The sequence below is a fragment of the Schistocerca piceifrons genome, chromosome 4, assembly GCF_021461385.2.
Source record: "Schistocerca piceifrons isolate TAMUIC-IGC-003096 chromosome 4, iqSchPice1.1, whole genome shotgun sequence".
Taxonomy (NCBI): Eukaryota; Metazoa; Arthropoda; class Insecta; order Orthoptera; family Acrididae; genus Schistocerca; species Schistocerca piceifrons.
Genome location: NC_060141.1, coordinates 332891331 through 334044763, shown reverse-complemented (window position 1 = coordinate 334044763; position 1153433 = coordinate 332891331). Strand labels below are relative to the sequence as shown.

General features: G+C 41.3%; 2 protein-coding genes, 1 long non-coding RNA gene and 1 other non-coding gene across 5 annotated transcripts; 2 read left to right on the top strand and 2 right to left on the bottom strand.

The window, feature by feature from the left end:
• Positions 1–410424: 410424 nt before the first annotated feature.
• LOC124795071 (ATP-dependent RNA helicase vasa) lies at positions 410425–480247 on the bottom strand. Of its 2 annotated transcripts, XM_047258882.1 has the most exons (13): positions 480143–480162; positions 479477–479510; positions 462714–462771; positions 460512–460824; positions 460297–460421; positions 452038–452223; positions 438498–438719; positions 421402–421578; positions 419697–419892; positions 419390–419587; positions 411987–412159; positions 411808–411903; positions 410425–411024 (listed from the first exon to the last, which is right to left on the bottom strand). In XM_047258882.1, the coding sequence occupies exons 3-13, from the start codon at positions 462756–462758 to the stop codon at positions 410974–410976; spliced, it is 1782 nt and encodes a 593-aa protein (XP_047114838.1). In that variant the 5' UTR covers positions 462759–462771; positions 479477–479510; positions 480143–480162; the 3' UTR covers positions 410425–410973. The 2 variants fall into 2 exon arrangements, with proteins under 2 accessions (XP_047114838.1, XP_047114837.1); XM_047258881.1 differs by lacking the exon at positions 479477–479510 and having other exon boundaries at positions 480143–480247.
• Positions 480248–672770: 192523 nt separating this feature from the next.
• On the bottom strand, positions 672771–1152067 carry LOC124794990 (cadherin-23). The gene is made up of 34 exons (XM_047258737.1): positions 1152027–1152067; positions 1020134–1020206; positions 942147–942503; positions 917310–917461; positions 916793–917011; positions 916536–916697; positions 903014–903143; positions 896978–897150; positions 896112–896309; positions 887652–887790; positions 884519–884646; positions 883871–883998; positions 855916–856041; positions 845965–846113; positions 826682–826998; positions 821287–821601; positions 813942–814215; positions 802847–803011; positions 800173–800415; positions 787489–787577; positions 782105–782262; positions 778475–778656; positions 778114–778337; positions 772563–772751; positions 768519–768651; positions 737868–738028; positions 729851–730090; positions 721678–721863; positions 700843–700979; positions 699179–699377; positions 687069–687261; positions 675647–675779; positions 674934–675056; positions 672771–673160 (listed from the first exon to the last, which is right to left on the bottom strand). Exons 3-34 carry the CDS (start codon positions 942334–942336, stop codon positions 673013–673015), a joined length of 5703 nt encoding a protein of 1900 aa, XP_047114693.1. The 5' UTR covers positions 942337–942503; positions 1020134–1020206; positions 1152027–1152067; the 3' UTR covers positions 672771–673012.
• On the top strand, positions 672983–701536 carry LOC124794991. Its single transcript, XR_007016634.1, has 3 exons — positions 672983–673090; positions 700877–700982; positions 701140–701536. It is a non-coding gene; the product is annotated as an uncharacterized LOC124794991 (long non-coding RNA).
• Trnas-uga lies at positions 1036107–1036181 on the top strand. The gene has a single exon. It is a non-coding gene; the product is annotated as a tRNA-Ser (tRNA).
• Positions 1152068–1153433: the final 1366 nt, after the last annotated feature.

Sequence of the window (1153433 nt, the reverse complement as noted above, 5' to 3'; positions counted from 1 at the left end):
AGTGGTGTGATTGAAGGTGACCCATCTGACCCTCACACCACCTTCACAGAACGGCAAGAATCGTATACTGTTGCATAACAAGCAGTATGACTCTGGTCGCAACAAATTCAAATCTCATGTTGGAGATAATCCTTCAAGACAGTTGTTCACTGATGCAGAAAAAACTTGCGTAGGAAGTTAACCGCCTTTATAGTGACTGACGTGGAGTAGAACTGTGCATTGTACTAGCATGTGGCTAATTGACATACTTCCAGAGTGTCATTAGATAGAGATGGAGAAGTTATCCGGCGCAGCTCACAACGTATGCAACTTGAAGTACCAACTACCACGGCACATACCCGTCTTTTTCCACAACTTGAGTGTATATGATGCCCACGTTCTAGCTCAATAGTTGGGCGATTTCGGGTTGAAAAACGATAAGGTGAGTGCAAATCCTAGCACCATTGTAAGTACAGATCATTTTCGAGGAGATTCACGTCATGTGTAACGCTCCGCTCCCTGGATTCTCCTCGTTTTATGCAAGCGTCTCTTCAGAAACTTGCTGAGACGATACGTCGACAAGATATGCATAGCATCAGAGCCGAAAATCCCGATGATGCAAAGTTTCAGCTTGTGACGAAGAAAGGGTCTTTCCATACGGAAGTGGATATACGGCCGATTATGCTTATGGAATAACACGTCAAAACAAAAATGTTATCGGCCTGATGAAAAACGAAGCGAATGGTTTCCAGATGTGGATTTTTTTGGGGCTCAGATCTTAGATGTACACTTACTTTGTAGATGTAGGTGCTACGCCGAGGCAGGCAAAGTGTGTGCATAGCATGGCATCAAAAGCTCTCACGACCAAAGATTACAAGCGGTGCCTTCTCGAGCGTGTTGGTGCAGCTCGACGTATGGCGCGCCAGGTAAGCTTTGTATCGATAGACCATGAGGCGCTTACTGCACTACAAATGAAAGTAGGGCTGTCCCACCATGACGATAAACGATTCAGCTGTGGGACAGGATCAGGACCCTCCTGTATCCACACTGTTCATTGGGGTAACTGAGTACGTGGCAGTGTATTTAGTCCTAAACAATTGACGTGTGGATGAGGGAGTGTGTGCGGAGTAGTTAGATGAAACGTTTGTCACAGACGTATGTATGTGTGTGTGTGTGTGTGTGTGTGTGTGTGTGTGTGTGTGTGTGTGTGTGTGTGTGCGCGTATGTGTGCGTGAAAGCTTCATTGTAGACTAAGTGTCTATATATACTGTCTGTAGGCTATGCGTGCTTCTAAAACTAATATATATATATGTGTGTGTGTGTATGTTTATGTGTGTGTGTGTGTGTGTGTGTGTGTGTGTGTGGTTTCCTTACCTATTGCTGCTGTTCCCAGTTATCCATGTATATATTGTAAGTAGAAAGATCTCACCGACAGAAATGTATATACTGTCAACACAAAAAAAGTTTAAGAAATGTAAATACTTTACCAGAACGATCAGAAAGATTGAAAAATGTAAATATTAAATTACAATGAAACTAATCAGAAAGCAAATCTAAATACTGTTTAGAAATGTATATACAACTAGACACAGAACGGGAAACGTAGGATTTATGAACTTCTAGCGTTAGTATAAATAAATGTAACTTGGAGAAAAAATGCCTTAGGAAATAAAACTGCTGTATATATGGAGGAAAAAAGTAGCTGCGTAAATACATTAACGACAAAATTTTTTAAAAAATTTGCGTTGCAGATTATTGTATTTGTGAAAAAACTAGTTTTATATAAAACAAAGCTATGAGTTATATCATCAAAACTGTTATAAATAAAACAAAAATTTGTTTAGCAAAGAATTATTGTCAGTAAACCATATTGTTATATCACTGTTATTATTTACAAGTAATGTTATAGAGTGTATAATTTTCTTGCCTCATGCAATAATTGGGCTATGCAGAGAAAATTATTGTTGTTAACTAATAAAGTATTGTTTATAATAAACCTGCACCTGTCCCCCACGATGCTCAGACTTCGAATGAAAAGGCCTGCACGCAGTTGCGCTAGTTATAAAACATTTTAGACGTAGCTGGTGGGCTGTTCGCGAACTACTGTTGTGATCATTTATGGACAGTGAATGGAGGACGGTGAAACGACTGGTAGGCAACAATGTGTCACCCCTCATCACAAAACGTGGAAGTCTGAGACCTGTAAAGTAGGATAGGCGGCAATCTATGGCAGATCTGACGATGGAGTACAATGCTGATGCAGGCACTAGTGTTTTGGACTAGACATTTCAGCACAAGTTGAACGTGGTGCTCTGCAGCGGACAACCATCACGTGTTCCCATAGTGACCCAACGACATCATCAGTTATGACTGCAGTGGGTACGGAGATATGGGGACTGGGTAGTGGATCAATAGAAACGTGTCGTCTGGTCTGATGAATCACGTTTCTTGTTATACAAGGTCGCCATCCACACGAAATGTTGCTTGAAACGTGCACCGCGTCAAGGACGCAGATCTTTGAGGGTAATATTGTGCTGTGGCCGCCGTCAACCCGAGATTTCATGGAAACTGCGGTAGTAATCGAAGACTTCTTGACAGCAGTGGACTAGATCAACGTTATTGTGGACCACCTGCAGCCCTTTATGCTTGACCTTTTCCCCATCAACGATGGCATCTTCCAACAGGATAACCGTCTTTGTCTCAAGGACTTAATAGTATTACAGCGGTTTGAAAATCACGTTAGTGAACTCACATTGATGTCCTGGCCGCCAGTTTCTGCTGATCTGAACATGGTGAAGTCATTGGGGGCTATCGGGTGCCGGCTGCGCACCCTCTAACCTCCGGCCCGTAATTGACGGGAACTGCTTGATGTGTACGCAGACATCTGATGTCTTATATCGCCGAAAACCTATCATGCTACATAGAATCGCTGCCGTATTGCGTTCCAAAGGTGGGTCAACAAGCCACACTTAAAACACTTAGCAGTGGTTACACAGCTGAAAATGGGCAGTAGTGAAAAAGATAAAATAATAGGATGTTCCAGTCTAAGTCATGACAGACAGGGCTGCAGGTTATTATCATTCAAAACACATACATGTTTAGTGGTACAGAACTGATCTCACTTTCACTGATACTACAAATGGGAACCAGGAGGAATCGATGATGTAGGAAGTTCAGCCAGGACCGCTTTTGGGGCAAACAGTCATCCAGCTTGAATGCTTGTAACACACTGGTGGTATTTAGACTAACTGACAAATGAAAGTGAAAACTCCAGAAGACATGGCCGGATGATCAGACTTGCATATCTCTGTGACTGATGTACTGGCCACCAGAGTGCGCCAGTGTTGTTCGTTTCAGTGTTTTTACCACGCCTTGTGTGGTTTAAAAGGAGCATGAACAGCGTGAGATGTCGAGTAATCACCTTGAAGGACACGAAGATGCCACATACTCGCATGAGACAGCCTTGTCAACACCTCAGAGATGTCTGAAAGTCGCCCCATTATTGGTCTCCATTTGGCCAGCTGGACGAACGTTCCAATATCCATATTTGGGGTGCATTTGGATGTTATAGTGGCCCGATGTTAGATTGCATGGAACTTGAGGGCAATCAAATTTCTCGTCAAAGTTCCGGTCAACCACGTCTGACTACCAAATGGGAGGGTCGCCATCTTGTGTTCCTAGCACATCATAATCCTTTCACGTCTTCTTGCAATGTGCTATGTCGTCCCGTACCATCGGTCAGAGTCTAGAAACCGCCGGACTGTGGAATTATCGTTCCATGCATATGCTCCCATTAACAACAGAATACAAACGGCTGCATTTGTAGTGTTCCTGTGACCAGGAAACATGGACTGCTGAGGAATGGCGTCGCAGTGCATTTATTGATGAATCACTGTTCTGCACTCCCTCAGATGTCTAAGGTTAGTATGGCGGCGACCTGGGGATCGAGCACATTGTTTCAGCGTTTTGGAGATGCACAGTGGTGTTACTCCAGGCGTCGTAGTGTGGGCCGCCAGAGAGTATAATTTCTGGTCACAGCTGATAGTGACTGAAGGAACTCTGACGGCGCAACGGATATCATAAGCCCTCATATGTTGCCTCTCATAGGAAAGTATCATGGTGCCATTTTTCAACACGACAACACTCGCCCACACATGGATCATGTCTCCATATGCGATCAGCTAAGGCGTCAACTCCATCCCAGTATCCAGGACATCAAGGATCAGTTACAACAGTTGGGAACCAGCGTGCCTCAGTGGAGGATGCACTGCCTTTGTGACACCTTTTCTAACCAAACCAGGGCACACATCCAGACTAGAGGCTGTGCGTAATGCTGAAAATTGGGCTCATTGTGCCAAATCTTCGTAATTTTGACTCGATTGTGTAATGCCTCTAATACACTACTGGCCATTAAAATTGCTACACCAAGAAGAAATGCAGATGACAAACGGGTATTTATTGGACAAATATGTATTATACTAGAACTGACATGTGATTATATTTTCACGCAATTAGGGTGCATAGATAGTGAGAAATAAGTACCCAGAACAACTACCTCTGGCCGTAATAACGGCCTTGATACGCCTGGGCATTGAGTCAAACAGAGCTTGGATGGCGTGTACAGGTACAGCTGCCCATGCAGCTTCAACACGATACCACAGTTCATCAAGAGTAGTGACTGACGTCTTGTGACGAGCCAATTGCTTGACCTCCATTGACCAGACGTTTTCAGTTGGTGAGAGATCTGGAGAATGTGTTGGCCAGGGCAGCAGTCGAACATTTTCTGTATCCAGAAAGGCCCGTACAGGACCTGCAACATGCGGTCGTGCATTATCCTGCTGAAATGTAGGGTTTCGCAGGGATCGAATGAAGGGTAGAGCCACGGGTCGTAACAAATCTGAAATGTAACGTCCACTGTTCAGAGTGCCGTCAATGCGAACAAGAGGTGACCGAGACGTGTAACCAATGGCATACCATACCATCACGCCGGGTGATACGCCAGTATGGCGATGACGAATACATGCTTCCAATGTGCGTTCACCGCGATGTCGCCAAACACGGATGCGACAATCATGATGCTGTAAACAGAACCTGGATTCATCCTTAAAAAAAATGACGTTTCGCCATTCGTGCACCCAGGTTCGTCGCTGAGTACACCTTCGCAGGCGCTCCTGTCTGTGATGCATGGTCAAGGTTAACCGCAGCCATGGTGTCCGAGCTGATAGTCTATGCTGCTGCAAACGTCGTCGAACTGTTCGTGCAGATGGTTGTTGTCTTGCAAACGTCCTAGTGATACGAGGCCGTTGGTATCCAGAACGGCGTTCCGTATTACCCTCCTGAACCCACCGATTCCATATTCTGCTTACAGTCATTGGATCTCGACCAACGCGAGCAGCAATGTCGCGATACTATAAATCGCAATCGCGATGGGCTACAATCCGACCTTTATGAAAGTGGGAAACGTGATGGTACGCATTTCTCCTCCTTACTTGAGGCATCACAACAACGTTTCACAAGGGAAAGCCGGTCAACTGCTGTTTGTGTATGAGAAATCGGTTGGAAACTTTCCTCATGTCAGCACGTTTTAGGTGTCGCCACCGGCGCCAATCTTGTGTGAATGCTCTGAAAAGCTAATCATTTGCATATCACAGCATCTTCTTCCTGTCGGTTAAATTTCCCGTCTGTAGCACGTCATCTTCGTGGTGTAGTAATTTTAATGGCCAGTAGTTTAACATCAAATACCCTGTCAAAATGTGAAGTTTCATTACTTTTCCTCCTCTTATTCTGGATGCATCACTTTCTTTGCGTGGCAGTGTGTATAAATATCGACGTTAAGGTCAATAGCAAAACTTTGTACTGTAATCACCGAATGACATTGCCCTGCTCTCGGCCCCCCTCGTTGCTGACTTGCGGCTCGGTGTGTTGTGCTAACAGCACCACAGCAGCAGAAGGCCGCCGGCACTCTGCCTTTGACCGGTGGTGCAGCGCTAATGCGAGGCGCCTGATTGGGCGGTGCGTCGCGGCTCTGCATCCCCGGTAGTGTTTCTTCATAACGGCCGCCCGCAGCCTGTCTGCATGCCGTGGCGGAAAAGTCTGAAGCGAGCACGAGGCGCAGCGAGGAGGAAGCGCCCGATAGCACCCAAGGGCCACGACTTTCTGAGAGGCACGGCAGTTGTGGCCTCCTAGTCACCGTGACGGCACGCCTTGCTGTCTCAGATTTCACAGCTGTCTGCACAGGTTTTACTCTCGACCTCAGTGTGCAAGCTGTTTTAACGTATTTATTTATCTATTTAACCTCACCAGCTTAGAGTTTTTAGATCATCTCGTACATCGGCCTTGGGTTTTACACACACGGTTGTTCTTATCTTATACTTAGGGGAACTAGTGCATAATCAGATAGCTAAGAAGAAAGTTAAATCGCAGTGACCCATTTCATTGTCAGGACTTCAAATTTAATTTAGTGAAAGATAACGCATGAACAGCATATGGCCGGCCGCAGTGGCCGTGCGGTCCTAGGCACTTCAGTCCGGAACCGCGTGACTGCTAGGGTCGCAGGTTCGAATCCTGCCTCGGGCATGGATGTGTGTGATGTCCTTAGGTTGGTTAGGTTTAAGTAGTTCTAAGTTCTAGGGGTCTTATGACCTCAGATGTTGAGTCCCATAGTGCTCAGAGCCATTTGAACCATTTGAACAGCATATGTAAACTACATTGACGGAAAAGAAATCTCAACGCATTCATGAACAGGATTCCAGGGGGTGTTTTCCAACAGGATAACGCTCGCCCACATACCACTTTTGTAACCCAACGTGCTCTACAGAGTGTTGGCTTGTTGCCTTGGCCTGCTCGATCACCAGATCTGTCTCCAATCGAGCACACCTGGGACATAATCTGACAACAAGTCCAGTGTCATCCACGAGTATTAACCGTCCCTGTATTGACCTACCAAGTGCAATAGCATGGAACTTAGTCCGATAAACCGACATACAGCACCTGTCCAACACAGAACATGCACGTTTGCATGCTTGCGTTCAACGGTCTAGCTTATCTGCGCGTACATTAACCTGGGATCTTACAATATCAATCGCTTAAATATGTTAACTAGACAAATGCAGTCCCAAAATTTCATTACTCTACATTAACTATGTTTTGATGTTACTTTTCGATTCCGTTAGTATAGAACTTTTTTTGATGGTTTAATTAATGTATAGTATAACTCAGCACTGTGCTACAATTAGTTACATAGTGTAACCTCCCCACAAAAATTTGAAAGAAAGAAACATGACAATATTTAATTATTAATGCTAATGGACATTGCTCTAAGCGTAACCTGCCCACAATGAAATGTACTGACAATGGCAACAAAAATGTGAAATTCGCAATCTGACTCAAATATAAATTCTTCACCAAAAATTAAAGTCCATTCAGTGATAAGAAAATTCAATTAAACCGAAATATCGGTCTTTGGCCCTGTGCAAAACAATCAGAATTAAAGTCTTACCTCAGAATAACTGGATGTCAAATTTCTGCTCTTATCTTTGCGCACGGCTTGGAGGAACTGCATTGCAAATAATAATATTCCTTTTTTCTGTAATTTTACTGAAATTTTTCTTTAACGGAAGTGGAATGAAAGGGGAAGTGCAATTAAATCTTTAGTTCAATAAAAATTAATTTTTTTGAAAAAATGCTTTTGAAATAAAAATTATTATTGGGGCACTTGTTGGAGAATAATCACAATAAATAAATTTTAACATTATCTAATGATTATATTAATTAACAGTATACCTCATTCAGCATCTTGACCAGTGTTGCCGACCGCCTACATCACACAACCGCACTGGGCTGCTACTACTGACCGACCGCTCTGCATGACGACTATTAGCGTACTGCACTACATGACGACTAGTAGCGAACTGCACTGCACGACTACTACTGACCGACTGCTCGTAACTAAATCGAGCTACAGACTTCCACGACTACAGACAGAGTACTGCTCTGCATAGCGACAACTCGCGAACTGCTCGCAACACTCGCGCGGTCAAGCGCCTACTCTCTGGTCAGAGACGCTGCAATGTCTCGCCATCGCTGCTGCGTTACATACGTGTTTCATAACCCTCCACTGGGGGGGGGGGGGGGGGGGCAAAAATTTGGCAGCGATGGTGAGTCATTTGGACTTGCCAATCGCGGCAAAATTTTTAATTAATTAATAAACTTCTACAATTTACAGAATATTTATATGTAGTACATGAATTAAATGTTGTGCACACGCACTAAGTACAAAATATATCAGACAAAGACAAGATGTGAGTACAAAACATAGTAGCAAATCAGAAAAATGTATATACAAATTATTTGACAGAAAACAAAGTGCACACGCACTGAAAAAATTCTTTGGCATATTCAGAACAAATAAACAGACTGGCAAAAAATATTATGTTGACAAGTGACATGAGTGCAGGTGCACTGGAGTTGAGAACATATCAGTAAATGATGAAATGTATATACAATTAGTAACAAATGACATAAGTGCATACGCATTGAAGTATTGAATATACAGAATAGTACAAATCATATTGAAAAATGAGAAAAGTGCACAGGCACTGAAGTTCAGTAGAAAACATATTAACGCCTAACATAAGTGCACATGTACTGTAGTTCAGAACATATCATCAAAATAAAAATGTATATACAATATAAAAGACAAGAGTGTACATATACTGTACTTCAGAACAAATCGAATAATGTCTTTAGCATTTTGGCAATAAATAAACATAATGGCAAAAAATCATGTCCAAAGTGCACACGCACTGAAAAAAATGTCTTTAGCATTTTCACAACAAATAAACATAATGGCAAACATCATGTCGACCAGTGACATAAGTGTACTCGCACTGGAGTTCAGCGAATCGAAAAATGTATAACCCACGAACATAAATGATGTTACCAAAAAATGATTTTCACTATGTGACAAGAATTAGGATAGGAAAGGGAAGGATTGCATCATGGTTGTAGCACTTTAGATTGCACACAGCTGTTCTGAAAGTCCATATCTTTCCACAGAAGTACAACACCAAGTGACACAACTTGAAGTTCTTTTCCCATCAGAATTTATCAGTGTAGCCAAGACACTGAACTGTCGTAGTAATGTTCCATGTTTTCATTTTGGCAGTACATTAGGTACACCAAACAGTGGGACCATAATAACGTCTTCATCGCTCACGGTGGTGGACAGCATGTCGTGTCAACACCACGCTCTTACAAGGCACACCAACGTAGAATTAGTGCAAAACCAAAGATAGTGCTCCATGATCACTAGGATAAACAGGACAAATGGACATTGCAGTAATTCAGGGTAGTTAGCTTATGAGGTGAAGGACATTAAGTCACATAATATTGACAATTACAGACTTAATTAGCAGTTTGTGGCATTCATAGCCCAGTTATTGAACATTTCTGTACCAAGTATGTAGTATTACAGAAAAATGTTCATTAATTGTTTTACATAGAATCAGTAGTCTTCTTTTCCTAGTTACAAAGTATAGCATGGTTAATTAATCATTTGTCATTCCAATAGTATTAATCATTAGCCTTTTCCTAATTATAAAGCATTATTAAACAGTCACATTCCTTTCCAGTTGCAAAGTATAATTAAGAATCATTAACCTTCTCCTAATTACAGTTAATTAATCATTTGTCATTCCAATAGTATTAATCATTAGCCTTTTCCTAATTATAGTTAATTAATCATTTGTCATTCCAATAATAATCATTAGCCTTTTCCTAATTACAGTTAATTAATCATTTGTCGTTAATTAATCATTTGTCATTCCAATAGTAAGAATCATTAGTCTTCTCCTAATTACAAAGCATTATTAAACAGTTACATTCTTTTCTGGTTACAAAGCATGAACATTGAAAACAAGAGCTAATTAATGGCATAGTTAATAACAATTCATCGAGTGACATTAATTATTGGCACTCAGTGGCCAGCAAGTATTGAATAGAATAAAACATAGTTCATCGTTCAGTATTATTCAGATCATTACGAAGTCATTATTAAAAATCAGTTATTTACAGTCATAGCATTAATAATCATGAGCATTATAGGTAGTCTCATTACAATAACAGTAGCAGTTATTAGCTAGTGACAAAGCATTATTAAATATATATATTTTTTTGTCTCATTAAGAAGTCATTAATCAAGTGACATACTATTCAGAGCTAATCAGTATTATTCAGAATTTTTCTCAAACTGGTATCACTACTTGGGACTGGTAATACATTTTTTTTTTGTTAGCAATGCATTCCGTTGGGATCGATAATTAATTGCTGAGACATAACACTATTTGTTTTTGACCTATTGCTGCAAATGAGGATAGGTAACGTCATTCGTCATGAGTCAGCTGTAGCAAGGTTATGCAACAAGGCAGTATATGTGATCACATTTATAAGTCATAAACACAAATGGGTAAAAAATAAAAATGCAAGTACTAGAACAGGTATAATAACTAACAGGTTTAGTAAGTATCATGAAAAGCTTCTCCTGGAAAAAATACAAAAACGGATTATTGACCTGAAAGAAGAAACGCACACTATGCTGAAAAGTAGTGAACTTCGAATTAACAGGTAGTGAAATGTGTATAAAATGTGTTCCATAGCTGTCCTTTCCAAAACTTTCTGTCATCCTACTATGCAATGTAACACCTGCTGTCAAAACAAACTGCAACAAATACTTAAATAACTACGTAGCATAAATACATAACTTCAACATTATCCTCATCTGTAAAGAAAAAACTTCATTATCCATATCATCATAACTTCATTATCATCATCACCTGTAAAGAAAAACTTCATTATTCATAATACCATTTCCTTCATCATTATTCATCAGTATTCATTATCATCTGCAAAAAATAACTTCATTACTCATTATACAACTATTCCTTATCTCTAGCATATTTCATCACTAAAACTAAGATGTGTAGTTCAGTTTGACAGCCTGCATCAATCACCTTGTATTCTGAAAGAAAAAATTAGTTAAGACTGCTATTCTACGATGAGTATAGTATATTCTTGTTAATGCTTGTTAATCCTGATCCATTTACTCTTCCTCATAAAGTTATTGCATCTTCTTTCGTTTATTCCGTAGGTGAAATTCCCATTTCTGTTGAATTTATTTCTTACACGCATCATTTCTTTCTGAAATTGATGAACAGAGATTAATGTCTTGCATTTAAATCATATACTCACTAAATAATGACTGGTTTATGGTGACACAATTAAGCATACAGCATAACATGACAGAAAACGTAATATGTCAAAGACATTGACAGTGTTCAGATGCAAAATTGTACACAGAATATCACAATGCAGCAGCAAAAATGTAAAACAGTCGCGATCTTGATATGTCATAGGGCAAAATAATGTGAAAGTCAACTGGTGTGTTATATCTTAACTATTTCATAGTGCATACAAACAAAACTGGAGTGCAATCATATACACAAAAAAAAATGGAAAATGTGCACGGTCTGATGTGTAACGCAATAAAAGCGACCTGCTAACCTTACCTTGCCGGGCACTTGCCAAGAAAAATACGATAATCATCAGTAATTAGTCAGGTGAAATAATTGCATTAGTAAATGGCATCATAGTGTGTTGAATCATACAGTGGTTTCACTCAATAAACGGTTTAATGTTTGAGATATGGTGATTGCCTTTCGATTTTCTGGTTCTCAAAGTTTCGACGTGTACAACATTGGGGTGAGGAATGCTGCGAATCCGATATGGACCTGCGTATAGAAGTTCAAATTTACTGCACTTACCTTTTAATTTGCTGGATAAATAGTGTGTACGTATTAATATCTTCTGTCCAACGTGAAAGTCGCGGCGTGTACAAACCTGTTTTTGCTGTCTTCTTCGGCGCTCTGCGGCACGTTTGATGTTGTTCAGCGCAATGTCAATTATTTAGTGGTGTCGTAGGCGACGACTTTTGGGGAATTCTACTAATTCTTTAATTTTGTTCGGTGGTTCAACGTTTTTCAGTATAACAGACGGAGATAGCATAGTGGATTCATTTGGAATGGAATTAATTACATCTTGGAATGAGAATATGTGTGTATCCCAATCAATATGTCTTTTGTGGCAGTATATTCTACACAGTTTACCAATTTCTTTCATTAATCTTTCACAGGGGTTCGAAGAAGCATGGTACTTGGATATATAAATCGGAGAAATGTTTCTGGCTCGTAACATGCGTGTCCATACGGTACTACGAAATTGAGATCCATTGTCAGAAATTACTCTCATCACATGCCCTACATGAAATAGAAAATGTTTTACAAATGCTTTTGAAACAGTTTTAGCAGTAGCTTTGCGTAATGGAGTGAAAGTAACAAATTTTGAAGTGAGCTCAACAGCGACAAAAATGTAGCAAAAACCTCTGTTAGTTCTCGGAATCGGACCAAAAATATCTACTGCGGCCATATGTCTTAATTTAACAGGTATAATGGGATATAATGGAGGAATATGTGAAGTGGTGTCTGATTTAGCTTTCTGGCAAATTTTACAAGACGCTAAAACTCGTCGTATACGTTTCTCCATGTTAGAAAAATAACAATTCTGTCTCAGTATAAGAAAACATTTTCGTGCTCCGTAATGTGCGTAGCTTAAATGAGTGTACCAAATTAATTTGTTAACCAGTTCGTCAGGTATGCATAATAACCAATTGTTGCTGTCAGGATGAGAGCGGCGAAACAGAATGTCATTGCGTACAGTGTAGTGGTTCCTAATCGTAACATTATTCTTATCTTGCCAAATGTGTTTAATTTCTTTCCACACATTGTCCTTATTTTGTTCTTGTGCTATGTCCTGTAATGACGATGAAATAAAATTTTCAAATGCAACTTGCTGAATGTACATGACACTGAAATTTGTTTTGCAGAAGTTGGTTGCTACGTCTTGCTGATTGTTGCCCAGAGAACGCGATAGTGCGTCTGCTATAACATTTTGTGTGCCGGGAATGTGAACAATCGTAAAATTAAATTCCTGTAAATATAGTTTCCATCTACTTAATCTGTCGTGAGTGAATTTAGCCGAAAGTAAAAATTGTATGGCTCTGTGGTCTGTGTAAAGGGAGGTATGTCTGCCATAAAGAAAGTGCCGAAATCGCGTAAAAGCCCATACAACACATAATGTCTCAAGTTCTGTAACAGAGTAATTTCGTTCAGCAGGTGACAAAATGCGGCTTGCAAATGCGATGTTTTTAATTACTATTGAACCATCTTCTTCTATTTCCTGGAAAATGTGTACGCCTAAAGCGGTGTTGGAACTGTCGGTAGCAATGGAAAAATTTCTGGTAAGATCTGGGTGCGATAAAAGTGGAGCATTCAACAAAGCATGTTTCAAATAACATTCTCGTGAACAAAATTCTGCGTGTCAAAAGTAATGTTTGCGTTACTGTAATATGCAACCTGTACTGTGTCTGGTCAAATTCTGTCGTACGTGCTATTATTTACGGGAGGATGCTGTGTAATATCCACTATATGAACTGTTCTGTTATTTCTTACTGACGTGTTACGCTATGGATGACACCTATTGTCTGTTCAATTCATGATTATTTGTTGTTGCTGATGTTGTTGCTGCTCATAAGATCGACTGTTATTAAATGTACGCTGAAAATTGTGCTCATTATTTTTACGTCTGTCATGATAGTAATTTCTATACGGCGCATTGCGATAGGAATTGAAATGGTGTGTTATCTGTACGTAGTTATTTCTTTGCTGCCATGCGTTACTATTTGTTGGAGCGGGGACTATACGTGCACGCGGCGAAACATTAAAGTTTGGTTGACCTTGTAGACTGCATTGTTGGTTAGGTATGCTAAGCGGCTTACTTTCATGCTATTGTGGTGAAAAACATCTATTGTTACAAAAATGTGGTTCCGATTGCTCAAAATTTTATACATACTGATGATTACGATTTTATCTGTTATTAAAATTACGGCGGTTTTGGAGTGCCTAAAGAATGTTGTCACTTTCAGTAAAAATTTGTCATATCCGGTTTTCATTACTCGTTTCTTAATACTAGGTAGAGCAATAGTTAAAGAGCAATTTTGATAGATATAAAGGATAGTAGAAGAGAAGGCAGCAGTGCAGAAAACTAAAGATGAAACAGCACTACTACAGCTCGGGGCCCTATGCTCGCTACGGCACATATTCATTAAAGCGTAATGAATCCCCTGAGGTCAATTACGCACTACAAATAAATTTTAGCTTTTGCGTTTCACGCAATAGCGGTAAAAATCCAAAAGCAAATTGTTGTATCCATGTTAATTCCAATTTCTGCATAATAGATAATGCTGATGAAAATACAAAAATAAATTGTCGCATCTGTTTCAAAGCTAGTTCCTGCATTACACGCAATAGCGGTGAATGTACAAAGATAAATTGTCGTATACAGTGCAAAGCGTGTACCTGTGTTCTGTCATTATTAGATTCTTTACATTTTCTTACTAATACAAATTGCTTATTATCAACGCTCTCGTCACTGAGTTTGAGAACACGTTCAGGTTTGTGTGTGAATCTGTTCGTCTGTGTCATTTCGGATTTCAAGTTGCATAGCTTTTCAGATTTTAAGTCGCGTGGCTTTTCAGATTTTATGTCTCGTAGTCTCTGTAAACTGCTCACATTATACACGCTGCGTGACTCTGACAAATGCTCGCAAAGTGGTGTCTGTTGTATATTATTAACTGAAGTGTTTTTCATTTCTGTTACTTCTTGTTGTAAACTTGACAACTTCCTACGTAACGTGTTGTTAGATGAATCGATCTCATTAATTGTCTGTTGTAAGTTTTGAAATTCAGGTGTTTGGTTAAATGAAATCGGTGCAGTATCGTCTGATTTATTATCATTAGCACTTTCGATAGCATCAATACGACTGGCCAATTCATCATATTTTTCAGTCAGTATTTTTGCCTGATCGTCAGTTTTAGTGTCAGTAGCATTAATCTGTTTTTGCAATTTACGCGTAGTTTCATTCAGTTTTTTAACGTCAGATTTGACGACATCGCAATCCTGTGTTAGATCTAATTGTTCGAATCTGTCTGTCACTGTTTGAATATTTACTGTGTGTGTATCTGTTTTTGATTTAAGATCAGAAATCTCATCCCGTAATTCCGCGTTCAATTGTTCTATGGTATTAATTTTGTCGGACACTGTAGTAATATTATTGTCTATATACGTCTTCGCCTTCGCGAACATTTTACGTTTGTCCTCTTGTCTTTGTGCAGTGATTGATTCCATGACTTGTCGTTTTACTTTGTTTTGATCTTGAATAAATTTGCGGTAACGCGTATCACTGTTCTGTATGTGCTGATTAAAGCGCTCGTTAATCTGAGTGTTCTGCTGTTCGAATTTCGCGTCTATCTTAGCGTCCATTGTGCGCGAAAGTTCTACCGTCATTGCTTTAAACTCTTCCCGTAATTGTGTAGCCTTTTCAGAGCATTGTTTAGCGACTCCGCTAATTTCGTCTCTGAGTGTGTCTGTTGCGGCTGTTTGCATTTCCCTTAATTCCTGCGGAACAGACTTAATTTCTTCGCTATTTTTTCGTGAACAAGCCTCAATTTCCGTGCGCAACTGTTCCTTAGTGTCATGACACTGCGCGGCAACGGCTCTAATTTGTTCACTAAGCTGTCTGGAATTGTCGTCTAATTTTTCATTAAGCTGTTTGTTCTGTTCCCTAAGTTGTTTGAGATCTTCGGCATTATTGTCAAGTTTTTCGTTCTGTTGTTTGACCTGTTCTCTGAGTTGTCTAAAATTTTCGTTCTGTTCACTAAATTGTTGTTTGAGATTTTCGTTATCTTGTTTGTTATCTTCCCTCTGTTGTCTGACCTGTTCGCTAAGTTGTTTGAAATTTTCGTCATTTTTATTAAATTTTTCATTAAACTGTTTGAAATTTTGCCGCAAAAATGCCATAATTGGATCCGATTCAAAATTAGCATTTCTATTCTCTGTGCTATTCAATGGTCGATCTGGAATTGTCTCGTTTTGCGTGACCATTTGGTCATTCTGTAATTTACAAAAAGGTTTGCCAGTTAAACAAACACTGTCAGACCCTATTTCGGAATTAAATAAATCCGTCGTACTTTCACTACACTGACCATTTTCATTCGAAAAATTTGTCTGTATGTTACTTGAATCTTCCAAACCGGTTGTGTTCCGCTGGACAGCGCTCATTACTATAAAGCGTCCCGCGTCATCAATTGTCGTCAAATTAACAGAAGAGACAATTGAGTTCGTTTGTTCAACATTAAGGTAAAAGTCATCACTAGTGGTTGGAATGCATTGATTGTCAGTGAACGCAAGATTGTCATCATTACACTGCGTGTCACAATTACTATCGGTTAAGTTGCTTAAGTCGGTAATTTCGTTCACAATACCTCGCGATACACTATTCACAGTCTTTCGCGGCATTTTTACAATAGTCACAATTTTTCACAAAATAAATAAGCACAATGCAAAAGCAACACACAAATACAACAGAGCAACGAATTGCCGTTGACCTGTAGAAAGAAAGTCACAAGTTAATAAAAGCGTTGCGCCAAATCCTAATTATATCTAAGCAAATAAGAGCAGATATCTGACTGTTTTTCAAAAGATTCTCAACGAAATACGATCCTGGAATGGGTGTCGCCAAGTGTAACCTCCCCACAAAAATTTGAAAGAAAGAAACATGACAATATTTAATTATTAATGCTAATGGACATTGCTCTAAGCGTAACCTGCCCACAATGAAATGTACTGACAATGGCAACAAAACTGTGAAATTCGCAATCTGACTCAAATATAAATTCTTCACCAAAAATTAAAGTCCATTCAGTGATAAGAAAATTCAATTAAACCGAAATATCGGTCTTTGGCCCTGTGCAAAACAATCAGAATTAAAGTCTTACCTCAGAATAACTGGATGTCAAATTTCTGCTCTTATCTTTGCGCACGGCTTGGAGGAACTGCATTGCAAATAATAATATTCCTTTTTTCTGTAATTTTACTGAAATTTTTCTTTAACGGAAGTGGAATGAAAGGGGAAGTGCAATTAAATCTTTAGTTCAATAAAAATTAATTTTTTTGAAAAAATGCTTTTGAAATGAAAATTATTATTGGGGCACTTGTTGGAGAATAATCACAATAAATAAATTTTAACATTAACTAATGATTATATTAATTAACAGTATACCTCATTCAGCATCTTGACCAGTGTTGCCGACCGCCTACATCACACAACCGTACTGGGCTGCTACTACTGACCGACCGCTCTGCATGACGACGATTAGCGTACTGCACTACATGACGACTAGTAGCGAACTGCACTGCACGACTACTACTGACCGACTGCTCGTAACTAAATCGAGCTACAGACTTCCACGACTACAGACAGAGTACTGCTCTGCATAGCGACAACTCGCGAACTGCTCGCAACACTCGCGCGGTCAAGCGCCTACTCTCTGGTCAGAGACGCTGCAATGTCTCGCCATCGCTGCTGCGTTACATACGTGTTTCAATAGTATACATTGGGGTAAAAGCGAACATTCTGTGGCCACAACGGAGCACTTTCTATTTTGCGTCTGATACATGGGACACACCGTTACAAAACTCATGCTCCCATTTCTGACACATTAGGCACTTCACCCAACAGTCTCATCTTCTTGTTGACTTATGGGTTTCTTTTCAAAGAAGACAAGGCGTTTCATCCTCATCTCTAGAATAGTTGTTTGCTTTGCGCCTCTTCTGACTCTATTATGGTGGTCTAGATCCATAATCATTGAATAATTTTCTTTCGACCTGCCGTGAAAATTGTTTCTTTGCAATGTTTCGACTTGTAAGTAACACTGTTTGACTATGTCATTGTTTCTAATATCCTGTAAATGCACGAACTCAGGAAAGAAACACATCGCTCTATTGCCTTTTTTTTAAGATATCGAGTGTACATTTTATTTAAAGAATTAATTTCATGAAATGTCTAAAGAGTTAACTTTGTAAACTTAATACTTATTTCCAAACTATAATAATTTGTTAATTATAATGTACAACGATATAGGTATGTTCATATCCTATAATTTCTGCTAATAAATGCAAAATTGAAGTGCAAGTAGTTTTCAAATTATTTGATATTGAGCCTCCATATCCCAAAGCCTAGTGCGTATTCGGACCAGGACTGAACATTGTTTTGTCTGTTTGAGGAACAGGATTTTCTAGTCTTATTGCATGCAGTGAAACGATAAATGGTTTGATAACATTCTGATATTCTTTGGTTGGTTGGTTACGTAGGTGTTTCGCATTGGAGAGCTAAATACTGAGACGACATCTAAAGTCTACGCAGCAACATAGTTGTGATATGGGGGGGGGGGGGGTGAATTACATGTTGTTCATAAGGATTACACTTAATATATGTAATTATGTAGGCAGGAACTGTAAACGTGGAAGCTTCATATGCACTAAAATTAATTGTTACATTTAGCTTATCATGAGAATGTTGTTACACACAGACAGTCACGTGGATAGAACATAAAGTTGTACTGGTACAGTTATTAAGAAAACTTTTAATAAGCTGAAAAATTTCACTAAATGACATAAAGGTTACGGTTCTCGACATTTCTGCACAGGATGCGGTATTATTGGATGCTTTTGGTTCAGCAGTTAGATTTAGACTTCCCTTTGCAACTGCATTTTCAACAAAATACTATTTTTGCCTGTATATTTTATGATTCGCAAAATAACTGTATATGTGTTTGCACATGCATAGCATTGCAAGTGAGAAAAATTTTGTGTGATAGCGTAGTATAAAAAAAATGGTTCAAATGGCTCTGAGCACTATGGGACTTAACATCTTAGGTCCTCAGTCCCCTAGAACTTAGAACTACTTAAACCTAACTAACCTAAGGACGTCACACACACCCATGCCCGAGGCAGGATTCGAACCTGCGACCGTAGCAGTCCCGCGGCTCCGGACTGCAGCGCCTAGAACCGCACGGCCACCGCGGCCGGCGTAGTATAAAACATTTCTTGTTCTTTTTGTTAGTTAACTGCATGCAACAAAATTTTTTGTACAAAATGTAGATAACTGTTTCCTATTGGGTAATATATTCTGTGGGAAACACTAGGAAATATTCAACAGGTGCTTTATGTGAGGTGAGAAACATATCGATTTTTTATCGTTAGTTGGGATATACACTGTTTATAGAGAATAATACTGTAGTTCAGAGATAACAAGATTATTGTGTACTAAAGTGACATGCAGTGGGTAGGATAGGCATCTGCTTTGGAAGACTTTTTGTACATTTGGATGTTACCTTTATTATCGGCTTCTACTATGTTCTGTTTTTTCCTATTGCTACTTTTTTTCACTTTTTGGAGAAGATTTTGTTTCCACTGAATATTATTCTTGGCTTCTGGTGTTGGATAGTTATGCCGTAACTCACAGTGGATCTTTAGATTGAACATTGACTCTTGCTTCATAGAAGTGAAGATATTTCTTTTTTTGGTATACATACAGCAGAATACACCTGCAATTTTCTTTAAATTTTATGTTTTGAGATACTGCTGTTGCTAGTATTTCCCTAGGCTTCTACTGATTCTCAGATTTGTTGTGGAGTTGGTTGTGGTTTCAGTAATTAGTTGGGTATAACAGTTATTCGCTGATAGTGTTAGGATATTTGTGATTTTCATTCGTTGTTGCTATATTTGCAGTAACAAGTAAAGAATTATTAGGTGATGTGTTATCACTTTTGTCCTGCTGAAAATACCATATGTACACTGATGACCTCCAGTTATATCTGAGTGTAAAACCAATAAACCTGAAGACATCTCTCGAGAATCTCAATACCGACCTATGTGCATTATAAAAATGTGCCCAGGGTGTAGGGTTAAAGCTCAACCCATCCAAAATCCAAGTAGTACTGGTTGGTTATTCTAGGCTCATTAGCCTGTGTGTCGGAAATACCCACCTTCTGTAACCAAAAATGGTACAAATATCAACTTCTCTCCTTTAGCGAAGAGTCTAGGAGTAATATAGATGAACATCTAAATTGGTCTGAGCGTGTAAATAAAATATGCAAGAAGCCATCAACATCTCTCTTCATTCTATACCTGAAAAAGAAACTTGTACAGACTCTTACACTTCCATTTATCGATTGCAGCTATGGCTTAAGGAAGAAACAACCATTCCCATCCGAGAAGAGTCCTTTCTATACCACTCCATCGGTCAGAAACTTCCTCGAAGCCCTTCTCAGTAGTAGGAACCCGATTCTGGAATAACCTTCGGCATTATGTTAGAGAACTAAATAACATCTCCACCTTCAGAAGACAGTTAATGACATGTCTACTGCAGCAACAATAATGATTACCATTGTCCAAGTATGCACTAATTACACTCGAACATCCTTCTTTACAGCCAGATCTTCCTCATTTCCCAGTATCCTTAGCCAGTGTAGTCTCCTTAAATTTCCATTCCCCTGAACTCTTTACATCAGAAAACATCAATTTGGTACACTTACAAATTCTTTTTATGTCTGCCACTATCATTATTGTTGTTACTGTCATGATTATTGTCATTATTATTATTGCTGTTAGTGGCAGTAGCTGCAGTAGTACAATTACTGCCACTATTAACTTTATTAGTTCAGAATCGATTTATTTACTCACATTCGCACTTCAGATACACTGATCATTTTAATACTATTTTTCCAATTAAAATTGTTTTCTTGGGTAACAATGATATGTGTGAAACAATGGCCTGATTTGAGAGAGATGGCGTGATGGCCCTAATCAGGTCAGGTTAAATAAATAAATAAACAGATCCAAGTCAGGATTTGGAGGACTAGAGAAAGCTGCTTATAATGAGTAATTAGATGTAGAAAAGATGAATGAAGAGACGTCTTCTCAGATTAGTAATTCAAATAAACTAGGAGTGGCAGTGGCACGCTTACATGACCAAGGTAGTCACTTTTCGATACTTAGAGAATGAACAAGAGAATGCAGTAGGAGGTTCCATATTTGAAAATAGTTCTGTAGGATGTGATTTGTCACAGCGTTCTACTTCAGTAACTGAAGATTCTGGTCTTGTATCTACGACGCCAATGCAATCTTATCCAGCCTGTCCATCTTTCAGTAGCAATGCTTATCTTAGGGGGAAGGTTCCTTCGCAGCTTTTACAGACTAATGTAACCTCTTCCTCTTTAACGAGTGATCCTACAGTTGGGAACGTGGATGTTGTGCAAAATATATAGGAAATGTTCTCGGAGAATATTATTAAAGAGCTTAGAAAAGAGACTGAGGAGAATAGCAATAGACTGAAAGAAAAAGTATTAGAGAATGATGCTTATAGTCAAGAAGAGAATGATAAAAAGCTTAGAGATGAACTTTCGGTTAACTTTAATGATTTTTGAGTACAGATTAGAAAAAAAGGTGCATGAGGATTCGAATAAAAAAATAAAATAGATTACAGGCTTGAAAATATAGATATTGTTCAAATGACTTAGATAGAATAAGGAAATCAGCATAACAAGCATACACGAGAATTAGAAGTCTCAAAACTACAATCAAAAACTCAATCACTAAAAACTAATGAACATTTGAACACAATTACAAAAAAGCGAGTGAAGTGACTACAAATATGGCAGAACCTAACAGTTTTGATAAAGGTAGCTGGAGGCAGAGGCTTAATGTGTTGAGTATGGAAATCGCCGCATTGGCTCTCTCTGATAGCGGTATTGATGCTGAAATTAAACAGATCGTAGTTGCGTCGAACAGAACAACAAATACAAGGACAGACACTATCGATGGACTGATTAAGCAGATCAGTCGAAATCAGGGAAAGAAGCATTGTCAACAATGGCTCTTCTATAATAATGATTCAGCTTTACAATTGTTTCTTCTTTCAGGCTTCCATGTGCTTTCCCACCGAGAGTCACGTTTTGTGCCCGACTTTCCTTCACAGCAATTCTGAAACCTGGCCCAAGTTGTTTCGCAATGTGATTCACACTTCCTTCACAATTTCTGTGTTCCCATAGACATTTAGTTGAACTAATTATATTTTTTTTTGTCTACATTCAATAAGTCCTTTCGTATTACAATAGTGCATAAACGAATGAACATATTTAATGAACTGTGACTAAACAAGATCGGCTTCGCACAGGTTTTCGATATATGCACGGTTTGGTAGAAATGATAATGACAGTGGTGACATCTCCAAATGGCCAAGCATTTAGAAAAATAGCCTTTATGTGGCGCAGGTTGTGCGATGCATCAGCCACTTCTGTTAGCATAATTTACAGGCAGCGGCTGGCGTAGTAGAAAAAGTACAGAACAGAAATCCGGGGGTCATTGGTTCAAATGGCTCCGAGCACTATGAGACTCAACTTCTGAGGTCATTAGTCCCCTAGAACTTAGAACTACTTAAACCTAACTAACCTAAGGACATTAGACACATCCACGCCCGAGGCAGGATTCGAACCTGCGACCGTAGCGGTCTCGCGGTTTCAGACTGCAGCGCCTAGAACCGCACGGCCACTTCGGCCGGCGGGGGTCATTGGTTCGAGTTCCTAGATAAGAAGTTCTTTTTTTCATTTGCAGTTATTACGTTGCACTGCGAATAAACCGGAACTGTATTTGCTAACATTTCCATAAAACGCACTAAAAGAAAAGGCAAAGGAAAATTAGGTATTACCAATAAATTTCCGGAAGATACCATAAGGTCAACATAAAATTAGGTGCTTTTATTGTTTTGCAGTTCACGATTTACACAATATCGTGTTATATTCTTCAAAAACAGCGGATGGGATACATTAATCGTCTTGCCATGTTCCACATGTTATAAACCCCACATTTTTACAGTTACATGGTTGTTTTAAGTTTTCTGCAAAAGCAAAGAATCGTAGTTGACATTCATAAAAGAAGACTTATTGCAAAATTTGGCAGCAATCCACGCGTAACATATCTTTTCCCAATTACTGCAGAGGATAACTGGCGACGTATAATGGAATGTATTTTGATGCAGTCTTTTGGCGAAGTGATTTCTTTTTCTCTCCCTAGGCCATAAGAGCAGTTCTGAAATCTTTTTTTTTTTTCAAATTATTTACCTTATGATCAAAATACAGATCGCAGGGTTGCTCTAGCAGCTTACATTTAGGGAAATCGGTTTAATAGCGCTTGATGCAAGACATGCACGCTGCATACTTCTGCTTTACCTTGGAAAATCTCGCCGTACAATTGTGGATTTTTTTGCCCTCACCACGAGTGAGTTAACAGAATATATTTCTTCTCCTGCATGTAAGGCTTCACCAAAATTTTTTGTATAAGGCTCTTGTAAGTTCCCAGACTCTGATGAAGTAATTTCGATATTCCTACGTTTTGCCACGCTCTCATCCGTCGCTTTTTTATGCTCGTCCAAAATTTTTCCTGCCTTTTTTTCACGCCTTTTACGGAAACATTAATAAATACGATATATTGATCATTCTTTCGGTTTATTTGCAGTGTACATAATATAATAATTGAAAATAAAAGAAATTCCTCTGAGGGAATCTACCCCACGACCTTCAGAGTATCAGTCTGCAAACTTTTGGCTGTAAAACATCGTAACATAAATGGATCATGCTTCACCTGAACCACGTCAAAACTGGTATTTTTTTCTAAACGCTCGACTGTCACCGGCTACCACTTACGTCACTTTCATTTCCGGCCAAGTCCTGTGTACAATAAATTTGGACAAAATCGGGGAACGAGTAGGCGCAGTCCCCTTGTAAGTGACAGCAGTGAAGAAACACCACATGGCTATGAATCCCCAGAGCTCTGAAAAGTCGCATCCAGGAGCTGCAAGTTACAGTCAGAGTACTGATGACCCAATATTGTATTATGTTTGTGTATTACTAAAAACTTGCGTAGAATTGTTATAAGAAACTAATGAACCACTGGAGATGAGTGTTTGGCGTCAATGCCCGGGAGGCCCCTTGCGGAACAGGTCCGGCCGCCTTGGTGCAGGTCTTATTACGTTCGACGCCACATTGGGCGACCTGCGCGCCGCATGGGGATTAAATGATGATGAAGACAACACAACACCCAGTCCCTGAGCGGAAAAAGTCTTCGACCCAGCCGGGAACCGAACCAGGGCACGGAGGACGGCATTCCGTCACGCTGACGACTCAGCTGTCGGGGCGAACAATGAACCATTAAAGCTGTGTATAACGGAAATCCAACTTCAAGGTAATTTCAGATTACGTGACGTGTAAAAGATAAGACTCAGATCACTTCATGTGAAGCAAAATATCGAAACTGGAAGCTCTAAAGGTGTTTTCAATGGTTCACTTTCACGAAGCTAGAGACAACAGTTCAGCAGTCACATTCAAGCATGAACTCTGGAAGCTGACAGAGCAGTTGCTCTGCACAATTTTAAAGATTCTTTTCACTTATTTAATACATTGAAAAGAAGATAGGCCTATAGCATATTGTGGATGAACATAATAATAATCATAACTCGCAGAGATATTGAAGAAGATCTTATTACTATGCAGACAGCAATAGAAATGCTATAGCAACCGTGCTACAATCTGGCACTTGAATGCGTTATTAAACTATGTGACACTTCTGATGTCACAGTCCAATATGTTGGCCACTTGACCTTGAAATATGTAAATTAGTGTGTGTCGCCTGTATGTCAGGGGCAATGACATAATCAACGACCTTGAATGCATAACATCACCAAGATGGCGGTAAATTTGAATATTACACATGGCGACTGGGAGAAATTTTAAAAATTAATGATAACGCAGCCAAGATGGCAAAGAGCAATAAATTTAAAAAATGCAAGATAGTGCTGTTGGGATATTTTGTTTTCAGGCAATCACAGCATTAAAAGAAATCTGAGATGATAGTGTCGGGAAAATTTTTTGCAACCAGTACGAATTTTTGGCATTATAATCGGTCATACCACAGAGCTTCCATATTAAAAAACTTACATAACCTTCTCCACCGGAATTGGCGCCACGTGAAAAAAATATTGTAGAGATTACTACGGTATTTCCAAAAAATGAAAGGTAAGCTTCTTCACCTTAATTGTGTAAACGGGGGCTATAGGCCGCGCGCGCACGAGCGCACACACACACACACACACACACACACACACACACACACTTCCTTACCTGAATGGACCCTGTATTTAAAAGTATTTTTCAAAAAAGAAAATTACATAAGGAGTGTATCTTGCAGTATATCAAAGTATTTTGCAGGTTACTCAAAAATATCAGAAAGTTCTGATTTTTTGGTCATATTTAAAATTATTTGTCCGGAAAAATATGTAAAGGAGCATTTGTGTATGTGAGGAGTTCGATTTCTCTATCCTTACTGGCGTAAACACAACGAAGCCTCAAATTAATTATTTTACACAACTACATAGTTCTAAAAGGAGTCTTAAATGACAACGTAGGCAGGTAGGCAGGCATTGGCACAACCAAATTCACTGACTGATCATTTTGCTTGCTCTGACAAGTCTTGTGTCGCTGACATCCAACACATTTGACTCTTTAAGCTCACCACAGTATGATGCGCACGTTGCACTGCAAAAACACACGGACGCTACTGCCGATCCAACTTACCACTTAAAGTGCACTTGTCGATGAGCATCACCAAAGTAAACAATGTGGTTCTCACTTCAAAAATTTGTCTGTTACTACTCGTGCCATACTCGAAATTTTACACAAATTTCGGGCGTTGAACTTACCATGGAATGAATAGTTGACTGTTAAATTCACGCGCTCATCCATTTGTCCTTGTAAAGGGTGATGCAAAGGCGTGGAAAACCACATTATTACAGTTGAAGTAAACAGTGCATTTTTTTGTGTTTCTGACGTATTCTGCCGGCGTTTCAGAAATTTAAAAGGCATTGTCGCTCTTGAAAAGCATCATAGAATAATTTAGATGTGGAACAATTAATTTGAGAATCTGTTGGGCCGCACGCCAAGAGAGTGTGACATATCGAGGTATGAACACTGACAAGTGCCTTTATCTGTTGAAGTTAAACTCATCTTCTACAACTACATATTTCTAATATATTAATTACATTGCGTAAGCGAATGCTGGTTTTTAAGTATTGATGGAGAGCATGGTTTACCCTTATTCTCATGTAAGAGGAATATAAATATCACTAACGGAACGTTTTGGAGAATAGTAGCTGACGTCAAACTCCTCTTCGCTAACTAGAGATTTCTAATTCGTTAATTACATTGAATAACTAAAGTTGGGATTTAACTATATGTGGAGAGTAGGTTTTACAATTGTTCCTATATAAGAGAAGTATAAATACCACAAATGAAAATATACGCTTGTTGTGGTAACTGAAATGCATCACGGAACGTATATGTTTTCAAGCAGTACCATCCGCTTTGCATGGATAGTCCCTAGAGCACAAAATTGTCCTTTGACAAAAGAGATCTCAGCTGATTCTGAAAATTCAATGTGAACCTCAGTGGGCCATTGTCCTCTCTAATAACTGGAATAAAAACGAGGTATGAAGATACAACGACTTGATCCATGTGTCCCTTAGCCTGAATTCTAGTCTGCAGTTTATAATATCGATTCCAGACCAAGCGTTTTGAAAGTTTTTTAATTTTCATACAGTCGGACCTGTATTTCCGAAGCTCATTTTCTCCTCAAAAACGCTTCTGATTCAGGTTACACATGCTTATGTACTTCCTGCAAGATAAGTACCGGAGATCCTTTTCCAGAACTTTTTCAGTCAAAATACACACAACCATAGTAATCTCTGTATTTAGCGGTGTTCAATCAAAAACTAATGCATTGACATAGGACTGAAAATTCCATTTAACAATAATTTTGTACTCGACTTTTGCCTTTCTCGGAAACATTCGGATTAAGGCATATTTCCATACACAATGAAGTGACAAAAGTCATGAGCTAGTAATACAGTGATGGCGGTAGTATCGCGTACAGAAGGTATAAAAGGGCAGTGCGTTATTTGCACTCAGGCGCTTCATGTCAAAACGTTTCCGATGAGATTATGGCCGTACGATGAGAGTTAACAGTCTTTGAAAGCGGAATGGTAGCTGCGGACAGACGCCTGCAGCATTCAGTTTCATAAATCATTAAGGAAATCAGTATTCCGGGTTCCTCAGTGTCAAGAGTGTACCGAGAATACCAAATTTCAGACATTACCTCTCACCATGGACAACGCAGTGGCCGACGCCTCACTTAACGACCGAGAGCAGCAGCGTTTGTGTAGAGTTTTCAGCGTTAACAGACAAGTAGCAGTGCCTGAAATAACCACAGAAATCAATGTGGGACGTACGACGAACGACAGAACAGTGCAGCGACATTTGGCGTTAATGGTGTATCGCAGCAAATGACCGACGCGAATCCCTTTGCTAACAGCACATCGCCTGCTGCTTCTCTGCTGGGCTCGTGGCCATATCGGTTGGCTCCTAGACAACAGGAAAACCATGGCCTGGTCAGATGAGTCCAGAGTGGTAAGAGCTGATGGCAGGGTTGGAGTGTGTCGCAGACCCCACGAAGCCATGGAGCCAAGTTGTCAACAAGGCAGTACACATGCTGGTGGTGGCTACGTAATGGTGTGGGCTGTGTTTACATGGAATGGACTGTGTCCTGTGGTCCAACTGAACCGAAGATAGACGGGAAATGTTTATGTTGGTTTACTTGGAGACCACTTGCACCCATTCATCGACTTCACGTTCTCAAACAACAATGGATTTTTTATAGATGACATTGCGCCGTGTCACTTGGCCGCCGCTGTTCGCGAGTGGCCAATTGAAGGGAATGATTTAGCCAGACAGATCGCCCGACATGAATTTCATCGAACCTTTATGGGACATTTATAGAATGAAATTTTCACTCTACAGCGGAGTGTGCGCTGATATGAAACTTCCTGGCAGATTAAAACTGTATGCCGGACCGAGACTCAAACTCGGAACCTGTGCCTTTCGCGGGCAAGTGCTCTATTTGTTCTGCTTGGTAGAGCACTTGCCCGCGAAAGGCAAAGGTCCCGAGTTCGAGTCTCGGTCCGGCACACAGTTTTAATCTGCCAGGAAGTTTCATTTATGGGACGTAATGGAAAGGGCAGTTCGTGCACTAAATCCTATAACAGCAACAGTTTCACAATTATAAATGACTATAGAGGCAACATGGCTGAATGTTTCTGCAAAGGACTTCCAACGACTTGTTGAGCCCATGTCACACCGAACTGTACGCACTGTACCTTGCAAAAGGAAGTCCGACACTATATTAGGAGGTACCCCATGATTTTTGCCACCTCAGTGTAAAATGATCGCCAAATGATCTATCCTGTCATATTCCTGAATATTGACCATTTCTCCTGGGACACCCGGTATGATCTGTGCGCAGACAACTTGCGAGATATACTGTACCTCCAGAAACGTGCCAAGGACTTAATGAACCCATGCAGCGCAGAATTATTGTTGTATTGCGTTCCATGTGTTGGCCAACATGGGATTAAGTAGATGGACATAATGTTTTGGTTCATAAGCGTGTAGGAATGACATGAAGGTATTACCAGGAGAACCATGTGTGAGATTCGTCTGCAGATAATGTACGCAAAAGGAAGACTGTGCAAAGCAAGGATCTCCCACAACACGAAACGAACCATTTCTCTTTTCGCGAGGGACGGAGAGTGGCAGTTTGTCGAGAGTGTCGATGCGGCGATAGAGGTAAGGGAAAAAAAGCGGAGACGCGCACGTCAGGCAGACGCCGGCGACTGTTAAAGCCGCCATCAAATATGCACGGCTGCAGCAGGCGGGGGTGCGAGGCGGCGGGCGGGAGATGGGAGATGACGACAGCGGCTGACCGCCGGCCGAGGGCTGCCGCCCGTCACCTTGCGGCGCCGCCACTTGCCCGAGGAGGGAGTGGCGGCGGGGCGAAGCCCGTAGGCCGGCCGCCGCCCTGACAATCGGCGCCGGCGCGCTGACAGCCTAATGGACTGGTGTCGCCTTTTGAAAGACGGCCGCCGCTGCAGACATTATGAAATAATAAACGCGGCGGGCTTGTCCTCGTCAAGCGTCAGCCGGGAGGACTGCGCGGTAAAATAATTTAGCACCGCGCCGACGGCGACGCGATCGGGTGTCTGGGCGGCAAGCATTTTAAATGGAGGAGGGGCCCCAGGAAAAAGCCGAGGGAAGGCGGCGGCAGCAGCCGTGTACGCTCGAATATACATACGGCGCGGAGCGGCGGCCGCGCGCGCCCTCACTTATTCAGGGCTTTTCATTCTCCGCGGAGAGCCCGACAGCTCCCATCCGGCGACGCGTCCGTCCTCGGACAGACACCCGCGTCCGCAAGGAGACTCCTCGCTGCTTCCGCGGGCACTCCGGAACAGACAGACAACCGACTGCAGTCCCTGGCCGACTCTTACGGACTCGCTGAAGGTGATCGTTTGACAAAAGACACTGTGATTACGACACTGGATCAAAGGCGCCGAGCACCACATAGATAACCAAGGCACCAGTAAAGACGCTAGGATAAATAAAGGGGACACGTTTCCAGGGGGCGGGTGGGAGGGGCGGCGGTTATCTCGCGATCTTCGACCGACGTTTCCTTAGAGATTTTTCTGACGTTTCATCAGCAGGAGTGGCTGTCAACGATTCACTCTCCATTACTGGTGACGGGCAGGAAAAGGAGGTTTAACTTTTGATAATGTCAGCGACTCGTGCTGGCAAAACGTCAGAATACTGTTACACCACCGTCGGCCGAGGATGCCAGTACAACAGCTAATAGGCAGTACTTCGACAAGTGGCCATTTTTGTAGGAAGGGGTGTCCTACAAGTGTGTCACCTCTTGTTCCATTTTTCATTTAACTATAGAAAGCTCAATACAAACAATGAAAAGTGGCACAAAAGGGATAACAAATTATTGTAAACAAATACGATGTATTCATCGATATTAATTCGCAGACTGCCACTTCCTTGACGTCAGCTGTATTAGGTATAGATCTACTACCCAACAGTGACATGAAAATTTGTGCCCGACTGTGACTCGAGCCCAGAGGAGCCGTGCTGCGGCTCGCGTTGGGGCTGTTTGTGGGTTTCCGCCCTCTGTTGGAGGCCAGACCGTATCCTTTAGTTGCCATGGTTGCGGTTGTTTATCTTCTTCTCGTCTTGAATGGCACCACTCGTTCCGCAAGCGTTACCTGTCCCCTAGTCGCAGCAGCGTCGCTTGTCGATATGTAGTGCCTGTTACCCCATCTTTGGGGCGACGTCGTTGTTTTTACGTGTCGTGTGAGTGTGGCAGTTCGGTTGGGGACTCAGCAGGAGCCAGGTCCGAGCATTGCGGGAACACACCGGGACCACTGGCAGCACGCATGGATTGCCGGATGGAAGGGCTGTGGTCACGAGGGTGCACGACTTCGTCGTAAACCCGATCCGGCAATCTTAAAGATGAGTGCATGTCAATCCAAATAGATTGGAGTCAATCACTCGTGTGGGCCCAGTAGTACATACGTGATGTGGTGACAGATTATCATCGCGCCGCCATATGCAGTTTGGTGGATATGCATACCGGTGGTGGTGGTGGTGGGGGTGGTTAGTGTTTAACGTCCCGTCGACAACGAGGTCATTAGAGACGGAGCGCAAGCTCGGGTTAGGGAAGGATTGGGAAGGAAATCGGCCGTGCCCTTTCAAAGGAACCATCCCGGCATTTGCCTGAAACGATGTAGGGAAATCACGGAAAACCGAAATCAGGATGGTTGGAGACGGGATTGAACCGTCGTCCTCCCGAATGCGAGTCCAGTGTGCTAACCACTGCGCCACCTCGCTCGGTATGCATACCGCTTAGTACTTGAAGACCGTACTGTGTTAAAAGCACTTGGCTCATTGATTAGATGGGGTTGTTACTCAACTGTGAATTAATAAAGCAGTGAAGAGATTTGTTTCAATCTGCCAACCGTCGTCAGAGTTTTCACAGTGAGTTTAGTGTTCGTTTGTGTGCCTAATGAATTTTATGTCACTCATTGGTACTTGATTTTGGCTCGCTTCGCGATTGTTTCCGCAGTGACGTGTGGTTGCTGATTCTGGTTGGTTACATTTCGGTTTTGCCGCGCACGCAAATCGAGTGGGGTTTCAGTTACTGTTAGTTTGTCTGATGTTCTGTACTGTGACTTGTTTGTTCAGATTTTCAGATTTTCGGGTTTGTGGAATCGGACGGAAATCTGGCAGTGGTTCTTTTCTAGTTCCGGGCGTTCTAAACACAGTATTCTGGAGACGTAGTGCAAACCGCTGGTTCTGGCTTTAGCGCATTGTTCAGTCGTTGCATTTGGTTTATCGGACGTCAGGTAGCTTCAGCAAGATTATCATTAGTCATTCGTTGGACTGCCACTAGTTTGAGTTACCATCTTGTGAAGTGGATGCAACTCTTGGTTGCCTACCTCATCGCTCGCGAAAGTGTTTGTTGCCGGACCTTCTCAGAGGTCGATTCCTGGAGTACCGTCTATGGCCCCTTGTGTTACAAAGTTTACCATCATCTTATTTCACCCGTTTGGTGACCAGTTGCTTGTTCTTTTAATTAACCTTTGCTTGTATTTGCTGTTTTACAGCAGGTTTCTAAATTTTTCTATATACTTGCCGTTCCTGGTGTGCAAGGCCTTCAGCCGTGATTGCGGTCATTTGCTTTAAAAAAAATAATTTGGTATTTGTATTTTAGCAATAAGCCTAAAAACCTTATTTACTGCCATTCCTGGCGTATGATACCTTCTGCTGTGTTTGTGGCCACTTACATTTTAATATTTCAATACCTGTAAGTTGTAAATTGCAGCAAGCTCTTAAACATTCTTAATTTATTGCCATTCTTGGCGTGTAACGCCTTCAGCCGCAATCACAGTGGTTTGTTTTTTTAAACATTATTTGTATCTGTATTTTATGGTGATTTGCTGATTTGTAACGCACTGAAAACATTATTATTTCCACAGTTGTTTATTCCTTCATTAATAACGTGTGCTGTTTTTTTACTTATTGTTGAGTCTGGAATTATGTGTGTAACTGTAAAGGGCAACCAATAGTAACTGATTACGGCCCCGTCCACAATCGTAACCCAATCCTGCCTTCTCTTGACAATCAGGTCACACCGGACATCGCTCTTATCGCGAGAAGTCACCTTAATCTCTGACGCTATACGTGCACGCTGCTCTTACTTCCATATGTCACAACGTCTACGTCCATGTATCATAGTCCACTAAATTTATTACCTAATGCTCGCAAAATCACTTGGATTCCCATTTTGTCTTATGCCTTGAAAAACCACAATGAAATTAAACACAACCAAATCTAAAGTACTGCCTGGTGCAAATGTATCAATTGGATGTTGCTTCGGCGACTTTTGTGATCATAACCTACCCCAGTTATCCATCCCGGAAAGGGTACCTGCAGTTTTACCTGGAATCCGAACCATGCGTCGTTTTTGGCGAATCTCCCCATCATTGAGAGGTGAGTGCTAGTTTAAATGGCAGACTGAAAATATCAGGGTATGACTGGGTTCCGATCCTGTGACCTTTTGACTTCCATTCACGCGCTTCACCAGTTTCCTTTACCGGAATGAGGGAGGTTGGAGGCAAACGGGGCAGGGGTCGCAGCCCGAGGCCTGGCCACGGTGTCATGTTCTTTGACCTTAGAAATAAGAAGGTGGAATGTATAGGATCAAAGATGGCCAAAATGTATCCCCGAAAAGATAAACTTTTTTTTTTTTTTTTTTTTTTTGCCGTCACCAACGAATTGGAAAAGCTCGCACTATGGCATTTCTCATACTACCGACACTGGTTCAAACCCGCGTCCGGCCATCCTGAGTTCGGTTTTCCGAGATTTCCCAAAATCGCTTAATGCAAATTCCGGGATGGTTCCTTTAAAAGGGTGCGGCCGACTGTCTTCTGTATCCTCCCCTTATCCGATGGGACCGATAACCTCGCTGTTTGGTCCCCGACCCCCCCCCCCCCCAAATCAATCAACTAACTAATCATAATACCGAGGGGCGGGTAAATGAAAGCCTGTTCTCGCCGACTATCCAACAGCGATAAAAATAAAAGAGATTGTCTCCTTGCGTCGTGAGGATGCTTCATAGCGCTACTCTCTGTGAAATTATCGATGCATGTCTCTTCGTATCAGTTTGGTCGCCGTTGGTAGTTCAGTCCTAACAAAAAAAGTACTAAACTGTTAAGGCTTTCGTGGGCACGTGCTGATAAACTGCCTATTGGCTTCTGTATCAGGTTCTTCGACCGACGTTTGTTTGACGATTTTTGAGACGTTTCGCCAGCAATGGAGGGTGAAGCTTTAACAATTCCAGCCATTCGTGCTAGCGAAACGTCAGAAACTTCATTAAGGAAACGTCGGTCAAAGAACACGAGACAGAAGCCAACAGGCAGTTTATAAAAAAAAATTCATGGTTCAACTTTTGCTGTTATGGATAATCCAGCTGCGAGGTCGCTTATAAAAGGCGTTCCAGAAAAATCTGTGAAACATTGCTGGTATCCGTGCTTGGTTTCCCGTACAATCGCACAGTGTCGTTCGTTTAAGTAGTGTCAAAAACCGAGGAATGTCTTCTCACCTTCACCGAACAATTAGTGGGCGGTACGGCCACGTATGTACCCATCTCAAAGAATTCGTTTTTGATTTTGCAAAATACACCTCATACTGAAAAGGATCTATTGTGCAGTTATCCGGGCGGGTGTCACGCGTGTGAGGAAAGCCAACGTCTGGCACTCTGAATGGTAAACATCCCCGCAGACAAGACGACTGTCGTATCCATCACTCAGCAAGTGACACACAACGGAGATTCAGCGAGGTGAATTTGATGTAGCCGAAACTGGCACACCTGCTTCCCGTTAATCATTATGAACCAAGCGGACTGAACGTCCATGTCAAGTGTAGCGGCGCTCACCTCCTGCCACACAACACGCCACTCTACATGGGAGTATTTCTCTCAATCACGTTTCACGCCCTACTCAGCTGCAGGTTGATATACAGAGTCCGTCAGAAAAATGTATACACTCTTTGTCAGGCTCTATCGAGATATTGATATTGTCGTTCGATTTGAGTTACGAGTGTGCTGCAGTATGGTCTTTCATCTCGGAAGTGAGAAAACAAGGTGACTGGAGCACGCTTGACATTCGAGCAAGCGAAAATGTATTGTGAAGTGGTTTTTCAAGGTTGAAAATGCCGTTGAAGTGCAACGCCAGTGGAAGCGGGGCTTTAAAACAGAACCGCCAACCCACCTAACAATTAAACGTACCATGGAGAAGTGTGAGTTGCTTGGAACGATTTGTGATATTCACAAAGGAACATTAGGAAGACAGCGTACAGCTACAAGTCCTGCTTCGTCGGCTCTTGTGTTTGAAACATTTGTTAATTCTCCACAGAAGTCTGCTACGCAATGTGTGCGTGAAGTGGGGGTTAGCAGTACAAGTGCACGAAGAATTTTGAAAGCTGCAAAGTGAAAAGTTTACATTCCACGATTACTGCACGCGATTAATGATGACGATCCTGATCGCCGAATCCAATTTTGCAAATGATATCAGCAATGGTAACTGATGACGAACAGTTTGTGACGAAGCTAGTGTGGAGTGGCGAGGAACAATTCAAGATTAATGGAACTGTGAATCGGCATAATAGTGTGTACTGGGCACCCGAAAATCCGCATATTTATGTGGATAAAGCGGTCAGTCTACCAGGGGTTCATGTGTGATGTGTGGGCTTAGTAGTACCCTTTTTCTTTAATGGTACTATCACTGAAAATGTTACGCACATCAATTTTCCCAGGTATACGTGCGCTTTATGGAGCTGATGAAGAGGTCGCCTACCAACACAACCACCACACCACCACCTAGCCGTACGAGCTTTCCTGAATTACAATTTTTCGGGGCATTGGATTGGACGAAGAGGGCCCATTGAGTTCCCTCCACGGTCGCCAGATCTAACACCTATGGACTTTTACTTGTGGAGAACTGTGTGAAAGATAACATCTATAGACGAAAGCCACGCACGCTGGCTTTCGCCAGGAGATTACAGCAATATGTGCAGCGATCTCCAATGTATCATTGACTGACGTATTATTAAGTGTGTATTAAACACATAAGTAATAATTTTCGTTCCTTAAAGTGTGTATACATTTTTCTGGCGCTCTGTCTATTCCCCTCGCCAGTACAAGCGTGTAAGCAATAGTGCGGCGCAGATGTAACTACTTACTTTAGGGAAGAACTGGCCAATATAGATGAACAGCGCTGGGATGTCCGATAACAGCCACCGGGAGAGAGAGAGAGAGAGAGAGAGAGAGAGACAAACCGGCACGAAGGCCTCCAGTAGCAGACTTCTAAGAAATGTCGGATAACGTCACCATATCTTCGTGTGAGACTTACAAATAGGTCCTTCACTCTGTCCTGAACTTGAAAAAGGCCTAAGCCCCGCTGTGCCTCGGTAAGGTGAGAGTCGTAGCGGATCTTGAACAACATGCCCATACTAAGAAAGAATCCCAGAACCAACAGCATGCTGCTGGACAAAGATGGAGGGAACGGAAGCATCTGTGTAACATGAGAAATGTGTGGCGCCCTCTCGCGTCCGTTGCAGAATGTCTAGAGTCCTAAGACAGAGATCAGTCAGCCCTGCTCTGATCTGGTTTAATAGACGCCTGCAGGTGAGGGCTGCCGAGCGCCGCAGGTCAGAGACCAAGCAACGTATTGTGTCACACGTAGGGGGCGCCGACGCAGCCATCAGGCTGCCCCTTACTTATAGACAGAGCATACGCTTTTTGGATGGTGAGACTACTGCCTGATGCCTAGTCATAGGTCGCCACCCACGACAGTACTGTGCGGACACAATCTCCACCACAAACGAGAGTTACTAGATCGTTGGTATAGGCAGTGTAGCAAAAAGTGTGTCTGCTGAGTGTCATCTCTGCCAGGCGTTGTTAGAGTCCACAGAGCAGTGGTTCCAAAGCGAGGACAGCCCGTCTCACCGAGCGGTGTATCAGGATCATAGGCAGAAGACGGTTGTTGTACAACACACTGGTCGTCGGGCAGCGAAGAAGACACGTCCATGGTGATGTCCGAGAACCCCATGTACCGTAGTACCGCCGATAAAAACGCCTGGTCAACGCTTTCAAAATCGAGGGAGGCAAGACGCCAGGCATTTGGTGAGCCTGGGCAATAACAATCATGTCGCGATATCGACAGAGAGAAGTCCCGATATTATGATCGCCTCCTAAGAATCCTTGGTCCTGTAAAACGACATGACCGACCGTCCGCTTGAAACGCGCCGCCAGCAGTCCCGCGAAAATCTTCATGTCACTGATGATTAAGGTCAAGGGGCGACAATCACAGATCCTGGATCCATTTCATCGTTTATGTGTGGGTACGACCAAGGAAAGCCACAGGGACTTACCCCATGGTAGACACCAGATCACGGCAGATGTCCGCTCATGCTGCACAGAAATTGCTGGAAAGCTCGATAGAACTCCAGAGGGAGGCTGTCGGGTCCCAGCGACTTATGAACAGCACTCATCTGTATCGCTTCAAGGACCTCTGCCTCTATTACATCTTCAATCAAACCCGTTGCTGCAGACCGGGGGATCATCAGCGCTCTTACTGGGTATTAACATTCACATTAAACGATATCAATTCTCACAAATGAAATTGCTGCGACGATCCACAGGGACACACATCAGACAATTTCTTCACAATGTCTGTCTAAATCGACACAAATTTGTTGCATGTATCCTCCAACAGTTTGGAAAACCTTCTTAATGATACTGTGCAAGCTAAGAAAAAAGCAGGAGCAGGTCCAACACTCAGAGCTCATTGACTTCCTGTGCCTGACACTTCGCGAAAATTTAAAACGTGTGTTGCACTGTTTTTAGAATGCGGACAGATTTCCAGTCAAGTTGAGGATTGCTCTTGTGTCAGCATATGCGTATGAAACACATGTAGTTAAAGTATGTTTTATCGAATGTTGAACTCCACAAGCTTCAAACATTGTTGAATCAGAATCCATAAGTTTCATTCTTGAATCATACTCCTGGAGTAGGAAACTGTATGTCAATGGACAGTGTCCTATTCATAATCTGATGAACATCCAGTTTCTTCCATCACCACGAAAATATGATAGAAGCGATGAAGTGTTTTACGTTCAAAGATTTGGAGAGTATGGTAGGATCTGTGAGGAGCAGAAATAGAGACAATGTAAGTACAAGAAGAACGGAATAATTAATGTCCACACTTTCCTATAAAGTTTGCATTCCGAAGTTCAGTTTTCTGTCATACATCCGTAGTGTATGGTTGTCAGATCTTACTTTAACACTAACTGAATGGTCATGAACTTCCAGTACGTCTGTGATCGCTAGGTTCTTATGTTGAATTAAGGAAAGATAGGAACATAGCAGTCAGACGTAATCCAACTGCTTTTTTTTTCTTTTAATCTTGCTTATCCAGATTTCATCTGTAAATAGCCATCTTCTGTGCATTTGAATGAGTTACCATCCAACAAAAAAATGGTTCAAGTGGCTCTGAGCACTATGGGACTTAACTTCTGAGGTCATCAGTCCCCTAGAACTTAGAACTACTTAAACTTAACTATCCTAAGGACATCACACACATCCATGCCCGAGGCAGGATTCGAACCTGCGACCGTAGTGGTCTCGCAGTTCCAGACTGTAGCGCCTAGAACCTCTCGGCCACCCCGGCCGGCCCTTACCATTCAACAAACTTGCAGCCGTACATGTCACCATTTGACTTCACTGGTCAACAGACAGGTATAGGCAGATATATAGACACAGCGCGCAAGTCACCATATGACATATGATGACATATACTGCTGGAATTTATTATATGGTAACTCACTCAAATACACTGTAGACGGCTATTTGTAGCTGAAATTTGAGCATGCAAGAATAACAAAAAAACCTGGTTGTGATTGGTTGTTGTGTGCCTATCCCTTGTTAATTAATCTCCAGTCGTTGTGCACAACGTTCCCTCAAGGAATCAAAGTTCGTTATGTACATTGCCCCCATACCTGATATTACGAGGACTAATTATAAATGTCCATTTGACACTTAGGCCTGCCAGTTTTTTCCAGCAGCAGGTAAATATTAAAAGTTCAGTATATTTTCGTAAATATCGGATTAGGAGATCATACATTAATTTTCAGAATTGTTATTTCCACTTTTTTCGTTTTAAAAACGTCACTGTCACAGATTTCTATATTTCTCTCAAGACGGGCATATGATTTCCTATTTTGACAAGTATGTCTTCTGATACGGCTTTTTTTCTTTTTTTCTTTTATTCGCAGAAAGTTCTGTTTCTAATACAACAAGCCACAAGGGACGGTAAAATATCTCAGGTGCCATAAATTCGACTATCTCCATGTCACTTGGGAGGTATACAATCTGATGAGACCATCTGTGAGAAAGCCGATAGACTGTATGACGTTCTCATAGATGATCCAATTTATCAACAAATTCCACATCCTCAATGAATCTGGCAACAGCAGGCAAAAATCCCGCCAATATTTTAGTTCCATCCTTTTTTAAGCTTTCGTGATATATTATAGAGAGCCGGGTACAATTCTGTCTGTGTGCCACCGAAATAGATTCAGTTTTTCAGCATTACTTTCATTAGATTTATTGTGGTGAGTGGGATTATGAACTACTGCCCGCTATCTCTGTGCCTAGATCTTGAATAATCCGGGAAACAACTCGTTGTCCTTGAGGTATATTTCATGTTGAACAGCAGTCAGTATACGTTCTGCAATTTTGAAAGCTTCCGTTACATTTCAGCTGAAATGAGAAGCGGTAAGAAAATTTTTTATGAACGTAAAAAAATAATGTCGTCAATGGAGTGTGTGCAGCTCACAGGCTTGAAAAGGGGTAATTGGTGCACTCATGACATCACTACTTTAATTCATAATTTGTATTTCCGCAAATTCTACAATGTACATATTCTACTTACCGATATACTCATAGTTAAATGACTTACACTTACCTCACGCACCAAGTCACGCTTCCAAAAGAGTTTATAACCGGCTGAACCTTATATGAACCTTATAATACTAGGTAAGGATCACATTTATGCGTTACACATACCCCTGGCGGTGAATACGTAGGTCAAGCCATCTGGTATATCAAAACTGTGTGCGCTTCGCAGTGCTGTAGAGGCTGATAACTAGTTTCTTATTACTTCTCTCCCTGTACGATAATCTTACACTTTCACTTCTTACAAAACTTAATCCTCTTACACTTTCACTTCTTACAAAACTTAATCCTAACATCAAGCACCATGCCTCTCAATTACACAATATAGTTCACTGAACGCTACAGCACACAGATACCATCGTCTACAAAACTTGGTTTCTACACTCGACCTTTTCCCATAAAATCTTCATCTTCTTTCACAGTCAAACCATAAACTAACATCTTCCTGATATCAGTGCTTTCATCCAACAGTAATCTACCTCATACCATCCTCGCATTGCTTCTTCCCACTCTTGCCCAAAACCCTGGTGACCAACGCACCACTGTTAGTAAGCCTGCGCCGTTTCTTCATAGTTCCTGAAAGGCAGGAAACAGATGTAAGAGTTAAACTTCGATTCCTATTAATTCGTGGATAGACTCGAAAAATCTTTCGTTCGCCAAAGCCAAATACTGTTTTTGGCGCTTTTCCGAAGAGTTCTGAGTGAGAAACCTTAAGCAGACAGAGGATTATTGTATTACATATAGTTAAATATCGTATAATGTTTGCATTGCTGTTAGCGTTAGATATCCTAAAATGGAGGTGGCAAAAGCCGTTATTTGATTGTTTTAATTGGGATTTGATTTCTAAGATTATACTGTGAACGCATTTCTTTTTAAGTTAATCAAGCTTTGTGTTTTGCAATCAGCACAAAACGTGATTCGAACCTATATTTAGAGAGTAAGCGCACAGTAAATGCTCATTTTACGCACACACACCCTTGCTGGAGTGATTCGATGGCCAAGACTTCCACTTTTCCGAAACGACAAGCTGATGTTAGCTCATGGATCACCACGTTATGCCAACACTTCATTACACACTGCAGAGATTTTGGAATTTAGTAAAATACACACATCAAAAAACGTTTTGCAACACCCCAGTTCCCAGAATTCCTGAAGATAGACGTTGACTGTGGATATTGTATCACAGACCCAGTCCCTTTGGCTGTTTACAGATGTCACTGGCTGGTTCAAATGGCTCTGAGCACTATGCGACTTAACTTCTGAGGTCATCAGTCGCCTAGAACTTAGAACTAATTAAACCTAACTAATCTAAGGAAATCACACACATCCATGCCCGAGGCAGGATTCGAACCTGCGAGCGTAGCGGTCGCTCGGCTCCAGACTCAGATGTCACTAAAACCGCCCAAAGATGTAAACAACCATGCATGGGCAGCGCCTATTAGACGGAGGGGGTCCGACAGCCGATCAGTTCCAGCCATTCCACCGGGAAGGAAGTACACGACTCGTGTTGTCTGTAGTTCAGCCATGCCTAGACGGTCAATACTGCGGTTCGATCGCGTCCGCATTGTTACTTAGTGTCAGGAAGGGCTATCAACAAGGGAAGTTTCCAGGCGTTTCGGAGTGAACCAAAGCAATTTGGTTCGGAATGGAGGAGACACAGAGAGACAGGAACTATCGATGACATACCTCGCTCGGGCCGCCCAAGGGCTACTACTGCAGTGGATGACCGCTATCTACCGATTATGGCTCGGACAACAACGCCGCCACGTCGAATAACGGTTTTCGTGCAGCCATAGGACGTCGTGATACGATTCAAACTGTGCTCAATAGGTTGCATGATGCGCAACTTCTCTCCCGACGTCTATGGCGAGGTCCATCTTTGCAACAACGACACCATGCAGCGTGGTACAGATGGGTCCAACAACATGCCGAATGGACCGCTCAGGATTAACATCACGTTCTCTTCACAGATGAGTGTCGCGTATGCCCTCAAATTCAAAAATGTTCAAACGCGTGTGAATTCCTAAGGGACCAAACTGCTTAGCTCATCGGTCCCAGGACTTACACACTACTTAAACTAACTTATGCTAAGAACAACACACACACCCATGCCCGAGGGAGGACTCGAACCAAAGGCAAGAGGGGCATATGCATTCAACCAGACAATCGTCAGAGACGTGTTTGGAGACAACCTGGTCAGGCTGAACGCCTTAGACACACCGTCCAGCGAGCGCAGCGAGGTGGAGTTTTCCTGATGTTTTGGAGTGGCATTATGTAGGGCCGACGTTCGCCGCTGGTGGTCATGGAAGGCGCCGTAACGGCTGCACGATACGTGAATGCCATCCTCCCACCGATAGCGCAACCATATCGGCAGCATTTTGGTGAGTAATTCGTCTTCATGGACGACAATTCGCGCCCTCATCGTGCACATCTTATGAATGACTTCCTTTAGGATAACGACATCGCTCGACTAGTGTGGCCAGCATGTTCTCCAGACATGAACCCTATCCAACATGCCTGGGATAGATAGGAAAGGGCTGATTATGGACAACGTGACCGAAAAACCACTCTAAGGGATCTACGCTGACTCGCCGTTGAGGAGTGGGACAATCTGGTCCAACAGTGCCTTGATGAACTTGTGGATAGTATGCCACGACGAATGCAGGCACGCATCTATGCAAGAGGACGTTCTCCTGGGTATTAGAGGTACCGGTGTGTACAGCAGTCTGGACCACCACCTCAGAAGGTCTCGCTGTATGCTGGTACAACATGCAGTGTGTGGTTTTCATGAGTAATAAATAGAGCGGATGTGATGTTTATGTTGAACTCTATTCCAATTTTCTGTACAGGTTCCGAAACTATCAGAAGTGTGTGGTTTTCATGAGTAATAAAAAGAGCGGATGTGACGTTTATGTTGAACTCTATTCCAATTTTCTGTACAGGTTCCGAAACTATCGGAACCGAGGTGATGCTAAACTTATTTTGATGTGTGTACTTCAGCGTACTGTTTGAGAAACATCAACTATACATCCCAAATTTCCTCCATTACCTTCAGTTAAAGACGACGAAATTGATTCATTGCAGGGACTGCAATTTCTGTTCGCAGCTTAACAATCTTGGCTAAATAGGAAGCTCCCACTTGAAGCAAACGAATGATATCAGGACAATTAACCAAAACTATTGTCCATGCGAATTATATGTAATATAAAACCCACATTGAAAAACTAATTTGGTCAATGTGTGTTTGACCTATGTTAGGGTATCACTGTTAATATTTTCGTTTCTCAAAACGACATCTATGGTTGTTAATCCGATGGTCCTAAGAAAGGAAGAAAGGTTACGGTTTGGCATCCTGTCAGAAACGTGCACTTTGTATATTAGCAAACGTTACTGACAGTTAAGTGACGTATAGCTCCGAGGCTGGACTCGTATGAGTGGATCATGTAGTGACAGATGTTGTCATAATCTTGCTTTATTAGTTGCGTTTCATCTTCTGACGGCATTATTTTTATTTGCACTGCTCTTCAGCCGTGTAGGAACTTCAGGTGTTTGCCATGCTACCTACGGTTGCTAAGACATGGTACAGGGAGTGTGTACCGTAGCAGTACCTCTATACGGTAGACTTGTTGGTATTCTCTGTGTTGCGTGTGTTGCCTAATGTGAAAGGCGCATCTCTGTGTACGGCAGAGCGCGCGGCATTGTTCATACATACAGTCCCTAACGAATCGTTTACCATGATAGTTTCGTGAGAAGGATGATTATTATATAACAAATAAAACGATATGATTAAAGTCGTTAAAAAGTTATTCTTAGTAAAATCTAATAACTAAACAAAATCTCCAAGAACGTTACCGAAATTACGTGGTCCACCACGAAACCAGGAAGAGTATGCTTGCCATACGGGAGACGAGACGCATGTGTACGTACTCTGATGAGGGTCAGAAATTAATGTGTTAGTAACACGTACTAAAAGAATATAAGTAGTAGATGTGTCTGTTAATGTTGTTATAAGCCTCATATTAAAGGCTTCAATTTGGTGTACACTTTACTGGCAAAAAAGCGTAACTTTCACGAAGTCTGAATTTGTTAATTTATAATCGTTAAAAACAAACACAGTAAACATTCAAATGTTTTCATTCCGAGGTAACTAAATACTGTTAATAGCTTTATAAGGAATTGGATGAAATGTTGAATTGGATTAGTTGGATAAGGAGTTGGATAAAAATGTGGAAACACCTCGAGAAATAGCTGCTTGAACATAAACGCAGACGCTAGCCAATTGTGCAGACTGCGCTGACCGCGAATGGCATTGTGCAATGTTCTCAACACATCACAAATGCTGGTCGAGGTCAGAACAGCGATTGTGCAGTTTTGTGTGCATTACGTCGGAGACAAGTGAATTCGAAAGTGGGCAAACTGTTGAGGCCCGTATGGTTGGATGCTTCCGTAACCAAAGTAGCCGATGTGTTCAGTGTTTCAAGAGGCACCAATTCAAGATTTGTACGCATACAGAGAATCGGAAATACATCACCACAACGTTGGCAAAAGTATGTGTTGAGTAATAGTGACAGACGGTCATTGAAGAGGATTGTGACGAAAAATATGAGTACGACAGAAGCAGAAGTCACAGCAGAACTGAATGTCCACTTGCGATCCCTGTCAGCACCAAAACAACACGAAGGGAGCCCCGTGAGGACGGAATTACAGGGCGAGCAGGAATTTCAATACGAAAAATCTGGATTAAGGAGCAATGGAAGAAAACAGTTGGTCGGAGGAGTCTTTTTTCACACTGTTCCCAACATCTGACAGAGTTTACGCCAAAGACTGAAACATGACGGGGGTTCGGTGATGATGTGGGGGCCCACCTTTTGGTATTCCGTGGGCCCCAGGGTTACTGTGCAAGGTCGCATTACTGCCAAGGATTATGTGACCACTTTGGCTGATTAGGTCCATCCAACGTTAAAATGTTTGTTCCCCAGTGGTGATGCTGTGTTCCAAAAGGACAGGGCCCCTGGTCACACAGCTCATATCGTCCAGACCTGGTTTTGTGAGCACGATAATGAATTGTCTCACGTCTTCTGGCCACCTCAGTCACCAAACCTCATTGTTATTGAGCCTTTGTGGTCTGTTTTGTAGAGAAGGGTGCGTGGTCGTTGTCCAGCTTCATCATCGTTACTTTAACTTGCCACTATTTTGTAGGAAGAGTCGTATAAGATTCCTTTGAAAACCATAAAGGACCAGTGTCTGTCCATTTCGAGACACGACTGGAAGCTGTTTTGAATGGAAACGGGTTTCCTGCAGCATGTTAGGCATGGTAATGTGTTATGTTTCTGGTTTTCCCACGCCTTTTGCTTTCATAGCAAATAGTGTAATTTAATGCTCTGATCTATATAATGTGTGCAAGAATTGTAGTTTGAAGTCTGATTTTCTATGCAAGTTTTGTAATTATTTAGTACTCCGTCTGTTAACGTTTTCACATCATTGTTCTTTACAGTGAGTGAGAAATGCTTCACATATCGTTAGATTGCAAGTTTAGTGCTTTGTGTGATTCATTCAGTAGAATATAGCTGTAAGAGAAATGTCGAAGTAAATGAATTTCTTCATTGATCTTGTAGGACATGCAGTGGAAACAGGAAGCTAACTAAACATGACACAAATACAGCTGCTCTTCGGATTAAACTGGGGAAGACCTGGAAAGATCTGGACATCTTGAGAAGGAATGAGAGAAAATAGTTGTGGAAAGTGGCGGCAATTAACAGGACAAGAAGGATAAGACTTCCTTAAGTAGTTTTGTCATTAATGTGAAAAACAATTCCGCTCCATTGTCTCAGGTGGCCTCCTATGTTAATGTCTGTACTATAGATGCAACCACATCGGAGAGAAATTTGTGCAGAGGTCAGACTAACATGTGATCCCAGAAGAGAGGCAGCTGCCTTTTCACTTGCTGCAAGAGCAACAATCTGAATGATTCACTGACCTGGTCTTGTAGCATTATCCAACATGACCTTATGATGTTGGCACAACGAACGGCTGAAAAAAAGAGGAAACTATAGCCGTTACATTTCTCGAGGTCACTGCAGCTCTACTGCATGGTTAAATGTCAGTGGCATTCTATTGGGTAAAATATTCCGGAATTAAAGTAGTCACCCGTTCAGATCTCCGGATGCGACAATTGAGGGGGATGTTGCCATCAGGAAAAACAAAGCTGGCCTTCTACGTGTAGTAGCGAGCAATGTTAGATGCTCAGTTTGGTACGCAGATAGACAATTTGAAAAGAAAAATGGATATGCTGCATTTCGATACAGTGGTAATTGGTGAAGTGTGATGGCAGAATATAAAAGAATTATGGTCAAATTAGTACAGGCTGATCAATACAAAATCCATATGGGTAATGTAGAGAACAGTCTAATAATTAATAAGAAAATAGGAGTGACGGTAAATTACTGTGAACAACATGGTGAACACATTATCATAGCTAAGATAGACATGAACAGTTGAAGAAATGTGCGATTAGGTAAGAGAAATTATCCAGATAGTTAAGGGAGACAAAAATTTAATTGTGTTCGGGGACTAGAGTTCGACAGTGGGAAAAGGGAGGTGACGACAATGTAATGGGATATGAACTGTACGGAAAAAAATTAAAGGGGAAGATGCGAGAATTTTGCACAGACAACGCTGAAATCTACAACCTGACTCGCGAAGAAGGCTTTATACGCGAAAGTGATACTGCAAGGTTTCAGATAAAGTGCACAATGATGAGATAGAGTATTAGAAACTGTATTTTAAATTTCAAAACAGTTCCAAGGGCTGACTGTAGTCTGACCGTAATAATTGGTTATGAACTGCGGTTACAACTGAAGGAATTGCAAGAAGGGAGAAAGTTAAGAATATAAGACCCGAATAAATTGAAAGGACGGGGCGTTGTTGAAAGTTACGAAGTCAGCATTCGTTAAAGAGTAATTGAACCAGGGGAAAGGAATACAACAGAAACCGAAAAGGCAGCTTTGAGGGACAAGATAGCGAGTGAAGCAGACCATCAACGGCTAGTAGAAATCCTTTGATAACGCAAGAGACATTTAATTTAACTTATGACATGAGAAAACATAAAAATCTGCAAATGAAGCAGACATAGGGGAATAGAAACATATCAGACATAAACTAGACGAAAAACAGGAAATGGCTAAGAACAATGATTCATGGGGAAATGTAAAGCCTTGATAGCACGCATCACTGTAGGAAAAACAGACGCCATCTTGCGGAATATAAAGAGAGGTCTTCGCAAAACAAGTTTGAAGACAATATTATAGAAATGGAAGAGAAGAAAGATGAAAAAGAGACGGTACCCGATTCTGCGACAAGAATTTGAACGAACAGTGGAAGGTCTAATTCGAAACAAAGCTACTGAAATCGACAACATTCCCTCGTAATTATTAAAGTATTTAGTAGAGGCAGTCATGATTAAAATGCTCTACCTAAACGCTAGACGTGTGAGACAGGCGAAATACTCTCATACTTCAAGAAGAATATAATTTTGTAAATCCAAAGAAGGTGGGTGTGAGCATTGCAGGAATTTCCGTTTCATACAGTAAGACATGGCTGCAAAACACTAATACGAATTTTTAGCAGAACAACGGGAAAACTGGTAGAAGATGACCTTGAGCTCTGGAGAAAAGCGGAAACACATGAGGCAATAATGACCCTACAACTTATTTTAAGAAGATACGTTGAAGAAAGGCAAACATGGTTTTACAGCATTCGTAGACTTGGAGAAAGTTTTTGACAACTTTAACTGGAATATTCTTATTGAAATTCCGAAGGTAGCAGGGATTAAATTCAGCTCCAGGAACACTTGCTAGCTCAAATTCGTCATAAGAACAGAGTGGCAAAAGAGTGGAAGGAACCAGAAATCAGGCCACCAGGAGGCTGCTCAATCGTCTACAGAGAGAACTGAAGGTAGTGCTTGTAATGGTCGCCTAGTCGTTGATATTGCTAATTGCTGTAATCGCACTATTTCACTCCCATTTACGGAGCTTGTTAGCACTTGATGTTTGGTTGGCGCCATTAAAATGCGTTGTAGTAATCGCTGCTGCTTGCTGGATCGCTGCTGTGTCTCGATGCTGATGCTGGCTCTAAATCTGGTTGTCTAGGGTTAAAAACATGAGGTCCCATGTTTTTTATGTGCTTTTGATGATAAAGAACGAGCAAAACCAACAAATATGTAAACCTCAAATATTTATTACTCTGGTGGCCATCTTAATTCCACTGTCCACCAAAGACCATGACACAAGACAAAGTAGTATTTCCGTTGCATGTTCTTTGCATTGTTTATCCACCTCAAACAATAACACACAAACACACTCTACCAAAGTGACATTCCGACTGCCTCCCCGACCCTTCTTGCTGCTTGTATTTATAACATTGTCAAAGAACTAATAAAAAGAGATATAGTTTATAAGTCACATGTACATCTGTTATCATAATTTGTGCAGATAAGTTATTAATTTGCATCGAGTGACATAATTTAACATGTTATGAAAATGACAGACAGATTTGTTGACTTGACAGAATAATTCTCTGTTACAAAAAGTCCATTTTTTAGAAGTTTGTCAATTGACTTCTCTAATTTGCATAAATAAGTAAGTAACATGAATTACTAAGAATTACATTGGTTTTCGTCTAAAATAGGATTGATTACGTGAATACTGAGTGAAAACGCTCCTAGTGAACAAATAGGTTTCACTGGGTGATTTTTATTTAAGGAGGTCCAAAATACCTAAGTTGGCTACTATTTTTCGTACTTCATATTAATTATTTAAGATAAACTTAGTGTTTTTACATGATGACATTTGCTCTATCAGTGATCAAGTGATATTAACTTTTGTGTGGGTCAGTTATTCAGTATAATTTAATGGGTTGACTGTTTATGGAGACATGTTGTGCAATCATTGTTAACATACACAATAACTCTTCTATAATCATAAATACTCGTTAAACTGGTTGAATTTGGAGGGTATCACATACTTCATTAAAGTAAAGCCTTTAATATGTTCCGTTACATGCTCCATGAGCACAGAAACCAGCAATGGCAAAAGCGCCTCACAGCTCTCATAGTAGACGATCACACTCCATGGCAAACAACCAAGAAATTCACAAAAAAATGTGCTAGGATGCCGCCACTGCACGGCGAGTGGGGTCTGACCTACAGCCATGCTGAAAAGGCCAACGCCCTCACCGACTCCTCCGAGAAGCAGTTTCAAGCGGCAGAACCCCAGGATGAACACCATGAAGAGGTAGTCCCTCGTCAACTGGCTGTCTTCCTCAATGCTAAGGAGGACCCAGAAGACGAACCCACACTTTTCGCTTCCGAAGACGTGGCAAAAGTAATTAGGTTCCTCCCCACAAAAAAGGCGCCCGGACATGACCGTGACGCCAATCAGTTAATTAAAAACTTCCCACCCTCGGCGATCACACACCTCGCGAACGTCTTCAACGAAATTACTCGTTTCCGCGAGTTCCCAGCTTGCTGGAAACACGCGGAAGTGGTCGCGATACACAAACCAGGGAAAGACCCCGCAGCACCACAGGCCGTTTGCCTCTTGCCAACTCTCAGCAAGGTCTATGAGCTCCTCCTGCTAATACCCATACAGGACCATATTACCAGAGAGCAACTTCTGCCGGATGTCCAATTCGGATTCCGGCAGAACCACTCTGCGCCACAACAGATCATAAGAGTTGTTGAAGCAGTCTCAGAGGGCTTCAACCATATAGGCTACGGGCTACTGCGGGATTGTGCTACTAGAAGAAGTCAAAGCCTTCGACTCAGTATGGCATAGGGGGCTACTCTACAAGTTGTAGACACAAGAGTTCCTCAGGAGCATGGTTAGGCAGATCAAAAGCTATCTCACGAGTAGAACTTTCTCTGTCAAAGTAGAAACTGCCACCTCCACCAAATGGCGTCTTCGTGCTGGGATGCCACAAGGATCAGTCCTGAAGCCTGTTTTGTACAGGCTGTACACTGCGGACACACCAACGGACCCGCTGGTGCACACCACACAGTACTCAGATGACACAGCCTTCTACACACGAAATGCGAAGAAGGACCTGGTCATCCGCAGGCTACAAAGGGTTTTAGATTACACAGAACCTTGGGCCCGTCGCTGGCGCATCACTGTCAACTCTGAAAAGACGCAGGCTATGCTGATTACCCGGAGGCTCGGGAGGTACGAACCTCTTCAACGCCCCGCCCCCCTCTTCCGTCTTCACCTAAACGGAACCCAACTCCCCTGGCGCAGCCCGCCAGGGTGGCCGAGCGGCTCTAGGTGCTACAGTCTGGGACCGTGCGACGACTACGGTCGCAGGTTCGAATCCTGCCTCGGGCATGGATGTGTGTGCTGTCCGTGGGTTAGTTAGGTTTAAGTAGTTCTAAGTTCTAGGGGACTGATGACCTTAGTAGTTCAGTCCCATAGTACTCAGAGCCATTTTTCCCCTGGCGCAGAACCGCCAAATACCTTGGCGTAACCTTGGACTCTCGTCTTACGTGGAAACCCCACATAGACGAGGTCCATAGGAAGGTCTGTGCCAGAATGTCCATCCTATATCCAGTCCTCAACATATCCAGTTCCCTTCCCTGCTCTGTGGGAGTGAACGTTTATCAGGCCCTCATACAGCCAGTAATGGAGTATGCATGCCGTGTCTGGGGATACGCGGCGAAGCTGCACCTGGACAAACTCCAGAGGCTGCAGAACCGCCCCCTCAGGAGGGCACTGCATCTACCCCTCGGATTCCCTACCGATGATCTGCACGCCGCAGCTGAAATCCCACTCCTGAAACAGCGTTTCCAAGATCTGGAAAGGGCCTTCTATGAAAGCTCTTCCAGATCAGGAAACGTCCTCATCCACTCCCTAGGTCGGTATGACATGCCCCGCGATAAGCGCAAGCGCCAAATGACGATCCTCGACGACTAAGTTGAAGAGAAAATCCCTATATCCAATTCCTAATCCTCCTCTCTCCCCCACAATATCAATTATCTCGCCAACCTCATGCAAGTACCAGACGCACACACAGAACATTCATCACATCACGCAGACACCTAAAAATTACAGAAAAAACCACACACACAAGTACACAGTGGAGTAAAAGCCGTAAGGCTACAGACTCCCCAACACACTTCCTCAAAGAGGGGGAAGTATTAGATGAGAGTGAGAGTGAAAGAGCATTCCGACACTTCGCCTGAAGATGATGGATACGCAATCCATTGAAACGTTGTGACTAGAAGACGACGCCACTCGGCTGTTAACCCTTGAAGATTTCATAATTGGAAATATTGCCAGCCTTGAACCTCGCCTATTTAACAAGCACCCTAAAACCAGACATTCTTAATTCATTAGATGAGCTTATTGCTTCACATTCGGTTCGAATTACCTCTCAGCAAACGTTCCAGTGTGTACGGCAGTATTGCGATAGGTAGTGCAATAACACCGTGACCCTGATTATCTCGATTTCATGTAATGTCGTGGTAATGGTTTTGTTTCGTATGACGTGCATCTACCTCAGGAAGAATACTGCCCAACTCCGAGAAGTGTCAGCCCATCACCTAGCAGTGGAATGGGTTACCTGTGACAAGTAATCATAGTTAAGTAAGAATAAGATAAGCGTAAGAAAGAATTGAGTGGAACTCTTTACTGTTAAATAAATGCTAAGAATTGGACAAGGAAAGAGAAGTTGGTAATGTACGAGTAATTGTACTAGTTTGTGGGTGATGATAGAAACCAATACTTTAACAAAACACAGATGGGCCAAATCCATATAAATACTCCTCATTTCTATCGTAAGTATTGTAGTGAGGGTGACCTACCATGGTCTGTGATCCTACGAATCTATCAATCTATCATTCTCCATCTCCAGACTCAGCCACTGCTAGCTGTGACCCTATGATCATGCTGAGACCAATGCTGTAAGCGTGCAGACTTAGCGTCCTCCAACAGGTCAGCCAACTTTGGGGCTATAGTTCGAGTCGAAGGAGATACAGTTGCCCAGACGCCTTCACTTGAACAGGAAAACCCGTTGCTGCCTGCCTCTGCTCATATGGGCAGACACTGCTGTGGCTATGAGCCATCTCATTTGTGCTGGGCCGATGACATCATTCTGTGCGCCTCAGCGCAATCACGTGCAGTGCGGCTGGGCAGTTTCTAGCCTGCATTGTGGTTCGACACTCGCTGCTGTGGTCGGCGGTCTTGCTGAATCATTGCTGTCATCATTCAATCAGACGTATAATGCTTAACGCTGCCAGGTCACCTAAAGACAAACACATTTCCTCCCAGGCCGCTTACAGCTTCTATCCAGAGTATGTCGAACTACCCGAGTAGCACCACAATTAATGTAGTTGATCAACAATGTTTTCATGACAATACACCAGACGATCATCAGGCATGCACTCACTGATTCACTGCTGCCCTGCTCAGAGGTGTGAACTACTGGCCTCCTGACCACTGCCAACCGGGTTCCACCACCTATCATAGAGGCTTGCCACCATGGCCTCTATAGCAAACACTTTTTAATTAGTCACTGTATTGTTTAATCTCATTGTGTCGAATGAAAGTTTCAGTTTTGCGTCAAACCAAAAACAAAACCTCTTACGTGATGGCAGAGAAAAATCTCCAGAGCCAGTTGCGACAGTAAATGTTAAAATTCAGTGACTGCTTACAGAGTGTTTGTTCATTTAGAGGTACAGAATTTAGATTAACATCCTTCTTCTGTAATGTCGATAGTTATTTATTTATTTACACGTCAAGTTCCGTAGTCCCAAATTGAGGAGCAAATCTCCAAGCCCATGGAATATGTCAGTACATGAAATTACAACATAAAAGTAATAACAGATAAAAATAAAAATGCTTGTGAACCTGAAAAAAGTCCGTTCATAAGTTTAAGTAAATACAATAAACAATACAACAAGAATCAGCTCAATTTTTCAAGGAACTCCTCGACAGAATAGAAGGATTGACCCATGAGGAAACTCTTCAGTTTCGATTTGAAAGCGCTTTGATTACTGCAAAGGTTTTTGAATTTGGGTGGTAGCTTATTGAAAATGGATGCTTTGGTATACTGCACACCTTTCTGCACAAGAGTGAAGGAAGTCCGATCCAAATGCGGGTTTGGTTTCTGCCGAGTATTAACTGAGTGAAAGCTGCTTATTCTTGACAATAAGCTAATATTGTTAACAAGACTTGACAGTAAGGAATACATATACTGAGATGCCAGTGTCAAAATGCCCAGACTCGTGAACAGGGATCGACGAGAAGTTCGTGAACTTAAAGCACTTATTGCCCGAACCGCCCATTTCTGAGCCAAAAATACCCTTTTATAATGGGAAGAGTTACCCCAAAGTATAACACCATACGACATAAGCGAATGAAAATAAGCAAAGTAGACTAACTTTCGTGTCGACCAATCACTCATTTCATACCGTTAGAATAGTAAAAATTGCAGTATTCAGTCTTTGAACAAGATCTTGAACGTGAGCTTCCCACGACAGCTCACTATCTATCTGAACACCTAGAAATTTGAACCGTTCAGTTTCACTAACCACATGCCCATTCTGTGAAATTAAAACCTCAGGTTGTGTTGAATTGTGTGTTAGAAACTGTAAAAACTGAGTCTTACTCTGATTTAGCGTTAGTTTATTTTCTACAAGCCATGAACTTAGGTGACGAACTGCACCATTTGAAACTGAGCCAATGTTGCACAACACCCTTTACTACCAAGCTAGTGTCATCAGCAAACAGAAATATTTTAGAGTTACCTGTAATACAGGCAGATCACTTATATAAATAAGGAACAGGAGTGGCCCCAACACTGATTCCTGAGGCACCCCCTCCCCCACTTGACCATACCCCATTCAGACCCCACATCACAGCTATTGTCAACACTGTGAATGATGGCCTTTTGGTGTCTGCTCCTAAAGTAAGAAGTGGACCAACTGTGAGATACTCCCTGTATTCCATAGTGGTTCAACTTCTGGAGCAATATATTGTGATCAACAAAATCAAACACCCTGGTTAAAAAAAAATTAGCCTAGCATTCTAAGCCTTGTGTTTAACACATCCAGTACCTCACAGAGAAAAGAGAATATAGCATTTTCAGTTATTAAACGACTTCTAAAGCCGAACTATACATTTGATAGAAAATCGTCTGATATAAAATGATCAATAATCCTTACATGCACAGCCTTTTCAATAACTTTAGCAAACTCTGAAGGGATAGAAATAGGTCTAAAATTGTCTACATTATAACTTCCTCTCTTTTTATAAAGCGTCTTTACTACTGAGTATTTCAATTGTTCAGGAAATTGACCATTCTTAAAGGAAATATTGCAAATATGGCTAAATACAGGGTAACACGTGCAGCACAGTACTTTAATATTCTGCTAGGCCCTCCATCATATCCATGAGAGTCCTTAGTCTTCAGTGATTTAACTATTGACTCAATCTCCCCCTTGTCTGTATCAAAGAGTAGTAGTTCAGGCATCAATCTCAGAAAGGCATTTGCCAAGAAAGTTATATGATTCCCTGTAGAAACTAAATTTTTATTTAATTCACCATCAATGCTCAGAAAACGATTGTTAAATACTTTACATATATCTGACTTATCAGTAACAGATACGTTTTTACCACGAACTGACTTTATACCATCGACCTTGTGCTGCTGACCTGACACTTCATTCACGACTGACCATATGGTTTTAATTTTATCCTGTGAATTACCTATTCCATTTGCGCACCTATTCCATTTGCTTTCCTAAAACACTTTTAAGCATGTTCCAATACTGTTAACAGGCTACTGTATCTTGATTGAGACCACCTCTAACATTTTGATATGATTCTGACTTTGTTCTACATGGTATTCTTATCTCACTAGTCAACCACCCACGCTGCCTATTACTGATAGTACCCCATTTAGAACATTCTAATGGAAAAATGGGAAGCAACTCTCAAAGATCATGACAAACATCTTAAGGAAAGCATTATATTTATCATCCATGTTATCGGCACTTTAAACATCCTGTCACACTTGTTCTTTCACAAGGCTTAAGAAACTCTCTGTTGCTGTTGGATTAACTTTCCTGCACACTTTGTAATTTTATGTAACATTCGTTAGAGTACCAAAGCGTTTTAGTGTTAAAATTTGTGCATCATGGTCCGAAAGTCCATTCACCCTTTTACAAACAGAATGCCCATCTAGTAATAAAGAATGTATAAAAATATTGTTTATGGCTGTGTAATGTTTGCCTGCACCCTAGTTGGAAAAAACACAGTCTGCATCAGATCATATGAATTTAGAAGATCTACCAACATCCTTTTTCTTGCAACCACATAAACAAAATTTATATTGAAGTCACCACTTATATCTAATTTCTGGTACATCCTTTAAAGTGACTCAAGAACCCTCTCTAGCTCGAGCGGAAATGCTCTGAAGTCAGAGTTAGGGGACCTATAAACGACAACAATTAAAAGTTTAGTTTCACTAAATTCAACTGCCTCTGCACAACATTCAAATATCTGTTCAGTGCAGTGCTGTGATACGTCTATGGATTCAAACAGAATACTGTTTTTACTACCCCACCCTGCAAGGATCTCCTTGAAAAACAGCCAGCTAATCCATATCCTGGTGAAGGAAGCCTCTGAATTGTCAAATTATTTAAGTGATGCTCCGATATACCAATAATTTCAGAGTTAACATCTATAAGCAGTTCACTAACTTTATCTCTAATACCTCTTATATTTAGATGAAGTATGCTAATTCCTTCTCTACTTGGAAACATGACGTCCTTTGAAGGTGATCCCTCAGTTGGAGGGACTGCCTTTAAGCAGGTACATCTATCAGCTGAATTCAATCTAAAACAGGTGCAGCTCTAACACCAACTACCACCGGAATTTTTCCATGAGTGATCCCAACACCACCCACTACACTGTCACCTATAAGCTTTGCCAGCCTCCCCTTACCATACCTACTGAGGTGCAGGCCATGCCTACTGAAACCCAATCTACTGATTGATCCAGCTGGCACCACTGACATATGACCCATGGCCTCTGCCATGAGTGGCGTCTCCAGCCCTATGTTAACACACCTAACAGCCGCATTAAGGTGAGGCTGATCATGACTCTGAAACAGATGCACTAAATGCACATTAGTACCACCAGTTTGAGTAGCTATCTTTTACCAGGCACCACCTACATCACATTCCCTGTCCCTAAAAAGACAATTCCCCACTCCACCCACTATAACTACCTGATCCTCTATAAACTTCTTACATAACTCCCCTATGCTATCAGTCATCCGAGCCAACCCTGCACTTGGATTTACAATGCTGATGACCTACACTTCCTGCAACTGCTGGCCCACACCTCTACCATGCAAACTACCTAGCAGCTGAACCTTCTTCCTTTTAGAAAGGAGGTCTCTCAGATTTGATAGAAACTACGACAAATACGAGAGTATTAGCTTCAATAGATGCTGTGTAAATCATCATCTAGAAGGATGACTGACAGAAGCAGAAAAGTTCCTGCACACCAAGCTTTCGCGGATGTTTTGACCTATTCATACATTGTTTTGAACACCTGATGTTGTATACACTAGTAACAAAGAAAAACAGGAGTTACTGGTGATTTTACTTTATGTTTTCTTAAAACATCTTCTGGTAAATATTCATTTCATCCACTTGTCTTGATAAACAAGTCTAATGAAAAAAAGTGAACACATAACCAAAAGTCAGTGAACTATTAGATCTCTGACACACGTTTCTTTATATAATATAAAATGCATCAGTTCTTAGTACTGGATGATAGACTTCTAAGTAAATATGTTATGAAAATAATATGGAAAATAACGAGGATGGAGACTGGTACAAGATGAAAGATGTGGAAGCAGACAAGTTTTAAAGTAAATAATGTAGTGGTGAGCAAATAACACAGGTCTGAGAAGTGTAGAAAATTGTTTTAATGTTTGCTGTTGTTGATGACATGATGATGTCAGGATCACTAAATAGTAAACTGGAATACCTGATACTAGCATTTAGGAATATGATCAAATATCAAGGAATTTATTTAAAAGGTGTATTTTTCATACAGCAACATATTAAACTATTTATGTAATCATGTATATATTACTGAAACAATCCTTGACTGTATGAAATTTACAAAGTCAAGCTTCTGACTAAAAAGAAGACGAAGACAATATCAGATAGGTTTTATCTATTTTCACTTTTACAAGATTCTTCCTATTTCTAATATTGTATGTATTTCTAACCATGTGAACACAAATCAACTTTTGCTCAAATCAGGCTTAGGATATCTGGAAGTCCCAAGACTGACATAAGCAAGAACATGCCTAATTTGTTAGACAATGCATTTACCAACTACAGATATTCTTTGCGACTTTCTAAAAACATTTATGGATGAATCACAATGTTCTTTTAAGTAATTAGAATATGCTGATGTCATGGGCAATGTGGCCAAATTTATTCAAGCTATACCTAGTAATAGAAAGAGGAAGATGCGAAAATAAAAGAAGCCATGAGATAATGTATCAGAATCCTATTGAAAAATAATTTTACATGGTGAATTCCAGTGCTATGTCTTGGAGGCATAGGCTTTTGCGACAATTAATGACCTTTATTCAGTCATAATTACAGATGCAAAATTCGTTTTGCTTGCTGATAACACAAATATTGCAATAACAAAAGTTCAGTTCTGACAAGGGCTGCTGTCTTTGTAAAGACATTAATAATTACTAATATTTAGGTATGTACTGAATTAGACTTTCAAAAATGGTAGGGTATGCTTGTCAAAACATGCAAGAGATTTCCATCAATCATATGCATAATATACATCAACTGAAAGCAATTTATCACTTAACTAATTAAATACCTAAATAGATAGTTATATATGTTACTTTATCCATATTGGATATTGTGAATTCTGCAGCGATTATAGATCGTTGGTTAAAACAACCACAAATACTTTTAAAATTCTGTATTTCAGTGCCATTTCCAGTTTCAGCCTACCACGCCTATCTTCAGATGGCTAACATTTTCTATTACATAGATGTTCTGGTCAGCAGGAGGTTGTCTGCACTTGCACACCACAAGAATTTTTGAATATTTAGAGCCACTTTATGCATTGTTTCATTAATAAAAACACGCTTAAGTGGCTGGGTTTATTAAAATATAAGGTGAAACAGCTGTTCCACTGGATGGTGATATGATTTTTTTGGGTCTTTGTGGTTATCCAGGCCGATGTATACGCCACTGGACTGTAAGTAGCACATATATTGTGAGTAAATCACTATGGTACACTTCATAACATTCTTAATGTCAGTTTGAGCGTTACACATGTGCTTTACATTCTATGTTTTTGTTTACAGCACAGAGAGTATTCATTAAGAAAAGATATAAAGATATCATTCATTTCCAGTTGAGTAAAGATGTGAGCTAAGCAAAGAAGATGTGTAGCATGTGCAACACGTAATGTGTTAATAACTGAAAACTGATGGGACTCTAAGTGTGAAATTATTCTTAAGGGACTATAGGACAAATTGATTTCAGCAGTTCTTTTCGCAACTGGCAGCAGAAATTTTTAAGAAATATTATGAAGCCAATAGATTCATAGTGTAAATTAGACATAAATGTACATACATTTATATATGCCAAACATTTGATTATCACTACAATTTATAAGTTAGTTGAGGGAAATATATAATAAAAAAAGGTAGAGAGAGGGATGAGAGGTAAACATCTGCTCAGCATTAGGGTTTAGACTAATGTAACTTTACAGTGACATCATAAACAGGTTACTTCAAACATACGTTTTTCCAAGTTACAGTGCAAATGTTTTAGAATGTACTAAAAATTATGTGATTTTGTTATCCTTTCCTTCTAAAGCAGCTGTTAGGATTTTATGTACTGCACATGTTTTACTGTTGCAGCAAGGATGTTCTTGTACAGATTTATGATTGTTGAGGGTCCACATTGTGTTTAATTTGTATGAAAAGTACAAGGAAATCATAAATAAATTGTTTGTTAGCTAGCTCCAACTCCTCATTTGGGATTTACAGGGGTGAAATGACGACCTGAATATACATTTCTAGTCCCTCTAAGAGGTTCAATTTCTCGCCTTTTTTTAGTAGCATGTAATATCTGAAAATTATCCTTAATGGAAAAAACACTATGTCTAAGTCGATTTATATGAAGCTTATGTCGGTCTGGCCAAGAAAAAGCTTGGGAAACTGTCACACACAATCTCGTAAATTACTGTTATTTCAAGGGCTAGTCTGGTGGTTTGGTGCTGTGGATTATGCTATGTTGCATAGTGTTATTCATGCAGGAACTTATTTGAACTCCTATTCTTTGGTAAGGATTTTCAGATTGCAATTATATTGTGCCTAGGAAGGGAATGCATTCAAACAGTCCCTTTCCTGTTGGTGGTTGTGAATTTACTGCATGTAATGTTCTACCTTTAATTTTATTATATAGTCCATCAATTATTTGTGGCTTATAGCCATTATTTTTTGCTACAGTTTTGAAGATATTGATTTCTTTCTCCTTGGCAGATGAGTTGAGGGGCATCTTATGTACTTTGTTTAACATAGATCTGAAATATGCAATTTTGTTCAATGTAGGGTGGCATGAAGAATTATTTATAATTACACCTGTGGCCATGGGTTTTCAGTGAATTTTAAAAGCATGTTTTTGACTCACTTTTTTTATTCTAAGATCAAGAAAACTTATACTCCCACAAAGATATAAAGATATCTTTTAGTTACCTAGATATTTAATACACAAGTTGTTCCTTGAATTAACAGTGGGGTGTGTTGGACAATGAGGATTATGAATTATTAGTTGATTTTAAGTGTCAAGGATTCATGACTAAACTATGTTGGACATCAGCATCTGATAACAGTAAATGGAATTCTTAATTAATTTCCTAAGATAAGTTTGATACTTAGGTGTGGTTCAATCTTCAGTTCTTTTATGTTATTCTGAAGAAGGAATTCAAAGTTTTCCTTATGTAATCATCTTTGTACAAAACTACTTCACTGTTACTTTTATCTGTCCTAACAAAAAGGGCTTAGTTACCTGTAAAGCTGTTATTAATTGCAGTGAGTATTTTGAATCAGTTTCCTTAGGTGCATGACGATTGTAGATTTCTTGCAATGCTTTGAATAAGCTTTGAACTTACAGCATTTCGTTCATGTGGAATTAGTCTGACTATGTAACATGCAATATTTTTGCTGACAACAAATTCATCAATGTTTCTATCATTGAGGGGGTGCAGTTTTATGATTGAGACCTTGAATCAGTCAACCACATTCAGCTTCATTAAATAAAATACTGATGAAGTTGACTACTCTATCACAAAATTTAAGTTCAGAGGTTTTAGGTGTGTCAGTATGGTGATGTGTTAATTTTGAAGTCAGTAATTGAACTTCCTTTTCATGTATTGCGAAGATGATTAGCTTTTCTTTCTTTAGCTGTCTATTGATGTTATCTAAGATGTGCAAGATGTCTGTAGCATCCATATGTTTACCGAGCTTGAGATGCAGTTTATGTATTTGTCTGTTTAGTATGCATTTTTGCTTGTGGAGGGATTTGAATTTAGTTTTCAGCCACATTACTTCCCACATAGAGTTGGCAATCTGTGCACATTTACTCTGACTCTTAATGTTAAGGTTAATGTAGTTAGAGATTACATTAAAATTTATACAGGTCTTGTTAAACTTTATAGTTTGATGTATCTTCATAATCTTTAATTTGCAATTTTTAAACATGTAAACGGCTCATAATGCCTGTCTAGGTATTTTCAATGTTATTTTATACAATTTGGATATTGTGAACTCATTGTATGTTCCCAGATTTATTATTCATGAGCTATAAAATGTGATAAGGCTGAAATATTTTTGTTTCACAGCATATGCACAATATTTTGAGGTAACTACACAAGTCAAGTTAATTTTTTCCAAGCCTAAAGCCATATAGTGCAAACTCCTTGTGCAAAAATCAGATAACGTACTGCAGGAACTTGTCCAGATAACTGTATACACTAATTATCATATTCCAATATTCCCTTCCTCCAACCAGCACCTCTATTCACATTTTCAGTACCTCTAATAAAAACACACTTAAATAAACTTAAACAGTCTTAAAGAAACTTAAAGGCACTTACTTTGGTCTAAAATGCTGTATGCTATTTAGAATTACAGATTGCCAGTAACCTGATAGCAATCAAGCTATCAATAATGTACCATTTTACAGGAATCTAACGAACATATTGCTCGCCAAGTCCTACACTATGGATGAATTTCTCAATGGGACCAACTGATGTATGTATTACTAATGATAAGATATAATGTGAATTATATAAAATTAGCTAAGTACCCGACATTGTCCACGTATGTACTTATTCTAGTCTTCTTTAGTTCACTTCCTCCTTCCCATCTTCTCCCCAATCTCTGTCCGCTTCCTCCATCTCCCACTCTCTCTCCAAATGCTCATGCACCTCTCTCTCTCCACCACCCCCTGACCCTCTCTCTGTCCATTACCTCTTAACCTTCTCTCTGTTCATCTCCTCCTACCTCTGTCTCTGTCCATCTGCTGCTTCTCCTCTGTCCATCTTCTGCTTCCTCTCTGTCCACTTCCTCCTTCCCCCTCTGTCCTACTCATCCTGCCATCTAATTCCATTTCCTCCTTCCCCTCTCTTTCCCCATCTCTTCCTCCCAACAGCCTCCATTTATCTCCTCCTCTTTCCTTTCTCTGTCTATCTTCTCCTCTCCCCTCTCTCCACCCATTTTGCCTCTCCTCTCTCTATCCATCTTGTCCTCCCTCTGTATGTGTCCATCTTCTCCTTCTCCTGTCAGCCTGTTCATCTCTTCCTCCCCTCTTCTCTCTCCACATTATTATCCAACCCCAATAGGAGGCTGGTTGTTCTTACCTCATAGTATTTCTTTCCAGACCATAACAAATATGTTTACCAAATTTGATTGAAGTATTTTTAGGGGTTTAGGATGAGCTATTTACCCATGGCTTTGCAGGTGTACGCAAGTGTCAAGTACATTTCACACTATGTGAGGTATTTCACCAGGTTCTCCAGCGAATTTCGGCCTGCATATACATTATCAGGCAGTTCAATGTTTATCACATCATATCCTCTGAACTATACGTCCTACAATGGTATAATTTCGTAGATACATCCAGCGGTATATGTGGCTAGCGTCTTTCAAATGAGATACAAAGTAGTTAGTAGTAAGGAGGTAATAAATCACCCAGTTTTTCACACATCTCGGTGTTTATGACGTCTATCTACTGAACTATGTGTCGCGCAATGATATGCTTTTTTATGTTCATTCCATGGCATATGTGGAAACTGTCTGCAAAATTTGTTGCGAATAGTTCGTAGTAAATAAGTAATAAATTAAAACGTCATGCTTGATGGGCAGTTTTTCGCGCATCTCAGTGTTTATGATATCATGTTTCCTAAACTACAGGATGGCGCACGATGAGTCACCTGATTTGTTTCATGAATAACACATTTGTTGTACACAAGATTTGAAATTTATCGATGTAGAAGTAAAGAATACAATTTGGAAATACAAACTAATGAATCACATCTTCAACAACTTCATGTCGCACACGTGCATTTGTGACGATTCTCTGATACAAATCCTCTGGAATGGCGCGGCGTAACTCCACAATGATGGCCCTATGTTGGACTGCATTTTCGATTTTTTCTGTGGTACATCTTCTCATTAAGGAATCCCCAAAGGAAGAAGTCACATGGGTTAATGTCCAGCCTGTAGGACGGCCACATTCCTCTTCCTGCGCAACGTTCTGGAAATCTGTTTGACAAACCCTAAGGCCAAATCTTTTGTGAAGGAAATCAAGCACAACGTTCGCAGTAAGGGGGAGAGCTCCATCCTGCATGAACCATTTTGTCTGCAATGGAAGTCATGAGGTTATGAGTGGAGAAAGAACTGCTTTCGCAGCGTGTGTAAATATCGTTCACTGGTTACTGAAGCATCGAAGAAGAACAGACCGATGAATCCATGGCTTAACATCACACGCACACTTTCTCTCCATAAGTGTCTTTCCTGTGGATTGTTCGCAGATATTCACGTGCCCAGAATCGAACGTTCTGTTTGTTCACAACACCGTTCACGTAAAAATAAGCTTCGTCAGAAAACTATGTGTTGTGTAGCACTGCCTCTTGGTGCTGCCCGCTTGCCCATCTTGCAAACTGCAGTCTCCACTCCTTATCTCTCGCAGTAAGCTTATGCACCACAGTCATCATGTATGGATACAAGCGAAGGTCGAATTGAATAATTCTTTGTACAGATCGGCGTGAAATTCCCAACTATGCACTGGCTCTTCTTGTTGATTTACTTGAACTACTAGTCAAAGCCACTCGAAATGCTAGAATGTTTTGAGGCGAACGTACTGTACGTGCATGTGGCCGCTAACACTCAGAAACAGATCCAGTACGTTCAAATTTTTGACGTAATCTGCGTATTGTCTGTGACCTGGGAGACCACCGTTTGCCGAAACGAGTACGAAACCTTCTCTGAGTCTATGTAACGCTGATCGTCGCCGCGAACAGTAACACAATCTTCCTCTTTTGTGCGACAGTCAACCGTCCTTAGTCCGCCATCGCGGTAAACTGAAATGGCGGACTGACAACGGAAGCGATGAACTCGCAACGACATCTGGTGTAATTTCCATAAACTGCACGAAGTTGAGCGCACAATTTGAAAGCTATTGCCCCAATAGTAAACTTGTAGGATCAAAATTCAATAGGGTGACTTATGTGGGCCTCTCTGCTTGTGCCGCACAACGGTATAATTTTTCTGTCAGTCGTATGTGTAATACTGACTGCAAAATGCGTCGCTAATACAGTTAGTAGTAACGAAGTAATAAATTAAAATGTCATGTTTCATGCGGCACTTATACTGCATGAACAGCAAAAATGAGGTAAGCGAAAAACTTTTCTCGTTTCATCATTCTGCGTGGTCAGCGAGAAAAAGTTTCATAAAGGTTTTAAATTTTTTCATCCCCTCCCCATGCCCTTGAAAGGTAAGTGGTTCTTACCCCTACAGCAGCTCTCTCCAGGCAGTAAGTGATACGGCACCAAGTTTGACTGAAATAGGTTCAGTGGTTTAAGATGAGATATGGTACATACATACATACAAACATACATGTACACTCATCTTCAGAATACCTTGAACGACTAGAGACAGGACTTGATCAGACATGTAGGGTGGCTCGCACTGAGTTTGAGAGAGGGCGTTTCATTGGTATGACAGAATGTGATGCATCCATCCGGAAATTGCTGCTCATGTGGGACAAACTATTTCGACTGTGCAAGGGATGTGTGTAGAATGGTTCACGGAAGGCTGTAGAACACCAGAACACGACGAGATGGATGAGGTCGCACCACCCCGCACCATCCCCCGAGAAGACCGACACCTCATTCGAATCCCATTGCAGGATAGATCTGCGTCCTCTTCGGCTCTGGTGGAACGGTGTAACATATCGTACACTGTCAGGGGCGACAGTCTGTCGCCGTTTATTATGGCTCCTTTCAGAGCCAAAACTGACAAATATCTCATTCAACACAGAAGGACTGTGACATGCAAAACAAGATCTTATTTTAAATATGTGCATGGATTAGAGGTGCGATGTTCCGTGCCTCCAGGAAACGCACAGAGGGCCGGACTCCACAAGCCCAAGAATACCTGGTATGCAGCTAATCAAAAAGATTCCCCATAACCAATACGGAAGTGCAATTTTCGTGAAGAACAATCTCAAAATCACAGAAGGTAGAACTAATGATCAGAATAGCGTAGAAATAGTCTCTGTAAGTTTGAGTAACATAACCATCCACTCTGTATAAAGCCGCCCAACAGACCATATCAGTTCAGTACACCCCTGGGGATATACCAGACATAATAGTGGGAGACTTCAACAGTCGCAATGTGGCCTGGGGATATACACAAACTAACAAAGATGGGAAACTAGCGGAACAGTGGGCTGAAAACAACAAGCTACATTTGATCCACGATCCAAAAGAGCCTCCATCATTCAACAGTGGCAGATGGAAAAGAGGCTATAATCCAGATCTATGTTTCACTAGCAGTACTCTTGCGAACATAAGCCAAAAGCTCGTATTGAATACCATCCCGAAGTCCCAGCACTGGCCAATACTCTGCAAAATCAACCCAGTGATACAACTAACAGAGTTTCCCATTCGAAATAGAGCTAACTGGGAAGCTTTCTCGAAAGGAGTGGATACGAAACTCTCATTTCTTCAACCTCTACCAGAAAACTACAGTCAAAGCTTTAAAATACTGCGCACGGAAGAGTACACCGGGAGGCAAAAGAAAAATACGAAACGTATTGTGATCTCTATGACGCCAGTCCATTTTCCCCAGAAACAATGGAGGCGGGCGAAGAAGCCATAACAACAATGATTGAAAATAGAAGACAGAAGTGGCAACACACTGTAGACAACATTAACATGACCCACAATAGTCAGAAAGCGTGGAGACTTCCCAAAAAGCTAGATGGTATATCTGCAGGTACACCAGGCTCTGTTGGCGTTACAGCAAACCAAATAGCCTCCCAGTTGCTGAAAAACGACAAAGCTGAACACAGACTGAAGAAAGGTCATACGAGAAAACTAAATGCTTCCCAGGAAGAAGATAATGAAACACTCTACCACACATGTACATTATCAGAAATGAACGAAGCAATCAAAAGTTTGAAGATTGGGAAGGCCGCAGGCATAGATGATATTAAAAATGAACAGCTGATACATCTTGGTGTTCGGTCTAAATTGTGGCTGTTGGAGCCTATGAACTGTTGTTTGGCAACTGGACGAATTCCTAAAATCTGGAGGCAGGCAAAAATAATTGCAATTCTTAATCCTGGTAAGGACCCAGAAGATCCTAAGAGTCATCGGCCTATCTCTCTTTTGTATACAACTTACAAACTGTTTGAAAGACTGATACTAAACTGATTCAAAGAGCTGATTGAGGGCATCCCAATAAAAGAGCAAGCGGGATTACGACCTGGCAAATCTTGTACCAGTCAAACTCTCAGCCTAACCCAGTGTATTGAAAATGGGTTTGAGAAAAGGCTAGCTACAGGTGTGGTGTTTATAGATTTGACGGCAGCATATGATACCATCAACCTCAGAAATCTCATTGCGAAAGTGCAAAAAACAACAAAAAGCCCTCAACTCACTGCTGTATTCAAATCAGTTCTATTTAACAGAAGATATTTTGTTAAGTTCCATGGTAACAAGATCAGATGGCGACTACAAAAAAATGGGCTTCCCCAGGGCAGTGTTCTTACCACCATGTTATACAATATTTACACAAATGACCAGCCTATTAGTCCCCAGTCAAGATCTTTCATTTATATTGATGATAGGGCAATAGCAGTTCAGGCATCAAACTACAAGGATATTGAGGAAATACTAGCTGAGAACCTGGAAAATCTCACAAACTATTACAGTAAAAATCAGCTGAAATCCAATCCAAGTAGGACCCAGACTTGCCCATTCCATCTTAACAACAGAGAGGCGAAACGAGAACTGCATGTTTGGTGGAATGACACAAGATTAGCACACTGCCCTTTCCCAGTGTACTTGGGAGTTAGTCTTGATAGGACACTGTCATTCAAGCGGCACACGTCCAATCACGGAATAACTTACTTGGCAAGCTAACAACATCAAAATGGGGAGCTAATCCAAACGTTTTACGCGCCACCGCAACAGCACTCTGTTACTCTGCTGCTGACTTTGCATGTTCTGTCTGGGAGCGGTCATGCCACACAAATAAACTGGACACTATCCTGAACCAGACGTGTAGACATATTACTGGATGTCTTAAGCCAACAAGACTAGAACACCTATACACCTTATCAGGAATTGTTCCTCCAAATGTCCGACGTTCAATACAGAGCAGAATTGAACGAACAAAACAGGTTCAAGATCAACGTCATCATCTACATGGGTACCAAATGGTACCAAAACGCCTTAAGTCAAGAAGTAGTTTTCTCCACTCAGCCGAACCACTCACAGGTCCACCAAAAACTTCTAGAAAAAGACTGTGGCAGGAACAACAAGAATCTGCTCGCGATTCTGAGGAAGTGCTTCCTCCAGGTGCGGAACTTGAGTCCGAGAGATGAAAAACCCTGAATAAGTCGCGTTGAGGAATGGGCACATGTAACAAAAATCTGCACAAGTGGGGAATTAGTGAAACTGTTTTGTGTCCGTGTGGGAACATCCAGACCATGAACCAAATGCTTCAATTTCCGCTAGTAAACCATCCAAGAGCGTGCAAGGCCCAAGACCTGATGGGGTGGAACGAAACATCGAGGGGTTATGTGGACTTCTGGAAGAATGAGATATGAAGCAAAAAATGCATAATATTTTATTATACTGTATATAACGTTCCATGTATTTTATTTTATAAATTAGCACTGTAATATTGTAAATTTTATAGAGGACAAATTATTCCATAATGTGTGAATTTATTGTAAATTGTTTGTAGTACGCAAACCAATATATATATATATATATATATATATATATATATATATATATATATAGGGTGTTACAAAAAGGTACGGCCAAACTTTCAGGAAACATTCCTCACACACAAAGAAAGAAAATATGTTATGTGGACATGTGTCCGGAAACGCTTACTTTCCATGTTAGAGCTCATTTTATTACTTCTCTTCAAATCACATTAATCATGGAATGGAAACACACAGGAACAGAACGTACCAGCGTTACTTCAAACACTTTGTTACAGGAAATGTTCAAAATGTCCTCCGTTAGTGAGGATACATGGATCCACCCTCCGTCGCCTGGAATCCCTGATGCGCTGTGCAGCCCTGGAGAATGGCGTATTGTATCGCAGCCGTCCACAATACGAGCACAAAGAGTCTCTATATTTGGTACCGGGGTTGCGTAGACAAGAGCTTTCAAATGCCCCCATAAATGAAAGTCAAGAGGGTTGAGGTCAGGAAAGCGTGGAGGCCATGGAATTGGTCCGCCTCTACCAATCCATCGGTCACCGAATCTGTTGTTGAGAAGCGTACGAACACTTCGACTGAAATGTGCAGGAGCTCCATCGTGTATGAACCACATGTTGTGTCGTACTTGTAAAGGCACATGTTCTAGCAGCACAGGTAGAGTATCCCGTATGAAATCATGATAAAGTGCTCCATTGAGCGTAGGTGGAAGAAGATGGGACCCAATCAAGACATCACCAACAATGCCTGCCCAAACGTTCACAGAAAATCTGTGTTGATGACGTGATTGCACAATTTCGTGCGGACTCTCGTCAGGCCACACATGTTGATTCTGAAAATTTACAATATGATCACGTTGGAATGAAGCCTCATCCGTAAAGAGAACATTTGCACTGAAATGAGGATCGACACATTGTTGGATGAACTATTCGCAGAAATGTACCCGTGGAAGCCAATCAGCTGCTGATAGTGCCTGCACACGCTGTACATGGTACGGAAACAACTGGTTCTCCCGTAGCACTCTCCATACAGTGACGTGGTCAACATTACCTTGTACAGCAGCAACTTCTCTGACGCTGACGTTAGGGTTATCGTCAGCTGCACGAAGAATGGCCTCGTCCATTGCAGATGTCCTCGTCGTTCTAGGTCTTCCCCTGTCGCGAGTCATAGGCTGGAATGTTCCGTGCTCCCTAAGACGCCGATCAGTTGCTTCGAACGTCTTCCTGTCGGGACACCTTCGTTCTGGAAATCTGTCTCGATACAAACGTACGGTGTCACGGCTATTGCCCCGTGCTAATCCATACATCATATGGGCATCTGCCAACTCCGCATTTGTAAACATTGCACTGACTGCAAAACCACGTTCGTGATGAACACTAACCTGTTGATGCTACGTACCGATGTGCTTGATGCTAGTACTGTAGAAGAATGGGTAGCATGTCAGCACAAGCACCGAAGTCAACATTACCTTCCTTCAATTGGGCCAACTGACGGTGAATCGAGAAGTACAGTACATACTGACGAAACTAAAATAAGCTCTAACAAGGAAATCAAGCGTTTCCGGACACATGTCCACATAACATCTTTTCTCTATTTGTGTGTGAGGAATGTTTCCTGAAAGTTTGGCCGTACCTTTTTGTAACACCATATATATATATATATATATATATACTGCTGGAAATTGAAATAAGAACACCGTGAATTCATTGTCCCAGGAAGGGGAAACTTTATTGACACATTCCTGGGGTCAGATACATCACATGATCACACTGACAGAACCACAGGAACATAGACACAGGCAACAGAGCATGCACAATGTCGGCACTAGTACAGTGTATATCCACCTTTCGCAGCAATGCAGGCTGCTATTCTCCCATGGACACGATCGTAGAGATGCTGGATGTAGTCCTGTGGAACGGCTTGCCATGCCATTTCCACCTGGCGCCTCAGTTGGACCAGCGTTCGTGCTGGACGTGCAGACCGCGTGAGACGACGCTTCATCCAGTCCCAAACATGCTCAATGGGGGACAGATCCGGAGATCTTGCTGGCCGGGGTAGTTGACTTACACCTTCTAGAGCACGTTGGGTGGCACGGGATACATGCGGACGAGCATTGTCCTGTTGGAACAGCAAGTTCCCTTGCCGGTATAGGAATGGTAGAACGATGGGTTCGATGACGGTTTGGATGTACCGTGCACTATTCAGTGTCCCCTCGACGATCACCAGTGGTGTACGGCCAGTGTAGGAGATCGCTCCCCACACCATGATGCCGGGTGTTGGCCCTGTGTGCCTCGGTCGTATGCACTCCTGATTGTGGCGCTCACCTGCACGGTGCCAAACACGCATACGACCATCATTGGCTCCAAGGCAGAAGCGACTCTCATCGCTGAAGACGACACGTCTCCATTCGTCCCTCCATTCACGCCTGTCGCGACACCACTGGAGGCGGGCTGCATGATGTTGGGGCGTGAGCGGAAGACGGCCTAACGGTGTGCGGGACCGTAGCCCAGCTTCATGGAGACGGTTGCGAATGGTCCTCGCCGATACCCCAGGAGCAACAGTGTCCCTAATTTGCTGGGAAGTGGCGGTGTGGTCCCCTACGGCACTGCGTAGGATCCTACGGTCTTGGCGTGCATCCGTGCGTCGCTGCGGTCCGGTCCCAGGTCGACGGGCACGTGCACCTTCCGCCGACCACTGGCGACAACATCGATGTACTGTGGAGACCTCACGCCCCACGTGTTGAGCAAGTCGGCGGTACGTCCACCCGGCCTCCCGCATGCCCACTATACGCCCTCGCTCAAAGTCCGTCAACTGCACATACGGTTCACGTCCACGCTGTCGCGGCATGCTACCAGTGTTAAAGACTGCGATGGAGCTCCGTATGCCACGGCAAACTGGCTGACACTGACGGCGGCGGTGCACAAATGCTGCGCAGCTAGCGCCATTCGACGGCCAACACCGCGGTTCCTGGTGTGTCCGCTGTGCCGTGCGTGTGATCATTGCTTGTACAGCCCTCTCGCAGTGTCCGGAGCAAGTATGGTGGGTCTGACACACCGGTGTCAATGTGTTCTTTTTTCCATTTCCAGGAGTATATATATATATATATATATATATATATATATATATATATATATAGAGAGAGAGAGAGAGAGAGAGAGAGAGCATGGGCTATGTTCACGACGTCCACTTTTCAATCTACCTTTGACGAATGTGCAGAAACATACCAAACGGCAATGGTGTATGGAACGATGTCGCTGGGGAAAGGAATTCATCTTTGGACGAATCCAGCCGGCCGTGGTGGCCGTGCGGTTCTAGGCGCTGCAGTCCGGAACCGCGGGACCCCTACGGTCGCATGTTCGAATCCTGCCTCGGGCATGGATGTGTGTGATGTCCTTAGGTTAGTTAGGTTTAAGTGGTTCTAAGTTGTAGGGGACTGATGACCTGAGATGTTAAGTCCCATAGTGCTCAGAGCCATTTGAACCATTTGAACCATTTGACGAATCCAGGTTTTGTTTGTTTGAAAACGATGGCTGAATTTTGGTTCGCCACAGACAGGGGGAGTTTCATCACAGTGACTTCATTTGCACAAGAAATACAGTGCCAACTCACGGCCTTGTGGTGTATGGTGCTACTGCGCACAGTCACAGTCCGCAGCTGGTGCGTGTCCAGGGCACTGTGACCATTGTGACCTACGTGAATGACATCCTGCGACCTGTAGCCATACCCTTTTGGCATAACACACCAGACGCCGTTTTTCAGTTTAACACTGCACGACCACATGTTACTGCATGAACACATGCCTTCTTCGTGTCACAGGCTGTCAGCCTTTTGTCCTGGCCCGCCAGGCCACCAGACTTATCGCCAATTGAAAATGTTTGGGATACGATGAAACGACGGGTGACCCAATGCCAACCACCGCAGATGCTTTTTGGAATGAGGTGAATGCAACATGGATGGTTATACCACAGGACGCCATTCACGTCTTGTACATATCGATGCCATCACGCATGGAACAAGTTATCAGGGCCCAAGGCAGACCCTTTGCCTACTAGGCGGCAGGACACATGCTGAATCGAGGTGATTGAAATGCTAACCGTTTCTGCATAACATATAACATACTAATGTGCATGTCCTGTGAATATGAACGTCCTGTCTCTTGTCACTTAGGGTGTTCTGTTGTTTTTTTCATCACACCAGTGTAGATCCATTTTTATAACACGTATGTATGGATTTTTTGTTTCGCATCCTTGATCTCCACTTCACCAAGAATCTGTAGATAGAATATCACATTTAAATATATTAATGCTAGTATAAAACATTATTATGTGTTATGTTTTTTCAATATGTTCTGTCGACAAATTTCCATGTCCACGTAAAAGTAGCTTTGAGAATCAATAGGTTGCAATTTCCGCCGCAAGAAACTGATAAAATAGCAGACAATGGTGTCCTACAGGACAGCAGATCCTGCCCTGTTGACTTCGATTTGACTGCTTGATTTCATTAGTTCCAAGCAACATCCTCAATTTTTTAACATTTTACCCCTTTTTACCAATCAGCACTGTATAGTGACTGACAGCTTTATCCCAGCGCTTCAGGCCCCATATTCACTAAAGCAAATTCATGTTTTGTATTGCATCCCACAAGGTCACCTCCACCTGCATTTCATCAGTTAACGTTCATAAAAAGTAGCTGATGTCATGGGAAAGCCTCTGAAGACTTAATCAAAATTGAAAAGCTCTTAAAAGGACCTCTGTTAGCGGTCGAAATATCATGAAATCATCCACAGCCAAATAAGGGAAACACGAATCCGTAATGCTAATGCTTGCAGACAAAAGAAGCCTCACCTGGAAGGGCTACGAGATGTTTTTCGAACGATGAACACAGACTGGGTCATTCCGCCAGAGCTGTAGCAATTATGTTATCTGAACGTGAGAGAACTGAAGATTTAGAAAGAAATATTCAAACTTTGCCAATAGTCTTTTAGCAGAAAATCACTCATGTGATGTTGAGTGTGAAGTTTCACATTCTGTTAACAAAAGCGGAAAGCTGGTCCTACTGGAAATAATGGAAATCAACAAAAAATGACGCAGAATACCAGCTTATTATTAAATGACTAAACTCAGTTTCTCTTTTCTCCTATGTTAAATTAAGTTTTAATTACAAACACTAAATTAAAATTGTGGATTCAACTTTATTTTTCATCAGTTGTTAAAAGTATCTTCACTTTAAAAACCTTGTTTCCTTCTACACTTAATGTAACTATTTCTGCACGACAAAAATGAAATGTTTCCATACGTGAACACTCTACATGTCACTTCTGTATCTTCTGCTTATCTATGTAAGACACACATTATTTTATTGGTGTTTACAACATTCAGTTGTCACCTGAAAATGAACTAAGAAGCTGAAAGCCTGTTCGTTAACAAATAAATACTGTTTTGCAGAACATTAGGAAACGTTCCCTATACAATAATATTACCATGTTCTGTCAAGCCCACAGACGGAAAATTTAGTTAACTTTAGGGGAGTACTCTAACGCCAAAACTGATTAATAAAATACTAAAATAATGAACTCTGAAAATACTATTACATTAAAAAAAACCATCTCTAACTTATTCATAGCTTTTCATACAAATGTCGATATGGCGCATTAACGCCTGTTCAGAACAAATTCCCGGTAAGTGTGCTCCTGTCGCGCGAACTTATGGACGTGACTTTTAATTTCTCTTCCGTTTCCGAGGCGACAAATTAAGAAAATGCTGGCAGCAGCGATATGTACACGATAAACAAGATCCTCCTTGGTCTTCATATACATTTACGTGATTATCTATGATTCATATTTAAGTGCCTGGCAGAGGGTTTTAGAACCACCTTCAGACTAATTTACTACCGTTTTATTTTCCAACCGCGTGGAAAAACTGTATAGTCTCTGAGTTCTCTAATTTAACTACAATGAGCATTTCACACTATGTAGGTTAGCGGCAGTGAAATATTTTCGCATTCAGAGGAGAAAGTTGATTAATGCAATTTCGTGAAAACATCACGCTGCAATTACAGACGCCTTTGTTTCTATGACTGCCACCACAACTCGCTTATCATGTACGTGACACTCTCTTCCCTATTTCACGATAATAAAAAACGAGACTTTTCTTTGGACTTTTTCGATGTCTTCCGTCAATCTAATCTGGTGATAAGAAAACTTTAGCAGAGGGCGGACAAGCATAATGTAGGCAGCCTCATTACTAGACTTGTTGCATCATCTAAGTGTTCAGCCTTTAAATTTGCGTGATTTATCGTGTAATCGTAACTTAACGGATTTCTTTTCGTAGTCATGTGGATGACCTCACCCTTTTCCTTATTTAGAGAGAATTTTCATTTTTCGCACCATATAGATATCGTGTCTGAGTTATTTTGCAGTTGGTTTTGATCGTCTGATGACTTTAAAAGACTGTAAATGACAGCATCATCTGCAAAGAATCTAAGAGGGTTGCTCAGATTAATTCCTTAATCGTTTTTATAAATCAAGAACAGCAGAGGACCTATAACACTTTCTTGGGGAACGCGAGATATCACTTCCGTCTTACTCTTTGACTTTCCGTCACATACTACGAACTGTGACCTTTCTGACAGGAAATCGCGAACCCAGTCGCACAACTGAAGTGATACTCCTTAGGCAAGCAATTGCATTAGAAATCTTTTGTGAGGAACGATGTCAAAATGCTTCTGGAGATGTAGAAATATGGAATCGATTTGAGATCCTCTGTCGATAGCACTCAGTACTTCATGCAAATAAGGAGCTAGTTCTGTTTCACAAGAAAGTTATTTTCTGAATCTGTGCTGACTATGTGTCAATAGGTCGTTTTCTGCAAAGTAATTCATGATCCTCCAACACAGTATACGTTCCATAATCCTACTGCAAGTCGTTGTCTGTGGTATGGGTCTGTAATTAATCGGATTACTCCTATTTCCTTTCTTGAGAATTGATGTGACATGTACAATTTTCCAGTCTTTTGGCATGGATCTTTCGTCGAGCCAGCGATTGTATATGATTGCTAAATATCGGGGCTATTGTCTGAAAGGTACCTAATTGGTATAAAATCTAGCCTCGGAGATCTTTCTTTCTTAATTGATTTAAGCTGCTTCGCTACTCTGAGGATATCTACTTCTAAGATATTCATGTTGGCAGTTGTTCTTGATTCGAATTCAGGAGTATTTACTTTTGTGGATAAATTTCGGCAAACTGTGTTCAAAAACTGCGCTTTAGTGACCAAGTCATCGGTAGTATTGCATTGATATCGTGCAGTGGAAGCATTGATTGTGTTTTCCCGCTGCTTTACTTTACATAAACCAGAATCTCTTTGGACTTTCTGTCAGATTTAGAGACAGAGTTTCCTTGTGGAGGCTATTAAAGGCGTGTTGCATCGAAGTCCACAATAAGTTTCGACCTTGAGTTAAACATCATCAATCTTGGGTATTTTATGTTCTTATGAATTCTGAACGCTTTTTTCATTGCTTCTGCAACAGTGTTCTTACATGTATCGTGTACGATGGGGGATCAATACCACCTTTCGTTGATTTATTCCGTTTGAACCTCTCAACTGTCGCAGGTACTGTTTCCTTGAGCTTAACCCCCATCTGGTCAACAGTTACGTAGTTAGTTGGGAAGCATTGGAGACTGTGTCTTAGAAAGGCGCCAAGCGAATTTTTATTCGCTTTTTTAACTAGATATGTTTTGCTTTTACTTTTGGTAGATTTTGATGTTGCGGTGTTTAGTCTCGCTACAGCATACTTCCGCATGCGTAATGATGCTCCGTATTCGCTCAGGATTATTTGTTGCTAGTATGCTTTCGCAAAACGTCAAGTAGGCTCCTGAACTACATACATCAAGAAAAGTTTGCATCATCCCAGTTCCCAGGACTCCTGAAGATGACGTTGACTGTGGATATTGTATCACAGACCAGTCCCTTTGACTGTTCAGAGATGTCACTAAACCCGCCCAAAGATGTAAACAACCATGCTTGAGCAGCGACTATTAGACGGAGGGGGTCCGACAGCTGATCAGTTCCAGTCATTCCACCAGGAAGGAGGTACACGTCTCGTGTTGTCTGTAATTCAACCATGCCTAGACGGTCAATACCGCGATTCGATTGCGTCTGCATTGTTATTTTGTGCCAGGAAGGGGTCTCAGCAGGAGAAATGTCCAGTCGTCTCGGAGTGAACCAAAGCGATGTTGTTCGGACACGGAGGAGATGCAGAGAGACAGGAACTATCGATGACATGCCTCGCTCAGGACACCCAAGGGCTACTACTGCACTGGATGACCGCCACCTACGGATTATGGCTCGGATGAACCCTGATAGCAACGCCACCGTGTTGAATAATGCTTTTCGTGCAGCCACATGAGGTCGTGTTATGACTCCAACCGTGCGCAGTAGGCTGCATGATGCGCAACTTCACTCCTTACGTCCGTGACGAGCTCCATTTTTGCAACCACGACACCATGCAGCGCGGTACAGATGGGCCCAACAACATGCCGAAAAGACCACTTAGGATTGGCATCAGTTTCTCTTCACCGATGAGTGTCGCATATGCTTTCAACCAGACAATCGTAGGAGACGTGTTTAGAGGCAAGCCGGTCAGGCTGAACGCGTTAGACACACTGTCGAGCGAGTGCAGCACGGTGGAGGTTTCCTGCTGTTTTGAGGTGACATTATGTGGGACCGACGTACGCTGCTGGTGGTCATGTAGGGCGCCGTAACGGCTGTATGATACGTGAATGCCATCCTCCGACCGATAGTGCAACCATATTGGCAGCATATTGGCGAGGCATTAGTTTTCATGGGCGACAATTCGCATCCGCAACGTGCACATGTTGTGAATGACTTCCTTCAGGATAACGACATCGCGCGAATAGAGTGGACAGCATGTTCTCCAGACATGAACCACACCGAAAATGCCTGGGATAGATTGAAAAAGGCTGTTCATGGATGACGTCACCCATCAACCACTCTGAGGAATCTACGCCGAATCGCCGTTGAGGAGTGGGACAATCTGGACCAACAGCGCCTTGATGAACTTGCGGATAGTAGGCCACAAGGAATACCGGCGTGCATCAATGCAAGACGACGCGCTACTGGGTATTAGAGGTACCGGTGTTTACAGCTGTCTGGAGCACTACCTCTGGAGGTCTCGCTGCATGGTGGTACAATGTTCAATGTGTATTTTTCATGGGCATTAAAAAGGGCGGAAATGATGTTTATGTTGATCTCTGTTCCAATTTTGTGTGCAGGTTCCGGAACTCTCGGCACTGAGGTGATGCAGAACTTTTTTTGATGTGTATAATTTCAGAGAGAAGATCTCAGCGTTGCGATATAATTAACCAAGAAACTAAACGGAAAGATTTCCGTCACCGTCGGGGGGCGGGCATATTAAGGCGTACGTAGACGGCAGACGGGCGTCTATCACTGAACGCCGATGACGCGAGTTATCGTGTGATTCCTCGCGAGCGTAAAAGGGGTCCGCGCGGCGTCATTAGGGGTGGATTTAGCGCAGCCGGCAGCAGTGCGGTATCGGGCGAGCTGTTTGCATTCCCGCATGATTGTCGGGGCAGTAAACGCCGGCTCGGAGGCGCCTCCGAGTTATTATCCGCGGCGCGGTTTACGGTCCGCCTCCTAAAAGCCCGCGCCACATAAAGCCCGGCCGGCAGAGTTAGGGCCGCTATTTCACGCGCTTAGCCCCGCCGACGCCGACGCCGGCGGCGATGCCGACGGCGACGCCCCGGTGCCTCGGGCGCTTTTACTGCCCCCCGCGGTCACGTTGCCCAGCTGTGCGGTCGCCCACCCCGAGTGACCACCGCCTCAGGGGCTCCGGCGTCTCCAGCAGCCCGGGCGCTGCGGCGCGTCTAGGGAGGTCAGTGCTGATAAGAGAAGAGACTCCTCCATCCGCACACGCACTCGCATTCGCAAGTCCTTTACCGAGTCCGTTGAGATTATGATGATGTTGGATTTACAGTGTCCAGCGCAGTGTTCATCATCGCCCATACTTGCTATCAACAAACACATTTCATGGTTTGAACCGCGTCTGTTCTCACAAACAACATTGCTACGACTACTCCCCAGGAACACATATCAGCATAAATACACTCCTGGCCATTAAAATTGCTACACCAAGAAGAAATGCAGATGATAAAAAGGTATTCATTGGACAAATATATTATACTAGAGCTGACATGTAATAACGGCCTTGATATGCCTGGGCATTGAGTCAAACAGAGGTTGAATCGCGTGTACAGGTACAGATGCCCATGCAGCTTCAACACGATACCACAGTTCATCAAGAGTTGTGACTGGCGTATTGTGACGAGCCAGTTGCTCGGCCACCATTGACCAAACGTTTTCAATTGGTGAGGTATCTGGAGAATGTGTTTGCCAGGGCAGCAGTCGAACATTTTATGTATCCGGAAAGGCCCGTACAGGACGTTCAACATGCGGTCGTGCATTACCATGCTGAAATGTAGGGTTTCGCAGGGATCGAATGAAGGGTAGAGCCACGGCTCGTAACACATCTGAAATGTAACGTCCACTGTTGAAAGTGGCGTCAATGCGAACAAGAGGTAACCGAGACGTGTAACTAATGGCAACCCACAGCATCACGCCGGGTGATACGCCAGTATGACGATGACGAATACACGCTTCTAATGCGCGTACACCGCGATGTCGGCAACCCCGCATGCGACCTTCATGATGCTGTAAACAGAACCTGGATTCATCCGAAAAAATGACTTTTGCCATTCGTGCACCCAGGTTCGTCGTTGAGTACATCATCGCAGTCGCTCCTGTCTGTATTGCAGTGTCAAGGGTAACCGCAGCCACGTTCTCCGAGCTGATAGTCCATGCTGCTGCAAACGTCGTCGAACTGTTCGTGCAGATGGTTGTTGTCTTGCAAACGTTCCCATCTGTTGACTCAGGGATGGAGAGGTTGCTGCACGATCTGTTACAGTCATGCGGGTAAGATGCCTGTCATCTCGACTGCTAGTGATACGAGGCGGTTGGGAACCAGCACGGCGTTCCGTATTACCCTCCTGAACCCACCGATTCCATATTCTGCTAACAGTCATTGGATCTCGACCAACGCGAGCAGCAGTGTCGCGATACGATAAACCGCAATCGCGATAGGCTACAATCCGACCTTTATCAAAGCCGGAAACGTGATGGTATGCATTTATTCTCCTTACACGAAGCATCTCACCAATGTTTCACCATGCAGCGCCGGTCAACTGCTGTTCGTGTATGAGAAATCGGTTGGAATCTTTCCTCATGTCAGCACTTTGTAGGTGTCGCCACCGGCGGCAATCTTGTGTGAATGCTCTGAAAAGCTAATGATTTGCATGTCACTGCATCTTCTTCCTGTCGGTTAACTTTCGCGTATGTAGCACGTCATCTTCGTGGTGTAGCAATTTTAATGGCCAGTAGTGTATGTAAGTGACTAACGTTGCAAGTTCACAGGATAATGTAAGCGCGAGAAAAGCCATTGCAAACGTAAAATGCTGGTATATTAATAACCGGCGTAACCGCCAGAGTGTTGAATGTAATCACGCAAACGTACATGCCATCTTGTTCCACAGGTCCAGGATGTCAGTTTTTGGGACATAGTCCATGTCTGTTGCGTTTGCTCGGTCGGTACAGGGGCGGTTGATGCTGTTTGGTGATGACGCTGGATTTGTTGTAGGGTGATGTCCCGTAGTGCTCAACTGGAGACAAAGCTGGTGATCGAGCAGGCCAAGGCTACATGCCGACACTCTGTAGAGCATGTTGGGCTACAACAGCCGTACGTGAGCGATCGTTATCCTCTAGGAAAACACCCACTGGAATGCTGTTCACGATCGGCAGCACAACAGGTCTAGTCACCAGACTGTCGTACAGATTTGCAGTAAGGGCGCGTGGGATAACCACGAGGGTTCTCCCGCTGTTATACGAAATCGCACATCAAAAAATAACTCTAGGTGTAGGCCCAGTGTGTCTAGCATGCAGAGAGGTTGGCTACAGGCCCTCAACTGGCCTCCTTCTAACCAACACACAGCCATCACTAGCACTGAAACAAAAACAGCTTTCATCAGAAAACATAACAGACGGCCGGCCGGGGTGGCCGAGCGGTTCTAGGCGCTACAGTCTGGAACCGCGAGACTGCTACGGTCGCAGGTTCGAATCCTGCCTCGGGCATGGAAGTGTGTGATGTCCTTAGGTTAGTTAGGTTTAAGTTGTTCTAAGTTCTAGGGGACTGATGACCGCAGGTAAGTCCCATAGTGCTCAGAGCCATTTGAACCATAGCAGACGTCCATCCTGCCATCCAATGATCTCTCGCTTGACACCACTGAAGACGCTGACGGCAGTTGTTGGTGCCCAGTGGAACACACAGTACAGGGCGTCTAGCTCAGAGGTGTCCTTGAAGTAACCGATTTGTCACAGTCTGTTGTGTCACTGTGATGCCAGCAGCTGCTCAAATTGCTGCTGCAGATAAGGTACGATGTGCCGTAGCCACGCACCGAACACAATGGTCTTCCTTCCCGGCAGTGCCATGCGGCCATCTTCTTGCGACCGTACATTCTCGTCACCACCTTTGCCAGCAACCACGTACAGTGGCTACATTCCTGCCAAGTCTCTCTGTAGTGCCGCAGAGGGAACATCCAGCTTCTCGTAGCCCTATTACATGCCCTCGTTCAAACTCAGTGAGGTGTTGATAAAGATCTCTTTTTTGCCTTAAAGATGTACTTGACGAACGTCAACTCAACACGTCCAGTTTCAAAGGTAACAAACGCTCACGAACATTACAGCGTGTATTTAAAGCAAACCTGATTTGCGTCCTCTTAGTTATGCTACTAGAGCTGCTCTTACGCGGCTGGCGCGAAATTGGAATAGACACCATCTTCCATATGTAGAAACACACCTGCCAACTTTCGTTTATCTCGCACAACTCGTTCTTGGCGCTGGTATTTTTTCCGGCATTGAATGTGGTTCCCCACTGATATTTATGGAAAGCTTTTTAATGACCCTTTGCCAGTTAAATGGAGGCTAAATACTTATAAAATTGGACCGAGCCGTCCACTCAGAGCTCGCTGACTCCCTCTCCCCATCGCTTTAGATAGGAGACGTGACACTTTACAAAATTGTAAAATGAGTGTTACATTGTTCCCGTTAGCAGCTAGGATGATGGACAGGTCTCCAGTTAAGCAGATCGTTGCCTTTATGTCAGCAAATGAAATATACGTATTTAAAATCTGTTCTGCTGTAAATGACATTATACAAGTATCACATACTGTTGAATCGTCCCACTGGAAGAGGATATCTTGCATCAATGGGCAATGTCCTAATCGTTACCCAATAAAAAGCACTCACTTGTATCGGTGTGACTGGCATGAGGTTAGCCAAACCTCGGTGGTCGATTTGACTGAATGCAGTTTGATGTTTACCACGTCCAATCGTTCATCTTACCACCGCCGCCTAAGCTTTCTGTGTGACATCGGCAAAGCCGAAGATGGGGAATCATAGAATAAGAAAAAAATGTATAGTCACCAGATTGCCACGAAAACAAGTGTTCAGTAGGTAGTAATATTAGATAAATACAACATCAAACAGGGATAATGCAGGAGTAGGTTTAATAATGAATAAAAATAACAACTCAGGGAAGCTACTGTGAACAGAACAGTGAAAGCATTATTGTGGCCAAGATAGATACGAACCCCACACTTATCACACTAGTACAAGTTTGCTTCCCAGCTAGCTCCACAGATTATGAGGAGATTGAAGAACTGTATGATGAGATAAAAGAAATTATTCAGATATTTAAGGGAGACGAAAATTTAATAGTCATGGGGAAATGGAATTCGATGGTAGGAAAACGAAGGGAGGAAAAATAGTAGGTGAAAGTAGGGGAAAGGGATGAAAGAGGAAACAGCCTGGTAGAATTTTGCACAGAACATAATCATAGCTGACACTTAGTTTAAGAACTATGAAAGGAAGTTGTATGCGTGGAAGAGACCTGGAGACACCAGAAGGTTTTACATTGATTTTATACTGCTAAGACAGCGATTTAGGAACCACATTTTGAATTTTAAGACATTTTCCGGGCAAGATGTGGACTCTGACCACAATTTATTGGTTATGAACTGTAGATTACAACTGAGGAAACTGCAAAAAGGTAGAAATTTAAGGAGATGGGACCTGGATAAACTGCAAGAATCAGAGGTTGCAGGGAGTTTCAGAGGGAGAATTAGGGAACGGTTGACAAGAACAAGGGAAAAGAATACAATAGAAGAAGGATATGTACTTTTGAGAGATGAAATAATAAAGGTAGCAGAGGATGAAGTAGGTAAAAAGACGCGGGCTAGTAGAAATCCTTGGGTAACACAAGAAATATTCAGTTTAATTGATGAAAGGAAAAAATAAAAAATGCAATAAATGAAGCAGACGAAAGGGAATACAAACGTATAAAAATGACATTGACAGGAAGTGCAAAATGACTAAGCAGGGATGGCTAGAGGACAAATGTAGGGATTTAGAAGCATATATTACTAGGAGAAAGATAAATGCCCTACAGAAAAATTAAAGACACCTCTGGAGAAAAGAGGACGCCTGTATGAATATCAAGAGATCAGATGGTAAACCAGTCCTAAGCAAAGAACGGAAAGCTGAAAGGTAAAGGGGTATATAGTGAGTCTATACCGAAGAGATGTGCTTGAGGATAATTTTTAGGAAATGGAAGAGGTCGTAAAGAAGATGACATGGGGGACACGGTACTGCGTGAAGAATTTGACAGAGCATTGAAAGACATAAGTCGAATCAAGGGCACACTGGTAGACAGCATTCCGTTAGAACTACTGATAGCCATGGGAGAGCCAACCATTACAAAACTCTTCCATCTGGCGTACAAGATGTATCAGAAAGGCAAAATACCCTCAGACTTCAAGAATATAATAATTCCGGTATCAAAGAAAGCACGTGCTGTGAGGTGTCAAAATTACAGAGCTATCAGTTTAATAAGTCAAGTTGCAAAATACTAACACAAATTGTTTAATGACGAATGGAAAAAATGGTAGAAGCCGACGTCGGGGAAGATCAGTTTGGATACCGGCGAAACGAAGAAGACGTGAGGCAGTACAGTACTCTGTGACTTCTCATGGGAGATAGGGTAAGGAAAAGGAAACCTACGTTTATAGCATTTGTAAATTTGGAGAAAGTTTGTGATAATGTTGACTAGAATACTCTCTTTCGAATTCTATAGGAGGCAGGGGTTAAACACGCAGAGCTAAAGGTTATTTACAATTTGTACAGTAATCAGACGGCAGTTATAAGAGTCGAAGGGCATGAAAGGGAAGCAGTGGTTGAGAAAGGGATGAAACAGGTTTGTAGCATATCCCTGATGTTATTCAGGCTGTATATTGAGCAAGCAGTAAAGGAAACAACAGAAAGATTTGGACTGGGGATGGAAGCCCAGGGAGAAGAAATAAAAACTTTAAGGAAAAAAAAAATGGTTCAAATGGCTCTGAGCACTATGGGACTTAACATCTTACGTCATCAGTCCCCTAGAACTTAGAACTACTTAAACCTAACTAACCTAAGGACATCACACACATCCATGCCCGAGGCAGGATTCGAACCTGCGACCGTAGCAGCCCCGCGGTTCCTGACTGCAGCGCTAGAACCGCAGGCCACCGCGGCCGGCAAACTTTAAGGATTGACGGTGACATAGACTGTATATTGAGCAAGCAGTAAAGGAAACAACAGAAAGATTTGGACTAGGGATGGAAGCCCAGGGAGAAGAAATAAAAACTTTAAGGATTGCCGATGACATTGTAATTCTATTAGAGAGAGCAAAGAACTTGGAAAAACAGTTGAACGGAATTGACAGTGCTTGAAAGGGGAATAGAAGATGAACATCAAAAAAGCAAATGGAACGTAATCAAATCAAATCAGGTGATGCAGAGGGAATTAGATTCGGAAATGAGACACTAAAGGTAATAGATGAATTTTGCTATCTGGGCAACAAAATAACTGATTATGGTCGAAGTAGAGAGGATATAAAATGTAAACTGGAAATGGCAAGAAAACCCTTTCTAAAAAAGATAAATTTGTTAACATCGAGTACAGATGTATGTGTCAGAAAGTCTTTTATGAAAGTATTTGTATGAAATGTAGCCATGTATGGGGTGAAACATGGACGTTAAACAATTTAGACAAGAAGAGAACAGAAGCTTTTGAAATGTGGTGCTACAGCAGACTACTGAAGATTAGATGGGTGGATCACGTAACTAATGAGGAGGTACTGAATAGAATTGAGGATTAGAACAATAATTTGTGACACAACTTGACTAGAAACAGGGATCGGTTTGTAGACACATTCTGAGACATCAAGAGTCACCGATTTAGTACTGGAGGGAAGTGAGGGGGGGGGGGGAGGGGGAGGGGAATCCAGGAGAGAGACCGATAGATGAATACAGTAAGCAGATTCAGAAGGATGTAGGTTGCAGTAGTTACTCGGAGATGAAGAGGCTAGGACAGTATAGAGTAGCATGGTGAGGTGCATCAAACCAGAGCGGACAGTGGACCACAACAACAACAACAACAAGAGAAATATAGAAATAGAGAACGCTTAAAGAATGGCTAAGGTCCTCGCCCTCGGATGCCGAGTAATAGTACATCAGGCGGCAGCTGTCCAGCAGCAAGAGGCTCGATATATTTCTAAGGTACTCTCCCCTAGACAGTATCGATGGTGGCACTCCATAGATCTAAACTCTGTCCTATTTTCTTATCTTCTTAATACTTAAATTATTAATTTTAATAATTTTTGTTTACTAATTAGTTTCAAGTTTACAATATTTGAAGTTGCAACATTGTTTAAACTTGGTTAAAATAACTAAAACTCAGATAAGTTTCATGTTATTGATACGTACAATGTAATAGTGTGATAACTCGACCTGTCTTAGTACGTTGAAAGGTGGCTACACTGAGCCACTGCGCCAGAGATTGCGCCAAAGAGTACTATTAAGCCGCCTCCACAGTGCCTGTTGAGAGCTCGTAGTAGACAGTGTGTGTTAAGAGTTCGTAGCAGTCAGTGCTTGTCGAGAGCTCGTAGCAGTGTGTGCGTGGGCAGAGCTCGTAGAAGACAGTTCGTGCCGAGATGTGCTAGTGGGCACTGCTTGTCGTGAAGTCGGAGCGATATGTTGTAGTAAAGAGTGTTGTTCCATGTTTTATGCAGTTATTTGATGGGAGAGATAGCAGATGTTATTGTAATGATCAGAGTGCATTTCGTTAATATATATGAAGGTAAAAACCACAATGTTCTTTTATTATTTGTGTGTCTGAAATAATGCGTCACTACAGGTTCAGTCAACAAAGCATCTGGCTTGTGTTCTTGTATTAGAGTGAATTCTGGTTTTCTTGCGTAATTATAGTTTTTCTAATTTTCTTTTGTCACGTCAGTATAATTGGTATTTAAAAATTCTTGTCTTGTTGGAGAAGAACCGTGCCAGATGTGGACGTTGAGTCACACTCCCACATACAGAACAGTTACTTTTGTGCTTATTGGTTTTGTAGGTTTTATAGTTGCTGGGGGACTTAATTAATTAACTGTGTTTACGAAAATTTTCTTACATTGTTTGTTGCAGTCAGATTGCGTAATAATACTAGTCAGGGCCAACCGATTACGAGACACTGCGTAATCGGACATACAGCTACTAAAAAAATATTTTCAATCATTTTATATTTAATTAAGCCCCCTGCCAGGATCGTCCCTTGGATTCTTCTGATTGTAAAAATAGTAGATGGTAGTATTGTTGTAGTAATTTGTAGTTAGTAATTGTAGTCTATTTTGCATGTGTAGATTTGGTAATTGTCATTCTTCTAATGGTATTTTTTTTCTCAGAATTTGATTTGTTGTTTTGTATACGCGTTTGACGATCTAGTGCAATTATTTCAATTGTTCGATTGATCGTGTTTGAGGGAGACATTGCATGTAAATGGTATTGTTGGAAATAAGGAGTCCTTGTGTGTAATTTTCGTACAGTGTCGAATTCTTTGTATGTTTTGTAAATGATTACGCGATCTATGAAAAAGGCAAAAATGTTGAATAGTGAGAATAACGAAATTGTTAACATGGCGAACTCGCCAACAGAGGAAAACAGGATGATGGATAATGAAGTGGAAAACAATGTAATAAGTCGGGAAAATAGTCCGGAACCATTTCAAAACTTTTCTCAATCAGAAAATTCACAGAATACGAGATTAACGATAGAAGATTCTGGAATAGTATCGAACACAGATAGCTTTATGGCTATGCAGAAGGAAGTTAGTTTTGTGGGAAATGTTAGGGGTGAAAAGAATTTCGAACCGGCTGATATGGAGCAGTTGATGGGTGTAATATTAAATTTGGGATCTGAATTAAAAACACAGATGGGAACAATGGAAACACGGTTTAGATCTGAATTAAAAACAGAGATAGGAACTTTACGATCTGAAATTAGAACTGAGATGGAAGCAATGACAACACGGTTATGCTCACGAATAGGGACATGTTTCAAAAATACGAATGATGAATCAAAGAAAGAAATTAGAGAAGAAGTACAACCGATTTTGAATTCTCACAATAATAGTTTAATTTCATCAGAAATTAGACAAGAGGAACAGGACAGAGAACAGGAAGAAAGAGATCGCGTGATAGTACAGAAATTTTCAGAGTTAAATTTACAACGGGCACAAGACAAGGAAGAAATAATTGAAAGAATCGAGGAATCCGTACCAAATGACAGAATAAATAACTTAACGCAACAGTGTGAACACTTAACTACTAAAAGTGACAACACCGAAACCCGAGTCGCGACATTTACAGAAGACGTAAATAAAGTGAAAGAACAATTAAGTGACTCATCGGAAAGAGTTGAGGAGATCTCAGATAAATTGACAAGTGTTAGTTTAGCAGAAGGGTTTGAAGAAAATAATTTGTTTCATTTACGAGAAGCAACAAGAGAGCGCCAGGCGCGTGAACTTGACAATAATCGACATTCGGACTGGGACAGACGTGGTAGGTCTTTGTCGCCACGAGGCGAAAACTTTGACTATAAACACTTTTTGACTGTCCGGAAATTTAAGATCTTCCGTAATTCTAAGAATGACATACATCCATGTTCATGGCTAGATCAATTTATGTACGCACTTCCGCCAAAGTTGTCATTAAGTCACAAACTTGAAATTATGTGCGGCTATTAAAGTCCTCAGGGGATTCACTACTCTAAGTGAATATGTGCCGTAGCGAGCATAGGGCCCCGAGCTGTAGTGGTGCTATTTCTCTTTTAGTTTTCTGTACCGCTGCCTACTCTTTTACTATTCTTTGCATCTGTCAAAACAACTCTTCGACTATCAATCTATCTAGACAGTAGATAAACAATAACCGAATATGACTAATTGTACCTAAAAGTGACTTTGGAATTTACTGTTTGGACTTACTGTATCTTCTGCAGCATTCATTCGTAGCTTAAATGAAATTTTACCTGTTTATCTTCGTGACAACATTACTTCATATGTTGACGATATTCTTATTGCTAAACATTCTTGGTGTGAGCACAACAAAATTTTGGACTCATTATTACGTATCTTTGCAAGAGTTGGCATGACAGTGAACTTGGAAAAATCTGAATTTGGTCGTTCTCAGGTGAAATTTCTCGGTCACATTATTTCTACAGAAGGTATTCTTCCTGATCCAGAAAAATTAGATGCTATTCGTAATTATGCTGTTCCTACTACAAAACGTGATGTTCGTAGTTTCCTTGGTGTCTGTAATTTTCTTCGACGCTTTGTTAGATTGGACGATTTGGCCACACCTCGTTTATGTGAACTATCTGGAAAGAAATCTAATTGGTGTTGGGATGAGGAAGCTCAGTCAGAATTTGAACAGCTTCGTGATGCTTTAGTTGCTGCTCCACTTCTTTCACATCCGGATTTATCTAAAGATTTTTGTTTGGCAACGGACTCATCATACAAAGGCCTAGGTGCACATTTATTTCAAGAGATAGAAGAAAACGGCGTTGTAGTCCAGAAAACTATTGCATTTGGAAGTCGTGTTCTTTCTAAATCAGAAAAGAATTATTCGATTACGGAACTTGAAGCTTTGGCTGTTGTTTGGGCTTTCACAAAATTTCGCACATTTTTGTTTGGCAGACGTACTAAGGTTTATACCGATCATCGAGCTCTGGAATTTCTTATGTCAACAAAATTAACTCACGGCAGATTGTCACGATGGGCGTTGTACCTACAGGAATTTGACTTTAGTATTGTTTACATACAGGGTTCTTCAAATATTGTTGCCGATGCTTTATCACGTGCACCTATGGGTTTGAAACAAAGTGCTGAAGAGGACTGCAAGGAAAACAATTATTGTTTGATGTATATTCAAGGTGTTGCGTTTGAGAACTTTATTTCGTCTTCGCTCCAGGACATCGCTAAGGAGCAAAATAAGGATCCAATCTGGAAGGACATTAAGGAGAAGTGGAGGAGAAAGGAAAGCGTAGCGATTAGACAGCATTATCTAGTTCGCAATGACATTCTTTTTAAACGAAAATCGGTCGACAACTCCATTTGGTTAGTTTGTATTCCTGATGAGTGGGTCAATAAATTGATTTGGTATACGCATTTCAGTTATGCACACTTTGGTCCCCGAAAATGCTTTCATAAATTACGAGAAAATTGCTACTTCAGTAATATGGAAAAACGTATTCGATCTGTTCTTGCCAAATGCAAATTATGTCAAATGGCTAAGCCTCCAACGATTTCTCACAGAGCACCGTTGTTTCCCATCATTCCAGCGAAATTAAAGGAGATGGCTGCAGTCGATTTGTTCGGTCCAGTGGTTCGTTCTACTAATGGTTTTGCGTACATTTTCGTAGCAGTGGAACTGACATCAAAATATGTGTGTTTTACACCTTTACGCAAAGCAACAGCTCGTTCAGTATCTAACGCTTTTATCAAACATTTTCTTAAAGAAGTCGGTCACGTTGATAAGGTTATATCAGTTAATGAATCACAGTTTCGTTCTAAAATTTGGCTTCGTACTCTACAGCGTCGTAAAATTAAACCAATTTTCATTTCACTTTTTCACCCTCAATCTAACGCTTCAGAGAGATGGATGAAGGAAATCAATAAATTGTGCCGTCTTTATTGTCATCAGAATCACAGAACTTGGGATCAGTATCTTCATATTTTTCAAAATATTCTGAATGAACTCTCTAATGATTCAACTTCTTTACCACCTATACTGGTATTAAAAAATAAAGCACCGACAAATCGCGTATCTGAAATCGTTCCTTTTCCGCCTTCACGGAAACTGCGGCATTCTGAAGTTGTCAACCTGGCTCTGCAAAATATTGCGTCTGCGGCTGCAAGAAGAGAGAAATCAGCTAAACGTCCTGGTCGTTTAAAAATCTTGTCAGTTGGTCAAAAGGTATTAATTAAGTCTCATCGTTTGTCTCACAAAGGAAAAGGCTTGTGTCGCAAATTTTTTCTGCTTTATAACGGTCCATGTAGAATTCGCAAAATTATTCATGATAACACTGTCGAAGTAGAAACTCTTAAATCTCGACGCTCTAAAGGAATACATCATCTATCAAACGTTAAAATTTTTGTGGAATGACATACTTGTGAGAAACTAACAGCTACATGTAAACACGCAGAGAGTACAAGGATACCGCGCTGTGTTTTGGCGGCGGCACATACTCAAAGCAACAGTGACGTCTGCGCGCTGCACAAGGCAGTCGTTGACCGCGAACAATTGCTTCCTACGTCACGCGCCTACAGCTGATCGAGCGCTCAGTGCGAATGCACTGACAGCCGTAAACAAATACACAGTCTAATTTCTCCGACTAAATTCAGTATAAAGCTACAGTGACTTGATGAATTTTGTTATTAACATTCAGTATTTTTCAGGATACGGTTGTATAAAATATTTAAGAACTTCAGGTAAATTCTGTGCGTGTCCGACGTTAAGACGACCTGCTATCGAGAAATTTTCAGGAAGAATGTAATTTCGAAGAAGAAACTAATTAACTAAAAAAGGTAACTATTAATTGAGTTCATTTTCAGGTAACATATTTCCACTTAGGTACGTACTTAGACGTAATTTGCTGCTCGCGATTACGTGATTCATACTTTGTGCTAATTTCATGTTCTATGAATTTACGTGTGAAGCGACGCGCTTGCGCACAATTGCTGATTTTTGTCAATGTTTATTAATGAACAGGGTTGTTATTTGTGTATATTATGCATCGCTTGGCTGCTATGCTTTTTCACTGATGTCATATTTTTCTATTATGTGCCTGCTGTGCTTATTTATTTAAATTATAATTGTCACCTGATTAGTTGTGCTGATATGTATGTAAGTTATACTTTGTGATTTATCTGCTTACGCCTTCATGTTTACTTATTGAGATGACATATGAACATTTATTTGCTTAGGCTGATATGATGCTAATGACTTGTTTATTACGTAAGATATATGTTTGCTGTTTTTTGTATGGATTGCATATTTACACATTTCTGTTTTGTTGTCATAACTACTCTTCAATTTATAATATAGCAATGCTGATGTACAGTGTACGAACATAGAGTTTAGGTTACACTGTGGTATTAATTATAGATTGTTCACTTGGCAGAGCCTCGTTGTAGGGATTGTGCTGCATCCACTTGTTGACATTCTGTTCTCTACTGGTATATTTACTCGCTATTGCTTGTTTTGCTTACGCTCAGTGCCTTACATTTTTAAGATAAGAAAATGAACTGCTATAATTCGACATAAGCGACATTGGTACAAGAAACTTCATAGAAGTCACATGAGCTGAGGTTTTATGGAAGCTGTATAAATTTATGCTAATAGGAAGGAAGCTAACGACATGACATACCAATACTAGGTTTAGACCATTAACAGTTATTACACTGCATTTTTCGTGATCAATTGAAATAGGAAGTGACACTTGACACAAGAAATACTCCACATGTTTGCTTCTGTCTGCCATAATTCTTGAAGTGGTGTACACACTGTGAAACATTATGATCATTCACACTCCGTAATCGTACTTAATTACTGAGAGTTATTCGAACTAAGTCTGTTAGAGGTCATGTATGCATTTCTTTGTTTATAATTCATAATGAGTAGAAGATTGGGCTCAGATGGATTACACAGAGGTTGTGTGTTGACAATGTGTCTTCGGATTGTATGGGATGATGAGGTTTGCATTAGGATTTTATCTGTACTTGTTCGAGGAGACTGACTAGAGGAAAGAGTTGTGTTGGAAGTGAGATGATATTGGCAATAAGGTTCACATTTATCGACGTATTATTGAGGTATAGAGATTATATGAAGTTGATGATTATTGGAGTTTTTATGGACAAGAGGTAAGGTAAATGATATTGATGATAAGACGTATTGAAGAGGTATTATTGAGGTATTATTGAGATTGTGTGAAGCTGATGATTATTGGAGTTTTGGTGTATAAGAGGTAAAGTAAGTGAGATGCATATTTTTTTGTTGGTCTTATGGAACAAGGAGGATGAAGATAGCAGACTAGAACACTAAAATAGAAGGAAGATAGTCTATACACACACTTTTTTAAATAACTAAGCAGTATATACTTTTTTTTGGAGAGAGGAAGTAATTGCATATCTTGGCTCACTGACAGTTGTTCAACAACAGTACATTTGATCTGGCTTGCCAAACATTGGTCTTGACATGATGACTATGATGTTGACCTAACTATTATTGACTGTTATACATTGCTGCCACTATTACTTGATACACATGATGAACATCAGATTTTTACAGAATTACATTTACACAGTTAACACTATTCAATTACACAGTAGTACTTAATGTGGATGAAAGATGAATGAGTGTGTTTTCCTTTCCTAATCCTACCCACCTATCTCCTAAATATTATTTTATTTGTTTGTTGTGGCTTGCACTGACACCCATGAATATTATAGGTTTACTGGTATTTGTGTATTGTAATAGTTAATAGGACAATTATCTGATATCATTTTTGTGTTTGTTATGATTTGTATGTTTACTGTAAAAGCACTGTATGTGTATTCAAACTATTGTTCATGCCTGAACTGTGTGATTAGTGATGGTGCTGCACTTTTCAACATGATGTGTGACATTTAGTCATGTTTAATTTCTGCTGATGAACTGTGTGATCAGTGATTGTAAAAAAATTATGGACTGTTACTTGTACCTTTTCTACATGATTGGTGCCACTAGGACATGTTTAATTTCTGCTCATAAACTCTGATGAACAGTGTGATCAGTGCTAGTGAATTTTATGGAACTTCTTCTGCTGAGAGATGTGACTTTTTGCTGTCTGCACCTGCTCAACATTGCTGGGTGCAACTGATGGACTGCTTCTACTGAAATGATGTCACTTGTTGCTGTTTGCACCAACTCAACATTGCTGGGTGCCACTGATGAACTGCTTCTACTGAACTAATGTGACTTGTTGCTGTGTGTACCTCTGCAACTTTACTGGGTGCCACAGGTGGAACTGCTTCTGCTGAAATGATGTCACTTGTTGGTGTCTGCACCTGCTCTCAACATTGCTGGGTGCAACTGATGGACTACTCCTACTGAAATGATTTCACTTGTTGGTGTCTGCACCTGCTCAACATTGCTGGGTGCAACTGATGAACTGTTTCTACTGAAATGAAGTCACTTGTTGCTGTCTGCACCAACTCAACATTGCTGGGTGCCACAGATGGAACTGCTTCTGCTGAAATGATGTCACTTGTTGCTCTCTGCACCAACTCAACATTGCTGGGTGCCACTGATGAACTGCTTCTACTGAACTAATGTGACTTGTTGCTGGGTGTACCTGCTAAACTTTACTGGGTGCCACTGATGGACTGCTTCTGCTGAAAAGATGTCACCTGTTGGTGTCTTTTTTTTTGTATAAACTAATCATTGAAAGCATTTTATGTGAACATTTGTATAAACTGATTTTTTGTATATTGTGTAAACTATTATGTAAAGTCACATGTATGAAAAGAAGTTGTATTGCTTACTGTATTTCATATATTAGGTTAGTGAAAGGTCAGTGCAAAGCCAAAATTTTTAACTAATTATGTGATATTTAGGTATTAATATTATCTTTTATTTTTGTCTGTATTTTTGTGGACGAATTTGGTGGTATTTTCACCACCAATGCTGGCAAAAATACCATCAAATTCTGGCCTGTGGAGGAGGGGCATATGAAAGGTGGCTACACTGAGCCACTGCGCCAGAGATTGCGCCAAAGAGTACTATTAAGCCGCCTCCACAGTGCCTGTTGAGAGCTCGTAGTAGACAGTGTGTGTTAAGAGTTCGTAGCAGTCAGTGCTTGTCGAGAGCTCGTAGCAGTGTGTGCGTGGGCAGAGCTCGTAGAAGACAGTTCGTGCCGAGATGTGCTAGTGGGCACTGCTTGTCGTGAAGTCGGAGCGATATGTTGTAGTAAAGAGTGTTGTTCCATGTTTTATGCAGTTATTTGATGGGAGAGATAGCAGATGTTATTGTAATGATCAGAGTGCATTTCGTTAATATATATGAAGGTAAAAACCACAATGTTCTTTTATTATTTGTGTGTCTGAAATAATGCGTCACTACAGGTTCAGTCAACAAAGCATCTGGCTTGTGTTCTTGTATTAGAGTGAATTCTGGTTTTCTTGCGTAATTATAGTTTTTCTAATTTTCTTTTGTCACGTCAGTATAATTGGTATTTAAAAATTCTTGTCTTGTTGGAGAAGAACCGTGCCAGATGTGGACGTTGAGTCACACTCCCACATACAGAACAGTTACTTTTGTGCTTATTGGTTTTGTAGGTTTTATAGTTGCTGGGGGACTTAATTAATTAACTGTGTTTACGAAAATTTTCTTACATTGTTTGTTGCAGTCAGATTGCGTAATAATACTAGTCAGGGCCAACCGATTACGAGACACTGCGTAATCGGACATACAGCTACTAAAAAAATATTTTCAATCATTTTATATTTAATTAAGCCCCCATGCAACGTGTCAAGTCTACATCTGCATGACTGCTCTGAAATTCACAGTTAAGTGCCTGGTTGGGGGCTTACCAAACCACCTTCAAGCTATATCTCTACATTTTCACTCCCGAAAGGCCCGCGGTGGAAACGAGTACTGCAATCGTTCTTTGCGAGCTTTTATTTCTCCTATTTTAATATGATGCTCATTAGTCCCTATATAGGTGGACGCCAACAGAATATTTTCGCACTCAGAAGAGAAAGTTGGTGATCAAACTTTCATGGGAAGATCCGGCAGCAACGTAAAACACCTTTCTTTGAATTATTGCCACCCCAATTCGCTTGTCATGTCCGTGGTTCTCTCTTCCCTGTTTCACGATAGTACAAAACGAGCTGCTCTCCTTTAAACTTTTTCGGTTTCGTCTGTTGGTCCCATCTGATGCGAATCCCACGCCGCACAGCAACGTTCCAGAAGAGGGCAGATAAGCAAGGTGTAAGCAGTCGCTTTAGTAGACCTGTTGCACTTTCTAAGTGTTACTTCAATAAATGGGAATCTTTGGTTTGATTTGAGCAAAATATTGTGCATGTGATCCTTCCAATTTAAGTGATTCGTAACTGGATTCTCTAAGTATTTAGATGAATTTACAGCCTATATATATTCTATTATTTATCTTTTAGTACTCATGTTGATGACGTCGCACTCTCCATTATTTTCAGTCAATTGCCACTTTTCGACTTTACAGATGTCTAGATCATTTTGCAATTGGTTTTGATCATCTGGTGACTTTACAGGACGATAAATGAAAGCATCCTATGCAAAAGATTTAAGAGGGCTGCTCAGATTGCCTCCTATGTAGTTTATGTGTATCAGGAACAGCAGAAGGCCTATAACACTTCCTGGAGAACACCAGATAGTATTCTGTTTTACTCGATCACTTTCTGCCAGTTACCACCAACTGTGACCTGTGACCTTTCTGACAGGAGCTCACGAGTCCAGACCCACAACTGAGGCGATACTCCATACATAAGCAACTTGATTAGAAGTCGCTTGTGAGGAAAAGTGCCAAAAGCCATTTATAAATTACCAACAAAGGAGATGACAGCGTGCATGGAATCGAAACTCTGAATAACATTGCCTCCTCCACATGCTTGACTACTTTTCTGGCTGCATCACTTCACTCCAACGTGTCCCAACATCAATCACAATACCATCTCTTCTTTGTGTTTATTGATCTGCGGTAAAGCATCTTCGATTGTTTGAACATTTTTCGACCTGATATAATTGTTGTATACATTGCAAGGCGTTGAGGTAGTCAGAGCAGGTGAGATGCTTTCTACTCAAATGGCGTCGTATTTGCTCCAGTGCCTTCAGGACTCTGTGTACTTTGTCATCGTAATTTGTTAGCTGTTACAGAACGCGAATTTTCAATACGCTATCAGGAAGAACAGCTAAACTATCAAATTATTCTCCTGCTTAGCTCCATCCAACTACATATAAAACGATAAAATCTCGATATTCTTAACATTGAAGAAAACAAACATTTAAAGAAGTAGAATTCAGTACGAGACTTATTGCACTCTCTCAAGCTTAAAATTGCTTTGGATCTCTAAAGACGCCAAGTGGCCATCGTGTTTTCATCTATTTCTACAAGTGTCATTCTTTACCACACATCCCAAATGCTTCTGTTGTATGTGGCCAATTTCTGAACATCCACTCAAAGTTAAATTAAGACTATACGAAATCGCAATGACTGAGACGATGCTAATGTTTCAGTTAGAACGGTCCACCACACTAAATCACAATGACTGAGGCAATGCTAATGTTTCAGCGCCTGTCTACCTATGAGGAGACGTCACCGAATTCGTAGTTATCGTTCACCTGCCTCTACCCACAGACTCAAAAATACGTTGGTTCAACAGGCCCCTGCCGGTAGTCTGATACACTCATGGTGGACAGCACCTAGTGTCTTGACGTAGGATAATCGAGCTGATCTGTAAGCAGCGATGCCATAATCTAGTCTGAATCTCACAGAAACTATATGAAACTGCAGTGGATTAGATCTGCCTTCACCTAATCTCTATCCGATGAGACACACCAAGATGTTCAGTCATCTTATGCACGCTCCTTATAAGACTTTAAGATCAGGTAACCAGGTTAGTTCCGCATCGAATAATCAGCAAATCGCTTTAACCCGTTTTTTTATGCTGGAGCTCCGATGTTACATCTTCACCTGTACTCCGCAAGATATCTCACAGTGTGTGGCGGAGGCTACTTCTGGTACCACTATCTGATCCTCCCTCCTCTGCTCCATTCGCGAATGGCTCGTGCGAAAAATTATTGTCGGTAAATCTCCGTATAAGCTCCAGTTTCTCAGATTCTTTAGTTGTGATCATAATACAAGACACAATTCTGTACTAGGGAGTAATATGATGTCTGTCTCTTATTGAAATGTACTGCCTTGCAACTGCAATATAAAACCTCTCTGTGATGACAGTGCCTCTATTATAGCGTACTACTGGAATTTCTTTAGCATCTTTGTAACACTCTCGCGTAGACTAAACGATCATGTGACGAAACGCGACCCCCTTTCTTGGATAACGTCTGTCTCTTACATTAATCCAACTTGATAAGGGTCCTCGACCAATAAGGAATATTCCAGAACCGGTCTAACAATTGCTTTGTAAACGACTTCTTTCGATGATGAATTATGTTTCCTTAAGATTCTCCCTAGGAAACTCACCCTGACATCTACTTCTTAAAAATGTTCAAATGTGTGTGAAATCCTATGGGACTTAACTGCTAAGGTCATCAGCCGCTAAGCTTAGACACTACTTAACCTAAATTATCCTAAGGAGAAACACACACACCCATGCCCGAGGGAGGACTCGAACCTCCGCCGGGACCAGCTGCACAGTCCATGACTGCAGCGCCTGAGACCGCTCGGCTTATCCCGCGTGGCCATATACCGCTCCTACTATTTGTTTTATTCAGTCACTCCATTTTAGGCCGCTTCGGCTGGTTACTTCTAGGTATTTTACGGTAGTTCCAGCGATCTGTAGTGCGATTTATGAACTCTGCTGGCAGATTGCTCAGTGATAGCAAGAGATAGTGTAGGCAACTTCATGTGTGGTTATTTCTTCTGCTAGTGAACTTGCGTTGGCTTCTTGCAGTGTAGTCTTCATACTGACAGAGGCGGATGAGGGTTGTGCGTCTAGCCACAACACTGGACACCGGAACGTCTCCGCGTCGTCTTTTCGGACTGTTCCGCGTTCTGCGTATAGCATCACGAGGGACGTATCTGTGTGTGGGGGGTCTTAACGGAACAGATGTTGCCAGATTGAATTTTCACCGTCATTCTGCCCCAGTAGCTGGCGTGCTGATACAGAGAGGCGTTGCTGTGGCGCGTACAGCTGGTAAACTGGGCAGCAGGCGCTACATTTCGGATATGTTAAGGCCGTTGGATAGCTCTGTCTTCGATGCCTGAGTAATCATATGCTCTGTCCTGATATACAGGGTGACACACGGGAGACGGACGGTTTTGAACTGCGTAGTACTGAGGGCGCGGTGGTGGGAGGTGGTCGTGGTGGGGATAGTTCTAATCCACACAAGACGCAATTTCATTTACTCAGTCACTAAGGAGCAGTGGGACGTGCAACGTCGAGTGTTTGTCTGTGACAGTTCGTGAAAAGTGGTGAGCCTATTATTGTTATGCAGCGATTGTTACGTGCGCTGTTAAATGTCGGTCGACATGGAGCTGTTCCGAGCCGTAACACAATCCTCAGATGAGTGAAAACCTTCAGATCAACTGTAAACATACTGGATAAGACGCATCCTGGCTCGAGACGCACAGTAACGACACCAGAAAATGTTGAAACGGTAAGGCAAGCGGCAGTCAGGAGCCCAGGACGGTCAGCTAGGCGTCATGCCAGTGAGTTACGAATCAGTCGTGAATAGGTTAGACGAATTTTGCATAAAGAATTAAAATTCCATTCCTAAAAAATGCTCATTGTCCAACAACTTAAGGAAACTGATTGTGCTGTACGAGAAGACTTCGCTTACAGAATGCAAGTGATTTTGGGATCGAATGAAAATGAAATTTTATTCATGAACGATGAAGCTAATTTTCATTTAAACGGGACCGTGAATAAGCAAAACCTTCGTTACTGGGCTCCAGAGCATCCACACCTTATCCACCAGCGTCCTCTACACTCAGAAAAAGTAACAGTCTGGTATGCTCTTGCCTCTGTTGGCATTATTGGACCTTATTTTTTTTTAAGAGAACGGGGCCACAGTTACTGTTAATTTGGTTCGTTAGATTCGTATTCTTGAAACATTCTTGGAACCAGAACTAAGAAGACGACGAATCCCTTTAAAACGCGTTTGGTTCCAGCAGGATGGGGCAACATAGCATACCGCAAACACTTCAATAACAGTCTTAGACGCATGTTTCCTGGCCGGATTATCTCACGTTTTGGTAATGTTCCTTGGCCTCCCAGGTCTCCCGACTTGTCAGTATGTGACTTTTTTCTGTGGGGGTACCTTAAGAACTGTGTCTATAACCACAAACCACGAAATCTGGACGAGTTGAAGAATGCAATCATTCAAGAAATTGCTGCCATCCCTGCAGAGATTTTAGTCCATGTGATGGAGGATTTTGAGAAAAGACTAGAGTCCTGTATTCGAAATGATGGACATCACCTTGACAACATTATTTTTCACAAATAACTTTGTTAACTAAAATGGCAAATAATGAGCTTTGATTGTGTGCAAATGAACATGCATTAATTTTAAATTTGGCTGAGTATTATATCATTAAAAACCGTCTGTTTCCTGTGCATCACCCTCTATCTCTATGCAGCTGTGCGGTGAAATTTCACCGCAGCGTCACACATTCATCCATCGGCCACCAAAGGTCACAAGTATGCGTTTTCTGTCGATACCTGTATGAATATCAGTTTGTGACCAATTGACATAACTCCTTTTCGGTGTCCCGTTTCGTTTTTTCGTTGTCTTAAATTGTTTGTATGCACAGGTAACAATGATAGTTGAAGAACCAGCAGTGGGTAAAAGAAGTTGAGATACTCATTTTCCGTCCTAGTTGGATATTAAAAGCAGTCAACTGCAGTATGAGTTGCCCCGACGAAGTCTTCCTAGGTACTCACGATTTTTTTGGGGGGGGGGGAGGGAGGGAAGGGGGGGGGGCAGTAGTGCATCGTGAGCTCCAGGATGTGTTGTGATATTTCTTCATCGCATTGGTGACCATCGGCAATTTCCACTTGTGTACAGAACTCGTCACAGTGTTCCTTTTCTCATACGGTTGAGAGAGCTCCAAATTTTTCTTGGATGGTTAGCATCCGGCAGTTGGATGGTCGGATCTATATTACCTAATTGCTTTGGACCATTGAAGGACGTTCGCTGATTTCTCCATCCATCTCTTAGATTTACCTACACCGATTCTATAGATTTTAATCGTATGCGTGGTAGATTGTTCAGTGTTTCATGACTTGCTAAATGTCTGGATCTTTTGCGTTTCATCCATTCATTTGTTACTGCTTGTTGTCGTCGGAGATTTGGAGGGGCAATATTAGGGAGTACTGACAGCCATGATGTTGGTGTCGATTTAAGAGGCCCTATCACAGTTCTCGTCGCGTCATTTACATGGATGTGTACTTTGTTGACATGGCTACTTCTACTCCAAACAGGCGAACAGCATTCGGCGACAGGACACACAAGTGCTTCTGCTGTAGCTCTTAAGGTATTTGCATCATAAACCCATCTAGCACCAGCCAATTTTCCTAACACGTTATTTTTCTATTGTAGCTTCTGTCTTATTAGTTCTAGATGTTTCCTAAATGTCAAGGACCTGTCGAGTCACACCCAAATATTTGGGTGTCACAAACGTTGTAATTTTTGTTGCGGAAGATTACATTCAGTTCTCTGTTTGCCATTCTGTCAGACATCGTGAAGGAAAGATCTCACTGATCGCGAAACACCAAGAAATCTTTCCAATCAGATTACTGAACGTGCCCTTCAGTGTCTCCCAGCCAACAATACCACACGACTTTACTTTTTTTACCATACTGTATGTGCACAATAATTAAAATTTTAGCTGGTGAATAACGTAACCAGTCACAAGTCCTTTTTAAATGTTTTATCACAGTGTCATAACCAGTTTCGGTATATTATGTCCATCTTCCGATGGCTAATATTTTCAGTTACACACACGTTTTGATCAACAGCATGTCGTCTGCTCCAATATTGCACAAGAACATTTGAATATTTAGTACCATTTTATAAGTTGTTTCATTAGTTAAAACACGCTAAAATCTTGCATTTATTTAGATATAGTTATACTCCCTTACACGAGTTCTAAAGTGCGCGTCATTTATGTTGGCGGCCGAGTTTAGGTTCGTTCTGCGCATCTGACGTCAAAAAATACAGTCAGCCAATGAACAGAGAATGACGTTGCCAGATCTCGACTGCAGAGCAGAGCAGGGACCAGTGTCTTCAGTTTTAGAAACGTTCAGTCATAAATAAAGTAATAGAACAAAAGCAATGTCTTGATAGCAGACTTTGTTTTATAGAAAGTTTGGAAAAACCATTCTTTATACCAATTGCTTCATTTTCTATTAATTAATTAAACCAAACAAGCAATAAGACTCCTAATTCAGGCGATAGCAAGGAAAGGTGTTTGTATCAATTTCACGAACCGCTTTTTCGCAATAAAGAACAGCGGTAATTGTTTATTTCCTATTGTACTTCGACGAAGTGCGAGTAATTCATAGGCATACCAACAGTGTTTGTCAGAATTTTGCGTGACATGTTAGAGTCCTTAAGGAGTGACATAGCAGGACGAGCTGCACTAGCGTAATGGTTAAGGCGTTGGGTTAGTAAGCGAAAGGTAACGACTTCAAACCTTGTGCGATGCTAAATATTTTCTTTATTTAAAAACAATATCGAAGTGTCTTACTTCACGAATTTTATTCGTTTGAATGCAATTTTTTGAAATTTCTAGTGCTTTGTCTCTTCATTAACCCTTTCGCTGCTGCAGTCACGTGCTTCCCGCATTCCGCGCTGTGCGCGATTTTGTCATCACTGCACTGCTCGTCTGTGCAGACACATGGTGTTCCCACTGCTTTGACACACTTATCATTCGATTTCACAAAAACTATTTGGCCCAAAAATTAGATTTTTACACATCTTCTTGACTGATACCTTCGCCCCATAAATGACTTAATTTTGTTTCGATGTTCAACCCAGTTATTGTGCAGAATTAAGTGTAGAAAACCATTGCACGAAATTTTGAAGAGTTTCCAGAGGTAAAAGTCCATAGCGTATACTTTCCGTATGGTCGATTTTAGTTGCCACAATGTTGAGAATGAAATGTGGACAAGGTACCTAAATTTCATATAAAATTTACTGTATAACAATATCTCATTTAATGTAAGTACCACATAGGTGTCGTATGTAATATTGAGAAATATTCCGTCTTTCGCGACTGTAATAAAAGTTTTATTTACACCGGGCGCGTTTGGCTTTATTTTAAAGCACTTTAATCAGTCAAAGGAAGTGGGGGGAAGGTATCAGTCAAGAAGATGTGTAAAAAACTAATTTTTGGGCCAAATAGTTTTTGTGGAATCGAATGATAAGTGTGTCTAAGCAGTCGGAAACACCACGTGTCAGCACAGGCGAGCAGTGCAGTGACAAAATCGTGCACAGCGCGGAATGCGGGGAACACGTCTCTGTAGCAGCGAAAGGGTTAATACGGCCGTGGTGGCTTTACTTCATACACTGCGCGCTCCCCCCTAAACGTAAGCTTGTGAACTATGCTATACTATGGCGCTGCTTCTCTTGGCGCGTGCGTCGTGTGCAACTGGCAACGCAGCAGTCTCCCGCGTCTGGGCGGGCATGCGCGAGCCGCCAAGATAAAAGAATTCAACTGTAGTAGATGACGATTTGCCCTGTTGTCGTCCTTGTGGTTTTCGAGGTCGGAGTATGTATTGTTGAATTGCAAACAGCACAAATATTGTGAATAAATTACAGTGGTACTCTTCATAACATTCTTAATATCAGTGTTGAGCATCACACAAATACTGTACCATTGATTTTTTTTACAATCCAAAGATTATCATTAAGCCAAAGATTCGAAGATATCATTCATTTCATATCGACCAAGGATGTAAACAGAGCGACACCCATGTCTGAAAATGTGGAAAAATGTGGATCTTTCTCTGGTGAAGGGCAGTACCAAATGACTGCAGACTACCGTGTACTACCTACTGGGTGAGACACGTGAGTACCGCCTCCATGGATGTACGTAGTACTGTCTCCCTGGCTGTATGCAGTGTCGCTGATTTGAGTCGTGGGTTTCCGCCTTCACGACACCCACAGCCGGCCGTTGTGTCCGAGCGGTTCTAGGCACTTCAATCCGGAACTGCGCTGCTGCCACGGTCGCAGGTTCGAATCCTGCCTCGGGCATGGATGTGTGTGATGTCCTTAGGTTAGTTAGGTTTAAGTAGTTCTAAGTCGAGGGGACTGATGACCTCAGAAGTTAAGTCCCATAGTGCTTAGAGCCATTTCAACCATTTTGAACGACGCCCACAGTCCGTGGCATGCTGTCGGCATTTGCTTACGCTAACGTACATCTTCGAGAGCGCTGGGGTGGGTTACATTAAAGTTCGCGTTATGTAACAAGGCGGCCCAATTTTCAGCCGTTCTGCTCATCCCCCTCCACTACCCACTGGCACCCAATAATATTCATTCTCTTTCCAGGCGGCTAGCAGAGAGTTACAGCTAGAGAGCAAGACTCTCGCTCCTACATGCTGCACTGTTACCGTACTTCGCGGCAACCGAATTGTTCATTCAAATGTCAATTTCCTTCGTTTCCTTTTTTGTCTTGAAGCAGTATGACTGTGAATGTGTACCTATAAATGTTTAAGTGTGATTTAAAAAAAAAGTCAGGTGACAGCAATAAACGTAAAGTGCTTCACAAGCCGTGAGACGGATTATTTACTGCATTTATAACTTTTTCAAACGTGAATTTGAAAGCAGGTCTCCTACTCCTGACATCTGAAAACGCAAACCGGACTGCAGAACCATGTGGTGTCGGCAAGGGAACTGTAAAAAGAACTGTAAACGAAAGTGTCAGACCTGTAGGAACCGTATAAACAGTTGCTTTCATGTCGCCTAGAAAGCATCGAAATCGCAAGGAACTTGTCACATAAATGGGTGGTTTTAACAGCGATATTTTAAAGTGCTTCATGTGAATGGTGAATGCCCGACATCACAAAAACGAGTTACAGTTATGCAGCTTCAACAGTGTAAAGAATTTTAAAACACATTGGTTCCAAATACATTAAGAAGAGAATTTTCAGTTCAAAGAAGAAACATAAGTGCAGCACGAACTATATTCCACATAAATATTCATGATACAAGAGAAGGAGGTAGTTCAACAGTGTATTACTTGATGAAATATGGGTCAATTACAATCATTCGAAGATGATCTGCTGGAAAATGAGTGATGGTTCTGGTAGTTTCAAAGTTCACGTAATAATAGGTTCTCGGATAATTATTCGGCATGCTGACTCTACTTCTGGTTTTGTTTCTGAGAATAAACTTGTATTTACGTGAAAGAAAAACAGTAGTGATTACAATTCGGAAATGACCGCTGCAATTTTCGTGACGTTATTCACAATTCTTGTCATACCTTGCTTCGAAATCGGTCATTGCCAATTATAATTCAACTGTCATAAAGAAAACATCAAGTAAAAACACCAGAAAAGCGGATTTTTACCCTGCCTAGAAATAAAAATATCAAGCACCGTATAAACCAGACTCATGCCGATCTCCTGCAGCTCGTTAAGTTATACACGTCACGAGACAGAACGTACAAACTTGACTTCCTTGCACGTAAATGGGATCACACAGTTTTGTGTTCACTCCCGCGTCGCTGTCAATGGTGCCCCATAGAATTAATTGGGGCAAACGGTTTTAAGGCTACGTGGTAGAAAAAAAACAAACATTCAAGCAAGATTCAGTGAATCGCTTGTGCGTGAGACAATAGACAATGAAGCAATAGACAACATTCCACTAGCAGTGTGCGCACTGTCCGTGCGGCATGCTGAAAAGTTTTAGGAAGAAGAACTTGACAGAGAAGTGATGATGGATGTAAGACTTGAACCTATCATCGTAAATTTACTATCAGATTGTTCAGAAACAGACTCAAGTAGAAGTGACGATGGTATTACGATGCAGACTTTGAAACAAAGTAATAATATTTCTTAGTTTTAAAGACATGTGGTTTAAAAAATGTGTTTGTCAACATATCAGTTGCATACATAATAATGAGAACTTCCTAGACTTTTTGATTAGGACTTTGTATTCTTCTAGTTATGCAGACTATAATGTTCAAAATATTGCCCAAGGAGAAGTTAAGCTTCTCCCATCATGTTGTATGCTTCAATAACACGCGAGAATGCAGCTGAATAAACTCGTCAGAAGTCCAATATTTCCACATGTAAATCTCTGTCAATTCCAAGGCACGAACTTGTAAGGCCCTAAAATCACAGTAGTTGTTACTTGTCGAGATATCGGTCGTTTTCGATGTTATCAGTAAGCGTTCCCTGGAGTTATTCGCAAAGATACTTAATTGTTTGCTTGTCCAATGGATTAGAAATGCTGTCTCCCACTGTAACATCGAATGTGTTAGTTTACTCTCATATTGCCTGTTAAAAGCGAAAAGTATGACAAAAAAATGGCTCTGAGCACTATAGGACTTAACTTCGGCGCTCATCAGTCCTCTAGAACTTAGAACTACTTAAACTTAACCAACCTAAGGCCATCACACACATCATTTCCCGAGGCAGGATTCGATCCTGCGACCGTAGAGGTCACTCGGTTCCAGACTGTAGCGCCCAGAACCGCTCGGCCACTCCGGCCGACGAAAAGTATGACAACTTACTGACAATTGTTACTGTAGTCTTTTAAATTAGTCTTTTATACCACTAATTCTTTTCTACAAGCAGCGATTACACTTACACTTAACTATAGTCAAACACATCCACTCACACACACCCACATTTTTAAAAATTCTATTTAGTAGAAGCAGTTGTCAAGCAGATATAATAATTTCGATGTGTGCTTGAAGTTAATTCTGTTGTGTATTCAATTTTTATTTACAATACAATTCAAATCGCAATAAATGATAATTATTGCAAGCAGTTTCAATGATCTTGTCGCTGGACAATTGTCATTTTGAGAAAAACTGTATTTCAGGTTTTCACAAAGCCGTGTCAGCTGTTCTCGCCTCCCAACGTTACACAGAGTAAATTTGTGGAGCAGTGGATGCAACGTCGTCAAGAGGTGAATTAATATTTTTCTCATGACGATTGATTGAAATTGGTTCTAATATTTATTATTCCCCTCATAGATTTGAACGTATAATACGATGTACCGTTGGCAAACGAGCCTGGGTGCTGTCCGCAGCAACGCAGTTCGGCAACGTGGACTTTGTTTGACCGCTCTCTGCTGCTGTGAAAGCGCAGTTCTCATCCTACCAAGCTTCCTTTCCGCTCCACCTCTATGCGCGGAAGCGCCGCCCTAGGTGACGCGGGCTGTAGCTGAAGGCGTTCCGCAGAATTCTTGCGCCTACAGACTCCTTTCCCAGCCACCTGCACGACACCGCGCGCGGTCCTGGACTGCGCAACAGCCGCAGTCAACGAACTGCTGTGTCCGGATTCCTTGTCACATTCCAGTGTGCGAATCAGCTTGCTTCCTGCCATGCTGGGGAAGACAACCTGTACTATAAATTACTAGCAGTAAATAAGATTCCAGACAACACTGTTTCACTGATGCATTGCCTGCCGCGGTGGCCGAGGGGTTCTAGGCGCTTCAGCCCGGAACCGCGAGACTGCTACGGTCGCAGGTTCGAATCCTGCCTCGGGCATGGATGTGTGTGATGTCCTTGTGTTAGTTAGGTATCAGTACTTCTAAGTTCTAGTGGACTGATGACCTCAGATGTTAAGTCCCATAGTGCTCAGAGCCATTTTTTTTTCACTGATGCATTAGGGCAGCGGTTCCCAACCCATGGCTCGTCAGACAGGGGTTTTAGTCGTCGAGGTCTGCGAGTACAGAGTGATATACACTACTGGCCATTGAAATAGCTTCACCAAGAAGAAATACAGATGATAAACGGGTATTCATTGGACAAATATATTATACTAGAACTGAGATGTGATTACATTTTCACGAAATTTGAGTGCATAGATCCTGAGATATCAGTACGCAGAACAACCACCTCTGGCCGTAATAACGGCCTTGATACGCCTGGGCATTGAGTCAAACAGAGCTTGGATGGCGTGTACAGGTACAGCTGCTCATGCAGCTCCAACACGATACAACAGTTCATCAAGAGTTGTGACTGGCGTATCGTGACGAGCCAGTTGCTCGGCCACCATTGACCAGACGTTTTCAATTGGTGAGAGACCTGGAGAATGTGCTGGCCAGGGCAGCAGTCGAACATTTTATGTATTCAGAAAGGCCTGTACACGACCTGCAACACGCGCTCGTGCATTACCCTGCTGAAATGTAGGGTTTCGCACAGATCGAATGAAGTGTAGAACCACGGGTCGTAACACATCTGAAATGTAACGTCCACTGTTCAAAGTGGCGTCAATGCGAACAAGAGGTGACCGAGACGTGTAATCACGCCGGGTGATACGCCAGTATGGCGATGACGAATACACGCTTCCAATACGCGTTCACCGCGATGTCGCCAAACACGGATGCGACTATCATGATGCTGTAAACAGAACCTGGATTCATCCGAAAAAATGACGTTTTGCCATTCATACACCCAGGTTCGTCGTTGAGTACACCATCGCAGTCGCTCCTGTCTGTATTGCAGCGTCAAGGATAACTGCAGCCACGGTCTCCGAGCTGATAGTCCATCCTGCTGCAAACGTCGTCGAACTGTTCGTGCAGATGGTTGTTGTCTTGCAAACGTTCCCATCTGTTGACTCAGGGATCGAGACGTGGCTGCACGATCCATTACAGTCATGCGAATAATATGCCTGTCATCTCGACTGCTAGTGATACGAGGCCGTTGGGATCCAGCACGGCGTTCCGTATTACCCTCCTGAACCCACCGATTCCATATTCTGCTAACAGTCACTGGATCTCGACCAACGCGAGCAGCAATGTCGCGATACGATAAACCGCAATCGCGATAGGCTACAGTCCGACCTTTATCAAAGTCGGAAACGTGATGGTACGCATTTCTCCTCCTTACACGAAGCATCACAACAACGTTTCACCAGGCAACACCGGTCAACTGTTGTTTGTGTATGAGAAATCGGTTGGAAACTTTCCTCATGTCAGCACGTTGTAGGTGTCGCCACCGGCGCCAACCTTGTGTGAATGCTCTGAAAAGCTAATCATTTGCATATCACAGCATCGTCTTCCTGTCGGTTAAATTTCGCGTATGTAGCACGTCATCTTCGTGGTGTAGCAATTTTAATGGCCAGTATTGTAAGAGTTGAAACGCAGAAATGACCTATCGCTATACCACTGGGTGATGAAATTCGAAACTGCAGCGACATAATAGAAGCTGTACGGATGACTGCAATGACTGAAGTTGTAGTGATTTGTAAATACTATTCACGCTGTTCATTTCGTTTAAAAATGGCTGACTCTGACGGATAATCACTAGCAATGGAGACAGAAATAATTTCTAACAACTGTGGCACACTTCTACAATTGCGAGGGTTTTGCTGAAAAATCAAAATTCGTAAAGCTTTTTTAATAAAAAAAGACGTGTTAACAATCTTCAAGGGCGTGCTGAAAAGTGATGCCTCCAATTTTTTTATGTGAAAACTCTTAAAGTTTTTTAAATAAAACAAAGGTTATTAAACATTCTACATATATATTCTTCGTGTCTATATATTTACAGCCCTCTGCCGCTAGAGGATTTGAAAGTGTAGAGTGTAAAATGGCAGTGTGTAACAAAACAATGTCGATGTGTGAGAAAAAGTGTTGTCTAATCAAGTTTCAAATTCGAAGAATTCGCCGACACATGGAGCAACCTACCGATCAGCATGACAGTGCAAAACTACACTCGTACGCTACGACATCTGCAACAATCTGACGCCTTGTGCGCACTGTCATCGATCATCCTTCACACAGTTCCAACTTGGGGCCATCCAATTTTCAACTGTTTCCAAAACTTAAAGAACACCTTCGAGAATTTCACTTTGATAGTGATGAAGCGGTGCAAGCAGAGGTTAGGTTGTCGGTCCGTCAACATAGTAAAACGTTCTACAGCGACGGTGTCAACAAACTGGTCCCTCGTTGGGAGAAATGTGTTCTTCGCCAGGGTGATTATGTTAAGAAATAAACATGTACACATGAAGAAATAGATGTGGAATGTTAATAATGCTTGTTTTATTTAAAAAGCCTTAAGAAATATTCACACAAATAGTTCGCAGGCATTACTTTTTAGCACGCCCTTGTAGACTGGTCGAAGTGTGTATGTTTGAGAATTGTAGGGATACGTGCTATGTCTCGTATTTTAATTAATTTAGGCGGCTAATTAGGTCAGTTGCTTCCTCGCTTCCTTGGTTCAATGGACACATTAAAGTATGCACAGACAGGCTCTTGATGTTAAATGTTTAGACGAGTGTCCCAAAAAGCTCTTGATGAAGCAGTTTAAATCGCCAATTTTATTATAGAAAAGCCTAAAATCTCGAGACTGTTGGTTTTTTTGCATAATGCAATACACAGTAAACATTAACAGATTCTGCTTCACTGTGAAGGTCGGTGGCTGCCGAAGCGTAAAGTAATCTCAGGTTTTTACATGTGGGCGTAGACTGTGATGGAAAACTTGCAAGTCCCTACTTAGAGTGTGTGACCGATGAAAACTGTTTCACACGGTTGAAATATTTGGAGGATATTTTCGATGACCTCAAAGTTCTTAACTCTGCAGAGCAAGGACGTTCATAAGTTATTTGTGAAAAAACAACGATTATGAAATTTCAACGATGGGCTGAAAGTGGAAAAAGATTCCTTCGACGTATTTTCAGTCTTACACGATTTTCGCGAAATCAGCGCAGTCAAAATCGATAAAACAACAGCTACATCCATAATAGAGCTCCTCATATCTTTGACGTCAATCTTCAGGTAATGTAAAATTATATATTTCTCTAAATTTTATGGAAATATTTTAATAGGCTTAATAGCAAGTACTAATTTCCTTTCAACAATAGCTTTAACCAAAACAGTTTCTTTTTCAAACACTTCCGTTTTTAAAACTAATAATAAATTTTTTTAGGTATTTGTCCTAAACTTTTATCATGCATTTTATTGCTGGTTCATATGAATGAGAAATCAACTAACTAGACTTACTAAAGCTGTTTATAAGACTTTTCATGTTCTTTTTAGGAACTACTTTCCTAAAAATGAGAACGAAATATAATGTATCAGAAATCCCTTTAAGAAGATTCCTTCAAAAAACTGAAAATGTCATCTAGTGAAGAATACTTTCGTTAGCTGAAATGTCACATGACCAGACTCTAAAATCGTATTTTGAAACAACACGATTGATCTATAAGTGTTCGGCAAGAGTGCCCAACAATGCCAAACTTCTTCTGAGACATTTGATGAGCTTCTCGACAACCTATCTGTCTGAACGAGACTTATCAACTTTACTTTGAAAAAACAGTACAGGAAGGTATTGCATGTAGTATATATTGATTTGAGGTTAAAATTAACAGTTTGAATCCAGATACAGATTCGGTAGTGGGGACAAGCGGTGCCAAACATCGACCGAGTTCTTTTTAACTCTTACCACTTAATTTTGAGTTTTATGAATGCAATAAAAATTTAACTTTATATATATATATATATATATATATATATACCGGTATATTTCAATCCTTGTACAGTATAGTTTACAAATTAGGCTACTGTCATAAGTATTACACATTCGTGTGTGCATATATTTTTTACTTGATTATTTAGTTACTCAGTCTCTTAGCTTTTTTTCACAAAATAGGTGGTCCGCATAGCTAAAATGATTGGTAACCGCTGCCTGAGGACATGTGACAGCCATCCGCACTAGCTGCCGAGCTCATCCTCCTGCAACAGTAGCGTCACGAGCTCATCTGCTGAGCTTCTATGCACACTAAAAATCCTGACTCGAAGGGTGAGCACTTCAGTATAATGATCATGAACTGCTCTCAGTTCTTCAGCCTGGTGCTGTTGTCCAACTGGTCCAACATTTCGGCAAGTTGATTCCTTGTCATTCTGATACGATTTTTAATGCCCATATATGAGTATAGCCTCATGCATCCGAGGCATCCTTGTGACGATCTACAGCGGTAGACCCGGCTTCGCTGTAGAAGTGGATGGGAAGAGCGCAATCAGGCATGAGCTTGAGTCCTCTGTCACTATGCTGCCACCTCCGCTGTGCTCGGGACTCTACTGCTGCAGAGGAGGCTCTTCTTCATGGTATTATCTTAGTTTTTTCAGTTAACGTGGCATGAGTCGTTCATCGAACTGATTAATATCATGTTTGAACTGATTGAGAGATTGATCTCTTACTTTACTAATCTGAAAATAGCTGTCTTTATTTATAACTCAGTCAGGAGCCGGGCCACCACGAATTCTTATAGCAGATAGTTTCAAAAGCTCTGTTTTAACACCTTGGCACACCAAGAGCACTGTCATGACAGGGAACAAATAGTAAGTTATGCTGTTAACTGTTTATGTACCACAAAAGCCTACAATCTCAGTGTTTTTATATTCTGTTTAAAATAGAACTGACAGAAGAGTCAAAACCTAGGAACTACTGTAAGAAGGAAAAAGGTTTACATTTCAACATTGTGTTTTTGGAGACAGAGCAAAAGCTCCAATTCGGGAAGGATGGAATGAAGCCGGTTGTGCCCTTTCAAAGAAATCATATTTTTGTTAAGCAAATTACGAAAAGCTCTGCTTGTATACTTATTCTACACATCTCTAAATATACTGCAGATTGGTATACTTCCTTCATGATTCTGCAGTTTTCAGACGCAGAAATATACATTACTGGCCATTAAAATTGCTGCACCACGAAGATGACGTGCTAAAGACGCGAAATTTAACCGACAGGATGAAGATGCTGTGATATGCAAATGATTAGCTTTTCAGAACATTCACGCAGGGTTGGCGCCTGTGGCGACACCTACAACGTGCTGACATGAGGAAAGTTTCCAACTGATTTCTCATACACAAACAGCAGTTGACCGGCGTTGCCTGGTGAAACGTTGTTGTGACGCCTCGTGTAAGAAGGAGAAATGCGTACCATCAGGTTTCCGACTTTGATAAAGGTCGGATGTAGCCTATCGCGATTGCGGTTTATCGTATCGCGACACTGCTGCTGGCGTTGGTCGAGATCCAATGACTGTTAGCAGAATATGGAATCGGTGGGTTCAGGAGGGTAATACGGAACGCCGTGCTGGATCCCAACGGCGTCGTATAACTAGAAGTCGAGATGACAGGCTTCTTATCCGCATGGCTGTAACGGATCGTGCAGCCACATCTCGATCCCTGAGTCAACAGATGGGAACGTTTGCAAGACAACAACCATCTGCACGAACAGTTCGACGACGTTTGCAGCAGCATGGACTATCACCTCGGAGACCATGGCTGCGGTTACCCTTGACGCTGCATCACAGACAGGAGCGCCTGCGATGGTGTACTCAACGACGAACCTGGGTGCTCGAATGGCAAAAGTCATTTTTTCGGATGAATCCAGGTTCTGTTTATAGCATCATGATGGTCGCATCCGTGTTTGGCGACATCGCGGTGAACGCACATCGGAAGCGTGTATTCGTCATCGTCATACTGGCGTATCACCTGGCGTGATGCTATGGGGTGCCAATGATTACACGTCTCGGTCACCTCTTGTTCGCATTGACAGCACTTTGAACAGTGGACGTTACATTTCAGATATGTTACGACCCGTGACTCTACCCTTCATTCGATCCCTGCGAAACCCTACTTTTCAGCAGGATAATGCACGACCGCATGTTGCAGGCCCTGTACGGGCCTTTTTGGATACAGAAAATGTTCGACTGCTGATCTGGCCAACACATTGTCCAGATCTCTCACCAATTGAAAACGTTTGGTCAATGGTGGCCGAGCAACTGGCTCGCCACAATACGCCAGTCACTACTCTTGATGAGCTGTGGTATCGTGTTGAAGCTGCATGGGCAGCTGTACCTGTACATGCCATCCAAACTCTGTTTGACTCAATGCCCAGGCGTATCAAGGCCGTTATTACGACCAGAGTGGTTGTTCTGGGTACTGATATCTCAGGATCTATGCACCGAAACTGCGTGAAAATGTAATCACATGTCAGTTCTAGTGTAATATATTTGTCCAATGAATACCCGTTTATCATCTGCATTTCTTCTTGGTGTAGCAATTTTAATGACCAGTAGTGTATTTATGATGATGCTAGTTGTATGGTGGCTATATCAGAAAGCGTTCAGGTTATTATTTTTTTCATCAATCACCCTAATACACTGTGCAGTCACATTTAACCGAGAGAGGTGGCGCAGTGGCTAGCACACTGGACTCGCATTCGGGAGGACGACGGTTAAATCCCGTTTCCGGCTAACCTGATTTAGGTTTTCTGTCATTTCCCTGAATCGCTCCAGGTAAATGCCGGGATGGTTCCTTTCAAAGAGCACGGTCGACTTCCTTCCCTATCCTTCCCTAATCCGATGAGACCGATGACGTCGCTGTCTGGCCTCCTCCCGGAAAACAACCCAACCAAGTCACATTAATGAGAGCATATGTGAAAAGCTTGAGTAAGTACCTTTTGCAGCGCAGACCGCTGTGAGACAATCAGGAGAAGAGTCAGTGAGACTCTTTAAGATACTGAGAAGGAAATGGAGCCATGCCAGCACCTCTGCCGTGGACAGCTGCACTAGGTTTCTTGGTTGTCGATCCATGGCGTGAACACCCCAGTCGAGATGGTCCCAAAGATTCTCGATTGGGTTTAAATCCGGGGAGTTTGCTGACCAGGGGAGTACGATAAACGCATCCCGGTTTGCTCTTCGAAATATACACATTCACTGCGAGCTGTGTGACGTGTTGTATTGCCATGCCGGTCGATGCTATCGTGCTAAGGAAAAACAATCTGCATGTAGGGGTGGACACGGTCCTCAAGGACAGAAGCAGTCTTGTGTTGAACCATTGTGCCTTCCAGAATGAGTAGATCATCCAGAGAATGCCACTGAAACGCTCCCCAGACGACAGCCCTTCTGACAGTTTTCGCCTTCAGACGTTTCGCACAATGCACGCCAATATCCACCTGTTGGATGAAGCATAAAACGTGATTCATCTGAAAAGGCCACCTGTCACCACTCAGTGGACGTCCAGTTGCGGTACTGACGTGAGAGTTCTAGCCTTCGTTGCTGATGAACAGCATGGGAGCATGAATCAGATACCAGCTGTGGGGCCCACACACAGCAATGTTCGCTGAAGGTTGGTTGAGGAGACACTGTTGGTAGCCCCTTGGTTCATCTGGACAGTCAGTTGCTCAACAGTTGCACGTCTGTTCGCTTGTACACATTTTCGCAGCCGTCGTTAACCACAATCAGCTATAGCCCATGGTGCACCACAGTTGCCTCAGTACCAGTTTTGGACAGCACCATTTTGCCATCAACGGTGTACTTTAACCATGGCGGCACGCGAACAGCTTACTAAATACTGCCCCCCCCCCCCCCCTCCCCAACTCGCTGGCCCAAAAGGCAGTGATCATGTCCTTGTGGACGTCAGTTAAATCGCCGTTACGCCAGTGACTGCACCGTTCACCACGTCACCCGACACACTTAATATATCCCTCCCATTACTAGCGCTGCCACCTGTCGTCTGTGAGTGGTTATTGCACTTTGACGTCGAACATAGATGGTGTGACATTAATGTGGGTGGACCAGATATAGCAGTAAATCTGCCTGTTTCTACCCGCCTCTATCTTCCCCCTCTTTTGTTCCCACCTCTTAAATACCACAGTATCACAGTGGTCTTCACAAATCGTGTCGACTACTGCTACGGAACGTGTAATTTTAACTTAAACCGCGATATAGGTCTATATTAAAATACTTTACAAATAAGACCCTTGTGAGAAACATTCATCTGCCTAGCAACTTACATGTATATGCACGCAGAAGGTAGTAAACAAACAAAAATCCACTACTCCTGATTTATAACAGCTTAGTGCACATCTGTTGTTTGGATAAGCCCTCTGATCTTCCTTGGGATGCCTGGACTAGTGTTGAAACGATAACTATTTTATGTTTCTGTAAACGGTTTTTCTTTATTTGGCATTGTAAGGTTATTTACGGTGGGAATGTATATCAATTTTCTTGTCAAACACACCGTGTACGGTGTACCTGTCATAATAAATGGCAGTTTGTTTGAAACGTTTGTCACTACGAGCGTCTTTGGATGCCTGAAAACATGAGTGATACGTAGGTCCTTTGCCTACTAGTGGTTGTGTTATTACGAGAGCTCGAGCGAGTGAGTGAGTCGGGTGAAGAGAGAGTATTGAATCGCCGCTGAGTGAGAAGCTTCGACGACGGACTTGAGAACGAATTTTACTTGAGATGCTTGGAGTGACTGAATATAGAGGCTGCATTTTTGAAATGGTTTTACAGGGAGATGACACTTTTGGGAAAAGATAACTTACATTAAATTTTTATTTGCTGCAAGCGCTAGCCAAGTAAAGATTACATTGTGTTTAACAATATTTACGTTTCGGTACTCAGCGCGAATTATCAGTGATGTTATCAGAATATTAATTATTATTCTTCACGCTCCACATTCAGTAAAAAGCGTTTCATCAGAAAGGAAAAGAGTAAATTCTACGTAAGTTAAGGATTACACTGATGAAAAACATCACAGCACCAAGAACGGGTTGTGCGAGATAAATGAAAGCTGGTAGTCCTGTTTCTGCATGTGAAAGATGATGTCTATTTATATTTCGCGCCAGTTGCATAAGAGTGGTGCTAGCGGCGCCAGTATGCGGATGCAAATCAGGATTGTTTTAAATACACGCTGTAACTTTTACCTCTGAGATTGAACGTGGTGAGTTGATGTTAGTCAAGAGTACGGGTAACGCGTAAAAGACGTCATTATCAGCACCTCACTGAGTTTGTACGAGGTAGCGTAATAGGGCTGGATGTTCCTTCTGAGATATTGCAGAAATACTTGCAGGAATGGAGACACTGTACATGATTTCTAGCAGCTGTGGTTACGAGAAAGCGTGGTCGCAACAAGATCGGGCTCCGGACCGACAAGTGGCACTACCGACAGAGAAGAGCACTATGTTCGGTGTATGGTTCTGGCGCATCGTATTGCATAAGCAACACCCGATTTAATTCGAATACATTCCATTATCCTCGTTTTGCTTTTGTTGATGTTCATCTTATATCCTTATTTTATTTGTATTTAATTTAATTTACATACAGTCAGATTCAGTTTAGTGTAACTGGAATCATACACTTTAAAAATAACTTGCACAACTGATGTTCGTATTCAAAAGTACAATAGCTAATGCAATTCTGTAGACCAGAATATGATGGCGGTGCTATAATCGGAATTTAAAAGTAATCAAGTTTAAGCATAAAGTTTCAGCCTTAGTCATGGGCTCGCTGTAAGCGTATATGTGTCAGAAAATTGAAATAAGTTGAACTGGTTCTTAAAACAGAATTGTCTCGCTCCCATCACATAATTGTGGGACGGAACCGAACTCTCTCTAACATTCACTAATTAAGTCAAATTACGCGTACGCTGTCTTAACAAGCCGTGACTTTTCTTTCGTTGCATCTGCAAGCATAATGAAGACTGTCGCACGGCGGAAGTCAGATCCGTTCCGTCTGAAGTAAGAAAACACAAAGCGAACTGGTAGTACACACAAGTTGTCAAAGACAAGTCGACGGAAGAGGGAAACACTGCCTGAATTCCGCGTTATAAATATACAGCAGCCATCAGCAGCGAGCGGGAATCTGACTTGCAAACGAAATCGACCATCTTTTACGAAACCGCCTCCTCACTGCGACTGCCGCGGCGCGGTTTCGCCTCGCAACCTGTTCGGCTGCTGCCGCTGCTCATCTCCTCCGTGTCGCCCTTTGTGCGGCAGCCTCGGAGGAATTGCTTCGCTCATTTATTCGCCTTCAAAGAAACAAGCGGCGTTCCAGAGACTTGCGGCGCGCCCACTTTACGGGGTCGCGGCGACAGAGTAGGAAACTAGCGGTTCCGCCTGCTCTGTCCACATCGTCGCAGGCAGCAGCTCTCGACGGATACTTTGCACACGAGACGAAGCGAAATCATTGCCGAACTCTCTCTCTCTCTCTCTCTCTCTCTCTCTCTCTTTGTCTCTGTTTCTTGCACGAGAGTTGGCAGGACGGCGCTGGCGGCGTCGGATCTGGCGCGCGACTCCTCGGGCGCGGCAAAGAAGAAGCGCGTAGTTTGCAAGTTATCTGGCGGGAGGGTCGACTGTGCGCTGCTGGTGGCAGGGAGCAGCCGCTAACACCGACTAATTCCAGCAGCGGCGGCGGTGACGGCGGATTGAGTTGCTACAAAAGGGCTTGCGGCCCCGGGGCTGTGCCCGGCTGGCTGGCTCTTTTATCTCAAGTCGGGCCGCGCCGGGCCGGTCCGTATTAAGCTGCGCGCGCCCTAAGACCGGCCGGCGGCCGCCTTTGTAGGACCAGTGGCGCGTGAACGCCGGCGTCGGTGGCTGCCGCGGCGGCAGGGGTGGCGGGGGGGGGGGGGGGCTGGCTGCGCTGCGCTCCTTGGGAGGAACCGAGCCACGTCACGGCCAGAAGGCCGCGCCGCCGGCGGCGTCAGAGCTCGTCACTCCTCGCCGCCGCCGCCGCCGCCGCCGCCGCCGCCGCCATATTTTTCGCGCACCGCAGACCCGCCACGGCGCTTTCCTTCTGGGAGGTCTGCACAAGAGGGGACGGGCCGTGCCCGTTGGCCGGCTTGCGCGCTGTGCGCGCGGCGCGACTGTCTGAACGACGCTCGCAGCGAAACCCTCGCTGTCACTGCTTCCTTGCTGGAAAAATTACTCTGGCGCCAGGAACACGCGGCTCTCGAGTCGCGAAATAAGTTACTCTGCCACGTGAAAACGAAAGAGCAGCTGTCAGACCTTTCACAGCATGTAACATTGCTTGTACGAAACATTTCTCGAGCATCAAGTGCACCATTTCACTGCCTTAATTCTGCGGAGGCACGGCTCTCAGTCCTCTTTCCATTTCATGTCATAAAAACATACCATATCACAATACTATCTATTAAAATTGCAACACCCGGAAGGATGACAAATAACAAAATTTTATTTTTAATAATATCCATGCCGGATTTTGTGAATTCCGTGGCCATTAATGATACACTACTGGCCATTAAAATTGCTACACCAAGAAAAAATGGAGATGATAAGCGGGTATTCATTGGACAAATATATTATACTAGAACTGACATGTGATTACATTTTCACGCAGTTTCGGTGCATAGATCATGAGAAATCAACACCCAGAACAACCACCTCTGGTCGTAATAACGGCCTTGATACGCCTGGGCATTGAGTCAAACAGAGCTTGGATGGCGTATACAGGTACAGCTGCCCATGCAGCTTCAATACAATACCACAGTTCATCAAGAGTAGTGACTAGCGTATTGTGACAAGCCAGTTGCTCGGCTACCAATGACCAGACGTTTTCCATTGGTGAGAGATCTGGAGAATGTGCTGGCCAGGGCAGCAGTCGAACATTTTCTGTATCCAAAAAGGCCCGTACAGGACCTGCAACATGCGGTCGTGCATTATCCTGCTGAAATGTAGGGTTTCGCAGGGATCGAATGAAGGTTAGAGCCACAGGTCGCAACACATCTGAAATCTAACGTCCACTGTTCAAAGTGCCGTCAATGCGAACAACAGGTGACCTAGACGTGTAACCAATAGCACCCCATACCATCACGCAGGGTGATAAGCCAGTATGGCGATGACGAATACACGCTTCCAATGTGCGTTCACCGCGATGCCGCCAAACACGGATGCGACCATCATGATGCTGTAAACAGAACCTAGATTCGCCCGAAACAATGACGTTTTGCCATTCGTGCACCCAGGTTCGTCGTTGAGTACACCATTGCAGGCGCTCCTGTCTGTGATGCAGGGCCAAGGGAAACCGCAGCCATGGTCTCCGAGCTGATAGTCCATCCTGCTGCAAACGTCGTCGAACTGTTCGTGCAGATGGTTGTTGGCTTGCAAACGTTCCTATCTGTTGACTCAGGGATCGAGACGTGGCGGCACGATCCGTTACAGCCATGCGGATAAGATGCGTGTCATATCGGCTGCTAGTGATACGACGCCGTTGGGATCCAGCACGGCGTTCCGTATTACCCTCCTGAACCCGCCGATTCCATATTCTGCTAACAGTTATTGGATCTCGACCAACGCGAGCAGCAATGTCGCGATACGATAAACCGCAATCGCGATAGGCTACATTCGACCTTGCGACCTTGATCAAAGTTGTATACGTGATGGTACGCATTTCTCCTCCTTACACGAGGCATCACAACAACGTTTCACCAGGCAACGCCGGTCAACTGCTGTTTGTGTATGAGAAATCGGTTGGAAACTTTCCTCATGTCAGCCCGTTGTAGGTGTCGCCACCGGCGCCAACCCTGTGTCAATCCTCTGAAAAGCTAATCATTTGCATATTACAGCATCTTCTTCCTGTCGGTTAAATTTCGCATCTGTAGCACGACATCTTCGTGGTGTAGCAATTTTAATGGTCAGTAGTGTATTTAATAAATGACACAGCCAGCGTCAAACACTTTTTAGATGTTTTATTTTATTGCATAACCGGTTTCTCGCTATCATGTGCGGCTGTTTGCTGATGATGCTGTGGTGTACGGGAAGGTGTCGTCGTTGAGTGACTGTAGGAGGATACAAGATGACTTGGACAGGATTTGTGATTGGTGTAAAGAATGGCAGCTAACTCTAAATATAGATAAATGTAAATTAATGCAGACGAATAGGAAAAAGAATCCCATAATGTTTGAAAACTCCATTAGTAGTGTAGCGCTTTATACAGTCACGTCGATTAAATATTTGGACGTAACAGTGCAGAGCGATATGAAGTAGGACACGCATGTAATGGCAGTTGTGGGGAAGGCGGATAGTCGTCTTCGGTTCATTGGTAGAATTTTGGGAAGATTTGGTTCATCTGTAAAGGAGACCGCTTATAAAACACTAATATGACCTATTCTTGAGTACTGCTCGAGCGTTTGGGATCCCTATCAGGTCGGATTGAGGGAGGACATAGAAGCAGTTCAGAGGCGGGCTGCTAGATTTGTTACTGGTAGGTTTGATCATCACGCGAGTGCTACAGAAATGCTTCAGGAACTCGGGTGGGAGTCTCTAGAGCAGGGCTTCCCAACCTGTGGTCCGCGACCCCTTAGGGGTCCACCTGCTCTTTCTAGGGGGTCCGCTGCCTCCCTTCACCAAATCGTGTAAAATAATGAATAAAATTATTGAATAAAATGTGAAAATCAAATTCAACACTTTTTTTTCGTGTGAAAAACATGTGTACTTTTACTTCAGGTCGTATTCCCAAGCAGCCTTTGCGGTTCCTAAGTGAGTACGCATACACAGTTTAGTGCCGGAGAATGCGGCTTCTCTGATTGTTTCGCAACAATATGGGGGTCGTTTGTGCGCCGGCTCACGGCGGTAGACGCGCTGAAACCTTTTACGAATGCGAGGAGCGAGCTTTGTCGACCAATCACAGCGCTCGCTGGTACGTATGCGGTCCCAGGCATCATTGAATGTTAAACTTGCTTTGTCAGTGCGCTACCTATTTCATAAGTCGATTTTTGACTTTCAAGTTGTTTTCATTCATCTCTAAACCAAAGACTATTGATACTTCGGGGGAGGGGGGGCGGGAGGGAGAGGAGGTCATTGGGAACATGGAACTTGTATTAAGAAGCTTTCAGTTCCCATGGGTTTCGCTCTGAAATTAATAAGTTACTATGCTCTTGACTGACTAGGGGTCCGCCATGGATTTTCGACTGAAGAAGGGGTCCACCAGCTGAAAAGGTTGGGAATCCCTGCTCTAGAGGAAAGGAGGCGTTCTTTTCGTGAATCGCTACTGAGGAAATTTAGAGAACCAGCATTTGAGGCTGACTGCAGTACAATTTTACTGCCGCCAACTTAACATTTCGCGGAAAGACTACAAAGATAAGATAAGAGAGATTAGGGCTCGTACAGAGGCATATAGGCAGTCACTTTTCCCTCGTTCTGTTTGCGAGTGGAACAGTGAGAGAAGATGCTAGTTGTGGTACGAGATACCCTCCGCCACGGGCCGTATGGTGGGTTGCGGAGTGTGTCTGTAGATGTAGATGTAGATCATTCCCATCTTCATATGACTAATATTTTCAGTTATATAGATGTTTTGATCAGCAGCATGTCATCTGCTTCGACACTACACGAAAATATATGAATATCGCAGCTTATGGCTGGCTGCTGTGCTCACCACAGTACCGACAGACGCACTGATGCGAGGTGGAGGCTACCAGTGGTGGACAGAGGAAAGTGGCCACAGCCGTGGACTTGCTTCTGCAGCTTGGTAGAGCATACATTGGGACAGGTGGAGTCAAACAGCAGCCTCCGGCATGGCTGGAATGATGGTATATGCCTGGTGAGGGCTACAATGCCCATCTTCAGATGGCTAATACTTTCAGTTACATTGATGTTTTGATCATCACAATGTCGTCTGCTCCCACACTACACGAAAATATTGGAATATCACAGCTTATAGCTGGGTGCTGTGCTCAGCACAGTGGCGACAGAGGCACTGACGTGGGGTGGACGCTACCAATGGTGGACAGAGGAAAGTGGTCACAGTTGTGGACCTGCTTCTGCAGCTTGAGAGAACATACAGTGTAATAGGTGGAGTCAAACAACAACCTCTGGCATGCCTGGGATGATGGCATATGCCTGCACTGGATGGTGAACAGCAATAGTGAATACCTGTACAGGATGATGAACAGCGACAGTGTGCCTGAACGGGTGGTGGTGACTGGGCAAATAGGTGGCCCAGACTCGAACGCATGGCCCACCAGGAAGGCAGGCGTCAGCAGACGGTACTCTTCCAGTGAGTGGCCCGACGGTGGAAAGGTGCCAAGTCGACAATATTCAGACTTGGCTAAGACAGTGACCAGCAGCTAATGGTGGCAAAGTTCCATGGTGGCAGCTTGCTGTTAGTCTCGGATTGCGAGCAGACATGGACTCTACTGCTGACTAGCGGCTGGTACCGACTGTGTACTGCTCAGATTGAGAGTGAACATATGAACTGGGCTGGGTAGTGTTTCTCCAAACGGTAATGCTTTTGGCCCCTAAATCATAAAAGGTCGGAGCTATTGGACATAATCTTTGGAAAATCATGACAATATTTCCCGTCGCCTTCCTATTTGTCAACTTCTCCAGAAACTGTGTCAGTGCTTTCAGAAACACTGGATGGCGTCTTCAGTCATGTTAGTGCACTGAATATGTCTTCTTGTGCACTGGATATGTGTACTTGTACCATGCACCTAGTTACCGAGTTCACTTGCGATATACTCCTTGCGATATCATTCTGCAGAATAGACACAGGAGCTGTGCGCTTAACAAGATGAAAGCATCAGGCAACACTCCTCTGAAAAATTCTTAACAGCATGTTTCATGGTTTAAACTACACATACAATATTCTCTGTTTCTTTTTTCTCTCTAATTCAGCGTGAAGTCTTGTTCATTGGCGCTTATTAAATGAGGGAGTACTTGCCAATATTAACCCAGTCTGCCAACTGATGCACTGGCAATTCAAGTGGTCAGCCAGTTTTCCGCCTAAAGTAGATACACGTTACACAAAGTAGACTCAGAACAGCAATGGTACCAGATACCGAAACACCCCACTGTCATGACTTCACAGTGTTGCTCCTCATGGCATTGCTGTACATTCTGGAGCATCTGCTCAGCAATAATGCGTCCTTTTTCCGTTTATTGAAGTTCATCCAGTGAATGGAGAAGATCAGGTTACAAGACGTTGTTTAGGTAAGTTAACTTCTGGATTGTTAGTACCTCCAAAGGATTATCCGACCAGTAGAACAAGGGTTTACCTAACATCCACCTTAATTGTCGCATTGATAGTAGCTGGAACACGGAAAGCTGTTCCTGCTACGTCACAGGTTGTACCATTAATCAGTAAACTACTGTCTCATAGTTTTAGCCTCATCATCCCTTTAGGGCGATCCTGCTCATAAAAGTTTACAACAACTGTTTTGCAGATGGACACGGAATAGATCCATTGCATGCCAACCCTTTGGTAGTAAATGCGCGGTCCCAGGATATTCATTTGGCATCCTACTGCATCTGCTTTTTGTAAAACCACTGTATCTCGCACGCCTTTGGGTCAGTGCGGTCCACCTGGATCAGTATATACAGAATCTGTTCCCTATTACTCCCACGTCACTATATGCCCGTCTTCACAATTACTTTCAACGAAACAAACATCATTCCAGATAAACTGGTGAAGCAAAACAAGCATTTTCACCTTAGAAATACACAAAATCAAATGTAACAGTTATCATTGCTCCTCATGAATCCACATTACAACAGGAAAATCCTCTATTTCTTTTAAATTGCATAAATCTCTTGCTAACCATCACGCAACAATAAAATGCAGGAAAATAAAACTCTTCACATTGAACACCTCCGTGGTCAGCCTTGGTGGGAACGCCACCAGGTGAAATGAAACCACTTCATCCTCCCGCCCACTCTTGAAACGACTAGATGATCGTGCCTCATCGTTACACACCAACGACGATATAACCCACACTGTTACGCTAACATACCCTCGCCTTACTTACACAATATCCTCCCTATCAGGACGACGGTTCTCTGGCCATCCTGATTTAGGTTTTCCGTGATTTCCCTAAATCTTTTCAGGCAAATGCCAGGATGCGTCCTTTGAAAGGGTACGGCCAATTTCCTTCCCCATCCTTACCTAATCCGAGCTTGCGCTCCGTCTCTAATGACCTCGTTGTCGACGGGACGTAAATACTAATCTCTTACTCCTCCTCCTCCCCCCTCCCTATCCCGACCATGCTTACATCTAAAAAATACATCAAAGTGAAAACACAAATCTCTACATGCCGAAAAAGCAGCAAAATAATAACACTACATGAACACAACATAACCTACTTTCACGTTCACCATGGGTTCCATAATTTGTTACACGCAACAAATGTCCTCAAAGTACACAAATCAATCTACCCACTTAACTGTGTGACCTCAGTGTGAGAGGTATCTCATGTATGGCCTGCACAAATGTACCAGCTTCTGTACACGCTTTTTGTCCTCTTCTTCCATTTCCAGAACCTCGAATGGTCCTTGATATCATGTAAAAAATATGGGAGCTTGTTAACATCATCCGCTGGCCAATCTTATACATTAGCAAATTATGGCTATGCTGTCCTATTTCCTCTTGGCACTCTATTATCTTAGCGTTTGCTTTTATCACTCGTTACTGTACTTCTTTTAATGTTTAGGGAAAGTTCCTAATCAGTTACTCTTCCTTCTGTACACCACCTCTTATGGCGAGAGAACAAGTCTATCTAGCTACAAAGTACAGTAGATAAACATCTTAGTAATTTTGGTGACTGTTGATGTAATAGCACAGCAACTTACGAATGGTTTTGATAGTGCATTCAGTCCTCCTATTGGCTTGTGGGTGCAATGGACTAGATTTTAGTTTTCAGATATGTAACAGATTACACAGTTGTGTACGGAAGATGACCTGGGCCAGTCGCTGCTACAACTCTGGCTAAAAATTGGGGTGAGATGCGGATATAAGAACTCAACAAGACAGTTCTCTTAGCCTCTCTCATCTCAATTCTCCACAATCCTACCAACACGTGGTGCCCCTGTTACTAAGCAACTCAGTGGAAGATTGGGTAACCAACTCAGCGGGAAACTGGGTCAGCGAGCTGACAGAATGTGGAGGACAGTGAAAGGCAATGGGAAACCACCACTGGAATTATTTCCCTAGACGTTCATGGGATGGACCTCTTTGTACAATATTCCAGAGGTAAAGCTTCCCCTCAATCGGATCTCAAGGAAGGGAATACAACGAGGACTCCAGAGATTATGGCTAATGGAAAAGGAAGGAAGGAGAAGAAGAAGGAAGACTTATTGAAGATTGGGACATGGAATGTTTTAACCCTTCTCCAGGAAGGGAAAGTAGAAAACGCTAAACATGAAATGACAAGAAACACATTGGATGTACTCCGAATGTGTGAGATGAGAGGGGGTGGTTGTGGAGAACTAGAAAGTGCCGACGTACGATTCTACTGTTCAGGTGAAGATAAAAATGGAATGTATAGGGTTGGAATTTTGATAGGTAAAAGACTGAAGGTCACAGTTATCAAGGTTGAATATGTTAGTGGAAGAATAATGATGAAGAGACTGAGAGGAAAAAAAGACTTAGTTATCAGCCAGATCTATATGCCAACATGTAATTATTCAGATGAAGAGGTAGAAGAATGTTATGAGAAGATAGAAAACTTAGGGAGAGAGAAAAGAAATGCATGTATTATTATAATGGGGAATTGGAACATGGTTTTGGTGAAGGACCAGAAGGAAAAGGTCTGGGAAAATTTGGAATGGGAGAAAGAAGTCAATGAGGGCAAATATTCTTGGAAAACTGCAATGAAAATTTAATGGTAGTTGGAAATACTCTATTTGATAACCACAAAAGACGATGGTATACTTGGATATCTAGATCTGACAACAAAAGATATCAAATTGATTACATAATGATACAACAAAGATACTGAAATTGCCTAAAGAGTGTCAAAAGTTATCCAGAGCAGATATTTATTCAGCTAATATATTAGTAGTAGCTGAGGTTCTAGTTAAATTGAAAATAACTTGGAAAGGATAGAAGAGAGAGCACATTAACGTTGAGAAATTAGAGAACGCATATTGTGAAATCATGATGCAAGGACATGAAGCGGAATGCACAGAATGAAGATGGGATCGTTTTAAAAATGGGATCAGAAAGGCAGCTAAGGAAACGCTTAGAGTCAAGGAGAGGAAAAAGGTAAAGAAAGAATGTGTAGCACCAGATATAACAACCAAGATGAATCACTGCAGGAAATGGAGAACTGTAAACGCAGAAGAAAGGAAGCGCAACTACAGGATTAACCTCCTGTAGTTGAATTAAAAAGGGAGACAGAAAAAGTAAAGGAGAAATGGCTGACAGATAAATGTGACAAGATAGAGAAATTAGAGAAAGAAGAAAAATATTATTTGGTGTACAAAGAAGTAATGGAATTGACATTCAGGGAAAAGAGAAACAACAACAGACTTAAGGAAGTGGAGGCAGCAGACGGTAAAATCGTGAATGAACCCCAATAAGTAATGAGAAGATGGGAAGAATATATAGAATGTCTATACACTGCAGACAGACGACCAAGTGAAGAAGAGCTTGGGGTAGAAGAGGAATATAAAGTCGCAGATGATGACAAAGGAAATGCAATACTAACTAGTGAGTTTGAAGCATCTATGAAGGAGATGAAAAATGGAAAGGCAATGGGAACTGATAAGATTCAAAATGACTTAAGAACTTTCCAGGAAGTATCTTAATACCTGTAGAAAAGAAAAGAACAGAAAAATGTGTAAGGAACATAGAACAGTGTGCCTGATATTGCATGCAGCCAAAGTCTTGTTGAGGACGCTCAACAGAAGGCTATATGGGAAGCTGAATTGCGTAAAAGGAGATGAACAATTTGGTTTCAGGCGAGGAGTGGGAACTAGAGATGCCATTGGGCTATTGAGAGTGATAGGGGAGAGGTACATGGAGAAGAAAAGGAGAGTGCATGTTGTGTTCATTGATCCAGAGAAGGTTTTTGACTTTGTCAGATGGGACAAACTGATGGAAATCTTAAGGAAACATGGAGTTGACTGGAGGGATAGATGGCTGATTAGATATTTATATTTGAACCAGAGAGCAAGAGTAAGAATAGGAGGTGTGATGAGTGAAGAAATTGAACTAAGAAGAGGTGTAAGACAAGGTTGATGTTTATCACCAACAATGTTCAAAATCTATCTGAAGGAAATTATTAATGATGGAGGTAGAGGAGTTTGTATAGGGGGTCAGAGGGTGGACGTATAAGATTTGCAGACAACATGGTTGTGATGGCAGAGAGTGCGAGAGAGATGGAACAAATGTTAGATGATCTAAACACAAAATTAGAAGAATATGGAATGAAGATTAACAAGAAGAAAACGAAAAGCATGGTAATTGGAGGAAAGGGGGGAAAATACATATGAAAATAGGTTGAGAGGAAACCAAGTGAATAACTTCAATTAGCTCGTAAGCGTAATAATGAATGATAAGTACTGCTCAACAGAAATTAGGAAAAGAATTGCAATGGCAAAAGGAGGATTTACGAGGAAACAGAAATTATTTTGCAGACCACCAAACAAAGTTTTGAGGAAAAGACTTGCCAAATGTTACATTTGGAGCGCTGCAACGTATGGTGCAGTCACCTGGACATTGAGGAAGGAAGATGAAAGAAGATTGGAAGCGCTGGAGATCTGGATATGGAGAAGAATGAAAAAAGTGAAATGGGAAGACCGAATTAGGAATGAAGAAGTATTAAGAAGAGAAATGATGGACAATATCAAAGGAGACAAATATTCAAAAATGAAAAGACTGGCTATGGACAGACAAAAGTGGTAGTGGCTTAACCCATTACAAGACCTGCCATAAGGCAGAATACTGAACCACTACTAGACAGTTGTTTAATTAGGTTTGACGTGAAATTGGTGCCACAATCCGTAATTATTGTCATGGATGCCAAACTTCAGCAACCAGTTATTCACCATCATTTAATCTACTGTAATCGCTTGCTGGTTTCAAATGGCAGTCATTGTGACATAATGCAAGAAATGGTCTTTAATAGTCAAAAGGTATCAATTACCCACCAGCATCTGGCTAAATGGACCCATAATGTCCATCCCAATCATTTCAGTTGGTCTGAATGCCTCTGGTAATCCCTGAAGTAGTACATGCTGATGACTCAAGTCTGCACATTGTACACATGGCATTCAACTTCCCACCTACTGGAACACCTCCTGTTTCCTCATTCTCCACCAGTTTTGTTCAACTACCCTATGATCCATTGTTCTGGCTCCTCCATGTCTTGATAAATTGTGGTTGTGCTCTTCCTTTAACAGTCTTCATCTTTTAGTGCAGTAGGTACCATGGTGTGTGGTCCAAGCTTTGTTCTCCAATAATAAGTCATTGTGATCAGAAAACTGAGGCTACATTTTTAATAGCTCACACCTAAACATAGTATGCATTCTGACATTCTGCAAGGCTATCACCAAGTATGCATATGACACCAATCTTCCTGCTTAGTCCATATTTATTACCAAGCTTTCTACTCAGTTTGGCAACAACCTCAGAGTCGAATTTATTTAACTTCAACGCCCTCTGACTCAACCTGCTTGAAGGATTTTTTAAACATAATAGCCATTTCAGTGCCATGCAGTCAGTTAATATTTCAAACATCCTGCTGTACAGATAGCATCTAAAATATGTGCACCATACATCAAACTTAACATTTCTTTTTCTGTGGTCCAATAATTTTTTAACTTTGTTTTATTGTTTTGATCAGTAAGCCACTGGGTGCTCTTCCCTCTTCATTTCCTGGTTTAAAACATGCCCTATTGTCCAGTTGCATGAATCACAGGGCAAAATAAATTATTTATCATAATTCAGAAATACTAATACGGGGCTGGTTGTTCATATCTCCTACAATTTTTTGAACACCGATTGACATTCAGCCATCCATTTTCCTAGGTTAAGACAAAATGGCACTTATCGATATTCTAAGTGAGGCACCCAGAATGCGACCATTTAAAACCTTCTAGTCATTGTGTGTTCTCCTTTGTATCCCTGGAAAACACAGTACTGTGATCCAGATGCATTTGCACCTAGATGACAGCATGCACAGACAAGGCATTAAAACTTTCAACAGTCCAGCTAGCAATCGTGAAACATTACCGGTGCATTTTTTGAACAAAATGGCATTCGCCAGTATTTGTAATGGCCCCAAGGGACTATGAACGCCGCCTTTGGCTGCTCTGCTGCCACTACCTCCAATTGATTGTAAGCACTTTCCATGTCTATCAAGGAAAAGTATTTGCACTGTCCCAGGTTGTCCAGGATCTAAGTAATTTTTGCTATTGGATATGCATCAATAACCACTCTGGCATTTAAACAAAGATAACCCCAAACAAAATCTGTACTTTCTGCAACCATCTGATGACGTTTTAGGTACAATAATGACTGTTGGTTCCCAGGTACTATTACTTCCTTTTGTTATGCCATCATTCAATTGCTGATTAATAAATTCCTCCACTATTGTCAGTAAATGGTGTGCTATTCTGTATGGTTTCCAATACACAGGACATTTGTCCCCAATCAGAATCCTGTGTTGTGTTAAAGGGGGTAGCCAGCAACGGTCCACTAGGACTGAATAAATCTGCCAAATTTACCAATAGCTTCTCCATGGCCGTCCTGTCTTCTATGTCCAGATGCTCAGCTTTTGCCTGTAAAGCAGCTGTATTGGTGGTTTACTTATGGCTGAGGTCCACAACTAACCTGTCTAAATCATTCACATCCAGAACGTCCAAACTGGCAACTAGCAAGCCTTTTGCCAAAATCACTTCACTGGCACAGAAATTAACCACACTAATAGCAATCATATGATCCGCATTTTCTTCTTGCATGTGTACAATGCTCCTACTTCGTCATTGTCTATCAGTGGCACTACCACACACAAAATATAAGTTGGCGTGTCCACACCTACGTTCATCCAGAATAATTTCCCTATGCCCTGTGGTACTTAATCACGCCAGTCGAGTCTTAACGACTTTATACGTAGTTTAGTTGGTTCTACTGAGGTGTGGCGCCTTTATATCGCCCCTTTTATTAAATGGAAGGTTAAAGATCGCCTTGCCTTTAAATAAAAAAGCGTAAAAAAGGTAACTGCAAAAGACTTTCATGAAAAAGTTATTAAAATGTTGAAAATTTGTATCAGTTTTGTCAAGTACGAAATGATTTTTCATAAAGAAATCAAAAGATTAGGCTAGGTTAGTTGTAAACTGCCAAGTTTGGAGTAAGAAAATTGTATTTCTCATTCTTATGATGTTTTGAAAGATTTAAAATTTGAAGCCAGGATCGATAATTTTGTATAATTCTAAAATTTTTGGAGAAAAACTTTATGATCATAGGGGGTGTGAGGCGTGGCGCCTTTATATCGCTCCTGTTTGGAGCCTGTACATCGGGAAAATGACTCATGCGTGCACAGTGTCAGATGATCTGAAGCGGGTTCAGTCGAGTACGAAGTTCTAATTTTCATCTACTGACTTACAGCAACGGAGAAACACATTCAAACAACAGGTCAAGAGAACGTTTTTGTCAAATGATCTGTTAATTTCTTGAAGACTTTTTTGATTATTTATGTTTGTACAGTTTTGTACATGTTTTTAGCAGTGTGAAAGATGTGTGAATGTGGTCTAAAGTATATACTGTGTTATACTGACAAACGCTGTACGGACTAGAGTGAGAAATTTTTTTAAGACAGTGTGAATGCAGACGACGGGCAATTTTGTATCATAATATGTTAAGTAACTTTATGGTTAAAGGAAAGCTAATTCGAGTGCACGCGAAAATAGTTAATAACGTAAAGTATAAACAAAATATCAGAATGTTAAATATTCATTTCGGGAAAATGTACAGTTCGAAAGGGTGTTATTTGTTGATTGGTTAGTCATGAAAAGCGCGGACTAACGCGGGAGAATAATATTTTTCTATTGGCTTTAAATAAAACTGACCAATCAGAACGGGCTACTCTTCGCGTGTCTTTTCTCTTGGAGATAGAGAATGCTTACAGCAGTCTAGGTAGTCGGAGCCTAGCCTTTCAATGGTACGGTCGTGTGTAGAAGGAGTTCCGAAGGAAGTTATAGTTTGCCGGTTTTAGTTGTACTACATGCCTCAAAAGTGCTTTAAAATGGAGGCATATTTATTCCGGTATGTTTTCTTTAGGAAGTACGATTTTTTAAGTAATTTTGTGTATGAGAAAAGACAGTAATTCCGCGTGGCGTATTGAGCAGATCGCTGATCAAAAACTTGAGTGCATTAGACACCGATAAATTTAATAGTGTGGCGAGTGTTTTCATTTAAGAACAATCCGTATTTAGTAGCTGCTGAGATTTTGGGAAATACGTTACTATAAACTTGCTAACGTGAATGAAAGGGTTTGTGCATGACTGTGTTAGGATTAGCACGGGCATGGCAGTGAACGTGTAATTCTCGACTTCAGAATATACCGAAGTTTTGCGAGTCTTTCCATCTTTCAATGAAAATTAAGACCTTTGCCCGATTCTTAGAACAAGTACACTGAATGCAGCCTGGTGCAAGTTGCAGTACGGTAGGTTCCTGCTCGGCTTACCTACCGACGATCCGTTGCGACGAGTTCACAGGTAGGTGCTGGTTTAATACCAGAAGGGAACCGCCTCGCCGCACTACCCTCATGACTTCTTGTGACAATGTGTCACTGGCAGAAATCTTTCCTAGTCAGCACAAAATTTCACTGAGTTCGACATTGCACTGCAAAAGAGCAATTTTTGTATGATACCTACTTAAGAAATTCAACTCCAAGGTTTGCAGTTTTCCTTACACACCTGGGACAACACTGCCATAATCTGTTGGAACAGCTTTGCTCCAATGGTAAAACTAAGCATCGCTGACTCTAGCAATGCCAAATCATTATATACTACCAAACATAACGTATAATGTGGAGGGTGCAGTCTCCTCCTACCCAAGAAGTCCCCAAGGCTATGTGGGTCCTATGTCCAACAGTAACTTGTATTCTCTATCTCCATAGGTCAAATTTTTATTGGGAATGCCAGCCAGCGAATTTGGAGTTCCTCATGGTATTTATCGACAACTTATTACGTCCTTACTCATTCTGATTTTTGTTCTTATAGTCTTGTTCACTGTGCTCAACGACACTGCACCCATTACGTTGTGGCTGGCGACAGCCAAACCTATAACACCTTATGTCGGCTGGCAACACACACCATTTGTCCTGTGTTCTCATCGTCATATCTACCTTTTCTAAATCCATGGATATTCTGATGGTAGCGGCCAGCTCCTTTTTGTTTTTCGTATGAATTCTCCTAGATATGTCGTGTGGAAGTTCCCTTAGAAAAACATCCAATTCTCTATGCTCCATTTCTTGAAATATAACACTGTTTGCCTAGCCATTTTAGGGAAACTGATAGGTCTGAGTACGTGTTTTCCCTATCATGTCCTTAAGACTTACCACTGACTCATTCCATCTTTGAAACCATCCTCTGAGCTACTCCCAAAAGAACGTCGTACTACTAGGTTTCCTATAGCATTGGAAGAGCCCTTCCCTCTGGTGCTGAAATGTGATACATCACCTATGTTTTTGCGTCACCCACTAATCGTAGTCTGCTCATTTGCTGTAGCTTTTTGTCCAGACACACAGCCTTGAAGCTGCTTCTAGATCATTTATTAATGCTAACATATGCTCTGCTGGCTCTCTCGAAAAAGGGTTAATCAGACTGGCAACAATTGAAACTAATGGCTGGGTTGTTACACTGGATGAAACTTTTCCTTCCTTGACTGCACCTAGTTACCTGAAGATCCGGCATTGTCTGCCCTTAGATAATCTTCCTACGCTACCAAAACTTGAAACGCCTCTTGTGAGGAAACGTCCTGCGTATCTGACTCTACAATCGCAAAACTTTTACCCATCTAAGTTTAAAACACACTAATACTAGTCGAACAGAGACAACAATTATTCAGTCACTCGAAAATGGCAACATACTGCTCTTATTCTTTGCGTCTAGTCACCATTCACTTTAACTCTATGCACTGCTTGGCATAATGACCACAGTCTGACAAGTATTACACTTAACAGGTGTTGACTATGCAGAGCTTGACATTATGAACACAATGCTGACAAGTACTACACTTAGCAGACGCTCAATGTGCACATGGTGTGCTGGTGAGCCAATAGATTGCATTTAAGGCATCTCACTGGCCACATACCAGCATACTGTTCCCTAGTGATTCCTCTGAACTGAGAAAGGTCAGCATGTCCCTCAATTCTCAGACACTGCAGCTTCAAAAATTTGAGGCACTCTCCTTTCCCAACCATGCCTGTGCACATGAACAGGACAGGGAAACAAAACGGTAAATCCACGCATCACAATGCATCGTCAATGCTGCTAGATGGAGCTGCCAATGACGTCCATAATCCAGCTGATTGTAGGAGGCAAAACTTCTAACACCAAACTATGAAAGTATCAGAAATCACTTCTTCTCGATGGACAATGATGTCATCATTGCATCAACCACTTCTGATACCAAAATGTAGCGGTTGGTATGTACAACCTCTATGGTGGCAGGTGAAGCTGGCTTTAATATGTCAGTATGCAGTGCAGTTCATCTCCTATGGCATACTGCAGTGATGTGATGGCAAATGCTGTGTGGGTACCCACCACAGAAACATTTCTACAGCTGACATTGCCAGAAAAATAAACCTTAGATAGAATTGAGCAGTACTTAATGCAGCTTTGAGGAAAAAGTAAAGTGAGCATTGGAGTCATCAACAGCAATTACCATGAGAGAATGGGATACGTTTTTTCCAAACAAGATTTGCACTGCATACCATCCTCTGTTCCATAAGTTACAGCAGTAGAGACAATGCGCGAAATGTGGTCTATGGCCTCTGTGATCCAAGTGGTCACGGTTGGCAAAGTAGACAGGTGTCAGCAACAGTTTGTCAGAAGGATGATGCATGCTGTCTTTGTGTGGGTAATTGCAATTTACAGCAGGGTGCTGCTCTCAGCACAATGGTAGCATACGTGCTGACGCAAGGTGGCAGCTGCCATCGGTGATAGACAGGACAAAGCTTCCAAGGCTTTGGCTTGCCTCTGCAACATGATTGACGGTACACTAGGGTAGGCAGAGTAACATGATTGACGGTACACCAGGGTAGCAGAGTCAGACAGAAGTCTCCAGCATGGCTGCAGACGATTGTGTGCCTGCACTGGGCAATGGAGAGCAACAGTGTATGCTTGCCCTGGGTGATGCAGCGTGTGTGCCCACTCGGGTAATGGTGGCTGGGCACCTAGATGGTCCAGACTTATATCCAACGGCCACCAAGATGGTAATCATCAGCAGATCATAGTCATCTGGTGGGTGGCCTGACAGTGTGAAGGCACCAAGTCGACAGCATTCAGACTCAGCTCACACAGTGGCCTGTAGGTAATGACAGAAATATCTGACAGTGGCAGTTTGCTGGTGTATCTTGGTCTGTGAATGCATGTGGACCTCTTCTCGTGACTAGCGGTTGGTGTTGACTGAGTAACTGAGCACGACTGAAATACTGTCTACATTAGGTGGTGCACAGTGTGTCCTATCTAAATTTGTCACCACATATATTTCCGAAATGAAACAAAATGTGAAAAATGCAATTGGCCTCAGTCAGGGGCTTTTATAATGGGCAGGAATGTACAATTACTACAAGTAAACAAATATCACTTTCAACACAAAGCTACGTGTTTTTTTTCTATGAAATGTGCATGTTTTTCTATCAAAATGGAAGCTAGAGGTACAATTACCGAAGGCAGACTTGGCTTCACTCTTCTAAACCTTATACGTTATGGAATACCTGAGTTTAAATAATGGAAATGGTACCACAGTCTCTGTCGTAATACTGTAATGTCTGTTCCCTGCACTGTCCTAAGGACTGAGGTAGGCAACACTTGCTTTGCACATTACGGGAGAAACTGTGACGCCATTGCCATCCATTAAAGCCCACGTATTTCAAAACGTATTAGGTTTGGAAGAGTGAAAATAAGTCTGCCATCACTAATCGTATCTCTAGTTTATATTTCCGTAGAAAAAAGCATACATGTGCCATTTAAACAAACGAAACTTTGTGTTGAAAGTGATGCATGTTTACATTTATGGATTGTGCATTCCTGACCATTCTATGAGCCTCCAACATAGATGCATCCCTGGACAGTTGCATTGTTCATATTTTGTTTCGTTTATGAAATATATGATGTGCTAGAATTAGTTGGAAACCCTATATGAACGACCCAGGCTGGTTAGTGTCCCTTAAATCGCAGCAGTCTTGACTCGTAAGTCATAAGACGTAGGAAACATTGGGCATAAGCATTGGGAAATCTTGACATCATTTGTCCCGGTTTTCCTGTCTTGTCAGCTCCACCAGAAACACTGTTGGCGGTATAATATGTCACAACTTCATCTGATAAAGGCGTCCTTCACGCTGTCAGCATAATGAATATGTCTTCTTGCGCACTGGATACGTATTCTTGTGCCATGACACATAATTACTGAGATGACTTGAGATACCCTCCTTGTGATGTCATTCTGCTGAATAGACATACGAGCTGTGTGCTTTGGCAGGCGGAGGCAACAAGCGGAGTCACTATCAAGAGCAATGCACATTTGTACTCAATATATCCTTAAACAGTTGCCTTCAGCGTAGACCTTGGATCAGCGACTGAATGCATTTTCAGCTCACAAGACGTTCAACAATACTGAAGCCGTTTCTTCCAGAGAGAATATCCAAATAGTTGCTCACTATGATGGTTGAACTACCGGCACCTGTGACTTTGAATACAAACATTTTCTCGCTGTTGTTGACTGTGATAACAACTTCTGGCTGTAGGTTCCATATCTAGAATGTTCAGTCGAGGACCACTCAGGAGAAAGACGAACAGAAACGGCTGCTGCTTACATTTCTAACCTTGAAAAGGTAGTATTGTGACCGCACACCTATCACCGTTTGACATTGTGCCAATGGGAAATTCAAAACACGTACATGACAGATGATCAGTGCTGGGCCGTTGTTTTCATGGATCAGTCATTGGTTACCATGCAAACTGAAAACCCACTACAAAGGCGTGCGAGTGTCCCATTGGCGTGGGAGTCTATTTTGAGTGTGCTGGACGAACATTTGTGATATTTTGGGTTTTGGCATTAAATACGGTATAGGTGTAACAAACATCTCAGATTGAAAAACTTGGCCAAAAATCTGCATGGTACATGTAGACATAAGAATAGTTGACTCTAAAGATGTGTAACTAGAAAGAGCAATGAACCACGGCGGCAGAAGCGTCTCGCCACGATTTTCCTATCTTGTACCAATCTCTCCATCACAGAGTATCACTTACACCCAGCAAGTCCCAAATCATTTCTTGTATATGAGGTGAACCTGAATTCCACTGGCAAAATATCGGAGGGTGTTCTGGGATATGGTTCAAATGGCTCTAAGCACTATGGGAATTAACATCTGAGCTCATCAGTCCCCCAGACTTAAACCTAAGTAACCTAAGGACATCACACACATCTATGCCCGAGGCGGGATTCGAACCTGCGGCCGTAGCAGTAGCGCGGTTCCCGACTGAAGTGCCTAGAACCGCTCGGCCACAGCAGCCGGCTGTTCAGGGATATTTCTGAATATTTTTGTACAAGCGACAAGATGTGTCTGGTTTTTCACTACATAACAATAATGTAATTATGATTTGTTGAGTTTGCTGCCCCAGTTACCTGTGTTTATGTAAAAATATCATCACAAAAGAGTGTAACATTCCATCAACAAAACGTACAACACAAAACAAGGTTTCCCGTAGGTGTCTCTGTACATATGCAAAAGCACTGCGGCTGCTGTCGATGCGGGAACAGCTCAGCATAGTGTTGTTGTGCCATTCTTCCATTGCAGTCAATGAACCCATACAAGAGGCGTATATCGGCTAATTCCTCATCCATACTGCTGTGTATCGGTGTTCATGTACATGCAACTAACAATGGAGGAAAACAAACCCGAGGCAGAATCGAGCAGTGCTGAATTCTGGTTTGAGGAAAAAGTAAAGTGAGCTTTATTGTCGTCAACAGGAATTACCGTGAGACAATGGAGTAATTTTGTTTCAAAACAAGACGCGCAGCGCATGCAGCCTACAACTTCACTGTTCTACAGATATTTTCTGTGAAATTCATTTAAAAAGTGTAATATTCCATTTAGTAACTGCACCTGTATCCTCTTCCTGTGGCTACTGTGTAAGAGTAGGTTTCTGGGAAAAAGAGGCTTCCTTAAGCCTGCAGTAGATGGGCAGACCTTTCCCTTAACTCCTAAATGAGCAGCGGTCCGTGCGTATGAGTCCGGCTCAACGGAGTGTTATTTCCCCAAGACGGGCAGTGTTTGTAACACTCGTTGCAGAGAATCTTGGGAAAGTCCTGTTAGGGAGCAGCAGCTTACAGAAAGTTCTGAGTAGGAACAGCAAACGGCCTGTCAGTGGCCGGCAAACTACTCTTGAGCCACACACGCCTCATCGGCCCCTTGAATGGGTGTCCCACAAAGCACGACCTGCTGGCGTGCAACGTACAGTCCGAATGAAAGTTCGTGGCCCGTGGATGGAAGCCGGTTTTCGGCATGGGCAAGTCTATTTTGAAGAAGTGACGTCAGACGGGGACATAGATTTTATTTTTTTATTTATTTATTTATTATTCCGTGGGACCAAATTATGGAGAATTCTCCATGGTCATGGAACGAGTCAATACATGAAATTATAACACGATATTAGAAACATATAAAATGAAATATAAAAAAAACATATTCGGGTGACAAGTCGTAAGTTTAAATAAAGAAAATCAACAATGTGACACTGGAATTTGCATAATTTTTTAGCTCTTCCAGGAGCTCCTCGACAGAATAGAAGGAGTGAGTCATGAGGAAACTCATCAGTTTAGACTTAAAAGAGTTTGGGCTACTGCTAAGATTTTTGAGTTCTTGTGGTAGCTTATTGAAAATGGATGCAGCAGAATACTGCACTCCTTTCTGCACAAGAGTCAAGGAAGTGCATTCCACATGCAGATTGGATTTCTGCCTAGTATTAACTGAGTGAAAGCTGCTAACTCTTGGGAATAGGCTAATATTGCTAACAACAAATGACATTAAAGTAAATATATACTGTGAGGGCAATGTCAGAATTCCCAGACTATTGAATAGGGGTCGACAGGAGGTTCTCGAACTTACACCACATGTAGCTCGAACAGCCCGTTTTTGAGCCAAAAATACCCTTTTTGAATCAGAAGAATTACCGCAAAAAATAATACCATACGACATAAGCGTATGAAAATATGCGAAGTAGACTACTTTTCGTGTTGAAGTGTCACTTATTTCAGATACTGTTCTAATGGTAAATAAAGCAGTATTTAGTTTCTGAACAAGATCCTGGACATGGGCTTTCCACAACAGCTTATTATCTATCCGAACGCCTAGGAAGTTGAACTGTTACGTCTCGCTTATAATATGCCCATTCTGTCTGATCAAAATATCGGTTCTTGTTGAATTGTGAGTTAGAAACTGGAAAAACTGTGTCTTACTGTGATTTAGCATCAAATTATTTTCCACAAGCCACGAACTTATTTCATGAACTACATTATTTGATACTGTTTCAACATTACACACAAGATCCTTCACTATCAAGCTGGTGTCATCAGCAAACAGAAATATTTTTGAATCACCTGTAATACTAGAAGGCATATCATTTATATAAATAAGAAACAGCAGTGGCCCCAGCACCGACTCTTGGGGAACGCCCCACTTAATAGTGGCCCATTGGGACTGAACATCACTACCACTCTCAATATTGCGGAGAATTACCCTCTGCTTTCTGTTCTTAAAGTAAGAGGCGGACAAATTGTAAGCTACTCCCCTTACTCCATAATGGTCCAACTTCTGCAGTAATATTTTGTGGTCAACACAGTCAAAAGCCTTCGTTAAATCAAAGAAAACAAGTAGCGTTCGCAACCTTTTATTTAATCCGTCCAAAACCTCACAGAGAAAAGAGAATATAGCATTTTCAGTTGTTAAACCATTTCTAAAACCAAACTGAACATTTGACAGCAAATTATGTGAATTTAAATGCTCCAGTAACTTTGTATATACAACCTTCTCGACAACTTTAGCAAACACCGATGGCATAGAAATAGGTCTAAAATTGTCAACATTATCAATGTCTCCCTTTTTATAAAGTGGCTTCACTACCGAGTACTTTAATCGGTCAGGAAACCGACCACTCCTAAAGGAAAAGTTACAGATATGGCTAAGTACTGGGCTGACATACATAGAACAATACTTCAGTATTCTGCTAGATACCCCGTCATATCCATGAGAGTTCTTGGTCTTTAATAATTTAATTATTAACTCAATCTCCCTCTTGTCAGTATCATGGAGGAGCATTTCAGGTAACAATCTCGGAACACTTTTTTCTAAGAGCGCTATATGATTCCCTGTTGGGACTAGGTTCCGATTTAGTTCACCTGCTATATTCAGAAAGTGATTATTAAATACTGTACATATATGCGATTTATCAGTAACACGGACATTCCCTCTACGCACTGATTCTATATCCTCGACCTGTCTCTGCAGACCATCCACTTCCTTTACGACTGATCATATGGTTTTAATTTTATCCTGAGACTTAGCTATTCTATCTGCATACCACATACTTATTGCCTTCCTAATAACATTTTTAAGCACCTTACAATACTGTTTGTAATGGGCTGTTGCATTTAGATTTTGACTGTTTCTAACGTTTTGATATAATTGCCACTTTGTTCTACAAGATATTCTTATCCCTCTAGTCAGCCACCCAGGCTGCCTGGTTGTGCTAGTACCCTGTTTTGAACGTTCTAACGGAAAGCAACTTTCAAAGAGCACGAGAAAAGTTTTGAGAAAAGCATTATATTTATCGTCTACTGTATCAGCGCTATAAACATCTTGCCACTCTTGTTCCTTGATAAGGTTTACAAAGGTCTCTACAGCAACTGGATCAGCTTTCCTAAACAGCTGATGACTATATTTAACACGTGTTGCAGCACAAAAATCTTTTAGAGTTAAAATTTGTACATCGTGATCTGAAAGGCCATTCAGCTTTTTGCTAACAGAATGCCCTTCTAGTAATGAGGAATGAACAAAAATGTTGTCTATGGTTGTTCTACTGTTCCCTTGCACTCTCGTTGGAAAGAATACGGTTTGCATAAGATTACATGAATTAAAGAGGTCTACCAGCATCCTCTTCCTTGCACAATCACTTATACAATTAATATTGAAATCACCACATGTAACTAACTTTTTGTACTTCCTATAAAGTGAACCAAGAACCTCCTCTAGCTTTAGCAAAAATGTTGTGAAATCGGAGTCTGGGGATCTATAAATAACAACAGTTAGAAGTTTAGCTCCGTTAAATTTAACCACACCTGCAGAACATTCAAACACCTTTTCAGTGCAGTACTTTTAAACATCAATTGACTCAAATGGGATGCCGTTTTTCACATACATGGCTACTCCCCCACACCGCAAAGAGCTCCTAGAAAAGCTGCCAGCCAACCTGTATCCTGGAAAAGGAAGCCTCTGAATTATTTCCTTATTTAAGAAGTGTTCAGATATACCAATAATTTCAGAGTCAACATCTATAAGCAGTTCAATAACTATCTCTAATACCTTGTATATTTTGATGAAATATACTACTGCCCTCATTACTCTGATACCTAAGCTTTGTCAAAAGTAGTTCCTTTGTTAGAGAGACTTCCCTTAAGCAGGAATACCTATCAGCTGACTTCAATCTAAAAAAGGTGCAGCTCTAACACCCACTACTGCAGGAATTTTCCCATGAGTGATCCCACCAACCCCACCTATGCTGTCACCTATAAGCTTTGCCAACATCCCCTTCCCATACCTGTTGAGGTGCAGGCCATGTCTAGTGAAACCCATCCTACTGATAGACTCCACCGACACCACTGAAATGTGACTCATGCCTTCTGTCATCAGCGCACCCCCAAGTCTCATGTTATTACGCCTGACGGCTGTATTAAGATGAGGCCGATCGTGACGCTGAAACAGTTCCACGAAATGCACATTCGTGTTGCCAGTCTGAGTGGCTATCTTTTCCAGCTCACCATCTATGTCATACTCCCCATCCCTATCAATACTATTACCGTCCCCACCCACAATCACTACCTGATCCTCTTTAGTAAAATCCTTGTACAACCCCCCTATGTTAACAGTCACCTGAGCCAATCCTGCATTAGGCTTCACAATGCTGGTGACCTGGTACTCAGTCCACAGCACTTCCTGCAACTGCTGGCCTACACCTCTGCCATGAGAACTACCTAACAGCAGAACCTTCTTCTTCCTCTTCGACTTTGCAACTATTCTAGCCACTGTAACTACTGAGGTCTGCTGCATACTTCCTACATCTACAGATACTAGAGATTCCTCTCCATTAGACTCTGACGGTCATATCTATTGTAAACACCAATAGTAAAACTATCTGAAAATCTTCTTCTCCTAGCAGATCTCTTGCCAACAGCCAGCTCCCATTCCCCAACCCCCTTCTCCCTCCTCATCCTATCGAGCTCATCCTGTGCGTTTTTCAACTGCACCTGAAGGGCACAGATCTTACGCTCCTGCTCCTCTATCAACTTACTCTTGATACATAACCTGCGGTTCCAGGAGAGGATCTCACCAGAATGCCCACTGGCTTCCCCACTGCATTCCCCCCAGTGAAAATACTTCGAACAAGTCTCACACCGCAATCCACTACTCAGGAACCTACGGCAAAGCCCACACTTCTCACTCATGGTAAAATTTTACTTTTTCTAAGTTCCGCTACTACAATAATATGATGTTAAAGACCTGACTACAATAGTCACAAACTTACTCTACAAGGAAAGTAACCTCTATTATTAACAGTATTAATAAACAACAAATGTAAATATAACAAAAGACTAATACCGAAAGAGAATCAAACGTCTAATGACACAGTAACGAAGCTGAAAACAGTTCCCAAAAGGTTCTTCTGAAATTATTTCACCAGAAAATACAAAAAACTCCGGTTGAAGGCTATTAAAGTTCCTAAATAAACCACTATACACAAACAACTAATTAGTACTTAGCTTTCGATGCGCCGCTACAGCTGCAACTGGTCAGCGCGGAATGTAAACACAGGTAAGAGGTTACGTTGCTCGATACGAAATACTCATAAATATCAGGTCACAACACAAGAAAGGCAGAGGTGAATGAAGAAACCAGTAATAAGTCACTTATATAGTAAATATTACCACAAAAACCGTTAAAAATATGTGTCTGAAACCTAAAAATATATAAAAACTTGAAGAGCGATCTCACACGCAGTCACTTGCTTATGACGTCACACCAAAGATTCATTCGCTGCCATCCCCACCACGTTTGTTACTTGTGACAATGCCCTCTAAAGTGGCGGGTGGGTAATGCTTCTAGGTCAGGCTCGAGTTAATTTTAATGCGCAGACATTGAATTTTTCTTAGGTATTTTTTGAAACACATCATGTTTACGCCAGTGACTGTTAAGCTTTTTATTTCCACTGTTGCAATTTCGGCCTTAGGCCATCATTATCAAGGGCAGATGCTTTGGCTTTAAGCCATGTCAACTTTATACACACTGACACATTTATATGTCGTTGTTATTTGCTGTTATATACATTCGTAATGCTGCTAAGTAGTGCGAGCACACATGTCCATATATCGTAAAACAGCACAGTCTGTACATACACATGTTCGTTCGACCATCAATAGTAACTTTTGCACTAAACCACAGCAGCGAATGACTGTTTACAGGCAAATGATAACTACATATAAATGTGTCAGCATGTATAAAGTTGACATTTTTTAAAGCCAAAACATCTGCACTTGATAATGGCCGAAGGCCGAAATTGCAATAGTGTAAATAAAAAGTTTAACATTCACTGGCCTAAACATGATGTCTTTCAAAAAATTTTACTTGACTGTGAATCCCAGTTATGAGAAGTTAATTATTTGCTTAGGTACTTTCCTGCTTTTTTTTTTAACGTGCATTTCGGATTAATGAGCGTCGACCTGTTCGGTAAAGTGAGAAACCTCAGAGCAGAGCGTCGAACCATCAGGTAGCTGGAAGTAGTTTTGGATTGACCAGGATTAACAAATTTAAATGGTTTCCACGCATACTGGAGAGAGATCTCTTTGTATGACTCTTCCGTGTTGTCTTTTAGCTACGTTCCTGTTGTCTTGTTGCGGTTATTATCAGCGAGAGTTGCTAGTAGCCAATTGGATGTGGTGTATGAACTGTTAGAGGTGCACATATACCAGCTCACTGAAACAGATCATGGAATCTATCTGAAAGTAGTTGGACTGCTACATGATTTTGATGACTGACTTTGGAGTGAGAAGTTTAACCCATTCTCGTGTGTCGAAGCGAGGTGGCGATCCTTATTTAGACTGATTTGATGGTAATGCAACAGAGTAGAGAATTAATCTAGGTCTACCAATAAACATTTCCAGTTAAATCTGCGGATCAGTACGTCGTTTAATTTGCCTCACTCGTCGCTCATCGCCAATAGTGCGTGGTTTCTGGCCGGGGCCGCTATTGTGGCTTTGAGCGACGCCACGGAAGCTCCGAGGTACTTACTAAAGGAGAGTTTCCAAATGAATTGCAATTGCTCCGTAAGGATTCACCAAGGGGCCCTCAAACAAAGTAATCATAATTTTCGAAATTTTCTAAGTGGAGTTTGAATTCACACCCTCTATTCCAGTCTCTTTCTTAATAGGCAGTTTTTATCCTCTACGTATAATTATGAATGTTTTTCAAAAAAAATGGTTCAAATGGCTCTGAGCACTATGGGACTTAACATCTGTGGTCATCAGTCCCCTAGAACTTAGAACTACTTAAACCTAACTAACCTAAGGACATCACACACATCCATGCCCGAGGCAGGATTCGAACCTGCGACCGTAGCAGTCGCGCGGTTCCGGACCGAGCGCCTAGAACCGCTAGACCACCGCGGCCGGCGAATGTTTTCCCTTGATATCTTAACATGTGTCGTATCAATCTATCCCTTGCTCCAGTTGGTGTTTACCATCTATATCTGCACTCCGCAACAACCTTATGATGTATAGCGGAGGGTAGTTCTGGTTCGTGTTTTCGCTCTTTTCCTATGACAATAGAGAATAGCACGTGGGAAGACCGACTGTTGGCAAAGCTCCACATGAGACCTGCTGTCTAATTTTCTCGTCGTAATCGTTTCGCGAGACGTATGTGGGAGGTAGTAAACGTTACCCGGCCCTTCTTGGAACGTAAGCTCTCGAACTTTCAAAGGAAACACCTCCGTGATGCACAACGCATCTCTTGTAGCGCCTGCCGCTGGAAGTTTGTTGGCACCGCTCTTCATTGGATCATCTCTTCTATTAATCATACTTGCTAATGGTACTCATTTCCTTGCCAGTTTTCCAGATAAGTTCCTTATCTCTTCTCGGTCGATTTTATTTTCTCCGTCTGTAGCATCACCTCTGAACACTTAGCCGCTCTTCTGTTCTAATTTTTCCACAGTTCAAATGTTTCAAATGGCTCTGAGAACTATGGCACTGAACATCTGAGGTCATCAGTCCCCTAGGACTTAGAACTACTTAAACCTAACCAACCTAAGGACATCACACACATCCATGGCCGAGGCAGGATTCGAACCTGCGACCGTAGGAGTCGCGCGGTTACGGACTGAAGCGCCTAGAACCGCTCGGCCACACCGGCTGGCAGTTCGCGACCGCTGCGGTCGCAGATTCGAATCCTGCCTCGGGCATGAATGTGTGTGCTGTCCTTAGGTTAGTTAGGTTTAAGTAGTTCTTAGTTCTAGGGGACTGATGACATCATAAGTTAAGTCCCATAGTGCTCAGAGCCATTTGAACCAAAGGTCGGACAGCCGGGCGTAAACTGGCCACCGCAGAACTTTCACACCATAGCAATTGTCTCTGCCTTTTGGAGCGGAGATATGCAAGCCGTTGGGAATTTAATTGAGATCTAACGCAGTATCGCTCTTGGAAGACAATCAAAATCGTTCCTTTTTGTGTGGGACTCAGATTAAATAGAAAACAGAAGAAGGTGGAGGGGGCTTCAACACCAATAAAACAAATTAAAGTTTAAGAGTGAGATATATTGCACTAGAATCCACGATCAGATAGCTGAAAGAGCCTTCACTGGCGAGTTAGTACTACTTACATAAAGGGACAGCAATCATTGAATGCAGCAATCAACAAATATAACTGGACTTAAAAGACAACTGAATTATTGACATGATGGAGAACGTTGAGCAAAGGTAAGAATCTCAGCATGATACAAAAATGAACCTGTGAGATAGCGATCGAAGCGGTAAAGGAATGTGGTTACGATGACTGCTTACCGCATGGTGGACAGTATCATCTCGCGGCAACAACACCACAGTGTCTTGCGGGCCGATTCGAAAAGGCAATGGCTGTATGAAGGCGACGTTAGTATCTTCTGCTCGTATTAATGAACAGAATAACAGTAACCTCACTCAAGGTGGCAAGTGCCAAATGTAAATCACTTTCTCATTGGAGTCGTCTTGCTGCTAGCGTTGGTCTAAAGAGAAGCTGACAAGTTGAGGCTGGAGCGACTTCACTTTGAGGTTCTAGACGGATAACCTCCCGCTGCTCGAGTCTATTGTGCTTCCAGCCTCAAAAAATAGGGATAGTGTCAACTAATGGAATAGGCAGTTGTCAATAATGGCCTGCTGGGACTTACAGTACTGACAGTTTCTTCTGTCCACAGAGGTTTAACTTTCTGTTTTCATTCCAACGGTCGAAAGGCTGCCTGCTTTGTATCACCGCGCCTTCTCGAGGAAGAAGAAGTGATGTTTGAATTTTTATCTAAATTTAGCAGTTGACAACAGTTTGAGCAAATAACTATATCCTCTCGATAGAATTGCATCTGAAATCAGATTCAAAAACACTGCTCCTCAGTGTGTTACGCTCTTTTTCTCTCTGAATTTTTAATTAGGACTTAATTTGTGATTAAAATGTGGGGAACCTCGGAATAAAATAGGCAACTTTCTGGATCACTGTTCGATTCGCGTTCCATGCCGCAGCTTGTGAGTTCACCAGTATTTCTGTCTGTCTTCACAATGGGTCCCTAACATGCAATTATATGTATTAATTATTGCCTGTCCGGTGTTTGTATCATTGTTAGAGGTCTTTCATGAACGCACCTGTTTCCATCCTGGTGCGTTTATATCCCAGGTAGGGTCGTCATGTTACAGTATCACACATTAAGTCTACAAGGAAAGATATAGACTGATTTAAAACTGGTGGCCAGGTTACGTGTCATACTAGTCTGAAGAAATAAAGTGCTAAGAAACCTTGGAAGCGATGATGCAAGTCGATTCCTCCTTCTCTTACAAAATGGGGCCGTGATCGTTCCCATGTTAGCATACCCAACATGATGCCTCGTTATTCAAAAAATGGTTCAAATGGCTCTGAGCACTATGGTACTTTAATATCTGAGGTCATCAGTCACCTAGAACTTAGAACTACTTAAACCTAACTAAGGACATCACACACATCCATGCCCGAGGCAGGATTCGAACCTGCGACCGCAGCGGTCGCGCGGTTCCAGACTGAAGCGCTTAGAACCGCTCGGCCACTCCGGTCGGCTCTCATTGTTCAATTCAACAAATTTAGGAAATCTTGGCCGTAACAGCGATGGGAAACAACAAAACGAAGAATATAAATCAGCACTGTGCACCATTCTTGCAACTCCGTAGCACTCTGGCTTTGCGTGGCCGGCGATGCTGATTCAGCCAAACCGCGGATACAAATAGTTGGCCAGCCACGGTTTCCGTTTAGTTACGGTGAAAGGGGCCACCAGATACTGTATAACCTGACCACCCCTGCACTCTAGCCTCATAGAACTTAACTCAGCCAGAGGACCAACGATCAAGATGCATACGGAGATAACACTGGCAGCACCTCAATTCGAGCATGGTGGTAGTGTGTGAGCGAAGATTAAGTAGAATCCTATGAAATCTCAGAGGTTAAAATGTTAGAAAAGTTGTCGGGCGTTTCACAGTATGTAACACAGTATCCACGACATATTTTTCAAGTATTAAGTACACTTTGTCATCGGTGCAAAGCTGTTTTAATTATGCGGAGATACAGTTCTTGGACTTAAAGTCAGTCTCCTACCACATTTTAGGATATAATGGCTCTAGAAAATTGGGAGCATTGTTAATACAACGAAAAAGAAGCCCTCCGCGTCATTTGCTACTCATTATTCAGATATCAAATTTTGACCTAGGTCACAGGTCATCCTCACTTATTAAAAAAAAACTGGAAGAAAAGAAGAAGAAAGAGCAATAATACAAATCTGATAGCAATGTTATGCTAAACTAGATAAAAGTAAAAACACTAAGAAAATAAAACCTCAAATAAATCCTACTTACTGCTACCAAATGCAGTTTGTCAACTAAGTGATCATGCTAAAGCAATGTACGAATAAAGCTATGTGGAAAGTTATGAGAGCACCTCACGCAGATAAAAAAAGTACTAGACAGGGAAAAATATTAGTCATTCCCTTAAAAGACCACATTAGTGCTTTACCGCGCCGTTGATTGTATACAACTGGTACCCAGCGGTCATGTGGCCCTCCACTGCTGACGTCAGACGTGGTAGTGAGGTGTTTTGTGTGTGTGTGTGTGTATGTGTGTGTGTGTGCGGGTGCGCGCGCGAGCGTCAGTCTGTTACGTGGAATCAGGGCAGTAAAATGGTTCAAATGGCTCTGAGCACTATGGGACTTAACTTCTGAGGTCATCAGTCTCCTAGAACTTAGAACTACTTAAACCTAACTAACCTAAGGACGTCACACACATCCATGCCTGAGGCAGGATTCGAACCTGCGACCGTAGTGGTCGCGCGGTTCCAGACTGTAGCGCCTAGAACCGCTCAGCCACCCCGGCCGGCAATTAGGGCAGTAAGATGGCTCCTGTAGACACGACAGAATCTCAGTAAGAATTTATCGCGTTTGTCTTTGATAAAACCTTGATAAGACCGTGATTAAAGCTGCCCAGTTTTTCGGTGTATAAATGTCGGCTATTCCACATGGCTAGAAGGAAACTAGCAAACTTGTGAGACAGCCTAAGGACAGTGGTCGCAAAAGGTTCCTAACCGACAAGGACCGACGGCGAGTGTCACGCCTTACCAATAATAATCAGTTTCAAATCATACGGGAATTGCTACTGTCAGAGCATACGGGTACATCTCAACCAGTTTTTGTACGAATATGGTGAAGGCAATGGCATGCAATGGACATCTGGAGCCGTGTGCCCTATAAAAGGACTATGCTCAGGGCGACACATTAGGCACATTGGGTTGCACTTATTCTGTGGACGAAATAACACACATAATGGGCAATAATTGCCTGAAGGCGTGAAAGGTCGTCCGATGAAGCGCTGTTTGGCCTCTTTTCAAGTTATGGAAACGTTGTGCGCACCGACGGCCCAATGAGATGTCTTATAGGCGATATGTAGACTGTGTAGCTCAGGTGGGAGCTGGTTCTGTTTTATTTTCGGTGCGGTTTTTGTACCACGATTTGGATCCACTCGTTAAGGTTACCGTGAACGTAAACCATGATGTTTATTTCGACATTCTACGTAACTAAATGTGGCTCTTGCTTCTGCGAGGGCTTGCTGTAAAGTAACACCTTCGAATTCTTTGTGTGGTAGCTCCTGTAGCTTTTTAAATAAACCAAACGTTATTGACGTTCTACGTCTTTATTCTTCATGTTTACATACTTGCAGCACTCTGCTGCTAGAGGGCTCCGAAATATAGCGTCTGACATGGAGTTGTGTAACTAGGCTGACCAACTCACCCGTATTTCCCAGGGTCTCCCGTATTATAGCACTATGATTTTAATCCTTCCGCCTCCCTTATCGACTTCCTACTTCTCCGGCGTATTTTCTCAGTGATCGCTGTTGTAAATATTAATCCCGTGAAGTACTATCGATAGTTCAAGTTTCATGACGACAGACCACATAAGGTTTCCGTATAAAAATCAGTGCTGTTGTCGACATATAGTGTTTCCCGTTCCTGCTTCTACGGAAAGAGAACGGTTTGGATAAAGGGAAGCGGAGAGTGGAGAAAGAATTATTCACGTACGCCTCTAGAGGGATCGTGAGAGGATGACTGTATACGCGATTCTCGGTCAGGCAAACTACGAATAGACTCGCCTCATACCAATCAGGAGTTGTGGTACAAATAATACACAGAGGAAACAATGACTCGCGAAATAGGATTATCGAGACGCACATTTTTAAACATGCTCAGTACTTTATTTACTTGTCAAGAGACTCACACAACACAATATTTCGAACAGTTCGAAATAGCTTTTTTTTTTCTTGTAAACAATAAGTGGACTGACCAGAGAAACAGCAGCAGCTTAGAGCTTATTAAGTCAGAGCTGATTGTTTAAATCAGTTTTGGTTACAACTGCAAAGAGTTTATAAATTTCCATAGCAAGATAAAACTGCAGGTTTCTGCAGCTTCTATAAATCAGTAGGTGTAGGGTGCACAAAATATATACGCGCAAATCTATTAAATTTTATTGTGATCATAATTGTCTATTACGTGCGATTAACAAATAATTTTTTTTTATTTAAAGTAGATTAGATTTATTTTTCATTCCTTAGCTCCAAAAAAGAGGATTCTCGTAATTGAGAAACATGTCAGAAAATATAATCTGACGAACATATGTAGGACGCTGGAGTATTATACTCTCACTTCTGTATTTACATCTGGAATGAGTTTTACTACGCACTTTACACTATAAAAAATTCTCTTGGTTTGTAGTGTTGCCGCAAATAATGATACCGCGTGACGTAATACAGTAAAAATAAGCAAAATATGACTTTTTTTATATTTCTATCTCCATTGTCACCCAATCCAAGAAACTGCAATGTAGTTGTGTAGCTGAAATTTATTTAGAATAAATCTTGCTTAAACCTTCCTTAAAACCATGATCAAATGTTGGTTGCCCACTGTGTAACATAACTTCGTTGGGGCCTGAGAAACAACGTGCTGTAACCGAATTTAAAATGCGAAGAGTTCGCCTGCATATGGAGCACACTCTCCTCCAGCATGACAATCCAAGAACACACACGAGCCCTGCGAAATCTGCAACAATCCGGCGCTTAGGATTCGCTGTCATCGATCATCATTCATACATTCCCGACTTGTCCCCATCCAATTTTCTTCTGTTTCCAAAAGATAAAGAACACCTTCGAGGACTGCACTTTGATAGTTATGAAATGGTGCAAGTAGAGATGAGGCTGTGGCTCCATCAACAAAATCAAACATTATATGGTGACGGTATCAACCAACTAGTCTACTAGCCTCTCTTGGGAGTAACATGTTCATCACAGTGTAACCAGTAGTGGGGAAAAAGAGCTGTGGCCCCACTTTGCATTGTTGTAAAATTTATTCAAGATGGCGGATCTAAGATGGTGGCGAAGGATGTGGCAACATCGCAATGACGTCATGGCGGGAAGTTCAAATTTTGGCGGGAAAATAGGCCATTTGGCCTACCTCCACTTACATAACCCCCTCCCCTCCCCTGTACGAAAACGGCGGGAAAAATTTGGCGTGAAAAAAGGTTACTTGGGCTACCTCCACTAACCTAAGTCAACCAACCACAATCTCTACCTTGGAACGGGAGGGAAAATGACTCAGTGTTTGTTGGGCAGCTGGATAGGATGGATATAAGTCTTTATTTTGCCTGCATTGTTTATTTCAACAATTTGAGTTGTCATAGGCAGTATCTCCATCCAGTGTGTTCACCATGAGGTCCAGAGTCCAATTGACCTAGTACACAGTACCGCCACCAGAGGGCACTGTCGTCCCTCCTATGATGTAATCCATGACGGTAGTCTGGGGAAAAATGGCGGAAAAAGGACTTAGTCTGTGTTCAGCTGCTTGAGAGGAAGGAGTGTGCTTAATTTATTTTCAGTGGGAAGTTGCAACAGTTTATTTAGGGATGGGTATCATGTAGTTTATTTCTTACACTGACACAAAACACTCGCCCTGATGCGCTTGGGGTCACAATAAATACCCTACAGATCAGCGAACTACTCGGAAATTACCGAAGTAATGTAGTACACTGATGTTCAACACGCAAACAACTTGTAAATTGCCAAAATAATGCATGTAAAACGCTCTGCAAACATGCTCACTAATTGTGAACTGTCGAAATAATGCATTGCACAGCCTACGACATGTTCACAAAATAATGCAGTACACTGGCTTACAGAGACGTTTACTATGTATAAAATAGCCAAAATAATGCATGTATAACGCTCTGCAAACACGCTCACAACGCACAAAAAGCCGAAATAATGCGAAAGTGGTCTACAGATCGTCAAATACAGAAAGCCACTTCCTCAGTTACACTGCTCTGCTATTCTTGAGCTTTAATTTTTTGGTGTGAAACTCGCCAAACTACTGCTGCTGGTGTGGGATCACTATCTGTCATTTTCTGTAGACATACTTTCAGCGCCAAAACTATTTTGCACAGATCGGCATATTGCACTGACAGTTAAACCTTGTAAAAGTGGTCTACAGACTATGAAACATGGAAAGACACTTCCTCAATTACACTGCTCTGCTAGAAAGCTTGAATATTCGAGCATGAAGCCAATATCAAACCCTGCTGTATCACCACATACGATACTGATGTAGTAAACACACATTTCATATCCAATGCCATTCAAAATCACCACTTCTTCATCCTGCATATAGCTATCAACCACCAGACACTCGTACATATACCATGAAGGCAGACAGCATAAGCACATGCACCATACATAATCGTCACAGCACTAGATATTTCCCCTGACGTTGGACGGTTATCCACCGCAGCCGATGGTCACAAGTCAGCTGCCCCCACACACAAACACACACTGCCCCAATGCATGACCAGAGCACACTCAGCAGACCAAGGTCACTCTCCGAACCGTTGTGCAAAGGCTAGATCGGATCCCCTTGGCACAAAGGCATTACTGTTTCTGACCCCATCCTGCTTGCTTGATTCCTTTCTACACCCAACCTACTCTGGGATTACAAGAACATATGTATTTTCATATGGATTACCAGAATATCATACCATTTACGTGACACTTCTCGATATCAACCACACAGCAATATCGCTTGCACAGTAGTAATGCTTGCAGAGAACCTGAATCTTTAGCGAGGTGCAGCGAAGTGGAAAATGCTGTAAACCACGTAGAACGAGAAACTTACCTCGTCTGTGAAGACCTTTACGTGAAAACCCGAAAAAAATAGAGGAAACTGGTAATTCCACTCGCGAATACCGAAGTCGGTGGTATACCAGAATCCACATCGTCCTTATAATTTGCAAAGTCAACTATCATTTTTCTCATGTCTAGAGAACCAGCAAACTTGTCTTCCTCCCGTCTTTCACCTGCTAGACGCACACAGCACACACCACAATAGATGTTCTCTCAACCAAATAAAGACAGGAAAAGTGCAGAAGCAGTCAATCAGACAATTTACGTGGGAGACAATAATGATCCAGTGCAAACACACGTCCATACTGAATCTTCTCAAATTTTCACACAGAACATTTGCAATCATGAATGCTGTCCAACACATACTGAGTATTAGTTCGCTATTCTGCCGTCTAGAGGGCGACAAGGTTAGGTCAGCTGCATTCCTGCACTCCAACCGGCCTTTCCTTTTGGATGGTTCCTGCCGTAATCCAGAAATGTGAATCGTTCCTGCCACAGACCACCACCACGGCGCGCCACAAACCCCCAGACAGAATCGTCCTAGGAAACCATCCACGTATATATTTCACCGCTGTACTTACAATTAAATACGATTGCAGCTTCAATTGGATAACATTCAACAATGAGAGAAGTATTGGAAATACCTCCTCCTGATGATTGTGGCTCTGTAAATAGAAATATCTGTACCATTCTTATGACTGGACATAATTTTCAAGTGAAAAAAATTCTTTCATTCCCTTTGAGCCTATCGCAGTATTCCACATCAAATCCATACCTTCCCTTAGAAAAGGACATATCCATTCTCATTTCACATCTTGGAACACACACACGTAATTTATAAGTCTGATGCTCGAGGTGAATCTTCACACATCCCCTACTACTAAGTATAATACTTCCCCAATAACTGAATGCTGGCGATACAAAACAATACAGAGCGAAAATCAGTGATGGACCGGCATGTCTCATACGTTTTTATTGCGAGTGGTATCACTGTGTCTTAGAAAGAGAGGCATAATCGCCTTACAAGCCACCAGATGCTAAAGACAGTACCACAACGACCATGTTAGTGTCACAATCGGTATTCGTTCTACCGCCATGTTAAAAACTGTATAGTATTGCTTCCAAATGAAGTAGTTTTCCACACAAATACCGCACCACTAAATATAAACAGCGATTGCCAGAGTGTATACTAACAGACCAACAGTGCGGTTACATGTCGCAGATGGTTAAGCTTGTAATAAAATCACCGAATATAGAAAGTGATTCAGGTAAAGAACGTGGACTGAAGCCAGTATCTGCAACTCCCTCACGATGCCGCTAGATATTTCTCTAGTATTTGTAACACATTCTATCTTGATGCCACGCCATAGGCTCTGTAATATATCCACCGGACTATATGTGATGGTTGATTGAGAATAATCAAGTACCATAGATGGCGTGATATGCAACGCTACATTAAGGTCGTAAGATATGTACACTAGCTTTTCACATGTATACTGTTACACTTTCCAGCAGAAATGCTGTCTGTGATTTGGAATCAAGTCTTTCCATTCAACCACATACCTGCATTGGATCCTATGGAGAAGTCTTTCAATGATTACAGCCACTAGTGAATCATACTCGTAGCACTCTCATATCTCAAAACAAGTCACCTTTTTCGAACGTATCTGCCACAGTAGAACTAACTGCCAAACCTGCAGCTTTGTGCACGTGATCGTTCCAGTTTAAGTCGGCACTGAGCTGTACTTGGAGAGAGCTATAACTACCACATCCTGCAACCCATGTGGAAACTGGCTATACTGAGTTAGTGCGACAGGACTGTGTTTTGACCATTCAGTGGGAATGGGAACATGTCGTATCGCCGCCAACCGTGTGCAGTGTGTAAGGTCACCGCCAAACGAAGCCCACTCCTGCAACACGCAGTAGTACAAAAGACATTACAGGAACTGGGAGAAGGACGAGAATTTTGCTGCTGCATTGCAGTGTGTCTCTAAACAACATACAGGTACTGCAGTTCGAAGCAGATCTGCGTCTCTCAGGGTCCATTCACGTCTGTGACCCTAACATTCTCTCTACCATGTACCACCCTACAGACAATAAAATATTACGAGCTGTGAAAAACTCTGCTGACTTCTTACAACAAAAAACTCGATATATTTATCGAAAAAAATACCATCTATGTGCCAGCATCGAGCATATGCGGCGATCCTATTAGATCTATAGGTATTGATCCAGTAGGACAGTAAAGTTTCATCGCCCATACAGTAGCAGAACCATATCCCGCAGACCGTCAGTCGCAAGTGAGGGTCCCTGTTTTGTTGTTGACACATTGTTTTTTCTGCTGTAACACGCTTGGTACACTGACTTACATTTTGTTTTTTTGGGCCACGATTTCGAGGTCTGTATCAGGTTCTAAACTGACATAGTCTGATCTATTGGTTCTCACGGAAAACTTGACATTGCACAGAGTAAATCATGTTGCTGCTGCCACCACAACACAGACACACTGGAAGATTTTAAATAAAAGAGGTTCACAACATATGGAAACTGGAAGTGTTTTGTAACATTGTGGAGTGTTTCCAAACTGCTGTCCGAAGTTGACTGGTGCCTTCTACATTTAAACGCATCTTTCACAGTTACTGAATAGCTTTTGGCTCAGTGTTCCATTTCGATTGATTCCTTGTATTGTAATCAAGCACGGGATCATTGTTTCGGTGTTAGCCATCCCCAGAATGTGTTGCCCCTCCACCAAGACACTTTCACCATCTCAAACAAGTGATCTCCATCACTCATTATGTGCTAATCACCAGCATACCAGTGAACAGATGGGTTGCGAAAGACACCTCCGAGGTGCTGTAATAATAAGCATCACAGTTGACAGTGTAAACAATTTTAGCAACTTTACCATAATTTCAACACCAACCAATGACGCAGCAGCATGCTCCCCAATTTCAGTATCATCACAAAATGGCCCCTCCTGTACTTTGCGAGTACCATTGCAAATGAAGATAGATGGCTGTGCAGTACATCCATTCATTGCCAATTCTCGAACATATACATCAAATTATACAAGACAATGATCTACATATTTCATGCACTTCGAGTAAGTGCATAATTTACAATCTTTCTCTATGTGGATGCGACTCACAGGGCATTCTCGCGTTCTTGGTATAAAGTTATAGACAGAAAGATCTCTTTGCACTGTCTTTGACGAACCCACCCTGCAATACTGTCACCGATTTAATCTGCAGCTGACCAGAAGTAGTCTGCTACAGCAGTGTAATTGAGGAAGTGAATATCTGTATTTGACAATCTGTAGACTACTTTTGCAGGGTTTAACTGTCAGTGCGATATGGCGATCTGTTCAAAATAGTTTTGCCACTGAAAGTCTCGTCTGCAGAAAAAAAATTGCGGACAGTGCTCCCACACCAGCTGCATCAACAGATCGATGGGTAAATTCAGTAAGAGCCAATCAGAATGCTCCATTCATTCACAAGACATCCTTTGTGCTGAGCCAAACTGGTTTGAACAAGATGGGGACAAGGTATCTACAGAAAGTTCTGAGAGTAACGTGATGTCTTCTTTATTCAAGTGTGCAAAGACAAGTTGAAGCGGACCATCCATCTCTGGTGGGATGCTGTCCCTCATCTGCCATTGTGGCATTAGGACATCTCCAGACCAGCAGCTGTAGGGCACCAAATATTCCAGCCATTTTTTCTTCTGTAGCACAGTGCTTCGAATTCTGTTTGTGTAATTCTTCTGATTTTCTCGTCTGTGCTTAGACAGTGATCTCTTTCCAAACAATAAGCATGCTTTTATGATTAATGGTGTTTAGGCAAGCATACACAGATATGGTGAAGGTTTTTAGCGCTGAAAACGTTTACTGTTTCAGAGAAGTAAGTTGAAAGCAGGAAATCACGATTTCTGGGAAGAGTAAAATGTGATGGATGGGCTGCCTCATTAGCACCGTCAGGAAGAATGCATTCAGTGTTATTCTGGGATATTTTCGTAAACAGGTCCTGTTAGGATAAGAATGTCCATGCAGACAAGGTGAGACGCCACGTAAGCTCCTACCACAAAAGTGACCATTGACTCTTTCTGTGGCACTTCACGATTTCTGGGAAGGGTTGCTATGTAATGGACAGGCTGTCCCATTATGATCGCTAGGAAGAATGGAGACATTTTCATCAACAGTTTCTGAAAGCATTGCAAAATACCTGTATAGCATGTCCACAGGGAAACTTCGCTGTTATTTACATAGGCGTGAGACGTCAGTATAACACTGACAACCTTTTAGCTGCACCTGCGCGGGTGTGTCGCTAGGCAAACATCTCGCTCATCAATTAATCCGGCGTTGGATCCGCAGGTACAAAGGCGATTCTTCAGCCAGGGTGGCTAGGTAAACATGTGCGCGTCCAGAGGCATCTCGCATGTGGGACAGACTGGACCGTCATGCACGCCTGACACACCCAGTCATCATTTCACCTTGGACTTCTATACGAAACAGTTCCCTCATGTGTTTCAGTCAAATTTTTTAACGATGGTCCAAGAGCGTTTTTACATGCAATGAGTGTTTGTGCACTGAATTATTTGGGGCTGTTCAAAAATTGTGAGCGTCTTTGCAGAGCGTTTTACATGCATTATGTTGACAATTTACGAGCTGTCTGCGTGTTGTACATCAGTTTACAGCATTATTTCGGTAATTTACGAGTAGTTCGCAGGTCTGTAGGCTATTTATTGCGATCCCAAGCTCGTCACAGCAAGTGTCTTGTGTCAGTGTAACAAATAAAGTAGTTGAAATCCATACCTAAATAAATTGTTGCAGCTTCCCACTGAAAATAAATGAAGTACACTAATTCCTCTCCAGCAGATGGACACTTACTGAGACCTTTTCCAACCATTTTTGCCCAGACCGCCATCTTGGATTATGTACTAGATCAGCTGGACTCTGGACCTCATGGTGAACACACTGTATGGAGCTACTGCCTATGACAACTCAGTTTCAATAAACAATGCATGCAAAATAAAGACTTAAGTCCATCCTATCCAGATGCCCATCAAAGACAGAGGCTTTTTCCTGCAATTCCAAGGAAGAGGTGATGGCTCGATGCCTTAGGTCAGTAGAGGTAGGCCAAGTAATCTTTTTTCGCACCAAAATTTTACTGCCAAATTTTCGCCGCCATTTTCTTGGGGTAGGGGGGAGGGGAGGGGGTTAGAGTAGTGGAGGCAGCCCAAATGACCAGTTTTATAGCCGAAATTTGAATTGCCCACCATGATGTCACTGTGACATCGTCACATCTATCGCCGCCATATTGGATCCGCCGCCTTGAATAAATTTTGCAACAATGCAACGTGGTATCATAGCCTGTTGCCTCACTACTGTAACTATGTTGAGAAATATATATGTTATTATAAAGAATAAAGATGTTGAATGTTAATAATGTTTCTTTTTTTTAAAGTTTGATGAGTTTCCACACACAAAATTCAGGCTTCCACAATTACAATCGTGTTCATTTTATGTTTGACAAACACTTAGGTTGTCCACACATGGGTCAATTCACACTCGTCGTGGGTGCAATGTTCCTTCAGTCATCTTGCGACTTCACAGAAATTGTTCAAATGGCTCTGAGCACTATGCGACTTAACTTCTGAGATCATCAGTCGCCTAGAACTTAGAACTACTTAAACCTAACTAACCTAAGGACATCGCACACAGCCATGCCCGAGGCAGGATTCGAACCAGCGACTGGAGCGGTCGCTCGGTTCCAGACTGTAGCGCCCAGAACAGTAAGGGCACTCAAGCCGGCGCGCGACTTCACAGCTACGAAACTTCGTTGGTTATTTCTTTCAATAACCACCTATGTAATGAACGATTCTAGTGATGAGAGCGACACTGTGACTTTCGGGTATCAGTGGAGGGAAAGAAATATTGTTATGCGAGCATCTGTATGTAGACTGGAATTTTCATAATTGGTTCTTTGAACTGCAGGAGAGTGATTCAAAATATTTAACAATGCACAGAATGTCACAGGAATCTTACATCACGTAAATAAAAATTGTAACTGCAGCTGTTCAGCACACGACTATAAGTAGGAGGGACTGTGTGAGTGCAGAAGAACGAATACCTGTGACATTAAGATAATCCCTTTCATCTGCATTTGTAACACACATATAAAAGCATGAAAAGATTATACCCATATAGATACTATAAGAATATTAAATTTTTGTGAAGGTACGTAAAACACTTCACAAATTGTGAAAATTGGTACGCTCATTGCTGAGGAGAGGGAGTGTTCAGCGAGATTTGGTGGATCTGTCAACATGGAAAAACCATTTCCCGTTGGTCTTTCTTCAGTTAGGGAAGATTACTGAAAGTGGCTGTGGCTGGCGCTGAATCCTACAACGCCCTGGTAGGACGGCGCCACTCTTCTGCTGGGAAGGTATAATATTTCCGGTAAGTTCACGGTAACACTTCGACTGAACGTCGCACATTGCGGGAGGGCTGGGACGGGGATGATAGGAAAATTGTGTAAATTGGCCTCTCTCTTATCTTTTTCAGTGAAGGTGTTCGAAATCTTCGCAGCCTCTACTGAAAAATAGTCAGCAAAGGCTTTGTCTGCGTCAGTTTCAAAGTTTGAACATTTTCTCTTCCTGATTCTTCTTCTGGTACCCAGGGAATCAGGTTGATGGCGTCAACCTATCCTCACGAATTGCCGAGGGTGGTGGTGGCATCACAGACGGAGATCACTCAGGTGGTGCTGCCGTAGGTGTGGGTTGGCGTGATGGTGGGGGAGAACACGGTTGTTGTTGATTGTTGGTGATAACGTCAAGCTCGGACGAAATACTTTCTGGGACGAGAGTTATTTCGTTGAGATTTTCATTTCGGAAACGTCTGGTGTTGGTGAAGAATGACGGGTTGTAGGTAAATATCCAGTACTGACGCCAGCTACGAGTACTTTTACGAAAGGAATAACAAAATGCTTTGAATCCATCAGGTTACAGGGTTTCTTCTTTGTTGGTCCACTACCATTCGGTTTAGGCTTGGATTTCTTCAAGAACATACTGTGCAGGTTTCTCCTTTTTTTCTTGCATTCAGCCACTGTAACCTAAAAACCAGAACCACAGTTTTTAGTTGATAAGGGCTTATTAGTTTACAAATAAATATTTTTTCTCCCTATATTTTGAACGTAATAATCTTTTAAGCTTAACTGTATGCTTAATTTCAAATATGTGGCTACAGGGTGTTCATTCGTTTCGCTAGAGCTCTCCTATTGTCGGGTGGATACTACAGTTGGGCGAATAGTATACGAAACCGCCCAGAGAGTACTGAATGTGTTAAAAGACCGCCTACATAACATGTTTTACTTAAAAATAATCGGAAAGAACTGCTGAGAGCTTTCAGTTACTATGGAAACTTCCAAACTGTATAGGGGCAATAGATAGGAAACATGTTGCGCAGAGGGAAAATTCATAATACTAATTCGACTAATTTTAATTATAAATCATACCACTCTGTTATACGACTAGGATGCTGTGATACTGATGGTATTGTAACGATGATTGAAACCGAGTACGCTACGGTCGCAGGTTCGAATCCTCAGGCATGGATGTGTGTGATGTGCTTAGGTTAGTTGGGTTTAAGTGGTTCTAAGTGCTAGAGGACTGATGGCCTCAGATGTTAAGTCCCATAGTGCTCGGAGCCATTTGAACCATTTGAAACCGAGTACTCTGGTAGAAACAATGATGGAGGTATTTTTAGAGCCTTAGCAATTAAAAGCTTTTTATCTAATTCACTACGCCATCTAAGCTTTCCTTACATGACTATGATGACTACGTTTTTCCTTATTACTTTGTAAAGATGAAGCCTTCCCGTTATTCCGATATTTCTCAAAACCTTACTCAAAATGGGCTGTTGACAATATAAAACGAATTTTCAATTACCGCTTAAGACGGGTTGAAAGTCAATTGGATGCACGTTTGGCATGAAAACTAATATTTTGCAAGTACTTGGTGCTCTGGTAATTTGCCGGGATGAGAATACGATCAATAACAACACAAAATGTGTTTGAATACTTCATAACTACGTTAGAAAAAGATAAGGATGTCAATACCCAGAGCAACAAGTGGATCAAGATGTCAACATCACTGGTTCTGAAAACCCCATTGGCTTTGTGTTACTCCCTCAAGTCAAAATAAACAACCATTCTACCACTAATGTTATTAGAGATTATTCAGCAAACTTTTTCTGTGTCCAATGTCTTCACTTTCCTGGCAGTGGAAATGTTACATTTAAAAGACGTATGTAGGTTTAACTACCCATTCATTGTCTTCAATGGTGTATGTTTTATTGGAATCATCTTTATTTGTGTATTCTTTGTCTGTATTAGTAATGTATGGAGCTATGGAGTAAGGGTATAGTAAAATAAAACTGACTATAAATACCTGACAAGTTTACTTCGTTGGCAATTTCATTCCACGCTTTATCCGTACAATCCATTCTTGAATATTCTTGTAGGGTATAACTGTATATCTCAGGATGTTTTCCCCACAAATTTGATGCTGAAAAGCTAAAAGAAGAAGTTTATTTTTATTGACTTTATTTAGTCCGAAATAAACTGTTGAGAAACTTGAATTGAAGAATTTGAAGCCATTTTGACTATTTTTCGACCGTGACTGTCTCAAGAAATATGTAAAGTTTTTTAAAATTACCGCTACCAGTCACAAACTTTGTCAACTATTGTATTTTTTTTATTTAGCGACGTGTTTAGAGAGTTAAACCTCGTCTTCTGGCTAAATGGCATTACAAAAACAACTTTACAGTAAGGTCATACTGACATTACATAGTATTTTTGTTGTGTCTAGACAAGAGAGCCTAGACACAATGAGAGGAAGCCGAAAAGCACGCGTTTAGCAGGCAAGAGATAGGTCTGTAACAGGATACGTAATGAATGCTATAAAGAAAAGTAAGTAGCTTCTGTAATACTTAACTTTAATCCATCCTTGGTACATCGCTATTGACGATATAAGTGAGACTCCATAGATACATGCAATGTTACTAATGGCGCCTTGCTAGGTCGTAGCCATAGACTTAGCTGAAGGCTATTCTAACCATTGGCTCAGCTAATGAGCAATGCTTCGTCAGTGTAGTCGCTAGCAAAGTCGTCCGTACAACTGGGGCGAGTGCTAGTCCGTATCTCGAGACCTGCCTTGTGGTGGCGCTCGGTCTGCGATCACACAGTGGCGACACGCGGGTCCGACATGTACTAATGGACCGCGGCCGATTTAAAACTACCACCTAGCAAGTGTGGTGTCTGGCGGTGACACCACACTTTTCGTAAATGCTGTGGTCATCCTGCGGAAGAAGCGAAAACGTAGTAAGAGGCGATGTCACTTTGGACGATGGACTGATGTTTGCACGAAAATGTTGTGTAACGGTCACTCACTTTGTTCTTCTGGCGTGGCAGTCTCCATTTCCGTGGCTCTCTCGGTCACTGTTCACAAATTATCACTAATATAGCAGTAACTTGGAAACACGATCACAAACAGTTCTGTAGTGCAGTGGACAGGATGGCGGTCAAAGTACAGCTGATTTCGATTTTACTGTCGATTTGTCGATCTATGTGGTGTCAGATGTTTACATGTCGTCTGTACGTCTTGTTATCGTATTACAGATGTAGGTTAAAGAAATACATTACAAGTTGGGCACCTGTTACAATATTATTGAACACATCATGATATAAACTAATTTTACATATTTCTAAACTATTGCTGGGGCTAGAGTCAAACGACTGCCATGTTAAGTATCTTTTATTCTAGGAGTACTGTAGTGAAATTGGAAAAGAAATGTGAATTTTTGAAGTCTGTCATTTCATTCAGGATCTCGTTATTCAACATGTGGCCATGGATGAATATTTCCGTTTCTTCCAAGATGTCAATTTTCCAGCTCTTTTCTAAATTATATAGTACAGGGTGATTCAAAAAGAATACCACAACTTTAGGAATTTAAAACTCTGCAACGACAAAAGGCAGAGCTAAGCACTATCTGTCGGCGAATTAAGGGAGCTATAAAGTTTCATTTAGTTGTACATTTGTTCGCCATTTCAGCCAATAAAGTTTTTGGTCCCTTTTTCTTCGAAGGTGCTGCTGTAACTGGACTACAGTATCTGGAGATGTTAGAGAATTGGCTGTTCCCTCAGCTCGAACAAGAAGCACAACAATTCATATTTCAGCAGGATGGAGCGCCACCACATTGGCACTTATCTGTCCGTAACTACCTGAACGTCAACTACCCGAGGCGATGGATCGGCCGCCAGGCAGCCCGTGACAGAGCACGTCATCACTGGCCTCCAAGAAGCCCTGATCTTACCCCCTGCGATTTTTTCTTATGGGGGTATGTTAAGGATATGGTGTTTCGGCCACCTCTCCCAGCCACCATTGATGATTTGAAACGAGAAATAACAGCAGCTATCCAAACTGTTACGCCTGATATGCTACAGAGAGTGTGGAACGAGTTGGAGTATCGGGTTGATATTGCTCGTGTGTCTGGAGGGGGCCATATTGAACATCTCTGAACTTGTTTTTGAGTGAAAAAAACCTTTTTAAATACTCTTTGTAATGATGTATAACAGAAGGTTATATTATGTTTCTTTCATTAAATACACATTTTTAAAGTTGTGGTATTCTTTTTGAATCACTCTGTATTTTGAGATCGTTGTCTATTGTAACACTGTGTGCTGTTGTAAGACGTCGTGGTCTCCTAACCTTCATTGCTTACATATTCCGATCTCACAGTCATGTGCCACACATTAAGACGCTTCATTGGAACCTAGACTCGATAAGATAAAGTCAATGTTGTATAAATTCATGTAAACGATATGCAATTGACAAGTGAGCGCACCGTGGTTGAAATACTCAAGGCTGGCGTGCACACATACATTCCAGACACGACGGTCACAGAGGCTTTTAGTTCAGGAGAGAGGCCGCACAACGGGACGCCAGGCCATTCAGAGGACGACCCAACCCATGTCGGCCGGCGACCGCCCGTAGTGGACAGTGTGGGCCCGAGTGGAAAGGGGGGAACAACCCCATGTTCGGTTTAAAAGCAAATTCCGCTACATTGTGTGGGAGCGGCCAGCCTATGCATTCTTTACACATAGCACGCAGTTTCAGAGATTTTCACAGGGAGATAGCAAACGCCAAACACCAAAGCTACAAGCTTCCAGATTGGTCGCCTTAAATGAAACATCATTCTCCCGTTTTAGAAGAGCAATGCTGATTGGCAGACAATATTTCTGACGCCTTGAGCTGAAGGAATAATGGAAGAGATCGAAAGATATACCCCTTCACGTCTGGCGTAGAGAGGCGCCATTCCGTTGTCGCTCTTGGAGCGAGAACACGTAACAAGAGCGTGTGCGCTCGTATGCGTACTCAAAAGAGCGAGGAACAAGTCTCTCCTCAGTACTTCACTGGGAGAGCACCTCTGTCGAGAGCGAATCAAAGGGCGACTCTATATTGAGTCCTTGCAATTAAGCGTTGTTCACTGTGTTGGCCGACACACTTATTGTGCAGTGTGAACGGACAGAGTTATAGTTAAACGCCTGCGAGCAAAATTTGAGTGGTATCGCGGTGGACTGGTTATCTGACTGGTGTACTACACCAATAGTTAGACTAGGGGCGAATAGGAATCCTTGACTTCATCAAGGCATAGGGAGAGTTTGATTGAAGAAGGTCTATCCAGATAGAATGAGAATTATCTTATTTGTCAGCAGTGAGCGGCACAGACAGCAGTCAGTCATCGCAGCTTACGGTATTGTGCGCTACAGCTATTGCGAGCCCCATATTTCCTCCACAACAGTACACTTCCTTGCATTTCACACGAGACAGCCTCGACTGTACCTAACACCATTCTAAAGGACAATTATTCAAGTTGAGCAGGCGCACCTCTCAGCCATTCTGCCAAGGCAACAAGCATCTTAAACTTTGTATAGAAATTTCATTAGCGAATCCTATCCTTGAAAGGTAACTCCACATTCCGAAGAGAACCAGGATATAACTTGTTCAATTCATAACTAAAAGTGCCATTGTGATTTCTCAGAATTTTTGCAAAATAAATAATAACTTTCGTTAGTTTCATGTTTTTCTTACACTAACTAGCACTACTCCAGTACCCAAGTATCCCACTAGTTATGTAAGAAATTTTGTGAAATTTTGTGTCATTTCCTTACAGCGGACGACTCCAGAAGATATTTATTGCTGAAAGTTTTTCAGGCATTCCTCTTTAGAACGTTAGGGGCGTCTGTCTGACTTCTGTAGTAGTGTGGGGGTGGAAATTGCATCTTGCGAGAGAAGCAATTTTTCACTATTTGTGAAGTGTTTCATGTACTTTCTTTAACTTTGTAATACAATAATTACCTTTGTAAAAATTTAATATTGCATAATATCTATGTAGATATAAAAGTAATATTTTTGCCGGCCGTGGTGGCCGAGTGGTTCTAGGCGCTATAGTCTGTAACCGCGAGACCGCTACGGTCGCAGGTTCGAATCCTGCCTCGGGCATGGATGTGTGTGATGTCCTTAGGTTAGTTAGGTTTAAGTAGTTCTAAGTTCTAGGGGACTGATGACCTCAGAAGTTAAGTCCCATAGTGCTCAGAACCATTTGAACCATTTTTGTAACATTTTTCATGCTTTTATCTATGTGTGTTACAAATATAGATTAAAGGGATTACCTTGATGTCACAAGTGTTCTTTCTTCTGAACTCACACATTCCCTCATATTTGTATTCGTGTGCTGAATAGCTGGAACAACAATTTTCACTAAAGCGATGTAAGATTCCTTTGACATTTGTAGAATGCTCAAAATTTTGAATCACTCTCTTGCAGTTCTGTAGCACCAATAAATAACCATTGATGAAACTTTTGTTCTACATAGAGATGCACCCATAACACCCTCTGAGTCTTTCAGTTCTTTCCCTTGTACCAGAACATCACACCATCACACTCCACTAGAACATTTCGTTACACAGGTGGTTATTGAAAGAAATAGGCTACAAAGTTTTGTAGCTACCTATTGGAAGTCTCAAGCTGACTGAAGGAAAATCACGTCCATGACGAGTGCAAATCGACCCGTGTGTGGACGGCCATCGCTTGCATCGCATAGTTCGGACATGACGCGCGCGACGGACGAATAACAATTCGCCTCCACGACGAATGCGAATCGATCCGTGTGCGGACAGCCTAAGACACCGCACCGCGCCTCAACTGATCCGCTAAATCGAAGATCTTAATCCTACAGAAAATGTCTGAGATTATTTGGAACAGCGGATGAAACTCAGTGATCAACAACCCCACAATTTTACTGCTCTACGTTGTCTAGTCATCGACATGGCGTTCCTGAAGAAGTTTGTGGACTCCCATCCTCGCCGATTGCCATTATTAAGACTAGAGACAGTGTTAAATGCTATTAGCGTTATTTCTACAGGGAGATAACTTTTTTGTCCCCTACGCTTATTTCTGACATCTTTCCTCGTCAGATAGTACCCAGTATGAAACCGTTTCAGATTTCTATATCTACCCGTACATGATTACTCTACAATTCACCACTGCGCACCTGGCAGAGGGTTCATCGAAACGCCTTCAAGTTACTAGTGTTGGAACTTAAATAGTGGCAAATATTTATTCACATCCGATACAAAAGAGTTACATGTTTGCACCTGTTACTGTCCTTCAAACTAGTCACCAGCGTTGTGTAAAACCGTTGCCAGCTATGTGGAAGGCCTGTTCTGTTGATGGTGCAAATGGAACGGTCTACTGCCTGTCGAATCTCTGGAACAGTTCTGAAGCGAATGCCACGAAGTGGTTCCTTCATCTTCGGAATCAAATAAAAGTCACAAGGACTTAGGTCCAGGAAGTATGGTGGATGGTACAGTACTTCCCAGTCCCATCGACCGAACAGAGCAGCCACAGCTTGCGCTGTATGCGTCAGCGCATTGTCGTGCAAAATGATGGGTGGGTTGCGCAGAAAGTGTCGCCAATTCTTTCGCAAAGATGGCCGCAGGTGATGCTTCTAAAACGAAGAGTAATACTGTACATTGACGGTCTGTCGTGGACGAACGTAATGCGTCAGGATAACACCATCACAGTCGTACATGAGAATCACCATAACTTCAGACCGCTCCATTCGCACCATCAACAGAACAGGCTCTGGTAACGGTATACTAGGCCTTGCACATCGCTGCAGCGGGTTCTACACAACGCTGGTGACTACATTGAAGGACAGTAACACCTGCAAACATGTAACTCTTTTGTATCGGTTATGAGTAAATAGTTACCACTATTTAAGCTCCAACCCTCCTATTTCTCTACCGTCCCACTCTCCACCAGCGCGCGGGACAGAAGAACCCTTATATCTTTCTGTACGAGTTCTGATTTATCGTATTTTATTATGATGAACATTCCTCCCTTTGTATGTAGGCGCACCAATGAAATATTTTCACACTCTGAGGAGAAAATTGGTGATTTAAATTTCATGAGAAGATCCGGCCGCAACGAAAGACGCCTTTGTTTTAATGATTGCCATCACAATTCGCGCATCGTATCCGTGGTACTCACTGCCCTATTTCGCGATAGTACAAAACGTGCTGTTCTTCTTTGAACTTTTTCGATGTCCTCCGTCGATCCTTTATGATGTGGATTCCACGCCGCACAGCCATACTCTAGAAGAGGACGGACAAGCGTGATGTAATCAATTCCTTTAGTAGCCCTGTTGCATCATCTAAGTGTTCTGCGAATAAATCGGAGTTTTTGGTTTGCATTCCCCACAACATTATCTATGTGATCGCCCCAACTGAAGTTATCCGTAATTGTAATCTCTAAGCATTTAGTTGGTTCAAATGGTTCAGTTGGGTCCAAGCACTATGGGACTTAACATCTGAGGTCATCAGTTCCCTAGAACTTAGAACTACTTAAACCTAACTAACCTAAGGACATCACACACATCCATGTCCGAGGCAGGATTCGAACCTGCGACCGTAGCCGTCGTGCGGTTCCAGACTGAAGCGCCTAGAACCGCTCGGCCACACCGGCCGGCGCATTTAGTTGAATTTACAGTCTTTGATTTCTGTGACTTATCGTACAACCGAAATTTAGAGGATTCCTTTTAGTATCCAAGTGGATGACTTCACACTTTTCATTATTTAGAGTCAATTGTCACATTTCGCGCCATAAAGATTCTATTCTATGCTATCTATCGCTTAAGCCTTGTTCCGCAGTTACGCAGGGTCAGCCATCGTTAATCGGATTTGGCAGGTTAATGTTTAAGGGGTGGCCGGATGCCCTTCCTGCCGCCACCCCATACCCCCCGGGACGGAATTTGTCTACCCCAACTGTCTGCGTCGAGTGTAAGCCATGGAATAGTGAGAAAGTGTTCAGATGTCTGCGAGCCGTGTAGCCGAGGCGGAACATGGGAACCGGGTGGAGAACTTTCGCGCCATAAAGATATCTTCTCTAAATCGTTTTACAATTTGTTTTCTTCATCCGATGACTTATAAGACGGTAAATGACAGCATCATCTGCAAACAATATAAGAGAACTACTTAGATCCTCTCCTAAGTTTTTTTAAAGATCAGGAATAGCAGTGGGCCTATAACAGTTCCTTGGGGAACGCAAGATATTACTCCTGTTTTACTCAGTGGTTTCCTGTCAAGTACTACGAACTGTCACAAAACGGAGACAATACTCCTTACAAGGGAACCTCCCCATCGCACCCCCCTCAGATTTAGTTACAAATTGGCACACTGGATAGGCCTTGAAAAACTGAACTCAGATCAATCGAGAAAACAGGAAGAAGTTGTGTGGAACTATGAAAAAATAAGCAAAATACACAAACTGAGTAGCCCATGGGCAAGATATGCAACATCGAGGAGAGTCTTAGCTTTGAAGCGCAGTGGTTCCGTGGTTAGCGTGAGCAACTGTGAATTGTGAGGTCCTTGATTCAAGTCCTCCCTCGAGTGAAAATTTTAATTTTTTATTTTCAGACAATTATCAAAGTTCAGGAACTCACACATAATCAACTTCGCTCTCCAAAATTCCAGGACATGTTCACATTTGCTTGGACATATGAAGGATTTGACGGTCTACACACGGAAAAATTTGAAAACGTTAAAAACATATGTTTTGACAGAGCGCAGGGAAAACTGTGCGACTGTGAAACTGTTGCATTCAATTGTTGCAGTTTATGTGACAAACTCTTATGTTTTCATCACTTTTTTGGGAGTGATTATCACATCTACAAGAAAACCTAAATCGGGCAAGGTAGAAGATTCTTTTTACCCATTCGTCAAGTGTACAAGTTAAGTGGGTCGACAACATATTCCTCTCATGTGATGCACATTCCGTCACGAGTGTCGTATAGAATATATCAGACGTGTTTTCCCGTGGAGGAATCGGTTGACCTATGACCTTGCGATCAGATGTTTTCGGTTCCCATTGGAGAGGCACGTCCTTTCGTCTACTAATCGCACGGTTTTGTGGTGCGGTCGCAAAACACAGACACTAAACTTATTACAGTGAACAGAAACGTCAATGAACGAACGGACAGATCATAACTTTACGAAAATAAAAAAGTTAAAATTTTCACTCGAGGGAAGACTTAAACCAAGGACCTCTCCTTTCGCAGCTGCTCACTCTAACCACGGGACCACGACGCTCCTGGGCTCTCATGTTCCCGGACATACGAGGAATCAAGATACTGACTGACTCATCTATGAATATATGCTCTCGGAACTTTAACAGTAAACCACATTTGATGCGCAGTGTATTTCTTTTAACGTCTGTAACTGAAACTGAGTGAGAATCTCCGCGACACATTCACGCTTGATCAATATTTTGTGCTACGGAACCCAGACCTATGTTGCACTTGGACTACTCAGTTTATATATTTTGCTTATTTTTTCTTAGTTCCACACAACTTCTTCCTGTTTTCTCGATTGATCTGAGTTCAGTTTCTCAAGGCCTATCCGCTGTGCGAACTTATAACTAAATCTGAGGGGGATGCGATGGGGAGGTTCCCTTGTTAGGCATGTAATTTGATCAGAAGTTGCTTGTGAGTAACGGTGTCAAAAGCCTTACGGAAAACTAAAAATATTGAATCAATTTGACATTCCCTGTCGACAGCACTAATTACTTTGTAAGAATAAAGAGATTCAGATAGACCTATTCTAAATACTGTGTCTTGCGAAACAGCAGAAAACGCACTAGCTTCAGTATATTATATCATTTGGACAGCAGTTTTATTTCTTGATCATTGGTAGAAGCTCATTTAAGCATCGTAACAATATTCCGAAACAAAAATTGAACACAGTAAGGCAACGCGTGAGAACCGTCGTGCCAGTGATCTAACGTCCCACTCTCAGTGACTATAATTAGAGTCCATTGACCTCAAGGAGGAGTTTCCGAACGCCACAGAAGCCGAATTAATACGCTTGATTTCTCGCAAGTGAAGTAACAGTTTCTGCAGTAACCAACGGTAGGTCTTTGACTTGCTCCCCCCGTGCAGCATGAAGCACAAAACAGAATTCCATGCAGCTGTCAGAGTTCTGGCACCCGCCTTGTCAAACACATTCGCCAACGTCATATGCAAATCTGCACCAGCCATATACGTAATGGCTGCAAATGTGGTAAGCAAACTCGAGTTCCTTCATTACAGCGTCATCTGAAAGTATCTATAACTCATGTTACTATGCAGTACGCGCAACAAGATGAAAATACTGGAGTTACAGTGTTAACATACGACTAGCTGGTAAAGCGTTATCTTCAAGATAGCACAAATACATCTATCCTTTTTTTTGGTTACATTTCAATAAACACCCTCAAAAAATTTCATTTATGAACATCTTAGTATCCCGATTAAGTTCTTCTCTTTGTTTTAGCGATGAAAAGACGCAATCATCATCATCTCATAATAATACATAATAACAGATACTGTCTGAATCTAAATATTAATTATGGAGTCATTAATCATTTAATTACAATTGTCAAAGTTATCAAAATGAACAAAATTCATATCTGATACTAAACAACATGACACTGTCCACAAAATATTTCAGTTAACACGGTACCCTGCATCCAAAAAACGCATTTAAGGGCTGGACCATGCACTACTGTAATTACACTATTAGATCAGTAATAGTTCCAGCACTTAAAACGGCTAAGACATTGCTGTTCTGAATATTTGCAGTATTCAATGACGTTGCCTTTTCGCTTTTACAATACATGGAATCATTCGTTATCCGACGTCTTCTCCATAACATTTTGCACCTATAATGCACTGCTCTGGCAAGAGATGCTTACGGCTTGATGGTTGCCGTATGACTCCTCTAATGTAAAGAACACGACTTTTGAGTGTATAACAACATAGAGATTTATTGATGAAATTAAGTAATTTAAATATTATTTCAGTATATGTAGTCTATAATTACGTACAAATATTGTATTACTCTAATGCCCTTCACGACTCTGCAGGCGCATTATTGCTCCTTCATTTTAGTTTTCCATAACTTTTGAAACTACGCTTCCAGAGTTCTGAAACTTATCGTGGTCTGTTGGCGTACACATGAGATCTCAAACAGAAATCACATGGTCTCAAATCACAAGATATGGGTGGTCTATCCGCGTCACAGTTACGAGAAATCACCTGGCCAGGGAACCTCTCTCGTGAGAAGTCCATTGTGTGACAGGCTGCGCCATCTTTTTGCAACCAATCCATGTTCAAAAGTCGTAAGTACTTCGTATGTGGTACTTATGATGATAATGAGCAGTGATTAGATCAAAATCTTTAACTGCAGTACAGTCCTTTAATCTATCTGTTCTAAAGCCACTCAGAGATGCTCTAGAATTCTCTTTTTAGTACAAGTCAATAGCACATACATAGATAAAAATATTATTTATGCACTGGTGTACGTAACATTTATTTATTTTATTTATTTACAAGTGGCAAGGGTCATATGGACCATACGCCTGCTCTACAAGTCTCCTCCATTTCCTTCTGTTCAGGGCATTGTTTGTCCATTCAGTGTTCGTGTTCATCCTAGTTGTGTCCTCCCAATGTTATCTCTCCACCTGCTTCTGGGTCTTCCTTTCGTTCCATCTATTGTCTTTCCGAATGCTATTTTAGGTAGTCTGTTTTCTGTTATATGTCCTGCCCAGTTCAACCTTCTCTTCTTTAGCACATCTACAACGATACAGTGTTTGTACAGCTCTCTTAATTCATTCCATGTTATCTTCATCATTTTTTTCTAAATTTTAATGTTTCACATCCGTATACTGTTACTGGTATAATGGTTGACTGATACATGCGAATTTTGAAGTTAGTACTTAGTGATCTTTTCTGTAAGATTTTGATAAAATTAAGAGTGGTTTATTCGCTGTTGCTAGAAGGGCATATACTTCTATATCCATTCCATTATTGTTACTAAACGGACTCCCTAACTACTTGAAGCTGTCAACTGTTTTGATAGTGAATCCATCTACAGCCAAAATTGCATCACTTTGGTTTTTGTTACATATGACCAGATATTCTGTCTTTTCTTCATTAACATGTAATCCTACTTTAATATTCTGATACATCTGTCTTTCTCTGTGGTGCTTGAAATCATCCTCTGCTTCTTTTATCATATTGTTCTAGTATTCCCTTTTCTCTTGTCTTAGGGTTCGTTGTGTTTCCTGGCTGATTTTGTAATATCTTTCCTTCAGTGTCATATTGTTCCTTTCTGTAATCTACACTTTTCTCACATACTTCTCTCCAGAACTTTTTCCTGGCACTTTTTGTTAAATCAAATTTTGGTTAGGTGGTTTTCTTTTTCCTATAACTTTGGAAGATACTTCCTGAATACTGTTCTTCAAGTGTCTCCATCGCTCTCGACAGCTTGTTGTTACCTGTTGGAGAGTCTAGTTTTTGTTACGTTGCTTTCCATTTCTTTGGTAAAGTTTTCTTTTGTAGATTCTTCAGCCATATCTAAGTTGTATCTATTAATTTCCGCACTGTTTCCATTTCTTTTTCTTTTTAATTTTCTTTTCTTTTTGAATTGATTAAACTATTGTCTGTGTCACAATCGGCGCCCCTAAAGGTTCTAATATCTTTAATACTGTTTTGGAATCTTTTTTGGATAGACAGATGGTCAATCAGGTTAACTACTTCTCCATCTGGTGATATCCATGTCCCTAAGTGAATGTTTTTGTGTTGAAATTTTGTGGTGCTTAGCGTGAGATCATTTGTTACTGCAAAGTTTATAAGTCGAACCTCATTATCCGAACATTTCTCGTGTAAGCTGAAAATGCCAATGGTTGGTTTGTAAATTTCCTACTTTCCTACTTTGGATAAAATCTCTTAACTCTACTTGTACATTATGTCTACGAACTGAGTTGTACGTGTGGTCCAATTGACTGTAGAATTCTTCTTTCCTATTATTATCCTTGCCTTCTCTGGGTGCATATGCATTTAGAAATGTAATATCCAACCACTGAGTCTGAACTGTGATGTATGATATTCGATCATTGACATGCTTGAATTCCTTTACTGAGTCATTTATTGATTTATGAATGAAGAGTCCAGTTCCAAATTCATGGCGTTGACTGTGATCTCCATACATTATAGTTCCGTCTCCTATTTTCAGTGTGCCAGTTCCTTGCCATATTACTTCTTGGAGAGCTACCAGTTGTACCCAGTATTTCTGTAGTTCGTTATTAGAATTTTTGGCACTTCCAGGGCGGTACAGACTTATAATATTACAAGAACCAAAAGAGAAAACTTGTTGCTTTGCCAACTTTTGTTCCAGTATATTCTGTCTTGTTGCCGAAGGATGCATTGAGTATCCTGACCAGTCAGCATTTTTACACGAGTGGGTTGGTGGCCCTCAGCACAACCCCCAACCTTGACGACCAGGAGTCTTGATTTTGAGGTGCTTTACCCCTAGGGAGTTGTCTTCACCACGCCTCTTCTGCCCGTGATAGTTTTGGTCCACCCCAGGTATTTTATTTCCCCAGTAACCTCCATAGCTGGAGAGCTTTCCTCTATCTGCCACCTGTGAAGGCGCCCGTTGGGGTACTAGTCAACCTCACACACATGTAATACATTGTATTAATGTTATAAGTTGATACAATTAAAACCTCTACAGTTTTGGCTTCCAGTTATTATAAAGTTTAGTGTTGCACAAGCAGATCAATAGAACTAATACGAATAAAGCACTACAGCTATGTTGCGGAGATAGAGGCGCACTGCTCACAAAAGCATAATGACAAAAAAAATACACATGTCATTCCTGTCTTAAAGTTACCAATCTCATTAAACACATCGCTGGACGAAATAAACACATAATCTTGTATGGCACTATGAAATATTCTAGAGACTCACTAAAAAACGTTCAGCTGGTAACAAATTCCGTAATGAGAGCTAATAACATTCTCACTCAAGAAGAAAAAGGAAGCAATAAGGTCACAAACACACTGTAGAATTAATAAATTAAAAAAGTGAAACCATTGTCACACACAGAAAAATACCAAACAGTGCATTATTCGTAAGAGCGAAAAGAAAAAAGGTAAAAAATCTTTGGAAAAAAAACATTCAAATTATGATGACATTAACATAAGAAGACACTGCTTCACCGCATTGGAAACAGGGAAATATGCAGAAAGAAACACCTAGAGTCTTTAACCTTTACTATCAGGGTACCAGGTGACTCCTGTACACTTATGCGTATTGGCGAAGGAAACAGCTGGCTAAATCAACCATCGTACAATTATACGCAGATACTCTTACATCATGGACACTTGAAGCTTGTCAGCCCTTATATTACGTTGCAGCAGAGTAAATCTGAACAACTTCCTTGTTTCTATGTTTCCTTTCCCCTAGCTTGTTCAATAGCTTTCGCTAAACATGTGCTGTATTTTATGACCAGTTAACCATTACCGGAAAAACAACATGAAAATGGGAAACATGTGTATATCATCCGATTAGCAGAGTCTCAAGTTAAACGAAAGGAAGCACAAAAAGTTGTACGAATACTCTACCTGTCGCAGTTTAAGACATACATCACATTCCTATCGTCTTGTTAACTAGACTGCAACGTACTCGAATGTTGGAAGAAAGTGCCCAATATTTTCATACATCAAACACTAATTATCTTCTCTCAAACAAGTCCTTCTGCTCGTATATGGCGAAGTTCGTTAAGACACAATTTCTGATACCAAGATATTTCATCTTACCTTGACACACGTTACAGCGCAGATTTTCTTGAAATTTCTTCTTTATTTTTTACAATGAGAGTGCAATGTCATGTTTCGATATCTCTGCATTTGGTAATAACTGCATATCTGTTACATCTCCGACTTTAGCTGGTCCGCTCAATACGTCCAGCTCACACGTTAAAGTTTGTGAACTGCAGTTGTTTCCCCGGCAACGCAACAATCACTTCTCGCTATGAGCTTTCCCAAATAGTCCATGGGCTGTCTACTGTTCACTGCTTGCCTTAGAGTACCCTTGCCCTTAAATCAGCCGTGTCATGCTGAATTAAACAGAATGTTTCCTTTCTGACGACGCCAATGTTAAATAGACATATTTCATGGATCTATTCTGTGAACGTAAATCACATATGCATTTCGTCGTTTCGATACCTGGTTGAATCAAACATGATGTTGCATGCATGAACACATATCTCCTTATAAACCTCGCCGCTTAATATTAACAGTAGCATAGTTTGATAGTTACCAGTTTCCAGTGGAGATTACGATGAACTGTATCATCAGTTTACTTCACACGATAATTTTGGAATTTAAAGAAGATCTTCTTTCTTACTTACATAGTGGATCATACACTCTATTTTAAACACACTGTTAGCTTCGAAAAGGTGCCTCTTTGTTGACAGTACTTCGGAGGATGACTTCAGTAAAAATAACATGACCAATATGTACTTCCATACCTCGTTAGTGGTACTTATGATGATAATGAGCAGTGATTAGATCAGAATCTTTAACTGTAATACAGTTCTTTACTGCATTTCTTCTAAAACCACTCAGAGATGCTCCTAGAATTCTCTTTTTAGTACAAGTCCAATAGCACATATTTTACAGGCAGTATTAAAGCAAAAACTGTCAAAATTACGCCGATACAGTGTACAAAAATGGCTCTGAGCACTATGGGACTTAACTGCTGTGGTCATCAATCCCCTACAACTTAGAACTACTTAAACCAAACTAACCTAAGGACATCACACACATCCATGCCCGAGGCAGGATTCGAACCTGCGACCGTAGCAGTCGCGCGGTTCCGGACGGAGCGCCTAGAACCGCTAGACCACCGCGGCCGGCGATACAGTGTACAGGTCGTTATATTTTACACCAGCATTTTTCTGTTAGCGCTGGAAGTGTGATAGGACCGCTGTTGTTCTCTGTACACACAAATGACTTGACGGGCAGGGTGGGCAGCAATCTGTGGTTGTTTGCTGATGATGCTGTGGTTTTCGGTAAGGCGTCGAAGTTGAGTGACTGTTGGAAGATACAAGACGACTTAAACAAAATGTATAGTTGTTGTGATGAATGGCAGCTAACTCTAAACGTTGAAAAATGTAAGTTAATGGAGGTGAGTAGGAAGAACAAACCTGTAACGTTCTGATACAGTATTACTAGGGTCCTGCTTGACACTATCAAGTCTTTTAAATATCTGAGCGCAACGTTGTAAAGCTATATGAGGTGGGATGAGCATGTGAGAACTGTGGTAGGGAGGGCGAATCATCGACTTCTGTTTATTGGGAGAATTTTAGGAAAGAGTGGTTCACCTGTAAAGGAGAATGCATACAGGACGCTGATGAGACCTATTCTTGAGTATTGCTAGAGTGTCTGGGATCCATACCAGGTCGGATTGAAGGGAGATATCGAAGCAATACAGAGGCGGGCTTCTAGATTTGTTACTGGTAGGTTCGAACAACATGTAAGTGATACGGAGCTCCTTCGGGAACTCAAATGTGAATCCCTGGAGCTAAGGCGACTTTCTTTTCGAGAAGCACTATTGATAAAATTTAGAGAACCTGCATTCAACGCTGATTGCCACTCGATTCTACTGCCGCCAACACATACTGCACGTAAGGACCATGAAAATAAGATGCGAGAAATTAGGACTTATACGGACACATATAGACAATCACTCCCTCGCTCTATTTGTGAGTGGAACAGGAAAGGAAATGAGTAGTAGTGGTACAGGGTACCACCCCTCCACCACGCATCGTGAGGTGGCTTGCGGAGTATTTATGTAGATGCAGATGTAGATGAATTCATGGAAACGACGTACTAGATTGTGGGACGTCCTCATAACACGATCACGGGTCTGAACGGAAGTAAATTTCTCGCATTAATTCTCACGTGAGAATGGCGAGAAAACCTTGCTTTTAAGAATATCAGGGTCAAGTGCAGTCTTACCTGAGGACCAACTGTTGCCAGACACGTGTTATCTAAGGTGAACAAAATAAAGCGTAGGTTTGTAAAATCGCTCTACAATCGATAAGAATTGAAAATTTAATAAGCAAAAGAAAAACGTGAAAGCTACCTTACTATCAACGAGTACCGTCATAGCTAACGATTCGCGAAAGTTATTTGTTCATACTACCAATCAATAAGCTGCAGTTCTGCTACTTCTTAGCAAAAATATATCGCAGTCTGGGTGCACTAAGTTGTGAAATACTCTATCATCCCACGTGTTCGTCGAACTACGTGAAATGAACACTACAGGGGGCCCAAATTCATGTGATTTACTGGATATTCCATGGTGCATTCCTAATGGACACCTTTCAGCTTATCCCTCGGCTATGGAACTTGAAGCTAAGAAGATTCTTGACGTGCATGGAAGAATACGGAGAAGATTCCTCGTGCTGGACGCATACTCGTACTTCATCACGCACAGTTATGAATATCTCCTCTTCGAAGTGTATGAGAAAGTATGAGACTGATTTTTTATGTACCAAAATTTTAATTGTTTTCAAACAACAGCGTTATATCTTTCAAAGTAGTTCCCTAAAGCAAGAGTCGTTGTTCCCAGTCTCTGTAGAAGCGCTGAAAGGCCTCAATTGGTAGGACTTTTAGCATTACGGTCACATTCTTTTGAATGTTTCCAGAGTCCCAAAAGAACGTTGTTTTAAGACATTTTTCAATTTATGGAAGAGAAAAAAGTCACAGGGACTCAGATCAATTGAACAGGATGTTGTGGAAATATAGGATTATCTTTTGAGATCAAAGATTCCGTGATGGAAGTTACTGTGTGATAGAGAACGTTGCCATGACGTGGCATCGACTTGTCTGCAGTGTCCGGTCTCATTCGATACACCCTTTCGTCGAGTGTTTCAACGACATCTTGGTAAGACACTTGATTGACAGTGTGGTATCGATAGTTCCTATACCATAACGTAGGTGCACGGTCGTAGGCTGGCGCTACAAGAGCGGACGATCTACGCCGACCACGGCGCCCTCTAGCCGACGCTGTGGAGCTCAACGATCGCCGCTATGCTTTCTGCCCAGTGGATCAAGAGCAGACGACCAAGCAACATAGCTTCTATTTTGTCGGGGGCTAGCCATTACAGACTTTGCTTTTGTTACTTCAATGATAGCTTAACTAATAGTAACTGTTAGCTTTGATACATGAACAACTTCGCACCTACGTGCTCATCAAGCCTAAGTTAATTAGATGTCATTTACTAATATTCTCAATTAAATGGGCTTTTACTTTACATGCAGTACCGAAGTGCTTTACCTTACCCGCTCCTATTCGCTTCCTTCATTCGGCCTATTTTGCAGATCACAGCAGCAGACTCACGCACCGCCTTCCGGGCGGGATACAAAAGACAGTTTGTCTGGAGCAGCAAATTCTTTATGCACGATACCCCTACTGCCAAGAAAGAAAATCGGCTTTTTTTATCTATAATTTGCCCAGTCGATCTTTTTTTCGGTCGAGGAGATGTCTCAGCGTGCCACTCTTCACTTTGCCGGTTTGTCTCACAATCGTACTCAGAAATCCGGGATTCATCACCTGTGATCTCACGACTGAACCATTAGTGGTCATTGGCAATCCTGTCAACAAGATCAACGCACACGTTTTTTCGATTGTCCTTCAATCATATGTGAGATTTTTCGGTATCATTTTGGCACAAACCTTTCGCATGTGAAAAACTGCGGTCAAAATTTGATGGATGGTGACAGTGTTTAACAGGTCACCTATAATCCTTAGTGTTAAACGTCGTTCCGATCTTGCAAGAGCATGGACACGTTCGACGATTTCATCGATTTTATAAGTTGAAGATTTCCCCAAGTAAGGCACATCTTCATTGTGTTCTCAACCTTCCAAAATTGATTTGTGTCAGGGAAAGACTTGTATTCTTGATAAGGAATGTTTCGCAAACGTCTATCTCAACATTTTAAAGTTCACACTCTGGGATTCCCCAAGTTTAAAACAAAACTCAATTGCGTAACGTTGCTGTAAACTCCGTTGGTCCTTTTCCGTAACACACAACAAAACCACAGCTTCACTGATGACGCTCTCAAAAATCATGTGATGGCTCTACGGAGTTGAAATTCAGACACAGCATCCGGAAGAGATGACATCAGTCACACCAGTAGAACAACACAGCGTTGTCAGATCGCTTGATCTTTCTACGTCATATAAACTCCAAAATATATACATCTTCTGTAAGTATGCCATGTTCACAGAGCAGACCTAAACAGAATAACGTCATCGTTCAAACAGTGTTAATAAAGGTGTCATTAGTATATTAGGTCCATATTTTTATTTGTGTGTGAAATTCATGTTTAATATTTATATATCCTACTTACTTACACGCAGTTCACAGATACGCATTCGTTTTCGGGAATCAAAACAGAGGAATATCGATAGTAACTTCGAGGAACGGAAATGGCTATGACAATTATAACTAAACATGCGAAAGTAGCTCATTATGCGAAAATTTTAAACTGTTGAGAGTCCTGACAGTACTACAAGACTGTAAATGCCCCATTATAGTGTAAATTAACAAAAATATTGTTATTGTGTTGCAAAAACAGTCACTTGTAAATGTGCATGTAGATTCCGACAAATCTGGCATCTAATAAGCACAAAATTAAGAACTAAAATAAATCCAGACAATACAAACTATTCAGAAAATGTTGTGCGCTATTCTTGTACTATTAAAATTTTTCATATTTCGGATACCACTTTCTTATAACTACACCGACCACAGAAAGACTACAAAAAGTCATTTTCACACTGCAGGTAAAAGTAGACCAGCTTTCCCCGTAGAGTCTGTGGTTACAGTCGTGAACGGCACAAAGAGAATTATGTACACTATTCGGGATATCAACATGGCTCAAAGGGTCATTTCAAGTTTATAACGTGCATGCATTGTCGCTTTACAGCAAGAAGGGCTGACAGCACGGATAGGCGTACGCTACTGATTATGTCATTTGAAAATTTCTTATAGAATCGGAGAACATGTGAGAATGGCTACAGAAAATTGGTCTGGTTCAAATACTCTCCTACACCGTGGAAATTATTAATCCACGACATTTTCTCAAATGCCATCTGATTATACAATGAAGAGCCAAAGAAACTGGTACTCATGCCTAATATCGTGTAGGGTCACCGCGAGCACGCACAAGTGCCGCAACACGACGTGGCATGGACTCGACTAATGTCTGAAGTAGTCCGGCAAGGATTGACGCTGTCAATCCTGCAGGGCTGTCCATAAATCCGTAAGAGTACGAGGGGGATGAGATCTCTTCTGAACAGCTCGCTGCAATGCATCCCAGATGTACTCAATAATGTTCAGGTATGGAGAGTTTGGTGGCCTGCGGAAGTGTTTAAACTTAGAAGAGTGTTTCTGGAGCCACTCTGTAGTAATTCTGAATGTGTGGTGGGGTGTCGCATTGTCCGGCTGAAATTACCCACTTCCGTCGAAATGCACAATGGACATAAATGGATGCTTATGTATGTGTCACCTGCCAGAGTCGTATCTAGACGTACCAGGGGTGTCATATTACTCCAATTCCACACGCCCCGCACCATTACAGAGCCTTCACCAGCTTGAACAGTCCCCTGATGACATGCAGCGTCCATGCATTCAAGAAGTTGTCCCCATATCCGTACACGTCCATCAGCTCGATACAATTTGACCCGAGACTCGTCCGACCAGCCAACATGTTTCCAGTCATCAACAGTCCAATGTCGGTGTTGGCTGGCCCAGGCGAGGCGTGAAGCTTTGTGTCGTGCAGTCATCAAGGGTACACGAGTGGGCCTTCGGCTCCGAAAGCCTATATGGATGATGATTAGTTGAATGGTTCGCACGCTGACACTTGTTGATGGCCCAGCATTGAAATCTACAGCAATTTGCAGAAGGGCTGCATTTCTGTCTTGTTGAAAGATTCACTTCAGTCGTCTTTGGTCCCGTCCTTGCAGGATCTTTTTCTGGCCTCACCGATGTCGGATATTTGATGTTTTACCGTATTTCTGATATTCAAGGTACACTCATGAAATGGTCGTACGGGATAATCCTCACTTCATCGCTACCTCGGTGATGCTGTGTCCCATCGCTCGAGCGACGACTATAACACGACGTTGAAACTTACTTAAATCTTGATAAGCTGCCATTGTAGCAGCAGTAACCGATCCAACAACTGCGCCAGACACTTGTTGTCTTATATAAGCGTTGTCAACCGCAGCGCCCTATTTTGCCTTGTAACCTCCCCACAAAAATTTTAAAAGACAATATTTAATAGAAATGGAGCCAAGAAGCAATATCGTCCCCACAGAAATATTTAAATAAAAAATATAATAATAAATGGGAGCCAAGTGTAACCTCCCGCAATGAAATCTACTGACAATGACAATTAAACAAAAATTAGCAATCTGACCCAAGTATAAGTTCCTCACAAAAAAAATGAAAGTCAATTCAGTGATAAGAAAATCTCAGTGATAATGAAAATTCAATTAAACCGAAATATCGGTCTTTGGCCCTGTGCAAAAAATCAGAATTAAATTCTTACCTCAGTATAACTGCATGTCAAATTTCTGCTCTTATTGTTGGCCACAGCTTGGAGGAACTGCATTGCAAATAATATTTTTTTTTTAATTTAACTGAAACTTTTCTTTAAGGGAAATGGAAGGAAATCGTTGGTTCAATTAAATGATTTTTTTGTTAAAAATATTGCTTTGAAATGAAAATTATTATTGGGACATTTGTTGAAAATTAATTACAATAAATAAACTTTACATTATCTGATGGTTACCTACATTAACAATATACCTCATTCAGCATCTTGACCAGAATGCCATGTCGACGCTCGCCGACTCTTCACACACAACTGCACTCGACTGCTACTACCGACATACTGCCCACTGACTACTGCTCGCAACTGTACTGCACGACTACTACTAGCGTACTGCTCGCAACACTCGCGCGGTCAAGCGCGGACTAACTACGATAAATGGCTCTCTGGTCAAAGATTTTATCATGCCTCGCCATCGCTGCTACGTTACATACGTGTTTCAGCCTGTAGATGTGGATATATAAATGAGTAACGACTGTGGAAGCAGCTTTTAGTTAGTAAATACTTTTGCTGATGACAAAAGATCGCGGCAGACCCTATTTACTTGTCCGTCCTCTGCTGGAATATTGCTGCGCGGTGTGGGATCTTTACCCGGTGGGATTGACGGAGGACATCGAGGGGGTGCAAAATGGAGTAGCTCGTTTCTTGTTATCGCGCAATAGGAGTGAGAGTGTCACTGATATGATACTCGAGTTGGGATGGCAGTCACTGAAACAAAGGCGGTTTTCTTTGCGGCGAGATCTATTTACGAAATTTCAATCACCAACTTTCTCTTTCGAATGCGAAAATATTTTGTTGACACTCACCTACGTAGGGAGAAATGATCGTCATAATAAAATAGGAGAAATCAGAGCTCGAACGGAAAGATTTAGGTGTTCCTTTTTCCCATGCGCTATTCGAGAGTGGAATGGTAGAGAAGTAGTATGAAAATGGTTCGAAGAACCCTCTGCCAGACACTTAAGTGTGAATTGCACAGTAACCATGTACATGTAGATGTAGATACTTGAACACGCATGCCTATACCAGTTTCTTTGGCGCTTCAGTGTATTTTAAGAACAATATAACTGGTTGATCTATGGGCATGAATGAAGATATGAATGGGCTTCATTGAAATGAGAGAGTTCATTACTTCACTTAAGAGATGTATTAATGCTCCGTCTTATACAGAAAAGCATGCGCATTGAGCATACCCGGCTTGGACTGTGAGTCCAGCACTTTGCCAAACAAAGTTTGAAATTATTAAATAATAGAATAAACACTGAATGGATCATGAGATATCTCTGGCTGCTACGAAGATCTCGATGCAAGTCATCTTCAGACGCCTAAAAGATTCAAGCAAAGATGTTAAGATTAACTGTTTTACGAATAAATGAGTAACGACTGTTGAAGCAGCTCGTAGTGAATAAACACTTTTGCTGAAGGCAAAAGATTTCGGCAGACCCTATACTGCAGATTAATTTGCTCCACATAATCGTTAAATTCCAACTATCGATGTAATAGTGGCAAGGGATGTATATAAAGTACGAGAAATTGTGTTAAAATTTCTGATTATTTCAATACAGTTCATAGTACAGGAGTACGTGCAAGCGTACACTTACATAAGCATGTACCACGTGGTATTCTGCATCACTCAAAACAAAGAATTTACAGGTATGTTATCCAGGAAAGTTACGAAAGCATCAAGAATGGCTAAATGAATGAGGAAGTGATTTATTTAGCCTGCCCCTGATTCGGATGTACTATAGAGAAACCGAGTTCTGGCCCACGTGTATCGAGACATAGTACCTCACAGCACAAAGCACGGTGAATTCTATCATTCGTAATGGCTCAGTACAGACTTGAATTCGTTACATTGAGTTAATACGTTAAGATGCAATTCATTACCTCATCATAGTACATAGCTCTCAACAAGAGAATGTATTGCAGAGGCGGCCCACTTCTGAGCTGGATGCGCCTGTTGTTCTATCAGGATGTGGGGTCTGAGGACTTTTGGAGCGTCGTTTGACGCCAGTGAAATAAGATTACTTATTACTCACAAGGGAACCTCCCCATCGCACCCCCCTCAGATTTAGTTATAAGTTGGCACAGTAGAGAGGCCTTGAAAAAGTGAATACAGATCAATCGAGAAAACAGGAAGAAGTTGCGTGTTACTATGAAAAAATAAGCAAAATATACAAACTGAGTAGTCTATGTGTAAGATATGCAACATCAAGGACACTATGAGCTCAGGAGCACCGTGGTCCCGTGGTTAGCGTGAGCAGTTGCGGTAGGAGAGGTCCTTGGTTCAAGTCTTCCGTCTAGTGAAAAGTTCAATCTTTTATTTTCAGTTTATGTGACAAATTCTTATGTTTTCATCACTTTTTGGGGAGTGATTATCACGTCCACAATAAAACCTAAATCGGGCAAGGTAGAAGAATCTTTCTACCCATTAGCCAAGTGTACAAGTTAGGTGGGTCGATAACATATTCCTGTCATGTGACGCACATGCCGTCACCAGTGTCGTATACAATATATCAGACGTGTTTTCCTGTGGAGGAATCGGTTGACCTATGACCTTGCGATCAAATGTTTTCGGTTCCCATTGGAGAGGCACGTCCTTTCGTCTACTAATAGCACGGTTTTGCGGTGCGGTCACAAAACACAGACACTAAACTTATTGCAGTGAACAGAGACGTCAATGAACGAACGGACAGATCATAACTTTGCGAAAATAAAGAAAGTAAACTTTTCACTTGAGGGAAGACTCGAACCAAGGACCTCTCGTTCTGCAGGTGCTCACGCTAACCACGGGACCACGGCGCTCCTCAGCTCACATTATCCTTAATGTTGCATATCTTGCTCATGGACTACTCAGTTTGTATATTTTGCTTATTTTTTCGTAGTTCCACACAACTTCTTCCTGTTTTCTCGATTGATCTGTGTTCAGTTTTTCAAGGCCTATCCACTGTGCCAACTTATAACTAAATCTGAGGGGGGTGCGATGAGGAGGTTCCCCTGTCAGTTAATTAAACATGCATCTCGTAGTTGTGGCCTCAGCGATGGTCAGTTGCTGCACAGGCTGTAGTGCACGCTACTGCCATCATTGCAGACTCAAAGCTGCCAAGAGATCACTGTGTCAGCTCATATCTCAGGCAAGCAGCTCATGATCTGGCAGGTTGCCAGCACGCTGGTCTGTAGGCGCTTCACGTCCAGTAGTTTTGCTGCGAAAGACGTATGATTCCAGTGCGTGTGTGATAGATTCACGTGCCGTCCTGAGATTGCTCTGTTCCCCTCTGGACATTGTCTCAATTGTTCCATCTAATGGACCATGGTGCTGGGTGCCATGATGTCTGATTTCATGCTGTATGCTGATCCTGGCCCACCAGTTTGGTAAACACTGTGGTCCGTATGATGCCAAAGCATGAACTGGAACCATCAGTGGCAGCTTCGCTTCTGGACTCTACTGTCAGTTATCCAAGGTCACGGAACTGCTTTCACTATCCCAAACAGTGAACGTATGACTGGCGCAGTATGGAAGTACTGGAACAATCACACACAAAATGTTAGAATAGAATCACCAGAGAATCGAGTGTGAACGACATGGATATCATTGATCCTACTGATCGATTTCCTCTACACTGTCTGGTTGGGGTATTTATATGGAAATGAGGAGAGGATTTTCTGTGCAACATCATTTGCAATGACTGAAACAGTCCAGTTTATTACGCGTGATCAGCAGTCTCTAGCAATGCTACATATGCCTAACGGGTTTGTTTCAGTACCATAACTGCTCCGTCGCATACCCAGTAGAAGTGTTTGCGTCCTATCTAGAGCATCTTACATAATTTTGTGAGATCAAAAAAGGCTGTTAAAGGTGTATTTGTCTTACAGACCTCGCTCGCACTATCCCATAGAAGTATCAACGTCGTACTCTTGTGCACCCACTAACCATGTCGAAATATGTATGCCTCGTGAATGGGTGTTGACAGCTCTTTGTGCTAAAGCAATGCTGGGATTCAGGTACTTAGCACGGGAACAGGATACTAAAAATTTTTCTACCGTAGTGTGTGACAGCACAAAGCATATCTCACTGCACGTTTGCACGTCAGTCTGCTCCACAGGGAATTTGTCAGCACAAAGCTGCATACATGGACCCAAGCAGCAACCACCGGCCACCCACTTCGTCTCTATACACCCGACCCTTTCTTCTGATGTCCCCTTTCTGCACTTTTGAACGCAGACCCTACCTTACTGGCCAAGGTCATGCTGAGCTCCTGTTGGACAAGACGCGAGGACATGGCTCGTGCTACCCATCAATACTGAGCAAAGACTGTTTTCATCTCAGACATCGACAACTGGACACAAAATATGATAGAAAAAGTGTTGGCGAGCTAGATAATGCAGAAAATAGTAAAAACTGAAACGATATTTGTGGCAAGCAAATTTGACATTCACCTCCTATTGTGAGACAAAAAGCACTAAATATCTGCCTTGTAGTCATCACCCACGGTGAACAACATTAATTTGTGACAGCCACCTACAAATTATGGCTCGTAGGTATCCAGAGGAGAATATAAAAGACCTGTGCACAACTTTCTTGGAGGCAGCTGTGTCAATCCAGACGGTACACAACCATCTCCAATGGATCAATCTTGCCCCCTTGCGTCTATTACGAACAATACTATAAAGCCCTCTAGCATTACGCTAAGTTAAGAAGATAGGAAGTCACGTTGGGTCTCTGCATCACTCTGTGAAGGACAGTTTGGAGGCGGGTGGTTGCTCTAGAAAAGTGTGGACGCAGCCAGTTTGTAAGGTGGCTATAATTTCGCAGCTTACAAGCACTCATCTACGTACTTTGAGGTATCATTTGATAGGTTGTGCATCATGTATACGGATATTTAAAGAAGACTGACATTGTCACGTATACCTTGTAAATAGTTGTTAACGCTTATTGCATGAGAGGTGATGGATTTGTCTTTTTTACCAAAATGACATAATGAATGATTGCCTATATTAGCAGAGGTTGGAACGCCACTGGAAATGAAAAGGCAGGCGTAACTCAGACCTGGGTGGAAAAGCACACACAGGTGTGTTGGTCCTGCTAAAAACAAACAGGAAGTGGCTCTGAGCACTATGGGACTTAACATCTGTGGTCATCAGTCCCCTAGAACTTAGAACTACTTAAACCTAACTAACCTAAGGACATCACACACATCCATGTCCGAGGCAGGATTCGAACCTGCGACCGTAGCAGTCGCGCGGCTCCGGACTGAGCGCCTAGAAAAACAGGAAGTAGCCCAAGACAGATGCCCGGGGCACCTGAGCGCTGAAGCACAATACAACCGCGGCCGGCCGGCCCAGTAGCTAGGCTGGAACGATAACTGGAAACTCTGAAAATCTTGGACACAGCAGAGAAGAACAAGAAGCGTTACCTCGGAAATCATGCAGGCTAGGTAATTTCCAAGGATTTTTACTCTGAGAAGTGTACCATTGTATGTATTCCTAATTAATAGGGTTAGGTATTTCCTCGCAAACTTTCCGCGATGGATAACAAAAGACTAAAATATGGTTGGTCAGTGTCTGGAAGAATCTATAGAGAGGGGGAATATTCCGTGGTTTCGAGAATACGATTCGCTATCTGCAGTTACAAGGGAGCGGGGCCGAGCTTTGCTGGGAAGCCAGCAGTGGAGAGAAAGTGGTCTTCCGTTCTGAGCGCCCGTGTTCGACAATCGCTTAGTATCGGAATTGGTTGGTACAGACGGACTTGCTATCTTTGCTCTCAGGAGATTTTTATAGTTAGAACGGTTAGGCACAGTACTCTTGCGAACTTATACGATTCTGGACTTCGACTCCGGGTAGGGAGTCGTCGTTGAGTACGTAGAGTTCAGCGATTTAGAGCACTTCCTCTGTCTATACTCACGTAGAGACGCTATCTGAATTCCGTCCTTGTGGCTGGGAGCTCGCGTTTCTTGTCTGTAGAACACACAGAGGAGCAGACAGTATTAGATCATACTAGTCAGAGGACCACCTTCTGCCGTACTAGTGTTTGAAAGAGTTTTTTATTTTGTGGCTGGAGTTCTTCCATCGTTGCAGATGTGTACGAGAAGCACCACCCCGACGAACCAGATGCAGTACGTACGGTGATATTGCTAATTGCTTCGGCTTATTAAGGCTATAAAGCTAAACAGCTGTGATCACATAAGTTCTATTTCCACTGAGGTTGCACACCACTGTAGATCATCTTTGAAAGTATTGTCTTCTAGTGTTTGGTATGTAGATGATGTCAGTCATCTCGCGTTATTTATATCAGATCGCATAGCCATAAAAAGGGGCAGATTTGGGCAATTGATCAGTAATATTAGTTAGGAAATTTATTTGTGTCTCTTTATGTCCATTGAACACTGGTATATAAACATTTGTAATATATAAAAGGGGTTTTAATCTACAATAAATTACAAGCGTAATCAAATTTATCATTTTGTAGTTACTAATTCCCTTAATCATTCATTTACGTAATTTATATGTTAAAGAGAAACAAGAAGGAAAATATCACCATTAAGAGATGTTAAGATCTGCTTCAGGGCGTAGTCAGACAGGACAAAATCTTCGTTTTCGCTTTCAATATTTTCCATTGCACACATTCATTTGTACACCCGCGTGGAGTGGCATCTTGGAAGGTAGCAGAGCACGTCTCAAGCATGCAGTCCAAAGTTTCAGTCAGCATTTCAAGAAGATAATGCATGAGCGTACCATGTACACCTCTTGAGTATCTTCCACGAGGAGGCCGGAAACAACCGAATGGAATAGCCTCGAGGTAAATACTGGCATGATCCCGTGAAATATCACGATAAAAACTCACGATGAGCCGTCACAATCGCCCTCACTCTCAGATGTATTGAGATAGTGGTAGACTAATAGCCGGGTACGAGTTGAGCACGTCCGTGTGTTGTCAGTGCTGGAAAGCAAACAATAAAGGATTCTCCCTCACGCATCCTCTAACCCAGCAGAGGCAGCGTTACTTCTTTGCCTCTGACGTAAGTAGGCAACCTTACATAGCTCATGTTCAAATTCACCAATGTCCATTAAAATTAAGCTCGTCTTAAAATATTACAGTTTCAGTAAGTTTTTTTTTTTTTTTTTTTTTTTTTTTGTAACTGAATAGAAAATCTCCGCTCTTAAGAAGGTCTTAACGTTAGTGGAAGGTTCTGGATTCGGTTGTTACTTGTGAGAGGCATATTATTATAAAATATGGCTGAGAGCCGCGGGCCACTCGAATCGTTGATTTGGTTTGCAGTCTGACGACCACTGCCTTAAAGGGACATGGAGGTCATAGCCTGTAGTTTTCACTAGCAATTTTTAATTTAATAACTCAAAAACTGTAATAGGTTTAGGAATGAAACTTTAACAAAATAATTAGTATGTTGTAACCTCTATGTGAAAAAATTAGAAACTGAGGAACACATAGTGAAGTGAAGGCTGATTTTATCTTACGTACTAAACTAGTGTAACTTTGATTTTACAGGGTGTTTAAAAAATGACCGGTATATTTGGAACGGCAATAAAAACTAAACGAGCAGCGATAGAAATACACCGTTTGTTGCAATATGTTTGTGACAACAGTACATTTTCAGGCAGACAAACTTTCGAAATTACAGTAGTTACAATTTTCAACAACAGATGGCGCTGCAAGTGATGTGAAAGATATAGAAGACAACGCAGTCTGTGGGCGCGCCATTCTGTACGTCGTCTTTCTGCTGTAAGCGTGTGCTGTTCACAACGTGCAAGTGTGCTATAGACAACATGGTTTATTCCTTAGAACAGAGGATTTTTCTGGTGTTGGAATTCCACCGCCTAGAACACAGTGTTGTTGCAACAAGACGAAGTTTTCAACGGAGGTTTAGTGTAACCAAAGGACCGAAAAGCGATACAATAAAGGATGTGTTTGAAAAATTTCAACGGACTGGGAATGTGACGGATGAACGTGCTGGAAAGGTAGGGCGACCGCGTACGGCAACCACAGAGGGCAACGCGCAGCTAGTGCAGCAGGTGATCCAACAGCGGCCTCGGGTTTCCGTTCGCCGTGTTGCAGCTGCGGTCCAAATGACGCCAACGTCCACGTATCGTCTCATGCGCCAGAGTTTACACCTCTATCCATACAAAATTCAAACGCGGCAACCCCTCAGCGCCGCTACCATTGCTGCACGAGAGACATTCGCTAACGATGTAGTGCACAGGATTGATGACGGCGATATGCATGTGGGCACCATGTGGTTTACTGACGAAGCTTATTTTTACCTGGACGGCTTCGTCAATAAACAGAACTGGCGCATATGGAGAACCGAAAAGCCCCATGTTGCAGTCCCATCGTCCCTGCATCCTCAAAAAGTACTGGTCTGGGCCGCCATTTCTTCCAAAGGAATCATTGGCCCATTTTTCAGATCCGAAACGATTACTGCATCACGCTATCTGGACATTCTTCTTGAATTTGTGGCGGTACAAACTGCCTTAGACGCCACTGCGAACACCTCGTGGTTTATGCAAGATGGTGCCCGGCCACATCGCACGGCCGACGTCTTGAATTTCCTGAATGAATATTTCGATGATCGTGTGATTGCTTTGGGCTATCCGAAACATACAGGAGGCGGCGTGGATTGGCCTCCCTATTCGCCAGACATGAACCCCTGTGACTTCTTTCTGTAGGGACACTTGAAAGACCAGGTGTACCGCCAGAATCCAGAAACAATTGAACAGCTGAAGCAGTACATCTCATCTGCATGTGAAGCCATTCCGCCAGACACGTTGTCAAAGGTTTCGGGTAATTTCATTCAGAGACTACGCCATATTATTGCTACGCATGGTGGATATGTGGAAAATACCGTACTATAGAGTTTCCCAGACCGCAGCGCCATCTGTTGTTGAAAATTGTAACTACTGTAATTTCGAAAGTTTGTCTGCCTGAAAATGTACTGTTGTCCCAAGCATATTGCAACAAACGGTATATTTCTATCGCTGCTCGTTTAGTTTTTATTGCCGTTTCAAATATACTGGTCATTTTTGAAACACCCTGTATTAACATTCCACACTATTCAAAATAAAATGTCAAAAAATTTTATTATTTTAATCAACAACATGTGGGAACAGTAAAGCAGGAATATTTTCAACTTTGTTGTTCGTATATTTTTTAGAAATGTATTTTAGAAGCCAAGTTTTTTCTTCAAATAAATAACAATAATAATAATAATATGTCATGGTCCAGCTTAAAATGTTTAATACATTGTTCAGTAATGTGGTTCACCGTTTATGCAAGCACTATGTTATTATTCATGCAAAATGTTTTTGCAGCTTTGTTATTGGATGAGATAATGATGTGCAAAAAGTTTGATTAAAGGAAATTTGAACTAAATATTTGCAAGTCGCTTTTCAGCTTCATCGACACGTTGCCTGTCCACTCCTAGTAGCCTACTTTTCATGTTGTCCGCAATTTTTATGCCTAAACTATACATGGTTTTTAATCTGCTTGTTACTGCAACAATAAAACATATGATGGTGTCTATCACACCAATCTGAGAAGCTGACATGCCAACAAAAACAGCTTTTGGCAACTACTGAAGCTTTCATTCGGATTCTGTGTTTAGCCATGATTACATCTTTCCAGGAGTTTAGAATCTGGAAGTTCTCTATATATTGGCTTTAGTTCTACCATAGAAGTTTCTGACGTGGGCTGTGTATGTGCATTTTTTTGGCCATTCGATTCACAACTATTATATGTGGACCATGATATGTTTCGTTTAGGGCAGAGGTCATGCTGTGGATACTCATCAGTGGATATTCTGTGAAACAGAGTCGCTCGAACTGCTTTTCTCAGCTCACTTACATTTTCGTTGTTTCTCCAGATTGCTTGAGTCATGTACTCATAACACCTTGTTAGGCCAATGGGCCCCTTCTGTAATATTCTGTGAGACTTTCTATTTCTGGCCTGCTGACTCTGCCTTGTCCACCAGTTGCTTTGCTATCACAGAGTTTTTTTCCTGGCATGTCCTTGCAGAGTTTGCTGAGTCTTGCTCCTCTTTTGCAGATGTCCTATACTTTACATTTTTTTAAATTTCAGTTTCACTACATGATATAGCAGCCACAACACGATTGAAGCCTTTAGAGTCACTATTACCAAGGTAGTGAATTGTCATATACCACGTCTAGTAACTGACCTTCTGAAAATAGAAACTGCCTTCTTGCTTTCCATACCACCACTTAAACATTCAAAGTGTTTGTTACATTTGCGTTCATTTACCTTATTGGCGCTACCTTGACAGTGTTTTGTTGGAATTTCATAGTCTAGAACCTTGCCTGCATCTACAGAGGTAAATATAACAACTCCATTCAGCAATCTATGGCCTCTTCTACGAGTTATCGTCCAGTGCTGCAACAATATCAGTAGATTGGCAGATGTTTACAGTTTGTTTCGTTGCCCTCTGCATAGATGCTTCATTCACAGTTAGGACATTATACAAACGTTTATAACGCATCTTAAGTTTGACAAGTGGCGGTGGGAGACCCGTCATAGCACAGAATATCTGGGCTGCTTTCCTTCGGTTCCCAATCACCTCATGGCATAAGAAAGGCGAATATTCGCTTCACTATATTTTATGCGTGTTACAGGCGATATCATTTTACATTTCGTTACTTCAGTACTTTAGGTACTTACCATCAATCACTGTTCACGCTGTCACACATCATCCGTCACCTCCTCCACGCCAGTCTAAGGAATGCTGAAGATGAACGGCGGATGACGTGGGCTTGACAAGGCGCCACCTAGCTAGTCTCCAGCCAGCTTCAAAAAACTCTGCTCGTCTGCCTTTACTGCCATCCCTTGTAAGTATTTTTTGCTTAATCTTGCAAGCAAGACGTTTCTTTTTTCATGTTTTGTTTCATCTCTAGAATCACTCTACGCCAAGCCTGTTCTCGTTTGAATAAAACTTCCACGTGTTTCTTCAACGTCATTAATTAGCGAGAGAGTGCATTGTCATAATGTCTTGCACTATAAATTACGGCCTGCACATCTCTCTTCGAGCACATTCATTTTACATCGACGGAGGATTCGCGACTTCGCAAAGTCAATGTTTTGGTGTGATAGCCTCCCATTGCAGAGCTTCATTTTAATATTTTGGTTTCTATATATAATCGGCAAGTCGGCAGCGGAGGGTATCTTGTACCACTCACATATAGAACGATGGTGTAAGAAGAAGAAGAAATGACTGCCCATATGCCTCTGGACGATTCTAATATATCTTATCTTACGCGAAACGTCCGTAGTCAGTTGCGAATGTCAGTTCTCAGTACCGTTTTCGTGAAACGAGCGTTGTCCAGTTTGAGTTCACATAATCCTAGCGTGTCGATCGACGGTAGCATTTCCCTTATCGGCAGGCAGTACCAATATACTGTTTCATGCATGCCTCACCACGAGTTATTTCACGTGGCATGGCAACTTCTACGAGCAGCTAGAAAGCGTCGCCATTAGTAGTCCTCTTAGTCCAGTGGTGACCAACTTCTTCATGAAACATTTCGAAACACAGGCACTAGACAGTTGGCACCTTATAAACCAAAGTTGTGGAACAGATACGTCGATGATACCTTCGTTGTGCGGAGCAACGGCGAGGAAAAGCACGGTGACTTCCTAAGACACCTGAACAGCCTCCATGTCAATATAAAATTTACCATGGAAGTAGAAAATGACAAACACTATCCTTCCTAGATGTGCTGGTCACGAAGGATAGTAAAGATCTGGGACGCAGCATGTATCGAAAACCTACACACAAGGACCGATACCTGCACGAACTGTCAAATCACCACCCGAGCCACAAAAGAGACATGATTAACACGCCGGTCAACTGCTGTTTGTGTATGAGAAATCGGTTGGAAACTTTCCTCATGTCAGCACGTTGTAGGTGTCGCCACCGGCGCCAACCTTGCGTGAATGCTCTGAAAAGCTAATCATTCGCATATCACAGCATCTTCTTCCTGTCGGTTAAATTTCGCGTCTGTAGCACGTCATCCTCATGGTGTAGCAATTTTAATGGCTAGTAGTGTAGAAAGTGAAATTCCACATTGTGAAGTCACAGAACTCGACCAGCTCCTAGTCCAAAAACTCTTTACCGTCCCGTGTGGAGACGAGGCTTTACCGTCGTCGTCTTCGTGCAGCTGCTCAGTTTTTTTTCGGCGTCAGTGAGAGGAGCCGGCACGCCACCTCTCCCTTCACCCCGCCTGTGGAGCCAGCAGCAGGTAGTAGCGTAGCCGCCCCCGGCACGAGCAGTGGAGTTTATTGTAATTATTTTTGCTTATCGCGGCGCTGGCGGCGTCGGCGTCGGCGGCCGCTGATTCGCCGGCGCCGCGGCGCCCACCCCGCCGCCATAAAGCGAACGTTATGGCTGCTGATAAGGCAGAATAGGTGTAACAAGCCACTATATTGCCGCGCGCGCTGTATTTCCTGCTTACACAGTACTTAGGGCGGGCCGAGTTTTAACGAGCCCTGACCGACTAAGCTCTTTCCGACAGACAGTATACGACGCCAGTTCCTCCGCCAGTGCTGCTCTGTGCTGCGCCCACCCGGGTCGGCGTAAATTTCCGTCAGCTCCGCGGGTCCGCCGCTAATCTGCGGTGCCCCAGTATCTTTATACGGCTCATTCATAACGGGTCCGCGCGACACCGCTGAGCGGACGGCCGGCAGACACGCGACCAGCGCCACGCGTGGGCAGTTTGTCTCCCGGGGCGGAACGAGAGCGCTTAAAGGAAAATCTCTTTTTTGAAAATAACTGCAAAGTGCTCACATCATTCATCGCGCTTTAGATCGTGATCCTGCAAACGAGAATTAAAATTTATGGGGCAGGAGGGCGCTTTAGTAATTCGTGCTGCAGTCTGAGTGGAGCATTATGTACACAGATTAACAGAAGAAAATTTACTCCAGAAATGCTGCTACGCATTGAAACACAGAAGAAACTACAGGGGATTTTCCACGACCAGTATCAATAAAGGGGCGAAGGTCACACAATCAGACACACATGACTTTTCTGCTCCTAGCATCTTCGTTTCATACTGCGACGTGCTATCATACAGTCGTAGACACTACTGGTTAGAATAAAATATTTTTATAAAACAAAGTTTTGAAAAAAGCTGATGGTTACAATAAGGAGATTTCCGATGATAGTATGGAGGGACTCAAAAATGTAAGTTACACTTTATTATCTCAGGTGCAGTAATATTTATTCAGTGCTACACTACGCATAAAAGTGACACAGATGTTTTGCAAATTAATGAGCAAGTCTCTGTAAACAACGGTCGGAACTCACTACTTGTTCGCCGGCCGCTGTGGCCGAGCGGTTCTAGGCGCTTCAGTCTGGAACTGCGCTGCTGCTATGGTCGCAGGTTCGAATCCTGCCTCGGGTATGGATGTGTGTGATGTCCTTAGGTTAGTTAGGTTTAAGTAGTTCTAAGTCTAGGGAACTGATGACCTCAGATCTTAAGTCCCATAATGCTTAGAGCCATTTGAACCATCGCTACTTGTTCAGTTTCTCAACGATAGACATCCGCTTCTTGTCGTGGAGCCATTCGAGATCCGCTGTGTGAAAGTCTCTTCGCCTTCCCTCCTTGCCCCAGACGTTCTTTCACTTTACCGAAACTATGGAAATCGTATGGTTACAGTTCTAAAACCACTGTAGGCTACCGCATATTACTACATGCCAGCATATAGTTTTCCAAGTAACTTTGGTCACTTAAGGTCATACTCGCATTACCTGTAACGTAGGTGTGTTGCAACTATCGGGCGTTACCTCATAACGATAGCTTTGTTTACATATACGATCAGTATCTTACTAGATTCCGCTAAAAATTAGAAACAATGAACTGTCTATAAACTGAGTGACGATATACAGGGTGTTCAAAAAAAGTATCGAATACTTTGAGAGATGGTAGTTGTTATCGAAACAAGAAAAATTAGTCCCATAAACATGGGTCCGAAAACCCATACTTCCCGAGATAAACGTGTGTTTACACTAAGGGCTGCGCAACGCTTGTTTGTTGGTACTAGCGCTGTCATTGCATTGGTGCTCCATCAAATGTGTCGGCAGGGTATTGTGATGTCTTACTCACTACCTACCATCAGGTGGTCAGCAGTCAGTTGTGTGATTCGAGTCGTGTTGTAGGCTACGTTAGTTTTCGTCCTGTTTGTGTGCGTTACTTTACATGTAGCTGTCACAGCCAAATGTAGATGTTGGCGTGCGGTGGAGGAATGTTGTATGTGGATGGAAACTCTCAGGATGCGCCATATTAAAACTCGACCATGATCTTCCAGTGTTTTATTATTCCCAACTACAGTGCTGCATTCAACTCCTGTCTGTGTCATAGGGTTCCGTGATGCCACTTCGCTGTCTGTAAAACAGCTTGTCACGGAAAGGCTACGTCAGCGACCCGTGCAACGTTCTGCAGCGGCCGGCCATGTACAGCTGCGGTGTTTTGACGACATGCGCTGGCAGCCGACTCAGCGACTTTCATCTTGGGATGCCGCCAGTGCGTGCTGGTAGCCAACAAGACTGCCCACGGTAGCGAGCCGTCAAGTAGCCGGCCACTGGCTGGCTGCAGACCCCGTGTTGGCCTCAGATGGTCGAACCAACGACCCGCCGTCGGCTGTAATGCTGGTGCCCCATCTGCTGCTGCGTCTAGCCGGTTGTGTGACACGCCCCACCATTCAGGAGAGCTGCCACACTTGAATCCCCCTCATTAGAAAACCGGCACCTATTTATACTCGGCTGTGCGCCTCTGTTTTGCTAATGTGCCGCTCCGAGTCATGTACTCATAACACCTTGTTAGGCCAGTGGGCCCCTTCTGCCCGTAACTTGCGCCATGCAAACCTCTGTGTTTACTCTTTTCAGCGGTTCTACGGCCCTCTGACCTCTATTCTACTTCGCAACCACTGGTAAGTGTAACTTACTGTCAACAGGTCCTTGCCTGGCTGTAACTTGTGTGCTCAGAAATATTGCACTGAATCTAACTTTCCTATGTTAAATGGTGGTGCTGCTACATACAGTACTGTTAAATCTGGGTATGTATCATGGTGTTTTACAGTCTTCTAGTCGCTGATGGACTTATGTGTTCATTGTTATTGCGCTGTTTGTACATACAAATCGTGTAGAACATTTGTATTTTCTCTCTTCCACCACTTGTTAGCAATGAAAGCCTACTACTCGACAAGTGAAACGGTGGATATGACATTCAGTTACGGTTTAGCAAATGGACATAGCCTGCGAGCTCATGTCCCCCATGTTGAAAAATATCCACAGCGCAAAGTACTGTCTGATAGTGCGTTCGGCAGACTTTTCCAGCGCCTGAGGGAGACAGGTACCCATGCACCTCAGAAGACTGACAGTGGAAGGACCCGTACAGTAGGCACGCCTGACATAGAAGAATGCGTGCTTCGTTAGGTGGAAGAAATCCCTGGGACCAGTGTGTGACGATTAGCAACGTGTCTCACTCTGCCATCTGGAGGATATTCCATGAACAACTGCTGTATCCATAACGTCTACAGCGTGTTCGGGCCCAAAGGCCACAGGATCATTATGGCAGCCGGCGGTTCTGTCAATGGCTGTCGCAGAAGTGTGCCGCAGATCCAGGATTCACATCCAAGATCTTATTTGCCGACGAGGCAGCGTTCACAAGACATGGTTTTGTGAATTTCCACACCTAGCATGTATAGGCAGATGTATATCCCCAAACAATGTAGGAAAGAGGACCTCAACACCGATTCTCAATCAACATATGGCCAGGCATACTTGGCGATAAATTAATTGGGCCATACGTGCTACCACAAAGGTTAACTGGGACGCATTATCTGGACTTTCTTATTAATGTATTGCCTACCGTTCTGAAGGCAGTACCGTTGCAGCAACGAATATAAATGTGGTTCATGCATGATGGGACACCAGCACACTTTCGACACAATGTGCTCGAACATCTGACACAGACATTCTAAGGCTGCGGCGTTGGCCTGTTCGTTCCCTAGACTCAGTCCCCTAGACTCTTGGTTTTAGGGACACTTGAAAGAATTGGTCTACGCCACGTCAATCACCTATATACGGGCACTACAGGGTCGCGTCTTCAGTGCGTGCCAGCAACTACAACAACAACCGGGCATACTTCAAAAGGTGCATCATTCCTTACGCCGGCGGGCAGTTGGGTGCATTGTCATGAGTGAAGGCCACGTTGAGCACCGCCTGTAAGTACGTGTATAACCCAGAAAGTATGCGTTTCCAGATCCATGTTTATTGGACTTTTCTCAGAAAGTTTGCGTTTCTGGACCCATGATTATTGTATTCTTTTTCTTGTTTCGATGGGTACTACCACTTCTGTAAGAATTCGACACGTTTCTTTTAAGATCCTGTGTGAAGGGCTGGGTAAGCTAGGGAAAATTTTTGTTCTACATAGTTACCCTCCTGTCTTTTAGTTAATAACAGACAGTATTTACAACAAAACTGAAATTATCAATATTTAATTCAGGTCTTACTACAATATTGTTCATTTGTAGCGCGAAACACAAGGGATGCTGTAGCAAAAATAAAGAAAACAAAAAATATTTATCCTATAGCGCTAGAAAACGCAATTTTCTGAACAGAAAACGTGAAATAAAAAAAATGTGCAACAAAAATATATCAAACATCACTTCAGTACTTCGTCAAACTTATATAACAATGTTTCTGTTATTCATAAATAACTTCCGCATTTATGAGTAATAACATAAAACTCTTTTCTTTTATCATGATAAAGAACTTTCTCTTGAGAGTGTGTGTGTTTGTGGATGTAAACTATACTTGTAACGAAAGTAATTGCTATGGTTCCAAAACAGCGCAGAAGTTTCGCTAGCAACTAATTTTTATTGGTAATAAAATGCACTTTATATCCTCCAATGATGTAAAATACACAATGGGCTAAATATGAATGATGTGCGGTTCTAATTACGTGCAAAATAAACGACCAAACACGCAAAAAAAAAGTAATGGGACGTCGTTGGCTCTCATTTTCTCTCTTACAGATCAATTTATGTTTCTTTCACTACCAATTCTACCAATACGACCTGTAATCATACCATGTACTACGTCATTTACGTAGTGTACCAGAACCACCTAACCGTAGTTTGGGTAGAGCGCAACTCTACGCATTGTGCAAGATCTCGACCTCCCGATCAGTATCACCCACATCTGTGCGAACTCGGTCAAGTTGTTGGCACCACTTCACTACAGCTGGACGCAACATTGCATTTGCATCATATATATCGTCAGAATTTCACGGTGAATCTGTGTGTAGCTAAGACGTTTTCCCCAGAAGAATCGTACTACACTGCGTACTTCAATCTTGCAATCTTGGATTAGGTTTTCAGTTGCCGCGCTTTTCACTCGCACATGGTGATGCACGTCTCATCCGTTCCCCAGTAGAACTGTGTCTGCAAGGAACACAGGATATGTCCCCTCTTCTGAAAAATCACAGCTTTTGTATCACAAGGGTCTTAACGTGGGTCCACATGTGTAACTTACTTTCTGAACACCCTACTGGAACTTTAATGCTTGTGTCTACTACATTATCAGAATGTAATTTTATAATAAATTTTGCGAATAACTTCTTTCCATATGTTTGCGTATAGTGTTCTGCCACTGAGAACAAATACGAGCACAGGTAGAATTATTCACAAATATTGATACTAATAAAAATTTAGTACCCTGTTACGTAATTTTTTGTCTTCATGTGCACTACTTTGACGTCTGTGTTGGCTCTGTAAATAGAAGTATGAGATTTCTTCTTGCAGGAGAATATGAAGGTTTTTGTTTACAGTTTGGATGGAAAATAATTTGTTTCAGCCACAGGAAATATTAATCTCATGTTTTTGGGACAGGATAATTCCAATATTCTGACTAGTCTGAACCTCAGAATATGACAAGATACACAAAGTACAGCAACTTCCAGTCAACTTCATACAACAACTTCCAACAGACTAATAAGAGCAAAGATAACACGTTCATCAAAGATAGTCTTTTACATAACAAATGTGTGCCGGCCGGGGTGGCCGAGCGGTTCTAGGCGCTACAGTCTGGAACCGTGCGACCGCTACAGTCGCAGGTTCGAATCCTGCCTCGGGCATGGGTGTGTGTGATGTCCTTAGGTTAGTTAGGTTTAAGTAGTTCTAAGTTCTAGGGGACTGATGACCTCGGAAGTTAAGCCCCATAGTGCTCAGAGCCATTCGAACCATTTGAACCATAATAAATGTGTTATTTACCGATAATCTTCTCTCAAGTCGGTTTGAAAATTTATAATTAGCAGTTTTAATGTCACTAACTTCAAATATAATTACAACTGGACAACAAATTTTGAAATAAGTTGCATATACGTAAAATAATTGTGTTATCTGAAAAGTAATTAAAAGAAATATTATTTATGCTAGATTTTTGTTTGAATACATATTCTGTATATGAGTGCACAAAACTAAACTGGTGTTCAAAATTAAAGCAACAATGGGTAATTTTGCAAGGTTGCTTTTATTTTGCCGCGAAACAGTATAAACAGGTGATAGTAACGTAGAAACACTGTAAAGAATACGGAACATAATCGACTGCAACATGCATAACGGTAGACAAAAATATTCTTCGTTTTTTTCCAACTTAAGGGATTTGCACACACATTCTGACAACTGGTTAATGCGCTCAGGATGGGGTGTGACCACCTCTGACAACGACGCGACATGCTGTGAATGGTGTCATTAATCTCATGTTGTGCCAATAGCGCCCATTGTTCCTGCAGAGCCGCTCACAATTCTTGGAGAGTGCTTGGTGGATGCTGACGTGATGCAACCCGTCTCCATAGTGCATCCCAGACATGCTCTATGGAAATCAGGTCGGGAGAGCGAGCAGGCCACGCCATGCGTGCATAAACTCCGTTAAAAAAAATACCTACTCATGATTTATGAGGCTGAGCATTATCGTCTATCAATACGAAGTCTGGGTCCACAGCACCTCGAAACAACCGCACATGAGGTCCCAAAATCTCGTCACGATACCCGACTGCAGTTAAATTTTGCTGATTCACCCGTACAATTTCACGAAGAGGTGTTGGAGTGGTCAACACAATCCCTGGCCACACCATTAGCGATCCTCCTCGATACCGGTCTCTTTCCACAATGTTCCGGTCCCGAAATAATATTTCACGTTTCCTCCAAACGCGAATCCGTCGAGAAACGCTCTCCAGACCAAATCGGGACTCATCTGTGACAAGAACATAGGCCCACCGTTCGGTCGTCAGTCCAGATAGCATGTTGACAGCTCCACTCTAGAAGTTCCCTTCTGTGGAGAAACGCGGCAGCTAAGCAGACAGCAGGTCTCCAACAACAAATGCCACTCTGCTGAAGACCTCTGTATACCGTCTGCTTCGATACAACACGTCCAGGGGATCTTGCGAGGTCAGATGCCAGTGGCAGTGCAGTATTAAGGCGGTTCTGTCTTGCCCTTACAGCCAAATAACGGTCCACTCCGTCTGATGTCACATGTGATCGGCCCTGTCTTGATCTCCGGGATACAGTTTCAGTCTCTACAAACAGTCGCCCCATCTGAGAAACAACAGAACGATTCACGTTAAGCCATCGGACCACAACAGTTTGCGACTCTCCTGCTTCCATTCTTCCTATGCCCCTCCACAGCAGAGAGTCTGTAGGCGACTTCTCCGTGTTATACTGCACCGTCTGTGACTGTTCACACAGCGATTGTGGGTGTGGGACGCTGCAAACACTATGCCGCTTGATAGGTGCCCCGACGTCATGGTTGGCGAGGTTCTCCGTTGATTGGAATGCCATCTACCGTCCAGAACACGATCGTAAAGACATCTGTTGACAGTTTGTATGATTATATCGTGAATTAGACACAGGACGGGGAAATAGGTGTTTGCTGCTTAATTTTGGTCACCAGTATATCTTATTTGTGTCATTAAAACTGAATATAATGCGATATTACAATTTTGAATTTATCTGTGTGGTCCAGTAAATTTATGGAATGTGTTGTGTCGCTCAGTATGCAGTGAAAGTGGCCCACTGGACAGTTTCATTACACTATATGTAAGGAAATAATGGTTATGAAAAGACTGTAAGAGGTCCATGACAAGGAATTTATTGCTAGCGCACTCGAGCAGATGTAACTTCGATGGACTTCTCACCCGCTGCCTGCGACTGGAACAGGAAAGGGAGGTAATGACACTGGCACGTAAAATGCCCTCCGCCACACACCTTTGGGTGGCTTGCGGAATATAAATGTAGATGTAGATGTAGATGATATGTAATCTACGATAGAACCGCAGACCAGGGAGCAGTGTTGGCAGCAGTAGTAGTAGCAGCTTGCAGCCTGGCGGTTGGGTCAGGTCGCTCACAGAGAGCAGTTGTCGAGTTGTAAGCTCACAGAGAGCACTTGTGTCCTGGAGTTCGGACAATTCAGTCCAGTAGTGGTGCTTTGTAGCTCGGGAAGAGCAGTAGAGTTATGGAATTACCAAGTCCGGTCGTGGAGAAAGATGGCGGTGCCTGAGCGATGTACTATAAGGTACAAAATGGTTCAAATGGCTCTGAGCACTATGGGACTTAACATCTGTGGTCATCAGTCCCCTAGAACTTAGAACTACTTAAACCGAACTAAACTAAGGACATCACACACATCCATGCCCGAGGCAGGATTCGAACCTGCGACCGTAGCGGTCACGCGGTTCCAGACTGAAGCGCCTAGAACCGCACGGCCACACCGGCCGGCTATAAGGTACAAGCAAAATGTTATTGTTCTTTATTGCCGCGTGCATATGTTAATTGCTACAATTGATTTTTGTAGTATTGTTATATCAAAGTCCCATGTAAATGTTTTCAAAAAACCTTTCAATAATAATCTTTCTTATAAAGATAACTTTTGACAGTCATTTATCTGAATTTAAAGTTTTTACTAATTTCTCCTATCCATAGTCATGCTGATTATCGTAAAGAAAATCAGTTGTTTTTCAAACATAACAAAATCTTGTGGCCAACATTGCACTGGGCTGTGGCAGAAAAATTTCTTACAGGAGCAGATATATACGCGTTATCCGGCGACATCATGGAGGTAAGAATTTTCACTTTATTCAGAATGATTTTTCAGGGCCATGACGCAGCACTGCTGACGTCCAGATTTACCAGTTTAGATTCACAGTCAGTTAATTATTGAAAGGTTAGATTACGAGATTTCTTTTGAAAGGTTATACATGAGTCACAATTTTATTGGGAGGTTAGTCACTTTCTTATTGAGAGGTTACGGAATTTATCTGTTGGGAGGTTACAAGAAGTTATGGGAGTTGAAACGCACAGTATGTAAGGAACTTCCAGTAAAAAACGTGTAGCATCTGTTAAATTTATTTTGCCATACTACATGCGAGCGGTTCTAGGCGCTACAGTCTGGAACCGCGCGACCGCTACGGTCGCAGGTTCGAATCTTGCCTCGGGCATGGGTGTGTGTGATGTCCTTAGGTTAGTTAGGATTAAGTAGTTCTAAGTTCTAGGGGACTGATGACCTCAGCAGTTGAGTCCCATAGTGCTCAGAGCCATTTTTGACCCATACTACATGACATTGATCACTTCTAAATGGTTAGGGAAAAGATTTGACATTAACCACACAAAGGAATGGAAGTATACTTCAGAAGCAGATACAGGGCAGTGGACTATTTGCAAATGGAGGGGAAATTACAGAAAATACCAGAGAGGATGGATTACCACTTTTTCATACATTTTGAGAAATGAACACAAGACTAAACTGCGCTGAGGGCTATTGGTGGGCTAAGTAGAATTCTAAAGATTAAGTGTCTCATAGTCCTGTAAAACAAAGCTTTGAGTCAATTGTGTTACCAATTTTAACTTATCGCAGTGAGATGTGACCTTTCAAAAGAATTTTATGTATTTTGAACATAATGGTGCTACTGTTCTACATGGAAGAAAGTCGTAAATAATCGTTTCAGTTATAATTCTGTACAGTACTTTGTTGCCTCAACCGGTTCTTGGCATTAGAGGTCTGCATCTGAACTTTATGCTCGCTCGAACTGTTCGGTGTATGTGGTACCATGTAAGTCCGGCACATGTCAATACAGCCGCTTTTGACTGGAGGAACTACTGCACACGACTTCCTTGAAGCTCGTTCGAAAGTCTCATGCTCGAATTGCCCAGCCGTCTGCTACAGTTACCCGGGCGCCGCTAAGTCACCCGCCCCAGTATCGTGGAGCGTGAACCTGAGGTAGACAGTGCGAAAGCCAAAACTCATTCGAAAGAATTTATTCTGAGCCGAAAAACGGTGGTCGTAACAATGTCTGGTAGAGCTTTTCACTAGTGACTCATAAAGATGTCCGCCACATGTGAAAGATGATACAACTTGAAACACGTATGTAACATAGCAGCGATGGCGAGGCATTGTAGCATCTGTGACCAGAGAGTATGCGCTTGACCGCGCGAGTGTTGCGAGCGGTTCTCAGTCTGTCAGTCAGTCGTTGCGAGTCTGTAGCTCTGTCTAGTTGAGAGCAGTACTCTGTCAGTAGTCGTCGCGTGCAGTACGCTAATAGTCGTCATGCAGAGCGGTCGGTCAGTGATAGCAGTCCAGTGCGGGTGATGTAGGCGGTCGGCAACACTGGTCAAGATGGTGAATAAGGTATACTGTTAATTAATATAATCATTAGATAATGAAAAATTTTATTTATTGTAATTATTGTCCAACAAGTCCCCCAATAATAATTTTTATTTCAAAAGCATTTTTTTCAAAAATTTAATTTTTTATTGAACTAAAGATTTCGTTGCACTTCCCATTTCATTCCACTTCTTTTGAAGAAAAATTTCACTAGAATCACAAAAAAAAAGAGAATATTAGTATTTGCAATGCAGTTCCTCCAAGCGGTGCGCAACAACAAGAGCAGAAATGTGACATCCATTTATTCTGAGGTAAGACTTTAATTCTGATTGTTTTGCACAGGGCCAAAGACCGATATTTCGGTTTAATTGTATTTTCTTGTCACTGAACGGACTTTAAATTTTGTGAAAAATTTATATTTGAGTCAGATTGCGAATTTCACATTTTTGTTGCCATTTTCAATACCTCTCATTGTGGGCGAGGTTACAATTAGCGCAATGACCATTAGCATTCACAATTAAATATTGTCGTGTTTCTTTCTTTCAAATTTTTGTGGGGAGGTTATACTCGGCTCCCATTTCTATTAAGTATTGTCATGTTTATTTACCTTTAAAATTACGGTGGGGAGGTTACAAACTTCATTCACCTTTGGTGTATCTAAATTTTCCCTGACTGATGGTAATCTGATGGACTATTAGGGCTAGGTTAAAGCACTGATTGACCTCACAGTACTTGCCTGACTTGAGTAGCAGTAGTAGAATTAAACTCGGCTATAGAGACAGATTTTTGGACGCTGGAGGTGACCATTGCATTAGGGGCAGTTTTAGAACTTTCCCCGAGCAGCAAGCGAGTTCGCGGAGCTTCCTAATTGCTAGCCTGCCCTTGTAGTCACCGAAACTGGCTGTGGGCCCTGCAGGGCACTGGTTTATCGACGCTATTATGGTGGTCGGACTTGTTCCGCTGGTGGCAAAGCAAGAGTGTGGGAACGCCATGGCTGAATGTGAAATTACACTTCTTTAGAAACTGGCGGCGCTGGGCATCCTGGCGCCGGCCTAACCGCTTTAATAGCAAGTGGTCGTGGTGTGGGAGCCTGGTTTTAGGCCTTTCACGATCTCACAGTAAGTTAAATAATACGTAATATCGCACATTACTGAGACCATCTCACTTGCTGTGAGTGGCACCACGTTACCGGCACAGTCTTCCGTCAAATGTTCACTCGTCTGTTTGTATACATGTAGCAGCTGATTCTTACGGATTCGCAGTTTTACGACGAGAAACTTACACAATTCACGTGGGAAGCTGCTATTGTACACTCCTGGAAATGGAAAAAAGAACACATTGACACCGGTGTGTCAGACCCACCATACTTGCTCCGGACACTGCGAGAGGGCTGTACAAGCAATGATCACACGCACGGCACAGCGGACACACCAGGAACCGCGGTGTTGGCCGTCGAATGGCGCTAGCTGCGCAGCATTTGTGCACTGCCGCCGTCAGTGTCAGCCAGTTTGCCGTGGCATACGGAGCTCCATCGCAGTCTTTAACACTGGTAGCATGCCGCGACAGCGTGGACGTGAACCGTATGTGCAGTTGACGGACTTTGAGCGAGGGCGTATAGTGGGCATGCGGGAGGCCGGGTGGACGTACCGCCGAATTGCTCAACACGTGGGGCGTGAGGTCTCCACAGTACATCAATGTTGTCGCCAGTGGTCGGCGGAAGGTGCACGTGCCCGTCGACCTGGGACCGGACCGCAGCGACGCACGGATGCACGCCAAGACCGTAGGATCCTACGCAGTGCCGTAGGGGACCGCACCGCCACTTCTCAGCAAATTAGGGACACTGTTGCTCCTGGGGTATCGGCGAGGACCATTCGCAACCGTCTCCATGAAGCTGGGCTACGGTCCCGCACACCATTAGGCCGTCTTCCGCTCACGCCCCAACATCGTGCAGCCCGCCTCCAGTGGTGTCGCGACAGGCGTGAATGGAGGGACGAATGGAGACGTGTCGTCTTCAGCGATGAGAGTCGCTTCTGCCTGGGTGCCAATGATGGTCGTATGCGTGTTTGGCGCCATGCAGGTGAGCGCCACAATCAGGACTGCATACGACCGAGGCACACAGGGCCAACACCCGGCATCATGGTGTGGGGAGCGATCTCCTACACTGGCCGTACACCACTGGTGATCGTCGAGGGGACACTGAATAGTGCACGGTACATCCAAACCGTCATCGAACCCATCGTTCTACCATTCCTAGACCGGCAAGGGAACTTGCTGTTCCAACAGGACAATGCACGTCCGCATGTATCCCGTGCCACCCAACGTGCTCTAGAAGGTGTAAGTCAACTACCCTGGCCAGCAAGATCTCCGGATCTGTCCCCCATTGAGCATGTTTGGGACTGGATGAAGCGTCTTCTCACGCGGTCTGCACGTCCAGCACGAACGCTGGTCCAACTGAGGCGCCAGGTGGAAATGGCATGGCAAGCCGTTCCACAGGACTACATCCAGCATCTCTACGATCGTCTCCATGGGAGAATAGCAGCCTGCATTGCTGCGAAAGGTGGATATACACTGTACTAGTGCCGACATTGTGCATGCTCTGTTGCCTGTGTCTATGTGCCTGTGGTTCTGTCAGTGTGATCATGTGATGTATCTGACCCCAGGAATGTGTCAATAAAGTTTCCCCTTCCTGGGACAATGAATTCACGGTGTTCTTATTTCAATTTCCAGGAGTGTATCATAATGGTGTGCGCATAAATGGAGGACCCATTTCACGGTGCCGTGCATAATGCCACATAGCATTGAAGTCTGTCCAGACACAATTCAGAGCACTTCGCAATGGGACGATGAACACTTGTGAACTGTTGTTGTGTGAGAAAGTAGAGAGACTGGCTCACAGGTGTTCTCCTCGCCCAAGCGAACACAGAGGAGAAGACGTAGTAGTAAGTAAAATACACTGAAGTGCTATAATATGTACATATTAGTTTGTTATTGTGTGCTTCGTTTTTATTTGTATTTCTTCTTGTTTCATGTCGAGCGAACGAGTGACGCAGCATTCCGACACAGTGTCTGGCAAGAAGAGGCCCTATACTCTGATATGACCACCGTCACAATATAAGTGACAGCTGGCGATTGCAAGAAGATCGCGTAGTTCACTTTTTCTGGAGTCATTGAAATCAAAGAAAGATATTTCTATTATGTGTAACTGTAGTATCAGGTAAATATTATTAAATATTGTTTGCCGAGTTAAAGTTTGTTCGGTTCCCTAGTAGCAACTACTGAATGAACACGTACAGTTTGTTATGTATGATGTATAAGTACATAAGTAAAGTCAATAAACCCAGTAAGACTTTGATCATAGGAAGAAATAATGCATTCATTGATTAATGTATCGAACTTTGTTTACAGCGTAGAAAAAATATTGATTAGCAATTAAAGTCGTTATTAATGTTACGGTGGTTTTATAATGAACAAATTACGCAAAGAAACGACAGACTTCCATTGTATAAAATTATATAATTTAGTCTTCTCGTTTCTTCAAGAAAGGGGAAGAATATGCAATCAATAAACTGTTTGTTTCCAGCAGAGAGTACACTGATTTGAAAGCTCCTCGAAGATTAAATCTGTGTGCCTTGCAGGACTAGCATCCCTTGCAGAAAGCATACTGCAGAGAAATGGCCCAGCCAATATGCAGGGGATTGTTTCCAGAGCGACTTTTGCTCTGCAGGAGAAAGTGTGTGCAGTTTGGGCGTCAAATTGGAGGTGCTTGCCTAAGTAGAGCTGTGAGAGCGCGTCCTGACTCGCAACTCAGTAGGTGAGTCGGTAGAGAACACGACTGCAAAAGACACGCATGGTTAAGCACACCATCTTAATCTGACAGAACGTTTCAGTATTGCCTTTAATTTATCAAATAAAAGCAACGGTTATGAGGGTAACTAAACTAAAAGTAAAACTGAAAGTTAACTTGTGTTACACAGTCCGGAATTACGAATAAATGGAAAGAATGTCTTCCGATAAACGAAAATTAATCGAATTTCCGTAACGGCGCTCAATGTCAACATAGTTCTGTTTTTTCTTTTTTTAATAATCATCCTTATGCAAAACACTGTTTATTTCTTTTTATTCACCCAGACATGATTCGACAACTACATGTCATTTCCTACGAGTCACTTTGGTTTCTGTAAAATACAATGTGAAGTTTTTGATGGTTTATCTATTGAAGGCCTAAATATTACAACATGTCCATTTTCTTTGGGTTTTTTTTCGATTCCTTACATGAAAATTACATTGCTAGTGAAAAGGTATTTTTACACGTTGGTTTTTTGTGCTCTTTTTGCTCGTTTTGACAATATGCCATCTGCAAAGTAGTCACGAGAAAAATTACTGGATTTTTAGGTACATTTTTGTGGGTAGTGGCTATCTATGTTACTGTATTTACATTTTCCGTCATGTTGTGTATCTCTCGTGGATATCTGTTTCTACTGCTATTATGTAAGCTTTTGTCATAAATTTTTTTGTGTAATTTCAAGTGATTTGAGCAAACACTTCGGCCCCCACTCCCATTGACAGGTGCTATGTTTGTTTTCGTTGCTCACTTATTCATCGTACGCGTATGCTTAGTGTGGCGCTAATGTTTTGTGAGAACTATTGTGGTATCTCTGCTGAGCGAGAACTTATATGAGAGAGAGAGAAAGAGAGAGAGAGAGAGATCTGGGAAGTGGAGACAGGTGGGAGGGGGCACGTGGAATTCAGAAAATAGATGTTTTGGTATATTGGAGGAAGTTTGATTATTATGTTTCATGTCAGGAAATGTCTTTGTGTAGTTCATTGAGTGTTCCAGACAGTGCTTTGTGGCATAGTGTTGTACATTCATTCGATGCTTTTCTTCCTTGTATCATTGCTTTTTCAGTGTGATAGTTCTTCTTTCTAAGTCTTTGACAGGGTCTGTTACTTTCTTTAAGGATCCTAAGATCAGTCTCAATGTTGTTTGGGGGGGGGGGGGTGAAGGTTCTGTTCTATGAAATAATCTGCAAAAGTGGAGTGTGTACTGAAATTTCTTTATGTTTAGCCTATGTATATAGAGTGACATAAACTATAGGTTAACTGATAGGTTCCCTCTTTGGAGAATTTGTCTGTGAATGTGTCCTTAGTATTTAGATTTTTTTATACTGAGTTGTTTGTGCGGAATGATACTTGTAATCCTTTTTTCTTCAATATGTTCCTCACCCAGTGAACGTTTTTATTGATGTATGTTACAGTTTGCTTCATGTAGGAAGGCAGCCCGATTTTCAGCCGTTCTGCGCATCCCCCTCCATTGACTGCAAGCAGCCAGTAAGATTGACTCTCTCTCCGAACCCCTAGCCGCGATTTACAACTAGACTGCAAGAATCACTCTCCCGCATGCTGCGCTGTCGCCATACTTCGGGACAATACAGTTTCATTCGCAGAGCTACCGAATTATTCATGTATGTGTTGATGTTATTATCTTGTACCACTATAGAAGTGAATGTGTCTATGTAGATGTTTTAGTGTGATTGCCAAATAAATACACTCCTGGAAATGGAAAAAAGAACACATTGACACCGGTGTGTCAGACCCACCATACTTGCTCCGGACACTGCGAGAGGGCTGTACAAGCAATGATCACACGCACGGCACAGCGGACACACCAGGAACCGCGGTGTTGGCCGTCGAATGGCGCTAGCTGCGCAGCATTTGTGCACCGCCGCCGTCAGTGTCAGCCAGTTTGCCGTGGCATACGGAGCTCCATCGCAGTCTTTAACACTGGTAGCATGCCGCGACAGCGTGGACGTGAACCGTATGTGCAGTTGACGGACTTTGAGCGAGGGCGTATAGTGGGCATGCGGGAGACCGGGTGGACGTACCGCCGAATTGCTCAACACGTGAGGCGTGAGGTCTCCACAGTACATCGATGTTGTCGCCAGTGGTCGGCGGAAGGTGCACGTGCCCGTCGACCTGGGACCGGACCGCAGCGACGCACGGATGCACGCCAAGACCGTAGGATCCTACGCAGTGCCGTAGGGGACCGCACCGCCACTTCCCAGCAAATTAGGGACACTGTTGCTCCTGGGGTATCGGCGAGGACCATTCGCAACCGTCTCCATGAAGCTGGGCTACGGTCCCGCACACCGTTAGGCCGTCTTCCGCTCACGCCCCAACATCGTACAGCCCGCCTCCAGTGGTGTCGCGACAGGCGTGAATGGAGGGACGAATGGAGACGTGTCGTCTTCAGCGATGAGAGTCGCTTCTGCCTTGGTGCCAATGATGTTCGTAAGCGTGTTTGGCGCCGTGCAGGTGAGCGCCACAATCAGGACTGCATACGACCGAGGCACACAGGGCCAACACCCGGCATCATGGTGTGGGGAGCGATCTCCTACACTGGCCGTACACCACTGGTGATCGTCGAGGGGACACTGAATAGTGCACGGTACATCCAAACTGTCATCGAACCCATCGTTCTACCATTCCTAGACCGGCAAGGGAACTTGCTGTTCCAACAGGACAATGCACGTCCGCATGTATCCCGTGCCACCCAACGTGCTCTAGAAGGTGTAAGTCAACTACCCTGGCCAGCAAGATCTCCGGATCTGTCCCCCATTGAGCATGTTTGGGACTGGATGAAGCGTCGTCTCACGCGGTCTGCACGTCCAGCACGAACGCTGGTCCAACTGAAGCGCCAGGTGGAAATGGCATGGCAAGCCGTTCCACAGGACTACATCCAGCATCTCTACGATCGTCTCCATGGGAGAATAGCAGCCTGCATTGCTGCGAAAGGTGGATATACACTGTACTAGTGCCGACATTGTGCATGCTCTGTTGCCTGTGTCTATTTGCCTGTGGTTCTGTCAGTGTGATCATGTGATGTATCTGACCCCAGGAATGTGTCAATAAAGTTTCCCCTTCCTGGGACAATGAATTCACGGTGTTCTTATTTCAATTTCCAGGAGTGTATCTCATATGAATGCAGTATATGTGAAGTGCTTCACAACCAGACGAATAGGTTTGTTTACCACAGTTACAAATTTTTCAAACGTGAGTCTGAAAGCGGGACTTCTATTTTTGACATTTTGAACATACAAGTACGAACTGCAGAAACGCGTGTAGACAAATAACTGTACGGAGAACGGTAAACGAAAGAGTCAGAGCTGTAGAAACCTTAGGAAAATTTGGTTTCGTGATGCCTGGAAAACATCGGAATCGCAGGAAACTTGTAACACAAATAGATAGTTTTGACAATGATATTTTAAAGCGCTCCGTGTTTGAAATGTATATAATTAGTGAATACCCAGCATCACAACATCTTTTTACAGTTATGCATGCAAAACTGGTTTCAGAGGTAACATTTCGTCAAAGCAAATAATTTTAAAAGGCATTGATTTCAAATACGTTAAGAAAAGGGTTTTTGACTGAAAGAAGTAACAGAGGTGCGACACGAACCACATCCCTTGTAAAGGTGCATGAAACAAGAGCAGGAGGTAGTTGAAAATGTATGACCCGTATGATGAATGGGTAAATCAGAATCATTCCATGAATACCTATTGGAAAATGAGTGATGATACTGGCAGTTTAAAAGTTCCCATAGGAATAGGTTCTCAGATAATTATTCTGCGTGTTAGCTCTTCTTCTGATTTTGTTCCAGAGAGTAAACTTGTACGTCGGTATAAGAACAACAGCAGTGACTATCATTCTGAAATCAATACTGTCAGTTTCAAGAAGTGGTTCACTGACTAATTCATGTCGTACCTTGCTTCGAAGTCGGTCATTGTAATTAATATGCCAGTTGTCATTTAAGTTTTACAGAGAAGCACAAACTCCACGAAGGCGAATATAGTGCTCTGGCTTACGTAAAAACATTCCTCACATTATAGGCCAGACTCGTTCCAAACTTCTGCAGTTATTAATTTATACAAGTCACACGACACAACGTACGAATTTAACTTTCATGCAGGTGAATGTGGTCACAAACTTTTACGTTTACCCACATATCACTGTCGTATAATGCTACAGAATTAATTTGGAATTACGTTAAAAGATGTTTGGGAGAAAAAACAAAACATTCAACATAACAGAAATTGAATCACTTGTGCATGAAGCAACAGACAAAATCCTCCTTTAGCGTGAGCTCACTGCGTGCGGCACGCTGAAAAACTTCAGAAAGAAGATTTTGATAGTGCGTTGAAGAGGGATATAAGCCTTGAACCTATCCTGAATCTACAATTAGGTGGTTCAGACACGGACACAGATAGCAATGACGATTGTATTACGATGTAGACTTTGGAACAAAGTGAACTAATACCATTTCTAGATTTTAAAGACTCGTGGTTTAAAAAATGTTTGTCAACATATCAGTTGCATACATGGTATATGAAAATATCCTAAGCATTGTTGATTGGGGATTTGTATCTCGTGAATAAGTACGTAGACCATAATGTTCCACATACTGTTCAAGGAGAAGTTAAGCTGTGCCCAGCTGTTTTATGCTCTAATTAGTCTCTAGAATGCGACTGGACAAATCCGTCAAAAACTGCGATATTGTCACGAGTACATCCCTATTATTTTCGAGGCACGAACTGTAAAATGCCTTAAAATGACAGGAAGGGTTACCTTCGAGATATCGGTGGTTTTCAATGTTATCGGTGAGCATTCCCTCAAGTTATTCACAGATAATGGTTAATTGCTTGCCTCTTTCATAAATTCTTTCTCTTGCTGTAGTGTCGACCGAGTTAGTTTCCTCTCACAGTGCCCGTTGACTGCGAAAAATATAATACATTGACAATATTTATGATAGTCTTTTACATAGTCTTTGCTACCAGTAATACCTTTTTATTCACAGGAATTTACGTCTAACTACATTCAGACAGGTGCACACACATACACAAATTATACACATTTTTAAGAAAATTGTATGGAGTATAAACAGCTGTCAAGAAAATAATGATTTCGGTTTGAGTTTGAAGTTAATTTTCCTGTGTATTACATTTTTGCTGATAACACAGTCCAAATAGCAATAAATGACAAGCGAGGCAACCAGTTTCGATTATCTTGTCGTTAGACAATTGTCATTTTGAGAAAAATTGTACTTGACGTCGTCACAAAGCTTCGTCTGCTGTACTTGCCTTCCGACATCACGCAGGCTAATCCTGTGGAGTAGTGGACGCAAAGTGAAGACGTTGAGTAAGATTTCTCTCATGTGGACGACTACTCGAAATCGATTGATTGGCGACTCCATGGAGTGTTCTGTGCACCACGACCAAATTGTGGATAGAATTGGAAGGAGAATCAGCATTGGCCGTCTTCACGTGACACATGTCACATAGAGGGCGTTTCAAGCCCTGTCACACCGAGGTCTGCTGAACAGGTGCATGTACACAGCGGCCACAGTTTATGTGATCGCTCTAAGCTTGTTGATACCAGTGCCTACCAATTGTAATTGTATATTACAAGTATGTTCCTACCAACTGTTATGTTCATATGCAGGTGTAGTTGTGATTTTCTGTTTTATACTCTCTGATCGTTATGTGAAATTTTTAACTTCTAGCACTGAGGATGGTCACTAAGTGACCGAAAATCGATTTTGCGGATAATGAAACGAAAAAATACGGCCAATGCTGATTATCCTTCCAATGCTACTCGAAATATGTTTTAAAACGTGTTATTCCCCTCATAGATTTGAACATATAATATGATGTACCATAGGCAAATGAACCTAATTGTTGACCGCAGCAACACAGTTCGGCAAAGCAGACTTTTGTTTACCCACTCTCTGCCCCCACGCATGCCCAAACCTCATCCCCTCCACGCTCCCTACGCTCCGCCTCTATGCGCGGAAGCGCCGTTCTACTTGATGCCGGCTATAGTAGGTGCCATGCTTTGTTCTTTGTAAAGTATTCCCAGTTCCGTGTGTTTATCAAGCGTATGTATTCCTCGTTCTCTATTCTGGCTAGCGATTTGCACGTGGTTTGTTCTTTTTAAATTTGCTTTTTTATTTTGTTTTTCAGTTTCTTTGCCGGCTGGTGTCACCGAGCAGTTCGAGGCGCTTCAGTCTGGAACTGCGCGACCGCTATGGTCGCATGTTCGAATCCTGCCTCGGGCATGGGTGTGTGTGATGTCCTTAGGTTAGTTAGGATTAAGTAGTTCTAAGTTCTAGGGGACTGATGACCTCAGATGTTGTCCCCCATAGTGCTCAGAGCCATTTGAACCTTTTTTCAGTTTATTTATTATTTGTGTGATGCACCCATTTCTCTTGCTATCTTGTGTATTGTGTTTAGTTCCTGTGTGTAGCTGAGTTCGACCAGTTCAGTTCTGGTGAATCTGTGTAGCATGTGAACCGTTTTACTTGTGGGTGTAGATGTTCTTAATATTCCAACATTATGTTTGTTGTTGATTCTGTGTATAGTAATGTCTAAGAAATTTAGTTTCATATCTGTTTATGTCTCAATGATGAAATTTATTTTTGGGTGAATGGTGTGTAGTTGTTTCAGCCAAGTACCTGTTTCATCTCTCATGCAAATGATGTCATCCACTTAATGGTAATACTATATAATATTGTATTGTTTAGGGTGCAAAATTTCATTGAAAATTTTCTTTTCAATGTGCTTCAGAGATACTTTTGCAAGTAGACCATTGATGGGTGATCCCAATGGTAGGCCATTTTTATATAGGTATAGGTTCTTGTTGAAAATGAAGTAGTTCTGCTCTGTTTTAACCTTTAGGAAGTGTTCAATTTCATCTATGTCTGTAGGATTGTGTTCCCCTGTTTCTGCAGCTGTTCTTTAATAATGCAGATTGTAACCCCCACTATAACATTTGTCTACATGGATGTGATGTGAAATGATAACAAGTTTACTTTTAATGGTATATTTATGTCTTTTATCTTTTCTATTAGTTTGTTGGTGTTTTGTAGGTGTCTGTTGTTTGTCAACGGGTACAACTTCTGTAGTATTGTATGTGTATCTCTAACTAGGTGGTAAGATGGTGCATATTTGAGTTAATTACCAGCCTAATTGGGCAGTTGTGTTTATCTATTTTTGGTAAAGTGTCTGGATCGAGTGCTATGTGATTCTTTTGTGTCTTGTACTTAGCTCTAGCTTTTATGATGTTAATTTGGAGGAGTTTCAGAACTTTCCATGTGTTTCTTTGATATCTCATGGTGGGATCACTGATAAACTTAATCATGTTGTTCTCTTTATTAATTTTTTGTTTCGTTTATGTATTCTGTCTCATTCATAATGACCAGGGTATTCTCTTTATTTGCCTGGGTGATAATTTCGTTGTGTTTTAGTTGCTTTCTGTTAAGTTTTCTGGATGTGTTTTTTCTGTTGTTTTTCTTTGTTAATTCTCCCTCATTCTATGTTTTTCTCTTGTGCTATCAGTTCCCTTGTCAAGCTAGCATTGAAATTGGGGTTTTCCAACTTTTCTTCTTGTTTTGCTATGTATTCTTTTATTTTGTGTGACATGCTTGTGTTTATGTTATGTTTCTGCCTCATTTCAAGTATTTCTCTTTCGTGCTTTGTTAATTCTGTGTCAGTTAAATTGAAACGTCTGTCATGAAACTTTGGTTGGGCACTCATTCTATCTTATTTAGTCATTGGTGTGAGTAATTTTATGAGGGCCATTCAGTCTTTTGTTTTGTGATAATTTCTTCCTATTCATTACTGTATCTGTGTATGATTTGAACTATTGTGTGACATCATCAAGATGGGCTGATGTGTTTTACGAGATTACCTAACTCGAGTGTGTTTTATATATACAGGGTATGTTATACATTACTTTCAAAAATGGATCACCTTACGACCTAGCTAGACACACACATACAGCACTACAGAAATTGTACCCTGTTGCAAGCAACAGAAACCTGATAGAAAAGATAAAAGACATAAATATACCATCAACAGCAAATCTGATATCGTTTGACATCACATCCATGTGCACAAATTCTCCAATAAGAAAAAAGCAATTTGCATTACTAAATAGCAGCTGCGGACACATGGGAACACAGCAAATATAGATGAAACTGGAGTCATCCTAAAGATTATAACAGAACAGAACTACTTCATTTTGAAATGGAGTTATATCCACAAAAAGATGGCCTACCAGTGGGCTCACCCATTAGTGGTCTACTTGGAGACATATTTCTGAATCACATTGGAAACAAAACATTCACTGATATTATACACCCAAAACAATACGGGGTTACATACTGGTGCTATTATGTGGACAACGTTATTTGCTTGAGAGTCGAAACAGATACCCAGATATAACAACTACATAGTGACATAAACATTGTCCACCAAAAAGTAAAATTCATCATTAAGACAGAAACAAACATGTAGCTTAATTTTTAAGACATCACTACACACAAACATAAATTTGGAATATGTAAATAATGAACAATTATGCAGCAGAATACTTTTATTGTGCAGGTTTAAAGTTTTGTTAAAGATCTGCCAGGCAATCTTGGAACAGAATTGATTAGTTTGCAAAAACGGACATAATGTCTGATGGGATACTGCAATCATTGGTTAAACAATGTTACTCATAATCCCTCTTAATTGGAAAAATGTATATTCACATGACCGGTTTCGGTTCCTCTAGAACCATCTTCAGATCTGAAACGATAATGATACTCATTTACTATTTCACAAATGCAAACCTTTTTCTCCCTATCTGATCAACATCAAATGTACCAGAACATACCTGCAATTTTGGTTACAGGAATAACCCATCCCCACACAGCAACCTTCACATGCTGCCTCACATTAAATTCGTTGGCAGAATGCACGTCATTTATATTAATTATAAAACTATTACCGACAGGTGGCGCCTGCTACATTTGTTACATTACATATGCACACACTGTATTAAGCAGATTTTTGTAATTTATTTTTATCTCTAAAAATACTTAATTAAAATCTGTAGATGTCAAGGTTAAAATCTACACTTGTCAAAATTAAAATACACAGTAAAATTATCATTTGTGTACGATCTATCTTCCACAGACAAATTCTCAAAAGTTGGAATCTATCAGTTATCCTGCAGTTCTTGCCAAACTGTCTAAATTGACCAAACATGCAGAAATTTTAAGGCGAGGCGTTCTGAACATCTCAGAGCCTTAAAAAGTGACAATACATACTCCAGTTTTAGAGGCCATCTCATACAAAGAAACACCATCCACACAACATTGAGTCTGATCTTACGGCCTTCAGAAGAAGCAATAGCGTTTACCAAAAACTCGTAATAGAGGAAAACTATCACAAACAACAACCAATGATACAAGGAAAGAAGGTATTGAGTGAAATATAACACTGTGCTACAAAACACTGTTAGGAGCACTCAATGAACTCTAGAAAGACATTTTCTCACATAGAATCCGTCAACATACAAAAATATATGTTTTCTTAATCAAATGGTTCAAATGGCTCTGAGCACTAAGGGACTTAACATCTGAGGTCATCATTCCCCTAGAACTTATAACTACTTAAACTTAACTAATCTAAGAACATCACACACATCCATGCCCGAGGCAGGATTCGAACCTGCGACAGCAGCGGTCGCGCGGTTCGAGACTGAAGCCCCTAGAACCGCTCGGCCACACATGCCAGCTTTTTCTTAATCCCCCCATTCCACTTTCTCCAGCTCGCTCTCTCCCTACCTCCCTTCCTCCCTCCCCCCCCCCCTCTCTCTCTCTCTCTCTCTCTCTCTCTCTCTCTCTCTCTCTCAGCCTCTATATCCATTTATCTCTCTTTCTGTCAGTTTGCACACACACACCACACACACACACACACACACACACACACACACACACACACAGAGAGATCACATCACAGAAGTTCTCCCCCAGCAGAGACACCACCACAGTTCTAACGAAGCATTCAAAATTAGCGTCACACTAAACGTAAGACATACGATGAACAAATGAGCAGCGACAAAACCTAGTATCTCTCAGTGAGTCAGTGGAGACAGAAGAGTTTGCACAAGTCAAGTTGGATAGAAATTACGTATGAAGTAAAGGTGAGAGTGACGTTATATTAGAAAACGGTGTGAAAACAGTGTGCAGTAGAAATAGAAATCCGAAATAGATACACAACAGGACTTACACAGTGTAAGTACAGTAAGATACACTCATAAGCCAAAACATTATGACGACTGTCCACCACGATGTTGGATGCCGCCTGGTGGCGTTACGAAGGTATGTAAGCGGAGCAGACACGAATGGGCGATCACCCTAGCGAAGACATGGGCTGCAAACGGGGAAATCCATTGATATAAGCGACTTTGACAAAGGGCAGATTGTTATTACGCAGATTCTGTGAACGAGTATCTCAAAAACGACGACGCTGGTCGAATGTTGAAGTACTACTGTCGTGAGGATCTACGGAAAGAGGTAGGACGACAGTGAAATTATCACCAGGCGCTAAATGGTTGGATGTCCACGATTCTTCAGAGGACGTGGGGTCTGGAGGCTAGTCTGCTCTGTAAAGTAGGACAGTTGGTGGTGTGTGACATCTCTGCCGAAAAAGCACGATGCTGGTGCAGGCACAAGTGTTTTGGAACATACTGTTCATCGTACATGCTCGAACATCGAGCTCCGCAACATACTACCCCCACATGTTGACCCAACGACACTGTCAATTACGACTGCAGTGGGCGCGGGACCATCTGGACTCGACCGTCGATCAATGCAAACGTGTCGGCTCTTCGGGTGAACCAAATTTTTCATTTTTGCTACACTAGGTTGCTTGTCGTCTCCACAGACGCCGTTATCGAAATGAACTGCGGCTCGAAACGTGCAGCGCGCCACGAACACAGGGTGGTGGGAGCAGTATTCTGATATGGGAGACATTCTCCAAGCGCTTTCATGGGACCTGTGGTAGTAATCGAAAACAGGGTGACGGCAGAGCATCCCCTGCTTGTTCACTGTCGAGCGCCATTACCGCGTACGCAAATCAGAGGCCCGCTATTTACGCGAAGTACATGACCTGTGAGTAGACGTCTGATGTCAAGTAACTCCATAAACCTACCAACAAACTGTCAGATTCGTGACACGTTGAATCAGTGATTTATTTCGTTTCAAAGACGGACAAACAAGCCATTGAGCAGGTGGTCATAATGTTTGGCTCATCAGTGTAGATAACCACTACCCACTGAAAGGTACTTCAAAACACACAAATTTTCTTCATGACAACTCTGTAGATGACATGCTGTCAAAACGACAAAAAAGAGACCAAAATAAACAATCTGTAGAAATTCCTTTTCACTAGCAGTGTAATTTTCAGGTGAGAAGTCGAAACAGACCAAACAAAATGACCATTGTACAATAGTTTTTGTCCTTTATTGTGATTTCATTCCCCTGCCCCATATGGGCAGGGGAGGGCTGTCAGCAGCACAATCCGCCGCTCTTCAGCCGAGTGACATGACAACTAAGACAAAAATAAAATGTTACATACATAAGGCGATAAAAAAGGGGAACATAAAACAGAGGAAGGGGACATAATGGAGGTAAAAATACACTGACATGGAGACGTTCATGGGGGGACAAGTCGTCATAAAGTTATAAAACACAGTTGGCGATTCTTAAAACACAAAGAAGACACTGAAGGCACATGCACGGGTTAAAAGTCGGCCACAGTATTAAAAACACTCCTGAACAACACACTTAAAACCCACTTGGAACACACACGATGAAGAATATAGCTGCCAGGCGGAACCTGCCGAGGGAGAGACCAGAGAGGATGGAAAAGGAGGGGAGAGCAAGGGGCAGCAGCGGAGGCGGCGGGATGGAGAGAGTGGGGGCAGCAGCGGGTACACTAAGAGGCAGGAGACTGGTGGGGCAAGAGATGAAGAGGGAAGACAAGGCAGGAGGGAGTGCAGAGACACTGAAAGGGAGTCCAAGTGAGGGAGGGAGAGTAGGAGGGGAAAGCCGCTTAGGAGAAGGGAGGGGGAGGAGAGGGAGCCCTGAGGAAGAGGAAGGAAGATGGGGTTAGAGTTGGTAGGAAGGATAGATGTCAGGGTGAAGCTCATCATCCAGGAGGGGTAGATGGTGTAAGTTGTGGTGGGAAAGGAGGCAGAGGGTGTGGAGATGGGGAGAGAGTGGGACACAATGGTAAAGGCACGGCAATGGGTTGGGGGTGGAGAGGAAGGGAGACACCAGGAGATGAGGGGGATCAATGCGGCGGACAATATATAGTGTGCGGATGTGTTCAAGAAAAAGGACAAGGTGGGGGAAGGGGATGTGGTCGTAGTGGATGCACGTGGGGGACAGAAGGCGGATGTGGAAGGTGAGGAAGAGTGCATGGCGTTCGAGGATTTGGAGGGCTTTATAGAACCGGGGAGGGGCGGAAATCTAAGCTACACTGGCATAACAGAGGATGGGGCAGATCAAGGATTTGTAAGTGTGAAGGATGGTGGAAGGATGCAGACCCCACATCTGGCCGGACAGGAGTTTCAAGAGGCGGAGTCTGTTGTGACCTTTGTTTTGGATGGTAAGGAGATAGGGAGTCCAGGTGAGGTGGCAGTCGAGCGTGAGGCCAAGGTATTTGAGGGTAGGAGTGAGGTGGATAGGCCGAGGGTGAGGTAGAAATCATGGAGACGGAAGGCGTGGGTGGTGTGGCCTATGATGATCGCCTGGGTCTTTGAAGGGTTGATATGGAGGAACCACTGGTTGCACCAAGCAGTGAATTGGTGAAGGTGGGTTTGGAGGGTATGTTGGGACCGTTGAAGGGTAGGATAAAGGGCTAGGAAGGTGGTGTCATCAGCAAACTGGAGAAGATGAACAGGTGGGGGAGGTTTGGGCATATCAGCATTGTACAGGAGATAGAGGAGAGGAGAAACGACAGAGCCTTGGGGCACGAACAGATTGTTAAAAATGCTGAACGGAGAATTAAAATTTATAGTCAACAGGCTATAGAAACCTCATTTCAGGTAGGAGATCTTGTATTAGTACGATCTCATCCTAAAAGTTCGAAGATCAATAAGGAATGTAGAAAATTCTTCTTTATCTTTGAAGGTCCATATATTGTACATAAGATTGTACATCCCTAAGCGTTACTTCTTATGGAACCTTCATCAGGTGTAATTAAAGGATTATATAGTGTCGATCAAATGAAACCCTTCATTCCTAAATAAGTTAATATTTAGTATATGTTACATATGGACGAGCGTTCATAGTTTATTCATGTGAAGTTTTTCGTGATAGTTATGTGTTATTTTAAAGAAATGACAGGAAGTTTAAACAAGTGTTCTACAATAATCTACCGGTACTTCAAAAAGGGAAAGATAACTAAAAGGGGATTTATATGGAAGAAATTTTGTTATTAGGTCAGAAGGAATTTTGTATATTTTATATTTACTCGGATAGTAGGAACCAAAGGGGATGGTTATTAATTTTAGGGACTATGGGCGTCCAGAGCTATATGGCGCACGAGAACATAGCAGAGTGCCTTTAATAGAGATTTGTAATAGTGTTAATATAGAACACACCAAACGGGGCTCTCTCGCTTGTTTCTCCTAAATAAATTGCCGTTACCCAACAAAGTGTCCGAAGGTAAAGAAAGCCGTGCCGAGATTCTAAAGAAAGTTCTGCTTGATTTCTTCTTGACCTCAGGCATAAATAAAGCATTAGGGAAAAGAACGACGTAAACTAAATAGTACTATTAGTTATTGTGAGAAACTTATTTTAGAAAGAATAACTCTAGTAAATGAATAAAACTGAAACTAACCTATCACAATTTGAACGCTCTGTCCTAAGGTAACAATGTTAAAGAACGTACTAAATTATTATTTACTAGCAACTATTAAATGAGAAGGAGTAATCTCCATATATTCGGTTGTGAATTACCATAATAGCACAATTAAAAGTAAATGATAAATAGTCACAACAATATTGTCTTAAAAGAATTGAATCTATCTAAGAGCAAGGACTTTAGATTACGGAAACTATGAGAAAAATGTATAATATTAATAGTTAAATATTGTATATAGAAGAAGTTTTATTTTCGGTTAAAACCTGACAAACTAAGCTTGTGGGTGGGGTATGTAGTGGGACGCGAAATTGAAGCGTCACCCATCCGCCAGTGTCAGCCTAGTTTGCAGGTGAATATAAGTTAATTTAGTGTTTTTATGTATTTTTGTAATATTTGTAATAGTTGTGAATTGTCTAAAGTTTTCTATTTAATTTTTTTATATTTCATGTACGGAGAGGGCGGCGCAACGAACGGAGACAGCATCTTCACTGCCAGGACCAGAGAGAAAATTGCTGGCCACTATACGTCGGGGGTCGACAGCCAAAGAGCAACAGAAGATCCTGAAACCGAGTTGTTGCGTCGTGATTCTAAAAACTGGAAAAATAAGAATTTGTAATGTTTCTACAACAATGATGTCATAGAAAGTTTAATCATGTTGTAAACGGTCAGTCCTATCTTGTCAAGGCTCAGGTTCACGTCTATATGTAGGAAGATAATAAACTAGTGGATACTACTAAAGTTCAAATACGTGTTCCGAGAATTTATTTATGAAGAATTATGTTAATGAATTACTAATTTATTTGACAAGATTATTAATTGTGACAACGTTCATCGCGAGTTTGAATCTGGAAAGTTTATTCAATGTGATTCTAATATTTGTTAAATCAGATAACTTGCATTAATATAATTTCTGAGAAGAAACAAAACGACATCTAAATTGAAAAAAGTTTGTACAAACAAATTGGACTGAGTGACGTAATTCTGCGCCTACGACTCAAGTGATGATGTTTTACAGTTTCGTTCAAGAACCATTCAGAGACAATTTAAAAAGAATTTAAATAATTTTGAAGTGTGTTGTAACTGACGTAGGTGACGAAGTCTGCACATGGTCATATGTCAAAAGAAAATCATTTATACAAAACTTGCGTCGAAACACTACACCGTGGTGACCTTATAAACAGGACTTGTGTGCAACTAAGACACACAGGTACGAAACAAAACATCAAGGTCCTTCGGAAGTCAACGCGAGTTTTCGTGGAGCCTTCACCAGCCAGCGGCTACTTTGAGGGTGTGGGCATCTGACGGAGCGCAGCCAAGCAGTACGGTCACGCAGTTATTCCACGAGAAGGCGCATCTTTTGGGCAGCAGCTGAATGCTGCAAACTCCGACAACCTTTTTCCCCCTAAACTAACAGGCCCAGTACGTCAGCTGGGGGGCGTTCTTCCGGCTGGTATTAGAGGTGTTGCTGAGGGCTTCGCCTGTCGACGGTGGGGCCGGGCGTGGTTACAGCAAGTGACGTCTCCGGTGTTCGACTCAGCGTCCTGCCGGTTACTGAAGCGGGGTCGCAGCATCTCAGCGGCTGCATCGACGGCTGTTACTTCTGCAGCCCATAGCGGCACACTGATCACCAAGAACTACAAACTGCAATATTAGTGTCCGGTGAGTCTGTTTTAAGTTGGAAGTGGAGTGTTGTACATAGGGAGTGTGTTTTATAGGATTGTTGGTTACAAGTCTGCGTATGTAACTAGTTAATATCTTACAATAATGTCGGGAAGTGAAATGTCAGACGAAGAGCAATCCGTGTCCGAAAGGAGCATGAGATCCCTTTTTAGGGCGATCGGTAAATTAAAACAATCTAACGAAGAATCTACTGCTAAATTAAAACAGGAATTAAAACAGTGTAACGAGGAATCTACTGCTAGATTAAAAGAGGAGCTGACAAAATCTACAGACAGGTTACAGGAACATCTTAATGAAACCAGTCGAGAATTAAGTGATAAGATAGAGGCTTCCGAAGTTGAAATGCTGGAAAAACTAGTAGGACTTAGTAATAAGATTGCTGATAATTGTAAAAGGTTAGAAGAACATATCCAGGAATCGCGTGAGGAAAAAGCTCGCATGCGAAATGATATTACTGACTTAACCAAGAGACTAGATAATGTCAATGTCTTAGTTGTAAATGAAATAGAGAAAAATAACGATAAGTTACGAGATGAATTTTCTATGCAAACAGAAACTGTTCGTAGAGAATTATTAGAATCTATTAAAGAGGTTTCTACCAAACCTGTAGAGATTTCTTCAATAGATAATGTAGAAAAAAAAATGGCTCTGAGCACTACGGGACTTAACAGCTGTGGTCATCAGTCCCCTAGAACTTAGAACTACTTAAACCTAACTAACCTAAGGACATCACACACATCCATGCCCGCGGCAGGATTCGAACCTGCGACCGTAGCAGTCGCGCGGTTCCGGACTGCGCGCCTAGAACCGCGAGACCACCGCGGCCGGCCGATAATGTAGAATTACAGACATTAAGTCATCGAGTAGGAAAAGATCGTACTGAAATAGAAAACATGAAATTTTTAATTACCGAAATATGCAGTAACCTTGAGACTTCCAAAGATAACAAAATTGACGAAGGTACAGAGCGTTCACATCGTGAACACAGTGAAGAATCGATATTAGCTAACCGCGTATCCAATACAGAAATGCGGATACAGGAAATTACTAAACGGTTATCGGAATTAGATAATAATGAAAACATTTCAAGTAGTAGATGTAATAACGTAATCAGAGACAACAGTCGCATCGTGTTTGCTAGCTCGGACGACAACAACATAAATAAAGAAAACACGGCAAGCAAATCCGACGCAACTCCGTCTCTGTAATCTAAACAAAATCCAACTATGTCTCTCGCAGAGTGTTGGGATGATATAACGACAAATTCAAATGTAGCAAGTCGATTTCCTGTATTCAAACCAGGAGGCGAACTCACCCTATAATCTTTATAAAAGCTTTTGAAACTTCATTATCTCATAAATGGAGTAATGAAAAACGGATTCAATTTGTAATAGGACATTTAGAAGCAGAAGCTGTGGAATGGGCAGTACTGCATTGAACTGAATTTAGGGACTGGGATGATTTTGTTAAGCAGTTTAAACAAAATTATTGGTCGAGAGGAAAACAACAACACTTAACTTTAGAGTTGTTAGACCCTCCTCCATATTCTAAACGGTGGGGAGGTTATAGGAATTATTTCGAATGGCATTTAAACCGTGCTAAATTAATTGAAGAACCAATTATTGAAAGTCATTTAATGCGAGTCCTAATTTGTAGGTTACCGTATTATGTAAAGGAAAGAATGATAGAAAGGGAATGGTCACAACCAGTAAATGAGATCCAACAATGCATTCCAAACGGATGGGTGACGCTTAGATTTCGCGTCCCACTACACTACCCAAGCACGACTCACGCCCCGTTCTCACAGCTTTACTTCTGCCAGTACCTTGTCTCCTACTTTCTAAACTTTACAGAAGCTTTCCTGTGAACCTGCAGAACTAGCACTCCTGAAAGAAAGGATATTGCGGAGACATGGCTTAGCCACAGCCTGGGGGATGTTTCCAGAATGAGATTTTCACTCTGCGAAAGGCAAAGGTTCCGAGTTTGAGTCTCGGTCCGGCACACAGTTTTAATCTGCCAGGAAGTTTCATATCAGCGCACACTCCGCTGCAGAATGAAAATCTCATTCTGGAAATCTTCTGTTGTCACTGCAACCTAGATCGGTTTTTCCTGCTGACAAATATTTTAGTTACAACAGATTCCTTAGCCGAACTAATGTTTTTAATGGGAATAAGCCGGCCGTGGTGGCCGAGCGGTTCTAGGCGCTTCAGTCCGGAATCACACGGCTGCTACGGTCGCGGGTTCGAATCCTGTCTCGGGCACAGATGTGCCTGTGATGTCCTCAGGTTAGTTAGGTTTACGTAGTTCTAAGTCTAGGGGATTGATGACCTCAGATGTTAAGTCCCATAGTCCTTACAGCCATTTGAGTTTTTTGAATGGGAATAAACTGCTGCTCTGGCTGTCGTAACTTGCATTTTAATATTCTTTTATTTTTTCTTTCTCCATGTTGATCAGATTCGGCTGTTAGCCATTTTTAAACTATGGTGTAAAATGTCTCAAACGGAAATTTTTTGGTCACAGTCAAAACTTGCTGGGCACACATTGTTACAGAGCAGGTAGATGGTAAGTTTTGACCTCAATATATCCGTTTGACTGTTTATACCGCACACTTGAAAACTGCCACACAGGCGAAAATGTGAAGTAGTGAAAGAGACGAAATAAAAAGATAATCTAATGCAAGTTATGACAGTGCAGCAAATCACTGTCAACCAACAGATATGAAGAAATAATCAGCTGTCCTAATGTACTGCGTCTTCTGCACTTCCACCGGATAACCTGCTGATAAAGCGACAGGTGGTGCGGATGGAAGCTGTATGTATGCATAATTCAGCAAATGCTGCACTTATTCGAAAGCCACTCGCAGTTTCTCCGGAGCCAACATCTATTACGTCCACTCCACTCGTTGCAGGCTCCTGCTTTAAGCTCTGTGTAGCATTCCCGTACCTTTAAAATAACAAATTATTTTGAATATTCGCTGAATTGTCTTTCTTGTTGGGCATCGTCTGTCGGATACCTCTTTACGCACAACTCAACTGCTCTGTACACGTCCCTTCTGCTTTCTCCGAAAACGAGTAGAATATCAATTTTCTCTTCGTCATGCGTACGCTGAAAAGCATTATTACCGTTTACTGACTTCCGTGCACATTCACAACCCACTACAAATGTTCATTTGACAATACTAACATTCCGCAAAGAGCCCAAGAGTACTTACCTCAAAGTAATGATTCTCCTCTGTACAGCAAAGGTTTACTTTTTTAAATGTTAACCTAAATTTTACTGGAAATGTATTCGCAGTCCCGAATACGGGCAACCTCAGCATCACTAAAAATTTGTGCCAGACCGGGACTCGAACCCCGATTTCCTGCTTATCACGAGCACTCTTCTTAAGCATTTCGGCTATCCGTGCACGCTTCATGGCCAGATCCAAACTTCCATCTCTCGTCATCGATGTATCATTATCCTGCATTCGTACATTTACTGTAATTTCCGTACAGGGGAGACGTTTGATTAAAAGTCGTTATCCTGGTGTCGGTGGATAAATACGATACTGCAATGCCCGTGTTTCGGATATGTACGAATGCATGTATGTACGGAGAAACATTGCATCGTACTTCTTACAAATACAGGGGCTGCAGTATCGTATTTGTCCGCCAATACCAGGCTAGAGACTTTCACTTAAATGTCTCTCCTGTGCGGGAATTACAGGAAATGTACGCTTGTAGGTTAATGAGACACGGACTGTGACATATGGAAGTTTGGGTCTAGCCGTAAAGCGTGCGCGATAGCCGAAGTTGTTAAGGCGACCGCTCGTGACAGGTGGGACATCAGGGTTCGAATATCAGCCGGCACAAGTTTTCAGTGCCGTCACTCCATTCTACAGTTGGAGGTTGCCTGTGTTCGCAGCTACGTATACATTTCCTGTATTTCATAGCTGCTGTAAGTCGTCGCGTGCATGTCTGAATGTACACTGCATCACAGTTCTTACAAACATTGGCACTGCTATATCGTGTCCTAAATTCTACTGTTTTCAATAAACTGTTCACTTTTAGTACAAGTCATTCACGTTTCGTAATAGCCCAGTCTAAAGTTATTAACATTTCAGTATTACATAGCACGTGATGTTGTTAACTGCATGTTTCATAGCCGATGCATGTATACAAAAGTTAACATCATAATTTTTTGTAAGTCTACATACAGTTTCTAAAAATTGTAAGTGAACACGTAAGAGCCGTTGACGTGTATCTATACCTGTGAACATGTCTCGTTTATAAAAACAAAAGTCTAGATTTGTTCCTGCTTTTCTTTGTCTTCACCAGAGCAGAATAATGTTGCGTGTACAAATGCCGGTATTTCCTTCCGTCCCTGTTGAAGTAAGATACCTGTAATTGACTGTCGTCCTGCGTTTCAGTTCCAAAAACTTAGCTCCTCTCTATGTCTACGTAATAATTATCGCGCTGAATCTTTGATCGCATAATTAAAGGACCTAAGAGACATTAATTACTTACTTAAACATGCAGCCGGCGGAAACCGCACGTACTTCATTAGCACCGGTATTAATTCAGCGGCAATTATTACGCTATTAATTTGTTCGCAAGTCGAGCCGCGCCGCGTTCTAGGTAATTACAACTCCTCTTAGGAAGGAAATTGGCGAATGTAGTGGTCTAATATTCTCGACTTTACGGCGGACAATATCAGTCGAGCGACAAAATAATTTACGTGCCCTGGGGGAATCTGGAGTAATCCTCCGTTCGCAGGGGTGGCCACGGCCACGCGCCCCTGTTGGCAAAGCGCGGCTGGTATCGTCGCTACTGTGTGGGAGCTGAGTTACTCTAGCTTCAGCCTATCGCGAATTTATGAAGAAAAATTAAAAGAAACAAAATATTCAGACGCGTGTCCATCCGGGAGAGAGCAGGGGGACTACACGACTATTACCCACCCAAGACCCAGGATCGTTTTAATAAAAGCGTTTACACTTGTACATACTCTATGTGATCAAAAGTGTAATGGACATTATTAGGGTGTGTGTCCATCCTTTGTCTTTAGGACGGCTTGAACTCTGTTAGGGACATTTCAATGAGATGTCTGTCTACGAAGGCATGGCAGCCCGTTCTTCCTAAAGAGTGAAACCAGCTATGTTGGACACTGGGGTCTGGAGCGAAGTCGATGTTCTGACTCATCCGAAACGTGTTACTTTGTGTTCAGGTCGGGAAATTGGGCAGGACAGTCCATATTATAAATGTTCCTGCCCACAAACCATTGCATCAGGGATGCTACTTTACGATGCGGAGCATTGTCATTCTGGTACAATCATCTTCTTCAAACTGTTCGCCTACTGTAAGCAGTACACAATGCGATAAAATGTTTTCATATCCTTCCGTAATTTGTGGTTTCTTAAGGGCAATAAGGGAACCTTACCCTAACCATGAAAAACACCCCCATACTGTAACAACACCTGCGCCGTACTTCAGTGCCGGCGCTACACAGGATGGCAGATACTGTTCACCGAACATTCGTCAAACGCTAACCCTTCCATAGGACGCCACAACAAATAATCCTGGACAAATAGTAATGTGAAGAATACAGGGATTACCGACGACAAGGCAGTTGCTGCTAGGCTGAATACCGGAACACCTACAACTATCAAAAAGAAACGCAAAGTATATCTATTTAAAAAAAGCTGTAAAAATGCTCTTAACGCCTTTTTAAGAGACAGTCTTCACTCCTTCCGATCTGATCATGTAAGTGTATAGAAGTTGTGGAATGTTTTCAAAGAGATAGTATCGACAGCAATTGAGAGATATATACCACATAAATTAATAAGTGATGGTACTGATCCCACATGGTACACAAAACGGGTCAGATCGTTGTTGCAGAAGCAACGAAAGAAGCATGCCAAATTTAAATGAATGCAAAATCCCTGTGATTGGCAAAGTTTTACAGCAGTTGGAAATATGGCGCGTACTTCAATGCGTGATGCTTTTAATAATTTCTGCAATGAAATTATGTCTCGAAATCTGCCAGAAAAACCAAAGAGATTCTTGTCATACATAAAGCACACCAGTGGCAAGACGCAATCAATACCTTCATTGCGCGATAACAACGGTGAAGTCACTGATGACAGTGCCACTACAGCAGAGTTATTAAACACGGTTTTCCGAAGCTCCTTCACCGAAGAAGACGAAGTAAATATTCCTGAATTCCAACCACGAACAACTCCCAAGATGAGAGACATAGAAGTAGATATCCTCTGAGTAACGAAGCAGTTTAAATCACTTAATAAAGGCAAGGTCTCCGGTCCAGGTTGTATACCATTCAGATTCCTCTCAGAGTATGCTGATAAAATAGCTCCATATTTAGCAGTTATATACAACCACTCGCTCACAGAAAGATCCGTACCTAAACACTGGAAAATTGCTCAAGTAACACCAGTAGCCGGCCGAAGTGGCCGTGCGGTTAAAGGCGCTGCAGTCTGGAACCGCAAGACCGCTACGGTGGCAGGTTCGAATCCTGCCTCGGGCATGGATGTGTGTGATGTCCTTAGGTTAGTTAGGTTTAACTAGTTCTAAGTTCTAGGGGACTAATGACCTCAGCAGTTGAGTCCCATAGTGCTCAGAGCCATTTGAACCATTTGAACTCCAGTACCCAAAAATGGAAGTAGGAGTAATCCGCTGAATTACAAGCTTGTATCACTAACGTCGATTTGCAGTAGGGTTTTGGAACATATACTGTATTCGAACATTATGAAGTACCTCAAAGAAAACGATTTATTGACACATAGTCAGCATGGATTCAGAGAACACCGTTCTTGTGGAAGTAATGCAGTCGACAGGGGATGTCAAATTGATTCCATATTTTAGATTTCCAGGAGGCTTTCGACACCGTTCCTCACAAGTGTCTCCTAGCCAAACTGCGTGCCTACGGAGTATCGCCTCAGTTGTGCGACTGGATTCGTGATTTCCTGTCAGAAAGGTAACAGTTCGTAATAACAGACGGAAAGCCATCAAGTAAAACAGAGGTAATATCCGGCGTTCCCCAAGGAAGTGTTATAGGCCCTCTGTTCTTCCTAATCTATATAAACGACATAGGAGAGCCGTCTTAGATTGTTTGCAGATGCTGTTGTCATTTATCGTCTTGTAAAGTCATCAGATGATCAAAACGACTTGCAAAATCATTTAGATAAGGTGTCTTTATGGTGCGAGAAGTAGCAATTAATCCTGAATAAGGAAAGGTGCGAAGTTATTCACATTAGTACTAAAAGAAATCAGCTAAATTTCGATTACACGATAAGTTCAAAAATGGTTCAAATGGCTCTGAGCACTATGAGACTTAACTTCTACGGTCATCAGTCCCCTAGAACTTAGAACTACTTAAACCTAACTAACCTAAGGACAGCACACACATCCATGCCCGAGGCAGGATTCGAACCTGCGACTGTAGCGGTCACTACACGATAAGTCACACAAATCTGAAGGCTCTACATTCAACTAAATACTTAGGGATTACAATTACAAATAAGCTAAATTGGAACGATCACATAGATAACATTGTGGGTAGAGCAAACCAAAGACTGCGATTCATTGGCAGAACACTTACAAGGTGCAACAGGTCTACTAAAGAGACTGCTTACACCACGCTTGTCCGCCGTATTCTGAAGTAATGCTGTGCTGTGTGGGATCCGTATCAGGTGGGACTGACGAATGACATCGAAACAGTACAAAGAAGTGCAGCTCGTTTTGTGTTTATCGCGAAATAGGGCATATAGTGTCACAGACATAGTACGTGAATTGGAGTGGATATCATTAAAACAAAGGCGTTTATCGTTGCGACGGGATCTTCTCATGAAATTTCAATCACCAGTTCTCTCCTCCGATTGCGAAAACATTCTGTGGCACCCCCCTACATTGGGAGAAATAATCATCACGATATAATATGAGAAACCAGGTCTCACACAGAAAAATTTAAGTGCTCGTTTTTCTCGCGTGCCGTTCGAGAGTGGAACGGTAGAGAGACAGCTTGAAGGTGGTTCATTGAACCCTCTGCCAGGCACTTTATTGTGGATACCAAAGTAATAACGTAGACGTGGATGTAGATGTACAGCGTAATTCATCACTCGTTTCCAGACACTCATCAGCCTCTGGATCACGGGGTCCCGGGTTCGATTCACGGCCAGATTGGAGATTTTTCTCCGCCCGGGGACTGGGTGTCTGTGTTGTCCTCATCATTTCATCATCATCATCATTCATGACAGTGGCTCGATCGGATGGTGTAAAAACTGGACTGTGAAAAAATTTTGACTTTGTAAGGGCGCTGATGACCGCGAAGTTCAGCGCCCCACAAACCAAACACCATCATCAACCAGTCACTCACCATACAGTGACGTCGCTCTTTACACCACCTCAAGTGTCGGTTGGCTTTAACCACAGAAACGTGTAGCTTATGAGGAATTGCTCTAACATTGTACCCGTCCTTTTCAACTCACTACGCAAAGAAAGCAGGTGTTGACAGATGCGAAAATTACCGAACTATCAGTTTAATAAGTCACGGCTGCAAAATACTAACGCGAATTCTTTACAGACGAATGGAAAAACTAGTAGAAGCCGACCTCGGAGAAGATCAGTTGGATTCCGTAGAAATATTGGAACACGTGAGGCAATACTGACCCTACGACTTATCTTAGAAGCTAGATTAAGGAAGGCAAATCTACGTTTCTAGCATTTGTAGACTTAGAGAAAGCTTTTGACAACGTTGACTGGAAGACTCTCTTGCAAATTCTGAATGTGTCAGGGGTAAAATAAAGGGAGCGAATGGCTATTTTGCAATTTGTACAGAAACCAGATGGCAGTTATAAGAGTCGAGGAACACGAAAGGGAAGCAGTGGTTGGGAAGGGAGTGAGACAGGGTTGTAGCCTCTCCCCGATGTTATTCAATCTGTATATTGAGCAAGCAGTAAAGGAAACAAAAGAAAAATTTGGAGTAGGTATTAAAATCCATGTAGAAGAAATAAAAACTTTGTGGTTTGCTGATCACATTGTAATTCTGTCGGAGATAGCAAAGGAATTGGAAGAGCAGTTGAACGGAATGGATAGTGTCTTGAAAGGAGGATATAATATGAACTTCAACAAATGAAAAACGAGGATAATGGAATGTAGTCGAATTAAGTCTGGTGATGCTGAGGGAATTAGATTAGGAAATGAGACACTTAAAGTAGTAAAGAAGTTCTGCTATTTGGGGAGCAAGATAATTGATGATGGACGAAGTAGGGAGGATATAAAATGTAGACTGGCAATGGCAAGGAAAGCGTTTCTGAAGAAGAGAAATTTGTTAACATCGAGTATAGGAAGTCGAGGGTCAGGAAGTCGTTTCTGAAAGTATTTGTATGGAGTGTAGCCATGTACGGAAGTGAAACATGGATTACAAATAGTTTGGATAAGAAGAGAATAGAAGCTTTTGAAATGTGGTGCTACAGAAGAATGCTGAAGATTAGATGGGTAGATCACATATGAGGAGGTATTGAATGGGATTGGGGAGAAGAGAAGTTTGTGGCACAACCTGACTAGAAGAAGGGATCGGTTGGTAGGACATGTTCTGAGGTATCACAGTATCACCAATTTAGTATTGGAGGGCAGCGTGGAGGGTGAAAATCGTAGAGGGAGACCAAGAGTTGAATACACTAAGCAGATTCAGAAGGATGTAGGCTGCAGTAGGTACTGGTAGATGAAGAAGCTTGCACAGGATAGAGTTGCATGGAGAGCTGCATCAAGCCAGTCTCAGGAATGAAGCAACGGTCCCTCACCTTCTGTACACGAAACCTCTCTGGTCTTGGTTTAGCTGTGGCCATCCCTCCGCGCTTCCACTTCACAATTGCATCGTCGACAGACGGCTTGGGCAGCTTTAGAAGGGTTGAAACGTCGTTAATGGAGTCGTTACCCACTCTCACTACCGACCCACTCTGCTGTTACTACTTCTCTACTTACAACACATACTGCCAGCCTCCTTTTATACTGGTGTGCCATCTGGTGACATTAATGTCGCATTACATCAGGGCGTACGGATCATTCTGTACAGCTAATGTATGTAAATTTCCTTGCTTCTCGGGTGACATTCGTAAAATACTCACACATTAGCATGGCACTTAAAGTCTCGAAAACTGCGAGGCATTCTACAAAGTTACAAAATACATATGCATCTGCAAGAGCTACATCTACATCTCTACTGCGTAATTCACATTTAAATGCTTGGAAAAGTGTTCTTCGAACCATCTTCAGACTATTTCTCTATCGCCCCACTCTCTAACGGTGCGTGGGAAAAATCAGCACTTAAATCTTCCTGTACGAGTTCTGATTTCTCCCTACGTAGAATGGTCACAATGAAATATTTTAACATTCAGAGGAGGAAGTTGGTGATTGAAATTTCGTGAAAATATATTGCCGCAATAAAAAACGTCTTTGTTTTAACGATTGCGACCCTAACACGCTTATCGTGTCCGTGACATTCTGCGAGGTGCCGGGGCTAGCAGTGTATTTAACACTAAATTCTTCTAGAATCTTCACATGGCAATGATGCTCTAAGCCCCCCCTTTCCAGCTCCGACTTTTGCCGTTGCACATGTATTAAGAAGAAACGCGAACTGACTCTAATTGACCCTGCAAGTGGAGTAGAAAAGAGTGGCACCTGCAATAATTTAATTTGATAAGTAAGTTTCATTAACGTGGTGAGAAATGAAAGGGTTGCTCTACCGATCTACAGAATGAAAGTTCTGTCCAAAATAACAACTTGATTTGTTATGACTAAACTCAAAATAATAAACACAACACATGAAACATTTACAATCCGTCAAATTGGATACTCAAATAAATGCTGCGAAGGTGAAGTTGTCCGTAAACTAGCTTGTGACGTTTATGACCAAGTGGTATTGGAGCTAATTCCTTGCAACTCAAATCTTAAGAGAAACAACCAGCCAACCCAACATTAATGGCTGTTAGAATAGTGAGAACTCAGACAATGAACACCCAAGACAGAACCACGTAAGAAAAGATGGGAACAGGCGCACTCTGCTGAGCTCTGATTATCACAGAGCAAAACTCCCTAATCTGCCGGTGCTGCAGACATACATTACCAAGCTGTCTTCTTAACAGCAAGGACACGATCTGGCGTACCGGAAGCGATGGCTGGTTGCTTCGAAGTCCAGTCATGGTGATGATAATGTCACGAGTATAGCCCGAAACAAATTATCCTGGTCTGCTTGTTCCAGACTAAAGACTTCCTATCAATACAAATGCGCCTCTGAGGGAGACGAAGAAGGCTCGCCACACAATCACTGATGGTACAGTGATTGATTTTAACAAGCGAAGTCACACAGTAACTCCGATACAGTCAACTTAAGCCAATACTGCTCAAGACGGACAACATAAGCCGTTTGTACGCAGAACGCTCAATTGCCAACTGTACTCGGAAAGCTACGTTGAAGTCGAAACTTCAGCAACTTTGTCAAACAGTTACAATTAAATGGAAGTATATTAGACGGCCAACGGAAGGCAGGCTGTCCACAGCCGCGAGAGCTCAGTCTTGTAACCTACTCTGACCAAAAGGCGAGGGCGACCCCCTCAAGAGCACCCGTACAAGCCGAACTCGGAACATTCCCACCACCACGACAGTGGCTGTGGTTAAAACGTGCCAATCAGCAACTCGAAAACCGGTCGAAAATTCCACTCTGTTGCCGACACATTACTATTCCACCAATGGAGATACTTGGCGCCAATTTCTGCGCCGATTTTGCTACGTCACGGAGCTATCCCCTAAGCAAGCCAATCACAGTTATGATTTTGCAGAAAACGCGGGAATTTGCTTGCCAAGACTGCTTGGGAACACAAGTCATTCCCATGCCTTGCTGGTAGCACGCCAGCAAGTGTTTTCACTAAGTTTCTGCGAAGTAACGGGCTCTGTAGCCCAGCCGCTCCGTCAGGCCCCTGTGGGCGTGTCGCTCCCACTCTTCTGACAATGTCGGCGTCTGGAAAGCATCCACTCGATACCCTCACACCCGTCGGCTTAACCCTTCCAAGATCAGCAGAACCCGCCTGCCACTGGACCACCCGGGTGACCAGAGACGCTGCGTGGGAAGTCCGCGTGTGAAGGAATAGCAACTTTTCACCACATGCAATTAGAGAGGAAAATCGAATTACTCAGAGTAAGATAGAAATATGAGAGAAGGCTCATGAAACCTCTCAATTCTCTCTCCTGTTTCGCGATAACACAAAACGAGCTGCCCTTCCTTGGACTTTTTGGATGTTCTCCAGAAATCCTGTCTGCTAAACGCTTTAGCAGAGTTCAAACAAGCGTAGTGTAGGTAGTCTCTTTAGTAGACCTGTTGCATCTTCGTAGAGTTCTGCCAATAAAACGCAGTCTTTGGTTTGCCTGCCCCACAACATTATCTAGGTGATCGTTCAGATTTAAGCTGTTCATAATTGTTATTCCTAGGTATTTAATTGAACGGACTGCCTTTAAACTTGTGTGATTTATAGTGTTGTCGAAGTTTGACGGATCTCTTTTCCTACTTGTGTGGGTGACCTTGAATTTTTCCTTATTCAGTGATAATTGACACTTTTCGCACCATGCAGGTATTTTTTTGTCTAAACCATTTTGCAATTGATTTTGATCCCTCGATGACTTCCCGGTAAATGATAGCATCATCAATGACAGCATCGTCTGCAAACAATCTGAGAGCACATCTCAAGTTGTCTCCTAAATCGTTTACATAGATTAGGAACAGCAGAGGACCTAAACACCTGCTCCTTTTTACTCGATTTTTTTCCGTCGATTGCTACGTACTGTGCCCTTTTTCGACAGGCCATCACGAATCCAGTCACACAACTGCTGCTACACTCAATAGGCACATAATCTGATTAGGGGTCGCAAGTGAGGAACGGTATGCGAATAAAGAGCCAGTTGCATTCTACAAAAATGATATTTCCTGAATCCATGCTGACAGTTTGTCAGTGGACTGTTATCTTCGAGGTAATTTATGATGTTCGAAAGCTGAATATGTTCCAGGTTACTACTACAGATCGACGTCAGTGACGTAGGTCTGTAATTCAGCGAATTACTCCTATTTCCTCTCTTGAGTACTGGTGTGATCTTTGTATCTTTCCTGTCTTTTGGTACGGATCTTTCGTCGATTGTGCGGTTGTACGTGATTCCTAAGTATGGGGCTATTGTATCGACATACTCCACAAGGAAACTAAGTGGTATGCTATCTGGACCACAAGACTTTATTAAGCGCTTTAAGCTGCTTTGCTACTCCGAGAATATATACTACTATGGTACTCATGTTGGCAGTTGCTCTTGATTCGAATTCTGGAATATTTACTTCGTCTGCTTTGGTGATGGAATTTCGGGAAACTGCTTTTAATAACCTCGCTTTAGTGGCGTTGTCATGGGTAATATTACCATTGGTATCGCACAATGAAGGTATCGACTGTGTCTTGCCGCTGATGTACTTTACACAAGACCGGAATCTCTGTTTAATACAGGATACTTCAGTTGTTCACCAACGGGCTAGTACACATCGATGCGCTCGCGTACTTACCATTTCTCGTAGACGACTTTCCTGCCAGGAAAAGGCGCCCATTCACGGGCTGATCAAACATGGTGACAGCGACAAATGCACCACGGTTCGGGAGCCCACAGATATAAAGCGTTAAAACACAAGAAGTTGAGTCAATCAAGACAGAATGGGAAAGAATGCCCAGTTACTAAAAAAACTAACTTTCTGAAGTACTGATAACAGTCAATGCACGCTTCGATATTACACAGTGTAAATTATGACGCTGCCGTAGTTATAAGAGTTTGATGCTAACATAGATCTTAAAGCAACTGCATGACACATAAACTTCTGAAATTTTCTTAGAGATTTCTTCGAAACAAGTGTTTCATTTAGATTCTATTAATTAACTGACTCGCTGGTTTCACTTTATGCTACTTGAACAACTCTTATGGTGGAAAAGATGAGAATGATCATCTTAAATGACAGAAATAACTGCGCGAGATTGAGAACTAATACTTTACAACATCCCATTTTCCCTATAATCTGGATACACGTCACTATGAAGCCATGATTGAGCAATCTCGCTCGATCAAGAAGTAAGTAGCTTCTCGTCCTCTTCTTATCTTTTGGGATGGGTGCATACCAATTGCTTGGAGCCACTTTCTTTCTTTCAGAGGAGTCGGGGCTCCCTTTTCTCTCCTGTTCACAATAGGCTGGTTATTCTAGCAAGGCAGACAGGGTTTACCCTTTAAAAATCGTGTGATACTTCACGATGTGTGTCCTGAGTCGGCCCTACGACGGCGCGAAACGGTACAGTGAGACACGCCTTCTCGTTTTGTCTGCCCTGGAACAAGTCAGTTACAAATCTAGGAGCTATTTTCATAAACAGCCGGCACGACTTGCTACAGACGCTACGGCGGTCGCATTCCAGTGCTCACAAGATAGTTACTGTCACTCCAAACTGGCGCCACACAGTTCGATAAAGAACAAACTTTTCCACTCGCCGATGGTAAAATCTGACTGATCACTCACCACAGTTCATGTGGAAAGATACAGCCACTTCGATATTCTCTTGCCTGACCGGCGCGTCGGTGGTCGTACGATTTAGATTGGACTAAGCAGCCTGTGCGATTATCTTAGAAAGGCCAAGAGAACCTGAGATGGAAAGTATGATAATTTTTTTGTACTAGGCTCCGAGACGGCCAGAAGTATATCCTCGTCGCAGGCTCTGAGAGGAGGAGTCTTCGAGACTTTGGCGCTAGCGGTCTTCATTCCTGGCGGCTGTCCCCGAGTGACACAGATTCCGAGTTTCTGGGAGCAGAGTCTGATATAAGCAATGGGCGCCTCCAATCTCCGATGGCGTGCGTTGAATTTGGTAAGCGAGCCACCGCTAAATAGGACGCTACGCTCGAGCCGAATTGTCAAGCCTCACAGAACTCATGGAAACGCCTGTTTCACGTAACTACAGTCCGTTAGTTTGACTAGCCGCTTCTCTTTAACTCACGAGTATACGACAGGCTCATGATTTCTTTTCCATTGCCGAGCATACGTAACTTCATCACTTTCGTGCTCAGCTAACATTTCTATAGTACAATGCGATCACAGCAACTGTTTTTGTCACGTCACGCAGTTTTTGACTGGAGACATTCCAAGTGACTTCCTTCGTTCCGTTTCGCTAGTTTTCCTTGCTGCCCAACACCTATGTATCATGGCCGTTTCTTATGTTCTCTGAAGATGTTAATCATAATTCAGATGACCTTTTAAGATGTAAATAACATGTAATTCATCACTGCTGTTGTGGCGTTTATCAGAAATATTAAAGAATCTAAAGTGGAAAGGTTGTATCACATTAGAGTGTACACCTTGATGTGTGATATTACTTATTTCTTACTTTGATTTTCGCTGTATTTGCTGCCAAGACCGTCTGAGGTCGCTCAGTTTGACAATTTCCGGAGATACACTGAAGAGATTTTAGATCAGAAACAAACGCTTGACAAAATTACATATGTGAAATGATCATTAATATATTATTTAATTACACAACAGGTAACGTGGATGTTAATCTGTATGAAGAATTGCAAGCATGTAATGGTTGGTTAAAACGCATCGTAAACGTGCTAGATTCGGTGTGTCTCCTTAATACAGGTGACCAGCCCTTGATAAAATTTTTGCTACACTTTTTATCTTAACAAATAGTGACGTACTTTGAAGTTACAGGGAGGACAAAATCGGGAAAGAAGTGTCTCGTGTTAATTAGCATCTAAACTGACTTCATTATATTTGAACCTTTTTATTATTCCAGGAAAAACCAAATATGACATACAACGAAGTGACGTTCCTTCTGTTAATTATTCAGTACCTAAGAAATATGAATGATAAATGTGATCCCTAAAACTACTCGTAGTTAGACAGACAAACTTTGATTCATTCAGCCTTTGACGGCGCTATTCGGAGGTGAGGAAGCGACAATTATGCATGAGTTCCAAAAGGAAACATTCATTTGCTCGAGCATCCACTGGTAGGTTCTCACTAAATTACTGAACTTTAGCACGCACCAGATGTTGGGACACAGAAGATGATGGAGAGGTGTGATTTCATTTGTACTCAAGTGTACTACGTCGGTAACCTCGAAAGCGACCGTAGAGAAGAAAATATGTACAAAGCGGTTACTAAAAAAAGTGAAGTTTCCATTGATATACTGCTGAAACAAAATTCTATCATTTATCTGCTCAAGGTCCAAAAACAAAGAACTATAAAGTAATCACTACGTGGTTCGATCATGGCTCAAAGTTAAAGTGTAATCCACAAAGAGAACTATTCAAGAAGACGAACTTACATGCATGAATTGTATATCATCGTGCTTATTGTAACACACGCAATCGTTTCATTATGGTTCTACCATGGTAAGAACAGGGTAAGGCAGTGTGCTTGGCTGAGGACCACAGTAGCCAAAAGTGGTTCGACAGAGGAAATCACTTAAAATTATGAAATGTTACATGCAACCCGTATATCATTATGCTTGCTGCTGCAAACACAGTCATTTTGTAATCGTTCTACCGTAGTGAGAGGCTGAGTAAACACCAGGTGCGTGGCTGAAGGATACAGAAGCAAAATGTCATTCACAAAGAAAGATACTTAAAAATACGAAATTCCACACGCATTTCCACCCGCAATAAATAGTAACCTACTTAATCACCGAAAAACTAACATGTTCCCTAACAAAACCTACAATTTAGAGCTCGAATTTCGAGAAGGCTACATAACGGCCATGGATCTTTGTCTGGAAATCAATGGAGGGCTTAAAACAAACCACTACACCTTACCTATCCAGCCTCAAGAGGCACAATACCAACACTGCTATCTCTTTCCTAAAGTTCGGAGCAGGCACTGGGTGAATGAACGGGTAGCAAACGCGCTCCACAATGCATACAAAAACGATGGTTCGACCACGCCATCAGATTACCCTTTTCGGTTCCAGCATTGTCTACCCAGAAGTTTGAGTTGGGAACACTACATCAAGCCATACTAGACTGCCAAACACTCAGACTGTACTGGAGCGAGTTTTGAATTTTTTTGTTTGTTTTCTCGTTAACACAAGATGGATGAAGGTAAGTCGGGCTGTGCAAGGCCGCAAAAAAAAAATCAAAAAAGAAAAAAAACAAATAGAGACAGACGCTCATTCCTCCTCCAGAGGCTCTGTGGCGGACTGGCAGTGTACAAAAGCAGGGACACACAAAGCCAACGTGCTAAGGCAGAAGTTACATTTAGCATTAATAAAAAGATTTTCGTCACATCTCTTTCATCGTTTCCTGGAGTTATATTAGTTAGGTCAGCACACACAGTCCTTTCATCTTTAAACTGATATACTGTTCTTAACTGCAGTTTCTTGCAAGTCAAGCTAAAAAAGGTTAAATGACAACTTACGTACACATATTATTATTATTATATTAAAACATTTTTAATATTTTATTTGTGGTATTGTCATCAAAATCTTAGGACTCTGTGGTATGATAAAAGTAATGGTGATAGCAGAGAACTTGAAACGTCCCATTATGAAAAATTATACAAGACTGTGCTTAAACTGACACACAATATTTTTTTTTAGAGCAACGCAATGTGACTTTCAAAAATCTCTACAAAAGAATGACCCTAACTAACATTAACCTATACCTTTCACAAATCACTTACCTCACCAAAAATCTTCGTTACTCGAACTACTGCAATACAGCGAGCGCCACTACTGCCAGCTAAATAAAAGATTCAAACTACGGAAGGCACTAACTACTGATAGGCATAGTTAGCAAATGAAAGATTTTAATAGAGAACAAACAATGTATTTACCTTAATAGTGTTGAAAAATCATAATATATATAGCAGTTCATGACATCCAGTCTTACAAATTTCAAAACTCCGCCATTTCTGTCCCCACATCCACCACTGCTGGCGGCTCACCTCCAACTGCGCAACGCTACGTGCTGTTAACATCCAGCTGCCCAACACTACAATGGCAGACAACAATGCAAACTAGCCACAGACTGCACACAGCACAGCCAGTGATTTTCATACAGAGCGCTACGTAACGTTGCCAACAAGAAAACATAAACAATGAGCAATGTCCTTTAAAGATGTGGTGATGAAGTTTTCAAAGGCGACTTTCTGAATGTAAAGAATACTGAAATTTTTCTCGAGGTGAGCGTGACAGTGCGGCCGCAACAATGTTCTCCTTGCCGGGAATATACAATGTTGGTCAGAAGCTAAAATTTTCTCACAGTCCATAAAGACAGTCCGGATCATTCATCACAGTAAAATTGTAGTGTTTTTCTCAAAGTCTGAGCAATAAAAGAAAATGCACACAGAAGTAGTGGATTTCCTTGCAGTCTTGAAGAAGTAGTGTTGTCCTTCAAACGGAAAGACAGTGCTGACTCTTGACATGCAGACGGGTAATGGGCCACAACAGAGCAAACCCACAGCAGAGTCAGTCGAAGTTTTGAAGAATATTGGTAGGTAGGTCATCACAGAGCAGACCACTGTAGTCCTGTTAGAGATTACGGTATTGGTGGGCCACCAGAGGTGCAGAGCCACTGCAGTCCTTGTAGAGACATCCAGCAGCCATCTGCTGCGACTGTGCAGGTGCACAATCACCATTGAAGAGTTTTGTGGAGAATATAGCAAGTCCATAAACCACCACTTGTGCACTCACAAAGTTTTTGGAATTGTACTTAAAACCAGCACTGCTGTTATCCAGTCCCTTGCTGAATCATTAACACACGTGCAAACACTAACAGTCCCTACTTCTCGCATATTGTCCATATACTATGACCAACAGAAATGTGTGCAGTGAAATGTAACTTACAAGTTACTTAATTTGATGAACTGGTGTCAATTACAATTTTATAACATAAGAATACAATTACAAAGGTACAAAATACATCGCTAAAGAACATAACAGTACAGATAACATTTGTAGTAACACAGGGTTTACAAAAGAATAGAAGTAAACATATACATCAGTGTTACAGGAATTATGACGTAAGTAAATACATAAAAGATCAGAATAACTTTTGAATCATCACCTTCACACATGAGCATTAAAACAAAACAGAATAAATAATGTCTAAACATTTTTACAAAGTAAATAACATATTATCAGAAAAATTCTACAATGTAACTCTCATCAGATAAACACATAAAGACACGAAGAACACAAATACCCAAGGGTACACAAACACATAGTGGGATAACACAAGGAAAGGACAGGGTATGTTTTACTGCAGTATTTTCCAAACAAAACTTTCTTTGCTTCTCGGAGATCTCCCTTCGTTGCTCATTATTTCCAAAAAGTCCTAGCTATACCTGCTTTTTGTACTTCCTTCATATAACTTATCAATGCATTTCTTCCAATTCATCGCAATTCATTCTCTTATATAGTCTACCCCCTCTTAAGCTAACCTAAATCTACTGAGCTCAGATGCTAAACTAAGGGATGAGGCAATGCAGCAGCGCATAACAAATTAACACAAACAGCAATGACAAAAAAATTCAAATTGGCAAAGCAAGCAGCACTAAATCTAAGTTAACAGATAAAATGCAAAATTACAACTAATATGAGCCAATGTGCAGCAACAAGAAAAATAAATCAGTAGTAAAACTGGCTTAACAGAGTAATGTAAAGTGAAATTTAGTAGCACTATGCCTGGCAAACAGCAGCAGCAAATGCAATAACTTGTATCTAAATATGACATAGCTCAAGCAGAAAAAATATTACAGTAAAAATGGCCATGTTTAATACCTATGTCACATCTTAACACTAGGGTGATGCATCACGAGAACTTACGCTAGCAGAAATTATTTATGCAATTCCTGTGAAGGGAAATGTCTATTTATGTGCCCTCGTTTTCTTGGAAGTAGATCATAAATTTATAATTGACTGGATCTGTAGGCATAAAATAACTGTATTAGTACATCTATTAAATTTTATTTTAACCAATGCTGCAGTGCAGCTAGAAACTAGATATTAAACAAAATGAGTAAATAGATACATAAAGCAAGCCATGTGGCTTTTCTCTCAACTAGCAAGACAATAGCCGTGAAATGTTTCTCATTGTTTCATTAGGCATTTTAATAAATATTATAAATTAAGAGCTCAACAGTATTATCATATGTTTTCAAGTTTGAGCGTGTCGTATTTGCGATGCTTTCTACAAAGGAATGTCAATAGCGAGGATAATGGCCTCCCTCTTTTTTTTTTACCTGTGCCTCTGAAAAGGCACACACTAATGGCTTTTTCTCCAGGCGTCTGACACAGCTGGCCACTCAAGACGCATTACATCAAGGTCACTTGGCTTTCTTACCGAAATATTTACGACACCAGTTTGCAATACAGTGACAGTCTCATATAAAAAATTTCACAGGTCTAGAATTTGCGTTACAAATCTGTAGAAACAAAATCCTGTAAATATAACAGTGTCCAAAAAATTTTCGTTGGCATTGTGGTACATTCACGCATTTACACACATTTCATAACTCTTAAAGTACGATTCTTGGTTTCCAACATCCTTTTTCACAAGTCAGAGTCCCTAACCACTACTCATTATTCCTTACCTTATTACACATATACATATTCGTCGACACTTCTTCAATATTTCATCATAATAAATACGTAGCATAATCAAATTCCTCATATAGTATCAGCTTATTGATCATAAACATACCGCAACAGCGTAATACACATTGTCATCATAATAATAACATCATAAAAACTCAGTCAAATCTTAAAATCGTCATAGCTTTCTGCAATAATTTCAAACCATAAAAAATATTCTCTGCTCATTTCAATAGTGTCATCTACCTCAAACGTACTATAAAATCATGCTCCCTTACCAAATACATCATTCAAAGTTCTCATAGTATCACAATGGTTCCGAAGAATATATGAACAGTTCACAAAGGACAGACAAAATACAATTTCATAAGTATGAAATTATCCAAATGTGTAATTGCATAAACATGTGTCGCTGATGTAGTAAAAAAAAAGTTTATCTCTCAGTTAAATGATCAGATAGCTGTGTAATTTGTGTGTTAGAGAAATATGGTACCGAAGTGTAAAGTTGTATAAGCAAATACCATATTAGCTAGGGCTCCTTGTGCTTGCCAAACACATGGTACACAAAGTAAGCGTGTACCCCCCTGAGGATTAATGTAATTATACCCTCAGGTGTTACAGATTATTGCAATGGAATGAAATGTATCACGGAAAACTTTCTTTGTAATTCAAGAACCTTTAAAAATAAATGTTTTAAGTATAAAATTAATCACTCAAATACGTGTACTGTAGCGCTAAACTGTGCGTCTTGTTGTAAGATAATCTCTGTGGAAGTGTCGTAGTTATCGTCCTCCAAAAGCTAAGTTCTGCAGAAGTCAATGTACTTACCTCATGATAAACAAAAGTGAAATGCTTTGCGTATAGATATCTTAGTTATTACTCTTATTGCCATGATGAAGAAAGTACTGTGCTGTAACGTATTGTTGTGCTAGGGAAAAGGCAGTCTCATTGTAGCTATACCACAAAAGTTACTACTAAAACATGTTTTACTTTCCAGAATAATACAGAAAAACTGTGCAGATATAAAACAGAAACACTGAAAAAGCAACATCGTAAATTGTCACTCATTAGTAGCGTCGTAATAAAATCGTGTAGCTGTCACATAAACTAACCACTGTGTCATCTGGTATCTCACTGAAAGTACTTTAAATCCAGAATTTATTTTCAAGTAAACCAAAATGTTGCATTAAAATCTCATTAGCAGTACCGGTATATGTTCTAAGTATGTAAGCCTTATAGTCGTTACGTAATTGTGCAACTAACAAGCAAGAATGTACACACACAATAACACTGTGTCGTCTGTTCACAATAACAATGCATTCATAATTTCTGTTTAAAAATGTTCCCTAGGTTCTAGGGTGGATAGTTAACTTCAAAACATTGTTGCATGTTAACAGTTTCTCAGTGTGACAAATTGTACTAGTAGCGTGAAGTGAAAAATTTTATAGCAAAGACTAAATTAAAAAACAGATTATCTCTCAATAAACGGTTTTACATGTGAAATGTGGTGTAAACCTTTACTCTTCCTAGTACGCAGAGTTTCAACTTCAACGCAATTATCATGTGGTATACGTCGGTAAAGAATACTGGAATTTTTCTCAAGGTTAGCTTCTATGTTATTTTTCTCTGAGCCAGCTGGCGCACGTGGCTGCCTGCTGTCTCTTTGTTGGCGCATGTCGTTATTAGGATTAGGAGACCTAACTTCTAGAAATTCACCTGGACGAGAGGGCCCTGCTCTGTTTGAATCCCGCCAGTTCTGATGGAATTCAGGTCTGTCGTTTTGTCGGTAGTTTACATAGTTTCTTGTTTGTCGGTCATGTGGTGGAGAATTTCTCCCGGAATCGTAACTGCGCGTTGAACTGTTGCATCTGAAATTATTCTGTCTCCCTTGATAATAATAGTTCTGGTTACCATATTGTCTGTTTCTATGATTGTCTCTGTCATATTACTACGGAAATGCGAACTTTCTCTGTAACTATTACTCTGCCAGTGGTTGTCATGTAGGTGGTGTCTGTTTTGGTCACGATTTGTGTTGTGAGAATAGCCTTGTCGTGTCCAGTTATTATTTCTTTCATCGCGGAATTGCGACGGATGTGACCTGTAATTGTTGTGTTCCTGTTTTCGCGTTCCGCGATTGTCAGTGTCAATTTCCAATTCTTGTAAGAGTCCCTGAAAAGCTTCAATGTCGTCTTTGCAACGTCCTGCCAAAATAATATTTCTTAAATGTTCAGGTAATTTCAATAAGCAAATGCGGATGAGTTCTGAGGGGCTGTATGGGTTTGAAAGATATTGATTCTTATGCAACATGTCTTCAAAATATTTGACAAGACTGGAAAATTCAGATTGTTGAAAGTGTTTCATCATCATGATGCTATGTTTTACTCAGTCTTGTGTAGCTTGAGACCAATACGCTAAGAGGAAGGCATGATAAAATTCTCCTTCACTGTGACAATGGCGAATGACCGATCGCATTCTTACAGCTGATTCATTCTCTAAGTAGCCACACATAAATTCTAATCTGTGTTCTAACGACCAGTTGGGAGGAAAACAATGAGAGAATTGATGGAGCCATGCTTGTGGATGAATGTCGTTGTCAGAATTCTTAAATGTTTTGAATTTACGTGTAGTAATGAATAGCTTATAGTCAAAATCATCATGTCGGTGAGTCGCATATCGGTCATTGTTACGTTGTTTCGGCGGTTCCATTTCAAAATTCGGTGCACCTTACCAATTTCTTTCATAATTTCCGAAATACGCTGTGTTATTATTTTGTGGTTGTTCCGTATTTCTATGTCTCTCTTCCTGTACTGGAGCGCGAGTGTCCTCTGAAATACGTAATTCTTGTATTACTTGTGCCAACTGATCTTGTACTTCCCAGATTTCTCTTTTGTGTTGCGTATTAATTTGATTCTGATTTTGTTTGAATTTCTTAATTTGTTCATACTCTTCTGTGTCAGTGATGGCTACAGGTCTTGTGTCATTCAGATCATCATCTACCTTTGTAGATAAGTTAGTGAACTGATCTGAAAGTTTGGCTTCTTTATCCGTTAGTGAAATTATTTCCTCTGTGTGTTTTTCTGAACCAAGTTTCAGAGTGTCCATTTGTGTTGAAATCGTATCTACTGTGTCTTTTAAGTTTTCCTGAGTTTTTGCAAGTTGCGTAACTGAATCGGTAGATGTAACTGAGTCAATTTTAGCTTGCAAGGTGTCACGATTTTCATGAACAATAGTTTGCAGTTCTTTTATGGCTGCTTCGTGATTCTGTAATGCATTTTCATGACGCGAAAAATAGGTTGGAAATGCTCACAAATTTGTGTTTTTACGTCATTACAGACTTTTTGACATTTCGATTCAATGTTATGTAACTCAGTAGTTAAATCTTCACGTGTTTGTTCAAGTGTGGTGTCTAACTTCCGAAGATTTTGTTCCATTGTGTCTAACTGTTGCTGTGTTTGTCTCTGGCGTTGTTCCATTGTGTCTAACTTTTGAAGATTTTGTTCCATTGTGCCTAACTTTTGAAGATTTTGTTCCATTGTGTCTTACTTTTGAAGCTTTTGCTGTGTTTGTCTCTGATTGTGTTTCATTTGCTGCATTAATTGCAATAATAATGTATTAGTGTCTGGAATGTGTTTCTCTATGCTTTTTGGCAGTGCATTTTCACCGGCAACATTCACGTTTTGACAAGCAGAAAATGTGTCTTGACTCATTTGAGAAAACGGTGAGGACCCAAAACCTGAGTCTACAGTATTTGCAATATTGTGTTCTGTCATTTCGGATTCCTGAGGCGAGCTGTTGCCGACCGATCGATCAATAATGCTTCCCTGTTCACTAATTGTTTCACTGCCTACACCATTATTTGCAGCCCGCTCCATTTCCCTATACACAATTACCAAGTTACTACTTTGAACATTAGTTAATTCATTACTGTGCGGCGCTAACACACTGCTTTCGTCTTCACTGTCATTTCTCAGTTTACTTTGAAGCCTAGTATTACGTTTTTCACACGCCATTATTGTCACAGTATTTCACATGACAACACAGAAAAGCACAATTTCAAGAGTAAAATAACAAAACACATTAACATAGCATTGAAAATAATATCTACTTAATTGCAAGCGCAGCTGCGAAATACTTGGTGCAAATCTACATGCATGCCACAACTGTGTACAACAATGAAAAACTACAACTACAAAGGAAATTCTCTCTATGATTACGCGCTAGCAATAAACAAAAGCTACACTAATTACACAAGCTACAAGAAAAATCAGAAGATTCCAGTGAGGTATCCTCGGCTAAGGGTCGACATATAAAACGTCCCCTTTTGAAAAATTATACAAGACTGTGCTTAAACTGACACACAATATTTTTTTTTCTTAGCGCAACGCAATCTGACTTTCAATAATCCCTACAAAAGAATGGCCCTGACTAACATTAACCTATACCTTTCACAAATCACTTACCTCACCAAAAGTCTTCGTTACTCGAACTACTGCAATACAGCGAGCGCCACTACTGCCAGCTAAATAAAAGATTCAAACTACGGAAGGCACTAACTACTGATAGGCATAGTTAGCAAATGAAAGATTTTAATAGAGAACAAACAATGTATTTACCTTAATAGTGTTGAAAAATCATAATATATATAGCAGTTCATGACATCCAGTCTTACAAATTTCAAAACTCCGCCATTTCTCTCCCCACATCCACCACTGCTGGCGGCTCACCTCCAACTGCGCAACGCTACACACTGTTAACATCCAGCTGCCCAACACTACAACGGCAGACAACAATGCAAACTAGCCACAGAATGCACACAGCACAGCCAGTGATTTTCATACAGAGCGCTACGTAACGTTGCCAACAAGAAAACATAAACAGCCTACTTACAAACTTTTTGGTGGGTGAGCGGAGGAGGATGAGGAGCAAGTAAGAAACTGCGTTCATCAGAATGTAATCTCAGGTCTACATCTGTTACCATTAAAATTCTGAGCATACATAAGGACCCAGAATAGTTTTACTGTTTGTTCGTCGAGAACTGTTAATTATTGATACACTATGTGTTCAAAAGTATCCGGACACCTGACTGAAAATGACTTACAAGTTCGTGGCGCCCTCCATCGGTAATGTTGGAACTCAATATGGTGTTGGCCCACACTTAGCCTCGAAGACAGCTTCCACTCTCGCAGGCTTATGTGTTGGAAGATTCCCTGGGGAACTGCAGCCCATTCTTCACGGAGTGCTGCACTGAGGAGAGGTATCGATGTCGGTCGGTTAGGAATGGCACGAAGTCGGCGTTCCAAAATATCCCAAAGGTGTTCTATAGGATTCAGGTAAGGACTCTGTGCAGGCCAGTCCATTACAGGGATGTTATTGTCGTGTAACCACTCCGCCACAGGCCGTGCATCATGAACAGGTGCTCGACCGTGTTGAAAGATACAGTCGTCACGGCCGAATCGCTCTTCAACAGTGGGAAGCAAGAAGGTGCTTAAAACATCAATGTAGGCCTGTACTGTGATAGTGCACGAAAAACAACAAGGGGTTCAAGCCCCGTCCGTGAAAAACACGACCACACCATAACATACGCAATCATTTTGTAATCGTTCTACCACATCAACCACTCGTGCTCTTTGGCTCGAACATTATCGACCATCAGTACGAAGTCTAGGCCCACAGCATCTCGCAACAACCACACAATCACGAGGTCTGCAGATCTCATCACAATATCTGACAGGAGTTGAAACTTGCTGATTCAACTTCATGAAGAGGTGTTCGACCTGTCAACATAATCCCTGCCCATACCATTAGGGATTCTCCTCGATATTGGTCTCTTTCTTTAATGTTTGGGTCCAGAAATAGTGTTCCTTAAGATGTGAATCCGTCGACAATCACTCTTCAGACGAAACTGGGACTCATCTGTGAAAATAACGTTGGCTCACTGTTCGACCGTCCAGTACGTTGACTCCAAGATGCTACTCCGGATGGATATAGTAATGAATGTACACAACGGAAAATACTGAATGCGAAAATGAAGATTTGGCCCTGTGTGACTACCCTCTGAAGCAGATCTTAGGATCTCTTAATGGTGATATTATTTCCTCCTTATTGCCCTTTAACATATAAATTAAGTAAATGAATGATTAAGGGAACTAGTAACTACAAAATGATAAATGTTGATTCTGCTTATACATTTATTGTAGATTAAAAGCCCTTTTATCTACTACAAATGTTTATATATCAATGTTCAATGGACATAAAGAGACACAAATGAATTTCCTAACTAATATCACTAATCAATTGCCCAAATCTGCCCCTTTTTATGGCTATGCGATCTGATATAAATAACACGAGATGACTGACATCATATACATATCAAACACTAGAAGACAATACTTTCAAAGATGATCTACAGTGATGTGCAACCTCAGTTGAAATAAAACTTACGTGATCACATCTGTTTAGCTTTATAGCCCTAATAAGCCGAAGCAATTAGCAATATCACCGTACGTACTGCATCCGGTGCGTCGGGGTGATGCTTCTCGTACACATCTGCAACGATGAAAGAACTCCAGTCACAAAATAAAAAACTCTTTCAAACACAAGGATGACAGAAGGCGGTCCTCTGACTAGTATGATCTAATACTGTCTGCTCCTCTGTGTGTTCTACAGACAAGAAACGCGAGCTCCCAGCCACAAGGACGGAATTCAGATAGCGTCTCTACGTGAGTATAAACAGAGGAAGTGCTCTAAATCGCTGAACTCTACGTACTCAACGACGACTCCCTACCCGGAGTCGAAGTCCAAAATCGTATAAGTTCGCAAGAGTACTGTGCCTAACCGTTCTAACTATAAAAATCTCCTGAGAGCAAAGACAGCAAGTCCGTCTGTACCAACCAAATCCGATACTAATCGATTGTCAAACACGGGCGCTCAAAACGGAAGACCACTTTCTCTCCACTGCTGGCTTCCCAGCAAATCTCGGCCCTCCCTCCCTTGTAACTGCAGATAGCGAATCGTATTCTCGAAACCACGGAATATTCCCCCTCTCTATAGATTTTCCAGACGCTGACCAACCATATTTTAGTCTTTTGTTGTCCATCACGGAAAGTTTGCGAGGAAATACCTAACCCTATTAATTAGGAACACATACAATGGCATCGCTACGGTCGCAGGTTCGAATCCTGCCTCGAGCATGGATGTGTGTGATGACCTTAGGTTAGTTCGGTTTAAGTAGTTCTAAGTTCTAGGGGACTGATGACCTAAGACGTTAAGTCCCATAGTGCTCAGTGCCATTTGAATCATACAATGGTATGCTTCTCAGAGTAAAAATCCTCGGAAATAAGCCTGCCTGTGTGATTTCCGAAGTAACGCTTCCTAGTTCCTCTCTGCTGCGTCCAAGATATTCAGAGTTTCCGAAGCATTATCCTGTCATCCCTCTGGCACCGCTACAATACCGGCTGGCCGCCGCTGTGTTGTGCTTCAGCGCTCAGGTGCCCTGACCGTCCGTCTTGATTGCTTTTTGCCGGCCGGTGTGGCCGAGCGGTTCTAGGCTCTTTAGTCTGGAACCGCGCTGCTGCTACAGTCGCAGGTTCGAATCCTGCCTCGGGCATGGATGTGTGTGATGTCCTTAGATTAGTTAGGTTTAAGTAGTTCTGAGTTCAAGGGGACTGATGACCTCAGATGTTAAGTCCCATAGTGCTCAGAGCCATTTGAAGCATTATTTTCTTGGCAGCTTTCTGTGTTAAATAGGACCAATACACCTGTGCAGGCTTTTCCATCCAGGGCTTGAGTTACGCCTGCCGTTTCGTTTCCACTCGCGTTCCAACCTCGACTATTATAGGCAGTCATTCATTACGTCATTTTGATAATAAAGACACTCCATCATCTTTCATGCAAAAAGCGTTAACAACTATTTACACTGTGTACTCGACAATGTCAGTCTCCTATAAATATTCATATATACGATGTACAATCTATCAGATGATACCTAATTGCGGTTTTAAATCATAGCTAAGCATGTAGATGAGCGCTTGTAAGGCGCAAATTATAGCCACCTTACATGACGACTCCAGTCTGGACGTTTCCCTCTGTGAAGACGCATCAGAGGTACACATACAGCAGGTCTCCAACAGTAAAGGCCACCCTCCCAGATACATTCTGTACACCGTTCACCTCAATACAACACCTCAATACCTCAATAGCTGCGCTCAGATGCCAGTTTCCTTGTAGTACTAAGGCGGTAGCATCGTGCGCTTACAGCCAAAGAAAGGTACTCTCTTTCTGATTTTACACGTAGTCGGCCCTGACCTGGTCTTCAGGTTACAGCTCCGGTCTCCATAAAATGTCGCCGCATTCACATTTACACATCAAACCACATCAGTTTCCGACAGTCCTGTATCCAATCTTCCTATGGGCTTCCACTTAGAGAGTCTGGTAGGCGTCTTATCTGTGCCATACTCCACTGTCTTTGACTGTATACACAGCGATTGCAGATGTGGGACTACTCGGCAAACACTACGCCGTTTGAAAGGTGCCCTGACATCATGGCTAGTATGGTTGTCGGTTGACTGGAGTGCCATCTTTCGTGTAGAACACGGTCTTACTGACGTCTGCTGAGAGCTTGTATGATTATATCGTGAACTAGACACAGAGCGGGGAGATAGCGGTTTGTTGCTTTGATTTTGGACCGCTGTGTAATATCCGGTGAGAAAATGTCGCGAAATGGTTCAAGACTTCATAAACGCAGTACCGCTGGCACTCAGCTGGATGCAGTTCCTGGATGTACAGGGGTCGGACAAAAATATGGTGACACTGCGAGAAATGCATGCTTCGACGTTCCGTATTGGTGTGAATGCACTATATTTGAGCTAGGTGAATTAGAACGTGGACATATTGCTGGAGTTCGTATGGTTGAAGCTTCCGTAACTAAGGAAGCCGAAATGTCTGATGTTTCAAGAGATACCGTTTCGAAGATTTATACTTTATACAGGGAAAGCGGTAAAACATCATCTGCAAAGACATAACATGGCAGAACGTAAGCGTGGAAGATCGTGACAAACGGCTACTGAAGAGGATTGTGACGCAAAATAAGAAGCCGACAGCTGCAAGAGTCGCTTCAAAACTTAATGTCGCCCTTGCGAAGTCCGTCAGCCCCTAAATAACAAGGAGGAAGTCCCATAAGCATAGAATTGCAAGGTTAGCTGGAATTCCAAAACCAGTGACCAGGTACGCAAATGACCGTAAGAGGAAAAAACGAAAACATGATGCAAGAGCCATTAAACGTGGTCTGTGGGGCAATAAAAGTTAGTCGTTTGGTCAGATCTGTCTTGTTTCACACAGTTTCAACCTCTGGTCGAGTTTACGTCTCTAGAATGAAACATGGCGGTGTTTCGGAGATGATTTGGGCAGCCATATTGCGCTATTCCATGGGCCGTATGGGTACTCTTGCAAGGTCGCATTACTGTTAAGGAGTATGTGACTGTTGTGGCTGATCAGGTCCATTGCGTGTTACAGTGTTTGTTCCCCAATGGCGATGCTGTGTTTGAAGACGACAGTGCCCCTGTTCACCTAGCTCACGTCGTCCAAGGCTGGTTTTATGAGTATGAAGATGAACTGTCGTATTTCCCTTAGCCAGCACAGTCAGCAGATCTCAATATTATTGAGCCTTTGCTATGTGTTTTGGAGAGATGGGTGTACGATCACTGTCCACTTTGAAAACCATGCATGATCTGTGTTTATCCACTCCGAGACGACTGAAAGCTGTTTTGAATGAACAGTTTTCTTACATTGTGTTATTCGCGGTAATGTGTTGCGTTTTTGGTGCTTCCAGATTTTTGTCGAACCGCTGTAGATACGTGGTCTAAGTTTCCTTCTTATTTTGTATATAGGGTGGTCCATTGATAGTGACCGGGCCAAATATCTCACGAAATAAGCATCAAACGAAAAAACTACAAAGAACGAAACTCGTCTAGGTTGAAGGGGGAAACCAGATGGCGCAATGGTTGGCCCGCTAGATGGCGCTGCCATAGGTCAAACGGATATCAACTGCGTTTTTTTTTTAGATAGGAACCGCCATTTTTTATTACATATTCGTGTAGTACGTAAAGAAATATGAATGTTTTATTTAGACCACTTTTTTCGCTTTGTGATAGATGCCGCTGTAATAGTCACAAACGTATAAATACGTGGTATTACGTAACATTACGCCAGTGCGGACGCTATTTGCTTCGTGATACATTACCCGTTTTAAAACTGACCGTTTACCAATTGCGGAAAAGGTCGATATCGTGTTGATGTGTGGCTATTGTGATCAAAATGCCCAACGTGCGTGTGCTGTGTATGCTGCTCGGTATCCTGGACGACATCATCCAAGTGTCCGAACCGTTCGCCGGATAGTTACGTTATTTAAGGAAACAGGAAGTGTTCAGCCACATGTGAAACGTCAGCCAGGACCTGCAACAAATGATGATGCCCAAGTAGGTGTTTTAGCTGCTGTCGTGGCTAATCCGCACATCAGTAGCAGACAAACTGCGCGAGAATCGGGAATCTCAAAAACGTCGGTGTTGAGAATGCTACATCAATATCGATTGCACCCGTACCATATTTATATGCACCAGGAGTTGCATGGCGACGACTTTGAACGTCGTGTACAGTTCTGCCACTGGGCACAAGAGAAATTGCGGGACGATGACAGATTTTTTGCACGCGTTCTATTTAACGATGAAGCGTCGTTCACCAACAGCGGCAACGTAAACCGGCATAATATGCACTATTGGGCAACGGAAAATCCACGATGGCTACGACAAGTGGAACATCACCGACCTTGGCGGGTTAATGTATGGTGCGGCATTATGGGAGGAAGGATAATTGGCCCCCATTTTATCGATGACAATCTAAATGGTGCAATGTACGCTGATTTCCTACGTAACGTTCTACCGATGTCACTACAAGATGTTTCGCTGCTTGACAGAATGGCGATGTACTTCCAACATGATGGATGTCTGGCACATAGTTCGCGTGCGGTTGAAGCGGTATTGAATAGCATATTTAATGACAGGTGGATTGGGCGTCCCCGGATTTCTTTCTGTGGGGAAAGTTGAAGGATATTTGCTAGCGTGATGCACCGACAACGCCTGACAACATGCGTCAGCGCATTATCAATGCATGTGCGAACATTACGGAAGGCGAACTACTCGCTGTTGAGAGGAACGTCGTTACACGTATTGCCAAATCCATTGAGGTTGACGGATATCATTTTGAGCATTTATTGCATTAATTTGGTATTTACAGGTGATCACGCTGTACGAGCATGCGTTCTCAGAAATGATAAGTTCACAAAGGTACATGTATCACATTGGAACAACCGAAATAAAATGTTCAAACTTACCTATGTTCTGTACTTTAATTTAAAAAGCCTACCTGTTACCAACTGTTCGTCTAAAACTGTGAGCCATATGTTTGTGAATATTACAGCGCCATCTATCACAAAGTGAAAAAAGTGATCCAACTAAAACATTCATGTTTCTTTACGTACTACACGAATATGTAATAAAAAATGGGGGTTCCAATTTTTAAAAAAAAAACGTAGTTGATATCCGTTTGACCTATGGCAACGCCATCCAGCGGGCCAACCATAGCGCCATCTGATTTCCCCCTTCAAGCTAGACAAGTTTCGTTCTCTGTAGTTTTTTCGTTTGACGCTTATTGCGTGATATATTTGGCCCGGTCACGATCAATGGACCACCCTGTATATGTGTGGTTCCATCACACAAACAGATTAATAAAAGAGAGACATTTGTCCACCAGCATTTGTGTATATGACAAGCTTTAGTTTATGAGACATGTGGAATGAGAACATGTGTCTTCCTTAAGTCCTTGGGTAGCCAAGAAAAAAAAAACTGGGAGAAAAAGAGCTGCGACCTGAAGTAAGGGTGAACATTGTTTTGGAGGAGCTGGCAGCGTGTATCCCGGCGCGTCGTCTGGTCTGCGAAGTTTGCTGGCAACGCGGCCGGCGAGCGTCCATCACGAGAGCGACGCTAAGTGCCCGAAATCTCGCCATCGGGCGTCGTCTTCTCCATTCCTGCACTTCTGTCCTTCCTCCTTTCGTATCTTTTCGCTAGTTTTAGCTACTCTGGCCCTTTTTCTCTGTCGCTCTGCTCCAGTTCTCTCCTATCGCGCACCCTTCTTCTGTTCACGTCCGCCGACACGGCGGGTGAGAGATACGTGTGCGGGCTTGCTCGACTCGGACGCTAAATGCGACGTCCTGGGTGATAAATTAAGAAGCTCCGCGGCGAGAGTGTGAAACGCAGTGTCTGGGTACAGGGAGCGCTATGAGCTGCAGTTACGACGCTCTGCCGGAAGAGGGCACTGCTTGCCACCACCTCCGCCTTACATTCGCCCCCTACATTTCCCACCTCCCTCGTCCTCAAACTTGCCGCCCTAAGGCGGTGGCGGTTCGCCGGCAATGTTTTAAATCATTTTGTCTCATAATTTTCAGCGCCCGCGCGCTTCTTGCCGCCTTAACAAAATTGCGCTCGCGCTCGTCCCTTTCTCACTCGGGGAAACTCCTGCGCGCAGCTCCCGGGATTTATAGTGTGAAACGTAAAGAAAGCTTATAAACACCAGAACTTAGCGCTTCCTGCTCCCCGTCTCTCGTGGCACTGCGGAATGGGTGGAGAAGCAGAGAGTTCAGAGGTGCAAGTCCAGATTCAGCAGGGGCATTTCTATGCTAAGGAGATCGCGTATTACGAGCGATATTCCGTGGATTATTTTCGCGAGCACGGGGATCTTAAACTAAAATTACGTCATTATTTCACGATCTTAAGCCCTTTGGTGGTCTCCAGGGCACATTTCGCTGTAATCCAAGGTACTAGAGATAACGCATGCTCTCTTTGTAACCTTCCTTCTCCTCTCCCCCGCCCCCTCCTCCTTGTCTCTATCTCTCTCTCTCTCTCTCTCTCTCTCTGGCTCACTCCCTTTTCCACTCAGTCGTTCCTGAATAATGTAAGGTTATCCCTGTAGTGACGAAGAAAGGGAAGGAGCTATAGGAAGTAGTGCTCTGTTGCTCAGTGGAACAAAACTACTCTTTATGAGGAATAGATCCAATGATAAAAATTCAGTGACAGCGAAAACATGTACAAACTGACAACATTCCGTAACAGAGAACCCACAGTTGGTGAAACTTGTGATGCACTCCAATTAATGAACCCAAATTTCCAACAACGTATCCATGAACTGGGGTAGGGAGGGGGAGGTGGTAGAGCGGGATAGAAACCCAGTTATTTCGCGGTGAATGACAATATAGGCTTTAGATTTCGGGACACATGAATCTGGGTAAATCTGCTACTAGTCAAAGTCAGTTGCGTACGAGGGCGGTCCGATCGTTCGCACTACAGTGAAAATAAAGAACGCTTACGTTGCAGAGTAACAACATTTAGCTTCACTTTACTGCTTTTCTCAACACAGTCGCCACTCCGATTTCGACATTTTTCATACCATTGTACCAACCTTTGAATACCCTCTTCATAGCAGGCAGCCACCTGTACTTTTCGCCAATTCCCTACTCTGGTCTGCAGCTCGTTGTGTGTGCCACAATTATGTTCTCATAGCTTGCGCTTCACGTAAGGAAAGAGGCGTAAATCGGAGTGAACCAAGTGTGGGCTGTATCTTAGGTAATCAAAGACTTGCCCTCGAAAACACTGCAGGAGCATCTTTGTTGAACTGCAGTGTCCGTCTGTGCTCTGTCATGAAAAAGGAAAATGCCTGATGACAACATTCGTCACCTCTTGTTCTTAATTGCCCTTCGCAGATGATTTTTTCGAATCGTATGATTCACTCCCTGAACAAGATCGACAGTTAACACTCTCTTCCTTCCCTGACCGCCTGCATGACGAACTGCTTCAAACTTACGGCACCATTCCCGTACTTTGCTGTAGCCCATGAGAGTTATGATGGTTGTGTGAAATCAGGCGGAACCCCTCAGCATGAAGAAATAGAATTACAGCATGCACTTCACACTTGGTGTAAGACTTTATTGTTCTAGGCATTATTAGGTGTTCTCTGTACATTAAGAATTTAAAATTGCGATGTGATGCAGTCGACAGGCATACGATAAACACTGCGTAACAGATCTGCGCAGTTTGGTCGGGTTTTCATTGTAGCTTTAATTTCGTTATCTACCTGACCTTTAAAAAAATATTCTGGCGTCCTACAAACTTATACTTAATTGATACTTATGTCTGTTTCGCATGGCAGCTTGCAAGTTCGGTTTGCGAAAAAAATGTTCTAAAGAGTAAGGGAGAGCATCTGCCCTCCCCTACCCTTCACTAAGTACTCCCTGGCAAATTTCAAAACTGGCTCCAAAGAAATCTTTCAGATATACAACAAGCACAATAAATTATATGAAGAGCTGTTCTGATTCTTCAGTTTTTGTTGGATTATATTATCATCATGTTTAGCTTTGGTTCGGCGTTCTTGCCTGTCCCAATTTCAAGCAGACTGAAACTCATATTTCCATCCTTTCTCGGGAGGTTTATATTTGCACATCAATTAGGCTTTCGTGGATCTGACGTCCTTCGAATGTGTTCATGCCATTTTTTTTCTGTAGGCTACCATTATATGAGGTATGTTTTTGACGCCATGTTCTTTTCTAATCTCGCTACTCATTTCTCCAATGTATGAGTGTGGTATCATTTAGTGGTCTTAGTAATATCATCACTGCTGCTTTAATCTTCCTTCATTGACTGGCAGTTAAGAGTCCTAGTCTCTGACCCATATATTAAGTCTGGAGAGCCAGAAAGTTATATTTAATAATCCAATCATTTTTTTTTCATCAGTCTTCTAACTGGTTTGATGCGGCCTGCCACGAATTCCTTTCCCGTGCCAACCTCTTCATCTTAGAGTAGCACTTGCAACCTACGCTCTCAATTATTTGCTGGATGTATTCCAATCTCTGTCTTCTTCTACAGTTTTTGTCATCTACAGCTCTCTCTAGTACCATGGAAGTCATTCCCTGATCTCTTAACAGATGTCCTATCAACCGGTCCCTTCTTCTTGTCAGTGTTTTCCACATATCCCTTTCCTCTCCGATTCTGCGTGGGACCTCCTCATTCCTTAACTTATCAGTCCACCTGATTTTCAACATTTGTCTGTAGTACCACATCTCAAATGCTTCGATTCTCTTCTGTTCCGGTTTTCCCACAGTTCATGTTTCACTACCATACAAAAAATGGTTCAAATGGCTCTGAGCACTATGGGACCTAACATCCGAAGTCACCAGTCCCTTAGACTTAGAACTACTTAAAACTAACTAACCTAAGAATATCACACACATCCATGCCCGAGGCAGGATTCGAACCTGCGACCGTAGCAGTCGCGCGGTTCCGGACTGAAGCGCCTAGAACCGCTCAGCCACCGCGGCCGGCCACTACCATACAATGCTGTAATCCAGACGTACATTCTCAGAAATTTCTTCCTCAAATTAAAGCCGATATTTGATATTAGTAGACTTTTCTTGGCCAGGAATGCCCTTTTTACCAGTGCTAGTCTACTTTTGATGTCCTCTTTGCTCCGTCCGTCATTTGTTATTTTACTGCCTAGGTAGCAGACTTCTTTAACTTCATCTACTTCGTGACCATCAATCCTGATGTTAAGTTTCTCGCTGTTCTCGTTTCTCCTACTTCTCATTACATTCGTCTTTCTCCGATTTACTCTCAACTCATACCCTGTACTCATAAGAATGTTCATTCCGTTCAGCAGATCATGTAACTCTTGTTCACTTTCACACAGGATAGCAATGTCATCAGCGAATCTTATCATTGATATCCTTTCACCTTGAATTTTAATTCCACTCCTGAACCTTTCCTTTATTTCCATCATTGCTTCCTCGATGTACGGATTCAGCAGTAGGGGCAAAAGGCTACAGCCTCGTCTTACGCCCTTTTTAATACGAGCACTTCGTTCTTTGTCGTCCACTCCTGTAATTCCCTCTTGGCTGTTGTACATATTTTATATGACCCGCCTCGTCCTATAGCTTTCCCCTACTTTTTTCAGAATTTCTAACATCTTGCACCATTTTACAGTGTCGAACGCTTTTTCCAGGTCGATAAATCCTATGCATGTGTCTTGATTTTTCTTCAGTCTTGCTTCCACTATTAACCGCAACGTCAGAATCGCCTCTCTTGTGTCTTTACCTTTCTTAAAGCCAAACTGATCGTCATCTAGCGCATCCACAATTTTCTTTGTAAGTAGGCTGTTTAGGTTTTTTTATTGGTAACGCCACGTCTGTATGAAAATCACTGGCTGTGCTGTGTGCACTCTGTGGCTAGTTTGCATTGTTGTCTGCCATTGTTGTGTTGGGCAGCGGCAGCTGGATGTTAACAGCGCGTAGCGTTGCGCAGTTGGAGGTGAGCCGCCAGCAGCAGTGGTGGATGTGGGGAGAGAGATGGCGGAGTTTTGTAATTTGTCATGAACTGCTACATATATTATGACCATTAAGGTAAATACATTGTTTGTTCTCTATTAATATCTTTCATTTGCTAACTATCCCTATCAGTAGTTAGTGCCTTCCGTAGTTTGAATCTTTTATTTAGCTGGCAGTAGTGGCGCTCGCTGTACTGCAGTAGTTCGAGTAATGAAGATTTTTGTCAGGCAAGTGATTTCTGAAAGGTATAGTTTAATGTTACTCAGGGCCATTCTTTTGCAGGGATTTTTGAAAGTCAGATTGCGTTGCGCTAAAAATATTGTGTGTCAGGCTAAGCACAGTCCTGTATAATTTTTCTAAGGGGACGTTTCATATGTCGACCCTTAGCCGAGGATACCTCACTGGAATCTTCTGATTTTTTTCTTGTAGTTTGTGTAATTAGTGTAGCTATTGTTTATTGCTAGTGCGTAATTGTAGAGAGAATCTCCTTTGTAGTTGCAGTCTGTCATTGTTGTTGTGGCATGCACGTTAATTTGCACCAAGTATTTCGCTGCTGCGCTTGCAATTAACGAGATATTATTTTCAGTACTATGTTAATGTGTTCTCTTATTTTTGCTCTTCAAATTGTGCTTTTCTGTGTTATCGTGTGAAATATTGTGACAATAATGGCGTGTGAAAAACGTAATACTAGGCTCCAAAGTAAACTGAGAAATGACAGTGAAGACGAAAGCAGTGTGTTAGCGCCACCGAGTAATGAATTAACTGATGTTCAAAGTAGTAATTTGGTAATTGTGCATAGGGAAATGGAGCGGACTGCAAACAATGGTGTAGACAGTGAAACAATTAGTGAACAGGGAAGCATTATCGATCGATCGGTTAGCAACAGCTCGCCTCAGGAATCCGAAATGACAGAACACAATATTGCAAATACTGTAGATTCAGGTTTTGGGTCATCACCGTTTTCTCAAATAAGTCAAGACACATTTTCTGCTTGTCAAAATGTGAATGTTGCGGGTGCAAATGCACGGCCGAAAAGCATAGAGAAACAGATTCCAGACACTAATACATTATTATTGCAATTAATGCAATAAATGGAACAAAATCAGAGACAAATGGGACAAAAGCTTCAAAAGTTAGACACAATGGAACAACACCAGAGACAAACACAGCAACAGTTAGACACAATGGAACAAAATCTTCAAAAGTTAGACACAATGGAACAACACCAGAGACAAACACAGCAACAGCTTCAAAAGTTAGACTCATTGGAACAAACTCTTGAACAAACGCGTGAAGATTTAACTACTGAGCTACATAACATCGAATCGAAATGTCAAAAAGTTTGTAATGACGTAAAAACACAAATTTGTGAGCATTTCCAACCTATTTTTTCGCGTCATGAAAATGCATTACAGAATCACGAAGCAGCCATAAAAGAACTGCAAACTATTGTTCATGAAAATCACAACACCTTGCAAGCTAAAATTGACTCAGTTGCATCTACCGATTCGGTTACGCAACTTGCAAAAACTCAGGAAAACTTAAAGGACACAGTAGATTCGATTTCAACACAAATGGACACTCTGAAACTGGGTTCTGAAAAACACACTGAGGAAATGTGTTCACTATCGGAGAAAGTAGCCGAACTTTCGGATCAGGTCACTAACTTATCTACAAAGGTAGATGATGATCTGAATGACACAAGACCTGTAGCCTTCACTGACACAGAAGAGTATGAACAAATTAGAAAATTCAAACAGAATCAAAATCAAATCAATACACAGAACAAAAGAGAAATCCGGGAAGTACAAGATCAGCTGACACAGGTAATACAAGAATTACGTATTTCAGAGGACACTCGCGCCCCAATACGGGAAGAGGGACATAGAAATACGGAACAACCACAAAATAATAACACAGGGCATTTCGGAAATTATGAAAGAAATTGGCAAGGTGCATCGAATTTTGATATGGAACCGCCGACATGACGTAACAATGACCGATATGCTACTCGCCGACACGATGATTTTGACTATAAGCTGTTCATTACTACACGTAAATTCAAAACGTTTAAGAATTCTGCCAACGACATTCATCCACAAGCGTGGCTCCATCAATTCTCTCATTGTTTTCCTCCCATCTGGTCATTGGAGCACAGGTTAGAATTTATGTGTGGCTACTTGGAGAATGAACCAGCTGTAAGAATGCGATCGGTCATTCACGATTGCCACAGCGAAGGAGAATTTTATCATGCCTTCCTCTCAGCGTATTGGTCTCAAGCTACACAAGACCGAGTAAAACATAGCATCATAATGATGAAACATTTTGAACAATCTGAATTTTCCAGTCTTGTGAAATATTTTGAAGACATGTTGCACAAGAATCAGTACCTGTCAAACCCATACAGCCCCTCAGAACTCATACGCATTTGCTTATTGAAATTACCTGAACATTTAAGAAATATTATTTTAACAGGACGTTGCAAAGACGACATTGAAGCTTTTCAGGGACTGTTACAAGAACTGGAAATTGACACTGACAATCGCGGAACGCGCAAACAGGAGCACAACAATTACAGGTCACATCCGTCACAATTCCGTGACGACAGAAACAATAACTGGACACAACAAGTCTATTCTTACAACGCAAATCGTGACCAAAACAGACACCACCCATATGACAACCACTGGCAGAGTAATAATAGTTACAGAGAAAGATCGCATTTCCATAGTAATGAATATGACAGAGACAGTCACAGAAACAGACAATATGGGAACCAAAACAATTATTATTATGGGAGACAGAATAACTTTAGACGCAACGGTCCAGCGCGCAGTTACGATTCAGGGAGAAATTCTCCACCATGTGACCGACAAGAAAGAAACTATGGAATCTACCAACATGACGACAGACGATATGATCGTAACGACAGACCTGAATTTCATCAGAATTGGCGGGATTCAAACAGAGCTGGGCCCTCTCGGCAAGGCGATTTAGAAGTTAGGTCTCCTAATCCCAGTAACGACGCGCGCCAACAAAGAAACAGACAATGACTCGCACCGCAGGCAGCCACCTGCGCCCGCTGGCTCAGGGAAAAATAACACAGACGCTAACCTTGAGCAAATTTTAGCATTCCTTACCGACGTATACAACATGATAATTGCTTTGAAGTTGAAACTCTGCGTACTAGGAAGAGTAAAGGATTGCACCACATTTCACTTGTAAAACCGTTTATTGAAAGATAGTCTGCTTTTTAACTTTGTCTTTGCCATATAACTTTTCACTTTACATTGCTAGTATGCTTTGTCAGACTTAGAATCTGTTAACATACAACAATGTTTGAAGTTAAATATCCAATCAAGAGCCAAGAGAACTTATTTAAACAGAAATTACGAATGCATTGTTATAGTGAACAGAGGTCACAGTGTTATTGTGTGTGTACATTCTTGCTTGTTAGTTGCATGATTATGTAACGACTATAAGGCTTACATACTTAGAACATTTACCAGTACTGGTAATGAGATTTTAATGCAACATTTTGGTTTACTTGAAAATACATTCTGGATTTAAAGTACTTTCTGAGAGATACCAGATGACTTAGCACTTGGTTTCTTTGACAGCTACATAATTCTATCACGACGCTACTAATGTGTGACACAATTTACAGTGTTGCTTTTGTGCTGTATCTGCTTTATATCTGCACAGTTTTTTTGAATTCTTCTGGAAAGTGAAATATGTTTTAGTAGTAACTTTTGTGGTATAGCTACAATGAGACTGCCTTTTCCGTAGCACAACAATACGTTACAGCACAGTACTTTCTTCATCATGGCAATAAGTGTAATAACTAAGAATCTATACGCAAAGCATTTCACTTTTGTTTATCATGAGGTAAGTACATTGACTTCTGCAGAACTTAGCTTTCAGAGGACAATAACTATGACACTTCCACAGAGATTATCTTACAGCAAGACGCACATTTAGCGCTACAGGACACGTATTTCAGTGATTAATTTTGCACTTAAATCATTTATTTTTAAAGATATTTGAAGTACAATGATACAAAGGTTTTCCGTGACACATTTCATTCCATTGCTGTAATCTGAGGGTATAATTACATTTATCCTCAGGGGGGGTACACGCTTACTTTGTGTATCATGTGTTTGGCAAGCACAAGGAGCCCTAGCTAATATGGTATTTGCTTATACAACTTTACACATCGGTACCATATTTCTCTAAGACAGAATTACACAGCTATCTGATCATTTAACTGAGAGAGACAAACATTTTTTTTACTACATCAGTGACAGATGTTTACGTAATTACACAGTTGGGTAACTTCACACTTACGAAATTGTATTTTATCTGTACTTTGTGAACTGTTCATATTTTTTCGGACCCATTGTGATATTATGAGAGCTTTGAATGATATATTTGGTATGAGATCATGATTTTTAAAGTACGTTTGAGGTAGATGACATTATTGAAATGAGCAGAGAATATTTTTTAGGGTTTGAAATTATTGCAGAAAGCTACGACGTTTTTGAGATTTGACTGAGGTGTTATGATGTTATTATTATGACGACGATGTGTATTATGTTGTTGAGGAATGTTTATTATGCTACGTATTTCTCATGATGAAATATTGAAGAAGTGTCGACGAATATGTATATGTATAATGAGGTAAGGAATAATGAGTAGTGGTTAGGGACTCTGATTTGTGAAAAAGGTTGTTGGAAACCAAGAATCGTACTTTAAGAGTTATGAAATGTGTGTAAATGCGTGAATGTATCACAATGCAGGCGAAAATTTTTTGCACAGTTATATTCATAGGATTTTGTTTCTACAGATTTGTATCCCAAATTCTTGACCTGTGAAATATTTTTATATGAGACTGTCACTGTAGCGGAAACTGCTGTCATAAATATTTCGGTAAGAAAGGTAAGTGACCGTGACGCAATTCGTTGTGAGCGGCCAGGTGTGCCAGCCGCCTTGAAAAAAAGCCATTAGGTGGTAGAAAAAAAGGGGTGGCCATTATCCTCGCTATCGACATTCCTTTGTAGAAAGCATCGTAAATACGACACGCTCGAACTTGAAAACATATGATTACACTGTGGAGCTCTTAATTTATGATATTTACTAAAATGCCTAATGAAACGATGAGAAACATTTCACGGCTATTGTCTTGGTAATTGAGAGAAATGCCATATGGCTTGCTTTATGTATTTATTTACTCATTTTGTTTAATATTATAATAATTAATAATATTAATTTCTAGCTGAACTGCAGCATTGGTTAAAATAAAATTTTATAGATGTACTAATATAAATATTTTCTGTCTACAGATCGAGTAAATAATAATTTTTTCAAAAAAATGAGGGAGCACAAAAAGACATTTACCTTCACAGGAACTGCATTCATAATTTTCTTTTCAAGTACTTGGTAACTTTTTTGGTAGAATAACTTCTTGTGGTGCACCACTTTAATTACATAGACATTAAGATGTGATTATACATTACCTTTGTCTGCATTGTTATCTTTAGTGTACTATTTTTTCTTCTTGAGCTTTGTCATGCTTAGGTATACATTATAGCATTTACTGCTGCTGTTTGCCAGGCATAGTGCTACTGAATTTTAATTTGTGTTACTCTGCTAAGCCAGTTTACTAGTGATTTATTTTTCTTGTTTGTTGCTCATTGCCTTATATTAGTTGTAATATTGCAATTGCTCTGCTAATTTATGCTGCTTGCTTTGGCTTTTGTATTTTTTATCATTGCTGTTTGTGTTAATTGTTTTGTACTGCTGCATTGCCTCGTCCCTTAGTTTAGCATCTGAGCTCAGTAGATTTAAGCTAGCTTAAGAGGGGGTAGACTATATAAGAGAATGAGTTGCGATGAATTGGAAGAAACGCATTGAGAAGTTATACGAAAAAAGTACAGAAACCAGGTATAGATAGGACCTTTTGGGAATAATGAAGAACGAAGGGAGATCACCGAGAAGTAAAGAAAGTGTTTGTGGACCCTTGTGTATTTATGTTCTTCCTGTCTTAACATCTTTATCTGATAAGACTTATGTTGTAGAATGTTTGTAATACTCAGCTACATGAACTATGATGAGGAATACTGTTATCCTCAAATATAATTAGCATTAATAATATGTTATTTACTTTGTAAAGATGTTAGACATTATTAATTCTGTTCTGTTTTAATGCTCATGTGTGAAGTCGATGTTTCAATAATTATTCTGATCTTTTATGTATGTACTCATGTCATAATTCCTGTAACACTGATGTATATGTTATTTCGATTCTTTTGTAAAGCCCATATTACTACAAATGTTATCTGTACTATTATGTTCTTTAATGATGTATTTTGTACCTTTGTAATTGTATTCTTATGTTATAAAATTGTAATTGACACCAGTTCATCATATTATTAACTTGTAAGTTACATTTCACTGCACACGTTTCTGTTGGTCATAGTATATGGACAATATGTGAGAAGTAGGGACTGTTAGTGTTTGCACGTGTGTTAATAATTCAGCAAGGGACTGGATAACAGCATTGCTGGTTCTAAGGACAATTCCAAAAACTTTGTGAGTGCACAAGTGGTGGTTATGGACTTGCTATATTATCCGCAAGACTCTTCAATGGTGATTGTGCACCTGCACAGTCACAACAGATGGCTGCTGGCTATCTCTACAAGGACTACAGTGGGTCTGCATCTTTGATGACCCACCAGTACCATTATCTCTACAAGGACTACAGTGGGTCTACATCTTTGATGATCCATCAATACCATTATTTCTACAAGGACTGCAGTGGGTCTGCACCTCTGGTGGCCCACCAATACCGTAATCTCTACCAGGACTACAGTGGGCCTGCTCTGTGATGACCTACCTACCAATACTCTTCAAAACTTCGATTGACTCTGCTGTGGGTTTGCTCTTTTGTGGCCCATTACCTGTCTGCATGTCAAGAGTCAGCACTGTCTTTCCGTTGGAAGGACAACACTACTTCTTCAAGACTGCATGGAAATCCACTACTTCTGTGTGCAAATTCTTTTACTAATGAGACTTTGTGAAAAAAACTGTAATTACTATTATGATGAATGATCAGGACTATCTTTATGGACTGTGAGAAAATTTTAGCTTTTGACCAACATTGTATCAATAAGTGTGTGCATTTGATTTCTTTGTTATTGTAATTATGAAAATTTTTTTTCAAATCTGTATTGGCCACTGCCCAAACCAATTTGTAAAATTTTTTGTGGGTAGCATGGGGGCTATGTAAGTAGGCTGTTTAGGTTTTTTTATTGGTAACGCCACCTCTGTATGAAAATCACTGGCTGTGCTGTGTGCACTCTGTGGCTAGTTTGCATTGTTGTCTGCCATTGTTGTGTTGGGCAGCGGCAGCTGGATGTTAACAGCGCGTAGCGTTGCGCAGTTGGAGGTGAGCCGCCAGCAGTGGTGGATGTGGGGAGAGAGATGGCGGAGTTTTGTAATTTGTCATGAACTGCTACATATATTATGACTATTAAGGTAAATACATTGTTTGTTCTCTATTAATATCTTTCATTTGCTAACTATCCCTATCAGTAGTTAGTGCCTTCCGTAGTTTGAATCTTTTATTTAGCTGGCAGTAGTGGCGCTCGCTGTATTGCAGTAGATGAGTAATGAAGATTTTTGTGAGGTAAGTGATTTCTGAAAGGTATAGTTTAATGTTACTCAGGGCCATTCTTTTGCAGGGATTTTTGAAAGTCAGATTGCGTTGCGCTAAAAATATTGTGTGTCAGGTTAAGCACAGTAATGTATAATTGTTCAAAGGGTACGTTTCATCTTTTCCATTCTTCTGTATATTATTCTTGTAAGCAACTTGGATGCATGAGTTGTTAAGCTGATTGTGTGATAATTCTCGCACTTGTCAGCTCTTTACGTCTTCGGATTTGTGTGGATGATGCTTTTCCGAAAGTCAGATGGTATGTCGCCAGACTCATGCACTCTATATACCGACGTGAACAGTCGTTTTGTTGCCACTTCCCCCAATGATTTTGGAAATTCTGATGGAATGTTATCTATCCCTTCTGCCTTATTTGATCTTAAGTCCTTCAAAGCTCTTTTAAACTCTGATTCTAATACCGGGTCCCCTATCTCATCTAAATCCATTCCTGTTTTATCTTCTATCACATCAGACAAATCTTTCCCCTCAAAGAGGCTTTCAGTGTATTCTTTCCACCTATCTGCCCTCTCCTCTGCATTTAGCAGTGGAATTCCCCTTGCACTTTTAATGTTATCACCCTTGCTTTTAATGTCACCGAAGGTTGTTTTGACTTTCCTGTATGCTGAGTCTGTCCTTCCGACAGTCATTTCTTTTTCGATGTCTTCACATTTTTCCTGCGGCTATCTCGTCTTAGGTTCCCTACACTTCCAATTTATTTCATTCCACAGCGACTTGTATTTTTGTAACCTGAGTTCCCCGGAACATGTTTGTACTTCCTCCTTTCATCAATCAATTGAAGTATTTCTTCTGTTACCAATGGTTTTTTCGCAGTTACCCTCTTTGCACCTATGTTTTCTTTCCCAACTTCTGTAATGGCCCTTTTTAGAGATGTCCATTCCTCTTTAACTGTGCTGCCTGCTGAGCTATCCCTTATTGCTGTATCTATAGACTTAGATAACTTCAAACGTATCTCGTCATTCCTTAGTACTTCCGTATCCCACTTCTTTGCGTATTGATTCTTCCTGACTAATGTCTTAAACTTCAGCCTACTTCTCATCACTACTATATTGTGATCTGAGTCTATATCTGCTCCTGAATACGCCTTACAATCCAATATCTGCTTTCGTAATCTCTGTCTGACCATGATGTAATCTAACTGAAATCTTCCCGTATCACCAGGTCTTTTCCAAGTATAGCTCCTCCTCTAGTGATTCTTGAACAGAGTATTCGCTATTACTAGCTGAAACTTGTTATAGAATTCATTTAGTCTTCCTCCTCTCTCATTCCTTGTCACAAACCCGTTTTCTCCTGTAACATTTTCTTCTACTCCTTCCCCTACAACTGCATTCCAGTCCACCATGACTATTAGATTTCCATCCCCCTTTACATACTGTATTACCCTTTCAATATCCTCATACACTTTCTCTATCTCTTCATCTTCAGCTTGCAACGTCGGCGTGTATACCTGAACTATCGTTGACTGTGTTGGTTTGCTGTCGATTCTCATAAGAACAACCCTGTTATGGGGTTCTGTAAGACTCAATCTTAGATCCACTATTGTTTCTCATATGTGTAAACGACCTTGTGTCTAATATAAACAATCAGAATTAATTTTTATTGCGGATGACACTGACAAGACAATCAGTCCAAATGTTAAAATAGGAAAAGAAGAAATGATAAATAATGTTCTTAAAAGTGTTATTGAATGGTTTTCTGCAAATTGTCTCAATCTCAAAAAGACACAACACGTTCAGTTCTCCACATCTATATGTACTACAGCTGTGATAAGTGTAACACAAAACGAGGAAATAATAATTAGGATGGAAGCTTCTTTATTTAAACCATGTTTGTAAATCTTGGGGACAGACAAATCAGTAAGAAGATATATTTTTCGTATTTTTATTCACTAATGCCATTTTGAATAATGTTACGGGGTAACTCCTCTTTAATAAGAAAAATTTCGTTGCTCAGAAATGAGCTGTAAGAATAATGCAAGGCGCTCACCCACCATCTCGTATATGTCTGTTTAAGGAATTAGGCATTTTGACTACTGTCCCACACTATATTTATTTCCTCATGAAGTTTGTTGTAAATAATCAAATCCAGTTCAAAACGAAGAAGGTTGTTCATAATCATTAAACCAGAAAAAGAGATTTTCATAACTCCACACTAAGATTGTCTTTAGCACAAAAGGAGACAGATAGTGCTGCCACCAAAATGTTGATCACTTACACAGTGATATAAAAGTCTGACTGACCTCACACTTAAATCTAAAAATAAATTAAAAAGGTCTGCCCCACAACTCCCTCTATTGCATAAAAAAATTTCGATGTCTGTAATATGTAAAAGCTGGTAGGTAGGAAATACTAACTCAAAACTGTATTTAAAAAATAAAAATATATCTGATTAGCCCGTGGCAATATTCACATATGAATGTGTAATATGAATATAAAATGATTTGCTCCATATCATTACGATTAATGGTACAAATGATGTGTGAAACATGAAACCGACCAACTAACTAACGATTATATTACACAATTTTATTATTGTCTCTTCTCTATTTTGAGGCAAGTGCGATTATAGTACCTACTGAGCGTTGCAATTTTTGTAATTTGAAATCTTGATCTTTTGATATAGTATATGAGATCTCACATACCTGGTAGTTAAAACTATGTATTTGTAGCGGTTTAACAACAATTTTTATTTTAAATGTCCCTTATCACAGAATGTCATTATCTTAGTTTTATCTTTAGATATTGTCATATTATAATCATTTGCTACCTTGTGCAAGGCCCCTATCGCTATCAGTTATTTATCTTTCATTCTAGTAAGATTATGTGATCACCTGCAAAAAGGAGTGTATTACAACTCCATTATTAAGGTTTTAATGGTGGCTTACTTTATTCTACCACGTCCGTGACACTCCACAGCTTTTGCGTATTTGGAAAACGAAGACATGACAGCAGGGAGGCTGTAATATGGTTTTACTTTATTCAGCGTTTAGTGACTGAGTCATGCTGGCTAATTATGAGGAAACAGTATAAGCATTTATGTATGTGCCTGAAATGGTCATATTACTTGATGTCTCGCCGTTGATTCTATAGACACATCCTAATCGAGTTTTAAGTAGGATACTTTATATATCATATCCACATGAGATGACAGTTTATTTACTTATGAACTAATTTGTCTGCATCTATGTGTCCTCAGAATCTCTTATAATTTTAATTAATGTTTTCATGAATGTATAATTTTGTGGCGGCTGTATCTTCTGTTACACGCGGACGCATTATGTGCCATCAGCTATTGGTCACTTCTGTTAACATTTGTAATTAAAACTCCATTGTTTTGGCTCTTTTCATTCAACATAGATTTATTTGCACTTATTGTTCCTGATAACGCACGCCCTCTTCAGAGTTTCCGTAATTTTCGGCCCATGTTTCCCATGGTTACAATTTCATCTTTTTGTTACAGACTAAGCTGTGTACGTTACGTACTCAGGTACATGAATGTTATGTTGTGGTATGAGGTAAGTTAGTCACTGCAAAACTGCACAAGATGCAAGATAGAGAGAGCACAGAGAATGTTCACATATTCGCAGATCCAACAAGAAAAGCTTTCAGTGGGGCTTAATTCTGTACATTAATTCATGCTAAGGATGAAATATATTCAAGGAATAAATGCCGTGAATTCAGATAGTGCCGCGTTCAAATGAAATCAGGATCTAAAATTTTCAAGCATCTTAAATAAATGATTTTCCTGTAAGAGTCAGAATAGTTTCAATTCATTTTAGGGCAGCAGCTTACAAATATTATACTAGATGCAAATTTCAATGAATCACTTCCGCTGAGCAACATGTTAAAGGCATTCGCTTAAGTGCACGGACACACTTTCAGAGTTTCTGCCGAACTAATTACAAAGCTTCGATCACTAGGATAAAAAGATACATAGCGTTAGTGTCTTGGCCTCTTTAAAAGAGGAATTAGGAATGTTTGTGCCAGCACGCCTTCAACATTGCGCCGATCAGACATCGCGAACTGTGCATGTGAAAACTGAATCCAGGATTTATTGCTTCATGGATTCGAGAATACAACACAGGTTGATTATTCGATCCGAGTATGTGCTCATAAGAATTGTTTTGAAGAAAAACGCATTTGTTGCAATTCTTTCTTGGCTCCAAATGTGTATTTAAAAAAACACGAAAATTTATGAGTCCATCAGTTTGAAATGATTTGAAAATTACCCGATTTTCTTATAATGTCGAGATAAACTGAGGCAAAGTGCAATATGAATTTTTAAAAATCTGGCACATATATTACAACACAGAGTTCTAATGAGAATGGCATCGAAAATGCCTATTGGCGTAAAGCCGGGAGTAGTGCGCACGCTGACAGCTTAGTAACGCTGGAACTAGTCAGCCGGAAAATGACTAGCTCGGTTCACGTTTAGAGGTTTATTTCATACCCGATGGAATGAAGAGTGCAACTGAAGTGGAACCATGTGTGTCGGACCACCTCACATATCTAACACGATTTTGGTGCCCTGGGGTGACACTATCACCACGGCCGTTCTTGGAGCATTGACTGATTTACATTTGTAAAATGTGATGGAAGTAACATCAGCTTTCAGGCACAAAAGTCTTTTTCATTTAAGTACGATGCATTTGGACTTATTTTCCGTCATACACAGTTTTATTATTACTTGTATACTCGTATTGTATCTTTAAACTTTTGTACTCACCTTTCTATATCTTTCTATCAGAATATTATTTTTGTACAGTAAAACTTCCCTGTCTCAACAATGTCACTGACCCCCCGAGCAAGCAGAAGTGTCGCAATACGACGTGGCACGGACTCGACTCATGTCTGAAGTCGTGGTGGAGGGAACTGACACCGTGAATCCTGCAGAGCTGTCCATAAATCCCTAAGAGTACGAGGGGGTGGAGGTCTCTTCTGAACAGGACATTGCAAGGCATCCCAGATATGCTCAATAACGTTCATGTTTGGGGAGTTTGGTGGTCAGCGGAAGAGTTTAAACTCAGAAGAGTGTTCCTGAAGCCACTCTGTAGTAGTTCTGAATGTATGGGGTGTCGCATTGTCTGGCTGGAATTACCCATTTCCGTCTAAATGCACAATGGACATAAATGGATGTTTATGTACGTGTCAACTGTCAGAGTCGTATCTAGACTATCAGGGGTCCCATATTACTCCAATTCCACACGCCCCACACCATTACAGAGCCTTCACCAGTTTTGACAGCCCCTGCTGACATGCAGAGTCCATGAATTCATGAAGTTGTCCCATCAGCTTGATACAATTTGAAACCGGACTCCTCCGACCAGCCAACATGTTTCCAGTCATCAACAATCCACTGTCGGTGTTGGTTGGCCCAGGCGAGGAGTGAAGCTTTGTGTCGTGCAGTCATCAAGGGTACACAAGTGGGCCTCCGACTCCGAAAGCCCATATGGATGATGATTAGCTGAATGGCTCGCACGCTTACACTTGTTGATGGCCCAGCACTGAAATCTACAGCAATCTGCGGAAGGGCTGCATTTCTATCTTGTTGAACGATTCACTTCAGTCGTCCTGCTGGAATTGACCAAGTCCGTCGGAATGCACAATGAATATGAATGGATGCAGCTGACCAGACAGGATGCTTATGTACATGTCACTGTCAGAGTCGTATCTAGACATATGAGTGGTCCCATATCACTCCAACTGCACACTCGCCACACCATTACAGAGCCTCCACCAGCTGCTGCTGACATGTAGGGTACATGGATTTATGAAGTTGTCTCCATACCTGTACACACCCATTCCCTCGATACAATTTGAAACGAGACTTGTCTGACCAGGCAACATGTTTCCACCCATCAGCAGTCCAATGTTGGTGTCGAATCACCGTGAACCTAGCAATGCTTCGCAAATCCTAAATTTGTTAAGGAAATGGACATATGTTCTTACCCCCTTCTCCCCATCTGTCAATCCCTCTCCTCCTCCCCATCCATTTGTCCATCATCCTCATCCTAATCCTCTCTCCTCATCCTCATCAGCCTCATCATTATCCTCCTCATACTGATACTCATGCTCATACTCATCCTCATCCTTCTCCTCCCCCTATCTCTGCCCATCACCTTCCCATTGCTCCCTCTACATCTCTTACTCCACACTCTCTCTATATGTCCCCTCCTCTCTCATCTCTCTGTCCATATCCTCTTTCCCCTTCTTTATATCCATTCGCTCCTCCCTTCTCCGCCCATGTCCTCTCCCCCTCTCTCTGACCTTATTTATTATTATTGTAGACAGAACATTGATTGTGAACAGAAATCAATATGCTAATTATCTATGGGAATTGGATATATGTTTTTAATCTCCTTCTTCCCACCTCTCCCGATCCCTCCTTCCTTCCCCCTCCCTTTGTTCATCTCCTCCTTCTCTCCTCTAACTTGTCCACTACTTTCTCCCTGCTCTCTGTAAGTCTTTTATCCTGCACTCTCTTTATCCATTTTCTCCTCCCTCATCTCTCTGTCCACATCCTCATTCCCCCTTTTCACATTCATTTCCTCCCACCTTCTCTGTTCATCTCTCTCCCCAACCCCCCCTCACTGACCTTATTTATTATTATTACAGATACAATATTGATTGCAACAGAAGTCAAAATTAATGGATAAATTGGTTTCAACACACCAATGATCACTAGCGATAACACATTGAAATATCGCTTTTAGTTGTATTATTTATCACAAAATATCAACATTTAATGTGGAATTTGTTGTTGTTATGAAAACATGTGACAGCTGAACTGTCAAACCGACTGACACAATTCTTTCACTAGGATTTTCACACAAGAATACCATCCAAATATCCGACTTTTCGGGTGGATTTTCCAAAAATTTTCTGTCATACAAGCCTTTTCCTGGTAATTACAAACACAACACAAAAAAACCACTCAAACTGGTTGAACCGTTCTTAAGTGATGATCTGTCATAAATGCCGCAATTGATTTTTATTTACATTGATTAAAACTGAGAATTAATTTCTTGTTCTATTCGTACCATAGATTCTCATATATACACGCCTGTCATTACTTCCTATTTGCGATTAATCACTTGTTTTTAGTTTCTGGGATTTGACCCTGTTTCTATGCATACCCTTAAACGTTTTTCTTTCCTAAGACCTAATCATATGTCATTGTCTGGTGCCATGCTACTTTACCTTGAAGATAACTCATCACTTGACCTGAGATGATTTGACTTTGATTGGTATACATCACATTTCCTTCGCTATTATGCGACATACATTGGTTAGTTTTACTTCCCTCACATGCACGACTTACCCTTTTACACGTAGATTCTTTTTGCTGTCTGGTATCCCCGTTCTTTCAGTCTGACTCACAGACTGTCTAAAGACATGGCTCCTTTCATTACCTATAGCTTTCTCAGGATCTCCATTAATTCATTTTCCATTATCCATGGTTGCTACCTGACTCATGTGTTTCCGAAAAACTTGCGGCGTTACATCTGTCTCTAGCACTATCAGAATCGGAATATTTCGACACTATATTCTAATCTCTTTCTCACCACATTTAATCACACACTTTCGCTTCTTCAGGAGGTAGTTTCCTACTAAACTGTTATAAGTAATATCAGCTCCTCCTACGTCTATGCCATGGAACTCATGCTTTTAATGGGACTTCCACTATTATTAATAACTGCAGATAAGTGAGTCCTGAAGACTCCACTGTACCTTCCGTCACATATTTCAGTCTGTGAACATCTTTCCTGCTAATTATCGCTTTTTAGTGAGTCCCTCTTCCTTTATAAGACTTATATATATATATATATATATATATATATATATATATATATATATATATATATATATATATTAATAACCGTAACCGCCTTTCTAATTCGTAGCAAAGTGTCATCATAGTTTCCTTTCTTGCTTCACAATCCCTGACTCTGACTTTTGACCATTTCGTCGTGGTGCTTAGTGTTCCACACTCTTAGTTTCCGTTTTTGCTTAAGAATTGAAACCTCCCCTTAGAAAAATTTATGAATTACTGTACTGATAAACCTCTTACGTTATTTGATTTTCAAACAGCTGAACAGAACTGAACGTACTCAGACATTTCTCTCTTTACTTATTCTGATCAATACTAAACTGACACACAATATTTTTAGCGCAACGCATTCTGACTTTCAATAATCCCTACAAAAGAATGGCCCTCACTAACAATAACCTGTATCTTTCATGAATCAGTTACCTCGCAAAAATATTCGTTATTCCAACTACTGCAATACAGCGAGCGCCAATACTACCAGCTAAATAAAAGATTCTAACTCCTGCAGGCACTAACTACTGATAGGCATAGTTAGCAAATGAAAGATTTTGATAGAGAATGGACAATGTATTTACCTTAATATTGTTCAAAATTCATCATACATGATATTCAGTATTACAAATTTGCTCTTTCTGATGGACACACGTCCATATCGCCTGCTCTCAAAATTCTGACACCTCTCTTCCCCCATCCACCACTGCTGGCGGCTCACCTCCAACTGCCCAACACTTCAATAGCGACTATTCCAACAATACCAACCAGCCACAGATTTCACACAGCACAGCCAGTGATTTTAATACAGAGCGCTACGTGGCGTTACCAATATAAAAACCTAAACAGCCTACTTACAGAATATAGTCCCTAAGTTCTCTTTGAACTGAGGGTCTAATGTGCCCACATCAGTTGCATGTGTAGCACTTAGTGTTTTGCAATTGCATACTTGATGTTTACATATTACGCATTTTTCACAAATGATTTTCATTTGGCTTGAGTGTGCCCTGGATAATATCAGTGATAACAAACATTCTGGAAGCTTTTGTCCTCTGCCCTCTTCTTGGGTGTCACTACCCATTGTACCTTATTCCTTTTCTGTGGCTTCCCATGGTTTTTAGTCATGTGAGCCGCCTGCCAAAAATTATAACACATCCCTTCTACGTTACTTCGATATACGAATTCAGTAACGAGCTGTTCTCAGGAAGTGACCTCTATCTTTCGCAGATAAATAGACTGTCAGTGACAGAGCTCCTCGAGTTCCTGCTGCTAATAAGGCGAGTACACAGTTCGTTTGTTATATATTTTTACGAGCTTCAAACAGGAGTGACCTATTTTCAGTTATCTGTGTAGTTTCTAGTTTATTTTCGTAATTTCTTGCGTGTTCGAGTGCTTACCAGGCGCAACCTTTTATTTCAGTAACAGTGTAGTGTATGGTACCACTGTTGTTGTCGACCTTTGTATCGACCCTCGTATCCTACAGGCCTTTTTTTTTTTAGTTAGAACAGCTCAGTGTCGGTTACGCCATCAGTCACAGAGCACCTCGACTTCCTGCTGCTGATAAGCCGAGTGCACCGTTAGTTTGTTACATATTTTCGCGAGCTTCAAACAGGAGCGACTCAGTAACGGATAGGAACAGTGATTGTTGTGTACAGGTGCGAGCTGAGTTGCTGACCCTTCGCTGACAGCTCCAGGCGGCGTTGGCTTCCGTCACACAGCATAAGGCTGCTTCCAAGGGGCATCACTGTAGGGGGTCGGACGCAGGGATGTGAGGGACGTCAAGCAAGTCCCATGTGTGCCCTGATCGGTCCACTGCTGTGGCCACCCCGGGTACTGCCTGCACTGAGGCTGATCCCTCACTCATTATCGAGTGGGAGATCATTCCAAAGTCTGGCAGGCAGTGAAAGATTTTCGGAGGGGCCGACCGTAGAACCTCCCTAGTTCGTTTGACGAACAGCTTTCAGGCGTTATCTGTGGCTGACGAAGTCTCTAAGCCAGATGCAGTCGTCCCCTCTGTTCCAAAGGAAGCTTCTTGGCCCACAAGGTTTGGGCATTCACAGAAGGTGGGTTTGCTGGTAATTGGGAACTCCAACATTAAGCACGTAATGGGGCCCCTTAGGAACATGACTGTCAAGGAGGGGTAGGAAGACAGTGTGCACACTGTGTGCGTACTGGGAGAAGCCATTCTGGATGTGGACAGGGTGCTTCCGGATGCCATGTAGTGTACAGGGTGCAGCCAACTGCAGGTGTGTTTCTTTGGAGCGGAGAAGATTCTCTCTAGTTTCTGGCGGCTAGCGGAAAAGGTAAAGATTGCCAACCTTGCTTGCGAGATTAAGGCGCAGATCACCATCTGCAGCATCGTCGATAGAACCGACTGTGGTCCTTTGGTGCAGAGCCGTGTGGAAGGTCTGAATCAGAGGCTCATGCGGTTCTGTGACCGTGTAGGCTGCAGATTCCTTGACTTGCGCCATCGGGTGGTGGGTTTCCTGGTTCCGCTTAATAGGTCAGGAGTCCACTACACACAGGAGGCGGCTACATGGGTAGCAGCAGCTGTGTGGAAGGGATTGGGCGGTTTCTTAGGTTAGAGGGTCTCAGGGAACCACAGAAGGGACGTCCGTCTACAAGTGGGCAGGTAAAACACAGTAAGGCACGTGCAGAAACGATTGGTTTTGTAGTTGTAAATTGTCGTAGCTGTGTTGGGAAAGAACCAGAGCTCCAAGCCCTAATAGAAAGCACTGAAGCTCAAATAGTTGTAGGTACAGAAAGCTGGCTAAAGCCGGAAATAAGTTCAGCCGAAATTTTTTCAAACGATATAACAGTGTTCAGAAAGGATAGATTAAATACAGTTGGTGGTGGAGTATTTATTGCTCTCAGAGGTAGTTTGCCTTGTAGCGAAATTGAAGTAGATAGTTCATGTGAAATAGTATGGGTAGAGGTTATACCTGATAATCGGAGCCGGCCTAGTGGCCGAGCGGTTCTAGGCGCTTCAGTCTGGAACTGCGCGACTGCTACGGTCGCAGGTTCGAATCCTGCCTCGGGCATGGATGTGTGTGATGTCTTTAGGTTAGTTAGGTTTAAGTAGTTCTAAGTTCTAGGGGACTGATGACCTCAGATGTTAAGTACCATAGTGCTCAGAGCCATTTTGACAATCGGACTAAACTATTAATTGGATCGTTTTACCGACCCCCCGGACTCAGAAGACATAGTTGCTGAACAGTTCAAAGAAAACTTGAGTCTCATTTCAAATAAGTAATACAATTATAGTCGGTGGTGACTTCAATCTACCATCGACATGCTGGAAAAATTATAGACAGACATAAAACATCATCCGAAATTGTACTGAATGCTTTCTTAGAAAATTATTTTGAAAAATTAGTCCATGAGCTCACTCGAAGCGTAAATGGTTGTGAAAGTATACTTGACCTTTTAGCAACAAATAATCCTGGACAAATAGTGAGTGTTGTGACGAATACAGGGATTAGCGACCACAAGGCAGTTGCTGCTAGGCTGAATACCGTAACACCTACAACAATCAAAAAGAAACGCAAAGTATATCTATTTAAAAAAGCTGACAAAAATACCGTTAACGCCTTTTTAAGAGACAAGCTCCACACCATCCGATCTGATCACATAAGCGTAGAAAAGATGTGGAATGGTTTCAAAGAGATAGTATCAACAGCAATTGAGAGATATACAGGGTGTTACAAAAAGGTACGGCCAAACTTTCAGGAAACATTCCTCACACACAAAGAAAGAAAATATGTTATGTGGACATGTGTCCGGAAACGCTTACTTTCCATGTTAGAGCTCATTTCATTACTTCTCTTCAAATCACATTAATCATGAAATGGAAACACACAACAACAGAACGTACCAGTGTGACTTCAAACACTTTGTTACAGGAAATGTTCAAAATATCCTCCGTTAGCGAGGATACATGCATCCACCCTCCGTCGCATGGAATCCCTGATGCGATAATGCAGCCCTGGAGAATGGCGTATTGTATCACAGCCGTCCACAATACGAGCACGAAGAGTCTCTACATTTGGTACCGGGGTTGCGTAGACAAGAGCTTTCAAATGCCCCCATAAATGAAAGTCAAGAGGGTTGAGGACAGGAGAGCGTGGAGGCCATGGAATTGGTCCGCCTCTACCACTCCATCGGTCACCGAATCTGTTGTTGAGAAGCGTACGACCACTTCGACTGAAATGTGCAGAAGCTCCATCGTGCATGAACCACATGTTGCGTCGTACTTGTAAAGGCACATGTTCTAGCAACACAGGTAGAGTATCCCGTATGAAATCATGATAACGTGCTCCATTGAGCGTACATACTGACGAAACTAAAATGAGCTCTAACATGGAAATTAAGCGTTTCCGGACACATGTCCACATAACATCTTTTCTTTATTTGTGTGTGAGGAATGTTTCCTGAAAGTTTGGCCGTACCTTTTTGTAGCACCCTGTATACCACATAAATTAATAAGTGATGGTACTGATCCCACATGGTACACAAAACGGGTCAGATCGTTGTTGCAGAAGCAACGAAAGAAACATGCCAAATTTAAAAGAACGCAAAATCCCCAAGAGTGGCAAAGTTTTACAGAAGTTCGAAATATGGCGCGTACTTCAATGCGAGATGCTTTTAATAATTTCCACAACGAAATTATGTCTCGAAATCTGCCAGAAAACCCAAAGAGATTCTGGTCATACGTAAAGCACGCAAGTGGCGAGACGCAATCAATGCCTTGGGGCGCGATAAAAACGGTGAAGTCACTGATGACAGTGCCACTACAGCAGAGTCATTAAACACGGTTTTCCGAAACTCCTTCACTAAAGAAGACGAAGTAAATATTCCTGAATTCCAATCAAGAACAACTGCCAAAATGAGAAACATAGAAGTAGATATCCTCGGTGTAACAAAGCAGCTTAAATCACTTAATAAAGGCAAGGCCTCCGGTCCAGATTGTACACCAGTCAGGTTCCTCTCAGAGTATGCTGATAAAATAGCTGCATATTTAGCAATTATATACAACCACTCGCTCACAGAAAGATCCGTACCTAAAGACTGAAAAATTGCTCAAGTCACACCAATACCCACAATGGGAAGTAGGAGTAATCGGCTGAATTACAGGCCTATATCACTAACGTCGATTTGCGGTAGGGTTTTAGAACATATACTGTATTCTAACATTATGAAGTACCTCGAAGAAAACGATTTATTGACATATAGTCAGCACGGATTCAGAAAATATCGTCCTTGTGAAACACAACTAGCTCTTTATACTCATGAAGTAATAAGTGCTATCGACAGGGGATGTCAAATTGATACCATATTTTTAGATTTCCATAAGGCTTTCGTCACCGTTCCTCACAAGCGTCTTCTAACCAAACTGCGTGCCTATGGAATATCGCCTCAGTTGTGCGACTGGATTCGTGATTTCTTGTCAGAAATGGCACAGTTCTTAGTAGTCGACGGAAAGTCATCGAGTAAAACAGAAGTAATATCCAGTGTTCCCCAAGGAAGTGTTATAGGCCCTCTATTGTTCCTAATCTACATTAACGACATAGAAGACAATCTGAGTAGCCGTCTTAGATTGTTTGCAGATGATGCTGTCGTTTGCCGTCTCGTAAAATCGTCAGATGATCAAAACGACTTGCAAAATGATTTATATAAGATATCTGTACGGTGGGAAAAGTGGCAATGGGCCCTGAATAAAGAAAAGTATGAAGTTATTCACATGAGTACTAAAAGAAATCAGCTAAATTTCGATTTCGCGATAAGTCACACAAATCTGAGGGCTGTAAATTCAAGTAAATACTTAGGGATTACAATTACAAATAATCTAAATTGGAAAGATCACGTAGATAATATTGTGGGTAGAGCAAAACAAAGACTGTGATTCATTGGCAGAACCCTTAGAAGGTGCAGCAGGTTTACTAACGAGACTGTTTTCACCACGCTTCTCCGCCCTATTCTGGAGTACTGCTGTGCGGTATGGGATCCGCATTAGGTGGGACTGACAGATGACATCGAAAAAGTACGAAGAAGGGCAGCTAGTTTTGTATTATCACGAAATAGGAGAAATAGTGTCACTGACATGATACATTAATTGGAGTGGCAATCATTAAAACAAAGGCGTTTTTCGTTGCGGCGGGATCTTCTCATGAAATTTCAATCACCAGTTTTCTCCTCCGATTGCGAAAATATTCTGTTTGCGCCCACCTACATAGGGATAAATAATCATCACGATAAAATAAGAGAAATCAGGGATCGCACAGAAAAATTTAAGTACTCGTTTTTCCCGCGTGCCGTTCGAGAGTTGAACGGTAGAGAGACAGAATGAAGGTGGTTCATTGGACCCTCTGCCAGGCACTTTATTGTGACTAGCAGAGTAATCAAGTAGATATAGATTTCCTTACTTTTAGAAAACTTAAATTTGGTCTAGTGCCCCTTAAAACACATGACATGAAACAAAACGTAAAAATTCCTCATTGGACGACCACTGCTCGATCAACTCCTTACCTACTCGTCTCACGCTCTCGGTATCCAATCCACTGCGACTTGGACTACCCTTGGTTCCCTTTTGGAACTGGTTCTCCACCTGATCAGAAAGAAAACAACACATAACAAAGTTAAGGCTGAGAAGACACTTGGCACACAGGTGCTCAAAATGATCGTTATTTGCCGTTGCCTTTCCCTATACTGAGCGACATGTTGCACAAACTATTCAGCTGATATGCACCCATCTTGCTCTAAAATGAACTGGTTTATGAATCTCAACAGATTTAATAAGGTCAGATTCTGCCTTGGCGAAAACTCTAAAGTGGCTTCTGGCCAGTACAGCCATGGCTGCATAACATTCAGTTGTGTGACTCCTGAAATTGACACTGGCAGGTGGAAGGTTGGTCCTATTATGGTACACGCAGTTCGATTGATTAAAATTCTGCTCCCCTCGAGTTCTATACGTTTCGCATCTGCAAATACTCCCTGCTCAAAACAACTTGCTACTACTATTATTTTTTCATAGGTGGAGAAGATCCAATGCATCCTGGTCAGTTGCAAGCTCAATTTTGGCTCCATGATGTCCCTTGGACAGTCTGTTTCTTCCCTCCTGGCTGAAAATAACTGCACCGTGTATGTGTCCAGACTGGTGCTTATCACCCTGGTTGGACATAACGTTACCTGCTCTCAATGGTAGCTGCGTAATTCCTCTCTTGTCATCTCGGCGTACCGGCTGTTAACTGCCGAGATCAGCAATACTTCCTCAGTTTTTACTTCTACAAACTTGCTCAACGCTCCCCTATTCAGTGACCTGAAGACAGGGATCACCATCACCCTTCCTCCCTCTTCCAAATGACTGTGGTCCGCAGCAGGCTTTACTCGAATATACATATACGAAAATACAATGCCTAATTAATCCACACAAACCCAATGGTACGTAACAAGAAAACAAAAAACTACAAATATTCTACTGCTTTCCGGATCGCAAAGCATACGGTACTTCCTGGTTTTCTGTGTGCTTAGCACCTCTCTTCACTCTCTTTCTTCCTCTTTCCTTCCTGTGACATGCCAGGAATCACATCCGGGCAACCCTTAAATGGCTGTAACCACCCAATGTGTCCTATCGTTGTTCTAGTTGGCAGCTGAAGCTTAACATTAACAGGGGATATGGGGTATGGGCCTTGATACCTCGTGAGCAACTTGTTCATTTTCCCTTTTGCATATAGGGGCTGGACAGCATTACCCATTGCCCCACTCTATACTGTGGTAAACTTCATTTCCGCTTCACTGCGTCTGCCTGCCTTTCCAAAGCCTTCATATTCGCCTCTTGTACCCGTTTCCAAACATCCCGAATTGTTCTCGCGAACTGACGTACGGATTCACCAGTCCTTCCTTTCTGTAGCCTCACCAAATCAAACAGTGACACCATTTTCCGCCGGTACACTACCTCATATGGAGACAAACCGGTATTTGTATGGATTTTTGCATTATATGCGCATACAATATGCTTAAATTACTCGTCCCAGTGATGGTGATGAGAATCCACATAAAAACTTAGCATCTTCCCAATTGTCCTGTGTATTTGTTCTGTCCTTCCATTGGCCTGTGGATGCAATGCGCTCATCCTCAACTTCTTTACGTTCAACAATTTACACAGTTCCTTCATTAAATCTGACATGAAGTTGGTCCCTTGATCAAGTATTATTGTCTCCGGTACACCAAACCTCAAAATCACGACCGCTACGGTCGCAGGTTCGAATCCTGCCTCAGGCATGGATGTTTGTGATGTCCTTAGGTTAGTTAGGTTTAACTAGTTCTAAGTTCTAGGGGACTAATGACCTCAGCAGTTGAGTCCCATAGTGCTCAGAGCCATTTGAACCATTTTTTTTTCAAAATCACGTTATTTACTAACGCTTGTGCGACCATTGCTGCCTGTTCATTTGGCATAGCCATCATCTCCACATACTTCTAAAAATGATCTATTATTGTCAGAATGAATCTGTTCCCAGATGGTGTTCGCCTGAAAGGTCCTAAGCCATCAATCCCCAACAAAGAGAATGGACATGTCGCTTCCGGCAGTCGTTGTATCTGTATCTGTTTACGACTCAAATCTGCTCTTTACGCACATGGTATATAATTCTTGACATACTGATCCACATCCGCTTTCCTCCCTCTCCACCAATACCTCTCCACCACACTCCTATTCATCGTTCTACACCCGCCATGGCCAGATAGCATCTGATCATGTGCTTCCTTTAAAACCTCATCTCTCAGTTCGCTGGCGCTACTACCCTTGACCCTAACTTCGTTTCTCTGCACAGAAGATCGTCGTACATGTTAAATTGTGGCTGTGTCCAATACAATTTACAATCGTTGTCCACGTCCCGTAATTCTTGCTGTTGTGTCTAGACAAGACAGCCTAGACACAATGAGAGGAAGCCGAAAGGCACGCGCTTAAACTCACGCAGGCTGGCGTGAGGTCTGAAACAGGATACGTAATGAATGCTATAAAGAAAAGTACGTAGCTTCTGGAATACTTAACTTTAATCCACATTTGTAAAACATCGCTCTTGATGATACATTAATAGAATCTCAATATCAATTGAATACGGCGCCTTGCTAGGTCGTAGCAAATGTAGCTGAAGGCTATGCTTACTATCGTCTCGGCAAATGAGAGCGTACTTGTCAGTGAACCGTTCCTTGCAAAGTCGGCTGTACAACTGGGCGAGTGCTAGTACGTCTCTCTAGACCTGCCGTGTGGTGCGCTCGGTCTGCTATCACTGACAGTGGCGACACGCGGGTCCGACGTATACTAATGGACCGCGGCCGATTTAAAGCTACCACCCAGCAAGTGTGGTGTCTGGCGGTGACACCACACTTGCCATACCGCTAAGTCATAACCTATGACTTCTACTTTTGCCACCTTCCTACTTAGTGCATCCGCATTACTGTGCTTCTTCCTAGGCTTGTGCACAGCCTCGTAGTCGAATTCACTAAGCCTCACAGCCCACCTAGCTAGTCTGGTGGAGGGATCCTTCAACCCGAACAACCACTTCAATGCAGCATGATCTGTCACTACCTGAAATCTTCTCCCATGTAAATAACGTTTAAAATATGTGATTCCATTGATTACGCTAAGAATCTCCCTCTCTGTTGTTGAGTAATTCCTCTCTGCTGCATTCAACTGCCTAGATGCATAGGCTACAGGGTGTTCTTTCCTATCAATTTCCTGACTAAGAACACACCATAATGCTTGATTCGATGCATCACATGCTAGTATAAACTCCTTTTCAAAATCTGGAAACACAAGAACTGGACTTGATGTTAACACTTCCTTCAGTTTGTCAAACGCTTTCGACATTCTTCCGTCCACTCAAATTTCACACCCTTCCATAAAAATCGCGTCAACAGCTGTATTAAATCTGCAAAACTCTTCACAAACGTTCAATAGAAATTGCAAAATTCCGATGAATGACTGCACTTCCTTAACTGTTTTCGGTTCTCGAAAATCCTTTATAGCCTGTACCAATCTCGGATCTGTTCGCACTCTGCCCTTACTGATAATATGACCCAAATATTTTACTTCCTCTAATACAAAATGACACTTCTCCAGGCTCAACGTCAAACGAACTGCTCTTAACCTCATAAGGACTTCCCTTAATCACTGTCTATGTTGCTCCATACTATTTGAAAACACTACAGGGTTATTACAAATGATTGAAGCGATTTCACAGCTCTACAATAACTTTATTATTTGAGGTATTTTCACAATGCTTTGCACACACATACAAAAACTCAAAATGTTTTTTTAGGCATTCACAAATGTTCGATATGTGCCCCTTTAGTGATTCGGCAGACATCAAGCCGATAATCAAGTTCCTCCCACACTCGGCGCAGCATGTCCCCATCAATGAGTTCGAAAGCATTGTTGATGCGAGCTTGCAGTTCTGGCACGTTTCTTGGTAGAGAAGGTTTAAACACTGAATCTTTCACATCACTATGTGTGAAACTTGCCCGCACGCGTTGAACCGTTTCTTTGCTCACTGCAGGCCGACCCGTTGATTTCCCCTTACAGAGGCATCCAGAAGCTTTAAACTGCGCATACCATCGCCGAATGGATTTAGCAGTTGGTGGATCTTTGTTGAACTTTGTCCTGAAGTGTCGTTGCACTGTTATGACTGACTGATGTGAGTGCATTTCAAGCACGACACACGCTTTCTCGGCTCCTGTCGCCATTTTGTCTCACTGCGCTCTCGAGCGCTCTGGCGGCAGAAACCTGAAATGCGGGTTCAGCCGAATCAAACTTTATGAGTTTTTCTACGTATCTGTAGTGTGTCGTGACCTTATGTCAATGAATGGAGCCACAGTGAATTTATGAAATCGCTTCAATCATTTGTAATAGCCCTGTATAATGTCATCCAAATAGACCAGACACTGCCGTGGTTTCAAACCCCTCAAGACACTGTCTAGCAACCTCTGAAACGTTGCCGGAGCGTTTTTCAAACCGAATGGCATTCTAATGTACTGGTAATGGCCTCCAGGAGTAGAGAAAGCAGTTTTTGGACGATCCTCTGGAGCCACCTCTAACTGATGATAACTACTTGCCAAATCCATCATAGGAAAGTACTGGCACTGTCCTAAGTGATCCAAAGTCTCCGATTTGTTTGGAATGGGGTATGCGTCCGTTACTGCCTTATTATTGAGGTATCAGTAGTCACAACAGAACCTGTAGTTCTTAGTTTCATCCATAGATTTTTTACGCACAACGACAATTCCCGCTCCCTAGCAACTATTACTATGCTCTATAATAACGTCCACAAGCTGCTGATCAATGAAATCCTCCACGATCGACTGCAAATACCTCGGTTTTCTGTATGATTTACGGTAAACAGGTGCTTCATTCCCTTTTGGTATCCTGTGTTGAACTAATGGTGTTGCTGGTAATGGCCCTTGCGGAAAAAACAAATCCTTAAATTCCCACAATAATTCTTCCATATGCTCTCTTTCTCCTCGTTTCAAATGTTTAATTTTGTCACGCAATGCAGTTCTATCGGCAGTTAGTGGTTGATCGCTTTGTTTACCTCTCGAACACCAGTCTTTGTCATCTGGCACATCCAAAATTTCTACTAAAACTCCTTTTCTAAAATTCGTGTCTACAGCCCTAAAATTATCCACATTCACGGGGACTACTCGACCGCTGTTTCATTCTTGTATGCGTGCAATACTACGCTTCACAAGACAACATAATGGATCCAAAAATTCCTTATCCTCCAATGGTTCAATAACACATACTGCACCCACAGGTAGATTCGACTCTACACTTACCCAAAGCCACTTCCCAGTATCACCAGACACACACTCTTGCGAATTAAGCGTTAATGCTAATGTATGCGGCTCAGTTGGTTTGTTCATTACGTTGTACGCCCCTCGCCACAGCTCTGCATCGACAACATTTTCCCCTAGGTGAAGTAGCATTCCACCAAGTTCCACAGTTCATTGTCCAAGGTCAGTTTTGGCATGATGTTGATGCAAGCAATCTACTCCTCGGATCATGTTGTAGCCCTCACTTACCCATGGTACTATCTCCATGCATGCATCAAATCGGACTTCCGCTATGCGAAAGTCAACTGTCACTAACCCCCAAAAGTGTGACCTCCTTATCCCCCACTCCACGCAACCTATAACATGGTGGGTCTAACTTCCTTCGTCCCGTTAAACTCTTAGTAGCCACTGACACTTGCAGCCGTGTGTCCAACAAAATCATAAACTTTTTAGTTCCTATGGATCCTATCACTGAACAGTCCACCTTGGCATACGTATTTGTAGCACAGAAATTAAACAGGAGCTCCCTTAGGCGGGTCTTGGGTTCCCTCTGCCGTTTAACGATTGTCCACCTCTACTAACTCCACTTCTCCATCCTCCATGCTGCTGATTTCCACCCCTTCCTCTATTCCTCTGTGACTGGGTACATTACCTCTGCACATGTCCCGTACAACCACACTTATAACATTTAATGCCATCTGTAAAGACTGTCTATTTCCTCACATTGGATTGCTAGCTGAATGGCCGAATACAACTCCACGCACTTTCCGTGATAGATGCATCGGTAACCCCCTCAAAAATACAGCAAGTGCCCTTTGCTCGACCTCCTGCAACAGAACACCATTTGCTTCATCGCTCTGACCCAACTCGTAAGTGTACTCGTTAATTTCTCGTATTCTGTATGCAAATTTCTCTACCATCTCCCCTTGTCTCTTCGTCATTGTACTCAGCCTCTCCATAAAGTAAAGTGGGCTCGAACGTTGTACTGTACAGATGACGTCCACTATTCTGACACCAAATTTAGTAGCAACTTCTGACACTGAATGTAACAGCAACACCAAATGTAGTGGGAAGAGGTAGAAGGCACCTTATTAAGACTCGTCCGAGCTTTCCAAGTGATTTATTGTTTTCAACTACAGTGCCGCGTTCCCTTCGGTCTGCGTCATCAGGCCCCACAATGCTGAGGACGCCACCTCAGTGACCCGTCAAGCGCTCTGCTAATGTGTCAGCCTTGTATGGCCACATTGATATGACAATGACAGGGCTGCACTGGCAGCCGATTCAGCAGCCTTCAACCTGTGCTGCCTCACCGCAGCCCACTGACAACTGCAAGGTGGCCTGCATTGTGCATCCTCACAAGTATGGCTTGGGTCGCCCTGGATATCTCCAGTGCATGTTGGGAGCCAAGATGACTTCCCGCGGTAGCAAGCCATGGAGTGGCCCACTGAAGGCTGGCTACTGACTCCACATCGGCCTTGGAGGGTCGAAACAGCGACCTGCGGTGGACTGGGATGCTGACGCCCCATCTGCTGATGTGTGTAGCCAGTGGAGTGACTTGCCCCGCTGTCCAGGAGAGCTGCCACACTTGAATGCTTTGTTAGTGAACCAGTACCTATTTATATGTGGCTGTGCACCTCTACTTTGCTAACACGCCACTCCACGCCATGTACTCAAAACACTTAGGTTAGCCAGTGGGCCCCTTCTGCCTGTGACATGCGCCATGCAAATTGCTGCGTGTACTTTTTCCGGCAGTTCTATGCCCCTGTGGCCTCTATTTTACTTTGGAACTCCTGGTGAGCGTAACTCACTGTAAACAGGCCCGTGCCTGGCTGTAACTTGCACGCTCAGAAATATTGCACCAAAACTGAATTTTCCTATCCCAAACAGTAGTGCCACTATAAAATGAACAGATGAATAGGGTTTAGTGGCAACAGGTTTAGGTAGGATTTTCTTGGAAGCAAATGATTAGGTAAGAAATATGTGAAAATATAAATATAGAAAGCTTGCTCAGATGGGATATTTTTTTGGGGGAGTGGGGGAGAACACATATTGAACTAAAGGAGATCTCCGAGAATTAAATGAAGTTTTGGTTGAAAATGAATCACCACAAGTACTGCAGTACTAAATATTACACTGAAAACAAACCCTGTCCTTTCCTTTTGTGTTATACTGCTATGTGTTTATGTGTACCCTTGTGTGTTTGTGTTCTTCCTGTCCCTATGTGTTTACCTGGCAAGATAAATTTGGTACAATTTTTTTCTTCTAATACCAAGCTGCATTCACTATGACGAGGAATACTGTTATCCTCAAATCTAATCTGGCTTTGTAATATAGTCTTTACTTTGGGAAGATGTTTACACATTATTTGTTCTGTTATGTTTTCTTTTAATGTTCATTTGTCAAGTTAATCTTTCTAAGAATATTTTAATTTTTTCATTTATTTACTTATGTATAATTCCTGTAATACTGATGTATATGCTTATTTCTGTTCTTGTGTAAAGGCTGTATTACTACAAATGTTATCTGTATTATCATGTTCTTGACTGTAATGATATTTTCTGTTCCCTTGTAATTGTATTCTTATGATGTAAAATTATAGTTGTATAGACACCAGTTCTTCAAATTAAGTAAATAATAGGGATTCATTTCACTGCACACATCTGTCTGTTGGTCATAGTATATTTACAAAATGTCAGAGGTTACATGACTGTTAGTGCTTGCACGTGTGTTGATAATTCAGCAAGGGACTGGCTAACATCATTTCTGGTTCTAAGAATATTGCAAAAAATTCGTGAGTGCACAAGTGGTGGTTCATGGACTTGCTACATTGTCATCCAGACTTTTCATTTGTGATTGTGCACCCACACAGTCACAACGGATGGCTGCTGGCCATCTCTACAAGGACTACAGTGGGTCTGCACCTTTGGTGGCCCATTACTACAATAAACTCTACAAGGAACACTGTGGGTTTGCTCTGTTGTTGCTCATTACCACTCTTTATGTCTTCATGTCAAGAGTCAGCACTTTGTTTCCGTTGGGAGGACAATACTACTTCTTCAAGACTGCATGGAGGTCCACTACTTATGAGTGCATTTTCTTTTACTGCTCACACTTTGTGCATAAAACTGTCATAGTCTACTCTTCTGGTGAATGATTTGGACTGTCTTTAGGAACTGTGAAGAGAATTTTTGCCTTATTGAGCAAAAGTATATTACTAATTACGTGCATCTGATCTATTTGATATTGTTAATATAATTTTTTTTAAGAAATTAGTCTTGGCCACTGCCCGAAACATTTTGTAAAATTTTTTGAGGGGAGCAGGGAGGCTATGTATGTAGGCTGTTCATATGTTTGTATGTTGGCAGCGCGATAGACTGCATTAGTAACTCTGACAGCGCTGTGCGCCCTCTGTAAGAGACTCTGTGGCTGGTCGGACTCGCAGATGTACGTAATTTTTTTAAAAAAAGCATTCATTTCAATTTAAAGATTTTATCCAATGAATAATTATTCTTTTCACGAACCACAAAGCATAGGCCAGCATTGCACGGAGCTGTGCCAAAACTTTTTTATGTAAGAGCAGATATATTCGCAGTTTTTATTGAGGTAAGAATTTTTTTAAATTACTTTATATTATAAAAATTATTATTGTGGCATTTTAAAAAAAATTGGAATGACAATTCACATACATTACTAGATATGCGCAAGGCTGCTTCTTTACCTTAAACAATAATACTCATCCTCCAGAGTCTCGACCAGAGCAGACTCCCGACACGCGCCGACACGCGCACACAACTGCCGACTACTGCCGACTCACGCAGACTACACAAGACTACTGCCGACTAGCGACAAGCAACAATTAACTACATACTGCTCTCTGGTCAGAGACTCTCCTATGCCTTGCCCATCGCCGGCAACGCATACGTCTTACAAGTTTCACTCAGCAGTTTCAGAATTAAATAAGGAAGTTTCACCTGCTCAGTTACTCCACTCTAAGTAATAATATATTAAGAACTTTCACCATCCACAAATGCGGTTGAATGTAGCTACAAACATGTATCATTGTACGATGCAGAGTTCAGAAGATATGTTGTCAAATACTGAGATGCATGAAAAACTGCCGCTTGATGCAAGATGTTGAAATTTATTACTTTTTTATTACTAATTCTATTCGCAAAACATTTCGCAGACAGCATTTATATAATTATGTCACTGAATGTACCTACAAAAACATTTTCCGACACATGGTACAGCAGATATCGTAGCGGTAACGTTGACCACCTTTAAACGACCATCGATGCTAAGCTATACCTCTGCGAGGAATTTTTGAGGAGTTGTGACTGTAAGATAACCTAATGGGCACAGAACAATCAAACTGGGATTCGTTTCCGAAACATTCCAGCAGATTAAGACTATCAGTAAACAAGTGTGTCAGGGAACAGACGTTCTCCTAGCACAAAAGCAAGTTGTAACACTATATATTAATGTCGGTCGCCAGTCTAATTAGGCGTTATTGTGTCAAGCAATATAGCAAAGCAGAAGGCAGTGCTAAGGCTAATCTAACCTCCCTTGACACACACAATCACTAAACTCTTTCTTCATATCTGTTCACACTACAACACAGTAATCTAACCTTGCAGATAAGTGTACTACTAACTTGAAAGTCAGACAGACAAATGGTCAATGAGTTAGCAAACAGTAACATATGGCTCTCAACAATACGTATCTTAAATGAAGTAGATGCAGCAGTTTATAGAACCAATCACGAACACACATGAAACAAATAGCGGTACTAAACAGTGAAAAGCATGAAATGATTTTGATTTAAATGATGGGATCTGTTAATGATCATGCTCTATAACTTCATTGCTTAGTACAGGTTATCTACGCCTGTGCATTAACCAACTTGTATTACAAAATAAAACAGTAAATATTTCTTTCTTAAACTCGGTTTGAAGCAATTAAACAGAATGCAAATCTAACTACACTGGCTCTGAAGGAGCCTTTGCATTGCTGCATTAACTAACTAGCCTAGTACATGAGGGCTCTTAAACTGTCATGGTTTGACGAACCATGCTCACTAACGAAACTACACCATTTTGTATGAGAAATGGTAAGTATTCTTATCAATAATTATTGAGTAAGTAAAGCACAACAAACTATAACCCTTTAAATAACAAATGTGCTTTGATAGGCAGTCTTTTAACCTACTCGAAATATAATTGGCTGTGCAAATGCCAACACAACATTAAACTCAAGTTCAACCACTTTCTCGTGAAATGAACACTGATAAAACTTCGTAATTCGGATCAAAGTGCACAAATGCAACAATTAATAACCTTTTTCGTTTCAGATCAACAGCACTATTTTCAGGCAGCTTTTCAAGTAAGGTAAATTATTTAAGGAAATGACTGCGGATTGCTCCAAAAATGCACTGGAAGTTGAGTATTTCTCAAACTATAAAACTGAACTTTGGACATTATAACACCACACATTAGAAAAGAATCATAACTATTTTTAAAGCTGCCGAATAATTCTTTCCGTAATAAATCAGGACACTCGGAATTAATTTGACTAGGATAGGATTCCTGTCCAGGTTTGTGATTTTGGAAAATCACGGGTGCAAGACAGAGTTTTTAGCAACGCTAAGATTATTGTTAAAATCAACCAAATTTACAGAATGCCAAATATTAACAATTTAGAGGAAGGCTGATGGTACTGGTGGCGCAATTTGCAGTGGCTGTTAACCTGGCGGCGATGCAATCACGGCAGTACTGTTGGCCACGCCATATTGCTGATCTTCTTGGCGTCGGAATTACATTTTTATAGGGCCAAAAACCATGCCGTGATAATATTATCACCAAATACAACATCCTAGGCCAAAAACTGCTGCTCTTAAGCTCTTCTGGCCTCAAAACTACAAGAATATGAGTCACAATGATCCGCTACTGCTAGCGACATGTTAAACATAGCACTGCTCAGCCCAGACTCATTACCATTCACAAAGGACAAGTTGCCACTTGCGCTCCAACCACACCTTTTCCACTCCGCCAGGCTACTTCCGTAGCTGTGGGACGTCCCCACATCTTTTACATTGAACCTTACGTTCCCTAACTATGGACCCAGTCATTAACAGTAGATTATATAACAATCATTCCACTAGTTATTTAAATCCACAAACATAATTTCAACAACGTTGTTCAAAAGTTCTAATAACTGAAATATGTATACACAGTCAAAGAATTCTCTTGATAGGTACAATACTCTACATAAGAAACACTACAAATTGATATAGAAATTGTCAAAATAGGTCAGAAAAAGGTGTTACAAATGTGACCTCATAAAGACAGAGCTCCGTGGAAACGAAACTGCAAGGCCAATTTCGATACAGTGATAGGTGAAATATATGTACAGATATTTGCAAATTATGTTAAATATATATGTGAAATATATATAATATGTGCGAACGCATGTAAACCCACAAGTAAAAAGTTTCTACTAAACCCCTGGATCGCTTTCAACCAAATTTGATAAGCAAATTACTTAGTACACTATTTTGATAAGAACCAACTAATTCCTACTGGGGTAGGGATGATAAGCTGAAAAGAAAAGGGGCGGAGGAGGAGATGTACAGATATACAGGGTGGTCCATTGATAGTGACCGGGCCAAATATCTCACGAAATAAGCATCAAACGAAAAAACTACAAAGAACGAAACTCGTCTAGCTTCAAGGGGAAAACCAGATGGCGCTATGGTTGGCCCGCTAGATGGCGCTGCCGTAGGTCAAACGGATATCAACTGCGTTTTTTTTTAAATAGGAACCCCCATATTTATTACATATTCGTGTAGTACGTAAAGAAATATGAATGTTTTAGTTGGACCACTTTTTTCGCTTTGTGATTGATGGCGCTGTAATAGTCACAAACGTATAAGTACGTGGTATCACGTAACATTCCGCCAGTGCGGACGGTATTTCCTCCGTGATACATTACCCGTGTGAAAATGGACCGTCTACCAATTGCGGAAAGGTTCGATATCGTGTTGATGTATGGCTATTGTGATCAAAATTCCCAACGAGCGTGTGCTATGTTTGCTGCTCGGTATCCTGGACGACATCATCCAAGTGTCCGCGCCGTTATTTAAGGACACAGGAAGTGTTCAGCCACATGTGAAACTTCAACCACGACCTGCAACAAATGATGATGCCAAAGTAGGTGTTTTAGCTGCTGTCGCGGCTAATCCGCACATCAGTAGCAGACAAATTGCGCGAGAATCGGGAATCTCAAAAACGTCGGTGTTGAGAATGCTACATCAACATCGATTGCACCCGTACCATATTTATATGCACCAGGAGTTGCATGGCGACGACTTTGAACGTCGTGTACAGTTCTGCCACTGGGCACAAGAGAAATTGCGGGACGATGACAGATTTTTTGCACGCGTTCTATTTAACGATGAAGCGTCGTTCACCAACAGCGGCAACGTAAACCGGCATAATATGCACTATTGGGCAACGGAAAATCCACGATGGCTACGACAAGTAGAACATCACCGACCTTGGCGGGTTAATGTATGGTGCGGCATTATGGGAGGAAGGATAATTGGCCCCCATTTTATCGATGACAATCTAAATGGTGCAATGTATGCTGATTTCCTACGTAACGTTCTACCGATGTCACTACAAAATGTTTCGCTGCATGACAGAATGGCGATGTACTTCCAACATGATGGATGTCTGGCACATAGTTCGCGTGCGGTTGAACCGGTATTGAATAGCATATTTAATGACAGGTGCATTGGGCGTCCCCGAATTTCTTTCTGTGGGGAATTTGAAGGATATTTGCTATCGTGATGCACCGACAACGCCTGACAACATGCGTCAGCGCATTATCAATGCATGTGCGAACATTACGGAAGGCGAACTACTCGCTGTTGAGAGGAACGTCGTTACACGTATTGCCAAATCCATTGAGGTTGACGGATATAATTTTGAGCATTTATTGCATTAATTTGGTATTTACAGGTAATCACGCTGTACCAGCATGCGTTCTCAGAAATGATAAGTTCACAAAGGTACATGTATCACATTGGAAGAACCGAAATAAAATGTTCAAACTTACCTACGTTCTGTATTTTAATTTAAAAAACCTACCTGTTACCAACTGTTAGTCTAAAATTGTGAGCCATGTGTTTGTGACCATTACAGCGCCATCTATCACAAAGCGAAAAAAGTGGTCCAACTAAAACATTCATATTTCTTTACGTACTACACGAATATGTAATAAAAATGGGCGTTCCTATTTTAAAAACGCAGTTGATATCCGTTTGACCTATGGCAGCGCCATCTAGCGGGCCAACCATAGCGCCATCTTGTTTCCGCCTTCAAGCTAGACAAGTTTCGTTCTTTGTAGTTTTTTTCGTTTGACACTTATTTCGTGAGATATTTGGCCCGATCAGTGGAACACCCTGTACAAGGGAAAGGAGGAGATGGACACAGACAGTAGGTTGGTTGGTTGGTTGGTTGGTTTTGGGGAAGGAGACCAGACAGCGTGGTCATCGGTCTCATCGGATTAGGGAAGGATGGGGAAGGAAGTCGGCCGTGCCCTTTCAGAGGAACCATCCCGGCATTTGCCTGGAGTGACTTAGGGAAATCACGGAAAACCTTAATCAGGATGGCCGGACGCGGGATTGAACCGTCGTCCTCCCGAATGCGAGTCCAGTGTCTAACCACTGCGCCACCTCGCTCGGTCAGACAGTAGGGAGCAGGATATGGATAGAGAGAGGGAGAGGGAAATGGACAGAGAAAGAGAAGAGGAAGAGATGGGCAGGGAGGGGGAGAGGAGGAGATGGACAGAGAAAGGAAAGAAGAAGAGTTGGATAGGAGAGGAGAGAGGAGGCGGTGAACGGTAGGAAGGGGGGTGAGGAGTGGGTGGCAAGAGGGGGAGGAGCACATCGACTGAGACAGAGGGAGGATGACATAAGCAGAGAGATGGGGAAAGGAAATGGACAAAAAGGGAGGCGAGGAGAAGATGGAATTACAAGGGGAGGCCACGACACTCGGATCACAGGTTTACTTCAAACTTTGTACATCTTTAGTTGGCCATTAAAACAACACTTTGGCAATTCCATGAAAATCGCAAGAGAAGTTTTACAGATCCATTATGTAACTGATGTATCTGTGAGCAGGTGCGTGACGTTAGAATTCGTGGTGGGCAGGTGATTAGCGTTCGAGTTACGTAAGACGAAAATGTGTGAAGCAACGGTTGGACTCCCCCTAAAACATAATTTTTAATCTGCTTTTTCATCACTGATCAGATTTCATTTATGTGACATTTCAGAGGTAATGTAATTAAAAAAACACTTATTTCAGCGATATCATGTTACCTGACTACTTATTATTTTTCATTAAATTTAATTACTAGAACAAACATATTTCTAACTACCAACAAGTAAATGAAGAAATGCAAGATTTTTCCTGAAAATGTATGCCTGTCGTGATTTACCAAATCCCTTATACATGCAATCGGGTAAGCTACCGGGAATTACTTTGCATCTCAACGCTTCGAGCTGCAGACACAGAGGCAGGCCCCAGTCGGCAGTTAATCTGCTTAGCGGTGAGGCGTAGTTAATGTAGCAAGAACGAATAGGTAGGTGCAAATTTTTGAACACCACATAGTTTACCCTTGCACTACAAAAATTAAAGTTTGACCGGGAGTCGAACCGTCGTATTACGAAGCTCGAACGCTACCTGCTTTTTTTTTTATCATAACCACTTATTTTCTTTTTTTTTAGTGGATCTCATTTTGATCTATATTGTTCGTTGAACTTGTTTGGGGCGGACGTCGGATGACACCCGTTCAGGTTCTTCGTTGATCCTTTCACTCAGTTTTTTTTTATTACAGAGGATAGCTACCCGTCTGACCAAACACGCTGAGCTACCGTGCCGGCAGCATGACCACCATGCACTCCGATGTGCAGCACCTACTCAGATACATCAGTTGCATAATAGAAGCATAAAACCTCTTTTGCAGTTCTCTCGGAATTTACCAGAGTGGTGCATCTTATTACTTGCACATTATTTTGTTTCAATGGCCTACTAAAGGTGTACAAAGTTTGAAGTAAATCCGTGATCCCAACGTCGTGGTCTCCCCTTGTTAGATGGGAGGAGGAGGAGGTGGGCAGAGAGGGGGGGGGGGCAGGAGAGCAGATGGACAAGGAAGGTGCAAGCAGGGGATGGGCACTGAGAGAGGCAGACAGGGGGTTGAGGATGGAGGATGTGGACAGAGAGGGGCAGTGTAGGCAGGGAGTGGCAGGAGATGAACAGGGAGATCAGGAGGAGCAGATGGACAGAGAAAGGGGGAGGAGGAGAGTGACAGAGAGGCAGGAACCGATGGACAGAGGGAGGGACAGGAGCGGATGAACAAGGCAATCAGGGTAGTGGAAGTGGACAGAGAGCTGCAGTGTAGGAGATGGATGGAGAGAGGGGGGGGGGAGGAGGAGATGGATAGAGAGGGAGGAGGAACTAATATAAGACTGAAATACACTCCTGGAAATTGAAATAAGAACACCGTGAATTCATTGTCCCAGGAAGGGGAAACTTTATTGACACATTCCTGGGTTCAGATACATCACATGATCACACTGACAGAACCACAGGCACATAGACACAGGCAACAGAGCATGCACAATGTCGGCACTAGTACAGTGTATATCCACCTTTCGCAGCAATGCAGGCTGCTATTCTCCCATGGAGACGATCGTAGAGATGCTGGATGTAGTCCTGCGGAACGGCTTGCCATGCCATTTCCACCTGGCGCCTCAGTTGGACCAGCGTTCGTGCTGGACGTGCAGACCGCGTGAGACGACGCTTCATCCAGTCCCAAACATGCTCAATGGGGGACAGATCCGGAGATCTTGCTGGCCAGGGTAGTTGACTTACACCTTCTAGAGCACGTTGGGTGGCACGGGATACATGCGGACGTGCATTGTCCTGTTGGAACAGTAAGTTCCCTTGCCAGTCTAGGAATGGTAGAACGATGGGTTCGATAACAGTTTGGATGTACCGTGCACTATTCAGTGTCCCCTCGACGATCACCAGTGGTGTACGGCCAGTGTAGGAGATCGCTCCCCACACCATGATGCCGGGTGTTGGCCCTGTGTGCCTCGGTCGTATGCAGTCCTGATTGTGGCGCTCACCTGCACGGCGCCAAACACGCATACGACCATCATTGGCACCAAGGCAGAAGCGACTCTCATCGCTGAAGACGACACGTCTCCATTCGTCCCTCCATTCACGCCTGTCGCGACACCACTGGAGGCGGGCTGCACGATGTTAGGGCGTGAGCGGAAGACGGCCTAACGGTGTACGGGACCGTAGCCCAGCTTCATGGAGACGGTTGCGAATGGTCCTCGCCGATACCCCAGGAGCAACAGTGTCCCTAATTTGCTGGGAAGTGGCGGTGCGGTCCCCTACGGCACTGCGTAGGATCCTACGGTCTTGGCGTGCATCCGTGCGTCGCTGCGGTCCGGTCCCAGGTCGACGGGCACGTGCACCTTCCGCCGACCACTGGCGACAACATCGATGTACTGTGGAGACCTCACGCCCCACGTGTTGAGCAATTCGGCGGTACGTCCACCCGGCCTCCCGCATGCCCACTATACGCCCTCGCTCAAAGTCCGTCAACTGCACATACGGTTCACGTCCACGCTGTCGCGGCATGCTACCAGTGTTAAAGACTGCGATGGAGCTCCGTATGCCACGGCAAACTGGCTGACACTGACGGCGGCGGTGCACAAATGCTGCGCAGCTAGCGCCATTCGACGGCCAACACCGCGGTTCCTGGTGTGTCCGCAGTGCCGTGCGTGTGATCATTGCTTGTACAGCCCTCTCGCAGTGTCCGGAGCAAGTATGGTGGGTCTGACACACCGGTGTCAATGTGTTCTTTTTTCCATTTCCAGGAGTGTAAATACATACACGGGCAACGCTAGGCACTCAGCTAGTTCAATATAAAAGGCTACTTTAATCCAAGTATCGATAGTCAGTGCAGCACAATTCTGTCTTTCTTGAAAATGTGCCCCGTAATCACATGGAATCGTAGCCCAATACATACCATGAGAATTCGTTATAACATTTAAACTTCAATGCTTCAAATAATCTCGAAATCTTAACATAGAAGCAGTACGAAATCGAGAAAATAAAGAATGGTATAGCACATAACTAAAACCATTTAAATATTCTAATTGAGCTTGCCAGATTCAGTAGGTAACGCAACTTTTTTTTTAGTGCGCTTTGGCTTTATTCATGATTCCAATATACCGTGTTATTTCCCAGTCTTTTGGCTATAGAACGATATTTTTAATATAATTTCCGTTCAATGCGAAGGCCTTCCACCGCCTTAAAAGGTGGACCTTCATGCCCACATCGTAACACTCTACTGGTCGATGTCGGAGTCGATGTCTTGCTGCATCAGTAACCTCACCATCAGCCACGTACTGCTTCCCGCAAAGTGCGTCCTTCATGGTGCCAAACAGATGTAAGTCGGAAATGAGAGATCCGTGTTGTAGGGTGGATGAGAAAGAAAAGTCCAGAGAGGTTTTGTGAGCTACGCTCGGGTGTGCCGACTTATGTGAGGCCTTGCATTGTCGTGGAAAAATTCGTTTGCATTTTTGTGGCAATGAACACTTTGACATCATTATTCAGTTTCCTGAGCATAGCACAATTCACTTCAGGGTTGATCGTTGCATCATGCAGGAGGATATCAAACAAAATAACCCCTTCAGAATCCCAGAAAACTGACGCTATGACTTCACCAGCTGAGGGTGTGGCTTTGAACTTTTTTTCGGAGGAGAGGTGGTGTGGTGCTGCTTCATGGACTGTCTGTTTTTTTTTCGGTTCAAAGTGATGAACCTAGGTTTCACCGCCTGTGATGATGTTCAACAAACAATTGTCACGATCAGACTGGTAACACCCAGTCAATTCCACACGGGTGGTCATCTGTTAGGCGGCGAGGAATCCAGCGGACACACGTCTTTGAGTATCCCAACTGGTCGACGAGTGTGTTATCACTACCATCAGTGACAACCAGCTGTGCTGATATATGTGATTGTGACCTGTCGATAACCTCGAATCAGAATGTCCGCACGTTCCAACATAGCGGGGGTCACAGCTATGTTCGGCCGGCAGGCGGGAAATCGGACAGGTTTGCGCGAGCTTATTGCGATGATAGACGCCTCACGTGACGACTCACCACGCTTCTGTTCACTGCCAGGTCTCCGTAGACATTCTGCAAGGGCTTATGAATATCAACGATGCTCTGGTTTCCGCCAAAAGAAACTCAGTGACAGTTCTCTGCCTGGAACGCATCTCCATTACAGACGCCATTCTGAAGGCTACGCATAGAAGCGCCACATGTCGGATATTCCTGAAACTATAAGGGCTGAGTCGGAAATATTCCACGATGTCCCACAAGAAATCTCGTATTTTTTTAATCTATACTGGCAGAAAAAAACTGTGTTGCATTACGTATCGAATGCCCCTAGTAACGCAAGTGGTGTACTGGGATAGTTACATTTTCGTGCGGGCGCCACCAAAAATACGGCGGGCACGGCAGCGCCTCTGGTGGCGGTTTGACAAACTGCAGCGCGCGCTGTAAATCGGCGCGGCTTCGACGCGCTGTCATCGCGAGCGGTTTCCTCCCTGCGAGATGGATGCGTTCCCATTTCCCCGCAATAATTATGAATATAAATCTACATCTCCGGCGAGGAGTTATTAGAGGCCACAGTAATTAAAGTGATTTATGGGCGCGAGGTTCCTGCGCAACTTGGGCTCGGGAAGGGCCCGGAGGGAGCGTTATAACGGCCGCAGCAACGGGGCGGAGATTACGACGACCGACGGCATCGAATTTAGCCCGTCAAAAAGTAGCTTCCATCTTAATCTAATTAAAGGGCCGCGGCTGTTTGATGTATGCTGGCAATCTATGCTTCGGAGCGGAGATTTATAGATGACGAAACGCCACTCCAGCGAAGGATCGGCGTGAAAAATGCGACTCATGACGTTGCATTTCCACGGCTCCTCTTACTTCGAGAATACCTATTTCCTTACATTACGAGCGTTTACGGAGACATTCTTGGGGCGTTCGTGCGAATATATTTCATTTTCGGTTTTCTGGTGTCTGCTCATCCTATCACATCAAATAATATGTATCCATCCACTCTTCTCGGGAGTCTCTCTACAGCCTATTTATTTCCTTTATTGTTTAAAAACTATTCAGAATTCCCCTTCATCAAGTGCCCCTATTGTGCCACACATTTATTAAAGCGAAAATCTTTAAATTTGCTAGCTACAACTATTGAGACATTTCGATCGTCCCATAACATAACTGCAGTGTCGGGTCACGTTAATGGGACCACCTGCCAAAAACATGAATAACCATCCTTTGCAACGTGGACCGCTGCGAGACTTGCAGGAGGAGATGTTCGGGAAGGGAACGACGGGTGTGTGAAGCCAAGCCGACTGAAGTGCTATGGTCAGCTGCTGTAGGCTTCCTGGTTCAGGACCCATGACGTGAACAGCCCGATCGAGGAGGTCCCATAACTTCTCGATTCTGTTTAAATCTGGGCGGTTTGTTTTCCAGGCAAACTCATCCTGGTGCTCTTTGAACCACGCACATTCACTGCGATCCGTGTGACACGGTGCATTGTCCTGCAGGTAGATTCCATAGGGCTGAAGTAAACAAATTGCATATTCGGCGGACATGGTCGCCAGTGATAGATGCATGCTTGTTTAGATACACTGTGGCTTTCAGAATGACGAGATCACCCAGCGAACGCCACGAAAACTTTCCCAAGACCAAAACAGTCCCTCCTCTGGCTTTTGCGTTTGCTTTCAGGCGTTTCACGCCACACACGCCAATGACCATCTGTCCGTTGGAGCATAGAGAGTCATTCATCTGAAAAGGGCATCTCATGCCACTCAGTTGCAGTCAGCATGGGTGCACGAAACAACCGACTGCTGCGGAGACCCATAGGTCGGTGAGGGGAGACCGTTGGTAGCCCCTTGGTTCATCGGGGCGGTCAGTTGCTCAACAATTGCACGTACACATCTCCGCCGCCGTCATTCACCCCTGTTATCTGTGGCCTGTCATGTACCACAATTGGCTCAGCGCCGGTTTTGATAGAGCCATTTTGTCATGCACGGTGTATTTTAACCACAGCAGCATGCGAACAGTTTACAGACTTGGCCGTTTCGGAAATGATTCCACCCTTGGTCCGAAAGCCAATGACAATGCTCTTTTCGGTGCTAGATTAATCGCTCCGTTTCCGCATTACGACAACTGCTGTCTTTTTCCTCGTTTCTCTCGACATGATTTAATAACCACGTTGACGTCAAACGTAGACGCAGGTCACATTAATGTGACTGGAACGTGTATAAAGCACTACACACAAAGCTGGTGGAGCAAATATAGCATCAGTTTGGGGAATATGAAGTGGGCATTAGAAGAGGCAGATAATGCGTGGACAGAACGAAAGGAAGATTAGATATTAACGTCCAGTTGACATCGATGTCATTAGAGACTAAGCACAAGCTCGAATTGCTTCAAGGATGGAGAAGGAAATCGGCTGTGCCCTTTCGAAGCAACAATCCTGACCTTTGCCTGGAGCGTTGTAGGGAAATTATGGAAAACCTAAATCAGAATCTCTCCTAAGATCAGTTAGTGATCATTGTAGACTAAAAAAACGATTACTATATTGTCGACAATGACGTAATGTTCGACATACTTATCGAATTCTGAGCGAACGCCAAATCTATGGTAACTATCAAGTACTTGCTCGAAAGTAAAATAGTGGTAGAGATATCCAAGGAGTTTGATACTAAAACAGAGGTCAGACAACTGTGTTTTGAATAATATCATCCGCGAATGAGACTACAATTGGCAGGAAAAGGCTGCTTAGCCGAATATGCTTTGGAAGATTCAGAAACGATCGTGCGTTCCTCTTTAGAAAAACTAAGTACAGGGCATATAAATGTACTAAATCAGCAAGCAGAAAAATAAATGACACCAAATTTCCTTTCAAACAGAAACATACAAGAAACATCAAATCAGTGCCTCACAGCGTCAGGTCAAAAAGAGGTAGGATAGAACGAGTTTAAAGCATTAAATATCTCTTAAAATGGTTCAAATGGCTCTGAGCACTATGGGACTTAACGTCTGAGGTCACCAGTCCCCTAGAACTTAAAACTACTTAAACCTAACTAACCTAAGGACATCACACACATCCATGCCCGAGGCAGGATTCGAACCTGCGACCGTAGCGGTCGTACGGTCCCAGACTGTAGCGCCTAGAACCACTCGGCCACTACGGCCGGCAAAATCTCTTAAAAAGCCGTACAAATGAAAACCACCGAAACAGATGCCAACAACACCGGGCAAGAGAACATGGTCACAGCTTAACACAATAGATGCTTTATACAAGAGAAAAGCCTTTTCGACCAAGCTGAGCTATTACAACAAGATGATTAAAACAAAGTGCCTGCGTGTTAGTGTACACCTCCGAATGACAGTAATAACCAGATTAAGAGAAGCCGAGAAATTCTAGAAAGATAACGCCTGAAATCTGATAGGTCCAACTATGGTGTGTGATTGGTCAGCATGGATTACCACGAAGGGAAAAACTGTACTAGAACGATAAAACATTGACCATATCAGTTAGAAACAAAAGACTGAAATTTTATGGACATATATTTAGTATGGACGAGAAGAATCTGACAATACATATTTTTAAGATACCTGATAGCAGACCTAAAGCGTGCGATTAATGTAAATACATAAAACTGCAACCAGTCACCAGAAAAAGGCCGCCCATACTGTTGCGGTAAGCAAAAAATTAAAAAAAGTTTTGCATCCATATCGACAGATAAACAATACTCATAGCAATACATTATAGCACGTACCATCTTCTTGTCACAGAGCCAGCAAGCAGCATTATGCTAGAAATACATATGTAACTTCCAGGAAACCATCAGAAGATGAACCCGAAAAGGTTCGAAAACCGGTTCATGGAATAACAAATAACTATTCAGAAAAGTCACTGGTTGCAGTTTTATGTACAGTATTTACATTCAGTTAATAGTCACGGGTTCTAAAATATCCGTAATAGATAAACTTAATCTAATGTGCGATAAATAGTACAGATAGCTGGAAAAGACTCTTGAACAGGCTGGATGAAATCGAAAAAACATCTCAGACAGGATAAAGTGTGAGGTCAGTAATTGGTAACTTCAAAGGCTTCCGTGGTGAACAGAAATTGAACAGGGGTGGACAGGGGAAAGGAGACAGACTACCATAGAATGAAGTCCAAGGTTTTGTACTGCAAAGAAGGCTTCCTATAATGTGTGACTTTTACTTAACGTGGTCTCTCACGGTCATTATCGAAAAAAATATTTGCTTGAGGTATATCACTTAATAATGACCTGGGATCGAAACTGCAGTAAAAGAATAAAACTAAGAGTCTAGGGCAAACATGTTGTCCACTGTAATATTCTGTGAGATTATGAAAACCGATCGTATCAAGTTAATCAAGATGGCACCATTCACTCATTCGAAGACATGCTGCAGTATCGAACGATCAAGATTATCTCTATTTCTGAAGTGTGCCACTTGATGATGAGCAATTGAGCCACATTTTCCCCAGTCATACTTTAAGTGTCCAATTTGCCTTCCTTCTTTAGCACCACATTTGAAATGCATCGAGCCCTCTCCAAATCAAATGGTTCAAATAGCTCTGAGTACTATGGGACTTAACTTCTGAGGTCATCAGTCCCCTAGAACTCAGAACTACTTAAACCTAACTAACCTAAGGACATCACACACACCCATGCCCGAGGCAGGATTCGAACCTGCGACCATAGCGGTCGCGCGGTTCCATACTGTAGCGCCTAGAACCACTCGGCCACCCCGTCCGGCGAGCCCTCTCCCCCCAGTTTCCTCTTAGCCTACGTTTGAGGAAGCTCTTCTTTTCAACTGACATCAGTCGCTCTCTTCTGTTGAAAAAAGCTTTCTAAGTCAGTATCGGCATGTCCTGATACGATCTTTGCTTCACCTATCGTATATCAGAACGTTTACTGGCATCTGAACGCGTCACACCCTCCTACGAGGATCCTCAGGCGCCAAATAAACACTACACTTGTCAGTGAAGATAAATCAGTCCGATTGATCATGGCATCATTCCAAGTATTTCCTTGTCCGCCTTTCTCACACATCAGTTCCTGGTGGGTTCCCTGATATAAGAACCCTTCTTGTTGTAAACTGTCAATAGGCGCACAGTCTGAGGTCATCTCTTGAGGAACATAGACAATCCGAAAAGTGTACATAAGCCGGGAACTGACAGCACGCTCTGCGGAACTGTAGTGAGAATGCAGACTGCGTTTTAGCTCCATTTCACACGTCACTGCTTCGTGATTTCCAGAGGTTAGGTAATTGGCACAGGGAATGTTCGTTGATACTGAATGTAAATAAATGTAACCTTTGCGCGTAAATAAACGAAGAAGTCCATAATTGTTCGATTACAATTGGCGGCAAATCACTGGAAACAGTAACTACCATAAAATACCTACGAGTAATCATCTGGAGATATCTTAAGTAGGATTGTCACATAAAACATACTGCAGGAAAAGCAAGGGCACGCTGAGTTTCATTGAAAGACTGTTACGGAAATTTAATTCATCCGCGATAGAAGTGACTTACGCGACACTTGTAACAGCGACGCTTGAGTGTTACTCATTTGTTTTGGCCGTTACCAGGTTGAAACAAAGGAAGAGATAGGGAACATTCAACGAAAAGCAAAGCGTTTCATCATGAGATCATTTAGTCGGCGCGAGAGCATTACGCAGGTGCACAGCACACTCTAGTTGCAGATGTAGGTCAACGTAGATTTGGTAATCTAAAAGTATGCTAATTTGCCCTGTTATCCGACATAAATTAATTAGACACCTTTCAGAATTATGAATTCAATGACAACTAAATGAAACAAGAATCACAAGTAATTCGGTTTATACGTTAGAGTGGCTCATAAATCATCTGACAAGCTATAGCAGTTCTGAAGTAAAGCCTTGACACATCTAACTAAAGACGGTGGAGTACGATTCTAATAATCACGTGTTAAAACGAAACAATGGCATTAGTGGAGTTATACCGTGATTGCCGTGATTTTAGTATAAAAGACAGATAGTTCTTCAAAAGGGAATGTATTGCATCTGTGGCCGGAGCTGAAAGCGTATTGGTCATAACAGTCTGAAAGCAAATCTTCAGAGTGAAACTTATAGCTACTGAAATTCTATAAAAATGACGTTACTGTCCCTACGGATCATCTTGCTGTCCAGGCTCGATCTCACCATATCAGTCTGTAGCTGGAGGCTGAAGCGGCTGCAGAATCAGTCAATGGTGGCACACCAACAACCCGCACCTAAGTTCATGTCAGCTCAAATTCTATCTAAGTTCCTCAGCTCGCCTGTTCAAAGACAGATCCCGTCGGTGACGAAAGAAGGTGAAGAAATCTGACAAGCTCCCGGTGGTGAATACTGCCAGATCTGAAGTGATTTTGTACCAACTGATTCTTAAAAAGGAAGACTTGAATTTCTGCGCTATGGGTTCTTTACTTTGTCTCGCATAGTGCTTAGAGTCATTTGAACCATTTTCGAATTTCCGAATCATTTTCTCCAGACCCACGGCAGTCATCAGACCAACACCTTTTTTTCAAACCCTTGTGTCCGGAACTTCTGCAGAGCGACGTGTGCACGGTCATCATTCTTGTAATACAGCTTTACAAGCAGAACGCGATCCTGCATTGAGACAGTCATGCCAAAGTTCGCAGACGCGAAAGGAGGAAAAGCCGTGTACCCGGCGTGTTTATACCAACTTCAGTGGGTAGTGCGCATGACAGGTATTTTCATTTACGTATTCTGGCATATACAGCGCCATCTATTGATCAATTTTCACACTATTTTTTTCTTCTGCCATACGTTTTGCCCCTTCTCCGGTAATATTTCGTTGCAATTTGACGTCATTCTGACAAGTGGTGTTATTTCTACAGCGTTTTGAAAGTTTAATTATCACCCTTTATTGCTTTGTCCCACATTCTTCTCTCGAAATGACTACAGCAAGTAAATCAGAGAAATTGGAGTTCATATGATGGTTTTCCAACACTTACTTTTCCATCGTGCCTTTCGCAAATGAGAGAAGCAAGCGGGAAAAAATAGTGATGCCAGAAGTATTCTCCGTTACACACCATATGGTAGGCTGATGTGTATACACCGTCCATCCAAAAAGTTCCGCAACTGATTTTATTCGTACTGTATAAACAGCGTCAGCACAGTAACTAAGGTGGCAGCAGGAACTGTGGACTATAATCAGCAGCGTCTTCAACTAGTCAATTGTGAACAGGCAGTGTTATGTAGAGGATGTGCGGCGTGTGAACGTTGCTACGTTACAAACTGTAATGGAGCAACATCTCTAGTCCTAAAGACATTCTCCATAAAGTTTTGAAGAAGAGATAAGTTTGTGCAAAGCTTGTCACACACTCACTGAATCCTAAAGAAAAGCCATGTTCTATGGACGCCTGCCGCACCTTTATTGAAACAGAAAATGCAACAATTCTTTTGTGGGAAAAGTCATCACTGGTGACGAGACCTTGTGTTATCAATGTGAACTTACAACAAAATGTCAAAGTGCAGGAACTCACATGAATGATCCACACTTTGACGACATAACCGACGTTCAAGCCAATGTGACACACGAGTTGAACAACACCCCGAAGAAGAACTTCGCTAACACTTTTACGTGGTTGTATAAACATTCTGTGCTTCGTACTTTCCTGAATTAGGGAAGGGGGGGGGGGGACTATGTAGAACATGTGAAGTGCAGGTATTTGTGGACAATTCCTCACAGATTCCAAAGCTCAAGTCGTCTCACACAACATGTAAGAACATTAAACGCCTAGATCGGGACGCTCTAACAGCGAGCTCCTCAAAAACTGAAAGGCGTCAAAAACTCAGAGAGCCCACAACTGATGGCAAAATGCATGAACATACAGACAATATCACAGCCGTCTACGACAAACATTCTCCTCTTACAATTGCTGAAACCAGTGGTGCTGCTAATACAATATCCTTTACATATAGTCCGACTAAGAAAAAGTCCTATCTTGGCTGAAGCCGGAACGCAATGAAGTAGACCGAAAGCAATACGTTCAAAATACCATAAATCAGTAGCACTAGCTCCATTGTGTGCATCGGTACGACACTCGCAGTTCTGAGGAAGCAACGGCATAGTACGAATGATGGAAAGACAAAATCAAGAACAATTTTTCAGCTATCAGATGATGAACTAAAAATTTTTGTTTCAGCATAGAAGGCACTTTCCTGCAAAGAACTGTCGCCACAGGAATCCCCAGGGTTCATAACTAAATCTAACATTTTTACTTAAAACACGTTTTCAAAAGAAGTTGCTAAGAAAATCAATAACGAGAATCTCTTCTGAAGCGATAATCAATGACAGCTTCAGTACAAGTATTACTACAAGTGTTGTAGATAGGTTAGCACCTGTCCTAAAATCCATATCAAATATTTCTCTCGTGAATAGCTTACGTCCCACTTCACTGCACCACTTTAATTGCAATATATCTGCCTTTATGGCACGATTTTAAGATTTTATGGACACATTTCAATATATGTGAGTCAGGAAACTTTAGTGTCTTCAGCCGGCCGGAGTGGCCGTGCGGTTCTAGGCGCTACATTCTGGAGCCGAGCGACCGCTCGGGTCGCAGGTTCGAATCCTGCCTCGGGCATGGATGTGTGTGATGTCCTTAGGTTAGTTAGGTTTAATTAGTTCTAAGTTCTAGGCGACTGATGACCTCAGAAGTTAAGTGGCATAGTGCTCAGAGCCATTTGAACCATTTTTAGTGTCTTCAGCCGTTTAGGAATGCTTTACGGAACCCATATAGTTTTTGTAGCAGTAAGAATAGCACCACTGTCCTGTTTAAGAATAAAAATGTTCATCTATATCCATGCTCCACAAGCAACCATACGGTATATGGCAGAGGATACATAATGAACACTGTCTCCAATTGACACGAGGTTTCCTCAAATAAACACACATTTACCTTCAGTTTATCATTATATTATGTAGCCCATTATTCTTTCAATGAAGTTCAGGTTTCAAATTTTGCAGCTTTTCCGTTGCACGCTCCTGTTGATACTGATTCTCGTGATGAATGGTTGGAAGTGCACACAACAAATTATTAGCCTGTTCTAAGAGGCACTTGTCCAAAAATTATTAATATGTTGAAAACAATGGTCTACACATTATGATGTCACTATCACGCTGTTTAGCAGTGGTAACAACGGTTCCCGTCAGATCACCAAAGTTAAGCGCTGTCGGGCTGAGCTAGCACATGGATGGGTGACCATTCAGGCTGCCGAGCGCTGTTGGCAAGCGGGGTGCACTCAGCCCTTGTGAGGCAAACTGAGGAGTTACTTGACTGAGAAGTAGCGGCTCCGGTCTCGTAAACTGACATACGGTCGGGAGAGTGGTGTGTTGCCCACGTGCCCCTCCATATCCGCATCCCGCGTCGCCTGTAGGGTGAGGATGACACGGTGGCCGGTCAGTACCGTTGGGCCTTCCTGGCTTGGTCGGACGGAGTTTAGTATCAGGCTGTTTCAGGGGACGCTGACACCATATGATTAAAGCAGACTTGTAAATAACCACTGGAAATCGAACACCTGTACAGATAAGACATCGGTAAATTATGCCCATTTCCCCACACTTGCGCTGCGATCAGCTCTAGCGTAGGTTAGGAGCAACGGCGATGTCTTAATTATAAACAAGCAAGTAATGTAGGGGAATCGCTTCTGCGGTCAAGGAGGTGTAAGTGCAAAGCACCACATGACTGCTCACTGCCGCTGCCACTACCGTCATCCTACTGCGGCAAGCAATGTTGTATGACTGCCAGGGCAAGTGGCCACTGTTGGCAGGCAGATAATGAGCAAACAAATATTTCGCCTCGCTCCATCCAGCAGCAGCGGGGGAACAGTTAGCTCTTGCTATAGCCAACAACACCGTCCACTCCTACAGCCAACGCCTCTGAGATGTTTCTGTACATATTTTCAAGATTAATGATCGCGTCTTGGTAACATACTCCACACAGCCATGGAGATCATGACTTCTGTCACTGCCATGTGTAATTCATCTTGACGTGCATGTGCATAAAATCTTAGAATCCTGCGCTAAAGGCAAATATTTTGTAATTAAAAAGATGCAGTGAAGTGGGATGTATGCTGTTTGCAAGAGAAATATTTTATATGGGTTTTAAGAAAGGAACTAAGCTATGAGCAACATTTTAGTAATACAGGGTGTCCATAAAGTCCCTTTACAACTTGAAAATTTTATTACAACGGCAGTTGTTGAAATATGTTAACAAAATTTCTTTTACTGTAATCACTGTTTACTAAAGTTTTTATATATACTAAAATTTTGTTTTTCAGATAGTTGATGGAGGGAACTGAACCTCTATAAAATGGCAACTCCTCAAGAGAAGGCACAATGTGTGTCCTGGTTTATTGAGACAAAATCGAATGTTCAGACTCAACGAAACTTCAAACCGAAGTATGGAAGAGATCCACCATCGCGCCCTTGAGTCTGTGCATGACACAAAAACCTTATGGAGACAGGGACAGTGTTGGATAAAGGGAGGAGCGGGCGACCAAGAACATCCGAGGAAAACATCGATCGCGTTTTAAACATCTTCACTCGTTCACCTATGAAGTCCATCCACACTGCGGCCAGACAGTTGCAACTACCACGTTCAACTGTTCATAAGGTCCTCCACAAGAACTTACGGTTGCACGCTTACAAATTTCAACTATTACAGACCACTGAGCCAAGTGTCAAGCCAAAACAGACCGAGTTTGCACTCGACATGCTGCAACGCCTTTCGGAGGACGAAGCATTCCTCAAGCGAGATTGTTTTAGTGACGAGGCAAATTTTCATGTTTCTGGGTCATTAAACAGACACAATGTGAGAATCTGGGAATCTGAAGATACTATGTGACTAGGGAGCTTCACGGGGATAGTCCAAAAGTGAATGTGTGGTGTGGAATCATGTGCAACCGAATAATTGGTCCATCTTTCTTCAACGAGTCAACCATTACTGCAGATGTTTCAACTATCATTTTCCAGCAAGATGGTGCACCACCACATTTAGGACTGCGTGTTCGTCGGTTCCTCAATGAAACATTTCCAGGCAGATGGATGGTGAGGGATGGGCCAATTCTTTGGCCACCGCGTTCGCCAGATATCACTCCCTTTGGACTTTTTTTTATGGGGGTATATAAAAGGTATCGTGTATCAAACACAGATACGGAATATTGCTGACTTGAAGCAAAGGATTCGTAATGCCATTGCCACCATTGATGACGCTATGCTACAGCGAACATAGCAAGAAATCGATTACCGTCTTGATGTGCTTCGTGCAACTAAAGGCGCTCATATAGAGGTCTGTTAAGGGGGGTAGGACGTCAAACGGGCCGACTTGGAGCAGGGGAGGCACCACAGAACATTTCAATTTCCACTGGCTATACTTTTGCAAATAAATTTATAAAACTTTGTCAGCATGACCTGGAAGGATTCATAATTCACACTCTTAGCAGTGGAAGTTGTAAAACATAACGAAATAATTTTTTTTACGTGCGAAATTTCATCATTTTTTCACTTACTAATGGCAGCATTTGTTGCTATAGGTACACTTTTCTTCCTAAGTAAGAGAGATTCTTCAATGAATTTTGCACAGCACACAAACCATACTTAAAGGTGTATGGAATTGTAGAATTTTCCAAATCTATTAAAAACTGTGGTAAAAATTGAGGTAATTAACTACAAAATTGGTGTTTCTTTAAAACATGAAGTTTAAAATACAACAGCTCACTTGTTTTTTCATAAATTAAATAAATTCTAGGGTTTCATACTCCTGTAAGTATGGTATGCATGCTGTGCAAAATTCATCGAAAAATCTCTCTAACTTATAAAGAAAAGTGTACCTATAGCAACGAATGCAGCCAATAGTAAGTGAAAAAATTATGAAATTTCACAAGTAAAAGAAATTAGTTCGTTATGTTTTCGAACTTCCGCCGGCCGAAGTGGCCGTGCGGTTAAAGGCGCTGCAGTCTGGAACCGCGAGACCGCTACGGTCGCAGGTTCGAATCCTGCCTCGGGCATGGATGTTTGTGATGTCCTTAGGTTAGTTAGGTTTAACTAGTTCTAAGTTCTAGGGGACTAATGACATCAGCAGTTGAGTCCCATAGTGCTCAGAGCCATTTGAACCATTTTTTTTTTTTTTCGAACTTCCACTGCTAACAGTGTGAAACATGAACCCTTCCTGGTCATGCTGACAAAGTTTTATGAATTTATTTGTAAAATTATAGACACTGGAAATTAAAATGTCCTGTGATGCCTCTCCTGCACCAAGTCGGCCCGTTTGACGTCCTACCCCCCTTAAGCACTGTCAAAAAACTTTTATAAACACTGATTACAATAAAAGAAATGTTGTTAAAATATTTAAACAACTGCCGTTGTAACAAAATTTTGAAGTTGTAAAGGGACTTTATGGACACCCTGTACACTAGACTCCCGTTTATCCGAATCTTGTTTATCCGAAACCGGCTTTATCCGAACAAATTTTTCCGATTTTCGCGGCTCACGTTAGCGCTGTGCATTCGCTGGTTTAAAAATGGTTCAAATGGCTCTGAGCACTATGGGACTTAACATCTATGGTCATCAGTCCCCTAGAACTTAGAGCTACTTAAACCCAACTAACCTAAGGACATCACACAACACCCAGCCATCACGAGGCAGAGAAAATCCCTGACCCCGCCAGGAATCGAACCCGGGAACCCGGGCGTGGGAAGCGAGAACGCTACCGCACGACCACGAGATGCGGGCCATTCGCTGGTATTTTTTGGTTGTCTACTGCTGATAAGTGCACTGGCGCGTGTCAGAAGTCCGAGTGTCGTCAGTTCGTGTGTGTATTGGTTGAAGTTTTAGCGGGCTTCTTTTTCGTATTACGTGGTTTCATGCCATTGCCATCTATTGGAACTCCTTGGAAGTACAGTACGTACAGTATTGCTCTATGCAGCGCGACGTTGCCCTGTCGAAACCGGCAATGAGAGTGCGGCGCCAAACACTTCCCGTCTGTTGTCGGTATATCAGGCGAAGCCGAGCGTTTAACAATTTAACAGTGAATATACAACGCACTGTTATGTTGCCGCGTGGGCTTGGGTAGGGCAGGGGAGTGTGGATAGATGTATCGAATGTTTTCATTCGATGGCTGCCACAGCCTGGTTTCAAAAGTCAAAAGCTTTTTCTAGTGCGTCTCGAGTGTTGTCAAGTCGTGCGTCTGTGTGTTTTCGATTGAACGTTTCGTGCTCGCGCTACATGCTTCAAAATGTCCAGAGATAAAAGTGGCCAAAAATCAAAAACAAATCAGTCGAGTGTTGGTAAAAAAAAAAAAAAAACGCGAAACGTGACCACGGGCGCGAAACAAAAAAAGAATGTGATGTCGTTGGAACAAAAGCTTCGCGCTTTACAGAGAGAATTGATGCTGGTGAGCCACCCGCGAAAGTTGCTGCGGATTTCAACATCGGTAGGAGTACGATTACTGATTGGAAGAAAAATCGATCAAAAATTGAAAAACTTTGTGCCATTCGAGCGTCAGGCAGCGCAATGAAAGCTCGAAAAACAATCAGAAAAGGTGCACATCCTCAGTTAGAAGAGGCCTTATTTTTGTGGCACGAACAAATAACAGCCAAAGGTGTGTCAGTTTCAAGTCCTCTACTTCGTCAAAAAGCGATGACTTTGTAAGAGCTGATTGAAGGAAAGGAGCAAGAATTCCTCGGAAGAGATGACTGGCTGGATCGGTTCAAGAAGCGGCGTGGCATTCGTGAAATTGCCATCAGCGATGAATCATTATCCGGGGATGAAGCCTCTATCGCTTATTTTAAGAAGAAACTTCACAATTCATCCCGCTGCCAGTGTCTCCTGAGACGGTTTCCCATTGTTCCGGGCATGTGAGGCGAGAGTTACATAGCCGGCCGCCTATGCGCGTTGGTAGTAGCAGTAGCACAGCGATGGGACCGTAGCTGCCATTTTGCGCATGACAAGTTACTTGGCGTGGTGTATCAACAATGTCAATCTCTTCTGAAGCGATAGGTAATGATGATGTCAACATAACTACAGTAAACTCCTGTTTATCTGAAATGATCGGGACTGCGGCTGGTTCGGATAATGCAAATTTCGGATAAACCGAAGTCCCCCAGTTTTCACGCGTGAAACACCCCGAATTGCGTTAATACCGCTAAATATGATTGTAAAACGTGGGTAGGGTGCGTATAATGTTATTGATGTGGATGTGAATAAGCCTGCTTGTTTTTGACTGAAAAGATTGTGTCGGTGTGTTAAAAAGGCGCCAAAGTATGATTGAAAACTCAGAGTTTTTAAATACTGAATAACAAAGATCGTTTATTTTGCGTTCTTACGGAAAAAAAATCCGCCTTATTTGACAACAGGGAAAAATAGGATTCCTAATTTTGATACCACCTGGGTGAAATTGAGTATCAAAGAACGGTCAAGAATGGTGATCGGATGCTTTTATAGACCACCTGGGTCAGGGTCTGTAGTTGTAGAGCGTTTCAGGCAGAACTTGCAGAATATTACTGGTAATTTTCCTGATCATGCCGCTGTAAGGGGTGACTTCAACTTGCCAAGTATAGGTTGAGAGTTGCGAGGTACCGGGGCTAGCAGAGTATTTAACACTAAATTCTAGAATCTACACATGTAAATGATACTCTAAGCCCCCCCTATTCTAACTCCGACTTTTGCTGTTGCACAAGGATTAAAAAAATATACGCGAACTGACTGTAATCGACCCTGCAAGTGGAGTAGAAAAGAGTTTGGGACCTGCAATAATTTAATTTGATAAATAAGTTAAATAAAGGAAGGTTTCATTAACGTAGTGAGAAATGATGGGTTGCTCTACCGATTAACAGAATGAAAGTTCTGTCCAAAAATAACAATATGATTTATTAACACTAAACACAAAATAATAAACAAAAACACATGAAACATTTATAATACATCAAATTGGCTCAAATTGGATACACAAACAAACGCTGTGAAGGTGAAGTTGTCCCTAAACTAGATTGTGAGGTTTATGACGAAGTGGTATGTGGAGCCAATTCCTTGCCACTCAAATCTTAAGAGAGACACACAGCTAACCCAACATTAATTGCTGCTACTCAAGACAGGACAAAGTTAGAAAAAGACGAACAGGCACACTCTGCCGGGCTCTGATTATCACCTAGGAAAATCCCTATCTGCCGGTGCTGCGGACGTACATTACCAAACTGTCTTCTTAACTGCCAGAACACGATCTGGCGTACCGGAGGCGAGGGCTGGTTGCTTCGACGTCCTCGACCGAAAGGCAAGAGCCGACTACCTAGAGCACCCGTACAGGCCGAACACACAACATTCCCGCCCCCACGACAGTGGCCGTGGTTAAACGTTCCAATCAGCAACTCGAAAACCGGCGGAAAATTCCACTCCATTGCCGGAGCACTACCATTCCACCAATGGAGATTCTTGGCGCCAATTTCTGCGCTGATTTTGCTACGTCACGGAGCTATGCCCTGAGCAAGCCGATCACAGTTACTATTTTGCAGAAAGCGCGGGAATTTTTCCGCCACAACTGCCTGGGTACACAAGTCATTCCCACGCCACGCTGGTAGCCCGCCAGAAAGTGTTTTCGCTAAGTTTCTGCGAAGTAACGGAACCTCTAGCCCAGCCGCTACTTCAGGCCCCGGCGGGCGTGTCTCTTGACAATGTCGGCGTCTGGAAAGCATTCACTCGACTGCCTCACACACGTCGGCTTAACCCTCTCGAGATCAGTGGAGCCCGCCTGTCACCGGGCCACCTGAGTGACGAGAGACGCTGCGTGGGAAGTCCGCGTGGGAAGGAATAGCAACTTTTCACTGCACGCAATTAGAGACGAAAATCGTAAGATAGAAATTTGAGAGGGGGCTCATGCCACCTCTCATAGCCCCTACGCCATTTTAGATTGTAATTGGTGAGCGGTTGGCTCACTTAGGAGCAGAGTAGTGAGCCAATCGCCCAAGAACAATCTTACAAACTGACTCCACATGCCGCACTCTATAAAAAAAACCACTGCAACCGAAAAATGCAGCTCATAGAGGGAGGATTATTTATGATGTAGCCAACTTCACCTTCTTAATATGGAACACTAACACTCACATCACACATCCATACCCAGGGAGCCCCTTCCAAACATCGATTCACACAGACATTCACGCTCTAAATATGGCCCGGGCATGTGAGCCAAATATGGAGCAGTTTATTCTTTACAATCAGAGTTGGAGAGCTCCGCAATTAAATGCCCAAGATTTTACCACAATTTGAATCATGAAACTAACCTGAACTCACTCACACATGATACTATTTAAGTTAACAAATTCTTTGTGAGCTTTCAGAATCTAGTTACAACCTCCGATTCATTCTGTCTCCCTGCAGCAAGAATCACCTTTACAAAATGTTCCCTGAACTGATGGTCCATTCACAATGACAGTGGTGGTATCTGCTTCAGTTTATGGGGACTTCAGGCACACTGTTTGCATACACAAAACAATAAATACCAAATACAAGAAAACAACATGGTGTGGAGAACAATACAGTAATTTGTAATAAGAATTACAGTGTAAAACTCAAACACATACAACATGGTGTGGAGAACAATACAGTAATTTGTAATAAGAATTACAGTGTAAAACACAAACACATACAACATGGTGTGGAGAACAATACAGTAATTTGTAATAAGAATTACAGTGTAAAACACAAACACATACAAGGTATAACATACATTACAAAAACAACACTAGAGAAAGAAATTTAAGAAAAAAAACAAGGTTCATGGGGCATCAAGTTGCGCGTGCACATTGCACGAAGTTCTCGACTGTGCTGAGAATGAGGCACTAAATCACATTGTTAGAAACATTCGAAGCACTTCACAAATTCAACAGTACTGACATCACATAGGGCTAAACGTCGGGTGTTGTTGCTACTTTGTTCCAACGCCAATAGGGTGTGCTGGAGCATCTGCAGTACTCTGTTGAGATTGCACCAATACCTACGCATATGATCATGGCAGTACGGTAGGAAGACACAGTGATAGGCTCTCCTCACGTCGATTAATTGTCTCTGAGGTCTATTTGTTGGGATACATCACTAGTCTAGGTCTCTTCTCTCGCTGGACAGTACTTTACGTATGCAGATCGGCCAATGCTAGTGAGTTGTAAAAACCCAAACAGGTGAGTATAGAGCGTCCCTTTCTGTCCTGAGGCACATGAGGCGCAGGTTCTGACACGATATGTGATCTTCTTCGTGTACTCACGACAACGTGGTCTGCCGCAGGGTATCCCTCCAAACGGCTGCCGCGTCCGGAGAGCTAGCAGGCTGTCACGTGTGGGTCGCATGTCAGGGTCAACGGCCAGCCTCACTTTCGCTTGTGGCCCGGCGAGGATCCCGCCTAATCCCTCAGGTATACGGCCCGGTGACTGTCAGCTTGCAGGACTGGACGCTCGCCCTCTAGCAGGTAGCCGAAGACCTCTTGTTTTTGCGCTGGCTGGCCTCTGCATTGCCACGATACTCGTCATCTGCACAGTTCTGACAAAAATCTTATGCCTAACTTTTTCCCATGACCTTCTATGTTATAATAAATTTACATAATGACACATTGATGGTCTGTCATTTCAGACACTCTTATTTTACTTTTATAGTTACTTATCTGTAGCTATCATTATGACATCAATCTAGACATGGAAATAATTTATTTTGATATATGTGTAGAGACCGAGCTCAGTATTGTACATGGTGTGTGATAACTGATGCTATGTAATGGATGAACAACTAAATGTGCAGGCCCGCACCAATATTACTATTACTTACATAGATCGACAGTAGACATGCTCAAGAATTAACTACCATATGCCAACGATCTACATCCTATGTCTTCTGAATAAATTATGTTATTATGCAGGCTGAAGTTTTACTGAACTATAAAGAACATGCAACTATTCTACGTTCGCTCGCCGGTCGTCCCTCCATCTCGGGTCTGTGATTTGATGACCTGAAAAATAACATCCCAACAGGTGCGCGACAAACACTTGTGGTAGAAAACCCCCACAATATTAATCTAGTTATTGTTAAATCCTACAATTTGACTTATCCTAGTATATCGTACCCTTTTTTTATTTATTTATTATTTTTTTTTTTACCTTATACAATACTCTTACATAATTCCTGTTACGTTGAGATGTCTCGCTGCTCGCCGCTATTGACGACAGTGGTGTGCGCGCCGTACGACATGGCCTCCGAGTTCTCACCACGCCTCACTGAAACTCCAGAGACTGGGTTAGCCATGGCTATACACGACTATAAATTTGTAGTTGCAACTTCCTTCTCTATGTGATGCGGTTTTCGCGATCAAAGCACACCTTTCCAGAGGCAATGTAATATGACCAAGCCAGGACTGGTTCCTGTTGAGGATTCAGTCGCCCAACACACGCCAGCTACACAGTATGTCACGAATATCCAAGTATAAGTCCCTGGTTATTCATCTGTGACAGTCACGAGCAGCACGCTAAATCCCCAACCAGCACATTGGCATGGTAGGCTTTATAGCCGCATTTCTCTCGTCTAGGGCACCATTGGAGTCAAACGCTCACAGGTTCACCCCGACATGCAAGACAACAATGCTGGCGCAGCTATGCAAAAAACTATACTGCCCATATTCATCCTCGAAATCACGCAATATACCACAATCTTGCAGTGCACTGACGCGTGCCTGCAAGCATTGGTATGAACGTCTCACGAACTGGTTGTGTCCGCTATGGAGCGTATCACGACTTCTCAGAACGCTTCTAAGAGCACGTTCTTGTATGCGCCCGTTTGTGCGACATCTCGTCACTCATCTTTATCCCTTAACATGGACACCAGATAGGAAAGGACAAAAACATTGCTCATGGAAAGGTAGTGCCTCTTATCGCAACGACAGAGGAGATCCCGAACATAGACAAAAAAGTTAACAGCAGTAAATTCTTATGCGAGAAAACGCAGCGTGTTAATACTTTAACAATCTTAATCTATTAATGCAACGATTATTGTTTCCCGAAGAAAGGTTCATATCTTTGCCTATTCTACTATGTACACCACTTAAACTACTATTATTCCACGAACTTCTTTGTGTGAGAGAAGTGGTGGAGTCCTATGGACTAGCGTCAATCCCTTCTTAGACTCCCCCTCCTCTGACGTGCATTAGGATTTGGAGGTCTAATTTCAATCTCCTGGTTCTCCTGTTGTCCTTGATTTCGCTCTCTCCAATTACGGTCGCTTTGCCGTTCGTCATTCCTCCTGTCCCAGATTGCTTGTCTAGATTGAACCTGTTCCCTGACGTTCTGGTTTCTGTGTCTCTGGTTTCCATAACCTTGAATAGCGTAACCTTGATTTCCGTAACCCTGGTTTCCTAACTGATCAGTGCGATTATGCGATCTGTTGTCGTCTTCCCTTGCTGGCCCGTGGTATTTGTTATTTTGCACCTTCTTCCTGTCCTTTGCGTCTTGTTTATCGAAGGCTACTTCGAGTTCGCGCAGTAGCCTCTTGAATGCATCTATGTCAGCTCCACACTTCCCGACAAGTGTCTGTTGATACCTAACTGGCAATTTGGAAAAGCCAAATTTAATGATTTCTCCGTTTTTATATGGACTATCTAAAAACTGATTCTTCTTGAGTAACTCATCAAAAAATTTGGTTGCCCGGACACTTCCAGTTCAGGACAAAATATTATTTCCTCTTTAATCCTATCTTGCGTTTCCTTTGACCAGTAGGTCCGCAGGAATGCACCAACAAATTCCTGTTAAGTCCGACACGTCGCTGCCACGCCCCGCATCTTTTCCGCTGCTTGGCCTTCGATGTGTCCACACATGAATTCTAATTTTGCCTGGGTTGGCCATGATGCCGGTAATGAATTTGTAAACTGCATCACCCAGCTCTTCGGATGCATCGACCCTCCATTTTCTTTGAACTTCTGGAATTTTAGTATCGACAGGAAGTGATTGTGATCAAAATCCTGTCTGATCCTCGCACTGGTGTAGTCACTCTTTTCCGATACTTGCACGTCTGCTGAGTGTCCTGTTCTATCTTGCTGATAACTGTGATGTGCTACGTCTGTATCACAGTGGAGGTGGCATTCAGCATTCACTCTTCTAAGTGGGCTGCAATTATTGGAGCTATTACTCGCTGTTTCTGCGTGTGCATTGTTCGTTCCGCACGCTGTCACTGGGTTAGAGCACGGCGGGCTTTTCCTCGGAGACACAATCCTGTGTACTCCATCATTGGTATCCGAACGCGCAGTGCTCGTGTGCCCGTTTCGCTCTAGTTTTGCTATCCGACTCTCTACTTCTTTCATTCGTTTCGTGATGTTCGTAACCGCAATATTACCTTGAGTCTTTAAGGCCGCTAGGGATTTGGAGTGGACTTGTGTCGCACGTCGCAAGCGCCCTGCGAGTTGAGAAGTTACTCTTGCGATTTTCATTGCCCCTGTTGCTGCAGTTTTGGCTAGGCCTGCTACTTTTTGTGCTACCATTGACATTTGTTTTGCTTCTCCACATTCTTTCTTTATTGTTAATAATTCCCCACGAATTCCCCCTATATGCGAAATTATTGCCTCCGTGTCCTTCTTACGCTGTTCGTCAGCTTCTTCTTTCTCCTTCTTACGTTGTTTCTCAGCTTCTTCCTTCTCCTTCTCACGTTGTTCATCAGCTTCTTCTATCACTGATCGTAGGAAGCTCAGTATTGGGTTTACGTCATCTTTTTGATCCTCTTCAAACATGGGTGATGTAACTCTGGACACCTGGGCGCTAGAGCTCTGACGTGACCGAGCTGGCCTCTGTCTGCACTCGTTCGTTTGACTATAAACTTCTGCTACCGTCTCGACCTGCGTGCCTGTCTCTGTTCCATCCTCCAATTCACTATCATAATCATGGCCGCGACGTTGCTCTAAGATCGCGTCCTAATCACCGTGCTCATCAATGACCCTGTCGTCCTGTCCTGCTAAAAATGTGCCCATCTCATCTGCGAACCTATCCCCGTCAGTAACGTGTCTCTTATCCATTATAGTATCCACTTTTGTTTTAGCTTCGCTCACTAATAGTCGTGCCTTACTTCTCGTGATCATTCATGAGAAACAAAATTTATCTAAAATACACAATAAAAATAATCTACTCCCTGTATTTTTACACATAGACATAAAATTTCAACAACGCTGTTCCAACGCTGTAATTACAAGCACAATTCGATGTGGTACAGAAACCGCACACAAATCCGACAAAGTGCGATGTGGTATGGACACCACATCAAAGAAACACAAAAAACAATGAACAAAAAAATATATACACTGAAAATAAAAACTGTAATCATGCGCCGCTACTTAAAACTAATCACAGAACTATAAGAAAATGAACTTGGTTGTTAATCATTAAAAAATTAAGCAAAAAAAAAATTCTGAGTGTCCCTACTACTAGTAATACTTGCTTATCAGCGATTCACAGGAAAGATCTGAGGCTAAGGGTCGCCATTTTATGCAAGGTACCGAGGCTAGCAGTGTATTTAACACTAAATTCTAGAATCTACACATGTAAATGATGCTCTAAGCCCCCCCTATTCTAACTCCGACTTTTGCTGTTGCACAAGGATTAAAAAATATACGCGAACTGACTGTAATCAACCCTGCAAGTGGAGTAGAAAAGAGTTTGGGACCTGCAATAATTTAATTTGATAAATAAGTTAAATAAAGGAAGGTTTCATTAAAGTAGTGAGAAATGATGGGTTGCTCTACCGATTAACAGAATGAAAGTTCTGTCCAAAAATAACAATATGATTTATTAAGACTAAACACAAAATAATAAACAAAAACACATGAAACATTTATAATACATCAAATTGGCTCAGATTGGATACACAAACAAACGCTGTGAAGGTGAAGTTGTCCCTAAACTAGATTGTGAGGTTTATGACGAAGTGGTATGTGGAGCCAATTCCTTGCCACTCAAATCTTAAGAGAGACACACAGCTAACCCAACATTAATTGCTGCTACTCAAGACAGAACAAAGTTAGGAAAACACGAACAGGCGCACTCAGCTGGGCTCTGATTATCACCTAGGAAAATCCCTATCTGCCGGTGCTGTGGACATACATTACCAAACTGTCTTCTTAACTGCCAGAACACGATCTGGCGTACCGGAGGCGAGGGCTGGTTGCTTCGACGTCCTCGACCGAAAGGCGTGAGCCGACTACCTAGAGCACCCGTACAGGCCGAACACACAACATTCCCGCCCCCACGACAGTGGCCGTGGTTAAACGTTCCAATCAGCAACTCGAAAACCGGCGGAAAATTCCACTCCATTGCCGGAGCACTACCATTCCACCAATGGAGATTCTTGGCGCCAATTTCTGCGCTGATTTTGCTACGTCACGGAGCTATGCCCTGAGCAAGCCGATCACAGTTACTATTTTGCAGAAAGTGCAGGAATTTTCCCGCCACAACTGTCTGGGTACACAAGTCATTCCCATGCCATGCTGGTAGCCCGCCAGAAAGTGTTTTCGCTAAGTTTCTGTGCAGTAACGGAACCTCTAGCCCAGCCGCTACTTCAGGCCCCGGCGGGCGTGTCTCTTGACAATGTCGGCGTCTGGAAAGCATTCACTCGACTGCCTCACACACGTCGGCTTAACCCTCTCGAGATCAGTGGAGCCCATCTGTCACCGGGCCACCTGGGTGACGAGAGACGCTGCGTGGGAAGTCCGCGTGGGAAGGAATAGCAACTTTTCACTGCATGCAATTAGAGACGAAAATCGTAAGATAGAAATTTGAGAGGGGGCTCATGCCACCTCTCAGAGTGTTATGCCATGGAAACTGGTTCCAGAGACAGGGATTCGTGTGGCATTGTTCTGGATGTCTTGTGCGAAAATTACCTTGAGCAGATAGACAACCAACTCGTGAGGGTAGCATCTTGGACGTCCCGGCAACAAACAGACCTGAACTTATCGAATCAGTTAACGTAGAGGAAGATATCAGTGTTCATAACATCATCTATGACAACGGGTCCTACAAGGAATGTTAAGAAAGGTAGGAACACATATTTGTTCAGCAAGGGTGACTGGATACAAGTTTCAGAATATCTCAGCAGTCAGCATCAAATATTCGGTGATGAGGACGAAGATGTGAAGAACAAATAGCAAAAATTCAGAGGCATCATTCAAAATGCCCTAGACAAATATGTTCCGAGAAGGTTTTAAGGAATGGGAAAGATCCACCATAGTTTAACAGCCGTCTTAGAAAAACGCTACGTAAGCAAAGAGCACTTCATCTCAGATTCAACAGAAGTAAAAACCTTGTTGAAAAACAAAAGCTGAACGAAATGAAAATGAGCGTAAGAAGAGCAATGAGAGAAGCGTTCAACGATTTTGAACGTAAGAATTTGTCAACCGACCTGAGTAAAAACCCTAAGAGATTTTGGTCGTATGTAAAATCAATACGTGGGTCAAAATCATCTATTCATCCTCTCAGAGACCACATCGGCACCGAAACGGAAGCTAACAGAGAGAGAAGGCCGACATACTGAATTCGGTCTTCTGAACTTGTTACACCGAGGAAGATCGTAACACTGTCCCTCCTTTCAATCGTCGCACGAAAGTAGAAATGGCAGATATTGAGATAACGGATCGTGAAAGCAGCTGCAATCACTTACAAGGGGAGGCCGCCAATTGTGAAATTCAGATTCGATTCATACTGCGCATAATAAAAGCTCATGGCCAGAGGTGTAATGTGGCAAAGCACCAAGATGCACTTCTCAGCCGTTGTCGAGAAAATCGACAGTTAAAATAAACCGTTGCGGCGAAATGCCCTCTACGGTTTATAATTTTATACAGCGTCGTGGCGCAGCGGTAAGCGCTCGGGTTTGTAATGGGAGGGTCGCCGGATCGAATCTCGCGTCATGCAACATTTTTTTATTATTAGTTTTTTGTAATTCAAATATATATATATATATAAAGTATTAATGAATTGCTTATGCATTTTGGTGAAGGCGGATCGCTCTCCAATTGTACCGCCTCCATGTTTCCGTTTTTTAACAGGGTGTACGAAAGCTCTCACGTCCGCACTGATTTTCGACAATGTTGTAAGTTGCGCTAGGGACCGCATCTACCTTCTTTCGAAGTTAGCAGGCAACTACGCTTTTATGCGGCGGCTCGTTTCGGCCCATTCAACATCTGTCCTTCAAGTGTAACGAGCAAGTGACGGAGCTTATATTTCATACCTGCCACAGCAAATTTGTGTTCGTGGGGTTTCTATTCTAATTCGAACGTTTGACTTACGCTATACGTATTCGTTTCTGAATATCGTTTCTACATCTTCCGTTAACTATACGTGGTTAACATTATGAAGACAATTAATAACATTTGTGAAATACAACTTTGTTTGCGGAAAACATAATGATGTTCGAAGTCGCCAGTTTTTCCACGACAAACGACCTTCAACAACTTATTATATGCATAATTGTTGCAACTGATTGCCGGGAATTTTATATATATATATATATATATATATATATATATATGTGTGTGTGTGTGTGTGTGTGTGTGTGTGTGTGTGTGTGTGCGTGTGTGTGTGTGTGTGTGTGTGTCGTGTTGCATGGGGGCTTAATTAAATAAAAGATTGAAAATATTTTTATTTTTTTAGTTTTTAGTAGCTGTATGTCCGATTACGCTGTGTCTCGTAAACGGTTGGCCCTGACTAGTATTATTACGCAATCTGACTGCTTAGAACAACAACAAAGAATGAAATGAAAATTTTCATTAACACAATTAATTAATTAAGTCCCCAGCAACTATAAAATCTATGAAGCCAACAAGCATAAGTGTAGCTGTTCTGTATGTGGTAGTATGACTCAACGCACATCTGGCATGGTTCTTCTTCAACAAGACAAGAATTTTAAATACCAATTATACTGACGTGATAAAAGAAAATTAGAAATACTATAATTGCTCAAGGAAAGTACAATTACACTCTAATACAAGAACACAAGCCAGATGCTTTGTTGACTGAACCTGTCATGATGCTTTATTTAAAACATGGAAATAATGAAAAAAAACACGCAATATTTTACCTTCATATATATTGACGAAATGCACTCTGTTCATTACAATATCTTCATTAGAATAACATCTGCTATCTCTCCCATCAACTAACTGCATAAAACATGGAACAAACACTCCCTACTACCACATCTCCACTCCGACTTCACGACAAGCACTAACTACTACGAGCTCTCTCCAAGCACTGGCTACTACGAGCTCTTAACATGCACTGACTACCACGAGCTCTGGACAAGCACTGACCTCTACGAGTTCTTAACAGGCACTCTTCTACGAGCTCTCGACAAGCACTGTGGAGGCGGCTTAATAATACTCTTTGGCGCAATCTCTGGCGCAGTGGCTCAGTGTAGCCACCTTTCATATGCCCCTCCTCCACAGGCCAGAATTTGATGGTATTTTTGCCAGCATTGGTGGTGAAAATACCACCAAATTCGTCCAGAAAAATACAGACAAAAATAAAAGATAATATTAATACCTAAATATCACATAATTAGTTAAAATTTTGGCTTTGCACTGACCTTTCAATTACCTAATATATGAAATACAGTAGGCAATACAAATTCTTTCATACATGTGGCTTTACATAAGAGTTCACACAATACACAAAAAAATCAGTTTATACAAATATTCACATAAAATGCTTTCAATGATTAGTTTATACAAAAAAAGACACCAACAGGTGACATCTTTTCAGTAGAAGCAGTCTATCAGTGGCACCCAGTAAAGTTTAGCAGGTACACCCAGCAACAAGTCACATTAGTTCAGTAGAAGCAATCCATCAGAGGCACCCAGCAATGTTGAGTAGGTGCAGACAGCAACAAGTGACTTCATTTCAGTAGAAGCAGTCCATCAGTTGCACCCAGCAATGTTGAGCAGGTGCAGACACCAACAAGTGACATCATTTCAGTAGAAGCAGTCCATCAGTTGCACCCAGCAATGTTGAGCAGGTGCAGACACCAACAAGTGACATCATTTCAGTAGAAGCAGTCCATCAGTTGCAACCAGCAAAGTTGAGTAGGTACAGACACCAACAAGTGACATCATTTCAGTAGAAGCAGTCCATCAGTTGCACCCCGCAATGTTGAGCAGGTGCAGACCGCAACAAGTGACATCATTTCAGTAGAAGCAGTTCATCAGTTGCACCCAGCAAAGTTGAGCAGGTGCACACAGCAACAAGTCACATTAGTTCAGTAGAATCAGTTCATCAGAGGCACCCAGCAATGTTGAGTAGGTGCAGACAGCAAGAAGTGACTTCATTTCCATACAAGTAGTCCATCAGTTGCACCTAGCAATGATGAGCAGCTCCAGAGAGCAGTCCATGATATTCACTATCACTGATCACACAGTTCAAGCATGAACAATAGTTTGAATACACATACTAATCACACTGTTCAGCAGCAGAAATTAAACATGTCCTAGTGGCACCAATCATGTACAAAAAGTACAAGTAACAGTCCATAATATTCACTATCCCTGATCACACTGTTCATCAGCAGAAATTAAACATGTCCTAGTGACACCAATCATGTAGAAAAAATACAAGTAACAGTCCATAATATTCACTATCACTGATCACACAGTTCATCAGCAGAAATTAATCATTCCTAAGTGTCACACATTACGTTGAAAAAGTGCAGGTAACAGTTCATAATATTTACCATCACTAATCAGACAGTTCAGGCATGAACAATAGTTTGAATACACATACAAATGCTTTTACAATGCTCTTACACTAAACATACAAATTCTAATAAACACACAAATGATATCAGATAATTATCGTAGTAACTATTACAAATACACAAATAGCAGTAAACCTATAATATTTATGGGTGTCAGTGCAAGCCACTACAAACAAATAAAATAATATTTACGAGATAGGTGGGTAGGATTAGGAAGGGAAAACACACAAAACACACTCACTCATCTTTCATCCACATTAAGTACTACTGTGTAATTGAATGGTGTTAACTGTGTAAATGTAATTCTGTCAAAATCTGATGTTCATCATGTGTATCAAGTAATAGTGGCAGCAATGTATAACAGTCAATAATAGTTAGGTCAACGTCATAGTCATCATGTCAAGACCAATGTTTGCCAAGCCAGATCAAATGTACTGTTGTTGAACAACTGTCAGTGAGCCAAGATATGCAAATACTTCCTCTCTTCAAAAAAAAAGTATATACTGCTTAGTGATTTAACAAAGTGTGTGTATAGACTATCTTCCTTCTACTTTAGTGTTCTAGTCTGCTATCTTCATCCTCCTTGTTCCATAAGACCAACAAAAAAAAAAAATATGCATCTCACTTACTTTACCTCTTATCCACCAAAACTCCAATAATCATCAACTTCACACAATCTCAATAAAACCTCAATAATACCTCTTCAATACGTCGATACATATAAACCTTATTGCCAATATATGCTCCTCACTTACTTAACCTCTTATCCACCGAAACTCCAATAATCATCAACTTCACACAATCTCAATAATACCTCTTCAATGCGTCGATACATATAAACCTTATTACCAATATCATTTCACTTCCATAACAACTCTTTCCTCTAGTCAGTCTCCTCGAACAAGTACAGATAAAATCCTAGTGCAAACCTCATCATCCCATACAATCCGAAGACACATTGTCAACACACAACCTCTGTGTAATCCATCTGAGCCAAATCTTCTACTCATTATGAATTATAAACGAAGAAATACATACATGACCTCTAACAGACTTAGTTCGAATAATTCTCAGTAATTAAGTACGATTACGGAGTGTGAATGATCATAATATTTCACAGTGTGTACACCACTTCAAGAATTATGGCAAACAGAAGCAAACATGTGGAGTATTTCTTGTGTCAAGTGTCACCTCCTATTTCCATTGCTCACGAAAAATGCAGTGTAATGACTGTCAATGGTCTAAACCTAGTTTTGGTATGTCATGTCGTTAGCTTCCTTCCTATTAGCATAAAGTTATACAGCTTCCATAAAGCCTCCAGCTCATGTGACTTCTATGAAGTTCTTTGTACCAATGTCGTTCGTCGAATTATAGCAGTTCATTTTCTTATCTTAAAATATAAGGCACTGAGCGTCAGCATAAGCAAATAAATGTTCATATGTCATCTTAATAAGTAAATATGAAGGCGCAAGCAGATAAATCACAAAGTATAACTTACATACATATTAGCACAACTAATCAGGTGACAATTATAATTTAAATAAATAAGCACAGCAGGCACATAATTAAAAAAATATGACGTCAGTGAAAAAGCAGTGCAGCCAAGCAATGCATAATATACACAAGTTACAACCCAGTTCATTAATAATCATTGTCAAAATCAGTTAACGTACGCAAGCACGTCGCTTCACAAGTAAATTCATAGAACATGAAATTAGCACAAAGTATGAATCACGTAATCGCGAGCAGCAAATTACGTCTAAAGTACGTACCTAAGTGGAAATATGTTACCTGAAAAATAAACTCAATTAATAGTTACCCTTTTTAGTTTATTAGTTTCTTCTTCGAAATTACATTCTTCCTGAAAATTTCTCGATAACAAGTCCTCTTAACGTCCGACACGCACAGAATTTACCTGAAGTTCTTAAATATTTTATACAACCGTATCCTGGAAAATACTGAATGTTAATAACATAATTCATCAAGTCACTATAGCTTTATACTGAATGTAGTCGGAGAAATTAAACTGTGTATTTGTTTACGGCTGTCAGTGCATTCGCACTGAGCGCTCGATCAGCTGTAGGCGCGTGACGTAGGAAGCAATTGTTCGCGGTCAACGACTGCCTTGTGCGGCGCGCAGACTTGACTGTTGCTTTGAGTATGTGCCGCCGCCAAAACACAGCGCGGTATCCTTGTATTCTCTGCATGTTTACATCTAGCTGTTAGTTCCTCAAAAGTATGTCATTCCACAAAATTTTTTTTAAAGTATATCATTCCACAAAAATTTTGGAAACTACGAACCTCACGTTTTGTGGTAGGAACAGCATAATTACGAATAGCGTCTAATTTTTTTTTTTTTTTTTTTTTTTTTTTTTTTTTTTTTTTTTTTATCAGGAAGAATACCTTCCGTACAAATAATGTGACCGAGAAATTTCACCTGAGAATGACCAAATTCAGATTTTTCTAAGTTCACTGTAATGCCAACTCTTGCAAAAATACGTAACAATGAATCCAAAATTTGGTTGTGCTCACTCCAAGAATGTTTAGCAATAAGAATATCGTCAACATATGAAGTAATGTTGTCACGAAGATAAACAGGTAAAATTTCATTTAAGCTACGAATGAATGCTGCTGAAGATACAGTAAGTCCAAACGGTATTTACGAAGTCACTTTTAGGTACAATTAGTCATATCCGGTTATTGTCTACTTACTCTCTAGATAGATTGATAGTCGAAGAGTTGTTTTGACAGATGCAAAGAATAGTAAAAGAGTAGGCAGCGGTACAGAAAACTAAAAGAGAAATAGCACCACTGCAGCTCGGGGCCCTATGATCGCTACGGCACATATTCACTTAGAGTAGTGAATCCCCTGAGGACCTTAATAGCTGCACATAATTTCCAGTTTGTGACTTAGTGGCACATCTGGCAGAAGTGCGTACGTAAATTGATCTAACCATGCACATGGATGTATGTCATTCTTAGAATTGCGGAAGATCTTAAATTTCCGAACAGTCAAAAAGTGTTTATAGTCAAAGTTTTCTCCTCGTGGCGACAAAGACCTACCGCGTCTGTCTCAGTCCGAATGTCGATTATTGTAAAGTTCGCGCGCCTGGCGCTCTCTTGTTGCATCCCGTAAATGAAATAAATTATTTTCTTCAAACCCTTCTGGTATCTGTGATTCTAAATTTCCTTTGCTGTCTTTTCCTACAATATCGCCTTCAATTTGTTTGACTTGCTTTCGTAATGCCTCAAATTCCCTTTTCACGCGTTCATTAAATTTTCCTTGGTTTTCAACATGTTTATTTATGTTCTGGTATTCTTCGGTTTCTGCAAATGGTAATGGAGCTGTATCATCCGAATCTCTGTCCCCATGTAAACTAAGATTTGTCAATTTATCTGAAATCTCCTGAACTCTTTCCTATAAGTCACCTATTTGTTCTTTCTGTTTATTTACGTCTTCCGTAAGTGTCGTGACTCGGGTTTCAGTATTGACACACTTGGTAGTTAACTGTTCATATTGTTGTGTCAGGTTATTTAATCTGTCATTTGGCACGGATTCTTCGATTCTCTCAAATATTTCTTCCTTATCTTTTGCACGTTGTAAATTTAACTCTGAAAATTTCTGTACTATCACGCGATCTCTTTCTTCCTGTTCTCTATCCTGTTCCCTTTGTCTAATCTCTACTGCAACCAATCTATTATTGTGAGCATTCAAAATCGGTTGTACTTCTTCTCTGATTTCTTTCTTTAATTCATCTTTCATATTTTTGAAACATGTCCCTATTCGTGAATCTAACCGTGTTTCCAAAGTTCCCATCTCTGTTTTTAATTCAGATCCTAACTGTGATCCAAGTGAGTCTAACCGTGTTTCCATTGTTCCCATCTGTGTTTTTAATTCAGATCTAAACCGTGTTTCCATTGTTCCCATATCAGTCTTTAATTCAGATCGTAAAGTTCCCATCTCAGTTTTAATTGTTCCTATTTGTGATCCCTGTGAGTCTAACCGTGTTCCCAAATTTAATATTGCACTCATCAACTGCTCCATAGTAACTGGTTCGAAACTCTTTTCACCCCTAACATTTCCAGCAAAATCGACTTCTTTCGTCATAGCTGTAAAGCTATCAGTGTTCGACACTATTTCAGAATCTTCTATCGTTAATCTCGGATTCTGTGAATTATCTGATTGCGAAAAATTTTGAAATGGTTCCGGACTATTTTCCCGACTTATTACATTATTTTCAACTCCATTATTCATCATACTGTTGTCCTGTGTTGGCGAGTTCGCCATGTCAACAATTTCGTCATTCTCACTATTCATCATTGTCGCCTTTTTCACTGATCGCGTAATCATTTACAAAATATACCAAACTCGTCACTATATGAAAATTACACACAATGACTCTTTATCTCCAACAATACCATACACGCGAGATGTTTCCCTCAAACACGATTAATCGAACAATTGAAATAATTGCATTAAATTGTCAAACGCGTAGACAAGACAACAAATTTAAATTTTGAAAAATACTATTAGAAGAATGACAATTACCAAATCTACACATGCAATACAGACTACAATTACTAAACTCAAATTACTACAACAATACTACGGTCTACTATTTTTACAATCAGAAGAATTCAAGGGACGATCCGAAGCAGAGGTCGCCACGTGCATGGGGGCTTAATTAAATATGATTGAAAATATTTTTTCAGTTTTTAGTAGCTGTAAGTCCGATTACGCTGTCTCGTAAACGGTTGGCCCTGACTAGAATTATTACGCAATCTGAGTGCAACAAACAATGAAAGAAAATTTTCGTAAACACAGTTAATTAATTAAGTCCCCAGCAACTATAAAACCTACAAAACCAATAAGCACAAGAGTAACTGTTCTGTATGTGGTAGTATGACTCAACGCACATCTGGCACGGTTCTTCTTCAACAAGACAAGAATTTTAAATACCAATTATACTGACGTGATAAAAGAAAATTAGAAATACTATAATTGCTCAAGGAAAGTACAATTACACTCTAATACAAGAACACAAGCCAGATGCTTTGTTGACTGAACCTGTCATGATGCTTTATTTAAAACATGGAAATAATGAAAAAAAACACGCAATATTTTACCTTCATATATATTGACGAAATGCACTCTGTTCATTACAATATCTTCATTAGAATAACATCTGCTATCTCTCCCATCAACTAACTGCATAAAACATGGAACAAACACTCCCTACTACCACATCTCCACTCCGACTTCACGACAAGCACTAACTACTACGAGCTCTCTCCAAGCACTGGCTACTACGAGCTCTTAACATGCACTGACTACCACGAGCTCTGGACAAGCACTGACCTCTACGAGTTCTTAACAGGCACTCTTCTACGGGCTCTCGACAAGCACTGTGGAGGCGGCTTAATAATACTCTTTGGCGCAATCTCTGGCGCAGTGGCTCAGTGTAGCCACCTTTCAGTGTGTGTGTGTGTGTGTGTGTGTGTGTGTGTGTGTGTGTGTGTGTGTATAGACACATTTGAATAACAACAAACAAATACTAAAAAAAAAAAATTGCATGGCGCGAGATTCGATCCGGCGACCTTCGGATTACGAACCCGAGCGCTTACCGCTGCGCCACGACGCTGTCAATAATTATTAATCGTTGAGAGTATTTCACCGCAACGGTTTATTTTAACTGTTGATTTTCTCGACAACGGCTGAGAAGTGCATCTTGGTGCTTTGCCACATTACACCTCTGGCCATGAGCTTTTATCATGCGCAGTATGAATTGAATCTGAATTTCACAATTGGCGGCCTCCCCTTGTTAGTAGTGGAAAGGCGTCAGGACCGGATGAGATACCCAATCTATAAAAATTATGCGAAAGAACTTGTTCCTCTTCTGGCAGTAATCGCTCGAGCAACAAATGGTACCTAACGAGTGGAGAAAAGCGCAGGCCATTCCCGTTTTTAAGAAAGGCCGTAAGACAGATTCACACAATTATAGACCTATATCGTTGATGTCAATCTGTTATAGATTTATAGAACATGTTTTATGCTCAAGAATTATGACGTTTTTGGAAAATGAACATCTCCTCTATAAAAATCAACATGGATTCCGCAAACAGAGATCCTGCGAAACTCAGCTCGCTCTGTTCCTCCATGAGATCCACAGCGCAGTGGACTACAACGCTCAGCTCGATGCCGCGTTCCTCGATTTTAGCAAGGCATTTGACACCGTCCTGCATTGCCGTTTAATGAAAAAAATACAAGCTTACGGAGTATCCGAGCAGACTTGTGATTGGATTCAAGACCTTCTTGCAGATAGAACTCAATCACGTCGCTCTTAAGGGAACAAAATCGACAGATGTAAAGGTAATATCCAGAGTAGCAGAGGGAAGTGTGATAGGACAGTTGCTGTTTACAATATACATAAATGATCCAGTAGAAAGCGTCGGATGCTCTTTAAGGCTATTCGCAGATGATGCGGTTGTCTATACCAAGTAGCAACGCCATAAGATAGTAAGAATTTTCAGAACGACCTCCAGAGAATTGATGAATGGTGCAGCTCTGGCAGTTGACCCTGAGCATAAATAAATGTAACATATTGCGCAAACATAGGAAAAGAAATCCACTACTATACAGCTACACTATTGATGGCAAGCAGCTGGCGACAGCGACTGCCGTAAAATATCTTGGGGTAACTATCCAGAGCGACCTTAAGTGGAATGACCACGTAAAACAGACAGTGGGAAAAGCAGATACCAGACGCAAATGGCTCTGAGCACTATGCGACTTAACGTCTGAGGTCATCAGTCCCCTAGAACTTAGAACTACTTAAACGTAACTAAACTAAGGACATCACACACATCCATGCCCGAGGCAGGATTCGAACCTACGACCGTAGCGTTCGCGCGGTTCCAGACTGTAGCGTCTAGAATCGTTCGTCCACACCGGCCGGCGATACCAGACTCAGATTCATCGGAATAATCTTAAGAAAATGTAACTCACACGAGAAAGAAGTGGCTTGTAAGGCGCTTGTTCGCCGAATACTTGAGTATTGTTCATCTATGTGGTAACCCTATCAGGTAGGACTGATAGAGGAGATAGAGAAGATCCAACGAAGAGTGGCGCGTTTCGTCACGGGATCGTTTAGCTGGCGAGAGAGCGTCACTGATATGCTAAACAAACTCCACTGGCAGACGTTACAAGAGAGGCGTTGTGCGGCCGAAGTGGCCGTGCGGTTCTAGGCGCTGGAGTCTGGAACCGTGAGACCGCTACGGTCGCAGGTTCGAATCCTGCCTCGAGCATGGATGTGTGTGATGTCCTTAGGTTAGTTAGGTTTAACTAGTTCTAAGTTCTAGGGGACTAATGACCTCAGAAGTTGAGTCCCATAGTGCTCAGAGCCATTTGAACCATTTGAGGCGTTGTGCATCACAGAGATTTACTATTGAAATTTCCGGACAGCACTTTTCAGGAGGAGTCGGACAACATACTATTTCCTCCCACATACATCTCGTGTATTGAGCACAAGGAGAAAATTCGAGAAATTAGAGCCAATACTGAGGCTTATCGGCAATCATTCTTCCCACGCACTATTCGCGAGTGGAACAGGGTAGGAGGAATCAGACAGTGGTACCGAAAGTACCCTCCACCACACATCATGTGCCTTGCGGAGTATGATGTAGATGAACATGTAGAAGAGAAGGGTATCGCCCGAGCCTCCGCCACTCGTTTCCCATGTGGGAAGGGAGGGTCAAAGTGGTTGGAGCTCGAAATTTCATCAAAAATGCGGCCCAAGGTGTTGTAGATAGCAATAGGGTCCACTATAACATCATCTACTACTGTCAGGCCGGAAACTGAAGAGTGTACCTTGGTCCCAGAGAGCTGTCGTAGATTGATCCACACGACAGAAGAGGGAGTGGAATTGTTTAAAGAACTAGTAAAGGAAATCCAGCTAACTTTTTTGCTAGCTTGAAAAACGCGACACTGTGCATGCAATTGTTTATGACACATGCAGTTCGCCATCGTAGGATGATGGTTAAAAACGCGGAGAGCACGTCTCCGTGCGCGAATTGCGTCTCGAGACATCTCAGTCCACCAAGAGACAAACACGGTACGACAAAGAGAACGTGCAAGGAATGGAACTTCCTACGACAGTAAGGACAACGTTTGTAAGATACTCTACCTCGTCATCACATCTGGGGAAATATCTTTCGTCAAAGGTCGCCAGGGAGGAGTAAAGCCTCCAGTCAGCCTTAGAAACCTACCGTTTCGATGTGCAGATAGGTGGGGTAGGAGTCAGCAAACGGATAGCACATGGGAAATGGTCGCTCTAGTATGTGTCGGTGAGAACAGACGACTCGAGACTATGGGCAAGCTAGACAGTGCAGAAGGAGAGGTCCGAATGGGAACAGGTAGGTGTGTGTGTGTGTGTGTGTGTGTGTGTGTGTGTGTGTGTGTGTGTGTGTGTGGAGTCTGAAAGGAATGTGGGTGCTCCCCTGTTAAGGCAGATGACGTTAAGGTGACTGAGAAGGTCAGCCAAGAGGACAGCTCTTGGTCAGGTTTTGGGTGACCACCGAAGGGGATGATGTATATCAAAGCCACCGAGCAGCAGAAAGGGGTGAGGGAAATCTGCTCTGATGGTACCAAATGACGGAGGGATGTCAACAGTGCAGAGGGAAAAGATGACGTGTGGAAGGAAAATGCAGACTGCAACAGCTTTAAGCAGAGTAGTCGGGGAGGTGGGCTGCCTATGAACGTCATCCCAGATGAGCAGCCTGACTCCCACATGAGATGGAATGCCGCCATCGATGGGAAGATCAAAACGGACCGGGAAGAAATGCGAGAGCTCAAAGTCGTCGTGATGAAACGATTTTGTTTCCAGGAAGCAGAGAACAAGTGTACGTTGCGATTCCAAGAGCACTCTTTGTTAGAGCGAAGGCCGCGAATATTACATTGCAGAAGTCATGACAAGTAAAAGGGAGGAGGGAAGAAATTAAGGGGTGTCACCTCAGCAGCTGCCGAGTGCCACCCTTCAAAGACTCACAGCTACAGAGTGCAGATGCTAGAGGATCCTGCTCCACGAGATCTACAAAGGCGTCGCCATCCTCCATCTGTCAGTCTGTGGAGTCCAGGGCAAAAACAACGGTTGTCGTTGCACACCCGTGACATTACAATTAAATGAATTTGCAAAGCAGCTAACTGAACAGCATAACATAATTGTCCATGTTATTCGTGAAGTGCAGATCATGACACTGGCTCAAATGTGTTTTGCTTAACTGCTCATGTAGGCTGTGGTAAAACAGTCACAGGAACACCAGTTATTCATAAATTAAATTCGCTGAATATTCACTGCATTGCAACGCCCTTTAGTGGCATAGCTTCAACTCTTAATTCGAGGTAGAACCTTTTAGAATGCTTTTAAAGTAGCTTTACTTGAGAATAGCATTACAAGATGGAATGAGGTCTATAAATTTCATCCCGTTACTTTAACTCAAAATATGAGTGCTCTGCCACATGAAGTAAGTTTGTGGATGTTGTTAAAAAAACTAGTAACGACCAAGGAAGGAAATTTCCACAGTTTGATAACAATATTATTGACATATCACACAAACGGTCACAAAAAATATCATTGATATTAAGTATGGTTTTGGTGACAAAATTTTATCAAAATCCACATTAAATTCAGCTATTCTAGCAGAAAAAAATGAAGATTCTGTCATAATAAACAACGATACACTCAACGCTGTGCCACGTGAAGCAAAATCCATCACATCTATGACAAAATAATTTGTGATAATCAATACGAAATTCTTAATTATTACCCAGTAGCTTTTTTTATTTTTGTCTTTAGGTGGTTCACTGCCACACAAATCACAAAAATTAACCGTATTGTTCTTGTTAGAAACATAAATACGAATGAAGGATTATGTAATGGAACCAGAATGCATGTCAAATGCTTATATAAGAGTGCTATTGTCAAGTGTTAGCTGTACCACACACAATAAGTGGATTTTGATTTTGTCTATACATATGACTTATTTGGGTACTATTTCACGTTTTCGGTTTCAAAGATCACAATTCCAATAATTATTCCTGAATTTGCTGTTACAGTTAATAAGCCATAGAAACAAACATCCGAAAAAGCTGGTATTTTATGGGGGTTACCAGTTTTTACACAGAGTTACGTGTTACAACAAGTAGAGGTCTATCTGCAGTGTTTTGAAATGTTATATTTGTGAACATAGAGAGCAAGAGAATTTAGCGAATGATTAATATTTACTAAAAATATTTCTACTGAGGTTTTGTATCGTCAAATTATAGAACAAAGCAATTATTTCCATCTGTGTTTTTCATTCTCTCATGCTCCCTCCTTGCCCTTCCTTATTCCTTTTCTCATAGCGTCCAAGTAAGACGTAAGAATCTGCATACACATAAATTCCAATTACATATATTTAAAAAAATTGACTTTCATTAGTTTGTAAACAAACTGGTCCAGTGTCGAAAACAGGTGATACTAGTCTCTTATTTTACTGTGGTGCTCATGTCTTCCTATGGAGGTGGGCGCCAACGAAATGTTACCACACTCCGAGGAGGAAGCTGGTGACAAACTACTTCTTGAGAAGGTCCTGCTGCTTGTTTAGCGATTGCCGGCCGTACCTGCCGCCCCCCCCCCCCCCCCCTCATTCGTATATCATATCCATGTCACTCTCCCCCCTATTTCACGACAACACAAAACGAGCTGCCCTTCTTTGAGCTTTTTTCGATGTTGTTGTTGTGGTCTTCAATCCTGAGACTGGTTTGATGCAGCTCTCCATGCTACTCTATCCTGTGCAAGCTTCTTCATCTCCCAGTACCTACTGCAGCCTACAACCTTCTGAATCTGCTTAGTGTATTCATCTCTTGGTCTCCCTCTAGGATTTTTACCCTCCACGCTGCCCTCCAATACCAAATTGGTGATCCCTCGATGTCTCAGAAAATGTCCTACCAACCGATCTCTTCTTCTAGTCAAGTTGTGCCACGAGCTCCTCTTCTCCCCAATTCTATTCAATACCTCCTCATTAGTTATGTGATCTACCCATCTAATCTTCAGCATTCTTCTGTAGCACCACAATTCGAAAGCTTCTATTCTCTTCTTGTCTAAACTATTTATCGTCCACGTTTCACTTCCATACAAATACTTTCAGAAACGACTTCCTGACATTTAAATCTATACTCGATGTTAACAAATTTTTCTTCTTCAGAAACGCTTTCCTTGCCATTGCCAGTCTACATTTTATATCCTCTCTACTTCGACCATCGTCGGTTATTTTGCTCCCCCACCAGCAAAACTCCTTTACTACTTTAAGTGTCTCATTTCCTAATCTAATTCCCTCAGCGACACCCGACTTCATTCGACTACATTCCATTATCCTTGTTTTGCTTTTGTTGATGTTCATCTTATATCCTCCTTTCAAGGCCCTATCCATTCCGTTCAACTGCTCTCTGACAGAATTACAATGTCATCGGCAAACCTCAAAGTTTTTATTTCTTCTCGATGGATTTTAGTACCTACTCCGAACTTTTCTTTTGCTTCCTTTATTGCTTGCTCAATATACAGATTGAATAACATCGGGGATAGGCTACAACCCTGTCCCACTCCCTTCCGAAATACTGCTTCCCTTTCATACCCCTCGACTCATATAACTGCCATCTGCTTTCTGTACAAATTGTAAATGGCCTTTCGCTCCCTGTATTTTACCCCTGCCACCTTCAGAATTTGAAAGATAGTATTCCAATCCACATTGTCAAAAGCTTTCTCTAAGTCTACAAATGCTAGAAACGTACGTTTGCCTTTCCTTAATCTTTCTTCTAATATAAGTCGTAGGGTCAGTATTGCCTCACGTGTTCCAACATTTCTACGGAATCCAAACTGATCTTCCCCGAGGTCGGCTTTATCAGTTTTTCAATTCGTCTGTAAACAATTCGCGTTAGTATTTTGCAGCTGTGACTTATTAAACTGATAGTTCGGTAATTTTCACATCTGCCAGCACCTGCTTTCTTTGGGATTGGAATAATTATATTCTTCTTGAAGTCTGAGGGTATTTCGCCTGTCTCATACATCTTGCTCACCAGATGGTAGAGTTTTGTCAGGACTGGCTCTCCCAAGGCTGTCACTAGTTCTGATGGAATGTTGTCTACTCCTGGGGCCTTGTTTCGTCTCAGATCTTTCAGTGCTCTGTCAAACTCTTCATGCAATATCGTATCTCCCATTTCATCTTCATCTACATCCTCTTCCAATTCCATAATATTGTCCTCAAGTACGTCGCCCTTGTCTAGGCCCTCTATATACTCCTTCCACCTTTCTGCTTTCCCTCCTTTGCTTAGAACTTGGTTTCCATCAAAGCTCTTGATATTCATGCAAGTGGTTTTCCTTTCCCTAAAGGTCTCTTTAATTTTCCTGTAAGCAGTATCTATTTTCCCCGTAGTGAGACAAGCCTCTACATCCTTACATTTGTCCTCTAGCCATGCCTGCTTAGCCATATTTCACTTCCTGTCGATCTCATTTTTGAGACGTCTGTATTCCTTTCTGCCTGCTTCATTTACTGCATTTTTATATTTTCTCCTTTCATCAATTAAATTCAATATTTCTTCTGTTATCCAAGGGTTTCTACTAGCCCTCGTCTTTTTACCTACTTGATCCTCTGCTGCCTTCACTATTTCATCCCTCAAAGCTACCCATTCTTCTTCTACTGTATTTCTTTCCCCCATTTCTGTCAATTGTTCCCTTATGATCGCCCTGAAACTCTGTACAACCTCTGGTTCTTTCAGTTTATCCAGGCCCCATCTCCTTAAATTCCCACCTTTTTGAGGTTTCTTCAGTTTTAATCTACAGTTCATAACCAATAGATTGTGGTCAGAGTCCACATCTGCCCCTGGAAATGCCTTACAATTTAAAACCTGGTTCCTAAATCTCTGTCTTACCATTATACAATCTATCTGATACCTTTTAGTATCTCCAGGGTTCTTCCATGTATACAACCTTCTTTCATGATTCTTGAACCAAGTGTTAGCTATAAGTAAGTTATGCTCTGCGCAAAGTTCTACCAGGCGGCTTCCTCCTTCATTTCTTCCCCCCAATCCATATTCACCTACTATGTTTCCTTCTCTCCCTTTTCCTACTGACGAATTCCAGTCACCCATGACTATTAAATTTTCGTCTCCCTTCACTTCCTGAATAATTTCTGTTATCCCATCATCCATTTCATCAATTTCTTTGTGATCTGCAAAGCTAGTTAACATATAAACTTGTACTATTGTAGTAGGCGTGGGCTTCGTATCTATCTTGGCCACAATAATGCGTTCACTGTGCTGTTTGTAGTAGCTTACCCGAACTCCTATTTTTTTATTCATTATTAAACCTACACCTGCATTACCCTTATTTGATTTTGTATTTATAACCCTGTATTCACCCGACCAAAAGTCTTGTTCCTCCTTCCACCGAACTTCACTAATTCCCACTATATGTAACTTTAACCTATCCATTTCCCTTTTTAAATTTTCTAACCTACCTGCCCGATTAAGGGATCTGACATTCCACGCTCCGATCCGTAGAACGCCAGTTTTCTTTCTCCTGAAAACGACATCCTCTTGAGTAGTCCCCGCCCGGAGATCCGAATGGGGGACTATTTTACCTACGGAATATTTTACCCAAGAGGACGCCATCATCATTTAATCATACAGTAGAGCTGCATGCCCTCGGGAAAAATTACGGCTGTAGTTTCCCCTTGCTTTCAGCCGTTCGCAGCACCAGACCAGCAAGGCCATTTTGGTTAGTGTTACAAGGCCAGATCAGTCAATCATCCAGACTGTTGCCCCTGCAACTACTGAAAAGGCTGCTGCCGCTCTTCAGCAACTACACGTTTGTCTGGCATCTCAGCAGATACCCCTCCGTTGTGGTTGCACCTACGGTACGGCTATCTGTATTGTTGAGGCACGCAAGTCTCCCCACCAACGGCAAGGTCCATGGTTCATGGGGTGCTGTCTCAATCCTATGTGATGCGGATCCCACACCGCTCAGCAGTGGTCCAGAACAGGGCGACAAGTGGAGTGAAACAGTCTCTGTAGCAGACTAGCTACCCCACAACATTATGTATGTGATAGTTCCAATTTAAGTTATTCGTAATTATAATTCCTCAGTATTTAGTTGAGTTTACAGCCTTTAGATTTGGGCGATTTATCGTGAAACTGAAATTTACGCGATTCTTTTTAGTGCTCATGTGGAGGGCTTCTTACTTTTCATGATTTAAAGTCAACTGCCACATTTTGCACCATACGGATATCTTGTTGAAATCATTTTGCAATTCTTTCTGATTGTCTGATGACTTTACACAATGGTAAATGACAGCATCATCTGAACACAATCTAAGAGGACTGCTCAGATTGTCTCCACGTAAGGCATGTAACACTTCCTTGGAGAATGTCAGGTATTACCTCTGCTTCACTCGATTTTTCGTCAGTTATTACGAACTGTGACCTTTAACAGGAAATCACGATTCCAGGCACACAATTTAGTTACAAGTCGCCTGCAATGAACGGTGTAAAAATCTGGAAATATGGAATCAATTTAAAGATCCCTGTCGACAGCACTCATTACTTCGTGAGAATGAAGAGCTAGTTGTGCTTCAGAAGTACGATATTTCCTTTATCCGTGTTGGCTATTAGTCAATAAATCGTTTTCTTCGAGGTGATTCATAACGTTAGAGCACCGTATATGTTCCAGAATCCTACTGCAAATCGACGGTGGTTGTGCGGGTCTGTAATTCAGCGGGTTATTTGTGTTTTTTTTTTTTTGGGTATTAGTTTGACTTGAGCAACTTTCCGGTCTTTGGGGTACGGATCTTTCTATGAGCAAGCGGTTGTATATAGTTGCTATGTGAGGAGCTGTATCAGCATACCCTCAAAGAAACTTGACGAGTGTACAATCTCGACCAGAAGCCTTGTCTTTTTTTTTTAAGTGTTTTAAGCTGCTTTGCTACACCAACGATATCTAAGTTATACGTGTTGGCAGTTGTTCTTGATTCGAATGCTGGAGTATTTAATTCGTCTTCCTTGGTCAGGGAATTTCGGAAAACCGTGTTTAGTAACTCTGCTTTAGTGGCGCTGTCATCAATAACATCACCATTGTTCTGGCACAGTGAAGGTACTGTGCATCTTGCCAGTGGTGTACTATACGTACGACCAGAATCTGTTTGGTTTTTCTGCCACATTTTGATAGAGAGTTTCGTTGTGGAAACTGTTAGAAGCATCTCGAATTGAAGTTCGTATTAAACTTCGAGTTTTGTAAAACTCTGCCCATCTTGGGGATTTTCCGTTCTGTTAAATTTGGCACGCTTTTTCATAGCTTCTGCAATAGTGTCCTGACCTGTTTGTGTACCATGGAGGATCAGCATCATCTCTTATTAATTTGTTAATTATCTCAATTGCCCGTGAAACTACTACTGAGTGAAGCAGACCGGCAAAATAAATGTGTAGATACACTTTCGCAAGAAATCTTTTATTCAGGTACATCCTATACAGTCTGACAGGCTGATGCCGCAACTTTCTCAAAAAAAAATTAAAACAATAAGCTGAGGTGCCAGGCAGAAGACCTGCTTGTGTGAGCTACTTCTCTCATAACCTGAGTGCTTGCTCCAGAGGTTTGCAATCTCACTAGTAAAGCAGGCAATTTTCTAGCATCTGTCACTTTTTTAAGCTTAACGGAAGTGTTCCGGTTTCTGCTTCCCAAATTACGTCCGTTTTTGTCAGTTTAAGAGAAATGACCCCATGTCAGAAAAATATGGAAGCCCTAGTTGTGTGTCAATTGCAGCTTTAACGACTTAAGCAACAGCATTACATTAATGTTATAAACGACGAATAGAAGAATTAGTATGTTCCGTAGATAATTAAATGAGTATGTGCAATGCTTATTTTAACTTTGGAGTAAACTCTCAGGGATTGGACTACACTCTGCGGGTTTGTATACCCCACTTGTACACCACTGCCTAAAGCTAATGAAAGTGCTACAGATTGGTCTCAGTAATCCAACCAACACGTACATTTGCAACCAAGTATGTGCTGTTTTCATTCGGTTGTTCCCATCAGCACTCTAAAGGCACACACCCACAGCGGACATGTATGAACAAGAGAAACCTTGTAACTGTACAAGTCTGTTTCTGTATCTATTCTAGACTAACATTTATTTACGTCAGGCTAAGGCTACCGTAGTTGTCTTTCATTAACATTTTAAGATTTAAAAATTTAATCCCATGAGGTAAAGCGCCTTTAATAGTAATCCAAGAACGTCATTTGTGTGTTGTTTCAGTAGTCAGTCGTTTCCTTTACGAAAGGATATATACTGAAAACTAGGCTGGCCAGATTTCACAGAGCAAAAACTAGGACAACCTTGCTTATACTTCGTTATTACACGTAACTTCCTTGTCAGTTATCTTGATACAAATCGATAATAGGCCTAGGACGAAGCAGCAGCTGAAAACGTAAATCAACACTATCTTCACTCTGAATTCTAAAGGTAAATGTGGGTGCATTACAATTTTTTTCAGTAATAGAAAAGACTTACGTTTTTGTATTTTAATAGCCTGGATACATTTTATGGGGTGATATGTCTCTTGCTAGGTACCTAGGTACAACTTTTTCATCCTAAAAACTGTGTGTACTACTATTCAGCAATTAGACAATTATTCATTTCATAATAAAATTTAAGATTACCTTCGACTGCACACTTCTAGGGCAAGCGCGCATACATGTCAAACTATATTCAATAAGCACTGCTAAACCGCTATGTCACTTACATTCTTCACGAATTAACTTCCATACAGCTGCAGTCCCATTACGAGAAATGGATTAAGAGGTGCCCCTTTATACCTACTTCGGGTTTTGGTTTTACTTGTCTCAAGGACCATGAAGTGGGAGGTCGGATAGTTAGACGTGGGGGTGGGGTAATACCTAATTTTCTTTTCATCATACCTCTTGTCCTTTCTTTAAGCATAAGACAAGTTCAACCAAATGCGGTATGCCTGTATACTATGAAAATTTATATTTCTATAACGTCCTACAACAAAGGAACTAGTCTCTCACAGATATTTAATTAAATGAGAAATTTTATTGTAAGCATTTTGTTTCTCGATTAAAAAGAGAAGCAATTGTGCGTCCCAAATGATTTTCTCGGTAGACCAGGACATTTATGTGAAACTGGGTGTCTGGGCAGCCTACCGAAAACGAGTTTTTTGAATTTTCAATCAATATGAAGGGAGTTCAGTTTTTTAAATTTCTATTTGAAGTGAGCCAGTTTTCTCATTTTATCGTTTAGCACTCGCTGGAGCTTAATGGAGCAGCAGAACATTATTAATAGCTGTAAGACCACAGTTATGTTGATGATATTCTTCTCGGGTGTGCAGCCGGATCATTACGTCATCTTGACAATATTTCGGCGGTTCAACTGGCCACCATCTTCAAGTTAGAGTGCTGGTACACGATCTCGCCGGAACTGTTCCGGCTGCACACCCTAGATGAATATTATTAATTATTGCGCCGGGAAAGCCTTCGGAGTCACACAGTTATGTTTCTTATAGAATTATAAGTAACTTCATTTTGTCCAGGGGATTTTCGTTTTAAGATCCTTATAATGGTGATTCACCAGAGAGAGAGAGAGAGAGAGAGAGAGAGAGAGAGTGTGTGTGTGTGTGTGTGTGTGTGTGTGTGTGTGTGTGTGTGTGTGTGTGTGTGTCGGGGGGGGGGGGCGCATTTTTTGTTTTAGGTTCAAAATGGTTCAAATGGCTCTGAGAACTATGGGACTTAACATCTGACGTCATCAGTTCCCTAGAACTTAGAACTACTTAACCCTAACTAACCAAAGGACGTCACACACATCCATGCCCGAGGCAGGATTCGAACCTGCGACCATTGCGGTCGTGCGGCTCCAGACTGTAGCGCCTAGAACCGCTCGGCCACTCTGGCCGGCTTTGTTTTAGGAAATGTCCTTCACAACTCTTGTTAATAAAAACAGAAGATGCAGGAAATGGCCACCAGGACATCCCTGCAGTCATGCAGTACTGTGCTGTGCTCGATTCGTAGCGCACGCACACCCAGCAGCTCTGGCGGATGGATTCTAGCAACAGCATTTTCAGTGTTCTGCAGCAGTTATTCGAGAGAGTGAATTTGCTCCATGAGTAAAAGTCGCCGAGTCAAATCAGGCGATCGAAGTGGCCAGGAAATTGCACTGTTCTTTGTGCTTGTCCTCTTCTCACGGAACAAAAGAGGCACTCGTGCAAGGTGGTCAGGACGATGCGTGCTGTTGGTGACTTGCTGAAAACATCTATATTCTTTCATTTTCTACAAGTTAATCCACATACTGACTAAACAGTTTCTGTACATACTGGCTAGCATTTACAGTTTAGTGGAGGAATTGCGTTACATATCTGACAACAAATACCAATCTTTATATTGAGCAACAGCACTTCAACGTACTGATTGTGACTTTCTGAAGCATAGCGACACGAGTTCACATATGCTGATAGACTGAACCAAGCTTAATCTGAAGAACTGATGTCCTGATTCCACTACATTTTTATTCATTCACAACAATAACTGTGTAAAGATACAGGTCCTTACTGATGTTTCAATACAAAGATCGCTTAGTACCAACTCGCACAGACAGCGAAGTGGCATTGTGTGGAAAAATGTTATACAACCGGCCCTGGCCACATATCATTCCCCCTACAATGTTTTCAGTAAGTTTTCCGCTGTAGACTTCGCTAGAGGGTTTGACAAAGCAATTTCCAATCAGACTATTGTACAAACGGTTCTGCGCACGTTTACCATAAACTGTGCTTCACACAACATAATGACACAGCGAAGTACTGCGGTGCGGTCACAGGCATTTGACAGCCATTTGACAGCAACAAATTTGTGCATAAGAATCACTGTTTCCATCACTTTCTGTGTTTCGTATTAACAAGGGTTAATTCCCATCAAAGGTAAAAATATGTTATGGGCCAGTTTCAATTCGCCCATCCTGTATATATACAAACCAGGTGTATTATTTCTGGCTTTACAGCCATCATATACAGCTGCCAGAAGCTCTTCTTTCGGCAGTTGAAAAGGCAGCCGTGGGAAGATGACAATGTCGTGTGAGATAGCGATGACAGATGGTCTGTTCGGTATGGGTATCGTGAGAAAGACCGCCTAAGTTGTGGTCCTCCACGACTGGCTGCTGCGCTCGGAAGTGGCGTGCCATTCTGAAACTTCTGTTATTTGTATTAGATAAACTGAGCAGGCTATCATTCCATTATTTCAAAAGTGTTAATTGCCAGTGGAACAAAAAAGCAGACAAAGCAATTCGGAAATCTTTAGATCGCGCATCACTTGGGTGGCGGGCAGAAGTGGTTTGGCTGTGAAATTACAGCTGGTTCAGCGGTCTCTGAAGACGCACATGTCTACCTTGTTTGATATCTGTTAAAAATCCAAATAATCAAAGATTGCTTATTGAGTATGTAATTGAGAACAACTTGACAGTAATTATGCAAATATGCAGTTCATCGTTTTGTTTATTTACTACGAAAGTGTGAAGAATGGAAATTTCTTGTGATTCATACTGTGGAATGTAACTGTACACTTTCTCGTATTCTGCAAATAAAAAGCGAGTGGCATCCAATATAAACAAACTAACTCAAATGGTTCAAATGGCTCTGAGCACTATGCGACTTAACTGCTGAGGTCATCAGTCGCCTAGAACTTAGAACTACTTAAACCTAACTAACCTAAGGACATCACACACATCCATGCCCGAGGCAGGATTCGAACCTGCGACCGTAGCGGTCACGCGGTTCCAAACTGAAGCGCTTAGAACCGCACGGCCACACTGGCCGGCAACAAACTAATTGAAAATTTTCTTATTTATACAATATAAGTTCCTCACTGAGAGTTTATTACAGCCTCAAGATAATGTATTCATGACCTGTGTGCTGACAACAACTGTAAAAGAATGCAGGTAGGTGAACATTAATTAGAACTGATGCATTCTGCTGAGGGAAGAGGAAGTAAATAAGCATCTCGTGTGTACTGCAATTTCACTACAAATGAGATCAGTGGCACATCATCTGTGGTAACACAGAGGTGGTATGAAGGAGAGAAATTTTCGAGGGAAGGGGTTTTTCGTAACTATGTAAATCCCCCTCATCAACAGTTGATGAGTTGGTAACTAATGACACCTATTAATTCTGGCCACCCGATTCATCTGTGCAAGCCTATGGTCAATAGAGCATAAATACTCAGATCATGCAATACTAGTTGGAGATGACTTTAACCTGCCGTGTATAGACAGATGTCTATGGATTCATTGCAGGGGGTTCTGACAGACAGTCATGCGAAACACTTTTGGATACATTTTCTGAAAATTGTCTTGAGCAGCTAGCTTGGCAGCCCACATGCAATGAAAATATCTTGGACCTTGCAGTTACAAGCAGGCCAGACCTTATCGACAGCGTTAATATAGAAGCATGGATTAGCAATCATGTCATTATAGCAACTAAGGTTACGAAAGTTAATGACTCAGTGAAAAAGGCTAGGAGAGTAATTTTGCTATATAGAGCAGATTTGCAGTTATTAACACCTTACTTAGACGGTGAACTGGCCCCACTTAGTACCATTAAGATGGATATACAGGAATTAAGGACAAAGTTTAAGCAGATTGTGATCGTAGTCTGGAGAGTTATGTGTATAGTATGTGGATAAAGGATGGAAAAGCCCACCATGGTTTAATAACGAAATTATTAAGATGCTGAGAAAGTAGAGGCTGTTGCGCTCTTGGTTCAAAAGGGGACACACAAACAACGACAAGCGAAAGTTAGTACAGATTAGTGAATCTGCGGAAAGACCTATGAGCAAAGCATAAACCAACTAAGGCCGTCACACTTTAGCAAAAGATCTGACAGAGAACCCGGGATAATTTTGGTCGTATGTAAAATTACTAAGCTGGTATAAGGCTTCCATTCAGTCCCTTGTTGACCAGTCTGGTGTGGCAGTTGAAGATAGCAAAACGAAAGCCAAAGTTTTAATTTTCACGTTAAAGAAATTTTTTACTCAGGAGAACCGTACAAACATACTATCATTTGACCACCAGACGGACTACCATATGGACGATATAGAAATAAGCACACCTGGCGTAGAGAAACATCACCAGGTCTGGATCGAATCCCAATTCGGTTTTACAAAGAACTCTACGGTATTGACCCCTTACCTAGCTTACATTTATCGTGAACATCTCGCACAGCACAAAGTTCCAACTGACTGGAAAAAAACGCAGATGATTCCAGTATATAAGGAAGCTAAAGGAAGGGACTCGCGAAATTACAGACCAATATCCCTAACTTCTGTTTCCTGCAGAATCCTTCAACACATTCTCAGTTCAAATATGAACTCTCTTGAGGCTAAGAAGCTTACGTCCACAAATCAGAATGGTTTTATAAAGCACTGCTCGTGCGAAACTCAGCTTACCCTTTTCTGACATGATATACTCAGAAATATGGGTGAAGGGCAACAGACAGGCTCCATATTTCTACGTTTCCAGAAAACATTTGACATGATGCCCCATTGCAGGCTGGTAACGAAAGTACGAGCATATGGAATAAGTTCACAGATATGTAGTTGCTCGAAGACTTCTTAAGCAACACAACCCAGTATGTTGTCCTCTAAGACGAGTGTTCATCAGAGACAAGGACATCGTCAGGAGTGCCCCAAGGAAGTGTGATAGGACCGCTGTTTTCTTCTATATACATAAATGATTTGGCAGAGAGGGTGGGCAGCAGTCTGCAATTGTTTGCAGCTGATGCCACAGTGTATGGAAAGGTCTTGAAGTAGAGTGACTGTAGGAAGATACAAGGCAACTTAGACAAAATTTCCAGATGGTGTGATGAATGGCAGCTAGCCCTGATTGTGGAATAATGTAGGTTACTGTGGATGAGTAGGAAAAACAAACCTGTAATGTTCAGATACAGTATTACTAGTGCCCAGCTCGACAGTCAAGTCGTTTAAATATCTGGATGTGACGTTGCAAAGTGGTATGAGGTGGAACGAGCATGTGGAAACTGTATGAGGGAAGGCACATGGTCGACTTCGGTTTATTGGCAGAATTTCAGGAAAGATTGGTTCACCTGTAAAGGAGACTGCATGTTGGACACTGATGTGACCTATTCTTGAATACTGCTAAAGTGTTTTGGATCCATACCACGTCAGATGGAAGGAAGACATCGAAGCAATTCAGAGGAGAACTGCTAGATTTGCTACCAGCAGATTTGAACAAAACATGCCACGGAGATGCTTCGGAAACTCAAATGGGAATCGCTGGAGGGAAGGCAGCACTCTTTCCAGGAAACACAATTGAGAAAATTTAGAGAACCAGCATTTATTGCTAACTGCAAACGATTCTGCTGCCACCAACATACATCATGCATAAGGACCACGAAGATAAGATACAAGAAATTAAGGTTCGTACAGAGACGTACAGACAATCACTTTTTCCTCACTCTATTTGCGAGTGGAACAGGAGGGGAAATGGCAAGGCATAGTACACAGTACCCTCTGCCTCTCATCTTACGGTGGCTCGCAGAGTATCGATTTGGATGTAGATGTGTAAATGCGATCAGTGTACAAAAGAGATTGCTTACAAACCACTCACACAACAGGTTCTAGATTATCACTCAAATGTGTGGGACCCATCCAGATAGGGCTAACAGTGGATATAAGAGCAGTATAAATGATTCAAAGGATTGTGTGATGTGTGGGATAGATACTAAAGAAACTGAACTGGCAGACTCTTGAAGACAAACAATCCCGAGAAAGACTATTAAAGTTTCACAAATGGATCTTAAAATATGGTTGCAGGAATACACTTCAGTCCATTACTTATCATTCACATAGGGATTATTCTAATCACTGCATGCCAAGAGACATTCAAACAATCGTTCTTCCTGCACTCCATATGTGAATGGAATGCAAAAAGACCCTAAGAACTGGTACAGCTCCGTACGTGAATGGAACGTGAAGAAACCCTAAGAACTGGGACAGTGGGATGTACCCTCTGCCGTCCACCTCGTGGTGGTTTGTGGAGTATAGATGTGGATGAATTTCATCGACTCAGGAATCACACCTAGCAATAGAAAGCCCAGAGTGGACTATAAATATTTTGAAAAGAATGGATCGCTATTCACTGTAAAGATAGCAATATTTTCAGTAATGTCATTATTCCTTGTCTATTATGTAAAGCTGGTATACATATTAGGTTGGTGCACAAGTTCGTAGCATTTTTGTTTCGCACGTTGGTATTCCACTGGCTGTGGATTTATTTATCGATTCTGATTTTTTTATTCGTATTTCACTGTTGCTATATGAGTTTACCTCGGGGAAGATCAGTTTGGATTCCGTAGAAATGTTGGAACACGTGAGGCAATACTGACACTACGACTTATCTTAGAAGAAAGATTAAGGAAAGGCAAACCTACGTTTCTAGCATTTGTAGACTTCGAGAAAGCTTTTGACAATGTTGACTGGAATACTCTCTTTCAAATTCTGAAGGTGGCAGAGGTAAAATACAGGGAGCGAAAGGCTATTTACAATTTGTACAGAAACCAAATGGCAGTTATAAGAGGCGAGGGGCATGAAAGAGAAGCAGTGGTTGGGAAGGGAGTCAGACAGAGTTGTAGCCTCTCTCTGATGTTATTCAATCTGTATATTGAGCAAGCAGTAAAGGAAACGAAAGAAAAGTTCGGAGTAGGTATCAAAATCCATGGAGAATATATAAAAACTTTGAGGTTTGCCAATGACATTGTAATTCTGTCAGAGACAGCAAAGGACTTGGAAGAGCAGTTGAACGAAATGGGCGGTGTCTTGAAAAGAGGATATAAGATGAACATCAACAAAAGCAAAACAAGGGTAATGGAATGCAGTCGAATTAAGTCGGGTGATGCTGCCGGAATTAGATTAGGAAATGAGACACTTAAAGTAGTTTTGCTATTTGGGGAGCAAAATAACTGATGATGGTCGAAGTAGAGAGGATACAAAATGTAGACTGGCAATGGCAAGGAAAGCGTTTCTGAAGAAGAGAAATTTGGTAACATCGAGTATGGATTTAAGTGTCAGCAAGTCATTTCTGAAAGTATTTGTATGGAGTGTAGCTATGTATGGAAGTGAAACATGGACGATAAATAGTTTAGACAAGAAGAGAATATAAGCTTTCGAAATGTGGTGCTACAGAAGAATGCTGAAGATTAGATGGGTAGATCACATAACTAATGAGGAGGTATTGAATAGAATTGGGGAGAAGAAGAGTTTGTGGCACAACTTGACTAGAAGAAGGGATCGGTTGGTAGGACATGTTCTGAGGCATCAAGGGATCACCAATTTAGTACTGGAGGACAGCGTGGAGGGTAAAAATCGTAGAGGGAGACCAAGAGATGAATACACTAAGCAGATTCAGAAGAATGTACGCTGCAGTAGGTACTGGGAGATGAAGAGGCTTGCACAGGATAGAGTAGCATGGAGAGCTGCATCAAACCAGTCTCAGAACTGAAGACCACAACAACAACATATGAGTTTACATATTGTCTTGTCACTTTGAGTGGAACTGTGGACACTGGACACTAGAAAATGGATTGCCATGTGGAGAAAGCTGAACATTTCAGACATTCTTCTCTAAGTTCAGAGTGATGACAGAAATGGAAGCAGCCAGCACACTTGTGTCATGCATGGGAATAAAGACACTGAACACAGTAGGCCAAGAAATTGTTTTCTCGTGTTAAGAAGGATCGTTTTGACATTAGTGACTCTCCATCTTTAGAAAAATCTTTTATGATGATAGTTTAAAGGCATTAATCCACAGTGCTCCACGTCAGTGTGCTCAGGAACCGCCAAATGTTATTAACTGCGATCATTCCACCAACATGTGACATCTGCATGCAACAACGAAGGTTCAAAAAATCGGGTTTATGGGTACCACATGCTGTAAACCAAAATCGCCAAAATCACAAAAATCAGAAGACGGTCATAGGTGCATCTCTGCTTGCTTGTCATCAATTGGCTCATGAACAACACTGACCATTCCTTTCCTGCAGCATTATTGGGGACAAGAAATGGTCTTTAAGCTAACATACGACACAGAAAGGAATAGTTGAGCCTAAACAAAACCGCAACTTCCTGTATAATGACATGACAATTTCCACAAAAGAATATTATGCATCTTGGAGAACAGCGACTGTGTGGTATACTAAGAAAAGCTTCCCTCCGAGCTTTAACCATCACAGCTGGCAATAAATGTCATCAACTGACATATCTTGCACACTAATTACAAGAACAATGACGAGGAAGACTGCCTGAAGCGATGTTACTCCATGGAAACAGCCACCCACATGTTGATCAACTGACAAAATACAGGAGTTGAATTGGTAAGTCATTCCATACCCACATTATTCACGAAATCTTGCGCCCTTAGATTTTCGCCTCTTCTGCTCTAAGAAACAAGAAGAAACTCCCTTTCCAGATGAAAATGCACTCCAAACATGGCGCAAGTCCTACGCCTCAAAACGAGATTTCTACTGTCTCTGAATTGAAAAGTTACACCAGCATTGGCAGACTGATTAAATAGTGAAGGAGAATATATTACTGATGACAAATCTGGTGCATGTACATGTTAGTTTATTAAACTTCTGCAAAAACACTATGAACTTACGTGTCAAACAAACTTCAAAATGCTATGTTTGCACATAAGGGTCTTCAACCATGTAATTAGCAGCAGCAGATGCCGCCGCCTCTGCCTTTAATTCAAACAATGCTGTTACACCGAGTTTTTTTTCTTTTTTTTTTTTTTTTTTGCTTTTTAGGGTGCAAACACAACTAGGGTCATATAAGCCCAAGTCAGAACTGCAGAAAACGAAGACAAAAAAGGAGCTACAAATGGCTACATGTTAAGCCCAATAGATGGAAGGAAGGACAGCTAAAAACTGGGTCTTGGAGAAAGGTCCATAAAATATGCCATGGAGACAACAGAAATCGTCAACTGAAAATTAAATATTCTTTACCATACTGCTACGACGGATAAAAAGTAAAAGGTGGTCAGCAGCCCATGAGTCGTTCACTAAAACGGCCGATAACTCAGACAGCAAACATAAATGAGAATGTAAATGGTTAAAAAAAGAGCATTCCATTAAGAAATGGCGAACCATAGAAGGTTGAGGTCAATGAGTACAAAGTGGTGTGAGAGCACCCACCGCTGGGAAAGGTTTAATTCCCAGGAGCTAGTTCTCATCATGAAGGGCACACCAGTGGGTGTGCCAGTGACACCACTTGCTGATAGACAACACAGAGATCATCGCAGGGAATGGAAGAACTAGTAAGCCGAGGTATGATGACTGCAGTCTTGGCAGCAGGGTCAGCAGCCTCCAGAGTAGCTTCGAGCAGACAAGGGATCAGTACAAACGGAGGAGGGTGGTCCAATCCGCTCCCCAGGAAGTACCACTGAGAACACAATGACCGTGTACAGCGGGCGGCACAGTAAGACACATGGGAGGACCAAGAAATGTTTCCTATCGAGCATGAGCCCCAAGAATTTCATAGTTTCAATGGATGGAAGAACAACGGGCTCCAGATGTAAAGACCGTGTACAGAGGGCGGCAAAGTAAGACACATGGGAGGACCAAGAAATGTTTCCTATCGAGCATGAGCCCCAAGGATTTCATAGTTTCAATGGATGGAAGAACAACGGGCTCCAGATGTAAAGACGGTGGAAGAAATCAATTGTACTGCCAGAAATTCATACAAACGGTTTTGTCAGTGGAAAAGCGAAAGCCATTGTTGATGCTCCCTGAGTAAAGACAATCGAGACATCACTGAAGACGCCGCTAAATGAGTGAAGTCCGTCGAGAACTGTAATAGATGGTAAAATCATCAACGAAATGGGAGCCGGTGAGGCCAAGTGAGAGACAAGCCATTATAGGATTACTGGTGATGGTAAAGAGGATGACACTAAGGACGAAACCCTGATACACACCATTTTCCTGGCTGAAGGTGTCTGACAAGGCAGAACCCACACATCTTGAAAACTCGTGTCTTAAAAAATTTACATCTACATCCATTCTCCACAAGCCACCTGACTGTGTGTGGCGGAGGGTACCTTGAGTACCTCTATCGGTTCTCCCTTCTATTCCAGTCTCGTATTGTTCCCGGAAAGAAGGATTGTCGGTATGCTTCTGTGTGGGCTCTAATCTCTCTGATTTTATCCTCATGGTCTCTTCGATTGATATACGTAGGAGGGAGCAATATACTGCTTGACTCTTCGGTGAAGGTATGTTCTCGAAACTTTAACAAAAGCCCGTACCGAGCTACTGAGCGACTCTCCTGCAGAGTCTTCCACTGGAGTTTATCTATCATCTTCGTAACGCTTTCGCGATTGCTAAATGATCCTGTAACGAAGCGCGCTCCTCTCCGTTGGATCTTCTCTATCTCTTCTATCAACCCCATCTGGTACGGATCCCACACTGCTGAGCACTATTCAAGCAGTGGGCGAACATGCGTACTGTAACCTACTTCCTTTGTTTTCGGATTGCATTTCCTTAGGATTCTTCCAATGAATCTCAGTCTGGAATCTGCTTTACCGACGATCAACTTTATATGATCATTCCATTTTAAATTATTCCTAATGCGTACTCCCAGATAATTTATGGAATTAACTGCTTCCAGTTGCTGACCTGCTATTTTGTAGCTAAATGATAAGGAATCTATCTTTCTATGTATTCGCAGCACGTTACACTTGTCTACATTGAGATTCAATTGCCATTCCCTGCATCATGCGTAAATTCGCTGCAGATCCTCCTGCATTTCAGTACAATTGTCCATTGTTACAACCTCTCGATACACCTCTGCATCATCTGCAAAAAGCCTCAGTGAACTTCCGATGTCATCCACAAGGTCATTTATGTATATTTTGAATAGCAACGGTCCTATGACACTCCCCTGCGGCACACCTGAAATCACTCTTACTTCGGAAGACTTTTCTCCATTGAGAATGACATACTGCATTCTGTTATATAGGAACTTATCAATCCAATAACACAATTGGTTTGATAGTCCATATGCTCTTACTTTGTTCATTAAACGACTGTGGGGAACTGTGTCGAAAGCCTTGCAGAAGTCAAGAAACACGGCGTCTAACTGTGAACCCGTGTCTATGGCCCTCTGAGTCTCATGGACGAATAGCGCGAGCTGAGTTTCACACGACCGTCTTTTTCGAAACCCATGCTGATTCCTACAGAGTAGATTTCTAGTCTCCAGAAAAGTCATTATACTCGAACATAATACGTGTTCCAAAATTCTACAACTGATCGATGTTAGAGATATAGGTTTATAGTTCTGCAATAATAATGGTTTTAATGGCTCTGAGCACTATGGGACTCAACTGCTGAGGTCATTAGTCCCCTAGAACTTAGAACTAGTTAAACCTAACTAACCTAAGGACATCACAAACATCCATGCCCGAGGCAGGATTCGAACCTGCGACCGTAGCGGTCTTGCGGTTCCAGACTGCAGCGCCTTTAACCGCACGGCCACTTCGACCGGCTATAGTTCTGCACATCTGTTCGACGTCCCTTCTTGAAAACGGGGATGACCTGTGCCCTTTTCCAATCCTTTGGAACGCTACGCTCTTCTAGAGACCTACCGTACACCGCTGCAAGAAGGGGGGCAAGTTCCTTCGCGTACTCTGTCTAAAATCGAACTGGTATCCCATCAGGTCCAGCGGCCTTTCCTCTTTTGAGTGATTTTAATTGTTTCTCTATCCCTCTGTCGTCTATTTCGATATCTACCGTTTTTTCGTCTGTGCGACAATCTAGAGAAGGAACTACAGTGCAGTCTTCCTCTGTGAAACAGCTTTGGAAAAAGACATTTAGTATTTCGGCCTTTAGTCTGTCATCCTCTGTTTCAGTGCCATTTTGGTCACAGAGTGTGGGGTGGACATTTTGTATTGATCCACCTACCGCTTTGACATAAGACCAAAATTTCTTAGGATTTTCTGACAAGTCAGTACATAGAACTTTACTTTCGAATTCATAGAACGCCTCTCGCATAGCCCTCCTCACACTACATTTCGCTTCGCGTAATTTTTGTTTATCTGCAATGCTTTGGCTATGTTTATGTTTGCTGTGAAGTTCCCTTTGCTTCCGCAGCAGTATTTTGTCCACTGATCCTCAACACTATCTGCACTTGAGACAAAACTTTTGTGTTGAGCCGTCAGGTACTCTGTAATCTGCTTTTTGTCACTTTGCTAAACAGAAAAATCTTCCTACCTTTTTTAATATTTCTATTTACGGCTGAAATCATCGATGCAGTAACCGCTTTATGATCGCTGATTCCCTGTTCTGCGTTAACTGTTTCAAATAGTTCGGGTCTGATTGTCACCGGAAGGTCTAATATATTATGGCCACGAGTCGGTTCTCTGTTTAACTGTTCAAGGTAGTTTTCAGATAAAGCACTTTAAAAAATTTCACTGGATTCTTTGTCCCTGCCACCCGTTATGAACGTTTGAGTCTCCCAGTCTATATCCGGTAAATTAAAATCTCCACCCAAAACTATGACATGGTCGGGAAATCTACTCGAAATATTTTCCAAATTATGTTTCAGGTGCTCAGCCACAACAGCTGCTGAGCCAGGGGGCCTATAGAGACATCCAATTACTATGTTTGAGCCTGCTTTAACCGTGACCTTCACCCAAATTATTTCACATTTCGGATCTCCGTCAGTTGCCTTCGATACTATCGCACTTCTTATCGCTATAAACACGCCTCCCCCTTCACTGTCCAGCCTGTCTCTGCGGTATACATTCCAATCTGAGTTTAGGATTTCATTACTGTTTACGTCTGGTTTCAGCCAACTTTCTGTCTCTGGTACTATATGGGCATTGTGACCGTTTATTAATGAGAGCAGTTCTGGGACCTTTCTATAGACGCTCCTGCAGTTTACTATTAGCGCATTAATATTGTTATTCCCTGTTGCATTTGGCCTACTCCTACCTTGCCGCGTCTCAGGAGGCGTCTTGTCGAGCCTAGGGAGGGAATTCTCTAACCTGAAAAACCCACATGTGCACTCCACACGTACTCCGCTACCCTTGTAGCCACTTCCGGCGTGTAGTGCACGCCTGACCTATTCAGGGGGACCCTACATCGCTCCACCCGATAGCGGAGGTCGAGAAATTTGCACCCCAGATCTCCGCAGAATGGTCTGAGGCTCTGGTTTAAGCCTTCTACTCGGCTCCAAACCAGAGGACCGCGATCGGTTCTGGGAACGATGCTACAAATAGTTAGCTCAGATTCCACCCCGCGAGCCAGGCTTTCCGCCTTCAACAATTCCGCCAACCGCCTGTACGAACTGAGGATGACCTCTGAACCTAGACGGCAGGAGTCATTGGTGCCGACATGAGCGACAATCCTCCTGAAGGAAATGGGACAGGCGACCATGAAAGCTCCACATCTAGAGTACAGAAGGTACCAATCCTCCAGTAGATGTCCTAGGCTTTGCTTTCTCCAAATGTAAAAACATGGCCACAGTCTAATATTTCCACAGCAAACCATTCTTGACATGGGTTCACAAAGTGACGAGATGGTCACCACAGAACAGCGCGCTCGAAATCCACCTCGTTTCCCATGGAGGAATGCAGGGTGATAGCGGCTGAAGCTCCAAATCTCATCAAAAAAGCCGCCCAAGGTGTTGGAGATAGCAACAGGTTCCACTATGACATCATCTGCTACTGTCAGCCAGAAATTGGGGGATGGATCTTGGTCTAGAGAGCCACTGGAGATTGGCCCACACAACTGGAGAGGGAGTGAAGTGTTCAAAGAACCAGTAAAGGAAATCCAGCTAGCGTCTTCGCTATCCCAAAGAATGCGACAGCACTAAGCACGCAACTGTTTATAACAAACCCAGTTTGCCATCGTAGGATGATAGATAAAAACGTGGATAGCACATTTCCGTGCATGAATTGCATCGGTCCACCAAGTGAACAGGACACGGTGTGGTAAAGAGGTAGTGCAAGGAATGTAGCTTCTGCAGCAGTAAGGATGGTGTTTGTAAGATATTCTACGTGTTCATAACAAGTAGGGAAACGTTGTTCATCACCAGGGAAGAGTAAAGCCTGCAGTCAGCCTTACAAAGCTGCCACTTCGGTGTGCACATAGGTGGGGTAGGAGTCAGCAAACAGACAGCACACAGGAAGTGGTCACTCGAGTACATATCATAGAGAACTGACCATTAGAGACAATGGGCAGACTGGGCAGTGGAGAAGAGCTCCAAATAGGAATGTGTTTGAATGGAGTCTGAAAGTATTAGAACAAATAATCCCTCGGTCACAAATATTAAGTCAAAATTGACCAGGTTTCGACGCTACTATGAGCCTCATCTTCAGAAATAGACCAACTGTTCTAAAACATGTTAGGTGTATAATACACTAATAAAATTAAAGTTTGTACTGACTAAAAAAAGAAGCAGTACTTACAAGTCACATATTAAAAAAGGTCTAAGGCGGAAAGGCGACGTCATGAATAGTTGTGAGTGAGATGGCGAGCCGCTAAGGGCTGCTCGTACTGTGAACAAGGGTTGCAACAAGAGTCTGAAAGGATCGTGGGTGCTCCCGTGCTAAGGCAGATGAGGTTAAGTTGATTGAGGTTGTCAGCCAAGAGGGCACCTCTCCGACAGGTTCTTGGATAACCCCAAAGGGGATGGTGCGCATTGAAGTCACCAAACAGCAGAAAGGAGTGAGAGAGTTGCCCAATAAGCTGAAGGAAGTCTGCCCTGGTGATACCAAATGATGGAAGGATGTAAACAGCACAACGGGAAAATTTCAAGTGAGGAAGGAAAATGCGGACTGCAGTAGCTTGAAGCCAAGTAGAGCTGGGTTTCCTATAAATGTCGTCATCCTGTATGGGTATCAGGACCCCACATGAGGTGGAATGCCATCCTTGAAGGGGTGGGGGTCACGGCAGGTAGTGTGTGTGTGTGTGTGTGTGTGTGTGTGTGTGTGTGTGTGTGTGCGTGTGTGTGTGTGTGTGTAGGGGGAGGGTCAAATTCGACTGGGAAGAAATGCAAGAGGTCAAAGTATTCATGATGAAACAACTTTGTTTCCTGGAGGTAGCGAACAAGTGGACACTGTGATTTCAAAGTCCTATTTGTTGGATGGAAGGCTGCAAATGTTCCAATAGACGAGAGTCATGACGAGCAAAGAGGAGCAGGGAAAAAATGATGGGGTGTCACCTGGCAACTGCCGAGTGCCAGCCTTCGAAGACTCACTGCTGCAGGACACAGAGGCTGGAGGATCCTGTTCCATGAGATCTACAGAGGCGTTGGCATTTTCCTTGTGTCAGTCTGGGGAGTCCAGGGCAGAAAAACTGTTGGTGGCACAACCGGCAACACCAAGGTCGGCCAGGCAGGGGTACCATGTGGCGATACTGTCTAAGACGATCTCCAAGTTGTCAAAGGAGAAGACGATTTGCCATTCTTTGATTTCTTCGAGTCTTTCCGCTTGGCAGAGGAAGACACAGATGTCTGGTGGCTGGAGGGATGTAAGAAGTCGTCACGGGAGTAGTCCTGTCTTTTGCGGCCTGCGAGCTGTAGCAGATGACATCACCCCATGTGGAAAAAGCTTTGTGGTTTGTTGCACACCTGGAGGAGGAGACAGGGGTGCTAAACTGGGCGATTTTACAACCACGGTGGTTAATATGATGCCACATGTCTGCATGGCCATGTCCTTCATGGAGCGAGACATAGCAAAAACAGTACTGTATGTGCCGGATGATAGAAGGCTGGGTTTCCAACAGGCCAACAACTTGCGAATGGCCGAGTAAGACACTTGTTTCTTCACCCAGATCTCTTTGACGGCTCACTCATTAAGATACATAGGACAATCTCAGGAGGCAGCATGGTCGTCATTGCAATTGATACAGTGGGGAGGAGGAGTCTAACAATGGCCCTCATGAGCAGGTTCGGCAGTGGAGAAGAGGTTACACATTTGATTAGGTGTTGACAGGACACCCTAGTGTGGTTGTAACTGTGACCCTGGTAGCAGTCATCAGGCTCGGAGTGTACAGTAAGTCTCTGATAGCTTTGTTCTTGGATGGAAGCACCACTACAAAAGTAAGAAAAAGAGTGCATGTGGCACTAAGGATGCATCAATCTTTTTCATCACCCGACGGAGTGCAATGACATCCTGATCAGATATATGTTGGGATTTCTGCATTGGTCAGACCATCGAGCAGCCTAGTGTGAATAACACCACAGGAAGACTTCAGCATTCACTGGACCTCACACTAACATCCTAGCCATGGAGGAGCGAACCTGCAAGCAGTTGTGCTTGAGAATCAGTAGTAGTCTCCAAAAGCAAAGTGCCATTTCATAAACGAGAGCAGGATTTCACAGGGCCAGCAATTGCATCAACACCTTTCTAAATTATAAACAGATTAACTATAGCAAAGAACTGACCATCTTCAGTAAATGAAACCACGAGAAACAGTGGTGCAGCTGGGAGGGTCTTTGAACCATTTATGTTTAGCAGACGTTGACTGTGTGGAAGATGATTGGCTCATTCCGAGAAAATCCCCACGATTGCCAGCATCTCCAATGGCATCGTCCTTCCAACTGAGCCTGCCTCCCCTCCCCTCAGACGGGGTGCACTCGCCTTAGGTGATGATTGTTCACACCTGAGGTCCCACATCCCTAACATTTGACAGAGAGACCAATCAGCAATTTGGGAAGTTAGCAGCTCACGTATTCACCCATCCCTGGGTGTGGCCTGTGCCAGTGGTATGTGCCAACCCTACCTGTCGATGTGGGGCTGGGAATTATGCGTTACACAGTACCTGTCAAACAGGTGGGTCGGCCTTCAGGAGCATACAGGGAGGAGGAAAGAGAAACCTCAAACGCTGGAGCACAGGAACGACAGGAAAAGCAGAACGAAGAAAGAAAATTGAACAAGAAACAGTAAAGAAAGGAAAATGAACAACAGAAAGAAAGAAAAATAAACGAGACACAGTGGAGAAATTGTTTTTATATCGGCTACTGAATAAGTAGAACAGTTCCCAAAACCATCCCATACATGTTCCCCAAGGGGAAAACTAATATCAGGAGGATAGACATGCAGCACAGAAGGGAAAAGATACTGCAAATACTGGGGCCCTGTGGTAGCCAAGTACAAACCTGCCAAAAAGTGGAAAGCCCTTGGAGGGGGGGGGGGGGGGGGAGGTAGGACCCAGATTGCTGTGAAGCTGTAAGTGGTCAGTCGACCAAACAGCAATAATTTTATCTCCCTAAGTTTCTTTCAATGAATACCATGTAACGGCCAATGTGACTGATCAAAGAAATTTTCATTATTGTGCTTGCTGACAATATTCACAATCTATGCACGCTTCTGGGCTAGAGCTTTCAATGTAATTTCTGCATTTGAACATTATCTTGTTCCTGATGTGCCATTGAGAGCAAATCAGGTACTACATCACATGTTGGCCCAGAATTTTCCAACATTTGGGGCAGAACTGATGGGCTGTTCACTATTAGCAATGCCACCCTCCCCATCTGGAGAGTAACACACAGAGGCAGAACTACACTGCACAAAAAATCTACCTTCTGTTCACCTTGGTTTATTGCTATTTGGGACACTATCTTCACACTACTTGTTCAAAAATTAGCAAGGCAAAAGGAATACTGTCATTAGGCTTCCTCAATACTACCCCATTGTAATTTTAACTTTATGGGACTATGTATGAGGTAAGAAAAATTTCTTTCAATGATGCTGAAATGTGGCATGGTTAACTCTAACGCTGCATGACTGGACTGGAACTGACAGCCAGATCACGAATGCTGCAAAGGAAAAATTAATAATTGCTGGAAGAGCAGATCGCCTCATGATGCCAACTGATGATCTACTTGACCAAGATGTAACAGCTCCAGGACAAACTCAAAGGTCCAGAGAGCAGTGCACTGCCCCATGCCTTTCATCCGTGCGAGGGCCAGTGGTTCTTGTTTACACTTACGCAGAAGAGCAGATCGAAATTGCAATTCCTCTGTGCATTGACACCCGTTTCGGGAAGGGCACAACATCGAATCTTTCCTTATAGTTTCTCCACTCACACTAGAATATTGTTTATTTAGAGAAGACTAGATATGTGAGTATAGCTGCAGGTAACACCTAGTTACGAGTAATGGTACACGAACTAGTAATTAATAAGCATCTGGGTATATAGTGGTGTAGATTGTGTGTGTGTGTGTGTGTGTGTGTGTGTGTGTGTTACTAGCATATTGGTACGTAACAAATGAGTTTATTAATTGGCCCCATGTCAGATCAGTTTCAAAATTGAATATTTTGTTTATCAATTATTTACTACAGTCTTAAGGTAGTGTTGTGTCCACAGGAACAAGCCAAGCCTCATTATCACTAACAAAAAGAATAAACTCAAATTCTTAGGCATGGCCAGAGAAGCCTCTGGGAAGCAATACGGAAGTGAGGTGACAGGCCACATGCCAGTCCATAATCCAGGCAGAAGTAAGATAACCTATAAGCACACGAAGTCCACAGGGCATCACTTAATGGTGGTCCACTCATAGGCGTGGAGTCCAAGTCCATTCAGCTTATAATGATAGCACTTCTTGCTAGACACACAGGATCACAAGAGGAGGAGAGGGCAGAGAGAGAGAGAGAGAGAGAGAGAGAGAGAGAGAGAGAGAGAGAGTGTGTCTTTGGTGGGGACAACAGTATCTCATGAGAAGCCAATGAATGGCTTAGGATGCAATGTGTGACCATATTAACAGAGGCAACATTTGCCTCCTCCACTGGGCCTCTAAATGAATAACATAAGAAGAGTCAACAAGGTGGTGAGAACTCTTCGTTGCTGTTGGGGCAATAGCCAGCGGAGTCAAGGAGCAAATATCAAACTCCCGAGCTGGGTGCTCTAGGCAGATAAGTTCAGTGGTTAGAAGTGAGCAGTCAACAGTCAGAGGTCAACAGCTTGGGCTGGTTAGCCATTGTGAAGCTCCAGTGATAGTTAAAGGTTGAGGTAGTAGTCTGGCAGGATCTTCAGGGGAGTCGGATGGTTCTATCTCGGCAATGTTAAATTATATGTCTTTTGGAACATTTTTTTCCCTAACCAATTGACATATTAACATGATTTTTTTGTTGTGTTCCTTATATCTTTATCTTCATTTTAAACTGATAAGTCTTAAAAATAATGAAAACTTATACTTAAAAAAAATATTTTTAAAGAAGCTATAAAAACTGCATTTTTTTACTTTAATTAAATTTATACCATAGTTCTTTAAAAGATATTCATATTTCCTCAGTTTAAATCAACAACTTAGAAAAAAGGAACAATTTTTAAAAAATCATGTTGATAACATTAATAGTAGCAAAGAAAAATGTTCCGAACCATTGAAAAACACAGTTGTCGGGGAAATGCAAATAAAGATAAGACTACTGTATTAAACAATGATTTTATTCTTTCTTTAGCTTCATATGAAGGTCTATCTGGGTCTTCTAGTTCTTCAAACTGGTCCTCAATCTTTCTTCTTGCTTGCTGTGTGGCCTGGCGACACCTTTTCTCAATTTCTGTGACAGCTTTTTCCACTTTTTTAATCCTAAGTTCGTCGTCCTTTTTCAAAAACTTGACACAGTTCTTGCCTGGAGATATGCCTAAATGACTCAAAATTTTACTCTTTGCTAAATTTCCTTCATTGAAACTTGTAATAGCATCGTACACTCCCACCTCAAATGTAGTCATCAAAATAAAAGCTGCTCTTGGTAGCCGCGACCACACAACATTGTAGAACGACTGACGGATTTTGCGGTCCACCATGTAGGCACTTACGCAAGAGGTCAGGATGGGCCAAGTCTCTAAATATGGGTTTATTTGTTCCATGACAGCGAAAGGAAGATGAGTGTGGTCACTGTGGTCATAAGGCTCAGTTTTCTCTTGAGCTTTTCGGAATTTGCACCAGCTTGTCTCACCTTTGGGGCATAGTCCGTGTCCAGATGTGTCTTCGTTGGTAGCTGTCAAATGAAAAAATTCTTGTCCTTTAGAGTTTTTGTAGCATTCCTTCTTATAGCTAGGCCATAATATAGTTGTATTAGATTTATATCCTCACCAGTAAGGCGGTCACGACCCCCGACGGTTTTGCCGTCGTAAAGATTTATTTTCCCAAGTTTCTGTTTCAATTTCCTGAGGCAACTACTCATGCGCTACTGAAGGTGACCGCAACATTCTAATTTCTCAATTGAGAAGTCGGGACCGTATGGTTTGGCCTCACAAACCTTAGGGTAAGAAGCACTGTCCTCGTCTCCTAAATAATACTTGTACCGCTCTCCGTATTTCGGCACGGATTCTTGGAACAGTTCCCGACTCCTTTTACCTCCATTCCTCCACTTACTCGAGAGTAGTTAGCTAGGCAATAAGCATCATGATTGTTGGTCATTCCATTTTCGCATCTGGAATACTTGGATAAAATGTTAACACCAATTACCTTGCCTGTGTTTCCTGCTATTGCAATTACGATTCCACTGAGTGAAGTGTGTCCCCTACTTTACCACAATCCGCCAAATATTGTTGTCAAGTCTCTATTACCATTACTTTCACCGACACTTCCTTCAACAGCAGCATTCATACTCTCGTCACAGACCTCTTTTGCAGCATCTCGAAGCATCTTATAGTAATATTTGAAAGCTGGCAGAGTCGGCAAGTTCATTACGCCGCAGAAAGTTTTCGCCACTTCTTCACCTTTTCCAATACATCGGAATGCGTAGGCTAATCGAACATTCACTTCCGGTTGTTTATAGTCTGGTAAGCATGGAGCATTAGTAATGGACACTTCAAAAGAATATTCGCTGCACTTTATTACTATCGGTACTTTTAAGCCTACACTGGTTACACTAGAGAGAGTAAGGGATCCTTCACATTTCACGCATACCGCAATTTGGCTAACTAGGCAACCTGTTGTTGTTGCGGTCATCAGTCCTGAGACTGGTTTGATGCAGCTCTCCATGCTACTCTATCCTGTGCAAGCTTCTTCATCTCCCAGTACCTACTGCAGCCTACAACCTTCTGAATCTGCTTAGTGTATTCATCTCTTGGTCTCCCTCTAGGATTTTTACCCTCCACGCTGCCCTCCAATACCAAATTGGTGATCCCCTCAATGTCTCAGAAAATGTCCTACCAACCTATCCCTTCTTCTAGTCAAGTTGTGCCACGAGCTCCTCTTCTCCCCAATTCTATTCAATACCTCCTCATTAGTTATGTGATCTACCCATCTAATCTTCAGCATTCTTCTGTAGCACCACATTTCAAAAGCTTCTATTCTCTTCTTGTCTAAACTATTTATCGTCCACGTTTCACTTCCATACATGGCTACACTCCATACAAATACTTTCAGAAACGACTTCCTGACATTTAAATCTATACTCGATGTTAACAAATTTTTCTTCTTCAGAAACGCTTTCCTTGCCATTGCCAGTCTACATTTTATATCCTCTCTACTTCGACCATCGTCGGTTATTTTGCTCCCCAAACAGCAAAACTCCTTTACTACTTTAAGTGTCTCATTTCCTAATCTAATTCCCTCAGCGACACCCGACTTAATTCGACTACATTCCATTATCCTTGTTTTGCTTTTGTTGATGTTCATCTTATATCCTCCTTTCAAGGCCCTATCCATTCCGTTCAACTGCTCTCTGACAGAATTACAATGTCATCGGCAAACCTCAAAGTTTTTATTTCTTCTCCATGGATTTTAGTACCTACTCCGAACTTTTCTTTTGTTTCATTTATTGCTTGCTCAATATACAGATTGAATAACATCGGGGATAGGCTACAACCCTGTCCCACTCCCTTCCCAAATACTGCTTCCCTTTCATACCCCTCGACTCTTATAACTGCCATCTGCTTTCTGTACAAATTGTAAATAGCCTTTCGCTCCCTGTATTTTACCCCTGCCACCTTCAGAATTTGAAAGATAGTATTCCAATCCACATTGTCAAAAGCTTTCTCTGAGTCTACAAATGCTAGAAACGTACGTTTGCCTTTCCTTAATCTTTCTTCTAATATAAGTCGTAGGGTCAGTATTGCCTCACATGTTCCAACATTTCTACGGAATCCAAACTGATCTTCCCCGAGGTCGGCTTTATCAGTTTTTCCATTCGTCTGTAAACAATACGCGTTAGTATTTTGCAGCTGTGACTTATTAAACTGATAGTTTGGTAATTTTCACATCTGTCAACACCTGCTTTCTTTGGGATTGGAATTATTATATTCTTCTTGTAGTCTGAGGGTATTTCGCCTGTCCAATACATCTTGCTCACCAGATGTTAGAGTTTTGTCAGGACTGGCTCTCCCAAGGCCGTCAGTAGTTCCAATGGAACGTTGTCTACTCCTGGGGCCTTGTTTCGACTCAGGACTTTCAGTGCTCTGTCAGACTCTTCACGCAGTATCATATCTCCCATTTCATCTTCATCTACATTCTCTTCCATTTCCATAATGTTGTCCTCAAGTACATCGCCCTTGTATAGACCCTCTATATACTCCTTCCACCTTTCTGCTTTCCCTTCTTTGCTTAGAACTGTGTTTCCATCTGAGCTCTTGATATTCATACAACTGGTTCTCTTCTCTCCAAAGGTCTCTTTAATTTTCCTGTAGGCAGTATCTATCTTACCCCTAGTGAGATAAGCCTCTACATCCTTACATTTGTCCTCTAGCCATGCCTGCTTAGCCATTTTGCACTTCCTGTCGATCTCATTTGTGAGACGTTTGTATTCCTTTTTGCCTGCTTCATTTACTGCATTTTTATATTTTCTCCTTTCATCAATTAAATTCATAATTTCTTCTGTTATCCAAGGGTTTCTACTAGCCCTCGTCTTTTTACCTACTTGATCCTCTGCTGCCTTCACTATTTCATCCCTCAAAGCTACCCATTCTTCTTCTACTGTATTTCTTTCCCCCATTTCTGTCAATTGTTCCCTTATGCTCGCCCTGAAACTCTGTACAACCTCTGTTTCTTTCAGTTTATCCAGGTCCCATCTCCTTAAATTTCCACCTTTTTTCAGTTTCTTCAGTTTTAATCTACAGTTCATAACCAATAGATTGCGGTCAGAGTCCACATCTGCCCCTGGAAATGTCTTACAATTTAAAATTTAAAACCTGGTTCCTAAACCTCTGTCTTACCATTATATAATCTGTCTGATACCTTCTAGTGTCTCCAGGATTCTTCCATGTACACAACCTTCTTTTATGATTCTTGAACCAAGTGTTGGCTATGATTAAGTTATGCTCTGTGCAAAATTCTTCCAGACAGCTTCCTCTTTCATTTTTTACCCCAAATCCATATTCACCTAATATGTTTCCATCTCTCCCTTTTCCTATTCTCGAATTCCAGTCACCCATGACTATTAAATTTTCGTCTCCCTTCACTACCTGAATAATTTCTTTTATCTCATCATCCATTTCATCAATTTCTTCATACCTGCAGAGCTAGTTGGCATATAAACTTGTACTACTGTGGTAGGGGTGGGCTTCGTGTCTGTCTTGGCCACAATAATGCGTTCACTATGCTGTTTGTAGTAGCTTACCTGCACTCCTATTTTTTATTCATTATTAAACCTACTCCTACATTACCCTTATTTGATTTTGTATTTATAACCCTGTATTCACCTGACCAAAAGCCTTGTTCCTCCTGCCACCAAACTTCACTAATTCCCACTATATCTAACTTTAACCTATCCATTTCCCTTTTTAAATGTTCTAACCTACCTGCCCGATTAAGGGATCTGACATTCCACACTCCGATCCGTAGAACCCCAGTTTTCTTTCTCCTGATAACGACATCCTCTTGAGTAGTACCCGCCTGGAGATCCGAATGGGGGACTATTTTACCTCCAGAATATTTTACTAGGCTACCTAAACTGTTGATATTAACAATATCATAGCAACTTTCTTTTGCATATATCTCATATTTAGCCAAGTTATGGGTAAGCTTGTTAGAAGAAGAGCTTGTTTCAGAAGTACAAGCAGCTTCAGTACTAGTACTAGGCCTAGGCTCACCTTCACAATGAACTTACACTTCAGATTCACCACAATGCAAAAAATGTTTTTGGTTACATCTCCCCCCACTGAAGTCACGTTTTCTTGTCTTGTTTTGTATTCGTGGCATTGTTACATAATATAAACTTATTTGCTGAGATCTAAACACTGTAATACGAATATCGTAAACAAACTTCACTTTCAGTCACCACAAACAAACAGCTGAAAACAACAAAGTAAACTGGCAGCTGTTTTCATCATTATTGCCAACAGTATTTCGTTAGCGTTACCAACTAAGCTTTCAAACAGCTGTACTATAACAAGTAGTCACTTGCGAGTAAAAATAAGGTCGAGTTCATGAAAATTGTGCGTTGCAGGGTTTTATTAAAACGCTTGTAACACGGAAACCATTCAATATAAATTAATAAATTTGGTATCAATTTAAACCCAAATATATGCATAACAAAAAAGTACAAAAAATAAAAATCAAAAATTTTGAACCAAACAACCATCCGAGTCCCCTTAAGGGACCTGTGAATGTGAATGTGTGTGTGTGTGTGTGTGTGTGTGTGTGTGTGTGTAAGATTGAACAGCAATACTCAGTTGCCGTCTCTGTATTTGATACTGTCACTCCGTGGAGAAACCTCCATTAATGCAGATAGGTTGAGCTTCAACTATTTCAGTAACAGACTTTGAAGTTGGTGAACACTCCTAATTGGTTTAATTTTCAAGTCACCTTCCAGTCCTTTGCTCTCACACCTGGGATTTTATCATTATAGCCAGATCAAGTCTCTTTATCAGTCAGTCAGCTCAGTCCCTCATAATGAACCATGTTGCTCAATCAGAGCAAAACCCATGCCTGGGATATGACAAATTTTGATGCCAGATGTGAGGTACACTACAGCACTTAGGCATTTGGGAGGTACGATTCACAGAACAATTGATATAGTGGCTGATACATTGCACGAAATTGTGGTGACTAAACTTTCTGCATTAGGAATTCAGCTCCACGACAGTTGAGTCTGGGAAGGAGTGCAGGGCCACAGCAGCAAGATGCAGACCCACAAGATAAGGGGTGCCTAAGCAGCCACAGGTCCATGGGTTCGAGGCCGAGGGTCCTGTGTCAGTAGTGGCAACAGCGGCAGCCTGTGCAAATGACACGGTTGGCACAGCTGGGTTCGAGGCCGAGGGTCCTGTGTCAGTAGTGGCAACAGCGGCAGCCTGTGCAAATGACACGGTTGGCACAGCTAAGCAGGCCAGCAGCCAACGTACTGCAAAATTGCATGCATATGGGCAGCATGCGAGCACTGAGCGATGCAGCATGGCACGACTCAGTGCACCACAAGAAAAGTGGGATATATCGAATCTTGTAGTAACTTTAACTGTATCCTGTAGGGGTTAAAATAGTCAAGTTTGTTAAGATGGTCCCACGTAATGGAGCATCTTCGTCCACCAATAGTGGTAAACTTACAATTAAGGAAGATTTTTGTATAACATCTAAGTTGTTTGGTGGCAACATGCAAGATTTTAGTCAATTTATAGAATATGTAGATGCAGTATTTGATTTGGTGAAGGTCAAGTAACAGGAATTTTAACTGAAATTTATTAAATCCCAGGAACTGACAAAGCGATGTTATAGTGCACAAAAGAACAGGTACGGGGGAAGACATGAAGGTTCTGGAAGAGAATTATGCAAGCAAAATGACAATATATTATTATGTTTGTGTAATATTTCAGGAAAGGCAAGGCAAGGTCAATGGGAACCAATATTGTCATGGGCAGGAAAAGATTTTCGAAAAGCTGTAAAGTCATAAGTAGAGAAGATTAGAAAGGTGCTGAATATGGTAGGCTCTTTGGGAACAGCATGTTTTATAGAAGGGCTAAGCAACGAAAATAGCCAGACAACTGTGCAAAGCCGAGGTGATGAAACTGGGTCAACAGTAGCAGTAGAGCTTGCTCTACAAGAAGAGAGCGCATTATTGTCCATGAGATCAACAGTTCCATGAACGACAATGGGATAGGCAACCATGTAGAAAAGTGAAAGACGAAGTATTTCACATGTGGTGTGAAAGGACACATGGCTAGCGAATGCATAATGAATAAGCCAAAGGGCAGAGTCCGCATAATGACAGTTTATGATTTATTTTTATCAGTGTGACTAGCCAGGTTACATAGACACGAGGCTCTGAGCACTATGGGTCTTAAAATCTGTGGTCATCAGTCCCCTAGAACTTAGAACTACTTAAACCTAACTAACCTAAGGACATCACACACATACATACCCGAGGCAGGATCCGAACCTGCGACCGTAGCGGTCGCGCGGTTCCAGACTGTAGCGCCTAGAACCGCTCGGCCACTCCAGCCGGCCTACATAGACACGAAACGTGAAATATTGTTAAAGAAAGTGAACGGTACTGAGCCCAAAAAATTTAAAGGCAGCTGTAGGGAAACCAATGATTTAGGCATAGGGCAAGGCTCCCAGTGTAATCTACCTGGTCACAGTGGATTGTGACCAAGAATAAAAATTTAACGTGATTTAAATGTAAACAAACAGCACACTACACCAGGGACAGCGAAGAACATGTGGCACGCACAGAGGAAGAGCCATGCCAACAAAACTGGCAGAAGTTCAGAGAAACTAAAAGGCAACAAAGACACCATTGTCACACTAAATAAGCCCACAGTTAGGGCGATGGACTGTGCAACAAAAAATGTCTTAGTGTTATACTGTGTAGAATTAAGTTACTTATAAGACACAGGAGCACAGGTGGTCTCATTAAGGGAAACAAGTATTCCAGTTAACTGCATGGTTAGAGTAAATGAAGCAAAAAGGCTTTGGCTGCAAGGTGTCAGCACTTCACTGGTAAGTACAATAGGTGCAGTTCAAATCCATTTATGTGTGGAACGTACACGAAAGTCTTGACGGTTCGTATATACGGGTGAGAGCTAGACATTCCATACAATGGGTTGATCGGTTGGCATTTCCTAATGCAGCACAACGTAAAGTTAGATCATATGGGAAACGTCTTAAGGCTTTAAACAGAAGAGGAACTGAAAGGTGATATCGAGGCAGATGAGGAATCCAATGGGGGAAATCAGGCACAGAGACGGAAAAAATATCAAGAGCGGACAGAAGAATACTACGAGATTGTGAAAGGGAAATGGTTTTCGCAAAACACGAAATTGTGCATGGAGCGTATGTACCAGAATCATTAGTGAGTTTTGAAAGGCAGATGCATAGTAAGTGCACAGAATTTTTCCTCTAACGAAGTAAAGTTGGACAACATGAGGTTAGTAATGGTAGAATTAAAGCAACTAGTAAAAGTATATGAAGTAAAGGGCACCGAAGAAGAAATCAAATTGTGGTAGTGCTTTCCAAAAGCCAGTGAGGGTTTATCACTTTAATGTGGAGAAAAGGAGTTCACTGGTAGAGGTATGCAGCAAGAATGGAGAGAGATTCCAATTATCTGGGGACAAATTGTCATGCACATCTGCACAGAATTCTGATAGCACTGAAATGTGCAAATAAGCTTTACGCCAGAGCATACTGAATTCCAGAAGCACAGAAAAAGGTTTTAGGAGGTCAAATTGAGCAAATACTGAAAGGTAATCATTTAAAGTGTGATCACGTGAAATACACCATTATTGTTGGTTCCAAAAAAAACAGACACCAATGCCAAACAGAAGTAGAGAGTCCTGATGGACTACAGGCAATTAAACAATGCATTTCTACAACCGTACATCTCGGATATCTTTGACCAACTACGGCAGTCTAACGCTGTGAAGACTTAAAGTGTGAGTGTGTATCTGGGTTATATTGGATTGTTCCCCCAAACCACCTTCCACTTCTTTACGAGGTGACTTACTTGGAATTTGCAGCCACTCCTCTTTACTGAATAGCCGGCTGCTGGAAACCCTCTTTGACTACTTCTCCGTCGAATAACGCAAGGTACAGGAATTTTTAGACACTTTCTACTTATGGAAAAAGTAGACATACATACTTCACTTTTCGTCAATTAACGATGTATTTGACCTCCATACAGAATAAAAATTTCACTTTCCACATGAATATGTAACTTTGTGCAAGTCTCTTGTACAGTCAGACATTACAAACAAATTGAGTTACAGTTAAAAGAAAGTTGGCTTGGATACCATGACCTTTCTTAACATGAATCATAAAATGAGACTTGCCTCTAACAAGGTTGTGTCAAGAGTCCACAAGAGTAGTTTCTCAACTGTTCCTGCTTTAATAACGAATAGTCAATGACACAATAAGCACAGAGGTGCATATAAACTCCATAGTTCTTCCTTACACACTCACTAAAACATCTATGGATTGCCCGACAGGTACTTGTCGGTGCTGTCCAACAGCCACGTCTACTTTCTACCCGCGACTGATTTGAAACCTGCACACACAAACATGTGACGTGCAGTAGATAGGATTCTACCATCCCACTTATCCAGAATATTGTGTGTTCGAGAGAGAAGACCCAATGGTTCTAGAATTTACACAGAAATTCTCGAATCATTACATATCTTCTCCCCCCCCCCTCCCCCTCAGATTGAACACGCGATGTTTTATACATAATCATTATGCAAATAATATGACTCATAACAACATTTCATATCATAACAGTATACATTTCTTACATATGTTTATACACATATATTTCCTTTCCATAACAATTCTCTGTCCTCTCTTGAACAATCTTTCACTTATTGTTTCTTTACTCCTATTTTACTTTGTTATTAAGACATGAGCATTTACTCATGGTTTTAGTGGTTTTAGTTAGCTTTACTAATGTTTAGGAATTGCGAGGACTCCCTTTATTTGGTTTTTTTTTTTTTTTTTTTTTTTTTGGTTTTTTTTTTCAATCGTTAACTTCAGGTGTTTATGACACATGAGTAAACTATTTTCTATTCTTATCTTTTGTACTACCTTTTTCCTAGTATGTACTATTTTCATTATTTGTAGCTTGGAGGAACTCTCTCTGCACGAAATGAAAGTGTTCTTTTGACTCATATATTTCCATGAAACATTATAATGCTAGCCGTTCATAGAATTCACACTCCCCAGAATAATCCCTATAAAATTTGTGACTTATCACGATGCTGTTCCCTTCTTCTAGGATCAGCACATATTCCTTGCTTATGGGTTGACCTTGTGAGATTACTTCCTCTTTCCATTCTGGTAGGTACGCCCCTTACAAACATCCCTATTTTTTAGGTCATAGATCTCCACGTAGGTACGCCTGCCCTTTATACTTAGTGAATGCCAGGTACACCCCCTCTTATCCTTCCTGAGTAGACCTCACAGTTCATTACCCTATTATATATTTCTATGTGTACCATAATTAAGCATATTCTGGTTTGGATATAAATCTATTTTAAACTTCACATTCATTCTTTAATATACAGGGTGATTCAAAAAGAATACCACAAATTTAAAAATGTGTATTTAATGAAAGAAACATAATATAACCTTCTGTTATACATCATTACAAAGAGTATTTAAAAAGGTTTTTTTTCACTCAAAAACAAGTTCAGATATGTTCAATATGGCCCCCTCCAGACACTCGAGCAATATCAACCCGATACTCCAACTCGTTCCACACTCTCTGTAGCATATCAGGCGTAACAGTTTGGATAGCTGCTGTCATTTCTCATTTCAAATCATCAATGGTGGCTGGGAGAGGTGGCCGAAACACCATATCCTTAACATACCCCCATAAGAAAAAATCGCAGGGGGTAAGATCAGGGCTTCTTGGAGGTCAGTGATGAAGTGCTCTGTCATGGGCTGCCTGGCGGCCGATCCATCGCCTCGGGTAGTTGACGTTCAGGTAGTTACGGACAGATAAGTGCCAATGTGGTGGCGCTCCATCCTGCTGAAATATGAATTATTGTGCTTCTTGTTCGAGCTGAGGGAACAGCCAATTCCTGGGCTGCGAACAAATGCTTGCTGGATGCGTGCTACATTTTCATCACTCGTTCTCGGCCGTCCAGAACTTTTCCCTTTGCACAAACACCCATTCTCTGTAAACTGTTTATACCAACGTTTAATACACCACCTATCAGGAGGTTTAACACCATACTTCGTTCGAAATGCACGCTGAACAACTGTCGTCGATTCACTTCTGCCGTACTCAATAACACAAAAAGCTTTCTGTTGAGCGGTCGCCATCTTAGCATCAACTGACGCTGACGCCTAGTCAACAGCGCCTCAAGCGAACAAATGTACAACTAAATGAAACTTTATAGCTCCCTTAATTCGCCGACAGATAGTGCTTAGCTCTGCCTTTTGTCGTTGCGGAGTTTTAAATTCCTAAAGTTGTGGTATTCTTTTGGAATCACCCTGTATCATTTACTCCCTAGAGTCCTCCTATACTTATCAACTTCTGTATTTTCAATAGATACCATGTCTATATATACTATTTACGTCCCGCTATCCTTCAATTCATCAGAGTACTTATTACGCAGACGTTTCTTAATGGTCAACATGACTAATTCCTCTCCTACTTTCGTTTTCTTTCTTTCCTCACGCCTCTCTCTTATTTATCCATTACTCATTACTACTTTATGGTTGTTCGTTATGTATGTGCACCTCTTATGTGTATAAGTTGTAGAACCGTCATAGCTTCCTATATATGTGCACGTTTCCATATGTAGATAGTGCCAAAAGTGTCAGTGTCGTCGTAACTGCCGTCTGCTCCATATCTGCTGTGCAGCGAGGTACGTTAATTTAAGTATTAACTGGATTTTTCTTACTTGTCACTTCTTCTTCTGTGTGTTTTTGCTTTTACGAAGCTTTAATTTTCGAGTACTAGTAATAGTGTTCCATAGATTTCGTGTTTCTTTTGAATACAGTCAGAGAGAGTCCCTTTAGTCAGCTGTAAGGCCAGTAGTGCTAGCGTTTGTTTTGAATACAGTCGAGACACAGGTAGTGCTTATTTTCATTGTTTTCAACAAGAAGTGTCTAGTAACCACAGTTTAGTCAGCTATCAGCCGCCTTTAGTGAATCAGCAGTCTAGTTAAAAGTTGATCAACTCTCTACAGTAAATTAATTTCTTAGGATGGATAGGATGTGTGACTGCTGTGTACGGACGAAGCAGGAGCTGGCCACTGTTCGCGAACAGCTGAATGTGTTGATGGCCGCGCTCAGCCGTCTTTAGGCTGCTGCCTCAGAGTGTAGCGGCAGTGGGGAGTCTGGTGCGTCGCATGGTACACCCCAGGTGTTACATGCTTCACCCACTGTCCCTGCTGTCGAGACATCTTTGCGGATACCGGGCGCGGTTGGGCCACCCTCTCCGCAAGGGGAGTGGCGGGTTCAGCGGCGCACGAGGCGGAGGGTCAATCTCGAGGCTGGCTGTGTGGCATCGCCCGCTCTGCCTGTGAGTGGACATGTGGCCGCTCCTTCAGCAAGGTCCGACCAGGCACACGGGGGGGAGGGGTTTATTAGTGATTGGGAGCTCCAACGTTAGGCGGGTGATGGAGCCCGTTAGGGAAATAGCGGAAAGGTCAGGGAAGAAGGCCAGTGTTCACTCTGTCTGCTTGCCGGGGGGTCTCATCCGTGGTGTGGAGGAGGCCCTGCCTGCGGCGATAGAGAGCACTGGGTGCACCCGACTGAAAATTGTTGCTCATGTCGGCACCAATGACTCCTGCCGTCTAGGTTCAGAGGTCATCCCCAGTTCATACAGGCGGTAGGCGGAGTTGGTGAAGGCGGAAAGCCTCGCTCGCGGGGTGGAATCTGAGCTAAGTAGAGCTAACTATTTGCAGTATCGTTCCCAGAACCAATCGCGGTCCTCTGGTTTGGAGCCGAGTGGAAGGCTTAAACCGGAGGCTCAGACGATTCTGCGGAGATCTGGGGTGCAAATTTCTCGACCTCCACTATCGGGTGGAGAGATGTAGGGTCCCCCTGAATAGGTCAGGCGTGCACTACACGTAGGAAGTGGCTACAAGGATAGCGGAGTACGTGTGGAGTGCACATGTGGGTTTTTTAGGTTAGAGAATTCCCTCCCTAGGCTCGGCAAGACGCCTCCTGAGACGCGACAAGGTAGTACTAGGCAAAACGCAACAGGGAATAACAATATTAATGTGCTAATGGTAAACTGCAGGTGCGTCTATAGAAAGGTCCCAGAACTGCTCTCATTAATAAATGGTCACAACGACCACTAGGACAGAAAGTTGGCTGAAACCAGATGTAAACAGTAATGAAATTCTAAACTTAGATTGGAATGTATACCGCAGAGACAGGCTGGACAGTGAAGGGGGAGGCGTGTTTATAGCGATAAAAAGTACAATAGTATCGAAGGAAACTGACGGAGATCCGAAATGTGAAATAATTTGGGTGAAGGTCACGGTTAAAGAAGGCTCAAACATCGTAATTGGATGTCTCTATAGGCCCCCTGACTCAGCAGCTGTTGTGGTAGAGCACCTGAAGGAAAATTTGGAAAATATTTCAAGTAGATTTCCCGACCATGTTATAGTTCTGGGTGCAGATTTTTATTTGCCGGATATAGACTGGGAGACTCGAACTTTTATAACTGCACTGTAGTTCCCTCTCTAGACTGTCGCACAGATGACAAAATGGTGTATATCGAAATAGACGACAGAGGGATAGAGAAACAATTAAAATCGCTGAAAGGAGGAAAGGCCGCTGGACCTGATGGGATACCAGTTCGATTTTACACACAGAACGCGAAGGAACTTGCCCCCCTTCTTGCAGCAGTGTACCGTAGGTCTCTAGAAGAGCTCAGCGTTCCAAAGTATTGGAAAAGGGCACAGGTCATCCCCGTTTTCAAGGAGGGACGTCGAACAGATGTGCAGAACTATAGACCTGTATCTCTAACATCGATCAGTTGTAGAATTTTGGAACACGTATTGTGTTCGAGTATGATCACTTTTCTGCAGAGTAGAAACCTACTCTGTAGGAAGCAGCATGGGTTTTGAAAAAGACGATCGTGTGAAATCCAGCTCGCACTATTCGTCCACCAGACTCAAGAGGGCCATAGACACGGGTTCCCAGGTAGATGCCGTGTTTCTTGACTTCTGCAAGGCGTTCGATATAGTTCCCCACAGTCGTCTAATGAACAAAGTAAGAACATGTGGACTATCAGACCAGTTGTGTGATTGGATTGAAGAGTTCCTAGATAACAGAACGCAGCAGGTAATTCTCAATGGAGGGAAGTCTTCCGAAGTAAGAGTGATTTCAGGTGTGCCGCAGGGGAGTGTCGTAGGGCCGTTGCTATTCGCATTATATATAAATGACCTTGTGGATAACATTGGAAGTTCACTGAGGCTTTTTGCGGATGATGCTGTGGTATATCGAGAGGTTGTAACAATGGAAAATTGTACTGAAATGGAGGAGGATCTGCAACGAATTGACGCATGGTGCGGGTAATGGCAATTGAATCTCAATGTAGACAAGTGTAATGTGCTGCGAATACATAGAAAGAAAGATCCTTCATCATTTAGCTACAATATAACAGGTCAGCAACTGGAAGCAGTTAATTCCATAAATTATTTGGAAGTAGGCATTAGGAGTGATTTAAAATGGAATGATCATATAAAGTTGATCGTCGGTAAAGCAGATTCCAGACTGAGATTCATTGGAAGAGTCCTAAGGAAATGCAATCCGAAAACAAAGGAAATAGGTTACTGTACACTTGTTCGCCCACTGCTTGAATATTGCTCACCAGTGTGGGATCCGTACCAGATGGGGTTGATAGTGGAGATAGAGAAGATCCAACGGAGAGCAGCGCACATCGTTACAGGATCATTTGGTAATCGCGAAAGCATTTCGGAGATGACAGATAAACTCCAGTGGTAGACTTTGTAGGAGAGACGATCAGCAGCTCGGTACGGACTTTTGTTGAAGTTTCGAGAACATACCTTCACCGAGGAGTCAAGCAGCATATTGCTCCCTCCTACGTATATCTCGCGAAGAGACCATGAGGATAAAATCAGAGAGATTAGAGCCCACACGGAGGCATACCGACAATCGTTCTTTCCACGAACAGTATGAGACTGGAATAGAAGGGAGAACCAATAGAGGTACTCAAAGTACCCTCCGCCACACACCGCCAGGTGGCTTGCTGAGTATGGATGTAGATTTAGATACGTACACAAATTTTCCGTACAACATGTGTCAGCTCTCACATCGTGACAGGCTTCCTCTTATGTGATTTAATGTTTGTGTAGAAGTGTATATTTGTGATATGTGGATGTATGTTCGCTTAGTCTGATTCTTCGGCCTTCTTATCTAAAGATAAGACTTAGGTTTTTAGTAACCATGGAAATAAGGAAAGACTTTAGTGACAGAAGTTTGTGAATGTGGAAAGAGAGAAAAAATAGACAGGTCCTCAAATGAGAAGTAAGAAAGGAAAAAACAGATTGGATGCTAGAATCGAAGAAGAGAAAGATGATAGCACTAAAGACAGGAAACCCTTCCCACCCCCTCTTCCCCAGGATCCCTATCTCTCAGATAGTTGAGTGAGATGCCAGAGGAGGTTTGGTGTTGAATCATCTCCTACAGAATGGACTTGTCCCACCTTCACCCTTTGAGATCCCCGAAGGAAATCCTAGCAACCCTATGGAAACGGCAAATTATGAAAAATCAGGCACACTTGTTTGTGAGGGTTGTTTGAAAGGTGTGATGTGTGTTTTGTGTTAATCATAATTTATCTCTTCTTGTAAATCATGCTTTTAGCTACAATACCCTCCCCTTTCTAAATTTATACAAACCCTCCCATCTATATTACATCTCATAAAAGGTATAAAATACTCTACACAAAATAGAAAATCTATACACTACGGTATAACAGTTCTTCAGCTAGTCACATCTTATATTTTCCACAAATATTATATTCCATTTAGTTTATTTCTTCTAGATATCACTTTTCCTGTGATTCTCTCAAGTTGTTCTCTATTTCATAATCATATCTGGTTTTCTAAGCAATAAAATTACAAAACAGTTCTAGATTTTAAAGGAATTCAGTGCAGAAAAATATCCGGAAAAACACCGAAAACAACTCGGGATCAAACGGTCGTTACTCCGCCCATTAACTTATTATGTTAACGTCCCTGGGGGAATTACAATTTTACATCCTTTACATTGTATTTATGCTTCTCTAATCCAGCTGTGGGATCTACTAAAAATAACATCTTAGGATGGACCACCCGGTACAGTCCCTCATATTTATGAGTCTCTCTCTTCAGAGTCGAGCTGGGAGGATATTTTATAAGAACCAGGTCATCGATTTGTTACTGAGACTCCACAGCATTTTCGTTATGCTTACTTTTTGTAGCGCCTTTTCAATTAATTTTTTAGAAGCTATTTCCTGATTTACTTCATAATTGACACTAGGTTGTTCAGTATAATTAAAACACTTATAGGATCTCCTACAAAAGGTTTGCCTGTAACTTCTATAGGTGTCAACCCAGTCGATAAATGGGGTAATTCATTTAGGATAAGTTCAAAGTCCCAAATTTTCGTTGCCTATGAAGTATGTTTTAATGGCAGTAAGTATGACATAATTTACCAGTTTCCTTCATTACTCGCTCACACGGATTTGATGACGGATTATAATTGGATATTAACACTTGTCGAATACCTGCCCACACTAGGAATTCTCTAAATTCGTTACTCACAAATTGTGGTAAGTTATCCGTAAGAAACTGTTTTGGTTTACCTACTTCTAGAAAGTATTGTTGTGAACAGTGTATAACCGTCTGCGTATTTGCTAAAAAATGGGATATAGTTTAACATATTTTGACCAACATTCTACGATAACTAAAATATATGATACTCCTCCCGTCCCTTCGGAACTGGTCCAAAATATCTGCCGCTGTGAAGTTGTGTAATGACTTAGAAATAATAGGATACGTTTTGTAATTCACCTGAGTATTATTCTCTTTTACTTTCTGACAGGTTCACAGGTTCTAATCAAAGATGCTATTTCATGCCCTAGTTTGTTAAAATAATAAAACTTATTCATATGAGATATACATCTTTTTTATTCCGAAGTATCCATATCCTGTGTGAACATACCATACAAGTTCGTCTTCCATTACTTTTAGAATACATAATCGCCACCGCTGTGATGTTACACTGTCTCTCCAAAACAAGTTATGATGTATAATTTCCCATTTTCCTAATTGATTAGGAGGTAACGAATTCTGGATCCACATAGAAAATATTTTTGTAAAATAAGGATCGTGATGGATATACCCTGTTCTTTTTTTTTTTTTTTTTTTTTTTGAGCCATTTCCTTTACAATGATGTTAGGATTTTCAACTGACATAAAATTAATGGCAAAAATAACGCCAGGCCCTTCCGTACGATTTAATTCTTCCATTCCTATGGGTAGCCTCGATAAAGCATAAGGTACAATATTTTTGGAACCTTTTACGTATCGTATAATATCTTATTCCTGTAGGAAAACCATCCATCTCATCAACTTACTGTGTAGTGATCAACTACTCATCAGAAAGGATAAAGCTTGATGATCTGTATAAATATGGGTTTCTTATCCCCATACTAGTGTTTGAAATTTTTGAATACTCCACACAATCGCCAATAGTTCCTTTTCGGTGGCTTTGTAATTTAGTTCGTGCTTACTTAGGCTATCGCTAGCAAAAGCTATGGGTCTGTGTTCTAAATCACATGGATCCCATTCTCCTTGGAAAAGTTCGGCAGCAACACCATAATCAGATGCATCTGTCAAAAGTTTAAACGGTTTGCCCATAACTGGATGATGTAATATGGGTGACTCAACAAGCGCTCTTAACATTTTCAAACGCATCATTTGCGCCTTGATCCCTAGTACTTGGTACTCCCTTTCTTAATAAATGTAAAATTCTCAGGGCATTCAACTCTTGCCCTAGTACGTACTGTCGATAGTCTCTGGCCACACCTGCAAACCCTTTTAATTGTCTTACATTTCTGGGGTGTGGACATTCTTTGATAGCTTTTATGCATTCAGGATCTGGGCTAATTCCCTTTACTCCTATAATATGACCTAAGAACTTAAGTTCTTGGCACGCAAAAAACCATTTTGACAGGTTCACCGTAATACCTTTCTCTTTAAATTTTTTCAGTGTCTTGCACAAAGTTAGACAATGTTCCTCCCAAGTAGCTGATTATTATTAGGATATCGTCGACATATATTATCAAATCCTTCAATAAGTCTCTCCCCAGTGCTTCATCTAACGCACGTATAAAAACGGACACAGAGATATTAAGTTTGAATGGGAATACACTGAAATGACAAGATTTTCGATCAAACAAAAATGCTGTATACTTTTTGGATTTTGGACGTAGTTTTATCTGCCAATATCCCGCAATCAAGACCATTGTTCTAAAGAATCTTGCCTTTTCAAATTTGGATAACAATTCGTCGATATTAATTGGTCGATCTCTCTCTGTCTCAATGTTGGTTCAATTTACAAGCGTCTAAGACCAATTGTACCCTACCTGTAGCTTTCTTCACCACGACCGGAGGATTATTCATTACACTGGAAATTCCTTCTATAATATTATCATCAATCATTTTGTTAACCTCATCCTGAACTGATTCCTTCAAACTCACTGGTATTGGATACAGTTTGCAAAAAAATGGAGTGCACCTTTGATTTTGAACTTATAGATATAGTTGCTGATGTTTCCTGGACAATCGGAAAACACCACTTCAGACTCCATTAAAATTTTATATTAATCTCACCTTTGTTGGTCGGTTAATATTAGGGATTCATAAAGTTTGTCTTGTGTATCAGTTTGATGTGTTCCTTGACCCACATTATCGATTGTTGGTGATAATGTAGCTGTAGCTGTTAACTGCAGACACCGACACTCATTTGTTTGTCCCTCAATGTGACCATTTGTCACCAATGGTGTCCAGCATCCTGTCTCCTCTATCAAAACAAAGAAGATGTTCGTCCAAGTTTAAGGTGACTTTAAGCTCTAACAACCAATCTAAACTGAACAGTACATCTCTATTAATATTCCCTACTATTAATAGCATCTGTCGAAATAACACATTTCCAATACTGCAGTTCACTTGAGTTTCGTATTTTACAGGTTTACTTTTTGTTCCTGTTATCCCAATTATGTATACTCCAATCACTGGGAATAACTGTAAGTGCTGTTTATTTTGTAGAGAGTTAAAAAACTCTGAATTTTCCACTGTTTCTGCTATTATAGGTTGTGGGTCATTAGTAGCTAAGCTTGATTCTTCAAGCAGCAACCATTCCTTTGTGGGTATTTTGTGTAAAGTTAACACTTTGCCGCACCACAGTGGTGTCGCAAGGATAGTATCGCGCAGTGGCCAATGACAGCACTTTAGTTTCTTTTTCATTTTGTTGGTGTTTTGTTTCGTCAACAAGGTTTTTCTTTTTGTAGTTAGGTACTTGTGCACTTTCATTATGGCAGACGAAAGAGACGATACGATTATTTACAATGAATGCGCGGACCTCTTGTCTGACGTTCCGGACGACTTGGCCGATTGCGAAGAAGACATTGGATATCAAAAAAATAAAAGTGAAGCAGAATCGTTGGAAGATAGTGAAATACGTCCAAGAGGAATTCGGCGAACGCTACCGTTGCCAACTGTGTCGGATGAATCATACGAAGAAGACAGACTATGATTTACTGAGGACCAATAATAAATTTGAATGATCTCCGTGCCCACATGTATTTCCCAAAGATACACAGAGCGTCGTGGATATCGTAGATTTATATATTGGGAACGATCTATTTGAATATATTAGCAACGAAACCAACAAGTATTATAGTCAAAATTTCAATACAAGGAAACTGGATTAAAAAAATGCTAAATTTGTCGACATTACGGGACCCGAACTTAGAAAATGGTTTGGGCTTGCTATCCTTATGGGAATTGTAAAAAAAGCAATGATCGATTATTACTGGTCAACGAATCCATTGATAGACACACTGATATTTCGAAAAACGATGTCCCGCAACCTATTCAGAAAATATTATCATTTTTACATTATACCGACAACAATAATAAACCGTATAATGCCGACGGCTTTACAAACTGCAATTTGTAATTGATTATTTTTCCAAAAAGTTTAAAGAAACGTTTAATGTAAGTCAAAACATCTCAACTGATGAAGGAATGACACCTTGGCGTGGACAGTTAAATTTTGAAGTTTACAATCCGTCAAAAATTACGAAATATGACATACTCATTAGGATGCTGTGTGATTCTAGTACGGTATACATTTCATCATTCAAGATATATTCCCGTGCTGGACAACCCTTAGCAAAAACAGTGGTGGAACTACTGACACCTTCTTATGGAAAGTGGCATCACCTCTACATGGATAATTGTTATTCAGCTCTACATGGGTAATTATTATAACAGTGTAGAACTTGCAGAGAAGTTACTTGGAAAGAGAATTCGAGTTTTTTGAACGATATGTCAAAATAGAGGATTTCCGAAAAAATTAAAGCACGCAAAAGTCCACGTGTTTGAAGCTTGTCATCAATGGAAAGGTGACAAGCGGCTGGCGAGAAGCCAAGTAATCCGAATTAACACTGCCGGCGCCAAGCGAATAAATTTGTACGAGACGTGCGGACGGCAAAGTGTTAACATAAGGATTAAGGCCTCCTAATGTATCTCCACGACCTGGGCCCCGGCCCTGGATCCAGGTCGAACAACGTGTTCCTCATTACTACTAACTATGAGTTGATTACCGAAACGAGATACTACATTCCCATTCTGCGTTTTATGGTTACTCGGTACAAATTCTTGAGAAGCTACAGGATCTAAATTTGAATGTGGATGCTTCTTTTGATGATTGTCGTTACAACTTTTCTTATTGTACTGGTGTACTTTTACAAAGTTTGCCTCATGTTTTTTAAAATTGCTTCCACTACTTCTTTTATAGTTTGAACTTTCACCTTGGTGTAAAGTTTCGTTGCATTCCTTATTTACTGCATCAAGTGTGTCAACAAAAGACATCTCTTCTATCGTTCTCCAACCATTATATAAGATGTCTTTTCTCGCACTGATTGGCAATCTTCTAATTAAAATATGTAGAAATCCTTCTTCCATTGGCTTATCTAAATACTTTACTCGTGTTAAATGCCAATCGAAATATTTCCTCATAGTACCTCGAGTATTACTGTAATATTTTGGGTCCCACACACCTGATATTAAATTTTCTAGAGCACTGGCGGACCAGTACTTCTCATTAAATTTATTTTGAAAGTCTTCCCAAGAGAAAAATTCTCAGTATTCACTGTTCCCCATTCTGAGGCTTTCCCTAGAAGGTACCCCCACAGCAAATTCGATCTTCTTAGAATCTTCCCAATTTTTTGTCAAAGCTTGGTTAAATCTTTTTAAGAAATGGGTCAGATGTACATCTCCGTCCAGCTTAAATTTAGGGAACAGTCTAGAAAACCCTAAATTAGCTCTCCATTGCAAATCAGTCGACGCTTTAATAGTTAACACATCCTTAGGTGAAGTTATCCTTTTTTCTACTTTGTCTTGGATAAGCTTAATTTCTCTCCACAGGTCATCCATACCCTTCCTGGTGTCATCAAGTTCAGAAGAAGAAATAGGTGATACGTTCCCAGATGTTATTCTCTCGGTAACCTTTCGATCTATACTTTCTCCAAATTGTTCCTCCAAACTAATTACATTTATAATATCGGAGTTAGCTACTTTCTCTTTGAAATTCCTTTCTACATTATCCACCCATATATTGACACCTTTAATTTGCAATAGAATGATTGGCATTAATTCATTATGCTTATCTAACTCTCTTTCAAAGTACTCATTCCCTGTCTTACATCATTACATTTAACATTGTACATGTTTTCAAAAGATAGTAACTTTTCAATAAGTTCTGATTCTAGATTATTACATTTGTTCTCAATGTCAAGTTTTAACATTTTCAATAAATCTGGAAGCGTCAATCTGTTTCTGACAGATTAATAAACATATGATTTATATGAGTGGTCAAAGAATTTGTCAACTCATTCTTTAAATCTACTTTTAAATTCTCTACTTTATTATTTATCGCATCGAATTTTGTCTTCAAAGCACCCATGCCTTCACATAGATTACTAAATTCCTTGCTTTGAGAGTCAACTTCAGCGTTTAACAAAAGTAAATTTGTCGTTTGAGTATTTTACTGAGAATTTACCAAGTCTAGTTCTTTACTTAGAGTCGCACTCTGATCATTTAATTGAGAATTTAATCAGTTTAACGTAAGACTCTGAGCTTTGATTAAATTTACAAACTCAGCCCAGTCAGGAACTTCTGTGCTAATCTTCATGGCCATAGCTGGGTCCTGAGTGTCTCCTACCAGTTGAACATTTTCCATACTTTCATATGCCGTAGCTCTTGTAAGCATTTAAAACTAATTTTAAATATCATTACACAATAACAGTTCACTCAACAGTATCTTGTACCATTTTGTACTAAAGTAATCTGGTTTTGTTTCACGCTCACCCGGCATAGAATTCTCGTTGCGTAGGTGAGTGGATGAGGAGGCAGTTCAGTACTGCTGGACAGCAGCTGGTGCTGGCGGCATTGGATGTATGTTGGTTTCCGCGTCTGCATCCCCGCGATGTATGTGAGAGTTGTAAACTCCCCGCACTTGATCTTCTTAGCTGAAGCGTTCTATGCGTACTACTACTTAGACAAATACATCGAAATCTTCTTTACTATTTTTATTGTTTTGAATTTTTCATTTCTTCAATGTTTTTCCATTTAAATTTCGCTCCACTGGCTACTTGAATGCATTTCCCTGCCTTATTATGTTTGGTTGCTATGGCACCACACAACAGCTGCTTCTCTCGTTTTTTACTTAAAATTCCTATTTTCTCGGTCCTTCCACACAGGTCGCCATATTCTAACAAAGTGTGAGTGTGGATCTGGGTTGTATCAGCTACCCTCCACTTCTTTATGAGGTGATTTACTTGGAATTTGCAGCCACTCCTCTTTACTGAATAGCCGGCTGCTGGAAACCCTCTTGACTACTTCTCCGTCGAATAACGTTCAGTACAGGGATTTCGACACACTTTCTACTTATGAAATAAGTAGACATATGAACTTCACTTTCCGTCAATTAACGATGTATTTGACCTCCATACAGAATAAAAATTTCACTTTCCACATGAATATGTAATTTTGTGCAGGCCTCTTGTACAGTCAGACATTAGAGACAAATTGAGTTACAGTTAAAAGAAAGTTGACTTGGATACCATGATCTTTCTTAACATGAATCATAAAATGAGTCTTGCCTCCAACAAGCTTGTGTCAAGAGTCCACAACAGTAGTTTCTCAACTGTTCCTGTTTTAATAACGAATGGTCAATGACAATAAGCACAGAGCTGCATATAAACTCCATAGTTCTTCCTTACACACTCACTAAAACCCTCTTTGGATTGCCTGACTGGTAACTGTCGGTGCCGTCCGACCACCGCGTCTGCTTTCTTCCTGCAACTGATTTTAAACCAGCACACACAAACATGTGATGCGCAGTAGATAGGATTCTACCATCCCACAGTCATATATAGAATATCGTGTGTTCGAGATGGTAGAAGGCTTAGTGGTTCTAGAATTTACACAGAAATTCTCGAATCACTCAGCAGGCAGAGTACTTCAACGCTTTATCTTTCAAGCGGATACTATCAAATACTGACGGACGAGAAGGACAGAGAAAAGATTGCATTCACTTTGAATTATCAACATTATGAATACACGAGCATGCCAATGGAACTCCAAGGAGCCCAGGGTGTTTTCAGCTGTCCATGAACACAGAATACAGGTCTGCAAGGAATGAAATATTTTGTGTATCTAGATGATACTATCTCCTATGGCAGAACACAGCATGAGCATAAGCAGCTCTGTGAAATCTCTGAAAGATTGCGGGAGCATAATTTAAAGCTGCAGCTGGATAAGTGTGAGTTCTTAAGGAAAGCAGTGATCTTAGTCCTTGTATTACTGACAAGGGAATTGCACCCCACATGGTAAAGGTGGAGAAAAAGTTATTTCCTCGGCCAAGAACATGGAGATGGTTGAAACAGTTCCTACGGTTAATCTGGTGCTATATAATGTAATTGCTAACTTTAAATTAATTGCAAACACGATCCACGAGCTATGAAAGGAAGCAGTAACATATAAATGGGGAAAATGACAAAATGTGTTCAAGGAACTGAAAGAGAAATTGGTTAATCCACTATTACTTTGGAATCCAGACTTCAAGAAGCAATTCATATTGACTGAGGCACTTCAACTCAGCTTTGGAAGCAGTTTTGTCACATGGTAAGAAAATTGTTGAAAACTTTCTCACTGCATATGCATCAAGGTCTTAGTAAGGCAAAATTGAACTACAGAACTGCCAAAAAAATGATTATTAGCTATAGTTTATGCACTGAAACAATTCTGATTGGCTGTAAGGACAAATGTTCACTGAGGTAATGGATCACAAACTTAACTTGGGACTTTAGGAACAAGGATCTGTGTCCTATGCTCCTGAAATGGAGACTGAAGCTCGAAGAGTACAATTGTGAGGTAATTAAGAAACCCAGAAGGTTGAATACCATTGAGGATGCTCTGGACAGAATAAGATGCAGGAAACAGCATCAACTATACAAAAAGTTCTAAAGAGAAGAGACGGTGGAGAGGTCTGTAGCTACATTAGATATGGAAAATAATTTTGTTCATGTGTGACAAGCACAAGTAATTCCTGAAGTTAAAAAGGGAAACAGTGAAGAGGAGATTATGCAAGATAATTAATTGGGATAACACCAAAGAATGTATAGGACACTTGGGAGAATATGATCCTACAAGCAGTGGCACAGAATGAATCACGATATTGTGAATTATATACAGGATGGATGGATGGAGAGGGTTGTATGGGCACACAACGGCAAGGTATTCAGTGCCCGCTCAGTAACATATTGAGACAGGTGTCAAGAAAAGACTCAGAACAGTAAGATAAAACAGAACGTAAAACACAGGTAACAAGCTTGGAAAAATATGGGCCTACCGACACCAAAGTGTGGAACGAAGCATGCTGCCAGCAGTAAAACATGGACAACACAGGAAGAAAGTGGTAGAGGGGGCTAAAACAATATAGCAGATGGAAGTGGCTGGCTGACCGCAAGGAAAAAGGGAGGAGCCAGCCACTGTGCAATACACTAAAACCTCCAGCCTAAAAGTTTAGGCCAGAGTCCAGACACATCACAAAATTTTAAAACCTTAGACACAAACGTCTCATCGTTAGCTAAAACACAGGGCATATCCCCATCAACTTATGCTTCTGCCCTTGCATCACGGTATAAAATGCAGTCTGTTAAAAGGTGGCAGACAGAGATGTGCACACCACAAGCATCACAAAACGGGGGATCCTCCCGCCATAATAGAAAGTTATGTGTAAGAGGGCAGTGCCCAATCCGAAGACACGTGAGGGTCATTTCTTCCCACCTGAGAAACAGGCAGGAGGAATGCCACGGCCGAGTTGTTAACTTAACCAACCGCAGTTTATTGGCCTTCACCGCCATCCATTCTTCCTCCCACAACTCCAAGCACTTCTTGTGGAGTGTAGAAATGACAGACTGCAAGGGAATAGGACACTAGACCACATCCTGCTCTCTGCAGGCTTCCTTGGCAGCCCGATCGGCCTGTTCATTGCCCCATATTCCTACATGACCAGGCACCCAGCAGAAGAACACCTTCTTACCCCACTGTTGGAGCAAGTACAGTTGGTCATATATCAGCTGGACCATCTCCTCAGTTGGGTACAGATTCTGAAATGATTGTAAGGCACTAAGAGAATGGGAGCAGAGGAGAAATCGATTGCCCCAAACACGCTCCAGTGCCTTCAGTATTGCATGGAGTTCCGCTGCGAAAACGGTATATTCATCAGGGAGGCGAATCCGGGTAACATGATCAGGGAACACTACAGAACAGCCAAAGAAATTCTTCTGTTTGGAGCATCAGTGTAAACCATGATGCGCATCTAAAATGTTAAAAAACTGAGGTTGGAATGTAAAATCTGGTGTACTATCTTTCTTAAAATTAGACAAATCTAAAATAACACTGAGTCTCCACAGGAGCCAAAGTGGAAATCTGCTCCAACCGCGACGGAAAACATGAAGACCAGCCATATTCATCACAGAGAGGCAATCCTGTGTGCAAATCCCATAGGGCCACATCACTCGTTGCCGGTTATGAAACAGCTGTGCCAGAGGAAGCCGAGCAATGCTATGGTATGGTATGCAGGTGTGTATGGTGTGGACAAAGTTTTATACGCCTGGTGCACCATAAGTAGCCGCCGCCGCATATGAAGTGGCGGCTCACCAGCCTCTGCACAGAGGCTTGGTATGGGGCTAGTTCTGAATGCCCCAGTAGCCAACAGAAGCCCTTCATGGTGCACAATGTCCAACATCTTTAAGTAAGGCCTCGCAGACCCATACACCGTGCACCCATAATCGAGCTGAGATCGCACAAACGCCCTGTAAAACTGGAGTCCTGTCGGCTCCCCATGTACTGTGGCTAAGACATTTTAAAATACTTAAAGCCTTAAGTGACCGTCATTTCATGTCTTTAAGATGAGGTAACCACGTAAGCTTCGAGTCAAAAATGAGCCCCAGAAATCTCACTGCGTCTTTAAAAGTAAGGATAGTGTCCCTCATCCAACTCAAGAAAGATTAAAATCGAATGAGAATGGTGAAAAAGAACAATACAAACTCCTCGGTGGAAAACTTAAAACCACTCTTCCGCGTCCAGTCATCCAATCGTCTTAAGAGTAAGTTGTAACTGACGCGTTGTCGTTGCAAGGTTGGATGAAGAGCAAACCAAAGACAAATCATCCACAAACAAGGAACACTGGACAGGACTCTTCACTATGGGGGTAATGCTATTAATAGCGATGGCAAAGACAGTCACACTTCAAAACTACCCTGAGGGACACCGTTATCCTGCTCAAAGCGGTCAGACGGTACGTCACCAATTCGGTATCTAAAATATTGTGGCAAGAGGAAAGACTGAATAAAAGGAGGAAGACAACCATGAAAACCCCATCCATGAAGCTGCTCCAGGATGAGACGCCTCCAAGTGGTATCGTAGGCCTTCTCAATGTCAAAAAATACACCTAGAAGGTGATGACGGTGTAGGAAAGCTTGTTGTATAGTCACCTCCAGGAGGGCAAGGTTATCGAAGGTGGAACGAAACCTCCTGAACCCACACTGAAAGTGACTATGGAGTTGCCGGGATTCTAACATCCAGAGAAGGCGGTGGTTGACCACGTGCTCCACGGTCTTTCCCATGCAACTAGTCAGAGCAACACTACGGTAGCTACTCGGACTCATGCGGTCTTTCCCAGGTTTTAAAAAAGAAATTAAAACTGCCTCACGCCACGAGTCAGGAAAGTGACCTGACACCCAAATGGCACTAAAAAGCGCGAGGAGGATTTCTTTGTTGCGCCTTGTGAGGTGCCGTAGCAAACTGTAATGGATCCTGTCATGACCAGGGGATGTGTCACGAGCTGCAGACAATGCAGAATCCAGCTCCCACATAGAAAATGGGCAGTTGTAAACTTCATGAGAGGTAGACTGGAAGTCCAGACTACTCCTCTCAGCAACCGCTCTATGGTGCTGGAAACCCGGATCTTGACTGGTTGTTGCAGTAACCGTGGCAAAATACGCTGCCATAATCTGGGCAATGTCTCGCGGATCTGTGTGGAGACTGCCGTTATTCATTACAGAAGCCATGGGGCACCCCCTCCTCTCCCATAAATTCTCCTGATGGTCTCCCACACAATGGAACTTTTGGTGGAACGATTAAAGGTGTTCAGGAACTGTTGCCACGACCTCTTCTTGCTCTCTCGAATAATGTGGCGACATTTTGCCCTCACCATCCGAAAGGCTGCAAGATTCTCAGCAGTCAGCCGACACTGGAACCGACGCAGAGCCGCACACCTGGTCCTGATTGTAGAGCGGCATTCGGCACTCGATCAAGAGACAGGATGCCTCTTCTGGTGGCCTGTGGAATGATGATGTCGCGGCGTGGTGGACTGTTTTGGTAATATGATCCACCCATGCCTCAACATTAGCACAGTGATCGAACTGGGCCAACTGGCTATAAAGTGTCCAGTCAGTCCCACTGAGTACCCATCTTGGTGGTCTCCTTTCAGGGCCCACGCCATCTGGCTGGTGAATCCAGATTGGGAAGTGATCAATGCTGTGCAAGTCAGTGACCACTTCCCATTGAGCACTGGTGGCAAGAGCTGGAAAACAAAGCGAGAGATCAATGGCAGAGAACGACCCAGTCGCTGTGAAGAAGTGAGTGCTCTGTCCTCCATTGAGCAAGAAGGCACAGGATGACAGGAGAAGCCTCTCAATTGTTCTACCCCTGGGACAGGTAATTGCAGAGCCCCAAAGCACATTGTGGGCATTAAAATCACCACAAATAATGAACGGCTGAGGGAGCTGTGTAAGAAGGTCAGTGAGGGCTGCTTCATCAAGTACATCATGTGGGGGCAAGTAAAGCGAACATACGGTCAATGGACGACACACGCGCACGGACACAGCGGCGGCCTGTAAAGTCGTTGTAAGCAAGAGAGTCGAGGAGTGGTAGTCCGCCCTGACGAAAATACCTACACCTCCTCTAGCTCTCTCTCCATGCAGCTCGTCCTTTTTGTGGAGCGTATAGCCTCGTAGCTCAGGAGAGTATGATGGATGGAAATAAGTCTCCTGGAGACACAGACACAGTGGTCTACCCTGAGAGAGTAGATTAAGTTCCTCCACATGCGTCCTGAACTGCTGCAAGTTCCACTGAAGTATGGGAGCCACCTATGACGGGGGTAGCACCTTCATCCTGTTTCTCCGACAGGGTGGGGAGGCTGCAGCAGGTGGAGGGGCAGGCATGGGGTGAGATGATTGCCCCACACATACGTCGTACTCCATCAGCTCTGGGGAATTCAGGTGAAGCATCATGTTAAACAACATCTGCATGGTCAGACGGTTACCACGTGATTTTACCCGCTGTTGCTGCTGTATAGAAGCTTTCTTCGGTTTGGTGGGCTTAGGGGGAGCTGACGTGGGAGTGGTAATGGCTGTACTGGGCTTCAGAACAGCCTCAGCTGTTGGAGACACCAAGGGCTGGCCCAAGTTTGCCACTGTACCTTTGTCTGCCATTCGAGTAGGGGCTACAGACTCTTGAAACACTGGCTGCATTGCAAGTTCACTGACATCTGCAGGTTTTAGTGCCAACACTCACCACCTCTGTCTGTGTAGAGGCATCAGCTTTTGGAGTAGACTTCTGAACCATGGATGCAAAAGACTCAGCAAATGTGGGAGGCTGCATCGACTTGTAGATCATTTTGGCCTCACCATAGAGGATACGCTTGATTGTTTTTATTTCCTGCACTTTGCGTTCCTCTAAAAATATTCAGCAATCCGTACTCCATACAGGATGGTTCCCAGAGCAATTGATAAATTTGGCTGGAGACGAGCAACCAACTCCTTCATGAGCAGCTTTACCGCAGTCGCCACAAGTTGCTTCACCTTTACACCCTAAGGTAGTATGCCCAAAACACTGGCATTTAAAACAGCGCGTTGGGGTCGGGAAACAAGGCCTCACACTAAGGCGAAGGAAGCCAGCTTTACATGTTCAGGAAGTTTCATGCTACTGAAGGTCAGAATAAAGGAGTCAGATTTGACATGATTGCCATCAACCCTCTTCATGATATGCTGTACATCATTGATACCTTCCAGAGTCCACTCTCATTGCAGTTCTTCCTTGGGAATGTCGACTAGATACCGGCATGTCACAACACCTTTGCTATGATTCAAGGTGCTGTGCAGTTCAGTGTCTATGGCATATTCCCAAGGCATTTAGCAGACTGGAGGTTAGTTGTTTGCTGGGGAAGTGGGAAGTTTCCACTAACAAGGTCCCATTACGCAAGCACTTCACTGATTTTAAGGAGCCACAGATTCCCTCCAAACCCTTTTATATATAGAAGGGCGAAACCTTTTCGAAACTACCCTCCTTCCATTTCGCAATGAGAAACACGTTCTGATTCCCAGAATGCATTCTGTTACCAAAGACTTTACTTTTGAAAGAAGTGCTGGAGTCAGTGGGACTGACTGCACGAGCCCTCTTGAGAGACTGGGTGTTAGAACCTACCAGCGGCCCACCCTTTCCGCTAGGAGGAGAAAAAGAGGATTTCGAAGGATCCATCTCGGTCCCACGAGCAGCTAGGGAACTAGAAGTCCACCTAGACAGAGCCCCGCACCTAGGCAAGCCTTATACAACTGAGGTGCGGCAGGTACCCCAGAGATTTCCCACTAACGACTGTTCCACCTTAACAGCCATGCATCTCATCAGCGTGCAGCACACCTTGAGATTGAGGGGTTGTTTATAGAGGTTTATTCCATCCTCGCGATCCGGGCGGTCAAGACAATTACATACAAAAGTGTCCATCTAGCCAAAAGAGTAGGCTCATCCAAGCAGAAACTATAATGCCTTTAGAAATTGTAGACACAGCCGAGACAGCCTGAAAAGTGTTCAATGGACATAGTCCTTTACATGTATGAAGTACAGGCAGAAATATATGTTGACATTTCATGATGACTTTGCAGAAGTTCACGTTAGCAGTACCAATGGAATGACAAGATGCACAAATGCAGTGGCTGAGCAATTGTGGAACACACGAGGTCTGTTAAGAAAAGAATCCGACCTTTGGTGGCCGGGGGGAGGGGGGGGGGGGGGGCTGGTTTAACTGGAACATGGACACTTAATCACCCTGAAAGAAGTTCCTTTTTGACTCCACACACTTCTCCCAGCAGGGCTCCATTGTTGGAAGCATGCCGAGAAGGCCTCTATCGCAATACAGTTTAGCTCAGCTGCTGTTGCTGACATAATGTCTTCTCTTGTCTGAAATCGCAATTCCTTTCAAAGGCCTCTCGAGTATGGGGAACAGCCAAAAGTTGCAGGGGCTGTATCAGGAAAGTAAGGAGCCTATTTAAGCATAGGAATCCAGTTTTTCAACAAAAAAAGAGTCAATCTAGTGCAAGAAAAGTGCTAGAGCATTGTCATCATGGAGACGCCAATTTTCTGTTGCCCCTAAGTCTGGTCCCTTGCACCGCACTGCACAGCATCATGTAGGTGATGGAGCACATCCCTGTAGTACCTTTTGGCAACTGACCCTGTGGTGCATACTCACAGCGTGCCACATTGCAGGGGTGAAAGAAAGCAGTTAGCATCACTGACATTGCTGCACACTTGACAGGCCTTCTTTGGTCTTAGTGATGATGAATTATTCCACTGTGATGACTGTGAGGACTTGTCACCAGTGATAATAGTGTTCACGAAGTTGGGGCCAGTATTAGTGGAGTCAGCACGTCCCGTGGGACTTAAACACTAAGGGTGGTTTTTTTTTTTTTTGCCCCACCGTTAGGCACTTTGGCACGAATTCACTGTTCACGGCCAAATTTTCGGTCACAATGTAATGTGCTGAGAAAGTGCTGATTATCACCTCTTCTGTAATTTCTCTGGCAGTCACACGATGGTACCGCGTCACCACAGTATGCACTTTGGTTATAACATTGTCATTTTGGCATGTTGATGGCTGGGCGGAGTATGCCTCGCTCTCCACCAATGTGGAGCCATCTCTAAATTACTAGTATCACTCCTTAATCTTCATGATGCCCATAGCATTGTCACCAAAAGTTGTCTTGAGTCTTCTGAATTGTTTCCATCTGGCAGGCACACAGTTTTTGGCAAAATGTGATGCAGTAGCGCTGCTCCAGTCATTCCGTCATTTCTTTTCAATGAAAAATTGATGAGAGTACTACACACTACATAACTTAACTGCTGCTTGCCAGCAACCAACACTATCAACATGCAGGAAAAATTCACCAAGGGCATGTCAATTCTTTTAACAGACCAGTGTTAGAATTTTCTGAGTGTATCAACAAGAATGTACGACATAAAAACTGACTGCCGGCTGGCCGCCACAGAGTCGTTCACTTACGGTGGCCAATAAAACCAACTGGCCCTGACAACACTAAGTCTGGCCATGTGCACGATCTGGCAACACTGCGAGACGTGGAAGTGTCAGGAGGAAGTATTGTCTACTTCCGAGATGGAGTTGTGTTCATTCTAAACGTGTAGTCGCGTGTTCGGTCCAACTGTAAAAATATATATATATATATATATATATATATATATATATATATATATAAAAAAAGAAAGATGATGAAACTTACCAAACAAAAGCGCTGGCAGGTCGATAGACACACAAACAAACACAAACATACACACAAAATTCTAGCTTTCGCAACCAATGGTTGCCTCGTCAGGAAAGAGGGAAGGAGAAGGAAAGACAAAAGGATATGGGTTTTAAGGGAGAGGGTAAGGAGTCATTCCAATCCCGGGAGCGGAAAGACTTACCTTAGGGGGAAAAAAGGACAGGTACACACTCGCACACACACACATATCCATCCACACATACACAGACACAAGCTTGTGTCTGTGTATGTGTGGATGGATATGTGTGTGTGTGCGAGTGTATACCTGTCCTTTTTTCCCCCTAAGGTAAGTCTTTCCGCTCCCGGGATTGGAATGACTCCTTACCCTCTCCCTTAAAACCCATATCCTTTTGTCTTTCCTTCTCCTTCCCTCTTTCCTGACGAGGCAACCATTGGTTGCGAAAGCTAGAATTTTGTGTGTATGTTTGTGTTTGTTTGTGTGTCTATCGACCTGCCAGCGCTTTTGTTTGGTAAGTTTCATCATCTTTCTTTTTAGATATATTTTTCCCACGTGGAATGTTTCCCTCTATTATATTCATATATAATTTTTTTTTTTTTTTTTTTTTTTTTTTTTTTTTTAAACCACATTTCGGTCCTCTTCTAAAGTTATGAGTCTGATTGAACATCGAAGATAATTCGCTTCACATTCCGCCCACCAGCAATAACAAGTACTTCCAGAAACAATTCCACAAGGCAGCGAGTGGCTGTGTCGCGATCAGAACAGCTCACGCTCGAGCGTTTCCTCGCACTGCAGTGGCTACCGGCCAGATGCCACCCGCCGCCTGAAATCCGGCAACGCTCAGGTGAACACGGCGCGATGCTGTCAGTGTGGGTATCAACTGTCTTTTTCGAATTTGAAATACTAGTTATCATCTTGCAGTTAAGCACTGGATTTTGCATACTTGAAAACCATGAACTACAATTAAACGCTGTAAAATTGAGTCGCAAGTGGAAAAAGGTGTAACATCTGCAACATAATATTTACTTTTGGAATAACAGAGGGGTGAATGCAGAGGAGGCAGCTAGAAACATTTGAGCTCTGTGTGGAAAGAGTGCTTTTGGCAAATATACGCAGGAAAAAGATATTCTTGTTTCAACAAAGATCATTTGGCATTAATGATTTTCCACATTAAGGAAGTCTCGACTACTGATATCTGTGATGAATTACCATTTAACCATCACGCGACATTTGCATTCAAAAGGCAAAGTTCAGAAGTCTGGTGTAAGAGTACTGCATGCTCTAATTCGAAACAACAAAACTCAATGGAGTGACTATTATTGAACGTCATCAGGTCGCTCATTGAGCATTCCTATACAGTACTGTTACTGGTGAAGAGTTATGATGCCTCTATTGTTAACTTCCTAAGAAGAAATTAAACGCTGAACCCCACCAAAAGACAAACTCGAACGAAGAGTAGTGTGAACATAATATTTTACACCCGATAGCTCCAAAAATGTTTTGAGCTACGAATTCTGCCCCAAGGAGTGTGCATCACAGCTGGAATTTGTTGCCAACTGAGACACCTTTCGGTCGCAGTGTAAGAAAATTGACCTACAAAACTACATCACGTGTAATAAGGCACTCAGTTGATTTGAGAAACAAAACTGTCCAGGAGATTGATAGGAAAGGCATCTCTCAGGCACTTGTATTGATAGGGAAGTCCTCTCCCAAGCACTTGTCCCTCTCATCATATACTCTCAAAATTTTACCTTTTTCTATCTTGATTAATCAACTGTCAAGGCAATTCATTTCTAAACGAAAATGCTCTTCAAACTACACTGGTTTAATGACATCATTAGAACTAATAGTTTCTACGGACCTAGAATTTGGAAACTACTTTGGCATTGTCCGATTGTTTTAGGTATCGTGAAAGAAAATCCTGCTACTGATTAATTTCTCTTTGATTACTGTTGCGTTCAGTAAACTAATGGAAAACGCAACTAAAATATTCACCATACTAACTAATTAAATTCAGCTTAGTACAGAAACATCACTACAGCAGTCTGTCTTAATAAAGCATTAAGTATCTGTGAGACGATTGAGCCTATTTCATCACGAATTAGTAAGATATTACCGACTTTTGACTTTGAAAATGTTTGTATCTACTTCATGTCCTGTATCATTTGCCAAGTATTATGAAAATGTGGCAGTTCATAGACAAAATTATGAATTCACAACAACTATGTAGGAAGAAAAAAGTGGCATTATAAATTTTGCAGCAGCGTAAGGTTTTCGCTCCGATACCAAGGGGTACTAAAAGTAGCAAGACTAATTTTTCTTGAGAGTTGTCTTACGAATCCCTTATTGAGTTTGTATCCGCCCGCTTGTTGCTCTGCTACAAAATAATTAAAAATCTTGCTTTCAGCGAGTCTCACAAGGCGAACAGCAGCAGCTTGCACCTCGTAGCCAAGCTTGTTACCTGGGAACTGGTTTTTCCTAAAGTGGGTAGACATTTTGAGGTTGAATTGTTGGCAAGTATCAGTCAGACATGTGCCATTGGTGTAAGTGTTTCTGTGTGTTGAATTTGTGCCAATGATTAATCTATAGGTTTTTTCTGTCCCCAAATAGAGTTGAAGTCTCCTATTCGTATCTTCACACCATATTGATGAATTTTGCTCATTGTTTTTTCGAGTGTGTTCCAGAGTTTGACGTTTTCGGTGTTTTTTCTTATTTTCGATGTTGGTGGGGCATGTGCATTGATGAATGTATATTTTTTTATTGGAGCTCTGAATGAGCATAGTCGTCAGTCCATTGTTGATGGGTGTGATTTGACAGAGTTGATGATAGATCTGTGTTCAAGAAGATTGGTGCGCCTTTCGCTACCTTTGGTTATGTTTTGCTCTTGAAGATGCAATGGTTTTCGTAATGCAAGATTTCATTGTCAGTCATGGCTCTTGAAGAGCAAGATGAGAATTTTTTGGTTGATTTCTTATGTGAGATTATTTAGTTTTCGTGTTTGGATCAATGTATCAATATTTAGTTTTTAAATGCATGTTTTCTGCTTGTAGGGAAATTTACCAGAGATCTCCGATATTCTCTGCCGTGCTAGCCTGGACTCCCCAGAATCCGAAAATCCAGCTGACGCCTGTCGACGGGCAGGTTGTGTACCACCTGGGGTAAAGTTGATGTTGCTTGCTCAGTTCATGTTTGCTTGTGTTTCATTAGTTTGGCCTGGGTGATACCAGGACCAGAGGGTGTTGAAGCCTTTGGAAGCAAATATTTTCAGCCGAGCTCATTGAGCTAAGAGACGATGACCAGAGTACCGGTGATTTTCACTCAGACGTGTCTGGATTTTGGGTTCAACGGGCTGAGTAGCCGTTCAGGATTGTGTTAGTACTTGGTTCACCCCTAGTATTTCATTTCCTCAGTACCACTTATATGTGGGAGGCTTTCCCCTATCCGCTACATGGGATTATTGTGTCATCAGCAAATCCGATATGGTGTATCTTCCCACAACTGAAATAGATGTGTATGAACTCAAAATTTCTGTCACATAAATGTTGGTTATAATTACATTACATTGCTACTAGTAGACATACTCCTCACTTTTTCTTAGACAGTTGCTACCTGTTACTCCATCAAAGGAATTTATGTGTGCAGCATTGTTGCAATACAGACGTTCAATTTATCCGATTTCTGTAATTTCATTTTGATACCATATCATTCTAATCTGATTCAGCCAGTCAGTCAGTCTTAATGTGGATATCCGACTATGGCTCTCATCATATGATAGAATGGGTAAACCACATTCTTAATCGGACTGTTGAATCTAGATCACTTATCTATGACAGGGCCTGAATTCCTAAACACTATGGAAAATACCAATACAATGTGCATATTACAAATGTTTTTTTAAATATAAATATATGAAGTAACGAGATAACAGTATACAGGAGCAGAGCCCCATCCATCAGAGCAGAGCAGTGCAAGATGGGTTTCAGGGCCAAGAGAAGGTAAAGCTGTTGCAGTTTGTTCCACGACCACCGAACATCAACCAGATAGAGAATATGTGGGCAGAGGTAACAAGGTCATTGCCATGTGGACCTACAAACGCAAGCGACCTTTGGACGAATATAGAAAACGTATGGTGGAAAGAAAACCATCAGGCTACACTATCGACGACTTACTGTAATCAAGGCCCCTACACCTTCGGGAAATTTTACGTAATGATGGTGGGTGGGTTGGTTACTAAAAGTATACTCTTCCACAAAACCCATGTGGACAATTATCTGACAATCGGTAAAGCTTTGCTTTGTCACAGCTCTTTAGCATACAAGCCCATTTACTTTCAGTCTCTTACTTACAATTCTTGCAATGCAAGGTAATTGAAAAATCTCATCCACTCAATGCCAACTGACGAACTGTTTGGTGCACGTGTTGTTCAACACACAGCAGTCATCACCCTCACTGGAATCAATGACTGACAGTGTCTGTGTGTGTTTTTTGTGTGTTCACGCACAATCTGAATCAATACTATTAACATTAGAGAGAGACAATCAACAATATATATTACATGAAATATGACTGAAGTATTTTAATGCCTTGGGAAGTTACAAACTTAATCTTTGCCCAACCCACATCCTGCATATTACGTTAAGTAAGTAAAATGTATTGAATCCATAGTATCGTTATTAGAGACAGCGCGCTCTTGTTGTCGAGGCTCGCGACAAGTGGAGCGATTAGCAGTGGCCAATGCCGCCGCAATTTGTTTATGTTGGCTGAGCATTGACACTGCAGCAGATGCTTCACCATAAACAGAAAGAAATCACCTTGGCTCTGACCGTAGTGAGCGGACATCACTGCCTGCATGAACATATAGTAAGAAACGTGAGACACTATTCACAGGTGCCATGGAGGAGTTGGAACAGGTACCATGTCATTAGTCATCATCAGAATATTAACCAGTGATTAACTGTCCACTATTTGAATCCCAAGAAAATAGGAACCTTCTCACAGAGGAATGTGAGGTGATATCAAAATTTACCCAACATACAAAAATTAACTGCACAGCTTACATGCACGCATTGGTCGCACACAAGGAAATATGAAGGGCTTATTTCAATAGTGGTACAATTCCATTTTTGTTCATTCTGAGATACAGAGTCCTAAAATTAAATTAGCGCTGAAAAATCTGCAGTTGAGATCGGATCGGGGTCCTTTGGTTTGGAGCCAAGTGGAGGGTCTCAACCAGAGGCTTCGTCGACTCTGACGGTCTTGGCTGCAGATTTCTAGATTTGCACTATTGGGTGGGGAATTGTAAGATGCCCCTAGATAGGTCAGGAGTGCACTACACAAAGGAAATGGCTACTCGGGTAGCAGAGTACTTGTGGCGTGCACATGGTTTTTTTTTTAGGTTAGGCAGTAGTGCAAGGTGTCCTGATGAACACTTACCAGTCGATGTGCAGGCAGGGAAATCAGGACGCGCTCAGTGTAAAGACACTTGAGCTATCAAGATATTAGCAGTAAATTTTCAGTGTGTTCGGAATAAAGTTCCTGAATTTACTGCCCTCCAGGAACCGCGTGGCGCACAAATTATTCTCGGGACTGAGACCTGGCTGAACCCTGAGATAGGAAGTTTTGAAATATTTAGTGAGGGTTGGAACACATATCGGAAAGGCAGATTAGACACCGTAGGAGATGGTGTGTTCATTGCAGTTGACAAAAATAGTGTGTCTACTGAGGTCGAAGTAGAGTGTGATTGTGAAATTATCTGAACACGTTTAACAAGGCTACGGGAAATAAAGTTAATTGTAGGGTGTTATTACCAGCCACCAGGTTCCACCGTGACAGTTCTAGAATCATTCAAGGGAGTCTACATTCTGTACTGCAGAAGTACCCGGATCATGCTATATTAGTCTGAAGCGACTTCAACCTACCTAGTATAGACTGGGATGTCTATGGATTCATTACAGGTGATACAGACAAGCCGTCGTGTGAATTACTTTTGAACACATTATCCAAAAACTGTCTTGAGCAGCTACATCCACAGCCAACGCGTAATGGAAATATTTTAGATCTGGTAGCCACGAACAGACCAGACCTCATTGATGGGGTCAGTGTTGAGACAGGGATTAGTGATCATGATGATGTCATTACGACTATGGTTACGAAAGTTAAAAAGTCAGTCAAGAAGGCTAGGAGAGTATTCTTACTAGAAAGAGCAGATAAGCAGTTAGCATCCCACTTAGTAAATGAATCGACTTCATTTACTTTCGGTACGATGGACGTGGAAGAATTATGGGCAAATTTTAAACACATTGTAAATCACATATTGGACAAGAATGTGCCGAAAAAGTGGGTTACCAACGGAAAAGACCCACCGTGGTTTAACAGTGCAATTCAGAGAATGCTCAGGAAGCAAAGGCCGTTGCACTCGCGGTACAAGAAAGATCGGGAGAATGAGGACGGGCAAAAGTTAGTAGAGATTCGTGCTGCTGTAAAAAGAGCGATGCGTGAAGCATTGAACCACTACCACAGTCATACCTTAGCAAAATATCTTGCTGGAAACCCGAGGAAATTCTGGTCTTACGTAAGATCCATAAGCAGGTTGAGGGCTTCCATCGAGTCACTCACTGATCAGTCTGGCCTGGCAATGGAAGACAGGAGGATCGTACAAACATACCGCCGTTTGAGTCTCGTACAGATTCCCATATGGAGGACATAGTAATAAGACATCCCTGGGGTTGTGAAACAGCTGAACAGGTTGAAAATAAATAAATCGCCAGGTCCTGATGGGATTCCAATTCGGTTTTACAGAGAGTACTCTACTGCATTGGCTCCTTACTTAGCTTGCATTTATCGCGAATCTCTTGCCCAACATAAAGTCCCGAGCGACTGGAAAAAGTGCAGGTGACACCTTTATATAAGAAGGGTAGAAGGACGGATCCTCAAAATTACAGACCAATATCCTTAACATCGGTTTGTTGCAGGATTCTCTAACATACTCTCAGTTTGAATATAATGAATTTCCTTGAGACAGAGAAGTTGCTGTCCATGCATCAGCACAGCTTTAGAAAGCATCGCTCCTGCAAAACGCCCTTTTTTCACATATCTTGCGAACCATGGATGAAGGGTATCAAGACGGATGCCATATTCCTTGACTTCCAGAAATCATTTGACTCGGTGCCCCACTGCAGACTCCTAACTAAGGTACGAGCATATGGGATTGGTTCCCAAATATGTGAGTGGCTCGAAGACTTCTTAAGTAACAGAACCCAGTACATTGTCCTCGATGGTGAGTGTTCATCGGAGGTGAGGGTATCATCTGGAGTGCCCCATGGAAGTGTGGTAGGTCCGCTGTTATTTTCTATCTACATAAATGATCTTTTGGATAGGGTGGATAGCAATGTGCGGCTGTTTGCTGATGATGCTGTGGTGTACGGGAAAGTGTCGTCGTCGAGTGACTGTAGGAGAATAGATGATGACTTGGACAGGATTTGTGATTGGTGTAAAGAATGGCAGCTAACTCTAAATATAGATAAATGTAAATTAATTCAGATGAATAGGAAAAAGAATCCTGTAATGTTTGAATACTCCATAAGTAGTGTAGCGCTTGACACAGTCACGTCAAATATTTGGGTGTAACATTGCAGAGCGATACGAAGTGGGACATGCATCTAATGACAGTTGTGGGGAACGTGGACAGTCGCCTTCGGTTCATTGGTAGAATTTTGGGAATATGTGGTTCACCTGTAAAGGAGACCGCATATAAAACACTAATACGACCTATTCTTAGGTACTGCTCGAGCGTTTGGGATCCCTATCAGGTCGGATTGAGGGAGGACATAGAAGCAATTCGGAGGCGGGCTGCTAGATTTGATCATCACACGAGTGTTATGGAAATGCTTCAGGAACTCTGAGTCTCTAGAGGAAAGGAGGCGTTCTTTTCGTGAATCTCTACTGAGGAAATTTAGAGAACCAGAATTTGAGGCTGACTGCAGTACAATTTTACTGCCGCCAACTTACATTTCGCGGAAGGATCACAAAGATAAGATAGATTAGGGCTAGTACAGAGGCATATAGGCAGTCATTTTTCCCTCTTTCTGTTTGGAAGTGGAACAGGGAGAGAAGATGCTAGTTGTGGTATGACGTATCCTCCGCCATGCACCGTATGGTGGATTGCAGGTTATGTACGTAGATGTAGATGTAAGCAGTGCACACCTATTGCACTATTGTAAGAACCGAGACGCAGTATTTTGGATTTAAAATTTTGTTAATTTGTGGTAAAATGTTATGGAACCAAGCTGCTTAGGTCGTCGGTCCCTAAGCTTACACACTACTTGATCTAACTTACACTATGAACAACACACCCACCCACACCGGAGGGAGGTCTTGTGCCCCCAGCAGAGGGCACTATAGGGACACAGCATCCAACCTCTCTGCAGCACCTCATCAGATGCGAATTCCCATGTTAGCCACGTACCACATGCCGTTCAAGCTGTTCTCATCATGACGTACCCATAGCTGTCCTGCGGAATTGTTTCTGGAAGTACTTGTTATTGCTGGTGGGTAGAATGTGAAGCGAATTATCTTCGATGTTCAATCAGACTCTTAACTTTAGAAGAGGGCCGAAATGTGGTTTAAAAAAAAAAAAAAAAAAATTACAGTTAGACACGAACACACGACTACAAATTTAGAATGCGCAACGATTCCCACTAAACTACAGGCTCATCCAACACAAATCCATCTCAGAAGTAGAAAATACTTCCCCCTGACACTTCCCCATCTCGCAATGTTGCCAGATTGTGCAGATGGCCGGACTTAGCATTGTCAGGGGCAGTCACTTTTATTGGCCACCGTAAGTGAACGACTCTGTGGCAGCCGGCCAGCTTTTATGTCTAAGACTGCACATTTTGTAGCAGGGATTGAAGTTCTTGAGACAAATGAGTACCACATGCAATTTGTGTGTTTAATACTATACCACACAGCACCACAGAATACGTACCATTAGAATCACTGCATGGAAGGAAAGCATATTTAACTCAATATTACAAGAACAATGAATCCAGGTAAGTTGTTGTTGTTATGAATTATATGTGAATAGATTACAGGAAGGATGCTGGAGGCACACATGAAAGCAGAAGACTTTAAGAGTTAGAAAACAGGTATGGAAAAATGACGAAACACAGAACCCAAAGGAGTTAAAAGTAAGGAATAATGTGTTGCTTTGTGATGAATCGGTAATATGTGGTAGACCTAGAAAGCTACATTTACACTGGCGATGGCCATACAACATACTAAAGGTTGATACTCTGAAGGTAATAATGAAGATTTAAAGAAACTAAGGTAAATGCAAACTGACTAACAGCAATTTTAATTTCAGGTACGGCACATGTAGAAAGATTGTTGCTGCCACCGCCGCCATCACCATTACTCCAGCAGTGCAACAATGTTGACACACATTACAGCACCTAAATGTAGGGTTAATTGTGTCAACTATTAGACGAACAAGTAACACACAACATGGAAAAAAATGGTATTCAACAAGTGCTGCCATAGCCAATGATGCACAAAAACTGAAGAACTAGAATAGTGTCAAATTTCTTAGGATAGGTGAGTAAAATACTTTTCAGAACATTGGATACACTATAGCTATATATTACAAAGAGCACACACATAACAGAAATCCAGAAGGATTACTAAGGTTAACGAATGGTAAGTAGCAGTGGTATGGGCCACAGTAAGAAGAGTAAATACACTCCTGGAAATGGAAAAAAGAACACATTGACACCGGTGTGTCAGACCCACCATACTTGCTCCGGACACTGCGAGAGGGCTGTACAAGCAATGATCACACGCACGGCACAGCGGACACACCAGGAACCGCGGTGTTGGCCGTCGAATGGCGCTAGCTGCGCAGCATTTGTGCACCGCCGCCGTCAGTGTCAGCCAGTTTGCCGTGGCATACGGAGCTCCATCACAGTCTTTAACACTTGTAGCATGCCGCGACAGCGTGGACGTGAACTGTATGTGCAGTTGACGGACTTTGAGCGAGGGCGTATTGTGGGCATGCGGGAGGTGGACGTAAAGCCGAATTGCTCAACACGTGGGGCGTGAGGTCTCCACAGTACATCGATGTTGTCGCCAGTGGTCGGCGGAAGGTGCACGTGCCCGTCGACCTGGGACCGGACCGCAGCGACGCACGGATGCACGCCAAGACCGTAGGATCCTACGCAGTGCCGTAGGGGACCGCACCGCCACTTCCCAGCAAATTAGGGACACTGTTGCCCCTGGGGTATCGGCGAGGACCATTCGCAACCGTCTCCATGAAGCTGGGCTACGGTCCTGCACACTGTTAGGCCGTCTTCCGCTCACGCCCCAACATCGTGCAGCCCGCCTCCAGTGGTGTCGCGACAGGCGTGAATGGAGGAACGAATGGAGACGTGCCGTCTTCAACGATGAGAGTCGCTTCTGCCTTGGTGCCAATGATGGTCGTATGCGTGTTTGGCGCCGTGCAGGTGAGCGCCACAATCGGGACTGCATACGACCGAGGCACACAGGGCCAACACCCGGCATCATGGTGTGGGGAGCGATCTCCTACACTGGCCGTACACCACTGGTGATCGTCGAGGGGACACTGAATAGTGCACGGTACATCCAAACCGTCATCGAACCCATCGTTCTACCATTCCTAGACCGGCAAGGGAACTTGCTGTTCCAACAGGACAATGCACGTCCGCATGTATCCCGTGCCACCCAACGTGCTCTAGAAGGTGTAAGTCAACTACCCTGGCCAGCAAGATCTCCGGATCTGTCCCCCATTGAGCATGTTTGGGACTGGATGAAGCGTCGTCTCACGCGGTCTGCACGTCCAGCACTAACGCTGGTCCAACTGAGGCGCCAGGTGGAAATGGCATGGCAAGCCGTTCCACAGGACTACATCCAGCGTCTCTACGATCGTCTCCATGGGAGAATAGCAGCCTGCATTGCTGCGAAAGGTGGATATACACTGTACTAGTGCCGACATTGTGCATGCTCTGTTGCCTGTGTCTATGTGCCTGTGGTTCTGTCAGTGTGATCATGTGATGTATCTGACCCCAGGAATGTGTCAATAAAGTTTCCCCTTCCTGGGACAATGAATTCACGGTGTTCTTATTTCAATTTCCAGGAGTGTAGAACTATCTACACTAGAGTCAAGTGAGTATACTTAAATCAGAATTAGAAAAACTAGTGTTTCATGAAAACATACATGAAAGAAACTGACATGGGATTCATGTGGGTAGCACCTCAATTGCGACGATCAGTGAGTACACACTGCATCTATTAGCAGTATTTGGCCAGATTGAGGCGGACTACAAACAAATGGTAAATGCAATTTTAAAATGCACAGAAGGCAATACTGAAACCTCATGTATTAAATTCTTTATAGATTGGGAATTACTGAAGTGTAATAGATGCTGAGCTTTGAGATTTTAGTTTCCTGATCCTCTAACTGAATTATCTAAATTAGTGAGAATAATTGACTTCTATGTTTTTTTTTTATGGAAGTATACTAGGGTATGTAATCAACATTCCTTTGATAGACAATGTTCTTAATTTGTATAGAATGTTGCCATAGCCAGAACAGATTTCTCAGTCAAGAGGAAAGTACATATTTACCCAGCCTGAAAGTTTTTATTAGTCAATGAAGCTAGGAGGCAGTAAATGAAGTTGTCTGAAGAACAACTAAAGTGTAGCAAATTAACTGAAAATGAACATTGTGCAGAAAAACATTTGCACTACTCCCAACATTTGACTAGGAAGAGTCTGAAGCAAAACTGCTTTAGCCAATACATTAAACTCTTTAATAATTGTGTTAAAAGAATAGTGTGTTTGAATCAGAGTATTTGGGCACACTTAAACAGTGCTGAGTGGCTGTATGTCATTCAGAAGGAAGAACTATTTTCTGTGGAAAACACTTAAGGGCTTAGTAATGACAGTATGAAGTTTACAGAAGAAGATTTTTGATCTGAGTGGTTCACAGTAACCCCACAAAGAAAGACATGATACTGCAAATAAGTTTAGAATTAGATTGCTGCATAGAATAGAAATATTTGTATGTCAAACTTAGACCACTTAAACCACGTGGTAACAGCTTGATTTAAAAATAGCTGGTGAAAGGTTATATGGCCCACAGAAAATGACAGATACAGGAACAAGATCTGGAACACTCTAGGCATCTGACATTATTCCATTACTACAGATCTGAGCTTAACATTAATTTTGTTAGTTATATTAACATGTTGCATGCGATGCGAATGTTGCTGAGAATGCTTCTGAAGTCTGTAAATACTACGATGACAATGAACGTCGTGGAAAAATTTAGTAACAACTACTGTCAAGCAATGGCCAGAAACCTCTGTATCCGCAAGACTTCTTACTAGAAATATTGAAAGAAGAGCAATTGAAAAAAAAGCACAAAAGATAAAGATGACTCAGAATTTATGACTCCATACTGTTCAGAAATACACTGAGATGAATGAAAAATTGCAAAGTGTAACTATACAATGTGTGTTGTTTCACGGAAGTTTTATAACAAAACTGTACATTTCTGTGGAAAAAAGAATGTAAACACAGATTTCAAAAGCAACTAGTGCCAATGAATAAAAATTCTTCAAACAGGTGTTACTGTGAAGAGTAATGACACTCTTCCCAGTAGGGAAGGTATCTTGCCACCAGGAAAAATATAAGTCATTAACATTATTAAGAAAAAGTCAAATTCTTAGGCATGGCCAGAGAAGCCACTGAAAAGCGATGCAGAAGCGAGGTGACCAGCCAGACACCCGTTCACCAGCAAGGTGCAGATGCAGGTGCAGGTTTTATCATAGCAGCAAATGTTCTATAAACCTGTCATGCCTCCTTATCAAAGGAAGGGCATAGCAATTTTGTACAGTTGGATACATGTCAGCATGGGGATGGAGGGGCGGGGGGGGATGACACACACACACACACACACACACACACACACACACACACACACACACACTTTCTAAATGCACAGCCGTAGTTCACTTTCTAAATGCACAGCCGTAGCTTAGAACGTTTGCCCTTGGGTTTTATTAATAATTATTCCAAAAGAAATTTTTTGTGGAGATCGGAAATTTTTGAACTAAAAAAGCAAATCGTTCAGAAATTTGGATTTGTGGAATCTATATACTTTCTCCTACAGCTATACCACTAATTTTATTAGCCCAGAAAATAATTCAATCCAGATGAGTAATCTGTGAGTATGTAGCATTACACAATCTTGTCACATTAAGATTTCACAGTAAGAGTACTGGAACACCAACCTTTACTGTAAGTTTATGAGTTGCACTCCTGACAGTTACAATAAAATCATTAAACAAAATTACACTGATGAAAGAAAATAAATTTGTAGTTCAGTGCAGTGGAAATTTTATATCTGTACATACAATTACACGAGGTGCCCAGGTAATCATTTCTGACTGCCCAGGTAAGTGTAGCTTGTATGTTACTGCCACATTTAAAATGTTAGTATGGATAAATATATGTGCTATGTAGTATTACTTAGATACATTTGCTTGACAACCAGTTGAGCCCACACTGAGCTGAAAATAAGCGTAGCACACCATTCACAGAAGCAATTCACTCCCTAGATTGAGTTGTCTGAAGTGCACATTATTTTATCACACTACCAGTAACTGGACTAATTTAATACCATATTCATTACCCATTTGAGTCCAGAGCTTTTTTAAACCATGTGTTTCCACAACACAGTTGGCAGCTTTAAATACTGTCAGTGACAGAAATTATTTGCAGTTAATATTTTCAACTCTTGCTATAATGAGTAAGCTGAATAGCCAAATTAGAATAGCATATTTTGTTCCACTAATCTGATCTCTTTTACATCTGTTACATTAAAAATAGCACACTCACCTGTTTAACTTTGTTTCCCATTCTTTCCTATCAAGGGGGTGATTCGATGTGATCTATTTAATTTGAAAATACGAATGAAAATGAGGAAACTGGTATTAAAAGTTACCTAATGATACAGTGAAACCTCACTTTTACACTTTTCAAGGGACTTCAAAATAAATAGTGTAAAATGCGGGAAAATGTAAAATGCGGGAAAATGTAAAATGCGGGAAAATGTAAAATGCGGGAAAATGTAAAATGCGGGAAAATGTAAAATGCGGGAAAATGTAAAATGCGGGAAAATGTAAAATGCGGGAAAATGTAAAATGCGGGAAAATGTAAAATGCGGGAAAATGTAAAATGCGGGAAAATGTAAAATGCGGGAAAATGTAAAATGCGGGAAAATGTAAAATGCGGGAAAATGTAAAATGCGGGAAAATGTAAAATGCGGGAAAATGTAAAATGCGGGAAAATGTAAAATGCGGGAAATAAGTTTTTAAACTGTAAAAGTTACTTATAGGATACCCCCTTGCACTTTATGCATGATGTATGTACGTAACAGGCATCAAAAGACTTGTTAGTGACTATTATTATCTAATAAAGGTCTATTAGCTGATAAAAACTGCTGATGTAACTGGAATTTCTAACTATCTGGGAAGGGGAAACATTTGACAATTTCAAACTTCATAATAGATGTTTCTGGAAAGCCTGCAGCTATCATTAATTATTTAAATAATGGAATACTGCCCTAGTAATTTATTTTTCATGCTTAGCGAGACGTATTTCGGTAATTTTTTCTCGTTAAGTGCAAATATGTAAGTAAGTATTTTGTATGGTGTTTGAATGTGTTACTCTGCGTCTTTTTGAGGTTATCAGGTACTGTGTCTGATCGGTTATATAGAAAAACGAGTGCACACGCACGGGCACGCACGCAAACTTTCACTCAGTCTGTGTACTATCACAAAAAATATATACGTAAATACTGCACTTAACAACGAGAATAAATTCTCGTAACACATTTTGCGCAACATAAATACAATACAAAACCGGCACTGTGTTTACACCAAAAATATTTAAGTAACCACAAAGTGAATGACTGTGTCAACTAGCACTTCACGTGGCCATACGCCGGAACACGCTAAATATGGTTCGACAAAGGTGTCACGATGATCACAACAGTCACGAAACTGCATCTACGCAGTAGAGACAGTTTGGAAATGGTTGTGATCGGTCATGATATCTTCATTCGAACGTACTTATATACTCCCGTGAGCCACCACACCATGTAGACCTGGGCAACGGCAGGAGATACGACACAAATTGTTACAACTTTTACTTGTTTACCAGTTCAAATCCGCTGAATAGAGTGCCCTGGTGTCAAGAAACTTAACCACTTAATATTTGAGAACACTACCGGACGTCCAACATTGTGCCAGCATCATATTTTCCCCCAGAAGTATTTTTTCGTAATGCATAAATCATGGGAAAATTATAAATATGTTGACACAAAATCAGGTGCAAATTAATACTGTGGGCATAGGAAATTTGAAGGGACTGATAAATGTCGTAAATGGCGGAAAAACATTAATTCCGGGAACGCAAAGGCAGGGTTATACTGTATTTTACTTTATATTACACACATTAACGCTGAAAAAAAAATAATTCGAAAATGAAAACGCAATCTGTGAAGCCGAATTGTGTTCAGTTTGACTAGTAGTCTGCATTCAATGAACTACATATTGCCAAGTACAAGAGTGGCTCAGTTCTTAACACAAAAAACCATTACCACAAAATATCTTCAGAGTATAAAACAGTTTAACAAACAGAAAAATTCAATTAGAGCCTTGACCGAGATTACAGAACCAATGAATATCAGTGACAAAGAGTGAACCAAAGCGTGAAGACAATTTACAACTATCTCTTCTTAAGTACTTCAGGAAATGCCTTAAGCTAAAGAACTGTTTCACATGAATTTACTGAGTCAGGTCCTATTATTATATGCACATTAAGGGAAGATCATTGGAGAGTAACTACAGTTTTAGTAACTAACTATTTACAACGGCACATCCAGTATTTGAACTTATTTATAAATCCTCCCAGTCAAATTAAATTCACCGTTTACTTACAGCAAAAGCATAAACCTCTGTTCCTGAAGAATTTCTGCAATGGCCAACCTGTAGACCACAATTAGGGAGCCCATCCTACGTAATGTGTAGTAACAGAGCAATAGCCCTTACTATTGCATGATTTTTTTTTATTTTTATTTTCCTGTCCAGCATTTTTCACAATTCCTATGAATCCTCCTCAAAAGAAGCCTCTGAGAAGTAGTATGTGAAACATTTCCCATCTTAAATAGACATCACCTCAGAAACTTTACAACAGAAATTGTAATGTGCCACAATCATACCACTGAGTAACAGCTGCTGAATATAAGGAAAAATTAGGTACGGATTAAGGAGATTCTAGAGCCACATGAGACCATTTCAAACAAAACGTTTATTGCTTTAGAAAGGGCGCATCAAACAGATAAGCAGGAGGCTGTAACAGAATGGCTAACACTGAAATCCTGAACATTTAAATAACCGTGGTAATACGGTTTTCAATAAGCATCCCTTTTGTTAGCAATAAACAATACTGCAAAAATATTGAACAGGATTCACAAAATTCTTGAATCAAACAAATGTTATCCTCACAAACAGTGTTACTGTTAACTGACTACTAAAAAGATACGAATTAACAGTCTGAGCACAATACTGTAGAAAATTAAAGGTAATGAATCACAGCTGCAAATTAAGTCTTTAACAGTAAAAGTTTTGTACTAGAACAGCAACAACACAATCACATTTAAATGATCACAACATTCAACAATCATAGGAATAAACTGATACAAAATAATAAGTACTGTGAGGTGCATTCTAGCAGTCCATAACATCTAACACTCGAGTCACAGCTTACACACCACAGTTCTTGCTCTCTCATTAGGGTCAAAGACACTGGAATGTTTCATTTTCCAACAAAAGTCTATTTCACCAGGCTTCTTCTGGCTCAGGAGGCCCTGCAAGGTTTTCTGGCTCAAACTGGAACACAGTGTCAAGACGATTAAAACATGAAATAAACAGATGCATGTTAACATGGACAGCAAACAAGTCCTTTTTCATCACGACAAAGCACCAGCACACACCTCAGTAGTTGTGGTCGCAAAATTATTGGAAATAGGATTTCAACTCGTTTCACATCCCCCTATTCTCCAGACTTTGCTTCCTCTGACTACTATTTGTTCCCCAATTTGAAGAAATGGCTGGCGGGACAAAGATTTTATTCAAACAAGGTGGTGATTGCAGCAACTAATAGCGAGGTACTGGCAGAAGTAAAGCTGTGAGGACGGGGCACGAGTCATGCTTGGGTAGCTCAGTTGGTAGAGCACTTTCCCGCAAAAGGCAAAGGTTCCGAGTTCGAGTCTCGGTCCGGCACACAGTTTTAATCTGCCAGGAAGTTTCAACTAATAGCTATTTTTGCAGACTTAGGCAATTCCTATTATTTGGAGGGGGTCAACAAATTAGAACAGTGTTGGACAAAGCATATAAGTCTAGAAGGAGACTATGTCGAACAATAAGAAAAGGATTACCCCAAACACGTAATTGGTTTAATTTTTACACAGACTTTTCGAACGCCCCTCGTATGCATGAAGAATAACAAGTGACCTAAATCTGCTCATACACAATTTATTCTCATTACACACTGAAGTATACAATTACTTTTGCCCCGTATCTTTCACATTTACTCCACACCAGTCATTACTGAAGATCGTATTACAAAGCAAGCAAATAATATAAACTAACACAGCATTTGAAACTACTTACATTTCTGATGTCAGAGCCACCGAACTGTCCACCTCTATATGCTGATACACCACCTTTGGCATCACTTTCCAGGAAAGATGGAACGTTCTGGTTCGCCTGGAAGTTCATTGGATTAGAATCATAAGTCACCCCTGTGATGATACTCTTTACTCTGAACTGTCAATATGTTAATGACATACCTGTTGCAGTATTTTCACTAAGTCCCTAGCTAATGGTGCATCCACATCTGGATCATAGAAACTTGTCGCCCTTCCTCTATTTCCTACTCTTCCTGTTCGGCCAATACGATGAACATATTCGTCAATGCTTTTGGGTAGATCATAGTTTATAACATGAGCCACATTCTTTATATCTGAAACAGTAATGGTTTATTACATTTTTGATACCTTTTGGGGAAAGGTACAGCCAACTGCACACACCCCCCACCTTCCCCCCTCCTGTATTTTCATCAATCTCTACTTTTTTAATGACTTCTTAAGCAATGTAAGATTTGAAAAGGTCGACTTTTTCTAAGAGTACTGATATTTTCTTCCTTGGGTGCAATTTTTGGCCTTGCATCATTGGCAATGTGTGTTCAGAACACCTTAGTGGCAGTAAGTGTACAAACATACATATGTTATTGGTACAGTGTCATTGAGTACTTAAGTGCAAAACACACACACACACACACACACACACACACACACACACACACACACACACACACACAAGTTACAGTTACAAAACACACCACTTACAAAACCTTCAGATATTAGAGTTATCAATTTAATACAGAGTTCACAGAACATCAAAACATAGGAGTAAAAAATATATATTAAGATACATATCAAGATACATATCAAATTTCACAAAATCTTTTGTTAGTCAGGTTTTTAATTTCAATATTAATCAGCGAAGGAAAGGATAGTTGCTACTCATCATGTAGCAGAGAAACTGAGTCATAGATAGGCACGATGCCACTCAAGAAACTGTCCACCCAGTTCACGCCCTGCTCTGACCTTTAACTATCACTATCCACCGCTTCCACAACAATCTCCAAACCTCCCCACATAACCTCGTAGCAGACAAACCCTGTGTCGCAGACCTACTACGTATACCACACCCTCCAATACTCTCCCACTACCACAGAATCCAGAACCTAAACAGAGCCAAAACATCCAAAAGCCATAGCCCCACAGAAATTTCAGTCCTTTCCCAAGCCCTCATCTTTCACCTCACTTCCAAATTCCATCATGCAGGACTTGGTAAAGACCTTCTCTTTTCTCCAGTCCTTACAGCGGGAACACTTTTTCATCAGCAACCCTGACAACCAAAGATCGATTTTGAGCCCTGCCCGGCTCTATTTACTCCTCCATCCAACCACTATCAACCCCAACTGCACCCAAATCACCCCATCAACTTTCCAGAATTTCTTAACCTCAAACGTTGACTAACCATCATTCCTCAAATCCCTTAACATGCAAACTAACCTTACATCTGACGGAAGAACCACAACCGACCGCCTAAAAACAGATCTCGACCTTATAATCCTACCTGCTGATGAAGGCTCCACCACTGTTTCGAACCACAAGAATTGCCTGGTAGAAGGGCTTCACCAGCTGTCAGATTCATCCACATACAAACCCTGCCACAGTGATCCCATTCCAGAAATCCAACAGGATCTCCAGTCTCTCATCCCCACAGTCCATCTCCCTCCACACCCCAACCACTCCCAACGCTCCTAACTTCTACGCACTTCCTGAAGTAAACCCAACCACCCAGGACGCCTCATTGTCTTCAGTTACTGTGCCCCACTGAGAGAATCTCTGCTTTCAAAGACCAACACCTTCAGCCTATTAGCAGAAACCTACCCTCTTGTATAAAATATACCACCCATTTCCTTTACAAATTCTCTACTGTTCTTGCTCCTTTACCACATTGTGCCCTGTTCATCGTTTACTGATGCCACCTCCCTTTACTCCAACATACCTAATGCACATGGCCTTACCACTACTGAAAACTGCCTTTCACAATGCCCTACTGATTCCAAACCAACAGCTTCCTTCCTATTCACCATGACCAACAACATCCTCATGCACAGCTACTTCTTTGAAGGCATTACCTATGAACAAATCAGGGGTACAGCTATGGGAACCCACATGGCACCATCCTTTGTCAACCTATTCATGGACCATCTACAGGAATCCTTCCTGAACACCCAGAATCCCAAACCCTTCATTTAATTCAAATTCACTGATTACATCTTCATGATTTGGATTGAGGTTGAGGACACCCTATCCACACTTCTCCAGAATCTTAACACCTCCCCTTTCAATTCACGTTGTCTTACTCAACCCAACAAGCTACATTCCTGGATGTTGGCCTCTACATCAAAGATGGCTGCATCAGTACCTCTGTCCATATCAAACCACCAACCACCAGCAATATTTCCACTTCAACAGCTGCCACCCATTGCATACTGAGAAGCCCCTTCCCTATAACCTAGCCACCTGTGACCATCACATCAGTAGTGACTAGTGGTCCCTCTTTAAATATACTGACAGTCTCACTGAGGTCTTCCCAGACCATATTAGCCTCCCAACCTTGTACAAAAACATCTCTCCCACACCTTATCTCCCCAGTCACCCACCACCTCCAAGTTCCATCGTCTGGCCATAGAGCAGCATTCCCCTTGTGACTCAGTACCACCCAGGACTGGAGCAACTGAATCACATACAACACCAGGGTTTCGACTATATCTCACCGTGCCGTAAAATGAGGAATGTCCTTTCCATTAACCTTCACACTCCTCCCACAGTGGTAGTCCACTGCCCACCGAACCTACACAATGCCCTCGTCCATCCCTACAAAAACCCTGCTTCCAACACCTTGCCTCATGGCTCACATGCCTGTGACAGACCTAAATGGAAGACCTGTCCCATACAACCCACCACCACATATTCCAGTCCAGTCACAACCATCACAGGGCTACCTGCAAAACCAGTCATGTGATCTACAAGTTAAGTTGGTTGGTTTAAAAGAAGGGGGAGGGACCAAACTGCTAGGTCATCGGTCCCTCGTTCTGATCAGAATAATTCCACTAAGGTGGGAGTAAAATAACCGAGACATACAAAACACAGCAGAAAGATGGTTGGTTGGTTTAAAAAAGAGGAGGAGAACCAAACTGTGATATTATCAGTCCCTTGTTCCCAGTAAAATAAATACACAGGGAAAAGAGGAAAGAAAGGATATGTACAGAACAATAGCTGGAGAAAGGACGAACCAGAAGGACAACCAACAATACTATGGACAAAACAGGAAAAGAAAACCACAGAGAGAAGCAAGAAACACGTAGAAGGGGTAAAAATAAAAGAGCAGATGACCATGGCTGGCCGACCACGAGTATAAAAAGGAAAAGCCAGCCACTCTGCGACACATTAAAACATCCACCATAAAAGTATTACAGTGGAGAACACAAAGGGACAAAGGGCATGCAGTAAAATTTATATAAAACGATAAAACCCAACGTCACGTATAAAACATAAAACTAAATTAGCTGACGAGTCCAGCAACTGAAGAGTCCGTCGTAGGGCAGCCAAAGAAAGACAGCACAACAAGATATGGACCACTGTCAGGCAGGCACCGCACAGACACTGAGGCGAGTTACCACAGCGCAGGAGGTAGCCGTGTGTCACCAAAGCGTGGCCAATGCGCAGCCGGCAGAGAAACACTGAGTCCCTGCAAGAGGCCCGCATGGAGGACTGCCACACATTCATAGTCTCCTTAATGTCACGCAGTTTGTTGTGTGTGCTGAGGTTATGCCATTTCGCCTCCCAAGGCCGCAAAACCTTGCGGTGTAGTACTGAATGCAGGTGAGTTGCAGAGAAGCCGATCTCCAAAAGTGGTTTCCGTGAAGCCTGTTTGGCCAGCCTGTCAGCAAATTCGTTGCCTGGGATTCTGACGTGACCTGGTCCAGACAAACACCACTGAACGACTGGACCATTCCAGGGCATTTATGGACTCCTGGATGGTCGCTACCAAAGAACGACGGGGTAGCATTGGTTGGTAGGTTGTAGGCTGCTCAAGGAGTCAGAACACGGAAGAAATGACTCACCAGGGCACTAACAGATGTGCTCAAGAGCACGAGATATAGCCACCGGCTTGGCAGTGCAAACACTGCAGCCATCGGGCAAGGAATAATGTTCAATATGTATTTCATGGACATACTCGAAGCCGGCACGAGCATCAGCCATCTCAGGGCTATGTGAAAGGTACAGGAGAAACCACTGCATAGGTGTACATCATGGAGGTGTACGTGAATGACCCCCAAGTATAGGTGGTAAAGGCAAGGACCCCAGTTTGGAAAGAAGGGATCGGACACGAACTGGAATTGGAAGCCCTGACCAGGTCCGCCAATGTGAGAGAGGAACTACTGTGGGTGGGAAAAGTAGACTGTGATTCAGATGCGCAGGAGAATTACGAAAGTGTCCATCAGAACCGGCGAGCAGTTGTGCATGCCTAACCTTCAATGGAGGGACTCCGGCCTCCACCAGGACACTGGTCACCTGACTTGTTCTAAAAGCTCCCGTCACTAAGTGAACGCCACAGTGGTGCACTGGGTCGAGTAAACAACATTTACGGCACCGCCAAACCGTAAACCAGACTCCCACAGTCAAGGCAGGATTGAACAAGGGCTCTGTAGAGCTGCAGCAGCGTAGAGCGATCTGCACCCCCGTTGGCGCTGCTCAGGCAGCAGGTGGCATTGAGGTGCTGCCATCACTCCTGCTTAAGCTGGCGAAGGTGAGGTAGCCAACTCTATCGAGTGTCGAAAACACTTCCCAAGAATCTATACGTCTGCACTACAGTGAGTGGATCATCATCATGATAAAGTTCAGGTTACGGATGAATGGTACGATGCCGACAGAAGTGCTCGACACACAATTTCGTGGCTGAAAACTGGAAGCCATAGGCTAGAGCCTATGACTGCGCCTTGTGAATTGCTCCCTGTGGGTGCCACTCAGCAACACCAGTACTGGAGGAGCAATACGAAATGCAGATGTCATCTACATGCAGAGAAGGGGAGACCGATGGCCCTTCAGCTGCTGCTGCTGCTGCTAGGCCGTTAATGGCCATTAAAAATAGAGAGAGACTCAATATGGAGCCCTGCGGAACGCCATTCTCCTGAATACGGAGGCAACTATGAGAGGTACCAACATTGACACGGAAAGAACGGAGCAACAGGAAGTTTTGGATATAAATCGGCAGCAAGCCCCAGAGACCCCACTCATACAATGTGGCAACGATATTATGTCGCCAGGTCGTGTCGTATGCTTTACGTAAGTAAAAAAAGACAGCAACCAGGTGTTGGCATCTGGCAAATGCTACTGGATGGCAGACTCGAGGGACTCAAGATTATCAGTGGCAGAGTGACCCTGGCAGACGCCACCCTGACATGGAGCCAGTAGGCCACGACTCCAGGACCCAACCCAACCACCGACACACCCTATGTTCCAGGAGCTTACAGAGAATGTTGGTGAGGCTGATGGGCCAATAGCTATCCACACAAAGTGAATTTTTACTGGGTTTTAGCACCGGAATGATTGTGCTCCCCTGCCATTGTGATGGAAAGACGCCATTGCACCAGATCCGGCTGAAGATGGGGAGATATCACTTGTAGTCAGAGGAGATATGTTACATGGGTTTATAAAGTGACGAGATGGTTAACTACAGAACTGCGTGCTCAAAATCCACATTGTGCAGTGTTTAGTAGATTGCGAGACTATCCACCATACCATCCTTAGTCCTTGACTGGAAGGTGCTTTTATATTTAGCATAATACAGTGGCAGTTGTTGAAGTCTGCCCAGCATTGGTTTCAGGCTGTCTTCATTGCAGGTTGCATAGCCCCATCTACGATGTCCTGTCATCCCCTTCCAATTCACACCCCCATCGTCGTCACACACCATCTTACTGGCTCTGTTACCCACCTGTCACATGCTTACTCCATGCACCAGCCACCTTAACCTCTCCACATTCCTAGCCACCAAATCTGCTGCCTCCCTCCAAACCCTTACCACACCCCCCCCCCCCCAAAAAACCCCAAACCAACTGTCAGAATGAAATGATTGCACTGACTAGTCAGCACAAGGTAGGGGCATAGGTGAATGTGTGTACATGTATTTTAGTTCTCTTTTAAATGTAGCTAACAAGGCTTTTGCTATTCTGGGAGTGATCTCTCTCCAATTTCAAGCACTGAACTGGAGGAACAAAGTAGGAATCTCTCACTATTTTCTTCCCAATTGTTTATGGAGGCTCACGAGCTTTGGAAAGGAAGGGGACGGGGTCAGACTGCAAGATTTGAACAGAGTCTGAAGTGAAATGAAATGAAATCCCTCAATGACTTTTTCTTCAGCGACTATAGCCATGTTAAGCTTTTTGAAAGAAATTTTCATAATTTAATTGTAGATTTGTGTTATTTCATACAAACAATTTCGACTTTATAACAGTTCTCATGTGCGGTTTGAAATATCTCAAAATTTCGAACCTGACTAAACGACATCATCAAAAAGGGTTATTTCTGCAAAGACATTTAGCAGATTGCATTATTAGAGATTCAAAATTGCACTTCAGAATGGCTATAAGGCTAAATCATGATGTTTTAAATAAATGAATACCAATCTAGTCACATAGTGGGAATATTTCAACATGTAGCCCGTATTTCTCTAATAGGACTGACAAGTTTTAAGATCACATGACAAACAGCCATGAACAGGTCCTCAGGCCACCACAGCATAAAGTTAGGCTTCGTCAAAACTGTATAAATTAATCAGCTGAACTTCCTATCTTTTCCCATTATTGGAGAAAGTCTGGGAACTTTTTTTCACGTTTCATTAGACCTCATTCTCTTGACTATTTTAGTGTTAGGAAATCCAGCAATGGGAATGAGTGCATAATTTCTGTACCATCTCTAATGTGAACGTAACAACAATGCTGCGTTATCCGGTAAATATTTATTTAGTGTGTGTGTGTGTTTGTGTTTGCAAGTTTTTAAAAGTTATGGAATTTAACAAGTAAAAGTTATTGCAATGGTTCTTACATAACAATATATACATAGAGCTACAGGTCTAGACAGCGATTTCACTGCTTAAGAACCTAGAATACTTTCAGTAACATGGAAAAAAAAAAAATCATATTTCAAGTCCCTGACATGTGAAAAATTATGAGCAACAGACAATAATTACAAAATATGTTTTGCAGTGCTGAAGAATCGCGTGCATGTACTAAAGAATGAAGTGCATGTACAATTTGTTTCAGACAAAACCTTTCAACTGAACTGAATAATTCTTCCCGCAGTTTTCATTGCTGTGTAAGCATATTTATTCAAAAATAGTCCCATGCTAACTTCAGTCATCAATACATCTTGCAACCACCACCAAAACTGTATGCACACAGTTTTCACAAAGTACTGTGGAAGGAAGAAGTAACCACTCCAGCCTTATCTTTAACTGATAAAGCAGTGCATTTCTTTTTTTTTTCCAAGTATGTTCCATGACCAGGAGCGTTTACTGAGGCAATAACAGTATTTACAGTTTCATCATATCTCACCTAGACCTCTGGCTGCAACAGCAGTGGCCACAAGAATTCCCATTCGTCCACTCTTAAAATCATAAAGCGCTTCTTCTCTTTGACTTTGAAGGCGATCACCATGAATACTTGTTGTTGGAAATCCTGCCTCACATAAAAATGCTGCCAAAAAATCTGCAATCCTTTTTGTTTCCACAAAAACAAGTACCTTCTTGCCACCTGGAACACAATGTACTCTTGCAATTACTGCTTTTTATTCTCTTCTTTTACACACACACACACACACACACACACACACACACACACACACAGAATGTAACTCACAAACCTTCTTCCTTCAGTATTTCTGTAAGTTTTGCTCTCTTGTCAAATTTAGATACTTTGTAAAAAATCTGTTCCACATCACTACAAGCACCACCAACAATCCCAACAGCCAGAAATAAGTAATCGGACAGGAATTTTGTTGCTAGTCTCTGAATTTCTTCAGGGAATGTAGCGGACACCATAACTGTTTGACGTTCTCCCTGAAAGCAAGTAAAATGTTTACAGCAACTTGTTGAGCAATGGAAGTATTTCCTATGTAGCTAAGCACATGTTACACTGAATTTAAAAATCTCATTTCATTCAATCTCTTTAATATTTACAAACTTATTAAAAGATCTGTGACAGAGATACAAAAATCAATCCCTAAAGAAAACATTAACCTTTTCTTGCTAATTCTCAGTAAGTACTAAAGTTTCTGAACAAGTGCACTGTGTATTCTACATATTCTTGAGAACTTAACCACTACTGACAGCAACATTTCCAAATGGCAAGTGAATATGACTTGCATTTCAGCATTTGAAAATTAATACTTTAAAATGGGTAAAAATCTGTCACTCACCTAACTTAAACTCTTTCAAGAGCATTTAGTAACAATAACAGTGTCACACAATTGCTACGTCTTTGATAGCCTTTCCATGTTGCGTAACTGAAAAGTTGCAACTATTATCCCAACACAACATTCGTGTTGTTTTCAATAAAGGCTCACATTTTCTTTGATTCTGTGAATCTGCATACTACAGAAGCCACTAACTTTATTAAGGGCAATGCCAATTGCATTATTTTGTAAAACCTTTGAAGTAACAATCACTCACAACACCCAGGCAGTCTTTTTCTCATACCTATGTGATACCAAGTATTATTCTAGCATTGGAACTGGGTACCATGAACTGCTCAGCCAACGTACGTAAGTTAGTGAATGAAGCTGACATTAATATCATTAAAAATGTTCCGATTAAACACTGTCTTCATTCAAAATAGTAAGCTAAGGCAACTCTTCTAAATTCTAGTACTACAATGTCACCAGGTCTGCCTGATATTAATGATGGGAAGAAAATTTGGTTTTGAGGTGGCAGCATGACTTCCAAAAAGTTTAACACCCTGTACTGCAGCATAAGTAACTTCACACTAAACCAAACTAGCCATTCCACTCTTTCATAATTTCAACACACTGGTGACAGATTCCAGTAAGAGGATATTAATGATATGCCTGGAAGAAAATTAACAAAGCAGCATTGTTCCGAACTGATTACAAAAGAATCAAGAGTTTTTATACTACTATTATTCATGGAATAACAACATGATTAAATGTGTATCTCAGGATTTAGTACGTGTAACCCTGTCAGAAACAGAAACATTACATGAGTTTTATTTTCCACACAACAAAACCAGAACATTTACATAAAAGCAAATTCAGGACCAATTCCCTATGCCATTTTCCATCAAGTTATGGTGTTATACATGCAAATTCAACTATCTTGAAGAGCCCCTCATTATTGTCTGACATTTCAGAGACATTTAAGCAATGACCTAAAAATGTACCTTCAATTTCGAACTTTCACCACACTTATCCCATTAAGTGAAGTTGTCACCCTTAAGAATCCAGTTCTAACTATTATATTTTAAGGACAACTGTGGCACATTCAATGTTCTATTAACAAATTAACAAAAAACAATCCTGCAACATATTACTAATTATTAAAGGTGCTTACCGTAGGAACCATTGTAGGGTGTTCCAGCATCTTCTCAACATCTGGTAGGAAACCCATATCTAGCATACGATCTGCTTCATCGAGTACAACAAAGCGGACAGACTGGAAGCTCACACGACCTCTGTTCAAAAAATCCATAAGCCTACCTGGGGTTGCTACAAGAATATGGCAGCCCCTCTGCAACAAAAAGCTAAGCGATTTCATTCCACAAAAAACAAACATACCACACAAAAAACCACACACAGAATATAATATTAACAGCAGGAGAAATTTAATGTGTTGAATCTTCTCATCCGTTCTTATGATAAGGGCTTGTTATGCTTCGACTTCCACAGGCATAAGATGTTAAATATTCTTTTTTGTTAGTCCAACTTAACGGTCACGAACTGACAAGCTATACTGAATAATCAGTTAAATGTTTTGTAAGCATGTTCTGTGGAGTAATCACATTTCCTAAAGATTTGTTCCAATGCATCTCAGCGAGGTATCTGCTTTTTCTGCTACTCCTTTCCTGCTGTCATTCCGCTTTTGTTGGCTCACTCCTGTGTATTTTACAATAGTTTGTTTTCTTGATTCACTGCCCACAGCATGCAGCCAATGAACGTCTTCCAGGAAAGGGATACAGCACCAACCCTAGCTTTGAAAGATCTCAGATTGCAAAATCAACATTTTTAGGCATGAGATCTTCCTTCTGCAAAAAGGTTATTGCACAACCACAAAACATGTTCAATAATTTTACAACATACGGACATAAGCAGAAGCTATAGAATTATTTGCATCTGTCCGATAACCATTCTTGGAAACTGGAATAGCATATTATTCCCATCGCTTCCTGTTCGTCACTGCTTCAATGACTGTCCCCTTCTAGCAGTCATGGTATAATCTCACAGGTACCACATCTAGTCCTGCTTCCTTTCCCTTGATTAGCAATTTCAGTTCATTTCCTATTCTGTGATCACTTTTTTCAATCCCACCAGTCTGTAATGACTGAAGGGAGAAATCCTGTTCATCTCCCACAGTGAAATAAGATTAACTTTGCCAATCTGGCTTTCCATATTCTACTTCAGTTACGGTATTGTCACTGAATAATAGACTAGGTAATACAGAGGCACTTACTGATTTAATGACGATCGAACTACTCAGGATTTTTTGGTGAGATATGTTGACAAAATTTTACATCTGTATTCACTGAACACTTATATTGGCCTCCTTGCACACATCTGACTTCTTTCAGCTTTCATTTGACAACAAGGCTTGTACTTCTGTGATGAAGCGCTCTGCTTCTGTAGTATCTTTGTAAAATGGCAGACCCAACCAACATTCCGAAGAAATCAGCAGCTTTCATGACAAAAGACTTAGGGAAGTCAACACCATGATTATCAGTGTTTTTGATGAATATGATTACATGTACTTGAGACAAACTACACCACCCAAGACAGAATGATCTATCCTACAACTTGTGCTAGAGTCCCAACTGCACACAAAACCTTCAGACTTTTTCACATTGTTATTTAAAATTGACAAATCACTATTGAAAAAACTGCTGTCCTCTTTACAGAATATAAAATGCAAGTGAATGTAAGTCTGCGCATAATAGAAAGTAAATTTAAAGCACTGTACTGTTGAATCCTCCCAATGGAGGTGGTGCCTGTTATAGGGACAGTGCTTTTTCTCGATGTTTATAGTACTCTTTTCTACCTACGTTACTGAAGGGATGTTTCCTTTATAACTTATTTCACCAGCTTTAGTTTGTTAGTATTCCCGCCACATTCTTCCACTGACACTACTTCCGTAATCAATGAAAGTACTAGCACACATGGGGATTGGGGTGGGGGGCACCACAGGGTGTTATGAGGTGGGACATGCAGGCAGCACAGTTATTTAACAGCATCTAAGCCTGAACTATTACCGCCTGAACATGAATGGTCTCTCTCTCTCTCTCTCTCTCTCTCTCTCTCTCTCTCTCTCTCTCTCTCATCCTCCTCCTCCCCCTTCTTATTCTATGAACTTAACAATGACATTCTGTATGAACGAAAATACTCTCAGCAGGCACAGAAGTAGTTTTCAGATTGGTAACAGGGAAACAGAAGCAATGTGGATCCAGAATGTTGAATCTTCAACCTTTCACAGAAATTGACGTACTGTGCACACAATACCATTTGTACTTTGTGTAAAATAATTTTGGGATCGGCCTTTCAATATATCTCGTGGTAGAGGCCAGCTGCTAACTAATCATAGTTCCTGAGTACAAGATTTCTTTTTTCTAGAATTGGTGAAAGAAGCAAAGTAGCTGTTCCGATGATGGAACTACACAGTGGTGATGAGACTGAGGTATTTAAGGCAATATTGATACCAGATCTGAGAGAGAATTTACAGACATGAATGGATAGGGCCAGAACATAGATCAGAGCAAACGAGACATTTCCTAGGGCTCATCCAATGGCAAGGAAAGCCAAACCCCACACCCAATCCCCACCAGCTTGATGAAGAGCAGAAAGAGTTACAGCCCTGTGAAGTCCTATAGCACTCGTCTGATAGACAGCATCCCTAGGCATAGTGCAGTTTATCTATGTACTTGTCTCCTACACACTTGCACACCGGTATTGAGGTGACATGCTACTAAACAGATAGCTATGTCACAAGAGCTAAGACTGTCTTAGTTGGCACATTCATAACAGTAAGAGTGAGAAGGCTAAAAATGTAATGGACATCAGTAGGACTGTCAATGATAGAAACAAAAGGTGAGAAATAGGTAAAGTAGCAGGAGGGTGCCCCGGGGCTCTGCATGCAATATGAGTCATCCCATACAAAGCTATCCCACCAATGCTCCCATGTCGTCACAGCATTAAAGAACATTCACTATTCAATGGAGTGCTACCTGTAAAAGGGAAAATATGATTTTGCAGGAAAGGAGACAAATAGCATCTAAAACCATTTTAAACAGAGTAGGTACAGACTAAAAGAGTGAGCTGGTCAAACTTGTAGTGGGTGAGGTCCACCCAAACCCAGCATGTAGCAGGGAATGCCATAATTCAACCTCACTATCCTTTGGTAACTTCAAATCTTATATCTGAAAAGAAAAACTTTTCTGGAGAAAACTGAGAACCAGTTTGACAGTACATGAATTGTCTGTCAATATCCGAGGCAAATATCAGAATGCCATGCTTAGCACAAATTCCCATAACTAGGGGGCATTCCACCAGGATGTCAGCTGTTGTCTGTAAAGGCTCCACAACAATACAGGGATGGCTCCCTACATAAACAGAAGTACTGGTTAGCTGGTATGACCAATGCTGAGGCGACTAAAGGTAACTACTCCTCCTGGGACGTAAGCTGGTGTTATTTGCACCTATAAATCCACACTTGGAATTTGCAAAGTGAATGGAGAGACTGCACAATTACACGGAAGCACCCACATGACTTGGGAGCTAGCGGTCAGTATGACCAATTACAGTTAGATGATCACTAACAGCAGAGACCCCAGGGTGATGAGTAACGCCCTTCAATGTTCTGAAGACCACTCACTGGATCATTACATATTAAAACATAGTCCAGAGAGGTAGGTTTAATAAAATGGAGGACTCCACTGTAAAAACACTATGTTCCTGGCAATGACTGGTGTTCCTCGTCAGCTATTCCCATTTTATCCACTGTGTTAGAGCCATCTGTGTAAATGATGGTAGAACTCTGACACTCTAAGAACTGTGCACTACGGACACTCAAAATCTAGAAGGTGGGCATATAAAACTTCAGGACCTTAAAAGACCTCGTTCCAAAGTCAAGGCTTGGACACCAGCCAAGGAGTGATGTTAGCACATTCCGGGGAGGAGAAGCAAACATCATCGAAGAGGGATGTGACACACATTCCAAATGTAATCCCATCTGCAGGTAGGTATCAGGAGGTCAACACCCCACATACACAGAAAGAATGTGATGCACTGGATTATTAGGGAACTGTCAAACAGTATTGCATGTGAAACAAAGTGTTGGTACTGTCTGGTACTGTCTGAAGATACCCACTTTGACACAGACTGTTTACAGGGTTAGTCTGGACGGTACCAGTGGCCACAAAAACTCGACAATGATGAAAAAGGTCCAAAAATTTCCAAGTCAAAGACTCCATGAACCATTAGCCAGGCACAACGACAGTCCAGTCGTGATTATATCAGGGTCCAGTAAATACAGGGAATGGTAGCACAATCTATACGCCAAAAGATGTGGGCAAGAAAGCAGATAGTGCTGAGCTTCCACATACACACAGTCTAAAGTTTAACGGCAGCCATGGCAGCTTTTTATCAAAACAAGAGGCCTAAAAACAGGACTGTGCAACAACTTCCATGTGTTGAGAACCCAAGTAGAGTTCTGGTTCAGGATGAACCATGGTACAACAGATGCATTCAGCCAAGGGGACCAAGTGACAGCTGTGCCAGCTCAGTCCAGCAGCAGAGGATGGCGCAAAAGAAGTGCCTGCAGCTGCAGTAGCAGTTATCTGATGCACAGTAATTCAGTTTGTGTTTTTTTATGCACTATACCTGTGTATTTACTGTGCAGACTCATGTTTAGAAATTTAAAGTCTTATTTTTTCGTAAATCTGAAGTGCATTAAGTGGATTCCTTATGCAATTTTTTTCGTAGATCTGAAGTGCATTAAGTGGATTCCTTATGCAATTTTCCGCTGCTGTAAGTGCCATATGTTTACGTTTAAATCTCATGTTAGTACACAGCATATAGTTTAGATCAGCACACTGGGCAGACTAAATAATAAAAGAAATGTTTATTTACTGCAGTAGCACTTAGGTAAGCAGAGTTTCTAGTGAAAGATAATTTGATAAATCCATTCTCAGTACAGAATTTTGTATCTGTTTTTGGGAACTTGTGGATCTTGCTGTATCAGGCTATGGTGAGAACACTGCCAGTCAAATTTTAGTGTTTATTCTCCTTGTATTTTATGTACATTCCAATCTTAGTAGCATCAAAATTTTCTAATGGATTCTGCAATTGGAGCAAAACAGCGATTGATATAAAATGCTAAAAAATCAAAAACATTCTTTATAGTGTTTACAAATTTTCACTCATTAGCAACCAGTTTCGCCCCTTTCCTTGGGACATCTTCAGGCATTTCCACTGCTGCAATATAGCAGGGAGAAGCCTGAAGATGGTCTGAGGAAAGGGCCGAAACTGGTCACTAATGAACAGAAATCTGGAAACACAATCAAGACTGTTTTGTTTGAATTTTAGCCCAGTAGCATCAGTTGGGTAGTTTCTCTCTTTTGCAGGGTCTGACAGAGTAACTTAATCTTAACTGTTTTGTTTGTCTGAGGTCTTTTATGATTTTTACACAGTACAATAGTGCAAGGGGCTGTGCTGCTTGTGACCAGACACAATGAGAATCGGGCTTCTGTCTGTAAGCTGGAAGCTATGACAAGTTGAAAATGTTAGCTGATGGATCAAATGTTGAGAATAAATTTGTTACCATTTTCAATTTAAGTTTTTTATCTCAATTGTTCTTTTTTCTGCTCTTTTAATAAGGTTAGGTTTAAATGAGAAAAAGTTTATTTGATTGAATAGGATTATATTGGCTATGATCGACTGGCTTACGACAAATGCTCAATGCTGTGGTGACAGAGCACCAGTGAAGAAATCTGCAACACCTTTGCTGCTGGTGGAATCCCTGGTGACTTGTTTGATCTTGCATCTTTTGAAACCCAACATCTGACCAGCCTATCCTCACTAAAGTGGTGTACAATGGCGGGTTCATGTGTCACTGGGCAGAAGGCAAAAGAGGAAACAGGCTGCATGGTTGGTTATTTACCACTCCAACACATACAATGTGCTACCAGTGTTGACAGTACTTCTGAACCAGTGTGGGATGCCTGTGTTGGCCCAGTGGCCATATTGCCTGTCCAGTTCAGATAAATGCAGAGGGCAGGTAAGCTAGTCATTGAATGCACCAACATTAGGGGACATAAATTCCCTACGAGTTCCAGCTGTGCCAAGAAGCACCCAATACATTACTGGAAATTAATGGTGAGCAGGGGATTGAGAGGGGGGGGGAGAGGGGGGCAGGATCATACCACATAATGACCATCGTCCGGTGAGCTACATACCAGCCATTGCAGTAGTTTAACTGCTGCACTTTTTAAACATCAATAATTTATATGCAGTAGTATCCATACAATCAACACACTTTTAAACATTAAGTATTTTAAAATCTGTCATGAATGAAACTCAGTAATATTCCATTTCAATGCCAGGTTAAAAAAGCAGTGTTCCCTGAGCTTTCCAGGTAAAATGTAATTCCTGCAGAATTTTATGTTTTCCGGAAGAATCGCCACCATGGCTAACAGTGTCAAATGTAGGCACAAATTATATCTACCACTTGGATTATGGGGCTATCCTTCGCTCCTTTCAGCAGGTGGTCGATTTGGTGGTGAAGCAACTAACATCGCATGTGGGGGTGCAGACTAAGCTGTATTCATAGCATTGTGTATCCAGGGCTATTCACAGCCTCTGGTTTGGAACAGAGTGGAAGGTCTGAACCAGAGGCTCAGAGGACTCTGATGGTATCTCAAGCAAATTCCTCTACCTCTGCTATTGGGTGGAGAATTTTAGGGTTCCCTTCAGGTCAGGCATGCACTACACACAAGCAATGTGTATTAGGGTAGCAGAGTATGTGGGGTATTTTAGGTTTGATAACTTCTTCCCACCAATTGACACCAGAGAAACTGTTTTCCAAAAATCTAAGTTAAATCAGCCACATGTTCTCAGAGACTGCTCATCCTCACTGATCAGGTATGGAGAAGATTAATATGATATTAATAACTCTGGGAGCATCCAAGAAAAGGTACCAGAATTAGTATTGCTAATTGAAGGTTACCAGGTGTAGAAGTATGAAACCAGAATTTCCCTATAGATGGTGCTAGCCATCTGAGTAGGGTCCATGAGACTTTCTCTGCAGTGCCATATGCTACCTGTAACAGCTGACTACAAATGCAAACACACAATAACTTAAGTTCCATACATTGGTGTGTTTCAAACCCGTAAACATGTAGAGTTCTGTGCCTATGAACTACGACTTGCAGACAGCATTGGCTTTCTGTTATTATTTGAAGAAAACTGCACCAGAATTGCATCAAATGCTTGTCAAAGCTTTCGGTGAACATGCTCTTGGGGGAAAAAAACTGTTTCAAGTGGATAAAAAAATTCACAAGTGCTGATTTTGACGCAAGAGACAACTAGAGACAACTAGAGCAGAAACTTTTTTGGTGGTTTCCTAAGACAACGAATTGCAGGCCTTATTGGGTGAGGATGGTACTCAAACACAACAGGAACTCAGAACAATTGAATGTGATGCAGAAAGCCATTTCTCTTTAGTTGAAAGCTATGGGAAAGGTGCAGGAAGTGGAAAAATGTGTTCCACATAAACTGATCGATAGAAGCAAGCAAATCAAAAGACCACTTGTGAAATGCTTCTCACCAGGAACGAAAGAAGTCTCTTCTCCATCAAATAATGACATGTGATGAAAAACTGATATTTTTGAGAATCCTTAGCATCGTAAATCATGGGTGAATTCAGGCAAACCATAGACATCCACTGCAAGACCAAATCGCTTTGGAAAGAAGACAATCCTCTGCGTTCGGTGGGGTCAGAAGAGTGCCATCTAATATGAGCTGCTAAAACCTGTTGTGTTAATACTGATCACTACCAACAGCAAGTGATCGATTTAAATCTAGCATTACGTGAAACATTACCAGAATATGAGAAAAGGAAACAGTCATATTGCTCCTTGATAACACCCCATCACACAAAGCAAAACGTGTCTGGGAAATGATCGAGGCATTCAGTTGGGAAATACTAGGGCATGCGGCTTATTCTCCAATTAACATCTATTGGCATCACTGGGACATGCTCTCACTGAACAACACTTCAATTCATATGAAAATGTACGAAAATGGCTCACTGACCGGTTAGCTTCAAAAGAACAACTTTTTTGGGGTGGTATCCATAGCCTGAAAGTGAGGTGGGAGAAATGTATAAATAGCAATGGAGATTATTTTGAATAAAATATTTTTTATCAGGTTCAAACAACAGATGTGTGATTATTGCAACCAAATTCAAGTTTCATACTTCTACATCTGGTGTAACATGTAGCTATTAGGAATAAAGTTTGTTGAAAACTGAATTGAACAGTAATGAAATCGTAAGTTCAAATTGGAATATTTATGGCAAGTATAGATCAGCCACCAATGGAGACAGTATATTTATTGCAATAAAGAACTCGATAATATCTACTGAGGTTATCATGGGTCCCAAAAGCGGAATTCGTTTGCGTAAAGAACTTTTTGACCTTTCTCATGCTTTTACAAACTGTGTGAGGAACTGCTGTGGTACTGCACTTCACAGAGAACTTGCAGAATTTCATAAACATGTTTCCTGGTCATGCTATTGTAATGGGGGTGACAACGTGCGAAGTATAGATTGGGACAGTCCTCTTTCAAAACTACCACCAGGGCCAGCCAGGTATTAGTATGACATCATTCTGAAAGTCTTGTCAGAAAATTACTTTGAGCAGATAGAGAACCAACTCAAAGTTAACAATTTAGACCATCTAGTAACTAGCACATCTGAACTTAACGAAACAGTTAACGTATGGGAAGGTAACAGTGATCATAAGGCTGTGATAACTATGACTACGGGTTTGGCAAGAAATGTGAGGAAAAGTATGAAATTTTTGCTTAGCAAGTGTGACAGGATACAAAATGCAGAGTGATTAGTCAGCATCAAACACTCAAGAGATGAAGATGTGGAGCACGAATGAAAAAATAATGGATGGGAAAGACCCACCATGGTTCAATAGCAGTATTAGAAAATTGCTACATAAACAAAGAGAGCATAAACTCAGATTCAAGTGAAGTCAAAACCTAGATGATAAATGAAAGTTCAACTCAGTAAAAAATGAGGGCAATGAAAGAAGCATTTAATGACTCTTAAAATGAAATTTTGTCAACCAATCTGAATAAAAACTGTAAGAGGTTATGGTCTTAAAATCAATATGCCGTTCGGAATATTCTATTCACTCATTGGCACCTAAATGGATCTTAACAGAGATAAGGCCAAAATACTGAAATCGGTCTTCCGAAATGGATTTTCTGTGGAAGATCTTAACACATTCCTCCTCTCAATCATCGTACAAACATTGAAATGGAAGACATAGATGTAACTGATCACAGAATAGAAAAGCAACTACAATCTCTTATTAGTGGAATGGCATCAGTATCAGATGAGATAACAGTAGAATTCTACAAATATTAAGTGACAGAACTTACCTCGTAGTAGCAGTTTGCTGTAGATCACTGGAGCAACAAAGGGTGGTACATAGGAAGTGAAAAAAAAAAACCAGGTTATTTCTGTTTTCAAGAATGGCCTTAGGACAGATGCACATAATTATAGACCTGTATCTATGTCAGTTTGTTTTAGAATAAGGGAACATGTTTTAGGCTCGAGAATTCAGTCTCTTTGGAGAACAAAAATCTCTTCTATTAAAATTAACATGGATTCTGCAAATAGATCTTGCAAAACTGAGCTCATTCTGTTCCTCCACGAGATGGATAGCGCTGTGGACAGCAGCTCTCAGGTTGATGCAGAGTGTGATTCCAGGAAATCATTTAAAACCAATCCATAATACCATGTAGTGAAACAAATACCAAATACAAACTTATCTAGTACTGGACCAGATTTGCGACTGGGAATGATTTCCTCATAGATAAAACTCAACACATCACTCTTAATGGGACAAAATCAACAGTGTGTGCAGCTTACAGACACTGAACATAGAGGTTAATCTACAGGTGTAGAAGTTATTTCCAGATTAACCTAAGGGAGTGTGACAGGACCATTAATGTTTACAACATATATAAATGATCTAGTGGAAAGTGTAAGATGCTCAGTGCCAGAAGACAGTATCTACTTACAGAATGACCTGCAGAGAATTGATGAATGGTGCAGAGCACTTGGCCGTGAAAGGCAAAGACCCCAAGTTCAAGTCCCGATCCGGCACACAGCTTTAATCTGCCACCAAGTTTCCTATCAGCACATACTCCACTGCAAAGTGAAAATTTCATTCTGGATATAACAAAAAGTAGGAAAAGAATATTCCAGACAGATTCTCTCTACAAATCTGAAGGACATTTAACACTTTCACCAAGGAAATGGCGTGTAAGGAACTTGTTCGAGTGTTCTTGAATGGTGTTCATCAGTATGGTACCCTTACCAGGTAGGAAAAATAGAGAGAATGCAACAAAAGAGTGGATTGTTCTATTACAGGATCACTTAGTTGTTGCAAGAGCATTACTATGATGTTACAAGAGAAGTGACGTGCATGATGGAGACGTTCATTCATTATTTAAATTTCTGGAGAGCACTAAGAGAAGCATTGTGCATAACCGAGATGTTTACTATCGAAATTTCAAAATGCACTTTCTGGAAGAGTTTGACAACAGATTACTTTGTCCAACATGTATCTCACGCAATGGTCACAATGAAAATTCAAGAAATTTGAGCCAATACAGATGCTTGTTGACAACCATTCTTCCCACACACCATTTAGGAATGGAACTAGATGGAGTGGGGTGAATCAGATATGGTATCTGAAGTACCTTCCATCACACACCATTAGGTGGCTTGGACAGCATGGTGTATATGTAAAAAATACAGCTCATCGATATGCAGTGCAGGGGTAACCAGCAGCCCAACACAGGCCACTAGCCCATTGATGTCAATGTGGATCATGAAACTCATGACAGAGTCCTTTAGAACATGAGTCTTTTGGACCTGTGTAGAGTGAAGGCCAATTGAAGCCCACAACAATCAATAGAATAAAAAGTCAGTAAGAAGCCTTTGAAGTCTCATGTAGGTTTAGTAAAATGTGATGGGGGCAAGCAGTGCCTTATACAACTCAAGAAAGGTTCCAATGAGGTGTTGGTATTTACAGAAAGCTTGTCAGATTTTTTTTTTTATTAAAGAAACAGCAAAGTTGGCTGTAGACTGCTCCTCCCAGAAACCACCTTGAGACTCAAGAACCCACCATCACCTAGAGCAACCACTCTTTCATGCAGTCTGCAGGGCACAGTGAGGCTAACTGGTTGGCTGAAGGATTGAGACAACAATACTATCTCACTGTTATGAACGAAATACACCAAGTTAAAATGCATTTAGACGTAGCCTTTAAATATGGAAAGGTTAGATTGCTTCTGAACACTAAGAAAAGGCACTGACACCCCCCCCCCCCCCTCCACCACACACACACACACACACACACAACCTCTGCACTCATTGGTAGCACATGGTGTCTTGTTCATGTTCACTGCAGCACTCTGGTCACAGCACCAATTTACTACACCTGAAGATGGGTGTATAAAGAGCCCGAAACTGTTAGTGTTAAAAAAGAACCTTACTGCTGTAGCAGTATTTTCAACCAATGTGTTAAGAGTTCTACTTCTGAGGAAGGACATTGCCCGACAGTTTATATTGCTAGTATTCATTTCATTGACCCTCTGACTCAACATCTCAATGCGATGAGTAGCAATCTATCCTTTCCATATTTTTTTCAGTATGTCATTTTCACAATTAAACTATCTCCATATAAAATTACTGTCAGTTCAACAGATGAACCTCAAAGGTTTAATTGGGTTTCATCAAGTTGCTAAAAATATTTCTGTGGGCATATCCAACACATTTAATGTTTACTACGTGGTGTATATAATAGGGAAACATTCCACGCGGGAAAAATATATTTAAAAACAAAGATGATGTGACTTACCATACGAAAGTGCTGGCAGGTCGATAGAAACACAAACAGACACATACATACACACAAAATTCTAGCTTTCGCAACCAATGGTTGCTTCGTCAGGAAAGAGGGAAGGAGAGGGAAAGACTAAAGGCTGTGGGTTTTAAGGGAGAGGGTAAGGAGCCATTCCAATCCTGGGAGCAGAAAGACTTACCTTAGGGGGAAAAAAGGACAGGTATAAACTCGCGCGCGCGCGCGCACGCACACACACACACACACACACACACACACACACACACACACACACACACACACACAAGCAGACATTTGTAAAGGCAGAGAGTTTGGGCAGAGATGTCAGTCGAGGCGGAAGTAAAGAGGCAAAGATGTTGAAAGACAGGTGAGGTATGAGCGGCACCAACTTGAAATTAGAAATTAGCGGAGGTTGAGGCCTGGCGGATAACGAGAAGAGAGGATATACTGAAGGGCAAGTTCCCATCTCTGGAGTTCTGACAGGTTGGTGTTAGTGGGAAGTATCCAGATAACCCGGACAGCGTAACACTATGCCAAGATGTGCTGGCCGTGCACCAAGGCATGTTTAGCCACAGGGTGATCCTCATTACCAACAAACACTGTCTGCCTGTGTCCATTCATGCGAATGGACAGTTTGTTGCTGGTCATTCCCACATAGAAAGCTTCACAGTGTAGGCAGGTCAGTTGGTAAATCACGTGGGTGCTTTCACACGTGGCTCTGCCTTTGATAGTGTACACCTTCCGGGTTACAGGACTGGAGTAGGTGGTGGTGGGAGGGTGCATAGGACAGGTTTTACACCGGAGGGCGGTTACAAGGGTAGGAGCCAGAGGGTAAGGAAGGTGGTTTGGGGATTTCATAGGGATGAACTAAGAGGTTACGAAGGTTAGGTGGATGGTGGAAAGACACTCTTGGTGGAGTTGGGAGGATTTCATGAAGGATGGATCTCATTTCAGGGCAGGATTTGAGGAAGTCGTATCCCTGCTGGAGAGCCACATTCAGAGTCTGATCCAGTCCCGGAAAGTATCCTGTCACAAGTGGGGCACTTTTGTGGTTCTTCTATGGGAGGTTCTGGGTTTGAGGGGATGAGGAAGTGGCTCTGGTTATTTGCTTCTGTACCAGGTCGGGAGGGTAGCTGCAGGATGTGAAAGCTGTTTTCAGGTTGTTGGTGTAATGGTTCAGGGATTCCGGACTGGAGCAGATTCGTTTGCCACGAAGACCTAGGCTGTAGGTAAGGGACTGTTTGATGCGGAATGGGTGGCAGCTGTTATAATGGAGGTACTGTTGCTTGTTGGTGGGATTGATGTGGACAGACGTGTGAAGCTGGCCATTGGACAGATGGAGGTCAACGTCAAGGAAAGTGGCATGGGATTTGGAGTAGGACCAGGCGAATCTGATGTAACCAAAGGAGTTGAGGTTGGAGAGGAAATTCTGGAGTTGTTCTTCACTGTTAGTCCAGATCATGAAGATGTCATCAATAAATCTGTACCAAACTTTGGGTTGGCAGGCCTGGGTAACCAAGAAGGCTTCCTCTTTCATTTCAGCCTCATGTTACACTTTCCACCTTCTAATACGACGTCACCCTCACAACACCCCCACAACGACCCCATTTAGTTTTATTTACATTCCCTCCGCAAACATGCCTTCGCCCTAGCCAGATTACGCTCCCATATTTTATTTTCTCAGCCGTGTCTGACATTTGGAATTACCCCCACAGGCCTCACACAAAGTTCCCATCTCTGGCTGCAACCCTTCTTTCCATCAGTCCCTATACCAGTTCCAAACTGAACAATCCATTGCCCTCACCCACCTAATCCTTCACCTACACATCAACTCAGCCAATGAACACACCCGTCAACTCCTATCCTTAATAAAAGTCCTCAATATTTCCTCTCCCGCATCCACGCCGGCTGTTCAAAGCATCCTCCTACAGGCCAACCGCAAATTAGAACAGCATGCCACCCTCCACCTCAAAAAATTATCGAATCTCCTGGTTTCCCACCTCCGGAAAGGCAACTCACTCACCCTTCACTAGCTTTCCAGTAAACCTCAACCTCCTCTCATTGCACACAAACCCAGTCTCTCCCATCTACTCAATCTCCCATCTACTCAATCTCCCACTTCCAGCTACTCAATCTCCCACTTCCAGCTACTCAATCTCCCACTTCCAGCTACTCAATCTCCCACTTCCAGCTACTCAATCTCCCACTTCCAGCTCCACTCCCTCCAAAACCTCAAAATTCCAATCAACGCAATCTGGAATCACAACACCCCAATTCAGTAGTTAACCTTTCCTCAAAACCTCTCTCCCAATCCGAAACCTCTGTCCTATCCAAAGGCCTCACCTTCAGCCCCACTCCCAGATTCAACCAAACAGCCCTCGTCAAAGATTTACTGTCCTACACTCGCACTCTCTGCTGGAAATATCACTTTGCCACGAAGAAAAATGATCCTAATCCTACTCCTAATGATCCAACTCCCCAAGACACTATCCAAATTGAACCCTGCCTGGAACAGTTCTGTCCTCCGTCACAGCGGGACCCACCTCCTCTTCCTCAAAATCACCATCTCCAAACCTTCCAGGAATTTCTGACTTCCAGCCATGCTTCTCAATCCTTAAAAAACCTTAACCCTACTCCCAACACCACCACTGCTGAAGCCCAAGCTATCCGTGATCTGAAGGCTGACCGATCCATCGTCATTCTTCCAGCGGACAAGGGTTCCACGACCGTGGTACTTGATCGTCGAGAGTATGTGGCTGAGGGACTGCGTCAGCTTTCAGACAACACCACATACAAAGTTTGCCAAGGCAATCCCATTCCTGATGTCCAGGCGGAGCTTCAAGGAATCCTCAGAACCTTTCCCCTGACTCCATCAACCTCCTGACCACCCCGCACCCCTACCTTCTTCCTAAAATTCACAAACCCAATCATCCCGGCCGCCCCATTGTAGCTGGTTACCAAGCCCCCACAGAACGTATCTCTGCCTACGTAGATCAACACCTTCAACTCATTACATGCAGTCTCCCATCCTTCAAAGACACCAACCACTTTCTCGAACGCCTGGAATCCTTACCCAATCTATTACCCCAGGAAACCATCCTTGTAACCATTGATGCCACTTCCTTATACACAAATATTCCGCACGTCCAGGGCCTCGCTGCGATGGAGCACTTTCTTTCACGCCGATCACCTGCCACCCTACCTAAAACCTCTTTCCTCATTACCTTAGCCAGTTTCATCCTGACCCACAACTTCTTCACTTTTGAAGGCCAGACATACCAACAATTAAAGGGAACAGCCATGGGTACCAGGATGGCCCCCTCGTACGCCAACCTATTCATGGGTCGCTTAGAGGAAGCCTTCTTGGTTACCCAGGCCTGCCAACCCAAAGTTTGGTACAGATTTATTGATGACATCTTCATGATCTGGACTCACAGTGAAGAAGAACTCCAGAATTTCCTCTCCAACCTCAACTCCTTTGGTTACATCAGATTCACCTGGTCCTACTCCAAATCCCATGCCACTTTCCTTGACATTGACCTCCATCTGTCCAATGGCCAGCTTCACACATCCGTCCACATCAAACCCACCAACAAGCAACAGTACCTCCATTATGACAGCTGCCACCCATTCCACATCAAACGGTCCCTTCCCTACAGCCTATGTCTTCGTGGCGAACGAATCTGCTGCAGTCCGGAATCCCTGAACCATTACACCAACAACCTGAAAACAGCTTTCACATCTCGCAACTACCCTCCCGACCTGGTACAGAAGCAAATAACCAGAGCCACTTCCTCATCCCCTCAAACCCAGAACCTCCCACAGAAGAACCACGAAAGTGCCCCACTTGCGACAGGATACTTTCCGGGACTGGATCAGACTCTGAATGTGGCTCTCCAGCAGGGATACGACTTCCTCAAATCCTGCCCTGAAATGAGATCCATCCTTCATGAAATCCTCCCCACTCCACCTAGAGTGTCTTTCCACCATCCACCTAACCTACGTAACCTCTTAGTTCATCCCTATGAAATCCCCAAACCACCTTCCTTACCCTCTGGCTCCTACCCTTGTAACCGCTCCCGGTGTAAAACCTGTCCAATGCACCCTCCCACCACCACCTACTCCAGTCCTGTAACCCGGAAGGTGTACACGATCAAAGGCAGAGCCACGTGTGAAAGCACCCACGTGATTTACCAACTGACCTGCCTACACTGTGAAGCTTTCTATGTGGGAATGACCAGCAACAAACTATCCATTCGCATGAATGGACACAGGCAGACAGTGTTTGTTGGTAATGAGGATCACCCTGTGGCTAAACATGCCTTGGTGCACGGCCAGCACATCTTGGCAGTGTTACACCGTCTGGGTTATCTGGATACTTCCCAGTAACACCAACCTGTCAGAACTCCGGAGATGGGAACTTGCCCTTCAGTATATCCTCTCTTTTCATTATCCGCCAGGCCTCAACCTCCGCTAATTTCTAATTTCAAGTTGCCACCGCTCATACCTCACCTGTCTTTCAACAACACCTTTGCCTCTTTACTTCCGCCTCAACTGACATCTCTGCCCAAACTCTTTGCCTTTACAAATGTCTGCTTTGTGTGTGTGTGTGTGTGTGTGTGTGTGTGTGTGTGTGTGTGTGTGTGTGTGTGTGTGTGTGTGCGCGCGCGCACGCGAGTGTATACCTGTCCTTTTTTCTCCCTAAGGTAAGTCTTTCCGCTCCCAGGATTGGAATGACTCCTTACCCTCTCCCTTAAAACCCACAGCCTTTAGTCTTTCCCTCTCCTTCCCTCTTTCCTGACGAAGCAACCATTGGTTGCAAAAGCTAGAATTTTGTATGTATGTATGTGTGTTTTTCTATCGACCTGCCAGCGCCTTCGTATGGTAAGTCACATCATCTTTGTTTTTACTATGTGGTGTGTTGGAAGTAAACAGAGGGTGAAGTAACTGCCTGGTAACATCCAAGTCAGACTGAACACTAGTTTTATTTGACAAGGACTGAAGAAAATTTACGTTGACCTTACTGGAGAGCCCATCAGAAATTCCAGTCCAAGTTACTTCAGGAGAATGATATCTTACTCAAATTCTTCCTCACCATGACAGGGAGTAGTGATGTTCTTAGCTCCAGAGAACTGTTTATATTAGTTAAAGTGCATTCATACTGGACTACTTAATAATACGTTCATATTGCCCTACTGCATGGCCTAAAGTTGTCACAGTGTACACTTGTGTTTATTCAACAGCAAAAATAGTAATGTTTTTGTAGTAAACTTACCGCTACTTGTTGGGCTTGATGCATAGTTGAAGTACCTCCATACACAACAACAGACTTTACAATAGAACCGAGAGCAAACTTCCGTGCTTCATTAAAAATTTGTAATGCAAGTTCCCTTGTTGGTGATAGTATAACAGCATGGGGCTCACAACCCTGCCCTGTCATGACTAGCTCTCTTGGATCATTTAGGATGGTATTAATAATAGGCACAAGGAAGGCAGCCTGAAAATAGAAAACATACCAATTAGAAACTTTCTTGATTACCTCTATTACAATTGCGCTTCAGAAAAATAATAAATTCATTGTCATGTTTCCAAAAACCACAACATTAAATACAAATGTGGAAATGCAGGGTATCAAAATTTGCAATGTATTACTTCTTTCAACTTTCACAGCACGAAATTCTCACGACTACTACTACCACTACTAACTTACAATATGAAATAGTTTACTAAATGCCTTTGTTACTTTAGTTTCCTTTTCAGCAATTATTAGATATGAGTTATCACCTTCAATACCATGTCTCCCCTCCACATACTTTGTACTTCCACAATACGTCTACTTGGAACACCTGGTGTAGCAGTGTGAACTGAACACTGCCACTCAGCTGAAGTAGTATGTGAACATCAATCAACCTACATGGACGTAATATGTGAAATCTATGGAGTAAACAACATGCCACTGAAAGCCAGATCTTACATTTTTTGGCCACTGAAATCCTGTGCAACTTCAGTCTGTAACAGTCTCATCTATGCAACTTTTACAAACCACAAAAATTAGCGAAACACAAACTGGAATGAAAAATAATTCTATTTTTAATATAAACAGAAGTTCTAGTTAAGTATAAATGTGAAATACGTCATTACTAAAGTACACTGTATGCATTTCCTTTGGTTACCACCCTGGAATCATTTACGTAATACAGATGAATTGGCTGTTCTACATCTGTAAGTGAACAACAATTTTCATCCAATCAGAATTAGAGTGACCCTGATACTTTGGGACTAAAATAGGCTAAGTTCCTGAACTTTTCCAGTATGCTGAGCACAAAAACTATGTAGACACTTTTCACTATCACAGTAACAACTTTTATGAATAGTAACGCAATCATCATCGTAACTCATTTTTGATTCAGAGATGGACTCAAATATTTTTCAAACCACCTGGTTTAACAAATTTGCTTTCTTTCCATTTCTCCTTGGATAGATGAGAGAGACCTTGCAAACATACTTCAATATACAAATTGTTTCAAGTAAGCCCAAAGTAATGTATAGGTAAGGTAAGAAACTTCTTTTTCAGATTCACAAGTTTTCTGCCTAGAATCTCTCCAGGCTTCAGAGATTTCTGTGCACTATTTTATTCAGGGCCAATTATGATCCTTTGATCTGCAACACCATTCACAATTTGTATCCTTAAATAGTACAAAAGTCAGTAAAACTGGCAAGATGGGAATTAAACAACACAAGATTGCTAGTTTTGGTGAATGTTGGTCTTCAAAACTGAAATGAATATGACAAATTCTTACATGGCATAATATAGTCACAACAGAGTGCTCCCTTAAAAATCCCAAATAAACTGGATTTGATTTACTCTGATTAATAAGCATTGGTCTGAATCTTGAGACTTTATACATTGCATAAGACACACCGATTACAATTGTGAGAACGGTGAGAGTGCCACTGCTAGTTAGAGTATACAATTTATGAAATTCAAATTTCAACTACAAGAAAGGTGAAATTTACTAACTGATTATTAATTTTAGACAATGTTCAAGACACTAACCAATGTTTATTGAAACTGATTTTAAAAACTGTCACATCAAAATTTATCAACATTTGTCACCACATTTTGCTTACACAACTGCTTATAACCAAGTGTAGATGGTTTCAGTTGTGAAACCATGCATCAAATATAAATTTCAATAATTACAGCAATTTTATACATCACAACTTGTGTGGAATATCTCCATACAAGTTTTTTGCCTGTTTGAGGACTGGACTAACTGTTCTACAACATTCCAAACCCGTAGTTTCATCAGGAAAAGAACTATCAGCATTACCTGAGATCCCCAATAGCACTGACAAGCCCTGTTGCCTGAAAATTATTGTGTCAAGAGGAAACATTTGTAAGGGACAAGAACCACCCTGCTCACTTAGGTGGTAGTAGTAGTAATGATCTTGTAAATGAATACTCCCCACTGTTAATACTGTCAAGTAGCAAAACAGAAGTGGAAGTTATTAGATTTACAGTGTTCTAATGCATATGAAGTTATGAACGAGCATCCAAGTTCTACAATAGATGTATACTTCACTTTATTACATTACATGTGACTGCACACAATGTATATTCTATAAAATACTTCTGCAGAATTTTTAGGCAGCATTCAGAAGATAATTTATAATTTACTAAAAATATAGTGGTTAAGGTACACTGCCCCAATGCAGCCCCACATGAGTACAGGCATCCTTTGTTTGCCCATGGGCAGCCACAACCAGTGCTATGACTGGGTTCTCCTATTGCACATGTTCTGCCACTGACACCCTTAAGAGCAGGCTCATGGCAGGGCAGTACTAACGGTTGGTTGGTTTGTGGGATTGAAGGGAACAGACTACTAGGGCCATCGGTCCCTTTTTCCACGAACTAGAAACACCGACAAAGAATAAGAACAAACAATGGAGATGTCAAGAGACGACACAGGACAACAAAGACACAGAGACCAGAAAAAAGGAATTAAAATCACACAGAGTATGACAGTGGTTGGCCAAACATAGAAACAAAATGGAAAAGCCAACCACCAAGAAACACACTAAAAACCCCAGTCTAAAATTGTAGTCCAAAGGCCAGACAACACAAAAAAAGGACAAACACTTAAATCAAGCGACAAAAACCCCCTGCACGAATAGAACTCAAAACTAAATCTGCCATCGCATTGTCATCTGATAAAAATGCAGGAAGCGTATCAGGCAGCACAAATGTCTGCCTGAGCAGAGTTAAAAGCGGGCAGTCCAACAAGATGTGGACCAACATCAAAGCTGACCCGCAGCGACATAAAGGTGGGTCCTCGTGGTGCAATAAATAATAGCTGTGTATTATCCAGGTGCAACCAATGCACAGCCACCAGAGGACAACAGAGTCATTGCGAGAGACACGCGAGGAGGAGTGCCACACACCGGTACCCTCCTTGAAGGCCCGAAGTCTGTTGGGTGAAGGAAGGGTTCGTCATTCTTCACCCCAGGCACAAAGTACCTTCTGCCGCAAAACTGACCTGAGGTCACTCTCCGAAAGGCTAATCTCCAAGGCTGGTGCACTGACAGCCTGTTTGGCCAGCATGTCAACACATTCATTTCCTGGGATGCCAACATGACCCGGGGTCCACACAAAGACCACACAGCGGCCACAACGGGCAAGAGTATGGAGGGACTCCTGGATAGCCATCAGCAGATGAGAGTGAGGGAAACACTGGTCGATAGCTCGTAAACCGCTCAGGGAGTCACTACAGATAACGAAGGACTTGCCTGAGCAGAAGCTCTCTAGAGCGCGAGAGACGGCGACCAGCTCGGCAGTGAAAACACTGCAGCCAGCCGGCAATAAGTGTTGTTCACAATGATCCCCTAGAATAAGAGCATAACCAACACGATTAGCAACCATCGAACTGTCAGTATAGACAATGTCAGAGCCTTCAAATGCAGCAAAGATTGAAAGCAAGCAGCCGCGGAGGGCCTCAGGAGGGACTGAGTCCTTCGAACCCTGTGCCAAATCGAGCCAAAGGCATGGGCGGGGCACACACCACAGGGGTATACACAGATGGGCCCAGAAGAGAGGTGGAACAGAGAAAACCTCAAGCCCAGAGAGAAGAGCTCTGACGTGAACCGCGATTGTACACCCTTAATGGGGCTGCCGTTCCGGAAGATGGATGACCAACTGAGGGAACAGGAGACGATAATTGAGATGCCCGGACAAGCTACAAATGTGTGTAGCATAATCAGCCAGTAATCGTTGGCACCAGAACCACAATGACACCTGCCTCCACAAGTATGCTGTTGACAGGGCTTGTCCGGAAAGCTGCAGTGGGAGTCAGATCCCGCTGTGAAGGATGGGGTCAAGCAACTACAATGTTGAAGGCGATGCCGAACCGTAAGCCAGGCTCCCATAATTTAGATGGGACAGAATTAACGCCAGGTACAGCTGTAGAAGGGTAGACCGATTGGCACCCAAGCTGGTGTGACTCAAGCCAACGAAGAGCATTAAGATGCCACTAGCATGTCTGTTTAAGCTGCCAATAGGAGGGAGCCAAGTCAACCGGGTATCAAAAACCAATCCCAAAAACCGATGAGTTGCCATCACAGCAAGAGGTTCGCCGTCAAGATAAAGCCGTGGCTAAGGGTGAACAGTGTGTCGCCCAGTGTGAACAGTGCGTTGCCGGCAGAAATGCGTAACACAAGCCTTGGCAGCCGAAAACTGGAAGCCGTGAGCTACAGCCCAAGACTGTGCCTTGCGGATAACACCCTGCAGCTGATGTCCAGCAGCTGCAATACCAGTGGAGCTAAAGTATAGGTAGAAGTCATCAGCATACAAGGAAACAGAGACGTTCCCACCACCGCAGCGAGACCATTAATTGCAATTAAAAAGAGGCAGATACTTAAGACAGATCCTTGTGTTACCCCATTCTCCCGCACTCTGGAGAAACTATGGGAGGCCGCAACTTGCATGCGGAAGGAATGAAGCGACAGAAGATTTTGTATGAAAATCGGGAGCGGACCCCGAAGACCCAAACCATGAAGCGTAGAGAGGATGTGACGTCGCCATGTCTTATCATATGCCTTCCGCATGTCAAAATAAGATGGTGATCGGATGCTGACGGCGGGCAAAGGCTGTACTGATGGCAGTCTCCAGGCACACCAGATTATCGGTGGCAGAGTGGCCCTTATGGAACCCATCCTGAGACGGAGCCATACAGCCCCGAGGCTCAAGTAGCCGACTCAACCTCCGGCTCACCATGCGTTCGAGCCACTTGCAAAGAATGTTGGTGAGGCTGATGGGGCGATAGCTGTCCACCTCCAGTGGGTTCTTGGCAGGTTTCAACACGGGGATTCAGATGCTTTCCCACCACTGTGACAGGAACTCACCCTCAACCCAGATACGGTTGAAAAAGTCTAGGAGGAGTCGCTGGCAGTCCACCGAGAGATGTTTGAGCATCTGACGGTGGATGTGATCTGGCCTGGGAGACATATTGGGGCAAACAGCTTGGGCACTTTGGAATTCCCACTCTCTGAATGGAGCACTGTACAATTCAGGGTGGTGTGTGAAATGAAAGGCTCCAACATTCCAACCGCTCTTTCAGGGAGCGGAAGGCCGGTGGATAATTCGCAGAAGCAGAACTCTGAGCAAAATGCTTCGCAAAGTGGTTTGCAATTGTGTCGGAGTCAGTACAGACTGCACCATTCAGTGAAAGCACAGGTACACTGACGGGGGTCTGATAGAGTCGCCTAATCTTGACCCAAACCTGCAATGGAGAGGTAGAGAGGCGAATGGTGGAGACATACCTTTCCCCAGCACTCCTGCTTGCGTTGGTGAATGAGGCGGCAGGCTCGCGCACGGAGGCGTTTAAAGGCTATGAGGTGTGGCAATGAGGGATGCCGCTTGTGACGCTGGAGTGCCCGTCTCAGCGATCTCAGGCGACCACCAAGGCACAGTCCTCCGCCGAGGGGACCCAGAAGAACAGGGAATGGCAGATTCTGCGGCAGTAACGATGACTGTGGTGACTGAGTGAACCACTGCATCAATGGCGTCATTGGAAAGAGGCTCAATAGTGGCAATGGAAGTGAACAAGTCATTGTCAGCCTTATTCATAGCCCATCTGCAGGGGTGCCCAGAATAGTGATGCTATGGCAGTGACAGAAAGATCGGAAATTGGTCACTACCGCACAAGTCGTCATGCACACTCCATTGGACAGAAGGTAACAGGCTAGGGCTGCAGGTCGAAAGGTCAATGGCTGAGTATATGCCGTGCACCACACTGAAATGTGTGAAGACACCAGTATTTAAAAGAGAAAGGACGAGCCGTGCCAATACTTGCTCAATGATGCTGCCTCGGCCTGTTGCCACTGATCCACCCCACAGAGGGTTATGGGCGTTGAAGTCACCCAGTAACAGAAAAGGTAGCGGCAATTGGGCTATCAATGCAGCCAGGACATGCTGCAGGACATCACCATCCAGTGGAAGATAGAGACTGCAGACACTAACAGCCTGAGGCGTCCACACCCGAACAGCGACAGCCTCTAAAGGTGTCTGTCGAGGGACAGACACGCTGTAAGGAGAGTGAAGGACGTAGATGCAGACGCCACCAGATACCCTCTCATAAGCTGCCCGGTTCTTATAATAACCCCTATAGCCATGGAGGGCGGGGGTTCGCATCGCCAGAAACCAAGCTTCCTGAAGAGCAATGCAGAGGAAAGGGTGAAGGCTGAGAAGTTGTTGGAGCCCAGCAAGATGGTGGAAAAAACCGCTGCAGTTCCACTGGAGGACGACATTGTCCATGGCTGAGAAAGGCACGAAGAGACTCAATAGGCAGATACACCACTGGATCACCTGCTGCCACAGATTGAGTACCGACGGGAGCGACATCCATATGTCTGAAGGACCGGCCAGACCTAGGTCCTCAGCAGACACCAGAATCTCCACCGCATCCTCATACGCAGAGCTTGTAGGTAGCAGGGGAGTGGGTGCCACTGCAATTTCCTTGGTCTCAGGGGTATTGAATTTCCATTTCTCACACTGTTCCTTTGGTTGCCCTTGCTGGGAGGGCTTCTTTGATTCAGTCTTCAGGACTGAAAAGGACCGCAAAGCCTTACAACCAGCTACATGGGGCTTCTTCAGCCACTGGTGGGTGTCTGGTTTGCCACTGGTAGGAGCCTGGGAAGGGAGTGACCAAAGGGATCCCTACCTACCGAGAGAAGCCAAGGAAGACTTACACTTCTCTGACTTAGAAGTGGGGACTAGTGTCCCCGATGGTTGGGGGGGGGGGGGGGGGGGGGGAGTGCTGCTCCCGAGGTAGGTGGTGCGGGAGCAATAGGGAGGGAAGTGCCGCCCCCCCCCCCCCCCCCACCGCCATCAAGTAGCTCTTGAGAGCTGTGGTTCAATGGATGGAGCTGTAACAGGAGTGACAACGGTGACATAAGGTGACATAAGGTGACATCATGCACATGGGATGAAGCCGTTCCAATTTCCGTTTAGCCTCAGTGTAGGTCAATCGGTCCAGGGTCTTTTATTCCATTATTTTCCGTTCCTTCTGTAGAATCTTACAGTCCGGCAATCAAGGGGGATGGTGCTCTCCGAAGTTGACACAGATGGGAGGCAGGGCAGGTGGAGTACCAGGATGGGATGGACGACCACAATCCCGACATATGAGGCTGGAAGCAACGTGGGAAGACATATGGGCCAACTTCCAACACTCTAAGCACCACATCGAGGGAGGTTTTTTTGGGCGCACAACTACAGTGGTCATTAGCACCCAGACTAAGTTATGAATGCACTGCGAGGCACAAGGTTAAAACAGCAACTAAAAAGGACAACACTATAAAAGGCACATTAACAGGCAAGGGATTGAAGGAAAATAGCAGAATCTAATGTCCTTAGACAAGTTTGTCAAGCGGATAAAAGGAAGAACGTGAGCAGCTGCTCCTGGGTCATCCGCTAAAATGGCATCCAGAGTACATGGCAGGCCAAGATCAAAGTGCAGTGTATTAAAATTCAGACAGGACGTTAAAATGTGGCGTACTGTCAGCAATTGCCACATGGGCAGAACGGCGCAGGCACCGCCGTCAGCAGATGGCGATGGCTGAACCAACAGTGTCCAATTCGTAACCGGACCAAAACGACCTCCTCCCGCCAAGAAGGGCATGAAGAGGTCGTCCAAGCCATAGGGAGAGGTTTCAAGGCCCGAAGCTTGTTTACAGTAAGTGTAGCCCAATCGGCATGACACAGCAATAAAATGCGCTGACAAATTACCCTGCTAAAATCAGATGAAGGCACACAACAAGAAGCTGTCTGAGGCTGGAGGACCACAGCCTTGGTTGCGGCATCTGCAGTTTCGTTCCAAGGGATACCAACATGGCCAGGAAACCACATAAAGGTAACCGGAGAACCGTCGTCCGCCAGCTGCTGAAGAGAGCGTTGGATCCGGTGCATGAAAGGGTGAACCGGATACAGATCACTGAGGCTCTGGATGGCGCTCAGGGAATCAGAGCAGATGACATAAGCAGAATGTCGGTGGCGGCGGATGTAAAGAACAGCCTGGTAGAGAGCAAATAGCTCAGCTGTGAAAACTGAACAATGGCCATGGAGCCGGTATTTGAAACTGTGTGCCCTGAGAATGAAAGAATACCTGACACCGTCATGGGTCTTAGAGCCATCTGTATAAATGAAGATTGTATTAATGATCTTCAAACGAAGTTTGACAAACCGGGAGCGGTATACCGAAGCTGGGGTAACCTCCTCTGGTAGTGAGCTGAGGTCAAGGTGAACGCGAACCTGAGCCTGGAGCCAAGGTGACGTTTGGCTCTCGCCCACTCGAAAGGTTGCAGGGAGTGAAAAATCAAGATGCTGAAGGAGGTGACGAAAGCGAACTCCAGGGTATAGCAGGGCAGATACATACAACCCGTATTGACGGTTGAGACAGTCTTCAAAAAAGGAACGATAAGACGGATGGTCGGGCACTGACAATAGCCGACAGGCATACCGACAAAGCAGTATATCGCGCCAGTAGGTTAGTGGCAATTCACCGGCTTCAGCATGAAGAATCTCGACGGGACTAGTATAGAACGCTCCGATCGCAAGACGTAACCCCCGATGTTGTATAGAGTTGAGGCGGCGTAAGATGGACAGCCGTGCAGAGGAGTATGAAAAGCTCCCATAATCCAGCTTTGAGCGGACGATCGACCGATATAGGCAAAGTAGGACGGTTCGATCCGCTCCCCACAATGTACCGCTGAGAACACTGAGGACATTTAGAGAACGGGTACAATGGGCAGCCAAATATGACATGTGGAGACCAGCTAAGTTTCCGGTCAAATGTAAAACCTAAAAGTTTGGTGCCTCCACGAATGGGAGAGCAACGGGACCGAGATGTAAGGTTGGTGGGAGAAACTCTTTGTAGCACCAGAAGTTAATACAATACCGACCGTCTTCTCGGCAGAAAAACGGAAGCCATTGGCGACACTTCAAGAGTAAAGACGGTCAAGACAACGCTGAAGACAGCGCTCCAGGAAACATGTACGCTGCGCGCTGCAATAGATGGTAAAATCGTCCACGAAAAGAGAGCCTGATACATCAGCTGGGAGGCAATCCATTATTGGATTGATCGCTATGGCGAAGAGAGCGACGCTCATAACTGAGCCCTGAGGCACCCCATTCTCCTGGCGATAGGCGTCTAACAGGACAGAACTCACACGTACCCTGAACTGTTGATCCATTAAAAAGGCACGAATAAAAAGAGGGAGGCGACCGCGAAGGCCCCATGTATGCATGGTCCGGAGAATGCCTGCCCTCCAACAGGTGTCTTAAGCGTTCTCCAAATCTAAGAACACAGCCATGGTCTGGCGCTTCCGCAAGAAGTTATTCATAATGAAGGTCGACAAGGTAACCAGATGGTCAACAGCAGAGCGGCACCTACGAAATCCACATTGTACATTGGTAAGTAGGCGTCGAGATTCGAGAAGCCAAACCAAATGAGAGTTAACCATTCGTTCCATCACCTTACAGACACAGCTGGTAAGGGAAATGGGTCAATAACTCGAAGGCAAGTGCTTGTCCTTCCCCGGCTTAGGAATCGGATTCGCACCAGCATGTGGTAACATGACCCTCAATCCAGATGTGATTGTAAGTACAAAGGAAAAAGCCCTTACTCGCAGGAGAAAGGTTCGTTAGCATCTGAATATGAATAGAATCAGGCCCTAGGGCGGAGACCATGACCGGGCAAGTGCATTCTCGAGTTTCCGCATGGTGAATGGGGCATTATAACTTTCATGATTCGAGGAGCGGAAGTTAGGTGGCCTTGCCTCCTCTGCCTTTTTTCGGGGAGAGGAAGGCAGGGTGGTAATAAGCGGAGCTCAAAACCTCTGCGAAAAATCGGCCAAAGGCATTGGAGACATCCCCAGGGGCCACAAGGACGTCATTCGCGACCGTCACGCCAGAAACTGGTGAGTGGACCTTAGTGCCAGATAGCCGGCACAGGCTTCCCAGACAACAGAAGGAGTAAAACTGTTGAAGGTGCTTGTGAAAGCAGCCCAGCTGGCTTTCTTGCTTTCTTTAATAACACGATGACACTGCGCACGTAATAGTTTATAATTGATACAATTTGCCATCGTAGGGTGGCGTTTAAAGGTGCGTAAAGCACGTCGACGAGCACGTAAAGCGTCTACATGCTTCAGTCCACCAGCGGACCGGTACGCGATGTGGAGAAGAAGTAGTAGTATGAGGGATGGAATATTCAGCAACAGTGAGAATGACTTCTGTGAGGTGTGCGACATGACTATCGCAACTTGCGAAGGTTTGATCCTGAAAGGTCGCACTGGAAGAGAAGAGCCCCAGTCTGCTTTGAATATGTTCCAACTAGTTGAGCATAGAGAGCTGTTATGATGCAGGAGATGGATAACACAAGGGAAGTGGTCGCTCTAATACATATCAGAAAGTGCGTACCACTCAAACCAGAGTGCAAGTTGGGTAGTACATATAGAGGTCTAAATGGGTATAGGTGAGAGTTGTGTCCGGAAGGAAAGTAGGGGCGCCAGTATTGAGGCAGATAAGATTGAGGTGGTTGAAAAGGTCTGCTAACAGGGAGCCTCTCTGGCAGGATATTGGAGAGCCCCAAGGGGGATGGTGGGCATTGAAGTCTCCAGTCAACAAAAATGGTGCAGGTTGCTGAGCAATAATTTGCATCATGTCTGCCCTAGTAACGGCAGACAACGATGGAGTGTAAACGGTACAAATGTAAAATGTAAAAGTGGGGACAGTAATTCGGACAGCAACTGCCTGCAGGTCGGTGTGCAATGTGATAGGATTGTAGTAAATATCATCCCGGACCAGCAACATAAGCCGTCCATGAGCCGGAACACCTGCCTCAGGGGGTTGGTCAAAACGCACAGAGGCATAGTGTGCAAAGTCAATTTGATCGCATGGGCGTAGCTTCATTTCCTGGAGAGCTACGACGAGCGGACAGTGTAAGCGTATCAGCAACTTTAAGTCCTCAATTGGACCAAATGCCGCGAATATTCCAATGAAGAAGTGCATCGTGAGAAGAAAAAGGAGAAGCAAAAAGGGGGCACCTCGAAGGCCACTGAGAGCCTGGCTTCAAGCGAGCACTGCTGCCGCTATCAAGAGGCGGAGAGTCATCGTCCATTTGTTCAATAGGTTCGTCGGCCATCTTGTTAAGATGGCCAGGAGCGGGAGCTTCCTCCGCCGGTGAACGGCCAGATGTTCGGCTACCAGCCGTGCGGCCAGGTGAAATGGATGATGGCCTGGGGCGGCAACTGCTGGGTGGCGCAGGAGAAGAAACACACGGTGGCAGAGAAGGAGAACTTTGCTTCCTTTGAGCCTTCTTGGAAGGTCGTTTAGTCAAAGTACTGGTTGATGGTTGGGAGTTCAGGGTTCGTAGGAAGTCTTCACGGGGCGGTTCCTTCTTGAAGGCCCATGCGTCTGACTTCTGGGTCTTAGTCTTAACAGAAGCTGATGAAGGTGCTTGTGTCATATGGGTGACGGGAGGAAGAGGAGACGCTGACCGGACAATCTTAGCACTGGCCGAACGGACGACCGTAGCGCTAAAGGTCGGATCGCATGTGTGTCGACACCTCCCTGGTAGGCCGAGGATAGGCAAGGACAGTACCGTATTTCCCTGCTGGGAGCAGCGTGGGGCTTCTTACTAGCAAATAGCTTGCGAGCGGCCGAGGTGGACACACTCTGACTCAAATTTCCAGTATACAGCGTTCATCCTTGCAGGTGGGGCAGCCGCAGGAGGACGCTGCATGATCACCCTGACAATTCACGCAACGAGGAGACGGAGGTGGACAGTCACCCTCATGGGCGTCCCTGCCACAAGTGACGCATTTGGCCGCATTAGAACAAGACTGGTGGGTGGGATTAAAACACTGACACTGGTAGTAGCGCGTAGGTGTCTGGACATAGTGGCAAACAGAAATAACCTCATAGCCCGCTTTGATGCGCGACGGCAGCTGAACACTATCAAAGGTCAAGGAAAGTGTCTGGGTCAGTACAAGGTCATTATTGACCTTTTTCATGACCCTATGGACAGCCGTCACACCCTGCTCAGCGAGGAAAGACAATCTCCTCGTCAGTCAATCCATCGAGTGATCTAGTATATACCAAACCATGCGACGAATTCAAAGTGCGGTGAGCCTCCACCCAGACAGGGAACGTGTACAGGAGTGTGGCCCAAAGGAGCTTTCGTGTCTGAAAGGCGCTCTCAGTTTCAACACCAAGGTACCGTTATGCATCCTGGTACAAGACTTGACAGGTCCGGCTATGGCATCTACGACCTTCTGAATAATGAAAAGGTTGACAGATGAAAAATCATTTCAATCCTCAGATTGAGAAACTACAAGGAGCTTTGGGGCAGGCGGTAGTACTTTTGTCACAGGTGGCTGGACAAGTGTCCGCGTTTGGGCAGAAGTCAAGAGAGAAGAAGAGAAATCCATTGCAGAGGAATCCCCCATGATTGCCAGTGTCTCTGATGGCGCGCTCCTTCCTTGTGGGGACCCTCTCAGAGGGCGCTCCCGCCTTAGGTGAATGTTTACACCTCAGGTCACACCTCCCGAGAAACGGACGGAGGGACCAATCGGCATGGTCGCAAGGTGTCAGCTCAGGCAATCACCCCTCCATGGGCCTGGCCTGTACCAGGGGGTACGTGCGTGCCTTACTTGTCTACCCAGGGTGGGGAATTATGCGTTACCCCGTCACTGGCTACTTGTGCGAACACATGGGTTGGCCTTCAGGCACACACAGGGAGGAAAGAAGAAGAGGGAAAAAAAAGGGAGAGGGGGAGAAAGGACAGACTGTCTCAAATGCCGAGGCGGAGACCATAGGGTGGACAAGAAGGCAAGGAGAAAAGGGCAAGGTAAAAAGTAAGGAAGACAGTGAGAGGGGGAGGACAAAGAAAGGAACCAAACAAAGGAAGGAAGAAACCAGAATTGAAAAACCAAAATGACCACAAATGTATGTCGTGGAACCGTCCGTCTCCGGACACAGGCACAAACTACCCTAATGAGGGGGAGAGACTTCTTTTAGCTGCCTCTTACGATAGGCAGGAATACCATGGGCCTATTACCCCCAAGCCCGCAGGGGGGTGGCAGTTAGCCATAGGCTACAGTCTAGCTGCCAGTACGTTCACACATTACCTGTTCACTCACCTCTACCCATCCATGACCATGGGCACCCGAATGTCTACAGGCAAACATTAGCTATAACAGCCTGGGTTAGATTTCATTACACGCAAAAATTAGAAAACATGTTTAAATAAACCCATTCTTACCGTTTTTCCAGAACCAGTTTGTGCACATGCCATGAGATCTCTTCCGCCAGCTATTATGGGTATAGCATATTTCTGCACCGGTGTTGGTTTTGTATAACCACATTTTTTTACATTTTGTAAGACAAACTCTCTCAAGCCACACCTCGCAAAATCCACAATAGGCCCTGGTTTATTCTCTCCTGTCACCTAAAAAAAAGTTGCTTTAATTAACAAAAACACACACACACACACACACACACACACACACACACACACACACACACACACACAGAGAGAGAGAGAGAGAGAGAGAGAGAGAGAGAGAGAGAGAGAGAGAGAGAGAGAGAGATATCACTTAATGAGATGTGGCAGTGACATTTCACTAACCACACTACTTTCAAAATATTCAGTACATAATCTCTTAAGCTGATGAAAAGGGTAACTTGTGAAACATATTGTAAATATATGCTTGGTGTAATTTCTTAATATAATTTGCGTCTAAATCCTTTGTCTGCTTCAAGAGTTACATGAATTCATGCCTGGGGAATGCAGGAGTCCACTAGGTGTGCAGATGTGACATCTTCAAGAGCAGGCAAAAGCAAGGTGCCTCAAATGTCCTGCAGCTTGGTGCAGGAATACTACCATCAAAACTAACATAAGGCAAGTTTTAGTGTGAGACTCCTCATAGTAATAGCAGCCTGGATCTGTCCCCATCACTGACTGGGAGGTGGGGAACAAATAGTCCTCCTGTACTTATGTCTCTTATCATAGAGCAATTGCTAAATAGTCATAATAAAGGCTTCTGATGAGTTTACACGCGAGGTACAGATGTGGCACACCAAAGCAGCTAGATTATGTATGTTAGGAAAAGTGATGTGCGTGAAATTACACTTTACTAAAAAGTTACGAATAGCAGCTCACAACATTAGCTGAATTTAGACCTGCAGCTGGAGATAGTGCAACAAAAGTGATCAATAAAATTTGTCGTTAATTTATCTATCTGATATTTGCATTGTATAACCTAATGATCATATATTGGTAGCATGTAATCTTGTGGGTTGAGATGCTAAGCTGTATCAGAATTTATCCTGCCTTTTGTCGTATGCAGTCCCATGTGGCAGTGTATTTAATCTGATATTCCACTGCCATTGCTGATTCATGAAGTTACACTGGAAAAATGTTTGCTTTGAGTTGGTGGCTTCTATGAATGCTCCGAGTTCTGGTGTGATGCTAACTGATCTTTCATTTGAAATTGTTACCGAGGCATACCAACTTAATTGGATGACAGAGCCACAACTATAATGTCTCTTTTTACCCAATGCATTGGCTACTTCCTGACTGGCCAAGCAACCTCTTCCACGAATTCTTTTTTAATCCAAAGATTGTGTGTATGCCAACAGTTTGGGTGGGAATGTAACATCACAATGAGTGTAGACCAGGTAACAAAAGTGAGATTCAGCAGGTTGCAGATAACAATTATGCCCACTGTAGCACTAGACCACATGTACTGGTTATTCCACCCATTACAGCTGCAGGTAGCTTTTTCCACTGAGATGTGTGTTTTTGTCTTGTCATGCATCTGCTACAAATGTATGCTTAAATATTACTGGGCAAGGTAAAAGCTTTCAAACCCAGGTATTTAATTAGTTTTTGACTACTTCTGCAAATTTGGAGTCTCCAGTTTCTGAAACAAGAGTTCTTCCATGACAGTATCACATTCATTGAGGTTATAGAGATTCTCTGTCACCCTTGCTACACTTTACATGGATTTGACAGCTTCACAAAAGTCTTAAAAGTTACTAAACACTATGAGCTAGCTGAAGAAATATACATCACAATAAGTTTAAATATCATTGAGAATAACACAGCCTACTTTGTTAGTTGCTACAAACTTTGGTTAGCAAAGCAATTTGGTACACCTGCGTCAATGAAACCAGACAAGCCTAATCAATGGTTGCTAAGATGTTATATGGAACTGAGGTTTTCTTCTTCGAGCATCACACCGATTATACATAGCAATATCCACTAGCTGAATGTTAACAGCAACAGAAAAATAGTCAATAACAATCAAAGCTACTCCCAACAGTATGTAAATAATGAAGTTCTGATCTGTCATCCATTATATAGCTCCCATTGTTCCTCAACCGTCTACACAAAGTGGGAAAACTCATGTATCATCCTAACTCGACACTGAGCAGGCTAAACCAAAATTAGAGCTTAGAAGTATACTGGTGTTGAGGACTGAGAAAGAGCACAAAATTTAACAATTTTCCACTATTTTCTCAATTATTGAAGTCATGGGCTTATAAGTTACGAGACTTAGCATTTTATTTCTTTGGGTCTGATGCTTTGTATGTAGGGAATTGGCAAATAAGAGCAAATGGTAGTACACACGCCACCAACAAGCATTCATTACTGTCCATCATGTCATACTGTAGGATTAAGAGGTGTGGTCATGCTGTAACATTAAAAACAAGACACTAGACTGGATACCTGCATCATTTTTGGCGACTTCAACTAATCTGCATATGCAGTGTGAGATGTATCAGATGAAAATACCAATAAACGCACAAGATACATTGTGTTTGATATAGCCTAACTTAGTAGCTGGGTAATACCTGTCCATTAGGCATTAGTAGCTGGGTAATATTTGTGTCCATTAGGCAGCATCACTAGCTTGCTTTACCACTATACTAAAAGTATCTGGCCCCAGTGATAGAATTTGGGTAACTTCTGTATTTTGTTGACATGAATTGCTAACTAAAATCCTACTGCTGTCAACTTTGTACTCTCATTGTCAATTTTACTTTATTTAGCAAGGGTGAGCAGTCTAATGTGCTCTTTCTTTTTAATGGCTTAAGGACAAGGTCTACACACAAATTTTTGGTGATAACTGACAACATTTTCAGAGCTTACAGATTTTGACATGAGAATTAGAGTATATCTACCATACAATGGTGTGAATACATTTTACCAGTCAATTTGAGTGACCAACAAATGAAAAATGGAGGACTAGAAGGGACTGTGTTGCTTGGAAATAAATGGACATGAGTTATACACTGGTACAAAGTCCATTGCCTTTGAAGAATCAAGGGTGTTTAGTGCAATTATTTATTTGTCGAAGACACTAGTAGTGCACTAGTACCACAAAAACTTCTCATATTATGACTTTTCGATACAGCATTTTTGTAATCTTCTCTAAGTTATATAATAAGTAAAACTAAAACTGTTACTGTTCTTAACACTGCCGCATTGTCAGTCAGGTAGTAACAACATTTCCACCTCTCCTACATACACTATCAGAAAAAGCTAATAACTAGCTAAGAGAAAGACTGGCACAGGCTCAAACTGCAACAGGTACTGTGTTACGCATTTTTAATTATTGTGTGAAATGTACAGCGAACAGTTGTGACATAAGCAGACACAGTCAGGAATGTTTGTTATGAAGAAGTGTCAGCTGATTTAGATAATTGCAAATTTCTGAACTTTTTCTTGTGTACAACACACAAGAAAGAGTTTGGTTAGTTTCAAATTCAGAGCTAGTGCTGCCAAATACAGAATAAACTATCACTAGTTTAGAGAATGTAGAACTGTTGCTGGTTATAGTGGTTCCGATACAGAGTGAACTCTAAAGTGATTCTTCACGTTTTGTTCGATAGAGCATTTGGCTTCATTTAGGTATGTTACACGTGTGTGATGTTAAGAAACATTAAGTGATGGTAAGTATCAGTGAACATTATTTACTCCAGACTGCATTGGAAATGAAAGGCATACTTTTATATTAACATTTGACATTGGGTGGTGGTATAGAAATAGTATTAGGCCTGCACATTACTATTGAGTACTTATATTGATACGAATACAAATTATCTGTCCATCAGGTTGAACAACTGCCATTAAACTCTGGCTAAGAGCGAAATAGACAACCGTGGGGCACAACATGCAGCTGAACTTAACACACTATTTCATTTACTGCTTCACTATCCGATCCATTTGGGTCCTTCCCTCGACCACCAGCTTTTCTAAACTGCACAGATGGGAGTTATCCTTGCAACACATTCTCTGCTCCCATAATTACCTCAGCCTCAACCTCAACCTATGGTAATGTAATGTCCCCACACCCTCCACCCAACAGTTTCTACCCCCTGCCCCATCATCTCTTATTTCTCATCTCCCATCCTGTTCATTTGCAGCGCTCTGCCAAAACATTCGCTCGTCTTTCTCAGCTCCTCTCCTTTTTTTGCCCACCTCCTTGCCCCACGACCTTCAGGCACTGCTCCCGTTGGCAGTCTAGTCCCTGCACACTCCATCAGACAGCGTTCATCTCTCTCCCCACGTGTACACTACTATCTCTTCCCCTTCCCCATCCCCTCCGAATTGCTGCTTGCATCCCATGTGATAGTTGCATTCCGACCCAAATTGCTGGAGTTGGCAGGTATGCGTGCACGTGGTGTGCTTGCTTGTGTGTGTGAAGGCTATGGCTGAAAGCTTTATCTAAGTATCTTAAGTGTGCCTGTCTGAAACTTTTGTGACTAGTCTTCTTTACAGTAAGTAGCAATCTTTTCCCAAAAATTGCTGATATTTCTAACTGGAGTTTCCATTGTTTGATGTTGAGTACCTATGTTAAATTTACTTTCCTGTCTACATGATCAGACAGTGATGACTGATGGGATCAAAAATTTATTCGAAATAAGTTAGCTGAATATTCATAATCTTGGCATCAGCTGTGTTACAGCACAGTTGCACTACCTATTAGTAACACAGGAATGCAGATATGTGGAAGTTGGGTTGCTTTTTTCATTCTAGAATCTTATCTAAATTTTAGACTGCCGCCGAGTTACCACATCAAAAAGTGACTAATATAGTACACCAACGGTATTTGCAATACAATATTTATGGAGAGGGATGGAAGAGAAACTTATGTTTATGCAGTACATACAGAAATAAAAATGCCATTAAAATGTAAAAACCTTCAATTAATGCATAAAGAACTAGCAACAATGTAAACTGTTCAATAATGTCAAATGAAGTCTCGGATAATGATTCAGCATTTTCAAAACATACTGTAAGCAGGGTGTATACATGGACAAGGAAAAAAATTTCCAGATTTCCCAGTTAAAAATACACTTTCTCCCGGGTGGCAATACGGCTTTTCCGTGTTAAATGACAGTATACTCTTCCTCATCAATCCTTTGAATGTTCATGGTATTATATACCGGAGTGGAATTTACCAGCACTTTAGAAAACGAAACTCGGAGGGGGAAAACACATTTTGAAAAACCTTTGATGTGCAGCAACATGTACACTGCATATTTTTGTATTACGAAGGTATAAATTTGAATTCCACCAAACACCGCATGTTACTTTCTGAAACATTGAAATCGAGATTGCGATGCGCTTTTGTGAGACAGTCATAGCTCCTGTCACGTGATCTCGCCAGCTGATGGCAGCATAGGACACATGATTTAGTGAGCCAATAGCAAGATCACTCTTAAGTAGCGCGAACACACAAATACAAAAAGTTAATGGTTTAAATTAATATACACAGCATTCACATATAATATTGGTCTCTAAGATTAATAAGCTGGAAAAGAAGCTAAGCTTCCACATATCATATTGATCTTTTTTTGTTCATGTTACACTTTAAGATCCATCACACAAATGTGCCAGTAAAATGACGTAAATGTCTGATCTTTTGGGCTTGAAATTCTTCTAAATGGTCATCCTCAAAGAGTTGATTTTTAAATGAGAGTCAAATGCTTTGTGATTTAAGAAATTCATCCTACATTTTCGTACATAGTTCATCTTGCGTAAAAGGAAATCTGCTTTGAATGTAACGCTTTTCGAATCACCATTCGCAATATTTTCCCGCGACCTGTTAGAAATAGGTTTGTTTCAGCAGTTGCAAGAAAACGCCAAATTACAGACGTCACCGCGCTTGCGCAGCTACGATGACACAGGAAGCCCATGTTCGTACGTGTAAAACATTAAAAGATCTTACGATGGCATAAAAGAAACAAGACATCAGATGATACTTCAAGAACGTCTTGGAGTACCAGTACTGTATTATCTCATGTTTGGTTCTTTATTATGGCATAATGCCATAAGTGCACTTGAAATGCAGCGAACAGTTGAAACTAGCCAATAGTGTGAGATAAAACTCTTCGTTTCAAATAAATTGACTGCCTCAGCAGAAAAGATTAACTTTAAGCCAAATCTCTTTACCAAACCAAAAAAAGTAACTTAATTGTTCTGCCAGAAAGGTGGAAACAAAATCTGAAACTAACAACATATTTTAGCCTTCCGTAATTATGTGAACATATTTTAATTCATTTGATAGCTCCCGGCCACAACAATCCGTTTTGTTATCATTTAACGTGAGAGCAATAAAATGAAGAGCAAACAACAAAATCACTGAACGTACACACAGGTCACGTGGACGCTCCCCACAACAACTCCGACTGCTCTGTGCATCAGCCCCAGATTTACTATATTTCCGAACTGAGGCAATATTAAGCAGTGGCGTTCAGCCACACTTCTGTAACCAGAAGGGGGAGAAGGTACTACTCATACCCGACTCAACTGCGCATGCTCGAGAGCCCGCCCACAACAGCTCAAACAAATCTAATTTAAACAGTTGTCAACGTCACACTCATCGGAGGCAGTTTGTTGTTATAAAGCATTGCATAGTCTTCCTAAAGCCTTTGCCACACTTTGCTGTTGGCAGACACTTGTATGAGCACTGTTTTGTTGTTGTATACAGTGCATTTCCTTTGCAACTTAAGTTTTATTTTCTTTTTTCTCTCATTCATGTTTTGTTGCTGCAGTATTATTCTGCAGTAGCAGGATACAATAATATCCTTTGTTAGAGTATTAGTTCTTACCAGTCAAAATCACAAAAATTTAACTGAAAGCTAAAGCAATGAAAATTCCCAGAATTCTTAACAATTCCCAGGATTTTCCCGGATGAAAAAATTCCTGGGTTTTTCCCGGATATCCCAGGTCGCATACACCCTGTATAAGTAGCATATAGTATAACAGTCGTTCCAGTTACTGTATACAAAAATTACTTAACAGTAGCAACATGAAAGAGACAGTATTCCGCACATAAATCGCACTAAGGCCTACACTTTCGCCCATGTTTCTCTTCAATATGTTATGCAAATGTGATGTACTGTACCTAACATGTTGAAAGTAAAACACACACACACACACACACACACACACACACACACACACACACACACACACACAAAAAAAATGTCAATAACAAGAACCATTACTGTTCCACTTCTGTAGTTTGAAAAATTAGCACATTAGTATTCAATTTTCTAGTTTCTACAATCGCAGGAAAGAGTGTTTTATTAAACAGTTGCTTTAACTTAAAAATGCAATACAGTAATGCATACTACATACACTGTCCAACTTAAGGTAATCAGTTACCTTTGTTTGCTTTTTTGCATTTAAGGTGTGTGTACACATTTGACACTTGATGATGCATTCATTTTAATGAGTTATTTGAAACCAACGATCTGCAGAAAACAAGAGTTTGAAAATAAGCATTACGCCGTCATTACTAATCACGAAATATGCAACAAACAAATTAACACTGGATGCTACAACCTACATATTTCTCTGAAAATGTAATAAAAAAAGTTATTTTATATAAGTCGCAATAAAGTTAAGACATACTAACTGATTTTTTAAATTTGGTGTTCACGTAGGATTTAGACAGGACCATTCGATTTCACTGTTATAGCCAATATGTTGTTAAAATCTGTGTCCCTATAAACAGTATCTACTGTAGATCCTTGACAGCCAGCAACCTTCCAACTGCAAAACACAAATGGCTGAACACAAGAATAGCTATCTATATTGCAGTGACACTACTGAGGCATTTTCCCAGACTTTTGCAAACTCCTGCCATGCCCAGCCTACTGCAACTGTCAGGGATCAACTTAGGTAGACTCAGCTACAGCTGTAATCTAAGACAGACAATTCGTTCCCTTTGATTTACAATGGTTGTGTGTGTGTGTGTGTGTGTGTGTGTGTGTGTGTGTGTGTGTGTGTGTGTGTGTGCGAGAGAGAGAGAGAGAGAGAGAGAGAGAGGGGGGGGGGGGGGGTTTACTTGGAACACATTTACATTAACCAGATAATTTCAGAAATTTCCCATACATGTGAATTAAATCATGCTCGGCAACCAGAACTTTGTCGACCAGCAACCGTAACAGCTCTAAGTGTGATATATTTCCATGAGTTATTGTACAAAGTAACACATACCTCCACTTTAATATTGTCGTATTTATCAAAATTTATTCCAGAACTGATGCCCTGTCCAAAAATTTCGTCCTCGTCTTCAGTAGGTGGAGGAGGTATATAATTTTCTCTTGGTCGTTCAGGTTCAGCTACAAGAAAAGTAAGGTTACACAAAATTCTGCATTTTAAAAAGAATTCAGTTAATATACTAATGAAACACTGAGTGAACAATAACTTACTCTTATTATCTTCTCTCCCTCTGTTGTCTTCCCTTCCACCTCTACCTCTTGATCTTCCACCACCTCTGCTGGAATAAGAATCTGAGTCCCTATCCTCATTATCATCATTATCAAATCTTCTACCACCACCTCCCCTACCACCTCTTCCAGAACCTCTGCCTCTCCCTCGTCCTCTTCCTCTTCCATTACCATGACCTCGACCTCCAAAACCTGAATCACCATTTTCATCTAATCCTGGACTGTCAAAATCATTTTCTTCATATGCTACAAAGCCTCTTCCACGGCCGAAGTCAGTCCCCCTGTCAAAAGGTGTCTGAAAAAATACAAAAACAGTAATTTTAACTAAATTTCTTAGCTACTGAGGAAAGTTACACCACCTTGATTTAACACAAGACCCAAAGCATCTTAAAACCACATTTTTGTTAGCATATGCTGTAGATTTCAATTAAAAATCTTTATTCATAAGAAGTCTAGAATTCCAACATTTCAGCACTGTCAACTACAAAGCCAGATCGAAGTGTAAAAATACTACCCATTTATCTGCAAATCAATATTGTCATGGAAACGAAGGTTACTTTTCAGTCATGTTGTGGCACACACTGATGAGATAGCTCCATCTTCCATTCACGAGGCTTAACACTATCAAAAAAACAATACTGGATAACTTGCTAAAGCAGTACCGAACAGTTACAGACCAGATAAGGAAGCACCTATTTTCAGCAAAATTCTTGTGTAATTTTTTTTTGTACACCATTAGGCGTACAAATTTAAAAAGTTGTCACGCTACACAAGCGAAGACAAAGCCCTATGGTTTTGAAATTAACTGGTAAAGAAACTACTGACTGGGGGACTAAAGTGTGTGCTTTTGCAAAATCCAAGTTTTTTTCTGAAATAGCCTTTTTCTTTTTGGCTGTATTGAAGCTTTCAACAAATTACAGTTCTGTTGAGTAGCAGCAGCATTTTCCCCACGGGTGAGCTGAAAATGCCAGAGGCATTTCAAGATTTTTATTTTCACACCCAATTCAGTAATTATAAAATCTAAGGAATAATAATTTCCATATTTTGAGGGCATTCGTAGCCATGTGACTCATACTTTAAAGCACTATGGATAGAATCAACAAGGCACTTAGTGCAGAAGTAGAACCGAAAATAATCGTATGCACACTGCGGAAGACTAACAGCAGTCTCAATATGCAACAGATTTTGTTTTTTAATTGCTATATTGCAGAGTGCAGACACTGTAGTGGTAGACAGCCATGAGCATAGAGTAGAATTCTGACTGCCAGAGAGGAGAGGAACTGTGCAGGGAAACTAGCCCTGCATACCTCTCACCTGCCATCTGTAACTCACATTTTGAACATTAGTTAAAAACATTAATATTTGTTATAAGACACTAAGGCACAAGCTTAAGTACATTGCATTACACAGTGTGAATCTTATGCTGACCATTCAACCCCTCCACAATTTCCATGACCCCAGGGACTCTAGCAATACCGATATGACACTGTTTATGCTCTTTTGGTTTGGAAACACGTTAAACATGTACTTAGGCACATTATCCTTCCAAATTGTGCTTCTTCAGATGATGTGCAATACCAGTACTCGGGAATTTGATATCTGTGTGCAGAAGAAAGCTATTTCAATCAATCTCAAAATAGTTGATACGGATATAATTTGCTATGAAGTAGCATCCTACGAAATTTTGTATTTGGAGACAATTTTCATCTATATTCACATTTATAACAAACTGAGTTTTTTCAAGTCCCTACCAATAGTGATTAAGTCTGAGAATCTAGTTCATCAAAACAGAAATCCATTCCCAACCTGTAATGAGAAAATTAACAGTGGAAAGTTACGCTGATATGGTAACTCATTCTCTCACAGGTAAATTTTAAACAGAAACTGGCAAACCCAAATTCTAACTGTTGAATGATTTATGCATGTAATATTAGCTGTATTTTACAATATTTATTTCCTCTGCACTATTGTTTTATGTAACTAGACTGCTGCCAGCAATTTAAACACACAGAAATGCCAAGTAACATTCTAAATTAATATCACAGAAATAACCATTAAATAAACTGAAGCTATTGTACAAAATTATGCTGTATCAAACTTAAGTACTTTTTATTAACAGTAATTTGAAAGATGGTATTATTAATATTGCTTCACTAATATAGTAGAAGCACAAATCAAACTCACCTCAACACTTGTTGAACTTGGACCATCATCCCACTCGTCAGACATAATTTAGGACTACCTGCAACATGTTTTAAAAATCATACACAAGTACATACAATGGTGTAAAGACCAATTTCTTATAAATCCATAGAAAATAATTTAATACATAAGTTGATTCAATACATTATGCCACTTCCTCAACATCCATTCTCACTCCCACAATGAAATGTAACTGGGGCAGCCACTCAGCAATGTCTATGAGAAACTCCAGACATGAGTGTGGATAAAAAGAGCATACTGACAGTATCTATTTTCTTTGGGTATTACTTCTTTGAATGTCAATTGAGGTGGCAGACTTAATAGGTAGAGCTTTTACGTATCAGTATCTTACTTCCTGGTACTGTAGCATAATGAACCAAGAAGAAAAGAAAAAGAGAAGTGGATTGATGGATTTAAAGGGACCAAACTACGATGTTATCAACATCATTAGACTCTAAAGTCTTTGCCTTTCAAGCTGGGGCTAGTCCCCAGAGGTGAAGTACACAAAAGGTAAATCCGAATATACTTTATTTTATACTAGACTCAAGGAAGCCAACAAACAAAGCATGCAGAAGTGTGAGACAGGTAGAAGAGTGACGATGGCAGAGTTGCCCCACCCAAAAAGTAGCTGGAGGACACGAAGACATTATATAACCAGAAGCACACCCTCTACATTTACATATACATGGTTACTCTGCAATTTACACTTAAGTGCCTGGCAGAGGGTTCATCAAACCATTTTCATACCACTACTCTACCATTGGACTCTCAAAAAAGGAATGCCTAAATCTTTCTGTTCGAGCTCTGACTTATTATGATGATCATTTCTCCCTACGTAGGTGAGTGTCAACAAAATATTTTCGCATTCTGAAGAGAAAGTTGGTGATTGAAATTTCATTATGCAACAAAGACCGCCTCTGTTTCAGTGACTGCCGGATTTCTTTTAGTACCCATGTGGATGACCTCGCACTTTTCTTTGTTTAGTGCCAATTGCCACAACTTGTGTATCGTATCAGTGACACTATCACCCCTACTGAGCGATAACACAAAACGAGCTACCCTTCTTTGCACTTTTTGATGTCCGCCGTCCATCCTACAAGGTAAGGATCCCACACCGCACAGCAATATTCCAGCAGAGGCGGACAAGTGTAATGTAGGCTGTCTCTTTAGTGGGTTTGTTGCATCTTCTAAGTGTTCTCCCAACAAAGCGCAGTCTTTGTTTTGCCTTCCCACAATATTATCTAAGTGGGCTTTCCAATTTAAGTTGTTCGTAATTGTAATTCCTAGGTATTTGGTCGAATTGACAGCCCTTAGATTTGTGCAACTTTTAGTATACCCAAAATTTATCGGATTTCTTTTAGTACCCATATGGATGACCTCGCACTTTTCTTTGTTTAGTGCCAATTGCCACTTTTCGCACCGTACAGAAATTCTCTCTAGATCAATTTGTAATTGGAATTTATCGTCTGATAATTTTACTAGATGGTAAATTACACCGTCATCTGCAAACAATCTAAGGTGGCTACTCAGATTATCACCTAGATCATTTATGTAAGAAACAGCAGAGGGCCTACGACACTACTATGCGGAACGCCAGATATCGCTGATGATTTACCATCTATCATTACAAACTGTGACCTCTCTGAGAGGTTATCACAAATCCAGTCACACAACTGAGACGATACTCCATATGCACGCAATTTGATTAATAGTTGCTCGTGAGGAATGGTGCGAATAAAGAGCTAGCTGTGTTGCACAAGAATGATATTTTCTGAATCCGTGTTGGTCATGTATTAGTAAGTCATTTTCTTCAAGGCGATTCATAATGTTCGAGTACAGTATATGCTCCAAAATCCTACTGCAATTGAGGTCAGTGATGTGGGTCTGTAATTCAAAGGGTTACTCCTATTTCCGATCTTGAATATTTGTGCGACCTGTGCTACTTTCCAGTCTTTAGGAACAGACCTTTCGTCAAGTAAGCAGTTGTATATGACTGCTAAGAAAGGCGCTATTGTATCTGCATACTCTGAAGGAATGTGATTGGTATACCATCTGGACCGGAAGACTTGCCTTAAGTGATTTGTTTCACAACACCTACGATATCTACTGTTCTGGTTTCAAATTCTGGAATATTTACTTTGTCTTCTTTCTTGGAGGAATCACGGGAAACTGTATTCAGTAACTCCGCTTTAGTGGCACAATCATCGGTAACATTTCCATCGCTATCGCGCAGTGACGGCACTGACTTTTTTTTACCACCAGAATCTCTCTGCATTTTCTACCATATTTTGAGACACTGTTTCATTGTGGAAACTATTAAAAGCATTTCACATTGCCGTCCGCACTAAATTTCGAGCTTCCGTGAAACTTGGCCAGTCTTCGGGATTTTGCATTCTTCTGAATTTGGCACGCTTTTTTCGTTGCCTCTGCAACAGTGTTCTGACATGTTTTGTGTACCAAGGTGGATCACTCCTGTCTCTAACTTATGTGGTATGAATCTCTAACTTATGCGGTATGAATCTATCTATTGCTGTTGATGCTGTATCTTTGAATTTGAGCCGTATCTCATCTACACTTACATAATTAGCTTGGAAGGAATGGAGACACTCCTAAGGAAGGCATAGAGCGAATTTTTATCTGCTGTTTAAATAGACATAATTTGCATTTATTTTTAGTGGTTTTGGTTGATATGGTTTTGAGCCTCACTACAATGTGTGTTCACTAATCCCTGAATCCATCATGATGCTCTATATCAGATCAGGATCATTTGTGGCTAAGAGGTCAAGTGTGTTTTTCGTAACCATTTACAATTCATGTGAGCTCATGGACTAATTGTCCAAGTAATTCTCAGAGAAAGCATTTAGTACAACAATTTCAGAAGATGTTTTCTGTCTACCACCGGCTTTGAACATGTATTTTCGCCAACAAATCGAGGGTAGGTTGAAGTCTCCACCAATTATTAATTATTAGTGTATGAGTGGGGAGTCTAGGGGGGGGGGGGGGGGGGGGGGGCAGTAGAAGGACCAATTATTATTTTGGTATGGCTGTTGCAGGATCTACTATACAAACAGACACAAACACACCACCACCTATCTTTATTTAATCTGTCCTTTCTAAACACTGTTTGCACATCTGTAAAAATTTAGGCAGAATTTATCTCCGGCTTTAGCCAGCTTTCTGTTCCTATAACCATTTCAGCTTCAGTGCTTTTTATCGGCACCTGAAGCTCCGGTACTTTTCCAACACAGCTAGGACAATTTACAACTACAATACCGACTGTTGCTTGGTCGATTCTAGTCTTTTCTTTGCCCTGTACCCTTTGACGCTGGAGCCCTTTTCAATCTTTTCTCCGAGACTGTCTAACCTAAGAAACTCCCCAGTCCACGCCACACAGCCAGTGCTACTCATGTAGCCACCCTCCTGTGTGTAGTGGACACCTGACCTATTTAGCGGAACCCGAAAACCCCACCACCCTATGGCACAAGTCGAGGAATCTGCAGCCTACACACTCACAGAATCGTCTGAACCTCTCATTCAGACCCTCCACTCAGCTCTCTACCAAAGGTCCGCAATCGGTCCTGTCGCAAGGCTGCAGATGGTCAGCTCTGCCTTCATCTTGCTAGCAAGACTGGCAGTCTTCACCAACTCAGATAGCCGCCGGAAATAGAGAATCTCTTCCGATCCATAGCGACACACATCATTAGTGTCGACATGAGCCACCACCTGCAGTTGGCTGCAACCTGTACCCTTAATGACTTCCGGAAGGGCCCTTTCCACATCTTGGTTTGATTCCCTGACATGAAATGACAGTGGAGAAATATGGAATTCAGAGCCAAGACTGTTTGTAAAGTGCAATCTTAACTCCAGACTTTAATCTCTAGAGGGAGGTAAATTTCACTACTACAAGAAATGAACACAGTAGTATGGACACTCAGAAAAGCAGTGAATTTGTATTGCATAGTTTAGCAGCAGTAGCTGACACCTGATATATAGGGAGGGGGCAGCAGTGTCGACAAGTAGGCTGTTCACATGGTTAGTCCTGAACAGACCTGTCAGAAGTCTGACCCCACAGTGGTGTATCGGGTCCAGCATCCCCAATGCTAGAGGTAATGCTCAGACATACACCAACTCCCATAATCAAGATACAATAGGATCAAAGCTTTGTACAGCCAAGAAAGTGCACAGCAGTCTGCACCCCAGCTGGTGTTACTGAGACAGAAGTATTAAGTTGGCAAAGATCAACTAGGCGCCTATGACTAATCCTAAGGAATGACAAGACTACATCTTTGAGCACTTGGTCCTCTAGGTAGAGTTCTGGTTGCAGGGTGTATACGTGGACAAGGAAAAAAAATTCCCGGATTTCCCAGTTAAAAATACACTTTCTCCCAGGTGAAAACATACTTTTTCCCTGTTAACTGACAGTATATTTTCTCTTGGAACTGTGTAAGTCATTTGAATGATTATGGTTTTATACACGGGAGTAGATTTTCCCGGCGCTCTATACAACTAAACACAGGGAAAAAAATGCGTTTTGGAAAGATCTTTGATGTGCCGCAACATATACACTGCATATTTTCGTATTATGAAAGTATAAATTCGAATTCCACCAAATGCCGCATGTTACTTTCCAAAGCATTGAAATCAAGATTGCGATGCACTTTTGTAAGCCAGTCATAGCTCATCATGTCACATGATCTCGCCAGCCGATGACAGCGGGTATTCAGAGCTTAGGACATGTGATGTAGTCAGCCAATAGCAACATTACTGTTAAGTAGCGCGAACGCACAAACAGAAAAAGTTAATGGTTTAAATTAATATACCTAGTGTTGCTATACGAAACACAAAGATTTCACATATAATATTGGTCTGTAAGATTAATATGCAGCAAGAGAAGATAAACTTTCACATATAATGTTGGTCTTTTACGCGCGTATTACAATTTAAGATATATCACACAAATGTGATCGTAAAATTTTTAATAATGACTTAAATGTCTAATCTTCTGGGCTCAAAATTCATCTAAATGGTTAGTCATCAAAGAGTTGATTTTTAAATGAGAGTCAAACGCTCTGTGATTTAAGAAATTCATCGTACATTATCGCACGTAACTCTGTTGTAACTGCCAGAACGGTACTTTGATGGTAATGCTTTTCAAACCACCATTCGGAATTTTTCCCGTGACCTGTTAGAAATAGGTTCATTTCCGCAGTTGCCAGAGAGCGCCAGATGACAGGCGTCACCGCGCTTGTGCAGCTACGATGCCGCATGGAGCTCGTATGTTCGTACGTGTGGAACATTAAAAGGTCGTACATTATGTCATAAAAGAAACAGAACATCAGCGGATACTTCAAGAGCATCAGAATTTCGAGACCCATACTAAAATGTCAACATTTAAAGTGCGCATTTATATGTCCATATTCCCAGTTAAGAAGGCCACGACCTGATATTAAGCTTTTCAATGTGGTTTTGGGATGTAAATTTTCTTGTAGTACCAGTACTGTGTTATCTCACGTTTGGTTCTTTATTATGGCATAATGCCATACGTGCTAGAAGTCGAAAACGTGCACTTGAAATGCAGTGAACAGTGTGTGGAATTAAAAAGAAAATTTCTTTAGCAAACCGACAAAAATAACTTCATTGTTCTGCAAGGCAATTAATGCTTGACTGTCAGAAAGGTGGAAATCAGAAATCTGTTTTGTTTTCATTTGACGTGAGAGCAGTAAACGAAGAGGAAACAGCAAAATCACTAAATGTAAACACGGGTCACATGGAGACTACCCACTACCCCACTGTAACTCAGACTGCTCTGCGCATCAGCCCCGGATCTACGATATTTACAAACTGGTGCAATACCCCACCACTCCCCAGAGTGAGAGATAGGGCATCAAATTTTTTTTAATAATCGAATTTTCAAAAATATGTTCATTTTGTAGCGCACATCTTTCCCAAGAGTCTGATGCATAAAACTTGTGTTCGAGGAAATGTATAACACATGTTATTTGGTCATAAGTGTGCCGAAGGGCATTGCCTCGCCTCCTCACACAGCATTCTTCTATCGTACGTCAGTGTGCTTCACTCTGTGGAATTGTATATTTTGTAATGAGTGCCATCAAACCATATTCAGGACAGTGGAAATTAAAATTCCTGTGGTGCCTCTCCTGCTTACAATTGGCCAGTTTGAAATCTTGTCCCTCTTCAGAAAATTTGCACTCTTTATTCCCTATCAGCTAACAACTTTCTGCCCTGTGTGACATAAAATTAAATATAGGATACATAAACCCAGTAAAGTCAAGAGACAAGCAAGACAATACACATTTCTTCAATCCTTAGCTCCTAGAATTTTTCTCTCTTTGATCTTGATACAGCTTTACATGGCGTGCTTTCCTTTCTGCAAAACAATCTATTACCTCATCAAAGTTTGTGAAATATTTTGCTACATGAAAAGTCAAAATGTCTTTGTCTAATACTGAAAAAGCTGTTAATGCAAATAGGACCCAAGACTGGTGTGGTTTCCCAATCTAATTACGCCTATTTTGTCACACTCTGCTAGATAAAACAAAATAGGCCTTCCTAATACTGCAACAATTGTAATATACACCAAATAAACGAGACTGTTTTGGCACAAACGGTCTTTTTTGTAACGACAGAATATAATTCACAAAGTACCAATATCAAGTGCCTATTAGGCCTACTACAAGCAAAAAGCCTTACATTAGGAAGTAGTTGCACACTTATATGCTCCAGTTTATCAAGTATGAGATCGAAAAGTAGTAGTACGAAATTTTTATACAAACTTGGAATCATCATATTGTTCCATAATTATATGATGTCCCCCGTTTCTTCCCCTTCCTCGTTCTACCAAACAGTCTTGTTAGCACTAGTTTCGTAACTGTTCCTGCCAATGTCAAAGCTTATTCGCAGGTTAACTCCACTAACTCTGCCAGAATCACCGGTTTAGTTATCACGCGATTATTCTCCTGTTAGGCGTTGCTACATGTTCGTACAACATGTATTCCGCACTTCTTCCAGAATAGAATTTAAAGCGGCTGCTAGCCGGGGACTGTACAACTGGCCCTTACCAGTTTAGCAATCTGCCCAAAAATCTGTCAAAATTTCATTTTCTTAGATACACCGAGAAGGTAATACGTGATCTTTCTTACCTGTTATTCATTTATTTCCACTCCTGTAGTCCGAATCTATGGATTTAGCTAGTAATTATAACAACGCTTATTCGCAAACCCAATCAACCACACCATCAGACAGCGGTTGTCATTCATCCGTTCAGCCTTATTCCGCTCGGCTCGTATAGCCCCTTTTGTCTGTGGGGAACTGTTTCTACATGCAACAAGGATTCCCCTGACAGAGACATCATGTACGCTATGCACACATTCACAAATAAACTTACAATTGATTCCGAAATCAACTTAGAATGTGTTCAAAAATGTTCAAAAACTGACAGGGATGCGTTTCAAAGTCATATGAATAATTGATAGACTAACATGCGCTGGATGCTAGTTGCTTTGTGAAACAAGGTTTTTTCCCCTCAATAGTATGAATTTGCTCCCCACACCCTCCTAGAATTGGGCCTGCTGCGCATGCAAGAATCTAGCAGCTTGGGCACTCCAGTAAAACTTTTCCCCGGTAGCATCTAGCTGCTTGCTGCGACTGCTTATCACACAGCCAACAGTCACATTTCTGTGGCCAGAAGCGGGAGAAGGTACTACTCAACTGCACATGCGCATGATCCCACTCGTAACTGCTAAAATGAATCTAATGTAAACAGTTGTGACATCACGTTCATCGGAGGCAATGTGTTGTTACGGAACACTGCATAGTCTTCCTGAAGCCTTTGACACATTTTGCTGTTGGCAGACACTTGTATGAGCACTGTGTTTCGTTGCTGTATATGGCGCATTTCCTTTGCAATTCATGTTTTATTTTCATTTTTTCTCTCTATCATGTTTTATTGTTGCAGTATGATTCTGAAATAGCAGTATACAATAATATCCTTTGCTAGAGTTTCGGTTCTTGCCAGTCAAAATTACAGAAATTTAACTGAAAACAAAAACAATGAAAACTTCCCGGAATTCTAAAAAATTCCCAGGTTTTTCCCGTTTTTCTCCCTGATGAAAAAATTCCGGATTTTTCCCGGATCTCCTGGTTGTCCCGGGTCGTATACACCCTTTGGTTGGGATGGACAGTATGACAGTGACATAAATGCATGACATCTAGGCAGTGGAAACCCAGAAGCCATGGCTTCTAAATACAGAGCCCTGTGGAAGCTCATTCTCTTTCATATGCTGAGTACTGTGGGGAAACGTCAACTTGAACACACAAAGTATGGTGAGATAAGAAGTTCCCAAATAAGAATCTGGAACTGGCCCCAGACATCCATTCACAGAAGGTAGTGAGGACATGACAATATGGTGTCGTAAGCCCTATGCGAGTCAAAGAAGACGCAATAAAATGGTGACGCACAAAAGCTGACCAAATAACATACTCCAGGCACACCAAATTGTCAGCAGTAGAACAGCTGTGGCAAAAACTGCCCTAGGACAAAGCCAAAAAACCTAAGACTCCAGGTACCAAGACAGCTGTCTGTTCTTTTCTAGTAATTTACTGAGAACATAAGTGACACTATAGGATGAGGAATTCCACCTTATGCAAGACACCTTTTCTGTTTTGTTTCACACAGACCTGTTTCAGCACTTTTTGTGCTATCTTCAGTGGGCTATTTTTATTTTCTAACTTACATGATGGTATTGGACACTTATTTTGATAGCTATTCTGCTACACCATCTACAACTTCTCATGGTTTTGATATTGTGGTGCTTTCTCGCATGTTGTTGGCGAAGTGAATAGGCTGGTTTGTGACCTGTGGTAACTTGACACTGCACTTTCTCCGATTTTTCGAAACAGGCAGAGTTTCTGCCGCCATTACATGTTGTTGTGGCTGTGTGCATAGTAAACTGTTGCCCAGAGTCCCTCTGCCCCAGCCATGATGGGCACATTCACCTGGGCTCACATGAGAAGTTTACCACTCGCACACCAATAGTACGTGGTCAGGAGCTACCAGCATGCAGATACCTGTTGACCCCCTCTACCCACAACAAAACAGCTACTGTGCTGGCTTTTGGGCATAGCAGCATTGCAAGAAAGAAGAGTGCAATGACAGAAGGACATAAAGCTGGAATATCTGCTGTACTGTGCAACCTGCACTGCACAATCTGCAGTTCTGTAAAATTTAATAATGGAATATCACATTAAACCTAACAAGGGGACCATACTATTAATAATAAAAAGGTGCAGAGGGCAAGAATACTATTGTCCAAAAACAAACCAAATCCAAGCACAAATGACATCATCCACTGGAGAGGTAGAGATCAAAAAGGAATAGTGGAAAGAGACTAAGCACAGAACATGAAGTTGTGCTGCAAGGGCTGGCACCCCGTGGTGGCCAGACACTCACAAAAGCCATTTTAGCCCCCAGGATGGGGAAAGACTTTTCTTTGATAGAACTTTAATGTATTGTACCAATGTAGCTGAATTAAGGAAGTATAAACATGAAATACACCAAATAAGGACCAACAGTTTCAAAAACTGAAATCCAGATTGTGCTGTGCAAAGCGCTTCTGTTACACAACCTGAGCACAGGACACATGATCGCCTAAGCCAATCAGAACACAGAACCACAGGCACATAACATTATGTAAACTGTCAATCACATCACATTTTCAAAGCGCAAACACAGAAAAAAATGTTACGCATTAAATGCGACAAATTGATATTCCGAAGTAATAAAAAATGTACAGTACCAAGCAAAGCAAAACTGTATCATTCGTCTAACAGAGGAAAGTTAAGGCACACAATTCTAGTCCTAGTCATGCTGGCAGCATTCTGCAGAATTACTATTGCATCACAGTTCCACTGGATGGCTTAAGTTTATCTGCTTCAACAAATGATTTAACATTTCTTTCTGGCGATGTGCTGATGGAACATATAATCAGATAGGCAATCTGATAAATGTTTGGTCTTCATGGCATATCGTGGTATGGCACCTCTGATGTCTTACCACGTATTATACACATTCTGTTTGAATGATCTTTCAGACCGGTTCACCCTAGGATGCTGAAGACTTTCAGTACCTAGAATTGTATGAATTGAAGCAGTTTGATTGTCATCCCAGAAAGGATCTTTCCTTTTTTGTCTTAACACTTCCCTGGTCTAAAATTGTAAGGGTTCAACGATGCATTTTTTCGACACTCACTGAATTCAACCAAACACCTGATTTCCTGAGATTTCATGGCTTTCATTATGTTTCCTTTTCCTGAATGTCACGCCATCTACTTTAATAACTCCTGGTCCCCTAACTTACGAATTATCAACCACTCAATACACAATTCAGGGCAGAAGGATGCCCAGTCAATCACCACCCATGTCAACATGCCAAAAACTGTGACGAGTCTCACCATCTTCAGATAACACGTAGAAATGCACGTGCTGCATAATCTTTTTCATAGCGTCATTCACGAATCATCTAAGCACTGTTCCAGAAACTGTGCTCGAATGTGCACTGTGCACTTACCATGTGAGGACCCTTCCCCACCTTCCATCAATGCCAGAACAGTAACAACCCTCAGACTGGCATCTAGTGCACACAGCATCGAGAGCATTCCGACAATCACAGAAGTACATTATGACCATGACCATAATTCTGCCTTTGTTAGTCTATAAAAAACTAGTTCACCCACAAGGCATCTGCAGCACTATGTTGAAGGCTGAACTACTACTAGACAGATGACAGTCTCCTTCAAATGAGTCCAAAGTTCGTAATAAATCAAAGTACTCTATCCACTATTTATACTGGTCAAAGAATGTTCAACCTACCTTGTCATTAATAATCTGCCATTTTCCTGAATGTCAAGATTTCTGATGGATAGACAGGAAACAAAGAGCATAACTTCTATTGATGGATGCAATTACTCGTTATAACAAAGCATAAATTTCGTGTTTCACAAAAGTGTCCATTATTAAGCAGAGCCATTGCTTGATTACTTTGCAAAACACCTCTAGTGTCCATTGGCGTCCTACAAGCTACACACAACCAACACCATAATCAGATTTTTTTCTTTGGAATTCATGGGCTACACCAACTCACTCAAACCATTTCATTCCAACCTAACCAAAACCTCTGGGTACATTACAGATTACTGTCGCAACCAGTCTCTTGTGCCAATTCAAACTGTGCTCTGGTTTCCCGGACTAACCACACGCATGGAAATCATGATATATTTGTAACAAGGAACATGAAGGTCACTGCTTCACTCACAGCTATTTAACCACAGGTTGCTAAACCCTCCTAAAACTTACAACTGCTGTTGGCAACAATTCATGGTTCCTGCCAACTTTTGAGCAGAACATTGTTGGTACTGGGTGGAAAAAAACCAGGACACTTCGAACTTATTTTGTATATGACATACCATGGGGGATCTTTAGTCAGTGCATCAACTATGAATTATGACTTCCTTTGAGTAAAATATGGAGCAGTAAAATTTATTATGGTTTAGTAGCAAGGTCTCCTAAACCCCTTTAGTGTTCTAGGACACCACATCCTCAAACAGTGATATGGAATCTACAACATATTTCAAATAAAACATCCACATATTTCTCACAAACAATAACAATATCAATACTTCATTCACATCAATTATAATGTCCTTTCACAGCCCCACATATCCACATCTGACAAAAAAGCCAGCTAATGTGTATGACAACCCAAATTATATATATGAAGCATAAGTTTTACATCTATAATGTATGTAGAACAATTTCAGAGTGTGCGCATGACGAAATAGTAATGTTACAATTAGCCAAATATATCACATCCACTGTGTTCACTGTAATTGGCTAACTAGATTAGGTGTCCTGTGCCCATACTGTATAGCAAAATCCCATTGCAAACTATTTCACAGTTTCCGAAGGTATATTGTCTTATTTGGAGGATTTTATAACTGACTTGCTTACTGCACAAATGCACATTCAATGCTACAGTACGTTAAAGTCCAGCCAAGACATGTCCTGTGTCTCATTTTGTTGTGTTACATAGCCAGGAAGTCCGATACTAATATATAAAAATGTAACCAACTTAATATGTCACCAGTATTTTGAAGTGACAAGGAACAACCTTTTAACACCAACAGAACAAAATCTCACTCCCAGAAAAAGACGGACAAACACCCATGACCAATTTTTTTGTTATTTCGCATTTTCCTTGGATAATATCTTAAGAACTCTTCATGATATGGAATTTATTAGGTTCATACGCAATCTTAATCTAAGTCATCCAACTATGATGAATGTACTCCAGCCATATACATATGTACTCAGTTCCATTTGTTGATGAGAATGTTAATTAAAAGAAATTTCTATTAATCTAACAGAACCTTCGGTAAACAAGAGATTTCATAGAAACAGAACAAATATGTAGAAAAATTTCATTCATGGGTATTTCCAGTAGAAATCATACAGAAGAAACAATTTGGCAACACTACTAACCTGTAGCAAAAAGTATCTTTAATATTGTGTGCCTGTGATGGACAGTACAGTGGGTAGCATTTTGCATTCGAATTTTTTTTTACTGGTATGTGTGGTGCAATATCTTCTTTTTTAACCACTACATAGCAATTACAGCAGGTTTTTGACACTAAATTACACCACCAGAATGATTAGCAACCCAGTTCACCATCACATAATGGCTGTCTTTCAGCCTACTAAACCAGCCACTCTCTTAACAGAGATTTATGCCCAATGACAGGTCATTAATTAGGGTTAACGAAAACGTCCGATTCCACTCTTCTGCTTTGACCAAAGACGTCACCAATATGGCACAGACAACCGCTCACAACAACTCCCGTATCTTGACTATGTCATCATTACATAAACATGACAACACACGAAAATAGATCGAAAAGCCATCAAACACATATTCCTCCTATAATATAATATAACTAAAGGGACAAGCAGGGGAAATTGGGGGTTTTTGGGTGGGGACAAACTAAAAATAAACACATGCCACAAAACTAAACGACAAAACCAGTAAAATAAACCGACCACAACATTCACAAAATCAACTATAAATAATATCCAACGGAATCTAACATTTCCCTTGACCTACATAGCTCAACAGAAACTACAGATACCAATTCATACAACTCAAAACATACAACCACTTCCACAATCATCAATACCTCAAAAACCACAAGAAAACACCAAATTTGGAATCTAACACTTCCCTTGAACTTACAGGTCAACAACACACAAAACCAACTCACCAATACCAACAACACAACCCCACCACATACACGATTCAAAAATCATCTAACCAGATAAAAACCCCCCCCAAAAAAAACAAAGAAATACTAACCAAAAACAAAAAACCACACACAGCCTACAACTAAAAAAAAACACAACAAAACGAATCCTCCACAACAAAAACAAAAATCCACAACCACCCACTCACCTTCCCAATCATCACCAACCCCCCCCCCCCCAAGCCGCAGCCAACCCCTAACCCCAAAAACCTAACTAACCCACAACCCTGGGCCTGTACATCTTACTAACAGCCTTTAAGAAAACCCTAAAAATACAATACCCTCAGGAACACTCTTCCGCCAACAGTAATCATCTAAATGAGCCTGAAGGTCAGAAGAGCCCCTATTCCCCCTCCCTATAACAGATTTAACATCCCCCCAAAACCCCTCTATAGTATTTGTACAGGCTCACTTCACAATTTTTAAACTCTACATTGTGATTGACTACTAAATGATTGTAACCCTCCCGCCCCCCCCCCCAACCCACTATAAGAAGCAAACCCATCAGAAACTACAGTACTCCCCTGTTATACATAATCCTGAATCAACCCCACTAACTCCCTCTTTGTACAATTTTCAACAACCCTAAACACACATTTAGAAGACCCAGACCCCGATACCATATCGCCACATGCAGTGCACTACACCAGCTCGGCCAATAATCCAAACAGCTGCAGGAATTTGATAAGCCACATAGTGTCGTCCATCGTACCCCACAGCCGAAAACTGTTGACTATCGGTCATATCCATCCCTAACAATGACATAAGAAAAGTAATCTAAAAAATTCAAACACAACACACCACATACAACACTACATTAACGTACAAACAACCAAAAATTAAACCATTAACTCACTGCAAAATATGCCACTAAACTTCACTAATCACCAGAACAACAGCTGACAATGCCAACAACTCAAATGAACCCAATACAACACACAAACCACAAACCCCACCAGAGAGCACCACCTAACCGCAACCATACGCCATCTACAAACACATTACAAGCGCGCACTAAACCAACAACAAAACCGTACCCGCAACCTACAAACACGCCACCAGAGAGCACCACCGACAGCACAACAAGACATCTACATAAACACAACACTCGCTAACTGAACTTCACGCCACCGTGACATCACACACCACAACAGGCATCATGGACCAAAGCCGAGGGGTGGTATCGGACACTTCTGGTGACCCATTAATTTAAACTGATTAATAGCTCTTCATTAATATTTCTGTAACTTATGCTCAACATTTGAAGGCTGTAGTTTTAGGGGTTTAATAGTTTACAAAACAGTGAATTCTACAGCATTATCAGTCATATCAGAATTACAAAACTAAAATTAAACCTAAACCTGGAATCAAACTCTCTAACTCCAGTATTTTAATGCAAAACTACACCCACTAGAGCAACTGTGCAGCACAGGTACACAATACCTGATACTCTTACATATTATTACTGTGTTGTCAAATTTCCTTTCTTCTACATCCATTTCCTGCCAAAAATGCACAATTTTGGTTCACACTGGGTGCACATTAAAATAATGTGGCACTTCCAGATTAGAAAACCTAAAGGAATTAGATACCTTTAGGTTTTCTAATTTGAACTTGAGTTCAGTTTTATGAAAAAAATTGTGTGAATAATCATTTAATGACACCTGTGCTACAATCTTTAATTTGCATCCAAATTCTCCAGCCTTGTTACACTCAAACTATCACATTACACCCTAACCTTGACCTATAATTGGCCTACACATCAACACAACCAAAAAATTTATTGCAAGATGGGGAGGAGGCGGGGGGGGGGGGGGGGGGGGGGGGGGAGCCTAAAGTTAAATGTTTCATCTCACCCCCCCCCCCCCACCGAAATATAGATTGCAGTAACACTAATTGATCCGTAGCGTATCCCAGGGCTAGGCAATGAATATAGATTCCAATAAGATCATTTAATTTTTTAATGATGTTGGTAGAATGGGAAAACATTTCTGAAACTGCTTGAAGCGTGTAGCAGTTCTCGCCAAACCCTACAGTTTATGACAAATCAGTACTGATTCAGGCAAGTTCATTCATTCACTGTGTTCTCTAGAACCTACCAAGAAGACCCTTCAGGTACGTAGACCATGCCACAATACACATCATATGATAAGGATATAATACAATATCTGTACTGCATTTACAATGAACTATCACTGTTATGCTTAACACTGCACACACTACTACCATGTAAGTTTAATTCAGTAATTTGAATTAGTATAAAACTGTTGCTCCTTTAGTTTAGCTTTGCATTTGACGTATATTGGCCATTACTAGCTTTATATTCATTTGATTACCATGTTACTTTTCGAAGAAAATATTTTCTTACACTTGCAAACATTGAGTCCTATTTGTAGTACACTACTACTATGACAACTTATTAATTATCTGTAAGTCAGCACAGCGTCAATGAAATTATATTAATGTCTTGTAAATTGCAGTTCAGTTGAAGCTGTTAACAACAAACGTAATTCAGTAAATACAATGACAAGTAAGACTTCAAAGGTCATTTAATGTTTTTCCAATTTGTTTACCTATTAGACAACTCAATATTCTTACAACTCACTTCCGAATAAACATTTAACTTTTCCTACAATACCCAAGTAAAGTCAAAACAACAAAATGAAAATATGCAAAATAAACTAACACACTTGTTCCTTTATCAGCACAATCAGATCAAAACACAATGAAACAATTTTTGTTCTTGATTAATTTGTCTGTTTGTAGACTACTTTATATCAACTTTTTATCAAACTCAATGGTTTCGTCCTCCCAAGGAATTTCACACATTTTGCGAATGATCATTAAATCTTTACTTTTTGTACTAACACCCCATTTGTTACTTTGTAACAGTAAAGTCTTTGAAAGTTGATTCATATACTTGCAAGCACTTTGTCCCAACAGTCACGATTAGTTACTTTGTGTAAGATTTATTTATTAGAAGTGCATACCAATGTTTCATTCTGATAGTATATTACTTCTGTAAAAATTACACTTCCAGTTTACTATAATGTGCTCACCTATTCTGACAATTTCCTGACAAATATAAGGATAGTAAGTATTGTAATCTATGGTTTTATGATAATTTGTTATTCTTTCTGACATGTTCCACACACACGCCCTACGGAGCGAAAACTGAATCTAACCTAATCAAACGTAAGGTTTTGAACCCTCTTAACGTCACTGGATCAAATTACGTAGTCTAAAAACAAAGCTAAGCCCCGTTTCACTGTCACACTTTAAATCTGGGACATTCAGGAAAAAATTCAATGCAGCAGTTTCGGGGAGAAGTTTTATAATAATACGCACGAAAAAAAATCTTGCAAGACTACTTACCTTAAACCGTGTTTTTCATTTCTCCTCAATGCGACTGCATGTAAAAACCAAGAACACAATTAAATTACCTGGTTATACATTACAATTCCCACAAAAAGAGACATTTTAATTTCTTATCTACAGAAATTATTCTGTACTAGGAAATAGTGACAGGTAAAAGCATAGCACCACCTTCCCCAGTGACAGCATTCATACAACGCAAAAATATTTGTTTAATTTTCGTTTTCAAACTGACGAAAAAAAAGAAAAAAACGGACAGCTTCCTCCATCTGTCGCCGTTAGATCGGTAATGGAATTCTGTTACAACGCATCAACGTTAGGCCTACTGAAAACAGCACAGACGACCATCTCAAAGCATTAGGGTCTTCTTTTACCTACAATGTAACATCAATGGAAATTTGTAGTCTTAGCTACAAACTTAACAACAAAACATGCATCCTTTTATTAATGACAGCACGAATACATATACACTATCAGGCGAAAGTACATTTTTGTCGAGCCTCCCGGCCGAAATGGCGACAATTACAAGCATGTTGCGCACAGAACGATCAAATATCAGTCATACACCAACGACAAGTACATAAATCTGCAACGATTTCTACAAATGCATATGTAAAAGGATATTCCACAACCCTACAATTTTAATTAAAAAAAAAATCATCTCACCCACAAAGCGACCTTTTCTGCTCCAATCCTTCCAACTCCCTCAGCTAAACGCACCGCGCTGAAACCTGACGTACAAAGACATTACTATTCCCGCCACGCTTGAATTTCGTTGGTACAAAGAGTCCAAGGAAGAACTTTAGTTGGTATCAACACCTGTGCTCTCAGCGTGCTGTCGGCACTAAATTGCGTAACCCTCATCAGTTAATGTTTCATCGTATTCTGTTTGTATTACGTTACAGCAGTTTTCAGAATGACGTTAGATGAAATGTTCCTGAAGAATTAATGTGGTAGTACATGTTTTACCTCTGTAGCTGGAAAAAAAACTGGATCAAAAAAAACATAAATGTTATGTGTTAATAAATACCTCATCGAAACGCAATGAAGTTAAGCTATTATTAATAACACAATACATGCTGATAATATCTTCCATGATTGCTTGAAGTCCTACATGATTGATAAATAGCTGGCATACGTCCTACTGCAACACACTCGCTCTCATTATAATTTCGAAAACTGAATAAATGGTGGAAGTCTTTCAAAATTTAAGTACTGATTTCCACAATAAGCAAGGCGCTCTGATTCTAAGCTGAAAATAAAGCTTTACGCAAAGTGTCCTCGAGCTTTTGATGAATTATTTCAACAATTAAAAGAATAAGAATATAATATTGTCTTTTCAGACTTAGTAAAAGTAGCTCAAGGAGAATCCAAAGTACTTATACCAAACTCTGATTAATTCTCATAACTAGAGAGAGCATTAATCAAGTGTTGAAGTTAAAAAGACCACAGAATTTAACAATCACTTGAAGAGTAGGACTGACAGAGGAAAGTCCACTGGACCTGACGGGATACCAATTCGATTCTACACACAGTACGCGAAAGAACTTGCCCCCCTTCTAACAGCCGTGTACCGCAAGTCTCTAGAAGAACGGAAAATTCCAAATGATTGGAAAAGAGCACAGGTAGTCCCAGTCTTCAAGAAGGGTCGTCGAGCAGATGCGCAAATCTATAGACCTATATCTCTGACATCGATCTGTTGTAGAATTTTAGAAGATGTTTTTTGCTCGAGTATCAAGTCGTTTTTGGAAACCCAGAATCTACTATGTAGGAATCAACATGGATTCCGGAAACAGCGATCGTGTGAGACCCAACTCGCTTTATTTGTTCATGAGACCCAGAAAATATTAGATACAGGCTCCCAGGTAGATGCTATTTTTCTTGACTTCCGGAAGGCGTTCGATACAGTTCCGCACTGTCGCCTGATAAACAAAGTAAGAGCCTATGGAATATCAGACCAGCTGTGTGGCTGGATTGAAGAGTTTTTAGCAAACAGAACACAGCATGTTGTTATCAATGGAGAGACGTCTACAGACGTTAAAGTAACCTCTGGCGTGCCACAGGGGAGTGTTATGGGACCATTGCTTTTCACAATATATATAAATGACCTAGTAGATAGTGTCGGAAGTCCCATGCGGCTTTTCGCGGATGATGCTGTAGTATACACAGGAGTTACAGCATTAGAAAATTGTAGCGAAATGCAGGATATCTGCAGTGGATAGGCACTTGGTGCAGGGAGTGGCAACTGACCCTTAACATAGACAAATGTAATGTATTGCGAATACATAGAAAGAAGGATCCTTTATTGTATGATTATATGATAGCGGAACAAACACTGGTAGCAGTTACTTCTGTAAAATATCTGGGAGTATGCGTGCGGACTGATTTGAAGTGAAATGATCATATAAAATTAATTGTTGGTAAGGCGGGTACCAGGTTGAGATTCATTGGGAGAGTCCTTAGAAAATGTAGTCCATCAACAAAGGAGGTGGCTTACAAAACACTCGTTCGACCTATACTTGAGTATTGCTCATCAGTGTGGGATCCGTACCAGATCGGTTTGACGGAGGAGATAGAGAAGATCCAAAGAAGAGCGGCGCGTTTCGTCACAGGGTTATTTGGTAACCGTGATAGCGTTACGGAGATGTTTAACAAACTCAAGTGGCAGACTCTGCAAGAGAGGCGCTCTGCATCACGGAGTAGCTTGCTCGCCAGGTTTCGAGAGGGTGCGTTTCTAGATGAGGTATCGAATATATTGCTTCCCCCTACTTATACCTCCAGAGGAGATCACGAATGTAAAATTAGAGAGATTAGAGCGCGCACGGAGGCTTTCAGACAGTCGTTCTTCCCCCGAACCATATGTGACTGGAACAGGAAAGGGAGGTAATGACAGTGGCACGTAAAGTGCCCTCCGCCACACTCCGTTGAGTGACTTGCGGAGTATAAATGTAGATGTAGATGTAGACATTAGAACTCTTACTTGGACTTTCCTAAAACACGCAACCCATTGCAATTATATTGTTGTAAAGAATCTACATCAATCCTCCACAGTCCGCCTTATGGCATGGGTTGGAGGATATCCCGTATCACTACCAGCCATTTCTTTACTATTCCATTCGCAAAAAGAACAAGGGAAAAACGACCATCTATATGCCGCTGTATGAGCCCTAATTTCTTGCATCTTATCTTTGTGGTCCTTACAATGCAACATATGTTGGACCAAACGGAATCGTTCTGCGGTCAGCTTCAGATGTCAGTTCTCTAAAGTTTCTCAATAGCATTCCTCCAAAACAGTGTCGCCTTCCCTCTAGGGATTACCATTTGAGTTGCCTAAGCATTTTCGTAACAATTGTGTGTTTCCAGAATGAGAATTACACTCTGCAGTGGAGTGTGCACTGATATGAAACTTCCTGGCAGATTAAAACTGTGTGTCGGACAGAGACGCGAACTCGGGACTCTGCCTTTCGCGGGCAAGTGCTCTACTAACTGAGCTACCCAAGCACGACTCACGCCCTGTCCTCTCAGCTCAGTTGGTAGAGCACTTCCCCGCGAAAGGCAAAGGTCCCGAGTTCGAGACTCGGTCCGGCACACTGTTTTAATCTGCCAGGAAGTTTCGTATCAGCGCACACTCCACTGTGGAGTGGAATTCTCATTCTGGAAACATCCCTTAGGCAGTGGCTAAGCCAAGTCTCTGCAGTATCCTTTCTTTCAGGAGTGCTAGTCCTGCAAGGTTCACAGGAGAGCTTCTGTAAAGTTTGGAAGGTAGGAGACGAGGTACTGGCAGAAGTAAAGCTGTGAGGACGGGGCGTGAGTCGTGCTTGGGTAGCTCAGTTGGTAGAGCACTTGCCCGCGAAAGGCAAAGGTCCTGAGATCAAGTCTCGGTCCGGCACAAAGTTTTAATCTGCCAGGACGTTTCAACTGTGTGTTGTTCGAAACTACCAGCAACAAATTTAACAGCACACCTCTGAATTGCTTCGATGTCTTTCTTTATCCTGACCTTTATGGATCCCAGACACAGGCCCAGATCTAGGGGGAGGGGAGAAGGGGGCAACCCCGGCAATTTAAGAGGGTTCAAAATTCATATTCTTGAAGGAAAATACCTCTTTTCACAAAAAGCATCCAGTGCACGTATGTCTGCAGATTGTTCATATGATTTTGAAATACATCTCTGTCAGTTTTTCAACATTTTTGAACACATTCTAAGTTGATTTCTGGAAAAATCATAAGTTGATTTCTTAATGTGTGTATAGTGTACATGGCGTCTCTGCCAGGGGAATCCTGTTGCATTTAGAAATAAAAAACTTTTCCCCAGGCAAAAGGGCTGGAGCTATATGAACTAGGCCGAATAAACATGAATGATTGATTGGCGATCGCTGTTTGTTTATATGGCTAACTGGGTGTGCGACTGATAAGTGTTGTTATAATTATTAGCGAACCCCATATATTCAGACTGCTAGAGTGTAAATAAACCACTAATAGGAATAATAGGTAAGAAAGATTACGTATTCTCTGCTCGGTGTATCCAAGGAAATGAAATTATGACAGAGAACTTTTGCCATATCGCTACACTACTAAGAGCCAGTTGTACAGTTCACATTTAGCAGCCACTTGAGTCTATTCTCGGAATAGCGCGAGAAACGCATTGTACAAACACGTAATAGTGCCTAACTGAAGAATAAAGGTGGGATAACTAAACTGGTGATTCTGGCAGAGTTAGCGAAGTTAACTAGACAATAAGTTTTAACAATGTCAGGAATAGCTACAGAATTAATGATGACAAGATTTTTGTTAGAACAAGAAAGGAGAAAAAATGGGGACATCACACAAATTATATGGAAGAATATGGCGATTCCAAATTAATATAAAAATTTCGTGCTACTACTACTTTTCAATCTCATACTTCGGAAACTGGGACATATCAATGAAATGTGAAACTAATTTCTAAAATGAAAGTTTTTGCTTGTAATAGACCTAATAGTCATTTGATTTTGGTATATTATGTCATGTTATTTATGTAAATGAGTTAGATAAAAATGATCATTCGTGTCAAAACAGTCTCACTTATTTGGTGTGTATTGCAATTGCTGCAATATTAGAGAGACCTATTTCGTTTTATGTAACAGATAGTGACAAAATGACGTAATCAAATTGAGAAACCACACCAATTTTGGGTGCTATTCGTATTAACAGCTTTTTCAGCATTAGACGACGACGTTTTGATTTTTCTTGTAGGAAAATGTTTGATGAACTTTGGTGAGGTAACAGAGTCTTTGGTAGAAAGGAAAGTGCGTCATGTAAAGCTGTAGCAAGATTAGAGAGAAAAAATGCTGGGACCTAAGGATTGAAGAAACGTATACTGTCTCTTTCCTGATTTAGTGTTTCCTATATTTAATTTTATGCCACACAAAAGAGAAAGTTATTAGGTAATAGGCTATAGAGAGCGCAAATTTTCTGCCAGTATTAATTGTGAGTTTTTTTAAAGGGGGTACCTTGTCAAACCAGCCGACTGGAAACAGGAGAGGCATCACAGGAGATTTTAATTTCCACTGTCCTGAAGAGAGGCTCAATGGCTTGCATTACAAAATACACACATTTGAATTCCACAGAGTGAAATACAGTGGCATGGGATACAAGAATACTGCGTGAACAGGTGTGGCACTGCACTTTAGCACGCATAAGACCGAATAACATGTCTTCCATCTCCTCGAACATGTATGTTTCATATCTCAAACTCTTCAGGAAGATGTGCACTACAAAATGAACATATTTTTGAAAAACAGATTTTTAAAAATTTTTGGCGTTCTGTCTCAAATGCTGGAGGGGGAGGGGGGCACCACTATCAAATTTTTGCCACAGTTCGAATCGGAATTATCATATATCTGGGGCTGCCCAAACACTCAAGCACTACTCAAGAATAGGTTGCACTAGTGTCCTATATGCAGTCTTGTTTACATATGAACCATACTTTCCTAGAATTCTCCCATTGAACTAAAGTCGACCATTCGCCTCTCCTACCACAGTCCTCATGCAGTCGTTCCATTTCATAATGCTTTGCAACATTACACCCAGATATTTAAATGGTTTGACTGTGTCAGACAGGACACTACTAATGCTGTATCTGAACGTGATGGGTTTATTTCTCCTACTCATGTGCAGTAACTTACATTTTTCGATATTTAGAGCTAGTTGCCGTTCATCACACCAACTAGAAATTTTGTCTAAGTCATCTTGTGTCCTTCTACAGTCACTCAACTTTGACGCCTTATTATACACCACAGCGTCATCAGCAAACAACCACAGATTGCTGTCCTCTCTGTCAGTGACATCATTTATGTGTACAGAAAATAATAGCTCGCTTATCACGTTTCTTTGGGGCACTCTAGACGAAACCCTTGTCTCTGATGAACACTCATCATCGAGGACAACATACTGGGTTCCATAACTTAAGAAGTCTTTGCGCCACTCACTTATTTGTGATCCTATTCCTTGAGTTCATATCTTATCTAACAGGCTGCAATGGTGTACTGTGTCAAACGCTTTCTGGAAATCTAAAATGCCCTTCATCCAGAGTACACATTATATCATGTGAGGAAAGGGTAAGCTGAGTTTTGCAGGAGCAATGCTTTCTAAAACCATACTGATTCATGAACATAAGCTTATTGGTCCCAAGAAAATTTATTATATTCTAACTGAGAATATGTTCAAGAATTCTGCAGCAAAATGATATTATAGATATTGGTCTGTAATTTTGTAGGTCTGTTCTTTTGCCCTTGCTATACACAGGAGTCACCTGAGTTTTTTTCCAGTCACTTGGGACTTTGCACTGGGCAAGATATTCGCTATAAATGCAAGCTAAGAGAGGGTCCATCACCATAGCGAATTCTTTGAAAAACCGAATTGGGATTTCACCAAGCCCTGGTGACTTATTTGTTTTCTAATCCTTCGGTTGTTTTTCCATGCCACAGATCCTTAGTACTATGCTGTGCAAGCAGGAGTCCGGCTGTCAGCCGAATGATGGTATGTTTCTATGATTCTCCTGCGTGAATGATTTCTTGAATATGAAATTTCGAACTTTGGCTTTGATTTTTCTATCTTCAGCTGCCACACCAGATATTCACTGGGCTGGATGAAAGACTTAGACCCACTTAGTGATTTTACATTGGACCATAATTTTCTCGGGTTCTCTGACAGATCTTTTACTAAGGTATGATGGTGGTAGTAGCTGCACGCTTCATGTATAGAGCTTTTCACAGATGCACGAACCTCTACTAACTTTGATTGTCGTCATTTGCAGATTCTCCTTTGAACTGAGAATGCAACAGCCTCTGCTTCCTCAGCATTTTCCGAATATCTTTATTAAACCATGGTGGGTCTTTTCCATCCTTAACCCTCTTACTAGGCACATAATTCTTCAGACTATGATTTACAGTCTGCTTAAACTTCGCCCATAATTCTTCTACATTCATCTTAAAGGAACTAAGTGATGTTAACTCACTGTTCAAGTGAGATGCTAACAACTGCCTATTGCTCCTTCTAGCAGAAATACTATCCTACCCTTCCCCTCTAATTTATTAACTTTCATAACCACAGTTGCTATTACGTCATAATTATCGCTAATCCCCATTTGTATAATGATGTTGTCGATATGGTCAAGGAAAAACTTTTTCAGTTTGTTTTCAAATTTCACTTTGCCATATGTCAGACATTTTATATCATTGGGTAAGTTATCAAAAATTTCCATTGTAGCATTGTGCACCCCTTTTGTGCTAAAGACAACTTTAATGTGGAGTAGTGAAATTCATTTATCATTTTGATATTTAAATTTTGAAGAGCACTGTTCTGTTTGACCCTAGTGGATTATCTACAAGAAATTTCACAAGGGAATAAATATGCTGTGAAGCAGTTTTAGGAGTCCAAAATGTGAATTTTCCAGTTTAAATACTCACCCCTAAAAGTTATTAAGTTTTCACCCTATTTATTGTTTTCTCACCATCTGTTACACTTATCATTATTGTAGTACCTCTAGAAGTGCAGAACTGAATATGTTCTGTCGTTTCGAAATTGAGAGCGAAACCGTTCACAGAAAACCAGTCAATGAGACTTTCAAGAACATTGTTTCTATTTCTTCTGTTAATATACATATATATTATTGTGTTGATTAAAATAGTGCGACTTCTGCAAAAAGAACTAATTCTGTTTGTTCTACATTAGGCAGAGAATCATTTACATATATGAGGAACAATGATGGATGTAAGACTGAACCTTGGGGAACCTTCCTATGTGGTTTCACCCCACTGATTACTTTGGCTGATTACATTGGTTTGGTTACTAAGTACAACTTCATACATTCTTTTGGTGATACATGATATTATCCATTGTTTTGCTGTATAATAACTTTCAAAAAAATTCAGTTCATCTAGAAGAATATTGTGATTAACACAGTCAAATGCCTTTGACAGATCACAGAAAATACCAATAGGTGTCGCTTTGTTATTTAATGTTTGCAAAATTTAGTGGGTGAATGTGTAAATGGCATTATCAGTAGAGCAACTCTTCTGAAATTCAAACTGTGGCTGATCAGGTGGGATACTATTCTAGAACATATCATCTTCTGAAAATTTTTGGAAAATAGTGTGAATAGTGAAACAGGTCATACACGTTCTTGTAGAGGAATTTAACAATAGCTTTTCTCTCTGGAAAACCGCCTTGAGTTAGTGATGCATAGTATATTTCGGATGAGACAGGAAGGATCATTTAGAAAAAATGTTTTTTTCTTGCATACTTTCACTCATTATGATCATATGGAATTGCTGACACAAAAACACAAACTATTCACAACACAGAAATATACTGTGAAGGTAATATCCGATGCCAATCATCAGAATTTTAAAAAATAAGCATACTAATAAAATCTGTACATCGAAGAACCAGTTCAGAGTTACAAATTATACTTTTTTGGTCACTCATTGACTAGTTTCAGGCTGAGAACCATTTTCAAATCATGTCAGAAATTATATTTCCAAAGATATGAAAACCATGTCAAAAATATGCAACGAATAGTTACAATGCATACAGATTAGAATCTGTATACACTCTAACTCATTGTTGCACATTTTTACATGGTTTTCACATCTTCAGAAATATGAGACCAGTATATGTATGCGCTGTAACTGTTGATTGTACATTTTTGACATTCTTTTCATATCTTTGGAAATACCATTTTTGAGTCTGTTACAATGATTTGAAAATGGGTCTTGTCCCAAAACCAGTCATCAAGTGAATCAAATATGAGCAACTTTTGAGTGACTTTTCGTTGTACTCATTAACAGAATTGTTGACCCACAGCTATTCCAACGTGCTGAAAGTTAGTAAATATTAATAAAAGCTTTTCAATAGATAAATTCTACTACGTAATTTGCTGTGAAGAACCAGTCGAAATTTCAAAACAAGAGTTCTGTTCATAGATATAACACTAAGAAGGAAAAATGCCCTGTACTATTCATAACTTAACCTTGCTTTTGAACAGAAAGTAGTACAGATGCTGCTATGATAACATATGACCATTTTCCTTGTGAATTAATGTCCTGACAGATAATGGTAATCATTCTGGGAACAAATTCAAATCATTCCTGCTCGGCAGCTCTTTCTTATATATAAATTAATTTATGAACTGATAATATATGTATGGCTTGATTACATTTACTGTATTTGAGTGTGGTTAAAGTTACACTTAAAATCTAATTTCATAAATTTTTCAACTTGGAGCCATATTATCTCTGACACAAATAAAATGCCAGTACTTGCAAACATGCTGACATACCACATCACTGAACTTTCTCAAAATATGATCCAAAAAACTTGCAAATCGTAAAATTATGGTTAACTGCTAGTGTGAGTTATCAATTGAACCTATATGATAAGCTATTTTGTTGCCATTAACCACAACAGGTGAGTTAAATGTTGTTAGTGGATTCCTGCATAGTGAACTTCAGTCATCCAATGAAGTAACCAAAAACTTCAGTTCAGTAGTATGCTCCTCCACCCTTCTGTGATCAACTTATACTTACCAGTTACATATGACATAATTTATTTATATCTTCTTATCTGACAGCTCTTTTTCACAAAAGGTCTTTCCTGTTAAGCAGATTCATTAGAAGGTAAATTGTTGATGTCATGTGTTATGACTACTTGCTTTTCTTAATTGCTCAAAAATAGAAGATGAACAGCTCCAATAATAAAAGTTTTTTCTAATATTATGTTATTGAAGTTATTATGAAAATGTCAAGTCCTGAATGAAAGGTGTTCCGACCTTTTCTTTGTGCAAATGTTTGAGTTCATACCACTAGCAACATTCTTTCATAGCTGGCTAGTAATTCTCCTTCATGGAGTGCAATTTTCATCCCAATAATCTTTCTATTTCGAAAAGCAACTCAAATACATTGATCAGCTGTTTCACCTTTAGACATTTTTATGTATTTATTTATTCAGTAGTTCATCTGTAGAAAATTTCCGGTATATATATATATATATATATATATATATATATATATATATATACACTCCTGGAAATGGAAAAAAGAACACATTGACACCGGTGTGTCAGACCCACCATACTTGCTCCGGACACTGCGAGAGGGCTGTACAAGCAATGATCACACGCACGGCACAGCAGACACACCAGGAACCGCGGTGTTGGCCGTCGAATGGCGCTAGCTGCGCAGCATTTGTGCACCGCCGCCGTCAGTGTCAGCCAGTTTGCCGTGGCATACGGAGCTCCATCGCAGTCTTTAACACTGGTAGCATGCCGCGACAGCGTGGACGTGAACCGTATGTGCAGTTGACGGACTTTGAGCGAGGGCGTATAGTGGGCATGCGGGAGGCCGGGTGGACGTACCGCCGAATTGCTCAACACGTGGGCCGTGAGGTCTCCACAGTACATCGATGTTGTCGCCAGTGGTCGGCGGAAGGTGCACGTGCCCGTCGACCTGGGACCGGACCGCAGCGACGCACGGATGCACGCCAAGACCGTAGGATCCTACGCAGTGCCGTAGGGGACCGCACCGCCACTTCCCAGCAAATTAGGGACACTGTTGCTCCTGGGGTATCGGCGAGGACCATTAGCAACCGTCTCCATGAAGCTGGGCTACGGTCCCGCACACCGTTAGGCCCTCTTCCGCTCACGCCCCAACATCGTGCAGCCCGCCTCCAGTGGTGTCGCGACAGGCGTGAATGGAGGGACGAATGGAGACGTGTCGTCTTCAGCGATGAGAGTCGCTTCTGTCTTGGTGCCAATGATGGTCGTATGCGTGTTTGGCGCCGTGCAGGTGAGCGCCACAATCAGGACTGCATACGACCGAGGCACACAGGGCCAACACCCGGCATCATGGTGTGGGGAGCGATCTCCTACACTGGCCGTACACCACTGGTGATCGTCGAGGGGACACTGAATAGTGCACGGTACATCCAAACCGTCATCGAACCCATCATTCTACCATTCCTAGACCGGCAAGGGAACTTGCTGTTCCAACAGGACAATGCACGTCCGCATGTATCCCGTGTCACCCAACGTGCTCTAGAAGGTGTAAATCAACTACCCTGGCCAGCAAGATCTCCAGATCTGTCCCCCATTGAGCATGTTTGGGACTGGATGAAGCGTCGTCTCACGCGGTCTGCACGTCCAGCACGAACGCTGGTCCAACTGAGGCGCCAGGTGGAAATGGCATGGCAAGCCGTTCCACAGGACTACATCCAGCATCTCTACGATCGTCTCCATGGGAGAATAGCAGCCTGCATTGCTGCGAAAGGTGGATATACACTGTACTAGTGCTGACATTGTGCATGCTCTGTTGCCTGTGTCTATGTGCCTGTGGTTCTGTCAGTGTGATCATGTGATGTATCTGACCCCAGGAATGTGTCAATAGAGTTTCCCCTTCCTGGGACAATGAATTCACGGTGTTCTTATTTCAATTTCCAGGAGTGTGTGTGTATATATATATATATATATATATATATATATATATATATATATATATATATATATATATTCAGTAAATACACATGTTCAATTTTACTGAAAATTATGTGATTTGTATTGTAAACAAAGCATTTATTGATGTGTTATTAGCAAATTTACTCACTGCTGAAGAATGCAAAGTAACAAAGTAACAGAATGTTCCTACAAGGACATGTTGCACAATTAACATGAATGGTGATACAAGAAGCAGACCTGGAAGAAGTCGAAATAAGACCTAATAACTTGTGCACCCACTACTCTGAAAATTGTAGTAACTAAAATAAAATGACTGTAAATTCTGTGGAACTGGTGTTCAATTGGAAGGCTGGAGGAAGCAAAATGAATGAAACTTCCTTATCTGAAAAGCTCCCAAAAGCAAGATAAATGAGAATAATATTTAACATACACTGAAAAGCCAAAACATTGAATGCCACCTGGTGCCTATGCGAGCATGTGAGGCACTAACAAAAGTATATAAGCGGAACAGATATGGCCAGCGGATCACCATAGCGAAGATATGGGCTGCAAATGGGGAAATTCGTTAAGATAAGTGGCTTTCACAAAAGGCAGATTACTATTATCTACAGCTTGTGAACGAGTCACTCGAAAATGGCCAAGTTGAGTGCAGGTTCATGTGCTGCTGTCGTAAGCATCTATGGAAAGAGGTAGAAGGACAGTGAAACTACCACTACGCGTTAAATGTTTGGACGTAATGACTCTTCACAGAACGTGGAGTTTGGAAACGTGTCTGCTCTGTAAAGAAGGATAATTGGTGATCTGTGGCATCCCTGCTGAAAGAGCACAAAGCTGGTGCATGCAGAAGTTTTTCACAGCACACCATTCGTCATACATTGTTGAACATGGAGCTCGCAGCAGACCACATTACATGTCCACATGTTGTTCCCATGAGATCATCAGTTACAATTGCAGTGGGCACGGGACCATTGGGATTCGATCGTTGATAAATGGAAACGTGTCAGCTCTTCAAGTGTATCACTTTTTTGCTACCATAGGTCAATGGTCGTCTCCACAAACGCCATCATCATCAAGGTACCAACATACCAATGAACTGTCGGATCTGTAATATGCAGAATCAGTGACGGATTTCGTTCCAAAGATGGACAAACAAGCTATTAAGCAAGTGGTCATAATGTTTTGGTTCATCAGTGCAGTTAATCGAGCATTCAAGATGCATAAGCAAATGGATTAAATGCAGATTACACTACTGTCTGGGTGAAATTTACGATCTTCGGGTACAGTGAAATGGCGCCCTGCAGAATCGGTATCCTCTCCATTGCATGACCCTTCTGAACTCTCACAATTCCCAGTGTCCTCTTGGAGGGGAAATTGAATGCTGCTGCTTATCTGATGAGCGAATATGTTCCCGTTTCTACGTAAAAACAAGGGAAAGCTGCAGAAAGTTCCCACTCAAACTTAGCAAAAATCATCATTATGATTCATGAGGTTGGTACTGATTTCGAACAGTCTCGTTCCACTGGTCAGCACCGTTCATATTGTGTCTGATTCTGGGGGCCTTACTTTGGAATGGACAGACCGTTATTTTGTAGGGAAGCAAAGAACTTTCTCATGCCAGGGAAGTGCCAGTGGTTCAAATGGCTCTGAGCACTATGGGACTTAACATCTGTGGCATCAGTCCCCTAGAACTTAGAACTACTTAAACCTAGCTAACCTAAGGACATCACACACATCCATGCCTGAGGCAGGATTCGAACCTGCGACCGTAGCTGTCGGGCGGTTCTGGACTGAGCGTCTAGAACCGCTAGATCACCGCGGCCAGCGAAGTGCCAGTGGGAAACTCCTGTTCGATGTGCAGACAGAAATGCAAATTTCATCTTCGAGCACCCTCAGAAGAAAGCTGTGGCGACCGGTGGCACCATCCTTGTGGCAAACGGATTAGTGCCAGAAACTGCCTATGATACGCATTTCAGGAAGTAGAACAACTACCACGAAAATTGGCTGCCACTGAGGAAATGTTCATTCCCTGCTTTTGAGACGCTGTAAAAAGCTTTCTTCTGACCCCAGGAGCTGTCAGGCCCCACTGACCCATTTCCTTCTGGCGAGAAATCGAATACTTTCCAATCACAGTAAACGTACCAAGTTCACAGAATTAATCATCATGCAGTTGCAATAGAACTAAACAAAATGTGAAAGGGATATGCGACAGCCATGTTACCAAATTTATACTTACAATGTATCATAGATATATCTAATTTGATCAAAACTTAATCACTCTGAAATGAATATCCAACACCAACCCGATTACTTTAACATATGCTGGATAAGGTAAAAACATGATTATCAGAATTCAATGCTCTTATGTATTTAAATTTTCATCCTCAGATTTTCACAGTTTTACACTTTCACTATTTAATTCTTTTAAGTACACCATGTATTTACTGATCTCCACTGTTGTAAACTGTGGCAGCCCCACTTTATAGGACCATGCTTGTAGAAGCCATCACGAATGAATAAAAAAGGGCAAAAAGCAACAAGTTCGATCTCACATGCTGTGAAGGTACAAACATTGTGTACTGATGCTCCCTTGATTATGCATACACTGATGTGTTAATTATTTCTTGTTGTGAAGTGTTCTTCGCTACTCTTTAACATCTTTTGACTATATAAATATGAGGAGACTATATAATCACTTAATTTATTTCTGAAAAGAGATATCTTTTCAATGTATTTCGCTCACTGAGTGGTAATTTATTGTTTAAAAGGCGCCCAACAGTTACAGCTTCTTTGTTTATTTGACCTGGTTCGTATGTAGATAATAACCATACCTATTTTTTCCCACTCTAAACGAGTATTCCTCTATTTAACTGTGCAGTGTTATTTGCTTTGAAGTGTGTAATTGTTACAAATATATTGCAGCAAGGAACAGTCAGGTTCTCTGAATTTATACATGTAGGATTGATTGGGATTAAATTTGCAGTGCTTCTTCTCAAGTTTCACTAACCTATGTATATGCATATTGAGCTGTGTGGCTCGATCAGCGGTTTCTCCACTGTCAGTATGGGTCATCTTTCCAGTGGTGTGCACAGAGCGCACGGTGGCGCCACCTACCAGGCCGATCGGGGAGCTAGGGGTAAGCTCTAGCAAGTAGTGAGGATTTTGCTTAGGGACGCCTAGCAGAAATGTCGTTTGGGAAGTCTGGCAGACAGTACAGGAGCTGTGCAAGGCAGCGGGAAGAGCACATCTAAAAGGGGCTGTTTACCCGGGTGACGGTGCCATAGTAAATATTCTGGCATGGAAGCAGTCACATTACTGGCAGGCCCTTGGTGTATTTCGTTTCCTCCATGTCTCCTGGCACTGGTATCTGTGGCAGCTGGCTTTGTCAAACAAGCAAGAGGGTAAGGGCCCTGCTTGTGCTGTAAATTGTGGCCGGAAACAACTACTGGGTTTAGTGCTGTTAAATTCATTTTCTTGGCCAGCTGTTGCTACTCCTACTGAGCCTGTCCTCGAATGTATTAATTTCAACTTGCTTAGTACACAAGATTCTAGTGAGAGCTACCGAGCGAGGTGGCGCAGTGGTTCGACACTGGACTCGCATTCGGGAGGACGACGGTTCAATCCCGCGTCCGGCCATCCTGATTTAGGTTTTCCGTGATTTCCCTAAATCACTCCAGGCAAATTCCGGGATGTTTCCTCTGAAAGGTCTCGGCCGACTTCCTTCCCCATCCTTCCCTAATCCAATGTGACCGATGACCACGCTGTCTGGTCACCTTCCCCAAAAAACCAACCAACCTAGTGAGAGCTGTATGTGATGTGATGATTAACATTTACTAGGGCCTGGAGTGCTGATACAATCTGTTTGTAGATTGCTACTATCAGTGTTAACTGCCATTGAAAACAGTCTGGCTGGTACTTGTCGATGTGCTGCCTGGTTATTGTATTTATATCACATGACGAAGTTAAGCTGGCCAGTTTCTATAAATATACATGGATAAAATTTTCCCTGGACATATTTTGCTGTGAACTGCAATAACATTACTGTTAAGTTTCTATCTGAAGTGATAGTGTGTCTGAGAGACACATGTCTAATTCTAAATGAGTAGTTTCATAAATTCTTACACATCAGTGAGAGGCCAATTGTTATTGTGTGTTTAAATAGTTTGAAACTGTGTCTATTAACGAAAGTACAAGAATTCATTCAATGGCAGTATGTGGATATGTTCATTAATAGGTGGATTAATTCTACAGGTGATGTGCTGTAATGAATTATTGTGTTTCTACTTACTTCAGGCAGATGTCAATCTGTTGTAGATACCCACTAGTTCTGGGATTTTTCGTGCCTATTCGTGACTGTTGCTGCTCCAATTTGGGGGTCCATGCCGAGCCTGTATTGAAAACAGCTGAGTGGGCATACGTCCGCTTCTGGGCATAGTTTGTTGAATCCCATGGGGTTGCTTGGTCACATGAAATTTTATATTTTATATTCCACATCGTAGGGTGTCTACCACTTAAGTAACGTGGTTGTGTGCCATGGTAGCTGATTTGTTGTTGCCTGTACTCTGAATTATTTTGGTAGTATAAATCACTGCAGTAACAAAAGATTACATTTCCTCATTAAATTTTAGTAAATTGTTCTTCAGGTTGATCATAGTTTTTGAGTAAATAATTTTTAACTCATTTCACTAAATGTGTAATAGGCCATAAGTGCCGTGGTTCTACATCTACATCTACATCCATACTCCGCAAGCCACCTGACGGTGTGTGGCGGAGGGTACCTTGAATACCTCTATCGGTTCTCCCTTCTAAACCAGTCTCGTATTGTTCGTGGAAATGATTGTCGGTATGCTACTGTGTGGGCTCTAATCTCTCTGATTTTATCCTCATGGTCTCTTCGCGAGATATAAGTAGGAGGGAGCAATATACTGCTTGACTCTTCGGTGAAGGTATGTTCTCGAAGCTTTAACAAAAGCCCATACCGAGCTACTGAGCGTCTCTCCCGCAGAGTCTTCCACTGGAGTTTACCTATCATCTCCGTTACGGTTTCGCGATTACTAAATGATCCTGTAACAAAGTGCACTGCTCTCCATTGGATCTTCTCTATCTCTTCTATCAACTCTATCTGGTACAGATCCCACACTGCTGAGCAGTATTCAAGCAGTGGGCGAACAAGTGTACTGTAACCTACTTACTTTGTTTTCAGATTGCATTTCCTTAGGATTCTTCCAATGAATCTCAGTCTGGCGTCTGCTTTACCGACGATCAACTTTATATGATCATTCCATTTTAAATCACTCCTAATGCGTATTCCCAGATAATTTATGGAATTAACTGCTTCCAGTTGCTCACCTGCTAGTTTGTAGCTAAATGATAGGGGATCTATCTTTCTATGTATTCGCAGCACATTACACTTGTCTGCATTGAGATTCAATTGCCATTCCATGCACCATGCGTCAATTCATTGCAGATCCTCCTGCATTTCAGTACAATTTTCCATTGTTACAACCTCTCGATACACCACAGCATCATCTGCAAAAAGCGTCAGTGAACTTTCGATGACATCCACAGGCTCATTTATGTATATTGTGAATAGCAACGGTCCTATGACACTCCCCTGCGGCACACCTGAAATCACTCTTACTTCGGAAGACTTCTCTCCATTGAGAATGACATGCTGCGTTCTGTTATCTAGGAACTTATCAATCCAATCACACAATTGGTCTGATAGTCCATATGCTCTTATTTTGTTCATTAAACGACTGTGGGGAACTGTGTCGAAAGCCTTGCAGAAGTCAAGAAACACGGCATCTAACTGTGAACCCGTGTCTATGGCCCTCTGAGTCTCGTGAACGAATAGCGCAAGCTGGGTTTCACACGACAGTCTTTTTCGAAACCCATGCTGATTCCTACAGAGTAGATTTCTAGCCTCCTGAAAAGTCATTATACTCGAACATAATACGTGTTCCAAAATTCTACAACTGATCGATGTTAGAGATATAGGTCTATAGTTCTGCACATCTGTTCGACGTCCCTTCTTGAAAACGGGGATGACCTGTGCCCTTTTCCAATCCTTTGGAACGCTACGCTCTTCTAGAGACCTACCGTACACCGCTGCAAGAATTGGGGCAGGTTCCTTCGCGTACTCTGTCTAAAATCGAACTGGTATCCCATCAGGTCCAGCGGCCTTTCCTCTTTTGAGCGATTTTAATTGTTTCTCTATCCCTCTGTCGTCTATTTCTATATCTACCATTTTGTCATCTGTGTGACAATCTAGAGAAGGAACTACAGTGCAGTCTTCCTCTGTGAAACAGCTTTGGAAAAAGACATTTAGTATTTCGGCCTTTAGTCTGTCATCCTCTGTTTCATTACCATTTTGGTCACAGAGTGTCTGGACATTTTGTTTTGATCTACCTACCGCTTTGACGTAAGACCAAAATGTCTTAGGATTTTCTACCAAGTCAATACATAGAACTTTACTTTCGAGTTCATTGAACGCCTCTCGCATAGCCCTCCTCACACTACATTTCGCTTCGCGTAATTTTTGTTTATCTGCAAGGCTTTGGTTATGTTTATGTTTGCTGTGAAGTTCCCTTTGCTTCCGCAGCAGTTTTCTAACTCTGTTCTTGTACCACGGTGGGTTCTTTTCCAACTCTTACGATCTTGCTTGGCACATACTCATCTAATGCATATTGTATGATGGTTTTGAACTTTGTCCACTGATCCTCAACACTATCTGTACTTGAGACAAAACTTTTGTGTTGAGCTGTCAGGTACTCTGTAATCTGCTTTTTGTCACTTTTGCTAAACAGAAAAATCTTCCTACCTTTTTCAATATTTCTATTTACGGCTGAAATCATCGATGCAGTAACCGCTTTATGATCGCTGATTCCCTGTTCTGCGTTAACTGTTTCAAATAGTTCGGGTCTGTTTGTCACCAGAAGGTCTAATATGTTATCGCCACAAGTCAGTTCTCTGTTTAACTGCTCAAGGTAGTTTTCAGATAAAGCACTTTAAAAAAATTCACTGCATTCTTTGTCCCTGTCACCAGTTATGAACGTTTGAGTCTATATCCGGCAAATTAAAATCTCCACCCAGAACTATAACATGGTCGGGAAATCTACTCGAAATATTTTCCAGATTATCCTTCAGGTGCTCGGCCACAACAGCTGCGGAGCCAGGGGGCCTATAGAGATATCCAGTTACCATGTCTGAGTCTGCTTTAACCGCGACCTTCACCCAAATTATTTCACATTTCGGATCTCCGTCAATTTCCTTCGATACTATTGCACTTCTTATCGCTATAAACACGCCTCCCCCTTTACTGTCCAGCCTGTCTCTGCGGTATACATTCCAATCTGAGTTTAGGATTTCATTACTGTTTACGTCTGGTTTCAGCCAACTTTCTGTCCCTAGTACTATATGGGCATTGTGACCGTTTATTAATGAGAGCAGTTCTGGGACCTTTCTATAGACACTCCTGCAGTTTTGCTATTAGCACATTAATATTATTATTCCCTGTTGCATTTTGCCTACTCCTTGCTTGCCGCATCTCAGGAGTCGTCTTGTCGGGCTTAGGGAGGGAATTCTCGAACCTAAAAAGCCACATGTGCACTCCACACGTACTCCGCTACCCTTGTAGCCGCTTCCGGCGTGTAGTGCACGCCTGACCTATTCAGGAGGACCCTAATTTCTCCACCCGATAGGTCGAGAAATTTGCACCCCAGATCTCCGCAGAATCGTCTGAGCCTCTGGTTTAAGCCTTCTACTCAGCTCCAAACCAAAGGACTGCGATCGGTTCTGGGAATGATACTACAAATGTTTATTGTTAAAATTTTGAAGTAACTTGCTCTCACCTAAATGGTAATTTTGGAAATGTGTTGCTGGTTTTATTTGTTATTTGTCTTCTTTAAATGTGCCAAATAAATGTTCAGTGCAACTGTCGATAGTGATTGCCTGATGTGTCACTTAGTCCTGTCCTACCACGCCACAGCCTATTAAGTTGAGCTTGTGTCGTTGCGTAAAAGTTGAATTCTATGCTGTGCTGACACATTACGTATTTGCTACAATGCAATGTGGTAAGTGGAAGAATACTATGTCATAGTACAGGTTATCTAAATGATGGACCCATTTTCAAAACTTCGTATTTATTCAAGTGCAAATCCAAAATGAACAAGCTTTATACCAATGAAAATAGGAAGTTTCAAAGATTTTTTCATAATGTTTGATATAAATTTCATAAATTTAATAATTTGTAATTAATTGGTTTTTAAGAATTATTTAATAATTAGAAACGTGATAAATGTTTAATGTGGCCTCTGTTGGCTGCATGGCAGACATTGATACAGTAGTCAAACTTGTCCCATACACGCGGAAGCATATCTGCTGTTATTGAATGTACGGCAGTAGTTTTGGTTCCGCAGATCATTCAGTCATTCCATCCAATCAACACCAGGATCAAAGAGCATAAGCGACATTGCAGATTAGGGCAGGTGGAGAAATCGGCAGTGGCAAAGCACGCACTGAGACCGACCACTTAATAAAATTCGGCGACACGTAGTTCTGGCTGTAGAGAAGAACTATCACATCTGCTCGTACAGAGAAGCTGTAGAAATACAAAAACACGCGAATAGCTTCAACAGGAAAGAGGAAAGCCTTCAGGTAAACGGATCCTGGCTTCCTGTACTACAGCAAAGGACTGTCGCAGATAGCAAGAGGAGAACCGCACCGGAAATGACCGCAGAGAAGCCCTCGGATGTGGATGCGCCAGGTATGTATAGACGTATAGTGTGTGGCCGCGAGCTCGGCTCCAGTTCACCACCAGCAATGGAGAGTGAAGCTCTGTCAATGCCAGCCACTTGTGCTGGCGAAACGTCAGTAAAATCATCAGACGAACGTCGCCCGAAGAACCCGAGACAGAAGCCAATAGGCAGTTTGTCAAGTGGCCAAGAAAGCCTTAACAATTTTGTATAACTTTGAACCTTAGTCTTTTCATTGGTGTAAGCTTGTTCATTTCGATTTGTACTTGAATGTATGCGAATTTTTGAAAATGGGTTCATCATTTAGAATAACGCTGTATATTGTTAACAGCATGTTTGGATGTCATAACTGAATGATACTATTAATTCATCTCAAGTATTCACAGTCGCAGGAAACGTATGTCTACTATAATTCACTAAAAAGGTTGCAATATGTATGCTACTTAAAATCTACTTAACAGTTGCATGACAGGGCAGCACTAGAAATGAAACATGGCAACATAATAAGAAATAATCAATAACAGTTATTAATAGTCAGGATACAAATTTGCACTTAACTTTGGTAGCAGTATGGTGCATGGCACTTTATTCCCTATAATGAAGTCTAAGTTATTTTACTGTCTCTTGGCAGTCTAAGGTCATTGTCTCTGTGACTAAAGTGCTATTCAGACACTCATAGTTCCTGCTCCCATTACTCTGTGAATTACGAGTGCTAGGTCGGAAGTGTAATCTTCTGAATGGTTACTCATAGGACTCTATTCCATAGCGTAATTGCTAGAACTGGTGCAGTGTAGGAACTGTGCATACTGTGTGATTTGTAGGAACTGCTGCTGATGCTTGAACTGAGAGAGAACCCTCGAAATATTGTCTTTTGTGTCTGTTGGCGAAAGGATCTCCCTGTGTGCCACTACTCGGCGGAAGCGAAGCATTCAGTTGTTGACAGCACTCTCTCTGGCGACTGGAAACACTCTCAGTGACTGGATATGATGTGCCGATGGACGTGGGATGGAAGCAGAAGGTAATCTCGATTAGCGAACTCGTTATAGAGGTGGTTACTCGGAACAGGGGAGGTGCCAGGATTAGTGGTTGTGCCTGTGTGCTTGCGGCCTATCATGGTATTGCTGTGTACCTCTTTCCATTTACACAACACAGCATGTTTGTGTCTACTGTCCTATACATCTTTCTCATTAAGAATATGGTAGTGCTCACTTTGGGCACTATTTACCGAATGAGAAGATAGGAGTCGTAGAACTGATACAGTCCTCCTGCGTTGACTGTTCATCAACAATGATACCCAATAATTTGTGACTCTTTACTTCTTTGAGAACTGATATACCTAGCTCAAGCTGATATTATTAGCTTTTGTAGTTTTATTTGCCCACAATTTTATGATGTTTTATATACCATTTACAAATAAGCTGTTTTCACATTTGCACAAATTTGCAGAGGTATTTGATTCCTGTTCTTCTACATAGTCACATTTTACTATGAGTCAAGTTTCATCTACAAACATTACTACTGCTAATGCCATTATCTATTATATAATAAAATTAAAAGATGGAATCCCAGAACTCATGCCCGTCATACACCAAAGTTTGCTATCTAAAAATTGCAGTGTGCAGTCACTGCAACATTACTTGTTTTGTTCTTTACTTCGACATACTGCTCCCTGTTTTCCACAAATGATTTTATGTTGTCAACTACCGTGCTGCTGATACCATAAAAGCTTAGTTTGTGTATCGGTCTGTTGTGATACACGCAGTCAAATGGCTTTAATAGTTCGAAGAAAACTCTGTAACTTTTTTGTTCTCATCTAACATCATGCTGTGCATCACTGAATGTGTTATTCTTCTCAGCAAAATAATATATTGTATGTTTCAAGATATTGCTGTCTGAACAGTTTCCTGTGCACAACAAGCCATACCTTCTCACCATATTTCTGAGAGACGGTCAGCACAATGTTTATGATCGTTATTATTGGATTTGGCCTTTAACATTATTTACAATAACAATACCATTTGTGCCATGACTTTGCAACCTGCAGATGCTCTCTGAATGAAACTGATTATAACACAATAATGTGTAATAAAACAGCTGCGGTGGTTTTCATTAATCATTAACATTAATGTAAGCTGTGATGTTCAAGATAATCAAGATAGTTTCCACTATTTTATATTAGCCAGTTGCAATAGTAATTGGCCTTTAGTTTGCAAGGCTTTTTCTTAAAACTGCCGTTATAAATATGCTTAACAGAACTCTGAATTAGGCATTTGGATAATATCCTATTTATTTGAGTTTATCAAATCATTCAGAGGCCACTAACCGATGTACTCAAGTAATACCTTCTTTTTTTGGCTTTATGTATTATTCTGGCTACCTCTAATTCTTTTATTTATTATCTAGCAGCAGAAAAATACATCCAATGACATTGGAGATGTAATTCTTGTTTCCTGTGCTGGGAACTACTGGTATCTTTAATAAGTTTTCTGACTTCTTCAGCATACCGTTGATTAAAAGAGTTGCTGATATCATTTAGATCTCTGCATTCCTTCCTGTCTTTCTCTAAAATTATATTACTGCTATCTTTCCTATCAGAAACTTTGTTATACCTATTACATAGTATGAAACAGTTTCAGAAATGTTTTTGGGAGTTAAAATTTCATTTTGGTAAAAACTGGATTTAGTTTCTTTTATTATTCTATTGTATAGTTTCTTCATGTCCTCGTAAGTCTCAGTGTTGGCCATAGTTTTATGTATCAGGTAATTTTCCTATTCCATTTTAGATCATTCCTTGTATAATAATGTCCAATTCGTTCCATCCCTTAGTATTTCTCATATTTACATTTGTAGGTACAATAGGGCAGAAAATATTTATGTAGTAGCCCAACACTGATCAAAAGTACTCCTTACTTTCCTCTGTTATTTAATGAGTGTATTTTCCTTCAGCCTTTTTCTTTTAGTAATGTCTGTGGTCTATTAAAATTTTTTGGAGTCAGCCAACTAAATTCTGACAGAATTTTTCACAGCAAATATTGTTTCCTGGTATTTCAAATTATTATCCATAATGATTTTAGATTTATTACTTTACAGTTTGCCCACCCTTTAATTAAATAATCTATCAATGTTTATGAGGTCTGACAACATATTGTTGGGCTATGTAAACTTATCATGAGATTGTAGGCATTGATCAGATCTAGTTATTTTACAAACTGTTAAGTTGCTAGCTGTGTGACTGGTACAGACCTACTATAAAACACTTTGCTCATTACAACTTTATTTACATAGTTGCTGCTTTGAGTAATATTTCTGAACTACTTATGACTGGCCATGGAGTAGTTCATCTCACTATTTGCATACATTGTGTTTCTCCCTCCCTTATGTTTAGTCTTACAGAAATGAATCAGTTTTTATAGTGCTCACCAACATAAAACTTATACTCTGTAGTCATGCTATGATATAATAAAAATTTGTGTTTTCTCCATTGCCAATAAAATCGTTTAATTTATTTCTGTATTTGGGAGGATAAAATCCTGGTTTCTGTTGTGTGGGGTCCTGCAACTTGTGCCATTTGTTCTGAATCCCTCTGGAACCTGTGCTGTTGCTGCTATTCCTGCTGCCGCCATTGATGATGCTCCTGCCAGTGATAATGATAGCTCTGGTACTGTTGACTATGGTGCAGGTAGTGCAGATTCAGTGGCTGCAGCTGTTGTTTCCAGTGATGATTCATCTGCTGGTGGCGACAACACTGCTGCTTGTGATGGTGAAGGCTCTGCTGCTGACAGAAGCATAGCTGCTAGAAATTTTTTCTCTCAGTTAATTTTCTTGAGCCTGTGGCTACTGAAGGTAATTACTCCTCTGTTTCAGTTATAGAGCCTACGGGCACTGACATTAAAATCACATCTTTTAGTTTCGCTCTTCAAGAACTGTCTGTACAAAATGATCCACCCTCTACAATTTGTATGTAGAGCATGCTATCTAAAATGTTCCATCACATCTCTTGTTTCTTCAACTAAGCTTGCTGGTATCTCCTACAGATCTTGGACATGATGGTTCTTATTGACATGATAGTTTTTCTCTCACTGTGTACTGCATCTGCATTTCTGCCACAATTGTGTGAAGTCCATTCACATGAGTTGCAGATAATATTAGTAGCACACTCTTTTCTTTCTTCTGACATGTCCTAACATGTCTTGTACAGTTTCTAATTGCCTTTCCTCCGCACAGTTTGTGCATTCGTTAGTCTCAGGCCTAGATTGCAACATATATGAGATTTCCCTATGATTATTTCGATCAATTAAGCAGTCTTTTACGACAGTAGAGTCCTTTTCACAGTTATCGTCATCTTTTGACAGAACTTCGTGCATGTTTCGTAATGACACATTATATTTAAGTTCATAGAAACCAGAGCTCAAGCCCTCAGGTACTCTGAAGATTCTCTTTCGCAATTTATTGGATCATTCAAACATTGTGTCATGTTCTCCAACGTTTTGTCATAGTCAGTAACATCTGAGTGTTTATACAATTCGTTGAAAACGTTTAGTTCAAGCCCTGCATTACGTATTTCCACAAATAATTCACTCCCGTATATCACAAAACTCCACAGTCATAGGAATTTCAATCAGTTGTCCTTTATGCAAAACAACTCCAGTGACACCACTTTCTTCACATGTTCTAACATCTTTTATCTTTTTCTCACAACTTGTAAGACACAGAGTTGACATAAAATATGCGATATTTATGGGTCGATTCACAAGGACTTGTACACATGTAACCATCCTGACACACTTTTTATTACATGTATTGATGCAGTCATTAGCATGATTCATCTCAGTAACTGAAACACAATTAAATATTTCAGAAACAGAAAATATAATTTTTTGTCAAGAATAACAATTCCAACACCACCTATCATGTCTACATCAGCTGACTTTAGAGTGTATAATAGTTTTGTGTCACTACCACAAATAAGCAATGAAAATGGTACAGGGCCAATACTGGGTTTATTACATTTTAATATTTGTTGGTACTTGTATTGTTCTAATATGTCAGTGTGTAGGAGGAAAGGCATGGCCTTTTCCTGCAAATATCAAAAACATTTTGTAGTATTACTTTTTAATTAGTAGTATTTATAATGCTTTTAAAATTATTTCTGATATTTACGGAGTCAGAGATTCCATGTTCCAACCTGTCATATAGATTCATCTGTGTGTATTTACAGATGTATCTGCTGATGTACAACCTCTGTTTAATTTCGTTAGTCATTTTTATGTCTAATTCTTTCGTCTAGCATCTGCTGGTTTTTGTTCTGTTCTGTTCCCGCTCTGATTAGGAACAGACGCATTGTCATGACTCTCTGTATGAATCTGTGTTAAAATGTACCTTAAGTGCTTATAATACAGTCAAAGTGAACTTTACTATGATTTTCATTTCTAAGTTTCAACCCTCCATGTCACTTTGTTATTAATATTTTGTGATTTATGTTTTTCAGACGACCATGGCTAATAAAGAGGCGCCGATGACCCATTGTTATTGGACATATATGCCCGAACATTTCTCGTGTTCAGTCATTAATTTGAAACCGCGTATATCGCTCCACATCCTTGAGATCGGTGCGCCGATCATTTCATTTGCATCTTGCCGTAGTTTTCATGTGAGTGACACAATGAATGATTCGTCCTGCCATCATCTAACAGTGACGTTGTTGTGCGACCTACACCAGTCAGACACAGGCCCTGCTTCGTTCAAATAATTAATGGTGGTTCACGTTTTATTTATTTTGTTTATACTAGCCGCTTCACGCCAAACTCGGCATGGATCGTTGCAGTTTCATCGCGCTGCGAAGTTCACAATGCGGGTGACAATACGCGTACGTCCACCATATAATGGCACTTTCCTCCTTCTTTATTAATTTGGAATGCTAATTTACATTTTTGATTCCCCTTTAAGGGTAGGAAACGTGTCAATTTGCGGATTTCATTCAGTTATGATATTCAATAATCTAATGTGGATTATAAAATCCTGTTACATATACTGGCAAAGATGCAGCAAAATATTTGTTGAAACATTAAAAGAAGACTCTAGACAAATTGCTAAAATATATGGAAGAAATATTCCAATGCTAATCACAAACGAATATAAAAACAATTGTACAAATTGAAAACAGTGTAATATTTGTGAAATAAATTTACCAAAGGAGAAAAAAGACAGAGGTCATTGCCATTTTACAGGAAAATATCGAAGAGCTGCAAATGAAGATTGTAATCTAAATTACAAAAATCCTAAATTTATTCCAATTTATATTCATCATTTAAAAGACAACAATGTACATTTGTTTGTTAAGGAATTAGCAGTAGACATTAAAGATATTGATGCTATTCCAAGTTAAGAGCAAATATATATTTCTTTCAGTAAATACATTGAAGGTTTATTAACATTGAGATTTTTTGGATACATTTACATTTCGGCCTCAATTATTGATAAATTATCTTCCAATCTTACAAAAGAACAATACAGAGAAACAGCAAAATATTTTGAAAGTGAAAAATTGGATTTATTAATTAAAAATTTAGTATATCCTTACAAATACATGGATTATGCAGAAAAATTACAAGAAACTAAATTACCTAAAAGGATTTTATTCGAGACTTAATAAAGATGATATTTCTGATGAAGATTATAATCCAGCAAAAACCGTTTGGAGAAAATGCGATATTAAAATTTAGATGAAAACGTAAGACTATATAATTAATCTGACTTTTTAATTTCACCAATTATTTTCAAAAATGTTAGAGGCACATGTATCAAATATTATACACTCGATCCATCTTGGCATTTTGCAGTCCAGGATTATCATGGGAGTAAATGTTATAAATGACAAAAATTGTATTAGATTTACTAAACGATTAAGATGAGATTTTATTTCTTGAGAAGAAATTCGTGGTGGAATTTCTCAAAGTATTACAATAAATGCTAAATCATATAAGTAACATATGAAACATTTCAATTTTCACCCTTTAAAGATATCAGTTGGTTAGAACCGATAATTTTAAAGCTGAAAAATTTTCAAAATATCAGATGATAACAAATTTGGTGATATTTTTGATGTCAATTTAGAATATCCAAGAAAATTACACAGTTAAAGTAAAGATTCACCATTAGCACCAAAGGAGGAAATAGTTATTAAAACCTTTAAATAATAAAAATATTTTTATACTATATAAATCTTAATCCATATTTCAATCTTGGTTTAAATTAAAGAAAAGTCATAGAATCTTTTCATTTGGACAATCAGATAGGTTGAAGAAATACATTGATTTTAATAAGGAAAGGAGAAAAATGTACGCGAACAATTTTGAAAAAGATTTCTACTGGTAATAAATCAGTATTTGGAAAAACAGTGGAAAATGTTAGAAATAGACCAAATATTAAAATAATAACAGATCCAATTTATTTTTTCATAAATGAAAGCTATTTTATAATCATTTGATTGATCACAGTTAAGAATATATTTAGAAGAATTTTTAATTTCCTTTCAACATTTTTCACAAATAAATGTTTTATTATTTCTGATATGAAGAAGATCTTTTTATTTCTTTTTTTACTATCATTCCAATTCGATTTTGAATTATACAGTGGAGAAATCAGTTTATTTTCGCTTTCCATTTACGAGGCAAAAAATTTATTGAAATCAAGAAATAAAAAATATATTAAATTTTATTATATGTAAATGAAGTCGCTTGTAGATCTAAAGAATAGGAAATGTATATATAACAACAAACGAGTTTTAATACTTATTGATGACAATACAATTTTTGATTTTTGGAGATCAAGTTGCTGATATCTCAGGATATAAATGTCCTAGGAATGTCATGAAACGCCATGTTTAAGCAAAATACTGTAAATCATATTAAAATTTCAATCGAATTGAAATCATGCTACTTAAAAATATTCATCATCATAAAAAAAAATTTCAATGAACCAGGTCTATACTGTTTAGGAATGAGATCTAAAATGCCATTTGTAGGTTATTTTCATGATTCAGTTCATGAAGAAGGTTTACCATCTACTCGAAAACATGTTGAATATATAATGAAAGAGAAAATTAAAATAAAATCAAAGACAAAAGTATATAAGATATCAGAGAGGAGTAAGTCACGATGCATTTGGAAGAATAAACAAAGGAATGAACGAATAAATACTTTATTGCCACATAATGCTCCTTAATTAAGTGAACTAACTTTAAGACCAACTTTGTTATTTTAAGATTACAAGATTTTAATTCTGAATATAATGTAATTTGAGCCCAATTGAATTATCTGCTAAATCAAAAACATATTATCCGATATCGAAAGCTAAAGTGTGTACAATGTGTAGGAATTTTTTATGTATCAAATCCCGTAAATTTATACCACCAAATGAAAGAAACTTCATGAATTGTCATTGAAATTGTTGCAATACTAATTATTCACAAGAAGAATTGTATGATGATATACCTAACCCAGCAATGATGTCTTGAAGTATAAAACTAGATTACCATGTACTTTCTTCATAATTAAATTTAATGTAACATTCATACAAATTTTTATGTAAATGTAATAAACCAAGTTCATTAAAACCATCACATTCATTAACTCAAATTTAAAATCTGCAAATGATTTTACATTAAATCGTTCTTGTTAACCCTTACTTCAAAAGAAAAATAAACTCTATCTTCTTTAATAAAACTATAAGCGTAATGAAGATCTTATTCAATTTCAAACATGTTTAAATTATCAATAACACTATCAGTTAACATACAATAATTTTTATTAAAATTATATAGCATCAGTTACACATACTTATAGACAAAAATTTGTGTAACATTTACAAAATAGCGCTACTTTTATTTATGACACTAATGAGAAAATTATCAAATATACTTTATTTACTTTCTTATTTAAAAGTTTTTCAACAAGTCAAACATCTGCAAAATTAGTTTTAAGTAGTTCTTCCTCATAAACGTTTCTTTTCAATAGTTTGTTGTTTAAATCTTTTAATTTATTTGTGACTGAGTTAGAATGAATAACATCTTCAATTTCTGTTTACTAGTTGGCACTGTATCCTTTTTCAAAAATTCCTTAAGTTTACTTACTCTTACTTTATCACCAATTATATAATTAGGTTCACTATCTAATGCGTTTGTTATGTAAACTGTTTTCAGTAAGATTTTTTCAGTTTCTTTATTTACACTTTTTGGTGTCATTTCTATCATTGAATGTGTTATGTCATTATATTCTTCAGTTAATTTAGGAACTAAGCCAAACAATTTATAATTGACTTGAAGAGAAAATTTCTTCCACATCTTTTCTTTCACTGTTCTATTAAATTGTTCAACAACACATACTTTTAATTCACTAAAAACTGAATAACTACAAATGTTAAATTTATTCATTAATTCTTAAAATTCTTTATTATAAAATTGTTTACCATTATCTGCTTGCATAGTTTTGGGTGAAATGTTTTGAATATTTTTTTTGATGAATCAACTGAACTTTTACCTGTTTTATCTCCAACTGGGATAGTCAAAGCAAATCTTGAAAAAACATCTATAACAAATAGTAACTAATTGACTAAATCAACATTCAATAAATCATTTATTCCAAAAGAAATTACTTTTATCCTTTCGATTTGGTTTACGTAATTCATTCATAATTTCTTCACATATATTTAGGCCTTCACCTACAAATTTTTTAGCAAATTTACTCTTTGAACCTTGACATACTGCACAAAGAATTCAATTCCTTGTCTTCCCGTTTTAGTTGCTAATCTGTGAGGTTTATGTGTGTCAGTAAACTTTTTGCACTTCAGGAAGTAAATACAATTATCATTCTTCATTTATACAGAATAAAAATCATTAAAATATTTCACCAAATACAATTATATTTATATTACTTGGAAATGCTATTACAGAATCTTGTACTATTTAAGTTAGAAAATTTGATTTGAAAACGATTTTGATTATCTAGATGCCAGGAGTTATTTTGTTAATTTTGTCAACAACCCTCATTCAAATATCAAAATCATATAATGTTAAATTTCTCTTTTTTTCACTAACAACAACTTTTTAAAGAATAAAATCATATTCATTTAAATCATGCATTTTTTGTAGACCTACAGCAATAAAAGTAAATTCAAAAATGTGTTTATCATGTACTTGTAGAGTGGAAATCAATAATGGGTTAAGTGCCAAAAAAGTGATTCTGAGTTATTTAATTTTTTTTGTATTGACAAAAATGTTTTAACGAAAATATCTGAACAATAGTTTTTACTTGTTGGGTACAGCAAGAGTGATACAATTGTTGCAAAAATGTTTTATGTCCCCTTAATTTCATCACTGAAACAAATATATTATTCTAAAGAATTTAGAATGTGGTAAATGCCATGGAGTTATCAGCAAAAACGAGGTATTTGCCAATGAATGAAATCTCAAGCATTAATCAGTAATAATAATAATAATAATAATAATTTTACAGATGCATTATCAAGATTAAACTTTTATCAATAATATATTTAATTTTACAGAGTACAAAAGCAATTTTTTTGGTCAAGTCTTCAATAAATGTTCTATTAGCTACTTTCAGGTATGGTAGCATCTGTTGAACATCCTTTTTCTTTTCAGCTAACAGTTTGTTACTACATTGCTGTGATGGTAAAATAAAATTATTTAATATATCAGCGGTAACCTCTTTCTTGAAAATATATAATGTGTTCCATGCTTCAAGTTCGTTGCACATTAGTCTCGTTTTTATGATGCCAGGAGCACTTTTTTCACTTGAATCCAAGTACATTTGGAAATATTTAGTTTAGTTGTGTTAATATGTGTACTGGCTGCTATTTAAAAAATAAAAAAACTCCTCAGGCTGGAGCACAGTAACTAGAAATGGATTGTTAGGTTTAGCATTCTCCATTCATTTTACAAGCTCCTTAGGTACTTGACAACCTTCCAGTTGCTTACGGTTTTCAATGTGGGAAAAATCTCTGCCACACAACATCAATGAATGGCCAGAAACGAAAAATTTATGATTTATTTCATCTATCTATCTATCGCTTGCGCCTTTGTCCCGCCTTGTGCGTGGGGTTGGCGTGGTTAAATCGGATTTGGCATGTTAAAGTGAAAGGGTGGCCGGATGCCCTTCCTGCCGCCACCCTGTACCCCCCAGGATGGAAACAGAGTACCCCATCTGTCTGCGTCTAGTGTAAACCCTGGAAAAGGGCGGATGTGTTTCAAATGTCTGAGTCGAGTAACTGAGGTGGCATGTGGGCATCAGCGCAGTGTTCGCCTAGAGGGATGTGGAAAACCGCCTAAAAACCACATCCAGGCTGTCTGGCACACCGGCCCGCGTCGTTAATCCAGCGGGCGGATTCGATCCGAGGCCACCCCGCCAACCCGAGTCCAGGAAGCAGCGCATTAGCGGTCTCGGCTAACCTGGGGGGCTATGATTAATCTCATCAAACTTCCCTAAAACTGTCAGTAAAATCCAAAGAAAAAGCATCATTTTATTCTTATTCTAGCCAATGCGGTGATCAGATCAGATGGTAGTTTAGCTTCCATTTCCAAGAATACTAAGGTTTACTCATTGCTTTAAGGAGGCAGGAAGCAATTTCATTGCCTCCTCAGCCATCTATACCCTCAGGCCTCAAAAACAGTAGGCCCTTATTGGTGTCGAGAGCATAAACACACAGATTTTAGCATGAAACCTGACACGAATTATACATCTCACTGTGGATTAGACAAGAAAAAGATAACACTTGTTCAAGATGTATCGACCACATGGTCACATCACTATTAGGTAGCTGAGGAGATAAAGTATCTTTTGTCATTGCTTCTCTCGCTTTCTCAGCTTCTTTGTGCTGTATTTCTAGAGCGGTTTTTGCTTTTCTGTTGCCAGGTTTTGCGATGAGCTCCAGTGATAGAAAGTCGCATTTAGAGCAAGTATCAATGCATGGTCAAAGGAATTAAACTTGCAGGGAATGTTTATTAAGTGTTTTATAATAAAACTTACCCATAATTTTGGAGGCTGACTATGTATCCTTAAAGGTATGGCAATGCCTGGAGACATTCAAATCTTGGCTCCAATACTCCTTGTTACTATTTCTTCTTATGTAAAAACTCTCATTCCTTGGAAATGTTGGCATGCTCCAAAATAAAAGCTTCTCTTCTGCTTCTGTGAACTTACTTCTTTGTGCTTTTGTTACTACACTTTTCTGTGAACAATATTTCTCCTTTCTTCTTTGTTGACAAAAGAGTTTCGATTCTGTGTTTTGTTATTGCAAATAATTCATAGTTTTTATCTTTTTCATAAATCTTCATTTTATTATAAGAAATATCATGTTCTTTACATGCTTCATCTAATGAATTAATTCCTTGATTACCTCTAGTTAATCTTTCTTCTAACTTGGTTCTCAATATTTTTCACTTTTCCAAAACGTGTGTGCTAAATTATTAAAAAATCTCGTAAAAGAAGGAATTCCTTATGGATCATTAATAATAAAATCACTGGATTTATTAGTTAACATTTGAGTTGTTCCTACTACTTCATTATGATAATTTTTATATCCAGCTAATTCTCCTCCATTGATTACATCTAATCTATCGATTAGTCGAGAAACAACATCGATCCAAGCATAATCCATTGGTTTTATGTACATTTTTTTACTAAATGTTTGCCAATTTTTTCAAATAAATTACCAAGATTTCTTTCTGAAACTCTAAGAAAATACTATTCAACAATGTCTTATCATACTATTTTATTTATTTCCTTTACTAGATTTTATTTTATTTGGATTACTTTAGTTATTTTTTTAGTTAAAACATTCATTAGTCCATATGTTTCTTCATATTTTTTCACCAATTTTAAATTTTTCACAATTGAATTCTACTGATAATTTTCCAATAAATATAAAAGCACCAACAGGTCGTAATCAAAAAGTACTATCTTCACTATGATTGATAAATTCTAACATTCTCTCACTATTATATATTTTTCTTTTTCATAATTCTGTAGCAAATTATTTATTTCTGATTCACTTAATGTGTAGTCATACTTTGCAATAGTATCATCAGCCTATTTGTATTATGGAATTGTTGGTATATTGTTCAATTCTTCTAATAATGTCGATTATAAGGAACCAATTATTTTTCAACTTATCTATTTTCTTCAGTTGCTTTTAAATTTTTAAATTTTTTTCTCCTGGCCCCCCAATTCCTTGGTTAACTATTTCAGTAGTATTGATGTTGATTGTTTAAATGTTTTTATATTGTGTTCTTCTTATTACATTTCTTACACTCTTCTTTTATTTGTTCCTTTACTGTTCCATATTGTCAGGCTTTTTTAACAACTTCTGGATCTCCATTTATTATGGATAAAACAAATTTTTTATTTTATCTTTAATGTTTATAGTTAACACATATTTATGTTCAATGTATTTATGTTCTACATTAATGTTCCATATTCATGTTCAATGCTTAAAAAATTCTTAATCCTTTCTCTATGTTTATCTTCATTAATATTTCTTAGCACATCTATCATAAAAAACAGATTTATCTTTGTTCCAACATTTACTACATATTTCTTTAAATCATCAAACTTAAAATCTCCATCAACAAATTCATGACAAATGCTATTTGACTTTGTATGATCTTGTCTAAAAATATTTAAAAAACTAAATTATCTCTAACTACTTGTTTTCGATATTTGAATGTCTTTGACTTAAATAAAGACAATCGATTCCTTTATGTCTTCATCTAGTAAAATAGTCTCTAATTATACCTTGATTTTTAAGTGATAAAAACTGATAACAGAATTATCTTCCCATTTGTCTAACAGAATAATTCCAACATTATTTTCAATAAAACTAACAATTTTTTCATTAATTACACCTTCAATTTCTGCACATCTTTTTATAAATTCTTCATATTTTCATTGATCTAAACTTTTTATATAAACATACAAATGTTTAATTTTCTTCCTGTTTAACCATCCTGGAGTTAGAATGCCATTATCAATCATTAATATTATATTTCCACAAGCACTTGATCCTATTATTGCACATCAAATTGAATTTGGAAAAATTTTACCATGTTTAGTTTTTAGATTCTTTTCTGGAATGCTTATTTTTGGTTCACTATCTGTCATTTATGTAGATAACTTTTAGTAATACGAATGAGTTGATTAATTCAGTGAGTGAAAATTCATCTGTTCTGAAAAGAGACTAACTGTTCAAATAAGAGAAACTTATAAAAGTGCTTCACTAGTTGGTTTATATTCATTTTTTAATCCAACTATAACATCAAAATATAGTAAACTTGACTTTGATGCAGAAATATCATCATAAAATAAAGTAAATAATGTGTAGAAACACTAGAATTTCCTCTTGGTCAATATAGTCTGAAATGTTTAGAAAAAATTTTTCAATTTAAAAAAGCCCTTATATTCACATTAAAGAAGATAAAATTTTAAACAGAATTATTATTGAAAGTGCTGTCAAATTATTTATAGATAAAGAAAATTGTGTCAGTCAAGTTTTAGGGTTTCATAACCAAATTATTGAAGCTAATATAAAGACAGATGTTGCTAAAATCACTGCAATTCAATTAATGAATGTAAATGTTAATTTTTACTATGGAACATTCATTCAAGATAATCATGATTTTCATCGAAAACGAATATTATTGCCTCATTTAAACCTAATCTTGAATTTGGTGGTCCAGTAATTTATGAACCAAATCGTCCTATAAATACTCCTTATTTTTTGTACTATTCAGAATTTAGAAATAACCATAACTGATGAAAATGATAATCTGATGGCTTCAATGTTGATTATGTAACAGTAATTTTGAAATTAATTAACAAATTCTTCCCTTAATAAATCATGAACCAAATCTAGAGTTATCTGCTTTCTCCATTCCTATTAATGAGAAAATAAGAATATAATTTAAATCTTCCTAACAAGGAAACTGAAATTAGTGTTAATATTGGTAAAGGTTGGATTAATCCTAATTGCTCGCATCTTTACATGACCTTTAATGTTATTCACACAGATGGAACAGTTTTGTCTGCATATGATTGTAAATCTAATATTAAACTAACTGATAATTCTGTTTTAAAGTTCTTTGATATTATTCCCATCAAGAGGGGAAACAATATTTTATCTAGAATAGAACTTCCATTTACTTCTTCCTCAACCCCTCTTCAACAATTGGTTATGGAAGGACATATACTGAAAAATGGAAAAGTTAGAACAAAATAAAATGAAGTACTTTGCCCATTAGAATTATCAATCGAATTTTTTAAAGATTATACGAAAATTATGTGGGAATGTGATTTAACTCTAACTTTTACTTGGCGTTCAGGAAAAGATCAAGAAGATTATATTCTTCGTTGGCCTACTGATAATGATAATTGTACACTTGCAGAAAAGGCAAAATTGTTCTAAAAAGTATGGCAATTCGAGTTCCTTTTGTTGAACATGAACAAGAATATTCACTTGAGCTGGAATGAGAAAGACTTAAAATCCAAAAATTCAATTTTCTTTCTACGAATTGCAAACAACTGAATTTGTTGTATTACAAGGAAGAAGAAATTTTGAAGTAGGTACTACTAATTATTATAATTCTACCGAATTTTATATGCTTTAGTTGATTTTCGTTGTTTCCGAAACTAATCGAAGAAATAATCTGTTTAATGATTTTTCTTTATTCGATCATGTTCAGTTACAAAATATGTGTGTTAAAAATGGAAGAAACGATGTTTTTGCTCAAGAATTATTGAATCTTGATCCTCAAACTATCTTCTTAAGAGCTTACAATTTTTTACAGATTTTAAAAGAATTACCCAATTAACTAATGATATAATTATAAGTCCATTCAGTTTAGTTCAAAATCATTTTATCCATCACATAACTATGTATACAAGAATGAATGTTGTAACTACTCAAAAAACAACAATGAAATTATATACATTTTTAACGAAAGTGTACATAATGTATTATTGCATTTGTTATTATATGCAGTCAAAAGAATTTAACTTATGTTTTGTAACATAGAATGCTTACTGAAAATTTTTAATTATATAAATGAATAAAAATTAGGAAAAGTTAATAATTTTTTAACAAATATTTCTAGAAAACTAGAGAAGATATAAACTGAAATCTTAAAATACAAATAAAAGTAAATGTGTATGGTGGTGTTGAAAATCAGTTAAATGAACTTAACAATTATACTAATTCTTATACAAAAGTGTTCACTAAATTATCAGAGCTTAAAAACATAAATATTACACCATTTCAAAAGCTGAAAATTTGCCAACTAACTTTTGTAATGGTGTTTGATTACTTTTAGAAGATAAGTATAAAATTACTCTTCCAGAGTGTTGTAGTAAAATCTTTACAAATGATTATGATAAATTAGATAAAATTGTTGCATTACATTTTATTAATTGAGGGAAAAACAAATGAAGATCATCGCATTCAGTTATTGAATTTGAATAAATTTTATAATTTTTGTATTTTTTATTTTATAATTAAAAGAAAATTTCGATTTTTAAATGATAGATTTCAGCTATCAGTTATCGTTTGGGATTTTTATTGACAGATCTAGATTTCAGCTAGAAACTAGCAATTCTCAAGGCATGTAATGCCTGTTCATTGGGCTTTGTCCACAGTTCATTGACCGTTGAGTATTCAATGAACTGTGGACAAAGCCTGACCAACAGGCATTACATGAATTGATCAAAAATGATAGTACATTGAGAATGACTAGTTTATAGCTGAAATCACATCTGCCAATAAAAATTCCAAAGGATGATTGATAGCTGAAATTCATTATTTACAAATCAAAACAACGGTCGGTGCATGCAACAGCCTCTGAATGGAGGGTAACCTGAAATTTCGATTTGTGGGCATTGATAAATTTTCGGTGGGCAGGTACTGTGAAATTAGAATCTTGGTTTGCATCCTGGAATTTTTAATTTAAAGGCTCTTTGAGCCAGATTGCCATAAATACACTACTCATGGTCAGACATCAATGTAACTTTGTACATGTACATGTCGTCTGCAGGTATCTAAACCTTGCAATTCTCCGTGACAGAAAGAACAGCCACCAGAGTGCATTAGTATTATTCACATTTAATGTTGTTACTAGGCAAAATAAGGTTCATAAGTGGATTTAACAGTGTCAGATGTTGAGTGATCACTTTGAGGTACTGAGGGAGGTAAACAATCTGACAGATATGCAACTGTTGTATGGGGGAAAATAACATCGCTAAGTTACAATAGGAATATAGATGAGAACTTACACAGAATTTTAATTTGGTGTGATGAACGCTCTAAATGAAGCAGAAGTAAGTTAACATCACTACCAGTTCAGCTACCTCCAGTACAACTGATTTCCGACCAAACGATCTACCTATAGCAGTATCCACCAACAGGACACAAGGAAACAATCCGGAAGAGGGAACAGTAGGGTTTGGAAACAGGGCAGATGTGAGATCAGATCCCAGAGTTTCCTGTCAAATATTCCAGTCCTAGTATCCACCAACAGGAAGCAAGAGAAAACTGTCACACCCAGAGGCTATCGATTTAATTAATTAGTCAATCAATTTGATTGAATGAGGGTAGTTCAAACAGACTATTACCAAGACATCCACATCCCAGCATAATGGGGAGGGCTGGGATTTGCTCAGCATCCACTACTTTGTTCAGGACAAATGAGGGATTAGTGTGGTTTCCAGTGCCATGCAAGAGATTATCACTGGACAGGAAGTAGCCAGTTGAGAAAGAGAGAGGAAGGTAGAGAGCGAGAGCGCCTGTTATGACAGGAATTTCTCAGGTGTCAATATCAAAGAGTTGACATCAGCTGATAATTTGTCCTACAGGAAGTAACAAGAGGGGGGAGGAGGAAGGGATGAGGGTTTGGAGGGAGGAGAGGTAGGGAGGTTGCTTCTGCCAGTGTCTTCTGCTGGTGGCATTCTGAAGTAATTCAGTCTGTACCTGCACAGCAGGGCGACCTCAGAGAGGAGCTGCTTCCACTGACTGGTATGGAAGGTGTGTTTCTGATAACAAAGGGACATCAGCACCTGACACTATGTTCTGGGATTAAGCAACAGCACTCCTGCAATTACTGCCCACTGCTCAGTGCACATGCTGCCACGACCTCATCATTGCCTGTTAGCCTATGGACAGTGTACATAAAGAAGCAAGTGTGGGATGTCGGAAAGTTATTTTTTCAGCAGATATGTTTAGTGTTATCTGCAACAGTGTAACTATGTAATTATGTGTAGTCAGTGTTTTATGTTGATGGTATTCTTCAAACATTAAACCCACTGCCTTGTATCACACAAATTATTTAAATAAAAGATATTCCACACACTGCAATTACTTTGATGAGACATTTCTAACAATCAAAAGTGTGTCAATATTTCCAGAAGGGCGAGGAACTGAAGGGTTCTGGGATCGAATACCAGTGGAGGCAGTAAGGATTCTGAGCAAACTGTGTAAGGAAAACCCATGAAATCATATAAGCAGATGAGGTATTTCCCACCAATTTATGATAACTTAATTAATTAATTAATTTGATATCAAAAGTGGTGTGGGATTTCTGGGAGTTAGGAAGGCTGGGATTTTCCATGGGGGAGGGAATAACATGAAAAACCACTTAACATAACAATAGGTTAAGGAGCATTACAAATTTGATAACCAAGCCTAGTGGGGTGAGATCGGAACAACAGGTTAAGGGGAGGGGGTGACATGGAACAGAACATTAAGTTAAGGGAGGATTAAAATTTGGCACCCATGCAGAGTGGGGTGATGCCCCCATTCTATCAATGCAGAGTAGGGTGGTGCTGCAACTCCATCTTGCATAAATTTGGCATTAATTCAGAGTGGATGGTGATGCCATTCCATCTGGAATAAATTTGACAGCAAAACAGAGTGGGGCGGTGCTCTCATTACCCCACTACAGTCGTCACTGGCGAGCAGAAAAGCTTGGTGATGGTGGGCTGTGATAATGTTAAGTATAATGCAACTAATGATTTGAAATAGAAAGAAACAGTAACCAGACATTGTAATAAGAAATTGAGATTACACACCACCAAACTAATCGATTGCAAACGTAATGAAATAACTGAAAGATAAACAAACTCTGTATCATCATTAGTAAAGGAACATGGACCAATTGCTTCTAAATAAAACATTAATGAAATCTGATAACATTGTTATTATAACCAAAATTACAGAGAATAAGGAATTGCATATTTTCATGAAAACAATTGTGAGACAAAAGTCAATAAGAAGGAAACATTAAGTGGCTCAGTTATTTTGAAAAACCATTTGCAGCAATACAGATTACGATTCGATCTCTGACATAGTGTGATGTATTAATTTGTTACATGTCACACAAAAACCAAGGGCATCACTTAAAAGACGATGAATCAGCGATTTGTTTTGATGTGACATACATGTACATATACAAACAAATATTTCGTTTCCATTGATACTCACTATAATATGTATACTAGAATGTGTTGTAGGGTCAGAACGTGACCAGCATGCAGAGATGCTATTTTCAGTATGTTTTGTTGTAGAAACATCATTGTGTATTGAAAGAAGGTCATTTTAACGACATTTTTGTAAGAGATCATGAATATGACTGGCATGGTCTGGTTTTTGAGATGTTAAATAAGTGGCACTGCTATGTCTCCTGGTTATTTTGGCTAATCGGTTGCGGGCAGTCAGTCTGTTCACGTAAACAGTAGTGATGAGTCTGGAGAGTGTTTGGACGAGAATCGAACTTAGTTTATCTGGGCAGCAGCACAGTCGCACCGTTTCAAAACTTTCAGATTTTACAGGTGATAGAGCCTGAGTAGCACATGACAACTTAGACGATTTCATGCAACTTTCGAGCGATGAATACCTTCGCAGTTGGAGAACTGCAATAGTGAGTGTCAGTTTATTTCATGATGAACTTTAGCTGACAGTGAAGAAGCATCAATGACAAACTTTTACTGTAACACATAGTTGGCAATTTGAGTCTGCTGTAGGTATCGAGTTACCTGATTTAACTGGGGAATCTGCCAAGTGTTACACACTATTGACGCAAACTTAACTGCACTAAGGTAGTATTTTAATTCTTCAAGTTAAGGTGGAAACTGATGCAGACTTAATAATTTTATGTGAGACCCTCATCTTTCTTTGTGTTCCTTCTGAACTGACTATGCAAATGTAGACGAGATGTGGCTCAAATTCAAAGACATAGTAGCAACAGCAATTGAGAGATTCATACCTCATAAATTGGTAAGAGATGGTACACAAAACAGGTCCGAACGCTGTTGCAGAGGCAACGGAAAAAGCATGCGAAGTTCAGAAGAACGCGAAATCCCGAAGATTGGCTAAAATTTACAGACGCGCGAAATTTGGCACGGACTTCAATGCGAGATGCCTTTAGTAGGTTCCACAACGAAACATTGTCTCGAAATTTGGTAGAAAATCCGAAGAAATTCTGGTCGTATGTAAAGTACACAAGCGGCAAGACGCAGTCAATACCTTCGCTGCGCAGTGCCTATGGTACTGTTACCGACGACTGTACCGCTAAAGCGGAGTTATTGCACGCAGTTTTCCGAAATTCCTTCACCAGGGAAGACAGATGGAATACTCCAGAATTTGAAACACGAACAGCTACTAGCATGAGTTTCTTAGAAGTAGATACCTTAGGGGTTCCGAAGCAACTCAAATCGCTTGATACGGGCAAGTCTTCAGGTCCAGATTGTATACCGATTACGTTCCTTTCAGATTACGCTGATACAATAGCTCCCTACTTAGCAATCATATACAACCGCTCGCTCACCGATAGATCTGTACCTACAGATTGGAAAATTGCGCAGGTTGCACCAGTGTTTAAGAAGGGTAATAGGAGTAATCCATCGAACTACAGACCTATATCATTGATGTCGGTTTGCAGTAGGGTTTTGGAGCATATACTGTATTCAAACATTATGAATCACCTCGAAGAGAATGATCTATTGATACGTAATCAGCATGGTTTCAGAAAACATCGTTCTTGTGCAGCACAGCTAGCTCTTTATTCGGACAAAGTAATGGTCGCTATCGACAGGGGATCTCAAGTTGATTCCGTATTTCTAGATTTCCGGAAAGCTTTTGACACCGTTCCTCACAAGCGGCATATAATTAAGCTGCGGGTCTATGGGGTATCGTCTCAGTTGTGCGACTGGATTCGTGATTTCCTGTCAGGAAGGTCGCAGTTCGTAGTAATAGACGGCAAATCATCGAGTAAAACTGAAGTGATATCAGGTGTTCCCCAGGGAAGCGTCCTGGGACCTCTGCTGTTCCTGATCTATATAAATGACCTGAGTGACAATCTAAGCAGTTCTCTTAGGTTGTTCACAGATGATGCTGTAATTTACCGTCTAGTAAGGTCATCCGAAGTCCAGTATCAGTTGCAAAGCGATTTAGAAAAGATTTCTGTATGGTGTTGGAGGTGGCAGTTGACGCTAAATAACGAAAAGTGTGAGGTGATCCACATGAGGTCCAAAAGAAATCCGTTGGAATTCGATTACTCGATAAATAGTACAATTCTCAAGGCTGTCAGTTCAACTAAGTACCTGGGTGTTATAATTACGAACAACTTCAGTTGGAAAGACCACATAGATAATATTGTGGGGAAGGCGAGCCAAAGGTTGCGTTTCATTGGCAGGACACTTAGAAGATCCAACAAGTCCACTAAAGAGACAGCTTACACTACAGTCGTTCGTCCTCTGTTAGAATATTGCTGCGCGGTATGGGATCCTTACCAGGTGGGTTGACGGAGGACATCAAAAGGGTGCAAAAAAAGGGCAGCTCATTTTGTATTATCACGTAATAGAGGAGAGAGTGTGGCAGATATGATACGCGAGTTGGGATGGAGGTCATTAAAGCAAAGACGTTTTCCGTCGCGGCGAGATCTATTTACGAAATTTCAGTCACCAACTTTCTCTTCTGAATGCGAAAATATTTTGTTGAGCCCAACCTACATAGGTAGGAGTGATCATCAAAATAAAATAAGAGAAATCAGAGCTCGAACAGAAAGGTTTAGGTGTTCGTTTTTCCCGCGCCCTGTTCGGGAGTGGAATGGTAGAGAGATCGTATGATTGTGGTTTGATGAACCCTCTGCCAAGCACTTAAATGTGAATTGCAGAGTAATCATGTAGATGTACTGTTGAAAATAGAAGATTTAATTTTCAGCTAACTTTGTTGACCTCATTCATTAGCTTCTTGGGTGCTCTCATTTCCTCATATTGTTGAACTTGTTTTATTGTTTATTTATTAGTGCAAGATATGTTCATCTGTTTAATCGGTGTTTGCCTGGCAAACTCTTTGGTAGCGACCTGCGGCTTTCATTAAGCCAGAAGTACAGTAGCGTACACCAACGACTGTAGAGCCACACTTTGTCATCAGGGTAGTTCACTGACCTAGCCACCAATAATCCTAGTACTAATTTGAAAACATCAACACAAATTGTAGTGATCATTTTCTCCACTGGGGGCGAGTTCGCTTGCATGATGACATATAACTGATTCTTATTAACGTCAAACAGGAATTTATTTTTCTTAGGGACACTATGGACAACTGTGCATAAGAACATGGCTCTACGCCGAAATAAACTAAATTCATGATTAACTAAAGCGTTTGGGAAGTCACTCACGTATCTGTATCTGTTAAAGAACGGTTAAGGATACAGGGTAATAATAAATGGTGGAAAAATCGAAATTTTTTTATGAGTTTATTAAATTCTACAGTCTTTCCTAAATACATTTCTATTCACATTACAGTGTTTCAAATGAAAAATGACCTATATATACCAAAAATTAAAGTTACGGTCATGTATGCTGCCATGTCCCCTTTATTTCTATTACAGAAATCAGTATTATTTCGAAAAGAACTTGAACTTCCTGTTTCCAGCGATTACACGTATGATGCATTGTATATGTTGGTAACAGTGCAGGTTTCTATTGCCTAGAAATGATTTTATTTGCTAGTATTTACTTTTGTTTCGCTGAAGCAGTTTATTCACGTGTTACCGAATGTTTGTTGCCCAAGTGCTACATATATTTATGGAAGTACATATCCTTTAGTGTGCAATAAATACGAAGTAATCCACGCATCAAGAAATTGAATAAAAGGAAATTCTATGATATCCATTTCATAAACAAAGCAAACCATACTGTTGAAAGTAACCTGTGTATCAGTACTTCAGGGAAGAAACTCCCACATGGTACACCTCCTGGTGATTCAAATTTTTCCTTTAACAATGACACTGTTTGTAGTGGATTTGTTGTTGTTGATGTAGGCATCTTATCTTCTTTGTTAAAGGAAGCGGCGCTGTGTAAACAATGCGATGGTCTATGCTGTCTGGAGTTAACTGAACAACAAAGTAGCAGGATGGGCTTAGCGTCAAAATTAGTTGTTCTATGTAGATCCTGCAATTAATCTTTCTCAAAAATGACTTCGAACATTGTGCATAATTCATATGATGTGAATTTGAAGTTAGTGTAAGCAATGCATGCAATAGGAAAAGGAAAACATGCTGCTCAAACGTTTTGTTGTTTGATGGACTTTCCTCCTCCTCCCAGTAGGTTCAGCAAGTACACAAAAATAGTTTTAGGTGCCTTGACGGTTGTGTCTAAAGCATCTATGGAATATGCAGTAGAAGAAACTGTAAATATTAGTGGAACCAGGGACATTGCTGTTGCACTTGATGGGACATGGAAATGTTGAGGACATTATTCGTTGAATGGTATTCTAAGTGCTAATTCTCTGGAGAATGGTAATGTTGTTGCTGTTGAGTGCTTATCAGAGTACTGATAAGTAACACTGGAGAACATATTGAACATCAGTGTTCTAAGAATTATGATGGGTACAGTGGAAATATGCAGTGTGATGGAGCTCTACAAATAGATACATTAGATACATGAAGTATCTAGGCGATGGGGACTCTAAAGCTTTCTATAAAATTAATGAGTTCAATGTTTATGGAGATACCATTGGTAACAAAACTGGAGTGTTGTGGACATATGCAAAAGAGGATGGATACTAGATTGAGGAGGCTACAAAGAGAAATGAAAGGAAAGTTGATGTCTGATGGAAAATCTCTGTCTGGTCGAGGCAGATTGATGGAAACTGAAATAGACCTTGTTCAGAGTTATTATGGGCTGGCCACTAGACAAACTGCACCTCTTAACGATGTTACAGCAATGAGAAAAGCTGTATGGGCCACCTACTTTCATAAGTTGTCCACAGATTACCATCCTGTTCATGGACTTTGCCCTAAAGGAGCAGATTCTTGGTGTGGTTACCAAAAAGCAAAAACATATATATTATAAACAGTGCCTGAAAGAAATAGGTCTTGATTTTTACATAATATTGGGTCAGAAAAGTACCCTGTATCCTTAAGCTATTGCGAGTACAGTACTTAATTCTGTTGCTACACTCCTACATTACCAACCACATCTTATCAGCCTTCAGCTCCGGAATTGTTGACGCAAATTGAATCGCCGCAGTGCATTGTTTTGGCATTACTGACGAGGAAAAGATCCGATACAAGTCTAGAATCGAGTATATTTGACGACTGTATTTCGATAAATGTTACAGGCTTTCTCAATTTTGAATTCGATTCCTACCATAATTTACAGCAAGACTGGGAGAGTGAGATATCCTCATTGTTATATGATACGAATGCAAGTTCCCATACCCCTACTATGAAAAAGAAGGAGGGTCCACCATCTGTATGCTGAATCCAAAACAACTTAGAAATTGGTGCTGATTGCAGTTGTTGAGTGTTGCAGACAGTCGAAACAGTCAAATTAAGCTTGATTCGTATATGACGAGATAGAATCAGCAACAAATTCCCCTTCAATCACTACAGTCTGTGCATTAATTTTATGTGACAGAGTATTTGACTATACGCCTCTAACACCGATCAATCTATGTGTGGTACAAGTGCTTTGTAACCTAAAGATATTGGTATCAGTTCAAAGCGAAACTATCATTCTTGATTTTCAAGTATTTCGTGACGAAAATGATCATTTCGGTCAAGAAGCTTCCCTGACCATCATTGACATACAAGAATGTGTTGTATCGACTCTGAGTTAGTATGAGTACAAATACCTGCTCCTCGCCGAAATGTTTAATAAAAGTGGCTGAATGGTTTATTAAATATCATCATATTCAGCTTGACTTTATGTCTCGATACTTTCTAATGTCTTCCATTTACAGAGCTGCATATCTCAGACTATAACTATTTTGGACCTGGAACTAAGTTGAGCAGATGCCAAGCATGCAGCAGCTGTAAAATAAAGTGAAATAAATGTACTGAGGCATGTAGAAAGCACAACATTATGTACTCTTCCAGTATGAAAATTGCCAATCGCCAAGTAGCAAACTGGGTATTTTCTGATAAAGCGAAAACTGTTTACAGGAGTAGACTGCAGAAACGGTCAGTATGTTACTTAGCGCAATTCTTATCAGTAAGAACATCACATGCTCATGCACTAAAGAAAAAGATTACAAAGAAGAAGCGGAAGAAGAAAATATTACGCTGTGGTTCTTAGATGTTTGTAAATTTATGCAGGCACCACTACAGAAACTGGTGGAAATTTTGTGTCAAAATATTTAATCTCTCCCTAAGACATCAAAGTTTCGAGTATAGTCCAATTAAAATTACTTGATAGTTCACATCTGTTACTTGCCGCTACAGTGTTGCCACATCTGCTGCCGGCTGCTGCTCTGTTATAGGTGATGCAGACATGGTGGGTCACTTCACAAATGCTATAAACGTGTAACGTGGAGCAATGATGGAAACAGCCACCACAAGGTACGACGGCAGGACGTTGTAAAGACGACATTGAAGGTTTTCAGGGTCTTTTACAAGAATTGGAAATTGACACATTCAAGCGATGCGAAAACAGGAAAACAATCATTACAAATCATGACTGTCACAATTCCGTGACGACACAAACAATAACTGGACACAAGACTGCTATTATAACGGAAATCGTGACCACTACCCGTATGACAACCATTGGCAGAGTAATAATAATTACAGGGAAAGATCATCTCTCCACGGTAATGACTATAACAGAGATAATCAGAGAAACGGACAATATGGGAACCAAAATAATTATTATCAAGGAAGACAGAATAACTTCAGACGCAACAGTCCACCGCACAGTTACCATTCCGGGAGAAATTCTCCACCACGTGACCGACAAGAAAGAAACTTTGGAAACTACCGACAAGACGACAGACGATATAATCTTAACAATAGGCCAGAATTTAACCAAAATTGGCATCATTCAAACAGAGCAGGGCCCTCTCGGCAAGTTGAAATTGTAGAGGTTACATCTCCAAATCCCAATAACGACGCGCGACAACAAAAAAAGAGACAGTAGACAATGACACACTGCTGGCAGCCGCAAAACATACTTATGAAGCTGACGATGTGGCTGCCGTGGCTATTAATTACGTAAAAATGGAAGACATTAGGGACATCTCACTCCAGGAACAGGACGTAAAACAGAACAACAATGCATATCCTGTAATTCACATTACAGTACATGACGTAAAATTTACAGCAGTACTTGACTCTGGAAGTCCCATTTCAGTAATTAGTGAAACAGCTTTTAGCAAATGCAACAAATCGAATGATTGCCCTACACTTCAGTTATGTAAGATTAAATTACAAGGTGCAATTTTTGGAAAAAGTGTAGATGTACGCCAGCAAACTAACTTAGAATTCTTTTGTCAAAGCCACAGATTCTCAATGAACTTTCTTATTGTTCCATTATTGTCGATGGAAATTATATTGGGAGTCGACTTTTTGAATGAATTCAAAGCGGTCTTAAACTTTCACGATGCTGAAATAATTTAAGAGGAAAAAGGTAAGTCAATAGCTTTGAAATTTGAAGATTTGCTCTCAAACCACGATGAGGAAATTAGTCGGCTATACCTCTTGTTATACAACAGTTCGAAACTTTCCACCGAACTTGACACTAACAATCACTCTGCAAGTATTGACAGGGATGATATCGATGACATATTTGATACTAATGACTTAATTCAGAATAAAATTCAAACAATTGAGAACTGTAATGGCACTGATAGGCAGGACCTTTTTGACATTTTACAAGCAAGTTCCACAGTTTTTACTCACAAAACAGGAACAATCAAGGGATTTTAATGCCAATTTCGTGTTCACGAGCATACTAAATTTTGTGTTAGACCATATGTAATTCCGGCACATTATAGGAACCGTGTTAGAACAGAAATACAATCTATGCTTGATGAGGGCATTATTGAACCTGCAGTAAGCTCATACAACAATCCATTACATGTTGTTGAGAAGAAAAATGAATCGATCAGGCTTGTCTTAAATTCGAGACAAATCAATACTATCATTATTCCTGAAAGAGACAGACCGCAAATGTTGGAAGAACTTCTTCGAAGTTTTAATGGTGTAAAAGTGTTGTCTTTCATTGATCTCAAATCCAGCTTTTATCAGATCGAACTTCATTCAGAATGTAGAAAATACACAGCTTTTCTTTGTTTCGGTGTTTGTTATCAAAATCGGAAACTTCCTTTTGGTCTGAACATTTCTTCAGCAGCATTCATTCGTGGGCTAAATTCCATATTACCTAAGTTCTTCAAACGTCACATCACCTTATATGTGGATGATATTCTAATAGCAGAACCCTCATGGGAACAACATAATCGCATCCTCAACAGTGTGCTACATATTTTTGCAGAATCTGGAATTACAGTTAACTTGGAAAAGTCTGAATTCGGTAGGACAAACTTGAAGTTTTTCGGACACATTATTTCTTCTGAAGGCATTCAGCTGGATCCTGAAAAGTTAGAAGCAATCAGATCCATTCCAGTTCCATCCACAAAAAAACAAGTTCACAGTTTTCTAGGTCTCGTAAATTTTTACCTTCGTTTTCAGAATATGCAAATTCTACTAACACCAAAACTTTGTTCTCTCACTGGAAAATATACTGTTTGGAACTGGGACGAAGAGGCACAGTCAGAATTCAATTCTTTGAAAGAAGCGCTACTTAACGCGCCAATACTAGCTCATCCAGATCTGTCACAAGAATTCTGCCTTAGCACGGATTCTTCTAAAGTCGGTCTTGGTGTCCATTTGTTTCAAGAAGTCATAGGAAATGACGCTATTGTTCAGAAAACCATCGCTTTTGCTAGCCATGTGCTAACAAAATCTGAAAAGAATTATTCCATCACTGAGTTAGAAGCTTTAGCTATCGTTTGGGCATTTGACAAATTCCGTTTCTTTCTTTCTGGTAAACACGTAAAAGTATACAATGATCATCGTGCATTCAAGATTAAATCATGTCAGGTTAAAACGTTGGGTATTGTTTCTGCAAGAATTCCGCTTCACAACAGTCTACATTCCCGGCAAGGAGAACATTGTTGTGGACGCACTGTCACTTGCACTGGCTGGGCTTGAGAAAAGCAACGCAGAAGCTAACCTCGAGAAAAATTTCAGTATTCTTTACATTCAGAAAGTCGCTTTTGAAAACTTCATCACCATATCTATAAAGGACATTGCTCATAAACAAGATAAGGATCCCATTTGGAAGGACATCAAAAGTAAATGGTATGAAAAGACGCACATGCAGATTCGTCATTATTGTCTGGTTAGAAACAACATACTCTTCAAACATTGCACTGTTGATGAAAGGTACGATTTTGTTAATAAGCTCATTTGGTACATTCATTTCAGCTATGCACATTTTGGTCCACGAAAATGTTATCATATTCTTTGGACGACTTGTTATTTTAACAACATGGAAAATAGAATTCGAAGAGTCTTGTCTATTTGTAAACTTTGTCAAAAAGCTAAACCATCTACCATCTTACATCCTGCTCTGTTGTTTCCTATTATTTCTTCTAAATTAAAAGAATTTGCTGCTGTTGATCTCTTGGGACCCCTTGTCAGAACATCGAATGGATTTTCGTACATTTTAGTTACTGCTGAACTTACTTCAAAATTTGTTTCTTTCATACCGTTAAGTAAAGCTACTGGACGGTCTGTATCCAATGCCTTTGTTAAAAATTTCTTACACGAAGTTGGACATGTTGCTTAAGACAATTTCAGATAACGGACCACAATTCAGCGCTGCTGAACTTACTTCAAAATTTGTTTCTTTCACACCGTTAGGTAAAGCTACTGGACGGTCTGTATCCAATGCCTTTGTTAAAAATTTCTTACACGAAGTTGGACATGTTGCTGAAGTCATTTCAGATAACGGACCACAATTCAGATCTGCTGTTTGGTCATGCATGCTTCAGAATTGTAATATCAAACCTGTTTTTATTTAATTGTTCTCACCACATTGTAACCTATCTGAACAGATTATGAGAGAAAACAATAAGTTTTGCAGACTTAAATGTCACAGAAAGCATCAGTATTGGGACAGATATTTACACTTATTTCACAACATGCTCAATGAAATGCCTCATGACTCCACTGGTTTACCACCTATTCTTGTACTGAAGAATGAGGATCCACCAAACAGAATCAGAGAGCTTGTACTATTTCCGAATACATGTAAACTTCGACACAAAGACATAATTGATTTGGCTATTAAAAATATAAAGTCTGCTGCAGACAAAAGGAGAAAACTACATGGTAAAGCAAATGCAAAGAAACTATATATTGGTCAGAAAATTCTCATTAAAGCTCATTCATTGTCACATAAGAAGAAACACTTGAGTCACGAATTCTTTCTGATTGACAATGGACCTAACAGAATCTGACGTATACCACATGATAATTGTGTTGAAGTTGAAATTCTGCGTACTAGGAAGAGTATAGATTTACACCACATTTCACATGTAAAACCATTTACTGAGAGATAATTTGCTTTCTGAATTGGTCGTTGGTATGACATTTCTACTTCATGTTACTAGTACGCTTTGTCACCCTTAGAAACTGTTAACATGCAGCAATTTTTTGAACTTAACTACCCAGTCAAGAACCTAACGAACTTATTTAGACAGTAATAATGAATGCACTGTTATAGTGAACAGACGACACAGTGTTATTGTGTGTATGTTCTTGCTTGTTAGTTGCACGATTACATAATGACTATAAGGTTTACATACTTAGAACATATACTAATGAGTGACACAATTTACATTGTTGCTTTTGTGCTGTATCTGTTTTATATCTGCACAGTTTTTCTGTATTCTTCTGGAAAGTAAAACATGTTTTAGTAATAACTTTTGTGGTATAGCTACAATGAGACAGCCTTTTCCGTAGCACGACAATATGTTACAGTAGAGTACTTTCTTGATCACGGCAATAAGCGTAATAACTACGACACCGAGCGAGGTGGCGCAGTGGTTAGCACACTGGACTCGCATTCGGGAGGACGACGGTTCAATCCTGTCTCCAGCCATCCTGATTTAGGTTTTCCGTGATTTCCCTAAATCGTTTCAGGCAAATGCCGAGATGGTTCCTTTGAAAGGTCACAGCTGATTTCCTTCCCCATCCTTTCCTAACCCGAGCTTGCGCTCCGTCTCTAATGACCTCATTGTCGATGGGACGTTAAACAACACTAACCTAACCTAACTATGATATCTACCCGCATAGCATTTCACTTTTGTTTATGACAAGGTAAGTACATTGACTTTGCAGAACCTTGCTTACGAAGGACGATAATTACGACACTTGGTACGTTTTTACTGTCAAGTAACGACAGAAATTATCTTACAGCGAGACACACAGTTTAACGCTACAGGAAACGCATTTGAGTGATTAACGTTTGTACTTCAAACATTTTTTTCTGAAAGATTCTTGTATTACAAAGATACAAATAAGGCTTCTGGTGACACATTTCATTCCATTGCTGTAATTTGTAGCATTGGAGGGTATAATTACATTAATCCTCAGGGGGTACGCGCTTACTTTGTGTACCCTGTGTGTGGCAACTGCAAGAAGCTCTAACTAATATGGTATTTGCTTATACAACTTTACACATCGGTACCATATTACAATAACACAGAATTACACAGCTATCTGATCATTTAAGAGAGGCAAACGTTTTTTTTACTATGTCAGCAACACATATTTAAGTAATTACACAGTTAAATTAATTCACACTTATGAAATTGTATTTCGTCTGTACTTTGTGAACTATTCATATTTTTTTGGAACCATTGTGATACTATGAGAGCTTTGAATGATGTAAGGGATCCTGATTTTTGAAGATCATTTGAGGTAGATGACTCTATTGAAGCGAACCAAAACAATTTTTAAAGGTTCTGAGGTTATTGGAGGAAGCTATGACGATTCTGACATTTGATTGATGTACTATGATGATATTATTACAATGACAATGTGTAATATGGTGTTGAGGTATGTTTATGATCAATGAGGTGACGCTATATGAGGAATTTGATTATGCTACATATTTATTATGATGAAATATTGAAGAAGAGTTGAATATGTATATGTCTAACAAGGTAAGGCACAATTACTAGTGGTTAGGGACTCTGATTTGTGAAAAGGATGTTGGAAATGAAGAATCCTACTTTAAGAGTTATGACATGTGTGCACATGCATGAATGTATCACAACACTTCTATTCATGAGATATCGTTTCTACACATTTCTACTGTAATTTTTTGACCTGTGAAATATTATTTGCATCAAACTGTCACTGTAGCAGAAACAGCTGTTGTAAATATTTCAGTAAAGAAGGCAGGTGACCTTAACATAATGCGTTGTGGATGCCCAGCTGCGTGACAGTCGCCTGGAAAAAAAAGCTGTTAGTGTGTGCCTTTCAGAGGCATAGGTGGAGAAAAAAGAGGCCATTAACCTCGCCACCAAAGTTCGTTTGTAGAAAGCATCGCAAATACGACACACTCATATTTGAAAACATATGATTACAGTTTGGAGCTCGTACGTTCTGATATTTACTGAAATGCTTAATGAAATGAGAAATATTTTACGTCTATACACCTGATTATCACTGTCTGTCTAGTTGAGAGATTTTGTTACTGCCTTAGGAGACGCCATATGGCTAGTGAATGAAGTTTCATGGCTTGCTTTGTGTATATATTTGCCTATTTTGTTTAATATCTAGTTTCTAGCTGCACTGCAGCATTGGTTAAAATAAAATTTAATGGATGTACTAATATAACTATTTTCTGTCTACAGCTGCAATAAATAATAATTTTATGGTCTACTTTCTTAAAAAAAAGGGAGCACAAATAGACATTTCCCTTCACAGGAATTGCATACATAAATTTTCAACGATTTGGTAACTTGTTTCATAGAGTAAGTTATTGTGATGCATCACTATAGTGTTAAGATGTGACAGGGGTATTTTACTGTAATATTATTTCTGCTTGAGCTTTGTCATGTTTAGGTATAGTTTATTGCTTTTGCTGCTGCTGTTTGTCAGGCATTGTTCTACTGAATTTTCGTTGTATTAAGCCAGTTTACTACTGATTTATTTTTCTTGTTGCTGCACATTGACTTATATTAGTTGTGATGTTGCATTTGCTTTGCTAATTTGGATATACAGCTGCTTACTTCGCCAATTTGCCTTTTTTGTCATTACTATTTGCGTTAATTGTGCCTCATTCTCTAGTTTATGTATCTGAGCTCAGTAGATTTAAGTTAGCTTAAGAGGGGGTAGGCTATATAAGAGAACGGTTTGTGATAAATTAGAAGAAATGCATTGAGAAGCTATATGAAGAAGTTTGACGAAATAAAAGTAGAGTATATCGAAGAATAATTATTTTGAAAGAGGATATGAACAAAAATGTTGGGTTTAGGAAGAACAGATTTAGGTAGGATTTTCTTGGAAACAAATGATGAACTACGGAGATCTCTGAGAAGTAAAGAAAATTTTGTTTGCAAATCAAATACAAAAATATTGCAGTACCAAATGTTATACTGAAAACAAACACTGTCCTTTCCTTTTGTGTTATTCTGCTATGTGTTTGTGTAACCTTGTATATTTGTGTTCTTCCTGTCTTTATGTGTTTATTTGCTAAGAATTATGTTGTAGAATTTTTCTAATACCAAGCTACATTCACTATGATGAGGAATATTGTTATCCTCAAATACTTTGGAAAAATGTTTAGATATTATTTACTCTTTTATGTTTTCCATTAATGATCATATGTCAAATTAATGTTTGAATATTCTCATTTATTTACTTATGCCATAATTCCAGTAACACTGATGTATGTGCTTATTTCTATTCTTTTGTAAAGCCTGTATTACTACAGATGTTATCTGTATTATTATGTTCTTTAATGATGTATTCTGTATCTTTATAATTGTATTCTTATACCGTAAATTTGTAATTGTCTAGACACCAGTTCTTCAAATTAAGTTTCACTGCACTGCACACTTTTTTGTTGATCATAGTATATGCACAATATGTGAGAAGTTAAAAAAATGACTTTTAATGCTCGCATGTCTGTTGATAATTCAGCAATGGACTCGTTAACAGCTCTGCTGGTTCTAAGGACATTCCAAAACGTTTCTGAGAGCACAAGTGGTGGTTTATGGACTTGCTATATTATCCACTAGACTCTTCGAAGGTGATTGTGCACCCGCACATTCGCAACGGATGGCTGCTGGCCATCTCTACAAGGACTACAGTGGCTCTGCACCTTTGATGGCCCACCAATACCATTATCTCTACAAGGACTGCAGTGGGTCTGCACCTTTGGTGGCCCACCAATACCATAATCTCTACCAGGACTACAGTGGGTCTGCTCTGTGATGACCTACCTACCAATATTCTTCAAAACTTCGAAAGACTCTGGTGTGGGTTTGCTCTGTTGTGGCCCATTACCTGTCTGCATGTTGGAAGGACAACACTACTTCTTCAAGATTGCATGGAAATCCAGTACTTCCGCATGCATTTTCTCTTACTGCTCAGGCTTTGTGCAAAAAAAAAAAAAAAAAAAAAAAAAAACTGCAATTACTACTGTGATGCATGTTCAGGACTGTCTTTATGGACTGTGAGGACAATTTTTGCTTTTGACCAACAGTGTATCAATAAGTGTGTGCATTTATATCTTTGTTATTGCAGATATGAAAAATTTTTCAAATCAGTATTGTCCACTGCCCAAAACAATTTGTAAAATTTTTTGTGGGGAGCATGGGGGCTATGTAAGTAGGCTGTTTAGGTTTTTATGTTGGTAACGCCACATAGTGCTCTGTATGAAAATCACTGACTGCAGTCTGTGGCTGGTTGGACTCATTGTTGGAATATTTGCTTGTGTAATGTTGGGCAGTTGGATGTGAACAGAACGTAGTGTGGGGCAGTTGGAGGTGAGCCGCCAGTAGTGGTGGATGTGGGGAGAGAGATGCCAGAGTTTTGATAGCGAGCGATCTGGACTTGTGTCCGACAGAAAAAGGAAATTTGTAAGACTGGATGTCATGAAGTGATATATATGTATTATGACTTTTGAAAATTATTAAGGTAAATACATTGTTTGTTCTCTATCAAAATCTTTCATTTGTTAACTATGCCTGTCAGTAGTTAATGCCTTCAGTAGTTAGAATCTTTTATTTAGTTGGCAGTATTGGCGCTCACTGTATTGCAGTAGTTCGAGTAAGGAAGATTTTTGCGAGGTAAGTGATTCATGAAAGGTATAGGTTATTGTTAGTCAGGGCCATTCTTTTGTAGGGATTATTGAAAGTCAGATTGCGTCGCGCTAAAAATATTGTGTCAGTTTAGTGTTGATCAGAATAAGTAAAGAGAGAAATATCTGAGTACATTCAGTTTTGCTCAGCTGTTTGAAAATCAATTAACGTAGAAGTTTTCCAGCACTGTCATTCATAATTTTCAAAGAGGACGTTTCAATGGTCGTACATGGTCAGCACACTCGCCAATAAGAGTGCGCCATGGGATACGATATTGATGGGCGCTATACATCACAAATAAACTAGTACAACTCCTTTACTGAAGCACTGCCCGGTGCTCTGAGTTGGTCCACATGCGACCACGGCCAAAAGCTGACTGTGCATTTGACGAGATTTGAACCTTTGACCTTCTACAAGGTAGGCTATTACGCTAACCCGCTATGCCTTCAGAGTGGAAAGTCTGTTATATTTATGACTCTGATGTCTCACTTGCAACGATTAATTCGGTTTCACACAATATCATGTGAAGCTTATCTAATATAAGCCAATCTCTCTGATTATAATAATTTTATAAATGACACTAATCGCTTCTTGTGTGGAAGGATCCTGTAGTGTTTGGTTAGCACTATCTATGAAGCGTGTGTATTTCGTTTGCATCACTGTGTTTGTGTGAGTTGTTTTTGGTGTCACTATCATGTATTATAAAATACAAAATCTTTTTGGCAGGTGGGAGCTCCAATGGCTGCAGTGTCGAGAAATCGATATCACAGATTTTTCTGGAGTTCCAGATAAGTCTCACACAGGTGCACCTGGCATATCCTAATAAGCTTCATGACCTGCACCCTGCACTGTGATCTACCACTACGTTTTAGAGCAATAAGTTCAACGAAAAGTTCCATTCCCAAGTTATTAACGACTCTTAGGGAGAAGGAAGACCATGTATTGCATTACATGAATCTCCAACAGAGACTCGAGTTAGCAACGGGGCTGATTAGAATCCACTATGTTGTACAAGATAATGAGTGTTCCTGATTGGTAATTCACATTGACTTAAATACCAGGAACTATCGCCCACGATGTGTAACTCCGAAAAAGATTTTTTTAAAGTAATGAATAACTCGATTTTTGGGAAAACACTGAAAAAAATTACGATATATCGAGACATCAAGTTAGGTAACCGTTGGCAGCGACGTAATGGAGCGAGAAAATTAATCACCAAGATAAATTTTAAATGGACAACTATTTTTCACATAGAATTTGTGTCTCTGAAGATGGCGAAAGCTAGGCTGCAGTATATGAAATCCATCTATGATGGTATGTTAGTATTAGATATCTCCACACACCACATGTACCAATTTTACTACAGTTTCACAAGGGATCATTTTAGAGAACAATGGTTCCTCTATATAACAATACTGAAAGCTTAATTCATCGTATGAAGGACAAATGCAACCCACCCCTATAAATTCGACATGCTTCGCTACACGTCTGGTAAACTTTATGGCATTACATCTATCGACAATAAGGTTATTGGGACGATGAAAGATGAGAGAATGGATCGGAGGTTGTGATGTGAGCAGGTTTAAAATGTCTTCCTACCACATGGAGTGGGGTGCAACCGAGGGAAAGAGTAAAGACTTGTGGCAAGCTGCCTCAGACTGTCTTAAGGTTGAATGACTACCTGACATACTTGCATGGTGGGTACGACGACGTTCAACATGTTGCGTGATGGTGTCGTCTCGAGTATAAGAGGCATGAGGTCCATTCTGAGGTCGAATGAAAAATCGGGCTGTCTCCTCTTGGAGATAATAATCCATTTGCGACCGTGAAACAGGAACATTTCTCTGGTCGCACTATTCATTATCCACATAGAATGAATGTATGTGTTTGTGTGTTTCTAATGAATCGGGAAAATAATCCATAGAATGACTCATTCATTACAGTCTGTACTGCTAATACTACATGCATCAAGTATGTGTAACTGCTCCCTAGATATTTTTGAAGCTCACCATCCAACATTTGTTTTGTGCATAGATGTGTCTTTGATGTGCAATGTAGGGAGGGTTTATTGTAAAATTACCGATATATTGAAAAATATCTATTGGTAGTCTTAGTCGACCATGAGTTGCTATCTGACTTACGTTGGCTCTGTTCAAACGCTCAGTTATGCCCCCAGTATAATTTGCATCGAAATTACCATTACACTCTAATTATTAAACAAAAATATGGTGATTGATAGCTAAGAAATCAATAATGCGGTTATTAGCATATGATACCAAATTAAGATTTATTCAGAAAACAGGATGAGCAATATTTCTAGCCTAACATGGCAATCCAATACACTCGCTATCCTAACTAGCCTATCAGTGGCACAATTCATCCTCTTTTCCTAATTACTTAAGTCAACACTGAACCCGCAAGTGACTCTATTGAAGCTCTGCCTGAACGGACACAGACTCAGAGAACGCCAGTCAAAGAGCTAGCGGAATGCGAAGTCATTTAGAATTACAGTGCCCTACTTTGGCTGATGATTGCTAATGTCACCGTAATTCTCTGTGATGATTACGACGGTCGGCCCAGCCAACGTCGTGATGCCGTCTTTCCCGTGAGCGAGCTTGGCTTTAATCTCCAACGTGGACGTGGTTTGCGTCCGTAAACACCTGTACGCAAGTGTTCAATTGCGGAGTCCGTCACTAGTCAATACTCAAGCTACTTGCACATATGCCAAGAGTAGTTGGTCGACTCAAATGCGCGGCAGCAAAGGTACACTTCAGATAGCATATGAACACCACAAGTTAGCACAAATCTGTTTCTCTTCTCAGAGGAACAGATAATGCTACGCGTGTGGAGTCTTATGCTCTACACTATTCAGACTTGGAAAGTAACCACTGGACTCAATGCCGGTAATTTCTCCAACCCACTTCTCTCCACGCTCTCCAAGCAGGGCAGCCAGACACCGTGACTGCTCTAGTCCACTGCCGACCCCCGAGTCCTTCTTCAGAGTTTTTGCAAACCTGGCCGTTCTTCGCCGCATGGATCCGTGCGCGTTGGTAGCCAATCACGACACAGACTTCCATGTATCAGTGCGCGTTTGTACCCAACCACGACACACAATTCTCCCGCGGTTACTGTTGCCGCCAAACTTTTAACACGTATCTCTACGCGTTCTGCGCCAATCCCGTCACAGTCTTCCGCAAATTTTCCACTGTGGCGCGAAATCGTCTTTCTCTCTTTCGCATATAGCTCCTTCTCACTTCTTGTTGTGATGGCCCAGCCTCTCCCAACGTCTTTGGTGGTCTGAAGTGCCAGCCGACAAATGGGTCCGGCCCCAGCCATCCTGTTAGTTTGACATGACATAAACACCTTTCTTAGGGGTTCCGGCTGTATTCCAGCCTCTGCGGCTATCTCGTTGAGATTCATTGGGAGAGAGCTTAGAAAATGTAGTCCATCAACAAAGGAGGTGGCTTACAAAACACTCGTTCGACCTATACTTGAGTATTGCTCCCCAGTGTGGGAACCGTACCAGATCGGTTTGACGGAGGAGATAGAGAAGATCCAAAGAAGAGCGGCGCGTTTCGTCACAGGGTTATTTGGTAACAGCGATAGCGTTACGGAGATGTTTAACAAACTCAAGTGGCAGACTCTGCAAGAGAGGCGCTCTGCATCGCGGTGTAGCTATCTGTCCAGGTTTCGAGAGGGTGCGTTTCTGGATGAGGTATCGAATATATTGCTTCCCCCTACTTATACCTCCCGAGGAGATCACGAATGTAAAATTAGAGAGATTAGAGCGCGCACGGAGGCTTTCAGACAGTCGTTCTTCCCGCGAACCATACGCGACTGGAACAGGAAAGGGAGGTAATTACAGTGGCACGTAAAGTGCCCTCCGCCACACACCGTTGGGTGGCTTGTGGAGTATAAATGTAGATGTAGATGTAGGGGAACATCAAACGATACCATACTCGACCCACCGCTCCACCCCGTGCATGGGTGGTGGGGGTTATCTTTGAAATCTTCAATTGGAACCACCGTTTATTTTTAATATTTTTTTTTTTTTTGGTGCCCAGATGGCGCTGTAATCGGAAGGATAGAGACGTACACAGTCGCAATTTACGACATGATGCTCAATGGCCTTTAAATGCCCAGTGCCACCACATCCATGCTGTGAGGGTAGGAGAGGTCACTATTTCATAACTTCTAATTAGGAATCCCATCTGCAAGGTTGTATTCCTCCGACATGCCGAACGACGTGCTGCTGTGACCGTGTAGCAAACTACGACATATCGTAACAGGCAATACCGGAGCTGATGTATTGTGCAGACGTAGAACACATCGCGGCTCTAAACATTGAAATACTTGCGCATGTTTATTGTCTACACACCTATCTATCATTTGGAGAACAGACTTGCAAATGAGTGATGTACGTTGCAAGCACAGAAGAAAAAACTGAAATGATCCTGATTTACCGAGAAAATAGGAGATACGTTGAGGCTGCTGTTGCCTTGTATGCTGAGCGTTTTCCAGGGAAAGCTCGCTCTCGTTAGTTCTTTTACAAAGTTGTGAACGCTTATGTATGGGGGCAGCATACACAGCGGTAAAAGGAAACGATGAAAATGTGTTAGAGGAGCAGCTAATGAAATAGCTGTACCAGCGGCAGTGCAGTACAGCCCAAGGATAAGCGTCCAACAATTACACAGTAATTCTGGTATGTCCGTAGGTAGTATTGTCACAACACTGCATCGTCATAAGTATCATCCATACGACGTATCATTATACCAGGAACTTCCTGGAGGCGGATTTCATAATCAAATATTTTTTTGTGAATGGGTTCATCAACAAATGCAAAAGACCCCCACATTATTTGCCGAGGTACTATTTCCTGATGAGTCTACATTCACAGTGTGGCAACGGCCTTGCCGCAGTGGAAACACCGGTTCCCGTGAGATCACCGAAGTTAAGCGCTGTCGGGCGTGGCCGGCACTTGGATGGTTGGTTGGTTGTTTGGGGAAGGAGACCAGACAGCGTGGTCATCGGTCTCATCGGATTAGGGAAGGATGGGGAAGGAAGTCGGCCGTGCCCTTTCAGAGGAACCATCCCGGCATTTGCCTGGAGTGATTTAGGGAAATCACGGAAAACCTAAATCAGGATGGCCGGACGCGGGATTGAACCGTCGTCCTCCCGAATGCGAGTCCAGTGTCTAACCACTGCGCCACCTCGCTCGGTGCACTTGGATGGGTGACCATCCAGCCGCCATGCGCTATTGCCATTTTTCGGGGTGCACTCAGCCTCGTGATGCCAATTGAGGAGCTACTCGACTGAATAGTAGTGGCTCAGGTCAAAGAAAACCGAAGAGCGGTGTGCTGACCACACGCCCCTTCTATCTGCATCCTCACCTGAGGATGACACGGCGGTCGGATGGTCCCGATGGGCCACTTGTGGCCTGAAGACGGAGTGCTACATTCACAAACCATGGTAGCATTAATCGGTATAACATGCATTACTGGAGTGTGGACAGTTCCCACTCGTTATGGCACGTTGACCATCAATGTCCTTGGGCTGGCTAACGTATGGTGTGACATCATGAGGAACAGGCTCATTAGTCCGTAATTTATAGATGGCACGTTGATGGACTCAAATATCGTACGTTTTTGGAACAGGAATTAAGCCCCATGCAATTTTAAATATACCCACAGAAAGAAATCCGGCGATGTGAAATCCGTCAAATCCGGCGACCTCGTTGGCCAGTTAATAGGGCCACCTCTGCTCATCCTTCGACCAGTGTACACACGGCCTAATACCTGCTGTGCTTCAATTGCGTAATTCGCTGGGCAGCCGCCATGTTGGAACCACGTACGTTGTCGAATGTCCAGGGCAACATCCTGCAGTAGTACCGGGGAGGGGAGGGGGGAGAGCAGCTTTGAAAGCTTCAATGGGAACCCACGTTTTTTATTGCAGATTAAGATTCTACGACAAAATCTACATACGTTTTGTCTGAAGCATTTTCTTCGTTTCGTCACAGATGGCGCTGTAACCAAAAATGTTTCAATGGGCTTTAAGCACTATGGGACTTAACATCTGAGGTCATGAGTCCCCTAGACTTCTATCTACATCTACATTGATACTCCGCAAGCCACCCAACGGTGTGTGGCGGAGGGACTTGGAACTACTTGGAACTACTTAAACCCAACTAACCTAAGGACATCACGCACATCCACGCCCGAGGCAGGATTCGAACCTGCGACCCTAGCAGCTGCATGGTTCCGTACTGAAGCCCCTAGAACCGCTCGGTCACAGGGAGGGGCTGGCTGGCGCTGTAATCAGAGGAACAGAAATGGGTACACCGTCGTAATTTACGACGTGCTACTCAATGGCCCTTGGATATCCAGACTGAGCGAGGTAGCGCAGTGGTTAGCACACTGGACTCGCATTCGGGAGGATGACGGTTGAAACCCGCATTCCGCCATTCTGATTTAGGTTTTCCGTAATTTCCCTAAATCGCTTAACGCAAATGCCAGGATGGGTCCTTCGAAAGGACATGGCTGATCTCCTTCTCCAGTGTTTCCTAATCCGACCTTGTGCTCTGTTTCTAATGACCTGTTATGAATGAGACTTTAAAAACTAATCTCCTTAAATATCCAATGGCACGTGGGACTCCATCTCCATGCTGTGAGGGTAGGACACGAAAGTATTTCATAAATTCTAATTATAAATCCCATTCGCAACGTTGTACTCATCTGACATATCCAACAGGTGATTACTCAACTCGCCAGCGTGGCCGTAGCTCGAGGCGAACACTACTCTAGTTTTCCAATCAGAGTAAGCGCTCAACGGTAGTACTGCGACCTTCAATATACTTAGTGTTCAGCTTTTCAAATGACCATGCATAGGACACAAGGATATATGCGGGAATGTTAGCACAGGCGTTTCTTATGCAGTCGTTGTATCTTCACGGCCTATTGGCTCTTACTGGTACATATTATGAAAGGTGGCTACAGTAGTAGTTCAGAGGTTGCCGTGGGCAGTACTCGTTGAGAGGATGTCGAGAGCAGTACTAGTTGAAAGCATGTCGTGTGCAGTTGTTCTGTTGGGCGAGAGAGTAGATGCTGTTCGGTTGGTGTAATGTATATATGGAAGATGTTGCAATGATCACAGTGTATTTTTCGTCAATATATATGGAGGTAACAAAAAAAATTTTTATTTCACATTTCCTTAATAACAATGCCTCTTCGTCACTGGTTCAGTCAAGAAAGCATTTGGCTCGTGTTCATGTATTAGACTTGAAATTCTGGTTTCTACGTGCAATTATAGTATTTCTGGTTTTTCAATTAGTTCATTGTAAATGGTGTTTAAAATTTCTTGTCGTATTGAGGAAGAGCCGTGCCAGATACATGTACATTGAACCACACTATCACACACAGAACAGTTACACTTGTGCTTTGTTGCTTCGTTGCTTTTATAGTTGCAGGGGACTTTAATGAATCAATTGTGTTAACGGAAATTTCCTTTCATTCTTTATTGTTATTTTATGCAATCAGATTGTGTACTAATACTAGTCAGGGTCAACCGGTTCCGAGACTTCGTAACCGGACACACAGCTACTAAAATTATTGCATTTTAATTAAGCCCCATGCGGATGGCGCGAGGGAAAAACGACTGTCTGAACGTCTCAGTACGAGCTCTTAGTTCCCTTATTTTTGAATGATAATCATTACGCGATTTGAAAGTTTGTGGTAATAATATATGCTCTACATCCTCGGTGAAGATTGGATTTCGGAATTTAGTGAGCAGCCCCTCATGTTTAGCGCGTCGTCTACCTTCAAGTGTGTCCCACTTCAAACTTTCTGTGAGATTCGTAACGCTCTCGCGATGGCTAAATGTACCAGTTCCGAATCTTGCCGCTCTTCTTTGGACCTTCTCAATCTCTTGAATCAGACCCAACTCGTAAGGGTCCCATACAGACGAACTATAAGACTGAATGAACTAACGTATTGTAAGCTATTTCCTTTGTTGAAGGACTGCATCGCTTCAGGATTCTACCAATAAACCGCAATCTAGAGTTCGCCTTACCCGTTGCTTGTGTAATCTGATCATTCCATCTCAGATCATTTCGAATAGTCACACCCAGATACTTGACTGATGTTACCGCTTCCAAAGACTGATCATTTATTTTGTACTCATACATTAATGGGGATTTTCGCCTTGTTAAGCGCAGTAGGTTACACTTACTAATGTTGAGAGATAACTGTCAGTCATTAAACCACGCATTTATTTTCTGCAAATCCTCATTGATTTGTTCACAACTTTCGTGTGATACTACTTTCCTGTAGACTACAGCATCATCGGCAAACAGTCTACGGGGATACCGTCTGGGTCAGGTGCCTTTCTGGCGTCTAAGGATCTTAACTGTTTTATAATTCCAGATACACTAAACACTATGTCAGCCATCCTTTCGTTTGTTCGATCATTGAAAGCGGGAATCGTGCTGCAGTCCTCTGTCGTAAACGAGTTTTTGAAAGCTAGGTTTAGAATTTCGGCCTTCTGCTTATCATCATCAGTTACATTACCCGTACTGTCAGCAAGAGAAAGTATTGAATTATTTATAGCGTTCGTAGATTTTATGTACGACCAAAATTTTTTGGGGTTATTTTTAGAATCTGCTGATAAAATATTGCTTGCAAATTCGTTAAAAGAGTCTCTCATTGTCCTTCTGACAACTGCTTTCATTTCGCATAATTTCTGCTTGTCAGCGGGACAGTGACTACATTTAAAACTACTGTGCAAAATTCTCTGCTTTCTCAGCAACTTCCTAATATGTTTTGTTGTATCAAGGTGGATCCTTTCCCTGCCCTACACTTTTGCTAAATATCTTTGTGTCCCGCGGTGAATGGTTGGACCTGACTATGAAGACGTCCATTAATGACACTTTTATTTGCTTTCCCAAACAAGAAAGCAACTCTATGCTGTTTCTTTTTTTTGATTGCAACTTCCACTGACATAGAAGCCACAACGACATTATAGTCGCTAATACCTTCTTCTAGGTGAACTTCCTCAAAAAGATCGGGTCTGTTTGTCGCCAAGATATCTAATATGTTCCCATCTCGAGTTGGTTTTCTAACCAATTGCTCAAGGTTGTATGTTGAGAGCGCTCCTAGGATAACTTCAAACGAATCTTTGCTTCTGCCCCCTGTGATAAACGTGTAATTTTCCCAGTCAATGGATGCTAGATTAAAGTCTCCACCTGTAACTAATGGATAATTTGGGTATTTACTTCCTATGCACTCAAGACTTTCCCTGAAACGTTCTGCGAAGTTTGTTGCGGATCACATAATTTACTATCTGATGTTTTCTGCACAGTCGTCACTGCAACAAGCCCGTTGGCTATCCCTGCAGATACCTAAGCCTAACACCCTACACACACACACACACACACACACACACACACACACACACACACACGCATATATAAGTGTGTGTGTGTGTGTGTGTGTGTGTGTGTGTGTGTGTGTGTGGTGTTGCAGTCAGGTATGTCTACTGATGGTGAAGACAGTGTACTGAAAGACATTACATCAGTCCCAGAATGAGATTTTCACTCTGCAGCGGAGTGTGCGCTGATATGAAACTTCCTGGCAGATTAAAACTGTGTGCCCGGCCGAGACTCGAACTCAGGACCTTTGCCTTTCGCGGGCAAGTGCTCTACCATCTGAGCTACCGAAGCACGACTCTATATATATATATATATATATATATATATATATATATATATATATATATTGGATTCGACTCCCCAGTGTTGGTAATTTTCTTGAAGTATATACTTCTTCCACAAATATCGGGATTCGACATTTTTCACCACACCTGCACCCTCCTCACCTGTATCCACTTTCCTACGTCCATCGCCCAGCTGCGCCTGCAACCCCAGCACTGGCACTCTTTACTATATAATGCCTGTACATACTTGTTATCAACTAGTTTACATGTCTGCACCTTGCAGAATATCTTTTTGTTCTCAAAGGATCAACAGTTTTTAATGCGCAGCCTGACAAAAAAAATGAAGCATCCATAATGGTAGAATGAAACAAAATACACTACTAGCCATTAAAATTGCTTTACCAAGAAGAAATGATAAACGGGTATTCATTGGAAAAATATGTTGTACTAGAACTGAGTACCCAGAACAACCACCTCTCGCCGTATTAACGGCCTTGATACGCCTGGGCATTGAGTCAAACAGAGCTTAGGTGGCGTGTACAGGTACAGCTGCCCATGCAGCTTCGACACGATACCACAGTTCATCAAGAGTAGTGATTGGTGTATTGTGACGAGCCAGTTGCTCGGCCACCATTGACCAGACGTTTTGGTGAGAGATCTGGAGAATGTGCTTGCCAGGGCAGCAGTCGAACATTTTCTGTATCCAGAAAGGCTCGTACAGGACCTGCAATATGCGGTCGTGCATTATCCTGCTGAAATGTAGGGTTTCGCAGGGATAGAATGAAGGATAGAGCCACGGGTAGTAACACATCTAAAATGTAACGTCCGCTGTTCAAAGTGCCGTCAATGCGAACAAGAGGTGACCGAGACGTGTAACCAATGGCAACCCATACCATCACGCCGGGTGATACGTCACTATGGCGATGACGAATACACATTATGCGTTCACCGCGATGTCGCCAAACACGGATGCGACCATCATGATGCTGTAAACAGAACCTGGATTCATCCGAAACAATGACGTTTTACCATTCGTGCACCCAGGTTCGTCGTTGAGTACACCACCGCAGGTGCTCCTGTCTGTGATGCAGCGTCAAGGGAAACCGCAGCCATGGTCTCCATGCTTCTGCAAACGTCGTCGAACTGTTCGTGCAGATGGTGTTGTATGGCAAACTTCCCCATCTGTTGACTCAGGGATCGAGACGTGGCTGCACGATCCGTTACAGCCATGCGGATAAGATGCCTGTCATCTCGACTACTAGTGATACGAGGCCGTTGGGATCCAGCACGGCGTTCTGTATTACCCTCCTGAACCCACCGATTCCATATTCTGCTAACAGTCATTGGATCTTGACCAGCAATGTCGCGATACGATAAACCGCAATCGCGATGGGCTAAAATCCTACCTTTATCAAAGTCGGAAACGTGATGGCACACGTTTCTACCCCTTACACGAGGCATCACAACAACGTTTCACCAGGCAATACCGGTCAACTGCTGTTTGTGTATGAGAAATCGGACGGAAACTTTCCTCATGTCAGCACGTTGTAGGTGTGTTCAGCGGCGCCAACCTTGTGTGAATGCTCTGAACAGCTAATCATTTGCATATCACAGCATCTTCGTCCTGTCGGTTAAATTTCGCGTCTGTAGCACGTCATCTTCGTGGTGTAGCAATTTTAATGGCCAGTAGTGTATAATCACTTGAGGGAGTATGTAATGTTATTTCAATGATTACAAAGTTGAGTCAAATTTCAAAAAAAAAAAATAATAATTGGTAGTATGAGCTCACTTACTGGTGTGAAGTTGCACACCCTCTGGCCTGGATGCATGCACTGATCTGACTGGGAAGTGGGTCATAAAAGTTTTCTATCCTCTCTGGAGGCAAGGTGGTCCACAACTGCCGTAACTGGTCCTTGACTTCCGGATAATGGCACTGGAAGAGAGTTGATGTCCAAGCTAGTCCTACATATGTTCTATTGGAGATAGAACTGTGGATCTTGCTGGACACCGGGGAACCTCAGCATCTCGCAAGCTGTTCATGGAGACATCTTCCATGCTCGGACGAGCATTGTCTTATTGGGAAATGCAACTATGATACTCTCACATACGCTGTAACACTTATGAACTCAGGATGTCTGTGTCATGCCACTGTCCCATCAGAAATTCCTCAGTCTCTTGAAGCCGTGACCTGAAGCTATACTCAGTGGCTCCACACACCATGACATACATGACTGTGTGTGTCCAGGTCGCCGCTATATTCGCCTCAGTCCATGCTCCCACTCATGGCACCAACCCAAATGCAGTCATTTCTGTTCTGGAGTTAATGGCAGCCTATGCATGGGGCGATAATTCCCTAATCCTAGTGCTGTTAGTCTTCAAAAAATGGTGTGGGATGACACAGAATGTTGCAGGGAGCACAGTACTTGTTCTCGTATGCCACACACAGATTTGGAAGGATTACGATGTGCTTGGTGCACAATATGGCGATCCTCCCTTTAGGTGGTCAGACGTGGTTGACTGAACCTTGACAACGACTATGCCTGCCTTCACGTTTCCACAGAGCCCAACACAGAGTCACTTCACATACAAAGCCTAACAAATCTGGGTACTGCAAGACGACCAGCTGGCCAAATGGAGACCCATACAGAGATATTGATAACACTGTCTCTCACACACAACCATATAGCATCTCTGCGTCCTTGACAGTGATCACATAGCATCTGATGCTGCTGTATACCCTAGCAGGCCTAGTAACAACACTAAACACGAAAAATTCTGCAACAAAGAACTGCAACTCTAATCATTTACATCAATGGTTTGTACAGATACAAGGCTACATTGACATATGACCATTTCTTTTGGGCACTTCACATGTTTTTGTCAAGCAGTGTACTTAAATATGTGGTGTGGGGTATTTGACTCAGTGAGGTGTGAACTTTCAGTATCAATCATTCGTTCACTGGCTTTATGAAGCAGCTATAGTACTGTTGACTAAAAACTAGAGTACTTGCACTGCTAATCATCTGTTCACCGACTAAATGAAGGAGCAGTAGGAATGTGTGTGACAATAGTGGTCATCACGAAAACAGGCAGGTCAAGGTCATCCCACTGCCTTACAGCACTGACAGTTAGTGATAATTTCTAGTGTCGACGTTGTTGTTGTGGTCTTCAGTCCTGAGACTGATTTGATTCAGCTCTCCACGCTACTCTATCCTGTGCAAGCTTCTTCATCTCCCAGTACCTACTGCAACCTACATCCTTCTCAATCTGTTTAGTGTATTCATCTTTTGGTCTCCATCTACATTTTTACCCTCCACGCTTCCCTCCAATACTAAATTGGTGATCCCTTGATGCTTCAGAACATGTCCTACCAACCGATCCCTTCTTCTAGTCAAGTTGTGCCACAAACTTCTCTTCTCCCCTATCCTATTCAATACCTCCTCATTAGTTATATGATCTACCCATTTAATCTTCAGCATTCTTCTGTAGCACCACATTTCGAAAGCTTCTATTCTCTTCTTGTCCAAACTATTTATCGTCCACGTTTCACTTCCATACATGGCTACACTCCATACAAATACTTTCAGAAACGACTTCCTGACATTTAAATCTATACTCGATGTTAACAAATTTCTCTTCTTCAGAAACGCTTTCCTTGCCATTGCCAGTCTACATTTTATATCCTCTCTACTTCGACCATCACCAGTTATTTTGCTCCCCAAATAGCAAAACTCCTTTACTACTCTAAGTGTCTCATTTCCTAATCTAATTCCGTCAGCATCACCCGACTTAATTCGACTACATTCCATTATCCTCGTTTTGCTTTTGTTGATGTTCATCTTATATCCTCGTTTCAAGACACTATCCATTCCGTTCAACTGCTCTTCCAAGTCCTTTGCTGTCTCTGACAATAAAGATTCGAAAATATTAGATATTTCTGTTTTTAGTCTAGTATATGATAGAGTACTTTCCAACAGAAAATTCTTGCCACTTTTTACGAAAAACATAAAAATTAACGTTACCAGAAATTTTCAAGAAAAATGGTTTTTTATTTCAGCTCGTGGAAGAAAACAGAGCCACTAACATATTTCGAATGAAAAATATATATGAGCATTCAAAATGTTTATAGATGCATATGATGCAAATTTTATCGTGTATACATAAACAAATTCCGAGATAAAAATAAAATACCGTAACAGGTATGAAACTGTTTCAGCTGTGTAACAAAGAATGTTATCGCTGATGAATTGGCGTTCTGTATGATCTCGAAGAAAGTTACAGCGAAAAAGTTGTTAAGAAAACTACTTACTTAATTTTAGTAACATCTGAGATATAATTATTGTATCGTGTCACCTATGAACGCTACTCATTTACGAGGGATTCCGTGTGCGACAGGACACGAGTACTTTTATTCGGTCGCCAGAATAGTTGTTCCGACGACTTCCGTCAGTAAGGTAGGGAACATTCCCTGTCTTCAGAAAAATTTTTATTTGCAGCTGTTACAGACTCTTCGTCACTGAGCCATCACCCAAAACGTCAATATCTGCTATACAAAAGTAATTCCAGGTACTTTCAGGCCACTATTTCCATTGAAGTCGAGCAAAATATATTTGTTCGTACGTTTTGTCAAACTCAAAGTTTTGCCTAACAAGACTACTGTCCTTATCATGCAATAAGTGCACTGCACACAAAAATTTCGCTCTTGCTGCAGCAGTGCGCCTGAATTCCATTAAACATTTTCATCCATCATTACACTTTCTTAATCAAAAACCAAACAAGTGAGAAGACGAACAACTCAGACCCCTGAGCTAGAATAATTACTTTTTTCAGGGAGATCACCTTTTCTTTGTTTATGCTGTCTCTGTCGTAGTAACCGTGTACAATTCTATGCACCAAAGTTTTTTTTCCTTAGATAATCAAAACATGAGCCAACGTCTGCACTGTTAGTATGGCATATATTACCACAGGACTTTGCTGTCAGTTTATAAATTAGCGCAAATTATATATTATTGCTGGCTTCTTCACTGCTGGCCAGATCATTAAAAAAACTCAGTTAAATTCAATACAGTTTTTAATGTCTTGTACTGGTGTAGTACTACATGTAGGCCTTTACTCCTGTATCACACTCACTACAATACCCAAGTCAATGCACCTTTTCGTGGCCGCGCGGTTCTGGCGCTGCCGTCTGGAACCGCGAGACCGCTACGGTCGCAGGTTCGAATCCTGCCTGGGGCATGGATGTGGGTGGTGTCCTTAGGTTAGTTAGGTTTAACTAGTTCTAAGTTCTAGGGGACTAATGACCTCAGCAGTTGAGTCCCATAGTGCTCAGAGCCATTTGATTTGAATGCACCTTTTCACGGTAGACTGAAACCTCACGTGAACACATGCTACTGTCCAGGAACACCTAACATACAGCTGGCGCTAACATCCTTCATTGCTACAGTGCGAATGCGGCAACAAAGGTGTGAAATGGACAAATCAAAGGGTTCTGTGTCTGAAGAAGCGTCTGTTTTCGTGACAGCTACTATAATAAGCACTTCTACCTTCTCAGTTAAATGAAATTTACCGAGGGTGACCGTAATCATCCACACTTTTTTCCTCGTTCATATAAGTGGCCACGCAACGTCCTGAAATTTCACATTAGATGGCTGCACAGACAGCAGAACTTATGCATCAGGCAAATGGTAACCCGAGGGTGGGACTGAACAACAATACCACTCAAACTTGACAGATGTGCTAATGGTTCTGAGAGACTAGCACTGCAACAAATACAATCCATACCTCACTATCACACAGCTTGCAGGTTTCACTCTCCTGTGGTAGCAAGCCGCACAATTACACATGGGTGGCAAATATACAGGGTGTCCATAAAGTTCCCTTAACAACTTCAAAATTTTATTACAACTGATAAAGGGAGGAGCGGGCGACCAGGAACATCCGACGAAAACATAGATCGCGTTTTAAACGTCTTCATTCGTTCACCTACGAAGTCCATCCGCACTGCTGCCAGACAGTTGCAACTATGACGTTCAATTGTGCATAAGGTCCTCCACAAGAACTTACGGTTGTACGCTTACAAAGTGCAACTGTTACAGACACTTGAGCCAAATGACAAGCCAAAAGCGGACAGAGTATGCATCCAACATGCTGGAACGGCTTTCGGAGGATGAAGCATTCCTCCAGCGAGTTTGTTCAGTGACGAGGCAACTTTTCATGTTTCTGGGACATTAAACAGACACAATGTGAGCATCTGGGGATCTGAACACCCTTATGTGACTAGGAAGCTTCACCGGGATAGTCCAAAAGTGAATGTGTGGTGTGGAATCATGTGCAACCGAATAATTGGTCCATTTTTCTTGATGTGCTTTGTGCAACTAAAGGCGCCCATATAGAGGTCTATTAAAACACTGTCAAAAAAACTTTTATAAACACTGATTACAATAAAAGAAATGTTGTTAAAATATTTCAACAACTGCTGTTGTAATAAAATTTTAAAGTTGTAGAGGGATTTTATGGAGACCCTGCATTTTTATCTCGTTAACTGTATTGAAAACCCTGTACAGGTTTGCTGGAGAAAGGGCTCATAAATAAGAAAAATAAAGCCAGTTTACAGAAAAAATTTTATATTATTTATTTTTATAAAATTTTCATTTCATGCACTGAAAACATGTGATAATATACGACGGTGAGTCAAATGAAAACCTTAAATTTGTAATAACAAATCGAAATTTCGCGCCGTTATCCTGTAAGTTGGTAAGCGTGCTACAAACAGCGTGCAGAATGGCCTATAGGTGGCGGCATAGTCCAGATGCACACATACCGTCGCAGTATCGGCATAAAGATGGCCGCCCCACTTGCGACTTGCACCAGGGAAGAACAGCGTTCTGTTATTCTGTTTTTGAGAAGTGAAGGTGTGAAACCTATTGAAATTCATCGACGAATGAAGGTTCAGTACGGTGATGCATGTTTGTCACAACGGCAAGTCTACGAATGGAGTAGGAAGTTCGCAAATGGTGTGACTTCAGTGGAAGGTGCTCCTCGTCCAGGTCAGGCACAACGAGTTGTGACTCCACAGAACACTGAAGCAGTTGAAGCCATAGTGAAGGAAAACCACCGAGTGACACTGAATGACATTGCAACATGTTTACAGATTAGTCATGGGTCAGCACACCACACCGTGCATGATGTGCTCCAGTTTCACAAAGTGTCTGTAAGCCAAGGCAGCTGACTCCTGAAATGAGAGAACGACGTGTTGATGCTTGTGAAGAACTTCTTCGGTGCTTTGAACAAGAAGATGATGGCTTTCTTGCAAGAATCGTTACTGGGGACGAAACCTGGGTTCGCTTCCACCAACCGGAAACGAGTTGGCGCCATTCCTCATCACCAAAACCAAAGAAGTTTCGAACAGAACCATCAGCAGGGAAGGTTATGCTGACTCTCTTTTGGGACGAAAAAGGCGTCATTTTGGAGCATTACTTGCCTAGAGGGACCACTGTCACCAGTGCATCATACACAGATCTCCTAAAAAATCATCTGCGGCCTGAAATCAAATCAAAGAGACATGGATTGCTATCATCAGGTGTCCTTTTGCAACATTACAATGCAAAGCCCCACACTGCCCGTACAACAGTTGCAACAGTCACAGACCTGCATTTTGAGTGTCTTCCTCATCCACCTTACTCACCAGACCTTGCCCCAAGTGATTTCCATATGTTTGGACCACTCAAAGATGCAATAGGAGGAAAGAAGTTCCGTGCTGATGAAGAGGTACGCCACGCGGTGCATGAGTGGTTGCGCGTACTACCAAAAGAATTTTTTTCTAAAGGAATTGATGCACTTTGTAAGAGCTGGAGGACTTGCATTAAGCGTGGGGGAGATTAGGTTGAAAACTGATACAGCTTTGTACCACTTCTGCACAATAAATAATATTTTAAAAAATATTTAAGGTTTTCATTTGACTCACCCTCATACATAAAGTGACCCATATAACATATTCATTTTGTCATCAGTAGCGTAGCTGTACAGTAGTGGATTTCTTTTCCTAAGTATGAGCAATATGTTACATTTATATACGTTCTATATAAACTGCCAGAGCCTGCGTCATTCATCAATTCTCTGTAGGTCATTCTGCAAATCGTAACTGTTTTTTGGGGTTGCTCCTTTGATATAGACAACTGCACCATCTACAAACATTCGTATACGGCATCTGACGCTTTCTACTATGTCATTTATACAGCGTGGTCCATTGATAGTGACTGGGCCAAATGTCTCACGAAATAAGCGTCAAATGAAAAAACTACAAAGAACGAAACTTGTCTAGCTTGAAGGGGGAAACAAGATGACGCTATGGTTGGCCCGCTAGATGGCGCTGCCATAGGTCAAACGGATATCAACTGCGTTTTTTTAAATAGGAACCCCCATTTTTTATTACATATTCATGTAGTACGTAAGGAAATATGAATGTTTTAGTTGGACCACTTTTTTCGCTTTGTGACAGATGGCGCTGTAATAGTCACAAACGTGTAAGTACGTGGTACCACGTAACATTCCACCAGTGCGGACGGTATTTGTTTTGTGATACATTACCCGTGTTAAAATGGACCGTTTACCAATTGTGGAAAAGGTCGATATCGTGTTGATGTATGGCTATCGTGATCAAAATGGGCAATGGGCGTGTGCTATGTATGCTGCTCGGTATCCTGGACGACACCATCCAAGTGTCCGGACTGTTCGCCGGATAGTTACGTTATTTAAGGATGGATTGGATTGGATTGTTTGGGGGAGGAGACCAGACAGCGAGGTCATCGGTCTCATCGGATTTGGGAAGGACGGGGAAGGAAGCTGGCCGTGCCCTTCCAAAGGAACCATCCCGGCATTTGCCTGGAGCTATTTAGGGAAATCACGGAAAACCTAAATCAGGATGGCCGGACGCGGGATTGAACCGTCGTCCTCCCGAATGCGAGTCCAGTGTGTTAGCCACTGCGCCACCTCGCTCGGTTATTTAAGGAAACAGGAAGTGTTCAGCCCCATGTGAAACGTCAACCACGACCTGCAACAAATGATGATGCCCAAGTAGGTGTTCTAGCTGCTGTCGCGGCTAATCCGCACATCAGTAGCATACAAACTGCGCGAGAATCTGGAATCTCAAAAACGTCGGTGTTGAGAATGCTACATCAACATCGATTGCACCCATACCATATACGCTAAAGTGCGGTCTCTCCTGCCAACAATGCTTTCTGGTGCAGACAATCCCTGCTACCATTACAACATGTATCAACGCGCGGTCTTTCCCGCTCTTTTCTTAAAATGTATCCATACGCGGTCTGTCCCTCCCTTTTTAAAACTTTGTCAATTTGCGGACTCTCTTGTGAACAATACTTTAGTGCAGCCATCCCTGCTACCACAATTATTTCCAACATGATAAATATTAATTATTCCTACTTAATCCTATTAATAAAATATAAACATCTTTCATAAATTGTGGTTTGACAATAGACAATAGAAATATACATGTCTTACATAACCCTCCACTGGGTTGCCTTAAAATTTTCCTACGTCGTTAAGTCATTTGGACTTGACGTAAGGAGAAAATTTGATTATAGAAATATGTGTAGTAATAAGTAAGTTAATGATAAAATATTTCTTTCAACAAAGCACATACATATACTGACATAAGAATTTGTTTTCCTAAGTCTAACAAAGAGAATATTCAAAAGAGTATACATCAAAATATACAAATAATATGGGTCAGTAAGTTGGAAGTGTACATCAGGTAGTAAAAGTTATTTATATTTCTAAGAGTAATGGATGGCAAAAATTAGAACATAGTTTACGTTTCATTATAAATTGGCAACTATTAGTACCATATTCAAGGAAGGGATAAAAAAAAGGAATTGGATAGCATGGTCAAAGCACTGGCAACTGTCTGTGAATGCACTTAAAAGTCCGTTTCTTTCCCTCACATAGCACAACACCAGGTTTCGCCATGTGATTCCGTCGTCTTTTTGATCCATGGTTTTAGTGTAACCAAACACTAAGTTAACCGTCGAATTGCCTGAGTTGCCGCAGCTACATGTTCCAACTCCAATTGTCCATTAGTAATGATAGTGTGCATCTCGGTATGCAAGCACCTATTGACGTACATCATAACTGTGGTGTGCATCTTGGTATGCCGACACCTTATAGAAAACATCGTAGATTGAAGTAACGTGGGTCACTATTCACTTTGTTTGTGCTCCATAACCACGGGGCTGTACAGGAATTAAGGTACAGATATAATCATTTTGTCAAAAGGTTCACAGATATGGTTGATACCGTTATTACCAAATTTTACATCATCTCTCTCCTCTGTGCTCATAAAAATTATTTATTTTACTTTTAAAAGGACAAAATATGTCACCTTGTGTGACTGTAGAAAACGTTTATAGTTTTAAACAATTACATAAAAAACACATTTGCCATCTGTAGTGAATTCAGCCTACAATACATATTACATTACGTGACAGTCAATAACATAAACAAATATTTCCGCAAGTGGAATTTACGTAAAAAAAAAAGTAGTACATTTAGACATCAACATTTTAAATAAAATAGACAAGCACCTTTATACAAACTATTACACTTTCTGTGATTCTAAATAAATCATAATCTGGTGCTCATATAAATAACTACATAAAGACACTGTTATATTACTTCACAGGTTGTGAATTCACAGTTTTTGAAATATGAAAGTACATTTTGACAAAATATATCACTTTCTGTGACTTCAGTATGTTCGGTACTGTGTTTGTCAGTTACGAGTCATATTGTCAGTCGACTATATATTGTGTTTGAGTTGTGTAACACACATCATCATTGTTATTTAAGAGAAAACATTTGTATTTTACCTAGAGTGCGGATCGGTATGCTGACATTTGGTGTAATCTGTTTTTCCTATGTATGTATCTGATGTAAAAGATATGTTCAATGCAGAAAAAAATTTTCGAATAGCAAAGTACATATAGTAAGAAATTTAATGTGGTTTCTCCATCCGTAGTGCTGCACTGCGCTGTGTCACCTGTTATCAAAATGAACCTTTACTAAATTATAATAATCATCAGCACATGGTATGACTTCAACATCTCTCTGCATCTGGAAAATCGCGTCAGCTCTCGGAATGACCTGTAAAGCATTTGTCCACATTTCTCCTTATTCAATACTTATAATTAAAACTACGTTTATTTTGGTGAACTATGACAACGATGCTGCATACATGGGTTAAAGAATACATGTAATTGCTACTACTGCATGAAAATTATTTGTATGTGTTATACATTTACATTTAAAGTAGTCCTGTTAATTGCTTCACTTACCTTACATAATGTGAAATAAATGTCCTGCAAGAACGCTTCTAAGACTGCTATTAATGTTCAGTGTATTTATCTGCGGTCGAATCGAGGTGCACGTAAATAACCCATTAGTAGCTCGCTGTATTTGGGCTTGCTGGAATGCGTCAGAAAGCTCATTGTTATACTCTGTCAATATATATCCCTGTAAGAAGGTTTTTCTATTTTAAGAATTTCTTTATGTTTGACATATGATGGTTTCCACTCGATTTTTTTGTTCTGAGTGTCTCAATATGTATTACATTAGCGTGCGGAATATTTCGAATTCTGTATGGTCCTGCGTATAGAAGTTCAAATTTTTTGCATTGTTTCTTCCCTTTATGTGACACATAATGGGTACGAACTAGTACCTTATCGCCTATCTCGTACTTGCGTAATCTACTTACCTGCTTCTGCTGTCTCTTCTGACGATCTGCAGTTCGTTTAATGTTCGCTAGTGCCATGTCTATTATCTCACAATGACGAAGTCCAAGTTTTTTGGAAAAGTTATCATTTCAGTAAGTTTATTCGGTGGGTCTTTATTCGTCAGTTTTACAGTTGGTGGGAGCGTCGTTGACTCATTAGGTATTGCATTATTACTTCCTGAAAATATGAAATTTATTCGTCCCATGTTGTATGCTTTCTGTGGCAATAAATTCTACAAAGTTTCCCGATCTCTTTCATTATTCTTTCTGACGGTTTAGACCGTTGACTCATTAGGTATTGCATTATTACTTCCTGAAACTGTGAAATGTATTCGTCCCATGTTGTATGCTTTCTGTGGCAATAAATTCTACAAAGTTTCCCGATCTCTTTCATTATTCTTACTGACGGGTTAGAAGAACTGTGACATCTTGATATGTAAATTGGTATTATGTTCTTACTCTCTACCATTTTTTTCCATAGGCCTGACCTAAACTGTGGCCAGTTATCTGAAATAACCTTCTGTACATGTCCTACTATTGATAGAAAATCTCTTACAAATGCCCTTGATACTGATCTAGTTGTTGCTTTCCTTAGTGGAGAAAATGTTACAAATTTGGATGTCAGTTCTACGGCTACTAGAACATAACTATAAGTCTATAACCTTTACTTGTTCTGGGAATTTGACCAAAAAGATCTACTGCTCTCATGTGTCTTAACTTAACCGGTATGATGGGATACAGTGGTGGAATATGTGATACTGTAGATGATTTAGCTTTCTGACATTTCTTGCAGGATGCTATAACTTTGCGAATGTGTTTTTCCATATTGTTGAAGTGACAATTTTGTCGACGAATTAGAAAGCATTTCCTAGCTCCGTAATGTGCATAGCTTAGGTGCGTATACCATATCAATTTGTTTCTGATCCCTTCTGGAATGCATAAAAGCCAATTGTTGCCGTCTGGGTACGAGCGAATAAACAGAATATTTTGATGTATAGTGTAGTTATGTCTGATTTTTGCGTTGCTCTTGTCTCGCCAAAGCGTTACAATCTCTTTTAGTGTTTCATCTTTCTGATGTTCTCTCTCTATGTCCTGTAATGCTGATGACATAAAGTTTTCGAAAGCTACTTGTTTGATATACGTAATACTATGGTTGTTGTAGCAGAAGGTATTTTCTTTCTCTAGTCGTTTATGCTGAATAGATCTCGATAGTGCGTCGGCTACAATATTCTGCGTGCCTGGAATGTGTAAAATAGTAAAGTCGAACTCTTGTAGATATGATTTCCAGCGGCTTAATCTATCAAGTGTAAGTTTTGCTGATAATAAAAACTGGATTGCTCGGTGATCGGTATATACTGTGGTGTGTCTTCCATATAGATAATGACGGAATCTCTTAAACGCCCATACTACGCATAGCGTCTCTAATTCTGTTACAGAATAATTGCGCTCTGCTGGCGAAAGTATCCTGCTTGCAAACGCAACATATTTAACGATTGTCTTACCGTCCTCCTCTACTTCCTGGAAAATATGTACTCCTAGTGCTGTAGTTGAACTATCTGTTGCAATGGAAAAGTTTTGTGTTGGGTCAGGATGCGATAACAAAGGTGCCCTTAGTAACGCTTCTTTCAAATTCTCGAATTGAGCTTCAGCGTCTTCATTCCATGACAAAATTGTGTTTTTACTTGTGAGCTTGTATAGCAAGGGTGTGTCTAATGCTTTATAATGAATGAATTTTCTAAAATAATTAATAAGGCCTAAAAAGCTCCAAAGTTCCTTCTTATTTATTGGCACATTGATATCTTTCAATGCTTGCAATTTGTCGGAGTCTGGTGCAATACCTGTTTGTGAAATGATATGACCTAGAATTTTTATTGACGCTTTTCCAAATTCAGATTTACGGAGGTTTATAGTTAGACCGTTCTGCTCGAATATATTCAGTAATTGTTGAAAGGTGTGGTTGTGCTGGTCCCAGTTTTCTGCTGCGATTAGAATGTCATCTACATATGTAGTAATTTTGTTTTTAAGATCCTGTGGGAGAATTGTATTCATGCCTCGTATAAAGGCTGCAGACGAAATCGTTAGTCCTAACGGAAGTTTACAAAATTGGTAACATTCACCAAAGCAAAGGAATGCCGTACACTTCCGGCAATTTGGATGCAACTGGATTTGCCAAAATCCTGATTTGAGATCGAGGGTGGTATGTATAGAGGTGCCACGAAACTTTTGCAGTAACTCTTCTAACATCTGTGGTCGGTCAGTTCCTGTAATGATTATTTTATTAACTTCACGTGAATCTAAAACTAAACGGAGTGATCCATCCTTCTTTTCAACGATGTGTAATGGATTTATATATTGGCTTGCTGCTGGTTCAATTTACCCTGATCAGTCATTGCTCGTAGCTCTTTCTTAACTGTTTCTGTGTATATATGCGGAATTGGATAGTGTTTTGCTTTGAAAGTCTCGTGTGGTTTCACCTGAAATTCGTACATAAATCCTGTCATCGTTCCTGGAACATTGTTAAAAACTGTTTTATGTTGCACAAGAATATTTTCTAATTCTGTGCGCTCTGTGTCGTCTTTTGCTATACTGTCTCCAACCCTGCATGTAATTGTCTCTAATACATTATGCTCCTGTTCCTCTGCCATGTCGTTATTATGTGTATTCGTGTATAGTGTGAGATAACAATCGTTGTCCTTAGAATCTGCAATAATTTCGATCCTGCGCAAATTTTGTTCTTCAGAGGATACCGTGTTTTGAAATCTCACTACCACTTCACTGTCTTCCTTCTGTAATGTTAAGTATGACGATTTAAAGTCAATCTTTGAGTCGTACGGTACGAGAAAATTCATTCCTAATATTATATCTGTTGTTAAATGTGGAACTACCCAACAATTGCTGTGGAAAGTTTGCCCTGCAAAAACAAACGTTAATTGTGTCTGTCTTTTGACTTCAATGATTTTTCCTGGAAATGCTCCCTTAACTTTAGTTTTGTGTAATGAGAATACTGGGTAATCATTATTGCTATTGCATCTGTTAATTGTGTCTTCGTTAATTGTGCACATTGGTGAGCCTGAATCAATTATTGCTAAAATATTTTGTGACTTTAAATTTATCTGGATTATTGGGTGGCATATAGTTTTCTGCATGATTGGTTTTTCGTGTAACAATGTGTCTCGCACGTCGTCGAATGTAATGGCATTCCCTACCGTTATCTTTTCTCTGTCCTTATCCATAGTGTAGTCATTTAGAGATTCATCACAGGCTATCTCTAGTCATAAATGTTCTGACATTTCATTTTCTGTCGGGGAGTGTTGTGTGTTTTCTATGAGGTGTACTGTTCTACCGTTTTGATTATTAGCGGTAGGTGGCGGATGAAATCTTGTGTCTGGTACATTCATATGATAACTTGGTTGTTGTGCACTGTTTGAATTTCTATGAAAATTATCATTGTAGAATGTCCTTTGCGGTCGGTGTTTGTTTTCTCTCCTTCTGTCGTCATAACTGTGGTTATACGGCGAGGCACGCGTGTTTCTTTGAAAAGGCTGTCTTTGTTCGTTTTGTGTATTTTGCGGCTGACCCATGTAATTGTTTGCACCTGTCGCATTTTCTTGGCGATGAGTCATGTGAAAGTTTGACCGGTTCGGCATTTCCTGTTGTATATGTGTCATGTTATTGGATGGCTTTGTTGTTGTCTTGAATTGTAATGTACATTGTTATTATACTGCTGTTCATTGAATCCTTGTATGTATTCTCGATTAAAGTTTTCATATTCGCTGGAAAAGCGTTTATTATGATTGCTATTGCCAAATCGTGTTTGCTCAAAATTAGTATTGTATGTCTGGTTTGCGTTACGTCGTCTATAGTTCTTATTAACAAACGCATAATCTGCCTGGCGTACCTCTAGCAATTGCAGGATGTCTCTAAATGCGTACACGCTGTCCTTTTGCTGGCCGGTTAATAATAACACTTTTAATGCTCTGGGTAGTTTTGAAATACACAGCTGTATTAAAGCGGAATGACTGTATGGCTCATTGAGGTATTGGTTTTGTTCAACCATATACTCGAAAAATTGTGTGATTGTTGGGACAGTAGAATTCTCGAAATTTGGCAGACTAATTAGCAGATTTTTAATGCTACTCTGTGTGGTATCTGACCAATATGCTGCTAGAAACGCTTCCTGGAATGCTTCTACTGAAAAACACTGTCTAGCAATTGGTCGCATTCTTCTCGCTGGTTCCCCTTCAAGAAAACTATTAATAAATTCTAGCTTATGTTGAACTGGCCATGATGGTGGGAGTGCCGCATTGAATTGTTGGATCCAGTCCAGCGGATGCTTTCTATGTGTTCCATTTTGTCAGTTAGTGTCAGAACTTCTCCTGTTAATTTATCCCTAATATTCTGGATTTCAGTGTGTGTCTAAATTTTCGCCTCACTTGTATGTGATTGGATTTCCGTGAGCTTCTCTTGTATTTGAATATTTGTCTCCTTAACCGTGTATGTGATTGTCCAAGTAAGTTTTTCCCAGAGCAAACACTTTCTTTTTGTCGTCCTGTCGCTGTTTATTAATTGTTTGTGATAGTTCTTTTCGCTCTTTATTCTGCGATCGCACCAGTTTGTGGTGACGTATCAAACAGTTTTCTGTGTGATTTTTAAAACGTTCATCAATGTGAGCGTTTTGTTCAGAAAAGTTCTCTGTTATTGTTTCTCGTATGCTTACCGCGAATGCTTCTTGTTTATCTGTTATTTCTTGAATCTTGGCGTGTAATTCTTAGTTTAATTTTTCAGCGACTGCTTGAATTTCTACTTCGATTTCGTGTTTTAGATTTTGGTACATTTTGTCTAATTTCTGATCTGTGTGTGTGCGTTCTGCCTTGATTTCGTTTTTTAAGTCTGCTGATTCTTGTGCCCTTCTGTTAACGTTTAGATTCATGTCTTGTCTCATTTGTAGCAAAAACGCCATTATTGGATCCGTTTCAGATTGACTTCTGTGTGTATTTGTATTCGTTGTTAAAGGTTGTACATCTGCGTTCATTTGAACATCCTCAGACGATTGTAATCGTGTCACCTCTACCGTGGTTTCGGAATTTTTGTCAATAAAACTGTGGTATCTGTTACACAGATTGTGTAGCTGTGTACCGTTTGAATCTGTTTCGGCACGTAATGGAGTCACACTGTTTGACTGCACTATAGTGGTTTCGTTACTGAAACCATTATGCCTGCTCCGCGTAATTTGTGGCTGTGTAGCGTCTGTTGTATTAAAAAACAAATTATTTTGCACTAATGTCTCATTATCAGTTGGCATATCTGAAGTCGATTGTTCGTAAAAAGATTCCACATTATTACTACTCTCGAATGTCTGTTCACCTAACGTTTCACTATCGGGTTTTTCACACGTATTATTTCTGTCTATTCCTGAAAAGAATTTCTCGTCATTATTTTCTACACTTTTATCACTTTGAGAACGAGTAATTATTCTGCGGGGACATTGTCTATAATTAGCACACGCAACAAAATATATCACTGTTTAAAGCGGATTCAACACTGAACAAACACTTTTCAACGCAGAATCAATAGAGCAAACAGAATTGCCGATGGGCTGTGAATTAAAGGTATACAGTTTAGTATAAGCGTTGCGCCACTTAACACTAGCTTATTCATACAATTGTCGGAGTCAGTATATTCATTTTCACAGTAGATTCACTAAATAGTCTTACCGATTGGATGTCGCCAAGTGAAACCTTCCCTTCTCCTCTATACCTCTTTTGTTATTGATAACCTTCCCTTTTACAGTAACCTATGTAACCTTCCCTTAGGATTTCTATCTCGTGCTTAATAATAACAAATGAAATCTTCCCTTTGAAATTTATTCTCTTTCTCAATCTTCGCATGCAAATTTAACTAGTTCTTATTAAAAGTGATTTTCTGATTATTTCGACGAAACATAGAATGTGTCGTGGTCGTGGCCCTCAGTCGTTATCTGCAAATAACCCAAAATTGTTCCTTACCTTTTTTTTACTGTTACTCGATCGCCATCTCACTGCTACATTGAACTGCGACATGAATATACTTACTCTGGTTTACTATACTCTATTAACTGCTGGTGGGCTGTCATAATAAGTTGCTGTATTTATTACCAAAGCTGACGTTATTCTTTATTAGAAAAGCTGACATTAATCTATAATTAATTTGACTGAAGTTACGTAATTCATAGTTACACTTTTTCTTAACAATAAAATTTTTGCGAAGTTTTACGTTGATGGTTGTTGGGATGGATTATAATCAGTAATGCAGCATTGCTGGCAAAAATTAATTATATTCTGAAAACGTTCCATCAAATATTTACTGCTGGTAATGGAATGATTTTACAAACGTTCAAATGGGACTTACTTCTTACAATAATCTTACAACTAGCATTGCGCAAACATACCTTCAGTAGTCTTGAGTTTCAAAAAAAAAAATTAATTCAATAATATTAGTTCCTCTTACTATAATAGTTAGCTGATGTCTCTGTACATCCGTTTATAATCTCTTATAAATCATAGCTGGTGGCTGGCAGGCACACTACGCCTCTCAACCTTTCGCTTGAGACCTGCTACCAACTCGCTTCACATCTCGCTTACTACTGACTTCCTACGAACACTGAAGTGCGGTCTCTCCTGCCAACAATGCTTTCTGGTGCAGACAATCCCTGCTACCATTACAACAGGTATCAATGCGCAGTCTTTCCCGCTCTTTTCTTAAAATGTATCTTTACGCAGTCTCTCCCGCCCTTTTTAAAACTTTGTCAATTTGCGGACTCTCTTGTGAACAATACTTTAGTGCAGACATTCCCTGCTACCACAATTATTTCCAACATGATAAATATTAATTATTCCTACTTAATCCTATTAATAAAATATAAACATCTTTCATAAATTGTGGTTTGACAATAGACAGTAGAAATATACACGTCTTAAAAGTTGAAGGATATTTGTTATTGTGATTCACCGACAACGCCTAACGTCATGCGTCAGCGTATTGTCAATGCATGTGCGAACATTTTGGAAGGCGAACTACTCGCTGTTGAGAGGAATGTCGTAACAGTTATTGCCAAATGCTCTGAGGTTGACAGACATCATTTTGAGCATTTATTGCATTAATGTGGCATTTACAGGTAATCACGCTGTAACAGCATGCGTTGTCAGAAATGATAAGTTCAAAAAAATGGTTCAAATGGCTCTGAGCACTATGGGACTTGACATCTATGGTCATCAGTCCCCTAGAACTTAGAACTACTTAAACCTAACTAACCTAAGGACATCACACAACACCCAGTCATCACGAGGCAGAGAAAATCCCTGACCCCGCTGGATGAGTTCACAAAGGTACATGTATCACATTGGAACAACCGAAATAAAATCTTCAAACATACCTACGTTCTGTACTTTAATTTAAAAAACCTACCTGTTACCAACTGTGCGTCTAAAATTGTGAGCCATATGTTTGTGACTATTGCAGCGCCATCTATCACAAAGCGAAAAAAGTGGTCCAACCAAAACATTCATATTTTTTTACGTACTACTCGAATATGTAATAAAAATTGGGGGTTCCTATTTTAAAAAATGCAGTTGATATCCGTTTGACCTATGGCAGCGATGTTAAGTCCCATAGTGCTCAGAGCCATTTGAACCTATGGCAGCGCCATCTAGCGGGCCAACCATAGCGCCTTCTGGTTTCCCCCTTCAAGCAAGACGAGTTTCGTTGTTTGTAGTATTTTCGTTTGACGCTTATTTCGTGAGATATTTGGTCCGGTCACGATCAATGGACCACCCTGTATACATCCTTAACTATTACAGTTCTATCACACTTCCGTGGGGTACTCCGGAAATTACCTTTACATCTGTCGATTTTGTTCCGTTAAGAACGAGCGACATGTTGAGCTCTGTCTGCAAGGAAGCCTTGAATCCAGACGTAGATCTACCCAGATACTCCATTAAGCTCGTATTTTTTCCACTGAACAGCAGCGCGGGACAGTGCCAAAAGCCTTCTTGAAGTCAAAGAACACGGCAGCAACCTGACCGCCGTTGCCTACTACGCTGTGGATCTCATGGAGGAACAGAACGAGCTGAGTTTCATAGAATCTCTGTATGCTGAATCCATGTTGATTTTTACAGAGGAGATTTTCATTCTCCAAAAACATCATAATTCTTGAGCATAAAACATGTTCCATAATTCTACAACAGATTGACGTCAACGATATACAGTCTGATTTTTTTCCACCGTGTGCAAACCGTAGGAATTGATCGATGAGAGGATACGGAACGAAAAAGGTCTGATGAACGTATGTCTGGTAATGCATGGTTTTCATGCTAGAGCCCATTTATTCAGTCATACTTTGTTACAGAGGCTGCTGTACAATACTCACTGTAACATGCAGCCACAGTAACAGTATGAATGGTTTCCTCCTAGAAGGTGGTAATGTTCCTCGTATGTAACGCCCTGGCGCCGTCTCCTGCCATAGTAATTGGTAATGTGTCCGACTCACTTCTCTTGCTGACTCACCTCATAGTGGATGTGACACAGCGTTTTACACAATGGTTCCGTATTCGAATAGAGAGCTTGCTGACATGGTGTTTAGTTACGGAAATGGCTGTCTGAGACAGGGTCGTTTTAGGAAGCAGGAAACCATGAACGACGTACCCAAAATGTTCGGACACCAGACTTGGAGGAAAATGTGATTAACACTGTGGAAGGCGGCCGCCATGTCACTACCAAGCAGTTGGCCCGCCAGTACAGGGTAAGCCAGACGACCATGTGGAACATTCTCCATGACAACTGTTACTACCCTTATCAGTTACAGAGTGTCCAGGGCTTATTAGCGACAGACTTTCCACTTCGGGAGCAGTTTTGTCCACGATTCCGGGATATGTGTCATCCACCCTATTCACAGATGAGGCTACCTTTGCGTGGAGTGGTATCTTCAACTTCCACGACAGTCATCTGTGGGATAGTGTGCAGAACCCTCATGGTATGGTGATAGCGAATCATCAGCATCGGTGCAGTCGGAATGTGTGGGCCAGGATAATTGGCGACCGTATTTTGGGACCAGTCTTCCTTCCATGTCGCCTAACAGGCCGGAACTATTGGCGTTTCGTGCGGTCCCCTGCTGGAAGAGATGCCATTGATGATTCGAAGGGTTCTGTGGGTTGCTACATGATGGTGCTCCAGCCGACTTCGACGTTAACGTCCGGACGCATCTCGATCGTGTCTTCCCTGGTCGATGGATCGGACGAGGGGAGCCAGTTGCATGTTCTGCTCGTTCACCGGATCTCAACACATGCGATTTCTGGTTCATCTACATCTATATTTATACTCCGCAAGCCACCCAACGGTGTGTGGCGGAGGGCACTTTATGTGCCACTGTCATTACATCCCTTTCCTGTTCCACTCGCGTTTGGGGTCGTCTCAGAAGTATCGTATATGCAGAGCCCATTCCACCTTATTCATGCTGCCTTTCACACTCTTCGGATGTGGCCTGTTCGATGTGAAGTGTGAGACGTTACGGCGCGTACACGCATCCGTTGAGGCACATGGAAACCATTTTCAGCACATACTGTAACGGTGGTTGCAGGGTACAGCTTGAAGATGGTTCATTGAACCCTCTGCCAGGCACTTTATTGTGAATAGCAGAGTAATCACGTAGATGTAGATGTGTCAGACCTCAGTCTCTGTAACAATGTATGATTGAATAAATGGTCTCTAGCATGGAAATCATCCGTTTCCGGACAAAAGTTCATTAGATCTTTCTTGTTCCGTACCATCTCATCGATCAATCCCTAGAGTTTGTACACGGTGGAAAAAATCACCCTGTAGGTCTACAATAGTGAGCATCTCTCCCTTCTTAAAAACGGGAATGACCGGCGCTTTCTTTCAGTCGCTAGGTATCCTATAGGTACCACAAATGAGATCGATCTCAGGATTTTTCAGTAGAAACAGTTGATTGTTATATTCTGTATGAATTTTTTTTTTTTAGGTGTTAAATCGCTGGTAGAATTTACTTTTTTTTTTTGCTGAGTTCGTAAGAGGGTCAGACAGATTGCACGGCTGCTGCTGAACACCAAAACGTTTCATTGCAACGTAAAACCAATGTAAGAACAATAAAACCCAGAAGGAAGGTAACATTCCAACAATTTAAAACCATGCACAATGAATTCTAGCAATGGAAGAGAAGGGTTCTGATGGGCAATCTCTCTACGATTTCACCAAATATTTCCATAAAGTCAACACACGCAAGCGTACCACTTAATATGCTCGTCCACCACCCACTGCATGACGTAGCTACTGTTCAACAATTTTCTGAAGGTAGATTCCTGAAAGTGAGTTCAATGCATGTTATCTGAGGTACTGTGTATTTTCACTGTTCCTCCGAAGTTACCATCACGTTTTGCATACTAATCCAGTAACACTGCTCGTGTTTGAGCAACACCACCAACAAACATTGCACCTACTGACATTGAATTCATCCATAACTACTACCACTCATAATCCGGTAACGCACTATTTTCTTGTCACTGTGTCGTGGATTTTCGAAAATTACCACTATATTGAACTTCTAGCCTGGGGACATGCTCACAGCAACATGTTTGCTTTCATTGGCATTCATCTTCTATGTTGCAGAGAACAATAACAGATTCAACTGTGTAATGTTAGTGGCTTGACGATCGGTGCTGTTATTAGCAATAGTGGAAACTCGAAGTCTGGAAACAATTCTGCGTGCCTCTGTTGCTTTACTCGTTTGACCACACTTGATTTCTGCCCAAATATATCATATGATGCATTATCTACATCAATACCAGAAAGCTGTTGGAGTCTACCAATGGCTAAGGGAGAATTAAAAGAAAATTGTGACTGCCTGGACTTCTCACATGAAGACGCACACAGACAGTGAATAAACATTGAGAGTGGGACGTAATACTTACAATCGACTGCGCAAACCATCTTTTCCTGCTTTGCACCTGTTCAGATGGACCTCAAACACTTCGTGACAATGACGATCAATCTTTCAGCGCCGGCCAGAGTGGCCGACCGGTTCTAGGCCCTACAGTCTGGGACCGCGCGACCGCTACGGTCGCAGGTTCGGATCCTGCCTCGGGCATGGATGTGTGTGATGTCCTTAGGTTAGTTAGGTTTAAGTAGTTCTAAGTTCTAGGGGACTGATGACCACAGCAGTTAAGTCCCATAGTGCTCAGAGCCATTTGAACCAATCTTTCAGCAGGGCACTCTATGAGCAAGTAAGAATGTTTGGTCCCTTCAGGTTGGAAACATCTGCATAGAGCAGACTGCGTCAGGTTTTTGTTACCAACTAACATAACGTAGGTTTTGATACTAACTCGAAGTTAGAAAACTAGTCAAGAGGCGACGCAGATGCAGCAGCATAAGTGAGCTACTTCCGTCATCTTACATTTTTAAATTCCCTGCCAGTTGAATATGCACTAGTGTGCTATTTCTGCCATCTTGTATTTCTTAATTTCTCACCATTTTAATAAGCTCAAGTGGGCTATTTCCTCCATCTGGCTGTTTTGAATTTCCCACCATTTTATGACATCAGAGTGACAGGAAGAGGGAAAATGTGACGGAACTGCATGTCATCGTAGGAGAGAGGGGTGGTGAAAGCTGGCAGTATTGTACTATCCCACAGGGGAGAGGACGATGATGGAATCTGGCATCATTTAAGGCTGTTACAGAATGTCCCTGTTTAGCTACTTGTTTAGTCTGTCAACATACGTCTAAGGACCAGTTAAAGACTACATCGTGCACATGTATACTCGCTTTACGGCAAGAAAAGTTATCACGGAAAGTAGCTTGACGAACTAACGTAGGCCACAGCGACATCATTCGAACGTTCAACCGCAGCTACCAACAACGGGCATTCTAGTGTTCATTAAGGAAAATAAAGCTCTGTGTGTGTGTGTGTGTGTGTGTGTGTGTGTGTGTGTGTGTGTGTGTATGTGTGTATGTCGGTGTATATATGTCTGTGTGTACCTTTTGCCATACAGCGATATTCCACCACATGAAACAAAAATCTTGACAACAAGCACACTTAGAGTTCATTATTAATTCCATTTTATAATAGTATTATGCATAACAATCAGAAACATGTTTTTAAGCAACTGTTTGTCATTGTTTTCGGCACCAGATGAATATTTCTCGTTTCTGTAAATTTGTTGAAATATGCCATACTGCATGCTTCAGTTCTAGTATATGTTTCTTCTTTCCCTCACCGCCGCCCCCCCCCCCCCCGCCCCCACTCCTCCCTTTCCGGTTGTTTTCTACAACTAATGTATCATCTATTTTTTGCCTCAGTGCAGATATTCGACCCCCGGTACTAGTCAGGGTCTTCTTGAAATCTTTAAAAATGAAAATTCATCAGATACGGAAAGCAAACAGTCACAGATTTCTTATAAGCAGGCTCATTCGCTTGAAAGTTCGTTCTGCCTCTTCTGAACACAGGACTGCACGGCACGGGCGAAAAAAATCAGCAGACCACAGCTGCTACGGCAGCACCATTGTCTCAAAAATGCTGCCCAAGTAGTTGATTCCGCATGGAACCAAAGAGAAAGAATTCAGCACCGACAAATGTTCCATTAAGCTCAACAGTCACGAAACTATCTCCTCGCAAACTAAAAGCAATTAAATTTTTTGCCTCAGTGCAGATATTCGACCCCCGGTACTAGTCAGGGTCTTCTTGAAATCTTTAAAAATGAAATTTTTCCTAGACTCCAGTGTATCTATGACAACACGCCTATTCTATCTTTCAGATATTATGCACATCGCATCAACTATAAACGGCTACGTCCAGAATTCTTTTTCCGCTTGAAAATATTCATTTCGCAGCTTTATGATCTTTTGGACCCTATACAGCTCCAACAATCTATTACCCATCAATACCTGGTCATGTTTCGGTATAGACCCACTGCGAACAGTTAATCGTGAAAAGGTACATAAATATCAGTGTTTTATATAATGAGGTGACAAAACTCATCAGATATATCCTAATGTAGTGTCGAACCTCCTGTTGCGTGGCGGCATGGACTAAACAAGTCGTTGTAAGTCCTCTTCACAAATATTGGGCCATGCTGCCTCTACAGCCATCCATAATTGCGAAAATATTGCCGGTGCACGATTTTGTGCACGAACTGACTTCTCGATTCTGTCCCATAAATGTTCGATGGGATTCATGCCGGGCAATCTGGGTGGCTAAATCGTTCGCTCGACTTGTCCAGAATGTTCTTCAAACCAAACCCGAACAATTTTGGCCCTGTGACATGACACATTGTCGTTCATAAAATTTCCATCGTTGTTTGGGAACATGAAATCCATGACAGGCTGCAAATGGTTCATTTCCAGTTAATGATCGGTTCAGTTATACCAGAGGATCCAGTCCATTCCATGTAAACAGTCGATTCCATAACATATGGAGCCACCCTTATCTTGCAAAGTGCCTTGTTGATAACTTGAGTCCATGGCTTTGTGGGGTCTGCGCCACAGTCGAAACTACCAACAGCTCTTTGCAACTAAAATCGGAAGTGATCCAACCAGGCCACCGTTTTCCCGTCCTCTAGGATCCAACCGATATGATCGCGAACCCAGGAGAGCTGCTGTAAGTGATGTCATGCTGTAAAGACCCTCTCGTGAGTCGCCTGCTGGCATAGCCCATTAACACCAAATTTCGCCTCACTGTATTAACGGATACGTTCGTTATGAGTCCCTCATTGATTTCTGCGTTTATTTCATGCAGTGTTGCTTGTCTGTTAGCACTGACAACTTTACACAAACGCCGCTACACTTGGTCGTTAAGTGAAGGCCGTCGGCCACTGCGTTGTCCGTGGTGAGATGTAATGCATGAAATTTGGTATTCTCGGCACACTCTAGACACTGTGGATCTGGGAATATTGACTTTCCATTTTAGAAATGGAATGTCCACTATGTATAGCTCCAACTATCATTCCGCATCCAAAGTCTGTTAATTTCCGTGGTGCGCCGTAGACACGTCGGAAACATTTTTACATGAATCAGCTGAGTACAAATGACAGCTCCGCCAATGCACTGCCCTTCTATACTTTGTGTACGCGATACTACCGACAGCTATACACGTGCATATCGCTGTCCATGGCTTTTCTCATCTCAGTGTATATGGACCTCACAGCGGCAGTCAAAACGCCTGTACATCTTCCTCTCCTGTTGCCGGCAGCATTTTATCTTTCTCTTCTGCTGGACAACTTTGTTTTGAATGGGTAATATTATTTAACGACCTTTACGTTGCTACAAAGTTCTCATACTCAATAATTGTAAGAACGGCTATATAGCACTAATGGCGAGGCCTTAGAGATGAGGTTTTCGGATGCCTTCATTCAACTTTTGCGAAAGATGCGTGCAGTCTATGTCTTGTCACCTGTAGTAATGCGTCTGAGTTTTTGTTAATGAAATGGACAGAGACGAAGAAACCGATTTCCGGCACGCAGCCTCTCTCGAAGAACGCCAACGTATCATCGAGCTGTTTCTGTATACGAAAGATTTCTCTCCATCAATAGTGTACTTCATACTTGCAGGAAGGCACAGAGACACGCGGAAGGTAATCCCCTACACTAGCGCACAAACTGTAGTTTTGCCCCATGTAAGAGGTAAAATTTGGACGACAAAAACTTCTTGCACTACAACCAGACGCAGCTGGGGCAAGCTACACCGAGACTACTAACGTTGCGTAATGCGATCTGACGACAGGGGTTGGAACTTGTTCCTCAATTTTATTTAAAAAACCTTCAACAAAGACATGCGGCAGAAGAGCGTAAAATATTTGTTTTCAGAAAGGAAACGTGATGTCAGATATTTCTTCACCTGAAACGGAAATCGAAGTGTTGATTAGAAGACTAAAAATTGAGGGACGTGTTCTCCATTGAAGGCTTTACAGCAGTTACACTTATGTGTTTCTACCGTAATAAATCCTGACATAGCCGTTATTTGATACTCAATAAGAGCTGAAGCTCTGTGAAACAGTGTAGAAAATGCTACTTCACGATTTTAGTGAACAACATATAACTAGCCCTGAGCGCCAGTCAGCTAGCATCATAGTATCTAAATCTCCTTCAATGCCTGCTGTTGCTGTTTGCAAACCAAGTGATCACCATCAGTACAACTATGTTCTTAAGCTAAGCTTAAGCAATAAACGGGACAATAATTCCTGGACAGGGTGTCGGCAGGGTTCCAGAAGAACATAAAACTTAATTACAAAACATCTAACACAAAAAAGCTCCCAAAACATCTAATTAGGTAAATTTTGAAACCAAATCGAAAAATTTTAAAATAGTACAAGATATAAAGTCTCTTCCAAGACAACAAAACTCTTTACAGAGAACCGGTATATTAGACTACGCCGTATCCCATGGATTCCGCAGAGGGGGCTCCTGGGATGCGAAAGAAATCAAAGATGTACTTCTCGTTATATTAAGTACAATGCAATGAAAAAAACTATTGTATTACAAGAGTTAAAACGGATTACACAGTAAAGTAAAACATTATTTTTAAGTGTTTCTGTGATTGAGCAGAAGGAATCGCCCTTTAAGTTCTTTAATTGAATCATAAACTCCACCACATTTTCAGCATTACACTCAAGACGCTCTGGTAGGTTGCTGAGTACAAGTGCACCCATGTATCTAACTCCTTACTGCTGTAATGTCAACCCCTGAAGTCTTTGTAGAATTGATTATAGTGTTATGTTTACTCTTTTCCCTGTTGTCTGAGAAAAAGTAAGTGTTGGACCTGACAAAGGACATTATTAAATGCACATTAATTGTGAATCGCCGGCCGGGGGGGCCGAGCGGTTCTAGGCGCTACAGTCTGGAACCATAGTTCTTGAAGAGATCTCAGCACTGTGTTCTAGAATTAACACCAGAAATACTTCTTATCAATGATTCGGTAAATACTGCCCCTGTAATCTGAGTTCCCCAAATAATGATTCCAAAATCCTAGTGAATAGAAATGAATACAAAATAAGAATAAACTAAAAAAAATGTTTCAAATGGCTCTAAGCACGATGGGACTTAACATCTGAGGTCATCAGCAGCCTAGACTTAGAACTACTTAAACCTTACTAACCTAAGGACATCACACAACACCCAGTCATCACGAGGCAGAGAAAATCCCTGACCCTGCCGGGAATCGAACCCAGGAACCCGGGCGTGGGAAGCGAGTGCATTTTCCAATTAAGGTTCAGATCTACAGGGTGTTCGGAAATTCTCGCTACAAATTTCTAGGACTTGTAGAGGAGAGTGAGTGCGTAACATTTTGAATAGGAACCCATGTCCGGTACGTCATGTAACGACGCTACAGAGAGCCAAAGTTATAGACGCCGGCGCCTATAAATGCATGTCTATACAGGATTATTCCGTGATGATCTTACAAACTTTCAAGAATGATCGAGACGGATAAATGTATCAATTTGACATAAGAGCCCCTGGTTCGGAAACGAGCGAGTCGAAAGTTAAAGCGGAAATTATTCTTATGCCTCAGAGCGTGGAATACATGTACTGGTACTGTTGTTGCTATGAATGTAAGATACGCAACTTTCAGAGGTGGTAGTATGGTCTAAAACAAGAAAAAATGTCTAGTAAACATGCGCTCTAAAATGCGTACTTGAGGATATATGAGCACTTGTTCATCTTCGTTAATGTGAAACACATTGCTCTATTGAACAAATCTTCATAGCTTTTAAGATACGCGTTTTAGAGCCCGTGTTCAGTGGACTTTTTTTCTTGTTTTAGTTCGTACTACCACCTCTGAAAGTTACCTATCCTACGATCTTAGCAACAACAGCACCCGTGCATGTATTCCTCTGTCAGAGGTATCAGAACGGTTTCCGCTTATAACTTTCGACTTTGTGGTTTCCAGACGACGGTCCTGTACCTCAAATTGATGCATTTAACCTTACCAACATCCTTGAAAGTTTCGAACATGATGTTTTAAATATTTCGTTAGCAGTGTTTTCAGTAAGAAGACTGGGATTACTTGTTATTCCTATACTTGTATCTTCTGCAAAGATGACAAATTTAGCATCTTCTGAAACTGCAAGTGGAAAAATCATACATGTGTATCAAATCAGAAACAACAGAGGACTTGTAAAAGAACTTTGTGGTACGTCATGTCTCATTGCTTCATAATTTTGGGTGACTGTTATTATGAGATCGAAGCAGAAATTTTAAAACACTGGGGGTAATGCAACCAGTAACTGTCTTCTGATTCATGTTTTGTCTTCATTTTTGTGAAGTGGCTTGACAGCAGCACTTTCAGTTATGGGAATGTATTACAGTGAAAGATTCACTGTATAAGTAACTCAATGTACTGAAAAGTTCAGCTGAACAGCATTTGATTCCTTTGTTGCTGAGTTCATCCTAACCATTCAATCACCTATTTTCAAGAGAGCGCATGACACTGAGAGCTTGTTTTGGCGATGTACAATGATGTTGAACTTTATCAGACTTTTCTTAGAAACTGTAGGCTTCCTACAAACCAAAAATTACCTGCCACTCAGAGAAAAAGGTTATTAAAATTGCCTGAAAAAATGTAAGGGCACAAATTATTGATTTTCATAAAGTATTAGGTCATTTTATAGATACTTTGCTAATTTCATTATACTGAAAAGGGACCATACACCTTAATATGTGACTTTAATTTCAGTTTGATACGTCTTCCCTTTTCGAGACGGTTTGATAAGAAATGGCAAAACAAAATTTGCCTGATGAAATTAAAAAATTAACAAATTTCGTTTTTTTTACTTTGATTTTAGCGTGAAACCCTTCTTCTTGGCAAATTTCATGTCTCTAGCTGGTTTTAATCGTACTTACTGAACAGAAAGCAAAAAGTTGTGCTGAATAGCACAAATAATGTTGGGAGAGTGGTAAATTCTAGTGAATGGGAAGTTATCACGAAGGGAGTACCACAGGGTTCAATTTTAGGTCCCCTGCTGTTCCTTATTCATGTGAATGACCTCTCATGTAACGTTCAGCAAGCGGAACTAGTACTTTTTGCAGATGACACGAGTGTTATAATAAATCCTATTCCAGAAAAAGCAGCTGAAGATGTTGTTAAGGATGTCTTTCAAAGAATTATTAAGTGGTTCTCAGAAAATGGATTCTCCCTTAATTTTGAAAGAACTCACTATTTCCATTTCTGTTCGCCGAATAGAGTCATACCAACAATTAGTGTAGCATATGAACAGGGCTCAGTTAACAGGGTAGGTTTCTCCAAATTTTTGGGTGTTCACATTGATGACGACTTGAACTGGAAGAAGCATATTACTGAGTTTCTCAAACAACTAATATTCAGCTTCTTGCGCTCTTCGAATAATCGCTAGTCTTGAAAATAACCAGATCAGCCTCCTAAGGTACTCAGCATATTTCCACTCAGTAATGTCTTATGGAATAGTTTTCTGGGGTAACTCACCACTTAGACATAAAGTATTGATTGCACAAAAGGGAGCAGTGAGAATAATTAGTGGTGTTCACCCAAGGACGTCATGTAGGCACCTTTTCAAGGGGTTAGGTATTTTAACTGCACCATCAGAGTACATATGCAGGGTGGTTCATTGATAGTGACCGGGGCAAATATCTCACGAAATAAGCGTCAAACGAAAAAACTACAAAGCACGAAACTTGTCTAGCTTGAAGAGAGAAACCAGATGGCGCTACGGTTGGCCCGCTAGATGGCGCTGCCATAGGCCAAACGGATATCAACAGCGTTTTTTTTCTAATAGGAGCCCCCACTTTTATTACATATTCGTGTAGTACGTAAAGAAATATGAATGTTTTAGTTGGACCACTTTTTTCGCTTTGTGATAGATGGCACTGTAATAGTCACAAACGTATAAGTACGTGGTATAACGAAACATTTCGCCAGTGTGGACGGTATTTGCTTCGTGATACATTACCCGTGTTAAAATGGACCGTTTATCAATTGCGGAAAAGGTCGATATCGTGTTGATGTATGGCTATTGTGATCAAAATGCCCAACGGGCGTGTGCTCTTTATCCTGCTCGGTATCCTGGACGACATCATCTAAGTGTCCGGATCGTTCGCCGGATAGTTACGTTATTTAAGGAAACATGAAGTGTTCAGCCACATGTGAAACGTCAACCACGACCTGCAACTAATGATGATACCCAAGTAGGTGTTTTAGCTGCTGTCACGGGTAATCCGCACACCCGTAGCAGACAAATTGCGCGAGAATCGGGAATCTCAAAAACGTCGATGCTGAGAATGCTACATCGACTGCACCCATACCATATTTCTATACACTAGGAATTTCATGGCGACGACATTGAACGTCGTGTACAGTTCTGCCACTGGGTGCAAGAGAAATACGAGACGATGACAGATTTTTTGCACACGTTCTATTTAGCGACGAAGCGTCATTCACCAACAGCGGTAACGTAAACCCGCATAAAATGCACTACTGGGCAACGGAAAATTCACAATGGTTGCGACAAGTGGAACATCAGCGACCTTGGCGGGTTAATGTATGGTGCGACATTATGGGAGGAAGGATAAATGGTTCAAATGGCTCTGAGCACTATGGGACTTAACATCTGTGGTCATCAGTCCCCTAGAACCTAGAACTACTTAAACCTAACTAACCTAAGGACATCAAACACATCCATGCCCGAGGCAGGATTCGAACTTGCGACCGTAGCGGTCACGCGGTTCCAGACTGAAGCGCCTAGAACCGCACGGCCACACCGGCCGGCGAGGAAGGATAATTGGCCCCCATTTTATCGATGGCAATCTAAATGGTGCATAGTATGCTGATTTCCTACGTAATGTTCTACCGATGTTACTACAAGATGTTTGACTGCATTACAGAATGGCGATGTACTTCCAACATGATGGATGTCCGGCACATAGCTCGCGTGCGGTTGAAGCGGTATTGAATAGTATATTTCATGACAGGTGGATTGGTCGTCAAAGCACCATACCATGGCCCGCACGTTCACTGGATCTGATGTCCCCGAATTTCTTTCTGTGGGGAAAGTTGAAGGGTATTTGCTATCGTGATCCACCGACAACGCCTGACAACATGCGTCGTCGCATTGTCGATGCATATGCGAACATTACGGAAGGCGAACTACTCGCTGTCGAGAGTAATGTCGTTACACGTATTGCCAAATGCATTGATGTTGACGGACATCACTTTGAGCATTTATTGCATTAATGTGGTATTTACAGGCAATCGCGCTGTAATAGCATGCGTTCTCAGAAATGATAATTTCACCAAGGTACATGTATCACATTGGAACAACCGAAATAAAATGTTCTAACGTACCTACGTTCTGTATTTTAATTTAAAAAACCTATCTGTTACCAACTGTTCGCCTAAAATTGTGAGTTTTATGTTTGTGACTATTACAGCGCCAAATATCACAAAGCGAAAAAAGTGGTCCAACTAAAACATTCCTATTTGTTTACGTACTGCACGAATATGTAATAAAAAATGGGGGTTCCTATTTTAAAAATCGCAGTTGATATCCGTTTGACCAATGGCAGCGCCATCTAGCAGACCAACCATAGCGCCATCTGGTTTCCCCCTTCAAGCTAGACAAGTTTCGTTCTTCGTAGTTTTTTCGTTTGAGGCTTATTTCGTGAGATATTTGGCCCGGTCAGGATCAATAGACCACCCTCTATTCACTAATGGAATTCGTTACAAATAATCCATCTCAATTCGCGAAGAACAGTGGTGTTCGTACGTACAATACTAGAGGGAGAAATGACCTTTCCTACCCGTCATTGAAGCTGTCAGTTGCTCAAAAAGGAGTACATTATTCAGCAGCAAAAATCTTTGATCGTTTGCTGAACAACATAGTCTGGCAGGTAGCAGATCAAGTTTTAAATCCAGCTTAAAATCGTTTCTTTTGGACTACTCCTTCTATCCCATGGACGAGTTTCTGTTTCAGAACTGGTAAAAAAAAAAAATAAAAGAAATTGCACCTCTAAATGTAGTTGGATGAGTAGAACTAAAAATTTCAGTAATATTAATATCAGCACTATTCATGTGTGCATATACAGGGTGTCCCAGCTATCTTGTCCACCCAAAATATCTCTGGAACAATAACAGCTATTGGAAAACGACTTTCACCGGTATCAATGTAGGGCTGGGGCCCATGAATGTACATATTTGGAAACATTCTAAAACGAAAGCATATGTGTTTTTTAACACACACTTGTGTTTTTTTAAATGGACCTCCTATATTTTTTCTTCAGCAATCCATAGCATGACAAAGCACATACACAATGGCGTTGATTGCATCGCAATATTCCCATTACATCCCGAGATATTGAGACGCGAAGTTGACGCTTGAAACACGCGACATGCGCTGCTAGCATTGACATGTGTAATCACACCTCCATACTTATCAAGAGGGACACTTACTTGTCAATCACATGGCGATTACGGGCAGCATGGGGTTCACGCCTGAGCCTCAGGACGTGCGCTAGCAGCGCATGTCGGGTGTTTCAAGCGTCAACTTCGCGTCTCAATATCTCGAGATGTAATGGGAATATTGCGATGCAATCAACGCCATTGTGTATGTGCTTTGTCATGCTATCGATTGCTGAAGAAAAAATATAGGAGGTCCATTTAAAAAAACACAAGCGTGCGTTAAAAAACACATATGCTTTCGTTTTAGAATGTTTCCAAATATGTACATTCATGGGCCTCAGCCCTACATTGATACCGGTGAAAGTCGTTTTCCAATAGCTATTATTGTTCCAGAGATATTTTGGGTGGACAAGATAGCTGGGACACCCTGTATACAGGGTTATTACAAATGGTTGAAGCGATTTCACAGCTCTACAATAACTTTATTATTTGAGATATTTTCACAATGCTTTGCACACACATACAAAAACTCAAAAAGTTTTTTTAGGCATTCACAAATGTTCGATATGCGCCCCTTTAGTGATTCGGCAGACATCAAGCCGATAATCAAGTTCCTCCCACATTCGGCGCAGCATGTCCCCAACAATGAGTTCGAAAGCATCGTTGATGCGAGCTCGCAGTTCTGGCACGTTTCTTGGTAGAGGAGGCTTAAACACTGAATCTTTCACATAACCCCACAGAAAGAAATCGCATGGGGTTAAGTCGGGAGAGCGTGGAGGCCATGGGCATGAATTGCTGATCATGATCTCCACCACGACCGGTCCATCGGTTTTCCAATCTCCTGTTTAAGAAATGCCGAACATCATGATGGAAGTGCGGTGGAGCACCATCCTGTTGAAAGATGAAGTCGGCGCTGTCGGTCTCCAGTTGTGGCATGAGCCAATTTTCCAGCATGTCCAGATACACGTGTCCTGCAACGTTTTTTTCGCAGAAGAAAAAGGGGCCGAAAACTTTAAACCGTGAGACTGCACAAAACACGTTAACTTTTGGTGAATTGCGAATTTGCTGCATGAATGCGTGAGGATTCTCTACCGCCCAGATTCGCACATTGTGTCTGTTCACTTCACCATTAAGAAAAAAATTTGCTTCATCAGTGAAAACAAGTTTCGCACTGAACGCATCCTCTTCCACGAGCTGTTGCAACCGCGCCGAAAATTCAAAGCGTTTGACTTTGTCATCGGGAGTCAGGGCTTGTAGCAATTGTAAACGGTAAGGCTTGTGCTTTAGCCTTTTCCGTAAGATTTTCCAAACCGTCGGCTGTGGTACGTTTAGCTCCCTGCTTGCTTTATTCGTCGACTTCCGCGGGCTACGCGTGAAACTTGCCCGCACGCGTTCAACCGTTTCTTCGCTCACTGCAGGCCGACCCGTTGATTTCCCCTTGCAGAGGCATCCAGAAGCTTTAAACTGCGCATTCCATCGCCGAGTGGAGTTCGCAGTTGGTGGATCTTTGTTGAACTTCGTCCTGAAGTGGCGTTGCAGTGTTATGACCGACTGATGTGAGTGCATTTCAAGCACGACATAAGCTTTCTCGGCTCCCGTCGCCATTTTGTCTCACTGCGCTCTCGACCGCTCTGGCGGCAGAAACCTGTAGTGCGGCTTCAGCCGAACAAAACTTTATGAGTTTTTCTACGTATCTGTAGTGTGTCGTGACCATATGTCAATGAAAATCAGGTGTCAAATGTAAGGAAAGATGGGAAATATACAATTGTACACGAACAAAAAACGAAAAATAAGAATGGAAGACCAGAAGTGCACAGGGATGCAGTCTTTCGCCCTGTACATCGAACCAGCAACGACGGAAAAAATAAGACTCACGAGTGGTATTACAATTCGGATGAAGGGGAGATTCGTTGATGACATTGCTCTCCTTAGTGAAAGTGACAAAGAACTGCAGAACGTGTTGATAAGAATCAACAGTCCACTTAGCGTACACTATGATTTGAGAGTCAAAAAATGTTCGAATGTGTGTGAAATCTTATGGGACTTAACTGCTAAGGTCATCAGTCCCTAAGCTTACACACTACTTAACCTAAATTATCCTAGGGACAAACAGAAACACCCATGCCCGAGGGAGGACTCGAACCTCCGCCGGGATCAGCCGCACAGTCCATGACTGCAGCGCTGAGATCGCTCGGCTAATCCCGCTCGGCTTTGAGAGTCATCTGACGAAAGACGAAAGTAGTGGGGAGCCCTACAAATGAGGTCAGCGATAAACTTGTCAAAAGTGGTGACCAGGAAGCAGGTGAAGTGAAGGTATTTTGCTAGCTTGGAGGCAAAATAACACAAGACGCTTGTAGCAAGGAGGACATAAAATGGAAACTAGCATAGCCAAAGAGGGCAGTATAGACAAAAGAAGTCTACTAGTATCAAACATTGGCCTCAGTCTAACGAAGAAGTTTCTGAGTATGTGCATTTGGAGCACAGCATTGTATGGTAGTGAATCAGGAACGGCGGGAAGTCGGGTAAAGAAGAGATGGAATTTCAAATGTGGTGTGCTATAGAAGGATGTTGAAAATTAGGTGGACTGGTAAGATGAGAAATGAGAAGGTTCACCGCAGAATAAGCAAAATAAGAGTAGGATGATAGGACGACTGTTAGACCTCAAGGAATAGGTTCCATGGTGCCTGAGGAAACCAAAGAGGGGAAAAACTGTAAGGGAAGACAGAGACTGGAATAAATCCAACAAATAATTGAGGACGTTAGGTGCAACTAGTAATCTAACAAGGGAATGGTCCAATCCGATATGTCAAAAACCATCCTGAAATTTTTTATACAGGAAAAATACAATGAAAGAAATGAACTGTCAATATTTTAGCTGCTAAGACATTCTGCAAGTATTTTTAAAAAAAATGTTTAAGTTACTCATTATTGTCGCACGAAGAACTGCTTATGACCGTGGTTTGTACAGCCCTTCCTGCCTAGTGGGGAGGGGGCGGGGGGGTCGCCCATGACAAGCGAGCGTAGCAGCGGATATTGCTGTTTTTAAACGGTTCTAATGTGCCAGGAAGTTTCGTATCAGCGACGCTGCAGAGTGAAAATTTCAGTCTGGAAACATCCCCCCCGGCTGTGGCTGGCCATGTCTACGCAATGTCCTTTCTTCCAGGAGTGCTAGTTCTGCAAGTTCCGTAGGAGAGCTTCTGTGAAGTTTGGAGACGAGGTAGTGACGGAAGTAAAGCTATAAGGAGAGGTTGTGAGTCGTGTTTGGGTAGCTCAGTCGGTAGAGCACTCGCCCGAGAAAGGCAAAGATCCCGAATTCGACTGTCGGTCCGGCTCACAGGTTTCATCTGCCAGGAAGTTTCAATGATTTCCTTGTTTGTCCACCATAGCCGTCACAATAAAGCGAAGTATCATTTGAACGACGAAAACAAACATTTTCCTTACACCAGGCACACCTGAGGCAAGAAAAACCAATGCATCCAGGCACTTCACAGTAATTACTAGCTTAGGTTAGACAGAACTGCGGTGGAGTAAGAAATGGTCCAGGCCGTTGCTTTTCTTCTTGTGCTGCACACTGGGCATACTTAAAGAGATACGTAAAACGCGCTGATGCAAACTGATAAGGCACAGACGGCTGCAATTTAAGAATACTGTTCTGATAAACCTCAGATGGGACAGAGGTGACGAAAATAATCTTGTCCGACAGTTTCTTCAAAAATATTTTCCGTAGTTTAAAAAATTTCTTATTGAGAGTCACATTGCTTATTTCGGGTGGAATCGTAATTACATCAATAATCATTTATGTCCAGGCAAAGAGTCTAACAAAAGCAATGAATTAATCTAAATTATTCTTTCCTATATTTACAGATTTTGATAGGTCGACTATAAGATTTTTTGCCACTAAACAGTTTTTTATTAATTTTTGGTCCCAATATGCCTTGAGGTCCCTGAAGACAGATATGAAGCTGTGGGAACAGTAATCCACTCATATCTACCACTGTCTTTGTTTTACTTGTATGTGTCACAGCATTAATCGATTGCATAATAGACTGTATTTCTCGTCGAAATGTAAAGTGCTGTTTGCTCACAATTCTTTCACAAAAGGTGACTGATCGGCGAAAACAGTTCGCTTTGTCTTCAAGTCAGCTACTAATTAACGGCATCTCCTCTACACTTTTACTTGAAGTAAAATCGTTATTTTTGACGTCCTATACTGTATGATTTCTTGAATCTGGTCAAACAGGTCGAAGAAGAATTGAAATCAACAATGTTCGTCTCAACTGCGATTCGGAAGGCCTACTCTTGTAGATCGTCATCAGTTACGGTGCACTGGTTTTCACAAGCAGCTCTAAATTATTCATATCTCAAGAAAACTCCTCTAAAGAACTGTTCTTCATGTTATTTATTTAAGTTTAGGGGTTTATGTTGGTTATTAGTGGGGATTACAGGACTTCGTGGCTACCCTGCACAGTAAATCTTTCAGATAGTTTTTCTTTCAAAGTTTTGCGACTTCTGTTTTGGTGTGTATTTACTGCTTCCTTTAAGTCTTTCTTCCGCTTATGCAGCTGAAAGTCAGATTTTACGAAGTAAAAGCTGGTTTGTACACTGCTTAACATTACACGTTAAACACAATGAATATTAAATCAGTTTTATCTCCAATTTAGTATACAACAAAAGCATCTGCTAATTATTTTGCATATTAAATGAGTTTTAAAGCTGAGTGAACGGTAACTGCGGACGTTTCAGAGAAATTGTCAACGGAAATTGAAATTCGCTTTACAAATTACGATCGCGACGAGCTGTGTTATCTGTTTGCCGATGCGCCGTCAACGAAGGATATGCGCCTGCCATGTAGCGCCTGCCATCTAGTGCATGCATAGCTCCAGTAGGTGTGTAAATTCCTCCATCCGCTTGGCGAGCTACGAATCTGTCAATTTTCCAATATTTTTTAAATAACTGCAGACAGTATATCCTAGCAGGGTCTTTCTTTCGGTGTACTCTTTCTGCATAAAAAATTTCAGGGCTTGTTTCGACACTGGACCATTCCCATGTAGGTTGAAGAGGTTGGCAGAGGAGAGGAACTCGTGGCGGGTCGCATGAAACCAGTCAGAAGATTGATGGCTAAAAAATAAAAAAAATTACCCTCTAGAGAAATGCATGATGTGAATAATTCTGCATACTTCATACTGCAGAGGAATTCATTTGAAGAGATAACACTCTCCATTCACACACGAAACAATTTTTGCGCGCACAATAAAGATCGATTCACAATAGACGACGTGCAGCTGAACGTAACGTCACAGTACAACATCCTCGGCGAGAAGTATTTGACGTTGACGGGGACAATAGCGTCGTCTCCTAACAATTGAAGTTAACCGTTCTCGCCGCGCTGATTCACGCAATAATAGTGGATTTTGTGGTTTCGTGTCTTCTTAATCTTTATTTTATTGACTGCTTTGTTGTCTTGAGATATTGTGTGGGTTGCATGAGAAACTGCTGTTTTTCCTTTGAGAGATTTGCCGCAAAAAATACCTTATCTCTCAAAATGAAAAAAATGTAGATGTTGCAATAAGTGCACAAAGACTGAGTATAAATAACAACGTTGATAAATAACAACTGTTTTCAATTTAAATTTCAAGTCCAACAAAGGAAAATTGAAGAACCCGGAGGGCATGGTTGGATGTCAACGTAATTTCGTATACGTATACGCCATCGGCGGTTGTTAAGAGTTGCATTTCTCTGTGACAGGTAGAACAGCCACCGGAGTTTTTAATGCCGTCTGGCAGTGTCCATAGGGGGAGCGAACAGTTTCAGGTGCCGAGTGATCACTGTGAAGGACACATAAATGGCGGTTACTCCTGTGAGTGGCATTATCAGCGTCCGACAGAGTTTGGAACTGGGCCATATTGTGTGTCTCCATTTGCCCTGCTGGTCGAATAATACAGTACACAAATTTGAGTGGCATTTGGTCGTGACAGTGCGAAACGTGTCCGCAAGTTTTGTGGCTGAGTCCGTTTCATTTTATATTAATTTCCGTCACTCTACCCATGAAAATAGTAAAGCGATCTAATGTTGGACTGTACAGGAACGTGAGGGCAAGTCCTGGTCGGCCACGCCTGGCGACTCCACGGGCGGATTGCCACGATGAGTACAAAAGGCATCTGCGCCTGCCATCTGAGAACTAGTATTGGATGCCCTGCAACGTTCTGTGTTATCCCGCACCTTTGGTCTGAGACTAGCAGCAGCTGAACTAGGAAATTATCGTTCCATGTGTAGGCTGCGTTTAACACTACAACAAAAACGGCTGCGATTTGAGTCAAACTGCGACTGGGAAAACATGGGCTGCTCTCGAATGGCGTTGTACTGTGTTCAGCGGTGACTGGATGTTCTTCATTAGCACCGATGGCCATCATCGGCGGGCACGTGGGGAGAGATACATTACTCCATTGTTTTGGAGAAGCACAGCGGTGTTACTGCTGATGTCATCGTGTGTGGAGCCATCGGATATAATTTGAGATAGTGATGGAGGTAATGTGGAAGGGGACGTCACGGACATTCTGTATCCGCATGTTACCTCTCATGCAACGGCGTTTGAGTGCCATTTTTCAACAGGTCAGTGCTCGTCCACATATGGTACCTATATTTATGAACCGTCTGCGTGATGTTAAAGCACTACAATATTCAGCATGGCTGAACGTACGTGCCAGTTTCCAGGACATCAAAGAACAGTTACGTCTATCGGCCAGATTGCCTTAGGAGAGGACAGAACGGTTTTATGACATCCATCCAGAATCAGTACACACGCCAGAGGGGTGCAAGTTCCTCGTAAATTTGACTCGATTTTGTAATCACTGAAATAACATCATATGCCCTCTCAACTCGTAAATTTCCAATTCGTTTCCTCCTGCCCGTCTGGTTGCTTCAGTTTTGATGACACGCAGTGTAATTCACAACGAAAATGCTGGTTTCATTACTGCAGAGTAACAGTTTTTCCGATATTATTTGCGAATGAGAAAGAAAACGAGATGCAGAGGATGAAGTAAAAAGGCGCTACGTACTACCTTCTAAATGGCGATTGGTATCTTTTCATGTGAGCCAAAGAAACTGGTACAGCTGCCTAATATCGTGTAGGGCCCCAGCGAGCACGCAGGTGTGCCGCAACACGACGTGGCATGCACTCGACCAATGTCTGAAGTAGTGCTGGAGGGAACTGACACCCCGAATCTTGCAGGGCTGTCCATAAATTCGTAAGAGTACGAGAGTGTGCAGATCTCTTCTGAACAGCACGTTGCAAGGCATCCCAGATATGCTCAACTGTTCATGTCTGGGGAGTTTGGTGCCAGCGGAAGTGTTTAAACTCAGAATGTTCCTGGAGCCACTTTGCAGCAATTCTGGACGTGTGGGGTGTTGCATTGTCCTGTTGGAATTGACCAAGTTCGTCAGAAGTGCACAGCGGACATGAATGGCTGCACGTATTCAGACAGGATGCTTATGTACGTGTCACCTGTCAGACTCGTATCTAGACGTATCAGGGATCCCATATCACTCCTACTGCACACGCCCCACACCATTACAGAGCGTCCACCAGATTGAACAGTTCCCTGCTTACATTCAGGTTCCATGGATTATTGAGGTTGTCTCCATGCACGTAAACGTCCATGCGCTCGATACAATTTAACGAGACTCGTCCGACCAGGCAACATGATTCGAGTCATCAACCGCCCAATGTTGGTGTTGACGGGCCCAGTCGAGGCGTAAAGCTTTGTGCCGTGTAGTCATCAAGGGTAAATGAGTGGACCTTCGGCTCCGAAAGCCCGTGTCGATGATGTTTCGTTGAATGGCTCGCACACTGACACTTGTTGATGGCCCAGCATTGAAATCTGCAGTAATCAGGGGAAATGTTGCACTTCTGTCACGTTGAACGATTCTCTTCAGTTGTCGTTAGTCTCGATCTTGCAGGAAGTTTTTCCGGCCGCAGCGATGACGTAGATTTGATGTTTTACCGTATTCCTGATATTCACGATACACTTTTGAAATGATCGTTCGGGAAAATCCCCATTTCATCGCTACCTCGGAGATGCTGTGAACCCATTGCTTGTGCGCCGACTATGACACCACGTTCAAATTCGCTTTTGATAACCAGCCATCGTAGCAGCAGTAACCGATCTAACAACTGTGCCAGACGCTTGTTGTCTTGTATAGGCGTTGCCGACCGCAGCGCCGTATTCTGTTTACGTATCTCTCTACTTTAATACGCATGCCTATACCAGTTTCTTTGGCACTTCAGTGTATTTTCTCAAGCAAAGAAATGTTGTTACAACTGTTTGGACGGCACGTTTCCTATTCTTTCACTGTCCAGCAGCGTAGAAATCGCGAGCGTAGTATTCGCGGTGATATTCTTGAGTTAACGCTTCACAGAATTCTCGTCTGTCAGGTTTCTTGGTCTCGAGCTTTCGTCATAATCGTCAGGATATATTTCGGTAGGCCGTTAAGTACCTTTACCGGAAATATTCTTTATGACTTTTGATTTCATCGTTGATATTCTTTACTGCCATTACTATAGTCTGACTTTCTAAAAGGTGGTCCCTCATTGATTCACTTTCACCGTTCTGTCCAGGAATGAGTGACGTGACGTTGTGTTGGCGTCCTGTCTCTACCAATTAAACACGCTACATTTGACTGTGTCGTTAATATTTCGTCCCGGGATGGTCCGTTGAAGTCTAGTAAGAAACTTCCTTCGACAGTCCCGTCCCTGCACAGCCGTGATCAGAACACCAATCACCAGGTGAACTGCTCTCAGCCTCTGGTGCAAAGTTCGTAGGCAAACTGTAAGTCGTGAGATAGCTCCAAGTTCTTCACACCATTGTCTTTATTTCCTCGGGCAGCTAAGTTCAGATATCTTCTACTTCTTCTTCTGTGGCTCGGCAGTTAATTTTGAATCTTGGCATTTTCAATTAATCTCCGCACTGATCACGATCCAGCGCTGGAGATCTCCATCGCCAGTAGCCCATTGTCCTTTCAATAATAAATGAAAAGCACCAGTTTGCTTTTGTTCTACAATATTACTTTTATAATGTTAACCGGTTTTCAGCTTACAAGGTCATCTTCAGACATTTACTGAGTATTGTTACCAAAGAAGTTACGATGTTTGCAAACAACATTGAAAGAGAAGTAACACGTCTAGACTGAAGCAGAAACATACAGTTGTTTGGAAATATTGTAACTTCTTAGGTAACAATACTCTCAGTAAATGTCTGAAGATGGCCTTGTAAGCCGAAAACCGGTTAACAATATAAAAGTAGAACAAAAGGAAACTGGTGCTTTTCATTTATTATAAAGTTGTTGTACCAAGAACCGACGAAGATACTGTTAACATTGTACTTTCCTTTGTTATCTTTGTCTCCATTGATCTATTAAACTTCCTTTTGTTGTAATTTTACTTGAGGGTTTTATTTAAGTGAATGGCTTATTTTTAATCAGAGTTTACGTACCTTGGTTTTTGGGGAGGTAATCTCATACACTACCAAGCAGCAACTTCACCACCACTATTCGGTGTTTCTACTGAGCCATCACAGCCTTTTGTTAAAGTTTTACTTAAGGGTCTTTTTTTGAGTGGGCAATTGTGTTTTTTTTAATAAGTAATTTTTAATCACAGTTTTCGTCTATTAACCTGTGTGGAGGCAATTCCATATACTAAAAGCGGCAACATCTTTTCTACTTTTCAGGGTTCCTCCTGGGCCTTCACAACTACGGGAGACGATCCCGGGAAACATGCTTAATATTCTCCGACCTATCCGGTATATAGCAGTACACAGTGATTATTTACTGTGCCTCGGAGCTGCCTGCATAGACTTCAAAGCCACGCGGGGTAACCGTGGGGTCTAGGGCGTCTTGTCACGGTTCGCGGGGCTCCCCCCGACGGTGGTTCGAGTCCTCCTGGAGGCATGGGTGTGTGTGTTGTCCTAGCGTAAGTTAGATTAAGTAGTGCGTAAGGTTAGGGACCTATGACCTCAACAGTTTGGTCCCATAGTCCTTACCACAAATTAAGAAGAAAAATTGACTTCAAGTTACACAGAGGGAGACATTCACCACTGCCAAGATTGCGGTCTATGTTTGAACCGCTTGTGGTATCGTTTTTCTCAACTCACAACTTCGCTATATTCAAAGATCTACAAGGTGATTCAGTGATTATGTTACAAACTTTCAGAGATGACGAAGAAAGGTAAATGCATCAATTTGAAGTAAGGGACCCTGCTCCGGAAACAACCGGGTCCGAAGTTATATGCGAAAATCGTTCTGATAACTCTGTCAGTGAAATACATGGACCTATACTGTCTTCGCTAAGACTGTAGGGTAGGTAACTTTCAGAGGTAGTAGTATGGACGAAAACAGGGAAAAAATGTCTTGCAAGCACGTTTAAAATGCATACGTTAAGACTAAGAGCACTTGTCCATCTTGGAAACCGTGAAACAATCTCTTCTACTGCAGGCTGTTTGGTTTACACAGTTTTGGAGGGGGTAGAAGCGACCAAAACAATAAAAAGGTTCCCAATAAATATGGACTCTAAAATGCATACCTTAAGACCCATAATGACTTGTTCAGTAGAAGAGATGTGTTTCATAATGGTGAAGATGAAGACGTTCTCACAGCTCTTAAGCTACGCCACTGTCAGAGGTGTTAGAACCATTTTCGCTTATAACTTTCGACTCCGTCGTTTCTGAAATAGGGTCACTTACCTCAAATTGATCGTTTACCCTTCTTCATCATCCCTGAAAGTTTGAAACACCATCACGGAATCACCCTGTATAACAAGCACTGAATCGATATCTTCTGACTGCAAGTTCCTTGTTTCTTTGACTTAAATTTTCGCATATCGGAAGCTGCTCGATTATAATAAACAATTGCTTGAATTTTCTTCTTTCTTCTATTGCCAAATATTTGTTATACGTGCTGGTCAGAAACACTCTGAAAAGCTTGCAAGGGTGTTGCAGGGTAGGCTGTGCTGAGAAATAACTGTTAAGACAAAAATTCAATACGTTGCGGCAGCACTGAAGTTGGCCAATCAGGCCGCCATGCACGCAATTTCAAGTGATCTGCCAAACTTGTTTGGTTTCCTGAAACCCAAACATGAGAGTGATACAAAAATTGGGCTAGGGACGGTAGTAAGGATGGAACCCGAGCCTAAGGCTGATCAGTCTTGTGCGCTATCGTCTACGCTATGCGAACAACTGGCACTCATTATATCCGGCGGACCGCTTTAATTTGTGAGGGCAACGGCCTGATTGGCCAACTTCAATATTAATTAACGGAAAGCTGTGGTAAGGTCTTATGGGACCAGACTGCTGAGGTCATGGGTTCCTAAGCCTACACACTACTGAATCTAACTTAAACTACCTTACGCTATGGACAACACACACACCCACGCGCGAGGGAGGACTCGAACCTCCGACGGGGAGAGCCGCACGGACCGTAATAAGTCGCCCCAGACCGAGCGACTACACCGCGCGGCCTATGTTAATTAACTCGGAAAGGCCACAACGTACTGAAATTTTTCTTAATAATTATTTCTCAGCGCAACCTGACCTGGAACACTCTTACAAGCTTTTCAAACTATTTCTGATCATGCTGTATAAACACAAACAACTCAACATACAATTCAACTATTCAATTTTTTAAAATATCTTACGTATCGTTGATACGATTGACAGTAAGAGCCACCTTTTATTGACAGTCAGAAAATAAATTTTGTGAAAGCAGTTTCCACGAGAGCATCTACATCTACATCTACATTTATACTCCGCAAGCCACCCAACGGTGTGTGGCGGAGGGCACTTTACGTGCCACTGTCACTACCTCCCTTTCCTGTTCGATTCGCGTATGGTTCGCGGGAAGAACGACTGCCGGAAAGCTTCCGTGCGCGCTCGAATCTCTTTAATTTTACATTCGTGATCTCCTCGGGAGGTATAAGTAGGGGGAAGCAATATATTCGATACCTCATCCTGAAACGCACCCTCTCGAAACCTGGACAGCAAGCTACACCGCGATGCAGAGCGCCTCTCATGAAGAGTCTGCCACTTGAGTTTGCTAAACATCTCCGTAACGCTATCACGCTTACCAAATATATTTTGGACAGTTTTTTATAATCTGCCTTTTGAAATAACGGACTATAGCAGTCGAAGCGAGAGGTCAACATACATCGATTCAGGTAGCTTGTTTCTCACGCTATATTTATAAATTAATATAAATGAGTAAAACACTTTTGAAAGACTTTGCCTATACCATGTCTGAATCCAGATTCTAATCACCTGACTCTAATATTCGATATGCACAGATGTAGCATTCCTTTCCCTTTTATTTCGAAAATGCTATGTTAACCTTATATATATTTTTGGCACTTTTGCTCTGATGTTAGTCAGGTTCAATCATTGTATTATAAACATGTCATATTTGCATGCATAGAGAAGCAGCGTACTCTGCTGCACATGGGCTACATCACTGTATTAGTAGTGACATTGATTTTTGCCAACGTAAATTTTCAGTGTCTGTGTTACCGTGTTGTACAATGGGCGTTCAATACGTAATGCAACACATTTTTAATTTGAATTCAGGTTGGTTTCACTCGGGATTCCAGAACACCATATTATTCCCCAATCTTCTGGCTACAAAAACCTACTTTTGAGCATAATCTCCATTCAATGCGACGGCCTTACGCCACCTGAGTGGGAGGACCTAGCTGCCCGCATGATACTATGCTACTGGTCGACGACGGAGCCAAGGTCTTGCTGCATCATCAACCATCCCATTATCCACGCACTGCTTCCCACGGAGTGGGTCCTTCATTGGCCCTAACAGATGGAAGTCAGAAGGTGTGAGATCCCAATTGTGGGGTGGATGGGGAACAACAGTCCAATGAAGTTTTGTGAGCTCCTCCTGGTTTTGCAGACTTGTTCAAATGGTTCAAATGGCCCTGAGCACTATGGGACTTAACATCTGAGGTCATCAGTCCCCTAGAACTTTGAACTAGTTAAACCTAACTAACCTAAGGAGATCACACACATCCATGCCCGACGCAGGATTCGAACCTGCGACCGCAGCGGTCGTGCGGTTCCAGACTGAAGCGCCTAGAACCACTCGGCCACACTGGCCGGCTGTGCAGACTTGTGGGATGCCTTGCGTTGTCATGGAGAAGAAGTTCGTTTGTATTTTTTAGGCGACGAACACGCTAAAGTTGTTTCTTCAGTTTCCTGGAGGAACACAACGCACTTCAGGCGTCATCGTTGCACCATGAGGGAGAACATCAAACAGAATACATCTCTTCGAGTACCAAAACACCGGCACCATGCCTTTACTTGCTGAGGCTGCGGCTTAGAACTTTCTCTTCGGAGGGGAGGTGGTGTGGCGCTACTCCATGTACTGTTATTTGAACCCATATTTCAATACCTGTGACAATGTTTTACAAGAAATTGTCACCATCAGCCTCGTAACGCGCGAGCAACTCTGTTCTTCGTTGCTCTTTTTGGTCTTCTGTTAGATGACGAGGTACCCAGAGGACACATACCCTTAAGTTGCCCAACTAGCGGGCGAGTGAATCAGTACTACGAACAGAGACGACCATCTGAGCAGTGAGGTAATAATGAGCGTATGGCATTGGTGGCCGGGAGACCCCTCCACAAGTTCTTTAACGCCACTACGGCGACTTGCGAGTGAAGGAGGATGAAATGATGATGAAAGACACACAACACCCAGTCATCTCGAGGCAAAGAAAATCCCTGACCCAGCCGGGAATCGAACCCGGGAGAACGCTACCGCAAGACCACGAGCCGCGGACAACAGCGAGGTGTTTATGTGAGATCTGTCAAAGAACTCCAATGAGAGTGTCCGCACGTTCCAATACTGTGGGAGTCACATCTGGGTGCGGTCGGCCGGCACCTGGGAAATAGGACACGTTTTCGCGACCTTGTTGCGATGATGACAGATGCCTCGCACGACGACTCATTGTGCATTTCCTGACTGCCTGGTCTCAATGGACATCCTGCAAGCGCCTATGAATATCTCCGATACCCTGCTTTCCTGGCAAAAGAAATTCAATGACAGTTCTCGGCTTGGAATGTACATCCATTACATGCGCCGTTTTGAAGGCTAAGTACAGGCGCCGCCAGCTATCGGGAATTCATGAAACTGTAGGGGCTGAAGCGGGAATATTCCACAATGTTCCACAACAAATATCGCATTTTTTCAACCGAAATTGGCAGAAGTAAAATGTGTTTCATTACTTACTGAAAGCCTCTCGCAGGTGTTCAAGTTATAAAAAAGCAAACATTCCGTAAAGCATTTCTTTTAAGTTGTTCATTGGTAACACAAAAACAAAAATCATCTAAATCCAAGGACAAGCCGTGGATTCGCACCTCTAGACGAAGCATCGTATCAGAGGTCAAATAGTTAAGTAAACCCACTACAGTTGTGGATTTACCAATAAAAATATTTACATTCCTGAGGGCTCGAAAAATTGCCAAATAAAATTCACCTAGATCAAACGCTTCAAGCATTCTGCACTGCAAAACAGAGTCACAATGACTTCTTTATGGCTTAGCGTTGTGAACGTTCTTTGGTCGCAGCAAAAGTGTTGGACAAGATGCAGTGCATTATCTTGTGAGTGAATCACGTGCCTATTTGGGAAAAGGAACATTGCATTCGTACACAGATAATAAATTCAGGTTTTGTGGGTAAATCGTGACAGGCATTTGTCGTGATTGTTCATCTGTTTTATTTCCATTTCCTCTTTTTCAAAATGCTTGTGGCTATCTTCTTGAAATCGAGTAAAGCGATATACTCTCACATGCTTTACTACCAGAGAAAGGAGAAAGTCAAACATTTGCAAAGTCTATACAAAATACGAAACAACCTAAAGTCATTTATCATGGCATTTTCTTCATTCTCCTTCTTTGATGCAATTCTCAGTTTTTCTGTCGCCATTTCGTTGAGGCAGTTGAGTTCGTTTACATCACTCAACCAATACTTCTCTCACAGTAAAATCTTCAACTAGGAAAAATGATACAGCAACTGCTAGACACAGTCTGGCCTGTAGTTTGACTGACTGCAAAATACCTAAGTTTGGAACCATCTCTCAGATTTATTCAGTTCGCTCGCATTATACATCATGCCTTTCCCGCCGGTTTCACCTTCTTGTTGCCATTTTGTAAAAGGACCGCACATTTCTTTCAATTTGTGGTTGTTCTTATTAACATATACGAGGTATTTTATTTCATGTTCATTTGTTGTGCCTGTGTCGTTCGGGAATCACACGGGACACATAACGTAATGCTGGCGCCTCAGCTCCTTTCGGAAGTGCAGTGAGTTGGAACAAGGTACCACTCTCTAGAAGACTCTTGTTACAACGTGATGCTGAAGTTGTGGGCGGCGCACTCGGCCGAGGCACGTTCTCAAGGCTCGCTACGAGGGCACACCCCAACATGCTCGCCGAAAGAGGCGAACTAAACGTATTAAGTGCCAGTTACGTAGGTATAAGGAAAGAAAGTTGTAGACAATATTAAGAGAATAGGAAGTGAATGAAGGTGAGATTGGGGATGCAACCCTGCTGAAGAATTTGACTGAGCACTGAAGGATCTAGGTCGAAACAAAGCACTTGGCCGGCCGCGGTGGCCATGCGGTTCTAGGCGCTTCAGTCCGGAACCGCGCTACTGCTACGGTCGCAGGTTCGAATCCTGCCTCTGGCATGGATGTGTGTGATGTCCTTAGGTTAGTTAGGTTTAAGTAGTTCGAAGTTCTAGGGGACTGATGACCCCAGATGTTAAGTCCCATAGTGCTCAGAGCCAGCCAAAGCACTTGGAGTAGATAGTAGACGACAGACCTTCTAAGTTATTAATATCCTCGGGAGAGCTAATCGTGACAAAACTATTTCAACTCATATCTTCGATATACGAGACAGGCGTAATATCCACAGCCTTCATGAAGAATATGAGCATTACCAAACCATCAATATAATAAAACATATTCACCAAAAATTAACATGAATAATGCACAGCAGGAAGGACGGACTGGCAGAAGATGACATTAAGGAAGATCAGTTTATCGCAAAACTGTTAAGCCCCGTTTACACCGAAGCGAACACGACCGTGCACAGGCGAATGTGCGTTCGCTAGCAATGTGCGCTTGCGCTCGCGCATTGTCTTGTAACTACGAAGAGGCTTTCACACTGACACGAACGAAACCGAAAGCATGCGATGTATTTCTTTTTTGTCACGTTAACATCAGTATTTAGCTCAGCGTGGCGGAGAACAGAAACACACAACTTGGTTTATTTTGCACAGCGAGAACGCTGTTGCTCATGAAAGCCAAACGGCGCAGACAGAGAAAAATTTGAGTGTCTGTATTTTTGCGCCGGCGTGATGCAAGTGGTGGTTCGGCTCTGATCAGTGATTTGCAGCTGCAGCCATCCTTGGTTTATTCGAGAACTTCACCCGTATGTCGACGAATGATTTTCGCCTTCTTCTAGCAGCAACTGAACCGAAAATTTCAAAGCAAGGCACAAATTATCGACGAGCCGTATCTGCAGAAGAGAGGCAAGCACTAACATTGCGCTTCTTAGCAACAAGTGACAATTACGCTAGCCTCAAATATCTATTTCGTATATCACCAGCATCTGTTTCCCAAATAATTCCTGAAGTACGTAGCGCCACATGCCAAACATTCCTGGATTTTGTCTAGCGGTTCTAGGCGCTCAGTCCGGAACCGCGCGGCTGCTACGGTCGTAGGTTCGAATCCTGCCTCGGGCATGGATGTGTGTGTTGTCCTTAGGTTAGTTAGGTTTAAGTAGTTCCAAGTTCTAGGGGACTGATGACCACAGATGTTACGTCCCATAGTGCTCAGAGCCATTTGACCCATTTTTTTTGAACCTGGATTTTATAAAGGTAAATGGCTGGAAGATAAGAGTCAAAAATTAGTAATGTAACACAAAAATATACAAAAGACCAGTCTTATAGGCTATTTCATAACTTAAGCTTTGCAGTTTGTACACTGGAGAGCCAAAGAAACTGGTACACTTGCCTAATATCGTGGAGGGCTTCCCGCGAGTACGCAGAAGTGCCGCAGTGCGACGTGGTGTGGACTCGACTAATGTTTGAAGTAGTGTAGAAGGGAACTGACACCATGCAGGGCTGTCCATAAATCCGAAAGAGTACGAGAGGGTGGAGATCTCTTCTGAACAGCACGTTACAAGACATCCCACATATGCACAATAATGTTCATGTCTGAGGAGTTTAGTGGCCAGCGGAAGTGTTTAAACTCGGAAGAATGATCCTGGAGCCAGTCTGTAGCAATTCTGGACGTGAATGGATGCAGATGACGCTTACGTACGTGTTTATCTAGACGTATCAAGGGTCACATATCACTCCAACCGCACACGCCCCACACCGTTACAGAGCCTCCACCACCTTGCACAGTCCCCGGCTGAAATGAACGGCTCATTGATCCATGAGGCTGTCTTCATACCCACACACGTCCATCCGCTCGATACAATTTGAAAAGAGACTCGTTCCGCCAGGGAACCGTTATTCCAGTCATCAACAGTCCAAAGTCGGTGTTGACGGGCACAGGAGAGGTGTAAAGCTGTGTGTCACGCAGTCATCAAGGGTAAACGAGTGGCAATCGGGTCCGGAAGCCCATATCGATTATGTTTTGTTGAATGGTTCGCACTTGAGACTTTTTGGTGGCCCAGCATTAAAATCTGCATCAGTTTTACGAAGGGTTGCACTTCTGTCACGTTGAACGATTCTCTTCAGTCATGGTTGGTCCCGTTCTTGCAGGATATTTTTTCGGCCGCAACGGATTGGGAGATTGGATGTTTTACCGGATTCCTGATATTCACGCTCGTGCGCCGACTGTAACACCACGTTCAAACTCACTTAAATCCTGATAACCTACCACTGTAGCAACAGTAACCAATCTGACAACTGCGTCAGACACTTGTTGTCTTAATATAGGCGTTGCCGACCGCAGCGGCTTATTCTGTCTGTCTACATATAACGGTATTTGAATACGCAAACCAATAGCAGTTTCTTTGGCGCTTCAGTGTAGAATAAAACACATTATCAGAGTTCAAAAAATTTTCACTTGTTCTGCTTCTGTTTTTTAATGTAGTAAAAGAGAGATAAACTGTAGCATTAACATAGATACCTTGAATGTAAGTCATGTAAATGATAGTGTCTTTTGTGTATTTCTGTTTTACATTAGTCAACATTATTTGTTCTGGTTTATTTCAATTGCGTTTATTTCTCTTGCAGGCGTCATTCTTCTTGTTTACAATTTTGTGGTGAGGATTTTAGGATCCCACAAACACCTCTGGGACCTGTACTCTTCATTTAAAAAGAGAACACTATCATTTAGCCACTACATCGCTCCGGAATCACTCCACAAAATACTATATCACAACAGTTCGGCAAAGCACGTGTCTATCACCCAAGATGGCGAGGAAGCGAACTTCCTTTGTACGTTCGCCCGGAAACCGACTATCAGCGGATATCAAGCGAACACCTGCGAGTGCAATCCGCGCACAACCCAACACCGTGCGCATAGCTTTCACACCGGAGCGAATGCCAGTTCGCTGTTGCGCGTTCGCTTTTGTTCGCTTCGGTGTAAACGATGCTTTAGACCATCACTGCTATTGTATTCTGAAAGGTATCGGGTTTTTGTTTTTGATGCTACCCTCGGTTCCCACGTTATGCACTATAATGGTTGTGCGATGGTAGTTGACGTGGTTGTCGAGATTTGTAGTGGCCGCCATCACTTCGTGATAGTGACCAGGACACTTTCTGTCTCTTTCGCCCCGATGCATTTTTCAGAGAAAAAAAAATTCGAGCTTGTTCTATAACGCTATCTGGCTCTTATGAATATTCTTGAATGTTAACGAATGTTTGTAGATGTTCTAGAATCGTCTCGAATGTCCTAGAATACAAGCTGAAACATATCGTGTAGATTCGCAGTCCAGTAAAATAGTCTTAATCGACTAGTTGTGCACTGTAGTAAAAACAGCTCATCGAGAAAGTGTGTACGGTTATTGAGAGAAACTATGTAACCAAAAAATGAGTGTGAATGAAAAATTTTAGTAACAAAAAATGACGTTGTTCAACAAACAAATAAATGGATACACAATATAATAGCGGAGGAAGCAAAAAAATGTTTACATGCTTAATCTAATCTGCATTAGTGACTCATTTAAAACTGTTTGTGAAACGTATGAGCGATATCCACGCGTCACCGTATTTGCATGCTATTCATCATTGCATAACATGACGAACACCATCACATTGAAAACATCAACTTCGAGTAGTCCTGTTTATATTTATTAATATGGGTCGCCCAAACATGGGAGTTGTACGAAGTAGGTGTAATAAATGGAGATCGACTTCACAACTGCCGAACATTTATTCAAATTTTAAAAAACTAAGATAAAATTTTCTATTGTGCTATAGTTAGAAAGCAAAACACAAAAAACTAACATGAAAAAGACCAAAACTAATTATATGGGGCTTCGAACTGGGATTGAAACAAGAGAAAATAAAAGTTTCACATCTTGGCACCTCGCATTTTGTAGGTGTCGTAGTTTCCTGTCCTGTATCCACGCCCGTCGTCTGTGGCCCATGGCACATCGCAGTCACAATGGAAAGTATTATTACGAGCTACCACAAACAGTACACCATAGTCCTTTAATTACTAAGTAAAAGGAACAGACTTTATGTGGTTAAAGTACTCTTCGCAAGCTCGTTGCAGTGCCACAGACAAAGAACGTAGTTCAATTTAAACAATTCGGTATTATAGTTCGGCAGCTACAAAAGTTAAAATGCCTTGCAGACGTTAGAAAATTCGCCATATTGTCCAATATAACTTTTCGAACATCGCACGTTGATGTATTTACTAATTTTTGCTATATGTAGGGAGGCCTATGTATAAGGAGCCACCACGAAAGAAGTGGCCAAATCTAGATTCTACCGTATTAATGTGAATGTACCCATAAATGTAGTATTGTGTTTCGAATGATGACCCACAAAATTAAATATTGCCGGAGCTGTGGCTTATACTGCAAAAACAAAATTTGACACTGTGGCAGTTTCTCTTCAAAATTAATGTAGTCCGCTCTGCAAAACGAGATGCAGCCATTTTGTCAGCTCTGATGATCGACCGGCAGTCATCCTCAGTTTATAATGATAGATACGGAAACGGTGCTGTGGGAAGAAGTACACATGGCTGAATTGTGTAGACTAGGAGGTGATGCCTGCAGACTTCAATAGAAAGATAAGAGCGATCAGAAAGGCCATTGACTCGGCAACTTGGAAAAGATAACGGCATGAAAAAGATAACGAGGTGTCTGAGGCTGTCATTTGTACGACATGACGATAAATTCTAAAGGCCTCCACACGCGAGCGGTCCATTTGGCCGGCGTCCATTTGGATTGAGTCCATTTAGCCTTGGTCCGAAACTCGAATCACACTGTCACAATATCCCCACAATTTTTTCCACGAACGTAAACCAGTCACTGACTATAGATTCAATACTCCCAATAAGACTGTAGAACATCTTCATGCATGGGATAAATTCGTGATATCTTTTTTTTGTTGTTGATTCCAGAGTTTACAATAGTCACACGCGATTAGGCTGCGTATCGCTGAGAGAGTAGAGTCCAATTCTCTGACTACGGGAATGCTCCATAGATCGTTTTCTGAAACAGTCGAAACTTCACAGGATGAAAAAAGGGTGAAAAATAAAGAGACACCCATTTTGGCTTAGGTGCGAACACTAGCCGGCTGCCATAGCCGAGCGGTTCTAGGCGCTTCAGTCCGGAATCGCGCTGCTGCTACGGTCGCAGGTTCGAATCCTGCCTCGGGCATGGATGTGTGTGATGTCCTTAGTATAGTTAGGTTTAAGTAGTTCTAAGTCTAGAGGACTAATGACCTCAGATGTTAAGTCCCATAGTGCTCAGAGCCATTTGCACAATTTTTTTTTTTTGCCAACACTAAATGGTATTACGATGTATATTATTTGTACTTTGCGATTATGTCTTCTCTGCTGCTATACGAACCCTGCAACCAGCAAATTCCAGACGCCACATTTGTTTACAAATATGACTATACGTGTGATGTGTTACGACAGCGAAAGGAACCTGTGACCACTAGAGGTACTCTATTTTACTTATTTTATGTTTACCGTTAGATATCAGTTTAATTTTTGTCAGAAGAAACCCAAAATCATGTTTTGAAATAGTGTCTTGTTTCTATTCTGAAATAGTGTCTTGTTTCTCCACTAGACAGTGCCAGAAGTTCCTCCAAAAAATCGTCACACAACACACTAATGTCATACTAACCAATCTAAATTCACCCGATAATGGAGGTTTAAACCTTTGAGACGCGTCGTGGAAATAAATAAAACGGTGACTGGTAACAATAAACTTGTTGTTTTACTTAATGTCAATAGCAGTCACCGTAAAACCTAACCTAAAATGTTCGCATTTAAAGCATCTAAACACTTGAAAATCGATTTTGGAAACCCCATCTAGTTGCCGTTTTCCAGTTCCGCAATTGATTTTCGCTCTCATGTAAACGCAACTGGTTTTGAAACGCGCTTGGGTTGTTAAGTTACGTCTGGTTTTCAGAACATTCGGTTTATATGAAATTATTGTGCAGTGAAGGAGGAGCATGAAGCTGGCTACCTGTAATATTTAAGTGAAAAGAAATAACAATCGTGATGACTGAATCAGAAACTGGACCAGCTATTTTCCAGGCGCCATATTTAACTGGGCTAGCAAATCCAATTCAGACCTTAACATTTAAACAGGACGGCGGAAAACGGTTTTCGAAATTCAGTTTATCTCTTTCGGAAGATATGTCGCATGTAAACGTAGTGATTCTCCTCCTGTCGGAACTGTTTGGTGTCCGCGATCCACGTCCATAAAAGGCTGCACTCCGGACAAATACGTTCAGAAATGACTTCCCAACATTTAAATCTGTGTTCAGTGTTAACAAATTTCCTTCTTCAGCAAAGCCACTCTTGCAATTGCAATAATTTCGCGGCAGACCACCTGTATCGAGCTGAGGCCTGCAGTTGGTGAGGGATGAAGGCCTGTATTTTACTTGTATCACCTTCACTTCTGTTCTCCCTTCATTGTGCGATGAGGATAGGGCAATTCTGTAATCGGTGAATTTAATTCTTCGCCTGTTGGTAAAATTATAGGGTCGCAGGGTTGACAGAATGACGTACACTTCTGCGGAATTAGTTTTAATGAACACTGGGGGTACTCTATTTTCCTTATTTTATTTTTACCGTTAGATATCAGTTTAATTTTTGTCAGAAGAAACCCGAAACCATGTTCTGAAATAGTGTCTTGTTTCTCCACTAGACAGTGCCAGAAGTTCCTCCAAGAATCGTAACACAACACACACACTAATGTCATACTAACTAATCTAAATCCACCCGATGATGGAGGTAGGAAATAAATAAAACGGTGACCGGTAACAGTAAACTTGTTGTTTCATTTAGTGTTTACATGATCTCCCAGAAGCGGTATTGGGAAGTCGCTTACAAAATTCGGTTTCGCGAGCCAAGGTAATATAAGCTTTTGAAATGTGGTGCTGGAGAAGAATGCCGAAGATTAGATGGGTGGATCACGTAATTGACGAGGATTTACTGAATAGTACTGGGGAGAAAACAAAATTTCTAGTAAAATTTGACGAGCAAAATGGATCAGTTGATAAGACACATTATGAGGCATCAAGGGATCCCCAATTTAGTGTTGGACGGAAATGCGTGGGGTAAGAACTGTAGAGGGAGAGCAACAGATGGACACAGAAACAAACTCAAATGGATGTAGGTTGCAACGTTTATTCGGAGATGAAGAGGCTTTCATAGGACGGAGTAGCATGGAGAGCTACATCAAATCAGTCATGGGCCTGAAGGCCACAAGAACTAACAATTTACACCCTATGGCTTACTTCACATCTACCCGGCAGTCGACAAGCCGGCATTCTTGCCGGGCCGACACAAAAGCCGTGTCTCTTCACACTCACCTGACAGCAGCACGGCATGCCGTGTCGCGCCGTCCTTCCGCTAGCAGCTCTTGTACAGACGTTTGAAGAGAAGAAGAAGGTTGTATTGGGTTCATCCACTCAACGTGAGAAGAGACGAAGTGGGTGCATTATTTGATCTTTTTGAGGAATTAATGGGAGATGAAGATAAGTTTTATAATTATTTTCGAATGAATTTACGAGCTTCTGACGATCTACATGATCGAATGAAGAACTCCACTGTGTTTTGGCGAAAGTAACCAATTTTAACATGTCAACAAGAATTCTTTTGTGTAGATACTAACCAAAGCAGAGGTGACAGGTCTTTTTGAATGGTCATCTTGCAAGTGAGTGTGTGGAAGCGCTCCACTTAATATTTACAAATAAATGTGCACTTTCACTCCAGCGCTTGGCATTTCCCCTACAGTGCCTGCCCGTAACCTCACCCCTCCGCCCCCCCCCTTTGCCACCACTCCCACTTTCCCCACATGTGCCCTACCGACTGCACATCTACCGGCCACGGCATTTTGCGGGGACTCTACAGCACTGCGAACCAATAATATACCTGTCACTGTGGCATGCATGCACATACAGTATGCAAGACTTTCCCCAACTGGTCTACATGGTAGTTTCTCACTGTTGTCGTCAGACATCAATTGTGTTGCAGAACAGCACCGTCCCTAGTCTGGACGTATTTTATGAAGTGTGGTATCAATTAATTACAATGCTCCATTTGCTTTAAAAGATTAAAAACAGGAGGAGGCACAACAAACGTACGACATAATGTAAGGCGAAAGCTTAAACTTAACAGTTCACTGACGATTTAGAGTAAAAATAGAAAGCAGCTGATCTGCTGCCTGTGTCTACATAACTTGCCTTTACCTGCTTGTAGCCATGAAACCAGACAAATTAACAGTTAATGTACATATAGTGAACGATCCTCAATTACACTTGATTTTTTAGCATAGTTTAAAAAAGACTGAATTCATATATTATTATATTCGTGATTTTGTTGTAGTAGTGAACCACTTATCACTTTTACAGTAAAACAGCAAACGGTGGACGAACTATGTTTACTTTTATTCACCTGTTTAACTTAATATTTTGTTTCCATGTATCTCGAAGCTGAAGAAGTCAAAATTTGACAATCTTTGTTCTATTTCTACATTTATCGCAGTGAATAACAGGAATAAAAAACCGAAAATCGGTTATTTCAGAAATTGGTTACTTTGAGCAGCTTTAACAGTATGTTAAACTGGCGTTGAAAAAAAAATGCATATTACCGAAAACCCGTTGTTTGAGGGGGAACCACCATTCCTTTGTGATACTGATTTTGAGTCAAATTCTTTTCGGAAAACGAGAAATACTTCATGGCTGGCGTACAGAATGCCGCTCTCTTCGAGATACCTCATTATGTTTGGACACAGAATATGTTCTAAGATTCAACAACAAATGGATCTTAAGTTTTGTGGATCACTGCTGCTACCCTTCTTGTAGACGAATGTGACCCGAACCTTGTTCAAACTACAGGGCATTGTTTTCGTTCGAGGGATCTACGAGAGTCCAGTTAAAATACTCGCGAACTCAGAAGCCATGTACGTTACAACGGCACGTAAAATTTGCCGCACAGTCTCCAATATCCCATTTATCTGTTATGAAACGAAGAAGGCAGTTGCTATCCTACCAAGTAGTTCAACTTGATGCTCTCCTTGTGTTTCACACACCCCAACAACTTCACGTATGGTCTAGCGGTTCTAGGCGCTCAGTCCGGAGCCGCGCGGCCGCTACGGTCGCAGGTTCGAATCCTGCCTCGGGCATGGATGTGTGTGATGTCCTTAGGTTAGTTAGGTTTAAGTAGTTCTAAGTTCTAGGGGACTTATGACCTCAGCAGTTGAGTCCCATAGTGCTCAGAGCCAGCCAACTTCACGTAACCTCAAACGAAAAACTCAACCGCAGCGAGTTCCGGCGATCGCGGTAGCTAGGACATTGTTTTCCAATCTAGCAATGAGCGTAGATTCTCGCAGGCGTTAAATCGAAGTGGTGTGGTGCACCACAGGCTCTCGTGGACAGCAAGCAGTACAGTGTGCATTAAATGTGACAGCATATATCGAATGACGCAGGCAGTCGTTGGTTATACTCGCACAAAGGAGCACCGAGCAAGGGCAGATAAACACAGCTATTATCCCTCTTCCCCTCCCCCTTGAAAAAAAATGAAATCATGAACCGAACTCACGTCCTACCCTGCCAATCAAATTGTACACTAAACAACAATTTCTTTGCGTTTTCGCTTTCAAGCGGTAACGATTTTGCACGATTTTTTTTTTCGTTGTGAAAGTGAATACGTTGCTTGTCAGAGAAGGAATAGCTGATAACATTAGCTGATGTGGAAGACGTATTTCCTATAATAAAAGTTTTCATTTTATCCACATTCATCGTTGTGTTCCAAGCATATGGTAAAATCAAGACCACATTTTTATTAGAGATCCCAAATGTAATAATTACTTATTTTTTGTTCTTCTTCAGTATTGCACATCTCTGCTCTCAATAATGCGACGGGAATTTACTTGGCTGGAGGTTGCAATGGATGCGAATGAAGTTGAGACCGATTTCAACTCATTTCAGTTTTAGGTGTTTGTATGAAAAAAATTACGTTATACCGTCTGTAATTCCGCGTCAAAAGAATATTTTTGAAATCTGTTTTAATAATTCCTTTGGACGTGATTTACAGGACAATATTATCAACTTTGATACGGAGCAATGAACTTGTTCATGTCGTTTTTCATCTCATGTAAATGTGAAAAGTATATTCTTCTACGCCTCAGCTGAAAAGCTGACACGGAGACACAGTATTTGAACTGAACACAAACGATATTACCCAAGACGGCAGGTGGCATAAAGGGAAACGCATTAATAAAAATTTCAGTTTTCTTGTATAACACAGCTGTTGAACGAGACATTTATTTTCTTTATAGTCTTATTAATGAGGCCTATGAATCATGTGAGGTTTGCAGTTTGATAGGATCCCACATGGCTGGATAAAACAATGACAAACACATTCGCCGGCCGGGGTGGCCGAGCGGTTCTAGGTGCTATAGTCTGGAACCGCGCGACCGCTACGGTCGCATGTTCGAATCCTGCCTCGAGCATGGTTGTGTGTGATGTCCTTAGGTTAGTTAGGTTTAAGTAGTTCTAAGTTCTAGGGGAGTGATGACCTCAGAAGTTAAGTCCCATAGTGCCGAGTCTTTTTTTTTTTTTTTTTTTTTTTTTTTAACAAACACATTCCAGGGAACTGTCTATATGCAGGGTACAAGGAGTCAACATCATATAGCACAGCGGTTCACAACCAAACCATATTTGAACAGAAACAAAGCTTAAAATGTAACGTTTCCTCCTTTCTTCTCCGCCTTTCAATGGCATTTGGTGTGACACAAGTGTAAAGCAAAGGAAAATAGAATTACAGCTGCCGTTTCAAGTATTGCTCCAAACTCACTCGACTTTGTATGCTCTGTTATCACTTCCAGGTGCCTTATCTCTATATATAAAAGGCAGTGTACCGCCTGACTTACGCACAGACTCATCAGCGCGCAGCCCAGCCCACCACAGATATAGATTTGAAATTTGCAGACGCCTCGTTTAAGAAGGGATTTTTAGATAGGGGATGAAAGGCTATGTGAAAACATGTCGCTATTGAGGCAATTTTGAAGCTAGAACTACGAAAATTGGATTTTGGAAATTCGGCCACTACGGGGTAAAAATTGGGTGAATTTTTTTATCACGGTTAAAGAACTACTGCAGCATTTCGAAAGCGAAATCTATGAAAATTCGTATTTGACTTCTTGGTTAGAAATAAAAAAATTATGTTTCACTGTTTTTGGAAATTTTACCCACTAAGGGAGTGAAATATGGAATGAACAGTTTTATGAAAATATTTCATTATAAAGCATTTTCAAAACTAAAACTATGAAAATTTATATTTTGCTTCTGTGTTAGAAATAAAAAAAATATTGTGTAGCACTGGTTTTGGAAATTCAGCCCTTGCATGGATGAAATAGGGACTGGAAGTTCTTACGTAAATATTTCGTTGTATTAAAAAAATTTACAGCTAAATCTATAAAACTGGTGTCATATTTCACTTCTCAATTGGATGTATAGGACAATGTGGTAGGAAATGAGAGTTTCTATGGAAATATCAGCACAAAAAAGGAAAAAGCCATGATTAACATAAACCTTTGGCTCCAGCTACCAGAATGGTTTTTGGTCGGAAGTACATTTGGATTAATTAGCGTGAAAAGTTTAGAATGTACTGCAATTTGTGACCAACATAAAATTTCGATAAACGAGAAAGAAAAAATATCTATGCATAGCATACAGTCTGTGAGAGCGAAGTAGCAGACTGTATACAGGTGATTCAGCTGTCCATACCACTGGGCTTTATGCAGCCCGCAACGCCGTCAAATACCACGCCAAGGTTTTTTTATACTCTCTCCATCGCTACATGTGAACTATTAGTCCTACAGAAAAAATGAACAGGACATTTTTGCAGAAATTTTAATGTAGTTAAATTTTGTACTGGGATACGTTTTCTCTGGATGCCACGGTTTTCATTCAAGATAAACGCCTTTGAGGGTCACTTCTGTACGTTTTTCTCTGATGAAAGCTGGTTCTGCCTCAGTGCCAGTGATGGCCGTGTGCTGGTTCGACGGAGGTCAATTGAGGCCCTGCAACAAACTGACTGCTTATTAGACCTATACCTGGAGTTATGGTCTGGGTGCGATTTCGTATGGCAGCAAAAGCACTCTCGTGGTTATCCCGCGCACCCTGATTGCAAATTCGTACACCAGTCTTGTGATTCGACAAGTCGTGCTGCTATTCATAAACAGCATTTCAGGTGGTGTTTTCCAACAGGATTACACTCGGCCGCACACCGCTGTTGTAACCCAACAAGCTGTAGAGAGTGTCGGTGTGTTGCATTGGCCTGCTCGATTACCAGATCTGTCTCCAATCGGGCACATATGGGACATCATCGGACGACATCCACGAACAGCATTAACCGTCCCTGTATTGACCGACCAAGCGCAACAGGCATGGAACTCCAGTCCACAGACTGATGTCTGGCACCTGCACAACACAATATATGCACGTTTGCATGCCTGCATTCAACATTCCGGCGGTTACACTGGATATTAAAGTAGCAACATCTCACATTTGCAATGGCTTGAGATACATTAACCAGCGATCTTGCAATGTTAATCACTCAAATGCATTCCCGAAATTTAATTTCTGTAGGCCTACATTTCTTACTTGTTTGTGTTCCGATTTTATTTCCATCGGTGTATAAAGATGCCATAGAAACACATGAACACTAAAGTAATACGATGGAAAGATGGCTGTAAGTAGACAGTTTGTGAGCCTTGGCGTTAAAATAAAGAGCCCTTATTGATTTTATGTAAAGACCCCGGATACATTTCGAGTCATATCTGACAGTGTTCGATCACGTCACAGAGGGCTGTTGTACGTGTACGGACATGCAGGTCGGCTGTCCTTGCTGTTGCTACTAGCAAGATCATTCTTTTTCAGAAGCTGTTGACGACGGTGAATTTAAACAACTATCTCCATAGCCTTTGAAACGGTCTCCCGCTTAGGAGACGAAATGCTAAGCGGAAAATTATAATTAAAACTGCGTTATGAGTCCTAAAAACTGTACCACGCCTCAATTAAATAACGTCCATCGGAGCCCTTTGTATGACAAAATGTGTTGTATGTTATAGAACTGTTGCAATAACATTTCTAGTTGCATTAAATGACAACTGGACAAATGCATTCCCGAAATTTCATTTTTGTAGGCCTACATTTCTTATTTGTCTGTGTTCCGATTTTTTTCCATCAGTGTATAAAGATGCCATAGAAACACATAAACACTAAAGTAATATCAATACAATAATATTTCTAGATGCATTAAATGACGACCTCCCATTCTGATGTCATAAGCAGATACGTGCTGATCTTTCCAGTTAAATCGCAGTCAAAGCCAGGAGGAGCTTCAGAATGAGTCTCTACGTTTGTATCAAAACAAAAATAATACTATCTGCGTACGGCAAGGTTTGCTTTAATAATCACATTGTTATTGTATGGTGAAAAAGCAGGTACAAATATTGCTGATAGTAACCTACCAGCTCTGACGATAAAGCGTGTAACACATTTGGTTACGCGTCTGCGTAAAATAAGTTTACCTTCGGCTAGCGTCACTCGTAATGAGGAAGGTATTTGCTGTGCTCGTTTCGTCTTGGACACCTAGCGCACTAATAATAGCATTCCTGCGTTTGCCTGAGTAAAAATAGAGCCGGATTCCTCACATACCCCGGTCGTGTGCTGTATACTATGAAAAGAACGATGCACGACGCTGGTCATTGTCCGTTCGGAAGAAATGGTGTTCCAGAAAGATACTGATCTGAGATACAGGAAGAAAAGAAAGACCTGTCGATGTCGAGATCATTAAAGGTGTAATGATAACGGGGGCAATATTAGATGTTGGAGGACATCTCCCAAGAGCTCATTTAAATAATCTCTTTGACATTCGTCTGGAGCGATTAAGGAAGAAATGAAGTTTACCGAAAAGAGATAGAGAAACCATGCGACACGCGAACTGTATCACGGATTCAGTGGCATGTCAGACCAGAAATTACGTTAAGAAAGCTGAAACACTGAACTGAGGCTTCCAGCGCATGAACGATTATCGAAAGCAGTTCATTTACTGGCAAATGAACGAAACGGCATACATGAATAAGTTGACGGCAAAAATAATTCGCTCCAGGGGAAAACTCATTCTTCAGATGAACGTTCGCTCCAATGAAAACTTCCTGTCAGTTGTGGCCTGTGCTTTTGTCGCTGAGTGTCTCTTTAAGTTGCAGCGCCTTACTCCATGTGTATTAGGGCAGTGCGCCTTGAAAGGTCGGAAGGCGTTTCCCAGCGGCAAGCGTTCGGCCTTCGCTTGTGAGTCACTGCTTTCCCTTTGCGGCAGGACGGCACTGACAGTTAAAGGCCTGGCCACACACAACTTGCGCGCGGTTTGTGACTTTGAGCCACGGAGGGCAGAACGTGTCGTTGGAGAGCGTGTTGTTGTATCGTGTCTGACACACAAAAAGCGGCTTTGCAGCGGCGATCACCTGCCACAGCCGCCGCGTCTCAAAATACAAATTTGCCACCACGGTCGGCGGCTATAAGCGCCTGCATGCACATTTTTTGCCGTGTTCTCACGTTGACGGCTGAGTCAGCAACGGCGGGAGGCAGAGCTATCGTACTGGCGAGCGTGCACTGCACGCAGTGGAAATTACGGAAACAGAAAAACAGATTGAACAGGTGGGGAAGTACAATTTCTTGTACGATACAGATTTTGAAGAAGGCCAAAGCATGGGGCCTCGACGCAGCAGACACACGTCTTCCAGCAGGGAGAAATATCTCAGCTGTGATCCGCATTCCTAAGATTTTATGGGAGCGCAGTTATCCACTTACACAGGTGTGTAGCTTACATTCATCAACCTGTGTGAATGTGACCTAATTAGTTATATATTCTGTAGATCATCTGAACGATTCTTTTAACGAAATGATCTTGAATGAGTCAGTTTATAGTGAAATGTCCCCTTAGAAAAATTAATGAATTACTGTGCTGATAAACACCTTACGTTATTTGATTTTCAAACTGTTTAGCAAAACTGAACGTACTCAGACATTTCTCTCTTTACTCATTCTCATCATCACTAAACTGACACACAATATTTTTAGCGCAACGCAATCTGACTTTCAATAATCCCTACAAAAGAATGGCCCTGACTAACAATAACATATACCTTTCATGATTCACTTACCACACAAAAATCTTCATTACTCGAACTACTGCAATACAGCGAGCGCCAATACTGCCAGCTAAATAAAACAACTGCGCAACGCTACGCGCTGTTTACAGCCAACTGCCCAACGCTACAATAGCAAATTCCAACAATGCAAACCAGCCACAGACTGTACACAGCACAGTCAGTGATTTTCATATAGAGCGCTACATGGCGTTACCAACATAAAAACCTAAACAGCCTACTTACATAGTTTTCATACAGAGCGCTACGTGACGTTACCAACATAAAAACCTAAACAGCCTACTTGCAATAGGATACACATAGATAATTAGTGTCAATCTTAAGGAACATATTATTTTTAAGCCCCGCTCGTGCAATTACACCCCTCACCTTGCATGCTCTGTCGCAGCTAGCAAGCCGCTACTGCCCTTACTACCCGTCCTACTGTCGCAGAGGTTTTTTTCCCTTGGCGCTGGCCTTGGCACTTTTTTTCCTCTGCCCTTACAACCGCTACCCTTCAATCGTTTTCGACCACTTCTATCTCCTGATGGACCATGTTAATGAGTAATCCTACCCAGACGCATGGACAACATCACAGCCTGCATCCTGTGACGCCTGATTCAAAAACTAACATGTTTACGGAGGTGACTGTAGAACTTTTGTGTTGGTCACCACGTTGGTGCGGGCGTGGAGGGGCCCCATCCCATGTACGGACCTCTACACCGTTCAGAATGGCGCGTTGACTGCTCAGAGGTATAGAGACGAGATCCTTCGATCTTTTGTTGTGACCTACGCTGGTGCCATAGGAGATGGGTTCCTTCTGGTGGAAGATAACGCTCGTCCCCACAGAACTGCACTGGTGGAAAACATGCTTGAAGCTAAGGGAACTGAACGAATGGAGTGGCCAGGTGGTTCACCGGAGTAAATCCCGATTGAGCATGTCTGGGATGCACTTGGCAGACACATTGCAGCCAGCCCAGCACCTCTCACAACGATTTCAGAGCCGGATATTGCACTCATGAAAGAATGGTCCTATATACCTCAAGAGGTGATTGATAACCTTATACTGTCCATACCACGCAGGTGTGCAACTTTACTGGCTGTCCGAGATGATCGCACACCATATTAAAGGGCAACTAGAATGAATGTTTCACTATTATGGTAGCCCCATGGTGCCTCGCTCCACGTAAACGCCTTGTAATGAGTTGAGACAGCAAAATATCGTACTGTGTCACACACAAATTACAATTGTAACCGATATCTGAACTGCGTATGACATCTCAACTGATCCCCTAATTTTTTTGAACTTTTTTTTTTTGAGACATCCAGTTTTAAAATAAAAATCCGTCCACTGAATGGAAGATGTTGTCCAGGACAAATGATTTTAGATTAGATTTAAAACTTAATTTGCCACCTGTCAGACACTTGTTGTGGCTGATAGGTCAGGCGTGTGCTAAACTCTGGATGCAGATACTCAGACTTGCATGCACATTATATTATTTTTCTATAATTTTTGTTTTTAAGTAAGAGCAGTTAGGTACAGCGCAACAGGCAACCATGTTCGGGTCCTCTGTAATTGATATGGGAGAATAAGCATATTGTAGGTAAGAAAAAGAAAATTTAAACCTAATGCTAATCAACAGCAGAAGTTACTTTTACTAACGGTAACAACCCACGTGAATGCTTGGAACCGAAATTTGGTTAAAATAGCGATAAACATCCAGAAAATATTGAACCGAAAATGAAATATGTACCAAAAGGATAGTGTGGACATCAATGCTGGTGGCGTATTTATTGACGTAAAGAACTCTGCAGTGGCTTGTGAAATAAATACCGAGCCACCATGCGGGATATTCTGGATGAAGATGAGTAAATAGTAATCGGATTTTACTACAGTCCAGAGAAAACGTGAGAGAATAACAGAGACAACATCACCGATTATGCCTCAGTGACGGGGGATATTTCAGTCTGCCATCTGTAGACTGGGAGGCAGACACTTTTAGAATGAGCGACTCGGGCAAAGACACAGAATCTTGTGACGCTGTACGACAAGTATTTTTCGAAAATTTTTCAGAACAGTCGGTGAGACAGCCCTCCTGCGGAGAAAAAGTACTGGATATGCTGGCAACGAATGAACTTGTACTTACCGATTCAATAGTTTGTTCCATTCACCCGCGGTAATTGCTGTTCGCGAGGGTAATTCCCACTTCGCTCGGCGTCCTAAAGCTTGCATACAGTACTGCTCGATTCTGTTTCGAACTTGTTAGTATTCGTAGTACATTAACAGTAACGCACAGCAGTAAGAAGAGGTTTACTGTTGAAGAGTTGTCCGATATGTACCTGGTGTATGAATTAAATGAATGCAATGTAAGAGCAGCACAGAGACGTTAGGCTGAGCTGTGGGTTGTTGCATTACTGTGTATGTGTTATTTTATAACTGGCAGGTTATAATTAGAGTACAGTTACTCACTGGCGTCCAGTGTGGACTGTAATTCTCGTATGGTAGTTATTCTAATGCATTAATGGGAAACCAGTTTACACCGGGAAAAATAGTTTTTATTTTGGACACCAGGTGCAAATCTGGCGCTGTACAGCTTCTCTTCGACGTCTGCGGTGCTTATATTGAACAAACAGTGAAAGCGGCAGTTAATAATAAAATCAACATTACGCATTTCTCTCTTGTTTGACCTTTTCTGCCCACATCCCGTTCCTAATCCATTACGTCTCAATTACATCTGGAACTATTTCTAGGCGCCTTTTTTGCTTTCACAGCGCCAGATTCCCACATGGTGGCAAAAGTTGGAACTAACTTTTTTCCAGCGTAAATAGGTTCCACATTAACGCAATAGAATATCAGCCACATTTCGCTGCTATATGATAATTACAGCCCACAATGGACCTCTGTGAGCAGCTGCGCTTTAATTATAACCAGCCAGTACGTTATGTTTCTTGCATATTACAAGCTTTGGCACTGCTTGAAGGTATTTAAACAGAACAGAATAAATCTTAATTACATCATTACTCTGTAATGAGCCACCGGTGACCAGATGCTCGAAAATACTCCAGAACAACCCCCGAAATTTGGTCCGTGGAGTTCGTGTTCTCGCTGCAGACACAAGGGAGCGCGAAAAGTAATACATGTCAGATCCCACATAGAGAAAATGCAATAGGAGTGCGCGTTAGATTCTATAGTAAATACATGAACTAGCCACTTCTGTAGAGCCAGAACAACCTAACGAACTTCGTAACTGGAGAAAGAGGCAACTCGTTCCAATCTACATGGTATAAACGACAACTTTTTACAATGAACCACTGTAATGGAAACGAACAATTCGATATAGGACTCTTGTGGTCTATCAAGTCCGGAGACAGCTTCAAATTGGCCTGCACAAACCATAGAAGCTACATCGTATGCCCGGCGCGCAAGGATTTCAATATCGTCTCGCTCTCTTACACCGTTGACTTAGTAGGCTATTTCGTAACATTTGATGCTGTTTCCCGGTCTGATAGGCCACAAGACTCCTACATCAATTTGTATGTCTCGTCTACACCTACACCACTTTGGTACGCTGTACAAAGCTATAGTTTACACTTCATATAAGAAGGGGCGTACAACCGAACCGCTAAACTCTAGACGGATCTCACTGACGTCGATTTCTTGTACATACACAGAAAACAATGTTATCGCATGTGATGTCTTTTCCAGAGATTGATTAGTTCCTATAAAGCAATCAACATTGTTATCGCAAGCACCGATAGCGTGAAACACAACTTCCCCTGTTCCTTCTTAGGATTCAGAAAGGAGTAAAGCGCGTTGCTCTATGCAGTTGATGCTGTCTGTTTTTGACTTCCATCAAGCCTTCCGTACAATTCCGCACTGACGTCTAGCACACAAATTACAAGCGTCCAGGACATTCAACAGATGTGCTATGGAATAGAAGATTTCTTGCCAAGCACACCTCGTTATGTTCCTAAAGCAGCGTCCGACTTACGACTCCCTTAAGCTAGTCTGATCTGGTGGATGACGTCTTCGGGCCTATGGGGTAGTTCACACACTACGCAATGGGTTGTACAGAGGTGATAGTGTTAGAAACTTGTTTGATACGTATGAGCATTCTGCGGATGCCAAGTTTCATTTTTATTCCCTGTCATGGCAGTATGGAAAGTTGGTTATAGGTTCACTTTGCCGATAGAGGGGCCTGATGACTGTGCTATGTGTCACAGAAAGCGTTCACATTTGAATGAAGAGATATACCCAGATCACCCAGGGCTGATGGTGTTACCATTAATTCACATATACTGACCAGCCACTGGCTCACTCTCCAACCGAAGTAGCCGGCCGTTGTGGCTGAGCGGTCCTAGGCGCTTCAGTCCGGAACCGCGCGACCGCTACGGTCGCAGGTTCGAATCCTGCTTCGGGCATGGATGTGTATGATGTCCTTAGGTTAGTTAGGTTTAAGTAGTTCTAAGTTATAGGGGACTGATGACCTCAGATGTTAAGTCCCATAGTGCTCAGAGCCATTTGAACCATTTTTTTCAACCTGCTTCGGGCATGGATGTGTGTGATGTCCTTAGGTTAGTTAGGCTTAAATAGTTCTAAGTTATGGGGGACTGATGACCTCAGATGTTAAGTCTCATAGTGCTCAGAGCCATTTGAACCATTTCAACCGAAGTAGAAGACGGATATACGAAAAAAAATTTCTTAAGACATTTGATATTTTAGTCGACGAAGAGGCTGGCACGGGGGAGAAAATGGTGGAGGGCCGCATCATATATGCCAAAGATCGGATACCAATAAATAAATAATAAAAAAAATAAAAAAATAACAAGGAAACAAGAATTGCACGAAAATATAGATATAGTTCGTCAATCGTTAATAAGCTTAGCTTGTTGAAGAACATTATTCTCGTCTGCCTAAGGGTATTTTCTAGTGTGCATAGACATGAGCCCAGACACACATAGACGGAGCTCTGAGCTTCCAGGTACGAGCCGCCTCACGTCACATTTAGCGGTGAGCACGAAGGGACGCTCAAGGTCGGTTCATACTTAACGTCACGAACCGAACAATCCATTAACTGCAAGGATTCTCGGGAAGGCAGTTTTAACGCTGACGTTGGTGGCGACGATTGAGAATGTCGCAAGTTAATCCGACTGTCGCCGCCCTCACTCACACTGTAGTAGTGGATTGTGAGCTTTGTCAGTTGTTATTTAATCTTATCCTTTGTTTTCGTGACGTGAAGGCTGTGTGAGGATTTGAATTCTTTTTTTTTTTTTTTTTTTTTTTTGCAAGTGTTCGTCCACGGAAGAGGTCAAATATATGAAAGTGAAAAACATAAAATGTACTCGCAGTTGCGAATATGGACAACCGTCAGCTATATAATGAAACGACGACGACGAAAATTTGTGCCGAATCGGGACTCGAGCCCGGATAACATGCTCTACGCGGGCGGTCGCCCTAATCGCTTTGGCTATCCGAGCACTACTGAGTGACAGGCCCAAAGTTCCATATGTCGCCAACCCTGTGTCTATAATCAGTACTCGTACACATGCATATACATGTCCGAAGGAACATTGCATTGTAGTTCTTAACAACACGGACACTGCGGTATCGTAGTTATCCGTCGATACCAAGCAGCGAATTTCTGTTAAAATGGCCAGCCTCGACCCCTGCAAGGGAATTACACAATGTGTACAAGCGCAGTGTGACGCATGAACGACAACATGTGGAAGTTTGGAACTGGCCCAGTCGTGCATCGAAAACCAAAGCGATTAACGCGACCGCTCGCCTAAAGTGGGATATCTGGGTTCGAGTCCCGGTCTGGTATAAATTCTTATTGTCGTCTTTCCAATATACAACTGATTGTTGTCCGTATTCGCTACAGCGACTAGATTTAATGTATTTCATGACAGATGTAGTTTTCTTAACAAAACATGCACTGCAATATCAGAAGTGAAAAAGATTTAGGTTTAACCACATCTAGACAAAGAAAAAGTTAACACTGTCTTAAGTAAGGACGCAAAAACAATCTTCAATAAAAAAAACTTTTTAACAGTGAAGAGTTAGCTTTACAGAAAGAGAAAAATATGGCTTTATTAGATTATTTGGAGCTAAAAGAAAATAAAGCGCAATTGATAAAGTAAAAAAGGGGCTATGTATAGCCGTCTAAATATACACAAGAAAAAAGCAACGATGCACTTTGAAGGAATTATTCGAATGGCATGGAAATCAGTAGATGCAGTGTACATGTACAGACAAACGAATGATTGTAGTTTCACAACAATTGTATGATTTATTCAAGAGAACGAGCTTCTCAAACTGAACATGTCAAAAACACGTTGGTCCACTTTTGGCCCTTATGCAAACAGTTATTCGGCTTGACATTGACTGATAAGAGTTGTCGGATACTGTCCTGAGAAATATCGTGCCAAATTCTGTGCAGTTGCAGCAATATACCGTCAAAATACCGAGCTGGTTGGAGGGTCCTGCCCACAAAGCTCCAAACGTTCTCAGTTAGGCAAGAGATTCGGCAATCTTGCTGACCATGGGAGGCCTCGCTAAGCATGAAGACAAGCAGTAGAAACTCTCGCCGTCTGCGGGCGCGCATTATCTTGTTGAAATATACGCCCAAGTGGCTTACCATGAAGGGCAACATGACTGGGCGTGGAATATCGTCAAAGGATCGCTGTGCTGTAAGGGTGCCGCGGATGACAACCAAAGGGGTTTTGTTGTGAAATGAAATGGCACTCCAGAGCATAACACCAGATTGTCGAGCCGTATGGCGGGCGACAGTCGGGTTGGTTTTCCACTGCTGTGCGGAGCGTCTCCAGAAACGTCTTCGCTGGTCATCGTGGGTCAGTTGGAAGCGGGACTCATCACTGTACACAATTCTACTCCACTGAGATTCCAGGCCGAAGACGTGCCTGGAGGCGTCCCAGACAGCAGTGGGATACCAACCTGAGTCACTCGCCGTACGGCTCGACAGCCAGAGTGATGATGTGGGGCGTCATCTCATTTCATAGCAAGGCCCCTTCGGTTGCTATCCACGGCACCCTTACAGCGCAATGTTACGTCGACGATGTTTTACTCCCAGTTTTGTTGCCTTCCATGGCAGGCCGTCCTCGACTTACATTTCAGCAACATAATACCCGCTCGCACACGGCAAGAGCTTCTTCGTGCTTGGCAGTCCTTTCCTTGACCACCAAGATCTCTGGATTTGTCCCAAATTGAGAACATTTGGAGCATTATGTGCAAGGCCCTCCTACCAGCTCAGGATTTTGAGGAAATAAAGTTTCAATTGGCCAGAATTTGGCACAATATCCCTCAGGAGGACATACGGCAACTCTATGTCAAGCCGAATAACTGCTTGCATAAGGACCAGAGTGGACCAACGCGTTATTAACTTGGCAGTTTGAGAAGCTCTTTTTTCTGAATACATCATACAATCTTTCTGAAATTGTAATCGTTTGCTTGTCTGCACATGTACATAAATCTACAGATTTCCGTCCCATTTGGCTAACTCCCTTGTGTTGCGTCGGTATTTTCTTCTTCCTTTTCTTTTTTTCTTTTTTTGTCTTAAGAGTATATTTGTTACTACGTTTACATATATGTCTTTTGCCTGTCAAATAAATATTTGAAATGTTTGGGCGACACCTCTCTATTCTGTCACTTCTCAGTAGTATTGCAAATTTACCGTATAACCTTTCTAAAGAACCCAGAAGTATCTCTGTAGCAGGCAGTCACAGACAAGCTTCCCGAATTCGCAAAGGAAGAGAGACCACGATTTAACGTTCCATCGATGATTTGGTAAAGAGAGAGAGCGCAAATGCTCGGACTGCGAGAAAGATGCGAAAGGAAATCTTGTCCTGTACGAAGGATATTGGACGCTGGGATCTGGAGCAAAGTCGACGTTCTAACTCGTCCCCATGGTGTTCCATTGGTTTCGGGTCGGAACTCTAGGGAGGCCAGAACGATATTGTATGCAAACCGTTGCCTCACAGATGCTGTTTTACGACAACAATCATCGTCTCCGAACTGTTCCTCTACTGCAAGCAGTACACAGTGCCGTAAAATATGTTCATATCCCTGCACATTTAACGTTATCAGACGTGCAATAAGGGGACCACAACGTAACCACGAAAGAAATCCATACCGTAACATCACCACCTCTGTACTTCACTGTTGACACTACACGTGATGGTAGCTAACGCTCTGCAGGCATGCCCGCATCTCGTGGTCGTGCGGTAGCGTTCTCGCTTCCCACGCCCGGGTTCCCGGGTTCGATTCCCGGCGGGGTCAGGGATTTTCTCTGCCTCGTGATGGCTGGGTGTTGTGTGCTGTCCTTAGGTTAGTTAGATTTAAGTAGTTCTAAGTTCTAGGGGACTGATGACCATAGATGTTAAGTCCCATAGTGCTCAGAGCCATTCGAACCATTTTTTTTTTTTTTCTGCAGGCATTCGTCAAACTCAAATCCTTCCATCGGACTGCCACGGGGGGTAGCGTGTACCATCACTTCAGATCACTCGTTTCCAGTCATTCACTATCCAGTGGCGTCGCTCTTTCCAGCACATCAATCGTCGCTAGCACTTTCTACAGAAATGTGTGAAGAGCTGCTCGACTATTGTACCTCACTCTTTTGAACTCTCTGCGCATATTCATTGTGTTAGCCGGACAGCTGGTAGCACTTTGGAGCTCTTGAGTCATTCCTTCCACTGTATTGATGGAACTTTTTACAACCACCCTCCGCAATGCTCGACGGTTCCAGCCCGTCAGTGCATGAGGTTTACCTGGTTTTGTGTTAGATGTGGTTGTGCCTTCACGTTAAGACTTCACGTCTACGTCGCCAATTGTTGTCTTGGACAGTTTTAGAAGGGTTAAAAAGCCTATGATGCATGTGTTACTCAGGTGACTAGTCCACGCTCGAAGCCAATGAGCTCTCCTGACCGATCCTTTTATATTGGCGGGTCGGCATTACATAGGTGTGTCCTGATGCAAGCCCTGCCACCATCTCACAAGGAAGCCAGAGTACACCCCAAATTTGTCCATACGATGGAAGCTAAAACTGCCTTACTAACTAAAGTGTTCAAAGAGGGTTCGTTATTTTTTTTTTTTTTTTTTTTTTTTTTTTTTTTTTTTTTTTGAGTCTTCAGGCTTCTGACTGCTTTTATGTGGCCCACCACGAATTCCTCTCCTGAGCCAACTTCTCCATCTCAGAGTAGCACTTGCAACCTACGTCAGGAATTATTTGTTAGATGTATTCCAATCTTTGTTTTCCTCTACAGTTTTTAGCCTCTGTAGCTCCCTCTATTACCATGGAAGTTATTTCATTGCTACAAAGTGCAAATACATTATCAGAAACAATATGAACTATAAGTTAGCTGAATGCTTTATACAATACCAGTTTCGGATGTTTGACAGTAAATGTAATTAATTACACAGAGTGATGAGCCAAAACATTATGACCACCTGCTTAAAAGCTTGTTTGCCCGTCTTTGGAACGAAATACATCATTCATTTTAGGTATTAGGGATCCGAAAGTTTGTTGGTAGGTTAGTGGAGGTATGTGGCGTTACATGTCTACGCACAGGTCATGTTCGAGTAATTCGAGTTAATAATGGGCGGCCGGCCGGTGTGGCCGAGCGGTTCTAGGCGCTGCAGTCTGGAACCGCGCGACCGCTACGGTCGCAGGTTCGAATCCTGCCTTGGGCATGGATGTGTGTGTGATGTCCTTAGGTTAGTTAGGTTTAAGTAGTTCTAAGCTATAGGGGCTAATGACCTCAGATGTAAAGTCCCATAGTGCTCAGAGCCATTTGAACAATAATGGGCCGCTGATTTGCGGGGATGGCGCCCGATAGCGTCCCAGATAGGTCCTGTAGGATTTAAATCAGACGAGTCTGGTCGCTGAGACATTAACGTGATTCACTATACTGCTCTTCAAACCCCTGTAACACAGTTCTGGCTCCGAGACACGGACAATTATACTACTGCAAGATGACATCGCCATCGGAGAAGGAAATTTTTGGAAATTTGTGGTAAGGTCTTATGGGACCAAACTGCTGAGCTCCCTAAGCTTACACACTATTTAATCTAACTTAAAGTAACTTACGCTAAGGACGACACACACACCCATGCCCGAGGGAGGACTCTAATCTCCGACGGTAGCGCGGAGTGGCCGCGCGGTTAGAGGCGCCATGTCACGAATCGGGCGGCCACTCCCGCCGGAGGTTCGAGTCCTCCCTCGGGCTCTTAGTTCCATAGGAATTCACACACATTTGAACCACCGACGGGAGGGGGGGAGGGGGCAGCCGCGCGGACGGCGACAAGACGTCCAGACGGCGCGGCGTCGGAGAAGGCATAAAGGATAGCAGGTGGTTCGCAGCTGTCAGCATGTCTTCGATTACTACCACAGCTCCTATGCAAGCGCAAGAGAGTGTCTCCCATAGCATAATATTCCTCCCACCATCTGGCGTCCGAGGGACGTTGCACGTTTCGAGCCGTCGTTCATCTCGATGACGGCGTTTGTGGAGGCGCCCATTGATCCAGTGTAGCAAAAATGTGATTCACCCGAAGAGCCGACACGTTTCCATAGAAGGTGTGGTCTGCTGCGGAGCTCCATGTTCGACAACGTACGATTGTGCTCTTTCGGCAGAGATGCCATAGATCACCAACTACCCTGCTTTACAAAGCAGACAAGCCTCTGAACCCCACGTTCCGTGAAGAGTTGTGGACGTCCAATGGTTGGACGTCCAACAAATTAGCTCCTAGTGGTAGTTTCACTGTGCGTATACCTCTTTCTGTAGATGCTCACGATAGTAGCACGTGATCATTCGTGGAGCATCGCCATTTTCGAGATACCCAGTCACACGCTCTGCGTAATATTAATCTGCCCTTTGTCAGAGTCCCTTATCTTAATGGATCTCCCCATTTGCAGCCAATATTTTTGCTAGGGTGATCCCCCAGTCCGTGTTTGCTCCGCGTACATACTTTTGTTACCGCGTCACGTGCCCGCAACACCACAAGGCGAAATCCAACGTCGCGGAGGGCAGTAGTCATAATGTTTTAGCTGATCAGTGTACAACTGATATATAAACATTGCACGAAAAATGTTTGACAGTTTATACGAATCAGTTTCACGGCGGCTCTCGGCCGTGTCGGTACTTGACGACACATTCTCGGTTGCGTCCGTGCCAGAAGAGCCTTCAAGGTCCGGTTTGTCCGTATGTGTCAGTAGCGTTTATTAGCATGTCGTCAGTTGCAGTTTCCATGACACCATGCACCTCTTGTAATCGTATTCGACCTCTTGTACTCTTCTCCAACACCCTTCACAATCGTTTGCAGTAGTAGAATTTAAGACAGCTTATGCGAGTTTCTTTTGCTGCAGACACGTCTCTGGAGGAATACGATATTGCATTTCGACGCAAAGTTCCTTTGGGTATGCATTCATGGCAGGAGGAGATGGCACTGGGGCGACTACAGCCATTATGAAATACATTACATGAATTCGCTATTGCGAATAAGGACAACCATCAGCTGTAGAATGGAATGACGACAGTGAAAATTTGTGCCGGACCGGGACTGAAAACCGGGTTTGCCGCTTATCGCGAGCGGTCACCTTACCATTTCGCTATCCGCGTACGACATCGTATGGAAAATTGGGTCTGGCCGTGAGTCGTGCACAGATAGCCAACTGGTAAGGCGAACGCTCACCATAAGCGAGAAATCCGGGTTCCAATACTGGTCCGGCACAAATTTTCATTGTCATTCTACAGCCGGCGGTTGTTCTTATTCGCAATTGCGAATACATTTAATGTGTGTCACCAAAAGCGTCGTGCTCCCTTACGCAACGTTAAACCTTCACCCATGTTAGTTCAGTTGCATTCAGGTTGCAATTGTACGGCGGCAGGCAAACCACGGTGTGGCCTGCGCTCTTAGCCAGTTTGTCAGCAGCACAAGTCTTTTCGTTAGGTTTATTTGCCTGCAGTAGAGCATACAGCTCAACCTCTGTCATAGTGTCATTGCCTTCACCCTCCTTTTTAGCAGCCATTCAATCATCGACTCCCTTGGGTAATACGCCAACGGTATTTTGTCTACCTGCCTACAGTGGTAAGACACATTGTCGATGACAGTGACAGAATTTGAACCATGATAATCTGTTTGTGTCTATTTCACCCAGAGAAACCCGTTTTTCAAACCAACGCTTGCCACAATCATTGTTCTGAAGGCAATTCCCCACGCCATAACAGACGTTGCATCTTGTGGTTCCTGATAACATTTGCCGCGTGTTATATTGCTATCACTCCACGACTCGTCTAATAAAGAATGTCTTGGCGAGCTACGATTATTTATTTAATTTATTTATCGTATGGCAATACAGACACATAAGAAAGAAACAGACAAATGGTTCAAATGGCTCTGAGCACTATGGGACTTAACATCTGAGGTCATCAGTCCCCTAGAACTTAGAACTACTTAAACCTAACTAACCTAAGGACATCACACACATCCATGCCCGAGGCAGGATTCGAACCTGAGACCGTAACGGTCGCGCTGTTCCAGACTGAAGCGCCTAGAACCACTCGGCCACACCGGCCGGCAACAGACAAATCACTAATATGACAATCGTTAATAATTGCAAACAAACATCACTAATATAACAATTACAAACAAACATCAAGTCTATTAGTATAATCTATCGACTCTGGAGTTGCGAGCGGGAAGTCGTCGGGGTTCCCATTACAGGCTCTTCTGGAACACTCTTCAACAATGTTGATGATAGTCTGATTATCTCCGCAGTCACAATGAGGAGATGGTATTTTACCCCATTTATACAGGGAGTAAGCACATCAGCCATGACGAATTCGAATCCTATTTAAAGTGGACCATGTTTTGCGTGGTAGGTCAAAACGAGGTGGCTTTTGTGTGATGCAAGGCATGTTATGATTTTGCCATGCCATGCTAAAACCTTATTGTACACAGGTCCTTGCTGTTCTTGTTGGCGGTTTCCTAGATCGAAGCCCATTAGTGTTTTCAGCCTCAATGTCTTGGTGGTTTGGCAGGCTTCGATTTCCAATGATGTTTTTGTATTCACGTACAAGGGCGTCAGTACGTCGCAGGTGTGGCGGCGGGATGTGGCTTAATATTGGGAGCCATTGCGTTAGTGTGGGTTTAATTACTCCAGAAATCATCCTTAGAGTGTTAGGCAACTGGACATCCACATACACGAAGCATCAACACAGGATCAACAGTTGGTCAATGACCAAATAAATATTGGAAACAGGCTATATATAAAATAATTGATATTACATGAAAAAGAAAATAGCCTTTTCCATCCTTCATCCTCCCTCACTCTCCCACCCAGCCCCGCCCCCCCTCCCAATATCATTTCACTCTTGCTCCTCACTTTCTCCTGCTACTCACACACCATCACACTACTGTAAACTTGCGTCCACTCATTATGGATTCCCTCCCCCCGCCCACCCCCCTCCCCAACAAAAAAATCTCCATCTATATTCCTTCCCTACTCTTACACAGCATACTAATACACCGCGACAAAATTAAATAGAATTACACAGATACAGTACACTAAAAAAAAAAGAGTAGAAGTCAAAGACAAACTAGTGGCAAGGTTATGTTGGCAACACTACAAAACACAAACCACAATGCATACTTAGAAGTACGAAAACAAACAAGAAACAGTGGTGTGCAAAAAATTATGCGGTGTAAAATATAAACAATGCATAGTGTCTCAGAGAAACTAAAAACTAGACCACAACTATCAGCGTCTAAAGAAGAAAAACATCAACGATGTGCTAGCAGACGGCGTTTCCAGGTTTAGGTGAGAAATCACCGTAAATACAAACGAGCATATAGTTAACGAACTGTTTTTCGATATTATAGCAAATCAGAATGTAAATAACTTAATTACAGACCACTAATGATGCTTTACCTCAATAAATCGAAACGCGTATGGTGGAAAAAATACGAATTTTTTTGCAGTTGCAACGACAGAACGGAAATACCCTCAAGAATTACGGCAACAGTTTACCTGGACGTGTTAGTACTTCGCGCTGCATCTCAGTTACAAGGGTTGCAACAAGTGGTGCACTACCACACTGCATGTTATTTGTCCGCCAGTTCTTGGATGACGCCGTTTCCGACAGCTGGAGCGGTACAGATTGTTCACCATCGTGGGCAATGAGTTCGCCAAACACAACCCTCCCCCCCCCCCCCCACCCCCCTCACTCGATTTTTTTGGGTTATGTTGAAGATTAACTGCTCATTTCAGCAGTTCATGGTGTGCAGACTCTTAGATACACATGTGAGATATTGTAGAGAAGGTTATAGAAGAGACGTTGGCAAAGACGTGGAAAGAAATTGAGTATATCATATGCGCTCTACCGGCAACATGTGTGCAAGTGTATTCATAAAAAAGATTATGAGTTAATCAACAATTTGTAACAAACCGCATAGCTGTATCTAACTAGTTCCTTAGAAATAAATTGTTGGAATCGGGGAATGGAGTTGTAAGTGCTAACAGAAAAGCAACACTGCTTGAAATAACCGCAGAAATCAGTGTGGGACATACGACGTCTTCATTTCCGTTGGTAAGAAGTGATGGTAGGATTCGAATGTGGCGCAGACCCCACGAAGCCATGGACCCAAGTTGTCAATAACGCACTGTGCGCGCTGGTGGTGACTGCATAATTGAATGGGCTGTGTTTATATGGAATGGATTGGGTCCTCTGGTCCAACTGAACCGGTCATTGATTGGAAATGGTTATGTACGGCTATTTGGAGACCGTTTGTAGCCATTCATAGATTTCATGTTCCCAAACAACGATGGAATTTTTATGGATGACAATGCGCCATGTCACCAGGCCACAGTTTTTCGTGATTGGTTTGAAGAACATTGTGGACAATTCGAGCGAATGATTCAGCCATCCATGAATTCCAGCGAACATTCGTGGCTCACAGCTGAGAGGTTACTTCGGGCACAAAATCCTGCACGGGCAGAACTTTCGCAATTATGGACGTCTATAGAGGCAACATAGCTGAGTTGCAGGGGCCCCCACCGACCTGTTGAGTCGATGCCACGTCGAGCTGCTGCACTACGCCGGGCAAAAGGGGATCCACCACGGTATTAGGAGGCGGCCCCTCATATCTGTGTATAGGAGTTTTCTTTCTTTCTTTTTTCTTTTTATTTCTAATAGACCAAACTGCAGAGGTCAGCGGTCCCTAGACTTACACACTACTTAAACTAACTTATGCTAAGAACAACACACACACCCATGCTCGAGGGAGGACTCGAAACTCCGGCGTGTGAGTGTGTGTGCGTGTGTGTGTGTGTGTGTGTGTGTGTGTGTTTGTGTGTGCGTGTGTGTGTGTGTGTGTGCCGATTAAGTGGTGACTTCTGAAATCGTTGCCGTAGTAACTCTCCTCTACACATGGTATTGTTTTTATTTATTGAATTTTCCTGAGTAGAACACGCACTTTTTTCTGCGAAAAATTTCCTCCACAATTCAAATGCGTCTTATGCTCGAAATAAACATAAAAATGTCCAATGCTTGAATTAAAATTCCCGCCAGCCTTAAAAATGGCCATGTATTCGATGCTGCGGGAAACCTAACTCTATGTGGTAACATTGGTATCAACTGGCAGCAGCAGTGCACCGATGCGACGAACATGAGTTGCGGAGATTCACAAGCTTGTGATGCGACGAACGTGAGTTGCGGAGATTCACGAGCTTCCGCCCCGCCATCATAAACCCTGAACACTGTCTAGCCTATGATGCGACAATGTAGTGTACGGTGCCAGTGAGCTTGAACTGAAAGTGATTTGTGTTATCGGTAACAGTACAATATTTTTGTTTGTGGCTAGATTCGTAATGGAAAATAGTAAAATGTATTCATATGATGCGGACTGTAAACTGAAAATAATAGCACATGCGGAAGAACATGGAAACAGAGTAGTTGAGTGGCGTTTCGGCCCTCTACCAACAGAAAACTATTCGCGATTGGCGGACTAGTAAAGAAGAACCGAAAAAAAAAGAGGAAGACTAAATGTGCAAATAGAGGACTGAATGCTAACTGGCCAAAACTAGAAATGTCGAAATGGATTGAAGGACACCGTCAAAATGGCTTTGGAATTAATACAAAAATGATTCAAATACACGCTCGGAAGCTAGCGTTACAATGAAACATAACTGACTTTCAGGGTGAGGTTGGTTGGTGCTACAGGTTTATGAAGCGTCATGGAACTAACGCAAAAAAAAAAACCTCAGACAAGGCCACAAGCGTATGAAGAGAAAATACGAGAGTTGGAACTTGAACAGTGGCAACTATTTATTCACAAGCGATACGAAAGAGTTACATACTTGCACCTGTTACTGTCCTTCAAAGTAGTCACCAGCGTTTTGTAGAATCCGTTGCCAGCGATGTGGATGGCCAGTATACCGTTAGCAGAGCCTGTTCTGTTGATGGTGCGAATGGAGCGGTCTACTTCCTGTCGAATCTCTAGAACAGTTCTGATGCGAATGCCACGAAGTCGTTTCTTCATCATCGGAATCATATCAAAGTCACAAGGGCTTAAGTTGTATTACTGTTCGTTTTTGGAGCATCACCTACGACAAGCTTTTTGAAAGAAGCGGCGACACCTTCTGCGCAACTCACCCATCATTTTGCACGACAATGCGCGGGCGCATATAACGCAAGCTGTGGCTGCTCTGTTCGGTAGATGGGTCTGGGAAGTACTGTACCATCCACCATACTCCCCGGACTTAAGTCCTCGTGACTTTGATTTGATTCCGATGATGAAGGAACCAATTCGTGGCATTCGTTTCGGATCTGTTCCAGAGATTCGACGGGCAGCAGACCGCTCCATTCGCACCATCAACAGAACTAGCTCTGCTAACGGTATACTACGCCTTCCACATAGCTGGCAACGAGTTCTACACAACGCGTTGGCCGTGCGGTTCTAGGCGCTGCAGTCCGGAACCGCGGGACTGCTACGGTCACAGGTTCGAATCTTGCCTCAGGCATGAATGTGTGTGAAGTCCTTAGGTTAGTTAGGTTTAAGTAGTTCTGAATTCTAGGGGACTAATGACCTAAGATGTTAAGTACCATAGCGCTCAGAGCCATCTGAACTACTTTGAAGGACAATAACAGGTGTAAACGTGTAACTCTTTTGTATCGGTTGTGAAGTTCCAACCCTCGTGTAATTTTTCCATCGCTTTATTATTCAATATCGGAAGAAAACCCGTGTGGAACTAAGCCAAATAGCGGATATGGACGGAACTTCTCTGTCATTTCACGCGCCGAGTAACAGAACTGTTGCCATGAAAGGTGCTACAACTGCAACTATAAAAACAAGTTCACATGAAAAAATGCACTACACTGCTAGCCTGTCATTTTGTGCTGACGGTACTAAATCTCATGATCATTTTCAAGCGCAACACAATTTCAAAACCTTCTGAAATATCACCAGGCGACAGTTCACGTACATGACAAGGATTGGATGGGTTGAGGCTGGTATGAAATTACGGATTAACAGAGCGTGAGAGAGAAGGTTCAAAACGGTTCAAATGGCTCTGAGCACTATGGAACTTACCATCTGAGGTCATCAGTCCCCTAGAACGTAGAACTACTTAAACCTAACTAACCTGAGGACATCACATACATCCATGACCGAGGCAGGATTCGAACCTGCGACCGTATCAATCGCGCGGTTCTGGACTGAATCGCCTAGAACCGCTTGGCCACACTGGCCGGCGGGAGAGAAGCAAATGAATTGAGTCAGGGGAATACAGAGTTTGCTGTTATTCCAGAGGAACTTACTTCACATCTGCAACCTCTCGATGTCTCTATAAAATAATAAACCATTTAAAGTGTATATGACAGAGCAATGGAACAAATGGATGGTGGATGAAACCCAACATGAATTCACGCTGAAGGCAACTTTATAACGACGTACAATCAAACAAGTGTATCAGCGGACATAACAGTCGTGGTCTAGAGTGAGAGAAGACATTATTGTTAAATCTTTCAAGAAATGCGGCATAAGTAACGCTCTCGATGCCAGTGAAGAACGTCTTATATTTGAAGAGGTCAACTATGACGACGAAGAGGGAGGAGGAAAAAAAAAAAAAACAAGAAGATCAGATGACGATTTTCAGGGATTTTGTAGATCAGTTCATCTACATCTATATCTACATGGGTACTCTGCAAATCACATTTAAGTGCCTGGCACAGGGTTTATGGAACCACCTTCACAATTCTCTATTATTTCAATCTCGTATAGCGTGCAGAAAGAAGGAACACCTATATCTTTCCTTACGAGCTCTGATTACCCTTATTTTATCGTGGTGATCGTTCCGCCCTATGTAGGACGGTGTCAACAAAATATTTTCGCATTCGGAGGAGAAAGTTGGTGACTGGAATTTCGTGAGAAGATTCCGTCGCAAAGAAAAACCCCTTTCTTTTAATGATTTCCAGCCCACATCCTGTATCATTTCTGTGACACTCTATCCCATATTTCGCGATAATACAGAACACGCTACCTTTCTTTGAACTTTTTCGATGTACTCTGTCAGTCCTACCTGGTAAGGATCCCACACCGCGCAGCAGTATTCTAAAAGAGGACGGACAAGCGTAGTGTAGGCGGTCTCCTTAGTAGGTCTGTTACATTTTTTAAGTGTCCTGCCAATAAAACTCAGCCTTTGGTTAGCCCTCCCCACAACATGTTCTGTGTTCTTTCCACTTTAAGTTGTTCGTAATTGTAATACCTAGGTATTTAGTTAAATTTACGGCTTTTAGATTAGACTGATTTATCGTATAACCGAAGTTTAACGAGTTCCTTTTAGCACTCATGTGGATGACCTCACACTTTTCGTTATTTAGTGTCAACTGCCCCTTTTCGCACAATTACGATATTTCTCCTAAATCGTTTTGCAGTTTGTTTTGATCTTTTGACGACTTTATTAGTCGATAAACGATAGCATCATCTGCAAACAACCGAAGACGGCTGCTCAGATTCTCTCCCAAATCTTTTATATAGATAAGGAGAACGCCTGAAATCACTTCTGTTTTAGTCGATGACTTTCCGTCAGTTACTACGAACTGTGACCTCTCTGACAGGAAATCGCAAATCCAGTCACATAACTGAGACGATATTCCATAAGCACGCAATTTTACTACGAACCGCTTGTGTGGTACAGTGTCAATAGCCTTCCGGAAATCCAGGAATGCCGAATCGATCTGAAATCCTTGTCAATAGCACTCAGCACCTCATGTGAATAAAGAGTTCCGATTTATAAACGAAGAATTCTTTTTAGTCTGGCTTTGCAACCCATTAACTCTATTATGTGCTACTGTCAGCCTGAAAACGCCACATTTACGTGGAAGATGAAAATCGTAATTCGGAAAGCGATTTTTGCTGTCGTGTTTACACGCTGATCCTGAATCGATTTCGGTGGCCCGTTCTGCATCTACACCTATAACGGTACTCTGCAACCCCTGTGTTGTGTATGGTGGAGGGTAATTCCTATCCTACCGCTTATCAGAGCTTCTTCCCGTTCAGTTCAACCCTGGGAAGAAGAATTGGTCAACTGCTTCTTGCGCATTATGGATAGATTCATCTAGTCTTCACGAAACCTACAGGAGCGATACGTAGAGGGAGCTAATATGTTCGTAGATTCTTCATTAAAACTATTTCTGGAATCTTTGTACGTAACCATTCATGGCTTAGCTTGCGCCTGTCTTTTACAACTGTTAGTTCAGGTTTTGAGTCCCTCTCTCATCAAATGTGTGCTGCCTTACACGAATGGCATCTGTAAATTAGTTACTACAATTTCGTCAACACGGTGGAGTGAGGTTATCGGTAACACCTTAATATTTCTAACAATGGTTGTAACATTTTTTCATCGAGATCAGTGTACTCTTAACAAACGCATGCGAAGCTGTTTTATTAATTCCAGTTAGAAAAAAATGGTTCAAATGGCTCTGAGCACTATGGGACTTAACATCTGACGTCATCAGTCCCCTAGAACGTAGAACTACTTAAACCTAACTAACCTAAGGACATCACACACACCTATGCCCGAGGCAGGATTCGAACCTGCGACCGTAGGAGTCGCGCAGTTCCGGACTGAAGCGCCAATAACCGCTCGGCCACCGCGGCCGGCAATTCCAGTTAGAAAAGCCGAGTCATGGAAAAGGAGTGAATTGAGAACTGGTAGAACATTATTGCATTTCAACATTTTGGAGCCTTGGAATGTCTAGAACACTTCCTAATAGGTAAAGACACATTTCTAATACTGTACAGCGAATATTTTATCATTAGCCAGTGACTTTGTACGAGAGTGTTTGCCATTAGACGAGAGGGCAGGTGTAGCAGTCATCAAATTAGCCTGCTACACCGGATACAAGGTTGTTGCCTAGCAGTTCGATTTTGCTAAGTTAGTCAATATATCAGGATATATATATACATTTCTATCTAATGAATATAAAATGTACTCCGCCCCCTCCCACGCCCCAACACGCACAAACTTGCTACGTCCAAATTATGTGATATCTTAAACAGAAAGTAGCAACCTGACAAGACAATCACTCCACAAATAAGGTAGAAATGGAAATGCCGTGTGGCTAGGGCCACCCGTCGGGTAGACCGTTCGCCTGGTGCAAGTCTTTCGAGTTGACGCCACTTCGGCGACTTGCGTGTCGATGGGGATGAAATGGTGATGATAAGGACAACACAACACCCAGTCCATGAGCGGAGAAAATCTCCGACCCAGCCAGGAATCGAACCCGGGCCGTTCGGTATGACATTCCGACACGCTGACTACTCAACTACCAGGGGCGGACAATAAGGTAGAGAATTTACATGATGGAGTGAAAATCGATTGTGGAAACTGAAATCCGGCAGACATAATTGTACTTCCAACATCGACAGTCGACGGTTCACGCCGAGGTGACAGGAGTTCTGAGATATCTCCTAACGCCGTGTAGGACCGACATTTGCCCGACGTAGTGCAGCAGCCGACGTAGCATGGACTCGACAGGCCGTTCGGAGTCCCCTGCAGAAATACTGAACCATGCTGCCTCTATAGCCGTCCGTAATCACGGAATTGTTGCCGATGTAGAATTTTGTGCACGAACTGACCTCTCGGTTACGTCCCATAAATGTTCGATGTAATTCGTGTTGGGCGATCTGAGTGGCCAAACCATTCACCCGAATTGTCGAGAATGTTCTTCTAACCCATCGCAAGCAATTGCGCTCCGGCGACATGGCGCACTGTCATTCATTCCATTGTTGTTTTGGGATATGAATGGCTGCAAATAGCCTCCCAATAGCCGAACATAACCATTGCCAGTCAACAATCGGTTCGGGACCCGGTCCATTCCACGTAAACAAAGCCCACACCATAATGGAGTCACCATCAGCTTGCACAGTGCCTCGTTGACAACTTGGGTCTTTGTCTTCGTGGGGCCTGGGCCATACTCGAACCCTAAAGTCAGCAGTTAGCAACTGAAATCAGGACTCATCCCGCCAGGCCACGGTTTTCCAGTCGCCTACGGTCCAACCGACATGGTCACGAGCCCAGGAGAGGCGTTGCAGGCGAGATGTGCTGTTAGTAAAGTCACCCATTAACTACAAATTCGCCACAGTGTCCTAACGAATACGTAGTACGTCCCACACTGATTTCTGCGTTTATTCCACGCAGTGTTGCTTCTCTGTTAGAACTGACAACTCTACACAAATGCCACTACTCTCGGTCGTCAAGTGTCCGTGGTCCGTGGTGAGAGGTAATGCCAGAAAATTTGTATTCTTGGTACAGTCTTCGCGCTATGGATCTCGGAATATCGAATTCCCTAACTAATTCCGAAATGGAGTGTACCATTTACATCTAGCTCCAACTACCATTCAGCGTTCAAAGTCTGTCAACTCCCGTCGTGTACCACAATCACGTTTCACATGAGTCACCTGAGTACAATTGACAGCTCCGCCATTGCACTGCTCTTTTATACCTTGTGTACGCGATACTACCGCCACCTGTATATGTGCATATTCCTATCACATGTCTTTTGTCACGTCAGTGTATATGGCCCAACAGCAGCGGTTGGACATCGTTTCACGGAAGATCGTATTCGGAGTCCGTGTAAACGCAGTGAGTTGGTTGCCTCGCCCGTGTGCCTGAGTATTTGTTTGTCCATGATTCCGAGCTGGTATTAAGAGCTGCCTGCCTCAACCAGGGTGTTGTCTGCCATCCTCCGTGCGGGAGTTGCAGCGCCGCCGAAGACTTAACACCAAGCGCTTGCGTAATGGCGCTCGTATTTCGCAGAGACAGCGGGCAGCTTCGTTTCCAGCGGAGCCTTACCTGCTTGTCCGTCTGCATTCTCGTTGCAAAATGAGAACGAAGGCACCGATGGTAATCGAAGACGTCGGCGGCGCACATTCATCTAGAGTAGCGCATCATCATCTTTTTACCTGGCTAATTAATCTGTTTATTAAGAAATATCGTCGTTGTCGTTTTCGAACCGGCAGGTCACAACAACTCAAAAAAAATTTCACGGCAGCTGGAAACAGATGACGTCATACGGTCACCAGTATACATGAGACATTGGATAAACACGATAGCCGTCTGAAGATGAAACTGTCTGTTCGAAACTAACAACAGCGATGTATCTCATTCAATGGAATAGTTATCAGTGGTTAGTTGCTGTTTCGCCCATATTTTAACACAGACACAGCCTCGGCAGTAGTCATATTTGTTCCTGTAATTAAGGCTCGGTTGATGGAATGCGTATCGTTCGTTACATTACGAATTGATTCTCAGTAGACCCCACGATCTTTGAGTTCCACACGACCCATTCGCTCCAGTAGGTGCAGTAGTAGTAGTAGTAGTAGCTTTATTCATCCGTAGATCTCTTTTTACAAGGATGCAGGGCATGTCAAAATGTTTACAAGCTTAGACCAATTTAAAATAAGCTAATTCGTATACACATATATTTACAGACTTCTAGTTAGAGACAATCATTAGATTTACTCCTGCTATACAATTCTTTTTTTACAAATATCTTAATAAATAATGTAACGCCACAATTTTTCACTCATATCTCACTATCAGTCACTGCACACACTATACACACATTGTTCCATAACACTTCACTCACTACACACACGTTCACACACACAACACACACACACACACACACACACACTGGTGTGAGCCATTTTCTGTACTGCAACTTCCAATTTGCTATCATGGAAGACTGAGTCAGCATCCCTCCATAACGAGTGAGATGTTGAGCTCAGAAAGAGGAAGAGATGTTAGTATTGTGCTATGCTTAGCTTGGGGGTAAGTATCTGTAGAAAGGAAGAAAAGAAGGGAAAAAACATAAAGTAAAGATGTTATGTGGAATGTTGGACTTTTTATAGTCATTATTATTATTTGTTTGTACAACATTTTTTATCAGACACCTACTCGGTTCTAGCTAAGTAATCTTTCTGTGTATAAAATGTATTGCACAACACGTACTTTTTAGCTGCATTTTTAAATAAGTGCGTTTTTGCAATTTCTTTAATCTCTTTTGGTAATTTATTGTACAGTTTTATTCCTTGGTAGAAAATGCTGTTTTGAGTTTTATGTTGTTTTTTTTTCTTGGTAAATGTAAGACATCATTGCAGTTATCGCTGATGTGAAGACTGTTATCGAAGTAGAAGTTAACAGCAGCGTCACGTGGCGGTAACGCTGGGCTGTCGTTTGTTATCGCATTATCCTCCAACCCAGTTGTTACTCTACATTGCAGTTGGCCATGCCTTCATGTTGACAAACGTCTGCCTGTCGGTAACTCCAAGATCTGGCAAAATAAACGAAACTGCATGCCTGGACAGACGAAAAGGATTGGCCATGGGCGAGCATGTGCTGGTTAACTCGAAAGACTGGATAAAGTTCACGGAAACTGAAGTTCTGTCTGAGGAAAGGGAATTACCACACCTGTTTGTACCGAGAAGGCGTCAAGATGGCAACTTCGGCAAGAGGGAAGAGTGAAACTTGTGGCTAAGCAGGTGTTGCCGTCCTTGAGAACGACGACCACAGGTAGCAAGTGAATACGCAAGCCGGCAATGACCACGGAAAGGCCCACGGAAAATAATTATATGATTATAACCTCCGCCCGCAAAGTAAACTTCCGTTCACCAACAACAGCGGAACCGTACCGTGGATCCTGCGCCCTTTGCAGAGCCTCCCGTTCCCCCTTCCCGGAGGCCCAAGCGATACAAGTGACTGTTACGCAGAGATGGTTCTCCTCGAGTTACCAAACCGGGTAACCCGGGTTGAGAGGATTTCAAGCCAACGCGAGTTACACTGTTACCAACTCGAAATGTGTTCACGCAATGTGCGGCGATCGCCGCTGTCGATGGGACGACTCGAATTACATTTCTTCGTTTGTCTGTTTGTCGTTTGTAAATATTTACTAAAAAAATAATAAACAGGGCCAGGTGCTCTTCTTTAAGAGTTTAAAACGACTTCAAGTTGTAAAAGTACATCTTTAGTTAACGCTATTTGCAATTAAAATTCAGCGTGACTCATGGTGTATTTCACAAAAATTTCATTTAACCAGGGTTAAATGAACATTTGTCTTGATTTTACGTGTGTCTGTGTTTATATGACATACTGATACAACTCGAAGCTGATGTGGAAGACGCAACTGTGCATCTAAGGCAGGAACCAAAATGTCATTTATATCGCGATACAGCTCGCAATTTGGGTATTTTGTTTTCAAATTGACCAATTGCCACGTACAGACCAGGCACTCACGGAAATTAATAAACACGTGGTTTAAGATTTTGAGTGCAAAAGTAACACTGAGATGCAATGACGAACTGAAAACTTTAATCCATTCATCCTTGTGACGAGTACAGTAAATTCTGGGTATCTCATGAGTCTTTCCCTTCATCACAAAAAAAATTAAAATAATATTACAGTTCATAACACGGTATCCATTTATGCTTGTGACGCCCCATTTGGATATCTTAAGATCGTCCGATGGCTGTTAGATTCTATACAAGTGTCGGATGGTTCACAAGTCTATTTTCAAAATTTCAAAACAATACACTCAGTATTGCGGCCTATTGCGCGGTATGCAGTCATTCAACTGCATCTACATTTATACTCCGCAAGCCACCCAACGGCGTGTGGCGGAGGGCACTTTACGTGCCACTGTCATTACCTCCCTTTCCTGTTCCAGTCGCATATGGTTCGCGGGCAGAACGACTGCCGGATTGCCTCCGTGCGCGCTCGAATCTCTCTAATTTTACATTCGTGATCTCCTCGGGAGGTATAAGTAGGAGGAAGCAATATATTCGATACCTCATCCAGAAACGCACCCTATCGAAACCTGGACAGCAAGCTACACCGCGATGCAGAGCGCCTCTCTTGCAGACCCTGCCACTTGAGTGTGCTAAACATCTCCGTAACGCTATCACGCTTGCCAAATAACCCTGTGACGAAATGCGCCGCTCTTCTTTGGATCTTCTCTATCTCCTCTGTCAACCCGACCTGGTATGGATCCCACACTGATGAGCAATACTCAAGTATAGGTCGAACGAGTGTTTTGTAAGCCACCTCCTTTGTTGATGGACTACACCTTCTAAGGACTCTCCCAATGAATCTCAACCTGGCAGCAGCCTTACCAACAATTAATTTTATATGATCATTCCACTTCAAATCGTTCCGTACGCATATTCCCAGATATTTTACAGAAGTAACTGCTACCAGTGTTGGTTCCGCTATCATATAATCGTACAATAAAGGATCCTACTTTCTATGTATTCGCAATACATTACATTTGTCTATGTTAAGGGTCAGTTGCCACTCCCTGCACCAAGTGCCTATCCGCTGTAGATCTTCCTGCATTTCGCTGCAATTTTGTAATGCTGCAACTTCTCTGTATACTACACATCATCTGCGAAAAGCCGCATGGAACTTCCGACACTATCTACTAGGTCATTCTCGTGAAAAGGCTTTTGGCTGCCCTATGATCACTATAATGCTAATTTTAGGTGTTTCACAAGTCTATTTTCAAAGTTTCCAACCACAAGACCCAATATTGCGGCCTGTAGTGCGATAAGCATTCATATTTCTGAACAGCCATTTGCTACCTGACGATCGCCTGATAGCCGTCATAATCTATACAGCATGTTCCAGGCTTTCTACAAGTCTGTCATCAAAATTTCTAGCCGAAAGTCCATTGGATAGCTCGGGTAGTTAACGTGAACTGAATCGTAATCAGAGCAGGTGCGAAAGAGAGAACGGGCTTGAAAATTACCTCGGTATTTTCGTCACAACTAAGAGTAACTTGGTTTTTGCAAACTTCAACTCGGTTTGGCGTAAACCCGAGTTGGCCCATCGCTTCTGTTGAGGGCGCCAAGATGAAACCGCCAGAAGTACACAGGCGCAAAATTTGGGCACCGAGTAAAACATCATTCGTAGCAGTTAATGATCCTGCTGAAAGTACAGGATAGTTAGAAGCAAAAACACTCTATTTAATATGCATCTGCAAACGACCTATTTGCGAAATAAATGCGAAAATTTAGTTATGAGACACCACTGACGTCAATATCTCTTATTCTGCTAGTTTGTAAAGTGCATTTGAAATCTAAACTTTTCAAATAAGTCCCATCTAGGAAAGGTTGAATTTCACCAAGGACTACCTTAACAAGAGATATAATGCTACTTCAATAAATTTACTGTACAGTATTACGACGTGTTGTCCTCATGTAACTTTATTAATGGAAATTTTCTTTTTTGTATCTTGCACAAATTTGTGCTTTCCTTCTCAGTCGCACGGTTAAAAATTTTGACCATGTTTATTAATTTCAAATTACTTTCATATGACATTTTCTAAAATTTAACTACTTACTGGTGAATTTCTTGTTATCCAGGTTTACTGTGTCTTATGTTTAATATGTCGATAAAAAATTAGATGATGCTTTTAGGTTTCTGTCCCCCACTTTTTCCGAGAGGAACTTAATTTATATGTAAATTGTATTTTGCATTATAAAACCCCGAGCGAACAGGTCTCGGAAGGCCCAACGGTACCGACCGATCTCCATGTCAGCCTCAGCCGATAGGCCTCACTGGCTGCAGATATGGAGGGACATGTGGTCAGGACGTCAAGTTTATGGCTCTTGCTCGGAGTGGCACATGTACGGAGAGGGAATATGCTGACATTTGCACGGAGCCGAGGACAATGTATGTAGGGACAGAGTGTTCCCGAAGTAGGGTACACCAGCCTGTCCGCCGTTGCGTGCGACGTATTGAGGAAGGCCAACTCAATTTCTTGCACGAAGGTCCCTGTCTCCGCACCAGCTCGTAGTGTGCGTGGCTTCCTCCCAAGAGTTCAGTACTGCAGCTGATCTCTAACAACTAGTGTTCTGTGTCGTAGTGCTGAGATAATGGAATTTACCGAAACAGCCAAACTGAAACCTTTACTGACTTACAATAGGCTTCGGTATATAGTGGGCAATACAAGCAAACAAGAAGTGGCTTAGTGGCGTTTGTAAACTTTGAAAACAATAAATGCAAAATCATCTACAAAAAGTCACACAGTTATAGGGGGAGGTAGCCATGTCTGTATTCTAGATGAAGCAGCAAATGAAGTACGAAAACATTTTGTCAGCGCAAAGAAGCGGGCAAAAGAAACAGACGCTAGTTTCATCAGTTTACGTTGGAGAAGTAAGGCAGCTCTTTAATGGAGGCTAAAACTTTTTAACGTCATTAACATCACGCAGAACAGCGAAACAATCGTTACATCGCATTAGGCAAATTATTTGGGATCTACACCAGATCCTACCTATTCTGGAGGAATATTCTTCCAAGAAAATAATTTATTAATGACTGATGGTAGCAATTTTGTATTCGCAGATGATAGCAGAGGATGATGGAATGCTGGTGTTTGCCAGCGAAAAGGGAAAAAGCGTGTTTAACAAACTGCAAATAATTCTTCGTGGATGGAACGTTCAAGAGTTCGAGCAAGCAGTTTGGACAGTTCAAATGTGTGTGAAATCTTATGGGACTTAACTGCTAAGGTCATCAGTCCCTAAGCTTACACACTACTTAAACTAACTTATGCTAAGAACAACACACATACCCATGCCCGAGGGAGGACTCGAACCTCCGCCGGGACCAGCCGCACAGTGTTTGGACAGTTCTTTATACTCCACGCAGATCTTAATAATTCTTGGGAGGAAACAGAAACCACTCCAGTTGTTTACTATTTGCTGCCAAACAGAAAAGTGAGGAATATATGAACTTTTTTTAAAAGCTATTAAAACCCTGCGTCTCTGATGATGCACTTCGAAATTTCCGTCGTCCAAGCAGCTAACAGTTTGTCTCCTGGAGCCGGCCGCTGTGGCCGAGCGCTTCTAGGCGCTACTGTCTGGAACCGCGCGACCGCTACGGTCGCAGGTTCGAATCCTGCCTCGGGCATGGATGTGTGTGATGTCATTAGGTTAGATAGTGAAACGTCCCCTTAGAAAAAATTATGAATTACTGTGCTGATAAACCTCTTACATTATTTGATTTTCAAACAGCTGAGCAGAAGTGAACGTACTCAGACATTTCGCTCTTTACCTATTCTGATCAACACTAAACTGACACACAATATTTTTAGCGCAACGCAATCTGACTTTCAAAAACCCCTACAAAAGAATGCCCCTGACTAACATTAACCTATACCTTTCACAAATCACTTACCTCACAAAAACCTTCGTTACTCGAACTACTGGAATACAGCGAGCGTCACTACTGCCAGCTAGATAAAAGATTCTAACTACTGAAGGCACTAACTACTGATAGGCTAGTTAGCAAATGAAACATTTTGATAGAGAACAAACAATGTATTTACCTTAATAGTGTTCCAAAGTCATCATACATATATCAGTTCATGACATCCAGTTTACTCTCTTTGATGGACACACGTCCAGATCATCCGCTCTAGAAACTCCGCCATTTCCCTCTCCACATCCACCACTGATGGCAGCTCACCTCCAACTGCGCAATGCTACGCGCTGTTAACATCCAACTGCCCAACACTACAACAGCGAATTCCAACAATTCAAACCAGCCACAGGCTGCACACAGCACAGTCAGTGATTTTCATATAGAGCGCTACATGGCGTTACCAACATAAAAACATAAACAGCCTACTTACAACATGTTTAAGTAGTTCTAAGTTCTAGGGGACTGATGACCTCAGAAGTTAAGTCCCACAGTGCTCAGAGCCGTTTGAATCATTTTTTTGTTTCCTTGAACAGGGGTTACTTGTTGCGATTATCATTTCAATCAGTGTATGCGTAAACATGTTCAGTGTTGCGGCCTCTTTCCAACCTATAAGCAAAACGAGAAAATGCGCTGTCACAAATGAATGTGTGCTGCTCTAGCCCATCTTCCCCCGGGAAATGTTGGATGATAGTTGGCCGTGTGTTCAGGAGAGCAAGTCTGGAAATCAAAAGCGTCAGGACTTTTATGATTACGAACAAGTGCCAAGAGAGATGTGGAATTGCAGTGGAAGGCTCCAACGCACTTATAACGAAGAATAAATAATTAATATCAAAACTTCATCCGCATGTTTACTAACTAGGGAAAAATCTTCGAGAAGATACAGAGTACCACTGACACCAGTTTGGCCGACTAATTTTAAACTTTGATGTTACAAGAAGAAAAAATTCATCAATGAAGACTGACGAAACGATTGAAAAGATTTCACAGAAACTTCGAACGGACGGGACATTACAATCATTTCTGATTTGTGTGGCCTAAGCACAGAAGTTACAATGACGACTAAAACGACAGAATCATTGAAAAATTTGTAAATATTGAAAGGAGTTTAATGAAATCACTGACAATCTTGTAAATATTGTAAAGAAATTTAATGGGGGACGGAAAGAGACTACCTTCTCGTGGTGTTTACGACAAGTTGAGAAAAGAGAGAATGAGAGAGAGAGATGGGAAGTGATATCAATCAAATTTGGAAATAAACTAACTTTTCCACAACGTGCGTACGATAAACCCCTTCCCTCGAAAACGTCTCTCCATACCTCCTCTGTGTTACCACAGATGAAGTGTCACTCATCTCATATGTATTACAGTTGCAGTACATGCGAGGTGGCTATTTGCTTCCATCGCCCTGCGTGGATGCATAAGTTCTAATAAATGTTCACCAACCAGCAGTCTTCTACAGTTGTCGTCACCTGGGCAGAAAACAGCACGTAGGCCGTGAATCCGTTATCTTGAGGCTGTAAGATACTCTTAGCGAGGAACTGTTATTTCAGAAATAATTAAATTTTGAATCAGCTTGTGTAAACGGGATGTCACTCGCTTTTTTACAAGCAGAACACAAGAAACTGCACAATTACATTCCACTGTAGAGTCACAAATAATTTCTAGTATTCAACAAATTAATGAACTGCGTATTTTCCTTAACCGTACCTGTTCTCAACTACATGTCCATATAACCATACATTGCTAATAAAGTCTTGACACTGATTGCGACAGACATGTCTGTCCTCCGAGGCTACCCAACCAGCTCTCACATTTACAAACGAGGCATTGCAAGTCCTAACTGATACCGCGCAGACAACATGACTTTCCTCCGACAATGCCGAACCAGCTATAATATTACAGCCGAACCACTTCGCCCGCCATCCAAGTTGGGCACGATCCGATCACCGAAGTGCTTCGTCTGCCTTTTCGTTTAGCTGTTGTTTATTATTCTCCTGGTTATTAATACTTGTGAAATAATGGAATGACAGCAGGCTGTTGAGATATACTTTAATTTAAAATGCAAGTAAATACGCTGTTTAGTTTGTCTAATACAAATAATAGAAGTTTGTCATTTTTGTGCTCAACTAGCGAACGCAACAACCAATCGTGGAGCAGGACTACAATTTAGCCGGTCTTTCTCACGATACCCATACCGAATAAACCATCTGTCATCAGTACCTCACACCACATTACGTCATCTTGCACTTCTTCCTTCTCAACTGCTCTAAGAAGAACTTGTACCTGAATATAATGCATGCAAAGTCAGGAATATTACATATCCCCCTCCTTCTGAGATTTTCAAAATTTTGGAAGTTCTCGCGGACAACAATCAGTTTTGGAAATTAACTAATTTTTACTCAAATTTTTAAAAAAATATCGTTTATCATCTCACAGAGCCATGTCATTCCACTATACTTGTAATTAATTATAATTTTTCAAATGTTGAATCTACTTTATAATTTTTCATTCTCAGGTTATTAATTTACTTATTAATCATAGACATAATTATTTTGTGATTAAAAACTGATTGTTACCTTGAATAAATTCGTGTATAATTTCAAAAGCATTAATTGCTAATAACACTTTCTGCACTAATTACATTATTATTTTAACAGTAGAAATTTTCAAAGTAGCGTTATTCTGCACCTTTATTTTGCTGATAGTCTTTTTTTTTTAACTTAACAGTCTACCATTTCTGCTACACCGCTGTCTCCTAGCCAATTTTCAATGAATCAGATGTTTTATGCTACTGTTAACCTACTATTGGCGCAATGCCGTCCATTCAATTCAAAAAAATATTTCTCGTAAGGAATTTACATTGTTATTCACTTCAGGCACACTGCCGGCCTTTAAACTGATCAACTGCTATACCACCACTACGGCGCATTGCCGTCCATTAAATTCAACAAAATATTTCCCGCAAAGTTACACTGCTATACAATTACTATCGGCGCATTGTCGATCTTTCAAAAATGGTTCAAATGGCTCGGAGCGCTATGGGACTTAACATCTGAGGTCATCAGTCCCCTAGAGCTTAGAACTACTTAAACCTAACCAACCTAAGGACATGACACACACATCCATGCCCGAGTCATGATTCGAACCCGCGACCGTAGCGGTCGCGCGGTTCCAGATTGAAGCGCCTAGAACCGCTCGGCCACATCGGCCGGCCCGGTCTTTTCAATTAGATGAAACATTCACTACACTTTCCTTCACTATTATGGCGGCACCACGCCGTTCTGCACGTAATTATATTTGAATGCATCGTAAACATGTCCACATCACACGGTTAGAAATAAAATAAACACAACATCTATACATTTCACAAATACGTGGGGACGGAAGAACTTTACACTCACTTCGTTTACCAGGACATAAGCAAGCAGCCCAAAACAGCAACCTATCTTCATGATTCTGTTGTCCAAGCTGTGGTCTTGCGTTGTGAAACTCTGGACTTCCCAAAGTGATGTTGAGTTCAACAACTGCCAGTCCATTCTCCCATCTGCAACCTCAGCACACCTCTCCAGTACAGTTCCTCGAAACAATACAAAATGCCTTAAATTAGTTTCCTACTAATTTTAAACAAATTTTAAACAAGCATGTTTCATACACTATCATAATACAAATACGTAGTACTTAAAGTTTTGTTTTGATTTAGGGTGTTTATAAACAATGGCAATGTTTACATCGTACTACGACAATGATTCATCAATATTTTTGTTTTGGTCACAGCTGTAGCTACACACAGCTGTAGCCTTGCCCTTCGCACTCTTTTAACAACTCAGTGCTTGCTTGCACCATCTCCTTCGCTAATGACTCACGCCACTGCAGGCGTCACCTGCTCTTTAAATCTTATCTGCAGAGGCTTACAATTGGAATTCACAGATATATCGAGAGAACATTTCAGAATCTTGCTTCAAGCGTAATGCAGAAACATTCATTTATCAAACCACTGCTTCATTCCCCAGTAAAAGGTATCCTTCCTTCTGTTTTTGAGAGTTATTGTTACTACGAAATGAACTAATGGAACTCTATTCACATAATGACAGCGTATTTTCTATCGACTTCCATATACGAACATTGTGTGACATTGTAATGTGTAGGGGCTAATTATCTTTAGGTAGACCTTTATTCTAAATTCCCTTCATATATAAAAACTGTGTGTTTTTACTCTCTGTACTTCATATTACGTGGCCTTAGATTTAAATCTTACTTCCAACGTTAATGTCTTTTATGAGATTTGCATGTCAGTGTTGTGTCCTATGTCGACAATATGTCTACTCCCCTGTTCTTCATAAAATAGTTGGCGGAAACCACTTCGCTCACAAATATTACTTAACGGCCGACTTACACATCGTCCCTCACTCTTCGGAAATGATTGACCGACTTTCCTGGTGCCTAATAATTATTCTTCACCTTTCTCTCTCTTCGCACACAACTGGCGGACTTTTCTGTCGCCTAATAACCATAACCCTCCATTTACCATAAAGCTCTTTGGCAGGACTATTCATCGCCTACCAGTGAATCATAATTCATTACAGCGGAAACCACATCGGCGTCTCACTTCATTCTACGGAGTAACGACATGTCTATTTGGACACATATCTCAAGACAACATTTAGTTATTTCCATTATATTTGCCACCAGAATTTCTTCTATTGTACATTGTCATATTTACTTACCTGGTTTAGCGTCGTCCACTTCTTATGCAGCCTTCAGCTTATTTATGTGCGTTAATTCATCTGCGTTACGGATAAAATAGCCCTCTCCTTGCTTTCCTATTCTTAAAATAATTTAGAACATAAAGGTTTGTGTATCGTTGGTACAAATATTTAAAAATTGTTGCACTACGTACTGTATGACATACTTTTTTGTTATGCGCATTAATACGGTATTGGTATCTTATTGTGACTATATACCGTGTCCTCTTGTTGGTGCATCTGTAATCCTATACTTCGTATATCCTAGCGTGCCCGCTTATATGTCTGTTTTTCGCTCGTGATATGTAGATGTTTATCCCGCTGGGTTACTTTGTTCGTATCATAGTTTGTTTTTTGAAGAATGTTAAAGAAGACACGTAATAATTCTGAATGAAAGAAGGGGAAGAACTAACAGCACGAAAAGAAAATGAAATATGCCGCCAGTTAACTCAGGCACCTGGTAATCGTGTTACCTAGCAGTACAAAGACCGTTATGCCCCCTGATGTTAACATTCATAATAATTTTTCATGTCACTGATTGACATTTCATTTAATAATGAGACACTTCATTCACAACTTTCTCAAATTCAACCACGTAATCTATCACCATATGATGCTTTTTGGAACTGAACTGATAACTTTGTCTCCTATAGAAGAATGCAATATATACTTGACCATTTTTTGTTAGCGGGGTTGTGGCCGAGCGGTTCTAGTCGCTTCAGTCCGGAACCGCGCTGCTGCTACGGTCGCAGGCTCGAATCCTGCCTCGGCCATGGATGTGTGTGATGTCCTTAGGTTTAAGTAGTTCTAAGTCTAGGGGACTGATGATCTCAGATGTTAAGTTCCATAGTGCTTAGAGCCATTTGTACCATTTTTTTGCTAGCGGCTTCTGACTGAATGAAGTTGGCTGTCAAGTCTATAGATATCTGGACGCCATTGAACTTCGGTACTGGACTTTTTAGTGCCTTACTCCTATCCTTTTGTGTTGAATTGACATTTTCACCATCAAACCCTCTGATCACAACTGCTTCACCTCTCGCTCTGTTTAGTGTGCTGTAAAACCAGTCTTGATTCAAGAATGCTTGAACAAATTCTTTATATCTTTCTCTTGTGTTACTTATCCTTGTTCCCCGTGATTTTGATTTTCCTTCTAACCTGCTGTCCACGAATTCGATTTTGTTGTTGTTCAGTCACGATTTCAGGAATGATGCCCTCAAACTGTCTAATGAAGGCTACTGGGTGTACAGTTTCCTTACTACAGAAATGATGGAATTTATACACATCAGAGTAATTTGATACATCGCCTATATAAACCAAAACTTCCTTTCTTTCTCATTCACAACAAATTTCTACTTTTCATTCAACTTCATTTTCTGTTTTGTCTTACATCTCCAGAAGTGCTTTGTGCTCTATTTCTCTCAATTTACTCTGAATCGCACTTGTGTTGCTATTACAAGAGGATTCTAAATATGAAATATTACAACTACATATTTGCTGGACATATTTGATAGTCCGTAAATTACTCGTGATAACTTCGCTTTGCTCTTGTCTTACATCACTAACTCCATTAATTGTTGTTTGTATTACGCAACTACGATTCTGCAAGTGCTTATTTCACTTTTCGGTTTCATGGTCAATCTTTTGATTTATTTCTAACTTACAGACTTCTTCTTTTCTACCCCACTATTTTGTTTCATAATTATGTTCCTGCAACATCTCTCAGTTTCAGCTTCAAGGTTTGTATCATTTTGTTTCCTAGCATCGAACTTAGCGATAATCTCAGTTATTCCTACCTTAGCTTCTTTAAACCCATTATCTATTTTATTTAGAGTTTAATTCCTCCTTGTTTTCTTTTAGTACTTTACTTAATCGTTCTTGCCAAATTAATTTTAGTCTAGCTCTTACATCCTGATCATCATGCTGAGTTGGTTAAGTGTCAGCTGATACTGTACCATGACTTACTTCCTTTTCTATGCACATTTTAGTAATACTAATGTCCCAATTACAAATCTTGGTTGCCTCACTCTGCTCTGCACGCTACGCCGTTTCGTCGCAAAAAGAATCTTGAAACGATGATTAATAACGTAATCCCAAGGACCGCGCTTACAACGTTAGCTTTTATTCTCGTTGCACTTCCGCACTTCCCATTCCTCAGTTACCGATACTACTTTCATGTTAACTGGAAAATTTTATTTTGGGGCATCAGTTATTATATTTCAACTAAAGATCAAAAACGGTTTAAACACAGCTCACAGCCGACTTATCACAGTTCTCATTCAGTTCTCTGGTCTTTAACAGTTCACACGAATCCTAGGTCTTACACAGTTCGCTGGTCGGTTACAGTTTACAGCACTCGCAAATATAATCTAGCCTCATAATTCCAAAGCTCTACGACTTCAACGATTATTCCCGCGAGGGATGCCACGTACGGTAAACTGAAACAAAGCCAGTGAGAGGGAGAGATAGGGAGTAATATACACATATCAAAACAAAGTTTTGCATCACCCCAGTTCCCAGAACTCCTGAAGACAGACGTTGACTATGGATACTGTATCACAGACCCAGTCCCTCTGAATGTTGGGACATGTCACTAAACCGACCCATAGATGTAAACGACCATGCATGAGCAGCGCCCATTAGACGGAGGCGGACCGACAGCCGATCAGTTCCAGTCATTTCACCAGAAAGGAGGTACGTGGTCCGTGTTGTCTGTAGTTCAACCATCCCTAGACGGTCAATACCGCGGTTCGATTGCGTCGCATTGTTACTTTGTGCCATGAAGCGCTCTCAACAAGAGAAGTGTCCAGGCGTCTCGGAGTGAACCAAAGCGAAGTTGTCCGGACATGGGGGAGATACAGAGAGACAGGAACTGTCGATTACATGTCTCGCTCAGGCCGCCCAAGGGCTACTACTGCAGTGGATGACCGCTACCTACGGATTATGGCTCGGACGCACCCTGACAGCAACGCCACCATGTTGAATAATGCTTTTCGCGCAGCCACAGGATGTCGTGTTACAACTCAAACTGAGCGCAATAGGCTGTATGATGCGCAACTTCACTCACAACGCCCATGGCGAGGTCCATCTTTGCAACCACGACACCATGCAGCGCGGTGCAGATGGGCCCAACAACACGCCGAATGGACCGCTCAGGACTGGCATCGCCTTCTCTTCACCGATGAGTGTCGCATATGCCTTCAACCAGACAATCGTCGAATACGTGTTTGGAGGCAACCTGGTCAGGCTGAACTCCTTAGACACACTGTCCAGCGACTGCAGCACGCCGGAGGTTCCCTGCTGTTTTGGGGTGGCATTGTGTGGGGCCGACGTACGCCGCTGGTGGACATGGAAGTCGCCGTAACGGCTGTACGATACGTGAATGCCATCGTCCGACCGATAGTGCAACGACATCGGCAGCATATTGGCGAGGCATTAGTCTTTATGGACGACAATTCGTGCCCCCATCGTGCACATCTTGTAAATGACTTCCTTCAGGGGGACGGGAAAAACCCACCGTGGTACAACAACAAAGTTAGGAAACTACTGCGAAAGCAAAGAGAGCTCCACTCCAAGTTTAAACGCAGCCAAAACCTCTCAGACAAACAGAAGCTAAACGATGTCAAAGTTAGCGTAAGGAGGGCTATGCGTGGAGCGTTCATTGAATTCGAAAGTAAAATTCTATGTACCGACTTGACAGAAAATCTTAGGAAGTTCTGGTCTTACGTTAAATCAGTAAATGGCTCGAAACAGCATATCCAGACACTACGGGATGATGATGGCATTGAAACAGAGGATGACACGCGTAAAGCTGAAATACTAAACACCTTTTTCCAAAGCTGTTTCACAGAGGAAGACCGCACTGCAGTTCCTTCTCTAAATCCTCGCACAAACGAAAAGATGGCTGACATCGAAATAAGTGTCCAAGGAATAGAAAAGCAACTGGAATCACTCAATAGAGGAAAGTCCACTGGACCTGACGGGATACCAATTCGATTCTACACAGAGTACGCGAAAGAACTTGCCCCCCTTCTAACAGCCGTGTACCGCAAGTCTCTAGAGGAACGGAGGGTTCCAAATGATTGGAAAAGAGCACAGATAGTCCCAGTCTTCAAGAAGGGTCGTCGAGCAGATGCGCAAAACTATAGACCTATATCTCTAACGTCGATCTCTTGTAGAATTTTAGAACATGTTTTTTGCTCGCGTATCATGTCATTTCTGGAAACCCAGAATCTACTATGTAGGAATCAACATGGATTCCGGAAACAGCGATCGTGTGAGACCCAACTCGCCTTATTTGTTCATGACACCCAGAAAATATTAGATACAGGCTCCCAGGTAGATGCTATTTTTCTTGACTTCCGGAAGGCGTTCGATACAGTTCCGCACTGTCGCCTGATAAACAAAGTAAGAGCCTACGGAATATCAGACCAGCTGTGTGGCTGGATTGAAGAGTTTTTAGCAAACAGAACACAGCATGTTGTTATCAACGGAGAGACGTCTACAGACGTTAAAGTAACCTCTGGCGTGCCACAGGGGAGTGTTATGGGACCATTGCTTTTCACAATATATATAAATGACTTAGTAGATAGTGTCGGAAGTTCCATGCGGCTTTTCGCGGATGATGCTGTAGTATACAGAGAAGTTGCTGCATTAGAAAATTGTAGCGAAATACAGGAAGATCTGCAGCGGATAGGCACTTGGTGCAGGGAGTGGCAACTGACCCTTAACATAGACAAATGTAATGTATTGCGAATACATAGAAAGAAGGATCCTTTATTGTATGATTATATGATAGCGGAACAAACACTGGTAGCAGTTACTTCTGTAAAATATCTGGGAGTATGCGTACGGAACGATTTGAAGTGGAATGATCATATAAAATTAATTGTTGGTAAGGCGGGTACCAGGTTGAGATTCATTGGGAGAGTGCTTAGAAAATGTAGTCCATCAACAAAGGAGGTGGCTTACAAAACACTCGTTCGACCTATACTTGAGTATTGCTCATCAGTGTGGGATCCGTACCAGGTCGGGTTGACGGAGGAGATAGAGAAGATCCAAAGGAGAGCGGCGCGTTTCGTCACCGGGTTATTTGGTAACCGTGATAGCGTTACGGAGATGTTTAATAAACTCAAGTGGCAGACTCTGCAAGAGAGGCGCTCTGCATCGCGGTGTAATTTGCTCGCCAGGTTTCGAGAGGGTGCGTTTCTGGATGAGGTGTCGAATATATTGCTTCCCCCTACTTATACTTCCCGAGGAGATCACGAATGTAAAATTAGAGAGATTAGAGCGCGCACGGAGGCTTTCAGGCAGTCGTTCTTCCCGCGAACCATACGCGACTGGAACAGGAAAGGGAGGTAATGACAGTGGCACGTAAAGTGCCCTCCGCCACACACCGTTGGGTGTAGATGTAGATGTAGACATCGCTCGACTAGAGTGACCAGCATGTTCTCCAGACATGAACCCTATCGAACATGCCTGGAATAGACTGAAAAGTCTATTTATGAACGACGTGACCCACCAACCACTCTGAGGGGTCAACGCCGAATCGCCGTTGAGGAGCGGGATAATCTGGACCAACAGTGCCTTGATGAACTTGTGGATAGTATGCCACGACGAATACAGGCATGCATCAAGGCGAGAGGACGTGCTACTGGGTATTAGAGGTACTGGTGTCTACAGCATTCTGCACCATCACGTCTGAAGGTCTCACTGAATGGCGATACAACAAGCAATGTGTGGTTTTCATGAGCAATAAAAAGGGTGGAAAAGATATTTATGTTGATGTCTATTCCAATTTTCTGTACAGCCTCCGGAACTCTCGGACCGAGGTGATGCAAAACTTTTTTTTTATGTGTGTATATATGTGCATATGATAAACCCCTTCCCTCGACAACTTCTCTCCCTCCTTCATACCTCCCCTATGATAACACGGATGACGTGTTACTGATCTCATTTGTACTAAGGCTGCAGTACACGCGAGGTGGCCATTCGCTTCCACCGCCCTGAGTGGAATGCATAAGTTCTAACAAAAGTTCACCAACATGCAGTCTTCTACAGTTGTTGTCCCCTGGGCAGAAAACAGCACGTACGTCGTGAATCCATTACCTTGAGGCTGTAATATGCTGTTAGTGAGGAACTGTTATTTTAGGAATAATTAAATTTTCAATCAGCTTGTGTATAAGGGATGTCACTTGCTTTTTTATTAGCAGAAAACGAGAAACTGCACCATTAAATTCCACTTTAGAGTCGCAGATAATTTCTATTCTTCAGCAAATTAATCAACTGCGTATTGTCCATAATCACTCCGTAACTGTTCTCAACTACATGTCCTTACAACCATACATTGCTAATAAAGTCTTGACACTGACTGCGACAGACATGTTCGTCCTCCGAGGCTACCCAACCAGCTCTCACATTTACAAACTACACATTGCAAATTAAGTCCTAACTGATACCGCGGCAAACAACATGACCGTCCTCCGACAATACCGAACCATCTATAATATTACAGCGAACCACTTTGCCCGCCATCCAAGTTGGGCACGTCCTATGATCGCCGAAGTGCTTCGTCTGCCTTTTCGTTTAGCAGTTGTTTATTATTCTTCTGGTTATTAATACTTGTGAAATACGGTACGACAGCCCGCTGTTGAAAGGTGTTTTAATTTAAAATGCAAGTAAATACACTGTTTAGTTTCTCTACTATAAATAATAGAAGTTTATCATTTTGGTGCTCAACTACCGAACTCAGCAGCCAATCGCGGAGAAGGACCACAATTTAACCGGTCTTTCTCACGATACCTGTACCGAACAAACCATCTGCCATCGGTACCTCACACCACATTACGTCATCTTGTCACTTCTGCCTTCTCAACTGCTCTAAGAAGAGCTGCAAAGCCAGAAATATTACATGTTCCCTGATTACGACAGAAAAATTAAGCTAAATGTCTTTTGAAATTAGTAAAATTTTTCTAATGAGGACTGGCAAGACTATCTCAAAGGCCGATAGCAACCAAATTTTAAAATCGTGTCCATTATGTAAAGATGTAGCAATACTTAAGTTTTGAAGTCCATTGCTTCACAGGTTTTCCGCGCGACTGGTACGGTCGCAGGTTCGAATCCTGCCTCGGGCATGGATGTGTGTGATGTCCTTAGGTTAGTTAGGTTTAAGTAGTTCTAAGTTCTAGGGGACTGATGACCACAGATGTTAAGTCCCATAGTGCTCAGAACCATTTGAACCATTTTTTTCACAGAGTTTCGAGTTTTGGAAAATTAAGTTTTGGTACTCACACCACAATTTTCATATCCCGGATTTTGTAGGTACATTCACAAGATATATTTCAACGGTTCTGCGCATTCATTTTATGAGAAATAATAAAAATTTGTTTTCAGTGTTTATTTCAAATTTTAGTCTCAAATTTCATTCAATTATCGATACATAAATGCGATGAATAAACAAATTACATTTTCGATAATATTAATGCATAGAAGTATGTAAACAGATCAAGACTGCTTCCTGCAAAAATTTCATTTGGGTTGATTAATATTTATGATACAAAAGTAGGCACTCAGCTCAGAAAAATAAACTTATGATAAAATGGATTTTAACATTTTATCAAAAAATGAATGTTACAACAAGACACGTACCCATTAAAATTGACTGGTGCCGTAATGTTTTTCCTTCACGCTCATATGAGGCTGCTTCTTGTAATTTCAAGATCAGACGACGTGACCAACCACCCACTCTGAGGGATCTACGCCGAATCAGCGTTAAGGAATGGGACAATCTGGACCAACAGTGCCTTGATGAACTTTTGGATAGTATGCCACGACGAATACAGGCATTCATCAATGCAAGAGGTACCGATGTGAACAGCAATCTGGACCACCACTTCTGAAAGTCTCACCATATGGTGGTACAATGAGCAATGTGTGGTTTTCATGAGCAATAAAAGGGGCGGAAATGATGTTTATGTTGATCTCTATTCCACTTTTCAGTACAGGTTCCGGAACTCTCGGAACCGAGGTGATGCGAAACTTTTTTTGACGTGTGTATATTTGAATGTGTAGTACTAACTTTGAAAGAAAAAATAATCCATTTTGATGGTCATTAGAATTAGATTTATTTTTAGATGTCTTTCCAAGAGTCCGAAATGAGGCAACGAACATCGGAGCGGGAAGGGACGGGGAGGTTATGATACGTCGCTTGGAGGGGAAAAGTTCTCGAACCAAGCCTGTCCCTCCCCCCTCCCGCCTCTCTCCCTCCCTCCTCTGGGTAATACTACCTTTCGACTATTTTTTCTACAGTTTTAGCAAATTTCTTAAATATGTTGAGTAAAAGCGAAGACCTATTGAAAAAATATCACTGGCACCAATCGCCATGCACAGCAATTTCTCGTTTCGTTATTTCATGCCGTAAAAATGAGAGGTCAGTCGAAATATCGTGTGTTCTCAAGGACGTTACCAGACTGCATTGCTTAAGTTATGTAATGATTCAATACGCTGGGAGAAGCTCAAGTTTCAGAGAAAAAGTACTGGATGGAGGGGCAGTAAATTACACATCCCCCTCCATCTTTCCTACTTTTTTTTAATCTTCGCGCAGCTCTCCAACTATCAGTCGGTATAAATCGGGCAAAATTAGAAGCCTTTAGTCAAACAGCCTGTTTGTTTCGGCATCCGTTCGCCATCCTTTGAGATCATACAATAGTAGCAGAAACAACTCAATTGTTGAACATTAGTGAGCTGTTCAGGTGGTGCTGCAGTCACGGACTGTGCGGCTGGTCCCGGCGGAGGTTCGAGCCCTCCCTCGGGCATGGGTGTGTGTGTTTGTCCTTAGGTTGATTTAGGTTAAGTAGTGGGTAAGCTTAGGGACTGATGACCTTAGCAGTTAAGTCCCATAAGATTTCACACACAATTTTTGTTTTGTTTAGATGGCAGCTGTGCGAACCAAGAGCAACGTTGCCAGATAAAACTTATCAGCAATACACTCTGTCTTCAAGAGGTCGTTTCTTTATTATGCTGTTGGACTTAATGAAGGTGTAGAAATAATACTCTTTAAAAACAGTTTCCGCAAGGCTGCTTCTGGTAGGCAGACGACAGGAACAAGAGAGGTAGGAGAACTCATATACGTCTCTAGATTAATTTTCAAACCGCCTTTCTTATTTCATTTTCTTTCGGCCAGTTCACTGCAGCCACGGAGGCGGCCTGTCTCGCCACGTTCTCGGTGCGGCGCTGCCTGTGAACGTCAGCCGAGCTTGTGAGACAGGTTGTCAGGTAGCCGTCGGCCTAAGAACTGGATGCGGTGGTCAAACGAAAAGGGGCGGCAAGAGTAGAGAACAGTTGAAGCCTGTATTTTTGATTAAGTTAACCAGAATATTTTAAAAAGATGGATAAATACAAAAATACTTTTAAATACAATTTTGTAACAAGTATCATTCGTTAACTTCCACAAGCTTCTGTAACAGTCTTGAAGTCAATACGCGTACAAGTGGGCGAGCTCGGACTCTAGCAAAGATTTAGTCAGGAATTCCACAAATCATCTCGGCAAGGGCCACCAATTTAAAGGCAGCGACGTGTCAGAGTTAGGACTGCTGAAACTACGTGTGTCTTGTAGTACGCTAGTGTGCAAATATTAAAGACGAAGCCGCGCGGTCAAAGACGCCTTGCCAGTTTGCGCGGCTCCTTCCGTTGGAGGTTGAGTCCTCCCTCAGGCGGAGGAGTATGTGTGTGTGTGTTGTCCTCAGTATAGGTTGGTTTAAGTTAGTTGAGTAGTGTGTAAGCCTAGGGACTGGTGACCTCAGCAGTTTGGTCCCATAGGAAGTTGCCACAAATTTCCAATTTTTAAACACGAAAGTAACTTTCGCATGATGTGTCACTGTCAAGTAACATAGTTCGATTAAACATGGACTATACATTGAAAGAACTGCTACAGTACAGTACGGTACAGGAGGTAACTGAAAATAACTCGCAATGAGACGACCACAAATGACACTTTATTCGAAGGCAAAAGCTACACTGGAGTCACTGCGATTTATGATGATCCCTGGAAATTAAATACGATGAAATATGGTTCTTAATACGATGTGTGATACCACAGACAGCAGTTTATGCTTCTTCCATGCTGACTACAAGACTGATACGGAGTTCTTGTGGTAGGGCGTTCCATTCCTGCTGGATGGTCGTTGGTTCATGCGGACGTGCTGCAGTAAGCCTCCCCAACGCGTCCCATACGTGCTCGATGGGACTGAAGTCGGGGGAATATTCTCTGGTTCCAAGAGCCCCTCCACCTGCGCTGTTCTCTACGGTCGCGCAATGTCACTCATAAAATTAAGTCAGAGCCGAATGCGGCCGTGAAAAGACGCATGTGAGTAGAGTCTCACAGAAACGTAGACCGAGGAGACCATCGCGTACAGGGATTTGGTGGTCAGTGTTATGCCTCCCTACACGATAACACCTGGACCACCAAAACGATCATGTTCGACGATATTCCTGGATGCATTACGTGCGTCCAGTTCTCGCCATTTGAGGGTATGTCCATAGTCACTGCTCACACTGAATCTGCCCCTGTCCGAGAAGAGCATACGATCCTACTCCTCGCTGGTCTAGTCCTTACACTCTTGACACCATCGCAAACGGTGCTGCCGATTACCGAGTGTCAGCGGAACACAACACACTGGTCGTCGAACAAAGTACCTCCCCATGCAGGCGCTGTTCCACTTTGAAGTGTGTGAGATTACGTACTTTGCAGTCCTGTTAAACATGGTTGCAATTACACACGCTACTTGGCTCGGAGACCTTCTTGCCTACTTGCACAACGTAACAGTCATCTGTTGTGGTGCCGCGCGGAATGACCGTGCGGTTTGAGGCTTGTAAGCATGTCACGGATTGCGGGGCCTCTCTCGCCGGAGGTTCGAGTCCTCCCTCGGACATGGGTGTGCGTGTTGTTCTTAGCATAAATTGGTTAAGTTAGTTTAAGTAGTGTGTAAGATTAGGGACCGATGACCTCAGCGGTTTGGTCCCTTAGGAATTCACCCATCCGTGAACATCTGATGTGGTAGTTGTCCGTGTCCGACCATCTCCTCTCGTTCGGGCACCACTGCCTGTCGTTCGAAACGCACCCCATGCACGCGAAACAGTGCTGTGAGCAATACCAGACTCCTGGGATACGCTCGTCACACTTCGTCCTTCTTCCAATTTTCAGATGATTCTTTTCCGTGTGAAGTCATCCAGATATCTCTGGGCCACATTGTAATGAAGAACACTACCAAAGAATACCGTAACCGCTCGCTGACTGACACGTACCGTACAGTCTTTTCCCGTTTCTTCAAATTGACTCGTGTTGTTGAGGCGTCCAACTTTCAGAGCACGACTAGGAGCCAGCACGGTGGCTCAGCGTGTTGGGTCAGAGGGTAAGCTACCCTCTGTAACAAAAATATTGAGTGAACGGATCAACGAACAAACTAGACGGCTGTGTTCGGACATCCGCAACGAACAAATTAACGAACAATGTAGAACAAAAATGAAATTAAAAAAAGAAAAGGTCAACGTGACGGACTGCCGTCCTAAGGGGCCCGGGCTCGATTCACGGCTGGGTCGGAGATTTTCTCCGCTCAGTGTCTGAGTGTTGTGTTGTCTTCATCATCATTTCATCCCCATCTGGCGCGCAGGTCGCCCAATGTGGCGTCGAATGTAATAAGACCGACACCAAGGCGGCCGGACCTGCCCCGTAAGAGGCCTCCCGGCCAATGACGCCAGACGCGCATTTCCATTTTCCAGTAGTTATAACGTTCTGTACTTCAGCTTGGAGGGCAGTATATACTGAGCGCATATCGGAGGAGCAACTTGAAAATCTGTGGCGTCTACTCAGTGACATAACCAGTGTATTTTGAGAGCACACTTTCTCAAACTGGTGAGAAAAATAAGCGTCAGCCTCAGTGTGCCTTATGTGTGAAAAATCTTGTCAAATGAGCTTTCTAAATTAAGTCGTCACTTCAGAAAATTGTATTCTGACGAAGTAGATAAGCCAATTTCATTTCTGCAAGCTTTAAAACCAAAATTTGACAAACAGCACTAGAGACAAGTTCGGGATACGTTCTCACAGCGGAGTCAAAGGCCTTCTTGTTGCCTATAAAATCTCATTATTAATAGCGAAATGTAGGAAAATGAAAAGGAATCGTTAGTACAGTGCTGAAGACTGATGTAAGCGTCATGATGAGACCATTTCCTTTGAGTAATAACAGACATCCCAGAATAACTAACGAAATAGGCTTCTGACGTAAGCGTACAACTTTTCTTTGTCCTGGTAAACACGGAATTTATAACGCAAATATGCGGATCAACAGCTACAGACAGTGAGACATTGTTGCTAACTTACGTTCCGTTCATTATTCGGAATGACATGGTAACGGAGGAACTATTGTTTGCCAGAATTTTACTACTAACACGGTAGTGGAAATTTTTTTAAAAAAGACGCATTTCTTTTCTGCAATCTGTGTTATAAAACTGTCGAAGAATACGGACGTCTTCTGCACTCTGAGGTGAGGTGGCTTTCAAGTTTCACCAACTATTTGCTACATGAGGCAAGTTCTCCTTTCGAATGACCCAAGCCTTTTCTGAGACAGTCGTACTACGACATCTCGGAGCCGCCCATCTTGCAGATATATTTGACAAATTCAACGACGTCAACACAAAGCTGCAAGGTAGTGGCGGTCAGGTGGCTGAGTACTCGTGGCCTTGGTAGCTGTCGGGAGTGGGGCAGCCGGTATGACTCACGCACGGCTCGAGCGCAAGCACTCACTAGCGAGGCGACGCCGCCATACTCGCAGCGGGAGGCAAGTCGGTAGAAATAAAAAATGGCGTGTGACGAGGCCCTCCCGTCGGGTACACCGCTCGCCTGGTGCAAGTCTTTCGATTTGACGCCACTTCGGCGACTTGCGCGTCGATGGGGATGAAATGATGATGTTTAGGACAACACAACACCCAGTCCCTGAGTGGAGAAAATCTCCGACCCACCCGAGAATCGAACCCGGGCCCTTAGAATTGACAGTCTGTCGCGCTGACCACTCAGCTACCGTGGACGTCGGTGAAGAATAATAATAACTGAAATGGTATGAAAACTACATGCACAGCAAGTGCAGATTTAATGTAAATTATTTATCATAATAATATTTTGATTTTTGCATTTTACCGCTCTCTTGTATAGAAACAACGTAGTATCAGAAAATATTCACACGATTCATTAGTTGAGCATGAGTCTAGTAGGAAAACTTGTCTGTTTTAGTCATACTCAAATTATGAAATCGTTTGATGACTCTAAAAGGAAGAAATAATATTCTTTACGATATTTAAATGAAAATTAAAATTAAAAATGCAAGATAAATGAGACAAAACAGACTCAGCAATTTTAATGCAGTAGAGGTTGAAGATAACGTAATACAGTACCTTTCAGCTATGTATCCAGAACGAAAAAAATTATCTGTAACAGTAACGTCAAAATACAGAACTGTGTATTACATGTATATTCACAAAGTAGAGGGTATTTACACCGATCCTTTTGTGTTTCATCTCGTAAGATATGATTTTCTTTATAAAATAATGTGCTTATCCTTATTATTGTTATAAATTAATAAAATGTTGTAGATACGATCTGGATCGATACAGAAAGACATCTCTGGCACAACTAAGCCTGTCCCGTTAGAATTTCTTTCACCTGCAGCGCTACTAAAAATGGCTCTGAGCACTATGGGACTTAACAGCTAAGGTCATCAGTCCCCTAGAACTTAGAACTACTTAAACCTAACTAACCTAAGGACATTACACACATCCATACCCGAGGCAGGATTCGAACCTGCGACTGTAGCAACCGCGCGGTTCCAGACTGAAGCGCCTAGAACCGTTCGACCACCACGGCCGGCTGCAGCGCTACTGGAGGGAATGCATTGACTCCTTTCGCCACTTTTCAGAGTGGTCTTTCACCAATCCAAAACGTTCTCGAAGTCATCACCTGGGACACCCACGTTCAAATATCTCTCAAGTTCATCTCAACGTATGTAGTTGATGAACGCAAGATCCAGAACTTCTTTACTGCAGAGGAAATAGGATGTGGCTTCTCTTCTTCCACAACTAAGCAACCTAACTTCCGACGAACAGTTTATATCAAAACTGAAAGTTCCTTGAAATAAGGATGAAAAAAATGTAACCATGTAATGGGAATACTGTAACTTGTTAACAACTTTCACTTCTAGGAATGTTTCTGCGCCTCTTTTCAGAAAACTACTGCATTTTCAGCTCCAGATCGGCATGAATCTACTGAACTACTTTACGTTTAAAATTACTTGCGACTTTTGACTTTTGGCTGGCCGGAGGGGGACGTTACGCAGTTGCCCAGGTAACACCAATGGCGAGACGGCTTTCGCTACCGCGCCGCCAGCGGTTCGGCTGGTAAAACGCCCCTATTGCCAAACCATGAGTAAACAGTACCACGTGGTTTCACCTATTAGAAGCATCAACGTTTGTCAGCTCTCGTAGTAGAGTCGTATTTTCTGACGATCAAGTGTTTTGTAGTCAATAGATATTGTGAGCATGTGTTTTGTATAGGCGTTGCATTAATGACAACAGTGCAGTACATCTGAATACGAGATTTGCAATAAAAGAGTCATCCAAGAACACGATTGCCGGTTGGCAAGATAACGTTCTGCTGCAAAACGTTCCTCGCATTCGACAATAGTAATGGACAAGACACCATACCACTCTATTGTGAAGCACAAAGCTCCAACAGCCGGCCGGAGTGGCCGTGCGGTTCTAGGCGCTACAGTCTGGAGCCGAGCGACCGCTTCGGTCGCAGGTTCGAATCCTGCCTCGCGCATGGATGTGTGTGATGTCCTTAGTTTAGTTAGGTTTAATTAGTTCTAAGTTCTAGGCGACTGATGACCTCAGAAGTTAAGTCGCATAGTGCTCAGAGCCATTTGAACCAACCAAAGCTCCAACAGTGCAGTGGACGAAGCGGATATTTTGCTCTGGGTCGAAAGAAATGTTCATTGAAATAAAGTTTAACCTACCAAGTGCACTAGACTCTCGCTAATCCGGCCCTCAGTAGTCCGGCCTCTCAGTAATCCGGTGCACATCTAAAGACGCGTGCACATTGAATTATTGTGCGCGACAAAGTTTAGCTAAATAATGCTTTATATAATGTATTCCCCCCCCCCCCCTCCTGAACCATGGACCTTGCCGCTGGTGGAGAGGCTTGCGTGCCTCAGCAATACGGATAGCCGTACCGTAGGTGCAACCACAACGGAGGGGTATCTGTTGAGAGGCCAGACAAACGTGTGGATCCTGAAGAGGGGCAGCAGCCTTTTCAGTAGTTGCAAGGGCAACAGTCTGGATGATTGACTGATCTGGCCTTGTAACACTAACCAAAAAAGCCTCGCTGTGCTGGTACTGCGAACGGTTGAAAGCAAGGGGAAACTACATCCGTTATTTTTCCCGAGGGTATGCAGCTTTACTGTATGGTTAACGATGATGGCGTCCTCTTGGGTAAAATATTCCGGAGGTAAAATCGCCCCCATTCGGATCTCCGGGCGGGGACTACTCAAGAGGATGTCGTTATCAGGACAAAGAAAACTGGCGCTCTACGGATCGGAGCGTGGAATGTCAGATCCCCTAATCGGGCAGGTAGGTTAGAAAATTTAAAAAGGGAAATGAATAGGTTAAAGTTAGATATAGTGGGAATTAGTGAAGTTAGGTGGCAGGAGGAACAAGACTTTTGGTCAGGCGAATACAGGCTTATAAACACAAAATCAAATAGGGGTAATGCAGGAGTAGGTTTAATAATGAATAAAAAATAGGAATGCGGGTAAGCTACTACAAACAGCATAGTGAACGCATTATTGTGGCCAAGATAGAAACGAAGCCCACGCCTACTACAGTAGTACAACTTTATATGCCAACTAGCTCTGCAGATGACGAAGAAATTGAAGAAATGTATGACGAAATAAAAGAAATTATTCAGATAGTGAAGGGAGCCGAAAATTTAATAGTCATGGGTCACTGGAATTCGGTAGTAGGAAAAGGGAGAGAAGGAAACGTAGTAGGTGAATATGGATTGGGGCTAAGGAATGAAAGAGGAAGCCGCCTGGTAGAATTTTGCACAGAGCACAACTTAATCATAGCTAACACTTGGTTCAAGAATCATAAAAGAAGGTTGTATACATGGAAGAAGCCTGGAGATACTGACAGATTTCAGATAGATTATATAATGGTAAGACAGAGATTTAGGAACCAGGTTTTAAATTGTAAGACATTTCCAGGGGCAGATGTGGACTCTGACCACAATCTATTGGTTATGAACTGTAGATTAAAACTGAAGAAACTGCAAAAAGGTGGGAATTTAAGAAGATGGGACCTGGATAACCTGACTAAATCAGAGGTTGTACAGAGTTTCAGGGAGAGCGTAAGGGAACAAATGGCAGGAATGAGGGAAAGAAATACAGTAGAAGAAGAATGGGTAGCTTTGAGGGATGAAGTAGTGAAGGCAGCAGAGTAGGTGAAAAGACGAGGGCTAGTAGAAATCCTTGGGTAACAGAAGAAATATTGAATTTAATTGATGAAAGGAGAAAATATAAAAATGTAGTAAATGAAGCAGGCAAAAAGGAATACAAACGTCTCAAAAATGAGATCGACAGGAAGTGCAAAATGGCTAGAGGATAAATGTAAGGATGTAGAGGCTTATCTCACTAGGGATAAGATAGATACTGCCTACAGGAAAATCAAAGAGACCTTTGGAGGAAAGAGAACCACTTATATGAATATTAAGAGCTCAGGTGGAAACCCAGTTCTAAGCAAGGAAGGGAAAACAGAAAGGTGGAAGGAGTATATAGAGGGTCTATACAGGGGTGATGTACTTGAGGACAATATTATGGAAAGGGAAGAGGATGTAGATGAAGATGAAATGGGAGATATGATACTGCGTGAAGAGTTTGACAGAGCACTGAAAGACCTAAGTCGAAACAAGGCCCCGGGAGTAGACAACATTCCATTAGAACTACTGACGGCCTTGGGAGAGCCAGTCCTGACAAAACTCTACCATCTGGTGAGCAAGATGTATGAGACAGGCGATATACCCTCAGACTTCAAGAAGAATATAATAATTCCAATCCCAAAGAAAGCAGATGTTGACAGATGTGAAAATTACCGAACTATCAGTTTAATAAGTAACGGCTGCAAAATACTAACGCGAATTCTTTACAGACGAATGGAAAAACTAGTAGAAGCCGACCTAGGGGAAGATCAGTTTGGATTCCGTAGAAATATTGGAACACGTGAGGCAATACTGACCCTACGACTTATGTTAGAAGCTAGATTAAGGAAAGGCAAACCCACGTTACTAGCATTTGTAGACTGGAATGTTGACTGGAGTACTATCTTTCAAATTCTGAAGGTGGCAGGGGTAAAATACAGGGAGCAAAAGGCTATTTACAATTTGTATAGAAACCAAATGGCAGTTATAAGAGTTGAGGGGCATGAAAGGGAAGCAGTGGTTGAGAAGGGAGTGAGACAGGCTTGTAGCCTCTCCCCGATGTTATTCAATCTGTATATTGAGCAAGCAGTGAAGGAAACAAAAGAAAAATTCGGAGTAAGTATTAAAATCCATGGAGAAGAAGTAAAAACTTTGAGGTTTGCCGATGACATTGCAATTCTGTCAGAGACAGCAAAGGACTTGGAAGAGCAGTTGAACGGAATGGATAGTGTCTTGAAAGTAGGATATAAGATGAACATCAACAAAAGCAAAACGAGGATAATGGAATGTAGTCGAATAAAGTCGGGTGATGATGAGGGTATTAGATTAGAAAATGAGACACTTAAAGTAGTAAAGGAGTTTTGCTATTTGGGGAGCAAAATAACTGATGATGGTCGAAGTAGAGAGGATATAAAATGTAGACTGGCAATGGGAAGGAAAGCGTTTTTGAAGAAGAGAAATTGGTTAACATCGAGTATGGATTTAAGTGTCAGGAAGTCGTTTCTGAAAGTATTTGTATGGAGTGTAGCCATGTATGGAAGTGAAACATGGACGATAAATAGTTTAGACAAGAAGAGAATAGCAGCTTTCGAAACGTGGTGCAACAGAAGAATGCTGAAGATTAGATGGGTAGATCACATAACTAATGAGGAGGTATTGAACAGGATTGGGGAGAAGAGAATTTTGTGGCACAACTTGACTAGAAGAAGGGATCGGTTGGTAGGACACGTTCTGAGGCATCAAGGGATCATCAATTTAGTACTGGAAGGCAGCGTAGTGGATAAAAATCGTAGAGGGAGACCAAGAGATGAATACACCAAGCAGATTCAGAAGGATGTAGGTTGCAGTAGGTACTGGGGGATGAAGAGGCTTGCACAGGATAGAGTAGCATGGAGAGCTGCATCAAACCAGTCTCAGGACTGAAAACCACAACAACAACATACTGTATTTGAAATTGTAGCTTTCTTTACAGTTCGGAATCATGTCTTCTAAAAGGAAACTTGTTATGCTAGACCTCAAGCAGAAACTCGAAATTTTAGATAAGTTAAATCGAGGTTCTTCGCAGAAAGCCATTGCTGCTGAGTTCAGTATTAGTCAAGCAACTATTTATGACATCCAAAAGAAAGAAGATGTTATTCGACAGTGCTAAACACAAACGAATAGTGAGTTGGAAAAACGGAAGGTTATGCGAAAGAGTGAGAATGAAGAACTGGACATCGGTGTTTGTAGATGGTTCATACAACAACGCAGTAAAGGAATTCCACTCAGTGGCCCGATTATAAGGGAAAAAGCAGCTGCATTTAACAAACAACTTGGTGGTAGTAACTTAGCGAGTGAAGGTTGGCTGTCAAACTGGAAAAAACGACATGGCATTTGGCAGCTGACAGTCACTGGGGAAAGTCGGTCAGCTAACGATAAGGATGCTAATGAGTTTGTAATCAAGATACAGAAGATAATACAGGAAGAAGAGTTAACTGCTGATGCCTTGTATAATGCTGATGAAACAGGACTCTTTTACGAGATGTTTCCTTCAAAAACATTAGCTGCCAAGAATGAGAAGGAAGATCGTGGTTACAAGCAACAGAAACAGCGTGTAACATTAATGGCGTGTTGTAACGCAAATGAGAGTCATAAACTACCGCTTTTGGTGACTGGAAAATCCCAACATCCACGTTGTTTTAAACACACTGACATAAATACTCTACCAGCGCAGTATTGCGCTCAGAAGAAGGTGTGGATGGACAGACAGACAAAATTTCTCTCGGTGGTTCCATGAAACGTTTGTACTAGCAGTGAGAAAACAGCTAAAGAAAGAAAAGCTTCCACTGAAAGCTATCCTTATAATTGACGATGCTCCCAGTCATTCTTCAGATGTTTCTCTGAAGTCTGACTGTATACAAGTACTCTTTCTCTCATCCAATGTGACAGCCCTAATTCAGCCCATGGACCAGGGAATTTTAGAATCAATTAAACCTCATTATCCGCGCGACCGCAACGGTAGCAGGTTCGAATCCTGCCTCGGGCATGGATGTGTGTGATGTCCTGAGGTTAGTTAGGTTTAAGTAGTTCTGAGTTCTAGGGGACTGATGACCCCAGATGTTAAGTCCCATAGTGCTCAGAGCAATTTGAACCATTTTAAACCTCATTATCGACATTCACTTCTCGTGTCCTTGCTGAACGAAAGTGAGAACGACTCCATTGAGACTATGCTGAAGGTGTGGAAAGCAATTAACATACGTGAAGATGTTTTACAAGCAGCCGAAGCATGGGATAAAGTGGAGAGCGCTACCATAATGAAGAGCTGGAGAAAATTGTGGCCATCCATTGACGCCGACTCGGACACATTAGCTAGTGACAGCGATTAGCCAGTCAATTCGGAATTATCAATTACTTTGTACACTGACGTGTTCCACAACCATCCAGAAGGAGAAGAAACTGATGATGGAGAAGTTATTAAGCGGCTGAATGGGGAAAACTGTGATATAGATCAAACTTTAACAGATGAAGAAATAATCAAAGCGAGCAAGAAACCAATGGTAAAAGTTATGAAGAAGAGGACACAGGAGGAGAAAGCATGACGATTTCTCACAGTGCTGGTGCTGAAGCTGCCGAGGTGTTCCTGGAGCACATTATGCAACAACCAGATACATGCAGTACCGATGTAATGCTTGTAAAGCGGTTGCCTGATAAAGCACGCCACGGTCGTGTATCATCATTGCGACAGTTAAAAATTAGGGATGTGTTTCATAATGAGTGATACGACTGTATAATTATGCACAGTATATTGTACACTCAAGCACTAAGTTTTCTTTGAAAATTAATATATTTTTGGATTTAATAAAATATATCATGTATGTTTTAAAATTGTATCCTTCGGTTTAATAAAGTACAGTACACTATATCCCCTATGTTTTCAAAATAAATAAAAAACAGAATAAACGAATAAAATAAATTTCACACACTCAATAATCCGGCACTTCCGCTAATCCGGCACCCGTATGTGCCACGAATGGCCCGAGTAGCGAGAGTCTGGTGTATAAGGCGAAGTTAATGGAAATTTTAGTGTTGTACAAGTCAAAACTTCACGCTACCACGTCGACGAACTGGCTAACAGTAAAGGACATAGTTTAATCAGGCTTCATCCGTATCATGCTCATTTAAATCCGACAGAGTGTATGGGCCTAGGTGAAAAATAATGTGTGAAGAAACAGCAAGAAGTTTACGCTCACTGAGGCTGAAATGCTGACAGAAGCCATTGAGTTGTCAGCCATAATACCAAGAACGTTGTAGAGGAGACACTGACTCATGAAGGACTGTGACGAGTTTTGAGGAATACGTAACTTCTCCTGTTGCCACGTTAATACCTGCTTTTTTTCTTAAACAACAGCAGAGTTTAGAAGTATTCATCTCACTAACATTGTAATGCAGTTGAAATTGCGACAGAATCCCGAAATTAGTGTATTATTAAATTAACAACTGACCAGGAAAGTACTTGGGCTCGAACAAACAGATCTGTATGAATGTGTGGTTACAGGACCATTATGTACCTCTGAACGTGGTGGTGGGTGTCGTTTTTCCGCAAAACTCTGCAGTCATGCTCTAGACATCACTGTAGATGTAATTGTAGACGCCATTCGCAATGTAGCAATCTTAACTATACATGCAAATACGGAATGTCAATAACATGCTCCGAGCAATACGAATGACTGCAAAACATTCTATAATATCAGTGTTGAACGCCACGTCAATGACACTTTTGAGGTTGTTCACTGGTTCACCAATATCTTAGCCAGCGTTCTGCCACGCGTAACGAAGCATTGGTCTGTATACTCCCGCAGATAACTGATTGTAAATGACAGAACGCATATTCATGATAAAGAATCTGTCGTGCAATTTCGGCTGCATATTACTGGAACGTAGTTTAATGAAGTCTGTTATATTCTTAGCATATATTTTATATAACCTGAAGAAATACACATCCAGAGGTGGTGTATGTTTTGTAGTTTTTGGCGGAATGATTTTTAAATCTATATGTTTTCCGCCAGATGCTTCCAGTAGTACTCGTTCATCCTTATCTCCAGACCAGGAGTCACAAAGTACTAATGACTTTCTCGACAAATGTAGATTCAAAACTGACAGGAAAAACGTCTTCAGATGTTGTTTCGTCATCTTCCCACTCGCACTTTCATCGACGACGACATTTGGAGGGCACCGCGTTTCTATTTCCCTTGACACGCGGGGTCCAAACTTTCCACTGGATTCTTGGAAGCAAATATAGAGTTTGTCTGCCAATCGTCCGTCCATTGATATAGCATCATCGATCGTGTAACCATGTGTTGCACAGTTAACTGATTGCAACATCGCGACAGTGTTTCTCTCCCATTTCATGGATAGTGTTCTGTCACAAGAAAGTTCATAGTTGAACTGACTCTGATCACAGTTCCATACAGAACTAATGTCGATGTTTTCTCTCGTGATATGCTCATTGGCGTCAGCAAAAAACGTTTGAGCTCTTTCAATCAGCTCTTCTTCGTCATCCTTATCTTTTCGTGCTTGGAGCGTAGTGATGCGACGTGATGTTATCCTAAACTCCTTTTTCAAATTAGTAATAAATCCCAGTGAAGCTGTAAAGTTTGTACACCCGAGATTTCTGGCTACGTCGAATGCCCAATGTTGTAAATGCCAATAATGAACGGCGGAAGCGCATTCTCGAGCTTCATCGAATTTCGCCATTACACGCTCCTTGATGGTCTTGAACAGCAGTGTACGATTTCCTTTGAAAACTTTATTTCCTTCTCTTTTCCTTGCCATGTAATCCAGTATGTTTTTAATATTGCTTTTAGACTTCAGTTTAGGATATCTTTTCCGAAGCTTGTCGTATGTGTCGAAACCTCGTACGTAATAATCATCGTACATGTTCTCCAGTGTGTTGTCATCAAACGCCGTGATGATACTTGCAACTTTAACCTTCTTCTTGGGAGACGGTTGGTATTCACTGTCACTGCTTCCATCGCCTCTTCCCGCACTTGCCGTAGCACTACCGTCTGCAATGAGTTGTTCGTCATTATCATCCCAATCATCATCATTATGTGTTAGTGTTACAACAGTATCTGTTTCTAACTTATGCTCATATTTCTGCATTATAATAGATACCAGAAAACGTGTAGCATTCATCTCACGCTAGGTGAGGAGAGCTCTACGTCATAGTGATGTAATGCTACGTCATCATGGCGTAAGTAAACCTAAATCGACTTCATGAGTACGTATATCGGTCCTTGCAGTTGTACCACAGAGGTTGCACGGTAACGTGAAAGCTAAACGTAAATACCCGTATACAAACGAAGGGACAGCGGTTGTGTGGTATGCTCAACCCAGTTGAAATACTTATTAAGCTGTAATCTCAACAGTTTTTTGATGTTATCGTGTGTTAGTTGATGTAATGAATATCTGAACGAAGGAACCAAAACAATAATGAAAGTCAAAAATAGCGTCTAGTCATTAAAAAAAAATCCAATTAATTGTGCATAAATCCCGTGGATAGAAACGTGAAATAGAGAGAAATTTAAGTGTTTCGTATTTTTATAAAAGCCAATGGTTTGTATATAATTCTTCTGGAGAGAAACGTTAAACTGAGAAATTAATGTTACTGGAATTTTAATGTTGCTGGAATTTTAATTTTGCCTTCATGCTGTAGATCAGCAAAGACACTTTTGCTCTTTAGAAATAAGTTATTGCTAATGATTATAATGTACTGACCTGTTAATAACACACGTCATTATTTTTCTTCATATGTTGTATACTGTGAAAAAACAATGACATGCAAGTCACATTTACCAGAAATTTAAGCAACTGAGAGCAGTGAGTGCTGTTGCCATTTTCAGCTACTTTTTGTATGACTCTTAGGCAATATGGAAATAGCCATAGTAATAATGCCAAACACCTCCAAAATTAATACCATGTCTATAGAGAGAATAAACAAACACAGTATTCCACCATCGCATATGAAACATCGATTAGTGCTGCTAAAACTGTGGGCTGTTGTGGCTATGTTGTCAAGTAGCTCACCCATTGTGACAGCCAGTGTTCCATCATTTGACAACTACTAGGAGACTTACTTTTTTTATAGTTGATACTGCTTACATATTAAAATGTGAATAACAATTATAGACGAAATATCATTGTTTTTCACAGTATACAGCGTATAAAGAATGAAGGCAAAATTAAAACTCCAGCAACATTCCGAATTATCTTTGGAACCACATTAATTTCTCGGTTTAACGTTTCTGCCCAGAAGAGTTATGTACAGTCCATTGGCTTATATAAAAATACGAAACACTTTAATTTCTCCCTATTTCATGTGTCTGTCCACATGATTTATGCAGAATTAATCGGATTTTATTTAATGACTACTCGCTCTTTTTTACTTTCGTTGTGGTTACGGTTCCTTCGTTCAGATATTCGCTATATTCCTATATTCATGTAACACACAATAACATCCCACATTCTTGGGATTAGAGCTTAATAATTAATTATTTCACGTTTCTGTCGCACAACCAAGCACGATTCATGTGATTTTTCAAAAATGACTACAAGTTTTTTTTAACTTTCGTTATATTCATGAAATACCCAATAACATCCTAAATTCTTTGGATTACAGCTTAATAATTAATTATTTCACGTTTCTTCTATGTGATTTCTGGACGATTCAGCGGATTTTTAAAAAAATGACTGCGAGCGTTTTTTTTTTTCTTTCGTTATGGTTCCTTCGTTCAGACATTCATTATGTTCAAGAAACACACAATAACATCGAAAACTGTTGGGATTCCAGCTTCATAACTAATTCAACTGGGCTGAACATACCACATTTAGCTTTCACTTTACCGTGAAGGCTCTGTGGTACAACTGCCAAGATCGATACACCTACTCATGAAGTCGATTTCGGTTTATTGACGTCACGATGACGTAGCGTTACGTCACTATGACGTACGGCTCTCCTCAACTAGCGTCAGAGGAATACTACCCCCAGAAAAAATGCGAATGATTCGTCTTCTACACCAATGCCATCTTCACGAAGAAGGGTTCTTCGTAACTTCATCTCAACCAATCGCAATACATTAGCAGGATTGATTACCAATCGCCGAGCCATCTGACGCTTCAATACACAAATAATGTCACAAAACGCAACTTCAGAGGCACACTGCACCGCCCCTACTGGTCCCGACTGGCGTACCGGCAGGGTAGTGTGCAATACGGCATGGCACACGCAGAGGCCTCTAACGGACGACTGCAGAGTTTTGCAGATGCGGGAGTATCACTAGTGCAATAAGAGACCTTTACATTGTTACTCACACGATTTTGGTGTATTTGTGTTTGTTCGAGCCCAAGTACTTTCCTGGTGAGTGAAAGTCAGGTCAATAGTATATGTAACAGTAAATTCTCAGTATAAAAGGAAACGTGTAACTTCTTCACTTAAATTGTTACAAAACCCACAGCAGTTCTCGTTTCACCATGGCCCTCAATAATTACATTATTTCTTTGGAAAAAAAAAAAAAAATATGTAGTCGCTTCAATATTGTTGCGAAATTACGCATATTAATCATATGGGAAAACAGTCTCATAATCGTTATCATTTGCCAAAATTTTGTTTCGATGTCTCAAAACATTTATGGGACAGGGAATTTACGAATATTTCATTCTAGCTTTTTCACCGACTCACGAATACGTGTTGGAGCGCTATAAGTACATTCCATTTTCTCAAGATTGGAAACAGACGGGAATATCCAGGCAAATTTAAAGAGGAATTCAATCTATTATCTACATTTAATACACAGCAAGATGCAACCTAACACGCTTCAAACACAAATTTATAGCGACACCTATTTTTCACTGCAAACTAAGAATTTCTTGCAGTAACTAACGAAATATCACAATAACTACGTTCATTAAAGAAACGATAGGTGGTTCGTCATGAAGCTGACGACTTAAGCTATAGGATGTGTGAGAATGAGAGTTTATTACCGAATACTTTCTTCAAAATTGTTTTAGATACCGCAGATCGACCAGCTACCTGTTCATGGTCAAACGACCCTATCAAGTTCCGCGCCGAGTAGGACTGGCACTATAGTGTGGTCGTCTTTTGACGTGCGGTACATACGCTGGTAACTACGCCTCCCTCCACTCGCTGCGGGCTGAACTGTCAAAAGTCGCAACTTGTTTTAAACACACTATAAACGCCCACGACACTATAAAAGGGTCGCTGTAGTTTCTTTCTTCAAAAGAATACAGGAATTTACCTACGCCATCCATCACATTAGGCTAATAGGAAGATATTACCTGATTGTTTTATTCCAGCAGCAAATTCGCGGTGTCATTTCTTTGCGAATGGGATGAATTCAATATCACGTGTGTGTTATTGCAACTAGTCTTGATGTGATGTTTTCTTAAATTTCCCACCAGACTGCAACGTTTCATATATTGTACAGTTCTACACGCTGTCCAGTCGAATTTGCGAATGTCAGAAACTCTTCACAAAGCAACTTTTCATACAATGTATGAAAAAATATGCCTTAATGTTGTCTCTGCGCAATGTACTGCAATGTCGTAGAGCTTTCTTTATGTAAGGCCCGTGATCTGTTACAAATGTCACTTTGCTCAATTCAAGAACACTCATGGTTAGTTCACTCCAGTCTTCAGAGTCTACAATGTCATATAAAGATTACACATTATGCAACAAGTGTCAAACCAACTATCGCACATCATAGCTCAGTTATTTCGATCAATCGCTTCTGCAACTTTACGCAAGATCTCACTTCTCAATTCCTTGGCTGTGTCCTGTATATGTAGAGGCACATTTCGTGGAGAGGGCAAAGTCTCTTGTGCACTCACTGTGTCACACATGGCACCAGTGCCAATTAGTTTGAAAGACAGTGAAACTGACAATTTTGTCATCTTTCATATTATCTATATATAGCATATTCCTTTATTTTTATTAAACATTATCCGATAGGGATTGCCAGTACATGAAGGACTTGTAGGCGTTTTATTTCTTCAGAATTACATTTGGCTGGACTGCCCATTTCCAGACAGACAACAGAGCAAAGAGAGCCAAAGGACTGCATTAACTTAACGCAGGTTGTAAAAGGATGTCCAGACAGCCGCAGAAGAGTCATTGGAACCCTGCACGAGATGACTTCCACTCCCATGTTCCTAAAGCCCTTTTCTGCAGTGAGGGCATCGTAAAGTATAATAAAGGAACCTGAAGGAGAGCAACAATAAACCTTGGGTGGAGAATGCAGAGTATGCTGATGAGCAATATACCGATGGACAGCATGCAGCCTCTGTGACAGCTACAGGCATTTATGGCTCTATGCTCTTTGCAGAACATGGCAGGCAAGGTGTGAGGAATGTATAAGTGTGAGGCTGCAAATTTCTCATCTCAAAAACACATGTAGCAGGCCCCTCATATATACAGGGTGAGTCACTAACTATTACCACCAGGAATAATTCCGAAAGTATGATAGTAGCTGAAAAGTTTGTGGGACAAATGTCGCATGGAACAACGGGGGCCATTATATGACATTGGTTTTTTGTTGCTAGATGTGATCGCGTCAGAGATATGAAGGTCAATTTTTTTTGTTTTTAATGGGATGCTATAGTTTGGTACTTATTTTCTGATAGCAGCTATCGAGTCGAATCCAATGATCTGTAACAGTAAGGTCTTTGAAGAACAGTAAGGTCTTTGAAGGTCAACAAAGGTCAAAAAGGTGGCATGAACATCCATTTACAGAAGGTGTTCGAAGTGATGACCACTGGTATCAATGCAGTGCTGCAATCTTCTTATCATGGATTGAGTGGTATTTCTTATCACTTCGGCACTTATCGAAGCACATGCTCTGATAATTCTCTCTCGTGTATCGTGCAAATAGCAATATCCATCTAACGTGCCAGTGACATGCAAACATCATTCGATGGTTTCGCAAAACAACACTAATAGGAACGGTAAGACTAGTATCGTCGAATCAAGCGAATGTGAATGATGTGTTCCTTCGAAGAACAAGTCAATATGCTTCTATTTATGGACAATACCAACGAAATTCAGTAAGAGCTAGAGACTTATATGCTGAAAGATATTCTCATTGTTATAACCCTACACGTCGTAGTTTAAAATATGTGTATGATAAATTGAGAACAATTGGAGCTTTAATGCATCGGAAACATATCGGGCAAAGGAAGGTTACTAACGTGGCAACGGAAAGGCAGAATTCCCATCTGCATAGTTCAGACTATTTTGTGCTGGAATGGAGTATCCAAATGGCATGTATAGTGAAGCAGCTCTTATTAAAGTCACTTGTGTAGTGGTGCACATAATGTTCGGTAATTGAAGTCAAGTTTGCGGTTGATCACAGTCTGGTGGTGGCCATTCAAGCGAGTAGACAGTTGATTACCTGTCATGCCCACATAGAATGCTGCACAGCAATCACAGCATAGCTAACATATAACATGGCTTCTTTCACACGTAGCCCTGCCTTTTGTAGGGATGGAAATGTCTATGACTGGACTGCAGCAGAAAGTGGTGGGTGGGTGTATGGCAGGTCTTGTACTTGGGTTGTCCACAAGGGGATGACCTATAGGATGCACAGTTGGGAGCGGAATTGGGATACTGCTGGACAAGAAGGGTATTGTTTAAGTTAAGTGGTCAGTAGAACACTACTTTCTATGAGTGGGCTGACTATGTGGATAAGATTTGGGTGGCAATTGATGCCCTTGTGAAGGATGTGGCTGAGCCTTTTGTGGCCAGGATGATACTGTGTGATCAGAGAAGTGCTGGTCAGTGGCTGGCTAACAGGTTTACTGGCATCAAAGGAGGAGATGGTACTGGTGCCTTCTTTGTGGATGAGTTGGATATGATAGTGTCAGTCAATAAAGGCTGTGGTAGGGTAATCAGCATATTTTGGCAACTCCTGCTTTCCAGTGCAAATGCTGCATCCACAACTGGTGAGCTGTAAGGAAGAAGCATTTAGGCATGGTAAGGGTGACAGCTCTCAAAGTGGAGGTACTATTGATGGTTGGAGCACTTGATGTGGACAGACATATTTATGGAGCAATCTGAGAGGTGGAGAGCAACATCTAGGAAGGTGGCCTAATGAGCTGATAAGGACAAGGTGAAGTGGATTTCAGAGTAAATGTTGAGGTTATGTACAAGAAAGCACATGTTGTCCTTGCCATGAGTCCAGATCATCAAAATGTCATCAATGAGTCTGAACTGGACAAGCAGTTTTAAGTGCTGACTGGATATAAATGATTTCTTGCAGATGGGCCATAAATAAGTTGGCACAGGATGGTGCCATGTGAGTATACATGGCAGTACCATGCAGTTGTTTATAGATTTGGCCTTCAAAAGTGAAAGAGTTGTGGGTCAGGATGTGGTAGGCCAGGAGGATTTGGAAAGAGGTGATGGGTTTGGTATCAGGTTGATGCATGGAAATTTAGCATGGGGGCTGTTGCTGTACAAGAATGTTGCATCCACATCAACCAACAAGCACTCTGGTGGAAGTGGGGTGGGAGCTGTGGTGAAGGAAGTTACCAATGTCTTTGTTATAGGATGCAAGGTTATGATCAAGAGTTTGGAGGTGTTGATGAACAAAGGCAGAGGTTTGTTCTGTGTGAGCATTATAACACATTGGGACAACCAGTATGGAGATTTGTGGTAGTGGGTTTGTGGAGTTTGGGTAGTGGCTAAAAGGTATGAGACTGGCAAGTTGCTGGTGTGAGAAGGGAGATGGACCTAGGTGTCAGATTTTGGGGTGCACCTAAGGCCTCGAGGAGCTGTTGGAGGTCATAATGGGACAGTATCATAATTGCAGAGGTGTCTGTAAGTTGGCAGAGAGCCTCAGCCAGACAGTCACTATGATTCATGATCAGTGTGGTGGATCCTTTGTCTGCAGGAAGGATGATAAGATCTGGATTGGTTTTCAGGTTACAGATGGCTGTGTGTTCCATAGGAGCGATTTGGGAGAGAAGGGCAACACCAGGTTAGGAGTGGGGAACTCCTGAAAGGTTCCCAGTGGATGACTGGGTGAAAAGGAAAGAGGATCATGATGGTAGGAATGCTGGAACTGTTTTATCCAAGGTTCTATATGGGTTTGATTGGTTGCTATCTGTGGGGTGTGTTGTGAAGAAATGATTTCTGTGTGCAGACGAAGTAAAGGTAAGAAGGTCCTTTACAACTACAGCATGGTTGAATTTTAGTTTTGGCCAAAGGGTGATGCCTTTAAAAATTACTTTGACTTCTGCAGAGATCAGAGTTTTGGCAGAAAGGTTGACAACAGTGTTACAGGATGGATGTTGAAGATCAGTGTGTTCCATAGAGGGTGGAGGAAGTTCATGATGAAGCGGATGGTGGAGAAAATCAAGAAGTTGTGGCCAGAGAGAAAAGGATTTTGCAAAAGGAGCATAGGCAGTTAAGCATGCTTAGCATTCAATAAATATTGCAAATAAATAAATTAAAAAAAATAAATAAATACAAAAATTGAAATTCTTTTAAACATTTGAAAATTTTTAAAAAATTCTAAATTTTAATTTGTCTAGTTCTTAATTGTAGCTTGTACTCTAAATCAGTTGAATGATACAAGTTACACCAACATGAATGTAATTTTTCCTCCTTGTTACACTGTGCCCCAGTATGTTTCGAAGTCATACTGTGTCTGCGAGCTTTAAATGATTGTTAAGCGATCCTTGAAGAGACGTTCACAAAAAGAATGAGATCTTCACAGATCTTGTTTAAAATTTAACAAAATAACTTCTTTGTTACACTATGCTCAACTTTCCACTGATTGAATACACAGTGTAATCAGATATTAATATTTGCACTTCCACATTAATGGACTTATTTGTGAAAAATACATAGAGGGAGTTGCTGAGAAAAGTCTCAGTACTGAAATAGTTTGTATAAAATCACTTTATGTAAAAAAATAATTCATGTTACATTTATAAACAATATTCGATGTATGCGAATGAATACATTACATATTTACAACAAATTCAAAATGAGCATTACACTTTCATTTGTAACACACACACACACACACACACACACACACACACACACACACAAACAGCAACCATACTTGTCAAGCACTCATAAATATAAATTAATATATGACACAGTCACATTAAGAATACTGTTTTCTCTACACAGGTAAAAATATTTTGGTATGTTTGGCCACATTTGTACTTTTTCAAAGTTCAGTGGTTTCCAGCTTCTTCATTATGAGGGGATTACCAAGTTTACTCATATGGTGATATATATTCTGATGGTAAGTACTGTTGGTGTTCAGATTATTCTGCTCTTTATCAATAGCTGTTTCACTCACAATGTTTGGATTCCTGAAATAAATGAAGCCCTGTTTTACTTTACAAGAGTGAGATATTTTACAATGACAATTAATGCTATATTTATTCTAATACTGACTTTTGAAGACTACAAGTTTATCAACAGCAATTGCAAAATTGGGATTATTAGCATCCTAAAATACTATTTTGAATAAATAAATTCAGGTATAGGAGAAAATTTAATAAACTGCAACAAGATAAGAAGAAAGAGAAAAAGAGAGAGAGAGAGAGAGAGAGAGAGAGAGAGAGAGAGAGAGAGAGAGGGAGGGAGGGAGAGAAATTTGCTCACACAGTCAAGCTCCAATAATTATCTGTAATCTGATACAAAAATTATACTGAGCTGTCTGACAGGACAGAGGCAAATATCACAAAATGCATGTGTGGTAAATACTTTGTAGTTGGCAGTGCTTCTTTCTATTTTGGCAATGATTTGTTAATGTGAGTACCAGGCTGCACCATAAGAGTCCACATTAAGCTTAAGGTTTCCTTGTAGTTGGTGGGTAAGTTAGTTCAGATGTCAGAGAAAGGCAAACCACCCACCTCCAATAGGAGATAAGGTGATGTTGTGGGCACCACTGATGTCACAGCCAGCAGCTGGTGTATATAACAGCATACCAGCAGCCCACTGGCAGTCATACACGTGACAGTGGCCAAGGAATGCTTGGCCGAAAGTTTATGTAATTTTTATTGCTTGATGTGGCTGGAAACTTGAGATCCTTTTATTCAGTATCACCGCTACAATTCTCTACATTTTTACATCCCGTTCAGTTTGTTTCAATCAAACAGTGAGTAGTGTGTTATGGAAGACAATCTTCTGTGCCAGAACATAAACTGCTACCCTGCAACAGTGTATTTTCCTAATCCTTTGGTAAGACCACATTTGTTCTTCTGTGGTTATGCCACATGTTACGGGATGTTTAATGAAAAATGGGACACCCTGTATGTATTTCGTTGGGACAATGGGACACTGAAGTTAAATAAGGGATGATCCCATAAAATATGGAATGTATGGTCATCCTATAGTGAGATTTTTTTGGATTTGCAGATTTTGTGCAATTATTTCTTGAGTAAGTTAAGTATTGCTGTGAGATGCCATGCTGACTCAAGAAACTCATGTTAAATTGATCTTTGAAGATTATTTGACAAGGACCCCATCCAGATAATCAGTTATCAATCAACAGTGGACCAGATGAGAGTTTGGTAGATTATTTACTTAACTGACAAAATTTTCATTGTGTACATGAAACAAATGAAAAACTTTCAAGTAATCCTTTATATTTTAAATGATTCAACTATGGGTTCTTGGCATGGTACATTGTTTTAGATAAACAAATCACTTTTCTCCAGGCAAATGCTGGGATGGTTCCTTTGAAAAGCCAATGAACAGTTTCATTCCCCATGCTTTTCCAATTTGAGCTTGTTCTTTGTCCCTCATGACTTTGCTGGAGGCATAATTTTAAACTCTAATCTTCCTTCTTTCCTCTACAATAAGTTCATAAAATTATTCATTCATTATTCATGTGCTTTGTGACACTTTGGTATGAAATGAGTTCCTGCCCATATAACAAAGGAAAAATTACAACATATGGAATACTTACAAGACTTTTCTAGACTTGACTGTGTGGGATGGTTAAACAATGGAAAATTTTAGAAATACTGCTCAAGATAGAAGCTGTAAGTACTATGATGAACTGCTACACACAGAATTGTATACCACTCTCAACTGTTTTCATACTACAATAATTTTAAATTTTATTCACAACTTACCCAGCCTTAAGATTGACATAATGATTTTGGTCATCAACAAAAGTTTTGCTGTCCTCTTCATTTTGTTCTAATCCATCACTGACAACTGCATTCTCATCAAGAGAGTCTCTTTCTGATGTATGGCTGGAAACAAGCAATATACGATATCTTTAAAAATCAGTTGGTAAATTACTCATATGACATTTGCTATACAACAGGTCTTGAGTGTGTTATATTAGTAGCACTAGTCCATGGTATGACTGTACATTGGAATTAAGATGAGATATTGTATTACAGTGTCCTTTCACTGTGCTTCTGATGATGGTTTAAGTAGAAAAGAGTAAAGCTGAATAAAATGTCACATTAAACACCTTTCACTGTCTAAATAGTTATTTTATTGAGCTACCAGTTTCAGTGATATATTATACCATCTTCAGGCCCTCTGACCAGCGTGTAGGAGGATTCCCACCTATGTTCCACTCAAAATAGGGGCCAGCATTCAGTGCCTGATATTCATAGATTTTTGAGGCAGTGATGGCGTAATATATCGCCGAATGGTAGTCCAATAAAATAACAATTTAGACGAGTGAAAGGTGTTTGATTTGGCACTCTGTACTGAACAGCTGATGAGTCATAACCATCTGTGAAAAAATGGACATACAGATACTTAAAACTGTATAGTTTTTAAAATAAACATAATAATGATCAAAATTAAACATTAGTGATGTTCTTACCTCAGTGAGTCTTCCTCTTTGTACCATTCATTTTCATAGGCTTGCATCCAGATTGGATTTGAACCTTCAACACTGTGCTTGTTGGTGTTGGGCACTCTTCCACCAATCTGATTTAAATCTGACGTGTTAGAGCCTGCAAATGATAACATTAATAAAATTATGATTTCTGTTTGATGTTGGGAGGAGCAAGATCTCATACATAATGCATACAAAGACTGCATCGTTCAACAGAATGTTGGGGCATTATGTATGCATGCACAATCTGTCAGATGAGAACATGAGTTAAGCAGATAACTTTTGGCAATACATATCATACAGCTTGCACTGCTGGTTGCATTTCTTGTAGATAATGTCATGAGTGAAGGTGCTGAAATGCATAATCCATTCCATCTTACACATTTTTAATTGGAAAAATGTCTGTTGATGTTACTGACCAGAACATTTGAAACTATTGCAGAATGTGTACAAATGGGGGACTGCATCAGTTTTCTGATTGGTTCAGTGTGGCCCACAACAATTTCCTCTCCTGTGTTGATCTCTTCATCTTAGAGTAGCACTTAGCCCCAATATCACCAACTATCTGTTGTATATGTTCCACTTTCTGTGTCATTACAGTTCTTCCCTTTTGTGGCTAATTCTGATGTCATGTCTCAACATATGATCTGTCAACCTGACCCTTCTCCTAGCTATGTGTTCTCCACATATTCCTTTCCTTACTGATTGTACTTAGGACCTTATCATTTATTATTACTTAACTTTCAACATCTTTGTGAAACGTCAGAGACACTGTTATAAATATTGCTACGATGAAGTGTTCCCGTTAAAAATAATTAAAGTCAGTGAGAAGACAAACACATGGGTAACACAAGGGATTAAAAAACCAGCAATCACCCTTAGAAACCTAAGTAAACAAGCTAAAATAAATACAACAATAAAACCATACTACAGGAAATATAGAAAGGTCTATAGGAAAGTTTAACAGGCAGCAAAAAGACTAAGTAATGATTCATACACTAACAAGGTAAGCAATAAATCAAACTCAATTTGGAAGGTTATAAACAATAGCATAGGAAAATGTAAAATCAAGACCCATAATTTCAAAATTAAAAGTGAGGATAAAGTGATGGAAGATGTTCAGCAGATAGCCAATATATTTAATGAACATTATGTGAACATAGCACTGAACCTAATTAAAAGTCTGTTAAATTCAAACAACAAAAACATAAAAGTACCAACTTGTGAAAGGATAATGTTTCTGTGCCCAGTAACAGAATGTGAAGTTAAAAATGCTATTAATAAACTAAAAAATAAAATGTCTTGTGGTATTGGTGGAATTCCAGACAAGGTAATCAAACATAGTTCTACCAATATAGATACTCAACCAACTGACATTATTAATATTTTTTTCAGGACAGGGGTGTTCCCATCAAAACTAAAACTCTCCATAATAAAGCCACTTCACAAAAAGGATAGTACAGCTGACATAAATAATTATATGGCAGTGTCATTATTGTCAGGTTTCTCTAAAGTAATTGAAAGAGTAATGTATGAAAGGCTAGCTGACTTCCTGAATAAAAATAAAATACTGACTAATGCTCAAAATGGGTTTAGAAAGAACAGACCCATAGAAACGGCAGTCTTCCAATTCATGAAAATGGTCCTAAATTCTTTGGACAAGAACGAATTAAGCTGATGGATATTCTTAGATTTATCTAAAGCATTTGATCTAATCAGCCATGACTTATTGCTTAAGAAACTAGAATTTTATGGGGGTCTGGGGACTTGCCTTCAAATGGTTTAAGTCTTATCTCTCTGATAGACAACAGAAAGTACAAATATGTCATGAAGGCAAAGAGTATCTTTCAGATTTAAAAAAAAAAAACTAGCTATGGAGTGCCCCAGGGTTCCGTGTTAGGCCCTTTGTTGCCAAACCATCTGACAGTTGCAGAAATGGTGATGTTCGTTGATGACACTAGCATTTTTATAAAAGGATACACCAAGGATAATCTACAGCTCAGTGTCTCTAGGACAATAAATGAGACAGGAAAATGGTTTAGCGATAATGATTTGATCATAAATAAGAATAAAATGGTATTGATGAATTTCAGTAATATTAAAAGTGATAGAAGAAGAGTAAAAGCTGAGTTAGGAAACTACGTTATTGCACAAGCTCCATACATAAAATTCGTATGTATATGGGTGGATGAGCACTTGAGATGGGAAAAGCATCTAGAAGTTTTGAATGAAAAACTAAGTAAATGCTGCTATGCGCTAAGAATGCTTTGGGAATGTCGCAACACTGAATCATTACTGTGTGCCTATTATGCTTATATGAACAGTTTGCTTAGATATGGTGTGATCTTCTGGGGAAATACAGGTATGGCAAAACAAGATTTCAACCTTCAAAAATGGGCTATTAGAATAATGAAAGGGGTTCCCTGTAGAGTGTCATGCAGGGTAATATTTAAAGAATTTAAAATAATGACTCTTCCTAGCTTATACATCTATGAATGTGTCTGCTTTCTGAAAACTCACCATGAATTTTCAACTTTAAATAACCAGGTCCATACCATGAAACAAGGAACAGAGATGATTTTCACAGAGACACCCACAAAGGAGCGCTCTACCAAAAAAGTGTATACTACCAGCCCAAAATACTTTTTAGTGCATTGCCTTCTACAGTAAAGAAAATTAAAGAATTTCATAAATTCAAGGTAGATCTTGAACAATTTTTACTAACACATAGTTTTTATAACACTGAAGAATATCTGGATATGGAATAGTAATATTATTTATATATACTGATATGAAATTCACACTTACAAAAACTGGTGTTTGCGCATTTCAAGGATACATGTTGTAGAATGTGTGTGATAGTGACCTACTATGTTATGCAGATCAAATTGCACATGACATACGTGATTTCAATGGAAGTAGTGTATTATTGCGAAGTTCAAACAATGCTACAAAATTGGAAGATGTAAGATAACGAAATTTCAAACAAAGCATCAGCTTGATGATGCACAGCAAACTGTGGAATCACCCAGAAAATTTGCAAATGAGATAAACAGATTTATCCCACTGTTCAGTAAGGAATTTTTTTTCAACTCCAAAAAGTTGGGATTTTAAGAGGAAATGCATATGAAAGAAACCCTAGAAATCGGAGGTACCAAAAGAGTTAAATCAAGAACAAATGTCTTAACACATTTTTATACAATTATTCTGAATGTTAATCTGGATGGTAAATTGGCTGGAAAGTTATTTATTGTGCTGCAAGAAGCTCGAGGTGCTCTCCCTCTATGATTCTTTATCCTTTACATGATTTTGCAAGGACAGTAGGGAACATTAATGTGACAGCAAGCAACAGTGGGAAAATGGACATAAGAGAACTGTAATGACCACTGCTTTTGGTCAATAGCTGGCTTTTGCTCGATTTCTGGTCTGCATATAAAAATCATAGTCCTTTATAGCAAACTATCCCTCCTGAAAAGGGTTTGACATTGCAATTCATACCACCTGGAACCACTGGGCAAATTCAGTTCTGGATGTTTGTGTTTTCCTTGCCTATAAAACATATTATCACACCTTAAAGGATAGCCAGTTTTATGATAACCTCCATGATAGACTGTTTCACATTCAGTTACGTGCCATAACATTCCATCAGTTCTTATAACTCCATTACAACAATATGATTCAATATGCATTCTTTAGGAGTGGATACTTAGCTGAATGTCCTGCATTGTTTGTAACACCCAACGAGTTTGCCTTTGGTCTTGATGGTGTGAATCTCTGTGATCATTGTGGCATGCCATTTTTCATTTGGTTTTCGTGGTGCAAGTTAATAGTTTTGAATTGAACATTTCTTGAATGTCAACGACATCCAATTTATGAAGTATAATATATACAGACAACATTCCATTAGAACTACTGATAGCCTAGGGAGAGCAGCCCTGACAAAACTCTACTATCTGATGAGCAAGATGTATGAGACAGGCGAAATACCCTCAGACTTCAAGTAGAATATAATAATTCCAATCCCAAGAAAGCAAGTGCTGACAGGTTCTAAAATTACCGAACTATCAGTTTAATAAGTCTTGGCTGCAAAATACTAACTCGAATTCTTTACAGACGAATAAAAAAACTGGTAGAAGCCAATCCTGGGGAAGACCAGTTTGGATTCCGAAGAAATATTGGAACACGTGAGGCAATACTGACACTACAACTTATCTTAGAAGATAGATTAAGGAAAGGCTAACCTATGTTTATAGCATTTGTAGACTTAGAGAAAGCTTTTGACAATGCTGACTGGAGTACTCTCTTTCAAATCCTGAAGGTGGAAGGGGTCCAATATAGGGAGCAAAAGGCTATGTACAATTTTTACAGTGGTTATAAGAGTCGAGGGGCATGAGAGGGAAGCAGCGGTTGAGAAGGGAGTGACATGGGGTTGTAGCCTATCTCCAATGTTATTCAATCTGTATATTGAGCAAGCGGTAAAGGAAACAAAAGAAAAATTTGGAGTAGGAATTAAAATCCATGGAGAAGAAATAAAAACTTTGAGATTCGCTGATGACATCGTAATTCTGTCAGAGACAGCAAATGGTCTGGAAGAGCAGTTGAACGGAATGGACAGTGTCTTGAAAGGAGGATATAAGATGAACATCTACAAAAGCAAAATGAGGATGATGGAATGTAGTTGAATTAAATCAGGTGATGCTGAGGAATTAGATTAGGAAATGAGACACTTAAAGTATTAGACGAGTTTTGCTATTTGGGGAGCAAAATAACTGTTGATGGGTGAAGTAGAGAGGATATAAAATGTAGACTGGCAGTGGCAAGGACAGTGTTTCGAAAGAAGAGAAATTTCTTAACATTGATTATAGATTTAAGTGTCAGGAAGTCTTCCATGAAATTATTTGTATAGAGTGTAGCCATGTGTGGAAGTGAAACATGGATGATAAATAGTTTGGACAAGAAGAGAACAAAAGCTTTCAAAATGTGGTGGTACAGAAGAATGCGGAAGATTAGATGGGTAGATCACGTAACTAATGAGGTGGTACTGAATAGAATTGGGAAGAAGAGGAATTTGTGGCACTACTTGACTAGAAGATGGGATCGGTTGGTGGGACACATTCTGAGGCATCAAGGGATCACCAATTTAGTATTGGAAGGAAACGTGGAGGGTAAAAATCGTAGAGGGAAACCAAGAGATGAATACAGTAAGCAAATTCAGAGGGATGTAGGTTACAGCAGTTATTCGGAGATGAAGAGGCTTGAACAGGATAGAGTAGCATGGAGAGCTGCATCAAACCAGTCTCTGGACTGAAGACAACGACAAAAATATATACAGCCCGTAAAAGGCTGATCTCTACATCTTCTGGACACTTACTTTCTGTCGCCCTCCTGATGCGCATGGTGAGTCACTGGCAGCCAATATTTTTCCTGTCATAACTGTTAACACAACACCTTCAAATGACCATTATGAAAGATTGAACTTGTAAGTGATTCACCAAATAACTAAGATATATTTAATAGGAATCATCATTTCATTTTTTCTTAATTTGTGAAATTGTTTGTCAATAACATATCGGTATTAGAATGAAATATATTTTTCAAAAATTTTCATACAATATATTATGACTGAAAATTCCTAATTAGTGTAAGTAAACCAATTATGACGTGGCTGACCAACAACCAAAAAGCAAAGTATCTCAGATAACATTTTCAGATGTGGTAGTTCCTTCATTGACACCAAAAAGATAGGAGAGGGATGCAGAATGAGATTTTCACTCGGCAGCGGAGTGTGCGCTGATATGAAACTTGCTGGCAGATTAAAACCGTGTGCCTGACCGAGACTCGAACTCAGGACTTTTGCCTTTCGTAGAGCACTTGCCCGCGAAAGGCAAAGGTCCCGAGTTCGAGTCTCGGTCCGGCACACAGTTTTAATCTGCCAGCAAGTTTCAGGAGAGGGATGAATTAAAAAGAGTTAAGAGTAGATGGAAAAGGCAAAACTCACTTATAATCACAGATTAAAACACACACAAGGTACACTGCACCAGTCACTTTCCACCACCCTGGTCCAACTTTCAGTTCTTCTGTACATTTTTTACCCTCGAATTCTGAAAACTCTCACACACAGCCCCACTTTTACCATACAAACCACTTTCCTTTTCCTGACGGAACAACTGTGGTAACCTGCAGTTACCAAATAAATCACACTGGCAGCCAACCATCCATAACTGTTCAGCTGGAGGTGCGTGCCAGCTCATCACATGTTATTCAATCAGTGCATGGGGACATGCAGCAACTGAGGTTAACCAGCAGAAGATGGTACTTTAAGGCAGTGGTGACAGCAGTGCACCAAGAGCAGCATGCAGAGCCAATGCCCCACACCACCATGCAGAAATTTCATGTTGTTCTATTTAAATGAAGAGCAGAGTGCTTCTGTCTCAGTCTGTAATGGTTTACGCTCTTGTCAACTGCACTCCACTTGCAGATCATTGTATGTCAAGCAGCTATGTGTAATGACGGTGTACTGATAGTGTTTATGGTTTTGGCATTAAAGTGTTTGTAGTTTTAGGCCATTCTCTATTGTGTGTTACCACACATGTAGCAATGAGGAAGGTCTCCTCAATGTCCTTTATTTCAGGAGTGCTAGTTCTGCAAGTTTTGCTGGAGAGCTGTGGAGTCTGGAAGGTAGGAGATGAAGTGCTGCCAAAAATAAAGCTGCGCAGATGGGTTATGAGTTGCGCTTGGGTGGTTCAGTCTGTACAGCACTTGCTTCCGAAAGGCAAAGGTCTCGAGTTTAAGTCTGGCACACAGATTTAATCTGACAGGTAGTTTCATATGGTGCACAATCTTCTGCAGACTGAAAATCTAATTTGACAGTAAGGTTCCTTCTTCACATGTTTATGCAAAAACTTAGCAGTATTGACAGTCATGCCCTAGGAGGTCTTTCTGCAGAGTTTATTGCAGCAGCAATTGGAAAACTAGTTATGCTTACAAATGTAGCAACAGAAACACAAGGCCATGTAGAACAGGGCATTGATGGGTCTATTAATGAGGCCTCAAACTTAGCCGGCCTACCCACTTCTATTCCCCGCCGACAACAAACCTGCTGAAGACTGAGAATAATATAAAAAAATATCTATGGCAACCTTTCAAAGCCTTCAAGGTAACAGACACTGACTTCATTCTAAAGCTCTTTTTTGTCATGCATATCCCTGCGAATGTATCACTTGTTGGGGAAGTTAGCCCCCTTTCAGGACCCTATGTCTCTGACATTTGGCAAAATGTATTGTTTTCTGAATTCCTATTGCCGTAAACATACTCATGTGACTTCTGCAAGAGTGGAGTTTTATCAGTGTGGAAAACAGCTCCATCAATCCTATTGCATTTTAGCTGCTGAATTGTAGGGGTTAAGTCTTTAGTGTTGTATTGTTACTGCTAAATCTCAGATATCTTATTCTGATACTATGGTTACAGATTCTACCATACGAGAAGCCCAAAATATGGAAGATCACCATAAGGCATTGTAATTTGAAGACCCCTCTTTAGGAAAATTACTCAAGATAGCGCAAGTATTTGAAATCTCTTGCACTGCCGCAAGCCATCAATTAGATTCTTGGGCAGTAGTGCACCATGTCCAGCCTCTGCTTTCCACACAAACACAGCAGTAACAAATTTCTCACAAGCCCTTGCCCTCTTCCGTGGCTCGTTTTAATCAACATGACTGACCAATCTGCCTGCATTGTTGGGTGTTGTGCTGTCTGTGTCATACGAAAGATGTCGTTGCCTCTGTGGGCTCAGCCAGATTCCACTGAGCCTCTGACATCATCGCCTGTGGACATTAATATTGTTAGTCATGCTTGTGAAGCTACTGCAAGTGTTTCCAACAAACTGTTCACCAATATCTGTATGATCAGGATGCCCTATCCTCCAAGCGGTCCTTATGCCTTGCCGTAGAATTCTAATACTTATATCCTTTTTGGTTTCCTCCACTGTCAGCTACTTTATGCTGTTTTCTCAGTTACAATAAAGAGCTAATTCATATTCTCAGCCAACTTACTGCAGAAACAAGTTACAGGGCAGTGCTTTGGCCAGTGACACATCTGGTAGTGGACAGTGCATTTACAAAAATTTTTTTGGATTGGGCACTTTCCAGGGTTTTGGATTTATGGTCTCTTATTCCATTCATTTCATGCTGGATCTTTTGCCTTATAAAGAGTTGGATGATTTTATTAGAGCACTTCACTCTTGGATCTATATCAAAAGCGTATTTTTTCTGTGCCAACCCTGTACCGCTCGCACCTTATGCTCAAGTGAAGGAAGAATTAGACAAACGGATAGCTTTAGGCGTCATGCAATCCATTTCATCCAGTCAGTGGGCTACACTGTTAGTCCTTTAAGCTGATAGTTAATTCACAGTCCTTGATTGGTACATATCCTGTTCCTTGCCCAGATAAATTTATGATGAAGCCTGTGGGTGGACAGTGTTTTTTAAAACTAGGCTTGCTGGAAGCATGTTTACAGCTGCTAACTGGTGAAGAATCATGTCAGCTTCTTGTTGTTAATATACTGTATGATCTCTACAGGTACAAGTGATTGGTTTTTGGTGTTGCAAGCATACTGTCCATTTTTCAACGTTATCTGGAGCAACTTACCAACGAATTTCTGGTTGTATCAGTTTCCTAGACACCATTGCAAATACCTGTCCCACACAAAGGATCACCTTTGCAACCTTCATTTTTTGTTTCAGACATTGCATGATGCAGGACTGAAGTGTGATTTGGGAAAGTCACATTTCTTCCAACCCTCTGTAGAACACTAGGGACATTTTATTTCTTGTCAGGGGACTCACAGATTGTGACTGCAACAGATGCATCATTCATAAGATGTGTGAGCCATGTTCTCAGAACAATGTGCAGATGGTTCAGAACAGGCCATTGCATCTACATCAAAGACACTTACTGATGCACAGAAGAATTACTCTCAAATAGAGGTGGAGCCTCTCACTATTATTTATGCTCTCAAGAAGTTTTATGTGCCTCTCTAAGGTGTTAAGATTCATTTGTTGACTGATCACAAACTGTTGGTGTCTCTCTTTAGCCCCATGGCACACTCGCCAGACAAGACAGTCCACAGACTTCAAAGGTGAGCCGTTTCCCTTAGCAGATATAATTATGACATTCATTTCTGCCCTGTGACTCAGCGTGCAAACACAGATGCTCTTTAACATTTCCCAATAGGACCTCTCCCTGGCTTCGATCAAGTTGGAGTAATTTGTTTTTATTTCAACAAGCAAGCTCAATCAACAGTGGATAGATTCCCTATTACCACTTCTTGCACTGCTCAGGCTGTCACCAGTGACCATGTTCTCCTTCAAGTGTGACAGTATGTTCAGCAAGGGTGGCCTGACCAATCTTCAGCTTGTGCATCAGATCCCACCTGCAACCACAATATTTTCTGTTAAGGATAGCATTATTGTGCTGTCCACCAAAAACTGTTCCATATGTGGTCATTCCAGCATCTCTCCAGTGTTACACACTTCACCTTTCCCATCAGGATCATTGGGGCTGCTGGCTTGGCGCCATGTCTACTGGCCCAGAATTGAGCATGAGATTGAACATTTAATCACTGTTTCTTCGAAATGTGCAGGTCATCAGCCCGCTCCCTGACCATGTTATTCAACATGGCCTGAACCCATACAGCCTTAGGAGCACATCCATGTCAACTTTGTTGGCCTCTCCTTGGATGCTTATGGGTTGCTGGTCAAAGACACTTGCTCCTGCTTTCCATTTGTTGTCAACTGCTACTCCACCATGGAAAAGGCAACAGTGCAACTCTCACTCAGATATTCTTCATCAAAGGCCTGCCCCACAATGGTAACTGGCAATGATCCACAATTCATCTATTGGACTTTTCCAAGATTTTTGTGCACACTACATTCGTGCATTCCTGTTCTACCCTCAGTTAGTGAGGTGGCGGAAGCCCATGTCTGCATTTTTAAAATGAGTATGAAGAAGCATATTGGTGGTGCCCCATGGACAGGGCTCTAACATGCTTTCTTGGTTTATTTAGGTCCACACCCTTCAGTGAGAAGAGCCTAGCAGAGTTACTGCATGGTCACCAGTCTTGCATGGTGCCAAATCTACTGCTGCCCACGCCAATGTTTGCTATGGTCCCTCTGATGATATGTTACACGACTGGTATTCCAGTCAGATGTCACATGTTTGGACACCATGACATTGGATTCTGGCAATCATCCACAGCCAGTGCAGTTGGTACATCTTCATTTTGCAGGCAGAAGACCAGCTAATGATCCACCAGTGCAATCACCCTCCTGTGGTCTCCCTTCCTCACCTTCACCCTCAACAGCCCTTCTGCTGATTCTGCCCCTATATGATATTAGTCATTGATCACCCTCCTCCATTCTTGTTTCAAGCTTTTTGCAAATTCATTAGAGCCAGGATGTGGCGAGCCACACACAGCTGCCTTAGGTGTGATGGGAGAGCAAGTGCCGCTTTTGCCGGAGCTTCCAGATGCCTCCATGGATTCAGTTTCACCGTTAATGCCTGCCAGCTAGGGTCTTGGCCATGTGCATCCACCTACAGCAGTGCCATAACTGTTCAGGTCACTTTTGATCCTATTCTCCAGTGTAGGCTGGTAGGAAGGTATTTGTGGCACAGAGGGCAACCTCCAGCAATGCTACAGAAGACATGGACATCATCTTCCTGAGCATTGACTGCTGTCATATGCTATGGGAGAGGTATATTGGAGTGGCACCAGTTTAACAGGTGATCCAACAAAAGAAGAGGAAAAAATGGTAATCTGCAGTTACCACCACAATTACACCAGCACCCCACTGCCCTTCAAAGTTCAGCTGCACAGAAGGTGCTGGCCCATCATGTATTGTTCAATAAGCCCATGCTGGTGCGTGGTGACTGAACTCGGATGCCAGGAGGTGGCACTTTCATACAGCACTGACAGCTGTGCATCAAGATTGACACAAGCAGCTGCTGCCCAGGGACACTATGCGAAAACATTACATGTCATTCTACTGGCTTCTGTCCCATTCTGTAATGGTGTATTCTCTTGTTAAGTTCACTCTGCTTGCTAATCATTGTATGTCAAACAGGTACTGACCCATCTTTGTAAAAGGACAATGTAGCGAACATGTTTGTGGTTTCAGCATTAAGCATACATAGTTATTGTATTTTTATTGACATTCTGAATTGTGTATGTTACTGCAACAACTACTAATTCTGAAAGATTGAGATTCATTACCCATATTGTTGATATTACACCTACTGTTCTTGTTACAATTTATGCAGGTGCTAAGCAGGTGCTAATCTTTACCTTTTAAATTTCTGTACACTAACCTTACATTATCATTCTTAAAAAAACTGATAATCATTTAACTTACCAAATGCTGATACAGTGGCAGCTTTTATTTGTCTTTGGTAGCGTGCTCTTTGTGACAAACATATGGAAATAACCAAAATGAGTAAAATTCCCAAGAAGATTGTGGTTACCATTAGCCACATTAAGAGGAGATCCTCTGAATCACTTTTTAGTAGCTGTGTCTCTGCTGGTTGAGTGTCTAACACATTGAAATCCTGTAATTTGATGGGTTTCATGTAAATTGTGTGGAAATATTTAAATCGTTAAATTTAAATATTATCTTAATAACAAAAGTTAAATGGCAACATTTATTAATGACAAGAGCAAAGCAAGAACAACATTGCCTCCAAAAAGCAGGTGCCCAAATAATGAAACAGCAGCACTGTGTGAACTGCCCAGATTTTTGGACTTTCAGCCACAGTCAACCAGTTGAGAAAGGAACAGTTATTTTTCGCAGTTCAACTGTGATGAATGTGTTATGCTAGATGACACTGATTACACAATATGTAGTAGAAATTGTTATTATTATAATTATTAATATACATTTTGTTTAATTTATATTATACAGTAAGATATGAATGGAAAGACTGGGAAGTACTGTGTAACTCAAACTGCAGCAATAATAAGTAAAGATTAATTAGCAGTATTTGACCCTTCATGTTTTGCACCATGAAGTTGTGATCTGCTCAACATGGGTGAACGAGTGATTGATTTTATCATTCCAACAACATGTTCCCTGGCTACAATCCAAGCAAAACTTCCTCAGTCTATCATGAGGCGCTCTGGCCAGTGAGCTAGAATATGATGAAGACGTTGATTAGGTCAAGGAATGGATTAGTAATCAATATGTGTTAGTTATTGTAGAGTTGTTTATGATACACTGATGATTAAATACTGTAAATGACAAGATGATATTAATGAAGGACATTAATTTAACTTTATTCATACTTAAAATGGTTGCAAATGATCATATGAATCAATAAACAGTATAACTGCAGTTAACTTTTCAAAGAAAATGATGGTGATGTAGTGATGTGAAGCTGACAACCCCATTATTGCAAGTCACATCAAGAAATTGGAAAGAAACTGTGCTCAGAAATAGCTGTTTTGAAGAAACATGAGTAATAAATGTGTTGGAAATAGGGATATGGACAAAGTAGAATATTGAATACATGATCAGTATGTAGAGTAACACAGTTTTTGTTGTAGACGATTACACGAGACATTTGCACATGAACAGTGCACAGTGCTTACTAAACAGTCAGAAAGAGTCCACAAAGTTGCCCTTCCTTGTCAGTGACATTGTTGCAATTGATAGTTGCTACAGAGCCCCTTCCAGGCAATGTGGAGTGCAGGGGAGGAAATGAAGGAGTGGTGCCGACATCAATGAGATGATGCGGTGGCCGGTCGACATCAGGCGTTGTGTGAGACACATTTGCCTGACCAGCTGCATTGTGGTTGGCCCAGAAGGGGGCTGCAGCTGGACCATTTCTCACAGGTGTGAATGTCTTATAACCAACCGTGTCATTGCTGGGATAGAAACCAGGTATGGCTGGACTGTTTCTCGTAGGCGATGGGACGAAGATCCATGTGACTAGTCATGCTATGACTGGCACTTTCATAAGACATGACTGGACCATTTTTCATAGTCACAGTGGGCATTGTGGGATTGCTGAACAACTAGTATATCAGTGGTTGACATGCAAAATGTCCAATGTGTCACACGGGACACCAGTGGTGCAACTGAAAAGAGAGAGAGAGAGAGAGAGAGAGAGAGAGAGAGAGAGAGATAGAGAGAGAGAGAGAGAGATGGAGGGAGGGAGGCCGGGATGTCAGTGGTGAGGATGTTGGCATGTGGAGACCCCAAAAGCGACTCTGACCCACTCATAGTTATGATGTATGTTGATAGGATGATGCGACTGATGTGAGTTGCTAATTTATTAGGCCATGTGAACATCGACGGGCGTGGCCTGTGCGGTGACTGTCCATCATGAGGCCGAGAAGAGACAGGAATATTGGGTATGAATACATTTTGGATTGTGGTTGAAGTCTGTGTAGGCGGAGATGCAATCACTGAGTCCGGCATTATTGTGCTGAACTTGTGTTGGGAGGTGCTGAAGTTGTTGGTGACAATTGGAAGGGAATAGTGCAACAGATAGTGGTCACATCGGCATCATGTTATGTTTGATTCCTCTGATGAGTCCTGAATGTGGCAACATTGTTGCCCTGTGGTATGTGTGCAGTAATCAACAAGGCACACATAATCAGTAGAGTTAGTGATGTTGTGTGAAGATTGGCAGTGGATGGTGAGCGAGCTGCATTCTGGTGAGTCATGCAGTAGAGACTTGGTGACAGTGTGCTGTCTTGCTCAAGGGACATTTCTGAAGATGCCAGCAACAGAGGAGCCCAGGTGGCAAGAAGAGACACAGTGTCTGTCGTGGGTGTTTTGCTGCATGTCCGGGAACAGTGACAGTACAGATGCTGGATGGAGTGGGGAATGGGCATGGTCCGATGTTGGGTAGGCATGAACGGTTGGTGGGACTGCGGTCATGCATGCACTGCACACTTGTCATCGTGATGACTGTGTGCTGAGACCATGAGCTGCTCGCACACTGTGGTAGGGGAAATCGATGTGTCATTATTATGTTGCAGGAACAACATGATCTCTGTACAAAGTGCAATCAATGATGCATGGCAGTCGGCATAATGTTGATGAATCACCAAGAACTTGTCAGGTGAGGAGGCACACTGCTTGAGTGTGTCAATGGATGTACAGATGTCTTCCCACTGTTTGTATTGAATGGTGAATGTACCTGGTAGGGGCAGAGTCACCAGGGCAAAAGATTCTGGGATGCAGCATTCCACATTGCAGCAGAGGAGATCGGTGTAATGTGCAAGCAAAGAGAGGTAGAAATGGTGTAAAAAGCCCATTGCTACATCTGGTTTCACAATGTCCTTACAAGAGAATGTCCATGTGAAGTGGTGAGACGACACTTGCAGAATGCGGGTCATGGATCCATGATTGTGATCAATGAGCTGGCAGCTTCGTGCAGTTTGCAGGTTCATCCACTGTCAGCATACCATCAAGCGATGTCAGAGCTGATATCTGCCAGGAAATGGTTTGTTGGAAGTGGGACAGGCGAAGGTGGAAACCTCACAGAAAACTTGTGAGAATATTACATTCATGTGTGCAATCGGAGGTGTGAAATCTGTTAGCAGTCATTGTCAGTGGAGTGGGAGAAGATTCACTGCTGTTGGAATGTTGAGGTGTCTAGGATGGTCTTCTCTAATACATAAACTTGTTGTGAGCACTACTGAGTAGTCACAAGCTGGTGACAGGCGCTCGCGTACAGGTTAGAGCATGGAGTGTGGTCCCATCGTGCGAAGTTGTTTGTTTTGATGGGTTGCAGGTTACTGCCTAGCAGCAGAAGGGGTATACACTGTACGGTGCATATATGTGCATGATGCAAAATATGTTGTCCGTGGAAAACAAACACAAATCTATGCAACCAGAATGTTGCGGTCTAAATGGTGCAAGGCATTTCTGGAAGTAGGGTAGGACGAAGAGGTTCCACAGTAGATCATTTGTTGCTGTCAGTTATTCAGGAGGACTAGTGTTGTAAGTTGAATCACAGAACTGAAGAACTTCACTTGCTCATCTGGTTTCTAAAGATGGTGGAAAAGATGGCTGAGAAGCACTGCGCAGCGCAGAATGGAAACCATAGGTATGGCGTGCAAATTTCTGTGGTTGGTGGTTATGTGCGGGTTGCATTGTCATAACTGTATTGTCATGAATTTTACTTTATACATGGACATCAGGAATCGTTTGGGTCACCAATGGGGGAAATCTGGATATGGATGGATGTAGAATATTGAATCCATGATCCATACAACCTTTTTATTGAAGACAAGTACACGAGACAGCCACAACAAGTGTAAAGAGGAAACATTAAGTAGTTTAGAAAATAATTAACTCAACCAACACTCATATAAACTAGAGCTCTCCAACTTTGGATCTCATTTCTGCCAGTTCATTTGCATACAAGCCCTTTCCTTCTCTTTGCGGCATGTTCCCTCTACATAATCTATAAAGACTTGAAGCACCTTTTCCCATCTTTGAACTCCTCCTTTCAACATTTTTGTCCGAAGAATTTTGTGCATTTTCTTCAATTTCAGTCTGCAGTTCATAACCAGTAACTTATGGTTGGGCTACAATTTGCTTTTCTCCGCTCCCGAAATTTTCCAGGCCTCAACCTATGATAACCTACTGTCACCATACCTACCACCCAAGAGCTTTCACCCCCTTCTCCTATCACATCCTTCCTTTTTACATGCCTCACCCTCTTTATATGCTGCCCTCTGGTAGTGTACCTGCCTGTTCTTTCCCCTTTCCACCTCCTCCCCTTTTCTGCTCCTTTCCTTTTCCACTTCCCATTCTTTTATTTTATTTTATTTTTTTCATCCCCATGCCCCATCTCCTAATGCTGCACCTGGTAATCTCTAGTTCCTGTATGCCCCACCAGACAGCACTCTTCTGTCACACCACCCATACCCTGCTATCCCTCCCTCTTCCCCACCCCACTCCAGATTTCAATTCATCCATTGGGATATTTATAGTTAACATTTTAACTTTTTATTTGAAATTTATCTATGTTACTTCCTTACTTCATTGTCTGTAACATAAATAATAAATGATTTCCATTATACCTGGGTTTTACTTTCAGATATTTTACATTCAAATGTCCATTTGTACCAAAAATAACCATTTCAGTCATAACTGATTACCACTTTCAGTACATATGATTTCAATTTAAACTTATCATTACAAATCAACATATAACAAAATTAAAGGAATTTAGCCACATAGTGCTTTCAGCTTAATTGAGGAAGCACTAAGTTACCTGTAGAATCTGATTTATAATTGTAACAATATTATGAGAAGGAAAGTTGCTACTCACCTTATGGCAGGAGATGCTGAGTCGCAGATAGGCACAACAAAAAGATTTTCACACTTAAAGCTTTCAGCCAATGGCCTTTGTCAACAACAACACACACACACACACACACACACACACATACACACACACACACACACATTCATGCAAATGCAACTCACACACACGAATGCAGTCTCAGGCCACTGATTGTGTTTTTTCGAGACATTTACAAAAGATTTTTTCTTATATCAGTGATTCATAATATAATATACCATTTTCATCTATGAAATAATTATTTTGCATTCCAGTTGTGGATACAGGGTTCATAATTTGTTAGTCTCTCCTGCATGCCTCACCAAATGTACAGGGTGATTATAATTAAAATTAAACTTTCAAAACACTGTAGAAATATCACCACTGGTCAGAATGACATCAAATTGCAAAGGGATATTATCAGAGAAGGGGGAAAACATATGGCAGAAGAAAAAAAATAGTGTGAAAAGTGGTCAATAGATGGTGCTATATGTGTCAGATTACATAAATGAAAACACCTGTCATGCACATGACCCACTGAAGTTGGTATAAACATGTTGGATACATGGCTTTTCCTCCTTTCATGTCTGCAACATTCGCTGTGACTGTCTCAATGAAGAGCCGCACTCTGCTTGTAAAGCTGTATTACAAGAATAATGAATGTGCACACATCGCTCTGCAGAAGTTCCACACGCTGAAGGGTTGAAAAAAAAAAGGCGTTGGTCTGATGACTGCCATCGGTCTGGAGAAAATGATTCAGAAATGTGAAAAGACAGGTTCTTTTGGTGTGCAGCCTGATAGAGGGAGGAAACGAACTGATGTGATGTCAGTGGAAGCAGTGACCACAGCAATGCAGGAGGAGATGAGTGGTAGTGTGCAAATGTGTAGTGTATGGACAATTGCCCGAACATTGGACAAACTGGTGACCATGGTACATAAAATCCTACGAAACATCCTTCTTTGCTATCCATTCAAAATTACCCATGTGTGTGAGTTGCTTCCTGTTGACCTGCCAGCAAGAGAGACCTTTACTTTAGAATTTCTTGCTTGCATGAAAGTGGGCAATGATTGGTCATGGAAGACTTTGTGGACAGACGAAGCCCATTTCCATCTGACAGGATATCTCAATACACAGAACTGTCGAATATGGGCAATGGAAAATCTACACACAAATTAACCAGTACCACTTCATCGTGAAAAGGTCACTGTGTGGTGCGGATTTACGGCATCATATATCATAGGGCCCTATTTTTTTCAAAGAGAGAGGTGCTTGTGGTCCTGTTATCTGTACCATCACTGGTAAGCGCTATGAGTGTCTTTTGTGCAACCACGTCATTCCAGCTCTCTAACAGTGTGGATGTATGAATGGGATCATTTTTATGCAAAATGGCACACCTCTGCACACTGCAAATCCAGTTAAGCAGCTGCTGAAGCGCCATTTCAGAAATGCTAGAATTATCAGCTTCCATTTCCCTACAGCCTGGCTGTCCTGATCACTTGATCTTAATCTGTGTGACTTCTGGCTGTGGGGCTATCTGAAAGATGTTGTGTTCAGTGTTTTGATTGCAAACTTAGCTGCAATGAAGTCATGAATTGCACAAAACACTCTGAATGTGACCCTGGAAGCATTTTGATCAGTTGTGGAACATGCTGTTTCTCAATTTCAGTTTTTTTCAGAAAACAGCAGACAACATATTGAACATGTTTTGAGCAAGTCACATGGAAAATAATAATCTGATTTGATTTTGACTAATGCTTTTTATGTGGTTTTTGGCCTCAGGACAATTAAAAACTGATGTGACTGATGCTTTCTATGCGGTTTTTGGCCTCAGGACAATTAAAACTAATGTGATTAATGCTTTTTATGTGACTTTTGGCCTCAGGGCAATTAAAAACCAATGTGAGTGATTCTTTTTATGCAGTTTTTGGCCTCAGGATAATTAAAAACTGATTTTTTTCCATCTGATATGATATGACCTTGCCATGGTGGATGAGCTTACGTAACTAACAGTATCACACCTGCACACCCATGCACACTGAGTAGTGCAGTTCGTTTATGACCACTATTAAATTATGATGTTTACAGTGCCATCTATTGCTACATATTGTAACTATTTATTTTTCTTCTGCCAAATGTTTTCTCCCTTCTCTGATAATATTCCGTTGCAATTTGATGTCATTCTGCAGCGGTTTGAGAGTTTAACTTTAGTTATAATCACCCTGTATTTTGCTGTCACCCCACTTATAACATTTTGCAGATGTCCATTATTTTAATAACACTAATAATAGCAATAGCAATACCAATAATAATAATAATAATAATAATAACAATATAGTAAAAATGATAGTAATAACAATAAAATGCTGGGTGGTTATAATTAAACTGAGTGCTGCATTGTGGGCTGCATACATCACAGGATGCTCAAACATCATAGGTATGTTTATTAATTGTTGCACTCATGGAGTATGCTGAAAAAAGAAAAGTTCAATTTTCTGCCCCCTGCCACCAGGTGGAAATATGGCAATTTAAGCAGTCAGAATGTGAAATGTTTCCTGTTTCAATGACAGTATGCTGTTTGTCACTTGTCATTGTGTGTTGATCTCTTTTGCGAAGTGACTTTTGGTGTAAAGGGTTAAGAAGGTTAAGTTTTCCATACAAAACATATCAGCAATTGAGGAGAAAGACTGTGCATTTCTGGTAATACCTATGGTAATAATCGCATCACCTCTAGGCAATTTCAAGATTTGTGGCCTTCAAGATCCCCTGACCTAAATCTATGAGACTTTTTGTTTTATCAAAATTGTAGCAATAGCAGTGCTGCACTACAGAAACATTGCCAACAGAAACATCTGCAAAGAGGTCTATTGTCAATAAATGGGTCAAGGAATGTCAAATAATTTGAAGGAATAGATGCAGCAGGGAGAGGGAGCAGCCCATTCCCATGGCAGCTGTTTATGAAGTTACTGTAACTATAACTGACTGTGCAGCACATGCCTCAAATTCTGCAGCCAGTCGTCAAGCTGAGTTACAGGAATTGGTAACAGTTCAAAAGATTTTGTGGCACATTTTACACTGGTATCATCCCTACAAGATTCAGAAAGAAGTCCCAAGATAGGCTGCAATCCCTTCACTCTTTTGCATGCATGGAAATGTGCAATATGTGGCTGGGGAATATTTTTTGTGCGTGTGAGGTACATTTTACTCTGCACAGTGCCGTGAATGCACAGAATTGTCGCATATGGAGTTCTACTCTGCCAGATATTGTGCAGTGATAGCCACTGCACTCAGCTTATGTGACTGTGTGATGTGTTTTTATAAGCTCCTTGGTTCTCAGTCATTTTATTTATATTTTTATTTATTTATTTATGAAATCTCACCTTGTGTGACTGTTAGGTGTACAGTGACATCTGCATGTTATAAGGACATCCTTGTGCAAGATGTAAGTCCAGCTTTGCAAAAATGCAATTGTGTCTACAGCACTATTTTCATGCAAAATGGGGTGACACCACATGCTGCTTACCAGGTGAAAGATTTGCTTTGAGAAACCTATAATAACAACAGCATCACCTCTAGACAATTTCAAGATTTGTGGCCTTTCAGATCCCCTTACCTAAATCTATGAGACTTTTGGTTGTGAGGATATCTGAAAGACTGTGTCTGTCAGCTAGTTATCTGGACTCTTCCTGATTAGAAAGGATAGCATATGATGACATATCACTCTGTTTACAATGGATACCCTGCAAGCATCTGTCAATCATTTAGACTGTTTACAAAGCCATATTTTCACCTGGTGGGAGAAAGTAGAACTATTATTTTATCAGTGTATCAATTAATGAAAATACCTAGAATGTTTCAGCATGCTGTAATGTATACAGCGCGCATCACAGCACTTGGAACATCATGAGTTCATTTATAACCACCCAGTATACTAATATTTAAATATAATAATAATAATAATTGTATACTAACAATAAAATGTATATAATGTTTTACAATAACAATAACAGCAACAACAACAATAATAATAATATGTTATATCAGTGCTTACTACATTGAATAGTATGATGTCCAACAAATGGGAATTCAAAGATATACAGGCTGTTTGTTTTAACTGAAAACATTGAAATATCTCAAAAACTAATCTCAATTTGTCTGTCTCAGAGGGGGACATACAATGGTACCACATTCAAGTTCCCACCCTGCCCCATGTGTGGATGGTGGGGACTACTTTGAAATCTTCAGTGGTAAGCCCTGTTTTTTATTGCAGATGACGATTCTACGGCAAAATCTAAACACATTTTGTCTGAATCATTTTCTCTGTTTTGCCACAGATGGCACTGTAATTGGAGGAACAGAAATGGATACACAATCATAATTTACGACATGCTACTCAATGGCCCTTGAATATGTATTGCACGTGGGACCCATCTCCACGCTGCGAGGGTAGGACAGGCAAGTATTTCATAACTTCTAATTAGAAACACCATTCTTAACACTGAATTCCTCCAACATACTGAACAGGGGACTACTTGATGTGTCACCATAGCCATGTAGCGAACTAGCGACATATCATGAAAGGCAGTACACTGCGACCAGAGCTCACATATGATGCAGACGTAGAACAGATAGTGACACTAAAAATTACAATATTTGTGCAGTTTTTATTGCCTGCACACTTACCTATCATTTGGAAAACAGATGTACAAGTGTATGATGAATGTTGCTATCACAGACGAAAAACCTGAAATGATCCTGATTTCCGGAGAATGTAGGAGAAATGTTGAGGCTGCTGTTGCCTTATATGCTGAATGTTTTCCAGAGAAAGCTCACTCTCATTCATTCTTTTACAAGGTTGTGAATGCCTTTATATCTGATGGCAACAAACAGATTGGCAAAAGGAAATGGAGCAAACATGTTACAGGAAAAGCTAATGAAATAGCTGTGCTAGCATTGGTGCACCACAACCCATGGATAAGCACCTGCCAAAATTACACCACGATTCCAGTACGTCCATAGATAGTATTGTCACAACACTGCATCATCGTAATTATCATCCATACCATGTGTCGTTGCATCAAGAACTTCGTGGCACCCATTTCCATAACGGGGTAGTGTTTTGTGAATGGACACGTCAACAAATGCAAACAACTCCCATGTTCTTTGCTGAGGTACTATTTTCTGATGAGTCTACATTCACAAACCATGGCAGTGTTAACTGGCATAACATGCATTGCCAGAGTGTAGGCAATCCCCACTGGTCACAGCACGTTGACCATAAAATGTCTTTGGTCGGTTATCATATGGTGTGGCATTATGTGGAACAAATTAATTGGTCAATATTTTCTCAATGGCACACGAATGGACGCAAATATCAAAATATTTTTAGGGCAGGAATTATCGGTACTATTGCAGGTGGTGCCCTGAATGTTCAACAATGTATGTGTTCAACAATGTATGTGGTTTCAACCCAGTGCATTACACAACTAAAGCATGCAGGGTATTAGACGGTGTTTACATTGGTAAGTGGGTCAGCAGATATGGCCCTATTAATTGGCCTGCTAGGTCACTGGATTTGATGTCGCTGGATTTCTTTCTGTGGGGATATTTAAAAGATAAGGTTTACCAGCAAGAGCCAACAGGCCGTGAAGACATGGTCAACTGCATCAGAAATGCCTGTACTGACACTCCCGTAGATATGCTTCTGTCCTGTGTGTGGTCATTTGAAAAGCAGATCACAAAGTGTATTGAAGTTGGTGGTATTATGTTTGAACACTTAACTCTAATTGGAAAAGTAGAGTAGTGTTTGCCTAGAGTCACAGCTACGCATTGAGTAGTCCCCTGTTCAATATGTTGGAGGAATACAACATTGTGAATGTGGTTTTCAATTAGAAGTTACGAAATACTGGTCTGTCCTACCATTGCATGATGGAGGTGGAGGTTCCACATACCACTGGATATTCAAGGGCCATTGAGTAGTATGTCATAAACTATGAATATGCACCCATTCTATTCCTTCGATTACAGTGCCATCTGTGGCAAAATGAAGATAATGCTTCAGACAAAACGCATGCAGATTTTGCCATAGAATCATAATCCGCAATAAAAAACAGGGGTTCCCACTGAAGATTTTATTAAAATCTATGAATATGCACCCATTCTATTCCTTCGATTACAGTGCCATCTGTGGCAAAATGAAGATAATGCTTCAGACAAAACGCATGCAGATTTTGCCATAGAATCATAATCCGCAATAAAAAACAGGGGTTCCCACTGAAGATTTTATTAAAATCCCCCCCCCCCCCCCCCCCAAATCTCCCACACAAACGTACTGGAATTATAACTTTTTTTGATCTGATGTGTAGTTTTTGAGATATTTGAATGTAGTCAGTTAAAATGAACACCCTGTATATTATACAAAAAGCATACATCTCAAAATGTGAGAAGTACATGTCTTTTACAATTATATTAAGAACTATAACAGCAACAAAGTCTCACAACTTTGATGATTTCATAATTTACACAATATAAAATCAAAGTGTACACTCACCATTATCAGTATTTTACTAAGTAGTGTTATTATGAACAGAGACTATGGCTATTACAAATGACCTACAGAATGAAGTAAACAAATGAGGACACGTTCCTCTGTTATTGTGAACTGGTGAAACCAATGAACATGTATGCAAAGTAAGGGTTGTGGTAACATGGTAGTCTGTAGCATAGCACACTGTTTATGTTCACAACATATTGAATGCATTTTGGTACATCAGAAGCTCAGCTGTTTCAAAGTAACAGAATAATGTGTCCTCATTTGTTTACTGCACTCTGTAAGTTGTTCATAACAGCAAAAATCTTGCAGTAGATGATAAGTCTTTCACAGTAGTGAAGATTAGAAAGTTCTCTTAACGGATACATTTTAGAACCCATGTTTACTGGAAATTTTTTCCTTGTTTTGGTCCATACTACTACCTCTAAAAATATGGAATAAATTTGCCCCCACCCCGCACCCCCCAATTAACAGACACACATCCTTACTAAAGCAGTTTTTCCTTGTGAGCTCATGGCCCTCTTTGGATCTGTACCTGTTCATTCACGCAGAACAGAATGGTGAAATAAATTACATGGATTCCTTGAAAGAATTTAGAATAGTGAAGAAATTACCTTGAAAAGTCCATCCAAGTTCTCGATATTTTGATCCACGAGCCGAAGCACATCATTAACTTCCATGATAGAATTGTCTCTCTTATTTACCAAATGCAAATATAAGTCAGTCTTTGTTTTGTCAACAGAACCATCATGATTTTCATGTATTTTGTATTCATCAATATTGACAATGGCACCAGTGACGTTTCCTAGAACTCTGTACATTTTTAAAGTTTCAGATAATCCCATCATTATAAAATGTAGTCAGTAGTGATAATTTTTCATATATGTACTACACTGAAGAGCCAAAGAAACTGGTACGCCTGCCTAATATTGTGCAGGACCCCCCTGAGGATGCAGAAGTGCCGCAACACAACATGGCATGGACTTGACTAATGTCTGAATCAGTGCTGGAGGCAATTGACACTATGAATCCTGCAGGGCTGTCCATAAATCCGTAAGAGTATGAGGGGATGGAGATCTCTTCTGAACAGCTCATTGCAAGGCATCCAGATATGCTCAATAATGTTCATGTCTGGTGAGTCTGGTGGCCAGAGGAAGTATTTAAACTCAGTGTTCTTGGGCCACTCTGTAGCAATTCTGGAGACATGGGGTGTTGCACTGTCCTGCTGGAATTGCCCAAGTCTGTCAGAATGCACATTGGACATGAATGGATGCAGGTGATCAGACAGGATGCTTACGTACATGTCAGTTGTCAGAGTTGTATCTAGACATATCAGGGATCCCATATCACTCCAACTGCACATGCCCCACACCATTACAGAGCCTCCACCAGCTTCAACAGTCACCTGCTGACATGCAGGGTCCATGGATTCATGAGGTTGTCTCCATACCTGTACATGTCCATTCACTCGATATAATTTGAGTTGAGACTCGTCTGACCAGGCAACATGTTTTCAGTCATCAACAGTCCAATGTCACTGTTGATGGGCCCATGTGAGGCATAAAGCTTTGTGTCAAGCAGTCATTAAGGGTAAACGAGTGGGCCTTTGACATTGAAATCCCGAATCGATGATGTTTCTTTCAATGGTTCACATACTGATACTTGTTGATGACCCAGCATCGAAATCTGCGGTAATTTGTGTCACATTGAATGATTCTCTTCAGTCGTCTTTGGTCCCGTTCTTGCAGGATCTTTTTTTTGGCTGCAGCAATGTTGAAGATATGATGTTTTACCAGATTCCTAATATTCACAGTACATTCGTGAAATGGTCGTATGGGAAAATCCCTCACTGCTGTCTTGGAGATACTGTGTTCCATCGATCGTGTGCCAACTATAAGACCACATTCAAACTCACTTAAATTTTGATAACCTGCCATTTTAGCAACATTAACCAATTTAACAACTGCGATAGACACTTGTTGTCTTATATAGGTGTTGCTGACTGCAGCGCTGTATTCTGCCTGTTTGCATTTCTCTGTATTTAAATACGCATGTCTCTGCCAGTTTTTTTGGTGCTTCAGTGTAGAATAAGACACATCTAGAGAAGAAATAAAATTTGTTGTGTGTATTATATAACAAGTGTATTTACAAGATCACTGATTTAAAATTTTACTGTATTAAATCATAATTTTTTAAATACGCAACCTTAATTCTGATATTATATCAATAATAAAAATAGCAAGATTAAAGCTGATAAGGGAAAATTCTGTATACTTACTCCCTGAAAATTTCTATTCTCTCTCGTACTTCAGATGGATGCTGACGCAGAACAAATCGCACTCTTTGATCTTCACGTAACAGATAAATGAAAACTTTTGCTGTATCTAGAAGTCCATCTGTATCATTCACCAGCACCTGGTAAGTAAGATAATTATCTGTACCTGTAAACTTATACATTTAAATAAAATACAGACTCAGTTTATTTGCTTTCATTTGCTACTGTAAGGTGTTCATAATTTATTATCAAAAATTGTTAAGATAATTTCAAAGATTAAATGTTGAACTTATTTTTCAGATGTTTGTTTACAAAGTACTGAGTGAGGAATCTAAGAATGTACCATGGTCCGAGGTGAAGACGAAATTATACGAATTCCTGCACACACAAACTTATTTTAACAATCTCCACTCCATTTATGAATGAAACACGAAGAAACTCCAATATGTGGGCAATTGGAAGTATCTTCTCGCCATAAGTTTTACAGTTGTTTGCAGAGTTTGGTGGTTGTAGTGTTATAGTCTTCAGTGTGGATATTTTTACATTTTCTCCTTCCATTTTAATGAACTTTATGTACTCCTTGTGGCCATAAACCCTCATAAAAAAGTATCATTCATGCTCTAAAATTTTGTGTAAAGGTTTTCTCTCTCTTACTTTTTCCAATATAAGTTAAATAGAATTTGTGTCATGCACAACTTATTCCCGGTTACATATACAGAGATTTCTTCATGCTCCTTTATCATAATCATTAGTTTTATTTTTATATGTTGTAAGTGAAACAATTTAGCATCCTTCTGCCTACCGTATTTACTCGAATCTAAGCCGCACTCGAATCTAAGCCGCACCTGAAAAATGAGACTCGAAGTTTTGTTTGTCGCATTCTGATAGTGCGTGTTTACGGCCTGTCGCCGCTCGCGGCATGGCTTGCTTTTGTGCGCGCTACCGCCGCTTACAATTAAAAAAAAAAAAAAAAAAAAAAAAAAAAAAAAAAAAAAAAAAGAAAAGAGAGAGGAATCGTCTCACTAGCGAAACAATGACAAGAGACTGCTATTTGTTGTTACTTACACTGCTGCTTTCTTTGATAATGATCAACAAGAACCAAATAATAGACTGCGTATGATAGAACATGTTCTGAACAAGAGTTAGGCGAAAATTTTTCTCCGTTTGAAAATCTTTGCGGCCGCTTCTTTAGTACATCAAATTCTGCACAGAAATTAGTCATCTTAGATTTAAAAATCTAGTCAGTTGCCGTGCTTCATTTCTGACTGTATCACTATTAGGCATAAAAATAATACGAATATAAACATGACACGATATGTATATTCTTCCGCGTTTGCTGTTGTCTCGCTCTAGTTTCGCAGTTTATTAGGCAGACAGGATTTAAATGAGATAGCAGCAAACACGAAAGAATACATGGCAAAATGTTTATATTCGTATTATTCTTATGGTGAAGAGAATAGTGCATGTGATTCACATTTCATCAGGTTCCTCTTAGCAACCATCTCTTCTCACAGGTAGGAAAAAATTCAGAACGTAGAGTTGGCCATATTGACAAACATCCCAAACAGTCTTGCCAGTCGTATTTTCGTAGTACATTGAAATTCTGCTACATTCGAAGATGAACAATACGGAATTTGTATTTACTTCGTTGGATAATGTATGAAAATGGTCGAAACTCGGGACGGAGAAAAAAAGCTCGTCTTCCACCTTTTTTAAAAATTTATTTATTGAAGCAGAGGTTTTGGCGCCAGTATTTATCTTTGTGTCTACAAAGCATGCTACATATATTCGACGGCAGAAGTTAGTTGTGGCGGCACCTACTAACATTTTTCAGAACTTCCGCTTGCTTTGCACTCGATTCTAAGCTGCAGGCGGTTTTTTGGATTACAAAAACAGGAAAAAAAGTGCGGCTTAGATTCGAGTAAATAGGGGTATATTCTAGGTAGCTTTGGTGTTATATATTTACTCTAAATGTATTATATACCTGCACTGTGGCAGCTACCATTACATTTATGACTCGCACTCTCTGACCTGTTGTTTAGATGTTCATACAGTCAAATGTACATTGATGGGAAAAAAACTGCAACAGGAAGAAGGAGTTGGGTGACATACGCCAAAGTTGGTAGACATGTTTCTACATCTGAAAGATGATTTTTATTCAAATTTTGCACCAGTTGCGTAAGAGTAACAGTTTGTTTTCTAGGAAGAAAAACTACACTATGTAACGGCATGAACGTTAGTTACCTTTGAGATGGGATTTGGTGGGTTAAGGATTAGTCAAGAATGCCTTTAAGGTGACAAAGACACCTTTATCAACACACCACTGAGTTTGAACGAGATAATGTAATTGGGCTACGAAGGTGGATGTTCCTTCTGTGATATTGCAGAAAGCCTTACCAGGACTTACATGACTACTGGCAGAGCTGGTCGCTGGAATGTATGGCCACAAGAAGACTGGGCTCTGGATGCCATGTGGCACTACCAAGAGGGAAGGTGACTGTGTTCAGTGTATGTCTCTGGCACAAATGCAGCAGCAATTTCAGTAACAGTTGGCTCCAATGTGCCACAATGAACTGTTACAAATCACTTGCTTCAAGGATACCTCTGAGCCAGATGCCGTCCGTGTAGTGTGCATTCCACTGACCCCAAACCGCCACCATTTGCAACTTCAGAAATGTCGATAGAGAGGTCATTGGAGGACATGGTGGAGGCCTTTTGTTTTTTCTGATGAAAGCTGGTTCTGCCTCAGTGCTAGTGATGGCCGCATGTTGGATAGGAGGAGACCAGTTGAGGGCCTGCAACCAACCTGTCTGCATGCTAGGCACACTGGACCTACACTTAGCGTTAGTCTGGAATGTGATTTCTTATGACAGCAGAAGCACTCTTGTGATTATCCCATGCACCCTGCATTTGTACATTAACATGGTGGTTCGACCCGTTGTGCTCCCATTCGTGAACAGCATTTCAGAGGTTGTTTCCCAACATGCTCTACAAAGTGTCAATATGCTGCCATAACCTGTTCGAACACCAGATCTTTCAGCTGAGCACATATGGGACATCATCAGACAACAACTCCAGAATCATCTGCAACCAGCATTAACCATCCCTGTATTGAGTGACCAGGTGTAACAGGCATGGAACTCCATCCCACCAACTGACTTCCAGGACCCGTATAGCACAGTGCATGCGTGTTTGAATGCTTGCATTCATTCTTGTTGTTACAGCGGTTATTAACGTACCAGAATTTCACACCTGCAATGGATTATCTCACACGTATGTTAACCTCTGATCTTGAAGTGTTAATCAGTTATTTTGATTTTGCGGCGTGCAGTTGCAGCTGTGGCGGTTCTGAAGCAGAGGACTAACAAAGTTGTTTGTGTGCTGTATTCAAAAATTAAATTTAGTAGATTTCAATTGTTCTTCCAAATATTAGCAGTGTGTTTACATTTCATGGCATGCAGTTGCAGCTGTAGTGGGTCTTAAGTTATGTTCTGACAAAGTTATTTGTGCAATGTTATTCAGTTATTAAATTTAGCAGTTTTCAATTGTGTCTCATGATGTTTCTGGTGAAATAATGGTTTAATAAACTTTCAGAAACTTTCATACATTGTGTTCTTTAGAGTTGTTTGTGCATTTTTGAGTAGCTTCAAACATGGGCTTGCTATGAATGTTCACTGTAAAGATCTATCTTACATGACAGAATCTCCCTGTTGTCCACATAATATCAATAACATGCTTGTTCAGGACATGTACAGCTTTTCTTCAAAAAATCTCAGAATCATTAATTTTGTATAAATGTAAAAACCACTCAGGGATCATTAAATTTGTAAAAATGTGAACACCACTCAGAGATTAGGCCTTAGGCCTGCTCCATCTTTCTAACTGCTGCTTACAAGCAGTATGTGGAGCAATCTACAATTGTAGAACATGTGATCAGCTACAATTGTGGAACATGTGATCAGCATGTCACCAGTTCCCTCACCTGTGACTGCCAGTAGATGAATCATGCTGTGGCTTCTGTATTCTAGCAACTCTTCATTTGACCTCAAAATGCTGAGTAGAATCTGTTCGGGATATCAGTAGGAGATACTGGGAATTGAACCTGGATCTTCCACACCAAAGTCAGCAGTACTAATCATTAGGCTGTTGAGGTGGTCTGTTTAATTTTGTGTACAACTGTTATAATTTATTGAAGACATTTGTATGGCAAGAAGCAATGTCCATTCATTAACAGAAGAAAAACATTTAAAGAACCAAATTAGTTGCTATTTTAGGTTCATCTATATATCTGCTCCAACTAAACCCTTTGCATTGTAGGTGAAGATTGAGGGGTCATGTATCATAATCACTCCCCATCATTGTCCATTAATTATTATGCTGTCCTGAGTGTGGAACTGGCAGTTCTCTTGTTGTAGTCCCAGAATGTAATTTGCTGTGTGGTCAGCATGGCTATCTGCCATGCAGAGGATCTGGATTCAATTCCTGCTACTGCCAGCAATTTTTCCTTGTTGGGAGGACTGGAATGGGGTGCCTCTTGAGGTCTTTTAAGGAGCTACTTGATTGAGAAGTAGTAGTTCCAGGTCACAAAACTGACAACAGCTATGAGAGTGGTTATAGTGACTCCATGGCACTCCACACCACAACCAATGATGCCACTGGCAGAGGTTGGTACTGATGGGCCTGCCATAGCCTGTGGATGGAACTTACATTTACAATTTACTCCCAATACATATTTAGCAGCATGATTTTTTTCTTTAAACTACCTGTGGAGCATACATAGTTCTTTGTCTTATCCGTACTTATGGGACATGAAAATTATTTACTGACATAGACTGGAACTGTTCTCGATGTGAAGGTATAACATTATTATAAGCATGGTGCCCCGATGTCTCCAACTTTAACAGTAGCAAGACATTTTCTAGGGACACTTGACATCCTATTTTTGGAAGCACTGAAAATAATCTGTTTCTGTCTTCAAAAATTTTCATTTATAGTTTCTGAAAACACTAACATTTAATAGTAGGAGATACTTCCAGCATTCATTCAAAGGTATTAACTTAATCCGCAAAGTTCAGTTCTAAGCAATTTATCAAGAGTATAAAAGGAGTTTTTTACTTTAGCATTAATATGATTCTCTTTTGGAATGCTTCAGAGAATGCTAGTTCTGATGTTATGTCTTAAGTTCCAACAGAAATTTGCTTTAATTATCACTAACCCTTAAAATCCACGACTGGCTTCCACATTACACACGATTTCATGATGTGTTATATTAAGAAAAGTTATTAAAAAATCCAGGAATATGTGTATCATGTCTGAAATCAGCAACTCTGATAATAAAATTAAAACAATTTGGAATATTATTAAAAGAGAAACAGGTCAACCAAGAGCAGAGGAAGACAGTATTACCATCAAATTGAATGAAAACTTTACGAACAAAAAGTCAGAAGTTGAAAATATTTTTAATAATCATTTTCTAAATGTTGTGGATATAGTAGGATCCAGGTGTTCATTAGAAGATGCTAGGCTGTTAATGGAAGAGGCCATACCTATGCAATTTGATACAATTGAAATCTCACCCACTTCTCCCTCTGAAATTAGGAAAATAATAAACTTGCTTAAAAGCAAAAACTCACATGGAATTGATGGCATTTCCAGCAAAATACTAAAAGCTTGTTCTCAACAGATAAGTAAGATTCTCAGCCACCTGTGTAACAGCTCTCTGGAACAGGGCATTTTCCCTGATAGACTGAAATATGCTATTGTTATACCTTTGCATAAAAAGGGGGATAGATCTGATGTCAACAATTACCGTCCAATCTCCCTTCTAACAGCTTTATCCAAAATTTTTGAGAAAGTAATGTATTCAAGAGTAGCTTCACATATCTGTAAAAATGAAGTACTAACAAAATGTCAGTTTGGTTTCCAGAAAGGTTTTTCAACAGAAAATGCCATATATGCTTTCACCAGTCAAATTTTGAATGATCTGAATAACCGAACACCACCCATTGGGATTTTTTGTGATCTCTCAAAGGCTTTTGATTGTGTAAATCATGAAATTCTGCTAGACAAGCTCAAGTATTGTGGCATGAGTGGGACAGTGCACAAATGGTTTAATTCGTACCTAACTGGAAGAGTGCAGAAAGTTGAAATAAGTAGTTCTCGTAACATGCAAAGATCAGCACATTCCTCAAACTGGGGGACTATCAAGAATGGGGTTCCACAAGGGTCAGTCTTGGGTCCTTTGTTGTTCTTATTATATATTAATGACTTGCCATTCTATATTCATGAAGAGGCAAAGTTAGTTCTCTTCGCTGATGATACAAGTATAGTAATCACACCTGAGAAACAAGAATTAACTGATGAAATTGCCAATACTGTCTTTCAGAAAATTACTAAGTGGTTCCTTGTAAACGGACTCTCTCTGAATTTTGATAAGACACAGTACATACAGTTCCGTACAGTGAATGGTATGACGCCATTAATAAATATAGACCTTAATCAGAAGCATATAGCTAAGGTAGAATATTCCAAATTTTTAGGCATGTCCATTGATGAGAGATTAAATTGGAAGAAACACATTGATGATCTGCTGAAACGTTTGAGTTCAGCTACTTATGCAATAAGGGTCATTGCAAATTTTGGTGATAAACATCTTAGTAAATTAGCTTACTACGCCTATTTTCACTCATTGCTTTCATATGGCATAATATTTTGGGGTAATTCATCACTGAGGAATAAAGTATTTATTGCACAAAAGCGTGTAATCAGAATAATAGCTGGAGTCCACCCAAGATCTTCCTGCAGACATTTATTTAAGGATCTAGGGATATTCACAGTAGCTTCTCAGTATATATACTCTCTTATGAAATTTGTTATTAACAACCAAACCCAATTCAAAAGTAATAGCAGTGTGCATAACTACAATACTAGGAGAAAGGACGATCTTCACTATTCAAGATTAAATCTAACTTTGGCACAGAAAGGGGTGAATTATACTGGCACTAAAGTCTTTGGTCACTTACCAAATAGTATCAAAAGTCTGACAGATAACCAACAAGTATTTAAGAAGAAATTAAAAGAATTTCTGAATGACAACTCCTTCTACTCCATAGAGGAATTTTTAGATATAAATTAAGAAAAAAAAGAAAAAAAAACCAAAAATATAAAAAAAAATAAAAAAATAAAATAAAAATAAAAAATAAAGAAAAACAAAAAAACACAAAAAAATAAAGTTGTTATATTAACTTAAGTATGTTGTTAAATTAACCTAATTATGTCATGCATTGGAAAATTTGACTCGTTCCACATCATTACGAAATATCGTATTCATGATCCATGGAACTAGTATTAATCTAATCTAATCTAATCTAATCTTGTACTGGTTGCCTGACAAGTAGAAATGTTGACTGTAAACAGGTCTTTATGCTTACTCTGTGCAAATATCTCTTATTCTTTAGAAACTATCAATATGGTCATGTACACATTAGGCCACCAGTAGGAATAGGAGACAAAGTAACGCATTTCCTGCTAATTTTATTATATAAACTTAACTTCAAATAAGCAAATTAGTACATAGTAGTGCAGTATAGTTTATTGTTTATACAGTGTACAGCTTTTAGCAGTGGCTGTATGGGCTCCAACTGTCCCTCAGTGTTCTCCTCCATGATGAGGTCTATGGAATATGATGATGATTGAATGGGTTACTTGTCTGATAGCATGCCTAATACTTGTAATCAGACCAAACAATAGTGGGAATTTTGTGTAAGTCATAAGAATACGTTGGTATTGAACAGCAATCAATAACAGAAGTACTGTGAAATCATACATAGTGTACCAGTAACACAGAATCAAAAGGGTCAGGGGGTAGAGATAATAATAAATAAGAAAATAGGAGTGGTGGTAAGCTACATTTGTTTTTGAGTTATCAGTCTTCTGACTGGTTTGATGCGGTCCTCCGTGAATTCCTCTCCTGTGCTAACCTTTTCATCTCAGAGTAGCACTAGCAACCTATGTCCTAGATTATCTGCTGGATGTATCCCAATCTCTGTCTTCCTCTACATTTTCTACACTCTACAGCTCTCTCTAGTAACATGGAAATTATTCTCTGATGTCTTAACCAATGTCGTATCATCCTGTCCTTTCTTCTTGTAAGTGCTTTCCATATATTCCTTTCCTTGCAGATTCAGCGAAGAACCTCCTCAATTCTTACCTTATCAGTCCACCTAATCTTCAACATTCTTCCACAGCACCACATCTCGAATGCTTGTACTCTCTTCTGTTCTGGTTTTCCCACATTCCTCCTGTCATTGCCATACAATGCTGTGCTCTGAACGTACATTCTCAGAAATTTCTGCCTCAAATTAAGGCCTATGTTTGATACTAGGAGACTTCCTTTGGCCAGAAAAGCTTTTTATGTCCTCCTTGCTCTGCCCATCATAGGTTATTTTGCTGCCTAGGTAGCAGAATTCCTGAACTTTCTCCAATTATGATGTTAAGTTTCTCACTGATCTCACTTCCGCTACTTCTCATTAGATTAGATTAGATTAAGTTTTTGTTCCACAGACTCAAAAATGAGATGATTCTTGTGGGTGTGGAGCAACTCAGAAAGTATAACGTGAAAATATAAAACACTTGAATATAATACTCACTACCCTGATCATTTTCCAGGAGACTGTCACAATACAATACAATACATTACAGTAAACTGGAACTACTAATATTTATAGAATTAATACATTGTCAAAATGAAACATAGTTATGCATTTTTAATAAATTAACCATACACAAAATACCTAATTGTGACTATTGTGACCAAGTGCTGTCAAAACTTAAAACTAACAGACATTTTTACTTAAGCTGGTCTAATAGTCCCTGTTAGATATTCATCTATAGAGTAGAAGGAGTTGTCTATCAAAAAGACTTTCAAATTCTATTTAAACTGTGCTTTATCTGAAACAAAGTTTTTAGTGGTTGCTGGCAATTTATTGAAAAGTCTGTTCCTGAATATTGGACCCCTTTTTGGACCAAAGTAAGTGATTTTAGGTCTTTACGTAGATTGTTCTTTCTTCGATTTACTCTCAATCCTTATTCTGTACTCATTAGACTGTTCTTTCCATTCAGCAGCTCCTGTAATTCTTCATCATGTTTACTGAGGATAGGAATGTCATCAGGAATTTTAATGATGATATTCTTCCACCTTGATTTTAATCCCACACTTGAACATTTCTTTTATTTCTGTCATTGCTTCTTTGACATATAGATTGAACAGCTGGGGCGAAAGGCTATATTCCTGTGTTACACCCTTTTTAATCCATGCACTTCATTTTTGGTCTTCCACTCTTATAGTTACCTCTTGGTTCTTGTACACATTGACTACATCCCTGTCTTACACCTTTTTTCATACGTGCAATTCATTCTTGGTCTTCCACTCTTATTGTTACCTCTTGGTTCTTATACATATTGTATACCAGCTGCAACCAGTGCTGCCCGCTGCATATAAACAGTCAGTTGTAAGAAAATGTTACCATCAAAACTTACTACCCATGCACATGCGCCATCATAAAAGTTCTTTTGGAAGTATTGTGGTGTGAGCCACTTGCGGCCCAAAAAACTGGCAGAACACTGGTCTTTCAAAACTAACTTATTTACTTAAGGAAAAAATATGTATGTTATTGAGTAGCCAAGTACAAAATGTGCCAGGAAAGAGAGTAAATAATTGCATGACTATGTGTCACATGACTAGCATGAAAAATATAACTATCTTGGTATGTAAGGAGAACGATAAATGTACTGCAATACTTCTCTTAAATAACATTATGGTACTTCTTGTTTTCTGTGTATTTGTAGAGATTTCTGGCTCTCAATACAAGTGAGCAGCCAATGTAGAGCTGGCTGTGTGAGAAACACAGGTTGCCCAGATGAATACCTGACACTTTTACCATTTAACCTAGATTCTTGTTTATAGTAACCCAGAAGGCTGCTTTTGATGGGAACTGCAAGAGTTCAAACGGGGACGTTGTTGGGATGATACGAATTCATGTTGTTAATGCTATCTCTTCCCTGGCCTTCTCAGGCCCATGATGTGAAAACCTGGTGCCACTGCACAATTGTGGTGCATCTGGGTTATGAATCAATAAGACAGGCACACACACCTTCAGCTCCAACTTGTTGGATGGCACCCCCAACAGCTCTAATGAGTTTAGAAACTCTACAGGATATGAAGTTGTGTCATCTCTTGTCATCACTGTATCGACTGATGTGTAGGTGGTCACTTCACCAAGTACTCAATAAATTTTTTATTGATGTTTCCCACTGATTCATTCTTATGCCCCAGGAAAACTCTTTCACACAACACTCCTCATCACTCAAGTTTTCATGTAAGCCCAGAAAAACTTCATTAATTAGGTTATCTTCCAAGCTTACAACATTGCAAGAGCAGTTTTTAAGCTTTCCGAATCCATTGCAGCCAATGCGACATGCCTGTCCTTAAGCAACTGGGCCAGCAGCAAATTCAACAGGAATGTCTTACCAGTGTCCCCAGGTAATTCCAAGGAATGAAGACCCCCCTTTCTCAGCTCTCCAAGTGACTCAAAATTTTATTGAAAATGTGCCTTTGTTCTAATGACAGCAGGAGCTCACTTTGGGCAACTTGGGCCTCCAAGGCTGCTGTGTTGTAACTGAGGTCCCTCAGCAAATCTGTGGACAAATCTCCTGCTTGTTGTGAGGTGGGCAAGCCAAAATCAGACAGGCATTTTCCCACCATCGAGAAAACTTTGTCCTCAATAAGTTTCAGTGCTTCGTTAAAATATACCTCACCACTGGTCTATGCTATCCCTTGGTACTGATGGGTGATTTCTTCAGATAATGCTGCTTTATATTTATTCCAAAGTGTCATATAGGCTTCAAGAGTCTACAGGTGCTCAACATGATGGCAAAGAGCTCTCTCAACTTGGCTGATGACCAGCACAATACGGCATCCCCCATTGTAACGTACCAGTGGTCATCATCTTCCAAAAGTCCCGTCACCTCATATGCTACACAGAACATAACATTTTCTTCTCTGTCAACTATTTTCAGGGCCTATAAACTGATAGGGCTTTGGACATGGGTCAGAAGCTACTGTACACAATAACACTCAAATTGTGTTACATGCGCAGTGTAAATTCTGCCCAGGGTAGCTGATACCTTCACGTTTAGTCAGCCTTCGACCGGGGTGCCCTGTGCACTTTGTTTCCATTCCTTTCATGACGTGTTCCATGTATAATATTTTGGAACATTGGCATACAGCAAAGTTATGCCAAAGTTGTCCATCTGGCACAATCAGAAATTGTAGCGAGGGTGGTTGTGGACGGTGTAGTTACTGATTGCACTAATTGGCCTCCATGAAGTACACATGTTCACTGTTGGGAAGGTAAATTGCAAAATGTGTCACTATCAGGGTTTCTTGTGAAGCAGCAAGCCCATTATCTGCCACAAAGCTTCACTGCTGCTCACGTATCGACCCGCTCTAAACATTTGCACTTTGCCTCTTGGATCTTATTAGCATAGTTCTGCTGTAGCACAGTAAATATTGTCTGGTCACTGCCTTTGTTTATGTATTTGCAAATACATTTAAATGCCTTAATGTGGGCATTAAATATTTTGGAAAGAAGTGGTGACTCTGAAATGACCCAGCTGTTGTACTGTATGATTTCCTGGGCCATACGTCTCACTTTCAATGTGACCATGCACTTTGCGTCCTTGGGTGCTCTACATCTGTACAACAGGTATCCATTCTCGTTCATTTCAGTCTCTTTTAACAGTGGCTGAGGATACTTTTTGGTACATTTCCTTTCCTTCATGCATGGGGACATAGGGTTCAGCACTCCACAAGGTCCATGGAATAGTCTCCTAATGGCCATATCATACAGCTGTTTGTTCGCATTGGGGTCAGGCTGCTCTGCTGACATCACTTCATCAGTTTGGTTCAGTCACAATTTCTTTTTTAACCACAGCTGTGCTTTCCCTACTCAATGTAATACACGAAGCACTGCACTTCACCAGAAACTTGTTTATTCATAAGGAGTGCCATCAGCTTTTGCACTTTAACTGTAAAATGTTGCACTACAATGTCATGGCAGTCTGTCAGTTTCTGCCTGACCATCAGTTCTTCCCTGATCTCAGTCTAGGCTGGGTTACACATGAAGCTGATGAATAATTCCAGCTAACCACAATTCTAGATACAGGAGAACACATCCTGGGTGTATTCATGGAAGTACATTGGACTGTTCATGAATGATGATGGGAGGATAACCATCTGACCTAAGTTATTCAGATTTACATTGCTACTGCTAGCAATTGCATCTTGCAGGTGGATGTAATTCTCTGCATGCAGTTTGTTTTGATTTAGTGCTATGAGCCTTAGATGCTCACTCTCCATCTTCACATGCATGTCTATCACAATTTGCAACCGAAGTACACTATAACACAATGGCAAGCTGAAATCATGTTTGTGGGCCATCAGATGAATGTGAAACACATAGAAATCCATGCACATAACTTTTTTATTTGGGTTCGGTTCTCCAGCACCAGATTTGTTTGAGGAATACTGGAATGACATCCTTGCTGCCCTCTCCAAAACATAATGGGATACAGTTAGGTATTCATTGTAAATATTTGCTGGCATTCGGCTTGTTGTTGAGCAATAGCAAGTCAGCGTGTGTCTGCTTCATGTATGGTTTCAGATGCACACACACGTTATGCGTGCTGTGCTTGCATGACACCGAGAAGCCACATTTTTGGCAGCCTCAGAAACACACTGATGTGCAATGTGTTCAGCATTCTGCTGATGTTGAGCATCAGAGTGTGCTTTGGTTTCAGCTGCTCGAGTACTTGTCTGATGCTCCACTTGCTCAGCATGTACAAACGATTGTTGCTGTCCAGCTATCTTCATAGCTGGAGCTCTTTTTGACCTCTGTGACAGATTCAACTTGCATTTCCTGGGCATTAGAAATTTTAACAGTAATACCTAAACTGAGGAACTAAAGTCATAAGATATCTCACCAAATCACCTAACCAAATAACTAACTACAATAACAACAATACAGTAATTCAGAACAAATGCAAGTTAACAAACAAAATAAACTACAAACCTAACAGAGAAACAAACTGTCAAGTTCCTACTAATGCCAAGCAAACAAACAAAAGAAACAACAAACATACCTGATAAACAATCTATTGAGATCCTACAAATATCAAATAAATGAATGAAAGAAACAACAAACCTAACAGGAAAACAAACTATCCAGATCCCACAAACCAACGAAATCAGCAAGGAAAGTACGAATTACTCAAATTTAACCAGTAAAGCCATGTCATTGTCCTAAAAGCAAACCTTCAAATGCTAGAAACATTCAAAATCACTAAGGAAACTATGAGTCATTGAAATCCAAAGAGAATAAAATATTTAAGAATCCTGATAATATCACAGTCTTCGACCACCTGTAGTCGGAGATTACAGTCCAATACACTTTACTGAAATCCAAAGAGAAAACAATGGTTAAGAGTCCTTATAGTATAACAATTTAAATATTCTGTGAAATATTTTCATGAACATACATTACATTGTCACAGAATTTAGTGATGAGTCTATCTTAAAGTAATATTTCTACTTTCGTAAATTTATGTATGTACTTCTTTCATTTGTTAAAACAAATCAAAATGGGCACTGTGTAAATGCTAATTTCCAAGGTTGGAACTGTGTTATGACTCTATTCTGTTTCAAGGCAACAGATCATTGAAGATTCATCACAAACTGAATGTCCTTGGTACAATTTGTTATAATTAAATGTAATTTTAAGCCATACTGGCAATAACAGTCATCACAAGCTACCAATAGAATATTTGAAATGCTTATTGTCATGTATTCTGCATAGCCACACAGTTAAAAACATGTCGTGAGGTGAATTATGTATGAAGATAGTTCAAGCTCTAGTGCAGACTTTTAAGATTCTGAGTGTTTCATATTTAGAACTGAAATAGTTTCTTTGCTGCCTCTTGCTAATATTTGGTTGTTTATTGCGAGTCTGTTGATTTCCGAGGTTGTGGTTGGGCAGGAACCTAAGAGTAATACCATCTAAATTGCTGCAATTTAATTATTTTCAACACTGCATCTCGCAAATATTTCATTTTTTATTACATGTCTGTTTATTTCTGAGGTTGTACCCAACAGTAATATTTTTTCTTTGATCAATTTATGTACATACTTCCTTCACTTGTTAAAACAGTTAAAAACTAATCTATCTAAATTCATTGCAGTTGATTGATAGTTAACTTTCATGTATGACTTTTTAGTCACATTACCCATCCTACAGGAACAGTAGCAGTTTTTTGTTTCAGAATAAAAGGCAGCCTATGTGTTCATTCAGCATTTAGGCTATCTATATTCTAAAAGTTCATCTAAATCCATCCAGCCACTTCATCATGAATGGGTAACAAATGTATTAACTCAACAGAGAAGGAAAATAAGCAATTCCTGGTTTGGTGCATCACAAATTTTATAACATTTGCATATGAAGCAATGTCACCTGCCCTCAGATGTGTGCCATTACTAGCAGATAAGCTCATATATCATAATCCAGCCTCACTAAAATCCTATGACATTCCACATGTAAAGGACATCTCTCTGTCTGTCATACAGGATTTAAATAACACCATCATTGTGAGTCTTCAATGCAATTCCATAGATACCCAGGAGTTAAGGAACTTGTCAGCTTTCTTATATTGGTAACAATGGGTGTGAACAAACTCATAGAAGAACACAGTCATAATAAAAAAAAGCAAATATTAATGGGAAGCTTTGTTGTAATTATATTAATTTCTAATAGAAAATTCCCAGAGTCCTTTATAAACACTAAAGTAACAAAAAATTGACTGCCAGCAGGATGCAAATCAGAGTACTACACAATTCAGTTTGGTAACAAGGCATCTCTAACTGTGCAGGTACGCGGAACATTCTAATGTTGCTATTTCATATGATGTATTAATAGCTCATGAAGGCTGTTACTACCTATATGGCTTTAACTGACATTTAATTAGAGCAAATAATACCAAGAATGTTGGGTTTGTGATAAATCTTCAATGCCCTGCTGCCTTGAAATGCAATCCTCTCATAACACAGTCTTCAACCTGGTGTTGTGACTTTTCATTGGTCATTGCTTAGAGCACAATTATTATTCCACATTCATGTTATATCCTTCAAATAAATAAATATCTTGTTCTACACACTTTTTAAAGAAGCCTGTGTGTTAATCCAAGGTATAAGCTATCTCTATGTCAAATTTCATCCAAATCCATCCAACCAATTTAACGTGATACAGTAACACACCAACGTTCACATTTATAAAACATATGGGATTACCCACATTTCCCTACACATTACCATTATTTTTTCACAATTTTGAACATCTTGCACCATATTACATTGTTGAACACTTTTTCCAAGTCACCTAATCCTATGAATGTGACTTTTTTTTTCTTCAGTTTTACTTCCATTACTAACCACAGAGTCAGAACTGCCTCTCTGGTGCCCTTACCTTTTGTAAAGGCAAACTGATCGTCATCTAACCGGCCCTCAATTTTCTTTACTATTCTTCTGGATATTATTCTTGTCAGTAACTTGGATGCATGAGCTGTTAAGCTGATTGTGTGATAATTCTCACACTTGACGGCTCTTGCAAACATGGGAATTGTATGATGTTTTTCAAAAGTCTGATGGTGTATGCCCAGTCTCATTCATTCCACACACCAATGTGGATAATCATTTTGTTGCGACTTCCTCCAATTATTTTAGAAATTCTAATGGAATGTTATCTGTCCCTTCTGCCTTATTTAATTTTAAGTCCTCCAAAGCTCTTCTAAATTCTGATTCTAATACTGTATCCCCTATCTCTTCCCTATTGACTCCTGTTTCTTCTTCTATCATGTCACCAGATAAGTTCTCCCCTCTTAGAGACTCTCAGTGTACTCTTTCCATCCATCAGCCCTCTCCTCTGCATTTAACATTAAAATTACCATTGCACTCTTAACGTTATAGCCTTTGTTTTAAATTTTACCAAAGGTTGTTTTGACTTTTCTATGTGCTGGATCAGTCCTTCCCATAATCATTTCTTTTTCGATTTCTTCATATTTTTCATGTAGCCATTTTGCCTTATCTTCTCTGCATTTACTATTTATTTCATACCTGAGTGACTTGTATTTCTGTATTCCTGAAAGTCCCTGAACATTTTTGTACTTCCTTCTTTCAGTAATCAAATGAAGTGCTTTTACCATTACCCATGATTTCTTTCCAATTACCTTCCTTGTACCTACATTTTTCTCTCAAACTTCTGCGATTGCCCTTTTTAGAGATGCCCATTTCTCTTCTCTTCAACTGAACTGCCTACTGAGCTATTCATTATCACAGCATCTATAGTCTCAAAGAACTTCAAGCACATGTCTTCACTCATTAGTACTTCTACATCCCACTTCTTTGCACATTGATTCTTCCTGACTAGTCTCTTAAACTTCAGCCTACTCTTCATCATTACCAAATTGTGATCATTCCAATATCTGATTTCAGAACCTCTGCCTGACCATGATGTAATGTAACTGAAATATTCCTGTGTCTACTGGTCTTTTCCAATATACCTCTTCCTCTTGTGATTCTTAAACAGAGTATTCACTATAAACATCTGAAATTTTTTGCAGAACTCAATTAGTCTTTCTCCTCTCTCATTCCTACTACTGAGCCCATATTCTCCTGTAACCATTTCTTCTCCTCCTTCCCCTACAACTACTATGAACAGCATTGTGAATGCAGTATCATAGTCAAGACACAAAGTCAACACTCGCCACAGCAGTACAAGTTTATATGCCAAATAGTTCTGTAAATAATCAAGAGACTGAAAGAATACATGAAAAGATAAAGGTAAGCATTCGTATACTTAAAGGAAATGAAAATTTGATTGAGATGTCTGACTGGAATTCAGTAGTAGAAAAAGGAAGAGAAAGAAAACTAATAGGAGAACATGGATTGGTAGAAAGGAATAAAAGGGAAGCCATTTGGTACAATTTTGCAAAATAGTTCAAATGGCTATGAGCACTATAGGACTTAACATCTATGGTCATCAGTCCCCTAGAACTTAGAACTACTTAAACCTACCTAACCTAAGGACAGCACACAATACCCAGTCATCATGAGGCAGAGAAAATCCCTGACCCTGCCGGGAATCGAACCCGGGAACCCGGGCATGGGAAGCGAGAACGCTACCGCACGACCACGAACAATTTTGCACAGAATATAATTTAATCATCATTAACACCTGGTTTATGAATCATGAACGAAAGTTATATGTATGGAAGAGACCTAGACAGTGGAAGATTTCAGACTGATTACATGATGATAAGACAGGGGTTTTGAAATCTTTACTTTAAACTGCAAGACGTTTCCAATGGCAGACTTGGAGTCAGACCTTAAGTTACTGGTCATGAACTGTAGATTAACTGAAGAATTTTTTTAAAAATAGGGTAGAAAATTAAGGAGATGGGACATGGATAAATCGAAGGAACCAGAGGCTGTTGAGAGTTTCAGAAGGAGTACTAGGCAACTTTGAACTGAAACAGGGAAAAGGAATACAATAGAAGATGAATGGGTTGCTTTGAGATATAAAAAGGGAAGGCAGCAGAGGCTTACATAGGTATAAAGGCAAGGCCTAGTAGAAATCTTTGGATAGCACAGAAGATATTGAATTCAGCTGACAAAAGGGAGGACATATAAAAATGCACCAAATGAAGGAAGTGAAAGGGAATACATCTGTCAAAAAAATGAGACCAAAAGAAAAATGGAAGATGGCTAAGATGGAATGACTATAGGACAAATCAAAGGCTGCAGAAGCATGCATAACTAGAAGAGAATTAATTATCAGAATTAAAGAATTAAGAATATTGGAGAAAACAAAAGCAGCTGCATGGATTTTAAGAGCTTAGATGGCAAGCGAAGAAGAGAAAGCTCAAAGGTGGAAAGAATATTCAAGTGCCTGTATCATGAAAGAAAAGTTGGGGAACTGACAGGACACTAAAAGATCTAAGTGGCAACAAGAGTAGATGACATACCAACAGAATTATTGAGAACCTTGGGAGAGCCAGCCATGACAAAATTATTCTACCTGGTGTGCAAGGCATATAAGATGGGTGAAATATCCGTAGACTTCAGGAAGGTTGTAATAATCATAACCCCAAAGAAGGCAGGTACTGACAGGTGTGAATACTATCAGTTCAATGAGTCATGGATTATTTACAGAGGAACTGAAAAGCTAGTAAAAGCTGATCTCAGGAAAGATCAGTTTGGATTTTGGAGAAATAGGGGGAGGGAAAAATGTAGGTACACATGAGGCAATATTTGACCCTACAGCTTACCCTATAAGATAGATTAAAGAAAGACATGGCTATGTTTATAACATTTGTAGACTTAGAGAAAGCTTCTGACAGTGTCGGAATACATTCTTTAAAATTATGAATGTAGCAGGGATAAAATACAGGTAGTGAAAAGTTATTTACAACTAGTATAGGAACCAGATGGCAGTTACAAGAGCCGAAGGACATGAAAGGGAAACATTGGTTCAGATGGGAGTGATATATGGCTGTAGCCTTTCTCTAATGTTGTTCAATCTGTGCACTGAGTAGTCACTAAAGAAAACCAAAGAGGAAGGTGGAAAGAGAATTAAAGTTCATGGAGAGTAAATAAAAACTTTGCAGTTTGCCAATGACATTGGACTTGTGTCAGAAATGACAAAGAACTTAAAACAGCAGTTGAAGGCAATGTATCTTGGAAAGAGATTATCAGCTGAACATCAACAAAAGTAAAACAATGGTAAAGGACAGTAGCCAAATTAAATTAGGCGATGTTGAGGAAATTAGATTAGGAAATGAGACACTAAAAGTAATAGCTGAGTTTTGCTATTTAGCCAGCAAAATACTGATGATATCTGAAGTAGAGTATATAAAATACTAACTGGGAAGAGCAAGAAAAGAATTTCTGAAAAAGAGGAATTTATTAACATCTAATATAGATTTTAAGTGCTGGGAAGTCTTTTCTGAAAGTATTTGTTTGGAACATAGCCTTGTACATATGTGAAATGTGGATGACAAGGAGGGAATAAAGACTTTGAAACTGTGGTGTGATAGAAGAATGCTAAAGATTAGATGGGTAAATTGAATAACAAATGAGGAGGCACTGAAACAAACTGGGGAAAATAGAAATTCATTGTCCAACTTGACTAAAACAAGGGACTGATTGATAGGACTTATCCTGAAGCATCAAGGAATTACCAGTTCAGCAATGGAAGGAAGTGTGGAGGGGGGGTCAAAATTGTAGAGAAAGACCAAGGCTTAAATAGAATAAGCAGGTTCATATGGATTTAGGTTGAGGTAAATATATAGAAATAAAGAGGCTTACACAGGACAGGCTAGCACCAGTCTTCAGCATGAAGGAGACAGCAGCATCAGCAACAACAACAACAATACACTTGTTTGTTACAATAATTAAGTAATTTGACTGTACAATCAATAGCAGCATTTCAACAATTAATTAGACTCCAGTAAATGTTTGTATTTTCCATCATTTTGCAGCACAGAGCTCACATTCAGAATGTAATCATTATTTGCAGGTTGAGGAAAGGTGGAATGCAAGGGCACTATGTCTTTTATTCAATCTGAAGAGTGGTGGTCTCAATATTACTTGCTCTCTGGCGCTACTAGTACCTTCACAGCTGTACGTACACCTTTTCCCATCTTAGGTGTCACTGGTGTACTTCTGACTTTAGCTCTCCTTAAGATTTACTTCTTGATTAGCATGAAATTTTGAATTTCAATTGAATAGTTTCATTTTATCTCTGTTGCTGTTTGAATCTCCAGTGTTTGGCAACATCATTACATGCAGCATTGATAAATATATATGATGTGGATGTATGAGTTGTTGAAGCTACTAGTTTTTAGTGGGTTGACCATAAGCCTGTGTTTTTGTTACTTGTTCTACCATTTTCAGAAACAATGTAATATATTATTATTTGTGGAGGTATAAGGTGTTAACATTAGAAAAATTAAGGTTTTAATCCATTGTTTCCTTTCTGTGAAAAGGCATGAAGAAACAATATCTGTATTATATATATATGGAACAACAATTCTGAAATATTTCTACATGATTTGAAAATGACTGCAGGCAACTACTCATCTGTAGCTGATTGGTGTGTGATGCATAGACACTAATTAAAATGTAGAGACTTCCATGGCTTTCACTAAATTTTCTTCTACTGCTCTTTTTCCATTATCTCCATCTACATCCACACACATACTCTGCAAGCCACCATATCGTGCATGGCTGAGGGTATCCTGTACCACTACTAGTAATTTTCTTTCTGTTCCATTTCCAAATAGAGCAACAGAAAAACAACTGTCTACATGCCTTCATATGAGCCCTAATTTCTCTTGCCTTACCGTCATGGTACTTATATGAAATGCATGTTGGCGACAGTACAGTTCTTCTGTGGTCAAATTCAAACGCTGGTTCTCTAAATTTTCTCAGTGTTGAAAAGAATGTTGAAGAAGTATAAGTTCACACAATCATGCAGAAACCAATTGGACTCCCCTATGCTCATGCTAACAATCCATTAGTATGCCATTTCATCCTCAAACTAGGCACTCAGAATTTCAGTTTAATGTAGTGTGAGATAATTCCCTAAATTACTGATTTCATTAAAAGCAGAACAAATAAAATCCCCATGAAAATGCTTAATATATCATAAAATAAACAGATTTAAAGCTTACCATAAAGTCAAAATACCCTTTCATTCCTTTTTGAGGATCAAAATTCAGAATGATCCCACCAGTCTCTTCATTCACAATGAAGGGTGGTTTCTGTATGTTCTCTAAACCTTCTGTCAAAGTCTTGTGTATTTCGTCAATTTGGTAGTAACGAATCTCAGCATTTATACCAATATCTTTATCTACAGCCTGAAAACACAAAAAGACTGTAAGATTAACTGCATAAAACTTAGCCAACAGAAATCACAGTTGCAGTGAAATTCTATACAGCACTGACATGTGAACACATTTTTTATAGATGCATCTTACAGTACTTGAAGAGGTAAAAAGGTAGTAGGAATCCTAGGTTAGCTTTGGAATGTAACCTGAACTGCTTAGGAGGTGGTGACTGAAAATGTACAAAACAAAACCATGTGCTATGCCTTTTCGAGGTCTCCAAATATCTTAATAAGAAATGTGATCTCTTGAGAAGAGGTTCTGTTTTGTGTCAGCTTTTTCACATGATCTGACCCAACACGATTTCTTCTTGTGGGGTCTCGGAAAAAGTCTTGTGTATGATACACCTGTCAGGATTGAAGAGGATTTCCTTGTAAGAATTGTCGCTGTCTACATCATTGCTCAACAAGACTGTGATCATTCTAATGGCTGTGACAGAGCTTCATCTGATAATGTCCTGTCTATGTAGAAGGTGGGTGATGCCACTTTGAACAACTCATATGAATGTAGTACCTTCTGCAAGTTGTGCAGATAAATGAAATTGTTTCAGAAATGTGTCTAACTGGATTTTGGTCATTGTCTGCAGACCAATCATAAATTTGACATTTTCTTTTTTTTTACTCATAACTTTTGACTTATTCATTGCTGGACCACGGTTTCCTACCTCATTTCCTCATCTCTTTGTCCTTCTCCACCATCCTGCAAGTTAGTATAATCATTATCGAAACATGCTGTTTATACTGATCACAGCAAGTTCTCTTAAGTAAGAATTCAGTTTCTGTAGTTGGAATTAATTTGAGTGTCCTGTATCAATTACAGTAGTTTGTATACTGTACATAGTAGTTACACTAATCAGTAGTGTTCTGTGGGTGCCCCTTCTACCTAGTTTCTCAGTCACATTTATACTGACCCTATGAGATTTGGTGGAAATTATCCTATGCACAAGATTTCATGTACAGAATCTGACAATACATTTTGCATCCTTGGGCCACAAAGTACTAAGAATCAGAAAAGAGTTCATCAAAACCTGCAGCAATTCTGCATTTGTTATGCAACCCTTAATTCATAGGTAACAATTAAGCTGTGGTAACAATTAAGCTGACAACTAAATGATAAAATGTACAGAAGGTGAGCAGTCAGTCACAGATTCTGTAATTTATTGCAGATCTAGATTTCAACTATAACATCGTCATCATTCGTGCATTACCAGAAGAGTTATAAAATCTTAACCATGTAAAAGCATAAACATGTGACAATTGTCACTAGAATTTACACATTATGTAAATGTTAGTGGCAGTTGTCACATGTTTATGCTGTTACATGGTTATGCCTATTGCTGTTACATGGTTATGCCTAAATGACTCTTCTGCTAATGCACTGATGATGACAATGTCATAGTGGAAATCTAGATCTACATTAAATTAAGGGATTCTCTGACTGACTGCTGTCTGTTACATCAGAATATTCAGTGGTTACTGTGCACCACCGGTGTCCAATGGGCCCCAAATTAAATAGATGTTACGTTCTGGTCTTTTCTTAACATGGGATAGCTCCTTCCTTAATGGATGTGATGTGTCATTTCTTTGCGAACTTAGAGACATTTAGTAGGTTGCCAGCAATGGTATCACAAGAAACAGAAGATATTTTCACATTAATTGTATCAAAGGTGAATTCAGTCAAGAAAACTAATATGTTATGAGACAGAATTTCGGGCCAGAACTTACTTTCAGATGGTGAAATGTGTAGTACTGCCAGACACATGAAAGTGAGTAGTACTGCCAGACACATGAAAGTGCCACACTACCTAGATTTTGGAACTAAAAGTTCCATGGTTCAGGAGGAGAGAAGGTTAAAAGAACAGCAAGTCACTCAGACACCAGGATGAGAGCGACCCACTTGTAGCAAGAACAAGGGTGGACAGTGGTCAATGTTGCTGCATGAGAAATCCAGCATATTATGTTTGTTCAGTGATTTTGATATTAGCCCTATCTTCAGAACTATCTGCACTGATGGGAAAGTCTGAATATTGGTGGCTAATGCTTTCTACTTGAGTGGTTGTAATTCAGATCTTCTCTTGTTAATATTACTTTCCAGATACCAGGCTTTCTGTCTCAAAATATTTAGCACAGTATTCTGTTTATCCTGCTTAGTTCTTGCACATTTTTATTGAACCATCCCATACATCATTGCTAATGTCACTGGTTGGAGACAGCAGACCTCTTTCATTTGAATGCTCAGTTGGTGAATATGATAATTAAAATGTATTGTCCAGTCCTACCTGCTCTATGCACCTGAGAAAGCCTCTCAACTCTACATATATTCATACTTCTTCGGCTGAAAGTCATACAGCAAAGGCAATATGGTAAGTGATAGTATGCTGTGAATATATGGCATTTTATGAATTAAATTTGCATGTATGCCACTGTTACTGCTAGAAAAAGTTACATTCATTGTGAACATGTGAAACACAGAGTGGAATCCAATAGCACAAATTTCTGCTGTGGAGGAACTGATTCTGCAGTGGATGGAAGATAGCCACAATGGGTCACAATGACAGATTGATCTTAACTCTCTACATGGCTACAGTGAGCTTTAGCAGCGTAGGTCAGTGTGCCCAGATGCTACACGCATCATCCAATACCAATGTTAGCATACTGTTGTGAAATTTCATCACTAATACTTATTAAGCTTAAATCAGACTTTCAGTCCTTGTGTACATATGGGGTCAAGATGGGCCCTAAGTTTAATTGCTCATTCAGATGAATTCCCAGATAGTGAGCTTATTTTTGCCCCAAATTGCTGGATTTCTATCTTTTTCTGTTTGATTACATTTTCGTTTACTCCTCATCTCATAAAATTCAGTTTAAGTGACCTACCTGACAGCTTAGACTTGCAGCACCATATGTTAAGCATACCCATTGCTATTCTTGCTTTTTCAGATGTTTCATTCCTGCTATTTCCCCACATGAGCAGAGAGAGATTATTGTTGTAAGCTATCACATACAGCATAGTACCTCACTCTTGTAACCTATTCAACAAGGGCTCCCAATTTATATCTCAAACTTGTTGCATGCAAATAGAGCCCTTTAGACATCCTCTAGTTATCCCTTCTGATAGTTTTGGTGGGTGATGACAATGTGGCTTCCTAACCCTGCTATATAGTTCCCTGGACACTATCTCTAGATGGAAAGTTAGAGTTGTCATCAGTTGTCAAAGGCACAAGCATAGTCCAACCAGATTCCAGCTATGTATTTGCACAATGAAGAATGATAAGTTTCAGCTATAAAGTTGATTCTGGCTTCCACTGATGTCAGTTTTGTATGCCAAACCGAACACAGAACTTAGTGATCAGTCAGCATACAGTAGAGCAAATTTTTTTTACTAATTTACACATAACATCCTGTAATCTAATAGGCCCATACAGTTTGGCTTTCATAAGATTGTTGTCCATCATCCTTATTTTTTTTTTCTTTAGGCTACTGATTTGTGGGTCTACTTCTTCCACACTGCAGCATTATTGTACTTCTCTGCTAGGTTTACTTCATATTTTTCTCTGCTTAGCTGTGCCATTGGCTTGTCCTGGGAGCAAGTCTTGTAGTGGCAAAACAGTTATGTTTTGCAACTAGGTTTTCTTATTTTACTGTCATGCCTCATTATTGGTAACACTTAGAAAAATTACCCTACTAATGAGTGACATAATTTCATTGCCAAGCTTACTGCCTGATTTAGTTCACATAGCCCAGCCAGTGTGGTGTCAAAGAATGCCACAATGTATCCTTTTACCTACTAAAGATCCTATTTCACTAAATTGCTGAAAATATACTTTAGCGTTATTGTAGTATTGACATATCAAGTTGGTTATATACATATCTCTGACAGAGGTACTGAAATGCTAATAAATATTCATTGCAATATTGTTTTAATTCAAATCTACAAATCTCTGTGTCTGTCAGAATAGTTGCATTCATGGAATATCTCCAGCTGCTATGACCTGCCGTAATGGTGGCATATATGAGATCCTCCTATTAAGGATTATAGCTTTTCCAGTTAGAACACACTGTATTCCCTTTCCTTAATCACTCTTGTGAACTTCTGTAAGATTATGTGGCTGAACATAGCACTTTCATGCCTGGTCTTGAGGCTACTGGTCATGATACGAGGGGTGTTCCGCAAGTAATGCAATACTTTTTTTCCTGAGCCAATTTCAGTTGAAAAAAATTCAGAATTCATTAGGGGATATTGTGGAATATCCACACTTCAGCCTCTATTGTTTCATGAAGTTGCAGTAGGTGGCAGCGCTACACATGGACTTCAAAATGACTTTTGTAATGAAGGTATGTTCCAAACAGAGGACTGCCATTGAGTTTCTTTTGGTGAAAAACTAGAGCATCACAGATACTAATAGGTGATTATGGAATGTCTAGAGACCTGACAGTGAACAAAAGCATGGTGAGTCATTGGGTGAGGTATCTGTCATCATCAGAACAAGGTCGCGCAGAGCTCTCTGATCTTCCGCATTCTGGCCGGGTGCACACAGCTGTTACTCCTGCAATGTTGGAATGTGACACTCTCAGTAAAGGTGATCAATAGATCAGAATCAAACACCTTGCTGCACAGCTGGACATCTCTCTTGGTAGTGATGATACACTTGTCCACCAGTTGGAGTATTCAAAGATGTGTGCCCACCAGGTTCCTAGCCACCTAACAAAACACCAAAAATAACAATGAAGAACCATTTTTGTGGAATCGCTTGTAAGTCACGAGGCTGATCATGACAACTTTTTGTTGAACCTTGTCACAGATGATGGAACCCTCAGCTGATAAAACTCACAATGATGGTCTTCTGGGACTGTGAATGGGATATTCTGTTTGATGTCCTCCATCATGGTGCAACAATCAACAATATAGTGTGTTGTGGTACCCTAGGCAACTGAAAAAACAACTACAACATGTGTGTCACCACAAAAATGCAAAACAAACTTCTCCTGCTCCATGACAACACGAGGTCTGACACAAATCTGCATGCCTGAAAGGAGCTCATGAAACTTCCTTGGTCTGTTCTTCCCTGTGCACCCTACAGCCTAGCTCTCACACCTTCCGAGTTCCATCTGTTTGGCCCTATGAAGGATGCACTCTGTGGCAAGCAGTATGTGGATGAGGAGGAGGTTACTGATGAGTTTTGTAGCCAAAAGAGTGGGGAATAATATGGTGTATTGGAATCCTGAATGAAACCAACCTACTTTCAGAAAAAAAAGTGTTGCATTACTTATTGATCACACCTTGTATATAAATGTGAATGCTATATTCAAGCCATAACTTTTTTGTGCAAAATGCCTTGCAGCCACACAAATGTTTTCCTTGTTTGTATCTGTATTGAGTGTCAAATATACATCTCTGTAACGAATGTTCATAAATATTACGGCTGGTAGTTTCCTGAGTGTGTATGACAGATTCATGAAATAAAACTATAGTTGGGACAGCCTCCAGTCACTGGAAACATTACTCTTTGCTTGTACACTGAGTGCCTTGGTACCAGAATCAGCATTTCAGGTTCCTTTAAAAATGTCAGTTTAAAAGTGTTTTAGCAGTCAAGTAGATATTCTGAGAGTCAGGGATATCTTTGTAAGATGGAACCAACTTTCCCTTTATTAGGACTCAATGTTTCTGTTTGAGTTCTTACAGTTTTCTTTTAGTCTTTAGCTGCAAAAATGGAGTCAGAAAGTACAGTGGTAAGTTGTCCAAAGGGACACTCAAATCCCCAGCCAGCAACCCAGACTTAACTTTTCCTTGGTTTCCATGAAGTGCTTGACGCAACGCCAGGGGCTCCAGTGAAAAGGAAATTGCACATTTCCTTCTCCAACATTCCCCAATCCAAGACTGAGATCCACCTGTAATGATCTCATTGTCAGTGGCACATTAATTGATAATCTTCTTTGCTTCCTTAACTGACAAAGTATTGCAACCTACATATAATGCTGAATCCCACTCTTTGGCCTTTCTCAGCTTCGGTGACACTTCTAACGACATGATGTGCTTTTATTCTCCCATAAGAACTGCCTCAAAGCATAGTTTTCTGCCCTTTAGGTATCTTCTTTTCATTGAAATGCACATATAAGTGATTTTGCACTTATATTTAATTGTATTCCATACAATGTCATTAGTGGTTTTCCGTTTCAAGCAAGTGTATACTTTATGATCTGGCTTACTTGTGCAAATCTATGTATACAATTAGACAATCCTGAAGGCCTTCACTTTATAATTCTTACTTTGTTCCTAGCAGAATTGACTGTTTTGTTAAAAGTCTCCCATACATTTTAATGCCTTCTCCATACTTGGCTTTTTCAAAAATTCCCTTGTTGCCTTTTTGTACAACTTCGGTGATATTCTTCTAACTATAGGCAGCTCAACACTCATAGATGCAACCATAGCAGCATAGAGCGCTGAACACAGTTTTCTTATCCGTTAATTATCTTTTTACAGTTCTCTCTACTGTGCATACGTTATATCCAGCTACTCAGCCTATCCTTCACACAGTTAACCCATGCTAACTTGAGTCCCAGCAGAAATGGAGTTCCCTGGAATTCAATGGTCTGTTCATATTCCTCTTGGAGAGATTTTTTATTGCTTTGAACACTGATCCATACCATACACCTGACCTCCTTAACATGGAGAGGATTGTATGAAAGCCTAAGAGTAGACGTACTCTGTTCTATAAGATCTACTGTTAGGACACTTTAGGTTGCACATTGTTGTAAAGGACCTTGCTGTTATGTCCATTAGGTGAAGCAACCACATTAAATATAGGGCCTATGGTCTTCACTGTCCCTTTCGCACCCAAAATGGCATCTCTCCCTGTCAACAAAAGTGGATTAAATACAGTCCATGAATAGTGGAAGTCAATGCTTACTTTTCTCTATTGAGAATTCAAAGTGTACTGTCCAGCCCTCCAGCTTCTTTAAACAGTTGCAAGTGGGATATTGATGTTGGAAGGCTGGAGAAGGAATGCATTCTAACAAAATCATCCACAAATAAGTAGCACTACATTGGCTTCCTCATCATAAGCGTTATGCTTCTGATTTTTATGGCAGAGATAGTCATACTTAGGAGCTTCCTTATACAGCATTATTTTCTGATTCAAACAGAAGAATGGAATAGGGCCAAGCAGGAAGAACTGCATAGGGAAGGGTAGATTCCAGGGAAGCTTCACTGATGGAGATTTCTGGTAATATTTTGCCTCCAGCTTATCAAGGTTGTAAAAAGCACCTGCCAGATGTGTTTTTTAAAATACATTGGGTGTGACTGCCCACTATCAAAGTTATGAGAAAGTGTCCAGGTTCAAGAACCGGTGTGGCTCACTGTTTGATTTGTGGTGAATTTTTGGTGCATCTCACATTCCGCTAAGAAAGAAAGCTTTTCATCTATCATTGTGATGAAGTCTTTGCTTACCTTTAGTCTCACCTCTCTGCAGGATTAATAGTTTTCTAATAAAACTGCAACTGATTTATGCATCTACATATGATAACTGATCTATCAAAATACTTTGTAACAGAAATATCAGGTCTTGTTCTGATATTAACATCTTCCAGAAGTAAATCTTCGGTATACTTGATGAACATTGAGTGGTATCTTGTAGAAAAATTATTTTTGGATGACTAACAAAATTTTGCACTTACATATTACACTCCACTAAAGTTTCACCACTGTGGCTTTGCCTGAATTCGAAAGATCCCTCCCCCATTGCCCTCCATCTGGTAGTGGTGCTTGCATACTGCATCAGGGGGATTATTCATGGGATATTGGAGAAATATTTGCTCTAGACAAGATAGTTGCATTTATATGTGATCTCAAGCCATTCAAGCCTTGTATATCATATGATAAATACCCAAAAAGTGAATCAAGGTGCTCCAAATGTAACAAGTCAATTTATTTTTTTAATCATTCAAACTGTGTGCATACTAACCTTGACTTGCATGAACTCAGTACCAAAATCAGCATCTGTTGTAATGCCACCTGTGAACACCCTTTTCACAAACAATGGCCGATTATCATTCACATCTATTACATTGACAGTTACTCTGAGCACTGTGTCATCAGTAGGATCAAAGACTGAAATGTTCCCTGGATGATGTAGACAGTCTTCGGATGCTTTTATTATTAGAATATGACTCTCATACTCCTCTCTGTCAAGCTCTTTCTGAACCTAAAACAATTGGAAATGTAAATTTATGACTATCTTCAAAAGTCACCGAAGAGAAAAACAGATTAAATTTTCAATTTTACTTCATATAAAATGTAAGGAAGCATAAATATACAAGAAAAACATTATGATTAAGGCAGCTGAAGCACTACGAAGTGAAACTTGTCTGATTACAGTAGCAAAAGGATGTGTACAGTGAACCCCATTTTTTAAATGTAACTTTATTTATTGTAAAAACTGACTGAAACAAACAGGAAGGTCATAATACCTTTAATTTTTGATGCACATAGCATTTCATATTTCCCTTATAATATGGAAAGGTGGATAAGTTTGGTAATACATCATTATTAACATTTGTTGCAAAAATAAAAATGTATTTCTCATTATAATCTCTAGTGAGCATTTGGTCCAATGAAGTTTTGAAGATTACGCTAACAATCAAGTCATTCAACAAAATTTTGCACCATTTTGTTGACATTTGTGAGACTCTCAGTTTGCTCTGATGAATAAAGCAACAGCACAAAGTGCATAGGAAATAATTCATGTTTATTTCTGTACTCCAGAATCATAACTTCTTTTTTACAAATGAACACATTATTTTACTGTCACAGTGTGACTGATTTACTTAAATGAGACGTGAAATGTGAAGGGAGGCACTGGAGAGAGGATGGGTGGTTGTTGTTGTTGTTGGGTGGAGATAAATGATAAGCATGGGTTAGGAGGTATAGCAATAGCTGGCCACAACGACTGGATTTCTGTAATGGGCCAGAACTGCAAGCCAGTTCCACAGATATTTGTCATGTATATGGACTGCCAATAACAGGCCAGTCATTTTCAACTAAAGTGCAGACCCTGCCCCTGCGATCTCATCTCTCAGATGTGCCCAGAGGCTGGTTCCTTTCATGTATGGCATAAATCAGCACATTTTCATGATTTATCCACAGATCTAGGTCTGTGATGTATCCTAGACAGGTCAGATTTTTAGAGTTTGAAACTCTTTTACATATTTGACAGGAAGTTAGTATGGACCATAGCAGGACAAAAATTGTGACAGCTGCTGGCAATTTGTACACTGTTGATTTGCACACTATGTACTCATCTATTTTTCACAATAAAAACTGCATAAATCTGGATTGCTGACAGACAACCTTCCAGGCATTTGATTCAGAAATGAGGGTATTTCTCTCAGAATAGCGAAGCTTTGGTACACTAGGGAGAGGGCATTCTTGATCCTTTGTAAAATACAGTAATTCATAATATGTGTAAAATAATGGACATAACACAGTTATGGGTCATGCAATAATGAACATTGTATATGTAACTTGTCATTGGCACTCATCATAATGTTGGTTATACTACTCATTCCAAAAGTTTTCTGTTTCTGTCAAGAGACCTGCACCTTTGTGAGCTCTTATGTGGAATGACTGAAGGCATTTTAAATCTATCTTGACAACAATATGAAAGTGCATTATTTGTTACCAAACACATTTTACTTTATTGAAATAATCAGTGATCTGTAATGAAACAGTTACTATTTGGCATACTACCTAGATCTAAAAAAGAGTTCATTATAAAATATGCTGATTTTACTTATGGTATTTTATGTCCGATTTCTGCTCCCATCAGAAAACACCATCTGCTTGCATGTTTTTGAGGTATTCCCTCATTTGGCACTATTGGTTTTTGCCTAACACTTCACTGCTTTGCAGAATTATATTTTTCTTGGTGTGACATGCATTTTCTGATGAGAGCAAAAATAGGACATAAAATACCACAAGTAAAACCATCTTTTGTTGCAGACTATTTTTAGATCTAGAAGGCAAGCCAAATTGTTTCATACAGACCACGGATAGTGTTTTGTTTCAGTAAAAGAAAAAGCATTTGGTAACAGAAATACACATTATCTTGTGATTGCCAAATGGATTTAAAATACCGTTAACAATTTAAAGCACAATCAATAGTATGGCAACACAAACGGAAAATTTATTTTCTGAACTTTTATTTCAAATTTTGTAGCTTATATTTTGTTGCACTTTGATCTACAGTTGGAATACCATCTAGAAATGTTTCAATCAATTCTTTATACCCTCTATCTCTTATATTCTTGTTTGCTTAATGTCAATTTCCATAAACAAGGAATTTCGCGGTACAATTGTATAAGCTTCTCGATATAGCAATGTTTATGAGTGCAGGTGGATCAAAGCCAAAATATAAATGAACAGCATGCTGGACCAAAATCACTGATTCAGTCTTTGCAAACTGCAGCACATGGAATGCCTTTGGTTGAGTGGATGCCATCTTACTTCTCACTGACTGCAAAGTAAAAGATGCACTGACTGACATCTAATGGTGATTTTCTAAAACTCTGGACTATGCCCATTCACACAACACACATTTCCTTGGCAGCACATTCCGTATTTCACAATTATTACTGTACAAAATTAGGCCATTATTTGTGAAACACCATGTAAATTTTTTTTCAGAAGTTCCAAGACTGTTTGGGGAAGTGGTAACCAAATGATTATGCAAGATAATGTGTAGAATCAATGAGACTGGAGACACCCTCAGACTTCTAGAGGAATACCGTCTGTACTATACTGAAGAAAATGTGACATGCTGGGTAACAGTTTAGCTTTAGAAAAGGTAAAGGTGCCAATGAGACAGTTCTGATATGCTTGATAATGGAACCAAGAGTTAGAGAGAAAATTGAGACATTTAATACAAGTTGTTGACATAGAAAAAGTGTTCAACATTGTAAGGGAGTACAAGATGTTTGAAATCTTAAGAAACATTATGTAGATGCCACAGGGAAAGATGGGCAGTACACAATATGTACATATTCTGAGCTCAAACATAATGAGGTATCTTAAACAGAATGACCTTCTCAGTGCCAACCAGCATGGATTTTAAAAACATTAATCATGTGAAACCCAACTCACATTTTTATCACATGACCTACTGAAAGCTTTGAATCATGATAATCAGGTAAACGCCGCATTTCTTGATTTCCAAAAAGCATCTGACTCAGTGCCATACCTATGCTTAGTACCAAAAATATGATCATATGGGGTATCAAGTGAAATTTGTGACTGGATTGAGAACTTCTTGGTAAGGAAGATGCAACATATTATCTTGGATGGAGAGTCATCATCAGATGTGGAAATAACTTTGGGTGTGCCCCAGGGAAATATGTTGGATCCTTGCTGTTCACATTGTATATTAATGACCTTGCAGACAATAATAATAATAAAATCAGGCTTTTTGCAGATGATGCAGTTATCTTTAATGAAGTACTACCTGAAAAAGCTGCATAAATATTTAGTCTGATCTTAATAAGATTTCAAAGCAGTGCAGAGACTGGAAACTCGCTTTAAATGTTCAGAAATGTAAAATTTTGTACGTCTCAAAATGAGAAAAGGTAGTATCCTTTGACTATAATGTCAATGAGTCACTGTTGGAATCAGCTAACTCATACAGATACCTTACCGTAACACCTTGTAGGGATATGAAATGGTTGGTCATATAGGTTCAGTCATGAGTAAAGCAGGTGGTAGACTGGTTTGTTGGTGGAACACTGGGGAAGTGCAATTAATCTACAAAGAAGATTGCTTACAAATCGCTTGTGCGATTGGTTCTAGAACATTGCTCAAGTGTGTGGGGCTAACAGATAGGACTAACAGGGAATACTGAATGTATACAGAGAAGGGCAGCATGAATTGTCACAGGTTTGTTTAATATGTGGGAGAATGTCACAGAGATACTGAAGGAACTGAACTGGACGACTCTTGAAGATAGACCTAACTATCCCAAGAAAGTCTACTAACAAAGTTTCAAGAACTGGATTTAAATGATTGCTCTAAGAATATACTACACCACCCTATGTATCACTCACATAGGCATCTTGAAGATAAGATTAGAAGAATTACTGCACCCACAGAGGCATTCAAACAATCATTCTTCCCACACTCCAATGGAACAAAAAGAAATCCTAATAACTGGTACTATGGGACATACCCTCTACCACACACCTCACAGTGGTTTGCAGAGTATATGTGTAGATGTAGAATTAACAGGGGGCAATATGAATTTAAGATGAAGAGAGAAGTGCTCAGCTTAAAGAGAGCATAAAGCAGTGTTTCGTCACTATTTTTCAACCTATATCTTGAAGAAGCAATGAAAGAAATAAAAGAAATGTTCAGATATGTAACTACAACTCAGTGTTGAAAAGATATCAATGATAAGATTTGCTGATGATATTGCTGAAGAAGAATTAAAGAACATAGCTACTGAATGGAATAAACAGTGTACTGAGAATATGATATGGATTGAAAGTGAAACAAAGAAAGAAAAGTATCATGGAGCAGCAGAAATGTCAGTAGGAATAAACATAATGTCAGCAATGAGTGAGACTTTATAGATACAAAAGTGAAGGATTTTTGTTACCTTTGAAGTAGAATAACACAGAAGGGCAAGGCAAGTTGGATATAAGAATCAGACTAACTGGGACAAAGAGGGCATTTCTCATTAAAAGAAGTCTATTAATATCAAAAACAGGTCTTAATTATTTAAGAAATTTCTGAGAAGGCATGTCTGGAGTACAGAATTATATGGAAGTGAATCTCAGACTATAGGAAAACTCGAAAAGAGGAGACTGAGAGCATATAAGATATGTTATAGAAGGATGTTGTAAATTAAGTAAGCTGGTATAATAAGAAATGATGAAGTTGTCACAGAATCAGCAAAGAAAATCTGGAAATTACTAACTAGATGAAGACAAGATGACAAGAAACATGAGAGGCATCAGGGAACAATTTCCAATTTCCATGGTACTAGGAGATGTTCTGGTGTTGAGTCACTCACAGGCACAACAAAAAAGATTGCAGTCTTTTTATAATGCCTGTCTGCAACTCCATATCTCCACTATAAGGTGAGCAGCAATCCATCCTTTTCACAATACTGTCATTATTCCATCCTGGATTTTACACAGTTTGATTAATTTTAGAGTTTGAACTATATGGGCAGTGCTGTTTTAATTCAGAAGCAAGAGTAGCTCATCAGTTGAAAATTAACACATTTTATACTATTTGGTGGCAATGTTATTATATTAACAGCTTTTTTGTCCCTACTATATATCTTTTCGCCATGTTGTATGATACTGACCCTTGTGTGCAAAACTGCACTGACTAGAAACTTTGCCATGCCCATAATATAGCACAAATGTGCATCATGGACTGGTTCAACAAATATGCCATTATCAGTTGTAATCTAATATAAACTATGTCTTATAAAATGGATCATTATAAAAACTTGTTTTTTAAGAATTACAAAGGATCACAAAGAAAAACTGAAGGAAAGGAGTCTCCTTTCCAGACAAGAGAGCTGCCTATGTCTTAGTTCTTTGTCTCTTAAAGAGCTAAAAAAAAATACCCTCTACGTAATGCAGAATGTATTTCATAAACTTTATACTTGAGACAGATAACTTTATACAGAAACATGATTGGTGTGCTTAAAGTGAAAATGTATAACTGCAGCAGATACATAATTCATTATATCTTGCTCTTTTTCCCACATGGCCATATAACATTATTTCAGTCTCATACTTTGTACCATCAGGTCTACATCTACACCCAGCTTTATACTGAGAACATAGGTAATAAGGAGCATAGGGTCTCAAGCCATCCCCACTAGCCATTAGCATGGTCAAGTTTGTAATGAAGCTAATAAAAAAGAAACAAATATAACACTAAAACAGACATAAGGAACATATTTTAATACCACTGTACTTATTCAGATCTGCCAAAGGGCAGTACACAGAACGTAACTGTCAAGTGACTATCTTGGTGAAGCATTTCACTGCTGACAGAAGCATAAGCTTCCATGTTGTGAATCTTACAGTCCACCACAAGGACAACATAAAATCTCAATTTTAAGTACATTTCTGGAAATTGCAATCCAAATGCCTATAACCTCTGATAGAAAATGTATCATCTGAACATTCTTGTGAGTGCCCCACATAATTATTGCAGTGGATCTCTTTTTGTTCCTTAGCTAGATTCTTTGATTATGTCACTTGAATCAAAGTTTGCAGAAAATGAGGTGCATTTAAAGGAAATTTCCATTCATCACAATGCTTTGGGAAGAAAGCTATTTTTGTCAAAGCTACGAAGGAACTGTTCTGTGTTTTGTGATACTGAAAATACTGAAGTGGTAAACAGAAGCTGGTATGCTTTGAAAAGAAATAAGGACTGTGATGTAAAAGTTAAGTGTCCTCTTTTTGTAAATAACATTTTTTGCTTTGGTTAAGAGAGTTCTGGTAAGTTATATAGCAGTTCCACAAACAACATGCTCTGCAGAAATATCATTTAGCACCTTAAGTTGAGTGAAGACATTGCTGAGGAGCACAATTAGCCAGTTGCATGTTTGCCAAAACATGATTACGTCTTTATTTTTTTGGTTCAGTTTTAGCTCCTGCGTCACCACAGAAAACTGGCACACAACTTCAAATGTAGTTTTAAGGTATCATCTAACATTCAATACTACATATCAATAACAGTTTGTAATATCAGCTACGGTATTTGTTTTTCATTTTTTTTATCTCAGTAAGTATGCTGAATAGAACAAAAATTTGGGATTTTGATGCAACTGATACATTATAAAGTATAGTACTAATAACTTAATCACTAATTATGAAGCAGTAATTTTTTTAAGTTTTAAAGTTTTGTACATTATTAAGGATTAAAGTTATCACATGGCATGCCTGGCTGATACTCTCAGTCTAGAAGATGGAAATGTTAATTGGTGTACAAAAACGTACAGTTCTGAAATGCCAATTTTGATAAATACAGAAAGAACTAAGAATAGATCAAAAGAAGAAGTATTTGGAAAGAGAAATTACAATAATAGTAGTGTCATAATTGAAAGTACTTTGATTAAAACAATAATGTAGATGATAATTTATAGCAGATGAGGACCAGTGATGAAAGATAAAAGGAGAAGTAATGAAATGTGGAAAGTAGCAAGAATCAGAGTGAATCCTAGGATGAAGCAAAAGAAGAAGGCAACAAATACAGAAAAGCAACATTGGACAAAAAGAGATACAAGCACAAGAAACAGGAAGAATCATTGTGAGTTGAGATTGGAAGGGAATGATTGAATCATGGTAAAGTAGTAGACACAGTGTCTGCCTTGTGAAGCAAATCAGAACTATGGCATAAAGAAACATGTGAGTCTCTGATAGTTGCAAGTCTGATGTTACATACCATGCTCGGCCCATCATTGGCAAAACATGTAGTACAACATGCTCCCAAGAATAGATGGTGTAGGAAATTTGCTTGTATAAATTTCCTAAGGGATGTGTGCAGTTATGTTTATCCCAATGAATACAGGAATACAATGCCAGTACAGATAAATTAATAAGTGCTGCTTGATATTTCTTGTGCATATGCTAATTTATACACAAGAATGTGCTTTCAGTCTGTTTTTTATATCTTTCAGTTTATTTTAATTTAGATTTACTTTTATTCTCTCCACACCCTACTGATTATAATTTATACTTTTTGCACTATGCAACTTCATAAGTGTTCTCTCTTGATTCTTTAATAACAAATTACCTCTATTTGTATTTGTCCATTTTGAGAATATTTCTTTTTTTCAATTTCACTCACTTTTACTGCATTTGCTATCATTCTCCAAATTTCATAAATTCATCATTTGATATTGCAAAACTTCCTAACAAAATTATTTTATCTTTTGATTTAACAACAAACTTTACTTTACTTACATAAAGCTCATGCTCATATTGTTCAATCGCAAATATTTCCTTTTCATTTCCACCTACAATGAAGTAACATGCTTGTGTACTAGGTTCATCAAAATCATCCACATCATCTCTATCAATTGTTTCCACTATCTTTTGTCTCTCTTTACCAGGTTTTACATGCTCTGAAACATAACAGACAAGATGAAACTATTTATTACTTGAAATCACAGACCTACAATCACATATTATATCTGTTTGGGTTAGTATGATTACTGTTAGTGTCAGACTTGTTGTTTTATGGCTTTAGTAAGAGAAACATACATTGTATGTAAGAAGCAAAACTGCTGACACTTTCAGTTATCTTTTTAGAATGTTCAACATGTGTTTAAAAGGTAGATTTACATATGTTCACCAATCAGATGCATACACATTAAGTTAAAAAAATTGCACCAAAGGTTGACCCTAACCACATATATTCATCAGTATTGCTTTGAGTGTAAAAAACTTCCTGCTTGTCCAATCTTATTAAACATGTCAGATGTACTTATTATACAGTGAAGTGCCAAAGAACCTAATATAGACATGGGTATTCAAATACAGAGATATGTAAACAGGCAGAATACGGCACTGCAGTCAGCAACGCATACATAAAACAACAAGTGCCTGTCTAAGTTATTAGATCAGTTACTGCTGCTACAATGGAATCCGGTAAAACATCAAATCTCTGACATCGCTGCGGCAGGAAAAAGATCCTGCAAGAATGGGACCAGCAACAACTGAAGAGAATCATTCAATGCGACAGAAGTGCAACCCTGCCACAAATTATGCAGATTTCAATGCTGGGCCATCAACAAGTGTCAGCGTACAAACCATTCAATGAAGCATCATCAATATGGGCTTTCGGAGCCAAATGCCCACTTGTGTACCCTTGATAACTGCACAACACAAAGCTTTATACCTCGTCTTGGCATGTCAACACCAACATTGGACTGTTGATCACTGGAAACATGTTGCCTGGTCAGACAAGTCTCATTTCAAATTGTATCGATTGGACAGATGTGTATGGGTATGCGGACTACCTCATGAATCCATGGACCCTGTATGTCAACAGGGGACTGTTCATGATGGTGGAGGCTCTGTAACGGTGTCGTGCATGTGCAGTTGGAGTGATATAGGACCCTTGATGTGTCTAGATACAATTCTGACACGTAACATGTATGTAAGCATCCTGTCTGATCACCTGCATCCATTCATGTCCATTGTGCATCCCAACAGACTTGGAAATTCCAGCAGGACAATGTGACACCCCACACATCCAGAACTGCTACAGAGTGGTTCCAGGAATACTCTTCTGAGTTTAAACACTTCCCCTGGCGACCAAACTCCCTGGACATGAACATTATTGAGCATCTCTGGGATGCCTTGCAATATGCTGTTCAAAAGAGATCTCCGCCACCTCATACTCATACAAATTTATGGACAGCCCTGCAGGATTCATGGTGTCAGTTCCCTCTAGCACTACTTGAGACATTAGTCGAGTGCATGTCACATAGTGTTGCAGCGGTTCTGCGTGCTTGTGGCGGCCCTACATGATTTTAGGCAGGTGTACCAGTTTCTTTGGCTCTTCAGTTATATCTATCATTACAACAAATGTGCTGAATTTCCACAATAACAGTTAAAGTAAAAATGAAGACATAACTTTTAAGAAATTAAAAACAATGATTGAAAGCAGACATGTGAACTGATTTCCAGTTACTCAATCTTAATTTACAATTGTTATTAAAAATAAAAATGTGTATTGTGTTTCACATAATTACAAAATTAATTATACATGGTTTTAGATTGTGTTCAGGTGCTAAATTGCTCATTTCTAAAACTTTTGCTTTACAAACATAATTAATATGCTTCTCATGGATAGTATTTTTTTTTCCAGTGTATTTAGTTGTCTATATTGCGATTGTATAAAAGTAATGGTGCACTCAGCATCCCGTGAACACCTGGAGAGCAATATGTGCTATTACTGCAGGAGAAAGAGTCTAAATGGAAATTAGTTTGGTGTCTCACATTGTAATTGTGCAAATCACAATTCAGGTTAAACAAATATTTATTGTTAACAGAAAAGACAATCAAGTGGTAATGTACTGGGAAGTGAGTGTAAAAATTACAAGATACTTAGAGGCAAGATGTTTAGCTATCTATTTTACATGGTACTTTTACTGTTAACTCCTGCAAAATAAATACCTTGTTTATTTTAGGTACATGCCTCATAAAACAATTCAGTAAGACAACAGAGAATGAAAACATGAAAAAACTGTAACCAATGTTTTTAAGTCAATACAACAAGAGAATATTCTAAGAGTAAAACGTATTACAGTGAACTTCTTGATTAACAATAATGGGTATTCCTACATGGAGGAATACCTAAAATCAGAGAAAGACAACCACTTACCTATACTGCATCAACATGTGGAGCACAGAGACATGTAAAAGGAAACAGCATTCATATTAGCTTTAGTGATCTTGCTCTTTTTCTGGCAAAAGTACACACATTCACACACACAGCTACACAGACACTTGAACATGCACTCAAATGGCCAACGTGAGACTGATTATTGACGCTCAACTCACTGACACTCAACTCATCCAACCACCTTCCTGCGTATCAACTTCTCAGATGGCTCCATAAATATGTCTGTCCATATCGAGCACACCAACTACCAACAATATCGCCACTTTGACAACTGTCACCCATTCCATGTCAGAAAGTCTCTTCTGTAAAGCTTCATCACCTTTGGACACTGCAGCCTACAGTGGAAAGCAGTTGTCGAAACATACTGATAACCTTACAAGAGTCTTTACTGACAGACAATATCATATCCAGCCCATCCATAAACAAATCTGCCCTTGCCATCTGGTTCTCTGACGCCAGTAGACCTGCTAAATAGCAACTGAGTAACACTCCTCTGGTCATCCTATGTCAGAGGGTTTTGACTACTTCTCATTGAGATGAGGGATATGGTACCCAAAACCCTACCCACATCACCAAAAGTAATGTTCCACCACACATTCAATCTAAATAATATCCTTGTCCATTCCTATTCCAATCCCACTCCCATGGGTCATTCCCCTGTGATCAGCCCAGGTGCAATGCAAGACCTGTCACACGCATCCACTCACCACCCCCTACAACAGCCCAGTCACAGGCATTTCAGAAGGGTCACGTGCGAAGGCAAACATGTTTTAAGTCAGATATTCTGCAATTGCTGTATAGTGGTCTTTCTGGGCTTGACAAGTACCAAACTGTCTACTTGCATGAATGGCCATTGGAAAACTGTGGCGAACTGCAAACTTGACCATCCAGTTGCTGAACATGTTGCACACCGCAATACGAATCACTTCAACAGCTACTTCATTATGCAGGCAATTTGGATCTTCCCATCCAGCATGTTTCTCTGAGCTACACAGGTAGGAATTGTCTCTTCAGCACATTCTGCATTCTTGCAATCCCTCTGGGCTAAACCTCCACTAATCTCCTCTCACAGCCTTGTCTTACCTTTTCCTTTTCTCTTCTGTCCCTGTCCACATCACTCCTTCCCTGTCCAGACTATGTACTGTCTTCTCCCACCATTCTCACTCCCCTCCCCCATTCTTCATCCCCCTCTCCCCTTCCTACCATCATTCTTGCCCCCTTACTCCCACCCTCCTCTCCTCCCTCTCCTTTGTCTCCCTTCTCTCTTGCTTCCATTTATTCCTAATCATCTCCAGCTTTATCTCATTTTTTCTTCTCACTTCTCCCTATACCCCCTCTTACTGTATATCTTTTTGCTCTACAGTCTGTGCTGCTTTCATCTTCTTGTGTGGCCACCGAGTCATCTGTTTAAAGATCTGCCTCTTTCTCATTATACTGTCTTTGCTTCCTTCTCTATCCCCTCCTCACCTTCATCAGCTCATGCAACTGCTTTCAATAACTGCATACCAGTAATCAGTCTCACCATGGTCACGGGACTGCATGTTTAGGTGTCCATGTATTGTGTGTGTGAATGTGTGAATTTTTAACAGAAAAAGAGCAAGACCTCGAAAGATAATTTTTATTTATTTATTTATTTCTTGTTCCGTAGATCCAGTTAGTGAGTCAATCACAAGGATATGGAACGTGTCAAATTGTACAGGTTTCAATTTAAACTTACAATAAATACAAGGGCAATTCAATGGCAAATTGTACATAGTTTAAGTAAGACATACTATAAATAAAGTAACAGATACAATGTCAGCTAGATAACATAACTACCATTTGACAGAAAAAGGAGTTTCAAATAAAGGTTAAAGATAAGAGCACAAAGTTAAATCAGATATTAGACCTACAAGAGTAAATACATGTACAGCCAATCTGTTGTTACAAAAAGTGCGCTAATGCCCAAATGCACAATAAAATCAATTGAACTACTTCTAGATACAATAAGTTTAGTGATGGTATCCATTTTCTTTCAGGTATTCATCCACAGTATAATAAGATTTCTCTGTCAGGTAATCTTTGAGAACTTGTTTAAATTTTGGCAGTTCTGTATGAACACATTTGATATGTAGTGGTAGAGCATTGAACAGCTTAATGCTGGAGTAGTAAACTCCTTTTTGTACCAGAGTGAGACGTTTCATTTCTAAATGTAGATTGTTTTTGTTTCTGGTGTTATAACCATGGAATTTACTGTTGTCTTGGTAGATGGAATAATTTTTGCACACAAAGGTCAGCAAGGAAAAAATACACTGTGAGGCAGTTGTTAGGATACCTATCTTCCGAAACAAGTGCCTGCAAGAGTGTCTTTGATGGACCCCACACATTATTCTAATTGCTTTTTTTTGGATGGTGAAAACTTTTTTTGCAAGTGGTTGGTTCCCCCAGAATATGATAGCATATGACATCAATGAGTGGAAGTAGCCAAAGTAGGCAACCTTAATAGTGTCAACTTCAGCCACTGAAGAAATTACCCGTAATGCAAATGTTGCCGAGCTAAGTTTTTTACATAGATGAAGAATGTGAACTGACCAATTACATTTACTGTCTATGTAAGCACCCAGGAATTTTGTGTCTTCAACTTTCTGTATTGGTTGATCTCTACATTTTATGTTAATTTCATCGAGATTACTTTGTGATGTATGGAACCTCATATAATGAGTTTTATCTGCATTGAGCGAGAGACCATTTGAGGAGAACCAATTTAAGATGTCATTAAAAACAGTATTTGTAGTTTTTTCAAGATCATGATCAATCAAATCGTCAATTAGAATTGTGGTATCATCGGCAAACAGGGTAAATTTTCTGTTTGTCTCAGAACAAAGAGGAAGATCATTAATAAAGATGAGGAAAAGCAGTGGGCCCAAAACGGAGCCTTGAGGCACACCACACGTTATCGTGCCCCATTCAGACGAGGCAGGTTCTCCAGAAGAGCCATTTAGCATTACAGTCTGCTTCCGATCCTGTAGATATGATGGTAGCCACAAGCCAACAGTACCACCTAAACCATAGTATTCTGACTTTTTCCAAAGAATTTTGTGGTTTACACAGTCAAAGGCTTTCGTAAGATCACAAAAAATACCCACTGGAGACATTTTTTTGTTAATGGCTTCCAAAACTTGGTTGCTGAAAGAGAATATTGCCTATTCAGTACAAAGACCAGCACGAAACCCAAACTGATTTTTGCTTAAGATACTGTGGAAGTTGAGATGGTCTACAATCCTCCTGTGCATGAGTTTTTCTAGAATTTTCGAGAAGGTAGTTAATAGGGATATTGGGCGATAGTTTGTAACAATGCTTTTATCCCCTTTTTTAAAGAGAGGAATCACTACAGCCAACTTAAGTCTGTCAGGGACAATCCCATCTTGTAGGGATGCATTGTATATGTTGCATAAGACGGGACTAACAAATTTATAACAGTGTTTCAGTATTTGACTAGAAATATTGTCCACACCAGCAGAATTTTTATTTTTTAATGATCTAATTACTCTTATGACTTTGCTTACAGTAACTGGAGGTATGGATAACTGTGGGATTCTGTTGCTAATAGCTTTCTGTAGGAGGGACAATGATTCTTCCATAGAACCATTACAGCCTGTCTTCTCTGCTGCTCTCAAAAAGTGGTTATTAAATATTTCTGCAACCAACTCAGGTTTCTTTATGATCCTGTCCCCTGTATTAATCTCTACCTGAGACATGTTCCCTGTTGTCCTGCCAGTTTCCCTCTTTATTACATTCCATATAGTTTTAATTTTATTTTCTGAGCTTTCAATTTCTGATTTTATGCACATACTTTTAGATTTATTTATAACCTTCTTGAGAATGCTACAGTAAAGTTTGTAGTGTTGTCGTTTCTTTGGATCATTACAAGTCCTGAGAGAACTGTATAACATCCTCTTTGTTCTACAAGATGTTATTATCCCTGTAGTGATCCAAGACTTCTTGGCATTGCCTATATGACTATTTCTAACTACTTTTTTGGGAAAGATGGACTCAAATACAGACATGAATTCATTTAAAAATGAATTGTACTTTTTGTTTACATCTGTTTCCCTATAAACTCGGCTCCAGTCTATCTCTTTTAGGCTATCATTGAATTTTTTAAGGCCCTGTTCATTTATTATTCTAAAAGATTTCCAAGAATGCTCGGAACTGTTGCACACACTGATGTAATTGAGCCTAATGCTAAGGTGAATGCTATTTCCTGTTACATGTCTCTGACCTACAACCATTGGTCCACTATAGTAATGGAAATGCTCTGTGGCTAGGGCCTCCCATCAGGTAGACTGTTCGCCTGGTGCAAGTCTTTCAAGCTGATGCCACTTCGGCGACGTGCGTGTCGATGGGGATGAAATGATGATGATAAGGACAACACAACACCTAGTCCCCGAGTGGAGAAAATCTTCAACCCAGCTGGGAATCGAAACCGGGCCGTTAGTTATGACATTCTGTCGCACTTACCACTCAGCTACCAGGGGCAGATTCCACTATAGGTGAATGGTTGTGTTTCCCTTACTGTAGGTATTGAACTTCTTGATTAGTTAATCTGTGTGTTGACTCAGATTTAATTTGTTATACATTTAGACCCCAGAGAATTTTATACATTATTTCATTTAGTACTCGTCTGTTAATGTCAACTTCTTGTATCAGCAAATCATTTTGCTTGTTTGAAATAATGGAAAAGTGAGAGCAGGCGAGATGCCACATAGATCTAATGCAGAAATGATATGACAAAGAAATTCAAAAGTCAAAACTTCCAAAAAAAAAAACATTGCTGTTTCAGATGGACATTACTCAATGACACAGACACAAATTTGAATACTGTAAACAGATACATCAATGACCAGATGGATAGTTCATAATTTTGTGAAAAAAACTTTGGACACGAGAGAGATTTGAACCCAGACTTCCTTCTTCGCATTCCAGTACCATGTTCACATTACAATGACGGTGTTACTATTCAAATCTATTAATTATTGACATCTTAAACTTGGACCATTCACTGTTTTTATTTTGCTTCTTTTTTCACAGTTCAATACACCTTCCTGTTTTTGTGCTTGATCTGTGTTCAGTTTTTGATGGATTATCCACTGGGCCAAACCACTAAACCTGATGGGGGGCAGGGGGGCTGGGGGGGGGGGGGGGGGGGGGGGCTGGGTGCAATGGGGAGATGGGGAGTTTTTCTTGTCAGTAATTTGTGGCAGCAGTATCCTCATTCAAAAACACTTGTTCCAAAATTTCTTTGTATATTTACATGCTGAAAGACATATTTTTCAGAATTCTGGGGCACATATAAATGTTATTCACTACCTGTGTTGTAGTAAATTCTCGGCTACAGATGTATTTTCTGTTAACTGTAAAGTGTGGTAGCAGTCACTTCTGAAAAATCTCCCCCCCCCCCCTTTTTTTTTTTTTTTGCAGTGTAAGTGCTTGCATGATAGGTGCTTGCATGATAAGTGCAACATTTCCACCTTTTTTCACTCTTTGACCTTCTTCTTCTAAGCCAGTGTATGAAATTTGATGATTGTGATATAAACTCAGCACTTACAGATTCAACAGAAACTTTGTAATATTGTATTTTGCACATATTACAATTGTCATATTGTGTTCCGTTTGGTACTCACTTCAACAGTAGCGAATACTGGTCAGTATTTGTCATGCATTAGCAACACTTTTGCACTAGTCCACTAGTGAGCATACCCTTAATAATAGTTCCAAGCACTAAGTTAATTTTGGCTGAATCATTAAGCCAGATTTTTCTGTCATTATTACACTGGTCCACACATTTTAACTTTTTATTTTTTACAGAAATGAAAGAAGCCACGCTTTATAGACTTGGATGTGTTGAATGTGAATATCAAGGTTAAAATTGTCTCCTAGCTCAGGGTCACAAGTGAATAAGGTGTTTACATTTCACATTCACACTTACTGAACATTGTAAGAGCTAGATGCAAAGGCATTGTGACAAGGTTTCCTCGCCACTATTGAGTGAGGTGAACACTTTAAGTGCAATTTTACAACACTGCTTTACACCATGAGTCATCTGTGTAAGATCCAGTCGTGTGTATTGTCGAATATAGAAACCAGGCATGATTTTCAAATCATTGTTTGTCACAGCTGTATGCTCTTGTGCTGTATTGCTTCACTTGTTACTGGAATGAGTGTCATGGCAGTTCACAGTGAACATATGTGAGCTGAAGTGTTGAAAATGAAGAATTGTGTCATTGTGCACTTTTACAAAAATGCCCCACACTTGTATTTACAAACATGATAACTTTTGTTACATTTGTGCAAATGTTTTTTGCGGTTCAAGAAGGCCATCATTGGCTAAAGCAGTGAAACAAGCATACACCTTGTATTTTGGGTGTCAAGTTGGAGACCAAGATAAACAGTGGGTTCCACATCTGTGATGCATTTCTGTTCATATACACCAAATGCTAGGATGCTTGGTAAAAAGTCTGCACGAAGTTTGGTGAGCCTGCTGTTTGGCATGAACCCACAAACTGTGCATCAGATTGCAATTTTTGTGTGGTATTTCCTTGAAGAAAGGAGTCTGTACCAAGAGGAAGAGGAATACTCATTATCCTGACATCCTATTTGTCATTCACCCTTGGCTCATGTAAAGGATTACCCGTTCCTGTGCCCACACGTGTCTCTTAACAAGGAGTGATAGTGATTATGCTGAACTGATACATTCAGCCAGTGACACTGACCATACATTTACACCAACACCGTCATCTGGAGAACCACACAAAATAACAAGTTGTGAAATCAGTGATCTGATCACAGATTTAGATCTTCCAAAGCGCAAAGCCATACTCTTGGCCTCGTGACTGCAGCAGAGGAATTTCCACGCTGACACAGTACATGTGTCTGTGTTGAGGGCATCAGAAAAGACTTGGGTGTCATTTAAGAACTGAAGGCCACATTATGTTCTGCAGTGACATCAGAGATTTGTTGGAAAATCTGAATATTACATACAAAGAACATGAGCATGAATCTTACACAGTGGTAATGACAGGACATCCATATCTGTGTCAAATGCTGCCTTAGCTAAAGAAAATTATACCTGTTGAAATCAATTGTAAACTGTGTTAATTATGGCTGATATGTGGATTCCAAAGTCACTGTGGTGCAGTTGTCTTTGCAGTGGGGTTACACTAAGTATTGCTGCTACTTGTTGTAATGGAACTGACAAATAGACGTCATTTTATTGTATTATACACTAAAGTTGTGTTAAAAAAGCTTTTGCTTAAGATAATACTAAGTTAGGTGTTGCAATCAATAATCAATATTGGAATTGTATGTTCTTTGTAGCTTATGACCGTGATCTTTGGTCTACAACGGGTTTTCAGCCACTTTAGTGTTGGCCGCGGTTGAGTGTAGTTGTATATATAGTTTTGGCAATAAATGTGTTTTTGATACAAAGAAACTGTGGAATACTGTGTCATTTTTCGATAGTCCAGTAATAATTAAGAAACCCGCACCTTTTCTTGGAGCCAGAGCAGCAGAGGAATCATCGCCTAGACAACGAGAAGCCACATGGACAATGCAGACTCAGCAGCATCAACAAAAATCATGGCCAGCTCTACTAAAGTACTATACAGCCATTAGCCACACCGTAACGGTGTCCTTATGGAGATAACTTTTCCTGCACAGTAGAGCTGGGTTTGTGACAACTGGGGGATCCTTGCCGGGATTAAGACATTTATATGTACTGGATTGATGAAATCTGTTTTGCAGAAGTCTAATGACCACGTGGTACGAAGAAGTGCTATACATGGAAGTAAAGGGAGACGAAACGAAACAGTAAAGTGGACTAACCACACGAGTGAGGATCCAGACTGAAAAGATAAGTACATTTGTTTAGAGCTGTTTATTCCTTTTATTATTTTGTGTGTGAAATTTCATGAAAATGATGATTGTGAAAGAGGAAAGTGGTGCTGAATCTGAGCAGGGTTGTGAAAATTTGTTAGTCTTTGGGGACATAGATATGCCGATAAAAACGGAAGATGAGTCAGTCAAAGAAGCGGATCAAAGTCTTAATTCATCAGAATGTGAGACGTCGACCATTAAATCGCTGTTACAAATGATGGAACAATCGTTAGCTTTAAATTAAACAGTTGCAGCCCACTTACGAGCTAATGAAGAACAATTGCAAAACATGAATCAGACGGTCGCGGATGGTTTTCGGGTTATAAATCAGAAAGTGTCGCATCTAGAGGGAGCAATGAACAAAAAAATTGATAATGTCTTACTTTGGGGTAATAAACTTTGCAACGATATATCAAAGATAGACAAGAAACTTAGCAAGGCAGAAACAAAGATTTTGGCGGTAGAATCTGAAGTGGGAGAAGTAAAAACTAGTCTGAGTAACAAAATTCAGTCTGTAAAAAATGAAATGGTCACAGACAGAGAGAAAAATGCAAAATGTTTTGTTAATGTTAATAGTCAAATAGATACAGTTTGTGTAAATGTAAAAGCTATGGCGGTAGATCTTGAAAGTAGAGTAGATTCGAAACTAAATGTCGTGAATGATAAAATGGGAACAGTCAGTAACACAGTAAAACTCCACGAGATTGAAACTAAGACAAACGTTAGTGAACTAAAAAGTACAGTATCAGAGTTGAACCAGAAGTTTGAAATATTTAGCAATGATGTAGCTAACAAAAATTTTTCTATGAACACATGTACCTCATTATCCAATATTCCAGTTAAAAACTTTTCTAATGAGTGTAGTTTGCATCCTGTTGACTTTCTGCAGAGTTGTAGAGACAATTTTTTTCCCAATATGAGTGAAAGTTTCAAAATTAAGTTTGTTAAAAATATTTTGGAGGGGGAATCTTTATCATGGGCCAATAAAAATTTTTCTATTGAAATGTCTTATGCAGAATTTGAAATTGAGTTCTTAAAACGGTTCTGGTCTGAAACTGAACAAGCCAGGATAAAGAGCGAGTTTCTGAATGGACCAAATTATAGAGAAACACAGGGGACTATGAAACAGTTTTGTAAAAATCAATTGAAGAAACTTGTACATTTGAGTAAACCCTTTGATGATCTCACACAGATAGTTACAAAAGTTGAAAAAGACTATTTCTTAAACGTGGGGAAACCAAAAGCAATCTTGTCGGATAACGGTTCTCAGTTTTTGTCTAAAGTTTGGAAAGCCTTTGTTGATAAATCAGGAATCAAACATGTTCAAATATCTGTATATAATCTGTCGTCAAACCCAGCTGAGAGGTATATGCGCGAGATTGGTCCTTTATGTCATACATATTGCAGTCATAAACCTCCTACATGGTATGACCATGTACAAGACTTTGAAGATGTTATGAATAGCTTGCAGCACACTTCCACAGGATTTTCACCTCATGAAATTATGTTTCATCTAAAACCAGACAACATTATCACTGAACTTGTAGAATTTCCACCATGCACAATGATGACTATGCATGAACGTGAAGCCATAGTCAAAGAAACCATGATAAAACAGGGGGAAATGAGAAAAAGACGACATGATAGTAAGATCAAAGCAACCAAGTTTAAAGTTGGAGATAATGTTTTAGTAAAATCACATGAGAAATCAAAAATTCTAACTTCTGAAATAAAGAAATTCTTTGATATATACATGGGTCCATTTGAGATTGTAGAGCATCCACACCCGAATGCATACCGGTTGGTGTATCCTAAATCCAGGAAAGTTCTCGGGCTAAGGAATATTGTTTCGTTGAAATTGTATAAACAAAAGGGATAAGACTAGTCTGAGAAAGTTAAAAGGTGACACAAACAAAAGTTTTTCACTAGAAATTTTGTATATAAAAAATTGTCTGATTTTGATACAGTTTTGTGACCTTGAAAATGTTTATTACCTGTTTAATATGTGTTCACTGTATGAAGTGTTTGCAATGAATTTTCTGTGTAATATGCTAGCCATGTTAGTTTTTGGTATTTCTGTATGTTTATGCAATTTGATTAATGTTTAATAATTTGTGTGATTTTAGTTTGTGTAACTCTCACACCACACTTGTTGAGACGTCATTTAAAATGCAAGCCACTAATCAGCACTAAATCTGTCTTGCAACAATTAAGTTTTTTAAATTTTTTACTCTTAGAGGCAGAGTCCTAATTACTACACACTTAAGTGCTTGAAATGTCCAACTCTGCAAGGAGACAATCATTTTCAGTAAACCACATGAATTACTGTATATTTCTCTCTCAACCACTGCAAATGCAAAGGCAGTAATATTTTTTAATTTTGATAAATACATACCATTCCAAAACTTTCATCCATGATTCTACCTTTGCACTTTTACTATGAATATGAACCCTCGTAACAAACTGCCTGTAACTTTACTTTTGAAAACAATTGAATTTTTTTATCCTTGGAGTAATGTCTCTGTGATAAGATATTTTACACCCAATATGTTAATGCATTTGTATTACATGTTTATTGAATTTATTAGTATTTAAAGAATCCTTTTTTTGACCAGTTCATATCTGTGTAGTATTACTCAGACAGATACTGTAAACTTCTCCCACTAGATAAACATTACCAGAAGGTTAACTATGTATCCTAACCATGTACTTACATATAAACATTATGTAACCAAAAGGTGATCTCTGTATGTGATTTTTAGATAACATGGCATTATAGTCAATGAAGCGATACAAACAGCTAAGCTTTGGAAACAGACGCACTGCAGGACAAGCAGAAATCAGACCTTTTAACGGAAGCCACCTATGTGCAGATGGACAATGTGGGACAGACTGTGAGTAGTGTGAAAAGTGGGCAACAAAAGAAAATAAAACAAGCTTGCAGTTAAAAGTTACAGTCTTTCAATGGTTTCATGTGAAGTGCTACAACATTATGGACTCTTCTAAGTGAAAATTGTGAATCTTCTTTCGTATTTCATTTACTCTAAGGTTAAAAATTGTATGTTTTCCTTTACTGAGTATAACAATTTCAGTGTTAGCATAATTCAAAGGAAACAGTCCTATTAAAAATTTTAATTTATTTAAAAACATATTCTCGGCAGTTCCATTATTCTGGTGTCAGAATTTTGTTCGCATTTTCATACTTACAAAATTCTTGGGGGGCTATTGTAATGGAACTGACAAATAGATGTCATTTTATTTTATTATACACTAAAGTCATGTTAAAAAAGCTTTTGCTTAAGATAATACTAAGTTAGGTGTTGCGATCAATAATCGATATTGGAATTGTATGTTCTTTGTAGCTTATGACCGTGATCTTTGGCCTACAATGGGTTTTCAGCCACTTGAGTGTTGGCTGCGGTTGAGTGTAGTTGTGTATATAGTTTTGGCAATAAATGTGTTTTTGATACAAAGAAACCGTGGAATACTGCGTCATTTTTTGATAGTCCAGTAATAATTAAAAAACCCGCACCTTTTCTTGGAGCCAGAGCAGCAAAGGAATCATTGCCTAGACAATGAGAAGCCACATGGACAATGCAGACTCAGCAGCATCAACAAAGGAGACATCATGGCCAGCTCTACTAAAGTACTATACAGCCATTAGCCACACCGTAACGGTGTCCTTATGGAGATAACTTTTCCTGCACAGTAGAGCTGGGTTCGTGACACTGTGTGAGTTGGGAAAAACACTATACATAGGGGGAATGTCCACCATGAACAGCTCTGGTGCCTGCGCCAAAAGATATTGCCACAGAACCGCCAGTGAATCCAAACAAAATTGTTCCCCTACCATTGCACATTAAGTTGGGACTCTTGACAGCATGTGTTCAGGCAGTACACATCAGTTTTTGTGTATGAAGTTTTCACAACTCAGCACATGTAAGATCACAAAGGGGTACTGATTGGTCCACAGATACACTAGCTGTTGGGGGACACAGATTTTGAGCCCATTCTAACCCCTCATCAGCTGTATGTATGATATATTTTTTTTTTTTAATGTGATAAGACACTCCTTAGAAAAAAGGAGAGCTGAATATTATGGGGATCTTATGGATGAAATCATTCGTGCTTTAGGCTAATTGGCTGCAACATGACCTTGAAGATGCACTTGCTTTATCCCCACCTCAATCTGTTATCAGAGAACTGTGGTGGATTTAGTGATGAGCACAGTGAGTGGTTCCACGGACATTTCCCTCACTGCTATGTTGGCCGACTGCTGCTGGATGCCACAGAGAGATGCTCCAGACACCACCCACAAGAGGAAGACAAAGAAATGGTGCAAATAAACTAGGTAACTTCAGTTAATGTATATATTCTACTGATTACAGTAGCAGTATATGTGAAACATAAGCCCCAATTGACTTGTAACCCTGAGCTGGGAGACAGTTGTAGTTGTGATATTTGTAATCAATATATCGAAATCTATAAAGACCATTTACTTTGGTTTCTGCCTAAAATCCACAGTGTACCTGTTTTATTTATGCAAATCACAGATATAACAGATACTGAAATTAAAAAAGTATTACTTAGTGTTTGGATAAACATTGAATTACTAAGAATGCAGCCTTACTGTGATTCCCATTCTCAGGTGCTGGATGAGTTAGTTGCTGTTCATGTGCAGCTGGAAATCACTCTGACTAGTATTAAGCAATTGGAAGCTGCTTAAAATGGATGTGTTGGGTGAAAAGTCAAGAGTCATGTAGTAGAGATATCAAATTTACCTCAAGTATAGGGCCCTTTGAAAAGCTCACCGGTTTTGATGTGTCAAATTATGAGCTTTAAACAATGGAAAATCCTGAATGGAAAAACAGCACTATAAGAAGGACGGACAGCTGATTACTATATAGAAGAGCCATTGAGTGGCAGACAAGTATAATGGAAAAAAAATACAGCTTTATATTTCTTTAGCTGTTGGGCTGAGTACTTCATCTGTCATAGACAAAACAAAACACACACACATTCACACATGGAAAAAACATGCACATGTGGCCCTGTGTGTTTTGTCTGCATTTGACAAAGGACTTGGTCCAACTGCTAATAATGTCTACCATTAATTTTTCCTCTTGAGCCTTGCAATGATCTCATGACTACAGCTATCACCTACGGCAGTTCTGTTTATCTACAAAACCATTTAACTGGAAATACACCTCGTCACTAAAGATGATGATGTTCCTTGCAAAACTGTTGTCTTCCTGTCATCTTCTCAGAAACCAGTCAACAAAATGTTGACTTTTCTCATGATTGGCTTCTTTTAGCTGATGCATTTACTGGATTCTGTAAAGGTGATAATGGAGGGAATATCAGATAATTCACCACTCTGAAAGATATCTTACCCTCAGTTCTTGGAAACAGTAAAGAACCAACTTCACTTGACTGACAGCCTCACTCTCACAAACCACTGAAATGAATTATACAGAATGAGGGTACCCAGCACTCTAAATGTTCACTGTTGAATTTGTTTCACTAAACTTTGCAATAAGACTGAGAACTGTTGATTCATTTGGCAGTTCACTACACCCTAGAATCACACGAAGACATCCCACAGTTGCTGCATAACTTTCTCCATTCTTTTAAAATGTTTTCAGTATTAGAACATGCTGCACAATAATAAATTGCCCCATGTTTAAACAAACAATGAAGAAATCTGAAAAATTCCGACTGAAGCAACAAGCTAAATGTTTACAGAAACTTAAATAATACACATCAATGTGTCAACTGATGGACAAAAATATACTACACAATTCAAAACTGATACTCTTTTAAGGATCCTTTACTATCTTCTCCAGTGAATATGTCTCCTCTGTAGGAAGTGCAGTACCAATCACTGCTCGTATACTTGACTGTGAGTGAAGTGTCAGTGGTATATCTAGGAGTTCTGCAGAGGAGAGGCAGGAGTTATGGAGAACCTAAGGTATTGCACCCATTCCCCCAATCAACAAATTTTAGTTCCAGTTTTCTATTGTAGTTGACACTGAACCAGTCAGACATACTTCAACTGCTGGGAAGCCTGCTGAGTGTCAGGGGAGGCAAGTACAAAAGGGTAGTTCTAAGACATGTTGAATAATGGAGCCCCTCAGTGGTATGGTGGCAAAGGAAGGGAAGAATCATCTTGTGTATTCTGTGTGGATGCTTAGAGACTTAATTTAGTATCACTACACATCAGAGTCTGCTCTACAGCTGCCTGATTGTGTGCGAGATGCACACAAGGTTTCCTTTAGCTTTAGTGACTCTCCCTCCAATATAGATAAAAATAGCCACAGGACACCCCAAACTATTTGTGTGAGACCTAAAGGAATGACCCCACAGATGAAAAGATTAAAATCCTTGAGATCAGCTGCCAGAGCACATGCCACAAAGTCCCAGAGTTTGAAACAGTCTTAAAAAGCAGTGGACCTCATCAACATAGAAAGGTCTAAAACCAAAACTTGAAAACAGTGACATTTTTTGTGCAAATATAAGTCTATATAAAAAGGATAGGCTAATGGGAAATGGACTGATGTATTTGTCTCAGTAACAAAGAAACTCAAATCCTTCATGATAAAATTGGATCTGCATGTGCGATTGTTTGGGCAAGAATCACTATCAAGGATGGGAATAAACTTGTAGCTGGATCATCATACTGATGACCAAACTCATCCAACTTCAGAAAAAACCTCAGTTCCCTAGTATGAATGTTCCCCAGTCATACTGTCATTGTTACAGGACACTAATCATCCAACAACTGACTGTGAATGTTACACTTCTGTAAGTAGTGTGCAGGACAATAACAGCCTGCAAAACATTACTAAATACCTTCTCTGAAAACTACCTAGAACAGACAGTTTGGAAATCTACTCGGGACAGAAATACACTGCCTAGAAAGAAAGGATGCAACACCTTCAAGGACAAGTTCATTTCGTTGACAGTCACATCAGTACAAAGTTTATCCCCCCCACCAAAATCATTCTGGTGGAAATGCAGGCATCTATTCTTGCATGCAAATGATCATCAAGATCCAATAAACCTGCAATAGCCTGATCTAAGTATCTTGCACCTTTTGTTGTAGTTCAGCAATGGTTCTTGCAGGCCCTGGAGAATGAGTTAGTTCCCATTTCATCATGCCCCATATGTATTCAATTGGCAAGACATCTGGTAATCTTGTTGGCCATAACAGTTGTTGTTTACCATGAAGAGCACACAGTATTTCAGCAGCCATATGTGGATGAGCACTGTCATGCTGAAAAAGCACACCACCTCTCTGCCAAAGAAACGAGAGTAGCATAGGGATAACAGCCTGTACAAAGTAGCGGGCACTGGTCACTTTGCCCTGCAGAAACAGCCAGTGTGACCATGAGGCATCCCCCCCCCTCCTCCCCTCACACCACCCCACGGAGCCTGGCCGGGACCTGAGTGTCTTGGACGAAAGCACTCTGGAAAAAGACTCTGGAAACAGCTCCCCAGGTCAATACCATACACATCAATCTTGACACGCATTTATATTATTCGTACATTCAGAACTTGGTCTATAGGTGTGGGAAGGTTCCACAGACCACTGCTGAAAAAGTGATACACCACTGACATGCTGCGTCCACTAAGTGCAGCAGTCTGTCAATATGTCCATGCAGCTTACTGTAGGCCGGCAGTGCGACCCCATTCAAATGGCTGAAGCTGTTCAACAGCAGTGGGGCATGGTTATACTTTAGAATGAATGTTGCAAACCGTGTTCACCTCTAAACTCAGCACGGTTGCTGACTGTGGAATCAAGACAGAGGGGGCTCAGACAAGTCTCGTGAGTGCTGTCCGATCGGTAATGCCCAGGACATATGAATCACTACAACGCCTCAGATGGACCTATTATACCCTGGTGCCACTGAACACAGTTGTTGAGGGTGTTGCATTTTTTTCCAGCCTTGTATTAGACCTAATGGCAACAAATATACTGACCTCTTTGAAGGCATCTTATTGAAATTGGCATCACTGGCCATGATACAGTTGTAGCAATTATGGTCACTAAAATAAAAAGAGCAGCTAAAATGTGTATGAAGATTTATGTGCTTAATAATCTCCATAGAGAGGCAGGTGTGTTATATCACAAAGAGAAACTCAAAACATTAACCTCCTGGCAGGAGCATGAAAAAGAACTGTGATTTGAGTTTAAAAGAATATTTAACCATGTACTGGACAGATATATACCTATTAGAACATTTCATGAAGGAGGAACTCTCTATGGTATATGGCCAATGAAAAGAAACTTCTAAAGAAACAGTGACTTCTGTATAATGGTTGTAGACAAAACATAACACTATGGATACAGAGATGCTGAATGAAATGCATTTGACTGTCACGAGGGTATTGAGTGAAGCCTTCAATAACTGCTGTGGCAGAATCTTAGGAAAGATCTCTCACAAAATCTGAAGAAATTCAGGTCGTATATAAAGGCTGTCAGTGGCAGCAAAGTTAGTGTCAAGAAACTCGTGGATGATGCAAAAACTCCAATTGAGGGTATCAAAGCAAAGGCAGAAATGCTGAATTCCATCTGCAAATGTCCCTTTACTAAAGAATGTACAGAAGTACCGCCCCAGTTTAACTCTCCACCACTGCAAAGGTGAGTGATACGGTAGTGCAGTTTCTCTGAACTGAGAAACGGCAAAAATTAAACAAGACACCAGGACCTTATGGAATCCCTGTCAGATTCTATACAAAAATGGCAGCTGTCCCGAATCCAATTTCAATTGTAACATACTGTACATCTGTTGAACAAAAGACTGTGCTGAATGATTGTAACAAAGCATAGTCACACCTCTCTGAGAGTTGGCTAGCAGAAGTGATCAACAAAACTATCATCCCACCTAACTGATGTCCATTTATTGTAGACTCCTAGAATATATCCTGAGCTCAAATTCAGTAAGTATCTCAAACAGAATGCCAACCAGCACTGATTCTGAAATCATCAATATTGCAAAACCCAGAAGAAAATATTGATAGCAACCTCAGGTTTTTTGTGGACTACGCAGTTATCTGTAATGAAGTACTGTCTGAAGAAACCTGCAGTCAAATTTTGATAAGATTGCAAAGTGGTGTGAGGATTGGCAGTTTGTTTTAAATGTTCAGAAATATAAAATTGTGCACTTCACAAACTGCAGAAAAGAAATATCGTGTGACTAAAACATCAGTGAATCACAGTTGGGATCAATAAACTCATACAAATACCTAGGTGTAACACTTTGTAGGGATATGAAATGGAACATAGGCTCAGTCACAGGTAAGGCAAGCGACAGATTTTGGTTCATGGGCAGGATACTGGGTACAAAGTCTACATGCTAGAGCATCCCATTTTAAAATTTAATTGAAGTGTGTGGGACACATGGCTAATAGGATTAACAAGGGAGGTTGAATGTATTTTTTTTTGTTATGGAATTTGACCAATTGTAGACAGCTTAGAACCAACACAACGATACAATTTTTTTCTCTCCAGAACTTCTTCATGCTTTTACTGATGGCCTACCTTTGTTCATTCAACATAACCTTCCTAGGTTGTGAATTTTGTTGGTGGACAGAAAGTTTTGCAGCATTGATCAGTAGCCTGAAATAGTCCCTGTCCTGTTTGATGTCTTCTATGGCATTAAGTTTTCTCAAGTCCCTTCTTGTCTCTTCCAGCAATCCTGTGATTTTATTAAAATTTGGAAATGAAGTAATAAATTTTCTTCATTAGCATTTTGTCATCCATTCTGTAAATATGATCATAAAATTTTAATCTGCTCTTTCTTATTGTGTCTGTGATAGTTTCTATGTTCCTGTATAGACCTCCATTTCTCCTCTTTGACCAGTCATAATTTTGTTTTTTTGTGGCCCTAAAATTTTTCAGAGTATTTTCCTTTCTTTCTTTTCTAGTTCTTCTTGTTCATACCTTTTATTCAGTGTTAGGCATTCAGATCAGTAAAGTGCTTATGGTTTAATTACTGTTGCATAATGTTTCATATTTGCCTGGAATGATACTGATCTTTTATTATATTGGTTTCGGATGAGTTTGTATGCTAATTCCATTGTCTTTTGATCTTTCTTTACTTGTGATGTTATCAAACACATTTGATTGTATCATCTATTCTCCAATATACTTAAACTTACCAACTCTTTTTATGTTTCCGTGTTCTGTTTCCATATATTTTTCTCTGTTGTGTTTATGTTCAGTGTATTCCATTTTCTCATATTTTTGACATTTCTAATACAGTTTTAGCTACAATTTCATGTAGTGTTTCTGTGTTTCTATCAATCTCTTTGTATCTGTCTTGTCTTTAGAAATTACTACGATGTCATCAACAAAAGTGAGGCAGTTCATTTCGATTCTTCCTCTTCCTTATCCTAGATGGATTTTTTCAATGTTTTTCTCTCACATTTAGTTATCTCACTCTTTCATGACCTTGTGTAAGACCAGATTGAAGAGAATGGGTGACAGCCCATTGCCCTGATGAACTCCTGTGTTAATTCTGAAATTTAAGTTTTAAAGTTGTGCCTATGAGTGTGTGTTCAGTCATTGTCTGGTGGTTTTGTCAATGCCTACTTTTTCCAGTGCTAGGAATACTGTCTGTCTCTCTACAGAATTGTAACCTTTTTAGAAATCAATGAATTTAACAACTGTGTTAAGGTTCCACATTGTTCTGATCTTGAGGATAGTTTTCAAGATAAAAATTTGCTCTGGGCACGATCTACTTTTTCTGAACCCCACTCAGTATTCAGCAGTTGTGTGTTCTGCCTGATCTGTCTTAGTCAGTAGACCTTTGGATATAATTTTGTAGGTGACTGGAAGCAGAGGTATGCCTCAGTAATTATTAGTGTCCATTCTGTCACCCTTCTTATACAGTGGACGAATTATGGCAATGGATTGTTTCTAGTCATCCAGTATTCTTCCTTCCTCCAAGCTGCCTGATTCCCTCCCAGTTCCCACATCTCAGCTAATATTCTGTCTCCATCTGGCACTCTGTTGTTTTTCTGCTGACCAGTGTATTGTTCAGTTTGATGCAATGACTGTGGTTCTGAAGGTACGTTTCCCTTTTGAGGCTGTCTGAAAATTAGTTGTGTTGAAGTATTTTGATAGTAACTCACAGCAAGTCTTTGAAGTGTAGGCTCATTGGCTTGTATCTTGGTATCTCTTTTTAGAAAACTCTGTACAAGTCCTTAGTGTTTTTCCCATTTCTTATGCCCTTCGCTATATCTTCTTCTGCTTGGTTTTTCTAGTCCTTGTACCATTTTTGTCATTGCTTCTTTGATTTCATCCCAGTTCCCCATCTTCCTTGTGTGAGACTTTTTAAGAAATTCATTCTCGTTGTCTGACAGAAATTTTGTTTCAATTCCATGGACTTTTTAATATTGGGGTTTGGTTTTTTAGGGTGAAATTTGGTTTTGATTTCTGTTAAACAGTGGTCTATATCTGTGCCTAGTTATCTTCTGACTTGTATGTTCATGAATTATCTATGTTTTGTTTGGTTATTGGCACATGATCCAGTTGATATGGGCCTAAGTGTGCACTAGATAAGATCAGGTCTTCTTTCTCCCTGGCAATTTTCTGGAAATGGTTGACATTAGTTTTAAATCAAATTCTCTGCAGCAGTTGATGAGCCTTTAACCATTCTTACTGTCACATTTCTGTGAAGGAGACTTTCCTACTATTCCCTTGTATATCTCTTCTCTGCCGATCCCTGCACTGAAGTCTCCCATGAGTAATTTTATGTGGTGCTTTTGTATTTTTGATGTCTCATTTTTTAGTGTTTCCCAAAAGTGGTCAGCTTTTTCTGGATTTTTTTCTATTGTCATTTTTGATAGGTGCATGTGTATTTATGATGGAATAGTCCTTGTTTGCTAATCTAAATGAGAGAAATGATATTCGATCTGATGGGGACGCAAAAATTTTTATGAGTTCTGTTAGATTCCTTTTGACCATGAAAGCTGTTTTCTTTAGAAATCCTGTAGCCCTCTGATTCAAATGTATTCTAATCACTGTATCTGGTTTTGTGAAGTGCTAGTATGAGTATGTTGCATCTGTTTAACACATCCAGCAATTGTTAAAGTTTCTGTAGTCTTTAGTTCAATGTTGATGTTTAATGTTTCTTGCAAAGGTTTTTTCGTAGGTCTGTGAGAAGTTTTAGGAAGCTCTGACTCTTCCTTACATGATGTTCTAAGGTTTCCAGAATCCAATGGCCTAGTTGCATCACTGTTTCCAGTGATGGAGGATTGTTTACCTCCTGGAGTACTTTTCTGTTTAGTGTTTACCATCATGTCTTGGTTGAAAGTAAATTAGGCAGGGGTCTTAGCTCCTTTGTGGGATGTTACATCTGTGATCAAATTGTCAGATGGTTCTTAACACAGACCATGAAGTCACTTGCTGCAAGTTAGAACCGACATGGATTTTTGTTATGCTTGGTGGGCTGCTTCTTCAGCTAAATCCATCATACTGAGGTCCACCCTCTCCACCTTTAGTACCACTGAGGCATCACTGTCTGAGGAAAATGATTAATCTGCCTTCTTTGCCATTGAGACCACATCTTCACCCGCCTTGGAAGCTACTGATCCTCTTCACCTTATTTCCCACATTGCTGACTGTTGGCTTGCTCTTATCAACTGACCAGCTAATAGCAATAGACCGTCCTGCATTGATCATCTGGATCATTGAGTACTGAGCCCCTCACCACATCAAGACTTATTCCTTGGCGGGACATTATTGGCATGAATGATCATAGGTTTGTTTGACTTGTGACACAATATCACAGAAATTTTGAAAAACATGAAATTGGAGATGCCTGAAGATGCATGCTGATTTTCCAGTGCAAGCCTACATAATAAGCCTCAAGAACCAATGTTAAGTTACGATGGTTAAGTTAAGATGGTGTGAAGATCATCTCTACATATTGCTCCCACATGGACTGTGAAAAGAGTCATTCTTCCTATGCTCCATATACAACTGGAATTGGAAGAGATCTTAACATGTGGTGCAATGCTAAATACCCTCTATCACATCCTTTACAGTAGTTTGATGAGTAAGTACATAGCTGTGATGAGTAAGTATATAGCTGTATATATTAATCTTTATGAGATGAAGGCTTAAACTGTTTACTGTGGACCAGCTGTAGGCATGTTTAGCAATCATTCAAGTGGTGTATATAGTAAAGTTAGTTTGAACTCTCATCAGTATGTCCATGTTATCACCAAATAGTTTTTGAACTGTCCTTTAAAGTCACCATAAGATCATTTTTGTAGGTCAATAACAAGATTGGACTCAATACTGATCCTCATATGACTATCTGTTTTGTTCTCTTTGTTTCCCCATTCTGAGACTAATTTAATTCCTGTACATATCTGTCAATATGATACTGTGCTTAGTGCTGTGAAGCATTCATGGAAAAGGGAAGTCACTTATGCCATGATGTTTTAGATTGCCATGTAGAATTGTGTGGTGTACTGTATCAAAGTATACAAATAAGTTAATTTTTTTGGTTAAACGTGGCCAGGTCTTGCATACCTTTCATGCAGGGGCTTGCATACCTTTCATGCAGGGGATGACAACTGAAAGCTTAGATGAGAGGCCATTAACAAATTCTGCTTTGATAAAATAGCCAATATTCTATAACTGGCCACTTTCTCAAAAACTTTTGTAAATACTGGAAGGAGTGAATTGAGTTTGTAACTTGAAAGGCTTCGTTTACCTCAGTTTTAAATTATACTGATGTTATTGTAGTATATTTTTGTCTGTCATGAAATATTCTGTCATTGATTGATACTAAGTAACTTAAGGATAGTTTTGTCAAGTTCGTAGTCTCCCAAAGAGGCAGTATTTTTGAAATATTTCAAACGATGGGAAAATACAGGCTGGAATGTAACAATACCATGAAAGGATAGTTGCTACTGACCATGTAGCGGAGATGCTGAGTCATAGATAGACACAACAAACAAGACTGCCAGAAAGTGAACTTTCAGTCAACAAAGCCTACATCAAAAGAAGACAACAAACACACACACTCACACAAATGCAACTCACATCCACATGAGCACAGTCTCTGGCTGCTGAGCCCAGATCCTGTATAGAATGGTGTGGTGTATTCTATCAAAGGCTTTGGTAATTGGCCAGGTCTTGAATACCTTCCTCTGCAGGGGATCTGTCCTGAGCCCAGATTTGGGATCAGCAGCCAGAGACTGTGGTCATGTGATGTGAGTGGCATTTGTGTGTGTGTGTGTGTGTGTGTGTGTGTGTGTGTGTGTGCATGTGTGTGTGTGTGTGTGTGTGTGTGTGTTTTGCCTATTTTCGATGAAGCCCTTGTTGGCTGAAAGCTCACTTTCTGGCAGTATTTTTGTTGTTTCTATATGTGACTCAGCATCTACATGGTGAGTATCAACTATCCTTTCATAATGTTGAAACTAATATTTCTCGGTGGTGCATTGCAGCATCTACCACAGTAAATCTATTCCATCTGCATTTGCTTGATTATCAGTGAGTGCAATGTTTTGTTATTCATTTATTTAGTGTTCCTGTAAAGCTACTGCGTACAGCAGACAGTGGACAGATATTACTGCTATGAACATTTCCTACACTAAAACACAAATATATTCCAACTAGAAGTAAAGTTACATAATGTTCTATTACTGAATATGTTTTACAAATATAGCATAAAACAGCAGTACAATTTTGTTTCTCTAGATATTCAAAGAGCAGAAGCAGTGCTCAACCATAATATGGACCTTGCTGAGGTAGCTCTTGTGCCTCAATAACACAGATAGCTGTACCAATAGAGGAGTATTTGTGGAGAGGCCAGACTAGCCTGTGGTTCATGAATGGGGGCAGCAGCCTTTTCAGTAGTTGTAGGGGCAACAGTGTGGATGACAGATCTACGCTTATAACACTAGCCAACATGGTCTTGGTGTGCTGGTACTGCGAACAGCTAGAAAGAAGGAAAACCTAAGGCCTTTTTTCCCTGAGGGCATGTAACTCTACTGTATCCAGGTGGGTGAAATGTTGTGGAGTAAAATATTCTCCCAGTCAGATCTCCATTCAGGGGCTATTTAGGAGGATGGTGTCATCAAGAAAAACAAACTGGCATTCTGCAAGTGAGTGTGGACTCTTAAAACTCTTAATTATGTTGGTAGGTTAGAGAATTTAACAGGGAAAATGGACTGGTTGAAGTTAAATATAGTGGGAATTAATAAGAGGTGGTGGCAGGTAGAATATAAATTCTGGTAAGATTAGTACAGAGTTATCAATACAAAATCAAATAAGGATAAGCAGAAATAGTCCTAATAATGAATAAGAAAATAAAAATGTGAGTAAGTAACTATAAATAATACAGTGAATGCATTATCGTAGTCAAGACTGACACAACAGCAAAACTGACCACAATGGTACAAGTTTACATGGCAAGTACCTTCACAGATCATGAAGATATTGAGGAATATACAATGGCATACAGGAAATCATTCAGATAGTTAAAGGAGATGAAAATTTAAATGTGATGTGTGACTGGAACTAGATAGTTGGAAAATGAAGAGAAGAAAAAATAGCATGAGAAAATGGACTGAGGAAAAGGAAGGAAAGAGGAAATAATCAAGATCAATGATTTCAGTGTACCATCATTTTTGATGCAGTTACCATTCACATTGTTGTCATTGTTTGTATGTTTTGTAATAACATTCCACATTGCTTTTCATTATTTGTGGAGAGTGTGTAGTGCTTGTGTTCTGATTTGTAATAACAGACCAGAGAATTGTGCAATATTGATGGTAATTGAGATTCAGGTCTTGACTACAGTTTGTGCTCTGCCTTAAAAAAGCTCTCTCTTCCTAGCAAAAGGTATTTTATAAATGCCAGTCTTTTATTGCTTCTTTATAATGAACCATCTAACCAAAGAACGTAGCAAGAAATCATAATATGTGATTTCAAGAGTTTCACTGAAACTCTCAAACATCTGGTAAATATATGTGCTTTTAATAGCATATATGTTATCTGTTAATAATATGGACTTGGCACAAAGTGCTTTTATTGTACCATGCTAGGTACTGATGGTGAATTAATATTGTTTTCCTTTACTTGTTATCCCAATGGTACATTTTACTCCACTGGCACACAAAGCAGTCAGTCTTCCAAACTCGGTATACTAGTCCGTTGTACTTGAAGGAACCAAAGAATAAAGTTTCAATAAACTTTACGTACCATGAACCATGGACCTTGCCATTGGTGGCGAGGCTTGCGTTCCTCAATGATACAGATAGCCATACCGTAGGTGCAACCACAACAGAGGGGTATCTGTTGAGAGGCCAGACAAACGTGTGGTTCCTGAAGAGGGGCAGCAGCCTTTTCAGTAGTTGCAGGGGCAACAGTCTGGATGATTGACTGATCTAGCCTTGTAACACTAACCAAAATGGCCTTGCTTTTCTGGTACGGCGAATGGCTGAAAGCAAGGGGAAACTACAGCCATAATTTTTCCCGAGGGCATGCAGCTTTACTGTATGATTAAATAATGATGACGTCCTCTTGGGTAAAATATTCCAGAGGTAAAATAGTCCCCCATTTAGATCTCCAGGCGGGGACTACTCAGGAGGACTTCGTTATCAGGAGAAAGAAAACTGGTGTTCTACGAATCGGAGTGTGGAATTTCAGATCCCTTAATCGGGCAGGTAGGTTAGAAAATTTAAAAAGGGGAATGGATAGGTTAAAGTTAGATATAGTGGAATTAGTGAAGTTCGGTGGCAGGAGGAACAAGATTTTTGGTCAGATGAATAAAGGGTTATAAATACAAAATCAAATAGGAGTAATGCAGGAGTAGGTTTAATAATGAATAAAAAAAATAGGAGTACAAGTAAGCTACTACAAACAGCATAGTGAACGCATTATTGTGGCCAAGATAGACACGAAACTCACGCCTACTACAGTAGTACAACTTTATATGCCAACTAGCTCTGCAGATGATGAAGAAATTGATGAAATGTATGATGAGATAAAAGAAATTATTCAGGTAGTGAAGGGAGACGAAAATTTAATAGTCATGGGTGACTGGAATTGGAGAGTAGGAAAAAGGAGAGAAGGAAACATAGTAGGTGAATATGGATTGGGGCTAAGAAATGAAAGAGGAAGCCGCCTGGTAGAATTTTACACAGAGCATAACTTAATCATAGCTAACACTTGGTTCAAGAACCATGAAAGAAGGTTGTATATATGGAAGAACCCTGGAGATACTAAAAGGTATCAGATAGATTTTACAATGGTAAGACAGAGATTTAGGAACCAGGTTTTAAATTGTAAGACATTTCCAGGAGCAGATGTGGACTCTGACCACAATCTATTGGTTATGAACTGTAGATTAAAACTGAAGAAACTGCAAAAAGGTGGGAACTTAAGGAGATGGGACCTGGATAAACTGAAAGAACCAGAGATTGTACAGAGTTTCAGGGAGAGCGTAAGGGAACAATTGACAGGAATGGGGGAAAGAAGTACAGTAGAAGAAGAATGGGTAGCTTTGAGGGATGAAATAGTGAAGGCAGCAGAGTATCAAATAGGTAAAAAGACGAGGGCTAGTAGAAACCCTTTGGTAACAGAAGAAATACTGACTTTAATTGATGAAAGGAGAAAATATAAAAATGCAGTAAATGAAGCAGGCAAAAAGGAATACAAATGTCTCAAAAATGATATCGACAGGAAGTGCAAAATGGCTAAGCAGGGATGGCCAGAGAAAAAATGTAAGGATGTAGAGGCATATCTCACTAGGGGTAGGATAGATACTGCCTACAGGAAAATTAGAGAGACCTTTGGAGAAAGGAGAACCACTTGCATGAATATCAAGAGCTTTGATGGCAACCCAGTTCTAAGCAAAGAAGGGAAAGCAGAAAGGTGGAAGGAGTATATAGAGGGTCTATACAAGGGTGATGTACTGGAGGACAATATTATGGAAATGGAAGAGGATGTAGATGAAGATGAAATGGGAGATATGATACTGCGTGAAGAGTTTGACAAAGCACTGAAAGACCTAAGTCGAAACAAGGCTCCCGGAGTAACCAACATTCCATTAGAACTATTGATAGCCTTGGGAGAGCCAGCCATAACAAAACTCTACCATCTGGTGAGCAAGATGTATGAGACAGGTGAAATACCCTCAGACTTCAAGAAGAATATAATAATTCCAATCCCAAGAAAGCAGGTGTTGACAGATGTGAAAATTACCAAACTATCAGTTCAATAAGTCACAGCTGCAAAATACTAACGCGAATTCTTTACAGACAAATGGAAACTGATAGAAGCCGACCTCGGGGAAGATCAGTTTGGATTCGGTAGAAATGTTGGAACACATGAGGCAATACTGACCCTATGACTTATCTTAGAAGAAAGATTAAGGAGAAGCAAACCTACATTTCTAGCATTTGTAGACTTAGAGAAAGCTTTTGACAATGTTGATTGGAATACTCGCTTTCAAATTCTGAAGGTGGCAGGGGTAAAATACAGGAAGCGAAAGGCTATTTACAATTTGTACAGAAAGCAGATGGCAGTTATAAGAGTCGAGGGGTATGAAAGGGAAGCAGTGGTTGGGAAGGGAGTGAGACAGGGTTGTAGCCTCTCCCCAATGTTATTCACTCTGCATATTGAGCAAGCAGTAAAGGAAACAAAAGAAAAGTTCAGAGTAGGTATTAAAATCCATGGAGAAGAAATAAAAACTTTGAGGTTTGCCGACGACATTGTAATTCTGTCAGAGACAGCAAAGGACTTGGAAGAGCAGTTGAATGGAATGGACAGTGTCTTGAAAGGAGGGTATAAGATGAACATCAACAAAAGCAAAATGAGGATAATGGAATGTAATCGAATTAAGTCAGGTGATGCTGAGGGAATTAGATTAGGAAATGAGACACTTAAAGTAGTAAAGGAGTTTTGCTATTTGGGGAGCAAAATAACTGATGATGGTCGAAGTAGAGAGGATATAAAATGTAGACTGGCAATGGCAAGGAAAGCGTTTCTGAAGAAGAGAAATTTTTTAATATCGAGTATAGATTTAAATGTCAGGAAGTCGTTTCTGAAAGTATTTGTATGGAAGTGAAACGTGGACGATAAATAGTTTAGACAAGAAGAGAATAGAAGCTTTTGAATTGTGGTGCTACAGAAGAATGCTGAAGATTAGATGGGTAGATCACATAACTAATGAGGAGGTATTGAATAGAATTGGGGAGAAGATGAGCTTGTGGCACAACTTGACTAGAAGAAGGGATCGGTCGGTAGGACATATTCTGAGACATCACGGGATCACCAATTTAGTGTTGGAGGGCAGCGTGGAGGGTAAAAATCGTAGAGGGAGACCAAGAGATGAATACACTAAGCAGATTCAGAAGGATATAGGCTGCAGTAGGTACTGGGAGATGAGGAAGCTTGCACAGGATAGAGTAGCATGGAGAGCTGCATCAAACTAGTCTCAGGACTGAAGACCACAACAACAACAACTAGTAAAATGTTCTTCAGAAACACTGAAAAAATCATAAACTGTCCAGTGTCTTCTCCGCTTTCACATACTACCAAGGAAAAATATACATAATTATATGGTAATGATTTCATATAGTTATCATGGTGAAAATTAATCTTGCATTTTTCATGAAACAGTTTGTTTTGAAAATAAATAAATTAATTAAAATAAAAAATAAATAAATAAATAAAAACTATTTCACCCCATTTCCAATTGCCATTTTTGCTGCATATTTCCTCTCCACTTCACAATCAGCAAAACAGTCATTCCATGAAAATTTAAGGTTTTGTTCTGTCTGTAACACCTCCTGGCCGTTTGTTTAGTGGCAAGTCAACATGGATCACATCATCAAACTCTCACTCTACATAATGCCATATTCAAGTCTATCTGTTCATTATTTTTATGTTAATACTTCAGTGAAAACTGTACAGGTGTTATGTCCAAAGATGTGGAATGAGCCAAAACATATTTTTTTCAATTGCATATTTGTATATAACCACGAAGGATGTTAAGATTTATGACTTGACTCTCACCAACACTACTAGATAAATTTTTTTGTTATGTCTGTGTATTTGATTATTCATTTATTTTTGCTTGTAACATCTAATTTTACATATCCTGTAGGGAGATTCAGATTCTGTGTGACCACTAGGTAAATGCAATGAATGTATGTTGTTTTGGAACTCTTTAACTAGTAGCATTTAATTCAATATTTATGTAATTCTATAGAAAGTGGCTTAAAACACATAATAATAACTGGTCCAAGAAACTCACCAGTAAAATTAACCAAGTACTCATCTATGAGGAACTGTGGTTCAAAGTCATTGACATTCCTCACATAAACAATAAGATCAAGATCTGATGAGAGTGGCGTTGGTATACCTAAGTCATATGCTTCAACCCTTAGCTAAAACAAAATAAAAATTTGCAGCTTTAGTATAATCATTATATAGGCAGAAGAGAGCTGTACAGTACACAAAGCATAATGTTATTAAATATGACAGAACAAATAGAAAAGAAAGAAGATATGATGAATTACTACTATCTCTTTCACATACACATATGTGTTGTCTACATATTGATACTTTATTTGAAATATATTGATGGAAGGAGGATATCTAAGTGAAACATGAGCTGGAAGAAACCGAATTAGTGAATTATTGATAGTAAGAGGGATTACAGCCAGACATCATTAGAGTTACAAGTTGTCATCCTATAGCATCCTGCATACAGTAAGTAGGTGGATATTGTATTAGAACAATTTGTTTTGTGCTGTTTATCAGTGTCATTTGAAACCAGAAAATGAAAAATGCACTAAGGTTGCACTTATTGTATTCTTAAAGTTCGACTATAAATATAACTACATTCATGTGGGAGGAATGACAAATTGTGTAAACAGCCTTTCTGTACTACTTTCTAGAAGACTTTGTTTTCTTTAACATCATGACCTTTGATATAGCATGATTAAAACCAACTCATTCAGTTATATCTTACAAAGCTGATGGGGAAAAATAGTTACATGAATATTAAATAATTCTAAGTACAGTTACAAGTTGTCATCCTATAGCATCCTGCATACAGTAAGTAGGTGGATATTGTATTAGAACAATTTGTTTTGTGCTGTTTATCAGTGTCATTTGAAACCAGAAAATGAAAAATGCACTAAGGTTGCACTTATTGTATTCTTAAAGTTCAGATAAAAATACACAAGAGTACTGAAATTTTAACTTACGAAGGTAAGATCTGGCCAGAAATTCTGTCTCACTTATATAAATATGTAAATGTTTGTCTGTCCAAAATCATGTACCTCAAAAGTTCTTGACCAATTGCTTTGAAATTTTGACACAACATTGCATTCCATTGTTAAATTTATAAAAAATGTATATCATATATATCTAAAAATAGGTATAAAAAACCAGACTTGTTATCATATAATTTTAAAAATAGGCATGAAAAACTGGACTTGTATTCCAATGCATTGTTGTGTCAAAATTTTAAAGCAGTCAGTCAAAAACTTTTGGAGATTTGTGACTAGGAACATTTATAGCTTCTATGTAAATAGAAATGTAGATGTTCATTTTTCCAAAATCTCAAATCTCCAGAAGTTCATCATGGATTGTTTTGAGATTTGGACACAACATTGTATTTGAAGACCACATGTTTTTATATGCCTACTCGAACTCCGGTGGTATATCTGTAATATAAATGTAATGAAAGGGAAATATTATAAAATGTGAATACTGATTTGTTAAAAACTATTGATTGGCGACTCCATGAGTTCTCAGTTTATGTGATCGCGCCAAGCTTGTTGACACCAGTGCCTACCAATTTAAATTGTATATTACAGCACTGAGTATGGTCACTAAGTGACTGAAAATCGATTTTGCGGTTAATAAAACAAAAAAATACGACCAATGCTGTCTCTCCTTCTAAGTATATTGTTAAAAACTGTTAATCTCCAAAACTTCTTGACCAACTGCTTTGAAATTTTGACACAATATTGAATTCCAATAAGGGCACTTTTTGGGTACCTAATTCTTTAATATATGATTGATAACATGTGGGTATGTAACTTCTTGAGATTTTTTGTAACAATGCTTCCCTATTATTAAATTTATATGAGTTTACATATTTTATATATTTAAAAAATAGACAAATAAAAACAGCTGTATATACCAATGAAATATTGCACCAAATTTCAAAGCAGTTGATCAAAAACTTTCACAGATTTGTGATTAGGAATATCTATATTTTCTATAAAAGTACAAATATAGCTGTTCGTTTCTTCAGCATCTCAAATCTCTGAAAGTTCTTCATCGATTGCTTTCAAGTTTTGACATACTGTTGTATTCAAATACTCAAGTGCTTACATATCTATTGGAATGTCATCTGGTATATACAGGGTGTTACAAAAAGGTATGGCCAAACTTTCAGGAAACATTCCGCACACACAAAGAAAGAAAATATGTTATGTGGACGTGTGTTCCAAAATGCTTACTTTCCATGTTAGAGCTCATTTTATTACTTCTCTTCAAATCACATTAATCATGGAATGGAAACACACAGCAACAGAACGTACAAGCGTGACTTCAAACACTTTGTTACAGGAAATGTTCAAAATGTCCTCCGTTAGTGAGGATACATGCATCCACCCTCTGTCGCATGGAATCCCTGATGCGCTGATGCAGCCCTGGAGAATGGCGTAATGTATCACAGCCATCCACAATACAAGCACGAAGAGTCTCTACATTTGGTACCGGGGTTGCGCAGACAAGAGCTTTCAAATGCCCCCATAAATGAAAGTCAAGAGGGTTGAGGTCAGGAGAGTGTGGAGGCCATGGAATTGGTCCGCCTCCACCAATCCATCGGTCACCGAATCTGTTGTTGAGAAGCGTACGGACACTTCGACTGAAATGTGCAGGAGCTCCATCGTGCATGAACTACATGTTGTGTCGTACTTGTAGAGGCACATCTTCTAGCAGCATAGGTAGAGTATCCTGTATGAAATCATGATAACATGCTCCATTGAGCGTAGGTGGAAGAAACTAAAATGAGCTCTAACATGGAAATTAAGCATTTCCGGACACATGTCCACATAACATCTTTTCTTTATTTGTGTGTGAGGAATGTTTCCTGAAAGTTTGGCCGTACCTTTTTGTAACACCCTGTATTTAATATATATGTAACAAAAGAGGAAATATAAAAATGTAAATGTTGGTTCGTTCAAAATCATTAATCTTCTAAATTTCTTGAGCAACTGCTTTGAAATGTTGAGAAAACATTGAATTCTAATAAGAGCATGTTTTTATGTATCTAATTCTTTAATATATGTACATTTTTAATAAAAAATATATAAGTCTATTTATGTAACATGCAAAGGGAAAACATTGTTATAAAAATCTCAAAATGATTTACTTCTTCTTTACTAATTCCTTAATATATGCACATTTTTAATAAAAAATATATAAATATATTTATGTAGCATGCAAAGGGAAAACATTGTTATCAAAAATCTCAAAATGATTTACTTCACATATTTACACATTATAGTAATAATGTTTAGATACATATATACTATACACTTTTTAATATATAAATATACATGTAAAATATACAATATTTAAATTTTATTATCAGACAGGAAAGCAGTAATTATAGCTTATTGGTTTATGATTGGAATATTACTAAAGAATCCAATGAATTTGCAATAACGATAACCAAAACTCAAGGTCAGAGAGTGGAGGAGGGGGGGGGGGGAGTATATGGGCAAAGGGGTGGGAGGAAATGGAAATAGAAAACTGGAAGGAGAAGATGGGCAGAGAGAAGGGGCAGGAGGAAATGGAGAGAGAGGGGTACGGAAAAGATGGACAGGAAAGGGGTAGCAGTCATGGAGTGAGAGAGGATAGAAAGGGGGCAGGAGGAGATGAAGAGAGGGTAGAGAAGGTGATGGGCAGGGGAGGGGAGGGGGGGGGGGGAAGGAGAAGGAACTGGACAAAGAATGGGAGTGGGAGACATAGACAAAGATGGGGGAGAGAAGGAGATTAGGATGTATATCCAATTCCTAAGCATATTAGAAATGTGTACTTTCTCTTTTCTTTCTTTTGCATTTAAGCAGACGGAGCCACAGAAAAGCATGGCCAGGTACAGGCAGCAATTTTACAGTTTTATTGAGCTAATTTTCCATTTGAGATAATTTTAAGTAAATTATAACAAAGCACATTTACAAAAGTAGGAAAATTAGTATGCCTGTTACTAAAAGTTATGGGCTACAGCTGTACAAATTAGGCTTAATGGAGTGGAAACAGAATCAGTATTTACCTCATAAATCTTCTGTTTCTCTCGATCTAGTGGTTCTTTCAGCTCAATAACTCCTGTTTTGTCATTAATGTGAAATGTTTTCCAACTTCCTGTTGGGTCTGGTTTTAACCGATAACGAACAGCTGCATTCAATCCGACATCATAGTCAACAGCTTCTACTTGAACAATACTACTACCAACAGTTGTGTTCTGAAAGTAGTTTAAAAAGTTGCAATAAAAATGGCATTTTTCATTGCTTATACATGTTTCATATTCAAACTAAGATCGCATGAGGATGAACCAAAATTTTTTTGATTGACACTATATTCAGGGACTGACACAAGCATCCACTTGGGGTACCAAGATGAGAGGTGTGCCAGACACACCCCCCTTCCAAAAATTTCTACAAGGGTGTATCATAATTAGTACTGAAAACAACCCATTTTCACACTCACCAGATTTAGTTTTACTTTTAAAGATCTTACCAAGAACCAAGGAAAAACAACTAACGTATGTGGAAGGTTATGAATTGGGCATGGGGTGGTGAGCGGCACCAAATGATATGATCCTTATGTGGAAAAATGGGAGGGAAGGTGCCAAATAATATATCAGTTGTATGGAAATATTTCTTGAACTAGACCTGATTATATACAGCAGTAGCCTCTTGGTGTGAGATTGTGGAGCTGATGCCACGCATTCATACAGACAGATATTTTTGTAAGTCACACTTGAACTATGCTTTCCAATAGGTATATTTGGAGACTCTAATATTTTATACTATCATCATACTATACTTTTGCAATCACCTCATAAAGCTGAATCCCTCATGTTCTAACTTGCTGGAAATCAGTAAATTGTGCCTGGTTTGCACTGATGTACTAAATTAATTATCAACAACATGTGGACTGGCCAACCTGGTTATGATATTTTGACAGATTTTCCATGTTTGTGCACCCAAGTACAAAACAGGTTCCCCATCTGTGACAACTTCAACACATATCTAATGTAGAGCATGGAATAAATAATTTGTAGAGATATGTCAAATCTATCTTTCTATGTCTCCTACACTTTCAGTCTGACACAGCAAAGTAGTATTTTTAATATGGATTTGAATGTCACTGCACTGTGAGTAGATTGCTTATGACCAAACAGAGAAAAGGTATAGCTGATAATGTTACTGAATGTCTCAATTAAGGAAAGGAGCCATACAACATTTATGTACAAGGCCAAAGCTGCCTCTTAGGAAGAGCAACCATAAAATCAAAAAGAATACAATATTTAAAAAGTGGACATAAATTTTTGAGAGGTTCTAATTCCCATTCAAGATCAGGAAAGGCTAGGTTATTATAATGAAATAAGGACAATCTGGGCCATTAACCTTTAAGAGGGAATTGACACATTGCTCAGTTCATTACTTTCTGTTGAATGGGAGGGGTCAGAAAGTTTACAGAGATGCACAAATGAGAGTAACAAGAATTTTGTTTATGAAGAGAATGGCAACAGAACGTTTTATTTCAGAGGAAGTTGTCACCAACTGAATAATACTATTATTTGGGAATCTAAATAAATTTAATTCATCAGTGAATATGATGCAGATATGAATAAAAAATGAATGCTGCTTAAAAATAATATCCGTTTAAGAATTTTGTCTGTGTCATACAGTGTGTCTCACGAAAGATGTCCATGTCCGCAGGTCACGTGGCGCGTTTACCAGCTGCTACTGCTGTGTCTGTGCATAGTTCTTGGACACTAATACTTTGGACATGCCCCCTACACTGTGTGACTAAGGGTACTGGTGTATCCTTTTGACTTTTTTTGTCAAATTTAATCGCTTCAAATATTGTTACTAGACGTCATTATTGCAACTGCTCCGAGTCCGGGGCTTTCCCTGCCCATACACCACTGGGCCCAGTCCTCAGACAGAAACACCATGCACATGTCTTCTATATTGTGTTCGGGTGTTTTGTTTTGAGATTCCTGTCAAATTTCCATTTGATATGGTATACATGAAGGAGCAATAAGTACTTCTTGTATTGAACTATGCAAAAACAGAATAATATGTAGAATTCATGTGAAAATTGCCCAGTGTGCATGTCTCCAATGATTCGAAGATATTTCGAGAGACTAATCTGTGTTACACAAATGAAGGCCTAGAACACCTCGAGTTTTGACTGAAAATAAAGTAGGTGGGATAGGGGAGGCCTTGGAAAGAAGTCTGAGAAGATTTCTGTGCCATTTGGCACTTCAGATTGGTGTATCAAGAGCATCTGCTGACAGAGCTGTGTACAAACTGAAACTGGAACCATGCAGAATAAAGGTAGTGCTCAACTGAGGAACTCAGAAACTGTTGCTCAATGTTGTTATTGCAACTGACTGCTACAGTCTGCGCATGACAGGGAAGTTGTCCCTTAGATGCTTTATTTCCTCATGAAGCATGGCTGCATTTGTCAGGCTACATAAATTCTCAGAACAAGCAATGTTGGAGCTGTGAAAATCTTCATGAATTACATGATGTGAAAACAGGAGTTTGGTGTGCAATTTGTGCAAGACAAATTATTAGGCCAATCTTTTTCCATGAAACAATACATTCTGACAGGTATGTGAACAATATACTGTCCCCCTTTTCTCAAGAGCTAACACCTAGATGTAGGGTTATTTCACACAGGACAATGCAAGAAAACACATCCCCAATGCTTCTATGACAGCAATACGAAGTGTTTTTGATGATAGGATAGTTGACTGGCCTCCCAAAATTTGCCAGGTGTTTTCTAATGTGTATAGGAGACGTCAGGCTGTTCTAACCACAGAGGGACATCATTTTGAGCACCTACTGTAAATAAAGGTAAGCTTAATTTAATCAGATGGCAATGTTGATGATGCTTAACTCAGGAAGCGTGCACACAGCTGACTGCTGGCAGGTTAGTATCTGAGAATTGGGCACAGCAGCAGCCGGCAGATGCATAGTTGGCAGCCACTGGCCATACCATGCAAGCCACAGACCCCTCCTGTGCGTCTTTCTTGAGACACTGTGTATTTGTTCAAGTTGGTTACATGCACTTTTATTTGCACTACCATACAATGTTAATATTTGAAACTGTGAGTTTCTTTGTTATTAGCTTTGCAGTTTGAACTGACAGGAGTAGCTGGATGCATACAAAATATTTTGCAAGAATCATATCATTATGGTTAGCAGTTTCATTATGTGAAATGTTCATAAAACAATAAATAAATGAATTCTGTAAAGAATGATTAGCTGCATTGCTATTAGTTTAATAAATAACCTTTAAATGACAAGGAAACATGGCAGATGGCAAAAAGGAACAATTTTATCTACAATTGAACAATGGAAAGTCCAGTATGGAATAACAACAATATGCAAAGGACAGATTGCTACTCACTAAACAAAGGAGGTATTGAATTGTAGACAGGCACAATGAAAAATAATGCTAGAAATATTCAGCTTTTGCCCAAAGTCTTTCAACCTTCTCTCTCTCTCTCTCTCTCTCTCTCTCTCTCTCTCTCTCTCTCTCTCTCTCTCTCTCTCTCTCCCTCTCACACACACACATAGACAAACACACATGGCCACTGTCATCTCCAGGCATAGCCCAAATGTGTCTGCAACTGCAATTATTGCTCACAGACCTTCAGAACTGTACATTAGACTGCAGCTCAAATCAAAATGTGTAGGCAACTTTTGTAGTTGTTTAACAGTTATGTGAACTATCACAGCACATTTCCTGGATCAAGGCAAAGATGCTGTTGCACACAGTATATGCATTGCTCTTTCCAGTTTATCCAGAATTAGAAATTATGGGAGTGTTAGAGAACGACTTACCTACAGTTAAGGAGAGGTAATGTCAGTTTCAAGTTCTGGATCATTCCATAAGGTCAACTGGAACACAGAGTGATTTGGCATGGGTGTGATAGCAGGCTGACAGAATTTTGGATTCAGATTCCCAGATGGTAAAAGGAAAACTTGTCCTACAAGATTAAGCAGGCACCTCATGGTAAAGTGAGGGATTTAAGTATAAAATTCACTGTGCAGTGTAGAAAAGTCAGAGAAGTGTGGTTACATGGTCACTAAGTCTTCCACGATGATTAGTTTGTCCCTGATGAAGAAAGTGCAGGCAGTCATTGGAGGCTTTAGATGATAACCATATTCATGTTGCCAGAAACAGCAAAACTTGTAAACACTGTGAAATCCTACACGTTAAACAATTTGACTGAAGTCCAGTCACCAAATGAATCAGCTCATACTCAGGGAAGTTTTTAAAGATGTACCACATTACCTGTGTGGTAGAAATTCAAGTTTGTCACCATCACCCTTTGTGAGTAACAATATCATTTTAGATTATTTGAAATGTTTGTTATTTTCCCAGTCTTAAAACATTTATTCTTACCACTTCACCTATTATTTTGCTTCTCATGGAACTGTTTTTCATATGACACTGCATTCTCTAGCCCAGTGATTGTAAATTAAGGTTTTTCCCCGGTACCCTAAGTTTCCAGCACAGACGTTTTGCAATAGCTTATGGTATACATGTTGTTCATTCAGGCGATATTGAATGTGTACAAAGAAGAGTAGCAAGAATGGTCATAGCTTTCTTTGACTCCTAGGAACGTGTCTCAGAGATACTGTGAAAAAAAATAAAAAAAAATAAAGAACTGAATGGCCAGTTGCTTGAAGATAGATGCAAACTATCCCATGACAGCTTACTTTCAAAGTTTCAAGAACCAAGTGAGGAATCTAGGAATGTACTCAACTCCTACCTAACACTCCCACAGAGATTTCAAAGACAATATTACGCTAATTGCAGCTTGCACAGAGACATTCAAGCAATCATTCTTCCTGCACCATACATGTGACTGAAATGAGAGGCCCTAATAAATAATCGTTGGAGAAGTAACCTCTGCCATGCATTTCACGGTGGTTTGTAGGGATTAGATGTAAGTGTAGTTGACCCTAGCCTTCCAGACATTTGTGAATGTGAGCATGGAGGTGGCAGTTACTGTTCACACATGCAGTGTTTCATGCAATCTCTGTGTTCTTCAATAAGTCACCCACTGCCTTATGAAACTTTAGTGTATTTGGACAACCATATTTCCAATTTTTTCAATCATTTTAAGAATAGGTATCTCTATTGAACATATAGAGAGCCCGTCATCTTCAATCACTTTTTAACTTTAAATTAAATCATTTTAGTTAGAACAAATGTCTCAGTCCTAGTCACCTTTGATCTTAATACTGCACATGTACATTTTTGTTGCCAGAAATTGTTAAGTATCATAAGGATCTCACTTTTCCTGCTCATTAGAACAGACACTTACTCTACCTCTCCTTACCACATGTAAAAATATGTTTAAACTATGGTAGTAAACTGATAAATATTGTTGGAAGGATAAAACTTTGGTACTGCCAATAGCAAAGTTGTTCATGCCACTTAACTCAGACACTGACACCAATACTCAAGTGATCCTTATAAGTGAAATGTCTCAATTTTTGAATATTGTTATTTTTAACTCCAGATCATAGGATGTATGTACAATTTAGTCGCATATTAGTACTACTTACCTCAGGTACTCTAACTGTTACATTCTGGGATGGATTCACAAACACTGGAGCATTGTCATTGAAATCAGTTACACAAATACTAATATTCATTACAGCAATATTTGGAGGTGTACCAAGATCTTTTGCTTGTATCCTTAAGCTATAATTTCCATACAATCCTTTCAGAGGTTTTAATGTTATTATTCTCCCTGTTAAAAAATCCAGATTCTCTATGGCAAATAAGCCTGTGAAAAGAAGAGATAATATTCATTTGTACCATTAATATTAATGTTTAAATATTAAATGTTGTTAGTATTTGCAACCATTATCAAATTTCATTTCATGGAAGTAAATGAAGTATAAATAGACAGAAAATATCTACCTTTTGCATTTCCAGATGTAATAGAGAAATGAATTTTTCCATTTGGAGTGTCTGGGTCATCTGCATCAGACGCCTTTATTAATGTTACCACTTCATGGACTTCATGAAATTCTGTAATTATTATGCAGCCATAAACTGGCTCAAATATTGGTGATTCATCATTTACATCAATGACTGTAACCCTATAATAATAAAAAAGAACATATTAAAACATTGTAGAGGCTACTATTCAAATGAAACTGTAAACTGGAAAACTAACAATGGGTGTAATAAACAAAATCACTCACTGTACAGTTGAGGGCTTGAATAGGTGACAGACACAGAAAGAAGACAGAAAATATATTTCTGACTACAATGACATTATTCAGAGTCTGTTTACAAAAAAATACACATGTGTGGCTACATTAGGCGTATCTTGTTAAGGTAAAGTAGCCAGTGCATGTCATTTTTTACTTGTGAAGCAGGTGACTGTCCAAAACCTCAGAAATGTTCCCAATCTTTTTGATGTGCACACTCAGTGTCTCTAGTATACAACCAAACACACACACACACACACACACACACACACACACACACAAGAATAGTGCCCTTGTCTACATACAGAAACCAGCACATTTTCACAATTTTGTTAATAACCAAGTTACAGGAATCAATTTTTTAATGGAATTGTGGTTTCTTTTCAGAATATTAGCGCATTTCTATGAGACAAAGTCAGTAATGTAACTCTTTTTTTAGATAAAAAGGGAAAATGTATTGAATATGGTGATTTTTGTGCTGTTGTTGCAGCCATTTGAAAAGAACAGCACCTGAATGTTTATGCCATTCTCCATGGAAATTACTACTAATGCAACTAAGACAAACAATATCTGATTTTTTGCCAGTCTCAACAGAGTTACATAAACTTTCAGGTGATGCGCCATTCAAATGGCCATAATAACCACATAAAAGTGCATATATTCAGTGCTGCTTTTCTGGGGGAACGCTGGGGGATGCGTACCCCTAAGCTTTTTTGTCGACAAAGTAATTTTTTTACGATATCATATTGCTATCTCTAAATGTGCGAAAGTTTTGGACTTGTCAAATTGACCTAACAATCCTGGAATAACATATGGTGAAACGAATATCAAAACTTTATCTTGTCATTTTGCTCTTCCAGAGAGAAAAATATGTAGAGGATTTCAGGAATATTTGATCGAGAAGAAAATTCCAGCATCCCTCCTTCCTCTTCAGAATGCACTGAAATGTGTTCCTATATCAATGAGTAAATGTGAAGATGGGTTTTCCCAAATGAATCTGATCGTCTCGCCAAGAAGAGCTTCATTTTATCTTTCCACAGTCAGCAACCTGATGTTCATAAAGTTGGTTGGTCCTCCACTGATGTTATTCCAGCCCATGGACCATGTACACTCTTGGTTCATGAAAGGAAACATCTTGCTACTGACAGCAAGAGTAAAGTAAGAAGGCATGAAGACTACAGCAGCCATGAACTGAAGTCAGATTGGAAACTGTTGAAATGCTATTAATGTAAGTTAAACTGTAGTTTTATAGTTAAATAAATTTTCAGCTGTATTAAAAATTGGGTCAGTTGAAGCACAGGATACCACCCATCATCTATGCCATTTTGGGAGCCAAACAAGGTTACAAAAGATTTTTGTAGTGTAGTTTCTATTGTTGTTGATGATAGGTGTGAACGGTTTTTGTTGTATTGTGTCTTTTAGTAGTGTTTTATAGTTAAAATATGTGTTCAGTAATATTTCCTTGTGCTTGTTTTGTATGTCGGAGGGTTGATTGGACTCACCTGTTTCATTTGAGGTGTATTATAGGTCAACTGAACTGTACGATACCATTTTCTTTTATTGTTCAGGGGATGAGGGGAATCGCATGCTTCATTTGAGGTGATGTAAACTTAAGTGTTTGATACCACATTCTCTTGTATGTTTGGGTGTTTCTTGGTATCGCTTGCTTCATTTGAGCAGTAAAGTCAACTGAAGAGTCCGATACCATTTTTTTAAATTTTTTTTTAGTTCGGCTTGTTGATGTCGTCATGGCTAAAAGCAGAAGGGTGGTATCCCATGCTTCAGTTATAAGTAATTTTCTCTGCATTATATACAATGTCGGAGTACCCTCAAACTTTGTTTTAGAAAAAAAAGAGTGCATATATTCAATGTATTTTTACTTTTTAATTTCTTTTTGGACCTATAAGAGAGTTTAACCAATGTCTTTTGTCTCATAGAAATCTGCTATGTTGGAAAAAATTAATTAGAAACATTTGTGACCTAATTTTTACACTGTAGGTACTGCTCAGACATATGAAAGAGTTTTATTAGTAGAATTATACAAAGCTCCCATTGAATGAAGAAAAAAGAAAAGAAAAAATAGGCCTGTATATTCATCTTGGTGATTAATACTGTTGAAGTGCAGTGGTTAGCATACCAGACTCACATTTGGGAGGTCAATGTTTCAAACCCATGTCTGGCCATCCTGATTTAGGTTTCTTGTGATTTCCCTAAATCACTTAAGGAAAATGCCAGGAAGGTTCCTTGAAAAGGGCACAGCCACTTTCCTTCTCCATCCTTCCCTAATACAAGCTTGTGCTCCATCTGTAATGATCTCATTGTCGACAGGATGTTAAACACTAATCTCCTCCTCCTCAGTGATAATGAAGTTGCAAAATTACTCAATTTGCCAAATAACCATAAATCAGAAAGGCACCATTCCAGAAATATTGCCATAAAATGGTAGCCAGTCAATGATGGTGTGCAAGTAATTGCCTGTGAAGAGCAGGCCACTAAAATTTTTGAGGATACAACAGCCTTTTGCAATATGTCACGCATTTTCAAAACAGTGAACCAATCTTTTCTTTGAGGATGACAGCTTTGTAGTACAGGTCACAGAAATTTTAAGCATTTTCTGTAAAAATATTTGAGTAAAGAAGAGTGGTAAAAAACATTCACTTTCTGCTTTCTTTTTCATCAGTCATTGTTTACAGTTATTGATCTATTTGTCAGAATAAAAGTTGACTCATATTCTTAGATTAGCAAAAAGTGCAACACTTGGCCTTTAGTTTTCGCTATCAAAAACAATGTACATTACAGTGCTTTGTATCTGTTAATTTACTGCAGTGTAATGTCTATTGTGTGACTTACCATCTTAACAAATTAATAGCATTATGATATTACTAATATAGTTGATTTTATAGTCAAGCGTTACTAGTAAACACCACATAAAAACTGTGTGTAAAGAAACCAGCAATTGATAGGAGTTTAAAGGTATGACTCTTCAGCTTAAATTATTACCCTGAGATAATCTGAACAGTAACAACACTCAGAGATAAGGAATATGCACCTATACAGTGGTAATATATCATTTACACAAACAGTGTAAGGAATACTTGATTGTTTTGGAGCACATGACTACTTTCATTATAGATGAAGCATGGTACACAGCAATAGTATGCATATGTTCTGCAGTTAAATTTTACCAGAATACTTTTGCAGTTTTACAGCCTCAAGCTGCAAGACTGTTTCTCGTAACTGTTTTTAATGAATAAACCATTTACAAATGCTAATCTCTAACAAACTTGATAGGTGTTGTACATGAGAAAAATATACAATATGAAAGTGTTTTTACCCAATTTGTTTGAATGCATTTCTACTTTCTCCACTAGAGTATCCAAACTGATAATTATCCCAAGCTTCAATAATTAACATGTAGCTACTCTGCTGTTCACGGTCCAGTTTGTCTGATACATTCAAAATACCATTGTCAGGGTGAATCTGGAACTTTCCCTAAACGAAAAGAAATGTTATTTGTAAAACTTTATATTATGATTAAATTTTGGGAAAAATAAGAGAAAGATTACAATCCACAAAAATAAAAACAAACCAAGAATACACAGACTTTTATTTACACTGTCATTGATTTGACATGGTTTATATTAGCCATTAATGCAACTGTTAGCAAAAAAACTAGAAAATTAAAAAAAAAAGTTATTTAAAATATTGTGTAGAATTTTATTAATTAACAAATGCACAATCCCAAAACACAGAATCCAACCAAACTAACTAAAAAAAACAAGGGCAAAAGATTATTTACAATTTATAACTTTAAATATGTGAGAAATAAACTCTATGTTGTTTCATATAACGAATAATAATGAAGATAGCCATGTCAGTCACTTAGGAATGAAATCAATAGCAAGTGGAAGCTAGCTGACATGAATGGCTGTAGGAAAAATGTGAACAAATTGAAAAAGAAATGGTAACTCCAGAAACAGATTCAGCAAAAATAAATAACACTCAAAATGATATTTTCTGAAATTAAAAGCAAAGGCATCAACATTGATAATGCAATAGGAATTCCACTCTAAAATGGAGAGATAAGAGCAGATGGTAAGATTAGATTGAGAGAGGAGGCACAGGCAGAAGGAAAGATTTTTCATTGGCATGTAAAGAAGAAAACACAGAGCAGGGAACTGGTAGTTATCTCCCAGTCAACACCACTGCTGCTCTGTGGTATAGCTTATTTTTCACACTTTCCCCCTTTGTTATGTGTTGGAATTATGTCTTGGAGTACCGCAGCAAAAATCAACAACACATTTTTAAGGAAAAAGTGGGCAGTAAGAACATGGTATAAAGTGGATAACTCCACATGTTTCATGCACTTCATCAGAGACTGAATTTTTATTCTCACTTCCACAAAAATTTGTGTGAATTCCTAAGGGGCCAAATGGCTGCCGTCATTAGTCCCTTGGCTTACACACTACTTAAACTAATTTAAAGTAAGTTATGCTAAGAACAACACAATACACACACACACACAAACACACACACACACACACACACACACACACACACATACACACACACATGCCCGAGGGTGGACTTGAACCTCCGGCGGGAGGAGCCACGCAATCCGTGATACGGCGCCTCAAACCGCGTGGCTATTCTCATTTCCCAGTATGTGTATTCCTTAAGGGAGTTTATGAGACAATGATAAAAGTAAATATCATTTCAATCATAATACAACACAAGAAACAATTTTCAAGATAACTGTCTTCATCTGTTGGTTCAGAGCAACCATCTGTCTGTTGATCTATTACAGCTTGGCTACAGACAAGCCAAGAAGTTCACAAGAGACTTAATTTAAAATAAATTAAGGACAAACCACAAAAGCAAGTCCTCCTACAAATTGCCTCATTATCTGGATACAATAACTGAAACTCCCTTTGTTACAATAATTACTCCTAGTACTCAACTATACAACAAAACGGCTAACCCAGTTCATGATGAATAGTCCGAATTGCAGGTTGTTTACCTAACAGCTTCTAGGGGCAACAAAAATTTAATTTTTAGTAATTTATATAATTACTAATGGAATTTAAAATTCTGTTATAAGCTACTCATAAAGAAGTATAATCTTATAGAGGTTTAACAGAATAAGACAAGTATTACAGTTAGTAATTGTGTAAGTCTTCAGGCAGTGTAACTCACAGCACACAAATCACACAGATTATATTTATCCACCATTCGAGAGTGGGAGCACTTAGTGACTTCCAACAAACTTTAAACATAATTTCAGATCTTTTCTAAACTTCTCTCACTTGCTTTCTAACATCAAATATTTAACATATTAACTCATTTGCAAAGTAATCAGATGTCTGAAGCTGTTTTAGGTATTGGTGTTGCATTCTTTAAAAACTGGGGGGGGGGGGGGGGGGGGGGTGGATCACATATTATAAAGAAGTCACCATTCTCACCAGTTATCTTTTGAGAAAAACAACAACTAGTTACTATAAATTCAAAGAAACAGCAAGTTCCAAAATAACAGCTTCTCTGCTAATTGTACTAGCCTTTTTAAGACCAAATAATATACAATAGGTTAGGAGTAGTTAATTTTTAATGCAGCCCACAAAAGATGTTCCTCACAGTGGGTTCTGTGTTGATCTGTATTTCGATATGCCCACATGTAAGAATATTCTCTTTCAGTCTGAGAACTATGCAAATGACAAATGTCAGTGACACATGTAACTGCACATTAACTTCACTAGCTTTTGAGCTGCCTGTCTCTTTTTATATGAGTGCTCTCTCTCTCTCTCTCTCTCTCTCTCTCTCTCTCTCTCTTTCTTTCTCTCTCTCTCTCTCTCAACTGCACACACACCCACGCACACACACCCAATCACGCCAAATCAGAAGCTATGCTGTTAAGTGTGCTCATGCACCACACATCACTTATCCAGAGGTGAGTAGTTGACATTCCTAGCTTTTATTTATCGTTTCCAAACTGGAATTTTTGTTATTCTTGTAAGTTTCAAATTTATCGACGATATTCTGTGCCCACAGGATAACTGCCTGCATTTTGTTAAGTTTATAAAATTTTCCATGTCGCTGTATCCACTATCAACCTATATTTCAGTGAACAGTAATATAAAAAATTTCCTCCCTCTTTTGTGTCAAGTATTTAGCTGTCTGAGATCTATCTTAAGAGAGAAGGAAAAAGGAAAGAAGCAAGATTGGGGTTTAATGCTCCATACACAATTAGATCATTAGAGACAGAACACAAGCTTAGACTGTTTTAAGGCTGGGGGAGGAAATTGGCCATGTTCTTTCAAAAGAACCGTTCCAGCATCTGCCTGTGGCAATTTAAAGAATGATCAGGTGTGGATTTAAACCATCGTCCTCTTGAATGTGGGTCCAGAGAGAAGAAAAGAATTAATACAACCTATTTATACCATATTCTTGCTGTCCATGGTCTTTCTCCGGTTACTAACTGCAAGAATTTCATTTCATCTATTTCCATAGTCCATACTATTGTGACCTGACTTATGTTGTGACATAACTAGTTTAGAAGCACAGTCAGATCAGAGGTGAAGCGGCATTTTTGGTCATCCATTTGTTGGCACATGAGCAACTGCATGCAGGAGTGAAACAGCAATGGTGTCAACCTGGGATTTTTAAGGTCTCTGTGGAGGGAGACATTACAGAATAACTTGGACTTTAGGTTAATGAGATAGGTAAGGAGATGATAGGAGAACTGAGACCCTGGGTTGGCTTATTGGTCTGCTTCTTATTGCTCCTTCAAGTGTTAGCTGGGAACATGCAGAAGAACATAAGTATTAGTTTTATACAAGCATAGATGAGGCCTACTAGATTCTCCAATCAATTGCCAGAGCAAATGGCCACCCTGACGTTTAACTTAGTTAAGAAACAAATCATGAAAAGGATAGTTGTTAATCACCATATAGCAGAGATCCTGAGTCGCAGAGGCACAACAAAAAGACTGTCAAAAAATAAGCTGCTGGCCATCAAGGCCTTTGTGAAAAATAAACACCACACACACACACACACACACACACACACACACACACACACACACACCTGCAAACACAACTCTCACAAACAAAACAGGTATATACAGTAATGCATGGTACAACAGACCATACACCATGGAGGTGTCAGATATTATTGTTCTAATCGAATAGGTTCGAGTACTCATTACAATGTAGGTGATGCACAGGCATAGGCACCTGTAGACAAATATATGTTGGAAACTAATAACCATAGCCCAGAGGTATGTACAGGCAAGCTTTCCAAGTCATGCTTAGTGCACGATGTTAATCAAGTCTTGACTGCTCATTTACATAGCATCTGCTGTAGGCTTGTCAATCCAAGGCAGCTGTTGTTGGTTGTCTTGAACTTGCTGAACACTGTCTTGCTAGCCATTTGAGGGCCACTAAATATGGAATTTTAGGCTGTTTACTTATAGAGAATATGTGACTACATCACTTTTTAGTTCCAGTTCTCAGTCAGTGTGCAAGAAATCATTGGTTTCTCAATGTTTATGATCTCTGACGAAAGAGGTTTTCACTGTGTGTCTCTACCTAAGTTACAAGACTTACAGCTAATATTCATACTTGGAGTGTTTTTACATTTTCTTCTTCCAGCCTCTCACAATTTGGTCATCGCAATACCTATCTTGACTCAATTTTTATTCCTTATAAATATTTGATCTCACTTATGTTTAACTTTTACAGGAGTTATTTTCCTTCCTGTTCCTTATGGGGTCTGGATAGTCTATTGACTTTTAAAAAAGCTGTATTTCAATTTCTAAAATTTTCCCCCAACTTTCTCTCAGTAATTAGCTGACTGATGTCATACTCTGTGAACTAAGCAGTGAAGGTTATGAGCAGATGTGTCCTAAGTTGCAAGAGATCATGTTTTAAACTTTTTTATTCTTTTTGATTCATCAGTCTAGTAAACTTCGACAGTAAACAATTGAAAGCATTTAAGTTTAATGTGTCTGGAAAGCTGTCCCTATTAAGTGTGGTTTGGTGCATAACAGAGCCCATCTCATACTAAAAATATGAAGGTCTGAGGTTTAATCACAAATTGGTCCAAGAATTTCCTACATAAGTCAGCCATCACATCATGTGATAAATGACAAGCTGCACTATGGTTCAGAGGCCACATAAAATTACAGCACCCTCAGTGGCTGGTTGGGCAGGGCAGTTCAGAGAGTAGAAGAAGGAAAGGAAAGGGCATATTGCTTCCAAAAAGTAGCATATAATAAAGCATTTTAGTGTTTTAATCAACCACTAGTTTGAGGCCCTACCTCTCTCAATAACTCATTTTGAAATAATTTTATGAATTTCATGATGTAAGCAATATAGTTTTTTGATGACTGCATGTGATCTGCCTTCTTTTTCTTTACTGCATAATTGTTTGATGCAAGTTCTTATTTTCTTTTCCCACTTTCTCAAAAATTGCATAATTTTTTTCTTGATATTAACTTTATCATTATTTGGATATCTTTTACAGATTGTTTTCACTGTCAAGAAATATGGTAACAGAACAAAAAAACAGCAATCACCAATATTCTATTTGCATTTCACATTCAGTGGTGCAACATCCGTAGTTTTCACATTTTATTAGTGCCAACATGTTATTGTCCAATGCTTCATTCAAATTTATAATGAAGTAAACTTACTACAACTGCTGTAGTAATGGATATAATACCTTAGAAGACATCCGATCCAATAAGTAAGTTACTTTTCCAAAATCGCCTGCATCAGCATCCTTTGCCTGAATGATAGCTATTTCTGTTCCTGAAAATTGAAAAAAGAAACAATATATTGCAGGTAACTATCATTAAAACATGATGCATTTTGAGATGAAATATAAGATCTGCCTGAGTGAATAAATGTCTTTGACACACACTGTAAAGGAGCTGTTGTAAAACTTAAATTTCCTACGTAAATTACTTGTAATACTTCTGGCATTCTAGTCTGAGATGCTGGAGTTCGTAGCCATGTGTGCATGAGGCGTGCTTGCTTGTGTGTATGAATGGTGTTTTCACTTTTTTTCTGATGAAAGTTGTGGTCGAAATCTAATGTGTAAGTGTCTTTTATCTGTGCCCCTCTGCAACATAGTGCATCACTTTATGGTAAATAGCACTCTATCTTTTCCTATATTGTCAAAATACCAGTTGAAAATTCTGTTCCTCTGATATTAGCGGCATAATAATTAACAGTATGTGGATGAAATTCAGAAAAAAAATGTAATGACAACAATCAGGTGTTTTATACCAAGTAAATGGTGTCAGGAACTTGCCAGTAAGCAAAACAAAAGATACTAACAATGGAATTGATAACAGGCAGAAAACGTCCCCCATGGTACACAAAAGAGTTAGACATTGTTCTTGAAGCAGTATAAAAACATGCCAGACTTCAAAGATTTCATAGATGGGCAGTGATTTTTAGAATATCAAAATTTAATTCACACTTCTCTGAAAGATGCTTTTAACAGTTTCCATAACAAAAATCTGTCTTAAAACCTAGCGAAAAGTTTAAAGAAGTTGTAGTGATATCAAAGGTACACGAGTGACAAAGGAAAATCAGTACCTGTACTATGTAATATAAATGGTAATTTATAGCTGACAGCACCACTAAAGGAGGGCTATCAAACACTACTTTCCAAAATTCTTTCATGAAAGAAGATGTAGTAAATATTCCAGAATTATTATAGAGTATGACTGCAAACTTGACTTATTTTTAAATTAGATCCCCTTGGATAACCATGCAATATAAGTGGTAATGCATCTGCCTCTCACATACCACAGAACATGATATGTTGAATTCATAACACGATTCAACCAATCAAAATTGTAAATCTAAAAACCTAATTTATTCTCTACAATTTTTCATAAACAGAACTAATACATAAGACTGACACAAGATGTATTTCCTGTTTAAACTGAAAACTTAAAGACCTTTCTATATTACTAACAATATTCAAAATACTTTAAATTACCCGTTTTTGAAGAAAAATGCTTACTTGCTCACAAATTTGTGTTTACAAGTAATTTTATCTTTTTTGTAATGTGGACTTTGAATGTTTGCTTGTGATGTGGACTATATTAGGATGTATATTACAGAGTGTACGTAACGATTTTTCTAAATACTACCTAATGATTTATTACTGTGTTTTTTTATCTAATAAGTGATTTTGTAGCTTCTCAACATTTAATGTTTTTCTGTCCTATGGAAAAACTGGTAGAAGCGGACCTCGGGGAAGATCAGTTTGGATTCCGTAGAAATGTTGGGACACGTGAGGCAATACTAACCTTACGACTTATCTTAGAAGAACGATTAAGAAAAGGCAAACCTACGTTTCTAGCATTTGTAGACTTAGAGAAAGGTTTTGACAATGTTAACTGGAATACTCTCTTTCAAATTCTGAAGGTGGCAGGTATAAAATACAGGGAGCAAAAGGCTATTTACAATTTGTACAGAAATCAGATGGCAGTTATAAGAGTCGAGGGGCATGAAAGGGAAGCAGTGGTTGGGAAAGGAGTGAGACAGGGTTGTAGCCTCTCCCCGATGTTATTCAATCTGTATATTGAGCAAGCAGTAAAGGAAACAAAAGAAAAATTCGGAGTAGGTATTAAAATTCATGGAGAAGAAGTGAAAACTTTGAGGTTCACCGATGACATTGTAATTCTGTCAGAGACAGCAAAGGACTTGGAAGAGCAGTTGAATGGAATGGACAGTGTCTTGAAAGGAGGATATAAGATGAACATCAAGAAAAGCAAAACGAGGATAATGGAATGTAGTCAAATTAAATCGGGTGATGCTGAGGGAATTAGATTAGGAAATGAGACACTTAAAGTAGTAAAGGAGTTTTGCTATTTAGGGAGTAAAATAACTGATGATGGTCAAAGTAGAGAGGATATAAAATGTAGACTGGCAATGGCAAGGAAATCGTTTCTGAAGAAGAGAAATTTGTTAACATCGAGTATAGATTTAAGTGTCAGGATGTCGTTTCTGAAAGTATTTGTATGGAGTGTAGCCATGTATGGAAGTGAAACATGGACAATAACTAATTTGGACAAGAAGAGAATAGAAGCTTTCGAAATGTGGTGCTACAGAAGAATGCTGAAGATAAGGTGGGTAGATCACGTAACTAATGAGGAGGTATTGAATAGGATTGGGGAGAAGAGAAGTTTGTGGCACAACTTGACTAGAAGAAGGGATCGGTTGGTAGGACATGTTCTGAGGCATCAAGGGATCACCAATTTAGTATTGGAGGGCAGCGTGGAGGGTAACAATCGTAGAGGGAGACCGAGAGATGAATACACTAAACAGATTCAGAAGGATGTAGGTTGCAGTAGGCACTGGGAGATGAAGAAGCTTGCACAGGATAGAGTAGCATGGAGAGCTGCATCAAACCAGTCTCAGGACTGAAGACCACAACAACAACAACTGTCCTATGTAGCTATACTGTACAATTTTTCTAATGAATGGATATAGTGGCCTGTATACAAGTTGATTATTTTGGGCTAATTTGCAGAACTGTGTATTATTGAGAATACAGAGAGTTGACTTGTTTGGTTGCTACTGGCATACTGTAGGAACAGTTAATGATAAATGAAGAGATACAAAAGCTATTATAGATAATATTGGAGGCAGAGATGTGAATGTTAGTTTTTAATATGAGTAAAAACCATTTCCAATCATTTCATAAATAAAGTGAAGTATTATTTATCAGTCATTATAGAACAACAACTTTATGAAGAATCAGTACACTCTTCTCCTGATCTGTGTGAAGTAGATATACATACAAATAATGCTGCTGAAATTGTAGTCTGTAATATGGTGTTGTGAATGGGGATATTAAACTACTGTCATGATGTTGAAGGTGACTTTATTACAGCTGATGAAGTTTTGTAGTGGCTTTTAAGATAAGGAGAGTACATAATGAGAAGAGAGAAGTAAAGGAAATATTAGATCCTTACAATGATGATAATGGTGTGGTCATAATGATTATGTTGATGAATAGTGGGAAAATATTATTTAGACTGAAGAAGAAATTTGTTAGGTACTTAATGTCATATGTCATTGTTGTTGTAGTCTTCAGTCCAGAGACTGGTTTGATGCAGCTCTCCATGCTACTCTATCCTGTGCAAGGTTCTTCATTTCCCAGTACCTACTGCAACCTACATCCTTCTGAATCTGTTTAGTGTATTCATCTCTTGGTCTCCCTCTGCGATTTTTATCCTCCACACTGCCCTCTAATACCAAATACTGTTCATATGGTAATAAATTATGTTCATGAAATCATATGGTATGAAGTCATAGTGATGGTGAAGTATTTGTATTAATGGTTAATGAGGAATCTGAGACAAGAGTGAAAGTAAATATGAAAGTACAGAGGTACGGAGGATAATAATTTAATTGCACGATTAGATGAAAAGAAATTTTACAATTACCAGCTATGCTAACTGAATAATGACATTAAAGAAGACTCGAAACCAATTTAATTTGTAATTGTAATGTACAGGGAAATAATAATTAGAGATGAGAGGTCACTGTTGCTTGAGAAGTGGAAGATATGATTTAAAAATAAAATATGGATAGTGCTGAGGAAAATGGTTCTTCACTGAAAAAGACATACAGTTTATTATTTTTGATGAAGAATATTGCTTGCATGAAATAATCTTCCATTCTGTCAGTGTATCAAGAAAATTTGTAGGTAAAGTTTGTCTCTTTATGACAGATACCATGCTACTTTAAAACTGAATACGCAATTTACTATTTTTGCTTGTAGATATTACTTAAAGATTTTGCATTCATATGCTTTTTGTTTTCTTCTCTAGTTTCATGAGGAGATGTGCAGTTGTAATTTAATGCAGTTTGCAACCTTATAACACTTTGTTAGGCAATCTACATAAACTACGCCACTCTGAACTGAATTTTTAGCGATAAGGTTACTGCTAGTAAATGTTTTGGTGAAATACTGTTATTTTATTTACTTTTGGATTTCTTGGCTGTCTTGTTTAATAGGAATCTTTGTGTATGGCTTAGGATATATTACGGGAACTGCTATACTATATTTGTGGGAATTTGAATCTGTTGGGAAATATTTAAGAGAGAAAAGTTGTACTAAGATTGGGGAGTCACTGTTGTGAAATTGTAGAGTTATAGTCAGCATTTGAATTATTATGAAAGAATATATACATATAGAAAAAGCTCATTATAAAATGGAACTTTTAAGATGAAAATTCGCGTATGTTAACAACTCTGGAGTAGCATAATTGTCCCAATGGTGTGTACTAAATGACATTTGGCAAAGAAAAACTGTTTTATCACACCACATAGATAAGGCAAATTTTGAAAATTGTAATAAGTGAGAGCTGAAAGTAATTCTGGGAAATTGTGAACATGGACTGCAGTTGATAATGGACTGAATAATGATGCACTATGGTGAAAATATTTTCTTTAACATGAAGCTGATAGGTTCAGAATTATGTTGACAGTATGTTGAAGTGGTATCTTTGTGAGATGTTGGTAGGAGAGGAGACATGCTAATGATAATGCTATTCATGATAATATAGAGATGATGCTCTTGAAGTTTATGATTTTACTGATGATGTTGGTGATGTAGAAACTGAAGATCATCAAGGTTAGGGATATTTATTCTGAGGTGTATCACATTCATTTATATTGAATAGTAGATTTTTTTTGCTTGGAAATATTTTGGAGTGTCATTATATAGTTAGTGTGGTAAAGGTTGAGAGGAAAGTAAATAGAGAATATCTAATAATTTGTAATAAAATATGCCCTGGGGTAAAAGAGGTGGTGAAAACAGTAAAAGAGTTAGTTGTGGAAAATATATGTAATGTTGTGATATTACTGACTACCAATTAATACCACCAGACTGTTTGAAACAGGTCTGACTATTTAAAAAGATTGATGTACCAATGAAATTGAAGAAAGATATTTTAAACTACCTTCTACATTTTACAAAAAGATTGAAAATTCTGTGAAACTATTCTCCTTTTATAAAGATTTTTTATGCTATGAGGCTTTGAATAAAATCTTATATTCAAATGGAAATGAAAAACAATGATAATTTTATGTTTTATTTAAAGTTTACTTTTGTGTTTGTCAATGCTGTGTAATTAATTATAGTGAATAAATTTTCATGCAGTTACCTGTGTAGTAAATTCACAATTAACGAGTTGAACAATTTTGATTTTTTACTTCATTTACACAGTCATGTAGACTTTGTGATTATTGTACAGCAATTTGTCAATTATGGTATTTGATCTAATTAATATAGTGTGTTGTGTGCTAATAACAATATCCTATTGCTTTTGAAGATGAATGAAAACACTTCTGTGTATGCGAATTTTATTTAAGTCAATTGCTGCATGGTTTAATGAAAATGCCTGCACATGAACTAAAGTTTATGTGAATTCCATTAATTTCTTTGTAAATATTATGAGTCAGATAATTAAAATTTCAGTTTTCTTCTTATATGTGACAAATAATCACTTTGTCATTGAATTTAAAATTTTGACATAAGCTCATTACGAGAAAATTTTATTTATTTTGCTAATTCAAATTTTTTTGATTACATGAATTATGTATTATTGAAGCTACTTATCTTTATATTTTTCGAAATTTGAAGTTTTAGCAGTTCCATTATTTTGGTATCAGAATTTTGCTTGGATGTTCATGATTACAAAAGTCATGGGAGGCTATTGTAATGTTACTGGTCAATACTTCTATCTCTGTCATGTACTGTAGAATATGATACATTAAATTCATAAGGGAATTAATATTGTAAACATAAAAATCTAATTTATTCTTAATTTTTTTCACGAATGGAACTAATATATAAAATTGACGCACAATTTATTTTCAATTTAGTTTAAAATTTTAATTATATTTCAAAACTTTTGTCATTATTTGTGTTTGTGTAATTTATTCAGGAAACATTTGTATGGATTGATACCAATGATAATATTTTGTACATGATGTAAATATGTAATATTACATATTAACATCTGTAATATTATATATTAATTATACTGTTCTGTACTTTGACAAGTCCTGTATCGTGAATGTGATAATACGGGTGCTAAATAAATAAATAAATAAAAGAAGTACTTAATTTTGAAAGACACAATTTGGATGTAAAGGATGAATGCATTTTATGCTCTATGTGCTGTAGCCTATTACACCTTTGCATCTGTTGATTTTCACTATCAGTTAGTTATGGAGTAGCAGTAGCAGAGTTATGATGCATTGGTTGGAAGATGTCTGTTGAGAGAAGCAGTATGGGGCTTTTAATGGAGCAATATGTTTTATTTGAGATTATTTAGTTTGTGATAAAAAATTGAGAGAATATGTGTTTTTTTTTTTTTTTAGATCAAACACCTATAATTGGATATTTCATAGTGTGTATCTTAAAAATGAAAATTTTAACTCTAGCACACATGGAATCAACTTAATAGACATGGATCGGCAACAAAGAAGACATCATAATTCATATGTTAAGTAATTAGTCAATCAAAATACTCTATTTCAAATTCTGAGGGTAGCAGGGGTAAAATACAGGGAGCGAAAGGCTATTTACAACTTACACAGAAAACAAATGGCAGTTATAGTTCTCAAGGGACATGAAAAGGAAGCAGTGGTTGAGAAGGGATTTTAGGAAGGGTTGTAGCCTACCCCTGATGTTATTCAGTCAGTACATTGAACAGGCAGTAAAGGAAATAAAATAAAAGTTTGGTGTAGAATTAAAGTCCAGAGAGAAGAAATAAAAACTTTGAGGTTTACCAGTGACATTGTTGAAAATGAAATGATTGTATGGCATTTATTGGCCGGGATATCCCCTTCGGGGTTTGGCTGTCATATTTCAAGTCTCTTTAGTTGACACCACTTTGGCGACTTGTGTGTCAATGATGATGAAAATGATGATGAAGGACACAACACCCAGTCCTCTGCTGGGAAACGAACCTGAACCCCCTTGCATGGTAGGTGGTAACGCTACCGCTGTGCTATGGAGGCAGACAGTGACATTGCGATTCTCTCAGAGACAGCAAAGGACTTGGAAGAGTAGCTGACCAAAATAGATGTTGTCTTGAAAGGATGATATAAGATGTACATAAACAAAAGCAAAACAAGGATAATAGAATATAATCAAATTAAAACAGGTGATGCCAAGGAAATTAGATTAGGAAATGAGACATTTAAATTAGTAGATGAATTTTGCTATTTGAGCAGCAAAATAACTAATGGCTGAAGTGGAGAAGATATAAAATGAAGACGAGCAACGGCAAGAAAAAAATTTCTGAAAAAGAGAAATTTGTTAACATCAAGTATAGTTTCAGGTGTCAGGAAGTCTTTTATGAAAGTATTTGTACGGAGGGTAGCGTTGAATGGAAGTGAAACTTGACTGAGAAACAGTTTAGACTAGAAGAGAATAGAAGCTTTTAAAATGTGATGCAACAGAAGATTGGTGAAGATTAGATGGATACATCACATAACTCATGAGGAAGTACTGAACAGAATTGGGGAGCAAAGAAGTTTGTGGCCTGACTACAAGAAGGGATCAGTAGGCAGGACATATTCTGAGAAATCAAGGACCCAAGGGAGTGTGCATCGTGTGTGTGTGTGTGTGTGGGGGGGGGGGGGGGGGGGGGGGTAAAAATCAGATCAAAATGAATAATAAAATTATTATACCGAATGGTGTGTTGAAGTAATTAACACTGAACAATAAAAACTGTGAGCTCCTACATGTGTGTTCTGAAAGAATTCCAAAGAATATCTGTTACATGACAAATGACCTAACTTATATGTTGTCAATTCAACTAAAATAACTAGTGATTACAGTTAGTAACAACTTAAACTGGAACAGTTATATATATGAGGGTAATCCCAAAAGTAAGGTCTATTTTTTATAAGTACATAGACCTGTTTATGTCTACAATGGTTTACATCAGTTTACAGCTTCAACAGTTAGCTATTTTTTGACATAATGACCATTTCTGTCGATACATTTTTGTAGTCGCTGTGGCAGTTTTTGTATGCCCATGTCAACCCAGCTCGCTGCCATGCTGTTCAGAAAGTTATGAACCTTGTTGCTTGGTCTCAGGTGTAAAGTGGTATGCCCAGGTTTCGTCACCCGTGACTATTGAGTCCAGAAAGTTGTCCTGTTCAGTCCAAGATGGTAAAGAAATGCGTGGGAAGCATCAACTCATTGTCGCATGTGGTCCCCAACCAGCATGTGTGGCACCCATCTCACGCACACCTTCCGGTAGTTCAACGTATCTGTTAAAATTCTGTGAGCTGTGCTTCGGGAAACCTCAGGAGGCAATGTGCAGAGATCAATCAGGGTGATCGGCTGATCTTCACGCATGCTTTGCTCAACCTTCAACACTGTCTCCTCAGAAATTGACTGTCTTCCACTCCTTCATTCGTCATGAATTTCAGTCCGATCAGCTGCAAACTCTCTACACCACTTACGAACATTTTTGACATCCCTGTATGACTCACCATACACTTCCGTCAATTGGCAATGGATTTCAATCGACACAGTGCCCTTTGTGTTCAAAAACCGAATAACTGCGTGCAATTTTTCACTTGGTGGTAAGCTCCATTCTCAACAGCTGCCAAGCCAAGACTGAGCGCCTCAGCGTGGCATGCGCATGTTCACACAAAATGTGTAAAGCACTCTTCATAACAGTGTGACCAACTACCACACAAACAGAGTTTTTATAAGTACAGACTTATAAAAAAATAGGAGACCTTCCTTTTGGGATTACTCTCATAAAATACTATAGGGAAAGTGAATTAAGGTCTGTGTTTATTTGGCAGAACACTTAGAAGGTGAAAAAATCCATTAAAGAAACTCTTTACACTACGGATGTCCTTAATCTTGTATTGAACTGCTGCACAATACAAGATCCTTATGAGATAGGATTGACAGAATACATTGAGAAGGGATGACAAGGGGAGCTCATTTTGTGTTATCATCAAATAACTGTAAAATACAGGAGAGAATTTATGATAACAGGGTGTGTACTTGGACAAGGAAAAAAAGTTCTCAGACTTCCCTCTTAAAAATACATGTTTCCCAGGGTGCTAATACACATTTTCCTGGATGAAACTGCACTTTCTCCATGTTAACTGATAATATACTTTCCCTCAGAACTGTAAAACTTCAAAATCCTATGAATGGTAAAGGTTTCATACAGCGGTGCAGAACTTCCTGGCACTTTAGGAAATGAAACTCAGCAAAAAAATAATGTGTTTTGGAAAGATCTTTGATCTGCAATGTGTACACTGTATATTTTGATGTTATCAAAGTATAAATATGAATGCCACCAAACACAGCACGTTAGTTTCCGAAGCAACGAAATCGAGATTATGATGTGCTTTTGTCAGCCTATCATAGCGCATGCCACATTATCTCCCCATCAAACGACAGCAGATATATAGACCATAGGACACGTGATATAGGCAGCCAATAGCAACATCACTGTTAAGTAGCATGAACACACAAATAGGAAAAGTTCATGGTTTAAATTAATGTATATATAGTATAGCTACAAGAAAAGTTAAGCTTTCACATACAATATTGGTCTTTTTTCCTTGTGTCACCCTTTATAATATATCAATACAAATGTGCCAGTAAAATTTTAAATGATGAGAAATTTTTCTAAATGGCTGGTCCTCAAAGTGTTAAGTTTTGAATGAGAGTCAAATGCTCTGTGATTTAAGAAATTCATAGCTGTCTCACATGTAACATAGTTCATCTTACACATAAGAAAATTTACTTTGAAAGTAACAATTCTCAAACCACCATTTGCAATATTTTCCCTTGAACTTTTAGAAATGCAGACAGTTGTGATGTCATGCTCACCGAAAGCAGTTTGTTGTTATGAAGTACTGCATAGGCTTTGTCCTAAAGTCCTTGACTCATTTTGCTGTTGGTGGACACTTATGTGGGCATTATGCTTTGTTGTTATAAATGGCACATTTTCTTTGCAGCTTAAGTTTTATATTGATGTTTTTCTCTCATTTATGTTCTATTGGTGCAGTATTATTTTGTAGTAGTGGGCTAAAGTAAAATTCTTTGTTAGAGTATCACTTCTTACCAGTTAAATTACAAAAATGTAACTCAAAACTGTAACAATGAAAAATTCCCGGAATTCTAAAAAATTCCCAGGTTTTTCCCAGTTTTCTCTTGGGTAAAAAATTCCATGTTTTTCCCAGATTTCCCAGTTGTCCCAGGGCATATACACCCTGGATAAGTGAGCTGAAATGTCAGTTGTTAAAAAACAGCACTTTTCACTGTGGTGAAATGTTTTCACCAAGTTTCAATCAATAATTTTCTGCTCCAAATGCAGAAACATTTTGGTGCCTCCCTCTTACAAAGGGAAGAAAAAACCATCATAATCAAATCAGAGCTTGTACTGAAATATTTAGTTCATCATTTTACCCATTTTCTATTAGAGATTTGGACAATAAATATATTATGCGGAAGTGATGTCATGTACCCTTGTTTAGTTCTTAAATGTGAATTGCCTCCTTGTACGTATATAAACCTATACTTTATGTCATAAAAGATAGTGCAGAGTGGACTACAAATGCTAGTGCACACACCCACAACACATGGAAGAAGAATGACATAAGAAGCATACCCCCTTGACTAACAATGCTTGAGAAAGGATCACAATACTCAGGTATCAAACTACTAAGAAATTTGCCTAAAAAACTGTGTGACAATAAATATGACACTAAGTTTCCAAAGAGGCTAAAAGACCATTTGGTTGGAAAGGAATTTGACAGTGTTGATGAGTACTGTCCACATTAAATTTGTAAATGTTGTTAATTATAATCAATTATTTTAGAATAGTTAGGAAGTATGTGATAATGAAGGTTTCTGTATTTTTGACAGGCCCTATATTACATGTAAGTTCATTGTACACCATGTAATCCTACAGGAACAAATTAAATTAAATTAAATTAAAGTCAGTGTCTGATGAACCACCTATTAGTAGTAGTAATTTAATCATGCAAGGATCATTTTACAAGGATACAAGGTTCATCAGCTTAATGAAATGAAAACAAAGTCACACATACAGACATAGGGAAATACACATATAAAATGAGAAAAGGAAAGGTTGTCAATTGTGATCTTACTGAAGGAACCTTGCTGGAATTTGCCTAAGTGATTTAGAAAATAACACATAAAATCTAAATCAAGATGGCTGGACACAACATGACCATCCTGAATGTGAGGCCCTTGTTTTAAAAAATGCACAATTTCATTTTGTTACATCTAATAGATAATTCCCTTTTTTAGCATACACATCTGCAACAAGTTAGGTTAATGCTATCACAAATAATTGTACCGCGTTCATTTTCTCAGCACTTACCAATGCATACGCCACTCACAATTTCAGGTGACTTTAGGACCTGATACTGTGCCCTTTGTTACTTCTTCATATCTTCCTCATACCTGCCATGAAAACGTGTGTGTCCCCTCATGATGAATGAGATACTTAACTCAGAAGGATTGTTAGACATCAGTATTACACACAATCAATTTTGGGTGTATGAACACTGTACAGGATGCAGTGTCACTAGGCTTGTTACTCTCTGACACTTTGTATCCCAGAATTAATTTTGCCCCTCTGGTTCTGAGTCAAGTGAAAGAACTGAACCAGAGACTTCCTGGACTTTCCTCACAAGGTTGAGAAATGTAGAGTCCCCGTAAAATGTGGTAGCTGATTGTGAGTGGGGTGCAAGCAAGGGTTTTTATCTTATACGACTCTCCATCCAGATAATGACAGCTGTAGGAGACCTGGAAGTATTACTTTAAGATCCAAAGGAATGCCCCCCCCCCCCTCCCACACACACACACACACACAGGTGAATATTAAAATTATAGTAGTTAAATGTTGATTCTTCGTGGTTAGTTGCCAAAGCATTCACAACAAAGTGCTAGGTCTTGAGGTACTCCTGAAAAGGTAGTGAAGTTCACATAATACTAAATACAGAAAGCTGAAGTTGATAGCAGTGAGATTTTTGGGGAAAAGTTCAGACAGAATCATATGTGAATGGTGTAATGACTGAACATGTCACCTATCATTTTGACAGTCTAGATTCTTGAGTCATCATCAGTATGACCCCTGAGTTTTGAAGCAGTGGTCTCAATGGGAGAGAGACACTCAGTCTAACCATGCAGATGAAACAAGATGACTTAAAACTAGTTCTTAATGTAAACATATTTTTGTTATCCCCATACATATAGGGCGGCATGCAACAAGGCTGCTTCAGTACCTTCACTAGCTTCAGAATAAAGCAATGAAAAATGAATGAAAATAATTGCTACTTGTCTTACCTATTGGAGCATCTTCTCTGACTGAAATGCTTGTTACATCTCCAACAAAATATGGATTGTTGTCATTTTCATCTAGTATCTGAATGAATACATCAGCAAGACTTGATCGCGGTGGCACACCAGAATCAGTTGCTTTCACTGTAAAGTTGAGCCAAGGAGTCTGTTCACGATCAATCTTGTTTGCCACAACTATCTCTCCAGTCTCTGGGTCAAGGTAGACTAGACTTGTGCTTTTGTGTGGTCCTAGAGCATACATTTATTAACTGTTACTTCATATTAGAAGAGTAATCTTTGTTAATGAATATAATAAGAAAATGTTTCACACTTGAGTTCTTGCTGTGTTCAGCAAAACACCACTCCCTTAAAAAAACATACGAAAAAGTATTGGGCAATACTGGCAAATCTTGGCCTCATCAGTATACATTTATAAAAGTACTGTTATTTCCAATATTTTGCTGTAAGCCAAATCTTGAAACAGAATAAGAAAGGAATTTCATATTACAGTGAACACTGATTTTACAACATTTATGAGGGTCCAATTTTTGAGACATAATGTGTAAAATTTTCTTTCAGTAATAGTAAATTAGGAACTATATGTGAGAAAATTTTAAATGAGTAAATGGAACTCTTTATTTAATAGAAGAAATGGCAGGTATACAAGGAATGAATGAACCATAGTTTATATAGGTGTTTGGCTGCTTTGATCACATCAGTTCAGAATTTGAACATATTGTGCTAAGGATATGTTATACAAAAAGAATGAACTGATTGCTAATGCTCCTGTTCATACCTCCTTTACATGAGCAGTTAGACTGAGCTAAATAAGATTGTGGGTACTAAGGTGAAATCACATTTGTGAAGAGAGGAGTTCAAATTACCATTGAGCCTTCTAGATTTAGATTTTTCTAGTTTCCCTGTCTCAGTTAAGGCAGCTGCTAGGATGGTTGCTTGAAAAGGACACAGCTGATTGGCTCCCCCACTCTTGTCCAATCTGAGGTTATACTCCAACTATAATGTCCTTGTCATCAACGAGAAAACAACTCTTATCTCTCTTCCTCTTCCACCAGTATCTTTATTTTATCTTCAATAAAAAAGGATGCAAGGTATTACTGAACCATTGATTTCTTACTTTGATATGACATTGTTAAAATAATCATCAGGTTTTCAATATTACTGTTTGACTGTTAAAGATGTGCTTGCAGTATTGAGCACTGACTCTTAATTCTATAATATGGCTTCCTACACTGAGTACCTTGCATTCATCCCACTGGTAGGTGTTGAGTTACAAGAGTGGCCTGCCCCAACCTATATTGGACATTTCTGTAGCAATGGCAGTGGCAACTTTTATAACTCACTTCCAAGACAAACTAAATACTGTAGGTGTAAAATGATTCAGACAATTAATTATGGTACTGACTTTGAAGTTTCTCAATAAACAAATTATTGTATTGAAAAATTATAGAGTTGTTAAAAATGGCTGTCCTCAACAAAAATTATGCCTTCATTAGCAGTATTCAACATGATTTCAGTAGTTTTTCAACTAAGTGGCATGTTGGCTATTCAAGTGTTCTTTCTTTGCACCCCATCATAATACCTGCTATCATGCATTCATTCCTTGCTGTACTAACACAGTAAATGATTAAATCTTCCAATAGTGTCGTGGCTCATTTTTTGTCATATGTCACTGCCAGTGAGAGACATGGATTTTTCATATCACAATTTATTTTATTGTGTTTTTGTAATTTAAAGTATAATGGTACATTATGCAGTAACAGGAGATATACTGACCATTTTTGAATGACACTCTCACAACAGCATTCATTGTGAACCACAGTAATAATTTGTTTGCTCTTTTTTGGTTGTATGAGACCCATTTGGTGACTTCATGTATGGTGTTTCCTTACTTGTAATAGACTGAGTTTCATTGTTCTGTTTAGCAGTTTATCAAAGGACTTCTTAAATTTTGAAAAACATTTTGAGCACCAAAGTAGACAAATGTCTCCAACTGAATTATCCTTGGAGTGCATCACCCCATATATTTCTGGAGCACTGACTATGATGATTAATTAAAAGTAATGTATGAAAATAATGTTGCAAATCAAAAATGTACAGTTTATCCTGTTCACCTGCTAGAACAGTAATTTGGCCATAGACAGTTCAAGACATAGATGGATGTGTGATAGATGAGTTATTGTAACAACATACTTCATGAACATGAGGACAATAAATTGTTTCTAGGTGGGCTATGAGGCCAAAACATAGAGTTTCTAAATACTTTTTGCTGATATCCAAATAATTCTATACTGGCATTGGAGATGTATTGTGAATTTACTAGCACAGTAATTCATTTGTACAGAAGGTTCCAAAACAGAAACCAACTGTTCACATTCTGTGTACCTGTACTGTACCTATTTCTACATGAGGACTTCAGCATTGGCAAAGTTTTATTTTACTTTTGTTTCTTATTTACCCCTACTCCCTAAAAAATTGAGATATTTCACTTTTTTCCTATGCTGCTGATGGTGGTTAATAAATTTTCTTTGTTTGGTAAAGTCACGAAACAAAGTACAACACATAATGATAAGTTGCATGTTTTGCATTCATACCTGATTTCTTGCTACATGATGTTCTTGTGTATTAAATATTTAACTATTAACTAAGAACTCAGCATTACCTTCTAGTGAGTAAGTTATTGTACGATTCTTGTCAGGGTCATCAGCCACAACATTAATGATGGTCATACCATTTTTGCTGTTTTCAGTAATGGACCTTCTGTAATAAGGCCTTCTGAATTTTGGATTGTTATCATTTTCATCCTCAACCAGCACTGTCAGTACAGCTGAAAAAATATAACTCCTAGTTATGAAAATGCAGATATAAATATAAAAAAATCAATATGGAATCGGAAATACAAAACTCATGGATATTTGTTGATCACCTGATATTTCAATGTATATTTTTCTGAAGCAAAAATCAAGAATCAAGAATTTTATTCACCACATATCGTTTTACAGTGATATTGGCTTCGTCATACAGGATGTTGTAGTACATACATAATAATAAACTAAACTAGTGTCAATACATTATAGTACACATTTTAAGCATGGCAGTGTACCAAATTACACTAGGATAGTTTCTAAAAGTTAGTGCAATAAGCTATACTATAATATAGTATTGTATAATATAGAATACCTTGTACATAGTGTATTGTGTATTGTATACACTATGTAAGTACACATGAGTAACCACAGCACACAATAATAAGTTAACTACACAAAACTTTTAAATGCTAATATTCTCCTCAGGCATCTCAAAGAACTCTTTAATGTCATAAAATGGATGATCTGACAGCCAGCTCTACCACTTAATTAAAAAAAATTGTATCCATAGACTGAATATGAACTGGCAGTTTATTGAACACATTGAGTAGGTTTTTCTTTGTGGGAATTTCCTGTCTTGCTAATCTGTAGCATGGTACGTCTAAATTACCCTTTGCTCTGGTGTCATGTTCTTGTATTTCCCCTCTGGCAATCAATTCTGAAATATTACTTTTAATATAGAGTACAGACACATAAATATATAAATTTATAAGTGTCAGAATTCTGAGCCTCTTGATGTGAGGGAAGTGTCCCCACATAATCAGACCATATGAAATACGTGATTGAATAGCCTAAAGTACGTCACCCTAAGGTACTCCAAGCTCATTACCTCCCTTAGTTTCAAGATAAGGTATGCCACGCAAGATATTTTTTCACATTCGCGATTGACATGTTCCTCCCAATACAGTTTTGAGTCAGTGTGAATACCTAAGAGTTTTACTGACTTATTGCCTACTTCATTAGATATTCCCATGAAAAGTTGTTGGGGTTTATCAGGATTGCACGGCAGCTTATTGGCTGCAAAGCAATCGAGGGCCTTATCCAGTGTTTCTTTTGTTACACTATTCAGATCTGAAATGCTCGTATGTGTGGTAAATAGTGTTGTATCGTCAGCATAACATACGACACGGTGGGCTATGTTTTCAGGTAAATCATTGATAGCTATAATGAAGAAGAAGGGTCAAAGGATAGACTCTTGGAGTATACCTGTGCTGATTTCCATTGTGGCAGAATTTAAATTTCTGACTGAAACAAATTGTTTTCAGTTACTTAAATAAGAACTTATCACAGTTAAAGTGCTCCCTCTCACCCCATAAAACCCTAGTTTCATCACTAGTATGTCAACAGGAATGCAATCAAAAGCTTTGCTTAGGCCAGATAATACCAGCGATACCATGTTACTGTTTTCAAAAGTTGTGAATGTGTGGCCAGTGATTTCCAAGATGCCCCCTGTTCTGTTTTTCTCCTTGAAAAAACCAAACTGACTGCAACATAGGATATTGTGGTTTTCAAAGAAGCTGCTTATTTGTGTGAAAACTGAGTCCAAGATGGCAGCGCCTGTGGACGAACTGGTAAATCGCACAGTAAATATCAGTAAATTACCATCAGTAAATTGTCTGCTATGTGAAAAAAGTATTAAAGGTGTCAGAACATGTGTAGTGACACATAAATGGTATCATTCATGTTGCTTCATGGAAGCAAATCTTAGTAAAAATTCGTGTGATTGCGAAACTGGGTGCAATATGCCTGAAGCTGCCTTAGAAATGTGTAAGTCAAGACTCAAAATAAGTGTAAGAGAAGAACTACAAAATGACTTAACTAAAGCCAGACAATATGCTGAAGTACTGAAAAGTTTGATTCAGTATGTGGACATACCGACAGAGACACAGAGCTGTGAACAGGAGTGTGTGTTTATTAGGCCTAAGAAATGCTCTCACCCTGTGTTAAATACAAATGTTCATCATGTTCCACAAACGTACAGATAAGAGGTGTGAAATTCAGACGGTCAAAAGCCAGGAGAAAAAAATTTTAGCGCTGCGGGAAACTGCTAATACGCATCTATTGGTCAAAAAAGTGCCTGTGGCAACTCATTACTGTTATATCTTGTTAAACATAAACATGGTTTTAACATAAAACGTGTCAACAAGGAAAGGAAGACAGAAAAACAAACAGTGAAGGAAAAAGAAGAAATTTACATTCTATCAATGAGTCATGGAAAGGGACTAGCTACAACCATATCTGATATTCAGTCAGACTATAAAGTCACTGGAATTACAAAACCTGGAGGTCCTTTATGAGAAGTGCTGAAAAACTGTGAAACTGCAGTAAAAGGTGATATGAACTGTGTTGTAATTGGAGGAGATAACGATGTGTATAAAAATGAGAGTAGCCTTGCTGTAAAAGCACTGAAAGAATCACTAGGAAAAATGTCACAAGTGAAAGTATTTGTGGTACGCATTCCTCATTGACATGACTTAACTGAAAACTCATGTGTAAATAGTGAAATCATTGCAACAAACCAAAAACTCAGAAAGGTCTGCAGCAGTTTTGTGCACATAACCTTCATTGAGACAACCAGCTCTGTCAGAGAGCATTTTACAAAACACGGACTGCAAAGAAATCAGCTAGGCAAGAAAGAGCTGGCCAAAGAAATTCTCCAAGCAATAAAAGCAGTAGGGGTAGACATGTGCAAAAAACTTGCACTACCTGCAATAGGTTCATTGCCAATGACAGAACAAATGGAGAATGCAATAACAGCACATGAGGGAGAAACAACTCTGGCTACATCTCTAGAAGAAATTAGATCTATATCAGCATCAGAATGGGAACCATCATTGTTACCACTGGCATCATCAGAAGCAATAGTAGAAAATGTATCAGCTATAGAAACACCTCCACACACCGCAGCAGAAGTTACACCAATAACAATAACTACATCCTGCCAAAAGGAGGGAAGAGAACTAGCAGTATCGAATGTTGTGGGTAAGCGGAAAACAGTGTCTCCTCTCTGTCTATATGATTTTTTAGTGGAACACAGCAAGATGAAGAAGCCCACAAAATAGGGAGTGTAAAAGGTATTATAAACTGTTCATTCTAAAGACAATAACAATTCTGATCTTAAAATTTGCTACTTGAATATTTCAGGAGTAAAATAAAAAGGATTTATTGCAAATAATTTTGGACTAGAGAACAAATTTGATATGTTTTATCTGAGTGAACATTGGGCAACAGAGAGTGAACTTTCAGCTATCAAATTTGATAACTATAAAATAACAAATGGTTATTGTAGAAAAGTGCATAAAAGGGGTGGTGTGGTATTGAATACTAACCAGTCACTCAGCCACTCCATTAATAGGTTGGATCTAGACTATTTGTGTGATGAACAGAATTTTGAAGCCATTGGTATAGTTAGTGACAATTTTAAGATATTGATAACAGCCTTATACAGAACACCTAAGGGTAACATTAGTGCATTTTTAGAAAAACTGGATATCTTGTTAGAGGTATTTAGAGAGACAAAATGGTTACATTATGATGTAGTAATAGGTGAAGATTTGAATGCAGATTTTGATGTAACAACAGCCAAACATAGTGTCACTGTGCTCAAAAATCTTCAAAGTCAGTACAATCTGCACTTTATCAACAATAGACTCACAAGAGATGAAATATGTCTTGACAATATCTTTGTCAGTTTCAATACTACAGAAGACTCATGTGATGTGACAGTATTCCCATTCTCAGATCATGATTCTGTATCATTAAATTACATAAGCAGGTTCTGTGCTGATAAGAATAACTTTGATGTCTCTCCCAAAAAAGGTAATCACTAGATTGGTCACAAATGATAAAATTGGCAGGTTTTGTAAGTCCCTTACTAACAGTGACTGGTTTAGCCAATGGTCTGGTGACACAAATTACAGTCCATGTAAAGATCTGCCAGCAAAAATAATATTTGAAAGGTTTTTCAAAGCATTTTTGACACAATTTAATGACTGCATTCCAATAAAGAAATGCAAAATAACCAACGAAGGCTCCAAAGGCAAGGGTTTAACAAATGAAACCCATGATGTACTGCACAATTAACAAATCTGAAAAGCCAAGTTATGTTGTTGCACAGTAAACATAAAAATCTGAAGATTAACCATGCAAGATCAGCCTATGTTCAATGTAGAAATAAGTTCAAAAAAGCCATTGTGGAAACCAACAGAGCACACAGCTTCAGCAGTATTGGGAATACCACAAATAAATGCAAAGCTGCATGGAAACTAATAAATAATGTTACTAAAGATGAAAGAAATAAAAAAAGCAGTATATGCCCTCAGAAATTCAATGATTTCTTTATTAAATCAGTACAAGAAGTAGGGAATGCTATCACCAAACCTGTCATTAGCTCATCTGAGGTTCTTTCAAAAAAGTCTGTAAACCACTAACAAATACAAGTATGTTTACCTTCTCTGAGGGTCCACCTAGTCTCATCCTAAAAATAGTTAAACATCTGAAATCATTTGAGAGTGTAGACATATATATTTCTTGTAACATTCTAAAAAAAGTAATAGATTGTATTGTGTATCCTTTAACAGACTGCATAAATAAGTGTATATCTGAGGGATATTTTCCCGATGAGCTAAAAGTGTCTAGGTTAGTCCAAAAATATAAAAAAGGAGATACTGACTCACCTTCAAGTTACAGACCAATTTCCACAGTCCCAGCCCTCTCTAACTGTTATTCGTGTACTTTGAAAATGCAGGAATAATTAGTGAATCAGAGTATGGTTTTAGGAAAAACTTGTCAACTGTGAATGCTACAGACTCAGTAGTCAAACACATACATCAAGTGTTTCAGGATAAAGGATATGCTCAAGTCACCTTTTGTGATCTAAATAAGGCTTTTGACTGTGTAGAGCATAAAATACTCATAGAAAAAATGGATTACTACAGCATTAAACCATTAAAATCATACCTGCAGGACTGCAAGAAAGTTGTTTGTGTAGGTAAAGAAAAACCCGGTATTGAATTAGTTAAAATAGGTGTACCATAGGGATCTGTACTGGGGCCTTTTATGTTCCTAATAATGATTAATGATCTGCCATCATTCATCAAGTCCATGACAGTACTATACGCAGACGATACAACTTTCCTTCATTGTAGTAATGATTTCAATAGCCTCAAAGCTTGTGTTGCAGAGACACTGGCTCAAGAATCCTATTGGTTTAGAGCAAATGGCTTCCTACTGAATGATAACAAAATGCAGCAGATGTCCAAAAAAAACAAGCATCCATCAGATGATCCTAGCTGTGTTACGTTTTTAGGGGTATACATAGATGAAAAATTATCCTGAGGTGAACATGTACAATATATTACATGCTGGACTGGAGCAAATTCGTTTGCCACGCCGACCTAGGCTGTAGGGAAGGGACCGTTTGATATGGAATGGGTGGCAGCTGTCATAATGGAGGTACTGTTGCTTGTTGGTGGGTTTGATGTGGACGGATGTGTGAAGCTGGCCATTGGACAGATGGAGGTCAACGTCGAGGAAAGTGGCATGGGATTTGGAGTAGGACCAGGTGAATCTGATGGAACGAAAGGAGTTGAGGTTGGAGAGGAAATTCTGCAGTTCTTCTTCACTGTGAGTCCAGATCATGAAGATGTCATCAATAAATCTATACCAAACTTTGGGTTGGCAGGCCTGGGTAACCAAGAAGGCTACCTCTAAGCGACCCATAAATAGGTTGGCGTACGAGGGGGCCATCCTGGTACCCATGGCTGTACCCTTTAATTGTTGGTATGTCTGAGCTTTGAAAGTGAAGAAGTTATGAGTTAGGATGAAGCTGGCTAAGGTAATGAGGTAGGAGGCTTTAGGTAGGGTGGCAGGTGATCGGTGTGAAAGGAAGTGCTCCATCGCATCGAGGCCCTGGACATGCGGGGTATTTGTGTATAAGGAAGTGGCATCAATGGTTGCAAGGATGGTTTCCAGGGGTAACAGATTGGGTAAGGATTCCAGGCATTCGAGAAAGTGGTTGGTGTCTTTGACGAAGGATGGGAGACTGCATGTAATGGGTTGAAGGTGTTGATCTACGTAGGAAGAGATACGTTCTGTGGGGGCTTGGTAACCAGCTACAATGGGGCGGCCAGGATGATTGGGTTTGTGAATTTTAGGAAGTAGGTAGAAGGTAGGGATGCGGGGTGTCGGTGGGGTCAGGAGGTTGATGGAGTCAGGTGAAAGGTTTTGTAGAGGGCCTGAGGATTCCTTGAAGCTCCGCCTGGACATCAGGAATGGGATTACCTCGGCAAACTTTGTATGTAGTGTTGTCTGAAAGCTGACGCAGTCCCTCAGCCACATACTCCTGATGATCAAGTATCACGGTCGCGGAACCCTTGTCCACCGGAAGAATGACGATGGATCGGTCAGCCTTCAGATCACGGATAGCCTGGGCTTCAGCTGTGGTGATGTTGGGAGTAGGATTAAGGTTTTTTTAAGAGGGATTGAGAGGCAAGGCTGGAAGTGAGAAATTCCTGGAAGGTTTGGAGAGGGTGATTTTGAGGAAGAGGAGGTGGGTCCCACTGTGACAGAGGATGGAACTGTTCCCGGCACGGTTCAATTTGGATAGTGTCTTGGGGAGCTGGATCATTAGGAGTAGGATCAGGATTATTTTCCTTCGTGGCAAAGTGATATTTCCAGCAGAGAGTACGAGTGTACGACAGTAAATCTTTGACGAGGGGTGTTTGGTTGAATCTGGGGGTGGGGCTGAAGGTGAGGCCTTTGGATAGGGCACAGGTTTCGGATTGGGAGAGAGGTTTGGAGGAAAGGTTAACTTCTGAATTGGGGTGTTGTGGTTCCAGGTTGTGTTGATTAGAATTTTGAGGTTTTGGGGGGAGTGCAGCTGGAAGTGGGAGATTGAGTAGATGGAAGAGACTGGGCCTGTGTGCAATAAGAGGAGGTTGAGGTTTGCTGGAAAGGTTGTGGAGGATGAGTGAGTTGCCTTTCTGGAGGTGGGAAACCCGGAGATTGGATAGTGTTTTGAGCTGGAGGGTGGCATGCTGTCCTAATTTGCGGTTGGCCTGTAGGAGGATGCTCTCAACAGCCGGTGTGGATGTGGGAGAGGAAAGATTAAGGGCTTCTATTTTACCCAATCTCCGGAAACCATCTTTGTAACCATTGATGCCACTTCCTTATACACAAATACCCTGCACGTCCAGGGCCTCGATGCGATGGAGCACTTCCTTTCACACCGATCACCTGCCACCCTACCTAAAATCTCTTTCCTCATTACCTTAGCCAGCTTCATCCTAACTCACAACCTCTTCACTTTTGAAGGCCAGACATACAACAATTAAAGGGAACAGCCATGGGTACCAGGATGGCCCCCTCGTACACCAACCTATTTATGGGCCGCTTAGAGGAAGCCTTCTTGGTTAGCCAGGCCTGGCAACCCAAAGTTTGGTACAGATTTATTGAGTACATCTTCATGATCTGGACTCACAGTGAAGAAGAACTCCAGAATTTCCTCTCCAACCTCAACTCCTTTCGTTCCATCAGATTCACCTGGTCCTACTCCAAATCCCATGCCACTTTCCTCGACATTTACCTCCATCTGTCCAATGGCCAGCTTCACACATCCATCCACATCAAACTCACCAACAAGCAACAGTACCTCCATTATGACAGCTGCCACCCATTCCATATCAAACGGTCCCTTCCCTACAGCCTAGGTCGTCGTGGCAAACGAATCTGCTCCAGTCTCGAAACCCTGAACCATTACACCAACAACCTGAAAACAGTTTTCGCATCCTGCAACTACCCTCCCATCCTGGTATAGAAGCAAATAACCACAGCCACTTCCTCATCCCCCCAAACCCAGAACCTCCCACAGAACAACCCCAAAAGTGCCCCACTTGTGACCGGATACTTTCTGGGACTGGATCAGACTCTGAATGTGGCTCTCCAGCAGGGATACGACTTCCTCAAATCCTGCCCTGAAATGAGATCCATCCTTCATGAAATCCTCCCCACTCCACCAAGAGTGTCTTTCTGCCATCCACCTAGCCTTTGTAACCTCTTGGTTCATCCCTATGAAATCCCCAAACCACCTTCCCTACCCTCTGGCTCCTACCCTTGTAACCGCCCCCGGTGTAAAATGTGTCCCATGCACCCTCCCACCACCATCTACTACAGTCCTGTAACCCGGAAGGTGTACACGATCAAAGGCAGAGCCACATGTGAAAGCACCCACGTGATTTACCAACTGACCTGCCTACACTATGAAGCTTTTTATGTGGGAATGACCAGCAACAAACTGTCCATTCACATGAACAGACACAGTCAGACAGTGTTTGTTGGTAATGAGGATCACCCTGTGGCTAAACATGCCTTGGAGCACGGTGACCACATCTTGGCACAGTGTTACACCGTCCAGGTTATCTGGATACTTCCCACTGACACCGACCTATCAGAACTCCAGAGATGGGAACTTGCCCTTCAATATATCCTCTCATCCCGTTACCCACCAGGCCTCAACCTCTGCTAATTTCAAGTTGCCGCCGCTCTTATCTCACCTGTCATTCAATAACATCTTTGCCTCTGTACTTTCGCCTCGACTGACATCTCTGCCCAAACTCTTTGCCTTTACATATGTCTGCTTGTGTCTGTATATGTGCGGATGGATATGTGTGTGTGTGTGTGTGTGTGTGTGTGTGTGTGTGTGTGTGTGTGTGTGTGTGTGTGTGTGTGCAAGAGTATACCTGTCCCTTTTTCCCCCCTAGATAAGTCTTTCTGCTCTCGGGATTGGAATGACTCCTTACCCTCTGCCTTAAAACCCACATCCTTTCGTCTTTCCCTCTCCTTCCCCCTTTCCTGATGAAGCAACCGTGGGTTGCGAAAGCTTGAAATTTATGTGTGTATTTGTGTTTGTTATTGTCTCTATCAATGTACCAACGCTTTCGTTTGGTAAGTTACAGAATCTTTGTTTTTAGATATATATTTTAACTATGTTTTACTCCACACAAAAAAGAAGTTACTGGAAGCAAAAAATAGAGAAAATACACATTTCTACAACACGAGAATGAGCAGATGCATTTATACTCCTTACCACAGACTGTCAAAGCCACTTAACAACTATGAATTGTTGGGGCACAAATTATGGTTATTTCAAATGTAATATGATCTTGTAGTATTAATGACATGCCTTTAGATTCTTTGAATTAACAGTTATATTGTATTATATGCCTGACGTTGTCTACTGCTGTAATGGCCAAATGAAAATAAAATTACTATTATTATTATTATTAGTGCGTCAAGTATCTTTGAGAATATTGGAACAATGGAGACTGGTCTGTAGCTTTGGGGAAAATGTTTGTCCCCTTTTTTAAAAACTGGGACAACTTTTGATACCTTAAGTTCATCCGAAAAAAAAAAAAAAAAACTCCAAATTCCACACATTTATTAAAAATAAAAGCTAATGGTTTGGCGAGTGAGTGTATTATCTTTTTAATGATGTTATTCAATAACCAATAATAGTCCATACTTTTAGAACCTGAAAATTTGGATACAGCTTTTATAACATCAGCTGGTGTGCCAGCTCTCCATTGAATCTCAGTTTTACCAAAATCTGGAAGTTATTTTAAATCATTGAGGTTCTCACAGCCATTTTGCCTGTAGGTATTTATTTCAAGACCTGTGGGTGAAAGGTTATTGTGTTTCTGTTGTTTTGTCAGTATGGGTATAGTTTACAATTGGTTAGTGGTGAAACAAATATTGCCAGGTGAATATTTGAGAATGCCAGTCACTGTTGTTGGTGAAATCACAGAAAACCACCTGAAAAGCCGTTAACTGAGAATTACAAAATGAATGCTATTGGACAATGTATGTTTTTTTTATCTTAACTGAGAGAAATTGGGCAGAAATGAAGTACAATAGTGTTAAACATTAAATGAATGTACTGCTCCAAAACAGTTCCAGCACATACAATTGACCAACAGAACTGACATTAGCAGTATAAAATCAATAGCAGCTTCACTGTTCCCCACACACTGACAACATTAGTAACCACTTGACAGAGAAATTGAAGAATAATAAGTGGTTTCAGGCACAGAATTTTTTTTCCCTTATACTTTGTTGCTACCAAGTAATAAGTGTAGTTCAACACATTATTGCCTGCAATGGAAGAAAAGGATCTGTACTGGAAGTAATCAGATACAAGTAAATAAATTATAGGGAGGGGAAGAAAGAAAAGATGACAGGCTGGTTGTAAGAAGGTAGAAAATGTAGGAATAGAAAGAGAAGTGAGAGGAAAGGCAAGAAGAAACAGAGGAGAATTCTATGAAAGCTACTGTAGCAAATAGAGGAGATGAGGCAGTTACTGAAGATTTTAAGGGAGCTAAATAATTTTAATAACAGAATGTGATTCATTAATTAAAACTTCCGGGCTGAATTGCCATGGTCCATATGTAAAACTTCTTCTCCCTCCTGATGCTTCGTTGCCTACTCCGGGCAGCATCGTCTGAGGTGAGTAGGCGACTCACCTCAGAAGATGTTGCCCAGAGTAGGCAACGAAACGTCAGGAGAGAGAATAAGTCTTACATATGGACCATGGCAATTCAGACTGGAAGTTTTAATTAATGAAGACGCCGGCTGTGAAAGCTTACATCTTATGAGAATGTAATTCAATTCATAAATGAAAACTGAAATAAAACTGAAGCACTCTGTCCTCATTATGCTGTGCAGGCTTTTTATATAAAAAACTAACTGTAACTTCCACCTTTTCAAACTTCAGTTTGCAATGGATCTTGGGAACTGAAATGGGTTATGAATTGTTATTGTTGTTTGAAGACTATTCATTTACCACAGGAAATGTCATATTATCAGAATTAAGGGCAGTGTAATTTTGTTTCTTACCTGTAGCATTTTGTTCTCCTTTTACGGCTGCAATGTCTTCAACAATCAAACCTAAGCGTATAGTTTCAACACGTTCTCTGTCAAGTAATTTTGCTATTTCAAGGAGGCCATTCAAGGGATCAAGCTTGAAAATGCTAATGTAGTTATAATCTGTAATCTTGACAACTGTCCCTTCTTCACTGCGACCTTCTGAATTATTTGGATCAATTCTATAGCGCAAGATAGGATTGTCATCCAAATCTATTGCTGTCACTTGATGAACATATTTACCAACCTGTAACCAGACAATATCTATTTATATTGTTGAATCAATGTCTCTGGGTACATACATCTTGCTGCTGGATAACCACAAAATTGCATTCTCCATAGTTGTTATTAATCACTGTTACCAGAAAACAATACTGGGTTATGATGGTCTTAATTTTCATTCAGTAGATTCATTAACCAGGTTGATACTGTAGATTAAATTCTGACTAAAGTTGGTGTTTCTGTCACAACATATAGCCTTATATAACATCATTGGTAAATATGCTTACTGACTGTTGCCAGTAAGTCAAATTAATTAAGGATGCTAAAAGATAACTGTTTCATTTTCATTAGTGAAGTATTAGAAATTAAACATTTGTTACACACCCAGCTCATAAAATTATCTACTGTTATGGAATTTATATACTTCTGTTAAATACAGAAATATTTGACATATCATTATGATACAATTTTGAAATTTAAAATTCTTAGCTGCTCAATTTTTTTTTTTTATTATGGCAGATCACATGTAACTAAAATTCACAAGATTTACAGGTTAACACATTCTCATTCCAGTAAGAAAGGATATCATACTACACACAATTTCACATAAGCAGATTATTATTAATGACATCTAGCTCACTCTTACAACATGCTCCCATTTCTAAAATAACTCCTAGAACTTTTAGGTCCTAATTACAATCAATGAAATGCTGAAAAGCAAGTGGTAATTAACAAATGTCTTGTGGGTTAGCGGCTTTGTCCTTATGTAGCCACGCTGTCGGACATGATATCAGTGACATTTAGTCCATTTTTGTATAATGTATATACACTGTGCTACACAATTAAAGGGTCACTTTTTTGAAACCCATTTTTTCTTCCATTGCGATGACACAGTAGTTAGAAATTTGGTTTGAAGATGCCAACAATCTTCTTCTGCGTGTCACTTTGTGACATCATCCTCAGGCTTGATGACTCTTCAGACAGCATTGTTACATGCAAAACAGTGGCCAGATCTCAGAAGTTTGTGTGAGGTGTAAGGATACTTAATGATTTCCTATTGACACCATATTTCAGCATGATTTTGCCCAATGCAACCATGGGCGTGTCACACCATGGGAAGATTGTCACACCTCCCCTTACACACATCTTAGCCCTTCTGCTGACACCTCTGTGACAGAGGTCAGATCTGAGACATGCACTGTTGAAATCAAGTGGTTTTCTTATTGCCGGCCAAGGAAAACATTTTGAACACATCGCTGATGAGAATTGACACAGAAAGACCTTAGAAGGTGTCATGAAGGGTGTGACTGAAACCACTATTTCCTTGGGGTCATACATTTCTACACATTTCATCCTCAAAAATGACAGTGTGCTGCAGTGTGTGACAGGTTCTTGAGAACATTTGACACTGCTGATATCCCCCAGATGACTCAATCTTTTTCTAAGAACATCATGAGGTTGCAACTCCATTGAACATGATCTCACCATTTTGGGGTGTAGCATGATTGCAATTCTCACTCTGGTACACAAGGTGCAGTCACTAAGGACCATTCAAAGCTATTCAATGAAATATGAGCATGATGCAAAACAGAAAAGGGTATTTACCATTTCCTATTCCTCTTTTTCTGAGCCTTTCTATTAGGAGCGCACATGGAGGTATTATATTGACATGCAAATAAATAAAATAGTAAAGAGTCCCTCTACGACCTCCCCCCAGTTTGGTAATACCCTTCATACTGCCCACACAACTTTATTGGGCACTTTAAAAAGGTTGTCATAGACACCAAACCTACAATTACTACGCACTAGTTGGCTAGACAACCATTCTGACACACTTCAGGTTTTGTATGTGGTAATAAGGCACTAGTGTTGGAAAGGTTGGCCATACTGCCAGCACTTAGGAATTGGTGGATAGGTGTCTCTGTACAGGGACATTTTTGAAGTAACCAGTGAAGGTGTGCAGGTGGCACTAAGGGTGTTTTTGAACTGAGGGGTCTTAGAGGGACTTTTTGCTTTTCTATTCATGCGTTGCCAATGTTGCACTGTGTGCCCCTCTGCAGGCCCTCCACCCCTTCCAACGCACAGCCACAGGAGGTGAAAATGCATAAAAACTATTTTCTGCTTCAGATCACAATCAGATTTCATAAAATATTTTTGAAGTGTCTATAGTTGTTTCACACTGTATACAATAGCAACAACAGCAAAATGTATGAGATCATATTCAGCCCTACAATATCTTTAAAAAAGTGTTGAAACATATGGTGAGTGTCAGCAGTGTCAAAGGTTGTCAAGAACGTCATCCTGTTGCACACTGCATGCAATCTGCCTTGTTCAACTGCAAAATGTGTGAAAATGAAATCCCAAATGGAAGGGGTGGTTTCATTCACACTCTTTGTAACACTTCCTAAGGCCGTGTCTGCAATGTTTTCCTTGACCATCCACAAGAAAACTGCTTGATTTCAATGCTAGATGTCGCTGTTATGACCTCCATCACATAGGTGTTGAGAAGGGGAGGTGTGATGATCTTTCCATGTTGTGACACACCTAAAGTGGCAAGGGGCAGAACTGTAGTAAAAAGTGGTGCCAATGTGACACCATTAACCCACCTTCCATCTCACATGAACTTCTGAGATCTGGTCTCTCCCCCCCCCCCCCCCTCCTCCCCCCCTCCCTCCCCCCCCACACACACATTTTGAACTTCTGTGTTGCAATATGAGAAATGACAGTATTTTTTTTTTTTTTTTTTAAAGCAGCCCTTAAATTTTGTTACACTGTGTAGTTCTCATTGCACATCGGCCATGCCTACTTCAACCTCATTATGACTGTAGGCTGTCATCTTCATTGAGGCTGGTACTGGTTACTTTAATTTCCCCACCATCCCAGAACCTGATAGCTTCCCTGATGATAAAGGTATTGCCCAATAGCACTCTCTGTTCATTTATGAGAAGTTTTTTACTTAAAGCTAATTTCTCAGGATAACATCCTTGACAGAGTTTTCGGGCTGTAGGAATGCAACATTCTTCCTGTGCTCCAAGAAAGTGTTTGTCATATTCATGTAGTGATTGAAACCTTGAGGCTGTGCTGAAGTCACCAATCCAAAATTGTCACAAAACAGGTTCATTACAGAGGTGACTTTTCTGACTGCCTTTACAAAACATCATGATTTTACAGGATTATCTTTATAGGACCCTCCCAAAACTCTTTTTTTAACGGTGTTCTGTGATGAATACAGAAATGCAAACCGCCTTGTGAGCATTTCGTTGTGTGTGTGTGTGTGTGTGTGTGTGTGTGTGTGTGTGTGTGTGTGTGTGTGTGTGTGTGTATATGTGTGACACACACACACACACACACACACACACACACACACACACACACACACAGAGAGAGAGAGAGAGAGAGAGAGAGAGAGAGAGAGAGAGAGAGAGAGAGAGAGAGAGAGATAATTTATGAAACAAGAAGATCAAAACACAAGACACTAATTCCATATATAACACAACAGAAAAATTCTGTTAATTTCGAATACGTAGGGCGAATCACCTAAAACTTGCACTGCAAAAATGTAAAGTGGTATTGATGTGCAGTTTTCACAGAATTGATTGGTATTCTGGGGCTCATATTGTTAGCCAATCAACAGATTGTAATAATGCTCCAAAAGTATATTTTTTGTGTAAACATACACTTTTTTGCACTAGTTAAGTGGATTCTGATCAGTAACAAGACAACTGACCATTACAGGTAGTGTCCAAAATGACCACAGGCAGTGACAATAGACACTTCCAGTCTGGGATGGAACAATTGTTGCATGCATCCTAGGATTTCAGCGGAGATGTCCAAGCAGGCTGCAGTAACATGCCATTGCATATCATTAGGTGTAGCTGGTATGTCCTTGTAGACAGTGTCTTTCAGCTTTCCCCACAGAAAAAAGTCTACTGGCATAAAATCTGGAGAATGGGCTAGCCAAGGTACTGGTCCTGGGTAACCAGTCCGAAGATTTGGAAACAGTCTGTCAAGGCGTGCTGTAGTAATTTATGCACTATTGGCCAGACAGCCATCAAGTTGGTACCATAAGTTCCTTCTAGTTTGCAGAGGAATGTCTTGTAGCAACCATGGTCTGTTATGAGGATGTGATACTTGTGCACATTCTGTGGTCAGTCTATGAAAAATGGGCCTATGAACTGATGGTTCACACTACCACATCACATGTTCACATTCCATGGACCACTGACATACCACCTAACAAAGCCAATGGGGATTTTCAACAGACCAATAGCACATGTTTTGGCAGTTTACCTGGCCACAACTGGTAAATATGACTTCATCTCTAAAAAAGATATGTAATACATCCCTTGTACAGAAGTTAACACAATTCTCATAATCTTTTCCCTGCAGCTCTTGATTGAGAGAGATGTGATAGGGATGGAACCTATGTTAATGGAGAATCTGTAGGACACTTGCCTGACTCATGCCACTTTCTCATACAACTGCACAGGAGATAACAATCAAATCACCTCCAACAGCAGCAAGAACATTAATATCCCCCTCTTCTGTCATCTCTTGTTTCCTTCTGCTACACTGTCTAGGTGTTACAGTACCATTTTCATGTAACTAGTTGGAGAGGTTAATAAATAACCACCAAGATGGTTCACGTCTATTGGGATGTCTTGCCATAAACACCATACAAAAACAAACCGCACTCTTCCTACACTCTCCATATACCATGAGCATGTCAGTTTTTTCTGCATTGCTAAATTCCATCATTCATTCACAACTTACTACTTGGACTGTCACAGACTAACTGACTAGCAAGTCACAATACACTCAGGGAACATAAAAGCACACTGTAAACAAACATAACAACAGCTAGCAACCATGCAGGTTGAATGGCACAAACAGGTGTCAGTGTGGAAACTTTTCAAAATATGAAATCTCATAAATAATTCGCACTAGAATCCTGCATCAAACGTCACTGACATTCTAATTTAACCTACTTTTAGCTTGTTAATGTCGATAGGCAATGTTCCATTTAAAAAAGTGTATATTTGCACAAAAAGTATGCTTTCTAAGTGTTATTATAAACTGTTTGTTGGCTAACAATATGAGCCCCTGATTACCAATACATTCTATGAAAACCGCACATCAATAGCACTTTCCATTTCTGCAGTACCTGCAGTGCAAGTTTTAGGCGATTCATCCTGTATAATAGGTTGTGAAGCTACATAATTAAAAAGGAAGAAGATTAGTCCAGTAGCATACACTGATTTTCTTTTCTAATTATCACACGAAATATCTATACTGATACACTTAATTAAAATTTTGTGGATGGCATTTTGCTGTACATTAACTTTTCCTTGACTATGTTCTCCAGTCAAGCACCAAAGGGAGGTGGAGTTGTTTAATTTGCAGTTTTGCAAATTTGTAGTACACTTTGTGTGTTGGAAACTGTTTGTAACAGATAAAATGAAAACTATTTTTAAATTTCTGCTATTCACTGAGTTTAAGTTGGAGTCATTCACTTTTCATAACAGGTAACACAGTTTAATTGTTTTAAAACTATTGTCTGCAGAGAATTCTGTATGTAGGAACTAACCTGCACTCTGTCATCTCTTCATCTACTCCAAAACTTAAGGCATGATCATCCTGTTACTATTTCTTTTCTTCTTTATTAATTTGCTACTTTGCACAGTCATTTCTGTTCCTGGCTGCTTTCAGATTTGTTTCATAATTCGGTTGTTATTAGCATGTTCTGTTTTTCACTGACATCCCAATATTATTTTTCTATCTTCTTTTCCCACAGTTAACATTTTACTTCTTTCCCTCACTCTTATTTAATTTCTGATGTGTACCTCTTATATGTTGTTACTTATACTACTTTTGTCTTTACTGCTATATTTATAACTTCTACTACTATTTTTAATTATTTTTGTAATCTTTTATCATTTCATCTGTAGCCCCTTATATTGTTTATTGTTATAGTCTGCGACTGCCTTGTACCACTTACTGTGGTGATCTTCCGTTTAGAACAGCCTCTTTAAACTTTTTGTTGCAGTGGTGTTCTATTTGTGTCTAAGCTACATCATTCATGCAATCATTTTGTTGACTGGCATCTATATCTAACACAGTCAACACTCGTTTCTTTTTTAATCTTATTTTCTTTTCACTTGAATATCCTCTTTTGTGCAAATTCAGATCATAGCAATATCTCAGATTCTCTACCGGCATATTTTTTGCATGAATCTTCATGGATTGCAGCACTCTTTCTCAGTGATGACAAACACAAAAAAGTTACATATACTGGGTATATTATCTTGAGGAAACAAAGTGACTATCTTGGAATTCTTTGTTGTGTATTCCAGCTTCTACTCATGCAAGTGGTATAGCTTTACCAGTTTTGACTTATAAGCAAGTCATCAATCAATGATTGGAATCCATCACATAGTACCTCATCAAATGAAATGGTCCAGAGAGGAGAGCACATCTCCAGATCTATTCAGCTGATCAGTTACTATGTAACAAACATCATCTGATGATGACTTGATAAAAAGTCAAAATCAGTAATGATACCACTTGTGTTGCATAAGACTGAACTATGTAATTAAAAAAAAAAAAAAATAGAAAATAATTGAAATTAAGCTTCCATCTTACAGTGGATGATAAATGCTCCATCAAATTTCATCAGTTCAATGTAAATCACTATTGTAAACTACACAGTGAAAATAAGTTTATTTCCCCTATAGCTTCAATAATATCCTCTTTCTAGCAGTAAAACAAATTTTATACTAATATATTAGTTTCTCCTCCCTACCAGCCCCAATCTCTCTCTCTCTCTCTCTCTCTCTCTCTCTCTCTCTCTCTCTCTCTCTCTCTCTCTCTCTCTCTCACACACACACACACACACACACACACACACACACACACACACACACACACACGTTTTAATAGACCTGAATTGACAGAATATCGAAAGACATGTGAGAAAGATGTGACTGACCATATAAATACACTAGCCTCTTTGTTACATTAGAACAAAACAAAATATGACAAGAACTGATAAGTGATATCACTTACAAATTTACATGAGCATATGTCTGCAGCTTACCTGAGTATTTTCCCTGACTCTGATGACACCTGGCTCAGTGAACACAGGTGGTTTGTTATTAACATCTAGAACAGTGATATTTACAACAACCTTTGTAAAAAGCTGATCATTTCCAATACCGCCATCTAGTGCCAAAACCTCTAGATTATAAACAGAAGTTTTAGGGTCCGTACGGTCAGGATCTAAACTTGCACCATGAGCCACACTGATCACGCCAGTATCAGCGTCTATTATAAATTTGTCTTCAGCTCCACTTTGAATTCTGTAGACCACAGCATTGTTTGGTGAAGATCCATCTCCATCAACAGCCTTTACCTTCAAAACAAAATTTGTGCCACCTTATGATTTCATTCACATATTGTTCTTTATAGAGTTGACACAAATATAAAGAAAGTGATTTCAAACCAATTAATTTAAATAGAGTGCTGACCAAAATATAAACAAATATACAGGTCAGTCACATTAGTGTGACCATCAACATCAATGTGCAATAACCACTCACAGATGGCATGTGTCAACACTAGCCGTGTAGTGTATATAAAGGACGTCAGGGGTGGGGAGGATACAGAAAATCGTGCAGTCATATGGAAATGGAGATATTTATCTGATTTTGAAAAGGGCATGATCATTTGCTTTCAGGCCTAGGTTGAGGGCATTTTTGAAACAATCAAGTTGGTAAATTGTTCATGTGCTGCCGTGGTTAAAGTATACTTGGATGGTAAAATGATGCTATATGAAATCTGCACTGAGGCAGCTGTGGTGCACCACGGGCCATAGATGATGGGTGAACAGCAGCCATAGAGATGCGTATGAGTGAATAGATGTGCAACTGTTGAGCAACTGACTGCCCAGATGCACCCAGGGGCTACCAAAAATGTCTCCTCAATGATCATTCAGCAAACATTGCTACATATGGGCCTCCACAGCTGGTGTCTGGTTCATGCACTTGTGCTGACTGTTGTTCGTTGATGACAAAGGCTGCAGTTTGCATCCCAATACCACAACTGAACATCCACAGAGTGGCAGCAGCTATACTTTTAAGATGAATTACGTTTTATGCTCCATAGGACAGATGGCCATTGGCGTGTACAGTGTGAAGCATCTGAAAGCAAACAAAGAAGGAACATTACGGTCTGGAGAATGTTTTGTGGCATTCCATTGGTAACCTCATCATTCTAGAAGGTAGACTGGATCAACACAAGTATGCATCTATCCTTGGGGACCGTGGGCATCCCTACATGCAGCTTGTTTATATTCTGCACTATGCATCTAAAAGCAGGACAATGCAACATATCACACTGCTCTTAGTGCACATGCGCAGTTCGAAGAGCCCCATAATGAGTTTACCGTACTGCCAACAAGCTGCCCAGATGTAAACCAAATCGAGAATCTGTGGGGCTACCTTCATTGGGCCGTTCGCACCATGGGTCCTCAAGTGAGAAATCTGGCCATGGCACTAGAGTCAGCATTGCCCCACATACCTGTTGATACTCTCTGGAACCTCACCAATTCTCTTCCTGCACATGTCATAGCAATCCACGCTGCTAAAGGGGTTATTCAGGCTTTTGACAGGTGGTCATGCTCATGCTACTGAACAGTGTACAATGTACTATATCAGGGGTAGAAACAGTGTCTTCAGTAAGAGCACTGAAAGCAGAATATAATGTTATCAGTTGCTCATACATATCACAGCCTTTGCCCTTCTTATCTAAACAATAGAACTCTGACTGGATTATTTAAATGTACAACATCTGTATGCATGGCATCAGAACAATCAAAGAAACCCTTCCACATGCCATATAAAAATTACCTACTTATTCTGGAGAATTGAGAATATTAGACCCCAATTATTTCAGAGGACACTACTTGTCATTGCAGATTTGACAAATTGAATGTTAATATAGTGTTAGTTAACTGCAGGACCATCCAAAGAAAGATTCCAGAACTAATTTAATTGAAAAATCCTAATAATGACCACTAGTATGTCAGTGGTGGCAGCATGTCTAAAGCTATAAATAATATAAATATGGTAACCATCTAGTCACATTAGACCAGATTTCAAATGTGAAATACTTTGGGTGATGGTAAGTATAAAGATGGATCATGAATGAGTGCTTTTATAGATCATTCTGCTTCAAGAGCTATAGTGACAGAACATTTTAAGGAAAACTTGGAGAAGTTCATTAGCAACTGCCCTGATAAAGTAAATGGTTTAGGAGTAAAGGGGAGAAATTCATTTGTAAACAGTTTAGGAGTAAAAGAGACCACTCACCAAATAGTAGAATCATAGAGCAAACGCACACACACACACACACACACACACACACACACACAGCTACATTCTGCCAGATGAAAACACAATGCCTGCAGTTTGGTAGGTGGACTGGGGTGATTGGTAGTGTTGTGTGGTTTGGATAAAGAGATGGGAAATGGGAGTAGGGGTTGGGGGGGGGGGGGGGGGGGGCGTAGGTGGCAGCTTAAGAGAGAGGCAACTAGTGTGTGGGAGGGGGAAGCAGCAGATGTACAGGATAGGCATGTGACACACAGACACCAGAGTGGATGCACAGTGACAATTACATGAAGACAACCTGGAGGTGGATAGAGGAAGAGGAGATTTTTGGGTAGAGTGTGTGGGAGCAGTGGATTAGTGAAGACTGAGGCCAGAAGGATTACAGAAGCAAAGGATCTAGTGCAAGATGCAGGGGGATCCAGATGGCATGCGTTGCGAATCGAACACTGAACACGAGCATGTTGTGTTCAATGGCTTTTTCTACCACTGGATGGTCAACTTTGTTCTTGGCCGTAGTTTGGCAGTGGCCATACAGTCTGTTGGACAGCTTGTTGGTGGTCATGCTCGCATAAAATACTGTGCAGAAATTGTGGTAGAGCTGGTATATGATACGGCTGCTTTCACAGTTGACCCTGTCTCTGATGGTATAAGATAAGCCTATGAAAGACTGGAGTAGGATGTGATGGATTGGTGAATTGGACAGGTCTTGCAATTGTGTCTTCTAAACATATAGGACCCCTGCGGTAAGGGTTTGGGGTTGGGAGTGTGAGTAACACAGAGACAGATCAGGATGTGGTATATGTTGGATGAGTGGCAGAATATTACTTTAGGTCCTGTTTGAAAGCTGGAGAGTTCTCCTTCTTTCTGTGTGCTTCTAGATGACTCAATGCTCCTAGTAATCAGAGAGTGGTCTCCTTTACTCCTATATTATTTCATGATTGTGTTATAATATTAAGGTAAGATTTCGAATTTGCAGCTATAGCCAGTGGGATTTGACTGATTGGGGTGGTGGTATCAACAGAGAACTGTGTGATACTGTTCTACCTGCCTTGTCCAAAAATTAGCTTGAGAAGTCAATCTGAGAAATGACTCATTAAACACCATGGATCTCCTAGTTACAAGAATGCCTGAACTTTTCAATTCAGTTAAAACACAGCAGAGGAAAGACTTACTAGTTGCCAACTCCTACTCCATTGGCGAAATTTTTAATAGAAACAAATGATGTATTGTATTTATTCATACTATTAGTATTGTTATTTCAGCTTAAAAAAAATCGACATGTTCCACATCCACGAGGATCTCCTCAGCACTGATCTATGGAACGAAAAACTAATCTAATCTGGGTGAAGCCATGGGTTTTACGATGTCACGATAAAAGCATTCAACAAAACTTGTTACGTGAGCTTACAGTGGAAGACGTAAAGTCGTACATCAATTACTTAAGAATGGATGAGCATACATCTCTGTATATGCTCAATGAAGTGTATCCTCATATCACAAAGCACAATATTCACTTAAGAACTGCTACATCTTCAGAAGACAGGCTCACTGTAACACTTTGATTCCTTGCCACAGGAGAGGGTTATGTTAGGTTAGGTCAGGTCAGGTCTCCAATCTTCTTAATCTATTTTTGTGTTCAGGGTGCCTCACGTTGTAAAGCGCCTCATCAGCTTCAGACATCTCTATTAATTTTGTAGTTGTCGGCACACACCAATTGTATTTACTGGCAATGGTTATAAAAACACTACAGATGACAGAACGCTGCAGCGATGCTAGCGCTCCATGTGGTAACATGTCACATTGCAGTGAACAGAAGACAAGTGATTTCTTTGATCAAATATACAGCAAGGTCCTAGATTTGATCAAATATTGGACGACATTTGACAAAGTCCCTATTACACTATCAAATATCTTTGACAAAGATATTGGAAAAAGAAATTTGATAGTGTAATACCGGCCTTAGGTATGTGCCAAACAAAACTGCAGGGATGCAAAAGACTCCACAAAACTGAATAAAGTCAAAATTAGTCAAAGTAAATCTTTGCTTGCTGAATTCAAAATATTTGAACATAAAATTTTGTCTGCATATCTGACAGAAAAATGTAAGAATTTTGGTGTTAAGTAAACAAACAGATCAAAGCAGTTGTCTATGGACCATACGGACACTAATGTGGGGATAGCATAGTGAACACCAGAACACTAAATTAAGTTTTCCAAAACTGAATTTAGTTGATCGGTGGACATTGTCAAGGAACAGTTCCTCCAATACTTTTCAGTAGTATCTAATTACCAATTCAAAAAAAAAAAAAGAAAAAAAAAGAAAAAAAAAATTGTCATAATCTTGGATGAGCATCTGAACTGGGAAGAACAAACTGTTGCAGCATGCAGGAAATCTCTCTCCTGCCTACATGCAATTCAAAAATACTTGCCATAATGGAATGAAAGTAAGCAAAGTGTTCCATATTTTTAATTTTCATGCCACCCATGTCTGACAATATCAACATTACAAATAATGATTTATTTAGTCATCTAAGTGCTATGTATCTCTTAAGTGAATATGTTACCCCACTGTAATCACCAAACGAAATTAGGACTGTCAGATTCTTCTACTTCCACATCCTCATACTGGAGTATATGCTTGGCAGAAGTCTCTTAAAGCATCTTAACTGCTTATAATGAGTCTTTCCAAAGCTTTCTAACAATGAATTGGGTACAGACTTTTCACTCATGTCCACAGAATATTTATTAGCACCCATTTTCTAAAACTGCATTTGACTTGCTGTTTATGGCAATATATTTTCATCTACAAAGTAAACAAACTTAGCATCTAGCAATCTAGGGAATGACAAGTTTAATAAACACAAGCATGATTAAAAAACCTAATATGTAATCTTGAGAGACACCGCACATCATTACTTCCCAATAAAGTGACAACGGACAGCTTAATTCATGTGTGTTTCATATTAACATACTTTGTTTCCAGTTAGAAAGATTTGACTTCAACCATTTTTCAGCAGTGCTTGTGACACTGTGATATTCTAACTTTAACATATGGTATGATTCACAAAGTGAAATGTGCATCAAGATTCAGATTTCTTTCAGTACCTTTAAAATAGAGGTTCCTCCTAGTGTATCTTCAGGGATAGATCTCTTGTAATGTGGATGTTCAAATTGAGGAGCAAAATCATTGACATCTTGCACATAAATTATGACACCCACTTCACTCGAAAGACTTGGGTGCCCTCGATCTTCTGCTTTCACGATCACATTCATTGTTCTGACATTAATTCCTGTAAGGCCATCAGTGGAGAGATGTTCAAAGTCAACAGGAAAACGTGGTTGCAGAAGACCATGTTTTGGGTGTATAGTAAAATTTTCATATCCACTGATAATGCTGTAATTTATGTCACTGTTGTTTGTTCCTGAAACAGATAAATGAAAATGAAATCATCATTTCAAAAAGCAACATATGAAATAGTTTTCATTGCAAATTATTTGATTCTCCTTTGTATTTTAAGTCTGTGTAGTCATTACTGATGTCTTTTATAATCAAGAAGCAATGAAGTTGTAATTATACTCATTTGTAAATCTATAATCTATAATCACTTGTAATTATACTATATGGGCGAACTATCAATAAATAATTACTTTTTATTGCCTCACTAAAAATGTACAACTTCATTTTCTTAAGTGCACTGTCAGTGGTTTATCAATGTACCATTTTCTGGGTTCCTCAGGTTGGTAGAAAATGCAGATCACACATGCCTACAAAAAGGGTAGCTAAAGAGATTCACAAAACTACCATCAGGTATCCTTTGAGTCTTATGACATATTTTTACCTCGAAAGTAATGAGGGTGTCTCAAACAGAATGACCTCCTGTACACTAACCAGCATGGATTCGTCACTCATCAATTATGTGAAACCCAACTTGCACTTTATATGACATCCTGAAAGCCACACAACAAGGCACTCAGGTAGACACAGTATTTATTGACTTCTGGACAACATTTGACTCAATTCCACACTTTTATTTATCATCAAAAGTATGATTTATGGGTTAATAAGTGAAATTTGTGACTGGATTGAGGAATTCTGAGTAGGCAGGATGCAACATATTATCTTGGCTGAAGAGTCATTGACAGATGTGGAAGTAACTTTGGGTGTGCTCCAGGGAGGAGTGTTGTATATTAATGACCTTGCAGACAATATTGATAATGTGCATTTACCTGTAATACATACAAATATTCATTCAGATCTAGAATGAAATTTTCGCTCTGCTGTGGAGTCTGCACTGATATAAAACTTCCTGGTAGATTAAAACCGTCTGCCAGACCAAGACTTGAACTCGGATCTTTGCCTTTCGAGGGCAAATGCTCTACCTAAAGAGCTGCCCAAGCATGACTTGCAACCCATTGCATAGCTTCAGTTTTATCAGTACCTTGTCTCCTACCCTCAAAACTGCACAGTAGCTCTCCCACAAACCTTGCAGAACTAGCAATCCTGGAAGAGTGCAAGGATAGCAGGAGAGCTTCTGTGAAGTTTGGAAGGTAGGAGACAAGGTACTGGCAGCACTGAAGCAGTGAGGGCCTATGATCAATCATGCTTGGGTAGCTCTTTCAGTAGAGCATTTGCCTATGAAAGGAAAAGGTCCTGAGCTTGATTCTCAGTCTGGCACACAGTTTTAATCTGCCAGGAAGTTTCATTCATTCAGATATTTGTAAGATTTCAATGTAGTGCAATGATTGGCAACTTGCTTTAAAAATCCAGAAATGTAAAGTTGTGTGCTTCACATAATAAGAAACCTAGGATCCTACTGCCAGCACAAGTCACAGTGGGAAATGGTCAGCTCATACAAATAATTGGTCATTACAGTTTGTAGGTAGCGTCCATTTCATATGGGACTAACAGGATATTAAATGTTTATGAAGATGGGCAGCACAAAGGCTCTCAGATTTGTTTGACAAGTGGGACACTGTCACAGAGATGATGAAGAAACTGAAATGGCAGATGCTTGAAGAGAGATGCAAACTATGCCATGAATAACTACTTACAAAGTTTCAAGAACCAACTTTAAATGACATATCTATGAATATATTACAGTCCCCCTACTATGGACCAGGAAGATAAGATTAGACTAACTGCAGCAAGTACAGAGGCATTTAAGCAATGATTCTATTTGTGCACCATAATGAAATGAAGTGGGGATAAGCCTCAATAATTGGTACATTGAGAAGTATTCTCTGCCATGTACTTCACTGTGGTTTGCAGAGTATGGGTGTTGACTGAGGTGTAGGATCGGAAATGGGGAATTGTATTTTGCATCTCTGTAGCTATCAGGCTTATTGTTGTCAACCCTATTTCTTTGGTTTTATCCATCTCTTTACAGACATGGTTAGATGTTTGCAATTTTATTCATTTAAATAATTTTCTTTAACAAGACAATTTTGTATTTACAGTCACATCTACAATACGCCATGTATTTTTTTACAGTTTCAATAATTAGAAAATTACAAATTCGAGACATCAAATAAATATATCACTGACAACATGCTCAGAAAGCAGAAATATGATGTACCTGAAGAAGCAGCTTTCAAAACAATGTAATTAAAATTTATTTTCTCTTTGTAATTATACATATAACATGCATACATTTATGAGTTACCATTTGATAACTTAATAAAAAAGCCTCATCAAAAAAGGATGTGAAAATGTGCCCTTCTCCCACCTAGATTTACACTATGTGATCAAAAGCCTACTGTCTTGCACACTTAGTATCTATCATTCTAAAAATATGGAACATACAAAACGTGATAAAAGAGAAATGGCAATTTTTGTTGTTGTTAAACCCAATATAGCCCTCTCAGACATAATACAATTGTGCCAGCACTTTTTCCAATCTTGGAAGCACTTCTAGAATTCACTTTTCATTATGGTGTTGAGTTCCTTCTGCAATTCTGTTTTTATCTCATCAGTTATGGCAAAACAACATCCTTTCAATGTTCTCTTTAGCCTTGGAAATAGAAAGAAGTTGCAGGGGGGCATGCCCAGTGAATACAGTGGCTGAGGCAACATAGTGGTTTTGTTTTTTGCCAAAAAATCATGAACAACCATGGGGTGTGAGCAGGAGCTTCATTGTGATGCAATTTACACAGGTAGTTTTGCCACAATTCAAGATGTTTTCTTCAGACTGTACAACCATAAGTCAGGAACTCATGATGTGCTATCCCATTGTAATCAAAGAAAACAGTGAGATGAACCATCACATCTGATCAAACTTGTCAAATTGTTTCTTGGTCTTGGCTCTTTGCAGACAGTTTCCATTGGGACAATTGGGCTTTGGTTTCCACATAATACCTGTATACTCATGTTTCGTCACCTGTTATAACCTTCATTAGAAGTTCTGGAATGTTGTCAACTTCAATTGTTTTTGGTTGAAACTCAACAATTTTGGAACAAACTTTGGTGCTACACATTTCATGCCCAAAAAGTCACTGGAAAAACACACATCAACAACCTCTCTTTTGGTGATTTTTCAGAACCATTTTCTTTACTTCTTCCACATTGTAGATTTGCTAAAATCCACAGTCAACATTTAGAATGTGGTGCTGCACTGTGTTCCATTTTTTTAAGCAAAATTTAATGCAACTTCTTTGATCCACCTTTTCCAAAAGATGAACTCTGAACCTTTTCAACTGTCAACGATAAACTAAGTATTCAAAACAGTTGAAAATGCAATCATACATCAGGAACACGTGTAGCAACAAGGAAAAAATGGAAACTCGATGTATTAAGACTGCAAAATTAAAAAAATTTCCATTAGTTTTTGATCACACCTTGTCTAAATAATAGCATATAACTTCTATATTTGCAATAAGTGTTGTATTTCATCTTCAGAAATATGTTTCCACTAAGGTTTTATACACTGGAGGTAGAATTTAGTTCTATTTTTCTTAAAACATGGTGAATAGTAGTTGCACGTTTTCAGACATCTTGATCTGTCAAATAACTGAACCAGTTCATTCATAAGATATTACATGAGACTCAGAGCAGATTTGTGAGTAATCTAGGACCCTAAATGTGATGGACCCTCTCCAAATCAATATATGAAGACACACACACACACACACACACACACACACACACGAACAAAAGTAACAAGATTTTTTCTCTGGTGGTTGGTAGAACATTAGTTCCAAATTCTCCCATTAGGTGCCTTCACTGGACAGTTTTCCTAGTAGAACTGTTATGGAAACGTTACTGTGGTTGGTGTGGCTGTTTCTGTAAGTGCTGTTTCATGTATTCAGCGATTTTTAAATGGCCGGCATTAAATACCAACACGCTAACATCAGGTTCTGTTTCCTGTTAGTGAAATCAGAAGCCAAAACTGTTTCAGAACATCAGGTGGCTTTTGGGGAGGAAGCTTTGAACCAGGCAAGGGTTTACAAATGGATTTCTCATTTTAAAAGTGGTCAAATGTCAATTGAAGATGAATCATGACTGGGACATCCATCAACCTCCAGACCATATGAAAACATTGAAAATATCCATGTTGTAAGCTTGTATAATTATCAAAGAACAAGCAATGAATTGGCAGTAATGACTGGAATACCCTGGAGTTCATGCCAATGAATTCTGACTGAAGATGAAACATGTTGCACCAAAATTCGTTCCACATGTCTTATCTGACAAACAACATTTGAGCGAGTTCTGGGAACTGAAAGAACAGTCAGAAATTGATTTAGATTTTCAGACAAAAGTGATTATGGGTGATAAAATTGTGGTGTTATGGATATGGCCCAGAAACCAAACAACAGCACAGTCAGTGGAGGATTCCTTTATCACCAAGAGCAAACAAAGCAAGTTGGTTTGTTTTCTTGACATCAAGGACATCATCCACAATGAATTCAACCTCCAGACTACCACAGCCAACCTACATTATTACCGTGAAGTGCTAATACAATTATGTGAAGCAGTGAGGAAAAAATGACCCACCTTATGGCAATCAGGAGATTGGCTTTTGCACCATGACAATGTTGTTTTACAGACAGCATTGAGTGTCAGGCAGTTTTTGGCCAAAAACCAAAAGGCAATAGTTTTTCATCCCCACTACTCACTGGACCTGGTTCCCTGTGACTTTTTTTGTTCCCAAAAATGAAAAGAAACCTAAAAGGGAAGAGGCACTAAACAGGGTAAATTCAGATCAGTTTAAAAACTGTTTCCACCACTAGAAAAAAGTTATAACAAGTGTATAACGTCTGATGGACACCAGTTTAAAGGCGTTTTAGCTCTGAAAATGTTCTGTCAAATGCACAAGGTTTTGTACAACACCTCTCATTATTTTTGGATCCCCACCCTCTCCCATACAGTGGTAGTTGCTTTTTTGACAGAATAATTATCATGCTGATACAGGAAGGTCAAATGTAAAAACTGTTTCTAGAGTTTGAGAAGTAACCATGTCTCTAGGACACATTGTCTCAACTTTTTATTGAGTAAAAACAATAGCATGTGTCCAAACCAGGCAAAGTAATCCTAGTCCACCATACCAGCTCCACTGAATTTCAGTTTTCATGGCTTTTTCAGATAAACACTATTTCCCAATCATACATTAGGTCAACATACAGCCAACTGAGTGCTACAATATTCACTGTACCATAAATATCATCTTTCAGAGCACAATGAAAGTGCTTTCTGTATCATTTTAATCTATTTTGCATATCATTTTTTTATTGGAGTTTCAAGGCAGTAGCACTACCATGAAAATTAAGGTCTGCCATATTTGATACTGATTACAGTATGACCTGCATTAGCTGAGCAAGATGTTTGATGATTGTTCTGTGCAATAAGATTTAGAGTTTGACAGTCCCTACTGCTTCAGTAGACCTATGAGAATAGCAATGGGTTTATTATTTCCATGATTTTTCTACTTTATAATAACAGCAGTAATAGAGATATGGGGCACATATGACTCATGAGAAATCTCTTGGAGAGAATGAACATACTTATGGACCCCTGTGATCGTGTTCATGTTGACTCACATGATGCTCTCTGTTGACTTATTGAAGTAGAAAGTAATCTATGATGTTGATGCACTAAGCATGCATTTATGTACTTTCAGAGGTGTAACTTAACATTCATACCATTTTCAGTAGGGTCTCTAGAGACTTCTAATGACATCATGTATCTTTCAATGCTTTGAGAGAGCTGCTGGCTTAACTTGAGCTGCCTCCCCATGCACCATAGACCTTGTCAAGTTGGGATGGCTTGTGTGCCTCAACAATATCGATAGGTGTACTGCAGATGCAGCCTCAATGGAGGGGTATCTATGTAGAGACAAGACAAACATGTGGTTCCTGAGGAGGGACAGCAGACTTTTCAGTAGATGCAGGGGTGACAGTCTGAATGATTGACTGATCTGGCCTTGTAACATTCGCCACCAGAATCATGCTGCACTGTAACCGTGAATGGCAGAAAGCAAAGGAAAACTACAGCCTCTTTTTCATATAGGGCAAGCAGGTCTACTTTATCCTCTTGGATAAAATGTTCCTGAATAAAGTGGTCTCCCGTTCAGATCTCTATGCAGGGACTACTCAGGAGAATGTTATCTTCAGGAGAAACAAAGCTGGCATTCTATAATTTGGCTTGTGAAATGTAGAATGCTTAATTGAGTAGGTAAGTTAGAAAATTAAAAAAGGGAAATCATAACATTATGAAGAGGATAAACTGCTCTCACCACATAGCGAAGATGTTCAGTCACAGATAGGCACAACAATGAGAAGGTCAAACAAGTAAGCTTCCAGCCAGAGACTGTGGTCATGTGTTTGTGTGACTTGCGTTTGCTTGAGTGAGTGAGTGAGTGTGAGTGTGTGTGTGTGTGTGTGTGTGTGTGTGTGTGTGTGTGTGTGTGTGTGTATGTTGTCTAATTCAGATAAACAGCACAGTGAATATATTATCATTGCTAAGATACATATTAAGCCAACACACATGACAGTAGTACAAATTCCTACATCAACTAGTTCCACAGATGATGATGAGATTGAAAAAATGTATGATGAGATAACTGATATTATTCAGATAGTTAAGGGACACAAAAATTTATTTGTGATGGGGAACTGAATTCAATAGCAGATAGAGAAAGAAAAGTAGTCTTGAGGGAAGAATGGAAGATGAAACTGCCTGTTGGAATTTTGCACAAAGCATAATTTGATCATCACTAACACTAGATTTAAGAATCATGTGTACAGACATGGAAGAGACCTGGAGATACTGGACAATATGAGGTGTGTTTTTTAAGTAAATACCATTTTGAAATTTAAAAAAAAAGACATGCTTAGATATCTCAATAATTTTATTTTTACGTGAAAGCCTGTACCTTAATCTATGCACTGACGCCATTACAGTCTGATTCTTCCTTGTTTACGTTGTGTACCGAGTGTTTAAGATGCCTCCAATAATAGTGAGTCCCGCCGACTGTGAAGAATGGGCTGTTATAAGATTTCTTAGTGCTAAAGGCCTAAAAGCAATCAATATTCATTGTGAGATCTGTGCAGTTTATGGAGAAAACATTATGAGCGATGGAATGGTAAGAAAGTGGGTGAGAGCATATAAGATGGCCGCACAAATGTGCATGATGAACAACGGAGTGGGTGTCCTTCGGTCGTTAATGAAAGTTTGGTGCAGGAAGTGGACAATAAGGTGAGAGAAAACAGACACTTTACAATTTCCTCCTTGCAGGATGACTTTCCTAATATTTCTCATAGTGTTTTGTATGGCATTGTGACCGAGCACTTGAATTACCGAAAATTGTGCGCACGTTGGGTACTGAAAATGTTGACAGATGTGCACAAAACCAAAGGTTTAGACAGTGTATTGACTTTCCTTGAGTGGTACCACAACACTGGTGATGATTTCTTAAGCCAAATTGTTACGGGCAATGAAACATGGGTGGCCTACGTTACACCAGAATCAAAGCAACAGTCCATGGAAGTTGAGCAAGGGTATCAATTTGCTGCAAGAAAATGCCCGTCTGCATGTGGTGAATCAGACCAAAGATCTCATCACATCTTTTCAATGGGAAACTCTAGATCATCCTCCGTACAGCTCCAATCTTGCACCCAGTGACTACCATCTGTTCCTGCACTTGAAGAAACACCTGGGTGGTCAGTGTCTTCAAGACGATGATGAAGTCAAAACAGTGGTGATGTAGTGGTTAACAAGTCAGGTGGAGACTTCTATGAGAAGGGTATTCAAAAACTGGTATAACGTTATGACAAGTGCCTCAATATTGACAGAAATTATGTAGAAAAGTAGATTAAGGTACAGGCTTTCATGTAAAAATAAAATTATTGAGATATCTTAGCACGTCTTTTTTAATTTCAAAATGGTACTTACTTAAAAAACACGCCTAGTATAATGGCAAGAAAGTGATTTCAGAACCATGTTTTAAAGTATTCCCTGGGGTAGATGTGGACTCAGTTCACAATTTATTGGTTATGAACTGTAAATTAAAACTGAAGAAACTGCAAAAAGGTAGCAAATTAAGTATTTGGTACTTGGATATGTTCAAAGAACAAGGAGTTGTTGAGAGTTTCCAAGGAAAGCAACAGGCAACAATTGACTGAAACTGAGGAAAGGAATACAGTAATAGATGAATGGGTAGCTTTGAGGGATGAAATAGTGAAGGCAGCAGAGGATCGAATAGATGAAAAGACAAGGCCCTGCATAAATCCTTGGCTATTATGGGGGCTACTGAATGTAACTGATGAAGAAGAAAATACAAACGTCTAAAAATGAGATTGACAAAAAGTGCAAAATGGCCAAGCAGGAATGGCTATAGGATAAATGTAAATTTATAGAAACATGTATAACTAGGAGAAATATAGATACCACATACAGGAAAACTGAAGAGATCTTTGGAGTATATAGAGCAGCTTCTTGCACATCAAGAGCTCAGATGAAAAACCAGAACCAAGTAAAGAAGGGAAAGCTCAAAGGTTGAAGGAGTATAGAGAGAGGTTAGACAAGGGAAACAGACTTGAAGACAAGAGGAAGTGTATGAGGGTGAGATGGGATACTGTGAGAAGAATCTGACAGTGCACTAAAAGGCCTAAACTGAAACAAGGCCCCAGGTGTGGCTTACATTCCGTCAGAACTATTGATATCCTTAGGATAGCCAGCCAAGACCAAACTATTCTATCTGGTGCACAATATGTACAAGAGAGGGGAAATACTCTGATTTAAAGAAGGATGTAATAATTCGAAATTATGAATATGAAAATAAGAATGCAGGTAAGTTTGTGTGAACAGCACAGTGAATACATTACCATAGCCAAGATACACATGAAGGCAATACACACTACCATAGAACACATTTGTATACCATCTAGGTGCTAACAGGTGTGAATATTACCAAACTATCAGTTTAATAAGTCATGATTGCAAAATGGTAGCATGAATTTTTTACAGAAGAAAGCTGATCTTGGGGAAGATTGGTTTGGGTTCTGAAAAAATGACTGGCACTAAGACTTGTCTTAGAAAGGTAGAGTTGGAAAGACAAACCTACATTTATAGCATTTGTAGACTTCAAGAAAGCTTTTAATGGTGTCGAATGGAATACGCTCTTTGAAATTCTAAAGGTATCAGGGGTAAAATGTCGGGCATGAAAGGTTATAAACAACTTGTACCGAAACCAAACAGCAGTTATAAGAGTCGAAGGGCATGAAAGGGAAACACCAGTTGTGAAGGGAATGACACAGGTTGTAGCCTACCCCTGACATTATACAGTCTGTATATCAAGAAAAGGAAACCAAAGAAAAATTTGGAAAAGGAATTATAGTTCAGGGAGAAGAAATGAAAACTTTAATGTTTGATGACTGTCAGAGACAGTAAAGACTTTGGAAGAGCAGTTTAATGGAATGGACAGTGTCTGTAATGGAGAATGTAAGTTGAATATCAACAAATGCAAAACAAAGATGAGGGAATGTGGTAGAATTAAATCAGATGATGCTGAGAGAATTAAATTAGGAAATGAGACAACAGAAATAGTAGATAAGTTTTGCTCTTTGGACAGTAAAATACTGATGATGACTGAAGTACAAGGATATAAAATGTAGACTAGCAATGTCCAGAATAGCATTCCTGAAGAAGAGAAATTTGTTAGTACCAAATATAGACTTAAATGTTGAGAAGTCCTTTCTGAAGGCATTGGTCTGGAGTGTAGCCTTGCACAGAACTGAAATGCAGAGTATAAGCTGTTCACATAAGAAGAGAATAGAAGCTTTAGAAAAAAAATGGAAATGAGTGTACAGCATTGTGGGCTGGGAGTCCCCCATTCAGTTCGGCTGCCGAGGGCAAGTACTTATTGCATTTGGCGCCACATTGGGCGACTTGTGCGTCAGAGATGGGGATGAAATGATGAGGAGGACAACATAACACCTAGTCCCTGAGCGGAGAAAATCTCCTGCCCCAGCCGGGAATCAAACCCAGGCCCCTTGGTGTGGCATTCTGCTGTGCTGACCACTCAGATAATGGGGGCAGACTAGAAGCTTTAGAATTGTGGTGCTATAGACGAATGCTAATAATAAGACAGGAAGACTGGATTATCAGTGAAGATGTATTGAATCAAACTGGGAAGAAAAGAAATCTGTGACACAACTTCACTAAAAGGAGGGGTTGGTTGATAGGGCATATTATGAGGCATCAAGGAATTATCAGTTTGGTATTGGAAGGGGGAGGGGAAGTGTCAGTTTTGTATTGGAAGGGGGGATTAAACATTGTAGAAAGAGAGACCAAGAGATGAATAATACAGCAAATCCAAATAGACGTAGCAGTAATTATTTGAAGATGCAGTGGCTTGCACAAGATATCAAACCAGTCTTCAGACTGAAGACCATCTGCTCTGCTGTAGAGAGAGAATAATATATCAAAAAACAAAGATGATGTGACTTACCAAACGAAAGCGCTGGCACGTCGATAGACACACAAACAAACACAAACATACTCACAAAATTCGAGCTTTCGCAACAAACTGTTGCCTCATCAGGAAAGAGGGAAGGAGAGGGAAAGACGAAAGGATGTGGGTTCTAAGGGAGAGGGTAAGGAGTCATTCCAATCCCGGGAGCGGAAAGACTTACCTTAGGGGGAAAAAAGGACGGGTATACACTCGCACACACACACACATCCATCCACACATATACAGACATAAGCAGACATATTTAAATATGTGTGCGAGTGTATACCCGTCCTTTTTTCCCCCTAAGGTAAGTCTTTCCGCTCCCGGGATTGGAATGACTCCTTACCCTCTCCCTTAAAACCCACATCCTTTCGTCTTTCCCTCTCCTTCCCTCTTTCCTGATGAGGCAACAGTTTGTTGCGAAAGCTTGAATTTTGTGTGTATGTTTGTGTTTGTTTGTGTGCCTGTCAACCTGCCAGCACTTTCATTTGGTAAGTCACATCATCTTTGTTTTTAGATGGATATGTGTGTGTGTGTGAGTGTATACCCGTCCTGTTTTCCCCCTAAGGTAAGTCTTCCCTCTCCTTCCCTCTTTCCTGATGAAGCAACCGTTGATTGCGAAAGCTAGAATTTTGTGTGTATGTTTGTGTTTGTTTGTGTGCTATCGACCTGGAAACATTCCACGTGGGAAAAATATATCTAAAAACAAAGATGATGTGACTTACCAAACAAAAGCGCTGGCCAGCGCTTTTATTTGGCAAGTCACATCATGCAGTCTTCATCTATCATCTGTGTATGTCATGTGATTAACAATAATAAAGAAATCATAAGCATGACATAAAAGCAATTATGCAATGTTATTGTGACTTTTCTAAATGCATACACATCACATACTGAAAGTGTGCGATTACAGAGATTTTGTCTTACGGTTCATATTTTTTGGGGGAAGACTTAAGTTACATTACCCTATCTTCGGAATCAATCAATAACTTGTTGCATATTTTCTAACAGATTTAAATATGCTGTAGTAACACACATCTATAAAGCCAAGTATAACTACAGATGTATTTTACTACTTCTAGTCTTTTCAAAAATGTTTGAGAAAGTGGCCTATCATAGAATACTGATCATAACGTATTAACTGCCTCTCAGTTCAGCTTTAGTATAAGATCTACTGCATGTCCAATTGATTATTTATTAGTGGGTGTTATTTCTGACATGTCATATAATACTAGGAAAAAAAATTATGGATGGATGAATGATGGCTAAAGAAAAAATAATTTTCAACAGAGGGGACATGTGGAATTGATACAGCGTAATCATGACACAAGAGAATAGAACTGTTACTTAAAAAATCAGAATACTGTGGTTCACTATTTTGTTCTTCACACATTCACCACTGTGATTACTCCATCCACCATCTCTCAATATCAGTGGGAAAAAATGGATCTATACATCTACATCTATACTCTGTAAACCACCGTGAGGTGCATGGCAGAAGGTATATCCCATTGTACCAGTTATTAGGGTTTCTTTCAGTTCCATTCACATATGGAGTGTGGGAAGAATGAATGTTTGAATGCCTCTGTGCATGCAGAATTATTCTTATCTTATCTTCAAGATCTTTGTGAGTGATAGATAGGGGATTGTAGTATACTGCTAGAGTAATCATTTAAAGCTGGTTCTTGAAAGTTTGTTAACAGGCTTTCTTGGGATAAAACTATTTGTCCTCAAGAGTCTGCCATTTCAGTTTCTTCAGTATTTTGTAACACTTTCTCATGGATTAAGCAAACCAGGGACCATTCATGCTTCCCTTCTCTGCATACGGTTAATATCCTCTGTTATTCCTATCTCTGTTAGTCCCACACACTTGAGCAATATTATAGGATGGATCACATGAGTGATTTGTAAGCAATCTCTTTTGTAGACTGATTGCACTTCCCCAGTATTTTACCAATAAACTGAAGTCTACCACCTTCTTTACCAATGAACCTATGTGATCATGCCATTTCATAACCCTACAAAGTGTTACACTCAGGTATTTGCCCAAGTTGACTAGGTTAGATTAGATTAGATTAGATTAATACTAGTTCCATGGATCATGAATACGATATTTCGTAATGATGTGGAATGAGTCGAATTTTCCAATACGTGACATAATTAGGTTAATTTAACAACATAGTTAAGTTAATATAACAACTTTATTTTTTTTGTGTTTTTTTATTTTTATTTTTTTATTTTTTAATATTTTTTTTCTTAATTTATATCTAAAAATTCCTCTATGGAGTAGAAGGAGTTGTCATTCAGAAATTCTTTTAATTTCTTCTTAAATACTTGTTGGTTATCTGTCAGACTTTTGATACTATTTGGTAAGTGACCAAAGACTTTAGTGCCAGTATAATTCACCCCTTTCTGTGCCAAAGTTAGATTTAATCTTGAATAGTGAAGATCGTCCTTTCTCCTAGTATTGTAGTTATGCACACTGCTATTACTTTTGAATTGGGTTTGGTTGTTAATAACAAATTTCATAAGAGAGTATATATACTGAGAAGCTACTGTGAATATCCCTAGATCCTTAAATAAATGTCTGCAGGATGATCTTGGGTGGACTCCAGCTATTATTCTGATTACACGCTTCTGTGCAATAAATACTTTATTCCTCAGTGATGAATTACCCCAAAATATGATGCCATATGAAAGCAATGAGTGAAAATAGGCGTAGTAAGCTAATTTACTAAGATGTTTATCACCAAAATTTGCAGTGACCCTTATTGCATACGTAGCTGAACTCAAACGTTTCAGCAGATCATCAATGTGTTTCTTCCAATTTAATCTCTCATCAATGGACATACCTAAAAATTTGGAATATTCTACCTTAGCTATATGCTTCTGATTAAGGTCTATATTTATTAATGGCGTCATACCATTCACTGTACGGAACTGTATGTACTGTGTCTTATCAAAATTCAGTGAGAGTCCGTTTACAAGGAACCACTTAGTAATTTTCTGAAAGACAGTATTGACAATTTCATCCGTTAATTCTTGTTTCTCAGGTGTGATTACTATACTTGTATCATCAGCAAAGAGAACTAACTTTGCTTCTTCATGAATATAGAATGGCAAGTCATTAATATATAATAAGAACAACAAAGGACCCAAGACTGACCCTTGTGGAACCCCATTCTTGATAGTTCCCCAGTTTGAGGAATGTGCTGATCTTTGCATGTTACGAGAACTACTTATTTCAACTTTCTGCACTCTTCCAGTTAGGTACGAATTAAACCATTTGTGCACTGTCCCACTCATGCCACAATACTTGAGCTTGTCTAGCAGAATTTCATGATTTACACAATCAAAAGCCTTTGAGAGATCACAAAAAATCCCAATGGGAGGTGTTCGGTTATTCATATCATTCAAAATTTGACTGGTGAAAGCATATATGGCATTTTCTGTTGAAAAACCTTTCTGGAAACCAAACTGACATTTTGTTAGTACTTCATTTTTACAGATATGTGAAGCTACTCTTGAATACATTACTTTCTCAAGAATTTTGGATAAAGCTGTTAGAAGGGAGATTGGACGGTAATTGTTGACATCAGATCTATCCCCCTTTTTATGCAAAGGTATAACAATAGCATATTTCAGTCTATCAGGGAAAATGCCCTGTTCCAGAGAGCTATTACACAGGTGGCTGAGAATCTTACTTATCTGTTGAGAACACTGATTCCAACAGTGACTTACTGATATTATAGTCATAGGATAGTACCTTTTTTCATTTTGTGAAGTGCAAAATTTTACATTTCAGAACATTTAGAGTAAGCTGCCAATATCTGCACCATGTTGAGAAATTTTATCAAGATCTCAGTGAATCTTATGCATCTTATCTCAGATAGTACTTCATTATATATACATGCATCATCTACAAAAAGCCTGATTTTACTATTAATACTGTCTGCAGTGCCATAGATATGCAATGCAACTTCTATATCTGTCGATAACTCTCCATCTGAGACAACTTGCTTTGTCCTCCCTACCAAAAAGTCCTCAATTCAGTCACAAATTTCAACTGATACCCCATATGAAACTTCCTGGCAGATTAAAACTGTGTACCGGACTGAGACTCGAACTCGGGAGAGAGCTTCTGTAAAGTTTGGAAGGTAGGAGACGAGGTACTGGCAGAAGTAAAGCTGTGTGGACGGGGCATGAATTGAGCTTGGGTAGCTCAGTTGGTAGAGCACTTGCCCGCGAAAGGCAAAGGTCCCGAGTTCGAGTCTCGGTCCAGCACACAGTTTTAACCTGCCAGGAAGTTTCATATCAGCGCACACTCCACTGCAGAGTGAAAATCTCATTCTGGATACCCCATATGACTGTGCTTTTGACAGTACTGAGTATAATGCTTTTTGGAAATCAAGAAATTCTGCATCTACCTGGTTGCCTTGATCCAAAGCTTTCAGTATGCCATGTGAGAAAAGCGCGAGTTAGGTCTCACATGATTGAAGTTTTTGAAATCCAAACTCATTGCCATTGAGGAGGTTATTCTGTTCAAGATGCCTCATTACATTTTAAGATTCTACAACAAAGTGGTGTCAAGGATACTGGACAGTAGTTTTTTGGATCACTGCTACTACCCTTCTTGTTGACAGGTGTGACCTGTGCCTTTTTCCAAGAGTTGGACATGATTTTTTGGTCAAGGGAACTGCAATAGATTATAGTCAGAATTCAGTATAGAATCTGATATTAACATTCCATTGGTATTCCACTGGCTTTGTTCAATTTTAATGATTTCAGCTGTTTCTGAACACCACTGACACTAACACTTATTTCATTAATATTTTCAGTGGTACGATGATTACATTGGGGCAATTCTCCTGTGTATTCCTTTGTATAGGAACATTTGAAAACAGAGTGAAGCATTTCAGCTTTTGCTTTGCTACCCTCAGTTTCAGTTCCTGTCTCATTCGACACGGACTGGACACTAACTTTGGTGCCACTAACAGCCTTTACATATGACCAGTATATCTTTGGGTTCTGTGAAAGGTCACTTGAGAATATTCTGATATGATAGTCATTGAAGGCATCACGCATTGCTCTCTTGACAGCCAAATGCATTTCATTCATCATATTTCTATCTGTAGCCCTATGCTTTGTTTTACACCTATTATGCAGTAATTCTATTTCTTTAGAAGTTTCTTTACAGTGACTATATACGATGGAGGTTTCATCCCATTATAAACTGTTCTGCTGAGTACATATCTACACAGTGCATGGTCAACTGATCTTTTAAACTTGAGCCAGAGTTCTGCAACATGCTCCTGCTCCATGCTGAAAATTTCAAGTTCCTCATCTTGTTCTAGTTGTCCTTTGTACTTTGGTAATCATTGTTGCCACAACTGTGTCACAGTCACTGATACTAGTTTCAATGTGGATATCCTAAAGAGATCAGGTTGTCTGTTGCCATTAGATCCAATAATTTCCATCGTGAGTAGGGTTCCTAACCATCTGTTTTAGGTAGTTTTCAGAGGAGGTATTTAGCAAAGTTTCACAAGATGTCTTATTATACTCACCACTAACAAAACTGTAATTTCCCCAATTAATTGTTGGATGATTATAAAAAGTCTCCACAGTATGATTAGGGAACTTATGTACAAGTGAACCGAGGTTCTCTCTAAACTTTTTGGTTACCTCAGGAGATGAGTCTGGGGGGGGGGGGGGTGATAGAAGGATCCAGTTATCATTTTAGGCTCACTTCTGGTACTGAGTCTTGCCCAAACAATCTCACATGCAGCTTCAGTTTCTATCTCAGTGGATCTGAGTTTCTCACCTATTGCGGTGGATACATCACCTCCATTTTTCATTTGCCTATCCTTTCAAAATATAACTCAATGTTCCCCAAAAATTTCACTGTTATCAACTTCAGTTTTGCACCAGCTTTCTGTATTGTATCTAGTATTATGTGAACTTCACTACTTTTCAGGAACACCTCAAACTCTGGCACTTTGTTGTGAATGCTTTGGCAATTAACCACCAAGATCCAACAGTTCACTACTACGATTTTAATACTCTCACCTATAGGGGGAGCAGGGGGGGGGGGCATCCCTTTAGATCTTACACTAATACTTCAAAGTCTCTTATAGCTGTTATTATCTGTACTGGAAGGAGAGTTGCCTAATCTAAAAAATCCTTGTGTGCACCCTAAACGCAGCCAGCTACCTAAGTAACAGCCTCTGATATGTAGTGCACACCTGACCTATTTAGGCGGACCCTACAGTTCTCAGCCCTTTGATGCAAGTTCAGGAAGTCACAGCCTAGCTTATCACAGATCCTTTGAAGTCTCTGGTTCAGTCCTTCCACTTGACTCAGCGCTAGAGGGCCACAATCAGTTCTGGGGACAATTCTGCAAATTCTGAACTTTGTTGAAACTGCATGTGCAAGGCTGTTCTTCTCAACTTTCTCTGCCAGTCACTGGAACGACCCAACAATGACCTCAGAGCCCAGATCATGGGCATCCCTTGTTCCAATATCTGCCTCAATCTGCAGTTGATTGCACCACGTTCCCAAAATGGCCGCCGGAATAGCTTCTTCAACATGTTGAATGAGGCTTCCAGGCATACACACTGAATGCACCTGGAGTCCTTTTCTGTCTCTTGTTGCCATTTCCCTAAGGGTTACCATCATTCACCATACATTTGAACTGCCAACCCTTTTGCATTTGCCTCCTCCTGACACTGGACAAAAGAGGTTTCCCCAAAGCAGATGAAGTAAGTCCCAATGGCTCAGTTGCAGTTTTAGTAAAAGACAGCACCTCTAATTTGTTCGTTAGCAGGATCGGTACAACACCCTGAATCCTCCCTGTACAGTACACCTGAAACTCCATTGACATGCTACTCGCAGTCAAGTGGAAGATAGATCCTGTACTTTCTGTTCTACACTCCTGGAAATTGAAATAAGAACACCGTGAATTCATTGTCCCAGGAAGGGGAAACTTTATTGACACATTCCTGGGGTCAGATACATCACATGATCACACTGACAGAACCACAGGCACATAGACACAGGCAACAGAGCATGCACAATGTCGGCACTAGTACAGTGTATATCCACCTTTCGCAGCAATGCAGGCTGCTATTCTCCCATGGAGATGATCGTAGAGATGCTGGATGTAGTCCTGTGGAACGGCTTGCCATGCCATTTCCACCTGGTGCCTCAGTTGGACCAGCGTTCGTGCTGGACGTGCAGACCGCGTGAGACGACGCTTCATCCAGTCCCAAACATGCTCAATGGGGGACAGATCCGGAGATCTTGCTGGCCAGGGTAGTTGACTTACACCTTCTAGAGCACGTTGAGTGGCACGGGATACATGCGGACGTGCATTGTCCTGTTGGAACAGCAAGTTCCCTTGCCGGTCTAGGAATGGTAGAACGATGGGTTTGATGACGGTTTGGATGTACCGTGCACTATTCAGTGTCCCGTCGACAATCACCAGTGGTGTACGGCCAGTGTAGGAGATCGCTCCCCACACCATGATGCCGGGTGTTGGACCTGCGTGCCTCGGTCGTATGCAGTCCTGATTGTGGCGCTCACCTGCACGGCGCCAAACATGCATATGACCATCATTGACACCAAGGCAGAAGCGACTCTCATCGCTGAAGACGACACGTCTCCATTCGTCCCTCCATTCACGCCTGTCGCGACACCACTGGAGGCGGGCTGCACGATGTCGGGGCGTGAGCGGAAGACAGCCTAACGGTGTGCAGGACCATAGCCCAGCTTCATGGAGACGGTTGCGAATGGTCCTCGCCGATACCCCAGGAGCAACAGTGTCCCTAATTTGCTGGGAAGTGGCGGTGCGGTCCCCTACGGCACTGCGTAGGATCCTACGGTCTTGGCGTGCATCCGTGCGTTGCTGCGGTCCGGTCCCAGGTCGACGGGCACGTGCACCTTCCGCCGACCACTGGCGACAACATCGATGTACTGTGGAGACCTCACGCCCCACGTGTTGAGCAATTCGGCGGTACGTCCACCCGGCCTCCCGCATGCCCACTATACGCCCTCGCTCAAAGTCCGTCAACTGCACATACGGTTCACGTCCACGCTGTCGCGGCATGCTACCAGTGTTAAAGACTGCGATGGAGCTCCGTATGCCACGGCAAACTGGCTGACACTGACGGGGGCGGTGCACAAATGCTGCGCAGCTAGCGCCATTCGACGGCCAACACCGCGGTTCCTGGTGTGTCCGCTGTGCCGTGCGTGTGATCATTGCTTGCACAGCCCTCTCGCAGTGTCCGGAGCAAGTATGGCGGGTCTGACACACCGGTGTCAATGTGTTCTTTTTTCCATTTCCAGGAGTGTATATGAATGGAGCAGAATGTGAAGAAACATTTAAGCCATGTGTGGACTACATATATACTTAAATATTATTGTGAATTCTACTGAACTAACCATTCAAGTCCATATCGTGAGCCTCAAGCACTAGTGGTGTTTCAAAAACTGGATGGTTCTCAAGCAATCTGGCTTCATATTTGCTCCGAGAAAAAACTGGAGCATTGTCATTTTCGTCTTCCACGTTAATGATCAGCTGCACAGTGTTCCTGAAAATACAGAAATATATACATTAATGGCTGGAAATGTTGATATGAATGTAGAAAATCAATAAAATACCAAATACCTAGAAACTCACAATCACTTATTAAATGGAATTTCAGATTCAGATGTGTAAATCCCGTATTAATTTAACTTATTTCAATATTAACATCTTCTGGTCACAATGTTTATAACCACTTGATATATTATTATATTACCATTCTGTTATTCTAGTTAAGTAGAAACATGGAAAATGTTCTTATTTATAGCAATTTGTAAGTGCTTCAAAGCATATGATTCGCACTGAGTGTGTTATGCAAAGCAGAGAACAGCTACTCCAGTGCCAGTCTGTAGTGCACATTAACTACTGAATTTACCGCTGATGGATGATCAAAGTTTGTATATGGTATCTGTGAGTGAATGGGCCATGGTTAAGCAACAAATTTAATCTTAAAGTATGTGTAAACTAGATCATTCTGACAAAACTCTTTGCTGAAATAGGTTTTGAAATAAGTTTACTATTTTTCAAGCACAGGCACCTGGAAAAAGCAAAGAATGAGTGTTAGATACAAGGTTTTAATCTATAAAGAAGTTATGATTCAGTTCACACACTAATTGGAATGAAATTTTCATTCAATAAATGTACAACTTGAGGAGTTTGTGAGATAAATGACAAAATTAAACTACATGTATCACAGGAGAAAAGCATTCATATCAAGTTCAGTTTCTGAAAGTTTATTGAGTCTATTAAGATTTCCTCAATATTCTGGGAAGAGCTGTATCTACAGTGACATTTTTTGAAAACATTTCTGGGGTAAATCAGCAATCAAAACAATATTTGAAATTAATTATAAAACAGTCCACATCACAAAGGCATTTTTATTATAAGATGATCAGTTTCAATCATTACATGATTATCTTCATACATTAAAGTATACCACATTTTTATATCACAGAGCTGCATATTTGGAGGGTTCTCTACTAAGCTTCATTTATCAATGTCTGTGGTCATTTCTATGGAAACTGTCCAAGATCGGTGTCTACCATCTCATTCTGGTTGCATGTAAAATCATTAAGTGGGTCTAAGGCTTCCATTCAGTCCCTTGTTGACGAGTCTGGTGTGGCAGTTGAAGATAGCAAAACAAAAGCCAAACTTTTAAATTTCACATTCAAGGAACCGTTCACACAGGAGGATCATACAAACATTCCATCATTTGACCACTGGACAGACTTCCGTATGAATGACATATTGATAAGCATCCCTGGCATAGAGAAATAGCTGAAAGATATGAAAGCAAATAAATCACCAGATCCAGATGGAATTCCAGTTCGGTTTTATAACGAGTACTCTATGGAACTGGCCCCTTACCTGACTTGCATTTATCATGAATCTCTTGCTGAGCACAAAGTTCTACGCACCTGGAAAGAAGCACAGGTGACTCCTGTACACAAGAAGGGTAAAAGAATTGACTCACAAAATTACAGACCAATATCCCTAACTTTTGTTTGCTGCAAAATCCTTGAACATATTCTCAGTTTGAGTAAAATAAACTTTTTTGAGACTGAGAAGCTTATGTCCATGAATCAACATGGTTTTAGGAAGCATTTCTTGTATGAAACTCAGCTTGCCCTTTTCTCTCATGATATACTGTGAACTTTGGATGAAGGGCTACAGGCGGATTCCACATTTCTAAATTTCCAGAAAGCATTTGTCATGGTGCCCCATTACAGGCTATTAACAAAGGTATGGACATATAGAGTAAGTTCACAGATATGTTAGTAGCTCGAAGTCTTCTTAAGCAATAGAACCCAGTATGTTGTCCATGATGGCGAGTGTCCACCAGAGGCAAGGATATTGTCAAGAGTGTGCCAGGGAAGTGTGATAGGACTGCTATTGTTCTCTATATACATAAATGATTTGGTGAACAGGGTGGGCAGCAATTTGTGGTTGTTTGCTGAAGATGCTGTGGTGTATGGTAAGGTGTCAGTGTTGAGTGACAGTAAGAATTTACAAGATGAGTTAGACAAAATTTCTAGTTGGTGTGATGAATGCCAGCTAGCTCTAAATGTGGAAAAATGTAAGCAAATACGGATGGGTAGGTAGAATGAATCTGCAATGTTCAGATACAGTATTAGTAGTGGCCTGCTTGACGCAGTGAAGTCATTTAAATATCTGGGCATAACACTGCAAAGCGACATGAAACAGAACAAACATGTGTGAACTGTGGTATGGAAGGCAAATGGTCAACTTCGGTTCAATGGGACAATTTTAGGGAAGTCTGGTTCACATTTAAAAGAGACTGCATATAGGGCACTGTGGTGACCTATTCTTGAGTACTGCTTGAGTGTTTGGGATCTGCACCAGGTTGGATTGAGGGAGGACATCGGGGCAGTTCCGAGATGGCCTGCTACATTTCTTACCTGTAGGTTCTAACAACATGTAAGTGTTACAAAGATGCTTTGGGAACTCAAATGGGAATTCCCAGTGGGAAGGTGACATTCTGTTTGAGGAACACTATTGAGAAAATTTAGAAAACCAGCCCCTGAAGCTGACTGCATAACAATTCTACTGCCACCAACCTGCATTGTGCATAAGGACAGGGAAGATTGGATACAAGGAATTAGACCTCATATGGAGGCATATAGACAGTCATTTTTCTCTCGCTCTATTTGCATGTGGAACAGGGGTGGGAATGACTAGTAGCACATGGTACCCTCTGTTATGCACCATATAGTGGCTTGAGGAGTAACTAGTAGATGTAGATGTAAATCTCCATATTAACCAACTACTTTAAACATCCATGGAATGTCTTTTACTGGACATCACCTATCAATCTCGTTAACTCATTGGAAATCAACCTGCTGCTTCATCTTTGGGGTGGTGTCCACCTTCTCCAAAGAAACCAACAACATCATAGTTATTTTTCCAACATGCCCCTAGAGGCAACCTATATACAGTGAGTGCAATGTTTACTTGTTTTCTTTTTAAAGTTTTTGGTGTATTTGTTTGACAGTAGCAGCATTAACAAACTGTTTCTTCTTTATTATAAAATTATTCTACATAATTTTTATGTTCTATTTACTACAGTAATAAGTTAATTTTTTGTACATAATTCTTTCAACCTATTTCTGATTGGCTAATACTGACATTATGCTGTCAGCAGTAGGTGAAGCTTCCAGTATTTAAGAAATAGCTGTGCTGCTTTCTCCAGCAGAAGACTGTCATCATTCAGTGGTTCATGCTCCATGTACAGCCATTGTTTGGATATATCCGTGTTTTGTAATTTAGCAGCTAATTGTAAGTTCTTCTGATGTATCCCTGTAATTTATATTCTGTATCATATTACAGTTTTGAAGGTCTGAAGACGATCATGTGTTGATGAAACTGGTCACCTTGTAATTAATTACATATAGTGACAATGTCTGAGCAGTTACTCATTCTATAATGTGCTCTGAAGATTCATAACATTTTGCAAAGGAAAAGTGTGAACAGAAAGTGGCAAGAGGCAAGCTCATGGAACCTTATAGTGTGACACTGAAATAGACAGAAAATGTCAGTGATTACAAATCAGCAGCTATTTAGAGCCTAGTTGTTGAACCACATACAACAGTAGGCAAGTGACAGTAATGATGATGAATGTACATTGTGCATAGATGAGTTGTCAAAAAGGACAAATCCTGACTTAGATAAAGATATAATTATCAAGATGATGCAGGCTTTAGGATAAATTGAAACAAACTTTTCATATCTATCTGGACAAAAGAAATTGAGAAGCATTGTCTTGAGCAGCTATTTCAGCAGTCCACATGCAATAGAAATATCTTAGACCTTGTAGCTACAAATTGGCTGCACCTTATTGACAATGTCAGTATAGACAGGGACGAGCGACGATGATCTCATTATAGCAACTATGATTTTGAAAGTTGATAAATCAATCAACAGGGCTAGGAGAGTGTTTCTGCTAGACAGAGATGATAATCAGTTATTAACATCTCACTTAGAAAGTGAATTTGCATCATTTAGTTACAGTAAGATGAATGTAGAAGAATTATGCACAAAGTTTAAGCAGATTGTAAATCGTGGTCTGGGGAGTTATGTGTCTAGTAAGTGGATAAAGGATGGGAAAGACCCACCATGGCGTAATAATGAAATTCAGTGGATGCTGAAGAAGCAGAGGCTGTTGCCCTCTCAGTTCAAAAGGGAACATACACATAACGACAAGCAAAGGTTAGTAGAGATACATACGTCTGTGAAAAGATCTATGTATAAAGCATACAACATCTACCACCATTGCACCTCAGAAAAAACTCTGGCAGAGAACCCGAGAAAATTCTGGTCATACATAAAATCGGTAAGTGGGTCTAAGGCTTCCATTCCATCCCCTGTTGACCAGTCTGGTGTGGCAGTTGAAGACAGCAAAACTAAAGCCAAAGTTTTAAATTTCACATTCAAGAAATTGTTCACACAAGAGAATCGTAAAAACATACCATCATTTCACCATCGGACAGACTCCCATATGAATGACATAGTAGGAAGCATACCTGGTGTAGAGAAACAACTGAAAGATTTCAAGGCAAATACATCATCAGGTCCGAATGGAATCCCAGTTTAATTTTACAAAAAAAGAGTACTCTATGGCATTAGCCCATGACCTAGCTTACATTTATCATGAATCTCTCACCCAGCACAACGTACCAAGTGATTGGAAAAAAAGTGCAGGTGACTTTAGTACATAAGAATGGTAAAAGAATGGACCCACAAAATTATAGACCAGTATCCCTAACTTCTGTTTGCTGTGGAATCCTTGAACATATTCTCAGTTAGAATATAATAAACTTTCTTGAGGCTGAGAAGGTTTTGTCCAAGAATCAACATGGTTTCAGAAAACATCACTTGTACAAAACTCAGCTTGCCCTTTTCTCACATGATATACTACGAACTATGGATGGAGGGCAACAGGATGATAACATATTTCTAGATTTCCAGAAAGTATTTGACATAGTGCCTTGCTGCAGGCTGTTAATGAAGGTACAAGAATGTGGAATAAGTTCACAGATATGTGAGTGCCTCGAAGACTTCTTAAATGATAGAACTCAGTATGTTGTCCTCGATGGCGAGCGTTCATCACAGGCAAATGTGATAGGATAGCTGTTGTCCTATATACACATAAATGATTTGGTGGACAGGGTGGGCAGCAATCTGTGGTTGTTTGCTGATGATGCTGTGGTGTGTGGTAAAGTGTCAAAGTTGAGTGGCTGTAGGAATCTACAAGACAACTTAGACAAAATTTCCGGTTGGTGTGATGAATGGTAGTTAGCCCTAAATGTAAAAAAAACATAAATTAAATGTGGATGAATAGGAAGATCAAGCCTATAATGTTGAGATACAGTATTACTAGTGTTCTGCTTGACACAGTGAAGTCGTTTAAATAACTGGGTGTAATGCTGCAAAGCGATATCAGGTGGAACGACCGTATGATGACTGTGGTAGGGAAGGTAAATGGTCAACTTCAGTTTATTGGGAGAATGTTAGGAAAGAACAGTTCACTTGTAAAGGAGGCCACATATAGGTCACTGGTATGACATATTCTTGAGTACTGCTTGAATATTTGGGATTTGTACCAGAGCGGATTGAAGGAAGACATCGAAGGAATTCAGGGGAGGGCTGCTAGATTTGTTATTGGTATGTTCAAACAGCACATAAGTGTTACGGAGATGCTTTGGGGATTCTATGTTCTTTTTGAAAATCACTATTGAAAAAATTTAGAGAACCGGCATTTGATGCTGACTGCAGAAAGATTCTACTACTGCCAACATATGTTGCACGTCAGGACCACGAAGATAAGAGATGAGAAATTAGGGCTCACACAGAGGCCTACAGACAGTAGCCTTTTACCATGTGAGTGGAACAGGAAAGGAAATGACAAGTAGTAGTACTGGATACAATCTGATGCAGATATGCTGCAACCTATGGAAGTGTACTAAGTAGGTGATAAAACTATGGAAGTGCAGATTTCTGAGGACACAAGTCAGGAAGTGTACTTAGTTACATTCATAGGCAAACACCCTATAAAGTTACTTTCTGGACACAGATGCTTCTGTGCCCTTGCTAAACCAGATAAGGGGTGCCATCCTTGAAGGTAGGTGAGACAAACCTGTGGGCCTACGGATATCAGCAGGAAACCCTGCTAGGAAAATTTCCAGTTTTACTTGATTAGTATGAAATCACTCATCCAGTAAATTTTCTTGAGGTACCTGGCCCCAAAGTGGAGAAAATTTTTGAAATAGACTCTTCTCATGCTTTTGGACTTATGTTTCATGAAACACCACCATCCCATGCAATCCGAAGTGTCTTGTGCTGCCCTAAAGACCCTGTGATAAATATGCTCAAATATTCTCACCTGGATTAGAGGACACAACTGATTTTTAAGCTCATGTCTGGCTTAAGTGATGGACGCCCTGCAATTTGTCAAAGCTCAGTTAATGCCCCAGACTCTGAAGCTCCGTCATTCTATCCTCAGTCAGACCAATCGGGACCAACCAACTCAGTCATTGGCATCATCTGGATGTGGCATGGAGGGGCATAGTATCAGCACAATTCTCTCACAGCCATTGTTGACTTCGCAGACCTTGGAGTTGCTACTTCTCATCCAAATAGTTCCTCAATTTCCATCACCAGGCTGAGTGGACCTCATTCAAGTCCTCCCACCAATGAAAAATCTCGGGGGTTGAACTTGGATCCTCCACACGGCAGTCAGCCACTCTGACCAATTAGCTGCAGAGGTTGACCAGATTCTAAAGGATGTTCTTAAATCCGAATTGTATAGAATCACTAATAAAGGTGTGTTAAAAGCCATTTCCCACAGTCAAAAAATGACTCTGCTTGTCACAGTATGCAAACTAAATGGCACTTTATGAGTTTTTGATGGTGGTAAATGCATAAGCTGAAGAACAAACTTACCTTCTATCCACCACCGGCTGTGCATTACGAACAGGTTCTTGATCATGTTGAAAGATGCAATCAGCATCCCAGAATTGCTCTTTAACAGTGGGAAGCAAGAAGTTGCTTAAAACATCAATGTAGGCATGTGCTGTGATAGTGCCATGCAAAACAAGGGGTGCAAGCCCCCTCCATGAAAAACATAACCACACTATAACACCACCGCCTATGAATTTTATTGTCGGCACTACACATGCTGCTAAATGATGTTCACTGGGTATTCGCCATACCCACACGCTGCCATTGGATCACCAAATTGTGTACCATGATTTGTCACTCCAAACACCATTTTTCCACTGTTCAATCATCCAATGTTTACACTCCTTACACGAAGCGAGTTGTCATTTGGCATTTCCAATGTGATGTGTGGCTTCTGAGCAGCCTCTCCACCATGAAGTCCAATTTTTTTCTCACCACCTGACTAACTGTCATAGTACTTGCAGTGGATCCTGATCCAGTTTGGAATTCCTGTGTGATGGTCTGGATAGATGTCTGCCTATTACACAACTCTCTTCAACTGACGGCAGTGTCTGTCAATCAACAGATGAGGTCGGCCTGCATGCTTTCATGCTGTACATGTCCTTTCACGTTTCCACTTCACTATCACATCGGAAAGAGTGGACCTAGGGATGATTAGGAGTATGGAAATTTCATGTACAGACATATGACACAAGTGACACCCAATCACCTGACCACGTTCGAAGTACGTGAATTCTGTGGAGCGCCCCATCTGCTCTCTCACTAATCACTACTGAGGTCACTGATATGGAGTACCTGGCAGTAGGTGGTAACACAATCCACCTAATATGAAAAAAAATTTGTTTTTGGGGGTGTCAGGAACTTTTGATCACCTAGTGTATTATGCCAAAGCTTTGTGAATTCAAATGGGGGAGGGGGGGGGGATCCTTGGAGAGAAGATGAACATTCTTTTCACAGAACTCTATTGAGAAAATATATAGAACTGGGGTTTGAAACTGACTGCAGAGAGATTCTTCTGGTGCCTACATACATTTCATGTAAGGACCAAAAAGATAAGAGAAATTAGGGGTTCGCCTGGTGTCATATAGACAATCATTTTTCTCTTGTTTTGTTAGTGGAACAGGAAAGGAAATAACTCATAGTGGTACAACGTACCCTCCATCATGCACCATACTATGGGTTGTGGAATATGTATGCAGATGTAGATGTGATATTTTATGTCCTTGCTTGATGGTGTTACTAAAATGTATTGATTTTTTTCTACATCTTTGTACAGTAGTGTATGTAACCACCAAGTTTCACGTAGTTTGGACGATAAATAAAGAATGGTAAATATTTTTTAAAGTGTTAACAGGTGCCAATTTGTCCAATCAAAATGTTAAAAATGATTTAACTTCCGAACAATGACGTACCTTAAAATGGAAAAAGGTAGTCTTAATTGTTTAAATTTGGCACCATGTAGATAATTTATGAGTAAAAAAGGCAATCATTCACCAAATACTAGAGGCATTGTGTCACTGACAGGCAAACAAGAAGAATGCAAACTCACTAGCTTTTGAACAAGTTCTTTAATGTGCTAGACTGCTAAACAACACACACACACACACACACACACACACACACACACACACACACACACACACAGGTTAAATTACACAATGCTGGGATTGCAGTTAAGTGGGCTGGTGTAGAGAATAGGAATGCAACACATGGAACTGGTGTGGTGTGTGCCACAGGATGACACTGACACTGGGTATCATTACTTATCTCTGTAGGGAGAACAGAAAGCCTAATTTCATCCAAATCTGAGAGAGTGGGTGAGATGGTCTGGATGACTTGACATGCAACAACCCATATACAAACAATGTTTCTAAGGCTGTGGGTGGGAATGTGATTAACCTAAATGCTGTATTCGAAAGCAGTTGCAACCTTAATTGACAATATTTCAAGCAAGTGAAAGTCAAATGGTTCAACACCTACAAAAGAAAATCAATATTATTAAAAATGTGGCAACTACATTTATTTTGAAATTGATACCACAATCGAAAACTAAGAGGTAGTCCTATTGTTAACAGTGACCTCTTATGTGATTTATGATGAAAAGTGCCATCCATGCGAATGCCATCTATATGAGTGTTGACATTATTGCACTGAAGCCTGCCACACAGACAGCATGTGCAGTCAATACAAAGCAGCTTCTCAAGGGTCGTGTATAGCACTAAGTTACACAGAAGTCTTTAAAGTAGCAACATTACAGAAAAAAAGATTACCTAAAGCAATGTATTACCTATGTGAAGCAATGTTAAAAGCAGAAGAAACAGGAAGTGGTTTTCAAAGTGAATGTTTATTTATTCAAACCAGACACCATACACGGGACATCAACAGTGCTTTTTTTTCAATACTTCTGCACAGAGCATCATAAAATTAATAATGCTATCCTGTGTACTGGCAATGTTTTGTTACCATTTTGTTTGTAATTTGGCATTAAGATCTTGCCCCTGTTCATTTTGAGTGGCCTATGGTGACAAATATCTCTGATCATCTTGAGATGGGTTGTTGTGAGGGCATGTAAATTATGCAGCCAAAGAAAGTTAATGGTAATTTATTTTTCAAATATTTGCTTTCTATTCTCACTGGTAGTGTAGTAGAAGATAGATGAGATATGAAGAAAGATTTTTTGGTTACTGACTCTGGCTCAATTTTTATGAAACTTTTAAGAAGCTTGCTATATAAATGATCACTTAACTTCATCCAGACTTGTACAGCTACCATTTTACATACCTGATAGGATGGTTATTGTGCGGGATTTAGTTATAAAGAAAAGTATTTACCTGTTTCCATTGCCTAAATCATCTCGTGCTTCAACTGTTAAATAATGTTTTGAAATCAGTTCTCTGTCAAATCCAGGAGTGTCAGATTTGATGGTAATTATTCCAGTAACTGGATCCAAGGATAAACTGTAAAAGATAAAATTAAATATTAGAACCATATACGATTCAACCTTACTGCACAATTTTAAATATTGCAACCACTTTAGAAAATTTTGCAGTGTGATTGCAGAGCATGTAAGTAGGTAACTTTTCAATATTATGGAAAGGACAGTTGCTACCCACCACATAGCAGAGATGCTGAGTCACGACAGAAACAACAAAAACAATATGTAACTGTTTATTAGATTTATACCACATTTGTTCATTATATGGAGCAATGTGTTTACAGTTTACTATTACTGCAAATTTCCTTAGTTTTGTTATTTTATGATCATATTAGCATCATTTGCAGAATGTAATGTCATTTAATATGTTACATTATTGTTCAATATGGTAGGTCAAAGGTTCGGTTTCATACAAACACTGTACTGCACCACTTTGGTGTTGTCAGATTCACAGTTGTTGGTGTTGAATTCTTCATACTATATATAGGTGCTACTACATTTAAGACATACATTTAATGAAACTACATTACATAGTGCCACTTAAACAACTTGAATTCAACACTGTTAACCATTTTCACTTTTCTTTTACAGCCATCCCAGCTAACATCACATAACGTCTAGTTTTCTTCACAATTTTTTGTATTATAAAATAGTTCCTGCTGTTAGTTGAGTCTATGAAGATGAATATGTTACTATGTAACTAAGTTTCTATCACCATTCATTTCCGTCCACTATTATTCTCCTTTCATTGTGTCAAGTCTTTTATATTGGAAATTTAGACAGGTCATGTTAATATCTGCACATTGATATTACAAAATTATTTATAAAAGATTAAATATGACAATAAACTATTTAATCATGGGAAATAACTGAGGGTGTAATAAATTCTTGGTTGATGTTTCACCTGCTTGGCCCAATAGTTGTTATAGATTCCAAGTAACCCTATTTCTTAAAGGGCAATGGCCTTGCCACAGTGGATACACTGGTTCCCGTCAGATCACCGAAGTTAAGCACTGTCGGGTGTGGTTGGCACTTGGATGAGTGCTTGGATGGGTGACCATCCAGGCCGTCATGTGCTGTTGCCGTTTTTCGGGGTGCACTCAGCCTTGTGATGTCAATTTAGGAGCTACTCGACCAAATAGCAGCGGCTCCGGTCAAAGAAAACCATCAAAATGACCATGAGGGCTTGTGCTGACCACACGCTCCTCCTATCCGCATTCTCAGCTGAGGATGACACGGTGGTCGGATGGTCCCGTTGGGTCACTTGTGGCCTGTAGATGGAGTGCTATTTCTTAAAGGAGTATTTTGCTCAGTACTCCACCACAGAGCTTTTATCTGGTGTGTTTCTAAATTTGGAAACTTTCATATTTTCTGAAAATTATTATTTTAAACTAAATCAAACCTATACCTGAATTTAAAGAAAAGTAGGCTAACAGATCTACCATGCTAATTTTGGCAACTAAATTGTTTGGAAGAGTTCAGTAAAACTTCTCCAATCCTATTTTGAACATGTTAATACTTTTTATGTTACATAGTTAACATAATCAGGCCTGATACACATTTAAAAACCCTTTGATACCAATGGGTATTGATAATTTCACTTATAAGTAGAAAAGTTCATAAATTATATTAAATACAAAGATGAGGTGACTTACCGAACAAAAACGCTGGCAGGTCGATAGACACACAAACAAACACAAACATACACACAAAATTCAAGCTTTCGCAACAAATTGTTGCCTCATCAGGAAAGAGGGAAGGAGAGGGGAAGACGAAAGGAAGTGGGTTTTAAAGGAGAGGGTAAGGAGTCATTCCAATCCCGGGAGCGGAAAGACTTACCTTAGGGGGAAAAAAGGACAGGTATACACTCGCACACACGCACATATCCATCCACACATACAGACACAAGCAGACATATTTAAAGACAAAGAGTTTGGGCAGAGATGTCAGTCGAGGCAGAAGTGTAGAGGCAAAGAAGTTGTTGAAAGACAGGTGAGGTATGAGTGGCGGCAACTTGAAATTAGCGGAGATTGAGGCCTGGCGGATGACGAGAAGAGAGGATATACTGAAGGGCAAGTTCCCATCTCCGGAGTTCGGATAGGTTGGTGTTGGTGGGAAGTATCCAGATAACCCGGACGGTGTAACACTGTGCCAAGATGTGCTGGCCATGCACCAAGGCATGTTTAGCCACAGGGTGATCCTCATTACCAACAAACACTGTCTGCCTGTGTCCATTCATGCGAATGGACAGTTTGTTGCTGGTCATTCCCACATAGAATGCGTCACAGTGTAGACAGGTCAGTTGGTAAATCACGTGGGTGCTTTCACACGTGGCTCTGCCTTTGATCGTGTACACCTTCCGGGTTACAGGACTGGAGTAGGTAGTGGTGGGAGGGTGCATGGGACAGGTTTTGCATCGGGGGCGGTTAGGACAGTAAATCTCTCGTACTCTCGTACTCTCTGCTGGAAGTATCACTTTGCCACGAAGAAAAATGATCCTAATCCTACTCCTAATGATCCGACTCCTCAAGACACCATCCAAATTGAACCCTGCCTGGAACAGTTCCGTCCTCCGTCACAGCGGGACCCACCTCCTCTTCCTCAAAATCACCCTCTCCAAACCTTCCAGGAATATCTGACTTCCAGCCTTGCATCTCAATCCTTCTTAAAAAACCTTAATCCTACACCCAACATCACCACTGCTGAAGCCCAGGCTATCCGTGATCTGAAGGCTGACCGATCCATCATCATTCTTCCGGCAGACAAGGGTTCCACGACCGTGGTACTTGATCGTCGGGAGTATGTGGCTGAGGGACTGCGTCAGCTTTCAGACAACACCACATACAAAGTTTGCCAAGGTAACCCCATTCCCGATGTCCAGGCGGAGCTTCAAGGAATCCTCAGAACCTTAGGCCCCCTGCAAAACCTTTCACCTGACTCCATCAACCTCCTGACCCCACCGACACCCCGCACCCCTACCTTCTACCTTCTTCCTAAAATCCACAAACCCAATCATCCCGGCCGCCCCATTGTAGCTGGTTACCAAGCCCCCACAGAACGTATCTCTGCCTACGTAGATCAACACCTTCAACCCATTACATGCAGTCTCCCATCCTTCATCAAGGACACCAACCACTTCCTTGAACGCCTGGAATCCTTACCCAATCTGTTACCCCCGGAAACCATCCTTGTAACCATTGATGCCACGTCCTTATACACAAATATTCCGCACGTCCAGGGCCTCGCTGCGATGGAGCATTTCCTTTCACGCCGATCACCTGCCACCCTACCTAAAACCTGTTTCCTCATCACCTTAGCCAGCTTCATCCTGACCCACAACTTCTTCACTTTTGAAGGCCAGACATACCAACAATTAAAGGGAACAGCCATGGGTACCAGGATGGCCCCCTCGTACGCCAACCTATTCATGGGTCGCTTAGAGGAAGCCTTCTTGGTTACCCAAGTCTGCCAACCCAAAGTTTGGTACAGATTTATTGATGACATCTTCATGATCTGGACTCACAGTGAAGAAGAACTCCAGAATTTCCTCTCCAACCTCAACTCCTTTGGCTCCATCAGTTTCACCTGGTCCTACTCCAAATCCCATGCCACTTTCCTTGACGTTGACCTCCACCTGTCCAATGGCCAACTTCACACGTCTGTCCACATCAAACCCACCAACAAGCAACAGTACCTCCATTATGACAGCTGCCACCCATTCCACATCAAACGGTCCCTTCCCTACAGCCTAGGTCTTCGTGGCAAACGAATCTGCTCCAGTCCGGAATCCCTGAATCATTACACCAACAACCTGAAAACAGCTTTCGCATCCCGCAACTACCCTCCCGACCTGGTACAGAAGCAAATAACCAGAGCCACTTCCTCGTCCCCTCAAACCCAGAATCCCCCACAGAAGAACCACAAAAGTGCCCCACTTGTGACAGGATACTTTCCGGGACTGGACCAGACTCTGAATGTGGCTCTCCAGCAGGGATACAACTTCCTCAAATCCTGCCCTGAAATGAGATCCATCCTTCATGAAATCCTCCCCACTCCGCCAAGAGTGTCTTTCCGCCGTCCACCTAACCTTTGTAACCTGTTAGTTCATCCCTATGAAATCCCCAAACCACCTTCCCTACCCTCTGGCTCCTATCCTTGTAACCGCCCCCGATGCAAAACCTGTCCCATGCACCCTCCCACCACTACCTACTCCAGTCCTGTAACCCGGAAGGTGTACACGATCAAAGGCAGAGCCACGTGTGAAAGCACCCACGTGATTTACCAACTGACCTGTCTACACTGTGACGCATTCTATGTGGGAATGACCAGCAACAAACTGTCCATTCGCATGAATGGACACAGGCAGACAGTGTTTGTTGGTAATGAGGATCACCCTGTGGCTAAACATGCCTTGGTGCACGGCCAGCACATCTTGGCACAGTGTTACACCGTCCGGGTTATCTGGATACTTCCCACCAACACCAACCTATCCGAACTCCGGAGATGGGAACTTGCCCTTCAGTATATCCTCTCTTCTCGTCATCCGCCAGGCCTCAATCTCCGCTAATTTCAAGTTGCCGCCACTCATACCTCACCTGTCTTTCAACAACTTCTTTGCCTCTACACTTCTGCCTCGACTGACATCTCTGCCCAAACTCTTTGTCTTTAAATATGTCTGCTTGTGTCTGTATGTGTGGATGGATATGTGCGTGTGTGCGAGTGTATACCTGTCCTTTTTTCCCCCTAAGGTAAGTCTTTCCGCTCCCGGGATTGGAATGACTCCTTACCCTCTCCTTTAAAACCCACTTCCTTTCGTCTTCCCCTCTCCTTCCCTCTTTCCTGATGAGGCAACAATTTGTTGCGAAAGCTTGAATTTTGTGTGTATGTTTGTGTTTGTTTGTGTGTCTATCGACCTGCCAGCGTTTTTGTTCGGTAAGTCACCTCATCTTTGTATTTAATATAATTTTTCCCACGTGGAATGTTTCCTTCCATTATAAAGTTCATAAATTTGTATATACCCATCCCAGTTATACCTGGCCTATGCCCCATTGGAATTACCTGTCACCAAGAAAGAGTGCATCACTTTGATTCATGCAACACTACTCCTCCCTCCTGCCAACCCCCCACACCTTGCTGTCTTATTCCATCTGGTGTCAGTTGCCTTGGAGGTTGAGTGACCACCAGAGGGGATGGACTCTGATCACCTTAGGGGGCACAGTGGCTGTGCAGCACTGTGCTCGCACAGTGAGAGTGCCAATGTCTTGCCACATCGATACAGTGGCCAACAGCATTCCATGCAGCTGATATATAGGCACTTGCCCATCTCACAGCTAGTCAGTTCTGTACGTGTGCTTGACACTGTTGGAACTATCTTTGCTGTACTCGGATTGGTTGATAACTATCTTGCATCTTGAATTTGTCCTCTGCTTCTCACCATTGGCTGTCATAATTGTGGCATGGGCTTTGCTTTGCACCTCACTGTCATCTAGGTTGTTTGTCCTTGCCCTGGTCAGTCTATCTGTTTTGTTCACCAACAGTTAGTTTGGGTTACTCTTATGCAGACATTTCTTCTGGCTGGTGGCTTACTCTGTTTCTCTGTTTCTTCTGGAGCTCCTAGATGCACACCGATATCTGACTACCTTTGGATACAACGTTCCACCTTCCACAAACCCAAAAACTTCCTCTGCCCTCAATGAAACACACTGTTCCTGAGCACCCACCCATTACACTGTTTTCAATCTTCCTGCCAAAATTCTGGCCCCTGCAGAAGTCTCAGTACTTTCTAAAGGCCTCAACTTTAGCCCTAAACCAAGGTTCAGCCATGCCAGACTTGTAAAGGACCTTCTTTCCTTTACTAATTTTCTACAGTGGAAACATTTCTTCATCACACACTCTGCTGAAAACAGACAATCTAAATCCCACACAGAAAATTGTTTAAAAAAGTTCTGGGCTCCCTCCAATTGTGACACTCCTCCTTTCACCCTATCATCTACAGGGTACCTTTAAGGAATTCCTCACTTCTAACCTGGCCTTGCTTTCCATCCCTAAATTCCTCTCCAGTGAGTCTAACATTCGTCCTATGGAAGATACAACTATCTGTAACACAAAATCCAATCCTTATTATAGTGCAGCTATTTTAGAAATTATGTAAATTGTGATGTATAAGGCTATTTATGGTCTGTATGTGAACACGGTCCTGTGTAATGGCTAATGCATAGACTAGCCAATTCATCTGTCTGTTTCTACTGTACTTCTTGCACTTGAGGTACCATTACCACACTTTTGTGCATTCAGTGGGGTCACTCATACACGTTGTGCTCCCACTCAATGAAGCTCTGCTGTGCATCTGTTCATAGCTTGTGTGATGCCCTTCACAAAAACAGCGTATGGTAATAAAGGACTTTTCAGTATTTATTTCACCATCTTCTTAGCTTCCCTTTTCAGATCTAATTATTTCCAGTTTATCAAAGCTTAAAATTTTTTTTGCTGCAATTTTTCATTGTTATGGTTCTTTCCTGGAAACCAGTTGACAGGCATTAGGGATTTCCAATTTTTCGATATAAGAGTCGCATTTTGCTGATGTGTTTGCACTGTGTAAGCATTTTACTGGTGGAATGTAACAATACGAAAGAAGGAAAGTTGCTACTCACCATATAGCGGACATGATGAGTCATGATAGGCACAATAAAAAGATTCACACAATCATAACTTTCGGCCATTAAGGGAGGGATAGTGTGATGGGAGTGGCAGACAGTGAAGTGTTGCAGTTTAGACAGAGGGTAGGAGAGAAGGTGTGGAGGGGGGAGGGGGTAAGTAGCGAAAGGAGAGAAATAAAAATAAAAGAAATTAAAAAACTGGGTGTGGCGGTGAAATGACGGCTGTGTAGTGCTGGAATGGGAACAGGGAGGGGGCTGGATGGGTAAGGACAGTGACTAACGAAGGTTGAGGCCAGGAGGCGTAGAAGTTCATCTCTCTTGTATAGACCCTTTAAATTCTCATTCCTCCTTTCAGTTTTTGCTTCCCGTTCCCGAAACCCATAACAACAGATTAGCAATGGGCCACTGCTTCGCACGTTTTTTGGTTGATGTTTTCATCAATTATAGGGAACAAAATTCTTTCAGGTATAGTTCAACCCATTGCAAGAAAATGTTGGTGTACAAACATTGCATCAACAATATATTCATTATTTTCAGTGACCACTCTCCAGGAGCATCACAGCTTGCCAATGAGTTTAATGAATTGCACCTGAAAATGTCATTTACAAATTACTTTGATCTCCGGTTAGAGCTGATTAATAATCAAGTTATTTTTTATACCTATATGAAGCTAATGCTACTGATTAAATCATACAGCTTCATTTTGCCAGCAAGTGTTATAAACTGAGCTTTTTCAGCTCCAAGGTTGATTACATACTTGGTCTACCTCTCGGTGAAAATGCCACAGTAACGAACAGAACAACCCAGAATTTATAGCAAGTAGAAATGGCTGTAGTATTTCACTATTCCAGAAGTTATGTAAAGAAAAGAAACTGAAACTGAATGGTTTGCCTACAGTCAAACACCTTAACACAGAGGTAAAATGGATCTCCCCTACCTTTTCTAGGGAACATATCGTATGACTGACCCAAGCTTTTTCAGTGTACAAACACACAAATAGTTCTCACTGGTGGTACAAATATATGACACCAACTTCTTTATAAGGAACACACACAGAAAAGTATTTATGATGTGTCAGGGGTTTATAGACTAGAATGTACACCATGCAGTGCTGAATATGTCTGGCAAATGGGAAGAATGTTCACAACCAAGTTTCTGGAACACTTACTCACAAAAAAGAGCACTGATAAAACAACACCCGCCATTTTCAGAACAACTGTGGCCTCCACAATGATCAGTTGATCAGAAAAAAACAAAATTTTTTGATATAATGATGTCCATTTTTAAAGAAGTTTAGCCTTGAAGCAGTGAAGAATGATGGCATCTCCTTTGTTATACTCCCTAATCCTTAATGCATTGTTTTAGTTCTTGTTTATATTTATGATGACCTTTCATGAGGTATAAATTATCTTATTGGACAAATATCAGCTAACTTTACTCTTATTTTAGGACAATTATTTTAGAAATTATGTATATTGTGATATATAAAGCTATTTACATTCTCTATGTGAACACAGTCCTGCACAGTAGCTAATGTATTATACTAGCCAATACCATCTGTCTGTTTCTATTGCAGTACCTGCACTCGAGATCCCATTACCATACTTTTCCGCATTCTATGTTTGCCAGCGGGGCTGCTTATACACGTTGTGCTCCCACTCCATGAAGCTCTGCTGTGCACCATTTCCTAATTTGTGTGATATCCTTTACACATTGCCACAAGTACGGTTGTTAAAGGATATTGTGGCATTTATTTTCACAGTCTCCTTAGCTGCCCTTATCAGGATCCAATTATTTCCAGTTTATCAAAGCTTAAACATTTTTTGCTGCTATTTTTCATCATTCCGGTTCTTTCCATTAACCCAACTGACAGGCATTGGGGAGATCCAACTTTTTGATATCCAAATTCCATTTTGCTGATTTATTAGCACTTTATTGATCGCATGTGCCATTACCAGTTTCTGTAAGTTCAGTAAAAAATTTCCTGTAGAGTATGTTTCTGCACAAAATAGGATCAGGAAATTTCCTACACTTACTTTTATAAATTTTTTGCTTTGTAGAAAATCTGCAAATCTGCCCCCCCCCCCCCCCCCCCTCCGTCCATCCTCCATGAACCATAAACCATGGACCTTGCCATTGGTGGGGAGGCTTGTGTGCCTCAGCGATACAGATAGCTGTACCATAAGTGCAACCACAACGGAGGGGTATCTGTTGAGAGGCCAGACAAACGTGTGGTTCCTAAAGAGGGGCAAAAGCCTTTTCAGTAGTTTCAGGGGCAACCATCTGGATGATTGACTGATATGGCCTTGTAACACTAACCAAAACGGCCTTGTTGTGCTGGTACTGCGAATGGCTGAAAGCAAGGGGAAACTACAGTCGTAATTTTTCCCGAGGGCATGAAGCTTTACTGTATGGTTAAATGATGATGATGGCGTCCTCTTGGGTAAAATATTCTGTAGGTAAAATAGTCCCCCCATTTGGATCTCCGGGTGGGGACTACTCAGGAGGATGTTGTTATCAGGAGAAAGAAAACTGGCGTTCTACAGGCCGGAGCATGGAATGTCAGATCCCTTAATCGGGCGGGTAGGTTAGAAAATTTAAAAAGAGTAATGGATAGGTTAAAGTTAGATATAGTGGGAATTAGTGAAGTTCGGTGGCAGGAGGAACAAGACTTTTGGTCAGGTGAATACAGGGTTATAAATACAAAATCAAATAGGGGTAATGCAGGAGTAGGTGTAATAATGAATAAAAAAAATAGGAATGTGGGTAAACTACTACAAACAGCATAGGAATGCATTATTGTGGCCAAGACAGATACAAAGCCCACACCTATAACAGTAGAAAAAGTTTATATGCCAACTAGCTCTGCAGATGACGAACAGATTGATGAAATGTATGATGAGATAAATGAAATTATTCAGATAGTGAAGGGAGACGAAAATTTAACAGTCATGGGTGACTGGAATTTGACAGTAGGGAAAGGAAGAGAAGGATAGTAGGTGAAATTGGAATGGGGGTAAGGAATGAAAGAGGAAGCCGCCTGGTAGAATTTTGCACAGAGCATAACTTAATCATAGCTAACACTTGGTTCAAGAATCATGAAAGAAGGTTGTATACATGGAAGAAGCCTGGAGATACTCACAGGTTTCAGATAGATTACATAATGGTCAAAAAGGTGGGAATTTGAGAAGATGGGACCTGGATAAACTGACAGAACCAGAGGTTGTAGAGAGTTTCAGGAAGAGCATTAGGGAACGATTTACAAGAATGGGGGAAAGAAATACAGTAGAAGAAGAATGGGTAGCTTTGAGAGGTGAAATAGTGAAGACAGGATAGGATCAAGTAGGTAAAAAGACGAGGGCTAATAGAAATCCTTGGGTAACAGAAGAAATATTGAAATTAATTGATGAAAGGAGAAAATATAAAAATGCAGTAAGTGAAACAGGCAAAAAGGAATACAAACGTCTCAAAAATGAGATCAACAGGAATTGCAAAATAGCTAAGCAGGGATGGCTAGAGAACAAATGTAAGGATGTAGAGGCATATATCACTAGGGGTAAAATAGATACTGCCTACAGGAAAATTAAAGAGACCTTTGGAGAAAAGAGAACCACTTGTATGAATATCAAGAGCTCAGATGGAAACCCAGTTCTAAGTAAAAAAGGGAAAGCAGAAAGGTGGGAGGAGTATATAGAGGGTCTATACAAGGGCAATGTTCTTGAGGACAATATTATGGAAATGCAAGAGGATGTAGATGAAGATAAAATGGGAGATATGATACTGTGTGAAGAGTTTGACAGAGCACTGAAAGACCTGAGTCGAAACAAGGCTCCAGGAGTAGACGGCATTCCATTAGAACTACTGATAGCCTTGGGAGAGCCAGCCCTGACAAAACTCTACCATCTGGTGAGCAAGATGTATGAGACAGGTGAAATACCCCCAGACTTCAAGAATAATATAATAATTCCAATCCCAAAGAAAGCAAGTGTTGACAGATGTGAAAATTACTGAACTATCAGTTTAATAAGCCACAGCTGCAAAATGCTAACAAGAATTCTTTACAGACAAATGGAAAAACTGGTAAAAGCTGACAGTGGAGAAGATCAGTTTGGATGCCGTAGAAATGTTGGAACACGTGAAGCAATACTCACCCTACGACTTATCTTAGAAAACAGATTAAGGAAAGGCAAACCTACATTTCTAAGATTTGTAGACTTAGAGAAAGCTTTTGACAATGTTGACTGGAATACTCTCTTTCAAATTCTGAAGGTGGCAGGGGTAAAATACAGGGAGTGAAAGGCTATTTTCAATTTGTACAGAAACCAGATGGCAGTTATGAGAGTCGAGGGGCATGAAAGGGAAGCAGTGGTTGGGAAGGGAGTGAGACAGGGTTGTAGCCTATCCCCAATTTTATTCAATCTGTATATTGAGCAAGCACTAAAGGAAACAAAAGAAAAATTCAGAGTAGGAATTAAAATCCATGGAGAAGAAATAAAAACTTTGAGGATTGCTGATGACATTGTAATTCTGTCAGAGACAGCAAAGGACCTGAAAGAGCAGCTGAATGGAATGGACAGTGTCTTGAAAGGAGGATATAAGATGAACATCAAGAAAAGCAAAATGAGGATAATGAAATGTAGTCGAATTATGTCGGGTGATGTTGAGGGAATAAATTAGGAAATGAAATGCTTAAAGTAGTAAATGAGTTTTGCTATTTGGGGAGCAAAATAACTGATAATGGTTGAAGTAGAGAGGATATAAAATGTAGACTGGCAATAGCAAGGAAAGCATTCCTGAAGAAGAGAAATTTGTTAAGATTGAGTATAGATTTAAGAGTCAGGAAGTCATTTCTGAAAGTATTTGTATGGAGTGTAGCCACGTATGGAAGTGAAATGTGGATGATAAATAGTTTAGACAAGAAGAGAATAGAAGCTTTCGAAATGTGGTGCTACAGAAGAATGCTGAAGATTAGATGAGTAGATCACATAACTAGTGAGGAGGCATTGAATAGAATTGGGGGGGAAGAGAAATTTGTGCCACAACTTGACTAGAAGAAGGGATCGCTTGGTAGGACATATTCTGAGGCATCAAGGGATCACCAATGTAGTATTGGAGGGCAGCATGGAGGGTAAAAATCGTAGAGGGAGACCAAGAGATGAATACACTAAACATATTCAGAAGGATGAGGGTTGCGGTAGGTATTGGGAGATGAAGAAGCTTGCACAGGACAGAGTAGCATGGATAGCTGCATCAAACCAGTCTCTGGACTGAAGACCACAAGAACAATAGGTAATCTGAAGATGCCTACCACAGGTGAAACATTTCACTGAAATTTGAGAATAAAAACCTCTGCAACCAAGACTGTATATTCATCTCCAGTCCAGAACTCATCAGCCTTCCCACAGACAGAGGCTCCACCATAGTGGTCATGAATTGTAGTGATTATGTTGCTGAGACTCTCTGCCACCCCCAGACACTTATGCATAAAAACCTTATGATTGTGGTTCTGTCCCAGAGTCCAAGAGGTCCATCCCAAAACTTGACACCAGAATCCATCTAACTACTGACACCAGCAAACCACCACACACCCCCAAACTCAACTCCACAGGTCTCCATATTGGGTGACTCACTGTGGCTGGGTTTCAATGTTTCCACAGAACAAACCTCTGCCCTTTGTTCACCAACATATCCAACCTCTGTCCATAACCTTCCATCCTACATTCAAGACACCACTCATTTTTAAACTGTCTTTCCACAGTTTCTGTCCCATCGTCACCAGACTCTTTCTTGGTCATTGTGGATGAGACATCCTTAAACACCAACATCCCCCACACTCATGACCTTATAGCCAATGAACACTACCTTTCCCAATGTCCTCCTGATACCAAACCCACCATCTCTTTTCTAATCCTCCTAGACATCCACATCTTGACCCACAATTATTTCATTTCTGATAGCCAAATCTATAAACAAATCCATGGACAATCGCATGTCACCAATCTATGTCAACTTATGTATTGGCCATCTGGAGGGCTCCTTTCTGTGCAGTCAACACCTAAAACCCCTTGTCTGCTTCACATTCTTTGATGGCATTTTCATGATTTGTACTCACTGCAGCCCCCCCCCTCCCCCCTCTGCTCCTACCTCAATAACCTCAACGCCTACTCCCAAATCCACTTCACCTAGGCCTTCACAGCTCAATGAGTCATCTTCCTACATGACGATCTCCACTTCTCCGATAACTCCATAAATATGTCTGTTTACATTAAGTGCACCAATCATCAATACCACCCCAGCACTGGTTCTGTGTCAAAAAGTCTCTTCCTTACAACCCTGCCACCCATGGATGCTACAACTGCAGTGGAAAGCAAGAGTTGTCAAAATATACCGATAACCATTCCAGAGCCTTTATTCAGAGGCTGTGTCCTATCCATCTCATCCATAAAGAGATCTCCTATGCCATCTCCTCTGACACCAGTAAATGTGTTAATTAGCCAACGACCAGCACTCTTCTGAACACCCTATGTCACCCTGGACTTAAGAAGCTCAACCAACAGCCTTCAACAGAGATTCAACTTCCACTCATTGTACTCTGAGATGAATGATATCTTAGCCAAAATCCTACCCACATCAAAAAAGTTGTGTTCTGTCATCCACCCAACCTACAGAATATCCTTGTCCATCACTATTCCAATCCTACACCCCATGGATCATACCTCTGTAGTCAGCCCATGTGCAGGGCCTATCCCATACACCACCTCCCAAGTCACAGGTATTTCCTACCCTATAAAATGCATGGCCACATGTGGAAGCACCCATGTTGTATATCAGCTATACTGCAATTATTACACAGCATTTTATGCAAGTATGGCAAGTAATCAATTGTCTACCTACATGAATGGCCACTGCCAAAATAATGGCAAACTGCAAATAGGACCATCCATTTGCCAAACATGCTGTGCACCACAACACAGCCATTTGGATGCTCCCTTACAGAACTAGTTTCTCTGAACTATGAAGTTGTGAATTTTCTCTCCAGCATATCTTGCATTCTCTCCATCCCCATGGCCTAAACCATTTTCCACTGCCTTGCTTTACCTTTTCCTTTCTGTCTTATATCCACATCACTTCTTCCCCATACAAATCATGTACTGCTTTGGCCTCACTTATGTTTACTTGCTTATTGCATCCTTACCTATGAGACTGTATATTGATATGTTATATAGTTATGGGACTTTGTACTGTTCTATACTTTATTCAGTGTTATTGTGGATCTCTTTATGTGTAAACAGAATAAAAACGTTGTTGGTGTTACTCCTGGTACTGTGTCTGTACAGTGTTACAACACTTTTATATGTATTTTAACAAATGAATTTTTGACCATACTTTGTTGTACTCCATGATAGGATTTATGCTGTACTGCCTCACTACCTGATGATTATTATTTCAACTTTGTCTGTTTTGCATTACGAATATTTGATCCTTTTATCCATTTTTATGGTTTATGTTAGGAAATATGTTGTGATGCATAATGCAGATATACTCTACATATTCTGTAACATAGTTTTTATGAAGGAATATCACTGAACTGTAACCATATATTCATGGTATTTTATGGCTGTTGATTGCACAAACTCAGGTTGCAATTTTACTTTTCACTTAAAGGAATACATTTCACTTAAAATTTGTTGTGTGTCACTTACAGCTATTCTATTGCTTCTGAACATGATTGAAAACTGGTGTAAAATTATATTGTTTCCCATTGCATTCACAATTTGTGTACTGCATGGATCCATTACATTCAAATGAAACAAAGGAGGACATACATTATTTGTACACAATGTGCTGTAACAAGCACAACACTGCAGCTGTTGTGACACTATTTCCACTTTAGTTTTTTGTGCTGCAATCTTTCTTCAATGCTGTCGGTCTACTGAAGTTACCTCCTTCTGTCAATGCAATGTGCTATTCTTCTCTTTTGGTTAAGAATCCTCAATCATGTTGACTTATGATCAGACTTACTCTATAGTAGTATAAAACATGCAAGATACATGTGCAGAAAATGTGCAGTATGTCAGAGTCAGGATGGTCATGGTCTAATGTGTGAATTTTGAAAGGCGCCATGGTGTAAATCACGGCACAGTTCAAGGGATTTTTGCAAGATCTCAACACAGCATATGGTGACATACCCCATTGTTGTGCATTACAATGGCTTAATAGAGGCAAAGTTCTCAACATATTTTTTGCTATTTGGAAAGAAATCCCCTATTTATGGAAATTAAAGGAGAGACACAGCTAGCACTCAGTGAAGACAAAAGGACTGCAGATTTGGCCTTTCTCACTGATAGCATAGGGTACTAAAATCACTTAAACGAGTCACTTCAATGAAATGATCTACTTATTCCTAGCATGTATGACAAAATAAATGGATCTTATACCGGACCTTTGGAAATGTAGTTAGAACTCACTGATTTGCAAAAATGCACTCTGCTCAGGGATAGATATTACAACACTACCAATTTGTTAAGATGGTACCATGATGTTCATGCAGAAGAGTTTCCAAAGCTACACAGAAATGTGGCTAACGTTATTTCTGTGTTAGGTTTGGCTCTACATATTGGTGTGAACAAGTGTTTTCCATTATGAAGAGAATAAAAACAGCAGAAAGATCCCCAGACATGATCCAACACTGAAAAGTGTTCTGTGTCTTGCACCAACAAGAGGTCTTAGTCAAAATATTTCAGATTTTGATGTTTGAAACTTTCCCGGCGTACTGATTGTTCTATAAAAACATGGTAGAACTGCCATAAGTCAGTAACATCTTGCCACGATATTTCGGCACAAAGTCTTTTGGCCATCTTCAGGTGAGTACAGCTGTAGAAGTACTGGCAAATACACACTGAGCTCTGCTACTTAAAGCCAAAGGGCGCTACATTGCGCATGTACTGTTTAGCGTGCGCGTTCACAACTCCGTGGGCTGCACCTGGCGCCCTCCGCAGTGAAAACTTGGTATTTCGATATCAGATTGATCTTTATCTTTATACCGGTAACTACATTGACTACGAAGTTTCTCTACAACAGGATTCCAAGCGGAATTTAACTGGTGACTGCTATCTTGATTGATAAGAGTCTCGCTGTCTGACAATTTTATTTCTATGGATTCATTTATAATTGAACTCCAGAAATTTGATGTTTGAGCCACAATTTTTGTATCATTGTAATTCATAGAGTGGCCAGTAGAAATGCAATGTCCAGCGATTGCAGACTTGGTGGGTTGGAGAAGGCGAGTATGCCACTGGTGTTCCACAATACGTTCCTGCACCGTTCTTGTTGTCTGCCCTATATATGACTTGCTGCAATCACACGGAATCTTGTAGACACCTGATTTACGTAAGCCCAGGTCATCCTTAACGGATCCCACCAGTGATGATATTTTAGGAGGAGGGCGAAAGATGACTCTAACTTGATGCTCCCTCAATATTCTACCTATCTGTGACGAGATGTTTCCAATAAAAGGTAGATAAGCCATTGACCTGAAGACCTCTTCTTCTTCCTTGTTGCATTGTTTGTAGGACTGCATAGCTCTGTTCACTTGCTTAGTTGAAAAGCCATTCATCAGGAATACTTTTTGCAGGTGTTTCAGTTCCGTTTGAAGACTGTCGACGTCAGAAATAATATGGGCATGGTGGATTAAAGTTTTAAGGACACCCATTGTTTGTGCTGGATGATGGCAACTGGTAGCTTGCAGATACAAACCTATATGGGTTGGTTTCCTATACACCGAATGACCAAGTGTGCCATCATTCTTGCGCCGTACCAGAACATCTAAAATTAAAAGTGGCAGAGTCAAGAGCTCTCTCTTCAAAATCTTCCATAAAAAGATTTGCCACCAGGGGACTCCCCATGGCGACACCATCAGATTGTTCATAAAATTCATTGTTGAATGTAAAATATGTAGAAGAGAGAGTATGCTCAAACAACGTTGTAATATCTGCATCAAACATATTACCGATCAGGTGTAATGAATCTACAAGAGGCACCTTGGTAAAGAGAGAAACCACGTCCAGACTGACCAGCAAGTCATTACTTTGCAGCTGTAAAGACTGAATACAGCTAATAAAATCACTAGAGTTTTTTATGTGATGAGGGCATTTGCCTATAACCGGTTTAAGCAGTGATACCAGAAATTTTGCTAGGTCGTAGGTGGCTGCCCCAATGTTGTTCACAATCGGACGTAATGGTACATTTTCCTTATGGATCTTAGGCAGTCCATATAGCCTGGGAGGAACCGCACTATTTGGTTTCAATCTCTTGATGACCTCCTTTGATAGAGAACTATTTGACAAGAGTTCTGCTGTTTTTCGCATAACTCAGCTCGTGGGGTCCTTATCAATTTTGTGATAGGTGGAATCACATAATACAACATTGATCTTATTGATGTAAGAACTGTAGAATTTCCTTTGTCCAATTTTAAGACAACTGTATCCACATCTGCTCTTAAATTACAGAGAGCTCTCCTTTCCGTAGGTGAGATATTACTCTTCATAGGTGCACCTCTAGTCAGCACGCGACAAGATTCATGTCGGACTTCCTCCGCTTTATCTGTATCAAGATGGCATGCAGCTTCTTCAATGGCACTGACGAAGTCTACAAATCGCAGTGAAACAAGTGTGGGGGCAAAATTCAGAGCTTTTTCTAACACAGACATAGTCACATCATCAAAATCTTTCTCTGTCAAATTAACAACAGATCGTCGAGGAGCTTCCTGTTGCATCTGTGTAGAAAGTCTATTAATCTTGGCAGTTTGCCTCATCATGCACAATGTAGCCCCCTTTGGCTTTAAATAGCAGAGCTCAGCTCGTATTCGCCAGTACTTATACAGCTGTACTCACCTGAAGATGGCCAAAAGACTTCATGCCGAAATATTGTGGCAAGATGTTACTGACTTACGGCAGTTCTCCTGTGTTTTTATGGAACATTTCATATTTTGTTCTAAAAAAGAAATGTTTTGTTTCACAAGCATAATAAAATACATTGATAAGACAAAACATTATGAGTAGTGCCCACCACAATGTTGGCTGCCACCTGGTGCTGCTTGGGCACATGACATGATAAGAAGTGTGTAAGACGAGCAGACATGGATGTGGGCACCCTTGCAAAGCTATGAGCTACGAATGGAGAAATTGACTGAGATAAGTGACTTTTACAAAGGGCAGAGTATTATTACGCAGAGCCGTGAATGAGTATCTAAAAAATGGTGAAGCTGGTGGAATGTTCATATGCTACTGTCTTGAGCATCTACAGAAAGAGGTAGAAGGACAGTAAAATTGCCACTAGCCACTAAATGGTTGGATGTCCACGACTCTTCACAGAACATGGGGTTCAGAGGCTTATCTACTCTCAAAAGTAGGATAGATGGTGATCTGTGGTATCTCTACTGAAAGAGCACAGTGCTGGTGCACCCACAAATGTTTTGTAGCTCACCGTTCATCGTACATTGTTGAACATGGAGCTCCGCAGGCAGATCACCTCTGCATGTTCACATGTCGATCTATCGACATCATCCATTATGATTGCAGTAGGCAAGGGACCATTGGGATTTGACTGTCTATTGATGGAAACGTTTTGGCTCTTCAGGTGAATCACATTTTTGTTACGCTAGGTCTCTGGTCATCTCCATGAACGCCATCACTGAGTTGACTGGGGGCTCAATATGTGCACCGCACCACAGACGCAGGCTAGTGGGAGCAGTATTTTGCTATGGGAGACATTCTCCTGTACTTGCACAGAACCTGTAGTAGTAATCAAAGCCACACTGACAGCTGTGAACCACCTGCATCCCTTCGTGTTTGAAGTCTTCCCCAACAATGATGTCATTTTTCAGCAATATAATTGTCCATGTCTGGTAGGCAGAACCATGCTACAGTGGTTTGAAGAACACCATAGCGAACTCATGTTGATGTCTCAGTGACCAAATTCAACTGGTGTAAGTTGTATGAAAACCATCTGGGTCACTATCAGGTGCCATCACCGCATACGCAAATCAGCAGGCTCTTATTTATGTGGATTACATGATCTTTCCATAGACATCTAATGCCACATGCCTCCACAAACCCATCAACAAACTGTTAAGAGTCCTGATATGTAGAATCAGTTACGTATTTCATTTCAGAGATGAACAAATGAGCTATTAAGAAGGTGGTGGTAATGTTTTGGTTTATCAGTATATTACTATTCTTCACTTAGACTGAATTTTTCTTTTACACACATCCTGCTGCAATACACTACTCAGTCTCCTCATAACTAGTTCTGTTATTTACAGTGTTGACAATTTATGCATGACCTATTTTCCCATCACCTGTCATGCGCAGGAAACTCTTTATCGCATGCACGTGCACAGTTCATGCACAGTTGTACCCATGTGTGCCCAGCTCCCTACCAGTGGGCACACTTACTGGAACAGCCTTCTCTATAGACTACAAAATGAGCAGAAATGATAAGATGAAATTACAGATAAAATAATTTTGGTAATCCAATCCAAATAACTGCTGATAGAGGGACCTAAACTGTATATTTCAAGAATTCAAGGAGCTTGGCTGAGCCAAAGGAAGTGGACATTTCTTAACTACAGCTAGATTTCCTATACTGAATGAACACTTTTTAATTACAATTGGATTCCCTGGAGTGAATCAGATTGAGAGAATCAACTCTATTTTGACTATGATCATTACCACACAAACTGGAGTTAAGATGCTACACAAACTGAACTTCACATTAACAAATAATCAGAACTGCTGATGACATATCCATCAACAGAGATTCCACAACGGTGCTAAATTTTAATTTATGCTTTAAATATTATTGTAAGACAAGATTATTCATTCACTTGGAGAAAGCTGCTAAACTACAACTCAGCAAGGTGCAAGGTCGAAAGAAATGGCGATCTTGTGACAACAAAACATACATGAACTGGACTAAAATTAAAGCTGAAGGCCAAGTATTTTGGTCCCTGTTAAATTATGAAAGTTAAAACAAACGTTATGTATGGTGTTTGATGAGAAGGCAACACCTACCAGGACCTAAGGAGTACAACAACATGTGTTACAATTACGCAATGCTCCTCATTGAATTTGTGGTTGAGTTAGCCCCTCTTCTGACTATAGTCTATCACAGATATCTTGAACAAAAAACCAAGTCCAGTTCTCAGAAACATGTGGAGGTCACAACTGTCTCGAAGAAGAGTAGTACAAGCAATCCATAAAACTACTATTTAATATCCTTGACATCAATTTGCTGTAGAATCTTAGAACATATTCTGAGCTCAAATATAATGAGGTATCTTGAATAGAATGACCAGCAAGGATTTCAAAAAATCAATCATGTGAAATCTAACTCACATGACCAACTGAAAGTTTTGGGTCAAGGCAATCAGATAGATGCTGTATTTCTTGAACTCAAAAAAGCATTTGACTCAGTACCATACCTATTCTTATTGTCCAAGATATGATCATCTGGGGTATCAAGTGAAATTTGTGACTGGACTGAGGGATTTTTGCCAGGGAGGAAACAACATGTTGAATGGAGAGTCACTCTCAGAAGTAGAACTAACTTTGGGTGTATCCCTGGGAAGTGTGTTGGGACCTTTGCTGTTCATGTTGTATATCAATGACCTTCTAGACAATATCAATAGTAAAATCACGTTTAATTTTACACGTCACAAAATGAAAAAAAAAAGTAGTATCCTATGATTATAATATCAATGAGTCACTGTTGGAATCAGCTAACTCATACAAATACCCGGCTATAACACTTTGTGTGAATATGAAATGGAATGATCACATAGGTTAAGTCATGGGTAAGGAAGGTTTGTTGGTAGAATTCTGGGGATGTGCATTCTTACTACCAAGGAGATTTCTTAAAAATCACTTGTGCGACTGGTTCCAGAATATAGCTCAAGTTTGGGGGACCTATACCAGATAGGACTAACAGGGGATATTGAATGTATACAGGAATGGAAGCACAAATGATCACAGGTTTGTTTAATCCATAGGAGAGTGTCATAGGGATACTGGAGGAACTGAACTGGGAGACTCTTGAAGATAGACATAAAGTATCTCAAGGAAGTCTATTAAGAGAATATCAAGAACTGGCTGTAGCAATATACTACAACCCCCTATGCATCACTCACATAGGGATCAGGAAGATCAGCTTAGAATAATTATTGCACACAGAGAGGCATTTAAACAATAATTCTTGCCATGCTCTGTATGTGAATGGAACAGGAAGAAACCATAATAACTGGTACAGTGGGAGGTACGCTCTACCATGCACCTCACGTTGGTTTGCAGAGTATAGATGTAGATGTAGCAGTAGGTGTAGATGTAGAGGTAGATGTGACTACTAATTATCTGAGTAGGATGATTGTCAGGATGGCTGAATGTGGGATTCAGATATCGGATTTGAAGACCAATGAGACAAGTAATGTGCTAGCAAAGGTTAATACTGTAAAGTAATTTTTGTATGTTCATGCACAAAGTAAGTTAAGGGAGAAGATACAAGTTGTATTGTCCTGTTCTTTTGTTTATCATTAGACTTAGCACAGGTGGCAATAACAAATACTTTGTGTGAAAGTCTGAACTATTATCCTACAATGCCATAAATAATAGATTTCTTGCAGTCCAATGAATCTAAACAAAACTTCGTCCTTCTCAGTAGCCAAGATAGAAAATCTATCAATCAGTATATTCATATCTACCTGCCTCACATCACCAGATGCAAGCGTAAGCAAAAATAACACAAATGTGTGACTCTGTGTGTGCCAGGAATTTGTAATTGTTGGCAGCCAGAGGAGCAAATGGCAGATGGCTAGTACCAGCTCCCTAGTGTCTGTGCAGAGACTGGGTTTGCGTCGGAAGCAAATCTGAAATCTTCATAAGTTCATTCAGTCTAGAATTTTTGAAATCTGATGCACATCTTATCCAATCGTAATCCGAATGGAACAGAATGAAGCTTCTGTAAAACTGTGAAAACCAGTTTCCATTTCTTTCCACTCACATATTTTAATAGAGATGGTCTTTTGAGATCTTCTACTCTGTGATCTTTTATATATAGCAGTCATGATGGTTTTTGTTGACTGTAAAGACTATATATCCAAATGATGCTTTAAAATTCAAAATAATGTCACTCGATTGTGACTGTGAGAGACATAAACTTCCTGATAGAAAACTAAGATCTGCAATCTTCACACACTGTTCTACCACATTTAAGTGGGCACAGTAGTTGGCAGGTTGTAGTTGCAGGATTGGAAGTCAAAATACAATTGACAAAATATACAAAGTATTGAGTAAGACTTACTAATACATTCACTTGAGAGACAGTATCTTCCTGTATACAATTCCCTGAAGGCTGATTCCAACTTTGTATCTGAACCAGCACTATCTAAGAGAGGATCACAAAAAATTGGGGAGATGACCACTGAGAATTCTTTTGTTTCAATAAAACATGAGATGATTAAGTAAATAGTATTGCACGCCATATAAATGTGCTATCATCTGTGACTGACAAGTCTTGTGTAGTCTTCTCCACTAGTAATGGCTTATTTAGAGTTGCTGTTTCCTAATCCAGCAGTGGAAATTGCTTATATGATTTCTAGTTTTCAAGACATGGGCAATGTTTAAACATTGTAAAATTGCACAGAGACAGAATGGCACACCAGTACTGCTAACAGACGTAAGTAAAAGCAGAAAAAACTATTGTAGCTTCTGGAACTATCTAGTTCTTTCCACAGAGGAGAAAGAGGGAGAGGCTGGGGGAGATTCCAAGGGGGAACTGGTCACTTATACCCCACATTGAGAGGGACCCATCTGTTGTGAAGGACAGAGAAACGGTAAGACTTTGACTTCATGTTTGGGAAGATGGCAGTTCAAATTCCCATTCAGCCATCCATCAGCCATCCAGATTTAGGTCTTCTGTGATTTCCCTAGATTATTTAAGATGAATACTGCAGTGACGCATGCTTGTACTCTAGAAAGGCTGTGCATGCGAGTGCCCCAGACTTGTGAATGTGTGTTTGTGTGTGTGTGTGTGTGTGTGTGTGTGTGTGTGTGTGTGAGAGAGAGAGAGAGAGAGGAGAGAGAGAGAGAGAGAGAGAGAGAGAGAGAGAGAGAGAAAGACAGATCACCATCATAGTCTGCCTAGGGGTCCAGTCTATTTAAGGCTAGCCAGGCTATGCTCAACCTCAGTTCTCTACATGTATTGCTACAGAGTTTTGTGTATATAATTGGTTCCTACTGAATGTTACTTACATACTGTGTTCAAGTTGTTAATGCTTCTCTGGAATAAAGTTGTTTTCAGTCTACTGGTCATGTTGTACTTTACCTAATTACAACATGATTGGCAATGACTGTGGCCCTGTTCCCAGCACAAATTTCTACTCTGGTAGGTCCTCCATTTATTCTCACGATGGCCGATTATGTTATAGAGGAAATTTTATATTCGTTGGTTCAACAGCAAGATTAATTCACTATGGTGTTGCACCACCAATCGTAGGTGCTAGACAATCAAATTCAGTTACTTCAATCATTGGCTTCTGTTTTGTCTTGTCACCATGCTCCTGTCTGTGTCACCTGCTGTTTTGCCCTCCACACCCATCATGGTTTATCCACCTCCTTTTCCTACATACAATGAGTCCAGTGAAGTATGGGACACATACAAGAAACATCTGCAACAACACTTGCAAGCTTTTGGGATTACTGACTCTATTTTTCCTTCCATGGATATCACAAAGTTCCTTTCACCAGATGCTCCATCTAATCAATTGATTATTCCGATATATGAATGATATTCTAATCTTTTCACAATCACAAGACCAGCATAAAATACATCTATGGCAAGTTTTCATACACTTACAGGATGCTGGTGTCATAGTCAACACAGACAAGTGTGTTTGGTGTCTGCAGAAGGGCTCACACCTCTTGTGGAATGTGTAATCACCATTCACAATGTTCTCAGGCCAAAAACTTTCAATAACCTAAGAAGATTCCCCAGAATGCTAAATTATTAACAGCAATACATTCCCTGGCTGATACATTGCTGGCACCATTAACAAAACTGCTGAAAAGAAAAAAACACAGCAGCAACCTTTTGCCCTACTCAAACAAAGACCAATATTGAACCTTGCCTAACTCAGTTCACTCCTCCATCCAACCGTGATCCACCCCCACTGCCTCCAAACCAACTTTCCAGAATTTCTTAATCTCGAACATTGCCTCAACATCATTCCCCAAATCCCTCAACATGCAAACTAACCTTACATCCACAGAAAGAACCGCAGTCCACCATCTAAAAACTTATCCCGACCTTATAATCCTACCTGCTGACAAAGGCTCCACCACCGTTGTTTTGAACAGCAAGGATTACATGGCAGAAGGACTCTGTCAGCTGCCAGATACTTCCACCTACAAACCATGCCACAGTGATCCCAGTCCAGTAATCCAGCAGGATCTCCAGTCACTGCTCAAATCCTTAGGCCCATCCCAGGACTTCTCCCGAGAGTCCATCTCTCTGCTCACCCCTACCACTCCCTGCACTCCTAACTTCTACATGCTTCCTAAGGTCCATAAACCCAACCACCCAGGACCCCCCATTGCGGCCGGTTACTGTGCCCCCACTGAGAGAATCTCTGCTCTCGTAGACCAACACCTTCAACCTATTACCCAGAACCTATCCTTCTATATAAAAGATACCAACCATTTCCTCGACTGACTCTCCATAGGTCCTGTCCCTTTACCACACGTTGCCCTGCTCATCACTATTGATGCCACCTCCCTGTACACTAACATTTGTAATGCCCATGGCCTTATTGCTGTTGAACACTACCTTTCCAGATGCCCTATGGATTCCAAACCAACAACCTCCTTCCTAGTCTCCATGACCAACTATATCCTCACCCACAACTACTTCTCCTTTGAAGGTATTACCTACAAACAAATCCGCGGTACGGCAATGGGCATCCACATGGCACCATCCTATGCTAACCTATTCATGGGCCATCTAGAGGAATCCTTCCTAAAAACCCAGAATCCTAAACCCCTCACCTGGTTCAAATTCATTGATGATATCTTTGCTATCTGGATTGAAGGTGAGGACACCTTACTCACATTCCTCCAGAACCTCAACAACTTCTCCCCCATTTGCTTCACCTGGTCCTATTCAACCCAACATGCCACCTTCCTAAATGTTGATTTTCACCTCAGAGATGGCTACATCAGTGCCTCCATCCATATCAAACCTGCTAACCACCAGCAATACCTCCACTTCAACAGCTGCCACCCATCCCATACCAAGAAGTCTCTTCCATACAGCCTAGCCACCTGTGGTCATCGCATCTGCAGTGACGAGCAGTCTCTCTCAAAATATACCGATTAGATTAGATTAGATTAGATTAATACTAGTTCCATGGATCATGAATACGATATTTCGTAATGATGTGGAACGAGTCGAATTTTCTAATACATGACATAATTAGGTTAATTTAACAACATACTTAAGTTAATATAACAACTTTATTTTTTTGTGTTTTTTGTTTTTCTTTTTTTTTTTTATTTTTAAATTTTTTTTTTCTTAATTTATATCTAAAAATTCCTTTATGGAGTAGAAGGAGTTGTCATTCAGAAATTCTTTTAATTTCTTCTTAAATACTTGTTGGTTATCTGTCAGACTTTTGATACTATTTGGTAAGTGACCAAAGACTTTAGTGGCAGTAAAATTCACCCCTTTCTGTGCCAAAGTTAGATTTAATCTTGAATAGTGAAGATCATCCTTTCTCCTAGTATTGTAGTTATGCACACTGCTATTACTTTTGAATTGGGTTTGGTTGTTAATAACAAATTTCATAAGAGAGTATATATACTGAGAAGCTACTGTGAATATCCCTAGATCCTTAAATAAATGTCTGCAGGATGATCTTGGGTGGACTCCAGCTATTATTCTGATTACACGCTTTTGTGCAATAAATACTTTATTCCTCAGTGATGAATTCCCCCAAAATATGATGCCATATGAAAGCAATGAGTGACAATAGGCGTAGTAAGCTAATTTACTAAGATGTTTATCACCAAAATTTGCAGTGACCCTTATTGCATACGTAGCTGAACTCAAACGTTTCAGCAGATCATCAATGTGTTTCTTCCAATTTAATCTCTCATCAATGGACATACCTAAAAATTTGGAATATTCTACCTTAGCTATATGCTTCTGATTAAGGTCTATATTTATTAATGGCGTCATACCATTCACTGTACGGAACTGTATGTACTGTGTCTTATCAAAATTCAGTGAGAGTCCGTTTACAAGGAACCACTTAGTAATTTTCTGAAAGACAGTATTGACAATTTCATCCGTTAATTCTTGTTTCTCAGGTGTGATTACTATACTTGTATCATCAGCAAAGAGAACTAACTTTGCCTCTTCATGAATATAGAATGGCAAGTCATTAATATATAATAAGAACAACAAAGGACCCAAGACTGACCCTTGTGGAACCCCATTCTTGATAGTTCCCCAGTTTGAGGAATGTGCTGATCTTTGCATGTTACGAGAACTACTTATTTCAACTTTCTGCACTCTTCCAGTTAGGTACGAATTAAACCATTTGTGCACTGTCCCACTCATGCCACAATACTTGAGCTTGTCTAGCAGAATTTCATGATTTACACAATCAAAAGCCTTTGAGAGATCACAAAAAATCCCAATGGGAGGTGTTCGGTTATTCATATCATTCAAAATTTGACTGGTGAAAGCATATATGGCATTTTCTGTTGAAAAACCTTTCTGGAAACCAAACTGACATTTTGTTAGTACTTCATTTTTACAGATATGTGAAGCTACTCTCACTGAAGCCTCCCATCCTTGTACAAAAACAAATCTCTCGTTCCTTATCTTTCCAGCTTCCCACCACCTCCCAAAGTCCCACAGTCCAGCCACAGAGGAGCATTCCCCTCGTAACTCAGTACCATCTGGGACTGGAGCAACTGAATTACATTATCCGCCAGTGTTTCGATTCCTCTTGTCATGCCCTGAAATGGGAAATGTCGTGCCCACTATCCTTCCCACCCCTCCTACCATGGTATTCTGCCATCAACTGAACCTACACAATATACTTGTCCATCCTTACACAACCCCCAATCCCATACCTCATGGCTCATACCCCTGTAATAGACCTAGATGCAACACCTGTCCCATACATCCTCCTACCACCACCTACTCCAGTCCAGTCACTAACATCATCTATCCCATCAAAGGCAGGGCTACCTGTGAAACGAGTCATGTGATTTACCAACTAAGCTGCAACCTCTGTGCTGCATTCTATGTAGGCATGACAATCAACAAGCTGTCTGTCCGCATGAGCGGCCACCGAGAAACTGTGGCCAAGAAACAAGTGGACCACCCTGTTGCTGAACACGCTGCCAAGCATGATATCCCTTATCTTAATGACTCCTTCACAGCCTGTGCCATATGGATTCTTCCCACCAACACCAGCTTTTCTGAACTGTGCAGGTGGGAACTTTCCCTGCAATACATCCTACATTCCCACAGCCCTCCTGGCCTCAACCTTCGTTAGTAACTGTCCTCACCAATCCAGCCCCCTCCCTGTTCCTATTCCAGCACTACACAGCCGTCATTTCACCACCACACCCGGTCTTTTAATTTCTTTTATTTCTCTCCTTTCCGCTACTTACTCCCTCCCCCCTCTGCACCTTCTCTCCTGCCCTCCGTCTAAATTGCAACACTTGACTGTCCACCACTCCCACCATACTACCCCTCCCCATCCCTGCCCCAGCCTCCTCCTACCCCCACCCAGTTGCCACTCCCATCATGCACTGGTGCTGCTGTTCGCAGTATGTTTATTGTGCCTATCGCGACTCAGTATCTCCGCTATATGATGAGTAGCAACTTTCCTTCTCTGGTATTGTTACATTCCATCCTGGATTTTCCATTGTTATATTATGTATTCTTCTTTTATGATGTTCTACAGCTTTGAGGATGTTGTCAGTATTGATCTATGCAACAAAAAGTACATCTGTCTAATCATACTCTATAAATACGTTTCCCTAAATTTTGTAGTTTTAACATACCTAAACTTATTTTGCAGCAACTTAATTATAATTATATACACTTTTTCTTACGTAAACTTACATTTCAGAAACACTTCCTCCTAAACTGGTGTATCGAATACCTTGTGTTCCCAAATTACCAGAATCATCATCCAGTGCCTGGACCCATGCAACTGTTGTTCCTATAGCAGCATTTTCCTTGATAGATACCTGTCACAAAAATGAAACAGTTTAAAGACTGAAGAGTAACGAAAAATTATTTTATATAATTTGTTGCTATAGAGATATTGCAGCAAATTTTCATGGTATATATTCAATGAACAAAAAATAATATCAAAGAATAAAAGGAGGGAGTGGAGAATACTCTTAAGTCAAATATTAATCTTGATATAATGAGAGAGATGTGTACCTCTTCACATACCATACAAAATTTTATTGTAATAAAAGAGTGCTAGAACGAACTAAAATAAAAGAGTATCTCATTAGTCGCTCCTCCTGTAATTCATCAGTATAGTATAACTCCGGGGCATAAATTTTGATTAATGGAAACATTTATGTTAAATGTTAGATTATGAGTTGTGTAAGAGGAGGTAATTGGCCTTTCCCATAATGTAACTTGAAACATTCCACCTCTCTGAAGGCTCTCTTTTATGATGGGATTTATTGAACATGACGGGTGAACAGATGAATGAATAAATGAATGAATGAACACTGTATGCTTCAAACTTACATTGTACACTGCTTTTGTGAATTCTGGAAAATTGTCATTCACATCTTTGATATGAACAGTCACAGGAACAAGACGATGCTTTGGACTGTACGGCACTATTTCCTTTGCTATTAACGTGAAGTGCATAACTGCAAAACAGAACAATGTGTAAATAAATTTATTCTGGTTGTTTGTAAAATCAACATTTTAACTCATTGTAAACAGATAAGAACTACTGCAATTTTAACTGAATTAAATTGGCCAATATTAGCAAATTAGATACAAGCTGTGGCCATTACATGTCTCTGGTCATCTGATTCCTGGTAGGGATTAAGATGAGCCAGTGCATTGGGGCTGCCACTGATAACTAACTAATGTGAGACAGGCTATGTAGGGCTGTCTCACATAACATGACAGTACTAACTGCAACTGAAGGAAGATGGTACAATGAGAAAACTGAACCATCATTAAACATCACAGGAGAAGTGTTACGTTACAGCAACAGTTTCTACACAGTTTGGTAATATTGGTCATTAAATTAAACTAAAAATAATCATAAATAAAGACTCTTGGCCATTTGGCTCACTAGTTCTATCATCCAATAACACTCAAGTACTATAAATCCTAGTCATGTGAAAAAGGAGCAGCAATAAACATAAAACCATTCTAATAGTGGGACAGTAGTGTACATTGTCACAATGGTAAAGAACATCTGCATTAGTGGTAAAGATTTTGGAATAACTTTTTGCCTTGATTCAACCACACAAACCCAGAAGATTTTTCAATGTGAATATTTTGGATGAAGCTTGCACTGAAGTAACAGCTGCATTAAAATAATTTGATTTCCGATGTGTTCAATCTTAGCCTGCCATCAGGAAATAAAAATATTACTTACATCCAAATTAGATTATTTCATTAATGCACTCTAGGGATGGAGAAAACCAACTGTTTAAAACTGGTATTTTTGTTCTGAATAACCGGCAATTTTCAGTATTTGTTTGGTATCAATTATAACAGGTAGTTTTTTTACTTATTACTGGGTATAAAACAGGTATATCAATTTGTCATAGTAGTGGTGCAAAAATTTTTGGTTTTTGAATAAAACTCTTTTAAAAATGAGTTCAGTAGGACATTCTGTGGATTCTGAAAAACTATTATCATTTTTGAATGCTATTATTTCTGATGAAAGGGATCCACTTACAGATCAACACATTATACAACAAGTATTTATGATCAGATAGGACGATTAATATAGGCCAATGGATTAATTCAGTATTGTAATTTTAACCACTGTCATCTAATTGTTCCTGGTAAATGTTATATTTTGCCTAAATGTAAATTGTTCATTTGAATTTTTTCAAAGAGCATATTTTGTTTTGTCAGCATAAAATCAATTCTATTCAAATTCCCACTGAAAAGTAAAGACATACATATGATTAAAAAATGGAGTTTTCATTCAAAATAATTAAAGGAAAATAACGCAACAAATTTTAAACAAATGTTTGTTATTTGTCTGCTATTTTTATGAAACAGTAAATGGAAAAGGAAGTTACAGCAACAGTAATAAATTAAAAACTTAACAATTCATCACACTTTTTAATAACAGAAATTAACTGATATGCTGTCAGTGTCTGTATAATATGCATTTATCTATCTGGGAAATGGACATCTTAACACAAAAAATAGAGTTCTCCGACTTCATTCTTGCATTTTAACACTGTCTATTCATAATACCCAATCAGTGCTACGATCCCAGATTACAATATGATTTTTGAACAGAGAATTAGAAAATTGGAATCAGTAGGAGAATACTTTTGAATTTTTGTAGTAATCGACCCTTCATTACTTTTTGAGAAAAGCAGTGAAAGACGCATGCACTAAGTTTTTTTTTATTTACCTATTTCATTTGATACTTCTCTCTCTTTATCTTGAAAAACACAATGCAAAAGTCTGAGGGAAACACAATGCAAAAATCTGAGAGAGTCTTAGAATTTTCCAATCTTTGTTCAGTGTTTAGATTTATTGCTGGAAAAGATAAAATAAAATACTGAAAATTGATTATTTCAGAAACCAGTTATTTTGGGCAGGCGAAACTGGAGATGGGAAATATTTCTATAATCAAAAACCGGTTGTTCTAGCAATAACCACCATTCCTACTGTGCACTGATTCAGCTTGTTATGTAACCACCATGCAGAAATTTTATCCACACTGCATATGATGTACATACGCTTAATATATTCATAGGAGTCCACAGTAGAAACTATAAAACACATCCCCAGTACAAAGCCAGGATAGATAAATGTGTATTTGGAGGTCATAGTATGAACTATGTATTGGTATGTATTGTTGAGACGTAAGGTGTATCGCCTACACTGAGTTTGTACTTGGCATATGTGGCACAGTTTCTGTTATAGTGTGATATTAGTTTATTACCTGTATGCAAGTCATACATGTTGTTCAGTAAGTCTCTCTACCATTTATGTTTGTCTCATGTAATAAATAATCAGATGATAATAAAATTACTATAATGCAGTTGAAATAACTTTCTCTGGAAATGAGAGGTAGTTCATGGTATGAGGGTAGTTCAGAAAGTAAGCTATGTTTGGTAATAAAAAGGAATCAAGTACAGATAAAGAAAATAATTTATTTCACAAAAATCTATAGCATTCACACTACCTTTCAACATAACCCCCATAATTTTCCAGGCATTTTTGAGTGCACAGTGAGCACGTAAAGATGCCTAGAAAATTATGTCTCCCACCAAGTTCAAGGGCCTGATGAGAAATTCTGCCTGACGTAATGCAGTCCACATAACGTAACTGTTATGAGGTTCCTTCTTCAAGACATTTCACAGCCGCACTCTGAAAACCATTTTTGATTTTCACTGTGGTTTCCATTTCATGATCATTCGGGACTTACTTTCTGAATAGCCCACATATTTATTCTGCATGTAAATAAACTATGACTGAAGTGTAATAAGAGATAGAGAATGGAGGGAGGAGGGAGGGAGGGAGGGAGAGGGAGAGTTTGATAGTAATGATTACTGCAACTTACTTGTATTATATTTTTATCTAAGTAACATAGTATACATCAGTAAAATTGTTTATCCTACAATGTCCGCGTCATTAAATGCTCATTTTTTGCATTACATACCAATATTTTTTTCATAGTCAAGCTGTTTTGGATCTTTAACTCTGATCAGGAATGAAGCTTCATTTATACCCCTTGATGGTGTAACTTCGAAAATTCCTTCATCACCTTCCAAAAACATTTCAAATGTTCCATTATTTCCCTGAAATAATAGAATAATGCTGCAACTTAGCAAAATATAAAGCTTACTAGAATTAAGAAATGTGATATGTCTTGATGAGCTTCCATAAGCACCCTGACAAAACTGTTGTGAGTAAAGGGAAGAGAATAATGTGGTTCAAAGGCTAAATAGGTTAGTGCCAAACTATGAGGATCATTTTTAAAGTAAAAACCAATAGCGCATCGTATTCGTGCATCCTGTCACAATATGTCCATTCATGGTTGGCCTCTCTTGGCCAGTCTCTCGCTACGCCACAATTACATTTCACATTTCTGGCAGTGCTGGTTGTACAGTTATACTGCTTCGTTTGTCACCATGTCGCTCAGTAATGCCACCAATTGTGAAATGTGCTCAGTTATTTGGTTCTTAAATGCAAAACAAGTTTGTCCTGCTGCAATTTACCAACAGCTTATTGAAGTTTATCTTGGAGGTTTAATGAATGATGGAAATGTGTGTAAATGGTGTAGGCTGTTTAATGAAGGAAGGACAAATGTACATTATGAAGAATGATCTGGATGGCCTACTGTCATGAATGAAGACTTGACACAAAATGTTGATGAGACAATTTGCCAAAATAGGCAGTACAGTGTTGATGAGCTTTTACGACAACAAATGTGTGCAAGATGGGTGCCAAAAATGTTGACAGAACAACACACAACAAAGGAAATGGCATATTCTTCTTCCATTTTGGAATGATATCACAGGGATGTTGATACATTCTTGAGTCACATTGTGACCAGTGATGAAATGTGGATTGTGCGCTACACACCATGGAACAAAAGTCAATCCAGTGAGTGGCACCATTCAAACTCTCTGATGAAACCATGAAAATTCAGACAAGAACCTTCGACATAGAAAATTATGGCCACAGTCTTCTGTCAGACTTTTTGCCAGTATGAATGGTAATAAATGCTGAGAGGTACTGTGAAACATTATTAAAGCACTATTCAAAATCACCAGCAGGGTCTCCTTTCTAGCAGCATCATTCTGGTTTACGACAATGCTCGGACTTATGTTGCAGCAAGAAAAAAGACACAACCAGACAAGTTTCATTAGGAATTTCTGGAGCATCCACCATACAGCCCTGACTTAGCACCATCAGACTTTCATATGTTTCTTGGTGGAAAGTGCTTGAAAAATGATGACATGTTGAAAGAAACTGTTACTAACTGGTTTGACGGTTAGGCAGCAGTGTTCTTTGATGCTGGAACACAAAAGCTGGTGCCACAATTTGACAAAAGTTGAAATGTTCATGGTGACTGTGCTAAAAAGTGAAAAAATGTGCATATTTTAGTTTGTGATACAATTTACATTCATAAATTAAATTTCTCTTATTCCATTGTATTAGTCAAGTAGAACAGTAATCTCCACCCTTACAGAATATAGAGAATATTACTACAATTAAAAAGTGAGAGTTTTAGTATCTCACAAAGCAGGAGTATTCTCATGCTTAAAAACAGAAAAAGGACCAATCTGGAATCAAGCAACATGCAGAGACAGAAAGACCTTATGACACTTAGAGATTTTGTTAAACATGGATATGTACAATGTATAATGTGTTGGTTAGTACTCTTCAAAAGGTTAAGTAGGATGTATAGGATGATGTCCTACTAGCTAACAGGAAAAATATATGCAGCATATATGAGGAGCATTATTTCAAATCATATTATATATAGTGAGTGACAAAATTGAGTTTGATACACTTTCATATAGTTTCAGAAGCGATCTTCCATGCTGTAAAGTCAGATTGTAACAAATTGTATTCACTAAAAGTGTAAATAGTTCTTGAAAAGTAGATGCTGTTTCAAATTATTCAAATCATATTCAGTCCTCTGTGGTGTGTTTCAAAGTGTATTGTATCCAACATTACTTTGCTCAGCTGGGTATACTGACAACAAGTACACATTTCTTGACAAAGCTAGATGTCAGTAATGACAGTTATCTCTTACTTGTCAATTTCATGTAAGGGAACAGCTTTTTTGCTTACGTAGGAAAAAAATGGTGTAGGTGATAATTCAAGAGGAAACCAAAACAGAGAAAAGAAAGCCAAACATGCACATCAAGTTAAATTTTCATACAGTATAGTGAGAGAAGCAATGAAGATTGATGCAAATAATTTGCTACCTAAATGTTTTGGTGACGAAGGGAGCATAGGAGATTTAGATTTTTATGCTAATATCATTGATCCAGTTGACATGGGAAGTCACAATAAGGAAGAAGTTAGTATGTCAGCTTGAGCTTGCTTGGAAGGACTGAACAAAATTTGAAGAGAAACCAGCAGTGTGGCCATTCTGAACAGTGTATAAATCAAAATGTTTAAGCTGAAGATTTAGATTTCGGATTGACTGCTGTGTTATAAAACATAAACAAGCATTTAAATGATACAGTATATCATTAAAGAATTATAACAGAAAGACATTGTAAATTGTATATCAAAATTATTCATGTGAATATTTTTCTTGTGTAATAACTTGGTTTTCAATAGTAAGATGTTAGTTTGATATAAATCATATGAAAGTCAATTGGCAGCAAGAAGGATGTTATGAATACTCTATATACTAGAATGTTTCTGTAAAAAAAAGGTGCTAAAAGATGATGTTATTCTACAATAATAAGAAAATAATTGGTTGCTATGTATGTACCTTATCAAACTTTTTTATTTGTATATTTTACAAATTACTGAACCAAAGCATATTAAGTTCAACACATTTTCCTCAAATTTGAAGAATACAATTCCAAATTGATATCACTTTTTCATGTATCTAAAAGTAAGACTCAAACACAATAGCCTCATATTTTACAAATGTAAAAATTTCACATGTTGGGGGTAATTGGTTTCTCCCCTCTACTGTAAAATTTTGTTTTTTGGACATAATACAATTTGAAATGGTGTTCCTCATATTAACGAAGATCTTAAAAATTTAGAACAAACACTCAGACTTTAAATATTGGTAAACCAGAGGTATGAAAATCAGCAAATCGAAGAATATAAAAATACGAGCATGGTTTGAAAAGCTCTCTGAATGAAATAGAAAAAACATACTTACATCACTGAAACTTTCTTTTTCAATGTAGTCTCCTTATATATTAATGCACTTGGTCCAACAATGTTCCAGGGCCTTGAACCCATCTCAAAAATGAGTTTCCTCCAGGCCTGCAAAATAGTTGTCAACTCCAGCTAACAGTCCTTCGTTTGAAGTGAATCTTTGTCCATCAAGAAAAATTTTCAGTTTTGGGAAGAGATGGAAGTCAAGTGGAGCCACATCAGGTGAATAAGGCATGTTTGGAAACAATTCATACCTTAGTTCATGTAATTTTGCCATGGCGACGGCAATGTGTGCAGGTGCACACTTGTCTTGATGGAAGATGACTTTCTTCCTTGCTAAACCTGGCCTTTTTTGCATATCTTTGTTGTAGTTTGTCCAGGAGGTTAGCATAGATTCTCCGGTAATTGTTTGCCCAGTGGGGAGGTAGTCTACAAACAGAATCCCCTTCGCATCCCAGAACACTGATGGCATGACCTTCCCTGCCGAAGGAATTGTCTTTGCTTTCTTTGGTGGCGGAGGATCAGCATGTTTCCACTGTTTGACTGTTGTTTTGTCTCTGTGCACCCAAGTTTCATCAGTGGTCACAAACCGGCACAAAAAAATCTTGTTCGTTCCTCCTAACATGGGCCAAACATTGTTCCAATACGTCCATTCTCATGCGTTTTTGATCCAGCGTCAAGAGTCGTGGCATCCATCTTGCAGATAATTTTTTCATTTCTAATTCTTCAGTTAAAATGTGATATACTCTTTCAGATGACATCTGGCAAGTGTGAGCAATTTACACACTTTCAATCGGCGATCCTCCGTAACCATTTTGTGCACTTTTGCAATGATTTCTGGAGTAGTGACACATCTTGGCCAACCACTGTGTAGATCATCATCTACGCTCTCCCAGCCAAATTTAAATTCATTTGTCCACTTGGCAACAGCTGAATATGAAGGAGCATAGTCCCTCAGTGTATTCTGGGAATCGGCATGAATGTCCTTTGCTTAATTACTGCTCAAATCTCAATTTTTTCTATCTTAGCAAATCACTATGCAGGAACAAGAGCATTGATGTGGCATGTGTTTACAGGCAACAATCTAAATACCCTCCACCACACACCGTCAGGTGGCTTGCAGAGTATGGATATACCTGTGGTAGAGTGGGAGGTCGTCTCAAGGTGTGTCAGGGGGTGAAAGACATTCTGGAGGGCTGAACGGAAGGCCTCTCCAGTTTGTCTGACGAACCGGTTTCAGGCTCTGTCTCAGGCTGATACTGATCTTCGGCCTGACATGGCTGCTTGTCCTGTTCCAGAGGTTGCCCCTCAGTCTGCAAGATTCAGGCGGTCGCAGAGGGTTGGCTTACTGGTAGTTGGGAGCTCCAACGTCAGGCGCGTAATGGGGCCCCTTAGAGATATGACACCAAGAGAGGGGAAGAAAACCAATGTGCACTCCGTGTGCATACCGGGGGGAGTCATTCCAGATGTGAAAAGGGTCCTTCTGGATGCCATGAAGGGTACAGGGTGCACCCATCTGCGGATGGTCGCTCATGTCAGCACCAATGATGTGTGTCGCTATGGATCCGAGGAAATCCTCTCTGGCTTCCGGTGGCTATCTGATTTGGTGAAGACTGCCAGTCTCGCTAGCGGGATGAAAGCAGAGCTCACCATCTGCAGCATCGTCGACAGGACTGACTGCGGACCTTTGGTACAGAGCCGAGTGGAGGGTCTGAATCAGAGGCTGAGACGGTTCTGCGACCGTGTGGGCTGCAGATTCCTCGACTTGCGCCATAGGGTGGTGGGGTTTCGGGTTCCGCTGGATAGGTCAGGAGTCCACTACACGCAACAAGCAGCTACACGGGTAGCAGGGGTTGTGTGGCGTGGGCTGGGCGGTTTTTTAGGTTAGATGGCCTTGGGCAAGTACAGAAAGGGCAACAGCCTCAACGGGTGCAGGGCAAAGTCAGGACATGCGCGGACCAAGCAGCAATTGGTATTGTAATTGTGAACTGTCGAAGCTGCGTTGGTAAAGTACCGGAACTTCAAGCGCTGATAGAAAGCACCGAAGCCGAAATCGTTATAGGTACAGAAAGCTGGTTGAAGCCAGAGATAAATTCTGCCGAAATTTTTACAAAGGTACAGACGGTGTTTAGAAAGGATAGATTGCATGCAACCGGTGGTGGAGTGTTCATAGCTGTTAGTAGTAGTTTATCCTGTAGTGAAATAGAAGTGGATAGTTCCTGTGAATTATTATGGGTGGAGGTTACACTCAACAACTGAGCTAGGTTAATAATTGGCTCCTTTTACCGACCTCCCGACTCAGCAGCATTAGTGGCAGAACAACTGAGAGAAAATTTGGAATACATTTCACATAAATTTTCTCAGCATGTTATAGTCTTAGGTGGAGATTTCAATTTACCAGATATAGACTGGGACACTCTGATGTTTAGGACGGGTGGTAGGGACAGAGCATTGAGTGACATTATTCTGAGTGCACTATCCGAAAATTACCTCGAGCAATTAAACAGAGAACCGACTCATGGAGATAACATCTTGGACCTACTGATAACAAACAGACCCGAACATTTTGACTCTGTATGTACAGAACAGGGAATCAGTGAACATAAGGCCGTTGCAGCATCCCTGAATATGGAAGTTAGTAGGAATATAAAAAAAAGGGAGGAAGGTTTATCTGTTTAGCAAGAGTAATAGGAGGCAGATTTCAGACTACCTAACAGATCAAAACGAAAATTTCTGTTCGGACACTGACAATGTTGTGTGTTTATGGAAAAAGTTCAAGGCAATCGTAAAATGCGTTTTAGACAGGTACGCGCCGAGTAAAACTGTGAGGGACAGGAAAAACCCACCGTGGTACAACAACAAAGTTAGGAAACTACTGCGAAAGCAAAGAGAGCTTCACTCTAAGTTTAAACACAGCCAAAACCTCTCAGACAAACAGAAGCTAAACGATGTCAAAGTTAGCATAAGGAGGGCTATGTGTGAAGCGTTCAGTGAATTCGAAAGTAAAATTCTATGTACCAACTTGACAGAAAATCCTAGGAAGTTCTGGTCTTACGTTAAATCAGTAAGTGGCTCGAAACAGCATATCCAGACACTCCGGGATGATGATGGCATTGAAACAGAGGATGACACGCATAAAGCTGAAATACTAAACACCTTTTTCCAAAGCTGTTTCACAGAGGAAGACCGCACTGCAGTTCCTTCTCTAAATCCTCGCACAAACGAAAAAATGGCTGTCATCGAAATAAGTGTCCAAGGAATAGAAAAGCAACTGGAATCACTCAACAGAGGAAAGTCCACTGGACCTGACGGGATACCAATTCGATTCTACACAGAGTACGCGAAAGAACTTGCCCCCCTTCTAACAGCCGTGTACCACAAGTCTCTAGAGGAACGGAAGGTTCCAAATGAGTGGAAAAGAGCACAGGTAGTACCAGTCTTCAAGAAGGGTCGTCGAGCAGATGCGCAAAACTATAGACCTATATCTCTGATGTCGATCTGTTGTAGAATTTTAGAACATGTTTTTTGCTCGAGTATCATGTCGTTTTTGGAAACCCAGAATCTACTATGTAGGAATCAACATGGATTCCGGAAACAGCGATCGTGTGAGACCCAACTCGCTTTATTTGTTCATGAGACCCAGAAAATATTAGATACAGGCTCCCAGGTAGATGCTATTTTTCTTGACTTCCGGAAGGCGTTCGATACAGTTCCGCACTGTCGCCTGATAAACAAAGTAAGAGCCTGCGGAATATCAGACCAGCTGTGTGGCTGGATTGAAGAGTTTTTAGCAAATAGAACACAGCATGTTGTTATCAATGAAGAGACGTCTACAGACGTTAAAGTAACCTCTGGCGTGCCACAGGGGAGTGTTATGGGACCATTGCTTTTCACAATATATATAAATGACCTAGTAGATAGTGTCGGAAGTCCCATGCGGCTTTTCGCGGATGATGCTGTAGTATACAGAGAAGTTGCAGCATTAGAAAATTGTAGCGAAATGCAGGAAGATCTGCAGCGGATAGGCACTTGGTGCAGGGAGTGGCAACTGACCCTTAACATAGACAAATGTAATGTATTGCGAATACATAGAAAGAAGGATCCTTTATTGTATGATTATATGATAGCGGAACAAACACTGGTAGCAGTTACTTCTGTAAAATATCTGGGAGTATGCTTGCGGAACGATTTGAAGTGGAATGATCATATAAAATTAATTGTTGGTAAGGCAGGTACCAGGTTGAGGTTCATTGGGAGAGTCCTTAGAATATGTGGTCCATCAACAAAGGAGGTGGCTTACAAAACACTCGTTCGACCTATACTTGAGTATTGCCCATCAGTGTGGGATCCGTACCAGATCGGTTTGACGGAGGAGATAGAGAAGATCCAAAGAAGAGCGGCGCGTTTCGTCACAGGGTTATTTGGTAACCGTGATAGCGTTACGGAGATGTTTAACAAACTCAAGTGGCAGACTCTGCAAGAGAGGCGCCCCTGCATCGCGGTGTAGCTTGCTCGCCAGGTTTCGAGAGGGTGCGTTTCTGGATGAGGTATCGAATATATTGCTTCCCCCTACTTATACCTCCTGAGGAGATCACGAATGTAAAATTAGAGAGATTAGAGCACGCACGGAGGCTTTCAGACAGTCGTTCTTCCCGCGAACCATACGCGACTGGAACAGGAAAGGGAGGTAATGACAGCGGCACGTAATGTGCCCTCCGCCACACTCCGTTGGGTGGCTTGTGGAGTATAAATGTAGATGTAGATGATGTAGATGTAGATGTAGACATATCACATGAACAACTCGTTGCGCTAGTGCTGACCTCTCGTGGTGATTCTGAGAACTTTTCAAACCACCCTCATACATGACATCAAAAATTTAAAAATAAAATGTGTGTAGATAACATTTTAGGCAAAAATGCTTAAGACAATAGAAAAAAACTGAAACTGCAAAATATGCTTTTGAGATAAATAAAAACGAGTGGTCGTAAACAAGTCATTTAGGGAGAGAACGATGAAACAGTCTGTCAGAATGGTCACCTGGCTGTGAAAGCTAAGGCACTTCTGAGAACAGACTAAAAGTGTTTACAAGCAGTAAGCTTGTGGCTGTGGGAAAGCCTGATAAAGATCTCCATTGGACCTAAAGGAATACTAATAAAGAAATTTTAACAGGAAATAAGACAGACATGCAGCCTTCTGGCTACACGAGATGTGTGAATGCAGTTGTTATTCTGATGCAGTGATATTTATGTTACTTTACCTGATCGTGGTCATATACTTCTGGAACACTGTCTTCAAGGAATGTGACGGGAGTGTTTGATTGAGCATTTTCAACTACTTCACATATGTATTTCTCACTCCTGAAAGTTGGTATTTCATCATTAACATCTGTTACAATCACTGTAACTTCTGTCGTAGCTGAAGGTGCTGGAGATATTGACGAGGATTCTTCTTCTGCCTTGAGGATTAAGCATGGAGGCATATTAAACAGTGTATTATCACATAAAACTAATACAAAAAACATCTATCATCCATGTAGTAAACAAAAGTGAAGAAAGGAAACTATTCTCCTGGAGTTGACCGATGTGTAGAGCATAGAAAAATGTGGCAGCAAAGACATGTTACTACTTTAAGTACACACAGTCATACATACAGACACCCAAATGTGGTCACATATGGTATTATCTTTGAAATGTTACTTTTATGTCATGGAGAAGACAAGAAACTGAATAACAGAAATATGCACTGCTACATTACTTTTTTGTTTTCTGAGTAGCTTTTAGACTTTTGATCTAATTAATAAGTATTTATTTTCCTACATTATTGAATAAGTGACTTCTTGTAGTTATGTTTACATTGTACATAGATGAGTTACTAACACACTATTGAAATCTCACAGCTTCTTTTAAAAAGTACTGATATGTAAAGAGAGGAACAGAATTGGACAAATGAAAATCTCTTTAAATTCTGTGCAAAATGTTTCTCAAGAACAGCAAGCAGAAATGATGTCAGTAAAGTTTACATCATACACTAGCACAAATCTCTTAAAAATAGGTGAACACAGTAGAAAGTGAAAGGTAAGTAACGACTAAGGTATACCTCTGGTACAAATGTATTATTACTTACAGTGACTTCCAGGATGTATGCACCATTACTGTTTAATGGACTTTCTCTATCAAGCTTCTCTTTTGTATAGACAACACCTGTTGCAGAATCAATTGCAAATGCATCAAGAGTTCCTTTTTCTAAGGAGTAACTTATTTTGTTATTTATTCCTCGATCACCATCAACAGCTTTAACTGTAAAGTGAAACACTGATTAAGAAACTAATAACAAGATTACTTACAAAATGAGAAGGAACCATACCACCCATCTATGTTATGGTTGTCCACTGTATTATGTGCTTCACTAAAATTGTTAAGCTGTTGATTTGATTTTTGGGGGCATGTAGTGTTTGCATTAGTTGAAATGTTTTGGGTTTTGGAAAAAAGTTCATCAATGGTTCACTCCATATCTGGAAAGTAGGAAGCTGAAGGTTTTCCTCCATTGTCTACAAACAGGGAAGTGTTTTGAATATGACTGGAGTCACATAAAATGAGGGGCACCATAGGGTTCTGTCCTTGGTGTATATTAATGATGAACTAACAAGGACACGATTAAAAAATGGTTCTCTTTGCAGATGAAGCAAGTGTTACTGTCAGAGATGTGGAAGGCAATGTAAATGTAGCCAATACAATAGTCAGTACATATCTACATCTACATCTACATTGATACTCCGCAAGCCACCCAACGGTGTGTGGCGGAGGGCACTTTACGTGCCACTGTCATTACCTCCCTTTCCTGTTCCAGTCGCGTATGGTTCGCGGGAAGAACAACTGTCTGAAAGCCTCCGTGCGCGCTCTAATCTCTCTAATTTTACATTCGTGATCTCCTCGGGAAGTATAAGTAGGGGGAAGCAATATATTCGATACCTCATCCAGAAACGCACCCTCTCGAAACCTGGCGAGCAAGCTACACCGCGATGCAGAGCGCCTCTCTTGCAGAGTCTGCCACTTGAGTTTATTAAACATCTCCGTAACGCTATCACGGTTACCAAATAACCCAGTGACGAAACGCGCCGCTCTTCTTTGGATCTTCTCTATCTCCTCCGTCAACCCGACCTGGTACGGATCCCACACTGATGAGCAATACTCAAGTATAGGTCGAACGAGTGTTTTGTAAGCCACCTCCTTTGTTGATGGACTACATTTTCTAAGCACTCTCCCAATGAATCTCAACCTGGTACCCGCCTTACCAACAATTAGTTTTATATGATCATTCCACTTCAAATCGTTCCGTACGCATACTCCCAGATATTTTACAGAAGTAACTGCTACCAGTGTTTGTTCCGCTATCATATAATCATACAATAAAGGATCCTTCTTTCTATGTATTCGCAATACATTACATTTGTCTATGTTAAGGGTCAGTTGCCACTCCCTGCACCAAGTGCCTATCCGCTGCAGATCTTCCTGTATTTCGCTACAATTTTCTAATGCAGCAACTTCTCTGTATACTACAGCATCATCCGCGAAAAGCCGCATGGAACTTCCGACACTATCTACTAGGTCATTTATATATATTGTGAAAAGCAATGGTCCCATAACACTCCCCTGTGGCACGCCAGAGGTTACTTTAACGTCTGTAGACGTCTCTCCATTGATAACAACATGCTGTGTTCTGTTTGCTAAAAACTCTTCAATCCAGCCACACAGCTGGTCTGATATTCCGTAGGTTCTTACTTTGTTTATCAGGCGACAGTGCGGAACTGTATCGAACGCCTTCCGGAAGTCAAGAAAAATAGCATCTACCTGGGAGCCTGTATCTAATATTCTCTGGGTCTCATGAACAAATAAAGCGAGTTGGGTCTCACACGCTCGCTGTTTCCGGAATCCATGTTGATTCCTGCATAGTAGATTCTGGGTTTCCAGAAATGACATGATACGCGAGCAAAAAACATGTTCTAAAATTCTACAAGAGATCGACGTAAGAGATATAGGTCTACAGTTTTGCGCATCTGCTCGACGACCCTTCTTGAAGACTGGGACTATCTGTGCTCTTTTCCAATCATTTGGAACCCTCCGTTCCTCTAGAGACTTGCGGTACACGGCTGTTAGAAGGGGGGCAAGTTCTTTCGCGTACTCTGTGTAGAATCGAATTGGTATCCCGTCAGGTCCAGTGGACTTTCCTCTATTGAGTGATTCCAGTTGCTTTTCTATTCCTTGGACACTTATTTCGATGTCAGCCATTTTTTCGTTTGTGCGAGGATTTAGAGAAGGAACTGCAGTGCGGTCTTCCTCTGTGAAACAGCTTTGGAAAAAGGTGTTTAGTATTTCAGCTTTACGCGTGTCATCCTCTGTTTCAATGCCATCATCATCCCGTAGTGTCTGGATATGCTGTTTCGAGCCACTTACTGATTTAACGTAAGACCAGAACTTCCTAGGATTTTCTGTCAAGTCGGTACATAGAATTTTACTTTCGAATTCAATGAACGCTTCACGCATAGCCCTTCTTACGCTAACTTTGACATCGTTTAGCTTCTGTTTGTCTGAGAGGTTTTGGCTGTGTTTAAACTTGGAGTGGAGCTCCCTTTGCTTTCGCAGTAGTTTCCTAACTTTGTTGTTGTACCACGGTGGGTTTTTCCCGTCCCTCACAGTTGTACTCGGCACGTACCTGTCTAAAACGCATTTTACGATTGCCTTGAACTTTTTCCATAAACACTCAACATTGTCAGTGTCGGAACAGAAATTTTCATTTTGATCTGTTAGGTAGTCTGAAATCTGCCTTCTATTACTCTTGCTAAACAGATAAACCTTCCTCCCTTTTTTTATATTCCTATTAACTTCCATATTCAGGGATGCTGCAACGGCCTTATGATCACTGATTCCCTGTTCTGTACATACAGATTCGAAAAGTTCGGGTCTGTTTGTTATCAGTAGGTATGATTAACACTTAACTGCAACAACGTGCAGTGCACTGTTCTCTGATACAGAACTTTTGTAAACGTAAAATATTATTGTCCCGTGGTGGTCAGGCAGTCAGTGAAGTTGATCATTTTCAATTCTGAGGACTGAGGGTAGATGGAAAGCTTTCTTAGGAAGTAGCGTGTTCAAGATCTTGCACAGAAAGGTAATGCTGCTACCTTCACTAAATGAATAATCTCCACTGCCTCTGAAACACAGAGGTTTGTTTACTTTATTCATTTCGCTCTGTCACCTTATATGGTGTTATATTTTGGGGGACAACCCTATGCACTCACTAAGAATATTCTTAGCCCAGAAAAAGTTGACCAAACCAATGTGCCATGTTAGTTTGCAAGCTTCACAAAGGCTGTCATTTAGGTATCTTAAAATCCTAATTCTGTCATCCCTGTATATATAATCCATCATGGGATTAGTTGTTGACAATAGTAAGTCATTCAGAAGAAACTAAAACACTCATTTGTGGAAACTAGATTGGGAAACAGTGTGCACTAGAATAACATTTCTGCAAGCATTCTACAAACAGATATGCACTATTCAGCAGGATTAATTATCAGTAGGCTTCATCATATTCGAAAAAAAATTTTGACTGATAAATCCCAAGCATTCAAATTTAAGCTGAAAAGTTTCTTTGTGGCATACACCTGTTTTGTACAGGAGTTCGACACAGTAGTTCAGAAATTTTCTTTCTAATGTGTTATTTATAAGTATATTCTCTCAAAAATTTATTTTTGTGGCTTATTAATTCTAAAATTTTTTTGTTCATAACTTTTCTAGTCAGCATTCTGTAAACTACATACTGACTCAGTCCACAATCAAGGACTTCTGGCTAACATGGTCCCAGAGAATGTGACAAAATAAAGTTAGTGCTGTTAAATGTCATTGTTGATTATTTGGTAGTATTAGCGTGTGTTAGAGTGATAACTACTGAAATTATAGAACCTGCTACATCAGTTTTTTTCAGTTGTAATAATCCATCATTTGTTGCACTAGTGTCTTGTAAACAGTTTCCTTTACAGATGCACAGTAAACCTTCCAACAAGTCCAAGTCTTCCGTAATACTGATTTTACTTGTTGTCATATTTCATATCACATCTTATCGTTATCCCTAAATACTTGTTCAATGTTACATGTTCAAGATATTCACCAGTAACCTGGACTCCCACTCTCTGAGTTTGCTGTCTGTTTTGTGAAATAAGTGCTTTAAATGATACTGGTTTTCTTGCTGGGAGTTACTAGAGCTTTTTCCCAGTCTAAAAAAAATCGTCATTTGTGTTGCACATGTAGTCTGCCATCCAAGTGTCTGTTTCCAGTGTATCGTGCACACCTGACCAATGTAGGGCAAAATTACAAATCTGCACTTTATTATAAGTAGAAGAATCTGCAGCTGGTTTTGTCAAAGGATTGGTGAAGTGTCTTGGTTAGATCCTTCTATCTGCTTCAACCCAGAGTGCCCCAATCAGTTCTTGGAATGATGCTGTAAATTGACAGCTAACCAGAGCAGCTCACCACTGGTGCTGCCCACCGAAGGCTTGACCTGCCACTGCTGTCCAACACCCCTGGTGTTGGCTTCCAGTTGGTGCCACTTCCTTGTCTCACCCACACTGTTCTCTGCTGTTACTCACAGCTGCTCCTAGCCTTACTGTGGCGCTGCACTCGGCATTGCAGTTTCATGGGCACTCTGCTGTGATGGGAATGCACCACCAGTGCTGGCACCAACTACCATGCAGGGTGGAAATTAAGTTGTGCCATGAACTGGTAATTCACAGCACAGAAGGAAAATTATTGTTTAATGGCATGCTGGCGATGAGGTGATTAAAGATGGAGCACAAGCTTTGATTGGGGAAGCATGGGGAAGGAAGTTGGTCATGGCCTTTCAAAGGAATCATCCTGCCTTTTGCCTTAAGCAATTTAAGAAAATCAGGGGAAACCAAAATATGGATGTGAATTTTAACAGCCATTCTTCTGAGTGCAAGTCCACTGATTTAACATTGCCCCCATTTCACATTGTCCCTCACAACAGGTGGCAGAAGAGGCAAGATCTACCAGTTCTGTCTCATTAGCAACAGGACATGATACCTCAAACTGATTCATTAGAGGTGTAGTGCAGTCATTTCAGCCATTAACAGTATACAACCTTCCTCAAGAAACAGCCCTACATGTGGCCATATTCCAACTGCCACCGTTAGGTGACCATTTATTACCAGACTGAGGTTCTCCATGGACCACATCATCAAAATGAGTAGCTGGCAACCTCTGTGGCACCTTTACAATGCAATACTGCCCTGCAATTCCATCAATGTTACAATTTGCAACATTTGTGTAAAGCCAGCTGGTAATGGGTTCACATAGCTTAAGCCAGCTGATAGTGTTTCATGTGGCTTCAGCTATTTGTGAACAAAGACCAACGCCTTCATCATGAACTTTAAATGGCCACAGTTCTTACCCATATCTAGACATGAACTTAGCTTTTTCTGAAACAAAATAAAGTGAAGGAGTAAAGTTGAAGAGAAGGTTGTGCTTACATTAAAACTGAACCAAGGGCAATGAACAAACCCGAGGTCCACTTTGATGTAAGAGTCACTATGCCTAGTGCTGCTGCTGTGGTATCTGAAGCACTATGGGATCCTACTAAAGACAGAATATGGAAGCATCACTCTTGACAGGATATGACAACTTTCTCACCACTTTCTGCTACAAGTTTACTAATTTTCAACAATTATTCATTGCTCACCATGATGTAGATGAAGTACTATTGACTTAAGAGCCAACAAACTGTTTAGTTTTATACAGATGAAGTACTATTGACTTAAGAGCCAACAAACTGTTTAGTTATATATATAGATGAAGCACTATTGACTTAAGAGCCAACAAACTGTTTAGTTACATATAGATGAAGTACTATTGAATTAAGAGCCAGCAAACTGTTTAGTTTTCATATAAAGCAAAGTGAAGTTTGTCAGTTACTTGGGAAAAGTTCCATGTTATTAGTTTTAATAGTTTGTATCAAAAGAGACAGAAGTTTCAACCTTTAGTTCAATAGTTTAGCAATTTAGTGCAAGTTAATGTAACTCTAAAGAACCAAAAAAGTGCGAAAATGATAATAGCAAATTCTTGTCCATGAAAATTTAATGACGCACACCTTGAAGGACAGATGTTCCAATTACAGCATCCTCACTCACTCTTGTAACAGGTGGCACATACACAAATTCTGGTGGCTGATCTTCCATATCAATGACTTTGACTAAAATGGCAGCAGTCCCTGTGTTTACCTAAAAAAAAAGAAATTAAAATTACTAAATGATTAATGGAAAATCTCATATAAGATGTGAAACAAATACTAACAAAGAGATAGAGGGGCTGGCCAGTACTTACCTCAGCTCAGTACAGCCGATAGATACACATAAAACAGAACTGAAAATTTACATTCCTAGCTTTCGGAACTTTGTTCCTTCATCAGGGAGGAGAGAGGGGAAAAAAAGGGAAGAAGGGAAAGTGGATTCAGTTACTCACAACCCAGGTTATGAAGCAACAGGGAAAGGTAAACAGGGAGGGTAGCAAGGATGGAGGCATGGTTGTCAGAGGGAAGCCAAAGATATTCTACTGTAAGTACTGTGCCAGCTTCAAACCAAAGAGGATGCATACAGAAGTAAAGTATAAAGATAAACACAACTATGTGGGATGAAAAGATGCGTGAATGGCTTTCCTCTTTAGCCATTCACGCATCTTTTCATCCTACATAGTTGTGTTTATCTTTATACTTTACTTCTGTATGCATCCTCTTTGGTTTGAAGCTGGCACAGTACTTACAGTAGAATATCTTTGGCTTCCCTCTGACAACCATGCCTCCATCCTTGCTACCCTCCCTGTTTACCTTTCCCTGTTGCTTCATAACCTGGGTTGTGAGTAACTGAATCCACTTTCCCTTCTTCCCTTTTTTTCCCCTCTCTCCTCCCTGATGAAGGAACAAAGTTCCGAAAGCTAGGAATGTAAATTTTCAGTTCTGTTTTATGTGTATCTATCGGCTGTACTGAGCTGAGGTAAGTACTGGCCAGCCCCTCTATCTCTTTGTTAAATTAAAATTACTCTCTGTTAGGTGTCACTTGCCACTTCTTTAAAGAAATGAGTAAAAAGTATTTTGATGAAAGGTTTTAATATTGGAAGCCCTTCACAGTATATGTTTACAATTGTATATGGAAATGAATTATGAAACAATAATACTCTGTAGTAACTGGTCATGCCCCACATCTGGCACACGTTACAAATTTATTTGACAATAATGCTGTGCCGCATTATTGCCAAGTGTTGAATTGTTGGCAGAAACAAACAACCATAGATATCTTCCTAGTAAACAAGAATTATATATGTATCACGGATAATAAAGTACATAATACTGTATGTATAATTTTCTTTCAATAAATGGCATGAATAAGATAAAACTTTTAGTACTTTTTCTGCATGGAACACATTATTGTAATTTATATGGGATAAATTGTTTCATTTAATGAGTATTTCACACTATGAGTAAGATGGAACAAACTACGGTTGCTATGTGAGGTTCCACTGTAATTTTGAATACCCACAACAAACATTTATAACACTGAGACTTCCTTGTTAAAGCAAAACTCTGTGTGGACCTTATTTTATTCCAGAAGTATGGATATTATTAATTATGCAATAACAGACAGCAAGTGTATGAATCTATAGCAGATTCTATGAGAAGTGTCCTCAGAGAAGTGTAACAAAATTGAGAAAAATGAATCAATGAATCTGTTTTACATTCATCAACTGATTATACAACTACATTATCTACTATCAGATGAAAACAACATATCTAAAGATGTGCATTTCATTGCACATCATATTATCATGCATATTAAACAGTGGAAAGTGTAGGATGGAATAACAACCAAAGCTGTTTCACAGAGGAAGACCGCACTGCAGTTCCTTCTCTAAATCCTCGCACAAACGAAAAAATGGCTGTCATCGAAATAAGTGTCCAAGGAATAGAAAAGCAACTGGAATCACTCAATAGAGGAAAGTCCACTGGACCTGACGGGATACCAATTCGATTCTACACAGAGTACGCGAAAGAACTTGCCCCCCTTCTAACAGCCGTGTACCGCAAGTCTCTAGAGGAACGGAGGGTTCCAAATGATTGGAAAAGAGCACAGGTAGTCCCAGTCTTCAAGAAGGGTCGTCGAGCAGATGCGCAAAACTATAGACCTATATCTCTGACGTCGATCTGTTGTAGAATTTTAGAACATGTTTTTTGCTCGAGTATCATGTCATTTTTGGAAACCCAGAATCTACTATGTAGGAATCAACATGGATTCCGGAAACAGCGATCGTGTGAGACCCAACTCGCTTTATTTGTTCATGAGACCCAGAAAATATTAGATACAGGCTCCCAGGTAGATGCTATTTTTCTTGACTTCCGGAAGGCGTTCGATACAGTTCCGCACTGTCGCCTGATAAACAAAGTAAGAGCCTACGGAAGATCAGACCAGCTGTGTGGCTGGATTGAAGAGTTTTTAGCAAACAGAACACAGCATGTTGTTATCAATGGAGAGACGTCTACAGACGTTAAAGTAACCTCTGGCGTGCCACAGGGGAGTGTTATGGGACCATTGCTTTTCACAATATATACAAATGACCTAGTAGATAGTGTCGGAAGTCCCATGCGGCTTTTCGCGGATGATGCTGTAGTATACAGAGAAGTTGCAGCATTAGAAAATTGTAGCGAAATGCAGGAAGATCTGCAGCGGATAGGCACTTGGTGCAGGGAGTGGCAACTGACCCTTAACATAGACAAATGTAATGTATTGCGAATACATAGAAAGAAGGATCCTTTATTGTATGATTATATGATAGCGGAACAAACACTGGTAGCAGTTACTTCTGTAAAATATCTGGGAGTATGCATGCGGAACGATTTGAAGTGGAATGATCATATAAAATTAATTGTTGGTAAGGCGGGTACCAGGTTGAGATTCATTGGGAGAGTGCTTAGAAAATGTAGTCCATCAACAAAGGAGGTGGCTTACAAAACACTCGTTCGACCTATACTTGAGTATTGCTCATCAGTGTGGGATCCATACCAGATCGGTTTGACGGAGGAGATAGAGAAGATCCAAAGAAGAGCGGCGCGTTTTGTCACAGGTTTATTTGGTAACCGTGATAGCATTACGGAGATGTTTAATAAACTCAAGTGGCAAACTCTGCAAGAGAGGCGCTCTGCATCGCGGTGTAGCTTGCTCGCCAGGTTTCAAGAGGGTGCGTTTCTGGATGAGGTATCGAATATATTGCTTCCCCCTACTTATACCTCCCGAGGAGATCACGAATGTAAAATTAGAGAGATTAGAGCGCGCACGGAGGCTTTCAGACAGTCGTTCTTCCCGCGAACCATATGCGACTGGAACAGGAAAGGGAGGTAATGACAGTGGCACGTAAAGTGCCCTCCGCCACACACCGTTGGGTGGCTTGCAGAGTATAAATGTAGATGTAGATGTAGATATACACACAATGAAAAAGAATGCTAGAAATAAATCAGCTTTTGGACAAAGTACTTCATCAGAAATAAAAAAAAGAAAGAAAGCCACACACACTCACACATTCTAAAAAGAAATTGTTATAAATGCATGGCTACTGTCTCTGGGTGCTAAGACCCAATAGTGACTGTCTGACGTGTGCAGGGATAGTTATCCCTCACCCTCCCCACCCCATGCCACTTCATTATCACCTGCACCCACCCCTGATAGATTGCTGCCCACTTCAGATGTAGTGTGAATTGTTGTGTGAATGTGTGTAATTTTCTACTTCTGAACTACAACTTTGGCCAAAAACTGAAATATTTCTAGTATTTATTTTCATTGTGACTGTCTGTGAGCCAAAGCCTCCTCTACATGGAGAGTAGCGATTTATCCTTTCCCTATTGTTGTTATTACTAACATTAATAAGGCCAATGATATAAAAGCAGCTGTTAACTAACCCTAGTAACATCATATTGATTTCTCCTACTGTTAAAACGTATGTCCAAAGTGAGTAAAATGCAAAACTTACTACATTTTTAAGGAAAAATACATTAGATTAGATTCAGTTTTCATTCCATAGACCCAAAAATGAGATGATTCTTTGGGTGTGGAACAAGTCAGAAAGTTTAACATAAAAAACATAAAACATTTGAATATTATATTCAGTATCCCGATCATTTGTCAGGAGATTATCAAAATAGGTGAACACATTGCTGTAAACTGGAGCTGCTGATATTTACAGAATTAATACACTGTCACAATGAAATATAGTTATGCACTTCTAATAAATTTATCATCCAGAAAATATCTAAAATTGACTTTTGTGAACAAGTGCTGTCAGAAATGAAATATAACATACATTTTTAGAGTTCCCATTAAGATGTTCATCTACAGAGTAGCAGGAGTTGCCTATCAAAAAGTCTTTCAAACTCTGTTTAAACTGTACTTTATCTGAAACCAAGTTTTTGACGGTTGCTGGCAATTTATTGAAAATGTGTGTTCTTTAATATTGGACCCCTTTCTGGACCAATGTAAGTCATTTTAGTTCTTTATGTAGATTGTTCTTATTCCTGGTTTTGATATTATATATTGAGCTATTGGTTGGAAATAGGGATGTATTACTTCCAATAAACTTTATTAAGGAAATAATTATACTGAGAAGCAGTGGTTAGAATACAAACTTCCTCGAATAGGTTCCTATATGATGTTCTTGCTTTTGCACACTATAAGCTTTTGCTCTGTTTGACAAGTTACTACAGAATATGATCCTGCATAACATATAGAATGAAAGTGAGCAAATTATGCAAGTTTTTTTATATCTTCAACATCTGACACCATTCTCAGGCAAATACAGATCTGTTTAGGTGCTTCAATGATTCTGTAGTATGCCCTACCCAACTGAATTTATTATTGAGTTGTAATCCCAGAAATTTGACGTTGTCAACCTCTTCAATCTGCATGGCTTCATATGTTCTGGAAGGTAATCTCTTACAGGTACTGAATTGCACATAACGGGTCATTAAAAATTTACTAAGAGTGAGTTAGCTTTAAACTATTTATTAATGTCAGTGAAAATTTGATTAGCAGCCATTTCTAAATCTGTACTTGACTTGCTTCTTATTGCAATGTTCGTATCATATGCAAATAAAACAAACTTAGCATGTGGCAATGTAACAAATGAGAGGTCATTAAGTTAAACAAGAAAAAGCAACGGACCCAAGATGGAACCTTGAGGAACACTACATGTAATTAATTACCAATCAGATGAAAACTGACTGCTTACTGCACAAGTATTTTGTAATGGCACCCTTTGTTTCCTGTTAGTTAGATAAGACTCTAGCCATTTCACCGCACTGCCAATGACACCATTATATTCCAATTTAGTTAAGAGGGTTCTGTGATTCATACAGTCAAAGGCTTTTGACAGGTCACAAAAAATTCCAGTAGCCTCTAATTTGTTATCTAATGAATTATGTATATTCTCACTGTATGTGTAAATAGCTTTCTCTGTATCAATGATTTGGACAATATGTTATTTACAGTCAGAGGCTTAAGGAGAAGCTTCAGCACAACCTTTTCAAATATTTTTGAAACAGTCGGGAAAAGTGAAACTGATTGATAGTTTGATAGTGTCTCTTTACCTCCCTTCTTGTAAAGAGGCATATTTTAGCCAGTCCGGAAATGTTCTACTGATAAATAGATTGATTGCACAAATAGCTTAAGATAGATCTCAACTTGCATGAGCACTCTTTGATTAACTTCATTGATATGTTATCACAACTGCTATAACATTTATTTTAAGGATTTTATAGTGGATGCTACTTCTATGGGAGATGTGAGTGTCATTTCCGTTTTACTGAAGTTATTTGTAAAGACTGGACTCAGACACTCCATTTCACTTTTTGCCAAACCTGATAACCCCAAGCTGGCAGTAACAGAGCTATCGTCACACCTGTCTTTGTCTGCACTATATCCCACATACTTCTTGTTTTGTTGCCTGATGTAATTACCTTTTCCTCATAATAAAGCTGCCTGGATTTCTGGATTACTTGCTTCGATATTTTGCAGTATTCTTTTTAATGGATTACAACAGTAAGATCAGTGCTGTTCCTAGATAGTAGATGCAGTTTCCTTTTTGTCCCACATGAATCTTTATTTCTTGTGTAATCCGTGGTTTATTTTTAGAATTCTGTTTGATTTGAATTACCTTCAGGGGAAAGCAGTTTTCAAAACAGAAAGTAACTTTACCAATGAATGCTTGGTATTTTCCACCTGAGTCAGAAGTACTGTAAACATCTATCCAGTTCGTGTCTTTGAGCAATCTCATAACATTCTCAATTTTTGACTGACTTCTTACCATCCTGTACTCCAATAGATTTTTTTCCCTGAAAAGTTTCAAAATTTAACAAAAGATGCTGTATGTCATGATCAGATAGCCCATTTACTATTGGTTTTGTGATTTGATTTTTTTCCCCTAGATTTCGTCTACAAAGATATTATCAACAGCTGTCTCAGAGCATTTACATACCTTAGTTTCAAAGCTCAATTACTAAGAATTTAGTGCTAGCCTTCTCTCAAGACTTTCAGTGCTCCTGCAGAGGAAGGAGGGGGGCAACAACATAGTAAGTTCAGATTGTATCACTCTCCCAAACTAACATAGACCCTACATTGTTTCACACCCAGAGCTGAACTCTCCCAACTTGCTCCTCCACCATGATTTACAAGGAAGCTACCCTCTCCAGTGAATCTAATGGGATCCAGTGAATAATATTCAGAAAAATGCCTTTAATCTAAAGTCTTTGAGATACATTGCTCTTAAATACAGAGTTTCTAATATAAACATAAGTGCTTTGTTCACCACTGCATAGGAACCAACACTGGGGAGCCAGGCTTCAATTGCAGCACATGCTCCAGGCCTCTCTTCATACTGTGACAGCCAGTATATCAGTTTTACTCAAACTAGATGAGTTAGGAGTGGTTTTGAAAAGAAGCCTAAGAGAATTGTTACACTATTTAGCATCCCAGACTGTTGTGTCAGTAATTCCTGTGCACAGAGTTGTGATGAACTCAGATGGAAACCTTACAAAGTAATGGTACCACTTCTACTGACCAATTCAACTAGGGTAGCTTGCTGTCAGTACTGTATTTGGCTACTGCTGTCTGTGCATGATGGAGGTGTTGATAATGAACTCTGAAGTTATACTTGCATATACAGAATTCTAATATCCCTTTCATTATTTTTGTAACATATTGCACATGCAGCAAGCAACACTCAAATTGAATGACAGTGCTACAATTGCAATAATTGTTAACTGACAGAGCTTTTCAATAAATCCACATTAAAATCACTGTGGGATGGGACAACAGAGCCTCCAGATTTTTTATGAAGAGCTTAAAGTTTGAAACTTCCTGGTAGATTAAAACTGTGTGCCAGACCGAGACTTGAACTCGGGACCTTTGTCTTTGGCGGGCAAGTGCTCTACCAACTGAGCTACCCAAGCATGACTCATGTCCCGTCCTCACAGCTTTACTTCTGCCAGTACCTCGTCTCCTACCTTCCAAACTTTACAGAAGCTCTCCTGCAAACCTTGCAGAACTAGCACTCCTGAAAGAAAGGATATTTCAGAGACATGGCTTAGCCACAGCCTGGGGGATGTTTCCAGAATGATATTTTCACTATGCAGCGGAGTGTGCGCTGATATGAAACTTCCTGGCAGATTAAAACTGTGTGCCGGACCGAGACTCGAACTCGGGACCTTTGCCTTTCGCAGGCAAGTGCTCTACCAACTGAGCTACCCAAGGACGACCCACACCCCGTCCTCACAGCTTAAAGTTTCCTGAAGAAATTAATGTAAATCAATGTGAGTTGGGTGGTAAGAACCAAGGACATGTGTAATGCCAGAAACTGGTGTCTGGGGGAAGAATCCAGATGGCACATGTGGTGAACCCTATCTTCCACTTATAAGCCATCATATTTTCATATACCGAGTGAGGTGGCGCAGTGGTTAGCACACTGAACTCAGATTGGAGAGGATGATGGTTCAAACCTGCATCCGGCCATAATGATTTAGGTTTTCTGTGATTTCCCTAAATCGTTTCACATGTCCTTCCCTAATCTGAGCTTGTGCTCTGTCTCTAATGACCTCATTGTCAATGGGACGTTAAACACTAATCTCCTCTTCCTCAGGTTTTCATATCTCATCTGGTGCAGTCACCAACAACCAGTCTTTCCTTCTCATCTCGTCTGATAAGTCTTCCCTGACCTAGGGTATGGGTGACTTTTTCCAAACTCTGCCCATTACCTAAACATCACCAGTCCTTTTCTGTCACTCCTCTTCCTTCCCCTTCAATCCTTTTGCTGGAAGGCAGCTGACTCTGAAAGCTTACAAATTTTAAATACCTGCCACTGCTAGATGAGTAAATATTTTATCTATCAAATTACATTATAACTGAGTAAGTTCATGATGCGTGAAATAATTATACTGAAGTATGCAGTGACCCAGTGCTTAAAATTTGTGGTATTCAAAACAATCTTTGACTGCTAATTATTTTTTCATTAATTTATGACTGTTTTCATTCTATGTAATTATCAGCTGTATCTAAAAAAGACAAAAATGAACTTGAAAATTTATCAATGAGAGCATTATGACACCATACAAAAGTACCAGTAGTAGCATTTACATGCTTTAACTGAGAAGTAGCTAAAGGGCTACATATCTTCCTGAAGTAGTAAGCAGAACACGAAAAATTAAACAGTGGAAAATCCAGGATGGAATGCAACAATACAAGAGAAGGAAAGTTGCTACTCACCATTAGCGGAGATGCTGAGCTGTGATAGGCACAATAAAAAGATTCACACAATCATAGCTTTCGGCCATTAAGGCCTTTGTCAGCAGTAGACACACACGCACACACACACACACACACACACACACACACACACACACACACACACACACACACACACACACACGCGCGCAAGCACAACTTGCACACACATCTGCAGTCTCAGAGAGCTGAAACTACACTGCGATCAGCAGCACCAGTGCATGATGGAAGTGGCGACTGGGTGGGTGTAAGGAGGAGGCTGGGGCAGGGAGGGGGAGGGATAGTATGGTGAGCGTGGCGGACAGCGAAGTGTTGCAGTTTAGATGGAGTGTAGGAGAGAAGGTGCGGAGGGGGGAGGGGGTAAGTAGTAGAAAGGAGAGAAATAAAAATAAAACTAAAAGAAATTAAAAGACTGGGCATGTTGGTGAAATAATGGCTGTGTAGTGCTGGAATGGGAACAGGGAGGGGGCTGGATGGGTGCGGACAGTGACTAACAAAGGTTGAGGCCAGGAGGGTTATGGGAAGGTAGGATGTATTGCAGGGAAAGTTCCCACCTGCACAATTCAGAAAAGTTGGTGTTGGTGGGAAGGATCCATGTGGCACAGGCTGTAAGGTAGTCATTGACATGAGGGGTATCATGTTTGACAGCGTGTTCAGCTACAGGGTGGTCCACTTGTCTTTTGGCCACAGTTTGTCTGTGGCCATTCACGTGGACAGACAGCTTGTTGGTTGTCATGCCTACATAGAATGCAGCGCAGTGGTTGCAGCTTAGCTTGTAGATCACATGACTGGTTTCACAGGTAGCCCTGCCTTTGATGGGATAGGTGATGTTAGTGACTGGACTGGAGTAGGTGGTGGTAGGAGGATGTATGGGACAGGTCTTGCATCTAGGTCTATTACAGGGGTATGAGCCACGAGGTAAGGGATTGGGAGCAGGGTTGTGTAAGGATGTATGAGTATATTGTGTAGGTTCGGTAGACAGTGGAATACCATGGTAGGAGGGGTAGGAAGGATAGTGGGTAGGACATTTCTCATTTCAGGGCATGACAAGAGGTAGTCGAAACCCTGGTGGAGAATGCTCCTCTGTGGCCGGACTGTGGGACTTTGGGAGATGGTGGGAGACTGGAAAGATAAGGCATGGGAGATTTGTTTTTGTACAAGGATGGGAGGATAATTACGGTCAGTGAAGGCTTCAGTGAGACCCTCGGTATATTTAGAGAGGGACTGCTCGTCACTGCAGATGCGACAACCACGGGTGGCTAGGCTGTATGGAAGGGACTTCTTGGTATGAAACGGGTGGCAGCTGTTGAAGTGGAGGTATTGCTGGTGGTTAGTAGGTTTGATATGGACAGAGGTACTGATGTAGCCATCTCTGAGGTGGTGGTCAACATCTAGAAAGGTGGCTTGTTGGGTTGAGTAGGACCAGGTGAAGCAAATGGGGGAGAAGTTGTTGAGGTTCTGGAGGAATGTGAGTAAGGTGTCCTCACCTTCAATCCAGATAGCAAAGATGTCATCAATGAATCTGAACCAGGTGAGGGGTTTAGGATTCTGGGTTTTTAGGAAGGATTCCTCTAGATGGCCCATGAATAGGTTAGCATAGGATGGTGCCATGTGGGTGCCCAAAGCCATACCGTGAATTTGGTTGTAGGTAATGCTTTCAAAGGAGAAGTAATTGGGGTGAGGATATAGTGTAGTTTCAGCTCTCTCAGACTGCAGATGTGTGTGCAATGCGTGAGTGTGTGTGTGCGTGTGTGTATGTGTGTCTACTGCTGACAAAGGCCTTAATGGGCAAAAGCTATGATTGTGTGAATCTTATTGTGCCTATTGCAGCTCAGCATCTCTGCTATATGGTGAGTAGCAACTTTCCTTCTCTCGTATTGGAACATGAAAAATTTTGTAGCCAAGATAGGTGCTGTCAAAAGATGTAAGAACATAATAAAACTATGATAAACACAAATGATCCATTACTGTGTAGGGCCACCATCAGCATACTGTGCTTGCAGCTGTAGTACAAGCAACTGAAGAGGCTTGGCCACTAAGTGCTGCTTGCTACATATGCAATATGTTACAAAAATAATGAAAGGGATATTAGAATCCTGTATATGCAAGTATAACATCAGTTCATTATCAACACTTCCATCATGCACAGACAGCAGTAGCCAAATACAGTACTGACAGCAAGCTACATTAGTTGAATTTATCAGGAGAAGTACTACCATTACTTTGTAAGGTTTCCATCTGAGTTCATCACAACTCTGTGCGCAGGTATTACTGACATAACAGTTTGGGGTGCTAAATGGTGTATCGATTCACTTAAGCTTCTTTCCAAAACCACTCCTAACTCATATAGTTTGACTAAAACTGATATACTGGCTGCCACAGTATGAGGAGAGGCCTGGAGCATGTGCTGCAATTGAAGCCTTGCCCCCCAGTGTTGGTTCCTATGCAATGGTGAACAAAGCACTTATGTTTATATTAGAAACTCTGTATTTAAGAGCAATGTATCTCAAAGACTTTAGATTAAATGCATTTTTCTGGAGATTGTTCACTGGATCCCATCAGATTCACTGGAGAGGGTAGCTTCCTTGTAAATCGTGGTGGAAGAGCAGGTTGGGAGAGTTCAGCTCTGGGTGTGAAACAGTGTAGGGTCTATGTTGGTTTGGGAGAGTGGTATTGTCTGAACTTACTAATGTTGTTCCCCCCCTCCCTCCTCTGCAGGAGCATTAAAAGTCTTGAGAGAAGGATAGCACTAAATTCTTATTGATGGAGGATACAGCTTAGTTACTATTAATGAAGTACGGGATATTGTACACTGATCAAGTTGACCACAGAATTTTACTAAGTTCTGGCAGTTAGTGAAAACATAAGCTGCAATCAAAAACCTAAAATGAGATGAATGTGAGTAGCAACACTAACTACTTTCATACAAAGTACATAATGCCTCCAAGCTATGGTATCATGACAGCAGCTGTACTGAGATTCCATTCACTGCACTTGATGTGTGAAATCACTTCTCATTGTCTTCAATTTACACACAGTCTATTGCACGTCCTATTTCAATATTATGTACCTTGTCATTATTTAAGTCTTGTCTTTTAAATAAAACTGGCGTGAAACATGTTTATTCAAGTTATATTCTCTATTATTTCTGTACTGAACTTGTAATTTCAGATAACAGGTAATTTACTGTGGAATTTCACTGGAAACTGAAATAAAAAGTGATAGATTTAGAAAATCGCACTCTACTCCACTACATAAATACCAGTTGTGTAAGTACACTGATTCATGGTGAAGAATAACTGCTACTGGTAAATACTGTATGATGCAGGCTTGATATGTATGTGATCAACTGTTAAAAAAAATTTTAACAGAAAAACAAAGCACAAGCAGGGATGCAGAATTAAAATGCTAAGTATTTTTGTGTCTTGTACTGTTTCACTTCATTTGAAATGTCTTTCCTTCGGTAGTGTTACATTCACCGGTAATAAAACAGTGTGGTTACAAAACAATAAGCACAACAGTATCTAATATTTGTTAAATAAAATATCTTACATTAATCATTATGTATGTAATACAAATGCTATATGGAAGCAATATAGCATGGAAGCAACATAGCATTCAGTATATAGTATGCTTGCTAAACTAAGCTTTAAATAAGCTGCAGTTGTTGAAGAAAAAGTACAACGAGAAAATTACACTGATAAAAATTTATTAAAGTTAGACTAACAATTATGGAAAGATTGTTACTCACAATGTAGATGTCATGCTGAAAGACTGTTACACATCAAACTTTTGGCCAAAGCCTTCATGAGAAAAGAGAAACATACACGAATTCACACAAGCAAGCACACCTCACACACGCATGATCACTATCTCTGGCTGCTCAGGTGTGGCTGAAACTTAGATGCATCAAAAGGGAGCAACAATCCATAGTGGAACAGAAAAGGTGGAGGGATAGCAGAGTATGGTGGGAAGGGGGGGGGGGGGGGGGAACAGTGCTTCCTGGCGGAACGTGCAGACTCTAGAGGTGGCCGACAATGCTACCTGGTGCAGTGCTGTAGGGGTAGGAGAGATGGGAAGGGAAAAATAAGACTTGAAAGGAGAGGAGCAGACAAGGGGAAAAGATTGGTTGGTGCATTGACGGAGAGCAGTAAAAAATGAGGGTGAGGACATGATCTGGGAGGAGGTGATATGACAGAGGGGACAGAAACTGTTGGGTTTCTACATTAACCTACTACCCCCACACCCTCCACCCAATGGTTTCTATCCTCTCTGTCCTATCAACTGCTCCCAAATCATGTCCCCATCCTCATTGTGCGTTGTTCTCTGCCAATGCATCCACTGATATTTTCCTCTTCTCTGCTCATCTTCTTTCTGCTTCCTTTTTTCCCTTCCCTCTCTCTCCCACAGTCTCCTGATGCTGCACCGGGTTGCCCTTTCTTCCACCTCTAGACCCAGCTTGCTCTGCCAGGCAGCACTATTTTCTCTCCCACGCCCACACCCTACTATCCCTACCCCTTCCCACTCCACTATGGATTGTTGCTCCCGTTTGACATGTTCCACTTTCTGCTGGTCTGAGCAGTGAGAGATAGTGGTCATGTGTGTGTGACATGTGCTTGCTTGGGTGAATGCATGTGTTTCTTTTTTCTGGTGAAAGCTTTGGCCGAAAGCTTTATGTGTAACAAACTTTTCATTTTGCCTGTCTGCAACTCAACATGTCACCTTAACAGCGAGTAGCAGTCTATCCTTTCCATAATTGCTGACATCAACCTGGACTTTACATTGCTTGAAAGTTAAACTAACCTTCTCATTATTTGCTCGGTCTGTTGCTAGCACTCTAAGCTGATACAAAAATTTCCTTTCATAATCTAAATGTCCTGAAAGTCTGATGACACCTTTCCCATTGACAGTAGAGATAGAAAATACACCATTATCACCATCAGTTTCTTGCAAATGGTAGACAACCTGCAAAAAATGATAACTTAATTAGTTAGGTATAAACCAACACCATTTTTTAATTTTTAATCACATGTTACTCAGTAACAAATTGTTTACTTCACCTGCCCGTAAGATCCTTCATCCTGATCTGTAGCTTCTACAGTTGTAATAATTCCAGGTGGACTGTTTTCTTCAATACTGATGGTTGGCTGATATGGTTTAAAAACTGGTTCGTTGTCATTGATATCTTCAACCAAAATGAATAAACTTTGAGTGACATAGTTCCCATCACCCAAGTGGCCATCAGTCAAAGTAAGGACAAGAGTGTACTCCTCCTTCTCCTGTGTGACACAAAATGTGACTTGAATTCACTTTTACTTTCAGTTTTAAGAATATGATTCCTATGACTTAGCAAATCACGAGCAGCATTTAATTCATGATGAAGAGTGAAATAATGGTGTCATGACAAAACTACTGTGTGAGTTTCTGCTTCTCACAATGTTGAATTGATTATGTGCATCCAGATAACAGATAACTGTGTTCACACAAATACATAGTCTAGAAGGCAATAATGAATAAATAAGTAAGTAAACCAAAGGAATGGGAAACAACAAACATATGTGCTTGGTGATTACAAACCTCCCTGTCAAGGGGCTTCCTGAGGTAGATACTGGCCTGGTTGCCAGCAAAATTCTCTATCCTGAGAATGTCGCTGTCCAGTTGTTCACGTACACCGAAAGTAAGGGAGTCTCCATCTGTGTCGACACCCCGGAGTCTGTATAGTAGGCTACCTATCAACATACAATAGTTCTTTTTCGGGCACATGATGTAAAAACATATTGAAGAAAGCTTCTTACAGACTGAAACAGAAAATACCGTTTCATATTCTCACTGTTATTAGCTACTGGTACTATCCAAAAATGTGCCCCTGTCATTAGATCAGATCTGAACATTGTAACTCATTTTCACTGATGTACATGCAACACAGTGGAAGAATGGTGTAATATCCCTTATAGTCTCAACAACTACTCACAGTGGAAGGTCCAATTTTTCTAAACTTCTAATTTGTTGAATGTAGATAGTCTGTAGTGTAGAATGCAAGTTTTCAGTGTCTAGAACCCTGTCCTAACTGAAGGAGAACGAAAAAATCATGAAACTTTGGTACTTTTTCAGTTTTTTGTATATAATCTTTTTTTTTCCTACAGTTGTTAACAAAAATCATTTTCTCAAAGAGTGTTAAATTTCCTCTATTTCTGCAAGACATGATTACCAAAATACAGAGTTTCAATGAAATGGCAGGTTGCTCAAATTAACAAAAATATAGCAAGAGGTGCAGTTTTTATTTAAGATTACAACTTTAATCCTAAACTTTTAAAAGCATAAGGTACATACCTCTAATGCTCAATTTTTTATCAATCACAAGAACCCTCCCCCAACAGTGGGTTGAGCCAGTTTCTTGTTACGGAATGCAAGACTTCTTTAGTGACTCTACCACTATGTCTTGGATTCAGTTCTCCTGCATGTCTACCTTGCAGAAAAATGCCATTAAAGATGAATCGATGGGGTATTGAAACCTGCACATCAAGTGTGCTGAAGAAATGATTCTCTACTTGCAAGCAGCAGATCATTTGAACTATGATAAGAGTGCACATCTCTACTACCAGCACATGCTCAACATAAAAGACAAAACTGTCCTCAAATCAAACAATGGAAAATCCAGGATGGAATGTAACAGTATTAGAGAAAGAAAGTTGCTACTTGCCATATAGCGGAAATGATGAGTCGCAGATAGCCACAACAAAAAGATTCCCACAATTATGGCTTTTGGCCATTAAGATCTTTGTCAACAATACACACACACACACACACACACACACACAAATGCAACTCGCACACACGGCTGCAGTCTCAGGCAACTGAGGCCACACTGCAAGCAGCAGCACCAATGCATGATGGGTGTGGCTACTGGGTGGGGGCAAGGAGGAGGCTGGGGTGGGGAGGGGGAGGGATGTAGGGTAAGTGCGTTGGACAGTGAAGTGCTGTTAGTGAGCATGCAGGGATGAGGTGGAAAGATGGTAGGACAGCTATGTGAGGTCGGGAGGTTAGACAGACAGCAGCAGAGAGGTGGGGAGGATAGCAGAAGAGGAGAGAAGTAAAAAGACTGGGTGTGATGGAGGAATGAGCACTGTGTAGTGCTAGTATGGGAACAGCACTACACAGCCCTCATTCCTCCATTGCACCCAGTCTTTTTAATTCTCTCCTTTTCCACTATCCCCCCCCCCCCCCCCAACTTTCCACCTCTCTGTTGCCCTCCGTCTAACCTCCCAACCGCACATAGCTGCTGCCCTACCCTCCTTCCACCTTGTCCCTGCATGCTCCCCTACAGCACGTCACTGGCTGCCAGTCCTACCCTACATCCCTCCCCCCCAGCCTCCTCCTTACCCCCACCCAGTCACCACTCCCATCATGCTTGCAGTGTGGTCTCAGTTGCCTGACACTGCAGTCGTGTGTGTGAGTTGTGTTTGTGTGGGTGTGTATGAGTGTGTTTGTTATCTAATTTTGACGAAGGCCTTACTAGCCAAAAGTTGTATTTGTGACAGTCTTTTTGTTCTGACTACCTGCAACTCAGCATGTCCACCGTACACTGAGTAGCAAATTTTCTTTTAACAATATTGACAATAAATAGAAATTTTCACTGAGGTACGTTGAAGAACATATGTATAGCATGTAGATATGATGCCTTCCAGAGCAGCTGGTAATCTTAATACTGAGAAGTTGAATGCATGATTCTCTATACGAGAATGTTCCTTGGGGCCTACACACCAGCATTGCTTAGCACAGGTACAGTTAGCCTCGAACGAGTGAACTGTCATTTAGCTTGAGGAATTGGCATCAGCTGCATGAAGAAAATGCTGGGAGGAAACTTTGAGGATGTGAAGTTCAAACAAGAAACAAGTATGTAGCTCTAGCCTCAATTTCATGTACTCTGAAGGGAGGGAGGGAGGGAGGGAGGGAGGGAGGGAGAGAGAGAAAGAGAGAGAGAGAGAGAGAGAGAGAGAGAGAGAGAGAGAGAGAGAGAGAGAGAGAGAAGAGAGAAGTCAACCAACTCAATTGGCCTGATGTCAGCTAATGTATGTGGACTTGTAATGAAACTGTTCTGAAGGAGAGATATATGGTTGTAGGGTATAGGAAAATTTCCATTACCAGTCACAATAAAGGATTATTTATTTGTCACACAACTGGTTTCGGGCTTGTGCCCATCCTCAGGTGTTTATACATTTATGTACATGTTTATATTGCTGGAGATCACAATATAAACACAATATTTATACAGCAATCTCCAGCAATATACACATGTACATGAATGTATAAACACCTGAGGATGGGCACAAGCCCAAAAATGGTCATGTGACAAATAAATAATCTTTTATTGTGACTGGTAGCGGAAATTTTTCTACATTATGGATAAAATTCACACTATATGGTTGTTTTCCAAAAGAGGTACACAAATTTTGGTATATCATAAGGCAAAAATCTGAAGTTGAGGACGCTTTGAAATACATTCCTCAATATTCAGAAATGCTGACTCATATAGTCAAAGAGCTGTTAAGTGGCCATGGTGGAGAATTCGACAGTAAGGAAGTTCAGGTCATATGCAGGTAGAAGGTGTTACTCAGAGGTTGACAGCACTCTACATATCACAGCAAAATGTTGGAAGTTAGCATGAGATGCAAAGTATAGTTGAAAAGCAAACACCTTCAAGTACTCAAATAAAAAACGCTAATTTTTCAGCAGTCATGTTGGCAGACTTGGTCAGAGCATCAGTGTGCATTCTAAATTAAACTGAAAATCATCTGCAGAAGGAAATCAGTCCTTTTGAGTCAGGCAAGAAGCAGAGAATAAAACATTTATGTATATAGGCTGTACATGATATGCTCACATCCCAGTTTAAAGAAAATAGAAAATGGATAAGAAAGCTATCAAGTATTATCTCATGGGGTACGATGAAGATGAGCATTACAGAATTTGGGTGAGAGAAAAAAAAAAAAGAAGTCACATTCAGCAGGCACGAGAAGTGTGCAAGTTGTGAAGAACAAGTCGAGTTAACTTTGCAAGATGTTTGAGCAAGGTAATCAGGAAAAGTATGCAGCTCAAGAAGATGATGAGGCAAATTTCAGCAAAGAAGAGTCTGAAGAATCAGAGACTGAAGAGGACAGTGCCAATACCACAGAAGAGGACCTCTTCATCCAGCCTCATCGACAGCTGTGAAATTATTCAACATTAATGAAACTTTCATGGCTAAATGACTATGTAAGGCTCACTGAAGAGAAGATTAATGAAACAAATACAAAACCATACTCATGCAACTTCTCTACCACTAGGAGCAAGAGCTGTACTATATGAGTGTGTCATGTAAATACTAACCTGAGATAAGTGTTGCCAAATACTCTCATCAAGGGGTTTCATCACTGCTATGGTGTAGATTACAGTGAAAACTTCTGTCAGTAGCTAAGCTGAGCACAATTTGTTCAATGTTAAGAATTGCTGAAACTGAGAAGACACATCTCTTAGAGTCTGATAGTTATACAGTGTTTGTGTGCAGAGAACTAGAAGATGTAGTATATACGCAACAGTCAGAAAGGTACAATGATGACACAGAGTCCTCAAATTAAGCTGAAGTTTGTGTGGACTTAAGCAAGCGCCAAGATGTTGAAGTAATGTTTTGGAGCTTTTCTTTTGTAAGCAGATTTCTGTTCAAGTGATGCAGGTCCTTGCTTACATATCAGAAAAGAAGGTGACAAGAAACACTTAGTTGCTCTTCATGTATGTGATTGATTAGTTATAGCCAGTGATCAGCAGGATGCTAGAAAGTTTTTTGATGAGCTGAAGGCTGGATTCAAGACCACTGTGAAACCAGCATCATATTTTCTCAGACTTGAGATAAAACACGTTGATGATGATGTGTAATCAAGATAAGCCAACAAAACTATGCAAAGAAGATTCAGGAGTGTTTCAGTTTTCAAGAGTGCAAACCTGTCTCAACACCGATTTTAAAGGAACCAGATACATTACCAGCAGAAAGAAAGTGCAACTTTTCCTATCAACAAACAGCTGGAGTACTGATGTATCTGACACTTGGAACAAGATCTGACCTGGTTTACAATGTTAGCTTTCTGCCTCAAACTCTTGACTTGTCACCAACAGAAGACATTGTAAGACTAAAGTGAGTACTGCAGTATGCAGCTGGTACGTGTGCCATAGGCATAATATATCATCCAAACTCATGCAGAGGCATATTATATTGCTACAGTGATATACACCTTGGAGGTTGCAACAAAACTGGACATGTAGGTAGAGCTATCTCCTGGCTCAGCCAAAGACAGGCAATGAATGCCACATCTACAACAAAAGCAGATCTGGTATCTGCAACAGGAGCTGTTAAGGAGATAATTTATCTGTATAGACATTTTAGAGGAATGATAAAGCTGATGGAAGTCCCAGTCCTTGATATGAGCACTACTTCATTTTTGATACTGTGAAACACATCTCTTCTGCTGCAAGTTCTTTGCTTTCCTTATTTTGAGAGGTGGCAGTATGGACCAAAAATGGAAAAATATGACCAATAAACATGGGCTCTAAAGTGCATATCTTAAGAGTTATGGGTACTTGCTCATCTTTGCTGCTGTGAAACACATCACTTCCACTGAAAAAGTGGTCATAACTATTACATTACACGTTTTAGAGCCCATGTTTCTTAGATATCTCTGGGTTGAATGATCATTCCTATCACATCCCTGAATATTGACCATTCCTCTGGCAACACCATGTATACATTTAACTGGTAAAACATTGTATAACATTAAATTTTTTTTTTAAGTATACGTTGTATACAGGGTGTTACAAAAAGGTACGGCCAAACTTTTCAGGAAACATTGCTCACACCACACAAATAAAAAAAAGATGTTATGAGGACTTGTGTCCAAAAACGCTTAATTTCTATGTTAGAGCTCATTTTAGTTTCGTCAGTATGTACTGTACTTCCTCGATTCACCACCAGTTGGCACAATTGAAGGAAGGTAATGTTGACTTTGGTGCTTGTGTTGACGTGCGACTCATTGCTCTACAGTACTAGCATCAAGCACATCAGTACGTAGCATCAACACATTAGTGTTCATCACGAACGTGGTTTTGCAGTCAGTGCAATGTTTACAAATGCAGAGTTGGCAGATGCCCATTTGATGTATGGATTAGCATGGGGCAATAGCCGTGGCGCAGTACGTTTGTATCGAGACAGATTTCCAGAATGAAGGTGCCCGACAGGAAGACGTTCGAAGCAATTGATGGGCGTCTTAGAGAGCATGCAACATTCCAGCCTATGACTCGCGACTGGGGAAGACCTAGAACGACGAAGACACCTGCAATGGACGAGGCAGTTCTTCGTGCAGTTGACGATAACCCTAATGTCAGCGTCAGAGAAGCTGCTGCTGTACAAGGTAACGTTGACCACGTCACTGTATGGAGAGTGCTACGGGAGTTGTTTCCATACCATGTGCAGCGTGTGCAGGCACTATCAGCAGCTGATTGGCCTCCATGGGTACACTTCTGCAAATGGTTCATCCAACAATGTGTCAATCTTCATTTCAGTACAAATGTTCTCTTTACGGATGAGGCTTCATTCCAACGTGATCAAATTGTAAATTTTCACAATCAACATGTGTGGGCTGACGAGAATCCGCATGCAATTGTGCAATCACGTCATCAACACAGATTTTCTGTGAACGTTTGGGCAGGCATTGTTGGTGATGTCTTGATTGGGCCCCATGATCTTCCACCTTCCACCTACGCGCAATGGAGCACGTTATCATGATTTCATACGGGATACTCTACCTGTGCTGCTAGAACATGTGCCTTGACAAGTATGACACAACATGTGGTTCATGCTCGATGGAGCTCCTGCACATTTCAGTTGAAGTGTTCGTACGCTTCTCAACAACAGATTCTTAGCACACTGGACTCGCATTCAGGAGGACGACGGTGCAATCCCGTCTCCAGCCATCCTGATTTAGGTTTTCCGTGATTTCCCTAAATCGTTTCAGGCAAATGCCGGGATGGTTCCTTTGAAAGGGCACGGCCAATTTCCTTCCCAATCCTTCCCTAATCCGAGCTTGCGCTCCATCTCTAATGACCTCGTTGTCGACGGGACGTTAAACACTAACCACCACCACCAACAACAGATTCAGTGGCCGATGGATTGGTAGAGGCGGACCAATTCCATGGCCTCCATGGACCTCTTGACTTTCATTTATGGGGGCATTTGAAAATCTTGTCTACGCAACCCCGGTACCAAATGTAGAGACTCTTCGTGCTCGTATTGTGGACGGCTGTGATACAATACGCCATTCTCCAGGGCTGCATCAGTGCATCAGGGATTCCATGCGACGGAGGGTGGATGCACGGATCCTCGCTAATGGAGGATATTTTGAACATTTCCTGTAACAAAGTGTTTGAAGTCACGCTGGTACGTTCTGTTGGTGTGTGTTTCCATTCCATGATTAATGTGATTTGAAGAGAAGTAATAAAATTAGCTCTAACATGGAAAGTAAGCGTTTCTGGACACATGTCCACATAACATATTTTCTTTCTTTGTGTGTGAGGAATGTTTCCTAAAAGTTTGGCCGTACCTGTTTGTAACACCCTGTAGATAAAAAATGTTTTCCCATATAGTTGCATACCTGTGCTCAACGAACGTCCTATTGAAGGTGGGAAGGGCAAGGGGAAGATAGTTTTTGGTTAAACGTTGATCATTAGAAACGTCTATGGGGTCATTTATGAGCTATATCGCTGCACAGAGGCAAGAGTCATATTACTAACCTTGACAGCATCGAGTGATGTGAACTCTCGGGCTGTGGCAATCGGAGTTTAGCTTGTTAAGATGTCAGATGTTCTTTGTAACCTGTGAGCTTATGAGCAATAAGGTATCGTGTGTACTTCGCACCCAGTGTTATTTTTTGTTCCATATACCTCACCCATACCATAGAACAACACATCTACCAATAAAAACCGCGTTTTTGCCATTTATACGGAGCCGTAGTGGAAATAAGTGTCCAGTTGCTGGTATTATTAAGTTGACCATTAGAACCATGTACTATTATGCGTATGATTTCTAAAAATGTTGTAAAATTAAAATTATTAGGTTGAATCCTAAAGTTTTGCAGATTTTTTTGATACTTATGCCTTTCAGCAGTGCAAAGTGTAAGAAATTTGATGCTATACAAGAAAGGTTATTTCCATTGAAAATTTGTGAATTATTTAGCTCCAATGGTACCGTATTCATTCCATCACTACGAGGTGTGATCAGAAAGTAATGGCAATTTTTTTTAATGTTGTGAGATTTATACATCCGATTTTGAATTTTTTGTCATGTCGGTACACCTTTTCCTAATGTATGTTTGCATTTTCAGCTGTTCTGAGTGCTGATTGCAAACTTTTACTTGACTCTGGGCAGACGATGTTGGGAACGGGAGCTCGTGATCGGCTCGTCGCACGTTGGTTGCTGAGACAAGTCCCGCCTCCTTTTCCCAGAGCAGCAGTTGTAATGAATCAATGTGTCACAGAAGTGACACTAAAGTTTATAGCGAGACGCTCATTTCTATAAATAATATCACTCACTTCGCGCAACAACGCACACGGATAAACACAGTAGTCACAACGGTACCTTTTGTTGGCAACAAACGTAAACATTCCTGAATGGAACGAAGTCAACCGATTTCTGCCGACCAGAGTGGAGCTACTAAAACTGTGCGACCAGTATTTAGTTAACTGTTGACAGTTGGAAAGGTTATACGTGTTTTCGACTGCTCTGTGAATTTTTACTTCCAAAAGGATGGCTCAGAGAATCTGCATTAAATTTTGCTTGAAAAACTTAAGAAAGCGCAGCACTGCTTTCGAAATACTGACTGTGTCTTTTGGCGAATCTACTGTGAGTAAGACAAGAATTTACAAGTGTTATAATCGTTTAAAAGTTAAATATGGAGTGCCACAAGGATCAGTAATGGGTCCTGTTCTGTTCTTACTCAATGTAAATGACCTACACATAAGCAATGACAGCAGTAAAATATTTCAATTTGCTGATGATACAAGTGTTCTAATTACAGGAAACTCAGAAGAAACTCTTGTAAAAAACATAAAAGAAACCACTGACAGGCTAACATGTTGCTTTGATGACAATGACCTAATAATAAACACTGAAAAAACTGTAGCTAAGGATACACACACAGCACAAACAAAAAATCTGATATCACCCAATCTAGAGTTACACGAACAGACAATTGCCAAAACAGCCTGTACCAAATTTCTTGGACTTCATCTACAGGGCAACTTGAAATGGAAAGCACATATTGAGCAAATGAACAAAAAATTAAGCACTTCTTGTTTTGTGCTGCGTACATTAAAAGATTGTATCAGCTATAACACCCTTCAGTGTGTATATTATGCAGTTGTACACTCTCACCTCCGGTATGGGATTATGTTCTGGGGAAATTCTGGAGATGCCATCAAAACATTCAAAATTAAAAAAAAAATGATGAGAATAATGGAATGGGTAGATAATCGCAAATAATGTAGACCATTGTTTCAAAACAGGTTGATCATGCCACTTCCTTTCATATATATACTTGAAAATATAATGTATTTAAAGCAAAACTTACATACAAAAAGACCACTCATCACTCAAAATCACACAATACACAGCTATGATACAAGACAAAAATGGGATGTACATGTTCAAAGCGCCAACACAAAGTTATTTCAGAACAGCTTTATCCGTCCTAGTATCAAACTATACAATGCCTTACCAGATACCATTAAACACATACAAAACATTGGTCACTTCAAATCTAAACTGAAGTCGTACTTGGTTGATCACTGCTTTTACACAGTAAATGAATACCTACAAAACTAAATTTTTGTGCATTTACCCAATGTAGTCTCATTCAGAAGAACATTTGTATGTTATCTCTCTGTATATAGCGTAACAACATTTATTTAAGTATTCATCATTAATTGAATCAGTAATTGTAAAAACAACATTAGTCCAAAAAAGTAAATTTTTCAGGAGAAGTAAAAAACCATATACAGGCTAAATAATAGACAGTAGGATAAATCTATTAATTTTAATATTGACCGTATATGTTAGGTAAGCTTTAACAATAAAACAAAGTACTTTAAATGTAATAACTTTGCATGAACGATTTTTTTTAATTGTACGGATGAACGTTTTGGACTGACATTTTAACTTCAACAATTGTTTATGTTATCAAAAATTACTTTATTGTATAAATTTAATATACAATATTACTTGTACATTGTCTAATATTGTTTCACGGAGAAATTGAAAACTATTGTTAATGTATGTACACACTGTGTGGAAAGACTAAAGACATGACAATGTAAATCATGACATTAGGAATCAAATTTCTTATTTCATCTAACAGGACAATGAAGGATTAACACAACACTATACAGGTTATTTTACACCAAAAATTTATTATGAATGTCCACAGAAGCCCACTCAGTCAAGGCTTTGTGCTCATCGGGAATATATTGCATTAATTGTCCCACATCTTTCAATTTTTTGACATTGATTGCAACTTTGTTATTATATGCAATTTCTGCAGGCAACTTTGGTTCTGTCTGTAATGAATGTCGCAATGAAAAGCGGTGTTTTACGAGACCATCAATATAATAGTAACATTGAACTTTACCTGGAAACATTTCACTGTGATGGAAGCTCATAAATGAGGACACTGTGAATTTCACTTTACAGCTTTTGTCCACATTCGTCCCATAACCGTCGGTGGACAAACAGAATCACTTTTAAAATTTGGGCCACCATTTTTTGTAACCCAAAATCTCTTTGGTGGTAACAAGCTTTACATTAATATTTTGTTTTTTTGGATGATGTCACCATACATTGAACATACTCATACAAAGAATATATTCTGTCTTTTCTTCTTATTACCCGCTTAATGGAAGCAAATGTAGGATCACGTGGTAAAAATGAATGGCCACGCAGAGGAAAATGATGAAATACATCTTTGAAACTGCCAGAACTTACAAGGCAGTTCATTACCCTAACCACTGTGTTGTACTTATTTTGCGCAGGGCACCCTTCCGAGAACAGGTGTAATTCAGTAACACTATCAGGTATCTCTGTGTTGATGTAATCAACCAAAAATGAGCATACTTCGTTAGGTCCTTTGTGGGCAGTACCTTCGTGTTACAGATATACCTTGGATTTGTTGCTCTTTAGGTCTGTAATACGGAATGCATTAACGTTAATTTGCCGTAAATAAAAATCTTCCTGTACTGGGAGCTTAGGCAACTGCAGATTTTGAATATAATCGAAATACAATGCTACCACATATTCATTTTCTGCACGCTTCTCCTTAACAGCATCCATCTTTAAATAGAATTTTTTGCTTCTTCTTTTATGTACCATGAGTTCCGCTACAGCCACACGCTTTGCAGTATCGTTCAATGATGGACTCTTAATCTTCACTGAAAGTGAGTCACAAGAGCAGCAAGTATAGATTTGCGGCCGCTCAAAGCGTAAGTTAAAACGCTCATTGAAAACCCTTAAATAAATTCCATATGACACTCTGGTATGAGGATATAGCTTCATGAACAGTTCCTACATACTTTTTACAGATAATTCGGGATTTAAGTAATACATTTCTTTGCTTCAATAATGTGAGATGTTCGTAGGGAATGTTATAATATGTTCCTCAATTATGGATAGGACTTCCTGTGGTGTTGCATTGGTTGAAGCAGTACATCCTCTACTGTCACAGGGGCGAACATTATTTTTCACACAGTTACAAATTCGTCGCACACGTTCATTTGTAATGCCAAAAATGCTACAAAATGCCTTTTTGCGCACTTCGACCCGTCCAGCATCTCCAGTTACCACGTGATATCGATAATTTAGTTCTCTTGGCTTAGGCTGGCCATCACTTTTCCGGGGTCTCCTGTGTACCACGTCATCTTTTTCGATCATCCCTGCAAGGTAACCATCTTGTGTGTTCTTACTCTCAAAATAGTGACATTTCGTGAATATATCTATCTGTTCATGTTCAGAGATCCTCTTGAAACACAGTTTCTTACATCTGAAACATATTAATACACGAATACCAATGTCAGGAAATGTAAAAGAGTTGCAAAAAAAATTATTTACGTAAAATCAATTATTTTTTATTGGTAGAGTAAATTATACATATGATATTTACATACCATAAAACTTAGAACAGATGGGAACCTCTAAGAAGTAAAAAATACACAGACAAGAGATTAATTCACATAGCCTTTGAACTTACCCACAGTCAGGTCCTATTTTTACAGCATTAATTTCTCTTCCACTGTGATTCACGTAACCAATTCCCTTCGTTCTGGCAGTTTTTATGACATTTCTTTTATATAGTTCCAGTTGCGCACCTCTCTTCTTCGACATTGTTCTTAGATAATCCAAAGAAAGTTGTTCTATAAACAAATCTAAACGACAGTGTATATGCAGCTGCTGCAACAATGCACACAGGTAACAAGATCAAAGGCGTCAGATGTGCTGCCATAACGCATGCATTCTATTCACTACATGAAACAAGATCCGAGTATGTTCGTTTGGTGCTGCCATCTGCCATTTCTTGCAACAATAACATAAGTCCTAGACTCATGTTGTTACTGCAAAGAACACGAAAAACTCTATGCCCGTAAAAGCATTAACATGTGTAGGACAAGTGTGATTTTTGCATTGATGCTGCATCTAAGTATCCTGAAGACTTCTCTGCATATATCTAATTTTTGCCAAAAAGTGGACGTGTTGTTTTTACAATTACCGATTCAATTGATATATTAATGTGTGTTATCATGTACAAAGGTATATTATATGTAAAACTGTTAATATTAACAAAAAAATCCTAATATCTCTTGCACATTGTGCAGCTGTAGATGAAAATGGATCAATAAATCAACACGTAGATGTTGGAACCGATCCCTTTAAAACGCCAAGGATGCGACATTATTGTTATTCTTAATGCTGTCTTGGCTTTTTGAGTAAAAGCTCATTCACTAGAAGGCTATTTCATTAAAAGACTGATTGTGGGTAGGAGCTTTGAGAAATACTTCCTTAACAGAAGGAATGTAGCTGTTAACCACAGGAAAATTATTTCTGACTTCCTCTGCTAGATGGTGTTGGTCATGGGCAAGGTAGTTGTAATGCATGACACTGAGATAAAATTATTTCAGTGTTGCTCCCGATTTTAACATACGAGCAGTACAGTCTCCAACAACAGGATAATTAGAGAAGTTCATGGGTCATTAGCCTACACAAAAACATCACACATGGTTTGATTAAAGCTGTCCACTGCTTTATTTGTGGTAGAGGAAATTAATGGTTGAATCTATGATTTGTTCTTCTTCCTAGCGACGCTCCTAATCTGAGCTGCAGAATCCTTGTGTTGAAGGGAATATGACTTTTCATCGTGGCTTGCCTAAAATTAAAACAAACACTAAGATGATGGTAGTAAAAATGACTGATAAAAATAACCTATGTTTGTTTACTTGTTTTTGACAAGCCTGATGAAAAAATTACTCTCCTATCAGTTGTGAAATTGACGTTTTCTCCAATCCACTGCCGGGAAAGACCAATTTCTGACGATTTTGATTAGCCATGACAAAATTATACTTTGTGGGAACTCCGCGACCACAAAGAACATTGCTGGTGGTCAACGGCTACCACGTGCATTATCTTTGACACTTATTTCGCTTAATGGTTTCTATGTGTGTGGTGGTATGTAGCTTGCATGGTCTTAAGCTAAATAAAAAGTTGTTCTATTGGTTCTGTGTAGTAATAGTACATCTCCTGCATATTATCCACACATCATAGCATTATCCACATACACTGGTGACCTATGATGTCCAAGTTCGTGTTTAGTTTAGAACTTTTGTTGTTATTGTGTGATTACAATGCTGCCACGGTACCCCCATTGTATAGTGCAATTCACACTTTCTGACAGCAGTTCTCATGCTATGGTACCTGGAGGAATGGCCAACATCCTTCATGCAGCTGAAGTTACCAAAAGTGAAAGTGACACTCTTCACGACAGTCCTCCAAAAATAAACAATTCTGCTGAACAACCGAGTGCGTTAAGCAACCTGTGATTTTGGAGTGGGCTACATTTCACTCGGAAGCCGAGATGCCTCCAAGCGACATTGATCCAACAAGTTAGATTTGTACTGTAGCCGCCATCTGCACGGCATCTAAGTTCATTCACTTCGGGTCATATGCATCCAGCTGCATTTTCTTCCAATTAACCTATTGTGCATGAAGTCACACCATGTAGGAGCCTAACTGAACAGCTGTTCTTCCTCCATGGATGTCTCTGTGGCAACTCACTGGACTAGGGACTCATCTTAAGCTGCTACCTTTTCGGCCAGATCAGCCAATCCTTTGGTTTTCCATTATGGACAGCATTTATGCAAAGAATGATGTAGTTAGTTATACCTGAAATTTCGTAACACTGCTTAGTCAAATGGGTGACATCACTCTCTTCCCAAACACTGACAATAAAAACGACACTGCAATAACAGCACTCCTCCATCTCCAAACCCACTCCCTACAGGAAGTTACACTGTGCCATCTATGACAAAGTGCTAAAATATGGGACTCGGTCACAGCTGGCGTCAGTCACGCAATAAAACTGATATACACTTCATACCTGATATGGACTATGGACATTGTGGGTCATCAAGCTGCCCCCCAAATGCAACTGGCCATGGTCGTTCACGAGCAGGAGCCATTAGATGAATGACTCAAACATATGGATGGAATATTTTCCATCATTCACCATCAACAATGTATTAACAACGCTGACAACAAAGGTGTCGAACATGACTTGCAACCACAGTGGGAGCTTAACTGACCTCCATCAACCACAATCCAAGCCAACCTCACCCAACCTCCAACGGCCCTGACATCACCACTTCTGGCCAGAGAGATGACTTTCGCACCAGCACAACAAACGCCTGTACACCCATCTACAACACTGCACCCATGCCTATGCACAACCCCACCAACCGTGCTGCAATAATGCCTGCGCAGAGTCACTTTTGCTGGTACTTCAAACACTTTGGTGAATCTGTTCACAACTGTAATTCAATATGAGACTTCCCAAATTCAATGCACAGCTCTAACCAGGCACAGAGAACCACACGGGATATATAAGTGACATAGACCCCCCAACCACCTCTTTCCTGTAGTGACAACAGACTTCATATTTGACTGCATCAGTGGCCAGCACTACCTAGTCGACTCAGAAGCTCTACTTAGTCAGCTCAGAAGTCAATACTTCACTGCCATCTTTGTCATACCCGATGCCAGCCAGCCTATCCATCCAGCTTCGTGCAGCAAAAAACTCAATAATCCAAGTTCAGGGGTCTCAGATCAGCACTTGGGCTCCAGTTTTGGCTGTGTTTTCACCTGGACATTTATAGCTGCAGATGTAGGTCAGCCAGTACTTGGCGGAGACTTCCTCTGTCACTTCTGTTTGGCTTTGTTTTGATTCACATGGCTAGTGACCATTTTGCCACAGGCGTGGCTGACGACAGCCCCTTAGTGGCTCGGGACAACAGTGCGGCCTACTTTATGCAGCTGTTCCCGTCACTCAGGGAATGCCTGATGTCCATTGTTTCTTTCAGGACTGCCTCCACATCACTTATCGTATTCAACGAGTACAACAGCTCTACTTCAATATGTGCATCACGAACTTCCACCTGTGACATGATAAAGATAGTCTCTGACACAGAATTCATACCATCAAGAAGAAACTCCAAGCAGCACAGCAGCAATTCAGAAAGCTATTTTGTCTGCCTCTGCTGACCCTATACTGTACTGTCTCCAAATCCCTTCTGTCATCTGTGGACACACCGACAGCACCATCTCCACCTATAACTGCAAAGGTCAGTACTGCACTTTCTACTCGTCTACTCCATAACCTGTCTTCGAGCCCTTCCCCCGAAAGACCCGTTTGTGCAGTGCCACATTAAAAATGGAGTGGTTCATAAAACCATCACTGTACCCTGTCCCCTGGTGTGTCACAGACTATGTAGACTACCACTAGGTTTACTCTAGTTTGCTAAGGCCATGGTAGACGAACTCCTTCAAGCTGGCATCTTAGTTCCTAGGTATAACCCACCTAATTGGTTTCCAAAAACGATAAAGATGGATCTATCAGGTTGTGTGGTGAGTACATAGTTCTCAATGTTCGCAGTATAGTAGACAGCTACCCTGTTCTGAACATTCAGGATTTCACTCATTATTTGGCAGAAAACTCTGTGCTCAGTGTCACTGACTGCAAGACAGCATATGTGCAAATCTCTATGTGTCCAGGCAATATTCATAGAACTGTTGTTACCACACGTTTGGCTTCTTTATGTTTATGCCACATGGGCTTAAGAACACTGGTCAAACATGGAAGCGCTTTATTGGTGCCCTACCATTCAAGTTTCCATTCTGTTGTGCCCATTTGGATATGGTCCTAATTTTCTCACTGGTCGATGACTCCCATAACTCGCATCTTAAACATGTTCTCGAGATGCTCTCTGAGAGCGGAATTGTGATCAAAGAAGAGAAATGGCAACTCTAACAAAAGGAAGTCATTTTCCTTGGTCATGTAGTAAATGACTCTGGCATTCGCAATACACCACATCGTACAGAGACCATTCATCAACTTTTGCCACTGCAGAACTACCAAGAACTACATCGGTTTTTAGGCATGATAAATTTTTGTTGAAGGAACCTTCCACAGCCAGCTGCCCTTCAGGCGCCATTCATTCGAGACCTCACTGTCAAGAATGCCACCAGCAAATGCAAACTCACGTCGATGTCAGAAATGCTGTAGGCTTTCGAATGCATTAAAGACTGCCTCATCTGAGCCATTACTTTGGTGCACCCCCTCCATGACACCCAACTCATCGTAACGGCTGACGTGAGTGACTGCTATTGGCTTTTCCCTGCAACAAGAGGTGGTGGGTGTTCAACAGCAAGCTCTCGACATAACAGTTCAAGTGGCCAGTGTATGACTGAAGCTACTAGCAATCTACGAAGCAGTATGTTACTTCCGCCAAGACATCAGAGGACATCCTCTGATTATTTTCACGAACCACCATCTACTGGTTGACTCTATTCAAAACCCGACAAAGAGCACTTACTCCCAACGGTTTCAGCACTTTGATAACATTGCACAGTTCACCACCAACAAATGGCATGTGAAAAGTTTGGAAAACATCATGACAGATTATTTCTCGCACATCGATGCCATGTCATCTCAGTTTGAGTATGAAAAATTTGCTGAAGTGCAACAGCAATATCAGCAGTTACAAGCTCTTCTCCATGACCCCTCCACGAACCTTCAGATCAAACTTTGTCTTAACCTGGATGCAACCTGTCCGATCCTCCGTGACGTTTCACAAAACTGGTCAAGTACTCTTGTTCCCCACCTGTTCTGCAACATCATCTTCGACCAATTACGTAACTTGGCACACCCCAGCGAACATCCGACTACATGCCTGATAATGGACTATTTCACATAGCCTAATGTGATGAAGTATAGTAAGCTTTGAACTGGTACATGCATCCTGTGCCAAAAGAGCAGAGTTTCATGTCATGCTCAAGCAGTACCAATTAAGGATATAATAGCCAAGTCCACCACCAAAGCTTTTACTGACAACTGGATTTCGCGCTTCGGCTGTCCCATGTCTATCACAACCAAACAGGGTCGGGAGTCCGAGTCTGCCCTCTTCTTTGAACTGTGCAATATGGTTGGCTCCCAGCGATTCAGAACGACAACCTGTCACTCACAGTGCAGCAGGATTGTTGTGTGGTGGCACCACATGTTAAAAGTAACTCACATGTGCCACAGCAGACTCTGTGCAGAGGCATTATGGTGGGTACTTCTGGGAGTCCGTACAGCTCATAAATACGATCTTGGAGCCTCACCTGCTGAAATTCTATGTGGTATAGTGCTATTGCTGCCGAAGGACTTTGTGCTCCAAGCATCTTGGATTTTGCCTCCAGACCTGCCAAATCTAGTCCCACGAGTTAAGCAACATATCACTCACCTCCGTGTACTTCTCCCTTTCTTCACTCAGCATCTAAGGTTTTCATTCACAAGGTTTTCAAAGATTGTGAGTTCATGATGTTACATGACAACACAGAATTACCAGCATATAACACCCAGACTGGGGCTCTCCCATAACGTACTTCGAAGGGACAACCATATCTTTGACATTTTGCTAAATGCAAAACCTACAAGAGTGCCTATTAATTGTCTTAAGCTGGTGTGGACACTGCAAGAATCTTTATTCGACAAAGATAGTCGCCAAACTCGCCCCACTACTTCATCCAACAAGTCTCACACTACTGCAGATGCACCTCTGAACTTGTAACTTGATGTCCACAACTTCCTCCCTGAAGACCTGAACATCAAGCTGATTGACAACAACCTTCTCGCTGAGGGACAACATTTGGACCAACAGACCACAGATGTCTCCATCGTCAGTCATTTATGCAAACCAGTTAAGTTGCCACACGTCACCAATACCACCTCTCTCACCTCCCATTTCTCTGCCGATGGTGTCCTCACAGTTATGGCGCCATACTTGCACCTTTCGTGTCAAGCATCGGAACCGGCGTCACCAGGCCCTGGCCAAGTCCTCGTGTCATACCCAACTTCTGACGCCATGGCGCACACACGCTTCGGTTGCCCACGCTGTGTGCTGGTGCATCTCCGTACGGCGTATATCACCTCTCTCTGTCGCTCCTGAAACTGACGACAACACATCCGTCGCATCCATACAGTGCCCGAACAACCATAAAATCTCCAGATTACTTCACTGTATCCACACTCGACGCACCTTCCCTCATAGTGCTCCACACTATGGGTGAGTGGGGGAGTGTGGAAGGCTCTGTGGGAACTCTGCGAATACAAAGAATATCGCTGGCGGTCGACTGAGACCATGTGCAAGATCTTTGACAGTCAGTTCAATTAATAGGTTCAGTGTGTGAGGTTGCAACTGGTCTGCACGGTCTTAAGCTAAATAAAATGTATGCACTATCGGACCTGTGTAGTATTAGTATACCTCCTGCATGTTATCCAGACAGTGTTGCAGTACAACTTCAAGTGCACTACACAGTGCTAGTCAACACACCATGGAACTTTAATACGTAACTACAAACATAAATCGATACAAGTGTCACCAATGTGTTCCTTTAAAATACCTCTCTATTATCGGACGTCATTTAAGTAAGGGCTGGCTGGGTTTGTTCCAGCGCAGTGGCGTATCACATATTCACAAAACGATAATGAATTAGACGCAGTGTTGATTTCAATGGCACCATATTTCTTATACCTTCCGAACTTCAAAAAATAGGTATACCTGATGTGTCCCTAACGTGCGATTTAGCCCTCTTTAGATTCCTCATGGTTAAAATCTTCAAATCTGTGCCCTACTTATAAATTACATCTGGAGCATCACTAGTAATAGTCCAGCTGTAGTCTGGCAAAATCGCAGACCGCATCCGTGCGTATCTCTTGTCCATGGTTACAATATTCTAAACAAACCACTCGCCATGTGGCGCAATTTTGACTGAAAAAGTCGATGTGAATATGAAGGAAGTGTATTTCAGAGACAATTCGACAGCCAAGATTTTCATAACATAACAACAGCTTATCAACAGTCTAATTATAAAAATGGCTCTGAGCACTATGGGACTTAACTTCTGAGGTCATCAGTCCCCTAGAACTACTTAAACCTAACTAACCTAAGGACATCACACACATCCATGCCCGAGGCAGGATTCGAACCTGCGCCGTAGAGGTTTTGCGGTTCCAGACTGTAGCGCCTAGAACCGCTCGGCGACGCCGGCCTGCGTCTAATTATAATTTTGTGCTGTTATTTTCTAACAAACTGAATAGACGTTTTAAAATCTGCAAGACGATCTTCTCGTCACCGTCAACATTTTAGGAAATAGCTTGTCTCTGAAAAACTCTGGAGTCTTTGGACCAACTAATGACTTCAGATTCTCTGAATTGTGGGATTATTTTTCCCTCCAAGCGCTTACAGGCCTCGCCTTCGTGACTAATTTTCTTTACCAAAATTACTGAAATAGTATAACCTGAGCATTGAACAATATTTTATTGTATTGTTTAATTTTTGTGATTTATACATACATTGGCAATAAATGTCTTCTTTATGGGTGAAAACCTTTGTAAAACGAAAACAGGGCTAAGTTTCAGTTTTCTATCTAATACTCGTTGTTGGTGCAATGAAAATGATAATAATTTGCAAGTTTCATGTTTCATTGTTACTCTTCGTTATTGAAGTGAAATAAAGAAAGTAAGTGAATATGGCGGAGGCAGATAAGCTGCTAACGTTTCCGACTATTTTAGCACCACCATCAAACGGATAGGTCTCTGTTGACATTGTGGTATGCTTTTACTTAATCACCCTGTTTACATGTGGCTCGCAAAACCGGATTTTGTAAACCGATTTTACAATACCGCTTCTGGGTGCTCATGTAAACACTTCGAAATCGATTCTGGAAATCTGCTTCTGGTTGCCGGTTTCCCAGGTCCGCAATCGATTTTCGCTCACACGTAAACGCAACCCCGTTTTCGAAACATGCTTGGGCTGTCAGATTTCATGTTGTTTATAAAAATTCTCGGCTATTATGGACGATGTGGGTTTTTGAACAGCGAAGGGTAAGTAGAAACAATAGACTGACGCTGATTACACCTCGTCTATCTGAAGAGAAATAGTGACTGTGCTGACAAAGGCGCCATGTTTAACTGGCCTAACAAAGCCGCTTTAGACTTCAACACGTAAACACGACAGGGAAAAGCAGTTTTCGAAATTCGGTTTTCGTCTTTCAGAACATGTGTCGCGGGTAAACGTACTGAATGAAACGCGTGCGACAAGTTCACGACCGGTTTAAGGCGGAAGTGACGCAGGCGCCACAATCTATCTCCATAGTCTATAACGCATAACTTGCATTTGAAAACATAAAATTGCACTCTTTGCTGAGCATTAACTGCTTATTTGCGATACATACATTTTATTGATTTCTAAAGTGCATCTGTGTTGTTCATCTTTTCTCTCCACAGGACTCATATCTCTGCACTGTTGAGATCTTATAAAGTGTCCCAGAGATTTTGTAGGTATTATATTAGACCGAATATTTAATTTCTTTAGCATTACATAATTTCTTACAATTTCACGGATGCAGTGAGACCATAAACTGTCTGTATTATTGTGCTGCAAATTTACAATGACTCGACACCACAGTCACACTGATATCGCCATTACCCTTGTTTTACGAGGGTAATCCCAAAAGTAAGATCTCCTATTTTTTTATAAGTACATAGACCTGTTTATTTCTACAATGGTTTACCTCAGTTTACAGCTTAAACACTTACGTACTTTTCGACATAATCACCATTTCTGTCGATGCATTTTTGTAGAAGTTGTGACTGTTTTTGTATGCCCGTGTCATACCAGCTCGCCGCCATGCTGTTCAGATAGTTATGAACCTCTTCTTTCACCTCGTCGTCGGAGCTAATCGCTTTCCGGACAAATGTTCTTTTAACCTAGGGAACAGGGGACAGTCACTGGGCGCCAAGTCAGGACTATAGCATGGGTGGGTGATTATGTTCCACTGAAACCATTGCAGGAGAGCAACTGTTTGCCGAACGATGTGTGGACGAGCGTTGTCATGGAGAATGTGTATGCCCTTGCTCTACATTCCTCTTCTCCGGTTCTGAATCACCCGTTTGAGTTTTTTCAGAGTCTCACAGTACCTGTCGGTGTTAATTGTGGTCCCAGCGATTCATCTGCGACGACGAGAGCTGTAGTACCAGATAGTAAACGTTTTAGCATGTCTTCTGTATGGTTGTTTCAGTTTAATGTTTCATCAATATGGATACCCATGAACTTAGAATTATTATATGTTGGTGCACTATATTGATTGGTCGTGGGATTTTTATATTGATTGGTCGTGGGATTGTTGATAGTACAAACATGAATAAACTGTATTTATTCAAAGTTTACGTATAGCCCCCGTGTGGAAATCAGTGAGTAACTCTAACGGTAACATCATATACTGTCTTCTGTGTTAATGCTTTTTTCAGTCAAATGAAAAAACTGCATGATACTAATCTCTACGGCCACATCAACTATAATAATGTTTTTCATTCACTCTCCGGTGGTTTCAGTCGAAAATTGATGGTGTTAAGGTGCAAATTAATATTTAAATAAATGAATAATCACTTTTTTATTTAAATTTATTAAAGCTTTGTCTCTCTGTTCCAACTGGTTTGAAACCACTCTTTCGGTAAATGCTGATGTGACATTAACAGACAACACGTAGAATACAATAGTGTTTAATTATTTGATGACTTAATCTCTTGCTTTACTGGCATATACTGCCAGTTATTAGAAATACAGGGTGTAGCAAAAAGAATCTTCCGATTTAAAAAAAAATTATAACTATTATGTTATTTGAGATATATGCGTGGACAACGTACTGTCGGAAAGAGCTTTACATGGTTCCCGCTAGGCAGCAGCAGTGTGCGCCTTCAGTTTTAGTATCCGCCGTAGTTTGACGTAGAGTCCGCAGAAATCCGTTCACCGTGCAGCTCGACAGCTCAACATGCCCCCAATGTCCGTCTGGCGTGCGTTGCGTCAACGTTTACATATGAAACCACACTAAATTCATCTACTGCCAGTTCTCCGTGAAGGCGACAAATCACAATGTGTGGAGTTATGTAATTTAGTTCTTGGCAAGATGGAGGACGACGGTTTTCTTCCACGCTTAGTGTTTGGTGACGAGGCAACATTCCATTTAAATGGGAGGGCAACCCGTCATAATATGAGAATATTATACCACACGAAGCTGTACAACATAAGAGAGACTCTCCAAAATTTAATGTGTTTCGTGCAGTTTCATGGGAAATGGTGTGTGGTCCATTTTTCTTCGCCGAGAACACTGTTACAGGAAGCACTAATCTCGAAATGTTTGAGAAATTTCTTTTCCCACAGTTGGAGACTGGGTCGAACGAATTCATTTCCGAACAGGATGTGGTACCGCCACATTGGCATCTGGAAGTGTGGGAATTTTTAAATCAAAGGATTGCTGAACGATGGATCTGTCGCAGTGGACCAAATGATTCAGCCTTACATTACTGGCCTCCAAGGTCATCGGACCTAACTGCATGTGATTATTTCTTGTGGGTGTTTATAAAAGACTCAGTTTATGTGCCTCCGTTACCAACAACAATGAATGAACTGACATCGCATAACAGCAACTATGGAAGCTGTAACTCGAGAAATGGTCGCTGCAGTGTGGGAACAATTTGAATACCACGTTGACATATGCCATGAATTTCAACGGGGCATATTGAACACCTATGAAAAGGTACGAAAAAATTTTTTTTGAGTTTCCCGTTCGTCCAAAAACAAAATTCATGGTATATGTTTGTTAGTTTCAAAAATATAGACGTGGAAAATGGGATGATTCTTTTTGATACACCCTGTATTTTTTGCGAGAAATATTTATCATTGTTAATTAATTTTCTTCGAAATTCTTTAATCAATATAGTTTCAGAATAGGAATCATCCTTCCAGGTACTGTATAACGTATGTTGCAAGTAATTTATCTCCAAAATCACTTTTTATGTAGTCGTAAAATTTGTCACATTACCACGCAACTGAACGTTTTGACATTTTGATCCAGTCACGAAGTTCAATATTAAGTAAACGTAGTATTCACAAACAAGGACGAAAATCTTAACTGTAAGTTACTTACTGATAGTAAATAAAAAGCCGGTGTTGGAACGATAAGTGCTGTCAACAATAATGATTAAAAACACTCCAAAACGATAACAAAGTCCAGTCAACAATAATTTAAAAACAAAACGATCGACTGTTCTTGCTACTTGGGTCAGTGGAGTCCAATTGTCGCTCCCAGCGGTCCAGAGGGGTGCGAATTTGGTTACAGACTTATTACAGTGTTGTCTAGAGATACGTGAAATTGAAGTACCAATGAGTGAATGGTATTTCTTTATACACATGAAATACGGTATACTTGCGACTTTTCGTAGTCTGTGAACTATAAACATGTTTGTTTGTATGAGTGTGATATGTACGTTTTTAGCCGGTGACGTAATTTTCTGCACAATATGTTTACCTTCCACACAGATAAATGGTTAAATAAGTATTTGAGGTTTACATTCCATTGAGTTTTAATTTATGGAGATCGTCACACCTTTTCAATAAACGAAGTGCAAACTGTCATTTAAATTTTGCAATATTTCTCTTTGCTTAATATAAGGATAAAGGAACTTTTACGTTTTACGCTCAAGTTTGTATCAGAACGATATATCAGTTTAATTAGTAAGGGGTAATTGCATCCAGCACAACTTAATCTGCAGCAATGTAGTAATCAGTTGTAAATGATGAATAGATGAATATTTAGTTTGTAATTAAATTAACAAGTAAACTTTGGCGTACTCTCTGAGTTGTTTACACGTCCCCCTGGGGTAGGTGTATCCTCACTCTTGGGATATGTGTATCCCCATTGTATACCTCTGCTTTAGTTTGACCAGTGGAAGTACTACAGACTGTTTTCATGCAGAAGATTGAATGGATAGCGCAGTCAATTAAAACACCAAAAGCCTTGTTTCAGTTGAAAGAAGGAATACATTTATGAACTGACAGTTTCACTCGGAAATAAAGAATGATTAGTTCCCGCAGTACGAAAAACTAGAACTGACTGTATCAGTTGTTTTCATTTAGTTGCTTCCGCAGACTTGTTTCACTCGAAGGAAATAAATGAATAATAATTCAACCGAAACGTAAGGCTACAAGCGAATGAGTCGATTGGTTTCCAACAGCCGAGTGAATCATTGTTTTCACTCAGCTGTTTCCATCACCACGCTCGACCCAGAGGTAGCCGGTTGGAATCCTGGTGGTGCAAAATATTTTCGTCTCTGGTTTTACGGCCCGCAGGGGAAGAAGAGGTCCTGGCGTACGGTTCCTGATCACCAAACCTAAGTGTGAGGGCGTATGCAGTGTTGATGGTGATCTGTACATCGAGCTCGACTGTTCCCTTTTTGCAATTCGCGAGGAATAGGTTATGAGCCATCCTGTCTAATTTCCGCTCATCTTGGCCATCGATACGACACAGATACACAGTTGAAACTTCAGCACAGGTCACGGGTAGGCAAAGGTAACCAACCTCTACTAGGATCCTTGAATACAGGATTGGCTGATTAATCGTCTGCAAAAAAGTCTAACTTCTGTCACCTGATAAAAATAAAATGTGGTGCAGTGGTCAGTTCAGTGGAAATGTCAGTGCTTATTACATACCTACAGGTGTCTCTGGGCCTTCCTTCAACCTGAGCACTATTTCTGCCTGGCCGTCCGTGAGGAACCTGGGAGGGCTGTTGGCAACAGTGGCCGCCGGAAAGACGGCTGAGATCAGCAGAACCAGCGCCGCGCCCCGAGAGGCATTCCTCGTCTTCCGCTCTGCAGCGGAATCTGACCGCACTCCTGCCATCCTCTGCGCAACGGGGCAACATGGGCGCAATGGCTACGCCTGTGTGTGCGTGCGTGTGTCACCTGACGCAGAGGACTGTGGTAGAAGATGCCCGCATTTCAGGGCTTCTGTTTCTCCTTTCGTTCTTCGTCAACCCGATGCGTTACCTGTAGAGAAGTCGCATCTCCCTGGAAGAAAAGAAAAATTTCTTTTGTGAATGTTGTAGTGAGTAGCGTACAGGGAATGGACAAAACTATGGAAAAACTGCAAGAAATACACGCTTGAATATAAATGCAGATGCTAGCAAAGCCTGTAGGTTGCTCTGTTGTATTGACGGCACTTGCGCTATGTCCTCAATAAGTTTCAAGTGTCAGTCGTGGTCAGAACAGTATTCTGTGGAGCCGTAAGTGCATTATGTCGGAATTAAGTGTATACGAAAGGGGGCAAATTCTTGGTGTTCGTGTGGTGGTTGTTTCCACAACCAAGGTAGTTGAAATGTTTGATGTTTCAAGAGGCACCTGTAACACCATAGCTTACACACTACATACCTATTGTTGATTCACTTACCTTTCTGTTTTGTTCAACATCCCATCGTTGAACTTCTGTAATTAGTGTATGATTAATTCGACACTGTAATGAAGTGTAATCTCTGTAATATGAGCAAATATGTTTTGCCTCTCCCACATAATCTCTTTGGTTATCTTTGAGGTTGAACAAGTTTGTTTAAATAATTTTTTGTAGAAATGTCAATATCTGCAAATGTTATGTTTTGTTTAATATGTTAGGTTACAGTTATGTAAACTGCTGACCTTCACTTAGGGTTTTTAGTTATTTTATATGTAAAAGGCGTTGTGGTTCTCCTATAGAACGGAACTTTGTAGCGCACGCAAAATGTGGTTGGCATTGATAAAAAGGTGGAACCAAGAGTTAGTCGGCGACGAGCTACCAAATTATCAACTGCTCATGTAAAAGTTGTGTATTGTGCTAGTTCCGAGGGAGGCTTTTCCTGACGCTTTCCAGTGCCTCGGATGGATGGATAAAGAGCTGGAACTATTCTGGAATTGGTATCTATCATCGCCACCAAGAAATGACAGAGTCCAGCAATTCTACCTGCAAATCCACCCATCCATCGTATTTTCTAAGTTTTAACCACATTTGTTTCTACTAGTTTTCGTATGGGCGCTGACTATCTCGTCGCTGAGCGCCCCTTACGCACAAACCAACACAATCGAAGACCGCTACGGGAAATTCCGTTGCTTTAGCAATTACTGTATTACTTAGGGTGTTTGTCTGCCCCGTGGCACTTTCTGCGCAGCGGCTGTTTCAATGTTGTCTTGCAGTCAAGGCCGATGCGAACTTTCACGGAATAGTACGGAAACAGTCTCCAAGTTTCAGGAAAGAGACCAGCGTGACACACTAACGAACAGAGACCGTTGGGAATTACTAGGACACTCACTTCCTCTCTCATCGGCGAAATATAAACATGGCTTTAGTATATCAGGCCAATATCTGTCCCCAATTCCCGCAACTTAGATTAGAACAAGACCTGTTGTGTTTTGGTGACACTACATTCAGAGCATTTTAGTAGCTCCTGAAGAACGTCAATATTTTTTATACCGCAGATGTATTCCTCTGTGCTTCATGTGTTGACTGGAATTCAACAGTCAGAAAAAGAAAAGCTCACTTTCTGCGCTAGAATAGAGAAGAAAAGTGTGAAATTTTGAGGTCAAAACGTTTTTTCCTTTCCAGGATACGGTATGTTCTCGATTTGTGTGGAGTGGAATACAGCGAAACAGACGATCGTAATTACAACATTATGATCGTTGCAATTTTGCAATTCATTTGGCATGTCTGCACAAAAACGCCTCACAACGAGAAGAAAATGATTATCTTGGATGTTAAAACTGATTGACCAATTTGACGATGGTTTTGGAAGATTTACAATATTCTTCTCCTTGAATGCTGGCCCTGTGTTATATTTTACGCTAACAACCCAAGAATGCAATTCACATAACTTTTTTTTCCGCTTTAATTTTGCCAGTTACTATTGAATACGAACATCCCGGACAAAAGATTAGTCACTCCCAAGAGAGATCACGCTAATCCGTGTAACACCGCCTCTAACGTTGATGGTGCCTCAGTATGGCGAGGAGTGTCCACAAGTTTCTTCCGATATGCAATATACACTCCTGGAAATTGAAATAAGAACACCGTGAATTCATTGTCCCAGGAAGGGGAAACTTTATTGACACATTCCTGGGGTCAGATACATCACATGGTCACACTGACAGAACCACAGGCACATAGACACAGGCAACAGAGCATGCACAATGTCGGCATTAGTACAGTGTATATCCACCTTTCGCAGCAATGCAGGCTGCTATTCTCCCATGGAGACGATCGTAGAGATGCTGGATGTAGTCCTGTGGAACGGCTTGCCATGCCATTTCCACCTGGCGCCTCAGTTGGACCAGCGTTCGTGCTGGACGTGCAGACCGCGTGAGACGACGCTTCATCCAGTCCCAAACATGCTCAATGGGGGACAGATCCGGAGATCTTGCTGGCCAGGGTAGTTGACTTACACCTTCTAGAGCACGTTGGGTGGCACGGGATACATGCGGACGTGCATTGTCCTGTTGGAACAGCAGGTTCCCTTGCCGGTCTAGGAATGGTAGAACGATGGGTTCGATGACGGTTTGGATGTACCGTGCACTATTCAGTGTCCCCTCGACGATCACCAGTGGTGTACGGCAGGTGTAGGAGATCGCTCCCCACACCATGATGCCGGGTGTTGGCCCTGTGTGCCTCGGTCGTATGCAGTCCTGATTGTGGCGCTCACCTGCACGGCGCCAAACACGCATACGACCATCATTGGCACCAAGGCAGAAGCGACTCTCATCGCTGAAGACGACACGTCTCCATTCGTCCCTCCATTCACGCCTGTCGCGACACCACTGGAGGCGGGCTGCACGATGTTGGGGCGTGAGCGGAAGACGGCCTAACGGTGTGCGGGACCGTAGCCCAGCTTCATGGAGACGGTTGCGAATGGTCCTCGCCGATACCCCAGGAGCAACAGTGTCCCTAATTTGCTGGGAAGTGGCGGTGCGGTCCCCTACGGCACTGCGTAGGATCCTACGGTCTTGGCGTGCATCCGTGGGTCGCTGCGGTCCGGTCCCAGGTCGACGGGCACGTGCACCTTCCGCCGACCACTGGCGACAACGTCGATGTACTGTGGAGACCTCACGCCCCACGTGTTGAGCAATTCGGCGGTACGTCCACCCGGCCTCCCGCATGCCCACTATACGCCCTCGCTCAAAGTCCGTCAACTGCACATACGGTTCACGTCCACGCTGTCGCGGCATGCTACCAGTGTTAAAGACTGCGATGGAGCTCCGTATGCCACGGCAAACTGGCTGACACTAACGGCGGCGGTGCACAAATGCTGCGCAGCTAGCGCCATTCGACGGCCAACACCGCGGTTCCTGGTGTGTCCGCTGTGCCGTGCGTGTGATCATTGCTTGTACAGCCCTCTCGCAGTGTCCGGAGCAAGTATGGTGGGTCTGACACACCGGTGTCAATGTGTTCTTTTTTCCATTTCCAGGAGTGTACATTTTATGCCACCCACTGAAAATTAAATCCCATAGATCTAACAAATTACGGGGATGTTGATTACTAAGTTTCACCCGCTGTTTCAAACAGTCCCAGACATTTACAGTGAGGTATTTGTGCAGACTGAAGGGACGGATAACAGTTTCTACCAATGCTGGGATTCGAGCCCGGCTGCCTGCTCTTTAGGCAGATGCGTTGACCACTACGCCACCCTGGCACAGAGCACACTCTGCCCTACCACATCTCCCTTTCCAATCCAGATTCCCATTCACGCTACTGTCCATTTGGTATTCCTCCAAACTCGAACAGTATTGCATAGGCTCTCCAAAAAGAATTGCTCTTTCGCCAATCATAGACTATATTTTTCAGGGAAACTGCGTGTAAACTAATAAAATATAACATGGGATAATTTTATGCTAATTTCATACAGTACAGGTCCAAAATAACGACAATAGTCTCATAGGTATGAAATGTTCACCACTTCAGCACATTTGTTATGTTTGTATGATTCCCAGAATGAAATAGGTCAGCTATGAAGAAGGTACAACAGTGTTAAAAAGTATTTCATTGCCAAAAGGCAAGAAAATATGTTATGAAGGAAGGCGTCCTATGTCTATAATTATTAATCTAGTATTCAGTGGGCCCAGGAAATCAGACCTTCAGTAACCACAGGAGAAGCTAATAACAAATGCAGCGTGATGTCGATCGGACTAGAACGTGTAAGCAAATGGGAATGGTCTTTGTTAAAGAAACCATTCTTGAATTTGGTTGCAGCGAATCAGGGAAATCTAAATATATTAGTAAGACGTTATGGACACAATAATAAAATAAGACGTAATAAATAACACATCAGTATACCAACTTATTTAGGGAGCCATGTCGAACTCTGCATGTTGGCGCTAGAATTTTTTAACGAGCCTCCCGCAGAAGTAATCCCGTGTATAAACATACGTTCAGATCAAATTAAAAGCCTGCTGTCGATTCGCAACGATGCACAGAAAAAAAAGAAAGTACTCTATGTAGTGTGCGTTATGTTTGCCTTCACTGCATACGTTTCTTGCCAATCTACAGAGTAGTCGATAGTGTAAACAGACAGGTCGCAAGACGAATCTGCTAGCAAGTAGAAGCACCAAAGTCGTCATTTTACTACATCCTTAGTACGACGACATGTATTTACAAACGACGTTTCAAATAATCTGATTTGCTGCTACTTGGCATCTGTAAGATTAACTGACTGACTATGGCACTCTTACGATAGAACAATGGAAAATGGCCGACGGGGACAGGTTCGTTGACCTGATCCTGTCTCTGTTAAGCTGAGAGCGAAATTCTCTCGAGCACAAAAGGTACTGTCATAAACCTAGTGTTCTGCAGCTTATTCTTCTGTTAATGAAACCTTCTTGTGAGTTAATGAACGAAGAGGATCAGTTTGCTTACATTCGCCGATGTACTAGGTAATATATACGAGGCGATACGCAAGGTAATATAGTTCGACAAACGGTAACATAGAAAAAAAGGCAGAAGATAAAAATATAACAGAGACCTTTCCTTCAACGAAACACCCCTTGGCCACAACATACTTCTAACAACTTTTCTAAGCTGCTGGGAACTGTCGGCGAAAGCGTATAATATGCATTAGGCAGGCTGGATCTAGCCATAGTGCGTATACATATGCGCATTAAACATGTACAAGCTCCCAACTCAGTCAAAACTCTATCGTTGCCAACAAACTCTTGAAAACCATACACTCCACATAGTTATCAACGTCTCAACACGGATCCCTTCCCAATTTACCAGATGCCTTTCGATACTTACTGATTTTGAATTCTTAAGAGGATCATAAACATTTGTAAATTAGATACGAACGACTTCATAATTTCTCTCCTTACTTTTAAACCTAGTGAGGTGTACTTCTACACCAACAGCCCCATCCCCGCTCACTATACTCGGATCCTAATCATGCACACGATTTTTAATGTTTCCTCCACGCAACTTCAACTAAGTCCACTTTCCCAGACCACGAAATCGGCCATGAGACATTCATTCTTCGTATCAGAATTAGCCCACGCTTCCCTATCGTTCCGATATATGTCCTCCCCCTCCTTCCTTCCCTTCCGTTATTTTCCCCATTTTTCCTTTACGTAAACGTGGTCCGACCTGCATCCAGTGTATCCCAACATCTTTCCATTACAACAAACGCTGTGACATTATACTCGTCCCCTCATCCAAACCCAACTACCTTTGTAGTACTCTGCTATGAAACCACCTCACAACTCATCCTTCATCGACGCCACTCTCTCGTATGCAATTTGCCAACAATTTGACTGCAAACGTTGGCGAGCGTTACATCTTCGTTTCTTTCTTTTCTGGAGCTCTCGATTGACATTCAAAGAATTTCATCCTTTCATTAAAAAAATATCTTGTTGGTTCTAGAATTTGAGAGGCGAAAAATTTACAAATATTAACCAAAAAGCAAAATAGTGACTGTCATCTGTCGAGCTTCTATATCTAAACCCTTACGAATATTAAGAACGCGCACTCTACGTGAGGCAATTTGTATGTTTCTGTTCGATTTGGACCAAACGGGATGTCCCAAGAGGAATGGTCAGAATTCAGGGAAGTGGCATGAACGATCATTCGAAGCAAAAAAAAGCCTAATAAACATGAGCTCTAAAGCGCATACCTTAAGGCTATGAGACTTACTCATCTACGATTCTGTGAAACAAATATCTTTTACTGCAAGCTCTCTGCTTTCCATATTTAGGGGGGAGGTTCGATGGTCCAAAACAAGAAAACATTGTCTAATAAACATGGGCTCTAAAATGAATACCTTAAGACCCAGTAGCACTTTTTCAGCAGAAAAGATTTATTTCACAGTAGCTAAGATGAACAAATGCTTATTACTCTTAAGGTACGCACTTAAGTGCCCATCTTTACTGGACTTTTTTCTTGTTTTGTTCCACACTACCACTTCTCATAATGTAGAAAGCAAACGGTTTGTACTAGGACAGATTTGTTTCACACTATCGGGAAGAAGAGCTCATAACTCTTAAGGTATGACCGTTCCTCTCATATGTCTGAATAACGACCATTTCTCCTGGGATACTCCATTTAACGGATTTGTTAAAGAAGATGTTTGTTGCAAAGGTATACAGACGGAAATAGAAGTTCTTACGTCATGAGCACCTTGACTGAACTCTACCAAACTGACACGCCGGTATCCTCATGTCTGTGAAATGAGTTCATTAAAGTTTCATCCGCATGCGAGTGTATTTTCAGTGTTTTTCAGAGTAGAAAACCTATTAATACATGTGAAGAATGGTGTGAGTACACGATGGCTACTGGATGTATCTAATGTTGCTGCAACTCGTGGAGACCGCAACATAGCATGCCCGAAGAACGTGCGCGTGCAGCAAATCGCCGACTTCTGGGATTTCAGGAAGGCCGGATCACTGGGATGAGGACATGGGAGCATAATACCGACAAATCGCACAGCTAACTGGCTGTAGTGGAACAAGTGATGATGAACCTCTCGCTCAGCAGAGAGTCCCAAGCGACCGCAAAAAAGCGGAAGTGATTCCTGTATATAAGAACGGTAAAAGAACGGGACTGCAGAATTACAGACCAGTATCCCGAACATCAGTTTGCTGCAGAATCTTTGAACATGTTCTCAATTCGAATATAGTAAATTTTCCCGAGACCGAGAAGCTTACGTCCACGGATCAGCAAGGTTGTAGAAAGCATCTTTATTATCCATAGTGAAATTCAGTTCACATCCACAAAAAACCGAAGGGCCATGCAAAAACAATTGTCCGGTAACACCACCATCGGTGGTCATCTCGATGTCATCAACTGATATTATTTTCAGTATACATAAATGATCTGGTGTCCAGTATGGGCAGCAATCTGTTGTTGCTCGCTGTTGATACTGTGGTGTATGGCAATGTGTCGAAGTTGTGTGACTCCAGGAGGATACAAGATGTCTTAGACAAAACGTCTAATTTCTGTGATGAATGGCAGCTAGCATAAAGACCACGAGAAATTAGGACTCATACGAAGGCATATGGACAGTCATTTTTCCCTATCTGTGAGTAGAAAAGCAAAGGAAAGGAAATGATTAGTGGTGGTACAGGTACCCTCCGCCAGGCACCGTACGGTGGTTTGCGGTATATACATGTAGATGTAGAAATGGACTCATGACAACAGAATAGCAAGAAGAGTAGGTACTAGTTGTTCCAGAAGGACTACAGCAGTAGAAAATAGTGGAATTGCTGAACTATTTGTGATGAATAGACGGATGACAATAGCTGAAATCCGAGAAGAGGCTGCAGCCAGTGTGTCACACGAACCGTCAGGAATAGGGTTAAGATCTTGAGTTGCCGTGCCTTACCACTGGCAGCACACCACAGACAACTGAGACTTGCATGGTGTACAGCCAGAATCATCCGCGACACTGATTATCATTCTGTGATGTTCAACGATGAGTCTCACTCCTGCTTGTGGCGGTCAAATCGACGTCAACATGTCCGTAGACGACATGATGAAAGGATATAGGACGCAGCGATTTTTGAGACCATAGCTCTCCAACTCCTGAAACCACGGTGTAGGAAGCTATTAAATATGGCAGTAGAATTGATTTGGCAACTGCTGAAGGGAGGCTGAATGCTCTACACTAAATGGCAAGAATGGTAAACTCCGTTGTCGTACTCTTCATGAAGAGAGTACCAAATGACATATTCCGTCAAGGTAATGCAAAGCCCTAAAGGTGGACGGATCCTGCCTTGGTTTGTCACGCATGGTGATTGTCAGGGATGCGAAGGGAATGATCATATTTTCATTCTAACTTCCTGTCAGAAATCTTCATGAACTGACACAACATGTTTTCTGAACATGGCGAGAAATTCGCAAAGTTGAAATTCGGGGACTGCTTGCTTCCACGCCATAACGAATACAAAAGTTTATTTATGTCGGTGAGGGTCAGACCTCACACTGTAAGTTTCGAATTTAATTCAAGTTTAATCATTCAGTACTCACTGTCGTGACGAATATCTCTACCAAGTTTAACAAATATCGCTTTGATGCTTCATGCTGTAGCCATCTGCTTTTCCATCAGCCTAATATAGGCACCTTGCAGTTAGATATAACGAAGTACAACACAGGACAAAAATTTTTGATCATGGGTACTGTAGTCATGCTGAGCTTTGCAACCAATATTTAACACTCTGGCTGCTGGACCCGAAGCACACAAGGTTATGTACCAAGTCAAGGCCTTTTTCAGGTGTGTATAATTGTTAGACACATGGCCAGTGAAGTTAATTTCTTCAATATAATTCCTGCTAGGCCATGTATGTAGGAATTATGCATAGCCCTTAACAATAAATCAAAATTCCTTTCAGCATTATCAGACGAATGACATTTATTTTTTGGAAGAACAAAGCAAAGATAATATAAATGCTGAATTTGTAATACTTCAACAGGTTGGTTTACAAATTCACAGCAGTTGTAACAACATATTTGAATTAGTTAATTTGTTGTATACTTTACTTTACAAGAGTGAGTAACGAAAAGACAGTCCAAGCGCGTGAACTTTACATTCGGACATTTCTGACATTCAACTGTCAACCCTGAGGAGAGGCCGTCATTGAGCACATGGAAAATGTAGAAGGATCCGTCGACGAGTTTCGGAATAAAAAGTCCACGACCTCTCCAGGAGACCTGGGTAACTATACATCCAGCTGAATTCACTGTAGCTATGTATACGAATTATACACACGCGAGGCAATACTGATACTACGACTTCTCACAGAAGATTGGTCAAGGAAAGATAAACCTACGTTTATAGCATTTGTAGACTTAGAGAAAGCTTTTGACAATGTTGACTGGAATACTCTCTTTCAAATTCTAAAGGCGGCAGTGATAAAATACAGGGAGCGAAAGGGTATTTACAATTTGTATAGAAACCAGATGGCAGTTACAAGAGTCGAGGGGCACGAAAGGTAAGCTCTGGTTGAGCAGGGAGTGAGACAGGGATGATAGCCTGTCCCCGATGTTATTCAGTCTATATATTGAGCAAGCAGTAAAGGAAACAAAAGAAAAGTTTGGAGTACGCATTAAAGTCCAGGGAGAAGAAATAAAAACTTTGAGGTTTGCCGATGACATAGTAACTCTGTCAGAGACATCAAAGGAATTGGGAGAGCGAGTGGACGGAATGGACTGTCTTGAGGACATAAGATAAACATCAAGAAAAGCAAAACGACGATAATGGAACGTGGCCGAACTAAATCAGCTAATGCTGAGAAAATTAGATCTGGAAATAAGACACTTCAAGCAGTAGATCAGTTTTGTTATTTGGGAAGCAAAAATGTAGACTGACAATGGCAAGAAAAGCGTTTCTGAAGTAGAGAAATTTGTAAACATGGAGTACACGTTTAAGTGTAAGGAAGTCCTTTCTGAAAGTATTTGCATGGAGTGAAGCCATTCATGGAAGTGAAACATGGAAGATAAGCAGTTTAGACAAGGAGAGAATAGAGGCTTTTGGGATGAGGTGGCTACGGAAGAATGCTTAATATTATATGGGTAGATCGCGTAACTAATGAGGAGGTACTGATTAGAACCGGGAGAAGTTGTGGTACAACCTGACTAGAAGAAGGAATCGGTTGGTACGACACATTCTGAGACATCAAGGGATCACCAATTTAATACTGGAGGGAAACGTGGGCGTAACAATCGTTTAGGGTGGCCAAGGGATGAATACAGTAAGCAGATCAGAAGGATGTAGATTGCAGTAGTTACTCGGAGATGAAGAGACTTGCACAGGATGGAGTAGCATTGAGAGCTGCATCAAACCAATCTTTGTACTGAAGACCACAACAACAAACAACACACACGACCTGAAATTTGATGCACATAGCCTACTGGGCAAGTCACATTGTGCATCAATTTGATAAACATGGCGGTCAGTGTGTTAGGCCACGTGGCGAGTGAAATCCGACCTATTAATCATTTTACTATTCAGTTTGATAGAAGCGTAACAAAACAATTTCGAAATGTGGTATTTTTCTCTGGCTCGTGGGTTCAGTGGAAACCTGCGAGACTATGAACCGAAAGGTCTCGTGTTCGATCCCTGGTCAGTTTTAGGAATTTTATCTGTTATTTACCACTTCTTTCGCCTCTGGCAATGTTTTAACGTGAAAAATGTTGAGTCTGACAGGGGTTCGGTACCCACGTTCAAACGCATGCCGTCATATAAATCGCATTGTTATCCGTTTCAAATATCGGAGGAAGCCAATGGCAGACCTCCTTCAATAGGACAATACCTAGGAACGCACTGTGATGTTCAGATCAGTTTTCGGGTTGATGACGGTTTCATCTCGCCCTGAGTCTACTCCTTACACTCGCCAAAATTGTCTTCTCTGCAGTGTATCCTCTTTCTTGCTACGGCTACTGTGCACATCTGGTTCACTGTTTGCACAGTACTACAAGACGACGTTTCAATTACGTGGCAAGCACATGGTATTCAGTCGTTTCCTCAAGAATGACTTAAAATGTAAAAAGGAATAAAAATCAACTTTTATTCATAGGATCCAGTTTTTTCGTAAAATACACGTTAACGTGTTAAGATTCTTACTAATCCAGTAGAGACACTGAAACAATATTAAAACACGAAGCAGAAGACATCGAAAAAGTCAATTACTAAAAAAGCTGTTGTAGCGATTCATATAATATTAACGTCTCAGAATGTTCACCAATTAAGTTCACTGTCACATCGTTAAAAATACTGAGGCAGTTGACCTTACACTACACTGTCTGATGCAAAAAATGAAATGATTATCGGCCGGGCGACCCCCTCTGTGGTTGTTCGGCCGCCTGACATCAGTCTTTCTATTTCACGCCGCTTCGGTGACTTGCGCATCGATGAAAATGAGGTGAAATGATGAGGACGACACAAACACCAAGTCCCAGACCGAATAAAAGCACCGACCCAGCCGAGTATTGAAGCTGGGATGCAGCGATTAAGAGACAGCGTCGCTGAGCACTAGACAATCCGAGTGACCGCTGCGGTCGCAGGTTCGAATCCTGCCTCGGGCATGGATGTGTGTGATGTCCTTAGGTTAGTTAGGTTTAATTAGTTCTAAGTTCTAGGCGACTGATGACCTCAGAAGTTAAGTCGCATAGTGCTCAGAGCCATTTGAACTAAACAACCGGCTGCGGTCTTCCTGATGCAAATCAGACTTCTTCCATATTTCCTCGAAGTGACAGTTTTCTCTTTTCTTTCTGTAAGTGCTAAATGGAAAGGAAATTTAAGAACTAACTAATTGGCATCTGACTATTCTTCGGACACCCGACGTATTAGTGTGAAAAGAGGTTATTTTATAGGGTAACGTCGGCTGCATTAAAATTCTTGTTTTCCCGGGCAGGAGTCTAAACATTCCTTCGTAAACCATTAATGTATAAACTATTACTAATATTGATGATTACGAATTTTGTATTAGGGAATAAAAAGTAGAAAACCCAACAGATTTCCCACTGCCAGGGAGACGATTAGTGAAAATTATCATCAAAGAACAATTATTATTTCTTTCACTAATAATAATCGTGTACTTCTAATAGTTCTACGGCCTTTGTTTCTAAAATTGTTTCGTATTGCCGAAACATTAATATTGGACGTTGTGATCCAGAAATACGCCATGACATAAATATATTGGTTTGTTTGTAATGTAATTCTGGCGGAAGCAGAACATGTTTCTATCGTGATGGCGCAGTATGTGCAGACTATGGCAACAGAGTCACCTGTAAACATTACAGTACTTGAGCTGTGTGTCATTAAGAGAGTTGTCTTGTTTCAGGATGGTTCGGAAAACAATAAGGTACGATCAGAGAGTCCGTGCAGCCACCCAAATGCCGTTTTGAGGCAAAATGATGTGTCTAAAATCAGGAACAAGTTTCTAGCGATAGGATCAGATGAGGATAGTCACAAAAGTGGTCACGGAAGAAAAACAACAGGTGTGCAGACCCGATACATGCGTATAGCAGTAAGCAGAATTCCCCAACACAGAGCCCAGTTGAATAGTCTCCATATTCTCCAGATACTTAGCTGCATTTAGGATACGTTGTTCTTGCTGAAACGAGCGGCTTGCATTCGTCCTGTCCCACCACAGCTTTTACAGGGCATCATAGAGGCCACTGTGCAGGAGTGGGACACTATCTCAGAGGCTTATCTGGACAATGTGGTACTGTGTATGCCTACCCACACTCAGAAGTGTCTTCAGTTACGAGGAGGGCCAATTGGCTCGTAAATAACGTGTTACGGAAGATGACTGTGGCCTGCCACTGTGGCTAAGCGGTTGTAGGCGCTTCAGTCCGGAACCACGCGGCTGCTACGGTCGCAGGTTCGAATTCTGCCTCGGGCATGGATGCGTGTGATGTCCTTAGGTTAGTTAGGTTTAAGTAGTTCTAAGTCTAGGGGACTGATGACCTCAGATGTTAAGTCCCATATTGTTTAGAGCCATTTCAACCACTTGAAGATGACTGTGAGAAGAAACTGTAGTGTTTGCAGTGAAATCTTTTGTAAGTTTTCTTTTCGTTTGTTTATCAAGTGGATGTGTGTTCATTTTTCTTATTTTTTTTTTCTCGTGACTGCACCTGAAAGAACAAAATCAGTTTTGCTTCCTGTTATGTGCAAAGTTGACAGTGAAGCAATATGGAACATTTATTTTGACCTCCGAGATGAAGGAAAAGTTATGACAAAATTTGCAGACTATGCCAAAGGATCAAAAGGCGGAATTTCTGTGCTCAGGAGTGTATACCGCTGGTAAACAATTCAGCGGTAATGGTCTGGCTTCACAAATGACGGTGTACCCTCTCTCAACAGCGTTTTGTTGGAAGCAACAGTGTGGTTTTATTTCTCCCCAGGGTTGTCTGCCTCTGTATTCCCCCTTGGCCGCTACCGGTGCGTGGGGCTGGAGGGCATTGAGCCGAATCTCCCTTCCTGCGTGCCTGCCGCTTGCTGGGGGGTTGGCCGCCGTTTGTCGTATCAGCAGGCGGATCACCCTCGCTGTATGCAAGCCACTGCGTTAGTGGGTGCCAGGAAGACCTCGCTTTCCTCTGCAAGCGATGCACGCCTAGAAGTTACACCGTTTCACATCGTCTTATAAAACTGCGTACCGGGTCTTTATGAACGCAAAGGGGGAATTCTATGTTTTACCCAAGAGCAGGAAGAGGAGCTCTCACGGCAAGAACAAAATTCATCAACAATAACAAATAAATTTGGTGGGCAATGAAACTGAAACAATATTTTTTCTTTTTTTTTTCATATAGGCATCATCCTTTCTACAGAGTTGATGGCGACCTTCATGTGCTAATCTTCACGTCCCTCCACCAACTTCATCCTTTGTCCTCGGTAAACTATTGTCCACATTAAAATCTTCGTCTGCCACTACAATGACTCCCTTTCGAGAGTAACTTAACTATCCCTAGACAGTTAAGCATTTAATAGACTATCTTGACCTTTTTTCCTGGTATTTTCCACACACATGGTTCGTTGCCTTCAAAATAAGAACAACAAAAATTTTTAATATCTAAAAGAAAGTTATATTGAGGCCTTTCGTCTGACGATGAGTCTGATGCACCTTTCCAGTTAGTCTATCCTGTGTTAATCCCTTCATTTCCGTATAACCTCAGCAACATACATCCATTTCGGCCTGTTGACTGTCATTCGAGCCTTGTTCACTCTACACCGCCTCCCCCTCTCCCCTCCAAACCGCTCCACTGCGGGCCACATCTTTCACGTCATGTCTTCATTCTTTATGAGCGTTGTCGCTTACGTCCACAATAATGATGTAAGAGGGTTGTTCACTAAGAAATGCAACACAATTTTTCCTGAAAGCTGGTTGGTTTTATTCAGGATTCCAGTAGACCATCTTATAAACAACTATTTTGGCTACAAAACTCTGTTTTTCAACATAATCTCTGTTCAATGCAACGGCCTTACGCCGCCTTACTGGGATGCCTTGTAGACCCATCTGGTACCACTCTACTGGTCTTCGTCAGAGCCAACGCCTTGCTGCATCAATAACCACCCCATCATCCACGTACTGTTTCCCGCGGAGTGCTCTCTTCATTGGGCCAAACAGATGGAAATCGGAAGGTGCGAGATCCGGGCTGTAGGGTGGGTCAGAGAGAACAGTCCAGTGAAGTTTTATGAATCCCTCTTGCGTGCGAAGGCTTGTGTGAGGCATTGCGGTGTTGTGGAGAAGGAGAAGTACGTTTGCATTTCTTTTTTTTCTTTTTTTTAAATTGCTTCTCCAACTTCCTAAGGGTAGTAAAATAATCTTCAAAGTTGATCGTTACACCACGAGGGAGGAAATCAAACAGAATAACTCCTTCAGAATGCCAGAAGACCGTCGGACCAGCTGAGGGTGTAACTTTGAGCTTTTTCTTCGGAGAAGAGAGGTGGTGTAGCGCCATTTCATGGATTGCCATTTCGTTTTCGGTTCGGTTCCATCGCCTATGACGATGTTCGACAAAACAGTGTAGCGATCAGCCTTGTAGCGCGCAAGCAATTCCGCACAGATGGTCCTTCGTTGCTCTTTATGGTCTACTGTTAGGCGACGAGAAACCCAGCGGGCCCACACCCCTGAATACCCCAATTCATGGGCGAGTGCCTCAGCACTGCAAACAGAGACGTCCAGTCAAGCAGCGAGGTGTTTCACTGTGGTCCATCGATCATCTCGAATGAGAGTGTCCGCACGTTCCAACACTTCAGGAGTCACGGCTGTGTGCGGCCGACCGGAGACCGAACAAATCTGCACGACCTTGTTGCGATTATGATAGGTACCTCGCCCAACGATTCGCCATGCTTTTGTTCACTACCAGCCTCCGCAGACATTCTGCAAGCGTCTGTGAATATCTGCAATGCTCTGGTTCTCCGCCACGAGAAACTCAATGACAGCTCTCTGCTTGGAACGCACATCCGTTACAGACGGCAATTTTAAGGCTACGTATAGCGCCGCCGCCTATCGGAGCTGAAGGAGGAATATTCCACGATATCACACAACAAATTCCGCATTTTTCAACCGAAACTGGCCGAGAAAAAAATTTATTGCATTACTAATTGAAAGCCCTTCGCATCGAACGAGAATTGCGAAGTTGTAAAGCAGCGCGCACAGTCGAGGGGAAAACCAATTAAATGAACCATTCTCGAAGAGCGCAGCTGCCGAATTTGGCGGCGTCTGCCACGCACGCACCGTAAAAGCCAGCTGGCGGGCCATCCAAGCGTGGCGACTGCACTTCCGCCCTTCCGCTTTAGCAACTGTCACACGTGCTGACTGACTGTGGAACAATGCGAAATCCTTAACACCTGCCTGAGGCCCAACAGACACCGTATGTCGCCTCCTCACAGACAGTTACTGTCGGAGAGTGGAAATGTGACTCATTATGTACGACGCGGAACTTGCACTGGCGAAGTAGGCACTGCAGGGTGTGCAAAAATTGATCGGATTGTTCCTTCACACAAACAGAAACTTTTCAAACGAAAAGAAGTATTCTGATGACAATAAGTGAAGCACCTCGTGGTTTTCCCGCGTACTGCTAGCAGCAAACTGACCCTAGTGCTATAATGGAATGTGACAAGACAGCGATTGGCCAAGACCAAACGATGTGCGCACTCTACTTAGAGGAAATGAAATCTCCTATGACGATTAATATCGTTACAGAATACATTTTAGCATAAGATTAGCTTGCATAACAGTAGCTTACGTATTGGCTGAGTTATTTTAGGCTTTGAAAAGTGGTTAATGTTGAAATTGATCATGTAGCCTCCTGTTTCACATGAAGATGCCCAGGAAACATTTATACGTGTCCCATCCAAGTCTATCTGACCATTTCGTAGTGAACGCGCAGTCACAAATTCAGCATAACGGGAGACTTTGATGAAACGAATGAAGCTATTTTTCAATTATTTGTTATTTACAATTACAGCATACGAGTATTATCTAGAACGCCAATAAAGGCCAGACAAGGCACATTTTTGTGGATAGATTATTTATTTCCCATGCATACAAACATTAAAATACGCTGATTCCGCAGAAATGCTAATACAACAATAACATTCTAGCACATTACAGAACTACAATAAAACCTCCATTACCTATTATCCAACTATTAATATTACTGTTAGTAATAAAGATCCTGTTCTGTTTGCGTTCATTTATTAGAGTGCATCCGATCTGTAAATATTTATTTCTGCTACTGGATCTACCCTCTTACTATCCCGGTCAAAAGCCATTGTCTGCTGATTCCTTGGGCATAGGGCGGAACTTCAGTAGCGTTTCCTCACGAGTACTGAAAAGAACATTACATATCACACAAATTTAAAGACTTCCAGTTCAACTACACTCCTGGAAATTGAAATAAGAACACCGTGAATTCATTGTCCCAGGAAGGGGAAACTTTATTGACACATTCCTGGGGTCAGATACATCACATGATCACACTGACAGAACCACAGGCACATAGACACAGGCAACAGAGCATGCACAATGTCGGCACTAGTACAGTGTATATCCACCTTTCGCAGCAATGCAGGCTGCTATTCTCCCATGGAGACGATCGTAGAGATTCTGGATGTAGTCCTGTGGAACGGCTTGCCATGCCATTTCCACCTGGCGCCTCAGTTGGACCAGCGTTCGTGCTGGACGTGCAGACCGCGTGAGACGACGCTTCATCCAGTCCCAAACATGCTCAATGGGGGACAGATCCGGAGATCTTGCTGGCCAGGGTAGTTGACTTACACCTTCTAGAGCACGTTGGGTGGCACGGGATACATGCGGACGTGCATTGTCCTGTTGGAACAGCAAGTTCCCTTGCCGGTCTAGGAATGGTAGAACGATGGGTTCGATGACGGTTTGGATGTACCGTGCACTATTCAGTGTCCCCTCGACGATCACCAGTGGTGTACGGCCAGTGTAGGAGATCGCTCCCCACACCATGATGCCGGGTGTTGGCCCTGTGTGCCTCGGTCGTATGTAGTCCTGATTGTGGCGCTCACCTGCACGGCGCCAAACACGCATACGACCATCATTGGCACCAAGGCAGAAGCGACTCTCATCGCTGAAGACGACACATCTCCATTTGTCCCTCCATTCACGCCTGTCGCGACACCACTGGGTGCGGGCTGCACGATGTTGGGGCGTGAGCGGAAGACGGCCTAACGGTGTGCGGGACCGTAGCCCAGCTTCATGGAGACGGTTGCGAATGGTCCTCGCCGATACCCCAGGAGCAACAGTGTCCCTAATTTGCTGGGAAGTGGCGGTGCGGTCCCCTACGGCACTGCGTAGGATCCTACGGTCTTGGCGTGCATCCGTGGGTCGCTGCGGTCCGGTTCCAGGTCGACGGGCACGTGCACCTTCCGCTGACCACTGGCGACAACATCGATGTACTGTGGAGACCTCACGCCCCACGTGTTGAGCAATTCGGCGGTACGTCCACCCGGCCTCCCGCATGCCCACTATACGCCCTCGCTCAAAGTCCGTCAACTGCACATACGGTTCACGTCCACGCTGTCGCGGCATGCTACCAGTGTTAAAGACTGCGATGGAGCTCCGTATGCCACGGCAAACTGGCTGACACTGACGGCGGCGGTGCACAAATGCTGCGCAGCTAGCGCCATTCGACGGCCAACACCGCGGTTCCTGGTGTGTCCGCTGTGCCGTGCGTGTGATCATTGCTTGTACAGCCCTCTCGCAGTGTCCGGAGCAAGTATGGTGGGTCTGACACACCGGTGTCAATGTGTTCTTTTTTCCATTTCCAGGAGTGTATATACTTAGAGATTACGATGATGAACTAGTTAAATTGGAACACCTACGTAGATAACGTCGTGGGGAAGGTGAACCAAAGACTGCGTTTTATTGGCAGAACACTTACAAGATGCGACAGATCTACTAAGGAGACTGTCTACACTGCCCTTGTCCGTCCTCTTTTGGAGTAGCTTACTGTGTGGTATGAGATCCTTAGCAGATAAGACTGACGGAGGATACCGAAAAGTTCAGAAAAGGGCGTCAGCGCGTTTTATTTTAATGCAAACTAGGGGAGAGAGTGTAACACATATGATACCCAAGTTAGGATGGCAGTCATTAAAACAAATATTTTTTCGTAGCAGTATGGTCTTTTCTTGAAAATTTAATTACCAACTTTCTCCTCCGAATGCGAATTTCTTTGTTTCTTATTTTTTTTATTTATTTGCGCGTACGTGCTTAGGGAGAAATCATCATCGTAATAAAATAGGAGAAATCAGAGCTCGCACTAAAAGATTTAGGTGTTCGTTTTCCCCGCGCACTATTCGAGAGTGAATAAAGTGTCTGGTGATGGTTAGAAAAAATAGCTCGATGAACCCTCTAACAGGCACTCAAATGTGAATTACAGAGTAGTCATGTAGATGTAAACGTAGACGTATACATAGACATAGAATCGATTCTGCTAGCGGCGCGGGGTAGCCGTGCGGTGTAGGGTGCCATGTCACGTTTCGCGCGGCTCCCCCGTCGGAGTTTCGAGTCCTTCCTCGGGCATGGGTGTGTGTGTTGTCCTTAGTGTAAGTTCGTTTAAGTTAGATTAAGTAGTGGGTAAGCCTAGGAACCGATGACCTCGGCTGTTTGGTCCCATAGGCCTTACCACAAATTTCCAATTTCGACTCCTCAATACACTGTAAAAATGGTTCAAATGGCTCTGAGCCCTATGGGACTTAACTTCTGAGGCCATCAGTCCACTAGAACTTACAACTACTTAAACCTAACCAACCTAAGGACATCACACACATCCGTGCCCGAGGCAGGATTCGAACCTGCTACCGTAGCGGTCGCACGGTTCCAGACTGTAGCCCCTAGAACCGCTCGGTCACCCCGGCCGGCCCAATACACTGTAACATCTTAGAATCCACACTTCCATGATCACTTGTACTAACGCAGTGTAAATTATTTTAAAAACCATTTCATTCAGTGGTCACCGAACTCAGTTGTCTTCTCTCCATCTGTAGAGTATATTGCGTATTCGGGACTGTAGCATGCTGTCGTTTGGTTGAATGCCTCGTGAAGCCTACCTTGGACTTCCTGGATCCTGCGCCTTCAGCATCGTTCCTCAGTGCTGCTTTGGGATCCAGTATCCTTTTCGTCTGACGACCACTGTCCTCTGCGTCTTCGTAGAACGCACAGTCCTACAATGTTGTGCACTGGAGTGCCCAGAATCCAACAGCCGCAACTATCATTCATCTGTCTTTTGATTTTATTCAGATGTGTTGTATATGTGGCGATGTCCCGTCAGGTAATGTATCGGTCCACTCGACGGGTGAAGAAATGTCATTTTTAGTCTCTCTCTGGTGTTAAGGACAAATTCGCATGTTCTCCTACTGTGCCTGAAATTTCCCAAATATTTTGCCACATTGGTAATATGCGAACTTGTGTTAACTTTTTCTAATTGGTCTCAGTTCAAAGTCTCCTTCGTACTTCAATTTGATTATCTTTCTTTAGCCAGTAAAGGGCTCCCTTTTTCATGTTTTTCAATTTCAGTGGGGATATTCCTAGAATTACTAACAACGCATCATTCAGGGTAGCGCAGTAGATGCCCGTTAATCTTAGTAGCAATCCTCGTTGAACTCTTCTGACGAACGAAACTGACTTTACGTGCTGCAGCTTATGAGCCTACACGCTTTCATCGTATCCTAAAACAGAGCCGGCTGTTGTGGCCGAGCGGTTCTAGGCGCTTCAGTCTGGAACCGCGCGACCGCTACGATCGCAGGTTCGAATCCTGCCTCGGGCATGGATGTGTGTGATGTTCTTAGGTTAGTTAGGTTTAAGTAGTTCTAAGTCTAGGGGACTGATGACCTCAGATGTTAAGTCCCGTAGTTCTCAGAGCCATTTGAACCTAAAACAGATACTATTACAAAATGGAATTATTCTCTAACTGTTTTCAAGGGAAGTCGAAAATGCCTATTAGCGAAAGTTATAATTGTGTGTATTACTTTTTACATTTTCAGCCTGCTTTCTCTAGATGATTTGCAAACTACGACGTCCGTATAGGAAAACCCATAGATGTCTTGTTACTGGACTACATCGTTTAATTTTATTTTAGGATTTCTCGAATAAGATTATACAAATACAAACTTCAGTTGGAAATAAATTAAAACCACACGATAAAACGATATGGACAACGGCGACAAGAGTCTTGTTGTTAGCCTTCAGATTAATACCCTTTTCATCTTGTTTTACGAATAGACATAACTGCTGAATTTAAAATATTAAAATCCTTGTGGTATCTCGTAACGTTGCAGGAACAGCCCCGATTCCAGGTTGGTGTAGCTTAATAAGCAGGCGTTCGAACCTTTTTTTCAGTGAGAATACAGTCACATTACTTGTTTGCCTTCGTATGGTAATGGTATGCTATTCCCTAAGTGTAGGATAATCATTAAAATGCATGTTGCAATCTGATTTCGCATCGCCGCAAAAGAATTTTGAAGTAGATAGAGATAAGATTATTTCTTGGCATTTCTTGTATCCAGAGTTTTATACATTCTCTCACTGGATTAGATCAACAGTCATTTTTACAGAAAGGATAATGTTTTACTATAATACTGCTTATGGAAACTTTCCTAATACTCCTATATTGCTTTATTACTCATTGTCACACAAGCTACTTCGAAAACAATAAAACAAACGAATGAGAAATTCCGCCTGCAACATGGCTGGGTGGACTGAGCATCTAGAAGTGCTGCTACCGCAATCCCGCATAAAGGAGGAGGGTTGGTAAAAGAGCACCCGGAACACATCTTCAAACAGTTCTGAGGCTAGCTACCTCAGTTGTGAGTTGTTGACACATATTCTTTCACCACCGACAGAGATCATTCGATCCAGGATGATGGCAAATTCACTCGTAGAGAGTATTGCCCCAGGTAGTAACAATTCTGGTGATATCAAAGACAATGTCAGTGAGTCAACCGATTCTGGGGAGCTCACACCACATGTACGAAACTGAAAAACAAGAAAGTGTCATGCGTTGTTACCTTCATAATTCTCTCACTCCTCAAAACCAAAAAACTGAAACATGTTACAGATACCCTGGCCAAACAGAAAATCGTTAAAACAACGTTACAACGGACCAGATACACAGATGAAGCGCCCTCAGGTCAGAAGGATATCGGTTTCTGAAGGAAAGCCAGGCGAGACATTAATGAAGATAGTATAGCAGTTCGGCACAGGTTTTATAGTCAATAAACAAATCCTGGGAGCCACCACCGACTTAAGCTCCATGAACAATATGCTCTCGACACTTAACTTTAGGGCAGCAAGTAAGGCACACACTATGGTCAATATACAGCTCGCCATAAATGAGACTAACTGAACAGAGCCAGAGAAAACAGAACAATTTTCAGACGACCTGGAGACACTATCCAAGATCCCAGCCAAAAATGTTACACTTCTTGGAGACTTAACTCGGGAACGAAAGAAAATTCAGGATGATCATCAGAGTTCATCGAGCTCACAACAACACTAATCCTAACGATGGACGACTGGTGGAAATTTATAGGAGTTTAGATTCCATTATGAAATAGGCACCATTTAAACATCTTCCAAGAAAACGGAAAAAGTGGGTATTTCCCAATATTCTTTTAAGAGGGTCTCAGATTAATCATGTGGCGATCTTGAGACATATGAACAAGGAAATTCAAAATGTCGGACTTTTTATGGGTGCAAAATTAGATTCAGATCACTTTATTTCCAAAATTGAGGTCAAAATTCGCCCAAGAGCCCAACAAATAATACTACCCTTATCGTGAAGTTTGAAACAAAGAAATTCAGAACTAGCAAAGAGTTTAAGATGAGCTTAAATCAGGAGTATCAGGACGAGAATAGTTTAAAAATTCACTGACACTACGAAAGAAACAGTTCGTCTGCAGAAAAGGGGGAGATACGCATGGTGGTCTGATGAAGGAGATAATGCAATCTAAGAGCGTCGGAAAGCATGAGTTGATTAATGTTCTCAGAAAATTCCAGAAAATCTAAAGAACTTCCAAGAAATAAGGAAAAATAGTGCCAAAACTATAAGTGAATCTCAGAGGAGAATATGAGAAGGGATGGGTAACTCAAACAGAAGAGAACTTCGGAAAGAACAGTAAGTGAGACATTTACAGAACAGTGAAGCTAAACTTAAGTAGATATGATTCCTCAAACCTCAGGATTAAGGAAAAGGAAGAAAACATTGTATGTGGTGACACAGAATGCAGCTAGATCTTTCACAGGAAATCTGAAGAGCTAACTGTGAAGCACCATCTAAGATATTCAGCCATCTGAGATATTCAGCCATAACCAGAAAGAACCAGATTCAGAACTACCAACTGTAGAAGAGGTTAGGAGTGTCGTAAAAATTGTGAAGAACAATAAAACTCTTGGGAAAGATGGGACCACGGCAAATCTCTTGACATATCATCGAATGGAAACATATTATAAGTAAAACTTGGATAGGAAAGCAATTTCCAGAAAGGAAGTCGGCACTAATATATCCTACACAAACCAAAGGTGACAAGCCGCAGCCTGAAAACGACCGAGAAATATCGTCATACCAGTAACCAATAAGACATTCTAAAAAGGTTTGTTGACTGGAGTGGAAAAGCAACTAAATCCACAAATTGCTAATTACCAAGAAGGCATCGGAAAGAACAGATCATGTGCGTGACAAATGAATTTGGAACTGGTAACCCCACGTCAAAGACAGAGAAGCATGTATTTTGTGCTCACATTCATAAATTTCGCGGAACCCTATGATTCAGTACAAAGTTCAACACTGTTCCATAGTTTGGAGATGAATTTGGGTAGAATATCTAGTGAAATGATTACACAACACGACAGCGAAAGTTCAAGTTCAGAGGAAAGCTCTCAGAGTCCTCCAAGATCAAGACCAGAGCCAGAGAGGCAGCACTTTGCCCTTTAACTGTCTCCTTGAACAGATGGATGAGGAATGCTGACGATAAACGAATGGGATGGGTCGAATACGTCTGGGATGTGAGAAAAAACGAATACAGAGAGCTCGCCTGGTATTTGCAAACAGTATTAAGATACTGTAGAAATTTTACGAAGATATGATTAAAAACAGCCAGCCAACTCAAGAGATAAGCGTCTAAAGTAGGTTTACAAATGTCTATCGAAAAGACAGAATATAATGGGCATCAAAAAAGTTCCAGATGGATGACTAGACGGCGGGCAAATTCAGAATTAGAGAGGTTTAAATACCTAGAAGAACGGATAGACATTGATCTGGCAGAAAAAAGAAGCCATGGGAGTACCAATAATCAAGATGAATTAACCGAATAACCTCGTTATGAACGTATATAATAAGAAAAATCTTTCGATAAATGCAAAATTAAGATATTACCAGACAGCGATCCACCCTGAACTCTTACAGGCAGTAGAAAGTCTGAACTTCGCAAACACCAGATTACTTAAGAGGCTAGAGCTCGTAGAAAGAAGCATTCTCAGGAGGATATTGGGACATTGAAGAACAGGAGACGGTCAACACAGAAAACGAGCGTAACACCCAAGTGTTTAATCAAACAGAGACGCTCTCAGACAGGAAAAGAAAGATTACATTCGTCGGATATATCTTTAGAATGGACCTGAGGAACTTGACACGGTAGATAACGCAGTATCCTGAGAACAAAACAATCAAACTACGCTGGATCCAAAAGGTACAAAAGCATTTGGAAGAAATGAGAATACTGGAAACAGAGGTTTATATCACAATGGCTTTAAAATAGACCTTTCAGCCAGTCATAGGTTACCAGGACAGACCCAGGACAAAAACATCACGGGCAGAAGACTGTCGCAAAGTACGGGAATAATATGATAATGGACAGGGTTAAATACCAAACGAAAAGAGGCTGATCAGAATCGACGTGGCCAAAACAGAAAGAAGAAGAAATGAATGTCAGCGTTCAGAAATGTGATAATCACTCTACCGCTCTATAATATTACTGAACCGCAGAAGTTTACAGTAACAAGACATGTCCCAGGTTTCCTCTTTTTGTCTGTTCCATCATGGGGAGCTGAGAGGCAGAGAAAAAGAGCGGGTCTTCCACTTCCTCGGACAATTTTGCGGATGTAAGTCGAAAACCCCGAACTTCGTAACGGAATTCTCCAGTGGACTCGTGTATTTCCTTGCAAGCTCCAGAATTTCTGGCTGTGATTACTGCACGGCCACGCCTGCTTCTCGTTGACTCGCGAGTTAACAGAGCGCGTCCGGCCCTCCGCTCCTCGCGACCCAATATTGCCGATCGCCGCAGATGTGCGTGGCGAATCGCAAATTATGCTAACACCGCTTACATCCTCCCTTTCCAGGGCATCAGATGCACCAGACTTCCACGGCCTCTGGCCCTACGCTCCAGACGCATTCTGTGTCTCGTGAGGCCGGATATGTGTCACCGACTTTCACGGAAATGGTGAAAGGGTAGCTGTGACATTTTATCGCCCTAAACTGAGGTCATGGCAATAAAGTGGAGAGACAGCCGAATAAAACAACTGAGCCACAGTCGCAGGAGGGGGAGATAAACAGAAAAGCTTTCTAACGGTATCATTCTTAGTGCTCCGGAATACTTCGTCACCGTCCCACCTGCCTCGGCTGTGGAAACTGGTAAAGTTTCCTCCTTGGCAATGTCACATTTCACTCCACGGGTAATCACAATTTCTCTTCCTGTGCGGCCTTTCGATCCCCTCTTGGTGAATGCTCGGTATAGTTGTTATAGTTGTGAGCCCTCTTAACATTTCGCCATGCGAGGTCAGTGAAACGGATAGTGTAATCACGATAGTATCGTTGCTTTGTCTTCAACTTCCTTTTCAATTTCTATTATGCACCAAAACTGGTGTAGCTATTCCCATAGTGAGAACGCAGCTGGTACTCTCAACTGTCCGAATTAAAGGTTTCACATCATAGCGTTTGACAATGAACATAATGTAATGAACATGTACCGTAAATAATAAAGATGAAATCCATGTCTCAATAATGCTCACATAACACTGTTAAAGTCCAGTACAATTTTGAATAAATATTATTCGATTTTTTCAGATTTTGCGAAACAAATTTTCCCATTTCGATTTAATATGCAAGGCACGTTTATGTTTTTTATACCCGAACCACACATTTACTGTCAATCTGTTATGGTCTGTAATTATTCAATACGCAGGGATATGTCGGGATTAGATGAAGCATACATCAACTGACATAGAATAGATTGTCTTCCAAATCCCTCTGGAAGACATATGAAACCAATAGCGCATATTGGTCTTGAGCGAAGTCGCTCCGGGCTGTACCGTGTGAGTTACACCGTCATGAGCAAGACCGCAATTTTAACAGTATACTCCATTACCACCTCTGTGAGTCCCAGTGTTGCCGAGTTAAGGGCTGTTAAGAATATATTTCCCTAACAAGGTTCGAGTCCGGAAGCTGTTCGCGCCTAACTAAAAGCTTCTACACAATTCAGGGGCCGACAGGGCATTGTCGTGGACGTTCGAATCCATTATTGAACATCGTAGGGCAAAGTATCGTTCACACTTAAGTTTGTGGTCGTAAAAAGCATGCGCAGAATTTTGTTTGCAGCATGATTACAACAATAATTCGTTTGACGTACTGTCGTCTGCATCGTATTTTAATTACTAAGCTACCTTGATTAGGATCTCAAACCTTTTTGCTAATTAATTATCCAATATGATATAATTACTGGTAGCGTTAATGCTATATTAATAATGCAAAGATAAAATACTATTCAGATTGGGTGCCTCGAGCTTTCAGTAAATAGGACTCCTTGACTAGTGATTTGGGAATGAAATAGCTGTTTATAAACTTATGGATTCAAAGGTAAATTTTAATTCAATTAATTGAAATAATGTTTAATTATGGCCGGCCGGGGTGGCCGAGTGGTTCTAGGCGCTACAGTCTGGAACCGCGAGACCGCTACGGTCGCAGGTTCGAATCTTGCCTCGGGCATGGATGTGTGTGATGTCCTTAGGTTAGTTAGGTTTAAGTAGTTCTAAATTCTAGGGGACTGATGACCTCAAAAGTTAAGTCCCATAGTGCTCAGAGCCATTTGAACTATTTTTTTAAATTATGTCTTTTAATTTCTACTTTGTTTGCATGGAGCATTGTATTAGCACGTTGTGTAGACGAAGTTACTGAGAGGCAACGAATTTTATTTTTAGCGTGTATAGAAGTACCTTCATGAGCACTTTCGGTGAGGATTCTTTGTGCTTCTTATCCAAGGTGGGTTACGTTGAATTTAAAAATGCTAAAAACTACAGATCATTTGTCTATCTTTGCGTAAACTTCGTCCTTTGTAAATATACCAAAATTATGTTTGCTGTGCGCCTGGTATCAATTAACCTGCACAAAACACACTTCCTATAATCAATGGTTTATATGTCCTACTGGACTGTGGACAGCATTGTTTATAATTTTTTGGCCTCTACTGAGTTCTTTTTTGCCCCATTTCTGTGACTGCTCTGTTGTCATCTGCCCTGGTTTCCTCATTTTTGTGTTAAAGTGCGATTCTAATGTGGTAGGTGTGGAAAGGTCTTTGGCAAGGGTTGCATCCAGTTGCATCAAAGGAGTGCCATTGGATAGGCAAACAGCTTCTGTCGCACTGCTTTAGTCATCACAACTAGTGATGGGGAGCTCGTGAATGAGTCGTTCAAATGAACGCTTCACTCCAGTGAAGTGTGAACTAACCACTCAATTTCAATGAACTGGCACTTCAAACTCTTCACAGATAGCACACTCCACACTTTTGTCTAGTTCACTCGCTCTCTTCCACTCTCCCTTTTCCACTACATCGGCGCTACGTCACTCATTCTCCCTTGACTTCAGTCCTCCCTCTACTGCCTGTCGACGAATCGCGCGGAGGAAATACACTTAGAGCAACAGTTGCACTTTGCTTTCCCATCACCTAAACCGGCGAAGAAACCCCAAATTTCACTACTTTTAGGCGATCGTGAGTTGCTAGCCATTGTATAAGCGTGAACAGAAACAAAAACTGCTTTCCGAATAAAATAATGAGGGATTTTACCTGAAATCGTACCAATGACTACAGGTGACAGCTTACGTTTTGAATTTAGAGGGTTATTATTCTCAACAAAAATAAAATATACAGGAAAACTTCTGAATAATTACGTAACGTAGGTATATAGACTTTGTGACAGTGGTAAACATACTCATTCCATTTTGAATTAAATTTTAAAAGGAACATAAAATTGGACTGCATTTCGTTGGTAGCCCTAGTTTTCAGTCCATGAATAAAACAAATAAGGTTTCACTTGGCAGATGAAGACTTTTTTTGGCGCTTCATGAGAAAATGTCGAGCAAGATTAAACGTAATACCTTCTTTTTATGTGCCATGCTTCTCTGTTTATCTTTCCTTTGTCCCCTTCGACCATGCTCATTTAAGTTAACTCACGTCAGACGCTGTAAGACGCAAAACGTTGCGTGCACGTTACTGCATAGTTCGGCCATCTGTTGGTACAATTATGAAGTACTACGAAGCTTTATTGTACGAGCGAGGCGAAGCGAGCGTAGCCGCGGCTGAGCGGCGAACTGGGCAACTTCGCCAGGCTTCCGTACTTCATGATTGAACTACTTCATTTGAACGCTTCACGGCAAAGAGTGAAATGAATGAAGTAGTTCACGGGAATGAACGAGTTCGACCCATCTCTAATCACAACCGCCGCACTGGAGTCTTAGCTTTAATGTGCCAACATGAAGTACCCTTACGCTCTAAATCAGTGCTTCCCAACCTGTGCTATTGGCATGCAGGGCGTACTCAGCCCTTGTGAGGCAAAATGAGGAGCTATTTGACTGAGAAGTAGCTGCTCCGGTCTCGTAAACTGACATACGGCAGGGAGAGCGATGTGCTGACTGCTGACCACATGCCCCTCCATATCCTCATCCAGTGACGCCTGCGGGTCGAGGATTACACGGCGGCCGGTCGGTACCGCTGGGCCTTCCAAGGCCTGTTCGGACAGAGTTTAGTTTAGTTTAGTTTAAAAAACATAGAGGGTTCAACCTTATTTCAGTCACGAAACTAAATTATTTTTAAAAGATCATTACTATTCTCACTGTTTCGTAAGACTACGATACACATCACAAAAGTTCCCAAAAATTACATTTCTTTCCAATAATGCGGTGGATGTCACAACATGTGAATCGAGTGTATGAACGTCGTCTTCCTCACATAGTCCATCGGCTGCACACATACTTTCTACTATGTGTCTATGACAGTAAAACTGAGACGTTATTGTAATCACCTGTCAAAAGCCTGAATAACCATCCTTTTCAGCGCGAACCGCTACGAGACGCGCAGGAAACGAGTGCACGAGGTTCTGGAAGGTACCGACTGGGATGTGGAGCCACGCCACTCCAGTGCCGTGGCCACCTGCCCTCGGTTACTCGGCTGAGGACCCATGGCACAGCGTGAGCGAGATGGTCCCACAGATTCTCGACTGGGTCTAAATCTGCAGAGTTTGGCGGCCAAGGGAGTACGGTAAACGCATCCAGATGCTCTTCGAACCACGCACGTACACTGTGAGCTGTGTGATATGTTGCTGGTAGATGTCGTCGTGTCGAAGAAAAACATACTGCACGAAATGGTGGGCATGGTCCCCAAGCATAGATGCATACTTGCGCTGGTATGTTGTGAATTCCAGAATGACGAGAAAACGCAGCGAATGCCACAAAAACACTCCTCAGACCACAACACTCCCTCCGCCGGCCTGCAGCCTTCCGACGGTTGTTGCAGGGTGTTTCATTTCAGAAGTATGGCGCCGTCTACGCCAACGGCCGTCTACCGTGTGGAACATAAAACGTGACTGGTCTGATAAGGCATCCTGTTGTCACGTAGCAGATGCGCACTTGCGTTCTTTGCCGATAACACCAGTCAGCATGGGTGCATGAACCAGGCGCCTGCTGCATAGTCCCATACGCACTATCGTTTGCTGAACGGTCGTCGGGAGACGCTGTTGGTAGCCCCTTGGTTCATCTGGATGGTCAGTTGTACAACAACTGCACATCTATTCCCCTCTACACATCTTGGCAGCTGTCGTTCACCTTTGCCCGTGGTGCAACACAGTTGCTTCAGCGCCAGTTTTGGATAGGGCCATTTTGCCATGCACTGTATACCTTAAACATGGTGGCACCCGAACAGTATACAAACTTCGCCGTCTCGGAAATACTTGTATCCTTAGCTCGAAATTCAATGACCATGCCCTTTTGGATGTCAGATAAATCGCTCTGTTTCCGCATTACGACAACGGCTACTCTGTAGTCCGCATAATCTGACCCCCCCCCCCCCTCCTCCCGACATGCTTTATATACCCTTCAGTGCGAGTACTGTCACCTGATATATGTGAGTGGTTAATGCACGATGACGTCGAACATAGGCGGTGGTCACCTTAATGTGACTGAACGGAGTATAAATCACTTATGCTTAAATATAACATGAAAATACCTTCTCGGAGCAGTAGATAGTGTTCGCAATAGACCACAAATTGATTAATTAGTCATTTCGTATCAATAAATGAACTAATTGACAGTAGAGCTCAGTTGTAACTATGTAATGGCCACTACACTACAGTAGGATCCACGGTGTATTACGCTGTATTCGTATTCGTATTATTATTATTATTATTATTACCCAAAACATTGGCAGCCCCAAATATTCTGCCAGTTCAGAAAAAATGGTTCATATGGATCTAAGCACTATGGGACTTAGCATCTGAGGTCATCACTCCCCTAGGCTTAGAACTACTTAAACCTAACTAACCTAAAGACATCACACACATCCATGAACGAGGAAGGATTCGAACCTGCGACCATAGCAGCAGCGCGGCTTCGGACTGAAGTGTGTAGAACCGCTCAGCCACAGCGGCCGGCGACAGTTCAGAAGAATTTTAATTTGGTGATTTTAAAAGGGGGGTGCAGGATATGGATGAAACAAGCATCGAAAGGAAGCGGACTGGTGCAGAGGAAGCATGTTTCATGTTTCATAACACGTGTCTACTCTCAGTGTGGATAGTTAGCGTTCTCTTCAGAGCGGGAACTGTGGGTGGCACTTGAGATGCACTGAGAATTGTTTCATAATTCTATAAACAAAGGTTGTTAGAAATAAGCAGTACCAGTTGTCTCACTGCCAATTTATTCCATGGTTTAATAAAATACCTACGACAACTAAATATCATTAAGCTTTCGTCACTTTAAAAACGAAAATTCTTTTTCATTAGATGCTGATCTCGATAATGGTGTGCGAGGGGGCGGGGGAAGGGGTTTACTGGCTAATATCTGATTGCATTCAGGGGCAATGGTCCCAGAAAATACTGGGAACCACTGCTCTAAAAGTTATTGTTGTTGTTGACGTCGTCTTTAGCCTGGAAACTGGTATGTTGCACCTGTTCATTCAATTATGTGCAAGTTTCTTCATCTTCGCATAAGAACTCTGAAACTTACATCCATTTGAACCTACATAATGCATCCTATCGTTGGTCTCACTTTATAACATTTACTTGTGAATTCCAGAATGACGAGAAAACGCAGCGAATGCCACAAAAACACTCCTCAGACCACAACACTCCCTCCGCCGGCCTGCAGCCTTCCGACGGTTGTTGCAGGGTGTTTCATTTCAGAAGTATGGCGCCGTCTACGCCAACGGCCGTCTACCGTGTGGAACATAAAACGTGACTGGTCTGATAAGGCATCCTGTTGTCACGTAGCAGATGCGCACTTGCGTTCTTTGCCGATAACACCAGTCAGCATGGGTGCATGAACCAGGCGCCTGCTGCATAGTCCCATACGCACTATCGTTTGCTGAACGGTCGTCGGGAGACGCTGTTGGTAGCCCCTTGGTTCATCTGGATGGTCAGTTGTACAACAACTGCACATCTATTCCCCTCTACACATCTTGGCAGCTGTCGTTCACCTTTGCCCGTGGTGCAACACAGTTGCTTCAGCGCCAGTTTTGGATAGGGCCATTTTGCCATGCACTGTATACCTTAAACATGGTGGCACCCGAACAGTATACAAACTTCGCCGTCTCGGAAATACTTGTATCCTTAGCTCGAAATTCAATGACCATGCCCTTTTGGATGTCAGATAAATCGCTCTGTTTCCGCATTACGACAACGGCTACTCTGTAGTCCGCATAATCTGACCCCCCCCCCCCCCTCCTCCCGACATGCTTTATATACCCTTCAGTGCGAGTACTGTCACCTGATATATGTGAGTGGTTAATGCACGATGACGTCGAACATAGGCGGTGGTCACCTTAATGTGACTGAACGGAGTATAAATCACTTATGCTTAAATATAACATGAAAATACCTTCTCGGAGCAGTAGATAGTGTTCGCAATAGACCACAAATTGATTAATTAGTCATTTCGTATCAATAAATGAACTAATTGACAGTAGAGCTCAGTTGTAACTATGTAATGGCCACTACACTACAGTAGGATCCACGGTGTATTACGCTGTATTCGTATTCGTATTATTATTATTATTATTATTACCCAAAACATTGGCAGCCCCAAATATTCTGCCAGTTCAGAAAAAATGGTTCATATGGATCTAAGCACTATGGGACTTAGCATCTGAGGTCATCACTCCCCTAGGCTTAGAACTACTTAAACCTAACTAACCTAAAGACATCACACACATCCATGAACGAGGAAGGATTCGAACCTGCGACCATAGCAGCAGCGCGGCTTCGGACTGAAGTGTGTAGAACCGCTCAGCCACAGCGGCCGGCGACAGTTCAGAAGAATTTTAATTTGGTGATTTTAAAAGGGGGGTGCAGGATATGGATGAAACAAGCATCGAAAGGAAGCGGACTGGTGCAGAGGAAGCATGTTTCATGTTTCATAACACGTGTCTACTCTCAGTGTGGATAGTTAGCGTTCTCTTCAGAGCGGGAACTGTGGGTGGCACTTGAGATGCACTGAGAATTGTTTCATAATTCTATAAACAAAGGTTGTTAGAAATAAGCAGTACCAGTTGTCTCACTGCCAATTTATTCCATGGTTTAATAAAATACCTACGACAACTAAATATCATTAAGCTTTCGTCACTTTAAAAACGAAAATTCTTTTTCATTAGATGCTGATCTCGATAATGGTGTGCGAGGGGGCGGGGGAAGGGGTTTACTGGCTAATATCTGATTGCATTCAGGGGCAATGGTCCCAGAAAATACTGGGAACCACTGCTCTAAAAGTTATTGTTGTTGTTGACGTCGTCTTTAGCCTGGAAACTGGTATGTTGCACCTGTTCATTCAATTATGTGCAAGTTTCTTCATCTTCGCATAAGAACTCTGAAACTTACATCCATTTGAACCTACATAATGCATCCTATCGTTGGTCTCACTTTATAACATTTACCTAGCCGCTCTCTCCACATCCCACTATCGCCAAATTAACGGTTTCTTGGTGCTTCCTCAGGATCTGCCTTGTCAGGTTATGCTGTAAATTCTTTTTTCCAAATTTGCTGAGCTAAATGTCAGTCGGCACGAGATCGAACGAAGAATCGTCAATTTAGTCCGCGAATCGATAGAGAAAGCTGAGGAAGAAAAAAATGGTTCAAATGGCTCTGAGCACTATGGGACTTAACATCTAAGGTCATCAGTCCCCTATAACTTAGAACTACTTAAACCTAACTAACCGAAGGACATCACACACATCCATACCCGAGGCAGGATTCGAACCTGCGACCGTAGCAGTCCCGCGGTTCCGGACTGTGAAAGCTGAGGAAGATAGCAGCATCACCGTGGCAGGTAATTTTCAGGACACTGATAGCGCAAAGTCGTAAGCAGAACCGGTAGCGTAATACGCGGTTCGCTCTTTCTTTTCTTGTTCTAAATGGTCAGTTAATTCAGTGGTACGTAAAGACGGATAGTTTGTAACAGCACTACACTTGTAACACTACTGGAGTGTACGTTGTTACCACCTTCCCTCTCCGTTTTTCCGACGTAAACATTAAGGTGCTGCCAACATGGTCAGGTCTTCAGTTCGCTTTGCTGTGTAATAATACTCTGACATGATGAGTCGTGGGATACCTCCTAATATCGTGTTGGACCTCCTTTTGTCTGGTGTAGTGCAGCAGCACGATGTGGCAAGGACTTAGCAAGCCGTTGGAAGCCCTCCGCACAAATATTGAGCCATGCTGCCTCTATAGCCATCCATAATTGCGAAACTGTTGCCGGTACTGGATTTTGTGCCAAACTAACTTCTCGATTATGTTCCATAAGTGTTCGATCGAATTCATTTCGGGTGATGTAGGTGGTCAAACCATTCGCTCGCATTGTCCAGAACTTTCTTCAAACGAATCGCGAACAGTTGTGGCCTAATGACACAGTGCATTGTCATGCATAAAAATTCCATCGTTGTTTGGGAACATGAAGTCCTTGAATGGCTAAGAATGGTCTCCAAGTTGCCGGACATAGCCATTTCCAGTCAATGATCGGTTAGCTGGAACAGAGAACCCAGGTCATTCCATGTAAACAAAATACACACCATTATGGAGCCGCCACCACTTACACAGTATCTTGTTCACGACTTGGGTCCATAGCTTCGTGGGGTCCGCACAATACTGGAAGACAGCGACCATCAGCTCTTACCAACTGAAATCGGAACTTATCTGACTAGGCTACGGTTTTGCAGTCGTCTAGGATCCAGCCAAACGATTTCCGAAATGGAACCTTCGATGCGTCTACTCCAACTGCTATTCCGCGTTCAGAGACTAACTCCCTTTTTGCGGCTTTAATCACGGCGGAAACCTTTTCACATGAATCGCTTGAGTACAAATGACAGCTTCGCCAATGCACTGCTCTTTTATACCTTGCGTACATGATACTCCCGCCATCTGTATATATGCACATCGCTATCTCATGATTTTTGTCACCTCAGTGTTTACCCTACCAGGCGTGGTAACAACACTGAACACGAAGAACGCTAATGCAGTCTGGTGGCCGGTCTACCTGTTGCAGAGAATTGCGTATCTAATCACTAGAGACCGGATTATATGTATCATAAAAACCTTAAAATATGAATGCAAATATATATGAAAAATGCTTAAAATGCACGAAAAGTGTCGAAATATGCAAGATCAAATAATAAGAAAACATGGTAGTTACTGCATGCATTATATCTTAAAGTCGAACCTGTGCATATCAGATGCGAGGAAGAGCGCCGGCCACGCGAAAAATCGGTACATTTAGAAGGCTGATATCATTTTCTGAATACTTTCTGACACAGGTTAGGAAGGGAGCCTTTCTGGGATTATTTTCTAAAAATTTGCAAAATAGGGACGCATACCATGTTTCAAGAATTGTTCCTTCTTTGCTGTTGTTGTCGCAACAAGCGGATGCGATGCGAATGACCCGCAGCGAAACAATAGATATGTACAGGACCAACTTCGAGATGTGTCGTACGCAGCGGGCGCTCTCAATAACTTCGTAATATTTTATTTAAAAAACAACATACAGAGGTGAATTTTTTGAACAGCATTAACCTTTGATTAATACTATTGGACCAAAGCATCATTTACAATTTACTTTACATTTTTCTACTATTGTAAACATAAACGACCAAATACTGTTCCAAATGTTCGGTATAAGATTGTGTTTTCGATCACTCAAAACTTTTTTATAAGCAGGAAAGGATCGTTCTACATCATCTGAGACAACTGGGCAGTATTTCACTTTGGGTGCTATGTTGGCACTTATTGTTTCTGGTGAATGTTCACCTGTCTCATTAATAAAACTATCAATTTGGCACAAGTGTTCAAAGACTGGGTTATTGCTTAAAATGTTTTCAAACTTTTCTTTAAGTTTTCTTGGGAATACCTCTGGCAATGAGAAATTCAGTAGAATATTTTATTCATTAACTGAATAGATTCATTCAATGCCAAACCTTGAGTTTCAAGCTTTTTAATACTTCCAAGTATATGAGGAAAATGAGTGCTAATCAAAGCAATGTCTTTTTTGATACCGGAATCATTAAAAGCTTCCTGGCACTGGCAAACTGTCAAAGCCTCTGCACCATCGAAGTCGTTTACTACCCCTCTAATGGTCTCGAAATGTTCTTTGTAAAACAACACAGCTCCAACCCACGTACCTCAACGAGTTACCACTGGTTCTGGAGGTAGTTTTTCTTTGTAGGTCTTGATGCGAACAGGAGCCTTTAGAAACACTTTCTTTGTGGGTGACAACAGTTTATTTACATTCACAAACGTGGAACGTTTGTCTTCAGCAAGGCGATGTATTCCCTGAGCAAAACACGTCACATGAATCAAATTGGGATAAAATACTCGGAGGGTTTTTCCTGCTTTAATCATATAGGGAGCAGCATCTGAAATAAACACACCCTTTCATGTGCAGAAGATTTTGGAAATATTTTTCTAATACCGTCATTCACAAATCTGGCGATCGTAGAATGATTTACTTTTTCAAGTTCTTTGTAGGCCGCTGAATAGGAAAAAGAAGGCTCTTTTTTAAGCACCAACAGTTAAATTTGCTATGTAAAGGCTACAAGTGTCTAGTTTCGTCACTGAAATCCAGATAATGCTGTCCTTGAGTTCATTGCGTATCTCTTCCAGAACATTTACGTAAATTGTCCGTATGTAATTTTTACACAATGTTGTCACCTGGTATATTTTGATTTAAGCAATATTTGCGCAGGAAGCCTTTGAGGATAGGTTCAAAAATGGCTCTGAGAACTATAGGACTTAACTTCGAAGGTCATCAGTCCCCTAGAACTTAGAACTACTTAAACCTAACTAACCTAAGGACATCACACACATCTATGCCGAGGCAGGATTCGAACCTGCTGAAACGCCCCCTTTTGAACAATTGTACATGACTGTGCTTAACCTGACACACAATATTTTTAGCGCAACGCAATCTGACTTTCAGAAATCCCTACAAAAGAATGGCCCTGACTAACATTAACCTATGCATTTCACAAATCGCTTACCTCACAAAAATCTTGGTTACTCGAACTACTGCAATACAGCGAGCGCCACTACTGCCAGCTAAATAAAAGATTCAAACTACGGAAGGCACTTACTACTGATAGGCATAGTTAGCAAATGAAAGATTTTGATAGAGAACAAACAATGTATTTACCTTAATAGTCATAATACATATAGCAGTTCATGACAAATTACAAAACTCCGCCATCTCTCTCCCCACATCCACCACTGCTGGCGGCTCACCTCCAACTGCGCAACGCTACGCGCTGTTCACATCCAGCTGCCGCTGCCCAACACTACAATGGCAGACAACAATGCAAACTAGCCACAGACTGCACACAGCACAGCCAGTGATTCTCACACAGACCGCTACGTAACGTTGCCAATAAGAAAACATAAACAGCCTACTTACACTGCGACCGTAGTGGTCGCGCGGTTCCAGAATGTAGAGCTTAGAACCGCTTGGCCACCCCGGCCGGCTTTGAGGATAGGGTTTGTGAGTTTGTGAAGAGGAATATTGCTTGCAATGAATGCTTCTGATAGATCCATGTTAAACCCACTTTTTTGGTTACCTTTGGACAAGTCCCTGCTACTGCAACTTGCTGTTGTCAGAAGTTGATGTCGCGGTCCTTTCTTCTGCATTCCTGCGATATGAAGACTTGTCTTGACATGCTGGTCTATTTGAAACTTTGATTTGTACCAAAAATTTTTCTCGCAAACTCGACAATGTCAAACAAATCCGTCATAAATGTTCCAGGATGTGTCCACGAAACTATGTTTCTTTTTTCGGACGGCATGGCGGAGCAGAGCGCAGAGTCCTCAGCAGAAAAGGTAACGTAGTATTCCGTACGTTTTGTTTCCCTCCCTTGTTCTAAACAGGAAGTCAATTCAGTGGTACATGTGGACATACAGGGTGATTCACGAAGGTATGCAAATATTTTAGTAAATTATTCTACAAGTAAAACTAAAGTAAAAGTTCATATAAACATTGCTCCGCAAATGTTTGGATACGGAGTTACGGCTAACAGAAGATTTTTCCATAAATTCAGCACTTCGCCAATATGAAGCCATTGCAAAACTGGACGGGGTTAAAGTAAAGTACGATTTCCATTTATTTTGTTGTTATTGATCTGGTGAATCTAATAAAACATGTCTCAGACTTGTATCTGCAGTAGTTTCCCAGAACATCCAGAGAAGCAAATTAAGTAATTTCGTAAAATTTTTAATTAACTACTTGGCCCAATTTGTTTTCTAAATTCCAGACAATTGCACAAAGTTTTCAGCAGAAATGTTACAGAATTTAATTTTGAAAAAATTATGGTAATAAAGTTAACAGTCGTAAATTTGAAAGGCATCCATATTTCATAAATAATCCACAAACTACAACAGTTACCATGTGGTTTCACGTAAAACATTGTTTTTATTACGTTCTTTCACTGAACAGTACATAAAACTAGCTCGTTTCAAGGGTAGGAAACGACTGAAAGAACTCACTAACGGTTGCCAACAATGACATAACCGTTTCTACATTCTTAAGGGAAAGTAAACAAATTTACCTGTACAATAATCTTTGCTTCTCTAGATGTTCTGGGAAAACTACTGCAGATACACGTCTGGGACATGTTTTATTAGAATCACCAGACCACTAACAACAGAATAAATGGAAATCGTACTTTACTTTAACCTAGGGTGACCAAATTACTTTCGGTGAAAACCGGGACACATTCACCCGGGTGCCAATGGACACCTCATTCCACATGTACCCAGGTTTCTTAATTTTAAATATTAATGTTTTATTGATACATTTTGTTAACCCGATTATTATAACTAATAAGAGGATACAAAAGATTGATATATTCGTGAATCACCCCGTATAGCACGTACCAGCACTACACTTGTAAGAGTACTGGAGTGTACGCTGTTACTAGCTTTCCTCTCCGTTTCTCGAACGTAAACACGAAGGCGTTACCACAGTGGCCGGGTCTGTAGTTCGCCTTGCTAGGTGATAATAGTCTTGATTTACTTTAACAAGTTTGTGCCATAATTCCCAGAGCTGCTGCTCCACCTCGGTAACGACGCGCTGCTCCCCGTAGACGCAGACGCACTTGACCGAGGGGTGAACCCTCTGCTGGGGGCGAAGCACTAGCGCTTTGTGCGCTTCACCTTCTAAAAATGATGGGGTGAAAATGTGAAATGACATGGCGGGTGTTTTTTGCTCCTTGACATTTGTGCTGGTGGATTTTTTTTATATAAATAGTAAAAGAAAGATTAAAGGATAGTCAGAGGAACAGTAAGAGACGCTGAAAACGAAAGGCCTAATTGGCTGGCCGGTAGGCTCTAATAACTCACGCCGAGTTGTGATGCTACTCTCTCCAGTCTTTGCTACGTAGGCCCCAGACATAGGAAGGTACCTGGCCCGTCACGTGTGTTTCTGCACGCCCCTGCGAGTAATTGCCAGTCGTCTGGTGCAAAGATGGGGTACTTGTCGATTAGGGTTAACTCCTCCTTGGTCATGAAATTTAGCCACTTGAGCTCGTACTTGCTAAAGCGGTGGGGGCGATGGGGGAGGGGGGGGGGGCGGGCTAGTACCTGGTGGGTAGAGGGGGTACGGTTGCTCGAATGGGTATGACCCGTCCTGTATCGACGCCGCTGCTCCCCGTAGGAAGCCATCGAGTTACTTAGGCGTCCGGCCCTCGTTTGTGGAGTGACCGCATACCGCGGGGAACAGCATTCCCGCCCCTGCCGGAGCGACTGAGGAGCACGTGATTTGCGTGCGGGGCACGGCCCGGCCGCACGGCAGGTCTCCTACACCGGGAGACAGGTGGGGGGCACGGAACGTGGCAACAGGCGCGGCGGTCAGCCCACGCGCTGGCCCAGGTATGACGTCATTTGCACAGTATGTCGGGACGCTTCTGCATCCAATTACACTGTTCAACACACAAAATGTTACTGAAATGAAATGGTCTAAACTTTCTTAACTGACTTCTTATTCGCGGGGAGTGTGTGTGTTTGTTTGTGTGTCTGGTGGGGGGGGGGGGGGGGGGGGAGGGGGCAGCAGAGACCTAGCATTGTAGAATTCAAGGAATCAAAGAGCGGTAACAGTTCCACCACCTCTACCACCAGTCTCTTGGTTTGAACAAGTACCTTCTGATAAATTCGAGTGTGTGCTCGTTCTCGAGTGCACATACAGATGTGGACACGCTAAAGCCAATCACTCCTTTTGAAACTGAACCTCTGTGTTCAGGTGAGAATATGAACCTGGTTTCTGCTCTGAGATATACTCCAGACACTGAACATGACCTATTAAAAAAGAAATCTGATTATTCTGATGACGTTTCGCGGATGGAAAAACTATCGCAAAGCGTAACGAAAAAAGTTGATTCTTACAGATTCAACTTGAACAGTACAAATAAGAGGGCGTGCTGAAAAGTAGAGCCTTCGAATTTCTTATGTGAAAACTCTTAAAACTGTTTAAATGAAACGAACGTTACTAAAATTCTACATCTTTATTCTTCACGTCTGGATGGGTCTGAATTATACCGTGTAACGTGGCTGTGTGTAAAGTAACTATGTCAGTGCGCGAGGAACAGCGTCCTATAATCGGATTTCGAATTCGATGAGTTCGTCCACGCATGGGGCACCCGCTCCTTCGGTATGATAGTGTTACGCCGCATACGAGCGCCGCGACATCTGCAACAGTCCGACGCCTTGGGTTCACTGACACCGATCGTCCTCTATACACTTCTGACTTGGTCCAGTCCGAGCGTCGACTGTTCCCGAAACTTAAAGAACACCTTGGAGGATTCCACTTTGATAATGGCGAAGCGGTGGAAGCACAGGTGAGGTTGTGATTTCGTCAACAAAGTCAAATATTCCGCAGGGACGGTATCAACAAACTGGTCTCTCGTTGGGAGAAATGTGTTCGTCGCCATGGTGACTATGTAGAGAAGTAAGTTCAAATGGTTCAAATGGCTCTGAGCACTATGGGACTTAACTTCTGAGGTCATCAGTCTTAGAACTACTGAAACCTAGCTAACATAAGCACATCACATACATCCATGCCCGAGGCAGGATTCGAACCTGCGACCGTAGCAGTCGCGCGGTTCCAGACTGTAGCGCCTAGAACCGCTCGGCCACTCCGGCCGGCGAGAAGTAAGTATGTAGACATGCAGAGTAAAGATGTAGAATGTTAATAACGTTTGTTTTATTGAAATAGCATTACGAGTTTCACGTACAAAATTCCGACGCATAACTTTTCAGCACGCCCTCATGTCATTCTCAAATGTGACGTATATTGCTTAACGAACTGTAGATCTATAAGTTGGTGTGGCGGAAGAATAAGTTTCGATGATACCGTCTCCGCTGCAGCGTCTCTCAGAGTAGGGCATTATGTAGTCTCACCTGACGTGCTGTGAAATTGTCACGGAAGATAATCGCAAGCACTTACGCATTCATGCTCCTTTATCCTTGGATTAATTGCAGAGAAAATGAATGGTACACATTTTTATGAAATAAATCTGAAGCATTCACTTACGGATATATGGGACACGTGGTGGAATTCGTGAGCAAAGGAAGAGGTGCAAGACCAAACGTATAAGAAATGCAATATGGTTAAAAGACAACATATATAAGGTCATTCGTCATGGACAAATACAGGTATCAGATCAAACCGCTAAACGTCCCCACCGAACATCATGGCATAAGAATATTAAAAATAAGGTTAAAAGGTTCTGAAACATGATCTTATGAATGACAGAAACTGTAAGTCACTTGCATTAACGTATTGTTAGCTCAGATAAGGATACCGATCACCGTGTTTTCTGATAAGATCAAAAACGATTAAAAAGACGTAATACTACCCAGGGTAAGTTAGAATGCAAAATACAGTTCCACATAACCTAAAAGCAATCCTGATTTCCAAGCATATAAATGCACCCAGAATACTCGTCGTTTTCTGCGATCTCACTGTATTGCTGGCAGTTGCAGGTTCAATGCGCTCATCTTGAAAAGACAAGCCAAGTATCTAAATCACGCCCGTTCGATCTGCTGCCAGAAATAAGAGTGTTTTGTGTAGGACTGTTGACATTTTTAAAAGCATCGGGAATCCGATATATCGATCTTTTTTTTAAAAAAAATCATTACACGCGGTCGCTATATCTGAAGATTTATCGATATGTCGACGGAAAAAATATCAGATGCAAGCTGTAAATATACTGCCACTTCTAGAGCTGTATTTTTAAGTTTTTATTTATTATTAGAAGTTCTGTGCATCAACAAACTAGCAGCCTGCTTATCCCTATAGAGCAAGAACTGAAGCTAAACGATGCACATTCGCTCTTGGCGATAACCACTTTGCTAACAACGGTAACTGCATGTAAGTCGTACAATAAAAGGTTTTGGATAGGTCCCTTGTTCGGTTTCGTCACATATCGAATTTGTTCGGAATTATCGGATTTTTCCGGAACACTTCATGTCGACTTCCCTGTTTTTGCATTTCCCCGAACGCCAGCTACCTAGTAGTTTTATTGTCAACATTTGGTGGTGAAATTAAACGTTGCAGTTTCTGTTAGTAGCACCGAGCGCCGAGTACGTCAACATTTCTCCTCACAAGTCTCCGCCCACATCAAAGACCGATGTTGTCCTTCAGATTTTTGTTCGCCGGGCAGTAGTAGCCGAGCGGTCTTAGGGCGCCGCAGTAATGAACTGTGCGGCTGGTCCCGGCGGAGGTTCGAGTCCTCCATCGGTCATGGGTGTGTGTGTTTGTCCTTAGGTAATTTAGGTTAAGTAGAGTGTAAGCTTAGGGACTGATGACCTTAGCAATTAAGTCCCGCAAGATTTCACACACATTTGAATTTTGTTTGATTTTTGTTCATCATTTTCAATAACTGTCCTTGAAGAACCCCGGCGTGAAGAAATAGCACACTAGTTGCGTTAAAATTGATTTTTAACGCAACTGGTGTGCTATTTCTTCGCATCGGAAATCTTGTTTTTCAATTTGTTTTTTAACGCAACTGGTGTGCTATTTTTTCACATCGGAACTCTTGTTTTTACATTCACACCGCCGCCCTCCAGTACAATCGGACTTCCTCTCTGTGCCAGCGATACTTGCTTCATACAGTCGTAAAGAAAGACAGGACGAGATGAAAGCTCAAAAAGTAATAAGACTCCTTCGCACAGTGAAAGTAAAATTACTTTTTACTACAATTTCAAAAGAACAATTTCAAATATTTACTGAAAATTGCGAAAAAATATAATTTAAAATAAAAATATCGGCACACAGTGTTGCCATTTCGATATCTAAATACCGATATGTCGGACAAAAAGAAATATTTTTTTTGCAAAATATATCGATATTTTATCAGCAGCCCGAGTCTAGTGTATAGCTCCAAAAGGGACCCAGACCGAAGTATACGTATACAGCGCTCTGAATGGCCGCTACCTGTCAAAGCTTTCGAGTGTCCGTAAGAGAAATCTGGCGATTACTTTGCAAAGATGCACAGCTCTAACAGAGATAGTCGTCTGGGATCGGATCTTCCTTGAGATATGAGTTACGCATGACGCTCGAGAATGAAATTTGAAGACCGCCCGAATGCAGACGTGATTCAGCACCATCCACGCAAGCATGAGGATCATTTTAAGAGGGAAGAAAGTTTTGATGTGACGAGCCGCGCAATTCTCCCCTCACCACTGCCAACGTACGCAGACATTCCTAAACTTTGACGCCAGTATGACGCTACGAGCGAACAGTAAAGGTTGTTTACTCTTTATTTCTGCGATATCAAAATGTGTGACAAAATTAACGACGCAGTGTAATACGGTGTCCGAATGCAAAAAATTCCGGTCTATCAAAATTTACAGACAGATAACCGTAGTTTATGGAAATGTGATGAACGAAGTCTCATTTCGAAAATGATGTACTGTGATTAATGGCGAACGAACGAAAATTCATGATGACGAAGGGCGAGCAAGCCGACCTTCAGCTGTGGCTAATGAACTCAAATCAAGCACTGAGGAAACAATTCAGCAGGATAGACTACTGATGGACTGTGCTTGTGCTTTCCTGAAAATTCACAATCAGTTCTGTATCAAATTGTTATTGGTGATTTGAGCTACAGAGAAGTGCGTAGCAGGTGGGATCCTCAGCATCTGACATATAAACGCAAAGAAAATGAATAGGACGTGGACCGACTTTCTCATTCGCTATGGCAAGGATGGCGAGAAGTTTTTGAACCACTCTGTTCCTCATTACGATACCTGGGTTTCGTATAGTTCAGAAACAAAACATCAGGCAGAGTACAAAGGTTTAACTCTAGGGGAGCTATATAAGTACTTTTCCTTTCGGACTTTATTTTATTCATTATATTTAGTAACAAATGTCAATATCTTCAAATATTACATCTAGCTGAACATAAATGTTTCATGTAAGCGCAGGCTTCCGCGGCCGTTGTCTTCTTCAATAAAATCCTTCAGGGTATCAGACCGCATCGTCATAATTCAAAATGCGCCAACGTTTCGGCCAGCGTTGCAGCTAGCCTTCATCAGGGCCTTACGTTAACTGCTAAATGAACACACTTGGTTCCTTAAATAGCTGCACGAGAAAACCGTGTCGTTACTTGATTGGCTGTAAAAGGAGGAGGAGGAGGGGTGAAAGGTATGCTTTATTGGTGTTTCCTTTATTATCTGTCATTGGCTGAAATAGCTGTTTTCTATTGGTCTTTATATTAATCCACCCCATTGGAGGAGACGGACGAATAGCGAACAGGTGATGGCTGTGACGTCACACTGTTTCCATGCTGTCCAGAAGCCGGCTGCGGCGTGCCATTGCTTTGTGTGCTCGCGACCACTACTGCGGCTCTCCGCGTGTCTGCATGGGCCGCCACGGCTCTGCCGCCGCTCCGTAGCCCTGCTATTGCAGGCAGCCAAGACCTCGGAAGCTTGTACCCGTCCTCTCTATTCATGTTGGCGGGTCTTTTGGCTATTTCTATCGCCAATGACAGATAATAAAGGAAACACCAATAAAGCATACCTTTCACCCCTCCTCCTCCTCCTTTTACAGCCAATCAAGTAACGACACGGTTTTCTCGTGCAGCTATTTAAGGAACCAAGTGTGTTCATTTAGCAGTTAACGTAAGGCCCTGATGAAGGCTAGCTGCAACGCTGGCCGAAACGTTGGCGCATTTTAAATTATGACGATGCGGTCTGATACCCTGAAGAATTTTATTGAAGAGGATAAATGTTTCAGTATAACTGTATGTATCTTGACCAATAAGAGAGCTTGATTTTGACTGTCGAAACTGAACAGTCAAGTGATAGGACGATGACGAATAGGAGAAACATAGATTGCTGACGCGTGGCGTGGCTGGTACGTTGGTTTTCGCCATGAAAGACACTTATAAAACACTCAAATCAATATGTGTGATGTATCGTGGGAACTGTAGAAAGGTAGTGATAATTCTGAGTAAAGTGTCAACTCGGTGAGTCACTAGTGAAACGTTGAAAGTGCACAGTAGCAGGTTTGAATATTTCGACGACTGTGGTTTGATATGATTAAGTTTTGAACTGTGTCGTATTAATCATTGAGCAGAAACTGTTTCATACAAAAGAATTTACTCCGTAAAAACACCAGTGTCACTTATTTCTAATTGTGCACTCTCCAGAGCTGCAAATCCAAAACATCAAGCTCATCACGACAGTTGCGACGGTACCTGTAGCAGGTATATAATGTATCTGGAGAAATTAATTTCAACGAGAAATACCAGCATCGCGTGGCATAGTCGCTTCACTATGGCGGAATCCTGTAATGGGGTGAGGTGCAGCTAAAGCGAATACGTGAAAATAAAGAAACTAATTATTATCAGGCTCTCACTTGCAAAAGTAATACAGTACCTGTCTTCTCCTTAAAGCAAAACGTTCAAATGGTTCAAATGGCTCTGAGCACTATGGGACTTAACAGCTGTGGTCATCAGTCCCCTAGAACTTAGAACTACTTAAACGTAACTAACCTAAGGACATCACACACATCCATGCCCGAGGCAGGATTCGAACCTGCGACCGTAGCAGTCGCGCGGTTCCGGACTGCGCGCCTAGAACCGCGAGACCACCGCGGCCGGCAAAGCAAAACGTTGTTCCAACTGTAATATCGCATATAGTCGACGTACGACCAACATTTTCGTTGTAACAGCACCAACATATAAATGTGTTCGCTCCATATCCCTTCTCATAATTTTTCTACTATTTAGTAAAATAACAGTCACAACTGCTCCGATTCATTCAGTGCATTTGATCCGTTTTGCAGATTCTGATTTCTCACGTAATAAATAGGTAATGTTGTCAAATGAACAACCCGTCCGTATATGGCGTGCGCATGGTCTTATCACAAGTGTTCTGATTGGCTGAGAACCGCAGGCCGCGCAATTTTTGTTCCTGACTGGTGGCGTGGACGTGCTTGCGCTGGTTTATTTGCAATATTACATCAAGTTGTTGGGTTGGGTGCGAGTGTGTTTCCAATAACTGAATGGGTTTCTGGGTGCTTGCATACTTATTATTCAACAACAATGGTACTACTGACCTGTAGCAACTATATTTTTAGTACCACAATGTGATATTTATTTAATGTTCTTGATCCTGGTTTTTTCGTGTTTGAGTAAAAGTACAGGGTGAGTATACGAGTACAGTCTTATTACTTTTTTTGTTGCACAGTAAATTTAATTTAAGTGTATTCATCTCAGAATCCCACACATGAAAATACTTACTATCGGCTAACGCTCTGAAGTTTATTCAGTGTAACATTACGAGATTAGGCCACCACTTGATTACGCAGTTATTTATGCTATCAAAATTTGGATCGACCATTCCGGCACTGTGATCCCCAACAACATCGAAAAAAGGCAACTATATTACGAGCACCAAAAAAGTTATGGCCACAGCGTTTTGGGATCGAAACAGCGTCCTACCCATAAATGCATCGCCCTACTGTCACCGATTGCGCCTTACCATTCATAACAAATAGCGAAGATTATTGTCCAGCTGCACTGGATAATGTTCACCAGCATTCTGCTCCGTTGACGAATGGTTTGTTTCGACAGTCTGAGTGGGAACCCTTTGCCTTATGCCCTTGACTTGGCCCCGAGCGATTACCAGTTTCTTCCCACATTGAAGAATTTCTCGGGCGGAAAGCACTATGGAAATATAAGCTACTGAAAGAGGGCGTTAGTGATTGGTTCAACAACTTGGCGGTAACTGAATATGCATCAGGCACAGGAAAGCTTGTGGGGCGCTACGACGAACGTTTAAATTTGAGTGGCGACTTATAAAAAATAGCTAGAATATCAAAATGTGCCGAACTAACGTTTTCTTTAATTATCTTTAATAAAAAAGACTGGATAAACAAACTATGTTTACCTTCTAATGGTCGAGGTTCACAGTCATGTAGAACTTTCTAAAGGACATCATATTCGTCGTTAGTTGTAGAAATTATTTATTTCACGCAGTATCGGCCTTTGGGCCATTTTCAAGTGGTACTGCAAAAGATTTTGCTTCAGCCCATGTCATACTTTAAAATACTCTTACATGTAGACATGTCATTGTCAACGATTTATTTTTGACGATAACACGTATACATGTGAGAGGATTTTAAAGTCTGGCTCGTGCTGAATCACAATCTTTTGCAATATCACTTGAAAGTGACCCAAAGGTCGAAACTGCCGTTTTGAAATAAATAAAATCTATGGTCAACGGCGAACTATATTTATTCTTAGATCGACCCTCGTATACCGTCGATATCGAGGGCACTGGGGAATGAAATCGGCCATTCTCTTTCAAAGGAACCATCCCGGGATTTGACTGGAGCGACTTCGACAAATCACGGAAAAACTAAATCTGGATGGTCGGACTCAGACGTAAACCGTCCATCATCCGAATGCTAGTCCAGTGCGCCTGTTACGTAATAAAAATCATATGCCTTGATAAAATATGCATGGCATTGACGTCAATGGACACAATCTCGGAATAAATATCCACGAAGCACGAATACACAACTGTAAACAGTTACGATTTACAGTTCAGGAAAATGTTAAACCTACGCGCGTGTACTTGTAAAGACATACGGCTGTACTATAAACAATTATTTATTTGTGCTTTCTGGATAGTTGTTCAATTGACGACCATGCCTGTGTATTTGTACATGTCATCTGTTTTTTGTTATGTACATACGAAGATGATGTGGTCACATCCAGATGTGCACTTGAAAACGAGCGCGCCGTCGAAACTGGCCAGTGGAGCTTGACAGACAAGTGGTGAAAATAATGTTCTCTGAATACACTTCGTTGATTTGGTGCCACAATCTAAACTGACGTTAAAACTTGCGTGTTAACAGGTGTTTTCGTAGTGCAGTCATTATCTGTAATTACTATTACTTCACTAAATACCAGGGCACGATATAACCAGACCACCGTGAAGTGAACACGTCGCTGCTCTGAAGGCATGGTATCATCAGATGCCTGTGTAGCTTCTCTGAATGTCGTCATCACGTTATCAGTAGCGTCGTGACCAGATAAAGGTTTCCTGTTATTGACAAATGGTTCAAATGGCTCTGAGCACTATGGGACTCAACTGCTGTGGTCATAAGTCCCCTAGAACTTAGAACTACTTAAACCTAACTAACCTAAGGACATCACACACATCCATGCCCGAGGCAGGATTCGAACCTGCGACCGTAGCGGTCGTGCGGTTCCAGACTGTAGCGCCTTTAACCGCTCGGTCACTCCGGCCGGCTGTTATTGACAATTGTAATATTAAAGAAGTCGTGTTCTGATGCATCACGAGGTACTTTTGTGATAGTTGTCTTCTGGTATATTTCCAGCCACAAATCTACTAATAGCTACTATTAATTATTAAGTAAAAAAGAGTAATTTTTTTACAATGCCAGTAACCTCTGCTATACAGACCCCAATGAGATGGAATGGTATTTGCTTTGAGGAAATGTACATGTATGCCTTCTGAAAAGGTATATTTTCTGTATTTCGGGTGTAAGACAGGTCACCTGAAGACAAATTAGACGTCATACGTATCTTCACCTCAGTACGTGGATGAACCGAAAAAGGATGTCGTATGCACGGAGAAAACAATATGACAGTTCTTCAAGATTGCTGTGAACGGTTTTCCGCGGAATCTTCAAATTAACAAATTTTAAAGAACTTGTGGATGATACTATGCCTTCATATGAGTTGTTACAGTGTATCATGTAACCAAAAATGCCCTTTTTTGCAATCATGCTCTGATTTCACCCACAGTACTTTGATGAAGTGAGTGATGAACTGGTGAACGCTGTCACCAGGATATTTCAATGTTGTAGCTAAGTTACGAAAGGCAGTGAAGTGTTGTCATATTTATTAGTGCTGAATGGTGAAAAGGGTCACTCTTACAATAATCACGTAACTTTTCAGGTGAGTACCAGTAAGGTTTCCGGAAAAGTAAGGTTCCCGGGAAAATAGCAGCACTACGACTGCTATTGCAGAAGCGACTGACAAACTGAAACAAAACCATGTACTTACTTGTATTATCAGAGGGGGCCCCAGAACATAGTTTTGAAGCACAATCGTTTTCAAACCCATGCAATATTGTTGCTCACAACAGACTTATAACCCCTCGCTTCAGAGATTCTCTTCCACTCTTAATCATAAACGGCACAGAAGTAACATTTCTTCTTCCATTAATAAGTTGCGGAAAATTCCGGAACATCACTTAGACTCGACTGAGGGCACAATTTCAGTCTGCAAGATGGTGCCAGCGTCACTTCATTCACTAAAGAACTATAAAAAGAAATCATGTTAACAGAGTCTTCCGTCGGTTCTTGGTAGAACAACGTAGGGCTTTTCATTGATTGAGCTTAAGAAGAGACTTGTAGAGTCACTAATACTCCCATACTTGGTTGCTGTGATCATAATCTCAAGAATTTTCGTATGAGACCTCACGTCGGCTGGAACTGGTAACGAATGCTTATCTGCGATACATGTGTCGCACACTATTTCGACCATATCACTCCCCCCTACGAACGATTGTCATGACTACGTGCCGACAAAGGTGAGATTATCATACCCTGTCTTTACACTATCGTCTGCTCAATAATTGCACTTCCACTCGTTTGTCTTCAACTCTTACGCTATTGACTTAATAGCACAGCAGAAATACTCTTTCCCAGTAAAATCCTCTGTGTACCACTACATAACACTGCCATATTCTCAAAATCACTTTTTGTACCAGGAACCCGACTCTGGAACAATCTTCCTCAAAATATGAGAAAAACCAAATTCCTTTCAAACTTCAAAGACAGCTAATTGTCCACCTTCTATCACAATCACTATCTCTTCCGTATACTTGGCTGCAGCTGGCCTCGTCAATCCCCTCTCCCCAACCACTTTTCCCTCCACCTTGTCCACAGAGTTACCTATAAAAATTGTTTTCTTTCTTAACAGCAGTTTTCGGTGTCATTTCTATCTTCTCTTCTTTTATTACCGCTTCCGCTTCTGATAATACTAAACGCGGTTTCATATGTACTAGACTAATCATATCATTATCAATGTCCTTTCATTGTTACTATAATAGTTATAGCATTATTATTGTGCATGTTTTTAATGTTTTTTGGTATGTGTTGTTCCTGGTTCAACGTAAGAGACGGCTTTAGGCCGTAATCTGATAAGGTTAAATAAGCAATAGCTAAAAAATAAAAATATTTTCGTGACTGCTAGTGAATATTTTATGTTTATCATAGAGATTTCTTTAGTTCAGAGGAATATTTACATTAATGGTCGGGTTGTTTTATGTTTTTCATTTTTGAATGTGTGATTTTAATGTGTTAAGGATCGAACGCTTTAGCTCAATCTGAACCCAGTTGTGGGAAATAACTATCATGATGCTCGTATTATACACTGAGGTGAGAAAAGCCATTGGCATATGCACGTATACAAATGGCGGTAGTATCGCGTACACAAGGTATAAAAGAGCAGTGCATTGGTGGAGCTGTCATTTGTTCTCAGGTGATTCACATGAAAAGGTTTCCGACGTGATTATTGTCACACGACGGGAATTGACAGACTTTGAACGCGGAATGGCAGTTGGAGCTAGTCGCATGGGACGTTTCATTTCGGAAATCATCAGGGACTTCAGAATTCCGCCATCCACAGTGTCAAGAATGCACCGAGAATACATTTCGAGCATTACCTATCACGAAGGACAACGCAATGGCCGACAGCCTTCACTTAACGACGACAGCGGCCTTTGCGTAGAGTTGTCACAACGTGGGACGTTCGACGAACGTATCTGTTAGGACAGCGCGTTAATGAGCTATGGCAGCAGACGACCGATGCTAGTGCCTTTGCTATGTTGTTGTTGTTGTTGTGGTCTTCAGTCCTGAGACTGGTTTGATGCAGCTCTTCATGCTACTCTATCCTGTGCAAGCTTCTTCATCTCCCAGTACCTACTGCAACCTACATCCTTCTGAATCTGCTTGGTGTATTCATCTCTTGGTCTCCCTCTACGATTTTTACCCTCCACACTGCCCTCCAATACTAAATTGGTGATCCCTTGATGCCTCAACACATGTCCTATCAACCGATCCCTTCTCCTAATCAAGTTGTGCCACAAACTTCTCTTCTCCCCAATCCTATTCAATACTTCTTCATTAGTTGTGTGATCTACCCATCTAATCTTCAGCATTCTTCTGTAGCACCACATTTCGAAAGCTTCTATTCTCTTCCTGTCCTAACTATTTATCGTCCATGTTTCACTTCCATACATGACTACACTCCATACAAATACTTTCAGAAACGACTTCCTGACACTTAAATCTATACTCGATGTTAACAAATTTCTCTTCTTCAGAAACGCTTTCCTTGCCATTGCCAGTCTACATTTTATATCCTCTCGACTTCGCTTGCTAACAACACAGTCTTGCCTGCAGCTCCTCTTCTGGGCTCGTGACTATATCGGTTGGACCCTAGACGACTGGAAAACCGTGGCCTTGTCAAATGAATCCCGATTTCAGTTGGTAAGAACTGATGGTAGAGTTCGAGTGTGGCACAGACCCTAGGAAGCCATGGGCCCAAGTTGTCAACAAGATGCTGTGCAAGTGGTGATGGTGGCTCCACAATTATGTACTGTGTTTACGCGGAACGGACTGGATCCTCTGTTGCAGCTGAACCGAGCATTGACTGGAAATTGCTATGATCGTCTACTTGGAGACCATCTGCAGCCATTCATGGTTTTCATGTTAGCAAACAATGATGGATTTTTTTATGGATGACAATGCGCCATGTCACCTGCCACAATTGTCCGCGATTCTTTTGAAGAACATTTTGAACAGTTCAAGCGAATAGTTTGACCATCTAGATCGGCCGAAATGAATTACATCGAATATTTATGGTACATAATCGAGAAGTCAGTTCGTGCACGAGCAGTACTTACGCCATTATGGACGGGCATAGAGGCGGCAAGATCCCTTATTTCTGCGGTTTACTTCTAACGACTTATTGAGTCCATGCCGTTTTCAGCTGCTACTCTACGCCGGGCAAAAGGAGGTATCCCATGACTTTTGTCACGTCAGTGTGTGGCAGAAGATTCGTCGACGTTTCGCTACCAATAAATTTTAACAATCATTGCCAGTGGAGCGAAAGGATTATATAACAGTGTGATTATCTAGTAATTACTGATGGTTAGAAGCAAAGAACACTGAATCTGCTGTCAAAATTATACATCAGGCAACAAAATCTTTCACTCAACGTGAGCAAATACTCTTTTACCGCAGAAGTTTCAAAAAAAGTCGAATGGAGAATGATATGTGCATAATACGAATTCGTACGTTCTACATACATTCTCCTGAATCTGCGACTTGATGGTTCTAGGACGCTGCAAGAAACACCGTCTGGCTGCGGGGTAGAACATCTTGTGTCGTTGATGGAAAAAAGGAGGCTGCTGTCATTAACGATCCTGCAGCGCAATTTGGGAGCGCTGGGTGTTGCGAGGGCGAACAATGCTGCCGTTATTAATACCGGCCTGGGATGGCCTGGCCTCGCGGCGTGGCGTGTCCTTCGCCCATTGAAGCGCTTTCCGCAGCAAAGGTCAGCGGCCTGCAGGAACACACGCGCTGACCATCGGCCTGAGCCCATCACTGCTGCCGCAGTCCACAACTCTCCATTTTCCTCCGTGAGTATTCGCTTTGGAGTCAGCAGCTCTGCATGACAGATAGATTATTGATAAAGGAAACATCCTCTCTCTCTCTCTTCTCAGCGATCACAGGCCCTGTAGAGCACGCGCTGCATCAACGATCTGCTTCCACCGCCTTCTATCTCTCGCAGCCTCTCACCACCCTGTGGAAATTCCTAGCTGCGATGTCCTTCTCTGTGTCATCTTTCCACCTTGTACGGGGTTGGCCCAATGGTCTTGTTGCCTGGAGAGTTCCTTCAAATGCTTTCTCGGTGATTCTGTTGTTTTCCGTTCTAGCCACATGTACAGCCCATTGCAGTCTTCTACTTTTTAATTTCTGGATGATAGTGGGTTGCTTCATTAACTAATAAATTTCATTGTTCTTTCGAATTCTCCATACACCATTCTCTAACACAGGTCCCCAGATTTTTCTCATTACTTTTCTTTCGAAAACATTCAGTTTTTCTCTTTCATTCTTCGTAAGTGTCCAGCTTTCTGAACCGTACAGTACTACGGGGCAGATGATAGTGTTGTATATCTTCATCTTTGTAGAGATTGACAAAGCTTTACTTTTTAGTGGGTTGCTTAGTGAGTACAGACATCTTGACCCTAAGGCTATTCTTTCATTTCTATCCATTGTTACGATATTTTTACTGTTGAAACGTGATCCAAGGTATTTAAACCGGGGAAATTTTTTGAATTTAGAATGCTGGCCAATTCCAAAGTAAGGATTTGGGTTTATGACTCGACCTATTTCCATATATTCGGTTTTCTCTTGGTTAGTCAAAAGCCTCATTTTGCTGGCACTGTGCCTGAGAGATCTGTACATGTCTTTCAGTTCTTCTTCAGTTTCAGTCAGCAACACTATATCATCTGCATAAGCCAGGAGTTTTACTTCACTGGGTTCGAATCGGAGACCATTGTATAGATGTAAATTATTCTCGCGAACCACTTTCTCTAATGCAAGGTTGAAGAGGACACAAGAAAGAGCGTCTCCCTGTCGTAAGCCTGTTTTAATTGGAACGGTGGGAGATATGGATCCTCTGAACTTCACTGCTGCCTGGGAGCCATCCATGCACAGTTGTATCATCCTAATGATTTTACTGGGTATACTAAATTCTCGTAATGTGTTGTAGAGGCTACTTCTGTGGCTGCTGTCGTAGGCTCGCTGGAAATCAATGAAGACACAGTGGATGTTTTTGTTAAATTTCCAGTATTTCTCAAAGACCTATCGTATAGTAAACAATTTATCAGTTGTGGAACGGTTTTTTCGAAGTCCAGCCTCGTAATCTTGAATGTTTTCTGCGTAAGATTTAAGTTTTTCCAGAATGATCACTGAAAGGATTTTGTATGTTATGTTCAGCAAACTGATTCCTCTGTAATTTCCACACTCCATTCTGTTTCCTTTCTTGTGTATAGGACAAATTATTACAGTTTTCCAATCTTCCGGCAGTGTTTCAGTTTTCCAGATCATTGTGAAGTGGTTATAAATTTCTTTGTGTAGTTTGCATCCGCCCTCTTTTAACATCTCTGCTGATATCTGGTCCTCGCCTGCGGCCTTGTTGTTTTTGAGCTTTTGAATGGTGTGGATCACTTCATGTTCTGTGATTCTACGTTTGTCATTATTAATGCTGTCACTCTCAGACATTGCGTAATTGAAGGTTATGTGCGGATCAGTGCAATTTAACATTTCTCTTTCAATCTTTCTAGGATATCTTCCAGCATATTTTGATTTTTATCTTTCATGAATAGGTTTTCACTTTGATAACCTCTCTTACTTTTCTTTGTATACTGAAACAATTTCTTCGAATTTCCATTGCTGCTTTCCACTTCTATAGGTTCTAGTACTCCAGTTAGATATTTCCTTTTCTCTTTTCGTAGAACTCTTGCTGTTTCTCTTCTAACCGCCTTGAAGATCTCTCTCCTGTCCTCACTCTCCTTGTTATGCAGCCACAGCATCCAGACCTCTTTCCTCCTTTCTACTTCTCTCTGACAATTTTCGTTGAACTATTTCTGTTTCTTCGTTTTCTTTTTCTTTTTCTGCTGCATCTGTTACTACAGTCTTTATTTTTGTGAGATATAAATCCTCTATGAACGATTGCAACTCGAACTCGCATGCCTTTCGTGTACAGCACCGTACCATCTGCACCACAGGGATGTGCCTCACGAACGGTTTGCTGTGTGTAGTGTGGCCCTCAGTATGGAGAATGGGTCGAGGTAGCCCTCCACGGTAGTCTGTCCTTTGCAAGTCTCCTCATCTTTGCATAACTACTGCAGCCTTCTTACCGTGGCCAAGCCTTAGTCTTCCTATTCAATTTTTACCGCTACCCCCCTCAATTCCTACCATTGCATTTCTTAATGCCTCAAGGTGTGCCCTATCAACCTACACGTTCTTTTAGTTAAGCTGTACACAAATTTCTTTTCTCCCCAATTCGATTCAGTCCCTCCTCATCTGTTACTCAATCTACCAACCTAATCTCCAGTATTCTTCTGTAGCACTATATTTCAAAAACTTCTCCTCTTCATCCTTTACTTTCGCTTGTACCCCGGGCAAATATTTTCTGAACAGATTGCGTGACTCATCAATTTATATTCGCCGATAGCAAAATTCTCTTTTTCAGTAACGCTTTTCTTGCTGTTGCCATTCTGTATTTTATTAGGTTGGCGCATAAGTTCGTAGTGGTTTGTTTCACGTGTTGGTATTCCGGTTGCTATGGGTTTAGTTATCACTTGTCATTTTTTATCTGTAGTTCACTGTTGTTATCTGAGTTTTCATTTTTGGAGACGGTAGGTGGAGCTATGAACGCTAAAAAATGGAGTGCCAAAAGGAGAAAAAGGAACTGTTCCGACATATTCTTTTGTCTGAGTTCAATAGGGTGGTGACAGTAGGGGAGGCAGCCAGAAAAATTTGCGCCGTGTGTAAGGGTAATGCTTTTGGACAGAGCACAGCAAGAAATTGATTTTCTCGTTTTAAGGAAGATCGTTTTGACATTAGTGTTTCTCCACGTTCAGGAAGGCCTTCAGGATTTGACGAAGATCGTTTGAACGAATTAACCCGCAATGATCCTCGTTATTGTACTCCAGAACTGGCAAATGTGATGAACTGTAGTCATTCTACCTTAGTGCGACGTTTCCATGCAATGGGGGAGGTTCAAAAATAGAGTGTACAGGTACCACATGCTCTAAGCCAAAATCACAAAAACCAGCGGGTTGCGATATGTGCATCTCTGCTTGCATGTCATCAATTGTCTCGTGAAGAACACCGACTACTCCTACCCTCTATCATTACTGCTGACGAGAAATGGTGACATTATGCTAACATAAGGAAAAGAAAGGAATGATTGAACCCAAACAAAGCAGCAGCTCCTCGTAAAAATAACTTGCGCGCATCCTTGGACGCTGTGGTATACTACGAATTGCTTTCTCTGCGATAACCATCACTGCTGACATTGTCAACAATTCAGAACTCCTGCAAACACAGTCCAAGAAAAACGACACGCAGGAGTGCGTGGAGCAATCCTACTCCACGGTTACGCTCGCACGGATTCAGCTTGACAGAGAATAAACACTATACAAGAGTTGGGTTTGGAAGTCATTCCGCACCCAATTTATTCACCTGATCTGTTGCCCTCAGATTTTCATTTTATTCGCTCTCTATAGAGCTAATCGTTAAGGACCTTCCTTTCCAGATGAAAATGCGCTCCGAATATGGGTCGACGAGTTCTTCGCCTCAAAACCACGTGATTTCTACAGTCGCGGAATCAAGAAGTTACCCCAGCGTTTGCCGATTGTTGCAAATATTCAAGGAGAATGTATTATTCATGGCCAAAGTGTATCTGTTGTGTTTATTTAACTTATGGAAAAATACTGTGAACTTATGCACCAACCTCATAGATGGCAACCCTCTTAATCTGCTTTGTACGATTGTGATGAGATGCTGGTCACTTGCATATCCATGCATGTAGTACATTTCACACCAGTTTAACTTTCGTTGAATGCCGTCTTCATCTTACTGCGATTCTAGTTGTCAGCTATGTATGAAAGGTTTAGGCCTCCATCCCTGGCTCGTCAACGCGGCTGGCTGCTATGCGGAGTTTTCACTTAAGTTATTAAAAGTTAGTTGTAAGTTAGTTATTTTCCTGCCGAACTAGCAAAACTCATCTCCTACTTTTTAGGATCTCGTTCACTATTCTTATTCTATCAACATCGCCTGGTTTAATTCGGCTATATTCTGATACCCAGTTTGGACTTATTGATGTTCATGTTATAAGATCTTTTCATGATATTCTCCAATCCGGTAAACTGATATTCCAAGTTCTTTGACGCTTCTGGGAAATTTGTAAGGTCATCGGCAAACCTCAAAGTATTCTCTTGTTCTCCCTAATTTACAATTCCTCTTTCCATATTTCTCCTTGGTTTGCTTTATTACTTCTTCATACGAAGATTGAATTGTATAGTATTCTACTAGATTGATAAGAACTCCCTTCTCAGTTATTGCAATTTGATTTCTTTGTATTTGGAAGATGAACTTTCACTCCCTATTCTTTATCACTGATAATTATAACATTTTAGAGGGTGTATTATAGTCAATATTGTGCAAAGCTTTACCTAAGTCTACGAATGCTGTACATGCGGGCATTCGTTCCTTCTATCTATCTTCTAAAATAAGTTGGAGGGCCCAGCAGTGTTTCGCGTGCTCCTACATTTTCCCGCTACACGGACTCATCCTCCTAAAAGATGGGCTTCTGCCAGTCGTCCCATCCACTTGTAGATAATTAATTTAGTATTTTGCAATCGTGACTTAGTGAACTGACGGTTTGTAATATACCAGTCAGCAGCCGCCTTCTTAAGTAACGGAATTCCTTCATTCTTGAAATCTAAGGGTATTTTGCTTGTCTCATATATATCCTACATGCCAGGTGGAACAGTTTTGTCAAGGTTGATTCTCCAACGGTGTGAGTAATTCTGAGGGAATATCGTCTGTGCCTTGTTTCGCCTTATATCTGTCAATGCTCTGTCCAATTTTTCTTGCCGTATCAGATTTTCTATCTCATCTTCAGTCACCTCGTCTTCTCTTTGCATGATATTGTCTTCCGTTTTTTCTCTCAATTCTAATTTCTACAAATATGCAGATGTTTAGAATGCGGAATTAATTTCCAAAAGAAAAACATATCCAACAGAGAATAAAATAGCCGCCGGTAAAAGTAAATATCTTGATTCGAGGCTCGGTTTAGAACAAAATTTTTAACCAGTCTCTCTGCACTGCAAAGCGAAATTTCATTATGGTTACTAATACTGATAACAGTAAATAGTTATAAACAGTACTGTTGGAAATGTTGAGATGTAGTACGTGCTGAAACCAAAACAAACCACTTAATAGTTACTGTGAAGCGACGCTCCCATACATGGTATTGCTTCCCATAACGTGGAGAATCATAATATTCCATAAATAATTCATAATACTGACTGATACTGACTGGACATTAAATGCTTATCTTCCTTCTTTTTATAAATGGGCATAATTTTTTCTGAAGTTTACTGTTTAGTGAATACATATTATTATTGGAAGCTATGAAATAATCTGCACTGCTATGCATCATATGCTATTCAGTCACTCTTCTCTACAAAGCCGAAAGGAGATCATTTCTGTGCCGTGGCTTTTTACAGATTCAAACAGGAAGTGGGAGCGAAACAGTACCCTGAAAGAGAGCATGATTTGCATGAGAAGGTTGTTACGATATTCTGTAGGTGGAGAAGGTGGGGAGTGGGGAGGAAAGGGGACGGAAGAATTCATTCATGATGTCAGCTGCATCGGGACTTTATGCAGAGTCAGCAGCGACGAGTGAAAAATGTGTGGGGGACCGGGATTTGAACCCGGTATCTGCCACTTAGAAGGCGGGTAAATGGGTGGACTATCTTGTTACGCCCCTCGGCCGAACTACACTCCCATCTAGCGCCACCTATATGCAGTCCCCATCCATATAACCCCTGCTCGCTGCTTTGAGATTCCCACAGAAAATCGAACGTGATAGTGGATTCGCACTGAAGGTGATGGATTCATAGTCCATCGAGGCGAACCAGTTATATGAACGCATGGTTTCAGTTGTTTCGGACATGTCAGGAATAACAGACACCACGCAGAATCCACAGGAACACTGAAGTCCCAAAGAAACTGGTATAGGCATGCATATTCAAATAAGTAAACAGGCAGAATACGGCGTGGCGGTTGACAACGCCTATACAAAACAACAAGAGTCTGGCGCAGTTGTTAGATCGGTTACTGCTGCTAAATGGCAGGTTATCCAGATTTAAGTGAGTTTGAACGTGGTGTTTAGGTCGGCTCACGAGCGATAGGACACAGCATCTCTGGAGGTAGCGATGAAATGGGGATTTTCCCGTGCGACCATTGCACGAGTGTACTGTGAATATCAGAAATCTGATAAAACATCGAATCTCCGACATCGCTGCGGCCGGTAATAAAATCCTGCAACAACGGGAGCAACGACGACTGAAGAGAATCATTCAGCGTGACAGAAGTGCAAGCCTTCCGCAAATTGCTGCAGATTTCAATACTGGGCCACCAACAAGTGTCAGCATGCGAACCACTCAACGAAACATCATCGACATGGGCTTTCGGAGCCGAAGGTCCACTCGTGTACCCTTGATGACTGCACGACACAAAGCTTGACGCCCCACCTGGGCGTGTTTACTGTCTCTAAGCTGGTCGTAGGTTGTGTTAAAAAATGAACAGCATAGAGACAGAAGTGATGACACTTTCTGCAGGACTTGGCCATCATTTTGCAGGACAATGCTCAAGCACGTACAGCGCAAGCTGTTCCTGATTTGTTTGACTGATTACAGTCATCGTCACTCAAAGCATATTTAGGACACAACTCTCACATAACAAGTGGAAAGGGGCGGTTGTGCGTGGAAGAAGAAAACCCTTTCCTGTTAGGGGCCTGAAGAACCCTCAGATTCTCTTTTCGAGAAAAGCAGGAAATCGAATTACTTGTTTAAAAGTTTCAGAGTCGCCTTCGATGGCTGTAGAACTGTAAGGGGTGATAAGAAAAGTTTCCATTGGAAAATACATTCCAGAATCGGTAGGCCAGTCAGGTAAAATCGCCGTAAGCGTTGAGGCAATCGTCCCGCCGAGACACTAGGTTTAAGATACCCTTTTGGTAAAATACCGGGTCATGCTGCGTGAAGAAGTCCGTAACTGCCTTCTGCACATCCTCGTCATGTTGTGTGGGTGGGCCAGTGTCTCCCACTCGAGTCGATGTAACTTCTACGTTGCGACATCCGATGGATGTGTTGCGGTGGTTCTCTTCAGCAGCCAAGAAAAGAATAACAGCACGTTGGTCCTGTTTGGACGCCCTTAGTAATAACGTCACCAAAGTTCACGTTTCCGCATTTACAGCATCCACATCGGAAAAACACGAATGGGGCACTAATTCCTTGCCTACATGTCATTCCCTATATACTCGCGTCACAGTCGACCTATGTTTCATATACGCTGCAATAACGCCCTCAAAGGGAAACTTTTTGATCTCACCTTACAAATCTGCGTTACTTTAGATCTCTTAAACACCTAACATTCTAATTTATTCTAGACCATAGACTTATGCCACTACCATTTCACCACTTAGTATGAATCCCAGGGGGCGTCATCATTGCGGACGACTATTAACATCTAGTCGTGTTCACGGAAGAGCAACGATGATAGACGTAACTGTTTGTAAAGGAAAAGACTTTTACATCTGTCACATAGTCAGGAGTTATGGGCGGTTGAAAATTAAGGATTCAGGGGTTAAGTGAATCGTTAACCCGTTGCAGAAATGTTCGGGAAGGGATCGGGATTACCATGTAGGATTTCCTACTCATTTGCAGACTGAATTTCCACTCGCAGCGATGTGTGCACTGATTCGGAACATCCTGGCAGATTAATACTGTTTGCCAAAGCGGGACTCGAACCTAGGGGCTTTTCCTTTTGCAGGCAAGTGCTCTACAAAGTGAGCTATTCAACCACGATTCACGGCGCGCCCCAAAGCTCTACTTCCGCCAGTACCTCTTCTCCTAACCTGCAAACTTCGCAGAATTTTTCTTACGTACCATTCGGGACTACTGGAAGAAAGGATACTCCAGTGAAGTGGCTCAGCCACAGCCTAGAGGATTGTTTCCAGAATGAATTTCCACTCTGGAGAGGAGTCTGCGCTGATCTGAAACTCCCGCCTTGCTCATTACAATTTTTGGCACGCTCCACAACTGGGCGGGAACTACCACGTCAGTTCGGGTAAGCGCTTCTGGGACGTGGGCTGTTTAAGTTTGCGATTAACGGCTGCCCGTTAGGTCCGGAGGCTGCCCGTAGCGTCTGGAGCGGTCGGAGCGGCATTCTTCAGCCGGGCACGAGCGCAGGAAATTGCTTTGGCGGGCCGCGGGGCACCTGCGGGAGGAACACTTAACTCCGAAGCGTAGCGGCTTCTACTGCAGGCGCACACACGCCCAATGGATCCGATCGCCGCATCCGGCGACAGAGCGGGCTTAGAAAGCGTGAACTTCCTCCCAAGTGGACCGTAGCTCTTACAGGTAGCCGAGTCATGTCCAGACATTGCTTCCTGTCGGCTTTCAACGCGAACACTCACGTCATTCCACACTGAAAGGTTTCCCTGGAAACATCTATAACTCTGCACATATATCTCCACTCCACAGACCCCCTTAAGGTGTGTGGCGGAGCGTAGTTCTGGCGCCATTATTATTTTCTCCCTTCCCTCCCGGTAAGCCTCCTTATGATCCCTAATTTCTCTGTTTCTTCGTAGAGGCCGTTTCACGAGGTGTATGTGGTAGGAAGTGAAACAGTGGTCAAATTAAATTTTGCATATTGCCGAAAGTTCCGCACTAACGTTATGATCTAGAAACACGTTGTGTTTGAAATACAATGGTTTGCAATCTCTAATTCCAGCGGAAACCACGTTTCACCGTACGTGTAGTCTGTGGCAACTATGTCACCTGTAGACGTTGGAATACTTGCAGTACGTGTTATTACGAAACTTCTGTTGCTTGAGAATGGTTCAGACAACAATAACGAAAGGTTAGAGGCTTCGTATAGTCAGTACAGTGAAGCAGGGAATGGGACTGGAGGACGTCGCAGTGAATGTCACTGCTAGTCAAAGTGATATTTCTGTAACTTGGAACAAGTTTCCAGCGACAGGATCAGTTGAAGATCGTCACAGAAGTGGCCGCGGAAGAAAAACAGTAGGTGTGTGGGACCGATGTCTCCCTCAATACAATGCTACACGCCTACGGCGGCAGTTCCAAACAGCCACAGGAGAGCCGTTGTCACCAAAAACGATACGAAATTGACTACATGAGTAGGGATTACGTGACGGAAGAAGTCTCAGGTCCCCTCCTTGCGGGTGCGCGTGTCACATGGGCACGAAACCACTTATTCTGGACTAGGCAGCAGTGGGACACAACGCTCTTTTATGATGACACTTGTATCTCTGTACCCCGATAATACTGATATTCCTGTGCGGAGGCAACGAGGACAAAGTTTATACCGTAACTGTGTCGTAGGTAACCATCATTATAAAGTCTGTTCTGTCATCTATTGGCGTGAAATCATGTAAGGCAGCAGACACTTCTGGTGCCAATTCACGGTAAGACGACTGGTATGAAGTATCGGGACGACATACTTACACGAATTGTGGATCAATTTGGTGAATATGCTGGAGCGGGATTCACGCTGATGGACGGCAGTGAACACTTTCCTAGTGGCGCACTGAATCAGTCGAACAGAATGGTCTCCTTATTCTTCATATCTTAACTCCTTTGAGAATGCATGAGACATGCTAAAACGAGCGGTTCGCGATAGTCCTGTCCCGTCTGAAACCTCACAGGGCATCATAGAGGTCGCTGTGGAGGAATCGGACAACATCCCACAGGCTTATCTGGACAGTTTGGTAAGGAGTCTTCCTAACAACATTCAAAAATGTCTCCAATTACGAGGAGGATCAATTGGTTCATAAGCCGGCCGGAGTGGCCGAGCCGTTCTAGGCGCTACAGTCTGGAACCGCTCGACCGCTACGGTCGCAGGTTCGAATCCTGCCTCGGGCATGGATGTGTGTGATGCTCTTAGGTTAGTTAGGTTTAAGTGGTTCTAAGTTCTAGGGGACTGATGACCTCAGAAGTTAAGTCTCATAGTGCTCAGAGCCATTTTTTTGGATTGGTTCATAAACAATGTCCTTTGCAAGATGACAATGAGATGAAACTGTAGTGTTTTGAGTGGAATCTCTTGTAAGGTCTTGCTTTGGTTTTTCTGTTTGTGTTTATCAAAAGGAATTGTGTTTATGTTCTTTATTTTTGCTTTATAATGACTGTGCCTGACAAAAAAATTATTTTTGTTATCTGTCATGTCCGGTATTGACAAAGCAATACGCAGCATTTATCTTGACCACTGTATGTTGCCCGGCCCTTCTTGAAATGTACACTCTGGGGATTTCAGTAGCAAACCTCAACGTGAGCTCTCATTTGTAGTGTCTTGCCACTGAGCATCTCAGTTTCACTCTGGCGCTTCCTAAACGATCCCATGACGAAATGTATCGCTTTTCGTTGGATTTTCCCTATCTCTTCTATTAATCCAACTTGCTTCCCCCCAAACTGTCAAGAATCGATTGAACAGCTGTTCGGTAAGCACATCTTTCATGGTCGAATTTCGTAAGAATTTCTCATTAATTTCGTTAGTTAGTTGTATGTTCTACGGATCATTGGTACAAGTAATATAGTGATGTGGGAGGAATCATCTGAAACTCGCATTCACATTACACATTCATTTGTAAATACGTCTATATACTCAGCGTTTACATCTCTTTCTCCTTCGTAATGCATGTGTGAGTTAATAATTCCTGCCCACGACATTTTACAGATTGCAAAAACATAAATTCTTCTACGGAATAGCCGCGCGGGATTAGCCGAGCGGTCTCAGGCGCTGCAGTCGAGGACTGTGCGGCTGGTCCCGGCGGAGGTTCGAGTCCTTCCTCGGGCATGGGTGTGTGCGTTTATCCTTAGGATAATTTAGGTTTAGTAGTGTGTAAGCTTAGGGACTGATGACCTTAGCAGTTAAGTCCCGCAAGATTTCACACATTCTACAGAGTAGAAGGAATTGCCAGGTGAACCATTTTCAGTTTCTTTTCAAATTTAACTTTGCTGTGTGACAGATATTTTATATCACTGAGTAACTGGTCGCAACATTGTACACCTCTACTGAGCTAAAGACAACCATAATCCTTTCTTCTTATAATTATGCTCATCACTGTTTCTTTTTTTATTGGTTTTCGTGTCGTGCCGATACAGCCATTTTAAGAGTGTAATGTCAATTATGACAATACGAACGTGAGGATAACACAACACCCAGTCCCCAAGCGGAGAAAAACCTCCGACTCCGAGCGGAAACCGAACCCAGGCCCTTTCGATTAGCAATCCGCGACGCTGACCGTGCAGCCACCGACGCAGACGCTATTGTTGCTTGTAACAGTAGTGGATTATTTACAAAAAAAATTCATGAGGGAATAGCAGTATTATGAACCAGTAGTCAGAATACCCAACCCTTCAGATGTCTACAAGACGTCGTGGTCGAACGCCACATATTATTCTTACTGCAATGAAGACGTTCTTTCTCAAAGAGGAGTTACCCCAGAAGATTATTCCACAGAACTTTACTGAATGAAAATATGCAAAATGTCTCAACTCAATGATTTGTCTCTCTCCATGATTAGCAACGACTGCAGGTCAAAGATGGCTGAAATGAGCAGTTTTACGTGACCATTCCACTTAAGGTCGCTCCGGACGGCTACTCCGAGATATTTTACTATTGTTACTGTTTCCAGTTATTACTCGGCTATCGTCAACGGGCGAAATCGAATAGTAGTGGTTTCTTCGCCTGTCTATGCGCAATATGTTGCATTATCCACGTTGAAGGTCAACTGCCAGTTCCTGCACCAACCCTGATCCACTGCGGGTCTTTCTGAAATTTCGCAGCAGTCTTCTGGCGTTGCGCGTTGCATACTTCCTTAAAGAAAACAGGATCGTCCGCGAAACAGGTATCATTTTAACAAATGATGATTTGATTGTTTAATGCATGTGATTCGCTCTCTCTTCAAGTACTAAGACAGAATAATTTTGATTTTGAACGTTCATCTAATATACATCTGTAAGAGAAATAAAATCTTTGAGTTATTTTAAGCTTCACTACTGAATATTTTGAAAACGCATCAATCAAAGGCAAATGATCATACGCAGAAATAGGGTTTTTCTAAAGTTGAAGGTGTAGAGAACAGAAAGCGCAGCACCTCAATAGCTGTTATGAACCTACCGATGCATGTATAGTGGACAATCACACAGAAGTAAGAAAAAGCGCACTAGAAGCGAAAAGTTTTTGTTTTCATGTTATACAATTTCATTTGCTTTCTTTCTACCTTGCTTTGTATTTTACTTAAATGCATATTTGTACTTCATTGTTCTCTGCCTGTTTTGCTTTACTGGGCATTTCTCCTAACAACTGTAAGGCGTATTTTCTCGAGCGTTTCTGTAGATATTTGCAATTTCGTTTTTCAAAGATCTACAGTGTTAAGAAAAAGTTTTGCATCACCCTCACGATTTGCATAGTATGTGCTCTCATGATGGGAAACCTATTCCTCAAGACTGTTTTGAATGCAGGAAATCGCTATGCACAGTCACATAGCCACCCGTGTAAAGGATATGAAAGGAAATCTGTTTCCTTGGTGCAGTTCAGTAGCGCACGCTGTGCTTGCAATCGTGAATGGAACAATGCGGCTTGTGTGTAATGTCCAGTTCGCCAACATACCTTGAGTGGTTATTTTAGAGAGCCTAGACCGCGCGCGCATTGTCTCTTTAGGCGACCAATGTCAGCTGCAGAAGTTGGCCGTAGAACTGACATACACAACAATACCGTCTTCAGAACATTTAGGCGCTATGGGTGTGAGAAAAGTTAAAGACCTCTGTTTTACGAATCACACGCGGTCAGTAGTCTAAGCTGACTACCGCTGCCTACAAATTATAGCTCATAGGTACCTCGAGGAAAACATTACAGAACTTAACGCTGCCGTTTTGGAGGTAACTGGAATCTCGTCCCGGACAGTACGCAACCGTTTTCACAGGATCAATTTTTCTTCTAGGCATTGTGACGGGTCAAAAGAAAATTGTATTATTGTGTTGTTACAGTTTCTCTACTGGCAACATAATATTCCTCCCCTCCTTTTATACTGACGGGTACGCCTCTCGTGACATCTAGTGGTCAATTCCGAATTACACAGGGCTGATCTGAGATAGTGTAGCTTTTCCCGTATTTCTCCCCCCAGCCCCCGGAACTGCCACCCCCTAGTGCTGGACTTCAAGCCAATATTCGTTAAGACCGCTAGTGCCTGCTTTTCATCGCACTTAAAACGAGTGAGGCATCACATTCGCGGACGTAAGTCGATTCCAGTGAGAGGTACAGTTCTACGGGCTCCGTGTCAGATTACTGCTGCCGGCGCGGATGGAATTTCCTCCAATCAGATCACGTTTCGCGTCAGGGACGGGCCCTCCCTCAGAGGTGAGGATAGCAGTGTGGAAATCTCAGTGTCGTGTTATCGGAACGGGAAATCTGGAACAGTTGTCAGAGTTCGCATAGGCTGTAGCTTTTACTGCCCAATTAAAACAAAGGTTTCCGACGGAAGTCAGTGAAAGTTGTCCTTGTGAGCTTTTGTTTGGAACGTTGTCAGGTAAAGTTGTGAGAGAACTCACAAAATGAAAACGGAAGCTCATAAAACAGACTGTCCTTTTATAGGCTCCTAGTAACAGGTTTCTTTGATTTGAACGAATAAACTCGAGATTTCTTCTGATACTCGTGTTATTTTCGCTATTATGGTGTAAGTTCTTTGTGTTCCTTAACATTAACTCACACTTGCTCACTGTATTTCTGCCTCCCTGAAAGAACAACGGTTCTGTGCCAGTAAGAGAATCGACGGCAGAAAGGGAGTTTTCAATTTTACTTTAAGGTAATGTACAATTTACGATGTACAGGTACTTGTAAGCACTTAGAGCCAACATTCAGTCTAATTGTCAGACACAAACTCAGTGATATTTATTCATAGATTATTACAGTTAGAACACGTAGTCTTCTCAGAGGCTGATTAGAATATACGCAAAGTATGGTAAATAATCCTTTTAACTGCGATGGGACTGGAAGAGTAGTATACGCAGCAGGTTTCTGGTTATCTTTGTTCCAACGAGTCTGATGCAGTTCTCCATACCCTATTGTGTAGTTCCAGTCTATGGTGTAAGTATTTTAAATCTTTTCAATAATCTCCGCTACCAGTCCAGTCCCTGTCTTCTGCAATTTATCCTTTCTTCTCTTTCCCCTCGATGAAGAATAGGCATTTGAACTGTGAAGATCTGAAGGTTTTTCATTACTGGAATTTAATCGATAGGGTGAACAATTTCACTGCTTGACGATACGTCAGCAATCTGAGATGATGTTCGAACCATTAACATACTGATGTGGGAGATTAACTTGATGCACAGAAAAGTTAATCCTGACATCCCACTTAGTGTATTATAAATCCGAAAGCCATCTGTTTCGTACACGTTTCATCTTCACTTTACGATTAAAATGGGTTCACATAAAACATCTTTATGGCACTTATCGAAGCCAGTGACGAGGCATATCTAGGAGGCTTTTGCTAGAATTGCGCCGTGAGGTAACTGAATTGTTATTTGATTCAATATTTTTGTGTTAATGAGATACGGCTGCCCTGTAAGGGCATCATAAGAACATTAGAGGAGTAAGTTACGTACCTTTAATGTCTTTATGTCGTTCAATTTCTATTACCGAGGTTTGTATTTTATTTTTCCACGTTTTATAGCCTGAGAAGGCGACCAACGTCGTTATTAGCAGTCTGAATGGTGTTGCAAACCATCAAATCACAACAAGTTAATGTGGCGCATAGCTTTGATTCTTATTTTTCTCACCACAGGCTAATACACTGACGCTAACCGTGAAAATTTGTGTCGAACTGAAATCGTGTCCCAGGCTGGGGATCGATTTGGGACATCTATTTTTCTCAGTGTTCTTCCAGTTGAGTCATCCGAGTTCGAATCCAGTTCAGACGCCAACTGGTCTAAATTTCTCCCTCGGTCCACAGATGCTCTCTCACGATATTGAAGAACTGACAGTACAGAAATGAAGACCAAAAACTAGAAAATTTTATAATTTGTGTGTGCTTCCGTCTCAAGAACGATACGAGGGAACTTTGCAGCGTCGTAAGGAATTATGATACTCGATTATTCGTATATCGGTGTCGTCTCGAGTCTTACAGAGGAACGATTGCGGCCAAGTGGCGTGAGCCCTGAACAGTTATGAGACAATCGAGTGATTTTAGCAACGGAATGTCCAGTCATTTGTTTTTTCGTTCAGTCGATTGTTTTCAGTCTATTGAAACAACCGCATGAAACTAGTCTTTGCGGTCACGTCACCTACATGATTGCTTCACACTCAAAAAATGGTTCAAATGGCTCTGAGCACTATGGGACTAAACTTCTGAGGTCATCAGTCCCCTAGAACTTAGAACTACTTAAACTTAACTAACCTAAGAACACCACACACATCCATGCCCGAGGCAGGATTCGAACCTGCGACCGGAGCGGTCGCGCGGTTCCAGACTGAAGCGCCTAGAACTGCTCGGCCACACGGGCCGGCGCTTCACACTCATTCTCCGTGTTTTAAGTGTTGTCACGCGAAGTGAGACAAACGACTGACACAAGACTCTGACTGCTGAGCAGGTTAAGCGAATGTGACCATCCAGTCTCCGGGTTTGAGCGTTTCCACCTACGTACTTTTTTAGTTATACGTGAACCATGCCTAGATTTTTCAACTTTTTAGAGACAAATAACGTATCTTATGTCAAAGAGAGGAGAACAAGAAGTAGCCTATATTTCTAAAAATGAAGCATTTTCAAAATTTATGTGTTTATTTACTTAAATACGAATTTTTCGTAGTTCTGGCATTAAAAATGGATTTTAGATTGGTTTAAAAAGATTAGTGACTGGAGCTACATTATAAATTTATGTCTGAATAAATGAATATTTACTTTTTTAGAATGAGATTTTCACTCTGCAGCGGAGTGTGCGCTGATATGAAACTTCCTGGCAGATTAAAACTGTGTGCCGGACCGAGACTCGAACTCGGGTCCCGAGTTCGATTCTCTGTCCGGCACACAGTTTTAATCTGCCAGGAAGTTTCAATTACTTTTTTGTTTACATTTATTGGAGCCCTTTCTCTCTCTTCGCGCTGGTTTGTACTCATCACCGATATGTCACTTTAGGTAAATTCCGAGTTGCCGCTAACAGAAGGCATATTAGATACAATCTTTTCATACTTTAGGTGACTTAATCACAAGCTTTTTAAGCATATACTGTCATTCGTCGGAAGTATTCTTTTCTTTTCGTGGGAAATATTTGTCTTTACTTGTTAATTTGCTTTGAATTTTCTTAATTCACTCGTAGTTTCAGATTGTAAATCATACATGCAGATACTGCAAATCGAATTCTGTTTAGCTTGAGGATCACTTTTTATACAGTCATATATCATCTTCCATTCCCACGCCACTGAGAGATACCGAGCGAGTTTAGCACACTGGACACACAGTCGGGAACAGATTTAGGTTTTCCGTGATTTCTCTAAGTCGCTCCAGGCAAATGACGGGATGGCTACTTTGACAGGGCACGGCCGATATACTTTCCAGTCTTTAACACAAATACGGGCTTTTGCTTTGTCTGTAAGGATCTCGAAGTCGACGGGACGTTAAACCCAACTTCCATCCTTCCTTCCTGTCACTGAGCGTTTCGTTATTCTGACCGAGACACAAAGTTCACTATTGAGTAAACCTCTTGTCACAAGCATGGGCGTAAAACTTAACTAAAAGCTACTTTTTGTCACTCAAACGGCAAATATCGAAATGACAATAATGATTTGACAATACCAAAACGATGGAATGTTTCCGCTCGCAACCAACTGCGTTGAGGATCTGGCGACTGTTGTTCCCTCATACGGACTGCATCCAAAAGAATGAATGAATAATTCAAGCGATACATGCAACTACAACCGAATGAGTCGACTGTTTTCCAACAGCAGACTAAATGGATTGTTTTCATTCGGTTGCTCCCATCACTGGACCTGAACCTATCTTGAGACTGGAGGGGGCGTAGCCGGAGAAACAGGAGCGCGACGCAGCCGTCAGAATCGCTGAGTCGCCAGCTTGTCGCGTCCGTGCCATGCTTCTGCTGCTGCTGCTACAGCGGTTTCACTGCGTGGGAACTGAGACGAGGCTGTAGCATGACGGTGAAACCACAGCGACACCCGTGAGAAACTGGGCTCCGTGCTGTTTGGCATCGTAAACACTTTTTCTGTTGGGGCCGAGACATTACCGTTCCCGTTTCCTCGGGGCAAATTTGGCGGTATGTGAAAATCGAAGCAAAATTACAGGTTAATACTGTTCACACGAAGCGTAAGATTAGAGGAAATGTATGAATGCAGGAAGATAGTCATCTACACTCAAAAACAAAAAAAGGACAGGATCTTTTTCAATGTGTGAGTGACAAAAATTATTTCTAAATCCCCGTGACATACAATGTTGAGGTAGATGACACACCTAGCAGTGACTGTAGAAGGAACAGATCTCAGATGTTGTATGACAAAGCACTTCGCAGAGATGTCGAGGTCGATGGCTTGAAAAGCGGGTGAGTGTACGATCAAAACTGCAAACACACTCTCTTTTGTTAAATTCTGCTTTTAGTACGTGAAACAACCTAGAAATGCTCCATAGTTAAAGTACATGTAGACTTCTCATCTTCCGGATACGCTTTTTATGGACTTTTTATTATAAAAGGGTAAAATATTATAGTTATATCACGGTTCGAAGTACACTATTTCACGATTTACACTAGACGCAGACAGTTAGGGTACACTGATTCCGTCCAGGTGGTTCGGGGTGGCTGCAGAAGGGGAATCTGGCCACCCCTAAATACTAACATTGCCAAATCCGTTGTAACCACGCCGACCCTGCGATCGCTGCTGGACATAGGTGTAAGCGAAAGAAGAAGTATAATAATTTGAAATTTTTACAATGCGGTCACAAAACACTCCAGTTATACAACGGCCTTGCCGCAGTGATAACAACGGTTTATGTTAGATCACCGAAGTTAAGCGCTGTTGGCTAGCCTCAGACCTTCTGAGACGAATTTTGGAGCTACTTGACTGAGAAGTAGGGGCTTCTATCACGAGAACTGACAACGTCTGGGAGAGCGGTGCCTCTCCGTATCCAGCTGAGGCTGACACGGCGGCCGGTCAGTACCGTTGGACCTTCCGAGATCTGTTAGGACGGAGTACACAATATGTGATTTTTAATGTTATATTTCAGCTTTATTACTACAATACAAATTTGGCAACAATGCACTTATTAAACCGACATTTATATGTCCATTGTTGTAAACAATTCATAGAAAATACATACCGGTGCACTGTTATGAGAAATTCACAGTTGGGAACTGCTTTTTGTTGAAATAAGACGTGGTATTACATTGTATTGGTCATGGATGATGATATACGTTTCGAAAGGGGTTACAGTCTCGAGCAGATGTGCAGAAGAGTGATAGTGATAATGAATCAGTTTTTGGCAACGAGGATGATAGTGATGCTGATGTAGATATGATAAAGGAAGATATAGAGGTCGGAGACGAAGTGGGTGTAAGTTAATGTGAAGAAGATGGCAACAGTATTCAGAAAGCTAGTGCGCCTACTCTTATATTTAGAAGTGGACAGGTAACATATGATACAGTACCATCAGATTTGCACAAGCATGTTTCAGGGAATGTAATACGTGAAACTTAACATATTCCATGTCTAGTCACCTTAGACTACAATCACAAGCAGTGTTCCAAACTTGAACGAAAAAGGTGTATTTCCTGAGAAAAGAAAAATGAATGAACAAAGAACACGACAGAGCAAGAGTGTTGTGTAACGGGAGTTCATCACATGATGTGGAGAGCAAGTAGAAGTTTGTTTCTAGCACAATTCCTTGTAAGTGATATTACACATCATATTAATTAATAATTAATTTTTGTTAACATCGTGTATAGATTTAAGTGTCAGGAAGTCATTTCTGAAAGTGTTTGTATGGAGTGTAGCCATGTATGGAAGTAAAACATGGACGATAAATTGTTTGGACAAGAAGAGAATAGAAGCTTTCGAAATGTGGTGCTACAGAAAAATGCTGAAGATTAGATGGGTAGATCACACAACTAATGGGGAGGTACTGAATATAATTGGAGAGAAGTGAAATTTGTGGCACAACTTGACTAGAAGAAGGGATCGGTTGGTAGGGCATATTCTGAGGCATCAAGGGAACACCAATTTAGTATTGGAGGGCAGCGTGGAGGGTAAAAATTGTAGAGGGAGACCAAGAGATGAATGCACTAAACAGATTCCGAAGGATGTAGGTTGCAGTAGGTACTGGGAGATGAAGAAGCTTGCACAGGATAGAATAGCATGGATAGCTGCACCAAACCAATCTCTGGACTGAAGACCACAACAAGAACATTAATTAATTGCAGTATTTTAACATAGTGTGTCGTATATGAATATTTCGTGTTAAAATAATTTATGGAACTAATCAAACTAAACAATATACACTACGGGCCACTAAAATTGCTAAACCAAGACGAAATGCAGATGATGAACAGGTATTCATTGGACAAATATATTATGAATTCCGTCGAATCTTTATGTAACATAATTGAGAGGTCAGTTCGTGCACAACCTCCTGCACCGGCAACACTTTCTAATTATTGGAAGAGGCAGCATGACACAATATACGCTACTGGCCATTAAAATTGCTACACCAAGAAGAAATGCAGATGATAAACGGGTATTCATTGCACGAAGATATAATACTAGAACTGACATGTGATTACATTTTCACGCAATTTGGGTCCATACATCCTGAGAAATCAGTACCCAGAACAACCACCTCTGGCCGTAATAACGGCCTTGATACGCCTGGGCATTGAGTCAAATAGAGCTTGGATGGCGCGTACAGGTACAGCTGCCCATGCAGCTTCAACACGATACCACAGTTCATCAAGAGTAGTGACTGGCGTATTGTGACGAGCCAGTTGCTCGGCCACCATTGCCCAGACGTTTTCCGTTGGTGAGAGATCTGGAGAATGTGCTGGCCAGGGCAGCAATCGAACATTTTCTGTATCCAGAAAAGCCCGTACAGGACCTGCAACATGCGGTCGTGCATTATCCTGCTGAAATGTGGGGTTTCGCGGGGATCGAATGAAGGGTAGAGCCACGGGTCGTAACACATCTGAAATGTAACGTCCACTGTTCAAAGTGACGTCAATGCGAACAAGAGGTGACCGAGACGTGTAACCGATGATACCCGATACCATCACGCCGGGTGATACGCCAGTATGGCGATGACGAATACACGCTTCCAATGTGCGTTCATCGCGATGTCGCCAAACACGGATGCGACCATCATGATGCTGTAAACAGAACCTGGATTCATGACGTTTTGCCCTTCGTGCACCCAGGTTCGTTGTTGAGCACACTATCGCAGGCGCTCCTGTCTGTGATGCAGCGTCAACGGTAACCGCAGCCATGGTCTGCGTGCTGATAGTCCATGCTGCTGCAAACGTCGTCGAACTGTTCGTGCAGATAGTTGTTGTCTTGCAGGCGTCCCCATCTGTTGACTCAGGGATGGAGACGTGGCTGCACGATCCGTTATAGCCATGCGGATAAGATGCCGGTCATCTCGACTGCTAGTGATACGAGGCCGTTGGGATCCAGCACGGCGTTCCGTATTACCCTCGTGAACCCACCGATTTCATATTCTGCTGACAGTCATTGGATCTCGACCAACGCGAACAGCAATGTCGCGATACGATAAACCGCAGTCGCGATAGGCTACAATCCGACCTTTATCAAAGTCGGAAACGTGATGGTACGTGTTTCTCCTCCTTACACGAGGCATCACAACAACGTTTCACCAGGCAACGCCGGTCAATTGCTGTTTGTGTATGAGAAATCGGTTGGAAACTTTCCTCATGTCAGCACGTTGTAGGTGTCGCCACCGGCGCCAACCTTGTGTGAATGCTCTGAAAAGCTGATAATTTGTGTATCACAACATCTTCTTACTGTCGGTTAAATTTCGCGTCTGTAGCACGTCATCTTCGTGGTGTAGCAATTTTAATGGCCAGTAGTGTATATGTCTTCATATTTCAAACATTGCTAGTACATAATTACATCTTATACGTAATTAGGTAATAGCAAGCAACTATGGAGTTGTAATTTCAGTACTGTGCATGGGGCTTCTATAAATAATTATTATTTTTGTGAAAATATTTTACATTGTATCGCCATAAAATTTTCTAGAATCGCTTTGAGATAAAAAAAACGCGAGTTATACAGGGTGATTCAAAAAGAATACCACAACTTTAGGAATTTAAAACTCTGCAACGACAAAAGGCAGAGCTAATCACTATCTGTCGGCGAATTAAGGGAGCTATAAAGTTTCATTTAGTTGTCCATTTGTTTTCTTGAGGCGCTGTTGACTAGGCGTCAGCGTCAGTTGATGCTAAGATGGCGACCGCTCAACAGAAAGCTTTTTGTGTTATTGAGTACGGCAGAAGTGAATCGACGACAGTTGTTCAGCGTGCATTTCGAACGAAGTATGGTGTTAAACCTCCTGATAGGTGGTGTATTAAACGTTGGTATAAACAGTTTACAGAGAATGGGTGTTTGTGCAAAGGGAAAAGTTCTGGACGGCCGAGAACGAGTGATGAAAATGTAGCATGCATCCAGCAAGCATTTGTTCGCAGCCCAGGAAAATCGACTCGCAGAGCTAGCAGAGAGCTGCAAATTCCACAATCAACTGTATGGAGAGTCCTACGAAAAAGGTTAGTTATGAAACCTTATCGTCTGACATTAGTTCAAGCACTGTCTGCAACTGATAAGATTAAAAGAATCGATTTCTGTGATTTTATCCTTGCTCAAATGGAAACAGATGAATCTTTCGTTTCAAAGATTGTGTTTAGTGATGAAGCAACTTTCCACACTAACGGGAAAGTCAACCGTCACAATGTCTGTATATGGGGCACTGAGAATCCGCGGGAAACAACTCAGTATGAACGTGACTCGCCTAAGGTGAACGTTTTCTGTGCCATTTCAGCCAATAAAGTTTTTGGCCCCTTTTTCTTCGAAGGTGCTACTGTAACTGGACTACAGTATCTGGAGATGTTAGAGAATTGGCTGTTCCCTCAGCTCGAACAAGAAGCACAACAATTCATATTTCAGCAGGATGGAGCGCCACCACATTGGCACTTATCTGTCCGTAACTACCTGAACGTCAACTACCCGAGGCGATGGATCGGCCGCCAGGCGGCCCGTGACAGAGCACTTCATCACTGGCCTCCAAGAAGCCCTGATCTTACCCCCTGCGATTTTTTCTTATGGGGGTATGTTAAGGATATGGTGTTTCGGCCACCTCTCCCAGCCACCATTGATGATTTGAAACGAGAAATAACAGCAGCTATCCAAACTGTTACGCCTGATATGCTACAGAGAGTGTGGAACGAGTTGGAGTATCGGGTTGATATTGCTCGAGTGTCTGGAGGGGGCCATATTGAACATCTCTGAACTTGTTTTTGAGTGAAAAAAAAAACTTTTTAAATACTCTTTGTAATGATGTATAACAGAAGGTTATATTATGTTTCTTTCATAAAATACACATTTTTAAAGTTGTGGTATTCTTTTTGAATCACCCTGTATAATCTGTTTTTCCACAGCTCATACCTTGCGAGGGTTGATCACATGAAGTTCTAGTGTGGTGGACGATACAAACGACAGCAGTCTGCGAGCATACGTAAGTTCTACGCTCCAGTACCGGAGTTGTTCTCCTTCCGGGTATTACAACAGTCACAAGAGAGCTCCCACGTTATGATGTGACGGTTCGACGAAAAGATATCGGGGATCATTACAGCCTGCCGAGTTTCCACTGCGAAGGAGCGTGACTCGGCTTTCGAGAAGCTCCCCGTACACACGTCACTTGCAGACGGCTCGACGAGTACGGGTGACACACTTATGGAGGGTGGTTACGGCCTCCCGAAGGAGGTGTTGAGTGTGCGCAGGCAGCGTGGCCGCGGCGCGGCCGAAGGAGGTCAGACGGGCGCAGGCAGAGCGCGCCGGCTCAAGTTGAAGGTCGGCCGGCGCGGCCCACCGACCACGGCCCACAAAGCTGCCGCCGTGTCCCCGCCTCACGCTGCAGCGGCTGCTGCTGCTGCTGGACCAGACCTTCAGCTGGATCGGCGCTGGGCGGATAGGTGGCTGGCCCCACGGCTCGCAGATCAGCCGTGAGGATTCTACATCTACATCTACATTCGTACTCCGCAAGCCACTCAACGGTGTGTGGCGGAGGGCACTCTACGTGCCACTGTCATTACCTCCCTTTCCTGTTCCAGTCGCGTATAGTTCGCGGGAAGAACGACTGCCGGAAAGCCTCCGTACGCGCTCGAATCTCTCTAATTTTACATTCGTGATCTCCTCGGGAGGTATAAGCAAGGGGAAGCAATATATTGAATAGGATTGGGGAGAAGAGAAGTTTGCAGCACAACTTGACTAGAAGAAGGGATAGATTGTTACGACATGTTCGGAGGCATCAAGGGATCACCAGCTTAGTATTGGACGGCAGCGAGGAGGGTAAAAATCGTAGAGGGAGACCAAGAGATGAATACACCAAGCAGATTCAGAAGGATGTAGGTTGCCGTAGGTACTGGGAGATGAAGCTTGCACAGGATAAAGTAGCATGGAGAGTAGCATCAAACCAGTCTCAGGACTGAAGACCACAACAACAACAAACAGATTAGGACAGATAAAACGAGATTGAAAAGATAGGTGACTAGAGTTTCTTAGAAATATAGTTGCTATTTTTCGTAGGACCGTAAATTTACGTCCTTTGAAGATGCATGTAATATATTTTCTCTTGATTCAAAAAAAAGTGTGACAAAATCCATAAGTACACTTCGTTAGGTCTGAAGAGAAGGTACATAAACGACTCACAATGGTATCTATTAGATTATGATATGAAAGATCGACAACGTAGAGACTTTATTGTGGAAAAGGGTCTAAAATAAATCATGAATGGGCCTTATAGGAGATATATCTTGAAATTTTGTCGGTATCAGTTGTATTTCATATACAGTAATCTTCTTTTAGTGTTGATTGATAATAGATAAATTAACACAAATCATGGTTATTCAATTTCATGGACGTCAAGTCATTTCGCAAAAATATTTTTGTGGAAGGTTGTTGCATGAAATATGATCACCGTAAATTTATTAAGCGAACAAAGTGAACCTTGTTATCATCTTATTAGCAACTCATGGGTTTAAAGATCAGTAAGGTTTGCAAAATGGCATTTTCGTACAGTATTATCACCCGTATTGGACGATCCCGGTATGTGTGGGTAGGAGACAGTTTACGCAAAATAGGAAGAATAAAACTACATTTCTTTGACGTTCATGTGGGAATCCAACTAATTTTTCCAGTCTAGTCGCACTCTTGAATCAAACCTAGTTGATATGAAGGGCTTATGTCAATAGTGGTACAAATTCATTACCTACCCTTTTCTGTCTATAATGCTTCTGAAATTAATGAGCCAAACAAACAGAAAGAAAGGTTCATTTCTAGCAAGAAGCATATGCTTGAATATTTCTGTTATCTCAACTGCAGATTTTTCAGTGCTCATTTAACTTTAGGAATCTGTAACTCAATATGAACAAAAATGGACTTGTACTACTATTGAAATATGCCCTTCATTAATTTGCGCGTTTCAAAGGCGTGGAGTAGACGAATATTTTATGCAGTCACTTACCTAAACTGGTCGCACTGCTTGTCAGAATGTTACTCAAATCCACTGCGATGATTCTTCTGGTATGTCACAGCTTCTGCAAAAGATAGAATACCATTTAGCACTGAGACTGTTAGAATTCTTTTTTCTCTGTTTCCTGTCTTAATATTTACATTTATTGAAACAAGATGGTGGTAAGCAAACAGTCAGGGGTAATTAATACAGCTTCCTATGACTAGCTATAAGGTCTTGCAACGATAAGCTCACCGGACAAAAAATTAGTCACCCCTAGAGAAATCATTATAAGCTTCATTTAATACAGTGTAATTCTGCCACTGAACTTGATCAATGAATGGATTCAGTTACGAAGTGAACCCGCAAGGTTATGCAGATTAAGCCACTCGCTGAAGATGTAATCGCGCAATTCCACCAAATTTCGGGGATACTGATGTCTGTGTTTTACCCACTGTTCCAATATGCACTACAGATTTTCCGTGGGGCTCAAGTCAGGTGATTTTGCAGGCCAGCCGAGAGATAATAGAGGTGGGGGAGGGGGGGGGGGGGAGGTGTTCAGAAAACCAATCACATACGCTTCCAACCTGATAAACTTTGCTGTTGTCTTCTTTATGCGCCTGTGTTAGCAATAGGCCTCCTGCGAGGTGAGCGACCCCTAATGCTCATTTCATGCAGTTCCTGCCGCGTACTCTCGGTAACAGGTGGGGATGGACCTTCACTCACCGCCTGCAGCAATTCCAGTCGGGTTTGGAAGCGATTTTGATTCACAAGTTGTGAAACGCGTCTCTAGCTCTTCTCACAGGCTCTTTCTCCGAGTACAATTCTGATATGGCGCTTCGTGGCCACGTGTGCTACACCACTGCTTGAACACACACTGAACAGTCCGCCTTGCCGCGAAATACCAACAAATACAGCAGCTTCACACCGTGTGGCCATGGGCACCGCCAAGCATGGTTATCCCTTTTGGCCACTCTGTCACGTCCTTACATTTACCCACGTGTGCGTATAACGTCCGCTTGAAGCATCAACGCCTCACTGATCGCTACTGCTTTACGCTCATGTAAAGGCAATGAGCGCGTGATTAGGGACGCGACTAGATCGCTGCTCCATCTGTAGAGGCATAATGATTAATCTGTGCGTGCACAGGGGGGTGACTAATGTTTTGTCCGTTGATCTTATTATGACTGAGATTTCACCGTCATTCATAGTGTTCCAAATTACTATGAAACAGCTCAGTCGATCGATTAACACATCAGTGTAATGTAGAATTTTTTAAATATTGCACGAAAATATTGCTGTGAATAATAGATTTTCCCGTAACATAATGAGATAAATTGATTCATGTTTATATAGTTGCTTAAGAAAATCAGAATATCAATAAGAAGCTGAATTTTCTGTGTGCTATAAAATGGCGGTTCAAGATTAATTAAAATGATTTCAAATTTAATGTAACGCGGTTGTTATTTTTGGTAACTGACGCCGTCATTAACTTCGTCGACTAACATCGAGCCGTTAGGATTACACGTCCAGTTATTTCCAAATCTTCGACGAAGCACCTCGACCAACTGTGGGTTACCTGTTCTCTGAATAGGTCAAGGTTGGCACGAATTTATGTCCGGACAATACCAGCTGAGCTATTTACTTATTTGCTTGCACTAGCTGCATTTCATCTTTTAATCAACGAGGAATGATTCGTGACTGTAGTAAGCTCTTCAGACCTTCAGCGAAACCATCACCGAAGTCTATGTTATAAATGTGAAGAAGGTAATTACACTCAAACATTTTACATACTCTAGCTAGAAATAAATTTTCCTGCACAGACCTTCACTGGGCTTTTCTCCTTCACAGTTTTCCAATTATAGCAAACTTTAGCTTGAACACAAATCCATTGAACACAGCAGTGTAGGTTTTAATGCAGATTACGACAACAGTAAGGAAGAAGACAAACAAAAGATACAAGCAAATTAGTCTCCGTATCTCTCTCTCTCTCACACACACTCACACACACACACACACACATTCAGTATTGTATCTTTTCGTCGACTGTGTCTATAAATAGGAAAGGTTGATAGAACTTTATATCAACAATTTCACTCTATAGACATGGTCAACGAGGAAATACAATACTGAATGGAATTATTCGTCAAATGGACGAGTCGTAACTATTACCGCAATTGATAGTAACTGGTTAGTTTCAGACAATTAGTGGTGTAGTGGTTATACAATGAAACTGAGTGCTGATTGGTTATATGCTTAAGTGATGAAATACGATCTTCCATCGCACGCTGCTTGGCCTAATTACTTAAATCATTCCCATTGTATTTATTTAGTGGGTAGGCACAGGTATTGTGAAAACTATCAATGTTTGTGGGCTACTTGATCGGCAGGGGACAAGGCAAATATATCCGACTTGTCTGATTGCTGACTTCCATTGGAATTAGTTCTGTGAGCGCTTTTTTCTTCGTTCTGTGATGGAACGCATACCCAAGCAATTCATGGGTGTCATGCCTTTCTAACGCATTCTTAGATCGTTCGTTCACATACGTATAGCAATTCAGCTGTCATCAAGTTACTGAAGACTGTCAGAATGCAAATAATTATAGAACTTATAATTTAATTCCCCAGTTAGTTAATAGCAAAAGGCTTGCGTCTTCCCTACAACTTTTTATTTTTAGTTGTAAGTGCACGTTATGTCCCAGATTTTGCGTCCAATTTCAACCAGTTTTTTACAAGAAAGGCGATTGGCATATTATAATGTGTCAGTCACATTTTATGTAGGAGACACTTGAAAATGGATGCGAAATCTGAAAACTCGTCTGTTTTCTGAAGTAAAGATAAATGACTTACAGCATGCGGTGGCGCGGTTCCTTTTGTCCTGCACCTACCTGTGAACTCGTTGCAGCAGATAGCCAGTAGGAAAGCCAAGCAGAAAGCTACCGTACTGCAATTCGCATCAGGCTACATACAAAGTAACTATTCTAAGATTCTGAGAAAGGTCTTAATTTTGAATGAAAGGTGAAAATACTGGCAAAACTTCGGTATATTCTAAAGTCGAGAATTAGAAGTTCACATAACACAGTCATGCACAAACCCTTTCATTCACGTTAGCAAGTTTATGATAACGTATTTCCCGAAACCTGAAGCGCTACTAAGCACGGATTGTTCTTAAATGAAAATGCTCGCCATATTATTAAGTTTATCAGTGTCTAATGCACTCAAGTTTTTAGTCACCAATCTGCTCAATTTGCCACGCGGAATTACTGTCGTCTCTCATACACAAAATTACTTAAAAAATCCATACTTTCTAAAAAAACACACCGGAATAAATATGCCTTCACTATAAAGCACTTTTGAGGCATGTAGCACAACTAAAACCGGCAAACTATAACTTCCTTCGGAGATCATACTACAAACGACCGAAAGGCTGGGTTCCGACTCCTTGACTGCTGTAAGCATTCTCTACCTCCATGAGAAAAGATGAGCGACGAATACTCCGTTCTGATTGGTCAGTTTTCTTTAAGGCCAATAGGAAAACATTATTCTCCAGCGTTAGTCCGCGCTTTTCATGACTAACCAATCAACAAAGACTTTCGAACTGTACTTTATCCCGAAATAAATATTTAACATTCTGATATTTTGTTTATACTTTGTTATTAACTATTTTAATTTGCACTGGAATTAGCTTTCCTTTTAACATAAACTTACTTAACATATTATATACAAACTTCCCCGTCGTCTGCATTCACACTGTTTTAAAACTTTCTCACACTACAGCGTTCATTAGTAGAACAACGATCTACATATTTACTTTACACCACGTTCACGCATCATTCACACTACAAATATAAATAAACAAAAAAGGCTTCAAGAAATAAACGGAACAATTCACAAAAACATTCTCTTGACCTGTTTCTTGAATGTCTCTGTCCGCTACTGAACTCTGGTGGATGAATATTAGAACTCCGTACTCGACTGAACCCGCTTCAGACCATCTGACACTGTGCACGCATGAGTCATTCTCCCGATACAAAGGCTCTAGACAGGAGCGATTCAAGCAGAATAGTAAGAATGGCGTAATTCAATAAAATTTGGATCACTGTAAGGCATGGAATACGCAGGACACAAATTTCATGTATTTACGTATACACATTAATACGAAGTTACAGTTATTTGTCAGGGGTAGGCCAAACTACATTTCATATGTACGCTCCATTGCGTTAAAAACTAGGAACTACCTGCATACGAATGAGAGTGACAAAATTTTGATATGCAGTTTATGATGAAGCGTTTCATTATGGCGTTGAGACCTCCAGGTTATTACAAAGACGTCGTCTCTGCTTCTTTGCACAGTGGCAGCCCACTCAGACTAACCTCCTGTCGGCGACTCGTCGATATGTCAGAACCGCAGTGGAACACAACTACAGGTCCCGTGCTGTCTGTGTGCAGTTCACGACACCGTTTCCCGCTGATGATATTTTTATTGACTGTCGGCCATCAAACAGAACAGACTCAACTAGACACACGACTACAGAATGGCCGTGTCCAATCACGATGGCGATGACGACAAGGCGGAACCTATTAACGTATCAGCTATATACCTACCCGACCCGCGTTTCTGTGGGCAACTGAGTAAAATACCTACCGGCTCGTCTCTGACAGGTCAACGACGTCGGGGGTTAGACCTGAGAGACAAGTGTTCTTGCTGCAGCGTTCTTCAAGACTGATGTTGCAGGATGTCAGTTTCCTGTCTCGTCTTTGTGTATTTGTCATCCTGAAGTTGTTCTTTAAATAGCGGATTCCATGAATTCCCTTCGCGGTGCACCTGAACATTTCTATAATCCGACAACATAGAGATTTTTTCATTGTTAAACGCTACCATCTTTCTCCAACGAGCGCAGAAGCAACATAAGAACGCCTACTACACCAACATTCAGAATCTGTCACTGTTGTTGCCGCACAATGGCGAAATCTGCGTTGCTGAGCTCTGAGGTTCCACCTACTATGAACTTTCTTGTAAAGCTACTGTGAACTGTTATGAATAAAAGATAATATCATCTATTTGGGTAATCTCTATAATATGTCTTATTTTCCTGGATTTCTCATTTTTGCCTGATGCAATTTTCTAAAATAACAATAATCATCCCATGAGAATTATTAGTAACCACAAACAGCTCTTATTACGTATTGTGACATTCCGTCCTGTGAGAAATATTATATTAGGAATTCGACTCTTATTTGGCAGGGTAGCACTCAGTTTCCGGTACAGTCAATCAGCATTCAATTTCCGGTACAGTCAATCAGCCGTGGGCTTCAGGCCATTACGACGATGATCGAATTCCTCCCACATCACACCTCCACTGGACAAGTGTTCCGTCTCTAATGATCTCGATTAGAATGAGACGTAAAGTTCCTAAATCCCTTTCCTCCTTTTGTGGTCAAGTTTACAGATACACAATACCAATCCTTTCTAGCACTTTAAACCTACGACACTTTCGAAAAATGATTAGTTAAGAACACTTACAGGGATACCGCGGAGAACTGATATTTTAGTGATACTGTCGCCTTTTCTTCAGCGGGTTGCAGCGAAAGGGGAGTGGATGAGAGTTCACTCATCTGCTTGGGCGTAACGAAATTTATAAATAATTAAAAAAATTGTATATCTAAAAATACAATAACACAAAACAAATCGAATAAAAACTTGTACATGAGGTATGTAATTTCATTGTGCTACGGCACGGCCCGGCAGATTTTTTCTCCACCGCACTTCAGAAAAATCGTTGTACCCATTTAAATAACTGATCAATATTCATGTCTGTTATTAGCAACTTCAGCTTATAAATTATGTATTAACAACGAAAGCAAGCTTATGTGTGAAATTTCCAAAAATTACGTGAGATGTTGAGGTTTAAAAGTCATTAATGAACCAGAATTACCAGAAACATCTTAAGATTAATAAAAAGGTGGATTATAGACTCAGTGGAGTACGTATCCCCAAGCCACCACCCAAGAGATTGAGATTCATTGGAAACAATGTGTTATGTTTTACCTGGTTTGTATTAGTCTCTGCTGATATGGAGGTGAGTTTACCTCTGGCTGCCGCTGAGAAAATTATTCTCGCAACCTTACGGAGATGTTCAACAAACTCCTTTGGCAGACACCATAAGAATGGTGTTGTTTATGACGGAGAGGTTTACTGTTGAAACCGCGGGAGCGTACGTTCCAGAAAGAGTTGGGAAATATATTCTTTCTCCTACATACGTCTTGTGAAACACAACGACGAGGAGCTCAGAGGTATTAGTGCTCACGTGGAGCCTTATTGATCGTCGTTCCTCTCACGCACCATTCACGATTGAAGCGACAAGGGGGGGGGGGGGGCGGTGGAGGATGATAGTAGGACGGAAGTGCCCCCCGTCACACACCGTAGGGGGTTTGAGGAGTGCAGCTGCAGATGTGAGAAAGTGTTGCGCAGAGAGCACAGACAGCATAAGCGCTATTTGGCCCACGATGCAGCGAATACCAGTGAGGATGTGGATCAGTTCGCAGAGGAGTTAGAATACGAAATGGGAGTTCATTCGAATGACAGTGGAGAGTTTGAAGTTGAAGTACACCATCCATAGAAACCCTTTCGTATGATGGCATTGGTTAATTCTTCATGTTGATGTTTCGAAGACAACCTGGTTGTCCTCAAGTGTAATGTATCTGGCCGCCTAAGAGTTAACAATGATTTAAAACCGATCATCAACAAAGCCATTGATTTCTTTCGACTTGAATTTTCAGGTGAGCACACACCCAATTTCAGATTGTGTTCAAATGGCAAGACCTAGCATGACTGCGATAGGATGCCGATGCGGAGTCAAAGAGGCAGTTTTATGCATTCTCCCTTGTCAGAACCACATCTCACAAGATGGTATGCTCAACAGATACGTAAACTATTCAACTCCAATTTCTTACGTTACTAACTCACACTCAACGACTGTATCCTGCTTTTAAAACATAAAAGCATGGAAAAGTGAACAACTACAGGGTGGCGCACGAAATGTGTTACCATTTTGTTTTTGAATACAAACTTTATTGTCATACAATCTGAAAGGAACATATACTACAATGAAGAGCCGTCCATGGAGATTTGTTCTAACTCAGCACATGCTCAATATGCCCACCATTTCATTTCCTAACTTCCTTCAAACGAACACTGAAGTTAGTGATTACCCTACGGCACATGTCTTCCGTAATTTCAATGCAAGCTTGAAGAATAAGTCTTCTGAGCTCCATTAAATTCCACAGCTTCTTGCTACTGCCTTGCCCTTCAACACGCAGTGGTTCATGCAAGATGGAGCAAGGCCACATACTGCAAACACTGTGTTGGAGTTTTTACACGAGCATTTCGACATGCGGATCATTTCGCTCAGGTTTCCAGGTCGCTTCAATGACGGACAAAACTGCCCCCCCCCCCCCCCCAATAGTCCAGACCTCAATCCATGTGACTTTTTTCTTTGGGGGTACCTAAAGGAAAAAATTTTCCCGAAACGTCCAAGTGATCTAATGGAGCTCAGAAGACTTATTCTTCAAGCCTGCAGTGAAATTACGGAAGAAATGTGCCGTAGGGTAATCACTAACTTCAGTGTTCGTTTGAAGGAAGTTAGGAAACGAAATGGTGGACATATTGAGCATGTGCTGAGTTAGAACAAATCTCCATGGACGGCTCTTCATTGTAGTATATGTTCCTTTCAGATTGTATTGACAATAAAGTTTATATTAAAAAACAAAATGGTAACACATTTCGTGCACCACCCTGTATTTTGTCCTACGTGTTAAGGTAACTGCCATCTCCTATTATTGTTTTTATACATCAGAAAGTAATGTGACGTCCTTCAGTAAATGTCAGTATCAACACGTGATCGCCATTTCAAGAGAGAAAAATGAATATCTGTGAATATGAAGGGAATAATGTCGTTAGCTAAGAAATAGGTGACTAGTTTTCAAAATTTGGTATTCAATAATACAGACAATTTAAGTCAGACCAGAACTACATTTCTTCCAAATTCCTCAACGACAGCAGATATACACTGCGTTCTGCTCATTTCTCCAGTGCCTTCTTTTCTTTCTTTCTTTTTTTTTTTTGTTGATTCAGGGAGGGGACCAAACAGCGAGGTCATCGGTCCCATCACATTAGGGAATGATGGGGAAGGAAATCGGCTGTGCCCTTTAACAGGAACCATCCCGGCATTTACGTGAAGCATTTTGGGAAATCACGGAAATGCTAAATCAGGATGGCCGGATGCGGGTTTGAACCGTCGTTCCCCCGAGTGCGAGTCCAGTATGCTAACAACCGTGCCATCTCGCTCGGTCCTGTGGCTTTTTCTGCAAAGGCTTGTAGCTAGTTGAGCCAGTATGGGCTTCGTTAAGCCCTTTGGAATGTGCAAGAGTAGTACCTCTATGTCGTAAATGCAAGGGAGCACTCAAATGCAGCCTGACTGCTACCTTTAAAAGGAAAGCAGTGTACTGACATGTCGGCTCACCGCGTCAAGTTAGGTAAGCAGTGTCTTCCGGGATTGCTCTGCATTGTACCCATCGCGAAGGGGCATTAGTGCCACCGACCTGCGAAAGTTTAAGACGGGAAGTTAAGCACTGCGTACAGGTCGTTGTTAATATGGACGAATCAGTGATTCAAATCACGAAGGGTAGAGATTGGGATGGGCTGTAATACGACGATATTATTTAAGTAAACAGCGTCAAATGAAACGAGTTCCGATGCTGAATTATCAGGTGGAGACATGAACTTTTGAAAGATTGTTTCCTTTGCTTAACTGCATGTAAGTCAACTTGTACAACTGTGACAAACTTGCTCAATCTGGCGACGCATTCTTAACATAACAATTAAAACCAAAATAAAGAATTGATGAAAGAAAACTGAGAAGGCTAAGTTATTATAATTGTTACTATAAGCACTTTTATTAGCCACTTACATGTCTTTCTGTCATTAAAACATTTTTAGACGTTAAGAAATACTGGGTGTATCAAAAAAGACATTACACTTCTAAAACTCTATTGATTTATCCATTAACCTACTAATATGGTTTTGGTGTCTTTTTATAGCAAAATACATCAAGTTTTATTTGCACGTACCTAAACAGATTAAAAGTGACATTCATGGTTATGCGGCACACATCCCATCTGAAATCGATTTATCAAACTTCTCTGCAGTACGTCACAAAGGACTTGTTTCGATTTGACGTAGATTCTAGCTCTGAACTCTGACAGAGAAGCTTGTAATTATGTAAAAGGCAAGGTAGCCTTGATGATTCCCCAAAACTAAAAGTCAAGAGGTGCCAGATCCACTGTGCATGGTGGCCGTGCAATTCGCGCAGCTCCGCTTATTCACTTACATGGAAACCGGACATTTAGCAAATGCCGGACGCCTTACCAGAAAATCAACACTTCATTTATTTTCCTTCATGATGAATTTAAGTCTGTAAGTAATATGAAAAAGTTTGTAAGAATTTTCAGAGTTGGAAAGTGCTTTTTGATATACTATATTGAGAAACGATTTCCATCCTTACGTTTTCTTTTTGTCAACACTAATGAGGTTTGACTCCCGTTGAAACAGTAGGGCTCGCCTGTATAACTTCACCGTCGACGGAAAGGAAAATCTTGGCCGACGGGAAAAGCATTTCCCGTTTCGACGGTTGATGGTTTTTCACGATTTTCACTAAACTAAGTATTGTTTAATGATCGTTCCTCTTCTGCTGCTCTGGTTAAAACAGTTATGGTATCAGACGACACATTAGGCATTATGTAAAGATAAAGAGTCACATTCAGTTTCATATTATATAGAGAGGGAAAATCTTCAGTGTAATATAACGATGTGGATGTTACATAGTTGATATATGTGCGGTATCAGATGAAAATTAGTTAACCAGTTGAATAGTTCAGAAACAAGATAACCGCACCTCGTGTCCCCTAACGCGAAGTCCCGCTTTTGTAAACTAATAAATTTGCTCCACATCGACGCGCAAAGGAGTCAGCCAGATTACTGTTGAGTTCCAGAAAGACATTTTGCCACTGCTCAAAAAGTTCGACACTCAGCTCCAGCTATGACGTGAGTTGTGTTGGGCAGCCGGAAAAACGATAACTGCTGATTCCAGTCCATTAAATGAGTGGACGCAGATATAGACTGAAGCACCCTAGTTCTATTTACAGACGCGGTAGATGCGTTAACGCAGTGTGCGGAACTTAATAACATGTGCATAACAGCTAGCCCAGCCAGGTTGCGACAACGTTACGTTTGGTCACCCCTTAACTGGATCAGGGCCAACGATGGCATGAGTTCTGAATGGCAAATGGTTCAAATGGCTCTGAGCACTATGGGACTTAACATCTGTGGTCATCAGTCCCCTAGAACTACTTAAACCTAACTAACCTAAGGACATCACACACATCCATTCCCGAGGCAGGATTCGAACCTGCGACCGTAGCAGTCGCGCGGTTCCGGACTGCGCGCCGCGAGACCACCGCGGCCGGCCATGAGTTCTGACGCTCTTCACTTGTAGAACGTGTAGCTTCCCCTTAGTGCGACTGCTATATGTCCAACTGTGAATTATGACATTTTCTTTATTACACTGGAAGTATTCATTAAAAAACGCCTTCAGTCGCAACTTTTCGTGTTTTATTAAATACACGCTGCATTTCGTATCCTGTGGGTCCATCATCAGGTGTAATTTGTCTTAATACATGCTTTATTTTTTCTCTTGAATGAGGTGAAATGCATATTTCTGTTATGTTAACATCAAACCTTTTCATGGCAGGAAAATGCATTTCATCTCATTCAAGAGAAAAACAAAGCATGTATTAAGACAAATTACACCTGGTGATGGACCCACAGTGTCCTAAATGCGTCGTGTATTTAATTAAAAAAAAGGAAAAGTTGTGACTGAAGGCGTTTTTTAATTCATACTTCCAGTGTATTGAAAACAGTCACGTTTGAAACCGCAGAATGTGGATAAAATTAAATTTTCTTGATTATCAGTTGTGATTTATGCTATATTATTGTCTTTTACACTTCCGTTTTAATGTCCTACAGTTTTACAACGTTCTACCGTTAGTTTATATGACGCATTTTGTGATATATGCCTTACGACGAATAAAACATTCGATAAGAATGAAATACGAACAACATGTGGGCCATTTACATTTGAGTGCTAGCTCCACAGTGTTGCAAGTCGTGCACCGTATCCCGTGGGTAGGAGATTTGCCTATAACTGGAGTATATAGTAGAGAATTTAGTTCCCATACCTTCAAGTCATCATACAGTCTTTTCGAATGAGATGGTGATCCATAAATCCACCGGTGCTGCCTTCCACCCGCACCAAGAGATTACCACTACAGTTTCGTTCCGCGCGCAAATGTTAAATTGCTTCATGCGTCGCATTCCACGAGTCAGTGGTTAGCGCCTATACTAAATCAAAATACAAAACATACGCGTCTGTGGTTAGCTCCTATACTAATTCAAAATACAAAACAAGGTTTCATTTGGTTTCTCTGCTCAATAGCTTTTGGAACCACCGTCCGAACAATTTAATCTTCGAGACTTTTGCGGACAATTTGTGCTGATGTTTTGTAGGCTGTTCTGTTCACAGTGATTGCTGCAGCTGAGATGGGTGGTACCGCCTATTACAAGAAGGAAGTTTGGGGTCTAACGTCCCGTCCACGAAGAGGTCGTTGCAGACAGAGTACAAACTCGGATAGCACAAAGATGGAAAAGGAAATCGTACGTATCGTTTTCAAAGGAACCATCCGGTAATTCGGTTTAGTCGATTTAAAAAAGCTATGGAAAACTGCATGTGGATGACCATAAGGGATTCAGATCTGTTTATCCTAGTCCCACGGGTTATCAGCAAGAGGTAATGCTATCTCTGGATGTAGTCACTCGTGCATAGCCTTGTCCACATTTTCTTCGAATAGCTTATATTCTTTGAGCAACAATCAACAGTAGTGTAGTAATAGTTTAGGATACGTAAGTTACATTTCGGTTGATCCAAATTTAACCTGATTCTATAAACCACGCTCCTGACACATATGCACAACTGTTACTCGTACAAAAATGACCACCAGCTAAGAACGTTGATGATTCCTGTAACTCACCTACTTGGGCATTGTCCTATTATCAGTCGAGTGTGTAGTTGATTCGTCTTCACGAGCAGAACGCAGTTTTGCCCATCTTGCAGTATTACTGAGTAGTTATGTTCCAAGCAGAGATTAATATATTGTCCCTCGGGTGCCTTAGGACATCTTGACTTATCGGTAAGATGTTTCGGTCTGTGCGTTCCTGACTTGGTTCTAGATGTTTGCTCACCATTATCTCACTCATGTAGATGTCCTGTGTTGCTGGGAAACTCCTCTTTATTTCTGTTTTAAATGTTTGTGTTTCTGATTGGTTCCAGATGTTTCCTTACTGACATATACGAGGAGACTTGAAAGCTACACATTATTAAGCCGCAAGAAGTAACTTTTATGGAGTGCTGCACTATACTTCAAAGTGAGACAGATACACGACACTCTCTGTAAACAACGGTCGGAAATTTCTACCAATCTTTCAGCAATCGAAATCTACTCCCCGGTCACGAGAACCACTGAGTGAAAGTCCTCTTCATAGGAAAATATGCAACTTCTGCGAATCAGTTCCTTCATTGCCTGGCCATCGTCGTCTGTGGTCGATGTCGGTGGCCTACCGTCTCGATCAGTATCCTCCACGTCTGTGCGGCCTTGGCGTGAATCTGTGTGCAATTTAGATGCTTTACCCGCAAAAATCCTACTGTCAAGCGCAACCTGGAGTAAGTTTCCCTTTGCTGCGCCATTTGACTCCCACGCCGTGATGCACCTGTTATCTGTACCACAACATAACTGTGTTTGCAGGAAACCCTCCTCTGACAATACGTCACTCTGGTTGATCAGTGGGACGACAAGTATAGCTTACTTTTTGAGGTCCCGTCGTCTCTTACTCGTGTGAATCTCCTGTATTTCTAGCAAACTCCTAAGCTGTACTTCCGTTTTTGCTGTTCGTGTTTCGACTTGCTTCTAGATGTTTGGTTTCTGGTCTGTGCACTCAGGTGCACGCATGGCGGTGTATCGCGTACACAAGGTATAGTAGGGCAATACATTGGCGGAGCTGTCATTTGTACTCGGGTGATTCGTGTGAAAATGTTTCGACGAGATTATGGCCGCACGACGGAATTTGACAAACTCTTAGTGCGGAATGGTAGTTGGAGCTAGACACATGGGATATTCCATTTCGGAAATAGTTAAGAGATTCAATATTCCGAGATCCACCGTGTCGCCGGCCGGGGTCAAACGTATGCCGGCCGGAGTGGCCGAGCAGTTCTAGGCGCTACAGTCTGGCACCGCGCGACCGCTACGGTCGCACGTTCGAATCCTGCCTCGGGCATGGATGTGTGTGATGTCCTTAGGTTAGTTAGGTTTAAGTGGTTCTAAGTTCTAGGGGACTGATGACCTCAGAAGTTAAGTCCTATAGTGCTCAGAGCCATTTGAACCATTTTGATCCACCGTGTCAAGAGTGTGCCGGGAACACACCAATTTCAAGCATTACTGTTCACCACAGGCAACTTAGTGGCCGACGGCCTCCACGTAACGACCAAAGCCATCGGCGTTTGCGTAGAGTTATCGCTGCTAAAAGACAAGCAACACTGTGTGAAATAACTGCAGAAGTCAATGTGGGAAGTGCAACGAAAGTATTCGCTAGGACGGTGCTGCGAAATATGACGATAATGGGGCTATGGCGACCGATGCGAGTGCCCTTTGCTGACAGCATGACATCACTTGCAGAGCCTCTCCTCGATCATGACCATGTCGTTTGGACCCTAGACGACTGTAAGACCTTGGCCTGGTCAGATGACTCCCGATTTCAGTTGGTAAGAGCTAATGGTTGGGTTCGAGCGTGGCGCAGACCCCATGAAGCCGTGGACTCAAATTGTGAACAACACACTGTGCAAGCTGATGGTGGCTCCAAATAGTGTGAACTGTGATTATGTGGAGTGGACGGGGTCCTCTGATCAAAGTGAACTGATCATTGACTGGAAATGGTTATGTTCGGCTACTGAGAGGCTGTAGCCAAACAATGCTGTAATTATTATGCATGATAATGCGACATTTCACTGGACCACAATTGTTTGCGGTTGGTTTGAAGAAGATTCTGGACCGTTCGAGGGCATGATTTGGCCACCCAGATCGCTCGCGATTAATCTCGTCGAACGTTTGTGTAACAAGAGGCCAGTTCGTGCACAACCTCCTGCACCGGCAACACTTTCTAATTATTTGAAGAGGCAGCATGGCACAATATATCTACTGGGGACTTGTTGGGCCGGCCGGAGTGGCCGTGCGGTTCTAGACGCTACAGTTTGGAACCGCGAGACCGCTGCGGTCGCGGGTTCGAATCCTGCCTCGGGCATGGATGTGTGTGATGTCCTTAGGTTAATTGGTTTAAGTTGTTCTAAGTTCTAGGGGACTGATGACCTCAGAAGTTAAGTCCCATAGTGCTCAGAGCCATTTGAACAATTTTGGGACTTCTTGAGCCCGTATAACGTCGAGTCGCTGCACAATGCCGGAAAAAACGAGGTCCGACACGACATTAGCAGGAACCCCATGACTTTTGTCATTTCAGTGCATATCAGTCATGTGGACCTCCTGTATTTCTGGAAAATGCCTTCACTGCCCTTTTGCCTGAGCCTCAATTAACCATGTAATCAGTCCTTTGTTTTATGTATCCTCGGACGCAGCAAAAACAGAGAGATCGGTGGAGGAAGAGTGGGGAAGAGCTGGCGTGTCGCCCGCGCTTTGGCGGAGAGCGCTGTCTGCAGGGCGCGCAGAGGCGCGCGCTGGAAAGTGGAGACACGGTGGCTGGCGGCGGGTAGCGGCGCGGAAATACGAGCTGCGCTTCCTGCCAGCACTCAGCAGCCCGCCCCACAGTGCTGCCACGGCGCGGGCGTCTTCTGTCTTATCCTGCTCGCCTTCTCCGCTAGACAAGTTGATAATGAACCAGAGGTTGAGACTGTCTGCCGTCAGAGATTCTTCATGCTGCGCTTGTCATATACTGTACGCGCACTCTTTGAAGACTCCCGGGGAGATGGCTGATGCCATACTGTTGAATGGAAAAAGTGGAATGACATCGGCCGGTATTGACTGCTCACTGACCGCTGCTTACCTTAACTGGCAGACAACACTGCGTTTAGTGCGTACACTTCTACGAAAGGAGAAGTGAACGTACAGTTATCAACTGTTGAAATACAGAATGAGATTTCCACTCTGCAGCGGAGTGTGCGCTGATATGAAACTTCCTGGCAGATTACAACTCGAACTCGGGACCTTTGCCTTTCGGGGGCAAGTGATCTGCCAACTGAGCTACCCAAGCACGACTCACGGCCGAGTTCGAGTCTCGGTCCGTCACACAGTTTTAATCTGCCAGGAAGTTTCATATCAGCGCATACTCCACTGTAGAGTGAAAATCTCATTCTGGAAACATCCCTAGGCTGTGGCTAATCCATGTCTCCGCAGTATCCATTCTTTCAGGAGTGCTAGACCTGCTTGGTTCGCAGGAGAGCTTCTGTAAAGTTTGGAAGGTAGGAGACTAGGTACTGGCAGAAGTAAAGCTGTGAGGACGGGGCGTGAGTCGTGCTTGGGTAGCTCAGTTGGTAGAGCACTTGCCCGCGAAAGACAAAGGTCCCGAGTTCGAGACTCGCTCCGGCACACAGTTTTAATCTGCTAGGAAGTTTCATATGAGCGCACACTCTGCAGCAGAGTGAAAATTTCATTCTGTAAACATCCCTAGGCTGTGACTAAGCCATCTCTCCGCAATATCCTTTCTTTCAGGAGTGCTAGTCCTGCCTGGTTGGCAGGAGAGCTTCTGTAAAGTTTGGAAGGTAAGAGACGAGGTACTGGCAGAAGTAAAGCTGTGAGGACGGGGCGTGAGTCGTGCTTGGGTAGCTCAGTTGGTAGAGCACTTGCCCGTGAAAGGCAAAGGTCCCGAGTTCGAGCCTCGGTCCGGCACACAGTTTTAATCTGCCAGGAAGTGTTGATATATACTCTAGGCACAAGAAAAAGCCGCACCGCGAAGGAATTAACCCGAATGGGACGGAAATGGGTAGATGTGACGTGCATGAACCAACAAACTAGTAATGGCAATTTCAGGAAAATGGGATGATTTATTCAAGAGGAACAGCTTCATAAATTGAGCAAGTCAATAATGCGTTGGTCCGCCTGTGGCCTTATCCAAGCAATTATTAGGCTCGGGTATTGATTGACGGAGTTGCTGAATGTCTTCCCGAGGGATATAGTGCCGCGTTCTGTGCAACTGGCGAGTTATATCGTCAAAATCCCAGGCTTGTTGGAGGGCCCTGTCCATAAGGCTCCAAGTGCTCTCAGTTGGCGAATGATTCGGTGACCTTGCTGGCACGACAGGGTTTGGCCAGCGCGAGGACAAGCAGCAGAAACTCTCGCCATGTGGATGGGGATATATTGTTGAAATGGAAGAGGAGGATTGATTGCCATGATGGGCAGGAAAGCGTGGCGTAGAATATCGTCGACGTACCGCTATGCTATATGGATACTGTGTATGACAACAAAGGGGTTCTGCTATGACATGAAATGGTACCTCAGGCTATCACTCCTGGTTGTCGGGCAGTATGGTGGACGGCAGTCAGGTTGGTATCCCATCGGTGTCTGGGTCGTCTAAAAAATGGAAAATATGGCTCTGAGCACTATGGGACTTAACATCTATGGTCAACAGTCCCCTAGAATTTAAACTACTTAAACCTAACTAACCTAAGGACATCACACAACACCCAGTCATCACGAGGCTGGGTCGTCTCCATATACACTAGTCATTAGGGCTCAGTTCGGAGCAGGAATCACCACCGAAGACAATTCTGCTCTAGTCAATGAGATTCAAGTCCGTCTGTGTCCGATACCACTGCAAACAGGCTTGTTAGTGTACAGAGATCAATGGTAGTCAGCGCAAGGGACGCCGTGCGCTCAGTCCCGTTTCTTTTAGCCTCCTGTTAAGGTCCTTGTGGTCACAGAAACACCAATTGCACGTCGGATCAACGGTAATGATAAATCTGAGCTCTAGGTGCGTCTCTGACTATTGCTCGGTCCTCACGTTCTGTCCTCTCTAGGTCGACCGCTTACCTCTTGACGCTGTGTTCGGCCATGTTTCACCCATTCCTACCAACATCGTCGAACAGTGGCATCGTTCCTATTTAAATGTCGAGCGACAAACTGATTGCGCTAACAGCCCAACTACACGTTCTCTCTCAAATTTTGGCATCTACGTATATTGTTTGCTCGTATGTCCAACTGAGTACACGAAATGATATTCCCAAAGACTTTTTGCCCTGTTATCGACATGTTACCTGTTTACTATCCTTGACAGTTGCGCTGTGAAATTGCGCAGAAGCGCACACATTCATCCATCGATCGCCAAAGTTTGCAGTCCTGCATTTTTCTCCGATACCAGTTTGGCACTGAGCACTATGGGACTTAACTTCTGAGGTCATCAGTCCCCTAGAACTTAGAACTACTTAAACCTAACTAACCTAAGGACATCACACACATCCATGCCCGAGCCAGGATTCGAACCTGCGACCGTAGCGGTCGCGCGGTTCCAGACTGTAGCGCCCAGAACCGCTCGGCCACTCCGGGCGGCTGATACCTGTTTGAACATCAGTTTGTGGCTAATTTCCGTAACCTCTACGTGGAGCGTCTTAGAGTGTATTATCTTATTTATCAAAGACTTTCGATAAGCGTTGCTCCACAGATTTGATATATTGCATGAATGACATTGTGACTAACACTTTCAGCGGTTGTCAGCTTCATTCACTACCACGTGCAGCCAAGATGACTGTCTTGAGGTACAAACGTGCAGACACATGAAATAATACTGGGTTCCCACATCAAACCTCCCTGGTTACCATACTGAATTAAAAAGAAAGAAAGTATGAGACATAGGTACCTGCGGTCTGGAACAACTCAAAAAGTCTTACATAGATTCCTTCCTAACGATTCCTTTTGTTTCAGGTGCTACATAATCACCAAAAATGTCTTCATCTCAAAAAAGAGCTTACTGCATGGTGTAGTATGCGCGAATGGAACCAAACATTGCTGTCCAAAAAAATTTTCGACATGAATCTCAAAGGGAGTCACGCTTAAAGCGTGGTATGACAAGTTGCTAGCACTAGGAGTGTAAGCAGTCAGGTTCTGGCAGGAAACGCTCATCTGATGAACTAGAAGGGAAGATACATTGGGTGTCATAAAAAGGCATGGTCAAACTTTCAGCAAAAATTCCTCACACGCAGAGGAAAAAACATGTTATACGGGCATAGGCCCGAAAGTGTTTAATTTTCATGTTAGAGCTCATTTTCTACAACTCTTCAACACATTAACCATCGACCTTGAAACGAAGCCTCATCCGCAAACACAGTGAAGTGAGGGTTGACACATTGCTGAATGAACCATTCGCGGAAGTGAAGGAATAGCTTCTGATAGCGCCTGCACACACGCTGTACGTGGTGCGGATGCAGCAGGTTCTCATGTAGCACTCTCCAGTCAGTCATGTGGTCAACATTACTTATTGCGACTAATTGTCTTACGCTGACACTACGATTGTCGTCAACTGCACGAAGAACTTCCTCCTCCAGCGAGGTGTTCTCATCCTTCTACATCTATATCTGCATCTACATGGATAGTCTGCAAATCACACATAAGTGCCTGGTAAAGGGTTCATCGCACAACCTTCACAGTAATTCTCTGTTATTCCATTCTCGAACAGCGAGCGGAAAAAAAGGAACACCTGTATCTTTCCGTCCGAGCTCTGATTTCCTTTATTTGATTATGATGATCGTTTCTCCCTATGTAGGTCGGCATCAACAAAATATTTTCGCATTCGGAGGAGAAAGTTTATGATTGAAATTTCGTGAGAAGATCCCGCTGCAACAAGAAACGCCTCTGTTTTAATGATCTCGAACCCCAAATCCTGTATCATGTCTATGACAGTCTCTCCTCTATTTCTCGATAGTGCAAAACATGCTGCTCTTCTTTGAACGTTCTCCATGTATTCCGTTAATCCCACCTCATAAGCATCCCACACCGCGCAGCAGTACTCGAAAAGAGGACGGACAAACGTCGTTTAGGCAATCTCTTTAGTAGAACTGTTGCATCTTCTAAATGTGCTGCCAGTAAATCGCAGGCTTTGGTTCGCCTTCCCCAGAACATTTTCTATGTGTTCTTTCCAATTTAAGTTGTTTGTAATTGTAATTCCTTGGTATTTACTTGAATTTACGGCCTTTAGATTTCATTCATCATGTAATCGAAGTTTAACTCATGCGGCTGAAGTTACATTTTTTATTACTTACCCTTGTCAGTGGAAGCAAGGCTCAAGGAAAATCAAGAGACTATTACAGGACTTGTAGACATGTGAAAATCCCTGATAATGTGAAATGGTGCAAGGTGTCGCAAGCCATTATCTTCTATCGGAAACCATTGAAAGGGGGCATCGTTAGACTCACTGACCTTCAGGTGAAACTGTGAGGTGGCACGTCTGCAGAGTTTTCATCCTTGATGCTTATCGCCGGCGCAACAGTAATGCTACAAGATGGACTCGTCTCATGCACCGATGTTTTCAACAACAAACACTTCAGCTCGTAGAGTAGGCAGTTCCATTCTCAACCTGAATCCCGTGGAGCACGTCTGGAAAGCTGTTGGGAGGTTTATTTCTGCACACTGGTATGGTCTCCGCAGAACATTAGCACACTGGCAGCAGCTTTGCAAGGAGTAAGAAGTCCACTTCCTGTGATGATCATATACACCACCACGAAAAACTAGACAAATACTCATTTTGTAAATTACCATCACTTCTGCTATATTAAACTATCACATTCGCTTTATACAGTGCCAATGTCATACGACTCAATGTTGGAGGTAAAGAGTGGAAGAAGAATACAATACCCACTAAATTGAGCTTCACTATCCGATTCAAAGCTTTAATCGTCACTTCTTTTTCCTCACTTTCCCGCTGTGTAGGGCAATACACGTTCTGGAACCTATCTTGCTTAGGAGATGGTGGCAGGATGACCGAGCGAGGGGGCACAGAGGCTGGGACACTGGATTCACGTTCGACAAGGCTGAAAATCAAATCCTAGATAAGTTATACAGATTGGATTTTCTATGGTTTGTTTCACTATCTTAAGGCTTTTGGCGGGATGGTTCCACCGGATCTAACGACCTCGGTGTAAACTGAACATTGAACTCTCATCTTGGTCCCTTTCTTCGTTTCAATTGCTGGCAAGTAACGTTTTAACCCTTGGCTGTTCAGCGCATGAATTACTTGCCTGGAACAGAGTTTTCACTAATTATTCATTGCTAGTAATATGGGTGAACTATCGTTTATTAAATTCACGAAGTTCGGAGTTTTGTCTCTTTTATGTTTTCTTCAGGGTATTATTGCGGCGCGAGTCCTGCATGCACAATTATAAAGTCGCGCAAAATATAGTGTCAAAAGAAGAAGGTATGTTTAGTATGTGCCAGGAAAACTTTTTAAGACATCACGCTGTAATCAAGACCTCATCCTATTCTAGGACTCATTCTTCAGTTTTGTGTACATCTCATATGAGTTACTAAACAGTTTGGAAACTTGTGGTGAGTGCTTGTGAAGGCTAATGTTGTTTTCGATGTTTTAAGGGAGAAGTTAATGAGCAAGAATGAGAGAATCAAATCACACCAACAGTTCTGTTTCCATCCCGATACCTCCAGTTTGGTGACACGAAAATATTGTTTGCTTGCGTTTATGACGATATCGTTTAAACTGAAGCCTCACTCAAGGAACTTTGTTACAAAAAAAGGAACTTTGTTACAAAGTCATGAACCGGAGGTCTTTTCTGAAGTGGAAATGAATTTTGTAGTTCGGAACATCCCTCGCAGCACAATCTTGTATCAGAATCTTGCAGGTCTGATGAGAATTTCTACGTTGCAGTTCTTTGTCATTAGGACAAGCGCTTTAACTGTAGCCTGTGATTAGAAGTGCGAGGGTACAATTACAAGTCTCCAGTCTCGCCTTTTATCTAGCCGCTTCTACAAGGAAATGTGTAATTTGGTAAGCTACACTCGTTCAAAAGGGTGACAGTGGAAGTGGTCCTCTTTTATACATTTTGGATTGAACTTTTGACACTCTTGCTTTTATACTAGTCAATGAAGTTTATCAAAGGTGACTTATTCCTCTTTCCTCGCTAATTTTCTTTCCGCATATCGCATTTTAGATTACAGTCTCTTATCAAAAGACGGGAAATATTGCATTAAAAACATATACTGCAGTTAAGAAAGTAGTATGACAAAAACAATTTAATAAAAGCTTTTTCTTCCTGCTCGAAGATAACGTTGACCCGTGAGGTGTGTTTGCTGACTGTAGATCACCGCCCAGATACTATACCAAAATAGATTTTGCCTCGGGTTGATGAACAGCGTCATCGTCACAAATGGTTCCTGAACTTTTGTGACAACATAAATGTAGAACTCTAAACAATATTTGTAGTAAGCAGCTTATGGTTAATACTCATGCTTGCTTGTTTTTTTTTGTTTTTTTGTTTTTTTTTTTTTTTTTTTTTGCGGCGAATTGAAGCAATCATCCGCGGCTGTTTCACATGGTGGTGGAAGTGTACATGCAGCTACTGCGATATTGAGTTGTGTAAGGAAAATAAATTCCATCACACAATCACTGCATATATGAAGTTTTACGATCTACTTATGCATTATAGCTTCATTTTCGAACTAAAAAATTCATCTATGATTGTACAGAATGCGGAAGACTGATTAAGTATACGAAAAATGACTGATGTTCAGTCACATTATTTCGAATTGTGCCGCCTACTTGAGCATATGAGAATACGGAATGACAACTAAGTGTTACACTGTCACCAAAGGAAGGGTCTCCCTCTGACTTAATTTGATGAACAGAATGCCAAAGAGCACCCATGTTACAGAGATAGCATTACCTAAGCTACTGACTTAAACACTTCCCTAAGAAGTACACTTCATCGGAATATGTGCTGGCGTTTAAGTTGAGATAACAAAGACATATGACTATTTCAAATACATTGTGGTAGTAAGAGAAGTTAGTACGTAAAAAAGGACAGTTAATCGTGGTACAGTGATGTTTCCTAGGTACATAAGCACTCAGACTCGAAAGGTACAATAGTGAAACGCGTCAGTTTGGGAACACAAACGTCGTGTTGTACTTATTATAAGGGGCAAATCTCATCATAATAATACAGGTGATGCGATAGCTGGATTTGGTTTGATGTTCAGCGAGTTTATGCTGTGTGCCTCAGTTCAAAAGTGTCTGACTGGTCATCAGTGACTTTTCATGTTTGTGTATAAAACCATATTTTGCCGTTCTTCCTGGGCGGTTGTATTGTTTTTTTCGTGCTTGTCGGTAGTACTTGGCGCCGATTTCGCCTGTTTTTTCTCCTTGTAGAAGCGCAGTTGAAAGTTTTTGATGGAAAACGAAGTTACAACGCTTCGAAGGCTGTTTTCAAACTTAATACATGTGGTAACTGTGTAGCTGAATTTTTTCCTGGTGGAATTAGAGCAAGTATACCTTTTAATGGAATTTCCATTCTCTTCGATAGATGTGCTGAAAAGGAAAGTAATATAAAGCAACGTCCGAAGCGTAACGTTTTGCGAAAATATCCAGGTAATGTACTAAAAGTGAGGGCCTAGCTTGTTGGTACAGAGCTGTTACGCCTTCACTGGTACATGTACTGCTGATAATAGGTTGAATTGTGTACCGGCAGCCACAGATTTCGAACATTCCGCTGCTGACTTTGGATAATGTATCACTGGAAACCTTGATAAGTGTTAAATCGCTGTACCTTTCCTTGAAAGGTCTACAAAGTGATATTCACAAAGTACACCGTCCCATTTAAAGGAAAAACTTAGCTGTATCGGTACGTCGGTAGATTCTGAGAAACGTTGGCGAATATGAAGTAACTGAGAACACTGTAATAAAAATTATGAAAGTAAGTAAATCATAAAAAATTAGGAAGTTCACCATGGAAATTTATCTGCCTGTAGGGCAATGAAATTTCTTTTGATGCCACACGGTAAGACCAAGCGATATGGTGCAGTGTTGAGACATCAGACTCGCACTCCGTAGGGCGGTGACTGAAACTGGTGTGTCTGCGGTTTAAAGGCGCTCAACGACGAATGTATCGCCGCTCTTGGTTCAAATCCCCGTCCGGTCTAAAAGATGTGGGTTTTCCGCAGTTTCTCTAGTGCGATTAAAAAAAATGCTTTGATTGTCTCTTTTGAAAAGAATGCGGCCTATTTCCTCTCGCAATTCAGGCTTGTCCTCCATTGCTAATAAAGTTGTCATCGATGGGAAGTTAAATCCAAATCTTACATCCCAACGTCAGGCAAACGTAACAGATGTGTAGTATAATCATTTACGGATCTTGCGGTTGGTGCTGACTGCCTCAACGGTGGTGATAAAAGAACAAAAAAACAGAATATAGAACTAACGTTTTGAAACGAATCGTAGGCGTTATAGTGGCGATTATTGGTTCACCACGGGATGACAGTACGTTAGCTCACTTGATAGTATGTGAATCCTCAAAGTAATAACTTAACTAAGTTACATAAAAAGTTGTTAGCATTTACTTCGTGTCCAGGTGCATTCATTGAACTTTTGCGGACATCATCTTGATATAATATGTTTAGCTGTATTGCTATGATCACGTACTGCGGTTAGGCCGCGGCTGTATAGACCCCTGGTGCAAGAGGCTGCTGAATGTGCCAGTTACAAAGAAAATTGTCCACCATCTAAAAGTCAGCAATCGCTTCTGCGTTCCGCGCCGCTGACATATTGCACGCGGCGCATTGTTCTCCGAGTTACACCAGTCAGCTGTCTGCGAGCCGCAGTCTGTGTCACCTCGTTTTCTCCTGTAAACGTAAAACGACTCACCCATCTCATGCGATCTAACTAGGGCTGAAGTAGAGTAATTGTTGTTGACGGTAACCTGCGCGTGCTTGTTAGGCAAACAAATAACAATAATTTCAACCATCTTCTTTCGTTGGAAGAGATATGATGAAGTACTTGGTTACATATTTTTCGACAGACTAGAGGAGCCTTTCATGTCCGATGCTCTAGTGTAATGGTCTTATTTTCTTTTGTTTCGCGTTAGCCGTCCGTGTTGTCAGCCAGAAAACGTTTAGGAAACCTAGTAAAATTTTAACATCATGTACGCCCCCCTTTCTCATAGCTTTATAGCTGTGTGGCGATGCAGCCTTGTACAGGGCCCTCTGAGAGCACTCTGTTAGAGTACGGTACCTCAGGTACTGTATGCGCGAGAGAGAGTTAACTTCTTGTTAGAGTTTTATTAGACCGCATCATTCTCTGCTACAGCAAATTACATCCAAGTAACTTCATTTATGATGGTATGTCCGCCTCCGTAGCGTAGCGGTAGCGTTACCGCCTTCCACGCAGGGGGCCCAGGTTCGATTCCCGGCAGGGAACTGGGTGTTGTGTGTCCATCATCATTGAGTCGCACGTCGCCGATGGGGCCTCTCGGCCAACAACGCCATACATTCATGTCATTTCATATGATGGTATGAGCGGTAATACATACCAGAAAGTACTAGTCACTAATATCTACATTTGCGCTGCTGGTAGAGCTGCATTATTCCTTACAAGTCCTTGATTTCCCGTATTGGTGTGGGACAACGGTTGGGAAAGATTTTTGATGACTTTCTTTTACAAAGCTACTTTGTTTTACATAAATGTAAAAAAAAAAAGTTCAAATGTGTGTGAAATCTTATGGGACTTAACTGCTAAGGTCATCAGTGCCTAAGCTGACACACTACTTAACCTAAATTATCCTAAGGACAAACACACACTCACCCATGCCCGAGGGAGGACTCGAACCTCCGCCGGGATCAGCCGCTCAATCCATGACTGCAGCGCATTAGACCGCTCAGCTAATCGCGCGCGCCACATAAATGTCGTTAGAGGCGTTATGAGCATCTGATCATTCATATTTCGACGGTGAATTTGTTTATGTAAATATTTACATATACATCACCTCTCAGTTTCAATACAAGACATACATCATCGGTCACCCAGGGGGACAACTTTTCATTGGATTATCGGTAATGCGTGGCGGGTCAAGGGGTTCGTGTAGCTGAATGAGTCTCCCTGCGAATTTCGGTATTCTTCGGTATGTCTTGGAAGGATTTACCGCTACAGTGAGCAAGCAGAGGTTTAATTTTCAAATCGCCGCTTGCATTGGCACAGAATAGTATTGTGAGACGGTCTTTCATTGGCTTGTGACCGGGCAATGCATTCTCCTCTTTCGGCATCTTTTTCCAAAATAGACTAGCCAGGTCACAGATAAAAACCTATTGCGGCAGATAACTCTCAGAATCTACGAGCATCTTGAAGTTGCTGATAAAGTTCTCTGCTGTCTGTGTCGGAACTGGCTGCTTCGCCGACCTCACAACGCTGTGGATGCCGGTCCTCCTCTTAAAGTTCTCGAACCACTCAGGCTTCTCTTAAATACTTCTGATGATCCTGGCGTCTTCTTAATGAGGTCGGCGAAAATCGTTCTCGTCCTCTCACAAATGATGTTCTCGTTAATAGAGTCGCCTTCCAATTGCTTTTCATTTATCCATATAACGAGCAACCTTTAGACATCGTCCACAATACAAAACCGTTGTTTAGATAATCTAGTCATTCCCTTTGAAGCATCTGTCTCCTTAATCTTGTTCTTGAGAAAAGTGCGAATAGTTAATGTAGACAGATTGTATGTGCGTGCTAAATTAGCAGCATTCACACCACGTTTGCGTTTCTCGATGATTTTACTTTTCATGTCTAACTAAAAACGCAAACGTGGTGTGAATGCTGCTAATTTAGCACGCACGTACAATCTTCCTCTTTCTTCGGGGACATTTCTACGTAGGTTATTAAAATTTGCACGCAAAAAACACTGTGTGAGCACAAGTTTAGATGAATGTGTGATCATAAGCTGCACTAAGACGGTATCAGAAAGAGCACTGAACTCAGACTGCAGCACGTACTAAAGACACTGTTCATACGCCGAAGCCGACAAAAACAAGTGTTCATATTGTTGAACGTTTCCCCCGCCGCGCGCGAACGGTTGATGACGTCACACTAAATCGTCGTCAGTCGTTATGCGAAACGTCGCGCGTTAAGAGAATCATTCATTTACAATTTGTTTTGCTCGTTACGCGAACTGCGCATTATGGGAGGTGCTCGTTATGGGAGGTTCCACTGTATGTGGAAAATGAGTTTTGTTAAACAAACGATTTAATAAAATTTCAAAAAAGCAAACATTTAAATCACTGTTTCATACAATGTGTATTCTTTGGAACAGTCCGCCCTCGAAGCTCTCGTAATGTCGCAGGGAACCAGCGTCGTGCCCGAATCCAGAAAACACGCCCTCTTAACGATGTGCGGCGCGTGAGACACAGTACGCGACGCACTGCTCCACAGATCGGATCCGAAACGGTGACTGGCCGATCCGGACCAATTCTCTGCAGTGATACATATGTAAAATCGGTTTACTGCCGTATCTTAGACGCTGCATTGGCGATCGACAGCCGCATTCAGTTAAGAATTTATTATTGCAAATTGCGATTATAGTTAAGAATCAGCTGTAGAATTTTTCAGGACAAATGAAAATTTGTGCCGGTACCGAGACTCGAATTTGGATTTCCCAATTGTCTCGGACACTGCGTTGTAGCATTTCATGCCACAGCAGAACAATGATAGAAAAGAGTGGTCACCCTGTGAGGGAATCGCAGTGATACAGTCCTTGCACAAGGGAGGGTGGACATTAGGACAACTGGAGACTTGGGCTGCTCCTGGAAACGTGCGGGTATAGGCGAAATAGTTAAGAGGACCGCTTGCGACGAGCGGGAAATCCGTGTTCGAGTTCTGGTCCGACAAAAATTTTAATTTCTTCTGAAATATTCTACAAAAATGACTCTGAGCACTATGGGACTTAACATCTGTGGTCATCAGTCCCCTAGAACTTAGAACTACTTAAGCCTAACTAACCTAAGGACATCACACACAGCCATGCCCGAGGCAGGATTCGAACCTGCGACCGTAGTGGTCACGCGGTTTCAGACTGAAGCGCCTAGAACCGCACGGCCACACCGGCCGGCGAAATATTCTACAGCTGATGCTGAACTATAATCGCAATTTACGAATTCATTCCTAAAATCAATTTAAATAAGAGTCACATGCGTCGCTTAGACCCACGAGACTTATTCCCGCCGTTTAAAATATGTAACTGACAGAAATGCTTCAACCTCAATTTATTAAGCATTCTGGTACAGTATTACCGACTGTAGTCGCTGAAATCATCGCTCCTTGCAAGCCCTAATTTTCTAAATTGTCTGTTGTTGATCAAAACAAGCTATAACGACGTTCAATGTAAGAGAAGTAAAGTTCTCACCAAACCAAAGTCAATAATAGAAGTCCTCTAGGAACCAAACTGCTGTCATGAATATTGCGAGGTCCGACTACTTGACTGTAATATGTGGATTGCTGACAGTTCATACATTGCTTCCCGTCGATTATCTCCACAACAACAAAACAGGCGCACAGTTCGATGTCAGCAGTTCAAAAGACAGGCAAAGACACACACAATGAATTTTCGAAGTATTTGTTTGCTCCTGTTAAGCGTTTCGAAGTCCATCTTCTTCACCAAACAGCACCGCCCAGCCAGCTACTGGGCTTCGTAACCTAATCTGAGGTCTCTCCCTGCATCCTCGCTGAACGGCAACACCTGCCTTGAATCCTTGGTTGGTTCAATCCGAAATCACGACGGCGCATATGAAAGAACTGTCGGAATCTCAATTCTCCGTACTCCAAGAAATAACACTGTTGATCACAAAGGATGACGTCCTTCCGACTTTTGGGATAAAATCCGAAAACACTACCTTCGACCCAAAGGTCACACGCCTTCTACAGCCCGCGAGGGATTGCGATCAGCTCATGGATTTGGGAAGCATCGAATTGCTCCATGAAATTATTTAATATGCAGGCATTCCAGCTAATTATAATCAGGTTCAGAATATAGGCATTGCCATTGATCATTTCCTGCTTCCACTTACAGCTTTTCTTATAAGTTTTATGCAACATCACATGAGTCGCCTCTTGTGCTCAGACCACCACCCATTTAGGAGCATTAGGGAAAGACCAGCCCATCTACTCCACGCTGAAGCAAGACTCCTTCATCCCACAAACGGACCCCGTCGTAGACAACAGTCACGGGAAGAGCACACAGGACTGACCAGAAAATGATTTTCTACAAATGGAATGACATTTGTAACACTGCTTCGTCAGTATGGCGTGTCTTTCCAGACTCCAGTTTTACACGTATATGTTAAACGATATTAGAGTCATTTGTTTTTTTTTGTAGGACGTTGCGTTTGCTAGATACGACCATTGCTAGTTTTAAATGTAATCCTTGCCTCGATTTAAGAATGTTAATACGGTACGGCACCTACGTCCACATGTAATTTTGAAGTAGTTTCGGCTTTCATACTAAATAAGTTAAATGTTTGTACGGTTACGCATTCTCGTCTAAAATGCAATTAAAATATTGAAACACGGAGGAAAAGTTTTCCAAGTATATGTGGTGCATGTCTTTCCTACTAATCTCAGTTTAAAGTTTTGGGAAATCTGACATTCTCAAAAAGAAACCAGTAATTTGTACAATGAAATGACAAAACTCATGGGCTAGCGATACGCACATATACAGATGGAAAACCAGAACATCGCAGATGTTCGTAGGCGCTTGCAGAATGTCTACAGACACCTTGCAGTGAACAAAAGTGCGGTGAGTGGTTGGGCGGGGCGTCTGTCATCATCGAAACTTCGTTGGACTTTTCTTCCTCATCCACCCTAGAGTCCGGATCTCGCTTTTTACTCGACTTCCACCTGTTGGGCCCAATGCAGAATGCACTTCACGGAAAGCAGTACGTGGATGAGGGAGAGGTTATTGATACCTCGTGACGCTGGTTCCGACGTCGTAGTACCATGCGGGCATACAAGTCCTCCCAGTGAGGTGGCGTAAGACCGTCGCGTTGAACGGAGATTATGTTGAAAGACAGTGTTTTGTAGCCAAAAGAATGAGGAATAAGATGGTGTGCTAGAATCCTAATTAAAGTCAGTCTTCTTTCAGGAAAGAGTGTGTTGCTGTACCTATTGATCAACCCTTGTAGCATTTACTTAGCGCTAAGCAACTTTCTCACTAAGTCCTCACATAGCATGTACTGACAGCTTAGAAGGGGCTCACTGACTCTTTATGGATGTATATACTGTAACCGTTTGCTTATGACGACCATTCTGTGCGATTATTCAAAAATGGGACTTAACTTCTGAGGTCATCAGTCTCCTAGAACTTAGAACTACTTAAACCTAACTAACCTAAGGACATCACACACATCCATACCCGAGGCAGGATTCGAACCTGCGAGCGTAGCAGTTGAGCGGTTCCAGACTGAAGCGCCTAGAACCGCTCGCCCACCCCGGCCGGCTGTGCGATTATTAATTTGAAGAATAATTTGCAGTGCAATATTTTTATTTGAATGTAGAAAAATAGTAACGGGAACAGAAAGCTGTTCACTCTTTGGAAGTTATAAATGTTCTGAGGACTTGCAGGGAAAACTCTAAACACAATGCAGTCTGATCATCTCATAAAGCCAAGTCTTAACTTTCCAGTAAAATGAACCGTTGTGGGTTAACCAGGGATTTAATATTAGGTTCCTACTGCATGTGGTCTCACCAGTACCGGAATTTGGCATTATTTTGGTGTCCAGAATCGAGAATGTGAGGAAATAGACAGACTTTAAAATACTTTCTGCAGTCACTCATGATAGGAGGAACACCAGAATGTCTTTAATTCTTGGTTGGACGTCAATTTCGACCATTAAAAGATATTAAATTACGATAACAGTGCATTATTATCTTTAAGAATACAAGTCCACTGGTACGCAATTTAGCGAAGGTAGAGGCAAAAAATCATAAATAAAATGTTTCGTTTGCGCGTACTATTATAAGGTAGAGAAAACTGGAAGTGAGGCACAACATAGAAAATCAAAAGAAATCGAAAGTGAGGAGATCATAGAAATGAACTTGTCAGGGAAACAGTGTAATCAAATAGTCGTAGAAGAATACACGCGGGGAACATCTATGAGGAAATGGAAAGACACTACTGGTAGGCAGTATACTCAGGCACAGACGGATCACTGTTAACACTTTTGTAGATCAAGACCGGGAAAAAAGAGACAGAGGAAGACCTGGGAAACAAGCGTTCAAATTTCTGGAGGCAATTCTGAACTGTGTGGTCTGACGGGAAACGAAAAGTAAAGAGTAGCACCTCAGATAATTGATGAAGCGACGAGCTTCCGTCTAACAGAAAGGTGTTGTTATGTGTAACGATCGTCAATGATGAAAGGAAGAAGAGACATCATCAGAGATGGAGCAGTGTCTCGGAATGGTGGTGGACGGGAAAAGGCACGGGCTTGTTGAAGAAACCAGCCGGCAGTCGACTGCAGTGGTTCAAGGAAATCAAGAGAAACCGAGGTCAAGACGCTTGGAGGACGATTCTAACGCCTTTCCATATGGATAGGAAACATGTGTCTCAACCATGGCACCACCTCGCTCGCTGTCAAAAAGGACACTGAAAACACGTCCAGTGTTCTCAACATACGTACTTTTGTTACGTGGTCATGTGTTGGCCAGTAGCCGATGAAGGCTGATGAATGTGGGTCGGAGCCGGTGGTACGCCTGTTCGTCGGTGCCGGACGTATATATCGTGCTACGGCCCAGCTGTCGCGGGACCAACAACGGAACGGCCCACGGCCCGCGGCGCGCACCTGGACAAGCGGGAACCCGCTCCGCTTTCTTCCCCAGGCGACATGCCACGTGCTACATCTTAGCTTTCGATTGTGATAGCATTAAGAGCCCTGTACTTCCAAGCCAGGAAACAGGTATCCACAGCAGGGAGTCAAGCAGTGGACCAATTACTTCATCTAGACAGTTTCTACATACAGAATGTTTTTCGTACAGTCTCAGTTCTCCACAAGCAACAAGGAAATTAAGTGCGTTTTCTGCTACTGCGGTACAAATGTATTGTTAGAGTGCAAATACTACTTTTTTGTAGTACAAAGTAGTGAATTCTGAACATGCAAAATTACTACTAAGGACAACGAAGTGTAGGAATAGAAATTAGTTGGACCACTGGATGAGAACGGTATACGATCCGTCCGAAGCAACTGTGGGGAAGTGAGATGCTTGTTGACAGTTTATATAAAGTTTACTACGTAGAATTTCAAGAAACGGTTTTAAGCAACGGTTCTACTGTAACTCTGTAATTTCTTACATGTACATGGAGACAATACGCGGTAATTAAAGCTCACATAGAGCCATGTAAGATGTCATCTGCACACACTCCCTCTCTACAAAGCGGAACCATGTGAATTGCATTCTGTCACCCATTTTACAGCGCTGATGTACATTAGATGCAGAAAATTCTAAAACAAGAACGCTGTCGTTCCACATCATAACGGCTACAGTGAGATTGATCAATAGAACACATTGACTAACTAATTAACTAACTAACAGTAAAAGCTGAAGAATATTGGCCTTGTAGTGAAAGTTAGGCAGAACACTTAACAACAACAAAAACAATGTCTCCTACGTATTTCTAAGACCCTAAATTACAGGCCCATATCGTTAACGTCGATATGCAGCAGAATTTTAGAACATATATTGTGTTCGAACATAATGAATTACCTCGAAGAAAACGGTCCATTGACACACAGTCAACATGGGTTTAGGAAACATCGTTCCTGTGAAACACAAGTAGCTCTTAATTCACATGAAACGCTGAGTGCTATTGACAAGGGATTTCGGATCGATTCCGTATTTCTGGATTTCCAGAAGGCTTTTGACACTGTACTACACAAGCGCCTCGTAGTGAAATTGCGTGCTTATGGAATATCGTCTCAGTTATGTGACTGGATCTGTGATTTCCTGTCTGAGAGGTCACAGTTCGTTGTAATTGACGGAAAGTCATCGAGTAAAATGGAAGTGATTTCTGGCGTTCCCCAAGATAGTGTTCCTCATCTATATAAGCGATTTGGGAGACAATCTGAGCAGCCATCCTCGGTTGTTTGCAGATGACGCTGTCGTTTATCGACTAATAAAGTCATCAGAAGGTCAAAACAAACTGCAAAACGATTTAGAAGAAATATCGAAATGGTGCGAAAAGTGGCAGTTGACCTTAAATAACGAGAAGTGTGAGGTCATCCACATGAGTGCTAAAAGGAACTCGTTAAACTTCGGTTACACGATAAATCAGTCTAACCTAAAAGCCGTAAATTCAACTAAATACCTAGGTATTACAATTATGAACAATTTAAATTGGAAGGAACGTACAGAAAATGTTGTGTGGAAGGCTAACCAAAGGCTGCGTTTTATTGGCAGGACACTTAGAAAATGTAACAGACCTACTAAGGAGACTGTCTACACTACGCTTGTCCGTCCACTTTTACAGTACTGTTGCGCGGTGTGGGATCCTTACCAAATAGAACTGGCTGAGTACATCGAAAAAGTTCAAAGAAAGGCAGCACGTTTTGTATTATCGTGAAATATGGACGAGAATGTCACAGAAATGATATAGGATTTGGGATGGACATCATTAAAACAAAGGCGTTTTTCATTGCGACAGATTCTTCTCACGAAATTCCAATCACCAACTTTCTCCTCCGAATGCGAAAATATTTTGTTGACACCGACTTACATAGGGAGGAACGATCACCAAGATAAAATAAGGGAAATCAGAGCTCGTACGAAAAGATATAGGTGTTCATTCTTCCTGAACCCTCTGCCAGGCACTTAAATGTGATTTGCAGAGTATCCATGTAGATGTAGAAATGCGTTTGTGTTAATACTTGCAGCCATTCTTCCTCAGATACTATCTCAGTTACGTTTATAATGCAGATAAGAATAAATATTATTCGTCTTTTGCAGCTTAGCATTCATTTGCAGAGACGGATAATATTTATTATTATCCATACTATAAACGTAATCCCGTGTTTTTATTTAGTGCGAGAAGAAAACTTCGGATTTTCGCGATGAAAGAATAAACTAACATCGATCTCACTGCATATCATCAACAGTAACACCATCGACGTCACGAAAAAAAAAGTTTTTCTTAGTAGAGATATGGCGGTAGTTGATTAAGTCACGCCGAACTGTTTTATGTCTCTATAGCATCTTATATAAAGGGCATCAAGTGCATTGGAAAAAATTGTGCTTTTATAAATCATTATGTGTTAGCATTAGCACCTTTCTTCCATTAATTTAGTGTATATGAAAGATGCTGAACTGATAAAGTACCTCACAACAGAAAGGTGACAGTATTTCAGTGATGCTCTATGATTCTGTGTCATGTGGAAGCCTGCGGTAACTGACTATGAAGTAGCATAGTTTTTAGCATCCCCATTCGATAAATGGATTAGCGTGAGAAGTCTGTAACGCCTCTTTATCTTCACAACATTAGGGTGATATTTGAAATTTAACTGGGGCTACCGTGATGTAATCAGATGTTGAGGGACCGTACACGACTCAAAGTCCATTTCTTGGCGGAGTAATTCAGGGAATGGAAACTCGTATATAGGTATATACACTCCTGGAAATTGAAATAAGAACACCGTGAATTCATTGTCCCAGGAAGGGGAAACTTTATTGACACATTCCTGGGGTCAGATACATCACATGATCACACTGACAAAACCACAGGCACATAGACACAGGCAACAGAGCATGCACAATGTCGGCACTAGTACAGTGTATATCCACCTTTCGCAGCAATGCAGGCTGCTATTCTCCCATGGAGACGATCGTAGAGATGCTGGATGTAGTCCTGTGGAACGGCTTGCCATGCCATTTCCACCTGGCGCCTCAGTTGGACCAGCGTTCGTGCTGGACGTGCAGACCGCGTGAGACGACGCTTCATCCAGTCCCAAACATGCTCAATGGGGGACAGATCCGGAGATCTTGCTGGCCAGGGTAGTTGACTTACACCTTCTAGAGCACGTTGGGTGGCACGGGATACATGCGGACGTGCATTGTCCTGTTGGAACAGCAAGTTCCCTTGCCGGGCTAGGAATGGTAGAACGATGGGTTCGATGACGGTTTGGATGTACCGTGCACTATTCAGTGTCCCCTCGACGATCACCAGTGGTGTACGGCCAGTGTAGGAGATCGCTCCCTACACCATGATGCCGGGTGTTGGCCCTGTGTGCCTCGGTCGTATGCAGTCCTGATTGTGGCGCTCACCTGCACGGCGCCAAACACGCATACGACCATCATTGGCACCAAGGCAGAAGCGACTCTCATCGCTGAAGACGACACGTCTCCATTCGTCCCTCCATTCACGCCTGTCGCGACACCACTGGAGGCGGGCTGCACGATGTTGGGGCGTGAGCGGAAGACGGCCTAACGGTGTGCGGGACCGTAGCCCAGCTTCATGGAGACGGTTGCGAATGGTCCTCGCCGATACCCCAGGAGCAACAGTGTCCCTAATTTGCTGGGAAGTGGCGGTGCGGTCCCCTACGGCACTGCGTAGGATCCTACGGTCTTGGCGTGCATCCGTGCGTCGCTGCGGTCCGGTCCCAGGTCGACGGGCACGCGCACCTTCCGCCGACCACTGGCGACAACATCGATGTACTGTGGAGACCTCACGCCCCACGTGTTGAGCAATTCGGCGGTACGTCCACCCGGCCTCCCGCATGCCCACTATACGCCCTCGCTCAGAGTCCGTCAACTGCACATACGGTTCACGTCCACGCTGTCGCGGCATGCGATGGAGCTCCGTATGCCACGGCAAACTGGCTGACACTGACGGCGGCGGTGCACAAATGCTGCGCAGCTAGCGCCATTCGACGGCCAACACCGCGGTTCCTGGTGTGTCCGCTGTGCCGTGCGTGTGATCATTGCTTGTACAGCCCTCTCGCAGTGTCCGGAGCAAGTATGGTGGGTCTGACACACCGGTGTCAATGTGCTCTTTTTTCCATTTCCAGGAGTGTACGATCACGAGCATATTCGAATACAACGTTGTGTCAAAATTACGATGCAATCGGTGTACAATTTTCGGAGATTTTGAAGAGACGAACATCTAGATTTTTATTTATGTAGATGTAAATGTTCGTGTGTTCACAAATCTTAATTCTGCGAAACGTACTCACTGATAGCTTTGAAATTTTGACACGACATTGCGTTCGAGTGCGCGCTTGTTTTTATCCAACGACGGGAGCGCCATATGAATTAGGTCTCACTTGGTTCCCTTCATCATGTTAGTGGAAGGTACACGTGCATTATCGGGCCGCAGTTAGCAACATTTGTTGAAGTTTTTCGTAACGTAACATCTTCACCCCATCTAACATATTCTTCCACAGTCCCACAATTTGTACTGGCTTTCTACTGATAGTAAGCCACGCAGTCATAGTACTACTACAGCCCAGTGCGGTATCACATTCAAGACTTTTCACGCCCTGGTATCTCAATTTCTATATCCTTAACACGACAAAATCTACTGTATCTTACTAGGCTTTGGGATCCAAACCCGGTGACCTCCAGCACTTGTTAACTGGCACTTATTTGCCAAACTTCCTTGTCTAAATGGTTCCGTCTCGAGTGCTGGTCCGCGCCGCGCCGCCTCTCTGACACCGCGATGCAGCAACGCTACTCCATGGTTGCTGGAGTTCTCCAGCAACTGGCTCTACACCAGATATCACACCAGAATAATTTAGGACCTCTCTATTCAGCTAGCACATAAAATTCCGCTTCCAAAAACTGTTTGTAACGGAAAACACATAGACATTTTCTGTCGAAACTGGCTGCCACATGAAACCGATTAGCAATACTGTTTAAAGCTGACTCCCTCCATACATTGAAAAAAAATGAAGTTACAAATACCTGTCGAAATGATAGAGAAAATGAGCCGGACGTCTTTAAGTACTGACGCCCTGTAGATTGATCCTAAAACACCGTATTTTGCCGCCAATAATGAATAGGAATTGTCGTCATCATGTCACGAGCTGAGTGACGACTATGAATGTGAGATGCGCAAATGGTCACTGGACCATTTTTGTGTTTTTTCGGTTCCAGTTGTGGCGCGGGGACAACTACTTGTTTTAAATATTTCCCACGGTAGACAAACCTTGCACGTTGATTGACGACAGACAGTTCTCCATATCTACAGTTTTCACTTGATAATGACGTAGCTCATCATAAATTTAGAAGTTCAGAATATTATCAAAAACCGATAATCTTCCTGAATATGACGAATCGCGCACATCAGAAATGGTCCACTGTGAAAAAAAATGAAGCTTTATTTCTTTACTTGGGTACTTTAGTGGCTTTACCACCACAGACTGTTCAAAGGTTTCGAGCCACCTTTACTGCGTTGTCTGTTTACTAAACTTGTTAAAAAATTGGTGGAGTGCTAGTAGGTCTCAAGCGATGAGGGTTCAGAATAAACATAATTATCTATTTAGATAGTTCATCCATTCCGGGAATCGAAAATCACAAGGCTTTTTGCCTGTTATAGGTATCGATACGACAAGGTAATGGCCACGGGATTTTCACGACCATATCAAAATCTCTACAGTTGTTCTTGAGACTAGCCCCGAAACGCAAATAGCTTCAAGGGGTCTCCAATTTATATATGTAGAGAGAGAGGAGATTTAATAAAATATTCTTTATTTACTTACTAAGACATGACTGCACTAACATTTTGTGTTTGCATGCTGAAATATTTTTCTATACAATTTTGTCGTATGCTGAATGCAAAGTACGTTTTAATGGCAAAAATATATGTTTTATGTACTTTGAAACCTTGCTTCTTGCCAAACTTTATGATTATAGGTCAACCGGAAGTACCCCATAGATTTTGACGAGTGAGTTTGCGAGAATCAAAATATTTGACATGGATGGCCTTCTCTTTTGATTGTTTTGCTCTTAGCAGCTTAAATGTTTTACACCGCCAAGGGACCATAGGATACGACGTAAATGTAGCGTGCGTTCTACTGACCCCAGACCACTACCATTTATGTCTTCAGTGGCGTCAAGCGAGGGCTCATTGAGGGGAAGGGTGAACGGTGTTGTGTTTTTTGATGAAAGTTGCTTTTCTCTCGGTGCCAGTAAAGGCCGTTTGTTGGTTAGAAGCAGACAACTTTAGGGTCTGGAACCAACCTGTCTGCGTACTAGATACACTACACCTGGAGTTACGGTCTGGTGTCGTATGACAGCAAGATCAGTCTCATGCATCTTGACTGCAAATTTGTACGCCAATCTGGTGATGAGACCCGCTGTGCTGACATCCATGAACAGAGCGTATTTTCCAACAGGATAACGCTGGCCCACATACTGCTGTTGTAGTCCAACATGCTCTACAGAGTGTCGACATGTTGCCTTGGCCTGCTCGATCACCAGATCTGTCTTCAGTCGAGCACATATGGGACATCATCGGGCGACAACTCCAGCGTCATCCAAATCAGCATTAACCGTTCCCGTATTGACCTACCATGTGCAACAACCATGGTACTCCAGCGCACAAACTGACATCTGGCACCTGCACAACGCAATACAGGCACGTTTCCATGCTTGCATTCAAGATTTTAGCGGTTACACCGGTTATTAATGTACCAGCTCTTCACATTTGGGATGACATCTCGCGCTCACATTGGTTCAAATGGCTCTGAGCACTATGGGATTTAACATCTGTGTTCATCAGTCCCCTAGAACTTAGAACTACTTAAACCTAACTAACCTAAGGACATCATACACATCCATGCCCGAGGCAGGATTCGAACCTGCGACCGTAGCGGTCACACTGTTCCAGACTGAAGCGCCTAGAACCACACGGCCACACCGGCGGGCGCGCTCACATTAACCAGTGCTCTTCCACTTAAATCGCTTAGACAAATGTATTTCCGAAAGTTCATTACTCTACATTAATTACTTCTGGTATCTCGATTTTTTCCTCCCGTCAGTGTATTTAGTTACTTAGCAACATGTGAAAAACCAATATGTAAGTAATGTAACGTGGATCTGACGTGCTACCCTCAACAGACATTGTGTAACGTAACGTTCCTGGGCTTTACGAAGCGTGAAAGATGGCAGGGATAGGGCACTTCCTGCGTGGGCGTCCACCGGCGCTCCAGAAGAGTGGCGGAGCGGCGAGGGCCCGCTAGCCGCTGGCCGCTGGACGCTGGACTCTGGTCGCCGTCCGTGGTGGAGCGCGCCGTGGCGTGGCGTGGCGTGGCGTGGCGTGACGACGCCACGGCTCGGCCCGTTCCAGCTGCTTACGCTACCGCGCGGTCACTCACACCTGGCGTGGCTCAGCAAAGCCCGCCGCCGCAGCTGGCAAAACTGCCCTACATTCACTGCCCTCTCTCCAAACACTGCTGCTCCCGCTAGCTACCCACCTACCGTCCCCCTTTGTATCTCAAGTCTATTGATTTACCGTCAGAAGAGAAATACGAATTACAAAATCATTGAGACAAGATGTCTGGATGGTGTTTAAAGCAGAAATGAAAAAAATGGCCAAGTGCGAGTAGGACTCATGCACCGAGGCTTGTTCACCCATCCTGGGAACTGGGATTCTCGACGATTTTTGCCTTTTTATGATGTAGATATTGGCAAAATATCGGTCCACGCAATTTCAAGTTCATATCAAAATCTCTACAATAGTTCCTCAGACTAGACAGCACACACAGATACAAGCGAGCAGGGGTCTTCAGTTTATATGCACACATAAAAAAAATTTTTGCATCACCTCGGTTCCGAGAGTTCCAGAACCTAATTGGAATAGAGATCAACATAAACATCATTTTCGCCCTTTTTATTGCTCATGAAAAACACACATTGCATGTTGTACCGCCATACAGCGAGACCTTCCGAGGTGGTGGTCCAGATATCTGTACACACCGGTACCTCTATTACCCAGTAGCACGTCCTCATGCATTGATGCGTGCCTGCATTCATCGTGGCAGAAGTTTATCAAGCCACTGTCCCACTCCTCAATAGCGATTCGGCGTAGATCCCTCAGAGTGGTTGGTGGGTCACGTCGTCGATACACAGCCCTTTTCAATCTATCCCAGGCATATTCCATAGGATTCATGTGTGGAGAACATGCTGGCCACTCTAGTCGAGCGATGTCGTTATCCTGAAGGAAGTCATTCACAAGATGTGCACGTTGGGGGCGCGAATTGTCGTCCATGGAGACGAATGACTCGCCAATATGCTGCCAATATGGTTGTACTATCAGTCGAAGGATGGCATTCACGTATCGTACAGCCGTTACGGCGCCTTCCATGACCACCAGCGGCGTACTTCGGCCCCACATAATGCCACCCCAAAACATCAGGGAACCTCCACCGTGCTGCACTCGCTGGACAGTGTGTCTCAGAAGTTCAGCCTGACTGGGTTCCCTCCAAACACGTCTCCGACGATTGTCTGGTTGGGCATATGCGACACTCATCGGTGAAGAGAACGTGATGCAAATCCTGGGCGGTCCATTCGGCATGTTGTTTGCGCCATCTGTACCGCGCTGCATGGTATAGTTGTTGCAAAGATGGACCTCGTCATGGACGTCGCGAGTGAAGTTGCGCATCATGTATCCTATAGCGCAAAGTTTGAGTCGTAACACGACGTCCTGTGGCTGCTGAAAAGCATTATTCAACAAGGTGGCGTTGCTGTCAGTGTTCCTCCGAGCCATAATCCGTAGGCAGCGGTCATCCACTGCAGTAGTAGTCCTTGGGCAGCCTGAGCGAGGCATGTCCTCGACTGTCCCTGTCTCTCTGTATCTTCTCCATGGCCGAAGAACATCGCTTTGGTTCTCTCCGAGACACCTAGACACTTCCCTAGTTGAGAGCCCTTCCTGGCACAAAGTCACAATGCAGACGCGATCGAACCGCGGTATTGAACGTCCAGGCATGGCTGAACTACAGACAACACGAGCCATGTACCTCTTTCCTGCTGCAATAACTGGAACTGATCGACTGTCGGACCCCCTCCGTATAATATGCGCTGCTCAAGCATTCTTGTTTACATCTTTGGGCGGGTTTAGTGACATCTCTGAACAGTCAAAGCGACTGTGTCTGTGATACAATATCCACAGTCTTCAGGAGTTCTGGGAACCGTGGTGATGCTAAACTTTTTTTGATGTGTGTATGTAGACACAGAAGATTTGATAAAATTTATTTTATTAACTCACTAAAGCATGACTATGATTTATATGTCCTGTTTGCTTGCAGTGATGTTTGTCGTAATAGACAAACATGGGTGATGAATGTAATGTATCATCTAGTGGCAAAAACATATTTTCTATTTAATATTATTACCATTTAACAATTTTCAATTTTTCTATTTTGCATGTACTGTGAAATGTTGCTTTTTGCCAAATTTCATGATTCTACGTCAACGGAAAGTACCCTATGGGTTTCGATGAGTAAGTTTGCAAATATCAACTTATGTGACACAAATGGACGAACCTTTTGATTGCTTTGACTTAGAAACTTAAAATATTTCCACCGCCAAGGGACCACACGCCTTAGCATGTGACATAAATATGAATTTATGGATCTTATCTGACGGACAGACAGACACATGGATGAAAAATGACAAAAAATATTTTTTCGTGTTATATTATTAGAAAATAACAATTTTCCGTATTTTCCTTTACTTTTACTGTGAAACGTCGCTTCTTAGCAAGTAAAGTGATTCTAAAAAAATGGCTCTGTGCACTATGGGACTAAACATCTAAGGTCATCAGTCCCCTAGAACTTAGAACTACTTAAACCTAACTAACCTAAGGACATCACACACATCCATGCCCGAGGCAGGATTCGAACCTGCGACCGTAGCGGTCGCGCGGTTCCAGACTGAAGCGCCTAGAACCGCTCGGCCACCGGCGGCCGGCAAAGTGATTCTAGGTCAACGGAAAATACCATATAGGTTTTGATGAGTAAGTCAGTATAAAAATATTTCACATAAATGGCTGTATGGTTTGATTGAATTGATTTACAAGATTGAAATTTTTACACTGCCAAGAGCCCATAGACCTTAATATGCGACGTAAATTCGAACTGCATTCGCCTACCCATTAATGAGAAAAAGGGTCCTTAACAGTCGGATAAACAGACAGACAGACAGCCGGACAACAAAGCGATCGTGTAGGGGCACCGTTTTTACAGAATGAGAGACGGAACCTTAGAAAGTGAGAGGCCTTCCGCATCAGTACTAAAAAAAGATTTTGGTAAATTTCGGTTAAGCGATATGTCATAAAAATTTACATGTTTTCGATGCAACGAAATAACCAGGGATTACAATTACAAACAAAAGATAGAACTATAGCAGTTTGCAGACAGAGTGCTCTTTGAATCTACATCTACCAGATGGTCATAATTAAAATGCAGTTACTTACAGTGATCCAGTGTGGGCTGCAATTATCGTATAGCAAAGAAACGTGATAGATACTCTAATGCGTGAATGCGGAACCGATTTACGTTGAAAAAAAAAAAAAAGAGTTCCAATTTTGGCAAGCAGGTGCGAATCTGCCGCTGCAGTGCAAGAAAGACGTATGGAAAAGTATCAGTATGTAATAGGTTAGGAACGGGACGTGAGCAGAAAAGGCCAAACAAGTGAGAAAGGCATAATGTCGATTTTATTATTAACCTCCGCTTATCGAGATTTTTTTTCAGCGTGAGCTCCGAAGACGTTGACGAGATGCTGCATCCGTAAAAGGATGTGACCGACAGTTTCTCGTAGCAGGTCCGGCGGAATCTGAGCAACGTGTTCCTGTATACTGACCTTCGGATCAAGTAGAGACCGAACGTGTGCTTGGTACACGGATCGGATTCTTTTAGATGTCCCCAGACCCAAAAGTCACGTGGATTCAGATCAGGGGATCTTGCAGGCCATACATCTGGAAAAACTCTGGAGATACCACTGTCGTGCAAGGTTGCCTTAAGTACATCTTTCGCGGGCGAGCGACATGAGGTGTTGCGCCATCCTGTGTAAAACTACGGTTTCCACACAGTTGTGCCGCCAGAGCAAGAGTGATATGCCGTACAAGGATGTCTGTATAATCTGCAGACGCCACGGTACATCAGACAGATCCTCTGGGTTTATTCCATTCAGAGAAGAACGGACTGGAGATAAATGTGCCTGTGAATCCACACGACACGGCAACGTAAGATGAGTGCAGTGTCTCTTCGTGGCAAACACGCGGTTTTACAGCACTTTAACAATACTACAAATTCACTAGTTTTGTGTATTCACTGCACCCGGTAGGGTAAAATGTGCCTCGTCACTCCATAGAATATTGCCATGCCATCAGTTTCGATCCTTGTCTGAAGAAAACATTCAGAACGTTGTTGGAGATCATAAGGTTTCAGTTGCTGCACCGACTGGGTCTTGTACGGGTACCAGAGGAAATAAACCGCAAAACTTTCCGTACTGTTCACCGTGGGATGGACAATTCTCATGACACTGCACGAGCACAAGCACCACTCGGGGGACGTGCTCACTGGTCAGAAATCTCGTCAACAACTTTCACCGGGGTATGACGCCTTCCTCTTTCAGGTGCCACACCAAGCTCACCATTGTTTTACCTTTCAGTCCGTGATACTCTCTCAATGCAGGACCGTAACTGCTGCTGTTCACATAAAAATGTTTCACAACAGCGCGTGGTCTCCCTTCTCGAAAGCCAATGAGACGGCTGTCTACCCCTTCTCAGAAGAGGAGGTAGCAACCCACATAAGATCTCTGCAAAGAGGAAAAGCACCTGGGCCAGACGGCATTGTGGCGGAGGTGGTGCAGTCTCTGGCGCCCCAGCTGACTGCACCACTAACACATTTGTACAATGAATGCCTCAGACAGCGTAAGTTCCCTAAGATATGGAAAATGGCACATGTAGTCATCATAAAGAAAGGACCAGATAAGAATCCCGCAGAAACGAAATCCTACAGGCCGATTTGCCTGCTGGATATATTTGGCAAAACATTGGAAAAATTGCTGGCTGACAGACTGACAGCACACCGGGTGTTGTGCGGGATGAGTGACAGGCAGTTCGGGTTCAGGCCGGGGCGGTCGGCATCTGATGCAATCGCCCTGGCGGCCGAGGTCTGTGGCTCGACCCCGCACAAATACGTGGTTGGCATCATGGTTGACATCAGTGGCGCCTTCGACAACGTGTGGTGGCCTTCGCTCTTCTCCTGCTTGCGGGAGAAAGAGTGTCCAGGGCCGCTATATGGTTGCCTGAGGAGCTATTGTGAGGATCGGGAGGTCTGGCTATCATCCTCTAGCGAAAGAGTTGGCAAGACAATCACTAAAGGATGTCCCCAAGGCTCCGTCTTAGGACCCCTCTTCTGGGACATCCATATAGAGCCTTTGCTAGATAGCTTACAACAGAGTGAAGAGGTGCTAGAGGTGATAGCCTATGCGGATGACCTCCTCCTGTTGGTTGGCGGCCGCAGCCGCGAAGACATTGAACCAAAGATAGAGACAGCACTAGACAAACTCCAACAGTGGTGCCATGCGACTAAAATGACGATATCGCCCAGCAAATCTACTTACCTCCTGCTAAAAGGACATCTCATTAGAAATCCGACTGTCAGAATAGACGGTTCACCAGTTCTTAGACGACGCGAGACACGCTACTTAGGAGTCATCATTGATGAGAGGTGGAGTTTCGGCAAGCACATTGATACCGTCACCCAGAGAGCCCTTCAGATACTAAACAATCTCATCTCAATAGGTCATAAAAGATTCCACCTTCCTTCACACTTAATCAGACTATATCACAACAGCATCTTAACTTCAGTCGTGGGTTACGGCTCGGGAGTCTGGGCGCACAAGCTCACGAGGGTAGTGCCCGCCATGGCAGTGAGAAGGGTCCAGAGAAGCATGCTACTAAGAGCTGTGGGTGCCTACAGAACATCTCCAGGGGGGGCCCTGTTAGTCATAATGGGGCTCTGCCCTCTGGACATCAAGATAAGGGAACAAGCGGCCTGGTACTGGGCCAAAAGGGATAATTACGAAAAGATTGTAGATATTATGGGTATCAGATTGGGGGACAAAAGAGAAATAAGGATAAGAGGGGAGGAACTCTGGCAGGAGACCTGGGCTGTAGAAGAGGCTGGACGACAAACCTTCCAGTTTCTACCTGATGTGAGGGAACGCCTAGGTATGAAGTACTTCGAGCCTACACGAGGTCTGATTCACTTTCTCACTGGCCATGGACCCTACCCGACATACTTATGTCGATTTGGGAAAAGGGCGACACCAGCGTGCGAATGTGGCGATCCGGAGGGTACACCCGAACATGTTGTTTACGAATACCCTCTCTTCAATGATGTTGCAAATACACTACGAGACAGACTTCCTAACCATGACACGTATCAACTGCTTAGGCGTGAGGAAACCTTTCAGACACTAAACACCTTGGCAAACGAGGTATCTCGAAAAGTTTTAACTGCATATTTAAGAGAGATACAGTAAGAACAAGGAAATAATTATTACCGATTGTGACCTAGAGCCCTGGTCCCATACCGCCCGTGCGTGGACTGGCCAACTCCACCCGAGTTGGAATCCGCCATGTACAGGACTAGGGGGAGCAGGGACCAAATACCGACTACGACACACCGAATATGACGTAGGATAAGTTAGTTTGTAGGACTTAGTTATAGGAAATTAGAATAGGTACTGCAGCGATTTATAACGTCGAGGCCTGCCCAGTGCCAGGGGCATGTTCTTCGGGGTTAGCTCGAAGAACAAGGCATATTAAGTAGGTTTATATTCTTACTGGCACACATGTGACGCTGCAGAAAATACATAAATTCAATTAGTTATAGGAACTAGATATAAACAGTAGATATAGATATTAAATGCCCATTGTTGTCAGTGTAACTGTAGCTCACTATTAAATTAAAAGCCAGCTGCACAATTCAATATAAATGTATAACTTTTAGGACCCACTAATGAGCTTAAGGTAGTGGGTCAATTTGTATAATTATAATGGTTATCAATAAAGATTTAAAAAAAATGGTTATCAATAAAGATTTAAAAAAAAAAAAAACTTTTCACTCAGTTATATTTTGAACCTACACGAGGACTCATCCACTTTCTCACTGGTCATGGACCCTATCCGACATACTTATGTCGGTTTGGGAAAAGGGCAACCCCCGAGTGTGACTGTGGCGCGGCGGAAGGAACTCCCGAACATGTGGTTTTCGAGTGCCCTCTTTTCAACGACTTTGCGATAACACTCCGAGACAGACTTCCAAATAACGAGACATACAATCTCCTAAGACAAGAAGACACTTTCCATACTTTGAATGCTCTGGCAGATGAGGTATCGCGAAAAGTGTTACTAGAATACTTGAGGGACCAAGAATAGACACCAAATTAATAAACCGACCGATTAAGACCTGATCCCATTCCCATACCGCCTGTGCGTGGAATGGCCGACTCCCATCAGTTGGAAACCGCCACGTACGGGATTGGGGGGGGGGGGGGGGGGGACCATCACACCGATTGCGACTAAAGCACCAATTATGACGTAGGTTAAGTTAGTAGTAGTAGGACTTAGTTTAGAACACTAACATAGGAAACTGCAGCGAATACTAACCATGGCCGGCCCAGTGCCAGGGGCATGCTCCCCGGGATTAGCTGGAGGAGCCTGGCCACCCTAAGTAGGTTTGTATTTTACTGGCACACCTGTGACGCTGCAGTTAGTAGTCATTCTAGGTTAAAAGTAGCTAAAACAAAACTGCCCATTGTTGTTGTAGGAATCTAACCATACTCTAGTAACTTAACTTAAACTTTAGCTCACTAACGTAATTTAACATTAAGCTGCAATAACTTAGTTTTTATGTAACAATTAATGGCCCACTAATCATGTTAGGAGGTGGGCTAAATATGTATGATTAATATTGTTGTGATAATAAAGAATTTTTTTTTTAAGAAAGACTGTTCACTCACGTCATGGCTTGTCAGATGACAGCGTGGATGTCATACCTTCTTACAGATAGTGCACAGCGCCAGATTTGCACCAGGTGCCCACAACTGGAACTAATTTGTTCTCCAGTGTAAATCGGTTCCGCATTAACGTATCAGTATATCTGCCAAATTTCGCTGTGGTACGATAATCAAAGCCCACACTAGACCTTCGTGAGTAGCTGCACTTTAATTATGCCAACCTGTACTTCTATAGTCCGCAAGCTACGATCTGGTGTGTGGTGGATGGTGTATTGAGTATTGTGTGTGTATTGAACTGGGAACCTAGAAATGACAGAGAGGCTTCGCCCCGCCGTAGCTTTCACTGGTTCACAACCCCACAACAGGACACAGCAGTCCACCCACCCCATCGCCACCCCACATCGAACCCAGGGTTATTGTTAGATTCGGCCCCCAGTCCAGTCACACAGCTGGTCTGATATTTCGTGCGCTCATATTTTGTTCATTAGGCAGCAGTGCAGAACTGTTCCGAACGTTTTCCGGAAGTCAAGGAACACGGCATGAACCTAGGTGCTTACTACAGTCTGGATCTCGTGGATGAAAAGAGCGCGCTGCTTTCACACAATCGTTGTTTTCGGACTCCTTGTTAAGGATTTTCGGTCTCGAGAAATGACATAATACGCGAGCATAGAAAATGTTCCAAAATCCTTCAACAGACGGACGTTATAGATATAGACCTGTGATTTTGTGCGTCTATCGACAACCCTTCTCGAAAACGGGAATGGCGGCCGAAGCTGTCAGCGTTGTCACTTACACTATATCAAAAATACCCGGACACCTGTTAGTGGATGTTAAGACGGCTTAAAACAAGCCACGAAAATTTTCAATGCGGTGTCTGAATTTCTGTGGAGGAACAGCAGTCCATTTTTCCTCAGCAGCCAAAACCAGAGAAGGTGGCGATGTTGGGCACTGGGGTCTGGAGCGAGGCGGAAGAGAGAAGAACTGAAGAAGCAGAAACGCCCTTTTGCTTGGGATCAGGTGCATATTTCGTCGAATGGTTTTGAACGGTTTCCAGTGGCTCAATTCTGCACAGCAGAGTGTATACTGCCGTCGTGCTACACTCCAGAGTGCTCCGATCACATTCAGCTGGGTTGTTGCTCCACTATGTCCTTAGAGAGGGGCTGAATAGCCGGAGGTTGTCACCAAGGTCAAAGATTGTCAAGAATGTCTTCCTGTTGCTGATGGCACTGCGAAATGGCGTTTTCGACTGCTAAATGTATGGGAACCAACGCCGCCAAGGAAACGACTCTCTGTATGTCACTCTCTGAGGCTTTTTCGTGTCGATTCTGAGCGGGGGTGAGTCTGAAATGTTTTCCTCGACCACCCGTAAGAAAACCGCTTGATTTCAACGCTGGTGTCGCGGTTCCGACTACTGTGTCCCACTGTTTAGAGGCACAAAACGCATGGGTGTTTTCAGCTCGTTACTAAATGCAAATAAGTAGGAGGCCGAGTTGATATGAGCTGAAGGAGTCCAGGTTGCAATAATATGCGGTACGGCACACTGTTAGAGAGAAGGATTATTATTCAAGAAACACATAGTACAGTGAAATTACTTATCTTCAGTAGGTTGTAGGACTGCAGCTGCGGCTATGAACTGACAGTCTCGTAACATAGAATATCATGAACTAATACAACATATTCTCAGGGACTGAGCATGATGGGCCATCCTCAGAGAATCAATGCAAACTTTACAGAACTGGCTGAGGGCCGATTATGAAAGTACGTCTGCCTAGGTTGAAATCTAGCTAAGAGGTGAACGAGGCACACTCCAGTTCCGTCGAGTTGCACAGCCCGCTAGAGTGCGCTGTGCTTGGCAGACGACGGGCTGCCAACCTCGTTTCGGGGCGGCGTTGTAGTAGTATCTGTGGCAATGATACTACATCGACCTCCATCGCTGTAGCTCCAAAAGGAGGAGTGAAATGTTGATAAGAGGGTGTGTGGCATGTCCACGGCGGTTTTAGGCGGAATTGTGGTGGAATTTGGTGCAAATGTGACGTCATTAACCCAACTTACACTTCAAATGAATTGCAGAGCCCTGGATTTTATTCCACCTGTGTCGACACCTTGGTGTGTGAAGCGTCGCCGAGACCGAGGGTCATATCTGACGGTGCCACGCTTTTGCACCATTACGGACGAAGTTCGTAGGTATCTTTCAGTCAAATTTTAAAACCCTGCATCTGTATAGGAGATAATTTGGGCGTTTTGACAAAGTGCCCCTTCAGTTGTGTTCCGCAGTACTGGTCAGTCTTATTTCCCTATCATGTGTACACAGGGTGTTACAAAAAGGTACGGCCAAACTTTCAGAAAACATTCCTCACACACAACGAAAGAAAATATGTTATGTGGACATGTGTCCGGAAACGCTTACTTTCCATGTTAGAGATCATTTTATTACTTCTCTTCAAATCACGTTAATCATGAAATGGAAACACACAGCAACAGAACGTACCAGCGTGACTTCAAACACTTTGTTACAGGAAATATTCAAAATGTCCTCCGTTAGCGAGGATACATGCATCCACCCTCCGTCGCATAGAATCCCTCATGCGCTGATGCAGCCCTGGAGAATGGCGTATTGTATCACAGCCGTCCACAATACGAGCACGAAGAGTCTCTACATTTGGTACCGGGGTTGCGTAGAGAAGAGCTTTCAAATGCCCCCATAAATAAAGTCAAGAGGGTTGAGGTCAGGAGAGCGTGGAGGCCATGGAATTGGTCCGCCTCTACCAATTCATCGGTCACCGAATCTGTTGTTGAGAAGCGGACGAACACTTCGACTGAAAGGTGCAGGAGATCCATCGTGCATGAACCACATGTTGTGTCGTACTTGTAAAGGCACATGTTCTAGCAGCGCAGGTAGAGTATCCCGTATGAAATCATGATAACGTGCTCCATTGAGCGTAGGTGGACGAAACTAAAATGAGCTCTAACATGGAAATTAAGCGTTTCCGGACACATGTCCACATAACATCTTTTCTTTATTTGTGTGTGAGGAATGTTTCCTGAAAGTTCGGCCGTACCTTTTTGTAACACCCTGTATAGGACTATATCATACCAAACAACAAACTGACACAGAGACCAGGAGGAGCAGGGAATGACTTGTCACTTGCTGGCCAGAGACGAGCCGGTGCTGCTTTAACGGCTGCAGCCGCCTCGGCAGCTCAGCAGCGGAGAGCAGTTAATCCCGCGTTGCGAGTCGGTCGGTCACGGACGAGCCGCCAGCCCGCGACGTGAGAACAGTGTCAGCGGTGCGGGCCGCCGCCGCCATTCCCAGTCCACTCCCACGTGGTGGGAGTTCACGGCAGCAAGCGGGACCGCCGACCGTCTCCGCTTGTCCGTGAAATCAGAACCCGTAAACGAGACCAGCGGCTGCGCTCCTTTGTTACGAGACTGAGTCTGTTGGCCCCACTACCGAGTACTACGGCGTGTTCTGCTTTCCTACGATAACTGAAGCTGTCATTTAAGACGACGGGCGTTCAATAAGTCATTCAACACGTTTTCTTTCCTCGGACAATTTTGGTTGAAAAAATGCGGAATTTGTTGTGGGACATCAGCACCTATAATTTCATCAAGTTCCGAGTCCGCCCCCAGTACCTGAGTGGTCAGCGCGACAGAATGTCAATCCTAAGGGCCCGGGTTCGATTCCCGGTTGGATCGGAGATTTTCTCCGCTCAGGGACTGGGTGTTGTATTGTCCTAACCATCATCATTTCATCCCGATCGACGCGCAAGTCGCCGCAGTGCCGTCAAATCGAAAGACTTGCACCCGGCGAACGGTCTACCTGACAGGAGGCCCTAGTCACACGGCAGTAGTAGTATCAAGTTCCCATAGGTGGTGCCACTATTCACAATGGCGTCTGTAACGGAGATCCGTTCCAACCGGAGCATCACAGATATTCATAGGCGTTTGCCGAATGTCTACGGTGACCTGGCAGTGAACAAAAGCACGGTGAATTGCTGGCCGAGGTGTCAGTCGTCATCGCGACAAGGTCGGGCAAACCTCTGCCATCTTCCACGTGTCGGCTGGCCGCACACAGTTGTGACTCTTGCAGCGTTGGAACTTACAGACACTCTCATATGAGGCGCTCGACGCATCACAATGAAACATGTCGTTGCTCAACTGGGCACATCTGTTGGTAGCGCTGACACACTCGTCTACTAGCTTGGGCACATCTATTGGTAGCGCTGACACACTCGTCTACCAACTTGGGCACATCTGTTGGTAGCGCTGACACACTCGTCTACTAGCTTGGGCACATCTGTTGGTAGCGCTGACACAGTCGTCTACTAGCTTGGGCACATCTGTTGGTAGCGCTGACACACTCGTTTACCAGCTGGGGTACTGAAAGGTACGTGCCCATTGAGTTCCTCGTCGCCTAACAAAAGACCATTAAGGAGCAACGAATAATCATGTTGTGGAGTTGATTGCGCGTTATGAGGCTGATCGTGACAACTTCTTGTTGATCATCGTCGCAGGCGATGAAACGTAGGTTAATCACTTCGAACCGGAAACAAAAGAGCATCCCATGGAGTGGTGCCACACCACCTCTCCTGCGAAGAAAACGTTCAGTGCTACACTCTCAGCCGGAAAGTCATGGCGACGGGCTTCTGGGACCCTGAAGAGGTTATTCTGTTTGAAGTCCTCCCTCATGATGCAACGACCAACTCATAAGTGTATTGTGCTACCCTCAGGAAATTGAAGAAGCGACAAAAATGCAGGCGAACTTCTCCTTCTCCGTGACATCGCAATGGCTCACACAACACTGCGCGTCGGAGGAGATGGAGGAGGAGATTAATGTTTGGATTAGGGAAGGACGGAGGAGGAAATCTGCCGTGCCCTTTCAAAGGAACCATTCCGGAATTTACCTTAGACGATGTAGGGAAATCACGAAAAACCTAAATCAGCATAGCGGGACGCGGATCTGAACCGTCGTCTCCCCGAATGCGAGTCCAGGATGCTAACCACTAAGCTACTTCGTTCGGTGCGCACCTGAGAGGAGTTCACGAAACTTCGTTGATCTCGTCTTCCTCATCCACCCCACAGCACAGATCTCGCACTTCCCGACTTACATCTGTTTGGTGCAATGAAGGATGCACTCCGCGGGAAGCAGCACCTGGATCATAGGGAGGTTATTGGCGCAGGAAGACGTTGGCTCCGAAGGCGGCCAGTAGAGGGGTATCACGCGGGCATTCAGGTCCTCGCAGTAAGGTGGTGTAAGGCCGTCGAATTAAACGGAGATTAAATTCAACAATAGAGTTTTGTAGCTGAAGTATAGGGAATGATACGGTGCATTGGGATCATGAATAAAAATAACCTGAAAAAATATGTGTTACATTACTTATTGGACGCTCATCGTACTGGGAGCGAGATGACCCATTGCCAATAGTAAGAAGCTCCTATCCAGAGCAACTGGAATTTGGATCCCTCCAACCAGTACTATCTGTTACTACGGACGCGGGAGTTGATATCGTGAGGCGTGTAACTTTGTCGACAGTGAGCTTACCGATATCGGGCAGCTACTGTACTTGCGTTAAATAATCATAATTTATTGTATTTTTTTTACCGCGATTCAAATTATACTAATGGCAACGACAGTAACAATAAAATACCTCAAGATGTAGTATATTGAAGACTTTCTTTAAGGGCCTCCTTGAGGCTGACAATACAGGGAATGTTCAAGGTGTTCCAGACGCTTGGTAAACACATCAACGTGACATATCCAGCTTTCAACACTCATAATCTTTAGAAAATAGTAACGTGACAATGTCGCACTCCGAGGTTTGCATGTACGGAAAGTTGATTTGGGGACTGATAGAAGATTGTGGAATTAGTTCACGTTTATGCTCCAAAGTAAATGAGCGCATAAAGTAATTTCGGGGTGACTGTTAATAACCTCAGGAGCCAATATTACATCATCGCAATCTCTGCAAGAAAATATCAGAAGATGAATTGATTGAAAACTGTTGGGCGCTAAACCGCGTGGTCATCTCAGGATCGCGGTACTATTTTATTAACAGTCATTCTTCTTAAAACGAAAGGGAAAGGCCATGTGCCGGCCGAAGTGGCCGTGCGGTTGAAGGCGCTGCAGTCTGGAACCGCAAGACCGCTACGGTCGCCGGTTCGAATCCTGCCTCGGGCATGGATGTTTGTGGTGTCCTTAGGTTAGTTAGGTTTAACTAGGTCTAAGTTCTAGGGGACTAATGACGTCAGCAGTTAAGTCCCATAGTGCTCAGAGCCATTTGAACCATTTTTTGGAAAGGCCATGTAACAAAAGCCACCAAAAAGAACACTACAGTCTTCGTCCGATTAAATTGGGCAAAAGTACGGACGACGAACAAAATGTCAGCAATTACACCTATTATTTGGCCTTTTCCGTCTTAAATGTACGGTAAATGAAGAAAGATTTTCATGAGGCGCGTTTCGCTTTATTGATAAAGTATCATTAGAGGTGACTCATGTTTTCTGCCTCTTTTCACATGTTCGGATACTAACTGGATTTAGTTCTCATTGTTAGCAGAGGTAGAAGTCGAAAGACCTGGATGTCACTATCACTCCTCACTGCTTTCCGACTTTAGAAACCCACTTTTTCTTTGTGTACAGTATTGAGTCAAAACAAATACAGCTGCAGTATATTTGTGTGAAGTTATTTACAACACAAAATTTTACGAAATATAGCTGAAGTACGAGGGTAATCCCAAAAGTAAGGTCTGCTACTTTCTTATAAGTACATGGACCTGTTTATTTCTACAATGGTTTGCACCAGTTTACAGCTTGAACATTTAGCTATTTTTCGACATAATCAACATTTCTGTCGGTGCATTTTTGTAGACACTGTGGCAGTTTTTATATGCCCAAGTCATACCAGCTCGCCGTCATGCTGTTCAGAAAGTTATGAACAGCTTCTTTCACCTCGTCGACAGCCACGCTGGGCTGTAGACGCGAACAGCTTCCACACTCACCCAAGGGCCGTGGCACAGACCGCAGACAACGCGGCGAGCAAGTTCCTCGTTGGGCACTGGCGTGCCACCTCGCGCTTTCAATCAGTGTGAACGAAGCACAGTCGCTGCTAGGCAGCGCCGGGAAGAAGATGGTGTGATTGTGAAACTCTCGCCAATAAATAATTCTTAATTGAATGATGTTTCACTAGTGTCCCGCCGCTCCACACGATCACTCACCTTTGCTCTTTACTCGGCCTGCTAGTTAAAACACGATCCCAGCTCTAGTGGGAACAGAAAGAAAACATGCCCATGGTGTACAATGTCCAACTCTACCATCTCTATTAAAATGGATTTCGTTATGCAAGCAGGTAGTATGTGGACAGTACCAAAATAGTCTTATATGTGTATAATGTGTCGTGTTTGCGGGACCCAGCACTTATTCCCAACAAGGAAGTGGAATCATATTGGGGAGGGACGTTGACCGTATTTAGGTAATGAGAGTTTTCAAAATGTTCTTTCCTTAAACAGATTATCTCCTTCTCCCTCCAGTGCTCTATCTACAATGATGTCACGGTCGCTGTGTTAAATGACAGAATAAATGATCGGATAAACCTCACCTTGGTACACTTCCTACAGGCTCTAAGAATCTCGTCAGGAAAAAAGAAGGAAGGCTGTAGATCAATGCTACATTGATTTCTAGATCATTTCAGCCAGAGACTAACTCAGCTGTACAATAACAAAGAAGAAAGCGACCATGGCGTTAGTTACTCATGTATTCAAACATTTAGCTTTGAAAAAAGTAACACGCTCTCGATGGAGATTAAGTAATAGACTGATATCCTTTTATTTCTGATGTTTTGCATGCCACAGTAACATTGTGAGGCATTAAGCTTTTGCCACCATACATTTAATATTCTGCGTATTCTTTTAGATCTATATGTATATCACTGTTTACAGATTTTTAATCATTTCATTGGCTGATACTGGCTATCACCACATACTAATATGTTCTGGAGAACTGCGTGTCTGGAAGTTAAGTAGAGCTGAGTACTGACAGAAAGGGCGACTTGGATCACGCATACCTCAGAGGTCACTATCGGATAAAGAGGGGTTGGAAAGAGACTTGTCGCGTCCTTCAGGGGTGGATATTTACTGCCCTCAGAGAGAGCAGAGCGAGTAGGCGGAGCCTTACAATGCTTCGAGGCTTCTGAATCCCTGTAGCGTGGACAGTTCGGGAGGGAGGAACAGAAAAATTTCTGAGTAGCGTACCTGGAGAAAGAGGGTCAGGGGCGGAGCAAAGGGAAAAGACTCCTTTTAGTGTGAAGGAACGTTGAGGGTTCGTAATCGACTGTCGCGAGCTAACCTCAGAGGAGGTAATGTTTTTGAAGCCGGCCACTGGAATTCACCGCATGAGCGCAAACTACACTGAACAAGCAAAGAAACTGGTACTCCTGCCTAATATCGTGTAGGGCCCCATTGAGCACGCAGCAGTGCCGCATCATGACGTGGCATGGACTCTGCTAACGTCTGAAGTAGTGCTCGAGGGAATAGGCACCAAGAATCCGGCAGGGCTGTCCATAAATCCTTAAGAGTACGAGTGGGTGGAGATCTATCCTGAAAGGTAGGTTGCAAGGCATCCCAGATATGCTCAATAATGTTCATGTCTGTGGTTTTTGGTGGCCAGCGGAAGTGCTTAAGCTCAGAAGAGTGTCCTGGAGTCACTCTGTAGCAATTTTGGACCTGTGGGGTGTCGCGTTGTCCTGCTGGAATTGCCTAAGTCCGTCGGAATGCTCAATGGACGTGAATGGGTGCAGGTGATCAGACAGGATGCTTACGTACGTGTCACCTGTCAGAGTCATATCCAGACGTTTCAGAGGTTCCATATCACTCCAGCTGCACACGCCTCACATTATTACAGAGCCTTTGCCAGCTTGAACAGTCCCCTGCTGACATGCAGGGTCCATGCACTCACGAGGTTGCTCCATACCCGCACTCGTCCATCTGCTCGACACAATTTGAAACGAGACTCGTCCGACCAGGCAACATGTTTCCAGTCATCAACAGCCCAATGTCGGTGTTCACGGGACCAGGCGAGGCTTTAAGTTTTGTGTCGTGCAGTCATCAACAGTACACGAGTGACCCTTCGGCTCCGAAAACCCATATCGACGATGTTTCGTTGAAACACCATTGAAATCTGCAGCAATGTGCGGAAGGGTTGCACTTCTGTCACGTTGAACGATTCTCTTCAGTCGCCGTTGTTTCCGTTCTCGCAGGATCTTTTCCCGACCGCGGCGATGTCGGAGATTTGATGTTTTACCGGATTCGTGATGTTCACGGTACACTCGTGAAACGTTCGTACGGGAAAATCCCTACTTCATCGCTACCTCGGAGACGCTGTGTCCCATGGTTCGTGCGCCGACCATAACACGAAGTTCAAACTCACTTAAATCTTGATAACCTGCCATTGTAGCAGCATGAACCGATCTAACAATTGTGCCAGACACTTGTTATCTTTTATCGGCGTTACCGACCGCAGCGCCGTGTTCTGCCTTTTTACATATCTCTGTATTTGAATACGCATGCTTATACCAGTTTCTTTGGCGCTTCAGTGGATTAGATACGTAGATTTGGTAAGTTCTATGGGACCAAACTTAAGCTTACACACTACGTAATCTAACTTAAACTAACTTACGCTAATGACAACACACACACCCATGCTCGACGGTGGACTCGAACCTCCGCAGCGGGGGGAGGGGAAGCCTACCATGCCGTGACAAGACGCCCTAGACCGAGCGGCTACCCCACGCGGCGGTGGTACAGTGTAAGACGCTGAGGGTTCTGGAAGGAGCAGGGTATGACTTTTTGGAGAAGCATTTCCCTACTGGATCGATCGAAGACACTTTCGTCCAGACATTGAGCTGGACACTTTGCTGGCGAGAGCCACAGTGAACAATCTGGTGGTGACAACACAGTAAACAAAAAGCATACAAATTTTTTTCGACTGTCGTATATACTGTTGCAGTCCGAATGGCTTCGAGAGCGGGCTGTCCGGTCGTTAAAACACCAGGGCACATTCTGATCGGCTTCGAGCGCACAGGCAAACAAACGAGGCAGTCTAAGCGGCCTCATTCTCTGGTGCAATGATATTGTGAGTTGCTGATGCAGATTTTTATACGTTAGATGTATCGTGCGATAGGGCGAACGAAAATGTTGACAGTTCCAGACTTGCATTTGCTTTGGTGCAGACTTGTATACGGCAGGCGTGCCTTGTAATATCGGCGTTAGAGCGAGCGCCACACGCCTCTGACGTGGAGGTTGGCGACAAAGCGTGTGCAGTAATTTGCGCGAGCTGGCGGAGACAATGAGCGCTGGCCGACGGCACGGCGGATCGCTGAACCCGGCCGGGCAGCGCCGAAGCGCCGAGCTGGGCTGTTGTGTTTACGCGCGGCCGCCCGTGGCAGCGGAAGCGGCTGCCGGGTTTCCGGGTGAGGCGAGGCGCGAGGCGAGTTCTTCAAGGTCGCCGCCCCCTGCTCTGGCGAGCCACCTGCTCGCCTCGCAGCCTTACCTCTAGCCTCACCGCTCTCCCCACTTTTCCTGCTCCCTTTCTTTACTGACAAACCCGCAAAGGTTCGCCAAGAGTGATTAACTATCAGTGACATCGTACGAGGATTTCACGATCTGTAGCGGTTCGTTATCAACAAATTAACTGTTAGATCAGTGATGTCACTGGTATAGTCAGAAACGTGTTTTGGTATATACATGGCGCAAGTGTAGATGTATGTGGTATCCAACATGTACGCACATCAGTGTGTTGTTTGCTTTTTCTCTGCGTCGAACACTCTTCTCATAAACATGTCACATACTTCACGCCCTGTTGTTTTCTCCACGGTCGTAAATGCACCACTAAATAGACTACCCCTGTCAATACAGAATAACCGTTTTGCTTCCACACGTCCTGCTGCCCAGTCGAAAATAAATTATTAATGCCTTGCTATTGCCACGTGAACTTGTAGGTACTATCCAATAAAAAAAAAACCGAGCGAGGTAGTGAAGTGGTTAGTACACTGGACACGTATTCGGGAAGACAACGGTTCCGACCGGCGTCTGGCCATCTTGAGTTAGGTTTTCCGTGACTTCCCTAAATGGCTTAAGGCGAATGCTGGAATGGTGCTTTCGAAAGAGCACGGCCGCTTTTCTTCTCCATCCTTCCTTCACTGATCCGAGCCGAGCTTGTGCTGCGTCTCTAGTGACCTCGTTTTCGATGGGACTCTATTCTCCTCCTCCTCCTCCCAACCTGAAAACATACGACTTGCAATAGCTGTAATTATCAGGCCGTCCAGTGTGGCCGAGCGGTTCTAGGCGCTGCAGTCTGGCACCGCGCCACCTCTACGGTCGCAGGTTCGAATCCTGCCTCGGGCATGGATTTGTGTGATGTCCTGAGGTTAGTTAGGTTTAAATAGTTCTAAGTCTAGGGGACTGATGACCTCCGATGTTAAGTCCCATAGCGCTCAGAGCCATTTGAACCATTTTGAAATTATCAGTCTGTAAATCACGCAAATACTAATGTAATGCTGTTCAATATACAGTCCTCAGTCACCAGTAGAAATATCTGCTCTTATGCCTGTTACACCCTGTGTGCATAACTTTATCTGTCATGACGCTGGTGCCTATAGAGCGTCAACCCGAACTCCATCGACTAGTTCGAGGGGCTACATAGGCGTCTTCAGAAACAAATTGATGATAGCCGCCATACCGGTAAGTTTCATCCAAAGGCACTACAGAGAGTCGTAGTTAATGGGTTTAACTCCTGCCACTAAGCCATCCTTTTGGCAGGCCAACACGAGGGTACGAAATAGGAGAGCTGAAAATGCATAAACAGCCTTTCCTGCTTCACATCACATTCAGATTTCGTCGAATTGTTTTGAACTGTCTCTGGTGGCTCCACCTCGTATACCGGAGCAAAGGGGTGCATTCAATTTCAATAGGTTTGCAGGACAACGATGTTCTTGGAGAAGGGCTGAAGCGCCCAGAAGAGTCAACAGAGTCAAAAGTTGTCAACACAGCTAATTGTTATCTTCGACTGTGAAATGCGTGTGAATCAACACCCCAAGTGGAGGGATGTTTTCAAATGGCTCTGAGCAATATGGGACTTAACTTCTGAGGTCATCAGTCCCCTAGAACTTAGAACTACTTAAACCTAACTAACATAAGGACATCACACACATACATGCCCGAGGCAGGATTCGAACCTGCGACCGTAGCGCCCGCGCGGTTCCAGACTGTAGCGCCTAGAACCGCTCGGCCACTCCGGCCGGCCGGGATGTTTTCACTGACGCATTTTGTATCACCTCGTGACACCTTTAGGTGTCGAATCTGAGTGTCAGTGCATCTGGTATGTTTTCCTCTTCCACCCAAAAGAAAACCGTGTGATTTCAAAGTTGACGACACGGTTCTGATCTCTATCGAAGATGCGTCAAGAGAAGGGCTTAAATATAGGTAAGACGGGATGTGACTCGTCCATGGCGGCGTGGGCAGAATTGCGGTGAAATTCGGTGCCAGTGTGGCTTTCTTTTCACACGTGTAGACACCTCTCTGTTTGAAACATCGCCGAGCGCGAGGGTGATGTTGAAGGGCACCACGCTTTTGCACCAATACAGAGGAAGGCTGTACCTTTGGGCCGAATTGCAAACTTATGCGTTGCAATGAGAGACAATTACGGGGTTTCGAAAAAGTGATCCCTTAATTGTGTTGTACAGTGTATTTCATGCAACTAAAGATAAGCAACTTGACTCACATCACCCACCACAGATGGGTTGCCTGTGTTAAGGTGCACGAAATGTCTTTCGGGTCTGTTTAATTTGGTCCACCGTGTATTTCTATCCTCTACGATGTATTCACCTGTGCTGTCTTGCGCATTAGCACCGTTGGTAATCTCAGCGAGCCGCGAGGGGTAGCCGAGCGGTCTGAGGCGCCTTGTCACGTTCAGCGCGGCTCCCCCCCCCCCCCCCCCCCGTCGGAAGTTCGAGTCCTCCCTCGGGCATGGGTTTGTATATTGTCCTCAGCGTAAGTTAGTTTAAGTTAGATTAAGTAGTGCGTAAGCTTAGGGGCTGATGATTTCACCAGTTTGGTCCCGTATGACCTTACCACAAATTTCCAATTTCCAATCTCAGCGATTAGAATCCTTGTCTAAGCGTCGTCTTGCGTTCTTCTGTACATGTCTCAATACCTCGTTCACAATACTCAGATGTTTTGCCTCAGCTGTTCTCTCTAACGTTTGTCTCTTTAATTTTTATTTAGACATATTTCACCGCGGTTTGCTTGCCAGACGTAAAAAATACTTAGAAGGCCTGTTGAAAGAAATCGATAGTATACCGCGCACAAAATGCGGCTTAAGTATAAACAGAGAAAATGCGACGAAGATGAGTAGTGCAGTGTGGGCAGACTAAAATTACCCGAGAAAATACACACATAAAAAAAGTTTTGCATCACCATGGTTTCCAGAACTCCTGAAGATAGAGACGTTGATTGTGGATATTGTATCGCAGACACAGTCCCTTTGACTGTTCAGAGATGTCACTAAACCAGTCCAAAAAATTTAAACAACTATGCATGAGCAGCGTCTATTAGACGGAGGGTGTCCGACAGCCGATCATTTCCAGTCATTCCACCAGGAAGGAGGTACACGGCTCCTGTTGTCTGTAGTTCAACCATGCCTAGACGGCCAATACCGCTGTTCGATCGCGTCCGCATTGTGACTTTGTGCCAGGAAGGGACGTGAACAAGGGATATGTACAGAAGTCTCGGAGTGAACCAAAGCGAATGTTGTTCGGACATGGAGGAGTTACAGAGAGACAGGAACTGTCGATGTCATGCGTCGCTCAGACCGCCCAAGGGCTACTGCTGCAGTGGATGACCGCTACCTACGGATTATGGCTCGGAGGAACACTGACAGTAAAGCTACCTTGTTGAATAATGCTTTTCGTGCAGCCACAGGACTTCGTGTTACGACTCAAACTGTGCTCAATAGGCTGTATGATGCCTAACGTCACTCCCAACGTCCATGGCGAGGTCCATCTTTGCAACCACGACACCGTGCAGCGTGGTACAGATGGGCCAAACAACATGCCGAATGGACCGCTTAGGATTGGCGTCAAGTTCTCTTCAACGATGAGTGTCGCATACCGTTTCAACCAGACAATCGTCGGAGACGTGTTTGGAGGCAACCCGGTAAAGCTGAATGCCATAGACACACTGTCCAGCGAGTGCAGCAAGGTGGAGGTTCCCTGCTGTTTTGGGGTGGCATTATGTGGGGCGGACGTACGCCGCTGGCGGTCATGGAAGGCGCTGTTACGGCTGTACGATACGTGAATGCCATCCACCGACCGGTAGTGCAATCACATCAGCAGCGTATTGGATGACAATTTGCGCCCCCCCCTCGTGTACATCTTGTGAATGACTTACTTCAGGATAACGACATCGCCCGACTAAAGTGGCCAGCATGTTCTCCAGACATGAACCGTATCTAACATGCCTGGGATAGATTGAAAAGGACTATTCATGGACGATATGACCCACCAACCACTCTGAGGGATCTACGCCGAATCGCCGTTGAGGAGTGGGACAATCTGGATCAACAGTTCCTTGATGAACTTCTGGATAGTATGCCACGACGAATATAGGCATGCATCAATGAAAGAGGATGTGCTACTGGGTATTAGAGGTATCGGTGTGTACAGCAGTCTGGACAACCACCTCTGCAGGTCTCTCTGTATAGTGGTACAACATGCAATGTGTGGTTTGGATGAGCAATAGAAAGGACAGAATTGATGTTTATGTTGATCTCTATTCCAATTTTCTGTACAGGCTCCGTAACTCTCGGAACCGAGGTGATGCAAAACTTTTTTGATGTGTGTATCTCGTGCAGCTTAAGACAGGCAACCCAACATAGCTTATCAAGGCATAGGGCTGATAATGTATGTTAGGTTGCCTGCTTTAAGGTTCCCGAAATTCTGTACAAAGATGAATAACGGCTTGCTTAACTTGAACGTTTGGAAAGACACTCCGCTGGTAGAAACGAAAGAATTCTATTTAGGAAGCAAATTTATGAGAAGAAGACATCCGAAATAGATTTTCAGAGGCGAAGAATGCTCTTCTCGGTAGCTCTATCGACGTGAAAACAGCGAAGAAGTTTCTGAAAGTGAGCATCTGCAGCATAAAATTGTATGGAGGTGAATTGTGAATAATAGGAAACCTGGACAAAATGAAACTCGAAGCATTTGAAATATCGTGCTACCGAAGAATGTTAAAAATTAATTGTACAGAAATAGAATGCAGTGAAGAAGCAATGAGAAGGATAAGAGGAGAAAAACGTCGGTGGACGATCCGCGCTAGAAGGGACTACTGCCAAGACACCCACTAAAGTTAACTAGGCGTTGCTAGAAGGAGTAGTTCAAATGGTAGTGGAAGAGAAAGGCCATAATATCCATGACACATTGTAGGAAATGTTTGGTGTGTTAGTTACGTAGACATGAAATTTTAGTACAAGCTATAAAATTAAGGAGGACAGCATTAAACCGTTAAAGAGACAAATGGTGTTAAAATTTATCTGCAGCCAGTTTCAAATGCTTTCAGTTTCTTGGAGCTTTTTCCAATTTTATCCGTAAACATCTTGAAGGAGACAAGTAACCGACACCGTAATTAACTCTATTCAGCCGGCCGCGGTGGCCGTGCGGTTCTAGGCGCTTCAGTCCGGAACCGCGTGACTGCTACGGTCGCAGGTTCGAATCCTGCCTCGGGCGTGGATGTGTGTGATGTGCTTAGGTTAGTTCGGTTTAAGTAGTTCTAAGTTCTAGGGGACTGATGACCTAAGATGTTATGTCCCATAGTGCTCAGAGCCATTTGAACCATTTTTGAACTCTGTTCAACGCAATATTTATTCTGTCTGCGAAATTACAGCCTGCACCAATATAACACGACGATTACGTGTAAGAGGGTCCGCAGTGTCTGAGCTGTGGCACGGGAGAGGGCACATAATATTCATTTCACGAAGAATGACGAAATAGTTTTCGGGATTTCATGGCAAGTGGCTTTGGGTGTACTTGCTACCAGCCATTATGTCCGTTAGCAAGGCAGCATGCGAGTTCGGTTGGCGAAGATTTTACAGTTGCACTCCCCTGACTGTTCGCTGCGTACGCTCTTTATTACGTCAGGGGAGAGTCACTATCAAGGTCTTCTTCATAAGCTGTAAGGGGTTTCGAACACAAATTCTTTCAAATGAAATTGAAGTGATATGCGAAGGGTGGTCATAAAGTTTTGATTATTGGCAATTAAAACATTAAGCTGTGACGATTAAACTTGGAGGAGGTTTTAGACCTTTACATATTTCCACCAACGGTGCGTGAGTTGTCGGAGACCTTTTAAGCAGAAGTCTGGGTTTCGGCTGTTCGGGAAACGCTCCACCGCGAAACTAGCTTCGTCATCATTCTGAAAATGCCTGCCGGGCAATGGTTTCTTCATCCGAAAAACGAGGAGCTATCACTGAGTTCGTTTGCATTTTGAACGTGAGGGTAATGGGTTAATTAACATTATGACAGGTGATGAAAGCAGAGTTCACCATTTTAATCCCGAAAACAAGATAGCATCAGTGGAATTCTGGCATAGAGGAGAATACTGGAGCGAGAGACAAAAATTTGATAGCACAAAGAATCAGCAAGTGCTACCGGGTCCTCTGCCGAATGAACTGGAGGGTTATCGTGAAGCAGAAACACACCTTCGGACAGCTGTCCTCGACGAGTCTGTCTATTCAGCCTCCCCTAAGTTCGTCAGGATACTTTGGTAGTATGCTCCTGTGACCGTTTGCCCCCTCACGACCATAATTCACTACCAACATACCATAAAGCAAGGTAAAGACGAAGTTCCGCATTCTGGCCCTCGACAGCCGTTTCATCCTCTGACAATGGCGTGACTGGATGCGTTATGGAGGGGCATGTGGTCACGATACAGCTCTCCCATCCTTTGTCAGGTTTGTTGACTTGGAACCGTCACTAATCAGTCGCGTAGCTCCTCAATTAGACTCACGAGTCTCTGACACTCCGTACCCACCCTGAAATCATTGAAAAATCTTAGGCAACACGGGGAATCGAACGCTAATCTTCCGCATAGCAGTCAGCCGCGCTCACCATTGAGCTACGGAGGTTGACTGCAACACTCCACGCCTTACCAAAAGTTGTCTTTCGTCTTTTTCGGCGGTAGTGAATCCACATGTTTTACCACTTGCTTTGTTCCTATGTCTAGGGATTATAGTGATGCACCCACTACTGGTCCATAGCGATTAGGAGACTGAAGAGATCACTTGTTTTGGACTCACAGAGCTACACTTTTTGCTGCTGCTGCTTCGGTAGGGGCCGGCGTTTTCAACGGGTGTGAGCAGTGCGGGATCCAGCTAGAGGCGGCCTTTGTCATGTTCAGAATGCCGTGAAATATATTAAAACTTGATTACGACTGATGTTGACTTTTTCTACTAAACCCTCGGTTGTGACGTACCGATTTTCGAGCGGCAGGGCCTCCTCTTGTGATCCCTAGTTCTTCAAACAGAGATGGTCCGCCACCTCAGACTTGTGAGTCATTCAGACGTGTCTGCGCCAGCTGATCACTGTCTCATATGAGGTGCGTCGTTCACTTCTATCGACTTATGGTGTACTGTTCCACTTAAAATGTAGGGTCCGAATTACCACATCTCTTGTGTGCACTGCTGCCAGCAATAATGTACGATGGCTAAACTCCTGCTAAGAGTTTCTGCAGTATCACAGAAGGAACTTCCAGCTTCTCGTAGCCCAATTACATTATCTCTTTCAGACTCAGTGAGGTGTTGATATGGTATCTTTGTGCCTTCAAGGTTTCCTTGACGAACATCAACTCACCACGTCCAATCTCAAAGGTAGCTAACGCTATCGACCGTTACAGGGTGAAGCAAACCTGATTTGGATCCTCTTAGTGGCTCTACTAGCACCACTTCTATGCGAGTGGCGCAAAATTTGAATATACATCATCTTTCAGATGTGGAAACACACCTATCAAGTTTCGTTTATGTCGCACTACTCCTTCTTGGTGTTGCGATTCATTCCGCTGGTGTATGTCAGTGCGTGAAGAACCGCACGCTGTAACCTCGTTTCTAACTACAGAAAACGTGCGTCTAATCCACAGAAAAATGAAAGCGGTGTACGGTGATGACAGTATCGACACCAGTCATGTGCGGCATTGGGTTGTTCATGCACACAGTGAAGGAAATTGTGATGCTAAAGGTGTGTGACAGAGTTCGGAGTGGACGATCTCATACAGCAACCGACGATACTCATCGAAATTAGGTTGATGAACTCACCAGAGAAAATCGTCGGACAATACAGACGTAGCGCTCACGTAAATGTGACATATTAGGAGAGCATGTACAGGTTATCATTGCAGACCTGCGGTGCAGAAAAGTGTGTGTCGGTGGGTGCCTTGAATATTCATCCCTGACGTGAAACATAGGAGATAGGAAACATATCAAAAATTTCCTTTGCATTTTGAACGTGAGGGTAATGGGTACTTAACAGCATTGTGACAGGTGATGAAAACTGAGTTCACCGTTTTAATCCCGAAAACAAGACAGCATCAATGGAGGTCCGCCACAGAGGATCACCGATGCTAAGAAAGTTCAAGACCACGCTGTCGGCAGGCAAAGTCTTACCCACAGTGTTCCGTGATGTACGAGATGTGATACACTGTAATTCATGCCTGAAGGCACCACCACAAACTCTGCAAGGAACTGCGAGATCCTCAAAACAATGAAACCAGGATGAGTTCGCCCTTACATTGAGCACCCTTTCCTTCAGTATGACAATGACAGACCACACACGAGCAACAATCTATCGCCTTGAATTCATGGTCATCAATCTACATCTACATCTACATTTACATTTATACTCCGTAAGCCACCGAATGGTGTGTGGTGGAGGGCACTTTACGTGCCACTGTCATTACCTCCCTTTCCTGTTCCAGTCGCGTATGGTTCGCGGGAAGAACGACTGCCGGAAAGCCTCCGTGCGCGCTCGAATCTCTCTAATTTTACATTCGTGATCTCTTCGGGAGGTATAAGTAGGGGGAAGCAATATATTCGATACCTCATCCAGAAACGCACCCTCTCGAAACCGGGACAGCAAGCTACGCCGCGATGCAGAGCGCCTCTCTTGCAGAGTCTGCCACTTGAGTTTGCTAAACATCTCCGTAACGCTATCACGCTTACCAAATAACCCTGTGACGAAACGCACCGCTCTTCTTTGGATGTTCTCTATCTCCTCTGTCAACCCGACCTGGTACGCAATACGCAAGTATAGGTCGAACGAGTGTTTTGTAAGCCACCTCCTTTGTTGATGGATTACATTTTTTAAGGACTGTCCCAATGAATCTCAACCTGGCACCTGCCTTACCAACAATTAATTTTATATGATCATTTCACTTCAAATCGTTCTGCACGTATACTCCCAGATATTTTACAGAAGTAACTGCTACCAGTGTTGGTTCCGCTATCATATAATCATACAATAAAGGATCCTTCTTTCTGTGTATTCGCAATACGTTACATTTGTCTATGTTAAGGGTCAGTTGCCACTCCCTGCACCAAGTGCCTATCCGCTGCAGATCTTCTTGCATTTCGCTGCAATTTTCTAATGCTGCAGCTTCTCTGTATACTACAGAATCATCCGCGAATAGCCGCATGGAAATTCCGACACTATCTACTGGGTCGTTTATATATATTGTGAAAAGCAATGGTCCCATAACACTCCCCTGTGGCACGCCAGAGGTTACTTTAACGTCTGTAGACGTCTCTCCATTGAGAACAACATGCTGTGTTCTGTTTGCTAAAAACTCTTCAATCCAGCCACACAGCTGGTCTGATATTCCGTAGGCTCTTACTTTGTTTATCAGGCGACAGTGCGGAACTTTATCGAACGCCTTCCGGAAGTCAAGGAAAATGGCATCTACCTGGGAGCCTGTATCTAATATTTTCTAGGTCTCATGAACAAATAAAGCGAGTTGGGTCTCACACGATCGCTGTTTCCGGAATCTATGTTGATTCCTACAGAGTAGAATCTGGGTTTCCAGAAATGACATGATACGCGAGCAAAAAACATGTTCTAAAATTCTTCAATAGATCGATGTCAGAGATATAGGTCTATAGTTTTGCGCATCTGCTCGACGACCCTTCTTGAAAACTGGAACTACCTGTGCTATTTTCCAATCATTTGGAACCTTCCGTTCCTCTAGAGACTTGCGGTATACGGCTGTTATAAGGGGGGCAAGTTCTTTCGCGTACTCTGTGTAGAATCGAATTGGCATCCCGTCAGGTCCAGTGGACTTTTCTCTGTTGAGTGATTTCAGTTGCTTTTCTATTCCTTGGACACTTATTTCGACGTCAGCCATTTTTTCGTTTGTGTGAGGATTTAGAGAAGGAACTGCAGTGAGGTCTTCCTCTGTGAAACAGCTTTGGAAAAAAGTGTTAAGTATTTCACTTTTACAGTCCCGATATGGCTCCGTCCGATTTTCATCTGTTTCAAAAACTTAAAGAGCACCTTTTAAGACCACTTTGACAGTGATGCAGCGGCGAAAGCAGAGGTAAGGTTGTAGCTCCGTCAACAAAGGCAAACTTTCTATAGTGACGGTATCAACAAACTGGCTTCTCGTTGAGAGAAATGTGTTCATCGTCAGGGTGACTATTTTGAGAAATAAATATGTAGACATGTTGAATAAAGATGTGGAATGTTAATAAAATTTGTTTTACTTAAAAAGTCGGAGGCGTTAACTTTTCAGCACACCCTCGTAGGTGTAGATAATTCCGTAACGTTCCGCCATTTAGTGCTAGGGCGCAATTGCACGCAGCGACGCGAAACTGACTCACCATAGTTCAGACAATTTGCACGAATTATTTATTATCTATAAATACAAGTGTTCCTAGTGAATCATTCCATTTACTAGTGAAAACTGTGTCCAAATCCCTACACTAGTTTGTGAGGTAACCCAAAATACAGACAGAAACTGCGTCGGGAGCTTTAATTTATGTATGTATACAACATAGAAGAAGACAGGTACAAGACACATAGAAGAAAAAGAAGAAGAAGAATAGTAGATAAATGGAAAAAGAAGGTAGATAGAAGACAGATATATGGATAGAAGACGGAAGAAGACGAAGAAGATAGATAGACAGATAGAAGGTAGAAACGTTGCCGACATTATCAAATTACTTATTAAGAATTCTAAGCAGAATTTCCGAGCTGTTTTGATATTCTGTAATCATTAACAGTTTGACGTGTGTATTACACTAATTCCGTTCGTACAAGTTTCTATATCTCTCATTAGAGTAATTTTATTTCTCTTCATTAAAGGTAGGTCCCACTCACGCAATTTATTTCGCTGCTTCTCGACACAGGGATGAAGTAATGATTATAAGAAACAACAAACAAGAACTGCGTGGGAGAAAAGGCGTGAAATGAATGTAAAGTAGCACGTAGAGTGTTCCTCAAGTTTATTCTACCAATTGGGGGGGGGGGGGGGGGGGACGACGACGACTTATACGAATCTAGCAGAAGACATGTAAGCAGTGACCATACCTCGATATTTCGCGAGAAAACGGAATAAATACGCATATGTGGATGGATTTCATTTGAAACGACGGTGAACCTGGCCCAAATACTAGCTAATGAGTGCTGCAGGACATAAATTAACACTAAGCGGGTACTTTGCCTTGAAAATAACTCTTACGTCAGGCCTGAGCAGTGGCGGGGATTGTAACGAGGTAATTATTTCCGTTTTTATCACTGCATCTAAACCACTAATCTGCTATTGTTTGCTGAGAATTCCATACGAATTACCACCCATTGTTATCAATACACAACAGGTGCTGACCTTGTGTTCAGACCTTCTGTGAAGTAGCTACTGTGCAGGGTGTTATTTACGCCCCTAGCTGTTAGTACATTCTGTGTGACCGAATTTGGAGGAAAGGGTCTCCAAGGAGTCTATTCGCCCTGTTTCTTACTCCTTACTACAGTTGCTCCTTACATGACTTCCTATAACCCTCGTGGGTTTTTCAGACTTTCAAAAAATATTCTTGTTCATCATCTTACATTTGGAGATATTTTACGGTCCTGTCCATACAGCCGAACATGGCGTAGCGCTTGTTACCAAATGTTTTTGACAATTTGTTGCGTTTCGCATAATTTGAAATCTAATTTTTTTGCCCTAAAATTTTCTCTGTGTTCAGTTACCATCAAATCGAGTACAACAGTATTTAAACACACTGTACAAATTATGCACGACTTTTTATCTTATCCCCCATTTTTATGATCGCCTTTACGATTGGAGAGCGTTTATTATTGTTACAATTTATGTTTCCACTTTAGATAAAATTTTCTGTCTCTGGCGTTTCTTTCTCCAGCTGTACGAAGTAGAACATCCAGATCGCAGAAGAAGCTTTGTCGTGGAATTCTAGAACTAAACAACTGGTCGACTTCATTTCAAACATCTCTATGACATAACGACAACAGTTCTTCAAGAAGCCTTCTGCTACTTAATTCTACGGTCTTCGAATGCGAACATCATCGGAAGCTCACTTCCATTCCACATCATCAAGAAACAGAACTTATATCATGTTTTGGTATACTGTATAGATTTTTGCGCATTGCAAGCTACCATGTCCACCTTATGTACAGAGCGATTTCAGTAGCCAGGTTAATCTTGGAAACTATTTTCTGCCATAGTAGCTGAAGAATACACTTTGTCTCAGTAGAACCACAAGAGCCTCATGTACAGCAACAGTGACATTCTCACATGTTTTCACATATCATACTATATCAAGGATTATTTTAGGCAGTGGACGAGCAGCTTAATAGAAAAGGCTTCTTGCAGTTGTGAAGTGTCATATACTTTGGAAATTTGTGGTAAGGTTTTATGGGACCAAACTGCTGAGGTCATCGGTCTCTAAGCTTACACACTATTCAATCCAACTTAAGCTAACTTACGCTAAGGTCGACACACGCATCCCGAGGCAGGTCTCGAACCTCCGACGGGGGGAGCCGCGCTGACCGTGACAAGACGCCTTAGACCGCGCGACTACCCTGCGTGGCCTATACTTCTGGCACAGAAGAAACACGATTGACGTTGAAAATTTGTGTAATTAAGTAGTGTATATAGTTAGTAGTGTCGCCTTCAAAGCAGAACCTAATTGAAGCTACACACGGCTGCATGTGTTCCTTCTACACCTCAAAATACATCTGCTTGTTGCTTTTCATAGAACTGCGCAGGGATTCTGGAGTTTCTGTCTTTTTCAGCAGATTGTGAGCAAACGTCTGTATTAAATTTCTATATTGGCAATGAGTTGATGGATTTTGATGTAGCGTATCACAGAGAAAATGCACAGTTAGAGGCTGAACAACTGTGGCACACTAACATGCCACAGCAAATAATTCTTTCGTAATGCGAGGATTTCTTTTCTTTCGTGTTTAGATAGTATATGTTTTCATATTGTTATGTCCATCTTCTTCGTGTTGAGAATTATTGTTTACTTTTTGCAGCGAGCACCTTGCTTGTCAGTACCATTAACAGCGTAGTGCAGGGCTTCGGTCCGATGTGCTGAATGACTCATCAGTCACGAATGCACTTAGTTGGGAATTCGGTCAAATTTTTAGGACAAATGAAGGAAATATATAAAAAAGAACAACTGGTCATTGTGATCAACATAGAATCGAAAGCAGGCGGTGTGCCTAGCACCCTTCAATCACTCTGTGGCTGTCGACGAACAAACGGGCGTAAGTTAACTAGAAGTAAATGGTAGAGTCCGGAAGAATCCACTTGAGATTTGTATCGGTCAGTAGCGAGGCGTCTTTAGAAAGCGTGATTCCAGCTAACTAGACGTCGGTTACGAAACAGAGAGCTTTCACATGCGAACACCATACAAGAAAAACTGTAACAAATCTGTATACTACAAGAGTAGCTACAAATGTACTATCTAATTGAAAGATAGGGAGAACTTGTGTGATCGAAGGGTGTGACACTCGTTTGTGTCAAAAATGTGCAAGTTGTTCAGCAACGTGAAAGGAGTTTCGACGTGTTGGATACTGGCTCATGATAAGAATCAAATACACTGCCCAAGTAAGTATTTTGCTAAGAAGAAAATATTGTCAGTCTGGGAACACGGTAAGTCTCCAGCTAAGCACATAACGATTTTACTTCTATTTTTTTCTTCTTTTTCTTTTGCCTTTGTCGGCACAGGGTCAGCGTGGTTATGAACGGATTTGCCATGATTATTTTAAGCTTTAGAGGATAGCCGGGTGCCTTTGCTGTCGGCATCCCGTTACCCCCGGGACGGAATATATGTGCCCCAACTGTCTGCGTGCAGTATTATTCATGTGACAGTGAGCGAAAGTTTTTTAAATGGTTGCGAGTCTTGTAAGGGAGGCGGGTCTTGGGTACCTGGTGGCATACGTGAAACCGCCTAAAAACCACATCCAGACTAGCCTGCTCACCGACCCCCGTCGTTAATCCTTCGTAATGATTCGATTTGGGGTCAGCGCATCACCCCGTCCCGGAAGAGGTGCTTTAACACGCACGGCTATCCACGGGGGTTGCGAAACTATTTAATTAATCATTTTAACATCGGAATAATGATCTGGAGCCAGTGATTTTCTTGCCATGGTTACTGACTTCAAGATTAGAAGCACGATATACGTATCAATGGCACTGAAACGCGTCAATAAACAGACGATGAAATGTATACGTAATTGACTAGGTAAACAAACAATTGCCCATAAAATTAAAGAAAAATCATCAGCAATATGTGCTTTGTGTTCTCTAGAGCCAGTAACCTCAACGTGGACAAGGCGTTAATGTAGAACACTTTTTCCAAAGTTCTTGTCACAATGTATGGTGGAATCATTAACCTTTTGCATCCATACTTCTTCGGTGTCTTGCTAACAGAGGAGATTCGATATCTGAGGTCTGCAGTTCGCATCTCGTTACGGACGTCCTAAGACGCTTCATTCTCTACCGAGGTAAGGAAGGTTGTCATTTTATAAGGAAGGAGGGAAGACCCAGGCGGTAATATACGACTATTTCCAATTACATCTTTTGCTTCACAGCTACGGGAAACATTATGGAAATTATGATCAGGACGGGAGATTTGAGGCTCCATTTTCTCCATCTTTTGAGACCGTATTACCCTACGGAATAGATGCAAGACTAATATGTGAATATACGCTTGATACATAACGCACGTAAGAAAAAGGGCTCGACATGTAATGTTAAAACAATCTCTCTCTCACTCTCTCTCTCTCTCTCTCTCTTTCTCATGGGTAGGGAGGGCATCTCGCAGCACTCTCGGTTCTCTGCAGCAGCCATCTAGTTCGGTATGAGGCGAAAGAATTTCTTGTATATGCATGTTGTTTATGGCGAATCTTCGTTTTACACACTGTTCTCCCCTTAGCAGATACCATAAGAATTCTTAACTCTTTCCTGAGAAGCACTAGAAGGAAGTTTACCACTAGAAAATGTGTGAGAGAGAAACATCAAGCACTGGGAGAATTTATTTTTGAAACAATATTGCTTATTATCCTAGACTTATTTTTTGCATAGTTTATTCCCTACTCTTTAGGGAAAGAACTGCTGTTGTGTACTTTCATTCTATTCAGCCAAACGTCCCAAGAGGCTGGGAATGGGGCAAGAAGATTCCGAATTGGGAAGATCCACATTGCAGATACGCAGTTGAGGACAAACACTGTACAAGTGTACCACGTAGCCGTCGTTTATGTGAAGGGCTCGATACCCGTACATGTTCAAAAATCCCAGGCCTGTTCCGAATGCACTGACAAACATCCAAAACGCGTCCACCGAGTTCGACACTGTCAACAGTGCTGAAATACACCAAAGCTTCGTAATATTTCTACGCAAAAAATCCAACGAGTTCAAGTTGGGGGACTTGGGGAAAACATGATATTGGCGAACTTTGACTGATCACTTGTGTCGAAACACTATTTACCAGTGCTTAGGTATCGGAATGATGCCGTATCAAATGAGGTCAGTTCGTCATTTTGTAATTTACACCTCACTTACGATGTTTCGAAATAAACCTATGCATACGCCATATTGGAGAAACCACTGGTTTCCTTACCTATGTTTACTTGGATAATTTGCTTGTTTCGTTGTCCTGTACTCGCCTCTCGTTTGTGTCTATAAAAGTTACACACTAAAAGTTATACGTGTATACACACGGTGTATCACAATTAATAGCGTGAACGCGTACAGTTAGAAGTACACGATACTGGCTCTGAGTACTATGGGAGTTAACATCTATGGTCATCAGTCCCCTAGAACTTAGAACTACTTAAACCTAACTAACCTAAGGACATCACACAACACCCAGTCATCACGAGGCAGAGAAAATCCCTGACCCCGCCGGGAATCGAACCCGGGAACCCGGGCGTGGGAAGCGAGAACGCTACCGCACGACCACGAGCTGCGGACAAACACGATACTGGAAGCAAAAGAATGTAGCAGACGTGGGCTCTAAGATGCAGACGTGGAGAGCTTTGGGCACTTCTTCATCTTCGATACTGTGAAACAAATTTCTTCTAGTGCAGGCTCTTTGTTTTCCGAATTTTGGGAGGAGGCAGTATAGACCAAAACAAGAAAAAATTGTATGGTAAACATGGGCTTTAAAAAGCGTATCTTAAAGAGATGTGCGCTCTTGTTCAGTAGAAGAGATTTGTTTTACTGTATCGAAGATGAAAACGTGCCCATAGTTCTTCAGTTATGCATTTTAGAGCTCATGTTTATTGGACTTTTTTGCTTTCAGTTTCGTGTACTTTCAATTGCATGCGTTTACGACGAGGGCTTAACGTTCCGTCGACTGTGAGAAAAGAGATTCCTGGTCGAGAACGAATAACTGGGTGTACTGTCCAGGCGGCACAGTGGCTGATCTACTGTATTAGGAAGGGTCTGGATTTAAATTCTTGTTCGAGCGTCTTCATTTACGACAGAGATTTCCTTAAATGCCGGAATTGTCCCTTCAGTAAGACAAATTCCTACCCGTCGTTGTCACAGTACTGCTGCTTCGCCTGCGATACCCTCGATATCGTCTGAAAGTTAACTCAAAATTGTACTTTCTTCTCTGACTGAGATGTCGCAGAATCACAGAAAAAGGAGGGGGAGGGGGGCATAATTAACAGCCGATTACGCAGTTAAGCTCAGTTTACACGTCACAGAAAACTGAACTGCCGATCAGGACATGTAGCTGCATGCCTTTGGTGCCATCTAATGTGACTAATAAGAGTCGCCTGTTTACTAACTTCTGGTTCATGTAAAGTGGGCTTGAACGATGACAGCATTTCAACACGTACAGCTCGGTCTGTCTTAATGTAAACCAGCTGGTAATTTCTTTAGAAACAGTGTACAGTAACTTCGGTATGTGCAGTGGAGATAACTGACCAAAAACGTGTTTACTGAAGCACTTGTACCTGTCGACAATCTGGCAAGCGCTTTGTTGGACTGCCGGCCATTAAAGACGCCTGTTCGGAGTGAAATGAGCAGCGTGGCCTGCGCTAGTTAGCCGCGGTTAAGCCGGTTCCGCTCTCCTACACGGAAGAGGCTTGGTTTTGCGCACTGGGCACTATGCGCAGCTCTCACGACCAGAACACATTTAACTGATACACGGGTTGTTCTGCAAAGAAGCATTTAATGAAAGCTCTGGCTTGCGGAATTACGGCTGAGTTTAAGGTTAATAATACCATAAAATGTTGTCTTCCTATGTAGTAATTATCGAAACAATCTCTCCCTGAAGAGGGTGCAGCTGCAACGTTCATGTTTTCTTCACTCTATTAACTCCATCCGTTAAATTAGGCCTCCACGTAACGCTTCTTTCGTAAAAGTACGTATTTATTGACAATTACAGTAATGCCTGAGTGTTAACTGAATTTTCTGCTGGTAGAACAACATTATTATAAATGAAAAATGCTAGTTTGCTTTTGTTCTACAAGAACTAGTAGAACAAAAGCAAACTACCGCTTTTCATTTACTGTAATATCTGAATGTCGGTATCCTACTTATCAATGATTAATTGCTAATACATTACAACTCACTATCTACCAAGTGTCTTATTTAGAAAATTAATGGTGTTTATGTAAAGTGTTTCAATCTGTTACTCATATAGACGGTTTATGTAAACCGTGAACCACACCACCTTTATTTTCAGTCGGCCTAAAATGCCTCTGAGCACTATGGGACTTAACTGCTGTGGTCATCAGTCCCATAGAACTTAGAACTACTTAAACCTAACTAACCTAACTCACCGTAGCGGTCGCGCGGTTCCAGACTGTAGCGCCTAGAACCACGGGACCATTACGGTCGCAGGTTCGAATCCTGCATCGGGCATGGTTGTGTGTGATGTCCTTAGGATAGTTAGGTTTAAGTAGTTCTAAGTTCTAGGGGACTGATGACCTCAGAAGTTAAGTCCCATAGTGCTCAGAGCCATTTGAACCATTTTTATTTTCATACGGATCTGCGTTTCTGGTCAGTAGCTCATTATCTCGTTGTGAAAGGTCATTAAACTTTGATATTCCTTCCCCTTTAGACCCTCAAATATAAAGCCTTTAAAGAGGCATATGTTAAACGACACTGATGAAAAACTTAAGTAAAACCCACTAACTTTAGACACATTTATGTTGCCATCCTCTCGGAGTCACAATTTTATGGTTGCTGGAGTTTTCTAGGTAGCAAAGTTAACACATGAAAACACAGTGTAAAAACACATACGATATTACAGATAATCGTTCTCAAGAAGGCGTCAAATCAATAAACGAATATAAAAGCGCCTGTTGCCTATTTTATTGCGAATACTACAGTCACAGACTCTTAAGCCCTCAGTTCCAAGAATGAATAATGAAATTAAATCCCGTAGTATACAGGGTGTTCAAAAAGGTACGGCCAAACTTTCAGGAAACATTCCTCACACACAAATAAAGAAAAGATGTTATGTGGACATGTGTCCGGAAACGCTTAATTTCCATGTTAGATCTCATTTTAGTTTCGTCCACCTACGCTCAATGGAGCACGTTATCATGATTTCATACAGAATACTCTACCTGCGCTGCTAGAACATGTGCCTTTACAAGTACGACACAACATGTGGTTCATGCAAGATGGAGCTCCTGCACCTTTCAGTCGAAGTGTTCGTCCGCTTCTCAACAACAGATTCGGTGACCGATGGATTGGTAGAGGCGGACCAATTCCATGGCCTCCACGCTCTCCTGACCTCAACCCTCTTGACTTTCATTTATGGGGGCATTTGAAAGCTCTTCTCTACGCAACCCCGGTACCAAATGTAGAGACTCTTCGTGCTCGTATTGTGGACGGCTGTGATACAATACGCCATTCTCCAGGGCTGCATCAGCGCATCAGGGATTCCATGCGACGGAGGGTGGATGCATGTATCCTCGCTAACGGAGGACATTTTGAACATTTCCTGTAACAAAGTGTTTGAAGTCACGCTGGTACGTTCTGTTGCTGTGTGTTTCCATTCCATGATTAATGTGATTTGAAAAGAAGTAATAAAATGGGCTCTAACATGGAAAGTAAGCGTTTCCGGACACATGTACACATAACATATTTTCTTTCTTTGTGTGTGAGGAATGTTTCCTGAAAGTTTGGCCGTACCTTTTTGTAACACCCCGTATAAAGCTAGATTCAATTCATTCTTGAAGAAAAATCATCTAGAACAGAATGAGCATCGTAAAAAGTAATGCATTCTGATCTGGAAATTAGTAGGGTAGAGTGTAGTACCTGAAGGAGAGTTTACCTAGGAACACATGTTTTTTGTTCGGTGTTTCTGTATAGTGACTGACTTAAGCATCACATGAAAGAATGCGCAACAGAAGCCGCCATAAGTAGCTTCTGTCATTTTCTACTCTTGTATATGAGGTTGTCTTCTGTGTAGCGTTTGTAAGTGTTACGAGTGATATATATTTAAATGCTGTACAATAGACTGTATTCAAGCTACTTGGCGGTTATTGTCAATTCATCAATTACAGATTTTAAATGTGAGTCAGATGCAGTGTATTTTTGAAACTAGTTACATAACGCGTGCACGGTGAAGTCATACGTCTTCTTCCACGGAACATGTGAAATATCCCAATGAACTGAGTTTCTCTGATCTCTTAAAATTTCCCCTGTCTTAAAGATGGAAATTTGTGGTCGTTGCCAACAGCTTCTATTTCAAAATGCTTTAAACTTGTAGCTGGTTTTTGAAAATACTTCTTCTTCTTCATCTGATTTTACTTACTGGTTACTGATGTGTAGTGGATTAATGGCATAGACTTAGGGTTACTAAGACAACATTTTCTCTATTGCAGCACTTTTAAATTTGAGTACGATTTTGTGCTGAGGTACCTGACCATGTTGTACCAGAGTAATTTTTGAAGTTCCAGAGAACGAGAGCAGCATACATAAAGATAATGCCATAATTTCAGAATGGAATAAGAAAATATATTAAACTTGTGTTACAGAGGCGAAAATCTGAAAAGTGTTCCAAGTTTCAACAATATCCTCTACTGTGTAAGAAACTTATTTAAATCTCAGTACGAACTGCAAACAGAATTTATCGTCGCAAGAAGCTGTCTTTTTTTGTTTTCGAAAACGAAATCGATAAATAGAGCGATGAGGAGCCAACCAAAGCATTCCTCAACAGTTCCTGTCTCTCAGGACAGCAATTACTAAGAGCTGTGACACACGCTAACGTCTAATGTCTCATTCAGCTGCATTCTGGTACAAACTTCTTACAGACCGGTATATCTGCCATTGTAGGTAATCGCAAAGATCAGCAAATGGAATTACATATGTGAAATTCGTTGCTACGTCTCTTGTGCGCACACAGCCATTGAGTTCCTTGAGGAGGTGTGATAGGAGGTGAAGGTAAGTGTTAACGTCCCATAGGATTTCCTAGCGGCACACCGCCACTTCAGAATTGTGTTCCATGTTACGTATAGCGAATGAGAAAGGCATTGTACAATCTCCTTGCTTTCTCCTCACGCAATTTCAAATTCTTTCGACCTCTTTTTACTCAACGTGCAACGTATTTTACATAAGACGGAAGTGCAGTGTCCAGAGTTACACGAGAACCAGTATGGGGCTACCGTCGCCAATGAAGATCCAGCCCGTTTCTGAGACTGCAGTAATGGCAATATCGATTACAGACGACAAAAACTAGATGAATTAGATGTGGCGTTGGAAAAAAATTACTCACCATCAAAAATAGATCACGATACTGTCACAGACGCATTGGAAATGTGTGCAACTCGTAATTCTCACTGTATGAGGAATAAGCACTCAATAGCGTAACATTCCATACATTGCACAACCATTTCAGCAACTGCTACAACTGGAATTTGGAAATACGCTAAACGCTCGAACGGCGATACTTTACAAGATCGTGCGGGCAGTGATAGGGGCGTCAGGTAAGTGGTGGCACTACACGGGGCGGAATAGCACAGTCGTGCGGCATAGGTGGCGCCTTCCAAGGCGCGAACAGGAGAGGTGGGGAGTGGAGAGGAGACCGCCTGGAATGGACGGAGGGACGGACTGGTTGCGCGGAAGTCGCACGCTCCAGTTGCCGTCCGATCTCGCCACGCAACCAGCCAGTCCTCCGTTATTTCCGTTCTCCGCATCGCAACTTCCACAGCTGCCTGATTGAAACGGTACTGCATACACATCTAGACGATTACGCCACTACTGTTCATACAGTCAATTTGAAACGTTCTGCTATTTTTATTTATTTTTGGAAGCAAAAGTGAAAGGGAACGTTTTTAGATCTGAGGCAATCCGTTAGTCGACTTACACAGGAATACAGGAGAGGTATAAACTGTATCTGTGCAGTCATAAGTGACTTTTGTTTCAAAATAGAACTCTGTTCAGTTTGTAAGATTCCATCTGTCAGGAAGCCAAGCAGCAGGAAATTTCATTTTGGCGGACTTAACATATACGAGGGGCCTTCAATACGTAATGCAACACATTTTTTTCTGAAAGCAGATTGTTTTTAGTCAGCATAACAATACGCCCTATTATTTCCCGTTCTTCCGGCTACAAAACCCTATTTGTCAACGTCATCTCCGATCAATACGATGGCCTTATGCCACCTCACTGGCAGAGTCTGCATGCCCACATGGTACCACTCTACTGGTCGTCTTGTTGCATCAATAACCTCCCCATCATTCACGTACGGCTTTCCGCGGAGTGCATCCTTCATTGGGCCAAACGGATGGAAGTCGGTAGGCGCGAGATCCAGAGATGAGGAAGAACAATCCAATGAAGTTTTGTGAGCTGCTCTCGCGTGCGCAGACTCGTATGAGGTACTGCGATGTCATGGAGCAGGAGACGCACGTTTGCTCTTTTGTAGCGACGAGCACGCCGAAGTTGAATCATCAATGTCCTGAGGGTAGCACAATACACTTCAGAGTTGATCGTTGCACCGTGAAGGAAGAGATCAAACAGAATCACCCATTCCGAGTCCCAGAAGACCGACACCATGACTTTGAGGGCTGAGGTGCGGCTTTCAACTTTTTCTTCAGAGAAAAAGTGGTAAGCCCCCACTCCATGGATTGGGGTTCTGTTTCCGGTTCGAAGTGATGAATCAATGTTTATTTCACCTGTGACGAAGTTAGACAAAAAAACTGTCACAATTAACATCGTAATACTCAAACAAATCCGCACAAATGGTTCTTCGTTGCTCTTTACGGTCTTCTGTAGGCAGCAAGGAACCCAGTGGGCACGTATCTTTGAATACCCCGACTCGTGGACGGGTGTGTCAGCACTACCAACAGAGACGTCCAGATGTGCAGCGAGGTGCTTGACTGTGATCCGTCGATTACCTCGAATGAGAGTGTTCGTACGTACCAACGTTGCAGTAGTCGCAGCAATGTGCGGCCTGCCGGAACACGGGAGATCGCACAGGTTCGCCTAATGATTCATCGTGCTTTCGTTCACTGCCGGGTCTCCATAGACATTCTAAAAGCGCCTATGAGCTTCTGCGATGCTGTGGATTTCCGCCAAAGATACTAAATGATAGCTCTTTGCCGGCCTAGTGACCGAGCGGTTCTAGGCGCTTCAGTCTGGAACCACGCGACCGCGACGGTCGCAGGTTCGAACCCTGCCTCGGACATGGATGTGTGTGACGTCCTTAGGTTAGTTAGGTTTAAGTAGTTCTAAGTTCTAGGGGACTAATGGTCTCAGATGTTAAGTCCCATAGTGTTCAGAGCCATGTGAACCATTTTTGATAGCTCTTTGCTTGGAACGCATAGCTGTTACAGGCGTCATTTTGAAGGCTTCGTATAGCTCTGCCACCATCGGAACTCCATGGGAGTATACGGTCTGAAGCAGGAATATTCTACCATGCCACGCAACAGATTCTGCGATTTTTTTCAAACGAACTATGCCGAGAAAAAGTGTGTTACATTACTTATTAAACGCCCCCCCCCCCCCCCCCCCATACGATAATGTACGAGTATTTATAAAAAGGAGTGAAGTTTGTGCCAGAAACCCGTGACCGGGATGTTAATCAGACATCAGGTAGCATACAACCTTTCGTAGCCGTGGCATGAGTAACGTGAGGAAAAGGGGTGGGGCGCCTTTTGCCCCCGGGAAAAACCCTGATATTTATTTGATAGCAGATTCTGTGGACTTGGGGCCGTCCTGGAGGAATTAGAACAAGGAAAAATCCTCGTACCTATTCGGGATTGAACCTGAGACGTGCAGGAACACACTCTAGTTACCTATCCACTTTACCACCACGGTCACGACTTGTCAGTGCATGACATACTTCATTTTTTCGGTAATTCATGAAATACTCGTTCTGTTATGGACGAGAGTAGAGAAGAATTAGTCCCTTCCCATATCATTCACCAAGTTCATGCAATCCGACTGAACCTTACCAGCGATCCTGGAGAGCCGCCACGAACCTGTTAGCCAGCTCTTGTGACTGCCTGGAAAACGGAATAGTCACCTTCACTTCAGACAGAGTTCTTATGGTCAAGATACCACCCACCAAACTCGTGGCGCGGAAACTAAATCGGACTTGTGACAAGGGGGGAATATCTGCTACGCTACACACCAGGGTTTGGCGAGACTCTCCTAGCTGTGAATGAAGCGTATTGGCGCAGACGGTGCCACATTTCGCCCAGGACTGCTCATTATGAGATTTCGACGCATACTTGGGATAAGTACATGATGCTGGCTCTAAACCAACTGAATAGTTTGGAATCCTGCTCTCTCCTGGTTAAATACCAGAGATAGTTTGTGCTACTTGTCCATCTGCTGTTGATTAATGGTTCACTAATGGTGATGACTGACGTTGGTCATCGTTGTTGCGTGGTGATGCTCGTTGTTTACTATGTGCGTTGTCTTTCTACGTCTGCCGCATCCACCGGGGGTTGAATTCCTTGCACAGCAGTCTCTCATTGCATTTGTGGCTTCCAAATGACAGGGTGTCCACCGTCGAAATACCGGCGGATGTCGAGAACGTCATCCACCTGCGTTCAAGTAAGTTACACGAATACTCGACGCGCGAAAGAAGCTCAAGTTCCACAAGTACGACGCCTACTCGGAAAGTAAGAAACGATCGGTCGCGAAATGGAAATTACAGTGAAAATCAAAACTATTTCATTTGCTACAGTTAGCTACACCTTCCAGCTACTTCTCTACATAGTCGCAGCTCCAACTTAGACATCTGTCGTTGCATTGTACCAACTTTCCAATACCCTCGCCATAGAAGGCAGCCTCCTGTCCTTTCGATAATTTTCTGCGCTTGACTGCAGCTCACTGTCTGTACCAAAATGTTATCTTCACAGTCAGCGGTTCATTTGAGCAGAGATGAAAATCAGATGGAGCTATGTCCGGGCGGTATGGTGGGTGATGAAACACTTCCCATGGAAAACGCTGCAGATGCATCCTCACTGCCCCTGCAGAGTGCGGCCGAGAACTGTCATGAAGAAGGAAATGCATGACAGTTAGGTTATGGGGGGTTGCATGAAATCAGGCAAAAACTCTCGGCAAGCACTCGTACTTGGCGGGAGAGACTGTTTTCTAGCCATCTTTACGCACTCACTGTGCCATTAGAACTGAGAAGAGCGACGTGATGCTATCTATGGGAATACTATAGACGCTGACCAACACATCTGTGCAAAGCTTCGCCGGATTTTCACTGTAGTTTCCATTTAGAGACCGTTTATTCCATATTGAAAATAGTACTCGTATTTAGTATTCGGACTATGACCTAACATGATTTCGGCCTTTCATTGCAAATAAATATAGATGATAAGCCCTTGCGTCTCCAGACGGGTCGCAGAGTTAAGACACAGCGACGTTTCGACGAGTGTCATACCCATCATCGGGCCAGAAAGTGATGACATTCGTAGGGGCGTCGGAGTACATTAACAATGCTATTCGCCTGGAAATCCGATAGATTGTCATCAGTAGTATATGCAGGAAAAGTATACATTCGCATGAAAATTGATTTTTTCGTATTACAACAATTAGCAGATGACCAGAAGAGATGGAGGTCGGAATCAAAGCAGACTAAAGATCGACAGAAAACAGAAAAAAAACAGTTCCTGTATCTGGGTTGGAGACGCATGTTTTCAGTGTCGACATTGGCGCTGTGGTGCTGCGACAGTCCAGCTGCTGGGTTGTGCGAAGCGGCAGCTGGAAAGTGGCACGCGCCTGGGATATGTCGCAACGGCGCCACCCTGCATGCGTATCGGGGCGCGATGCGAGAACACAACACGGGCAAGGACGCGGCGGCCGCCGTCTGCATACCAGGCATGGCGAACTCCAGCAATTGTTCTCTTAGGTCCAGGCCTTGGGTCAAGAACAATTAACAGCAGATCATCATCAGCACCATCAGTGTACGGTATTTATTGATTATGCGCACATTTAAAAGCATGAACTATTCACACGTTGAAAATGTTGTGTGTCATATTGTACCGATATTACTGTACTGTACACTGTCGTTTCTGCGAGTATACAGGGTGGTCAGAAACAGCCTGAAAAACGTGTAAGGGTCTTGATGGGTAGGATGTGCCGAGAAATACTTTTTAAGAAAAAATACTCGATGGCTTGCACCGTTTCCGAGTTAATTAGCATTGAAAATAGCCAGTTAATTGCGCACCCAAATTCAAGTTTCCCTGCCAGAGACGATGTAGCCAGCGTGTTCTTCGTTTGATTTCCTAAAAGCAAACAAGAGATTGATACAGAAATTGGATATAGGACGGGGGTAAGAATAGAACACGAGCGAAAGGCTGGGTAGCCTGGTGCGCTATCATCTACGCAATGACAACTGACGCTCATTGTATCAGGCGCCTTGCTTGAATTTGCGCTTGCAACGGCCTGATTGGCTAACGTGAATGATAATTAACTCAGAAACGGCGCTAGATATCAAATTTTTTCTCAGCACAACCTACCCTCAATACCCTTACGAGCTTTTCCAACTGTTTATGACCACTCTGTATATCTACGTATGTCTGTATACGGGGCATTATGTTACTACTACTGTTCTTCGTTGTTCGGGACAGCATTCTGTTTTTCTGGCGACGAACTGCCGTTCCTATACGAGGCTGACGCTATGGATCTATATCTCTGTCACGGGTATCGTTGGGGATTAGAGCATTCGTTATCACGTTGGTTGAAGATTTTAAATCAGTTACAATTCTCTCTCTCTCTCTGTCTCTGTCTCTCTTTCTCGTAATCTATGAACTGCAAATAAACGGGTAACTCATACCGATTCCTCTGTTCTGTAAATTCATTCATGAGGTGCAAATAGCCCTTTGTGCTTGCCAACTCCTAAAGCCAGCTTGTTTCTTTGGATAATTGAAATCCACAGTATTTCTTCGATACTCTTAAAACGTAAAAAAATGGTTGGCTCTCATTTCTTTTATTACTCCGAAATTCGAATATGATCTTATATTTTTAATTTTTTTGTGCAATGTGCATGGTTTTACTTTTCTGATGAGATGGCGAAAAAAGAAGAAAGGAAAAAAAGAAACATAGAAAATAATAGTGGACAAGCAGGTTGTGCAAGTCGTTTATCGTTTTTACCATAACAGTTTCAGACGCAGTTCCAGACGCATTGTTTTTTCGCTACAAAAAAATGGTTCAAATGGCTCTGAGCACTATGGGACTTAACGTCTTTGGTCATCAGTCCCCTAGAACTTAGAACTATTTAAACCTAACTAACCTAAGGACAGCACACACATTCATGCCCGAGGCAGGATTCGAACCTGCGACCGTAGTAGTCCCGCGGTTCCGTACTGCAGCGCCTAGAACCGCAAGGCCACCACGGCCGGCTTTTCGCTACACTTCGGTGCCAGGTCATTGTAATGTAATTAATTAGAACAGAGATTATACAATACGAATAAGTGAAATAGAAAACGTCAAAAATATTGTTGGCTGTCACTTCTTTTCCCGTTCCTGAAAAACGTAAATAAAACGGAATCTGACCTACTATGCTGTGGCGAAAAAGCGCAATACCATTGCTCTTCACATCTACAAGCCAACTTCAGTTTCTGCTATCATATTGTTAAGACGTCTGTAATATCCATATACAAAGTTTCACTGTACCTCTGAAGGTGATCTATATGTAGCAGCGAAGTAATAACACTCAATATACGCTAAACCCTGTACGGGCCGAAATGCGCCGTCCCAAAATCACGTGACTTGAGCTCCAGGAGATATTCGGATAGAATTCTCGTTCTGTGCATCCGAATGCTCACTCCGTAGGTATTTACAGTCCATGGCTATAACAGAGCAAACATTTCTGAAATCTCTTCTTCTGACGGCGAGGCAGTGGTTTATGGCGCTGTTACCTTGATATTGTTTGATGTCGCATACATATTATGTAGTCGAAGTTCTTCTAGAAGCTTCTTTAAAACGATACAGAAAAAAGTATGTAGTTCCGCTAGAAAAAAAGAGAGTCGATGTCGTAATTGGGAGGTTATAAACGAGAAAAATCTGCGAGTTTCAGAAATTCGCCATATTATTTGCTACAACTTGGCAAAACCACACTTTAATATATTTATTCATTTTGGATATATCTAGGATGGCCTGCCTTAGCTGCTTCACCCTGGCGATTTAACTCAGGCATTTGGATTGCCTGTTACACCCCTCCCCCCCCCCCCCCCCCCCACCATCCCTCCATGAGTAACTCGGTTTGCAGTCCTGAGGAAACAAAAGAAGTAAAATATAAAGGATAAATGAAAGAGAAAGCGGAGGGAAGGCAGTGAATTCAGCAAAGTGTCCCAGAAGAGTGGAGATGAACATTGATATCGCTGTTACGTCAAAAAGTTCACAGAAAACGAAAATTCTAGTTGGTCGTTGTGGAATCACAGTATATTTCTACGACAGACTCTACAGACAAGTACGTTTCTACGGCACACTGTACAGATCGTATTACACGTAATTATTATGTTTACAATTTTAAATAGTGACCAATGATAAATATTGCATTCAGAAGTTTATGTAGATCAAATTATTACCGGTAGTAAATTCATCTTCGGATGGTTCTCACATACTTTCTTGCTTTCCTGCTGGGACTTCGTTTTGTAGCCATTATTGGTCTTTCACACCAAGATAAACAGAAGGTTTTCGTTCGAAATTCGTCAAACTGAAGAGGTTTTTCTTTTTTTGTGGAAATATACATGAAATTTAGCATTGATTGTGGCTAAAACGTAGCTGACATATTTCTATGTGACACATTCGGTATGTATTTCTGTCACAAATTTTATAAAATTTTCACTCGTTGGCACATGCACTATGGGAATGCTGTCAAATTCTCGGAAACTTTTAATAAATCACAATTCTCCTTAACACACAGAATTCTTTGAGAGAAGGAAGAGGTGGACAAAAGGCCTTGTCAAGAATAACATGCGAAAAGTTGAAGCTGTTCGAAGATATTCGCCGTCTTCGTCGTTAGCTGACTGAAAGGATTGGTACGTGTCTTTAATTCAGCAATGTTGTGGCCTACTATTGGTGGAACGACATCATCTGCATTGGTTGCATAATTTGCTCCCAGCCGTCAATAGCTATTGACGATGTCGATGGTAAATGTATTCGAAATCTTAAAATTCAACAGTTAATACGATAAGCCTAGAACACCACAAAATATTTGTACATGTGTGTTGCTGTAAAACTGTGAGTCAACATTTGACAAGTTTTAAATACATGGAAGTAGTACGATAGCCGTGCTTGTTAAAGCGCCGCTCTCGAGATGGAGAGTTGCGCTGACCCCGCATTGAATTCTCCCAGCGGGTTACGGACGAGGATTGGCGTGGTGGCCTCCTTAGACGTGGTGTTTAGGAGTTTTTCACATCCCAATAGCTGAATACTGGGCTGGTACCCAAATCCCACCTCAGTTACATGATTCACAAATATTTTGAAAACGTTTGATCACTTTCGTATTGATAACACTACACGCAGACAATTGGGTACACATATTCCATCCCAGAGGGTAATGGGGTGGTGACAGGAAGGGCATCCAGCCACCCCTTAAATTAACCACGCCATATCTGTTAGTAACCACGCCAATCCTGTATGCCTGACAGAGGCATAAGAAAATGATGAAGTAAGTACCTCATGTTCATTTTTATTGCCTTAGATTTTTTCTCGACTTCACCATGATTGTGAATTGCGGCACAGTTTTTCAAATAGTCACTCGATTCCCTAGCCTAATGTTAGTTATTCCAGGCGTCGTGTAATGAGGTGTTTGGGTCAGCAACTGGTTTTGGAGTGTAGGCATGTAAATAATGACACAGCTAATCGTATTTAACACGGACTGGAAGGCTGATAAGATCAACTGGTAGTGAATTTTCATCCTGAAAAATGATTTGGCCCATGCTGCTGTACTGAGGCTTAATGTCCATAGTGTCAGGATTCAGCATCAAATCTGTGCTTCGAAGATGCTTAACACACAGGGGGCATTTTTCCAGAAGACAGATGGCCATGATCTGACCGTCCACAAAGAGGCGATAAAAGAGCCACTATAGGCCGTAGGTCACATCGACCTATTCTCTTCTGCAAGACATATGATCGAGATATCAGATATCACTTACGAATCCTCATGTATTGAAGCTGACAATCTGGTGTACAAAGAAGTCATATCACAACTGCTGCTGAAAGACGAGGGCGATGAACCCAGACCGTCGTAAAGCGTCGCCTCTCGTCACTTAACATCACACTGTCACGAAGCAAAAACACACCCCAACTCGATTTGGGGTGAACCCTGTGGAGGGCATTGCATGGCTTGGAAATCAAGAGCAGAGTTTCACAACAGCTTCTACTGCACTCTTATCTTCAAAATCCAGGTTTGTATTGAGTGGAGAGCACAAACACAGAGCCACGGAGGAGTAGAAGGGTGTACTCTGATCCGAAAAATGGTTCAAATGGCTCTGAGCACTATGGAACTTAACATCTGAGGTCATCAGTCCCCTAGAACTTAGAACTACTTAAACCTAACTAACCTAAGGACATCACACACATTCATGCCCGAGGCACGATTCGAACCTGCGACCGTAGTGGTCGCGACTCTGATCCGACTAAGTCGTGTTTAGAGTACCCCTCTAGAAGCACTGCACCCCAGGAGAACTGGTTGAAGATGTTTTCTCGTCTTAGTAGAAGGAGCTTCCTGGTATTGTTGGGTCAAACATGTAGGATCGGTTTTTTTTGGTTTAGGTGACACATAATTTCCAACAAAACCATTACATCAGACAGCTAGGAAATCACATTTTGTCCTTTTCCCGTAAATCTAAGGCGAATTCTAACAAGTCTACTCTTTCAAGTTGACAATTTTCGCACCTGTGCGGCTAAAATTGTGGATAATTGGCGAAAGGTGCGTTAAGGAAAACGCATGGACATCCACGCCTCAGGACGGTCTTAGTGATTAGTGGTCTGAGTGGCTGAGTCCTGGACACAGGCGTCTCTTGTATTCCGATCACTATACCATCCCTGCTTCAATGAAGCACAGCCACTATCAAGGCTCGCTATGATGTCACACAGTAACAGGATATCTCTTTGTCCACTTAACCTGTATTACATGTTTAACAGCTGGCTGTTGATGTATTTGTGTGTTTAGGGACGCACAGTGACGATGTTATCAGCGCAGCTGTTGACAAGTGAATTACTAGCACTTAGCGGCCGTAGCAAACACGGCTGCGATTGGGAGTTGCCTGAAAAAGTGCCAGGAGCCTCATTTAACGGAGACGATTGTTGAGGCAAGAAAATTACAATAGGTCGCGAAGTAATGACAAGATCGCCGTCAAGGCCCACTGGGTGTGACCGACGCTGACGGTAAAGATGCGCAGTGGTCTGTCTGTAGCGGCCACTGTTCTGTGGGCGCTTCCTTCGGCTGAACACAATTACACTCCTCCTCGCTTTGTGCAGATTTTCTTTCTCTGCTGGATGCTAGCGTATCGAAGAGCGATTTCACGTTTCGATGCCCTTGATCAGTCTCCGGGGGGAGCTACACAGGATGTACAAAAAAGATGTTTTCTGGTATTACTTGAAGCCTACGAATTTCGTGTTTTTTGAGTTCTTAAGGTGTAATAATTTTTTCATAATGTGGGGCCACAGTCATAATATATTTCTTTAAAATCAGCATCACCATTAGACTGTTTTTTATTTACAGTGTTACATTTACACGATCATGATTTCGGCTTCAAAGTGCCATTATCAAGTGTTTTAATGTTATACAGTGCCTAAGATGGCATACTGTCGTATTTAAAATACACTATTAGACACATTGTCTAAGGGTCGGTATTTCTGGGTCGTAGGTTGTGTTCCAAAATTGAAAAGCATAGAGACAGAAGTGATGACACTTTCTGCAGGATCTGCCCATCATTTTGCAGGACAATGCCCAAGCACACAGTGCAAGCTGTTACTGATTTGTTTGACTGATGGCGCTGCTAAGTGCTATACCACCTGCTGCACTCCCCTGACTTGAGCCCTCGGAAGTTCAACTCGATTTCTAAACTGAAGGAAACACTTCACGGCATTCGCTTCAGAACTGCTACAAATTCGTCGGGCAATATACCGCGCCGCTCGAACTGTCAACACAACTTTCACTGCTAAGAGTATCCTACGACTTCCACATGGCTGCCAACGGGTTATACACAATGCTGGTGACTACTTTGAAGGTCAGTAAAACTTTGAAATACGTATTTATTTTGTACGAGCTGTAAATAATTAGTTGCCACTATTAAAGTTCCAACCCTCGTACTAAGCAGCCACGAGAGATGCTGTACCGCGCTGTAATGTCGCTTTCCAAGTCAGTGCTGCCTGTGTAGGAACGTATTGTCAAGCCCATCGTAGACAACTGTTCACTCCACATGAAGATGGTATGAAGGACTTACTCGAAGTGATTCCAAGTCTCGCGACCTGACACTCTTTTCAATATGTTAGATTTGTAATCAAGGGCTAATTGATCTGTTAACATTGTTGTTAATGGACTTTCGTGTTCTGAATGCCATTCGAAGATGATAATAATTATAATAAAAATGAAAGTTTGACACCGTTTTACTTCCATCGAAATGCGTGTTAAAGAGCCATAACTAGCTCCTACTGATAGATTTGTAATAGAATCAGTTATAGAGTATAACTGTTCTCTTAACATGAAAGTTTGAGCAACACTGATCGTGTGACAAATGTTACCGCTACTGGCTACCGACCTGCTTGTTTTAGATTTGATTCGTGCTAACCACATGCAATTTTTCTTGCGTGTGCCTTATCAGTGCCCCATCTAAAACCCACTAGAAGCCTGTAATAGGAATTGTGAAATACCATGTATATTTACACTTACTTGATGTGCTACAAAGAAGAAGTTATTTTGGCATGGAATCATTCGTCGGGAAATTTTATCTCGGGTAGGACACGACGTCCTGCGATGTCATCATGATACTCGCAGACACAGTGTTTATGAATCAAGGCACGTTCCAACCTAACATTTGCTCCACGATGTTTTAGCTACAGATGAAGCAACGTGGTCAGCAAACGCAAAAAGCCGTGACTGAAATAACCCAAACCACTGCTGAAAGTGATAGGAGCATTCACCGGCTTGAAGTGTAGCAAACACTTACTAAGAAGCATTATTTATCCCACTGTGAAGGCCGGGTTCAGCATGCGATTCTCAGAAAATAAACTTATAATACGGAGAACTTGCGTTCCCGACTTGCGCTCGGACATGAAATACGTGTCACTTGATATGGCTCATTACACGACATTTTCATTGAGCTCAGTGAATCTAGATGACCGAATACTGATTTGAAATCTAGGCCGCCCGACTGTGGTCAGGTGATCTACCACTGCGCTTTGTCAGACCTGTGCGTAGCACTCACCGCTCGCCACAGCACATAGCGTTTCAGTGGGATGCCAGAACCTGTAGAGAATTGTACACACAGAGTAAGAGGGCGCCTTCGTAGAAGCTGCATGTGTGATGAGATATTTCAAGATTGTCTCCGTGACCATCATTCGCAGCACGTTTTCGTAATTCTGAAAACTGAGAAACAAAAAGATTGTGACGTGGAAATGTGTCTGCGCTTCCTAAATGAAGTGTCAGTGCGACTTCTAACCTACGACCAGACGAGAGAAAACGCATATTCCAACTGAAAAAAGAATAACTGTAAGTACTGATTCATTTACGTAAAATTTCTGACAAACTGTTTTCTAATCTACAAATGTTGCATATATATATAAAAAAAATTATTCCAGTCCGCATCTGTAACTCAGTTGTCAGCGCGTCTTGCTTTTATTCGATTCCCGGTACTGTCAGGGATTGTTCCTTGGTGGGAGGACTGTACGGAGTGCACTCAGACTCGTAATGCCAGCTGAACAAATACTTGAGTGATAAGTAACGGCTCCAGGGTCACGAAAGCCGATAGTGACCGGGAGGGCGGTGTGCTGGCCCCGTGCCCCTCCATACGGCATCCAAATGATCCCATGAGCCAAGGATGACACGGCGGTCGATCGATACCGATTGTCCCGTCTGGGTCAGAATGCGGAGCTTTGCTTATGTGCTATTCTAAATCAAATACAATTAAGATGCCTTAATGTAAAAGGCGAACGTGTCTGGAGAATTAAAATATTAGGTTGGTACATAAGTTACTAGTGTTTTTGCTTCGGATGTTGGTATTCCGGTTGCTATGGGTTTCTTTATCGATCGTCAATTTTTCTTTGTATTTCACTGATGCTAACGGAGTTTACGTATTGTCATTTAGTCATTTGGAGATACTGAATGGAGCTGTGGACGCTAGAGAATGGGGTGCTAAGTGGAGAAATCGGGACGTTTCCGACATTTCTGTTAGTAGAGGGTTGACACCAGCGGAGGCAGCCAGAAACATTCGCGCTGTGTATGGGGATAATACCAATGGACGGAGCACGGCAAGAAAATGGTTTCCTCGTCTTAAGGTGGATCGTTTTGGCTTTAGTGACTCTTGGCGTTCTGGAAGACCTTCGGAGTTTGAAGACGACCGTTTAAACGTATTGGTCTACAATGATCCAAGTCAGTGTACTCGACACTGGCAAATGTGATGAACTGTGATCATTCTACCATCTTTCGACTTTTGCGTGCAATGGAGAAGGTTCAAATATCGGGTGCATGGGTATCGCATGCTCTAATCCAAAATCACAAAAATCAACCGGTGATCATGTGTGCATCTCTGCTTGCTCGTCATAAACTGGATTATGAACAACACCAACCAATCCTGTTCTGTACCTTTGCTGGTGACAATTAATGGTGTCTTTATGTTAATATAAGGAAGAGAAAGAAATGGTTAGCTTAAACAAAGCTGCAACTTACCGTACAAAGACATGCGCATATCCACAAAAGATAATGTTATGCATCTGGTGAAGCAACAGTGGTGTGCTGTACTACGAATTGCTTCGCAGAGGTGTAACCATCACTGCTGACATTTATTGTCAACAACTGAGGCATCTTGTAGAAATAATCCAAGAACAACGACCAGGAAGACTGCGTGAAGTGACGCTACGACACGATAACACCTGCCTGCATTTTGCTACACTGACATGAAAACACTGTACAGGAGTTGGGTTGGGAAGATATTCCGAACCCATCTTGTTCACCTGAACTTCGTTCTTCAGATTTTCACCTTCCCTACTTTCTATCGTAAAATATTCAAGGAAATTCCTCTCCGGACGAAAATTCGCTCTGAACATGCCTCAACCAGTTCTTCGCCTCGAAACCACGTCATTTCTACAGTGTTGACTGTTCTAAATAGTGAAGGAGAATATTAAAGACTGTGTTATGTGTACCTGTTATGTTTATGAAACTTGTGGGAAAAAGCTACGAACATATACAGCAACCCATACAGACAGACATGCTCGATGATTATATGTGTCCTTAAACATTTATCCTACAAGATACCAGCCACTTCCTGTAGAGAAATGGTCCCATGTGGGAATATCTAAGACAGTAATTGATTCGACGTACGTCGCAGCAAGCTCCACCTTCCGATCTGAATCGTGCAGACGTGCTCTCGACAGGCGTATTGCTGCTCGCAATTTTCCTCATCAGAATTTTGCCACCGCGCGAGCTATAGAACTAATAATTAATGTCATCAGTGAAATCCTACATAATGATATGAGCTGTATTTCTCTTCAGAGTAGTCACATTTGGTGTTGTCGCTACTTGTACTATACAGACATGGTATATTTCAGATATGTTCTAAGTTCAAAGGTAAGCTATATGGGCAGTTTTTTATTTGCGGATATCATGGGCTAATGTCTGAAGAAACCACATGTCGGTGTCCATGGACGTAGTATATTTGAAAAAATTGTAGGTATTTCCCAGCAGCTGCTTGTTTACAAATTCAGTTAATTGTTGCGATTTAAGAGTGGTAGTTTTCGTTTCCAACTAGTTCATCGAGATGAGGGAGAAAGTGTAATATCATTTTCATCTAAGACCAAAAGTTTATTTGATAAATTTGGTTGTATTTTTCGCCAGTGCGAGAAATTGTAGTATTTTGTGTCAATCATACGACGCGTATTTCTTCGTACAAGAGAAAATATAAAACGATTTCAAAGTGAAATGGTGAAAGGATCCAAATGCACAAAAACAGGAAGAAACAGACATTAATTCATCATCAGTTGCAAGCATCCACATTCATCGTATTGACAAAATATTCATGGCTTCCAGCTTGACTTTTGGTTACGAAAAGAAAGAAACTTTCGCAACGTTAAGAGGTCCGTTTCTTTGTAGAATTGGAAATTTATGAAAGATCTTTTGCATTCTGTCCGTGGTGTAGAAAAACCCACTGTTTTACGCGCTTTTACGACGTGTCCCATGGTATTAATTGTTACACAGCAACTCACGCTCAACCTGACGAACCTGATAGCAACAAATGATGTTTACATTAAGCATTTTCAAAATGATACTAGTCCTTATTTTGTAACAAAACGCTACGAATGGTATGTTTCCGTCTACACCCACATAGATACCCACACAGTCCACCGTACACTGCGTTGCGGAAGGTAACGATACCACTATTAGTCATTTCCTTTTCTGTTCCACTCGCAAATAGAGCGAGGGATAAACGACTGTCTACACTTATCAGCTAAATCATTATAACCACTGTCCGCCGCGACGTTGGATGCCACTGGTAGCGTTGCGGGCATGTGAAGTGGTAACAAAAGCTTATAAGTGGAACATACACGGACGGGGGACCACCCTAGTTAGGATAAGGATGCAAACTGGGAAATCTATTGAGAGAAACGAAAGATTATTAAGCAAAGCCTGTGAACGAGTATTTCGGAAATGGTTAAGCTGGTCGAATTTTCACCAGCTAATGTCATGAGCATCTGCGGAAAGAGGTAGAAGAACAGTGAAACTAACACTAGGCGCTAAATGGTTGTATGTCCACGACTCTTCACAGAACGTGGGGTTTGGAGGCTTGTATGTTCTATGAAGTAGGACAGATGGTGACCTGTAGCATCTCCGCAGAAAGAGCACAATTCTGGTGCACGCACGTTTCGAAGCACACCGTTCATCGTAATTTGTTGTATATGAAGCTCCGCAGCAGATCAGTCCTACGTGTTCACATGTTGGCCCAACAAGACCGTCAGTTACGATTGTAGTGGGCAACGGACCAGCGGGACTCGACCGTCGATCAATTGAAATTTGTCAGCTCTTCGGGTGAATCACATGTTTGCTACACTAGGTCGATGGTCGTTTCCACAAACGCCATAGAGGTGAACGGCGGTTCGAAACGTTCAGCACGCCACGGACGCAGGTTGGTGGGAGCGGTATTATGCTAAGGCAGACATTCTCCTGCGCTTGCATGGGACCTGTCTTAGTACTTTAAGACCCGCTGACAGCTGCGAACCACTTGCATCCCTTTATGTTTGATGTCCTCTCCGTCGGCAATGTCATTTCTCAGCAGTCTTTTTTTTGAGCCAGAACCGTGCTATAGTGGTTTGAGGATCATTATAGTGAACTCACGTTGATGTCTCTGTGACCAAATTCGCCTAATGTAGATCCTATGGAGCCCGTCTGGGTCGCTATCGGGCGCAATCACCGCGTACACAAAGCAGCGGCCCGTTATTTATGCGAATAACGTGACCCATGCATAGACGTCTAATGATACATACCTCCACAAATCCACTAACAGACTGTCGGATCCATGATACCGAAAGTCAATGATGTATTTCATTCCAATGACTGTAAACAAGCTATTAATGAGGTGCTCATAATACTTTGAACCTAATTTCTCGTATCTTCATTTCATGGTCTTGAGCGCAATGTACACTATGTAATCAAAAGTATCTGGACACCCCCCTTATACGCTTTTCATATTACGTGCATTGTGTTGCCACGTACTGCCTGGTACTCCATATCAGCGACCTCAGTAGTCACTAGACATCGTGGGAGAGCAGAATGGGGCGCTCCGAGGAACTCACGGACTTCGAACATGGTCAGGTGATTGTGTGTCACTTGTGTTATACGTCTGTACACGAAATTTCCCCACTCCTAAACATCCCTAGTTTCACTGTTTCCGAAGTGATAGTGAAGTGCAAACGTAAAGGGACACTTACAGCACAAAAGCGTACGGGCCGACCTCGTCTGTTGACTGACAGAGCCTGCCGACAGTTGAAGACGGTCGTAACGTGTAATGGGCAGACATTTATCCAGACCCTCACACAGGAATTCCAAACTGCATCACTATCCACTGCAAGTACTATGACAGTTAGGCAGGAGGTGAGAAAACTTGGATTACATGGTCGAGCGGCTGCTCATAAGCGACACATCACGCCGGTATAAGCTAAACGACGCCTCACTTGGTGTAAGAAGTGTATACATTGGACGATTGAACAGTGGAAAAACGTTGTGTGGAGTGAAGAATCACGGTCCTCAATGTGGCGATCCGATGGCAGGGTGTGGGTATGGCGAATGCGCGGTGAACGTCATCTACCAGTATGTGTCGTGCCAACAGTAAAATTCGGAGGCGGTGGTGTTATGGTGTGGTTGTGTTTTTCATGGATGGGCTTGCACGCCTTGTTGTTTTGCGTCGCACTATCACAACACAGGTCTACATTGATGTTTTAATCACCTTCTTGCTTCCCACTGTTGAGGAGCAATTCGGGGATGGCGATTGCATCTTCCAACACGATGAGCACCTGTTAATAATGCACAGCCTGTAGCGGGCTGGTTACACGACAATAACATCCCTGTAATGGACTGGCCTGCACAGATTCCTGACCTGAATCCTGCAGACCACCTTTTTGAACGACGACTTGGTGCCAGGCCTCACCGACCGACATCGATAGCTCTCCTCAGTGCAGCACTCCGTGAATAATGGGCTGCCATTCCCCAAGAAACCTTCCAGCACATGATTGAACGTATGCCTGCTGGAGCGGAAGCTGTCATCAAGGCTAAGGATGGGCTAACACCATATTGAATTCCAGCATTACCGATGGAGGGCGCTACGAACTTGCAAGTAATTTTCATCCAGGACTCGGAATACTTTTGAGCACACAGTGTATCTTGGAGACGGTAGAACCGTTCTGCTGTCACCTTCCAATGCCGGTTCTCGAAATGTTCTCATTAGTGTTCCTCGAAAAGAATGTCGCATTCCCTCCAGTGATTACTATTTCAGTTTCCGAAGCATCTCCATAACGCGTGTTGTTCAAACCTACTTGCAACAAATCTAACAGTCTGCCTCTGAATTTCTTTCACGTTTCCCTTTACTCCGACCTTGTACGGATGGCAAACACTCTAACACTACTCATACATAAGTTGCAGTAGCGTGGTATATGCGGCCTCCTTTACAGTTGAATCACTCTTTTGTACAATTCTGCCAATAAACCGAAGTCGACCATTCGCCTTCCCTACCACAAGGCTCACATGCTCATTCCATTTCATATCGCTTTGCAACGCTATGCCCAGATATTTAAACGACTTGACTGTGTCAAGCAGGAAACTACTAATGCTGTAACCAAACATTACGGGTTTGTTTTTCCTACTCATCTACTTTAACTTACATTTTTCTACATTTAGGGCTAACTGTCATTCATCAGACCAAGTAGAAATTTTGTCTAAGTCGTCTTGTATCCTCCGACAGTCACTCAACTTGGACACCTTACTGTACGCCAAAGCATCATCAGTAAACAACCTCATATTGCTGCCCACCCTGCCCGCCGAATCATTTATATGTGTACATGGAGAACAACAGCGGTCCTGTCACACTTCCCTGAGGCACTCCTGACGATACCCTTGTCTCTAATGAACGCTCGTCCTCGAGGACAACATACTGGGTTCTATAACTTAAGAAGGCTTCGAGCCACTCATATATCTGGGAACGTTTCCCACATGCTCGTACCTTCGTTAACAGCCTGCAATGGGGCACCGTCTCAAATGCTTTCGGAAATCTAGAGATATGGAATCTTCTTGTTGCCCTTCATCCATAGTTAGCAGTGTATCATGTGAGAAAAGGCAAGCTGAGTTTCACACGAGCGATTCTTTCTAAAATCATAAAATCATACTGATTCGTGTACACAAGATTCTCGGTCTCAAAAAAAAATTTATTATGTTAGAACTGAGAATGTGTGCAAGTATTCTGCAGCAAATCGATGTTAGAGACACAGGTCTGTAATTTTGCGAGTCTGTTCTTTTGCGCTTTTTATATACCGGAGTCACCTGTGCTTTTCTCCAATCGCTTGGGACTTTGCTCTGGACGAGAGATTCACGATAAATACAAGCTAGGGAAGGAGCCAATGCTGTAGACTACTCTTTGAAAAGTCGAATTGGCATTCCATCCGGACCTGGCGACTTACTTGTTTTCAACTCTTTCAGTTGTTTCTCTACGCCAGGGAAGCTTATAACTATGTCGTTCATACGGGAGACTGTTCGATGTTCAAACAGCGATATATTCGTAGTATCCTCCTGCGTGAATGATTTCTCGAACGTGAAATTTAAAACTTCGGCTTTCGTTTTGCTATCTTTGACTGCCACATCAGCCTGGTAAACAAGTGGTTGGGCGGAACCCTTAGGATCACTTAGCGATTTTACAATGGACCAGAATTTTTTTGGGTTCTGTGCCAGACATTCATCTGACATATGACGGCGGTACTTGCTGTGTGCTTCGCGAATGGATCGTTTCACAGAGGCACAAATCTCTACTAACCTTTCTTAGTTGTCATTTGCGCCTTCTCTTTGAACCGAGAGTGCAGCCTCCGCTTCCTGAGCATTTTCCGAATCTCGTTATTAAATCATAGTGGGTATTTCCCGTCCTTAGTCCACTTACTACGCACATGACTCTCTAGATCACTATTTACAATCTGCTCAAACTTTGCCCATAATTCCTCTCTGTCCATCCTATTAGAACTACACGATGTCAGTTCATTGTCTTAAGTCAGGTGCTAACAACTGCTTATCTGGTCTTTCTAGCAGAAACACTCTCCTAGCTTTCTTAAATTTCGTAATCACAGTTTCTGTAATAACATCATGATCGCTAATCCCGTTTTATTTACTGACGTTGTGTTAATCTACTTAGGGAAATAGGGCCACAAGGCCAGAAAACCAGCTTATTGCTACGACGCCAATGGCACAGCGAATTGACGAAAAGCGAACCTTGCTTTATTAAGTAAACTAAATGTTGTAGAATAAAATGTTTTTACACTTTTTGATCATCTCGATGAAATTGATGTGGAATAAAAACTTGCTACGCTACGACCTCTTTGCAAATTTAAAGAACTAGAAGACGTTTCGCAAACAGACTGCTCGTGGGAAACGCCTACAATTCTGCAGACACGCTATGAACACCGTCACCTGTATGTGGTTTTTTGGCACACTTTGAAATTCAAGATCCCAGTCAGACACATTCCTTGCACGAGAGAAGCCGGCCGCTGTGGCCGAGCCGTTCTAGGCGCTTCAGGCCGGAACCGCGCGACTGCTACGGTCGCAGGTTCGAATCCTGCCTCGGGCATGGATGTGTGTGATGTCCTTAGGTTAGTTAGGTTTAAGTAGTTCTAAGTTATAGGGTACTGATGACCGCAGAAATTAAGTCCCACAGTGCTCAGAGCCATTTGAACCATTTTTTCCCCATAGTGCTTAGAGCCATTTGAACCAGTCTGAACTGTAATTTGCTACCCTCAGGAAACTGAAGAAACGATCTGAGCGTCTTGGTCGCCACAAATCTGGAAGCGAACTTCTTCTCCATGACAACGCAAGGCCTCACAGAAGTTTGTGCATCCGAGAGGAACTCACAAAACTTCACTGAACTGTTCTTTCCCATCCACCCTATAGTTCTGATCTCGCGCCTTCCGACTTCTGTCTGTTTAGCCCAATGAAGTAGGCACATTGCGGAAAGCAGTACGTTGATGTTGGGGAGGTTATCGAGGCAGCAAGACATTGGCTCCCACGTCGACCGGTAGAGTGGTACTGAAAAATTTATGAATGATTGTGCTGATAAACCCCTTACGTTATTTGATTTTCAAACAGCTGAGCAAAACTGAACGTACTCAGATATTTCTCTCTTTACTTATTTTGATCATAACTAAACTGACACACAATATTTTTAGCGCAACGCAATCTGACTTTTAATAATCCCTACAAAAGAATGGCCCTGACTAACAATAACCTATACCTTTCATGAATCACTTACCTCACAAAAATCTTTGGTACTCGAACTACTGCAATACAGCGAGCGCCAATACTGCCAGCTAAATAAAAGATTCTAACTACTGAAGTCACTAAATACTGATAGGCACAGTTAGCAAATGAAAGATTTTGATAGAGAACAAACACTGTATTTACCTTAACAATATTCAAAAGTCATCATATATATACCAGTTCATGACATCCAGTGTTACAAATTTACTGTCTCTGATGGACACACGCCCAGATCATCCGCTCTCAAAACTCCGCCATCTCTCTCCCCACATCCACCACTGCTGGCGGCTCACCTCCAACTGCCCAACGATACGCGCTGTTCACCTCCAACTGCCCAACACCACAATAGCGAATATTACAACAATGCCAACCAGCCACAGACTGCACACAGCACAGCCAGTGATTTTCATACAGAGCGCTACGCGGCGTTACCAACATAAAAACCTAAACAGCCTACTTACAGTACCATGCGGGCATACAGGCCCACCCGACATTGGACAGGATTACGCTGCAAAATCAAGTTTTGTAGTCAAAACAGTGAGGAATAATATGGAGTATTGGAATCCTGAATAAAACCAACCTGCTTTCAGAAACAAAAATGTTGCATTATTTATTGAACGTCCCCCCCCCCGAAATTTCCATTGTATTGTGTATCTAACCTTCTAGTTTTCATTTATTGAAACGAGTGTATCTCTGCTTTGTTTTCTACGTGACCGAGTCTTTCGTAAGCGTGGAACACGCTATTTGATGTAACATACTGAGCTGCGGACGAGAGCAGAGTGTGTTCATTGTGAAGCCGGCAGCGTCTGGCGTTGTCTACGTGATACATCATTCCCAGCGGCGGCCTCTTCGCCGAGCGGAACCTGAGCCGGCCGTCCACTGCGCCCTGCCTGAGAACAAGGCGGTCCCCCGCGTCACGTACATGCGGCGCGGCACGACGAGTCTGCCTCGTCACACGAGACATGCAGCGTCGAGGCGCGTGACGAAGTGCTACGCCGGCCCGTGATTACCACGAATTCTGCGTTACAGGAAAGGCCGCGAGGCAGGCGTTCCATGAGGGCGGTATGGACAAACGTGTCTACATATCACTTTTGGGGACTTCGGTAGTGGCACAACCCAAAAAATTTTCAAATCCACCTTGAAGGATTCGACTCACAAGGGAAACGTTTCATCTAGAAAGCTCGCAACCGCACGAAACCATGCTTAGAAAAGCACTCGATCATAAAGAAATAGTGCTCAGTTTCATTTCCATGCAAAATATTGCATTCTACAACGAGTGGCATTTTAACATTGAGAAACAAGGTAACAAGTTGTCAGTAGCATAGGAGAGAAATTATACGTAATTCAATGACGTCAGAGTATCATTACATTTTCAATCAATAGTGCCACAAAAGCTTTGCTTAAAGTAATTATAATGGCGTAAAACACACATATTCTACACACTTGATAGTGCCTATATTGGCCCTCATAGTGTAGATGCGGGATTTCGATGAAGTAGTTAGAACGGAGTGGAAGGAAGCAATGTACACACTTCACTAAAGCTATGTTTTTTTTCGTTCAGAATCACTTTCGCATTCAATAAGTACATTATCAAAAGCCACACTAATAACATTTTAAAATTCTTATGTTTGTATATCAATGTTATAAACTGCCTTTCACCGAGCATAGTCCGACATAGGCCTGTACTTTGGTGCATGAAATTGCCTTAAATCACATAGTGAAATTTGAAGATGAAACAACGATTGTATCTTCACTTATGGTTTGATACACTGTAGTATTACAAAATCAGTCAATCTTGTGATATAGCGTTTTTATTGCCAAAAGACGTAAACATCAAGGTGTTGACAATATTTTGTTCTTTTTGGTGGTAATATCTTCAGCATTAGGCCTATATCTTTATTTGGAAAACTTCCATTTACAAGGGTACGATCTATATGACCTGACCAGGAAGCACACAGCAATAGGCTCTTTTCACTTGTTACATCTACGCCAAGGAATGAAGTTATGACTTTCCACGTGTTCTTTAGTTATTTTTCCGCTTTTGCTTGCCTCTACATGAATGTTCCATGGACATGTTTTTTCAAGTTTCTGTTAAATATTTGGACAGTTTATTTATTTAATTGTGGCAGAAACACATTATAGCTTACAAGTTGTACAAAATTTTCCAAAACATGTTACTATAAGCGTTACTATTACAATTAAATGCGGCGTGACCAGTATGCAGCAACTTCCCATGCTTTCTTGGTGGCATCGATGACATTCTGTGGCGTGCATAACGTTGAAAATAGGCTGCAATCAAGAAGATGACTCATTGTCTGTTCTTCACCACATTCACATGCTGTAGAGTCGCATGCAAATCCCCACTTTTCAAGTTGGTCTTCGTTCTTCCAACTCCAGAACGCAGGCTGAGGGGAGGCTTTCGGTCGGGATCATTCACCCCGCAAGGTGGCTGGATCTGGAACGCCATGAGTTGACTCTGAAGTTCAAAGGTGGTTCAGTGAGGCTTTCAGTTGAATGGAGAAAGCTTTTCCTTGACTTGAGCCTTGGTACTGCTGACTGATACCCGTGTAGTGCGTGGGTCTTCAGATTCAATCCCTTTGACTTTTCCAGTCTGGATGCACATTCACGACGGGTATCTCTAGGTGGGGTGCCCGCTAGACAACGAACTTTATCAAGCTTACATCCCGTAATGAGTCTGCAGGTTTCATTCAAGGCGATATGTACTTGTTTAGCATGACTAGATTTGCACCAGACAGGGCAAGCATATTCTGCAGCTGAATAACAAAGAGCTACAGCAAAAGTTCATAAGATGCGAGGATGCGTCCCCCCAGGTTGTAGCCGATAATTTCCGGAGAATGTTGTTCCTTGCAGATACCTTCCGTTACCTGTTCAAGCAATGTATTCTGTAGGTAAGTGCTCGATCAAGAGTTACTCCAAGATATTTGCGGGTGAAGCAATGTTCTAATTGCTTACCTTCCCAGAACACCTTGAATTTCCACTCTGCATGTCTATTTCTAAGATGGAACGCACAAATCTGTGTTTTTGCTTGATTTGGCTTCAGCTAGTTGTCTTGGTAATCTTAGAATTTCTAGAGCATGGGAGAGCTTCTCTTCAACATGTTCAAAAAATGTTCCTTGAACTGCTAGAGCGACATCATCTGCATAAATAAATCTCCCTGTCCCATGCGGGCAGGGCTTATCTTTTGTGTAGATGCTAAAAAGTATAGGAGTGTGGAAGGCCGTTCTTTACATTCCTCCATCTGCTCCGCAGACCTGGAAATTCAACAAAAAAACCTTCTGTTCTGAAGAAAGCATTCAATCATTTGGGTGAGTTTGTAATCCCCAGTTATGTTAAGCACTTGACAAAGCCACATCAGTTGTGCAGCAGTGAGTGAAGCTATGGACATAGTGCAAGTAGTTGTAATTTTCTCTCTACTTTGAAGCAGTGTTGGTGATGAGGACATTTCATCCTGGAACTGACTGTAGTCACTGTTCTAAACATTTCCTTTCTCCACACCCTGCTCTGTTATAAACATGTTCACTTCTTCCGCAAACTGTTGTGCCTTCTGACGTATACGACGTATACTATTAGCGTTTTCTGTGACGTTACGTGTGACAAATGTCGTAATATACCTGAATGAAGCGACATATTACGCCTTAAGAATGTCGATAAAAGTAATCGAAGCTTTGAAATTGTCCAAACCGATCACTTTAGACACTTCTAGAGCCCACATCTGCAAATGCCAATAGTGAATTGGAGATCCATACGGCACTGCTCTATCAAATTGCGATGGTATACGCTCTTTTATAGTTTGTAATTGCAACAGTGTTTCCTTTGAAACAAGCCCCTGCCTGCCTTTTTCTAGGAACGTATTTTAGAATTAATCTACAATTTTATTTACTTTTAATGCATTTTAACGCCTCATTAGTTTGATGTAGCATTTGAAGCCACAATTGAGATGGTCTTCATAAATTTTCTCCAGTAGTTGTCGTCAATATCTCATAATACACTAGGCCTCGACTGTTTGTGTGGAGACAGTTCCTACTCACTTTGACTGGACTGTTCCTCTTGCTCTTGAGATGAACATCGTGTACTGCTTGAACGGCCACCTTCAGGTTCAGGTTCTTCCTGTTCCTCAGTATCAGTATATCTGTTCAGCGTGACGTCGTGTATTTCAGTGTCATTCTCATTACATTTCTGTATTACTTATTATGTTATATAATATACCCAGGAATTTTCTATCCTCGACCCTGATTTCATTTTCACATTCAGTACATTGCAACTTTCTCCCTAATATTTGGACACACATTTGTACGATTAACTCTCTTCATATGACCGTACACAGTAACCCTGATGTGAATACTCCAAGAGCGACATTCGTACTGCAGCTATACCATTTCCGGAACCTGAGCACTTGTTAGAGCAACTAGAACTTGCCACCTTCTGATGGCGCTAGACAAGTGCGGAGTTCTGCATGGAAATGAAAGCGACCACTGTTGTTTTTTACCGTCGAGTGTTAGTCTAGGCATGATTTCGTGCGGTTCCGATCGTTCGAGGTCAAAGATGCCCCTCATCAGCAAGAATTCAAGATGTAAGCGTGCCATAACCACCATGAACAAGCTCTTTCCGAGCTATACATACATTCCTTGGGCACTGTAACTTTGACAATGTGTAGTTTGAAACAGGCGGAGGCAGTCAGAATTCTGAGTTGGTCCGATTTAGGGGAGTTACATTATGTGCAACAGCAGTCGGCATGTAACAGAAGAGTGATGTAGGTGATAAGTAAATTATTGGGAAGGCGGTGAGAAAAGTAATATTAATCGGTAATGTGGGTGAATGGAGTGTGTTATTAAGGAAGTAATATATTGATCAAGAGTAGATCATTCGGTTAAAAGTAATAATCACGTATGAATAATAAGAACAATAATTGTGATATACAAAGTTTCAATGAAATCAGAGGTTCTCAATTTTCTGAAACCATTATCCTTGAGTGTAATCAGATATTAGCTAGTACCCTGTCCCCCTCCACCCACTATAATCACTATAATCAACTTTCGCACTTAACTAAATTTCAGAATTAAAAAGAATTTTGTTTGAACACTTTTAATTTTAGAATGACGAAACAAACGATTTTTAGTTTTTGCAGATGTTTTATTAAACCAAAATCTAATGAGGCAATGAGCCTGTTGTTACTGCTTACTTCTAACAACGTATTTTCATAGAACGATGAAGCAATTCTCAGTGCATCGCGAGTGCTACCTACAACTCCTGCTCAGAAAAGAAAGCGAACTGTCCACTTTGAGGGTAGACACTTCTTACTAAACATTCTTCTTCTGCACCATCCTTCTCCCTAGCGACACCTGCTTCACCCACAACTTGTACTCCCATTTAAACTCAATCATGTTGAAATGCGTGCACAGTATTTAACTATTTGTTGATCGCAGGACTCTTTACTTTTGAAATGGCAGAAATTGGAAGACACCAGACTGTCTTTGACTACTGTCGCTAACAATAATAATAATAATAGTATTATTATTAATAATGATAATAATAATACTGTGTAGGCATTAATGCAATGTTGAAGCCATTAGATACAGTATTTAGTGTTGTGTTGTTGTGTCAGATTGTGCGTTGAATGTTGCGAAGAGGATTATGAAGTAATTTCGTCTTTTATGGCAATCATCTTCAACTCGGAGAAGACATTTTCATGAGATTTTTGAGCATATGTAATGTCTATGGCGCAGTTTTACTTTCGTAGATGCATGGTACAAAGAACAAAGAATGTGTTCAAATGGTTCAAATGGCTCTCAGCACTATGGGACTTAACATCTATGGTCATCAGACCCCTAGAACTTAGAACTACTTAAACCTAACTAACCTAAGGACATCACACAACACCCAGCCATCACGAGGCAGAGAAAATCCCTGACCCCGCCGGGAATCGAACCCGGGAACCCGGGCGTGGGAAGCGAGAACGCTACCGCACGACCACGAGATGCGGCCAAAAAGAATGTGTGTGTAATGGATGGACTATATGCGAGGAAGATGTTCATACATTCTTTTCACAACCTGTAACCTTCTCCAAATGTGTGCCGACTTAACGCCAATTTTTAAGTAAAAAAAATAATGTTTGGTAACTTTTATAATCAGTATTATGGTCTTAAAGGAAACAGTGCTAATAATAATGATGTTTTATAAATAATTTAGCTTTGTGACAGAAACACAATTGAACCCTTTTGTTTTTACCTCTAGAAAATTTAATTTTACCCCTCAGGTCGAGAACCACTGAACTAAATTATCATGTTTCACACTATGTGCACTACAGAATGACTAGCCACAAAGGAATGGTAGTGTAAGGATAGTGACTAGTGCGAACTGAAACATAATTGTCAGGTAAACAGTGACTATATTTATATATTTTTTCGTTCTGAAACATTCAATAGACCATTGTTAAACTAATGACTACTTGAATTAAAATGCATAATAATCAAGCCGCAATTAAATCGAAATAAGAACGCGAGGAATGGTAGGCACATGTCGTAGCTGTCAACCTTCTCACTTTTATCCGTGCTTAGGCTCTCCCTAGTATTAAATTAACTTCGACTACCTAAATTTAACTTGCGTCCGTCACTTTGAAATATGGGGCGACAAAACAAGTGAACGCTTACAAACGTGATTCGAAAAATAAATCGATGTATGAGTCATCCACAAGATGTCTGCTTCGTCTTTAGAATGCTTTGCTATGACTTGGAAGTGCCGGCTAGTCTTGCGATAAGCAATGCCAAATTTTCCATAATGAAAAGGTCTGAAACTGAATCTATTCGACCTCTGGAGGTTAAAGCTACTTGAATAAAGAACCGGTTACTACGACACTCAAGATACCCAGTTCTGGAAACTCGTAGTAGGCTGAAAGATGCACGAAACCTCATTTTTAACCTTAAAGTCATTGACACCAAGCAGTGGCACCTGGATCACAGGCTGAGACAGCGTCGTCGTCCTCTATTAAGGCCGACTCTATGAATCTGCAGAGTCACAGAGTTCCTACTGAAACTGATACGAAGGGGACATCAGTACAGGCAAATCTACATTGCCTTATAACAAATACATCTCACCACACGTATTATATGCTGACTTTATACGTTTTCCCTCGTCAGCAAGAAGTAAGATTAAGCTTTACGTTACAACTGAACAATGCTGGTAAGGGTAAATAGGCCATAGTCCTGTCGACCGATCCGGTAGTTTAGGGAAACCATGAAAAATTTAAACAGTGACGGGAATGTGAAACTCACTTCTCCTAAAAACGATTCTTAGCTCTTAAATACAAACCAAAAAGCTCGGTTTCCAGTTCTGAGTATCTTCTTTACTACACGATAATGTATATTTTAATATTATCAATGCGTATTTGTTTGCATAATGTTACTCAAAATAGAGTGCTGAATTTAATATCACAGGTAGTTACTACGTTCATTTTTATTTTTTTTAGTAAAACTGCCAAATAGAATAACACGAGATAATTTCGTTTTGTCACCGTACTGCAACGAAAAGTAGAAGCTGACACAACAAAAGACGCAAATAAGTCTAAGAACAATAATTTTATAATTAGTTGTAAAGAAAGGATATCTTTATCTTTTTGGATAGACAGAAAGTTTAATGGCTGTTTTATCGTATCTTATCGTTTCGTCGCAAGTCGCCCAGATTAGCCGTGCGTTGTATGTAATGTTGTTCTAAATCAATAATTCATTTTGAGATTAATTATGCCGGAAAACTTATTCAGCTATCTTGAATAAAAAATATTGAGAGAAATAATCATGTAATGTTAAATGTGGTCGTCTTTAAAACGTAGTCGATTCGTCTCGTATTATAATTTTGAGTGCCATTTGGCTTCAGTTATGCACTACCATTTTAAAAACTGAATCTGCAGAATTAAGCGACGATGTCCGAATATTGCGCAAAATGAGATTTTCATGTAAGGAATGCTGTTTAATAATCACGCGGTCGCGCAGTTATTAAACGGATCGGTTCCGTAAAAATTATGAGCCTAGGTGATATTTTCTAATTCCATAAAAACTGACTGAATGAAAAACTTATTGAACAGGCCAGTTGTAATCCACGGATGCGAAATATGGACGCTAGGGAGTGTTGACGAGCGGCAGCTCAAGATATTTGCACGTGGTGTGCTGCGCAAGATCTATGGGCAGTGCAGGATAATAATGGTTTCTAGAGATCTAGGACGAACACTGAGCTAGACCACCTCATACAAGGAGCTGACATCGTAAGAATTATAAAAAGTAAAAGAATAGCCTGGGTTGTACATGTCCGCAGGATGAATACTGGAAGAACAACTAAAGAGATTTTTGAATTGAATCCAACTGGAAGAAGACAAAGAGAAAGACCACGAAAACCGTGGATACATGATGTGAAAGTAGATACAAAATCTCTCAGAGTCCGAGGACGGCGGAGAAACGCGTTGGGGAAGGCAGAATGGAGAAAACCTGTTGAAGAGGCTAAAACACACACAGGGTTGTAATGTTGTGAGAAGAAGACAAGGCAAAGATTAATTTTATTTTTTCCTTTAGTATGATCTGCCCAGTCTATCATAACTTTTAATGAGGAGGAACTACTGATCTATTAGTAGTAGTAGGTGATATTAAATAGTGCAGCGAAATTTCTCACGAACTTCCTGGAACAAAGACAAGTCATGTAACAGCCGGAGAGTACGGAAGATTTCTTACGTTAGGATGCATGAAGTGGGACTGAAAAAATTCACAAGCATACACGAAACGTGGAAGGTTTGTATAAAAAAAGAAAAAAAAAGAAATTTTCTATACGTAGCTAGGATTTAGCTTAATTCTTTAATTTGTAATTACTTTGCAGTAATTTCATTTTAATTTTATCATCGACATTTTCTTGATTTCTTCAGTCACAATCCATGTTTTTGGAAAGTCTGAAACTGTATCATTCATATTTTAAACAATGAAATCCCGCACCATTTACGTATTTGCTCATGCTTTTTGAGCTCTTATTCTCATTGCTAATGCAAATATTTACGTAGGTGATTTGTGTCATGTTTCCATGTGTGTTATGGCCCTCTCGCACTGTGGTCGTCTTTTTGAGGCTACCGGCTACTGCAATCAGAAAATCGAATAAAATAAATCTTAAAATTAGTTTACATGTTAATGTTAGAAATAGTGTTTTTGTCTGTCTTTCTAGAGGTGTGTGCCTCCTACACTACGTAGAAAACCACAAACACGCAAACCATCACATCGTTTATTTGTGGAATCAAAATATGATGCAAAGATTTATGAAAGATGTTACAAAGATATTATGACAATGTGGCATCACATAGAGCTTAGATACAGTCAGAGGTGTTACATATTCTGTAGTTACATATTCAGTAGAGTGCATTATTTACATAAAGTTGTGGATTTTAACACCTGTAACTGTGTAAACGTTTTGCGAAGCCGGAATGCCCTAACAACTTTGCAACAAGCTGTCATACTCTCATAATATCTTTGTAACATATTTTGATTCCACAAACAGTGCGAGTGATGGTATGCGCGTGTGTGGTTTTAGGAGTAATGGAGGCGGCACAATACCTGTAAGTAGAAAAACAAAAATACTATTTCTAATACTAGCATGTAAAATTATTCCAAGATTTATTTTGTCATGTTTTCAGATTGCAGCATAACCTCACAAAGACGACTACATTGCAAGAGATGCAGAGAATGTACATGCAGACATACAAAATACTTATGTTAATATTTGGACTTGTGACGGAGGATAAATTTTCGAAACGCATCTTGCTAAGCATGGAAAACTACGTTACTGGTGTAGTGTTTCCTCATTTAAATAAAATTTTCTTCCGTTTACCTTCGTCTTTTGATAATATATAGATTACGGTCTATAGGTATTTTCTTTTCGAATGCCACAACCACATACAAATAAAAGCTCGTAAGTTTTTGTCCTTATGCCGCCACGGCAGAAACTATGAAGCTCTGGCGAGTATAGGACGTCGTTCTATCTCTCGTTTACTGTGAGAGATGTATGTTTGTACGTACCGACAAAAGACGACAGTGTGAATTTACGAAAATACGAGAACGCTCTCGAACATAGTGGACAGCGAAAATCAGTTGATCGTGGTGTAACAAACGGATCGTCATCTAGCACATCCTCAATTTTCTTTTCCCTTCTATGTATTATTCTTGTCAGCAACTTGGATGTACAAGCTGTTAAGCTCATTGCTCGATAATTCTCGCACTTGGTATCTCTTGTAATCTTCGGAACTGTGTGGATGATGTTTTTTCGAAACAACAGACTCGTACATTCTACGCACCAACGTGAATAGGTGCGTTGTTGCCACTTCCAACCGCTGATTTTAGAAATTATGATGGAATGTTATATGTCCCTTCTGCCTTATTCGGTCTTAAGTCTTCCAAAGCTCTTGTAAACTCTGATTGTAATACGGGATCCGCTATCTCTTCTAAAGCGACTCGTCTTTCTTCTTCTGTCACATCAGATAAATCTTCCCTCTCATAGAGGCCTTCAATGTAATCTCTCAAACTATCCGTTCTCTCCCCTGCATTTAACAGTGAGATTCCTATTGCACTCCGCAAGTGTTACCGCCCTTCCTTTTAATTTCACCGAAGGTCGTTTGACTTTTCTATATGCTGAGTCATACCTTCCGACAATCATTTCTTTTTCGATATCTTCACATTTTTCATGCAGCCATTTCGCTTAAGTTTCTCTGCATTACGTATATATTTCATTCCTCAGTGATTTGTATTTCTCTATTCCTAAATTTCCTGAATGTTTTTGTACTTGTATCGACCAACTGAATTATTTTTTCTGTTATTCATGGTTGATTTCTTCGTAGTTACCTTCCTTGTACGCATGTTTTCTTACCAAATTCAGAGAAGTCTGTTCCTCTTCAGCTGAACTGCCTACTGAACCATTTCTTATCACAGTATCTATACCCTCAGAGAACTTCAAGCGTAGCTCTCCATTCCTTACTACTTCCGTATCCCACTTCTACGCGCATGGATTCTTCCTGACCAGTCTCTTAAATTTGAGCCTACTCATCATCACTACCAAATCTGAGTTTATATCTGCCTCTGGACACGCCCTGCGATCAATATCTGATTTCAGAATAACTGTCTGACCATGATTTAGTCTAACTCAAATCTTCCCGTTCCTCCCGACCTTTTCCAAGATGCAATGACCACGGTGTGTAGATATTGTTGACTGCATGTTCGCAATGCAAGTAGTCTTTAATGCATTCTGGCTCTTAGATCTCCCGTTCAAAGTTGGCCAAGAAAATTAAGATGAATCGTTTTCAAAATGTATAACAAATGCAGCTCGTGAAACGGCACTCAATGGCATATTCTTCTTTCCTCGCATGAAGAAACCATTGCGTGGCAGGCATTTCCAGAAGGACGACGAGGTGGTTTTGTAGGTGAAACGTGTTCTTAACACCCAAAATGCAGAACTCTATTAGTAGGGTCTCCACCAAAGCATCAATCCAAAGCATCCATCGTTGGGAAAAATGTATCACATCGAAAGGTGATTACGAAGAAAAGGGCTAACACCATTAGATAGTTTCGTGGCTGCAGCCTTTCGGTTCAAAAAATGGTTCAAATGGCTCTGAGCACTGTGGGACTTAACATCTATGGTCATCAGTCCCCTAGAACTTAGAACTACTTAAACCCAACTAACTTAAGGACATCACACAACATGCAGCCTTTCGGGATGGTAATTAAAACACATTGACTACTACCTCGTATTACACAAATGTTTATTGCTATTTTGTCAAGAACTGACATGGAGAGACCGTAGTTGTGTACGAATGTAGGCTAGTGCTCACAAAAAAGTAAAATTAAATACGAATCACTGTTAATAGAGCTAGTCCTTAAGAAGAAATAGCGCCGACATCGGTTCCGAGCCATCTGTAACACAACAACTCTGCAGGCAACCAAAATTTTTCCTTGCAATTTTACTTTTCGATGTATTTTTCTATGAATCGAAGTCTGTAAATAGGGGTACTAATCCTTGTATGATGAAATGAAATGTTTCCTCATTGTACAGTTAAATAAATATTATTTGTACACTATTGTAAGTAGACACCCTGGCTTAGTCAGGGCGATACAACGTTGTTACAGAGCACAGCGAACTGGCAGCTGCATTATCGCTGGGCACGCAAGCGAGTCAGCAGGTCAGTACATTGCAGAGAAGAACGCAGGAAAGTGTTGTGAGAGGCAGTCCAATCGAGTGGCGTAGCTGCTCTTTTGTAGAGAAACGTTCGTAACGCAGTGGTGCTAAAGTGTGTAACAGCTCGGCGAATAATTTGGTGTGGACGGGCAAAAGTACACCTGGCCTAAAAATAACTTACAAGTTCGTGGCGCCCTCCATTGGTGATGCTGGAATTCAGTATAATGTTGACCCATCCTTAGCCTTGATGACAGCTTCCACCCTCACAGGCGTACGTTCTACCAGGAGATGGAAGGTTTCTTGGGGAATGGCAACCCGTATTCACGGAGTGCTGCACCGAGGAGAGGTATCGATGTCGGTCGGTGAGACCTGGCACGAAGTCGCAGTTCCAAAACATCGCAAAGGTGTTCTGTAGGATTCAGGTGAGGACTCTGTGCAGGCCAGTCCACAAGAGGGTTGTTATTGTCGTGTAACCACCCCGCCACAGGCCGTGCACTATGAACAGGTGCTCGATCGTGCTGAAAGATGCAATCGCCATCCCCGAATTGCTCCTCAACAGTGGGAAGCAAGATGGTGCTCAAAACATTAAAAAAATGGATCAAATGGCTTTGAGCACTATGCGACTTCACTTCTGAGGTCATTAGTCGCCTAGAACTTAGAACTAATTAAACCTAACTAACCTAAGGACATCACACACATCCATGCCCGAGGCAGGATTCGAACCTGCGATCGTAGCGGTCGCTCGGCTCCAGACTGTAGCGCCTAGAACCGCACGGCCACTCCGGCCGCCTTAAAACGTAAGTGTAGATCTGTGCTGTGATAGTGCGACGCAAAACAACAAGGGTGCAAGCCCCTGCATGAAAAACACGACCACACCGTAACACCACCGCCTAGGAATTTTACTGTTGGCACTACACAATCTGGTAGATGACGTTCACCGGGCATTCGCCATATCCACACCGTGCCACCGGATCGCCACAATGTGTACCGTGATTCGTCACTCCACACAGCGTTTTTCCACTGTTCAATCGTCCAATGTTTACACTTCTTACACCAAGCGAGGCGTCGTTTAGCTTATACCGGCGTGATGTGTCGCTTATGAGCAGCCGCTCGACCATGTAATCCAAGTTTTCTCACCTCCTGCCTAACTGTCATACTACTTACAATGGATCGATACAGTTTGGAATTCCTACGTGATGGTCTGGATAGATGCCTGCCTATTACACATTACGACCGTCTTCAACTGTCGGAGGTCTCTGTCAGTCAACAAACGAGGTCGGCCTGTACGCTTTTGTGCTGTACGTGTCCCTTCACGTTTCCCCCTCATTATCACATCGGAAACAGTGGACCTAGGGATGTTGAGGAGTGTGGAAATCTCGCGTTCAGACGTATGAAACTAGTGACACTAAGTCACCGGACCACGTTCGAAGTCTGCGAGTTCCGCAGAGCGCTCCATTCTGCTCTCTCACGATGTCTAATGACCACTGAGGTCGCTGATATGGAGTACCTGGCAGTAGGTGGCAGCACAATGCACCTAATTGAAAAGCGTATTTTTTGTGGATGTCCGGATACTTTTGATCACATACTGTATATGGCATTAAAAGAGCACAGTGTAATAACCGCAAGAGGATGCAAATCAACATGAAGGATTCTGTGGTCACAATTTAATTTGCTATGAATATACAAGAAGAAGAGCCTGTGCCACAAATTGTCAACGAACAATGCCTTACGTTGCCCAGACGACATCTCAACTTGAAGTAAGATTCAATTAATTACTTGGGCAGACTTCTATACGGTCAGCCAATACGTCGTACGTAGTTCAGTTCGTGTTTGAATAACTCTGAGTTATACTAAAATGTTGACCTTCAGTTTCAACCAAGACAAAATACCTAAATAGGATACATCTTACCCATTATTGATGATCCCAGAGAGCCCTGATGATTGAGAAACTCTTGCAATATTTAATGAGAGAAGTAATAATAACTAAAACTACAGTAATTTGCAAGACTACAATTAACAGAAGTGCTCAAGTCTAGTAAACAGTAATTTAAAAGACAGTACTTAACAGAACAAGATTCAGCAAAATATATTTTTTTCTGTGTTTTTCATGGGTAAATAAATTTTCAAGTTTACGCAACGGCAATCTGTCAGAAATTTTTGTTAACGTCTTCAACAACTAACAGTAGGAACTGCAAAAACTCATTATCAGTAATTGTTAATGAGTAATAATAAAAGTTGCATGAAACCAATGAGTCAGTAAAATCATATCACGAACTTTGCCACTCTTTTACAATCGAAATTTTGACTTCACAAATTACGTTAACTGTAACTCAAATTAAAGTGATTATTAAATGACGCTGTATCATTACGATAATTTTCAAGGTAAATGAGAGCATTCAGTAATGAATAAACATGAATCACTTTTTGAGTAAAATTAATGACAGTACGAATTACAGTGAGTGAGGTCACGAAGTTTTTGCATTTACGTAACTATTTACTACTGATGAGATTTTTTTATTTCATTATTACTGATTAATTTTCATGAGTTGGTGCTTAACTGAAAGTGACGTATCCATCTCAAACTGCGCCAGTGCAGTATTTACCAATTTTCTGCTGTTTTCACCCGACAGCAAATCCAAATATTCTTAGTTGAAAACTCAACTAAGTATCAACAGTCAGTAATTATAGACATATTAATTCTGCACATGTAGTGAATTAGTGACCGTTTATTTTCATTGATTCATTAATTAAATTTATAATATTTTCAAATTTGGCTAACCAATATAAGCCGGCGGGAGTGGCCGAGCGGTTCGAGGCGCTACAGTCTGGCACCGCGCGACCGCTACGGTCTCAGGTTCGTTTTCTGCTTCGGGCATGGATATGTGTGATGTCCTAAGGTTAGTTAGGTTTAAGTAGTTCCAAGTTATAGGCGACTGATGACCTCAGAAGTTAAGTCCCATAGTGCTCAGAGCCATTTGAACCATTTTCTTTTTTTTGAACTTTCGATATTGGATGTTGCTTGTTTCCCGTTGTGGCGAATGTTTCAAGGGGTGGTGGTGGTGGTGGCGGTATCCAAGTTATTTCAGACACACACACACACACACACACACACACACACACACACACACTGACACATAACAAAAATATGATGCGAGGACTAAACATTTCGAAGACGATATTCGTATTATTTCCTTCAACATTATTTTGAATGTTTTGTACTTTAAAGTGTCTGTTCAGAATACCGGTCGTTGTCTCACTATGTTCCATACCTCTGACATCTCGCCAGTGACAAACGTTTTGAACCTTTGCAGCATTCGTAAAATCTGATTACCGATAGTAGTCTCTCCGAATGCATGTATTAGAACAGCATTGACATCATAACTTGTTACAGACCAGCTGATATAATACAATCACTACGACAGGTTGGCTATTGATCAAACTATCATTAATGGAAGAGGTTGCAATTGCGAGTCTGTTTAGACTACATGGGCATGCGAATTAATTAGTTCTGAAAGCGACAAATATTTCATGCGAACATACACGAAGTCAGACGAATGCAACTTCTGAACTGAAGTAAAATCTCTGTTATCCAGTAGAGGAGCAAAAGAAAAGACATGGCAACTGTATCTACATAATCAGCAAATACGGCGTGGTTACGATTAAACTATCGCTAATTGAGAGGAGCCCGATGAAAAACGGATGATCGTACAGCAAGGACATGCAGAAGAGAAAGAACGAATAAGCCATTGCAAGTAAGAAATTTTATTTTTCAAATGACAGGCTAACGTTTTTTAACGTGTGTCATGTTTACTCCAGGTTACAAACTTTGGTCATTGTCACGACCATCTGCATCCACAACAACCTGGAAGTTTGAACGGATACCATTTCAATGGCAGTCATCACTATCAGTGAACCAGTAATCAACAGCACATGGACGGAATGTCAGCTGTCGTGACACAGCTCGTACACTGCTTGAAAATCGATTATTGCATCAAGCATTCTCAGCTACGCCAACAGTAACGTCTTAAACATTTTATGGTACGATTGGTCGTCGGCATCCCCCAGCAACAATTCCCAAATCGCCACTTGATTAGAATGAATCATGTTCTTCAATCCCGGTGCGGGATGACGACCTCTCCGTATTTTATGTGTCGCTGCTCACGAAGAGCAGCCGCACTGTTGGTGTTGTTTTGATAAAAGCAGCATTTCCGAGCTAAGCCCTACTCACCTTGTACAGACCACGTTGACTGTCTGGAATTGTAGTGCACAATGATGCTTGTGTTTCAACCCCACATCGTCGTACCAGTACCGGTGCCTAAAGCACGTAATGACACTAACAATGCTAAAAACGCAAAGCCTGAAGCGCACAGTCTAACCATCATTCCTATGAAGTTGCCTGCCCGTACGGTAAATAGTACTCCGTCTACACTGGCTGAAGTAGCGGAAGTTAAGTTTTAACCAGCCTGTATATCTCAATATTTGATAGACACTGGTAGAATTTACTCTGCAGACGCAGATGAAGAACTTCGGGAGTGATAGAGGCGTGCCTAGTCACCCATTTCTTCAGCAGTGTGCCGTCTACTTGCTCTTTATTTGGTGAATTTGTCCTTAGTAGACCAAAACGGATGATGAGATCCAGTAGACGTGGAGTAGGGCGATCCGCTTCATAGCCCTCTTTCCACTCTACTTGAAACGTCACAAGCTGCTGCCAAGTGTAACAGGCTGTCAAAGGAGCGTGGAATTAGTATCGCGGAAAGTTGTAGTCAGATGTATTAAATGAGCGAATCCAGTTAATGATCGAGAGCACTTGAGCCACGTTACAGTGACTGTCAGAACGTTGTGGAGTGTTATTTAAATTGATATTATGAGTTCTATGTTTAGTGTGTTATCATGAAACATCATACGTACCATTTCCTTCCCATATGTTTTTTGTGTGGTTTACGTTTCAGTCCAAATGTCTAGATACGAAATTTAGGCCCGAAGAAAATATAACATTGCTTCTTGTCTTACAAGTGACGTATTGTGATTAATCGGACTCGATAACGAAACGATTCATGTTCACGGTTCCTCTAGCCGATCACTGAGTTTCAATGGTTAATCAAGTGCGTCACAGTTTACTGATAATAGAGGGTAGGAAGAAAATAGACCTTCAGGTTTAATTGTTCTCGGACAGGGTATGAACTAACAGGCTTATTGGTCAGCATTTCGATCGATCAGTCTACAAAAAAATGGTTCAAATGGCTCTAAGCACTATGGGACTTCACATCTGAGGTCATCAGTCCTCTAGACTTAGAACTACTTAAACCTAATTAACTTAAGGACATCACACATATCCATGCTCAAGGTAGGACTCGAAGCTGTGACCGTAGCAGCAGCGCGGTTCCGGACTGAAGCACCTAGAACCGCTCGGCCACAGCGGCCGGCGATTAGTCTACACGGTGGGAAAATAGCAAATAGTTTAACAATAATTCCTTTTCTCCTTGCCGAGTAAGAGATGAATTTTATTTATTCACTATCTGACAAACCCGGGTTTGCCCGCTACTTATTTTTCCAATTTTTTATCGGAAACGGAAGAAAAATGAGCTGTGATATCCAAAAAATTTCATTTCATTTAATCGTGAAAATACCTATGAAATTATGAACTAGTCGTACATGGAAATATGCATAATGTAAAAAATTGTAAGCACAACTGCTTCTCGTGTTGACAACACGATTTTGTAAACGTATCTATGGTAACACTTCTTCATAGTTCTGTAGACGGGTACGGTTTTCCCCTGCAGCCGTTTGTGCTTCGCAGTTGAAAGCTGTCAAAACGGCCGCCAGGTCGATTTCCTGAAGTTCAATTGACTTGGCGACAGTTTTTCTCGTATCTCAGTGTTTATGAAACCAAATATCCGGAGCTATGTGTCATACAATGATATAATTTTGCGGGTACATTCAGCGACATACGTCGATACTGACTGATTGCAGAATGTGTCGCGTACAGAGTTAGTAGCACAGAAGTAATAAATTTGAACGCTACGCATGGTGCTGCAATTCTTCACGCATCTCGTTATTTGTGAGTCATACCTCCTAGCCAAGATGGGTAAGTTTCTTACTCCGATAGCGACTGTTGTGTAACAGTAAGAGATATGTTTAACAAGTTTGGCTGAAATCGGTCCAGTGGTTTAAAAGAAGATGTGGAACATAGACGCACACATCCATCCATCCATCCATCCATCCATTCATCCCTCCATTTTCATAATATGTATGGGTCCCCTTAGCTTAGGGATTTGGAGTCAAATGACATAAGTGTGATGATTTCAGTATAGGTTGGAGTATAATGACATGTGTATTGTCAGTATCGATGTTGGGACAGACGAGACTCAGTGCCGGCAAATAGCCTACTCCTTTCGAATAGTATGAAGGAGACTGTGGAACTTCATGCTCTTATCCGAGAGACGGATCACCATCAAGGGTGTAATATGCTCTGACAACTGGAAACTCTGCAGAGAGAGCTTTAGATTTACATCCAGGACATTCCAGAAAACATGGATGAAGGAACATTTTCAACTTTTGTAGTCCTGTCTTCCTGAGTAGCGTGTAATATTACGGTATATTGATAATTTTCACATTTTGGACGGTCTGAGTGTTTCATTCACTTGTAGTCAGATGGTCCAAAAAAATAAAAATTATCAATATACCGTAAATGGATGACGGAATTTACGTCACTACGTCTCCTCCCCTCGTAAGCCAAATTCATCTAATGAAAACCTTTCTTCCATCACCAAGATTAGAAACAATATATTTGGGCATTTTCTGCTGTATACTCTTCAAAATCTGCACAGGATTTGCCACAAGAGTATCCAAGAACAAAAGAAACCGCTGGAGGATTTTAAGTCACCACAGTCGGTGAGTTCGAAGGTTGCATATTGACGCTGTAGCCGCCTCGCGTGTTAACGAGTCAATACGCTGCATGGAAGGCACTCTACGACTTTTAGTTAAGAAAACATTTTCTGGGTGAGGAGCAACGTGTGGTATGTATAGGCAATAATAACTGCAATTTAACAATTGGTTTGGGCTCAAAAGTGCTCATAGTTCCGAGCGCATGAATTATTCATTCTACGATTTTAGTGTACTGTGGGGTATAATGTTATTTGTGTAGTCAATGTCGATGATGAGACAGAAGAGACCCGGTGCGGGCATATAGCCACTCCTCTCGAATAAAGGTTGAAGTTACTGCAAATTAAACTAAGGCTCTCCTTTCGGTATGGGCATAGTGAAAATAAATGAAGAACGGTAATGCCAAACAGCTTATTGCTCGTAATACGAGAGAGACATTAAGGGAAGAATGATTATTAAATTAACGACTTCTGTCATCCACCGGATTCACAGATGAAGCCACTTTTAAAGAGGGGACGGTATCGTCAACATTCGCAACACACCTGTCGACAGCGAACCATCAGCACCAGTTCAGCCTCATTGTGTGGGCGGGGATTATTAATGACCGCCGACTAGGTCTACTCACCCCCCATAACGCTTCATAGTCGAGGAATATCTCCACTTCCTGCGGTGATCCTGCCTCTCCTGCTGGAAGACGTACCATTGGTGTTATGAAGAGCGATATGGCCACTACACGACTCTGTTCCAGCCTAGGGCCTATTGAGTGTGCAGCTCAAACACTAGTTCAAACAGAACATTCCCACCTGCCTGGCGTGTTGCTTTCAATCATTGAAACCTACACCATCAAAGGTCTTTTGTTTTCACCTTCAGATGGGTGCACCTGCCTTAGAACACATTTCCAGTTCTACGTCAATATAACCTTTTATGCCCCTTATGTTCTCAGGGATCATTTCTTACATTTTGTCCCCATTCACCAAAATGTCTTAAAGGCTGTAGGGTATATGGGATCTCAGCAACAAAATCTCTTTGATGAGTGCTTAATTATACCACAATAAAGTACGGACTCTTGAACCATGGTTCTGGAATGCTTAACTAATGTGTTGTTCAAGTGCGCAGGGCGGCTGGCGAGGCCTCCTCTCCTCCAAGCGTTGCGTGTCGCTCGCCATCAGAGATTCCCGGCTATTTTGTAACCCGTCTGACAGGTTGCCCCAGTGTGCGCAAGGCGAGTTGGTCCATCACAAACAGCAGTCGAATATGCTGACAGACGTATCGGGTATGTAACATATGTATGTAACATAATCGGTATGTAAGGCCAAAGGAGACAGGGGAGAATGGTCGCCAAAAACTTGTAGAGTATTGTGGGCACCTTATAAATAAAGTAACTGTGGGCAGACTGTACGTAAAACACATTAGTCTGGAGGGTTGTTATAGGACGTACAACTAATTGGGTTACGTAATACCAAAGAAATCTTGTATCTCTAGCCACTACCTCTGTTAGGAAAAGAAAATGTTGGTTTCAATACGAAATCAGCAACGAGGACCGTCCACGTTAACAGATATTTTTTACGTGGGCCTGCTGAAAAGCAGTGCTTCCGAATTTTGTTTCTCTGTTCCCAATATCGGTTGAGATATTACATATCATCCGTATTACTTGGTCAAGTTTCAGGCTTTGCTCACACATGATGCAGTCCTTTGCCGTTAGAGGGCTCCGAATTTCAGCGCGAAACATGGCGGCGTGCAACGTTATGTCGGTGCTCGAGAAACAGCGTGTTGTAATCGAGTTTATAACCATAGAAAAGGTGCCTTCAATTAAAATCCGTAGAACAATGTTGGTGACTGTAACGACGTTAATAATGTGCGACGTTAGGCTGTTCGTGCTCGTGATGAAGGAAGCGATGATGCTAATCTTACAGTGTGTAACTGAGCACGGAATGGACGACCGCGTTCCGGCAACCGGCGGGACCAATCGGAATCGGACTGATAAAATCATCATAGAAAATCGTCGGATAACACAGTCACAGCTCTCAGGTAAGTGTGGCGTATCACGAGTGTGTGTACAGGCCATCATTGCACAACTCTGCGGTACAGAAAACTGTTTGCACGTTGGTTGCCTTGAATGCTCACTCCTCACATGAGACACACAAGACTGGACGTCTGTCAAAAGTTTCTCACTCAGTAACTACTTGCGGGCTGAGACCCATTTTCAAATATCCAACAGGGCAGAAAACCGAATTTACGCTCATGTACAGTATAATACAGGTATTACTAAATCTTTAAGCATATGCCAGAAACATAGAACATATCGTTTCAAGACTTCCGTAACATAGTCGAAAATTGCATTTCTGAAGATGTGAAAACCATGTCATAAACGTGCAACGAACAGTTACAGCGCATACAGGTAAGTGGCAGTTTACTCCTTCCGCAGCCTAAGGAAAACTCGGGAAGCGCCCGCCTTATCAGTTTGTGCGACACCTTTCCCTATTTATTAAAACGTTTCCAACGATTAACAATTCGACAGTAAATACAATAACGGTACAAGTCAAGAATAAAATTAATACCTTTTAATATCTTTACCAAAAACAGTCAAGTACACTACCGGCCATTAAAATTGCTACACCACGAAGATGACGTTCTCCAGACGCGAAATTTAACCGACAGGAAGAAGATGCTGTGATATGCAAATGATTAGCTTTTCAGAGCATTCACACAAGGTTGGCGCCAGTGCCGACACCTACAACGTGCTGACATGAGGAAAGTTTCCAACCGATTTCTCATACACAAACAGCAGTAGACCGACGTTGCCCGGTGAAACGTTGTTGTGATGCCTCGTGTAAGGAGGAGAAATGCGTACCATCACGTTACCGACTTTGATAAAGGTCGGATTGTAGCCTATCGCGATTGCGGTTTATCGTATCGCGACATTGCTGCTCGCGTTGGTCGATATCCAATGACTGTTAGCAGGATAAGGAATCGGTGGGTTTAGGAGGGTAATACGGAACGCCGTGCTGGATCCCAACGGCCTCGTATCACTATCAGTCGACATGACAGGCATCTTATCTACATGACTGTAACGGATCGTGCAGTCACGTCGCGATGCCTGAGTCAACACATGAGCACGTTTGCAAGACAACAACCATCTGCACGAGCAGTTCGACGACGTTTACAGCAGCATGAACTATCAGCTCGGAGACCATGGCTGCGGTTACCCTTGACGCTGCATCACAGAGAGGAGCGCCTGCGATGGTGTACTCAACGACGAACTTGGGTGCACGAATGGCAAAGCGTCATTTTTTCGGAAGAATCAACCGTTCTGTTTACAGCATCATGATGGGCGCATCCGTGTTTGGTGACATCGCAGTGAACGCACTTTGGAAGCGTGTATTCGTCATCGCCATACTGGCGTATCATCCGACGTGATGGTATGGGGTGCCATTGGTTACACGTCTCGGTCACCTCTTGTTCGCATTGACGGCAGTTTGAACAATGGACGTTACATAACTGACGTTGTCGTTGGGTCGACATGGTAACGCGTAGGGATCGTCTACTGTAGAGCCCCATGTCCAGCAAAATGTGCTGAACGGTGTTCTTCAAAACATTTTTGCCTACTCTGACGTCAGACTTGCCACAGATCATCTCCTATGCTACTTTATAGAGACTCCGATCTCAACGTTCAGTGGTGAGACGTGGACGTCCAGCACCTTTCCTGTGAAAATTCTCTTATGTCAATATATATGGTGAGCAACAAGCATAAGTGCAGATATTTTTACACGCGTTACTTTAATATGTACAAATATCAGTGTGTTGGTTGTTTCTTCTATGCATCGAACAATCTTCTCAAAAACACGTCACAAACTTATCGACCTGATGTTTTCTGCATTGTGGACTATACCTGTCAATATAGCTTAACCGTTTTGCGCCTACACTTCAACACCTGGCCTGTTTCCCAGGGCAAAATAAGCATTCACGGCTTGTCCTTGCTCCATGAACCAGTCTAAAAACATAAGACTTGTAATGGCTGTAATTACGGGTCTATAAATGACGTAAATACTGTTGTATGTTGTCCAGTAAACCGTCACCAATAGAAATATACACACTTATACCGGTTACATCCTGTACTTGCGTTTTCGGGCGGTATCGTCGCTACAGTGATTCTCCATTCGTCTCTACACCGTTTGCACACTTTCGTTACCGCGTCACGTGCCTGCAAAGCCAGCACGCGGCATTCAATCTCGGGGTCGGCCGTAGTCCTAACGTTTTGGTCCTTTAGTATAAGTAGTACAAGAAACTGTAAGTAGGCAGACAAGTTTTTGAGTTTCACCGTCACTTGTAGCCTTGGTATCTACAAACATCTCAAAGGTAAAATATTGAACATTATAGGAAACGCAGTGAATTTCATTACAAACTCATTTTCGTGTGGAGCTGGAGTGTCGCTATAAAGGCTTCTAACTTTAATACTCCCCAGACATATTAATTGTAAAAAACTGTTCATGATGAAAGCACAGGCCTTAAGAGAATTTATTCATTTTATCTTAGTGTTAAACCTAGTACGTGTTAGAGTGGAGTGGAATATTACGAACATAAAAAAGCACCGACTCTGGTTACTATCTCAGCTTATAGGCCATTGAGAGCGGAACTGAAATTTTTAGCATTTGTGGGAAAGCTCTAGTTTTTCCATTATGCGTTCTCCGAGATCTCACTCCGTCTTCAGGCCACAAGTGATCCATCGGGATCATCCGACCGCCGTATCATCCTCGGCTGAGGAAGCGGTAGGAGGGGCGTGTGGTCAGCACACCGCTCTCCCGGTCGCTGCGATGGTTTTCTGTGACTGGAGCCGCTACTATTCGGTCGAGTAACTCCTCAATTGGCATCACGAGGCTGAGTGCACCCCGAAAAATTGCAACAGTGCATGACGGTCCGGATGCTCACCCATCCAACTGCCGGCCACGACCGACAGCACTTAACTTCGGTGATCTGACGGAAACCGGTGTCCCCACTGCGGCAAGGCCGTTGCCGTTCTCCGACGTGACCCTTATTCATTACAAACGAGTGGAAAAATGACAAAACATTTTCTTTTTGTGTATGAGGAACCTCTTGGAAGGACACTGAATTTCAAGTTCAAGAACTTTTGGAACTATCCTTGATTGTTGATTGTTTAACTATTTACTCAGGTTCGGCAGGATATCTATTCACCTCTAACTCAGGTGGTGCACTGATGATATTGGATTTACCAAACGAACTGTTATGGCAGCACGCTTCAGTTCAGTACCCCTTACTCTCAGCATGAAGCCAAATTCGTCACGCTGTTTTATTCTGTAAGTCAATATATAAATTAAATGTATACGTTGTTTATCCACGCATGCCGCTATAACTCCGCAGCCCACCCCCACTTTTACATGAGGGTTATATGCCATGGTAGCCCTCCATTCCCCATGCATGAAGGTTTCGGTTTGGAACTGCAGGGGTTTGGTTCGAAGATAGCACTGCAACAGTGGGCTTCTTATAGAAAGTCAAAGCAACTGGGAACCGAAGACGCCGAGATTGGGCAGGAAGTCCGAGAATTTTGCAGGATTTTCCACACTGTTACAGAAACTTCCAATAAATTCGAGAATGTTCTAGAATGTTCCGCAATGTTCTAGTCTCCCATAACGTTACAGAATGTTCGAAAATATTATAGAAGATTTCATTATCCTGTTGCGGTATGAACACACACACACACACACACACACACACACACACACAACTGATAAGCCGGCCACGGTGGCCGAGCGGTTCTAGGCGCTTCAGTCCGGAACCGCGTTGCTGCTACGGTCGCAGGTTCGAATCCTGCCTCTGTCATGGATGTGTGTGATGTCCTTGGGTTAGTTAGGTTTAAGTAGTTCTAAGTTCTAGGGTACTGATGACCTCAGATGTTAAGTCCCATAATGCTCAGAGCCATTTGAACAATTTGAACGACTGATAAGCCAAAACATTATGGCCATTGCCCACCGCGACGTTAGATGCCGCCTGCTGGCGTTGCGGGCACGTCAATCGGTAACAAAAGTATCGAAGAGGACCAGACACGGAGGGGAATCACTCTAGCGAAAATATGGGCTGCAGATGAGGAAATCCATCGAGATAAGCGACTTTGACAAAGGGCAGCTTTTATTATTATGCAGAGACTGTGAGCGAGTATCTCGAAAGCGGCAAAGCAGGTCGAATGTTCACGTGCTACTGCCGTGAGCATCTATGGAAAGAGGTAGGGCAGTGAAACTACCACTAGGCGCTAAATGGTTGGACGTCTACGTTTCTTCAGAGAACTTGGGGGTTCGGATTCTTGTCTGCTCTGTAATTTAGGATAGGTAGTGATCTGTGGGATCTCTGCCTAAAACGCACAATGCGGGTATACGCACCCCGGGTTTCGGACCACACCGTTCATTGTACATTGTTGAACATGGAGCTCCGCAGCACATCACCCCTACATATTCAAATGGTGACCCAATGACATCGTCAGTTACGATTGCAGTGGGCACGGGACCTTCGGGGTTCGACCGTCAGTCGGTGGAATCGTGTCGGCTCTTCGGGCTGCTTTTTGCTAGACTAGATCGATGGTCGTCTCCACAAACGCCGTCATCCAGGTGAACGGCGGTTCGAAACGTGTAGTGCTCCACGAACGCAGTGTGGTGGGATCCGTATTGTGCTATAGGAGACTTCCTCCTGCGCTTGCATGGGACCTGTGGTAGACACGCTGGCAACTGCGAACCACCTACATCCCTTCGAGCTTGTAGTCTTCCCCGACGGCGGTGTCATCTTTCAACAATATAATTTACCGTGTCTCGGAGCCAGAACCGTGCTACAGTGGTTTGAGGAGCATTATAGTGAACTCACTGTGATATCTGGGCGCGCAATTTCACCTGCTGTGATTCATACGGAAACCATCTGGGTCGCTCTTGGGCACCATCACTGCGTACACAAATCAGCGGCCCGCTATTTACGCGAATCACATGACCTGTAGGTAGACATCTAATGCCCATACTTCCAAAAACCTACCAACAAACTGACGGAGCCCTGATACGCAGAATCAGTGATATATTTCGTTCCAGAGACGGACAAAGAGGCTATTAAGTATGTAGTGTAAAGTGTATTAAGTGGTATTTTAGTGCGTTAAATAATATTAGCATTTAACAGGATGCCTAAACATATGGGAGAAGATTTTGCCGTTGTTGAACTGGAAAGGAGGAAACGGAAAGAACAGCGAAGAAATGAAACAGATGAGTAGCAAGAAATATGTTTAGCTTCAAAACGGAAGAGAATGAATAGATCTCGAGGAAACGTAACAAATGCATATAGAGATGACATTAGGGAAGAGAAACGAGTGAGACTCTCAGCAAGCAGGCAGAGAGAACCTGCTGAAGAAACAAGATTACGAAACGAGCTACACTGTTTCAGTTAGTGAAATTCCCGAAAGACTATGATCGCAAGCACACGAAGGAAACGTGAACAAAACATTAATGTATGAAAAGTACAAAACAGAAGTAATAGAGATTACAGTTTATTAAGTGAAGCATTCCATTATGATCACACTAAAGAGTACAACAAACACATTGGCAAAAAGTATTGTCAGTTCGAGCAGAAAAGTTTGACTCCACTGGAAGTACCTCCATCAGAATTCTTTCATAATATGACTGCAGAAACTCCAGAATCAAAACGTATTCTACGAAATATGAGAACGTAAAATGCTTGCTTCCTAATGACATCACTTGATGCTGCTTCCTTGAGCAGTGAAGAACGCCAATTCATTTCTGTGTTTTAGATTAAAGGACAAGTCTATCATAGAGTGAGATCTTTGTTACCACTGCCAGACGAATCTTGTAAGTCTTCACAACTGTGTTTCGTTGGCGACGAACAAACGCAAGTTCCAGAGTTTTCGTTAACTTTTTCGAATATTTAGGAATTTTCTCGAACGTTCTGGAATGTTTTGGAATGTTATCGGTGTTCTACAAAAATGAATGAGTGAGTGACTGAGTATTTTATATCAGGATAGTGGATCTAAGAGTATTTTCGAGCATTCTAGAGTAATTTTACGCGTAAAATATCAGCTTTTACGTTTTTATTGAATGTTCATTTTTATGATTTTCTAGAACGTTTTCGACTGATCTGGAATTGAGTACTTGCACCATAATTCAAATTCGTTCTCAGTCGTAGATCTAAAGTAATTACACGTGAACACGGGAAAAGCGAAGAACTAGGAAATTCACTTTTTGTTTCTATTTTAATGTTCATTGCCCAATTGGTATGACACTTAGGATTCTTGATTATAACGCGTTAAAGCCAGTATTGAACCCTTTTATAGATCAGCGTAAATGTCGATGATGCGTTATGAACATAGCTTGTCAGGTGCTGTATTAAGTTCTCTAGAGCGTAAGGGTGCTTGCTGGTGCATAACTACCCTTCATAAATCACCCGTCAAAAATACTGACTAGGTGTCAGGAGGGCCAGCGCCAGTCACACTATATCAGAACAAATTTACGAACTTCCAACATGATGGGGTAGCTGTGGGTCAGTAACTTCTGGTAATCAGTACAACGTAAAACCAGTCCAAAGTTGCAAATTTTACTTTTTTATTCGCTCGACGGCTAGTTTCGGGCCGAGACCCATTTTCAGATCATCGTAACATAGTCAAAAATGGTATTTCCGAAGATATGAAAACCACATCAAAAATGTGCAACGAACAGTTACAGCGCATACAGATAACTCTGTATGGTTTTCACATATTCGGAAGTACCATTCACAATGTTACTTATAAACCATCTTGATTGCAAAAATGTTTATTCACATGACCGGTTTCGGATCCTCTAGAACCATCTTCAGATCAGCAATGTGACATGTGACGTACCATGTGAAGGTTGCTGTGTGTGGAGGGATTACTCCTGTAACCGAAATTGCAGATCTGCAGATGGTTCTAGAGGAACCGAAACCGGTCATGTGAATAAACATTTTTGCAAACAAGGCGGATTATAAGTAACATTGTAAAACCACTGATTGCGGTTATCCCATCAGACATTATGTCTGTTTTTGCAAAGTACCATTTACGACTATGTTGCGATGATTTGAAAATGGATCTCGGCCGGAAACTAGACATCGAGTGAATAGAAAAGTAAAATTGGCAACTTTGGACTGGTTTTTCGTTGCACTGAGAACTGAGATCATCATTTCGATCTGGACTGATCGATGGAACCAGTTCACACATGGTCTGCTTCGCAAGTATTTAGTTTAATCTGATCTAATTAGTTATTTGGTTTATGGTGTTGTGTGGAACCTGCTGCGGTGAAGCAGTTACAGAATGCTAAATGGAAAAAAAATACCTCGAAGACAAGATGTTTATCACAGTTTAAAGATGTAAGGAAGTCAATACAACGGAAGATTTAATACTACTGCGAGTGTCGCTTGCATAAAATAAAATGTGTGAGCTACCAAGAAGCCTTCAACTTCCGTTTGGAAATATGAGGCTTATCCTTCACATTTTTCAGTTCTGCAGGAGATCTACTGAATGCGCAGAACGATCCTCACCTTTCTGCACAAGGCGTTAAGGAAGTGTTTCCTTCATATTTTGGAGCAAGTACACTTTCAGAAAAGATATTCTTGACTATCCTTTGTGAAAGCATAGCTTCCTCAAAATAAAATGCGACAGGATACAGCCTATTATAGTTAAAATAACAAGATAAACAAGTTATCGTCTTCAGGTGAGGTACGGATATGTCACTTTATCGACAGCTTTGTGTTACATACTTAACGCCTTGCGTTTTGTTACAGTAAAGCAATGATTTACACACTACTAGCAGTATCATTTACATTCAATTCCTAGTACACCAGAATCTAAAAGTAGGAATTTAATGGAGTCACCTCTCATGAGCACAAACAGATTACACATATACAGGGTGAGTCTGGTAAGTATACTAACTGTCATGGTAAGTCGCTCATCATTACAGGTGATAAATAGGACCAGAACCATCTAGAATAAGAACTATGTGTATAGCAATGCTTAAGATTTGGCATTACAGGTGTTGCACATTGACCAAACATGTTCACAGGGTCGGTTTAGCGCCCAAGCGACGCCAGCCGTCGCTTCGGGAACCACAGCCGTAAGAGCTCTATACAGGGCGTATCGAAATATTAGTTAGCGGCCTCTTAGGAGCGAAAACCTGAATGGAGAGCCCAAATGCAACGTTTGTATACAGTGCGTTTGACAATTAATAGCAAAAACTAAGGAGGTAGAAGCGTACGATGGAAAAGGGTGGAGGGGCGCCAAATGATGAGTCGCTTCTGTCGAAAAATGTTATCGAACCAGCTCTGCATATTCAGCTGTAGCGATGAAGCACAAAAGAAAGATCAAAATATCTTCTAACTGCTTAAATTTTACTTTGTATGCTTAGGAGCACGGGTTGTTGCAATGTGTGAAAAATACCAAGCTGATGGCGAATAGTTTCACAGGTATTGACTATTCGTTAGGTGAAGTATATCCTCACACACATCTAATATCACATGCAGCTGCATACACAAATGGCTTCAAGTATCTTCATAGATGATCTATTTGGGTCAATTAGGGGCATAAAACTCTCCCTCCTATCCGCTTTCGATAATAAACGCATGTTTGGTACATTTTAATTGCAGTTATAGCCTAAAAACTGTAGCATTCATTTAACTTAGGGGTAAAACGAACACATTATGGATCAGAGGTCGTCAAACTATGCTCAGTAAGCCGCATGTGGCCCGAATGAAATATTGGTGCGACCTGAGGTTTCAGTCTTATTGTATAACAATATGTATCTAGCAACTAAGAGCCGAATCAAAAAATGCCAAGTAAGATTAAGAGTTTCTTAAAAGTGTACTTTTCCTGTTCAGAAATAAACAAAACTACTTACAGAGACAATACTATTTAAAGATGTTCTTAGATTTAATCGACGTTGGTTAATTCGGCTGTGAGCTAAGTGACGTTGGCCGCTTGCCACAGGAGCAGACGGGTAAGTAGAGCTACCATTGGAGTGTCAGAGGATATGAGCTGGAGACTGTTTCACTGTTTGTCTTCCAATGCCGACAAGCCGAGGGCGTGTGCATTTGGTTCCGATGAGCTGCTATTGTATAAATTTAGACACGGAAGAAAGATAGCTTCGAGAATACTGCAGAGACGATCATTTTAGAATTCGGTACATATTCTTAGCAAGAATATACAATTAAATTAAGGTTATATTAATACAATGCAGTGAGTAGAAGAAAAATGGCGTGAAAAACTGTAGAAAACATTTCTGATCTTGCCTCGTATTGCATAATGCTTTTAATTATAACTACAGTTACTGCTATTAGTCAATTAATCATTCGCCCACACAAACAACAAAATAACATTTCGTCAGACAGTTACATTGTCACAAGTTTGGGGTCGCTGTGAGTGGCAGCAATTTTAAACAAAGCAATCGACGCGAAGTGTTCTGGATGGTCAGTACTTGGGGGCTGGCGGCCAATTTTTCGAGCCCTTACTGTAGCTAGTCTCTTAAGGGCTCATAGTATACTAATTTATGTAGCTTACCAATTATCATTAGGATATATATATATATATATATATATATATATATATATATATATATATATATGGTGGCAGGGGTAAAATACAGGGAGCGAAAGGCTATTTACAATTTGTACGGAAACCAGATGGCAGTTATAAGAGTCGAGGGACATGAAAGGGAAGCAGTGGTTGGGAAGGGAGTAAGACAGGGTTGTAGCCTCTCCCCGATGTTGTTCAATCTGTATATTGAGCAAGCAGTAAAGGAAACAAAAGAACAATTTGGAGTAGATATTAAAATTCATGGAGAAGAAATAAAAACTTTGAGGTTCGCCGATGACATTGTAATTCTGTCAGAGACAGCAAAGGACTTGGAAGAGCAGTTGAATGGAATGGACAGTGTCTTGAAAGGAGGATATAAGATGAACATCATCAAAAGCAAAACAAGGATAACGGAATGTAGTCTAATTAAGTCCGGTGATGCTGAGGGAATTAGATTAGGAAATGAGGCACTTAAAGTAGTAAAGGAGTTTTGCTATTTGGGGAGCAAAATAACTGATGATGGTCGAAGTAGAGAGGATATAAAATGTAGGCTGGCAATGGCAAGGAAAGCGTTTCTGAAGAAGAGAAATTTGTTAACATCCAATATTGATTTAAGTGTCAGGAAGTCATTTCTGAAAGTATTCGTATGGAGTGTAGCCATGTATGGAAGTGAAACATGGACGATAAATAGTTTGGACAAGAAGAGAATAGAAGCTTTCGAAATGTGGTGCTACAGAAGAATGCTGAAGATTAGATGGGTAGATCACATAACAAATGAGGAAGTATTGAATAGGATTGGGGAGAAGCGAGGTTTGTGGTACAACTTGACCAGAAGAAGGGATCGGTTGGTAGGACATGTTCTGAGGCATCAAGGGATCACCAATTTAGTATTGGAGGGCAGCGTGGAGGGTAAAAATCGTAGAGGGAGACCAAGAGATGAATACACTAAGCAGATTCAGAAGGATGTAGGTTGCAGTAGGTACTGGGAGATGAAAAAGCTTGCACAGGATAGCGTAGCATGGAGAGCTGCATCAAACCAGTCTCAGGACTGCAGACCACAACAACAACAATATATATATATATATGAAATTATAGTAGAACATAATTTTACTTTCACCTTGTGGAGTGTAACTACTTTTTGAGCTTTTGTCACGTCCAGCCTTTGACTGTCTGAAGCAAGCCGGCCTCTGTGGCCGCGAGGTTCTAGGCGCTTCAGTCTGGAACCGCGCGACCGCTACGGTCGCAGGTCGAATCCTGCCTCGGGCATGGATATGTGTAATGCCCTTAGGTTGGTTAGGTTGAAGTAGTTCTAAATTCTAGGGGACTGATGACCTCAGATGTTAAGTCCCACAGTGCTCAGAGCCATTTGAACCATTTTGTCTGAAGCAAGTATGGATGGCACAAAGAAGAAGTCTGATTGCACTGGAGGGTGGCGCTGTGAATGGAATAACAAGATATCCGCTATAAACAAAAAGCACACCAGAACCGTTAAAAAACAATTTTTAACGCAACTACTGTGCTATTACTTCACATCGGCATTCTTCAGAAACATTTGCTGAAACTGATGAACAAATATCTAAATGACAAGATTGGTTTTTGCGGTGGGTGGAGACGTGTGAGGCAAATGCTGACGTAATCGGCGCTCAGTGCTACCAACAGAAACTGGGGAGTTTAACTTCACGACGCAGTTTTAACTCTTCGACTGCTAATTCGCTGGTGTTCGCAGAAATGAAAAAAACCGGGAAGTTGGCATGAAGTGTGCCTTAAAATCCGATATGTGGCGAAACCGAACGACGGACCCACCGCACACGTTTTATTGTGCCACTTGAATGCAGTTACCATTGTTAGCAAAATGGCTATCATCAATCATGAACGTGTACCGTTTTCCTTTCAGATCTTGCTCTAAGAGGGATAAGCAGGCTGCTAGCTTCTTGATGTACAGAATATATAATAATAAATCAGTACTTAAATATACAGCTATAAAACTGGGAGTGTATTAACAATGTGCAACCGATAATTTTTTTGGACGGTACGTCGATATTTTTCCGTCAATGCATCTTCTTTTTCGGGAAAAGTCTCTCCATGTAACTACGCAAACTGTATCTCTGTGCGTATAGCTATGTAGAACTTATTACTTATCATCATACTTCGTGTACATATTTCAGAATATGGAATGGCCATAATGGCCATATAAAACAGATAGTGGGAGAAGCAGACATAAGACTCATCGGAAGAATCTTAAGGAAATGTAACTCATCCACGAAAGAAGTGGCTTATAAGGCGCTAGTTCGTCCGATTCTTGAGTATTCTGCTTCTGTCTGAGATTCGTATCAGGTAGCACTGATAGAGGAGATAGAGAACATGCAACGAAGAGCGGCGCGTTTCGTCGCGGGATCGTTTAGATGGCGAGAGAGCGTCACGGAGATGGTAAACAAACTCCACTGGCAGACGTGACAAGAGAGACGTTGTGCATCATGGACATCTTTACTATTGAAATTTCGGGACAGCACTTTTCAGGAGGTGTCAGACAACATATTAAACATATTACTTCCCCCCACATACAACCTGCATATTGGCCAGGAGGAGAAAATTCGAGAAATTGCAGCCTATACAGAGGCTTATCGACAATCATTCCTCCCACGCACTATTCGCGAGTGGAACAGGGTTGGACTGATCAGATAGTGGTACCGAAAGTACCCTCCGAAACACACCATTAGGTGGCTTGCGGAGAATGGTATAGATGTAGAATATCCTGTACTCCAAGAATAGTGGAGGACCCAGAACGAAACCTTGTGGTACCGCCCGACAACGGGTCGCGCCAGCCAGATCTCTGCTTGCCAGTATTGGATGACAATTATTGTTGTCCCTGAAATAGCGCGCAGAGCAGCGTAGAGACTCACCGCGGGAGCAGCAGAGGCGGGTTGCGGGCTGGCTGCTGCTTCGGCGGCGGCGGCGTAACTTCCCTGTGCTGAGCGCTGCACTGCGCGGCGCGTCCTCTCCGGCTGGCGTCAGACGCGCTACTGCCACTGGCCCGCGGTTCGCGCTGGCGGTCGCCTGCAGTGGGCGCACGCCGCGATTTGGAGCCCGGGGCCAGCGGACTGGCACACGCGCCGCGCCTCGCCGCGCTAACCCCCTGCCGGAAGCGTCGCAGACAAGCTGCAGGTGCCGCCGGCAGCGCGAGCTGCTAGACACAATTCTCTTACTGCCACACCGAAAGCAAGGTGTACATCTTCTTCCTCATTTTGTCTGGAAGCTCATATACATCTACATAGTACTCCGGAAGCCACACAATAGTGTGTGACGGAGGGTATTTCTGCAACCACAAACTATATCTCCCCCTACCGTGTTCCACTCCCGAATGGTTGTGGATAAGCCTCTGTATTGGCTCTAATTTCCCAAATTTTCTCGTCGTCGTCATTATGAGAGATGAATGTGGGAGGAAGTAATATGAGCAAGGATCGGAAGGCAATGTACAATAATTTTTTCCTCGCCTGGTAATGCAGCTGGAATGTTGAAATTTCACGACGACATACTTTGAAGTTTGCGCTACAGAGGGTGTTTTGTTTTCATGTGCATCTCTAGCGAGAGAAGCGTGGACTACGAAACAAATACGGTGCGCATGTAACTATCTCCAACTCGTAAAGGGTAGCTTGGGGTAGTTCAATATTTGTGGGCCAAAGGACTTAAACGGAGTGAAATTCACAAGGACGTTCATCGCTTGTATGGGGACGACTGTATGGATTGTAGCAATGTCTCCAGGTGGTGCGCAGGCCCGGATCTGAGGGTGAAGGGAGGGGTATCTGCCCTTGGCGACGATTTCAGGGGGCGCTAAATTCATATTCGTGAAGAAAAATCTTTTTTTCACAAAGCGCCTAGCGTCCAGTGGTCGTTGGTCTATCGATTATTAATAAGATTTTAAAATCCTGTTGGTTTTTGAACATTTTTGAAAACATTATAAGTTGATGTCTGAACGAATGATAAGTCGGTTTTTGAATGAGTGCACAGTGTAAGTGATGTCTCTACCAGGGGAATCCTCGTCGCATCAACAAATAAAACGCTTTCCTGCAGACAAAAAAGGGACGGAGCTATACGAGCCGAGCCGAATAAACCCTAAGGGGTGAGTATCAATTGCTGTTCGTTTAAGTGATTAATTGAGTGTACGAATAACAAGCGTTGTTATAATTATTAGCGAAATCCATAGATTCAGAGTGTCAGTGTGGAAATGAACGACTAATAGGAATAACCGGTAAGAAAGATTACGTAGTATCTTCTTGGTGTATCCAAGAAAATGAAATTATGACGGAAAA

Coding starts and splice junctions, on each gene's coding strand:
- LOC124795071 (XM_047258881.1), bottom strand. CDS start 462,758: ATGTCTGACGAGTGGGATGATGGTCCAAGTTCAACAAGTGTTGAG. Junction 438,720..452,037: donor AAACTGGTTCTGGAAAAACG/GTAAGAATGGGT, acceptor TTCTATTTTCAG/GCTGCCTTCCTTGTGCCTAT. Junction 419,893..421,401: donor ACCCTACAATGGTTCCTACG/GTAAGCACCTTT, acceptor ACTTGCTTTCAG/GGAGAACGTCAAACAGTTAT.
- LOC124794990 (XM_047258737.1), bottom strand. CDS start 942,336: ATGGCAGGAGTGCGGTCAGATTCCGCTGCAGAGCGGAAGACGAGGAAT. Junction 887,791..896,111: donor AAGTATATGACCACGATCAG/GTAAAGTAACAT, acceptor CTATTATTTCAG/GGAAATAATGGAACATTTGA. Junction 778,338..778,474: donor TACATCTGGAAATGCAAAAG/GTAGATATTTTC, acceptor TTCTTTTCACAG/GCTTATTTGCCATAGAGAAT.